At 45.7% G+C, this 1,153,433-nt stretch overlaps 2 protein-coding genes and 1 long non-coding RNA gene across 6 annotated transcripts in view; 1 reads left to right on the top strand and 2 right to left on the bottom strand.

Moving 5' to 3' along the window:
* LOC146863403 (PC-esterase domain-containing protein 1A-like) overlaps window positions 1-261,483 on the bottom strand; it is a 408,407-nt gene extending 146,924 nt beyond the window's left edge. Inside the window, exons 1-7 of one of the 4 annotated variants that reach the window (XM_085642832.1) lie at window positions 261,288-261,483; window positions 149,821-149,922; window positions 139,091-139,170; window positions 79,200-79,432; window positions 54,620-54,770; window positions 36,010-36,256; window positions 1,354-1,425 (exon numbers count right to left, since the gene is read on the bottom strand). In XM_085642832.1, the coding sequence (XP_085498958.1) occupies window positions 1,354-1,425; window positions 36,010-36,256; window positions 54,620-54,770; window positions 79,200-79,432; window positions 139,091-139,170; window positions 149,821-149,893 (856 nt within the window). In that variant the 5' untranslated portion in view covers window positions 149,894-149,922; window positions 261,288-261,483. Of the gene's footprint in view, window positions 1-1,353; window positions 1,426-36,009; window positions 36,257-54,619; window positions 54,771-79,199; window positions 79,433-139,090; window positions 139,171-149,820; window positions 149,923-230,609; window positions 230,629-261,287 lie in introns of those variants that run through there. The other 3 variants (XM_085642829.1, XM_085642830.1, XM_085642831.1) reach the window with 3 other exon arrangements.
* Window positions 261,484-373,123: 111,640 nt separating this feature from the next.
* LOC146863402 (C-type lectin domain family 4 member K-like) lies at window positions 373,124-856,825 on the bottom strand. The gene is made up of 9 exons (XM_085642828.1): window positions 856,700-856,825; window positions 727,384-727,470; window positions 671,555-671,662; window positions 638,884-638,991; window positions 622,153-622,260; window positions 549,636-549,731; window positions 531,401-531,552; window positions 530,869-530,978; window positions 373,124-373,871 (listed from the first exon to the last, which is right to left on the bottom strand). Exons 1-9 carry the CDS (start codon window positions 856,758-856,760, stop codon window positions 373,739-373,741), a joined length of 963 nt encoding a protein of 320 aa, XP_085498954.1. The 5' UTR covers window positions 856,761-856,825; the 3' UTR covers window positions 373,124-373,738.
* Window positions 856,826-892,288: 35,463 nt separating this feature from the next.
* LOC146863401 (uncharacterized) lies at window positions 892,289-943,583 on the top strand. The gene is made up of 2 exons (XR_014978252.1): window positions 892,289-901,411; window positions 942,006-943,583. It is a non-coding gene; the product is annotated as an uncharacterized LOC146863401 (long non-coding RNA).
* Window positions 943,584-1,153,433: the final 209,850 nt, after the last annotated feature.

The raw sequence follows: 1,153,433 nt of genomic DNA, 5'->3' as shown, positions 1-1,153,433 counted from the left end.
AGTCGTAGCTCAGTCGGGTTCTCTGGCTCCGGCGAGGGCCAGGGGTTCTGGCACTGGGCGCGGATGGGCGCAGACGGGCTTGCCTTTGGCGCGCCAGCGGCGCGGCCGTTGTGTGCATCCGCTGTGCGGCCTCCATATGAGGGGCTGTGGGAGGGCGGAGCAGCTGGGAGGCGGAAGCGGGGTTGCGAATGGGACAGCGGGTGGGCGGGGCCGCAGGGACAGGAAAATGGCACGGAGGGAGAGGGGGGAGAAATGGGACACAGAAGGCAAAATGGGGGAAGGGGGGCACAGAGAGGAAACGGCAGAAATACAAGGGAATGAAACCAGGCAACAAGTGAGGGGGGGCACACTCCAAAACGGGGGAGAAGGGGCACAGATAGCAAAACGAGGGAAGGGGCACAAGGTCCAACAGCAGAGAAACGAAGGAAAAGGAACAGGTTACCAGTGAGAGACCAAGGAGGACTCACTCAACACGAGGCAGGCAGCGGGAGCAAGGCGACAGCAGGGGCAGCATCGCAGGAGGACCGTGTGGCGGCTGAGGGGCGACCTACCTGCGGGCAGGGTCAAAGGTAAGAAGGGAAAGTTACTTACTTGTAACCCTAGTTCAACATCTTATGGATCTTCATTCAAGCAATAAACATTAAAATTATCATTGAAAAGGATCCTGAGGCACTTCAACTACTCATCATAAAACACCCACGAAATAAAAAGAAAATGAAGTAGTCTACAGGCCAATCTTCCAATTTCAAATGTTTTCCACTCCAATTTGCGCAATACACCTTGGACAACATTTATACCAGAGAGCATATTCCTGGCTAATGGCCTCCGACTGGACTTGAAAAACACACCAGAAAGAGTGTGGGTGTCTTTTTCCAGGATCCCACATGGGGCCGGGGGTAATTCTGCTGTCTGCCTATCAATCAAGATTCTATGTGTGCAGAAAACCCACAAGATTGGAAATCGGAGAGAGGTTCAGTAAGAAACAAAAACAAACAGCCCCTCCACCCCCCAAAAAAAGCTGTGGAGATAGATATAAAACGTAAACACCAACCCTATCTATTAAAGATAAGCTGTATACAAAAAGCAAACAAAATAGATATGTTAATTGTATACATTTCACAAGCTTCAGAACAAACCTTTTCCTCCACAAGATTTGCTTTTTAGTAACAGGGGAAAGGGCACATTTTTTAGTTGGCATTGGTGGGAGTGGCATCCCACCACAAAATACTATAGCATGCACAAAGCACAAAGTGCTGATTTCACATTCACTTGGCATTCCATGTGCAGGATATAGAACTAACACCCAAAGCGTGGGTGTACCACCCATGTTTTGCGCACAAATACAAGTATTACCACTGCTTGGGTCTGGAAAGCCTTCTTCACACCATCTAAGCGCATCGTCGATGTTTTCAGTCCAGCAGGAATCTGGAAAGTGGAGACAAGCCAAACTTGGGTAAGAGTTTGGGTTTGTTGCTGTGCCAAATAATCTACACAGGTAACCATGGGTTACACAGAACAGGAATTGAAAGTATACATATCACCTTTAGCGACCCAAGGCAGCCAACTCCACTCGCACAATGAAAAACGCATAACATATCACGAAGTGTCCTGCCACAACCATAGTAGTTCAATATGGTACACTTTCACAATTATTGTTTATGAGGCTTTCAAGAGGAAAGATGAACACACTTAGTTTTAACTAGAGCCCAATGTCAATTTACCTGAAATCTGAGCATGCTGAGTGCACAGTACCTGTCCAGTTAATCAAGAACATATAAACATGTACAAACAATTTGATTGTAGATGATTCCCTCCTGGTCTGTAACAGCCACCACTTAAAACACCAGACTACCACTTCCTTAGTCATAAACTTGCCTCCGTCACAGACCTGTGTGAATTGATTCCATCTCCCACACATCAGTGTGCAGGCTGTTCCACATATTCACACGCCTTATGAGAAAATATAATGCAGTAAGGATACTGATGTGATGCAAAGAACAATGGCGTTCATAGCACTTCAGGTCAGTAGGTAGACAAACTACACACGCTACTCCAATTAATCTGAGTTAAGAACACCCTGCCACATCGAGATCCTGCGCAGATCAGGATGGAGTAGGAAAAGCACGCTGGTCCATTGAAGCCAAAAGGTTCCACTACAAGGCCTGCATATGCCATTAGCGACAAGGACAGGCGTGACAGGCAGTACTAGAAGCCTCTAAACTGTCTTCACAGAGATCCAGGATTCAGCCCGAAACATCAGAATCAAATCATTGATGTCGGCGAAGTTGCTGAGGCATGGGAAAATCCTGGAATGCTACAGTGGCAAGAACAGCCCCTATGAAGGTACTCTTCTCTTTAGCTCACTCAAATCCCAAGCATGTGATTGATTTTCTCAGTCATCCGAATGCGGTTTAGGACGGACTGCAGAGAGTCCACCTTTATTAGTCAGTCATTAAGGATTGGGAATACATGCATCTTTCCTTCGAAGATAAACAGCGACCACCACCATCACTTTTAATGTTTAGTAGTAACTAAAGTAGGGGTCTCCAACCTTTCTTCATCAACCCCTTATGTGCGCTCGACGGCCGGGAGGCGTCGTGGGCCACAGTGCACTTGTGTGCAGGACGGCTCCCGGATGTCCTGGCACATGGCACCGGAAATCCCTCTGGTGCAGGCACCAGAGGGATTTCTTTTTATTCCCCAAAGCCTCGGGAGCTGGGGAAGAGCTTCCCCAGCTCCCGAGCCCGCCTCCCCCCCACAGGCCTGTGAGGGAAAACTAAAGAGGCTTGCCAACTTCAGGCTTTGTACACTAGCCCCTCAGAGCAGCCCCTAAACTCCATTGTGGTGATAACAGTCCGAGGACCTAACTGAGGCATGAATGCCATTTTAATTGAATAGCCTGCAGCAAAAAGACCCTGTCCATCTAGCACACTTGCACATCCCCTTAACACCCAGTTGATCTCGTCCAGGTGTGCTGTCTGAGCATGGAACATGTGCCAATAGCTCCACTTGTGTCACCAGTAGAGTTCAGGCCAGCCTGCAGCACATACTTTGCAGCATCCGGACCATCATGTATTGTTTGGCCAAACAGGTTTCAAGGTCCTGGGAGAGCAGGCAGGTCTTGCTGCCATATTCCACGGCTACATAAACGGATAGGAGGGCTAAACTAATCGAAGGAACATCTGCTTTCCAAGGCGTCAATTCTTTAAATTGCTCGGTCAGAAGAGTGAATAAAACGGAATTTGGAGTGGTCGACGTCTAAACTAGATAACGCAACTATCAGTCGTTCAGGAGTAGACTGTTTGGTTAGGAAGTCTGGGTCACCTGGAGCCGGCTGTGTCACCTGGTCTCAGGTCAGCTGACTGGAAGTCACCGTAAAGACATCAAATTGCTTCACTGACAGTTTTAGTAATGACTGAGATGAAATTGGCTCTGGTTGAAAAATGCCAGTCAACACAAGCCTTTGTCTCAATTATGTGCAATTGAAAAAGACTAGTGAATCAGCTGCCCTCCAAACTACCACTGGAAATGAGGCACTCTCTGGCAAATATATTGCTGTGTGAGTAAAGGTACTGTAGACTGTATGGGCAGAGTAGTGTGTCCCGAGGGATCAGATGGCACTGGGCCAGGTCTCCAGACAGAAGTCTGACTGGAGACCCCTGTGGCTCCATGGTGGGATAGGGTCGAATGCCACTTGGCCTTCTTGAGCAGGTCTATACTTCCACTTACTAGAAGACTTTGAACAGGGAGTGGACTTTTCACATGCAGGCCTGACACTAAGCAGTATCTGTGCTTAGACTGTGATTTGGATCTTTGCGGCCTCCTCCCAAATCACCTTCGGGTGCCTAAGCAAAGATTTCTAGCACAACATTACTGAATGGAGACCAAGCACCACAACCACACTTGACAGAAAAGGTGACCGACATCTGCTTCTTGCAGTCCTGGCTCAGTTTGAATTCTGCCGTTTGAGGAAGGAATATCAATCTATTTTAAAGAAGTTGTCATAAGACCGACTGATTTGAGAGCAGAGATCCGGATCGGCATTGAACTGGCAGGAAAGAGAGACTGAAGTCAACGCCCAGACATTTAGGGGCAGCTCCACTCCTCCACTAAAGAGGAGGTACAGAGTTACAACATACCTGCAGAACACCATCAGCTTACTGGTATGCGGAACACCGTCACACTGCAAGCACTACTGCACTGAACACCGATACGTGTACGAGCAACTATTGCTTGTGAAGGGACCATAGTTCACTTACTGACAGATTTTTGTGAATTTGAATCCCAGTTCGTCGTTGAAGCATCTAGTGCGACCTGAATTTGTAAAGGTCCTGGGTAAATGTTTTCTTTAACCTCGCACCAATGTTCCTATCTCATATATGCGGTTTTTAGGGGCCCCCCTAAATAGCTACCGGGCAGAGAGGATGTCCTGACATGTGTGACTACAGACTTCACTCTCCACCAGAGCAACCACGAAGAGATCACATAATTTCATTATTCGAACGATAGAATGATTGCAAAACAGGCGGTATAAGTATATAAACCTCTATTAAGCATGCATTAAATAAGTGTTGAATATATGGCCTTAAGAGCGGAACCAGGAAGTTGCAACAGTTGCGTTTTCTGTAGGTCCTGGAGAATAGACACTATAGGTATGGCTAGAAACATGTCAACCTTTCAGGAGATAGGAACATTACTCTTTTCTTTCCAAAAGAATCCCACCTGCTTTTAACCAGGGGGGATTGTAGGGGCAAGAATAAAGCAACGACCCCACTAGCCAGGTATCTTTACAAAAAGACTTCACCATCCATTCCCTCACTTTCCCCTCAGAAAATCCACCTTCTTCACGGTTATTGTATAGTCACTCAAAGTGCTCCCACGTATCCATAGGTCGCAGCACGCCCCGTTCCGCAGCGGAACGGTAGGGACCCAATGATAAAGCATGCCACCAAGGGGTCACCCTCGCGGGTGAGGGTTTAACGAAAACCTTTTGTTTTTCTAAAGGCAGAGTCAGTCCCTATAATTTAGCTGGGTATTTTGTTAGGCATGTTTTGGAGTACATACCCAGTGGTTTCCTCTTACTTTCCACATTCGTTAAGGATCTATATTATAGTCATCCAATGTATTAGGTAGTGGCTGATCATCATCATCTCCTATATCAGCAGCGCCTAGAGGTGCAATATGTAAAGGGTCAGAACATGGTATGAGAGGTACTGGTGAAGAGGGTGGAGTGGTCTGAGGAATGTTAATGGGACTAGCAGCTATTGTCCTTTTCTTCTTGAGAGGGATTCTGTATTCAGTGTCTAATTTCCTTTTGGGAGGTGGTATGACTGGCGTTGTGGTAATGTGTCCGATTTGGGGGGTGATGTGGACTTTATTTTGTTTTGGATCCAGCTTCTGCTGCATTTTCTTTCCAGAATCGGCTCCAGGGTCTTTAGAGGAGCATCTTTCTTTTCTCAATTTCTGGGACAGTGCTGGATTTGTCCTTTTTCTCTTTCAATGCGGAATGCTTCTGAACTGAGGTGGCCACCTCAGTTCAAGCCCAAACCAGGAGGCTTTTCTTGCTGTTTCGGTGCCAAGCCTGGAGGTGGGGCGTTAGTATCAGAGACTCGTGCCAGCCATGGCCTGACGGCAGTGGCGGCCCATTACCCTTTGTCTTGACTGGAGTTGGTAAGGTGGGCGAAGGGGCTTTATTACTCACAGCACCCTGTCTAGATGGAACGTCGTGGGACTCCAGCTCGTAATCGAAGTCCTGGAAGACAAGCATTTGCAATGCAATAGGTCTCGCATTTTCGCGAGTTTAAGCTATTGACATTGTAAATGACAATGCCTTTTATTTAGGTTTCAAAAACGAAAACATAAATAAAAGACATTGTAATTTACAATGCCAATAGCTTAAACTCGCGTAAATTGAGAGACCTATTGCATTGCAAATGCTTGTTCTTTGTGGGAGTTAAAATATTTTAAGGCCGAACCGTTGAATGTGTGGAGGCCAAGTAGTGATAAGAAAATCTGTCTTCCGCCTCATTAGATTGCACATTACCTTAATCAGGGTGGTTAAAGGCCCGGTTACTGTATGGCATGGAAGAGCCAGGGAACAACATAATGAATTTAATATGCATGTGAAGAATTAGAGGTGTGATGTTCTCTTTTTAACACGGTTTAAATTGGGTATGCACCTAGCTGAAACTGAAGAGACATAATACTGATGGCTTTGACTTTGAGCATCTGCTGATAGTACAGCTCTTGAATGCACAATATCACAGCCAGAAGAACAAATCCAAATCTTAGTTGGTACAGACTATTTACAACTGGAGTTCAACACATATTAGAAAACTGCATTGCAAAAATTATGCTAAAATTGTATCTTTCTTTTTGAAAGTGCCTTGTTAATCAGTTATTATTAGCCGCAGCTTGGGTAGCTGAGTTTACCAGCCGTTTGACCTTTATTAAAGAGAGACGCGCTCTATGCACAAGGGCTCGTTTAATTATTCATGCTTAAAATCACCAAAGGCTAGTTAAAATGGCGAGGGAGTACATTTTTGCATAGGCCATCCATTCATGCGCGACCAGATGCACATTATAGGGTTAACTGTGAATATGAGTTGCTGGAAATTGATTGAGGTTGTTAGTACAGCTGTGAGATTTTCCCGAGGAATTCAATTACAGTGAAAGATATGACTTGAGCTTTACGAGTAAGAGCCTAATTAGACAAAAAGCAGAGTATGGCAAAGTTGTTTAAGTGTGGAACATCCTGTGCAGCTTATTAAGTAGATGACGCGGAGCCACGGGAAGCTCGAGACCAAGCTTTCCAGTGGCTTTTGACAACAAACCTACGCTCCAACCCTTTAACATTGAATTTCAAGACAATCCAGCACACACAAGGAAGGATACCGGCCCCATAACCTAACAATTAATAATAATATTCCTGCAGCACGCCTTGCGGACACAGGAAGCAGCTGGTTCCCTCTGTGTGGCTGAAATAATTCCTGAAAGATGTGAATGTGGTAAAATGTTACAACATCCGCCACGAGGTTCCCGACGCCAGTCAAGAGACCACCCAGCTGGTACCACAGTGACAGCAACAGTAAATGGCGGCAGACGATGTAGAGAAGGACGGCACTGGAGCTGTGATTGGATGGAGGAAGGGAAAGCTAGTCTGTGATTGGGCATGAGAGGCAAGGTTGTTTCCCTCTGTAATTGGCCAGCCGCTCACACCTTCGGAATGGATTGGTGTGCTGGGGATATGTTGGAGAAAGTTTCGTGAAAAACTGTTTTAGGCGAAGTTGTCAAAATGATGCAGAAAATAAACATCAAAGGAGAGAAACAAAAATTAGATGGGCGCTAGTTCGTAAATAATAATAAAAACAACACTTTTGTCAAGGTAGTGGGGAAGAAACAGATACGAAGGGGAGAGGAAATGGGTAATGGCCAGAGCTGCCCGCTTGGGACCAAGTTCAAGTCTCCGCGTTAACATCCTGTGATTCTGGGCAGGGCAATCACTTAATTTTCCCGAGCCTCTACCAAAAATGAATGTTAGAGTGTGTAATGAAACCGGTGCTTGTGTAAAGCGCTCCAATACCTACGGTTCGAAATCGCTTTGCATAAAACTGCAAAAGGGGAGGAGCGAAGTCAATACGCTGCCGAAAGAGGTCTAGTCTGAATGCAGCGACCTCCGAGGGGTGGGCAAGTGGGAGGGGTGAGATGCAGTGAAAGCAAATGGTGTGCAGGCTGCCAAATGGTGGGGGATCTGGAAGTGCAAACGAGTGCTTTCAGGCTGCCAAATGGTGCGCGCGCCCGACGCACATGCACTGTATTTGGAGGCCTGAAAGCACTCGTTTGCACTTCCAGATCCCCCATTTACAAAAGCTCTCGCGAGAGCAGCGCTAAAGCGCTGTCTCAGGCGAGACCTAAAAAAGGCTTCTTCCGCTGCTGAAGCGTCCATTTCTTCTTGCTCGACGTCTTGCCCGAAGATATCAGGGGTCTCCTCAATACTTTGCCTCTGCGTCGAGCGCGGCGATCTCTAAGCGTCTTTTTGGAACGAAATGACTGACATGCATCGCAGTCTTCCTCTTTATGCCCTGGAGAGAGACAAAGGTTACAGACCTTATTAAGATTGATGCGCGGGTATTTGGAATGGCACAGAGGGCAAAACTGGAATGGCGTCTGTTCCATCGGAAGAAGACTCGATGAGGGATATTCTAATGGAAAGAGGAGATGATCTAGGCCCGAAAGCTGCAGTTACAGTTTTTATAGGATACGAAAGTTTTTATAAGTTCTTCGACGTGCAAGAAGCTAGAAAACACGACAAAAAATAATATCAACGATGGTAAGTGTATTGCTAACCCAAGGGATCCGAATTGAATGTTTTGAATCAGAGTGCCGCAATACACGTCCAAACCCGATGGGGGAAAAAACAATCTAATAATGGAGTAGATGCCCATGCGCATTATCAATTATCATCAAAAGGAGGAGTCACTTTACCTTGTAACTGGAAAAGACTTTGAAGAAAAACCACTTGCAAACATTCGGATCCAACACTAGATGGCAGGAGTATGTAAAGCATGTGTTTCTACAGCACACATGCCTTGAACTTGTATTTTGTTCCTACGGCTAGTTGAGTAGCAATCTGTGTAGGATATACTCTGGTAGGAGTGGCATGTTGTGCATATTACAGAAAAACTTGAGCACAAAGATAAAGATGGCTCTGAATCTTTACATCCACGGTACTTAAGGAAAAGGCCCAATGCACCAACCGCGGGTGTAGGGCGCGACCATTTGGAGGCTGCCTCTAGCGCCGGTACGGGAGAAGCAACCATCAGGAGTTCTCCCTGCACCAAATGGCATTCCTTCACATCAGTTGACTGAGGAGCCACAATAATTTTTTCGATAGAAGCAAAACGTGCTGCTGCTAATAAATACAAATGGAACTTGTACTTTATGGGAGCATTCTATCCCTCATTGTAAGTCACATTGGTATAATCTTAGTGGCTGTGTATGGCGCTGATAACTAGGTTGGTAGGGTTATCCGTAGTCTGTAAATATTTAGTTCCAAGCATGTCTCGAGCAGGTCTACTTGCAGAGCTCACAGATACCACTGTTCACATCTGTCTACTATTTTGCTAAAAACGTGGGCAAAATCAAGTCAAACCGGATCTTTAAAGGCTCAGCAGAGTTAGGCAAATGGGTTTGCCCAAGGTTGAAGAATCCTAGTATGGATGCAGTTATTTAGGGTAAAAATAAGGTGCTAGACTCTTTCCCATATCGTATTACCGTGGATTCTAAGGTGGTCATGGTCAGGTAGGCGATGTTCTTTATACCCATGGAAGGTTAGGTAATAAGGTTATCATCCTGTCAACTCTGGTCAGGTGCAAGTCTGGACCATCATCTGTGAGAAAGAGGTTGTTAATATAGCATAATACCTCGATATATTCAATAATGCGCAATGAAAACAAGGCAACTGTTTTTATAGGCCATAGGCAAGTGTAAGAATGACAACTGTGCTCCGTGGAAATGAAAGGTCAGATATTCACTTTCAAGTGCTATACTTTGGACTAAAAAACCCACAGGAAATATCCAGTGTAACTTTGTGTTTTTTTCCGCACCAGGTTAGTCATTAAAGCCTGTGCTATGCGCATTCTGTACGGAGTATGTTCGTGGCTGGTAATTCCGATTCCTATAGTGCAAGGCTATCTTAAAAGAGCATTGCGGGTTAGAGACAGGAAAAAGGGACGTGTTCATGGAAGAAAGGCAAGGGGTCATTATGCCTTGATACTGTAGTTGATCCATTATTATTTTAATTCCATGCTTGGCTTCTGGTTTCAAAGAGTACTGAGCCTGTGCTTGGGCTTCACTGCTTAAAGGATTGGATCTTTATCCCACTCCACTTGGTTTCTGTACGAGGCTGGGTGTTGTTTTATAGCCCATTCATCGGTGTAAAGTTCTCCGATATCTTCAGGCACTGTGCAAGAGAAGGCCACCCTGATATTTTCCTCCCCTAAAGGTGCTTCCAAAACAAAGACTGGAAACCAGTCTCCGTCAGCTAAGATGACACCATAATCATACAATAGGTGTCCAGAACATTGCTCTAATTGTGTGTGGTGTGTCCTCCTCAAATTGTTTACGTTTTTAACCTAATTAGGAGGATTAGAAGTTTATCTGGAATTTCAATGCTTATGTTTTCATCAGGTGTATTCACATCCTGAAACTTGTGAAATGTTTGATGCAGTATTGTGACTTCTGCTGCACTGTCCAAAAGCACCCTTACCAAAGTCCTGGTCTTCAGGAGCACTTGTTGCAAAAACAGCATGTTTTTATTTTATTGTTTTAGAAAGTTGTTCCACTTTCTTCTTTTTAATTTGAGTCCGATCCTTTCTCTTCCCTTTTGTGCTGACGTCAATCGTGCGTCTGGCTTCACCTTTCTAACGAAATCTCCTCTTTTCTTTATTTAACTTCCTCTCTCGGTTTGTGTACTGCCTGTGTCCTAAAAAGAACGTGAAGAGCAGCTATCAGAATGCTGATACAGTTTAGAATTTTTGATCTAATTGCGATCCCTCAGATTATAACCACCCATATCAGATTTCAGCAATAAGGGTGATCCAATCAGTCTTTGTTAGGTCTCGCGCCTGGCATTGCAGTGCGCAGCACTGCTCGCGCAGCGAGAGACCTCTTGTAGGGGGTTTGAAAACGTACCTAGAAATCGCACACGCTCGTGCGTGTGCTTTTCCTTTTGTGTTACGCGATTGGCCTTTCCGTTCGTGTTTTTATTTAAGACATCACGCAATTGGCCAAAGGCGGACGCATTGCTCCGTCCATGGCCTATTGGTGTCTGTTATGCGCACCGGCCATCATGCGGTTTCAATTATCATGCCCAGACACGGGCGCGATAATTGAAAACAGGTCTCGCTGTGGCGCGCGCACACCACTCGCGGGATTGTTCATTTTTGGATCCATTCCGCAGCGTGCATCACTCATTCTAGCGTACAACTGCTCCCCAGAGCTCGTCTATTACATGCACACGTGGCTTTCTTCTCAGCCCTCTAGAGGCAGAAACACAGCCCGTAAGCATCAGAGCCTGGAGAGGAAGAAAGCACGACTTCCGAAGAAGTTGTTGGTCGGTTTGCGTGATTTGAACTTTTGGCGTCGTCATTTCTCGGAAACTCTTGTCCTGCTGCTATGATCGCAGCTGGCTGGATGTCTGGACAGGTAAGGGTCTGAAGGATGATGCGTAAGGCAGAGGGGGGCGGGAGGCTGTCCGCAGGAGAGGAGGTGAAGCAGGACCCCGGGGGTTCAAACTCTTCTAACCAACGACATGCGCGTCCCAGGACCCTGGATTTAAAAAACCACGCACACCCGAGCGTTCCTTCCTGGCGGCGCAGAGGGGCAGCTGAGCGACTAGCCCGAGAAGTCTGCCAGGGCAGCAGGAGGCACTGGGATCGGCAGGGATCCGCATCCGGATTCACAGCTGTCAAGTTCGGATCTACTGACGGGTTCTAGGCCCGGAAGCATGGCCGGAGGACAGATGTCGACGCAGCTGGAGTGATTCCATGAGCTTTAGTCCTCCATTCCCCTCACTGGACACCAAAATCCTGAGCCCCCCATCCCCGCTGCTGGGGGATTCACTATTATCTTCTTACAAAAGAATTCCGGGATTTACTGTCTTTTTTTTCTCCCGATTGTGAAATTACCTCACAGCCCATCTCGACCTCAGGACAGTAAGTCACTGTTTCACTATACCTTCAAGATTAATGAATTCTGTCACTATCAGCATCACACCCTTTTCCAGATGTGTTCATGATTGGCTGAAAGTGCTTTTGCGAAGCACTGGTATACTATACTATATAGCGCTAAAGCTGGGGGTTATCGAGGTGCTATGTCTCAAAGGTACCTCAGCGCCTTGTGCACTTGCTGCCAGGCGAGTGTGTGTGTGTCAGATCTGCTTTGGACATTCGAGTTCCAGCGAGGACAATTCGCACTTTTATCCTTATGATGACGACAAATTGAGATCAACTAGTTAATAATTCCATTAAAAAAAAAGTTATATTTTGAATTAGCAGTTGCATAGTGCAGAATCTGCCATCGCTATGGTATCACAGCGCCTTTTGATAGTGCATGAATGTGTTTGACGTTTCCATGGCAGAAAAGTGTCTGATTCAGTTTAGTGCTGGGGCCGGTTATTGGGGTGGGTTTGCTAGTTTTAGCAAGTCGTAAGTGCTTCTGGGGGCCGAGAGCCCAGTATATTTAATGGCATGCATGTGTCCGCGGTCGGGATTGGTGCGCCTTGCTTGGCAGGTGTGTATGCGCATTAAGCACCTATTGATGGATGTCTGAATTGCTATATAGTTACATAGTAGGCGCTGTCGATTATATTGCCATGTTTTCGCCCTTAAGTGTGCCTAAAGCGCTTTAACGAAAGCGCATAGAAATAATAGCGCACCATTGGGTCTTCTCCTCTTCGGTGCGGTGGGGGCTATAGTCTGCTTCTCTGGTCCTCTGAGCAGCATCCCTCCTCTCTGGCTACAACCCCAGCAAAAAGAACCGCGCCACCCCCTCCTGCCTTTCCTTGTAGGGACAAGGCAACTGTGGGACGCTTCTTCGGGCTGCACACGGCTTTAGCTGTGTTGTAAGCAGTTCCATCTAGTGGCTCGGGATTCTGAGGGACTGTAGGCAAAGCGTTACAAGAAACTCAAGTCAGAGGGGCTGGGGGGCTGCAGTGATGCTTTAACCACACGATGGATAGGATAAAATGCAGGCCTGTCGAAGGATCTATCATGCTTTTAACAAAGGAACCGGCGTGGTTAGTAAAACAATAACTTAGCAGTTCAAAAATCCCAGCTCTATCAACCTGTGAACCTCGGCACAATGAGTGGGGTGTGGATGGGCAGCTGATCAGCCCAGAGTGGACAGTATCAAGGAGGGAGGGGTGAGGGTGCTGTTTCACGTCTGATATTTTAGGGGCATCGTTTGGCACACGCGCTCTCATTGGCATACGTGGTTTACAATGACATGGGAGAATCACCGTTAATTAAATCGAGGGAACTGTGCCCCTTTTTCAAGAAATGGAAACAATAAAAAATGGACAGAGTCTAGCGGGGAAATCACAGATTCCGACGCTACCGGACCTTGATTCAAATCGCCGTTTACACACTTGCCCAATCTGTGTTCCCCTTTAGAAAAATGCTTTACTTTGTCTTCTAAAAAAATGGGAGTTTACCAAGGGCGATTCAGTTTGCAGTGTGTGATACAGAGGAAATGTGGTGCATTCAATCATTCATTCTGCTTTTCGTAAGGTGTGTGAAGTGATGACAAACCTGTGCCGCTCCGTGCTAGTGGGCACACAGGCCAGTGTTTTTATTGTGCTGCCTGGTGAGAAAGGAGGGGAAAGCGCCTAGAAAGGATGCTCCCCAGCTGGAGACCCGCACACCTTGACAACCCTTTGCAGAAGGAGCTCAGTCCATTTAAAATAGCAAGCAGGCCCTGTTGCCATGCACACTTCCGCCCAAGAATGCCCAGATTCCAGATTTCATTGTGCCATACACTGTCTCACAAACATAGCACGGTCTGAAGGAAGTGACTGTCAGCCGAGGACAGGTGCTCATCGAAGACGTGCAGTGACAGAGTGGGCGCATGCCCGAGCTCTGAGTGGCATGGTTGTGTGCAGGAGTAAAGTTAAGGTAATGTGCGTGGGTTGAAGCTAGCTGACACCCTGTGCCCGGTATGGGCCAAGTGGGCAATTGCCTAGGCCCCCACATTTCCAAGGGACCCCTCCGAAAGTGAATTTTTTCTCTATTTTACTTTTATCTATTTCCCCATCTCAGCCTTTAACGTATGATGCAATGTTTGTCATTGTGGGGCTTGAAATAGCAGAAAATGTTTATTTTAATTCAATTGTTCCAAAAAGTGGCCCCTACAATATGTTTTGCCCAGGCTAGGGCCCACTAAATTCTTAAGGCAACACTTGTGCCAGGGGGTCAGCCCATCTTGTGCATAGGGCAGGAGTCATTAGTCATTTGTAGGCGCAGCTGTTGTGTTACACTCTTATGTAGCGCTAGCATGTTTACGCGCTTCCAGGCGCTAGCGCCGTTGGCGGACTGTTTGTGGGTTGCGCACTATGGACCACCAAGGGGGCAGTGGCCACGAGATGGGTGTTGACAAATCCCTTCATCCAATGGGTGCGCGCAAAGTGCTGTGGATATTTGTCTAAATTAGCCGACACTACTTCGTTTTTAGGTCTCGCTGAGCCCAGCGCATGCGCTGGCTCGGAGAGACATTTTGTATGTGGTATTTTTAAAGTGCTGCCTGTGGCCTAAAGCTTGAGTGCACGCGAGCAGCCGCCAATCACTGCTGCGCGCGCACCACACTGCGCGTCCCGTCCTCGCGATCGCTATTACTTTTCCTTTCACGGCCGCGCGGCCGTTACTTTTACGGCCGCGCGGCCAATGCTGGTTACCTCTGCTCCCCTAAACCACCTTTAAGCCCGTTCCACTCTAAGCCGCTTGCTCTTTTTTCACTCCTCTGAGAACAGCTTGCTCTCCTTCACCTTAATTCCACCCTTCCTTCTTTACCTCGACTTTTCTTTCCCGCCACACCTTCAGATTCTGATCTCCTTTTCTGCCTTCACCCTTGCTCTTCTGCTTTTTTTAGCCTTAATTGTTAAGTTGTGCTCCCCCGCCCCCATTTTCCGTCTATCTACCCTCTGCATCCTTCAGCGTGGCTCTTGTCTCCTTAGCGACAGCACTACTCTACTACCATCTAACCATAGGAAAAGTGAACACTTACCCAGTCGAGCGAGGGGAACATGCAACTGTTGATATTCTGAAATGGTCCTTTGTTGGGGAATTTATCATCAGTGATAGAAAGAAAGGACTTATTTTGTGAAATGGGCACACTGCAACCCTTCTCTTTCTGACATGAGATGCAGTTAGTAAAATTGTTTAAAAAAAAATACATTTTTTTTATCTACATGCAATTTATGCCTCACAACACTCCAAATGTTTATGCTGGGCTCACTGCACACAATATCAGTCCCTTACTCAGTACTTTGTGCACAGCGTTTTGATTTTCCTAAATGTTTGTCCTATTGGCAATATCTGGTATTTAGTCATGGAGCATAGCAAATTTCCCATTATAGGTAGCTTATATTTAAGACTGGTGTATACTAGGTTTTTAGGGCGATTCAGTTTAGGGACTAGATTCTCATTCTTGAGCTTGTGGTCAGGGTTACCATTCAGTCCTTGTGCTGTCATGTTGTGGTTAGTTAGTTCTGTGAAGTGGATGGCATATCAGGACGTTTAAATGACCGTGCAGGGCTCTAGTCACGTGTTTTCATATTTGTCCATGTCCCACGAACTTCCTATTTAGAGGCCTGGCTGCCCTCTTGAATGTGACTCTTGTATCGTTGCTATATATATATATGAATATTTTGTTTAAAAAAAATAATGGCGGAGTCACTCCAAGAGAGAGCAGGTGTTTAAAATAGTATGTTTGTTTCTAAAGTGTGTGGTAACTACATCTTTTATAACAAAGGTCTGTCATGACAGTGGACTGACTGGTTTTCCGGGAAAAACACACCTTTCTGAGGTTGCAACAGCCTTTGCTTGTATGATTTCATGCGGTCCTTGCTGAGGGGGGTGGGACTGTGGTTGGGCCTAGAGGTGGAAAGGGAGAGAGAAACCCGCCCGCAGCTGGGCACTTGCCACAGGCCAGCTGGCTGTGCCTGTATGGCTGTGAATCAGACCTTGGTGATATCAGCGACCAGACGCGTCTCGTGATGCCTGCGTCTATTTGACAGCGCGAGACTCTTCCTAAAATAGAGCAGCGGACGTTGAGCTGTGTTTCCGTCGAGCCTCTCTCTCCCTGCCAATGTCGCCTTTCTCTCCCAGTACCCTCTGTCTCTGGCCCTTCCCCAATGGCTGTCTCTCTATTCTTCTCTCCCTGTCACCTCTGCAAGCGTCTCCTTTCTTCATGCCCTCCCGTCCTATGTTGACATTGTCACTCTCTGCTCTCCTCACGCGCCCTCTCTCCTGAAGTGTAAGTAATCGCGGACGTTCCTCCCTCCGGTCACTCTCTACCTCCTTCCCTCGCTTTTTGTAACAGCGTCACTGCTTCTCTCGCTCCTGTCCGCTGGCAGCTCCTCCCACTCCCTCGCTGTCTGTCACCACCTCCCATCCTGCTGCCTCCCTCACCCTCTCTCTCCCATCCTGCCATCTCTCACCCTCTCTCTCCCATCCTGCTGTCCCTCTCACCCTCTCTCTCTCCCAATGAGGGCGACTAAAAATATGTGCACTGGCTGCAGAATTGGATGAGTTGGGCAAGAACAGCCACAATCCAATGTAATGGAGCGCTTCAACAGACAATATTTCTTTTCGCTGTTGCACCACCAATTTTTACACTAATGTACACCAGTGAACTGTGACATAAGCAGAAGCCAGAAGGACAATGTCAAGCTCTTCATTTACGAAGTGGATCAGAGGAACAAACACATTTTTATTGTTTTTATTTAATACAATTTTCCGATATGCTAGACAGCAGCCACACTTTCCTACAACATAACTTTAACACATTGGCATTGCCAATAGCTCTTGCTAAACAAAGGCGAGACCTATTGGCTATGCCAATGCTTGTTTGCTTTGGTGTGATGGTGTGATTAGGTCGCTAGCTGTGTGTCACGAGCAGAATCTCGATTAACCTAACTTTGTGTCTTGGGTAAATCGCTTTACTTCCATGTGCCTCTGTTCCTTCATCTAGCAAAACAGGGGGTACCTAGAAATAGGTTAAACCTAGCTACCAGCCGCTATACCACGGTCACATCTATCCTCAGCCGCTCATGAACAAGGAGCTTATAGAGAGATGTGGCTGACAGCTCGTAACAGGATGTTGTTAAACTTCTAGTAAATGGACTCACAATGCTTTTCGTTCATGTATGATCGTAAGGAGTTGAGGATAAGTTTAACAATGGGATTTGTAGACCAGGGGTGTAGCTTCAGGGGGGGGGGGGGGGAGGGGGGAGTGTTTGGAGTTTAACCCCCGCACAATAAGGAATATGCTACTTACCAGTATGCATCTGTTCTTGGCATGTAGAGCTGCAGATCTACACACTTTTGCATAGATCGCCATCTGGTGTTGGGCCCGGATGTTTGCAGTTTGTTTTTCCTCTTGGAAAGTCTTTGGAAGTCACGAGGTCGGTGACTCCTCCCTTGGTTCGTATTGCGCATGGGCTTCGGCTCCATCCTCAGATTGTTTTTCGCCAACAGGGAAAGATGGAGCGTAGTAATCACAGTGAAGAAACCCATGTGTGTTGTATCTAAATAAGATAGACTGGAACAGATACAGGTAGCCGGGGAGGCGGGTGGGCGTGTGTAGATCTGCAGCTCTACATGCCAAGAACAGATGCATACTGGTAAGTAGCATATTCCGTTCGAGGTATATGAGCTGCAGATTACACACTTTTGCATAGACTATATAGCAGTTCCCAACCTTAGCGGCGACCACCGGTATCTGCTGCAGTGGTTTGAAATAGTTTTTAGTACAGCCTGGCCCACACTAGCTTGTTGCTTGGTTTGCACATCTACACAGTAATGTTTAGTGAAAGTGTGCGGTGTTGACCATGTAGCTGCCTTGCAGATATCGTCTAATGGGATGTTCCCTAAAAAAGCCATAGAAGCCCCTATCTTTCTTGTAGAGTGGGCTTTAGGGGGAACAGATAGCGTTCGTTTTGCTTCGTGGTAGCAAATCTGTATGCATTTTACAATCCACCTAGCTATCCCTGATTTAGAGATGGGGTTGCCTTTATGAGGTGGAGAGAAAGAGAAACAGTTGCTTTGTCTTTCTGAAAGTTTGTGTTCTCTGGATGTAGTAAAGTAAGGCCCTTTTAACATCCAGTGTGTGTAGAGCCCTTTCTGCAACGGTTTGAGGTTGCGAGAAAAAAAACGGTAATTCTACCGATTGGTTTAGATGAAAGGGTGAGATGACTTTGGGTAGGAATTTTGGGTTGGTACGGAGAACAACCTTGTTCGGGGTGCATTTGGAGAAAAGGTTCTTGTATAGTAAGTGCTTGTATTTCACTGACCCTTCTAAGGGAGGTGATGGCTACCAGGAAAGCTGTTTTCCATGTGAGGAATTGCAGTTCGCATTTATGCAAGGGTTCAAAAGGCGGTCCCATTAGCCTTGTGAGCACTATATTTAAGTTCCACACAGGTGAGGGTGGCACTCTGGGGGGGAATTATGAGTTTAAGGCCTTCCATAAAGGCTTTAATGGCAGGCACTTTGGAAAGTGATAGGTGCTGTCTGTTTTGTAAGTAAGCAGCAATTGCTGCGAGGTATAGCCGAATAGATGTATATGCTAGGTTACATCTTTGTAGATGTAGTAAGTAGCATATGATGTGCTGTGTGGATGCGTCTAGAGGGTTGATTGTGTTGTTATGGCAGTAAACAACAAATCATTTCCACTTGGCAGCGTAGCAGGCTCTAGTGGTAGGGCGCCTAGCTTCTCTGATAACATTCATACAGTCTGGGAGAAGGTGAAGGTATCCGAATTCTAGGATCTCAGGAGCCAGATCGCAAGGTTGAGCTGAGCTGGGTCCGGGTGTCTGATCTCTCCATGGTTCTGGGTTAGGAGGCATGGTGAGAGGTGTAATTGTTGGTGTGGCACTACTGAGAGTTCCAGCAGCGTAGTGTTGTCTGGTCCATGTTGGAGCTACTAGAATGAGCGTGAGGGAGTGCTGTTGTAGCTTTCGCACCACTAATGGAATTAGTGGGAGAGGTGGAAAGGAGTATGCAAATTTGCCTGACCAGTTCATCCATATCGCATTGCCTTTGGACAATGGGTGTGGGTATCTGGCGGCGAAGCTTGGGCATTTTTTGTTTTCGTGGGTGGCGAATAGGTCTATTTGTGGATGCCCCCACATTTGAAAGAACGGGTGAAGAACTTGCGGGTGAAGTACCCACTCGTGGATCTGCTGCGTTTGTCTGCTGAGCAGATCTGCCATGGTGTTCTGGACTCCTGGGACATGTTGGGCTAGGAGAAAGATTTTGTGTGGAATTGCCCATCTCCATATGCTCTGTGCTAGTTGAGAGAGCTGTGGAGAGTGTGTGCCGCCTTGTTTTTGGATGTAGTACATGGTGGTCATGTTGTCCTTGCCTAGAATCTGTGTGTGAAAGGATTTTAGGGCTAGAAAGATTGCCAGTAACTCCAGATGACTGATGTGGAGTAACTTTTGTTGCGGCGTCCATGTGCCCTGCACTGTGAGGTGTAGAAGATGAGCTCCCCAGCCGGAGAGCCATGAGTCTGTTGTCAGGATTATTTGTGGAACCGGGTCCAGGAACGGTCGACCTCTGGAAAGATTTGTGGTGTTCCACCACTGCAGAGAGCGATAGGTGCGACCGTCTACCAACACCAGATCTGTCAGTTGCCCCTGGGCCTGGTTCCATTGGTGCGCTAAGCACTCTTGGAGTGGACGCATCTGGAGTCTTGCATGAGGTACTATAAAAATGCAAGAGGCCATCATCCCTATCAGTTGCATAAACACTCTTGCTGGGAGGGAGTGTTGAAGTATGAATTTTTGATGCAAAGCTTGAATGCTTGCGATCCTTGCCGGATTGGGGTAGGCAATGGCTTTTGAGGTGTCTATGGTGGCACCGAGCTATTGCTTTATGTGGGATGGTGTTAACTGGGACTTTTGGTGGTTCACCGTGAAGCCTAGTTGGTGCAGTAGCTGGATTGTAGTGGCGGTGTGGTGTACACATTGGTTGTAAGACGCAGATTTTATGAGCCAGTCGTCCAGATACGGGAAGACGTGAATGTGCTGTCTTCTGAGGTGTGCCGCCACTACCGCTAGGCACTTGGTAAATACCCGTGGTGCTGTTGTGACCCCGAATGGGAGCACCTGAACTGGTAGTGTTGCCCGTCCACTACGAATCTGAGGTACTCTCTGTGGGCATGATGTACCGGAATGTGAAAGTACGCGTCTTTCAAGTCCAGTGTGGTGAGAAAGTCGTTCTGGGAGAGGAGCGGAAGTACCTGCTGAAGTGTTACCATGTGAAAATGGTCTGAATGTATGTACGCGTTTAGAGGCCGGAGATCTAAGATAGGTCGTAGAGTCTCGTCTCTTTTTGGTATCAGAAAATATAGGGAGTAGACTCCTACATTTTGCTGATCGTGGGGGACCTGTTCTATTGCGTGTTTTTGTAGGAGGGAGATCACCTCCTGCTTTAGGAACGTGGAATGTTCTTGTGACATTGGACGTTGCCTGGGTGGAATGTTGGGAGGGGTAGATGCGAGTTCCAGGCAGTACGAATAATTTGGGTCACCCACTTGTCTGATGTGATGAACTCCCAGACGTGAAGGAAATTTTGTAGTCTGCCCCCGACCGGAGTGGGATGGTCTGGGATGGTCTGGGGTGAGCAGGGAAAAGTCATTGGGTAGGCGGTGTGGCAGAGCGGGCAGTACTTGTTTTGCCTCTGCCTTTATTGTTATTTCCTCTATATCCGCCCCTTTGATAACCTTTGTGAAGGTGGACTGAGGAGGGGATTTGTAAGATGTGGACGCGGTATCCGAGGAGTAGCCTCTGCCCGTGCCACGAAAGGAAGAGCGGCGAAAGGAGCGTCTAGGAGGGTGTGACTGTAGGGCTCCCATAGATTTCGCCGTATCTGTATCTTTTTTCATCTTCGAGGGCCTCATCTATCTTTGGGCCGAATAAATGTTCCTGATCGAATGGGTGGTTTAATATAGAGGCTTGTACCTCCGGATTAAAGCCGGACACTCTCAGCCAAGCGTGCCGACGGAGTAGGACACTGGTGTTAATGGCCCTGGAAGCTGTGTCAGCTGCGTCTAAGGCACAGCTTATAGAGGTATTGGTTATGGTTTTACCCTCTTGGATTAGTTCATTGGCCCTGTTTTTATATTTTTCTGGGAGATGGTGCATGATGGTTTCTAGCTCATCATAATGCACCCTGTCGTATCTGGCCAATAGCGCTTGAGTGTTGGCGATACGCCACATGTTAGCTGCCTGTGACGCAGTGCGTTTTCCTGATGCGTCCAGGAGCTTTGATTCCTTGTCAGGTGGAGGTGCTTCGCCTGACGCCTGGGAATTTGATCTCTTTCTTGCGCTGGATACCACTAGGGAATCCAGTGGCGCTGGCCCTTTGATGTAGGGGCAGCTTTGTACTTTTTTTCTATACGCGGGTTTAGGACCCTAGCCCTGACTGGGTCTTTAAAAACCTCTGGCGCATGTTTTATTACCCCTTTGAGCATAGGTAATATAGCAGTAGACCTATGCGCTGTATCAAAGGTGTCTAGGAGGAAACCTTCCTCTACTGGGTCAGTGTGTAGCTCTACCCCGTGATAATGTGCCGCCCTCTGAAGTAGGTGGTGAAAACCTAGTGAGTCTTCTGGTGGTGATGGCCTGGATGGATATAGGTCATCTTGTGGGACATCTGGAATGTCCGGATTATTATAATCATCCCAGGGGTCTGGGGATCCTGTAGGGGTGGGGTCTTGTGGCACATCTGCTGGGTCGTAGTATGGGTCCCCCTGATCATCATGGTCTAGAGACGGGGTCGGAGAGCGATGAGGCCAGGGTGGAGAAGGTGGAGGGGTCAGTGGTGGAGAGGGTGGAGGAGGCGGGGAAGGCACTCTGAAAGGGGAGGTAGCACAGTCCTTCCTCTTTGGAGGTGGAGCTGGTCTGTCCAAAAGTCTCTTTTTGGAAGAAAGTGCCAAATGTCCAGTTTTTGGATCCTTGGTAAGAGTCTTTTGTAAAGGATCCGGTAAAAAGTTATTGCGACACTGGCTGTTCGGTCGGCGCCGAAGTTTCCGGAGCCGACGGCTTCTTTGGCTTGTCTGTGCCGTGCTTTTTAGGGACCTCCAATTTTTTGTTCGGTGCCGATACAGGCCTCAGCGCGGGAGTGTCGGTGCCAAGGGCCTTATGGTGTTTGGTCGGCACCGAGAGGCTAGGTTTCGACACCGAGGGCTTTGGTGTGGAGCTCGGTTTCGAGGTAGAGGCCGATCTTTTCTTCGGTGCCGAAGGGTGTTTTTCGGCACCGCTGGCAGGCTGGCTCGAGCCCGAGCCGCCGGAAGGCTTGCTTGGCTTTGTTACCGGGCCCGAAGGTGGGGTGTTCGAAGCAGTGTCTTTGGTCTTGCCTAGACCCGAAGGTGAAGGCGTGACCGAAGTCTTTTTGGGTGTCGGCGCGGGTGTGGGAGGGGGTATTTTACTCACGACCCTCTGCGCCGGGGTGATGTCCTCCACATCCGAGTCGTCGGCTTCGGAAGCACTGACGAGGTCCTCTTCGGTGTGCTGGTGTCCCGGAGCTTTGACGTCGTCCCCGAAGATGTCTACTGGAACGGAGGTCGAGGAGTGCGCCATTTTTCTTCTGGCCCTTCGATCTCGAATAGTCTTTTTAGACCTAAAAGACTTGCAGGCGGGACAGTCTCGAGCCTCGTGTTCAGGATAGAGGCAGAGGTTGCACACCTCATGAAGATCGGTGTGGGGGAATTTGGACCCACATCGAGGGCACTTCTTGAATGGAGTTCTTTCCATTAGCCAGGATCGGAGCCTGGAGAGGCCCGAAGGCCGCCGTCGATGACTGGAATCGAAAGTGCGTCGAAGAAGAAGGTGATTGAGGAGATTAGTATCTAAACAATACCGCGGAGAGCCCGATGGCGGAAAAAACAATCTGAGGATGGAGCCGAAGCCCATGCGCAATACAAACCAAGGGAGGAGTCACCGACCTCGTGACTTCCAAAGACTTTCCAAGAGGAAAAACAAACTGCAAACATCCGGGCCCAACACCAGATGGCGATCTATGCAAAAGTGTGTAATCTGCAGCTCATATGCCTCGAACATGTATTTTCTGATAAATAGTTGAGCACAGGTGCTTTCAGTCTGGTATGTGAGATGGCTGACGGTTTTCACCAGGAATTTTCACATACACTCAGACAAAAACGCTCGCACATCCTCTCCTTTTTAAAAGTGCTAACAAAATTTAGTTATTTTACAAAATAGTGTTTTTTCTCTCAGTACTGCTACCAATCTGCATCCTTCTCCCTTTTCCACTGCTCTTAAGACCCTCTCAAGCGCCCTGCTTGTGCTATAATGTATTTTACACTTCATATGCCGCCACATTGTATCACGGGGACGTCTGAATACTTAACAAGCAGCTGCCACCTGCTTTGTAAGTTACCGTTGTGATGTCAATCGGGATATTCACAATACACGGCCTTACAGTGAACCCCCATTGTGATGTCATGGTACGCGCTTATGATGTGATGTTCACAATGGAGCGCATTGTGAGGCGAAGCTGAGAAAGCACGCGCTGATTAAATCATACAGTGGACCTCTTTGTGATGTAATGCTCGTGAAGTAATAGGACATATCATGCTCATAAGCTGCAGCAGTGTGTCGTTTTCATGCTCCCCACAATCAGTTGCGTGAGGTATACAAGAGGCCAACCTACGGGTGCCATGAAGGCTAATTTCCTTCAGGCATTATCTGAAGTTGGCCTGTACGTGATGGAACATCAGCGTGACATCACAATCGCTCAGCAGCAAGAACAGGTGCAGCGTGTCTTTTAATCAGTGTCACCCGTGCCGCTGTGATGTCACGAAGGGCCGCCTTTCTGGTGCCATGGATTCTTCTTGCTGTGGTGATGCCGCGAATGCCCGTCTTTGTGGTGAAATGGATTCCTCCTGCTATGATGTCACAGATCGCCTTGTGAGCCCGCACAGTGGCGTCAATAGCCCATGCTGTAAAGTCACACTGCCAGCTGCTGTGATGTCACAGAGCTTCTCTCGGATAAAGCATCCCTGCATTGACGTCATAAAGCTCCAGCTTTGAATAACTCTCCAAAGCTGTCAATATACCATGTGTTCTGATGTCATAAAGACTCGCTGTGTTGTAATAAGACTCCTGTGCCATCATAGTGGCGTGTAACGTGAGGTCATAAAGCCTCCCTGCTGTGATTTCATATTTCCTCCATACTGCTCCTCCAGCAGCGACACTTTAAATTACAATTTACTTAAGCTCGGAAGCTGTGATTAATTCAGGTTTTTTGGTTTCACTTTCTGCCTCCCGATCCATCCGCTTTATTAGCTTGCTTTTTGTTTAGATGTCTTCAAACCTGCTGATTGTAAACATCAAACAGCTCATGCATACCCACAACCACTCGACTGCAGGAAAAAAACATAAGTAGGAAACATTGCCATTTACATCGCCAGTAGCTCTAACTTTCACCAATGAGAGACCTATTGCATTGCAAAAGCTTGTTCTCCCGCTGCTGCTTCTTTCCTTCCATTGTAGATTACTCTTTTAAGTGAATCCTCAGAGTCACATTTAGGTTTTAAATCACGGCCCACAAAGGTGTAGACATCAGCAATTATTTTTTTGTAGTCGCCAATCATGGTCTTGAACTGAAGCAGAGTTAACTTCTGTTGAATTGCTAGAACCAAAGCTTCTACCTTATTACTTAGGATGACAGAGGAGACTGTGGAAAAGTTTACCATTAGTTACATATCTACATCTAGAGCTGGTGCTACACCATGCTCATTCTGCACTTGCTTCAGTACATTGGAGTGAACTGCCAATGAGGATGTGCCATGTGTACTAGCGTAAATGCATGTGAATATGCTTCCCCATGATTTTCTTCTCCAGGTGGCACAATCCCAGGAGGAAGTCACAGTCAAAATCCAATGTTTATCCTGGGGGTGGTGGAAGAATACACTCCTTGCAACCGATTGGTCTTGCGAGCAATTCAGAAGGCCATCTAATCTTGCTTGAATCATTCCTTGTTGTTGAAGTAAGAGTCGCACCGCACCATAAGAACACAGTATATATCACTATCATGGCAATCACTTAGACACAGTAGTCAAATATATAATTCCCTTTAGGGTCACTTAACTTTCAATCACTCCATATGAACTCTACACGCCTGCATTAACACAGTCTTGAAGGAACCATGAATTACACTGAGTATTGAAACACTTATCGTTCCACTTCAATAAAAATTATTCAGTTACAAAATACATAATGTGTAATTTAATACAAGGATCATTAAGAACATAAATCTTATGGATTTTTCAATATAAATAATGAAAAATTAGAGAAACCGCACCAAGATAATTACATTTGTGATACTGAATCGCAAAAATTTAACAGAGCGTCGCTTAGCCTATGACCAAAATTCAAGCCTTAACCAATCATGCAGTAGCACCCACTAGCACCATCTAGAATGCTGCCAAAAGAGGCTCATTCCCTCAGATTTTTAAGCACAAGTGGGAATACAAAAATCCCAAGCTATAAGGGAAGCCTCTCAGGTGAGGAGGGTGGGTTGCAAGTGAATCTATGAAAGATACGAATACTGGAGAACTGCAGTTACCGAGAACTAAATCATTTTTTCTACAGTATTGCATCTTTCACAGATTCACATGCTCGAATCAGAATAGCAAGAAATTCTTGTAATTAAACATCTTGTGAGATAAGTTCCTATTGAGGATGGTGGGTAACAGTTTACCATAAATGCATTAACGCATTATATATGATAGAATAATCCTGTTGCATACGTCAATAGTATACATGGACTAGCACGCTGGGGAACCCGTCCTTCAGTGTTCAGAAGCAACAGTGGCACCAGGTGTTTGTTGTGTTCGAGGTATCTAAAGAGACTGGACTGCCGCAAACCCAAAAGGGGATGTAACCGGACGGAAATCGGGCCATGACTTTGTGGAGAGACGCCATGTACTTACGTCCCCGCCTTCAGGTTTGCAGAGCATCGGGAATTGCGGAAGGATGTAGGCTCTGCAGGGGCAGTGACAATTTATTTTAGTTAAAGACTGGTGTGGAGAATAATTAGCAGCGTCTATTGAAGGGGAAAATAGGTCCGAACTATAACTACCCACTGTGTGTGTGTGTATATATATATATATATATATATATATATATATATATATATATATATATATATATATATATATATATATATATATATATATATATATATATATATAACCTGTAATTATCTGTAATTAGTCATGAATATATGTACACACAGGAAAAAAGGCTCACCTTAATAGAACAGATGTCGTAAAACGGTCTGTCCAACGGCTGTATCAATGCGCCGATTCCAAGCAGTAGTGCTGTGTGAATGTATGGGTGCTCTTCCACTTTGCAGCAAAGCATATTTTCTCCATGGGAATGCCTGCAAACAGGGCAACCGAGATGGACACAGCTCTTTGAGCACCTTTGTCTTAAGATAGGAGTGGTTGGTTAGAGAAGTGGCAAAACTGGAGGGCAGCAGAGAGCCATCTTGCGATGGTTGCCTTTGTGAGCGAAGTACCCTCTTGAGTTTGTCCATGAGATACTAAACGTTGATCAGTTTTCCACAGCTGTTTAGTATGATGCAAGTAGAATTTTATACATCATATTGAGCAACCTTTCTGCTGGGGGAAAAAAAGTCTGTAGCACGATAGGTTAATTGAGATGGAACGAAGATGGAACTTTAGGAATGAATCTTGGATTTATTCTGGAAAGGAAAACGTAGTCATCAGTGAAAGCCTATATTTCTATATTTCTCCTAGTGGAAGTGAGCACCAACATTAAAGCTACCTTTTATGTGGGAAACTGGAGATCTGCTCTGTGAATGGGTTCAAATGAAGCTTTCATAATTTGAGAGGTCTACATTGAGATGCCATTCTGGGGGAGGGGCTCGTATCGGACGGAAAGCTCTGAACATCCCCTTCATGAATGAATATTATTATTCTTGTGGAGCAGAGCGAGATAAATGAGAAGAGCGTCTATATCTTGATATTGCAGCGAGAAGCACCTTGGAGGCATGCACCAAACCTAATTGAGCATGCAAAAGGAGGAAAGGCATAATCTGCTCAGGTAATGCCTTCAACAGATGCAGGTTGTATTGCTGACACCATAGACAGAACCTGTTCCATTTTAATTTGTACGTTTTGATGGTGGCTTCCGCTCTTGCTTTTGATAGAATATCTCTGCAGTCAAGAGGGATATGCAACTCTCAAGAACTCGTGGAATTCAGGAGCCAGTCAAAAGAGCTGGCGTTGTCCGTAGGTGAATGGGATTGGATTCAGACAGCAAGAGGAGCTCCGTGAACCAGTGTTGTTTGGGCCACTTGGGAGCAATCAAGATGAGTAGACAGTGTTCCCCTTTCATTTTGTTGAGAACCTTCAGTGTTAGTGGTAATGGAGGGGTGGGTGTGGAAGCATATGCATAGATCCTGAACCATCTGTTCAAAAAGGTATCCCCCCCGACCCTGGGAGGGGGTACCAACTGGTGCAGAATTGGCATTTGGTGGTGTTTCCGGCAAAGAGATCCAGTGCTGGTTGTCCCCATAGTGAGAATATTCTGTTCAGCTCCGACGGATTCAATTTCCACTCGACATCCATCCTTGGCTCTGCTGAGTGTGTCCACTAAGGTGTTTGCACCGGATACGTGCTAGGCTCTCAGAGATCTAGTGAATTGTAAGGCAGCAGAAAAGCTATTGGGCTTCCTGGGAGAGTTGGTGATCTTTTCTGTATGCACCAGCACCAATGATCTTGCTATCCTTGGTAGGAACGCTTGCAAGGTGAGAAAGTTGGCGTTCAGTTCTAGGCGGTTAATATGTGTTGTCTTCTGAAGTGTAGTCCACTTTCCTTGAATTTGTAGGTCTTGGAGATAACCGCTACAGCCTCCCATGGAGTCAGCTGTAGTTATGACCGAGTTGGGTATAAGCAGCAAAAACTTGAGGCCCTTGAATAGATGGGAGATCTGAGACCACCACACTAGTGTCTCCACCATCCTTGGTGTGATGTTGATTAGGCCGTTGAAGGATCCTTCGGTCTGGAGCCACCTGTTTTTTAAGTTCCTCTTGTAACAGTCATTTTCAGGCGTGCAATAGGAATCAGATTTATTACAGAAACATCATGCCCATCAGCGACTTGTACAAGCGCACTGAAACTGACATTCTTCTAGAAAGTTTGATGGCCAGATATGCAAGTCATTGTTGTCGGTCACGTGAGAGCAAAGCTTTGTTTCAGATTGTATCCAGGTTGGAGTCTAGAAACATTATCCTCTGTTTTGGAGTAGTTGTTGACTTTCGATGATTCACAGTGAGATCCAGTTTGTGAAACTGAGGGTTTTTGTGGCTTTGGACGTGTGCGATGGTGTTGGAGCTTTTAGCAGCCAGTTGTCTAGGTAGAGAAATACCAGAATATCTTGCATTATCAGAGTGGCTGCTACTGCAGCACGGCGTTTTGATGCCGGATGGGTGGACTCTGAACTGGTAATGGGTACTGGCTATGTTTAATGCAAAGAAAATTGCAGTGTTTGGGGTGTATGGGAATATGGAAGTATGCATCCTGTAAGTCTGTAGTTGTCATGCCTGAAGAAGAGGGTAGTTACGACACTTCTCTCATCCTGAATAGATCATGGTAATGTACTCTATTAATATTCAAAAGCAATTTTTACATGAGTTACAAACGCTACAGAATAACGCAGCAAGGTTACTGCTGGGCGTTCCGAAACATAAATCTGCTTTAAGTATTGATCCAACTACACTGGCTCCCCATAAATAAACACATTCAGTTTAAGGCACTGTGCATTGCCTTCAGGGCGCAACAAGCTTCCGAACCGGATTACTTCATACAGCATTTTCAACCCTATATCGCAGCAAGCTCCCTGCGCTCATCCACAAGTGGAAATCTGGTAATCCCCAGATTTAATAAAGCTAACTTGGGTGGAAGAGGCTTAATTTCATGCACATCGAGACGTGAAACTCACTCCCGGCAGAACAAAAACTAAAGACAAATCTATTGCAATTCAGGAAGAATCTAAAAACTTGGCTTTTTATCAGATAATTCTGGCATCTTCTGGATCTTTCTAGCCTGTCAGTATCCGCTTAGTACCTAGATACCGCCGGGTGATTGTTGCGCTTTATAAAGGTTATTTTAATTTCGTATACTCAGAGGGAGTGACCATGCAAGAATTTAACCACCCGAGGTCTAGGACAGGTCTCAAATCTCCTTATTTTATTTCGGATTAGGGATAAACAGCAGTAGAAACCCATGCCTTTCTGGGTGAATGGGACTTTTTAATTTGCTCCCTTGGCGAGCAGGATGAGGGCTTCTTTTTTGAAGAGTGAAGATGAGGGGGGGGTGCGCTCCCCTTGGCGGATTGTTGGGCGGTCTTTCGATAAACCTTCAGGGTATAGCCATAGGTGACTAGGTCCAATACCCATCTGTCTGAAGTGATCGGATGCCAATGATGGAGGTAATTGGTGATGTTTGCATCCACGGGATGGGAGGAAGTGGAGGTAGCCAGCCCCTGATTGAGGTCACTGTTAATGACCTATGTTTTGACACTTGGGGAGCGGCTTTCGTCAAGTCTTTGCTTTGTATATGCGGCCGTGGGTGGTGGCGGTAGGGATGCTGTTGATAAAAAGCTCTGTACTGAGTGAAAATACATATACTGTTGGGAGCATTGGCATCCTCCCCTGTAGGTTGAAAAACCTCTTCTACGTGCCCCTCAAAAGGGCATCGTCTTGAATTGCAGCGGACCAAGTGATCTGGATGGGTCTGTGTCCGTTTTGATGGCAAACAGAGCATCATCTATTTGCTTCCCAAATCGGATCTCTCCATCGTAGGATATATTGAGATTTTTTTTTACTAGACTTTATGTCTAAACGTGGTTGCTTTAAGCCAGCCCTAATGCCTTCAGACCGCTGGACCTGCGAGTCGGCGAAAACCAGTGGAGGCTTTTTCCATTGTGCAGTCTTTGATATTAGGGGACCTGTGCTCACCCAATTGCAATAATTGTTCTTGCCTCTGATCTGTCTTCTAGATCAATGAGGTTGTGAATGTTTAACCACATCTTCCTATCAGAGCAGCCAAGGATTGCTAGAGAATTGGCCGTATGAACCGTGATGGCAGACATGGCAAAGAACCTCTTACCTATAGTGTCCAAGCACCTGCCTTCTTGTTCTGGTGATGTAGATAGGGGAGTGGAAGGATTCTTAGAGTGACATTGCGCCGCTTGTGAGAGGACAATCTGGTTTGGGATGTCTGGTGAGGCAGGAGGAATAGTCTTCTGGGGTCTGGTCGTAGATTGAGAACCTTTGGCTTCTCTGGGGTTGTCCAGACCGGTGTAGCGCCTCCGGGCTACCGACCTGGAGTCGGAGGTATCCAGCCCACACCAGATGGTGAACTTTGCAGCGCCTCGACCCTCAGCAACAACACGGGCGAGCACAGCCCGGTCCTCCTCCGGGCACTGTGAAGCACTTGCGCAACTGTGCCCAACACCGAATGTGTGTAACGGCCCAAGAGACATGCGGTGTTTACCGACGGCAGTCCTGAGCTGGCAGATGAAAACATCTTCCCAGCATGGTCCAGCTTCTTGGAATCCCTATCTTGAGGAGCTGCAGAAAGCGCTTCTTTTCAAAGACGAGGCTTACACCACCAAGCTCTCGGGGGTAGGCTGTTGGGAGAGGAAAAGTGGGTCGTCCGGTGGCATCGGGCAATCATCCTATCCACAGGAGCCCCTGTGCTGGGGTTGGACCAGGAGCCCAGAAGGACAGGAAGCAAGGGCTTCAAAGAGGCTACTGCCGGCTGAAGCACCCGTCAGGAGGTTAGTCCTGTCTGCCACCATAGGAAGCTAAAGGCCTAAGGCCTCAGCACCCCCACAACATAGGAAGCCCCCTCCTCCACAGCCACGGTAGGGGGAGAAAGCATACCAAGGTCTGCGTAGGTATGCAGACCAATGGCATCACCCAACTTTTCTCTCTAGTCCAGCTCTTCAAGCTGGTCTGCCAGGGGGGTCAACAGACCCCTCCCAGTCCTCCTCACCCTCCTCTGGCTGCCACTCAGGGCGATAGGGAACACCAGGAAAGAACAGTGGTAGAAAAGTACCCTCCGGCGCCGGTCTACGCCGGTACGGCTCCATGTCCAGGTCGAGAGAGAGGCTGGGGTCGACGCCGGCTGGGGGTGCAACCAGTGGCAGAGGAGTCCGAGGAATCAGCGCCGGGGAAGGTACCGCGAGGTAGACCGGAGCCACCGACATCGAAGGCCTAGTGCCCCCAGCTGAGTCCGCGGGGCCCTAAGGCGCACCGGTGGAGTTAGGCTGCTCACAGATGGAGTGGAGGACTTTGTAAAATGCACAAAGCTGGGCAGGGGACGCTCTGGCTCCCGGAAATGGAGGGAAGCATGGAGCCATCCCAGCAGGCTCTGAGGGCGGAGCCGGAGAACGACAACCCTCCCTGTCCCACGTCGCATCGGCTGACGGACGGGGAGAAGGCAAAGAGCGACAAAACTTCTTCGCCTTCTTCCAGAGCTTCGACTAACCCGATGACGAATGGTGGTGGTGGCTCTACGACCGGTCCTGCGACCTTCCCCCCGAACGCCGCAGAGCCGACTGCCGGGCCTCCAAAAGCTTTTGGGACCACTCCCGCAAAGACTTAGGGTTCAGGGCCCGGCAGTCTGAGCACGACTTCAGGTCGTGGTTGGGCTCCAGGTACCAAAGGCATACAAGGTGCGGATCGGTGACAGACATCAGCTTGTTACAGGAGACACAAGGCTTGAAACCAAGTCGACGACTTGACATCCCTAGTGTACCTGGTGAAAGACTTAAAAAAAAAAAAAAAAAAAAAAAGAACAGAACGTGTGAGATGTGCGTTTGAAAGCATGAGAGAGAGAAATGTGTGGAATATACCTATGTCTCAGTGTAGTGTTCAGCGAAGCGCGAGATGCTACAGGCAGTGGTGCAAAAATGTGCATTGTGTTGTACATTGTGAAGTTTTTACTATTGGCTTTGACATGCCCTCATAAATTTTGACTCTGCCTAGTTTGAGATTTGCACACGCAAGTAGGCACCCAGATCGCTCATGTTGTTTAGGCTACTCACGTTAGACATTTTTCTGTACTTTTGGAGAGGTTTTCTCATTTCTCAAGCTTCGCTAAGATAAGGCCCTGGAACATGTGGGAGTGCATAAGAATACGGGAGAACTCCTTTGGCTTTGGAATGCTTGTGAGAGTAGCCAACTCCAGTAATTTTCCTTGGCGCAGAGGAGGGTCTTTCGGAATCTTATAGTGCATTGAGATAATAAAATGTGGGTCTGTTGACTCGTAAGGAGGGATTTTGGGACCGGAATTAAGGGCGGACAGGTCTAATTCAGTGTTCCCGGCTTGCTTAGTCTCTAGAGCCCGGCTGTGAATCCCCCAGTCAGGAGTGGGCTAAAATGAAGTAATTGCAGCCGGTGTTGTATTTTCTATGATTATTGGCATTGTGATGTGTGTCTGTGTGCACATTCAAGTCTCCAGTGGTTGTTCATCCAATGTATTGTGTATATCTTTCATGCTGTCCTTTGACAGGGTTTATCCCTTGTGCCCGATTACTTGTATTTAACAGTGCCTATTTCTTGCAGTGGGAGTCCAGCACTATCATTATCTGCTTGTATTTTATTACATGCTTTTTACACTTACTCTGCTTATTTGTAAGAGTGTTATCATTGCTTGCACACTCACTATATATTTCAATCAAACACACAATCCTGCTCCAGAAGAGAAGATTATATATATATATATATATATATATATATATATATATATATATATATATATATATATATATATATATATATATCTATCTTAACCTCGTGACACCTCGTACTGCTTTGCAATGGTGCAAATAATATTTATTTATCTTAGTCTCCTGCCATATACACACATATATGCACACACATACATGGTATGTAATGTGTATAATACATATATTTCTATGTTTCTTTCGACATCTGGGAAAGCCTTTCTGTTAAGAGTGTTGCACAAATAAAACCCCACCCTTTATTCTGAAAACGGACTTTGATGTGCCTCATTTTATGAGAGTGAAATCCCCTTCTAGGTGTTTTTTTTTCTTGCTTTACCGTTTGTGTGCCTCCATGTAGGGGTGCGGTATTTGTATTATTTGGAAGGGAGTAGCAATACAGGTATGTTTGCGTTTCGCTCTTTTTTTTTGTTAGTTTCTCTGGCCTGGTGGGACATTTTGAGGGCTTTCTGCTTTAATATGAGGCTTCTTGGTCCTAGGTTCTTGATCTTTTTGCGAGCTTGCAGAGGTATCACTGTCGTCCTCAGAAGATATTAATTTCAGAGTAGGAGTTCTGAAGCCACAGAAAAAGCTTCCGTCATTTTAGGTTTTGGAGGCAAAAGTGAAATACAATTATACTCCTTTACCTTATATTGGGTGTAGAGGCAGTCTTTATGCGGTCTTGCAGGGGATGAAAAGGGTTTTATCACTGTGTAAAAGATTTGCAGATGGAATGCCTTAAGCGCTAGCTGGCTGGTCCGCAGTGTGAGTTAACTGATGTGAAGGCCCGCTGCTACAGCAACTACATGCTTTGAAGACGGTGAAAATGTGCTTCACACTCAGAGAAATGCATCGGTGGGCATGGTAACCTCACATTATTGTTAATGAAGGGATGGTCTTGCAACAGGTTGCTGCTGTTCCACCAATGCAGGGAGCAATAGGTGCTGGCCCGTATCAACACTAAATTATACTAGTGACTCTCTGGTTGTGATAATTGTGCTGGGAGGCAGTGCTGGAGCAGGAAAATGTTTAGGCAGGTGTAGGGCACAAGGGCAATGCATGAGGCCATCATACATAGAAGATGCATAACTGTTCTGACTGTAACCTGGCGTTTTGGGTAAAAAGAGGCAGAGGCTACCGGAAGGCCTGCACTTATGCTTGACTGGGGTAAGCCTTGCTGGTGATTCTATTTGGTACAGCTAGTATAAAGGCCTGAATCTTCAGAATCTGCCGGTGCCACTTGATAGTGTTTATTGTGATGTCCAGTTTGTGAAGGACTAGTTGGGTGGATTTGTGCAAGGCAGTGTTGCTTGCACTCTTGGTCTGCAATCATCCAAGTATGGAAATACATGGATACTGTACAACCAGAGGTGGGCAGCCACAACAAGGAGGCATTTATTAACACTTTGGGATCAGTGGTGACCCCGAAGTGCAACACTTTGAATTGATAATGCTGACCACTTACCATGAGTCGTAGGTAGCGGCTACGAGTGGGGTGGATGGGTATGTAAGTAGGCGTTCAATTTGATTGAATGCTGTCAAAGTGACCTTGCGGTTGAAGAGAAATTACATCTGAGTGACTATATGCAAGTATTCTCATAGGATGTATTTGTGGAGGGGCTCGTGATAGCAGGTGCTTTTGGACTTCTGACTTGGAGCCAGGCATGATGCCAGACTAAGATACTTGTAATAATGCCTCTGGCTGCATCAAAAGAGAAGTGGACGGTAGTATTCTAAACAGTCTGGCCTTCGTCCACAAGCTCCTGACCTTACTCTTTGTAATGCTTGGGGAGGTGTTGGCAGAAGATCCTTCATTTTGTCTCAGTGTGCTCAGTTGTATTGGCGAGCATCTACTCCATTGCAGTACCACCCGCTGGGCCAATCTTTTTACTCTCCTTATTCCGTGCTGGACAGTCTCCTGTACCTGTGGCATCTGTATGCTTTGTTAACTACTATTGGGTCAGGAAAAAGTGCCCTGGGATGTAATATGGGTCATTAGATGTGGGTTTGTACTGGTGTATCATTTTTTGTGGAGTATTTCTGCGATATTGTAAGTCAATGACTGACAGTAGTGATATAAGCTGGGAGCTGAAGTATGAAAGCGAAAATAAAATAAAAATGTTTGAGGGTCAAACCAGAGGGGATTAGATAAGCCAAATGAGGATATAATGTTGTTCTGGCGAAAGAAAGCAGAGGGTCCAAATCAAGACTTATCCCACACTCTTCATTTGGGCATCATCTGAGACTGGTGTGCCTTATGAGGTCTAGCTTAAGCCAAACTACTAAAAAAAAAACAAATAAAAAAAAACGAAACATGTGGTTTAGCAGAGGACTAAAGAGCGGTTTTGTGAAGTGCATTTTCCATTATTTTGCTGCTTATTATACAGTGCACGAGCCCCGGCAATCTTATAACCGTGCACATCACATAGAAAAACACAAAATCAAGCTCATGAGCAGATTCAATGTATTAGAATGTATAATCCATTCGACTTCAGCCAACTGACTCATGGGGGCTGTACTGAACAGTGCCAGGAGTACAACTAAAACCCGTAAGTAGAATCTACTGTACCTTCAATACCTACATTTAAAGTATATGGGCAACACAGCTCAATGCCTCCAATAATATGCTGCAAGTTAAGACAGTAGGCCAGTGGTTCCCAAACTGGGCCCGGGGGCCCCTGGTGGTCCCCGAAGCCTCCTCAGGGGGTCCGCAACTACTTTGAAAATCGAATAATATTAACAGATCAATAAAGTGTAGATATATAAAGAGGCTAAATGTACAGTTGAACATTTTAAAACATACTGTAAATGTGACAGAATTTGAAACTGGAGGCTAAAAATTAAATTGGTATCCTCAGATTGATGCACGGGAGCAGTGCAGGTGCATCAAACTGAATACAGCGTGGATGACGAGCGGCCTCAATTGAATTCAGAAAAGCTCCAACATTTCTATTAAAATTACATTTTGATTCCTTCTTTATTTATAGGTTTTCTAATTAAATAAAATTTGTTATTCGTGTATTTGTTTGACAAATGTTTTTTTTTGTATTTTTGTGTATTGTTTTGTGGTTCAAATCATTAACATTGCTTAGGCTGGGGTCCCCGACTTCCAGTAATGAATAGTGGGGGGGGGGCGCCTGGATTCGAATAATGTTTCAGTTGGGGTCCCCGGGTTCCAGTAATGATTAAGTGGGGGTCCCCAGAAGTCAACAGTTTGGGAACCATTTCAGTAGGCTATTTGCAGGCACATCTATAGCTTCCAATTACATCTGTAAAATGAATGGCTGTAGCCAGATTATGGACAACTTAGTCGTGAAATAAAGTACTAAGATAAAGCAACATATCGGGGTTCGAATTTTCTGACAATTTAGTGGTAATTGTTTCAGCACCTCTCTGCATAAAATAACTAGCTGTCCTAGCTGCAGATTGCAAGTCCACTGCGGCTCACCTGTGTTGGCCTTCCTTTTCGGGGCTTCCACACCCCATGCATCTGCAATGTGGGCCAGCAGAAGCTGAGTGATCTTGCGATGGACAATCTGGTTCCAGTGAACACCATCTTTTAGGCGGTTCTGGCTATCAAACCGGAAGTGGTAGTGCAGGTCAAGTACATCAAACTTGTGAGAGGCCGCCAATGTCGCGCTGTAGAAATTACCTTCGATGATATCCCTGCGCAGTGTTTTATCCAAGTGCTGAAGCTGAGACATGGAAACAAAGGAGAATTCAGCAAAAATGTTTAAAAGGATGGGACATCATTTTTCTTTGCATTCTGCATACTTTTATTTAGGCTAGGCAATATTCAAATAAATGGTTTAGCAGAAAGTGAAACACATTACCTTAATGCTATCTGAGCAGTAAATAAGCACCCTCACACAAGATTGACCAGAAACTTAATTGAAATTTGGCAAGAAAATGCTAGATGATCTAACTACCAAATCCAATATCATTCCTCCTCCAGGTGACCGTACCTATCTGGCTTAGTATGCCTAATTTGATGTACACAACACCACAAACTACTGCAAACATTAAATATCCTGAGCTGCTGCGCTCAACCACAATTAAAGATAACCTCTTGAATTTTGTTTCGGCAAACTCACCAGTTGCTGATAAATACATACACCTAAATTGTGCCAGATCTGACAAATTTGCCAATACTGCTTGTTTTATTGTACCGGAATGATTGTACACTGTTACAGGATATGTTTGGATGCATTGACTAACAGACACCACACAAAAAGGATCTCGTATACAGACACCATGCAGTCAAGCACACGCACACCGTGATGGAGGAGGGCTGTTTGGACTCATAGATAAATAAAATGATTGCTATGGGTACATATAATACAATAGTTGATGGGTGGGTAAAAAGATTGGTGTAAATGTATAGATGGATGGATGCATGCATGCATGCGTGTATGTATGTGGGAGTGGACTGAAATACCTGGGGTAGAGGAGGATTGCACTGGTGAAGTTGGTAGATCGGGACAAAGGCACAAGTGGATGGTATTACAGGTGAATTGATTTAGATGTAAGGGGGATTATGAACGCAAGGCTAAACAGAAAAGGGCCCCCACTACCCCCAAGGCTTAGCTGAAGAGAGCAAATTAGAAAGATGCCACAACAAGGAGGGAAAAAGGAGCGACATGACCAGAGGGAAATTAGCCACATCACTTAAGGCAGCTCTGAGGACTCCAAGGACATACTGGAGAAATCATGTGCTGTGTGAAGGAGCAAAAGCCAGACAGATGGACGAAATGCAGAACAAATCAAACATTCACCCCCTGTCAAGAGATCTGGGTTAAATCCATCGTTCTTTTGCTCACCATGCCACCCTAGTTTAGACCCAGCCATATGCAAATCAGTCTTGACCCTGTGCCTCATGGGAACAGTCCAGGCCGAACTGCCAGGCCAGGTCCTCCCTGACCCTGAAGCCGGGCCTGTGATGCTTGTTTCCAGTCCTGGGAGGACCTGGCTTTGCAGTTCGAGCTGGACTGTTACCATTGGGCGCCGGGTCAAGACTGATTTGCATATGGCTGGGTTCAAGCTGGAATGGTGTGGGGAGCAAAAAAACGATGGATTTAGGCCTAGATCTCTGCACTGGGGTGAATGTATGACATTGTTCTGCATTCGGCCCATCAATTGTTCTTTTTGTGTGTGAAGGAGCAGACAAGTGTGAAAAGAAGACGATGAGGACGGTGAAGGTAAGCGAAGGAGAGCTTCTTTATTGCAGTCCAGACACTCGGATTCCCCGGCAGCAACTGCCAACCCTGACCGCTCCACATTCCCTGCACGGAACCTTCATTCCAGGTTCCGTGCAAAGAACCCGAACGCGGTAACGTAAGAACCCCACACACCCCCCTTCCTTCACAAAGAAACACAAACCCTTCATTCCGTAAAAACAAAAACTACCCACACATTGACACATTAACCCCCAACTACAGGAGGTCAAAATCTAATATAATCCCGCAACTTAACAGGGGATGACCTAGACCTAGCAGGAAGAAACTTGGTTCTCGAAGAGCCCTGTTGAGAAGCAAGATTATTCTCCGAAATGCGACCACCATGCATATCGACGCTGGAAGGTGGAATTGTACCCTGAGTACCAACACCAAATTTGGCTCTTACAAACTCCACCTTGGACCTAGGTACCACAGAAACAACAGACTTATTCCAGACCTTGCCATTATCCAGGACAACAACATGATCTCTCACCTTACTGACCCTCATAGGAGCAGAAAAACGAGAAGAACCCTTACGAACGAAAACAGGTTTTTTAATCCTCACCCAATCCCCTTCACACACAGAAGACTGCTTAGGACAATTAGAACCATACTTGGCTTGAGTGGCAGCTCTAACATCCGCCACCGCACCCAACCTTAGTGGATCCACAACCTTCCTTAACATCCAATCCTTGTTGAGCTTCGACAAAGTGTCACAAAGGGACAAACAAGAAGTCCTCACTGACAAAGACAGGATAACATGGCGGCCGGGGGGGGGGGGAGGGGGGAGAAAGAGAAAGAGGGATAGTTTTAGCTAGTTACATATATAGATATTTGCAGCGGGCTACCGGGCCAAAAAATGTAGGGAGAGCTGGAGTCAGACTAACGCCACCGAAAGATTTATTTATGCACACCATGAATTGTTGGAATCGAGAGCAGGGACCTGCTAGCAGGAAATCCACTGATCATAGTCCAGCGTCCTTCCAGGGGGCGGGGCTCTACGCCGGAGAGTCTGAAGGATAGAGCAGAGTGCAGAACAGAGTGGGGAAAAACAACGGGCCACCTATTTGGACGGCTATTGTGGGAAAACAGATTTTGGACCCAAATTCGGCACCCTCCATCATCTGAGAATTTCTGGAGAGAGTTTGTGCGTAAAGGTAAAGGCAGCCACGGCAGGCGGAGGGGGTAGCGAACATTGCTTGTCTAGAGCCGCGCTGGATGTAAAGAGAGGGAGAAACACGGCAGCAAGAATCCCATACTGGGGAGGAGGGGATGGGGACAGCCCAAAACACAGAGCAAAGAAGCTGGAGACCTGGGCACGGATAGCTTAGAAAACACAGAGGGTAGTACAGACAAAAGACAGGACCCACAGCAGAGTGTCAGACTACAGGGAGTGGGAAAAAGAAGTCCAAAAGGGGGACAGAACGACGAAAAAAGGCCAAAATCAAGATAAAAAGCCAAAACTACACATATTAATAAGCCCAAGCAGCTGGGACTAGGAAGGTACACATTAAGGAGTGCTAAGAGGGGTAAGGCCTTGGTTGAGCTGTGTGCAAGTAAGGGTGAAGGGTGAGGTGAAGGAGAGGAGGAAAGGGTACTCAGTTTATAACTCCAGTAGTAAGAATCCCTGTGAAAAGAGAACAGAAAGCAGCTAAGCAAGAGGGGCTGATAAAACATCATATGAATAAAACCCAGAAGGTGAAGGTTACCCCCTCTTAGGACATTTTTTAAGGTATTGCCAAGGACTCTAACATTGAGGGAAGGTAGGACAATAAGTAGGTCGAGGAAGATGGATAAGGCTACGGAGGGACAGTTGGACAATGCGGTGGAGAAAGTACTGGGGGAGTGGGGTTGATGTGTGTAGTCCCAACAGGTACACAGTATTGCAAGAAGGCGGCCCAAAAAATCTGGAGGGCATTGAAAAAGCCAAAGATGCAAGAGGTAGGTCCACCACTCATCCAACGTTAGAGGAAGGTGAGGGAACTAAGAAAGGGGAGACAGAAGATCTCAATCCAAGACAAAAATTGAACATAGATGAGAAAATAGACAAGACTCAGAGTGAGCAGGGGGAAGTCAACACGGGAGAGCAGTCCTGGGGGGACCTGATAGCAACACTTACGTCTGAGATCAGAAGTAGGTTTGAAGTGTCTGAAGGGAGCCAAAGAGATTAAATCGGCTTGTGAGGCTTTAGAGAAAAAACTTGATGATCTTGCAGGAAGAACAACAGTTTTAGAGGCAACAGTTGAGGAACTCGAGGGCAAGATGCAGACAAATGAAGATATAAAAGCCTTGAAATTGAGAGAACACAGGCGTCAGGAATGAGAGGAAAGGATGGAGAACAACCAAAGGAGAAATAATCTACGGATTTTAAATGTGTCGGAAAGAGATGACCTGAAAGATGTGGTAGTTAAGCAGATTAAAACAGGGCTCAATCTAGAAGAGACCGAGCAGGAGTTGTGTAGGGATATCCAGAGATCCCTTCAAGCTTAATCCAAATAGAAGTAAACCCAGGAGGATTTAGGTAAATTTCCTTACTTACTCCCTGAAAGAGAAGGCATTATCTCGTGCCCTGAAAATAAAAACAGTAACGGCGGATGGGTTATCTTGTGAAATTAGGTCTGATATTTCCTATATTACCTTCAACAGGCAATGGGAGTTGGGCAAGAGAATGGACCAATTGAAGGAGTTGGGGGTCTCTGTGCAGATGAAATTCCCGGCGGTGCTAAAAGTTATGATGCAAGTTTTACAATTTCAGAGCGGTGAGTGAAGTGAATGACTTTATAGGATCTTGTGAATAGATTTGTAAATAGATATAGGAAGGAGGTAGCTAGCTAGGAAGAGCAAATAAATAGTGAATAGAATTGTAAATTTTCTAATTATAAAGGCAGAGATAGAAACACACTTGGGGGGAAACCCATAGGCTAAGGCTATTAGAAAGGGGGGGGGGGAGGTTCTCCATGGGGGAAGAGGGAGGGGTCACTGGGTGGAGAGCATTAGGGAAATAAGAAGAAAAATCCTCTGAAATCTCAGATTTGTTAGTTGAGGTTACTAAGATAGGAATGTGGGAGAGGGACAGATTCTGAAGATTTTATTTTGGAACGTTAATGGGTTAAGGGTGAGGCCAAGGAGAGAGCGTATCCTCCAGTATATAAAAGATTGTACTGCCCAGATCTGTGTGCTCCAGGAGACGCATCTGTCTGAGAAAGAGTGTAAGGAAGTATTTAAGTCCCAAAAGTGGGTGCAACAAATGGGGTGCACTAATCAAACCTTCGTAACTAAAGGAGTGGTGGTATTAATAAAACAAGACCCAAAGAAATCTCTATAATAGAAAGTAACTCAGATACACGTGGTAGATGGGTCGTAGTAAAGAACAAGTTACTTACCTTCGGTAACGCTTTTTCTGGTGGATACAGTATCTGCCTGTGGATTCCTCACCTTGTGAATATCCCCTGCGCCAGCATTCCACGGAACTTTTCTTCCCCAGCATTCCACGTCGACGTGGGCGACGTCACAATACATCGGCTCCGCACGCGACTCCGTACGACGTCATCGGAGCCATAAGAAGCCCACGTCGGCGTGATGACGTCAGTTCCACCCATTTTTTCCGTGCCTTCGAGGCGAACAGGTGAACCAACGACAATCCCAAGTATACACAGTATATAGAAAAACCAATACATATACATAGCATACAAAACAAAGGAATGCTAATCAAACAAGCATTTCCTACAAATGTACAAGAGAAAATATAAGCATTTCAAACAAGACCTATTTCATGGTATACAAAAGGTGGACAACGGGGAGGCGGGTGGGTTGGTGAGGAATCCACAGGCAGATACTGTATCCACCAGAAAAAGCGTTACCGAAGGTAAGTAACTTGTTCTTCTGATGGATACATCTGCCAGTGGATTCCTCACCTTGTGAATAGATTCCCACAGCAGTCCCCACTCCCGGAGGAGGGTGTCCACCTTTCTATACCAGAAAGTCTTGCAAGACAGAGCGCGCAAAGTGGCCCTCCCTCCTCATCTCAGAGTCCAAGCAATAATGCTTTGCGAAAGTATGGAGGGAGGCCCAAGTCGCGGCCTTACAAATATCTGCCACAGGAACACCCCGGGCCAGAGCAGATGTTGAAGACTTAGCTCTAGTAGAGTGAGCACGAATACCCTCAGGAGGAGTCTTACCAGCCAAGGCGTAGCAGATCTTGATGGTTAGTATAATCCATCTTGACAGCGTGCGCTTGTGCACCGCTTTACCCTTAGTACGACCAACGTAGCCAATAAAAAGCTGGTCATCAATACGAAAGTCCTTGGTCCTGTCCAAATAAAAACTCATAGCCCTCTTCGGGTCAAGGCGATGGAGTCTTTCTTCTTCTTTGGAAGGATGAGGGGGTGGATAAAAAACAGGGAGGGTAATAGACTGCCCCAAATGGAAAGGAGTAACAACTTTTGGCAGGAAAGCAGCCCTGGTCCTGAGAACCATCCTTTCAGCATGTAAGGTAAGAAAAGGAGGTTTGGAACTAAGAGCTTGAAGCTCACTCACCCTCCTTGCCGAGGTTATGGCTACAAGAAAAACCACCTTAAAGGACAACAGCCTCAAAGGACAATTATGAAGAGGCTCAAAAGGGGACCCCATTAAAAAGGTTAAGACAAGATTAAGGTCCCACTGAGGCATTACAAATGGAGTAGGAGGAAACATGTTTGTAAGGCCCTTGATGAACCTCAGAACAACCGGAGATTTAAACAACGAAGGTTGATCTGGAAGGCACAGAAATGCCGATAAGGCCGAAAGGTAGCCCTTGACCGTGGCCACAGCACAGCCCTGCTGAGCCAAGGAAAGAGCAAACTGAAGCACATCAGAAAGATGAGCCTTTAAAGGGTCAATAGACCTCTCTCCACACCACTTTACAAACTTAGACCACCTGTAGGAGTATATGGACTTGGTGGAGTGTCGCCTGGCCGATAAAATAACGTCCACCACATCAGGTGGGAGAGAGAAGGAACTCAGGTTGCCCCGTTCAATCTCCAGGCATGAAGGTGTAAGCTCTGGAGGTGGGGGTGTAGAACCTGCCCCTCCGACTGCGAGAGGAGGTCTGCCCTCAGAGGGAGACGGAGCGGAGGGCACGAGGAGAGGTGGAGAAGATCTGTGTACCACACCCTTCTTGGCCAGTCCGGGGCGACCAAAATGACTTGGGCCCGGTCTTGGCGAATCTTCTTCAGAACCCGAGGAATCAAGGGTACGGGAGGAAACGCGTAAAGGAGTCGTGAGCCCCAACTCAACTGAAACGCGTCCCCCAACGCCCCCTGCATCGGATACTGGAGACTGCAGAATGACGGGCAGTGCGCGTTCTCTCGGGTGGCAAACAGGTCCACCCGAGGAGTCCCCCACGTCCGAAAGACGCGACGAACCACCTCCGGATGGAGCCTCCACTCGTGGTCGGCGGAGAACTGCCGACTGAGACTGTCCGCACGCACGTTCAGCACCCCGGCCAGATGATTTGCCATCAGACAAATCTGATGGTCCTGAGCCCAGGACCACAGACGCAGGGCCTCTCTGCAGAGACAAAGAGACCCCACTCCTCCCTGTTTGTTTATATACCACATCGCGGTCGTGTTGTCCGTCAGGACTTGAACTGACTGACCGCGAAGGGAAGGGAGAAAGGCCTTGAGTGCCAAACGAATCGCCCGCAACTCCAGAAGGTTGATATGAAACAACCTCTCCTCTGGAGACCAAAGACCCTTGATCTCCAGATCCCCCAGATGAGCTCCCCACCCTAGGGTGGAGGCATCCGTTATCACTGTGGCCACCGATGGAGGTAGATGGAAAGGCTTTCCTTGGGACAGATTGCCCTCCACGCTCCACCAAGACAGATCCGCTGCAGCTTCTCCGGAGATCTTGATCGACTCCCCGAGATCCCCGTTGTGCTGATACCACTGCTTGCGGAGGCACCACTGGAGCGCCCTCATGTGCCAGCGTGCATGGTTGACCAACAGAATGCAGGAAGCGAACAGACCGAGCAGGCGAAGGACCGTCAGAACTGGAACAACCGCTCCACTGTGGAATAAAGGGACCATCTCCTGAATGTCGAGAATCCTTTGAGGAGGAGGGAATGCTCGACACACAGTAGTGTCCAGTACTGCCCCCTATAAACAGGTTGCGTTGAGAGGGCACCAGGTGAGATTTGGGCACATTGATCGAAAAACCCAAGTCGAATAACAGCTGAGTTGTCACCTGCAGATGACGCTGCACCATCTCTGGGGACTCTGCCTTCCGAAGCCAGTCGTCCAGGTAGGGGAAAACCGGAATCCCCGACCTCCTGAGATGAGCAGCCACCACTGCCATCACCTTTGTGAAGACTCGAGGTGCAGTAGTAAGACCAAACGGGAGGACCGCAAACTGATAATGTTGCGACCCAACCGTAAAACGGAGATACTGCCTGTGCGACTTCAGGATTGGGACATGGAAGTACGCGTCCTGCAAGTCGAGCGACACCATCCAGTCTCCTTGCTGCAACGCTTGAAGAACCTGCGCAAGGGTCAGCATCTTGAACTTCTCCTGTTTCAGGTAAAAATTCAAGATTCTGAGGTCCAGAATCGGACGCAATCTGCCGTCCTTCTTGGGGATCAGGAAATACCGTGAGTAGCATCCCTGACCCCTTTCCTGCTCCGGAACCACCTCTATTGCGCCCTTCTGAAACAAAGCTTGAACCTCTTTCTGCAGGAGAAGCAGGTGGTCCTCCGAGCAATAACCTTGGCAAGGAGGGTAAGGGGGAGGAAACTCCCGAAAGGGAAGGGCGTACCCAGTCTCTACGAGGTTCAAAACCCAAAGGTCGGTTGTAACAGATTTCCAACCCCGTAGAAAGTAGGACACCCGACCCCCCACAGGTCTTACATGAACCGGGATGGGGGATCTAGGGCTGCTTCCCTGAAGCCTCATTTGGAGCAGAGGAGGAGGAGGAAGAAGAAGGATTGCGACCAGAACCTCTCCGACCCCTTTGCTTCCCTCTATAGGAGCGATAGAGGGGATTCTGCTGCTGTTGTTGCTGCTGTTGTTGTGGCTGTCGGAAGGAGCGAAAGGATGACCTTCCGAATCCCCTAGCCTTACGGAAAGTTGAACCTCTAGCAGGAACCTGCAGACCCAAGGACTTCGCTGTCAACCTACTGTCCTTAAAACGTTGAAGAGCAGAATCTGCCTTCTCCCCAAACAACTTTTGTCCATCAAAGGGCAGATCCACCAGCGTGGCCTGGACATCTGCAGAAAACCCTGAGGAACGGAGCCAAGCTTGTCTCCTTGCGGCAATGGACGACCCCATAATCCTCGCCACAGAGTCCGCCGTATCCAGCCCAGACTGGATCACCTGCCTGGCAGCTGCCTGAGTGTCCGCCACAACCTCCATGAAGGACGACTTATCCCCCTCAGGTAACTTAGGGGCCAAAGTTTTTATAGAGTCCATCAGGGCATGAACATAACGCCCCAGCAAGCATGTGGCATTTGATGACTTCAACGCCATACTTCCTGAGGAGAATGTCTTTTTGGCCGCCTGATCAACTTTCTTTGACTCCCTATCAGCAGGAGATTGGGGGAAAGCACCCGAAGCATGTTTAGAACATGAAGCCTGCACCACTAGGCTCTCCGGAGAAGGATGCGTGGATAAAAAATCCGGGTCTCCTGGCGCAACCCTGTATCTCCTTGCCACCTGCCTGCAAACTGCTGGAGCTGACAGAGGCTTCTTCCACACCTCCAACACTGGTTCCAAGAGAGCCTCATTGAAAGGTAACAAAGGCTCCGAAGCCGACATCGGGGAGTGCAACACCTCTGTAAGCAGATTGGACTTGTATTCCACAGAAGGCAGCTGCAGATCTAACAACTCCGCGGCCTTCTTGATCACAACATGGTAGGGCGCCAATTCCTGTGGTGGAGAAGACCTTGTAGAAGCATGCTCCCACTCCGGGGTGGTATCCAAACCACTTGCTACCTCTATACCTCCAAACTCATCCGAAGAAGAGTCGACTTCACCTTCCTCCACCTCAGCCCGATATCTTTCCTCCTCCAAAACCCTTTGGGCCTCCCGCCTCGATCGATTCCGGGGAGCCGGCGTCGTAGACGTCGTACGCGGCGTCGGTGGAGCCAAAGGCATCGGCGTCGGAGGCGCTACAGGTGGAGTCGGCGGCGCCAGATGCGGCGTCGATGGAGTCGGCCTCGGCGTCAAAGAAGGCTCCGAAGATTGACCATCCATCCGAGGTCGAGCCGGATTCCCAACCGGCGCCGGAAACTGCCAAGAAGGCGCCATCGGCATAAAAGGCAGAAAAGGAGCCTGAGCGTATTGCTGCGGCACTCCCAGAGAAAACGCCATCGGACCCACCGGACCTGCTGGTGCTCCGGATGGGAAGGATGCTCTCTGAAAAATGCCATACATGGCATTCAGAAATCCCGAAGGATCCGTACCTGGAGCCGGGAATTGGGGATAAGGAACTGCCCCTGTATCCTCCTGTGGAGCCACCGGCGTCGGCTCCTCAGAATCCTCCACCGGAGCCGCGGAGTCATCAGGCACCGGAACAGACTCTTCCTGCTCCTGCTCCACATCAGATTCCACCCGACCCGGAGTCGAAGCCTTGGACGGCGCCGGCGACGGCGTCGGGGAACGAGCTGGAGTCCGCTTCGGAGAGGGAGACTTCTAAGACTTATCAGGAGAAGGCGAAGGAGACAAGACCTTGCTCTGACGTCGACGAGGCGAAGCCGACCTCGACCTCTTAGACTTCGAGGACCGACGCCGAGAAGAATGCTTCCTCTTCTTATGGTGCTTCTTCGACTTCGACGACCTCGAAGTCGAAGACTCCCGCCTGGACTTCTCCTTTTTCCTCCCTCTCTTCTCCTCACCGATCTTCTTCATGAAGAGTTTGGTCTTCCTCTCCTTCAGCGCTTTAGGATTCATGCTCCTACAGCACCCGCACTCATCCACGTCATGATCAGAGGAGAGACACCATAAACAATTCTGATGCGGATCCGTCATGGACATCAGGCCTCCGCACTCCCTACAGGGCTTAAAGCCCGACTTCCTCGTCGAAGACATACCGATTTTAACAAAAATACACCACTAGATTACAAAGTATCTAGAGAGCACTGGGAAAAAACCGTTGCGCGTCGACGGCGCGGAAAAAAGGGAACTGACGTCATCACGCCGACGTGGGCTTCTTATGGCTCCGATGACGTCGTACGGAGTCGCGTGCGGAGCCGATGTATTGTGACGTCGCCCACGTCGACGTGGAATGCTGGGGAAGAAAAGTTCCGTGGAATGCTGGCGCAGGGGATATTCACATGGTGAGGAATCCACTGGCAGATGTATCCATCAGAAATTAAAAGTTAGGGGGCTTGGTTTCACGTTGGCAGAGTATTACGGGCCTAATGTGGACGATATAGCACCATTACAAGAGTTATTAGTAGATTTATCTTGATCCACAGACCCAATTATTTGGGCAGGTGTTTTTAATGTGACATTAGATAGTACCTTAGATAGATCGGCTGGTAGTAGAGCAATTCCAAATCAAAAAATTAAGGGGCAGATAAAGTTTATGATGAAACAACTGGGATTATATGATGGTTGGAGATGGAGGATGGGGGACGAAAGAGGATACACGTACGTAAACAAGAAATATCATCAGTCGAAGATAGATTATATTTTGTTGGACTTCGGTCTATGGGAACAAGTCAAGAATATTACACATATCTGTATTCACCGGTCTGATCATTCCGCAATGTTATTGGAGATTTGTCTTAAGGAAGATAGTTCACCCCCCAGATGGACGCTAGATTGTACCCTGTTAGATAGGGAAATTGTGAGGAGATTAAAAGAGGATACAGTTGAATTTTTTTACTTTGAGACTCGGCGTCTGCTGGGGTGGTGTGGGATTCCTACAATGCATACTTCAGGGGGAAGCTAAAAAGTTATGCGGTCGGGAAGAGGTTAGTTTTTCGGGAAGAGATAAGAGAAGTGGAGGAGAGGATAAGAGTATTAGAAGGAGAGCTGGCCAATAATACTCAGAGAGAGTCTAGACCGATTGAATCATCAGATACGAAAATTAAACTAAGAGGGTAAGGTAAAGGTGGGAGATAAGCAAGTTAACACAATTTGAGTATGGGGAAAATTGCGGAAAATTGTTAGCTTGGCAGACAAGGAAATATCAGGGGGCATATGTATCAAGCGAATTTTTAATCGCAAACGCTGCGATTCGCAAAATACAGCGTTTGCGATTAAAAATTCGCAAAACGGGATGTATTAGGCAAATTCCCAACGCAAAATTAAGGAATTTCTAATTTAGCGATTTCTTAATTTTGCGTAAGCATTTAAGAAATCGCAAATTGCGATTTCTTAAATGACATGTAAAAAGCACCCAAGTTGTGCGAATTATCCTTAAGAAATCGCAAATTACCACCAACTTCCAGTTGGTGGTAATTTGCGATTTCCTTTCAAAAAGCACTTTTTTGAATTTGACAAAGTGCCACGTGGCGCTCATACATGCCCTTAGGGCATGTATGTGCGCCATATGCACACACATGCTAATTTCAGGGGTGCATCAGGGTGTCATCATGACACCCTTGCACCTTTGAAATTATTCTCAAATAGCGATTAGCAAATTGCGATTCGCTATTTGAGAATTACTTCCCATTCATTCCTATGGGTCTCCTGGCCCATAGAAATGAATGGGCAGGTATTCCTTAATTGCGATTTCGCAATTTGCTAATCGCAATTAAGGAATTTTAAGAAATCGCAAAAAGTTTGCAATTTTTTAAATACATCCCGTTTTGCAATTCTCAAATAGCGATTCTTTAAAAATCGCTATTTGAGAATCGCAAATGGTGATGTTGATACATATGCCCCCAAGTGAAAAACCTAATATAGGAAATTAAATGTCAGAATACTGGTAAGGTTTTAACGAACAGAAAAGAGGTTGGAGGCGGCTTTCTATAACTATTTTGGATTTTTGTATGAAGAGGATTTGGTGCCATGCGAAGAAGCGAGAAATAAGTGGATAAGTTGGGGCGCGACAGTGGCATTGGAAGAAGAAAAACTGCTTTTTCAAATACTCAAATTCAGGGGGGGAATTGGAGCAGGTTTTGAAGAAGGGTAAGCAGGGGAAAGCACCCGGTCCAGACAGTCTACCTTTAGAAGTGTAGAGTGTACTAAAGGAGGTGCTGACCCCAATCCAGACTAGATTATTCAACGGAGTTGTTCATGCAAGGGATATCCCAACCAGAGTCCTGGTCAGAGGCTACAATTTCCCTAATCCTAAAACCAGGAAAGAGCAAAAACAGATGTGATTGCTATAGACTAGTGTTGCTCCCAAATTGCGATTACAAGATTGTTTTCCAAAATTCTGGCAGACAGACTCAAGGGCCTTATGGGGGACTTGGTGCATGAGGACCAGAAAGGTTATATGCAAGGAAGGGCATTACACAAGCTAACTTACTCCCTGATAGGGGCAATTGATTTGGCGGTGGCGAATAATGCACCTTTAGCGGTTATAGCCTTGGATGCCACCAAGCCGTTTGATCGTGTGAACTGGGCTTTTCTGTCATCAGTTATGGAAGAGGCTAAGTTTGGTGACAGATTTTGCAGAATAATTGCAGGGTATTATAAGTCACCAAGGGCAAGAGTCTTCGTGAATGTAGTATTAACATCAGCATTCACTATTAGAGGGACAAAACAAAGATGCCTGTTATCCCTACATTTATTTAATTTGTACATGGAGCCAAAAGCAAAAAAATTGAGGGCAGAGCAGGGGATAATACCCTTTCAATGTAAAGATTGGGTTAAGAAACTGGCATTATATGCTGATTTGTTGATGTATACGGCGGACCTCAGAAATACAAGGACGCATGTAGTAAAAATTGCAGAAGACTTTGGAAGAGTATCAGGGTACGAGATAAACAGGGGGAAAACGGAGATTATGGCATGGAATATAGATGAAGGGGCAGAAAAAATTACAACATTAATAAACTTACGGAAACTAACGAACAGGGTGAAAAAAGAAATCTGGGATTTAATGGCCAGTTGGATGCACCTATCCTTGACTATCTTTGATAGAGTAAATCTAGTGAAAATTATTCTACTACCGAAGCTGAACTTTCTCTTCAACGCTGTACCTTTGCCGTTTAAGGAAGCGGGGCTTATGAAGTTGCAGGGCAAGATTGGCTCTTTTATCTGGGCAGCAAAAGGAACCCGTATGTCATGGAAAAAATTGCAGAGGAGGAGAGAGAAAGGGGGCCTGACTCTTCCGGACTTGCAATTATATGCATGGGCTTTCCAGCTTAAGAATAGCAGAATGCTTTTGGATAGACCCTTAGATTCAGAAATTGGGAAGCTGTTTACCGGATTGCTAAAAGGAGTAGAAGGAGGGGCTTCGGGCTTTAAGATGAAGTATGCAGACCCTAGATATTTAAAAAAAAGTTAGATTGAAGATTCTTAGAGGTGCGGCAGAAACCTGGTATAGGATCAGAAGGAGATAGCAATATGACTCCTATTTGGGAATCGCCTGGATCACCGGAATGGACTAAGGACAAATTGGCAGGGGCGCTAAGGAAGGCAGGAGTAGAAAGATGGGAGGATTTCAAAATAAAACAATCAGTCAAGTCTCAAGGTTCAAATATCTTCAAATTTCAAAGTTGGTTTCAATCATTAGAAAACAAGATGGGAGGTGTCAATGAACTTGAAGAAATGTTGATTCTAGATGGCCCTAAGAAGAAGGAAACATAATATTGGTATTGGCGGATGATGGAGGGGGAGTTTACTCAGCCACAAGAGTTACAGGGGACTGACTTGCCAGGAGCAACGCTGGAAAAATTGGTGCAAGTATCCTTTACTACACTTCATAAAGTGATCAAGCCCGCCTATTTAAAGAGAAACCACCTTTTTTCTGTCAATAGAGTGTACTGGACTCCATATAAGCTGTCGAAAGTTGGGAGCAGAGGAGAGGTGGTGTGCACCAAATGCAGCTTGGCGCTGGCGGATGACCTTCAGATGTTCTTGAGGTGTCCAGAGGTTCAGGTATTTTGGGGAGAGGTGTGCAGTGCTTTGGCAAATGTCTTGAAGAAGCAGATTCAGGTAAGCCCTCTCCTTGTGTTCTTTGGGATGGACAGCGAGTTTGATAGAGCCAAGTAAAAACTAATTTTCTACGCCGTGTTTTTGGCACAAAGAGAATTGTGTAAAAAATGGACTAGCCCAAGTCCTCCTACATATAAAGAGTGGGAATCATCATTTAAATATATACTAAGTTTGGATGCAATTTATATAGAAAGGAGAAGGTATGCCTTTTGGAGTCCGTTAGCGGAATGGTTGGAGAGGTAGGAAGGGACTGTCCAATGAATATGCCTAAAAGTAGACCTCGGTAAAATGCACGTGCCGCTCCCAAAGTTTTTCGTATCTCTCCTGGTGGATCCTATTCGAGTGATGGTCAATGGTTGGGAGCATCGAGGGTTCGGGAGAATTGCTATTGAAGTGCAATTAGCAGGTCTCCGATAAGTAAGGCAGTATCAGAACCTTTCTGTCCCGGCACTGAAAAAAAAGGGCGGTCTCAGACGGAGGTGCTGTGGAAGGAAATCTGAGGCTAATCAGGACAACAAAAAATAAAAGGAAAAAAAGAAGACGTCCTCATTGACAAACCGCTCTTACAGCACCAATGTCACAAGTTCAATGTGATGGAGAAGATCAGGTTATGTTGACATATGCCATGCATTGGCGTGAAGCATTTCAGCATGAGCGAGTAATCAACATTGGGACGGTGCATATAAAAAGAGCGTGGACTCAGGCTGCAGCAGCTGCAGTCATGCTAAGGGATTACTTTATGCCCCATCACCAAAGCCATGCTGTAAAGTCAGTGCACACTTGAAGAAATGCCTAATATGGAGAAAAACCAGCAAGCCAGAGGACTAACCCAATAAACTCTCCGTATAGATCATTTGCCATTTATTTTCCAAACTGATCACGAGCTCTCAGAACAAAGCTACCTGTAGCTTGACTAAAAAGTGATTAACAAAATGTCTGAGTTCACCTCAGCCACTGGTAAATGCTTTGTGATACATTACAGCCCACCACTGTACTCACTGTTACTGCATATAGTTACCAAAATTATACGAAAATCAGTCTTGGCATTTTCCCATAGGAACAGTCCTGCCCGAACTGGTAGGTCACATCCCCTTTAAAGGGGAAGACAAGCAAGCCACCAGCTGTTTTGGGTGCCACATGAAGCAGCAGTTTGAGTCCAATTGCACTGCAGGCACAGAACCCAAGTCTCTGCATTGTATCAGTGACTATTCTTATGAATGTGGTTGATCTCCCTGCTTGGAGAGTACACTGGTTAGGAACGCTTCATAAAGCAGGGATAAGATAAGCCCACATCACAGAAGGACTTCGCTGCAACCTGGAATAAATAGTTACAACATCTGTGATGATATCCAACAGGGATATAATACATATAGGACATTTTTCTGCATCCGTCCTAAACTTTAGACCTTCCTCTAGGCATCCATGTCTGATAGCCTGGAGATCTCATGTGAGGTCCCCACCAGTGATGGAACTAGTACAATGAGTTTGAAACAAATTCTCTAAACACAGGAGAGGAGAGTTAGTCACCAGGAGAGATTAGGTGAGGGATGTTACTTTCCCACAAGATGACAATTTGAAATTCTGTGTCATTAGTATTACGAGATCAGCACTGGAATGAACATCCCATGCAATTATTGTTTTTTTTTTTTTTTTTTTTTAAAACACTGTGAAAACATCCTAGAGGCCCCCAAAAGGCTATAGGTCAACTGAGAACATAGGTCCTACATTCAATCTCCATTATGACAACATGGTTGATTACATACCTTGCCAGCAATGAAAACAAATTTGGGATGAAGAGAGACATTTAGGTACATAATAACATTGGTAAACGTGTCCGCAGCACATACATTTAAACATCAAACTGTATCCCGACTTATACAGAGGCTACATATTAAAAATCAGAACCAAACAAATCTACCATAAGGCCACCACGTGGCACCTTGGGGCCTAACGGATGGGCCGAGAACCTTAACGTGGTGAAGGAAGGGCTACCTCATCTGGGGGTTTTCTGTACGAGTCTCCCCAAATCTCGTGAGATGGAAACCTTGGGATGACTACCGAAAAAGTACGCTCTAGCATCAGGTCATGGTCAGGATTACCCCTATCATTTTATTGGAGGTCCGCTATTTTTAAAATGGTCTCCCTGCCGCAGCTACTTTATCATCTACCGAATCATCCATATCCGATCGCAACTTCATGGTTCAAACTGATCAATGTTACTCTAGGACATTTCTTATGGGGTGGAGGCAAGTCCGGTTGCACTCCGTATAGGTTTCCAATGAATGTATTGTGGGGGGAAATCGCAGCCGCAGATATGAGGGCCTGTTATGCGGCCTCACACCACCAGGTAATTAATGATTGGTGCTATGAGCCCAGTGATGACCCAGCATACGCAATTGAGCGATGGATATTAAACGATCCTACTCTTGCGTCTCACTTATATAGTAATAATTTGCATCACCGCTCTCTATTGCCCACCACTAGACAGTCCTTACAGAGAATGGGGTGGTGGGGGTCGCCTTACCAGGGAAACACCGCTCTGGAATAAACGCCTATTATTTCACTTGGCCGGGCTCCGTGAATGGGATCGCATAGGCATCTCATCCATCGGTAAGGTCATACAAGGCACTGTACTCGAATCATTACAGTCTCTTAAAGATGACTTCTCCCTACATTATAACCAGTTCTATAAATATCTGTTGCTTCGTAATGCTATCACACCACACATTAATAAAGTGGACTCATTTCTAGAATTCAGTCCATTAGAGGGTAAACTCCTCATGGGTGACTTAGGAGAGCATAAGATCTCCAAAATATATCAATCCCTTATCACACATAGCGCCACTTCACTTGAAAAACTCAAAAGAAACATGGCAAACAGACATTGCTCCCGTAGATGCAGACGACTGGGCTGAGGTCTTGGAATCTCCCCGTGGAGCTGCCATCTCCTCCCAACTGTCTTATCCAGTTGAAATACATGCTTAGGGCATACTATATGCGTTATACGTTATGGAGAGCAAACATGGTTGCATCTCCGGTGTGCCTGCAATGTCAATCTGATGACGCCACTTTCATACATACAGTTTGGACATGTACAGCTTTAGACAGATTTTGGAACGGGGTGCTGACATGCCTGGAAGTTCTTGGATGGGAAATATCTAGATCCCCTAGACCGGCACTGCTGCGCATAACAGATACAATAGGCGGCAAAAAGTACACACGCCATCTCCTCTGGCTTGGCCTCACCATGGCCAAACGCGACATTGCCAGAACCTGGAAATTCGATAAACCCCCTGCGATTAGGGCATAGAAAAATGGCATAGATTTCTGTATGGAATTAGAGATCTCGGTCTTCCAGGCCTGCGACTGCCAACAGAAACATTCTAAAATATGGCGCAGATGGGCGGACTACCATGGGCTGGTCTTGCCGGCACTGGCGACGTCTCTTGTGATAGATTCATGAAAGTAGATCTTAAGATGCACAGAAAAGATATCATGAAGAGAATATGTAGAAATTAGGATTCATGTCTATCATGTATATAACGATCATTTATAACTGCATTGAAGTTTTTCAGTTTAGCTATGTTTATATTAAATATATAATTTTGATAACAAATGTATACATTCTCAAAATACGCTGTAATTAAGTGATTACCTTCATGCTTGAAAACATGCTAATATAATTTGTTATAAAAAAAAAAACTGAACCAAAATGCTCCATGTGGGTTGCATGAAGAGACATACTGTACCTCAGGTATAAGGAAGCCTCCAGTAATCTTGTGGGCAAGAGGCATTGCCATATTCCAGACCACAAGGCACTCTGGTAGAACCACCTCAGCCATACGGGTAAACATCTTTTCCAAATTTACTTTGTAATCCTCCATAGAGCGGAGGCCATACCTGAATGAAGATAACAAGAAAAGTTTTAAATTGTCAACTCAAAATAACTACTTTCTAAGCTGGGTCATAGAACGAGGCACAACAAGTCACCGAGATGTATTTACAGCACTACCATCTACATAATTAACTACTTATTTTGGTATTTTTGTGATGTTCAAAAATAGCTATGGTTAATCATAAGAAATAATATTCAAAACAATTCTTTTGTAAAGATAGTTCTTTACAAAAGAATCGTTTTGACTCCCGGACAATGCGTCTCAAGCTCAGGCTTATCATGAAACGCCCAGATTTCAGCAACTCGTAACCCTTCCTTATGTAGCATCTCAGAAGACTGAACACATGTAAGGATAACTATTCTATTGCACTGCTCTTTACTCAAGGTTTTATTATTTATGCCAGTGATCTATCTAGGTATATTTCCTGACAAGACTAAGAATAATCCAGCTGCTGGACTGAAAACTGATGCACACTACTCTCACTGCACTGTGTGTGGCTATACTACATCCACATGTTGAATGTTACTCCCACAGCACAACCACTTTCCTCAAAACACACTAAAGGGGCCTTATTTTGAATGTCATGGCAAGAACCCTTATTAACATGAAAATGGAGAATTGATTTCAGCAATTGCCTCTCTGAAAGAACCACTCTGGCAAAGTTGTGGAAATTTCAAGCATTATACATCGTCCATCAAAACAGGTCCATGGCATGCCAGCCTTGAGGTGTATATATTAGTGAATCATGACTGGACATTAAACCAGCATATGGGGCAAGGTGGAATATGCATACAAAACAATTGTGAAGGAGATAGTCGCAACTGTTAAAGTTGTTACTCAGTAAACAGGGCATATACCTTTGCCATCAAATGTTGCTTGAATATGATTTTACTGTGAAATAAAAGAAAGTTTAAAGACAGGAACAGCTAGTTTAATAAAACGCACCGGCCGGAAGAGCAGGCCACAGAGTTGGGGGTCTGGAGACTGTCTCAAAGTACATTGGTTTTGGCTGTCATTTTATACATTTCACAAAAGTGTAAGAAAGCAATTCAGGCATTCTTTTTACAACAGGAATCTGGACCTACTCACCGAGTCATAAATCTGGTCACATGACAAGAAACACAGGCGGGTCTCTACCCTGCTTGCACACAATGCGGAGCTACTGGGTACGTGTCCAGATGTTAGACATTTGTGTAGTGGGCATGCTGTGTTCCGATTAGCTGAGTGTTCCTAACTTAGTGTGACATCCGACTTTATGGTGTTTTGGGTCTGCGTGCCCCTCCGGCCAAACGTGTTTTATTGGGGGCAAATCTCCTGAGACCATTGTGGTGGCACTGCCCATCTGTGGGATTGATCTGGGCTTTGCTGTTCACACGTTTAAGGGTTACATATCTCCGCACCCACTCCCCCAACCACTTATGATCTATCAATAAGTTGCTTAGGGCCTAGGTTGCAGGGCCTGCCAGACTATGTATTTCTGTCTCGGGTTGAGGTGGAGGTCATTTCGGGTGAATTCAACAACGTTGATGAGAGTTTGTTATTATGTGCCCCTATACCATGGTGCATATGGAGTAGTTTATTTTCTGTAACTCCAGTTCTGTAGTAGGGGTATCTCTGTGATAGTCATAATCTAGTGAATAGTCCCGCCCATGTGCGGGGACCCCAGAGCAATAAAAAATAATCTCTTAAGGTGTCAAATCATGCAGACCTGCATCCACCTTTAAGAGAGAATTTAATTTAAAGACAGATAATGCAGCCTATACCCACAGGCTACACTGTCCAGTACTTCAACTAGAATTCCACCAACATCCACAAACAGCACTGCCTGTCCAGCTTTTCTCCACAAGGGAAAAAACACCCTGCCTCTCCCAGCAAAAGCCTCTGGAATGATAGAGAGGAAGGAATGGACAGACAAGCCCCATAGGCTGCCATTATGTGGCTCAGAATAGGATACTGTGCCTTAAAGAAAACTTTCCAGAACTTTCCCAGTATCCCAGAATGCACAGCAGGTCCTTTTTACTTTCAGTTCTTTTTGAAGGCGTAGCACGCCAGACCTGTAGCATTCCTTACATGAATATTCATCACTCCACCGGGGAGGAGGGCGGGCGCTTATGACTATCACAGAGATACCCCTACTACAGAACTGGAGTTACAGAAAAGAAACTACTCCTTCTGTAGTAGGGGATCTCTGTGTATAGTCATAATCTAGTGAATAGAATGGCAAGCCCATCCCCATACAACAACGGCGGTGGAGAACACACAAGACAAAACCACTACTGTGTGAACAAATTTCGCAGCGAAGCCTGCCCAACCTGAGCATCTGCCCTGGCATCCGTGTCCAGACAGTAATGCGCAGCAAAGGTATGGACCGACTTCCAAGTGGCCGCCTTGCAGATTTCCGCAATCGGAACATTACGCAGCAAAGCCGTCGTGGCAGCTTTGCCCTTGGTGGAATGAGCCTTAGGTTTACCCCCTAAGGTCTTATTAGCCTTTTGATAACACAATTGTATGCAGGACACAATCCACAGAGAAATGGACTGCTTAGAGGTCGCGAGACCGGTCCTGACTGATCCGTAATTAACAAACAATTGGTCTGACCTACGAATATCCTTGGTCTTATCCAGATAAAATTTCAACACCCGCCGAACATCCAGGGAATGGAGAGACCTTTCCGCTGGCGAAGAGGGATTCTGAAAGAACGTAGGTAAAGTTATGGTCTGGTTGACATGAAAATCCGAGATAACCTTAGGAAGAAATTTAGGGTGAGTACGCATCACAACCTTAGCAGCATGAAATACAGTATAAGGTTCTTGACAACATAATGCCTGAAGTTCACTCACCCTGCGGGCCGATGTAATGGCCACTAGGAACGCCGCCTTCCAGGATAGGTGCTGCAATGAAGCCTTGTGAATGGGTTCAAAAGGCTCCTTCATCAGTCTGGACAGCACCACATTCAAGTCCCAGGAAGGCGAGGGAAGTCTGACAGGAGGAAACACTTTCTTCAAGCCTTCCAAAAAATCCTTGACCACAGGGATCTGAAAGAAGGAAGTCTGTGAAGGGCATTTCCTGTAAGCAGTCAAAGCAGCCAGATGAACCTTAATGGAATGGAAATTAAGGCCAGACTGCACCAAATGCAAAAGGTACGGAAGGATGACATCTTCCTTAAATGTCGTAGGATCAAAGTTCTTGGACTTACACCAGATACAGAACCTCTTCCACTTATAGGCATAGGACGTCCTAGTGGAAGGCCGTTTAGACTCCTTCAGTATGTCCAAACAATCTTCTGGTAGATTCAGACGGCCATATTGCACTATCTCAGGAGCCATGCCGCCAAACTCAAAGACGAGAGGTTGGGGTGCACCATCCGCCCCCCGAACTTCGTGAGAAGGTCCGGCCTGCACGGCAACCGTATGTGAGGAAGGAGAGACCGGTGAAGTAGGTCCGTGAACCACCACTGTCTGGGCCATTCCGGGGCGATCAGGATCATCCGCGCCCTGGACTGGGCAGCTTGATGAGCACTGCCGGAATCAGGGGAATGGGTGGAAAAGCGTACAGAAAGCTGTTCGACCAATCGATCCATAAAGCATTCCCCAGCGTCCCCCGCTGGTAGTACCTGGATGCGAAGTCTCGGCATTTGCTGTTTTCGGCGGTGGCGAACAGATCTACGTCTGGAGCCCCCCACCTTGCGAAGACTTCTCCTAGTACTTAGTCGTTTATGACCCATTCGTGGTTTTCCTAAATCAGCCTGCTCAGTGCGTCCGCCTGAGCATTCTGTACCCCTGGCAGATGCGTGGCCGTAATCGTCAGTCCTCGGGCCAGAAGCCAGTGCCAGATCGCCTGCGCCTCCTGCGACAGAGTGCGCGATCTCGACCCCCCCTGCTTGTTGAGGTAATACATAGTGGTTGTATTGTCCGTCTGTATCAGCAGCGAGTTGGTCTGGAAGGACGGAAGGAAGGCCTTCAGTGCCAGGAAGACCGCTCTGAGTTCCAGGAAATTGATGTGGTATGTCGATTCCAACGGGGACCACTTTCCTTGAATCTGCAAGTCCCCGGAATACGCTCCCCAGCCTTGGAGACACGCATCCGTCACGACACTCTTCGTGGGAATGTCCTGGTGGAAGGGAACCCCCCTGAGGAGGTTTTCCGCCGAACACCACCACTTCAGAGACTGAAGAGCATGTAGAGACAGCCGTATCTTGTCGTCCCAAGAACCTGTCTTCTGATCCCACTGATCCTCCAAGCACTCCTGCAGTGGTCTCATGTGCAGCCGTGCGTGAGGCGTGAGGAAGATACAGGGGGCCATCGATCCCAGCAGCGAAGACACCTTCCGCACTGTCGTCGATGGCGCAGTCCTGAGGTCCTGAGCCTTCCGAAGGAGTGATAACCGTCTCTCCTCCGAAGGAGACACGCTTGCTGACCGCGTATCAATGGAGGCTCCCAGGTACTGTATGCACTGGACCGGAGTCGGGACCGATTTGGACATGTTGACGTGTAACCCCAGCTTGTGCAAGAGAGCGCAGGTCCACCGGAAGTGTCCCTGCGCTTCCGAGAAGGATGATGCCTTGAGCAGCCAATCGTCCAGATACGGGTAGACAAACACCTTGTTCCTCCGCAGGTGTGCCGCCACCACCGCCATGCACTTCGAGAAGGTCCTGGGCGCAGACTTTAGCCCGAATGGCAGTACTGTGTATTGATAGTGATTGGCGCCGACTTGGAATCGCAGGAACTTCCTGTGCTTCCGTGCGATGGGCACATGGAAGTACGCATCCTGTAGATCTATGGCACAGAGCCAGTCTCCCTGTTGCAGCGGAGGGTAAATCTGATGCAACGATAGCATGCGAAACTTCTCTATGCGAATCCATTTGTTTGCCTGTCGCAAATCCAGAATGGGCCTGAACTCGTTCTTGTCCTTCTTGCGAACGAGGAAGAACCGAGAGTACAGACCTCTTCCCCTTTGAGACAGAGGTACCTCTTCTACCGCCTTTTTTCTCAACAAGATGTCTGCCTCCGCCTGGAGCTCTCGCAGCTGAAATTGAGAGCTTACCGGCGGAATCGCTGGAGGCGGGCTGATAAACCGAAGACTGTATCCATTGCAAACAATATTCAGCACCCATTTGTCCGGAGTAATTTTTCTCCACTCTGCCGGAAAAAATTGAATGCTTCCCCCCACTGGAGTGGGTAACGGTTGAGGGGGAAGTAGTCGCTCAGGGCCGAGACCCGGCCGGGCCCTTGGTAGTGGTAGCAGCCTGCTGGCCTCCTCTACCCCTCTGGCGTTTCTGGAAGGGCTTCCGGAATTGCTGCTGCTGTCCCGAACCTTGCCCACGCCCTCTGCCCGTAGACCCGAACCTCCTCTGGAACGGGCGCTTCTTCTCGGCCTTCTCCAACCCGACAGCCGTCAGGGTCTCCGCCTCCGCCTTCATGCGGGCCATCTCATCATCTGCATATTTTCCAAACAGGGTTTCCCCCGAGAAGGGCAGATTGGCTACTCTGTGCTGAGCCTCTGGCTTGAGCGACGTCAGGCGCAACCAAGAGTGACGCCTCTAATGGACACCATGACAGTAAGAGTGCGCCGCCAACAAGGAGACATCCGCTGCCGCACGGATGACCTGGTTCAACACCAGCATCCCCTCTCGCACCGGTTCCAGGAAGTCCTTCTTCCTGTCCCGGGGCAGCAGGTCTGCATACTGTTGGAGGGACTCCCACAGGGCCCGGTCGTAACGCCCCGACAGCGCCCCGCACTTGCCGCCTTCATGGTGGTAGACGCGGTCCCACACACCTTCCTGCCCGCCGAGTCCAGCCAGCGGCTTTTCCTTGTCGGGCGGGACCGTCGATGAAGGAGCCGTCGCATGCTGCTTCCTCGCCGCCGTCACGATGACAGAGTCCGGCTTTGGGTCCATCCGTAAAAAAGCAGGGTCAGAGTCCGGGGCCCGATACTTTTTCATGAGCCGTGAGGGAGCGGATTTCGTCACCGCGGGGGTGAGGAACAACTCCAAAGCGGGTTCCACCAGTCCCGGCACTAGAGGCAGCAGGGGGCGAGACAGGTGTTTTTTGTGTAGAGTCTCGAATATCACGGACGTCGTGGGTGTCGGTACAGTCACCGTGATGCCCAACTTGGCTGCCCCCCGCAGCAGCACCTCCTGGAAGGAGACCAGATCATCCACCGGAGACACCCTAGTCCCCGGTGAGTCCGACAGAGTCGGTGAGAAGTCCCTGGCCGAGGACCGTGTGCGCGACGTGGACCTGTGCCTCCTATGGCGCCGTCCTGATGTCGACGACGACGACCTCCTATGGCTCCGCGACCTTCTCCTCCTGACGGAGCGGGAGCGCGACCTCGGCTTCGGCCTGTCCGACGGTCTTGCCGGGCCCGGCGACCGTGGGGGACGCGGCCTCGGCGTCCCCTGCGGTGGAGTCGGATACCTGGGCAGGGAGACCGACCGCGATGGAACTGCAGGCGGCCCCAACGGAGTGCGAGGCGGTAGAGGACGCAGAGGGGGAGGTGGAGGTGGTGACGCCGGCCGTGGCGGCAGTGGCAGTGGTGGTGGCGGTGGTGGAGGAGGAGGAGTCGGCGGTCGTGGTGGCGGAGGTGGTGATGGCGTAGGGTTCCGAGGGGGTGTATACACCACGGAGTACCCCGATCCCGGCGACTCCGTTCCCCTCTTACTCCTGGCGTCAGGGCTCCCCCTGCGCCGTCTCGACGTCGACCTCGACCGTCTTCTCGACGTCGGCCGCCTCCTCGACTGCGGTCGTCTTCTCGACTGCGGTCGTCCTCGACTGCGGTCGTCTTCTCGACGTCGATCGCCTTCTCGACGCCGATCGTCTTCGACGCCAAACGTCTTCTCGACGCCGATCGTCTTAGACGCCAAACGTCTTCGACATCGATCGTCTTCGACGCCAAACGTCTTCGACGCCGATCTCTTCGACGGCAATCGTCTTGACGTCGATCTCCATGACGTCGACCGCCGCCTCTTCGCCGACGGCGAGCGGCGCTCCCCCTTCGACGGCGAGCGCTGACGCCGGGCCTGATCTCGCCGCCGATGGCTCGACGGCGATGGCGACAGCGTCGTCGCAGAAGATGCCGATGTCGTCGACGGCGGCCTGTTCAGCTCCTTCGACGTCGATGCCGCTTCTCCCCAGAGCCCTGGGGAGATGGCGAACGGACCGTAGTCATCCCCCTCAACGCCGCCGTCGACGTCGACGGGGAGTGGGGACGCTTGCTGGTCTTCCTGCCCCAGAGGCCTCAGCATGGGCAGAATCAGCCCCTCCAGACCCACCTCGTGCCTTCAGCCTTCTGTCCTCCAGGACCTGGAGCCTCATCTTCTTCCTTTCTCTCAGGGTCCTGGCTGAAAAAGAGCGGCAGATCTCACACTCCTCAGGCACGTGGGACTGGGGAAGGCAGACTATGCACACCCTGTGTGTGTCTGACTTAGCCTTTTATCTTCCACAATCAGGACACTGGTCAAACAAGCCAGTCATTCTGATAACACCAGAAGGAAAAAGGACTTTCTAACACTTGAAAAGTAACAAATAACCCTTTAAAAGGGAGAGCTCAATGATCCAGGGTCCTGCTAGCAGGAGCCGGAAAAAAGACCTGAAAGTAAAAGGGACCTGCTGTGCATTCTGGGATACTGGGAAAGTTCTGGAAAGTTTTCTTAAAGGCACAGTATCCTGTTCTGAGCCACATAATGGCAGCCTATGGGGCTTGTCTGTCCATTCCTTCCTCTCTATCATTCCAGAGGCTTTTGCTGGGAGAGGCAGGGTGTTTTTTCCCTTGTGGAGAAAAGCTGGACAGGCAGTGCCGTTTGTGGATGTTGGTGGAATTCTAGTTGAAGTACTGGACAGTGTAGCCTGTGGGTATAGGCTGCATTATCTGTCTTTAAATTAAATTCTCTCTTAAAGGTGGATGCAGGTCTGCATGATTTGACACCTTAAGAGATTATTTTTTATTGCTCCGGGGTCCCCGCACATGGGCGGGACTATTCACTAGATTATGACTATACACAGAGATCCCCTACTACAGAAAAACATTGTATTTATCAATACAAACATTCAACCCTTTAGTTGAATTTTCAACTACATCCTTCACCCCATTCTTCATGAGTTACAATATTCGAGGTTTGTTGTGTTTCTGTTGTGTCTATTACTAATTCCCTAGTTACTTGCATTCTACCTAACTTGAGGTCAGCTTTTTTGCAGCAGGAAACCCCCACTTGTAGGAAACCACAAAAGAATAGCACAAAAAGAATGGGAAGCAATGACTATCACAATCTGGTCACCCCTCGGAGGAACCAGAAATAGAAGTCTTTACAGAAGTCTATAAACCAGTTCTGCTCAGGGGCACATCCCTCCTTCAGGTCAGCTTGAAGACTGTACATCTGGTGGATGGCAAGTCAGTGTCCCATTTTCTAGGTAGTTTCTGGGGATGAAAGTACAACAGGAAGCATCGATTTTGGGGCACACAACCTACCCTCCATCACGATCATCAAGTCCAACACAAACCGATGTTGCATCACCATGAAGGGGATGGCTTAGATCTTCCTGGATAGCATTTAGGTGGAGTTTAGTATTGTTGATCATTTTAAGTAGCTTTCACCTGGTTATATGTAACCAGTGGGTGTTCGCCTTTGTTTTGCAAGGTGAAGAAAGGTATGGACCCAACTGCGTCTTTTAGAATGTCCATGTACTAAGCACAGCCAAAATAATCAGCAGTTTTTTTCTTAATGCAAAATAGGTATCTTCTGTAGTGAATGTTGGTACAAGTCTTGACGATCTTCTCCAGGTATCACAATGGTTTGGGTGTGTATGGTTACAAGGGTGCAGAGGTCCAGCCATCCGGGGACATGCTGGGTGTAGGTAAAATCCCCACATTGCCAGCAAGTGTCCATCAACACTGAGGTGACTGATTGCGTATCTGGTACATGCAATATTGCTTCCCAATGTGATGAAGTGGTACCGTACTTTTGCCTCTGAAACACAAGGAATACAGTTCAAGTTTCTGTACAATTAAGGGTTGTGCCTTTCCTTCTAATCACATGTACCTATCTATCTCAGTGTCCCATCATATGCTATGTATCTAGAGATGCAAATCGTGGCAATATGGAATTGTACCAAAGAGTCTTTGTTCATGAAAATCAATAAAAAGAAATAAACTCATCTATCTCAGTGACCCAGTATTTCTGACATGGGGCATCAATGCAGGCATTCAACCCTTCCCTTCATTTCCCCATGTATCATAAAGGTGAAAGGACCTACACTGGAACTCCATGTCGGGCCCATTTGTTATTAAAGAATACTGACCCAGATACAAAGGGCCACAGACAGTGGCAGGAGCGGATGCGTGTGTGCACACTGGTGGGGTGGTCTTGCTGCCTCAAAGAACGTCCTTTCTGAGAAATCTCAGGGCCAAACAGTGTCCTCCCCTATAGTGCCCCGCCTGTGCATCCTGTCTAGCTCAGTTTTGAATACAGCTAGACTCAGTGTAAAAGTTCAACACTGTAGGGTTGGTTTCATACCAGGTGATGTTCACCACTACTCTATGTGGTTCTACTCTACTGGGTTGTATCTTGGCCTTCATCCTACATGAATATATATCGCAGAATCACAACATACGGTTTTGTGGACAGCTTTTACAACAAAGTTGTAACGGCAATAATGGCAGTATCCCACATTTGTTTTTTTTTTACACATGATATATTACAGAGAACAACAATTAGGACAAACCGCATTTTTACCCATGCTGAATACCATTACAAAGAATAATGGTATCCAATGGCACATATCGTATGAAAGAGAGGTAGCTAGTGTACATTTAAATTAAAACATTCCGCTGCAATTCTTAAAAGTTCAGGAAGCTTAACCTAGCAGCTGGAGTGAGCACCATGGGAACGCTTGTTCTGGACGTGTTCATACAGTGATGGGAAAGCCTAATAGTCCAACCTTTCTGTCTAGCAATATGAAAGGAGCCTTCCCAAAGGCAAATGGCATCTTTTGAATGCAGATATTGGTTGTTAAACAATAAAAGGAGTAGAAAAACAACTTTGTGTCATGTGAATTTCTTTTTTTTTTTTAAACCAATCCCAATCATACTTTAACTGTGAAGATTGATAATCTTCTGGAAATATATAAAAGAAAGCCCATTTTGTTATCAGGTGCTGTCTGCTACTGAGGAGCACCAGACGCTTCTAAGAGGTTTGCTGTGTTAAAGTGTTGTAAAAGGAGACCGTGCCACCCAGTGGTTTTGTAAGTACACCTACCACAAACCTGAGCAATACCTTTTTATTAATACATATAGAAATGTTTGAATATATAAAAAAAAATCCCTCTTTCAGTCTTCAAGCTGCTTACTCACTTTTCCTATTTTATGTTTGAATGTATTAGGAATACACTCGAGTGAGAATTTTCAACGTTGGGTGACAATTTACCTGCAAAAATAATTTTTAAAGACGTACATTTCAAAAAAAGTTTAATCGTATCCTAATTATGTTCTTTAAATTATAGTCTAGTGCAAAGTGTTTAACAAAATACTGCAAAAATAATTAAGAATTGTTTTATGGAAAGTGTCAAAACACATTTGTGTACAGTAATTGAGCGTAGATCCCCCAAAACTGTTTACAGAAATTACAAATATGACTTTGGTAATAATATAACTGTACAATGGGTAGGTCTTATCACAGTTAGGAGTACCACACAGGAGTTAATTAAGATTTAAAAGCAATCTGCGGCTTTTCATATGGCAAAAAAACAACAACAAAAAACATTGCAGTATGTTCATGCTCCATGGCAAGTGTTACAATGTTCTTGTTTAGTGGCGCACAGTGTATGGGAATTACACTTAGACGATATTTATAAAGGTCACTTTTTCCCACAGGGGAAGTAAACTGTCTAGAGGCATGCTTACAAAGGGAACAGTACTGCTTCTCACAAAAGTAAAAAACTGTGCTATTATTGCAAGTATTAGGTAGTAATAATTATCAAGTAAAAAAAAAAAACATGCAGTGCATTTTCTTTTAAAAAAAGATTAGACCAGTTGTATTCTTTCTAAATCCAAGTCATTTTAAAGCAGCTCTACAGGCAGGTGTTAACCAGTGCATTAGGCTTCAATTTACCTACTGTAGCACCACGGGTACTTCCCTGAAAGCAGGATCGTGACAGGGGACTTAAATCGCTATTCTAACTCCACTGGGGGCACAACAAAGGGCAGCTGCTGGCGCTGACATAACTATTCTAACTTTGCTGAGGGTTGAGCCTGGGGCAGCTGCAGGACTATGTTAAGGGCCATAAATTACGATTGTAACTCTGCTGGGGTCAAAGCTCAGGGCAGGTTCTGGACAGTGACTGAAGGTATAAACTATTATTCTAACACTGCTGGGGGCAAAACACAGGGCAGGTGCTGGATCATGATGCAGGTTATATATTACAATTCTAACTCCACTGGGGGAAAATACAGAGTAGGTGCTGGCCAGTAATAGGGGCATACATTAGTGTTCCAACTCTGCAGAGGTCAAAAGTAAGTACATGTGCAGGTTAGTGACTGTGGTTAAATTCTACTTTGGCCAGCCCACAAGGAACATTCCTCAGAGCAGGCAGGGATAAATGGCTTGGGTCTATTAACGTATTCTCATTCCACCTATGGCGTAGCTCAGAGCAGGGGCTGAAGACTAACTGGCCCCAACATTGATATTCTAAATCTTCTAGGTACTTTCCTCTGGACTGTTGGTTGTAGACTATTTTCTTTTGAAACTTGTAGATAAATACAGACTTTTTTCCCAAGATGTAATTGTTTTTGGTACGCAGAATAATATTGGCTTTACCTTGTTCCAGCTAACCCAAAAACCCATGACCCCACCTGCCAAAACAACAAAGGAAGAATTGCACCTGAATTTGCAGTTTAACCCCTTCAGCGCGGCGCGGATTTCCGCGCCACGCTGAAGGTTCCGTGCGCGGGCGGGGCCATGACGGAACGATTCCGTCATGCGCACAGCGCAACCGACGTGCATGACGGAACCGTTCCGTCATGCGCGTCGAAGGGGTTAATAACCAATCTACCTGCAATATGTTTTAAAAGCAAAACTTTTGGAAGGTAAACCCAATACTATGTTTTTTAGGAAAGAAATTATTTGCACTTTCCTCCCGCTAGGCAATATGCAGATGAAAAAAACAATCTGAATTTCAGCCTTCCAAAATAAATTCGTTTTTTGTCCATTTTCTGCCACATGCAGACTGTAAGCACTTTACTTTTTCACCTGCTGTAAGAAAGGGAAAACAAATTCAAGAAAAACTGAACTGTAATAAAAATTATTTCTTCTGTTTTTGCAGAGCTGAGAAAAATGGAATCTACTGTCAAGCATGTTCTGTTGAATCCAGGCTACAGGAGTAGAATGGAAACAGGCTCTTGAAGTACAATGGCTATCTTTACTGTAAGAAGATAACTGAGCCCTGGAATTATTGGAGGTGTGCGCATTACCACTTATCCCATTGCACAGGCAGAGCGGTTACGCCGGGGCAGACTGTTAGTACAACAGAGCACCCTGCCTCTGCAATGGAGATTGAAGTGAGAGAACATATTCAACATATAATGCCTGCATCCTCCTCCTATGATCCTTGTGGCTCAGTTTTGCGGGAGGTATCACAAAACATTCCCATGCATGTTGATAGCAGTATGCCCTCCATTCCTAATCTCCATAGAATGGTTCAAAGAAGAAAACAGGCAAGTAATCCGCAACGTATAGCCCCCACAAACAGCATTAACATACCCCTTGAAATAACTAACTTTTAGTAATTAACCATTTTTTCTACAAGACAACGAAAATCCTCTTAAAAGAATGCACATTTTTAGCACCACCCATAACCTGATAACCTTTGACAATAGAGGAATTTGGATGATGGATGGGACCATTCTGTCCACCCCCAATCTATTTTTCTAAACTTACAATATTCATGCTAACAATATTAACACTGTACCATTAGTGTATAGTTTACTCCGTGATAAGCAATCCTCAATCTACTAAGAATATTTGCCTGCAGTTAAAGCTAAAACAAAATGGTATAAGTCCTAGGAAAGTGATTGACTTTGAATAAACAATGATCAACACAACAATCAAATTATACCCTGAATGCCAAATTCAAGGATGTTTTTCCCCCGTACGCAACCTGACCGTTGCTCCCTCAATGTCTGAACTGACCCGCTGACCACACACTGAGCGTATACAAGAGCAAAAGGTATCAAGGAAATAATACGGAAAGCATAAATGAAGAGCGCACGTTTAATTACCCCTTCAAGGATATCTAATATTCATTGTGAATACATAAAAAATCAAATTTCAAATACACACAGAAAAAGGCGCTTATTCAAAGAGAAACACGACATAATCACAAAAAATCATGTACATATCAATGAACAAAGGACATAGTACAAATGACAATAACCCAAAGCAAATTATTCACACCAGTGTCCCCCTCTTAATTGCAGGCGAACCACTGAGAGGTAGTCAAAAAAGGAAACACTAAAAAAGGCTAAGTGGCCCAGGTTTGGGAGTCCCTACGAAAATCTAAGAATCACTAAAATTCTAGTGACTCCTCCATCCAATGTCTGTCTCGACGTGACCACGTTTCAGCTCTTATTCCTTATGGCCTCTTCGGGACAGGGGTTATACAGAACTACAATAAAAACAGGACAAATTACTCTCATCCAGGATACAGCGTGGCAAACAGCAGATCTGAATGGTGACTGCCCAGCACGTGCCACACAGCAGTCCACAACAGAACCACACCAAAGTGAACCAATTAATAAACAGCCCTATTACCATGAAACACCACAAAGTGACAATCTATAAGGATTAGTGAAAATTAGATAAAATGAGAACAACTTGACTCACTATAGACCACACACTGAGCAGCACCGGATACACAGCTGCAGCACAAATCCACGGAAATGGTGAAGCCCAAGGGAACCAATCCGCCACACACAGGTTGTGGCGATGCTAAAATGGATCTGACACCGGGGTACAAGGTCCTCAGCAGCCTCCAACAGCTCGAAAGGACCACCCAGGCTCACTCTGGCAAGTTTGATGGTACAAGCTATATTGGACACTAAGACCTCCAAGGAGGCTCGTAATGACCAAGTCTCAGTAAAGGTTAATCTACTGCGGGACGACAACTGCAAGCTGTCGGATTGCATGGAGTAAACAGAACCAATGCTGGGCTGTCCTACATTCCTCAGCCAAGGAACTTGAAGAGCAACTGGAGAAGGTAGAGGGCAAGGATGCGGAGGACAGATCCAGACGCAACAACATCCGCCAGGTGGGCTCTCCAGAACGATTTTAGGGCCTCAGCGGGAGCAGTTCTTGGAGAAATAGCTGGTGCAGAACATCCTGGAAGGCAAGGTTCCAAACTTCTTCCCGGCCGAGAGACCCCACCGCATTCCGGGGCAGGCCCCTCCCCTGGAAGCACCCCTGTCCCCATAACGCCATCCTCAATTACCAGGACCGCAACTTGATCTTGCACGCTTCCGCACTAAGGGTCCATGGTCCCACGAGAACGCTATCAGCCTAACCAGACTTCCCCATGGACGTGCAACATCTCCGGGGATCATATTCCTGGGTCAAACAGTGCCTCCACGTCATGAACCTCAAGTACACGATCCAGTTTCCCACCAAGCTTCGAGTCATCGATGGGGACAAGACCCCAAGCTCCGGAAGACGTCTGTACCTGGCTCCATGCAAAGGATCTGTTACAATCGACTCCACAGGAACAAACCAAAGATTGTCTGGTTCCCAAACCGCAACCCTGCAGACGTCGCCCTCCTGGACCGTGGCCTAACAAAGGCCAGGCAGCAGAGGAGGAGGAGGAGGTCCGCGCAGTTAGAAAGGCCTTGATCCACATGTGAAAACTTTTGCCCTCCTACATAACAGACACCCGTCGGATTTCGGATCGTACTCCGGTGGATGATACTCCTCGCTGACTTGGGTTCAGCGTGGGCCGAAGTTCACCTCTCGATCAGCTGATGACTTGTAAGTATGTGGCCGAAGCAGCAACTAAGGCCTCTGGATGGGTGGTCGACTCAAGACACTCGCTATCGCACAAGTTACTACTTGTGTAACGATATATCTGTAAGAGACATTAGTTAGTGATTGATTCCTTGCCTTCGAATATTCCCCAGGCGTCAGTCTGGATCCGGAAAGTTTTCTGCTTAGCAGTACCCCTGTGCGCCAGTAGGTGGCGCCGTGCGGCTCCGCGCCTGTCACTGGCATCGTGCGTGCCTGGATGACATCAAGGAGGCTACTTAGGCGCCACCCATGCGATCTGACGTCAGTGCTGTACACAACTATCCGCACCGAAATGCAGAGCCATGCAAGAAACTGACCTTTGGTGCATAAAACTAGGGCCCTAAAAGGGGATGACCTTAACCCTAGTAATCAGTTTGTAGAACGGGGAGGATGGGTGGGGCGGTAAGGAATCCATCACTAACTAATGTCTCTTACATATATATCGTTACACAAGTAGTAACTTGTGCATCTGAAAGAGACACGTTATTGATAGATTCCTTACCTTAGAATAGATACCCCAGCAATACCAACCCCGGTGGTGGGTCTGCGAACAAGTTACACCAGAAAGTCACGAAGCACAGAACGGCCAAAGAAGCAGTCTCTCCGGATTTGACTGTAAAGGCAGTAGTGCTTGGTAAATGTGTGCAGCGAGGCCCACGTAGCTGCCTGACAAAAATCCTGCAAGGGGACACCGCGTCCCAAGGCAGTAGTGGCTGCCGTTGCCCAGGTCGAATGGGCACGCAGTCCCACAGGAGGCTCCATCTTGGCCAAGGAATAATGTGCTTTGATGCACAGAACGACCCACCGGGAGATGGTCAGTGTGTGCACCGCCCGACCTCTTTTGGCATCCACGTAGCCAACAAAGAGTTGATCATCCACCCAGAACTGCTGTGTACGCTGCAAATAGAATGCTAGCGCACGTTTTGGGTCCAGACGGTGGAGCCGCTCCTCTTCCCTTGATATAGAGCCGGGACTCCGCCGGAGATCAGAGGCCTCTGATCTCCACCTCTCCCATGTGGCCTCCCCAACCCAGAAGGGACGCATCTGTCACTATTGTGTGCTCCTGTTGGGGAAGGGAGAGGGATCTGCCACCGACCCAATCGCGATCTGTGAGCCACCACTGCAACTGTTGTGCAGCGCCCTCCGAGATCTGGACGAGATCGGACAGGTTGCCCCGATGCTGTGCCCACTGAAACTTCAAGTCCCACTGCAGAGCCCGCATATGTCATCTGGCATGCGGCACCAGCAGGATGCAGGAGGCCAGCAGGCCCAGAAGTCGAAGGGTCATCCTGACTGAAACCCGGGATAGAGGCTGATAAAGCGTAACCATAGCCTGAATATCCCGAACTCGCTGTTCGGGAGGATAAACCCGAAACAGCGTCGAATCCAGAACCGCTCCCATGAAAGGGAGCTTCTGAGAGGGACTCGGGTGCGACTTCGGAGAACCCCAGCAGATGCAGGTCGGCGGCCGTAGTGTGGAGGTGGGAGACGACTGCCTGGGGCGAGCCCACCTTTAACAGCCAGTCGTCGAGGTAGGGGAACACTGACACCCCTGACCTGCGCAGATGAGCTGCGACCACCACCATCACTTTCATGAACACCCGAGGGGTGCTGTTAAGGCCGAAGGGGAGCACAGCAAACTGAAAATGCTCCTGGCCTACCGTGATCCGCAGGTAATGCCGGCAGGATGGGAATGTGAAAATCCTGCAAGTCCAACGCTACCATCCAGTCTCCAGGGCAGACAGGACCTGAGCCAGAGTCAGCATCTTGAACTTCTCCTTCCGGAGGAAGGGACTGATGTCCCGGAGATCCAAGATGGGGCGCAGGCCCCCCTTGTCCTTCTTGGGGACCAGTAAGTAGTGAGAATAGCAACCACTACCCACTTCCTGATCGGGAACGTACTCAATGGCCCCCTTGGCCAGGAGGGCCGTGACTTCCTGACGGTGGAGAGCCAAATGATCCCCCGACATGCGGTGGTACCAAGGTGGCATGGCTGGAGGGGAGGACAGAAAGGGGAGAGAGTAACCATGGCACATTATATGCAGCACCCACTTGTCCGAAGTGATACCACGCCATTGGTGGAGGTGGTGACGGACCCTGCCCCCTAGCGGCGTGGGGTGCCTCCTGAAGCTCGGATTAGGAAGGCTTGGAGGTGGAAGCAGCTGATGCGGAAGTGGACTGCCTTGCCCGCTGGTTACCAGACCCGCCCACGGTGAGGCAGGTTCTGCACAGGCTTTGCGGAGGAGCGCGTCTGGGCGCCTTTACCCTGGCCACGATAGGAACGAAAGCCAGGTGTGGCAGGGCTCTTAGTAGAAAGGCCCAAAGACTTCGCCGTAGCCTGTGAGTCCTTAAAGCGCTCCGGGGCACTGTCCGCCTTGTCGCCAAAGAGGCGACAGCCATCAAAGGGCATGTCCAAGAGCGAGCTCTGGACATCAAGCGAGAACCCGGTAGACCGTAACCAGGCATGGCGCCGCAACGACACGGTCGTGGAAATCGCCCTGCCCAAGGAATCAGCCGTGTCCAGACCAAACCTGAATGCAAACTTCACCGCATCATTGCCTTCCGCAATTGCTTGGGAAAGGACGGCCTGGACCTCCTCAGAACACTGAGGCAGGACCTTCGCTACCGTATCCTACATGGCATGGGAGTAACGGCCCAACAAGCAGGCGGTATTAACCGACCGCAACCCCAAGCTGGCTGAGGAAAACAGCCTCTTGCCATATCGGTCCAGCTTCTTAGAGTCCTTATCCGGCAGAACTGTGGGAAAGGCACTGGGGTGAGTGGTCAAAAAGGCCGGGTCACCAGTCGCCGGGCGATGATGCCTAGCGACTTTCTTATCCACTGGTGCCCCCGAGGCCAACCGCAACCAAGTGCCCAAGGGGACTTCGGTAAGGGCCTCATTGAAAGGGAGCAACGATTCCAACGACGTAGACGCAGTCTGGAGCACCTCTGTGAGGAGGTTGGTCTTAAGGGCCACCGTAGGGAGTTTGAGATGGAGAGCCTCCGCAGCTCGACACAGCACCATAGTGTAGGAAGCGCCCGCCTCCATAGTAGGCGGAGGGGAGGGAAAGCCCGGGTCAGAAGACCCATCAAGTTCACCTGCATCTTGAAGGTCATCCACCCAATCTTGCTCGGAGTCATACTGCCACGCAAGGGGGTCCTCGGAGCTGTCCCAGTCCTCATCCGGCTCTGGGGTAGAAGGAGCCGGCTGCGGCAGTAGGACCGGAGAGGGGGCCAGCGGTGCCGGGAGCGGCGCTGACCCAGGACCAGATCCCAATGAGGATTCCAGGTCGGAAAAAAATGGTCCGAGAACCGGGGCAGGGGCAGGATAAACTGCACCCAGTGCGGCGCCTGTGGCGGCGCTGGGGCCGGAGCCAAGGAAAGCGCCGGAGCCAGCGGCGTTGCACCTTGTGGCGCTGGGGCCGCGGGCGCTGGATCCAGTGGCTTCGCGGCTGGCGCCGGTGGCGGTGCCGCCGGGTCAACAGGATCTGGACACGGGGCTGCGGGGCCCGCAGACATGCTGCCAGGAGCCCGAGGCCTAAACAGGCGGCCCAAGGCAGCAAGAAACTCTTGCCTCTGTTCAGGAGTTGCCAACGGACCCGGGTATAGCGGGTAGGCAGCGGGACTCACAGGCTCCAGAGGAGCCGCAGGGACAGAGCCCCTGTCCCCCTCGTCCGCCTCCGGGGAGCGACCGGGGGACGTCAGAGAGCAAACACCCTTCTTCGACTTCTTATGGTGTCGCTTACCGGAATCTGAAAGGGAAGACTTCGAGTCCGAGGAGCAACGGCGCCGGTCCCGCGAGCAGTCCCGCAAAGGGCCCCTAGCCCCGGAGTGGTGGTGAGAGGAGTGTTGGACCTCCAGCAACTTCCGGCGCCGCTCCCGCAAGGCCTTCGGGGCCATGGCACGGCAGTCCCGACAATCCCGGGAGTCATGGTGGGTCTCCAGGCAGTAGTGGCAGATATCATGGGGGTCCGCCACCGACATTACGGCGGCACGACCCACAAGCCTTAAAGCCGGGCATCCCTATGTGCACCAGGAGACAAGAGAAGGAGACAAAAGACTCAAAAAAAGGGGTTAAAAAATTGACCGGTGTACGTGCTCAATCCGGATCTGCGCTTTCGGTGCGGAAAAAGAAAGAACTGATGTGAGCGTGCATGGGTGGTGCCTAAGTAGCCTCCGTGACGTCATCCCGGCGCGCACGACGCCAGTGACGGGCGCGGAGCCGCATGGCACCACCTACTGGCGCGCAGGGGTACTGCTAAGCAGAAAACTTTCCGGATCCCGACTGATGCCTGGGGAATATTCTAAGCTAAGGAATCGATCACTAACGTGTCTCTTCCAGATGCCTCAGATAAAGTGCAAAGGGCATGGGACTGTGAGGTGATGTTGCATGCATGGACCACAGTAATGACACAAAGGACACTGCCACCTGACCACAATGGCTGCACTAGACTTCCGCCCACATGCCATGCCACCCACAAGTTGCTATATGGCCACTCTGTTTAAATGCCTTGTTGCTGGTTTAATTTCCCTTAAGATTGCCTTGGTTGCTTATTCCGGGGGTGTTTTTCTGGACGGTGGGCGGGCAACTGTCCTGAGAGGGTGGTGGGTAAAGTGGGGATTGTGTCACAAGTTGCACTAATAATGTTCAAGCTGGTGCTTGCCATCTGCTATGGTTTGACGCTGCATTTCCTGAGAAATCAAAAGCTAGGGTGGGACGGGATTTACTGACTGGTATTATACACATTGCTACTGCACACACAGAATACACCAATATCACATTATGCCCTGGAGTGTAAGGGAGTGGTTTCATAGGATGCTGACATGGACAAGAGCAGAGGCACACACCGTCAGCCTAATGAGAGGAGACTCTTGCACAAAGGCAAATTCTGAGAGACTGTAGGAAAGTAGGATCTGCTTAGACAGCCTCTCACACTTACTTATTAGCGGTTGAGGCCAAAACCAACAAACTGCCATCCTGAGCACATGGTGCAACACACATCCATGGCACACAATGCCCATGCCAGCACTCCACCCATCGCACTTCCTCCGTGGCACCCTAACATATGCCCTGCACTTGCCCACTCCCCTGCCTGACCATACAGCCCACCTACAATAATCCATCTGCCCCCTTTTTCTGCCCTCCATGGTATGCCTGGCGAGTACCGGAACCACAAACCGGACAGTCTTGCATGGTATCACACATGCTCCCTCACACAATGCACTGACCTTTACCTATTGGAAGTGACGAGTAGGCACTGGCTTTGTATGCTGCAAACTGTTATTCATGGATCTCAGAGCACAGTAATTTTTTGTTTTTCAGATAATTGAAGGCTGTACAGTGTATCCTGCATTCCATTTTGTGTCTTCCGTAATGGTATTTGACGTGCCTATGTTCTATATGCATTTTATTGCCATACTGTACAAAAATATACTATGTAGAGAGCTCCAATGACATTTGCTGCAACATGCTAACTGTGCTGCTAATAAACCGATTTGAAGAGAAACAAAAAAGTTTTATCCCCACTTTTCTCAGGCCTTTCGGCATAAAATACAACAACATCCCTAGATGAGGATTACTGTGCAATCAGTAAAATCCAATTTGAATAATGCAAGCTAACTGCATTAACGTTTGTGGCTTCTTAAAGTGTGGAAAAAAATGTACCCTGCAATTTCAGAATATTTTATCCAAAATGACGAAAAATTGGCAGCCTTACTAAATTATTTTAAGGCGGTCAGGTCACAGGAGAAAGACAAAATTCACAATTGAAGGGTGGAACTGCTGCACAACCGGTTTAGAAGGAGGCACAACAATTAAAAATACCACGGAGAGCTAGTACATTTACTTCAACAAAGCAATTGCCAAACATCGCAACGTGTACCATTTCTTGGAAATTTTGAAGAGGGAACAGAGTTTAAGAAATTAGAATTACGCAATCACTCACACTCCCAGGTAGCCTGAACCCATGTATTTTTTTAAAAAAGCAAGAAAATGTCAGAATGACTATTGGCCAAATTACAACAGTTTTCATTGACGGTGGCATCAGACTACCTGGAGAGTCTTGGATACATCCTACATTATTAACACTACTAACCTTACCAGTAAATTACTTGTCTGCTTTCAAATACCCAACAATTAAATTGTCATTTAAAAAAAGTTTTAAACTAAATTCTGATTTTTTTTGTTATACAGGTGGTTTATATCTCTTCTATATTATTTTTAGTTCTTCTATATTTGCTTTGTGAAAAATGTCCCTTAACTGTTGCGAGGGAGAACTGCTACAACATGTATGGGATGGAAATATATGGTTATGCCATACTTGGTATAATTTTTTAAACACTGGCTAAATAAAACCTCCCCACTTCTGCCTCACAGTAAAGATAGCCAGTAATGTTCTATGAATATGTGCCCCAACACTTTCTTACCAACCTCTACTGTTTGCCTTCAATTTGATGTTGACAGCATCCCCTATTGAACTTTATTATGATTAAGTTTAGAGGCATTATTGAGGCCGGTTTATTGTGCTTGAAAACAATAATTTAGCATTTGACAGTCATTTTTTTTTAAAGAACACGTGTAATATTTTAGGAGTTGTACATAAATTGTTCACTTTGATAGTGTGCTTTCTTGTCAATAAATTACATCTTACAATTTACTTTTATTAGTAAAAAAAATGATGATCTTCTGTAAATGTATTTATTCTTATAAATATAGTTGTGTAAAAAGGATAAGTTTAACATAGTATGTGCTTAATTGTGGAAAATTGGGTTTTGGTTTGCATTAAAAAAAAATTATTGTAAATTTATAGACTCCCAAAGTAAATCATTTAGGTAATTTAAAAAAGTAATTGTTAGTATTTGTAACAATCCAAAACTCCTCTTTTCTAAGGTATCCCAACTCAGAACGTAAGTATCGGCAGTTTGTTTCAAAGATTCAAAGAGGCTTAATTCAGTTTTCAAAGGTAATAATTATTTTACATGAATGCTCAAGTATTAACATTAGTACCACAGTATTAATACAACACTTCCCCACCCAGAAACCCTTATTCCTATGGCATTGTGCTCCTACAAGTAGGTGTCTCAGCTGTCGTAGGAAGTGCTTCCATTAATTTGTAAAATATTTAGCTCCTACTTTAATTCTAAATTTAAAGTAAAAAATATATAGTAGAAATTAGTACCCTAGTACCCACCCAAACCCCCTTTTTCCTCTGGAATCCTATCCCTAAAAGTAAGAGTCTAATCCATTATAGCAAGTGTTTCCTTTTACTTTTTTAAATTTAAGCACTTTATTTCTAAATTCTATGCCATTTAACATTTCTGATAAATACCCAGGTATTAAAATAAGTACCCGAGTATTAATACACTTCTCTTCCAAACAACAGTTTTCCTCTGGCATCCTTTCCCTAAAGTAAGCGTCTGGTCCGTTAAGGCAAGTGGTTGTTTTTTTAAACCATTAAAAATGTACACGTAAAAAAACTAAAATTAAAGATAAAAAACATTTCTGATAAAAACTACGGTATTAAAATTAGTATCCGAATACAATTCCCTACACAAAAACCCTTTTACATCTGGCATCCCTCTCCCAAAGCTAAGTGTGCTTTTTTAATACTAATAAATGTATCACGTACATTTTTTTAAATAAAAGGTTTTTTTAGAGGGATACACAGGTTTTCATATTAGTACCAAAGTATTAACACACCCTCAAACCCTTTACCATCTGGAAATCTGTCTGTAAAAGTAATTGTCCTATCTGTTGCATAGCAACCCACCCTTTCATATCCCTACAACTAAATATCCCTATTGCTTGAAAGAATATTTGCTGCACAAATATTTCCAAAACGAGTTACTATGTTCTCGTTAATGCTCAATATTAAGTATAAAAACACTACACCCAAAACCCCTTTTCCCCTAGGTCATCCTGCACCAAAAAAAACTATTTCTAAAAATGTACACTTTCTGAGAAATTTCCGAACGAACCATATGCATGTGTTGCTTTTAGGCACACAGAGGGCAGGCTCAGTGCTGGCGGTACTCGGAGCGACAATGTTGGTTGACAAGCCCCCTCCCCGAGACCTTCTCCACAGACTCCCTCACTATCACCCTTTAACAGTGCTCCTCAAGTCTCAATAACCACGCTCTCCTAAACAAATATCTGCATGCAACACCTTGATGACCGGTAATAGCACACTGTTCTATAGGAGGAGTTTAACTTACAAACTGCAGGTAACAAAAGGATCTCTATGACATAAGCACTACTTCAATGAACCATTTACATTACATGCACTTTGTGATCTGTATGGTACACATGTTTTGCAGTAGGCATATTAACCTTTTGAGCTATTTTAGGAGTTGAAAGTTTCACTAGACCAAACTCATCTCTCTCCATCAGCTTCAATATTCCTCCTCCCCCCCCCGTGATCTGTCAATTGGTTGCTTCGGGCCTAGGACGCAGGGCCTGTTTCACCACGCATTTCCGTCTCGGGGTTGAGGGTCAAAGTCGGTGTATTCAACAACAGTGATGTGAGTCATACATATATCATGGTGTATATCAACATCGTATTATCAATATTAACACACACATATCCTCAAGTTACTGGGAAACTGTCACACTATCTAGAAATAAGGTATTTTAGATGGGTATCTTGCAAAAAAAGCCTCATTTAGTAATCTGACGATGAACTGAATGAATCCTCCTGTTTTAATGATATCCACAAAGGCAACTTGCATGCCACCGCAAGCCCCGATGAAAAAGCACAATATTGAAGAGTAAAGAAATAACTTTGGCCAGGTTGGAGCAAACATGTCCAGAACAACTGGAATGCCCTTCATTGCAGTAATAATAAACCACATTTATTTATGAAAGGATCCCACTTCATTGTTCACTCAAAAATAAAATTGTACAGAAGTATATCATATTCGCCTTTCAGCGACCTTCAGTATAATTACAGTCTGTTTAACTAGAAATACAAAAGGCAGGAATGAAACCTACTCCTGGATATTGGCTCAGGGTTACTGAGGGGAGCACAACCATCAGTGGTCCTTACATAGCTGTGGTCTAAGGCTCCACAGAGTAGGACCAAATGTGGCAGTCATTAAATACCACTCCTACACAGCAGGATCTCTCTGCTACAAGGCTCCCGAATGGTAGATGTTGCTAAAAGGAATCACTGTCTAAATAATCAATTTCAAGCAATGAATACGTTCACAATTCAAATGAAATATACGGGGGAAATATAAAAGGCTGAAAAAGTTGTACACCATCCCCATTTCCACCACTATCTTCATAGAAGCCTAACTCGTCACTCTTATAAAATCTTTATGCACAATGGTGTTATTCATATTTTTCAGGATACATTTTTTTTCAGACAAACACCATTCCACTGCACACTTTACCTTGAAACATCCCAGACACAGGAATTGATGATTAGGACATCTGGCTGCGGTCCGGAACTGAAGTCTGCCAGAATGCTCTCCAGGTAATCTGAGTAAACCCGGGTCAAGAAATAGAACCGCACTAGGTGGTTATCAGTGCGGTACTGGCGCACCTCCCGGTATTTCGTACCATTGTTAAGTTCACCAAGTCTTCCACCTTCCACCAGAAAGTCACGCTCGAAGGAAAGCTCGCCCTGCAGAAAGGAAAAAACACTGGAGAGTCCGGGATCACCAAGTTGCTGGTCTAAAACTATAAATGTGGGTTTAGGACTTCAATAGACTCGCCTAAAGCCCTCAAAAAAGGATTTTGTACAAATCCTCACCTTTACAATCAGTTTTTCCCCTTCCATTTCTGGAGGCAGTGATGCCAATTACCAGTAATGACCTGGACAATGGTTCAAACACTGAATGGATTATGCAAGATGGTTTGTCCACCATAACACATGCAACGTATTCCAACATATGGATGGTGGAATAGGTCAGCATTGGCCATAATCAATATACTCGGGGGGGGGAGGGGGGAAGTTGTCCTCAGTTCCAACAAATAAAAAACTATGCTTGTAAACAATGGTTCTTGATTTAAGCCCTAATACAGACAGGCTGAGGGATATCTATTGGCAAACTACATGACCAACAAATAAAAATCTTTCAACACACTGGCTTCATTCATGTGGGCTCTTTACCTGCTAGAAATTGAAAACACTAGTATTAGGCCCCAAAAAGATTAAAACAAACAAGGCATTGTAGTAAGTACACCCTGTGAAGAGAAAAATCAGCCACTCTTCATCTCCACTCTACCACTTGGGTATGAGCACTTCTTATATTGACACTGAAGATTCCAAGTAGCAGCCATTCAATTTGACAGAAACTAAACTGCGGAGATGCTGTTAAAAAACAATAAATATCATTGGCCTGAAATGTCAGAGGTTGCATACTCAATGTTTGCATTTTTTTATATTACTGTTTAAGGGGCAGTTTGCTTTGGTAACGCTCTTGCTAATGGATAGTCAAACCACAGATTCCTCATCTTGTTACTTTCACCAGACTAGAACCAGAAACTTGCAACAGCTCTTGCATGTCAGCAAGCGAAGTCATCACCTTCTTTCCAGACACGGAACTGCATACAAAATTCTAACCTCAGATGCTCTTCTGTGAATTCATTAGTCTTTTCGACACGCTCAGAAGTGAAGAGTGATACAGACTAGAAGATTTAGATTATGCAAAATGTAGCTTGCAACCTCAAATTCCTAAAGGTCCACTCCACAGAACGGGGAGGAGGGCAGGGAGCGAGAATTCGTGGTTGGAATGTCCATCAATAAAAATCTTGTGCAAGGAAAGTAACTTGTACTTCCAAAGGATACTTAAACGTCCAGATTTGCCACTGCAGGAAAGTAGGATCTTTCTGGAATAGATAACACGCCCCCCCCCACACTTTGTTCCTTGTGTCAGTGTGTTTGACTGTAGTTCACTGGGATCCTGCTAACTAGGACCCCAGTGACAGTGCTCTCCTCTAAATCCCATGGTAAGAACTTTGTACACCTCACAATTGGCATACTGGGGTACCATCGTAAGTCCTTAGTATATTGTACTGAGGTGCCCATGGCCTACAGAATGTATTTGTACCCCTGGGCGTAGTTCGCGAAGTAGCACTACGCGAAGCTACGCAAAGTGCACTTCGCACTACGCGAGCTACGCGTAGCACTTCGCGAACTGCGTAGTACCCTGTTCGCACTGTGCAAGATGTCGTTTTCAATGATTGCACAGTGCGGACAAGCAACCGGCACTGTGCAATCATTGAAAACGGCATCTTGCACAGTGCAAGCTGTAGTTTTCTGCCGCTCAAGTAGATTTTTACTTGAGCAGATTTTTACTTGAGCGGTCGCGAGCATACGCGACCCCTCGCAATGAGAAACCTGACCTCCTCGCGTTGAGAATCTCGCGGGGAGGTTTATTTTCCACGCTCACGATCGCCAACTTGATGATGCTGATCGCGAACGAGGAAAAAGTCTCACCGGGATGTCATTTTGCTTGCTCGCGGTCGCCAACTTGACGTTGAGGACCGCGAGCAAGCAAAAAATGACCGCTGCACTACGCGTGTTTGCACTGTGCTACGTGCAATTCGCGTAGTGCGAAGTTGCGCAAACTTCGCAAACTACGAGAGCGTAGCGTAGTGCTTTGCCCAGGCTTAGTATTTTGCTACACATAGGAGCCCATGCAAACTGTATCCGCAGAGCTGCAATTGCAGTTGGATATAAGAGTTCCCTTATATCCTGGTCATTGCACTTTACACATACAACTCACCCCTAAGATAAGCTCCTTCAGTCCAAGGGCAGGGTGTATGGTTCCAAGTGTGTGGGTACCCCTGCATGAGCAGGGGTACCCCTGCAAACCCCGGACTCAATTATCTGGGCTTTGTAAGTGCAGGACAGCCATTACAAGTCACGATGTCCAATTACATAACGACTGCCTCGAACCTTGATATGTTTGGTATTAAACATATTGGAATCATGCAACTACACCGATTCCAGTGTTAGTAGCATGATGCCATGTACTGGGGGGCTCCTTAGAGGACCCCCCCCCTTAATACCCACCTATGTAGCCTTACAGGGTCTGCCTGCTAGGCTGTGCTGCTGCTAACCCTAGACAGTGTTCTGGCCCCTTGATGAGCTTAACCCGAGCTGGGAAAGCTGAAAAAAGTTTGTGCTACTGAGCACAACCAGACTGCATTGAAGGACACATTTGGTGCCCTCCTTGCATAAACCAGTTTTGCCCAGTTCATGAGCCCTTGGCTCCCGCTCTGGCCTCAAACCACACAAAGGACAGGGAAGTGTCAACCTCCCGTATAACTCCTCCCGGGTGAGTTGCCAAAGCTCCTCCAGGCAGCCACTGGATTCTGCCATGTTGAATCTTGGCCCCTTGGAGCATCTGACTGGCTAGGACAGCTGAGTAGCATCCCTACCTCCCTCAGATAGACGGGCGCCCACGGAAGAGATCCTTACCCTTTCTAGGATTACTTAAGGGCTCCTTAGATTCATCTCAACAACAGCTTCAAGATCCGACTTCCTGTCATCTGAAGACTGTTCAAAGACTTCTCAGCTGGCCCACACTAGAACTCTACTGTTCTTCAAGCCAGGATCTAAGAGAAGACTACTTTCGGTGGGAAGATCCTGCTGCATCGTCGTCCCTGTGCTTCTGCAACTCATATGACCATGCATCCTCTGAGTCACTAAGGACTCAGCCTGCATCTAAGCCAGGAGGAATCTTCCTTGAAGTGGAGTCACTTCCTTGCATCCACAGGCCCCTCTACGTCGATGACCAGTTTGCTGATCCTGTTGACCTACTGACATCGCCAAGCTCTGCAACACAGGTGGTGGTTTGTTGGTTCTCCAGAAGCCTGACTTGTGTCCCATGCTGCAACTTGCGAGACAAATTCTCCCTCTGAACTGCATTTGTTTGCTGTTACTAAGGCTTGTTGGCTCTCTCCACGAAAGCTCTAAGAAGCCCCTTGCTGGTTTGCAACACAGCCTCTTCTCCCGTGAACCACTGTTTGCGCTTGCCAAGGCTTGTTGGTGGTCCTGCCGGCCCCTGACCTTCCTGCACTCGTCGGCAGGCGTGGGACAGCTTGTAGACTGCTTCTGTGCACCTGCATCGTCACCTGGTCTACACAGCTGTTACTTCAACCTCACTGTGCTACAGCAATGAACTCCAGCAAGGGCTGGTATAGTACTCCTGCTCACCTCTGGGTGGTTTGGACTCTTTACCCTCTGCTTTCAGGTTCTTCTCGTCTGGGTTCCACGTCCTGGTTTCACCGGCCTTGTCCACAAGACTCTACAACTGCTATCTTCAACAAACCTCCACTGGCTCTATGGGCACTTCCAAAACCACTTCATGCACCTTGGCTCCCTGGTGTAGGTATCTTGTTTCTTGGAGCACCCACTGGTGGGGTGGCTCTCCAACCTTTCCTGATCCAAGTGGTTCCTTCTGGGACCTTTGGGAAGTTTTCTAGAACTGTAAAAATCTAACCCAGACTTACCCTGGGTTATTCTATGGAAGTTTGATCTGGTGCACTAACTCTGCCACCAAGCCCCTTGAGATCCCTGGCTATTTCCCTTGGGCGGTTATGTACTTCCCCTGGTGTCCTCCATCCTTTTGAATTAGTCCTGTTTTGGTACTTACCTTACATTCAACTATTTTAGTACTGGTTTGCCCACCCCCCACCCTTAAGCCCCAACCGGGGGGGCAGGGGAGGTTCTATGTGTTTTCCTATGCTACTTACCCATTTCTGAAGTACTTTGTTAAGGAGACTGACACTGGATAATATTTGAATAAGGTTCATTGTCTCCAAGATGAACCACCAACTTTCGCTGCCAGTCTGTCAGTTCTCAGGTCTCCAAGTGCCTCACGAGACATCACCATCGAGACAGAAGCAACAGGCACGAGCAAGCAATAAAGTACATCAATACACTACAACGCATCCCCCTTACCAAAAATACAAAGGACAAGAAAGGAAGAACAAGAAGAAAGGTGAGTTGAGAAAGAAGTAAAAGTGTGTAATAAAGAGAACAAAACAACAGTGCATCATTTTATCACAGAATAATGAGATTGCATCAGTTCATCACATAGTCCTTGAAATAATTAGGAGTACAGCGGGATCTTAAGGGAAGACCTTGTGCATGTGAACCTGGGAGAACATTTCACTCCAACAAACTTGATCCAGGCAGATTACCACCAGGACATGAAGGATGCAGTGATTTGTCAACTTGGAATCTTACCAGGCGAGACACTCCACTTACCACCATCGTGAACCATCACAACATTCCTTTTTACTGAGGTTATACAAAAGGGCCCATAAATTCAGAGACCCCTTTCTTGTGCCACCTTGGTTTCTTTATGAGTGTCTTGGTTTCTTTATGCCCTTACTGTCCAATAGAAACAGCTGCCCCAGCCATAGCCCCATCTATTTAGGCTCCATCTCAGACTGTATTTAAAATGTTCCTATTGAACTGCCGTTCGATGCTTAAGCACGCAATTGAGCTCTGACTACTGCTGTTAGAACCGGATGCCTGGTTTCTTACTGGCTTACTAACAAGACTGACCCGGTTGTGGTCCACAATCTGATGAATACAGGCCCCAGCTAGGCCCGCAGAATACAAGGGTTCGCTCTCCTGTAACAAAAGTTAGAAGGAAGTTGGCACGGAAACTGCAAATACAAAGACAGAGTTTATTAACCCTTAAGGGTGGTCCTACAACCTATACAACACTTTTCAGTATTGCACAGAGTAGCACAAAGAACTTGCGTACGCGGTCCCCTTTTATACACAACAGAGGGGCTCATAAGTGGGTGGATACAACATGAGGCAAAGTTCTTTACCTTTTATGGACATTTTCGATGCAGAATCAATATGTGGGCGGAGACGACAATGTCCTGAGCCCGCGAAAACATGGTCAAGCAAGGACTAACTGATAACAGATGTGGTCAAGTCTGGGCATGCGCCAGACGAACAAAGGAGCTATTTATAGACTGTTACTAGGCAGATTACAAGAGCAACTAACAAGAAAAAAGGACTCTTCTAGTGCAAAGCACATGGAAGCATGACATTACAAGATGGAGTCCAGACATTAGTCAACATAAGACAAGAAACATGTTTTAACTAGAGAGAATTCATGTCTTTAGTGATTGCTTAATCATACCGCCGTTTTAGTTTTCAACAGACGACCCTTTCAGCATTTACTGAAGACATTCGACTTGTTAGGATAATCATCATAGATGTCAATTTTCATCATCTCTTCCACCTCTTTGGTTAAATATTTCTGGTGGGTGACATTGGCAATAGCTTTCTTATCAGGAATACAAAATGACACACAAAGAACAGAGTAGAGGACCACACTGGACACAGATGCAACAGGAAAACAGAACTGCTACAATAATGCAGAGACCAGTTAAAACTTTCCATCCCCATGTAGTGATCAATGCCCAAAACCATCCAGAAAAGGTCCAAGTACCATTTTCTGTATGAATCTCAGCTGCGATTTTATGCAATTTATTGATAGCGTTGTAAACTGATGGCGTATGATCAGGAATGAACACACAGCAACTACTTCCGATAATTTTACATGCTCCACCTCTATCAGCTAACATAACATCTAACACCATACGATTCTGTAATGCAACAATTCTAGTAATTTGTAGTTCTTCCGTAAGATTCCCAAGAGCAGCAGCGGTTTGATTCGTCACAGCCTCTACAACTCTTGTTAATCTACGAACCTTCCTACTATTTAGGGCAGCTCCAACAAAGAAAAACAATCCTAAGTTAAAATCAATATACTGCTGTAAGCTAGTAACAGTTTGATCAACATCATCAATGGATAGAGTACGTTTATACCTATTTACAGTTACATTGTTCAGCAACTTCAAATCTTTAGGATAGGATGCAGGTGCTAAGAATACAGGAGGTAATAAAAACGCTACATAACATACTCCAGACCAGCCAGCTGGTAAGCGATAATAACCCTTATTCCCACATACAAAGTATGTATTATGGCAGGCTAAGAAAGTACTATTATTTAGTCCATCTATATTCAGAACAATAATACAATCACTAACACCAACAGGAATATGACCCACACTCTGGACACACAGGTCCGCTTGAGCTTGTGCCACTTGAATCACAAAGCGTTCTTTCCCTGCAGTGTCTCTGGTGTTCGTGAAAATGTAGGGGATCGATTCATTGTCTGGTCGATATTCTTCCCACTCCCATATTGTCCCATTCGCTTGTGGATAGCCATCTTTATCTTGATGACATTCCCTATTAAGTCTGAAAAGTAATCGTCCCACTGTAGGTTTCCGTGTGGCAAAAAGCAAAGTATACCATGCTCTACAAGAGCCACTATGAGAGAAGGGAAGAGGTATGAATGGCGTCCCTCCTTTCTTCTGATGAGCTGGCATCATACCACATATCCAACAGTTCGTAGCATTCGTAGCAACATGGGTATGATGCAACATCTGGATGAAAGTGTTATTCAAATAAGACTGACGATGCTTCAATTCTTGATACGGAAGGGTATAGAAGTAGTGCTCCTCAGGCACTGGAGTGGTCAAAACAAGCAACTCACGGGCAGGAGTCACATCCTCAACAAACCATGTGGTTATACCAACAATAGCTACAGTGATAATAAAGCTTGTCGCACAAAGAATCTTCTTCTTTTCCATCTTGTAGTAAAAAGTCAGTATCTTCCTGAAACTAAAAGGTTGTCAGAACTCTTCCCCTTAGGCAGCCGTTGATTTCTTCACCAGCGGGCCAAGACAGGTGTCACTACACTAATGCAGGGCTGACCCCCCCCCCTTGCCTCATTGGCTCTCCGTTTCACTAACCTAAGGGCCGTTCTGACAACGTATCTGGGTACAGAAAAAGAAAAATCACTTCCTCGGTCGAAGATGATATCTCCCTCCTCCAGGGATCGCTTGGTCCGGGAAGAGCTCCTCAGTGTCGTTCGGTTCCACAGCACGGCCTTTCTCCGCAGTCAGGATTTCTCGATGGTCGGTCAGCACAGCAGGGTCCACCAATCCAGGCGGCACTTTCCGACAGTGCAAGGAGTGGATCCAGTTCTTCCGATTGGAAACTCGCACAGCTGTCCTCGTTGCGAGCAAGACTTGCTCAGGACCAACCCATCTCGGTTCCAGACTGTTCGTCCTTTCGAATACCTTGATCATAACCTGATCGCCAGGTCGGAGGTTATGACCTTCACCTGTGGACCGATCAGGGAGCGCTTCTCGAACCTGTTGATGAATAGAAACCAAATTATCCGTTAACTGTGCCAGATAATCACTCATCATTACACAAGGTACATCATACACTAACTGCGGTTTTGGTGGACCCCAAATATTCATTGGGCGTCCAAACACGATCTCGTAGGGTGTGAGACCGGTCCGAGAATGCGGTATCGATCTAATTGACAATAATGCCAGCGGTAAAGCATCTGGCCAAGTCAAAGAAGTTGAAGCTTGGATCTTAGCGATCTTAAGCTTCAGAGTACCGTTATATTTCTCAACCAATCCCGCAGACTGAGGGTGAAACACTGCATGGAACTTCTGTGTAATGCCTAGGCCTTTCAGGACATACTTGATAACATCTGCTATAAAATGAGGTCCGTTATCACTCCACAGCAATCTGCAAACACCATATCGAGGGAAAAACTCCTTCAATAGCATCTTCGCTGTAGTCATTGCAGTATTGTCTTTCGTAGGGTATGCCTCAACCCATTTACTGAAGGCACAAACCACTACTAGAACATACTTCAGATTGTTACAGCGCTCAAGCTGAATGTAATCCATCTGCAAAACCTCAAAGGGTGCAGTAGGCGTTGCAAATCCTCCTGCTGGAGTTCGTGTACCCTTTCCTGGGTTGTACCTTAGGCAAATCATGCAGGTCTGCACTACCCTCTTTGCCGTACTAGCGATCTCCGGATGCTCCCAAACTCGTGTGAGTAATTTGACAATTGCGGAAGCTCCGACATGCGCTAGTCCATGTGCCATCTGAACCATAGGTTGTACGAAGGCTGTGGGTAACTTCCATTTATCCATCTACTTACTTCTCCAACACCCTTCATCATCTAATTCTCCATCATTGGACCATTGCTCCCGTTCCTTATCGGAAGCGGTCCTCTGTATCTCCAACACTTCTCTCCTGGCATCGTGCCATTTTTCTGTCTGCGATTTCACAACATACATTGCAGTAGCACCAGGCTGCATCGCAGTCTCTCGCGCCACCCGGTCTGCTAAAGCATTCCTTTCTCCAACTTTATCAACCACCTTCTTATGGGCACTACATTTAACTATAGCAATCTTCTTTGGATATGTTAATGCAGTCAAAAGGTTGTGAACTAACTCCCCATACATTATCTGGGTTCCATGTGACGTTAGAAACCCTCTCTCCTTCCAGAGTAGGCCGAAATCGTGCGCTACTCCGAAGGCATAGCGGCTATCTGTATAAACATTCACACACAATCCTGTACTGAGCTCACATGCTCGTGTTAATGCTATCAGTTCCGCTGCCTGAGCTGATTTCTGCGGTATGCGTGCAGTCTCCACTATTGTTTGTAGTGTGGTAATTGCATACGCTGCTGAAGTCGTACCATCTGGTAGCTTCAGGCATAATCCGTCCACCCACAGTTCTCCATCTACATCTGTAAAGGGCGTATCCTGGAGATTAATACGACCCTTTGTCTGTTCCTCAGTCACAAGAATACAGTCATGTGTTTTTCGTGCTTCAGACTGAGTTTCCGGAAACGGCAACAATGTGGCTGGATTTAGTGTTGCACACCTCTTTAACGTAATATGAGGAGCCAAAAGCGTCAACTCATATCCCGTTAAACGAGCACTGGTCAAATGCTGCGTCTTTGTCTGATTAAGCAGGGCATCAACAGCATGGGGAACTAATACCAACAGCTTGTGAGATAACACAATTTCCTCACTTTAGCGTATTGACACAGCTGTCGCCGCGACCGAGCGAAAACACCCTGGTAATGCTCGGGCAACAGGATCAAGTACAGCCGAAAAATGTGCACAAGGGCGCTGCTTGTCGCCGTGCATCTGCACTAAAACTAATAATGCACATCCATCTTTCTCATGCACATACAGTGAAAAGGGCTTCGTATAATCAGGGGTACCCAACACTGGTGCTGAACAAAGGGCTTGTCGTAATTGCTGGAAAGCAATTTCACACTCATTTGACCAGGGAAGGGGAATCGGAGTGTCTTTTGTCAAAAGTGCTAATAATGGCTTAGCTATGTGTGAGAACCCCAATATCCATTGCCTACAGAAAGCGGCTAGACCCAAGAATGCACGCACATCCTTCTGTGTGGAAGGTACTGGCGTATCCAAAATTGCTTGAATACGATCTGGTGTGAGTGCACGCCCCTCCTTAGACAAAAGGTGACCCAAATAAGTCACCTTTGGTCTACAGAATTGCAATTTCTTCCTCGACACTTTGTGATTGTGAGATGCCAAAAAGGAAAGCAAAGATAACGTAGTCTTCTCACACAGCTCAGGAGTGTCAGCCGCCAACAAGATGTCATCGACATATTGTATAAGGGCGACACCATCAGGCAGAACAAAGGAATCCAATTGCCTTTTCAATGCTTGACTATAAATACTAGGGCTTTCTGTATAACCCTGAGGGACTCTACAAAATCTATAAGACCTATTATTCAAAGTAAAACTGAAGAGGTATCGGCTATCAGGATGAATAGGAATCGAAAAGAAAGCATTTTTTAAATCAATAACTGAAAACGTGGTCGCCGTTGGCGGAACCAAAGTGAGTAACGTCGTGATATCAGAAACCACGGGGTACTGAGGTATCACTATCTTATTCACTTCCCTTAAATCAATGATAAAACGATAAACCCTGGTGTCGGTATCTTTCTTCAAAATGGGTAAAATAGGGCTGTTGCAGACATTGTAGGGAACTTCCTCCACCACTCCCACCTTAATCAAATCCTGCACAATCTGTATGAGTGCCTCCTCCCCCTCCTGAGAAATACGATACTGAGGGAGGTGAGGTAACACCGCACCCTCCTGGACACTAATGTGGACAGGCGGAATCACCATCTGTCCCACATCAGTATCCGAAGTGGCCCACAAAGAATAAGGGAGGGAAGCCAATGCAGTATCCTCCGCAACCACACACATCCGGTCTGTCAGTGGGTGATTATCGTTTAATATCACACGTACTCCAGTAGGGGAGCAGCGGATCGTAGCTCTAAAGTGCTTAAGCATATCAAGACCCATAATGTTGTCGGGCGTGTTCGGAGCGAGCAAAAACGGACAGGGTGCAGAAAAGTGGTCAACATGGAAGGCAAGGGGTCGGGAAAGAGGGCTTCGAGAGAGTGTACCATCAAACCCTACCGATGTAACCATTAAGCCAGATGGGGGAGCCCTCGGAACCAATTGTTTGGACAGTGCACTGCGAGTAGCTCCGGTATCAACTAGGAACCGATCAGTAGAACCCAAAAGACTTGCTGAAACATAAGGACCCTTCTGATCAACCGGTACTTCAACTGATTCCAACCCCCATCCAACGCAATCCTATGCATGCTGCGAATCATGGTACCCAGGGCGGTCATTCCCAGACATTTGATACTGATTTTGTCGATCAAATACATTAGGTCTATCTCGTTGCTGCACGTTAGAGTCAAATCGAGCACGATCATTGGAATTCCCTCTGAAATTCGAAAAAGCCCCCCTCTACCTCTCGGTGGTCCCTGACCACGTCCCTGACGAGATGCATATAATACCGGACAATCTCTAACCCGATGACCCGACTGTTTACAATACGCACATTGATTTCTATTAACATCTGACCGAACGGAAGGGGGACCATAGGATCCTCCTCTACCTCTGTCGACACCCCGACAAGGCGGACCATATACTTGTGCTAACATCACCTTTGTTTTCAAATCTTTCGATTTCTTCTCCTCCTGCCCCTTCGCTTCTTGTTCCTGACGCTCATAATACTGAGCCATAGTCAGGAGGAATGCCGGAGACGAAGTGGACCAGGAACTTTCACTCGCTTTTAAACGAGCTGCTATTCCTGGCAATAAATTCGCCACGTATTTATCAACAAAAAGATGTCGACCCGTATCATCCGTAAGTGACTGACCACTGAAATCATGAAATGTCTCCTCGAAGCGCGTAAAAAAGTCTGAAACCGATTCATCAACCTTCTGTTTACACGAGGCTAACATGTTCCAATCAATCTTTTTAGGGGGGATAATTGTTTTCAATTTAGTCAAAATAGCAGTGGGAAGATCTAAAATAAGCTGGGGTGGTTTTTGCGCGGGTTTTCTCTCCCTATCCACATCCTCAATCTAAGACCATTTGGCCTTAAAAGCGGCGTGATTATCCACCTTCTGCACAGATCGCCACATATCCGGTGGTAAAATAAGCCCAAAGAACAAATCTATATCTGCTAAGGTCATAGTACAAAAATTCAAGGCCCCTTCAACCTCTTCGTAAAAGGCCGCTGGATTCTTGCGGGGGTCAGGCAATGCATTCTTTAATGCCATAACATCAGCCCTATGCCAGGGAGTATAAACCCAATTATACACAAAATATCCCCTAGCATCGGGGGAAGATATATCTGAACTATTTCCTGCTCCTTTAGGAGGAACATACAAAGGTGCCGCCTCTCGCATCGGTTTAGCATGCACTAGTTCACTCTTATCTGATTGGGAGGTAGATGACTGGTCGCCACCGGTACGTGAATTCGATTGCTCCTTCTCCCCTGCCTCTAGGCGCGCTCTCTCTTTAAGTTCAAATGCCGCGTCCCTCAATGCAAACAGCCGTCGGACCGCATCGGGTACCTTAGAGGGAGAAAAAACACCGTTACGTAATGCTTTAGCATCTGAAACTACAGCATCAGGCTCGAAAACATCAGAATATTTCCGAAAGGCATTAATCACTTCATCAGAAAAAGTTGCCGTAAAATACAGCTTCTCTCTATCCCGCCAACTGTCCAAAGATTCCAACAATTCAGCAAGGGGTAGCTTGCCTTTAAGCGCACGCAAAGAAATTTTCCGTAGTTCACCCATACGCTCAACTGATATCATGGACCGCGTGTCTACCTTATCCGAAACCGATCCAGAATCCTGTGATCTCGGGGCGGACACGCCAACATAAGGGGGCGGAGAGCGATCTAAAAAATAAAAATCATCTTCAAGATTAGTAAGGACAGGATAAAGCGGCTGGCGGACAGCATATTGACCCGAGACTTGCAACCTACGCTCTTTCTCTGGTCTCTCCGCCAGTTCTCTTTCTTCCCGACGCTTCGCTTCCTGCGCTCTCACATGATCATTTTTCCGTTGCTCTTTATCAAACAGCGCTTTCTCACGTTTCTCTCGCTCACGCACTTCCTTTACCCATAACTGTACACATTCAAACATGTCTTGCCGAGCACGCCGTTTACACATACACTGTTCCACATACTCAATCTTGCGCATATCAAACGTTCCATACAAAGGCCATCGCAACTCAGGATCCTTTCTGGTGTATTTCCTCCACACTGTGCTGTACATTATAGAGGAAAGACCATGCTTCACATACATATCCCTATTAGGAGTCCCCTCTGGGGGGGCTGGAGCAGATTCCTCGAGATTTAACCGGTTTCCAAAACAGCAGCACCACTTACGGAGTGCGCTGAAAGCAGGCATGCTCAAAAATAATGCAAAGTATGCAGTATTATCAAAAATGGCACTTAAACTTTGTGCCGTTCAAATTTACACAACTCCGGAGAAATATCTCCACATTACCTGCCTATATGTGTTGCAACGCATATATTCTCACAGTAGTCAATACAAAATATGACCGGTCATCACAAATCAAACTCAAATAGCCAACCCAGGCTTCAAAACTCGGAGCAAGTACCGTACAACGGTTCTTACCAATCAAGAGTGTCCAGATTCCAACTGCCAAGTTCCAAAATTCGCCCAAACGGCTGTCGCGGCAAAACCGACAGAAGAGGTCTCAGTCGAGGACCGGCGCCACCCAGAAGGTCAGTTCGGAAGGGAAGGAAGAAACCTCGGGATGCCAGGACTAAAAACGCCGCTGGCAGTGATCACATCCCCGGCCAAATTCCTCACCTTCGACACGACCAGTCCTTCGAGCATCCGAGTCGCCGATGAGCCCCACGTGACTGGCGCCAATTGATGAATACAGGCCCCAGCTAGGACCGCAGAATACAAGGGTTCGCTCTCCTGTAACAAAAGTTAGAAGGAAGTTGGCACGGAAACTGCAACTACAAAGACAGAGTTTATTAACCCTTAAGGGTGGTCCTACAACCTATACAACACTCTTCAGTATTGCACAGAGTAGCACAAAGAACTTGCGTGCGCGGTCCCCTTTTATACACAACAGAGGGGCTCATAAGTGGGTGGATACAACATGAGGCAAAGTTCCTTACCTTTTATGGACATTTTCGATGCAGAATCAATATGTGGGCGGAGACGACAATGTCCTGAGCCCGCGAAAACATGGTCAAGCAAGGACTAACTGATAACAGATGTGGTCAAGTCTGGGCATGCACCAGACGAACAAAGGAGCTATTTATAGACTGTTACTAGGCAGATTACAAGAGCAACTAACAAGAAGAAAGGACTCTTCTCGTGCAAAGCACATGGAAGCATGACATTACTAGATGGAGTCCAGACATTAGTCAACATAAGACAAGAAACATGTTTTAACTAGAGAGAATTCATGTCTTTAGTGAATGCTTAATCATACCGCCGTTTTAGTTTTCAACAAATCTTCCTCCTGGATATTTGATCCAGAGGCTGAATCGGGAACTAAATAGAGGAGGTGGCTTGGCTATTATTTATAAAGATAAAATCAACTGTCGCATATCAGCAAGCCGGATACCGGATTGTGAAAGTCTCTCCTTTGCACTCTGTTTTTCCCATACCTGTACTTTCTCTGGGGTCCTACTATATCGCCCCCCAGGAGCCATTGGTCAATTCAGTAGAGCCCTACCTGAAATAATAGCCAAGTCAGTCAGTTCTCTACCTAATTTCTCCATACTAGGTGATTTTAATATTAATTTTGATGATACTTCTTCACCTGTTGCAGAGGAATTGACTGACAGTTTGGGTGCCCTTCTACTCAATTTAAAAGTGACTGGCCCCACCCATCTCAAAGGCCATCTACTGGACCCTATCTTTTCTAACATTAACAACCTTGTTGTTGAAAAGCCAATCCCGATACCTTGGTCAGATCACCAGATGATCTCCTTTTCGTGGACCCCTTAGGTCAAGAGTTCGCCAGTGGAAACAGTTAAAAAGCTGAGCCGCAACTGGTCTAAACTTTCTACTGAGTCCTGGGCGCCAATTCTTAATAAGAACAGACCTGCGCACAATGCCAATCCACTTACTGCCAACAATAATTGGCTTGAATCTTCTCTAGACTTGTTGGCCCCCAAAAAATGAATGACCAATAAGAAAGGATCCAACAGAGTTGCATGGTACTCCTCCAAGCTTAGAGAAATGAAGCAAAAATGTAAACGTTTGGAGAGAAGTTGGAGGAAAGATTTTTCCACCTTTAAGAAAATCAAATATAGAGAGGCTAACAAAGCATATAAAAGGTAGAAATTAGAAGTGCTCAATGCTTGTACTACGAAAAAAGGATAATCTCTCCCCATGAAATGTTTCGGATTGTGAAATCTCTTCTTAATCTCCCCCCTCCCACCCCCCACCTCCTTTCTTTCTGATGACACTTTAGTGTGATGCAGCAGTATTCTTTATAAAAATAAAAAAAAGAAGAACCAAGATATTTATTTGGTGTTTCCCCTGACCCTAGCATATCAATATGCTTCTCCTCCGGTTAACCAGCCCCTAACCCAGGATTGCTCCCTAGCTGAAATTCCTCCCATGGACTTGAAGTTCCTAAAAAAACACCAAGAACAAAACAACATCTCAACCAACTGAAATCTGGTTCCCCTAGAGATGTGCCCCCTCCCCCCCCCCCATTATTTTAAATCAGGCCTTTGGTACAGTTTCCCCAACCATATTGGACCTGATTAATATCCCACTCTCTTCTGGGCTCGTTCCCCCACCTTGGAAACGGGCCATGGTCAAAGCTCTTTTAAAAAAAACTAATTTGGATCCAGAAGTGTTCGCGAACTACCGTCCGATCTTGCTTTTGCCAGGGATTGCAAAAATTGCTGAAAAACATGTCAACTCTATTCTGTTTGCTTTTCTGGAGAAGAATTAATGTTTTCATCCTACACAAACCGGTTTTAGACCCAAACAGGGCACGGAGACTGCCCTGCTGGTAGTAGTTGAAGAAGCCAGAACAATTCTGGATGTCGGCGGCTCCGTGGCAATTGTAGACCTCAGTGCGGCCTTCGACACAGTTAACCATCAACTACTTATCCAGAGACTCAAAGGTAGGAGTGACAGGGATGGTACTTAAGTGGCTAGAGTCTTTTCTGGAGGATAGATCATTTCAAGTATTTGAGGAGAACTTGATTTCTGAAAGTATGCATCTGAGATATGAGGTTCCTCAGGGTTTATCCTTGAGCCCCACGCTTTTTAATGTTTACATGAGCCCCCTGACTGAGGTTGTTAAGCCCTTTGGCATTCAGATTATCACTTATGCCAACGACACTCAGCTAATTGTCTCCTTAAGCCAACTTGACAAAGCCGTAACTAACCTGGCTGGCTGTCTTATAGGGTGTCTGCCTGGTTGGAAGGCTCTTATTTGAAACTCAATGGGGCTAAAACTGAGCTGATGTTCCTGGGCAATGCCTTCCCCCTGAAGGCAAGCTGATTCTGGCCCAGGTGTTTGGGCACAATGCCCCCTCCTAAGGATGAGATCAAAAGCATTGGTGTATGGCTGGATCACAATTTAAACTTTAAGGAGGAAGCACGGAAAGTGGCAGGTTGCCGTTATGGGATTTTGAAGAGAAGGAAAATCCTCCCCCTAATGCCTTTCAATGCCAGGAGACTGTTGGTTCAAGCACTGATTATTTTGCGACTTGACTACGCCAACGCTTTTTTATCTAGGATCTCCGTGATCAACGATTAAAAAATTGCAGACTGTACAAAATTGTGCAGCACGCCTCCTTATGCAGGCCCCCAATCAGGAATCTGCAAGGCCTTCTATCGCCACCCTCCATTGGCTTCCGGTAGCAAAAGAGTTCAGTTTAAAGCATTGTGTATCGTTCATAAGAATATGTCTCCCAGGGGTCCACCTATTCTTCGGTCTATCATCTCTTCCTACCGTCCCAATAGGTCCATGCGTTCCGGGAATAAGCATCTTGCAGTAGTTCCCAAGATAAAAAGGTCCCGGAGTGGTGGACGCCTACAATGCTGCGAAATTGTGGAACCAGCTACCTAATCATATTCGTCTTGAGGATAACTATTTGTCCTTTCGAAAACTTTTTTAAACCTTTCTGTTTCCTTGAAGACCGGCTGTAGTTCTATGAGGACACTGCTCCTAGCGCTGGGAGGCCTTCTGGTAGCCATGCGCTTTAGAAATACAGATTTCATTCATTCAACCGTCCAGGTCTTGGATCTCACTGAATTTTTAAAATCAAGTCTTTCCTTGTATTGGTTTTGATATGTTACAATTCTAGCATCAATCTCTTCCCTATCCAAACTACCTCCCTGAATAGCAGGCAGCCACCCAGGTTTGAGCTTAGACAGGGCAACTCTGCCCCTCAATATTTGGAAAAGAGAACTTTTGCAAAATTCCATTGAGGGCAGTACGCTGAGCCCACCAAGTGTCTCTCAGAACACTCTTAAGAGGAAGTCTCATGTTGATGGCTCTCTGTACACATGCTTTAACAACCCTATTCATGCGTCCCGCAAGTCCATTGGCTTGCGGCGCATAAAGAGCATTTCTTTGATGTGTTACATCAAAATAGTTTAGAAATTCTTACATCATCTCTTGGGAGGTGAATTACTCCCTCACTCATGAATTCATCTTTAAGAATCACTCTGGTGCTAACTGAACTTACACATTTGGTGGAAACCCACTTAGATGAGTAGTCTACTAAAAGAATCACAAATCTTTCAGAAGGTCTCAACAATTCAAAGGGACCCATAAGATCTAAGCCTAACTCGACCCATGGCTCACGCTGAACTTCCACAGGAGACAAGGACGCAGTGTTGGTGACCTGAGACTTATCGTTGGTGGCACATTGATAACATTCCTTGACCACCCTCTCCACCTGACCATCCATCCCAGGCCACCAATACCACTCACGAAGCCTAGACTTGGCAAGACTCCTCCCCAAGTGTCCTTCATGGGCAAGGTTCACAAGTTTGGGTCGAAGATTTCCTGCGGGCACAACCCTTTCACCTCGCATGAATTGACTGACACAGAGTAAGTTAATTTCTGACAGACTAGAAAAGCAAAAGATCAGGATCAAGTCCTTTACACTCAGGCCAGCCCTGAGAGAGGTACAGAAGGAGGCAGGAGGGGTGCAGAAAGAAGCAAGACAGGTGCAGAAAAAAGCATGGAAAGTGCAGAATGAAGCAACAGGGGTGCAGAAACAGGCAAAAGAAGTACAGAAAAAGGCAAGAGAAGTGTAGAAAGAGGCAAAAGAGGTACATAAAGAGACAACAGGGGTGCAGAAAGGAGCAAGAGGTGCAGAAAGAAGCATGGAAAGTGCAGAATGAAGCAACAGGGGTGCAGAAAGAGGCAAGAGAAGTGTAGAAAGGAGCAAGTGAGGTGCAGAAAGAGCCAACAGAGGTGCAAAAAGAGGCAAGAGAGGTGCAAAAAGAGGCAAGAGAGGTGCAAAAAGAGGCAAGAGAGGTGCTGAAACAGGCAAGAGAAGTGCACAAAGAGGCAAGTAAGATGCAAAAACAGACAGGAAAGGTACAGAAAGAGGGAAGACGAGTGCAGAAAGAGACAACAGGGGTGCAGAAAAGCAAATAAGGTGCAGAAAGAGGCAACAGACGTGCAGAAAGAGGGAAGAGAGGTGCAGAATGTACAAGAGATTTGCAGAATGAGGTCAAGAGAAGTGCAGAAAAAGAAAGAAACATGCAGAAATAAGTAACAGAAATGCAGAAAGAGGCAAGAGAGGCGCAGAGGGAAGCAAGAGTGGCTTGAACACCATTAGTACCAATTTAACACCTACATTTAGCAATAAGTAACAGGTGACCATTCTAGGTTTGCAAAGGGCCTTCCACCACGCTGTAACACTTGTTGCTGCATTTTTGACCTGTTTCAGCTAGAAACAAGGCTTTTTTGTTCAAATCTGCAGATTAGGGAGCAGATGATTAATTATGTGGCTTATGCAGAAAATGTATAATTGTGCGAAAGTCGGTGCAGCCAAACAGTCACATAATTCCAGTAGCCCTGCTCATACCTCTAAAGAGATCCACAAGTGCTTCTCAGTGATTCCATCTTTTTTTGTCTCACTGAATTCATAGTTGAGCTTCTATTGAAACAAGGAAGACGAAACCTGAGGTTACCACTCCACTACACAGACTACCATACCACATAATTGTGAGAAGTTGGCCTGATATATGCTGTCCACTAGTTCTAGTGGGCACCTTGTATCAGTCCAAACAACCCCTTATTGGTTATAGGTTAAAGACAACCTTTATTGAAAGCTATCCTAGTGGTAGCTATGGAGAGCAGCCTTCAGGCTACGTCTTGAAGGAATGTAAAGCAGCTTGTTTTACCAGTCTATAATCTCTTGAGTCACTAAATGAAAGATATCCACACCAGGTATATATATATAAAATATATGTATTTATTACTAAACACACCCTCCTAGTCTCTTTACGAGACTAGAGGTCAAAACACATAAGTTACACTTCAATAATCACAGTAAAATAGCACAAATACACGTCAGGCCCTAGGGGCGAGCCAAACCATATACTAAAATAGTGGTATAAGAACCACGGCTTAACTGGACACAAGGCCTAGAGCCTGTAAATGTAAATGTGTATGTACTTGTATAGCGCACTGCCACCCCCAACAGGGGGTCTCCTGGCGCTTTTACTCATACCGCTGAGGAACCCTTCCTGGCCTTTCCCTGTGAAATGTCCACTCCTGGGCACCCCCATGGTGAAGCTAGGCATCCCAGCGCTGCTGGGGCCGTTGTGGAGATTAAGCAAGCTATTGCCCAGAGTTGCAGCGTGGGACCCATGATTAGAATAGGCACCGAGGCGAGAATTATCAGGTCCGAGGAAATTGAATCCAAGACCCACCGAGGCGGGGGATTGAACTCTGGTCCCGGACCAGAACTCTGCATCAGAATGTAGAATCGCTGGGATCCCAAGGAATCACCCGAGGTAGTGACACAGGGGACCCACAGGGGCAGTGTGCGAACACAGCCGCGAGCTCCTGTTAACTTCTATGGGGAAAGTCATGGTTAGATTTTTAAAGATTAGGGACACTTAGAAATGAGTCAGGACCAAAACCTTTTGGACTTAGGAAGTTCTAGGGCTAGCACCCAGGGGAGCACCGGAGTACTTGTGTTACCTCACCCAGGGAAGCCGGGTGCATAGGTGTCTTTTGGTGTAGGGTCGCGTCGTCGATTTCAATGGGAGCTGGCAAAGAAGTGCTGCTGACGTGAAGATGCGAAGTGTCCGAAGAGATCCAAGCCTGGATCGAAGATGAGAAGAACCTGAAAGCAGAGGGGACAGAGTCTGGGTCACTAGCCAGTGACCAGGAAGTCGATGAGCAGATGCCCACCGATGTCGGGTGATTTCAGGTGAAAGAGTGGAAGCTCGACTCTTCAGCCACGAGGACCAGGAAGTGTCGAAGACGACCAGGAGCTGGATTCGAGCTGTCCCACGAAGGATGTAGAGTGCTGTAGCGTCGGTGCCCGGATCGAACACAACAAGCCTTGGCAACAGCAACCCACGCAGAAACGAGAAAGATGCTTCGGTGCAGACCAGCAAGGTCTGTGGGACTCACCACTTAGTTGGGAGTCAGGGCACGTCTAGAGCAACCAGGAAAGCCCAAGGAAATGCAAAGTTGCCCCCTCAGGGACCCACCAGTCGACGGACCAGGGATCGCGAAGGGACTTCGAGATGAGACGAAACACAAAATGGCAGCCCACGGGTCACTCTGAATGACCAGGCCGACAATCTTCGGTGGATTCAGTGCTCGAGGTGGGTTCTACAAGTCAGCCCAAACATGACTTCGAGAGACGTTAGGAAGTCAATGCACTTGCAGAAATGCACGGTGACCAGGAGTTCCGGTTCCACGCTACTCACAAGGGCTGCGGGTCTCAGCTTTGCTGGGGACTCGGGTCGGCCTCTGAGCTGTCTGGAAATCCTCTTCCTTCCTGGGCTGCAAATACTTCGGAGTCCGGCAGGAGCTTCCATAATGCAGACCGGCATATTGCTTTTTTTGGTGCCTGCCAAGCAGGGGAGTCACTCCTTGACCCGAAGGGAGATTTCTTCAGTCCTCTGATCTTGAGCAGAGCGTCGAAGGTCCACGATTCAGCTTCAGTTTCGTCCAGGGTAATCTAAAGTCCTAAGGAGAGGGGTCCCATACTTCTACTAAGGTAGGGGGTTGGACATACTCTGGAGACCCACCTATAGGAGGGTTTGGAAAGAGGGGTGGCTACACCTATTTCACGCCAGAGCAGGGACTGGAAGCTCCTGAAACGGTTTGAGCTGGACTATGCACAGGGACACCAAATGTGCCCCCAGTGCAGGACCTCATAGCACTCCAAGTTCTCCCACCCAGCCCCAATACACATAAGCCTTTCTGGGAGGTGGTCAGAAACCTGTGGCCGGAAACCTATTGTCCAGGCCTCCCCTGCCGGAGTTTCGGTCAGTAGCAGGAGGCCAGACCCGTGTCTGTGGCTGCAGCATCCATTTTGTGATGCCAGGGCTCTATTAAGTTTCTACTGGGTATACCAGTGCGGTCATGTCTCTCCCTCTAGAAGGGTGGGATCATACACCACACCAGTTACTGGTGTGGGGGTATGATTCCAAGGTGTTTGACACCAAACACGACATGTTTCCGTGCAGCCAGTCCAAAGTTAGCATTTACCGTTTGGTTATAATGCACTTAAGATTATATGGTCAGGCTGCACTACAAACAGCATCAGAGAAGGTTCTCCGAACGCTGCAGAGGGGCTATAAGAACCAAGAACTCTGCCTTCAGGATTGAGAAGGCCTGCCACAGGAGTGACTTGTAGATATATATATATATATATCCCCTATATCACAGTAAGGGGTGCTGCTGTAGCAAACCTGTGGTGTCATTTTGGGTGGCTTTCCAGGGGTGGCATAATACAGGCTTCAGCCCCTGGTAGGACTCTGGGGTACCTATGCCCTGGGTACATAGTATACCATATACTAGGGACTTACAAGGGCACCTCAGATCCAATCTGAACTGTACCTAAAGTACATGGAATCATTTTAGAGAGGACGCAGCTAGGCTGGGGCCCTGAATAGCAGGGTCCCAGCCAGACTAAAGTCTAAAAACAGTGAAACACCAGCAAAAAGTGAGGGTAAACATGTGAAGCCGATCCTACTCTCCTACAAAGGAGATAGCAAAAAGGTCTACAGAGGACACTGCATCACTGGACGAAGATACCCTGTGCTACCTCCAGATGAAGATGTCACTTTCCTGCCCTTTTGTTGGCGGAACTCACCCTGGGACTCAGTGTTAGAGAATTTTTAAAACATATAGCCAACCACAGCATCATAGACTTCAGATAGAAAGCACAAGACCCCACTTTGCCCTGCTTGTACTGTACCAAATAATGGTTGTCCTGTCCATGAATACCTGTCTTGATAGAGTAAGAAACGCTTTAGGAGCCAGAAGGCACATAGATGGCCCACAGCTTTAAAAAGATTAATGTGATGGAGCTGCTCCATGGGAGATCAGGCGACCCTGATCTCTTTCTCAGTCAGGTGACTGCACAAACCCAGAGAAAACGCTTCTGTGACCACTGATGAACAAGTTACTTACCTTCGGTAACGCTTTTTCTGGTGGATACAGTATCTGCCTGTGGATTCCTCACCTTGTGAATATCCCCTGCGCCAGCATTCCACGGAACTTTTCTTCCCCAGCATTCCACGTCGACGTGGGCGACGTCACAATACATCGGCTCCGCACGCGACTCCGTGCGACGTCATCGGAGCCATAAGAAGCCCACGTCGGCGTGATGACGTCAGTTCCACCCATTTTTTCCGTGCCTTCGAGGCGAACAGGTGAACCAACGACAATCCCAAGTATACACAGTATATAGAAAAACCAATACATATACATAGCATACAAAACAAAGGAATGCTAACCAAACAAGCATTACCTACAAATGTACAAGAGAAAATATAAGCATTTCAAACAAGACTAATTTCATGGTATACAAAAGGTGGACAACGGGGAGGCGGGTGGGTTGGTGAGGAATCCACAGGCAGATACTGTATCCACCAGAAAAAGCGTTACCGAAGGTAAGTAACTTGTTCTTCTGATGGATACATCTGCCAGTGGATTCCTCACCTTGTGAATAGATTCCCACAGCAGTCCCCACTCCCGGAGGAGGGTGTCCACCTTCCTATACCAGAAAGTCTTGCAAGACAGAGCGCGCGAAGTGGCCCTCCCTCCTCATCTCAGAGTCCAAGCAATAATGCTTTGCGAAAGTATGGAGGGAGGCCCAAGTCGCGGCCTTACAAATATCTGCCACAGGAACACCCCGGGCCAGAGCAGATGTAGAAGACTTAGCTCTAGTAGAGTGAGCACGAATACCCTCAGGAGGAGTCTTACCAGCCAAGGCGTAGCAGATCTTGATGGTCAGTATAATCCACCTTGACAGCGTGCGCTTGTGCACCGCTCTACCTTTAGAACGACCAACGTAGCCAATAAAAAGCTGGTCATCAACACGAAAGTCCTTGGTCCTGTCCAAATAAAAACTCATAGCCCTCTTCGGGTCAAGGCGATGGAGTCTTTCTTCTTCTTTGGAAGGATGAGGGGGTGGATAAAAAACAGGGAGGGTAATAGACTGCCCCAAATGGAAAGGAGTAACAACTTTTGGCAGGAAAGCAGCCCTGGTCCTGAGAACCATCCTTTCAGCATGTAAGGTAAGAAAAGGAGGTTTGGAACTAAGAGCTTGAAGCTCACTTACCCTCCTTGCCGAGGTTATGGCTACAAGAAAGACCACCTTAAAGGACAACAGCCTCAAAGGACAATTATGAAGAGGCTCAAATGGGGACCCCATTAAAAAGGTCAAGACAAGATTAAGGTCCCACTGAGGCATTACAAATGGAGTGGGAGGAAACATGTTTGTAAGGCCCTTGATGAACCTCAGAACAACCGGAGATTTAAACAACGAAGGTTGATCTGGAAGGCACAGAAATGCCGACAAGGCCGAAAGGTAGCCCTTAACCGTGGCCACCGCACAGCCCTGCTGAGCCAAGGAAAGAGCAAACTGAAGCACATCAGAAAGATGAGCCTTTAAAGGGTCAATGGACCTCTTTCCACACCACTTTACAAACTTAGACCACCTGTAGGAGTATATGGACTTGGTGGAGTGTCGCCAGGCCGATAAAATAACGTCCACCACATCAGGTGGGAGAGAGAAGGAACTCAGGTTGCCCCGTTCAATCTCCAGGCATGAAGGTGTAAGCTCTGGAGGTGGGGGTGTAGAACCTGCCCCTCCGACTGCGAGAGGAGGTCTGCCCTCAGAGGGAGACGGAGCGGACGGCACGAGGAGAGGTGGAGAAGATCTGTGTACCACACCCTTCTTGGCCAGTCCGGGGCGACCAATATGACTTGGGCCCGGTCTTGGCGAATCTTCCTCAGAACCCGAGGAATCAAGGGTATGGGAGGAAACGCGTAAAGGAGTCGTGAGCTCCAACTCAACTGAAACGCGTCCCCCAACGCCCCCTGCATCGGATACTGGAGACTGCAGAATGACGGGCAGTGCGCGTTTTCTCGGGTGGCAAACAGGTCCACCCAAGGAGTCCCCCACGTCCGAAAGACGTGACGAACCACCTCCGGATGGAGCCTCCACTCGTGGTCGGCGGAGAACTGCCGACTGAGACTGTCCGCACGCACGTTCAGCACCCCGGCCAGATGATTTGCCATCAGACAAATCCGATGGTCCTGAGCCCAGGACCACAGCCGCAGGGCCTCTCTGCAGAGACAAAGAGACCCTACCCCTCCCTGTTTGTTTATATACCACATCGCGGTCGTGTTGTCCGTCAGGACTTGAACTGACTGACCGCGAAGGGAAGGGAGAAAGGCCTTGAGTGCCAAACGAATCGCCCGCAATTCCAGAAGGTTGATATGAAACAACCTCTCCTCTGGAGACCAAAGACCCTTGATCTCCAGATCCCCCAGATGAGCCCCCCACCCTAGGGTGGAGGCATCCGTTATCACTGTGGCCACCGATGGAGGTAGATGGAAAGGCTTTCCTTGGGACAGATTGCCCTCCACGCTCCACCAAGACAGATCCGCTGCAGCTTCTCCGGAGATCTTGATCGACTCCCCGAGATCCCCGTTGTGCTGATACCACTGCTTGCGGAGGCACCACTGGAGCGCCCTCATGTGCCAGCGTGCATGGTTGACCAACAGAATGCAGGAAGCGAATAGACCGAGCAGGCGAAGGACCTTCAAAACTGGAACAACCGCTCCACTGTGGAATAAAGGGACCATCTCCTGAATGTCGAGAATCCTTTGAGGAGGAGGGAATGCTCGACACACAGTAGTGTCCAGTACTGCCCCTATAAACAGGTTGCGTTGAGAGGGCACCAGGTGAGACTTGGGCACATTGATCGAAAAACCCAAGTCGAATAACAGCTGAGTTGTCACCTGCAGATGACGCTGCACCATCTCTGGGGACTCTGCCTTCAGAAGCCAGTCGTCCAGGTAGGGGAAAACCGGAATCCCCGACCTCCTGAGATGAGCAGCCACCACTGCCATCACCTTTGTGAAGACTCGAGGTGCAGTAGTAAGACCAAACGGGAGGACCGCAAACTGATAATGCTGCGACCCAACCGTAAAACGGAGATACTTCCTGTGCGACTTCAGGATTGGGACATGGAAGTACGCGTCCTGCAAGTCGAGCGACACCATCCAGTCTCCTTGCTGCAACGCTTGAAGAACCTGCGCAAGGGTCAGCATCTTGAACTTCTCCTGTTTCAGGTAAAAATTCAAGATTCTGAGGTCCAGAATCGGACGCAATCTGCCGTCCTTCTTGGGGATCAGGAAATACCGGGAGTAGCATCCCTGACCCCTTTCCTGCTCCGGAACCACCTCTATTGCGCCCTTCTGAAACAAAGCTTGAACCTCTTTCTGCAGGAGAAGCAGGTGGTCCTCCGAGCAATAACCTTGGCAAGGAGGGTAAGGGGGAGGAAACTCCCGAAAGGGAAGGGCGTACCCAGTCTCTACGAGGTTCAAAACCCAAAGGTCGGTTGTAACAGATTTCCAACCCCGTAGAAAGTAGGACACCCGACCCCCCACAGGTCTTACATGATCCGGGATGGGGGATCTAGGGCTGCTTCCCTGAAGCCTCATTTGGAGCAGAGGAGGAGGAGGAAGAAGAGGGGTTACGACCAGAACCTCTCCGACCCCTTTGCTTCCCTCTATAGGAACGATAGAGGGGATTTTGCTGCTGTTGTTGCTGCTGTTGTTGTGGCTGTCGGAAGGAGCGAAAGGATGACCTTCCGAATCCCCTAGCCTTACGGAAAGTTGAACCTCTCACAGGAACCTGCAGACCCAAGGACTTCGCCGTTAACCTACTGTCCTTAAAACGTTGAAGAGCAGAATCTGCCTTCTCCCCAAACAACTTTTGTCCATCAAAGGGCAGATCCACCAGCGTGGCCTGGACATCTGCAGAAAATCCTGAGGAACGGAGCCAAGCCTGTCTCCTTGCGGCAATGGACGACCCCATAATCCTCGCCACAGAGTCCGCCGTATCCAGCCCAGACTGGATCACCTGCCTGGCAGCTGCCTGAGTGTCCGCCACAACTTCCATGAAGGACGACTTATCCCCCTCAGGTAACTTAGGGGCCAGAGTTTTTATAGAGTCCATCAGGGCATGAACATAACGCCCCAGCAAGCACGTAGCATTTGATGACTTCAACGCCATACTTCCTGAGGAGAAAGACTTTTTGGCCGCCTGATCAACTTTCTTTGACTCCCTATCAGCAGGAGATTGGGGGAAAGCACCCGAAGCATGTTTAGAACATGAAGCCTGCACCACTAGACTCTCCGGAGAAGGATGCGCGGATAAAAAATCCGGGTCTCCTGGCGCAACCCTGTATCTCCTTGCCACCTGCCTGCAAACTGCTGGAGCTGATAGAGGCTTCTTCCACACCTCCAACACTGGTTCCAAGAGAGCCTCATTGAAAGGTAGCAAAGGCTCCGAAGCCGACGTCGGGGAGTGCAACACCTCTGTGAGCAGATTGGACTTGTACTCCACAGAGGGCAGCTGCAGATCTAACAACTCCGCGGCCTTCTTGATCACAACATGGTAGGGCGCCAATTCCTGTGGTGGAGAAGACCTTGAAGAAGCATGCTCCCACTCCGGGGTGGTATCCAAACCACTTGCTACCTCTATACCTCCAAACTCATCCGAAGAAGAGTCGACCTCACCTTCTTCCACCTCAGCACGAAATCTTTCCTCCTCCAAAACCCTTTGGGCCTCACGCCTCGATTCGTCGACGTCGTACGCGGCGTCGGTGGAGCCAAAGGCATCGGCGTCGGAGGCGCTACAGGTGGAGTCGACGGCGCCGGATGCGGCGTCGATGGAGCCGGCCTCGGCGTCAAAGAAGGCTCCGAAGATTGACCATCCATCCGAGGTCGAGCCGGATTCCCAACCGGCGCCGGAAACTGCCAAGAAGGCGCCATCGGCATAAAAGGCAGAAAAGGAGCCTGAGCGTATTGCTGCGGCACTCCCAGAGAAAATGCCATCGGACCCACGGGACCTGCTGGTGCTCCGGATGGGAAGGATGCTCTCTGAAAAATGCCATACATGGCATTCAGAAATCCCGAAGGATCCGTACCTGGAGCCGGGAATTGGGGATAAGGAACTGCCCCTGTATCCTCCTGTGGAGCCACCGGCGTCGGTTCCTCCGAATCCTCCACCGGAACAGCGGAGTCATCAGGCACCGGGACAGACTCTTCCTGCTCCTGCTCCACATCAGATTCCACCCGACCCGGAGTCGAAGCCTTGGACGGCGCCGGCGACGGCGTCGGGGAACGAGCCAGAGTCCGCTTCGGAGAGGGAGACTTCGAAGACTTATCCGGAGAAGGCGAAGGAGACAAGACCTTGCTCTGACGTCGACGAGGCGAAGCCGACCTCGACCTCTTAGACTTCGAGGACCGACGCCGAGAAGAATGCTTCCTCTTCTTATGGTGCTTCTTCGACTTCGACGACCTCGAAGTCGAAGACTCCCGCCTGGACTTCTCCTTTTTCCTCCCTCTCTTCTCCTCACCGATCTTCTTCATGAAGAGTTTGGTCTTCCTCTCCTTCAGTGCTTTAGGATTCATGCTCCTACAGCACCCGCACTCATCCACATCATGATCAGAGGAGAGACACCATAAACAATTCTGATGCGGATCCGTCATGGACATCAGGCCTCCGCACTCCCTACAGGGCTTAAAGCCCGACTTCCTCGTCGAAGACATACCGATTTTAACAAGAATACACCACTAGACTACAAAGTATCTAGAGAGCACTGGGAAAAAAACCGTTGCGCGTCGACGGCGCGGAAAAAAGGGAACTGACGTCATCACGCCGACGTGGGCTTCTTATGGCTCCGATGACGTCGCACGGAGTCGCGTGCGGAGCCGATGTATTGTGACGTCGCCCACGTCGACGTGGAATGCTGGGGAAGAAAAGTTCCGTGGAATGCTGGCGCAGGGGATATTCACAAGGTGAGGAATCCACTGGCAGATGTATCCATCAGAAACAGTTATCCTCTTCGAGAGGGTGTCTGCCACGTCCGATTGGCATCTGCCACTAATCATTGAAAGCCCTGTGCATCATTGTTAGAAAGCTGAATCCTGTCAGTATGGCATGCCCAAGGCTAGTCCCATTAAAGAGTTAGCATGTCCCAGGCACTTTGGAGTGCCAAGAATATTTAAGATACTAGGGGGGGTAGAGGGGGGGGGGGACCAAGAATTCCCAGGGCTGTCACAGTAGCGTTGCCTGAAAATTAAGGATCACAGCCCAAATGTGCTGACCTTTAAGTCTGTACGAATGCCCTCATACCAATCGTATCCGAAATGGTCCCTATGGGACCATGACTTGAGAAGAGAAGGAGAGCACTTAAACTCTATGATAGAATATCCCAGGGTTGACCATAGCACTGGGCTAGATTTCAGACCACAGTGTGGGGACTGGGGGGCTGAAATATATTGCTTAACCTCCATGTGCATAATTAAATCACACAGAACAAAGGGTGCTTTTGATCTCCCAATATCTAGTAGGAGTTCTTCAAAATCATTGACAAACGTTCCTCCACAGTCTGAAGGTCAGTAGACTGCTACCAGTTAGTTACATCGTTTGGATGAGAGGAGTAATTGAAGAGATGCATTGACATGAACTGGAGGATCACCTTAACCCATCATTTTCCGGGAGGACCTTTTGTGGCGTCTAGTTGGCAGAGGTAGATTGCTTGATAGTTTATCTGAAGACATAATTCTACTCCAGGGCAATCTTTATTATGATCTTAAGCAATGAATAGTTTCGAAAGACGAGGGAAAATTAATGCTTTCATTTTCCCTCGTGGTAGTCTGCCGAATACCCCCCACCCCAACCCGGCCCCATTGGCCTTAACCTGCACAGACCGTGGCTGCCTCTATCCCCACCAAGCGCACCCAGCAAAACTATCCAAGAAACTATACGTGTGCTCCATATAGCCTATACGAGAAACCATTTTGTTTTTGATTCTGTACGTCAACCATTCTTTGTTTCAAAATGTGTTAACAACAAGAACTTATTTACTTCATTAAATTAATTTCGGATAGGAGGGCTATGTAAAAATATCACGGTGTCCAGTGACACATTTTCAAATGAACACAGTATGTCGTTATAACCTCAAAACATAGTGCTTTAAGCCGATATATCTATGTGAAGTCAGTCAGTGTTATGCTACTGCCCAGGAGGATAACCCATTTCAAAAGTGCATACAACTTGAGTGGAACGGTCACCAACAAGATTCCTCACACCCCAACAAGATTGAGATGACCTCTAAATAACGAGTTTGAAAGCTCATAGTTAATCATTTAATCCACCCAAAAGGATGATAAACTAGTACTGTTAACTATGCAGACCAAATGGCGTTAATCCTCCAAATATTTGAAAGTAAATTAGTAGCCTCGGTTTAGAAACCATGCAGCTATAATTCGTACTTGTTTTATTCTTATTTTACCCACAAGTGTGAAGTAGTAACTCAGTTAGTCCCCAATACATCCCTAATTTTGGATAAAAGAAAGAACACCCCACACATTGACATTCTGAGCAGAAATCAAGCTTAATTCTAGGAGCTAATCTTTGCAATGTTGGGAATCCACCTCAGTCATCAAATTTAAGGATGGTCAGACAACTGCCATAGGATGTCGCTGGTCCTACTGGTGTTTGGTTTTGTGATTTGTAATTTTTCAGGTGATTTATCCGGGATATTGTGACCAATAGACCTGTGTGATATTATTAGAATTCTCTGAAGTGTGATGTGGTGCTTAGAGGTAGGGAGATCACCCTCCACCCCAATAGGCGACCCAAGTCACCAATTAAACACATTGGGCCAGATGTAGGTAAATTCAATTTTGCGAGTTCTTAATAGCGATTTTTACCGAATCGCTATTAAGGACTCGCAAAATTGAATGTAGGTAGGAATCGCAAAAATATTAGCAATTCCTTATTATTCCTTAATTGTGAATCGCAAATTGAGATTCGCAATCAAGGAATCCCATCCCATTGATTCCTATGGGCAAGAGGCCCATAGGAATGAATAGGATTTGCCCCGGAAATTTGCGAGTCACCAAGAGGCACTCACAAATTGCGGGTGCAATTTCAAGGGTTCCAAAAGGACACCCTGTTGCACCCCTGAAATGTGCATGTGTGCACATATGGCGCACATACATGCCCTGAGGGCATGTATGTGTGCCACATGGCACTTTGTAAAAAGCCAAAAAGTGCTTTTTGAAATGAAATCGCAAAATACCACCAAGTTGAAGTTGGTGGTATTTTGGGATTCCTTAAAGCAAAGTCCGAATTTGCGATGCCTACCAGCATAGCATTTAGGGAATCGCAAATTTCGATTCTCTAAATGCTTCCGCAAAATAAGGAAATCGCAATTTTGCGATTCCTTATTTTGCGAGTAGGTTTAAACTTACCTACATTGCTCGCAGCCAAATAGCGATCGCAAACAATCGCTATTTGGCTTCCTACATCTGGCCCATAGTTGTTTGACAGTAATGTCACAAGATTCCACAAATTCTTCTGTTAATCTGTTTTTTATTTTCTTCGTAGGTTATTACCAAACATGTGTTTCGTCGCCTTGGGAATCAATCGCATGACTTCATCAGGGCTAAAATACATGGAAATATATAATCATGCGGTATGATGCATCGATTGTCATATAGTGTTATTTATATTATGGCGACATTCGTATCAGTGTATACCTCAACTGACATTACGAGGGACATGATTGGCGTGAGCAACACACATTTATGGCAAATTTAATGTGTCAAAGAAATTTTGTGGCAACCCATGCAGCAGACCCATTGATAATAGTGCCTATTGGACAATTTCGAAATTATAGACAAATTGCATAAATCCGTTAAAACAGAATTGTGGATTGAGTTTCAATCAAGATTGTTATTTTATGCAGTTATGTATAGACATTCTTCACTCATATCAATCAATTTTATTACTTGTTCCCAACTTATATGCAAGTGCAACCTTAACACCGTTTCCCCCTCAGTTGTGACCAATGTCTGTGTGAAACCCTAAGCTCCCGTGCATATAAATCAACATCCTTTTTAGGTCTTGCCTGACCCAGCGCATGCGCTGGTCTGGCGAGACTTATTGAGGGGGCTCCAAAAAGTGCTATCAGGCCAGCCTAGAGCTACAGTGCATGTGCGCGGGTGCGTGCGCCGTGCTTTACCGCGATTACTTTTGCGGCCGCACGGCCGCTTTGATGTTTGATCGTGATCACTTTCACGGCCGCATAGCCAATTGGTCTCCCTTTTGGGACCTTATAAGTATTTAGTTATGCAACTGTTGCATGGCTAAACACTTAAAAGGTCCCAAAAGGGAGACCTATTGGCTATGCCAATGCTTGTTTTCGTAGATGTCAAGTACTTTTATCAAATCCCAAACAGCATGGATTCGTACCTGTAGAAATGTATCTAGGTTATCCTTATCTATAATGAATCAAGAAATATAATCAGGACGTTCCTCAATATATGAGCATCAACCAAATTGAAAAGTAATGGATTATTTGATTTCTAATGATCCCTCCCTTCTCGCCTGTTGCAGTTCTGTGCCGGACTCTGTTTTTAATGCATTTCCATAAGAAAGCGTGAGAATCTTGTGTTCATGAAGTAGGAATCCAAACTATATCAATTTCTTTACTTGTGTTCCCTGCGTGTCCTGTTTTGTTACTATAATGTAGACAGTCTATAAGTTACTTGCTAGGTCTCTTCTGTGCCATTTTCATTTGTGAGGACGAGACAACAGACTCCTATGCTTACCGTAGTACGTGTCAAAGTTGTCCTCCCGCCTTGCGTGTATGCTCCGTTTTAGATTCTGGAAACTGCTTGCGTTTGTTGGTATAGGTTACTTCCCGAGAAGCAAAGGGCGACTTACTCTCCCACGTTCGAATTTATTAAACAGACGCCATCTTTAAGCCCGTTGTAGGTCTGAACGGTCTGTATTTGTGTGTACGTGCGGCACGTTTACTAACTCAAAATATGCCCTTAAACTTTCCCGTGCCTTCTGTATTGAAAATGTACCTACTCAAAGACACATCCCTAGCCTTATTACCACGGATATTTATAGACCTAGGACAGACCAAGTACCATTTGCCACATTTAAATATGGTGCCCATATACTATAGTCGGACGCGAGAGATTTAAATGCCTGCTTCTATTTCTCGGGCACAAAGTTCTATATATATTTACAAACATGACCAGATACAAAGATATATTCCTTGATAGGACACATTTTCAATACAGTTGGCACAGGAAGGTTTAAGAGCATATTTTGAGATTGTAAAGGCGCCACACATACAAACGGATACAGACCGTTGAGACCTACAACAAGCTTAAAGATATTAAATTAGAACGTGGAAGACAAAGTCTCCCTTTCGTTTCTCGGGAAGTAACATATACCAACAAACACAAGACGTTTCCAGAATCTAAAACAGAGCATACACGCAAGGCGGGAGGATAACTGACACAAAATACAGTAAGCATAGGAGTCGGTCATCTCATCATAAAATGAAAATGGCATAGTAGAAATGCAGAAAGTAACCACCGATCGCCTGTCTACATTAATTTAACAAAACAGGACATGCAGGGAACACGAGTAAATAAATTGATATAGTTCAGATTCCTTGTGAGCACAAGATTCCCATGCTTACTTATGGAAATACATTAAAAACAGAGGCCGGGACGCAATTACAACCGGGAGAAGGTAGGGGCAGTTACAATTTAGCATTAGAAATCAAATATTCAATTTTTTGCAATTTGGTTGATGGTCATATATTGAGGTATGTCCCGATTAGATGGCTTGATTAATTATAGATAAGAATAAATCAAGATACATTTCTACAGGTACAAATCCATGCCGTTTGAGGTTTCATAAAAAACTACATGACAACTACGATAAAAAGGGAAGTCGATTTATATGCACGGGAGCACAGGGTTTCACACAGAAATTGGTCACGGCTGAGGGGAAACGGTGTTAAGGTTGCACTTACATATAATTTGGGAACAATTAATACAATTGATTGATCCAAGTGTAGAATGTTTAAACATAACCGCATAAAGAAAACAGTCGATAGATAGTCCACCATTACGTTTTACAGATATGTGCAATTTGTCTATAATTTCTAAATTGTCCAATAGGCACTATCATCAATGGTTCTGATGCATGGATTGCCACAAATGTTTGACAAATTAAATTTGCCATAAATTGGTTTTGCTCATGCCAATTATGTCACTCAAAATGTCAGTAGAAGTACAGACTGATACGAATGTCACTATAATATAAATAACACTATATGACAATTGATACATCATACTGCACGATTTTATATTTCTAGGTATTTTAGCCCTGATGAAGTCACAGGATTGTTTCCCAGAGGCGACAAAACACGTGTTGGCTAAGAACATAAAAAGAAAATAAAGAACAGATAAACAAAAGAATTACTGTCAAACAACTATATATGGATACTAGCGTGTTCTGGAGGACAAAGTGCTTGGTTTAGTGCCTAGCTGCTTTTGAGGTTGATTGCCTGCGAGGACCACGGCATTTTTTCAGTCTCTTGTGTGAAGATTATGTCTTTGCCCCCCTTTTCCAGAATTTGCAAATGTCCCGACGTCTGTACAGTATGGAATCGAAAGGAATCTTGTGCGTTGAAAACTACTTTGGCCTCATGGCCTCCATATTTTTCTCTTTGAATTTTGGGACTTGTAGTCCTGTTTTATAATGGCATAAACAAGACTACAAGTTTCAGAATTCAGAGTGGCATTGAATCACTCGGTGACGGTAATTCTTGAGGTCATTCAGGAAATTGGAAGGCCCAATGTTACATTCGCTCATTTTCCAATTTATATTTAAAACCTTACTTGAGCAACAAAATTGACTAAAACCCAACAACCCAGCATTGCCTTGTGAGCAAGTGTTTCAGCTGTGCTGATAATCAAGGTACAGCAACACTACACAGAGTAACAATATGGCAGCTAACGAGAACGCCACTGGAGTCTATTAAATGGACTCAGCTTAGAAAGCTTTCCAAGCCTCTGGCATGTTGTATCTTCTTTCAGTTTTTGCAGGCAAATCAGTTTTAGGGAGGCAGTGTTAAATTATTGCACTTCCCAATCATAACTCAAAAAAATAATTTAAAACAATATTAGAACGTTGGAATGTGGAGCACTCTATTGAATACAATGGAGTGCGCCAAGCTTCTACAGGCCGGTAAAAGCCCGCAAAGCAACATTCCAATGTTGTTTTACAAAGGCCTCTCTGAGCCCGAGGGAAGTTAAACCCCCTCGAACTCCGAGAGGCCTTTGTTTTATTTGTTAGAACATTCTGCCTTCTAGTGGCAGAATGTTTTAATAGCCTTATAGCCCTTCGTAACTGAGCTATACGAGCTATTAAAGTCCAGAACCGTTGTTAATGGCCTTCCCCTTTGGCTCAGGCCTTTAATGCTGGAGCGGGCCTTTAATAACCGGTATAGCGCGCTACGGCCTTCGGCTCGGGCCTTTAATGATGTAGCGGGCCTTTATTAGCCTGTATAGCCCGCTATGGCGGGCTATAAGGCCATATTAAAGTGAGTTTGATCTTGACAAAAAATATTCACTCCCTCTTACTTCTGTGAATTTTAATGAATGGATTAGTTCATCTGGATGCTCCTGCTCACAATACTTTATTCAGAAGGGTTGAGTAAATTATGTGGCACGAAAAAGGAAAATTGCAATATTTAAAAGTACAATCAGTGGTCAGTTCAGGAGCTTAGGTTCACATATAGCAACTGTCGTGTAGTTCCTAGGACCCCACAGGACCTGCACGTTTTAGATGACAACCAGAGGGCTTGGTGTGCAGACAGACCCTGGACACCCCCACAGTACGAGTCAGTGGTTAGACCAGCTAGCTCTACAGTGCCACTACCACCCCCTGTATTCTCCAGTGGTATTGGCAGTTTCTGGCAACCACTGAACATGACAACCCTGATTCCTTAGGTATCGTGGAAAACAAAGTATCTTTCGCTCAGTCACTTGTGCGTACTTTTCTCGGAATACACATAGAATGACAATTGAAATGGTTTCAAATATTATTTATTGGTTAAGCATCAGTCTAGTGTGAAATATTCGCTGCAACAATCAAAAGGCAGGAGTAGACAAAGGTGATCACTAGCATCAATATCGTAAATAGCAGATACATTTCTACAATAGCATTGGCGTACTCTTACGATGCGTAGCCTACCTAAATGTACCTAGCCTAGCTATGTAGATGAAGTATGTGTATGTAAGTGCTTGGATATATATATATATATCTATACATATACATACATAATTATCTACTGGCGGTCGCCAGTAGATAGTTATAGTTACAACCTAGTTTCCATAGGAAATCTCAAAATTCTATTTTGAATAACTTTGGCGCCGGTTGACGAATCCTCGCGAAATTTTCAGAACTAATGGGGCGCTCCGTTCAGCTCCTACCCTGAAAGTCTCGGGGTGATTCGTCAAGCGGGGGCCGAGAAAAAAGGGGGTCCCAAAACGCGTTTTCCCCATGCATTTTTCCATAGGACCTTTAGTCGCAGCTACAGCCCGAACGGCTGAACAGAATTACGTGAAATTTGGCAGAGAGGTAGCCATAAGGTCAAGGAAGTGCCTTTTGCAGGTCTGGTGTAAATCTGTTCAGCATTTCCTGAGAAAATAGCATTTAAAAGCATATCAATATCTATATGCGCGCACCGTGCGCGCACTGTGCGCGCACCCTGCCGTGCGCAATTCTGATTGGTTGTTAGATGTCGGTAAACATTCGAATCGGTCGAAACCAGGAAGTGTCGGCCGCCATTTTGTTTCTCGCAGTCTGAGGGACCCAGCTTGGCCTTCAGAGGGCCTTGTCAACTTATATTGATTTTATGGATAACAGGGGTTTAAAAATAAATGTTACAAAGACATTTGTGATGTAATGTGGGAAGGGGAAGAATATGTGTAGAAGCTTAGTCACGAGGCACAGCAGAATTGAACCAACAAAAACGTTTTCCTATCTTGGCATTTTATTGGAGGATTTGGGTTCCTGGGGACCAGCGGTCAAGAGAAGGACGCTTTTGTTTAAAAGGTCGACCGCGGCATTGATGATCTTTTCAAGAAAAATGGGGAAAAGGCCCCCGGCAATTTTATTGAAAATTTACCAAGCAAAATGCATTAGCATTGCCACTTATGGGACGGGGATCTGGGGTTTTTATGACGTTTCATCAATCCAAGTGGTTGAAAATGTTTTTTTAGGGTTCATTTTAGCTGTTCCCCGGAGTTCTTCTGTTTTTAATTGTCATAATGAACTGGGAATTTCCCATATTTCTGATCGGATTAAAATTCAAGCAATTTTACTTTGGCACAGAGTTTGGACCTCTCCCAGTTTAGGCCCGAATCGTGAGATTATAAAAGATTCTATGGGACTCGATCAGGCCAAAAAAATCCCCTGGCTAAATTACATAAGCAATTTGTCGAATGATTTATGTAGGCCTGACTTTTACTCTAATCCAGACACTATGAGCACTTTATCGAGAAAGGAGCTTAAATCCTTATGCTTAAATCATTTTGAGTCCCTTAGATTAGTGGCAGAGATAAGTAAAAATTCTGTGATCCAACATCAACTGAGTCTGTCTAGTAATTCTATTCAGCTCTACTTAGTGTGTTGCCTAGGGGAATTTGATAGATATATACTGACCAGGCTTAGATTTGATTGTTTCCATCACTTGGTCTCTTTTCCAGCCATAAATGACTGGTCCAGTAATCTCTGCCACTGTCCTTGTGACAACGTATCATTACAAACTACAATGCACGTTGTTCTCTTTTGCAAATTCTACGTTAAGGAAAGAGCTAGATGGATTAAGCCGGTTTTAAAGCAGGGAGGTTGGCAGCAATGTCGCCCGGCATTTCTTTTTTTAAAATTATTGGATAATGTGTACTGTATTGGAGCTATGACGGGGCTCTTGAAAAGTATATTGAGGAAAAGAAGAAGTTTAATTTGCTAGCCCTTATGCTGTAAAATTATGTATAAATGGATTAATTGTACTTAAGGTATTCTTAATGTACATTTTAAATGATTTGTTTTTATTGTATTTTGTGCTTTTATGATTTTAGTATTTTAAAGTCGAATAAAGCATTTACTACTGACTTTGTATGTATTTTTTAAAAAATAGTTATATTTCTTTAAAGTAGATACTTGAAAAGGGGCCAAAACAGACTTTCAAAGGCTATTATAAAATTACTTTTATACAAAAATTAACATCAATAAAAATCATAGGTTTATTTAATACATGCTTCGTTATTAAAGAAAAAAAAAAAAAAGTGCCAAGATCTCACATGTGGCCTGGACTACTATATGAAGACTTCTACAGACGACACCCTGGAGGAGAACATGTGGTCTGACAATGAAAATTAGTCCACGTCCACACAGTGGAAAACGTTCCAGCTTCAAGAAGAACCCTTTCATAAAATACATCCAAGTGAACCACAAGGAAGCCATGCATCAAGAAAGGAGGACCATTATAGTGTTAGAATAAAAATGTCTTAGCTCTGTTGTTTATAATGTTCTGCATATGTTAGCACTGGCGGCACCATTTTATGTTTGGCCGCCGTTTTGTTCCATCAGTGAAACTAATCTCCCTCTCTGTCCCTGTGAGAAGCAGCTTTGGTAATTGTCCTTTTCTCCAAGGTTGGGCCTTGCTGTACTAATGAATACACTGTTCTTATTAGGGCATACCTTTCCCAACAGATAGAGGCCTGCTCCCACCTGTCCAGCACTGGACATGGCCAGAACGACCTTGAGTAACAGACAGTGTGTGTGCCCGGTCTCAGGATCGAAACTCATCCTCTGTACCTCCGTTGTGTAGCTGCCTTCGTCTGGAAATGTCCAGTCTGGGCGTGCCTTCATTGGTTCTGATTGGTACATAATTCATCACTATGTTTTCTGATGTCAGTCCCTCTGCAGCAATCCCCAGAGACTGGGCAGATTGGGCTCTGCTCGAGTGTATCTGAATAAATACTTGGTTTGTATTCTTTAGTGTCTGACCGACACTTCATTTGTATGGAAGGCTGATAGGTGGTCGCGAGTGACCCAGGTGGCCCTAATCGGGTCACTTCCTTCAGTTGGCAACCGAACAAGGACTTCCTTGGGTGCCCCATCCCCTCCCGCGGACGGTGGGGATGTCAGGGCCATCCTCGGGTCGGATCAGGGATCCCTGTACGAGGAGCATGGTTTGATCTCAGCTGCCCCTTCTGTCCCGCCAGATGGTGCCTCACCCAGCGGTCATCCCGGCTGGGGTTCTGAACGGCGAATCCATTGGATCGGACAGTTTGGTCCAAAGAGTCAGCAGTGGAGAATAAATTAGTTGACTTGTGTGCACCAGGTGAGTTTTTTTGGTTCTTTGTGGAAATTGGACCATTTTGGTTTTTATTTGGCTCGGTCTGAGGACACTTTGCCAGGCAACATAACAAATTTGGCTTACTTTTGAAAATGCCTGGATTTAGTAGGTTCTTGGTTTCTTGTCGCTGCTGCTCTGCAGATTCTCGATTCAGCCAGCACCTCCAGAAGACACTCCGAACTTCGTATGTGAAGAATGGCCTTGGCCCTATTCTGTTTAGTACATTATGGCACAAATATACGAGGGACAATGCAGAGCTGCAGTGGCTGTTGACGGGCACTTTTGATGAACAAAAAAATTGGGTTTTTACAGGAGAAGTTGTTCGCAAAAAGAAGTAGACAGTCTGAATCTCTTCAAACGTGGCAAAAGGAGGCTAAGCAGAGGCGAATGAAAGCAGAGAACGAGGCCAGAAAGGGGAGAATGCAAACATTGACTCAGAAGGCTGCAGCACATGATAGAGATAGGAATTAAACGTGAAGCTAGGCAGTTTTGATTCAATATTGATGAATCTTATGTGACCCAAGAAGAAAATGATAAGTTTGTGGAAGAATTGTTAGCTACTCGACCCCCATATGCCCCGCAGAGGATATATCCCGTTCTTCCTTCACAGGCCCAGCTACCCAGTTCTTCTGTCTCTGCTATTTCTGCTTCTGTTACTGTTGATCGGACTGCCTTAGCCACGGCACCTCCTGTCCTTTTTGTTCTCACCGCCTGTGGCAACTAGGACGGTTGGTACTCCTGCAACACTTATTGCTTTGGCGTCTTTCGCCAGCTCTTAAACCTGCAACACAGCCGGCAGCGAAGTTAGTGCCTACTACCTCTGTTATCCCTCCCACTGTGTTCTTCCATCCCCCGACATTATCGAGTAGTGGGACACCAGTACGTGGATTTGAGGATAGACACTGGATGAAATTAAGGATCATGTTTATGTTACTGGTATGGCGTCCGGTCAAGTTTTGGGTAATGTTACGACGTTGGTTGCTTATCGGGGTACACTGCTTGAGAAGAGTCCCACCCCGGTATCTCAGTTCCCAATGCGGGAGGTTCATCCCAACTATCATAACGAAATACCAGAATTAATGGGTTTGTACTCCGTGGAAAAGGAGTGAAGTCTTGTCTCTTAAGACTAATCCCACTGTTTATTATAAAGAATTGACTGAAGCTGCCTCTAATACAATGATAACATCAGGAATGGAAGCCAGGTGATAAGCCAAGACCAAAGATACTTGCTTTGCCTGGCCGTATCATTAGGTATATGCATTCTCTTATTCCTCTGGGAAAAATTGATTGGGACAAGTTATCGGCATGTTGCCAAAAGAAAGAGGAGTGTGTCTGACTTTCACTCACTTTGAGGATGTGTTTCTAGATTATAGTGGAGAGGATTAGTCGATTGAAGGTGGTTTTCGATTGTCAATAGATTTGTTTCCAATTTGCTTCCAGAGATTGCGACCCGATTGCAGGCTTTCGAGAGCACCTAGTCTACATCTTCCCCTTCTGGTATTTTGAATGTGGCGCAGTATTATGAGCACAGGGAAAAGGAGGATAAGGAGAGGATGGAGAAAAATCACTGAGAAGTTGGCCTGGAATATGCTGTCCACTAATTAAAGTGGGCCCCTTGCACCAGTCCAAACGGACACTTATGATGTATGAGAGGAACCACCCAGGGTGAGTAGAAAGGGACCCCACGGAGGACTGGTGCAGTGTGCTAACACAACTGCGGGCTTGTACTGCTCGATTTTTCCGGCCTTATTGTGTTGAAGGGTGATTAATGTGACTTCAGTCTCTTTCCATTCAAGTCTAAGGGTTAGAGTAGTGTATAGAGCCTATTTATTAGGCACTTCGACATGATCCTGTGTTCTTCCCCATAGATCAGGGTTTGCATACATATCCTAGGGGATAGATTCGTTAGCATTAGGGGTAATCTGTTCTGTAGTGAGGGTATTTCATGGAGCCGTGCTGAATTCAGGCCTGGTAGGCCTTAAACGGGAGAGACTCCATCTTTCCTCCTGCTCTGGCAGCTTGGGATGCTTCTAGGTCAAAGGCAGTGTTTTAGTTAGGAGGTGTTATTCGCTTGGAGAGAACCGGTTCAGGCCGGCCCTTATCGAAGGATTGTATTTTTCTTCATGCCGAAGACACTACATCAGGCCGGCCGGCTGGGAACGTGTCCTTGGCACGGGGAGGTACAAGAATTTGGTGGGCGGCAGGTTACGGGCTGGAATTTTCCATGAGAAAATGCACATCTATATTAGTGAAAGTCTGAGGCAGATACTGGCACTTGTTTTTAGTCCGTAGGCGGCACCTGGCCGTTAGCAGTAAAGCTACTACTTATTCCAGGGAAGACAGATGACAAACTTGAAGGTGGAGAAAAACCGAGAAATAGATATTCCAAAGAGAAGAGAGTAGCCGATGAGGAAGAGGTCCCAGTGACTCGGAGAGGGAGACGGGAGTAGATCCGTGACTGCGGAGGTGTGACTTCCAGGCGAAGCCGAGGCACAGACGAGAAGGGAACCTAGATGACCATTGAGTGCAGGCTACATACGACCAAGGTGATGTCAACCCCTTTTTATTAGAGTGTACAACTTAATCTTTTCACTTTTCTTTGCAGGTTATGATATGTATTATGTTCTGTGAGTGTGTATGTAGTAACTAAATAAAGTATCCAGTTTGTTGTGAATCAACATGTGCTGCGTGTTCTTGTATAAGAGGGTAGCCTATTCTTCTAGTCAGCTGTGACTTGACATGAACAGATGTTAATCCTGATCAGGTAAGTGGTAACTGAATAAGGGAGAAAGGAGCCCCTCGAACTGGGGAACAGGTTGTGCTCAGCTAGCAGTCTTTGTGTGCCCTTGTTGTATGTCCTGGTAATTATAGGATGAACTCGTGCCAGTTTGTAGTGAACCAACATGTGCTCTTGCATGAGAGGGTAGCCTATTCTTCTAGTCAGCTGTGACTTGATATGAACAGATGTTAACCCTGATCAGGTAAGTGGTAACTGAATAAGGGAGAAAGGAGCCCCTCGAACTGGAGAACAGGTTGTGCTCAACTAGCAGTCTTTGTGTGATCTGATACATATTAACACTGATTCCCCTGTTGTATGTCGTGGTAATCATAGGATGAACTCGTGCTGAGGCTGCCGTCTGGGCAGGAAGTCCTGGGTCCGTTTGGGACCGCGAGGCCGCCACTTGTCTGAGGCTGCCGTCTGGGCAGGAAGTCCTGGGTCCGTTTGGGACCGCGAGGCCGCCACTTGTCTGAGGCTGCCGTCTGGGCAGGAAGTCCTGGGTCCGTTTGGGACCGCGAGGCCGCCATTTGTCTGAGGCTGCCGTCTGGGCAGGAAGTCCTGGGTCTGTTTGGGACCGCGAGGCCGCCACTTGTCTGAGGCTGCCGTCTGGGCAGGAAGTCCTGGGTCCGTTTGGGACCGCGAGGCCGCCACTTGTCTGAGGCTGCCGTCTGGGCAGGAAGTCCTGGGTCCGTTTGGGACCGCGAGGCCGCCACTTGTCTGAGGCTGCCGTCTGGGCAGGAAGTCCTGGGTCCGTTTGGGACCGCGAGGCCGCCACTTGTCTGAGGCTGCCGTCTGGGCAGGAAGTCCTGGGTCCGTTTGGGACCGCGAGGCCGCCACTTGTCTGAGGCTGCCGTCTGGGCAGGAAGTCCTGGGTCCGTTTGGGACCGCGAGGCCGCCACTTGTCTGAGGCTGCCGTCTGGGCAGGAAGTCCTGGGTCCGTTTGGGACCGCGAGGCCGCCACTTGTCTGAGGCTGCCGTCTGGGCAGGAAGTCCTGGGTCCGTTTGGGACCGCGAGGCCGCCACTTGTCTGAGGCTGCCGTCTGGGCAGGAAGTCCTGGGTCCGTTTGGGACCGCGAGGCCGCCACTTGTCTGAGGCTGCCGTCTGGGCAGGAAGTCCTGGGTCCGTTTGGGACCGCGAGGCCGCCACTTGTCTGAGGCTGCCGTCTGGGCAGGAAGTCCTGGGTCCGTTTGGGACCGCGAGGCCGCCACTTGTCTGAGGCTGTCGTCTGGGCAGGAAGTCCTGGGTCCGTTTGGGACCGCGAGGCCGCCACTTGTCTGAGGCTGCCGTCTGGGCAGGAAGTCCTGGGTCCGTTTGGGACCGCGAGGCCGCCACTTGTATTATAAGAGGTCTTAGTGTATATATATATATATATACGTATGTAATAGGAATTCCCTGTCCTTAGGTGGTACATATATATGTGGTTTCTTAGGTGTGAATAGGCCCTAGGGAGGGGGTAACGTTCTGGTTTGGGTTAGAGAGGCTCTGTTGAGCGGGTTCTATCTGATCCGAAAACCCAAGCAGAACAGGGCTCCGTACAATTCTATGGGGAAGTCGCTGTTACAATTTTAAAGTTAAAGGACCCTTCTTGGTGGACTTCGAGGAAACCCTTTGGAACTTAGCAGGTTTGAGAGCGACCCCACCCGTGGATACCATAGTACCAGAGTTACCTAGCCCATAGGAGTCGGGTGCACAGGCCTGAAGTGGTGTCAGAAACCGCCGTCGTTTTCGATGGAGGGCTGCAAATAGCTGCTGCCGGGAAGGAAGAAAGTGTCCGTAGGAATCCAATGGTGGATTCGTGATGAAAGGAACCTGAAAGAACAGGGGACAGAGTGTGGGTCACTTTAGGGAGACCAGGGGCTCTGTAGACGAATGCCCACTGATGTCGGGTGCGTCAGGTGTGAAGAAAGGGATGCTTGACTATGCAGCGACGAGGTCCAGGAAACTTATAGGACAACCAGGAGCCGCATGCAAGCTGTCCCACGAAGGATGTCGAGTGCTGAGGGGTCAGAATCTGGCTGGAGCACCATCAAGCCTTGGCAACAGCAACCCACGCAGGAAGGTCAAGCAGGTTACAGTGTGGACCAGCAAGGTCAAGGGGACTCACTCAGCAATGGGGAGTCTGGGCACGCCAGGAGCAACCAGGAAAGCCCAACAGAAATCAAGATGATCCTCAGGAGGACCCACAGGTCGAATGACCAAGAGTCGCGAGGCCACCTTGAGCAAGATCACACAGTACCAGCCCACAGAGCACGCGGTGCGCGGAGGCCGGAGTTCTTTGGTGGAAATACTGCTCAGGGTCACGACTACACGGAGTCCAATGCACAAGTTCAATAATTGCCAACAAGCATATGCACTTGCAAAAGTACGCAGTGCACAGGGGTTCGGGTTATGCGGTCCCCACGAGGGATACTGACCTCAAACTCGATGAGAGGGCAGATCGACCACAAGGAACTTCGGAACCCACCTGTTGCTGGAGCCTTTGGAGTACGCAGGAGCTCAGGATCAGCAGACCGGTCAATTGTGTTACAGTGCCGGCGAATGCAGGGGAGTGACTCCTTCACCCCAAGGGAGATTCTTCAGTTGTCCTTAGTGCTCCACAGGTCCTGCACGGAGCCTGTGTGGTGCAAGGGCACAGACGATGCTTTGGATGGAGAGGGAGACAACGTTGGGCCCAGTTGAAGTCCAGAGTGTCCAGACGGTTGAAGGTCAGTGGTTTTTAGTTGCAGAATCTTGTCCACGTAAAATCTAAAGTCTTACAGACAGTAAGCCCTTATGTACCCACGGAAGAGGGCTGGACAGATTCAGGGAACCCTCCGGGGTGGGTCAGGATAGAAGGGAGGTCACTCCCATGTCCTTTGTCCAGTTTCGCACCAGAGCAGGAGCCAATGGCTCCCACAACTGGTTTGAGCTGGAATATGCTCAGGGACACCAAATGTGCCCCAGGTGTAGACTTTCAGGCACTTTAGAAGTGCACCCACCCAGCCCCAATACACTAAATCCTGTCTGAGAGGTGATCACACCTTCCTGCGACAGGATGCCTATTGTGCTGCCTTCCTCTGCTTGAGCTTGGCTCAGCAGCAGGAGGGCAGAAATGTGTCTCTGGTCGGCAGCATCCATTTTGTGGTGACCGGGTCGAGAAGGCTGGTACCAGAAAGTTCAGTGACCACACGAAGCTCGCGTCAGAAGGTGGAATCATACCGCTCACTCCGGTTACCAGTGTGGAGTTATGATTCCAACGTGTTTGATGCCAAACACAACATGTTTTATTTCAGCCGTCTGAGATAGCATTTACCGCGAGGTTATAATGCACCTCTACCTATATGTCTGGCTGAGTCACAGACAACCTGGGAGAATGGTCTCCGAAGGTTGCAGAGGGGCTCTGCTCATGCAGGGGCATCCACTCACGCAGAACCCAGCACCCTGTCTTCAGGATTGTAAAGGCCTGCTTTAGGGGTGACTTATAAGTTTTAAGTGTAGTGACCTATTGATATAGTGAACCCATATCTAAAGTAAGTGGTGCAAGGACCAACTTACACAGGCTGCAAAGGCAGGCCTGTAGTTCAATTTTGCATGGCCTCTCATGGGTGGCATAATACATGCCTCACCCCATGGGAGGCCTCTGGTGTACCTATGCCCTGGGTACATGTGTACCATGTACTAGGGACTTATAAGGGCACCCCAGTATCCAATCTGGAGTGTACCAAAGTACATGGCATATCATTATGAGGAGAAAGCAGATAGACTGAGGTCCAGATTAGCAGGATCCCAATCAGACAAGTCAAAACAGTGTAACACCAAGCAAAACGTGGGGGTAACCATAAGAAGCAGATCTTACTTTCCTACAAGCACAAGGATTTAAAGACAAAGGTATTGTTGCAGCAGACTTCTAGGGGCAATGGTAGAGGACGTGGTGGTGGTTTGGCCCTACAGCTTCCATGCACAAGCATTACGACAAATACCACACCTTTAGGGCCAAATCAGTATATGTATTGTAAAGAGAAGGGACACTGGCATAGCGAGTGCCCTGTGTTGTTGCAGAAGGTGGCGGTCCCGAGAGGACGGGGTCGTGGAGCTGGAGGCCATGACAGGGTCCAGAATGCTGTAGCCTCCCAGGGTCGGTCTGATCCCCATTACTTTGATGAACCTTGGGGAGGACAGTATTCCCATGATGATTAGAACACTGGTGAGGTGACCAAGAGGTCTTGCAGCTAGGAAAGCCACAGACAGAGTGAGGGACCAGTTCCAACACCTGTAGATCAAGGCGGTCCGTATGTTAGTGTGGATGTGCATGGTTCAACTAAGGAGTTTTTGGTGGATACAAGTGCAACAAACAGTTCTATTTCTCGTTCCTTGGGGCGGCTCTGTCTGGCCATAATGTTTTAGTAGGTTTTCTGGTGTACCAGTTGTGAGCCCTATTTCAAACTGCTGGTCCTTTCACTGTGGATTCGACATTCTTGTTGATGTCTAATTGTGGAGAAAATTTGCTGAGTTTGGACTTGTTGAAGAAATTGCATGCTGCGATCTATTGCTCCCCGGCAGGTGTTTACATGACAATGGGTCGGGATGTAGTGCGTGCTAAGCAGAGCCTGTCTAAAGATGCGCCTTTTCCTGCAGAGTTTAAAGATGAACCACCCACTCTTTGGGGGGCAGGTGACACAGATTTGGGATTGTTACAGATACCGCTATCTTTGATCAGAGTTAAAGACAATACTATTTTACCTTGCATCCCTCAGTATAAAATACTGCAGGCAGGTGAGCGAGCTTTATTACACATTGTACAGGACTTGATTGAGAAGGAAGTGGTTTAGGAGACGACTGCTAATGTTTTTAATAGCCTTATTCTTCCTATTCTCAGAAAGACATCATGGGTTCCTCTGATGATCATGCAGATGTTTATCACTTTGTGATGGACTTGCGGGAAGTAAATAAAATAGCGATTCCCCAGTTTCCAGTGATCCCCGACAATACCACTCTTTTGACAATGATTCCTTCCTCTGCTACATTCTTTCCTGCCATTGATTTGAAAAACACCTTCAGTATTCCCATTCATCCTGACAGCAGGCATCTGTTTGTGTTCACCGTAGCTGGTAGAAGCTTAAGATTCTGTCGCGCTCCTCAAGTCTATACAGAGAGTCTGAGTATCTATAGTCAGGCATTGAAAGGTCAGCTGGACTCCTTGCCACTCCCTACATGTAATGTATTGCTTCAGTAGGTCTAGGACTTGCTCATCGCCTCGGATTCAGAACAAGGTTGCAGAGACAGTACAGTAAATCTGTAGTTACATTGAGCTCAACATGGCTATAAAGTATCACTTTCCAAATTTCAGTATTGTTGACAGGAGATCACCTACTGTCAAAGGGGTGTAGGAGATTGATCCCCCTGAGCGCATTAGTACCATTGTTAAAATGTCCATTTTGCAAACTCAGAAAGATGTGCGCTCTTTCATAGGTATCACTTCCTATTGCAGGCAGTGGATACCTAGATAATCACTGTTAAAGCCCCAGATTGCTCCAACATTAAAAGATGTGCATGAACCCCTGCCCTGGATGGCTGAATGTCAGCAGTTTTTTGAGCAATTCAAAACTGCGTTGTTCGGCTCCAGTACTCGGCACTCCGGACTATGCTTAACAGTTTGTGTTGTACGTCCATGAGATGGCTGGTTGCGCTTTGTTTTAACAAAAAAATTTGGAGAGAAGCAACGGCTGTGTCCCATTTTCTCTCCTGTGCTTGAATCGGTCGCAAGAGTCCTCCTGGGTTGTCGAAGAGCGGCCGAGTCCAGCCGATTGCTTTAGCGAGGGCAATCGGCTGGACTCGTACTGGATACTGACCTCACAGTCATGGTACCCCATACTGTGGATACACTTTTGAATAAGAAAGACACAGCACCTCACCAGTGCATTTCTGACAGGTTATGAGCTACGCGGTTCACCAAACATATCACGATCAAACGATGTGCCACTCTGAACCCAGTCACGTTATTACCCCTCCCTTCTGCGAATGAGGCGATTGACATACATGACTGTATCTTCCGGACGGAAGGAGAGATGAAAGGACGGGTAGACTTGACTAATGTTCCCTGATCTGACCTTCAAGGGGAACTATATGTCGATGGCTCTTGCTTTAAATTACCAGATGGCACTACAACTGCTGCATACGCTATTACTACATTGCGTACGGTGTTTGAGACATCGCGAGTTCCCTATCTTTCAGCCCAAGCTGCAGAGCTCGTTGCCCTTATTCTTGCCTGTGAATTGAGTGAGGGGCTAGCCATCGAACAAGTTACTTACCTATGGTAACGATATATCTGTAAAAGACAGATTAGTTATAGATTCCTTACCATGTGAATTACCCCCAAGCGTCAGACTGGATCCTGAGAATATGTCAGCAGTATCCCTGAGCATCGAAAGGTGGCGTCGGTCGACTCTGCGTTAGTTGTTGGCTTGTGGTCGCCGGGAAGACGTTGCGGCAGCTACTTAGACGCAGCCCTTGTGCGCTGACGTTAGTCTGTACACCACTTTCCACACCAGAAGCGCAGAGCCATGCAAGACCCTGACCACTGGTGCACAAAACTAGGGCCCTGAAAGGAAATCCCTTACCCTAGAAGTCAGTTCGCAGAACCAGGAGGATGGGTGAGGCAATAAGGAATCTATAACTAATCTAGGTCTTTTACAGATATATTGTTATTTATTTATTTTATTTATTTTAAGCAATTTATTGAGCGCGCAAATACCCGGGGGTGTCTCGGCGCTATAGGACAACTTAAACGAAACAGACAGGAGAGACGGAGAATATTATTGGAATAGCCATGTTTTTATGTTCTTCCGAAAAGATAATAATGTAGGGGAACTTTTGATATGTAGCGGAAGTTTGTTCCAGAGTTTGGATGTTCCCACGCTAAATCTCCTGTCGCCCCAGGTGGCTTTCTTGGTTCTAGGAACCATTAGCAGCTGATTAGAGCTAGAACGTAAGGTCCTGTTGGGTCTGTACAGGCAAAAGCTTTTCTTAAGGAATTCGGGGCCTGAGCCGTGGATTGCTTTATAGGCTATACACAATGCCTTAAATTTAGTCCTGCTTTTGATGGGTAGCCAATGAAGCTGTCGTATGATTCCTGAGATAGGTTTGAATTTGGGAGTGCCTGAGAGAAACCTAGCTGCGGCATTCTGTACCATTTGTAATTTTTGCAGGACTTTTTCTTGTGCATTAATAAGTAGACCATTACAATAGTCTATTTTAGACACGACAAGGGTACTAATAAGAGTTTTTCCTGCGCTAGGAGGAAGAAAGGGTAGAAGCTTCTTTATCATTCTGATGGTGTAGAATGAGGATGAGGTGACATAATTAGCGTGTGGCATGACTGATAACTTATCATCAAATAAAACTCCAAGGTTTCTGACCTTAGTGACCGGAACCGGGGGGAGCCTAGTTCCTCTGGCCACCAGGAGGTCGACCAACTGGGGAGTGGCTTTCCAAAAATCATCACCTCAGTTTTGTCGGAGTTTAGTTTCAGACAGTTATTTGACATCCATGTGCAGATGGTGGACATTCCTTTTTTAAAATTGTTTGCGATTGAATTTCCATTTTCGTATATTTCTATTACAATCTGGGTGTCGTCAGCATAAGATGAGAGTCGCAGGTCATAAGCTTCTATGATTCTAGCAAGGTCTGCAACATAAAGATTAAACAACGTAGGGCTTAGTGAAGAACCCTGGGGGACACCGCATGGTTGGGAAAAGGGAGGAGAGAGGAAACTGCCCAATTTTACCTGTTGTGATCGATTGGCTAGAAAGGAAGCTAGTAAGGCCTTGGCTCTGTCTTTGATCCCTATGGCTGAGATACGGTTGATTAGGATGGAATGGTCCACCGTATCAAATGCTGCTGAGAGATCCAGCAGCACCAAGACTGCAGCCCCACCCTTATCCATAGTTGTTCGTATTTCATCAGCTGTTTTAATGAGAGCTGTCTCTGTCCCATGTCCTTTCCTGAATCCGAATTGGGTTTCATGTAAGCAGTGGTTGTTTTCGATGTATTCGGCCAACTGAGTGTTCATCACCTTTTCTATGATTTTTGCTGGAAAAGGGAGACCTGCTATGGGTCTGTAATTGCAACAGTCAGAAGGGTTGAGGTTGTTTTTTTTTAGAAGAGGTCTGATTACTGTTTCTTTCCAGATGGAGGGGTATATTCCTGTTTCAAACATGGAGTTGCAGATTTTGGCCAATTCAGGGGCTATAATTTCTGGAATGATTTGTATTATATTAGGTGGGCAAGGGTCATTGGGGGATCCAGATTTGGACTTGGAGATAAGGTCAATTATGTGTTCTATTGTGATTTTTTTAAATTCTGAGAAGGGGGGAGAGGCGTCCTGGTTGTTGTTTTGAAATGTGACTATTGTCTGAAGAAGGGTCAATGTTGGACATAGTGGATTGTGCTGAAAAACTTGAGTAAATGTTCATGACTTTGTTTTGAAAAAAGCTGGCAAGATTATCACAGAGGGTTTGAGTTGGTGCTAATGACGGGGATGTGTCTGAGCCTGATAATTTGGTAACAACTTTGTATAGTTGTTTCATGGAGTCTTGAGAGGATTCGATTTGATTAATGTAAAATTTACTTTTTTCCGTTATTAATAGTTTTTTGTAGTTGGAAAGTGCTTCCTTGTACTGAGTTTTAGTTATATTGTCGTAATTTCTGCGCCAATGGCGCTCCTGATTTCGACATTTCTGTCTTTCTAGCCTTAGTTTCTCTGAAAACCAGGGGGCGGATGGAGTTTTCCTGTTTTTGGAAGTGTTTTTACCAAAGGTAATTAACTTGTTCATCTTAAAGAGACAGTTATAGATTCCTTACCTTGTGAATAGATACCGCAGCAATACCAACCCCGGAGGTGGGTCTGCGAACCAAGTTCACACCAGAAAGTCCTGGAGAACAGAACGGCCAAAGAAGCAGTCTCTCCGGACTTGGCTGTCCAGGCAGTAGTGTTTTGTCTCATCACTTTTTACATAAATCCAGTATCCTACGTAATGTTTTTACATACCGCCAATGGGAACATTGTCCAACACCGGCAAAAGCTATTTTACAAACGTTCGCACAGTAATTTTCTTATTTTTCATATTCAACACTTCTGACCGGACCTCATATTACGATAAGTTTGCACCTACAACTGCACAAAAGAATAAGCGAACACACACCAAACCGATTTATTCTGCATCCTTTATTTCCCAACTGTCTGAAAAGGGTTTCGACTTATGGAAAGACTATGGACATGAAATCAGTCTGGGGTTCAACGGTATGCCAAGTTCAGGGAACAGAAGCACTATCGAGCGCGCCTCATTCCACAGCAGATATTTCTGAATGACACTGTGCAACAGACTTTGTCTTGGAATAGCCAAGAACAAATATTTGAACACACTTCGGATTCCATCACCATCACACTTTGAGAGGTGGTGAAACTTTACAACACATGGTGGGGATACAGTAGATGACATCATACATACAGTTTCATTTAATTCATCAGATCCTAATTGGAAGGGATGGTTAGTTTGGCCATTTGGAATTTTAAAGCCTGCTTCTGTTGCTGAACAGCATGGCTTTCAGACACTCATAGTTCAAACCATATATACGAACATATTTTAATAGACTTCTACCTCTTATGCTAAAATGTTAGCATTTCGTACGCGTTATTTATATGGGCTTCTTAGTGGTTTATACTTTTTAGTACGTCATCCATTCAGATGAGAAGTGGGCGTTTCGTACAGGTACCCTGATATAGGCTCAGGTAGTAACCAGACCTTTCACCTATACCTTCCCTGCCATTACACTGCATAACAGTTCTTGGTACTGCACTTTTACCTAGTTATAGTACTGCTCAAATGACGTAGGGTTTTCCCTGAAAACTAGCCTCATTCATTATGCATGAGGATTCTTGGAATCTCAGCAGTACTACCATCTCTTGCATAATAACTATGTATAAGGGTCATTATTATTAAGGAATTCTGCAATATATCGGCTGAATTTTTTCGAGACGAAGTGGAGGCAGTGTATAAAGAGCTTAGTGGATATGGCAATACATTAATTGACATGCCCCCAGATGGCTCATCAGCCTCCCCTGCCAACCTTCTGACCGCTTTCTTGCCTCCTCCCATAGAGAAGATTATCCAAGTGGTTAAAACGTCTAAATCCGGGGCACCGCAAGATCTCTGTCCCCTGAAAATATTGCATTTGGTCCCGGAAGCTGTTAGTGAGCAACTGTGGGTCCTGTTTAAAATCTGAACTGGACCCAGCTGAGCCGAGCAATTACAGACCCATTTTAAGACTACCCTTCCCCTTCAAAAATATTGGAGAAAATACTTAATTTGCAACGCTCATCCTTAATCTCCTCTGAGAACCTCTTGGATCCATCGCAATATGGGTTCCGGGAGGGACATAGTACAGAAATGGCCTGGATTATGGCCACCAAGGAACTGAGATCCATGTTGGACGATGGGGGGAGGGCCGCATTGATATTATTAGATCTATCAGTGGCCTTCGATACAGTGAACCATACTATTTTAATCGATAGATTATCAGAACTGGTTATTAGAGGACCAGCCCTTAAATTGGTGACCACCTTCCTCTCTGATAAGAGTCCAATCAGTTGAAGCAGGTGCTTTTGCTTCAGAACAGTTCTCACTCCCGTGTGGGGTGCCTCAGGGCTCTGCCTTCAGCCCCACGCTGTTCAATTTGTATGTCTCCCCCTCTGGCCAAGATCATCGAGCAATGTGGGTTCTCAGTGGTCTTGTACGCCGATGACACCCAATTGGTGGTGTCAGTTTCCAGCAATATGGAAGAGACTGCAGATCGTTTCAAACCCGGCTGTTTTTAAATTAAGTTCAGTTCTGGATTGCGTGGCAACCTTTTTCCATCCGGCACAAGCACCTAGGCACTGTTTGGCATTTGTGCGCTACATAAATGCTAAATCAAATCTTCCGTCATCCTAGTATGACATGACACAGCAAGGTAGATCCCCAGAGGGTACCACTTTGGTATATAAACACCATATCTTTGCTGAGGCGGGAGAGGTGAAAAAGGACTTCCATGCGGACGTTGAGGTTCCTGCATGCAGACACTCCAGCTTGCAGTGGTCCGATATCCCTTGTGGGGTGTCCTTCTCCAGACCAAGACTGGGTCCCACTGTTTCTCACTTCAGGTAACTGGGTTGGCTTTATCTTAGAGATATTGTTGGCTCTACACCTACATACATGCTAGGTACACATAGGTACTTCTAATTAGGGTTGCATCGAAGGAGTATGCATTATTATTATTATTTTTTTTTAAATTGAATACTGTTTATTGAAAAAATTGCAGAACACAGCCTCTCGCCTACAACCCTGGGGCCGGCGGCATGTCAAGAGTTAACAATAAACAAAGCTACTAAGCCAACATCCCAGGGGGCAGGCAGCGTGCAGAAACCAAAATATACAGATGACAATTTGTACAAATAATGCATGGTACATTCGAGAACATCCTGTGACACAAAACCATGATAATCTTCTTTGGTCAATAAATAACGGTACCGAAATAAAACAGTGCGTGGTCAGTTGCGAACAAAGTACATCCATCAGGTGCGGTGTCCAGCTTGTAAAAGGGACCAATCCAACCAAGGTTTCCCCTCCTGTTACAGTACACCCCCTATGAGCGAAAGCATCTAGCCCACCTTACACTCAAGCCAGAACCACAGGCTATCAACCGTGAACTACCGCTTGTACATCAGAGGGACGTGTGTCCACCTGATTCAGCAGGGTCAACTGCGTCCGGTTCCGCATTCTTACTGAGCGAATACGTGGTATAAAGCCCCCTGAAGTTCTTAGGTCTACTACGAGGTGGGAGCAACTCGCTAAAATTCTCGGACTGTGTGCAACAACAAATCATATCCCGGGACCATTGGGACACCATGGGAGTCGGGTCTCTCAACCAGCACAACGCCACCCGTCGTCTCGCTATGAGTAGCCCCATGTCTACCAGTCTGCGTATCGCCTTAGGTAGTGGTTTAGAGAATCCCAAAAGTGCCAATGCAGGATCCGGGGAGAGTTCAGTATCCACAATGATACCCAATTCCAAAAAGACTGATTCCCAAAACTTATAGACCCCTGGACAATGCCAGGCTAGGTGAATTAAGTCAGCATTGGGCGCATTACAGTGGTCGCAGGACGAATCATCCCGCAATCCATACCGGCATAGTCTCTCCGGGGTGTAATACACCCTATTTACAAATTTGAAGTGTACCAACCTATGCCTTCCATGTAATGAGATACGACGCGTGTTAGTGCAGCAATAGTTCCACATGGAGTCATCCTCAGTGAGTTGGTGATCGTGCTGCCAGGCAAGTCTGGCTTTGGAATAGTGATGTGCCCTGTGAGATATTGCCAACTTATATATATTAGAAAACATCTTGCGTGGAATGGTAGTTTTAATAATATAGGTCAGTTCCGGAACCTCGGGTGGTTCCAGCAGATCATCTCCCAGCAAGTTTCGTATGGCCCTTCTTACCCTGTGAAACTGAAAGCGTTGCAGCAAAGTGCCGGCTACCGTCGGGCCTTCAACCACTCCCCATGTTTTACCCACTCTGTCCTGAAACAGATCTCCCATTTTCGATATGTTCATTGCGTGCAATGCTCGTATAACCCCGTTGTCCCTACATGGGGCCAAATATCTAGACCACGCAATCGGCATGATCGGAGAATACAGCAGTGCCCCCGCCTGCAGTTGCAATAGTATGTGCCAGGCATGTTGTGTCGAGCCAATAGAGTCCAGGAACCCAGTCCTGCGGTCCATAGGGTCAAATATCGTGGCTGGGAGTGGAAGCGGATCTGCAAACAATTTTGCCATACGAAGAACTGGGATGTCAGAGGAGCCATGTATCAAATAATATGCGAGCCATCCTTGCGCCGCCCTATAATATAAATCCAGATCCGGCACGCCCAATCCCCCCATATGATGCGGAAGAGCGAGTGTCTGCCACCGCACCCTCGCGCATTTACCCGCCCAAGCCAATTTTATCAATGATTTGTTAACTATGAAAAAAGGAGCGAGGCAATACTATGGGTATATTTGTAAAAAGAAACAGAAATCGGGGCAAAAACACCATTTTCTTAAGGGAGATCCTGCCAAGTAATGACAGCGGTAACCTAATCCATGCTTCAACATCGTCCTCCAGTCTGCTGACTGCAGTGCCATAATTCTCACGAAACACGATCTCTGATCCGTGTGCATGCGTATGCCCAGATAACGGATCGCATCAGAAGACCAAAGTAAAGGATAATCCGCCTCGAAGGCAGTTGTGACCGGGGTGAGTGGGAATATTATGGACTTGGACCAATTAATCCGCAGGCCTGACAGTGCCCCAAAGTGCACCACTTCCCTAAGAACAGAGGATAAATTGTTTTCAGGGTCACGTACATATAGCAGCGTATCGTCTGCATAGGTAGACACTATTAAGCTTATAGTTAGGGAAGCAAATGCCTGTTACTATGGTACTCTTAATGCGCATGCAAGTGGCTCGGCAATCAGAGCATATAAAAACGGGGACAGCCCTGCCTAGTCCTGCTAGATATCGCGATAGCCTCCGTAACCAAGTTGCCTACTCTTATCCTTGCCTTGGGCACATTGTACAAGACACCAATCAGCTGAAGGAAAACCTTGCCCAAACCCATCCTGGAGAGGGCACACCGCCATTCGACAGAGTCTAAGGCCTTCTCCATGTCTAGAAAGACAGCAACTGCTTTAGTGTCTTGTTTAACATGTTGTATGATCCCAAACACCGTGCGGAGGTTATAGGTAAGGTTTCTCTCCGGAATAAACCACGCTTGTTCAGGGGCCACCAACACCAGCGCCAAGGGGGCCAACTGGTTCGCTAGTATTTTATCAAATAACTTAGTATCTACATTCAGCAAGGAAAGTGGCCGATACAACCCGCACTCGTCCAGAGGTTTACCCAGCTTCGGGATGGCGACAATAATCGCCTCCCTCATGGACTGTGGCATCGTGCCCGTGACACACATCAAACAGCATGGAAAGATGTGCAAGTTAAAAGTCAATGAAAGCTTTGTAAAAGCCTACCATGAGGCCATCTGCCCCAGGAGCGCTGGCTGCCTTCATATCAGTCAAGGCGAGGACTATTTTGTCCTTTTCTATGGGTCGCATCAGGAATTCTCTATGGGTGTTGGTAAGAAAGGGTAACTTTATATATGTTCTAAGTAGTCAAGGATTTCCTCCTCCGAGCCGGAAGAGCGGGATGTGTATAAATCGGAATAAAACCACCTAAACCTATCAGCGATGTCCGACTCTTCGGTTAGTATCTCACCGCCCTCCGACTTAAGCTCAGTGATCAGAGTTTGGCTACGCTTAGCTTTCAGCATCTGCGCTAGCACGGAGCCAGGCCTATCTCCCGCCCCATAGACACGAGCTGTGGCGTAAATGCTTGAGCTCGCTATCTGCCGCATCCCGATACTCCCCAAGCAAGTCTCTGAGTTCGCTCTTAAGTGCCTCGTCCTCATTGACTAGTAGGCGCCGTTCCAATTCATCCAACTTTCTTTCCAGATCAGTCAGCCGCTGACGAATTGAGCGGAGGACCCCTGAGTGTTTAGCCATAGTCACACCCCGAATGTAAACCTTGAAGGCTTCCCACGCCGTCTGAAAACTATCCACCAAACCCACATTGGTAGCAAAAAACATGTCTATTGCGTCAGCCAATCCCTCCTTAAAAAGAGGTTCCAGCAAAGAATATGGGGGAAACCGCCATGTAAAAGGTGGTATAACCTTCCTAGGCACCGCCAGCACCAGGAGAAGGAGGGAATGGTCCGAAAGGGTACGCGGTAGTATTAAACATTCCCTAATGAGCGGCAGAAGGGCGGTAGAGATCAGCCAATAGTCTATGCGAGTGTGCAAATTATGAAAGGCCGAATAGTGCATATAGCCACCCCTGTCTGGGTGGCGCGTGCGCCATACATCGCTAAGAGCCATGCACAACATCACTCCTTCCAACGCTTTAGCCGCTGCGCAGGGTCTCCTCACTGGGCCCCCCCATCGATCCAAGGCAGGGTTACGGACCAGATTAAAATCTCCACCCCCAGAGGAACTGCGCGCCCGGGTATGTATTCACTTTGTCTGCCAGTGTTGTGAAGAATGTCGGGCAATCATAGTTGGGGCCGTAAACATTAACCAGAATGAGGTCAGTCCCTTTACAATGACATCTGGATATCACGAACCGACCGTCCCGATCTGAATACAACGGAACCAGTGTGTAGTTTGAACGTGGATTAATGTAGGTCAGTACACCTCGGGCATGTGTCGTGAAACCAGAAGTATGAATATTGCCAAGTAGACCTCTACTGCGCAACAGAGTGCTGTTCTGGGGGAGATGCGTCTCCTGCAATAGGGCAATGTCAGTATTCGGTCTATGCAAATAATTCAGCACTTTGCGTAATTTACGATAGTCATTTAGCCCATGAACATTCCACGTTAGTACGCGGAGGGAGTCTATGACCTTCGGATCAGTACCATCACTGTGTCCCACCATCAGAGTCTTCATAGCACATAATGCAAGCTTGCAAGCTGAGCAAGGCGACTGAGAATGAGCATGCACTTTGTATACTGACCAGCACAAAACAACAAACAGCCAGCACAAAAAAACTGAACCCTCCCCTCGCCATCTACCCCCCCCCCCCCCCCACGACAGACCATCCTCAACTTGGTCGCGCAACATAACAAAGAACCCAGTCCTCCCCCCCCTCCAAACTTCAAAGTTACCACCCATGTGTGATACACTTGTGGGCAGAGGTTGCACGCCCATCACAAGGAGAAGGAAACCCATAGAACAGCCCCAACTCCCGCATATCGTCCTAAAAGTATGAACAGCATCCCACATCCAAAATCTACAACATCTCCGTCAACAGCACCGAAACCAGTCACTATGATTCACATCTCTCCCCTCGGCCCCCCGCTCCCGGCCCCCACGAGCCACAACCCCCCCCCCCCCAGCTATAAGTCTAGGGCAGCAGCCTCAAGGAAAAGACACGCACTTGTACCACCCATCATTCCGCTCAAACAACTCAAACGATCACCTGTGATTATCCGGGTGATCCCACACCCCAATATTGGAACGTGCAAGCACAGTATCCAGAGGAGCACAGGAGGAACCCCCCCCCAGGAAGTCAATTGTGAAAGAGTTAGCAATCGGCCACATCAGGCAGTTTCCCAGCCCTCCCCGCAGGACTATTCACTCCACTCCCGTTCAGTCCCCATATTGATACTTATCGTCCAGCGTCCAGCATCCACATGCCCCATCAGTCTCGATCCTCGTGGGAGCCCCCAGCCGCTTCGTCCAGCAGATGCCGCTCCGGACTGTGACGCTGCTCCTTAGACCAAGCCTTCAGGGCTTTTTGCAGGGTCTTCGGGTCTGTAAAGATCCAGCATGGCGTAGTCTATGCCCTGTTCGCGCAACTCTTCTTTCCATCGGGGCAAACTGTCAGCGAGCTTCCTGTACACGAATAGTGAAGTCCGGAAATAAGGATATCGTGGAATCTTCATATATCAACGATTGTTTTTCACTCGCCAAATGCAGGGCTGTGTCCCTATCGCGATAATTGAGCAATTTTGAGATGATCGGTTGCGGTGGTGCCCCCGGTGGAGGGCACAGTCCGCTGTAGTATCACCGCCGCTAGAGTGCCAGCCTTTGCCGCAGAAGCCCCGTTCGAGGGACAGCCACCTTCTGCTCATAAGCGGTAGCCACCACCGTTCACCGCATCTCCAGGCACCAGCGTCCGGCAAATGGCGGTCAAGCTCTCTGCTCCGAAAATGGCGGTCTCCCGATGCCGAGAACCCACCGGATCCTCCCTGGTCTCAAGCACCTCGGCGGCGTGAGGACCTTGTGCACAGTCTGCGCCCCCAGTAGGGCGTCCCCATTGGAGCGTCCGCGCCCCTAGACCCGAACCAGTACTGGATCGTGGTTCTGCAGGCAGTGTGGTTTCCTACCGCTGCAAAGGACTGCAGGAGCCTCTTCGTGGTCGATCAGCACTCGTTGCGACGGTATGTCTGCAGAACACCGTAGGCGCCAGGGGCTTCCAATCGACGACTGCGGCGCACTTTTCCTATCTCCTCAGCGCCGCCCGAGTCTCAGGCTCTGCCGCTGCTCCACTCCAAGCACCACTCGCTACCGCCGTCAACTCAAGCTCGAGGATTCGGGCCTCGCAGGGCAGGCAGCTTTACGGTCCTGTATCTCAGCAGTCATTAGTCGCGGAAGCGCCGGAGTGCCTGCATCGCTCTCTCAGCTCTTTCTGGTGCTCTGGTCTCGGCGGTGCTGCCGCGATCTTGCAAAGATGCTGTCGGATTTTTGGCAGATCTTTGGACGAAACGCGGAGCCTAAGGCTCAAGCGGCCATCTTGGTCGCGAGCAAGCTCCGCCCCCCAGGAGTATGCATTATTACTGTCATGTATTTATGACCTGCCTGTATTCATTGTTTTAGCACTATGGTAGGTGTCTAACATCCTTTTACTCTGTTGTGGAATATAATCATTTATATCGGTTTCGGTCTAATGGTGGTTTCAGCACACATATTTTACACTAGAATGATGCTGGTTCAATAAATGGTTATTGAAAACGTCCACACTGTTTATTCTGTGTATCCCTCCGAGATAAAGTGAGCATGAGGGACTGAGCGAAAAGTACTGTACTGTTTCCACAATTCCTGATGGGACAGAGTTGTCATGTTCAATAGTTGCCAAAAACTATTCTCTCCTTGGTAAGAGGAGTTTACAGCGGTTACTGTGAGCTAGCTGGTATACAGCCAAACATACCCAGTGGTGGTGTATGGAATCAGTCTGGACCCAATCCTACAGTCTATGTTGTCTAAACGCGCAGATCCTATGTAGGTTTATAGGAACTACATGACAGGTGAAGTGTTAGCACCTACCCAAAACAACTGTTTATATTTAGACCATACAGTTTACCATGTAGAAACAAATAACCAAGAACAGCTCTGCCTTCCATCACAGGAGACAACCATGTTTTGACTAGACTCTAGTCAGGATACATGTTGAAAAGAAACTAATTGTAATGAATTTGGGCCAGCTTTACTGAATATTTATTTTCCAACTATGCACAGCCCTCTTATAAGGCAAATGGTTTGATAATATCTGCATCAATATTTCAGGTTACCAAAGACAAGTCATATTTTTTCTCTCAGAAATATGTTCATACAATATGAAATTGAAACTAGATACTAAAACAAGGAAAGGAGTTTACCTTTGATTTCAGCTGTGAGGTGGACAGATAAATATCCTTCTGCAAAAGCAACACTAGATCTTTATAAACAGATCGTTGAACTAAATGAATAAAAAACAAATATATCGTTGGTAACTATAAAAACAGCACAATGATTTAAAATTATCACTTGTGCTAAATCTGTAAGGTGAGAAACATTTAAAACAGCAAGACTAACCCCTCCTGGAGAAAATGAAGATCCACTCTGCAGGACTGGACTGGTCTATGAACCTCATGTGATTAACCGAGAGAATGCTTTAAAGAGCACCCCCGACAGGACTTTGGCTCCTCCAGCAGGGTGATCTATCTCTCTACTTAGTTTGAATGGGCAGAAGTTGGACTTCAAAAACAATACATACATTCAAATTGCTGATACAGTGCACTCTAGTTGGTAATAGTGACAATCCAATGCTCAAAGCTGTAGGTCTGATTCATTGGGAAAAGTTTTTTTATTAGTAAAAGTATTATGTGAGGAAGACTGAATTATTTATTGTGAAAAGCATATGTTAAAACCAACAGTCATTCGGGGTAGATTGTTACTGCACTGTACGAAAGCCTAAAAACAAGTATTGTTCATATAAAACATCAAAACACCGTTTCTGTTAACACCCAAACAAGGATGTCATCTAGCTAAGGAAATAACCTTGAATCCTGCTCGACCACCCTCAATTGCAACACATTTGTGTAGACCGACTCAACTAGGACTAAAACTATTCAGACATCTCTCCCAGGTAACCCAATTCAACCATGAAGGGAGGGGGAGTGAAGGGCCAGTCACTCCATGTTGGATCATTCTAAGCACCTTAACCCCTTCAGTGCCCATGACGAGATGGTCTCGTCATGGGCCGCGGTTGCGCTGTGCCCATGACGAGACCATCTCGTCATGAACCCCGCCCGCTAATACAAAGCGCGGCACAGGGCGGGGAAAGGGCGGGGCATGCAAGGGGTTAAGAGATTGAAGAACTTTCTGAGATACTGAAATTAAGTTTTTCAATCAGTCCCAAAACTGTTTGCACAAACTTTGAAGTCTTCACTGAAGCCTGGCAAAAGGAATCCAAGAACAAGACACCATCAAGCCATTAGAAAACAGCACTCACCTGGCGGTCTGACGAAGGGAAGGTAAACACTGATCACCATTTCAGAACATTAACTAGATTGGTGTTGCAAACGCCTAATGCATGATGGTTTCTAAACTGAATGTGCTGACAGAATCAGAGGAGACTTCACATTCAAGGAAAAGCCCGGCTTACGCAGAGATGAGCCAGCAAAGGTGCTCTCCTCAAACAGCCAGCCAGGTGCGCCAACCACTGGTGTTGCCTTTGTAAACACTGAAGGCACAGATGAGGCCGAATGGAAGAAGCTGCAAGTGCTCATCTCCTGCTGTAAAATGTGGCCACTTCCTTTGCTCTTCAGCAATGTGAATGGGGGAATAACCAGCCTGCAGTTCTAGAGACAAAAGCCAATCCTGAACTTGCAGAGATGGTCAATCCAACAACAAGGACAAACTCTCAAACCGCTCCTGCAGCAAGAATGCGGTCTAAAGCCTAAGATCTGAAATCAGACAGAAATCTCCATCTGTCTATGAAATAATGAACAAACAGGAACATTAACCCTGCCCTCTTTGGTCCAAGCATGCAGAATCTATATGGCACCCTTTCCCAAAAGTGAAGCAATCTCTTCCCTCAAGGTGTTGCATCTGTGTAGCATCCTCATCTGAAAAGCAACAAAGAAATCCGGACACCATCGGAAGGTCTTACTGGTGCAAGGATACCTCTGACCAGTACTCTAAGAATAATGCCACCTCTTTCCTGAGGAGTCTCATGGGAGCGCGGAGAGAAAAGTGGTTGTGAATTTGTGGCAGTGGAGAAAGCACAGAAAGATGAGGCGGTTGCTAAGCAACCCTTTGCTGAATCTGTACCCTTTTTTTTTTTTTTTAACTTATTTTTTTTGCCATTTTCATATTTCACACATTGTCCATCATACATAACCGTCAGATAGTTATAGCAGATTATACATCCAGTAGTGGGACAGAGCAACTGTATATATTGCTGGTACGTAAACAGGGAGCATAAACAATGTATAGAGGTAGCATGATGTTCATCTCCTGTTGTCTCGGGTTCCAGATATGGCATAGAAACTGGGGTGTAACACGGGCATAAACTAAGGAACGGGTATGGAAGAATATATCCAGTTATACTAGTGAGGGTACACAGTGCCATATCGGCAGGACACCTCTGCGATTCATGTTTGCTTATCCTAGTTGGTTCGACCGAGGACTGCGACAGCATACCAGACGCTAGGGCTTGTGATGAGCTTGCGCGGGCGGGGCTCCGAGAAATCAGTAGGGCAGGGTCTGTAACTGTGTGCGCGGGACTGATTATGTAGGGGAGCTGTCATTTGGGTCTGCTCCCGGGGAGAGCTGCCTAAACTGATACAATAACATGGCCCATTCCATCGATATAGGGTGCTTGCGAGTCCCCTTCACCACCTCCTCCCGCAATGTCTCCTCCTCAGCCGCCGCCCATTTGTGTGTAGCTCCCACCCACGCCGCCAGTGGTGGAACGCCAATGCATGGCGATGCTGCGCTTGGCCAAGAGTACCGCAAGGGAGAGGAAGCGAGTCTGCACCCTGTGCTGTTTACCTGCGCGAAAGATGCCTATGGCACTGGCCTCCCAAGTGTTCATACAAGTTCGCCCAGTGAGGGTACCCAGAGCAGTGTGAATGTGGTGCCAGAAAATGTTAATGACAGAGCAACTCCAAAACATATGACGGAAGTCTGCATTCCGCGCCTGACATCTAGGGCATAGGAACTGAGTGTCGGGATAGAATCGTTGGAGGCGTGCGGGAGTAAGATAGGCCCTGTGTAGGATGTGATATTGAATGTTTTTAAAGCGTGCGTTTCTAGAGACCTTCTTAGGGTATTTCAGAGCTTTCCCCCATTCCCCTTCATGAAGCACCCGCCCAATATCAGCTTCCCAGGTGGCTCACAGGGTTTCTAGAGGCTTGTTAGTCAGTTCCCGTATGGCTTTATAAAGCCATGTAGTGAGATGGCGTCCTGCTCCCATGTGTAGAATCGTGTGGACAACCGGGTGTGTGCATGGTTCCCCTTTGCTTAGGTCTTGGTACGGTCGGTAGCTATCTAGGAGTTGGCGGTGCAGCAGGAATTGTCCCGGGGGAAGATCGTACTCCTCTACCAGGCTATGGAATGGTCTTAGTTGCCCGTCCTCAAAAAGGGACTCCACCTCCGTTAAGCCACACGACGTCCATGTGCGAAGCGCGCTATTTGTGTAGTAGCGTTCCTATTTGGGCCACCCCACTAGGGTGAGTAGAGGAGAGTACAACGGAGTCCCCAGGGACATGCGGTGTATCCGCAGCATGCACCTACGTGCCACTGACACCTGTAGAGGGTATGTGCGCTTTGGCTGAGTGCCAGGGAGGAGCAGGCGGCGGATCTCCGGAACCGATATCGGTCCTGTGGCGGTATGAGTTTCCACATTATACCTGTCTGCCGTCCAATGAGACAGCCATTGCAGCTGTGCTGCCAAGAAGTAGGCTTCGAATGAGGGGGCTCCTAAGCCACCCTGTGTAGTGGGCAGCTGCAGCTTTGTCAGGGCTATTCTGTACCTGGCGGACCCCCAAATGAGCGCACTGAGGAGGGAGTCGAGGTTCCGGAAAAAAGCTCTGGGCGGGATTACTGGCAGATTGGTAAAGAAGTACAGCAATCTTGGAACCATGATCATCTTGGCCAATGCCACTCTCCCAATGGGAGCCAATGGAAGGCTCTTCCAAAATCCGACCGTGGCCCTAAGACTCGCCAACGCCCTGCCGTGGTTGCCCTCAAACATATCTGTGGAGGAATGGTAAAGACGGATCCCGAGATATCGGGGGGCCTCCGCACTCCAGGGCACCCGCTGAGCCCCCAGGCGAACTTCCTGCGGGGGTAGTTCCGGATGCAGCGGATATATCGTGGATTTATCCCAGTTCACCCGTAGTCCCGAGGCCGTGGCAAATTCCGTCAAAGTTTCCCAGAGGGGGGTCAGATCGTCCGTAATGTCACGCACATAGATCAGCAGGTCATCAGCGTACAGGGATACACTATGCACCGTGCCCGCTATCGGGATACCCCAGCTCTCCCCCTCCCGCCGGAGTCGGATGCCAAGAGGCTCCACCGCCAAAGCAAAAAGCAGAGGAGATAACGGGCAGCCCTGTCGCGTGCCCCTCTGAACTGCAAACTCCGTCGAGATGTACCGGCCCAAGCGCACCCGCGAGGTCAGCCCGGTGTATAATAGGCGCGTATAAGCTAGGAGGGTGGGCCCAACGCCTGCTCGCCGCAGCACCGAAAACAAGAACCTCCATGTGAGGGAGTCGAAGGCCTTTTCAAGGTCTAGGATGAGACAGGCCGCTCGGGGGTATATCCCCTGTACCTGATCCTGGATGTGGAAGACCAGACGTATGTTCTGGGACGTGCGCCTGCCGGGTATAAAACCGCATTGATCCGGGTGGATCAGGGAACGTATGATTTGTACGTATCTATCCGCCAGAGTCTTCCCGAGGAGTTTGCAATCGGCGGACAGCAGCGATATTGGCCGATAGGAGGCCATTTGTTGTGGGTCCCTGTGCGGTTTCAGGAACGTCACAATTACCGATTCTCGCATGGATTTCGGCAGCTCTCCCTTCTTCAGCGCCGCCGCAAACACCTTTAATAATCGAGGGACTAGGTGCACCGAGAATGTCGTGTAATATTCTAGGGGGAACCCATCTAATCCCGGAGCTTTATTTCGGGCCAGGGCATGCAGGGCCCGTGTCACATCTGTCGAGGCTATTACAGTTTCTAGAGCCTCTCTCTCTGTCGTCGGGATTGTTGGGAGAGGTAGGGGATCGAGAAATCGATCCACTACAGTTTGCGGGGTAGATGCGGGGTCGCTATAGGTTTCCGCATAGTAGTCGCGGAAGGCGCCCAGAATACCCGCCTGGGAACGCACGACCAACCCCCCAGGGTCCAGTATCTCAGTAATGGGCTTGACATCAGTGTCCTGCCTGGCAAACCATGCCAGTAGAGTGCCCGTCTTGTCTCTCTCCCTCTATGCATCCGTGTAGCGTATGATCGGAAGTTGTACTTCCGCAATTCCGCGGAGGCAGTTTGGTAGGCAGTTTTTGCCTCGGCTATACGTCGCGTCTCCTCTTCGGATGTGACATCCTGTTTCGTGAGGGTCGCCAAGCGGCGCTCCGCAGCGGTTAGGGCCTGTTCTAGTACGCGCTTAACTCCCGTTATTTGCTTCAAGCATTCTCCCCGGGCCACCACCTTAAACGCATCCCATTCCACTAACTTGGATGATGCTGTACCCGAATTGCGTGCGAAATAGTCTTGGATGCTATTCTCCTGATCGTGCTGGAAGACCTGGTCCGATAGACAGTCCCGCGGTAAGCGCCACGTGGGGACCGGCGGGTGTGGGGGCCGACAGCATATCTGGAGAATGTGAGCATCGTGATCGGATATAATCCTGCCCAGGTAGTCCGTGTGGGTAATCGTGGACAATATAGTCGCCGAGCATAAGAAGCGGTCAAGACGGACGCGCAAATTGTGTGGAATGGAGTGAAAGGAATACAATCGGACCAGGGGGTGGCGCATTCGCCAAGCATCAGTGAGTGACCGGTGGGCGATCCAAGCCCGGAATCTATCAGTTTGCTTATATGCCGGGGAGTGCGGTGGGGGCGGGTGTGAGCGGTCAAGGTTCCAGTCGAGCGTGCAATTATGGTCTCCTCCCAGAACCCACGGTACGGAAGCGAATGGGGAAAGGACCCCAGTGAGATGGTCCCAAAACTTGTCTTGTTCCACATTGGGGGCGTAAATGCTACCGAGAAGCACTACCTGTCCGTCCAACAGCCCCTCCAGCAGCGCATATCTACCTCCCTTGTCGATCACCCTCCGAAGCTCCTGAAAGGGGGTTCCCGGTCGCACCCAGATCAACGCCCCTCGTGCAAACGCAGAGTAGGTTGTGGCGCAAATGAGACACCTCCATTTTGAATGTAGTTTCCCCACCTCTTTCGCAATGAGATGCGTCTCTTGTAAAAAGACTTATCGGGGCGATGTGACGTTTTGCATAGGAGTACACCGCATATCTTTTGCGTGGAGTATGAAGCCCCCTAACATTCAGGGTGAGGATGGTAACATCAGTGTGTGGTGTATGAGGTGTCATGTCTCCACGCCCACTCGCCATGCGCGGGCATTATGCCTATTGCAGTGCACAAAGCTCGGTCGCCCCAGCTGGCTGTGGGTGTCGGTGTCCTCTGACGCCGTGTAAGCATAAGCAGGGGATGTCTGGGTCCGTATCCTTCCATGTGAGGGGTGGAAAAGTGTTGAACTGGGACATGCAACTGAACAAATAGGGTCGGGGAACATTCCCAATGCCTAGGGCCCATCGCCAGGGACGATGCGTCCAAACCTGTTTACCCAATTAAGGGGAGTACAACAATATAACAAGGGGGCGGCGGTGCATGCGTACCGGGCTAGGAACGTATCGGGCCCTTAGCAGGGAAAATGGACGTTGCTCCTGCTATAGCAAGTAACGAAACGGAGGTCGAAGTTCGGCCTGTGGTGGAGAAAGTGTACTTAGCTCAATGTTAGTTTCTGAAGTCCCTTCTCCTTTCGCTCGGGAGCCAGATTGTTCATCCAGAATGAGGTCCGCCGTCTGCGGAGTGACCATGGGGGCCTCACGGAGTCCTCCCCCGATATTGTGTCATCACTGTCATTCTCCCCCTCCGATGTAAAGATATGCGGTCGTCGGTCGATGTCGTCCGGCAGGGGGGATGCCTGCAGGTCGATCACCGCTTGTAGGGCCTCTCTTCGTTCCTTCACAATTTGCTCTAGGTCAGGAGAGTCCTGAGTGTGTGCACGATCTCTGCCACTCATTCCACCTTGTGGGCGCCGTTGTGATCGCTTTCCGGATCGCGAAGGCTTAGGGTGTGGGTCTCTTGCGATCTCCGCTCTAGACTGTCGTGTGCAATGCAGGTCCGCCCAATCTTGGGCTTCCGCGGCGTTGGCGAAAAACACAGTAGAATCGGCGTGGACCACCCTGAGGCGAGCTGGGAAAAGCAAAGAGTATTGAATATTGTTCTCACGCAGCCTGCGTTTTACATTCAGAAAGGAGGCCCTTTGTTGTTGAACTTCTCTAGCATAGTCCGGGAACACCATAAGTCGTTGGTTGTCGACCCGCAGGGTGCCCGCTACTCGTGCCGCGTGTAGTACCGCATCTCAGACCCGAAAGTGGAGGAACTTTGCTAACAGCGGCCTTGGGGGCGCCCCTGGGGGCGGTCTGCGGGCCGGGACCCTGTGGGCTCTTTCCACAGAGAAGAATGCGGAGCGATCCTTTTCCTGAGTGAAGGATTTCACCCATGTCTCCAGGTATTGCAGGGGGTTTGTGCCTTCGATTCCTTCGGGCAGCCCTATTACGCGAATGTTGCAGCGCCTTGAGCGCCCTTCTAAATCGTCCGCATGTTCCTCCATAATGGTCAGGCGATGTAGTACCTCCTGGAGCGTCTGCTGGTGTTTATCGAGTGTTGGCTGTATGTCCTCCATTTTCTTCTCCCCATCCTTCACTCTATCCACCAGTTTCCGATGGTCATCCCGGATAAGGCTGACGTCCGTCGCTAGCGTCCCGAGTCGCTCTTCCATTGAGACTCTGGAATGCTCAATGGCAGCCAAGACCTGGTCCAGCTTGATGGAGACCGAGGAGTCAGGCTGTGTCTCTGCCGCGCCCACCCAGGTCCGGGCTCTGGGCATCTTCTCCGGGGCCGTCTCGGGGACCGTCGTCTGTGGTGTCCCCCTGGGCTTCCCCATTACCGCGGTCGGGGTACTTCAGTGCGTCGTGCACGTCTGCCGAGGACGCGGGCTTCCTCTCTCCCAGGAAGGTAGGGGGTCTCCTCAGTAGCGATCCCGCCCGCACCAGCGATCTGCGCCCCCGGCGGGGGCCTCCGAGTCCTACTACAGGCCGCCTCAGGTCCAGGAGATACTCCGCTATCCTGCCCTCGCCTGCGAGCCACAAGGGGGTCGCTGGCCGTCGATCTCAGGGATCAGTAGTCAGAGCGGGTGACAGGCTCCGTCTCAGCACGCTTCTCCCCTCGCGGCTGGCCGTCACGGGTCTGGTGGACACTCCGCTACTCCGCACCCTTCAGTAGATCCCCCGGGGGGGGGGGGTGGGGGGGGGGGGGGCTGTCCTCGTGTGATCCTTCAGTGGCGCTTAATTCTGGGTGCCATCTATTTGTGTGCCTCCCTGTAGGGCAGGGCGTCCCACTAGTGCTGGCGATCCCCGGCCTCCGGCATGGGTCCCAGGTTCCTCTAGAGCAGTGTCTCGTCGGGCGCCATCTTGAGGTCAGGCGTCCCGACCCAGCGTTGATACACACCAGGGCTTCCCCCGCTGCTCCGCTCCCACCGTGGGTGTCGCAGCCCCCAGGCGCCCCACGGGGAATGTGGCGCCTCTTGTCTGCTCAGCCGTGTCTGCTCACCTGCGGGGCCGGCTACCGCGCGGGGTGCGCACCGCCGGTGTCATGGCCGCCCTGTCTCTTCGCACCGCTGTAGGCAGGGGAATGATCGAGCCCTTAATCAGCCGCCGGAGCTCCGCCAGCCATCCGTGCCGCTTATGTACCGTTATCGCCCCGATGGGGAGTCCCAGGGAAGTTTGCCGGTTCCAGTCATCTTTCAGGGTCACCGTCACGAAGCTCCGGGACCTCTCGCCGCCATCTTGCGACACCAAGTCTCGATGCGGCGTTTCACCTCACCGCTGTTGCACTTCTCCCCTTCTGCGCCGTGCCTCCTCAGAGCGGTAGACGCCAGGGCCGTTCCGACACCCAGGGTTGCGGTTTCAAGCGAGAGCAACGCCTGGAGTCGGTCATTTGTCCGGCCCGATTGGAGAGCCCTAGTAGGTTGCAGCCGCCATAGTAGCCGGCTTGGCCACGCCCCCCGAATCTGTACCCTTAAGATAACAATTTGAAGCTGCTTTTTGTGTTAAGGTCCTAGAGACTGCTTTGGATGAAAGAAATGGTAACTACGGCCTGTAAACTTCTTGTATGGCTGGTGGAATTTCTGTGCCAGAGAAGCAAACTCTACATAGACCCCAAAAGAGTCTGCATGGGATCCAAGAAAGCAGAGTTCACATCCATGCATACTCCCAAGCCACACTAAACATTTACAGCATATAGGGTAGTTTGCAAGGCCTGTTTAGCTACAGTTAGTTTTTTTACTGGGTCTGCTACTAGAAGGATGGTCTGAAGTCTTTTGGCTGTTTCAAGGAAGTCATGAGAACCGCTTTGCTCACTAATAACCAAAACACACTGCTTGAACTCCCAGAAGCAAAAAAAGCTTTTGCCAAGAGTATCCGGGTGCTTTGATTCGCCGTCTCTGCCAATCCTTAGAAGCCGATACATGAATGACTAGGCTTTCCAGTATCAGGTGAAGCCCCTACAGGTAGACCCATAGGCGCCGGCGTAGATCCTTGTTGGAGATCACAAATCTCAGGCAGACTCTGGCTTCAACCTAGCCTCCTTAAATGGGGTCTGAATAGCCTCAAGGATCGCAAGCACTGCCGCGGAGGCCGGAGTGAACGCCAAGCTCTCAGTAAAGAGACATTTTCGGCTGTATAGTATGAAGAAAGACAATCTCTCAGAAGCTTTGCTAATTATTGCTCAGTACCGAGCCCCTTCTAAAACTCAAAGAGCAGGAGTTGACAAAGATTCTAGATAAACAATTCACTCTGGTGGCTTAATTAGTGTATTCTCTAGTTAACAAGTCGGATTCCTCACCGTCTTCCAACTCACCAAAGCTGGTCTGAATCGGATACAAACAAGTCCTCCGTTCTTCTCAGAATATTCTACGTGGATATCCAGAGATCCAGGAATTCCAATTTCCTCCAGGAACTACTCTGGATTGGTGGTGGTCATCTGTTCTACAGACCAATGCTTTTGTTTACAATCCTAAGGGTGGATTTAAGGATTACGTTTTACTTCTGAGACCATGAGGACACACCCTTTACTCAATTGAGGACTGTATAACTCCGGGGAAGAGGAGGCAGACTGCCAAAACACAACTCCCCGCTCCCGGATCTTTGTTTCAGTGCAGAACTAACGGGGCTTCAAGCCAGATAGGTCAGCAACCCATGATCGAATCCGCTCCTAATCTGCATCAGTACAAGTACGGGAAAAAAAAGAGAAATACCATCATTGAGACAGCTTTGGTGGGGGGGGGGGGGGGGGGGGGGGGGGAGGAGGCGGGGGGGGGGGGGGGGTCGATGGCAACATTGTTCAGCGCCACCGGCGGTGTGAAGCTGTGGAATGGAAACCTTCTCATTCATCTGTGCATGAATAGGAGATTTCCCCACGGCATCTGTAGGAGCCTTAATTGGTCATCACAATTACAGACTCATCTAAACACCAATATACACTGCCAGAGAATAAAAAAGTATCAACATGTCACTTCAAAACAAAAAAAACAAAAAAAGTTTCCTGAGGTGTACATTAAACAATACCCACCTCCCATCAACCCCACAGAAGAGTGAGGAGACGACAAACCCTGCCTTATATAGGGGCCTTATTTATACAGTAGTGACAAAGACAGCCCAGCACTCACATACAGACTACACTTTATTGCTTGGCTTTAGGCAATCTCATATCAACAGTTTCCGAAATACTAACTGCATGAGAACCGACAGGTGGACACTTACTGGAGTCTCCAAGAATGGCGACAAACTTATTGTGGAAGAGTTGCTGGGCTTCTTCGGCTGAAAACGCATCCATGGTTCCTTCACACTTTTAGGACCAGTCACCTTTAATCACAAAAAAAAAGTTAGAGCAGTGGTTTTTAACCTTAACATTTTGACTTCTGTGGAGTAATTACAGGAATCTGGGGACCACAACTAAATCATTGCTGGAAGCCCGGGACCCCCGACTAAGCTTATCGATAATTTAAACTGCAAAACAGTACCAGAAAATACAAAAGAAATAAGCATTCATCAACCACATTCATAAATTATGAAACATTTTATTCAATTCACAAATATAAACAATTCCTAAAAGGAAGTTTGGAACTTTATTTTTTTTAATTCAATTGAGGACACTAATTGTCCATACCATATTCTCTTTGATATGTTTGCACGGCTTGCACGAATCAAGCTGAGGATACTAGCTTAATTTCAAATGCCTTCATCTTTTACAGACCGTTTCAAAATTTTCAATTGTAGGTCCTGCTTCTTTATAGATTTATGCTTTATTAACCCGTTTAGATTATTACAGTTTTTAGGAAACAGTTGTGGACCTACTAAGCAGGATTTCCGGACCCGCGGTTAAGAATAACTGAGTTAAGGAGTGATCAAATATGACTAACCTACGCATAAGAAATGATGCGCGTACAGAGGCCATTAGAAAAGAAAAAAAACATTTGCTCAGACTTATTAAAAAAAAAAAAAACACAAACTTTGGGCAGAATATGATGACAATTCTAGACGAAGCTGTATTTGAAAAATGGACACAACTACAGACTAAATATCACAACGCGCTTGTCTCTGAAGAATTCACACTAGCTGCCTCGAAACCGCCCAAAGGTAATTGCTGCTTGGTCTGCTATCCCAACACCTGGCCTCCAGGATATCCCTTGGTCAACCTGTACTTTGCAGATCCAAGGGTCCCTCTTAAAGGGTTGGTGCTTTTCTGTTGTCCCACGTCAAACCTCATGGGTCCAACAGACCTTTCGTTCTTGAAAAGCTACCACTGATTAATCCCAACAAACCCCAATCTTTTTGCAATCATTTATGGCCGTATCCTTGGTTTAAGCTTCACACATGTTCATGGACAAAACCTCAAAACACGGGCCAGGGCAGTGAGCTCTGAGAGGGATCATTTAGACAGTAAAGCAAACCTCATCCATGTGTGATCTTCATTCATATTGTGATCAGAGATGCCATCATCTTACCTGCTGCGCTTGGGAGGTCTAGAGCTTAGAGTCCTAACATCAACCCTACCACACAGTGCTTCCTACTGCGGCTCAGGGGTGAGTGGTGGCTCTGTTTGCTGCTTCTAGGCTGCTTCTGATGTTTTTTACATTTCGTTCTGCATTTTAATAGACTGCTGCTAATTTTTTAGAAAGATTACTGTGAATCCTGATTGCTGCCACAATAGAACTATATTAGTACCTACGGGGAATTTTAAAAGTGTGCTTACCTCCACAACTCCAGCACACACACATCGACCTCTGGGGGGACATTCCAGACCGCCATCTTGTGTTCTGGCGCAGTCTAGTCGTCAGGCTCTGGCTACATAAAATGCGCGAGGGGCGGACGCGCAGCGGGCGCGCCGCCAGCGTGCCGAAGGCAAGCCCGTCTGCGCCTGTCCGTGCCTGTATGTCGCCTCTCGCCAGAAACGCTGGTCCGGGGATACCTCAGCTGTATAGATATGCAAGGGAAGAGCTGTTGGCGGTTAATCCCTCGGTTAAGCTGTGTGGTATATTTCCATTAAATTGTTTAGAAGTGTAAAGACTGTCTTCTTCCACCATTATTGGGTGTGATGAATGGGGCAATTAAGGAAGGGACCTTCCCCCTTCAGTGGAAGAAAGCGGTGGTCAAGCCTCTTTTAAAAAAAACCTCTCTTGACCCGGGTGTGCTTAAGAACTTCCGCCCTATCTCGTTGCTTCCAGCTCCTGCCAAGATGCTGGAAATCCATCTAAATAAGCATCTTGTTGATTTTCTGGAAGCCCATGATAAGCTGGACCACTCGCAGCACGGCTTCAGGAGAGAACACAGTACCGAGTCTGCCCTTACTATCGTGCTCGACACCATTCGCACTAGGGTTGATAAGGGACTGACTACTCTCCTCATCCTCTTGGATCTCTCGGCTGCTTTTGATACCCTGTCTCCCTCAGTATTAACATCAAGGCTGAGGGAGATCGGGGTCAAGGGCACAGCACTTAGTCTGCTGACATCCTTTCTCAATCAGAGGGAACAGAGGGTAAAGCTGGGGGATTTTCTGTCTCCATCCCTTCCTGTGCTTTGTGGGGTCCCTCAGGGGTCGGCTTTAAGTCCGACCCTTTTTAACATCTATGTTACCCCACTGGCCAGGCTTATTAGATCTTTTGGGATGGAGGTTATCTCCTATGCTGACGACACACAGATTCTGCTGTCTTTTACCCAACCCACTACCCTGGCTGCCTCCAATTTTAAAAACTGTTTGAAGGCAGTCGCTCAATGGATGGTGGGTAATTCATTGAAATTCAATGGGGATAAGACAGAGTTTCTGGTGTTCGGGGGAAAGGAGGATTTCTGGTCAGCTGATTGGTGGCCGCCCTCTATGGGGGTGTGCCCTACACCGTCGACCCTGGCCAAAAATCTGGGCGTTTTGATCGATCCCCTTTTGAGGATGGATCAACAGGTAAGCAGGACCATCTCCACCTGTTGGGGACTGATAAACATCTTACGGAGGATCAGGCACTATCTGTCTTTCCAGGCCAGGAAACAAACTGTCCTGGCATTGATTGGGTCCAGACTTGATTATTGCAATGCTCTTTATCTGGGCATCAATAAGGGCTTGGTGACCCGTCTACAGATGGTGCAGAATGCTGCCGCTAGACTGGTCCTGGACCTGCCTAAACGTGCCAAGACTCATCAGGCAAGAAGGACCTTGCATTGGCTCCCTATTGAGTCCAGGATATCCTTTAAGTCCCTGACTTTGATTTATAGAGCCTTGGCAACCAATCGGTCCGGGGGTATGAAGGATTTGCTGGTCCCCTACATTCCCCCCAGAACTCTCCGGTCTTCAAATAAACTTCTGCTTTCAGTGCCCAGGATACGTAAGGCTAGGTGGGGAGGTAGAGCTTTTTCAACTCTTGCTCCCAGGCAGTGGAATTCCCTGCCTTTGGAGATAAGATCTCTTCCATCGGCTCTGGCTTTTAGGAAGGCCCTTAAGACCTGGCTTTTTGCCAAGGCCTACGCTTAGATACGATCTGCCTCTTTTTCGAACTGTTTTGTTTAGGCGCCTTGATGCCTTCGGGCTAAGTAGCGCGATTACAAGTTTCCATTCATTCATTCATTCATTAGAAGGACCATTTAGCTGTAGATCTTGTAGATACGTCTCTTTTATATCTCCTTCCTCTGTAATTCCACCCACTGTTCAGCCTCAGCAGAAGCTGAAAATTCTTCAATTACATGTTCGTTCATTGGTTAAACACCATTTAGCTATCTTTGACTTGGTCTCGGAGGAAGCTCCAGATATATTTTTCCTGACTGAGACCTGGCTTAATGAGGACACAGTGGTTGAACCGAATCTTGCATTACCTACCGGATATTCTATCCGTATGTGTAATAGAGGCTCTAGGGGTAGGGGTATTGCGGTGATTTTTAAATCTTGTTACACCGGTCATTTCTTGAAAGAAGCTATTGAGGGCTGTGAGTATGCGTGCTTTGGCATCACTGTGAGTTCGCATTTGACTCTATCGGGCCTGTTGATCTACCGGCCACCTGGCCCTGCCACCAAGTTTAAATCTGCTCTGCTGGAGGCTGTATGCACGCTCGCTACGGGCACCGCTAATTTTAGTATTCTGGGTGATTTTAATCTGCATTTTGACCTCTTGCAAGATAGTGAGATTTGTTGTTTGCTTGCGGACCTGGCTGCTTACCAACTTAACCAACTGGTCCCCGGGCCTACCCATTCGGCTGGACATCTGCTCGATCCTATTTTTTCCAACATTTTGACTGCAATGGTGGAGACTCCAAAACCTATGGGCTGGACTGACCATTCGTTGGTAACAATGTTCCTTTTGACCTCAGAACCCATTAAAAACTCCACTCCACTTGTTTTTAAAAGCCCATGGCGTAAATTGAGGCTGGAGGATCTTCATGCTTTTTTTGACATGCATCCTCTGGGACCTTTTAATCACGCCGAAACAGGATATACCCTGCTTTGTGATTGTATCACTCATGGCCTAGACTCTTATTCCGGCCAAGTGGTCTAGGGGCCGTTCTTCGAACAGGAGTCCTTGGTATAATGAGTCACTGACAATTTTAAGGAAGGCTTGTAAAAAATCAGAACGTGAATTGAGAAAGCATGCCTAAAGACGTTAAAAACTCCCAAGTTGCAAAAGATTTAACCCCTATGCAGCCCCCATTTGCAAAATTGTTTTTGGGAGCCAGAGCCCAGTCCTCAGGCGGTACTTCCAAGTCTCTTGTAAGCCCCACCGAGAGTGTCACTGAGAGCATCACAACGGTCTCACTAACTATGCTGACTACACCAGCATCTGCATCTAGCTCACAGCAAGAGGCCTGCTTAGCGGCTAACCAAGAGACTGCTTTGGCAGAAAACGGACCTAAGGAAATTCTAAGCACTGACGACGACATTAGCACCAATGGTACCAATGGTACCTCTGTGGCACTACCAGACCAGGCTGCAAACTTGGGCATCTCTCTCTGTGTACCCTCTATTAACCCCCTAAAAGGGGCGTCCATGCAACAAGCTCTACCAACTCTGCCTCTTCTTGCGCAGGAACCTGGCAGCGACTCAAAGATCGATACCCTTCTCAAAGCGCCTGAAACACAGATGTCGGGTATAGCCAACTTTATTCAGCACTTAGAGGCTCCTCTCGGCGTACAAGCTCCCTGGACCCCAGAAGTAGGACCTGAGCATTTCTATTCTGTCTCCGATAGCACACCCACCTCCTCAGGCGAGGATGGGTCCAACACAAGTGAAGGGGAAGCCTCAATCCAGGACACTGGCACGGTTCAGCGACCAAAGAAACCTAGAAGTAAGAACAAGCGGCGTAGCCAGCTGAAATGGGACTACTCAGACTCCCAAATGTCTTACCCTCTGGACGATGATGACCCCAATACTACACAGTGGGGATCTACCAAAAACCTGCCGGCAGACCCAGCTGAGCCATCCCTCGCCTCTATCCTAGCTTCCATCAAAGAGTTTCAGGAGGAGGTCCGGGCCGATAACCGCGCGGCCAAAAGTGCTTCTAAGAAACTTCAGGGAGGAATAAGAAGGCTGAATAAAACCTGCACTGACATCAGTGACCGCGTCTCCATGGTGGAGGCACGTACCGAGCACCTGGAAACCGAAGCCGTGGCAATTAAACAACAGAGCGAATCCAACAGTGCCTGCCTGGTAGACCTAATGGCTAAGATGGAGGACCAGGAAAATCGCCAGCGCAGGAATAACCTTCGTCTGCTTGGCATTCCGGAAGGGAAGGAAGGGGACGACCCGAGACGCTTCATTGTGAAACTTTTGCAGGACTCCTTCCCTGACCAACAGGGCTGGGATTGGGATCGCGAGGTCCAGAGGGCGCACCGCTTTCCCTTCAATCAGAGACAGCAACACGGCCGCGGCAACACCACTGGAGGACAGCCAAGGGTATTCCTGGTTTACTTTGGCAATTTTCTTCTTAGACAGTTAATATACGACCAGGCTCGCCCCAACTCCAAGAAAGGGGCCAATGGTATAACATTCTTCGCTAAACCTGACTTCTGCCATCAGACAGTAGAGCGAAGATGGCGTCTGAGACAACTGATCTCTCCGTTTCAGCAGCTAGGGGCCGAAGTATATTTAATGAACCCTGCTAGACTTAAAGTAATTGTTAATGGGGGGACCAAAGTTTTTCTTTCTGAAGTTAAAGCTGGAGAATACCTGAACGAGCTAAAATCTAGGAAGAATCTTAGATGAAAAGTTAATTTTCTTCTGCCCCTGTTATTCTCTCTCTACTCTTATTCTTACTCTCTATAAATATGCAAACCTGGTTTATGGTCATATCACGGCAGCATTATGTGAATCTTCAAACCTGACATAATGGGCAACCCTCCTGGGTTTCTTTTTTCTTTTTCTTTCTGATTATTTGCATCGCTGTTTGCTTCATTTTCTCAAAGGAGAGCAAGGGGGCTACTAGCCGATTGAAAAAGCTTAATTTGGTTTTTCTTATGGCGTGGCTGACAGCCGGGCCTCATGACTGACTATCATCATTCAGGTTATTCCTGATTGCTCAGATGAAGGGGGGGGTGGGCAGGGTGGGGGGGGGAGGGGCACTAGAAAAGGCACAGAAGAATCAAGGGCACTTTTTGGCACATACATATTTTTGTACTCACTTGGTAAGATATTGGGCAAGGAGAATGTTTTATTCTTAAAATTTAGATGGCTAGGATAGATTCACTCAGGCTTGTCTCTGCTAACATTTGCGGTTTGAATGATACTTTTAAAAGGCAAAATGTTGCTCAAGGCTTACGTTCATTAGGGGGCAACTTAATCTGCCTTCAAGAGACCCACATAGAGTGTTCACAGAAGCACTTGTTAGATACATTAGGGTTTAAAGTTATTGGGGCTACTACACAGGGTGTCAAGACAAAAGGGGTAGGCATTTTGGCGGATAGAAGACTTTCTCTTAGCAATCCCCGGGTTAAATCAGATCCGCTGGGCCGATGGGTGATAGCTGAATGCCACCTTACCTTTAACCTTCCTTTTACCCTCTGCTCACTGTATGGCAGCAATGTAGATGACCCAGGGATTATTAACATGGTCTCAGGGGAGCTGGCCCACTGGCCTACTCCTGTCATCCTATGTGGTGACCTCAACATACATCTGCCCTCTGACTGGAAATTTGATAATAAATGGAGATATAAAGGCAGAAAACCCCGAGTATATCAAGCACTAATGAACCTTGCTCAGACCCACGGATTGAGTGATGTCTGGGCCAGTTTAAATCCCACACAACCTGGCTATACCTTCTTTTCGGCCCCACATAGCACCTTTGTTAGATTAGACTACTTCTTTGTTTCATCTTCACTCCTTAGCAACTGTACCATAGACATTGCACCTCGATTTATGTCAGATCACAACCCCCTTATAGTAAATATTAAGGGATTAGGGAAGTGGAAGGAGGCACCTAGATGGAGCTTCGAGAAAGCCCTGCTACAAAATCTTGACTATAGGGCTCATATGCAAGGTTGGATCCAAGAATTTCTGGAAATAAACGTCGGAACCGCTTCCATAATGACTGTCTGGGACACACTAAAGGCGGGGGTCCGGGGCGAAACTTTGAGTTTCTCAGCAAGGAGAAATAGGAAGGAGAAGCTGGTAATTAATGACTTACAGGAGAAATTAAGAAGAGCAGAAACAAACTTGGTCCTATTGGTTAAGTCAGGACAAGATACCGAAAATGCCCAAAAAGAAGTAGTCCTCGCTAAAGCAGATATAGGGGCAGTATTTGCGGAAAAAACTGCAGCTAAGTGGGCAGCACAGCGGGAAAAAAATTACGAGTGCAGTGATCGCATCGGGCATCATCTAGCCGTCCAATCCAGGCAACAATCTACAAGCATTGAGATACACACAATTAAACTAACCACAGGGAACGAGACCAATGATCCTAACGAAATACTGAAGGGATTTCAGGAATTCTACTCCGACTTATACACTGAGGAGAACTGTAGTGCGGCTGGCCCACTCGAAAGCGAGATAGCCAGCTACCTAAGCGAGATAGATCTTAGACAGCTCACCCCTGATAACACTGAACTACTAGAACTTACTCCAACCTGGGACGAAATCTTGGAAGCTTTATCTAGTTTACCAGATGGGAAAGCTGCAGGAATGGATGGTATTCCTGTAGAGTTCTACAAGATCTTCGCCCCTCAAATCAAAACTATATTCACCGATGTAGTTAGGTCTATCTTTAATGGGGCTTCTCCTCCTGCTTCTTGGTCCAATGCTAGAATCTCTATATTCCTCAAAAAGGATAAGCCCCCACTGGAGATGAGTTCTTACAGACCCATCACCCTTATTAATTGTGACTCTAAAGCCTTCTCTAAAATATTGGCATCCAGAATCTCGTCTGTGATCGAGTCCTTAGTTTCTGAGCGGCAACATGGTTTTATTCCTAAAAAAGGCACCACAGAACATGTCAGGAGAGCCATTACCCTGTTTGACGCAGCGCAGGTAGCAGGAGACCCGATGTCTTTAACACTACTAGACGCGGAAAAAGCATTCGATCGGGTCTCCTGGCGGTTTCTGTGGGCTGTCATGGGCAGGATGGGTTTTGGGACGAGACTCACTCAGGCGGTACAGGCATTATATCTACAACCAAAGGCATGTGTCTCCATTAATGGGCGACTCACTGATCAATTTAACATCTCCCGGGGAACAAGACAGGGCTGTCCCTGTTCCCCGCTGTTATTTGCCTTATACCTAGACCCATTCATTAAACAAATTGAAAGGAATCCCGCCATCTTAGCAATCAGCACCCAGGGCATTAACACCAAAATTTTGGCTTACGCAGATGACCTGGCCATAACATCCCCTGATCCTGAAAACACCATAATTGCATTAGAGCTAGAGGCACAAAAATTTGGGAAAATCTCGGGCTATGCCTTGAACAAAAATAAAACCCAAATAATTATAAATAAAGAAATTACCTGGACTGACGCAAGGGTGGTGCCAAAAGCTAAATACTTGGGGGTTTCTATATCTGCTAGTATTGATGAAATTGTAGCAGATAACTTAACTACTCTCGCTGTAGAAACCAAGAAGGCCCTTAAAAAGATTGATAACCTCCATTTGACCCTCGTTGGAAGATGCAACGTCATTAAGATGACATACTTCCCTAAACTTCTTTACTTTTTCCGTACCGTACCTCTGGAATTTAGCAAAGCTAATCTACAGAAATTTCAGCAAATCTATACGCAATTTATTTGGGCCTATTCACAACCAAGGAGGGCTCTAAAGCAGCTATCTCTTCCTAGAGAGCGGGGTGGGTGGGCCTTCCCTAACATTATGCTCTACTACTGGGCCGCAGTGATGCAATATAGTTCTGAGCTGGTGAGAGAACCCCCCCCAGAAGCCACATTTGGTCTCTCTTCACCATTTAAACTTTTACTCGGTGAAGACCACTGGGGCTGCCTCCTCCGAGAGACCTCTTTCGGATATTACAAACGTGTGAGATTCAAGACCCTCATGAACTCATACAAGGTTTTTCGTAATATCCGCAGAATATTTGGGCTGGGAAGATTTAACTATTACTCTCCCATTATGACAAATTGTAATCTTCCCGCCATTTTTGGCAGGTCCTACTTCTTAGACTGGCACAGGGCAGGTATCACGAAACTGGGGGATCTCATTTCCAGCGAGGGAGTCAAATCATTCGCAAACCTGCAACTTAAATACAGTCTGAAAAATCAAGATGTTTTCAAATATTTTTCCATCTCTAACTTCCTCTGCAGAAAGGTTGGGGGTAAGGCAGGATTCACGGAAGTAGATCTTCTCAACAAATTACGCGACGCCACGGCCCCTCGGATAGGTCTTTTGTACAATATACTAAATAGACAAACCCCAGACGACCTACAAAAGATAGCAGACAAATGGCACACCAAACTCGATTCTTCATCTAGTATATTTTTTAACTCATTAGTATTATCCCAAAATATTTTGCTTTCAGCCAAACTACAGGCACAACACTTTAAAACTATTTTTTTTCTGTACATTACCCCCAACAAGATTGCTAAGTGGGGAGCTGGCAAAGGGACTTTATGCCCCCGGTGTTCTGAGTTTGGTGTCGACTCAATCCACATTTTTGCAACCTGTCCTAAACTTGTCTCAACCCTTCGTAAAATACAGGAATTTCTAGGGGAAGTCACCTCCCAGACTACTGTACTAACCCCAACAGTCATCCTGCTGGGGACTCAATCTGAAAACATCAGGATCAAAAGCGTGGGCCTAACCTTCATTGCAATGGCAGTCTGGAGGATCTGTGTTGCTTCCGTATGGTTAGATACTGATCCTCCACCATTTTCTCAATGGCTGGCCAGACTAGTCGCTACATACCACCTAGAAAAAGCAGTTTACGCTAGGAAAGGGCGCAAAAGCCGGAAGAAGGGCCTGGATGTGTGGGGAAAACTGACTTCGTGGTTAGAACAGCCGGGCTGACCCGTCCTGTTTTTTTTTTTTTTTTTTTCTTTTCTTTCCATGCTTGTTCCTTTTTTCCTATGCTGTCACACTTTTTCTTGCTTCTCTCCTTTCTGATGTCTGGACTACCTTTCATTACCTTCTCTTTTATTTTTTATTTCACTTCTTCTTTTCTTTTCTTTTCCCGACTTTTATAAACGCCATTTAATTATGTTTTCCCTTTTCTTCAGTGCCTTTGATTCAGTAAGATACACAGAGTGGGGGGAGGGGGGAGGGATGGGCGCCTTGAATATCTTTTCTCTGTACCATCCTTTTTTTTGGATTTTGCAAAATAAAAATTTTACAAAAAAAAAAAAAAAAAAAAAAAAAAGAGAAAGCATTATGACCCCAGTAAAAAAGCATGTTACTTGGCTATGGTCAAACAATATCACAGATCTATCTGTAAGGTTCGAGCAACATATTTTGCCAATGAAATCAAGCTCAGTCCCAATCCAGCTAAATGCATTTTTAAGATTCTTAAAGATCTGAGGGCCAATAACAACTCGGCGGCCGTTATTTCATCTGATCGGCAATGTGAAGACCTGGCCACTTTCTTGATTGAGAAAGTCCGTACCATCTACCGGTCCTTTCCACAAGGGAACTCTCCATCTCCTTCCTCTTTTTTTTAGATCCTTGTCCTGGCCTTCCTTAATAGTCATACCTAGTATCTCGCCAGATGAACTCAGTCAGTTGAGCCTGAAAGTTAAATCTGGCTCTCCGGCTGATCCTTTAAAGCCAGCTCAGTTTAGAGAATCTTTCCCTTTTCTCTTGACTCCATTATGTCAGATTATCAACCTCTCCCTCTCCTCTGCCACGGTCCCCATTTTATGGAAGCAGGCATGGGTTTCCCCCATTCTTAAGAAATCATCGCTTGACGCTACTAAACCTGAAAATTTTAGACCTATTTCTCTCCTCCCTTGGGTGGATAAGATCACAGAAACACATGTGAATAACATACTCACGAATTTTCTTAGTTCCAATAACATCTTGGATCCGTCTCAGAATGGTTTCCGCCCAGGCTATAGCACGGAAACTGCTTTTTTGGCCATGACGGAACATCTGCGGACCATTCTTGATTCCGGTCAGACAGCGGCACTGATCCTGTTGGATCTTAGTGCCGCCTTTGACATGGTCTCGCACGGTATTTTGCTTCAGCGGTTGGAGGAGGTGGGTGTGGTTGGCTTGGCTCTGGATTGGTTCAGATCATATCTAACTGACAGATCTTTTCATGTATCAGACCCCCCCTTTCTTTCTCGGACCCATTCCATCGATCAGGGGGTGCCTCAGGGCTCTGCACTTAGTCCGTCATTATTCAATCTGTATGTTCAGCCTCTTGCGGCGGTCGCCAGGCAGTGGGACCTCACCATGGTCTCCTATGCGGATGATGCGCAGTTGGTGGTGACCCTGGTTGAAGGTTCCACATTAAGCGCCTCTAGGTTCAGAGACAGCCTGGCGGCCGTAGCGGACTGGATGACTTCCAACTGCTTACAGCTGAATGCTAACAAAACCGAGGTTTTGTTGGTAGGGAAGAACGCTAGCCTCTGGAGTGAGAGTTGGTGGCCGAATGTCTTGGGTAGTGCTCCTAATCCTAAACCGGTGGTAAAGAATTTGGGGGTCTGGATGGATTCCTCCCTCACTTTTCAAGACCACACAAAGAAAGTGGTTTGCACTTGTTTTGGTCTTCTACGGGGTCTTAAGCCCCTTCTTAAGTTCTTTGACCCTCCAACACGCCAGCTGATTGTCCAGTCAGCTATTCTATCTCGTCTGGACTATGCTAGTTCTCTACTTTTAGGTGCTAACCAGGCAGAAATAACACGGCTGCAGCGCGTTCAAAATGCTGCCGCTAGAGCCTTATTTGGGCTCCTACGCTTTTGCTCTCCGGTCAACGCTTTTCATAAACTTCACTGGCTCCCCATAATGGAGCGCGCATTCAATTTAAGACGCTCGGTCTTTCATTTAAGATTTTGAAGCAGGCTACTCCTAGTCTGCTTAGCAATCTACTTGTTCCATATATTCCGGTGCGTCAGTTGCACTCCTTGGGGCAACATTTGGTCACGGTCCCCCGTATTAAACGCCTTTGTGCGGGGGAGGGCGGTCTTTTCGCTGCTTAGCAGCAAGGCTCTGGAACTCTCTGCCCGATCCGTAGTATGACCTGTTTATTCGGCTTTAGGAAGGCAATTAAAACTTTACTTTTTCCCCCCTACTTAACGCTCTTCCTTCTTATGCTACTCTTCGTGCCGCTCTCCATTTTAGTGATTTGGTTCGCTCTCTGTTGCTGCAGCGCCGGGACGCCCCTTTGCTGGGGCAGCTGTGCGCTTTATAAATCAGTTTAACATAACATAACTTAACATTCCTGTTGGTCTCATTCAAAGTTTCATTCAATGCTTTCTCGTTCAATGTTTGTATTTAGATACATAATATTTGCATATGTGCAAGGTGTAATATGCTGTTACAGCGTACAGCCAGAAGCCAATGATTAAACCCGCCTGGTACCATGACTACTTAGCTGGCTGAAATCTTTTCCACAAGTGGTTACATTGTTACTTCCAGTTTACATATTTTTCACTATTCTGGTTGCTTGTCATGTATTCAATTTCACATACGTTTCAATTTTGTTCGTATTATTATATGGATGGGAGATATGTGGCTTGTGAAACTCGATGTACAACCATATTTATATAATAATGTACACTGTGTTGCTGTCTTGCAGAATCCGGTATATGTCACCTTTCACAGCATACAGTTCTAGGCAGCCGTCTGTTCTAGAGCTCCAATATGAATTAAGCCAGTTGCTGTCTTGATGCCGCAGATGTCAGTTGGTGGTCTGACGCTGTATATCACAGAGAGTAAACTCAAGAAAACCTTACCTTGGGAGTGGTCTTTTAAAGTTGATCTTAACACAGACTCATTGCACTAATTATATAATGAGGTACTTAATAAATAAAGGCGCAACAAGCTCTGCATTTCACAGTCATGAGGGAAAATAAAGTATTTTACAGGGGTCAAATCAAATTAACCTCATCTTGTGTTCCCTTGTTGAATAGTTTTTATCTAATTTTCTGACTGCTTTGCTAAGGTTGGCATGGAAACACGTGGAGGACCCCTCCTCAAGAAACATTCAGCCTTCCATCTCCCTGCTCCCATTCACCACTAAAATCCTAAAGAAGGCCATCAATCTCTAACTCACCCAACACCTGGAGCGAAACAACTTGCTGGACCCGACCCAATCACGTTTTAGAGCCAACCACAGCACAGATAGCCCTGATCGCCACAACAGACAACATCCATGCCCTACTTGACAGAGGAGAATCAACAGTCCTCATACTCCTGGACCTCTCCGCAGCTTTCGACAGTTTCCTACCACACACTCATCAATCAAAGATGCCAGATTGGAATCACAGACGATGAGCACAGAAGGATGGCATCCTTTCTCACGGGACGCACCCAGAGAGTCCGCCTCACTCCCTTCACCTCGCAACCCAAGCACACCATCTGAAGCGTACACCAAGGCTCATCCCTCAAACAACCTTCAACATCCTCCACACCACTTGCAGAAATCATCAGATTGCACAACATCATCTTCTAGGTCGACGATACACAGCGCCTCCTCTTACTTTCAGCAGACCCCACCTCGACTAAGACCAACTTCCACAACTGCACGAGGAAGTCTCAGCCTGGATGAAGCGCAACTGCCTGAAGCTCAACGTGGAAAAACAGAAGTTCTGATCTTCGGCAGATACACTACCCCATCGAAAGACTCCTGGTGTTCGGCAGAGCGGGGACCAACCCACACGCCGAAAGGCCACGCCTGCAATCTCGGCATCACCCTGGAGAGCGAACTCTTCCATGAAACGTCCGGTCATGCAGTTTCCTCAGCCTGCTTCCACACAATCAACATGCTCCGCAACGTCTTTGGATGGCAGCACCAGGAAAACTGAGACAGTTCCTCATCACCTGCCAATTAGACTACGGCAACACACTATGCAAGCACCATCGCCGAACACATGCAAAGACGCTAGACAACCGAGAACACAGCAGACTGACAGAACCTCAACCTGCCCAAGAGGATGCACATCACCCAGCACCTGACGGACCTCCACTGGCTACCAGTCCAGAAGAATTGCCATTACAAGCTTCTGGCCCACGCCTACATACCACTCCACGACCAAGGACCAGCCTACATGACCCACCGCCTGCACTTCCGCTGACCAACCAGAAATCTCCATTCCCCACACCTCGCCCTTGCAGAGATACCATATATTCACTGCTGCCACTGCAGAGGGCGCTCCATCTCCCACCTCACTGCCTAAGACTTGAAAGTTCTTCTCCTTGACCTCCGCACCCCTTCACTGACTTATTTCAGAAAGGGACTCAAGACTGGTTTCTTCAACTGATACCTGCTGCACAGCACCAGGACATCCTCTGGGGTGATTAGCAGTGCCACACAAGTAAGACTTGACTGATAAAATAAGAAAAACACTGTTCAGGTGCTCTTTGTTCAAATTGTTAGTCCAAACAGCCCAAAATGGCGATTCGATTTTTAGACCTTCTAAGGGCAAAGTTTAAGGTCAAGTTCTACAGTAAGAATTTGTAGAATTTACTCTTGTTGCTCATAGCGTACTATAATCCAAAAACACTTCAGAAGTTTATGAAGTACTAATTAACTCGATTGATTCAATATTTTGGTGTAGCTCAATTTGGGTTGGCATACATTTACAAGGAATTTTTCTAAATACTCCAGAATTGCAAGAAGCATAGGAAATAGCTCACCCATGGTAGGAGGTGGTTGTGTTGGATGGAACCAGCAGCTGATTGTAAGTGGAATCAGTCAGTTTTTGTCACATGGTGTCTTACTAGTTTTCCCGACTCACAAACACAAATCACATACAGAAATATGGGGTCCTGAACTGGACTGGACACTGCAGTGCTGAGTATTTCTCCTCCAAGCCGGTTACCAGAGAAGAGGCTAATGATGCAAGATAGCACTCATCAAGTGTTAGATACTTGCACAACTAGCTTACTGTGCGATTCACATCAGTTACCAAAGAGAAAACGATCACATTCAAGAGACTGATCAAAGCACCAAGGAGAATCCACCCCATAGGAATTTTCCAAACACACCTGGCTCTCAGGAAAGATGCCCTCTGAGTGCCCATATCACTCACTGGGCTAGATGTCAGGTTCCGAAGGGGCATACTTTTAGCTTCATCCCCTATAGGAAAACGTGGCTGTCAATGCATGACAATCTTAAAATTTGAAGCACTGGAATAAACAAGGTAAAGGACACAGACATATGGAAGTGATGGAGTTCTAACATCTGGAACACAGGCAGAACAGCAGTTAGAGACAGACCAATAAGAAAAGCACTGTGGCTCTACAGTTCCGTGTTATGACTGCCATACTTAAAGCCTTCTACAAATACTAACTAGGACTCCAGCTTTGATGGCATTCTAATGCTCCAAATTATAAATATTTAAAGATGGTGCTCAACCGATGCAGCACAGGAGAAAACAGTTGAGTAAAATCCCAACTCTCTTACAAAAATATTTGTATATGGTTATACATTTCCCACTGGCCTCTATCTCACATGAATCCACTGAGCTACCACAATACCACTTTAAGAAGAGAAGAAAACTATTACAAAGCAGACACAAGAGGATATGGAGTGAAGCCGCAAGGATGGTTGTAACTTTGTAGTTGAGCTCTGCTTGCTGTCCACACTACCTGGGCCCAGCAACAACAGTCCAGAATTACACTGATTTCTGGATGTGGGAACAATAACTCTGTGTAATGTTGCAACAAGGGGATGAGATGCCAGGTACCCATCCCGCATAGCCAATCAAACTCATCCAAACATTATCATGATCCTTGTATGCCATCTCCAAGAAAGACATCTTCCACGGGGACTTCAGTTTCATTGAGGCCCCCAGCTGGCCTCACCGTACGCGGACGATGTTCTACTCTTTGTTTGGGAACCAAACACCAATCTCCCCTTGCTCTTAAGAGAAGTGGTCAGGTTTGGTGGTTTTTTTTTAGGACTGGTTGTCAACTAGTTCCAATCAGAAAAATTCCTTTTGACTGGCCACTCTTCCCACACAATTGGACTTTCCCCAGCGCTGGTGTGATGATTCGCCCAGCTACCTGGGTATCCTTCTACACCGCACTCCCTCAGAGGTTATTCGCCTTAACTATGGTCCCGCTATCAAACAATTCTCAACCCAAATAGACAGATGGATCAAACTTTCGCTGTCAATGGCTGGTAGAATTGACATTAAAATAGTAGTACTGCCCCGCTTTCTAGATCTTTGTCCCAATATCCCTATTCCGCTCTCGGCTAAATTTTTCAATGTCTTACGCAGCATGCTTATCCAACTAGTATGGGCAGGAGGTCAGGCGCATATTAGCTGGCAGACGCGGATGACACCCTTCCAGCTGGGGGGGCTTGGGGTTCCAGACATTTATCTATATTACGTAATTGTGCAGGCCCAATATGCCTACTTCTGTCATCACCCAGCTGCTAGGCTTCAGTACTTGAAACCAGAGTATTAACAGATCGAACGTAGCTCCCTGTCGACGATCCTCCCACAAGGGCTCCCGCAGTCACCCTCCGAGATACATACGCTCCACACCATGTACTGGGATTGGGAAAAATTGCGACAAAACCTCAACGCGGAACATCTTTATTCTCCACATTTACTATTAAACGATAATCCATGGATCCCCCCCCACTCTCGAGACCCTGACTAAATAGACACTGTCCCGAAGTGCATTGCACACTAGTGGGGATTTTTTTACGGGAGGCCAAACTGTGGACTGGCATTGGCCCTGTCAGAGAGAAACACCGTGTCCTCAATGGACAGATTTCTCTTACATTGAACACGGATGTCCACACAGGTGGCGACAGGCTCCTTGAATTCGGAACCTAGAGATTGCCCCCAATCTCTCGTATAATCTCATTGCCAAATAATTTACACTTAGTTTCCTGGCTGTATCAATTAGCTCAGACACTCCATCCCCCCGCTAGGGGGAACACTCGCAAAACATGGGAGAGTGGTTTGTGACCAACCTTGGCGCACAAAATGTGGCTTTTCTGCTGTGAACAAACCTGGTATGTTTCCAGCAACAATAGGCATAAACTTCTCCACTTTAAATATCTGCATAGGGCAATACATCACACCGGCACTATTTACTAAAATAGACCCTTCCAAATCCCATACTTTATACATATGGCATGGCGTTGCCCACGGATTCAGGTTTTTTGGGCAGAAGTTATCTCACCTCCATACATGAAACAGATTTGCCCCCCTACCTACTTCTGGCACTGTTGGGGTATGTCCAACCTCTTAATACTGGGAAACGGCGTTTTACTGCTATTGCCCTACTCCCTGCAAAACAACAAAGAATCGGGGCACCTCAAAGGCCCCATCAACCAAAGCCTGGCTAAGGGACCTCATTTACTGTGATACGACCAGTGATACCTACGCCACACTGCTACCCCTCTCTTCCAGGCACAAGAATATATGGCAACCCCTTCGTTCTTATCTCTTGCTCCATGCCGAGAACAATGATGGTTCATAGTCATCCCCGGCTATCCTACGGCCCCTCTATTGCACTGAGGAATGAGGGAGGAGCGTGGGGGTAATAGGACCGCTTTATTAAAGACTTTGCTACATGTGTATTGATCTTGCTGCCACCCACCCTGTATATTTTTCCTATGTTCTTGCTGTCTCATGTCGAAAATCCTGCACCTGGATGAGTCATGATGAACAGTGCTACCACTTGTACGACACTGCAGACTCTTCATTAGGTTTTGTTCGCGATACCCCGGAAGGCATCAACTGGCAAACTACTCATTCCATGTCTTTATTTTTATGCAGATATGCATCCCTGCATGGTTCTATCAAGTTGATTGTATGCTGTTTTTCTTCCTTTATATGTTTAGTTTCTGTCGGTCATGAGAGGATTCTTCCCTCTTGTGAAACAAGTGCCCAGCAGGGCTAAAATGTAGTGTTAACATAGCGGGTAATTTTTGTTGATAAAAAAAATGCAATAAAAACTATTTTAAAAACACTATCTTACAACCTGCCATGCACTGCTTATGATTTCTCATAAAACATCACACAGAAAATGTTCTATGATATCAATGGTGGCATCTCAAATGACATCACTGATGACATTGATTAGATCATCCAAGCTTAATTTTCCTGCATATTGCTTTATAAAATGGTATGGCTTTGCACATAACGTGGACTATGCTAACAATCATCCACTGATATATGGAAACCCTCATTGCATACAGTGTTCATTCTGTATGCGACTGTTCAGAGAAAGCCAAAATAGTGAATGCCAATTCCAAAACAAATGCCCTACTATGGACAACTTTTATCTGCATCAAGCCCCCGACACACTAACCCTACATAAATGAATTAGGTTAGTATCAGTAGAGAGCAGAGTACTGTAAACAGTGTTTACTCTAAAAAGCGAGTTTACTCTGTACCACACAGTTTGCAAACACACGGTTTGCAAACCTGAAACTCGTGCCCTTACACATCTGTAATACGGTACCAGAATCAACTTTTAGGAAAGCGGTGAGGACCTGGCTGTTCGACCGCACCGAGCCGGTCGCCTCTGCCAATGCTCTTTCTCTGCTGCCTTGGAGGTAGCCGTGCTCTCAATAAATGTTCCAGATAAAAGAAAAATACACCGCAGATCACTCAAAAGAATCTACTAAGAACAGTTCACCTTCTATGCAAAAGTGGTGGAAAAAAGACACTATCTGCTAAAAGTAATCACAATCTGATGGTGCTAAAGATTATACTACCTGCAATGTATTGGGTTAGTCTCTGGTCCACACCGGAGTTAAGTGACTATACAGATGTGCTCAAAGATCTACTTAACTTAATGGGTCTCAACAGGTTATGAGGTGCATCAAATGAAACATCTCAGGCTGATATTGTCAATTTGAAACATGCTATTGGGCACACATACATGAAGGTTATGTAATAAACTGATCAAATGGAACATTGACTAACATGTATCTTGAATTTAAATTGGCCCCTTGTTTTGAAACATTTTTAGACTTCATATCTCCTCCCCCAGCAAAAAGCCTGTATGTTAGTTTTTGCTTAAGCATTCTTCCATTGAGATCCTTTAATGAAAAATGGATCGACGACCTGGCTTCAAGCCTTTGCCCTGCTTGTGCTTTTGATATAGAGACTGAGACGCACATATTGTTTTTTTGTCCAGCACACCGAGGGTCCCGTCGAAAAATGGATTAGTCCAAAATGTCAGTCCTTGAGCTTGTCAATATATCTAGAACCACAGAATCTATTGTTTTAGAAGTCAGCAAATGTTTGCAAGCTGTTTGGCATAGGCGCAACAACATTTTAAAGGAGATAGCACGTTGAAACATGTCGTACACTAATTTTTCACAATCATACCTTTGGATTATATATTTGCATATTTAGGTCTTTAAACTTGATTGAGGGTTTATTCCCTCGATAATTATTTGAATTCAGTCTTCCAGTCAATTTTGTATCTATTGACTATTTGGAGGAACTAAATGTGTACTTGTCGAGTGTTATACAGTTACATAGATAGGAGAAAAACATTTTTAAACCACCTGAGTGTGTGCAATCTTCTTTATTATTTTTTTTTAGATGTATTTTACTGCATTATTGTATGTACACTTTAATGGTTTATGGCAACCAAAATAAAATATTCTACTACTACTACAACCTGCACACTCCCTACTGTGATGGAAACTTTACAGATAGCCCTTCTACTGAAGCAAAATAAGCATGTGTGCATAGGTTTGTACCTGGTGCATGTTAAGTATAAATTATCATGCTGACGTTTCTCTATAATAAATCAAACCTGGTTACAAAAGTTAGTATGTACTATGTACAATCTTTCTTGTTGGAAACTTTCTGCAGAACCAAAAAGGTTGTGTGGAACTTACTGAATACAAGCCAACCGTCACTTGCCCCGAGTGTTACTCTTTAATGCAAACAATTTTAACATGTTCAATGCTTCTACATAGCTATGGTGCATTAGGAGCACATATGTTTTATAAACACTTACACCGATTAGCTTCACACAGGCTGTAATAAATTAGGTATAGAAGTAATATGGTAGGTACCAGCCACTATAAACTATAAAGGATGGAGGATGTGGTGCAGCAGCCAGTGCTGCTGACTCAGGAGCTGGGGATCCAAGTTTGAGTCTCGTCTCATATCTCGCTCTCTCATTCATTCTCTCTCTCTCTCATTCATTCTCTCTCATTCATTCTCTCTCTCATTCATTCTCTCTCTCTCTCATTCATTCTCTCTCTCTCTCATTCATTCTCTCTCTCTCATTCATTCTCTCGCTCTCATTCATTCTCTCTCTCTCATTCATTTTCTCTCTCTCATTCATTCTTTCTCTCTCATTCATTCTCTCTCTCATTCATTCATTCTCTCTCTCTCATTCATTCTCTCTCTCATTCATTCTCTCTCTCATTCATTCTCTCTCTCATTCATTCTCTCTCTCATTCATTCTCTCTCTCATTCATTCTCTCTTTCATTCTTTCCCTCTCTCTCATTCACTCTCTCTCATTCATTCTTTCCCTCTCTCTCATTCATTCTCCCTCTCTCATTCATTCTCCCTCTCTCTCATTCATTTTCTCTCTCTCTCTCATTCATTCTCTCTCTCTCATTCATTCTCTCTCTCTCATTCATTCTCTCTCTCTCATTCATTCCCTCTCTCTCATTCATTCTCTCTCTCTCATTCATTCTCTCTGATTCATTCATTCATTCTCTCTCTCCCCCTCTCATTTGTAAAACCGGCATGGCACTACAAACGTGGCGTGCACACATACATTACATACATACACATACAGCCAGTAGGTGTTCTAGTTAGGACCTAGTTTCCATAGGAAACGTATTTTTTGACTTTGACATAACTGTAGCTTCATTTGAACAATTTTCATGACATTTCCCCAAAAAAGTGTCAAAGTAGGTTCTGGTTGCTATGGAGAGCATTAGGGTGATCCGTGTAGTGGGGAGTGAAGAAGGAGTGCGTTTGTAATGTTAATTCCCACAGGAACGCGTTGTCGAACCGACAGCCCGAACCGCTGGACGGAATTGCAACAAATTGAGCAGGCAGGCAGAGGTTACGCATATTGTGCTTTTTTTATTTGGTGCAAATCAGTCCAGTAGTTTGAGAAATTTAAGCTGAATGTTATAGACATCTCTAGCCACGGACATTTTGCAACGTTTTTGCGATGAATCGCAAAGGTACGCTCCAACAGGAATGCTCCAAATGGCTTGACACATCCTGAACAGAAAATTGATTTTTTTCAATGTGTGCGATATTCGCAACGATGCCACCAGCCCCCTGCACCGAAATATATCAGTGGATCATTAATACTCACTCTTCTAGAGATATTGAGATTCTGATAAATGTTATTATAGAGGTATTTAGATAGTGAGTTATCTACTGTGATGGTTAGAATCAATTATATATAATTTTTTAATGTGGTGGGGCCCACTGAATTCCTGTTTTTCCTTTCTGCTTTCGCGACGTAACCGTGGGATCGCGATGACCCATGTCTCTGCGATCTCCGGCCTCAAAGAGAAAACGCAAAATAAGTTTTAGAGATGGTTGTTCAGGAAATTCAATAGAAACCTATGAGTTTGACATGTACAGTAATTAACCAAGTGTGTAAAATACCGTAATGTGTGCATATATGTGTTTTTCACCTTATGGAAAGGTGCGATCGCTGCGGTTAGCGGCGAAGTCCCGAATCACCACAAAAACAGATACTAGGTCTTAAAGATGGATTTTAAAGAAACTTAGTGCAAAACATGAGTTTAAACATGCTTAAAGAAGCATGTATATACTAATATGTGTAGCTAAATGTTTAGAATGGATCTGTTTTGACCTTATTTTCGGATGTGCTGGTGGCCATTGAATGTCTGCTTTTGATTTCAGTGAAGTATCCGCGACCATTGCACATCGTCGCGAATATTACCAAAGTCTAAAAAAAAAGAGAAGGATCTTTTTAAAGAAAAACAACAATATTTCGGGCACTATGGTGGCGCTGACTAGAGCCTTTGTGTTGATTGAATGTATATGACAGCTACACAGAAAACCGGACGGTGAGTTTCAGGTTACTCAGAAATACCCTGTTGCCTGTTACGTGCACTCCATTTCTATAAATTTCATGCATGTCAAAATGCAGATTGTTGTTATGGATGCAGCCCATGCGATGGTCTCTAAGGAATGCAACAACTGTTTTATTAAGATGTTCCTGGCTTTTTATAGCTGTGGACCAATTGATTTGACCACTTCCATTTCTGTCTTCGGCATATATTTGAGTACATCAAGACGAAGGAAAAGCAACATCAGTTCTGCAAAAGTTTTTCATTAGAATTTCCAACCCTAGCTCAGTCAATGTGCCTAGATCATTGCCACCCCAGTGCACAATCATGAGGTGAGGAGCTTGGGAACCCAAAATGGATTTAACCAAAGCCAGGAACTGATGAAACTTTAACCTTCTCTGGCCAAACCAAGTAATCTACTCATTTGGCAAACCCAAGTCCCTCTCTTTTTTGCAGCCTCCTTAGCACAATAGATATTGATGTGGCCCACAATTCATGCTCTAAACATTTTGAAGAGAAGCAGCACTCAGGAGAAGGCTGTAGCTGAATGAGGTAGTTTTCATAATGAAAAGCAGTTAAAATGGAGTTTTTTTGAAGAAGAAAAAAAAAAAGATTAATTTCATTGATACAGTCAGCATGAAAGTTAATAAAATTAGGTAGTGTGTTGGATGCCTTTGCAAGAAGTCCTATTAGCTGTTTAAAAAAAAGAAATGTAATACAGACATGGTTACGCTTTTGAATCGGAGGAGTAAACCACACCTGCTGTATGTTGGAAGTAACATGTTCCTTCTAGAATGTCCTATGAACTCGTGACCTACTGGCTGCACTGGGTTGCTACGTTCACTAAGCTAGGAGTGTACCAGTGGGAATCGACAGAGATCGCTGGTAACATGAGCTGGTAGATATTTTGGTTGTGGCAGCCATTTTAGTTAGCCACGTGCTAGCCATGTGCTCCTTCCGTCTTCACTGTAGCCTGCTTTTCTATTCTGCTCGAGTCATCAACTATAGTTAACTCCTTCAGCACTGAACCAGAGCAATGTATGCTCAGAAAGGCCTGTAGCTGCTAGAATGCACCTGCCTTAGAGTGTAACTGTCCGGCTATTTTAACTGATGTAAGCAGTTTGGTTCCTCCTCCCACTCTGCTGGCTAAGTGATTCCTGTCTCCCCATGTTATTCAATAACTGTTCTTGTATATGCCTGTACCTCCCCTTAGAGTCTCAATGCTTACAGTGCAGAAAAAAATGTATAGAAGGCCTGTGTTCTGTGACTTCAATGTACTACCTCCTACAGTGGCCTGAGGGTACTGTATTGATGTAGTACCACTCATGAGTGATTAATAAACTTTACTTTGATATTCCAGCTTCGTGCCAATCTCTACGTTGTTGGTTTAAGAACCTGTGGACAGATAAGGGTGACATCCTGCACCGGTGGGCCCCTAAAAAGATAATTTCCACATACCGAGGGGGGTGGAAGAATGTTACGGAGACCAATCATTTTTTTTCTTTTTTTAAAGTTGAGGAGTGATGCCACAATTTAACACTAACTTTAACTTTCAGCTCAGGATTATGTAATAAACTACTGCTCAGTATCTAATTAAAAAAAAATACAAATCGGTTCGGATTGACGTTTTTTCCGCGATTACTCTGAGATCATCGCATGTGGCGTCAGGAACCTTGTTTGGAAAGAGGGGAAAGGTTAACAGTTGCGAACCATTCACAAATTGGGATGCAGTAGTCTAAAATGAAAGACATGTTTTTATTTGCTGCCTTTCTCATGATCATACAGTGTAAAGATGAAGAGGTTGACATTTTAGAATTGCTTTCCATTAGAGTGGTGTACCATTCTTGTGCTTAGTTTACAAATCTTAACAGTGTCAAAACTATTCAGAAAGAGCTAAAAACTATTTTATCTAGGAGCTCAATTCACTGGTATTTATATAACTTTAATTATATAAAAAAGTACATTAGAAATCGAGATTTATATGTGAGTGATAAAAAAAATGTATCACATTGAAGTGAAAAACAAAACGCTCAGATGAACTGTATCTGGTAGAGGGTATGTGTTTAAGATGTTAGTACTGTTGGAAATTACCATGAGCAATGCCTTTAACCAGAACAATGTTTTAAATGTCTAAGCATTATGCAGAATAGATACATCTATATCATTTGCTTTCTGGGAGTTGTGCTAGTTTTAGTCACCTTATTAAACAGGAGTACTGTAGTCATGAAATACAAGAAAATGTGCTCTGCCTGTATATAAATTATACTTTTATATTACAAGGAGTAATACTTGTTGTTAGGTATGTTTTAGGAAGTGTTTGTCAATGTGGTTTTTAACTTATATGACAGGCTTGCATATGTTTAGATGTGGAGATATGGTTTTTCTGGGTGCAGATAGTTATATCTAAGATGAGCATGTTGAGTTTACTTAAAGAAGCCGAGAATTAAATATTTTTGGAAAATTGCCTGAAGGTGTATTTCTTTTGGAGACGAGAGCCCTGAGTGTGGTATTTGCCAAGTGCGGCAGGAGCCACGTAAACCTTTCCCGTCGCGGTTGAAGCCCCAAGTTTCTTTGCACGGTGGAAGGAGCCGCGTAAACTTTCTGCATCGCGGCTGTAGCCGCAGAGAGTATTTCCGAGAGCGGTAGGAGTCCCGTAAACTTTTCCCGTCGCGCCTGAAGCCGCAAAAAGTGTTTGCTAAGTGTCAGGAGCCACGTAAACTTTTTGTCGCGGGTGACCCTGCGAACTGTGTATTAAAGCGCCAGGGGCCGCAGGGGCATTGTCTTTGTGGCGGCTAAGTCGTGAACTGTGTTTCACAATGGCAGGAACCGTGAAGCAGTCCTAAATACGTCTGGAGTCGCAACACTCTTTTGTTTTCTACGCTGCTATGAATGACTAGACCCATGAGTGAATTCTGCAACAGCGTATTGTTTTCTCCTTAACATTCTTATTTAGTAGAGGTGCACAATAGGAGTTGGCACCGCCTCCAACGTGAGGATTCTCTTGACTTTGTTTTCTTGCATTACTGTCCAATCGTATGAGGAGGAAGTGCTGGACTTAGTGACTTAGTCCTCTGTTATGGATTAACCTACCTTACCATGAGAAGATTCCAGTGGTAAGTGAGAAGTCATAACTATCACAAGTCAATTTCCAGCGCGACAGGAGCCGCTAAGCTCTTTCTTGGCGCAGCAGAAAATCGGTGAGTGCAGCAGAGGCCGCGAGTTCTTTTCAGAAGCGGCAGAAGCAGCGCCGTGACAAGTGACCGGTGAGTCGATAACATTCCGGCGATTTATTGGCCGGACAAGCCACTTAACCTTGAAGGGGAATCCTTTTACTGTATCCTACTCTGAGTGCTGAACCCTGCCTGCCTACCCCCATCAAAGCCAACAGGGGGAAATTTCTTGTACTCGTTCCGACGGTTCCAGGTTTGAGCAGGACTACACCTCCCAACACCCTTAGCGGCGGGGGAGGAGACGCCGCCTTAGCAGCGTGGAGTGCCTATAGTACCGTTGGGTGCCTGTTAGAGACCGGAGAAGGCTGGGCCCACCCCCCGAATATTGGTGCCCGGTGTTTGACAGCTTAGCAATATTTATTGACAATTTGGGTTATTTCATCTCAGGTGCCTATAGCTGTTAAATCTGTCATGGCTTTGGATATATGTTAACATAGAGTAAGATTGGAGCTCTTCAAGCTTTTTTAGTACACACAGTTAGCGAAGATGACGACACGCGCTGGGGCTTTAGACCAATTCATAACTATGGCCGCAACAGTATAGGAACATGAAATAGCTATTGCTGAACGCCGCCTGTCATTAGAACCTCTTTTCAATAAACGTTCTTCCCTGGGTCCTACAGCGACAGCTACTAGTCCAGTAATATTTGGAAAAGAAATATATCTCATGTTGATGCTAACAGGGGGAATAGTAATGATCGATCATTAGAGGTGCTGTCCAACATAAATGTAACAAGGGAGGACAGTAGTATTATTGACACAAGTATTGAATTGGTCTTAGATCCTATAACTAATGAGCCTATACCACATCCCCCTACAAGGTCTATAGATAAAAATAATTTGTTAAAAACAGCATATGGGCAAGTTACCATAACAAAAGGGAAACGCGGAGGGAGTAAACAGAGGGGAAGATGTCCTAAGACTGTTAAAACCGCAAAAACATCTAAAACAGTTGTTACAGAGACGCAACCTATATCAACCTCAACATCTGCATTGATCAATATGCCCTCATCAACTGCAATAGCGCCAAGTCAGCCAGAGGCCCCATCTTTTCCACTCCAATTTATGGAGGGATTCATGGAAAAAGTAGTACATCTTATGAAATCTATGATGGCCCCACTCTTGGAAAGGGTAAAACGGATCAGCAAAAAATTTGACGCTTTAGAACAAGTAACAACATCTAGTTCTGATACATTCAGGCAACTAGCAGACAGTATACAAAACCCGACTACAGTAACACAAAACCTAACTAGAGACCCAATTAGCGATCACAACGTTACTATTGCTTTATCCTTACCCTCCGTAACCCCAACTGTCCAGATATTAAATGGCAAGGCTGATAAACTTTCTGGGAGTGGGACTATGATGGCTGAAAAGGGGGGTATGCATGCTGGGGAGAGTGAGGCGGACAAGGTGGATAAGGTTCTGGGACATGTGGGACAGATCAATAAGGCTGTATACCCAGTTAAGGAATCCTCTACAACTGTAATCCCAAAGAGAACGTTCCAACATATTGATTTACCCCCAGAATCATCCCCATATACAGTAGTGTTATCTTGTGTCCGGGAGTTAAACCTCGCAAAAACTGAATCTTATTCTGAATTAAAAAATAAGGTTACATGCTGGCTGAATAAGAATAGACCCCTCCCGCCAAACATGTATGGAAAAATCTTATTTGTCAGAAGATTAAGCTGGGTGGAGTGCAGAGAAAAGGATATACAGGAGGACTGTATTATTGTAAATTTTAGTGACAGAAGGGTGGTTAGTTACATTTGTATCACCAGAGAGGAGAAGGTGGTATATACACTCGCGATCTAAGTTATTTGTATCCCCCATCTTCCTCTCTGGCACCAAACAAGCGTCAATCGGGGCCCCTGCATAAAGGTATGATGGAGGGGCATAGTACTAGATTTAATATTCCCACGTTCAATCAATTTGATAGGCTTTCAGAATTGGAGGGGGTGGATTGACTTAGTATAGAGGGCACAATTGATAGTTTGATCCCTAACCTGGTGGATGTGATCTCTTCCCCTAAACGGCTTATAACTGCCACCATTAACACTCCTGAAATCTACACCTCGATTGAGAATTCACAAAATCTGTCAGCTATTTTGGGTTCAGCCGACAGAAACAACCGAGTAATTTCGATCAGTAAGACCCAGAGTATTTCTTTAAAGGAGAATACAAGTACAGGCCAAGTCCATGCTAGCTCATGGGGTAACTCTAACTTGAGTATACTTTATTGTAACACTGCAGGTCAGCGCTCAAAAGTGGCGAATGACATTTGGCTTAGTTTTGTCCACAAGTTTAGTATCCTTTGCATCCAAGAAACATGGGCTACATCGGAGATACACTTAGAGGGCTACAAAACGTACTTTTCGCCAGCATTACCATCACCCTCTGGTAGAACAAAAGGTTGATTATATTTGTTTCTAATCTTGTGCAGATCAAGAAAATAGTCCCAAGTAAATTGGAAACAAATTTCCAAATCTTAATCCTGCATCTGAGTAAAATTGCCATTGTTATATTGGTCAATTTTTACAATAATCCCCATCCAGGAGAGTTTATAAGAGTGATAAAAGAAATTTTTCTTTCTGTCCAGGATATAATTAACAAGGTCACCAAAGATGTGGTAAATATTTGGGGTGGCGATTTTAACCAAACTCTTTGTAAGATTAGCGATTACTTAGTTTGTGGTATTAAGGACGAGAACGAAAACCCGGTAACTCATTTTCCCCATACCGCATTTGGGGATTGCTTGAATGAAATCTTATGTGGCTTAGACATAGCTCTGGCAAATGACATGGTGAACCCCTCCATTCCGCTTATTCCTACTTTCAATGGTAGAGGGAGGTTAAGTATAGTAGATTTTATATTCATCTCCTCCAAAGCTGGACCTCGAGTTTTGAACTTCAAGACCCATGATATCACTATTAGTGATCATTATCCAAACAGTATTACCCTAAATCTTCTGCAGAAGCAAGATAGGCTCAATACAATGAGGACCCTTGGGCAAAACACCTTGATTTTAGATAGGCTTAATGGGTATTCACTTAAGTGGGAAAAAGTGGACCCATTGGACATCACCACAAGTGTGGTTAATAATTCACGAAAAGCAATAGAAAACTGTCTTGATTTGGCCACCACTAATGAGGATGTCATAACTAATTTTGCGACCGTACAAAAATCAATAAAAGAAGGCAGTCCCGCAAATTAAAAAATAGTAAGCCCAGGATGGTTTGATAGTAGTTGTACTAATGCTTATAGAAAATTAAAAGCAGCATTACATAAAACAAAAAGGGACACCCAGGAAATTGTCACTCTTAGAAGGGAATATAACCGGGTTATAAAACTTAGGAAAATATAACTGAAAAAAGAACTATGGGCTCAACTCCATAAATCTTGCACTTTAAGAGAGTGCTGCTTTTTGGGCGGTCATAAAGTCACCTTTTTTGTCAGATTCTAGAGACAAGCCCAAAAATGATGTCGCGATAGATGAACAACTATGGTTCGAGCACTTCGTGCGGATTTTTGGCACCCCCCATAATGGGCATGAAATACATAATGCACAGGTTCCAACCATTACTGAGTCCAAAATAACTCCATTCCCCGATTGCTTTAGATATAACGCTCGAAGAAGTGGAGTTCGCAGTGATGGCTAGCAAAAATGGAAAGGCTCCAGGCTCGACGGGGTCCCAATAGATCTTTTTAAATTCAACATGGACTTGTGGATCCCAATTTTGACCAGAGTCCTACGAACATCCTGCGCTGTAGGGCTTGTGGACTCGTGGTCAAAATCTATTCTTGTTTCCATTTTTAAAAAAAGGGGACCGTCAATCCCCTTCCTGTTACCGTCCCATCTCTTTGCTGGACTCTCTGGGGAAAGTGGCGGGGTGAGTTATCCTAGAGCGACTCCAGCAGTGGGTGGACGATAAGATCACATCAGATATTCAATTTGGGTTTCGAGAAGGATTTGGTACTACTGAACAAGCCCTCAATTTGTCTCTTTTGATGGGCAAGTACGTAAATGCCAGGGGGGGGGGGGCCTTATATATGGCGTACGTTGACCTGTCGGCAGCTTTCGACTGTGTTAGCCATACTAAGTTATGGTCCACTTTACTGGATATGGGGGTAGACCAGTCTCTCGTAAATTTTTTGCACGAATTATACTCTGATGCCACAGCCAGAGTTAGGTATGGTGTTGGGGGGGAACTAACGGCGTCATTTAGGGTAGAGAGAGGGGTTAGACAGGGCTGTGTCCTGGCCCCCTTTTTGTTTACCCTTTATACAAATGGCCTGGAACAGGATATGGTAAAAGGGTGCCAGGACCTGCCTATTAACAATCGCCCAATACCGGCCTTACTCTACGCCGATGACGCCGTGATTTTAGCTCGCACCTCCTTAGAATTACAACGTGCTCTCGTGAGATACAGCACTTTTATGGCCAACCTGGATCTAAAAATTTACATTAAAAAGACTTTTGTTATGTCCTCAGGTTCCCGAATTAAGAAAACTAAGGCTATCTTGATTGATAATCTAAAACTTGAGAGCACCAACACATACCCGTATCTGGGAATGCTAATAGATCATAAAGGTTCCTGGAGGCAGGCTATTGAGTCGAGGAAATAGCTTTTTATGAGGGCAACAACCGCGTTAGTTAACTTTGAGGAGATTGGGAACGAGGCCTCCCATTGAACTCATCAAGATATATAAAGCTAAATGCGTAGCTATTGCAATATATGGGGCCGGCATGTGGGGGTATGGGAAGGTTGAAGCCCTACAAAAGGTTGAAAATAGTTTAATATTTCTTTTCACTGTCCCTCAGGGCACTGCGACTTATTCGTGCCATTTGGAACTGGGCCAGTCTTATTTGACAGACTTAGTTAAAATTCAACCTCTCCTTTTATGGCACCGCATTTGGACATCAGATAAAACTATCTTCTGCCAAGGGTTTATTCAGGACTATATTTCTCTAGAGAACGCTCATAAGATTTGATGGATAGCTTACATTAAAAACTTTTTGTATGACATGAATATGGCGCAATATTATCATACTCCTATCCTAATCTCAGAACTCTCTAGAAAAGCGTTTAAAAAAACAATGCTTGACGCATTTAGAATACCTGCCGCTGACCAATGAGGCCAGCAAAAGAACAGTCCAACATATGTTATTAATTCAAACAACTCTGTCCACCCAACCCTACTTAACTTTTAATCTTCCTAGCTATGAAAGATTTTTGTTAACTCGGTTTAGGTTGGATATTTTCCACCGTTTGGTCACTTTTCCATTAACTAACGACTGGGGAAAGATTCTACAATCATGTCCTTGTGATGACGTCTCTGCCCAATCTACAATCCACACAATCCTATTTTGTAAGTTTTATTGTGAACCAAGGAAACGTTGGCTTGTACCGATTTTTAAAACTCTGGGTTTTCGGAAGTGTCGCATCGCATTTCTCTCCCTCCAATATTTGGATGAAGAATGCTCTGCTAAAGCTATAGCTAAATTTTTGAAGTTTATTAGACAAAGGCCAAATTTAGACTAAGCTGAGAAATTTGTCAGGATTATACTGTCTTTTTTTTTTTTTTAATAGTTCTTAAATTGTTTTTATTTCTGCATTTTATTAATTGTGAAAATCGTGATAGTTATAGATGAATTTTTTCGTATGCTCTTTACCGGAAGAACATAACTTAAATTTAAAAGTATTTCATCTGTGTAAATCTTCTTTTAACATGTACTTTTATGCTTTTTTATTGTCCAAATATATAAAAACCGAATAAAGGACTAATTGAATTGAACTTATATGAAAGGTTTGCATATGTTTAGATGGGGAGATATGATTTTTCTGGGTGCAGATAGTTATATCTAAGATGAGCATGTTGAGTTTATTTAAAGAAGCAGAGAATTAAATATTTTTGGAAAATTGGCCTGAAGGTGTATTTCTTCTTTTAAAAATCACATATGTTTACATGGTGATATATGTTCTTCAAGGCTGTTGAAAATGTCATTTATATATTGTGACACCGGTGCATTTTGTTTCAACATGCTCCATTTAAAAATAGTGCAGAATGTCTCGAGTTTGTGTGCTAGCTTCACTTGCCATGTAACTTTTCTATGATAAGTGCTAAATATATGTTTTAAAGACAGAAGAAATATTTGAGAAACAATGCAAGTATGCCATTAAGAAAAGGTGTTGTGCTTTCAAAAGGTGAGAATTGTTTTCAGTTTTAGAAACTTACTGATGCATGCCAACGCCGAGTAAGAAACAAGTTACTTACCTTTAACTATAGTTCTCCAGTATTGGAAGCTTTCATAGATTCAGATGCTTGAATCCTTCCCCGTAATAATGGGAGTCCCTGGTACTTAAAATAGTAGTAATATACTTAGAAGTAATAGTACACTGATAGGTATAGACCAGAAAGGCCTCGGCCTCTTAGTTTATTAACTTATCACGGTCATTATTAAAAAAGAACCAGAGTTTTTCCCCAACCAATCAGCATCAGCCACTCTCTAGAACCCTCCAGAGAGAAGGTCAGCACCTCAGATTTTCGAGAGTAAGTGCTAACATAATTATACCCAGATAAACGAGGAGAGACTCCCCCGGAGAGGAGGGTGGGTCGCATGTGAATCTATGAAAGCTTCCAATGCTGGAGAAATATAGTTACAGGGGAGTAATTTGTTTCTTACTCCTGTATTGGGACTTTCATAGATTCACATGCTTGAATCCGAATAGCAAGCAGTTGATGGCACATTTACCATAGTCTTTAAAGCTTAACCGGAATATGTATTCATAAAACCTGAAAGCAGTCATTCAATTAAATAAGAGAAAGCCATAACAGTAACCTTTAATGAAAATTCCTTTAGACCGCAACATGGTAAACTGTTAAACATATGGAAATGTGATACAGAAGAAGTAGTAAGAGGGAAGACCGGGGTGGCTCACCTTAGTGGAAAATATGACAAAGTACTGCTTGACCCACTGAAGTGTCATTTAGGACTGCTGAGTCCAGGCAGTAGTGCGGGGTAAATAAGTGTCTTCTCTTCCACGTTGCTGCCAGACAAATCCCTGGAAGCGACACCATCGCAAATAAAGCTGCAGATGTTGACACCGACCTCGTGGAATGGGCTTGGACTCTTGCAGATGGAGGTCTTCCTGCTTTGTGATGACAACATTCTATGGCACTTGCAATCCATGTTTGCAGATTGGAAAACCTTTTCTTGGCGCACTGTATGCAATAAATAATTGAGATGTCGTGCGGAAAGGTTGTGTGCTATGTAGATAATCTTTTAAGCAACGCCTGACATCCAATGAACGCAGAGCCCTCTCTGCTGATGTTGTTGGATTCAGGAAGAAAGTCTTTAGTACCACCGGTTCGTTTAGGTGGAAATCAGAGGGAACCTTGGGCATAAACTTCGGATTTGTGCGGAGCACAACTCCGTCCGTTTTCAAATGCAAAAAAGGTTCCTCTATTACAAAGGCCTGAATTTCACTAACCGTTCTTGCAGATGTCAAGGTAAGAAGTACAGCTAATTTCAATGACAGGAACTTTATATCTGCTGTGTGAATTGGTTCGAAAGGGGGTTTCATTAATTACGAGAGGACAGTGTTCAACTGCCAAGTTTGAGGTGGAGGTCTTAACAGAAGAAACATCCAAAACAGTCCTTTGAGGAATTCTCTTATTACTCTAGAGGACCACAGAGGTGGAGAGGAAAGTGATCCTCTATATCGGGAAATGGCCACTAAATGAACCTTTATTGAACTATGCCCCAAGCCTGATTTTGGCTAGTTGTAATAGGTAAGGTAAGACTTGCTGTTGAGAGGACAGTGGGTGTATCCCTTCTTGATGACACCAGATGCAGAAATGCTTCCATTGAGGCGGTATGTCTTGTTGGTACTCTCTGCCAGCGCCTTGGCTAGTATATCTCTACACTCGCTAGAAGTGTTCAGGTATTGAGAGGCAAGATGGCCCGAGAACACAGCAGCACGTAGACCAGTAGAGAGCCCTTAACAAATTTTACATGCTGCAGTAAGGAGATACCCGGAAATTACCCCCGAAATGCAAAGTGAAGAGACACAAGGTCCCATGAGAGCTTTTGGGAGCTACGTGCAACTGATTGGAACAATAATTGGGCTGGCGGTTCTGAGGCATATTAACAGTCTGATCAGTGTGTTGCCGGAACAACAGTTTGGTGAATCTTACTTGTTTGACATCAGCTTCCACAATAGTAAAAGACATGGGACCAAAGCCAGCCATAGGTGCGGTAAAATCAAGGGCTACTCGTCCTGCACCTAAGGGCCATCTGGAGGCAGGAGAAATGAATGTCGAAGCCGCGGCCGCTTCACCTGCACAGACGCCTCAGCAGGGGCGCCGAGCTGAGCAAGCAGAGCTACGCGAGCAACGTGAACAAGCCCTGGAGAAGAAAGGAAGAGGCGGGCCCTACAGTGAATGAGCTGATGAGAGGCCCCGCAATAAAGACGGCTCAGACAGGTCAATGTAACTGCAGCCCTACGCAAGGTATGGAGAAGGTGCGAGAGGTATTCGGCTCTCCTGCAATGAATGATGGCAGCCAGTGTCTGAACTCTTCAGGGAAGGAAGCTAGGCCAAGAGTGGATAACCCCCCTCTACCACTGACAGCTAACGGGGAGGGGAAAGCGGTACTGACGTATTAAGCCCAGATAATCAGGAAGCTAGCCTATTTAAGGCAAATCTGGGTGGGGTGAGGGTGCTTTCCTCCAGACCGATTTAGCTTCCCCATCTCAGGCATTGTTAGACTACAGGCCAGAAGACTTACAACGCTCTGTACGTTTCACCTTGATGGAGGGATCTCAGGGAGTTGGCATGGTTGACAAGACAAACTTGGAGAAGGACCTGGATAAGGAGCCAGGTGACTATTTTTTCTGTGTCAGATGGGGGTGAGTGGTCAGAAGATGGCTCGGGCACCTCTACTGATATTAGTAATAGTGATATGGATGAGGTTAATGGAGCCAAGGCAAAACTATGCAGAAGAAAAAAAGAGCCTGGAGATCGAGATCTTACCTGGGATTATACTCCTACAAACCAACTTACCGGTCCCTCGCCAAGTAGGCAATCAGTCTCAGATCTGAATGGACTAACCCCTCCAATGCTGGAAGCCATCTTTCAGACCATATCAATGCATCGTGATGAGACACGTCAAGATGGACGTAAGGCCAAGTCAGCTATGCAAAAGGTGCAGGGGTGGTAAGGAAGCTGACCAAAACCTGTGACATCAAGGAGCGGCTGACTGATCTTGAGTCTAGGATTGTTACCACAGAATCCGACCTTACAACTACCCAAGTGCTAACTAAGTCTCATGAGGCCCAGTTAGTTGACATACAATGGAAGCTGGAGGAACACGAGAACCGCCTGAGGCGCAACAACTTTAGGGTGCTCAGGGTTTCTGAGGGGATCAAGTGGGCAGATGTCCGCTTGTATGTCATGGAGAGATGCGTTGCCGGAGTAAACAGACTGGAACTGGGAACAAGAGGTGCAACACGCCCATCGGATCCAGTTTGTACAAAAACAGCCTGTGAGGGAAGGTGCATTACCACGGGCCATTCTAGTATACTTCGGTAACTTTCTAATGTGTCAAGCTATCTTTGAGAAGGCTAGACCCGAAGCAGGGAGGACTATGGGGAAAGTCTCTTATCGTTTGACCGAATTTCTGCCACACTACCATCAAAAGGCGATGGCAGCTGCGGCAATTTATAAAACCATTCCAGGACAAAAACGCACAAGCCTTCTTGAATAATCCAGCTTGGCTAAAAGTAACTTGGGGGGAGGGCAAACACGATTTTTTGTGTCAGAAATCAAAGCTAAAGAATATCTGGATGGCCTTACAGGATAGAAAGGATTCGTTTAAACTAATTCAGAAAGAAGGGAATTGAACACGGGAGACTTTATAAAAGTAAAACATTAAAAAGAGGGAAAACGTGCGAGGTGAATAAGTGTGGGTTTTGCTTTGGTTTTAAGGTAGCATGTATCTGGGAACATAAGGGCAAGAATTTTAGGGCTCTCTGTTCTGTGCGTCGCATCCATCGTGCACAGACCACAGTCGGAGTGCCTCTTGAGGGTGGTGTTGGGTAGGGGGGGGGAGGGAGGAGGGGAGGATGGAAGGAAGGGGGGGTGGTAGGGTGAGGGGAAACTAAAGAAAAAACATACCCAGAGATGAGAAAGAAATGTGTATATGTTAAAAAAAAAAAAAGAGAGAGAGAAGATCATTGTACTAATGGAAGGGAAAGTAATGAACAGAGGCATTCCAGGTGGGCACGGATTTAAATTCAGATGGGGAGGCCAGAATTGCTCATTGAACCTGGCAGGCTTGAATGATGGGAGGGAAAAGGATATGGTTGCCTGAGTTTGTGACGACAAATGCCTTTGACGTAGTGCGTCTGCAGGAGACCCATATCCCGTGTGGGAAAAAGAGTTTGATGGGTATTGAAGGCTATAATATGCTGGTATGTACATCTCAAAGATCAAACATTCGAGGAGTGGCAATCTTAGCAAAGTTTGCCTTAGGACAGGCTAAAGACGCAAAGCCGCGGACACAGTGGGGATGTGGGCAATGGTAGAGTTAGAGGCAGGGCTTACAGTGTGTGCGATATATGGATCAAATTAGGACGACCCACAGATCTTTGAAGATCCTGAGCTGGAGCTTGCGGCATGGCCTTGTCCATTAATTTTGTGCGGAGATTTTAATATCTCCCTAAATACTAGTCATGGGCAGTTAAATCAAGGGGCATACCATGGACAGAAGCCAAGCGTATATAGGGCTTTATCATCTCTTATGATCAGTCATGGCTTGGTTGCTATTTGGGATATAAAGAACCTTAACCACCAGGGGTATACGTATTATTCCTGCCCCCATAGGAAATACGTCAGGATTGATTATTTTCTAGGTACGAGGAATTTACTTAGAGTTGGTATTAGGAAATTTCCTAAGGTGATCTCTGATCACAATCCATTAATTTTGGAGATTGAAGTCTAAAGATTCAAAAGAACTCGAAGCAAATGGTCCTTAGATAGGAAACTTCTTGTAAATTGTGTTTATATTGAGCATATCAAGAAATGGTCACAAGAATTTTTGGACAAATATATATAGTGCCGGCAGGGATTCTTTTAAGGCTGGCCTTAGGGGTGAAACGATTAGCTTTGTTGCTAGGGCAAGGAAACCGCGGGAGGCCAAGAATGAACAATTGATCCGTAATCTAGCGGAGGCAGAAAAGCATGTCCTACTAATAGCACAGGGCCGCGAGGTGGTTCAAACCCAGCATTGAATAATTGCCCTTAAGGCAGAAATAAATAGCTGGCTTACACAGAGATCGGCAGAAGAGTATCAGTCCCAGCAGAATAATTCTTACAAAAATGGCGAACTAGTTGGGAGGAGACTAGCCCTTTGCACCCGGTAGAACACCGCTCTGAATTGAATATCTTCTATTAAAAAAAATGGTCAAACGTATATTGACACGGATGATATATTAAGGGTGTTTCATCAACTGCTGTACCAGGATGATACGGGTACAGCCGGAACACTACAGGATATATCCTGAATGTTATCTAATGCTGACCTTGGCAAGGTGTTGGACAGTTTAACTAAAGACGATCTAGAAAAGGATCTCACTAGAGGAGGTTCAATTAGCATTTCAAGAAATGGCTTCAGGGAAGGCTGCTGGCCCGGATAAGATAACCCTGGAAGTGTATATGATATTGAGGACTTTGATAGTCCCTCTTTTACTTGATCTTTCAGGGGTGTTCAATATGGTGGAAACCCTCCAGAATCATGGAAAGAGACGGATATCATCATCTTTCCACAGAAAGGAAAACCAATAGATAATCCAGCCTCATATCCGCAGATCTCTTTAATTAATTTGGATATGAAAATCTATCGAAGATATTTGCTAATCGGTTAGGGAGGGTTATAGGACATCTGGTCTTCCCTTGGCAACAGGGGTTTATATAAGGAAAAGAAACATACCCGGAGGGTTATATCGCTATTTGAGATCATGGCCGGGACAGGGGGCTAGATGGCTATGATCATCCTCAATGCCTCAAGGCATTTGATCGGGTATCCTGGAGGTGTCTGTGGGGGATACTGGAGCTAAAAGGTTTTGGACCGCATATTATAAAGGCAATTAAAGCTATGTATTTCAACCCAAGAGCAAGACTACAACTGATGGGGAAAGAATCAGGTAATATATTAATATCTAGGGGAACCAGGTAAGGGTGCCCCTGTCCCCTCATCTTATTTGCTCTATATATAAACCCCTTGGTGATTAAGTTACTGCAGAGTCAGGAGATCAAACCAGTGATAACCAGGTGTTACGAGACCAAGGTATTGGCTTATGCCGATGTTACAGTGTTAATCACAGATCCAACAGAGGCAATTAGGGAGATTATCCATATAGCAGAGGGATATGGACATCTATTAGGGTATGCACTGAATAAGGAGAAGACAGTTATTTGCACAGATAATATCTCTTTTAATGATTTTCGACTAGCAGATCGGCAGTTTACCTCGGGGTCCGCATTGGTTCGAAAGTAGGCGAGTGTTACAAAATGGGGATCTCTAGTTGGCAGTGGCTGGTGCCAATGTCCAAATAGGGACCCTAAGTCAGAGTAAGGGGGCTACACCCTTAGATAACCCCTGCTCAACCATATGGTAACGTAGCACGAGCAGACAAGCCTATCTCAGAGGCAGTGTGTGAAGCATTTATGACCATACACAATAACGTAGTGAAGACACTACAAAGTGACACCACACAAGAAGCTATAGAAAAATAAGTATCTTTATATAGGCTTAACACAAGGCTCAAAGCGATCAAGAAAACACAATGTACATAATTACAGTATCACTTCAAAGCAATAGAGGCACTCAAAAAGCGTATGGAACAAACTTAGTTCGAGGCCGGGGTCCACGCGACCCGGTAATATACAATGTACCTGAGATTTAAAGGGGATGACAGGCGGCCCACAATAGAGATAGCGATGATTCTCGTAGGACGGCAAATGCGGGCTCTCAGCGGCAACAGCTCCTCAGCTGCGGTGGTCCACAATAATGATCACGATGACTTTAAGCCTGCGTTTCCCGCAGTAGAACCAGAGGATCTGGGATCCTCAACAGAGGCCTCACCTGCGAGTAGGATCCCTCTCAGATAGGAATCCGGACGGCTGATGGGTGAAGTCTAATGTCCCTGAGACTTCAGCAGGAGGCAAGTTCAAATCAGGCCCCTGGGTAGTTGCTTGAGCAAGATGGATAAAAGTTTCAAAGTCCTTTTCCTCTCGTTACACGGACAGAGGTTTGTCTTGATGTCCAGAAGCAACACCTTGTAGGAGTTTTTGCACAGATCTTTATACCCTAAAAGTCTTTGTTCTCAAAAAGTCACAAATCACTGAACCCAGCCAGAACCAGTTAGGTGTCGTCCTGGAGCACTTTATTTATGAGGCTACATCCTGCCTTTCAGGGAGAAGGGGTCTGCCATCAGACGAACCGTGGGAGGTGGAGCCATCATGCACCTTGCCAGGCACAGCCCTGCTCAGATCAAAGGGGTCACCCCTGCCCATACTCCAATGGCAGATCTCTCTGTTCAATCCAGGTCAGTCTCAACCTGCCCTGACCCTCCAAAACCAGACAGCCAGTACACAGCAGAGTACAAGGGAAGGTTTAGGCAAGAAAATACCTACTTCCCAAAAGTGGTAGTTTTAAACACAGAACATAAAAATAATCGTCACTAAAAGATGCCCTTTAATATTCGGAACTCAGGCATACTAAATTTGACTTTCCCCATCATGTTCCTTGGGTCAATTAGGATTATACCAATTCATACAGTGAATTTACAATAGGGAGTATTCGCGCTGTGGCACTGAATGGCAGTGGCACTGCGCCCAGAGCATCTAACACCAGCAAACACAGAGGAGACAAAAGCGAAAAATGGAAGGGAGACCCACGCCAATGGTGCCAGGTCTAAAACGCGTCCCCTCCAGCTGATATGTGGGAAGAACTACCCACCCACTTGGGAGTTCTCATCACTAAGGCGGAAAAATCTGGAGAGATCATCAGCATTGGCGTGAACTGTACCGGGGCGGTGTTCCACCATAAAGTCCATACCCTGTAGGGAAATGGACCACCTCAACAACTTTGGATTCTCTCCCCTCATCTGCAGCAATCATCTGAGGGGCCTGTGGTCTGTCTGAACTCGGAAGTGAGCCCCAAACAGGTATGGCCTCAGCTTCTTCAGTGCCCAGACCACAGCAAAGGCCTCACGCTCAATTGCACTCCACCTCTGTTCCTGTGTAAGTAACCTCGTATTAATGAAGGCTACAGGTTGGTCTAGGCCCTCCTCATTGATCTGTGACAGAACGGCCCCCACACCATGCTCGGAAGAGTCAGTGTGGACAACAAATTATTTTGCAAAGTTGAGCGCCTGAAGTACCGGTGCTGTGCACATGGCAGTCTTCAGGGCGTCAAAAGCTTTCAGTCCAGTTCACAATCTTTGGCTGCTTCTTAGAAGCGGGCTCAGTCAAGGGTGCAATAATGTTGCCATACCCCTTGACAAAGCTCCTGGAATAACCTGTGAGTACTAAAAAGGCTCTCACCTGTGTCTGGGTCTTTGGGGGCTCCCAAACCAGGATGGTTTCAATCTTGGGCTGTAGGAGTGCCACCTGGCCGCTCCCCACCTGGTGTCCCAAGTACACCACAGAACCCTGCCCAATCTAGCATTTACTAGCCTTGATTTTGAGGCCTGCCTTTTGCAGGGCCATCAGCACTTCCCAGCGGTGGCGCAGGTGGTCCTCCCATGAGGAACTAAACACTGCAATGTCATCCAGGTAGGCGGTACTAAAATCTTCCTGCCCAACCAACACCCCGTTGACCAACGTCTGAAAGGTGGCAGGGACATTCTTCATCCCAAAGGGCATCACCCAGAACTGGTAGTGCCCATCTGGTGTGGAGAACGCGGACCTCTCCTTTGCCCCATCAGTCAAGGCGACCTGCCAATACCCAGACGTCAAATCAAACCTGCTGATGTACCGTGCAGCCCCTAGCCGATCTATGAGCTCATCAGCTCTGGGGGATGGGGTCCGTGTCAGTCTTCGTGGCTGAATTGAGACTTCGGTAGTCCAAGCAGAACCAAAGTTCTGGGGTGGCACCAGGCGCGCTGCAGCTTTTGGTACAAGGACCAAGGGGCTGGACCAAGTGCTGCTAGAGGACTCAATCACCCCTAAAGCAAACATTTTGGAGACCTCTTTTTTTTGTTGCATATTTATATAGCGCGAACTCGACCCAAAGGTATTGGAGCACTTTACATGAGCACCATATTTACATTAAACATTCAAGCACGGGGAGATTAAGTGATTTGCCCAGAATCACAGGATGTGGACGCGACCCCAAGGCTTGAACCCTGGTTTCCAGCACCAAAGTGGGCAGTCTAGCCGACGGACCACATCCTCTTCCTTAATGCATGCCCTGACCCGGTCAGTAACTCGGTAAGCCTTGTGCTTCACAGGAGGACTGTCCCCAGTGTCTACGTCATGGACGCACCAATCAGTGACACTAGGCACCAGGGAGAGCAGGCCACTGAATGCCTCAACAGTTGGCAACAATCGCTCTGCTGCTCAGGGGTCAGTGTGGTTGAGAGGACCACACCCTCCACTGCATGCAGGAGGTCAGGAAGAGGCTCACTCTCCTCTTCCATTCCAGCATCTGTGGCCGGAAGCATGCCCACTTTAGACCTCTCAAAGTGGGGTTTCAGGCGGTTAACATGCAGGACCCGCAAGGGTTCCTGGGAGACCGCAAGTCCACCATGTAGGTAACAGGGCTCTTGCGCTCAACCACCTCAAAGGGGCTGGCCCACTTATTTTGGAGCGCACAGAACTCCACTGGGGCCATGACCCAAACCTTTTGACCAGGCTGACACTCAAGAGTGGCATTCTGATCGCGCCAGTATTTCATCTCTTCCTGGCTGGCTGCCAGATTTGCCTCAGCAAGTTTTCTGAAACGCCGAGTCTGGTTCCTGAAGGTGAGCATGTAACTAAACACATCCTGGGAAGGTTTCCTGGGAGATTGCTCCCAGCCTTCCTTGAGCAGACTCGGAGGTCCCCATATTGGGTGACCATAGAGCAGTTGAAAGGGACTGAACCCTAAGGACTTATGTGGCACCTCACAATAAGCAAACAGCAGGCATGACACGAGGACGTCCCACGTACGCCTCATGAGCTCCTGTAGGCCCATAATCATGCCCTTAAGGGACCGGTTGAATCTCTCAACCAGCCCATTACCTTGGGGCTGGTAAGGAGTCGTAAACTTGTAAGTCACCCCACACTCCTCCCACAGAGACTTCATATATTTGGAAATGAAGTTAGTACCCCTATCAGAGACCACCTCTCTGGGGAATCCCACACGGGAGAAAATCCCCATCAGTGTAGGTCCCACCACGGGGGCCGTCACTGTCCTGAGTGGGATGGCTTCAGGGTACCAGGTGGCATGGTCCACCAAGACCAGGATGAACCTGTTGCCCATGGCGGTCTTGGGGTCCAGAGGCCCCACAATGTCAACGCACACTCGCTCGAATGGGGTACTGACAACTGGAAAGGGCTGGAGTGGGGCCTTGATCTTCCCCCCACTCTTCCCACTTGCCTGGCAAGTTTCACATGTCCTGCAGTGAGTATCTGAGCTCCTGCGCATCTGGGGCCAATAAAAGTGGGTGACCAGCCTTTCGAAGGTCTGGGTCTGCCCCAGATGTCCGACCAATGGCACATCGTGAGCCAACCCCAGTAGGAAGGCTCTGAAGCGCTGGGGTACCACCAGCACACAGGCTGACCCAGGCTCAGCAACCTTAGGCTCGCTGTAAAGAAGGTCATTCTCCCAATAGATCATAGGTGACCCTGACTGATCACCTGCTGCCTGGGCTGCAGCCTGTCGCCGCAGCCCCTCAAGAGGCACCAGATTCAGGGCTCTAACGAACCTAGCCAAGGAATTTTGGAACTTCTGCATAGAGAACTAGGTGTTGGTCACGGCGGAATACCTCCTGGGTTGGGCAAACAAAGTGGCAGACTGGCACTCATGCCACCGCCTGGATTCTAGTGTGTGGAAGGTGGACCCATAGGTGTTCTCTCAGCTGGCAGACAGATGGGGTCCCTTCTCACTCAACCTGTTTGCGTCACGTCTGGATTATCAGTTGCCGAGGTATTTCAGTTGGAGGCCGGATCCTCATGCAAAGGCGGCAGACATGTTCCTCCAGGACTCGCAGCAGGAGCAGGGCTATGCCTTCCCTCCTTTCTCGATGATCACGCGGGTGTCTGCCCTCATCCGTCGCCAACAGGCAGAGATTGTGTTTATCATACCTTTGTGGAGATCAAGTGTGGTTTCCAGGTCTTCTAGAACTTTCTTGGGATTCTCCAATCAGACTCCCCTACTTTCCTCACATCCTCCTCAATCAAGATCTCATTCCTCATCGGCTGGTAGTGGAAGGAACGTGGAGGATGATGGCCTGGCAGATCTCCGGCATAGCTGGTCGCTCCCAGGCCTATCAGGACAGGCTGAGACTTTACACACTAGAGCATGGGCGGACAGCACTACCTAGAGGTACAGATCTGCTGGAACAGATGGCGCCTGTGTGTGCGCGGAGTGTCGATCCCGTGAGAGCGGATCTAATCCACAGCCTTAATTTCCTGGTGGGCTTGGCGGAGGACGGTTTGACTTACCGCTCTATCAATACCTTCTGCTCGGTGATCTCAGCGGGCCATACCCCATTCACGGATATCCTGTGGGGGAACACCAGTTTGTCTGTAGGCTCCTCAGGGGGATTCGCATGTCACTCCCTCTGGAGCCGCGGTATTCCGTCTTATGGGATGTGAGCCTAGAGTTGAATCTTTTTTTATCCTGTTAACCGAACAGGTTTTTGTCTCACAAAGAGGTTATGGACAAATTGGCGACGCTGTGACGTCTCGGATGTAAGAGCCCTAGATATTTCTGCTAGAGAGTTCTCCCTGGATGGGGTACTATTTAAAGGTAAGTAGAAGGACCAAGTATAATACCAGGGTCATCTCATACCCGACCTTTCCGAGAGTCCCCTAAACTGTGTGTGGTGCAGTGCCTCCAAGCCTATGAAGTCAATTCTTCAGGAAGAGACTCGCCCCTGGGCGAAAGACAACTGCTCGTTGCACTATGGAAACCATACAGAGCAGTCTCGTCCCCAACCACAGCCAGATGGGTACGTTGGGTGATGCAGGAAGCGGGGATCTAAACAAAAAGGTTTGGTGCCCACTCAGCAAGAGGGGTGATGGCCTCAAAGGCATTTTCTCTCGGAGCACGTTTGGGAGGCCTGATGTGCGCTGCAGATTGGTCCTCAGATTCTACCTTTAAAAGATGTTATTTTAAGCCAGTGTTGGAAGTGGCTCAGTTGGTGGTTGACAAGCTTTGAACTGGCATAATCTGAGGCTCCAGTCCCGACATAGAATGAAAATTTGCCTAGCTGTAGTACAGATAAGTTTCAATTCTATTCAGTACACGGAGGAGAGGATTATCCAGCCCTATGACCACTGAAAACGTAGACCCTCCCCATTCTGGTGTAAGTAATTGATTCATGAGATCAATTGAAATGTTGTTTATGCTTTGGAGGTATCTGTATTGTTACCTGTTGTTGTCTTGACATTTAACTCGTCCTGGTATGGTCCTCCGACATTGTATCCATCATTTAATGAACAAGTAGGCAAAAGATGCGTGAAGTCCAACAGGGAGTGGTTCGCGCGAAGAAAGGAGGAGGAATAAACAGAGTGGAAGGACCAACTTGGAACTGGAATGTAGACAGCGTTAAAGGATGTGTTTTTAAAATTCTATGTCCCTGCTGTTCATGGGAAATGTAGTTTTGGTTGTTGTTTAAAATGGGTGCTTTAAAAAATAAAGGAAGAAGGCATAATCCTCGCCTCTGTGTCCTTAATAGAACTGAAACTTACCTGTACTACAGCTAGGCAAATTTTAATTCCCATAGACCTTTTAGACACGCCTGCTGCCTGAACTGCTGGACGAAATTACACCAAATTTGGGAGAAAGCTAGCTTTTCGTCCGCAGATTCAGCTTTTTGTTATTTGGTGCAAATATGTTCAGTATTTGTTGAGAAATTTAAGAAAATGCATTTCATGAAATCTGTGGCCGCGATAACTTTGCTTAAGATAATGAGCTCGTTCAGGGAAATGCAGGGCTCTGATTGGCTGGCAACACTTCAACCAGGCAGTGCTGGCAGCCATCTTGGGACTCTGCTTCAGCCGCACTCACTTTTAAATAACCCCTGGGTGGGCCAGGTGCTGGGGACATACCAGAAAAATAGAAGTGGGGCGCACAGGGCACGCTCCTGCTGCCACCTCCCCGGGGCACTGATTTTTATGTATGCAGGGGGTTCCCACACTAAACTCCTCGCGCCCTAGGGACCGCTGCCTCCCTGGGGCAAATGTTTACAAAGTAATCTGGGGGTGGGGTGTGCAACCACCCCCCCCGCCCCCAAGGACCTTCCTGGGGTAAACATCAAATTAATGCGAGGGGCCTGCGAGGCCTCTATTAGAGCCATAGATAGCCCTGGGGACCGCCACACCTCAGGGACTGCTCCTTCTATATCCTGGGGTGCCCACCCTAAGTACGTAGCTGTCTGCTGTGACTTCTTGGGAGCAAAGTCACAGCAAACCCTTCTTTCAGCAAGCGAGAGCTGTGAAAATGCTCTCACTAGCTGGAAATTGAGCTTTTTTTCTGTTTCGCTACCCACTGTTAAGCAAGCAGGGAATACAGACTAATGTCTTTCACACACAAGGAGCTGCATGGTTAACAACTCCCTGTGCGTGAAAGCAATGCCTGCATCCACAGCAGTTGGAAGCTGTCTGAGACTGCAGGGGCCTTGAGGGTTCCCCCCGCAGTCCCAGGTGAAGAGGAGAAAGAGGCAGAATATAGGTCATCAACAACTAAACAGAGCCAAAATAGAGGTCATAAATATTTACAAAGAGGCAAATAAAGGTAAGAAATGAGTTGAAAAAGAAAAAATAAAAAGGTAAGAAACTAGCAGGAAAAATAAGGCAGAAAGTGAACAGAGATCAAGCAGAACCCAGTCACGCACCCACTCACAGATCCAATGAGACACCCATGCACCCACTTATAGAATCTTTCATACTCTCTCTAACCCACACACACATCCACACAAGACTTGAGCACCCACTCACTCACCCAGTGAGAAACTCACATACCCAAAGACCCATTAAGACAATCATTCACTCACTCACAGACCGACACAGTCATAGAGGCACTCACACAACCACCCAGTGACACTTATTCAGCCACCCCCAGTCCCACTCAGACACTCACACCCACTCACACTCAATCACTCAGTCACACACTTATTCTTACAGGTTATATTTGGGGATTAAAACTAAAAAAAACTTAGAAATTCACTAAAAAAAACAAAGGTTACAGGGACTTTATAGTTAGGCCAAGATTTAACTCATAAAAAAACAAATTCAGCAATTAGTTACATGAGCTAACTATAACTTGCCCCTGCAATGCACTGCTTAGACACACACATATTCCATCACTTATGATATGGTCAGTGGCATCATTGCTCGCATATCAAATAACTTTACTGCCGACATCCACAGAACCACTCACACACCCATAAAACCACTTCTGCACCCACTTACACACAACCCCTCACATACCCATACCAGTACTCACACAATCACTCATCCATAGAGCCACTCATGCACCCGCTCAATCGATACAACTACTTACACATCTAGTCATACACACACAGAAAAATCCCACTCACTCATACAGGTACTCACACACCAACACTCACCAATACAGCTGCTCACATTGCCACTCACTAATACAGCTTCTCACACACTCAATCATCCATACATTTGCTTACAATCCCATTCAGATATTCACTCTGCAATACAGCCACTCACACCCACTCACCTATACACACACTACTCACCAATAGAGCCACTCACACACCCACTCGCACGCCATTAAAAATTCTCACAGCGCAACTCACTCACCCATACAGCTACTAACATACCCACTAACACATCCTTACAGCCACTCAGACATCCACACACACTGATATGGTCACACAGACATTCATATGAGATATGTTAGAAATAGTATGACTAAATACTAGCCCAGAAAGAATAGTAATTTAACTTATGCTGCAGCTTAGTATATATCTCAAACGTTTATAAAACACACTCACAGGATGATGTAATCTAATGTAATCTGTAGTGCATTGCGGGAGCGTAAGCTTTAGTTAGCTCAGGTAACTATAACTGGTGAACTTCACTGGTTTTGTACAACTGAAATCCGAGCCAAACTAGATCGTCCCAGTAACTATTTTTTTTTTTCTGAGATTGTATATACTTTACCTAATGGCAATGGCCAGTAGGAAGTTATACTTTATGACCAAAGTATCCATAGGAGAAATGTACGTTTGTTTTGCCAATAACTTTAGAGCCGCTTGACCTCGAGACGAAATGTTCACAAACCTTCCCCTTCATGGTTCAACTGCTGTGTTCAAAATTTCAGGGTGATCTGTCACCCAGGAGCCGAGAAAAAAAGGGGGGTCCCACAATGCCTTTTGCCCATGTTATGTCTATTATGATTTTTCATTTTATTAACATGACTACAGACTGAACCGCTGAACAAAATGACACCAAATTCGGCAGTAAACTAGATGTTGGTCCTGTGTGCTTTTGCAATTTGGTGTAAATCTGTTCAGTAGTTTCAGAAATATTTGAGTTAAAAAAAACAAAAAAAACACAGCTATCTCAGAGCCCAAAAAACTATAGAAATCCTACTGAAATTGGATTGGCTGCCAACACTTCAACCAGGAAGTTTTGGCAGCATCTTGTGACTCTGAAGCAGATTCCCCAACCATTCTCCCCCGACCCCCCAAAAAAGAAAAAAAGGGGGATCATAATCGGGCCCCAGGTTGTCCAGGTTACGGGGGCATTGTTTTAATAAGGGAGGGGGGCGCGTGAGCTCCCCTCCTATGGCTGAATATTGTTCCAGGAACCACAGCCTCCCCAGTGCTTCATTAACAATGAATGCAGTGGAGGCCCCTAAACCCTCCCCCGAAGTCCCAAGGACCGCTACCTACCCAGGGATTTACCTTTAATGAATGGGGCCACGTGGATCCCCCAGCCCAGGGGACCACCGCCTCCCCAGGGCAAATAACAAAAACAGAAAAAGGGAGGGGGGGGGGGTACATTATGGGCCCTGGGGACTGCCACCCCCCAGGGACAGCTCCTGCAATGTCCCGGGGTGACAGCCCCTACGGAATTGCACTTTGTCATGGCTTGGCAGGAAAAAATGCTCTCGCTCTCTAGAAGCGAAGCAGTATTGTTTCTAGACAGAGGGAGCTGCATGTTCAGCAGCTCCCTCTGTTCAAAGGCAATATTGCATCACTCGTGACATGGTCAGAGACATCATCCGTAACATCAAGTGAGTGTGCTTAAGAGTTTATGGGCAAAAAACATTTATAAAATTAACCTACTACAAAAGTTAAATTAGAATACTAGGTGCACTACTATGGAGTGATTCCACTTCTAACATATTATGTGAGTGGCTGTATGTACCCTTGTGTGTATAAGTGGCAGTATGGGTGTAAAAGTGGAGAAGTGATTAGCTGTATGGGCGAGTGATATGCTGTGAGAGTGGCAGTAATAAGTGGGTGTGTCAGTGGCTAGTATGAGCGAGTGAGTAGCGGTGTGTATATAAACATACATACACACTCCCATACACAGAAGAAAAATAGAGGCATTAGAATGAGCCACAAGTTAATGCTAACCCCTCCGCCGCCCCCCACTCCCCCCAGAAATATATGCAGAATGATAAAACTAAGTAATTAAGGCATTAATCAAAACCAATATTGCCTTGAAAAAATTAGTGATGAGGAATGCAAAACACAATACCTAAAATAAAAATGGAGCTAAACCAGTGCTTAATTTAGAAGTTTTTATTTTTTAAAGTTTTATATAGCGCGAACTTGATCCAATGGTATCAGAGCGCTTTACATGAGCACCAGTTGCATTACAGATGGACACATTCATTTTTGTTTTAGGTACAGGGAGATTGAGTGATTTGCCCAGAATCACAGGATGTTGAGTCTCCCTGACGAGACTCTAACCCAGTTCCCCACCTTCAAGTTTAACCGCTTTAGCCACATTCTCTCCCCTAGTTTCAGCGTCCAAAATACTGCTCAGAAGCCCAACCACAGTGAAATTAAATGTGAACGTGCGAAATGCCAAGAATGTGTAAACTTAAATCCAACTCAGAGATGTGGAATTCCTATAGCCCGACGCCCGGGACATATTGTTTGGGGTCAAGTGCAACAAGATTCCATGTGTATTTTGGCCTTGGGACAAGTAGGCCCAAACCCCTGCAGCACAAACCCTTTGACTTCCAGTTTACAGTAGCACATTATGGATCAGGGAAAGGCTTTGCCAGCAGTTAAGGTAATATTTGTGTCCATGTGTTAATGATGCTCAAACTTGTATTTATGGTTCATTAATGCAAAACCTTTATTATTAGGGTGAGTGGTCTAAGTACATGTTGTAAGTTCAGACTATACTGCTGACAGTGGGTCCAGTATAAGAATGTGTACACACGTTTTCAATATTTAGCAATAAGAGGCTATGCATACTGCTCGCAGAATGCTCTCCGATTAGATGCAAATGTATGCAGAAGCTTGAAAGGAAGATTGATTATTCTTTGCTTTCAAAATAAAATGTGCACAAAAAAAATGCAAAAACATTTAGGTAAACTACTGTAACATTTTAGGTACCATTTTCCTGCAGCATCATTTAGTAAAATGTGTTGATGTATGCTAGAGTTTCCCAAAAATATTCATAATGTAAAATCAGTGTAACCAGTTTTAATAAGATTATGGGAAACACAAATAAACAAGCATTGGTAAAGCCAATAGGTCTGAAACTGTTGGTCAGCCTTTTGGTTTTTTCAGTGAGTGACTTGTTTTGGCATTTTTTTGTAAAACCTTATTGGTGTGGGAGCTACTGGGCCCTCATAACAAACATTGGCAAAAGCAAAAAAATTTTGGTCTCAAAAAGCAAACATTGAAACAGTAGTTCCTGGCATTGAACAAAACGACTGTGTTGATTATGCTCCTTAGGAAAGGACAGAATGCTGTCACTCACAGTGAAGCTAGCCGACAGAGAGAGAGACAGAATTTTAATAAACACAAAATGTCATGGTTAACGCCAGACCTAATCAGGGGCCCAATTATTATTAAGTCTCAAAAGTGCACTCATGTCATTGCATTAAGTGCAGATATACGACTCATGAATTCACAAGACTTTACAGAAGTAGGCCAAGAAATAATACTCCTAGAAAATATTTGTGAACTGCATTTTAGCATGAGCTAATATGCAGGTGTAGATGTGCCCATGCGAAAATCTGAGTGTTTGCAAGTTCACTTTGCCTCCAACCATTTTTTCCCCAACCCTGAAAGAAGTTTTATGTCTGCCATTGTCAGGAGTAAATTTCCAACCTTTCTCAGTATGGGAAAAGATTAGAGAAGAGTTGCTAAAAACCCTTAAAATATGCAAAATAATAGGTTTGCACAGACTCAAAAGAGCATTCCAACCCTGGAACTGATGCTTACCTTCGGCGCTAGTATGTAGATCTGCTGAAACGTGGCAACGTAAGGGAATTGCTAGTATTCAAACCCTACTATGGAAGGAGCCCTGGCATAATCAGAGAGGCTATTCCAGAGCTCTTAAATAATGAGATTGCTGCCATAATTTGTCACCGCATTACATGGCACTAAAGGGACAAGTGGATTTTGTTACAGGACAAGTACATTTATGAAGCAAACTGCCCCATGGACAAGTAGATATTTTATAAAATTCCACACCCCTGCAACTCAGGCACTCCCTGCCGCTGTGTCTAACTCATTAAGGCTCCTAATTTCTCCATTTGTGGCATGTTTTTCCCTTCCTTCATATTTCCGCTTTGGTTAGGTTATAACAATTTATATAGCGCACTAAGACCCATGGGTGTCTAGGCGCTTCCGGTCTTCCAATACTGTGTCAGGGAAAACTAGTTTCTGAAAAGCCATGTCTTGAGTAGCTTCCTAGACTCAACCAAGGAGGAAGTCTTCCTAAGAGAAAATCGGAAGAGAGTTCCATTCCTTGATGGTATTGTAGCTGAAACTCCTCTCCCCAAGTTCTTCCTTTTAAATCTGGAGGTGGGCATCAGGTAAGCAGTGGCCGAGCCCAACTGTCTAGTTGGTGTATACCAACTAAAGGAATCCCACAAAAATTGTGGTCCTTCTCTGTACAGTGCCTTATGCACAATGCAGAGCGCCTTGAATTGAACGCGTTGTCCAACCGGGAGCCAATGCAGTTCCTGAATCCCTGATCTAATGGAATAATATTTGGGAACGTCCAGGACTAGTCTTGGGGCAGCATTTAGTGCAGCCTGTAACCTTCCGAGTAGATTGGATTGTAGGTTGATATACAAGCCATTGCAGTAATCCAATTTTGATAAAAACCAAGGAGGTCAACACTGTTTTCCTGGTATTTATGGGAATGAAAGGGAGAATCTTACATCGGGTTCTGATGGTATGGAAGGAGGAGGACACCACCTTCGAGTTCTGAGACTCTTTTTTTTTTTTTTTTTTAATTAGCAGCTAATTTACTGGAATCTTAATGTGACAGTCCATTTACAATAATCAGTTCAATCAGATATCTAGATAATGTTTGCAGATGACAGCTAAGAGTTTGTCCTCACTTATTATACTTTTTATGGAGTCCTACTTTGTTAGTTAATTGGTCCAATTGCTTACGGATATATTTTTTCCATTCTTTTACAGTTTTGCTTGCCAGCATTTTCTTTTTTTTTTTTTTTTTTATTGTGCAGAGCAGGGATAAAAGCAAATACAATCAAAAGAAGTAACTCTTCATGTACGTCAAATTCATATTCCACATAAAACATAATTGAAAACTTTTTCCATAATATGTAGGTATGTATACAACTGATATAAACCACAATGTTGAGAGGAAGAAGAAAAAAAAAAAATACACAAATCAACTTCAGGCCATATCAGAATAATCAAAAAACTGCCAGGTCTTCTTAAATTTGCTCATTGCTCCCACCCTCAGCGCATATGCTTCTTCAAACGCCCTCGTACGCTATTTTATTAAACCATTTTATAAATGAGGGTATCTCAGGTGATCTCCAGTTTTGCAAAATTAACGATCGTGCCATCAGTGAACAAATCATTACAAATGCCTCTTCATATTTAGTCAAATCTGAGATAGCTCTGGAAATTCCAAATAAGGCTATTTTTTCTTGAGGATCTATCGATTAATGGATGGCCTGACTTATACTTCGCCAGTATTCATTAAGCTCCGGACAGGTATAGAAAATATGAAGCCAATTCCCTTCCTCTCCAGCCTGACAACGAAAACATCTATTTTCTACCTCCGGAAATCGTTTACTCAGGGCCAACGGGGTAAAATATGCTAGCCATCTATTTAGAAAAGCCATCCGTTTGAAATTAGCCGCTCTCAAGACCTTATGGCCTAACTGAGCTTGAAGTTACCATTCTTGACTTAACAAAACACACCCCGTTTCCCGCTGAACCTTGTCCAAATAATTGTTCAAGATAGGGAGCTCACTATCCTTCCGTAAAAAAGAATACCATTTTCCTATGCCTTTCACTTTGGTTTCGTATAAAAGGGAAGCCAGATGTATCGTTGCCGAAGGAGGGGGAAAATTGGCCGTTTGGAGAAAATGAGAAATCTGTGAATAATCAAGAAAATTAAGCACAGTTTGATCTGGATATTTGTTTTGAATTTCCTGCCACAAGATGATCTTATTATTCTTAAAAAAATGTCGCAATTCCTCTAGACCCATTTCCTTCCATTTCAGAATACGTCCTGGATGTAGAAATAGTCCCAGAGCCTTACATTCTTGAAGCTTTAAGTAAAGCCATCCTGGGAAACTATTTTGTTTAAATAGTGATAGCAATCTAATTGAAAAATCACGTAGTGTTTTATACCTAGTTTTTTTTGACAATTTGATGATTTTCAAAAAAATAGGAAGTTGTACACCTGCCTCCTGAAGTATTTTGTTTAAAAAATAAATGATCTTCTGAATTATTAATATCTAATAAGCTATTTTATCGAGCATGACCGCCTCATAATAAGTTCGCATTTTTGGAAGAGCGAGCCCCCCATTTTCTACCTCAAGATGTAAAACCTCAAGTTTAACCCTGGATGCCTTCTTGGCCCAAATAAAATTCCTAAATAAAGAATCAATTTCTTTAAAATAACTCGCATTAATTTTTAAAGGTACATTACTGAAAAGGAACAACAAAAGCGGGAGAATCGCCATTTTAACCCCTTCAGCGCTGCGCGGATTCCCCCGCGGTGCTGAAGGGTTCGAGCGCGGGCGTGGCCATGACGGAACAGTTCCGTCATGAGCACAGCTCAACCGATGCTCATGACGGAATCGTTCCGTCATGAGCATGGAAGGGGTTAATCTGGGACACCCGTCCAATTATAGATAAAGGAAGTACAGACCATTTATCTAGAAGGGTTTTTATTTTAGTCAATGTGGCCCTATAGTTCAGGGAGAATAATTGATCTATTGATTTAGAAATAAAAATACCTAAATAACGTACCAGGGCTGACTTGGCTGCTTGCAATTGTAGAGTGGGTGGTAAAAAAGAGTTGTCGTTTAGGTTTAGTAGAATGATCTCCGTTTTATTTTGATTAATTTTATATCCCCCTATAGACTCAAAATTAGAGAATTCCGCCAGCAGATTATCTATATTGGATTTATCCGGATGTAAATAAAGAATAACATCGTCGGCAAAAAGTTTCAGTTTCTCCATCCCACCTATTGGAGGTCTTATTTCGAGATTTTCTCTAATTCTTATTGTAAGAGGCTCTATAACAAACGTAAACAACAAAGGAGAAAGGGGACAGCCCTGTCTAGTCCCACCTTTAATAGATACTGATTCAATCTGCTCGGTATTCAAAACTACTCTAGCTTCAGCTCCCGAATATATGTTTCTTAGCATATGTGTTATTGAAGATGGGAATCCAAACTTGTTTAGCCCGATAAATAATGCCTCCCAATTAACTAAATCGAAAGCCTTTTCGGCATCTACCATCATAAACATTGATGGAATTTTATTACAAGTACAATAATCAAGAGCTTGGATCAAATAGTTAGTATTAGATGAAATAAAGCGACCGGCTATGAAACCTGATTGATTACTATGAATTATTTCCTGGGCGGCGGGTGTAAAACGCTGAGCCCAAATTTACATGAAAAGTTTATAGTCGACATTAAGCAGACTAAATCGGGCGGTAAGAATTTACATCCTTTGGATTTTTATCTTTTTTAACAAAGCTGACAATCAACGACTCTTTAAAACTAATGGGAATGTCTGAGCCATTTTTAATAACATTGAAAAGCTTTGTCAAAAATGGGGTCAGCTCCTGAGAAAAAGTTTTGTATAGTTCTGCGGGAAAGCCATCCGCTCCAGAGGCCTTAGCCCCTGGGATAGACATTATCGTTTGTATAACCTCTAATTCAGTAATTGGTTGACTAATTAACTCACATCGATATTCTGACAGATGAGGAAAAGAAACCGCCTCAAAATATTCAACTATTCTTTCCTGAGATATGTGATATTGAGTGGTATATAAATTTGAATAGTGGTCCATAAAAACCTGGGCTATTTGTTCTTTTTCGTACGTTGTGTTCTCAGTTCGGGGGTCGATAATCTCATTTACCGATGCAGCTTCCTGCTTAAATTTAGTAGTCACGGACAGTAATTTGCCTACCATCTGGCTTTCTTCATACACCCTCTGCTGGAAATTTTTAGTATGAGTAATCTCTTCTAATATAAAAAATTCTCACAGTGAGTGTTTAGCCTTATCCAGAAGAGATCCGGGGTTAGGATTGACGGCGCCTTGTAGATTATTTAGACGATGTAAAGCTATTTCTACATCGCGCTGAAGTTTAACAATTTTATCTCACCGTAATTTATTCTGAGCTGATGAATAAGCTATTAATTGACCGCGTAATGTCGCTTTAAATGCACCCCAAACCGCGAATATCCCTGCTGAGTCCAGGTTGTGAGAAAAGGACTCAGCTATCCACTGTTTAGTATTTGCCACCCAGATGGGGTCTTGCGTTAAACGCCGATCCATCTGCCACCTGGAGCGATCCTTCAATTGTTCAAAAACCCCAACTTCTATTTTAATAAATGAGTGGTCAGAAAAAGAATTAGCCCCTATCTCCGAACTCAAACACTTTAGTGACTGAGATAAAAGGAAAAAATCAATACGAGAGGCCGTAGAAAATGGACGCGAAAAACAGGTATATTGATGGACGGACCGATGTAGGTGCCGCCAGGGATCATATAAATGATGGTCCGATCTGAGGGCTTCAAGAACTTTCTAAGTACGTGGTTTCAGCTCTTTTTTATTTACATTAGAAGTGTCTTTTTTAATGTCTTGAATAAAGTTGAAGTCTCCTCCCATAATTATTTTTCCTGGGGCCCCCCTTATTAGATTTGCAATTTTAGTTAACTGTAGGGTCTCATCCACCACAGGGCCATAATAGTTTATGAAATTAAGTATTGCACCATCCAATTTAGCCACTACCCAAATCAATCTCCCTTGCGGATCTCTCTCTATTTGAGAAAACTCCCATGAAAGATTCCTGGAAAAATAAATTGCGACCCCGCTTTGCGCTAGACCAGACGAAGCAAAGAACGCATGAGAAAAAAAAACAGGAAGAAATAATTTAGGAAAGTTGGTTTTCAGATGAGTTTCTTGCATAAATAAAACACGGGGGGGAAAAGGAGATGAGCCATCTAATTAATCCACCATATTTCTGCTTATTTAAAATCCCATTTACGTTAACAGACATTATGATACATTTATTACCTTTAGTAATCATTCTTATGTAGAATTATCCTGGTCGTAATTTCTTTTGATTTTTCCACATTATAATTTTCCCTGATACTGCTCATTTTATTTTTTTCAGCCCTAACCCCCCCCCCCCCCATCCCACAACCACCTAAACCCTAGAGATGTGGGACTACCCCACTTTCCACATCTCTCCCACCCATACTGCATGGGGTGCTTTGTTGTTGCACCCTGTGTGTGCGACCTATAACCCCTCCCACCCCAGTAAAGGCACAAGGTATTTAACAGACTTAACTCGCCTGACAACATACATTCTCCTAGTCTTTTCCCTCCTCCCCTCTTTCCTTGCTTCTTTCCCCCCCTTACCCTTTCCTTCCCTTTCTTCTCTCTCACCCTCACACTACTTTCCTTCCCTTCCCTTACTCTCCTAATACCCTTCTTCTCTTCTCTCGGTTTTCTTCCACTTCCCTTACCCTCACTTCCCTTCTATCCTCTAACTCTCCAGTCTTAAACCCCTAGAGAGACATACTACCCTGTTGAAAGCTCTTTCAGTAGATCTTGAGCTTCCTCAACAGAGGAAAACATTAGAAATTTGCCTCTAACTAACACCTTTAGTTTAGATTGCTGAGCTATGGAGGCTTGTGCCCCCTTAGCTTTGAACAGATGTAGAAGCTTAACAAACTCCTTGCGTCTCCTAGCGGCCTGCGCTGACATGTCTGAGAAAACACGACACCTTGATGTTTCATTAACCGTAAATTGTCTCAAATCAATTGCCTTAGTCAATATTTTCTTGGTTGGAGATCGATGGCTGCGGCGAATCCCGCTGCCCCGTAGCCACAGGTGACCTGAGCCCCTCCCCCTGTTGTGGAGGCAGTTGTTTGCTCGGCAGCCGGTGATAGCGGTGATGGCGGTCGTGTTCCTCTGCTATGTTTGAGGGGATATCCATTTGATTCCGTTTTTTGCTCCTGCTCCTGCTTCTTTCTCCCGGAGTAAAGCGTCCGAAGTTCGGAGTTTCCCACCCACGGAGGCATTCAAGATTCGTTAATATCGGAAATGCAGCGGCATGAGAGCTGGATATGTGAGCGGCTGCTGACGCGCCGTGCGGGCTTTATGCAGGCGGCTCCCTGCTAAAATCAAGTCCCGGAAAGGCGGAAAAGCGGTTAAATTCCTGTGTGTGCTTTGAAACAGTGTAAAAAAACGTAAAAGCATCGTTGGAGCTTCTTGACTGTCCCCGACGGAGAGTGTCTCAACAGGTCTAAGGCATAGCTCTGGTCAATCCGGCTAAGCGGTGAGTCTCATCATATTGTGCTTGGCCACTGCTGTTCCAATCTCCTATTTCACACTGTTAGGGAGGCGTAAGGTACTTAACCGCTTCTCCATTCTTGCAAGTTTAAAGACTTTAACAAAGTTTTTTTTTCTCAACTTTGTCATTTGCAAAAAATGGGGAAAAGCCTTAAATCTGCCATAATACCTGATGCAGCCGCACAACGTAAGACCAAGACACGCCTGGGTCAGACTAAATCAACCCTACCCATAGCGATGCCAGAGAATAATCCGGGTCGAATTCTGGCTATTTCTAATCAAGCTAGCGTCGCTGAAGAGGCGAGTTTATCTGCAGACGCTGATTTCCCCCCAAAAGTGTCGACATTAATCTCCAGTACAGAGATCGGCTCGATTCCGGAAAATTCAAGTTTGCTTTCTAGTCTGCCTCCAGCTCATCTAGCCTTAACTGCTGGGCCCAGTTTAAGAGAATTTCCGTTATTTAAAAAAAAAAATGGTTCACAAATATCATCTGATACTCTTAATGCCGCACTAGTTAAGGATAAATCTGCTCTAGAAGCATTCGGGGGAGAGGATACTCCACCATCTCAATTGAACAACTCTACTCCGACATCAATTCAATCATTGGATATATCTCAAGCCTCGGTTTCATCATCAGAGAAGTCATCTGAAAAGTCTATTTTGAGACCCCCCTAAATTAATTATCCAACTTGCAGACTCTCCGGCAATGACATCCACTGTTCTAACGCCTACCTCCATATTTCCCCTACAGTTAGGCCCAGACTTTATCCCTCAAGCAGTGGGGGAGAATATGACAGTAGTAAGTTCCTCACTCGCAACAGCCTTTTCTGAGATCCTGGCTAATCAGTCTAGGGAGGATCATCTTCAAATAGAAAGAGGAGAATCCCTCCCACCAACCAGGGAACAAGCAGGGTCTACATTCTCTGTTCAATCATCTTCCCCGCCTCAGTCGGCTCAGACCAAAGAACATACTACCCTTCAAATGGATATCAAGGTTATGCTCAACAGGATTCTAGAGGGAATCCGAGACTTAAAACAATCTCAAGAAATGGTTACGGCATCCATTCATCGTCGTCTGGATAAAATCGAAGAGACTATGGCAGGTTTCCCTGCTAGAATGCAAGAAGCAGAGACAAGAATTTCGGAATTAGAGGATCAGATGGCTAGCATGTCCGTGAGAGTCAAAGAAGGGGTCAAGGAAAAACGCCTTCTGGAAAATAAACTGGAGGAGCTTGAGAATCATTCCAGGCGTACCAATCTCCGCTTCGTGGTGGTCCCGGAGGGAATTGAGGGAGCACAACCGATCCAGTGGATTGAATCTTTCGTTAAACAGCAGATTCTTCCAGGCTGTATGGATGATTTAACAATCACGCGGGCACATAGGATTCCATCACATCCTCTTCCTAACTCTCGGATACCACGTACTTTATTAGTCAACTTTGCTGACTTCAGAGTTAGAGAGAAAATATTGACTAAGGCAATTGAGTTCTGAGACTTGACGTTTAGTTTCTCATCTATGATGACCCCCAGATTTTTTGCCTTGGCAGCTGGTGTAGGTGGGGGGGGGGGGGGGGGGGGGGGAGGGGCAAGAGTATACAGCCACCAAGCTGGCGACCACGATGGAGAGAGATTTCCAAACAACACTACCTCCGTCTTACTCTAGTTCAGCCTCAAGCAATGCCTATTCATCCAGTTACTCAGAGTGACAATGCAGTCATGAAGTTTGATGGAATAATTAACATCCGTGTTCACTCTTGAGATAACCAACTGGGTGTCATCAGCATATGATGTAGGTATTAAATCAAAGCTTCTGATCAGAGGAGCTAGTTCAGAAACATAGATATTAAAAAGTGTTGGGTTCAAAGAGGAGCCCTGCGGCACCCCACAAGGCAAAACAAAAGGAGTTGATTTGAAATTGGCCAAGTGAACTGTGAGTTCTATCTGATAGGAACGTTAGAAGAGAAAGGGTCTTTCCTCCAATACCTATGGTCTTTAAATGTTTGACCGAAAGTGTATGGTCCACGGTATCAAACGCCGCGGATAGGTCGAGGAGAACGAGGGCAGCCGACCCTATGCCATCCAGCACCATACAGATTTCGTCCGTGGTCTTTATCAGAGCCGTCTCGGTGCTCTGACTAGCTCTGAAACCAAACTGACTCTGCTCTAGGATTTAATGCGGAGAGTCCAACATTTATTCATTTTTCAACTATTTTTGCAAGAAGCCGGAGCCTCGCGATAGGACAGTAGTTGGCCGGGTCCAATATGTCTAAATTGTTTTTTTAAGGCGTGGCAGTATACAGGCCTGTTTCCTCATAGAAGGAAAGAGCCCTTGTAAAAACATCTGATTGCACATGCTAGATAGCTGCGGGCTAATAAGATGGCTAATGTTTTGAAGGATCTTGGGAGGGCTGGGATCATCTGGGGATCCTAATTTAATCGTTGAAAGAAGCAACGTTATTGGAGTTGATGCTGTAGGGGTAAAATTTAGAATGGGCGCTTTGACTGTTGCTCCTTGTTCAATACTACTAGCGTTTGATTTATAGTTGGCAAACTGATCGTATATTTGGTCCACCTTAGATTTAAAGGCTTGGGCAAGTGTGATGCAGAACTTTTGGTTACAATTGGCGGAATCATCCTTCGTAGCTGTTGACAGGTTTATTATGGTCTTAAAGAGTTCCTTGCTGGAATTACCCGCCCTTTCGATTTGTGATGTGAAGTATTTGCTTTTCTCAGCAAATAGCTTTTTCTTGTAATTTGCCAACACAGCTTTATACAAATCTTTTTCTAGTGTTTCATAATTTTTCTGCCAGCTTCTTTCTTGCCTTCTGCAGGCCTGTTTATCTAGTCTTAGGGCATCAGAGAACCAAGGGGCAGAAGGGGGTTCTTCTACTTTTATTAATCACTGTTACGGGAGCTAGTTTGGCAAAGTTGGACTCCAACCAGGTTGTATAATTTCTAGCTGAGGCCTCAACTTCCAAATCCAGATATGGTTGGCTTTGTACTAACTGGCTTTCCAGTAAGCTCAGGTCGATTTTATGCCAAACTCTCCCAGTGTGCTTTGTGCTAGCCATATTGGTGGTATTAGAGCGAGGCAGATTGTATCTGAAAAAAATGGCATGATGGTCAGTCCAGGTAAGAGGGAGAACGGATATAATGGAAATGGCAGGGTTATTGGTAAACAAACCATCAAAGGGGTCCTACTTGATGCGTGGGATTGTATAAACTGTTAGAATCCTAATTCTAATGTAATATCAATAAGCTCCTGCGTATCTCTGTCTGCTGATGATTCAAGATGGAAGTTCATATCACCTAAGATAGACCTAACTCTAGAAGAGGATGAAAATTAGTCAAAAAGCTACTTTTGGGGCCAGGTGGACGGTAGATCAATATTCCTTTCAATGTCTCTTGTTCATAAGGAGTGATTTTAAAGAGGATTGCCTCGTAGTCCAATGAAGGTAGAATTAAGCAATGTGATATAAGTTTGCTCCTATGGATTAAAGCAAGGCCCCGCCTTTTGTTTTTTTTTAATTGCCTATCGTGTCTAAACATTTAATACCCATGAGGTACCACAATATTAAAACCAGGATCAGATGCTCCTTCACCCCAAGTTTCAGTCACAAACAAGGCATCCAGTTTATTATCAATAATAAAGTCGGCAACTTCATACTTGTGTTTAATCAATGACCTAGCATGGATAAGCGCCAACTGAAGCTCTGTATTGTGGGCGCGGGTCCCAATAACCTGCGCGCGCGCTGAAGTCAGCCCGCAAGACCGTCTGCGCCGCCTCTTTTAAAACGCGAGCGGTGCGAAAAACGGTCATTCCCGTGGCTCTGGGTTTTGGGAGGGTTCACAAGCAGATGGCCTTTGCACTTGCCTCATTACTTTAATTACAGTGCACAGCTGCGGGGGTGACTGTGGGCCTTTGAGTTAGTATTTGTGTTAATTGCAGCCCATGCGTGTAATTAACATGAATACTAACTCAATGGCCCACAATCAGCCCCGCAGCTGTGCACTGTTAAGAAAAGAAAAACAGTGTCTCAAACACGACGTGTGCTTTGGCACACGCTGTGTTTGAGACTCTGCTTTTCTTAATTGTGCACAGCTGTGGGGCTGATTGTGAACCTTTGAGATCGTATTCTTGTGAAATGCAGCGCACACGGGCTGCAATTAACATTTATACTAACTCAAAGGCCTACAATCACCCCCGCAGCTGTGCACAGTTAAGAAAAGAAAAGCAGAGTCTCAAACAAGAGTTTGCAGCAAAATCAGAAAGGGAGTGAAAGTGTGTGAGGGAACGGGGCTTGATGGGGAAGCTGCATGTGGTGCGAACAGTGAAGGGAAGAATGCGTAATTTCACGGTCTCAGACATCCTGACGAGTTAATGAACGTGCTTTGGAGATTGGAGAACACAAGTCAGAAATTTGAATCCTTGCTGAAATGTCCTTTGGAAAGTACAGAGCCGGTAATTACTGTGAGTAACTGCTGCAGGAGCTTTCATAAGTCTTCCCAAAGAGAGAAGAGGAGCCTCTCTACACAGAACCCTGCCCAAACATACACATAGCACTCCTGTGCACACCTTACCTATTCCTCTATTACTTTTACGCCGGTAACGACGACATCACTCCCTCGCAAGACCTCTGCGACTCACTCACCTCTTTCTTCCACCGCAAGATCGTCGAAATCCACAACAGCTTCGGCGCTCCGACCACGCACCCTACCACCAAACCATCGCAGGGCTCGACAAATCCACTCAACCGCTCGCATTTGCGAGGTAAATTTAATGAGGTCGAGCTATTTTTAGGTCCTACTCGCCCTTTCTGGCGAGTAGGAAAACATACTAACTTTTGTCTTCGGTCTTTGAAAACGAAGCAAATGTGACAAGATAAGATTTAAAGGCCTTTTTATTGCTCACAAAGCAAATGAGCAATAAAGATGCCTTTAAATCTTGTTATTTTGTCACATTTGCTCCGCTTTCAGAGACGGAGGTCAAGTAGGTTACTGTTAGGTCGAGGAGAGTTTTCAAGGTACTAGACCTGCAGGACTAGTACCATTTTTCAGATTTTTCGAGCCCTGCATCACCCCCCACCACCACCCTCAGAACCTGGACCCCGGTCAGCACCGAAGACACCATCCGCACGATGAACACCATCCACTCCGGATCCCCTACCGACCCCTGCCCCCACCACGTCTTCAACAAGGCCGACTCCATCGTCGCACCCCAACTCAGAGACATCATCAACGCCTCCTTCAACACCGCCCCCTTCCCGGAAAGCTGGAAGCACGCCGAGCTCAGCGCCCTCCTGAAGAAACCAACAGCGGACCCCACCGACCTCAAGAACTTTCGACCCATCTCGCTCATCCCTTTTCCTGCCAAAGTCATCGAGAAGACCGACAGACAGCTTGCCACCTTCCTTGAGACGAACGGATCCCTCGACCACTCGCAGTCCGGCTTCCGAGCCAACCACAGCACCGAGACCGCCCTCATCGCAGCCACGGACGACATCAGATCCCTGCTCGACAACGGGGAAACAGCGGCCCTCATCCTCCTGGACCTCTCCGCAGCGTTCGACACCGTCTGCCACCGCACCCTAGAGCAGCGCCTCAGCAACACCGGTATCCAAGAGAAGGCGCTGGAGTGGATCATCTCGTTTCTCGCCGGAAGAACCCAGAGAGTCCGCCTCCCCCCGTTCAGATCAGAGGCCACCGAAGTCATCTGCGGCGTACCACAAGGATCTTCACTCAGCCCCACCCTCTTCAACGTATACATGAGCCCCCACGCAGCCATCGCACGCCAACACAACCTCAACATCATCTCCTACGCAGACGACACCCAGCTGATCCTCTCCCTCACCAACTTCCCAGCCTCCGGCAGAACCAGCCTACACGAGGGAATGAAAGACGTCGCCGAATGGATGAAGAACAGCCGCCTGAAACTGAACTCAGACAAGACGGAAGTCCTCATCCTGGGACCATCTACCTCCGCCTGGAATGACTCCTGGTGGCCTGCCGCCCTGGGCACCACTCCCAAGCCAACGGACCACGCACGTAACCTGGGCTTCACCCTGGACTCCTCCCTCTCGATGACCAGACAAGTCAACGCCGTATCATCATCATGCTTCAACACCCTGCGCATGCTCCGAAAGGTCTTCCATTGGATCCCCACTGAAACCAGGAAGACGGTCACCCAGGCACTCGTCACCAGCCGACTGGACTACGGGAACGCCCTCTACGCCGGAACCACGGCCAAACTTCAGAAAAGACTCCAACGCATCCAGAACGCCTCCGCACGACTCGTCCTAAACATCCCCCGACACAGCCACATCTCCGCCCACCTAAAAGACCTGCACTGGCTCCCCATCAGCAAGAGGATCACGTTCAGACTCCTCACCCACGCACATAAGGCTCTCCACAACCTGGGCCCCAAGTACCTCAACGACCGACTGACCTTCTACACGCCCACCCGCCAGCTAAGGTCGACCAGCCACGCCCTCGCCGCCGTTCCACGCATCCGCCGAGCCACCGCCGGTGGAAGATCCTTCTCCTACCTAGCAGCCAAGACATGGAACTCCCTCCCCATCCACCTCCGGCTAACCCAGGACCATCTCTCCTTCAGGAAGCAACTTAAGACCTGGCTTTTCGAGCAGTGACGGCCCCCCCTCCCCCAGCGCCTTGAGACCCCCCCCGGGTGAGTAGTGCGCTATACAAATGTCATGATTGATTGATTGATTTTAACGGAATTGTACCATGGATTGGAGACTCAGACACCAACTTCAGTGGAAGGAATTTAATTGTGACTTCTGCACTTGCCCAAATTGCGTGAGTTTTGTCAAATATTTAGCAGTCCATATAATACTTACTATCTGTGCACGCATGTCTGATTTGCCATTCCAACAAAAAGTCCTGGTTTATTTTCCTGGGAAGGAGGTATTATTTTCAAAGACAGATCGGTGTTTACAGGTCTGGGTTAGCAGCACATGACCATCTCTTGGCTCAGAAATCTTACAGAGGGACTCATTTGTTTGTAATACAGCGTCACAGAAAAAAATTAACTGTTCATGGATTTGAGCATGAGGAGCACCTTTTACAAAATTCTTAATCTGATAAAAGGATCTGGCGTATTTCATTTTATATCTTTAATTTTTAGAGCTTTAATAAATCAGTGATGAAATCTCAGCCATTTTTAAACCTGAAATTCGAAACCGAATATTTTGTAAAGGTTATTACTTTTCCTTCTGTTAAAAATCAGAGCAACTGCCACCCGTTCGTTTTCCGAAGTCGAAGTAAGTGTAACTCTTATGGTAATATTTTTGCAACTCTTTATGATGTGGGTCTGCCATAGGGCACGGTCGCTAAGGCATCAGCTATTGGAATGTGCCATTTTCATATTTTGGATTTGCAGGCTTAAAGTTTTTTGCTTTTCCATTATTTCTGTTGGCCCTATAATTTCTCTGCATTTCAGATTTTTCCTTTTTCTTAAATTCCCTTAATCCAGTTCGCCTCCGATTCATAAATTTTCTCCACCCTACTAAATGTTCTTATTCTTCATTTTCACGTTTCAATATTCATGTCTCAATTATCATGTCCTCATGTATTCTTTCATTATTGGTTCCATTCTAGCCACATTGTCCTTTATCCCTTTCTATGTTCCCTCCCTATCTCTTCGGTTATTCCTCTCCTTCTCAATTTCCCGTATTCTCCTCTCTTCCCACCCTTCATGAACAGTCCCCAGTGTTTGTTATTATTCCTCTAGTACTCTTCCTTCTCTCAATGTATATTCTAGCCCAACTTTCTGACTCACCTCAAACTTCTACTACTCTTTCCATTGCACTACCCTATTTCTCACCCTATACATCAATATATCCTCTACATCCACGCTTTCATTGATCCCAAACCCATGCCACTACTATGATCCCCACAATTGATCCCAAACCCATACCACTACTATGATTCCCAAAATAACCCTTTCTAGACTCTCCCCTACTCTACCCCTCCTTGCATCATCCGACACCTCTTTTACTATACCGATCACCCAAAACAAACCTTTCTAAACACTTCCCTCTGACTCTTCCCCTCCAGAATCCCTTTTTAGTCATCCAAAAGCTTCCTCCTACTGCTATGACCTCCCCCCACCCCAGAAAAAACCCTCCCCAACCCTTTGCAATCCAAATCCCTAACATATCCACCACTCAAATTACTTTCATATTTCACTATACTAGTTCAACACTAATCCTTATGGGTTCCAGAGTAGCGTGCTACTCATTTTAAAAGCGCTTCGACATCTCGTCTGGGGTAGTAAGCGCTTTATAAGTTCAATTACAATACAATATATTTTTTTTGCACTGCAGCATGCATCCTTAAATGTTTTTGTTAGGCCTTGATTGCAAGTTTGATCTTCCTCAGCTCGCTGGTCTGCTGAGTTATTGTCTCTTTGTAGATCAGTAGAGCCTGACACTAAGATGGCAGCTCCAAAATCTTGCAAGATCTACAAAAGCAGGAACCTTGTGAGACTTTAGTGGCAATCTTAGGGTCAAGGTGCCCCATCTTCCGGAAGGTAGCAACATGCATTTTACCAGTGATTCTTTCAAAATCTTCACCAGAGCATCTCCAATCCATCTATGAAGGATTCCCCCAATGCATGCAGTGCATATCACAAGATGCGTGTACTAAAATTTCACATTTCTAGTCGTCATTCCCTTGAGCTGATATGGTAATAGTCCTCGGACTACAGATAAGGATAACAGAAAAGAAAGCCAACTTTTTTCAAGTGTCCGTACGATGAAGTACTGCATTTAGAAACACAAAACCTCTGAGAAAGCAAGCATTGGTAAAGCCAAAGGGACAAAGACACGTGTTGCATCATGCAAAAATGATGTTTATTACATTAGAGCCAGGCCTACTGGCAGTGTGGGTGTGAGTGTGTGTGTGTTTCGTGGGGGGGGGGGGGGGGGGGGGTAACAAGGAAGCATCGCTTTCTGTATAGAATGGATATAGGCGATCAAAAATATCATGTGACAAACAGCATGATGACTGAGTGCACTTTTCATATTTAAAATAATCCCTCACGGATTTCAATGGAAGTGCTTCCTAGGAGGGCGAACTTTATCGGTTACTCTAATGATGTACGGAACCAACAAGCACTGGCAAAGCCAATCTACCTGGCTTTAATATATTAAACTACTCAAACACATGGATGAATGAAGCATGCGGTTTACGTGCATTAGTGCAGTAAAGCCAGACCTATTCGATTTGCCAATGCTCATTTCCTTTTTACTTCTTCATAAAGTACTCAACGCACTTTTCTGACGATTCTGCAACATGTAAGCAAATGAGATTCCCCATTCATTTGGGGTACAGAGCTAATAAATTGCATAAATACCGCTAATAATTCAGGGAGACCCCAAATATGCTGGTTTCAGTTTGAGTTTTCGGTAAGTGTAAAAGCAATTTGTGGTCTGAGGTCCATTTTTCTGTATTTCTTTTACCTATTTTTAAGACCTTGTTGAGCTGTTCAGATCAGGCAGCGAGTTGAAGTCATTCACGCATGCACACGGAAGACAGGCTCCACAACAGCAACCCAGGTTTGACCATTTTTCTTGCATCTTCATCCCACCGGCCATTCTTATACATACATTAGCTCCTCAGCCACGTTTTTCTATATTCTAGGCGGTAATGGATCTACCTGAAAGCCTAATGAGGTAGACATTGCTATTGCTCTAAAGTTTCTTCTGTAATTCTGTCAAAAGACTCTAGCTTGTTGGGGTAACTAATTGAAATATCAGCCGTACTGAGCTCATTCAGCATTGACTGATCTGAACTTGGAATAATCTCTTTAATCTAGTACACAAAGAACACAGCTAGATCCTTACAAAGTGCTTGAAAAGGTTTAAACATTTGCCTAATACACGCTGGATTCGTCAGTCCTTGCATGATTTCAAATGTCTTTTTTTTAAACATTTTGCAGCTCCCTATCCAATGAACAGTGCTCCAGTTAAGAATCTTTAGTAAAATCTTATGATGGTACCACAGTTGGGAGTCTTGTGCTTTTGTAAACCGGAAGTGTACTTGCCTGTGTAACCAATTCATGTATGGCGTGTGTATCCAAATTGCAAATCTGCCTTAAGACACTTAACGTGGCCCTGTATGTGTGGAAATGCACTGTCTTTTTAGTTTTTTAAGCAAAAGTTTGACCCTACACTGCCACACACAGAGAAAAAAAATTAGAGGGAGCATGGATTGTGGGTACCTGATTTGACCAGATTTCTATCTGGTTTCAGCGTCAGCTGAATGCCCTTGATGAAATTGGTGAAACATTCTGAGCATTGAGGGTGTTCTGCTCTTAATAGCCTCAGCAGGAAAATAGTTTGCAAGACTTAACCCTAGGCTGCCATAGCGCGCAAAGCCTCTCCCCCGAATATTGGAGTTTGGGCATGATTATAGTGTTAGGGCCAGGGGGTTCTGGCCCTGTGCCCGGTCTGGGCGCAGATGGGCTTGCCTTATGCGCGCCTACAGTCGATTTCCCTCTCTCGCTTGGTAAATGTCTGATGCAGAAAATTAGAATGTGTGCCTTGTAGTGGGAGCTGGTGGCACCGTTCATGGTTCTCTATACAAAAACTGATTTAGAGGTTAAAATTGAACTCGCAGTGCCCACTCTAGAGTGGCTTCACCCAGTGTAAAGAAAAAAAAAGAAAAAAAACCACATTAACACGATCAGATGAAGGGTGACCATCTGTTATTAATTTCACGTACTGTCTGTAAATCCAGCATAATGTCCGTCATTGAGCTTCTAACAGAGCATTTAGCCACCTCGGTTTTGCAGGCTTCAGTCATATCCTGCAGCTAACATTTGCCGTGGTGTAATTTCCAGTGCTCTGAGAAAAGATAAAGAGCACTGAATACATTTTTTTTTTTTTTTATCAAAACAGATAACGCTGTGGAATGTTTGAAAAGCATGCTTTTATTCCTAGTTTTCAGATTTTCCATATTCGCTCTCTTAGAATTTAGCAGGAAAATTGAAGCATATAGCAAGTTTATTTACCTTGTGCATGTTAAATATTTTTGATGGTATATTAATATTTGGGATGGAGTGGTGAACCTATGGATTGATAGAAGGATGGATACAGATTGTGGAGGGTGCATGAACGTGGGTGGATGAATAAATAAATACATTGGCTGGGTGGATGAATGCTTTAACGCACTGGTGTATGGATGATATAAGCCGAAACTTTAACAATAAACTTCATTGCCATTATGAAGCATGAATAGGAAAAAAAAAAAAAAAAATTGCATGGGCACAGCATCCCACTTGGTGGTATGCAGTTATTATAATTCTATACCCATATTGCCTGGTAGGTCATCGGTGAAAGTCTCGAAGGTTATCTCTGCTTAAAAGATGCAGCGGATGTACATCATGGCTTCTTAGAGAAAAAGGCCATTCTTAAAAAACGCCAGAGGAGCAGAGCTTATAGGTAATCCTATTCACGGGATATTGATTTCTAGAAGCTTCAATGAAATATTTCAAACCCGCAACAATCTTAAAGAAATTCTCCAAACAATCCGTCATCATCCCTAAAATCAAGGGCCTGGAGTATCCTCGTTTGTCGAAATTTAAATTGCCTACAGGACTCTCAGGCACATGCATCAAAGCTTTTTGCGATCGCAAACGGAGCGATTCGCAAAAATTGGCTGTTGGCAAACGCAAAAATAGCTTTTGCGATGCATGAAACAACTTGCCACTCGCAATTTAAGGAATCGCAAATTGCGATTCCTTAACTGCAATGCAAGATGCCTTTAAAAATAGCGATTTCGCTATTTGGGCCCTCTATTTACCGTGGAATCATACCACATGGTAAATAGCGAAAACTTTGAAAAATGCACTAAAGTGCATTTTTCAAAGTCGTAGGTTACACACACACACATGTCCTTTGGACATGTGCGTGCGCAACATTTGTGCACAGATCGCTTTCGAGGGGTGCAACGGGGTGTCGTCTTGACACCCTTGCACCCTTGAAATTGCATTCTCAATTTGCGATTCTCGAATTGAGAATCGCAAATTGAGAATGTCTTCCCATTGATTCCTATGGGCCTCTTGGCCCATAGGAATGAATGGGGAGGTATTCCTTAATTGCGACTCGCAATTTGTGAGTCGCAATTAAGGAATGTTTAGAAATCGCTATATTTCAAGCGATTTCTACATGCATAGGCTTTTGCTATTCCTTAATTGCGATTCATTAAAAATCGCAATTTAGGAATCGCAACAGCCAATACTGATGCATGTGCCAGTCTGTGTCCTTCTGGCCCATCAGAGGCTTCAACACCGTACTCACTAGCCCAGCAGAAATGGAGGATTCATACTAAATGATAGAATTTGCCCACAGGAGACCTGGCAGACAACAGGTAGCTGCAGCCAAGATTTCAACGAAGTTTTCGCATTTGCCCTGTCATCAACCAATGGGGGGCATCTCTCCGGTGGAGTGGCCACACACAAGTAAACGATTAGGAGCAACTATAACACCACCCCATATAGGTGCCTGTTCTTTTGTGCTAACCAAACTGGATTTAAATCAACCTACAATAAATACAAAATCAATGATGATAGGCAATATTTATGCAGTTGATGGACAGAATGCAAAACAAGGTCATACATTCACCCCAGTACAGAGATCTGGGCCTAAATCCATCGTTTTTTTTGCTCACCATGCCATTCTAGTCTGAACCCAGCCATATGCAAATCAGTTTTGACCCTGTGCCTCATGGGTATGCCCAGACGTGGGTCCCTTGCTCACTTTGCCACTGGATTCAAGCTAGCCTGGCTGATGAGGGTTATGAACCCCAAACCGGTCCCAGGATGCTTGTTTCGGTCCAGGGTAGACATGGCTTGGCAGTTCGGGCTGGACTGTTCCCGGGGGCACAGGGTCAGACTGATTTGCATATGGCCATGTCTGAACTGGGGTGGTGGAGTGAGCTAAAGAATGATGATGGATTAAACCCAGATCAGTTGACTGTGGGTGAGTGCTTGCAATGTTCAACACTCCGTCCATCATCCCCTTTGGTTTTTGCTCGGCAATATTTATGTTCAACCACTCTTGGTGAAAAAGACGTTACAGCTTAACAATATTTTGGCAATAGTGAGAGACCAGTGGTTTAATTTCCGAGAAGCTATGTGGATAATGGCAGGCGATTTTATTTCAAACTTAATAGATGGGAAAAATATACCAATTTGGCAACAAATAGAAGATACAGAATGGGGAATTCCCTTAAGACTGAACTGGTAACAGCCATGGGTAACAGAGCGGCTGTTAATTGTCAAACCTCACAGAACATTCTATAAGAGAACTTAGCAACATCATAAACATCTAAGGCACACTACTTAACCCCTTCGCTGCTAGGCCTCCCCCCGCCCCCCCCCCCCCCCCCAGCCGTGCTAAGCCTTTTTTTGGCTATTTGGGTTAGTTCGCACTTAGGCCCCTGTAACTTTTTGACCACATTAAGGTATCCACGCCAAATTTGCATCTTTTTTTTCCTCAACTTCATGGGGATTCTAAAGGTACCCAGGGTCTATGGATTGTCCAGGAGGGGACCCAGAAATTAGCCAAAATACTGCAAAATTTTGGGGCTTTCGGACAAAAAGGAAAAGAGGTCTACAGTTGAAAGCGACTGTTTTTTTCCCTGCAAATGGTATCAAAAAAGGGGTTGTGGTGCTGAAATCACCATCTTCCCAGCTTTCAGGGACAAGCAGACTTGTGTGAAAACCAACATTTTTTACACAGTTTTGGAATTTTTCTGAGACATAGCCTATTTTTGCTATTTTTTGTGCTTTCAACCTCTTTCCAGTTAATGGTAGAAATGGGTATGAAAGCAATAATGGATACTGGAAAGCTATACATTTTAGGAAAGTAGACATAATTGTGTATTCTGCAAGGGGTCGTTTGTGTAGATCCTTCAAGGTTTCTTCATAGAAACTAACCGTTGAATATAGGGCAAATAAAAAATTAGTTGAAAAAACAGCCAGCCACTTGTGTCAACGTTATCACCTGTAACTTCTTATTATGACAGCTGTTTGAAAGCAATATACCGTTACATCCGGTGGACCTTTCTAGTGGTGGGGAATATAGGACGTGTAGGTTCACCAAGAATCGGACGAACCCAGAGCCAGTAACTGAGCAGCATCTTGCGAAGGTTTTTTATTATATACCGGGTATATAGTAATTAATTTGGGAAAATATATACATGGAAAAATCGGTATGACAAACACCGATGTATTTCTGAAATTGGAACAAAATATAGAGTTTAGAAACAGTAGATATTTGCACATTTCCGAAATTGTGACAACCCATACTAGCATGAGACTGACTTTTTTTATACGTTGTCTTTCATGTGGAAGGCAGAAATGCATCAAAAGTCAATAGGTAATAACAGTTGCTCTACAATTCTGTGTTCCCCTAAGTCTCCCGATAAAAATGGTACCTCACTTGTGTGGGTAGGCCTAGTGCCCGCGACAGGAAACGGCTCAAAATGCAAGGTGGACACACTTTATTTTTACAGTGAAAACAGACCCTTATTTTGTAAAGTGAACCCTAGCTCTGCCGGCACCTAAGGAAACCTAGCAAACCTATATATTTTTGAAAACTAGACACCCAGGGGAATCTAGGATGGGGTGACTGGACTGGCTCTCACCAGGTTCTATAACCCAGAATCCCCTGCAAACCTAAACATTTGTAAAATAAACCCTATTTCCTCACATTTCTGTGGAAAGTTCTGGAATCTGCGTGGATCCACAAAATTCCCCCCACCTCGCGTTCCCCAAAGTCTTTCGAGAAAAATGGTACCTTACTTGTGTGGGTAGGCCTAGTGCCCATGACAGGAAACGGCCCAAAACGCAACTTGGACACCACATTTTCACAGTGAAAACTGACCCCTTTTTTGCAAAGTGCCTAGCTGTAGATTTTGAAGCCTAGGCCTGCCAGCACCTAGGGAAACCTACATGTTTTTGAAAACTAGACACCCAGGGGAATCCGGGATGGGGAGACTTGACTGGCTCTCACCAGGTTCTATTACCTAGAATCCCTTGCAAACCCAAACATTTGTCAAAAAAAACACATTTTCCTCACATTTCCGTGGTGGAAATTTCTGAAATCAGTGTGGATCCACAAAATTCCACTCATCCTGCATTTCCCAAAGTCTTCCAAGAAAATTGGTACCTCACTTGTCTGGGTGTGTCAAGAACCCGCGAGAGGCAAGGGCCCAAAACCTATTGAGGCGACTTTAAAATTGCTGATCACAAAAAAACCTCGTTTTGCAAGGGGGGAGGGGGTCACCTGGGTCATCCCTCGGGGGGGGGGGGGGGGGAGGGGGGGAGATTGGGGGCTAATGCCCCCATCCGCCTACAAAGGGGGAGGCATAAAGACTGTTGTGTCTGCAGCAGAGGGATTTCCTGAGCATGTGCTCATGACGGAATGGGTCCCTCATGAGAGTTGAAGGTGTTAAAAAGGGACTAGCTGTGAATTGACTGATTTAATGTTACTTTGCAACTGCCCAAAAATACCTTGCACCTTGGAAAGGGATTGCCACGCATAAGGCACAACAATATATCGATTTTTCTCTGTTCGAAGAGACATTATTTTTATATCCTTGAGCTGGATTATAAACGAAACTGAGGACCCAATAAACAGGAGTTTAGGCCTGAAGAACCCGCTTTTTACTGTCCCTAGACGGGACGAAACATGTGTTGGCTAAGGCTACGAATAACCATATACAAGAAGCGCATTAAACAGAAAAGAGCTAGCAGCAGATTAATATTATTGTACTGTCACAAATTTGTCTTTACACTGCAGGCGAGCGCAGGGGATTGCTGTGTTATTAATCATTGCAGCCCATTTATTTTATACAAGGATAACGTTGGCACAAACTTATTATAAACGTCCTACTAAGTATTCTCTGAGAATAAGTGAGCATGAGTGACTGAGCAAAAGATTCTTCACGGTTTCCACGATCCCTAAGGGGTCAGGGTTGTCATGTTCAGTGGTTGCCAGAAACCATTCGCTCCCTGGTAAACGTAGGAGGCTTGCGATAGCACTGTGAGCTAGCTGGTCTATAGGACAATATATCCTGCGGGAGTGTCTGGAATCAGTCTGGACACGAAGCCCCTAGTTTATGTTATCCAAATGTGCAGATCATACGGATTAGTAGGAACTACACAACACTACACCCCTGCTTTAAAGTTATGAGTGCAGTGAGCTCAGTGCGATGTTATCTCAGTGGAGATCCGCCTGGGTGCCTTTTATTCCTGATCGCACTCCAGATGAAGCACGCACTACCTAGTGCTCCCGGGCCACAAGCAGGGACACACTTTAGTGCGTTCGTAATTGTGTGCACTCCACTGTCATCTCCCCCCACCCCGGTGAACAAGCAGGCATCCACTTTAGTACTTGCTGTAGGCTGAGGTTCCTCTTGGCTTCTTTTGAAGAGAGATCGTTCTTGTTACGAACCACATCTAGTATGCAGTAATGGACCTGCTGTTTTCCAACCCTTTGCACAATCTTTTCTGTAAATTTTGTTCCAAAATAAGGCAAGAAGAAAACATGCGAGCATGCAGCCAAAATGATGAGTGATAAAATGACACTGCCAAGAAAAAGATCGGCCCTAGATCTACCGGTCGTAATTAATGGCTTAGACACCATTGATTACTGCGATGTAATTGTTGATCAGAAGGCACTTGGGTCTATTTTCAGACACTGGAGTAGTAGGGGAGCTTTAAAAAGCTTGAGCCTTGTATATGTTCGTGAGTATTTAGGGAGGACGTGTTCACGGCTGTGGTTTGGTTGGTAAATCTTCCATAACTTCGAACGGGGGTTGGGGAGAGGGGCTTCAGTGGGATGCCTGGGAAGGTACCATCGTTACAAATCGAAATTACAGGTCTATATTTGACCAGGAACAAAAAGAGGCGGGAAAAGGACTTTTCAAACGTGCCATTCAGTAATGTGATGGTGGTGTAAACAAAAATAGTAGAGCTCATGTGGCAGCACTGAGGATTTCTGCACTGATGCACACAGAGTCCTATTTGGAGAAGTGACGGCGTTATTGTATCCCATGATGGAGCAGGTAAAACAAAATTTTGTATACCTTCTCTATTTTGCATGAAAAAAAACTAATGACGTAATCAGTTTATATATTAACCTGTAGTAACTGTGTGCTATGATTAACCAACAAAGTGCACCTTTGATAAACACGAATTACACACGGGACTAATTGCATGGCAGAATAGCCTAAATGACTAACTGTGGTACGCCTATTTACAATAGAAGGTGTGGTAATAGAAAATTGCATGATTTATGTTGCTTTTGGTGACGTTTGCGTTCCTGGTAAGACCAAATGGTGAGTATTATTGCTTTAAATGTTACTATAAGCTAGGAAAATACTAATAAATAATGGGATTAGTGTGAGTTTAAACATTAGAATCTTCATTTCCGTATATTAATTATTGTTTTGCTCAAGTTGGAATTCGGGCCTACCAAGCCATGACATTCCAAATGGAGTTCGGAAGTGGCCACCATCTTGTGAGTGCGATGTCTACTGCGGAGACTCGGATGGCTCTGAAGATCTACAGGCATCCTCAACTCAGTGCACAGTGTTCCTTGTCAAGGATAGGAACATGGAGGACTGCCAGATTTCAGTCAGTGTAATAACCCAAAGGAACAATGACCACCTATATTGGAAAGCCAAAATGTTGATACATCGGACCTTTTCGCATGAGAATTATATGAGCTAAGAGGATGACATGACAAATCTTATGAGAACCCCCGGGTTATGAAAAATAATGAATTTACAACTTCGAGGGATCCAACCAATCCCGAAACGTCTCCAATTCAGTAAATGTTACACGTTCCCCTAAAATGGTTATAAAGGACAGTAGAAGAGGGAGGGAGTGTGTGTGTGTGTGTCCCAGAAGCGAGTGCGTCCAGGAGGAGTTAGTGTGTTCCAGAGGGGTGTCCTGAATTTGCTTGCACGATTGCTTGGTCCGTTGGATATCTTTGGGACTGTGCCGTGCTGAGCAAAGGAACTTTTAGGACTCATTAAGTTTGGCCTGCATTCGGTTGGGACGATTTGTCAAAATGATTTGGGTTATGCAGAGCAAATTGAATTAGAAAAGACCCCGATACCGAGAATAGGTAACTATAAATGTCATGCTAAAATTTGTTGAATAAGTAAATTTGAACTTTGTTGACCTAAATGCTAATTATGCAACTGCAAGCAAGCAATTAGATAAACTAAACATTGATTAACAAAGAATTAGTTTGTGGTTCTTTTGAGTAGGACACTAAATAAGGATTCCGAAGCTTTAATGTGTTTTAGCTGGTTCTAGATCACCATCAACCAGTCCAACTAATTGGTCCGTCGACCAAGTGGTGGAGTGCCTTGATGTTAAGGTTAGGATCCTATAGGTATTGATGTAAAATTTATATATTGTAACAAGTTTTTCCTTCCCTATAGGTAATAAGGTACCCCCCATGTCCAGCAGATTCCTCATCCCTCCTGTGTGCAGACTCGTGAGAGAAACGTATGAGTGTTGGTGTTATGGGCCCCACCAATGAATGCGTGCATGAATGAGTCAGCGTGACGACGGGTCTGTGGCTCAGGGAGGATATGTAAATTTGCCCTTTTCCGCTGAAGCACCCATCACATGCATTATCCACTTGAATGAGATGGCAACCAAAATACATTAAAAAAATATAAGCATTTGTAACGTTTATAGTCAATCATTTAAAATATTGTAATTTCGTCATGTAAGATGGTTTGTTACATATTTGTAACTCTGGTGCTGCCCTAGCTGTGTATTCCTCTCCAGAAATGACTGCAAATGTCAGGAATGCATACCATTGCGGCAAGCCTTTCATCATGTTCATGCAGAGACTTTAGATGTTCGCATTGGCCATCTCGCTTCGTGGGGCCACTTGTGAAAAAGTATATATTACTTAGTAACAAGTGCATATGTGAAGACATTTTTCCAGCACGTTTCTACATGTTCTTGACCCCATCTGCTGACCAAACAGCCTGATGAGGGCGGATTGGGATGCATAGCAGTTCTTCTGGAGAACAGATGTTTGAGGACATCGTTCAGCTTTGACAGGAGTTTTGCTAGAGCGCATCCGGGAATGCAGCTGGAGGACGCTTTTTGAACTCCAAGGCACAGGAATCAGCTTTCGTTAGCAGCCCCGAACTTTCGGTATTGCTGGAGGCAGTCATTCACCAGCAGGGACACTATCAGCTGCAGGTGAGATGGAACAATAGCAGATGCTTCTCATATTCATGCTGCCAGCGGCATGTATAGGGACTGAGTAGCACGTCAGAGCTGCCGCAATGTGCTTAAGCAAAATGTTATAAGTCACACGGCTCCGCTGCACTGTTAGGGAGCGTCCAGGCCCTCTCGTAAGCAAAAGACAAAAAATAAAGTTTTTTGTTTGCAGATAAAATAAAGAATCCTACGCGGAATTCCAGTTGTTCCTAGCACTGGAGGAGGCTACTTTTTAGGTTTCGCTTGCGCTGTGCTTCCGATTGTTTCGCATGCATCGCTCCTTATATTGCACACCTGCTCACCAACTTAAAGCTTACCAAAATATATACATGCGTATATACATATTATTTACATAGATAAAACAATGCATTTACCAAGGCTTGTTATACTTAAAACCTAGACACTTTTTTTTTTTTAATCATTTTTATTGCACGTTTTACCAAGCCCAGTTTTTTTTCTTATTGATATGTACTTTTTTGGGGAAACTTTGGTAATTGTTGTAGAAAACAGTACAATGAAATCTTACCAATTCCCATCCATGGATCGCTGCTGGGATTTCAGGTGGGCCAGATATGCAGATGTTAAATGACCACCATTTGGGAAAAGTGGTAGTACAATACCACTCCATCATATGTGGACTTCATACATTAACAAACAGCCAACCTGGGATTCCCATCGTATAGGTATTTATAAAGCTTGGGACGAATCACTCCCAAGTGGGTCTCTCGGCGCTATTGCACATTAAAACAGGTTACAAGTTCAAAAGAGTTAGAAGGACCAGGTTTTGAGATTTTTTTTTTTTTTTTTAAATAGGGCTAGGTAATTACTGTTCATACAGGGGTAGCTTGTTCCAATGATGGGAAGCCAGACAGGAAAATGATCTACCCCTATATTGCGGCGAGTTCATAGTGGCGTTAGTCCACTAGACCCAAGGTTGCGCATAGCAAATAAAGCTGCAGCTTGTTAAGCAGGTAGAGGGGGCCATTTCCAAATAGGGATTTGTGTACTAGGCAGAGAAGTTTGAAGAGGGAACGCTATTTTATAGGTAGCCAAAGCGGAGATTTGAGCGTATATCCTCAACAAGGCGATGAGCCAAAACAAGAAGTTAAAGAGAAGTGGTGGGAAATTTTGGAGTTGGTGTGATGTTTGAGGGAGTTATCAACCACAGAGAAGGAAGTGACACTACTTTGATTTAGGTGCCTTGCCCCACCAACAATGGCCTGAGTGGGACCAGTATAGAAGACCTTTCTGGTGACAATCCCCCCGGCGAATCCATGCTTTCCTGCCGATCAGTTTGGATACAAATATGTGAAGACATGTAAAACCATTTTTACAGTTTAAAGACCTGAAGCCCAGCAACTCATCGCTGTATCTACCTTGATTGAGTAGGAATCACTGAGTTAGCGGTTTTAACCACAAGGCCTAACTATTTGCTGTATGTACGCAACATTTAAAGGTGTTTGCGGATAAGGCAAGGCATTATATTTTAGGTGAAACAAAGGAGATCAATCACATACAGTGAGAAATTATACTCTTTATCAACAGTCCAAAGCTCAACGTTTGGAGGCGAAAACTCTACCAGATGCTCCATGATTGAACAAAGTTAGCTGAGACACCCGTTTAGTTTTAGTCAGTGATGGAAGCCGGAGTCCCTGTCCCTCAACACTGTCACAAAATGCGCGACACGGGACTCCCCACTCAACGTTAGGCCAAGTAAGGACACCGTTTGAGATAGCCCTGCTCACCCCCTTAGTAGCTTGGCACGAGCAGCCAGGCCCATCTCCAAGGCACAAGTGTATGGTATGTGCAACCACGCCCACAGCAACCCACTGGTGACACCACAAATGGACTCCACACGAGTTTGATAAAATGAGTATAAACTGTATATAAAGATATACTATCAGACCACACGATACAAGAATCAACATATAATACAGGGTAATATTTGTACCAGCTGGCTGGTAGGTTCAAATTCCAGCCACCGCTTTTAAAATACTATGCTGGTCGTAATGCTAGAATCACACACGTTTCAATGGACAGACAATAGTACATTGCTTAACGATACAATCCTGTGCTGAACACAGGAGAAATAATACAATTCGTAACGATACACCCCGGTACCTTGCAATGGGAGAAATAATGCAATGCGTACCGCTACAAACATGTACTGCGCAATGAAGGAATAACGCAATGTGTCACACCCCAATCACAAACGCCTATGGTGCACAACGACACGCACCCAGCGCGTCCGAGACTCACTTCTCCTCTGTGTGTCCAAGATCACAGGGCACACCTTCCGAGGGTCACAAGCTGCCACAACACGCGCCCACCGCGTTGCTTGAAACTTCTCCGGAAACTTTTATGTTCCTGTGTTTCCAAACAGGGAGCTAGCTCACCTCGGGCCCTTGGGGTTACAAGACACAGCACAGTCTTCTTCAAGCAGGGGGACCCAGCGCACACAGCACAGTCCCAACAGCCTCTTCCTTGGTTAAAACAGCAAACTGCAGACCAGCCCCAGATCACGAAGCAAGGATTGATCCTTCCCAGCAGTCTCTTCAGTTGTTACTTCGCAGAGGTTCCTCTTGACCACGAAATGGGTCTAAGCCTTTTCAGTCTCAATCCATTTCTATTCCAACATTCAGGGGCTTCAGCTCTCATTGTTATACCCCTAACTGTCTTTGAAATTCGTTGTGCTCAGGGGTCCCTGACCCCTGCCTAAATCAGTTCTGGGTGTCTCCCTCTCAGTGTGACCTTTCTCCCTTTGATAATGGGGGTCTGTATCCTTAATCACTCAGCAGGAGATGGATTAATTGGTTTATAGCACCAGCCCAGGCCTTTTCACCTCCTGGGTTTCTCCTCCCCCCTACTCTCCAGATGAAGCGCAGCCTGGTGCCATCTCAACCCCTCCCTGGGTCAAGACCTCTCCCAGCTCCTCGCACCTCTCAGATCCAGACAGTCAATCCACACAGAGACATACAAATGCCAAAAGCACAAAACTCATCCATTTTCTAAGAGTGGCTTATGAACACACCGTGACAAAACCACTTTCATAGAAAGATGAGTTATGACACAGAGTTCCTACATACCAAACGTCACCTCTTCATTTTAAAACTTATAAGAAACTAGGTTAACAAATCACCATTACACTCTACACAGGGAATACTTGTACTTTGACACTGATCAGCAGTGGCAAAGTACCCAAAGCATCGAACTTGGCAACTTTATGTCAGGAAAACGGTCTAGGGGGAAAGCAAAAAGTTTAGGGAACTTTAGCCAAAAAGGCCAAGTCCTACAGTCAGCCAACATGCACCAAGTCCATTCCCTCTGCTCATCAACGTCAAGTAGAAGTGTCAATTGGGAATGTTCCAACAGGCCTCTGGCAAAGATATGTGCACTCATAACGAGTCCGAGGTTGGAAACTGCATAAGAAAGTCTATCCTAGAATAAGGAAGTTTGATGCTGTGAGTAAAACTGATGTGAGGTTGTTTAAGATACCAAGTGTCGCCCTGGCCCATTAATCTTTAATAAGTCAAGTGGAGGGGGAACTCCTGTCAGTGTGTGCAACTCGCCTATAACAGCACTGAATCCACCACCCAATGAGGGCTTGGGCCACAATATACTCTATTCTTTCCAGGAAGGCTAAAGAACTGGGGCAGTATACAGTCAATATAGACCACAGCTTTGCATAGAGAAGACCAGAGATGGTGATAAATCTTCCTAGAAACTTGCGTTGTGTTAGTAGGATTTGTAAGGGGGGTATTGCATTTGAGCAGAACCTCAATTTGACCAAACGTTTGATGCACACTGTCCACTCAATGCATTATTAACCTCTCTGCTAAGCCCTGGTGTTAAGTGATATACCGATTGCTCTATTAGCTGCTGGTGAAAGGATTCTGGCTTGCAGTTTGATGGAAAGAAGGTGCTGCTATACCTATTATGAAAAACAGAGGTAGTATCAAAGCACCAGTGGCTTTTAAGCATCTGATAAGCCTTTCATCCTATCAGCGGTAAGGTAATGTTACAAAGCTTTACACATTTATTTCTTTTACATGTTCAGACTGCCCAATCATGATTTTCCCACCCTCATTGTGCCATTTCTTTCTCGTACCTTTTCCTTGAATTTTCATATCATGATTTTGCAGATTTGTCTACTCGTATCTTGTTATTAATCAAAATGGGTGGAGAATGGACCAATTGTCCTGTTTAACCAGGGTCTTTTGTTCGTATCGAATCCGTCATAAAAAACCCTCATATATGTACACAGTCCGGAGGCGGTATATTTTGATTCTCCGCCTTTTGTGTACTGTTTCAGCACAATCATTGGGTCTTTTTCTTTGTAAATGTGCTAACCTCCACCTGGAGGAAGACCTACTGGTACTGTCAGTAGTGGTCAGAGAAAGGGCTAAAAACATCCCTGTATCACTTCTGTCCTCAATGATTTATTTAGGAGGCAGTGATGTGGGAGGTTAAAAAGGTGTGAATTGTGCATTCTAAGATCAAGCTACTAATCTAACGCACTGTTTGGGTCAACATGTTTCAGCCCCCTGAAGACTCTAGGGACTTTCATCAGGACCGGAGTTTCTTAATCAGAGCCACTTAGGGCTCTGAAAAGAGAGTTGTACTCACCACTCGTGTTTTGGTAAGGTCAGACCAGTAGTATCTGTACCTAAAAATAAAAAAGAGGAAGGTGCAGTTGTACATTGGAACATAATACATTGATAGTTACAATAGAGGACTGCTGAAACAGAATTACTCAGTTATCCACACTGGGTTTGAGTTTTTAGCATTAGTTATGTGTTTAAATAAAGACAAAAAGGTAGGGATTAAATATTAGAGGGGGATAAACTAAGCTATAAGGGATACGTTTCACGTTATGTCACGTGAGCAAGAAGAAGAAAGAATTATAGAGTGAGAAAATCGGGCTCTTAGGTTAAGTTTCGGTGCCCTAGGCTATCAATAAATACTTTTTGTCAGGTCCATAGTGTCTCAGAAAACACGATAATTGGTTATTCAGAAAGTGAGGCATTGGAGAGCTTAGTCAATTTACTTCCACGCTCAGTGAAATATATGCGAATAACCTTATATCGTTTTTATAAATGAAAGGTCATTTTGTGTTTTGAATAACTGCCATGCATTTGGAGGTTAATGGTTGTGCTCATAACCTGAAAAATATTAGTAACAGAGTCAAGGGCGTTTGTCTTTCGCGCATGTAGTTGTAAAAAATCGATTTCGTTCATGCGGCTAATAGTGTTGTCAAAATGTATAAAGAGTTTGCGCGGTTACACCCACTGTCATCCCTTTAACACAGTCTCTTTTGCTTCAAAATACAAACAATAACGTTGTCAGAAATAAATTTTAACTACACATTGTCTCAGGCCTTCTGGCAGGTTCACCCCTGAACTTTTTGCTTTTTATGGTGACCTGATGTTAGTGATTTTTGGCTTCTGCGCACTTTACCACTGTGTCCAAGGGTAAAGTGCGTGCGTGTAGTGAGGTTGGCCTGCCCTCCCATAGGAATGCATGGGGGAATGTATGTGTCCCTGGTAGTTCCTGATGTGTGGGGAGTGCAGGTGCGAGTTTGGTATGTGCGGACTCGTGTGATGAAATGCTGCGCGATGATGTGTGCGGCATCAATGTACCTAGTGTGGAAGTGCCACTTCTAGAAGTTGGCATTTCTGTGTGCAGTGTGAGATGAGTGCCTTGCCTGGCGATTGGCTGGCTGAGATCATGTGATGGGCTAGGGAATCCCCAGAGTCAGGATGAGTCACCCAGTGGTGAATGGGGAGGTCAGCAGCCAGATGGGTGGGAGGAGCACACCTGGGACCTGAATAGGGCTGGGCTTTCCCCACACAATGCTGGCTCCACCCCCTGTGGTGCGTCTAATGTCCCTGGCCTGTCCTGTGAATAGGGAGAGGTGCTGAGCAAAACAAAGTGCTCAGGAACCAGTTGCATCTGGTTCGCCCCTTCCCTGCACCTTTGGAGACAAAGGATTTGGTGTATAAAAGAGGGGCTGTGACCCCATGAAAATGTTCACTCTTGGTGTGCTGTTCCTGCGGGGCGTGCTGCTGCTGGTGGCCCGGGGGTGGGGGCTGCCATGAGGGCTTGCCTCCCTGGGCCCTGCATTGCCCCTTGATCCCTAAAAGGAACTTTTAGCCTGGGACCTGTTACTTGGCTGTGACCCCATGAAGGGGTGTGATTAAGCCCCCTGACTTTTGCTTGAACTTTGCGCCTGGGGAGCAATAGAGTATTCATTGCTGGATTCCTTCTCCAGCCTTTGCGCCCAGAGGAAGGACTCTAGCCTTGCCCAGACAGGAGAAGAGGAGCGCTTTGCCTTTAAAGTGCCTGTGAGAGAGCAAGGTCCTTACAGCGCTGTGCTGCGACCTCTGGAGGGAATCCAGACGTAGGGATTCCCCCCGTGTTGCCTGCAGAGCGGGAGCCCACCCCGCTTTGATGCCATAACTGCGTGTTCCTGAGCGGGAGCCCACCCCGCTTATGAGTTTATTTTAATTGCGGGTGCCACCCCGCGACTGTGCTCCTAGCGGGAGCCCACCCCGCGTTCGTATGGCCATGGAATCACCGCCGCAGCCCAAGTCCGAATAGAAGTTGCCAGGCCGCTGCGAGCGCAACCCGGATGTCCGGTGTCCCCGCCTGGTTGTGGGCGGAGCCTCGTGGCCGGCTGTCCAATGGCAGCGCGGCCGAGAAGGAAGTAGAGGAGCCTCGCGGGCTCAACGAAAAAGTCCCAGTCGAGGGACCGGGTGAAGGGCTGCTGCAAAGGAGGCGGAGGGGGCGCCAGGCACATTGTCGGTGCCTGCCCCCACCGCCTGTCCCAAGGAGATCCAGCGGGACAAGAGAAGGCTGCCAGAGGAAGGCGGGGCTCACCGGTTGGTGAGGAGAGCCCCGCGGCAGCTGCAGCATGGCCGGATGGACCCGGAGATCGCCTGTCCCGGTAAGTCCAGAGTCAGAGCGGCCCCGGATGGCAGCGGGCCGCTCCAACGAGGCAGGCGCATGGTTGTTTTCCCGAGCCTTGGTGGCTCCAACGGTGGGCATGTTTATCTCATGCGCCAGTGCTCTCCCTTGGGGCACATTTGTTTAGGAAAGTCTGTGTGTGCAAACGTGGGGCATGTTCTTCCCCCAGAGCCCGCATGGCTCCCTCGAGAGGGCACGAAATGAAATGAATGAAAATAATTTTTATATAGCGCGAACAGCTGCCCTGAGGCGTCCAGGCGCTAGAGAGGGCACGTATTTGTGTGCGGGGCTAGAGAGCCTCCTGTGCCCGCGCAAGTAGTTTTGACCACGCCAGCTGCCCCGCCTGACAGTGGGCAGCTGCAACGTTGCCCCCATTTGTTTTAGGAGGTCCAGTAGGGACACTGAGGGGGTCATACCACACAGTGGTGCCAGTACCCATTCTTATCTCCCCAGCTGCGCCGCACCAGCGCGGGCAGCTGCAACGTTGGGCACAGTGATTTCAAGGGCCAGTGGGAGCCCAAGCCCCAGTTGACTGTTTTCCAGCTGCCCAGAAAGTCGTGGGCAGCTGCACCGTTTAGGTCTGCGCAAAGTGCGCACCTTGACTTGCACTGCATAGGCAGCGCGCCCTGACTTTTGGGACACAGGGCATTTGAGCCCCTCTTTGGGATGGCCAGTTGGCCAGGGGGGTTGTTGGGATTGTTAGGTTTATAGGGCGCAAGGCCCTAATGTGATTGAGGTGTTATTGTGCGCACCCTGCATTAATGCTTATGGTGTTAGGAAATGTACTGTGTATAGTATGTTGTGCGCACCCTGTGTTATACCTCTAAATGTGGTCTTTTATGATTAGGAGGTTGTTTCACCTATTTAGGTTTTAGTTAGGGAGATTATACTTCCCTGTGTGATGTACGCCCCTAGTAAAGTTATACTTAGGAGGTTAGGGTCTAATGCGTTGCTCTTGTGAGAGATTGCATAATGAGTTTATGCCCCTGTGATGGATGCAGGACAGGTTTTATACCCGATTGTAGTGTGATGACGCCGAGGTCATTATTGCGCCAGTAGTTACTGGTTGTGCCCTACAGTGATAATTTGTGCTACAGTTAGTATATGTCCTACATGTACAATTGGTGGTTTGTGCTGATTCTGACAGTGGTCCATGTGGCCCTGTCCCGTGTAAATAGTCCCTTGTAAAATTCTGCCCAGTGCCAGTTGGCACAGTGTAAATTATGTGATTATCATCTAATGTGTTTATTAGAATACAAAGGCTATTTTTATATATAACCTTGTGTGGAGTTTCCTTTGTGGTGGACCTAGGGTGTTGTTGCTGTGTGCGCGCGCAAATGCTTTACACATGGCCTTCGGGATAAGCCCGACTGCTCGTGCCAAGCTACCAAGGGGGTGAGCAGGGGTTATCTTTGGCGTGTAACTCCCCAGCCCTGACTTAGAGTGGTGGTTTCTGCCTGGCTTTGGCGCAAGCCCTAGCCAACCAGAAATCCCATTTCTAACATTGGTGATCAGCGGTGGGATTAGGACTTGCATTTGCGCAGTACCACAGCGACAACTAGCTACACTACAAAACTCTGCATTTTAGATAGTCACATGTTGGGGATTATTGTTCATGATTTTGTTTTCTCCTCAAGAGTGTCATTTTTAAATGGTGTTTTCGGCGCCTTTATGTTGTGTGGCAGAAGAGAGAAAATGACAGGGCGGGACGCCAGTAGGTGGGGAGGTTCCCATAGATAGGGAGTCCCTTGCTGGGTCCAGTGCCCAATCCCTGTTCCTGTCCCCAGAGGTGTGGGTAGATAGGAGGGAAGAGAGGGAGTGTGGAGGAGAAACAGCTAGCTCAAGAAGGTGGTTATCCCCTGAGCGTAGTGTGAGTGTCTGGATTCACCAGTAAGGGTGGGATCCAGTGGTGGCATCAGAAGTGTGTCCAGTGCAGGAAGCCCCATTCCCGTTCCCAGAGTATGGTACCTGGTACTCAGTAAGAGGGGTGCAGGGTGAGACTCAGGGGCAGTGAGCAACTGTCCCACCAGTCTGGAGGGGGCGTGTGTGGATGAGTGATGTATTGCACTGGACAAAGGAGTGTGAGTTCTTTTTGTGATAAGGAGCCTGCATGGAAGGTGGACCTCTGGCTGTGTGCTAGAGGTCTTGCAGAGGCATTGGGGGGTGATTCCAAAAGTAGTGGCTTGGGTATCTTCTGTTCCTGTGTGGGGGAAGAGGTTCAGTGTAGCCCCGCTAGGTCCCAGTGGAATGGGAGGGGTGTAGGGGCTCACGTCCGGTCTCAGTGGAGATGGAGTGAGTGTGGGACGGTGTGTCCCACGGTGGCCCGAAACCCCCGTCTCAGGGCCTGGAGGGTTCCCTAAGGGAGCGCCAGGTCGGGGGCCTAGGCTGTTCTTGTAGGTCATTTGAGGAGGATCTTTCAGTGTCTATAGGACGTGGAGTGTCTGTAACCAGAGCTCCAGGGGTTCTGGTGTTGGGCAGTACCGCTCCTAAGTGGAGGGTGCAGAAGTCCTGGTTGAGGGGTGAGAGGGGGAAAGAGTCCCCAGTGGAAGAGCCATTGGGTCAGGGGCCAGCCAGAAGGGCTGAGCGACCAATGAGTGACTTATGTTGACGCCACTTCTGTCCTGGGGGATCTCTGCGCCCTGTCAGGTGGACAGGAGGTCGCGAGATTAGAGCCAGGCAGACTGTCACATGACCCATTAGTTATGTGTCACCTTCAAGGTGAGGCATGCGTGCTCCCCCGGAAGTCCTGGTTCGCTGGGCAATTGTCTGACCAAAGGGTTAAGCCCCGAGGTTGGGGGAGGCCAGGTTCAGGTTCAGCCTGACCTGGAGGGAAGAGCATCTGTAATCAGTGTCCTGACCGGTTCGTCTTCCAGGGGTACCGCTCCTAGGTGGGAGGGTGCAGAACTCTGGAAGGGGGTGCAGAGGGAGGGCGTCCTCGCCTCTGACCCCGGTCCAACCTGAGGGTTTAGACCCCAGGTTGGGAGGCTTGGAAACTTCGTGGTTGAGGGGGAATCCCTGCCAAAGAGAACAGCTGAATAGACTTAGGAAAAGCTACGCTTTGGAATCCATACAAGTATCGCCTCACTCCCCATGCATCGCCTCCCCTGTAGTGAAGATCGTTATCTACCTATGTATAACGCTAAGTTAGCATAACCGCGTTAAATGTTAGAAAGCCATCTTGCCGCTTTGGCTGCTTTTGCACACGACACTGTAGTCACATGTTTTTAGAATTTAGAAATGCTTACTCGACTTTGCTTCACATGAGAACGGTCTGTTAACATCTTAAACAGTGAATAGCGACCTTGGTCTGTACACAGTGTAACAGAAACAGTCTGGGTCACTAGATGGTGCATGTTGTTGAGTTCAGGTTGATCGGCCCACTAGTTTAGCCATAACACGCACGCAGCTGCAAATACCTGAAAGTCGAGTGCTTTTAATATTGCAGTGTTGCTTGTTTTTCATTATTCGGAAGAAGAGCGTTCCTAGGAGCTGATCCTGCGATGTTAACTCTGAGCGGATATTTACGGTATGGGGTTCCCCATTCAAGCCTAGAGACCTTTTATTAGTCTAATAATACTATTAGTGTGTTAGAGAAAGGAAGGTGGCCTAGAGCCACTGTCATTTTAGTATGATTACTCCTTTCATTTTCTATGGTATTGTAACTATGCTGATGGTTTTGATTTTAATCGTTTGTCTGCTAATGTTAGCCAAACTGCTGCATATTAGGACACGAGGTTTATAAAATAAACTCTTTAAACTTTTCCCGTGTCTCTGTTTATTCTGTTGTGGACTGGTACGAGAATAATTACGAAAAGGTGTTTTTGATTCCCACCATTCCTGAGAAATATACTAAGTCGCTTGTTCTGGGTTGTCTATACATTGGGACCGCCGAGCTAAACCTCGGATAACGAATGGGACACTGATGCTGGCCGGATAGGGGGTTCTGGGTTCTGAGGTGAGTTTTTGGTACACCGCAATTCACTGAGGGCCTGAGTTCCTGCGCATAGTTCTGCGCCTAAGCAGAATCCCTGCAACATGGCGCACCTAACGTTTGGTCTATTGATTTGAGACGCCTTAGTAGTGCTTGTATTAGTCCACAACACCCTCACTCTGGTTTCCGGATAACGGGAGTGACGATTTAACCTACCTGTGTTTCGACTAAATAGGTTCATTCAAGCTTGATCATTAAAAAGGTTATTTAATCTGAACCCTAGTGCTACTGATATATTGTAGATTTACTGTTAGAGTCCTAATGGCGGTCGAAATTTCGGCTCATAGCCGGGCGCCTCTGAAGCGTCATCTGGCGCAGTATGGGGTGTCAGAAAATGGTATGGCTGTGATTTTTGTAGTAAGTGCCGATGCCCTGTTCCCGTTTGAGTTGTTTTACTCTTGGGTTACTTTGCTGGCGGTGAGTGATGACGATGATACATACCACAGTTATACTCACACGGCGTTGCCAGCCAACTATACGCCATATAGGATTTAGGAAATTTCTATTTCTGCCTGGCAGCATAACATTTGGTTTAATGGCGCCCTTCCCCATGCGGTTACACCGGCGAGAATGGGCCCTTTGTCAATCGCAGGGGCCACATGGCCGGTGTTAGCCGGATATACGCCTCATCCCCGCTACCTAGTTGCGTGTACTGCACACTGCCCTTATTACCGTACATAGGGCTCTGGTGCAGTACGTGTCGCGCAACGTGCAGGTGGTCGCTACTGCTGTTGCGGGACAACCGACGGACCACCACACGGTGGTTATTAGTCCTGTTATGGTCAATTCGGTAGTGGGCAAGCGACCCCAAAATAGGGATGATTACCCTTATTGGCTTGCTGAGAAATTTGATCAAATAGAAGCGGTTTATCCGCGTACATCTCCTGTGGAGAAGCACAGGATCTTTACCATTGCTTTGCCTAAAGACTTCGTCCCAGATATGGCAGATTGTGAAAACTGGGGTAAGGTCTTTGCAGCGACATACTCGAAGTGCTATGGCAATCCGTCTCTGTCGGTACTGCCCTCCGTTATAAAACGTGTTCAGGAGAATCATGGTGCGGAGGCTGCTATTGAATTGGGTTATGCGGCTTGTCGGCGTCTTTGATGTGGTTGCTACCATGATATTGGGCAACCTCAAAGGGGATGCTATGCAGTTCCAGGTGCTTAATAAATTAGACGCAGTGGACGAAGACGACAAGCCGAGGGAATTCGCGAAAATTATCGCGATGGCCTATAAACAAGTTGGTCGGAGCGCTTTAGGGGTTAAGCCGACTGTGAAAAATCCTGATTCTCAGCAGACAAAAGGCAAATTCGTCTGGTAAGGACGAACGCCCTAACTTTCCAAAACAAAGTTGGAGGGCGAAAAAACAGGAGAAACAGCAACAGAAACAGGGGTCTCGTCCTGCCTCTCCAGTCCAGTCAAGTAGTGAACGCACTTATGATCTGCGCGATCGTGCTACTATTAAGTCACCTGATAGATTTCAGGTTTCTGACCAACGCTCTCCTCGTTCTTCACAGGAAACATTGGCTTCACAATCTGGTGGCGGAGGCGCTGGGAAAAGTCGGGGTGCACCGCAAGCTCGTGAGCAATCCCGACAGACTGACGGCAAAGGCAAGCAAGAAGACTCTGCACGGCAAAGACCCCCGTTTCAGAAGAAGAAAGTTGCTGCTCCGACAGCGAGGTATGCCTCAGATGGTACGGACGCAGCTTCAGAACCTGACATGGGCGCTAACGCTGCTGGACAGCGCGGCGGAAGTTACAGTAGCGCGACAAGCACTGCGTCCATATCTGGTGGCGACAGCAACTGATATATTCGTGAATATTGAAACTGCTGACACTCGTTTGTCTCCCCCTGATAGACTGTATAATATAGTCATGCACATTTAAGGTGACATACAACGTACAATTCAAGGCTTTTTTGGGGATAATCTGACCACTACCTATGATATTCTGTTGGCGGAGGCAGATTGGCCCCCGGCTTTCGTTTTAGCTGCTCCTAGAGGGGAGGAAGTAATCCTCCCGTCCTTTGCGCACACAGTGCCTAAGGTCCTAGCTGATAAGTATGCCGGGGAATGGGCTCAGGTGCAAGCGCCTGCGTTATATCGAACTCAAGTTGGCTGGGATAAATTGTCCCCCGGCCATGAGATTCCGTTGCGGACTACACCCCAACCACAACCCCAATACCCCATGCGTCGTGAAGCTAGATCTCATGTGGCTTCGATCCTTGAACAATTGGAATATCAGGGAGTGATCGAAACATGTGTCACCTATGAATAATCCCTTATTTACTGTGACAAAGCCTGACAGGTCGTACCGCCTAGTTCTAGATTACCGGCACCCTAACTCACACTGCCGGACCTGTGCAGTACAGAACACCCATAGTTCGGCTCTCGTCGATAGGCTCGTGAGAAAAAGGTTTAAAACCACACTTGACATTTCCAATGGCTGTTACAGCCATAACCTGTCCTCTCTTTTTTTTTTTTTTGGTAAACCTTTATTGGTACATAAAGCAGTTACAAACCCGGGCCTGAAACCATCATAGCCGGCCAATAGTAAAGAGTCGGTCAAAGCAAATCAATCAAGCCATAAGGATACAACAACCCGCCTCCCAAATGCCCCGTCGTAACTCAGGATATTATCGGTACCATTACGGCACCAGGATGAAAGAGGTTTCTTTTAGAGTTTTAGGAAGGAACAGGATCTGATGCCACACAATCCAATAATACAAAAGCAAGGGGTTACCACAACTCAGGATATTCACAGGCAGGACTACTGCAGGCAGGACGTTGGCGTTGACGCACCTTAAACAGGATAAACAATGAGCTATACAATTCGCCCACCAATACAGATTTATGCCCGCTGCCACATAAAAACGTTATAGAAACATCCACCCCTGTAATCCGTACCACCAGGACGTATAAAGAGGAACCTGTTAGAGAGTTCCCAAAAGAAGTAAAAAATAGGAGAAATGAAAAGAAAGCCAAGAGAGACAAAGAATAAGAAAGAGGCCCTAGGAACATAAAAGGAAAGAGCAATAGTACCCCTCCCCTAACCCCCCACCCTGCACCTCTGCCAATGGCTACGGCCTCCCCCTTAACAGCGTGCCTGTCGCCCAGTGTACGGAACCCGAAATATAGAAGAAAGGGGAAATATAAAAGAAGGAAATATGAAAGAGAAAAATATATTGGGGGGTTCCCCAGTACAGGCCCCCGGCCCCCCCGCGTAGCTTACAGGTATATCAGCGCTGTTGCAGGACATCCGAGGAACCCATCGAATCAGAACAGTAGTCGCCCCGCCAGCCCACCCAGTCACCCCCCTTTCAGCATCTGAAGGAAACAATCACCATTTTGTAACCCAGCCCCACCCGGCCATTATCAGAAACGTGTCCCAGTCCGCACAAAGCGTAGCCAACAAAGCACCAAGAGCACAATAGACAAGGATATCCAAAAAAAGAGTAGGAGTTCTTCCAATACACCAGGACACGACACATTTCACAGCCGTTCACAGCCCACGACCGCCTCCCACGCAGCAAGACATAGTCCGGTTCAGGAAGAGTAGGCAGTTCAATTTATATGGGTTGCGCGACGATGTCAGCCACAAGGGAGAGGACAATAAAGGAGTCCCCACAAGCCTCACATCCGATGGAATCCCCGAACACTCCATGTGTCCATGGACCAAGTTCCATTCCGACGATGCCCTTTGTAACGATCGAGTAGACCCCAGTCACCAACGTCCACTCATCAGCAACGTGTAGGGTCCCGTAAAGACACCCATCCGGGCCATACCACAGATCGTAGAGGGAGTCACCGGACAAAGGCACACAGTGAAAATACCGCATCAGGCTCTCTCATACTTCCACTTATGCCGGGGTCTAATCGCCACGCGAACCAAACCCACTCGCTGTGCTTCCAAAACACGGGAAAGGGCTTCCGAACTCCGCACTCCTTTTGAAGTGCGCATCGCCATGGGTGGGCAGGGTTCCATGAGGGTATCACTACCAAATGGGGCGCACAGCATAAATGCCACCGGAGTTCACACCAGAGCCGCCATCATTTGTGCCATCCGGACGTCTCCCCGGTGGCGCACGTTGTGAGCCATCTCAACTGCCCCCCGGAAGGTCTCATCTGCGCCACCCAGTGTGTCCGAACGACTCCAAATCGCCATGCAGCAATCGGCCCCGATCAGCCGAATCGCGGGATAGACAGCAGCAAGCGGGTCGTACCAATCTCCAGCAGAGAGACAAAGAGCTGCGTCACACGTCCACATTTAGCAAGGCAGCATTCGGGTGGGTGGGGGGGGGGGGCCCGTCCGGCATGAGGGGACGGCACTCAGCAACGGACGCTAGGTTGTTGTTCAGGGTGGATTCGAGCGCCCCCGCGGGTGACCGTTTTTTCCCCGGCCGTTGTTGTTCCACTCACCGCCGGCCACAGTATCACGTGAGGTCCCGGCTCCGGGACCCGCGTAGGCCACACCGACCGGGAAGCATATCTCCGTCCCTGAAGCTCGGAGGGCCTCCGGAGCAACTCTCGGTGGGATAGGTCCTTCTCCGACATCCAGGAAAGTGTCAGCAGAGCTGCCCCGACAGCTAGATCCAGTAGCAAGAGGAGAGAGTCGACGGAGCCGGGAGCCCGGGCGGCCATCTTGGCCGCCGGCCTGGCTCCGGCCCCCAACCTGTCCTCTCTTAGTAGTGAGTGGACGGCGTTCACCTCTGTTGGCAAACAAAAACAATTCAAAAGATTACCAATGGGCTATAAGAACAGCCCGGGAGTCTTTGCCGCTCGCGTGGTCTCCCTCTAAGAGGGTATAGACCCGGATGCGTACTCGTACGTGGATGACATTTATCTCACGGATGACGAGTTAGACCCACATCTTCGGCGCGTTGATCGCATTATTGTTTTGTTTGCAGACTTCGGTTACAAATTCAATTTTGCGAAGTCGCACATAGCAGAATATAGAGTGTTGTTCTTGGGGTACGAACTCAACAATGAAGGTCGAGGATTGGCTCCGCACTTTCTAGAAAAGTGCGCATGCCTCCGTGCTCCTACTTCACTGAAGAAATTACAGTCCCTGCTGGCCAGCGTATCAAGCCGCTTTACGCCTTGGTACAACCAACTTTTTTTCAAATCTTGTTGGCTGCCTGAGCATTCAGCTATATTGCAGTTATTGCAAGCTGATCTTCTTGCTTCTAAGTACTTACTGACACGTGATAACCACACTAACCTGGTCATAAGAATAGTGCCCGGCGCAGTGGGTTTCACGTACTTAACGTTCAATGAGGGCGACACCGTCCCCATTGCTTACAAATCTCACTTGTACACTTCAGCTGAACTGTGTTTTTCCGCTGTCGAGAAGGTTCTGACAGTAGTGCAGATTGCGATTCTGAAAGAACGAGCGCTGTCGCAAGGGAAACGCATGTTGGTGGTTACACCATATCCTGCCGTAGAGGCAGTGACGAAAGCAAGTGTACCGAATTCTAAAGCTTTGCATCCAAGGTGGATACAATGGGCCACTTCCTTGACCTCGCCGGACGTCACTTTTATCTTTGACGCGGCACTTCAGACTCAGGAGTTTTTGCATTATGAATTAGTTCATCCGGCTCCTCTGTCCCTGCGCCCGCTCGAGGATTACCATTGTGTCATATACACGGACGGGTCTGCGCAACCCACAACTGGATCAAAGCACGCCTATTCAGCGGCTTGCGCAATTGTAGTCGGTACTTACGTAAATGTTGAATTCCTGTCCAATGTCGTGCACACGCAGTCATTGGGTGATTGTACCGCTCAGTTGGTGGAGCTTCGTGCTCTGGTGCTTGCACTGGAGTTTGCTGATCCCCGAGTCACTACTCTTATAGTGAGTGACTCCTTTTATTGTGTTCAATCTTACAACGACAATCTGCATTTTTGGTCTCAGAAGGACTACCATGATTGCAAAGGTAGCACTATTAAGCATAAACTGCTTTGGGTTAGAGTGGCAGATCTTAAAGACCGTCTGCCTCTTGTGAATGTAATTCACACTCTTGGTCACGAACGCGTTGGTGTCCATGCTGTCGGCAATAGCTTAGCTGACGAGGCAGCACAGACAGCAGTGGCAACATACTTAGTAGCAGCAGTTACAAGATCCAAAAGTAAGATCGATGATGACATCTTGGCAGCTATTGCAGCTACACAGCAGGGCACGAAGCCACCGAAAGGTTTCCCTGCTCTTTACCATTATCGCTCAAGTCCTGATAAAGTCCCATTAGTGAGGATTAATGACGTTGGTGACAGATTGATTCCCAACGCGGACTGCAGACCTTCGTTGATATTAGCAGCCCACGAGGGCATGGCGTCCGCGCATGCCGGCATTGCGGCTACTGTATCTTTGCTACAACAATGTTACTGGTGGTGAGGTTTATACAAACAGGCCAGAGCTTATGTTCTCAATTGTGATATTTGCCAGCAGATTAAACCTTCATCTGCGGCGCGCCCACCACAAACTCAGTTGTACATATCTAGTAAACCATTGGGTTGTGTTTATTTAGATCACTGCGGTCCTTTTACCTCTGATACTGCATTCAAATACATCTTGGTTTAAGAGGATTCTTGCACACGTTTTCTGTGGGTATGGCCACAAAGGAGTGCTGATTCTCGCACTGTCATAAAAGATTTGCGTGTCTTTGTTGGAAGTTTTGCGTGTGGTACCTTTTATTCTGATCAGGGCCCGGCGTTCGCCTCTAAGGCGTACAAAGAGGCCATGAGAAATTTGGGGGTGCTAGTCAAATTTTCGTCTCCATACCGGCCTGAGGGCAATAGTGTCGTGGAGCGAATGAACCGTGACTTAAAGTAATCTTTGACAGCCAGAGTTTTGGGTAATGGCCGGAACTGGATTGCCCACTTATATGACGTGCAACGTGCACTTAATAATCTCCCTAGAAGGTCTCTGGGTGGGCAGACCCCATACATGATGCTCTTTGGTGTTCGAATGTTTGTTCCAGACCTTGATGGTCTAGACATGGCGGCATCAGCCGCACCCTTTGACGTAGATGAACACTGTGCTGTATTGCAGACTCTTCAAGAAGCCAGAAACAGTCTAGCGAAGGAACACATACCCTCCTCATCTGAAGCTGAAGTTCAGATTCCGGTAGTCGGCTGGCTACCCCGAGTTGGTGATCTGGTCCGTGAGAAGGTGGAGAACAAGAAGGAGTTCGGCCCCTCTCATCGTGCACCGGTTCCAGTGCTTAGAGTGCAGGTTACTAGAACAGTCATTTTACCTCCACTTCCTGGTCGAAAGGATAACAGGTACATTTCGATTGACCATGTCAAACTACAACGAGTGGCCGATTCTTCTTAGTATGGCTCCGGCGGTTTCCTGCCCTTCGATGCTGAGAAATTCTGTTGTGGCCCGAGCTTCTGACACAGTGCCTGATGTTGCCGTCGAGATGCATGCCGTTACTGGTCCCTTGTTGCCACAAACACCTAGTGGTGTGCTTGAAGAAGTTGAGTATGCTTATCCTGCAGATGTTACCTTGCCTGTTTTACAATCCACCACAGTTGCCCTCTCACAAGACTCTTGATTCTCGTTCAGTGACTTCCATGTCCCCCTCCAAGGTTTCAATTTTTGTGGCTTGGTTCAAAAGCCATTTTTTAATACCCCCTTGGACTTACATTTGGCTGGTGCTCATATGTGTTTTTTTGTTTATGTCCATTGGCTTTGTGGTAGTGTTTTTTTAGACTTATCAATGGACACTACCTGAATGAACGTTCAACAGTTCGACTAATTGATGGAACTTTGGCCACCCCACTCCTCATCACACATCATGAAGAGGGACCAGACTTTTGTGAACATTACTGCCTGGCCTGTGCGTGATGGGATTGCTTGGGATGCCGTTAAATTTCAAATTCATGGCCCCACTGAAGTGATTAATGTGCCAAATGTATTTCGTGTTTCTATGGGTGATGTCGTTAAGCAGAACATTCACTCAGATGATTGGGATGTTCAAGCCATAGAAGCACTGTTTTCTGATTTGAAATATTATGCTGCATTTGATGTTGAGGATTTGTATTTAGATACTGCTAATTATGATGAACAGTTTTGTTATCAACATTATGGCACGCATTTCCTTCACAAAGCAAATAAGTTTAGAAATTTTGTAAATTTTACACAATGGGAACACTGCCCCGCCCCTAGGATGGGCAGCTCTGCCAAGTTGGTGGAAAAATTCACTTATTTTTCTGACTTTAGTGTAGCCCATCCGGCCTCTTTTTATTTTAAGGTTGCGCCTGAGGCTGCTTCTAAAGTTAGACTGACACACACCAAATTGTTGTATTCCAAGTCCTTTATGGACGATTTGGCAATTGGCGGGTATGATCTGTGGAAGGCTACAGTCGATCTTAAATCGGTTTGGGGCTCCAAACGATGGCAAGTACAGGGAACAGAGGCTTTGCATCGTGCCTGTCTTATCCCAAATCATATGTTATTTTTAAATTCCTCGATTTTTCAGACAACCTGTTTTGGATTGGCTACGTCTAAAAAATTACATTCTCCCTCCATGCCACATCTGGGTGCTTATCCCAATTGGGGTAATCATACGGATCTATCCCTTGATATGTTTCAGACACAGGTTTCCAACACGTCCTTCAATATTTCTGAATTGAATCCGGAAGGGTGGTTGGTGTGGCAAACGAGTTCGGACTCCTGTCAATATAGGTTTCTGGATTTGAAGCAGGGGTATACACAGGTTCGTGCGGACCCCCGTTTTGAATCTTCTTACACTGTAACTACCGACTCAGTAGGAAAGTTATGCCAGTCTTGGCTGCAACATTCCACTTTAGCGTCTGTTAAACTCCATTTAGCGCGATTAAATGACAAAATAGATTTGAATGATTGTTAAGGGTCCTGCAGTCGGCAGGCCCAAACGATGGGTGTATGCTGTTTATAACGAAGTTTGGAAGTTGTCGCAGATTGAGGCTGCATCCAGATTACGTGCTATTGATCAAGCCAATATGGAAAAGGTATTGGCTGTAATTGATAATAGCATTAACACCCTGTCTTCCAGAATCTATACCTTAGATAATATTGTTTCCTCTGTGGTAGACATTGTGCAGGATGATTTGTCTGTATTGTATCATGGTCAAAATCAGTTGCGTTCTATTATGCAGTTTGCATGGACGTTGCAAACGTTAAAGGCAGGGAAAGTCCCTTGGGATTACATGAATACTTCATCTTTGTTCCTTCCCTTTAATTTGACTGCGAAACAGCAATTCATGTCCATGAAAGATGCTACATATTCATTACTACACATTGAAAAATTAGAACCTTTGCCTTTCTCTGTTGCTGAATTGAATTCTGCCGTGTGGCTAGTACATGGGTTGATCACGTTACCGTTTCCCCTGTTTAAGTTTAGTTTGTGCATGAAACATTATGCTCTAGGCAGATACGAACAATTGGGTACTGCCTTCCTGCATGAAGTCTGGTCGCTCCCTTTTACATACAGATGTGTGAGGGACGGCAAGGAGCTTTACTTGAAAGGTGAAGAGTGCACTTCCACTCCGGATCGCTCTGTTGTGTGTAGGCACATTTAATTGCATGGTGCATGTAATGTGCATGCCCCTAATTTAGCTTGTGTCCTGAAAGGGATTCCTGTGCCAGTTATTACTCCATCTTTTACGCTGCTTGCTAACGGTAGTTATTTGCTGTTAAATAATGAAGCTTGCTGTGGGATGTTAGTGGGAATTCCCTACATCGTGACTGTATCACAGAGGGTAGTTTGCTGTAATAACGTCCTTTTCCCACCCCCGCATGGCCGGCTGGATGTATCCATCTGGCCTTCAATTCCAACCTTGAAAGCAGAGTTCAACAAGAGGAGCAGAATACGGGCTCTGTTGTCTCAAAAAGAAGTCGCGTTGACTTCGTCCCGGGAAACATTTGTCCTTCACGTAGCAAATACGCGCACTGAGGTGCACGCTCTTTTAAATACTGATTTGTCGCTTCATTTTGGGACTTTGATACAGACTATCTTTAATGCCTCATCCACAAGTGGCATAGCTCATTTTATTTAAAATCGTGGGCTCCGGCCTCGTGACCTCTATTCAAACTATTTTTGGAGTGATCCCGGCCTTTTTTCATTCTATTTTTTCCCAGTGTCTTCGGAGGTCTCCCTTTACTTCTCGCCCTCGTAGCTGGAATACTGTTGTTGCTCTGTGCCTTGCGCTATGGATGCACAACTTGCGTGGCACGACAACATGTCCCGGCTGCTCCATCTTCGTAACCAGATGCTTGAATTCTATGGCGCTTTACCACTGGCGACTGAGCGTAGCCTATGGATTGTCCTTCCGGTTTGCCTACTTTACTTGTGTGCAGCCAGTCTTTCATTGCCTAGAATGTCCGTTCCAATGGGCTCTGGATTTGTGTCTGTCAAACTCGGTGTCTCCTGATCCGGATTATGATCGGCTTATGAGCCCCTTAGTGGCTCACGAGTTGGACTGTTCTGGTGTCGGGATTATGGCCTGTGCTGCAGCGCATGGAGTTCTTGGAAATTGGTACATCGGAGTGGCGGCGACTGACTTCTTAGCAAACAGTTACCTTGAGGTGCACCCCGGTTGTCCTCGCCAGGTGCTGGAGGCTCCAGTGGTTGAGTAACATTTATGTTCTTTCCCCGTCCTGAACTGGATGGCAGATAATTTTGCGGAACGTTCCAATGATTTCCTCTTGGAAGCAGTGGCAACTTACTGTGCCTATACATTGATGGATTGACTTTTGTACTTTCTTTTCGTCCTCACTCCGTCAACGATATTTTTGTCCTCTACATGGTTTTTTTTTACTCCGTTTTAACTTTTTCCATTGGGTTTTTTTTTTCTTTTCTTTTCAAACTTTTTCACTTCCCTTATATGGACTTATAGTTCATGCCCTTGGTTCCGTTCTATCAAACTTGAACTCTGCGTTCTTGCAAGTGCGCCCCTACTGGTTAGTGGTCCGATCATGGGGGGGGGGGGGGTGTAGTGAAGATCGTTATCTACCTATGTACAACGCTAAGTTAGCATAACCGCGTTAAATGTTAGAAAGCCATCTTGCCGCTTTGGCTGCTTTTGCACACGACACTGTAGTCACATGTTATTAGAATTGAGAAATGCTTACTCGACTTTGCTTCACATGAGAACGGTCTGTTAACATCTTAAACAGTGAATAGCAACCTTGGTCTGTACACAGTGTAACAGAAACAGTCTGGGTCACTAGATGGTGCATGTTGTTGAGTTCAGGTTGATCGGCCCACTAGTTTAGCCATAACACGCACGCAGCTGCAAATACCTGAAAGTCGAGTGCTTTTAATATTGCAGTGTTGCTTGTTTTTCATTACATTCGGAAGAAAAGCGTTCCTAGGAGCAGAGCATAGCTGATCCTGAGATGTGAACTCTGAGCTGATATTTACGGTATGGGGTTCCCCATTCAAGCCTAGAGACCTTTTATTAGTCTAATAATACTATTAGTGTGTTAGAGAAAGGAAGGTGGCCTAGAGCCACTGTCATTTTAGTATGATTACTCCTTTCATTTTCTATGGTATTGTAACTATGCTGATGGTTTTGATTTTAATCGTTTGTCTGCTAATGTTAGCCAAACTGCTGCATATTAGGACACGAGGTTTATAAAATAAACTCTTTAAACTTTTCCCGTGTCTCTGTTTTTCTGTTGTGGACTGGTACGAGAATAAATACGAAAAGGTGTTTCTGATTCCCATCATTCCTGAGAAATATACTAAGTCGCTTGTTCTGGGTTGTCTATACATTGGGACCGCCGAGCTAAACCTCGGATAACGAATGGGACACTGATGCTGGCCGGATAGGGGGTTCTGGGGTGAGTTTTTGGTACACCGCAATTCACCGAGGGCTTGAGTTCCTACGCATAGTTCTGCGCATAAGCAGAATCCCTGCAACACCCCAGGGTCTCAGGACTGACGCTGTTGCTTGTTTTTCGACGCCGAGTGCCGCCGTTGATGTGTGTATGGGGGCTAACCTATAGTTTGTTGTTTCTGCTGAGGTAGAGGACTAAGGGACTTTGTTGTGTGCTGTGTCTCCCCTGCTTGAAGAGAAACTGTGCTGTGTTCTTTGTATTTCCGAAGACAAGAGTCTCCAGATCCCAGGTGGTAGACCAGTTGGAGAGAGGTCCTGTACTGGTGGGAGAGTTGTGTTCTGGAGGGTGCTTCCCTGGGAGGGTGCGGAACCCCAGAAGTAGAGGTAGGGTGGGGCATTCTTGCCCGTGACCTCTGGTCAACCTGAGGGTGCGGACCCTAGGTTGAAGGATCAGTGGTAGTTTGGAACTACACTGAGAGGGAGAGTTGAGAATGGCTTGTATGCCAGAGGTTACTACCCCCCACTCTGTGGTTTGGCAAGGACCAGTGGTATCTGGGTGGTCTAGGACCTGGTCCTGGCCATGGACAACTAGGGAGTACCAGTGGGGTAGCCTAGTTGGGCCTGAGAGTTTGCTTCAGAGGGAAACACGTTGGTTCAGAGTGGCGTAGAACCGGAGGGTGTCCCTGCCGTGCGGGCCCGCGTCCGTGTTCTATCGCCCAAAGCAGGGAAGCCCATCACGGTGGTGATTGGTCTACCCTGCGTTTTGGCTGGAAGGGGGTTGTGATGGACTCGGCCCTTCTGGCAGGTTCACCCCTGAACTTTTTGCTTTTTATGGTGACCTGATGTTAGTGATTTTTGGCTTCTGCGCACTTTACCACTGTGTCCCAGGGTAAAGTGTGTGAGTGTAGTGAGGTTGGCCTGCCCTCCCATAGGAATGCATGGGGGAATGTATGTGTCCCTGGTAGTTCCTGATGCGTGGGGAGTGCAGGTGCGAGTTTAGTATGTGCGGACTCATGTGAAGAAATGCTGCGCGATGATGTGTGCGGCATCAATGTACCTAGTGTGGAAGTGCCACTTCTAGAAGTTGGCATTTCTGTGTGCAGTGTGAGAGGAGTGCCTTGCGAGATGAGTGCCTTGCCTGGCGATTGGCTGGCTGAGGTCGTGTGATGGGCTAGGGAATCCCCAGAGTCAGGATGAGTCACCCAGTGGTGAATGGGGAGGTCAGCAGCCAGATGGGTGGGAGGAGCACACCAGGGACCTGAATAGGGCTGGGCTTTCCCCACACAATGCTGGCTCCACCCCCTGTGGTGCGTCTAATGTCCCTGGCCTGTCCTGTGAATAGGGAGAGGGGCTGAGCAAAACAAAGTGCTCAGGAACCAGTTGCATCTGGTTCGCCCCTTCCCTGCACCTTTGGAGACAAAGGATTTGGTGTATAAAAGAGGGGCTGTGACCCCATGAAAATGTTCACTCTTGGTGTGCTGTTCCTGCGGGGCGTGCTGCTGCTGGGGGGCCGGGGCTGCCATGAGGGCTTGCCTCCCTGGGCCCTGCATTGCCCCTTGATCCCTAAAAGGAACTTTATGCTTGGGATCTTTTACTTGGCTGTGACCCCATGAAGGGGTGCGATTATGCCCCCTGACTTTTGCTTGAACTTTGCGCCTGGGGAGCGCTAGAGTATTCATTGCTGGATTCCTTGTCCAGCCTTTGCATCCAGAGGAAGGACTCTAGCCTTGCCCAGACAGGAGAAGAGGAGCGCTTTGCCTTTAAAGTGCCTGTGAGAGAGCAAGGGCCTTGCAGCGCTGTGCTGCGACCTCTGGAGAGGGAATCCCGACGTAGGGTTTCCCCCCCGTGTTGCCTGCAGAGCGGGAGCCCACCCCGCTTTGATGCCATAACTGCGTGTTCCTGAGCGGGAGCCCACCCCGCTTATGAGTTTATTTTAATTGCGGGTGCCCACCCCGCTTCATCGTTATTTTTAAATTGCGGGTGCCACCCCGCGACTGTGCTCCTAGCGGGAGCCCACCCCCCGTTCATATGGCAATGGAATCTCCGCCGCAGCCCAAGTCCGAATAGAAGTTGCCGGGCCGCTGCGAGCGCGACCCGGATGTCCGGCGTCCCCGCCTGGTTGTGGGTGGAGCCTCGTGGCCGGCTGTCCAATGGCAGCGCGGCCGAGAAGGAAGTAGAGGAGCCTCGCGGGCTCAACGAAAAAGTCCCGGTCCCAGGAGAGGGACCGGGTGAAGGGCTGCTGCAAAGGAGGCGGAGGGGGCGCGAGGCACATTGTCGGTGCCTGCCCCCACCACATGTCCTGAGAAGATCCAGCAGGACGAGAGAAGGCTGACAGAGGAAGGCGGGGCTCCCCTGTTGGTGAGGAGAGCCCCGCGGCAGCTGCAGCATGGCCGGATGGACCCGGAGATCGCCTGTCCCGGTAAGTCCAGAGTCAGAGCGGCCCCGGATGGCAGCGGGCCTCTCCAACGAGGCAGGCGCATGGTTGTTTCCCCGCGCCTTGGTGGCTCCAACAGTGGGCATGTTTATCTCATGCGCCAGTGCTCTCCCTTGGGGCACATTTGTTTAGGAAAGTCTGTGTGTGCAAACGTGGGGCATGTTATTCCCCCAGAGCCCGCGTGGCTCCCTCGAGAGGGCACGTATTTGTGTGCGGGGCTAGAGAGCCTCCTGTGCCCGTGCTAGTAGTTTTGACCACGCCAGCTGCCCCGCCCGACAGTGGGCAGCTGCAACGTTGCCCCCATTTATTTTAGGAGGTCCAGTAGAGACTCAGAGGGGGTCATACCGCAGTGGTGCCAGAACCCATTCTTATCTCGCCAGCTGCGCCGCACCAGCGTGGGCAGCTGCAACGTTGGGCACAGTGATTTCAAGGGCCAGTGAGAGCCCAAGCCCCAGTTGACTGTTTTCCAGCTGCCCAGCAAGTCGTGGGCGGCTGCACCGTTTAGGTCAGCGCAAAGTGCGCGCCTTGACTTGCACTGCATAGGCAGCGCGCCCTGACTTTTGGGACACAGGGCATTTGAGCCCCTCTTTGGGATGGCCAGTTGGCCAGGGAGGTTGTTGGGATTGTTAGGTTTATAGGGCGCAAGGCCCTAATGTGATTGAGGTGTTACCCTGTATTAATGCTTATGGTGTTAGGAAATGTTCTGTGTATAGTATGTTGTGCGCACCCTGTGTTATACCTCTAAATGTGGTCTTTTATGATTAGGAGGTTGTTTCACCTATTTAGGTTTTAGTTGGGGAGATTATACTTCCCTGTGTGATGTACGCCCCTAGTATAGTTATACTTAGGAGGTTAGGGTCTAATGCGTTAGACTTGTGAGAGATTGCATAATGAGTTTATGCCCCTGTGATGGATGCAGGATAGGTTTTATACCCGATTGTAGTGTGATGACGCTGAGGTCATTATTGCGCCAGTAGTTACTGGTTGTGCTCTACAGTGATAATTTTTGCTACAGTTAGTATATGTCCTACATGTACAATTGGTGATTTGTGCTGATTCTGACAGTGGTCCGTGTGGCCCTGTCCCGTGTAAGTAGTCCCTTGTAAAATTCTGCCCAGTGCCAGTTGGCACAGCGTAAATTATGTGATTATCATCTAATTTTGTTTATTATAATACAAAGGCTATTTTTATATATAACCTTGTGTGGAGTTTCCTTTGTGGTGGGCCTAGGGTGTTGTTGCTGTGTGCGCGCGCAAATGCTTTACACATGGCCTCCTGGATAAGCCTGACTGCTCGTGCCAAGCTACCAAGGGGGTGAGCATGGGTTATCTTTGGCGTGTAACTCCCCAGCCCTGACTTAGAGTGGTGGTATCTGCCTGGCTTTGGCGCAAGCCCTAGCCAACCAGAAATCCCATTTCTAACAGTACATATATGAGGGTTTTTTATGACGGATTTGATACGAACAAAAGACCCTGGTTACACAGGACAAGTGGTCCATTCTCCACCCATTTTCATTAATAACTAACCATTGGAAGCCGGATGGATCACAGCTTCTTTTTCCCTCCCAATTGATTGACACTACTCATATCTTGTACCTACACGCATCTTCTTTTGCATTCACATATCTGTTAAATATTCTAAATCCCCACTTAATGATGATCAGTCAGTCTGGTGAATGTACTTTTCCTATTTCTTCCTTTCCAGGAGCGTTTCGTATTGTTTTACATTTTAATTTAAACGCCGTATGATTCAGACTAATGCACGTTATAAAATGTTGTGCATCTTCACGTTATTTCCCATTTCAGTACATAACACTGCTTGCACTCTTTAATTGATTTATTATTTCCACATTCCACACTTCAAGATGGCACTCACACTTTTAGGGAGTTGGATTCCATCGTTTCGGGTCCTTCTTCAGTTTTCATGACCTTGTACATTTAAAATCTTCACCTATCTTACTGGCGTCTTGAACGCCATCACTTTCCTACACAAGCTGGCTGTCACGTTTTCAAAGAGTACGTTTTTGATCTAAGGTTTACTTATTCACGTTACCCGCGATTCGTTTCACAGATACTGTTTACTTTCATCATTCACAATGTTTATCGCACAGGTGATTTCAACTGTTGCACTTGTATTTACCGTAGTTTTTAGGTCTCGGCTAGCAAAGGCTGCGCTTGCGCAATCTCGCTCACGAGATTTAAGGTTTTGTAGTAGTGGGGCTTGAACCCGCCCCCCTTCTCCATTGGCTGGCCTCTTAAATGCTGGTCAGCCATTGCAGAAGAGCTTTGTCTCTCGAAACAAGACCAGTCTTTTTCGGATTCGGGGGTGTGTTTCTCTTTTTTTAAGCCCCGCCCCTTTTACACGTGGAGGGCGTGTTTTTTTTTTTTTAAAGATAGGAAGGGTCGGCCATTTTGTGCGCGGTCGGAATGGAGCGGGAAGTGGGGTCGCCTCTTCCTTGCTGCAAGGCTCATCTCTTGGAGGATGGAACCTCGCTCTTTGAAAGGGCAGAACTTCCGCCGTGCTGCCCCAGAGTAAAACTACCCGCAGTGCAAGGTGGGGCAGCCTCCTGACGGGACCTCTCTCGCCCTGTCCCACCATAGTGCTACCACTGTGAGAGCCAAGAATCATTCTCACCGCCTACCAAAATAATATTAATCACAGCCTTCAATAGAAGGCACCTTGAGAGCAAACCAATACAGCTTTTAAAGGTTTCTAATGAGGCGGATATGACCCTGCGGTCACTCGCCTCCAATGTGAGTTGTAAATCGTCTCGCAGTTTGCGCTCTTTGATTCCCCATTTTTAAACAGCGCTACCGTGGCCACCACGAGGCTGCAAGGCCTAGAGTGCTGGGGTAGGTCACTGGGCGGTTTGTGCTCCGTTCATAATGCGCTCACTGACCCATGACACTCGCATAACCCGCTCAGCATTGGTGAAAAACGATTTTCAAAATGAACGTAGGATTTTTATGCCCCTCCTAATCGGCGGCGTTAGACCACAACAAATTCACAACAGGGAACTAGGGTATCTTTTATCAGACGTTTTGCACGATGGAGGCGCAGCAGTTCACATGGGGACCCCAAGGCTTAAAGCCGTGCAGGAGTGTGCAGGACCTCTCGAGTGAAAAGCATCTCCGACTCCTGCCTACAGAGACAACTGCTGTTTGAAGACTTGTCTCTCGTGCTTAGAGATAAAAGTGATGGTAAGAATACAAACTATCCATGTTGCTCAGCAGCTGTTTCAGAGATCAGTGTGTAACCATCAGGCCACATACTGGAATCATGGCCAGCCAGACTCTGCCTTTTAACCCTTCCAAGAGCTGCACTAATATGGTCGGGTAAAACACCTGCTGACAAACGTTTGTTCATTGAAAGAGGTACTCATCTAGAATTACTGCTCCACAGTTATCTCTCTACAGTCTTATAGAAGAAATTAATTACACACCGATCGTTAATACTGTTTCAGAGCACTTTCAGGACTTTTATCAGTCAAGAGGGGTAGTGCAACTTATTCGCTGTCTGCAAAAGTATCTTGGTTTTGTCAAAACGGTTTAATATGAGTTTTTTTCATTCTTGCGTATGTTTGTTTCAGGTTAAGGTTGTGTGCATGTCCTTGACTTTGTCCAGTGCGCACTCACTGTGCGCTTAAAGGCACATGCCAATCAAAAAATTTGATATTTAGATTGTGAAGTCATCCACTCCTGCAGCAACAGCCACATAGTATTCGACTTTTATTTCTGTGGTGTGCGATACGGCCACTGACTCCTTTGACGAAGTCACCGAATGGAAGAAGGTCGTACAGCACCATAAATTGCACTGGGCCCTGGTACTACATCATCTGATGCACTGCGGATTACCATACCGCTGCACAGGGTGCACCTCTGACAAGTGGCCCTACCCTGGGGCTGCATCTCTCCCAAAGCATACAACTGGGTGTCATTGCAGACTGCGTTTTTTCCCTTTTAATTCTAAGGTGCAGCATCTGGAATAAAAGGTTAAAAATATGAAAAATAACTAAATAAAGTAAGACAGTGGTAGCAAACTGGCCAGATTGACTTTATTCACACCCAAACACATTAGCGCCACTTTTACAGAGTTTGCCAGTGGAGCGCTATTTGTTTTCCCTGGGCTTGCAACTAGTGCACCAATCCTGGAGGTACTGCAAAGAGTGGATTGGAAAACAAAATGTGTACTGCGGATCTGCGTCCAGGGATGTGGTCTTTTTACCATACTGCTAACGTTTTGTAAGGATATCAGCAATGGACATTGAAATGGGACCATTCAAGGCCCCTTTCAGGCAAAAGCATTCACTGATTTCTGAATAGTGAGTGTAAAAGCGTTAAGGTAACAATGTTGTTCCTGCTTGCATTTCACATGGTTTGCTAAATTTTGCATTCCCCTATGAGTGTTTGCTTTTTCCAGGATGATGTTACTTTTTATTAGCAGCATATTGCTCGTCTATTGCGTCATTTAAATTGAGCCTCATCCAGGAGTTTATAGCCGGCAGCAATTGGGTTGTAGTTGAAGGCAGTGTGAGTTTTTCTCAGTGGGACAGTATGGTGTTCAGTGGGGGAGAGGATGTGGCACTATGGCCAGAGCTGCTGAATTTGGAACTGGGGAACCAGGTTCAGCCTTAATAACCAGTCCACCAGACGACTCTCCTGAGAGAGCACAATCCCCTGCTAGACCTTAGAAGGCTTCGCAAGACCTTAGAAGCGCTGGTGTCTTAGCACCAGCAGGTGAACCCTAGCACTGGCAAGTCTGGGTTAACCTTCAAGGTTTGTCCACCACAATCCATACTGAAGTTCACTTCCAGTCTTGCTAGAAGGCCTATGAAGCAGCACAGCCAAGAACAACAGTGACTGTCACTGAGGTCACAGGACCCTTGAGAAGGGCCAGCTCTAGGGAAGTGCAACCGGTGCGACCGGGCGCTGACTTTGGGTGAAGACATTATGTTTGCAAGTAAATTAAGGTTTTAAAAGCGCTTGCTGCCTCCTTCCTGGCCTCTAGCAATTTTCGGCAACAATAAAAATGTCATGTTGACTCTGGTGTTTAATGTTCTTCCTAGAGAGAGATCGGAGTTTTGTCTAGTGAAAGTTTTGACTCCTGGAAAGGTAGCACATAGGGTTAATGTGCCTGCTGCAAAGAACATGTACCATGCAGATCACAAAGTGCACATAATGTAAATAGGTCAGTGGGCTACTGCGTGTGTGTGTGTGTGTGGGTGTGTAGGTGGCTCTGTGGGTGGCTCTATTTGTGTGTGGGTTGCTCTTTGTGAGTGGCTCTGTGTGGGTGGCTGTGTGTGTGTGGGTGGCTGTGTGTGTGTGGCTGCAAATGCAATAGGTCTCGCATTTGAGTGATTAAGCTATTGACATTGTAAATAACAATGCTGTTTCTTTAACCCTTTCGATGCGCGTGACGGAGTGGTTCCGTCATGCGTGTGCGGATGACGGAACCACTCCGTCACGGCCCCGCCCGCGCACAAACCCTTCAGCACAGCGCGGTAATCCGCGCCGCGCTGAAGGGGTTAAATGTTTTAAAATCAAAAACAAACAAAAACAATGTCATGAGCAGTGCCAATATCTCTAACTTTAACAATGCTGAGACCATTGCATTGTAAATGCTTGTTTGGCTGGCAATCAGATAGGTCACTTCTGTTTTTGCAGGGAGCAGCACCGACCCACTACAGTTTAGTTACGCTGTAGGTCGGCATCTCTTTCGTTTTGAGACTACTTCATCTTTTTAGTGTCCCCGGCCTCGTAAACAAATGCTTGTTTTCATCATTGCGATCTCGGGAGACACGAGCCACAACTGACTACAGCAGCAGCGCTAGCCGCTCGGAGTTCAGATAGATTGAACACGATGGAGGGGGGTTGGTGACAAGGCGTGTTCTGCCCTCTGCGTTTGCAAGTCTCACTGTTAAATACTTAAGTGTCACATGGTACATCAGTCACCGGACAACACTCAACCAAAGCACAAAACCTCTTGCACATATTTGAACCAACTTCCTAAGGTCCCTAAACCTTTAACTTTACGCGTCGAAAGTGAAGGAAAGCAGAGCATTTCATTCCAGTACATTTTATTTCATATCATGTTATTTTATTTTCATCCAGAGCAGCTCTGTTCGAAGGTTTGGAACTGCAGGTGAACGTGTGAATATTTAAACAGACTAACACGTTTTACCTCTGGTCCTAGCTCAAGTAGCATAGATTTCTCATAACTTTTAAACATGCTTACACCTGAAAAGGTTTGTGTTTGGTGTCAGACTTTGTCTCTGCAGCTGATAACACACCCTGCCACAAGACCCACAGAGCTGCTCTCAATCGCCGTTTACTCAATTCTTTTTGGCTCTTCTTTAAACAGAGGAGCAAAAGAGGCCTGCCCAGGATCACACAGAGTGATATTGACAGCGCGGAGGATAATCTCAAACACTGGTATAACCAAGATCACACAGAAGGTCAACTGCCCGACTAAGTTTAAACTGATGCAGGTGAAAAGGATGTGATGTGCCCCGGATTTTTATTTATCCAATTTTTTTTTATAGGATGGACATTACCCAAAGGTGCCAGAGTGCTTATAATAGAAATGGATTACTACACACTGTACAAATTTACATAATACAAAGATGTTACTACAGTAGAGTGTAATTACACTGGGCACAAAATTGCATTGCCCCAAGCTGCAAGTACATTAAAAAAGCCACACACATTAGAGTACAGTGTATGTTGCAGTAGTCATGAAATGTGTGTAACAGTATTTCGACTAGTGCCAAGATGGAGTCTAATGGAATGGATTAAGTGCAGTGAATATCAAGGAACCGACTAGTGTGGATAGTAAACCAGAAAGGTGAAACCTAGGGAGGAGACGGTAGCTCAAATACCCTTGAAGGAGAAGCTCTTTCAGGTGGTGCAAAGGATCAGCGGTAACGAGTTCCCTATTCTGGTCGCGCTTCTTGAGAAGTATTGAACTGTGAGTGGTTCCTTTTAAAGGTCCGTAGCAGCGGTGCTTCAGCATTTCTCAATGTTCTAGTGCCCCCAGATATCTTAAGTTTGTCAGCAGGGTACCGTGGAGTGAATGTGTGTAGGGACTTATGAGTCATACAAGCAGTCTTGTATATGGCCCTAAAGGCCAGGTATTTTACTTTGCCAATAGCTCTGGCTAAACACCTATAAGGTCCCAAAGGCGAGACCTATTGGCTATGCCAATGCTTGTTTGATTGGTGACCAATCCGTTTTTCTTTCGCTTGTTAATTTTGTAGATATTTCCCCTGACGAAGGGTGACCTGCATCGGGAATTACATTTGAACTAACAGATGGATCGTTATACAACCAATTGATTCGTTTTTTTAGATGAAGCGCTGATACTTTATGAATGCAGTTCAAGAAAGAACACCTGACCAGCCCTCACTCTTAAAACCATCGATGAACATTTAGATCCTGCCTCCTGCAGGCTTCAGGCTGTGCCCAGAGGATATCGCTGATTTGAGCGCCACGACCCACATTGATTTGTATCTACACCCCAGTCAGAGGGCGATACCCCCAGTGCACGCCACAACTTCACACTGATGTGCGTGTTCTAACCTACCACAATGTTACAAAGCTACCACACCATTAAAAACATGTGCCTAAGGCTATGCAACCCCGATGGGCCCCTTTCCTTCCCTGAAAAGTGCTTCTACACCTGGCTCAATATATTCTCACCTGAATCAGCCAGGATGGTGGATTTTAAGATCATTTCGACATTTTAAGGCCAACAATTGTTTTTAAATGCCAAATTCGCAAAGAATTAGTGAAGGACACTCAGATTGCGTGCCCTGTTGTAGAATTACACTCTGGCTGTCAGTGTAGCTCTCTTCAATGTCTTCCAGCGGTAGGGTGATTACCTATCAATGACACGGGTTGCTCATAAACTGCAAAAAATGTCGTATTGAGTACAAGCTTCTTTGCCAGACTCTTAAGACTTATTCTTGAGACATTGTCAATCCCATCTTTGATCTGCATGCAGGTGTATTTTACCCTCACCGTTTATAGGTGGAGAAGTGTGGCTCAATGGTTAGAGCGGCAGACCCTGATGCAGATATCTGGTCCGGGACCAGGGTTCAATTCCCGCCTCGGCAGGTCTTGGGCTCAGTTTCCTTGGACCTGATAATTCTCGCCTCGGTGCCTACTCTAATCATGGGTCCCACTCTGCAACTCTGGGCAATAGCTTGCTTAATCTCCACAACGGCCCCAACAGCGCTGGGGATGCCTGGCTTCACCTCGGGGGTGCCCAGGAGTGGACATTTCACAGGGAAAGCCAGGAAGGGTTCCACAGTGGTATGAGTACAAGCGCCAGGACGCCCTGTTGCTGGGGCAGCAGTGCGCTATACAAGTACAACATTTCATTTCATATGCTGTTTGTGTGTACCCTACCATTTCCGTTTGAATGTACGAGAGTATTTTACTACGCAAACGTAGTCACTCATAACACAATAAATTACCTATACACAAAGCAATACTACTTTAATTTTTTTTTTTACACTGAAGCAGACTTTTATTGCTTTTGACAACGAGTGTCAAACATATTTGCTTTTTCTATGCATGTTTATGTATTATTGTGCTGTAATTGCGTGTTTCCTTCAGTACTAGACCTTGAAGCTACTACCCAAGATTGGAGTTTTTTTTTATTTTCATGAAGTGGAGCAAATTGCATTAAGAGGAGGTTGGCTTAAACATCCACTACTTTTGTCAGAAACAATTGGAGCAAAGCTCTCTCACCACTTACTCTACATTCCTTTCCCTTTCTGTAGCTAGAATAGGAAGATTGCCTATGTGCTGTAAGTCAACGTTGATTCACAAAGCATTGCTTCCAGTGCGATCATTCAACATAAGGAGGCAAATTCATGTGACTGCTGCACTTTGTTGGCTGTCGAACTTTGCATACTGAGTAAACGTCTGTTTATTCTTCTATGTTGAAATAAGTACAGTTACATATGAATATTTGCAGAATAGTATTTTTGTACTAAACATACCAGAGACAATAAAGCAACGCTGACTTGTACGTTTGCATATTTATTTTTACAACATTGCTTGACCTATTCAGATGTGTACATAAAATTCACCTTTTACGATTTTGTTCCTGAATTTTTACAGCCGATATCCAGAAATGGCCTGCATGCCAAGTGGTCTCCTATCTGGGTGCAGAGCACCCGCCGGCTGATGCTTACAGCAGAAATAAAACAGGCGCTGGAAGTTTTCCATGGGGTACAGTCGAGAGCAGCGAGGCTGGTTTCAGCCTGCTAACAAGACGTGGAACTGTGCTTTTGGCGACTTGGAACCTGAAGATATAGCATGTCTTGCAAGTTTGAGACGGGATGATTGCCCACTTCATACTACAACTATACGTTGGGGCAGAACCCACATTCTGGTGCATCCAGCAGCAATGCTTGGCACTGCATAGGCCGGAGTTGGGACTGCCCTACTCCGTCAAAACACCATCTTTCAGACCTGGGATTTGAGTAGAGAGGCTAATGGTAATCATGCCCATCTAGTGATGCCAGGCGGGTGCATTTCATACAAGTGTCGAGGATGTCAATAGTACAACTGGGGCGGGTTTACATGGCTGCGATAGCCTCTTGCCTTCCTTAGTGGAGCTGATAAGGATCTACTTCAAATTACTCAAGTATATTTACAGGTACACAGTGGACTATAGCTTTATTCCATTTTCAAGGGCGTAACTGAATGCCTATTGAGCTGGTATATAGAGGACTAGAGGTCAATTGCATGAGGCTCGAAGCGTGGCCGTTCTGGGATGAGCTTGTAACGCTTACAGTAAAAACCTAACTGCAGTGGTGTAGCGCCCCTAGAGATTCTTCCATAGCTGCAATGCAGCTCAATGGCAGCACACAACTAAAACACTTTCCTAGAGGAAAACACGGGGCCTGCGTTCGAATTCACAGGGTGCAGCGCACTGTTAGTGGCAATCCAGGGCTCGCAATAAGCACAAAACTTTCTAGAACCCCCACATACCCACCGGGCACCGCCCTGAATGCAAAAACACAGGCACGTTTGAAGAAGAACTCACGGGCCCATGAGAGACAGTGGCCAATACATACCGCGAACCAGGCGACGACTGCCACAACTCTACGCTCCGCGGATAGACGGCTGCACCCTTAAAATTGTGTTGTGTGTAATTTTTTAAAAGGCGCAAGCGCGCGCACTGTCTGTGGCGCCTCTGTTGAACGCAGTGCGCGTGCGTGCCCCGCCCACAAGCTGTAGAAGCTACAGCTGCGCCTGTGTCCTGCGAAACACCCGCCTTCGTCCCGCCCACGCGATACTGCCTGCAGTAACTCTGATAACTCGCGCGCCTGCGCACGTCCTCATATAGAGCATACGCGCGCGGCGGAACACCCCTGACGCCTTAGGTACCTCAAGCTAATTGTGGCCTTCCTGTCAGATTTTGCTGTTCTGAGTTTGCCATTATGTGGTTTTTTTTTTAGGTTGTGAAGTTGTAAGTTTATTTCAGGGTTGGGTCGCCACGTCCCTGAAAGAAAACAGTACCTCCCGTGTCTTTCGGCTGGCTATTCTGGAACAGTTAAGAGCCTGGTCGGAGAAAAATAGTTATTGTAAGACTGTTTTTTATGGTGTCGATTATTAATCTGTTTGTGCTGTAATTATGCTAAAACAATATACTCAGTTCTCACGCACTTTTTGACTAATTTCTGTATTCGTTAGGGGTATGGTGCAGAGGAGGAAAAACACTGGATTTATGTGCTTTACTCAATATTGTTTAAACCTGGACTTAACAGTAAAAGTAAGACTGGTTAAAAAAAACAGCCATATGACAACCCTATTTTGGAGGCCTCCAAATCGTTTTCTGTTATAGGGCCAACTTTCAAGAGCAGGTCGACAAGCCTGGTGGCAGCATTCTGTGACCAAAAGGAGGTAGTAACATAAGTGCCAAGGTTTCAGATTCCTATGTGTGATGTTTTCAGAATTTCAGTGCAATTATGAGTGACATTTCGACGAGTATGAGTGACACTTTCTCACGTGCAAAGTCAAGCAATGAAGATGAGGGAAACATATAAATATTAGAACTTGCACCCATTTGAGCAACGGGAACATCTTAAAACTGCTGCAACGCACCAGAAATGAAAGAGCTTGACATGAGGGTTTTAAGTAGGATGAAAAAACTGGGGGTCTCTAAAAGGGGCATACATGGCCTATGTGTTTAAGATTATGGCTTAACACAAACTACATTCCTCCACTAGCAGCACTTTGCTTGAAGAATTACTTCTAAAACAATTTTATTGCCAACTTATATCGCACTCCACAACTGGGTCAGAAATATGCATGGTGCAATCTCAACAGAATGCCCCGTTTTCAAGCAATGCTTAGAAATTCCTGCAGTGTTACGGTGGTAAAACAATTCCCTCTTAACTACTATGGTCTGAAACTCTTCCCACGAAAATGAAAGAATGAATGAACATGTCAAGTTCATAGGGGCTTTAAAGACACTCCTATTCACCATTGAACTCAGCTGGGACACCTACGGATGCCACCAGCTTGAAACGATAGTGCTCTAGCAAATCCCTTGACATAAAAGAACTATTTACTGCCAAGACCGAAAAACGTGGGGAGGGTAATAAAATGGGAAAAACAGTCTTTTGTTTTTTTAAACGTATTTGTAAAAGGCAAAAGGGCTCAGTCTATTAGAATACTAGCCAACAAAAAGTTATCAATCACTGGAGTCAAGTGGCATTTATCTCACTTGCCTGAGGTGTTTAAAATATGTGCTAATGTAGAGGTGCAGAATTGAAACAATAAAACTGTGTACTTTAAAAAAAACATGAACTATCCAGGGTTTAGCGTGGAAAAGCAACGCATTATGTCTCACTTTATGCACTCGCCTATTGTAATATTTACCTCATTTTATACCCCCAAAAAAGAGTAATTAAAATAAACGATTGTCAAACCTCGGACCAAGAGTGTGGGAAGTTCATATCGGAAAGGCTCAGGTGCTACTGTCACTCAGTCTAGTGACTGTTAAACGGCTGGTATGCAGAATGTAACTATATCACCTCAAGAAAACAAGGAGGGCTGCAGCAGAAGTGAGTTTAAGTCTGTTATGTTGCAAAGAGGAGCGAAGTGTGAAAGCAGTTCTGGCTAAAAAATGCTTTTATTTGTCAAACGGCTCTTTAAGTAGCAGATTATAAAGCTTTTATTTTCTAAATGCCAGAGTCTTTTCCGAAAACAGAGGGCAACTGGGTGGGGTGCCGATATGCTGCAAAGATAATGCACCTTTTCAAGAGTTATTGCTAAAAAAGGAACCATGGGAAGTATTTCTGGTACTGTGATATACAGCCGAAAATGCAAAAAGTCATTTTAGGATGAACAATCATGTTTGTCAAGCAATAACGATCTGTACGATAATGCCCCTCAAAAGTAATAATTTAAAATTAACCTGCAGAGCCTTCGCGGGGGATGGTATCAGTGATGTTTGTATTGATGACAGGATACGTAAGATGAGGTAAGCAGTCTTTATTCAGTTGACATGCTGAAATTCCACAGGTAGCCCTCAGCCATGCGTGCAAGCACAGCTCGAACCTTCAAAATATGTTTTTTGTTTGGATTGAGTGTCTTCGACTTTATTTCTGACAATATCGTCAAGCTTGTGAGTGTTTGAACCACTTAGACATCCATGCAGGTCTGAATTCAGAGAAGGCCTTCCTGCCTTTGAGCAATTCAAAGGGGTAAACACCCGTAGACGAGTGCGTAGCGGTTCTGTAGAACCACAGCATGGTTCTTACAGCAACAGGTATTACTTTGTTATGGGAAATAGCCCGCAGGATGCACTCTCCAATAACTCTTTTGAACCTTTCCACTAAACCATTGGTTTGTGGATGATAGAGCTTTTAAAGTACTTGATGGAAGATTCTTTGAGGAATACTTCAACATAAGTAGATATAAATTGGATGCCAGTCCAAATGGCATGCCACAGAACTGGAACATGCCGGATGGAGAATTAAATGCAGTGAAATGGCGTGAATCTCTGTCAAGCTCAACTTGATGGTATGCTGAAGCGAGGTCAAGTTTGCTGAAGAACTTTGCCTCTGCAACCATGGCCAACATTTCGGTGATGTTGGGTAGTGGGCGTGAGTCTACCCATATCTCTTTATTTAGACTGCGCAAGCCTATGAAAATTCTGAGTTCATTGTTCTTTTTGCGCGCTACAACAAGTGAAGACAACCAGTCTGACGATTCAACAGGTTCGATTACTCCTCTGTTGCACAATGTTATAAGTTCTTTCTCAAGGTCTTCTCTGACACTGAAAGGCACGCTCCTTAACTTCTGTTTTACAGGTATGGCACCTTCTTTCACTTTAATCTTGTACTTGAAGTCTTTAATCATTCCAAGTTCCCCAGAGAAGACTTTGGGAACGTTATTCAAAAGCTCCTCAACCTGGGAGGAATCACGTATGGCTAAAACCTGTCCTCTGGCACCTGGATACAACATCATGTCGAACAAACCTTGGTGAAACCACCCTAGTATATTCAAACCTTGGCTAGCTACCTACATTTTCCCTTGAATGCGCCTGCCTTCGTAGGACACCGGTGCAGAATCAGGAGGCAACAACTGTCTTTCACCCCAATTGGCGTTAAATAGTGATTTAGATATCATGGTGATGGGTGCACCAGAGTCCACGAGAAGTTGCAATTTCTTTTCCCCTACAAGTATGTTAGCATAAGGAGCTACACAATCAGAGGGATCGCCAGTTCTAATTTCACTCTCCGTTACAACTAGTATCATGTCTTTCATCTTGGGCAAGGGATCTTCATTGTCACTGTTAGACCTGGCACCTTGGCGTGGGTCTCCCTTCCATTTTTTTGCTGTTGCCTCATGTGTTTTTGCTGGATATAGATGCTCTGGCCACTGTGCCACTGCTGTCCAGTGCCACAGTGCAAGTGCTCCCAATGGTAAATTTATGTATGGATTAGTGATTCCATGATTGGCTGGTTTGGTTTACTTGTCAGACCCTAGTACCATACACTGAGTGTGCCCAGGGCGTGTAAACCAAATGCTGCTGGTGGGCTTGAAGCACTGGTTGTGCCACCCACAGAAGCAGCCTGTAAAGTGTGTCTAACGTCTGCTATTGCAGAGCCTTTGGGCAGTCTGGTACTGCCATGTTGACTGGGCAAGTGCACCCACTTGCCAGTCCCTAAAACCTTCCCTTTTCTGCCTATTAGCTACCCCTATGGTAGGCCCAAGGGAATGGTGCATTGTAAGTATGAGGTAGGACATGCCCTGGTGTGTGTGGCATGTCCTGATAGTAAATTACAGCCATTTTTGTTTTTTCACTATTGCAAGGCTACCTGTTCCCCATAGGCCAGAATGGACAATTTGATTATAACATCTTGTAATCCTAACTGACCCAGGGAACATTGTAGAAATTCGAGTTTAGTATGCCTGAACTCAGAATGATAAAATACATCTTTTAGTGAAGTTGGTTTTAACATTCTGTGTTTGAAAATACCACTTTTAGAAAGTAGGTATTTTCTTGCCTAACTATCCAAGCCTGCCTCTGCTAGGTTGTGTATTCCGTGTCTGGAGTTTGAGTGACAGGGACTGGGGGATTCCAGGAGACAGTGTGAGTCAGCACAAGGCTGAATAGAGACATTTACATGGAGAGAGGTGGGAGGAGCTCCACCTTGGTCTGAATAGGGCTGTGCCTTCCCTCCACAATGCTGGCTCCACCTCATGTGGTGTGTTTGATGTCCCTGGCCTACACTGTCAAAGGAAAGAAGGAACTGGTTTGGACTAGGCAAATGCCTCTCTGCCTTCAGAGAACAAAGAGAATAGGAGTATAAATATTGGGACCCAGACCCAAGAACTTTAGATCAATTTGGGAAGCAAGAACCTTTGCTGAGGAGAGGAACCAGAGAAACTGAGGAAGAGACTATCCCTAGCTGAGTGTTGTTTGGGGGATTGGCCTGCAGTGGTTGCCTGACTGCCAAAGAAAGGAAAAAGGACTTTGTGCTACTTTAGAATTCAACTTGTGATGGATCTTCAAGGGCGTGAGATAGAGCTTGCCTCCTGCTGAAGTCTCAGGAACAACAGACTTCACCCACCAGCTCCCCAAGATTTCCTTTGAAGTGCCTACTGTTGTGTGGGTCCTTCTGAGGGACTGTGTGTCACAAGGAGCTGGAAGTGCGACTCACGAAGAAGAAGTGAGTCACCGCCGCTGTCGTCGCATCACTGGAGAAGGGTGTCGCTGCTGCAGTTGTCGCATCGCAGAAGCACCTCGCATCGCCGGAGAAGAGTGTCGCCGCCGTATCATGGGAGAAGCATGTCTCCGCCGCAGCCGGTCGTCGCATCACTGGAGAAGGGTGTCACCGCTGCAGCTGTCGCTTCGCATCGCATCACCGAAGCGTCTCGCATCATCGGAGAAAAAGTTGCTATCGCATCAGATGCTGTCACATCACCGGAGAAGCGTGTCGCAGGGCCAGTCGCGGCTCAGAAGAATCGTTGAGTCACCGCACGGCCGTCGGGGGTGCACGCATCGTGTCGCAACAAGAAGACGCCATTTTGTTTCATTGCACCGGATCTTCATCACATCACGGCGTTGTGGATCGCACCGCCACAGAAGCACAGTAAGAAACTGACGCATCAACTCCCCACGCCGAGATGAACCAACGCATCCCCTACGCATCAGTAGGGACCTGACACATCACCATTCTTGCGTATAAGGAACCGACGCATCACCTTCCCTGCAACACTTTTGTTGTATAGCGTTACGCATCCAAAGGTTAATTGAACTTAAAGTGTCGTATTTACCATCTTAAGAGAACTAAGCTATTTCTACCATTTTTAAAGTACAGTATTGTTGATCTTTGTCGTTTGTGGTCTTGTGCTAAGTCTATATAAAAACACTTATTTTTATACTACAACTTGTGTGGTGTCCATCTGTAGTGTTGTCACTGGGTTACTGTATGTGTTCACAAATGCTTTACACACTGCCTCTGAGATAAGTCTGTCTGCTCGTGCCAGGCTAGCAAGGGGGTGAGCAGGGGTTATTTTAGGAGTGTACCCCCTTACCCTGACTAGACGCAAGGGTCCCTATTTGGTCAAAGGTACCTACCTCTTTCAACTAGAGACCCTCTAAATCTAACATTGGTGGTCAGCGGTGAGGATTCTGGACTTGCATTTGTGACTCATATACAGTGATTGGTGAACACTACTAGTGAGTTCAGACCAAAACACGGCCACACACTTTTTGGTAGATTGTTTTCCTGGGATTTTCTATTTTTCCAAGAACTGCCAAGTTTAACCACCATGGATAAAGCAGCATCCTTAGCATCTGTTGATTTTGAATGTGAGACAGCTAAAGCACTTCTGCAGGAAATGTAAAGTTGCTATGACCGGTCTAACCAAGAAGGATGAGTTCCAAAAGGCGCTGAGGGCCTAGATCGAAGCAAGGAATACCCCTGAGAATGAGGAAGAGGAGGAAAATGCAGAGGAGCAGCTGGTAGGGCCATTGGGTCCAGGTGGAAGGAGAGCAATTTCCCCAGTGGGTAGCAGTGTTTCTGCCAAAGGTCTGTCCCCAGAGGAGTTGGAGGACAGGGAGAAAAGCAGGATGCACGAAATGGAGCTGGCCAAGCTCAAGTTGGGTGAGCAATTGGAGTTGGAGAATAGGAAATTGGCCCTAGAGGAAAAAAGGATGCAGTTGGAGCATGAGAGGAATTTGAGGGAGTTGGAGCTGAAAGCTAGGAGCTTAGAGATTACTCCCTCTGGTGGCAGCACACCGCCAATGCCTGTTGAAGCTAGGGTGTATATTCCTAAAGATGTGGTGAAATAGTTTTTTATAAGAGTGATGACATTGGGCAGTAGTTCAAAGCCTATGAGGTAGCCATGTCTTCCCACCGGGTCCCTGAGAAGGATTGGGGAGCGGGGTTGTAGGGACGGTTCCTTAGTGAGGGGCGGGATACATTGTTATACTTGCCCTCGGAAGTCCATAATTCTTATAGCCTCATGAAAGAAGCATTGATGTCCAGGTATGTGTTGACTCCTGAATTGTATAGACAGGTTTAGAAATTGTAAAAACATGGAGTCATGCACAATGGTAGAATATGTCACTTTCTTTCGCAGAGCATTGGATGTTTGGGTGAAGGGTAGCAAAGTGAATGATTTTGAAGGGCTCTTTGATTTAATTGCATGGGAGCACTTGTCAAGTTATTGTTTTCCAGAGCTATGCCAGCACCTGATTGATAGCAGGCTGACTAACCCTAGGAAGCTTGCTGAGGAGGCGGACCGTTGGGTGAGCACCCGGGTCCACAAGGGTCACGTGGGAGACTCAGCCAATAGTTGGCAGGGTCCCCAGCAGAAGAGTTGGGGGGACAAGGGTAAACAGAGGGAGTTCCAGAAAGGGCCCCAAAGTAATTCCCAAGGGAAAGGTTCCCAGCCTCCCCTGAGAAAAAGCCCGGGGCCCGATAGGTAAACCTGTTCCTAGGGGACTCCTGAGGTGCTTCAAGTGTAGTGAAGTGGGCCATACGTCTGGTGATCCCTGTGCCCACAGTTTGGAAAAGCAGCACCCCCTGGTGCTCCACCCTGGCAGATGGCGAGTGTAGCCCTGGGGGAGGAGATGGGTGCCCAAGGTGGGTGGGGTCCCATAGAGATGTCTCTTTAGGAAACTGTGAGGTGGTCTCTAGGACCCAGCTACCTGATACCACTAAGAAGTACAGGCAGTGGGTGACCATCAATGGCCATAGAGTGGAGGCTCTTCGAGACACAAGAGCCAGTGTGACAGCTGTCAAGTGTCACCTGGTGTCTGAAGAACAGGTTGTCCCCAATGCATTTTACCCAGTTGTTGCCGCTGACAACACAGAGCCACTGCAAGGTGGCTCAGGTTCCCTTTGAGTGGGGGGTCTCTGGTACTCTTCAAGTAGCTGTGAGGCCAGCCATGCCTGTTGACTGTTTGTTGGCGAACGATTTGGAGAGCTCACCTTCGGTGAAGGTGGAGCAAAGTGCTCATTTGGAGATGTTGGGTCTGCCTGACTGGACATGTGTGACCACACGGTCCATGGCAGCCAGTAAGGGTGTTCAAGAGGACCTGGAGCCTGAGAGAGTGGCCCAGGTGCCTGCCTTAAAGAAAAGAGGCAGGGGGTGCGGGAAACCGGCCCCCAAAGTTCCCACGGTCCAGGAGGAGGCAGACCCTGAGGGGGATGCCCCGGAGCCTACAGGCGAACTGGTAGCTGAACTGGGGGACCTGCGTGAGCTGACCCATTGGCAGCAGGAAGGAGGACCCTCCAGGGAAGAGTTCTGCGCGGAGCAGAAGAAGTGCCCTTCTCTTGTGGGTTTGCAGCAGCAGGCTGCAGACCAGGCAACAGGTGATCTGTCTGGATCACTTTGTATCTACTGGAAGAAGGGTCTCCTGTATAGTGAGCCTAAGGTTTCTGAGCCTGGGTCAGCCCGTGTGCTGGTGGTACCCCAGCGCTTCATAGCCATCCTACTGGGGCTGGCTCATGATGTGCCATTAGCAGGACATTTGGGGCAGGACAAGTCCTTTGAGAGGCTTGTCACCCACTTTTATTGGCCCCAAATGCGCAAGAGTTCAGATACTCATTGCAGGACATGTCAGACTTGCCAGGCAAGTGGAAAAAGTGGGAGGAAGCAGAAGGCTCCTCTCCAGCCATTCCCTGTGGTCAGCACCCATTTTGAACGGGTGGGTATTGACATTGTGGGACCACTGGACCCCAAGACAGCCATGGGCAACAGGTTCATCCGGGTCTTGGTGGACCATGCCACCCGGTACCCGGAAGCCATACCTCTGAGGACAGTGACGGCCCCCGTGGTGGGACGGGCATTGATGGGAATTTTCTCCTTCGTGGGGTTCCCTAGAGATGTAGTGTCTGACCGAGTAACAAACTTAATTTCCAAGTATATGAAGTCCCTGTGGCAGGAGTGTGGGGTAACCTATACGTTTACTACTCCTTACCACCCTCAAGGTAATGGGTTTGTTGAGAGATTCAACCGAACCCTAAAAGGCATGATTATGGGTCTTGAGGAACCTATGAGGAGTAAGTGGAATGTCCTCTTACCATGCCTGCTCTTTGTGTACCGTGAGGTGCCACAGAAATCTCTAGGGTTCAGCCCCTTTGAGCTTCTCTATGTTCACCCAGTGAGAGGACCTCTGAGTCTGGTCAAGAAAGGCCGGGAGCAATCACCCAGGAAACCTCCCCAGGATGTATATAGCTACATGCTGGCCTTAAGGAACCAGTCTAGGCGTTTCAGGCAACTCGCTGAGGTGAATCTGGAAGCCAGCCAGGAGGAGATTAATCGGTGGTACGACCAGAATGCCACTCTGGTAGAGCTTCAGCCTGGTCAGAAAGTGTGGGTCATGGCCCCAGTGGAGCCCTGCACGCTCCAGGATAAGTGGACTGGACCATGTGAGTTGGTGGAGTGCAAAAGTCCTGTTACCTACGTGGTGGACTTGCGGTCACCCAGGAACCCCTTGCGGGTCCTGCATGTCAACTGCCTGAAGCCCCACTTGGAAAGGTCCGAAGTGGGCATGCTCTTAGCGACAGATGCTGGAATGGAGGAGGAGACTGAGACTCTTCCTGACCTCCTGTCGGCGACAAAGCGAGATGGGTCAGTGGATGGTATAAACCTCTCTTTCACCCTGGGCAACAGAATGACTGTCACAAGTTGCTGGGACAGTTTTCTGATCTGTTCTCCCTGATTCCCAGTGTCACTAATTGGTGCGTCCATGATGAGGACACAGGAGATAGTCCTCCTGTGAAACACAAAACTTACAGGGTGACTGATAAGGTGAGGGCTTGCATCAAGGAGGAGGTCTCCAAGATGCTTGCGTTGGGGGTGATTGAGTCCTCTAACAGTCCTTGGGCTAGCCCAGTGGTCTTGGTGCCAAAGGCTGCTGCACCGGGTGCCACGCCAGAACTCCGGTTCTATGTGGACTACCGAGGGCTCAATTCGGTCATGAGGACTGACGCGCACCCCATCCCCAGAGCTGATTAGCTCTTTGATCGGCTAGGGGCTGCCCGGTACCTCAGCACGTTTGATCTAACATCTGGGTACTGGCAGATCGCCTTGACTGATGGGGCAAGAGAGAGGTCCACATTCTCCACACCAGATGGGCACTATCAGTTCCGGGTTATGCCCTTTGGGATGATGAATGCCCCTGCCACCTTTCAGAGGTTGGTCAACCAGGTGTTGGTTGGACTGGAAGAGTTCAGTGCCACCTACCTGGATGACATTGCAGTGTTCAGCGTCATTTGGGAAGAACATCTGCGCCACCTCTGGGAAGTGTTGATGGCACTGCAGAGAGCAGGCCTCGGGATCAAGGCGAGTAAGTGACAGATCCGGGATGGTTCCGTGGTGTACTTGGGACACCAGGTTGGGAGCGGCCAGGTGGCGCCCCTACAGACCACGATTGAAACCATCCTGGCTTGGGAGCCCCCCAAGACCCAGACAGAGGTAAAAGCCTTTTTAGGACTCACGGGGTATTACAGTAGGTTTGTCAAGGGGTATGGCAGCATCGTTGCACCCTTGACAGAGCTGACTTCCAGGAAGCAGCCCAAGAAAGGGATTTGGACTGACACCTGTTAGAAAGCTTTTGATGCCTTGAAAACTGCCATGTGCACGGCGCACGTGCTCCTGGCACCCAACATCTCAAAAGAGTTTATCGTTCAGACAGACGCTTCAGAGCATGGTGTGGGGGCTGTTTTGTCACAGATAAATGAGGAGGGCCTAGACCAACCTGTAGCCTTCATCAGTAGGAGGTTAATTCCACGGGAACAGAGGTGGAGTGTGATTGAGCGTGAGGCATTTGCTGTGGTCTGGGCACTGAAGAAGTTGAGACCATACCTGTTTGGGACTCACTTCCGGGTTCAGACAGACCACAGGCCCCCTCAGATGGTTGATGCAGATGATGGGTGAGAATCCAAAACTGTTGAGGTGGTCCATTTCCCTACAGGGGATGGATTTTACGGTGGAACACCGCCCTGAAACAGAGCACGCCAATGCTGATGGTCCGTCCAGATTATTCCGCCTTAGTGATGAGAACTCCCAGGAGGTAGGGTAGTTCTCCCCACATTTCAGCTGGAGGGGATACATGTTAGACCTGGCACCTTGGCGTGGGTCTCCATTCCATTTTTTTGCTGTTGACTCATGTGTTTTTGCTGGTTATAGATGCTTTGGGCACTGTGCCACTGCTGTCCAGTGCCACAGTGCAAGTGCTCCCTATGGTAAATTGATGTATGGATTAGTGATTCCATGATTGGCTGGTTTGGTTTACTTGTCAGGCCCTAGTACCATGCACTGAGTGTGCACAGGGCTTGTAAACCAAATGCTGCTGGTGGGCTTGCAGCACTGGTTGTGTCACCCACAGAAGCAGCCTGTAAAGTTTGTCTCAGGTCTGCCATTGCAGAGCCTGTGGGCAATCTGGTACTGCCATGTTGACTGGGCAAGTGCACACACTTGCCAGTCCCTAAAACGTTCCCTTTACTGCATATTAGCCACCCCTATGGTATGCCCAAGGGCAGGGTGCATTGTAAGTATAAGGTAGGACATGCCCTGGTGTATGTGGCATGTCCTGATACTGAATTACAGCCATTTTCGTTTTTCACTATTGCAAGGCTACCTGTTCCCCATAGGCCAGAATGGGCAGTTTGATTATAACATCTTGTAATCCTAACTGACCCAGGGAGCTTGGTAGAAATTCGAGTTTAGTATGCCTGAACTCAGAATGATAAAATACATCTTTTAGTGAAGTTGGTTTTAACATTCTGTGTTTGAAAATACTACTTTTAGAAAGTAGGTATTTTCTTGCCTAACTATCCAAGCCTGCCTCTGCTAGGTTGTGTATTCCCTGTCTGGAGTTTGAGTGACAGGGGCTGGGGGATTCCAGGAGACAGGGTGAGTCAGCACAAGGCTGAATAGAGAGATCTTCATGAAGAGTGGTGGGAGGAGTTGCACTTGGGTCTGAATAGGGCTGTGCCTTCCCTCCACAATGCTGGCTCCAACTCCTGTGGTGCGTCTGATGTCCCTGGCCTACACTGTCAAAGGAAAGAAGGAGTCATGTAAACAGAGTGCTCCAGGGATGACCAGAAGTGGTTTAGACTAGGCAAAGGCCTCTCTGCCTTCAGAGAACAAAGAGAATAGGAGTATAAATATTGGGACACAGACCCAAGAACTTTAGATCACTTTGGGAAACAAGAAGAACCTTTGCTGAGGAGAGGAACCAGAGAAACTGAGGAAGAGACTATCCCTAGCTGAGTGCTGGGGGATTGGCCTGTAGTGGTTGCCTGACTGCCAAAGAAAGGAAAAAGGATTTTGTGCTACTTTTGAATTCAACTTGTGAAGGATCTCCAAGGGCTTGAGATAGAGCTTGCCTCCTGTTGAAGTCTCAGGGACAACAGACTTCACCCACCAGCTCCCCAAGAGTTCCTTTGAAGTGTCTACTGTTGTGTGGGGCCTTCTGAGGGACTGCGTGTTGCAAGGAGCTGAAAGCGCGACTCTCAAAGAAGCGTGTCGCCGCCGCAGCCACTGTCGTCGCAACTGGAGAAGGGTGTCGCAGCTGTCGCTTCGAATTCCAGAAGCGCCTCATCGCCGGAGAAGAGTGTCGCTGTCGCATCAGCCGCTGTCGCGTCATCAGAGAAGCGTGCCTCAGCTGCTGTCGTCGCATCAATGGAGAAGGGTGTCGCCGTCGCATCACACGCCATGGCTTCACCAGAGAAGCGTGTCGCAGGGCCTGTTGCGGCTCAGAAGAATCGTTGAGTTGCCACACGATGTCCATGCGCTGACAGCATACAACAATGCTTACGACTGAAAAACAGGAGCATTATTCCAGGGTCTCTCTCCCACGCGGTAGCTGCAACCGGGACACTGACTCCGTGACGTTTCCCTCGGCAATAATTTAATTGGGCACGGGGTCATAAACTTAACAACAACTGCTGACAGCACACAGAGGCCCTGGCAGGTGCGAGCAGTATGCAGCACTGAAGCTCTCCTTTTCAGGCTGAGCACAGTGTTTGCAGCGCCACGGCAAACCATAGCCAGCCGCCTTAATCCTCCTACAACAACTTTCCGCTCTGGCAACAGGACGTGACATCCCCCCAGGCGCCATGTCTTACAAAACTGGACTGGTCCCGGATGTCTAGGTGGTAGCCATTGGGCAATAACTCGGCGTGACGTCAGGCTGCCTGAGAGATGCGTAGCTCCGTGAGAATCAACAAATGAAACATTGTAGCAATGATCCTGCTCCAAGCAGCCTTAGCTCAGCTGAGAGCCACAAGCCTACGGGAGCAGCGTGTGCATGCCACGGATGGTGCACTGCCAGCTGCCACACTAGTCCATATCAGTTTTAGGAAGCGACAGCTGAGCCACTATACAGATTATGTGTTACAATGCATTTCAGTGCGGTGATGCGGAGCACCACACTGAAATGCATTTGTCTAATGCCTAATGCGTGCTACTTGGCAGGACTGTAGTAAGTGTGTGGCATCCTGCAGTTGGCTTCCTTCTCAAGGCAGGTTAGGGGATGCCATGGAGATGGAATGTCAGGGATGTTATAGGAGTCAGACTCCTAGTGACCGTTATTGAGGAGCTGCTGTTGTGGGTGGATGAGACCTTTTATTGTCTTCAATAAACTTCAACTTCAAATATATTTCGCCTGAAGAAGATTTATTTACATCCACTTTGTTTCACTGGCGACGAGGATGGGATGGGAACCCACGTGAACACTGGTCCTAATTTGTTTTTTTTTATCTTGTCTTTCTGATTAGGTTCTCGTGTCACCACTTAACCTCGTCTTTCTTAATGATCTCAACACACTTGAGAGAGTGTTCAATTTGTTTGGCAAGGAGTAAAACCTCATCCAAGGAAGGATCGTTCTTCTGCCATAGTTCGTCTCTGACCTTTTCATTGTTGCACCCTAGCATAAATTGATCACGAATCCTTTCCACCACCAGCCCACCAAACTTACACGAGGAAGCCAATTTCCTCAAAGTCGAAACCTAATTCTCCACTGTTTCTCCTTCCTTTTGATTTCTGCGCCCAAAATGAAATATTTCTAAAATAGTGCTAACCGTCGGTAGATAATGTCTATCAAGCTTCAAAATGCATAACTCATACCCATTGAGGTCTTGACCTACAATCTCTGCTAGATGGTCAAAAACCTCTTGCCCCTCTGTGTCTAAACAATGCAAGAGAATGGCAGTTTTGCGATCAGCACTTAGTGAGGTTCCACAGACTTTGGCATACCTCTCAAATACCTTGCACATTTTTACCAGCTAATTAGAAGATCTCCAGGTGTGGAAAGAAAGGGGGAACATTTAGCATGTTGAAAACGTGAAGATTAGAACTGTGGGGTAATAGATAAATCAGAGTATAAATATCAAAATTGCACAGTGAGAACAGCGCACTTGATGTGAAAACTGCAGAAAAGATACAAGCAGGATTCCTACAAAGTATTAAATAGTGTGCACATCACTGACAATCATCGAACAATGCGCAGAAACAATTAAAACATCGGCATTATAGAAGTAAAAGACACTGTGGATAAGCAAAATACAAAGTCTGCCAATCACTTTATGAGGAGAAGATGTGCATACTGAAAAGCAAACATGACATAGTGTGCGCATCACTGATGATGTATTAACCAACGCGCAGCAATAAATAGTGTACGCATCACTAAATGGAGTTTGTAAATTCGAACTGATCACAAACCCTTGTGTGAAGCATTCAAAAAGAAAGGTAAGTAGGATCACTAGGTGCATAGTGTCCTTACAGGAATATGATTTTGACATCAAGTTCTTACCGGGTGTGAAGAATAAGGTTGCTGATGTTTTATCTTGACTTGTTGAGGTGTCTGAGGAGGACAAGTGTACCAGTTGTGAGGAGGACAAGGAAGTGGTTTGTGAGACAGAGTCCAGTGGTTTCACAGAGTGCGCAGGGAAGGATGTTGTGTTGCTTGATAAAGAAATGCAAGAGCTATTTTTGAAATTAAGTGGTGGTTGTCCATCAACAGTGAAGGGTGCCTCCGAGAAGTATTGGCATGTGAGGGATGAGTTGTCAGTGACAAATGGTTTATCGTTTAGGGGCATAAGATTGATTCCACCAATTTCTTTGAGAGAAGGTCTGATTAGTTTAGCACACTCTGGTCATCAAGGAATGTCCAAAACCTAGGAAAGGCTCAGGTTAACTTATTGGTGGCCGGGCATGGACCTACAGTTGGAAGGGGAAATTAGGGAATGTGTTCAGTGTGCTATGAGTAAGAAGACTGCTAAACCCAAAACGCAACCCATGATAATTAGAGAACGCCCAGTCAAGCCTTGGCAAGAGGTGGTTTTAGATATCTTGGGTCCCATACATGTGGGTGGTGGAGAATCATACGTAATGGAGCTCACAGACATGTTCTCTAGGTGAAGATTACTAAGGGAATTGAGCCTAAACATGTTCTGAGTTTCCTGAAAGAAAAGTTTGGGAGAGAGGAGATTCGGAGTATTTTGCTGACAGACAATGGAGTGCAATCGGTGTCGAATGGGATGGAACAGTTCTTGAAATCCTGTGGTGTGAAGCACAAAAAGTATTCCCTTTATTACCCGGAAACCAATGGTATGGTGGAAAGGTTTAACCGGATGTTGAAGGAGGTTGCCATGGCCAAAACAAGGGGTTTGAATTGGAGAGAGGAAGTGTACAGTAAAGTTGAGGCCTATGTAGTCTTTCTTCATGCTGTCACGGGAAAATCTCCCTTTGAGGTATTTAAGGAGAGACAACCCAGTACCTTGGTAGCTCCACCTTGGGTTAATGACTTGGTCCCGCAGCCTGTAATGGTAGATAATGGGGCAATTTGGAGACTCAAGGAGAGAAACAGAATAGAGGCTCGCAAGAAGAAGTTTGACATAAAGAAAAATGTGAAGGTGACTAAAGTCAAAGTAGGTGATGTGGTCCTGATAAAAAAACCTTCTACCTTAGGTAGCTCATCTGGGTTTTTGAAGCCCATGAGAATGGTGAAGGTTTTGTTGAATGCTGTCAAGACTGAGGACTCTCGCATATGGAAATTAAATAGAATGGTGGTTCTTAAGGAAAGTGTTGTGAAGAAAGCAACAGGGAACCTGACTGCTTCAAATCTCTGTTCTAGTGTGAAGCCAGTGTCCGAAGGTCATGTGAGAAGATCGACCCGTGAGGGGAAGGTTCCTGGATATTTCAAAGACTATGTTATGAATTAAAGAGCTTGCTGTGTTGTAATTTAAGCTGTTGCAGCATATAATTTTTTCTGTATATAGCATTGTTTTGTGTTTCTTTGTTTTATTCATATGGAGGGGAGGTGTGTGTCATCCTGCAGTTTGCCTCATTCTCAAGGCAGGTTAGGGGATGCCATGGAGATGGAATGTCAGGGATGTCATAGGAGTCAGACTCTTAGTGATAGTTATTGAGGAGCTGCTGTGGTGGGTGGATGGGACCTTTTATTGTCTTCAATAAACTTCAACTTCAAACATCTTTTGCCTGAAGATTTATTTACATAAGACCATTTTGTTTCAAAGATATATCAGGTATTAACAGTTATAAGTAGCGTACAAGTGCCACTTGAGCTATTTAAAAGAAGGATCACATTATAAAGAAGAGCTGACTACATCATATGGCAAGTAAAGGCAAATTGTGTGGCATAATGAGGCGCTGTTTGTTGGCAGGAGACAGCATGTTTTGTCATTTGTGCACAATAAAACTGTATGCCAAAGTTTAACCCCCCCAATAGTATGGGGTTTACACTTACTTATAGCAATCTATATTTGGAAGGTAACAATCTCATTACCTTGACCCTCACCAAGCAGGGTTTCGACCCTCGCACTCAACGGAGGCAGTAATATTGACTGTGCTGGACAAATTACGGGAATCTGCCTACAAGGGCATCCATCAGACTCTGGTCCTATTGTACTTGTCTGAGGCATTTGACACGGTCGACCATGGTATCCTGGTGGACCGTGTCAGGGACGCAGGACTCCAGGGCTTGGCTCTGAGCTGGATTATGTCCTTCCTGGAAGATCGCTCCCAGGCTGTTCGCCTCTCCCAGTTTACTGCGCCTCACATGAACACAATGTGCGGAGTGTCACAGGGATCTTCACTGTCCCCGCATTTGTTCAATTTATATTTATGCCCTTTGATCTTGTCCTTAAGAGAGAGAAATGTGTGCACATTCAACCATGCAGATGATCTGTAACTAATATTTACCATCCACAACACATCTGACTCTAAGTCTGAATTCTGAGCTACTATGCTGCACATCCTCAACTGGATGAATTGCAATCATTTAAAGTTAAACCCAGACAAAGCCTAGCTGGTCCTAATAAGTGCTCGAAATTCCTGGAGCTCTGTGTTTCAGTCTGCTGAGGTATAGGCTCCACCCACCCCATCTTCCTCAGCTAAGAGCCTCGGAGTCACTATTAACTGCAACTTATCCATGAAGTCCCAGATCAGTATGGTAGTCTCTACATGTTTATTTTATTTAGGTAAGATAGGAAAAATCAGTAGGATTCTTACTAGGGAAGCGCTGGTGCAGGCAGTCTTTGCCCTAGTTATCTCTCACATAGAATATGCCAACTCACTGTATTTCGGTATGCCGCTATATTTAGTCAAAAGGCTGCAAGACTGATTTTTCTATCAGCCCAGATGGCAACATGAATCTCCTCTTATGAGAAAGTTACATTAGCTCCCCATATCATAACACTGTGCCTTCAAAATCAGGTGCCTCATTTTCAAATCTTTGCATGGCACTTGCCCTAAATTTGTCTCCAATCTAATCCAGAAACACATACCAATCCGTAATTTGGGATCAGCTCACATGAACCTTTGGTCACTCCGCTTTATCAATCAAAGTGGTTGGGTGTCATCAGATTTGCGGTGCAGGTCCCCTGCTTCTGGAACGCTCTACCCCACGATATTCGATCCTGTACAGACACCTTGAGATTTCTAAAACTCCTTAAGACATGGCTGTTCACTCAGGCTTATGAGTAACTCATTAGGAAGCAGGCTACTCCTATATAGCGCCAAGAAACCAACGGTGTACGTGTGCTCTATAAGTAATTTTAACATAACATAACAACTTGTCACTAAGCAGCAAAGGACTGGCAACGGTGCAATAACACAAGGCTATTTTCTAGGGACTTTTGATCCCTTCCACTAAAACATTTTTTGTTAAAATCCTGCAAGTTATGAGAAAGATGATGGATTGTGTGGCAACTGCAGCAAATCCATAACTATGTGGAAAACATCACCATCTCACAATTGCAAATTTCCAGTGACCTCGGAGAAGAGCAACATTGCAGCACTTTCGACCTTAAAGAGACTTTCTTAGTCTTGCTTTAAGCTGGCTATAGCTATCTTGCCATACTATTGTTTACCCAAACAAATCATACACAATATACATACATAGAGGGCTTTTGGTCTGTAGGCTTCATCTATTTGTCTATACAATTGACATTCACGTTTTACTTTGGCCCACCCCAGTGTGGGCCAATGAGTCAGCTTACTATACCATTGTTTGTCTTCAGTCTGAGTTACTGAACATGGTTTGTTCACATTCTCTTGTAATAGTTCCTTTAATTCAAAGTATGCTTTTTAATTAAGTTTTGTAGATTACGTTAAACAATTTGCTATTATCTTGATGTCCAATTAGATGATCAATTAGCGCTGTGTTTAATAATACGATAGCAGCTCTTCTGTGTTAATCACGCATGACATGGAAACACTACCACATTAGGCTGAAAGCAAGTAGGATATATTTTCAGATACTAAGGGTAGTGTGCTGTTCATATGAGTTAGCTCTTTGGTGCCCCACATGGTGCTAGTGTGCCCTATACAAATGCTTTGGCACAATCCAATTCCTCTTTGTGTCTATCTTCTTGATGCACAGACACATAGCTAAAGAAAAATCAAAAGAACTGAGATAATAATCCAAGTAGCATATGGGTCCTTGCTAGGGCACTGACATATAGCTTCTTCATCTCAGTGTATTTTACTGTGAACCAAAGAAGATGTGTGCCGGTGTCCCAGCAAGGATGCTGTTCGGATATTTCTTATGGCTCCTTGCTCGTGCACAGACACAGCTCCTTCCTCTCAGTGTTTCCTATTGCAAGATGAAGGCGATGTGTGCATGTGTTACTATTGGAAATGTTTATGTGCACAATGATACATTCATGTATAGGAATGAAATCAAATCACTATTATTAGATTTGCCTGTTGTGAACTCTCCATCAACCCGACTCAGAAATACGTGGTCAGGCATGCTCTGTGACCTAGGCCTGAGGTTACTGATTGACAGGTAGAAGGTGGGGTGCAACATAGCCAGCAGACAAAAGCGCGAATAGGAAACTCAGATTAGTCCCACATTTAGGAGAAGTGATAACACAGTGGTCCAGGGACATTGGCCTCAATAAAGCACACATGGCCGGAGGAGTGAGTAATATAGCAACTAAGTCATCAGCTGCAACCAACCAACAATTTAGTGTATGCAAATTTATGCATGCGTCCATCTATGCGTTTTTGAGGACTAAAATAAATGGAAATGCAGACTTAGTGAACAATTGGCCCATCAAAGGGGGTTGATTCATTTATGATTTCGAATGAGATTGAAACTTAGAAGAAGCAAATATATTTTTGGCATTTTCTTTCCAATGTCTTTGGAATAGGTGGGCTAGGTCAGGTGGTACTTTAGGATTCTGGAAACAGAATGGAAGACTAAATTAGTTAATAAATAATAACTAGGCGGTCCGTGAATCCCGCGATACTACTAGTCAATCAGATTAGATTGGTCAATTTTATTGCAATGGTTGTTTCCAAAAATGTTTTTTTTGAGCGTTTTAAAAAATATTTTTTGTTTCACACCAATCATTAATTTTTGTCTCTTTCTTTATTATATCTTACATGATCAGCACCCAGGGGCAAGAAGACTGGGTCTGAGGCGGGAGCTGTAGAAGATGCCTCCCAGGGCCAGGACTGCTCCTCTACCAAGGGCTCTGCTGCTGGCCCCAGTAAGTCCTCCTGTTGTTAATATTAATAATTATATTTCCCTAACTTTTACTACATTTTATTTTTTCCGAACTATTATTCCATTTCCTAATTCTATTTTTTACCAAATCTTCTTCGATCTATCTGTTTCTAAATTCTTGTTGCCTCTGCTCTGACTCTGTACTACTACTAATAGTCTGTCTGTAGGTAAGCTTGCCCAGTTGGCCACTCTTTATTTTTACAACGTTTTTAAACTCAGATTCACCAATAGCCCTAGCCACTAAGTCCAGTCCTTTGGGTTGTCCTCTTCTAGTCTTCCTAATCTTCTAGAGAGGCTTTTCGACAATTGCCAGCAACAACATGCCCAACCAGATATTCGACTATTTTTGATAGGATAGGACATGCTACTACAGGCTACTCCACTACTCTAGTACCCGATTTGTACTAGTGATGTACGTGGGTATGTATTTTAACTATTTTTTCAATCTTGTTAGTGAAAAAGAATAAATAGTGGGAGGGGAATGTGTAATATTTTTTCTAGGTGTGCTGACCACCAGTGCCGGAGCCAGCGGCGGGGCAGGCGACGCCAGTCAGGAGGTAGCAACGGATGCCGCAGGGGTGGGTGAGCCAGCAGCAGTGGCGGGCAGTGGTAAGTTATACTTATATTCCTTACTTATTGACAATAGTGGCATACTCGCTGCAAGGGTGTACACTGTATGTTGAGAGAGGCTAAGTTGTTAACAACGGTTGATGAAGACACCCTTTACTTAGCATTAGAGCAATTAGATTAGAGGCGGGAGTTGAGTAACTAATGGCCTCTTCTATCTGACTTCGAGTCAGCTGGGAAAGTTTTATGGAGAAGACTAAGAGTCAGATGGCCTTGATGGATGTGTTGAACGATGCGTGGGATGCATAGGTGGCTGATAGGAATCAGATGCATGGGTGGTTGAAGGATGGGTGGAAGGTGAAAGAAAAAATGCCTGTCTGGGTGAGTGAAACTGTATGGGTGATAGGAAGAATCCTCCAGGGTGTTTCATGGGTCAAACTCAAAGACAAACAAGTAAGGAAGGACGCATGGGTAGTGGTTTAAAAATAAAAAGCTAATGTATGTTGTTGGTGAAACTAAGGATTCTTGAGAGATTAAGAAGAATGATAGACATGTTTACTTTGAATGGATGGATGCCTGGATGGTATTCAATCATCATAGCATAGTTGGAGACTGCCACTGGATGAAGAGTCTTTGAAGAGAATGTAAAAGAAAAATAAACCGCGCCAGAGTAGCAAATCTAAGTAGAATAATAGAAGAGAAACAACAGGACTGTTTTTATGCAAGGTTTTTGATTCAAGGTTGCATTTTCAAAATCCTTCCTTGACTAACAGTAGTTTGCAAGCACAGCATATATATTGTGTATGTATGGTATCAAGCACCCCCCTCCGACTCCGAGGCTCACTCCCTACCTATGTCCTTTATTTTCGACTGTGTCAGCTTGCCATGGGTGGCCTATCAGCTGCATGATTACACAATCATTCAAAAGTACCTTGTGTCGTCCCATATATAATCAATGATCATTTGTATCAGATATCATCTGCCTTGTTGTAGTAGTCAGGGTGAAAGTGAAATTAAGCAGTTGCTCTTAATAAGTATGGCCACCCATAATAGAAAAAAAAGATGATTGTGTAGTTGTAGACTACAGCTTCCCCACCTGCAGACAGTAGTAAATAAAAATATTGTGAGTCTGCGACAAGAGTATGTTTGTCTAGGGCACAAGCTGACTGAGCTGGCTTGCCGGCTACAACAAGGTTAATTTAGCTAAACAATAGAGAGAAGAAGAAGACTGGTGTACTCCATAGTGCCTAGTAGTAGTAATGCATGAAACTTCCACAAATGTTAGAGGCCGAGGAAGTGGGAGGATACCGCAAATGTTATGTACTGTGCCACTATGTGTATAATTAATTTTGTGTTACTGTTTTGCTAAGAGTATTGGTTACAATACTCTTTTTTTCTTTCTTGATATAGCTACTACTTCCCAACCAAAAAAAGCAAAACCAGACATGAAGGAGTTGGCAGCCATGGCCCGACGCCAGAAGCTGAAGGCCATCTACAAGGAATATCGGTGGCTGGTGGTTCTGGCGGAGGAGGAGGAGGCGGCAGCAGCTGCAGTCTCCTCCAATGCCCTGGGCCCCTGCCAGCCCCCCCTCCACCCAGTGCCGCGGTCTGGCAGCCGCCCGCTGCGCTTCCTTCAACACTGCTGCCCCCCCGTGGATGCAATAGTAAATCTTTCAAGCGCCGCATGCTCCTCCTGGTGGCACGCTTAGAGGAGCGGATAAAGGTCCTGGAGGGTAACAAGCGAAGAGCCCGCCGCTAGAGAACTCTGTTGTATTGTCCCTTTTTTAATATTTTTGAGGTGGGTGTGAATTGGGCGTTGTCGTTGGGGAAAGTTGAGGTTTATATTTATTATTTATAATGGACAATTGACTGGACATTGGTTGGTGTTAGGGAGAGGAGTAGGTCGGGTGTTGTGGGATTTTTACATTAGTTTATTTTGTTAGGAGAATAAATTATATTTATACTTAAATTTTACATACGATGTAAATGTTTTGTGGGGGGTTACTCTTCACACGGTTTCCTTTGCGCTGCAGGGCCGCAGCCAGTTTTTGATTTAAATAATCTGCCGATAGTGTAACACACGACACATAGATGCGGTACCCTCACTTGTGAGTGACTTGTCCTACTAGTACTGTCAGTCTCTCCTAGCCTATGCAGTCTACAACTGGACTCGGAAGGGTGTGGGTGTGTGAATTAATGCATTCATTTCTATATTAATAATTATGCCTCCCCAAACGTCTTCTCTTACCTGTAATTGATGTTTATTTAAACTTAGGCAAAGCAATGGCTGCATGGTGATGATGGTTTGGTTTCCCAAGATGCCATGGTGGTGGTGGTAGTAGACACTGGCAGTAGCATTTGCACAAAAAAAAATGAGACAGTCCGTCTCCTGAGTGAGACTCGGGAAGGAGTGGTAAAACAAAGTACAGTACACAAGAAGACTGCCAAACAAGAAACTATAAGGATTAGCAATGCTAAAGTAAAATAAAACAAAATAATGGTGGAGATAGCCTAGTACAAGTTACAAACTGTAGTGGACTCGACCTATGAAGTGGACAAGTGTAACCTTTAGTGCTGTAAGGATGTTGAATCAATGCCGGCAATTAATTAGAATGGATAATGTTCCTCTGGGAAATAAAATGACTTGCGAATACTGAGCATTGGTAGGCAAGCAGAAGAAGATCCTCGCCCTGCCTTGAGTTAGAGTTGCTTTCACCACATCTGCCCCAGCAAGTGTGTGATCAATTATTGGTGTAAATTTATTTAATTTAGTCACTCCTCAATATAAATCACACAACCCGGGGGAAGAGGGGTAGGGTTTGATGAATGGTTGGGAAGGGGTATTTAAGGGAAAGGTTTTACAAAGAAACACTTCACATGGACAACACACAATCTTGGCAGACGACCATCATATTCATAAATCTGTTAAGGGAGAAAGAGGAAATGCATGCATGGTGATGACTTGATGGTTAATGATAAGTAGTACTAACTAGACTAGTAGACAGTACAAGGCAGCAGAATATTATTAATTATTATTGTTATCCAATTGCCTCACCTGTCTGCCCTCAGAGAGACCCAAATTCCGTACATTTTATGTTCTGTTGTACCGGGCTTCCTTTTAAACCTAGCAAAGAAAATTAAAAAATAGCTGTAGGGATCAATTATAAGCAAAGAGCAAATATAATAAACTACAACACACAGTCATAATGATTGAAGAGAAAAAATGAATCAAATTAAAAGATGATGAATGATACTAGGTTGCTGTATGTTTGGTCAAATTTGGGAGTTGCATCTCGGCATTCCTCTTGGTCCTTCCTTCCATGGACGCTTCGTCTGTCAATCTTGGGTGTCACTGCTTGCCTGGTGGATGCGGATTGGTAAGGTAAGTGTAAGTTGTTTTTCCCAGTATAGCAGCACAGGGTAAAGGCCGGCCCATAAATTATGGAGGAGTGAAACAGGAACACTTTCAGAGGCAGCATGGCTAAATCATCATGTCAACTCTGTTTCCAGCATTAACCTACAACAACAACAGGACAGAGCAGGCCCACGGTGCCCACCTAACCTCCACTTAGCTTAGATTTTGAGCCAGACCGAGCACACATATACGGCACAATTTTTCAAATTAAGTAACTAAATCAATGCACCACTGTCAGTCATACCACTACACTCGACTCCACCAATACACAGACATGTAGGTCTGCTGTGGTTGTTGTTGACTTGTTTACCTTTTAGGCCACTTCATGAAACGCCCCGAATTATTCCATTAATCATCTCCGATCCTACTGACTGAGATGAGTTTAGTATGGGCATCATCATGATGGTGTCCAACTCGGTCTGTAGTGTACCTAGTGAGTCCAGATTCCATATTCAAAAATGCAATGGATCGGCCTGCAGTAGAAGTACAATTTTGTTTTTAACAACAAGAAGGGAAACATTGAATTGAGTCACTTTTACTGTGAAGATTAAATACTAGTACACTTCATGCACAACAACAACACAAACACCAATCACTCAGAGTCAGCGCCTAATGCATGCCATCCATCCTTACATGTTGTTCTTAAGGGGCAGTCCCTATCTGATTGGAAAAGAGGATAGCTATAGTCATGTTCTTTGGAGGGACTCGACGAGGCAGGCACCCATTTCTTGTACTATTCTCCATCCAATGTCGGGCTTGAGGAAAATGGATTTAGGGCGAGTCAGGATGGAACAGGACTCGGAGGAGTGGACTTCTTTAATAAATGCACACAATTGCAACTCCAATACGGAAATAAAAAGAGTAAGACGGTGGTGATGTATTTTATTTTGTTTTGTTTTTAAACTCTTTATTGAAAATGTTTGGCATGTAGACAATTAGGACACAGCACTTCACAGGTAATCAATAACACACATTGCAATAAGACATCAAAAACCCCTTTACCACAGTACAATATGATTGTCCTCGGGAATGCCACACTATCCAACATTAGCAACAATATCATCTCGGCTCCCCGGTGGTAGACATATCTCCCCCTGGAAGGTGTTCCAAGGCCCCCATATTTGCGACCATTTCTTCGGGCATTCCGTGGAAACATAAATAGTTATCTGTCACCATCCACCAATCAGCAATACGCGGTGGGTTCGGAGCCCTCCACAATCGTGCGATATTCCGCTTGGCCACCATGAAACACAAAGTGACCCGGATCCTCTCCTTGGCTGTAAGGTCAGTGGGGTCCCATATGTTCAACAAGATCAATTTGATGTTTCACTGTACCTGCTGCCTTAATACTTCCTCCATCATGAGTACCACCCCCTCCCAGATTTTCTGAATTGTCACACATTCCCAGAGTGTATGGATGAAGGTGCCCTCTTGCCCGCATTGTCGTGCACGGCCTCTGTCTTGGGCGTAGCCCATATGGACCAACGAGGGTCCGGACAAATACGTCCTGTGGAGGATTTTTAACTGGACCAATCGGAGTCTGTAGGAGATGGCAACTTCCAGGGGAGAAGCCTCTGCGGCCCGCCACTCCTCAAGCCAGCGACATCATGGTCCCATTTACCTCTTAGGCGGGTCAGGGGATCGGTCATGTTGTTAATAAGCTTCTTGTATATGAGAGATATGGCCTTTTCTGGCAAATCACCATCTAGGATCCTGTCCTCCAGAGGAGAGGAATAAGGGAGGACCGTACCTTTAAGTAGAACTGCGAGCAATGCGTGCCTAATTTGGAAGTACCAGAACTGTTCAGAGTTGGCCATTTCAAACTCATGACGTAATTGGGAGAAGGATATGACATCGCCCGATTTCCAAAGGTCCCCAATTCTGAAAATACCAATGATATCCAATATGTCAAAACCCAAGGAGCGCGATAGCCGACCCAGCTGGTCACAATGCCAAAGCTGCGTAGCTTGAGTGAGCTTGCCCTCCCAACCCAGGCTTTTAGTAGCGTCCTTCCATACTTCCTCAGCATGTTTGGTCGGGCCTAACAAGACGGGTTTCTGAGATTTCGTATACAACGCACCCTCAAACCCACCCCCAGGGAGGAGCCTGCGATCGATCCGAAATGCCGGGTCATCATGCCGTCTATAACTGCATTGATTAATGGCAGCGAGCTGCGAGGCCCAGTAGTATCTTTTCATGTCTGGGAGCCCAATGCCCCCATCAAACCACCCCAGTGTGAGTTTGTGTGGCAATGCGGGGGGGTTTACCCTTCCATAGCAGATCCCGCACTGTGCCCTCCAGTTCTCTGAAGTATGGCGCCGCGACCAGAAGGGGTGTATTTTGGCCGCACGTCCCAGGAGGGTCAAGGGGAGCGATTTCCAGTGCTGGATGTCAGATTTAAGATGTGCTAGTGGTGGCCGAAGGTTAGTGTCATAAAATCGTGACAGGTCTTTAGATACCCAGATTCCCAGACACTTAAAGCCGTCTACGGCCTCCGTCAGCTGGCAACCCCGGGGAAGGCGAAGTCGCTGCCCACTAAGAATGTAGGGCACCGACTTGGACCAGTTGATCATGTAACCTGCGAACCTGGCAAAATTGTGGAATATGTCCATTACCACATTGAGAGACGTCGCCGGGGAGGCGAGACAAAGCAGGATGTCATCAACATACAATGATATGCGGTCCTCCCACCCATATGTCCATTTAAGGCCCCTAATGGCAGGGTCCTGACGGATCCATGCTGCCAGAGGTTCCAATGCTAAGGCAAAGATGAGCGGTGACAGGGGGCAGCCTTGCCTGGTGCCCCTACCAAGAGAAAAGACAGAGGATTTCCGGTTATTGACAACCACTTGTGCCAATAGTTGACAATATAGGAGGCGCACCCATTTAATAAATTCCGGGCCAAGACCTAGTTTGCGAAGCACAGCAAACATGTAGGGCCATTCAATGGTGTCGAAGGCCGAAGCGGCATCCAGAGATACCACCACGGCGTCCTCTTTGATCGTATCTGCCCTGCAAAGTACTGCGTGTAATCAGCAGAGGTTAAGAGATGTGTTTCTCGCCGGCATGAACCCGGACTGATCCGGGTGTATCAGGTTGGGAAGAATTTGTAACAGACGGGTGGCAAGGACTTTTGCAAGGATCTTGACCATGCAGTTAAGCAGTGAGATGGGCCTGTATGAGAAACACAAGTCGGCGGTTTACCCGCTTTGTGGATGACAATGATGTTGGCCAGTCTGTGAACCTCGGGAAGAATTCCTATCTCTTTACTTTCCCGATACATGGCTGTAATAAAAGGGGCGGTCATGCCTGCCGTTAGCTTAAATAATTCTATGGGGATCCCATTGGGGCCCGACGCTTTCCCCCTGTGCAGATCATGGATGGCCTTCTCCACTTCAGTTACTGTAATATCTCAGACCAGGTCAGAGGTCTCCTCCTCGGTAAGAACTGGCATTTGAATATCGCGTAGGAGGGAAGAAGCCTCCTCCTCTGAGTAGGTCATGATGGAGGTATACAGGGAGTGGTAATATCTACCAAATGCGTCCGCAATGTCTTGCGGAGCGGTTATACAGGAGTGTGGGTCAGTGGCAATTTCGACCACAACGCGCCGTGCCCCATCTCTGCGGTCTAGCCAGGGCAGCAATTTGCCTGCTTTATCGCCACATCCTAGATCCTGCTAAGGGTAGCCCAATACTGTGCCTTAGCCGCGTCTGTGGCTAGGTCCGAGAGCTCCTTGATTTTAATACAGAGCCGTTGGCGCACTTCCTCTGAGTCCTGCGATCTGACTGCACGTTCCAGTTCTAGGATCTCATCCTCTAAACGTGTCATATCAGCAGCCCTCTCTTTGCGTTGCCCAGCGATTTGTCCCAAAAATACCCCTCGAACAACAGTCTTATAGGCTTCCCAGAGTGAAATGGATGAGCTGACCGATCCCAGGTTTTCTTGGAAATGCAGGTCAAATTCAGTCAGAACCTTTTCCCTGATGGAGGGGGTCGTGAGATACCAAGAGTTAATTGGTGCCACACGGCCAATCGTGGGCTCCCCTACTTCCAGCCTGCACAGAACGGGAGAGTGATCCGAAATTCCGCTGGCCAAGTGTCGTATATCTTTGACAGTGTGGACATGGTGTGTGAGTGTGAGCACATAGTCTATGCGTGTCATGCTGCCATGGGGACCCAAAAGATGTGTGTATTGGAGCTCCACAGGGTACAGGCACCTCCAGACATCCACAAGTCCCATAGCACCCAAAAAACTATGGATCCTGCTCGGCGGTAACAAAACCTCCCGCCTCCCAAACTAGCAGAGTGCCTATCGCCCACCTTTCCAAGAACTTACGGGTTCGTGTAGGGTGATGGATTTGTTGTGATTCGAACCAGAAAGACAAAGACACACACAAATAATAAAAGTAAATAAGGAAGAAACTAACAACTTGAAAGGTTAGTTGTCAGGGAAGTAGAGCTCGTCCTCAAACTATGGTGGTTTACCCAGAAGTAGGTAATCTAACACACTACTTCCATGACCTAAGTCGCTATCATCATCTTCCTGCTGTGATACTTCAGGCATGATCTAATCCGGTAGTATAAAGTGCTGATTCTTTTTGATCATGGTTAACCTCTCCATGTTTTGGGGCGAGAGACTGGTCCTTTTCACTGTTACAACGGCACCAGCAGCCCTGAAAACACACTCAGAAGAGACACTTGCAACAGGGCAAGCCAGATAGTTTATCGCCAGCATGCTGAGCACTGGCCATCGGCGTCTTTTCCCATACCAATACAGCAATTGGTTTTGATGAATGTAGACCCCTGTTGGGTCCGCTAAATGCTCGGGGTGCTCCGCTTTGCTCGGCCTCTTTTGCCTTAGCTTCAGCACTGGACCTAACAAGCGCTTGCTGTAGAAACCATTCCTGTGCCGATTTTGGTGGCGCTGATGCTCCTGTTCTTGTTGTTGATGTTGTTCTTGGTGGTGGTTTTAGCTGCTGTGTGCCAACCGCACTGCCCTCCGGTTCTGAAGTTGAACTTGTCGCTGGCTGACCTGCAGTACTTGATGTGGCCTGGAGTAGTGAGCCTCTAATTGCCTGCTGTTCTTTTTCTAAGCGACCAGCTTCCACAGCTATACACTTTTTGTACTTGGCAACATCCACTTCTGAAAAAGGAATCAATGTGTTAGTGTTCAGTACTGCTTTGTACCGTGGATCAAGAATTGTGGCAAAAATGTAATGGTTGGATGACATAATGTCTCTTTGCACCCTTGTATTTTCAGATAAGCGAAGGGTTAAGCTCTCCACCAACTCATTGGCTTCTTTTTTTCCCTCCACATATGCGTATATTGAAGACACCCCCTTCAGCTGTTCCTGTAGCATGTGCAACAATGTGATAGCTTGGCCCAGCATGGCCCATAGTACAGTTCTGCTTGCTGACATCACGTATGAAGAGCTCAAAAGGAAGTAGCATTTCTGTCAGGCATTTAACTAGGCCCCATTGGTCCATCTTAACGGTCATGCCTTTCACAGTAGCATCCTCTCTTTGCATGACCTATTTATTGATTGGTCTGTACTGCTCAACCAGACGTTCAAGCATGTAATAAGTTGAGTTCCAACATGTTGGCACCTCCTGGATGAGTGCTTTAACTGGCACTCTATGCTCACGTTGAATGATCCTCAGCTGCTTTTGGGCTTTCAAAGAATGGCTGAAATGTGTGCATATTCTTCTGCTGGTGGTCAGTAAGTTGCTGACTCCGTCTTCTTTTTTCAGAAAGTCTTGAACAATTATGTTAATGCAGTGCGCCAAACACATGACCCTGAAATAGCCACCATCGTACAGGGTCCTAACTATGTTACTGCCATTGTCCGTGGCAACAAAACCAATGTTAAGCCCTCTTGGGTGCAGCCATTCAAAGACGTTGCTGTTAAACTCTCCCAAAATGTTTGCAGCAGTATGAGATTTCTCCATGACAAACATGGCTACTGTTGCATGTTTCCAAGTGGCATTAGAAATCTCAGCAGTGTCAACACCTGCAGATATCTTTTCTTTAACCCTTACAAAAGAGATCCAATCTGCAGTGATGCACATGTAATCAGTGGCTTGGCAACTGGCCCATATCCCTGTTGTCAGGTGGATAGTGTGAACAGCACTCTGCTGCAAAGCTTGTCCAAGCAATTCCAGCACTTTGTGATGTAGTGGCTGTCATAAATTCACGAAAAACCTACTCCTTCCATTAAAGAAAAAGGGAGGAGGTCCAGCGCTACCATTTTAGCAAGCTTTGCATTGTACAAACGTGCCGTTGGATGGTTGCGTTCATACTGCCCCTCTGACCTAAACATGCTGAGAATGGTAGGCTGGAGTCCTTTCTTTTCTGGTGCCACTGATACATGTGGCTTCTTGGCACCAGATGTTGTTAGTCTCAACGCCGCCTGTGTTTTCGTTGCGGTACTCTCTTTCCTTAGTGTCTCAGCCTGACTCTTACTTTTGTGCCACTGACATGTTGCTCAGGCTGATGAGGATGTTTGGCAGTGCCACTGCACTGCTGGGGACATGGCTACTTTGTGTACCAGAGAAAATGTCTCCCTCTTGTTCACCTTCCATTGCGATCTTATATTCTACTTCTTCATCAGCACCAATAGCAATGGGTTCAGTTTTTTGGCCTCTAAGGTGCACCTCCCACTGGATCAAGTGGTATTTTTTCAGATGGGTTGTTTGGCCTCCAGTACCATAGTTTTTACCAAGCTTACCCCGACTAACACCTGTCCATATAGAGCATATAGCAATCTTCTCCTTACTGCTAACCGAAAAGAAGTCCCAAACTGGGGAGGTGAACTTTCTGGTGCTGCTGGTGGAAGTGCCATTTGCAATTCCGAATGAATTGGAAGGTGTAAAGCTAATAGTAGTGCTGAGACACCCTTTTGTTAAAACCTCAGTATGGAAAGTACCTTGAATGAGCCATACATTGCGATCAATTAATCGTTTGCATTGATTTCATTGTTCGCCAACAATTTCAATTTACAACAAAAAAGGGTGTTATTGATGCTGCATGATTCGTTTTTTCACTTCTTGTTTGGTTTTCCCAATGTAGAACAAGGGTTTTTCCGATTTGTTTGTTTTGATTGTTTTTTATTTCATTAGATTCATGGATTCATGGTGCAACATATCGTCCTGAAGATGGTCTCGTGGACCTTGGTGGCCGTTTAGAGACCAAAACGTCAACGCAATAACACCCTTTTTTGTTGTAAATTGTGATTTATATCTTTTTCATGGTTTTAAGATTTTGTATTTTGAGTAAATTCAAACCATAAAATATATAAACATTTTATATAAAAATTATAATATTTGTTTTGGAAATTTCCCTGATTTATGAATAATTTGTTCACATATGTGACAATATAAATATTGAATTGTTTATGTGAATGACTCCTCAAGGAACATTTTATAATTGTTATTGATGATACCCAGTCCCTTGGGGAAAATTAGGTTGCCCTGTTCTTGAATTAGACTGTAAGCGCAGGCGCTGTCTGCAAGGGCCCTTGTGATACAAGTGGTTTTTGTGTTTGTTTTGTATCTGTCTGCATAGTAACAATAATTTCTGTCACTAATTTGCTTGTTCAAATTACCAATGTCAGAACAGGAACACTTACATATATGGATGAATATATTGCAAAAATAGCTAGTGGACCTTCATTATTAGGACCTCAACCTAGTAATACAAATAATAACACACAACAAGATTTGAAACATAACAACTTAGAAAGGCTATATAAGAAACTAATAAGGACCGAATTGCATGCCAAATTTCTTACTGATTGTTTGAACAATAATATTATTCTGGTAGGGTTACAAGTGCGTAACATCTCCATTATTTTTGTTGACGATGAGGACTTTAAAACAGAATTCAGCTTCGTTTTGAACAAATGTTCACGTAGCTGGATGGTCCTTAGTATTGAAACTGCTCTAAGACTTATCGAGAAACTCAAAATTGAGATTGCGGAACTCGAAAAACAATTATCAGAGGACCCCGCAGTAACAGATGCTAAGGAGTTTCTAAAGAAATTAGAAACCACAATAGCTGAGTTTCAAAGGACAAATATTCTTTAAAAAACTGAAAAATTGCAGAAGGATATCAAAAGTTACAGTAGGGAACGCACTTACCCCTATCTGAAGAAAGATTTTTTTCAGCAAAATTCCAATCAAGCTATAGGGATTCCTAAACACACTACTTTTTCAGATACAGCATCTTCAAGGTCTGACGAGAATAACAGTCGAGGAAGTACTTCAAATTATAGATTTGGCCGAGGACATAATCCTTTTTTACAGAGAGGCCAACCACCACCGAGGGGTCGAGCTCGGAACACAAGGAGAGGCTGGTTCAGGAACCAGTACACTCCGGGATTTCGTCAAACCAGAAACAACTTTTACGAATGGTAAACCTGTCCATGATTGTAAATAATCTAATAATGATCAACCAAAATAGGATAGAAAATCAGACTATGGAAATAGTGCCTATTTTAAATTTGTCATCGCATTAATTGAGTTCAAAAGAAATTGAGCTTTTAAGTAATGGGTTATCATTTGTTCCAACTAGCAGAAATGATTAATTTACAACCCAAATAGAATTGTATAAGTTCTTCAGAACGTTACGGTTAAAATATTTTTTCAGTAAGACTCCTCTGACAGGACAGAATGATATTACCGGTTTACGCTGTCCTTCTACATTTTTTCCTGCAACAAATCTTATGCCCATGGAATTTATTACTTTTGAAAATGTTATCTTGACCGAAGTTGAACAAATGTTCCAAGAAAGAAAATATGTGAAATACAATTTTTCTAAGGAACAATACCATACTCTGAGAGCCCTTGCCAGCCGGGATGATATTTTTGTCAAACCGGCTGACAAGGGAGGAAGTATCATCATACAGGATAAGGCAAATTATGATGCTGAAGTATTGAGACAACTATATAATCCACTACACTATGTAAGATTACCTAGGGATCCTACTGATAAAATCAGGAAAGAAATTGACCACCTCACTACTCAAGGTCGTGAAGGCCTTTAGCTGAGTCAGAAGGAATTTGAGTATTTAAATAAAAAAGATTTCTCTGTTCCAGCGTTTTATACGCTGCCAGAATTCATAAGGATAGTTCACATCCTCCAGGCAGGCCCATAGTTGCAGGCTGTCAATCTGTCCCACAGCCTTTGGCAGAGTACACTGACTTTTTTTAATAAAACCTTTTGTTCCCCTAACACGATCATACACTAGAGACAGTTCTGATGTTATAACACAGCTGGAAGGCCTACCATACGATACACAAACAGATATCCTTGTGACTACGGATATAGAAAGCTTGTCTACGAGCATTCCACAGGGAGAAGCTCTCACAGTCATCAGCCTAGATATGAGAACTCGTCCACATTTAGTTCCTACTGATTTTATCGTAGATTGTGCAAAGATTGCCTTGGAACAGAATTATTTTATGTTTTATGGCCAAGTAAAAGGCATAGTTATGGGTGCAATCTTTGCACCAGATATAGCTAATCTGTTTGTTGCTGCCTTTGAGGACAAAGTAATCTATAACAACAATCCTTTTCATTCACATATAAAGAAATATCTGAGATACATCGATGATGTATGTTTAATATGGAAAGGCCCTCTAACCAGATTACAGGAGTTCCATTCTTGGTTAAATGAACAAGATGTTATTCTTCAATTTACTATTGAACACAACAAACATTCCATCAGCTTTCTTAGTTTAAAAATCTGGAATGATTGTGGTAAATTATCAGTGAGCCTCTATACAAAACCCACAGCGAGGAACACACTTTTGAAATGCACAAGTCATCATCCACGCAATTTGCGTGATAATCTTCCTTTTGGGCAGTTTTTGAGGCTCAAGTGCAATTGCACCAGAAAGGAAGATTATTTCAGAGAAGCAAAAGTTTTACAATCTTGGGGGCATATCAGCAAGGGCTGGCGATAATTATCGCTAAGCGCACTTAGAGCGAGGATAATTATCGCCGGCCAACTCTGAATTTTATCACGGAGATAGCGTGCTATCAGCAACGCTTATCTCCAAAGCGATAAATTTCAGAGCGCATTTCCAGCGATAATCGCACAACTTTTGGTGATAGCTTGCTGATAGGGCTACACATACTTAGCCATGATATTCCACCTTCCATAGGGTATCATGGCTAAGTCAGTTTCAAAGCAGGCGTAAGGAAAGTAGCGATAACAGAGGTTATCGCTACTTTTCTTGTCGCTATGCTGCTTTGCGTGAGGCTTGATAATAGGAGAAATGTCGCTTAGCGACATTTCTGCCGTTATTCTGGGGAGGAACGCCCACTTTCCATCTCATTAGAGGAAAGTGCGAAGAAGCATGGATTCACGCGTTAGCGTGTCCTTCCTAATAGGGCGTTAAAATTATCGCCGCTTTTCGTCCAAAAACGGACGCGAAAGCAGTGATAATTTTTTATCGCCTCGTTGATAATATGCCCCTAAGCTGGTTATGAGAAATTACCCCTATCGGTTGGTGAAGCGCTCAATGAAACGGGCCTGGTATTATGATCGCCAGGCCTTATTACAAGTAAAAGATCGTAAAGATAAGGAATGTAACTCCATTACTTGTGTTACAACCTTTGGAACAGAATCAAATAAAATCAGAAAAATCGTGTTGAAAAACTGGCACCTTATACAAAAAGTGGAACCACAATTGCAACAACCTCGTTTTGCATTTAAAAGGGCCAGAAATCTGAGAGCTCATTTGGTAGGAGCGTATAATGAGCCTGGCCCCACTACGTTACAGAATATGTGGGGCTTAACACCTGTAGTGGGTCATTACCCGTGTGGTCATTGTGCAGCTTGTGCCACTACGTCGGTGGTTAAATCATGTATCCTGAATGAGAAGGAATGGATTTTGTGACATCATTCAAACAGTTTGATTGAAAATGTCATTTATTGCATACAATGTCCATGTTCCTTGTTCTACATTGGGAAAACCAGACAAGAAGTGAAAAAATGAATCATGCAGCATCAATCACGAATACTTTGCAAAATTACATCTGCACCACTTGTTGAGCATTATGTAAACAAATCACATACCCCTTCAGATATGAAATGGTTTGTCCATGAGATTGTGAAGAGTTCAAAAAGACAGCGTAATTTTTTTTTAAATTCTTTATTTTATTTTTTATTTTTAACTGAAGGCACATGTTGACATACACAGCAATACGCCTACAACCCTGAGGCCGGCTGCGCTCGCTCTGAAGGCATGTCTCATCACAGCGTATCCCACATCCCAGAGGCCGGGTAGCACTGTGTATAACAATTATAATGCCATACATTCTGCGAATATTATTTCGTTGTAAGTCAAAACCCTTATATTATTCCCGTAAGGGAATGCAAAGTTTTCTCATTAGAACAAAAAAAGGAACCAATACCCCCCCTCCCCCTACCCACAAACATTGAGGTGTCTGGCCAGTCATTTGTCAATAGAGCAATAAACTTACACACTACGCAGTTGTTAGGTTCTGATTCAGAAGATACTACATTCTGTCTTCCCCCTATAATTCTTGTGAGGGTCGATTGATATCCTTTTTTCCCCCGACTTTCCAGCCCCACTCTCAACCTGTACCCATACAAATCCCTTGCCTGTGGAACCCATCCTGCCCTTAAAATCTTTCCCCTAGACTCCTCAGGGGGCGGCAGTGCCAGTGTCAGTCCCGTCTTTCGTCTCCGTCCCTGTCGCTATGCCCTCATCGCCCCCTCTAAGATATGCAGTGTATAGTCCCCAAAAGTTCTTTGGTCTGCTCCGCGGCGGGAGAAGTTCACTAAAATTCTCAGATTGCGTGCAGCAGTAGAGCACGTCCCGTGTCCATTGCGCCACTGTGGGCAAGGGCCCCCGCATCCAGCACATTGGTACCCTGCGCTTTGCCATCAGTAATCCCAGGTCTACCAGTTTGCATGCAGCCTTCGGCAGTTTTCTAGAGTAGCCCAGCAGCGCCACTACCGGGTCTGTGGGAATCTCCAGCTCCACCACCGCTCCTATCTTCTGAACTATGTCTTCCCAGAATTTGTAAACACCAGGGCAATCCCACGCTAAGTGAATAAAGTCCGCCGTCGGTTATCGACATCTATCACAAGTCGCCCCCTCACGTAGGCCATACCTGTGCAATCTTTCTGGTGTATAGTAGACTCTATTGATGTATTTAAAATGTATCAGTCTGTGTTTGCCATGCAGTGATATTCGACGCGTGTTGGCACAGCAATATGCCCACATTGCGTCTTCGATTACAATGTCCAAATCCCTCGGCCAGGCCAGTCTGGCTTTGGTGTACTGGTGAACTCTCTGGCACATTGCTATGTTATATAATTTGGAAATTAATTTACGGGGAGTTTTATTTTTGATGAGATACGATAATTCAATAACCTCTTGGGGTTCAACCATGTCGTTCCCTAGATGTTGCCGCAATGCCCTACTCACCCTGTGGAACTGAAAACGCTGTAGCAAAGTGGGAGCCTCCGCCGTGGCCGCAGCTTCATCCCATGTTTTAGCAACACCGTCTGCAAACAGTTCCCCTACCTTGTGGATGCCCAGCGCTCAGAGGGCTTGTACCACCCCCCTATCTCTGCAGGGGGACAGCCAAACCATCCAGTCCAGGGGCATCTCCGGAGAGTATAATAAGGCCCCCGCCGTTTGCTGCAATATGCTATTCCAGGCATGCCTAGCTGAATTTAAGGAGTCCAAAAACCCAGTTCTGCGGTCGACCGGCTCAAAGATGACTGCCGGGAGTGGGAGAGGATCGGCAAACAATCTCTCTAGCTTGAGATATGGAAATGATTCCGCACCATGAATCCAGCTATGCGCCTGTGCTCCCTGCGCCACCCTATAATACAACTCCAAATCAGGCGCGCCCAGGCCCCCCATATGGTAAGGCAAAGTCAGCTGACACGAGCCTGTTTGCACGCCCATGCCATCCGAAACTAGGGATTTATTGAGCCTGGCAAAAAAGGCGCGCGGCAACACTATAGGGACATTAGTAAACAAGAATAGAAATCTAGGTAGCACTGCCATCTTCATAATTGATATCCTACCAATCAGTGACACAGGAAGCCCGATCCAAGTTTCTACATCATCCTCTAGTTTGTCAACCGCCCTCCCATAATTCTCTCTGAGAACTATTTCAGAGTCCTTATGTAACCTTATCCCAAGGTATCTGACAGAATCATCTGACCACTGCAGCGGGTATTCCATCTCAAATAGGGAAGTGGACTGGGTGAGCGGAAAAGCAATGGACTTAGACCAATTGACCTTCAATCCAGAAAGAGCCCCAAAGTGTACCACCTCTCGCAACACCGGAGACAGATTGTTTTCAGGGTCTCTGACGTAAAGCAGGGTGTCATCTGCGTACGTGGAGACCACTATCTTGTAGGTAGGAAAACTCACTCCCCTAAGGCTATGGTATTCCTGGAGTGCACACACTAAGGGCTCGGCAATCAAGGCATATAGTATCGGTGATAAAGGGCAGGCCTTTTGTGCCCCTAGATATGGGGATAGCATCTGTGACCAAGTCCTCCAGCCGTATCCGTGCAGTAGGCGCATTGTATAGCACCCCAATCATCTGCAAAAAGACCGGACCCAGTCCCATTCTAGTCAAAACCTGTCGCATAAAGGGCCATTCCTCCGAGTCAAACGCCTTCTCCATGTCTAAGAAGACAGCAAGCGCCTTAGAATCCTGTCGAACATGTTGCATTGTGCCAAACACCGTACGCAAATTATAAGTTAGGTTTCTACCGGGTACAAACCCTGCCTGCTCCGGAGCGACTAGCTCCGGGGTTAGCAGGGCCAGGCGCGTGGCTAAGACTTTCGCAAACAACTTAGTGTCCACGTGTAGCAAGGAGAGCGGACGGTAAGAGCTACATTCCTCCAGGGGCTTACCGGGTTTGGGGATAGCCACCAGAATAGCCTCACGCATTGACTGTGGCATTTGCCCCATTACACACATGTCATCAAACAACTCCCATATGTGTGGGAGCAAGAGATCTATGATGGTTTTGTAAAAAGTCACTGTAAGGCCATCCGCACCTGGGGCACTATTCGCCTTCATTCCAGCTAATGCCTCCAAGATATCGTCCTTTTCTATGGGGAGAGCCAGGAATTCCCTATGCGGATTAGTCAGGAAGGGTAACTTAATGTGCTCCAAATAATTCAGTATTTCCCCATCCATATCAATCTGGCGTGAAGCGTACAGGTTCGAATTATACAGTTTGAAGCAGTTAGCAATGTCTGCCTCCTCTGTAAGTAGCTCCCCCCTTCCAATATGACCTTGGTTATGGAGGTCTTTCCCCGCCTAGCTTTTAAGATATTTGCTAGTACTGATCCAGGCCTGTCGCCCTCTCCATACACTCGTGCTGTGGCATATTTCCCCAAATGTTGCACTGCGCTGTCTGCTGCCTCATGATCTTCTTCTAACAACTTCTTCAGCACTTCTGTAGTTCCCTCTTCTATCCCTGACTGCTGTCTAGCCTCCAAATCCCCCAATTTGTGCTCCAGATCCGACAATCTCTGTCGGATATCTCGAAGCACCCCAGAGTGCTTGGTTATGGCCACCCCTCTAATATACACCTTAAAAGCTTCCCAAACCGTTTGGAAACTGTCTACGAACCAATATTGGTGGCAAAAAACGTCTGTATCGCTTCCGCCATCTCTTCTTGAAAGAGGGGATCCAGTAGAGAGTATGGGGGAAAACGCCATGTGAATGGAGGTATGGACTTCTTAGGAGTGGACAAGACTAGTAGGATAGGAGAATGGTCCGATAGGGTACGCGGCTGGACCTGACACGAACGGACCTGGGACATGAGTGACGTTGAAACGAGCCAGTAATCGATACGTGTATGTAGGTTATAGTAAGCGGAGTAGTGCGTAAATCCACCCTCCGTAGGGTTGAGTGTTCTCCACACATCCGTGAGTGCCATACTGATCATTGCCCTATCTATTGTTTTAAGCGCCGCCGACGGCCTTCTGATCGACCCCCCTGATCTGTCTAGGCTCAGGTTCCTAACCATATTGAAATCACCTCCCCAGAGGATTTGAGACATCCCGCTTTCTCTCACTATGTAGGCCAGCGTGTTGAAGAACTCCGGGCAGTCATAGTTGGGGCCGTATACATTAACCAATAGCAAGTCGAGACCCCTGCCCTGACAGCGCGAAATCACAAACCTACCGCCGACATCGGCCGACAACAATTGCAGCTTATAGTCTGACCTGGGATTAGCCCAAATCATTACCCCCCTAGCATGTGTTGTGAAGCCTGCAGCGTTAACATTTCCCACCAAGCCCCTAGATCGCATCATGGGGCTCTGGATCGGGAGGTGCGTCTCCTGTAGGAAAGCAATATGAGTGTTATGGCGAGTGAGGTAGTTCAATACTTTACGTAGTTTTTCAGTGATCATTAAGGCCTCTTACGTTCCAAGTCACCGCTCTAAGGGAGTCCACCAGTCTCTGGGAAATGGCTTCGCTAGTCATTACCATCCTGTCTGTTGTACATTACGTATCGTCCTGAATCCTGCAAGTGACATGTGTACTGTGAGATATATGACAATTTTTCCGGCCTGACTAACCTCTGAATAAAAAACTGTGACCCGCCCTTTCCCCCCCTCCCTCCACCCACGGCTGACCACCCACAACACGGCCGCGCTGCATCCCGTATAGGGACTTCCCTCTCCTCCCCCTACCCACCCCTAACAAATTAAACAAAAAGTGGTGGTTTACACTCGCAGGCGGAGGTCGCTCCGTACTCAACCGATAAATAGATGTCAATTTGTACATAGTCTCGACCTCCGAGCGCAGAATTCAAGTCTAGCCCCCACCGCTAGACCATAATAGAATACTACACTTATCAGTGTGTGACCCTCATCACAGTGTCGTGTACCTTCTGAAATTGCATGCACTGCTGATTAAGTCCTGTGACCTCCACAAAAGCCGAAACCAAACCTTCTGCTTACTATCATTTGACCGCCTTCTAACTGAAAATCTGCATTTCGGAACAGCATTATATACCATACCATCATACTCCCCTTCCCCCCCGCCCCCAGAAAAAAAAAAAAAACTTTAACAAATGCTTGGCGTCCAGCCAGACTCAGTCTTGTTCCTCCACTGATCCCCCAGTGGCCTCTTCCCGTAACTGTCTCTCCGGGCTCCGCTTCTGCTCTTTGTTCCAGTCTTTTAGCGCCTTCTGCAGAGCCTTTGGTTCTATGAAGATGTGGGACCTCCCCTGCCTGTTCATCCACAGCTTGGCCGGATACAACCTCGCGTAGTCCAAACACAACTCCCGCAACTGCTTATTAGTGGGATAAATTGCCGACGAGCTTCCTGCACTCGGGCAGTGAAATCCGGATAGAGTGAAATGTTCGACCCTTCATATGGCAGCGTCTGTTTGTCCCTCGCCGCACGTAGAGCCGCATCCCTGTCCCGATAGTTCAATAGTTTTGCTATGATTGGACGCGGTGGGGCACCCGGCTGGGGCCGGGGACCCAAGGATCTGTGCGCTCTCTCCACCACAAACATATTTGAAAGCACCTCCGCACCAAATAGTTCAACCAGCAGTTTCTCCACAAAGCGCTCCATGTTCCCAGTTTGCGTTGTCTCCGGCAGGCCCGTGATCCTTAAGTTGCAGCGGCGTGAACGGGCCTCGAGGTCTTCAGTTTTATCCTGCAGCACCTGCATGATCCTTCCAAGCTTTTTATGATCCGTATCCAGCGTAGTCTGCATTTCTTCAACTTCTGAAAGCCGTCGCTCAGACATGTCCAGTCTCTCAGCATGCTTGTCTAGCCGTTCCCCCATCCTGTCCATCCTATATGAGAGGGCATCTATCTTTGTGCCCAGGGAAGAAATGCCACTCTGCAATCTTTCTCCATTATAGTAACAGACTCCGGATATCCTGTTCATCTTCCACCGGGGGAGTAGGTCTATTTTCTGCCCCCAAATCAGGGTCTTGGGATTTAGAGCGCTTCTGCTCAAATGTCAATTTTGACAGGGTCCTGTCTGACTTGCCCATCGTGCCTACTACTGCAGCTTGCCGATACACACAACGGCACCGACTACACCCTCAGGAGCTAGATGATACAGGTTTACGGGGTGACAATCTTCCGGGTCCGCCTGTCCTAACCCGTTGCGTGATATGTGATTGTGGCGCCGCAGAATGATCCCGTCGCAAGGTGCTCCACCCGTTAGTGCCCGCCTCTCCTCCAGACCCCGCACCGCCTCATCCCAGGCTCACCCGTGGTCTGATACTCCACCAGCGTTTTCGCGGCTAGGCAAGTAAAGTTGTCCCACTTGAAGCCATGTGCTGCACTGGACTCCCTGCACACCACTCCGCTAGGGCCCGGAGCAGGGACACCGCCGTAGTCAGGCACGTCCCGATTGCGGTGATAGTCCGATTCCGACTATGCATCCCCACCGTGCCTCTACTTCAGTCCAGCTCAGCTTAGCCATCCATGCCGCATCCCAGAAGGATTGTCATATTCGAGCACACACCTATACTTCTTCTGGATAGGACCCCTGCCGCCTTTCCTTCAGCGTTATTCTTGTGCAGAGCGGCCTTCCACAGAGTCGGCAGCCTCACCTCTTTCTCAGTGCCCGGCGTTGAGCAGTGCACAAAGCCCAATTGTGAGTAAACCAGCCAGTCGCTGCAGTTGGAGCCCTCTCTCTGAACTGTGACTTTGTGTCCCAGTCTCTGCAGCGGCAGTGCAGAGATGACCCAGCGCCTCTTCTACAATATCCCTCTCGGTGCCACACTTTCAGCAGATAGCGCAAACTGGTCAGGACTACCAAGCTCCTGCACACTTATGCTCCGCCCCAACCACACATCACTGCTAGCGCCTGCATCCACGGTACCGCGTATAAGGTTGCCGTGCTGGCTGTGGGGACACACGTGGTGGCTGACTGTGGTGTCCCTTCCGGTGACAGGCAAAATGGTGGCTCCCTTTGGTTGCTAAGCCGAGCCCCGGCCTGCAGAGCACTGTCGGGACGCCGTGGCTCCTCTCATCCACCTGTCTCGCTCCTCCACTGAGCCCATTATTATATGCTTCGGCGCTCTTCTGTGCTGAACTCCGGCCGCCACACGAACGCTGGGTGGGTGAAGAGGGGGCAAGAGGGCAGGCGAGCTCTCCGCGTTAGCCGGGGGATTCAGATGCATGTGCCCCGCACCTTTGAAAGCAGACTCCCCCGACCGCTGCCCGTCCGCAGCCGTGCCTCAACCGGTGCTAGTGCTGTGCTCACCGATCTGCTCCGGTCCGGGCCTCTATAGTGGGAAGGACCGTCCCATTCGTGTTTACAGGGCCGCACGCACGGCGACGTCGCTCCGCCCTGCTCCTTACTGCTGCAAGGGGATCAGAGGCCTCGCGTTCCGCGGCCGTCCGCTGCTGGTTTCTTGGCCCAAAAGTGTCCCCAAGGTCCGGATTTTCAGTCCCGGGTTGCCAACAAGTTCCAATGCTCGGGTCACCGCCACCAGTCGGACTTCATGCAGTGTGAGGCAGGATATCTGCAGGATAATTGTTCTGTGCTCTGGAGCCCGAGGCTCAAGCAGCCATCTTCGCCGCGGGCCAAGCTCCGCCCCCAAGACAGCGTAATGTTAATCGTCTGCTCACACTCAAGGAGAACAGATGGATTTGGTCAGCCAGGACAGTGGAAAAGGGACTGAATTCTTATGTAGAATGGCATATTCTGGCAACTCTGTAGATAAGGTTTGGTGATTTGCAGTTGATATGTCCTTTTTTGAGCTTATTTCCTCATGTGTACATGTCGTGTCACCTTTACATATTGGAATATGCCATGCCATGTCATTCTACAGACATATGATATATCATACGTGGTTTTAAAACTACACTCGACTCCAAGATAGCCCCTGCGTGACCTTACAATCAGTCTTGCTTCAGTTATGATTACTATTCACTTAAGAGTTATGGAGGTAGATGTAGAAGAGGAGGATGATGACAAGCCAGTCATCATCATGGACATTAGTCTGCCCCAGTGGAGACCGACATTACCCCATCCCAAATTGCTATGAGGGATGTGGCACGGTTACGACCAACACAGATAACACCAACACCACCTGCAGCTTCCATATTTGCATTTGCAAAGGCCCGGCAGCGACCTACATCCAGCACAACCATCTCAGTAGGAGTAGGTACTGCGTCTGCAGAGTCAACTCCACCACGCCCACCTTCCAATTCAATTCAAGAACAGGGCATTACAAAATGTTCCTTGAGGAGTCATTCACATAAACAATTCAATATTGATATTGTCACATATGTGAACAAATTATTCATAAATCAGGGAAATTTCCAAAACAAATGTTATAATGTTTATATATGGTTTGAATTTAATCAAAATGTCAATACAAAATCTTAAAACCATGAAAAAGATATAAATACATTCATTTTTTCATATACGGCAACAGTTGCACTACTACCTCAGTTGTAAAGCTAATAGTGTACTGTGTACACTCAAGAAGGGTAGGAAAGAAGAAGAACAAAAACAAAAATACAAATGTAACGGAACCTGTTTGGCATTGTGCATCACATGGGATGTGGCAATCATGGAGCTGCAGCTGGCAATGGGGATGGAACCAGTAAGCCAAGAGGAACAAAGGAAAGACATGCAGGCCTATGGCAAAAGCAGCACACTAACTAGTACTACCACCACAAAATGGCCGCCAGCCACATGGTCACTCAGTCACAACAGGCAGGAGGCCTGTAAAGCAATGAACTCAAGCAGGCCTATATGGCCAGACAAAGGTGGCCTGTTAAACAAAACAGCTTTAACGCACCAATGCAAAAACGAAAATCCACGGGGCTAAAAAAGGTTTGCAAGTTACACAACAACCACACCACACACATCCAGCGAAGGCATTTAATTAACACACATGAAAAAAGTGAAATTCCCCCAAAAAAACACATTTTGCTATTCAAGTCAATGCCATCCATGACCTAAATAATGTTTAAATTCAACAGACACCATATAAGTATTTGCTTCATGCACCCTGGAGTAGCTCTGGGCCTATTGGTTGGAAAACCCATTGGCAGACTAGGCCACATAGTGAATCAATTCAAATCAATAATATTGCAAATTTATTATAAAATATAGTGAACTGTGACACATTTTTTGCTCGGTAAAAGATGAAAAAATTGCATGCAAATCAACATCAAGGCATGGGCACCACAAAGAAGGCTTGCAGGCCTAATGCAGAAGCACACTGGCTGCCTTCACAAAATGGGTGCCAGTCACATGGCCAAGCCACAACAACAACAAAAAAGGGGAGACAGACAATGGAGGCCTACGGCAAAAGCACACTGACTGCCTTCACAAAATGGCCACATGGCCAGGCCACAACAACAAGAAAGGGAAGACAGACAATGCAGGCCTATGGCAAAAGTACACTGGCTGCCTCCACAAAATGTCCGCCAGCCACATGGCCAGGCCACAACTAGAAGAAGAAGTAAGCCAAGGGGAACAAAGGAAAGACATGCAGGCCTATGGCAAAAGCAGCACACTAGTAGCACCTCAAAATGGCCACCAGCCACATGGTCACTCACAGCAAGCAGGAGCCCTGGAAAACAATGAACTCAAGCAGGCCCCATATGGCCAGACAAAAGAGGCATGCTAAACAACACGGCTTTAATGCAACAATGCAAAAACGAAAATCCACAGGACTAAAAAAGATTTGCAAGTTACACAACAACCACACCACATAAATCCAACAACAGCATTTATTGAAATCTCACATAAAAAAGTGTAATACCCCCAAAAACACATTTTGCTATTCAATCAAATGCCATCCAGGCCCTAAATGATGTTTAAATTCAACAGATACCACAGAAATAGTTGTTTGATGCCCCCATGACTCATTAATAGCTCTGGGCCTACGGCTGAAAGGCCTATAGTATTGGCAGACTAATGGGCTAGTGAATTAAATATTGCAAATTTATTAATTTCAAAATTTGGAGAAAATGCTGTGAACTGTGCAACATGTTTCCTTTATAAAAGATTAAAAATTACTTACAAAGAAACAACTAGGCTCCTACTGAACTACAGACCACCCACCACAATACATTTTTTATAAACGTTAAAAAAAAGAAACATAGATGCCATCACCAATTTTTCAACTTACTTGTGAAATCGCAGATTCAAAAGTCCTCAAATCCAATGATATATGATGTAGCAGCCACAAAGATTGATCCTTCTAGCTCCAAATCAAAATGAAATGTGAACAGGAGATGGACAAAGCACTGAGAGGAGCCAGCTGGACAGGAACAAGAAGTTAGAGACTCTGGGGCACTTCCATCCTCTTAAAAAAACAATTAAAAAAAGAAAAGGTACAGCCAAATATCAATCTGAGGAGTTTTTTCAATCCAAATCACCGTTTCGAGAAAGTTTTGATGCTGCTCGAGAGAGATTCTTCTTCAGATTGCAAATTCTGCGTGTTCGGGATTGCGAGTATCGCAAAATGTCTGCCGGAAGTCCGATGGCGCGCCAGAATGACGTGTTCGCAACGGCACACTCTCGCGGGAACGTGCGGTCGGCTACCAATTCTCGTAGCACTTGCAAACAGATGGGAAATCTTGTCAGCGATCGCAGGCATCCTGGTAAAGTGCATGCAAAAACGCATTTTGAGAGCGTAAACTCCGCTCCGCTGCGGAGCACGGAGTTTTTGGTAACTCCGCGTTCTACGCGGAACGCATAGTTGCCAAAAATCCGCACACTCCGCGAGCAGAGTGGATTATAGGCCCAGGGTTATGTAAAACCCTGTTTAATTGTGAAGTCTGTTTTCAATTCAGAATTCTGAAAATGCCTCTTTTAGAATGTTTTTTTGTAAAAAAACAAGGAACCCTGAAGGTTTGAGGGACCTAGGGTGTACAATTATATTTTTAGAACAAAGGTCCCTTTCCAAAAGGGAATTGGTTATAATAACCTAGGGCCCGATTCACAGAACTAACTTAAGACAAAATCCTAAACTTACTACCATTTTGGTATTCACAGAAGGCACTTACTCATTTTGGTATTCACAGAAGGCACTTACTCTTTTCGGTATTCACAGAAGTTAGGAGTCCTAACTTTAGGACTCCTAAATGCCTTCTATGAATACCGAAAGTCTTAAAATTAGGATTTTTCTTAGTTTAGTAGTAGTAAAGTTAGGACTCCTAACTTTAGGACTCCTAAATGCCTTCTGTGGATACCGAAAGTCTTAAAATGAGGATTTTTCTCAATTTAGTAGTCGTAAAGTTAGGACTCCTAACTTTAGGACTCCTAAATGCCTTCTGTGAATACCGAAAGTTTTAAAATTAGGATTTTTCTCAGTTTAGTAGTAGTAAAGCAGCTAGTTGAGAGAAGTTCTCTAGCACATGGTAAAGCTAGTATTCCTTTTAAAACCATCATATCTAGGGGGCATGGTCATGCAAGCAACAGGAGAGACATTTCTCTCTATATTTTAGATCGTGGTCTTGTTTGCCGACCAGGTGTGAAGTGCTGACCAAGACTTTCCAGCTTCCAGGTGGATATTTGTAAGACCAAACTGCTGAGAAGAGTAATCAAACTATTGTGCATCTGAACTTGAGGAAATTAAAAGGTTTGGCCTATCCGACATTGTGAACCTATTGTCAGGCAAACCAACTGACAGCAGTAGGAGTGACACTCTGTATCACATAATCCAGGATTTCCTGGGGTAAGGCCTCCTTAGTTACACAGAAACAGCTTTTTTAATTGGGTTAATTCTTCTGGTAGGTAAGATAATCCATGTCATTCAATTCACTTTTTCCAGCCACGCGAGCCCAGTGTGCCTTCCCTTGGTTATTAACAGGATGATTCCTTGGCTGGGCTACTCGTCTTTCATTTTCAAGATGGGTAAGCTAAGACAGCAGGGAATACCAATCCCCCCTCTAAAGGGTCTACTACTGATTTTTTTTTTGTGTGTGCAGTTGAGATTAGTCTTAAAGGAAACAGAGCTTGCTGAGAGTAGTCCCTCTATTGATGGCTCTAATCTGACGAGCTGTAACCATGAGCTCCTTTCAACTGAGTCGGGTCTTGTTATTGATAATAATGGCTTCTCTCCTCTCAGTTTTAACATACATGCAAAACATAGGAAGCGGGTACTCACACCACTAAATACATAAATAAAAGTGTGAACACCTCTTTGAATTATGAGGTGCATTGGTTGGCTAAACATTTGGATTTCAAACTACCTAGTTATAACTAGATTCTATTTATGAATGCTAATAGGTCTGGCTTATTAATGAAATCTACTTTGTGTGATTGGGTTTAGGCATTCAAATATTCATCATAAATGCTCTCTGTCACTCATCTTTGCACTTATCCATCCAATGACTAAATCTTGCATTCAACCTTTGACGAAACCACAATAAAACATAGACTAACTCAACATCGTATGAAAGATATATTAAAACAATACTATTCAAGAAAAGACAAACTGCTATCTTCCAACATGACTGACATATGCTTGCAATAATGAAACTAAACATATCAGAGGGTGTGCGTCTTTCAAAGGTACTGTAATTAGTCCATCTTTGATTTAAAGTTCAAGCATAGCTGCCAAGTTTGAACCCAACATGTTGTCCATCTTGGAAGGGTAAACAACAACAGTCCATAATGGTCTCCGAGTTTAGAGGAAGTGGTCATGGTATTTGCTGCACTGCAGACTAAGTGAGCGGCAAGCAAACAACCACTTAGCACTGCATGGAGAGCTGTAGTATAATCTTAAGAAACATTAAAATATAAAGAGGAGTGTCATACTGTTCTTACAAATCCAGTAGGACTGTGCAAAAACCAAGAACTTCACAATATATAGACCAAGTCTACATATGGCAACAGTAAATGTTGGTTTGTTTGAGCTACCTCACAGTACCACATTCAACCCCTAACCTTACCAGGGTAGTCGATGTTTCTGGTAACTTTAAACAGAACCACTTTGTTTCCTAAGGATTTTTTTGTAAACAGATCTAAACCCTTTTGTTTTTGTTACCTGTGCAAGCCCAAGGTACAAACAAGAAAGATATGAAAATGCATTTTCAAAACATTTATTGAAACAATCGTATTATTGCAAAGAAAATGGGATCCATGGTGATTATACAGAGGAGACATAATTGTAATAAGCATTGTTAGGATGGTAAAGAATCATAATCTTTATAGTTACACATTTTTCTTTACTCCTATTTGCCACTAATAGAGATCATAACAGGAGCACCCTCTGCCAGATCTATTGGGATAGCCTAACCCCCATACCTTAGTCTTATGTGTCAGGAAACTGGTCTGAGTGTTCTTTTGCAGGATGGAGGCATGAAGTCAGCAGTACGGCATCTCAGTCGGAGTTCATTACGGTTCAATGATAATCCCAGCATGAAAGTGCTCCTCTCGCCGGGCACAGCATGGAAGCTGTTTATAAGTAATAGAGGATTTATTAATTGCATCTTCACCAAAATGTTTCTTGGCGCCAAGGTAGATACTGGCCGCTGCTGGTATATAATAAAACACTGTCCTTATCATACGGTAGTATAGGCATAGAACAGCTCTTTTAGTTTATCTAGTAAAATTGGTGTCTCCTAATGAGCCCAGAAAAAAAGGAAAACAATGGCAAGTGTACTACCCTTGAACTAACTTGACAGATTAAAGAGCGACAATGTCTATCAGAATTAAATGCATATGCAGCACCTTTTAGTGTTAGTAGAAAAATATGTAAAAAGTCACCTTTAGAAAAAGATGTCAGCCTAAAAGGGAAATTTAAAATGGAGACTAAATGCGGGCCCTATAACAGGAGAAGCAAATTAATGAAAAGGGACCTTCAAAAGCAAAAAATTCAAAACGAAGACCTGCCCAACTAGTTCTCACACTGAAGCACATTCATTTTTAGGGGGATGTACAGGTCATCAGAAAATACCATAATTTACAGGACAAGAGAGCGAATTACTGATGTCGGTTGAACCATTACCCAATGCAGATCGCTGTCATGGATGGAAGCAGAGTGCAAATGACACTCAGACAGACCAGTGGTTGAGTGCTGACCTCTGTGCATCTGTACAGATATATATTAATATATATACACACAGGTGTATGGATTATTTTATCACCTTTTTTATTGCAAGATTCTGGCCGACTGCTAGGAAGGGATTCTTTCAAGAATTATTACGGTGCAAATCATCTCCCCCCATAGGTTTTTCCAGAGGCAATAACCACCACCAAAAACATTTCCTACAAAGGTAATCTGTGACATTTCATGTAAGAAAATACCTATCTGTAGGCTTTAATACAGAGAAATTACAATCCACCCTTAAGTGCTGGTTAATTTTATCACATGATTTTCACAATCAGTATATCTGGCTGAATATATTTAGCACGACTTTTCATAATTAATAGATGAGACCTATGGCAACGTAAATAAGTTGTCTATTCAATTATTATGGGGTGTTTTCTAATGTTGATTTCCTCTTTGAGAAGTTCATCCGTCAGTTGGACCACTCTTTGTACATACTATTATTGGCCCAGATCCAGCTGTGTACTGGGAATAGCCTATTGTTATTTAACACTCATACCATCAAAGGACCCACTTGATGGGGGTCCACAACATCGAACACGTGGGTACTTCAGTTAATCCATTTCCATAAACCCTGCTGCCCATGCCACCATCTTTCAACCGGCTTATGAGGGGGAGTAATTGCCTCTCCATACTCCATCAGGAAGTACCCACTCTTTTGGCCAAGAGGTTAAAGGTCAAGAGGTAGCCGGCATCAGAAGTAGGGCATGGTTGCTATTCCTAATACTTTCTGGTGCCCAAAAATGACAGAGGCCTTTGCCCCTATTTTAGACCTACACCCTCAACGTATTTCTGAAGAAGAAGTTCAGAATGCCCACATTAGCTCAGATTCTGTCTGCCCTCAATCCTGGATGGTAGCGCTGGATTTGCTGGATACCTATTTCCATATCCCGCCCTGCCTGCCCACAAGCGTTACCTGTGGTTGACTGTGGGCCACAAGCACTATCAGTTTGCTGTTCTTAACTTTAGCCTTACCAGAACCCCTAGGGTTTTCACCAAGGTGATGGTGGTGGTTGCAGCACATCTGTGGTGGTCAGGGTCTCTGTCTACCCCTACCTTAACGATTGGATGTTGAATGCAGGCTTGCCCCAGGCAGTCACCTCCCACCACTAGACCTCCTGCATTCACTGGGCTTCACAGTAAATTGCAAAAGCCACACTTGACGCACTCTTAGACGCTCCCTTTAATCAGAGCTGGATACAGTGATGTTTGGGGACTATCATTCACAACTGCAAGTCCAGGATATTCAGGCTATGATTCGGATGTTTCAGCCTCTATCCTGGATTTAAGGGAGAAGAATTTAAGTGAGACTCACTGGGGTTGCAAGGTCTCTATTTTCCTGCATCCTAATGATGACACATGCCCATTGGTATATGCAGGCTCTGAAGTGGGACCTGAAGGGAATCTCTCCAACCTAGTCAAGATCTCTGAATGGAACTGCAAAAGATCTGCAGTGGTCGTTGACGAACCACGATTGGGTCAGCGGCAGATCCCTTTCCCTTCCCCAACCAGAGATGACTGTAGTGGCAGATGCGTCACTCTTGGAATGGGGCGCCATCTGGGCAAGGTGGAGATCAGAGGACTCTGGCCTCTTGTAGCTTCTCAGTTCCACATCAACTTCCTGGAGCTGAGGGCGATCCGGCTGGCATTGAAAGCCTTTCATCCTTCTGTCAAGGGAAGGCTCCTTCAGGTGTTCATGGAAAACACCACCGCCAAGTGGTATTGCAATAAAGAGAGTGAGGTGGGATTTTGGACACTGTGTCAAGAGGACCTCCTTCTCTGGACGTGGCTGGAATGTCTGGGAATTTCCCTGGTGGCTCAACATCTGGCAGGCTCTCTGAACGTCAGTATGGATGAACTCATCCATTAATGCCTTGTGGATCACGCATGGTGTCTCCATCTGGAGGTGATGCAAAATCTCCTTGCAAGTTACGGAGTACTTTTGTTAAAGCTCTTCGTCACCTCTGAGAAAGCTCAATGTCAGCTCTTCTGTGCACTTGAAATTCCAAGGCAACTCCCGTATACCTTTCTGCCAATACTACTCCTACTCAGAGTTCCCAAGAACTAAGTCATTCTTGTGACTCCGGATTGTGCACGGAAAGATTGGTATCCCAAAATTCTGAGTAGGTTATTGGTCATCCAGTCAGGCTGCCTCTTCGGTAGGATCTCCTGACCTTGATCCTGAAGTCTGTGATGACATTCTGGCAGCCTGACGTCCCTTAACCTCAATTTGTGGCCTGCTGTGCTTCCAAAGATGTTTCTCCCCTTTATGCACCTTCGTTCTAGGGTTTGTTGTTTGTCTGTCATTGGCCAAGCAAGGCTTTGCTCTGGCCACAGTGAAAGGGTATCTTTTAGCCAAATCTGCTTTCTTACAGTTGCCAGATCAGCCCCAACTGTTCAAGTCACCTGTTGCGACTTCTTTTAAATAACGTCAACAAGTTTCCTCCAATACCCTTTGTTGCAGGGATTCTGCTCAGAGTCAGAACTATGCTTGGGACCATAGAACATTGGCATACCATACCATACCATACCACCTCCGTATCTATGAGCCAGAGTCCGACTAGCTATAGTGCCTCACTTGCCCTCCTAACCTTACCAGATAGACAAGTGACTTGGCACCCCAGAACACAACACTCTCGACCCTCTCAGGGATCGCGTTAACAGGACACACCCTTTCGCTCCCTCGTACTTGTCCACAATAAGATAAACAAGAGAAACAAAGGAAGTATAGAATATTTATTTAAACTATCGTGCTCTAAGATGCAGTATTTGCACCACAATTAGAAAACAAATGCATATCAGAAATATTGCTAGCATGATTAACAAATCATATACCATAAAAAGCCCGTCATGGTATAAGACAGATTAGCCTAAACCCTGCCTTCCTAAGCAAGCTAAATGTTTATATGTCAAAGATCTCTGCGATTAGTGGCAGACCCCGTACCTTAGCTTACATAGAGGGATGTTCTACATCCCAACTGATGCAGCAATCTTGCCTCAGGACCTTCGTTCTCAGTGTGACCTGTTTAAAACTCCTGTTCTCAGTTATGTGGCAAGACGTGTTCAAAAACAGCAGCTGCATTCTCATGTTATGTCTAGGTGCTAGTGTCTGACCAGAGAGAATAACGAGGGGCATTGTTTTTTGACCTTGTCTATGGTGCTCAGACTAAATCCCAGAATAGAACAGAACACAAGAAAATATGCAGGTTCTATGTGAAAATACGGTGGGGCACAAAAGCAAACGTGTTTATATGGTAACGTGTGCAAAGGAAAAGCGGCCTACAACGTGCATAATTAGGGTAACATTGGGAAACTACAGTCAGCTGTGCGGGAAACACACAACACCTGAATCATGCCCTAATGAGACCTGAACCTAGTTCTCACATTACTGATGTGTGCTCCCTTTGAGCCCTTACACAATTGTTCTCTTTGTTTATAAACCATTGCATCAGGCAGAAGGGTAAGTGAGCTGCATGTACTTTCTCTGCACACTCCTTATACAACATTTTACCCAGACAAACTGGTGTTAAGAAGTTGTGCCTCCTTTCTCCCAAAAGTGGTAGCACCTTTTCATGTAGGCCAGACAATCACCTTGCCTACCTTCATTACTTTGCTTCAAGTTTACAATGTAGAGGAGAGACTTCATTGCCTGGACCCAATAAGAGTGTTGACGTTATACATGGATCATACCAGAGAGTTCCGTGTGGACGATCAACTCTGCGTGGGACTGCTACGCTCTGGCCTAGGGACATGCTCCTGAGGGCTGGTGCGCTCATTGCACCAGAGCTAGGCCTGCGACCACTGTATTAGTTTGCGGTGTCCCTCACCTGGTCATGTGTCAGGCTGCAATGTGGGCATCTCTGCACATGTATACTAAGCACCACTCCTTGAAAAGTCAGGTCTGTTGTGATGGGAGCATTGTCCGCTCAGTCCTACAGGACTTTTGTTCTAATCTGTTATTAGTACCACCTCTCATGATGTATTGTTTGAGTATCAATTCTAAGGTAAAGAATCTGGGGCTACAAGTATTTGTCAGATCAATAAGTTACTTACCTTTGATACGCCTTATCTGGTAGAGACTCTATTAAGTCACTGATTCCTTACCAACCCTACCATCCTCTCTGCTCTGCGAACAGATTTCTGCTTATAAGGTAAACCTTATGAGGTCCTTCGTATCTGCACTCTGGTAAATCTGCAAACTTAGTGGCCGCGCACTTCTTGCGTGGAAAGGTTGCAAAAAAGTAATTGATGTCAGTGCCCTCTGGTGGTGTCTATATAGGCACAGCACACGTCACCTCTGGCGTGGGCAAAGTGAATGATGCGGACCTACCATTGTGCAGAGGTACTGCTCTAAAGTTTCTGGATCTAGCCTGATGCTTCGGCAGTATTCTAGAGTAAGGAATCTGTATTTGCATAGTCTCTACCAGATCAGGCTTTACCGAAGGTAAGTAACTTGTTCTGTGCAGCAATGAAAACGGCAGGTGTGAACTACGCATGTTAGTCTAGAATCATGTTGACTCACTTCTGTCTGTTGCACGTCTCTTCTACATTACATCTGGCAGCCACAGTTCTTCCTGTTACCTGCTGTTTGCCTTGCAATAGAGCAGAGCGAAGGAATTTGCAGGGGTCATACACAAATTATGTTGGCCCCTCATTCAGTTGAAAGTTTGCTGACACGTACTTGAACTCAACATTTGACTCAGCCACCTTACAAAGTATGAGCAAACTATATTCCCAGCTGAAACCAGTTTGAATAAAAGGTGTAATACTTTAAATCCTTCAACGCTGCTACCGAATCCATACAATGATGAAGATGATGATGATGAAGAGCCCATGATTATGTTAATTTAACAGCATTATGTACCAAGCCAAGACCAGATATCAAGATGTTCCACTTTTAATGGCTGATCGCACTTTGTTTTTAGATGGTTCCTTTTTGAGAGATATAAGAAATGGGGTTACTGGTTGAGGGAAGTGAAACCCTTCTCAAGAAGCAAACACACAGTCCTCAGTGTGAAGCCACACGCAAACCCCAAATTAAGCTGTACTCAACCTTTGGGTAGATTGGCACAGAGCAGTCAGGCTTAACTTGGAGCCAATGTGTAAAGTATTTGTGCAATACTTCAAACATCAACACAGTGAAAACACACCACAAATGGCCCCCCACCATTGTGGAAAAAATAGAGCAATGTTTAACAAATAAAACAACAAAAATCCAATCAGTAGAACCACAGATATGCAGGTTTTAAGATTTCAGTGAAAATAGTGTCAAACAACACAAAGCGCCAACTGTTGATATCTGGTTGCGCCAGACTGCGACAAAGTCACAAGTTCGGGCCAACCCCTTGTGTGCCGTCTACAGAGACCCAGTTCGGCCGGAACAAAGTCCCTTTTAAATCCTGGTTAGTGGACAGTTGCGAGGTTCAGCGCAGGGGATTCATCGCACAGCCAAGGCGATGCGTTGGTTCTGAGGTGGTGCAGAGCTACGATGCGAGGTCCTGTGTTGTAGGCAAGGATCCTGTTGGCAAGAGCTTGCAATGTAAGGTCCGGTTTAGAGGATGAGTCAGTTCTGAGGAGCTTTGAGGTTGCAGTGCGAGAACCTACATCATCTTCAAGGCTTCAATCCAAGAGAGATGCGAAGGCCTACTTTAGGAAGGGTTTCACAGGCGGTGGTTCTGATGAGGCTCTGGGATCGATGAGGAGTCCTTTGCATCAGGAAAACCTTTGTGGCAGGGGCTATATATCGGTTCTGAAGGCAATGTGTCGAACAGCAAATGCAATACACCGGTACTGCTGGAAATGCTCTGCACCTCAAAGGAGATGCATCTGATCTGCTAGATCCACAGATGGGCTGGCAGATCACCTTCAGGCCTACTTCCAAGGTTCCAGGAGGGTGGCACCACTTGGCAGGCTAGGATTCACAGATGGCAAAGACCAGGTGCTGGGTTCTAGGTTGTAGGAGCCTTCTGTCCCTGAGGCTCTAGGCAGGAGGCCAGCCTACTAGCCCATGGAGGCACGATTTAGGGCCCTAGGTACATCAGATGCAGTCCTTCTCACCCAGGCAAGAGGGCAAAAGGTCAGCAGAGTAGGACAGCAGTTCCATCAGAGAAGCAGTCCAGCAGAGTGGCAGTCCTTTCAGCTGTGCATCAATCCTCCTTTCTGGTAGAGTATCCTCCGATCCAGAAGTGTACTGAAGAGGTGGTGTCTGTGGTCCAATATTTATACCTGGTATCCTTCCGCTGGAAAGTGGGACAAACTTCTAGAGGTTTCCCTTTGAAGTCCCCTGGCATCCTGCTTTCCCTGTCCTGGCTCCAGACTAACCACAGGGATTATGCAGCCCTCCCAACCCACAGTGATGGTCCACTCGGGCACATCTAAGCTCTCTGTTGTTTGGGTTTCTAGGAGGAGTACACGAAGACAAATTGCCAGCTACACCCAGTCATGTGACCCAGCGACAGGCTGAGGCACAAAAATGCCAACTTTCTAACGGCGCCTTTTTCAAAATTGTAATTTAAAATCTGACTTTACCATAAGAGAGCATAACTAGGGGCATTGTTTTTTGACCTTGTATATGGTGCTCAGACTAAATCCCAGAATAGAACAGAACACAAAAGAATATGCAGGTTCTATGTGAAAATACGGTGGGGCACAAAAGAAAACGTGTTTATATGGTAACGTGTGCAAAGGAAAAGCGGCCTACAACGTGCATAATTAGGGTAACATTGGGAAACTACAGTCAGCTGTGCGGGAAACACACAACACCTGAATCATGCCCTAATGAGACCTGAACCTAGTTCTCACATTACTGATGTGTGCTCCCTTTGAGCCCTTACACAATTGTTCTCTTTGTTTATAAACCATCAAAACGTCCATTGCATCAGGCAGAAGGGTAAGTGAACTGCATGTACTTTCTCTGCACACTCCTTATACAACATTTTACCCAGACAAACTGGTGTTAAGAAGTTGTGCCTCCTTACTCCCAAAAGTGGTAGCACCTTTTCATGTAGGCCAGACCATTACCTTGCCTACCTTCATTACTTAGCTTCAAGTTTGCAATGTAGAGGAGAGACTCCATTGCCTGGACCAAATAAGAGAGTTGACGTTATACATGGATCATACCAGAGAGTTCCGTGTGGACGATCAACTCTGCGTGGGACTTGTCAGGGCAAAAAAAGGAAAAGCCAGCAGAAATGGACCATCTCACGATGTATTGTGCTCTGCATTACAATCTGCTACGCTCTGGCCTAGGGACATGCTCCTGAGGGCTGGTGCGCTCATTGCACCAGAGCTAGGCCTGCGACCACTGTATTAGTTTGCGGAGTCCCTCACCTGGTCATGTGTCAGGCTGCAATGTGGGCATCTCTGCACATGTATACTAAGCACCACTCCTTGAAAAGTCAGATCTGTTGTGATGGGAGCATTGTCCGCTCAGTCCTACAGGACTTTTGTTCTAATCTGTTATTAGTACCACCTCTCATGAGGTATTGTTTGAGTATCAATTCTAAGGTAAAGAATCTGGGGCTACAAGTATTTGTCAGATCAATAAGTTACTTACCTTTGATACGCCTTATCTGGTAGAGACTCTATTAAGTCACTGATTCCTTACCAACCCAACCATCCTCTCTGCTCGGCGAACAGATTTCTGCTTATAAGGTTAACCTTATGAGGTCCTTCGTATCTGCACTCTGGTAAATCTGCAAACTTAGTGGCCGCGCACTTCTTGCGTGGAAAGGTTGCAAAAAAGTAATTGATGTCAGTGCCCTCTGGTGGTGTCTATATAGGCACTTCACACGTCACCTCTGGCGCGGGCAAAGTGAATGATGCGGACCTACCATTGTGCAGAGGTACTGCTCTAAAGTTTCTGGATCTAGCCTGATGCTTCGGCAATATTCTAGAGTAAGGAATCTGTATTTGCATAGTCTCTACTAGATCAGGCTTTACCGAAGGTAAGTAACTTGTTCTGTGCAGCAATGAAAACGGCAGGTGTGAGCTACGCATGTTAGTCTAGAATCTTGTTGACTCACTTCTGTCTGTTGCACGTCTCTTCTACATTACATCTGGCAGCCACAGTTCTTCCTGTTACCTGCTGTTTGCCTTGCAATAGAGCAGAGCGAAGGAATTTGCAGGGGTCATACACAAATTATGTTGGCCCCTCATTCAGTTGAAAGTTTGCTGACACGTACTTGAACTCAACATTTGACTCAGCCACCTTACAAAGTATGAGCAAACTATATTCCCAGCTGAAACCAGTTTGAATAAAAGGTGTAATACTTTAAATCCTTCAACGCTGCTACCGAATCCATGCAATGATGAAGATGATGATGATGAAGAGCCCATGATTATGTTAATTTAACAGCATTATGTACCAAGCCAAGACCAGATATCAAGATGTTCCACTTTTAATGGCTGATCGCACTTTGTTTTTAGATGGTTCCTTTTTGAGAGATATAAGAAATGGGGTTACTGGTTGAGGGAAGTGAAACCCTTCTCAAGAAGCAAACACACAGTCCTCAGGGTGAAGCCACACGCAAACCCCAAATTAAGCTGTACTCAACCTTTGGGTAGATTGGCACAGAGCAGTCAGGCTTAACTTGGAGCCAATGTGTAAAGTATTTGTGCAATACTTCAAACATCAACACAGTGAAAACACACCACAAATGGCCCCTCACCTTTGTGGAAAAAATAGAGCAATGTTTAATAAATAAAACAACAAAAATCCAATCAGTAGAACCACAGATATGCAGGTTTTAAGATTTCAGTGAAAATAGTGTCAAACAACACAAAGCGCCAACTGTTGATATCTGGTTACGCCAGACTGCGACAAAGTCACAAGTTCGGGCCAACCCCTTGTGTGCCGTCTACAGAGACCCAGTTCGGCCGGAACAAAGTCCCTTAAATCCTGGTTAGTGGACAGTTGCGAGGTTCAGCGCAGGGGATTCATTGCACAGCCAAGGCGATGCGTTGGTTCTGAGGTGGTGCAGAGCTACGATGCGAGGTCCTGTGTTGTAGGCAAGGATCCTGTTGGCAAGAGCTTGCAATGTAAGGTCCGGTTTAGAGGATGAGTCAGTTCTGAGGAGCTTCGAGGTTGCCGTGCGAGAACCTACATCATCTTCAAGGCTTCAATCCAAGAGAGATGCGAGGGCCTACTTTAGGAAGGGTTTCACAGGCGGTGGTTCTGATGAGGCTCTGGGATCGATGAGGAGTCCTTTGCATCAGGAAAACCTTTGTGGCAGGGGCTATACATCGGTTCTGAAGGCAATGTGTCGAACAGCAAATGCAATACACCGGTACTGCTGGAAATGCTCTGCACCTCAAAGTAGATGCATCTGATCTGCTAGATCCACAGATGGGCTGGCAGATCACCTTCAGGCCTACTTCCAAGGTTCCAGGAGGGTGGCACCACTTGGCAGGCTAGGATTCACAGATGGCAAAGACCAGGTGCTGGGTTCTAGGTTGTAGGAGCCTTCTGTCCCTGAGGCTCTAGGCAGGAGGCCAGCCTACTAGCCCATGGAGGCACGATTTAGGGCCCTAGGTACATCAGATGCAGTCCTTCTCACCCAGGCAAGAGGGCAAAAGGTCAGCAGAGTAGGGCAGCAGTTCCATCAGAGAAGCAGTCCAGCAGAGTGGCAGTCCTTTCAGCTGCGCATCAATCCTCCTTTCTGGTAGAGTATCCTCCGATCCAGAAGTGTACTGAAGAGGTGGTGTCTGTGGTCCAATATTTATACCTGGTATCCTTCCGCTGGAAAGTGGGACAAACTTCTAGAGGTTTCCCTTTGAAGTCCCCTGGCATCCTGCTTTCCCTGTCCTGGCTCCAGACTAACCACAGGGATTATGCAGCCCTCCCAACCCACAGTGATGGTCCACCCGGGCACATCTAAGCTCTCTGTTGTTTGGGTTTCTAGGAGGAGTACACGAAGACAAATTGCCAGCTACACCCAGTCATGTGACCCAGCGACAGGCTGAGGCACAAAAATGCCAACTTTCTAACAGCGCCTTTTTCAAAATTGTAATTTAAAATCTGACTTTACCATAAGAGAGGATTTTTCAATCTAATTCCCAAGTCACCAAACATGAACTAGTAACTGGTGTTCATTTGGAAATTGCAGCTTATTAAATGGAATAAGGTAACTCCAAAGTTATCCTATGAGAGAGGCAGGCCTTGCATTAGTGAAAATGTATTTAAGAGTTTTTCACTAACAGGATATGTAAAACTTGAAATCACATGTCCTACTTTTTAAATACACTGCACCCTTCCTTCTGGGCTGTCCAGGGACTACCCTGAGAGTGACTTGTTATATTAAAAAGGAAGGTTTGGGACTCACAAAAGGTTTATTTTCAGATCTGAATGTCAGATTAAAGACTGCAATGGCAGGCCTGAGATGTGTTTAAAGGGGCTACTTAAGTGGGTGGCAAAATAAGTGCTTCAGGCCCACTTGTATCATTTAATTTACGGGCCCTGGGTAAATGTAGTACTACTTTACTAGAGACTTATAAGTAAATTAAATATGCCATTTGGGGACAGGCCAATGTTCTAATGTTTTAAGGAGTTAGCACATGCACTTTACCATTGGTTAGCAGTAGTAAAGGGTGCAGAGTCCTAAGGCTGCAAAAACGGGATCAGCAAAAATGGAGGAGAAAGGCAAAGAGTTTGGTGAAAGACCACCCTAAGGCTGACAGATCTGACAAGACCATCAAGGAATACTGAAAGCAGCTTATGCAGTCTGTTCCATTTCTGAAATTATTGAAGATCATTCTTCTCTGGCGTATTTTCAGCACAAGTGGCAGAGCGAATTGTCATTCAACAAAATTGGTTAAGTGGAGACGCACTCCCTTTTTTAAAGAAGGTGGAACCCCTTTATCTTTTTTAGAGCGTGCTGCAGTGTGGGGCACGTTTAGAAGGTTGAACCCCTTTCTCTTTATCTTTTTTAGAGCGTGCTGCAGTGGGTGGCACGTTTGTCTCAACCGTGCCTTTTTACTGAACTACCTAACACAAGTCACTGAGACCTGACCCCTGTGCACTATTGCTTAAGGCAATTGCCATCTACTTTTAACACAATTGAAAACAGCACTGTGTTCACATGTAAAACATGAAGCTTAAACATACATTTGATTAACTAAAACAAATATAAACTCAATCACTTTTCCATCAACTTCTCTTTATACACATAAAATAAATGAAGCTCTTTTTTTTCAGACTGAAGAATTCAAAACTTCATTCCCATATCTTTCACTGGCTGCCCAATGCATTTCGGGCTTGGAAAGCCCTTCTTCGGGGGCCTATGAATCTACAAAAATGCATGTAAACAAGGTTTTAGAAACCATTACCATCAATTTTCTAAACATTTATAGTCATTCCATGGAAGTATCATTCTGCGCATGGGATATACATCATTATTTGTTTAGACATTATAACGTTCTAATTATCACATGTTCAAAAAAAGTTATGTGTGAAAAATAATAATAAAATAATGAATTTAAAATCAACATAATCAGTGTTATTCTGTGACCCTTTCACCATCAAGTAAACATATCCCAAAACAAAACTTCACCTACAGCACTCAATTGTTACTTACTAGGAACGCTGCGATGCTTCTCTTTCCCAAATCTAAAGTCAAAAGGAAAAGTAACGAAAAGCTCAATCTTTTTCTGAAAAACCCTTTCAGGACTTTTTCTACTCCTCGCCATCAAAACATCACATACCTTCACCAACTCTCAAATTTGCGCTACAGTCCGGTAACCTTTAACGATCATTTACATTTTCAGCTTATTTTGAAGTTGGGTTCAAAGTACAGTTCTAAAAAGATGGACACGACTTCAAAGAGGAAAAGATGTGACCTGCAGATAGAAGATGCCAGAGATCAAGTCTGTGAACAACTAAAGATGTTGGAAAAATCGCAACTCAAGAGACATAGGGCCAGATGTATGACCGTTTTTTGCGGCTTCAAACTGGAAATTGGCCCGTTTGCGACCGCAAAATTGATCAGTCCCATGTACAAACCCTATTTTGCGAGTCGGCAAGCTATTACAACTTGCAAAATAGGGTTTGCGACTCTCTACAAGGAAGGGACGTGCCAAGGGCAATTGTATTGCGACCGCATTTGCGGTCACAAAACCCTGGCAGTTTCTCACCTACTTCATGTATGTGGTAAGCCACTCGCAATTGGGAAGTGGTCCCCAGGGGACCCCTTCCCCTTTGTGAGTGTGTGCGAAAATAAGTTTTAAGAGCCAGCAGTGGTCCCAGGAACCACTGCCTACTCATTACAAAATGAAACAGAAACGTTTGATTTTTCTTTTTTAAATGCATCCCATTTTCCTTTAAGGAAAACAGGCTGCTTGTAAAAAAAACTGCTTTATTTAAAAAGCAGTCACAGACATGGTCTGCTGACCCCAGCAGGCCGCTGTCCCTGGGAGTGCTAGCCGTTCCTAATGGGGGTCGCAAATAGCACCTGCCTCATGAAAATTAACGAGGCTGTCAATTTGTGACCCCATTAGGAATAGCTAACCATGCCTGAGAAAGTGTTGTAAATTGCATTTTGCGAGTTGCAAAATGTAAGGGTTGTACATCTGGCCCAGAAAGTGATGCAAACGGGATTGTAAATAGTTTGGGGTTTTTAGTAATAATAAAATCAGATGGGGAAGGTGCTTTCATGCATTTATTAAAAATATGCATTATTAATAGAGTGCATAGCAATTAGTCAGCACTTTAATTCAAATATATACACTGACATGGAATTATTACAATTGAAACACATTTGCTATGACATGTTAAAATGTTTTTTGCCTCAGTCCAACTAGACCTTAGTTAGCCTTAAAGCCATCTTGTCTGAAATGGATGTTGTAACATGATATTTATTCTCTGTTTATATTTCTGCCTGACACTATGTGCAGGAAGATGTGAACTAGTTTATGGATGAATGACGACGTTCTTGAAGAAAGCCTATTAGAGAAACTTTAGTAACAGTTTCCAAAGACATTCCACCCATATGAGGTATTGCATTTATTCATAACGATTAACTGAACAGGGAAAAAAACTCAGATTGTTTGTACTGAAAACCTTGACTTTATTTAGACACTCGTAGGATGGATCGAGCTACAAATTTCAGGATCAAGATAACCCTAAGGGTGCCACTATATATCATATCAACCTTGAGCCTCTGATAAATAAGATTAGCACTGATTTGAGGCGTATCAATGGGATACACTTATCAGTTATAGGTAGATGCAACGCCAGAGGTAACGGGTGACTGGGTGGCTATGATCCTTCTCCATGCGGGGAATGCGTTTGATGGAGTGTCATTTAGCTATCTAAGGGGAACTTTTACACATAAGGGGTTCAGATTTTGAGCCAAGAATCAGGTAGAATAGATATAACTAGAGGAACAAGACCGGGGTGCCCCTGCTCTCCAATTTTGTTTGCCTCTTTATCGAGCAAATTGCCCAAAGTCAGTATGAATCAACAAATACAATACAAAGCTGATAATATTGTGGTGATAACGTCTGACTCAGCAACACAATTACTGAGGTGGAGCAATTGGCCACTGCATATAGGTGTGTAATTCCGTGGCAATGGGTGTGTTCCTTTGCTTTTTTAGGCATATCCAATTTTAATACCTTCATCGGCTTCCTCTCAATATTTTCAGGGAGAAAATGGGAGTACCGTGGAGATTGGGCTTACATGACACCCCCCTGCCTGCCAAATAAAGTAACCTAATGGGAAGCCGCGGCCAATAGGTCAAGGGAGCTGTGGGTCAAAAACGTTTTGGACCAATGCTCTACCACGTATGAACCCGTGCTGCCATGGTGTGATATGATCCACACCAAGCGGCCTACAAGAAGTTTAGAGTAGAGTTCAGCATCAAAGTTTATCAGAGAGATGGTCCGATACAAGCCCGGATTCCCAGGGGGCTTATCTTAATTCAGGAAAATCAGTGTTTCTCCCCTACCAAGATGGAAGAGGTATCCCATTACGCTGCACTCCTATAGAAAGGTCCATCAGAATAGGGGCTAATTAAAAAATTTGGTATTCTATACAATTCAAGGGAGATTCTGTCAGGGCCATCCGCCTTTCCTGAGGTCAGGGAGTGCAGAGCCTTGGTAACTTCTTCCAGAGTAATATCTGCTTCCAGTTCACTATTTAAATCTGGATCTATCTGTCCTGACCTTATTCTTCCCGTACCTCTTCGCCCAATGGACTACTATGCGAAGTGTAATCACAGTATAACAATCTATAATAATTCTCATATATTTTAATGATGTCTATATGGTCTGTGGGAAGCGACCTGTCACTCCTTTTGATATACTCAATATTTGTCCTAGCTTCCCTTTGTAAAGCTAAGAGTCTCCCAACCCACTCCCCATACTCATAACTCTCATTTTTATATGCCTGATACTTTTCAGCTGCCCCCTTTATAGGACAACTATTGATCAGCTTCAGCCATCATGATTTCTAGTTGGATTTGCGCATCCTTCTGTCTCCGAATGATCCCCTCCATATGAGTCTTTTCTAACATCGCAAGTTTGTCATATAGCCCTCTTACCTCGCACCCTTGTTGTTTCTTTTGTGTGCGATAAAACTAATGGTCTCCCCTCTCAATCCGGCTTTAAATGAATCCCAAACCATCCCTGTGAAGTACTATTATCTATTCATATAAAAAAAACTCAAAGCAATTTTATATGAAAAGTCCACTTAGACTGAGGCTTGAGTTCTCCCAGCCCTAAAATTTCCAGGACTCGTGGATTATGATCAGACAAAAGCATTGGTAGTTTCTTAATCTTGATCATACCCACTAATTCAGTCGAGGCCAGAAAATAATCTAGTCAAACATCCTTTCTATGTGGGCTAGAGTAGTATGTAAATCCAGGATCAGGAGCTTTCTTAACATTCCAAACGTCCGCTAGCCCATGGCTCTCCATTAGCTGTGCAAAGGCCCTATAAACTTGGTATTTAGTGGTTTGATTCCTTCTTCCCTAAAGGTGCAGATTTAAATGCCCACAGATTATCAATGGGACTGACCAGGATGCTAACTCTACTTCTAGCTCTCCAATCACTTATCCTGGGGAGAGCAACAAAAAGAACAAAGAGGCACACCAACGGGTACTTCTTCAATCACCCATCTGCCCCATTTGTCCACCACTTCCGCTTAGTGGATCCTATGTTGTTTTTGGCAAACATAGTCACCCCTCTAATCGTGGAGCTCGTAGACGTGCCATACTAATAAAGTACACACCCTTATTGGCATCAATTCCCTTTTTCCCCCAGGATTATGCGTTTCCTGCTGACATATAACCTCTGGACCAAGAGACCCAAGTATCTCTGCCACTCTCTGTCACTTCTCCTTGTCATTTAGGCCTCCCAAATTAACTGAACATATGGATATGGGTAATCTACCCATTTGATAACCACAACAATACCTTTACACCCATCCTTTACATCATTGCTCTACCGCATAGAGACAAAAATCTTAAGATCTAGTGTTCGGCTTCCATGCTGTCTGTTATTTCTCCTCACTCTGGGATGTTTGCTTGCCCATGCCCTGATTCCCCCCCTGAACCCCGTCAACCTGCCCAATCCCGAGCCACCTCTGGGCCCTCCCTGAACACACCCTCCCCAATGCCCCAGCCCACTCCATCCCACTCGCTCCTGCCCACTACCCACCCAACCCTGAGAAGCAAACAGTCCAACCATAGGTCTTTAGAGATGAGAGCAGTCTCTCTGACCAGCCACCCAGACCTTCATAATCCACCTATGAGAAAAAAACCACCATTCAGTATGCAAAAATACAAATGCCTCAGAAAAAGGGAGGAACCCATCCACCTTACAGGCTTTATCAAAACACAGCCATAAATCAAGGCACCCATGGGTCTACAAAGACCTTATCCATTTAGTTCCACGAAAAATTCTTTCACTTTTATTTCTGATGTGAAAAACCATTTCCGATTTTTCCAAATCACTTTTAAACGTGTGGGGTTCCTTTATGAAAAGCTTGAGCCCCTTTATCCTAAAATAGTTTCATTAGTTGTTGTAATCGCCATCGCCTCTCCATGGTTATGTGGCAAAAGTCTGGCTTGACACGAAAGGAGCAGTCCCCCACTATGCCTTTAGCTACTGGCCTGTACTTCTTGTAGATCGACTGTCTTAATAGGAAGTTCCCAATACATAGCAGTATAACCCGTGGCTTCCCATCTTCCCTAACCGACTGTTTCTGCACGAAATTAACCCTTTGTGGGCTCACTGGTTCTCCTGGGACCAGTTCATCCTTCCAGCTCTGAAAATGCGTGACTGAACAGACCCCCATGTATGGACGTACATAGCCTTGATAAAGTCGGGGGACGATTTCCCTTGTTAGCGACAAAACACGTGTCGGCTGTTTGGAGATCCAAGGAATAAAAGAAAAGAACAAGAATTTACTTTTCTGTGTTGTATTCTGTGCTCACACTTTTGCACTTTTAATAATTATTGTGACATCACTATTGCTGAGGATTTTCTTTTGCATGCGTAGGTGGTTCTTACCACCGGTTTTGGGGAGATTAGTGGTTCTCTGCACTTTACAGCACCGAGATTAAATAGACATTTCTATACTGATATCAGTGCTATTCTCCTGAGTGGCGCCCTTTTCCTATAAAACAACACCACTGCTCGTTAGTGTCTAAATTTCCTTGCGATGCGCCATGATACAGTGGGGGGGGGGGCGTCATCGGGAGGTTGAACTGAGAACATGTTGGGAAGCTTCTAGAATGCTGCCCACAAGTTGATCAGTTGGTGAGTAGTCCCACATGAAACACGTTCTTCCTGAGGCTTGCCGCCCAGTCTTTTTACCCATCTTACCAGAGCAGGCGCCACTAGTGAAATAATGAGTACTATCACTAGACTCGGTAAGGGATCATAACCCATCTATAGACCGTTCTGTCTCATCCGAAAAGGAGAAGCAGCAATCATTGGTATTAGGCTCGTAGCTGGTTATACATGCTCCAACCTATGGGGATTTCTTGTGCCGAAGGGGTCTGTCAAAGGGAGGCAAGCTTTTAGGAACTACATTACTTGGCAAAGCACTAATAAGACATATCAACAAGGAGGTATAGGGGAAAGAAACGAGATTGGGTCATCCCCCACTCAAATCAGTATTCCAACAAAAAGACCCAATCTACTTGGTACAGAGATACTTTCCACACTGTGTAAAAAAGGAATTGAGAAGTATCAACTTAACTTCTTCTGACCCACTCCCCACCATATAGATTTGTAAGGGGGGTCCCTAATTCACCAGAGTCTGTACTGATATAAAATCTGCAAGAACCTTAACCAAATGTAGCTGTCACCATGTTCAAAAATCAATTTGTGAAAAGAACCCCGTAATAGTCACACAGGTAAATTACCCACACCGTGAGTGTCAGTGAAAAAATTTGTGCAAAACAAGGTAGAACCTCACGTGCGCAACATCACAGCGGGCTGACACGGGTTAGATTATCACCAGTACTGCCACGTTTCTCATCATAGGTTACTACCTTGGGCAAAAAAAAAAAAAAACTGGACAAATGTACCAGAAAAAATTAATCAACAAAGGTGAACATATGTGAACATCACACACCATAGTCCAGAGTTAAAATTGATAAAGAGCCATGGCCACCATAATTTTATTCTTAGCTCATGGGTCAGTTCAAAAATAAAAAGTGTTGTATCTTAACAGACAAAATGCCATTAAGCCGACATGTTTCATTGCCTTACTCTTATGGCAATTTCTTCAGGGCACCAGGACTTCATCCACCTTATCAGCACACTTGTAGTGAACTATTTGTGACTGCATAAAACAAAAGGACAGGTTCTTGCCATTATGCACTGAACGCCAAAATGGAACACCTCAACACCGCTCTATATATTCAAACACTCTTTTATATATAAAAACATCAAAAATGATCATTACCCGCTGTCAGCCAAGGTTTTTCATACCAGCTCGACACCGCGTCAAACAGGCACTGTCATCTTTTCAGTGATCCTGTGTTTCAAAACCCTTTCGCACTCTGGGCATTCTGTAGGGAAATGATTCCAATCAAAATTTATCCACATAACACTAATGTCGGAAGCTCATCATATGTTGATGACACAGAGAACGTTTCATACTTCAACACCCCTTTTGATTCTATGGCATGTTAACTGTGGATAATTAAAAACTATTACCCATCTCAACTGCAAGTCCCTCATCTGTTTCAAAACAGACTTGTTCCGTTTTCGATACCAATCGGCATCAAATTAATCTTATCAAGCACTCCACTGTCTCTATTTCCAGCCGATGCTATAATGACCACCTTGCTGCCATAACCTCACATTCGAATGCGCATCCACATTAAAAGCAATAGTGACCATTCCTTCATCTCTGACTACTATTGCCTAGATCTTACCGCGAAACAATCGCGTCCCGAGCTTCGTCTCAGCCGCGTAAAGATTGCCGCACGTTTCACCAATATACACGCCGGCTCTTACGCAAAGCACGCTTGCTTTCAATGTCACGTGATACATAAAGCAAAGAAAAGCGCCATCTTTGAACAGGCAGTAATTCATTGCCTTTCCCAAATTCCCACCCGTTCAAAACCGACAATGAGGCCAACCTACCCTCATATATTGAAAATGTGAAAGTTTGCCAGTATACAGAAAATTTTTGCCAGTATACAGAGAATTTTACAACCAAACACAACTCGTGATTGCCATCATCATTCACCCGAGAAACGTCCTTACATTCTAGGGATAGGTCCACGTGACACACACGAGGCTCTCATCTGATAGTTAAGATTAATGAAAACCGTTAAATCTGAAAAGGTAATTTTCTTTCCACTGTCAACTTTTCAATAACTTTATTGAGATGCCTTTCTATCTCAACAACCAATTATCTGCACCGTCATAATAAACATGGCTTCCCATGGGCAAAGTAGCAACCCACTTGAGCATAGTATTCACTGTATTCAAAGCCCAAGATTGTATGCCACAACCCAATCATTTTTTCTGAGATGCCACAACCGGGCTTGTTTCCAGGAATACAAAAATACTCTACTGACACAAAGGGACAGCCATCCGTTTCAAAGGGAAATTCTATTCCATTCAATACAATCATTTAATCCGATCTTATCTACTCTTTCAGAGAAGATCTAACGCGCTTCTTTGCTGGCTAGGAATCTGTCCATGCTTGAGACCTCACCCTTAATTCTCTCCAATACTGTCCAAGTCAGAGATCTGGCCTCATGCTTCTCAGTGACAAAATGCTGAACAAATCTCGTAGTCAGTTTTCCTATCCTGATGGTACTCAAATGTTCCTGTATACGTATCTTGACTTTCCTCGAAGTCAAACCAATGTAATGCAACCCGCATTTACAGGTAATACGATAAATGACGTTGGCTGTATTACAATTGGTGAACTGGGTCAAATGCCAAATTCTACCATCCGTCAAAGCTAGGATAACGTCTAAAACAAGGCGGTTTTGGAGGGTCACAAGTCTGGTCGCTTGAAGCTCAACTGGTATATTAGTCAGTATTCCAGCAGTGGTATTCACCACTCCCTCTACTACCCTGGACAATCTTCTAATTTCTTTACTGGTTAAAATGGGTCCCCATATAGGCAGGACTCCTTTCATGATATCAACAAAGTGTTGGGCAGGGGGGGGCATCAGTCTGATCCGTAGCATCTCTATCAGTGGCTCCTGATTCTAAACTCCGTCGGTACAGTGAGTGAGATTTATGATAGTCGGAAGGGGCTATATAAACAGGAGGGTATAGGAAGGACAAGTAACATCTACCTGACCACCCTCTGGGGAGCCAGGTGTAAGCGTTTTCTCCGCACACAAAATATACATTCGGAGGGGTAAGTATAGGTGGGCTGCTAAATGTTTGTAATCTATAAGTATAGTTACATTTACTAAATCCAACAAATAAATGGCCAGTACCATGCATGCAAAAGGAGGACGATGTATTCAACACAGGGACCGGAATGATCCTATCATTTTACACATTTCTTTCCTGGAAATATCTGAAGTATTCAGTAAAATTGAAGGACACAAAATCTAACACTTCGTCCCTCAACCAGGTGTCGTTTTCATGTTCCGTATACACATTCATGCAAGCGGTTGGATCCAGAGTACCGTCTGTACCTTCGGCATTTGGGGTGAATCCCTGGTGCCTTTCTATATATGCCAAAATCAAATCGTAATCCTTTTCTGAAAATCGGTGCTCATCAACAGTATAATGTTCATATATCATTGACAGTAATCTAAACCAAGCTTCACAACTGCCCAAATATGACAAAGGCATTGCAATAAATAGATCATGTTTGTGCATCACTGAGGGAAGAAGGCCACATACCCAGCAATTCGTGGCATTCGTTGAACTATGGGTTTGGTGTAACATTTCAATAAAAGCATTATTCACATAGGTCTGACGATGCCTCTCTTTATGTTGGGCAAAAGTCTGAAAACGGTGCTCCTCGGGGGCAGGGGTGGTAGCTATCAGGGTGTGCACAGGATGACGGAATTCTAGATAGATGAACATTCCCAAACATAATGTTAATGAAACAACTACTATGACAATGAAAACAATCTTGGCACGCAAACTCCAGGTAGAAAACATCGGCAGATGTGGATACAAAGGGCGGTGTACTATGGGGCGTTCTTCTTCAGGGACAAAACGAGCAAAAAGTTACATTCTCACTAAAAGTCCAGATATAATCTCGGGAATCTACAAGCAGTCCAACCTGCCGGAGGGTGCTTCTTTCCTGTGTCCGTATTAGAGCCTCACAGGCAGACTCCTATTTTTCTATGCAACGAAAAAAGGAGGAAGGGCACAAAAACGTCTCGCATCGGAGTTGCACTTGACACAACTCTTGCTGAAAGGAAACTCTACCTGGGCCCCCACCAACTGATCAATGTCTCTATCTTCTTTCTGAACAGAGCCTTTTCAAAAAGTTCCAAGCTCTCAACGAGTACAGTCCAGTGTTTTTGCTCAGACCTTCACTCTTATTCTCTAGGCTGAACCTGAGATCTTTGCTTTCTGTCGGGGCCGCAGGTTGTAACGAACATGACCCGGTATTTCGGGATTAATGAAAAGAACAGGCACAGTGGGATCAGGTAAAGGACTGGGTGTGTGACTTCCCTTGTCAGATATTGCATTCCCAGGTGTCAGATTACCTGTTGCAGATGTCTCCGAACTCACAACACCCTCCTCTCGCCCATTCGTTCCTCCTTGGGCTTCTGGGGAAGGTGACTTTTCGGTAAGTTTATCACTTTCGTGCCCTAATACTTCGCTCTGATCCCGCTGATCATCCGGCAAAGGAAGGGGAACCCTTTTCAGATGTGATACATGAATCCAATGCCGTTTCCCTTCAACTTTAACAGCCGTTCTCGTAGCCAGAAGCACTTGAAAGGGCTTGGTCCAGCGTGGGTCCAGACTCGATTTTCATTGGTAGTTCCGAACCAAGACCCACTGTCCAGGCTCCAGGCTGTGTCCAGGGCCCTCCGGCAGAGGCTGCAGTACTGCTGATATCTGTTGGTGAATGGAACGAAGATCTTTAGTTAGTGCATAAAGGTAATCCGCCAACATAGGGTACTCAATATCTCTAAGGGATTTTTGTCGTGGCACACCCCATACATTAGCGGGCCTACCGAATATCACCTCATACGGCGATTTCCCACTACGGGAGTGGGGAGTAGTTCTTACAGACAGTAAAGCTAGGGGTAAGAGATCAGGCTATTTTAGCCCTGTTGTATCCTGTAGCTTTGCTAGTTTCAATTTTAAGATCCCATTATATTTTTCCACCAGCCCTGCTGATTGGGGGTGACGGGCAGCATGGAACTTCTGCTGTATTGACAGGCCCTTGCAAACATGCTCAACAAGGTCAGCGTTGAAATGTTTCCCATTGTCACTCCAGATCACCCGTGGTAACCCATAGCGGGGAAAGAACTCCTTTACTAGGGCCTTTGCGGTGGCTAGGGCAGTATTTTCCTTGGTGGGGTACGCCTCTACCCACTTGCTGAACGTACAGACCACTACCAAGACGTATTTGAGATTGTTAACCTGCTCAAATTGAATAAAATCCATTTGTAATACCTCAAAAGGTAGGGTGGGGGGCGCAAAGCTACCAGTCAGAACAGGGATACTACCTCCTGGATTATGCTGTAGACAAATCATGCAATTCAGGACTAGATGCTTTGCAGTCTTATGGATGTTGGTATTATACCACACAGGATCTAGTACTGCGCAAATACCTCGGACCCCCACATGTGCGGGACCATGTGCCATGGACACTACCGCATTCACAGCTGCATTCGGCAGCAGCCATCTACATCTTTCTGACAGGTCAATCCAACATCCATTTTCATCTAGCTTCCCTATCTGTTCCTGCCAGTGCTTTAGTTCTTCAGGGGTCGCTTCTAATTGCAATTCTTTCACACTATCTATAGTGTTATTGAATGTCTCTGTTTCTACCATCCCCCAATACAGACTAGTTACAAACATGGAGGTGGTATTGGATTGGGCAGTTTCTTTAGCGATTCTGTCCGCAAAGGAATTTCCCTTACCTACATCATCAATTACAGCTTTATGAGCACTACATTTAACAACGGCTATGGCTTGGAGCATGGTCAGGGTGGCCAACAATCTCAAAACCAACTGACCATTCTTTATTTTCTCACCATGGGATGTAAGGAAACCTCTCTCTGCCCACAACCTCCCAAAGCTATGTGCTACGCCAAAAGCATACTGGCTATCGGTGTAGACATTTATCCTTAACCCTTCGCCCAATTCACAAGCCCTTAGTAGTGCCACTAACTCAGCAGCCTGGGCCGATCGATAAGGCACCTTGGCCGTCTCGACTACTGTCTGCAGCGTGGTGATCGCATAAGCAGCGGTCATAGCGCCGCTAGGTAACCTAAAACATGAGCCATTGACATACAATTCCCCTTGAGGGTCAGATAAAGGAATGTCTGTCAAATCTATCCGCCCCTTTGTTTCTTCTTCTGTCCGAAATATGCAATCATGTATATCTTGACTGTGGTCTTCCAGAGGGAGAGGTACTAACGTAGCAGGGTAGAGGGTGACACATCTTTTGATAGTGATATGTGGTGCAAACAGGGTCAATTCGTACCCTGTAAGACGCGCACTAGTTAAGTGCTGAGTCTGTGTCCTGTTCAATAAAACGTCCACAGCGTGGGGCACCATCACTGTCAGGTCCGTATTCAGGACGAGCCCTTCCGATTGTCGAATCGCCACAGCAACCGCGGCTCTGAGACAACTGGGAAGTGCCCTGGCGACATTATCCAATACCGCCGAAAAGTACGCACAAGGTCTTTGCTTACCACCAAATCCTTGTGTTAGCACTGAAAGCGAGCAACCGTCCACCTCATGCACGTAGAGTACAAAAGGCTTCCGGTAATCAGGGGTGCCAAGCACGGGAGCAGAGAAAAGAGCAGATTTCAAAGAAACAAAAGCATTCTGACATTCAGCTGTCCAAGGTAAAGGCTCAAGCACATCTTTAGTCGTTAGATGCAAGAAAGGTTTAGTCAGTAGGGAATAGTTAGGGATCCATTGGCGACAGTAAGAAGTTATGCCAAGCAAAGCGCGGACATCACGTTGCGTGCGAGGATCAGGCATGTTAGATATAGTTATGATGCGATCAGGAGTCAGTCGTCTTCCCTCCTTCGACAGAAGATGACCTAGATAGGTCACCTCCGGTCGACAACATTGAAATTTAGACAACGATACTTTATTACCATGGTTTGCCAAGTGCTGTAACAATGCAGTCGTCGCCGCTCGGCAACCGTGCTCGGTATCAGAGGCCACGAGGAGATCGTCTACATACTGCACCAGAACGTTACCGGGTGGCAAATTTAGGGTATCCAATAACGTTTTAAGCACTTGACTGTAAATACTCATACTTTCTGTATAGCCCAGTGGGGCGCGACAGAATCTGAAGCTTCGGCCTCCTAAGGAGAAGCCGAAAAGGTAACGGCTATCTGGATGAATGGGAATACTAAAGAAAGCATTTTTCAAATCAATGACAGAGAAAAATCTAGCTATCGGAGGAATCATCGTCAAAACAGTAGTGATGTCAGGCACCACGGGATATTGGGGCACTACAATCTTGTTTATTTCGCGTAGGTCAATCACAAAACGATATGTGTCAGCATAATCAGGGCTTTGATCTATCGGGGCTCGTTTAAGAATAGGAAGAATAGGGCTATTACACGTATTGGAAGCTGTCTCCTCCACTACACCGGTGCGGATCAAATCATGAATGATGGACAACAAAGCTCGTTCACCCGCGGGGGCAATCTTATACTGCGGGACTCTAGGTAACCGGGCATTTTGTTTCAAGGTGATCGAAACAGGTGGTATTTTCAACAAACCCACATCAGTATCTCCGGTAGCCCAAAGGCTCTGGGGAATCTTTGTAAGCTCAGGGGGTAGGGTGTCTGTTTTGGAGAAACATTGTGCTGAAGGAGGAGGGGGTTTCTTGATAGTCAAATATACACCGTCTGGAGAGCAATAGATACGGGCATATAACCTCTTCAGTATATCCATGCCCAAGAGATTCTCACCACACTGTGAGGTTAGAAGGAAGGGTGAATCTATTGAGATTGGTCCCAGAGTAAGAGAAAGAGGTTGGGAAATGGGGCTTACCACCGGAGTTCCAGAGAAACCTACAGACACATTATCCTGGCCAGACAGAGCAGCCCCAGGGACAAGGGCATGTGAAACAGAACTATTCATAGCCCCTGTGTCAACTAGAAACTTACCCGATGAATCCATTAAACGGGCATGAACATAAGGTCCGTTTTGATCTATTGGAATTGACACATGTCCCCCACTCTTTCCTCGGCTATCCTATGCCTGAGAATAGCCTGCCGAGTCATTGCTCACACATCCTTCATTGTAATATTGCTTCCCCTGACCATGGTCAAAATAATTCTGACTATTCTCACCTTGTCCGAAACCTTCCTGTCTCGTATGTCCACCCCGATGACCACCAGCACGACCTCTCCCTTGGCCCCTCGGAACGCCGTTTTGCGCATACAACAACGGACACTGAGCTCGCCAATGCCCTTCCTGTTTACAGAATGCGCACTGATTTATTCCCAAATCTGTTAGTCCTACACTCTGCCCGGGACCCAACCCTCGTGGGGCGAAGTTCTGTGTTCCCCGACCCCTCCCTCGACCTCTTTCAACTTGCTGTAACAGGACTCGTGTCTTCAAATCTTTCGATTTCTGTTCCGTTTTTTCTTTACTCTCGTTCTCCCGATGCTCATAGTATTGGGCCATACTTAAGATAGTCGAAGGGGTAGATGTCGTCCAGGTACTCTCCGCGGCCTGAAGTCGGGCTGATATCTCGGGTAATATGTTAGTTACAAACCTATTAACAAACGAGCGTATGCCACCCTCCTTGGACAGATCTTGCCCGCTAAAATCAATGAAAACCCCTTCGAACCTTGTAAAGAAATCTGACACACTCTCATCCTTTTTTTGTTTACACGCGGTCAGACAGACAGACAAGAATAGCTTTATTCGGTAAAAAATTTTAAAACCATCAAAGCATACGACGATATTTCATGTTGCAAATAGTTACAATTACAGTAATCTGAAAATTCCATTAATACAATACCAAATAAACACAATTAACAATATTTCATAAATAGTAAATAATACAATAATTGGCACATAATCACAATAAAAAGTATGTCATCCAAATGATTCTACAAATTTTTACATATCCCATAAAACCAAAACTAATTCATTAATCCACGTTCTCCAACTATTCAAAAAACTAAAAATGAGGGAGGTTACCAGAGGACTGCACCCTATTTCTACACCTGATGGCCCCTGTGATGTAACTGGCTCCCCCGAAACATACCAGTGGTGACCCTAGCATTTGCAGATAAACCAATGCGAGCCTCACTTGCTCAAAAATACAGTTCTTAAAAATATGAAAGATAAATTTCTTGTGCTGCAAAGTGTAAAATTTGCAAAAGAAAACCATGTGCAGCGTGTTTTGTTATGAGGTATTATCACAAGGACAGGGCCCCAGGGTTCCCTCTTTGAAAAAACCCTTAAGGTAAGCTAAAAGCCAGGGAAGCATGCCATGCTTGAACCTTATTAACAAAAACAAATGGAATGGTTTGCTTATATAGGTCAGGTATGGCTGAATCTCTCTGCCTATACTTAGCGTGACAAATCTCCTGACTGTCGGCTTACCCAGTTCCCCTCCTTCCCTCTGCAACATTGCTCTACTCAAGAACTGAGTCTTGAAGGCTTTTATTTCTGTTTTACTCAACGCGCTTGGTTTATCAAATAGTTCGAGGTAGCCGAGTGACTCCAAATTAGTTTTGATATATCGCAGCCAAGGAATACACATGGCTTTATCAAGAGACAAACAGTCTTGAATAATAAGTTGATTTAGGTTCGGAGGATGCTGTGCCTAAACTCTCAACCAACCTAATAATGGAGCCACAGAAATTTGATCAGTAAGGTAACCTACCCCCAGGTCTTCATGAATATTAAAAATAGGAGCAGATGTGGGGAGTGACAGCAATTTCCGGAAAAAGGCATTTTCTACTGATTGGATCTCTGTCGAGGCCTTATAACCCCATACCTCGCTACCATATAGGGCCATAGGAACACACTTGGCGCTATATATCTTCATAAGAGCGGGCAGGGGTTTACAGCCCAAACGTTTTGCAAAGCCCAACAGGGCTCCTGTTGCCTTAGCAAGAATGTTCTTTTTCTGGGCACATTGCATGACCCAAGTTCTCCTGTCATCAAAGACAATCCCCAAATATGGGAGGGTCTGCACTTTTGAGAGCTCCTGGCCATTACAGTAGAATTTAGCCTTTTTCGCCCCCCCACAACCAATTGACATTGAATGTGATTTTTTAAAGTTTATTAGTAAATCTAAAGAAACCATAAAATCATTAAATCCGTTGCGGGGATCAATTTTATGCCGGCTCTGGGGATATCCTTGCTGGTCGAAATTAAAACATCACCCAGATTGTTAATGTACAGCGAGAAAAGCAGGGGAGCAAGGATGCACCCCTGTCTTACCCCTCGATTCACCTGCCAAGCTTCTGACAGACTCCCGTCATCACTGTAGCGGACGACTGCGGTGGTGTCCTCGTGAATGAGCGCCAAGAAGGATATCAACACCGGGTCAAGCCCCAATACCACTAGGGAGGCCCATAGTTTTTGGTGATTTACAAGGTCGAAAGCAGTGGACAAATCCATAAAAGCTAGATGTAAATCCCCCTGTTGGCGACCGTGTACTTCCCAATGATAAGATGTAAATTGAGGCATTGACCCACAGTGCCCCTTCCTTGCCTGAACCCATATTGTAGATCAGACATTATAGATTTATCCTCCAGCCAATTTGTTAATCTAGCGAGAACTACTTTACCCATTATCTTCATGGCAGAATCCAAGAGAGAGATAGGCCGATAACATGCCGGGTCCTCTCTTGAGCTTTTTTTGAATAATGGTACTTTGACTGCTTTGCCCCATGAACTAGGAGCACCCGCCTTAGATACTGCATTAAAAACAGAAGTTAAAAGCTACGCCCAATACCTTGAATCTGCCCTATAAAGGTCCGCGGGGACACCATCCGGACCTGGTGCTTTGCCTTTTGCCATTGACTCAATGGCCTCCTGGACTTCGTCTTCCTTAAAATGAATATTCGAATCCAGGTTAATATCCCCATAGTTTACTGGGTTAATGTGAGAAGTTGGCCTGGTATATGATGTTCACTAGTTAAAGTGACCACCTTGTACCATGCCAAGCAACCCTTATGGTGTGGTTGGAAGTCAACCTTTTCGGACTAGCTGCCCTAGTGGTAGCGTAGGCTAAGCAGTCTTTGAGGCTAAACTCGTGAAGCGTGTTAAGCAAGCTGTTTTACCAAATGCAACCCCCTTTTATACCAATGAAAGGACACCACACAGATATATATTCAAAATATATATGTATTTATTTCTCAAAGTAACCCCTAGTCTCTTTATGAGCACAGGAGCACAAATCGTCAAACAAGATTACAGTAGAATACACAGAAGTTGCACTTTATATGGATAGGCCCTGGTGGCCGCTCAAACCATATACTAAAATAGTGGTATAAGTACCACGAACAGAAAAGGGAAAAGGCCTAGGGCCTCTAGAATCGCTGGGCCTACAAGGAGCTAACTTCAGTTAGTGACCAGGATGTCCATGGGTTGCGTGTGCAGAGCAAATAGTCACACGCGAGCTCCCATAGGTTTTCAATGGGTGCGTAAAAAGTACAAAGTTACTGCAAAAGGAATCTTCCGGATGGACTAGGAACTTAAGATTCGAAACACAGACACTAGAGATGATTCTCAACACTTGGGCACCGGAGTGCCAGCTTTACCTCACCCACAGGAAGCGGGTGCATAGGCGTCGAAGTGCGTCGGGTTTCTTCTATCTGTTCAATGGAGCCTGTAGATAAAGATGCTGCAGGCGGTCGCCCCGGAGGAGATGCGGTGGATCCAAGAGTGGATCGGTGATGTTGAAGACCTGTAAGCAGAGGGGACAGTGTTCACAGTCACTAGCCAGTGACCAGCGTGGCACCAGGTGGGTACCAGGCGATGTCGGGTGCAAACAGGAAGGAAGGTGTAGCTTGTCTCTGCAGCCACGTGGTCCCTGAAGGTCGACGACGTCCAGGAGTCGGGTCACGAGCTGTCCCACGCAGGCTCTCGCTGTCGGCGGTGTCGGCGACTTGATCGAAGCAAACAAGCCTTGGCAAAAGCAATTATTGTAGGAGATGAAATAAGCTGATGGTTCTGACCAGCAAGGTCAGAGGGACTGCTCCTTTGGAGGGGAGCAAGGGCCAGTCTGGAGCAACCAGACCAGCGGTGTATTTTGTGAAGTTCGCCGCCAAGATGGCCACTAGCCAGCGGGCCAGCAACCGGTTAGGCGCGTCGAGTGGCAAAATGCAGAAGGGCCCCACGTAGATCGTGGAGATGCTGGAGGGCTCACCTTTGGTGCAGATTCTGCTCGAGGGTTGGGCTTCTCAGATCCCAAAGCACAACTTGGAGGGAGCCTCGGTTGTTGCACTTGTCAGCTTGTCGTGGTCATTTCAAGATGGCTGGCTCCACGTGTCTCGGTGCCTCCACGGGTCTCCTCTTTTCAGGGACTGTGGATCGGGCGGTGAGAGGTCTGGAGGTCCAGGTCTTGTCAGTCTCTGGGCTCGGGCTCCGGCGGGAGGCGGCGGCAAAGCAGACGTTGATTCGCTGGATGGTGCTTGCGTTAGCAAGGTGGTCACTCCCTGACCACAGGGGAGATTGGCTTCAGTCCTCTGTGCGGCAGAGCGTCGAAGTTCCCGTCTTCTTCTTAGTTTCAAGTTGATTCCAGGATGTCTGAAGTCTTAGGACACAGCTCCTACCTTTAAGCGGATTCTAGGGGCCGGACTACCTGCTAGGTCCCTCCCTAAGGGTGGGACCAGGAAGGGGGGTGGTTACACCCCCAATCCTTTGTCCAGCTCGCCCCAGGCCCGGGACTGGTGTGCCCCAGGACCGGATTGAACTGGCATATGCACCGAGGCTCCTTGTGAGCCTCAGGCATGTCTGGTTTCTTTCAAGCCCTACCTGACCAATACACAAAATCCTGTCTGGGGTGGTGCACGCATCTCCCCTGGCAGGAAACCCTTTGTCCACACCTCCCAAGCTGGAAGGACTCCCAGCAGTAGGAGGGCAGACTTGTGTCTGTGGTGGCAGCATCCATTTTGTGGAGCTGAGGCTATGTCTGATTTTACCCGGGTTTCAGGTACTGTACATGTCGTGTCCCTCTAGAAGGGTGGAATGCTAACCCCGTCGCCAGAATTGGCGAGGGGTTAGTATTCCAATTCGTATGACACCTTACTCGACATGTTTTGATAAAGCCAAACCAAAGTTAGCATTTAACCGCGAGGTTCATAATGCACTTAAGAGTATATGGTATGACGATATCTGGAAACAGTAGAAGGAAGTTGTTCCGACCACTGCAGACAGGCTCAGCTCATGCCAGAGCACCATCTCACATGGAACCAAGCACTCTGCCTTCAGGACTGTTAAGGCCTGCCATAGGAGTGTGTTGGACCCGGCCTCGTGGCGTGGTCCTTAACCCCCTGGATTGTGCCCGTTCCCCGCCCCGGCCATCACGGGCCACCCGTTTGAACTGCACCAAGGCCCTTCACCCGGAGCTGCACGTGGTCGCATACTCCTCGTGGCTCCGCCATCTTGTTGGCATCCACGTCACACCGTGCACCCCCGCTCAACCCGGCCTCGACCCCAGCGAAGCCCCGACATCGAGGCACCACGAACTAGCCAGGGGGTGCCGCAGGAACCATTCATCGCCCCCGGCGGAGGACAGTATCGATGGGACCCCCAACTGTCCTCCCCTCTCGAGGTGTGATCGCCCTGCAACTCCCGTGGGCCTGGCGCCTCTCCTGCTGGGCGTCTGGCCGCCTCCACCCGGCCACTCCGCCCCCTCGGGCGCATAGGTCCGGACATCAAAGGGCTCCAGACCTATATCTGGGGCGACCCCACCACAGCTCGGCAGTTGTATCCCGGAGTCGAGAGCCCTGCTGATTGAATCGCGGCTGACCCTACGGAGAAGAACTCTTGTCGAACCATCACGAGCCCTGCGGACTGCGTCGCGGCTCCTTCTTGTGAACCCTTTCTGAACCACCTGGAACACCGGAGCCCTGCTGACGCTGTCGCGGCCCAACCTCGCTGAAACCTCCCTCGGAGCCCTGCTGACGACGTCGCGGCTCGAGCTGAGCAGAAACCATCTTGAGAGCCCTGCTGATTGAATCGCGGCTCTCCACGAACTGTACGCCGGAGCCCTGCTGACGCCGTCGCGGCTCGACCCCTCCGAGATCCGGAGGTCCTCCAGCTTGAGGATAAGAACTGGGCCCCAGGTACCCTCGTACCGCATTCCTGCCAAAGACTGTCCCGCTACCCCGTCCCTTCCAAAGAGACACTGAGACTTTTGGTGGATCCCTCGATCCCTTCGTGTAAATATTGACCTCGTAACCTTTTTATTGCTGATAAAGAATTGCTTGTCACAAAGACAAACCTCCTTGAGTCCTGTGTGGTGGTGTTACTGTGCTAGTACGTGATAGGAGAAGGATCTCTCAGGAGACTTCTCGGCAGCGCTCGGCTACTTCGTGCAGTGTGAGGGCCCCCCTTGGTGGTCGCACCGACTCCTCGGGGTCCGCCTTCCAACATTTGGTGGCCAGCGACGGGATCCGAGCCGAACGCAGTACGTACCAGCCAGTACCCACTAGCTACCCATCCAAACGAACAGCATCATGAGCAGCCAGGAAAACAACGCGACAATGGAGTTCCAGCCCGAACGGCTGGAAGAATATACGCACAAAGAATTAAAACAGTTCTGCAAAGACAAAGGCATTGCAACCACCAGCCTAGGTACCAAAGAGGAGATGCAGAAAGCTCTGAGGGCATGGTTGGAGGCCGGGGCAGGCCCCTCCCAGGAAGAAGGGCCCTTGCCCCTCACTGAGACCACAGCAACCGCACGGACTCCGGCAACCGAAGGAAGAAAGAGCCTAGAGACCGGCCTCTCCGAAGAAGAAATACGAGAGCGGGAAAAGGTCCGGAGCCACGAGCTAGAGCTCGCCCGACTGCGGCTGGACGGCGAACTCCAGCTGGCAGAAAAGAAACTGGCCCTAGAGCAGCTGCGCCTTCAAGAAGAGATAGAGGAGAAGAGACGACACCGGGAGTTGGAGGAAAAGAAACTAACTCTTGAGCACGAGCGCAGTCTCAAGGAGCTCGAGATCAAGGCCAAGAACGGAGGGACCGACACCTCCAGTACTAGAGACACTCAACCGCCTCCCGAGGCCAAGGTACATATCCCGAAAGAGGTCGTCAAGGAATATTACAAGAATGACGACATCCAACAATGGTTCAAGGCCTACGAGGTGGCCATGGCCTCTCATCGGGTGCCCCGAAAAGACTGGGGCGCGGGCCTGTGGGGGCGGTTCCTGAGTGAGGGGCGGGACACGCTGCTCCAGCTACCGGAGGAGGTGATGACCTCCTACGATCACATGAAGGAGGCCCTGCTCACCCGCTACGGGCTAACAGCGGAAATGTACCGCCAGCGGTTCAGAGACTGCAAGAAAATCCCGGGTACCACATGGGTGGAATATGTGGACTTTTTCAGTCGGGCCCTAGAAGGGTGGATCAAAGGGAGCAAAGTAACCACCTACGGGCAGCTGGTCGACCTCATCGTGTGGGAACACCTTTCCAACAATTGCTTCGTGGAACTGAGACAGCACCTCCTCGACAGCAAAATGACCGACCCGCGAAAACTTGCTGTCGAGGCCGATCGATGGGTCAACTCCCGGGTCCCCCGGAACTCAATGGGGGAGTACCAGAGGAACCCCAACGGACCCCCCCGCCAGCGCGGTGGGGGGGGAGGACCGAATCGGAACCGAGACCCTCCCGCCGGGGCCCCCAGGAGCCCCCCTCGAGGGCCACCGCAGCCACATCTCTCCCCGAGCCTAGCCCGAAGGGTGGGCCCGGCCCGACCCGGACCACGGCCACCAGTGACCTGCTACGGCTGTCAACAAACCGGACACTTTGCCAGCGATCCGGCCTGCCCTCTGAACCGAAGAAACGGGGCCGGCGGGCCCCCGCCCCGGCAGCTGACAGCCGCCGCCTTGGGGGGAGGAGAAGAGGAAGAGGAGGCCCTCGACCGAGAGAACACTGAGTGGGAGCCGGCAGCCATGTCCCTGGTCTGCCTGGGTAGCCGAGAGATGGTACCCTGCACCCCCATCCCAACCAACACCCAGAAGTACCGGCAGCAGGTCACGGTCAATGGACAACGGGCCGAAGCTCTTCGTGACACAGGCGCCAGTATCACCGCTGTCCGCTGCCACCTGGTGACCCCTGAACAGATTCTACCGAATGTGCTGTGCCCCGTACGGACGGCCGACAACAGTGAAAGCCTATGCCAGATGGCCCTGGTCCCCTTCGAGTGGGGAGGGGTGACGGGCCTGCTGAAGGTGGCAGTGCGCGACGACGCCCCGGTCGACTGCCTCCTGGGGAACGACTTGGAAAGTTCCCCCTGGGCTCAAGTAGAGCGACGAGAGCACCTCCGAATGCTGGGACTGGCTGATTGGGCCTGCGCCATCACCCGGTCCATGACCGCCCAGGCCCCCCGCTCATCCTCGACCTCCGGGACCGCCCAGCCCGAGGGGCTCACACCCCCTCCCACCAGCAGCGAGGAGGAGGCGGACACCGACCCTGGACCCAGCGAATCCTCCCCCGAAGAGATGGCTTCTCCGAGCGCCCTCCCCGAGCTGACACAATGGCGACACGAAGGGGGCCCCACCCGAGAGCAGTTCCAGCAAGAACAACAGTCCTGTCCCTCTCTCGAAGGGGTCCGACAACAGGCAACCGCGCAAACCAACGGTGACCAGACCGGCACCCACTGGATCTACTGGACCGAGGGCCTGTTGTACAGTGAACAGAAAGTTGCAGAACTCGGGGCCAGCCGCGTGTTGGTGGTCCCCCTCCGCTTCCGGGAGTTCCTTCTCAACCTGGCCCATGATGTGCCCCTCGCCGGACACTTGGGGCAAGACAAAACGTACAGTCGTCTGGTGACCCACTTCTACTGGCCCCGGATGCGGAGAGATGTGGACAACCACTGCCGGTCCTGCCAGAGCTGCCAAGCCAGCGGAAAGACGGGGGGTCGGGTCAAGGCCCCCCTCCAGCCCTTTCCAGCCGTCAGCACCCCGTTCGAACGGGTCGGAATCGATATTGTGGGACCCCTGGACCCCCAAACCGCCCTGGGCCACCGCTTCATCCTGGTCCTCGTGGACCACGCCACCAGGTACCCGGAGGCGGTCCCGCTAAGAACTATAACGGCCCCTGTGGTAGGCCGGGCCTTGATGGGGATCTTCTCCCGAGTAGGATTCCCCAGCGAAGTGGTGAGCGACCGCGGCACGAACTTTATCTCCAGGTACATGCGGTCTCTGTGGCAACAGTGCGGGGTCACATACAAGTTCACGACCCCCTATCACCCTCAGGGGAACGGACTGGTTGAGCGGTTCAACCGAACCTTAAAAGGGATGATCCAGGGCCTGGAAGAACCCCTCAGGCGGAAATGGGATGTCCTGCTGCCCTGCCTCCTGTTTGCCTATCGGGAGGTCCCGCAGAAGTCCCTGGGGTTCAGCCCGTTTGAACTATTGTATGGACACCCGGTCCGCGGACCGCTCAGCCTGGTCAAGGAGGGCTGGGAGATGAAGCCCCGAGGAGCCCCTCCTGACGTCTACCGATACCTCCTGACCCTCCGAAACCAGACCCGCAGGTTCCGAGCCATGGCCGAAGCCAACCTCGAGGCCAGCCAGGAGGACATGAAGCGGTGGTACGATCGCAACACCTCTACTATAGAATTCGAGCCAGGTCAGAAAGTATGGGTCATGGCCCCGGTCGAACCCGGCGCCCTCCAGGACAAGTGGACCGGGCCCTTCAAGGTGGTGGAGAAGAAAAGTCCCGTCACCTACCTGGTCGATCTGGAGTCCCCCCGGAACCCCCTCCGGGTCCTACATGCTAACAGGCTAAAACCCCACTTCGCCCGGACCGAACTGAGCCTGCTGCTGGCGACTGACGAAGGGGGCGAGGACGACTCCGAGCCCTTGCCCGACCTCTTGCAATCCGACATTCACGATGGATCGATCGAAGGGGTCCAACTCGCCTCGTCCCTGACCCCGGAACAGCGCAGCGACTGCCAGCAATTACTGCGGGACTACGCAGCCCTCTTCTCTCTCACCCCGGGGGTGACCCACTGGTGCGTCCACGACGTCGACACCGGGGAGAGCCCCCCCATACGACACAGAGCCTACCGGGTGCCTGACCGAGTGCGGGCCTGCATCCAGGCCGAAGTAGCGAAGATGCTGGCCCTGGGGGTCATCGAGCCTTCCGACAGCCCGTGGGCCAGCCCTGTCGTCCTGGTGCCCAAGGCCGCAGCTCCCGGTCACCCCCCGGAGTTGCGATTCTGCGTGGACTACCGAGCCCTGAATGCAGTAACCAAGACAGACGCACACCCGATACCCCGGGCCGACGAACTCATCGACCGCCTAGGGGCCGCTCGCTACTTGAGCACGCTGGACCTCACCGCCGGGTACTGGCAAATCCAGCTCACCCCCGGCGCCCAAGAAAGATCCGCCTTCTCGACCCCGGATGGGCATTACCACTTTCGGGTGATGCCCTTCGGAATGAAGAACGCCCCGGCCACCTTCCAAAGACTGGTGAACAAGGTTTTGGCCGGGCTTGAGGCCTTCAGCGCGGCCTACTTAGATGACATTGCCGTGTACAGCAACCACTGGGCCGAGCACCTCCTCCACCTGAAGGCCGTCCTGGCCGCCCTCCAGCGGGCCGGACTCACGATCAAGGCCAGCAAATGTCAAATCGGCCACGGATCCGTGACCTACCTGGGCCATCAAGTGGGGAGCGGGCAGGTGGCCCCTCTCCAAGCGAAGATAGATGCCATCCAGACCTGGGAACCCCCCACTACCCAGACCGCTGTCCGGGCCTTCCTGGGCCTCACCGGATACTACCGGCGGTTTATCCGGGACTATGGGAGCATTGTTGGCCCCCTCACAGAGTTAACGTCCAAAAAGCAGCCCAAGAAGGTACACTGGACACCCCGCTGCCAAACAGCCTTCGACACCCTAAAGACAGCCATGTGTACTGCTCCGGTGCTGCAGGCCCCGGACTACCAGAAGGAGTTCGTGGTACAGACGGACGCCTCCGAGTATGGGATCGGGGCCGTCCTATCCCAAGCCGACGAAAAGGGGCTCGACCGACCAGTGGCCTTCATCAGCCGACGACTACTGCCCCGAGAGCAACGCTGGAGCACTATTGAGCGTGAGGCCTTCGCTGTGGTGTGGGCCCTCAAGAAGCTCCGGCCCTACCTCTTTGGCACCCACTTCCGGGTCCAGACCGACCACCGGCCCTTGCAATGGTTAATGCAAATGCGGGGCGAGAACCCCAAGCTGCTGCGGTGGTCCATCTCGCTACAAGGGATGGACTTTGACGTCGAACACCGGCCCGGCAATGACCACGCCAATGCCGACGGCCTGTCCCGCTTCTTCCGCCTTGACGAGGAGAATCCCCAAGGAAATGGGTGACTCTCCCTGCCTTCGGCTGGGGGGGACGCCTGTTGGACCCGGCCTCGTGGCGTGGTCCTTAACCCCCTGGATTGTGCCCGTTCCCCGCCCCGGCCATCACGGGCCACCCGTTTGAACTGCACCAAGGCCCTTCACCCGGAGCTGCACGTGGTCGCATACTCCTCGTGGCTCCGCCATCTTGTTGGCATCCACGTCACACCGTGCACCCCCGCTCAACCCGGCCTCGACCCCAGCGAAGCCCCGACATCGAGGCACCACGAACTAGCCAGGGGGTGCCGCAGGAACCATTCATCGCCCCCGGCGGAGGACAGTATCGATGGGACCCCCAACTGTCCTCCCCTCTCGAGGTGTGATCGCCCTGCAACTCCCGTGGGCCTGGCGCCTCTCCTGCTGGGCGTCTGGCCGCCTCCACCCGGCCACTCCGCCCCCTCGGGCGCATAGGTCCGGACATCAAAGGGCTCCAGACCTATATCTGGGGCGACCCCACCACAGCTCGGCAGTTGTATCCCGGAGTCGAGAGCCCTGCTGATTGAATCGCGGCTGACCCTACGGAGAAGAACTCTTGTCGGAACCATCACGAGCCCTGCGGACTGCGTCGCGGCTCCTTCTTGTGAACCCTTTCTGAACCACCTGGAACACCGGAGCCCTGCTGACGCTGTCGCGGCCCAACCTCGCTGAAACCTCCCTCGGAGCCCTGCTGACGACGTCGCGGCTCGAGCTGAGCAGAAACCATCTTGAGAGCCCTGCTGATTGAATCGCGGCTCTCCACGAACTGTACGCCGGAGCCCTGCTGACGCCATCGCGGCTCGACCCCTCCGAGATCCGGAGGTCCTCCAGCTTGAGGATAAGAACTGGGCCCCAGGTACCCTCGTACCGCATTCCTGCCAAAGACTGTCCCGCTACCCCGTCCCTTCCAAAGAGACACTGAGACTTTTGGTGGATCCCTCGATCCCTTCGTGTAAATATTGACCTCGTAACCTTTTTATTGCTGATAAAGAATTGCTTGTCACAAAGACAAACCTCCTTGAGTCCTGTGTGGTGGTGTTACTGTGCTAGTACGTGATAGGAGAAGGATCTCTCAGGAGACTTCTCGGCAGCGCTCGGCTACTTCGTGCAGTGTGAGGGCCCCCCTTGGTGGTCGCACCGACTCCTCGGGGTCCGCCTTCCAACAGAGTGACTTATAGGTTAACATGTGTTCCATTTAAGGTTAGGTATAGGTATACTACACCTAAGTAAGAGGTGGTTACACCAACTTACCCCAGCTGAGTGATCAGCCAGTTGTGTCAAATTTGTTAGGACAAGCCTGGGGTGGCATAATACATGCTTCAGCCCCTGGCAGGCCTTAGATACACCAATGCCCTGGGTACCTAGTGTACACTGGTACAGGGGCTGACAGGGTGATCCACTTCCAATTGGTTATGCACCTAGGGTGCATAGTTTTAATTTAGTAGAGAGAACAGCAGGCTGGGGGTCTGATTGGCAGGCCCACAGCCTCAATATGTCAAAAACCAGTGAAGCAAAAAGCAAAAATTTGGGGTGACCATAGGATAGCAGACCCTACTCTCCTACACAACCCCCCCCAAACGCTGGGACATTAAACTAGCCTTGACCAGTCTCGTCTTCATGTCCTAAGTGGAAGTACCTGGAGAGACCATCTGCATTCCCATGGTCAGTACCTGGCCGGTGCTCCACTGTAAAGTCCATACCCTGTAGGGAAATGGACCACCTAAGCAGTTTGGGGTTTTCACCCTTCATCTGATTTAGCCACAAGAGGGGCTTATGGTCGGTCTGAATCTTGAAGTGAGTGCCAAACAAGTATGGCCTCAGCTTCTTCAGGGCCCACACCACAGCAAAGGCCTCCCTCTCAATAGCTGACCAATTCTTCTCTCTGGGGGTCAACCTTCTGCTAGTAAAAGCAATGGGTTGGTCTTGACCATCTACATTAAGTTGTGACAGCACAGCTCCCACACCCAACTCAGAAGCATCTGTTTGGACAATAAAATCTTTGGAGTAGTCAGGACTTTTCAGGATAGGTGCAGAGCACATGGCCTCCTTCAGGTCATCAAATGCCTTTTGACAGCTTACTGTCCACTGAACCTTTTTGGGCATCTTCTTGGATGTCAGATCATTAAGAGGAGTCACAATGGACCCATAGTTCTTAACAAACTTCCTGTAGTACCCAGTCAAGCCCAAGAAAGCTCGAACTTGAGTCTGGGTGGTTGGAGGGGACCAGTCATTTATGGATTGTATCTTACTCTCCAGTGGTTGAACTTGGCCTCCACCTACAAGGTGGCCCAAATATACAACCTTACTCTGCCCTATCTGGCACTTAGTAGCCTTGATAGTGAGGCCTGCCCTTTGCAGAGCCTCAAGAGCCTTCTTCAGGTGGATCAGGTGATCCTCCCAGGTGGAGCTAAAGACAGCAATGTCATCAAGATATGCTGCACAAAAGTCATCCAACCCAGTAAGGACTTGGTTCACCAGCCTTTGGAAGGTGGCAGGTGCATTCTTCAGAACAAAGGGCATCACCACAAATTGATAATGCCCACCTGGGGTTGAGAATGCTGTTTTGGCCTTAGACTCCTCAGCTAATCTGATTTGCCAATAGCCAGCTGTCAAGTCAAATGTGCTCAAAAAGCATTGAGACCCCTGTAGTCCACACAGAACCTCATCTCTCTCTTGCCATCTTTGGTGTGAGGTTTGGGGACCAGAACCACTGGGCTAGCCCAGGGGCTCTCTGAGGGTTCAATGACACCTAATTCCAGCATCTTATGTACCTCAGCCTTTATACAGTCCCTGACGTGGTCAGGTTGTCTGTAAAGCTTGTTCTTTACAGGCAGACTGTCACCAGTGTCCACAACATGGGTACACCAGTCAGTTTGGCTAGGTATTAGGGAAAACAGATGTTGAAATGATTGTAGAACTTGTCTACATTCAGTCTGCTGATGGGCAGTGAGGTTGCCTCCAAGGGTCACTCCTTCAACTGAGCCATCTTCAGGGTTTTGAGACAACAGGTCTGGGAGAGGGTCACTCCTGTTTTCCTCCTGTCCCTCATCTGTAGCCATGAGCAAGCCCATGTCTGCCCTGTCAACATATGCTTTTAACCTGTTAACATGGAGTACCCTGTGGGGACTCCTGGGAGTTCCTAGGTCTACCAAGTAGGTGACCTCTCCCTTCTTTTCCAGGATTGTATGGGGTCCAGACCATTTGTCTTGGAGTGCTGCTGGGGCCACTGGCTCCAACACCCATACCTTCTGTCCTGGCTGAAACTCAACCAAGACAGCCTTTTGGTCATGCCAAGCTTTCTGTAAGGCCTGGCTTGCCTCAAGGTTTTTGGATGCCTTCTCCATATACTCAGCCATCCTGGAGCGGAGACCAAGTACATAGTCCACTATGTCTTGTTTAGGCTTTCTGAGAGGTAACTCCCATCCTTCCTTCACTAAACACAGTGGGCCTCTTACAGGGTGCCCAAACAACAATTCAAAGGGGCTGTAGCCAACCCCCTTTTGTGGGACCTCTCTGTAAGCAAACAGAAGGCAGGGTAGAAGGATGTCCCATCTTCGCCTGAGCTTTTCAGGTAATCCTTTGATCATACCCTTTAGGGTCTTGTTGAATCTCTCAACAAGCCCATTGCATTGTGGGTGATAGGGAGTGGTGAACTTGTAGTTGACACCACATTCCTTCCACATAGCTGTCAAGTATCCTGACATAAAGTTGGTACCTCTGTCAGATACTACCTCCTTAGGAAACCCCACTCTGGAGAATACTCCCAGAAGGGCCCTGGCCACAACAGGTGCTGTAGTGGTCCTAAGGGGAATTGCCTCTGGATACCTGGTGGCATGATCCACTACCACCAGTATAAATCTGTGCCCAGATGCAGTGGGAGGATCCATGGGACCCACTATATCTATTCCCACTCTTTCAAAGGGGACCCCCACCACAGGTAGTGGTATTAGGGGGGCCTTTGTTGTGCCACCTGATTTGCCACTGGCTTGGCAGGTCACACAGGAGCGACAAAACTCCTTTGTATCTTCATTCATGTGAGGCCAGTGAAAGTGAGGGACAAGTCTGTCCCAGGTCTTGTTCTGGCCTAAGTGTCCTGCTAAAGGAATATCATGGGCCAAGGTAAGAAGGAAGCCCCTAAATTGCAGAGGTATAACCAACCTCCTGGTTGTACCAGGCTTGGGGTCTCTAGCCTCTGAATAAAGGAGCCCTTCATCCCAATACACTTTATGGGTACCTTGAGCATTCCCAGCAGCCTCAGCAGCAGCCAGCTGTCTGAGGGGTTCAAGAGAGGGACAGGATAACTGAGCCTGCCTCAAGTCAGCCCTTGAAGGTCCCCCTGTCCCCAGAAACTCAACCTGATCAGGTTCAAGCTCTTCAGGGACAGTTCCTTCAGGGTTCTCTAGATCAGCTTCCTGGGAAGGCTGATCATCACTCTGAGGCAGGGGGGAAGGCACAGCCTTGACCCTCCTGTTCTTCTTCTTGGTAGGCGCTTGGTCCATTGTTCCAGGATCCAAGACCTGAGGTTCAGTAAGGCACTTTTTGGCCTGTGACCTGGTCACAGCAAGGACATGTGGTGATATACCTAACATCTCTGCATGTGTCCTGTACTCCACTTCAGACCATAGAGAACTCTCTAGGTCATTGCCCAACAAACATTCTACTGGGAGGTCTGCACTAACCACAACCCTTTTGAGGCCAGTTACCCCTCCCCATGAGAAGTTAACAACTGCCACACTATGTGAAGTAGTGGCATTGCTGGCATTGATCACCAGGTAATTCTCACCTGGTATGTACTGTCCAGGATCCACAAAGCCTGGTGTCACCATAGTGACACTGGCACATGTGTCCCTGTAGGCTTGAGCCACTTTGTCATTAATTAAAGGAGTCTGTCTGTACTTGCCCAGGTTACTGGGGCTCACAGTCAGGGACAAATCAATGTCCCCATCGCAGATCAGGACTGCCTGTGTCAGGGTTCTGTCTAAGTCAGAATCTCCTTCAGTTCCCATAGTGATTCCCACTACACCCTTTGTTTGGGGACCAACACTGCTAACAGTAGTACTGGGAGCAGGTGCCTTAGGGGCAACAGTGTTGGGGGCTCCACCCTTTTTGCAATCACTAGTCCAGTGAGTTGTATTCTTGCAATGATTGCACCAGGGTTTCTTTTGACCTTCTTTCTTCTTTTTGGACTTTTGGGACCCACCCTCCTTAGCAGTAGTTTGGGGCCCTGTTGAAGACTTCTGGTCTTTAGGTTTCTGATCTCCACCCTTCTGGTCTGTTTCTTCTGATCACCCCCTTGGCCCTGGTTCTGGTTCTTTTGCTTAACCCTGGTTCTGACCCATTTGTCTGCCTTCTTTCCCAATTCTTGGGGAGAGGTCAGATCAGAGTCAACCAAGTGTTGATGCAGTTGCTGGTTTTGGCAGTTATTTAAAATCTGTTCTCTCATCATCAAATTATACAATCCTGTAAAATCAGATACCTTACTTCCCAGCAACCAACCCTCCAAAGCCTTAGTGGCACATTCAATGTATTCAGACCAGTCCTGAGTCTGTGTCTTTTGGGTGTCTCTGAACATTAACCTGTACTGTTCAGTGGTTAAGCCTAACCCATCAACTAGGACTCTCTTCAGGACTCTGTAGTTTCTGACATCCTCTTCTCTAACAGTGAGGAGTCTGTGTCTGCCTCTTCCTTCAAAGGAGAGCCAGAGGATTGCTGCCCACTGGTCTTCAGGAACCTGCTGTACTTTGCAGGCTCTCTCAAGAGCAGTTATCCATTTGTGGATATCATCCCCACTTTTGTAGGGGGGCACAACTTTAGAAAGGTTCCTATTATCAAAGACCCTATCCTTGTCCTTAGGGACAATGCTGCCACCAGTGGGTATAGACCCACTCTCTCTAGGTTGCCTAGCTTTGTTCAGTTTCTCTTCCATCAGGGCTACTTCTAGCTCCTGCTTCCTGATCCTCAGCTGGGCTTCCTGCATTCTGGCCTCATGTTCCCTCCTCTGAGGGGTGGTCATCCTTTTCCTGGAGTGACCTTGAGAGCCTCTAGAGCCATGAGAAGCATTGGATTCACCTGAGCGATTCCTTTGCCTCCCAAGCCCTGTGTTAAGTCCACTGGGGAGATCCAATGGGGTAAACCCACTGTCAGTCCCCAATAGCCTTAGTTTAGCTGGGCCAAGTATAACACTTGGCACTGGGCTAGTTCTCCCTTCATCCTCACTCACATCTGTATCCCCCTCACTTTCCTCCTCTGTAGTATGGTGTTCATCTAAGGGATGGCTATTGGAAAGGGGTACCTCAGTGGCATCTTCAGAAGGGGGGCCTCCTGTTCCTGTCCCTAAGGGGGCTAACTGGGAAGCTTTCTTGAGCTCTCTTTGATTTTCATCATTCTGTAAGAGTTCTCTGAGCTCAGCAGAGGTAGGGTTCTTGGGCTGTTTAAGGCCTCTAAGAGTTGCCAAATGCCTGAGCTCATTCTGATTAAGGGTAGCAAAGATGGATGGTGCCCTCTGGGGGTCACTCTCAACAGAGATGGGTATAGTGGACCCCTCTGCCCCAGCCATTGCTCTTAAGTGTGGGTGGATGTGTTGCAATCTACCTACACTTGGGTTTACCTACTAAACCTATCTAGTAGTTGTAGTCAGGGTGTGCTACTCCCTTTTCTCTACAACAACTAAGTTCAGTAGAACTTAAGTATATCTAATCTTGTTTTATATGTACCTACAGGTACCTATGTGATCTTTCAATTGGTAACCAAGAGATTACAATGGTAAAACACAGCAAGCTCAAATCCAACCGCTGCTCACCAATGTGAGAAGTTGGCCTGGTATTTGATGTTCACTAGTTAAAGTGACCACCTTGTACCATGCCAAGCAACCCTTATGGTGTGGTTGTAAGTCAACCTTTTCGGACTAGCTGCCCTAGTGGTAGCGTAGGCTAAGCAGTCTTTGAGGCTAAACTCGTGAAGCGTGTTAAGCAAGCTGTTTTACCAAATGCAACCCCCTTTTATACCAATGAAAGGACACCACACAGATATATATTCAAAATATATATGTATTTATTTCTCAAAGTAACCCCTAGTCTCTTTATGAGCACAGGAGCACAAATCGTCAAACAAGATTACAGTAGAATTCACAGAAGTTGCACTTTATATGGATAGGCCCTGGTGGCCGCTCAAACCATATACTAAAATAGTGGTATAAGTACCACGAACAGAAAAGGGAAAAGGCCTAGGGCCTCTAGAATCGCTGGGCCTACAAGGAGCTAACTTCAGTTAGTGACCAGGAGGTCCACGGGTTGCGTGTGCAGAGCAAATAGTCACACGCGAGCTCCCATAGGTTTTCAATGGGTGCGTAAAAAGTACAAAGTTACTGCAAAAGGAATCTTCCGGATGGACTAGGAACTTAAGATTCGAAACACAGACACTAGAGATGATTCTCAACACTTGGGCACCGGAGTGCCAGCTTTACCTCACCCACAGGAAGCGGGTGCATAGGCGTCGAAGTGCGTCGGGTTTCTTCTAGCTGTTCAATGGAGCCTGTAGATAAAGATGCTGCAGGCGGTCGCCCCGGAGGAGATGCGGTGGATCCAAGAGTGAGTAAGCAGAGGGGACAGTGTTCACAGTCACTAGCCAGTGACCAGCGTGGCACCAGGTGGGTACCAGGCGATGTCGGGTGCAAACAGGAAGGAAGGTGTAGCTTGTCTCTGCAGCCACGTGGACCCTGAAGGTCGACAACGTCCAGGAGTCGGGTCACGAGCTGTCCCACGCAGGCTCTCGCTGTCGGCGGTGTCGGCGACTTGATCGAAGCAAACAAGCCTTGGCAAAAGCAATTATTGTAGGAGATGAAATAAGCTGATGGTTCTGACCAGCAAGGTCAGAGGGACTGCTCCTTTGGAGGGGAGCAAGGGCCAGTCTGGAGCAACCAGACCAGTGGTGTATTTCGTGAAGTTCGTCGCCAAGATGGCCACTAGCCAGCGGGCCAGCAACCGGTTAGGCGCGTCGAGTGGCAAAATGCAGAAGGGCCCCACGCAGATTGTGGAGATGCTGGAGGGCTCACCTTTGGTGCAGATGCTGCTCGAGGGTTGGGCTTCTCAGATCCCAAAGCACAACTTGGAGGGAGCCTTGGTTGTTGCACTTGTCAGCTTGTCGTGGTCATTTCAAGATGGCTGGCTCCACGTGTCTCGGTGCCTCCACGGGTCTCCTCTTTTCAGGGACTGTGGATCGGGCGGTGAGAGGTCTGGAGGTCCAGGTCTTGTCAGTCTCTGGGCTCGGGCTCCAGCGGGAGGCGGCGGCAATGCAGACGTTGATTCGCTGGATGGTGCTTGCGTTAGCAAGGTGGTCACTCCCTTACCACAGGGGAGATTGGCTTCAGTCCTCTGTGCGGCAGAGCGTCGAAGTTCCCGTCTTCTTCTTAGTTTCAAGTTGATTCCAGGATGTCTGAAGTCTTAGGACACAGCTCCTACCTTTAAGCGGATTCTAGGGGCCGGACTACCTGCTAGGTCCCTCCCTAAGGGTGGGACCAGGAAGGGGGGTGGTTACACCCCCAATCCTTTGTCCAGCTCGCCCCAGGCCCGGGACTGGTGTGCCTCAGGACCGGATTGAACTGGCATATGCACCGAGGCTCCTTGTGAGCCTCAGGCATGTCTGGTTTCTTTCAAGCCCTACCTGACCAATACACAAAATCCTGTCTGGGGTGGTGCACGCACCTCCCCTGGCAGGAAACCCTTTGTCCACACCTCCCAAGCTGGAAGGACTCCCAGCAGCAGGAGGGCAGACTTGTGTCTGTGGTGGCAGCATCCATTTTGTGGAGCTGAGGCTATGTCTGATTTTACCCGGGTTTTAGGTACTGTACATGTCGTGTCCCTCTAGAAGGGTGGAATGCTAACCCCGTCGCCAGAATTGGCGAGGGGTTAGTATTCCAATTCGTATGACACCTTACTCGACATGTTTTGATAAAGCCAAACCAAAGTTAGCATTTAACCGCGAGGTTCATAATGCACTTAAGAGTATATGGTATGACGATATCTGGAAACAGTAGAAGGAAGTTGTTCCGACCACTGCAGACAGGCTCAGCTCATGCCAGAGCACCATCTCACATGGAACCAAGCACTCTGCCTTCAGGATTGTTAAGGCCTGCCATAGGAGTGACTTATAGGTTAACATGTATTCCATTTAAGGTTAGGTATAGGTATACTACACCTAAGTAAGAGGTGGTTACACCAACTTACCCCAGCTGAGTGATCAGCCAGTTGTGTCAAATTTGTTAGGCCAAGCCTGGGGTGGCATAATACATGCTTCAGCCCCTGGCAGGCCTTAGATACACCAATGCCCTGGGTACCTAGTGTACACTGGTACAGGGGCTGACAGGGTGATCCACTTCCAATTGGTTATGCACCTAGGGTGCATAGTTTTAATTTAGTAGAGAGAACAGCAGGCTGGGGGTCTGATTGGCAGGCCCACAGCCTCAATATGTCAAAAACCAGTGAAGCAAAAAGCAAAAATTTGGGGTGACCATAGGATAGCAGACCCTACTCTCCTACAGTTAAGTTGAAGAATTTCAGAATAGAGACCACTAAAGTGAGCCACCCATTTATCTGGTGGAATAAGACAATCTTTATTTGTATTCCCCAGCTCGTTAAAAAGTGGGCTATTAATCACTTTCCAAAATTGGGTGCTATTTTTTAAAACACTTGCTTCTGACAATTCCTCCCATGCCATATTCTTTAACTGAATTTTCCTTGCCTTTATTACTTTTTTGTAAGACCTTCTAGCCTCCACAATCTTACTTGCATCTTTCCCACTTTCTTTTAATGCCAACAAGAGTGCAGCATGCGCACTAGAGCATGCATGATCAAACCAGTTTTTAAATTTCTTAGGCCTTGGTCTCCCGTGGTGGGTTAAGTTGCCCACTACCTGTTTTGTTATTCTCTCGAAAGCACCAAGGATTTCCACTGGTTGTGACTCTGTTGACACACATATACTTAAATCCACGATATTACTATTGTACAAATTCTCGAGGAAATCGGCCGGGGTGATGACGTCCCATCTCAAACGTCTACCCTGATTTATAGAGACTAAGTTTAAATTAGCAATCGTAGGCAGAGGGTTTATCCTAGTCACAGCCTTAATATTAATTTCCATAGTGAGAGGATTATGATCACTTAAGGCATTTTGAGTGACACAGAAAGAACCTATAAGATCCTTCAAAAGACAAGAAACAAAAATATAATCAATCGCCTATAATGGCCCTGTCCAGTGAATGTAGGGACAGGAGATAAGGAATCTTGTACAGGAGCAAATAAATGAAGGGCAGATACAACCCACTCTAGGTATATCCCACCCTTAGAGTGTTCAAAGTGAGTTACCTCTTGAGGGCAATGATCATAATTAAAATTTTCAAAACAATTGCGATGACATACATGAATATTAAAATCGCCAAAAAGTAAAAAAGAATAAGGTGTAACATTACTTGCATCAAACTCGTCCAAAAATGTAAACAGTGCTTTTAGGTGCTTCAATTCATCAGACCTAGTAAATGAGTTATAAAAATTCACCACTAATAATGGCGGAAGATTGGCACCTTCAAGTTTAACCGCCAGTATATTTGGAGAACTAGTCGCTAATAGTTCTATACTATACAGTAACTTGAGGCTAAATAACAACGAGAGACCCCCCCGAGATCTCCCCATAGAGGAGGGCACAGCATTTTTATTAAAGGACTGATACCCATCCAAGTAATAGGGATCTTTAGCCTCCCACGTCTCTTGAAGGGCAATTATATGGTGGGTAGAAAGGAAAGCCTTCCAGTTTGTATCGCCTCTTTTAGTTCGCAGGCCGGCAATATTCCAAGACAAAGTCAAAATTTTATTTGTTGATGAGGATACCCCCCCCCGGCCCCTCTCTTGTGGCACAAAATTCACCGGATTCAATGAACGGAGTTGAAAATCACCAACCTCACTATTTACAGGAACCGTGACAGTTACGTTACCAGTCATACCAGGAGGAACTATTTCACTCTCGTCTACTTGGACCACCTCGGAGGTTATCTGACTAGTTCCTTCACCATAAACAGCCTTTAGGGGTAAAATTCTATCACCAGAGCCATTTAGGTCCATATTGTCTTTCGCGGTCAGCACCGACCCAGATTCTTCAGGAAAAACTAGGATCATTGTGGTGGGCCTGAGTATTAACCACTCAGAGTCAATCATTGACATCTAAAGTGCTGAGGACCTCATATCTATTACTAAGAGCCAATGTCCTACTTGCAGGGACAAAATGAGGGATATGTCCACTGTTTCCAGTGGACCCCAAAATATGAGGTGGATAAAAAAAAAACAACGGGAGAACATTAACATAGTCCTGGTGTAATCTGATCGACCCTGCCTGTCTTAAGATGTTAACTACTAAATCAGGAGAGCTGAAGCTCACTACAACACAGTCACCCTTCAGCGTCTTATTGGTCTTCCCCACCCATGGAACCCTTCTAACCATCTTAAAACTTTCAAAAAGGTGGCTCCCAAGAACTGTTTTACCTGCCAAAAAGTGGAGGGCTTTATTTTTTAAGGAGGACCAATGCTCTTCCCTCCCATCGCTAGGTTTTGGAACATTTGCCAAAATTATAGTATACGGGCAAGCCTCCGACGGCAAATGCAAAGGTCGTTCCCTTGAAGGATGCGCAGGAAGAGGGCTTAATCTCCCTATCGTGTCCCTGGACCTCGAGCTAATACGGCCATTGGTTCCTAAGGCAGCTGGAAGATGATTAATGGGACCTACAGCAGTGGTCGTCATAGACTCAACTAAATCGGAAACTCTGGTTTCTACTCCACTTAAAGGGTACATCTCGGGTGGATTTAACCTTGGCATTGATACTTCCTGGCCCGCTATGTGACGTTCGATGAGAGCAAGTCTGTTATCAATTTTATTAAGTCTATCCATAACTGGCAGTATAATCGCCCTCAATCGCTCATCCATAAGCTGTAATAAATCGGCCGTCTTAACTCCAGTAGTAATTATTTCCCCCTGGTCGGAATTCTCGTTACGCCCATGACTCTTGTCGACCGTGGCCTGAATGGCCACAGTACTTTCCTGGGGAACCACCCCATGAGCGGAATCTATGTTCCTGGGTTGTTTAGCTTGTTGACGGCTTCCTTTAGGGCCTTTATCCGCTTATCTTTTGCCCTTAACTATTTTAGTAGCAACAACAGGAAGGGCATGTGACTGCCTAGTACGTGTGGCTGGCGGTGAGAAAAGAGGACTAGAGGTATTCACAGAGACTGGAGGAATAACAGAGCTGGACTCTGACACAGACTCAGCGGAGAAATGACATCCAACCTGTGTGATACCTGAACTTAAAATAGGATCACCAGATCGTTTCACAAAATTAGGCTTGGCTAATGGCTCCAAAGATAGCCTCCTTTCCACCATTTCAATTTCCCTAGAAACAACAGTTTCAGCTTTTTTTTAAAAAGCGTCTAGTGTCCCCGTACCCCCCATTGCAGAGCACTTACTGTTACTTTTAGCCATGGGAAGAAATAAACAAAAACAATACTCAAAACTTACAGTTTTAACAACTGACAAGAAGATGGGAACTCTCAAGGTACAAAACACCCCCAAATCGCACACAGACTGAATAAGCTTAGCGTTGAAGTACCGGGAGAAGGCCAACCTCTTCAGCACACGTGCAGATACGGGCATGGCAGTGCGCACCTCCCATGCGTCTTAACGTGCTACACCAACAAAAATCCACACTCAAAAAGTCCTGGACAGCACAGTCCTCACTGGTCAGCAAAAACGACAATGGTCCCAATCAGAGTAGCAACACCTCGGGCAATAAGGGGGGTGTCTGCCTCTGACGGCCACAGACGGCCCGCCCTTTGCCCGGGATTCGCCCGGCGCGCGGTGACAGCACTCAGGGCAGGTCAGGTCAGGTGAAGTTTTCTGTGCCCCAAAAAGCAAAGCGCCCGCTCCACCGGGCTCTGCGGTGTTTTATGTGCGCTCCGGGTGCGGGATTGGCGTCACGAGGAGCAGGGCAGGCTGGGGGATGTAGTCTCCCACCCTCCTCTCGGCGGCCGCTGTGGGTCCAGATGCGGCAGCGGGAGGGGAGACAGCAACGGTGACAGCACTCAGGGCAGGTCAGGTCAGGTGAAGTTTTCTGTGCCCCAAAAAACAAAGCGCCCGCTCCACCGGGCTCTGCGATGTTTTATGTGCGCTCCGGGCGCGGGATTGGCATCACGAGGAGCAGGGCAGGCTGGGGGATGTAGTCTCCCACCCTCCTCTCGGCGGCCGCTGTGGGTCCAGATGCGGCAGCGGGAGGGGAGACAGCAACGGTGACAGCACTCAGGGCAGGTCAGGTCAGGTCAGGTCAGGTGAAGTTTTCTGTGCCCCAAAAAGCAAAGCGCCCGCTCCACCGGGCTCTGCGGTGTTTTATGTGCGCTCCGGGCACGGGATTGGCGTCACGAGGAGCAGGGCAGGCTGGGGGATGTAGTCTCCCACCCTCCTCTCGGCGGCCTCTGTGGGTCCAGATGCGGCAGCGGGAGGGGAGACAGCAACGGTGACAGCACTCAGGGCAGGTCATGTGAAGTTTTCTGTGCCCCAAAAAGCAAAGCGTTAAATTTGTCCCAGTCTACTTTCCTGGGAGGGATTAGTGAATGCATGTAAGTGATTATTTTCTCCGGCAAAAATAATATTTCAGTTCTAGGCTTATCTCGTGGTTTACGATCCCTATCCCAGTCCCTCAATTGCTCCCAGGTTCCCCCAAACTCCGTCACATGGTCCTGGTCATGCACCTGCCGCCATATGTCCACCGGCACCAATAGAGCAAAAAATAGCTCGATATCAGCCAGTGTCATCACCGCCGAGGAGGCGGCTTCCGTAAGTTCCTTATAGTATGCCGTACGATTCTTCCTGGGGTCAGGCAACTGAGTTTTCAATGAAAGTACCTCACTGCGTTTCCATGGGGTGTATACCCACTGTTCCTGAAAACGGGCGTCTACTCTCGGGCGGGTAATCGTACAATGTGCGTCTACTATTTCAGTTACTTCCGGGTGATAAATGGGGTGTACCTCACAGATTGGGAACTGCTGTACCCCTGCGGGAATAGCAGCTTGTAGCCGCATTCTGTAATTTACCAGAGTTCTCACATTCCCATATACCGCTTCTGGACTTAACTGAGATTTATGTGTTTGGTCATGAATATCATACAGTATTGTCGGAGCTCTCCCCCCTCTATAAACTTGCTCCCACAATGAGATGAGGCGTTCGGCCATGTGTGTTAACGCGTGCTGCTGCATCACTGGTTCATAATCTTTCATGGTGCTCCATATGTCAGACAGGGTATAAATAGATTGCCGCATCCATTGGGATGCCTGTACTGCAATGGTCTCCTTTTCCTCTGTTCCTAGAGCTGATCGAGTGAACAGCTTCTTGCCATCAAGAGAACCGGCCGGATGTACTGGAGTTGAAATAGCTGCAAAAGGAGTTGCACTCGCAGAAGAGGAGGTCAAGGAGGTTAGTAGCAACAACAGGAAGGGCATGTGACTGCCTAGTACGTGTGGCTGGCGGTGAGAAAAGAGGACTAGAGGTATTCACAGAGACTGGAGGAATAACAGAGCTGGACTCTGACACAGACTCAGCGGAGAAATGACATCCAACCTGTGTGATACCTGCACTTAAAATAGGATCACCAGATCGTTTCACAAAATTAAGCTTGGCTAATGGCTCCAAAGATAGCCTCCTTTCCACCATTTCAATTTCCCTAGAAACAACAGTTTCAGCTTTTTTTTAAAAAGCGTCTAGTGTCCCCGTACCCCCCATTGCAGAGCACTTACTGTTACTTTTAGCCATGGGAAGAAATAAACAAAAACAATACTCAAAACTTACAGTTTTAACAACTGACAAGAAGATGGGAACTCTCAAGGTACAAAACACCCCCAAATCGCACACAGACTGAATAAGCTTAGCGTTGAAGTACCGGGAGAAGGCCAACCTCTTCAGCACACGTGCAGATACGGGCGTGGCAGTGCGCACCTCCCATGCGTCTTAACGTGCTACACCAACAAAAATCCTAACTCAAAAAGTCCTGGACAGCACAGTCCTCACTGGTCAGCAAAAACGACAATGGTCCCAATCAGAGTAGCAACACCTCGGGCAATAAGGGGGGCGTCTGTCTCTGACGGCCACAGACGGCCCGCCCTTTGCCCGGGATTCGCCCGGCGCGCCCGGCGCGCGGTGACAGCACTCAGGGCAGGTCAGGTCAGGTGAAGTTTTCTGTGCCCCAAAAAGCAAAGCGCCCGCTCCACCGGGCTCTGCGGTGTTTTATGTGCGCTCCGGGTGCGGGATTGGCGTCACGAGGAGCAGGGCAGGCTGGGGGATGTAGTCTCCCACCCTCCTCTCGGCGGCCGCTGTGGGTCCAGATGCGGCAGCGGGAGGGGAGACAGCAACGGTGACAGCACTCAGGGCAGGTCAGGTCAGGTGAAGTTTTCTGTGCCCCAAAAAACGAAGCGCCCGCTCCACCGGGCTCTGCGATGTTTTATGTGCGCTCCGGGCGTGGGATTGGCGTCACGAGGAGCAGGGCAGGCTGGGGGATGTAGTCTCCCACCCTCCTCTCGGCGGCCGCTGTGGGTCCAGATGCGGCAGCGGGAGGGGAGACAGCAACGGTGACAGCACTCAGGGCAGGTCAGGTCAGGTGAAGTTTTCTGTGCCCCAAAAAGCAAAGCGCCCGCTCCACCGGGCTCTGCGGTGTTTTATGTGCGCTCCGGGCACGGGATTGGCGTCACGAGGAGCAGGGCAGGCTGGGGGATGTAGTCTCCCACCCTCCTCTCGGCGGCCGCTGTGGGTCCAGATGCGGCAGCGGGAGGGGAGACAGCAACGGTGACAGCACTCAGGTCAGGTGAAGTTTTCTGTGCCCCAAAAAGCAAAGCGGTCAATTTGTCCCAGTCTACTTTCCTGGGAGGGATTAGTGAATGCATGTAAGTGATTATTTTCTCCGGCAAAAATAATATTTCAGTTCTAGGCTTATCTCGTGGTTTACGATCCCTATCCCAGTCCCTCAATTGTTCCCAGGTTCCCCCAAACTCCGTCACATGGTCCTGGTCATGCACCTGCCGCTATATGTCCACCGGCACCAATAGCGCAAAAAATAGTTCGATATCAGCCAGTGTCATCACCGCCGAGGAGGCGGCTTCCGTAAGTTCCTTATGGTATGCCGTACGATTCTTCCTGGGGTCAGGCAACTGAGTTTTCAATGAAAGTACCTCACTGCGTTTCCATGGGGTGTATACCCACTGTTCCTGAAAACGGGCGTCTACTCTCGGGCGGGTAATCGTACCATGTGCGTCTACTATTTCAGTTACTTCCGGGTGATAAATGGGGTGTACCTCACAGATTGGGAACTGCTGTACCCCTGCGGGAATAGCAGCTTGTAGCCGCATTCTGTAATTTACCAGAGTTCTCACATTCCCATATACCGCTTCTGGACTTAACTGAGATTTATGTGTTTGGTCATGAATATCATACAGTATTGTCGGAGCTCTCCCCCCTCTATAAACTTGCTCCCACAATGAGATGAGGCGTTCGGCCATGTGTGTTAACGCGTGCTGCTGCATCACTGGTTCATAATCTTTCATGGTGCTCCATATGTCAGACAGGGTATAAATAGATTGCCGCATCCATTGGGATGCCTGTACTGCAATGGTCTCCTTTTCCTCTGTTCCTAGAGCTGATCGAGTGAACAGCTTCTTGCCATCAAGAGAACCGGCCGGATGTACTGGAGTTGAAACAGCTGCAAAAGGAGTTGCACTCGCAGAAGAGGAGGTCAAGGCAGACGGAAAATGCATGGCTCCTGGTGACAACTGGGGAGCTTCAGCTGTTGTGGCTAACAACAAATTGGGCAATAAAGCCATAACTTCCGAGACAGAGGAAGACAACCGAGAGAGATCGGTTACAGGCGTAGGGAGGTAGGGAGGCTGAGGCGCCGATGCAACAGAAGTTGCTGTGGAGGCAACTAGAGCCGGCGTAGGGGCGACTGTCCCTGCCCCAGCCGATACAATAGTCGCTGGTACCTCCGGATATAACCGTTGCGGGACATAAGGGGGTGCTGGCCGCATGTCCAGCAAGTCTTCTATTTCATCCTCCGCGTTAGGTCGAGCCACATAACTTTTATCGACCTTCAATCTAAACTCACGATTCATACAATCGATTCCTTATTCCACCCTAGCTCTGTCATAGGCTACAGCTTTCTGAGTTATGGTCTGCCCAGCCTTAGCTCTTGCTAGCTTTTCCTCCCTCATTCGTCATTGTTTTGCTTCTTTCTGCCAGGTGTTTAAGGCTTCAAACATAGATTGCCTACTGCGCCTAGAAAATAGTTGTTCCTGTAAAAAGGTAATTTTCTTTTCATCAAATGAGCCAGTCTTTGGCCACTGCAACTCTTCTTTACCTTTAGTATACTTATGCCACAAGGTGTTGAACAATAGGGGGGCAATGCTGTGCTTCACATACATATAATGGCTAGGGCTGCCCTCCGGAGGGGCGGGCTGACTCTCAGCCAAACGAGAGTCGCTAGTCCGGCAACAACAACCGAAACAATTCAATTTGCTGAAACACGACATGTTGGTTAGTAGACAGACACAAATAACATATAACTGACTCTATAACACATATAACATATATGTCGACATTATTCTCTGCAGTTCAACCTATCCAAACTTGATGCATCCAAACAAATGAACCGAGCCCGTCGACTCCTGTTCGTGGAGAATTATTCAAAAGGACCAACGGCATCACAACAAGCAGTCTCTCAACCGACTGGCAAGAGACAGTTAGACAGAGGTAACCACAAACTGTACTACGGACCACTCCGCTGCATCCCTGGTTCACCACTTCAGACTATTCCGACGTGGTCCAAGCCACACCTCAGATATGTCTCATGGCTACCCAGTTTTTGCCACGGGTTTTCCCAAGTACAGTTCGGCTGCGCGTCCCGCCCACATAACAACCAGGCATCTGACCAGTATCTTCAAATCACAAAAGATCTGTGGAGTCCCTACAGTCAGTCCCTACCGGACCACCCTGTAAGACCTCCTTAATTCTCCTGAGGTCATCACGACCCCTCAATCAAATCCAAATGTACCGCTCAATAGTGCGTACTTCAAACAAATGCACCGCTCCACAGCACGTGCTTCAAACAAATGCACAGCTCCACAGCGCGTGCTTCAAACAAATGCACCGCTCCACAGCGCGTGCTTCAAACAAATTTTCAAATTACTCACGGGTGCACCCAGGTATGAATGTTCGTTCTCCGCTGCCAACTTCTTACGACCAACACGGTCAATTCCTGGGTTAAGCCCGTAGGACCCAGGTGAAGGGCGACTAGCAGCAGAGGGCACCCCGATCGGGAGTACGGAGTGGACGTCGGACTCCCCTCCGCCCGCCGGGCCAAGACATCCTCAATCCTGCCACCCGAATACGGGGGAGGAAAGACCCTATCACGGGGTCCCTTCGTGGTCGCCAACTGTAGTAATCTAAATAGTAATCCCAAGGGCCACACTTACCAGTGGCCGGCAATATCAAGTCAATAATAAGCAGTTGGCAACGTAGAAGGTTCAAGCGTTTATTGGCCACAACAGAACTCTACATAGAGGAGCCCCATCGATCCTCACCCATCAGGTGCGCTGAGGAAGACTGCTGGCCCCTTGACAGAATCACACTTGTATACATAACAGATTCGACATACAAAGCCTTACAAGTGGAAAAAGACCAGTTTGCCCAGGAGCTCCTAAAATGAGCTCATACCATATCCAGTTTCAGCTGCACACAAAAGGTTACTATCTTTACAGAGAAGGTCGGCGGGGTGACTCCCTTTTCGTCTCGGGCCCAGAGGAATTTCGCTTGATACTCCCTACAGCAGATGTGACCTTGGGCCTCAGTCGTAAATACAATTCAACCTGTCTCTAGGCTGGTACGAGCTAAATCATGTAGACGGTAGGCAGAGAGAACCTCGTGATCTAAAACACGACTGGTCATAATCCAAGATGGCCGTAGTATGGCTTTTCGGCCCTTTCTATCATATAAGACACAGAAAAGGAATGGGCCATCTTCTAAAGCATGTCTCGTTGTTAATGGAGTAGAGATACAGACCAAGATACATTATGCTAACTTCACATGCTGACTTGAATCCCACATTATGCAGTCACAAATAGTTCACTACAAGTGTGCTGATAAGGTGGATGAAGTCCTGGTGCCCTGAAGAAATTGCCAAGAGTAAGGCAATGAAACATGTCGGCTTTATGGCATTTTTTCTGTTAAGATACAGCACTTTTTATTTTTGAACTGACCCATGAGCTAAGAATAAAATTATGGTGGCCATGGCTCTTTATCAATTTTAACTCTGGACTATGGTGTGTGATGTTCACATATGTTCACCTTTGTTGATTAATTTTTTCTGGTACATTTGTCCAGTTTTTTTTTTTTGTTGCCCAAGGTAGTAACCTATGATGAGAAACGTGGCAGTACTGGTGATAATCTAACCCGTGTCAGCCCGCTGTGATGTTGCGCACGTGAGGTTCCACCTTGTTTTGCACACATTTTTTCACTGACACTCACGGTGTGGGTAATTTACCTCCGTGACTATTACGGGGTTCTTTTCACAAATTGATTTTTGAACATGGTGACAGCTACATTTGGTTAAGGTTCTTGCAGATTTTATATCAGTGCAGACTCTGGTGAATTAGGGACCCCTCTTACAAATCTATATGGTGGGGAGTGGGTCAGAAGAAGTTAAGTTGATACTTCTCAATTCCTTTTTTACACAGTGTGGAAAGTATCTCTGTACCAAGTAGATTGGGTCTTTTTGTTGGAATATAGCACTAATAAGATCTGCAGCCTTTGGCTGAGGGCTGCGGTCGTCGCCATCCCTCAGCAACAACTCTCCCATATTCGCTTCTGCCTTTCCCAAATCAGAATCTAATGCAGCACAGTTCTTGTGCTAGAACCTCAATGCCAGCCGCATTTACTTCAGATGGTAAGCACAAGCCAGCGCAATTCACCTTGCATTCAATAGTCTGTGGACCTTGCAGAGCTTTTCCAGCTGTAGAACCATCTTCAAGTTCAGACTCGGTCAGACCAGTTGGTGGTGATTCCGCTGTTGGATGGAATCATCCCCGCTCATTGGGCATCCCTCCTTCCTTGTCGGTAGAAGAAGGCCTCCTGTTGGGTCATGTAGAAGCTTCAAGATTACGGTACATTGAGAGAACGGAGGCCCGCCTTTCCCCTTTTTCTCCCTTGTTGAGTCTGTCTTTCTGGCTGGTGGGAGGCGCCGACCACTTTGGCGTAGTGCTATGCTGCTTGTTAGCTCTGCCGCACCCGAGCCCGCCGGGAGTTAGGGAGATGCAGTTGTTAGAGGAGTGCCTTAGACTTTTTGGCTGCCTGGTCCATCTGAACACCGGATTGAATCTGTTGCGATGACTGAAGCCGGCGTACGTGACCACTGCAACAATCAGACGCTCACAATCAAAGTAAAAGCTTCCTCCACCATATCAATGCGCTGTTGCATCTCCTGCAGCCGTGTTTCAATTGCTGAGTTACGACATGCCAGAAGCCTGCCGCGACCTCAGAGAGCATAGTCTGTGGGGCCTTCCGCCGCCGGGCTTGGTTCTGGCAACTGATTAGAGAGCTGCTAATGGCCACCTCACGCCGCCGCTATCTTGCTCATCCCCCTAGATACATCTCTACAGCAAGATGTGGATTAGGTTATGTCTGAATTACATTGTTCTCAAAGAAGGTGTATTAGAGGACACTATAATAACAGATTCCATGGACATTCCACCTGTATGAGGTAATGCATTCATTCACAATGGTTTACTGTTGTTTATGTATCTAGTTTGTTCTGACACCACCGGATGACGTTAGATCAGGACTGAATCAATATTCATGCAGAGGGTTAGTGCTAAGGTGATGATTTGTAATACTGTATTCTGATGTGCTTTCTTAAGGAGGAATTAGCTGAATAACCCCTTGAATTTGGAGATGAGCCAGATCTTTTTGGTCTCTACTGTGAATGCTGCCCAACATTTTTTTTACCCAACTGATTTTGCTGCACATTTGAAACTTAGTTTATTTCTGATTTTGCCAATTATTCTGCATTGTTCCTTTTATTAAGGTCCTTCATGGCAGTGACCAATGAGCCAAGTGCATCTGCATTTTGCTATTTCTGTGTTGCGCCTCTGGGTTTTGTAATAAGTCTACATGGATTTCTTAAATTCCACTCTAGAACTTACTTTTTGAGTGAGTCCTTTATTGACTGTACCTGGAAATACTGTTTTAAACCTGGTCTCTTGGACCCATTGCTTCTTGAACTGAGGTTGCAGCTATCACTGATTTCACCCAGTGTCTGGATGTGCCATTGCGATGCAGGTTTTCCAGGGGTACAGTGCACCCACAGAGACATCCTGCGCGCCACGTGAATAGGTGGAACATACAGAGCTGAAGGAGAAAGGGGAAATATGGGACCAAAGAGTGTTACTAAATAGCCCAAAACATATTTCCGTGCGGCCTGTGTACCATAACTGTTAAATCTTCTGCAGTTTTAAACCCGATTTCAGTTAGATCAGTTTTAGAAAAAAAGAAACAGAAACCCACATCAGAGTGAACAGTTAATTTACGGTAATACAAGTAATGAGAGATTTAAACAATAGTGACTTAGAATGAAATAAAGACATTCATTCGACAGGTCTCAATAATGTATGCATACAAGTTTACCCATCTCATTTTATAGAACTAAAAATATTTATAACATTACTATAATATCTTTAATAAATGTTAAGTAATACATGATTATTGCACTAAATTATACATCATGGTGATATAAAAGCTAAGTTGGATTAAAAATTGAGTGTACAGAAGAGGGAAAAAAGAGGAAAAGAGAGGTGTTATTTGTAATCCATTAACATAAACGTTAAATATATATATGCAGATCATATGAACCATCATCTTTCTCTTCATGAGGCATCTTTTGCCAAACACTTAGATTCCATTTCTTTGACACATCCTTTCCCATTTAAGGTGTGTTTGACACCTTCCATCCTAGTTGCTTTATTTTAAAGAATTTTCAGACCCACACAGCTCTGCTCTCTAATCATAGCTTCCTATCACAGTATCAAATAGGTGCTCAGGTTTTGCATCATATTCAGGCCTTCATAGTAGATGGTATGATGAAGAGCCATTGGAACATGCTTTGTTTAATCCCGTTGTGCAGTTCACTCCATTATTCACTTTTCATTTATTATGGTTGTCAAGCAAACTTCATAAAAAAAGGAACATAGGAAAAGTCATAGAACTTTATGAAGTTGAAAGAGGATCTCAAAGAATGCCTAATTTTGGGTCTTAAAGAAAGCCTGTAACTCTGAATCTTGCACAAAAAAAACCTGCTGTTAATAAACCAAATATGTGCATCTAGGAAGGTTCTTGGAAACTGCAGTCCCAGACACCCATTTCACACAGAACCTGGTGCCACAAGGTGGCCTTTGATTAGAGAGTCGTACCTTTACCTGTTAGTCTGTATTTTTTTATTCTTGTTTTGAATCTATAGAGGTCATTACCTCAGTAAAGGACCGGGGTAGTCATTTAAAAATAGCTGACCCATTGTGGCTGGTTGGAGCTCATGTGGACGACATTGAAATCCTACAACTGAACTCATTTGATTAGAGACCTGCACAGACTACTCATGCTTTTGCGGTTTGCTACATTTAGTTACTGGACATCTGCTCCTGTGTGACTCACTGCATACTGTTTATTGTAGAATGAAACTTTCCGTGAAGATTTGACTTGCTGACAGCCTTGTCTCAATGGACATTACACAGTCACTGCTGCTTTGCCTCTTCTGTCTGTCTGTGTTGTCTGCACTGTGTGCCAGCTGCAGGCTTCTGCAGCGTGAGGCATAAGGTTTTTATTGGAGCAGAACATTAGATCCCTGAACTGAGCAGCAACAGCTGCACGCCGAGTTCAACAGCATACATCAAACTACATGTAACCCACAATAAATCCTCAGCTGCTTGGGTAGAAAAGAAAGGTGTGCTGAGGAACGTAACTCTCAACTCGTAGAACACTCTCTAATCTGGAACTTCCCGGCTAAGTGTAAATGATCATTGCCACAGTGCAATGGCGATGGACCCACAGAAGTGACTTTAAAGGTAAATACTGTACCCCCATTCCAGATAGATGCATAGAATGGAATAGTCTATTGCACTAGGTGATGATAGACTAGTTCTTCGCTGTCCATAAAGGAGTACTATTTAGTATGGCATTCGACCGCTTTACAAGCTTCTTTATACTTGTACTTATTACTGTGGAACATAACAAATGATAACGATTTAGGTAAAGGTAAAGGTTTATTTGCACCAAGGAAATAGTTACACCTATGCGGAAAACACAGCAATAATAATATTAATAATAATCAGTCTATAAGTGCATAGCTACTTCTTACCAAGCGTCCCAGCGCTAGGATTCCGACTCCTGAGGATAAAGGTGCCCCTCAGGCTAACCAGATCTCATCTAGACCCGAAGAGCAAGGTTTAAATCTTTTTCCTGAAAAAAGTTTCAGATGGAGCCTGCAGAATTGCAACAGGAAGAGAGTTCCAGATTTTTGGCGCAAGATGGCTAAGGAAACTGCCCCCTATTCTAGCTCTTTTAAATTTTGGAACAACTGCCAGTTTTGCTTTGGCAAACATAGGGTTTGACCATCAACTGAAGATAAGATGCCTTGAGAGGAAAGAGCTTGTAGCAGTAGCAGAGAGCTTTAAAGGTGACTCTTTGCCTCACAGGAAGCCAGTGCAGTTTCTAAAAGTGCGGTCCCGAGAGAGGTGCGCTTAGGTCGATTGGGCAATACCAGTGCTGCAGCATTCTGGACCTGCTGAAGCCTGCTAAGGCGAGATTGAGACACACCTAAGTACAGAACATCGCAGGAGTCTAGTCTGTATATAACTAGAGCCCGGACTACAGTTTTGGGACAGACTCTGGTAAAAAGTGGAGAATTTTCTTCTAAGAATTCAGCATCTCAAAACATTTTGCCTGCAAAGGCAGTGATCTGGTTATCGAAAGAAAGTTTATCATCAAACCAGATGGAATGGAAAGATTCTTGCAAAGCGCATGGCTACCCAGGAGCATCCCAGCGCTGTGGTGGTTACTAGAGTTGAACAGGTGCTCTACGGAAAGAGCCAGGTCTACAGTTGTTTCCGGAATAAAAGGAGGTTGGATTCCCTACGAATATGTACCGGAAGACTGTTCCATAGTTTCGCGGCATTATATGTAAAACACCGGCCGCCACTTCTGGGCTTCTTAATCCTAGGTATCACTGCTAGGTGGAGCTCGTCTGAACGGAGACTTCTGTTGGCCTTGTAAGGGCAGATCATGGATTTAATGATAAGAGGTGCATTCCCTCCTAGAGACTTATGGGCAACGCAAAGGGCTTTAAAATGAATTCTCTCTTGCACCGATAACCAATGAAGGGCGCTTAGTGCCAGCTTTGCCGAACATCGATAATGGGTTCCCGTGAGCAGTCTTGCAGCGGAATTTTGTATGATCTGCAGTTTCGTGGTCACTACCTTTGGGGCGATCAGGTAAAGGGCTTTGCCATAATCGATCCTGGAGAGAATGAGTGCCTGGAACAGCGTTTTTTTTGCTTGGTCCGGTAGGAGGGGCAACTTTTTGCGGATCATTCTTAACATGCCGTAACATGAAGCAGTGGTCTTCCTGGCTTGAACTTTAAATGAAAGGTCTTAATCTAACCAGACATCCAGGCTTTTATCTCAGTTTTTGGGGTCGTGGCCGTGCCCATGCAGGCTGGCCACATGGTATTAGATTTAAAATGTAGCCGGTTGCCAAGAAGCGTGAGCTCAGTTTTATCACCATTGAGTTTTAAATGGGAAAGGCTCATCCACTTGGTTACCTCCTCCAGGCAAGCGTGGAGATCGGAGGGCGTATGGTTGGCCTGGGTAAGTGACACAACCAACTGTGTGTCATCGGCACATGTAACTATATGAATCCCAAAGGGGGAAATGATATCCGCCAGTGGGGACATATAGACATTAAAAAGGCTCGGGCTCAGGATGAGCCCTGTGGGACTCCACATCGAAGGGGGGTGGATTTTGAAAAGCTGCCACCTTAAAAAATCTGGAAGCATCTCTCTTCCAGGAAGGATTGGAGCCATAATAAATGGCCAGATTTTTGACCTTAGGTTTGGGAGGGGGTTGTGGACCAAGATTATGATGCCACCAGGCATTGGGTAAAATGCTAGTGTGCCCAAAACCAACACCTCCATCTTCCCTGCATTCAGCTTTAGGCATTTGAAATCCATCCAAGCAGCAACCTCTGACAGACATGAACAGAGAGAAGAGGCCATAGGTCTGCTTCAGCTGAGAAAGAGTGATGACAAGTTGCGTCATCACACCAGTGGGCGAACACAGTAGAGTGGAATGGTTTTTGGGAGACCTGAAAGGTACGCCCTTCCAAAAATGAGACGAGCCAAAGCAGCGCTTTATGGCCCATGCTACAGCTCCTGAGCCTCTCGATCAGGATCTTACGAGATATGGTATCGAAAGCGGCATTGAGGTCTAACATTAGGATTGCTGCAGTGTCGCCTCCGTTCATAATCCTAATAGCTGACCTGAAAGCTAGCAATAGGGTGGATGCAGTGCTGTAGGAGGGGCAGTAGCCTGATTGTATCCTGTGAAGGAGGTCGCTGTCCTCCATAAAATTAGAAAGCTGCAGATTCACTTGCTTTTTTTCAATCTTAGAGAAGAGTGGTAGAATCAAGATAGGTTGATAGTTTTTTCAGGAATAGAGGAGTTGAGTAGAGGTTTCTTTAGGAGAGGAACCATATCAGGCAATAGATTTCAAGTTCTAGAACCAGGAACGTCAACTTTACATACATCTCCTGCGTAGTTACTACAAGACAGAGATCCCAACATATAGTCTCTCTTCAATTACTACAGGACCTCTAAAGAAACAAAAGTTGTGCATCAACATTCTAAATCAACATCAAATAGTATTTTAAATGCTTGGGTACATTTCCTATGTTTAATCTTCCTCTTCGTCAATCGCAAAATGTTCCATAACTCTGTCAATATATAACAATTCACAGAATTGACCATATCAGATCCACCTGCCTACCACTACATTTCAGGTTATGTATAGATTTGGTATTCCTAACTCCACATCTGTTAACCTACACTTCCCACACTGAATTATGTATATATCGACCTCCTCCGAAAACAGCTGCCAGTCCAAAAGAAAATTTGCCCTTATTCCACACTGTTCAATGGTCCAATTTCATCACATCATCTCCAACTTCCTTTATATACATAGGTATGCCACACCCTTCCTGACCTTCTTACACTCATGGAAGTACAAAATACGTGAAAATAAAAGGGCCGCCAAACCATTTATAATTTTTGATAACTTTGTGTAAACGTTTTCCTGTTTACATATACAGGAAAATCCGCTAAAATACCTAAGTAATAAGGATTCGTATCTCGAGGATTCCATATTGCTGTATATTAAATAAGATATGACAAACTGATATCAATGAGAAAGTATGATTGGTGTGAATAATACAGATGTGCACGATAGGGTAGAATGTGAGATTAAACATACTGATTCTCTCCGCTCTCCTGCCTTTTTTGTTAGTGTTTTGTGTACGTTTTTAGTAAAAAAAAACATGCATTTGTTCCAAAGGATGTATGCCTTGTTGAGATTCTTTAAATGGTGTAAACACTCACACATTCTAGGGGACATGATGTTCAGAATATGTTCATTTTCAAAAAATGTATCGGAATATTCATGAGAAGCCACCAACAATTCAAATATGCTTTGATGCTTCCAGCATGTTTTGGTGTTTCCACCTATGGGGAAATAGGGCATCACTCAATATATATAGAATTGATTGGGTATCATACAAGCTATCCCCCTGACCTAGAACGGGAATGTCCAATGTGTATTTACAAAGGCCTGTCTCTGCCTGATTTTCATTGCATTCACATCGATTACAGCAACATATTATGGCCATCATCGTGTCGTCATTAAATGTGTTTTGGGAGGTTGTCTGAGTCTTTGTCAAAGGATAGTTTGCAATTATAAGGGAGAATGGAGATATCAGTCAGATCTTATGTAATTGATACAGCCCCTGCCCTCATGGCCTAAAGTTGGTCACCCCAGATAAACCCTTCTGAGACCCTATATTCATATAATCCAAGTGTCATAGAGAAGCTGAGGTGTTGCTGTCCAGGTGTAGCTTCACAGTTCTTTCTGCTACAGTATAGGCATTTTGCAGATCCATTTTTCAATCAGAGCACAATCGGCGTCATTCCAATCATCATGTCCTCTTATTGCGGCGCAGTGTTCGTTGTCTTCCCAGTTATCAGGATTATCCTCCGACCAGAACCTAGAAGGAAATTGACATGCATTTACAGTTATTGTTTGCAGAAACTCCTGGATACAGTGAGATATACTCATTATTTTGGACTATGGGGCTTGTAGATGACACGTTACAAACCCAGTTGTTTCAGAGCGCACAGAACGGTTGTAACTTGAATTTGTCACATTATGGCCTTTAGTTAGATCAAGACATTTGTATAATCATGCAGAGGTCTCCAAGAGGTTCTGGTGCAATCCTATATGGAAGATCCTAGTATGTGTGTATGGGCAGTCCTCAGGTGTGCACGCCTTGCTAACATTAACCTCCAAGCTCCTGTTGTAACTCATTACATAACTTGTGCCACTACATGGTCATCAGAGTTAAGGATCACAGCTAATGGACATCTTACTTCAAAAGAACTTTCTTTTTGTAGAGACTGGCATGTGAATCGTTAAAGCACACGTTCACTCAGAAGGGTATACTGGTGCTGAATGTTTACTGTTCCCCAATCCCAACTCAACTCAACTAACCTCAGTCCTTGAGTGGGATTCCATCTTACCCTATCTCGCTCACCAGTTAGATGTCATCTGATTTCTGCTTCCTTACAACGCCTCTTTGTCCTCTGCCTCTCAGAGCTTCGTGAGGCAGGCTGTGGACCAGGACGACCCCTCCGAATCTGCCTGCCTTTGCTCAGGTAGCCTGTTGAAGAGCATGTCTGCCTCTGAGGCTCTGTGGGTCCTGCCTGACCTTTAGGAGAGAGCACTTGATACTAAGCTCACCATGAAGAACTTCTTCCTCCCCCTGCCATTTGGGCAAGGAGTGGCAGGCCTCAACCTCAGGCTGTGTACCCTACTAGCAGCCTGCCTGCATGCATTGAACTACAGAAGCACAGAGACTGAAACCATGACACACTCATCTATTTTACGACCCTGCAGGCTGTCACCTAATGGTACAACAGTGCAACCTCGCTCTTACTTCATTTTTCTCAGCTATGCCGTGTTCCTCTCACTTTCTTCGCCACACTCGCTCTGGAAGCACTGCATGGCCCATAGGAGCACACTCGAATATGAGACCTAGAGCCAATACACACACTCCAGAAGCTGTGTCATAATGTTGCCTACGGTTCTTAAAGTATGTTACATGACCTGCTATCTATGTTTATTTGGTATGGCATATGATGGCGTGATTGATGTGGATATTTGTTCAGCTCAGTTGTTGCCATCATCTCACCTCTTGGTGCTGCAAAAATCCCACTGTGTTGCACCTTCATTATTTAACGAACAGTAGAGACTTTAAATTGTCTTGGAAAGATAGATACACTTTTCACGATTGCAGTGATAATGATAGAGAGTTCTAAAGCACAGTCTCCTAAACTAGAGGGCACTACCATAACATGTCTAATGCCAATTTCTCGGTCACTGGTAGTCAGCAAAGCGATTGAAGTTCAGGTTTCAACAAATCGTTTTGTTTTTAGGCCTGTGACCTCCAATCCACTAGCGGCATTCCTGTAGTCTCTGGAATTCTATAACTTGATATTGGGATAATCTAATTGGGTAAAGACCCACTCAACAGCCCAATAAGAACCTACCCACCACTACTATCCTTTAAGGTTTTGCCAGTCCGTGTGTTTTGGCTGCTCCAGCAACAGTGAAGTGCTCAAAGAGCCCCTCATACCCTTCTGCCAGGGTATTCCTTTGCCCATGTATTTTCAGAATGAACAGACTCCCTGCTGAGCCAATTCTGGCTAGGAAAAGTCTTGGACTAAAACCAATATTGCTTAGATAAGCTATTACGGTGAGCCCGTCAAGCACTACAACACTCTGAAAATTCATACTGACACGTAAGCCACACAAGCCACCAGGCCACACATGGTGGCACATACTAATAAACTCTTCCTGATCCCACTCACTATCATACACATATCATCAAAAGTATGTAGTCATCAATGATCACAATACAATGTAAACTGATTCTTCATTAGGCAAACATGGCTAATACCCACCTCCACACATATCCTTGACTTCTTCATAATTGCAGACTAGCAAATTTAATGAAAAGACAGCACATTATCCATTAGTGTGCCAGGTCTTGCACTTCAGTAACTCAATAAACATTCAAGCTCTTCATCTTAGACAGCATTGTTCTATCTGATCTCCCAGTACCAAACAAAAACTATACAAAAGAAATCTCAGACCTTATCACCTATACATCCATTTAGACTCTCATCCCCACATTCCTTGCAGACGTGAACCTCTTCATTGACTCAATCATCAAGAAGATGAAAGAATTCCAATATACTCCCTCAAATGCATTCGATGTCTCACAGCATTCAACCAAACTTGCCCATTCCAAAGGCAAAAGCCTTCTACTAATGTCTTCTGTAGCAATACATTGCAAGAAACCCATAGCACTGGACTGGATATAATGCGTTACGGTCCCCTTGGATATAATGCTTTACGGTCCCCTTGGATATAAGGCGTTATGGTCCCCTTCTCCATCACTGACTTCATTTCAAGCCACCCAGAAGTAGAAAGACGTTTTACTCCTTTAAGGACCTCCTCGCGGATGCCCTACAGGAAGAACTCTCCAGTCTGTAAAATCAAAACAGCTGACTTCAGAGGTCATTGCTCCCCTAGACTTAGACTACCCTGAAAAATCAAATTGAAATCAATGCATCACTGAAGACGCAGTCTGCAAAGGGAAAGCAAATCTCAAAGAGTAACAGCACAATACACAGACACCCTACTGAAAGCACTTTGCTTAACATATATCTCTCTAACCGCCAAAGCCATTTCCACAGGTATGCCATAAATGAACTAACTAATGGAATAGAATCCTATTTCTTGGATCTGGCATGTGTGTATGTATTTGTATTTGCAGAGAACAGACCTAGTAGTAGAGCAACAGAGCACTAAGAAGATGGCATGGACGCTAAGAGGATTCAAGTATTGGTGGTATTCCACGGCTAGGCGGTCATGGCAGGTCACGAATGGTTCGTCATCATCAACAAAGGCAGACATCCACTTTGTCGCCAGTCTCCCAATGCTCTTTACTACTATGAATGTGGCTTTTAGCCCCGCTCCAATACATTGCCAAATAATTGATGACACCCATTTTTTTCAGCAACAGAAAAGGCCTCTCCCTTCTGATCCTGCATGACCTGTGTAGACTTCCACACATTCATCTATGAAGCACTGATCCCCATACTGGAAACCTTCATGGCTGTCCCTGACTCAGTCCTTCAATGGCTCATCTTTAACCGCACCAATGCCATCTGCTATTAGAGATGGGAACCTCAACATCTCAAACTCCCCATCTCCGGTTAAGGTACTAAGGGCTCCCAGCGTCACACGTGAATGCTTAACTTTACTTTGTGCTGGGTGGCAAACTACATCTCTTTCCTACTTCATAATGAACAGAAACGTTTAGAAGATCACATTAATAGTACTAAAAGGCACATATGTTCTAACATAGTTTCTGCTAGACACCATATGGGAAAACCCTTTAGTACATCATATCCATAGTTTCCTTCTTTTGACGACTGCTTCGGATTCTCTAACAGGGCATTTGATATTCTTTGGCTATAAGATGTGGGTGGCTGATGATTGACACAAGATGGTGAGACTCTGAGACACAGTGTAGAGTGCCAGCGAACAGGGAAAACTGAGCAGGAAGGCAGAGAGAGGTGGAGAGGCATGGCACAACTGTGGTGGGATCATTCAAACTGAGGGGGCTCTATTGGGACAGGCTTATTGACTTTCTTGCCCTGCTCCCTCAGGACAGCCTCACTGACCCGCTCCTCTTGCTAAGCTCACCAACAGAGCTTATACTGGCACCGCTTAATGGCCTGGCTCGGTTGGCCAACAGTTTTTAAAAACATGCTACCGCCACTTCTGTGTCATTTGCTACTTGCTGGCATGCCCACCTGTCTGGTACTGGGGTCTATTAGCAGATCACGGGTAAAACTGGAGTCTAGCCCAACTCCACTCGAACCGAGCCAGGAAGATTTCAAACGAGAGCCTCCGCCAGCCTCCCGAATCACTGAGCCCACGAGTCAGGGTGCCTGCCAGAACAACAGCTGTTCTGTAAACCCTCAAAAGTCACAAAAGTGAAATTTCTTCCACAGTTACCCTAACTATTCTACATCGGCTTTACTATCTGGCATATTAGTGACATCTTGGCGATAATAGGCAGTCTTGCGGAACCATTACCTGAAAACAACATCCCAAAAGTCAGGCAGGCCACGGAAGCATCCAGTCACTTTCCCCTTATTTTCAGGAGGCGTGTAACCATCTGTGGGTGGCTAGGGCCATGCGATTGTGGCCTTGAGAGGATAGGAGGCGGTATGAGCAAGAGGCAGCCTAAGCATTAAAGCGGCCCCAGTGCAGCTTGTGTCCTGTGGCTTCCAGCAGTGGCAACATCGTACCATTGTGACATTAAGCCACCAGCCTACACATAGTGGCACATACTAAGAACCTCTTCCATATCCCACTCTCTATTGCATACATACCATCAATACTCTAAACATTACAGTACAAACAGTACGGCTTCAATTCGCCATCCAGTTATTTCACCCAAACATCAACTAAGCCAAAACCAATTCTGCGCAGGAGTCATTATGGTTCTCTATTTCCAGCTAAAAGAATCCTTCCCAGCTCCCCTCCAAAGGTTGAAATTATCCGCAATAATACGCAGTATCACAAAATCCAAAGATTACCTTTTGAAGATAGTAACAATCTTGCATGTACAATTGGAACTTGGTTCCTGTTGCCATCTTTTCTAAACCTGAATTAGATTCTGACTCTTGAAGAGCTTGCTACACATGGTCTAGCTACGGGGGGCACAGCGGGGCCAGGCCAGCCTATATATTTCTGTGGCCCCCCCAAACATTATTCATGCTTGCTGTTTGTGTTGATGTGCCACAACAGCCACATTTATATTTATAATTTGGGCTTGGGTTGGTGCAGTGACACACACAGGTCTCTGAACTTCTTTGCACTTAGGCTTGTTTCTGAACTTTGCATTTAGGTCAGGCCCCAGAGGCCCCTAGAATGAAAGTCAATTAATGAGGCAGTGGAGGGGCTGTGGGGCATGCCCACCCTGACCTTTGCTTGACTCTGCCAGCCCAGCCCAGCCCACAATGAAATCATCCTGGGAGCCAGGTGCAGCACCTGTTTTTGGCTCAGGAAGTTTCCTTTCAGAGCAGCCAGCATGGATCTCCAATCTGCTGCTGCTACTTGAACACTTAGGCGGATTTCTTCCAGCGGAAGGTGGAATCCGCAGCCAGACTTATATCTGCTGCTTGCTCATCAAGTAAGTAAATGAATAAAAGGAGAAAGGTAATTATTGAAGAGTCCAACTGCTCTGCTTTTATTTCTCCCTGATAGTTTTCTACAGGCCTGGTTTTCCACACGGAAGGAATGGTGTGATGGGGGGGGGGTGGGGGGGGGGGGAGGGAGGAGAGGGGGGGATGCTGTGTTTGCATTTTGCAAGAGTTTTGTTCTTGAAGCACCTGCTGCCCTGTCCTTTGCTCCAGCAATTCTCAAGCACCTGCAAAATGTCAAGATAAGGTTAACTCCTGTGATTAATGTTCTTCCTAAGGAGAGATTGGACTGGAGTGTTGTCCAGTTTAGGTTTAGTCTCACTTTAAAGCGCAGTGTTAATAATAATTAACATGCCTGTTGCAAAGAATGTGTGCTGAAGTTTGCACAGGTTAGCCTGGAGTTTGCACAGGTTAGCCTGGAGTCTGCACAGGTGAGTCTAAAGTTTGCACAGATTATCCAAGCGTTTGCACAGGTTATCCAGGGGTTTGCACTGATTAGTCTGGAGTTTGCACAGGTTAGCCTGGAGATTGCACAAGTTAGCCTGGGGCCTGGAGTTTGCACAGGTTAGACTGGAGTTTACACAGGTTATCCAGGAGCATGCACAGGTCAGCCTGGAGTTTGCACAGATTATCAAGGACTTTGCAGAGTTTATCTAGGAGCTTGCCTGGATTAGCTGGGAGTTTGCACAGGTTATCCTCAAGTTTCCACAGATCAGCCTAGAGTGTGCACAGGTTATCCTCGAGTTTGCACAGGTCAGCCTAGAGTGTGCACAGGTTATCCTCGAGTTTGCACAGGTCAGCCTAGAGTGTGCACAGGTCAGCTTAGAGTGTGCACAGGTTATCCTGGAGTTTGCACAGGTTATCCAGGAGTTTGCACAGGTTATCCTGGAGCTTGCACAGGTTATCTAGGAGTTTGCACATGTTATCCTGGAGATTGCACAGGTTATCCACGAGTTTGCAAAGGTTATCGAGGAGTTTGCACAGGTTATCCTGGAGCTTGCACAGGTTAGCCTAGAGCTTGCACATGATCTCCAGGAGTTTGCACAGGTTATCCAGGAGTTTGCACAGGTTATCCAGGAGTTTGCACAGGTTATCCAGGAGTTTTGTACAGGTTATCCAGGAGCTTGCACAGGTTATCCTGATGTTTGTACAGGTTATCCAGGAGTTTGCAGAGGTTATCCTGGATATCGCATACGTTAGCCTGATTAGCCTGGAGATCGCACAGGTTAGCATGGAGTTTGCACAGGTTATCCAGGAGTTTGCACAGGTTATCCAGGAGTTTGCACAGGTTATCCTGGAGATCGCACACATTAGCCTGGTTAGCCTGGAGTATGCACAGGTTAGCATGGAGTTTGCACAGGTTGTCCAGGAGTTTGCACAGGTTATCCTGGAGATTGCACAGGTTATCCAGGAGTTTGCACAGGTTAGCCTGGAGCTTGCACAGGTTACCCTGGAGCTTGCATAGGTGAGCCTGGAGCTTGCACATGGTATACAGGAGTTTGCACAGGTTATCCTGGAGTTTGCACAGGTTATCAAGGAGTCTGAACAGGTTACCCAGGAGTTGGTACAGGTTATCCAGGAGTTTGCACATGTTATCCAGGAGTTTGCACAGGTTATCCAGGAGTTTGCACAGGTTATCCAGGAGTTTGCACAGGTTATCCTGGTTAACCTTCAGCTTGCACTGCTGCTGCAGTCTTTCACTGGCTCAGGTCACACTAGCTCTGTAGTGTGATGTCTTTCTCTCTTAGGCAAAAGTGTAATTTGCAGTTCGCTGCGTGCCTCCCTTCACATATGCAACATATGAACTGTGCTATGCAGATTACAAAGTGCATATAATATAAATAGGTCAGTGAGTTACTGCTTTTAAAAGACACATCCTTTGTTTAAGTTAAAATCCTATTATAGAACAATGAACTATTAACTATCATCATGCCCACTGCAAAGTTTAGATTAGAGAATAGAGTAATTTTGCAAAAGGGTTCATTTGGGTAGCAATCGATTCTTATTAGTAAAGAGAATCCCCAACTATGGTGCTCCATTTTCAGTTCTGAGTTTGTGCTTCTCCAGACCAAGCACTCCTCAACTATACTGCCTACTAGTATGGATGACATGTCACTCCGACACCTTGTAAACCTCTGACTTAAGTAACGTTTCCGATACACTGATTTACAAAAGTATGATTGATTGTCTCTGTGTAATGAGAGTGTGATGCACTCTGACACCCTACACTGATACGAGTGGCACTATAACTTATTAAATGCATGTGAGAGAGAGGGTTTATGGAGACTTGGGCTCTGTTAAAATGTGGTGCGGAAGAAACCGGTGATGGAGGTGGTCATTTGGGGGCGCCAGCCAACATTGTCGCACCGGGCTTCACCAGCGCTAAAGCTTGCCCTTATTACATAGTTAAAAGTGCAATTAATGACTCTGTTCAAACCTTCTTCACGTATTATTGAAGCACAGCCAGGAAGGTGTTTTACTGTTGTGCTTTGTGTTTTTTGCTCATTGAATCAAACAATGTGATTGTTTACAGCTTGACAATTCTAGGCAGCATCTACCTCTCTAGAGCCAAAGCAGCCCTGTCAAGTACCACGCAACAGGGCTTAGACAAACGCATTTTAATGTGGTGGTCCGCATCATCGCATTAAAATGAATAGTCACGCATTATTAGCGCCTTAACCCCACCTGCTGCAACGCGCTGCGAGGCACAAGCTGGCCTGGAGAGTGTGACTGTGACAGACCAGAGAACTCAAGAGATAGATTAAAAAAAGCAGCACAGCAAGTGCTACTGTGCTACACTGATGAGACCCACACACTGCATTCTGGTCTCTGTAAGTTTAATTTGACAGACTAACAATACATGGTTAAAATAAAAGTCTGCATCTACAGTCTGCTCAGCAACTGAATGCAATGAATCATTCAGTCCGGACCTCGGCCTCAGAGGCCATACCATCATATCACGTGTCTTGACTGTCACAACATGATCACCCTATCGGGAGTCTGTCAGTGGTATAACCCCAGTAGTGACTAGCCTGATTGAATTCAGGGGCAGAGCCTAGTTGCCTCGTGTTGTATTTCCGGCAACTGGCACCACCCCCACCAGTTCTTCACTGACCTACTGTGGCAGGCATTACAGATCATGGGCAAAACTTTGTTTGAAAGCGCCCACCATCAGAGAATGGGCACTTCTCAAAGGTCCATATGGCACATCCCGTCTCTTTCTTATGGCAGCCAATGCACCACTCTGAAGAGTGTAGCCAGCTGATAGTTTTAAGGCTAGAATGAAAAGGTCCGGTCAGTGCAGGCAGTATCATATTTTAAATTCATTTAATTTCCTGTAGGATAGCATCGCTGCCTCTGCCTGGATGGCGCAGCCCGCCAGAAAAGGACAACTATCGAACTTCGGTCACTCTCTGTGAACTGAAGTCACGTCCTCTCATGTGTGCTGCCCTGCTCGTGTGTGGCGGGAAGGGAAAGAAGCGCGTCGACACGGGCAAATGCCCAGGAGGAATGAGACACCTCTGTAGAAAAGAAGCATTGCTGGAACCAGCAGGGAGATCCCATACATCTCCAAGGCAGCAACGGAGCCTGGAAGGGGCCAAACGCAGCACAGTGTTCTCCCTCACACTGCCTCAAACAGGAGTGGTCAGTGGCCCAAGGCTGACGAGACGAGAGTCGTACACCACAAGTGGCTAGCCGCCATCACAGCTCTCTACTGCCGGTGGAAGCCATTCCCTGGAGAGGGAATGCCAGGAGTAGGAGCGTCAAGAAGCTGCCTGAAGAAGAAGCACCCAAGACGAGTGGCTGCTCGCCATGCAGCCTAGAAGAGCGACTGTAGGTTTGCCTGATTCCGGAGACCATTGAAGTTCAAAGGCCCCGTTGGCCTTGTTAGAACATGGTGCATGTCATTGCACCCGGAGAAGAAGCAGAAGAAGAGCGGAAATTCGCGTCACCCATAAGAGCTGGACAAACACAGGTGCGTCAAAGACAACGAGAGGAGAAGCATGAGGACTCGTAGCACCACAAGCCAAGAACACCTCCAAAGACACCAGACAGCCACCAAGGCGGATGGATGGCCCTGGCGACAGCACTAAGGGAGAACCACACGTAAGCCGCAGCAAGCGCAAACCGCGTTGCTCCCATCGCTTCACAGTGAGACCATCCAGCCCCGAGTGTTGGTAGTTGGAGTTGAACGGCATCCCTGCCCCTGACTGCAGATGCCAGAGGTGCAAGAGAAGATTCAGAAGAGGTGGTCACGTGGCTACTACGTCCATTCCTAAACTTCCTCTCCTAGTTAATCATCGCCACTTGTTGTCCAGGCCCAATGGCAGCTAAGTCATCAGTGCCATGTGCTTGACACCGCACTCAGCAAGACACGTGGAAGTGTGACCAGAGGGTCTGCACCAAGAATCGGACGAACAGCTGAGGTCAGAAGAGGAAGTCGTGAGAGGCAGGGCCGGACGATAAAGAAAACCCCAGCTACAACAGGAGTGAGTCCTGACACAGCGACAGCAAGGGAAGAGGGGGATAACCCGAGAAGGAACTGGCAACCGCACAGCGGGAGTCTGAGAGTAAGCCGCACAGCCTGCGCGAACCGAGTCTCAAGCCTTACGCTTCTGAGCGTGTTCATCACTCCTCCGTCATCAAAGTCCCAACAGCCCAAGAAGTACGAGGACATGAATGCAAGTGCCTCCTCAGAGAGCATGGAGGTACCTGGCCACTCCCTGCCTCAGGTGATCGACTCCAGACTAGACACCTGCATCCATCAAGGCAAGTCGTCACCTGCCATCGTCCAGATTCACCACACGGCTGGCAATGCCACCATGCCAGTCCTCGTCAAGTGCATCAACCGACACCATCTCGAATACACATGGAGTGGAGTCCTACGCTATTGCCAAACTAGCCAACAAGAAAGCTCAGGGGCTACCTACTAACCTGGTCTCCACCTGCACTGCGGCAGCAAGAGCATGTCCTGACCAAGACCCATACACCCTTGAGGTTTGTGCGAGAGACTGGCTACTGGCTTCTCGGCGGTTTGCAGCTGCCCCCAGCCGGCACACACGCAGCCCCTTCGCAGCCTCCCCGCAGTCCCGTGGCAAGTCCAACGAAGGGCCCCCCAGGTGGGAGAGCTGGAATAGACATTGCCCCACCGACCTGCAAACACACCAAGAGCCCAACATGTCCCATTAAGACACAGCGCTTTCCAATTGCCGCTCCATGCAATATCACCACAGTAAAGTTCAAGTTGCTGAAGTTAAGCGCCATGCCAACCAGATGTGCCGGTGTGGCCCTGTTGTATCCCGCTCATATACAAAATACCGAAAGTCTAGATTGTTTCCTTGTATAATGATCCTTGCATGCTCTGACAAAACTCCTGCCTGAATCACTATATCAATCAGCTTGTGCACTGATGAATGCATGTTTACTGAAATTCAAATAAAAAGATACAGAAAAAATAAAAAACCTAACAGCAATCTTAGAATGTGCATTAACCTTAGGGATCTAAATTCTCGAATTTGGGTGGACTGTTACTCGCTTCCTAATATAACAGAAATGTTGTCATTTGTTAAGGATGCCAAGTTGTTTTCCACACTTGATATGGCTACTGCATATCACCCAATAGTTTTGCATCCCCATTATTTGACCTAGGTTTTCACTCCAGATGGAGCTTTTCTTTTTAAATGTCTGCTCCATAGATTAGCTTTTGAGTCAGCGGTGTTTCAATGGCTCATGGAATTGTTGATTCAATGATGTAGAAGATGACAAATGTTTTGAGGACAATGTGTTGGTGTATGGGTATGAAAAAAATAATCAGGACAGGAGATTAGCACATGGTATTAACTGTTTAAGAACAAGGCCGAATAACGCTAAATTGGAGTGTCTACAGTTGATTATTTGGGCCATAAAATGTCGGCGGGTGGTGTGGAATCAGAAGAGTCTGGTTAGAGCTATTGTTGAGGTTCCTGTTCCCCAAGAAAACGATTGTTGCAGGGATTCTGCCCAAGAGCAGAACTATCAAAATAGTACAAACGGTTCTGTCGGGTAAACAATATTACTTCTAGAAAAAACCTTCATTTGTTTGCATATACGAACACACATAGAGACCATAAGTAGTTTTCAAAACGGCTTTATGAATTGCATCATTCATAGATAACTAATTGCAATGGCTGTCAAATGTGAGACAGACTTCGCGAAAGACAGGACGCTTGCCTGCGCGCTACGGAGTATGAAGTAATTGCTCAAGGCCAGGCTGACTTTGATGTGATTCGTTCCTCCTGAGGACAAAACTTTTTCTATCCTCACGCACTTACCGCCCTGGACTAATCCCCTACGCGGGTTCGTTCAATTCATCTATCAAACGATTTGACTTGAACCATTTATGAGAAAGAATTCACCCACCCACCAAGTCGTACAGGATACAACTGCTCCTGTCTGCCTCTCTTTACATACCGCCCCACAAGTTACATTGGGCCTCCTTTTGGCTGTCACTCCCTGTCCTGATGAAGACCCGTATTGACTAGCGAATAACGCTACCTTGGGTTGAAACGTCGACATTTGTTCAAGGATCAGTTGGAAATACTCTGCATAAAAGACTCATTCAATCCATCTGCAGATTGTTTCGAATATTCGCTTAACTGGCCTCTGTAAATTATTAATACCTCCAAAAATCACACTGTATATATTATGCACTTTTCACCACAGCACTGAGCACTTTATGTCACTTTGTCACAACTGTGTTTCACATTTGACAGCCATTGCAATTAGTTATCTATGAATGATGCAATTCATAAAGCCGTTTTGAAAACTACTTATGGTCTCTATGTGTGTTCGTATATGCAAACAAATGAAGGTTTTTTCTAGAAGTAATATTGTTTACCCGACAGAACCATTTGTACTATTTTGATAATCTGCCCAGGTTCTGATGGATACTGGGTTACCCCATTTTGATATTATCAAGAGCAGAACTATGCATAGAATTCTGGGATCTTAGTGCATAGGGACTGGGTCATCCTACCACCTTAGTACCCATGAGCCCAGGACAGACTAGCTATAGTGTCTCACTTGCCATCCTACTCACTCACAGAGAAACAAGTGATTAGACACCCCAGAACAGAACACTCCCGAATTTCTCAGGACTCGTGGTTGCAAGATGCACCCTTTCACTCACACTCTTGTACCTGTTCACAATAAGATCAGACACGAATCAGTTTAAAATATAAATTATGAAGGGAGATGTCAGCATGACAAAACAATAGAGCCTATTCTCCCTCCCCTTGCTGAGAAACAGTATTATATATTAGAAGTTCTCTGTGTTTTTGTTTGCAGACCCCTTACCTTGGACTGTAGATGACAGTTCTACATCAAAGGTGCTGTCTCGCTCTTCTCCCTGGAAAGCTCCCTCCCCAAGTATTTGCTCCCTATGCATGCATCCCAATAATACCAAAGTACGATTTCCAAACTACAGCTGCTTTGGTTTGTTTTGTCTAGGTGCTAGGGCCTGACCAGAACAGAATAACAAGGAGCATTGTGTATCGACCTTGCACACAATGTTCAGACTAAATTCCAGGAACAGGCAGAGAGTGAACACAGCAATCGGTTCTCATGTGAAAAGAATGAACAAGTCTTTGCAAAAATTAAGCCATGTAGTAGCATGTGCAAAGCTGTGCACTGTCTACAGGACTCATGCTAACTTAGAGAAGACGATAATGTCCCCATGGGCCATGTGACACCCTCCCCTTGGTCAGCTCGGTAGTTCCGGGGCAAAACAGAACTCAGAGGTAAGCAGAGGCAAAACGGGTTGATGAAAGTCCAAATAGAGGTCAAAGGTCAAATTGAAAGCACAGTGGAAAAAAAGAAAAAGAGAAAAGAAAAAAATCTCAGTTCTCATCTATAGCGTCTATTCAGAGTGTAAAACATCATGGGAAAATTGGAATGCCATATGCTCCATTAGGCCGTCTGAACCTTCCATAATAAAAAGGTATGGCATCCAATTGAGTAAATCGAAGAAGCAGACATGCTCCTCATATCCAGATGCTGCCAGGAATATTTCAGGGCAAACTACATTAAATGTGATGAAGCTCTGATCCAAGAGGCGCCATGCACGAGCACAGGTACTTAAGCATGCCAACGCTCCAAGTGTAGGATCATACACTAAGCGCTTACACATGGAACAGTCCTGGTCATGGGCCATCAGAGGACCCATCAACAATTCATAATCCAGGGCAGCGTGAGATGTATTGGGAGGCAGACATCTAGGGCACATTGAAAGGGGCACCAGAGGCAGTAGAACATAGGTTAAACGCAGTTGAAGTAGGCATAACAGAAGGTCAGCCACTAGTCGAGGTTAAGAGCTTCCAATGGCATCAAACCAAAAGGTTGGCACATCCGATCACGGTACAGCTTCAATTGGTCCTGGTTTGGCAGCACCACAGGTCGAGCAGCCATTACGGAGCGGCAGCAGAAGTACAAGTACGCCATGAATCAAAAGGAGGAGTAAAGGAAACCCTCCGAAGGCGCAGGCAAAAGTAGAATGATTAAAAGCTGGGATTACTCTTAAAATCGTCTGAACTGAGGTGACAAGGCCGTATCCCACAAGTTAAAAAAAGTAGGCCAGGTCTTCATTATTAGACGCATTAAAAATTTGGTCACTTAATTCTCCAAAATGAAGGGGGAGATACGTGTTCAGCAGCGACTGAATCTCACTGGATTTTCTCACCACCTGCAATTTGAAGGTCTCATGGGCTAATGTGAGAGCGACTTCTTATTGAAACAATAGCGCTTTGAGTCTGCTTATCTTACTGAATGTTTTCATAGTTGGAATGGAAGGCCACAGCAAACTATCGACAATCCAGAGACATGTTGTGAAACTGTTACTATATACGAGATGCCTGCCCATAAGCCGCAGCAGTTGGGGTTATTTAGGATAAGATAACTGCCATTGGAAATCAGAGTCAGTGTGGAAATAATAGCCGGGACTGGTGTCCCTTTTAGAAAACAAGTCATATTAGGGGCAGAAATGTTGCAAGCACTGTGTAGTTTCACTTGTTTACACAGTAGGAAGCGTCCTACTGTAGAATCACAATCCTCCTCTGTAAGAAAGACTTCCTTATCAGCCCATCGACAACGGAACGTGAAAGGTAAGGACCATAATTCATGAAAAAAGCTACTTCCAAGGGGTTCATATCTACCTACTGGGTAATGTTTAATGCATGCTGTAAACTGGAGCAGTGAGATGGGTAATGAAATAACCCGGTGTATTAACCACATAGCAGAATCCGTTTCTGCTACAGAGAATGGCAACTGTTCTAGTTTCCCAATGTGTAGCATTGTATATGTTGCGTCCTTCATTGACATAAGCTTCTATTTATCTCTCAAGTTAAATGGTAAAAACAGGGCGGAAGCATTCAAATAATCCCATGGCACTTTCCCACTTTTCAGCGTTTGCAATGTCCAACCAAACTGGGTAACAGAGTGCAACTGATTGTGACCATGATACAATACAGACCCTTAATTCTAAACAATGTCAATTACTGATGATACGATATTATCTAAAGTATATATACAAGAAGACAAAATGTTAATACTGTTATCCACCATGGCAAGAACCTTTTCAAAATTATCTTGATCAATTTGTCATAAGCTTACTGCAGCTTCCATCTGGGACAGTTTCCAAAATTCACTATACGCAACACATGTAAAACATTTAGTGCGAGGGGATTTAGGGCCTAAAAGGTAATCAGCCAGATTAATGTCACCTGACAAGAGAGAAAGGTGTTGCTTCACAGATGCTAGTGTGGAATGTTCTAACTATTGTTGAGACAATGTAACTACTGAATATGTAGTAACTGTATGGGAATGAGGAAAACGAGGATCAGGTCTACTAACTGTAAACCCTCTAGAGGCATTAGAAAAGCGCAACTGACGAGCATTGGTATTTGTGGGACATACTAACCAACCTAAAGGATTAATATTGAAGGAGTTAAGAGTACCATTTTGAAACATTTCAGTCAACTCTTCATTGTGTAGTTCGCACATGTAGTTTGTTGGACGGTCTCATTTAAAAATATCAGCTGAGACGGCATTAAACATGCACGATGTGACGATTCAGTGTCCTGCACTTGCCAATCTTTGGTACCCCATATTGATTTTTAAACTAATTATGTCCTTCCAATAATCATAACCTTTTAAGGATAAGTCGGTTATGAAGGATGAAAAATAGACCAATTTAGCATGGGTCAGCATGAATTTTATGTATGTAGGCAAAGTCAATTTGAAAAATATGATTTTGGGTCAGTAAGGTTGTAACCAGAAAAATATACAAATTTACTTTTCTGTGTCAATGAACTCCCCTGGGATGGTGTTGGGCAATGTTCCCATTGTGTATAATTGGTCTCAATAGGGTGGTCTCAGAGTGTTGGATTTGTGTAAGAAATGATGGCCATAATGTTGGTAACAGAATAAATCAGCATAATTTGCACAATTTAAATACAAAGCTTTAGTTTCAAACGCATTATAATATTTCAAGTCTGAAAACAGTGAGTGTATTCCACGCAAAAATAACCTCACCCAAAGAAACAAGGAATACTTACGGATTTGCAATGTTTCCGTCGGACCGTAGACATCGAATGGTATTTTAGCCCAAACAATACCATCAATAATTGGGAATGCAGAAATATTAACCAGGACTTGATCCCTTTTCATTTTATGAGACAAAGTGTGAGGGGCTGGAACTCCGTCCACCAAGTCTACAGTAGAGCGTTTAGGTAAGTAGTGGCCATTTATCAATAAGAAAAAACTGTCACAAAACCAATCCACATGAAGAAAAACACCATTGTAAGTACCAGCCAGATGTATGTTCAAGGGGGAACAAGGTAAGTTCTTTTAAACCAGGAGATGAAAACACAAACACGTGTTGGGGCTCTGCCGCAGAGGAAGATGATGAAGACATATCAGAAGAAAAGTTATCGCCATCCATATAGTAACCACTGGAACCTAGACAAAATAACGGAGGCTGCTCTTCATTAGAAGGTATATGAATTGTACTTTCAGGTATGTCAACGATCATTTTGAGTGGTGGAGAGGCATACTCATTTGCCGCAGTGGTAGATGTCGAGGATAAAACAGGCAACAAATCAATTTAAGACTCCATCTCCCCTTCCTGTTGTTGTGGAGTTGTCAGGGAGACAGTAGTCATTGGACTCATAGAAACATCACACGTGGGAATGCTTGTGGGCATACTATTGAGTATTGGCCATATGGTGTAACTTGACATGTTTGATGGAAATAAATCAATTCTCCTTGCGACCAGGCAGTGGAGGCAAATCCAAGGACTGGCACTGGTGCACGGTATAAAGGACCAAATTCTTTTTTGTTCTCAACTTTCTCTCTGACCAGATCTCCAACTTTAGGAAACCAGCCAGTAACGCGAATCAGCACCGCTGTATCTGTGAATGAGGGCAAATGATCTTTCGCCAGTGTATCACAAGTCTTTTGTAGAAACTGTAACAAAGCACAATGGTTATCTACATCAAACTTTGCGGCAGCCGCCACAGCGTCTAGACCATCAAGGTCTGGCACAAACATTTTAATATCAAACAAATCGAGGGAAGAGAGGGCTTGAAGAAATAACAATGAATTTATTGTTATCAAGGTCCAGCATACATGCCCAAGTATGAGTGAAAACAGAAGGTATGCAGTTCCTAACGTAAATGCAAAGTGTGACAGGATAGCAAGAGGGTAACACGGTGCTGACAGGGAACTGTGGTGAAGAGCAGGAGTATAAGTTACTCCTTATTTGGAAATTGAAGACCCTCACACACCCAACAAGCGGGTGTCTTGCTTCATCACCGGGTCTTTGCTCCTTATCGGGCCGGCGGGTGCAATGCCCGATCAGGCACCTAATAGGGCCTTCCTAGCGGAGATCTTTTTATTCCAACGCCGGTGAGTGATGTGTGTGTGGGGTGGGAAAACCAATATTAAGACATAGGTGAGTGTAGGTGCAAATGAGGTTGAAGTGCAATGGTTAAAACAGGGGTAGGTGATCCACTAAATAATTTTAATGTAGTGTGGTCACCATCCTGGTTAAAAACTGTATAATCCGCACATGTGACACCAGTAGTTAAGTGAGTGTATGTGCTAACATAATCAATAGGTCAACATGTTTCTTGCCTTTGTATGTAATAAATGGCAATTCATCAGGACCAGGGAATTATTGTGGCTACCTACACCTCTTTGGTGGTGCCCAATGTCTGTAAGAGACTAATTAGTGAGCACGCATACAGCACCCTAAAAAGGTGTGGTACCGTAGCTAAAAAGCACACCCTCCTGGGTTGTGCTGCATCCAGGGCCGGGGGGAGTACACACTAAATGCTAGTGTCGGTTCCGTTGCTCCGAAGACGCCGTCTACCTAGTGACGCGCCTGCCGCTGTAGACAAACATTTTAATACCAAAGAGTAATTCGTATGGGATCCGCCCACGCAGAGATCTATAGAGATTATTAAGTGCACGTTGGATTCCATACAGATGTCAGCCAGCCCCTGCCAGTACCTAATAGTCTAGCTGCTACAGACTGCTTTAAGTCCCAGTTCATTACTTCACAACAGAATTGCCCTCCGGACGATAAGGAGACAATAATTGCACATTACGGTAAGCCTTAGAGGCAAAGGCCGGACCTTGGTCAGAATGGAGGGTGACACAAGCAAATGCCCCTACAAAGACACGCAAATCTTTTATAACAGTTTGAGCATCAGCACTGCGCTTCGGCCAAACCCAAAAGAATCTAGTGCAAAAATCCACTGCAACCAAGATATATTGAAAAGCAGTGTCAGAAGTTAAAAGACCCCAGTGATCAAGATGAATACAGCCAAATGGCTGATTTGAAATGTAAAGTTGAGTATGAAGTGGATGTGAAACTGTAGAAGGTTTAATTTGCTGACAAATGTATCAAGAAAGAACATATTTACGCATTTGCTGGTATAAGCCACGCCACCAGAAACGTTGCTGTAAAAGCGAAATTGTCACTGGCACTCCAGCATGGGCAGAAGCCCCGCCTTCATGAGCAGCAACGACCAAAGAAAGTCCTCAGTCCTCGTTGGGAATCAGCCGATCCACAATGGTAGGTATAGTTACAAATGGAATTTGATCAGAAGTCGAATGATATGTGTAACGTGAAGGAAACCCTGGGGATACTCCGTTCCTTCCTTCGTCATGGCAATAGCCGCCAGAATGTAATCATCAATTTTAGTCATAGAGCTAGTAACAGCTGCTACGGAGCGAGTGGCTTCTGCAGATTTGGCTGCCTTATCAGCCAATGAATTACCAACAGTGTGTGCTTCCACATGCTGGTGTCCTAATGTATGTGTGAGGGGCAACCGTTCTTTAAGAGTCGCCACTCTGACCCAAAGCGTTTTACACTTAATTGCAGTACCTTTAGAATCATGAAAATAATTTTGTGACCAGAAAAACAAGTTGTCATTAAAGGATTGTACACAGTAAAAGGAATCACACACTACTAGCATAGAGTCTTCAAGATCAGCAAATTCTAAAGCTAAAACCAAAGCACGTAACTCAGCTAATTGGGCTGTACAATCCCTAAGGGATTGTGTGTGCACCAAGGAAGATTTAAAATCCCCCACAACTATCATGCCTGCAACAATGGCTGGCTGTGCAGAACCATCAGTGTAAATCATACATTTGTACTGATCAAGAGGAAGCAGTGACAATGGAGGAGGACGAACATGTTCATATTGTAAAAGATCCTGTATCTGCAAAGACAGATCAAAGATAAAATTGACATCAGCCGAAGTTAATGAACTAGCCCATTGTATCCAACATGGATGCAAGGCATTAGAATTGGGAGCACTCGCCTTCATGAAGGCTTCCAAAGCAGGCACTGGCGAGACCATGAAACTGAGTTTTCCCTGAGCCAGAGAGCGTTCTTTAAGAATCTCCATCTGTACATCAGTCAAACTTTTTTCTGTCGAAGAAAAACTCGGCTCTGCTGAAGTATACAAATGCGATTTATAAGCAATGAGGACAGTGTCCACCGTCACATAAGTAAAACCTAACGTGCCTGGTATAACCCGTATGACCAAATTTGTAGTATTGTTTCTTGTTAACAAGAACTGGGTCACAAGCAGATCAGATTGCAAAGACCTAAGTACTGCGGTATGTTCCGGAAGCCAACTAGAAGAAGAAAAATGGTTGTATCAATGTGTAGAGCAGTTTGATACGCTCGGCATAATCAGGAATGTAAGTCCTCCCAAAATTTAAAAATCCCAGCAAAGATTATAATTTTTAAAGTGAAGACGGAGGTTGCGATTGAGCACATTTCTGCAGAAAGTTGGGGGCCAACCCCCTATCTTCGTTATTAAGTTCATATCCAATGAAAAGGACAGCCAAGAAAGCTATATGTGATTTAGCAAAATTGAACTTGTAAGCCAAGTTAGCAAAATGTTAGATAATGCGTCCACACGCAGTAGATGCAGAGCTAATTCATCATCTGTCAAGTATATGTCATCGACGTACGAGAAGGCATCAGGGTCAATCTCAAGTAAAATTGACACAATGCATCCTGCAAACACACCCGGTTTATTCTTATATCCCATAGGCAATCTTGCATATCTTTTCTGATTGCCCAGCGCACTAAGTGCTGTTAAGTCACGGCTTTCAAGAGCCAAAGTGTGACTGAGAAATCCATTGGAAATATCCAAAGTTGTTTTATATTTTTTCCGACCAATGTTGTCAACTAACGCAAAGCTATGCGTGTTCTGTACCGAAAAAGTACGAACATGACTGTCTAAATGTCTGTAATCCAAACCTATATGATATGAACCGTCCGGTTTCAATATCGGAAAAAGAGGATTATTCATCAATGAAACACAGTGTTCAATCCCACCCTCACCAACTGACTCTTTAGCATCACGCTTAATTGGGCATCGTGGCTGTGGCATAGAGCGCAACAGAATTACATGCTCCGGCAGATCCCTGTCCCAACTCGCCTAATTTTAATACAATGCAGGAGCCAGGGCTAGTGCCTAGCCTCTTCTGGGACAAATTGTGAGAATAACAACCTACCCTCTAGAGGAAGCAAGAACAAATCGGGAGGCCAATAAATATCTGCCAATAAAATATGCACCCCCAGAGACTTCATCGCATTACGGTAAACCTTAGAGGCAAAGGCCGGACCTTGGTCAGAATGGAGGGTGACACAGGCAAATGCCCCTACAAAGACACGCAAATCTTTTATAACAGTTTGAGCATCAGCACTGCGTTTCGGCCAAACCCAAAAGTATCTAGTGCAAAAATCCACTGCAACCAAGATATATTGAAAAGCAGTGTCAGAAGTTAAAAGACCCCAGTGATCAAGAAGAATACAGCCAAATGGCTGATTTGAAATGTAAAGTTGAGTATGAAGTGGATGTGAAACTGTAGAAGGTTTAATTTGCTGACAAATGTCTCAAGAAAGAACATATTTACGCATTTGCTGGTATAAGCCACGCCACCAGAAACGTTGCTGTAAAAGCGAAATTGTCACTGGCACTCCAGCATGGGCAGAAGCCCCGCCTTCATGAGCAGCAACGACCAAAGAAAGTCCTCAGTCCTCGTTGGGAATCAGCCGATCCACAATGGTAGGTTTAGTTACAAATGGAATTTGATCAGAAGTCGAATGATATGTGTAACGTGAAGGAAACCCTGGGGATACTCCGTTCCTTCCTTCGTCATGGCAATAGCCGCCAGAATGTAATCATCAATTTTAGTCATAGAGCTAGTAACAGCTGCTACGGAGCGAGTGGCTTCTGCAGATTTGGCTGCCTTATCAGCCAATGAATTACCAACAGTGTGTGCTTCCACATGCTGGTGTCCCAATGTATGTGTGAGGGGCAACCGTTCTTTAAGAGTCGCCACTCTGACCCAAAGCGTTTTACACTTAATTGCAGTACCTTTAGAATCATGAAAATAATTTTGTGACCAGAAAAACAAGTTGTCATTAAAGGATTGTACACAGTAAAAGGAATCACACACTACTAGCATAGAGTCTTCAAGATCAGCAAATTCTAAAGCTAAAACCAAAGCACGTAACTCAGCTAATTGGGCTGTACAATCCCTAAGGGATTGTGTGTGCACCAAGGAAGATTTAAAATCCCCCACAACTATCATGCCTGCAACAATTGTGCAGGCTACGGAATAAGCATGCTTTGAACCAATGGCTGGCTGTGCAGAACCATCAGTGTAAATCATACATTTGTACTGACCAAGAGGAAGCAGTGACAATGGAGGAGGACGAACATGTTCATATTGTAAAAACTCCTGTATCTGCAAAGACAGATCAAAGATAAAATTGATATCAGCCGAAGTTAATGAACTAGCCCATTGTATCCAACATGGATGCAAGGCATTAGAATTGGGAACACTCGCCTTCATGAAGGCTTCCAAAGCAGGCACTGGCGAGACCATGAAACTGAGTTTTCCCTGAGCCAGAGAGCGTTCTTTAAGAATCTCCATCTGTACATCAGTCAAACTTTTTTCTGTCGAAGAAAAACTCGGCTCTGCTGAAGTATACAAATGCGATTTATAAGCAATGGGGACAGTGTCCACCGTCACATAAGTAAAACCTAACGTGCCTGGTATAACCCGTATGACCAAATTTGTAGTATTGTTTCTTGTTAACAAGAACTGGGTCACAAGCAGATCAGATTGCAAAGACCTAAGCACTGCGGTATGTTCCGGAAGCCAACTAGAAGAAGAAAAATGGTTGTATCACTGTGTAGAACAGTTTGATACGTTCGGCATAATCAGGAATGTAAGTCCTCGTGAAATTTAAAAATCCCAGCAAAGATTATAATTTTTAAAGTGAAGACGGAGGTTGCAATTGAGCACATTTCTGCAGAAAGTTGGGGGCCAACCCCCTATCTTCGTTATTAAGTTCATATCCAATGAAAAGGACAGCCAAGAAAGCTATATGTGATTTAGCAAAATTGAACTTGTAAGCCAAGTTAGCAAAATGTTAGATAATGCTTCCACACGCAGAAGATGCAGAGTTAATTCATCATCCGTCAAGTATATGTCATCGACGTACGAGAAGGCATCAGGGTCAATCTCAAGTAAAATTGACACAATGCATCCTGCAAACACACCCGGTTTATTCTTATATCCCATAGGCAATCTTGCATATCTTTTCTGATTGCCCAGCGCACTAAGTGCTGTTAAGACACGGCTTTCAAGAGCCAAAGTGTGACTGAGAAATCCATTGGAAATATCCAAAGTTGTTTTATATTTTTTCCGACCAATGTTGTCAACTAACGCAAAGCTATGCGTGTTCTGTACCGAAAAAGTACGAACATGACTGTCTAAATGTCTGTAATCCAAACCTATATGATATGAACCGTCCAGTTTCAATATCGGAAAATGAGGATTATTCATCAATGAAACACAGCGTTCAATCCCACCCTCACCAAGTCAATCCCACCCTCACCAACTGACTCTTTAGCATCACGCTTAATTGGGCATCGTGGCTGTGGCTGTGGCATAGAGCGCAACAGAATTACATGCTCCGGCAGATCCCTGTCCCAACTCGCCTAATTTTAATACAATGCAGGAGCCAGGGCTAGTGCCTAGCCTCTTCTGGGACAAATTGTGAGAATAACAACCTACCCTCTAGAGGAAGCAAGAACAAATGGGGAGGCCAATAAATATCTGCCAATAAAATATGCACCCCCAGAGACTTCATCGCATTACGGTAAACCTTAGAGGCAAAGGCCGGACCTTGGTCAGAATGGAGGGTGACACAGGCAAATGCCCCTACAAAGACACGCAAATCTTTTATAACAGTTTGAGCATCAGCACTGCGCTTCGGCCAAACCCAAAAGTATCTAGTGCAAAAATCCACTGCAACCAAGATATATTGAAAAGCAGTGTCAGAAGTTAAAAGACCCCAGTGATCAAGATGAATACAGCCAAATGGCTGATTTGAAATGTAAAGTTGAGTATGAAGTGGATGTGAAACTGTAGAAGGTTTAATTTGCTGACAAATGTCTCAAGAAAGAACATATTTACGCATTTGCTGGTATAAGCCACGCCACCAGAAACGTTGCTGTAAAAGCGAAATTGTCACTGGCACTCCAGCATGGGCAGAAGCCCCGCCTTCATGAGCAGCAACGACCAAAGAAAGTCCTCAGTCCTCGTTGGGAATCAGCCGATCCACAATGGTAGGTATAGTTACAAATGGAATTTGATCAGAAGTCGAATGATATGTGTAACGTGAAGGAAACCCTGGGGATACTCCGTTCCTTCCTTCGTCATGGCAATAGCCGCCAGAATGTAATCATCAATTTTAGTCATAGAGCTAGTAACAGCTGCTACGGAGCGAGTGGCTTCTGCAGATTTGGCTGCCTTATCAGCCAATTAATTACCAACAGTGTGTGCTTCCACATGCTGGTGTCCTAATGTATGTGTGAGGGGCAACCGTTCTTTAAGAGTCGCCACTCTGACCCAAAGCGTTTTACACTTAATTGCAGTACCTTTAGAATCATGAAAATAATTTTGTGACCAGAAAAACAAGTTGTCATTAAAGGATTGTACACAGTAAAAGGAATCACACACTACTAGCATAGAGTCTTCAAGATCAGCAAATTCTAAAGCTAAAACCAAAGCACGTAACTCAGCTAATTGGGCTGTACAATCCCTAAGGGATTGTGTGTGCACCAAGGAAGATTTAAAATCCCCCACAACTATCATGCCTGCAACAATTGTGCAGGCTGCGGAATAAGCATGCTTTGAACCAATGGCTGGCTGTGCAGAACCATCAGTGTAAATCATACATTTGTACTGATCAAGAGGAAGCAGTGACAATGGAGGAGGACGAACATGTTCATATTGTAAAAACTCCTGTATCTGCAAAGACAGATCAAAGATAAAATTGACATCAGCCGAAGTTAATTAACTACCCCATTGTATCCAACATGGATGCAAGGCATTAGAATTGGAAACACTCGCCTTCATGAAGGCTTCCAAAGCAGGCACTGGCGAGACCATGAAACTGAGTTTTCCCTGAGCCAGAGAGCGTTCTTTAAGAATCTCCATCTGTACATCAGTCAAACTTTTTTCTGTCGAAGAAAAACTCAGCTCTGCTGAAGTATACAAATGCGATTTATAAGCAATGGGGACAGTGTCCATCGTCACATAAGTAAAACCTAACGTGCCTGGTATAATCCGTATGACCAAATTTGTAGTATTGTTTCTTGTTAACAAGAACTGGGTCACAAGCAGATCAGATTGCAAAGACCTAAGTACTGCGGTATGTTCCGGAAGCCAACTAGAAGAAGAAAAATGGTTGTATCAATGTGTAGAGCAGTTTGATACGCTCGGCATAATCAGGAATGTAAGTCCTCCCGAAATTTAAAAATCCCAGCAAAGAATGTAATTTTTAAAGAGAAGACGGAGGTTGCAATTGAGCACATTTCTCCAGAAAGTGGGGGGCCATAAGAAGGTGTAATGTTATCCCAAAAGACTGTCTTATTAGTGTGTTTAATATCACCTTTAATTTGGAGGCCTATTTCATAAAGCCTTTCAGGAGTGGCAATGTGACTGTCAGCTGCTTCCACGGTAATGAACGTTTCAGTTGCTTTCGCCTCAAGATGTGGCTGGAGTGTCTGCCGCCCTATGTCAACCTCCTCCTCGCTGTCGAGGAGGGTTACCACCCAACTCCTGTCGAGGAGCAGGGTTCTCACCATCTGAGGCATACTTTGCAGTCAAAGGAGCAACTTTTTTCTTCTGGAATGGGGCACGATATTGAGGTGGTCCCTCTTGTATGACTTTCACGTCAAACTGGCGCTGCGGGTCACGTCTCGTCTGCGTGGACTCGCCTTGTCTGCGATCCTGTCACACCCCACTGCTGGATTGTGGATCCGAAAATTCTTGAAAGGAACGAGAACTAGGATCAGGAATGTGAAACCTCTCAGGTGTCTTAATTTTAGAGCGTTCTAGCAAATCATACCTTACGTTCAGAAGCGTCAGGTGGAGGAGAGCCAACATGAGAAACAGGCTTCTGCTGTTGCTGCTGTGCATTTTTATTTCAAGCCTTTTTAGGAAAGGCTGGACGACCCTCCTTCTCAGGAGGGGGTTTACTCTGTGCCTGTGTGAATGGTCGAACCACCAAACTATTGCGACCCAAGCATGTATACACATCAGCAGTAATAATCTGGAACTGTCATTCCCGATCAACGTCCGCCACCGCCGCCAGGCGTTGACGTACTTATAAGCAAACTGCTTCACCTTTAATGTTGGCCAGAATCATGTTGGATACAACAGGGAACATGCCCACTAACTTCATCCCCAAATCCAGGGCTGGTCCAGCCCTGTGCTCATCCTGGACTTTCTTCAGAACGCTTGGTAGAACGCTCATGGCGGGTGTGCCAAAGCACAGTGTATGTACCGAAGAAACACCGTCCCCAGGTTGTGCAGTCCACTAAAGGAGGAATCAGACCACTCAGCAAACTCATTGTAAGGATCCTGTGTTTTTCAACGCGAGAAGTATGCGGAAAAACAAACTTAAGTTGCTCAAATTTCTATGTGCAAGCCAATATGGCAAGTCATCATGATTTTTAGGATGTTTACCCATCGCTGAGTTCATCATGACCGGACTAATCACAAGACCTCCGCCCTGACCTGGTGCCTGAGGAGCAGCTCAAGCCATAGCGGCTTGAAGTGCACAAGCTATAATCCATATGACCAGTATATGAAGATGAACCAATTGTGTATATAGTATTCGCAACTCTGCGACAGTAACATTGAGATAATTGGGATGCGGTGTAAAACCAGCCAAAATAGGCCAAGTAGCCCAGTCAACGGACAAGGGGCCCATTCGACACAAGAGAGACATGGTGAGGAAGGGCGCCATTAAACCAAATGGTATGGTCCCAGGACGTCAACGGAACTTCAAGTAATGCATATGGCCTATATGCTGCTGGTGGAGCAGCGGCCGTATAAGAGTGAAACAAATTATCATTCGCATTCACTGCAGGTAAAGCATCCCAAGAATAAAAGACTCCGAAGTGGTATGCTGGATCGGCTTCAACCATGAAAATAATGTAGGAATAGAATTAGGTTTACCCTACAAATATAGGAGGCAATAGCCCCCTCACCATGGACGTGTCTGTATACCGGTGACAGGGCAACGTGGACATGCACAAGCGCCACTCAGGGGTCTCGTGAATACGTACCAGACTAAAAGTTGGCGGCGCCATGTTGCAGGGATTCTGCCCAAGAACAGAACTATGCATAGGATTATGCGACCTTAGTGCATAGGGCCTGAGTCATCCTACCACCTTAGTACCCATGAACTCAGGACCAACTAGCTATAGTGTCTCACTTGCCCTCCTACTCACTCACAGAGAAACAAGTGATTAGACACCTCAGAACACAACACTCCCAAAATGTATCAGAAGTCGGGGTTACAAGACACACCCATTCACTCACACTGCTGTACCTGTCCATAATAAGATCTGACAGTGACACGAGCCAGTTTAAAATATTTTATTTTAACTAATGTGTTCTAACATGCAGTACACATGCCACAACAGGCAGGAACATTCATTATACAAATACAGTTAGCAATTAGCTAGTCCATAGATCATGAAGGGAGATGTCAGCATGAAAAGACAATAGATCCTATTCTCCCTTCCCTTGCTAAGAAGCAGTATTATTATATATTAGAATATCTCTGGGTTTTGTCTGCATACCTCATACCTTAGACTATAGATGATAGTTCTACAGCATAGGTGCAGTCCTACTCTTCTCCCTGGAAAGGTCCCTCTCCAAGTGTGTGCTCCCTATGCATGCATCCCAATAATACCAAAGTACGATTTCTAAACAACAGCTGCATTGGTATGTTTTGTCTAAGTGCTAGGGCCTGACTAGACAGAATAACAAGGGGAATTGTGTATTGACCTTGCTCACAATGTTCAGACTAAATTCCAGGAACTGGCAGAGAGTGAACACAGCAATCAGTTCTCATGTGAAAAGTACTAACAAGGTCTTTGCAAAAATAAAGCCATGTAGTAGCGTGTGCAAAGTCACGTACTGTCTGCAGGGCTACTGCTAACTTAGAAAAGACGACAATGTCCCCATGGGCCATGTGAAAAGATCACTTGAGATAATTTATGGGAGTGGTGGAAGTTTATTCCTGCTATGCTAAGAATGTATGCTATGTGCCTTTTATTAAAGAAACACAAGAATTTGTGTAGAGTGATGCATGTGAGCAGTGTTTTAAGACAGAATAAAAAAATAGATAGACAATGCTTTTCCCCTGAAACCTTTTGATACTAGAGATCCTAGTATTGTGATTACAGATGCCAGTCAGTACGGTTTAGGTGCTGGGTTGTTGCATAGGAGGAAAGGGAGTGATGAAGTAGTGGTGTTTGCCAGACTTAGTTCTTAAAGGGACAGTGGCATCATATTCTGTTGTAAAATGGGAGGTTTTAGGTTGCTGGTGCAGTGTTGAAGGTGGGGTGTCAATTATTTTTGCCATTATCTATGGGGTACAAAGTTTGTGGTCCGGGTGGATAGTAAGCCTTTGGTTGACATGTTCACCACTAAAGGTGCTGGAAAAGCAACACCTAGAATAGCAAACTGGCAATATAGGTTGCAGGAGTTCTGCTTCCATCTACAGTATATTCCAGGTACAAAAACATTCATGGCAGGTTGTTTATCGAGGTTTCGTTTGGTTCCCAGTGTTGAGGATTTGCAAATGACTTATCAAGTGTCACTCGCCATGTCATTTCAGAATCAGAATGGGTAGCAGCTCTGGGAAAGGATCTAACTTTCACAGAAGTAATGAAGTATATTAATGGGTAGGTTGGCCTGATGGCAAACTTAGTGATTCTTTGGTGGATGCTTTTTTGCAATATTAAGTCTGGATTTCCTATTGTTAATGATTGCTTTGCATGTCTGCCCTCTTAGTCGTTCTTATTTCCTTGAGGTTTTAGATAGTAGACTTTGCCACTGAGGGGCATATTGGCAGGCAAGCCATGAAGAGAAAGGCAAGACAGTTGTTTTGGTGGCCAAGTATAGACTAAGAAGTTGAACAGTTTGCGCCGCAGGGTAGGTTTTGTTTTGCAAGTGATAAAAATCAGGTCATGGTGCCCAGTCCGATGACAGCTGTTTCTATTCCCAAGAAGCCATGGTCCAAATTGGCCTTGGACATTATTGGCCCTGTAGGTATAACCAATTGACTTAATAAATATGGCATTGGAGTTGTGTTTTTTCCAAGTGGTTGGGAGTGGCATTTGTTAATATTACTGCTTCGTGGTTAAGGATATTTTAGAAACACTGTTTATTCTAGGTGAAATTGTTACTGATAATGGTCCTCAGTTTATTTCCAAAGAATTGTAAGTGTTCCTGGCTTATTTTGGCATTTAAGATATTACCACTACGTTGTAACATCTCAGAAGCAAAGGTTTGGTAGAATACAGTAATAGAGTTATGAAGGAAAACATACAATTGTCTCTGGTGAATGACTTTGATTATAAGTAAGTAATCTTTATTGTATATAGTTAATTAAAACCATCACAATATACAAACCAATAAAATCACTCAGTTTTTAAAAGGTAGACGAGATACTAGATCGTTTAAAAACTTGGACAGATAAAACGCAATTACCAAAATGATTTAAATAGGTGTCCTTTTTGTCTTTGCCCAAGGCAGATTTTTAGTTGTTTCCATAAAAAGCAACGGTAAGTTGATAGTTGATTGTAGTGTGTGCTCATAGATGTGTTGGGTTTGCTGTGCAAATAAGCAAAGGGATTAGCCCTTAGCTTGGTTTTTGTTCAGTGATGTTAAAGAGCATTAAACATGGCAAGTTATTAGAAATGATAATCCTCAGCAGCAGCAGTTTTGGCTGGAGTCTTAGGTTCCACGATCCGTGATCCGTTTGCTGTTATAAATATTTTTATTCTCTCCCCGCATTTTCTTTTACAGGCTTGAATCTAGGAGCCATCCAATTGTGGAGTGTGACATTGATCACGCCCACACAGTGGTACATTCTTGCCACCTTTGGTAAGAACGGAGCCCCCATTTATATATTTAGGTCCTGATGAGTGCCCTGGACCCTCCTGGGCCAAGACGGCAGATATATGTCGACCTCTAAACACAACGGTTAGGGGACACTAATTCCCCCACATACCGTCACTTGCTCTTAACATCATATTGTTACCTTTCACATTAAAAACACAATGAGGATAACTATAATGATTTTTAATCTCACTCACTTATATACGGGTCCCCACTTAGTTTAGAAGTGCATCCCTGTCGTCAGGTGTATGCCCGCCCTCTATCAAACCGAGGTTTTAGAGGGCGAGGACTGGTCAATGATGTAGCATGACACCAGGTGGTGTTTGAGACCAGTCCGTTACTTTTTGTGAGATGTCCCCACTCACAATATAACTCAAACCTTATAATTGTTACCACTTTAGGAGCAGCTCTTTTGTGGTTAAACATTCATTGTTGGAGGCTGCTAGCTCCTAAAACCCCGTGCCTCTTGTTCCCTCCTCCACACAGTGTGGAGCTCATGTGTTTTTGATTTATCCTGGAGTTTGCACAGGTTATCCTGGAGATCACACATTATTATTATTATTTCTGAGTTTGTAGAGCGCCTGGTTACACTATACAGTGTGTCCCCGCGCTATCAAGGATTGTAGCAGCACCTACTCGGCAAAACCAAGAGAGCAGATGATTAGCCTGTTAGCCTGGAGCTTGCACAGGTTAGTCTGGAGCTTGCACAGGTTACATGGAGATTGCAAAGGTTATCCAGGAGTTTGCAAAGATTATCCAGGAGTTTGCACAGGTTACCCTGGAGTTTGTACAAGTTATCAAGGAGTTTGCACAGGTTATCCTACAGATCACACAATTTAGCCTGCTTAGCCTGGAGTTTGCAAATGTTACCCTGGAGTTTGCACAGGTTATCCAGGAGTTTGCACAGGTTATCCAGGAGTTTGCAAAGATTATCCAGGAGTTTGCACAGGTTACCCTGGACTTTGTACAGGTTATCAAGGAGTTTGCACAGGTTATCCTACAGATCGCACAATTTAGCCTGCTTAGCCTGGAGTTTGCACATGTTAGCCAGGAGTTTGCACAGGTTATCCTGGAGTTTGCACAGGTTATCTGGTAGTTTGTACAGGTTATCCAGGAGTTTTCTCAAGTTATCCAGGTGTTGAACAGGTTATCCTGAAGTTTGCACAGGTTATCCTGGAGATCACACATGTTAGCCTGGTTAGCCTGGAGCTTGCACAGGTTACATGAAGTTTGCACAGGTTATCCAGGAGCTTGCACAGGTTAACTAGGAGTTTGCACAGGTTACCCTGGAGTTTGCACGGGTTTCCCTGGAGTTTTTACAGGTTATCCAGGAGTTTGCACAGGTTATCCTGGAGATCGCACACGTTAGCCTAGTTAGCCTGAAGCTTGCACAGGTTAGCCTGGAGCTTTGCACAGGTTACATGGAGTTTGCACGGGTTATCCTGGAGTTTGCACAGGTTATCCAGGAGTTTGCACAGGTTACCCTGGAGTTTGTACAGGTTATCCAGGAGTTTGCACAGGTAATCCTGGAGATCTCACACATTAGCCTGGTTAGCCTGGAACGTGCACAGGTTAGCATGAAGTTTGCACAGGTCCTCCAGGGGTTTCCACAGTTTATCCAGGAGTCTGCACAGGTTACCCAGGAGTTGGTACAGGTTACCCAGGAGTTGGTATAGGTTATCCAGGAGTTTGCACATGTTATTCAGGAGTTTGCACAGGATATCATAGAGTTTGCACATGTTAGCCAGGAGTTTGCACACGTTATCAAAGAGTTTGCACAGGTTATCCTGGTTAACCTTCAGCTTGCACTGCTGCTGCAGTCTTTCACTGGTTCAAGTCACACTGGCTCTGTGGTGTGACGTCTTTTTCTCTTAGTCAAAAGTGTAATTTGAAGTTCGCTGCGCGCCTCCCTTCACATATGCAACATTTGACCTGTGCTATGCAGTTTACAAAGTTCATATAATATGAATAGGTCAGTGAGTTACTGCTTTTAAAAGACACATCCTTTGTTTAAGTTAAAATCCTATTATAGAACAATGAATTATTAACTATCATCAAAGATCTGAATGCCCATTGCAAAGTTTAGATTAGAGAATAGATTAATGTTGCAAAAAGGGTTAATTTGGGTAGGAATCGATTCTTATTAGTAAAGAGAATCCCCAACTATGGTGCTCCGTTTTCAGTTCTGAGTTTGTGCTTCTCCAGACCAAGCACTCCTCAACTACACTGCCTACTAGTATGGATGACATGTCACTCCGACACCTTGTAAACCTCTGACCTAAGTAACGTTTCCCCTTTTTCTTATTTTTGTACCCCGTGTGTCTGAGTGCCTGCCCGCCCCTTTTTCTTACTTCTGTACCCCGTGCGCCTGAGTGCCTGTTCCAGCCAGTGTTCGCACCTCTTGGTTCCTTCACTCCGTCTTCCCGCCGCTGCCTCCCGTGCGGCCCCGCCTCCCTGCTCCTATTGGATTTTCCCTCCCGCCTCCCAGCTGACCCCTCCTCCCCTCCCTCCCTCTAATGGCGACCGCTGCGCGGCCGCGCGCAGCAGGCGCGCCGCCGGCGTGCCGAAGGCAAGCCCATCTGCGCCCGTCCGCGCCTGGACCGCGCCCAGGGCCAGTACCCCTGAACCTCGCCAGAACCAGCCAAGCCGACAGAGATACGAAGCCGCCACCCTCCACGCACTCAACACCGACCGACAGCCAGCATGCTACCAAGCCACTCCGAAACACACCCACGGAGCATTCACCTGCCACACCTGCAAGTTCACCTGCACCCCACCCGCCAAGCCAGACTCCAGCACCGATCACCTCAAGTGCATCCTGCTCAAAACCCGCTCCATCCACAGGCACGCCATCGAACTCTGGAACCTTCTCGACACAACCTCACCAGACATCGCCTTCCTCTCAGAAACATGGATGAATGCCTCCTCAGCCCCTGACATCGCCATAGCCATCCCGGATGGCTACAAGATCGCCCGGAAGGACCGCGTCAACCAAACCGGAGGAGGCATCGCCATCATCCACAGGAACACCATCCGGATCACGACCAACGCCGAAGGCACCCTCACCGGCGCCGAACACCTTCACTTCCAGATACACACCAACCCCAAGACCACCCTCAGAAGCACGCTCGTCTACAGACCCCCGGGACCACGCGCACAATTCAGAGAAGCCATCGCAGACTTCATCAGCCCGCACGCCCTCACCTCGTCAGACTACATCCTCCTAGGAGACCTCAACTTCCACTTGGAAAACAACAATGACAGCAACACTGCCACCCTGATGGACAACCTCGCCAACCTTGGACTTAAGCAACTGGTGAACACCCCGACCCACTACGCCGGCCACACGCTCGACCCCATCTTCTCCTCCAGCAAGCACATCTCCTTCAGCCACTCCACCGGACTACACTGGACGGACCACAGCTGCGTCCATTTCAACTTCATGAGACCCACAACCCACCACCACCCTCAACAGGTTCCCCGCAGAAGCTGGAGCAAGATCACCGCCGACCAGCTCACCACCTCCCTCAGACAGAACCCCCCCACCATCACGAAGGACCCCAATGAAGCAGCCCGCAACTTCACACAATGGCTCACCAACTGCGCCGACGACCTCGCACCACTGAAGAACCCCCCCAGCAGACACGCCAGCAAGAAAGCCTCCTGGTTCACCAACGACCTCAAAATCTCCAAGAAAACCTGCCGCAACCTTGAGAAAGCCTGGCGCCACGACCAAACAGCAGAAAACATGACAGCCCTCAAGAACGCCACCCGCAAACACCACCAACTGATCCGCACCACCAAAAGGACCACATTCAAAGAACGACTGGACAACAACTCCCACAACAGCAAGGAACTCTTCAGCATCATCAAAGAGCTCTCCAGCCCCAGCGCCTGCAACAACGACATCACACCCTCGCAGGACCTCTGCGACTCACTCGCCTCGTTCTTTCACCGGAAGATTGCCGACATACGCGACAGCTTCGGCGCACATACCACGCACCCTACCACCGATCCGGCGCCCCCTACCACCACCCTCCGCACCTGGACGTCGGTCAGCACCGAAGACACCACCCGCACAATGAACACCATCCATTCCGGTTCCCCTACCGACCCCTGCCCACACCACATCTTCAACAAAGCCGACTCCGTCATCGCACGCCAACTCCGGGACATCACCAACAACTCCTTCGCATCCGCCACCTTCCCAGAGACCTGGAAACACGCCGAGCTCAGCGCCCTCCTGAAGAAACCCACCGCGGACCCCACGGACCTCAAGAACTTCCGACCCATCTCGCTCCTCCCGTTTCCGGCCAAAGTCATTGAGAAGATCGTCAACAAGCAGCTCTCCACCTTCCTCGAGACTAACGGATCCCTAGACCTCTCGCAGTCCGACTTCCGAGCTAACCACAGCACCGAGACCGCCCTCATCGCAGCCACCGACGACATCAGGTCCCTGCTAGACAACGGGGAAACAGCCGCCCTCATCCTCCTGGACCTCTCGGCAGCCTTCGACACCGTATGTCACCGCACCCTGATACAGCGCCTCAGCAACATAGGAATCCAAGGAAAGGCCTTGGAGTGGATCACCTCGTTCCTCGCCGGGAGAACACAGAGAGTCCGTCTTCCCCCGTTCCGTTCCTCGGCCACCGAAGTCATCTGTGGCGTCCCGCAAGGATCCTCGCTCAGCCCCACCCTCTTCAACGTCTACATGAGCCCCCTCGCAGCCATCGCACGCCAACACAGCCTTAACATCATCTCCTACGCCGACGACACCCAGCTGATCCTCTCCCTCACCAACGACCCCGCCACCGCCAGAGCCAACCTCCAGGAAGGAATGTAAGACGTCGCGGAATGGATGAAGCTCAGCCGGCTGAAACTGAACTCCGATAAGGCGGAAGTCCTCATCCTGGGAACCTCCCCCTCCGCCTGGGACGACTTCTGGTGGCCCCCCGCCCTGGGCTCCACCCCAAAGCCTACGGACCATGCACACAACCTAGGCTTCATCCTGGACTCCTCGCTCACAATGACCGAGCAAGTCAACGCCATCTCATCATCCTGCTTCAACACCCTGCGCACCCTCCGAAAGATCTTCCGGTGGATCCCCACAGAAACCAGGAAGATGGTCACCCAGGCCCTCGTCACCAGCCGGCTGGACTACGGCAACACCCTCTACGCTGGAACCACAGCCAAACTACAGAAGCGACTCCAGCGCATACAGAACGCCTCTGCACGACTTATCCTGGACACCCCCCGCTTCAGCCACATCTCCCCCCAGCTGAGAGACCTGCACTGGCTCCCCATCAGCAAGAGGATCACGTTCGGGCTCCTCACCCACGCACACAAAGCTCTCCACGACATGGGCCCCGCATACCTCAACAACCGACTCACATTCTACACGCCCACCCGCCAGCTCCGCCAGCCTCGCCCTCGCCACCGTCCCACGCATCCGCAAGACCACTGCCGGAGGAAGATCCTTCTCCTACCTGGCGGCTAAGACTTGGAACTCCCTCCCCACCCACCTACGTCTGACCAAGAACCATCTCTCCTTCAGGAAACAGCTCAAGACCTGGCGCTTTATAAATCTAGTGATTGATTGATTGATACACTGATTTACAAAAGTATGATTGTCTCTGTGTAATGCACTCCGACACCCTACACTGATATGAGTGGCACTATAACTTAAATGCATGTGAGAGAGAGGGTTTATGGAGACTTGGGTACTGTTAAAATGTGGTGCGGAAGAAACCGGTGATGGAGGCGGTCATTTGGGGGCACCAGCCTACATTGTCCACCGGGCGCCACCAGCACTAAAGCTGGCCCTTATTACATAGTTAAAAGTGCAATTAATGACTAATTAGCATTAATTCCATTGTTATACTTTTCAATGCAGCATAACTTCTAGGGGACAATTGTTGCTGCAGACACGTCACATTGCAGCCCACGGACACCCCTTTACCCCCCAGTGCAACGTGGTGTGAGGGGAGGTGTCGCATCGCCCTCTGTGCGAGAGAACCCTACGGGAGTACCCTCCAAGGAGATATGGGACTATCTCCCCCAGTATTTCTATTGTTTCTACTTTTCTTTTCTCTTCTACTTTCTATCACCTCGTGTTGAAGGGTTACATAGTCTGCCCTTACTGATTATTGGTTTAAAACAGTAACCTGTGACGAATTCCTATCCAATGGCACAGCACTGGAATATTTCAACATTGGGATGCTCTGTTGAGTTTGGGCAGGTTGACCTGAAAGGGGAATTGGGAGGGGGGAAGGACACTTCACTGCAAGTTGGGATAGCCGATGTGTTGGGTAAAAAGGCGACTCAGCACACACAATATAAATGAACAGAAAGGCAGAGTTACACAATCAGATATTAACGAGGCGGGACCCAGGAAAGACAGCACAGTAGACACCTTTCAGAAAAGCGAGATCCTATGGCGGGTGGCAATAGGCACACAGGCCTGATTCTCCTAACTAGAAATATTTGAGGGCTGGGGAATCCACGAAAGCAGAGGCATCTTCTACGCTACCTTGATAGGCACAATAATCACAAAGCCATATTACAAGAAACACACCCATTGCTTCGGGATGGCTAGGGCATAGATACTTCTCCGCCTACTCCTCTTACTCGAGAGGAACAGCCAACATTGTGCAGCGGCAGACACCATTTGCGGCAGAGGGAGCCATTATTGACCTGCAAGGGAGGTATAATATTTGGAGAAAGCTGTTCTCTCGCTCAATTACACTGTTCAACTGCTATGGTCTCAACATTGATGACGAGATGTTTTGCATCTATGGGGACAGGTCATGGGCATCAGTTCCTCATACATAATTTGGGGCAGGGACTTCAACCACACGCTAGAGCCACACCTAGATCACTCTCATCCTCCGCCACACCATTACACAAAGGCTCAGCGGCAATTGCTATCCATAGTAGAGGAACACGACCTACTTGACGCCTGGTGCTTCACACACCGGACAGATAGGTAAGGAACATGCTATTCCACAGCCCACTCCAGCTGGTCCAGACTGTACTTCAGGTTGGTGTTCAGGGGTATTGGGCCCTGGATTACTCACACCCAACACCTAGCCAGAACATACTCGGACTACTCCTGGTTCACCTGGAGATATGGCCCCCTGGGCACCCTGCCGCTCATACATCATGGAGGTTCTCCACACTATCGCTATAAGACAATCCTTTTAGATTAGAGCTAGGGCCTGAGCTGGAAGACTTCCTCAAACGGAATATTAAATTGGTCCCTTCCTTGGCAACGGTTTGGGAGGCCCTAAAGGTGCCGATACGCTGGGTATGTATTGCTAAATTGGGGGGCATATTAAAAGACATTCCTAAGACCCTGAAGGGCCTGGGGAGGGAACTACGGAGTCTGGAAGCTGAGGTGTCCACTACAGGGGCAGAGAGTGTGTGCGCCGGTAAAAGGGAGGCCCTCCCTGAATATCAAACCACAGCTGAACGTGAGGGACTAATCCGCGGCAAATACCGTAGAGCACGACAGTATGGAGAGGGGGAAAGGCCGGAGAAGGCACTAGGTGAGATGACACGCACACCTTGTTTCTCCAATGCAGAAATGGAGATACGGAGTGAAGACGAGACCTCTCACAAAGATACCAAAGACATCCTTCCGGCCTTTTTGACACGCTACTCCATGCTTTTTGCAACGCGGAGAGTAGATCCCTTAGACATAAGTGCTTATTTTGAAAAAAAAGAGCTGGGATGGCTAAGCGACAGCCAACGTAAATTTCTCGCAGCAGACTTCAAAGAGGACAAAATAAGAGCGCCTATTATGCAACTAGGGTCGGGCAAGGCCTCTGGACCGGACGGGGTGCCGGCTAAATTCTATAAAGCGTACATAGACACGCAGGTTCCCTTTCTCCCCCCTGCCATGAGAGGCCCTTATTGTGTCCCTCCCGAAACCGGGCAAGGCACCAGACCGTGTGGACTCTTACAGACCTCTCTTAAGCCAAAATGTTGACATCACAATTTTTTACATTATTGGCAAATCGATTGAGCCTACTGATGGATAGTTTTGTGCGACCGGATCAGGGGGGTTTCATCAGGGGAGGGCCACCTCATTTAACGTACGCACCCTATTTTCAATTATTGAGGACATAGATCCAGAGCTCAGCGCTGTGGCAGTCTTTCTTGACTCCTTTGAGTGGGACTACTTACTGTCTGTCCTGCAGCGTATGGGCTTTCCCCCAAGATTTTGCGCATGGGTACAACTATTATATTGCAAGCCCAAAATTATTTATCAATGGCACGCTCTACCCATTATTTTTAACTCTGGGCACGAGGTGTTAATGCCCATTGTCCCCGCTCCTGTTTGCTTTAGCGGTGGAGCCGTTGACGGCAACATCATAGGGAGTGTGCACTCTGATACCCCCACCAGGCACGTAGTGGTGTCACTCTACGCAGACAATATCACGCTCTACATAAGAGATCCCCAGTAGAACCACAATGGGGTCCTGGAAGTTTATTAGATTTGGAGGGTACTCTGGGGTTACAATCAACTGGGAGAAATCCCAGATATTTCCTCTCACCCCCCAATACCTTGCCTTGTCACTCAGATTATCCACTTAGTTGGAATGCATTGGTGCTGAAATATTTGAGAATAGTGATTAGTCGCAGGAATAGATGCATGACTTAGTTTATTGCCAGGAACAGTTAACCATATATTCAGAGTTATTGCCACTTTGCTCACAACCCAGAGATCTCTGAGAACCACTAAAGAGTAATTTAATGAGTACACCACAACCTGAAAACACACCAAGAGCCCCACATGTCCCATTAAGAGACAGCGCTTTCCAATTGCCGCTCCATGCAATATCACCACAGTAAAGTTCAAGTTGCTGAAGTTAAATGCCATGCCAACCAGACGTGTCGGTGTGGCCCTGCTCTATCCCGCTCATATACAAAATACCGAAAGTCTAGATTGTTTCCTTGTATAATGATCCTTGCATGCTCTGACAAAACTCCTGCCTGAATCACCATATCAATCAACTTGTGCACTGATGTATGCATGTTTACTGAAATTCAAATAAAAAGATACAGAAAAAACAAAAAAAAACTAACAGCAATCTTAGAATGTGCATTAACCTTAGGGATCTAAATTCTAGAATGTGGGTGGACTGTTACTCGCTTCCTAATATAACAGGAATTTTGTCTTTTGTTAAGGATGCCAAGTTGTTTTCCACACTTGATATGGCTACTGCATATCACCAAATAGTTTTGCATCCCCATTAATTGACCTAGTTTTTTACTCCAGATGGAGCATTTTTTTTTAAATGTCTGCCCTATAGATTAGCTTTTGCGTCAGCGGTGTTTCAATGGCTCATGGAATTGTTGATTCAATGATGTAGAAGGTGTCAAATGTTTTGAGGACAATGTGTTGGTGTATGGGTATGAAAAAATAGTCATGACAGGAGATTAGCACATGGTATTAACTGTTTAAGAACAAGGCAGAATAATGCTAATTTGGAGTGTCTACAGTTGATTATTTGGACCATAAAATGTCGGCGGGTGGTGTGGAATCAGAAGAGTCTGGTTAAAGCTATTGTTGAGGTTCCTGTTCCCCAAGAAAAAGATTGTTGCAGGGATTCTGCCCAAGAGCAGAACTATGCATAGAATTATGGGACCTTAGTGCATAGCGACTGAGTCATCCTACCACCTTAGTACCCATGAGCCCAGGACAGACTAGCTATAGTGTCTCACTTGCCATCCTACTCACTCACAGAGAAACAAGTGATTAGACACCCCAGAACACAACACTCCAGAATTTCTCAGGACTTGTGGTTACAAGACGCACCCTTTCACTCACACTCTTGTACCTGTTCACAATAAGATCAGACACAAATCAGTTTAAAATATAAATTACGAAGGGAGATGTCGGCATGAAAATACAATAGGACCTATTCTCCCTCCCCTTGCTGAGAAACAGTATTATATATTAGAAGATCTCTGGGTTTTGCCTGCAGACCCCTTACCTTGGACTGTAGATGATAGTTCTACATCAAAGGTGCTGTCTCGCTCTTCTCCCATGAAAGCTCCCTCCCCAAGTATGTGCTCCCTATGCATGCATCCCAATAATACCAAAGTACGATTTCCAAACAACAGCTGCTTTGGTTTGTTTTTTCTAGGTGCTAGGGCCTGACCAGAACAGAATAACAAGGAGCATTGTGTATCGACCTTGCACACAATGTAAAAATAAATTCCAGGAACTGGCAGAGAGTGAACACAGCAGTCGGTTCTCATGTCAAAAGTATGAACAAATCTTTGCAAAAATAAAGCCATGTAGTAGCGTGTGCTGTGTACTGTCTACAAGACTCATGCTAACTTAGAGAAGACGACAATGCCCCCATGGGCCATGTGACACCCTCCCCTTGGTCAGCTCTGTAGTTCCGGGGCAACACAGAACTCAGAGGTAAGCAGAGGCAAAGCGGTGTGATGAAAGTCCAAATAAAGGTCAAAGGTCAAATTGAAAGCACGGTGGATAAAGGAATAAAAGAAAAAGAGAAAAGAAAAAAATCTCAGTTCTCATCTTGTAAGCGGGTTGAAAGGAGGACGCAACAGAAGGCGCTTGTGTAAGAGGGGGTTTATTCTTAATCCAACACTATAGCTTGGGGAAGGGCTGGTTTAGTCATTACAAGACAACAACTGTCTGGTCCTCAGGTGCCGGAATCTCTTTATCGCCGCGGTGTGATGTTCCTCTTTGCCTCTCAGGAGTCGTGGGATTCCCAACGTAGCTCGGCGAGGGTTCTCCGGGGCCGTACCAAACAAAGAGAAAAGCGAGTGTTAGTATTCACATCCGCTTTTAGATTTTTCTGAGGGTTCGGGAGTGAGGAGACCACACTAGTGCACAGGTGAGCAAGGCGACCGTTCGTGAACTGGAGTGGAGTGCAAGGGGGAGGTTTCGACTATATACAAGGCAAGGCAGCGAGCGGCGGCGTCTAGTAGCGCCCTCCCTTCTCCCGCTTCCCGACCCAGCCAGAGAAACGATCCCGTACCTGGGATAGCCACGCTCCTCCGTGGGCGTGGCTCGGCGAAGCGTTGTTGTGGAGTCCTCCTGTCTCCGACTTCCCATCCTCCGTGGGGCTTCCGCTGCTCGTCTGCTGTTCACTCCGCTCGTTTTCCCGCTGAAACTCCGTCTCTCCGTCGCTCTTCTCCTCTCTCCGGTGTCACCGCACATCCTGCTTCTCGCCTCCGTGAGTCTTATTGGCGGTCTGCTGCCAACGTCAGTATAGGGGGCGAGGTTATCGGGAAGGGATTCCCAGTTAAAGGGACATGCTTCACCTTCTGAGAGTTCCGTAAATGATGTTGTCCATGGATCGTCCTGAGGGGCACAAAGCACAGGGCCCGTCAGTTCGAGTGGTTTCCACCAGTCACCCCCTACAACGTTGTATTCCCCACCGTCCCCGTGACACATCTATAGCATCTATTCAGAGTGTAAAACATCATGGGAAAAGTGGAATGCCATATGCTCCATTAGGCCGTCTGAACCTTCCATAATAAAAAGGTATGGCATGCAATTGAGTAAATCGAAGAAGCAGACATGCTCCTCATATCCAGATGCTGCCAGGAATATTTCAGGGCAAACTGCATTAAATGTGATGAAGCTCTGATCCAAGAGGCGCCATGCACGAGCACAGGTACTTAAGCCTGCCGACGCTCCAAGTGTAGGATGATACACTAAGCGCTTACCCATGGAACAGTCCTGGTCATGGGCCATCAGAGGACCCATCAACAGTTCATAATCCTGGGCAGCGTGAGATGTTTTGGAGAGGCAGACATCTAGGGCCCATTGAAAGGGGCACCAGAGGCAGTAGAACATAGGTTGCACACAGTTGAAGTAGGCATAACAGAAGGTCAGCCACTAGTCGAGGTTAAGAGCTTCCAATGGCATCAAACCACAAGGTTGGCGCATCCGATCATGGTACAGCTGCAATTGGTCCTGGTTTGGCAGCACCACAGGTCGAGCAGCCATTACGGAGCAGCAGCAGAAGTACAAGTACGCCGCGAATCAAAAGGAGGGGTAAGGGAAACCCTCCGAAGGCGCTGGAAAAAATAGAATGATTAAAAGCTGGGATTACTCTTAAATCATCTGAAATGAGGTGACAAGGCCGTATCCCACAAGTTAAAAAAAATAAGTAGGCCAGGTCTTCATTATCAGACGCATTAAAAATCTGGTCACTTAATTCTCCAAAATTAAGGGGGAGATACGTGTTCAGCAGCGACTGAATCTCACTGGATTTTCTCGCCACCTGCAATTTGAAGGTCTCACGGGCTAATGTGAGAGCGACTTCTTGTTAAAACAATAGCGCTTTGAGTCTGCTTAGCTTATTGAAATCTGTTTTCAAAGTTGGAATAGAAGGCCACAGCAAACTATCTACAATCCCGTGTGGGGGTGGAAAGAGAAAATTGCTGCAATTTGTAACATGTTGTGAAACTGTTACTATATGCGAGATGCCTGCCCATAAGCCGCAGCAGTTGGGGTTATTTAGGATAAGATAACTGCCATTGGAAAGCAGAGTAAGTGTGATTATAAAAGCCGGGACTGGTGTCCCTTTTAGGAAACAAGTCAAATTAGGGGCAGAAATGTTGCAAGCACTGTGTAGTTTCACTTGTTTACACAGTAGGAAGCGTCCTACTGTAGAATCACAATCCTCATCTGCAAGAAAGACTTCCTTATCAGCCCATTGACAACGGAACGTGAAAGGTAAGGAACATAATTCATGAAAAAAGCTACTTCCAAGGGGTTCATATCTACCTACTGGGTAATGTTTAATGCATGCTGTGAACTGGAACAGTGAGATGGGTAATGAAATAACCCCGTGTATTAACCACACAGCAGAATCAGTTTCTGCTACCGAGAATGGCAACTGTTCTAGTTTCTCAATGTGTAGCATTGTATATGTTGCGTCCTTCATTGACATAAGCTTCTATTTATCTGTCAAGTTAAATGGTAAAAAACAGGGTGGAAGCATTCAAATAATCCCATGGCACTTCCCCACTTTTCAGCGTTTGCAATGTCCAACCAAATTGCGTAACAGAGCGCAACTGATTTTGACCATGATAAATACAGACACTTCATTCTAAGCAATGTCAATTACTGAGGATACGATATTATCTAAAGTATATATACAAGAAGACAAAATGTTAATACTGTTATCCACCACGGCAAGAACCTTTTCAAAATTATCTTGATCAATTTGTTGTAAGCGTACTGCAGCTTCCATCTGGGACAGTTTCCAAAATTCACTATATGCAACATATGTAAAACATTCAGTGCGAGGGGATTTAGGGCCTAAAAGGTAATCAGCCAGATCAATGCTGAAGCGCAGATCAAAGAACTAGGATCAGAAATGTGAAACCTCTCAGGTGTCTTAATTTTAGAGCGTTCTCGCAAATCATATCTTACGTTCAGAAGCGTCAGGTGGAGGAGAACCAACACGAAAACCAGGCTTCTGCTGTTGATGATGTGCATTTTTATTCCAAGCCTTTTTAGGAAAGGCTGTATGACCCTCCTTCTCAGAAGGGGGTTTACTATGTGCCTGTTTGAAAGGTCGAACCCCCAATCTATTGCGACCCAAGCATGTATACACATCAGCAATAATAATCTGGAACTGTAATTCCCGATCAACGTCCACCACCACCACCCGGCGTTGACGTACTTATAAGCAAATTGCTTCACCTTTAATGTTGGCCAGAATCATGTTGGAGACAACAGGGAACATGCCCACTAACTTCATCCCCAAATCCAGGTCTGGACCAGCCCTGTGCTCATCCTGGGCTTTCTTTAGAACGCTTGGTAGAACGCTCATGGAGGGTGTGACAAAGCACAGTGTATGTACCGAAGAAACACCGTCCCCAGGTTGTGCAGTCCGCTAAAGGAGGAATCAGATCACTCAGCAAACTCATTGTAAGGATCCTATGTTTTTCAACACTAGAAGTATGCGAAAAACAGACTTAAGTTGCTCAAATTTCTATGTGCAAGCCAATATGGCAAGTCGTCACGATTTTGAGGATGTTTACCCATCGCTGAGTTAATCATGACAGGACTAATCACAAGACCTCCGTCCTGACCTGGTGCCTGAGGAGCAGCTCCAGCCATAGCGGCTTGAAGTGCACAAGCCATAATCCATATGACCAGTATATGAAGATGAACCAATTGTGTATATAGTATTCGCAACTCTGCGATTGTAAGATTGAGATAATTGGGATGCGGTGTAAAACCAGCCAAAATAGGCCAAGTAGTCCAGTCAATGGACAAGGGGCCCATTCGACACAAGAGAGACATGGTGAGGAAGGGTGCCATTAAACCAAATGGTATGCTCCCAGGACGCCAACGGAACTTCAAGTAATGCATATGGCCTATATGCTGCTGGTGGAGCAGCGGCCGTATAAGAGTGAAACAAATTATCATTCGCATTCACTGCAGGTAAAGCATCCCAAGAATAAAATACTCCGAAGTGGTATGCTGGATCGGCTTCAACCATGAAAAGAATACTCTACAAATATAGGAGGTAATAGCGCCCTCACCATGAATGTCTCCGTATACCGGTGAGAGGGCAACGTGGACATGCACAAGCGCTACTCAGGGGTCTCGTGGAATAAGTACCAGACCAAAAGTTGGTGGTGCCATGTTGCAGGGATTGTGCCCAAGAACAGAACTATTATGGGACCTTAGTGCATAGGGGCTGAGTCATCCTACCACCTTAGTACCCATGAACTCAGGACCAACTAGCTATAGTGTCTCACTTACCCTCCTACTCACTCACAGAGAAACAAGTGATTAGACACCTCAGAACACCACACTCCCGGAATTTCTCAGGAGTCACGGTTACAAGACACACCCTTTCACTCACACTCCTGTACCTGTCCACAATAAGATCTGACAGAGACACGAACCAGTTTAAAATATTTTATTTGAACTAATGTGCTCTAACATGCAGTATACATGCCACAACAGGCAGGAAAATTCATTATACAAATACAGTTAGCAATTAGCTAGTCCATAGATCATGAAGGGAGATGTCAGCATGAAAAGACAATAGATCCTATTCTCCCTTCCCTTGCTAAGAAGCAGTATTATTATAAATTAGAAGATCTTTGGGTTTTGTCTGCAGACCCCATACCTTAGACTATAGATGATAGTTCTACATCATAGGTGCTGTCCTACTCTTCTCCCTGGAAAGGTCCCTCTCCAAGTGTGTGCTCCCTATGCATGCATCCCAATAATACCAAAGTACGATTTCTAAACAACAGTTGCATTGGTATGTTTTGTCTAGGTGCTAGGTCCTGACTAGACAGAATAACAAGGGGCTTTGTGTATCAACCTTGCTCACAATGTTCAGACTAAATTCCAGGAACTGGCAGGAAGTGAACACAGCAATCAGTTCTCATGTGAAAAGTACGAACAAAGTCTTTGCAAAAATAAAGCCATGTAGTAGCGTGTGCAAAGTCACGTGCTGTCTGCAGGGCTACTGCTAACTAGAAAAGACGACAATGTCCCCATGGGCCATGTGACAGGATCACTTGAGATAATTTATGGTAGTGGTGGAAGTTTATTCCTGCTATGCCAAGAGAATGTATGCTATGTGCCTTTTATTAAAGAAACACAAGAATTTGTGTAGAGTGATGCATGTGAGCAGTGTTTTAAGACAGAATAAAAAAATAGATAGACAATGCTTTTCCCCTGAAACCTTTTGATACTAGGGATCCTAGTATTGTGATTACAGATGCCAGTCAGCACGGTTTAGGTGCTGGGTTGTTGCATAGGAGGAAAGGGAGTGATGAAGTAGTGGTGTTTGCCAGACTTAGTTCTTAAAGGGACAGTGGCATCATATTCTGTTGTAAAATGGGAGGTTTTAGGTTGCTGGTGCAGTGTTGAAGGTGGGGTGTCAATTATTTTTGTCATTATCTATGGGGTACAAAGTTTGTGGTCCGGGTGGATAGTAAGCCTTTGGTTGACATGTTCACCACTAAAGGTGCTTGAAAAGCAACACCTATAATAGCAAACTGGCAATATAGGTTGCAGGAGTTCTTTTACCATCTACAGTATATTCGAGGTATAAAAAAGTTCATAGCAGGTTGTTTATCGAGGTTTCGTTTGGTTCCCAGTGTTGATGATTTGCAAATGACTTATCAAGTGTCACTCGCCATGTCATTTCAGAATCAGAATGGGTAGCAGCTCTGGGAAAGGATCTAACTTTCACAGAAGTAATGACGTATATTAATGGGTAGGTTGGCCTGATGGCAAACTTAGTGATTCTTTGGTGGATGCTTTTTTGCAATATTAAGTCTGGATTTCCTATTGTTAATGATTGCTTTGCATGTCTGCCCTCTTAGTCGTTCTTATTTCCTTGAGGTTTTAGATAGTAGACTTTGCCACTGAGGGGCATATTGGCAGGCAAGCCATGAAAAGAAAGGCAAGACAGTTGTTTTGGTGGCCAAGTATAGACTAAGAAGTTGAACAGTTTGTGCTGCACGGTAGGTTTTGTTTTGCAAGTGATAAAAATCAGGTCATGGTGCCCAGTCCGATGACAGCTGTTTCTATTCCCAAGAAGCCATGGTCCAAATTGGCCTTGGACATTATTGGCCCTTGCGTATAACCAATGGTCTTAATAAATATGGCATTGTAGTTGTGTTTTTTCCAAGTGGTTAGGAGTGGCATTTGTTAATATTACTACTTCGTGGTTAAGGATATTTTAGAAACACTGTTTTTTAGGGCAGGGGGTTCTAGGTGAAATTGTTACTGATAATGGTCCTCAGTTTATTTCCCAAGAATTGTAAGTGTTCCTGGCTTATTTTGGCATTTAAGATATTACCACTACGTTGTAACATCTCAGAAGCAATGGTTTGGTAGAATGCTGTAATAGAGTTATAAAGGAAAACATACAATTGTCTCTGGTCAATGACTTTGAATATAAGTAAGTAATCTTTATTGTATATAGTTAATTAAAACCATCACAATATACAAACCAATAAAATCACTCAGTTTTTAAAAGGTAGACGAGATACTAGATCGTTTAAAAACTTGGACAGATAAAACGCAATTACCAAAATGATTTAAATAGGTGTCCTTTTTGGCTTTGCCCAAGGCAGATTCTTAGTTGTTTCCATAAAAAGCAACGGTAAGTTGATAGTTGATTGTAGTGTGTGCTCATAGATGTGTTGGGTTTGCTGTGCAAATAAGCAAAGGGATTAGCCCTTAGCTTGGTTTTTGTTCAGTGATGTTAAAGAGCATTAAACATGGCAAGTTATTAGAAATGATAATCCTCAGCAGCAGCAGTTTTGGCTGGAGTCTTAGGTTCCACGATCCGTGATCCGTTTGCTGTTATAAATATTTTTATTCTCTCCCCGCATTTTCTTTTACAGGCTTGAATCTAGGAGCCATCCAATTGTGGAGTGTGACATTGATCACGCCCACACAGTGGTACATTCTTGCCACCTTTGGTAAGAACGGAGCCCCCATTTATATATTTAGGTCCTGATGAGTGCCCTGGACCCTCCTGGGCCAAGACGGCAGATACATGTCGACCTCTAAACACAACGGTTAGGGGACACTAATTCCCCCACATACCGTCACTTGCTCTTAACATCATATTGTTACCTTTCACATTAAAAACACAATGAGGATAACTATAATGATTTTAATCTCACTCACTTATACAAGGGTCCCCACTTAGTTTAGAAGTGCATCCCTGTCGTCAGGTGTATGCCCGCCCTCTATCAAACCGAGGTTTTAGAGGGCGAGGACTGGTCAATGATGTAGCATGACACCAGGTGGTGTTTGAGACCAGTCCGTTACTTTTTGTGAGATGTCCCCACTCACAATATAACTCAAACCTTATAATTGTTAGCACTTTAGGAGCAGCTCTTTTGTGGTTAAACATTCATTGTTGGAGGCTGCTAGCTCCTAAAACCCCGTGCCTCTTGTTCCCTCCTCCACACAGTGTGGAGCTCATGTGTTTTTGATTTATCCTGGAGTTTGCACAGGTTATCCTGGAGATCACACATTATTATTATTATTTCTGAGTTTGTAGAGCGCCTGGTTACACTATACAGTGTGTCCCCGCGCTATCAAGGATTGTAGCAGCACCTACTCGGCAAAACCAAGAGAGCAGATGATTAGCCTGTTAGCCTGGAGCTTGCACAGGTTAGTCTGGAGCTTGCACAGGTTACATGGAGATTGCAAAGGTTATCCAGGAGTTTGCAAAGATTATCCAGGAGTTTGCACAGGTTACCCTGGAGTTTGTACAAGTTATCAAGGAGTTTGCACAGGTTATCCTACAGATCACACAATTTAGCCTGCTTAGCCTGGAGTTTGCAAATGTTACCCTGGAGTTTGCACAGGTTATCCAGGAGTTTGCACAGGTTATCCAGGAGTTTGCAAAGATTATCCAGGAGTTTGCACAGGTTACCCTGGACTTTGTACAGGTTATCAAGGAGTTTGCACAGGTTATCCTACAGATCGCACAATTTAGCCTGCTTAGCCTGGAGTTTGCAAATGTTACCCTGGAGTTTGCACAGGTTATCCAGGAGTTTGCACAGGTTATCCAGGAGTTTGCAAAGATTATCCAGGAGTTTGCACAGGTTACCCTGGACTTTGTACAGGTTATCAAAGAGTTTGCACAGGTTATCCTGGAGATCGCACACATTAGCCTGCTTAGCCTGGAGCTTGCACAGGTTAGCATGGAGTTTGCACAGATTATCCAGGAGTTTGCACAGGTTATCCAGGAGTTTGCAAATGTTATCCTGGAGACTGCACAGGTTATCCAGGAGTTTGCACAGGATATCATAGAGTTTGCACATGTTAGCCAGGAGTTTGCAAATGTTATCTTGGAATTTGCACAGGTTATCCAGGAGTTTGCACAGGTTATCCGGGAGTTTACACAGGTTATCCAGGAGTTTTATCAGGTTATCCAGGTGTTGCACAGGTTATCCTGGAGTTTGCAAGGGTTACCCTGGAGTTTGCACAGGCTATCCAGGAGTTTGCACAGGTTATCCTGAAGTTTGCACAGGTTATCCAGGAGTTTGCACATGTTATCCTTGAGATCGCACACATTAGCCTGGTTAACCTGCAGTTTGCACAGGTTAGCATGGAGTTTGCACATGTTGTCTAGGAGTTTGATCGGGTTATCCAGGAGTTTTCTCACGTTTTCCAGGTGTTGCACAGGTTATCCTGAAGTTTGCACATGTTAGCCAGGAGTTTGCAGAGGATAACCTGGAGTTTGCACAGGTTATCCAGGAGTTTTCTCATGTTATCCAGGTGTTGCACAGGTTATCCTGAAGTTTGCACATGTTAGCCAGGAGTTTGCACAGGTTATCCTGGAGTTTGCACAGGTTATCTGGTAGTTTGTACAGGTTATCCAGGAGTTTTCTCAAGTTATCCAGGTGTTGAACAGGTTATCCTGAAGTTTGCACAGGTTATCCTGGAGATCACACATGTTAGCCTGGTTAGCCTGGAGCTTGCACAGGTTACATGAAGTTTGCACAGGTTATCCAGGAGCTTGCACAGGTTAACTAGGAGTTTGCACAGGTTACCCTGGAGTTTGCACGGGTTTCCCTGGAGTTTTTACAGGTTATCCAGGAGTTTGCACAGGTTATCCTGGAGATCGCACACGTTAGCCTAGTTAGCCTGAAGCTTGCACAGGTTAGCCTGGAGCTTTGCACAGGTTACATGGAGTTTGCACGGGTTATCCAGGAGTTTGCACAGGTTATCCAGGAGTTTGCACAGGTTACCCTGGAGTTTGTACAGGTTATCCAGGAGTTTGCACAGGTAATCCTGGAGATCTCACACATTAGCCTGGTTAGCCTGGAACGTGCACAGGTTAGCATGAAGTTTGCACAGGTCCTCCAGGGGTTTCCACAGTTTATCCAGGAGTCTGCACAGGTTACCCAGGAGTTGGTACAGGTTACCCAGGAGTTGGTATAGGTTATCCAGGAGTTTGCACATGTTATTCAGGAGTTTGCACAGGATATCATAGAGTTTGCACATGTTAGCCAGGAGTTTGCACACGTTATCAAAGAGTTTGCACAGGTTATCCTGGTTAACCTTCAGCTTGCACTGCTGCTGCAGTCTTTCACTGGTTCAAGTCACACTGGCTCTGTGGTGTGACGTCTTTTTCTCTTAGTCAAAAGTGTAATTTGAAGTTCGCTGCGCGCCTCCCTTCACATATGCAACATTTGACCTGTGCTATGCAGTTTACAAAGTTCATATAATATGAATAGGTCAGTGAGTTACTGCTTTTAAAAGACACATCCTTTGTTTAAGTTAAAATCCTATTATAGAACAATGAATTATTAACTATCATCAAAGATCTGAATGCCCATTGCAAAGTTTAGATTAGAGAATAGATTAATGTTGCAAAAAGGGTTAATTTGGGTAGGAATCGATTCTTATTAGTAAAGAGAATCCCCAACTATGGTGCTCCGTTTTCAGTTCTGAGTTTGTGCTTCTCCAGACCAAGCACTCCTCAACTACACTGCCTACTAGTATGGATGACATGTCACTCCGACACCTTGTAAACCTCTGACCTAAGTAACGTTTCCCCTTTTTCTTATTTTTGTACCCCGTGTGTCTGAGTGCCTGCCCGCCCCTTTTTCTTACTTCTGTACCCCGTGCGCCTGAGTGCCTGTTCCAGCCAGTGTTCGCACCTCTTGGTTCCTTCACTCCGTCTTCCCGCCGCTGCCTCCCGTGCGGCCCCGCCTCCCTGCTCCTATTGGATTTTCCCTCCCGCCTCCCAGCTGACCCCTCCTCCCCTCCCTCCCTCTAATGGCGACCGCTGCGCGGCCGCGCGCAGCAGGCGCGCCGCCGGCGTGCCGAAGGCAAGCCCATCTGCGCCCGTCCGCGCCTGGACCGCGCCCAGGGCCAGTACCCCTGAACCTCGCCAGAACCAGCCAAGCCGACAGAGATACGAAGCCGCCACCCTCCACGCACTCAACACCGACCGACAGCCAGCATGCTACCAAGCCACTCCGAAACACACCCACGGAGCATTCACCTGCCACACCTGCAAGTTCACCTGCACCCCACCCGCCAAGCCAGACTCCAGCACCGATCACCTCAAGTGCATCCTGCTCAAAACCCGATCCATCCACAGGCACGCCATCGAACTCTGGAACCTTCTCGACACAACCTCACCAGACATCGCCTTCCTCTCAGAAACATGGATGAATGCCTCCTCAGCCCCTGACATCGCCATAGCCATCCCGGATGGCTACAAGATCGCCCGGAAGGACCGCGTCAACCAAACCGGAGGAGGCATCGCCATCATCCACAGGAACACCATCCGGATCACGACCAACGCCGAAGGCACCCTCACCGGCGCCGAACACCTTCACTTCCAGATACACACCAACCCCAAGACCACCCTCAGAAGCACGCTCGTCTACAGACCCCCGGGACCACGCGCACAATTCAGAGAAGCCATCGCAGACTTCATCAGCCCGCACGCCCTCACCTCGTCAGACTACATCCTCCTAGGAGACCTCAACTTCCACTTGGAAAACAACAATGACAGCAACACTGCCACCCTGATGGACAACCTCGCCAACCTTGGACTTAAGCAACTGGTGAACACCCCGACCCACTACGCCGGCCACACGCTCGACCCCATCTTCTCCTCCAGCAAGCACATCTCCTTCAGCCACTCCACCGGACTACACTGGACGGACCACAGCTGCGTCCATTTCAACTTCATGAGACCCACAACCCACCACCACCCTCAACAGGTTCCCCGCAGAAGCTGGAGCAAGATCACCGCCGACCAGCTCACCACCTCCCTCAGACAGAACCCCCCCACCATCACGAAGGACCCCAATGAAGCAGCCCGCAACTTCACACAATGGCTCACCAACTGCGCCGACGACCTCGCACCACTGAAGAACCCCCCCAGCAGACACGCCAGCAAGAAAGCCTCCTGGTTCACCAACGACCTCAAAATCTCCAAGAAAACCTGCCGCAACCTTGAGAAAGCCTGGCGCCACGACCAAACAGCAGAAAACATGACAGCCCTCAAGAACGCCACCCGCAAACACCACCAACTGATCCGCACCACCAAAAGGACCACATTCAAAGAACGACTGGACAACAACTCCCACAACAGCAAGGAACTCTTCAGCATCATCAAAGAGCTCTCCAGCCCCAGCGCCTGCAACAACGACATCACACCCTCGCAGGACCTCTGCGACTCACTCGCCTCGTTCTTTCACCGTAAGATTGCCGACATACGCGACAGCTTCGGCGCACATACCACGCACCCTACCACCGATCCGGCGCCCCCTACCACCACCCTCCGCACCTGGACGTCGGTCAGCACCGAAGACACCACCCGCACAATGAACACCATCCATTCCGGTTCCCCTACCGACCCCTGCCCACACCACATCTTCAACAAAGCCGACTCCGTCATCGCACGCCAACTCCGGGACATCACCAACAACTCCTTCGCATCCGCCACCTTCCCAGAGACCTGGAAACACGCCGAGCTCAGCGCCCTCCTGAAGAAACCCACCGCGGACCCCACGGACCTCAAGAACTTCCGACCCATCTCGCTCCTCCCGTTTCCGGCCAAAGTCATTGAGAAGATCGTCAACAAGCAGCTCTCCACCTTCCTCGAGACTAACGGATCCCTAGACCTCTCGCAGTCCGACTTCCGAGCTAACCACAGCACCGAGACCGCCCTCATCGCAGCCACCGACGACATCAGGTCCCTGCTAGACAACGGGGAAACAGCCGCCCTCATCCTCCTGGACCTCTCGGCAGCCTTCGACACCGTATGTCACCGCACCCTGATACAGCGCCTCAGCAACATAGGAATCCAAGGAAAGGCCTTGGAGTGGATCACCTCGTTCCTCGCCGGGAGAACACAGAGAGTCCGTCTTCCCCCGTTCCGTTCCTCGGCCACCGAAGTCATCTGTGGCGTCCCGCAAGGATCCTCGCTCAGCCCCACCCTCTTCAACGTCTACATGAGCCCCCTCGCAGCCATCGCACGCCAACACAGCCTTAACATCATCTCCTACGCCGACGACACCCAGCTGATCCTCTCCCTCACCAACGACCCCGCCACCGCCAGAGCCAACCTCCAGGAAGGAATGTAAGACGTCGCGGAATGGATGAAGCTCAGCCGGCTGAAACTGAACTCCGATAAGGCGGAAGTCCTCATCCTGGGAACCTCCCCCTCCGCCTGGGACGACTTCTGGTGGCCCCCCGCCCTGGGCTCCACCCCAAAGCCTACGGACCATGCACACAACCTAGGCTTCATCCTGGACTCTTCGCTCACAATGACCGAGCAAGTCAACGCCATCTCATCATCCTGCTTCAACACCCTGCGCACCCTCCGAAAGATCTTCCGGTGGATCCCCACAGAAACCAGGAAGATGGTCACCCAGGCCCTCGTCACCAGCCGGCTGGACTACGGCAACACCCTCTACGCTGGAACCACAGCCAAACTACAGAAGCGACTCCAGCGCATACAGAACGCCTCTGCACGACTTATCCTGGACACCCCCCGCTTCAGCCACATCTCCCCCCAGCTGAGAGACCTGCACTGGCTCCCCATCAGCAAGAGGATCACGTTCGGGCTCCTCACCCACGCACACAAAGCTCTCCACGACATGGGCCCCGCATACCTCAACAACCGACTCACATTCTACACGCCCACCCGCCAGCTCCGCCAGCCTCGCCCTCGCCACCGTCCCACGCATCCGCAAGACCACTGCCGGAGGAAGATCCTTCTCCTACCTGGCGGCTAAGACTTGGAACTCCCTCCCCACCCACCTACGTCTGACCAAGAACCATCTCTCCTTCAGGAAACAGCTCAAGACCTGGCTCTTCGAGCAGTAGCGGCCCCTCCCCCCCCCCCCAGCGCCTTGAGACCCTTCGGGTGAGTAGCGCGCTTTATAAATCTAGTGATTGATTGATTGATACACTGATTTACAAAAGTATGATTGTCTCTGTGTAATGCACTCCGACACCCTACACTGATATGAGTGGCACTATAACTTAAATGCATGTGAGAGAGAGGGTTTATGGAGACTTGGGTACTGTTAAAATGTGGTGCGGAAGAAACCGGTGATGGAGGCGGTCATTTGGGGGCACCAGCCTACATTGTCCACCGGGCGCCACCAGCACTAAAGCTGGCCCTTATTACATAGTTAAAAGTGCAATTAATGACTAATTAGCATTAATTCCATTGTTATACTTTTCAATGCAGCATAACTTCTAGGGGACAATTGTTGCTGCAGACACGTCACATTGCAGCCCACGGACACCCCTTTACCCCCCAGTGCAACGTGGTGTGAGGGGAGGTGTCGCATCGCCCTCTGTGCGAGAGAACCCTACGGGAGTACCCTCCAAGGAGATATGGGACTATCTCCCCCAGTATTTCTATTGTTTCTACTTTTCTTTTCTCTTCTACTTTCTATCACCTCGTGTTGAAGGGTTACATAGTCTGCCCTTACTGATTATTGGTTTAAAACAGTAACCTGTGACGAATTCCTATCCAATGGCACAGCACTGGAATATTTCAACATTGGGATGCTCTGTTGAGTTTGGGCAGGTTGACCTGAAAGGGGAATTGGGAGGGGGGAAGGACACTTCACTGCAAGTTGGGATAGCCGATGTGTTGGGTAAAAAGGCGACTCAGCACACACAATATAAATGAACAGAAAGGCAGAGTTACACAATCAGATATTAACGAGGCGGGACCCAGGAAAGACAGCACAGTAGACACCTTTCAGAAAAGCGAGATCCTATGGCGGGTGGCAATAGGCACACAGGCCTGATTCTCCTAACTAGAAATATTTGAGGGCTGGGGAATCCACGAAAGCAGAGGCATCTTCTACGCTACCTTGATAGGCACAATAATCACAAAGCCATATTACAAGAAACACACCCATTGCTTCGGGATGGCTAGGGCATAGATACTTCTCCGCCTACTCCTCTTACTCGAGAGGAACAGCCAACATTGTGCAGCGGCAGACACCATTTGCGGCAGAGGGAGCCATTATTGACCTGCAAGGGAGGTATAATATTTGGAGAAAGCTGTTCTCTCGCTCAATTACACTGTTCAACTGCTATGGTCTCAACATTGATGACGAGATGTTTTGCATCTATGGGGACAGGTCATGGGCATCAGTTCCTCATACATAATTTGGGGCAGGGACTTCAACCACACGCTAGAGCCACACCTAGATCACTCTCATCCTCCGCCACACCATTACACAAAGGCTCAGCGGCAATTGCTATCCATAGTAGAGGAACACGGCCTACTTGACGCCTGGTGCTTCACACACCGGACAGATAGGTAAGGAACATGCTATTCCACAGCCCACTCCAGCTGGTCCAGACTGTACTTCAGGTTGGTGTTCAGGGGTATTGGGCCCTGGATTACTCACACCCAACACCTAGCCAGAACATACTCGGACTACTCCTGGTTCACCTGGAGATATGGCCCCCTGGGCACCCTGCCGCTCATACATCATGGAGGTTCTCCACACTATCGCTATAAGACAATCCTTTTAGATTAGAGCTAGGGCCTGAGCTGGAAGACTTCCTCAAACGGAATATTAAATTGGTCCCTTCCTTGGCAACGGTTTGGGAGGCCCTAAAGGTGCCGATACGCTGGGTATGTATTGCTAAATTGGGGGGCATATTAAAAGACATTCCTAAGACCCTGAAGGGCCTGGGGAGGGAACTACGGAGTCTGGAAGCTGAGGTGTCCACTACAGGGGCAGAGAGTGTGTGCGCCGGTAAAAGGGAGGCCCTCCCTGAATATCAAACCACAGCTGAACGTGAGGGACTAATCCGCGGCAAATACCGTAGAGCACGACAGTATGGAGAGGGGGAAAGGCCGGAGAAGGCACTAGGTGAGATGACTCGCAAACCTTGTTTCTCCAATGCAGAAATGGAGATACGGAGTGAAGACGAGACCTCTCACAAAGATACCAAAGACATCCTTCCGGCCTTTTTGACACGCTACTCCATGCTTTTTGCAACGCGGAGAGTAGATCCCTTAGACATAAGTGCTTATTTTGAAAAAAAAGAGCTGGGATGGCTAAGCGACAGCCAACGTAAATTTCTCGCAGCAGACTTCAAAGAGGACAAAATAAGAGCGGCTATTATGCAACTAGGGTCGGGCAAGGCCTCTGGACCGGACGGGGTGCCGGCTAAATTCTATAAAGCGTACATAGACACGCAGGTTCCCTTTCTCCCCCCTGCCATGAGAGGCCCTTATTGTGTCCCTCCCGAAACCGGGCAAGGCACCAGACCGTGTGGACTCTTACAGACCTCTCTTAAGCCAAAATGTTGACATCACAATTTTTTACATTATTGGCAAATCGATTGAGCCTACTGATGGATAGTTTTGTGCGACCGGATCAGGGGGGTTTCATCAGGGGAGGGCCACCTCATTTAACGTACGCACCCTATTTTCAACTATTGAGGACATAGATCCAGAGCTCAGCGCTGTGGCAGTCTTTCTTGACTCCTTTGAGTGGGACTACTTACTGTCTGTCCTGCAGCGTATGGGCTTTCCCCCAAGATTTTGCGCATGGGTACAACTATTATATTGCAAGCCCAAAATTATTTATCAATGGCACGCTCTACCCATTATTTTTAACTCTGGGCACGAGGTGTTAATGCCCATTGTCCCCGCTCCTGTTTGCTTTAGCGGTGGAGCCGTTGACGGCAACATCATAGGGAGTGTGCACTCTGATACCCCCACCAGGCACGTAGTGGTGTCACTCTACGCAGACAATATCACGCTCTACATAAGAGATCCCCAGTAGAACCACAATGGGGTCCTGGAAGTTTATTAGATTTGGAGGGTACTCTGGGGTTACAATCAACTGGGAGAAATCCCAGATATTTCCTCTCACCCCCCAATACCTTGCCTTGTCACTCAGATTATCCACTTAGTTGGAATGCATTGGTGCTGAAATATTTGAGAATAGTGATTAGTCGCAGGAATAGATGCATGACTTAGTTTATTGCCAGGAACAGTTAACCATATATTCAGAGTTATTGCCACTTTGCTCACAACCCAGAGATCTCTGAGAACCACTAAAGAGTAATTTAATGAGTACACCACAACCTGAAAACACACCAAGAGCCCCACATGTCCCATTAAGAGACAGCGCTTTCCAATTGCCGCTCCATGCAATATCACCACAGTAAAGTTCAAGTTGCTGAAGTTAAATGCCATGCCAACCAGACGTGTCGGTGTGGCCCTGCTCTATCCCGCTCATATACAAAATACCGAAAGTCTAGATTGTTTCCTTGTATAATGATCCTTGCATGCTCTGACAAAACTCCTGCCTGAATCACCATATCAATCAACTTGTGCACTGATGTATGCATGTTTACTGAAATTCAAATAAAAAGATACAGAAAAAACAAAAAAAAACTAACAGCAATCTTAGAATGTGCATTAACCTTAGGGATCTAAATTCTAGAATGTGGGTGGACTGTTACTCGCTTCCTAATATAACAGGAATTTTGTCTTTTGTTAAGGATGCCAAGTTGTTTTCCACACTTGATATGGCTACTGCATATCACCAAATAGTTTTGCATCCCCATTAATTGACCTAGTTTTTTACTCCAGATGGAGCATTTTTTTTTAAATGTCTGCCCTATAGATTAGCTTTTGCGTCAGCGGTGTTTCAATGGCTCATGGAATTGTTGATTCAATGATGTAGAAGGTGTCAAATGTTTTGAGGACAATGTGTTGGTGTATGGGTATGAAAAAATAGTCATGACAGGAGATTAGCACATGGTATTAACTGTTTAAGAACAAGGCAGAATAATGCTAATTTGGAGTGTCTACAGTTGATTATTTGGACCATAAAATGTCGGCGGGTGGTGTGGAATCAGAAGAGTCTGGTTAAAGCTATTGTTGAGGTTCCTGTTCCCCAAGAAAAAGATTGTTGCAGGGATTCTGCCCAAGAGCAGAACTATGCATAGAATTATGGGACCTTAGTGCATAGCGACTGAGTCATCCTACCACCTTAGTACCCATGAGCCCAGGACAGACTAGCTATAGTGTCTCACTTGCCATCCTACTCACTCACAGAGAAACAAGTGATTAGACACCCCAGAACACAACACTCCAGAATTTCTCAGGACTTGTGGTTACAAGACGCACCCTTTCACTCACACTCTTGTACCTGTTCACAATAAGATCAGACACAAATCAGTTTAAAATATAAATTACGAAGGGAGATGTCGGCATGAAAATACAATAGGACCTATTCTCCCTCCCCTTGCTGAGAAACAGTATTATATATTAGAAGATCTCTGGGTTTTGCCTGCAGACCCCTTACCTTGGACTGTAGATGATAGTTCTACATCAAAGGTGCTGTCTCGCTCTTCTCCCATGAAAGCTCCCTCCCCAAGTATGTGCTCCCTATGCATGCATCCCAATAATACCAAAGTACGATTTCCAAACAACAGCTGCTTTGGTTTGTTTTTTCTAGGTGCTAGGGCCTGACCAGAACAGAATAACAAGGAGCATTGTGTATCGACCTTGCACACAATGTAAAAATAAATTCCAGGAACTGGCAGAGAGTGAACACAGCAGTCGGTTCTCATGTCAAAAGTATGAACAAATCTTTGCAAAAATAAAGCCATGTAGTAGCGTGTGCTGTGTACTGTCTACAAGACTCATGCTAACTTAGAGAAGACGACAATGCCCCCATGGGCCATGTGACACCCTCCCCTTGGTCAGCTCTGTAGTTCCGGGGCAACACAGAACTCAGAGGTAAGCAGAGGCAAAGCGGTGTGATGAAAGTCCAAATAAAGGTCAAAGGTCAAATTGAAAGCACGGTGGATAAAGGAATAAAAGAAAAAGAGAAAAGAAAAAAATCTCAGTTCTCATCTTGTAAGCGGGTTGAAAGGAGGACGCAACAGAAGGCGCTTGTGTAAGAGGGGGTTTATTCTTAATCCAACACTATAGCTTGGGGAAGGGCTGGTTTAGTCATTACAAGACAACAACTGTCTGGTCCTCAGGTGCCGGAATCTCTTTATCGCCGCGGTGTGATGTTCCTCTTTGCCTCTCAGGAGTCGTGGGATTCCCAACGTAGCTCGGCGAGGGTTCTCCGGGGCCGTACCAAACAAAGAGAAAAGCGAGTGTTAGTATTCACATCCGCTTTTAGACTTTTCTGAGGGTTCGGGAGTGAGGAGACCACACTAGTGCACAGGTGAGCAAGGCGACCGTTCGTGAACTGGAGTGGAGTGCAAGGGGGAGGTTTCGACTATATACAAGGCAAGGCAGCGAGCGGCGGCGTCTAGTAGCGCCCTCCCTTCTCCCGCTTCCCGACCCAGCCAGAGAAACGATCCCGTACCTGGGATAGCCACGCTCCTCCGTGGGCGTGGCTCGGCGAAGCGTTGTTGTGGAGTCCTCCTGTCTCCGACTTCCCATCCTCCGTGGGGCTTCCGCTGCTCGTCTGCTGTTCACTCCGCTCGTTTTCCCGCTGAAACTCCGTCTCTCCGTCGCTCTTCTCCTCTCTCCGGTGTCACCGCACATCCTGCTTCTCGCCTCCGTGAGTCTTATTGGCGGTCTGCTGCCAACGTCAGTATAGGGGGCGAGGTTATCGGGAAGGGATTCCCAGTTAAAGGGACATGCTTCACCTTCTGAGAGTTCCGTAAATGATGTTGTCCATGGATCGTCCTGAGGGGCACAAAGCACAGGGCCCGTCAGTTCGAGTGGTTTCCACCAGTCACCCCCTACAACGTTGTATTCCCCACCGTCCCCGTGACACATCTATAGCATCTATTCAGAGTGTAAAACATCATGGGAAAAGTGGAATGCCATATGCTCCATTAGGCCGTCTGAACCTTCCATAATAAAAAGGTATGGCATGCAATTGAGTAAATCGAAGAAGCAGACATGCTCCTCATATCCAGATGCTGCCAGGAATATTTCAGGGCAAACTGCATTAAATGTGATGAAGCTCTGATCCAAGAGGCGCCATGCACGAGCACAGGTACTTAAGCCTGCCGACGCTCCAAGTGTAGGATGATACACTAAGCACTTACCCATGGAACAGTCCTGGTCATGGGCCATCAGAGGACCCATCAACAGTTCATAATCCTGGGCAGCGTGAGATGTTTTGGAGAGGCAGACATCTAGGGCCCATTGAAAGGGGCACCAGAGGCAGTAGAACATAGGTTGCACACAGTTGAAGTAGGCATAACAGAAGGTCAGCCACTAGTCGAGGTTAAGAGCTTCCAATGGCATCAAACCACAAGGTTGGCGCATCCGATCACGGTACAGCTGCAATTGGTCCTGGTTTGGCAGCACCACAGGTCGAGCAGCCATTACGGAGCAGCAGCAGAAGTACAAGTACGCCGCGAATCAAAAGGAGGGGTAAGGGAAACCCTCCGAAGGCGCTGGAAAAAATAGAATGATTAAAAGCTGGGATTACTCTTAAATCATCTGAAATGAGGTGACAAGGCCGTATCCCACAAGTTAAAAAAAATAAGTAGGCCAGGTCTTCATTATCAGACGCATTAAAAATCTGGTCACTTAATTCTCCAAAATTAAGGGGGAGATACGTGTTCAGCAGCGACTGAATCTCACTGGATTTTCTCGCCACCTGCAATTTGAAGGTCTCACGGGCTAATGTGAGAGCGACTTCTTGTTAAAACAATAGCGCTTTGAGTCTGCTTAGCTTATTGAAATCTGTTTTCAAAGTTGGAATAGAAGGCCACAGCAAACTATCTACAATCCCGTGTGGGGGTGGAAAGAGAAAATTGCTGCAATTTGTAACATGTTGTGAAACTGTTACTATATGCGAGATGCCTGCCCATAAGCCGCAGCAGTTGGGGTTATTTAGGATAAGATAACTGCCATTGGAAAGCAGAGTAAGTGTGATTATAAAAGCCGGGACTGGTGTCCCTTTTAGGAAACAAGTCAAATTAGGGGCAGAAATGTTGCAAGCACTGTGTAGTTTCACTTGTTTACACAGTAGGAAGCGTCCTACTGTAGAATCACAATCCTCATCTGCAAGAAAGACTTCCTTATCAGCCCATTGACAACGGAACGTGAAAGGTAAGGAACATAATTCATGAAAAAAGCTACTTCCAAGGGGTTCATATCTACCTACTGGGTAATGTTTAATGCATGCTGTGAACTGGAACAGTGAGATGGGTAATGAAATAACCCCGTGTATTAACCACACAGCAGAATCAGTTTCTGCTACCGAGAATGGCAACTGTTCTAGTTTCTCAATGTGTAGCATTGTATATGTTGCGTCCTTCATTGACATAAGCTTCTATTTATCTGTCAAGTTAAATGGTAAAAAACAGGGTGGAAGCATTCAAATAATCCCATGGCACTTCCCCACTTTTCAGCGTTTGCAATGTCCAACCAAATTGCGTAACAGAGCGCAACTGATTTTGACCATGATAAATACAGACACTTCATTCTAAGCAATGTCAATTACTGAGGATACGATATTATCTAAAGTATATATACAAGAAGACAAAATGTTAATACTGTTATCCACCACGGCAAGAACCTTTTCAAAATTATCTTGATCAATTTGTTGTAAGCGTACTGCAGCTTCCATCTGGGACAGTTTCCAAAATTCACTATATGCAACATATGTAAAACATTCAGTGCGAGGGGATTTAGGGCCTAAAAGGTAATCAGCCAGATCAATGCTGAAGCGCAGATCAAAGAACTAGGATCAGAAATGTGAAACCTCTCAGGTGTCTTAATTTTAGAGCGTTCTCGCAAATCATATCTTACGTTCAGAAGCGTCAGGTGGAGGAGAACCAACACGAAAACCAGGCTTCTGCTGTTGATGATGTGCATTTTTATTCCAAGCCTTTTTAGGAAAGGCTGTATGACCCTCCTTCTCAGAAGGGGGTTTACTATGTGCCTGTTTGAAAGGTCGAACCCCCAATCTATTGCGACCCAAGCATGTATACACATCAGCAATAATAATCTGGAACTGTAATTCCCGATCAACGTCCACCACCACCACCCGGCGTTGACGTACTTATAAGCAAATTGCTTCACCTTTAATGTTGGCCAGAATCATGTTGGAGACAACAGGGAACATGCCCACTAACTTCATCCCCAAATCCAGGTCTGGACCAGCCCTGTGCTCATCCTGGGCTTTCTTTAGAACGCTTGGTAGAACGCTCATGGAGGGTGTGACAAAGCACAGTGTATGTACCGAAGAAACACCGTCCCCAGGTTGTGCAGTCCGCTAAAGGAGGAATCAGATCACTCAGCAAACTCATTGTAAGGATCCTATGTTTTTCAACACTAGAAGTATGCGAAAAACAGACTTAAGTTGCTCAAATTTCTATGTGCAAGCCAATATGGCAAGTCATCACGATTTTGAGGATGTTTACCCATCGCTGAGTTAATCATGACAGGACTAATCACAAGACCTCCGTCCTGACCTGGTGCCTGAGGAGCAGCTCCAGCCATAGCGGCTTGAAGTGCACAAGCCATAATCCATATGACCAGTATATGAAGATGAACCAATTGTGTATATAGTATTCGCAACTCTGCGATTGTAAGATTGAGATAATTGGGATGCGGTGTAAAACCAGCCAAAATAGGCCAAGTAGTCCAGTCAATGGACAAGGGGCCCATTCGACACAAGAGAGACATGGTGAGGAAGGGTGCCATTAAACCAAATGGTATGCTCCCAGGACGCCAACGGAACTTCAAGTAATGCATATGGCCTATATGCTGCTGGTGGAGCAGCGGCCGTATAAGAGTGAAACAAATTATCATTCGCATTCACTGCAGGTAAAGCATCCGAAGAATAAAATACTCCGAAGTGGTATGCTGGATCGGCTTCAACCATGAAAAGAATACTCTACAAATATAGGAGGTAATAGCGCCCTCACCATGAATGTCTCCGTATACCGGTGAGAGGGCAACGTGGACATGCACAAGCGCTACTCAGGGGTCTCGTGGAATAAGTACCAGACCAAAAGTTGGTGGTGCCATGTTGCAGGGATTGTGCCCAAGAACAGAACTATTATGGGACCTTAGTGCATAGGGGCTGAGTCATCCTACCACCTTAGTACCCATGAACTCAGGACCAACTAGCTATAGTGTCTCACTTACCCTCCTACTCACTCACAGAGAAACAAGTGATTAGACACCTCAGAACACCACACTCCCGGAATTTCTCAGGAGTCACGGTTACAAGACACACCCTTTCACTCACACTCCTGTACCTGTCCACAATAAGATCTGACAGAGACACGAACCAGTTTAAAATATTTTATTTGAACTAATGTGCTCTAACATGCAGTATACATGCCACAACAGGCAGGAAAATTCATTATACAAATACAGTTAGCAATTAGCTAGTCCATAGATCATGAAGGGAGATGTCAGCATGAAAAGACAATAGATCCTATTCTCCCTTCCCTTGCTAAGAAGCAGTATTATTATAAATTAGAAGATCTTTGGGTTTTGTCTGCAGACCCCATACCTTAGACTATAGATGATAGTTCTACATCATAGGTGCTGTCCTACTCTTCTCCCTGGAAAGGTCCCTCTCCAAGTGTGTGCTCCCTATGCATGCATCCCAATAATACCAAAGTACGATTTCTAAACAACAGTTGCATTGGTATGTTTTGTCTAGGTGCTAGGTCCTGACTAGACAGAATAACAAGGGGCTTTGTGTATCAACCTTGCTCACAATGTTCAGACTAAATTCCAGGAACTGGCAGGAAGTGAACACAGCAATCAGTTCTCATGTGAAAAGTACGAACAAAGTCTTTGCAAAAATAAAGCCATGTAGTAGCGTGTGCAAAGTCACGTGCTGTCTGCAGGGCTACTGCTAACTAGAAAAGACGACAATGTCCCCATGGGCCATGTGACAGGATCACTTGAGATAATTTATGGTAGTGGTGGAAGTTTATTCCTGCTATGCCAAGAGAATGTATGCTATGTGCCTTTTATTAAAGAAACACAAGAATTTGTGTAGAGTGATGCATGTGAGCAGTGTTTTAAGACAGAATAAAAAAATAGATAGACAATGCTTTTCCCCTGAAACCTTTTGATACTAGGGATCCTAGTATTGTGATTACAGATGCCAGTCAGCACGGTTTAGGTGCTGGGTTGTTGCATAGGAGGAAAGGGAGTGATGAAGTAGTGGTGTTTGCCAGACTTAGTTCTTAAAGGGACAGTGGCATCATATTCTGTTGTAAAATGGGAGGTTTTAGGTTGCTGGTGCAGTGTTGAAGGTGGGGTGTCAATTATTTTTGTCATTATCTATGGGGTACAAAGTTTGTGGTCCGGGTGGATAGTAAGCCTTTGGTTGACATGTTCACCACTAAAGGTGCTTGAAAAGCAACACCTATAATAGCAAACTGGCAATATAGGTTGCAGGAGTTCTTTTACCATCTACAGTATATTCGAGGTATAAAAAAGTTCATAGCAGGTTGTTTATCGAGGTTTCGTTTGGTTCCCAGTGTTGATGATTTGCAAATGACTTATCAAGTGTCACTCGCCATGTCATTTCAGAATCAGAATGGGTAGCAGCTCTGGGAAAGGATCTAACTTTCACAGAAGTAATGACGTATATTAATGGGTAGGTTGGCCTGATGGCAAACTTAGTGATTCTTTGGTGGATGCTTTTTTGCAATATTAAGTCTGGATTTCCTATTGTTAATGATTGCTTTGCATGTCTGCCCTCTTAGTCGTTCTTATTTCCTTGAGGTTTTAGATAGTAGACTTTGCCACTGAGGGGCATATTGGCAGGCAAGCCATGAAAAGAAAGGCAAGACAGTTGTTTTGGTGGCCAAGTATAGACTAAGAAGTTGAACAGTTTGTGCTGCACGGTAGGTTTTGTTTTGCAAGTGATAAAAATCAGGTCATGGTGCCCAGTCCGATGACAGCTGTTTCTATTCCCAAGAAGCCATGGTCCAAATTGGCCTTGGACATTATTGGCCCTTGCGTATAACCAATGGTCTTAATAAATATGGCATTGTAGTTGTGTTTTTTCCAAGTGGTTAGGAGTGGCATTTGTTAATATTACTACTTCGTGGTTAAGGATATTTTAGAAACACTGTTTTTTAGGGCAGGGGGTTCTAGGTGAAATTGTTACTGATAATGGTCCTCAGTTTATTTCCCAAGAATTGTAAGTGTTCCTGGCTTATTTTGGCATTTAAGATATTACCACTACGTTGTAACATCTCAGAAGCAATGGTTTGGTAGAATGCTGTAATAGAGTTATAAAGGAAAACATACAATTGTCTCTGGTCAATGACTTTGAATATAAGTAAGTAATCTTTATTGTATATAGTTAATTAAAACCATCACAATATACAAACCAATAAAATCACTCAGTTTTTAAAAGGTAGACGAGATACTAGATCGTTTAAAAACTTGGACAGATAAAACGCAATTACCAAAATGATTTAAATAGGTGTCCTTTTTGGCTTTGCCCAAGGCAGATTCTTAGTTGTTTCCATAAAAAGCAACGGTAAGTTGATAGTTGATTGTAGTGTGTGCTCATAGATGTGTTGGGTTTGCTGTGCAAATAAGCAAAGGGATTAGCCCTTAGCTTGGTTTTTGTTCAGTGATGTTAAAGAGCATTAAACATGGCAAGTTATTAGAAATGATAATCCTCAGCAGCAGCAGTTTTGGCTGGAGTCTTAGGTTCCACGATCCGTGATCCGTTTGCTGTTATAAATATTTTTATTCTCTCCCCGCATTTTCTTTTACAGGCTTGAATCTAGGAGCCATCCAATTGTGGAGTGTGACATTGATCACGCCCACACAGTGGTACATTCTTGCCACCTTTGGTAAGAACGGAGCCCCCATTTATATATTTAGGTCCTGATGAGTGCCCTGGACCCTCCTGGGCCAAGACGGCAGATACATGTCGACCTCTAAACACAACGGTTAGGGGACACTAATTCCCCCACATACCGTCACTTGCTCTTAACATCATATTGTTACCTTTCACATTAAAAACACAATGAGGATAACTATAATGATTTTAATCTCACTCACTTATACAAGGGTCCCCACTTAGTTTAGAAGTGCATCCCTGTCGTCAGGTGTATGCCCGCCCTCTATCAAACCGAGGTTTTAGAGGGCGAGGACTGGTCAATGATGTAGCATGACACCAGGTGGTGTTTGAGACCAGTCCGTTACTTTTTGTGAGATGTCCCCACTCACAATATAACTCAAACCTTATAATTGTTAGCACTTTAGGAGCAGCTCTTTTGTGGTTAAACATTCATTGTTGGAGGCTGCTAGCTCCTAAAACCCCGTGCCTCTTGTTCCCTCCTCCACACAGTGTGGAGCTCATGTGTTTTTGATTTATCCTGGAGTTTGCACAGGTTATCCTGGAGATCACACATTATTATTATTATTTCTGAGTTTGTAGAGCGCCTGGTTACACTATACAGTGTGTCCCCGCGCTATCAAGGATTGTAGCAGCACCTACTCGGCAAAACCAAGAGAGCAGATGATTAGCCTGTTAGCCTGGAGCTTGCACAGGTTAGTCTGGAGCTTGCACAGGTTACATGGAGTTTGCAAAGGTTATCCAGGAGTTTGCAAAGATTATCCAGGAGTTTGCACAGGTTACCCTGGAGTTTGTACAAGTTATCAAGGAGTTTGCACAGGTTATCCTACAGATCGCACAATTTAGCCTGCTTAGCCTGGAGTTTGCAAATGTTACCCTGGAGTTTACACAGGTTATCCAGGAGTTTACACAGGTTATCCAGGAGTTTGCAAAGATTATCCAGGAGTTTGCACAGGTTACCCTGGACTTTGTACAGGTTATCAAGGAGTTTGCACAGGTTATCCTACAGATCACACAATTTAGCCTGCTTAGCCTGGAGTTTGCAAATGTTACCCTGGAGTTTGCACAGGTTATCCAGGAGTTTGCACAGGTTATCCAGGAGTTTGCAAAGATTATCCAGGAGTTTGCACAGGTTACCCTGGACTTTGTACAGGTTATCAAGGAGTTTGCACAGGTTATCCTAGAGATCGCACACATTAGCCTGCTTAGCCTGGAGCTTGCACAGGTTAGCATGGAGTTTGCACAGATTATCCAGGAGTTTGCACAGGTTATCCAGGAGTTTGCAAATGTTATCCTGGAGACTGCACAGGTTATCCAGGAGTTTGCACAGGATATCATAGAGTTTGCACATGTTAGCCAGGAGTTTGCAAATGTTATCTTGGAATTTGCACAGGTTATCCAGGAGTTTGCACAGGTTATCCGGGAGTTTACACAGGTTATCCAGGAGTTTTATCAGGTTATCCAGGTGTTGCACAGGTTATCCTGGAGTTTGCAAGGGTTACCCTGGAGTTTGCACAGGCTATCCAGGAGTTTGCACAGGTTATCCTGAAGTTTACACAGGTTATCCAGGAGTTTACACAGGTTATCCAGGAGTTTGAACATGTTATCCAGGAGTTTGCACATGTTATCCTTGAGATCGCACACATTAGCCTGGTTAACCTGCAGTTTGCACAGGTTAGCATGGAGTTTGCACATGTTGTCTAGGAGTTTGATCGGGTTATCCAGGAGTTTTCTCAGGTTTTCCAGGTGTTGCACAGGTTATCCTGAAGTTTGCACATGTTAGCCAGGAGTTTGCACAGGATAACCTGGAGTTTGCACAGGTTATCCGGGAGTTTGCACAGGTTATCCAGGAGTTTTCTCATGTTATCCAGGTGTTGCACAGGTTATCCTGAAGTTTGCACATGTTAGCCAGGAGTTTGCACAGGTTATCCTGGAGTTTGCACAGGTTATCTGGTAGTTTGTACAGGTTATCCAGGAGTTTTCTCAAGTTATCCAGGTGTTGAACAGGTTATCCTGAAGTTTGCACAGGTTATCCTGGAGATCACACATGTTAGCCTGGTTAGCCTGGAGCTTGCACAGGTTACATGGAGTTTGCACAGGTTATCCAGGAGCTTGCACAGGTTAACTAGGAGTTTGCACAGGTTACCCTGGAGTTTGCACGGGTTTCCCTGGAGTTTTTACAGGTTATCCAGGAGTTTGCACAGGTTATCCTGGAGATCGCACACGTTAGCCTAGTTAGCCTGAAGCTTGCACAGGTTAGCCTGGAGCTTTGCACAGGTTACATGGAGTTTGCACGGGTTATCCAGGAGTTTGCACAGGTTATCCAGTAGTTTGCACCGGTTACCCTGGAGTTTGTACAGGTTATCCAGGAGTTTGCACAGGTAATCCTGGAGATCTCACACATTAGCCTGGTTAGCCTGGAACGTGCACAGGTTAGCATGAAGTTTGCACAGGTCCTCCAGGGGTTTCCACAGTTTATCCAGGAGTCTGCACAGGTTACCCAGGAGTTGTTACAGGTTACCCAGGAGTTGGTACAGGTTATCCAGGAGTTTGCACATGTTATTCAGGAGTTTGCACAGGATATCATAGAGTTTGCACATGTTAGCCAGGAGTTTGCACACGTTATCAAAGAGTTTGCACAGGTTATCCTGGTTAACCTTCAGCTTGCACTGCTGCTGCAGTCTTTCACTGGTTCAAGTCACACTGGCTCTGTGGTGTGACGTCTTTTTCTCACTTAGTCAAAAGTGTAATTTGCAGTTCGCTGCGCGCCTCCCTTCACATATGCAACATTTGACCTGTGCTATGCAGATTACAAAGTTCATATAATATAAATAGGTCAGTGAGTTACTGCTTTTAAAAGACACATCCTTTGTTTAAGTTAAAATCCTATTATAGAACAATGAATTATTAACTATCATCAAAGATCTGAATGCCCACTGCAAAGTTTAGATTAGAGAATAGATTAATGTTGCAAAAAGGGTTCATTTGGGTAGGAATCGATTCTTATTAGTAAAGAGAATCCCCAACTATGGTGCTCCGTTTTCAGTTCTGAGTTTGTGCTTCTCCAGACCAAGCACTCCTCAACTACACTACCTACTAGTATGTATGACATGTCACTCCGACACCTTGTAAACTTCTGACCTAAGTAACGTTTCCCCTTTTTCTTATTTTTGTACCCCGTGTGTCTGAGTGCCTGCCCGCCCCTTTTTCTTACTTCTGTACCCCGTGTGCCTGAGTGCCTGTTCCAGCCAGTGTTCGCACCTCTTGGTTCCTTCACTCCGTCTTCCCGCCGCTGCCTCCCGTGCGGCCCCGCCTCCCTGCTCCTATTGGATTTCCCCTCCCGCCTCCCAGCTGACCCCTCCTCCCCTCCCTCCCTCTAATGGCGACCGATGCGCGGCCACGCGCAGCAGGCGCGCCGCCGGCGTGCCGAAGGCAAGCCCATCTGCGCCCGTCCGCGCCTGGACCGCGCCCAGGGCCAGGACCCCTGAACCTCGCCAGAACCAGCCAAGCCGACAGAGATACGAAGCCGCCACCCTCCACGCACTCAACACCGACCGACAGCCAGCATGCTACCAAGCCACTCCGAAACGCACCCACGGAGCATTCACCTGCCACACCTGCAAGTTCACCTGCACCCCACCCGCCAAGCCAGACTCCAGCACCGATCACCTCAAGTGCATCCTGCTCAAAACCCGCTCCGTCCACAGGCACGCCATCGAACTCTGGAACCTTCGACACAACCTCACCAGACATCGCCTTCCTCTCAGAAACATGGATGAACGCCTCCTCAGCCCCTGACATCGCCATAGCCATCCCGGATGGCTACAAGATCGCCCGGAAGGACCGCGTCAACCAAACCGGAGGAGGCATCGCCATCATCCACAGGAACACCATCCGGATCACGACCAACGCCGAAGACACCCTCACCGGCGCCGAACACCTTCACTTCCAGATACACACCGACCCCAAGACCACCCTCAGAAGCACCCTCGTCTACAGACCCCCGGGACCACGCGCACAATTCAGAGAAGCCATCGCAGACTTCATCAACCCGCACGCCCTCACCTCGTCAGACTACATCCTCCTAGGAGACCTCAACTTCCAAACACCACCAACTGATCCGCACCACCAAAAGGACCACATTCAAAGAACGACTGGACAACAACTCCCACAACAGCAAGGAACTCTTCAGCATCATCAAAGAGCTCTCCAGCCCCAGCGCCTGCAACAACGACATCACACCCTCGCAGGACCTCTGCGACTCACTCGCCTCGTTCTTTCACCGTAAGATTGCCGACATACGCGACAGCTTCGGCGCACATACCACGCACCCTACCACCGATCCGGCGCCCCCTACCACCACCCTCCGCACCTGGACGTCGGTCAGCACCGAAGACACCACCCGCACGATGAACACCATCCATTCCGGTTCCCCTGCCCACACCACATCTTCAACAAAGCAGACTCCGTCATCGCACGCCAACTCCGGGACATTACCAACAACTCCTTCGCATCCGCCACCTTCCCAGAGAGCTGTAAACACGCCGAGCTCAGCGCCCTCCTGAAGAAACCCACCGCGGACCCCACGGACCTCAAGAACTTCCGACCCATCTCGCTCCTCCCGTTTCCGGCCAAAGTCATTGAGAAGATCGTCAACAAGCAGCTCTCCACCTTCCTCGAGACTAACGGATCCCTCGACCTCTCGCAGTCCGGCTTCCGAGCTAACCACAGCACCGAGACCGCCCTCATCGCAGCCACCGACGACATCAGGTCCCTGCTAGACAACGGGGAAACAGCCGCCCTCATCCTCCTGGACCTCTCGGCAGCCTTCGACACCGTATGTCACCGCACCCTGATACAGCGCCTCAGCAACATAGGAATCCAAGGAAAGGCCTTGGAGTGGATCACCTCGTTCCTCGCCGGGAGAACACAGAGAGTCCGTCTTCCCCCGTTCCGGTCCTCGGCCACCGAAGTCATCTGCGGCGTCCCGCAAGGATCCTCGCTCAGCCCCACCCTCTTCAACGTCTACATGAGCCCCCTCGCAGCCATCGCACGCCAACACAGCCTTAACATCATCTCCTACGCCGACGACACCCAGCTGATCCTCTCCCTCACCAACGACCCCGCCACCGCCAGAGCCAACCTCCAGGAAGGAATGAAAGACGTCGCGGAATGGATGAAGCTCAGCCGGCTGAAACTGAACTCCGATAAGGCGGAAGTCCTCATCCTGGGAACCTCCCCCTCTGCCTGGGACGACTCCTGGTGGCCCCCCGCCCTGGGCTCCACCCCAAAGCCTACGGACCATGCACGCAACCTAGGCTTCATCCTGGACTCTTCGCTCACAATGACCGAGCAAGTCAACGCCATCTCATCATCCTGCTTCAACACCCTGCGCACCCTCCGAAAGATCTTCCGGTGGATCCCCACAGACACCAGGAAGACGGTCACCCAGGCCCTTGTCACCAGCCGGCTGGACTACGGCAACACCCTCTACGCTGGAACCACAGCCAAACTACAGAAGCGACTCCAGCGCATACAGAACGCCTCTGCACGACTTATCCTGGACACCCCCCGCTTCAGCCACATCTCCCCCCAGCTGAGAGACCTGCACTGGCTCCCCATCAGCAAGAGGATCACGTTCAGGCTCCTCACCCACGCACACAAAGCTCTCCACGACATGGGCCCCCCCGCCAGCTCCGCTCCGCCAGCCTCGCCCTCGCCACCGTCCCACGCATCCGCAAGACCACTGCCGGAGGAAGATCCTTCTCCTACCTGGCGGCAAAGACTTGGAACTCCCTCCCCACCCACCTACGTCTGACCAAGAACCATCTCTCCTTCAGGAAACAGCTCAAGACCTGGCTCTTCGAGCAGTAGCGGCCCCTCCCCCCCCCCCCAGCGCCTTGAGACCCTTCGGGTGAGTAGCGCGCTTTATAAATCTAGTGATTGATTGATTGATACACTGATTTACAAAAGTATGATTGTCTCTGTGTAATGAGAGTGTGATGCTCTCCGACACCCTACACTGATATGAGTGGCACTATAACTTAAATGCATGTGAGAGAGAGGGTTTATGGAGACTTGGGTACTGTTAAAATGTGGTGCGGAAGAAACCGGTGATGGAGGCGGTCATTTGGGGGCACCAGCCTACATTGTCCACCGGGCGCCACCAGCACTAAAGCTGGCCCTTATTACATAGTTAAAAGTGCAATTAATGACTAATTAGCATTAATTCCATTGTTATACTTTTCAATGCAGCATAACTTCTAGGGGACAATTGTTGCTGCAGACACGTCACATTGCAGCCCACGGACACCCCTTTACCCCCCAGTGCAACGTGGTGTGAGGGGAGGTGTCGCATCGCCCTCTGTGCGAGAGAACCCTACGGGAGTACCCTCCAAGGAGATATGGGACTATCTCCCCCAGTATTTCTATTGTTTCTACTTTTCTTTTCTCTTCTACTTTCTATCACCTCGTGTTGAAGGGTTACATAGTCTGCCCTTACTGATTATTGGTTTAAAACAGTAACCTGTGACGAATTCCTATCCAATGGCACAGCACTGGAATATTTCAACATTGGGATGCTCTGTTGAGTTTAGGGCAGGTTGACCTGAAAGGGGAATCGGGAGGGGGAGAAGGACACTTCACTGCAAGTTGGGATAGCCGATGTGTTGGGTAAAAAGGCGACTCAGCACACACAATATAAATGAACAGAAAGGCAGAGTTACACAATCAGATATTAACGAGGCGGGACCCAGGAAAGACAGCACAGTAGACACCTTTCAGAAAAGCGAGATCCTATGGCGGGTGGCAATAGGCACACAGGCCTGATTCTCCTAACTAGAAATATTTGAGGGCTGGGGAATCCACGAAAGCAGAGGCATCTTCTACGCTACCTTGATAGGCACAATAATCACAAAGCCATATTACAAGAAACACACCCATTGCTTCGGGATGGCCAGGGCATAGATACTTCTCCGCCTACTCCTCTTACTCGAGAGGAACAGCCAACATTGTGCAGCGGCAGACACCATTTGCGGCAGAGGGAGCCATTATTGACCTGCAAGGGAGGTATGATATTTGGAGAAAGCTGTTCTCTCGCTCAATTACACTGTTCAACTGCTATGGTCTCAACATTGATGACGAGATGTTTTGCATCTATGGGGACAGGTCATGGGCATCAGTTCCTCATACATAATTTGGGGCAGGGACTTCAACCACACGCTAGAGCCACATCTAGATCACTCTCATCCTCCGCCACACCATTACACAAAGGCCCAGCGGCAATTGCTATCCATAGTAGAGGAACACGGCCTACTTGACGCCTGGTGCTTCACACACCGGACAGATAGGTAAGGAACATGCTATTCCACAGCTCACTCCAGCTGGTCCAGACTGTACTTCAGGTTGGTGTTCAGGGGTATTGGGCCCTGGATTACTCACACCCAACACCTAGCCAGAACATACTCGGACTACTCCTGGTTCACCTGGAGATATGGCCCCCTGGGCACCCTGCCGCTCATACATCATGGAGGTTCTCCACACTATCGCTATAAGACAATCCTTTTAGATTAGAGCTAGGGCCTGAGCTGGAAGACTTCCTCAAACGGAATATTAAATTGGTCCCTTCCTTGGCAACGGTTTGGGAGGCCCTAAAGGTGCCGATACGCTGGGTATGTATTGCTAAATTGGGGGGCATATTAAAAGACATTCCTAACACCCTGAAGGCCCTGGGGAGGAAACTACGGAGTCTGGAAGCTGAGGTGTCCACTACAGGGGCAGAGAGTGTGTGCGCCGGTAAAAGGGAGGCCCTCCCTGAATATCAAACCACAGCTGAACGTGAGGGACTAATCCGCGGCAAATACCATAGAGCAAGACAATATGGAGAGGGGGAAAGGCCGGAGAAGGCACTAGCTGAGATGACTCGCAAACCTTGTTTCTCCAATGCAGAAATGGAGATACGGGCTGAAGACGAGACCTCTCACAAAGATACCAAAGAGATCCTTCTGGCCTTTTTGACACACTACTCCATGCTTTTTGCAACACGGAGAATAGACTCCTTAGACATAAGCGCTTATTTTGAAAAAAAAGAGCTGGGATGGCTAAGCGACAGCCAACGTAAATTTCTTGCGGCAGACTTAAAAGAGGACAAAATAAGACCGGCTATTATGCAACTAGGGTCGGGCAAGGCCTCTGGACCGGACGGGGTGCCGGCTAAATTCTATAAAGCGTACATAGACACGCAGGTTCCCTTTCTCCCCCCTGCCATGAGAGGCCCTTATTGTGTCCCTCCCGAAACCGGGCAAGGCACCAGACCGTGTGGACTCTTACAGACCTCTCTTAAGCCAAAATGTTGACATCACAATTTTTTACATTATTGGCAAATCGATTGAGCCTACTGATGGATAGTTTTGTGCGACCGGATCAGGGGGGTTTCATCAGGGGAGGGCCACCTCATTTAACGTACGCACCCTATTTTCAATTATTGAGGACATAGATCCAGAGCTCAGCGCTGTGGCAGTCTTTCTTGACTCCTTTGAGTGGGACTACTTACGGTCTGTCCTGCAGCGTATGGGCTTTCCCCCAAGATTTTGCGCATGGGTACAGCTATTATAGTGCAAGCCCAAAATTATTTATCAATGACACGCTCTACCCATTATTTTTAACTCTGGGCACGAGGTGTTAATGCCCATTGTACCCGCTCCTGTTTGCTTTAGCGGTGGAGCCGTTGACGGCAACATCACAGGGAGTGTGCACTCTGATACCCCACCAGGCACGTAGTGGTGTCACTCTACGCAGACAACATCACGCTCTACATAAGAGATCCCCAGTAGAACCACAATGGGGTCCTGGAAGTTTATTAGATTTGGAGGGTACTCTGGGGTTACAATCAACTGGGAGAAATCCCAGATATTTCCTCTCACCCCCCAATACCTTGCCTTGTCACTCAGATTATCCACTTAGTTGGAATGCATTGGTGCTGAAATATTTGTGAATAGTGATTAGTCGCAGGAATAGATGCATGACTTAGTTTATTGCCAGGAACAGTTAACCATATATTCAGAGTTATTGCCACTTTGCTCACAACCCAGAGATCTCTGAGAACCACTAAAGAGTAATTTAATGAGTACACCACAACCTGTAAACACACCAAGAGCCCCACATGTCCCATTAAGAGACAGCGCTTTCCAATTGCCGCTCCATGCAATATCACCACAGTAAAGTTCAAGTTGCTGAAGTTAAATGCCATGCCAACCAGACGTGCCGGTGTGGCCCTGCTCTATCCCGCTCATATACAAAATACCGAAAGTCTAGATTGTTTCCTTGTATATTGATCCTTGCATGCTCTGACAAAACTCCTGCCTGAATCACCATATCAATCAACTTGTGCACTGATGTATGCATGTTTACTGAAATTCAAATAAAAAGATACAGAAAAAACAAAAAAAAACTAACAGCAATCTTAGAATGTGCATTAACCTTAGGGATCTAAATTCTAGAATGTGGGTGGACTGTTACTCGCTTCCTAATATAACAGAAATGTTGTCTTTTGTTAAGGATGCCAAGTTGTTTTCCACACTTGATATGGCTACTGCATATCACCAAATAGTTTTGCATCCCCATTAATTGACCTAGTTTTTTACTCCAGATGGAGCATTTTTTTTTAAATGTCTGCCCTATAGATTAGCTTTTGTGTCAGCGGTGTTTCAATGGCTCATGGAATTGTTGATTCAATGATGTAGAAGGTGTCAAATGTTTTGAGGACAATGTGTTGGTGTATGGGTATGAAAAAAATAGTCATGACAGGAGATTAGCACATGGTATTAACTGTTTAAGAACAAGGCAGAATAATGCTAATTTGGAGTGTCTACAGTTGATTATTTGGACCATAAAATGTCGGCGGGTGGTGTGGAATCAGAAGAGTCTGGTTAAAGCTATTGTTGAGGTTCCTGTTCCCCAAGAAAAAGATTGTTGCAGGGATTCTGCCCAAGAGCAGAACTATGCATAGAATTATGGGACCTTAGTGCATAGCGACTGAGTCATCCTACCACCTTAGTACCCATGAGCCCAGGACAGACTAGCTATAGTGTCTCACTTGCCATCCTACTCACTCACAGAGAAACAAGTGATTAGACACCCCAGAACACAACACTCCAGAATTTCTCAGGACTTGTGGTTACAAGACGCACCCTTTCACTCACACTCTTGTACCTGTTCACAATAAAATCAGACACAAATCAGTTTAAAATATAAATTACGAAGGGAGATGTCGGCATGAAAAAACAATAGGACCTATTCTCCCTCCCCTTGCTGAGAAACAGTATTATATATTAGAAGATCTCTGGGTTTTGCCTGCAGACCCCTTACCTTGGACTGTAGATGATAGTTCTACATCAAAGGTGCTGTCTCGCTCTTCTCCCATGAAAGCTCCCTCCCCAAGTATGTGCTCCCTATGCATGCATCCCAATAATACCAAAGTACGATTTCCAAACAACAGCTGCTTTGGTTTGTTTTTTCTAGGTGCTAGGGCCTGGCCAGAACAGAATAACAAGGAGCATTGTGTATCGACCTTGCACACAATGTAAAAATAAATTCCAGGAACTGGCAGAGAGTGAACACAGCAGTCGGTTCTCATGTGAAAAGTATGAACAAATCTTTGCAAAAATAAAGCCATGTAGTAGCGTGTGCAAAGCTGTGTACTGTCTACAAGACTCATGCTAACTTAGAGAAGACAACAATGCCCCCATGGGCCATGTGACACCCTCCCCTTGGTCAGCTCTGTAGTTCCGGGGCAACACAGAACTCAGAGGTAAGCAGAGGCAAAGCGGTGTGATGAAAGTCCAAATAAAGGTCAAAGGTCAAATTGAAAGCACGGTGGATAAAGGAATAAAAGAAAAAGAGAAAAGAAAAAAATCTCAGTTCTCATCTTGTAAGCGGGTTGAAAGGAGGACGCAACAGAAGGCGCTTGTGTAAGAGGGTGTTTATTCTTAATCCAACACTATAGCTTGGGGAAGGGCTGGTTTAGTCATTACAAGCCAACAACTGTCTGGTCCTCAGGTGCCGGAATCTCTTTATCGCCGCAGTGTGATGTTCCTCTTTGCCTCTCAGGAGTCATGGGATTCCCAACGTAGCTCGGCGAGGGTTCTCCGGGGCCGTACCAAACAAAGAGAAAAGCGAGTGTTAGTATTCACATCCGCTTTTAGACTTTTCTGAGGGTTCGGGAGTGAGGAGACCACACTAGTGCACAGGTGAGCAAGGCGACCGTTCGTGAACTGGAGTGGAGTGCAAGGGGGGGGTTTCGACTATATACAAGGCAAGGCAGCGAGCGGCGGCGTCTAGTAGCGCCCTCCCTTCTCCCGCTTCCCGACCCAGCCAGAGAAACGATCCCGTACCTGGGATAGCCACGCTCCTCCGTGGGCGTGGCTCGGCGAAGCGTTGTTGGGGAGTCCTCCTGTCTCCGACTTCCCGTCCTCCGTGGGGCTTTCCGCTGCTCGTCTGCTGTTCACTCCGCTCGTTTTCCCGCTGAAACTCCGTCTCTCCGTCGCTCTTCTCCTCTCTCCGGTGTCACTGCACATCCTGCTTCTCGCCTCCGTGAGTCTTATTGGCGGTCTGCTGCCAACGTCAGTATAGGGGGCGAGGTTATCGGGAAGGGATTCCCAGTTAAAGGGACATGCTTCACCTTCTGAGAGTTCCGTAAATGATGTTGTCCATGGATCGTCCTGATGGGCACAAAGCACAGGGCCCGTCAGTTCGAGTGGTTTCCACCAGTCACCCCGTACAACGTTGTATTCCCCGCCATCCCCGTGACACATCTATAGCATCTATTCAGAGTGTAAAACATCATGGGAAAAGTGTAATGCCATATGCTCCATTAGGCCGTCTGAACCTTCCATAATAAAAAGGTATGGCATCCAATTGAGTAAATCGAAGAAGCAGACATGCTCCTCATATCCAGATGCTGCCAGGAATATTTCAGGGCAAACTGCATTAAATGTGATGAAGCTCTGATCCAAGAGGCGCCATGCACGAGCACAGGTACTTAAGCCTGCCGACGCTCCAAGTGTAGGATGATACACTAAGCGCTTACCCATGGAACAGTCCTGGTCATGGGCCATCAGAGGACCCATCAACAGTTCATAATCCTGGGCAGCGTGAGATGTTTTGGAGAGGCAGACATCTAGGGCCCATTGAAAGGGGCACCAGTGGCAGTATAACATAGGTTGCACACAGTTGAAGTAGGCATAACAGAAGGTCAGCCACTAGTCGAGGTTAAGAGCTTCCAATGGCATCAAACCACAAGGTTGGCGCATCCGATCACGGTACAGCTGCAATTGGTCCTGGTTTGGCAGCACCACAGGTCGAGCAGCCATTACGGAGCAGCAGCAGAAGTACAAGTACGCCGCGAATCAAAAGGAGGGGTAAGGGAAACCCTCCGAAGGCGCTGGAAAAAATAGAATGATTAAAAGCTGGGATTACTCTTAAATCATCTGAAATGAGGTGACAAGGCCGTATCCCACAAGTTAAAAAAAATAAGTAGGCCAGGTCTTCATTATCAGACGCATTAAAAATCTGGTCACTTAATTCTCCAAAATGAAGGGGGAGATACGTGTTCAGCAGCGACTGAATCTCACTGGATTTTCTCTCCACCTGCAATTTGAAGGTCTCACGGGCTAATGAGAGCGACTTCTTGTTAAAACAATAGCGCTTTTAGTCTGCTTAGCTTATTGAAATCTGTTTTCAAAGTTGGAATAGAAGGCCACAGCAAACTATCTACAATCCCGTGTGGGGGTGGAAAGAGAAAATTGCTGTAATATGTAACATGTTGTGAAACTGTTACTATATGCGAGATGCCTGCCCATAAGCCGCAGCAGTTGGGGTTATTTAGGATAAGATAACTGCCATTGGAAAGCAGAGTAAGTGTGATTATAAAAGCCGGGACTGGTGTCCCTTTTAGGAAACAAGTCAAATTAGGGGCAGAAATGTTGCAAGCACTGTGTAGTTTCACTTGTTTACACAGTAGGAAGCGTCCTACTGTAGAATCACAATCCTCATCTGCAAGAAAGACTTCCTTATCAGCCCATTGACAACGTAACGTGAAAGGTAAGGAACATAATTCATGAAAAAAGCTACTTCCAAGGGGTTCATATCTACCTACTGGGTAATGTTTAATGCATGCTGTGAACTGGAACAGTGAGATGGGTAATGAAATAACCCCGTGTATTAACCACACAGCAGAATCAGTTTCTGCTACCGAGAATGGCAACTGTTCTAGTTTCTCAATGTGTAGCATTGTATATGTTGCGTCCTTCATTGACATAAGCTTCTATTTATCTGTCAAGTTAAATGGTAAAAAACAGGGTGGAAGCATTCAAATAATCCCATGGCACTTCCCCACTTTTCAGCGTTTGCAATGTCCAACCAAATTGCGTAACAGAGCGCAACTGATTTTGACCATGATAAATATAGACACTTCATTCTAAGCAATGTCAATTACTGAGGATACGATATTATCTAAAGTATATATACAAGAAGACAAAATGTTAATACTGTTATCCACCACAACAAGAACCTTTTCAAAATTATCTTGATCAATTTGTCCATCTGGGACAGTTTCCAAAATTCACTATATGCAACATATGTAAAACATTCAGTGCGAGGGGATTTAGGGCCTAAAAGGTAATCAGCCAGATCAATGCTGAAGCGCAGATCAAAGAACTAGTGTCAGAAATGTGAAACCTCTCAGGTGTCTTAATTTTAGAGCGTTCTCGCAAATCATATCTTACGTTCAGAAGCGTCAGGTGGAGGAGAACCAACATGAGAACCAGGCTTCTGCTGTTGATGCTGTGCATTTTTATTCCAAGCCTTTTTAGGAAAAGCTGGATGACCCTCCTTCTCAGAAGGGGGTTTACTATGTGCCTGTGTGAAAGGTCGAACCCCCAATCTATTGCGACCCAAGCATGTATACACATCAGCAATAATAATCTGGAACTGTAATTCCCGATCAACGTCCGCCACCGCCACCCGGCGTTGACGTACTTATAAGCAAATTGCTTCACCTTTAATGTTGGCCAGAATCATGTTGGAGACAACAGGGAACATGCCTACTAACTTCATCCCCAAATCCAGGTCTGGACCAGCCCTGTGCTCATCCTGGGCTTTCTTTAGAACGCTTGGTAGAACGCTCATGGAGGGTGTGACAAAGCACAATGTATGTACCGAAGAAACACCGTCCCCAGGTTGTGCAGTCCGCTAAAGGAGGAATCAGATCACTCAGCAAACTCATTGTAAGGATCCTATGTTTTTCAACACTAGAAGTATGCGAAAAACAGACTTAAGTTGCTCAAATTTCTATGTGCAAGCCAATATGGCAAGTCATCACGATTTTGAGGATGTTTACCCATCGCTGAGTTAATCATGACAGGACTAATCACAAGACCTCCGTCCTGACCTGGTGCCTGAGGAGCAGCTCCAGCCATAGCGGCTTGAAGTGCACAAGCCATAATCCATATGACCAGTATATGAAGATGAACCAATTGTGTATATAGTATTCGCAACTCTGCGACCGTAAGATTGAGATAATTGGGATGCGGTGTAAAACCAGCCAAAATAGGCCAAGTAGTCCAGTCAATGGACAAGGGGCCCATTCGACACAAGAGAGATATGGTGAGGAAGGGTGCCATTAAACCAAATGGTATGCTCCCAGGACGTCAACGGAACTTCAAGTAATGCATATGGCCTATATGCTGCTGGTGGAGCAGCGGCCGTATGAGAGTGAAACAAATTATCATTCGCATTCACTGCAGGTAAAGCATCCCAAGAATAAAAGACTCCGAAGTGGTATGCTGGATCGGCTTCAACCATGAAAAGAATACCCTACAAATATAGGAGGTAATAGCCCCCTCACCATGAATGTCTCCGTATACCGGTGGGAGGGCAACGTGGACATGCACAAGCGCTACTCAGGGGTCTCGTGGAATAAGTACCAGACCAAAAGTTGGTGGCGCCATGTTGCAGGGATTGTGCCCAAGAACAGAACTATGCATAGGATTATGGGACCTTAGTGCATAGGGGCTGAGTCATCCTACCACCTTAGTACCCATGAACTCAGGACCAACTAGCTATAGTGTCTCACTTACCCTCCTACTCACTCACAGAGAAACAAGTGATTAGACACCTCAGAACACCACACTCCCGGAATTTCTCAGGAGTCACGGTTACAAGACACACCCTTTCACTCACACTCCTGTACCTGTCCACAATAAGATCTGACAGAGACACGAACCAGTTTAAAATATTTTATTTTAACTAATGTGCTCTAACATGCAGTATACATGCCACAACAGGCAGGAAAATTCATTATACAAATACAGTTAGCAATTAGCTAGTCCATAGATCATGAAGGGAGATGTCAGCATGAAAAGACAATAGATCCTATTCTCCCTTCCCTTGCTAAGAAGCAGTATTATTATACATTAGAAGATCTTTGGGTTTTGTCTGCAGACCCCATACCTTAGAATATAGATGATAGTTCTACATCATAGGTGCTGTCCTACTCTTCTCCCTGGAAAAGTCCCTCTCCAAGTGTGTGCTCCCTATGCATGCATCCCAATAATACCAAAGTACGATTTCTAAACAACAGTTGCATTGGTATGTTTTGTCTAGGTGCTAGGTCCTGACTAGACAGAATAACAAGGGGCTTTGTGTATCAACCTTGCTCACAATGTTCAGACTAAATTCCAGGAACTGGCAGAAAGTGAACACAGCAATCAGTTCTCATGTGAAAAGTACGAACAAAGTCTTTGCAAAAATAAAGCCATGTAGTAGCGTGTGCAAAGTCGCGTACTGTCTGCAGGGCTTCTGCTAACTAGAAAAGACGACAATGTCCCCATGGGCCATGTGACAAGATCACTTGAGATAATTTATGGGAGTGGTGAAAGTTTATTCCTGCTATGCCAAGAGAATGTATGCTATGTGCCTTTTATTAAAGAAACACAAGAATTTGTGTAGAGTGATGCATGTGAGCAGTGTTTTAAGACAGAATAAAAAAATAGATAGACAATGCTTTTCCCCTGAAACCTTTTGATACTAGGGATCCTAGTATTGTGATTACAGATGCCAGTCAGCACGGTTTAGGTGCTGGGTTGTTGCATAGGAGGAAAGGGAGTGATGAAGTAGTGGTGTTTGTCAGACTTAGTTCTTAAAGGGACAGTGGCATCATATTCTGTTGTAAAATGGGAGGTTTTAGGTTGCTGGTGCAGTTTTGAAGGTGGGGTGTCAATTATTTTTGCCATTATCTATGGGGTACAAAGTTTGTGGTCCGGGTGGATAGTAAGCCTTTGGTTGACATGTTCACCACTAAAGGTGCTGGAAAAGCAACACCTAGAATAGCAAACTGGCAATATAGGTTGCAGGAGTTCTGCTTCCATCTACAGTATATTCCAGGTACAAAAACATTCATGGCAGGTTGTTTATCGAGGTTTCGTTTGGTTCCCAGTGTTGATGATTTGCAAATGACTTATCAAGTGTCACTCGCCATGTCATTTCAGAATCAGAATGGGTAGCAGCTCTGGGATAGGATCTAACTTTCACAGAAGTAATGAAGCATATTAATGGGTAGGTTGGCCTGACGGCAAACTTAGTGATTCTTTGGTGGATGCTTTTTTGAAATATTAAGTCTGGATTTCCTATTGTTAATGATTGCTTTGCATGTCTGCCCTCTTAGTCGTTCTTATTTCCTTGAGGTTTTAGATAGTAGACTTTGCCACTGAGGGGCATATTGGCAGGCAAGCCATGAAGAGAAAGGCAAGACAGTTGTTTTGGTGGCCAAGTATAGACTAAGAAGTTGAACAGTTTGTGCTGCACGGTAGGTTTTGTTTTGCAAGTGATAAAACTCAGGTCATGGTGCCCAGTCCGATGACAGCTGTTTCTATTCCCAAGAAGCCATGGTCCAAATTGGCCTTGGACATTATTGGCCCTTGCGTATAACCAATGGTCTTAATAAATATGGCATTGTAGTTGTGTTTTTTCCAAGTGGTTGGGAGTGGCATTTGTTAATATTACTACTTCGTGGTTAAGGATATTTTAGAAACACTGTTTATTAGGGAAGGGGGTTCTAGGTGAAATTGTTACTGATAATGGTCCTCAGTTTATTTCCAAAGAATTGTAAGTGTTCCTGGCTTATTTTGGCATTTAAGATATTACCACTACGTTGTAACATCTCAGAAGCAAAGGTTTGGTAGAATACAGTAATAGAGTTATGAAGGAAAACATACAATTGTCTCTGGTGAATGACTTTGATTATAAGTAAGTAATCTTTATTGTATATAGTTAATTAAAACCATCACAATATACAAACCAATAAAATCACTCAGTTTTTAAAAGGTAGACGAGATACTAGATCGTTTAAAAACTTGGACAGATAAAACGCAATTACCAAAATGATTTAAATAGGTGTCCTTTTTGGCTTTGCTCAAGGCAGATTCTTAATTGTTTCCATAAAAAGCAACGGTGAGTTGATAGTTGATTGTAGTGTGTGCTCATAGATGTGTGAGGTTTGCTGTGCAAATAAGCAAAGGGATTAGCCCTTAGCGAGAGTCGCACCTCTAAGAGAACAGCAGATTGTTTTTTGTTCAGTGATGTTAAAGAGCATTAAACATGGCAAGTTGTTAGAAATGATAGTCCTCAGCAGCAGCGGTTTTGGCTGGAGTCTTAGGTTCCACGATCCGCGATCCGTTGATCTGGGCCAGAAGAGTAGTTGTTTCTTGTGAGTCAAATGTGGACGGCCCTGAGGGTCTCTAAGGCTGTGTCTGTGCTTGCACTTCACAGTGTGTTTTCTTCCAGTGCTAAAACGTGACTAATTGGCAATCTAACTGCAGGTCCTCTGGTTTGAAATGAGCTATCAAGGTCCATCTTCCGTATGCGGATCGCACACGGGGTGTGATCATAGCTCGCTGTGCAAATAAGCAAAGGGAGTGGCAGTTTAATAAGAGTGGGACCTCTAAGAGAACAGCGGAATGATTTCTGTACAGTGAGGTTAGAAGAGCATTAAAAAATGGCAAGCTGTCACACATAGTCCTCAGCAGCTGGCAAGTTGTTAGAAATGATAGTCCTCAGCAGCGGTGGTCCTGGTTGGAGTCTTTTAATTCCCACAATCCTTCGTTCCGAACCAGAAAAGCAGTTGTTTTTTTATGACTTAAGGGTGGGCGGCCCAGGGCATTCCAGAAACTGTCTGTGCTTTTATGTGACAGTTTGTTTTCTACCAGTGCTTGCAGTTTATCTGTAGGTCCTCTGGTTTGAAACAAGCTATCACAGCCTGTTTCCACGTGTGAATCCCACACTGGTTGAAATTCTGTTTTGGCAGGCAAGACCTCTCCTCCTTCAGGCTAATATATGTGCAGATGCCATGCCAATGCCTTCATGTCCATTGCTGCACAGGCGGCAGCGCGATGGTATTTGCTCCATCAGCCATGGTGGGATAGCTGGGAGTTTTCCCAGCCGATGTTTTCAGAAACTTTCCTTCAGGCTGAAATATGACTGTTGGCTAAGCAATGTGTAGTCTTTGATTGTCATCCAGGTGTGACTTCTTGCTGAGAAGGTGGCTTTGTTTTCTACTACAGAGCCTTCCACACCACTTTTTTGAAGACTGCATGCATAGTTGGAACTTCCCAGAGCTGGGTGAGTACAGAGTTTGCAAGGGAGTCCCGTAGGAAGTTTCTTGCCGGTAATGTCGTTTTGTGCTGGAGCTCTAGCCAAAGCAGGTTATTTAGGCTGTTTGGGGGGCGTTCCACATTGTGTGCCAAAAGGATATATAGGTACCCTGTCTTGCTAACTGTTATTTAGTGAGGCCGAACTCCACCCCGATCTGCGCTGTGGAGGCATAAGCCGGGATGTTGAACATGATTCTGTAGGTACCGACTAATGCGCTATCCAAGGTTTGGAGTGTCTCTTCCTCTCAGGTCTTCACTACCAGATGTGATGTTGGGCAGAATTTTGGATTGGGCAACCTGGAGGAAAGTGAAGAGCATGGGGCCCGTCAGCTTGGCTAGCGATTTGGCCTCTATATGCCGATAATTACCATTAGATATTTGTAACTAGTTGTATTCTACATTTAGGTGTTGCCCATGTGCCAAACACAAGGGTTTTCTCTTCTCCTTTTAATGGTCATTGTTTTGCTTTTCTCTAATTTCACTTTAAGTTATCCGTTGCGTATCACTGCAGAATATTTTGGAGGCATTGCATACCCACTTTCATCTGGTTCACTAGAACTACATCATTGCCATATGAGATACTTGATAGAGCCTCACCACTGATCCTTGGAGCATTTGCATTACATGAGTTGAGGGTCTTTGTCAAGCCCACCATGTAGAGATTGAACAGGGTTAGGGCGAGCAAACATTTTTGCTCGCCCCAACCCTGGTTTGAGCCCTTTGGTGGTAGAGATGCACCTTGAAAGATTTCTGCCCCTCACCCAGTTTTACCTGCACCCAGGTGTCTGTGTGTAAACATATTAACCTGTCAAGCAGACCTTGAAGGATTTACCAGAGTGCCAGTTTCCTCCAGAGTCTTGCTCGATCTCTGTTCTCAAATGCTGCCCTGAAGTCTATAAAGCAAAGATGGAGTGTCTGTTTTGACGATGTTGCCATGTCCATAAACAGCAACATAGCTAAGATGCTGGATGTTGTGCCTGCGACTTTAGAGAAGCCAGGTTGATTGAATGGTATGGTTTCTTGCTCTGTAGCCCAAGCCTGAAGTTTTTCTAATAAAATGCCAGCGAAGAACTTTGCCTCATTATTAAGTAGGGCAACAAGGCAGTCATTTTTTGGTGCAGATTTGTCTCCGCTCTTGTAACTTGGAGCAATGACAGAACCCTTCCAGGAGGTAGTTGTCCCAGTTGTCTGATTTCCCAAAATGGTGAGTCTAAGGTTTCTGCCTAAAAGTCCCGCTTAAAAACGTAGGTTCCAGTGCCTGTTCTCTCTTGCCTTTAGCAATTTGACATTTAATTGTCGCTGTGTGGAATGATTTGTCCACATCCTGGTAATTTGTGTTGATTTCAGAAGTGTGATTTTTTGGGAGGTCTTGAATTGTGCTTGAGCCAGATATTGCGGTTGCCAGCCCGGTCCCAGCATGTCAATTGAAATGAGTTGACAGGAAGTCTGTCCAGGTGTCTTCGGAGATGTGTGCATTGTTTTGTTCTCTGTGGCCCAGAAAGGTGTGTGCTGCTTTTGGCTTTGGTTTCGCACAAGATTTTTGCCCAAAGCTCATCTTCCCATGACCTGTTGACATCCCATTTACTCTTTTTGAGCATATTTCTCTTTTGTTGCAGTGATGATCTGAGGTTCGGATCTTTGGGCTTGTGCCTCAGGAGTCTCAGCATTTTGTTTATTGTTTTCTTCATTGCTTTTAGTTGATTCTGTTGAGTGCAGGGAAGCCATCCTGTTTCCTTTGAATCATGGGGCGGCTTATATTTGACTGTCGTTTAAAATTTGCTTGATCGATTGGCAGTGAAGATTTACCATTTGCTGATGGGGCTAAGAGATCATTTTGATTCTGTAGTAAGGCCTTTGCAACTTGAAGCACCTCCCCTGTGTTTGCTAATAAGGATTTGATTTTTTAGAGGTTGATTTTGTGACTGGAGAGAGGACCCCCAGGTAGATGTTCTAAAGCTGGTGCAGTGGCCAGAAGAGTCCCCTTGTGCAGCCGATGGTCGCTATCCCTCTTGTCTCCGAGGCAGAATGTGACTATGTAGTGGAAACATGGGAGGGAGCTCAGAGAATAGTCTAGTGTTGAGCATGCATTTTTAGAGTAGTACAAGACTGCTGGTGGAGAGTCTTCAGGGGAACTGCCATTTAATGCCCTAAAGTTAATATGCTCCGGGTTTTCTAGTAGGCGCCTGGCTGTTTTGTTCACTTTGCATTGTGGATTTTTGTTTTGTTCAGGAATGTTCCAGACTAAGGACTGAGCCCGCACCTCCTCATCAGTCGAAGAGCCCAGACGATGCAGGTTTAGGTCCCCTGAGAGGAGGAGCTTAGGGATCTACTGTTTCCTTTATAGATGTCAAAAGGCAGTCCACAAAATGCCTTGATTCTTGGTTTTTTTGTTTTAGATTTATGTAGGCGTTGAAGATTATCACCTCCTCCTTCATTCCTTTAAGAAAGAGAGAGATCTCGATTGTTTTGACAGTTGGTTAGGAGGAGGGAATATCTTTAATAGTGGTTGTGCTAGTTATTGACACATGCATTGCCAGCCCGCCTGATAGGTGACCTTATTGTGATTTCTTGGGTGCGGGCATGTGGAAGCATGTGGAGCCCTGTAGTTGAAATGGTTCGGCCATCCATGTTTCCTGCATCAAAATTATGTCAAATTATTTAATATATGATATAAAGTTCAGGGTCGACTATATTTCTTCTTAAGCCATTAATATTCCATGAACAGAGGCGAAGAAAGGAATTGCACTGTTGCGACCCTTCTTTTGGCAGATTTTGTCATTGGGTGCCCACAAGCCTGTTAATAGTTCTAATGATTCACTGAATGTCGCGGTGCCCGGGCAGTTGCTGTGATGAGGCCTGTGGCTTGCTATGGCGACTTCAGTTTGCCCGCTCCCTTATAGATGCTGGTGAAATTGTAAGACCGGGTCTGGGTTTGTAGTTAGCCATGGTCCTTGTATCCCAGCTCCTATGGTTTATCAGTGCTGCTGTTATGACTGTGCTTTCCCTCTCGTTGCCATATGCGTGCACTCTGGTGACTACCAAGTCTCTGCCTGGGCCTCCCTGTGGGAAATGGGTCTACACGTTTGGTGACGTGCTAGTTGTGGTGCTTTCAGTTCTAAAGGGAGTGGCTGGTGCCCCCGGCAGGGGTGGAGGGGGTGAATTTGGTTCTTCTCCTTGGATGTATCCTGTGAAGATTTTGGCTTCTGTGTTTAAGGTGTCCTGTGTGGTGGCCTCCCTATGCTCTCTGTGGATATGATTGGTCTCCTGACTGGACGCTTCTAGATTTCTTGATGTTTGAAAAATTGCACTTGAGTGGGTTCCCACCATGTTCCATTGTTTTCAGCAAAAACGTGGATTTGCTGCTATTTTGACTTATTTCTGTTCTTTTATTGCAGCCTTTTCTCCTGAGTTGTCACCTTTGTTTGGCGTTTCGGGCCGGGGCTGCTTTTGGTTGAGGTGGTGTTATACTGCTTCCTTGGATGGGCTTCCCGTATTTACTGTGTATAGGTTTTGACAGTGGCTCGCACCAGACTTAGTGTTTTAATACCTGCTGGTTTTGAGTTTGGAACCTCCTTACAGTCTGTTGTATCCTTTTTCAGATCATCAAGGAGACTGGACAGCATGAGGGGGAAGGGAAATAGTTTCTCAACATTCTGCCCACAGCTGCAGAGTTTACTTCCAGCTGTGCTTGAGTTATTAGCAAGTTAGGATTCCATAGTTTTTTATTGATTGTTTCGACGTATAGACCAAAGGTGTTGAGAAGCGTCACTTGTATATTCATCTTGTCGGACTGGTACTGGAGGGCTTCCACAGTCCGTCGCATTGCATATAGCAGGGAGGCCTAGACGTCGGTCGTTTGTGGCGGAACCATATTTTTTGGAAGGGTTCTGCTTTTCGGGTCCATATCTGATTTTTATTTTCTCTAATGACTATAGTCTGTTGGAGGATAACTGTGTGCAGGGCCTTTTGGGGGATCGAACGAGTAAGATGCCACCATGTGAGCCCATTCCTTGGTGCCCATATAGCAAAGTACTTCCAGCTCGTCCTCCTGGATCTAGTGGGCTTCTGCCCCTCTTCGGGTCTTGGTGTGATTACCTTGGCCTGCCTATGTTAACAGCAGGTTGAGGGAGTTGGAGGGGCCTGGGAGGGGCTTTAGGGTGGTGTGGTTGCTTCTTGTTCCATAGATTTGCCCAGTGACTCATTTTTGCTGGTATCCTGTTTTTGCATAGATTGAGTTTCTGGGCTGTGAGGGTAAAACTTGATTTGGTGGGGTGAGTTTGCCAGCGCTGGTTCCTTCTCTTTAATGCCTCCTGTGTTCGTGGCTACTTGCTGGCTGTTGCCAGGCAGGTGTGGTGGCAGTGTGATGGAGCTTGGGGCAGGTGTGTCCCTCTTTTCTGAGGTTTCTTCCCACAGTTTGAGAGTCATGGGGTGCCTGCCCGTCTTGTCCACCTGCTCAGCTGCTGCTTGAGGTTGTGATAATTGCACTGCTTGCATAGATTGAGGTGGTGTGTGTGTGTCGAATGGATGCGATCCTGCAGGCGTGGTATCCCGCTACTGGATGAAAATTTGGTGGAGCCTGTGTCCTATAAAAAGAAGAATTTAGAGTAGATTTGTGGTTCGGAGAGATTGGTGGAAAAGGCCTTCCCTAGGTCTCCCTGATCCTTTGTGCTTCCTGGTGGTGTGGCTTGTGTCGCTCTGTTGAGAGAAACTTATACTTCTGGTGGCTGAGTTTCATCGCCTTTGATTTGTTAGGGCCTTCTTCCTGTATTTTGCGCCTCCCAGTTTAGTTGGGGGGGGCCCCCTCATCTTCCCCGACCTCATTATGTCTCTGGTTGAGCCTTGTCTGGTGTTTCCTTTGCTCCTTGTCTTTGTTTGTTTGTGTCTCCCTTTTTTCCTAGTGCCTGGAGCTGGTGCTGGGGCTACTGATGACAGTTGCTGTTTAAATAGCTTGAGTTTGGTTAGAGGAATGATCAGATGAGGTCATTCGCTTGGATGGTGGCCTTTTAGTGCCTTATGATGTCAGTTGCTGGTTATGGCGAAGGCCTGATGCCTATTATTGACTCCAGGCTAGGATAGTTCTGCGCCGCCACAACCTTCCAGCGGGGCACAAGAACACACGGCCTGATCAAAGATCCCAGCTAAATTAAGGGCCGGGTCAGGAGCCGGGCTGGTGTCTGGTCACGATGAACGCCTGGGGCTACTGTTTGTCCTGTTTAAAGTGAGGTCTTCACTCTAGCCCTTTATTTATTTTATTTTTCATCCATTGCGAAATCCCTCCCCAACTTGTTTGAGGCATAGAGTTGAGGGTTGTAGGTTGTTTGCCCCCTTGGGAAATCTGTTCTATACTGTCAATGAAGCTGATTTTGGGGCTCCAGCAAGCTCTGGTCATGGAAAAGAGTCTGCAGTGTGGAGACGAGTGAGGCTCCTGATTGACTGCAAATGGCACCCAGCCTAGCTGGGCCGCTTCTCCAGGAGCCCGGGGCACATAGTCAGCCACTTCCAGTGTCCAATTCTCACTGGTTGTTTGAATGGTTTGTATTGGATGCAAGAGGTAAAGAAATTGGTGTGGGTGCTTCGCACTACACCCAATTCAGAGACTAAGGTTTCTCCTTTTGTTTTGTTGAAAGGAAGGCTGCCTGGTTCAAAAATGAACCGACTGTGGATGAAGAAGAAAATGGTTTCTGATGAGGTGTTGCAGAGTGTGAGTGAGAAATGTAGAGCGGCTCAGGGAAGCTACACTACAGTTTGGAACAGAGTTCTAGATGTTAAGGAAACAGATTTTGTGAGAGCCAAGGTACCTTTTAGGGGAGGGAAGGGATCTTTTTGGATTTCTGGACCAAAGGCAGTGGTTAGCATAAGCAAACATTCTGAAATTTGGGATGAGTGGGAGGTGCTGCAACACGAATAAACTGTTGGTTGTTTAGGAGCAACATGGTCCTGTGGAGTGTGAGCGGAAGATTGACATAGAGTCTTCATGCAGAACATCAAGTCTTCCGAGTGGGCTGCAGGATTATGTGCTACATTGATGATGGACGCTTTGCCTTTGGGAAAATGTGTTATATATTCATAGTTTTTTTTCTTGTTTCCATGTTTGTGGGAAAATCTTTAGGCGTTTTATGTTATATTCGTAGGGGTTTCTGGTTTTGTGTGTTGTGAATAAATAACAGTGATAAATATGTTTTAGGGGGGTGGTTCTGTAGCGTCGTGCTCTAGTCTTCACGTCTATGTGATGACGTGGAGCGCGGCGGCCATTTTGGGTACCGAGTTATTAGGCGCCGAGCCCGCTAACGAGGCGGGCGTTCCCCGGCGCTCTCCCTCCGTTGGTAAATTAAAGTAAGAATAGACCTATACTTACCTGAACCGAAGTGTGTCCGAACTGTGCTTCCTACCCCAGAACACCCACACTACAAATGGCGACGAGGGACTGGGATTCATAAGGAAAATACCGAGGAGAGCACAAACTGAAGACACTGGGGGCCAGGTGCACGGGAAGCATTGCGATCGTCCCTACACCTGTACCTCTAGAGGGAGAGCGCGGCAGAGGGGACGCTAGTACCTAGCAACACAAGCCAGGAGGTACACATATTGCGCCAGCAGAGAGCAGCCCCAAGTGACGCCAGCAGGCGGCCCAGACCACGCAGCCAGGAGGAGCGGCACCACGACCACAACCAGCCAAGGCAGCGCATTACAAGGCAGGTAGTGCGGGCGCTGCGGTCACCCTAGGGCCAGTGAAGCAGGGTGCAGTGCCACCCGGCACATAAGTGCGTGGGCACAAGCAGGAAGCTGTTCCCCAAGGTGCCAGATGAAAAAGGAAGTGAGAGCGGAGCAGGCAGAGCGAGGCAGTGGCGGTGGAGCGGCGGCGCACCAGAGCCCCCCACGCCGGCAGAGACAAAGCGTGCCAGACAGTCCAAGGGGAGAAGAAGAGTCACCAAGGGGAAGCACGGAAATGTGCGCCCAACCATCTTCACTTACGACACCGATTCCTTTCCTACCGAAGCCGGGAGAACCGTCAATGAAATGGGAGAGAATACTTTATGAACTATTTGGATGCTCTGGAGGACGAATCTGGAGAAGCGTTCCCCAGCAAAAGGAGGAAGAGGATCTTGCTGCACAACCTGGGACCGGAAGGGATCAGAGTATTTCAGAATATTGTCCCCACGCCGAGGCAGGCTGCAGATGACGACGTGTTCCAGCACGCGATAGACGACTTGAACAAGCACTACAGGCCCGCGGTATGCACGTCCATAGACATATATACCTTCCAACAGCAGAAGCAAGCAGAAGGGGAGTCCATAGATGAATACGTAGCAGCGTTACGGCAATTGGCAGTCACGTGTAAGTTCGGCACGTTACATGATGAATTCATCAAGGACCAAATAGTCATGCACACCACCAACTCGACGATACAAGACAAATTATGGGTCAACGGAGAGGCGACACTTAAAGAAGTGATAGCCATGGTGAAAGAGGCGGAGCTATCGAAGAGATGAGCAGAAGCGGCGGAAAAAAGAGGCAGCCCGAGGCCCATGGTAAATAAAGTCACGGAAGCAGAACCACCGGAGAGAGGCAAGGGGGCAACAGGGGACACAAGAACGCAGACCAAATGGACGCCCAAACCAGCTCCGGCGAGGAAACCGAACTCCGAGGGCAAGAACATGTGTTACAGGTGCGGCAACCTATCACACCCAGCGTATGACAAGCGATGTCCAACCTTCAAAGCCAAATGTATGTTTTGTGGGATAACAGGGCATTATGAGAAGGTATGTCGCCGCAAGCAAAAGAGAATAGCCATCAAATACGTCGCACAAGAAGAGGAGGAAAATGAAGAAGACTACGACAGTGTGCTGTGCATAGATGAGCACGTGCTGGGCATCAATTGCAACCGCTCAAAGAAACCACAATGTGACCTAGTAAATGGAGGCGTTCCAATACAGATGGTAGCGGATTCAGGATCCCCATACACCATAATACAACGCAATGTGTGGGATGAACACTTCAAGAACCTCCTAGGTGACCACCTGGAGCCTCCAGACATTCGCCCAGTCACCTTCACAAGAGACCCTATCCCCATGGTGGGATACCGCCGTCTGAAATTTGAATTCAAGGAACGACAGGCCAGGTGCAAATTATATGTGGCAGAAAAGGGCCAGTCGGTCCTAGGCTGGATAGACCAAGGAGATCTTGGCATACAGTTGAACCCGGGTGGTATCACGCAAGTCTTAATGACCAGCGATGCATAGCGGCCAGAGGCAGGGAAACTGAAGGTAGAACTTCCCAACGTGTTTGGAGGCAAAGTTGGCAAACTAACAAAATTCACACACGGGATAGAACTCAAAATGGACGCCAAACCTGTGTGCCACAAAGTGAAGAACATCCCACTGGCCATCAGAGAACAGGTGCAACAAGAACTTCACAGACTGGAAGAAAACGGCATCATAGAACCGATAACGAGTGCATAGTGGTTGGCTCCATTGGTGGTCGCCATGAAACCTAATGGCAAAATTTGTCTATGTGTGGACCTGAGGGAGTTGAACAAAAACATCATAGTGGAACGGTTTCCCCTGCCCAGAATAGACGAGATGCTAGCAAGAACAAAAGGAGTGAAGTGGTTCTCGACCATCGATCTCACGTCAGCTTACCACCAGATCGCACTACACCGCACCTGCAGGAAGCTAACATCCTTCATAACTCCCTTTGGGTGCTATCAGTTTCGCAGGATGCCGTTTGGACTGGCCTCGGCGGCAGCCGTATTTCAGATGCTAATGCATAAATTATTTCACGAAGTAGAAGGTGTACAGTACTTTCAAGACGACATCCTGGTGATGGGCATGGACAAAGTGGACCATGATGCCAAGTTGTCCAAAGTTCTAAAAGTCCTGGAATGCAATGGACTCACGGCAGAATGGGACAAGTGTCGGTTTGGAATGACGTTGGTCACGTACTTAGGGTATGTGATCAGCGACCAAGGCATCCCACCCAAACAGTCCAACGTCAAGGCGATATGTGAAGCCCCACCGCCAAAGTCCAAGGAGGAAGTTAGGTCGTTCCTAGGCATAGCCGAATTCTATAGCAAATTCGTACAGCACTTCGCTACGAAGACACACCACTTGCGACAACTTCTAAGAGACAAGACCAAATTTGAGTGGACTAAGGAAATGCAAGAGGAGTTCCAGAGGATAAAGACGGACATCAGCACGGCCATACCTCTGGGTGGATACGATCCGCAAGCCAGATCGGTGTTGACGACCGATGCCAGCGGGCGGGGCCTGGGAGCAGTCCTAATGCAGGAGTTGGAAGATGGTGAACTATCCACCCTCAGCTTCGCGTCCAGATCGCTGTCACCCATGGAACAGAAGTACAGCGTAATTGAAAAGGAAATGTTGGCAGTAGTCTGGGCCGTGGAAAAGTTCCGCCAGTTCCTGTGGGGCACAAGATTCAAGTTGAGAACAGACCACAAGCCCCTGATCAATGTTCTTACTTCGTCAGGACATGCCACGGAGACACTCCGCATCGCGAAGATGACGTTGAAACTATTAGACTATAGACATGATGTGGAACACATTCCGGAGCAAAGGAACAAAGTAGCCGACTACCTCAGTCGAGCGCAGGCCATGGATGAAGCCCCAAGGACGTTGGATGAGGAGGACACTAAAGTGGCATTCATGGAAGATCACGAACGCGTGATCAGTGAACAGGAGTGGAAGGAAGCGTACGAAACCGACACAGACATAGAGGCAGTCAAGCAATGCATAATAAGGGGGTGGCCGGAGAAGAGACATATGGAGGCGGCGCTCAGGAAATTCTTCGAAGTAAGAGAGGAGTTATCAGTTTGCAACCAAGGGATCTTCCTGAGGAGAGGAGAGAAAGTAGTTCCCCCCCCAACAAGTTGATCCCACATCTCCTGGCTCTCATCCACGAGGGTCACCTGGGCATCGTAAAGACTAAAATGAGGGCGAAGCAGATGTACTGGTGGCCGGCGATGGATAACCAGATAGAAAGGCACATGCGAGAGTGTGACCAATGCCAAAGAGCGGACAAATCTCAGAGCCTGATGCGACCACCTCTAGGGAAGTTCAATAACCCAGAGAACCCATGGGAAGACCTATCCATTGATATCCTGGGTCCGATATTGGACGGCCAGGGAGTCCAAAAATACGTGTTAGTACTGGTAGATCGGTACTCCAAGTGGCCGGAGGTGGACGTACAAGAAGACATGGACACAGACAAAATATTGAAGTTCCTCACGGCTGTTTTACTTAGAGAAGGTATTCCACGCTCCCTCCTAAGTGACAATGGACCCCAATTCATATCAGAGAAGTGGAACGCCTACATGGGAAGAAATGGCATTAAGGTTAAATAAGGTTAAAGAAGATGAGATGCACTCCTCCGTTATTCATAATTAAACCGTTCTTCTTTAATTCCTCTTTTAAAGGCATGCAAAACTCGTCCACGCTTCGTCTCGTTGCGCGTGCAATATTACAAAACTACGATAGGAAACTCCTTGGATTCCACAGAGCTGCACTGCCGCATCATCATTTGAATCATATGAATTAAATTACTATGCTTTTCTCTTTGCTTATTTCTTCAATTTTAAATCATTCTCTTTCATCTGTACTTAATAGTTCAATTCATTTTATTCAATTGTAGTCGTTGTTTCACCAATATTCAAAAAAGGTTCAGGAGTCCACAGTGGGTTCCACATGCCATGGTTTATTTACGTCAACCCAATGCATTTCGGGAATTGATTCCCTTCGTCAGTGGCATCTACAAATACAAACATAAACGTATTTCAATAATCTTATGCAACTTAATGTAACATTCCACATTTTTTTAAATCAATTCTACTGTAATCTACCAAACGCCTGTTATTCTGTGAACGTTAATCGCAACGATTATAAACAATATTTATCATCCCATTCCTAGCACATACTGCTTCCTTGGTGCCCCTTCCTTATTCTCCCATGCTTAGCTTGACATTTAGATTCGAAAAAACATCCTTCTGCTTCATATGACACTCAAAATCGTGATTTTAGTCAAAAACAGTTTCGCAAATGCTAGTCGCTTTAAGCTTACCATAACATGCTGGTTACTCCGAATAAAATAATTAAATCTTCCTAACGTTTTTTCTCTTAGCGTACAGCGACGCGTGTCCTCTTGAATGGATTTAAGCTAAACTTAACTTCGGACTACAACGTGTCCGAAGATCCAATATGATTCCTACTTTGTTGCCGGCCATATCTCAAAATACCCACGTTCACCCAACTATAAAATTAAATAACATGATAAACATGATACTACTATGTGTCCCAAGATGCAATATGATTCCTACTTCGTTGCCTGCCATATCTCAAAATACCCACGTTCACCCAACTATAAAATTGAATAACATGATAATCATGTTATTTAATTTTATAGTTGGGTGAACGTGGGTATTTTGAGATATGGCAGGCAACGAAGTAGGAATCATATTGGATCTTCGGACACGTAGTAGTATAGCTGTAAATACTAACTGCTAAAGCATTGTGCACAAAGTCCGTTATCTATGTTAGTGAAAAGCTGTTTCACATACAGGAGTTGCGAATCATTCTGAGGCAACAAGGGTAGGACTAGAAAAGAGCGGTTACAGACACAGAGTTTAGGTTAAATCCATTCAAGAGGACACACGTCGCTGTACGCTAAGAGAAAGAACGTTGGGAAGATTTAATTATTTTATTCGGAGTAACCAGCATGTTATGGTAAGCTGACAGCGACTAGCATTTGCGAAACTGTTTTTGACTAAAATCACGATTTTGAGTGTCATATGAAGCAGAAGGATGTTTTTTCGAATCTAAATGTCAAGCTAAGCATGGGAGAATAAGGAAGGGGCACCAGGAAGCAGAATTTGCTAGGAATGGGATGATAAATTTTGTTTATAATCGTTGCGATTGACGTTCACAGAATAACAGGCGTTTGGTAGATTACAGTAGAATTGATTTAAACAAATGTAGAATGTTACATTAAGTTGCAAAAGATTATTGAAATACGTTTATGTTTGTATTTGTAGATGCCCCTGACGAAGGGAATCAATTCCCGAAATGCATTGGGTTGACGTAAATAAACCATGGCATGTGGAACCCACTGTGGACTCCTGAACCTTTTTTTAATATTGGTGAAACAACGACGATAATTGAATAAAATGAATTGAACTATTAAGTACAGATGAAAGAGAATGATTTAAAATTGAAGAAATAAGCAAAGAGAAAAGCATAGGAATTTAATTCATTTGATTCAAATGATGATGCGGCAGTGCTGCTCTGTTGAATCCAAGGAGTTTCCTATTGTAATTAAGGTTAAATACACATCGATATACAATCCGGCAGGAAACGGACTAGCCGAAAGGTTTAACTGAGTCATTATGGGGTCCGTACAGTCAGCGATTAGGACTGGGAAAGACTGGAAGAAGGAATTGAAGAGCATGTTGTGGGCGTATAGGATTACACCAACCAGCACGGGATACAGCCCCTTCCAGATCCTAAGGGGTAGAGTCCCCTTCACGAAAGACAATGTAGCCTGGAAGGAGCGCACTATCACGAGCAAGTGGTCCCCCGCCGTAGTGCACCACAATCTAGAAAATGCACAGAGAATATACACTGAACACTACAACAAAAGAAGAAATGTCAAGGAGACGGAGCTTGAGAGAGGAGAATGGATTCGAGTCAAACTAGCCCAGTTAAGGAGGAAAGGAGACAGCAAATTCAGCGCACCCTTGCAGGTGGAAGAAGTTTATAACCGGTCAGCCCTACTGAGCGATGGGAAGGTGTGGTCACAGGACAGGATGTCCAAGTGCAATAAGATCATGCAGTGGAATGGAAGAGAAAGAGGACAAGTGATACCTCCCCGGACTCAAGGGACTGAAACCAATCCGTTGGACGCAACCACAGGCATCCCCGGAGAAGGGGGAAGAGATACAGAAGCAGAAGGGAGTAGTGAACTGGGGACCATGTAACTCTCGGAAATTTACAGTGGATCTCCCAGCAAGGGAGTTCCCCCAAGTATAGAAGGTGGAGAAACGAGAAGCTCACAAGAGGGTACCGAGCACACTCCAGGCACCCCGGTGAGACGCACCTGCACCGGAAGGACAGTGGTGAGACCGTCGAAGTTTAGAGACTTTGAGATGGGTGATGGAAGGGAGTATGCATGCAAGTAAGAGTATCTTTTAAAATAAAATGTAACCGTAAAGAAAGGAGATATGTGGCGTCGTGCTCTAGTCTTCACGTCTATGTGATGACGTGGAGCGCGGCGGCCATTTTGGGTGCCGAGTTATTAGGCGCCGAGCCCGCTAACGAGGCGGACGTTCCCCGGCGCTCTCCCTCCGTTGGTAAATTAAAGTAAGAATAAACCTATACTTACCTGAACCGAAGTGTGTCCGAGCTGTGCTTCCTACCCCAGAACACCCACACTACAGGTTCTTTAACTGTTTTAAAAGGGGGAAGATGTGATGGGTTTTCCATATGAACGTTCTGTGCTTGCATTGGGATTGGAATGTGGGAGTGTGCAGAATGTTTCTTCTTGAATGCAGACAGTTGCAGTGTTCCTGACATGACTGCCGGTCGTGTACTTGGATGCTCAATAACCCGGACTGGTTTTATCTTACCTGCAATAAGAATTCTTTTTTTACAACTCAAGTAAACCAAGCAAGTCTCCTGGAATCAATCCATCTCCACATGGATGAAGAAGAAACCAGCTTGCAAGTATCAGCTGCCAAGAAGTCAAGACAAATTAATAGCCTAGAAACCTCATTGGAGAACAGAGACCTTCTGACTGCCCTTGATGAGATCACTCCAATCAGGACACCACTTACCTCCTTCACCTTAAAAGACACTAGAGAAAGCATATCTGCCACTCCACACTCACGCTGTTTGCAGCCAATTGATGAAGGTAGTCCTAAACCGGCCCAGCCCTAAATGCAATGGGAGATGTCATTTACAAACTCTAAAAAATGGAAGAATCCTTGCGAACCAGTCTAGCCTCTTTGGAGAGCAAATATTGATACTCAAAAATATAAATTCTGAAATGTCACAAATTAAACAAAACATCGACATGATCAAAATGTGACACCTACTAGACAGTTCATCCTGCAGAAACAAAAAGTTAACCCATCTTCACTTCCAAAGTCCAAAGCCAACAAATCTGATCTTAACTACAAGACCCAGGAGGTTTCAATACTGCAATATAAATCTCACTCAAGAAATTAAGTCAGCTCAGGAAGTGAAACTCGGAACCCCAGGCTAACCTACATTCAAACCCACTCAATACTACACACATTTTAATCTGCAAAGACCACAATAAAGGGGCTTCCGGTCACATCGAGGGAAGGTCCTTTACATTCTCATAGGGAAATTTACATGTGCTCCTGGAGTATTGCAGGTGTGAATTAGCAAATTGATACAAAGAGAAAATTACAGGGGCAGATTTACAAGCCCTATACGCCACATTTGCGCCACCTTTGCGTTACTCGGTGCAAAGCCAGAGCCATGCTGTGGGGTATTTACAACGTGACGCATCTAGGGTGATGCATCACATTGTAAAGCCCTGCGCCACATGTTGGCATTCCGGCACCGGGGGGGGGGGGGGGGGGGGGGTGTATCGGCGCAGGAATGCCTCCGAAAAGTGGCTGAGTGAAATCTACAACACTTTTACGGCCATGCTGCGTCAAAACCCTGCGCCTGCTTGAAGCAGGCGTAAGGATTGATGCAGCATGTTAGGAATAGGGGCACCCAAGCCTTGCTGGAGCTGCGTTGCGCTTGCGACGCGACTCCAGCAATGCGCCACCTTTCCGCCAGGGGATGCGACCCGCATCTGCCCATCCGTGCGCCACGGTACACCGCATTGTAAATGCGGCGTATCAGTGGTGGCGCACAGGTGGGCACATGCTTTGCAACTCTTCTGGCGCATCCCTGCTGATTAGCAGAGATGCGCCAGAAGTTGTAAATCTGTCCATAGTTTTTAAATAAACATAATGTTGTTTGTCGCCAGGAAACCTGAGAACACCTAACATTTTATTTACCAATTGTTAATATAGTTGAAACACTCATTGGCAACGCCAATAGATCATGCCTGTGCGAGATCTTTTGGGTTTGTCTGTGTTTTAGTTTACTAGTGCTGTACAGCAGCGCAGGTGCTGTGCAGCATGACAAAGTACACAAATTAAAAGCGCCACAGCATGGTCAACTCTGGCTGCTTTATAGCTTTTTTGTCTTTTTTGCTTTTTTACTTTCATTCATTCTGCACAGCAGCAACGCAACTGCACAACATGGCAAAGAAAACATTGACAAAGCCAAATAGCTCTAATATGCGTGTGCAGCATGATTAAAATAAAAGTGATGGAAGGTGGCAAACGTTGACCATACCCTAGCACTTTTATTTTTTAACTTTTACACATGCTGTACAATATGACAAAAAAAAACATTGACAAGGCCAATAGATCTCGCATAGGCTTTGTCAGTGGTTTTTTATTTATTTTTTTGCTCTGTGCAAGGGCATGAGCACAAGTTACATTCCACAAGGTCACATTCATTTTCAGGTATGGAGAGATTAAGTAATGTACCAAGAATCATAGGATGGTGAGTGGACGCCGTGACTGGAACCCCCTGCTCTCTCTCAAACCTCGCCCATGCAAATAACCATAGTGGGGCCAGGAAGGGGTGCAGGGAAAGGAGAAGGGATCAAGTGCAAACACAAACACAAATTCATAAAATAAACAGTACACTCAGATTTATGAGCAGCAAGGCAATCATTTCCATGACTGACTGATGTATCAAGGGACACTGCTTTTCTTAGTCCCCGCCCCCCAGCTGTGTATGCAACTCCTGGGCCCTGCCTGCCCTTTTTTCCCATCTATTATGGACACCAATGCCTTTTCGTGGTGTTAAAACAGCAACAGTTTTATTCCCATCAGAAGATGGTACATTCTCATCATGATGGCATTGGTCATTAACATGCTCAGCTCTTGCTTATCTTGCTCTACAATGTAACACATTCTGTTCTTAACAGGTTGTACAGTGTACATCTCATCATTATTGCATATTAATAGCTGGTACTTGCCTAATCAATTAATCAGTCAGTATTTATTTAGCGCAACGCTATCACCCCTAGGAGTATCTGGGCGCTGAGGTTTCTGTGTCTGTGTTGAAGTGCAGGGTCTTCACATCTCTTTCTGAAGACCGCCAGGGAGTGTGCCATTCAGAGGTAGAGCGGGAGGTTATTCCAGGTCTTGGTGGTGATGTAGGAGAAGGAGCAGCCTCCGCTGCGGCTGCAATGAACGCAAGGGATGTGAGCGAGGAGAAGTGAGGCAAAGAGCATGTGTCTCGAGGGTAGATGGAAGTTCAGCTGCTGGTTGGCATAGGCCGGTCCTTGGTCATGGAGATCTTTGTAGGCATGTTTGAGCATCTTGAACTGGCAGCTTTTCTGAATAGGGAGCCAGTGGAGGTTGCTGAGGTGAGGAGAGATCTGGGTTCATTTGTGAAGGTCTAGAATGAGTCTGGCTGCAGTGTTCTGTATGGTCCGGGGTCTTCTGAGGAGCTGGGTGGGGATTTCGGTGTACAGAGCGTTGCCGTAGTCAAGGCAGCTGATGACGAGGGCTTGTGCGACGGTCTTTCTGGTTTTTACTAAGATACATCTGAAGATTCTTCAGAGCATGCAAAGGGTGTGGACGCAGGAGGAGGCGAATGTATTGACTTGTCGTTTCATGGTCAGTTGTTTGAGTATTACGGAAGTTGGTTTTGGTGTTGGAGGGGTCATCGGTGAGCAAGAGGACAAGCTGGGTGACGGCGTTTGAGATAATGTTGAGTCCATGGGCTCTGATGATGTATGCAAGTCGGGTCATGTAGATGTTGAACAGGGTAGGGCTGAGTGATGATCCTTGGGGCACACTACATATGATGTCCTAAGGAGCAGAGGTAAAGGGAGGTAGAGGGATGCTCTGTGCGCGTCCTGAAAGTAATAAGATAATTCACTTGGGGGCGTGTTGCTGAATGCCGATTTTGAGGAGTCTGTCAATGAGGATGTGGTGGGAGACTCTGTTGAACACTGTGGAGTGGTCGAGGAGGATCAGGACCACTGTTTCTCCTCAGTCAAGGAGAATTCTGATGTCGTCTGTTGTGGCGATCAGCGTAGTCTCATTGCTGTGGTTAGCCTGGAATCCTGATTGTGAGGCGCTGAGTAGCTGATTTCTTTTGAGGTAGTTGGTGAGCTGCAAGTTGATGGCTTTTCTTGGGAGATTTGGCTGTAGTTTTTGAGCTCCCTGAAGTCAGCAGAGATTTTCCTTAGGAGGGTCTGACCTTTGCGTATTTCCATGTGTCTGGGAAAGTTGCTGTGGGGAGATGGAGTTTTAAGAAAAACAAGGGTACCCCAATACGTGAACCTGGGGTGAAATATGCAGTAAAAAAACAATGGTTCGGTGTGGCCAAAAGGTCCAATAATAAAGTGATCCTTAGGAGAGCACTTATGGTTAGAGAGTTGAAGATTAATTATTTTAAAGGAGCAAAAAAATTAATAATGTACATAGGGACATAAGTCAGTTCATGTGAAACATTTATTTCCACAGCAATAGAATTCAGGTGCTCACACAATAAGTGAAAGAGGCGTGACGTGCAGAGTGAGGGTGAAGTTTAAAATAACGGCATCGCATTGACAACAATAGTGTAAAACTCCTCAAGCAACTTTATAGAATAGGAAGAGTTTTGTTGTAAAGGGTCGACGGCGTTTTGATCTCAACTGTTCGAGATCATTATCACGACATCGGGTGAGCACGCTGAATTGATGCAATTATTTGTAGCGCAAGGAAGAGCAATTGAGGGCTTCAGAAAACAGCTGAGGGTAGACGAGTTCACCCAGATTAATTCGCTGAAGGTACGAGCGTGAGAATATCACGTGTGTGTAAACTCGAAAGGCAGGGTCAGCTGTATAAGTTGGGCTTAACGATTTGCTGCCAATATGTTTAGTTAAAGTCACTCCCAGTTCATATTGGAAAGTCTTGGGAGAGGAGCTCAGCGCGTCACGCTGCTTGGGCTGTCCGCGTTTAGTGCGAGAACGCGGACAGCCCAAGCAGCATGACGCGCTGTGGAAACAGTTGGAGGGAGTTCCCTGTATTCGGTGATCTCCAGCATCACCGTACCCATCAGAGATAGTGAGATTTGTGTATTTGCCCTTTGAAAAGACCCATATCAGAAACCATGAATTTCAAAGGAGTGGCTTGGGACAAAGTTGATTATATGCTACTTCCTGTGCCACCGGAATTATGCAGCAAGAAAATGGCTAATATGTAATGTAATATTATTCGTTTTGTGGCCATATTATTAAGTTATTTGCCATCTTGCCTTTTTTAACCCTAATTGGCCACTGGCTTCCTCCCACTACTGTCCGTACCGTGTTTCAAGACTGTCATTGTCGACTGGAGGGTGCTCAGTTGACACTATAGTACGGACTCAACGCTGTGTGTCGATGCTGGAGCGGGTAATGCAAAATATTGTATACCCACCCATTTTGCATGTTGTTTTACTAATTAGATTAATTAATTAATTATAATTGAACTAATGGATTGGAGTGATGTGGAAAATACTTACCAACCTTACTAATATATGAATTACACGTGGGATTTGCACCTGCATGACCTAATTAATACGTGAACTGAATTCTGTACACATATTAATGATAGATAATTAGAATAGTGCATGACATATGTCGCTTTTGTGATGTAATTGTGATTTGTGCTTTATTTAGTAAGTATAAACCGCACTGAGTGTTGCTTTTGCTAGATAAATACACACACATATGGGTATTAGCGATGGAATAACATTTAATTAGCCATTTTTATGTATTAATTACGTTTTTGTGTTTCTTTGCTTAAGTTGACCATTTCGAGTGGCCATAAAATGGCTGACTACTGTATCCGATGAAACCGGCTCCATTGCTCAAGGTTCTGGGTGAAGTGCGCATGCGTCACCGCTAGCAACTGTGGCCTGGACCTGACCCCAGATGCACATGTACCTTCCAAGGACAGCCTGGGACATCAGCCAAATATTTTCGACAAAGACTGTTGTGTGAACCGGAACTGACAAGGGTCATAACCCAAAAGACACTTTCGTGAGAACCCAAAAGGATGATCCCTGATTGTCCAATAAGCGAACTCGGATGCCCAAACTTTGATACTTTTTAACATCAATTTTACTATAAATTATGGTAGAATAGAGAGGTAATTGTGGTCATTTTTCCTATTTCCTGATGTTATGCTGACGGAGAGGACGGTGACACTGCAGGACAGCTGTTTCCCTGAATCTTTGACAGACTGATCAATGCCCAATTTCCTGATGAACTGAACTTTCAAATTTGACGGACATAGATTGATGAGACTACTGGATTTGACTTAGAAGACAATATTTAGCCAGAATAGGTAAATATGATGGTCAGCTGCTTGAACAACTAAGGAATTTATTTGCATTAATTAGATAAAGAATTTATTTGATTCATTACAGAAATGAGTTGGTTTGTTTATTTATGAAAATGTATTAATGCGAAGAGAAAAAGAGAATTAGATAATCATTTAAACAGCAACTAGCAGATCCACCGCCAAGATTATGAGAGGAATACCAAAGATGGAATATAGGGCCTAATGAGCAAGAGAAGGTGGTGTATATTTGTCACTCATTAGGGTAGAAGTGGTATTTCCTTCTCATACCAGTGTTTGGAAGATAATCGCCTCCCACATGGACTAATGGTGAGTGAATGTTGGTGTTATGGGCCCCACCAGCGAACGTATGGATAATGTGTGTATGTGAGATCTTTGGTCTGTGATAGAGGGAGGGATTTTGCACTCCACGCTGGAGCAGTTTTTCTGGTAGCAGAATGATGGTTTGCTATTGTTTTGGTTTGATGATTATTGCTTAGTATATAGCTTATTGATTATTGATAGGTATTGATTTATGTACTAACACTCTATGTTGAGTTGCGTCAAGTTTAATGTTGTTGGTACGGCTTCTGGGATGTAGGAAGTCGGAAGTTTGTAACGGTTCCGTAGAAGGGCAGATGTAAGCGCTGCTCTCGGGAAAGACGGAATTGTTGTTGCCCTGTAGGTACACAGGGGAAACGTGTGACAATTGAAGTTGCACGGCGCATTGTCTGGGTTCAATTCGGTAGCATCGTCGTGGGTTGCCATTAGAGACATTTATAGTGTGAGAGAAGAGTGTATGATAGCGAAGGTTACCTGTGAAGTTCTGGTCTTAGGTACCAGGGATCCAACTGGCATTCTGATAACGCTTATCACTGGAAAGGTAATAGGTACTCTCTGAGCTTGTAAGAAGGACAAAGGAGAGATAAGCGCTGCTTTGTTAGCGTATGTCATAATTCTGTAGTAGAACAGACTGTTCGCTGTTCTCGGGAAAGACAGGATTCTGTGTGAATGTACTACATTTTCTTGTATGAACGAGCGTGAATGTAAAGGCATTCGGGTTGATTGCGAAACTCTAGGTTATTTCTCAGGAGCATTGGGTCTCCAACTATGTGTCTTAAATACTAGAGAAACAATTAGCTAATGCTTGTTAGAAGGGTGAAGTAGAGGGATGTGCTACATTATCAACGGAAGTAATGATTCTGTAGTAGGGCAGAGGTAAGCGCTGCTCTCGGGAAAGACCGAATTCTTGTGAGAAAGGTCTTTTTGCTGTTCTTTGGTTAGCGAAGCGGACAATGGAGATGTTTTTATGTTGTTACTAACAGAAGTGTAGAAATTGAAACAAAAACTTACTGAGCAGATTTGTAAAGGAGGGGAAGACAGAAGCAGGAGCAGAACGACCGCGCTGGGATTGGGCAGTCGGTCAGAACTGTGAAACGCTCTGGATTGGTGTGTTAGTGTGCGCCGCGCTAGGAGTGGAGAAATACAGGGTGACGTAGACGCTACTTATTAGTGCGTTAGTGTGAATCGCGCTGGGAATTGAGGATTGTGACAGTGACGTAGATGCTCTGAATTGGTGCGTTAGTGTAAGTCGCGCTGTGATTGGATAGACTAGCGGCACAAACTTAAAGAGAGACTAGTGATAAGCGAAAGGCAAGAAAATGTATTACGATCCACCAGAAAAAGAGAGAAATACATGGTTAGGAAGAATCAAGAAGTGGTTTAAGAAGGACAAACCAGTAAAGACTAGGGAAGGACAGTTACTTCCTCCACCGAAAACCCCTGCATCTTTTATGATTGCGAAATATGGGTATCATACTTGTATTTGGTTAAATAATTGGGTGAGATATACGAAGGAAGACGGAGTATTAGCTTTTCCAGAGCATGGTTCATTTAATTTGGCTGTTTTAAGAAATTTGAGAGAGAAAATGATGAATTTAGAACCAAGACCTAGACCGATGCAGTTTGAGGCTTTGACAGAATGGGAAGACGAAATGCATGAACGAGAGACACAAAGAAATGGTAGAGGATATAGGTACCTGTTTGGAAGACCATACAGGACATGAAACGCATAAAGATCGAATGAAAAGATGGCGGGATGCGAGTATGACTGAGGGTGTGTTCCCTATAAGAACTGTTGGAGAAAACGAAGGACGAAAGTGTGTAGAAAAGAGGCATAATGTGGAGTGAGAGGGTATGGAGTGAATGAGTCGGAGGATGATGTTCTTGATGATATGTTCTATGAAAATCCACCACCGTATCGACCAGAACCAGAAATATTAACTCCAAGTGCCCCAATGAGAGAAACGATGCGAATTATAAAATCGGAACCAGAATCCCTAAGTTTGAGTAAAAACAGTGCTACTAGGGAAATAGAAAAGAGGTCAGAAGAAAAAACAGATGGAGAAAATTCTGCAGAATTAGCAAAAACAACCCTGGAATTAACTGAGAAAATAAGAGAATTGACTAAGAATCTAGAAGCTGTAACTGTTCCAGTAACAATAGGTCCAGTAATGCCTATTTTTGACAAACAGAAGGACAGTGAGCATTGTTTAACAGTCCCTTACAGAAGTAATAAACCCGTAGAACAACCAAGAGTGAGTCAGAATGAGAATCCATGGAGGCAGACTATGAGTGTAATGGAACCGAATTTTACAAATAATCCATTTATAGATCAGAATTGTGCAGAGAGACGTATGACAATGATAGAGACAGTGTCAGAAACACAAAAAGAAAATAGAAAAACCAGTAGGACCATCAACAGAAGAGTTAAGTGAATGGTTAAGAAGCTTGCAGAGGAAAGACAAAGAATCCCAATCAATTGATGTGGCCAAGTTACGAATGGTATTGGAAGAATTAATAGTAGGGACTATCCCAACAGAAAAATTGAAATGATGATGAATTATTATTTTTGTGCAAAAGTGTGACCTGGAGAGCAAAAAACTTACATGAAAGGTTAGAAGAAGTAGGTAATGAGATGGCCATTGATATTGAAAAGGTAAAAGCCTTACAGAAACCATATCGAGTAGATTTCACTGAAAAGGACATTGAGAATATGAACACTACAGGACGAATAGGTCAAATTAAGGACATAATCATTTTGCTGAGAAAATGGGGAGACGTGGATAAATGGAGAAGCAGGTGGTATAAAAAACGCGATGATGCCTCAGATAAGACATTTTCAGCCTTTCCAGTAAGAGAAAAGGAGAAGGTAGTGACAGAATGCCCTATGAGAGAGATTCCAGGAGGAGGATATGTACATGTCCCATGGACAAGACAGGATATTTTGTCTTTTACGAATGATTTCCCTCGACTACGTGAAAAGCCCGTCGAGTGGTACAGGCAGGTAGACAGATTTGTGAAATTGTCTAAAGTATTATGGATGGATTTGAATAGTCTGTTTGACATAATCGTACCAGCAGATCTATGGACAGAGTGCAAATTAATGATTAATTAGCCAACCAAGGAATATCCTAGGGATCCTAAAACAGGAGCTCCAGACCCCGAGGTAATGAAGAAATATGAGCAAGTTATGGTATTTCTGAAAAATAAGGTGGCCTCTAAAGAGACAGATTGGGTAAAAATTGATCGAACACACCAGGAAAGTAAAGAGTCAATACATGCATATTACGAGAGGCTAATACAAGCTTTTAAGCAGTTTAGCGGAGATGAGAATCTGAGTGAAAAGGATTTGAGTCATTTTGTATACAGATTTGTACATGGTTTACGTCCAGAAATTGGTGAGTTGATTAAACAGCATACGGTAGATTGGCAAAACAAGAAAATAGATGAAGTATTGAGACATGCTAAATTCTTCAGTGATGAAATTGAAGCAAAACAGCGGAAGCTAAAAGAGAAGGAAATGTGGGCACAGGTAAAGGTAGCGGAGAGACAAGAAGCACAATTAGTGGAACAAGCAGGGTCAAAGCCGAAATTTAATACTGGGCAGTATAAAGGGAATATTGAAGAAGCTAAAAAGAAATTTCCGTGTCATAATTGCGGCAGGATAGGGCATTGGAAATCCGAGTGTAAGTTTCCCCCGAGTACTAACAATGAAAATCCATCATTGAACCCACAGGTTCAGCATGAGGTGAGTGGTCAACTGCAGCAACAGCAGCAAGTTGTTCCCCCACAGAATCAGGTGCCAAAACCGCTTTTTCCACAGAGCAGAAACACACAGAAGTATAGTAGTGAATCGGGTTTCTACAATGAAGAACAGGTAAATAAGCCGCCACGCTCTAGCGCTGTCTTGCAGTATTGGCTGCAACGCGATGAGAGTGACTCAGAAGAGAGCTATTGACGGTGCTGAAGGGAGGAAGGAGAGTGCGCACTTGGCGCAGCTCTAGAAGTAGACCAGACAGGACCTTTTGTAGATGGGAAGGTTAATGATGAAAATATTACTTTCCTAGTGGATACTGGTGCTACTCGATCAACTGTTAGATCAGCTGATGTTAAGAATCTTCCTCTCTCGGATGAAACGATCCAAGTAGTTGGTGTGTCCAACAGACAGATTAAAACATATCTTACAGACCCCGTGAAAGTTAGCATATGGAAATTTTCAGAAATGCACCGCTTTGTGGTGTGTGACACCAGTCCTGTGAATATGTTAGGTAGGGACCTGTTGTGCAAAATGAATTGCACTATATTCTGTACTACGGATGGAATAGATTTTGAAACACCAGATGATGATGTATTGTACAAGATGACCATAGCTAATTGAGAAAATGAAGTTACTGAAACATATGCTGTATTCAACCCAGATGAATTACCTAAAGAATTGAGACAATCTGTAAAAGCAGAAGTTTGGGATTTCACTGGAGAAGATGTAGGGCTAATGAGAAATGTAGATTCAATCAAAATAACCGTAAAGGAAGGAGTAACATATCCAAATGTTCCGCAATACAAATTGACACCTGAAATAATTAAAGGTGTAACTCCTGTAATAGAGAAAATGATCAGGCAAGGAATTTTTAGAGAAATAATGAGTAGTCCATGTAATTCACCGATAATGGGACTGAAAAAGCCTAATGGGAAATTCAGGATAGTGCAAGATCTGAGAAAGGTGAATAAAATTGTGGTATCATGTTGTCCCATTGTACCAAATCCATCAGTGATTTTATATCAGATTCCTCATGATGCAGAATGGTATACAGTGATTGTTCTGTGTCATGCTTTCTTTTCCATCCCATTGCACCACGACAGTCAGCAAATTTTTGCATTTCGTTTTGGTGAGCATATTTTGGCATGGTGCCGAATCCCACAGGGGCATACAGAAAGCCCCTCAATATTCAATCAGCTATTAAAGAAGTCTTTGGAAAGTCTAGAAATGCCTGAAAGCTCTGTATTAGTCCAATACATTGACGACCTTTTGGTGGCGTCAAAAACACGTGAAGCTTGTGAGGTAGACACGATAGCCTTGCTGAATCATTTGGCAGATGGAGGACTTAAAGTGTCACCATCGAAATTACAGTTTTGTAAGAAGGAAGTACAGTATTTGGGACATAACATTGAGAAAGGACTAAGGAAAATAACCATAGACAGAATCAGAATAATAAAAGGAATGAGAGCTCCCATGACTCAAAGAGAAGTGAGAATGTTTTTGGGAATGGTTGGATACTGTCGTCAGTGGATAAGCAACTTTTCCTTGATCGCAAAACCTTTGGTGCGATTAACGAGAAGTGATGTGAGAGATCCTATTGAATTAAACAAAGAGGAATTGGCAGCATTCAGAAAATTGAGAGATGGTTTGTGTGAAGCACCTGCATTGGGTATGCCTGACTATGAGAAATAATTTGAGTTGTATTGCAGTGAGAGAAATGGATGTGCCCTTTCTGTGTTGATCCAGAAGCATGGAAAAATGAGAAGACCAATTGCATATTTTTCATCAATGCTTGATCCAGTAGCTGTAGCTTTACCTGGATGTTTGAAAGCGGTGGCTGCAACATGTCGAAGTTTGGAGCAGAGTGAAGGAATTGTGATGGGATATCCATTGAAAGTGTTTGTACCTCATGATGTAGCGATTCTGTTGACAAGGAGTCATACTCAGTATATGACACACAGTAGGCTGACTAAATATGAGAAGGTCATATTGGGTGCAACTAATGTGAGTCTTGCAAGATGTTTGAATGTGAATCCTGCAACTTTGTTGCCTGATGCTGAGATTGTGGAAGTAAGAGATGAAGTAGATCATGATTGTTTGGATGTACTTGATTTTTGTACAAAACCCCGACCCGATATAAAAGATGTACCTTTGCCAGAAAGTGATTTTGTGATGTTCGTTGATGGGTCATGTTTGAGAACAGATGAAGGAGTGCTGAGTGCAGCGTATGCAGTATGCACAGTCACAGCAGTAATAGAAGCATCATATCTGAAAGGAGTGAAATCAGCCCAAGTAGCAGAACTTGTGGCTTTGACTAGAGCATGCAAGATTGGGAAGAGTGTAAGAGTGACTGTGATAACTGACAGCTAGTATGGCTTTGGAGTGGTCCATGACTTCGGCCAACTATGGCTACAAAGAGGTTTCCTGACCTCGAGTGGAACTCCTATTAAGAATGCAGAAGTGGTTGGAAAGTTGCTTGAGGTGATATAGCTGCCTAGACAATTGGCTGTTGAAAAATGTGCTGCTCATAGTCTAGGTGGTGATTATATCGCCACCGGGAACAGGTACGCTAATGACATGGCACAGTATTGCGTACAAAATCAGAATTCGGTCAATCGGGCTAAGGAAAGAGAAATGTCTTCTTGCTCATTGATGTTTACTAACATTGTGGGAACTTGGGAAGAGGTAAGACAATTGTAGGAAGAGGCAGGAGATGAGGAAATGAGACAGTGGGTAAAAGCAGGATGTGCCCCAAGGTAAAAGTATCATGTGTGGGTCTATCGAGATGGAAGACCAGTTATGCCTGATAGCATGATGTCTACCATGGCACGGATGTATCATGGCCAGGGACATATTGGGAGAGATGCCATGATCAGGTCATTTAAGCAGACCTGGTACAATGCAAAATTCAGACTTGTAGCAGAAAGTCTTTGTCAAAGATGCTTAATATGTCAGCAATACAATCCTGGAAGGAAGACAGTAGTGAGTCTGGGAACGATAGGTCGAGAAGGAGGGCCTTTCACCAGAATGCAAGTAGATTTCATTGAGATGCCTCCCTGTAACAGAATGAGGTATGTTTTGTTTGTGGTCTGCCTATTCTCTAGGTGGGTGGAAGCATTCCCAACAAGAAGAAATGATGGGTTGACAGTAGCCAAGCTACTGCTGAGAGAGTTCATCCCCAGGCTCCGGTTCCCAGTGACAATTGAGTCAGACCGAGGAGGACATTTCCATAATGAGATTGTAGGATTAATTTGTGAAGCATTGAATGTACAACAAAAACTACATTGTGCCTACCGACCAGAGGCTTTTGGTGTGGTTGAACAGATGAATGGTACTATCAAAAATAGAATAGGAAAAATGTGTTTGGCCACAGGTATGAAATGGCCTGATGTCTTGCCTCTAGTACTCATGACAATTAGGTCAATTCCAGACAGAACTACAGGATTGAGTCCTCATGAAATAATCATGGGACGTGCTATGAGACATGTGTTTATACCAGTCAACAAGCTGATGACTATAACTGATGACATGGTGTTGGAATACTGTAAAGGCCTGGCTGACGCAGTTCATTCTGTGTTTCATCAGGTTGGAGCAGATGCCACCACACTTGAAAAGAAGCCAGCCCATGATCTGAGCCCAGGTGACTGGGTAAGGATAAAGGTCCACAGAAGAAGAAATTGTTTCGTTCCAAGGTGGGGAAACCCACAACAAGTCATTCTGACCACGACCACAGCTGTGAAGTGTGCTGGACTGAAAAACTGGATCAATGCAAGTCATACATTGAGAATTCCGAATCCGGTGGACAGCACAGGAAAAGAATACTTTGATGAATCAGAATCAAGTACTGAGTCAGATGATGAAGGGTCAAAGACACGAGGAAACTCTGAAAGGGGGGAAACAGAACCAAGTTCAGCTTTGGTCCCCAGAAGTAGCTCTCTGAGAAGAAGATTGCAGATTTCTGAATCCAGCAATTCTGGAAACGAGCAAGAAGCGCAGCGTTCTAAAAAAGAACACAGAAAGAAAAAAGGAAAGAGTACTGAAGATACAATAAGAGAAATTCGTGAAAAGGAAGTACCAGACGAGAGACTGAGAGAAATTCCACCTGAAATAACAAATTTAAGTGAACAAGGGACAGGTACAGAGAGAGAGGGACAGATTTCTACAGAAGATCCCCGAGGAGGTGTAGGAAACTGCAACATCCAGTTAGGTGAAGGGACAAGTAGCCAGCAGGAAGATTGCATGTCGGAGATTCGAGGAGGGACAGAAGTAGGGAAAAAAAAAACAAGTGGTGGAAGAAGAAATCGTTGAAAAGACAAAGCAAGTTGAGACAGAGTCTGAAGAGAGTGAAAATGAAATACCTGAAGGTCGTGTTCTAAGAAAGAGAGCTTGGAGGAATGAAAAGAATGACAAAGGAAGTAAAGTAAAAAGAGTTGCGAGAGATGATGTTTGGCCCAATAAAATAAGGAAACTGAGATATCGACTGACACGAGTGAATTCACCAAGAGCTGAACAGGTGAATGAAGTGACAAGTCAAAAAAAATCAAAAGAAGACAAAATAACTGAAGATAAAGAGAGTAAAAGAACAAGGAAACCTAACCAGAAGTATAAGTCGCCGGAATGGACGTACGTGGCTCTGCCTGAAAAGGGAGAAGAGGCAGATAGTCAAGGAAATCCAGAGGAGGCTGTGCTGAAAGTGGTTGAGGACGAAGTAGAATCGGAAATCTTGAGAGTTCTCTTGTCCGACATTGGAGAAGAAGAAACGGAAGTTCAGGAAAATCTGTATTTGGATGACGAGAGGAAAGTGAAGAATGATGAGATGCAAAACTGAATAAATCAAGAAAACTATTGATGAAGAAACAAGATATTGAATCAAAAGATAGAGCCTGGTAGAACCAAACAGGTGTTAGAACCTTAGGTTAGAAAACTAGTTGTGAAGTGAAAGAGGCTAAGTCAAAAGACACGGTCCATTTTAACAAAGATGGCTAACATAGATAGTAGCAAAGGTAGATGTACATTCATGAAAAGATGGTGTAAAATGTGTTGTTGTTGTACAGGATTATTAATGCTTTTCTGGAGCATCCTTGCTCTTGTCATTTCTTTTAAGGTCACTATAGATACATTAGAAGGACATAGTGAGAACAAAACTAATATAGGGAAAATTCCAAAGGTCGTTCCAACTAGAATAGTTAATAATTATTTGCATAAAGACAGGTCAATAACAGAGTTTTCTAATAATGTGTTTTCAAAATTATCTTATGAATATGTAAAGACAATGGACGTACGGGACTGCTACGTATGTATGCAGTTACCTGCATCTGTTTCTGAAGGAGTGACTTATCATCACCTCCCGGTAACGTATGGAATAACATGTAGTGTAATAGCTAGTTTATTTTATCAGAAAAGGAAATTAGAATATTATTTTTCAGATGTAGATAACATTTTTGCGCAAGTACCTTCTTATAATAAATTAAACAAAGTAAAACCTGCTAGGGTATTAGGTGAATTTTTCTTAGAAACTAAAGAATTAACATTAGAGTATATTTTTAGAAACAATTTGACATGCAGTTTGAAGAAGGAGGAAAAGACATTCTTAGACATGGTTGAAGAAAGAAGATTGAAAATGCAAAGAAAGGCAGCAGAAGGGAAAGTAGAGAAAACAGTCTGGGATATAGAGAAAGAAAAACATTTGAAAGGAGAAGCTAGCTTTAGATTGGCCTCAGAAAGGGAAATTTTGCATTCAAAGGAATCAAACTGTGTATGATAATTATCTTCTAGGTAATAGTGAGTGCCATGATACATATCGAATCATGGGTGGATGGGGATTTAAAGGTGGTAAAGATCCAGTCTTTCCTGGATTATATTTTATTTGTGGGAACAGGGCATATTATCGTTTGCCAGACCATTGGTATGGCACATGTTACGTAGGCCTGGTCTTTCCGAAACATTTTCATATGGATAGAGGAGAAGATGGTGTACATAGTTTAAGTAATTATTTAGCGAGGAGTAAGAGAGAATCTTGGGCAGAAATTGTAGGTGATATTTTCGAGGCATTGATACCAGCAGTGGGAATAACTCTGAATGCAAACAAAATTAGAAAATTATCAACAGTAGTGGATCGCTTGTCAACAAGCACCGCTGGAGGATTTGTATTGGTAAACACTGAAATGGTTGCCATGCGTGCTATGGTAATGCAAAATCGACTTGCCCTTGATATATTATTGGCAAAAGAGGGTGGAGTCTGTGGAATGCTGAAGGGTCAACATTGTTGTACTTACATTCCTGACGAAAGCAAAGATCTGAAAATTTATATTAAGAATATTACTGAATTGCACGATGAAATTGCACCACTGGAGGTTGAAGGTGTTTGGGAAAAGATTGGAAAGAAAATAGCTGCTATTAAAAATTTCTTAGTAAAGCTTGGTAGTACATTTGTAGGTAAAATATTATTTCCATTAACATGTGTAATTTTCATATTATTAGTGATTAGATTAGGTTATTTGTGCTGTAAAAATAAGAAAAATAAGAAAAGAATAAAAAGAGAAAAATTAAAAAGAAAGGACAAGGCTCAAGATAGAGATTTGGAAGAGATAACATTAGAAGAATGGAAGGAGAGTATGTATAAAACAGCAAAAAGAGAAGAAATGGGTGAAACTGAATTATAATTAAGAGCAAGAAAATATTTTAAAGATTCCGTAAGACAGAACAAAATATTTGGGTGATGTGGTGATAAAATCACCAAAGGGGGGATTGCTGGAGCGGGTAATGCAAAATTTTGTATACCCACCCCATTTTGCGTGTTGTTTTACTAATTAGATTAATTAATTAATTATAATCGAACTAATGGATTGGAGTGATGTGGAAAATACTTACCAACCTTACTAATATATGAATTACACGTGGGATTTGCACCTGCATGGCCTAATTAATACGTGAACTGAATTCTGTACGCATATTAATGATAGATAATTAGAACAGTGCATGATATATGTCGCTTTTGTGATGTAATTGTGATTTGTGCTTTATTTAGAAAGTATAAACCGCACTGAGTGTTGCTTTTGCTAGATAAATACACACACATATGGGAATTAGCAAGGGAATAACATTTAATTAGCCATTTTAATGTATTAATTAAGTTTTTGTGTTTCTTTGCTTAAGTTGACCATTTCGAGTGGCCACAAAATGGCTGACTACTGTATCCGATGAAACCAGCTCCATTGCTCAAGGTTCTGGGCGTCACCGCTAGCAACTGTGGCCTGGACCTGACCCCAGATGAACATGTACCTTCCAAGGACAGCCAAATATTTTGAACAAAGACTGTTGTGTGAACCGGAACTGACAAGGGTCATAACCCAAAAGACACTTTCATGAGAACCCAAAAGGATGATCCCTGATTGTCCAATCAGCGAACTCGGATGCCCAAACTTTGATACTTTTTTACATCAATTGTACTATAAATTATGGTAGAATAGAGAGGTAATTGCGGTCGTTTTTCCAATTTCCTGATGTTATGCTGACGGAGAGGACGGTGACACTGCAGGACAGCTGTTTACCTGAATCTTTGACAGACTGATCGAATGCCCAATTTCCTGATGAACTGAACTTTCAAATTTGACGGGCATAGATTGATGAGACTACTGGATTTGACTTAGAAGACAATATTTAGCCAGAATAGGTAAATAAGATGGTCAGCTGCTTGAACAACTAATGAATTTATTTGCAATAATTAGATAAAGAATTTATTTGATTCATTACAGAAATGAGTTGGTTTGTTTATTTATGAAAATGTATTAATGCGAAGAGAAAAAGAGAATTAGATAATCATTTAAACAGCAACTAGCAGATCCACCGCCAAGATTATGAGAGGAATACCAAAGATGGAATATAGGGCCTAATGAGCAAGAGAAGGTGGTGTATATTTGTCACTCATTAGGGTAGAAGTGGTATTTCCTTCTCATACCAGCGTTTGGAAGATAATTGCCTCCCACATGGACTAATGGTGAGTGAATGTTGGTGTTATGGGCCCCACCAGCGAACGTATGGATAATGTGTGTATGTGAGATCTTTGGTCTGTGATAGAGGGAGGGATTTTGCACTCCAAGCTGGAGCATTGACACTTCGGTAATTATTAGGTAGACACTGGTTATGCATATTATAGGTTATGTGGCAGGTGCAGTATATCCCTACTTGCAAGGTAACGCGATCAGGCGTTGAATCGCCTAACTCCACTGGCCTTTGGTTATAGCGCATTCAAGCCATCCCTCCGATGTATCCCTTGGGAATATTGTGCTCCTATCCATACAAATGTGATCCTGAGCAGGGGTTGCTGTCTGTGGATGTCATAGTTTGTCTCTATTCTAATCGGGTATTCTGTGTAACCCAGCTCACTGTCTGCCTCATTGGAACTTGCTATTAGCTTTACTGGTACCAGAAACCTTTCAAGATGGTGAGGCGGTAAAAGCATGACTAGGCGTAGGCTTTCTCAGCCACCTTAAAATCTGATCAACAATGTAACAATTTGGTGGTCTTTGAGCCTGTCCAAGATTTCACCGACCTTGTTGCCCGTGTACCTTCTTAAATTAAATGCCCCACTTTCAATAATATTGATTAACTGGGACAGTGCTGGAGGTCATTAGTCTGGTTCACTTTCCATCACATTGCACCTCTCATCATATGTGCCGAGCGTATTTTTATAATGCATCTGTTGCGCCACTGTAACGCCCTGTTAATGCCTCCTGTTTTAATTTATCCAAGCCGTACCTGCCACGCAGCACACTGAAGTGCACCCATCTTCTCTACCTCTCCTAGGAAAAGGAGCCTTTCCAACGCATTCCAACTGAGCTATTTGATCAGATGGATCAGCGTATGTAAAGCCCCTTGAATCCAACGTGTGCCACCTCACTGTAGTAGACTAGTATTACAGGTCTTGCTGCTCAGCCAGAGTGGAATGTTGGTGCATGGTTAGAATGCAGTGTGGAATGCCTGAGTGGGGATCAGTTGAGGACGGGCTGAGCAGCAAGTGAGCTGCTCCTGGTGGGGCCTCCCCTTGATACTTATCATCTGAACAATAAAGCATTCATCCTATGCTACACCTCGTCTACTTCCATTAATTTCATCTTATTACATCTGGCGACGATCCGAAAGAACCTGCCTGTGCTGCCTTAACTGACGGAAACGGAAAACTGAAATTACCTAAGGTAAAGCACCTATTTTGTAACGGAAATCTTCATTTTTAAAAGCCTGACACCTGGGGGCCCCACCAGTGACCAACATCGGTCGCCCGCTGAAATCTGTCAGGACTCGAGACTCTTTCTGCTACTTTCCATCACCTGCACCTTGCCAGTTTGCCAGTTCCCGGGTTATCAGGCACTCTCCTGTCAAACCAGGATAGGTACGACTAATATCTGAGGAGAATTCAATAGATATCAAGGACCGGAGCTTTAGGCTGTGAATGTGTGAGTGCGGAGTGCTAGGGAGTAGAGAGAGCAGCTTGAAGCCCGGATGTCTCAGAACATGTTGATGATTCGTGCCGAGCCGGGACACCCAGCCGCGAGTCCCATATTTTCCTTTTCTCTGTCTGGAATGCCCTGCGTGGTGAAGTGGGATGGTGGGACCCCCGGGCCATTGCATGTAACTCCCTGACTCACTGATGTCTTCAAATGTAGACATGTTGGCCATTGCACTCTGTCGTCTTTCTATACAAACTGACAGTTCCCTGTATCACGTTATCATGCTGATGTGGACTACTATGTTTGTTGGCTGTACTGGCCGTTTTGCAAAATTTCAATAAAAAAAAAAAAAAAAAAAAAAAAAAGTAAAAGGACCGGAGCTTTGGGCGAGTTAAACTGGTGGAGAGAACTGACAAGGATGAAAACGATCTTTACGTTTTGATTCAGAGGGCTTTGTAATTCATCTGTTAAATGCAGGAGTGAATAGATGGACGCTGCCACCTACTGGAAGTAAAAAGAACTTGGATTCGCCTGAAAATACGATCGATTCGAGGAGCGAGTCTGCCTGATTTAGTTTGCCGTGGTTCGTCTCCCGGGTGAGCAGTTTGTCAGTGTATGCAGTTTGGGCACTTTTTGAAGTGGTTTTGGCAGCGTTGTCCGTGAGTACTTTGGTCAGATATTTATTTTGGCTAATCGCTGTGGAGCACCCTGTTAAACCTGTGACTGTTAAACTGCCGCCTCAGTTTAAATTTAGCACGGACTATACTCCGTGTGCTCGAGCTCACCTGCCTCTCCTCGCGTGGCGTTTCTTCCTTCATGATGTTCGGAGCTACTTCTGGACGTCTGTGTGCTCTGTCACGCCGTGAGCCAGCCGGGGCAGCGTCACGAGGCGTGCCGCCATGTTGTGTTTTCACCGGAGCTCTGCATTTTGGCTACGTTTTCTTCAAGTGTTCACCCAGTAGTGCTGCTTCCGCCAACCACAATTGTTTTCCGTTTTGGGGGACAATAAAGTTTTATTTCAGTGCAGCAATAGGACATTGCACTCGGGTTTTTCAAAGACCTACCAACCAATGCTCTGGTGAGTTTCGTTTTTTATGCCAAGACCTATTTGTGTCACAGCATGGAGGTGAAGCGTGTTATAAATCACATAGGATATCCAGTGACAATTTCAGGATGCGGACAGTCTGGCTTATTTTCTGCAAGCAACTACATACATCTGTAGCAATGTTACGCACCCTCAGAAGAACGCCTAATTCGTACTTCTGTGGTGAACTATCTTCATGATTACATTGATGTATTGTTCATCGGCTAATCTCTAAAGGAAAATGTTATTCTTTCTAGTACTGGGGTTGTTATAATCGGTAGTTCTCAGGCCGACCTAAAAAGTTAATTCAACCATCCATTCATTCATGTGACATATTTATTTTATTTAAAAAAAAAAAAAAAAGGAATAGAGGTTATTTATTTTAAATTGCTGTATATGTTCCACTTCGCATGGACTAGGGTTTCGTACAGATATTGATCTGTTTCATGTTTCCTGAAGGAGAATTTTTATTAAGTTAGGTATATGAGTGAATAACCTGCGGTCCGTAACAAAATGTTTCATTATTTGAGGTATGCATTACCAACAAAGTTTGTTGGTTCACAATGTGTAATTTATTTTCACTTGGGTGATTTATCTGTTACAAGTTCCAGATGGGAATGTTCATTAGTTTAGGTTTTTATTTAGCCTACTACAGTCAGTAACAGAATTTCATGGTACGCATACATTGCCCGTGTCGTTTCACTTGTACGTGGTTACGTCACATACGTTTTTACGGTATAGAATTTTACTCATCCGCACAGAAATAATTTTCATTATTGAAGTATGCACTTTTTCGTAGCTAATTAATCTGTTACAAGTTCCCTAATGGGAATTTTCATTAGTTTAGTACAGCTAGCCTGCTAAATTCAGCCAGTAACAAGATTTTCATGGTACGCATACATTGCCCGTGTCATTTCACTTGTACGATGAAATGTCACATAAGTTATTTCTGTACGTTATTTTATTGAACTGCTTGGTTATAATTTTCATTGGTTAAGGTACACACTGTAATAGCCGAAGGCTATGTGGTTTTCCACCGGTTCGTGGATTTCTCACCTTTTTTTTATTGTGTATCGCTCACAGTGCTTCCTTTGCATGTTTAGGGGTTGCCATTTAGTCAAGTATTCGGTGATTTCCACTTTTGCGTGGATAGGTCACTTTCAGGTATACATTTTGTAAGCCTATTGGCTTTGTGATACTCACTTGTACGTGCAGATATCACCTGCTGTGTTTCTACTTCTCTACTTTACTGGATTTATTCGTCCACTGTGTGTAGAATCGACGGCTTCTTTAATTTTGTGGCAGTGTGTGGTTTTTACTTCTACTCTTGGTTCTGGTTCATGATTCCGCACCCTTTTCTGTCACGTTGGACTTATTTTATAGTTCAACAGGGTGCTGCTTTCACCCTTCTTAATATGTTTTTTCTTCAAAGTCTTTGCTTATATTCTTATGGATTGTTTGATCTTTCCTACCTTTTTCTACTATTTGCTATTCTATCTTTCATTTGCTCCGGTAATAGGAATGAGGCATGCTATGTTTTGCTCTTAATTAATGCAATGTATTTTCTTTTATGAATTATTGCATGTCTTTTTTCATTTAGATGCATTGTTAGCAATTTTACCCCTATGTTGACTCATATTGTACTGTACTTACGAAATTCTTTTGTTTCTGTTAAAAGGGGGAAGGTGATGTAGTAGACTAGTATTACAGGTCTTGCTGCTCAGCCAGAGTGGAATGTTGGTGCATGGTTAGAATGCAGTGTGGAATGCCTGAGTGGGGATCAGTTGAGGACGGGCTGAGCAGCAAGTGAGCTGCTCCTGGTGGGGCCTCCCCTTGATACTTATCATCTGAACAATAAAGCATTCATCCTATGCTACACCTCGTCTACTTCCATTAATTTCATCTTATTACACTCACTTCACTCTGACTAAAATAATCCTTGTCCTTTTAGCTTCCAAACGAATGACCCTGCCGTTAAGGTTGAATGTATCCCGAAGCAGCAAAGCTTGTAAGCTGGGGCTATAAAACAAAGAGAAATCAATACTAAATACATTTATAAGGGTTGTGCTAATGTGTTTCCTTTGCTTTTTGGTGGTGCGACAGTGCTGGGGACTGCCTGTCCCGGTTCTCCTTTGACTGTTTGTGGCGATGCCCTTCTCTTCCGATTGGACCCTTTGAACACAAACTTGTTTGGTCACTCGTTGACCATTTCTTTGGCACGCTCTCTTGCCTTGTTGCTTCCGTGTCCTTAGCATGCCATCCACCGTGGGTCATCACTATGTAAGCAGCACGTAATTATTCATCATTTACACAATAATTCCAGTGCTCACCGATGAGGTATTGATCAACGATAAAAGAAGAACATGTACACTGTAGTAAATTATTAGTAGGTGAGGGTGTTCACCTTCAGTAAGTATTACTACCACAATCACTATTAGGTCCTGTCAAATCTCAATAATCTAATCCCTGCTCAACTCTGGGTTGCTTGGCAACGAGCAGCAAGGCTAAACTTAGAAGACAAGTATGTGTAAAGCATTTAATATCATCAAAACAGTAAATAAGTAAAATACACACCACAATAAAAATCCAACACCAATTGCGATTCTCCTATTACCATGACCAGAGAATCTGGATTTCATTAAAGACACGGAGGCTGACATTATGCATTATCTTTTTAATGCAACTTCAAGTACAGCCACTTTAAAGTTACATCATAAGTAAAACTTCTAGAACAAACAAGTGTATCCAGGCAACGGCAGCACAGAGATCAGCCTCTTTTAAATGCATTTAACACAGGAAGATAAGAAAAGGTTTCTCAGAGGCAGCGAAGTCCAGAAGCTGGCATCATGCAGAAAAGGCCACTCCATGCAATAGAGGAAGAAGTGTCGGCTGCTGTTACAAAGGATGATGAAGAAGAGTTCAATCAAGACGAATTATCTGAAAAGGGAAAAAAAGTTAGGAAATGTGCTTATCACCCAATAAAGGGGTAAGAAACGACAGTGGTTAAGGATAATGTAATCCACATTAGGCAATAAAAGGCAAAATTGTTAAACAAATTGAGTTATAATATAATAAATCAAGGCATAACATGTGACAGATGTTAAAATCCACTCCCGGGAGGGAGGGTTGGGATAATGTCAGCCTCCGTGTCTTTAATGAAATCCAGATTCTCTGGTCATGGTAATAGGAGAATCGCAATTTCATTACAAGACCGGAGGCTGCCATTATGCATGTTGGTAGTCAAGAAGAACTACATCAGACATGTGTTCAACTGGTTTGCAGTAGTGTTTAGCAAAGGTATATGAGTTTGACCAGTCTGCTGCTTTGAGGATGTCGTTTAACTTACCTCCTTTCCAGAAGGATTGACTGGCCATAGCCCCTCTTAAAGAGTGAGCTTGGAATCTATGGAGGTCAATGCCAGCCAATTGCATTGAAAGTTTAACCCATCTGGCTATAGTGGTAGAAGAAACAGGTTTGAAGGGTCTAACAAAGGATATAAGGAGTTGGTTAACACCAGTCGAGCGAAGTGGGTCCATCCTGGAGTCATATTCCTTCATGCAGTCCACTACACACAATTTTTTACAAGCATCAAACCTAGGGTAGAAGATCATGTCAGACATAGTTTTAGTTCTCTTGATTATTTCAAACGTGACGCCGAAAGCATCATAGTACCTGTTGGAAATCTCCAGTGCTTTATCGTCTCAAACTCTACGGCAAGATATTAGGCAAAGGAGTGAAGCTAATTTGATGGAAAGAGACTTATTATCTAACAGGTTATTATCGGGCCATTTAGAAAAAAGGTCGAGAAGTAATTTAACGTCCCAAAGGTTTTGGAGGTCTTTTAATTCTGATACTCTTCATAATCCTGCAGATTATTGGGTTTTTACCGATAGCTCTACCATTAAGAAGTGAATGACCCGCAGAAATGGTGGATCTATAACAGTTAATTGATCTATATGAAAGACCTCTTTCAAACTGTTCCACGAGAAAATTCGCTATGTGGACGATAGGAGCCTCCACGGAATCCAGATTCCTTTCCAGGCACCAACCAACCCATCTTTCCCAGATGCCGTTGTATCTATAGTGTGTGCCGGGGGTCCAAGATCCTTGGAGGAGAGAAGAAGCTTGTGACGAAAGGCCAGAGACTTCGTTGGATCACCTGACACCTTCCAAGCAAGAAGGTTCAAAGTCCCGTTCATAAGAAGTGGGTGATCCGAGTCGTTTGAGTCTTTTAGGAGGCCTGCTGAAGCTGGAAGTAGAAAGGGTATTTCGTAAGATAGTTCCAAGGTTGCCGGGAACCAAGCTTGGGACGGCCAAAAGGGGGTCACTAGGACTATTGAGGATTGTTCTGATCTCAGCTTCTGAAGGACCCGTTGAATCATTGCAAAGGGGGGAAAGGCATATCCCGAATATTTTTCCAATTTTGGAGAAAGGCGTCCACTGCCAGAGCACCCGGGTCGGGCATCCAGCTGAAGTAGTTGGGAAGTTGCGAAGTGAGTCTGCTGGCAAAGAGATCTACCTCTATGGGACCCAGGAAATAAGCGAGATTGTTGAAAACGTTGGTGTCTAACTTCCAATTGGTGTGATCTACCAGGAACCTTGAGTTCCAGTCCGCATAAAATTTTATTGACCGGGAAGGTATTCTGCTCTTAGAGAAATTTGGTGTTCCAGGCAGAATAGCCAAAGTTTCTTGGCAAGGTTGGAGAGGTCTGGGGATTTGGTACCACCCAGGTGATTGATATAGGCTACGGCTGACATGTTGTCCTTCTAGAGTAGGACTGATCTCCCTTGAAGGGAGTGTTTGAAGCTCATTAGGGCATAAAGGCCCGCGGTTAGTTCCAGTAAGTTTATGTGGTGTAACCTCTCCGAATAAGACCATAAACCTCCCGTGTTCTGATTCTGAAAGTAGGCACCCCAGCCATGAACGCTCGCATCTGATTCCAGAACCAAATCTGGGGAAGAACTGAAGATGGTCTTCCCGTTCCATACATATAGATTCTCTAGCCACCAAGACAGTTCCTCTCTGGCATTCATGTCTAGATGGATCGTGTCTCCGTACCAAAGCCCGGAGCGGAGGGCTTTCCCCTTGATTCTTTGAAGGGCTCGATAGAATAGAGGGCCCGGGAAGATAGCTTGAATTGAAGAGGAAAGGAGGCCCAAAAGTCTGGCTAGAGTTATGAGATCTGATTTTAGTATGTGACGGATTTCCTTCCTGATTTTGGTGATCTTCTTTCGGGGAAGTAAGAGCATTGATTTTAATGTGTCGACCGTGAAGCCTAGGAATTCCAGGGATCTTGAGGGAATCAGGATGGAGTTTTCTCTGTTTATAATAAAACCTGAACTCTCTATTAGATTCATAGTTGTATTCAGATCTTTCAGGATTTAAGAATGGTCATGGGACATGATAAGAATGTCGTCTAGATAGATTATGAGATGGACGCCCCTTTCTCGAAGGGTCGTAGTAATCGCCTTCATTACTTTGGTGAAACACCAAGGGGCTGAGGATAGGCCAAAGTGTAGGGCTTGGAATTGATAAAGTTGATTGTTCCATACGAATTGAAGGAAGGATTGGGATTCTTTGGCCATAGGAATGGTGAAGTATGCGTCTTTTAGATCTAGTTTCACTAGCCAATCCTTTTCTAAGAGCATGTCTTTGAGGAGGTGTATGCCTTCCATCTTGAAATGATTGTAAGTGAGATATTGGTTTATTTTGCTTAGATTTATTACGGGTCTCCACCCTTTGTCCTTTTTTTGCACAAGGAAAATATTGCTCAAAAATTTCTTTTGTTCCCAAGGGACTTGAATGATCGCGCCGTTGGTTAGCATAGAATTCACCTCCTCCGTGACTATGGAGTGTTGTTCTTGAGGTAAGTTTAAAACCTGTGGGGTTGTGAACTGAATAGGAAATTGGGAGAAGTCGATTTTGAAACCTTGAACGGTTTCTAGGACCCAAGGATCGTGAGTGATTTGTTTCCAAACATGAAGGAAGTGTTTTAATCGACCTCCTACTCTCTGTGTAGAAGAAGAAGGGGGAGGAGGAAGTGTACTTACTTGAGTTGTTAGCAGGGTTGGCTCCTCTGTTTTTAAAGCCTCTGAAGCGTGAAGATCGGCCTCGCTGAGGGAAGAATGAGTTGCTGGATTGGAATTGTCGGTTGGAGCCTCTCTGTCTGAAGAAGGGTCTTTGAAAGTAACGGCCGGAAGAGCGACCCCTTCTTCCGGCCCTAGCAAAAACACTAGGATTAAAGACTCTTCGGATGTTTGATTGTGCTCTGTCCAGGGCAGTAAAGATGGAAACATATTTTCCGACGCTTTTAATCAAATCTTCACCAAAGAGGAGGCCACTGGGATAAGAAGAGGATTCTTTATCTGCCATGTCGCATAATTTTGGGTCGAATTTAGATAGAACTACCTTCCTTCTCTCGGTGTTTAGAGCATAATTCGCGTTACCGAGGAGGATCAGAGTTCTTTGGCTCCATCCTCGAAGGTGATCGATATTAGGTTGAGAGGCATTGGTGTAACATTCTTCAATTAGGTCAATTAGGCGACATAATGGTCCCAGCATATCAAGCATGCGGTCTTGGCATGTTTTAAGAGAGCGTTCCATGCCTTTTCGAGGGTCCCTGCCTAGTTTAAACAATAATTTGATGAGTTCTGGGTCTAGGTTTGGATTTAGAGAAAGCTTATCTTCAAGCATGGGGCGAGGGCATTCTGCTCTCAGAATGTTTCTGGTCTCATTTTCTGGGGGGTTCTTAATCCACCTTTTGATAAACTCAGAGACATGTTTTTGAGGCCACCATTGATTTCTCCTAGGGTGTTGTAAGTTTTCAGGGGAAAACATTTCTCCACCGAGAGGATCAAAAATAGTATCCTTAGAGGGGTTTTCACCATCAGACAAGTCAAAGTTGATGTCATCATCAACTTGATCAAGGTCCAAAATATATTCGTCTAAGGATTCCATAGAATCTAGGTCATCAGGTAAGAGAGTATTGGAAGCACATAAAGGATGTGAGCCGCTTGGGGCGTCCGAATAATGTATGCCATTGTTGGCAATTAGTTTATTTGGGGCGCGTAGGCCTCCCGATTTAATTGGGGCGTGTAGGCCTCCCGTATTATTTGAGGAGCTTAGTCCTCCTTCAATATTTGAGGCGCGTAGACCTCCCAATAAATTTGAGGTGCTTGGACCTTCCATAGTGCTTATTTTTTCTATGTAGTTACATTTTTTAGTTCTCTTACCTTCGGGTTTTTCTAGGGAATGGTGAGAGGGGTAGATCGTAGGATCTGAATGCGATCTCTTCCCAGCAACAATTTTACTAATAGTCTCTCTCATGCAGGAGTGTATGAATAATTTTTTTAATATTTTCCTCATTTGAGAGGGAGGGGGGTATTTGGATTTGCGAATCATCAGAGTCCGCATCAGACATTTTAATTTCATATATTATTTTTTTAATAAGATATATATAAATATAATTTGGGTATTATAATATATTAAATAATGATGTAGTAGTATTATGTAGCTAATTTGATAAGAGATTCTGTCAAAATAGTGCAAAAATATAGAGCACAGGCGAGGAGTAGGTCAATCCACGAAGTACAACAGCAGTTGACTGTTGTTGCTAAGGAGTAGGGAGAGACGAGCTTGAATGAGCGTTGGAGTGTGTTCTTAAGGGTCTCTCCTCTAATGAGAGCCAGAAACCTTAACTTCCTGGTTCTTCCCCTTTTTAAAACATTTTTTTTTATTGATCTGGATAAACATATGGTGATGGACAGCGGCGCGGCCAACATCGGCCGCACCGAGGGGTTAAAAAAGGCTTGGGGGAATAATTTTCCTAAATGCGTGTGACGCGTGTGGGCGTCGATCAGAGAAGCGTCGGAGTGCCGATCGGTGAGGAGGCGAAATGCCGATCCGAAAGAGACAGAGCGCACCGGAGAGTGAGGCTTTGGATGATCGTCAGTCGGAGGTAAGGGCACGGCGTTGTGCACTAGATATAAAGGGCGTCAAGGTGTTCCTAGGTATGAAGGAGGCAAAGGGAGTTGTAGATCGAACGGGTTGAAGGCGTATTCAAGATTAGGAACATTGTTCCGAGTTTGGGAAGCATCGTAATGGGGCGAGATGATATAAGGGTAATACGATGAGATGTGAACCCTTAAAAGGAGAAATAATAGTCAAATGGCAGATTAAAGTCATGAATATCATTAGGTAAGGTGATAAATATATAAAATTGAAGAGTGTGATAATTATAAAGGTCAAATTGTAAAACAAGGACAGGAGTAATGAAAAGTATAACTTATCTGTCTTGAAGCCGCATTTAAAAAAGGCTGATCTCTGTGCTGCCGTTGCCTGGATACACTTGTTTGTTCTAGAAGTTTTACTTATGATGTAACTTTAAAGTGGCTGTACTTGAAGTTGCATTAAAAAGATAATGCATAATGGCAGCCTCCGGTCTTGTAATGAAATTTATAAACAATAAAGAATATGTTTATCATTAAAATGACATCCTGCTTAGGTATTAATGCATCTCCTATGTTACCTGGTCTCCTAGCTGCTCAGCCAGTGTGAGTGTTCTGAGTGGAATGTTGGTGGGATGGAGAGGATTGGAATATTTGAGTGCCTGTGTGGTAAGCGTTGACAGTTGAAGATGGGCTGAGCAGCAGGCAGGCTGCTCCTGGTGGGCATGCAACTAAGACTAATAAATAATCTTCAAAGATACTCCTCCACTACTTGTCATACATTACAACATAATTTTGGTGACGATCTGAAGACAGACCCATGCGTACAACTGGTTTATCAGAAACTGTCACTGGAAAGAAGATTGAAAAACTAAAGAAACAAAAAGAAACTAAGAAACAAGACTGAAGTACCAGGCCTAGAGGCCCCCCCAGTGTGCTTGACATCGGACGGCCCCAGCCTGGGCGTACTTCATTGGCTTAAAAAACTTAAATTTCCTTTTACTGTGACAACTTGTAAGAGCCCAAGTACTTCCATCTATGTGATCTAAGGAATTGACACCACCACAGTCAACTGTTATGGGTGAAGATTTGAAGTAAACAATTTTTGCAACTAAGGCATTTTACAAGCTGCACAGTCATCGATGCGTGTGCTCTGGAAGGGAGATTTCTGCACACCGTGCTATCGAGCTGTTTTCAATGGACTGTCAGCGCTTCCTTTTAAGAACGTGGCGACTTTCACTTTTATCTGTGCTTGCAACGTTTTAGTGCCATGTTTCTTTATGCTGTCTACATTGCATGTGTTTCAACTACTGGAAAATACACAATATTATTTTTTATTATCATGGTCTTAGTACAGGTGGCTGGAGCAGGCCATCAGAGGTGAGACAAATACGGTTCATTATTTGTTTTGTAGGTCTCGCTGAGCCCAGCGCATGCGCTGGCTCGAAGAGACATTTTGGAGGTGAGATTTCAAAGTGCTGCTGGCCGGCCTCGAGCTACAGTGCATGTGCGCGGGCGCGCGCCGCTCTTGATGCGATCGCGATGATCACTTTCACTTTCGCGGCCCGTTTTAGAAAATTGGGAGTCTCCCCCGCCTGAATCTGGTACATTGGCTCGCTTGTGTACATCTTTATCGTTAGATATTATAACTGAATGTTGCAAAACAACTCCACCCAGTGAGATATACAGTGAAATAATCAATTGAGAGTCGTAAGGAAAATGCACGCAAGATGGGCGAGTCTGAGCGGCGCTCCCTCGGTGCACAATGCCTATACTTTTCCTTTATGTCCAAGTCTGCTAGGCCCTGTGTACCGCCCCCGAGATGTGCATTGCACTTGTCCGCTGGAAGTCTAAGGCCTTTCTACTGTTTCTCTGCAGGTTTAACCCAGGATTAACACCGAGCACCGCCCCGTCGGTGACAACCCTGTGATGCAGCCGCAGTAAGTTCAATTCCTTCTTAATTTTAGATTTTTGTAATACGCTATTTGACCGAAATCTGGTAGTAAGTGGTTAAGCCTCCTTTTTTTCTGGCACTTCAGCTAACAATAGCTCTCCCCTTTCGCGCCATTGTCCTCGCTCGCGGCCATTAGCAGCTCTGAGATTTGAAAACGTTTCTCAAGCGTCGTGTGTAGTCCAGCATTTACCTCGGTGTGCGGCCGGAGTCGAACTTTATCTGCCCTGTGATTGGCCGCCTGATCATACTTTATAGACATATTCGGAATAATGAGTGCGAAAGTAGCTTTCGTAGACACAAAAGAGAGCATGGATTGCTTTGATCACATGTTTTGGTGTATGCATTAAACACCTCAGGGCGAGTTACTTTGGTGTGATTGCCCTGCTGCCGAGTATGTTCTGCCAGAGGCACAAAATGGTCGGCTGCTTGGAAGAGAGCGCCCTGCAGGAATGCTAAAGTGTGTCTCTGATAAAAGTCCTGTTCAAACGAGCTATCACAGACGCTTTACTACTGATAGTTTCAGCAGCACCAGATACGAAGATAGTGTCTGCCCAATCAGATGAGCTGTCCGCTCATCGGAATCTAGCGCTTTTACGGAAGAGTTGAGCTGGTGCTGGTACTTCTAGTTCAATATTCTCTCGAGACATCTACCTGAGTAAACACCTGATATTGTAACTCAGTGAGCTGAACTCCCACCGAGAAACCCACACGCCACAGGTTCAAAACGCACCACAGTTGGTGCAGCTTTTCATCACTATGCAGTTAATTAAAAAAGTTCAGGTAATTTTGTTCTCAGTAACACCGGTTAAGTATAAAAACAATTTAGATTGTTTCACATAATTAGATTCTAGGAGGTTTTTCACATTTACATTTGTAGTTATAGATATTCTTGTTTTGCTGGTATTATGTTTATTCATTTGTTTTTCTACGCATAAATTGGATTGCAACAAATATTATCCAATGCGTGACTGCCTAAAGGGTGCCTGTGGTTTAGTCATACAGACTATACCTAAACACTCCTAAGAAAACATTAGCCTTGTTATGCATGCACAAATGCAGCTACTCGGGCTTCAGTGGGTAATTCTTTCCTTTCTAATCTCCCTTATGCTGTGAGTTTCAACAGTTATTGGCCTACATTATTGATCCCATGAAGAGATGATTAAAATAAGTTCTGTTGTCTGGTTTTAAAACATCCTATACTTAAAAGAAACAGTGACTAGGTTCTGGCATTTGATTAGACCTGAGTTATCGTAAAATCGGGCTATTAAATTAATCAAGGTTGGTGAATAGTGGTGACATGGTATGCCAATGCAAATATTTCTGTATAGAGGTATGCACCTTCGGATTAACATTGAGATTGGCTTGCACTTAACATAGAACTGTGTCTCACATGTTCACAGTGATACACACATTCTTGACACACACAACCTTCCACACATTCCTAAAACACATACACACACAAATATATTCTAACATAGATAAACAAGCATTGGCATAGCCAATAGGTCTCACCTTTGGGACCTTATAAGTGTTTAGCCATGCAACAGTTGATGTTGATGCACCAAGGATATTGTGCTTCATAACTAAATACTTATAAGTTCCCATAAGCGAGACCTATTGGCTATGCCAATGCTTGTTTAACCTGAGACCTGCCTGTAATGTGGGCAGTTGAACCGCAGCAGTGTGTTTTAAATCGGATGCACGAGTTGTCTTAAGAGCATGCGTCTTTCCTGCTCCAGGGGGTCACGCAAATATTTTGCGGAGACTTTTGTGAGGTCTCTGTTGTTACGCAGCATTGCAAGCTGAGAAAGGACGCTTTCCAGCACCCTCCCACCTGCAGCCACCCGGTCCTGTTTGCTTCTACCTGCCGCCATCACTGCTACATTTGCCTACAATGGAACGAATGCGCACATGCTAGCAGAAGCACAGAATGTCTCGACTCTCTAAAGGATGAGACCGCGGCGTTTCATTTTCTTTCAGAGTATTTTCCACTTCTTCAATGTGTACTGTCTGGGAACTTGGTGGAACTTCGTTGTGGTAATGTATTGGTCCACATGTTTGCTGATTGTGCAACATGAGGAAAATAGAACTGGCTTACAGTGTGCCGATATTGGTGTTTTCTGCCTAGTACTCTATTTGTTCAAGTCAAACTGTATTGGGTAACTGCATGCCGTCAACCCCATATTCTACAGTTGTTACTTGAACAAACTTCGTTGTTTGAGATTTTTCTTGCTGTCTTCGTTGTTAGATCATTCGCGTGTAACTGAATTTTGTATTTTTGATTTGCTGCCTGGAGCTTGTTCAACGTTTCTAAAGTATGTCTTATTTTCAAATTTTAGGTTTGTCTTTCTTCTCTCTAGAATACTTACCACAAAATACGACCTTCACATTTGGTGTTATACTTGGTATATGATGTTTTTTTTGTGTTTTTGTTAATGTCGGTATTTCCAAAGTTCAGTAGCTGGTCAATGCTATTACTACTACATGTAATGAACATGTTACATACTATGCCTTTGCCCTGCCTTTTTCTCATTCATTGTATGTCTTTTAATATCAATATGTGCAGTTGTGCATTGATCTCTTGTATGCCATTATCTTGTGTTGGTTGGATTTGCCAATTCTGTGCGTGGTTGGTAGTTTGTGTGTTTCTTTGTAATGTTCCTGCTGGGTTGGTGAAGGTACAGCCTAGGTATGTTTTTTCCTAGTTTGCATGCGTTTTTTACTTTTTCTAGTACGTCTTATGCTTCACTCCTGCTTTTTACTTGATATATACCTTACAAGTGGGATTGCTTCATGGGCTTGGTTTGCTAATTTTCTTTTATTAGCCTAGGTGCCCTTACATGAGGGAGGTCTTATTCTCTTAGGGGGTGGTGTTCACTCATCTCCAACTTTTACGTTACACACCTTTACATGAAGGTTAAATGGGTTACAGTCCCATTTCTACAGGTTACATTACTGACCCTTATATGAGGGATGTCTTAATGTGTGCAAGTACCATTTCTACTACGTACATTACAAACCCTTGCACTAGGGATGTCTATATGGGTTACATTTCAATTTCTGCAATTTACTTACCCTTACATGAGGGGTGTCCAAATGGTTCTAGTCCCATTTTCACACTTTACATTTTGATTCCTTACATGAGGGATCTCTAGGTGGGGTGCTGTTCACCCATGTCTACATTTTTCTCTTGTTCCCCTTACATTAGGTATAGAGTTCTGTGTGTGCATGTCACCCGTGGCTACATGTTAAAAAAGCAACTTGGCCCTGTTTTGGGGATGTATGGTCGGATGTTTCGCAAACATGTCTGTTGTGTTCACACGTGTCTTTGTCTGTATCAGTTTCTCATTTAACGCATTTGAGTTTTTCCTAGTCAGCTGTCTAGTTTCTTGGAATGTTTTTGATAACATTGTTTCTACATTTTAATATTTTATAATGGGGGAGGATGGCTGATATTTCTTGTGTATCAAGTTATTCATCCTCTATGCTTTCTTGACTGTTCAGTTCTTCCTGAGGTTTTTTGTTTTACCTTGCATCCCTGGGTTCTGAACTATTTTCCTTCATGTGTACCTTTTTGGGAATAGTTGTTTCCACTTAGTATCTTAGTTTTAGTTTCTGATTAAAAGGGGGAGGATATGTTATATCCTGCTTAGGTAATAATGCATCTCCTATGTTACCTGGGCTCCTAGCTGCTCAGCCAGTGTGAGTGTTCTGAGTGGAATGTTGGTGGGATTGATATGAGTGGAATGCTTGGGTGCCTGAGTGGTAAGCGTTGACAGTTGAAGATGGGCTGAGCAGAAGGCAGGTTACTCATGGTGGGGCTGCTGTACTTCAATACCATCCTGCAACTAATACTAATAAATAATCTTCAAAGATACTCCTGGGCTACTTGTCATACATCACAACACATTTAATATCACTAAAACAGTAAATAAGTAAAAGACACAACTCAAAAGAAAAAAATACAACACCAATTTATAAATGTTAAAGAATATGTTTATCTTTAAAATGACATAAAAATGATAAAAATCCAATGTAGGGAACCGAAGATAGGAATTTTCAATGATCAAATAAAATAAAAAAATTCTAGTGCCAAAGAGCCTAAACCCACAATTGCGGCTATCTGATCGTACTGGACCAGGATAAAGTAAAGATTTTAGGCCAACCGAAATGAAGTATGGGTCAGATAGGTTGATCGCTAAGTCCCGCTCACAAGTTTGCCTTTGGACTTTAGTCTTTTTTTTGGAGCTTTTTCTTCAACGTAGAGTCCTCGGGTTTCTCGGATCCGGAGTTCGATTTGACAACGGCTCACTGCAGTGCGATGCCTTGGTCATCCTCAGGAAGTCTTTGTCCTCAATGTCAACGAGCTCCGGCACTTTCAGCATGAAAAACCAGTGCGGTTAGGCTGATTCAGGAGCCGACGGCGTCGGCTAGACTTGCGATGTTGAGCAGTTCTACTCCTAGAGCTATTTAACAAAATTTGTAGAAAGTTTCCTTGTTTGTTCTCTTGGGAAGATAAGTGTCAAGTAGCACCAGCCAAGGGTTCAGAGTCTATGGATTGCCTCTTGGGGGCTAGGACTCAATTTCCCACAATGCACCTGCACAGTCCAGGAAAAATCCAGTTACCACTTCTCAGCCAGGGGCATCCTCTTTTTGGGCTTGCAGGTGACTTCTTCCAGCTCTGTTATACCTATTGCTGATTCAGGAGTCCACTCCTTTTCCTTTGAGTCAGACACAGTCCTTTCTTTGTGGAGAGTGCAGCAGGTACAGTCTTTGTGTGTGAAAGCCTTCTGTGGTGCAGTCCAAGGGTCCCACAGGGCAGTCCTTCATTCCAAGCAGTGTTGTGAGGAGCTCCTTCAGCTCTCCCATGTTTATTTTTCATTCTGGGCTGACAAGGGGGGGGGGTCACCCTAACCAATAGGGGTACATTTACCACCCTCTGCAATGATCACTTCCTGCCAATTGCCATATACATTTAGGGGACAGAGCACTGGCCCTGGTCCTGGTTAGCAGAGCCCTGGGCACTTTCAGAGTCAGTAACCACCAGCATCAGTCAAACAAATGGGAAGGATGACTTCCTACCTATATTGATACTAAATATGGAACCTGACAAATGTTGATTAGACAAAACATGCTCATTGTTAGTTGAGTCTGACACCGTTGGGTAGTGAAGTCAGAGCGACTGAGGTTTATGGGCATCACCTTTAGAGGTTCAGTTGACTGGATTTGGTGTTTTTTTGGCAAAGGGGTGTCTTTGAGATGGTTAAGAAAGGACATTACAAAGAAGGTGACTAAGTAGTTCAGAGGCTGTATCAGGCCTGGTTACAACCTGTAGAAGAAAGTTTGTAGCTAGTACAGTTTTGAATACCAGGGTAAGCATATTTTACTATGCCTGTTTATGCAAACAATTCAACTACTTGATGCTAGTGAAGCCAGGCAGTCAAAATAGTGTCCAGGTGCAAAACGAAGACATGACTTAAGAATACCTTAACGTGATTAGTTTAAGAATATCTATGTCCAGCTGCAACATGTAGTCATTCTATTCTGACAATAGATGCCTAATCCCTGCTTCTCAACCTGTATGAGTGTCCAGTTATGAAAGCTGTGAAGGAGCTCTAGAAAGTGCCTTTAAATGCTCATGATTAGATTTCCTGCTCGCATCTTGCTATCAATGGTCTTGCATTTTAAAACAGTCAGGGCTATTGTAGTGATTCTCATTTTCTATGTCCCAACCCTGTTCCAGGATCACGTACTGATCGATCAAAATAAATAAATAAATAAATAAATAAACAAATTAAAGTTTTTAGAGTAAGCACCATAAATTTGAGTGAATTGTAATTAAAATCCACAGTCACTGAAAGACAGCTATGTCATCTCGAGTGACCATGTTGCCAGGAAATATCTGAACTCCTGATGTCCGATCTGACCTACAGCTTCCTATTTCTTAAAGGCAATAATACTTCGAGCATGGTACTAATATTGCTCTAGAAATGCACTGTACATGGAATAACACTGTGACATTAGAAAATTATGTCAAGGTATACAAGAGGTAATAAACTGTTAAACAGTAAATATGCGTTGTACACTGCACTGTAAACGAAAACCCAAACTGTATGACATATGATGAAAATATATATAAATGTAATTTAAAATTAGAATTTACACTTTAGAAAGATATATATCGTATGCACTTTTATCAAGCAAGGCCAAAAGTTATAACCTAGTTCCATTTTCTTCATATTTATTTATATATATATATTCAATGAAAAAACCATAGGTTTCACAAATGTTATAGTTAGCTGGACATTTCGCTCGTAAAAAACCAATGAAATTCCCCTGTTATAGTTAGTTCAGCTAACTATAACTCGCGCACCCGCAATCCACTGCTGATGACGTCACATATTACATCACTCATGACATGGTCAGTGTCATCACTCATGACATCACTGATGACATCTAAAATGACATCACTGATGACATCACTGATGACGTCATCCATTGAGTCTGTGTTTCTTAACAATTTTAATATGTTTAATATATATATGGAAAGGCCTGTTGAAGAATGAGTGGGTGTACAAGTGTGTAAATGGATGAGTTTCTTTGGTGCGTAACTGACTCTATAAGTGAGTCATTAAATGTATCTTACTGCAGACTAGTGACTAATCTATGTGAATGTCTGTATGTTTCTGTCTGTTGGTGTATAAGTGGCTGCATTGTTTTGTGAATATTTATATGTGTGTCTATGTGGGTTATCTATTGGTTGTCTGAGTATCTGTATGGGTGCCTGAGTGTTATTGTGGGTAGGCTGTGTGTGACTCTGTGCATAGATGTGTGAGTGGGTGATTCTATGGGTGCATGGTTTTAAGATTGCATCTGTGATGGACTGTACATTTGAGCTTGTGTATGTATGGGTGTGTTAGGGATTCAATGTATATCTCAGTGGTACAATTGTAACTAACTACATATGTGAAAGGCAGTATATATGTATGTAAGAGTATATAAGTGGCTAGCTGTGAAAATGTGTGATTGTGACAGTGACTGTATGGATGAGTGTGTGCTTTTGTCAATGATTCTAATGGAGCATAAAAATGTGATACTATTTTTGTGAGCAAGGGAACTTGATTCTGTATTACTGTATAGGTGAGTAAATGGCAGTGTGATTATTTTTATGAATGACTAGGTGTGAGAGTACCTCTATGGATAATTGTTAGTGTGTGAGTGCCTATATAGGTGTGTGTATAAATTCATATGATAATTTTTTATGGAGTGACTGTAACTATGAGTGACTTTTCACGTGAGTGTGTGTAGGTGTATGAAGACCTAAAAGTTAATATGTGGGTATGCAGTCATTGGTATTGCATTATTTATGGATATGAGAACGGAACTCTTTAATTTTGAGTTGGTTTATCAAAGGTTTTATAAGGGTGTGAAAAGATGTTGTAATTTATCACATGACGTCAACACACGGGCCCGCGAGTTCGCATACAGGACCGCTACCATGGCACGGAACCGGAGACCGAAGCCCATACGCTCCAGGACGTCACCTAAGTACGCCCATCCCACGGAGTCGAAGGCCTTTTCAAAGTCGACCAAGAGGAGGGCCAGATAGGGGGAAAGGCGGCCGCGGTGCGCCATCGCTAGGTGCAGGCGCCGCAGGCAGTGTCTGGTCCCCCGATAAGGCATAAAGCCACATTGATCCGGGTGAACCAGGAAGGCAAGCGACGGGCGCAACCGCTGCGCCAGGACCGTAGCATAGATTTTGAGTTCGGTGTTGATAAGGGATATCGGCCGGTAGTCGGAGCAGGACCGCGAGGGAGGCTGTGTTTTGGGGAGGGCAACTATGGTTGCTGTGTCCGTTTCGGGCCGGAACGAGCCCGTCTCCACCACGTCCGCAAAGAGGTCCCGAAGCCTCGGGGCCAGAGTCTCACGATAGTGAGCGTAGTACTCCTGGGGGAATCCGTCGGGTCCCGGGGTCTTCCCAGGCGCCAGGCGGCCGATCGCCTCTTCAATCTCCTGCAGCTCGATCGGCGAATCAAGGGTCTCAGAAACCTCAGGCTGCAGCCGCGCAAGCGTCGCCCCGTTCGTCCCCAGCAACTCCTCTAGGGAGAGCGTGGATGGCCGGAGACGGTACAGCTGGGAATAATAGTCAGCGAACGCCTGGGCTATCGCCACCGAGGCTGTGTGGATGCCACCCGCAGGGTCCGCGATGGCTGGAATGATCCTGCCCGCCCGGGGGTAAGTAGCCAGTCGGTGGAGAAAAGTGCCGTTTTTGTCTCCCCAGCCGTACACCCGGGCCACCGAGGAGCGCCACAGAATCTTCGCCGCCTCTAGGGAGTGTAGGCGAATCTCTTCCCGCAGGAAGGCCAAGCGACGAGACCGTGCGGCATCGTCCAAGCCCCCCAGACTGCGCTCCAGTGCCAAGGCTTGAGCCTCGCAGTCCGCGAGCTTCTGGGATTGAGCCCGCCGTTGGCGTTGCAGATGCCCCTTAGCGGCACCCCGAACAGTCACCTTGCCGGCCTCCCACAGGACGGCAGGGGAGAGGACAGAGCCCTCATTGTGAGAGTAATAATAGGCTATCTCGCCCCCGACCGCCTTCCGAAAAGCCTTGTCGTGGAGGAACCAGGCGTTCAAACGCCACATCGGACGGGCAGAGAGGGGGGGGGCCGAGAGCGAGGAGCACTGGCGAGTGGTCCGAAAGGCCCCTCAGGAGAATGCGTACATCCCGCACCCCCGCACAATCGGTGGATGGTACGAAGATGAGGTCGATCCGGGCATGGGAGTGATGGGCCGCCGACGTGTGGGTGTATTGGCGCGCCTGCGGGTGCCAGATCCTCCAGACATCGCAGAGGCCCTGTGATTCAGCCCAGGACGAGAGCTGTTTTGCACAGGCGACGCGGGTCAGGGAGACCGGACCCGTCGAGTCCAGGTGGGGTGAGTAGACAGCGTTGAAGTCCCCGCCGAGAATGAGGGAACCCGCCGGGAGTGTCGGGAGGAGACCCGCTGCGTGGGAGAGGGCCGACGGCAGGAGGGATGGCGCCGCGTAGAGGGACATCAGGGTAAGGGGTCGCCCCTCCAGAGTGCCACATACCACCACTACCATACCCTGGGGGTCCAAATGCACCCGGGTCAGGACAAAGGGGAAGGACTTGCGAAGCAAAATGGCCACCCCTCGGGATCCCCGTGCAAAACCTGAATGCCATACCCTGTCATAACCGCAACGGCCAAGGAAGGGGCAGTTGTTACCCAACAGGTGAGTCTCCTGGAGGAGGAGCACATCAATCTCTGCACGTTGCGCATATTTGAGGACCGCCATGCGTTTAAAACGGTCCAGAAGACCATTGACGTTCCAGGATAGTATGCGCATGGCGGCCCTAGGGACAGGTGGGTCAGCCATAGTCTAGGACAGAAGAGGGGGCCAGTGGAGGCGCGTCTGAGCATGCCCCTAGAGAGGAAGGACAGCGGGACATCGGGCGAGAGAGCAGGTCAAAGAGTACATGATACCTTAGCACAACAGATAAGAGGGAGTCATCCCCCACCAACATGTGGTAAATAAAAATACCGGACTGAATTTCATACGGAACCTTAAAATAAAGTAAATAGCTCAAAATAACAAGAGGCAGAATCCGTGGTATAAGAGGTTTTCTAATGGGCTTTATTCCATTCAAAATGGCCGACTCGAGTCGCGGCCTTCAGGTTCCGTCACCACGAGGGTTCAGGAAGTGAAGTACAATAATTTATTAACAGACATGTATTTTTATAATAAGTACATTACAATGAAACGAATGTAGAAGGCGTAACATTTGATAAGAAAAGTGACAAAACAGTGACATAATCGAAACTAGGCGTAATAAGGAATAAAAGAAACATGATTGGTTAGAATTATCAGACATAGGTGGATCTATAAGATAATACTTGGCATAGATGCGCGCGCGGCAGCATGACGTGTAATTGACGTGCAACTAGGGGGTGAAGGGGACTTGACATTTAGCTCTACATGTGGAGACGAGAAGTCTGGGGGTCAAGTCAACCTAATCCCAAATCATATCTAACATCCTATGTTTAAAGAACTATGTTATCCACAAGGAAGAGACTCTCGGACAGAATCTATTCTATACTGACTGTGTACGTGTACAAGCGTCTAAGTGTCTATATGAGATGCGAGGGATAGAAAACTTTCCATGGCAACAGGGCTATGAATCACTTGCAGGAGGACGGAAAGGCTGAGTCCTTTGCTTGTGAGCTAAAGGAAATGTTTACCTAAATCACTGGACAGGAATGCATCGGCTGGAGAGCAAAATAGATAATTCGAAGGTGAAATACAACTTCTTGGCAGACAGGCGAAAACTGGCCGAGGCAGGCACCGTTAGCTGCACAGGGAGTAGGACAAAGTTCATGGATACAGATGCGAGCTCAAGCTGAAGCTGTCAGAGACAGAGAGCAGGGAAAGGCGTGAGGACAGAATCGGGCCTACTTGCCTGAACTGTAAAAATGAAGTAACTTAGCCATATAAAGTCGGTGGCCTTTCATACTTAGGAATCGAATATCCAACCCTGTGATGGCGGATCTGACAGAGAACATGTCGACGGTAGACACACATATGTTTGCGTCTTAGAAACTGGAACTGGAGGGAACATACATGTACTTGTAACATGCATATAGAACCGTTGGGGTCCAAGATAGGGGACATAACTGATCAGGAAAATCCACATTTCCACATTCCCTCCTTGTCCCCTTCTTGCCCTTCACGAGACATCAATCTTCATCATTCCATTGATTTGCTCATGGAGCATCATTTCTTCTTCCTTCCGGCATTCTGAACGGGACCTGTGATGTGGAATGCATGATGTGGCACACAGACCACAAATCGCTGGTCCACCTTGCAGGCATAAACAACAACTGAAGAGCATAAGAAGGCCAATACCTAGGAAGGATAAAACTCTCCATCCCCAGGCTGATATCACACTCCAAAACCACCCGGACCACGTCCAAGTGCCTGGATTTTCGTGTATCTGGCTTACAATCTTATGAAGGTGTGTTATAGCTTTATATACAGATGGCGAATTTTCTGGTATGAATATGCAGCAGCTGGATCCGATGACCCTGCAAGCTCCGCCCCTATCGGCCAGGATGACGTCAAGGACAAGACGATTCTGGAGAACAACAATTCTCATCACTGATTGTTCCTCTGTCAGATTGCCTAGGGCGGCTATAGTCTCGTTTACTACAGCTTCAAGAGTCTTGGTGAGTCTGCGTATCAGCTTACTATTTGATATTGTACCTATATAGGGAAAGATACCTTTATTGAAATCTACATACTTGTCCCATGCTGTCTCAGTATAATCGACAACTGGGAGATCTCTTTGCTCTCTATTGTGTACTAAATGAACATTTCGATAATAATCAGGGGGAGCTAGGAAAACAGGTGGCAAAAGGAATGCTATGTAACAGGTACCATCCCAATCTAGAGGCAGACGCATATATGCCGTCTGACCACATATGAAGTAAGAATGGCGAGAAGCTCTAAATGAAGATTTACCTTGATCACTATATTCTACTGTAGTAACGCATTGGCTATGGCCCATATGTATGGAACCAACTTTTCTTACACATAATTCACCCTTAACTGGAAATACTGACATAGTGGGCAGAATTAGTTCAACTTCGGATTTGACATTCAGAATCATAAGATTAGGCGTAAAATTACCTAATTTATACGCTTCATTTTCTAAATCAGTTCCTGTTCTACTGGGGTGACCCTCCTTATTAGGGTGACAGACTTTGAATAAAACTAGATTCAGATTTCCCCATATCCAATGTTGTTGATAAACTGCTGTGTCTGGGTCTATGGAATTTAATAAGCTAAACCATGCTCCACAGGAGCCATTGTGTGTGAATGGATGTGGAAAGAAAGGCAGAACTCCTTTGTTATTCTGATAGGGAGGAAGTCGGCCACACACCCAACAATTGGTCGCATTACTAGTCTGATGGGAATGATGTAACATACTAATGAAGGTGTTATTGCGCAGCGCAAGTCTATAAGATAATTCATGTGGCGGTAGGTCACTAAAAGAATGTTCTGCAGCAACATTATAAACATGTCTAGAGATAGGATGATATATGTGCAAAATCACACTCGTAATAATTACTAAAATACTCAATAAAAACAAAATTAATAATGTCCTCATACAGTAGCTACGCAGTGATTTACAATACGCCTGTCGTTTCAACATTTCTCGGGTATTTTCTCTACTCAGGTCCAAGGGATACATGTCGGAGACAATTCAACCGCTTCACCTTGGAGAGGACTTAAACAATCAAATTGCTCGACTGTTTGGGCCTAAGCTTTAATTTATAGCACTGAGAGTCATTCTGTTCAACAAAAGGAAGTTTTGAATCAGTCTGTGAGGGAGTGCAGGGCACAGTGTCTATATCTGAAGGTAGTCCATGAAATTTTTTGACGTGACTTGAATGAATCCACCCTTTGCGTCCCTCGATCTTCACGGCTGTTCTTGTGGTCAACAGGACCAACTTGGGTGCTTTCCACCTGGGCTCCAGTTGACTTTTCCTGTCGAAATTTCTCACAAAGACAAGATTACCCGGAACAACGTCATGGGGTTTCGCCTCAGTGTTGTCGGGAAAGGCTGCAGCTACCTGTGAACGAGAAGATTGTAGTGCAGACATCAAGGAAGCCAAGTAATCTGTCAGCATGTTACAGTCAATGTCAGTTATTTTGCGTGGTATAGGCGTCCCCCACATATTCGGTGGTCTACCAAAGATCACCTCATACGGGGATAGCCCTGTTCTAGAGTGTGCTACCATTCTCATGTAAAAGAGTGCAACTGGTAATGCTACTATCCAGTCGACACCTTTCTCTCTACATATTTTGGACAGTCTGATTTTCAGTGTCTGGTTATGTCTTTCTACGAGACCTGCTGCCTCGGGGTGTCGGACACAGTGGAATTTCCACTGATATCCCAACAAGAGTGAGACATGTTTCATTAATTCGGATGAGAAAGGCTGACCGTTATCTGAATATACAACACGTGGTAAACCGTACCGTGGGAAGAATTCTCGAACTAGCTGCTTGGCAGTAGTCGGGGCAGTGTAATCTGATACGGGATACGCCTCTGTCCAACGGGAGAGAGCGCAGACAACTACGAGGACATATTTGAATCCTCGACAACGTTCCATCTGAATATAATCCATCTGGAGGACTTCAAAAGGATGGTCAGGAGGCTGAAATCCACCCTGCTCTACGGGAACACTCTTTCCTGGATTAAACTGACAACATATCATACAGGTACGAACTTTTTGTTTAGCTGCTGCTCGTAAATGTTTGTTGAACCAAATGTGCTGAATGCTGTCTAGCATAGCCTTCTCTCCTAAGTGTGCTGGACTGTGAACTGTAGCTATAATGGCTTGAACCATGGAATCAGGGAGAAACCATACAGATTTCTCCTTCGTCATCCACCCTTGATCTGTCTGGATCCCTCCTAGTTCAGTCCACTTCTTTATTTCTTCTGCTGTGGCATGTGTCTGTATGTCAATTACGTCAAGTGCGGGATCCTTAATTGTCATACACTGTGTTGGTGTCTGAACTATTGGCTTTGTCATGTCTAATGTGCGATTCTGAGCAGTCTGTTTAGCTGTTTTGTCAGCTAAATCATTGCCTTGAGAAATGGTATCAGTAACCTTCGTGTGTGCTTTACATTTCATAATCGATATAGCAGTGGGTAGATGTATTGCATCTAACAAAGCATGAATGAGGGGCCCGTGCTGAATGTGGGCACCATGGGACGTTAAATAACCTCTCTCTCGCCACAGCACGCCGAAGTCGTGTACAACTCCGAATGCATAACGTGAGTCAGTGTATACATTAACTTTCTTATTTGTGGCTTGAATACAGGCTTGCGTTAGAGCAATAAGTTCTGCTGCTTGGGCTGACAGAGTATCTATACAATGTGTCTCAATAACTTCAGTGTCTGTTGTGACTGCATACGCGGCCACTAAATCTCCTGTACTTGCTCTCATGCATGATCCGTCTACATACAACGTCAGGTCTGGATCTAACAATGGAACGTCTGTCAAGTCTTGTCTAGGTTTCGTCTTTATTTCAATGATTTCAACACAATCATGAGCTAGTGGGTCTGTTTCAATTACAGGTAATAGTGTAGCAGGATTCAATGTATTACACCGTCGGATCTCTATGTGTGGTTGAAACAATGTCAGTTCATAACCGGTAAGTCTTGCTATGGTCAAGTGTTGTGTTTGTGTTCGGTTCACAAGAACCTCTACTGCATGTGGTACTTGAACTGTCAATGGGTGTCCTAATACTATGGCATCGCTTTGTCTGATTGCTAAAGCTGTCGCTGCCACTGATTTCAGGCATGCAGGCAAAGCCTGAGCTACGGGATCTAATGTACTGGAAAAATAAGCACATGGCTTGCATGATCCTGCTTGATCCTGAGTGAGTACTGACAAGGCAGTACCTTCGCGTTCTGTAACAAAGAGTGTAAAAGGTTTGCTATAACATGGTGTTGCTAAAACAGGTGCTTGACATAAAGCTTCCTTTAGGCTTTCAAAAGCTTGTGTATGTTCCTGAGTCCAAGGGAGAACAGTCGATGTGGCTGCCTCCTGTGTGGTTAACTGAATGAGTGGTTTTGCTAGAAATGCGTACTGAGGGATCCACTGCCTACAATATGAAGTGAGGCCTATGAAAGCTCGCACCTCCTTTTGTGTCCGGGGTATTGACATGTTAGCAATTAACTGGATGCGATCTGGTGTAAGCTGCCTTCCCTCCTTGGACAGCGAGTGACCAAGATAAATAACTCGCTGAACACAGAATTGCAGCTTAGAAGGGGACACCTTGTGCCCCTTGTCGGCTAGGAAATGTAAAACTGTCAGAGAAGCTTTTTCACATTCTGACTCGCTTCTCGCGGTGATCAGCAGATCATCGACATATTGAAGCAGTGCAGTATTGACTGGCATGTGGATACTGTCAAGTTCTCGTTTCAGTGCTTGGCTGTAGATGCTGGGGCTTTCTGTAAATCCTTGAGGAGCGCGTGAGAATTTAAAGCTGCGCCCATTTAAACTGAATCCGAACAAGTATTGGCTTTCCGGATCTATTGGGACGCTGAAAAAGGCATTCTTGAGATCAATTACAGTAAAAAATGTTGCTTCGGAATCAATTGCTGTCAACAATGATGATATATCAGGGACCACAGGGAATTGTGGTACAATACACTTGTTTAGTTCACGCAAATCAATAACCAATCGGTATACTGGCGGAGCAGTAGGATCAGTTCGTTTAAGAATCGGAATTATCGGTGAATTACATACATTGGAGTCTGTTTCTACAACTACTCCCTGGGCAATCAGCTCATCAATGATTTTCAACAAAGCCACTACAGCATCATGCGGTAACTTGTATTGTCGCATTCGTGGTAGTACCACTCCTGCTTTCAATGTAACTCGATAGGGTGTAATGTTCATGCAGCCAACATCCGTAGGGCCTTGTGCCCATAGATGTACTGGTAAAGTCTGTAGTCGGGGATCCATGTCTCTGGACACATAGTGACCTTTAAAATCACGCAAAAACAACCTTACTCCTTCCGGAGAACAACATATTATGGCTCCTAGTGCTTTCAGAGTCTTAATTCCTAACAGATTTTCTGGGCATGATTTAGTAAGCAATAAATCTGTAGTTCGTGTCAAAGGTCCTATCGTAAGTGGTAGAGGCTGTGATACTTCATTAACAATAGGTTTTCCCGAAAAACCAAGGGAAACATTTTGAGAGCCTGAGAGGGGTGCCCCTGGAACTTCACTACGTTTTATGGTTGTTCGACTTGCCCCTGTATCGAGTAAGAATTTTCTATCTTGACCTAATAATTCACTATGTACATAAGGTCCTTCTTGATCTACAGGAATCTCGATAAGCGGTAAGTCAACTTCCCTCTCTAGGCTGGTTCATGCGTAACGCTGATACTCAGGGTATTCATACTGTGCAGTCTGATACATTTGTCGTGTTGTGGTTTGTGTGGCAGTAGCAGGCAACGGTGGTGCAGCTGGCACAAACTGTATGGGTTGCTGTGAGGCTGGCATGGACTGTTGCTGAACTGGCATGGACTGTCCATGCTGCATAGCTCCTTGTTCATTCTGATCTTGTCTAACTAATCGTGGTCTCTCTTTTGCAATACCTGTAGCTATATTACGTTTCAGGACTGGACAATCGTGTACATAATGGCCTAGTTGTTTACAGTAATTGCAGGTTCCTTTTACAGGAACTGCAGAATCACCAGAATGTGTCACACCCTTTTTGTGACCATCTGCTGGTACTGTCTGAGAAACTAGCATTTTCATTTTTGTATCCTTCATGCGTCTATGCTCGTGTTCTTGTTCATCCCTAATTCTATTGTGATGATACTGTAACATTTGTAGCATTTGCGACGGAGTGTTACTTTGCCAGGTACTCTCGAATTTCAATATTCTATTCTTTACTGGAGGTAATGCATTTTCCACTAATTTTGTCACAAATAAATGTGGATATGAATCACTACTTGCTTTTATACCACTATTTATACCAAAACATTTTTCAAATCGAGCATAATAATCGCTTGTGTCTTCATCTTGCTTTTGTTTACAGGCTGTGATTGCACCCCAATCTTCCTTTTTTGTAGTTAATAAACGTGGCAGTACCTGTACTAGTAAACCTGGTAATAGTTTAACTTTATCCCCGAGCCCTGAACCTGCAGCTCGGCCCCTTTCTTCCTCTGCTAATGCTGTCCAGTCTATCTTTTGGTCTCCCACTTCCCACTCTTTTTCTTTCAGTTTTTCATATATGCCAGCAGGCAAAAGCACCTTTAATATCGTCATAATATCAGGAAAGGTGTACTCTCCCATCAGTAACATGTCTTTAATTTCTCGGTGGAAACCCGCTGGGTCTTTGTCATGACTAGGTACTACTTTTTTCATTTCTAATAATTCCATTTTTGATATGGGTGTGTAAACAAATACACGGTGAAACTCATTGTCTTCGCCTTTTATTGGGTGCACTTCTCGTAGGGGATTTTGTCTATCCATATAGTACGGCGCTCTTTCTCTGTGGGGCAGCGAGAGAGAATCCGGACTTACAAAAAGGACATACTGCTTACGTGACACTAATATCTCTTTAATTAGCTTGTTACTAGAACCTCTCCATCTGTTCGTGAGTAGTTCCGTTAATATATCAGGTAAAGGACCAGGGTCAGCATGTTGGCTCTTATATAATATGAGGAGTTGCTGAATCATATATATTCCAGCTAAACGTTGTTCATCTGTACTGAGGTTAAAAAACGTGTGTGCTACGGTCTCATCACCGTATTTTTCAGGACTGTCAATCCAGTGAACGGCTGATCTGGCTAATTCTTGCTCATCCATGGAATCGAGGAGGTGGTAACCTCTTCGTTCTCGTAGTATTTTATCTGCGGCTTGAAACGAATGTTCAAGAGATTTCAGATTTATTACAGGCGTCGGATACGTTCTGCTATTATTTGGACATACAGAGTGTATGGGATCAGAAAAACATCTAGTATTTTCACAGTATCTTCCTCTGCCTACATAGGCTATGGTCTCTGACTGTCTTGCGGAATTCCCTGATTCGGACACTTCATCTTGCTCAAACTCGTCTGTTCCCAATCTCTCTTCATGAATACGCTCTATTTCTTTACGTATTTTTCGGCACATGGCTATTATACAATTTTGCTTATCGTGTCTCCCTTCTGATATATTCTGACTCCATCTTGTAAGAATAAGCATTGCATTCGGGTCTACCCCCGGACGATCTTGATTTCTGATTACACAGTTTATGAGGAAACGTAACAGTTCCCCCTGTATCTCTACTTTCTGGAATTCCATAGCTCTGTTAATACATCCTGGATCTCGTCCTGTTTGAACAAAATGATATATGTTATCTAGATGCGTAGTCATTCCTGGTAACCTTGCTAAATACTCTGCGGCTCGTCTGATACGTAATGATGCCAGGACCATTTCGTCCTCTTTACCAACCACTGGGTCATATCTACAATTTACAAGGAGTTCCTTAAGCGTACGTTCACTTACGAATTTAGGTGTACGTGAATGCGCTGACTCTTGAAAAACAAGTTTATTTATTCTGGGTGGTGTAAAGGTACTGCTAGCACCTCCCGTGGCCCCATCTGGGGCGTCGGGTGTGAATGGATTCGTTGAACGTGACACAGCAACTACGGGTGTCGATACCCCTATAGGATCGACTGCGGAGACAGATGCGGAAACAGATGTGCTTGCCGAAGCTTGTATCGGGACTTGCTGTTGCACGGGGACAGATACCTGATCCTGACGTTGAACCCCTCCGCCAGACGGTCTATGTGGTGTGGCGTTAGCATACTCGGGAGCTGCATCGTCTAGATATGAGGAAAGAAAAACATCTTCTGCGGTTCTGGGATGCCCCTTTGGATGTACCTTAATTGGAAATAATGGGGGTGGCAAGTCTTTTGGCATCTCTGTAACAGCCTTAGGTAGTCCTTCGGCTAGAAGGGGATACATACCATTCATAAGAGCATTTCTTTGTCTATTCACTTGTTCTGATTTCACTCGGATACCTTCCTCAATTAATAGATTTTCTTGAACTTTATTTGAACTTTCTTTACTCCTCTCTTCTTGTCTACGTGCTTTTTCTGTTCGTCTATGAGATTCTTTACGCCATAACTCAACAGCGTCTTTCTGTGACTGTCTGACCTTTCTTTTCCATAACTCTTCCTCCACTTTCATGATGCACTCTGCATCCCAGGTTCCCGCTATGGGCCACCTTTGACTTTCCGGTAATCCTTTGGTATAATCTACCCATAGATCAAGAAACAATATGGCATCTAAGCCATGTTTATGGTACATAAAATGCCCTGGGGTGTCCCTAGGAGGAATAGGAACTGCTTCTTCAAGCACCCCTTTTCTGGTAGTAATCTGTCTTAACTTCGAGAAGAGCGGCATATTGACAACTGATCTGATACTTACTCTTGAATTTTCTTAATACGAAAAACACCATAAATGAACAGTGAACAATGAACAGTCATTCATACCACAATATGCAAGACATTTCTGAATACTTTAAACATTAAACATTAAACATTATAACAATGATCGACAATGATGACAGTCTGCCTAACTAATCACCACGCTGAATTCTTGACAATAACTGAATACTTCGGAATACTTGATATACTGCTAAACAGTACATATACACTGCTAAACAGTGCAGACCGGATTTGTGTACCCAAATCCGTCTTGACCGGCACAACCTATGTGCGCGTCAACACGCCTCCCCGGCGATGGTACTCACCGAGTAGCTCCTTGAAACGGAAGGCCTCAGAGAATGGACAGGACTCGATAACTGCGGACAGCGGACCCTCTGGACATCGGGATTTCGGAAAACCTGGTGGGCCTCTGTATACCTCGGATCTTGCTCTCTCAGCTAGGCTCTGGTCGGGATACTTCGCACTTCTCACCGCCTCGTCTGGGTTGATCGCAGCCTCAGTCGCCCCCGCTTGACCGGAGGGAGCTTACAGGAAATCCTGCTGGTACGCGTTTATGGTCCGTCCAGCTGTGGCAGGAGACCGGGCCTGCAACGCACCGCCGGCGCGTGAGATGAGAAAGTGTCCCTATTCGGGCGCCATTATGTGGTAAATAAAAATACCGGACTGAATTTCATACGGAACCTTAAAATAAAGTAAATAGCTCAAAATAACAAGAGGCAGAATCCGTGGTATAAGAGGTTTTCTAATGGGCTTTATTCCATTCAAAATGGCCGACTCGAGTCGCGGCCTTCAGGTTCCGTCACCACGAGGGTTCAGGAAGTGAAGTACAATAATTTATTAACAGACATGTATTTTTATAATAAGTACATTACAATGAAACGAATGTAGAAGGCGTAACATTTGATAAGAAAAGTGACAAAACAGTGACATAATCGAAACTAGGCGTAATAAGGAATAAAAGAAACATGATTGGTTAGAATTATCAGACATAGGTGGATCTATAAGATAATACTTGGCATAGATGCGCGCGCGGCAGCATGACGTGTAATTGACGTGCAACTAGGGGGTGAAGGGGACTTGACATTTAGCTCTACATGTGGAGACGAGAAGTCTGGGGGTCAAGTCAACCTAATCCCAAATCATATCTAACATCCTATGTTTAAAGAACTATGTTATCCACAAGGAAGAGACTCTCGGACAGAATCTATTCTATACTGACTGTGTACGTGTACAAGCGTCTAAGTGTCTATATGAGATGCGAGGGATAGAAAACTTTCCATGGCAACAGGGCTATGAATCACTTGCAGGAGGACGGAAAGGCTGAGTCCTTTGCTTGTGAGCTAAAGGAAATGTTTACCTAAATCACTGGACAGGAATGCATCGGCTGGAGAGCAAAATAGATAATTCGAAGGTGAAATACAACTTCTTGGCAGACAGGCGAAAACTGGCCGAGGCAGGCACCGTTAGCTGCACAGGGAGTAGGACAAAGTTCATGGATACAGATGCGAGCTCAAGCTGAAGCTGTCAGAGACAGAGAGCAGGGAAAGGCGTGAGGACAGAATCGGGCCTACTTGCCTGAACTGTAAAAATGAAGTAACTTAGCCATATAAAGTCGGTGGCCTTTCATACTTAGGAATCGAATATCCAACCCTGTGATGGCGGATCTGACAGAGAACATGTCGACGGTAGACACACATATGTTTGCGTCTTAGAAACTGGAACTGGAGGGAACATACATGTACTTGTAACATGCATATAGAACCGTTGGGGTCCAAGATAGGGGACATAACTGATCAGGAAAATCCACATTTCCACAAACAAAATCTCCCCAACGAGGAAGAAACAACCCCAAACCAACCCCAACCCCCCACCCCCCACCCTATACTTCGAAAACAGAAGCATCTGTCGCCCGAACCAAATGGAAGAACCACCAAGCTAAAACGCTTGGGCTTGAGCGCTAGTGGACCCCTGATACAACTAAAGTCAAGCCTGATTTACCTGCCCTGGCCAAGAGCAACACTGACAGCGGAGCATTCCACCCCCCGCCCAGGCACCCCCCACCCCCCCAAAAGAAGCAAAGAAAGTCAAATGTTAGGGCTGCGAGAGAGGTCCGAAGTGTCCACCAACTCGGCCGGTTGGGTTGCAGGGCCCGTGAGCCGGGGTGACACGGCCCGCCGCCCATCTGCCACGGGACTGGCGTGTGTGGCCGAGGAGGCAGAGGAGGTTCTCGATCCCCGGCGTGGCCGTCCCCCAGAGCGCGTGGTGATCGCCTCCCCCGCTGTGCGCTCCCGGGGTAATGTGCGGTGCCGCCGCCGGGTCTTCGACGTCCGGGGCCTCCCTCGTCCCCCCCGCATACCCGTAGGTGATCCGCGTCCAGAGCGCTGTAGGGGGTGCTCCTCTGTCAACCAGGTCCAGGCCGCCCGCGGGGTATCGAAGAACAGTGTCTTATGCTGGAAGACGACCCGGAGGCGGGCCGGGAACTGGAGCTGGTATTGGAGTCCCAGGGAGCGCAGCTTTTGTTTCACTTCCGTGTAGGAGCGGCGCAGCTCTTGGACTTCGCGAGTGTAGTCCGGGAATATCATGATTTTGTGGTTCTGGTAGTGGAGGGTATCCTTGCAGCGGGCCTCGCAGAGAATGGCATCCCGGTCGCGGAAGTTCAAGAGCTTGAGGATGAACGGCCGGGGGGGCGCACCTGGGGGCCTGGGGGCCAGGGAACGATGGGCTCTCTCCACCACGAACGAAGTAGATAGGCTATCCGCCGGCATCCAGGACCGGAACCAGCGCTCCATGAAATCGTCCGCCCGGCCCGATTCGATTCCCTCCGGAAATCCCACTAAGCGCAGGTTGCTGCGCCGAGCGCGGTTTTCTGCATCCTCGACCCGGCGGTCAGCTCCCGAACCTGGTCTTGTAGGTGGCGGATGTCATCTTCAGCGGTGGATATCCGGGACTCGGCTTCTGAAATGCGGGCGGTGGCATTCCGCAGATCCTGCCGGAGAAGAGCAACGTCCACCTTGACCTCTCCCACCATGCCCTCGAGGGAGGCGCGGGATGAGTTGATGGCCTGCAGGATGGCAGCAAGGTCTGTAGCGGGGGCCGGGGCCAGCTCGGCCGCGGAGCCGGACCCCTTGTCGGAGGTCGTGAATTTGTCCATCCTGGTTTGGGTGGCCCCGGACGCCGGCTTATTGGCTTTGTCCTTACCCATTTCTGGGGCGGCCGGCAGCGAAGCAGGGCAGCGGACTGGAGATACCCCAGCAGGGTGTCAGCGGGTGCTCGGGCTGACGTGGGACCAGCAGGGGGTACGGTGGGGGGAACCCGCGGTCGGAAAGGGCCCGGCACCACCAGCCCCAACGGTCAATCCCTGATGAGCTCCTCAGCGGGACAGCTAGTCCAGCCCCCGGCCGCAGTCGCGTCCATAGGCCTCCCCCAGCAAAGCAAGGCCCAGCAACGCAGCTCACAGTCCCAGGCCAGCGGATCGTCACTCAAGAACACCGCAGCCGGTAGTCGCCAAGGCCACCACTCCTGTGCACAGCCCACCTCTCCAAGGGGACGCCTCGCCAGTGCGGTCTCCCCGCAACCCCCAGGGGGGGGCACGGTGCCGCCTGTCGGATATCTTCGGCTGGGGCCCCGAACGATGAAGGGGGGGGGGGAACAGCACCGACACCCCCCGACCACCGATGTGCGGCCCGAGTCAAGGAGGGCCCCCCCACATCTGGAATCCGCAGCCAGTCTCGGAACGATGCGGCCGGGTCAGCGCCGCAGCCAGGAGGAGAAGGGAGTGAGAAGGGGGGGGTGGGGGTCCGGGTCCCCCGGCCGCCGCCGCACGGCCCGATGGGGGGGTCTCCCCTCCGCACCCGACCCCCGCAGCCACCCCGGAGAAACGGCCCACGCCGCCGCACTCACCGCCTAATCCGCCACCAGATTCCGCACGGGGGGGGTCCGTCACAGCACTCCAGGGGCTCCGGACTGCATCAACGAAGCAGGACAGCACCCAGTCGGTACCCACAGCACCCGCGGCAGCCTCGCGGCCGCCGCGTCCTCGTCTCCGGCCGGGTCAGGCCTGCACCCCTCGTGGGCGCCGCGGGCTAAATTTTCTGCCTGCCCGGGCCGCGGCTCCGCAGCCGCCACCGTCCGCCGCCGGCCGGGCTTCGCGTCGTCTAGGCAGGCCCCCGATGATCACAGCGCCCCAGGAGCAGGCGTGGGGCAGCAGGGCAGCTTCACACACCCCAGCGCCCAGAGCGGGCCGGCCAGGGCAGTCCAGGGGGGAATCTGAAGGATTTGCGGGGACCGGCGTCTGGAGCCTCACGGAAAGGCGTCCATGATGGTCAGGCGCCACCTAGCGCTCTCAAGATGTTGTCGTTATTAGGCCTGCATTTAAAGCATATTTGAGTTAGTTTCTCTCAACAATTAACACTATGCTAAAAATAGTATTTCGAGATACTCTAAAATTTTATTTTGCGTATATATATGTATATATATATATATATTACCTACTGCCGGTATCCAGTAGGTAGTTATAGTTAGGACCTTGTTTCTATTCTAAAAGTGTTTTTTCTTTTCCCAATAACTTTGGCGCCGGTTGACGAATCTTCGCGAAATTGTCCAAACATTGGTCCCGCTCCGGTCAGCTCCGATCCTGAAAGTTTAGGGGTGATTCGCCAAGCGGGGGCCGAGAAAAAAGGGGAGTCCCAAAACGCATTTTCTCCATGGTATTTCCCATAGGAAACTTTAGACACGACTACAGCCTGAACTGCTGAACGGAATTACACCATATTTGGCAAAAAGGTAGCCCTTGGTTCACAAAGAGACCTTTTTATTAAATGGTGTAAATCCATTCAGTAGTTCCTGAGAAATTCAAAAAATAGAGGTAAAAAAATCAATTTCCCAAAAAGAAATCTTAGACACAGTTACAGCTGAAACTGCTGAATGGAATTACACCAAATTTGGCAAAAAGGTAGTGCTTGGTTCATAAAGTGGCCTTTTTTTAAAATGGTGTAAATCCGTTCAGTAGTTTGAGATATTAAAGGAAAAACATCTTTATATATCTGGACGGGACCTAACTACATAAGCACAAGCTTGTCTCTAATTGGCTGCCAACACTTCAATCCAGGAAGTGTTGGCAGCCATCTTGGTGCAATGCCTTTTAGGTCTCGCCTAGTGATGCAGCACATGCGCTGCCACTACACAAACACAACTGCACTGCCCTAAACCCTAAAACACTACCCCAGTACGAGCACCTACACTGCACGAACATCACTGCACTGCCCTAAACACTGAAACACTACCCCAGCACGACTCCCTACACTGCCCGAACACCAGTGCACTGTCCTAACCCCTGAAACACTACCCCCAGCATGACCCCCTACACTGCCTGAACACCACTGCACTGCTCTAAACCCTGAAACACCACCCCAGCACGCCACCCTACACTGCCCAAACACCACTGCACTGCCCTAAACCCCGAAACACCAGCCCCCGCACGACCCCCTACACTGCCCGAACACCACTGCTCTGTCCTAAACCCTGAAACACCACCCCCAGCATGACCCCGTACACTGCCCGAAAACCACTGCACTGCCCTAAACCCTGAAACACCACACCAAGCACGACCCCCTACACTGCCCGAACACCACTGCACTGCCCTAAACCCTAAAACACTACCCCCAGCAAGACCCCCTACACTGCCCGAACACTACTGCACTGCCCTAACCCCTGAAACATCACCTCCAGCAAGACCCCCTACACTGCCCGAACACCACTGCCCTAAACCCTGAAACACCACCCCCAGCAAGACCCCCTACACTGCCTGAACACCACTGCACTGCCCTAAACCCTGAAACACCACCCCCAAAACGACCCCCTACACTGCCCAAACACCACTGCACTGCCCTAAACCCTGAAACACCACCCCCAGCACGACCCCTACACTGCCCGAACACCACTGCTCTGCCCTAAACCCCAAAACACCAGCCCCAGCACAACCCCTACACTGCCCGAACACCACTACACTACCCTTAACCCTGAAATACCAGCCCCCGCACGACCCCCTACGCTGCCCAAACACCACAACACTGCCCTAAACCCTAAAACACCAGCCCTAGCACGACCCCCTACACTGCCCGAACACCACTGCTCTGCCCTAAACTCTGAAACACCAGCCCTAGCACGACCCCCTACACTGCCAGAACACCACTGCAATGCCCTAAACCCTGAAACTCTACCCCCAGCATGACCCCCCACACTGCCCGAACACCACTGCTCTGCCCTAAACCCTGAAACACCAGCCCCAGCATGACCCCTACACTGCCCGAACACCACTGCTCTGCCCTAAACACTGAAACTCCACCCCCAGCACGACGCCTACACTGCCCTAACACCACTGCTCTGCCCTAAACCCTAAAACATCAGCCCCCGCATGACCCCCTACACTGCCCGAACACCACTGCACTGCCCTAAACCCTGAAACTCTACCCCCAGCACGACCCCCTACACTGCCGGAACACCACTGCACTGCCCTAAACCCTGAAACACCACCCCCAGCATGACCCCCTACACTGCCCGAACACCACTGCTCTGCCCTAAACCCTGAAACACCAGCCCCAGCACAACCCCCTACACTGCCCAAACACCACTACACTGCCCTAAACCCTAAAACACCAGCCCCGGAACAACCTCCTACACTGCCCGAACGCCACTGCACTACCCTAAACCCTAAAACACCAGCTCCAGCACGACCCCGTACACTGCCTGAACACCACTGCTCTGCCCTAAACCCAGAAACACCAGCCCCAGCATGACCCCTACACTGCCCGAACACCACTGCACTGCCCTAAACCCTGAAACACCAACCCCACACGACCCCCTACACTGCCCGAACATCACTGCTCTGCCCTAAACCCTGAAACACCACCCCCAACACGACCCCCTACACTGCCCGAACACCACTGCACTGCCCTAAACCCTGAAACACCACCCCCAGCATGACCCCCTACACTGCCCGAACACCAATGCACTGCCCTAAACCCTGAAACACCAACCCCCGCACGACCCCCTACACAGCCTGAACACCACTGCACTGCCCTAAACCCTAAAACACCACCCCTAGCACGACCACCTACACTACCTGAACACCACTGCACTGAACCCTAAAATACCACCCCCAGCACGACACCCTACATTACCCGAACACCACTGCACTGCCCTAAACCCTAAAACACCACCCCCAGCACGATGCCCTACACTACCCAAACACCACTGCACTGCCCTAAACCCTAAATCTACCCCCAGCACGACCCCCTACACTACCCAAACGCCACTGCACTACCCTAAACCCTAAATCTACCACCAGCACGACCCCCTACACTACCCAAACCCCACTGCACTACCTTAAACCCTAAATCTACCCTCAGCACGACCCTTACACTACCCAAACACCACTGCACTACCCTAAACCCTAAAACATTACCCCCAGCATGACCCCCTACACTACACCAACACCACTGCACTACCCTAAACCCTAAAATACTACACCCTGCACGACCCCCTACACTACACAAATACCACTGCACTGCCCTAAACCCTAATCCCTAAACCACTACCCCCAGCACAACCCCCTCCACTACACAAACACCACTGCACAACCCTAAACCCTAACTCTACCCCAAGCACGACCCCCTACACTACACACACATCACTGCACTACCCTAAACCCTAAAAGACTACCACCAGCACAACCCCCAACACTACACAAACACCACTGCACTACCCTAAACCCTAAAACACTACCCCCAGCACGACCCCTACACTACATAAACGGCACTGCACTACCCTAAACCCTAAAAAAGTAACCACCACCCCATGCCCATTCCCCCTTACCTCTCACTCCTCATGGTTCCTCTCTCCTCATGGTTCCTGCTTCATGTAGTCTCTGAGGGGTGGTGCATGTCTTTGTGAGGAAATGGAACAGCCTCTGTTTCCTTCCAACGACGTGGATCGTCTACATTTTTTTAAAACTCTTGGTCATTTACCATACATACCTTTACAACAAATTTCGTTGTAAAGGCATGCGTGGTAAATGACCATGCTTTCTAAAAAATGCGTAGTAATGACTACGCAATGTACAACGCATGCGTAGTAATGCATGCATTGCAATGGTATCCCGAAGTAAAAAATTCATTGTAACGGCTGTTTACTGATCGAAGCTGGCCCCAGTTATTCAGTGAGTCTTTTTTTGATAAATTAGGAGGAAGGAATGTGTTTTTTTTTACCGAAAAGTGCATTCCCGGCTGTTGTATTGTGAAAGTGTCCGCGTGGCCTGGTTCCACTTCCGGTGAGAGAGTGGAAGAGTCTGTTCGGATCTAAAGGGGTTCTGCTATTGGACAGGGCCGGCGCAACACGTCATCAGAAAACACAGCTAATGGAAAGTGCTGTCCCCGAAGTGTGGAGCAGTGCTATGAGAGGTCAACGAGTGTGCGTCCCACCGCAGTATGACCGTACCGCGTGACCCATGTGCCACCTCCAGTGTACAGAAGGCAGAAGCGGCATCCATCGCAGGTCCTCTTGATGACTATTGTAGCACTAATTCTGCATTTTGGAACTAGGGCATTTTAACCTTGTTGTTCCTGCCAGATACAAAAAGAAGATCCTGTTTTATTCAGTACCCTCATTACCTTTTCTGTGGGTAGTGGTGCTTGTCACTTCGCTGCCCCACCGGTGCACACGGCTGGGCTCCCCACCTCATGTGCCATCTGCACCTCGGATCACTGGTTTTGGTTTCTGGAGTGGTAACATAAACAGTTACTCCCAAAGGCCTAGCCTGAACACCTAGGTGAATATCCCCTGTGCCAGCATTCCACAGAAATTCTTTCCTAGCTCTCCCACGTCGACAACGATGTCATAATAGCACGGCTCCGTTCGCGACACCGTATAACGTCATAGGAGCCATAAGAGGACCTTGTCGGCGTGCTGACGTCAGTTCCACCCATTTTTTCTGTGCCACCGAGGTAAACAGGTGGACCGACACATTTTCACATGTATACATAGTATACTAAATATTACCTACTGGCGGTCGCCAGTAGGTAGTTATGGTTAGGACCTAGTTACCATAGGAAAATCGTAACATTCTTTTCCCAATAACTTTGGCGCCGGATGACGAATCTTCGTGAAATTTTCAAAACCGGTGGGGCTCTCCGGTCAGCTCCTGTCCTGAAAGTTTCGGGGTGATTCGCCAAGCAGGGGCCGAGAAAAAAGGGGGTCTCAAAACGCATTTTCTCCATTTTATTTCCCATAGGAAATTTTGGAACAGGCTACAGCCCGAACTGCTGAACGGAATTACACCAAATTTAGCAAAAAGGTAGCCCTTGGTTCAGAAAGAGACCTTTTTTCTCAGGCAGTGATGGTCCTGGGGACCGCCACCCCTAGGGCCGGCTCCTGCAGTGTCCCGGGGTGCCTGGGACACTGCACTCGCGGCTCCAGCCCTGTCCTTGCATACTTCTTTGCTTCATTGAAGCGAGAGCAGGGAAACCAGATTGCTTTTCCACTCTGGGAGCTGCATGTTAGCAGCTCCCCATGTGGAAAAGGAATGCCGGCTCCCCCAGTACGCGGGGAGCCGGCAGGGACCGTGGGAGCATTGGTACTCCCCCCACAGTCCCAAACGATGTGACCAGGCCCCGGGGGATGGGGTGCCCGGGGCCAGAAGTGGCCAGAGAGGGGGGCCACCCGGCCCCCCCTCCCCAATAATAATTTTGGAGAAAAAAAAAACAAGCAAAGGCCAGTCCCGGGAGATGGGGTCGCCGGGGCCATAAATGGACTGAGAAGGGGGGCCACGCAGCCCCTTCCATAATAATATAAAAGAAATTGGACATGCCCCGGGGGATGGGGTCCCCAGGGCCCGGAATTGGCCACGGGATGGCGGCCCATGCGGCCCCCTTCCCGTTAATATATTTTTTTGGGGGGGGGGTCAGGCCCCCCCTTTAATAAAGCATATTATGGAATATTGGTGTAACAATATTTTGATGGGTACAGACTTCTGTATTATTCTTCATGTCATCAATAGTATGTGATTGATATATACAGATCAGAATGGGACGAAGATATTCTGGAAAATAACTGGATATACATACAATGGATCGCCGTACTTGGAGCCATCCACAAAGCGCCATTTGCCTTCTGATCCTTCATCTGTAAGTCCAATCCACACTGCACCATGACGCTTTGTGTTTGTGATAAACCTCTGGAAAACAAAGGTCTTTCAGTTCTACTGTACATTCCAAACTATGGTATATGAGAACCTAACACATATTTTGTATTTACATTCTTAACAATGTGCACCTGATTCATAAACTTTCTTCCTAGATTAGGTAAAGAGTACTTCTTGAAATTAGAAAGTACGTCAGAAGTGACGTCCTTAAACCCTGCATTTACAAATGTTATTTAATGAACACTGTCTGTATTCCAAACCATTGATTATGAAAAGTTCTCAATGTACTGTTCCAACCCTTGTGTTTTTGGCTTCTGTAGATCATCTGGTATTCTTCACATGCTGACTGATACAAAGAATGCATACTATTGACAGTATTGTCAAATGGTATCTATAAAACAGTATGTACAGCAGCACTGCTGCATTAAAATATATTTTACACGTTAATATCTCACCTGCTCTTCGGAGGTTGTAATGGAGGCAAGATGGGAGTCATGAGATACACAGAACTCTTCTGCGTCTGTCCAATTTTTTTTTGCAGTTGAAAAGTAATACATATTTCTACCATTTATCTTCCAGCCAGTTTTAAGCCTAGAAACCGCATCCTCTGGAAGGGAAGAAGGTTGTTTTGACGTTATTAAACAATATCAGAGATCAGCCACTTGCTAGTAAGCATACATTTTTACCATGATCTGACCTCCCTTTTCTAGCTTTGTGGTAGTTTTGCACTGCTGTAGGAAATTAGTGGGAGTTTTTACTAACAGGAAATAATGCTAGTTATAAAGGAAAATACATAAAAATATGAAGTTCTCCATGTGTGCGTGTGCAACACACAAAAATACAGTGGAATATGGTATCAAGTTTCTGCTTGTGGCAAAAATGTGCCTGTAATTAATTGAACCCGGATCCTGAGGGTGTCCCTATTGACTTACTCTCCCCAGCACATGGGGTACCTCTATCATAGTGCCAATTTTTTAAAAAGGGGATCACTCATTGCCTGCCTGTTATCAGCCAATCTCTCTTATCGACACCAATGTAAAAATCATGGGCACAATAATCTTTAACAGTATCATTGATTGGGTGCAAAATAAATCAGTGCTACACCAGTGTCAATATGAGTTCAGGCGTAAAATTGGAACTATTGAGCAGGGTCTTAACCTGAATTTGATCATAGGTTCAGATACGGTGGCAAAGTATTCCCCAGTCTATCTAGCATTCATGGACCTATTGTCTGCTTTTGACTGTGTGTACTCGGTCAAGCTGTCGCACCTATTTATTGCCAGGGGCTTGGATCCAGTTTTGGTCCATATCCTTGCCTGTCCAGGTACGCAATAACTCTTAAGGGAAAGTTTCAGGAGATATAGACATCCAGAGTGGAGTGAGGCAGGGGTGTCTGTTGTCCCCCCTTTAATTTATCCTTTTATGAATGGTCTTTATACTTCTCTTGTAAGTGTCCCCCCTTATATTTCCATAATTAAAGGAAAACCACTACCTACACTACTGCGATGCCGTGGTGCTCATGGCATGTACTCCAAGAGCACTGCTCCTCCTAGTTCTTGCCTCTGTTGATCTCATGGCATCACTCAATCCACAGGCAGGTTTTGCCAGGTTCCATACTATGTCCGTTTGACCCAAGTGCAGACCGCTCCCGAACATTGTAATTGGTACTCAACGCCTGAGTAGTATTAATACTGTTCCCTATTTTGGTGTTATTTTCTCCACACATGGGTCATGGTCCACAAATATTGCGCACCGCTCCACCAGATTTTCTAGGACTAATGGGTTATTGGGTAGTATTCCACAACCAACTGGGGCGGTTACTTCGCCCACCTGTTGCAGGTATACAAATCTCAGTGCATAGTGATTGCTTTGTATGGGCTGAAGTGTAGGGAATGTCGAATTGCTGAGCCATCCAGAGCACAGAAAATAGATTTTGCAGAAAGCTTTTATCTGTACCTATGTCAGCATCGCATTTTATTTGCCATGATGAGGTCGGGCTTCATTACATCACTGACCTGATCAGGATATGGACAGTGTTTGTGTGGCTCTCAATTTGGAGAAACGATGAGGCCGCCCTAACCAGGGATATTATAAATGATTGTTTGTCCCTAGATAGAGGGTTATCAATTCCCTAGCTAGCGTCTGTAAAGGTGAAGGGGCCGATTCACAGAAATAACTTAAGACAAAATCCTAAACTTACTACTTTTGGTATTCACAGAAGTTAGGATTTTGTCTTAAGTTTGTCTTAAGACAGACTTAAGACAGACTTAAGACAGACTTAAGACAGACTTAAGACAGACTTAAGACAGACTTAAGACAGACTTAAGACAGACTTAAGACAGACTTAAGACAGACTTAAGACAAACTTAAGACAAACTTAAGACAAACTTAAGACAAACTTAAGACAGACTTAAGACAGACTTAAGACAGACTTAAGACAAACTTAAGACAAAATCCTAACTTAAGTCTGTCTTAAGTCTGTCTTAAGTCTGTCTTAAGTCTGTCTTAAGTCTGTCTTAAGTCTGTCTTAAGTCTGTCTTAAGTCTGTCTTAAGACAAACTTAAGACAAACTTAAGACAAACTCCTAACTTCTGTGAATACCAAAAGTAGTAAGTTTAGGATTTTGTCTTAAGTTAGTTCTGTGAATCGGGCCCACAGTGTCAGAAAGTTAGGGATGCTTTCTGTTTTTGTGGATCTGTTGCTTTGTGCCATTGTGAACCTGTAAAACTGTGGCCGATGCATTTTTTAACCGGGAAGATTCCCAGCCGGTAAACACCATGGTAGGGAAGCCAAGCATGACCAGATATCTCGCCTTGGTTGAAAGTGGCTTCACCGACGATTAGATCTGGTGTGCTCACAGACTACAGGAGCGCTCTCTGCTCTTTCGCTTCAGATCTGATACCATGAAATACATGCTTTGCCGGCCGCTGGGCTTCACTCATAATCTTGATGCTAATGATGCCCCTGCGACAATGTGTCTGGCCAATCCATGCTTCATTGTATGTTTTTTTTGTAAATATTATGCCAGGTACACCAGGCACTATTTAATCCCGTTCTTAAAGAAACACTACTCCGAAAATGGCCAATGCAGACACGCTTTAAGATTTCTATTGTTAGTACACGATGAGGCAGCTGCCTTGCACATTGGGGCGTTTTGTAAAATCTACCGTACGTCTATGTTGTCATAAAACTGTGCTGCTAATCACATTTTAATCTGTTTTATGTGCATATCTTACTCTAAGTTATTTAATAAACTTTTTATTTTATGTTTATTTTGTACTGTGCAATGCTTTCATGGATGCTCATTGCTTCCGAATAATGTTTATTGAATTTAATTGACTGTGTACATTAGAACAGGTGGAAACATGCACAAACTCAGTGTGCACTGCTAGCTTTCAAATATCCAATAAATTAGCAATTTATGTAAGTGTTGAAAGACGGCTGTCAATTGCAATCTGTTCCTTCAGTGAATCTAGCAAGAGGTCTCCGTAGATTATTGTATTTGTGGTGGTGTACTCCATTTTGCTCCATGTGAAACTTTGCTTCAGAATATGCACATGTAAGATTTAAGACATAGAATGTATTTCTTTATTTCTTTGTTTTTTTAAATATCTTTTTTATTGGCATTTGTTATTTTCCAAAACATACATTCCACAATGCACATATTGCTATGTGTATGTTACATCTTTACAATGATTATCCCTTTCTTCAGCAAGTAGGCTCAAGTACATCGAAAATTAAATTACATGTTATGCGTTGGTTTTTACATCAAAAATCATAAGCATCGCAGGCACACCATAACAGCTCGCAGTGCTCACAGCCCTACAATTGCCTCTGTCACACGACCAAAGACAAAAAAGGTCAAAACATCAAACCATAGGGAAGACCAAGCAATTCCAATGGTACGATCCCGTTGTCCATGTGGGAGTGGCAATGTTACATGGCCAGGCTTGGAAAGAGCGCTGTACTATCAATCCCACAATTCCCGGTTGCATCTGATAAAACATAAAAAGAAGTACAGTCTGGTTGTGGGGGATAACTAGCGCCAAAGTATTCCAGCAAATAGTTAATGAAACACAAGAGTGTATGCTCTGTGTTTCTTCCTAATTTTAAACAAAACCATGAAAGCTAACTACCAGGGGTCGTGATCCATATATCTTATCCGTGGGGCAATGAGGGAGGCCCGGGCGGTGAAGGGCTACAAAACCTCCCTTCCATGTTGGATGAACGCAGTGGGGAAGGAACTCTCTCTATGCTTTAAAGTGTAAGAGGTACTCATGCCTTGTCTTGGGTGCCTCCCATGCCAAATGAGGACTATGTCCAGCTCTAGGTGTCTGAGTCAGTCAGTTCTACATTGGAGGACTGTGGCGGTGCATGCCGCTTATCCCAAGCTTTCACCAATTCAGCCCAGTGTTCTGCGAGCGGTTTACGTCTATTTGTCACTCTATCTTCCTTGAGTAAAGCCCGTTCCTCAGCTCTTGCCCAACATGTCACATCATCTTCCCATTTGGTCAGTAACGGTGCCTGTTTTGCTTTCCACCCAAGTGCTATACGCCGTCTAGCCAAGAGCAAGGCTAAATCTATGAATCGGAACCTCAGCCTTTTAGCTTTAGGCCTCGAGAATATTCCTAGGAGGCAAGCTATGGGCGTGCATACCATACTCAGTGACATTACTGAAGCTACCAACTCGACCACTGTCGACCAGTAGTCACTGATCTTAGGGCAGGATCAGACCATATGGTGAAAGTCTGCATCCACTAGATTGCAGCATGGACATGCCTGGTCGGTGCAATCAAATATTACATTCAATCGGTGTGGTGTGAGGTAAGTTCTATGTAACCAATTAAATTGCAAGTATTTGAAGGCCGCGTTTCGGGACACCTTTTTGGGGCCCTCCAGGGCTCTTTCCCATTCTTTGTCTGTGAGCTGCTTAGCAAGCACCTCTTCCCATCTCCCCCTCAACCGACAAAGAGGACGGTTCGAGATCTCTATGATAGCCTGGTAGAGCCATTTCACTAGGTGTCCGGCCGAGCCCAGTGTTACCATTGCATGCATGACTGGGTGCGTGCCCGGTTCAGACATCTCTCTTCCCCAAAGCTCTGCTAGAGCGCCCCTGATTTTATGGTAGTTCAAGAACTGCCCAGGAGGCAACTCGTGGTATTCCAAGAAATCCATAAGTGGTAACAGCTCCCCATCTCTATAACAGTCTCCCACTGTCTGGACCCCTGCATCGTCCCAACCCTGTAGATGGCGGCATGTGAGGGGTGGGCCTCCCCCCTCTGAGGCAATCCCACCAGCGGAATGCAAGGTGAGTAAAGTCTCATATCTTGAGACCTTGCCGCGCATTTATCCCAACACGCCATGGACACAGAAAGTAATACCCCCACAGAGTAAATCTTCCTATGCCGATCAAGCATCCTAGGCAGAAGGATCGCCGTCACCAAGCCGGGAGTGACAGGTAAAGTATCCAGCCCTCTCCCATCGAGCCATCGGGCCAACCACTGCAATTGGGCCGACAGGTAATAGGCCTCAAAATCTGGGGCCCCTAATCCACTGCTAGTGAGCGGGAGCCGCAGAGTTTGTAAGGAAACTCTATTTCGGCCCACATCCCACACCAAATCATAAAAATATAGAGTCCAATTTTTTAAACCAACTACGTGGTATTACTACTGGTAGATTGACAAAGTAATATAAAAGGCGAGGCAGCATCACCATTTTGGATAGTGCTACCCGGGCCATTACTGGAAGTTTCAAGGAGCACCAGAAAGTGACATTCTGCTGAAGGCCCCGTAAGGTACCTCGGAGGTTACCCTCCAACAGATCAGTGTATGGTAAATTCTGACACCCAAATATTTAAAAACAATCGGGGCCCAATCTAAGTCCAACGGGAGAGTTGGTGGTCTTGGTAAAGAGGGACACAACGGAAAGATATGAGTCTTCTGCCTATTAAGACATAAGCCCGACATCTCTTCAAATTCCCCTAGAAGTCGCAATAGCTCGGTTACCCCTACAGCTCCATCCCATAAATAAATCAACACAACGTCAGCGTAGAGTGAAATTATATGTGTGGCCTCATCTAATCTAATCCCCAAATGCCCACCTTCCTGTCGAATACGTTCCGCCAAGGGCTCCATAGTTAGAGCGAACAACAGTGGCGACAGCCCTGCCGAGTCCCCCTGTAAATATTGCAAGGTGTGGCTATAATGGCCCCTGTGCGGAACCCTGCACTGGGCTCCTCATATAATAGCCGTACCCATTTTAGCCAGCCCTCTCCCCTCTTCATCCTCTCCATCGTTGACAGTAAGAAGTCCCACCTCAGGGAGTCAAATGCCTTCTCGAGGTCAATGGACATCACTACAGCATCTGGGTATTCGCCCAGGTCCTTATGGAACATTACATTATACAGTCTGTGCAAGTTATTAGACGTGGACCGCGTGGGTATAAAACCATTCTGGTCTGTGTGGATTAGACGTTGCATATGGAGCAGGAGCCTAGAGGCCAACGCCTTGCTGAGAATTTTAAAATCAGTGTTTAACATTGACAAGGGTCTGAAATCCATCACTCTCGGGTGGACAGTCGTGGTTTTTGGTAGGGGAACCACTAGGGCCTCCCTGATAGAGGATGGAAGCCTGCCCTTGTCAAGCGCAGTCACGTACAGATGCTCCAATTGTGGGGCTAGAATATCAATGAATGTTAAGTAAAAGTCCACAGGTAAGCCGTCTGGCCCAGGGGTCTTCCCTCTCGCCATCTCCTTAATTGCTTCGCTAATTTCACCCACTGAGAGCGCTGAAGGAAGAGTCGCTAATATTGGCCTCTAAACCTGGCAACCGTAGTGTATCAAGATACACCTGAATCTCCTCTGGTGGGGCGGTCTCTGGTTGCTGATAGAGGTTGGCATAGTAACTGTGAAACGCCTCATTAATGTCGCTTGGAGAACAAAGCACTTGTCCCATATCATCAGTAATATTCGGGATAGGCACCCCCGACTGTCCGGTCTAATCAGCCAGGCCAGCAATCTACCGGCTTTACCCCCTTCCTCATGTTGACGTTCTTTATATTTTGTCAAGTCCACTGTCCGTAACCTATCCCATGTGGAGTTGTAGCGACTTTTGATCTCCGCCATCTTATCATGTCCCCCTAAATCTCTCGCTAGGTCCCTATCCAGTTCTTGCAGTTGTTGATCTCTCGTCTGAGGCCCATCATCTGTCCCAAGCATTGTCCCCTGGTGACCACCTTAAACGCATACCATTCCACCAACATGGAGCCTGCCGTACCCCGGTTCTCTGAAAAATAAGTGTTCAGTATTGTTGCTAACAACTGTCGAAACCCATCGTCTTCAAGCAAGGTAGGATCTAACCTCCAGGAGAGTATCAGAGTCCTCACAGCGGTAGGAGCAAACCGCATCAACAATGGGCTAGGGTCAGAGATAGCTCTTCCCAGGTTTTCAGCTTCGGACAGCATGTGAGTAAGTGTAGTGGAGCAACAGAACATATCTAATCGAGTGTGGAGGTCATATAGATAGAAATAATAGGAACACACTCTCTGCTGACAGTTCTGGAGTCACCACAAGTCCACCTATCCTCATCCCGCAGCCCATCGTCTAAGCCCCTGTGCTGTGTTGGAGGCCAGCGTGCCCCTCAATGGGGGGTAGATCTATCCCAGTCTACATCGCACACACAGTTAAAATCACCACCGATTATCAGATTGTCAGCATCCACACCCGCTAAGACACCTGAGAACTTTTCCAAAAAAGGGATCTGTTCTCGATTGGGGGCATATACGCTACCCAGTGTGATCTCTCTCCCCGCCAACTTCCCTTGTATCACCACATATCGCCCTTCTGTGTCTACCACTTTATGGGAGAGTTGAAAAGGAACCGCTGGTCTAATCCACACAAGTGCCCCCTTCGCAAAGGCAGAGTAAGTGGTCGCATACAGCTGTCCCCTCCACCTTCTTTTCAGTCGCGCCACCTCAGTCTCCGTGAGGTGAGTCTCATGTAGGAGCACCACATGGACTTCTCTGCGGCGAAAATAGTTCAGTATACAGTAGCGCTTAGCAGGGGAGCCCATACCTCTTATATTCCATTTAAGGAGTTTGAACCCTTCAGGCCTAGTTGTCTGATTCGCCATTAAGCAAAAGAATAGTACACACCCGGATCCCTCCCCCGTTCAGCAGCCCTAGAAAGTACCACATACCACCTGCTGAGTAACATCAACCCCAAACAAGTAACTCCCACACCTGTGAGCGGACTGACAACGGTCAGCTGCCCAAATGTACACCTACAGTGCATAGCATAATTTTGCGACAAGACAAGGTCCTAGGCAACTAGCCAAGGGCCTAGTAGGGGAGCGTGACCGAAGTTTCTAAAGTTTAGTAGTAAAGCAGTGTAGTCCCCATGGCGACTCAGCCTAAACAGGCCATCCCCACCCGCGTCCAGAGGCCCCCCGCCAAACCGCCCTCCTTCCATCAGGAAATGAAAGGACCTTAGAAGCAATAGAAACGTATACAAGTTATACAGGTTGCTCAATTCAACAGTATGTCAGTGAGAAGGAGGGGGAGAGCGACAGAAGGGAAAGGGGGAAAGAGGAGAGCAAGAATAAGAGGGGGCGGAAAGGAAAAGAGCAGGGAGGGAGGAGAGAGGAGAATTATCTAGCCACTTATCCGAAGAACTCATCGGCAGTCTGCGGAGTCACATCCGGTAGGCTTTTCTGTCCACTTCGTGAAGTGTCCGATCCTGATTCTTCGGTCCCATAATTCGAGTCTGAGCCTTTCGCTTGAGTGGAATCTCCACCCTGCAATAGCTCCGCTACAGTTTTCAGTGCATTTTTCTCTCTCCTCAGCCGTCCTTGACGGATTCGGCCTCTTTGTGGCCTTCCGGCAGTGTCATCGACGGGGTCGCTTCACAGGGTCCCCTGTTCCTGTCTCTGGCCGTCTAGATCTAAGTGGAGCTTGGCCCTCTGTCCTGTAGGTTTCGATCCACTCCCAGGCGGATTTAGGATCATCGCAGAAGTCAGTTTTAACGTCCAATATAATTTGCAGTCTAGCCGGGAACATCAGTGAATACAGAATGCCGTCCTCACTTAACGCTCGCTTGACCTCTAGGAAGGACGCATGGCGTCGTTGCACCTCCAGCGTGTAGTCTGGGAACAGAGACACCTTGCAATTGTCCACCATGAAAGTACCATTGGATCGTGCTTTCCGGAGCAGCAAGTCTCTGTCACGGTAATGAAGCAACCTGGCCACCACTGGTCTCGGAGGTCTACCCGGCACCGGTGGTTTGTTGGGCACCCGATGGGCCCTCTCCAGGGTGTAGAACTGCGATAGACCCTCCAGCGCCACCACGTCTCTCAGCCAGTTCTCTAAAAAGGTTACCATGTCATGTTTCTCAATGCCCTCCGGCAGCCCCACGACTCGCACGTTGTTTCGACGATTGTGGCCTTCTGCATCCTCTGCTCTACGTTCCAGCAAACCCATTCGGTCTGACAGGTCTTCCACCTTTGTGGCCAAAACTTTTTGTGAGGGGGCCAGTTCCTCAAGAGTCGACTCCGTATGTTTCACAAGGTCTGACAGCTTACCATGTTCGGCCCGTAACCGACCCAATCCTACTGCAACTGTACTTATGTCCCAGTGTAGCGTCGCCTTGGTGTCGGCGATAGCCTCCAGGATCTTGGCATATTGCTGTTGGACAGGTATCTCGAGATGTTCAGGATCTTGAGTCGCTGAGTCCGCAGCACTATTGGCGTGTTCTGGAGGAGGACCCATCAGTCTCCCCCTAGGGTTCCCCATGGTAAGTGCAGTATGTTCTACGACCTCCGATCTCGTGCAGCCCGCTCTCTGTGGGCACGTAGCCATGCCAGGTGTCTCCAGCGCGAGCCTGTCCAGTCTGCAGAAAAGGTGTGGAAGTCACGACTGCTCACACAGTGCCAGTACCCTGATCACGTTTGCGTCAACACCAAGGCGCTAATGCCGCGCTCAGACCATGGGATGTAGGGCTGCTTAGCGGCTCAACTCCATTTGTCCCTTTGCGTGACAGATCAAGGGGTCTGTGTCAATAGAGAGGCACATCCGGCTTGAGAAGTGCAGGCCAAGGTAGTTCTATCGGTGAATCCCCCTCTATCACTGGGAGGTCGCCGGTATTGTGAATAAACAGCAGGGGTCCAAATATGCCCTGCAGTGTCTCCTCGGAGTAGAGTATAATGTGGCTGATCACTCGCACACACACCCACCGTAATACTGTCTGGCCACGGGGGCGCCTGCAATCCCAGAAGGTGTTCTCCAGTGGCACCACCCGGCTCCACCCGTGGCTCCTCTTCCACATTCACAGTCGTGGGGCCCACGGCAATTCAGGAAGGCAATTGCTCTCTTCGGGGCCCGCACTCGCCGATCAGCTCACCACGATCGGCTCCTCCTGAGCTTCGTCGCTCCACCCCCCCGATCCGGCATCTACGAGATGAGGGACCCGATCTCACCAGCTCCGGAGGCAGGCCGTAGGGGTATAATCGTATTCAGCTCCATAAAGGCCTCTGTGCAGTCCGGCTCAGCTGGATGTGGGAGACCGGAGCTACCATGACGCAGGCCGTTTACTTCCGTCTAGGCCGCCATCCATCGGTTTTCTCGGCCCCCCACCGATATTCCAGCCCCCAAGTGCAGCGCTGGGCGCACGAACATATCTGCTCGGGGAGAGCACAGGAAGGAGCCCCCAGGCCCGGGCAGGATCACTGGTGAATCAGGAAAAATGACTCAGCTGGCGCAGAGCTTTCTGCTCACGCGTCTGCCATCGTTGGCTTCGTAGCCACGCCCCTAAGACATAGAATTTATAGACATTAATTTGCAGAGCTCCGTTCCTGGTGGTGTGGGATGTAAGGTCAGGTAGTGTAACATGATGTTTCTTTCTCAGCCTTGGCAGCTGAATCTTAAGGCTGAATCCATGTGGCAAAGAATGCTTGTTAACATTATCTACTGTTCTGGGAAATGTTGCTTTTAATGAATAAACACTGCCTCTATTTTTGAGAACCAAACTGGGTGGTAATTTCCCTATGCTGAAGAAGAGTATATCTATCCCTGTTTGGAGATAACGTGTTAGACTTGCTCAATGGTGTACCAAAACTAGAGGCTCCCTGTTGTATTCTAGTGGTTTCTTCTCTCCTCCCCCCCCCCCTCCTACCCTGCCACCAAGGAACATTCCATGCATGGTTCCAACATTCCACTGCTGCCCTCATTGGCGGGGTTCTAACTGTGATGAGGTTCTAACTGTGAAGCTGACTGACTGTTGGTGGTGTATTTCAATAAAGCCTGGAGTTCTCTTACCTGATTTTGTATTACACTAGTTGAGCCAGGCAGGTCTAACCTTGAAGAAAGAGAAATGCCAAATAGGGGTGAACTCAGTAGAAAATCTAGGTCATACTATTTCCAGTGAGGGAATCAAACGTAAAATTAACCTAGTTGAAGCCATCCTTGAGGCAGCTGCTCCCACCAATGTAGAAGAGCTGAAATCCTTTTTGGGATTATCAGAATATTATTCAAAATTCATCCAGAACTATGCAAGCAAAGTGGAACCGTTACGCAATCTTCTCAAGGCCAAACAACTGTTCGAATGGAATGTTGATTGCCAAACGGCATTTTTGGAGATTAAAACATGCATTACCAAGGCACCTTTTTTAGGTAGGTTTGATCCCACTAAAACCACCTATCTGTCCACCGATGCCAGCAATAAAGGGTTGGGGGACAGTCTTACGCAAAAGATGGGGAACACAGAGCAAGTAGTGGCTTTTGCCTCCAGATCATTAAAAGGTGCTGAACAGCACTACTCAGTAATTGAAAAGGAGGCGCTAGCCTGTTTCTGGGCAGCTAACCACTTCAAATATTTTCTGTGGGGCATACCTTTCACTATTAAGACTGACCACAAACCTCTCACTTATGTGTTTACAACTAAAGGTTCCACCAGAATGACACCGAGAATAGCTAAATGGATGATGGGACTAGAAGGGTTCAACTTCAAAGTCGAATACGTACCTGGAAGGAACAACGTAGGAGCTGATTTTCTGTCTCGTGCTCCTCTTAACACTGACTGTAACACAAAAGAAGAGGAAAAAGATATAGTAGTCCTGGAAGTAGCAGTATTGGACAAAAAAAAAAATGGGAAACTATGAAAGTCTTGACAATACAGTAGCTGCTCTAAAAGAACTTATCAAAAAGGGGTGGCCAGACCAAAGAAGCACTCTACCTGAACCTGTTAGCAAGTTTTGGAAGGTGAGAATCGAGCTTTGCATAATCAATGACACAATCTACCGAGAAAACAATTGTACCTCCTGAGGGAATGAGAGACAAAATTGTCAAGTTAGCACACATGGGACACTTAGGACGAAGTTTGATTAAAAACAAAGTACGTGAAGAATAATGGTGGCCTGGAATGGACACCATGGTAGAGGATGTAGTCAAGAATTGCATGGAATGTGCTAAAAGTGACAAAACGCTTTCAGTAAGAAAACCTCCTTTGTCGTCTGTTCAAGTCCCTAACCGTCCGTGGTATAAAACTGGCGCTAGACATTATCGGACCTTTGAATCTCAAGCAGGCGAGAGAACGTTTCATCCTAGTTCTTATAGATTATCACTCAAGATGGGTGGTGACTAAATGGGTGAACCTAATCGACACCAAAGCTCTTATCCAATTTTTGAAAGACATTTTTTATGAAGAAGCTATACCGGATACTATTGAAACAGACAATGGGGTCCAATTTACATCAGACTTAATGAAAAACTTTCTTGCCAATCTACGCATTACCCATCTGAAGACCGCGTTGTACAGTCCCAGAGCTAACGGGTTAGTAGAACGCATGAATAGGGTAATCAAAGAATGTCCACAAAGAGCAGAAGCCACAAAAGTAGAAGCGAAACAAGCCTTGCAAGAAATGATATGAGCCTACAGAACAGCACCGAACACTGTCACACGCATTTCACCGTTTATATCCCTAAAACCAAAAACCGACCTCACAGCTGGATGGCTGCACACTGTTAACGATTGCAAGGTAGACAGATCAGACATTGCCGAGAATATTGAAGCGCAACAAGAAAAATACAAAACGAGGTATGACTATAGTAAAAATGTTAAGGCACTCTCATTCAATCCAGGAGAATGGGTTCGCATAGATTTGCCAGTTGCAAGGAGGAAAAGCCACTCCCGGTTTTCTGAACCCATCAAAATTACTGGAGTAGGAAGAAATGTAGTTCACTTGGAAAATGGACAAACATGGGGAATGGGCAGAGTGGTCAAATACAACCATCCTCAAATGGGTGGGTGAGTAACTAAAGCCTCACCTATTGGCCCTGACTCTGCTCGAAGATCATCAAGGAACACTAGTTGCCCCTCATGGGTTAAAGACTTTAAAGTTGGTTAATTTCCTTGTTCTTTTGTCACTTGTATTCAGGAACCTGGTTGATCCTATGGCACTAGTACCTTTGCTGTAACTAGTATGTTTTTCCCTTTCCCTTTCCCTGCCTTCTTTTCCCTCCTGCCCAGGGAGGTGTGTTGTATTCTAGTGGTTTCTTCTCTCCCCCCCCCTTCCCTGCCACCATGGAACATTCCATGCATGGTTCCAACATTCCACTGCTGCCTTCAGTGGCGGAGTTCTAACTGTGACGAGGTTCTAACTGTGAAGCTGACTGACTGGTGTATTTCAATAAAGCCTGGAGTTCTCTTACCTGATTTTGTGTACTTATAATACCCCCCCTCTGCAAAGTACATGCAGGGTCCCCCACGCTCCGGACCCAGTTCGGAGGGCTCGGCCAGGGGATCAGTGGTTAATTTGCAAAATATTAAGTGCAGGTGCTCACATTTTTTCGGAGTCCACACCCACTTCCCCGGCTCAGCCTACTTCTTCGACCGGCCCCACCCACTTCCATTGGGGCTCCACCCAGATCCATGATCCTTAACACATCAGAGCCATCGCCTCACTTCTTGAGTTCCGCTAGAAGCTGAAGACACGCCTCTTCATACAAGCACCTGAGGGACATCACAACTACACACCAGCCCAAGCTCCTGGATACCCTCTTGGGTGATTAGTGTGCTCTACAGATCAATACAACATCCTATAACCTATGGAAAGTCTATGAAAACAACTCAAAAGTGAACTCAAATCTGTGAATGTGTGTACATCTTGAAATGCAGCTTTAGTAAAGGTCACTTGAGGCAACATTGCAAACTAAAGAGAATGTGCTTGTACTGTGCTGTTTAAAAAAGGGACGGCATGAAGGAAGGAATACATGAAAGAAGGCAGCAACAAATGTAAGCAGGAAGGGGAGTACTGGAGTGAGCAAATTGATAAGTAATGGATGAAAGAAGAAGGAAATTAGAAAAGAATGTGAAAGGACGAAATGAAGGAGATAGAGGGAGAAATTAAGTGAACAATGTTTGATAGATGAATAGAAAGAAGAAAGGAAAAAGAAAGAAAAACAGAAGGAAGGGTTGAGGATAAGACAGGAAGAAATTAAAGAAGGGATGAAAGAAGGAGCAGATAAAAATGAAAGTGAGGAACGAATGGAGGAAGAAGGAAGAAATGCACTACAGGAGGAAGGCTGGGGAATGAATGAGGATGTAAGGAAGCAAGGATAGAAATAAGAAAGGAGGCATAGCTGGAGAAGCTGATGAAGAGAAAACAGAAAGGAAAAAGATTGGATGAAGGAAAATAAGGAGGTTTGAGGAATGGATACGAGTATTAAAGGTACTAAGTCAAGGAAGGGGTACAGAGAATAATGACATTGTAATATTGCAAAGAGATTTGAAAACAAAATATTACAATGCATTTCTATGTCCTTAACACACCAAGTATGCTTGTACAACACATATCCACCAGAGGGGGCCTTGACATCAAATTGAAAAGGTTATTTATCTCAATGGCACTAATTATATCGACCTCAAAAAGATAGAAGACTATGTGACCACACCAAGATTTAAATATATGACCCCGAGATCAAACACAGATTCCTGGAGTGTATATGAAGAAATATGTGAAAGAAAGAAAAACATTAAAGGGAGAGCTAGGAAGGAGGACAGATCAGAAGGCAACGATAGATACAAAGGTAGACATAGAATGTGAAGATAAATGGGAAAAGCAGAGATTAGGAGAGCAAAATTGGAAAGGAACATTATGAAAATGAAAAGTGGAAAGAGGAGAAATGTAAGGGAAGAAGAGCAGACGAAGGCAGCGCATTAAAGTTAATGTGGGGAGGTGGAGCAATGGGGATGTAGGGCAGATAGTGACGAACCGCTGACATAGGGCAGAAAGTGAAGGAAGAATGAAGACAGGGGAAGGAGTGTGGTGTGAAGGGAAGAAAGAAAAGGAGATACTGAGGGAGAACAAGAAAAAAGTACACATCTCTGCTTTATTAAATATACAGTAAATAATGATATATATGTAATGGGTTGCAGAGTTGTATCATTCTTGGCCTATCTTAATAATGCATAGCTGTGCTGTCCAAGACATACGATAGCGATTCTTTAACTGAATTAAGGTTTTGTGCCATCAAAACATGTTTTGTGCCATCACAATAGGTATTCCTAATAAAAGATAATACAGTGTCAGTTATACCATCGGGATTAGGCTTTGATGGAGAATCGGGATCTCATGCATTAAAGACCTAGTTCTATTATACGATCGGGATATGAGACACAAAATGCCACTGCCACCTATTTCAAAATGAAGACATTCAACTCCATAGAGAGAGGCTTCCACACTGCCTGTTGAACTAATAAACTGAACTGAGTCTGCCCGCTGTTGTTGAGATGTGAGCATATACCCCCCACTCTCCAAACCTCCACCCCAAATGTAGTGCCACATATGCTGCACTTTCTAGGGTTGTCACCTGACGGTTTTCTACTGGCATCGGTGGGATTTAATATCCTGGTCGGTACAAAAATAAGCTGAACCTCCTAAAGCTGGTATTCTTAGCCCTTATCTGTACATACTTCAACAAGCAAATATAACTAGAAAGCACTTTTAGATGAGTTGAGCGCTGAGTTAAGTATCCTTGACTAATAATTAAGTAATAAAAGACAAGAGTCAAGTTACAAATGAATACATGCAATTTTGTTTAAAGTCCTATCCAGTATCACATCCGGGTCTTTGCAGACTCTTAAAACAACAACAAATGGTCGGTATTTTACTCTTGGGAATGTAGCTAGCAACTCACATGTTCGAAAGAAAGTCCCCCCATCCGTGCAATCTGACCCACAGGGGGTTATTTCTACCTCTCCATGACGAAAGCCACAACTGTGCAAGCTCACAGCGGCGACGCCGAGTCAGGCACCCATTGCACCCGCCTCTCTCACATAAAGCACTACATTTGCAGCATTTGTGGAGGACTCAAAGTGCAAGGAGGCGGCAAAAGTCACACCAGCCTAACTGAGGGCCTCATGTAGGTAGCCGAATACCGGTCGGTAACGGCCGATTTTCGGTAATTATACCGTTACCGACCGGTATTTTGGCTTTTGAGATGTAGGGGGCTCATTTCTGCATTCGGTAATTTACCGAATCGGTAAAATTACCGAATCGGTAATTTTACCGATTCGGTAAATTCCGAATACAGAAATGTAGGGGGAGTGTGTGTGTGTGTTTTGGAGTCGGTATTTACCACCAACTATTAGTTGGTGGTAAATAATGAATGGATGTGTTTAAGCGTTTTAAAGCGCTTAGACGTGTGCAATGTGGCCTACATACATGCCCTTAGGGCATGTATGTGTGCCACATGTGCACACATGGCCGTCTCAGGGGTGCAACAGGGTGTCAATGTGACACCCTGCCACCCTTGCATGTGTTCCCCTAATTACCGAATCGGTATTTACCGATTCGGTAATGAGGCATACCTTCCCATCAATGGGAAGGTATGCCTCATTACCGAATCGGTAAATACCGATTCGGTAATTACCGACTTTTACCGAATCGGTAAATAATACCGACTCATTACCTACATATCATTTACCACTTCATAAATACCGAATCGGTAAAATTCGGTATTTATGAAGTGGTAAATGGGTCCCTACCTACATATGGCCCTTTGTGCGTTAGCCCGGATTCTTTATTGGTATGGCAACTCAAATACTGTCAAGGCTCACACACGGGGTGAAGAGCAGCTCTAGCTAACAGCTCAAGTTAAAAGTCCAATGTGTCAGGAGAGATTGTTTTCAGAGCAAATGTTCTCAAGTCTTGCACAATATAGGAGTTTTTAAGAATGAAGACTGCCCGTTCCTCTTTTATGGTGTAATGTTTGCCATTTGCATTTATGTTGTTTTTTTACCAAAACTGACAAACGGTTTAGCGGCTCTAGCCCAGTGATGCTACAGAGAGAACATGTGGCACTTTCACGTACCCGTTATGTGTATATTCTAAATATTGCGTTTTTCCCCCCCTGCCAAAGCAGACTGTAAGGATGCGCCATTGTTTTCTCATCACCTTCACTCACCGCATAGAGTAGACTCGTCTGTCCCTGCAAGACCGTCAACTCGCAAAGTATTTCTGCAGGCACAGATAGTTTTATATTTTTAAAACTTTTCCACCTTAAGATGTGTTTTATTCTATAGCACGTATACACCCCAGATGCACCCAGTTGATCACCAGAGGAGGGTCACGCCTTCAGCAGCAGGGACCCTATATTTACTGACTGAACTAATGAGTTACCAGTCTGGTTCACGGTCTGGAATGTGCTTTTCAAGTTCCATGTTCTACAAAAATAAAGAACTGGGACATTTAAACAGTGTCCAATTTGTAATATTTGAGCACACAGTGACAGTCACATGCGGTTATCAGCTGCTCACCGGCAGGGTTGGATTGGGATTAAAAATCGGCCCGGGCACGCAAAAAACAAATCGGCCAACATTTGTATAATGCTTTTTCGCAAATCACTGCTTCGGCGTAATTTTATTAAATAAAGGGGGGGGGAGAATAAAAAACAAATGCACGCATTAGTTTATGGTTAAACACACCTGAGAACACTTCTGCTCAGTCCCCCCCCCCCCACTCCCCCCCTCAGTATGCATATTAATGGGCCGGCCCAGCGAGAGAATGGGAGTGACACCTCTGCCTGTTGCAAAACGGGAAGTAATGAGCGCACATCTGCCTCCAGAAAGGCCACTCAGGCACCCACTGGGCCGCTGGCTGTATTCAACAACAGAGATACCTAATCGGCCCCCCAGACTGCTCAGAAAAGCAGTCCACAGGTGGAATTCGGACACCAGCCCCTCGGGCATTGCCCGAGTGCCCGCGTTACCAATCCGACGCTACTCACAGGGGAGACCCGCATGAATTGAAGTAATCCAACATCACGTGAGGACCTGGCCCTGAGAACTAAATGCCGGTGCTAAGCACCGGAAAGCACTGGCACAAATTAAGCTCTGTAGGGGATCCCCCCAGACCCCTGGAATTGCTCCCCCCCCTGCACCGCGGGGACAGTATTGCACATTGAACGTATCCCACTGTGGAGAAAGTACCACATTTCAGTCATGGCTAGCTTGCTTCATCCTCACAGCCCTTCAAAGGAGGATCAAAGGAATGTCTCTGAGTTTGGCTCATCATTGAGCCCAGTTATTTAATGGGAAAAGGTGATTACATCTGTGGTGTGTGGTATATATGAATGGGAAGATTGGTGATCTGTGTATATAACCCTTTAGCATATACAGCAGTACACATTGTTAATACTCACTCAGCTCCTTTTGGATCTCTGCGAGAGCTTCAGTAGCATTCTCATCTTGGTTTTGTAATATCGGACACGCACTCAGATTTCTCAGTATCTGCAAACCTTAATACATAATGTGCAATGATTAGATTATTCATTACTATTAATCATACTATGACATAAGACTTGCACCTTCAGCCCCATCCAAGATAAACACACCCGTGCCCATACACATCTCAGAGGAAATGTCACCAAGAATATGAAACTGACTGCCAGGGGAAACAAAGAGGCCCTTTATGAAAGACCATGTCTTGTATCTCTGGAAAAAGTGTATTGTCAGTGATTTTTGATTTGACTTTGGTGACACCATCATTGTTATCTAAATACTAAAAAAGTTGCCAGTTGACAACAAGGGTCTCAGAATGATTGCACCATTGTACAAATGCAAGTGCATTGAACCACTGGTTTAGTGTACTCGTCGCATTGTGTGCTTTTTTAATATCCGTCACCTGTATTGCACTTGGATATCTTACTATAACCCCCAGTACATAGCCTTAAAAAAAGTGTAGCCGTTGCTGTGATAAAGTAGCAAAGGTGCAAACAGAGTCAACACGTAAAAGAGAGAAGAGGACAGTGTAGCCACCATCCCTTTACTCGTCTTATGAGGGATTTCTTTAATAGCATTGTTCTATGGTGTTACTTAAAAGGCGCTTAGCGTGTCTCTATGGAACAAGACCTGTCCTTCAAATAGGCCCACGGTATGTCGGCCCTAGCTTTATGCAGGGCCACTGGAATTATGCAGCAATTGTGCAGCAGGCTTGAGTAAATTGTACAACAAGAAAAGGTTAATCTTGCAGCGTAATAATGCAGCACATTTTGTAATAGTATTACTTCATTATTTTGTACTTTTTACACTTGTTATAATGATCTTTATTGTATATGGTTAGTTAAAACCTTTACAATATACAATCCTAAAAAAATCAACACATTTTATGAATGTAGATAATACTAAAACTAACTGCATGAATACCAAATTGATTGACATGTACCTTCAAGTGCTGGCAGAAAACTGCTTTAAGAACAAGCATTTGCAATGCAATAGGTTGCGCATTTGCAAGAGTTTAAGCTATTGGCATTGTAAATGACAATACCTTTTATTCATCTGTTTTGATAATAAAAACATAATTAAAAGGCATTGTCATTTTCAATGCCAATAGCGAAAAATGAAAGCGCGCATGGTGCGCTCAATATTGCAGGAAAGCATGTGGTGCCTGCAGTAGTAGAAACTCATTAAAGAAAATAGGGGCATATCAACAACAACCGGCGATAATTATCGCAAAGCGCACTTAGCGCTAGGATAATTATCGCCGGCTAGCGTGGATTTTTATCGCTGAGATAGCATGCTATTAGCAACGCTTATCTCAATAGCAATAAAAATCCTCACGCTAACTGCCTAACGTGAGATTATCGCTGGAAACCCAGCGATAATCTCACGTTAGCTTGTTGATAGGGACTCACAAACTTAGCCATGATATCCTCCTTCCATAGGATATCATGGCTAAGTCAGTCCTGAAGCAGGTGTTAGGGAAGTAGCGATAACAGGTGTTATCGCTACTTTTCCTGACGCTATGCTTCATAGCGTGGGGCTTGATGATAGGAGAAATGTCGCTTAGCGACATTTCTCCTGTCATATTAGGTCAGGAACGCCCACTTTGCATCTCATTAGAGATGCAAAGCTGGGCGTTAGGAATCCCCACGCTAAAGCAAGGTTTCATGCGTTAGCGTGACCTTGCTAATATAGCGATAAAATTATCGCCGCTTTTCGGCCAAAAACGGCCGCTAAAGCGGCGATAATTTTTTATCACCTCGTTGTAAATATGCCCCATAGTGCTTACAGACTATATAAGACATACTGTGTAACAACCGAAGTAAAAGAGCCAGTCCTCGTTGAGGTTACAAATGAAGACAAGGCGGTACTAAGGAGGGACTAACAAGCCGATTAATGAATCAGAAGCCAACATTTATAAAGGACAATGACACAAGCCAAAGACAACTGTGGGCAGTGAGTGGACGGGGCTTCAAGGCTATACTTGAATACAGCATGCCTCGCAGAGAAGCACATGTGCTGGAGCAGGGTTTCCTATTGAAAAATTTATTGAGTATTAGACTCCAGTTTACGTTATATGTCATGATTAAAATTACTGATTTATAACCATTAATCATTAACTTTGTTAAAAATTGTTAACTAATCAACATTACTAATGAGAGAAAATTACACGTGGGAATGCATATATGTTGCTTTATTAATATGTGAATTAAATTGGTGAGCAATTAATTAAATGAGTGTCGTAAGGTGCTATTTGTTTCGTGTTGGCGCTTTAAAATAACGTGCTCTAATGCTTTTTTGTGTTGCAGACAGTTAGGTAATTACATACACATAAGGGTATTAGTGGGAATTAACACTGTATAAACATTATGATGTGGTAACGTTGTCTTGTGTTTCTTTTAATTAAGATGGTCCGTTTTGGCCTAAACAAAGATGGCTGCTATTTACAACCTGCGCTCGAGTGATTGAATTTTGACGAGAGGCCTTGCTGAACATGGTTGAAAGTCACCTGACCACGGATTCTGCCTGAATAAAAAGTTTCCGTGAGGACAGCAGCTCTGGGCATGATTCCAGTTGTCCTTGGAGAAGGATTAAGCCACAATGAACAATGATAAATTTGCGGTGGCTCTGCTACGACACCAAGGAAGAGCATTTGAAACTGTATCACTTGTAAACTCGAGTTTCCTTCTTCCGTGTTTTTATTTTTGTGATTTTTCTGAGCGGAGGTTTTCTAAATGTTATCAAGCGACATCCTTTCCTGCTCGCTCTGCTCAACGGCTCAACAGACATTCAGAAATTATTTGTTACTTTTATTTCGCTAGTTTTCCTATAAATATTACTAGACTAGAGAGGGCTTAGAAGCGCGCATTTTGCATTTGAGGCCACTTCTTCCTGAACCTATGCTCGAGAGGACGGCGACTCGGGAGACTTTACTGAGAGACCTGTCCTGACCCATTTAGCTAGAATAGGTAACTATAAGAATAATGATTTTGCTTTTGATTGACTTTCATTTGAACTAATTTAGATAAACAACCATTTGTTTGAATTCCAGTGTCGGGTAGTCATTTCTTTGTCGTTTATTGAGTTTCAAATGTATTTCTTATGTTTTAAATCATGACTCAGGACAATGTCTTTATGGTCGCATTGACCTCGTTTAGATGCAGGTTGGTTTAGGTTTCTCTCATATATTCAGTGTGGATAGAGTAATAGAATGAACTTTAGTGTGATTGGCCCTAGCGTATGATGAGTGTATGTGCGTGTGACTGTGGATTTACTCTGTCCGTGGAAGTAGGGAGGATTTATATGCGTCGATCTGCAGCAGTTTCCTGGTAGCAGTATGATGGTTAGATTATTGTCTTGATCTGATAGATTGCTTGTACATAGGCTTTTTGATTCATTGATTTTATTGGTTGATGTTGGTATATGTACTAATACTTTATGTTGAAGTCGTCGTGTTGAGTTTTATGTAGTGCTTCTGGAATTTGGGAGCTGGTAACGGTTCCGTAGTAGGGCAGACGGAAGTGTGTGCTGCTCTCGGGAAAGATGGGATTGTTGGAATTACCTGTATATATGCAGGAAAAACGTGTGACAATCGAAGTTGCGCGTCGCATTGTCTGGGTTCGGAATCAGTGACATCGTCGTATGTTACTAATAAGGACATATTTTTGGTATAAAAGGAGTGCGTATGATAGCGAAGTTTATCTGTGAAACTCTGGTCTTAAGTCCCAGGGATCCGTAAGGTTCGCCGTTAAAGCTTACTGCTGGAGTAGTAATAGGAATTCTCTGAGCTTGTTTGAAGGACTGGGCAGAGGTAAGCACTGCTTGGTTAATGTGTGTTATAATTCTGTAGTGGGACAGACTATTTGCTGTTCTCGGGAAAGGCAGGATTCTGTGTGGATGTACTACATTTTCTGGTGTGAAAGTGTGTGAATGTATGAGCATTTAGTTGATTGTGAGACTCTTTGGAGCAGTCCTAGAGGAAACAGTTAATGGATGCATGTTAGAAGGGCAGAGTAGAGGGATGTACTACTGTGTCAACGAAAGTAATAATTCCGTAGTGGAGCAGAGGTAAGCGCTGTTCTAGAGAGAAGCGGGATTTTTTGTGAGAAAGACTTTCTTTACTATTCTGTGGTTAGCGAAGCAGACAATGGAGATGTTTATATGTTGTAACTAATAGATTTTGTAGAATATGAAACGAAGTCTACTGAGAAGACTTTGTAAAGGAGGGGTAGACGAGTGACAGGAGACAGAACAGAAGTGACCGCAGCGACTACTGATGTCATAGAGACCGCGCTCTGATTGGGTAGTGGATCAGAACAGTGCTTGCGCTGGGATTGGTGCGTTAGTGTGAGCCGCGCAGGGATTGGAAGGAGTCACCCTATACTCCTGTGACGTAGACGCTCCAGGATTGGTGCGTTGGTGTGAGTCGCGCTGTTATTGGACAAAGGATCGTACAGTTGCGGAAGGGACTAGAGGATAGTGGTAAACGCTAAAAATGTATTACCAACCAGAGGAAAAGAAGAAAATGTCCTTGTTCGGTAAAATAAAGAGATGGTTCGACAAGGATAAGAACATAATAACTAGAGAGGGTGAATTGCTACCTCCGACAAGAACTCCTGCATCCTTCATGGTTGCGAAATATGGATATCATACCTGTATATGGCTAGACAACTGGGCTAAGTACACTAAGGAGGATGGTGTTTTAGCTTTCCCGGAACATGGTTCATTTAATTTGGCCGTGTTGAGAAACTTACGGGAAAAGATGATGTGTTTAGAGCCTAGACCAAGGCCGACACAGTTTGAGGCGTTGGTGGAATGGGAAGATGAGGTGCATGAGCGAGAAAAGCAGAGGAGTGGAGGCAATTATAGGTATATATTTGGGAGGAAATATGATCGTGAGACTCATCATGATCGAATGAGAAGATGGCGAGATGCTAGTATGACAGATTGATTATATCCTATGAGGACAGTTGACGAGAAGGAAGAGAGGAAGGGTACGGAAAAGGTGCCTAATACAGAAGTGAGAAGGTATGGGGCTAATGATTATGAGGATGAGGTCTTGGATGACATGATTTACAAGAGACCACCTCCATATAGACCAGAACAAGAAGAGAGCACGCCAGTTGCTACTCCGATAAGAGATACTTTGCGAATTATTAAAACTGAGGTTGTGACACCTGATCTGAAAAGTGGTAGCTCTTTCATGGAAAGGGAAAGAGAGAGAGAGCGAGAGAGAGAGAATCGGGTCAGTGAAGAAAAAACAAGGGAATTAGCTAGAACAACATCTGAGCTGACGGAGAAAATTAGAGAGCTGACGAAAAATCTAGAAGCTGTTACAGTGCCTGTAACCATAGGTCCGGTTATGCCTATTTTTGATAAGCAAAGAATGGGAGAAAATGGTTTGACAGTTCCCTATGTTGGAAATGGTTTGGTTGGTACTTGTTCTTTGGAGGAATCAGGAGATAATTTGAATAATTTGAGACAGTTGAGACATGACACCTGTAGTGGAGGATTAGATGTACAGCCTAATTCAGGATTGAATACTGGTTCTTTGGGAGGAACGATTTTGGAACCACAGAGGATGACAGAACAAGTGGGTGCAGTGAAAAAGTCTACAGAAATAACAGCAGAAGATTTGAATGATTGGTTGAAAGTTCTTCAAAAGAAGGATAAAGATTCACAGGCAATTGATGTAGCCAGGTTGCGCATAGAATTGGAGGAGCTTATTGCAGGAACAATTCCTACAGATATACTGAAAAACCATCATGATGGAGAGTTGTTATTTATGTGCAAGAGTATCACCTGGAGGGCTAAAAGTACACATGACAGGTTAAAAGCAATAGCGAGTGAACAAGGAGTTGATATGGATAAGGTAAAAGCTTTGCAGAAGTCTTACAGGATGGATTTTACGGATAAAGATATTGAGAATCTAAATGGTGCTGGTAGAACAGGACAGATTAAAGAAATGATTGCCTTATTGCGAAAATGGAGTGATGTGGAAAAATGGAAGGATAGATGGTATAAGAAAAGGGAAGATTCAATGGACAGGACTTATTCAGCTTTCCCTATGAGAGAAAAAGAGAAAACAGTGGATGCTTATCCTATGAGAGAGATTCCTGGAGGAGGATATGTACATGTCCCATGGACTAGACAGGATATTTTGTCATTTACGAATGATTTCCCTCGATTGAGAGAAAAGCCCGTCGAGTGGTATAGGCAGGTAGACAGGTTTGTGAAATTGTCAAAAGTGCTGTGGATTGACCTAAATAGTCTGTTTGATATAATTGTTCCAGCAGACTTGTGGGCAGAGTGTAAAATAGTTGTAGATTGGCCTGCTAAGGAATATCCAAGAGATCCGAAAACAGGAGCACCAGATCCAGAGGTTATGAAGAAGTACGATCAGGTTATTGTGTTCCTGAAAAATAAAGTACCCCCGAAAGAGACAGACTGGGTTAAGATAGATCGAACACATCAGGAAGCGAAAGAATCAGTTCATGCTTTTTATGAAAGGCTGATACTGGCTTTTAAACAGTTTAGTGGAGATGAACACCTGGGTGACAAGGATTTGAGTCATTTTGTATACAGATTTGTATATGGCTTGAGACCTGAAATAAGTGAAAGAATACGTGAGCATACGGTTGATTAGCAGAGTAAAAAGATTGATGAAATCTTGAGACATGCAAAATACTTCAGTGATGAAATTGAGGCAAAACAAAGAAAGCTGAAAGAGAAAGCAATGTGGGCACAGGTGAAGGTTGCTGAAAGACAAGAGGCACAGATGGTGGAACAGGCAAATAATCCAGGAAATAGGCCCAGATATGCAGGAAAAGGAAAGGGGAATTTAGAGGAGGCCAAGAAGAAGTTCCCTTGTCACAACTGTGGACAATTGGGGCATTGGAGATCCGAGTGTACAAATCCACCATTAGTGAGTAATAAAAATAAATCCTTGAATCAACAGGTGCAGAACGAGGGGTGTAATCATCAGCAGCAACAGCAGCAGAAGGTGGTCAGACAGCAGAGTCAAGAGCCAAAACTGCCCTTGCCGCAGAATAAAGGGTCCCAAAAGTATAACCAGGACTCAGGATTCTACAATGATGAGCAGGTAAACAAACAGAGACGTACTAACCCGGTACAGCAGTACTGGTTAAAAAATGAGGGGAGCGAGTCTGAAGGGGACTATTGACGGTGCCGAAGAGAGGAGGAAGAGTGCATACTTGGTGCAACTCTAGAAATAGACCAGGCAGGACCATTTGTAGATGGAAAAATAAATGGGGAGAGTGTTACTTTTTTGGTAGACACAGGAGCGACGAGATCAACTGTCAGGTCAGCAGATATTAGAAATCTTCCTCTCTCGGACGAAGCAATCCAAGTAGTTGGTGTAGCCAATACACAGATTAAAACTAGTTTTACTGAACCAGTAAGGGTAAGAATAGGGAAATTTTCAGACATGCACAGGTTTGTAGTCTGTGACACTAGTCCAGTGAACTTGTTAGGTAGGGACCTTTTGTGCAAGATGAATTGTACAATTTTCTGTACTCCAGATGGAATAGCTTTTGAGACACCAGAGGATGATGTTTTATACCGGATGACTCTAGACAATAGAGAGAGTGAGATTGTTGGTACATATGCTGTGTTCAATCCAGATGATTTGCCTCAGGAGTTGAGACACACAGTAAAAACAGCGGTTTGGGATTTTACTGGAGAAGATGTGGGATTGATGAATAATTTTGATCCAGTGAAGATTTCAGTGAAAGAGGGGATTGTTTATCCTAATATTCCTCAGTACAGATTGACACCAGAGATAATTGAGGGAATAACTCCTATAATTGACAAGATGATTCAACAGGGTGTTTTGAGAGAGTTACTGAGTAGCCCGTGTAATTCACCGATAATGGGGCTAAAGAAACCTAATGGAAAATTCAGGATTGTGCAAGATTTGAGAAAGGTTAACAAAATTGTGGTGGCATGTTGTCCCATTGTGCCAAATCCGTCAGTGATTTTGTATCAGATTCCTCATGATGCTGAGTGGTACACAGTAATTGATTTGTGTCATGCTTTCTTTTCAATTCCATTGCATCATGACAGCCAGCCGATTTTTGCATTTCGGTTTGGACAGCGTATTTTAGCATGGTGTTGTATCCCACAGGGATATACAGAGAGTCCTTCGATATTCAATCAGTTATTGAAGAAGTCATTGGAAAGTTTGATCATGCCTGAAAGCTCAGTACTAGTGCAGTACATCGATGACCTACTGTTGGCATCGAAGACACGTGAAGCTTGTGAAGTAGATACCATAGCTTTACTGAATCATATGGCAGATGGAGGGTTAAAGGTATCTCCAGCCAAATTGCAATTTTGCAAGAAAGAGGTGCATTATCTTGGACACAACATTGAAAAGGGTCTGAGAAAGGTGACCGATGACAGGACCAAAATCATCAGAGGAATGAGAGCCCCGATGACCCAAAGAGAAGTTAGGATGTTTCTGGGGATGGTGGGTTATTGTCGTCAGTGGATAAGTAATTTCTCCCTGATAGCAAAGCCACTGATTAAATTGACTAAAAGTGAGGTAAGAGACCCATTGGAATTGGATGCAGAACAAATGGCAGCATTTGAAGAGTTGAAGAGCAGAATGTGTGAAGCTCCTGCTTTGGGAATGCCAGACTATGAGAAAGAGTTTGAGCTGTACTGTAGTGAGAGAAATGGTTGTGCACTTTCAGTATTAATTCAGAAGCATGGACACCTGAGAAGGCCCATTGCGTACTTCTCATCAACACTTGACCCCGTAGCTGTGGGTTTGCCAGGTTGCCTGAAAGCAGTAGCTGCTACATGCAGAAGCTTGGAACAAAGTGAGGGTATAATAATGGGATATCCTGTAAGGGTGTTTGTACCTCATGATGTGGCAATTCTTTTGACCAGAAGCAGAACTCAGTATATGTCACACAGTCGGCTGACTAAATATGAGAAAATCATTCTGGGAGCATCAAATGTGACTCTTGAGAGATGTGTGAATGTGAATCCAGCAACGTTGTTACCAGATGCTGAAAATGTGAATGTGGGAGATGATGTTGATCATGATTGTTTGGATGTGCTTGATTACTGCACAAAACCAAGACCAGACATAAGAGATTTGCCATTGCCTGAGAGTGATCATGTGTTGTTTGTGGATGGATCATGTCTGAGAACTGATGATGGTGTACTGAGTGCAGCATATGCAGTGTGCAAGGTTTCAGAAGTTATGGAAGATTCGTCTTTGAAAGGAGTAAGATCTGCTCAAGTGGCTGAATTGGTGGCATTGACGAAAGCTTGCAAGATTGGGAAGAATCTGAGAGTGACTGTGATGACTGATAGTCAGTATGGATTTGGAGTCGTTCATGATTTTGGCCAGCTTTGGCTACAGAGAGGTTTTTTGACGTCGAGTGGGACTCCAATAAAGAATGCTGAAGTGATTGGGAAATTGCTTGAGGTGATAAAGCTGCCTAAAGAATTAGCAGTTGTGAAGTGTGCTGCTCATGGACAAGGAGATGATTTTGTTACTCTTGGTAATCGTTTTGCTAATGACATAGCACAGTATTGTGCAAAGAACAATCATTCGATTAACAGGGCACGAGAGAGGGAAATGTCTTTTTGTTCTGTGAGGTTTACTAATGTCCTGGAAACGTGGGATGAAGTGAAACAGTTGCAGGATGAAGCAGGGGATGAGGAAATGAGAGATTGGATTAAGGCAGGTTGTGCCCCAAGAGAGACAGATCATGTTTGGATCTATAGAGACGGAAGACCAGTCATGCCTAACTCGATGTTGTCAACAATGGCAAGAATGTATCATGGCCAGGGACATCTGGGGAGGGATGCAATGATTAGGTCATTTAAACAAACCTGGTACAATGCAAAGTTCAGGTTGATTGCAGAGAGTATCTGTCAAAGATGTTTGATTTGTCAGCAGTTCAATACTGGAAAGAAAACTGTGGTGAGTCTAGGGACAATAGGCAGAGAAGGAGGTCCATTTACCAGAATGCAAATAGATTTCATTGAAATGCCCCAAGTGAACAGATTGAGGTATGTTCTAGTGGTAGTCTGTTTTTTCTCAAGATGGGTGGAGGCTTATCCGACTAGGAGAAATGATGGAATAACAGTGGCAAAATTACTGTTAAGAGAGTTGATTCCTAGGTACGGGTTCCCAGTGACAATTGAGTCAGACAGAGGTGGACACTTCTACAATGAGCTTATGGGTTTAATTTGTGAAGCATTGAGCATACAGCAGAAGCTACATTGTGCATACAGGCCAGAGGCTTCTGGCGCTGTTGAGCAAATGAACGGCACAATCAAAAACCGAATTGGTAAGATGTGTTTAGCCACTGGAATGAAATGGCCTGATGTCTTGCCTCTAGTGCTTATGACTATTAGGTCTACTCCAGATAGAACCACAGGGCTGAGTCCACACGAAATATTAATGGGACGTGCAATGAGACATGCATTTGTGCCTGTCAACAAGTTGATGACAATAACTGATGACATGATTTTGGATTACTGTAAAGGCCTGGCTGACGCAGTTCATTCTGTGTTTCACCAGGTTGGAGAAGACGCTACCACACTTGAGAAGAAGCAAGCTCATGATCTGAGTCCAGGGGACTGGGTGAGGATTAAAGAGCACAGGAGAAGAAATTGCTTGGTTCCAAGGTGGGGAAGGCCAAGACAAGTTATTCTGACTACGACAACTGCAGTGAAGTGTGCAGGTGTGAAAAATTGGGTTCATGCAAGTCATACTCTGAGAGTTCCAAATCCAAAAGATGGGACTGGTAAGGAGTATTTTGAAGAGTCAGATTCCAGTGATGATGCGGAAACTGAACCAGTGAGAAGAAAGAAGAATCCTGAAAGGGGTGAAGGAGAAAGAGAGTCAGGTGATTCTTTTTTCTTTCCAAGAGAAGCTTCAAGAGAAACATTGGGAGTCTCAGAGGAGAGATCGGATTCTGTAAGAGTGCCTGAAGTTCCAACAACGAGTGGAGAAGAAAGAAGAGAAGAGAGTAATTCCACAGGGACTACACCTGAGTCAAATGAAGAGGTAGAAAATCCACTTGAGATAACACTTGAAGAGGCAGGGTCAGTAGAAGATAGAGAGGGACAGATTGCGGAAGACCCCCGAGGAGGTTTAGGGAACACTTCTAATAAGCTAGGTGAAGGGACAAGTAGACAGCAAGAAGATTGCGTGTCGGAGACCCGAGGAGGGACAGAATTAGGGAAATCTCAATCAGTGGTGGAAAAGACTGTGGAACGAAAGAAAATTGTTGAAGAACAAGAGGCAAATGAGACAGAATCAGATGAGAGTAAGAATGAAAAACCGGAGGGTCGAGTTCTGAGAAAAAGAACTTGGATTGGAGAGAGAAATAATAAAGAAGTAAGACCAAAAAGGAGTGTAAGAGGAGACCTTTGGCCTAACAGAATAAAGAGGCTGAGGTACAGACTGACACGAGTGAATTCATCGAAAGCTGAACAGGTGAACGAAGTGTCGAGTCAAAATCAAGCGAAGGAAGAGGAACAAAAGAAATCAAAAGAACCAGAAGAGATCAAAAGAATCAGAAAACCCAACCAAAAGTACAGGTCACCGGAATGGACTTATGTGGCACTGCCTGAAGGAGAAGAAGAAGAGGCAGAGAGTCAAGTCAATTCGGAGGGGATCTTGAGAAAAGTGGTTGAGGAAGAAGGAAAATCTGTTGGAATCCTGAAAGTTATCTTGACTGACATTGGAGAAGAGTCGGATGCTCAGGATATTGAAGATTTGATACAATTTGATGTTGCTGAAGAAGAAGTAAAAAGTGATGAAAATCCAAATTGAGTGAACAAAAGGAGTCACTTGGAGAAAAGTGAAAAAAAAAAATCTGAAATTAGCTGTTTGAAATAATCTAGTGTTCCAGTAGTGGAGTAGAAGAGGCTGAGTCAAAAGACACTGCCAAAGTAGTAAAATGGCTAACACAGAAAATAATCAAAGTAGATGTGCCTTCTTGAAGAGATGGTGTAGAATGTGCTGCTGCTGTACTGGTTTATTAATGCTATTATGGGGTGTACTAGCTTTACTAGTTACTTTTAGAATTACAATAGGTACTTTTGGAATACATACTGAGAATGTGACCAATGTAGAGAAGAGTTCACAGAAAGTAGTTCCAACTAGAAGTAGTAACATTTACATACATAAGGATAGGTCAATTAATGATTTTTCTAGCAATGTTTTTTCAAAGTTGTTGTACGAATACGTAAAGACAATGGAAGTAAGGGATTGCTACGTCTGTATGCAGTTACCTGCATCCGTTTCAGAAGGTGTTACTTATCACCATTTACCAGCTACGTATGGAATTTCATGTAGTGTGTTGAGTAGTGTTTTTTATTTGTTAGGGAAAATAGATTATGAGATGTCTAACAAAGATAACATTTTTGGACAATTACCTATGAATAAGGAGCTGAATCCAGCTAAAGAAGCTAACATTTTTGGTGAGATTTTTATTGAAAAAGAAGAATTAACATTAGATTACATTTTTAGAAACAATTTAACATGCAGTCTGAAAGAAGAAGAGAAAGCTTTCCTAAACATGGTAGAGGAAAGGAGAATGAGCATGCATGAAAAGGCAGGGAAATATAAAGTGAGTGAGACAATATGGGATATTGAGATGGGAAAGGAGTTGAGGAATGGGGCCAGTCCAACTTTGGCTTTAGATGCACCACAGAAGGGTAAACTATGCATTACCAGAAAGAAATCCCAATATGATAATTACTTTGTTGGGACTAGTGAGTGTCATTATACATACTTCATTGCAACAGGATGGGGTTTTAAAGGTGGAGAAGATCCAGTTTTCCCAGGGGTGTATTATGTTTGTGGGAACAAGGCTTATTACAAGTTGCCTGACCATTGGTATGGCACGTGTTATGTTGGCCTGGTCTTTCCAAAGATTTTTCATATAGATAGGATAGAAGATGTAGAACACATTAATCTACTAACACGCTTTAAGAGAGAAACTTGGTCAGAAATTGTAGGTGATATCTTTGGAGCTTTAATTCCAGCAGTGGGAATTTCTTTAAATGCATATGGAATTCGGAAACTGTCAACAGTGGTGGATCGCTTATCGACAAGTACCGCTGGAGGGTTTCTTTTGGTAAATACGGAGATGATTGCCGTGCGCGCCATGTCTATGCAAAATCGACTTGCCCTTGATATTTTATTGGCCAAAGAGGGTGGAGTTTGTGGAATGCAAAAAGTTCAACATTGTTGCACTTACATTCCTGCCGAAAGCAAAGATCTAAAGGTCTATATCAAAAATATTACTGATTTGCATGAAGAATTAGTACCACTGGAAGCTGAAAGTATCTGGACTAAAATAGCTAATGAGATAGTTGCTGTTAAGAGTTTTATTGCTAAAATAGGTAGTACCATTATTGGTAAAGTATTATTTCCATTGACATTAGTAATTGTTGCTTTATTGATACTAAGATTGGGGTGTTTGTGTTGTAAAAACAGGGGAGGGAAAAAGAAAATAATTAAGCGGAATACTGAAAAGAAAAAGAGGTCAAAGAGAGACCCACAAGAAATAGAATTAGAGGAATTGAGGGAGAGTGTTTACTTGGAGTCAAGGAGGGATGATGAAAGAGAATCTGGTGTTTAATGTTGTGTTACAAAAGACATTTCCAATTTCTCCTAAAAATGGGACTAATTTTTTTTTGGGGTTGGTTTTTTGTGGTGATATATATCACTAAAGGGGGGATTGCTGGAGCAGGGTTTTCTATTGAAAAATGTATTGAGTATTAGACTCCAGTTTACGTTATATGTCATGATTAAAATTACTGATTTATAACCATTAATCATTAACTTTGTTAAAAATTGTTAACTAATCAACATTACTAATGAGAGAAAATTACACGTGGGAATGCATATATGTTGCTTTATTAATTCGTGAATTAAATTGGTGAGCAATTAATTAAATGAGTGTCGTAAAGTGCTATTTGTTTCGTGTTGGCGCTTTAAAATAACGTGCTCTAATGCTTTTTTGTGTTGCAGACAGCTAGGTAATTACATACACATAAGGGTATTAGTGGGAATTAACACTGTATAAACATTATGATGTTGTAACGTTGTCTTGTGTTTCTTTTAATTAAGATGGTCCGTTTTGGCCTAGACAAAGATGGCTGCTATTTACAGCCTGCGCTCGAGTAATTGAATTTTGACGAGAGGCCTTGCTGAACATGGTTGAAAGTCACCTGACCACGGCCTCTGCCTGAATAAAAAGTTTCCGTGAGGACAGCAGCTCTGGGCATGATTCCAGTTGTCCTTGGAGAAGGATTAAGCCACAATGAACAATGATAAATTTGCGGTGGCTCTACTACGACACCAAGGAAGAGCATTTGAAACTGTATCACTTGTAAACTCGAGTTTCCTTCTTCCGTGTTTTTATTTTTGTGATTTTTCCTGAGCGGAGGTTTTCTAAATGTTATCAAGCGACATCCTTTCCTGCTCGCTCTGCTCAACGGCTCAACGGACATTCAGAAATTATTTGTTACTTTTATTTCGCTAGTTTTCTTATAAATATTACTAGACTAGAGAGGGCTTAGAAGCGCGCATTTTGCATTTGAAGCCACTTCTTCCTGAACCTATGCTCGAGAGGACGGCGACTCGGGAGACTTTACTGAGAGACCTGTCCTGACCCATTTAGCTAGAATAGGTAACTATAAGAATAATGATTTTGCTTTTGATTGACTTTCATTTGAACTAATTTAGATAAACAACCATTTGTTTGAATTCCAGTGTCGGGTGGTCATTTCTTTGTCGTTTATTGAGTTTCAAATGTATTTCTTATGTTTTAAATCATGACTCAGGACAATGTCTTTATGGTCGCATTGACCTCGTTTAGATGCAGGTTGGTTTAGGTTTCTCTCATATATTCAGTGTGGATAGAGTAATAGAATGAACTTTAGTGTGATGGGCCCAAGCGTATGATGAGTGTATGTGCGTGTGACTGTGGATTTACTCTGTCCGTGGAAGTAGGGAGGATTTATATGCGTCGATCTGCAGCACATGCACTGCCCAGGCTCGACCTAAAAACAGTGTAAGGATACTCAATGCTCCAGGCAAAAAGGCTTTTACCAGCGCAGTGCTTACAATACACCACAAAAATGCCATTGTCTAGCTTTAAAAACAAATAATTTAGCAGTAGCTAGCAGCATGCACCTGCTGCTCTACCTTGTTTTGGGCTTGCATCCATGTAAGGAGACCACTTAAAACCCACTGCCCAAAATTGTAATTACAGGCAGGGCGGACTAGAAACTAAAACCAGCCCTGCCATAAATGTTTAAATCAGCCTCACACTGCGGGAGGATGCAGCTGAAATGGGGCCATGAGAGCGTGGCTGGGTCATGGTAGCCCATTGTGCTCTGAAAGCAGCCGCAGTCTGCAGCCTACCGAGGAACTGACAGAGTGCCAGAACGGTCACTCTGGCCCTGTGAGTTGGGGGAGGTTTACCTAATTCCTTCCATTCTGAGAAACAGACTTTTGCCCAATCACTGAAACAAACTGCGTTCTATTTTGTTCTGTTGGGTTTTGGAGTCATTGTCGACTATAGTGAGATCCGTGGCTTTCCTAGTCTGACTCTAATATGCTGCCTGACCGTGAACTGGGTTGACCAGGGCATACTAACATCGCAAGGCAACTTGTGAAAAAAAAGATTAAAAGTCACACATGCATTTCCTCTGGACTTGGTAAGTTTTCAACTGTTATAAAAGAGTGCTTTTGGTTTCTAAGGGCAGGATCTTTGCTGCTGCCTGACTTCCTTAATGGCTGGAACCTATCCTACACAATGAAGGACCCCTGTGGCTGTGACTGAAGAGAAGAGGCAGTAGCTGAGATTCCCAGAGAGAGGAGAAGGAGGCATCTGAGTGGAGGTCTCTGAAGTTCTAAGCTGGGACAACGGTCACCTGCATGGGTTGCGAACCTGTGCCGCCCTTATATATTTATTGACAGCCCTGTCTGTGCATTCTGCCCGCTTTGTGGTCTTCACGATCCTATAATCCCACTGGAGGGTCTCTCGTTAAACTGTGATTATTGACCTCGGAGTTTAGCTGTACTTCTGAGGATGTGGCTATTCCCTTTTCCTGGCAACCTGGAATTCACAATGGTGTCAGCATGTCTTTTCGACTTTTTACTGTACTGTGTGGCGTTGATGCAGATGGCAGACTACATACCAGCTCACCCCTGCGCGGGGTCTGATCAGTCCCCCATAGCTGGGGGCCTTAGTTTCATCACAACTAGGACATGTATGAAGGGTGCTGGTGTTGTATGTGTAGCATGCGCGCTGTCACAAGGGACAGCTAAAAATGGTCCTACCAGCCCCCCTCCCTTCATCTTCTCACGCTATCACTCTCTTTCCAGCCATCCATTCTCTCTCTTCTTTCTCTCTACCTTGCCCTACCCTTTCCCCTCGCTCTCTCTTGGAGCCTCCCTGTGCCTGCTGCCCTGAACCTCGGCAGGCCGGAGTGTGACAGAGGCACCAGGAGCGACCCTGGGCTTCCCAAGCCAGCTCCAGAGGCCCTTGCGGCCCGTTCGGCCCTGGCATGCAGCTGTTCATGTCTCTAAGTAAAACAATGGATCAGCAGTGAACTGGGTTTAATGGCGACGGCTTCTGCACGTCCTTTCTCCAAAGGCAGTGAGTGACAGCTGCACTGGGCGTGGCTTGTAGACGTGTGCACAGCTTCAATACCTCAGTGAAGGCTGCTGTCAAGAGCTGGGGATGCATCAGACACGGCAGGGGTGCGTTACACCCCTGCTGGGGCCAGTGGCAGCCTGGCTATTGCCTGCTGCTCTTTCTGCTCCAGAGTGGGCCATGGGGACTTCTCCATGAACATGTCGATCGCTTGGACACAGCGGCATGAGGATAGTTAGCTTTCACCTTTTTAAAGCACTCTAGCTTTTGACTCTGCGTCCCTGGGCTGGGAAGTTGGCAATTATCTTGGGATAATGCCCCCTCCTTGTTAACCATGTGTCATGAATTATACGGGTTAATACTTATTGTGTGAGAATGTATGATACCATGTATTGTATTGTATTGTATTGAAAGCTTATATAGCGCGAACTGTCCCCCTACGGGTATCCTGGTGCTTAGATTTGAAAGATAGCCACCACAAGAATAGACCAATTTATCAGTGGGAAGGCCTAATGTTCAACCCTAGGGAACAGCCAGGTTTTTAGACTTTTCCTAAAACAAGTCAGGGTGTTAGCCTGTCTGTTATTCTGGGGCAGCTCGTTCCATAGGCGTGAGGCAGCCACACCAAATGCTTTGCCCCCCATCCTAGATTTCTTAAATCTGGTAGTCATTACCAGATTTGCACTAGAGGAGCGAAGCTGCCTCTTGGGCTTATACCAGGTAAACTTCTCCTGTAGTGGTATTTGGCCCAAGCCGTGTACTGCTCTGAACACAATACAAAGAGATTTAAAATCTTATTAGGCAGCCAATGAAGTTCTCTCAAGACCAGTGCCGTGGAGGACCTACTTTGCCTATTTAACACCAGCTTTGCTGACATGGACTGGACTCTCTGCAACCCCTGCAAGATGAATTGTGGTGCTCCCAAAAACAGGGAGTTGCAGTAATCCAGTCTGCTCAAAATTATACTCCTTACTACATGAGGTCGAGTATCCCTAGGCAATAACGTGAGTATATGCCGGAGCATGCACAGCAGGGAGAAACAGACACTAGCTGTTTTGTTGGCCTGTGACTCCATTTGGAGATTATCATCCACCAGGACCCCCAAATTACGCACAGTTTTAACCGGAGCCAGGGGTTCATCCTCGGAGGTAAGCTTGAACTCCAGCGATAGATATTGAGACATTCTAGTAGTGGAGCAGTATACCACCTCTGTTTTTCCCCCATTGAATTGCAAGGAATTTTTCCTGAGCCAGCTAGCAGTCTGGCGCATACATTCCTGGAACGTATCTATGGGCACCGCGTGTTTCCCTTCCAGGGAGAACACCAATTGGGTGTCGTCACCATAGTTGACCAGGTCAATTCCAAAGGATTTATTAATGGGGAACAGAGGGCACAGATAGATATTAAAAAGAATGGGGCTGGTCGCCGAGCCCTGCGGCACCCCGTGGTGCACCGGAGACTTACTGGAAGTGAAGGACGTCATAGTCACAACCTGTTGTCTCCCTGATGGATAGGATTGCAGCCACTGCAAAGCCCGTCCTTTCACCCCTATATTTTCCAGTCTTTCCACCAGTGCTGTATGGCTCACCGTATCGAATGCGGTCGAAATGTCCAGTAACACTAGGACAGAAGAATTCCCATTGTCGGCACGCATTCGTAGATTGTCCATTACGGTTGCCAAAGCTGTTTCAGTACCGTGGCCTGGATGAAAACCAAACGGGTCCCTGTCCAGCAGATGATTATCCGCAAGATAGCAAGACAAAGTTTTGCTAACTGCTTTTTCTAGGATTTTAATCGGGTATGGCAGGAGGGAAATAGGTCTAAAGGATGCCGGAATTATAGGGTCCAGAGATGGTTTCTTAAGCAGGGGGGTCTCTACTGCCTGCTCCCATGCCTCTGGTACCACTCCTTCTTCCAAGGACTGGCAGCAAATCTGCCGCAGCCAGGGGAGGATTTCTTACCTTAATTCCTTCCAAATCCTGTGTGGAAGAAGGTCTAAAGGGGATCCTGAGGAAACACTTTGGGCAAGGCTGTTAAAGGAATCCTCCATGAGAACTTCAAAGTGCTCCAGATACGTTTCTACCTGGGGTTCTTCGCTTGACTTCCAAGGTGAGTCATCCTGGCCACTCGTGTTACTTAGATGAAGATCTCCAACAATTTTAGTGATTTTTTCTTCAAAGTGGGAAGCAATCTCATCGCAAAGTTTTTGCGATGCAACCACCTTGTTACTCGTACAGGCTGGGCTAGAGAGGTCCCTAACGATATTAAAAAGTGCTTTTGTGCTGTTGGGCACTTGCAAGATAGATTTGGCATAAAAATCTGCTTTTGACCTAGAGATAGACTCCTTGTATCGGGCCTGTGCCAATTTTAGTTCTTTATTATCCAGCTCTAGGTATGACCTTCTCCATTTTCTCTCAGCCTTCTTACACATAGCCCACAGTAATTTCAGCTCCTCGCTATACCAAGGGGCTGAGGCTTTTTTCCTATTCTTAAGTCTTTTTACTGGAACTAACAGGTCCAAGGTTCAAACTATATAGTTGCAGTATGTTTGATAGTTTTTTCCCACTGAATCATTAGGGGCAAAAAGATTCTGGTTCGGGAATGTCGGGTATGGCCCACTCTCTTCCCTTTCGGTAGGTCACCGACCGGTTATTATTATCCCCCGACCTAGGTATCGTAATTCTAAAATGAATTAAAGAGTGATCAGTCCAACTTTGAGGCAGTGTATCAACCACCTCAGTCTCAGTCTGATTAGCAAACAGGAGATCTAAGACATGCCCTCCTTGATGGGTTGGCTGTTGTACCAGTTGGTATAAGTTAAGATTCTCACATGTTTGCCTTAAATCTCTCAGATGGTTACCTAGGTTCCCATTATCCCATGAATTGAAATCCCCTAATAGAACCGTTTTAGAATGTTTTAGGGTCAGATCGATAATGGTATCAAATAATACTTGATATTGGGTATCTAATCCTGGGGGTCTATAATAGACTATTCCTGTTAGTAACCTGCCTATAGCCTCTTGCAGTGAGAAACCCAGTAGTTCAATCCCTGTAACATCATCTACAGCCCTTGGTTTATGAAACATTTTATGTCCTCCTGAACAAGCAAAGCCCATTTCTACGGAAGAGTCGGTGCTAGTCCAGGTCTCTGTTAGAAAGAGGGCATCCCGGCCCATGTCCTCTAGCATGTTAGACACCTCCTGGTGGTGCTTTATCAGAGACCTGCTATTAATCAGACCGCAATTTAAGATGCTTTTGTCATGATCAATAGCAGCTTGATATTGATGTTTCCCCCCAGCATCCCTCTTACCGATGTTAACCAACTGTTCCCTGGAGTATTTTATCCTATCTTGATCTTGGCTCAAACGAACAGCATGGCTGGTGCTGAGCGCGGACGGGCGCAGACGGGCTTGCCTCTGGCGCGCCCGCTGTGCGCTTGCATTTGCCTGTCCTAAATAGGCAGGCGTAAGCTAGCAACCAACCACTCGACCGCGACCCAAGATGGCGCTGAGGAAAGTGCAAAAGCCCCTGATTCCCGCTAACCAGCGAGATGCGGTGTATCAATTTTAAAGTGCGGGTAAGGGAACTGAGTTCAATTTCTATTAAAAAGTTTTAAAAACCATTAGCACCAAAACAAACAATATCGTCATCCCCCTGTTCCTGGTATCGCAAAGAGGCAGAAGTGAGGGCGAAACACTAACAGCTTTACAAAGATGCTTTCCCCCACAATCAAGCGGTCAGCGCATGGTACTTATCGTTACAAATCTAGATGGACTGATCTGGAATTAGTTGGATAACATCCCTGAAACCTCAATAGTGACCCCGTTGCTAAACGTGAATCTTGCCACATCCTCTATGTATTTCAGCACAAAAATTGAACTCTGTTAAACTTAGTCTGTGTTTACTGCCTGTCGGAGGTTTCCTCCTCATTAACACAAAGGGCAGACACTGGATTCCATTCAATGAGTTATTCACAAATTCCTCGACCAGGCATAAATTCAGATGTGCTGTTCATCAAAGCTTACAACCTCACATTTTAAGGACGGGAACGAAGAACATTTAATGCTTAAGTCCAGATGACCTGCCAGTAATTAGGGGAGAGAATGTAGCTTTACGGCTAGAGAGGTTGAGCCGGGAGCCGGGTTTGAATCTCGGCAACGACGCTCAGCATCCTGTGATTCTGGGCAAATGAAATCACTTAGGGGTATATTATAAAGGGCCTTAGCTCCGCTCTTTTGGCTTTTAAAGCCAACAAAGCGGAGATAAACTTTTCGCCCTATTTGCAAGCCGGTGCTAACATGCATTAGCGCATGTTATCAGCCGTTTTGCTGAAGCCTCGCTTTGCATCTCTAATGAGATGCAAAGTGGGCATCACTGGGCGTACCCCTGACGGACTACCTTGTAAATTATCACTAAATACACATCGTGATATTTACAAGGTGGCCTTCAGGATTTTAGCAGATGTTAGTTTTTGGCGAAAACTGTGTTAAAATCCGGACTATTGTATGTTGACAATGGGAGGTGGATTGATGTGTTACGACCACAGGGTCGTATCATCAAGCATATCGCCGTTTTGCAGGGAACATCGCTGGAAAAGCAGCAATGTTCCCTGCAAAACCGGCGATTTCCCCGCTATCGCTGGATTATATATCGTTGTTGATATGCCCCTTAATCTCCCGGGCCGTGCCTAACAAAAAAAAAGCCGTAGATTTTAAACTAGTATGATAATTTATACAATGCTGTGCTCTGAGAGATAAAATGCTAAGTCTGATATGGGGCTAATAATAAAAATAAAATATCCAGTGATACTTTCAAATGAAAGCAGGATAAAGACAACAAATTCCACTAGAAGCCTAACCGCTGGGTTTACACAATGGTCCTTTGTTCTGCAAATAACATCCGCTTCGAGGGGGCTTAGTGCCTGGCAATGTGATTGATAAGCCGGAGTTCCTTAATGTTGTTGCCACCTAAAAGTCCTGAAACAGGGAGCGCATAGTTTGTGCATCCCTGCTCGTCCCCGAGTCAATACTTCATGGGAGTTAACTTCAATGGCAAGGTGGGGCATAAAACACTAATCAGCCATTAGCACACTTGCATTTTCGAAGGACAGACACTAAAGCCAATCGCGAGCAAAGGAGGAGTCAGACTACACAAACTAAATATAACAGGTCACCTACAGCGCAAGCTCTGTTTAGGCTCGACCTAAAAATCAGTTGCTTAAGTGTAGCAACTAATTTGTTTGTTGGTAATAAGTGATGGCACCTTTATTAGCACCCGTTTGTGAACAGGCAGCAGGCTGGATGTGTCTGGCTCATTCTCAGAGGCACACCTCTGAGCAATGAGTAAGCACACAGGGAACAGCTATCAGTTAGTGCAAGACGATAAGGGTGGGTCGGATGACAGCACACTGCCCATGTACATCAAGAATGGTATTGCAGTCCCACATGGTGAGCCACCTGAGTGCCTAAACCTTTTATGTGCGAGATGGCCAAATTTAGTCTGTCGAATGTTTAAGGCAGTGTTTTCTGGATTAAGTCCTGCTATAATGCCCTGCCGACACGATCAAACTCCAGGCTTTTCTACTCACCCCGAAGACTCGTTTTACGCTCATCCAGAAAGGCTGGGCAGAGGCATAGAACATGCTCAAGGGATTCCTCACACTGGCCACATACCCTGCATTTAGTTTCTTCCATTGTGCGGTGCCAGCGGGCTAGATACTTCAAAAAAGCCACTCAGCCAGCCTGAGAGGCATGAACATTTGCTTCAAGTGGTTGGAATATGTGCAGGCAAGGTATGAGGAGGTAGAAGCCGGCTGATAAGAGTTGATAACCACCCATTCATGCTTGCGTTTAGCTAGGATTGCTCTATCAGCGTAGTAGAACCAAAGTCGGATACTTTTTTTAATACTTAATTTAAATGCCAATTGACTCTGGTTTAAATCTCATAGTTCGTTTGTGGACAGAAGATGGACACAGTCATTTAAAAAAGGCTGTGTGACCCAGCAGGTCCGCTGGTACTGATGTCAGTCCATAACACGGCCTCCAGAGAAACAGCAGTGACCCTACTCAGCTTGTGGCACAGGTTAAGAAAGGCACAGGCGCCCACCGCTCGGTGGTCGAGGAGACCAAGTTCCAGTATGATCTGAGCGGTGGATGAGGACTTCAGCAGCTGCAGAAAACATTTGTAGATCCTTGTAGTGAGTTTATTGAGTGTGTTGCTGTCCTTACCCAGAAGGATTTTGTAGCAGTAAGATAATGTAGGAGAGACCTTGGCATGTATGACTTCCAACATTGGGGAAAGGCTTGGGCCTAATAATGATTTTGAACGTTTCGTTAGAGTTACTTGGAGGACCACGGCCTTTGCTGCAGTTTCTTTCCGGTGCTTAATGAAGGAACCTTTGGCAGATATATGTACATCAAGGTACTTTTTTGATTGATCGGCCGCAAACTTGTGGTTTTTGTAAATCCAGCACCCCCTTGATTTTTTTTTTTTTGAAAATTCTTTTTATTGTCATTTGTAGTAAACATATTGCAAATATTTGCACATACGGATTTACAGTAAACATGTGCCCTCGGACCAACATGTACAGCTGTTGCTATTATAGTCAGCGGATCTCACCAGCTTAGAACGTCAAGGTCCCTGCCCTATCCTATGTTTAGGCCCATCCCACTGACGTGCGCTGTAGATGCCGCATTACATGAGGGCTGCTATATGTATCCATATCCCCTGAGTGAGTTGTCCCTGGGGACATGTAAACTGGGGAGTGCACCACATCTGGGATTATAGACATTGTGAGTCTAACGTCGGAGAGCAGTGTTCCAGCCCCCCCTTGATACTGTTTTCTGCCAAATGTGAGTGCCTTTGTCTTTTTCAGGTTAAGCTCCAGGTTGTTGGTAAGTGTGTAGGTGTGCAGCTGGTTAAGTGGCAGTTGCAAGCCAACCCTGGTTAGGCTGAAGAGGGAGAGGTCATCAGAGTGTAGAAGGATGCAATTCTGAACTCCGCAGATCCTTGTGGGATGGCAGTTGACTATGTTAAGAATTTGTGGGAGATCCACAATAAATAAGTTAAAAAAGCAAGGGGGCTAGCGCACATATCCTGCTTGACACCCCGTGATGTAGGGATTTTCCTGGACAGGTGTGAGCCATCCCCCAGCTTAACTCGAATACAGGTGTTGGTGTGGAACCAAATTATTGGATCCAAGGGGATAAGGGGGATTCCTCACTTTTTAAGTCTGGCCAAGAGCACCCCTCTTGGCATACTGTCAAATGCCACTTTGAAGTCCACAAAGCAGCAATGTAACAGTGGAAAAAATGACTTTGCCCGATCAGTCAAAATTGATAGGCCTAAAGGAATAGTGAGTTTCTCCAGTATTGTATCTTTTATGAATTCACATGCTTGAATCTTCCCCGTCGCCATGGTGGGAGTCCACGGTAACACTAAAATAGCAGTATTAAAGCTTAACATTGGAAAACCCAGAAGAATTCATTAACTTTAGTAACCAATGACCATTGTTATAAAACATCCAAACTCCAGTCAATCAGAGATTAGACCATAGAATCTCCTTCCCCTGCAGGGCCACCATACTCTTAGATTTATTACCGTACGTCGTGTGCTAGAGAGTATCCCTGAGCTCTGCTCAGTCATACTGTTTCTACTGTTGCCCTTTTGAACTCCAGCTAAAGAATTATCTCTGTGTTCATTTTTAGGTTTTGCCTAGCGTTGCAATGCGAATGCGCTGCTATTGCTTTGCGAGGCATGCAGTATACACTATAGCAGGGGAATCTTTGTTTAAGCTCCCCCCACTCTCTGCCCATCTTTTTAATTGGCTTACATCCTAAACGCTGCATTCTGATTGGTTTTCGGCTTCTTAGTCCCTCCTCTTGACGGCCATGTCCTCATTTGTGTCCTTCCATGGCTATCAGCCCGTTTACTTTAAAAACTATTTGGTTCCCCTGCCTCCCCCGTTCCCTCCCGCAGTCCGTGACTTCTCTCCCACCACTCCCATTTATGCCGTCTCGCCGCACTCCTGTTTCCAATGCAATAGGTCTCGAGTAAATATGAGTCCTATTGCATTGCAAATGCTTGTTTCAATTGTGAGAACTAGCACTATTTTCTCCCTGTGCCTCCCACAACTCCTCCCACCCCTCGCAGCTTCTTTTCTTAGCCCTCTGCTCCTTGAAACATGCGGTTTTACAGTGCGGGCTAAAATATTGAGCTATGTGGCGCAATACGTTGTTTAATATTTACATAATTTTTTTAATTAAGCAGCTAATATTACATATTCGCTGTCTAGTTAAGTAACAAAAATCCGTCTGTCATAAGCAGACAAGAGCAGGGAGATCGGTGTCTATTTTCAAATATATTCCTGTCAAAGATGCAGATTACACTTCCGTTGCATACTACCAGAAGCTTGCCTTTTTTAGAAATGGCCGTCGCTTTAACTTTGCCCGGTTACCTTCTTAATTTAAGAAATGGCAGTCGCTTTAACTTTGCCCGTTTACATTCTTCGTTTGTTTCTCTGACAGGAAGCTGGGTGTCTGGTCAGGCATTGACATATAAGCATTTCCCGTCATTGCAAGTAGCGACCAGAGTGGCGGCAGCAACATGGCAACAACAGTGGTGAGTATACATTTGTGTGTCAAATACTGTATTTAGGGTGCAGTTGATTTCTGTGCCCCATGATGAATAGCTGATTCAATGGGGGCGTGGCTTAGACGCCGATGAGGACGGTCGCGTGAGCCGAGAGCTCCGCGCTGCCCCTGTTGATTATCCTGCCTACACGCCGACCGCACTATCAGCGACCCTGGGGAGGGGGCCCTCCTGACGTTGGGGACCAGCGGTGGTGTGGACAGAAACCCTGCTGCCCGGTAACGGAGCTGGAACCCACTGAAGATGGCGGCCGGGCTGCTGTGCAGCGCCGGCGGTAATGAGAAATGATGACCGAGGGAATGGCTGGAGCGACGGGGTTTGGTGTCAGCCCTTCCCTGCTCGGGGCCCTGCGGCAGCAACTACGATGGCGGCCCATTGATGAATCATGGTGAATACCCGCTGAGAAGCTGCGCGGGTTGCGGTGGCGGACTCAGCTGCCCCATGAAGCGGTACTGGCACACCCGCTGCCTCAAATGCTGAAGTGCTTCACATGTGCCACCAGCGGAAGTAGACTGGTGTCGAGCCAGATTGCGGACCACTTCCTGCTCTGGGGAAGATCGGCACGTCTTGTTACACCGGGAGCGGTGGCGGCGTGGCCTGGGGGCCGGCCGACTCTGATGCGTCTCCAAGGGGAGCGACTGGTCTCGCCGTCTGCGAGGCGGTGGGGGACACGAACTGTTTGACGGACCAAGGGGCGCACAGGTGAAGTAAACCGAAGAGGGACCCAGGCGCAAGCAGATGCTGTGCCGCATCGTGGTGCTGCCATATCCCCCCATTCTCCGGAGAGGATGAGCTTGTGATTTCTCCTACATTGGTCACCACGCCTCCAACGACATGGGGATTCCAGGTGTTATCCAAACTGGTGTCCGCGGCAGCCCCCCGTGGAGGTGCTCCGCCACCCGTAGTTCCTGGAAGTCTACTATTTTCAAAGGCTCTTTTATGTCCTGCAAAGAGGTCTCGAATAGTGGCCCCATGGGCTGCTAATGCAGTGAGGCACTGTGACCCTGCTCTGGGGGCTGGCACGTCCCAGGCGGAGAGGAATCGCCGGACCGGCAGCCAGCCCATCTGGTGGCCACCCGAATGTTTGACTAATAGATGGACCAAGTGGCTGTGGCATCGGATGCTGACTCTTGGCGGTTGGGAAGGCCTGCACTAGGGAAATAACCCTCACAAAATAGGCGCTGATGCCAAAGCAAACGCTGCTGCGAGAGTCGAGCCTCCTGGGGGTGTTTTTTTTGATTGTTCAGGCTACAGTATGCTGGTGTCCTAACGAACATTCCTTACCCAGCAGTGGCGAGTCAGTAATCATCCCGCCAGCAAAGGTCGCAACAGGCGTGTCTTCTTCTACCTCTTGTGGTAGCCCAGGAGAGTGGAGCCACCGGTGTCGAGGGTAATTCTCCTGCTCCTGCATTGGCGCTAAATGACAGGCGGAGCTGTAGAAGGATCGCAGCAGTGGTCGCGAACTGGTCGCCGGCGCCTGGTACTGTGAGATCTCGCCCCTGGTGGGGGGGGGGGGGCCGAAGCTGCACTGGCTGCGGTGCGGCTGGCGGGACTCCACCGCGGACATTTCCCCTGAGGTCAGCTGCCCACTCGGTGGTGTGGTGCGATTTGCCTGCCGCGGCGGTCACCCTGTATCTGTGGGTGCTGGTAGAGCGGGCGGAACTGCTGGAGGCGCAGAGATTGGGAAGGCCTGATACGGCATTGAATTCGAGGTCTAACCGCCCAAGGAGAACGGCATTTCTGAATTGTATGTAGAGCGAACTGGGGGCCCCGGTGCTCGACAGCTCCATTATTATGGGAAAGCCACGAGGCAAACAGGGAGGGGGGCACCCGGACATCAAATTGTCGGAGCAGAGAGTGCAGGGACTGGCTGATCCACCTCTCGAGGGGATGATGCAGCAGCAAGTGGATCAGATTCTCCGGGTGATATCGGACACGAAGGAGGCACTTCAACAAGACATTGCTCAGGTATCACTGGAGCTGGGGCTTCTGCGAGCTGACCATGCGCAGCTGGTGGACCAGGTGAAGCAAGCGGAGACGACTCTGGATGTCCTAGAGCCGTCACAGAAAGTACTAGATGTTCAAATGGCGGATGTCCTGCGCAGGGTCCAGGTACTGGAGAAAAGAGCTGAGGATGCCGAAGGACGCAACAGACGGAACAACGTACGAGTGGTGGGTCTGCCGGAGGGGATTGAAGGGGACAATATGATTGACTATCTGGAACACTGGTTACGCACTGAGGTGGCCCCGAAAGGTCTGACTTCGTTTTACACTCTGGAGCGCGCACACAGGGTCCCTGCCCGCCCGCTGGCACCTGGGAGACCGCCCCGGCCGGTGGTGGCCCGATTGCTCCATTACAAAGATAGAGACCTTTTGCTGCACAAGGCGCATACGTTCGGCCCCTATAAGGTGGGCAATGGCAGTGTGACACTGTTTCCGGATTACAGTCTTGAGGTGCAGCGCCATCGAGCTTCGTTCCCGGCGGTCAAGAAGGCCCTTCAAGAGGAAGGCCTCCAATACTCTCTGATGTTCCCGGTACGGCTGCGAATATCGTTGGATGGCAACACAATATTTCGTAATGCTCCCGATGAGGCATGGAGTTGGCTGGAATCTTACCGGACGGGACGGCCAGCGGCAGGGCGCACTGACAGACAGAGGATGGATTTGCCTCGACCACGCCGTGAGCGGCGCTCCAGGAGACGACGCACTGAAGTAGACAGAGTAAGAGAGACTGGCGGTGCTGCAGGCGGTGACGGCGGTATCCCAGACGAGCGACACAGCGTTGCTGAGGCTGACAGACTCTGAAAAGGGCTCAGAGGGCTCTGATTCAGATGAAACTGATGGGGGGGGGAGTGTCACGATGCCGCATATTACTCCGAGATCAGCGGATGAGATTGTGGACGCTTGAGCTGATGATATAACTAGTAAGAGGGGCCTGGTAGAACGGGTGCTGGTTGTTTGAGGGAGCACGTGGGGGTAGTGCTTAGGAAGTGGTGGGGTTAGATGGATTGCTTAAGGCACGCTGGACCTCGCCTGTTGGGGGGGGTCCTTTCTGGGGGGTGGAGTATCTTTTATAATGGGGGCTGGCGGGGGGTGCGATGAGGCAGCAGGGCTTCTTGGTGTCGGTCTTTCCCCCCCTTGTTTCGCTATTAGAGCGATTCTCTGGTAGTTACCAGAGGGACTTTTAGTAGACTGTTTGGATGGGTACTAGCTGTTTGGAGCCTGTTGTAGGGAGGGGTGTTGGGGGGTTTGAGCAATCAGTTAGGGGGTTGTTGGGGGAAGTTCGTATTACCGGTGCGCCACGATGGGGGGGGGGGCAGTTACGATGCGTGAACGAACTGTATTATGGGGTCAGTACCTGAGCTAAAATGTATTACTTGGAATGTACAGGAGATGCATACGATGGTGAGACACAACAGGATCCATGCTTACCTGGTACGAAGAGGGGTACAGACAGCTATTCTCCAGGAAACCCATATAGACAAAGGGGAAAGCCGGGCGTTACAGCTCCGTTGGAGAGGGCAACTTTTCTGCACAACGTATTCTGCCTATGCCAGGGGAACTCTGATTTGGGCGAGGGTGGGGGTTCCTTTTCAACTGACACAGCAGGAAATGGACCCAGAAGGCAGATATGTAGCTGTCATGGGTAGACTGGACGGGAGGGATGTGACACTGTGCAGCGTGTATGCCCCTAATGTGGACCAGAAATCCTTTTTTGCTACATTGACGGGGAAACTGGCTTCTTTCTTGACGGGATCTGTACTACTGTGGCGGTGATTTTAACTCCGTGTTGGATGCTGAGCTGGACAGGTCATACCCGCCATTGCCCCAAGCTCCCGCCCACCAGCTTTAGAAAATCAGGAAGGACTGGCAGACTGAGTGGGGATTAGTAGACTCTTGGCGAGCCCAACATATAGGTGAGCGTGACTACTCCTATTATTCACCCCTACATGACTTGTATGTGAGGCTGGAAGCTGTGTTGTGCTCTTCGGACGTACATGCCCTGGTGCGTTATAGTGAATATCTGGGGAAGACGCTATCGGATCATAATCCGTTGCTACTGACGGTGCGATGGACCTGTGAGCGGCCGCGTATCCCCACCTGGCGGCTGCGCCCGGAAACTTTGGAGGACCCGGTTTTCCGAACAGAAATTGGGGAAGGGATAGAGCGTTATTTTCATGAGAACGGGGGGACAGCGTCGACTCGAGGCCTGGAATGGGACATGTTTAAAGTAGTGTTACGGGGTCTCTGAATCGCTAAACAGACAGGTATGGGGAAAACGTTGTTGCACGATATAGAACAGGGGGAGCAGTGGTTGCGACGAGCAGAGATAGCTTGTCTGGAGAATCCTGAACTGCGAGATGAGGTTTTGGCAGCAAGGGAGGGGGTGGCAGCTCAGGTAGAGCGCTTACGCGGCTTTGACCATAAGGAATACTTGGTCCGTGTGCATGCAGAGAGAGATAAGACGGGCTCCCTCCTGGCATGGTTAGCGAATCTGGCTCCGCGAGGTACGCCTATTCTGGCATTAACTACCCAGACGGGAGAGCCAGAGTACACCCAGCACGGGATTAATGAACTGTTCCTACCATATTATACAACACTTTATGAGAGTAGGCTGCAGGGCGCGACTGAGGGGTTGACCGAGTTTTTAGCTGAGGTGCGGTTACCACGTCTCGAGGAAGTTCAGGGGGAGCTGTTGGGGCAGGGAATCACAGACGGAGAAATACGCAGTGCAATAAAACATATGGCGCGCAAAAAAACCCCAGGGGTAGACGGATTGCCTATCGAATTTTACTCGGCGTATGTGGACGCGTTGACCCCCAAGCTTCGGGCGGTCTATCATGAGGCCAAGGAGGTGGGATGCTTGCCGAGCTCTACCCGAGAGGCCATTATCATTCCGCTGTTAAAACCAGGGAAAGACTCAGAGTCACTGGCCGCATATCGCCCGTTGTCAATGTTGACAACGGACTATAAGATTTTAAGTAGGATACTGGTGTCCCGGCTACTGCCCCATATGACATACTTGGTTCATTGCGACCAGGCGGGTTTTATACCAAAGAGAACCACTGCCACCAATGTGAGGCGCCTTTTGCGAATTCTGGGAGAACGTCACGTTGAAACACCGGATGCGGTGGTTCTCTCGGTAGATGTAGAGAAGGCGTTCGACAGTTTAGAATGGCCGTACTTGTCCCGAGTTCTTCATGCATTTGGTCTTGGGAAATCCTTTCTAGAGTGGACGGAGCTGCTATACAGGTCAGCGACAGCGCGAGTATGCACGGGTGCGTCGATCTCCTCTGTTTGCCCGATTGGACGGGGCACGCGGCAGGGATGTCCGCTCTCTCCATTGCGGTTTGCCCTGGCCATTGAGCCTCTGCCGTCTCATGCCCGATTGGGGAACTATTATGCAGGTTTGTATCTGCGGGGAGATGTTCAGATTATTTCTTTATACGCCGATGACTTATTGATGTTCCTAGGGAACATAGCTACGGATTTAGATGGTGCGAGCCATTTGCTTCGAGTATTTAGAAACTACTCGGGGTTGAAGGTGAATTGGGCAAAGACATGCCTATTCCCTGTGACCCCGACTACGAAGGACCCTCTCCAGTCGCTGGAAGTGCGTTGGGAACCTAGATGTTTACCATATCTTGGCACTAACATTTATCATACCCCTGATGATTTATTGGAGGGCAATCTGGGCAGGGCTATACGTGGCCTCCGGAGAAGTATGGTATTCTGGAGTGCTCTGCCCCATCGGTGGCGGGGCAGGTGGCGCTCCTGAAGATGGTAGCGCTGCCACGTTTGCTGTACTACTTTCTGACCTTGCCGATCTGGGTCCCGGGATCTGTGTTCCGGCAGCTCCGAACCATGACTTGCGGGTTCTTGTGGGGGTCTGGCAGGAGGCGAGTAGCAATGGTTACAATGATAAGGCCAAGAGCAGATGGGGGCACGGCAGTCCCAGATTTTGAGTGGTATTATTTAGCGTCGCAGCTGCAGTGGCTTACGCAAGCGGTGGCAAGGGAGTTCCGGGGGCCGGATGGCCCTGAGGGTCGTTGGATTCTGCGGTACATCTTATCCTTTATAGTTTTGCAACAGAAGAAGAGGCTTGAGCTACATACAACTGAGGAATGGACGCTGAGGCTGTGCTGGAACCGGAGTCAGCGTAGGGCCGGTTTCGCTCGTCCGTATGCCCCAGAGATACCGCTGGGGATGTGTACTGCACTCCCTCATGGAGGGGATTGGACAGCGCTGGCAAATTGGGAGGCCCTGGGACTGCAGGTGCTGGGCGATATATACGAGAATGAGACCTTGTTGTCCTTCCAGAATTTACAACATGGGTATAACCTTCCAAGGGGGGACTACCTGTTGCTTTCAGCGCTTATTGCCGCAATCCAACGCTATTGGAGGACAGGTTTGTCAGAGCCAAGAACCTCAATGGCGGGCCAATACGTAGTGATGGCAGCAGGGACCTATAAGGCTATAACGTGTTTATACCGTTGAATGCTAACAGAGAAATTTGAGCCATTGCGTACACTTCAGGTGAAATGGGAGGCGGAGCTTGGCAGGGAGATCCCAGAGAAGACGTGGGCCCAACTGGTTCAGAGAGCATGGAAAAGTACGAGAAATGCCCGGTTTCAATTGATACAGTTCTATGTCCTGCACAGAGCATATCTAACACCCGAGAAGCTCAATCGATATTTCGGGGCGGCGGCGGCTCGGTGCCCGCGCTGTGCTCTGAAGGGAGCAGACTTCCTTCATATGATGTGGGGGTGTACGAAGTTAGGGACATATTGGGAGGAGGTGTTGGACAACTTGAATACTATTACTGATAGGACGGTGGAACTGGACCTGGGTACTTGCCTACTTCATTGGTTTCCGCACACTACCAGAACGAAAGTGACTAGCAAATTTATAGACTTGGGGCTGGTATTGGCTAAACGGGAGCTGACTATGCATTGGAAATCGTGTCAGGGTCCTAAGGTGGGGAGATGGGAGGGCAGAATTGCTTAAATGGGCAAGAAGCGAGGGCACACTTAGATTGCGACAGGCCTCACGTGTGAGTAGCGATAAAGCGTATGAGACAGCAAGGGCATGGGAGGCTTTACTGGAAGCACTTCAGTCACCGGACACGGACTCAGAGGAGGATGTCCCTGGGGATGGGATGGGGAGCCCTGGACCACGCGACTGAATAGCTTGACGAACTTGCTCTGGGCTAAGTTTGACAGTTATTTTGTAGGGTATTGCCACCTGCGGTACAATACTACCCCTGCTAGACACTGTAACAAAGGTACACAGGGAATTTTTGTATCTGATTGTACTGTATACACCTGACGGTGCGCCGGTAGATAAGGAGGGAGGGGGAAGGGGGGAATTTTGGAAAGGAACAGCATGCACCATAATAAGCTGCCTGAACCGCTGTATTATTGCTGATCTATTTGATGCTGTTGGCTGTTACTTTTATATTTTATTTGGAAATATAATAAACACATTTAAAAAAATAAATGATGAATAGCTGACTCATCTTCTATAAAAGCTGGAGGTCACCGTGTTTGAGGTTAGCTAGGGCAATGTTTTCAAGTGTAGTAGACGGCCTTGTGTCCTAACAGCAATGATCCATGTCTTCAAGGTATATGCCATTGTAGAGCCAGCTGACCGCATCTCTTTATAGTAAGTTCAAGAATGGGACATTGTAATATCTAAGGATTTATATTATGCATCTTCCCTGTTTCTCTGCCTCTGATGCTCAGCCAGTGTGAATAGTATGGGTAGAATGTTGGTGTGGGTGGTGATGTCATTGTATTCATCTGTAACATAACCACGTCTTCTGCAACTCCTTCCTACGATACAACAGACTTGTCACCTAGCAGAGTGAATGGATAGACACGGAGATAGTCTGGTGGGCTTGGGCGGTGTATACTACCAGAGCATTTGGACAACGTCCCCCACCCTCGCCTTCAGTACATATTAATAGCACTAGGGGACAGGCCTTTGTGCCTCCCCCCATTGTTCCCCTATGCGATATAGAGACAAAGCCCACTTTTCTGCACAGGGTGCCCGCTGTCCTCAATTCATCAGAACAGCTCCAACGGATTTAGGAACACCCCTTTAATAATGTAGGGACAGCTACTATACCCACTCCTGACTCTTAGGAGTATCCTTCCCTACACAAGCTCACTGTAACCCCCAACCCTCTCCTTTTGTACACTATCTCTAAATCGCCTCCTTGTGACAGCAGTCCTATGTGCAAGGTATGAACCCCCTCAGGTTTACATGTTGCCAATTCGAGACTCTATGTTCTGTTGATATCCAAAATATGAATTAGAACAGCTAATTAGGACTAAAACTACCTGACTGGTCAACTGGTCAACTCGAGCAGCTGGCAGGGCCATTGAATCATCACACCCTTGTAAATCCTTAAGCCACATAAATAATATCATGCTAACTGGATGGAAATATTTAAAGGGTATACTGTTACTAGTTGTTTTTCTTTTAAGGTGGAAGGGGCATGGGCAGGTACCTGATCTTGTACTGCAGTACACCAACATATACCCTACTTTATTTTGTTTTTGTTTTTATGCAATGGCATATCTTTCAATTCTAATGTTTAAAGGAAACTGTGTAGGTGCATGTACTTAATATAACATCCATAAATCAGCATTGCTCTAACAGTACAGCTGTAAACATTCCGAAAATATTAATTTCCGAACATTTACCAGAATTTACATTTCCTAATATATGAGCAAGGCTACGTTGCAGTAATGTGCGATAATGTGTTGCATGGCTAAATATTTATAAGGTCCCAAAGGCGATACTAATTGCATTGCAAATGCTTGTTCCTTCTGAGGTACCAGTCAGAAGAGTGAGTACCCATTTTATCTTCATTATGTCAGAAAAGGGTTGTTTAGGCCCTGTAAGAATTGTGGAAAGTCCAGACTTTATTCTGCGGACCCACAGAAAGAATGCCTGTACTGTCTTTACCCACAGCATAATCCCAGAGAATGCAAGTACTGTCGTACTTTTTCCTCAAAAACCTTAAAGGACTGTGAGGAAGAGAGCAGCAAAGGGCTCCGATTCTGAGGAGAAGCCCTATACCTCCTCGAAGAAGAGAAAAGTAGAAAGATTTTCTTCATCTCTTATAGATCCCAAAAAGTTCAGGTCTCATATTAAGAGAGAATTGAGGAGAAAGGAGGTAAAAAGAGCCAGTCGAGACCCTCCTCATCACGTCAGAGGTCAGGTTCTGCCCCTCTGTTGACGCCGCTATCTCCTCCCAGGGACTCTTCATCTGACAGAATATGCCCGTCAACGGGCCCGTTGATGAAGAAATCATCGTCTACGACCTCCGGCTCTGCTCCTCTGGATGTTCCGTCGGCGGTTTCGTTAGCGACTCCTACTACGTCGACAGTCAAGATGACGACGGTGGCCACGTCGACGACAACAGTGATGGTATCTCCGTCATCTACCACGGTTAAGCCATCTCCTTCGACAAGAGTTTCACCTTCGTCGGCTCAACAGGTTCGTTCACCGCCAACAGCTATCCTTCCGTCGAAGATCCCCTCGGCGATCCCGTCAGGGATCCCATCGATGGTCCCGTCGACCACCCCGTCGGCGAGGGTGAAGATAGGTCTGCTTCTGAAACCGGCACCTTCCCTCATGCAGGATTTTTCAAAAGGTTTCTCCTCTTCCTTATGTCCGCCTCCTAGATTTTCAGGAGTCTGAAGATGATGGACCCTTCGGTTTTCTTACAGTCCTTCGCAACTCCAATTGAAGTGACAGGACTCAGAGGATGAAGAGATGATGGAGGATCCATCCACTTATCTGGAAAGAGACTATTCTTTTTCGGATAGGGAACGTCCCACTTCTCATCGTTTGGACGCTTTCCAAGAACACTATCCGTATGAGGAGCAAGAAGAACAAGCTCAAGAACCCTTTATTAATGTCCCCATTTCTTTGGCTAATGCTCAACGACTACTATAAATGATATCCGGAAGCGAATTCTGCTCCTCCTCCACCTCCTGCTCAGGAAGTCATCACTCCAGCATTGCGGGTGCAACCTCTGCTGCAGAAGAGGAGCACTGTAACAACTCTGGCTCAGATACTTGCGCAAAGTCAAGATGATGATGACCAGCAGTTGGAGGAAGGGAAATTGCGTTTGGACCAGGATATCCACGATGAGCAGGATGACTATGCGATCCCCACTCCAACTTCTCCGTCTCCACCCTCAGCTGACTCTCCGCCCGCAGATATTGGCGGGTTTCACGATCCTCTAAAGCGTGCCTCCATGCCCGTTAAACAAACTGAGTGTTTTTTATATGATTTTAAGCCTATTACACAACGTTCCTCTCATTACATCCCCATTGTGGACTTCTTGTGGCAAGAAGGCTTGAAATTAACGAAACCGCCAGCTTCTATTCCTGCTGTAGTGGCAAAGTTGGACAAGAAGTACAAGGCACCTGAAGACTCTCCCGCATGTCTGATCGGGCATCCCTGGCCTGATTCGGTCATTATGCAGGCAGCTCAAAGGAGGTCGAAGAATCTTTCCTCTCTGTTTCTGACTGCCCCTGACAAGGAAGGGTGTCATTTGGATAACATCGGCAAAAGGTTCTCCGCTTTGTCAGCCACTTCTATCAGAGCCTCCAACTCTTTAGCTGTCCTTGGGACGTATGACCGCCAGATGTGGTCTGACATCTCGGCTTTGCTGGAATTCCTTCCAGAAGACAAGAAGGAGGCACGTGAGGTGCTATCGGAGGGTGAAAAGGCTTCCTCTGAAATGATTGACATGGCAATCGAAATTTCGTCAACGGCCTTCAAATAGATGGCAGGAGCAGTGGTACTAAGACGACAAGGGTGGCTGTAGGCTACTGCTTTTCAACCGGAAGTTCAGGCAGAAATTTTCGACATGCCTTTCGATGGTGAGTTGCTATTTGGGAAGCATGTGGATGAAGCTTTGCAATCAATCAAAAAGGATACGGAGACAGCTAAATCCTTGGTAAACCTTCAGCAAAAAATATTTTCTTCTTTCCGGTGCAGAGGTGGAGGTCAATATCCCTCTTGCCCTCAGCTTCAACAGCATTTCCAGCCCTATCACCAACAGGGTTTTCGTACACAGTACTCTTCTCAGCCCTTTCGGCAAACCTCAACATCGACCTACTCTAGACCAGCAGCACGTCGACATCAACCATCAGGATGTAGGGCTCACGGGTCTAAAAAGAGACCATGAGGTTTCACAGGCCCCTGTTACCGCAGTCCCACTTCAATTCGGCCTCATTTGCTACAGATTCCTCAAACAACGGAAAATTATATCTTCCGCCAAGTGAGTGTTAGACGTATTCTTTCACAGTCACACCCTGGAATTTGTTCAACAGCCTGCGAACATGCCTCCACGAGGGACCTCTCATCGACAGCTCCGTATTCTCAAGAAGGAGGTCCGGTTGCTCTTAACCAAGCAGGCAATCATAGTGCCGCCAGATCAACACAATCGGGGTTCTATTCCTACTTCTTTTTGATAAAAAGAAAGACGGGAAAATGGAGGCAGATAATGGACTTAAGATCACTGAACAAGTTTATCAAATCCCAACCTTTCAGAATGTTATCGCTCCAGGAAATTCTGCTTCTAATGGATACAGGAGACTATATGTCTTCACTGGATCTTCTGGACACATACTTTCACGTTCCCATTCACCCAAAACATCATCAATTTCCGAGGTTCGAGGTAGCAGTGTGCCATTACCAATTTCGAGTACTTCCTTTCGGGCTGATATCGACTCCAAGAGTCTTCACCAAGTGCTTGCCTCAGGTGGCGACCTTTTTATGGCGAACCGGTAATCAAGCAGTCCCTTATCTAGATGACTGATTGGTCAAGGCCCCATCACTTCAAGCCGCCAAGAGAACAACGGATGCCTGTGTCCAGCTCTTTCGCTACCTGGGACTACACTGTCAAAAGCCTTTCCCACAAAAGAAAGAATCCTACGACTGCAAAGGACAGTGAGGGGTCTGTCCGCAAAAAGGTGCGTTTCAGTAATGACATACAAATCAATGCTAGGGATGTTGTCATCCTGTATCCCACTGATTCCAAATCGCAGCTTAAGAATGAGGCTTCTCAAGGAGAAACTCAATGGAGCAATCTCCATGCTCATTCAAGGACGTCATGTCAATCACTTCAAGGATGGTCTCAGCAACGTCCTGGTGGACGGTCAAAGACAATCTTTCACAAGGTCTCTCTTTCCTCATGAAGAAACCAAGGTTGGTCATGATATCAGATGCTTCCATAGACGGATTGGGGGCTCACCTGCAAGGATTGCAGGTCCACGGAATATGGTCTGTTCAGGAAGCTCAGTGTCACATACATTTCATGGAACTCAAAGCAGTCTTTCTGGGTCTTCAGGCCTTCCTGCCAAAGATCAGGAGATCATCGATCCTGATCCGAACGGACAAGACCACCACCATGTTTTATCTGTTAAAGCAGGGAGGGACAAGATCTCAGACCCTCTCAATCCTGACTCAACAGATTTGGGAATGGCTGATAGCCAATGACATATCGATTAAGGTTCAGCATGTGGCAGGAGTCCAGAACGATTTGGCGGATTCACTCAGCAGAGACACAAGGCAGTGTCACGAGTGGAAACTAGACAACCATTAGTTGCAAAAGGTCTTTCACTGCTGGGGATTTCCAACCCTAGATCTGTTCGCTACATCTCTCAACAAAAAATGCAGATCCTTTGCCAGCAGGTTCCCTAAACCAGGTTCTGTGGGAAATGCCTTCCCCTTCTCATGGGAGGGAGCATTCGCCTTTACATTCTCTCTGTTTCCTCTCATTCCAAAAGTTCTCAAAAAGATCAAACGGGAAGCTTGCTGTGTCATTCTAATAGCCCTGGCGTGGGCATGGCAATACTGGTTCACAGAGCTGTTTCACCTATCAAGGTGTTCTCCGATTCACTTGCAACCAAAAGAAAATCTCCTTTCCAGGAACCAGGGTCAAGTAGTTCACCCCCCGGTTCGCACGCTCAACTTTACAGCCTGGCTCCTCATCACACTTAGTTTGTCCGAATAAAACTTTCTGAGGAATGCTAAACATCACAACAAAATGCTCGTGCTCCCTCCATGATAAAATGTTTATGGTGTGCCACGAACACTCTTTTCCGCTTTCTTCGTCACCTGAGGACGTTTTGCCTTATCTATTATTTCTTGCCAAGGCTGGTTTGGCGCACGCATCCATCATGGTTCACTTGGCGTCACTCTCCAGGTACAGACGTTGTTCTGGTTCTTTGTCCCTGTGGTCTAAGAGACTAATAAAGGAATTTATGAGAGGACATTTCAGGGTTTATCCTCCAATTAGACCTCCTCCAGTACAATGGCAGTTAAATACTGACCTGTTGCAGCTTATGGAATCACCTTTTGAACCTGTTCACAAATGCGACCTAAAGTATCTCTCTTGGAAGGTAGCCTTCCTGTTAGCTATCACGTCAGTAAGACGTGTTAGTAAGATCCAGGCCTTCACAACAACGGAGCCTTACCTCAATTCTTTCCAGACAAGGTGATTCTTCGGACAAACCCATCTTTCATTCCTAAAGTGCCTTCAGCATTTCATCTGAATGAACCAGTGGTTTTGCCCTTCTTATTTGCAGCTCCTTCTTCTCCAGCTGAGAGGGCACTCCATTCTCTGGACATTAAAAGGTGTCTGAAATTCTACTTGCAAAAGACTCAACCTTTCAGAAAGTCTACTCAGTTGCTTGTCGCTTTTTTCAGCCCCTAGAAAGGGTCAAGCTTTGACGCGGGCGTCTATTGCTCGTTCGGTCGCATCAGTTATTCTCTTTTGCCATGAGAGGGCTGGCCGTCCTCTGGTTGCCAAAGCCACAGCGCACTCAACATGTAAGGTGGCAGCCCAGCTCCAACACCAACGACATCCCGCCCTCACAAGACCTCTGCAACTCGCTGGCCACCTTCTTCCACCGCAAGATCGCCGACATCCACGACAGCTTCAACGCCACGACTGCCCCGACAACCACCGCCCCCATGACCACCACCCACACCAACCGCATGCTCTCCTGGACCAGCATCAACAACGAGGACACCAGCGATTTCATGAACATCATCCACTCCGGATCACCGCTAGACCCATGCCCTCACCACGTCTTCAACAAGGCCTGCACAGCCATCGTACCCAATCTCCGGAAAGTAATCAACATCGCCTTTGAGACAGCAACCTTCCCGGACAGCTGGAAGCAAGCTGAGATCAACGCCTTACTTAAGAAACCCAAGGCAGACCCCAAGGACCTCAAGAAGTTCCGACCCATCTCCCTGCTCCCGTTCCCGGCGAAGGTCACAGAGAAAACTGTCAACAAACAAGTGACCCGCTACCTCGAGGAGAACAGCATCCTGGCCCATCCCAGTCCGGGTTCCGCAGCAACCACAACACCGAAACCGCCCTCATTGCCGCCACCGATGACATCAGGTCCCCGCTTGACAATAGAGAAACAGCGGCCCTCATCCTCCTGGACCTGTCAGCTGCCTTCAACACGGTTTGCCACAACACACTACGCACACGCCTCCACGCCGCCGGAATCCAAGAGAAGGCCCTGGACTGGACCACGTCCTTCCTCTACGGCAGAACCCAGAGCATCCACCTCCCCCCCTTCCGCTCCAGGGCCACCGAGATCATCTGCGGCGTACCCCAGGGCTCTTCCCTCAGCCTGACGCTGTTCAACATCTACATGGCACCCCTCGCCCACGTCGCCCGACAGCACGACCTCAACATCATCTCCTACGCCGACGACACTCAGTTGATCCTCTCTCTCACCAAAGACCCTCACACCGCCAAAACCAACCTCCACGAAGGCATGAAAGCCATCACCGAATGGATGAGGAAAAGCCGACTGAAGCTGAACTTAGACAAGACGGAGATCCTCATCCTCGGAAACACCCCTTCGGCCTGGGATGACTCCTGGTGGTCGACCGCACTGGGGACCGCCCCAACACCCACCAACCACGCACGCACCCTAGGGGTCATCCTCGACTCCACCCTCTCCATGACTAAACAGGTCAACACCATCTCCTCATCCTGCTTCAACACCCTCCGAATGCTCCACAGGATCTTTAAGTGGATCCCCACCGAAACTCGAAGAACAGTCACCCAGGCCCTCGTCACCAGCAGACTGGACTACGGAAATGCCCGCAGGAACGTGGGCCAAGCTCCTGGGACGACTGCACCGCATCCAGAACGCCTCAGCACGTCTGATCCTCAACATCCCCTTGCTGCAGCCACATCACACCCCACCTGAGAGACCTGCACTGGCTCCCCGTCAACCAGAGGATAACCTTCAAGCTCCTCATCCACGCACACAAAGCTCTCCACAACACCGGCCCAGCATACCTCAACAGACGCCTCAGCTTCTACATCTCCACCCGCCAGCTCCACTCCGCCACCCTCGCCACAGTCCCACGCATCCAAAGAACGACCGGCGGTGGCAGATCCTTCTCCCACATCGCCGCCAAGACCTGGTACACCTTTCCCACCAACCTACGGCAGACCCAAGACCTACTGGCCTTCAGAAGACTCCTCAAGACCTGGCTCTTCGATCAGTAGCAACACCCCCTCCCCCGCAGCACCTTGAGACCCTCACAGGTATGTAGTGCGCTTTATAAGTTTCTTGATTGATTGATAGATTGATTGATTCCTCCGCCCTGTTCGCTTGGGTGTCCTTGCCAGATATCTGCAGGGAAAATGTCCATACCTTCACAAAGCATTACTGCTTGAATGCCTGGCAGAAGGCGGATCTGGCAGTTGATCAAGCTGCTTTGAGGCGTTTATTCGCATAAGTTATGATGTTTAAGCATGTTCCCTACTATATAACTTTACTTTTTGTTTTTGATAAAAATTTCAGATATTCTCGAATATTTTCCATTTTTGGTATATATTACCTACTGGCGGTCGCCAGTAGGTAGTTATAGTTAGGACCCCTTTTCCATAGGAAAACCTCAACATTCTATTTTGAATAACTTTGGCGCCGGTCGACGAATCCTCGCGAATGTCTCAAAATAGGTGGGGCGCTACGCTCCGCTCCTACCCTGAAAGTCTCGGGGGGATTCGTCAAGCGGGGGCTGAGATAAAAGGGGGGTCCCAAAACGCGTTTTTCCCATGCATTTTTCCATAGGACCTTTAGAACGAGCTACAGCCCGAACGGCTGAACAGAATTACTAGAAATTTGGCAGAGAGGTAGTCCCTAGGTCAAGGAAGTGCCTTTTGTAGGTTTGGTGTAAATCTGTTCAGTAGATTCTGAGAAAATAGCCTTTAAATCAATATATATATCTGAGCCCGCTTACGGTACGCTTACCGTACGCTTACCGTACGCTTACCGTAAGCGTACGGTGGCGTGCGCGAGCGCGATTCTGATTGGCTCTTAGATCTTAGTAAACATTCGAATCGGCCGAAACCAGGAAGCGGCGTCCGCCATTTTGTCTCTCGCACTGAGTGTTGTTTATCAAACATGATGGCCAAAAACATGTTACGGGGCTGTTTTGACAACTCCCTCCCACATAGTCATGTTGAGGGAGTCCCCAAACATCCCCCAAGAGCAAAAACGGTTTTATTTTTTTTTCGGCAATTTCGCGGGGTACGCTTACCGTACGCTTACCGTACGCTTACCGTACGCTTACCGTACGCTTACGGTAAAAAAATAAAAATAAAAAAAACACTATCCACACTTACCCCACCCCCTGTGCTTTTGGTGGCCGCAGGCCACCAAATGTGCAGGGCTTATTAATAGAGAAAAAAAACGTAATTTTGGCAACATGAAATTATAAAATCGAAATAAAAAAAACACTATCCACATTGACCTCACCCCCTGTGCTTTTGGTGGCCGAAGGCCACCAAATGTACAGGGCTTATTAAAGTTGATAAAAACCGTGCACGGAACGAACTGCGTTAAGTGGGCGCGCACGCCACAAATGGCGTAAAGTAACTTAGCATTTAAAAAACCGTACAAATTCACTGAAAAAACCATAGGTTTCACACACGTTATAGTTAGGAAATAGCATTTAAAAAACCTTGCTAATTCACTGAAAAAACCATAGGTTTCACACATGTTATAGTTAGCTGGACATTTTACTGATAAAAAACCAATGAAATTCCCCCGTTATAGTTACTGTAGGCAACTATAACTCACGCGACCGTAATCCTCTGCTGATGACATATGTGTCTTTATGAAAAAAAAATATTTGTAATATATGTATAGCTAAAATTTAATGGAAGAAGACATGGGCAAATAAGTGTCTAAATACAGTATTAGCATCAGCAGAGGATTACGGTCGCGTGAGTTATAGTTGCCTACAGTAACTATAACGGGGGAATTTCATTGGTTTTTTATCAGTAAAATGTCCAGCTAACTATAACATGTGTGAAACCTATGGTTTTTTCAGTGAATATATATATATATATATATATATATATCACCAAAGAAGCAGAAGCTTTTCTCCGTTTCCGGAGCCCAGGGCCCCACAGGGCGGCCTCACTGCATGAGCACGGAGCAGCCCACAACACCACGACTGGCAAACAAACAAAGGTGAGGCCCAATACCGTGAAATCACTTTATTCACAGAGTCTCTCAAAAGCGCCTGCTTTCATTCATCCAACGTTTCAGCTTCCTTGCCTTGTTCACGGACTGAAATGCAAGCGCCCAGGTGCGCTTGGATGTCTTTAAAGAGGTACATCACGTGACTGGAATTACAGGTACTTCTTTTCCCACAGTGCATTGTGAATTTGAATTTAAATGAAAACTGGATGTTCCAAATTGATAAATGCTTTCCACAATGGAAATGAACATTACACAAGCACTGCTGTAAAAGTGGAAATATGAGCATAGTCAGGTGAATCGAACCATCTTGCAAATGTTCTTGCCACAAAGTATGACTCTGGAAGGGCAGCTATTCACGGCACGATCAGAACAGAGTGTCTTTCTGTTTGAATCCCTTCCCAGCGCGGTTCCATTTCGCTCAAGTGGCAAATCCTTAGTAGGTTGGGGGCGCAGGTGGGCCAGGCTCCTCAATTAATATCACCAAAGAAGCAGAAGCTTTTCTCCGTTTCCGGAGCCCAGGGCCCCACAGGGCGGCCTCACTGCATGAGCATGGAGCAGCCCACAACACCACGACTGGCAAACAAACAAAGGTGAGGCCCACTGCCGTGAAATCACTTTATTCACAGAGTCTCTCAAAAGCGCCTGCTTTCATTCATCCAACGTTTTGGCTTCCTTGCCTTGTTCATGGACTGAAATGCAAGCGCCCAGGTGCGCTTGGATGTCTTTAAAGAAGTACATCACGTGACTGGAATTACAGGTACTTCTTTTCCCACAGTGCATTGTGAATTTGAATTTAATATATAATATTTATACCATGTGATCAAGGCTGAAACGCGTCATGGCGGACAAACGGGTCCACAAATAAAGACTTCACCTCTCACTGATTCTGGGTCTGCATCGTCTTTAAGCTGAGGATTGCAGTGGCGAATACGTATATATATGTATATATTATCTACTGGCGGTCGCCAGTAGATAGTTATAGTTAGGACCGTGTTTCCATAGGAAATCTGAAAATTCTATTTTGAATAACTTTGGCACCGGTTGACGAATCCTCGCGAAATTTTCAAAACTAATGGGGCGCTACGCTCCGCTCCTACCCTGAAAGTCTCGGGGTGATTCGTCAAGCGGGGGCTGAGAAAAAAGGGGGGTGCCAAAACGAGTTTTCCCCATGCATTTTTCCATAGGACCTTTAGACACAGCTACAGCCCGAACGGCTGAACAGAATTACTTGTAATTTGGCAGAGAGGTAGCCATAAGGTCAAGGAAGTGCCTTTTGTAGGTCTGGTGTAAATCTGTTCAGTAGTTCCTAAGAAAATAGCATTTAAATCAATATATATATCTGTGGCAGCGCTCCGTGCGCTTACCGTGCGCTTACGGTAAGCTTACCGTACGCGTACGGAGCCGTGCGCGAGCGCGTTTCTGATTGGTTGTTAGATCAAAGTAAACATTCGAATCGGTCGAAACCAGGAAGTATCGGCCGCCATTTTCTGTCTCTCGCACTGAAAAAAAAAAGGTTGATAACATGAAAAGGGGGCAATGAAGAGAGTTGCAGACCCCCTAGCGTTCGTCAGGGGGTTCACGAAGGACCAAAAAGTATGAAAAATGAATTTAATAATTTTTAACAAAAATCGCGGGGTGCGCGTACGGTAAGCTTACCGTACGCGTACGGTAAAAAAAAAAAAAAAAAAGAATTAACAATCACATTTAATATATAAATCTAAGTACCCCCAAGAGAGAAAAAAACAATTGATATTTTGTAAAAAATGGCGAGGCGTGCACGGTACGAAATGCGCCACTTGGGCGCTCGGTGCGCGAAGTGCACCGAGTGCCCACAGCGTGAGCACGGTGCGCGAAGCGCACCGTGCGCGCAAAAATTAAAAATAAATACATAACTTAGCATTTAAAAAACCGTACAAATTCACTGAAAAACCATAGGTTTCACACACGTTATAGTTAGGAATTAGCATTTAAAAAACCTTGCAAATTCACTGAAAAAACCATAAGTTTCACACATGTTATAGTTAGCTGTACATTTCACTCGTAAAAAACCAATGAAATTCCACGTTATAGTTAGATCAGGTAACTATAACTTGCGCGACCGCAATCCACAATGTGTCATTTCAGATGTCATCATTGATGTGAAGAGTGATGTCACTGACAATGTCATGAGTGATGTAATATGTGACGTCATCAGCAGTTTATTGTGGGCACGCAAGTTATAGTTACCTGATCTAACTATAACGTGGAATTTCATTGGTTTTTTACGAGTGAAATGTACAGCTAACTATAACATGTGTGAAACCTATGGTTTTTTCAGTGAATATATATATATGTGTGTGTTTTGGCATTCATATGCATTATTGTGAGTTCATGTTAGGTGATTGTTTTTTGGGTCGCTTGGTTCACCTTCCCGCCGCCTTCGGCCTTTTGTTTTTGTAAGTACTACATGCTATTCTGATTCAAGCATGTGAATCTGTAAAAGATACAATACTGAAGAAAAAACAAGTTACTTACCTGTACACTGTGGTTCTCCGGTATTGATATCTTTTATAGATTCACATGCAAGGCTCCCTTCTCCCCTCTTCAAGGTTCACCTTCCATACCTCTTCATTACCTAGGGCACTCATGCTCGAAATCTGAGGGTATGGTGGCCCTGCAGGGGGAGGAGATTCTATGGTCTAAGCTCTGATTTGCTGGAATTTGGATGTTTTTTAACAATGGTCATTGATTACTAAAGTTAATGAATTCTTATGGCCTTTTCAATGTTAAGCTTTAAATCTGTTATTTTACTGTTACCGTGGGACTCCCACCATGACGACGGGGAAGATTCAAGCGTGTGATTCTATAAAAGATATCAATACTGGAGAACCACAGTGTACAGGTAAGTAACTTGTTTTGTACCCAACTTTGCTAGGAAACCCGTTCGATATTTTGGAACAAGCCCATTCGACTCCATCCACTGTCTCAAGTCCTCCAAGAGAAGGCTGGTGAAATACTTTGCATCGTTATTGAGTAATGCGATCAGCCTGTAGTCCCTGGGGTCTGATCATGAACTGTCTTTGTGGATGGGGCAGATTATTGCCCCGCGCTAGGAGTCAGGTATAGTTGAGCACTGCAGACAGAAATCTGAGAGCTTGGTTAACTGCCTGGCCGAAACAGGGGGTTAAATTTAAAGAAGGCTGTGACTGGCCATTGGGTCCTGGAGCCCTATCAAATCTTGCCTTTGATATTATTAGGTCCAGCCTATTTGACAAATAATTTATGTCTGCAGTGGAGGAGAGCTGATGGTCTTGCGCTTGAGGCGGATGCTCCCTGAGTGTTGCAGATGGACATGCTATGCTGTGGTAGAGAAGGTGATCTCTTCCTTCTCTTGCATAGAAATGACTGATGAGAAACATGGCCCATTCTGGCTCTGTGATGTTTGTGCTACCTCAGCGAGGCTTTTGTTTGTTCACAAGGGCACAGGTGTTGTTTTGAGTTAGGCTGCCTACTTGCACACAGAAGAGTGCACCAGAACTGCTGGAATTAATTTTTTTTCTCTGCATGACATGTCCGTCTGTAGGTTTTTTTGTGCATTTTGCGTAAGTGATGATTGGCTGTGCGACCCCTGGATTCTTCTCTCAGGTCCTTGTTGCATGCTTTCTTTAAGGCCCGAGTCTTGGTCGAAGTGGTGCTTGGGTATGGGCGGTAAGCTGAACACACTCTTCAATGATGGTACTGCTGACATTGGGATTTTGCTTTAAACGCTATAGATTGTCAGAGAGAACAGATGGTACAGATGGTACATCGCCCTGGCCGGTACATGGTATGCTGAGTTAGGGGCAAAGCTGATAATCTGAGGACGATGGTTATTCTCTGTGCGGTCGCTCTCTGTGAGTGGAGCAATGCAGTAACTTTCTATGTATGGAAACATTTCTGCATTGCAGATGGTGTAATCTAAATAGGAGCATGTATTACCATTTGATCTCGTCCAATTCAGGGGTGTATCTTGCGGAAACCTGAAGTTCAGCACTGTAAGTAATATATTTATTGTATAGTTAATAAAAACCATTACAAACGAGCATCTCTTAATAAACTTGAGAGAGAAAAACAAACTTCAATTTAAAAAGGCTGAAAGCCACCGTTAAAAACACTATAGAAATTGCAAGAAAAAAAGAGGAGAGGCAAGAGAGGAAGCCCCCGAGCTTTACTAGGCCTAAGTCCGAGTGTTGATTTTTGCGAGCGCGGATTTAGGATTTAGTAGTAATACAAATATTAAAATGTCCTCCCAGAACTTAGTTGAATATCTTTGTCAGGGAAACTTGCTAGCACTGCTTGCCTCCAGGTCCGTATTTGTTTCTTATTGAAGAGTGGCCTAAGGAGGGACCGGCGCTCCTGTATTAGTTCTCTGCATATGGTGATGATATGCACTATGTCCTACTCTCCTTCCCCACAAAGACGGCAGCTTGCTGGCTTCAGGGTATGTAGCCACGGCGGCAAATGATGTGCAGTTGGCAATAGACCCAGCCGAAATCTCAGAAATGTTTTCTTTTGAGGCTTTAGAGAGTTTGGTTTGGAGGTATGCCTGCGGGGTCGCTTTGCTGTAGGACTGTATAGTAAGCCAGCTGTGGGCACGGTCAGACAGGACGGCTTTGTCTTGAATGCTGGATTCTTTTTGACAATCTTATTTACTATTTTTTTTTAAACTTGTTAGAGCCCCCGATGCTTCCCAAAGTTGCCGTAACTCCAGCTGATCCAGTGTAGTGTCCAAGTAGTCTGGCTGGGCAGGACTATGAGGCTTGTAGTTCCTTCCACAGGTAGGTGTTTAATGTATTGGGCTGCCCTGTTTTGATTTTGTACCAATTTTTGATGAAAGCACCGTTACGGGCCAGCTCCTGTCTCTGTAGACCGAATTCGAGCCTCATTTGTGCAGGAGATGTATATGCTGGCAACCCGTAGATCATTCTCAAAGCTCTTGCTATGGTGCCGTTTAGCGTTTCAGCATCTCTCTCATGGCTTCACTTCCATATGTGAATGATGGAATTCATTTTGGCTGTATCACCCTGATTAGTGGGAGAAAGCTTGGTCCAGGTCTTGTCTTTTAGGTTTCTTAATGCCACACCCCTCTTTTTTATGGCCTCGCATTGAGCTGTGTAATTACCTCTGTTGTCAATGATGACTCCCAGGCGTTTATAGTCTTGTACTGCTTCCAGCTTGTGTTTTGCCAGGAACCAGTTGTGCTTTGGCTTTGTCTTCCGAAAGTTTACGCACACGACTTTTGTTTTTTCTAGATTAATACTTAGTCTGTTGGTCTCCGAATACTAGGATTTGATGTCGAGCAGGTGTTGTAAACCTATGGGTGTCCGGCTGATAAGCACCAAGTCATCTGCATAAAGAAGGTTGAATAACTGGTGACATCCTAGCTTGGGGGCGTGTGAAATACAGTCATCGAGAAGGACTGATAGCTTTGCCATGAAAAGTTTAAAGAGTGTTGGGGCAAGCACACAGCCTTGTTTTAATCCTGAAGTTGTATGAATCTTTTTGGTTAAGTAGTCTCCTGCCCCCAGCTTTACTTGCATCCAGGTGTTACTATGCAGGAGAGTTATTTGTTTTAATAGCAGTGGTGGAATACTCAGGCTTTTTAGTTTTTGCCACAGAATGTTTCTATTTATATGGTCAAACGCCAAGCTGTAGTCGATGAAGCACAGATACAGAGGCTGTTTTATTACAAGAGCAGCATCTATCATTAGTGAGAGGGCTGAAATGTTAGTAGCAGTGCCCATATTCTTGCAAAGATCTGTCTGGTTGTATGGTATTGCTGCGATTTCTGTGGCCCATGACGTTAATTCTTGAAGAAGTAGTCCTGCAAAAAATGTGGCTTCATTGTCCAGTAAGCTACTAACCGATAGCTTTTCGGATCATTTCTATTACCTTTTTTGTGGATGGGTGAAATGATCGATCCCCTCCAAGATGATGGTACTATTGATGTTTGTAGAACTGATTCGAAGGTTGGTTTTAGGACTGAAGCCCAGAATTCTGGGTCTTGTTTGAATAGAATGGGCGGGATCCCGTTTGGGCCGGGAGCACCCTCCCGCCTGCCCTTGTGGATTCTTTTACAGATTTGTTTGTTCGTGATTATGAGGTCCTGTTCCGATGTTACTTGGTAGTTCAACTGGGGTGCTTGTGTTTCCAGGGTGGGCGAGAGGTTAGTTGTGCAGGTTCGGGGATCCTCCTCTTTATTAAAATGTGATTCAAGGAAGGTTGTCCATGCCTCTTCTGTAACATGCGAGTTGATGCCCTGGCTCCTGGGGTTAGACAGAGCTTTGATCTTCTGCCAGAATTGCGCGCTGTTGTTATTTTTGATGTTGTGCAGGAGTTTGGCCCAGAGGGACTCGTCAGCTTCTTTTCTGAGGTGCCAGGTTAATTTCCTGCGGGTGCCTTTTAACTGCCTCAGGTCTAGCAGTGCCATAGGTTCTTTCTTTAGCCTCCATAGTGTGTAGTTTATTTTAGCTTTTTTAATTTGGCGTTATTCCTAAAATTGTCGTATGAGTATTGGTTTTATGGATGTGCCGATCTCCTTTTTTGCGAACGCCTGCTTGTGTCTTCATAACTATTACTTAGGACTTTTAAAAACGCCTCCCAGCTTCCTATTCTGTCTGGATTGGCTACTTGCACTTCTCCAAGGAGTTGCTTTGTGAGGGAACAAAGGCCTTCTGGATCATTTATTCTGCATTTCACTCTTTTCTCGTTGTTGGTAAATTCGGGTCAGTGTGTATTCGCTGGGGGTAATTTGCATGTTAACGGTGCTTCTATCGAGATCTCCTGGGGGAGGTGATCGCTGAAATCTAAACTTCCGATGCGTTAGTCCTTTACTTTTGAGAACATGCCACGAGAACAGAATGTGTTGTCTAGTGTGGTACTTGCCACTGTGTTATGAAATGTTGCTGTCTGTGGGCGGTCACCTGGAAATCTTCTGTTTAATGCGCAAAGGCCTAGTTGCTCTAAAAACTGCAAATGTTTATGAGAGGTTTTTGTTGATCTTCCGTCTGTTTAACACTGTGTGCCAAATGTTTTTAAGTTGCAAAACCAGGAATTCACCTAGAGTACTTTGTGACTGGCCACTTGGCTTTGATTGTTTTGTGACATCCTGTGGGAGGCCTAGCAGGGGCCCTTTAAGATTCTTGGGGCTTATCTTGAAAAGATTGATATTTAAGTCCTCCGTGGTCAAGCAGTCCGCTTGGGGGAAATCTCCAGCTAAGTCACATAAGATTGATATTAAGCGATTGAGCTATGTCCTTGCACTAGGATTGATGTACGCGCTGAGTATCAAAAGAGGGTGCAGCGGTCCCCAAGTAGTGATTTAAATTCCGAGGCGCCAGCTCTCTTGAAAAGGTATTTATTGAACTTTGCTTTGCAGGCTGCATGAGATGTATATGGATAAGCCCCTCTTTGGTCGGCCGAATTTATGGTCTCTAAGCAACGGCTTTCAATGTTCGATGAAGCCGGTTACCCATGTTTCCTGCAGAGCCAGGACGTCATGGCCTGTTAGAAAGGCAAGTAAATCAGAAGAGTTCATTTTCTGCCAGAGTCTGCAGGTTTTCCAGGAGCAGAGTACTGGTGAAGACAACGTCAGGCGTTTAGGAGCTAGATGGTCCTTTCAGTCTAGACGACTGCAAGAGGAGATCAGGACTTCCCAGCAGACACACTGACGTAAGACGCCGAGGTTCCTGCATGCAGATACTCCAGCTCGCAGTGGTCTGACATCCCTGGCGGGGTGCTCAGCTTGAGACCAAAACGGGGTCCCACAGTCTAACATCAGGTAATGGGGTTAGTTTTATCCTAGAGGGATTCTTGGCTTTACATCTACTCACATGCTAAGTACACTTAGGTACATCTAGTTAGGATTGCAATGTAGGAGTACACATTTTACTGCCATGTATTTTATGTACTTGCCTGTGGTTATGATATTAACAAAATGGTAGAAACCTACAATCTGTTTACTTTCTTAGTGCTGCTACTCATTTATCTATGCTACTGTCTACTGGTGATTTCAGTACACTTTTTTTACACTAGAATAACGACTGTTCAATAAATGCTTATTGAACCATCCCAACCGTTTATTCTGTGTATCTCTCTGAGAAAAAGTGTGCACGTGTGACTGAGCTAAAAGTGGGTTACTGTTTCCACGGTCCTGAGGGATCAGGGTTGTCATGTTCGATAGTTGCCAAGAACTATTCTCTCCTTGGTAAGAGGAGGTGATAGTGGCATCGGTGGGGGTTTCTAGAATCAGTCTGGACACCAGTCCCACAGTGTATGTTGTCTAAACGTGCAGATCCTATATAGGTCTTATAGGAACTACACAACATGGCTACAGGCAGCCAGTTCCAGTCGTTCTCAAAGTGAGAGATAGCAGTCATATTCCGAGATCTGCAATAGGTGACTGCACTGCCCTGAGCACTTTCTAGTATCGAATATGGTTTATTTGTATGCAGCTCAAGGGTGGGTTGTGGTTTGGCCAACACTGTTGGGTAGCTGGTCACTGTGTGTGGGCGGATTTTATTGTAAATACAAGTTGATGGATGGATCGCCAAAACTTTTCAGACACTCAAGCTCAGTCACAGATCTGGGTTGAATCCATCATCGTTCTTTAGCTCACTTCGCCACCTAAGCTAAGACCCAGCTATATGCAAATCAAACTTGAACCTGTGTCTCATGGGAACAGTCCAGCCTGAACTTCCAAGCCAGGTCTTCCCTGAACTAGAAACAACCATAATTGGGACCAGTTTCGGAGTAACACCCCTCATCAGCCAGGCTAGCTTGAATCCAGTGGCAAAGTGAGCAAGGGACCCACGTCTGCCCATACCCTGCCAACTTGGGGCGAACAAAGCAAACACAAGGAGATGATGGACGGAGAGCTGAAACTTTTCAGACACTCACTACCAGTCACAGATCTGGGATGAATCCATCATCGTTCTTAAGTTCACTTTGCCACCTCAGTTCAGACCCTACGTTTGTGGTCCCAGGCTCGGCAGCCATCTAGGGAAACCTACCAAACCCAGACATTTCTGAAAACTAGTCACCAGGGGAAACCAGGGAGGTGTAGCTTGTTTGGATTCCCCAACGTTTTCTTACCCAGAATCCACTGCAAACCTCAAAATTAGCTGGAGAAAATCACATTTTTCTCACATTTCTGTGTGGGAAAGTTGTGAGCTCACCGGTCGGCCACAAATATCCTACTACTCAGCTTTCACCCAGGCCTTCAGATACCGAGAACCCGCAGCAGGGAAAAGCCCAAAACGTATTGTGGAGACATCAAAATTATCTATCACAAAAATGACCTGGTGTTTGCAAGGAGCGAACCTGCGTTTTTGGTCCGGGACACGGCAGTCATCTAGAGAAACCTACCAAACCCACACATTTCTGAAAACTAGACACCCGGGAAGTTTGACTTGCGTGGATCCTCCAAATGTTTCCTCACATTTCTGTCTGGGATCACCGTGCTGGCACAAATGTCCTACCACTCAGCGTTCCGCTCAGTCTCCCGAGTAAAATGATACCTCACTTGTGAGGGTGGGCCAAGGACCTGCGACTGGGAAGGGCCAAAAACATAGCGATTGTGGAGATAGCACAGCAAACTCTAAGCGGCAATTTTTTTTGTTTTAAATAGGTTTTCAGGCAATTTTGCATTGGACACCCACACAAGTGAAGTATCATTGTTATCGAGAGACCAAGGGGAACGCTGTGTGGTAGAACATTTGAGCTGGCACGGTGATCCCACACAGAAATGTAACAAAAATGTGATTTTTTTAGGGGCTAAATTTAAAGTTTGCAGGGCATTTTGGGTAGTAAAACATTCAGGGTTCCACCCAAGCCACACATCCCTAGACTCCCCCGGGTGTGTAATGTTCAGAAATGAGTGAGTTTGGTAGGTTTCACTAGATGCCCTCGAGCAAAAACGCAGGTGACTCCCTTGCAAAACAAGGTATTTTTGTCATCAATAATTTTGAAGTCTCCACAGTACATTTTGGGCAGCTTCCTGTCGCGGGCACTAGGCCTACCCACACAGGTGAGGTACCATTTTCATTTGGAGACTTGGGGGAACGCTGGGTGGTTGGAAGTTTGTGGCTCCCCACAGATTCCAGAACTGTGAGGAAAGTTGTTTTTTTTTTTAACAAAGTTTAGGGTTTGCAAGGGATTCTGGGTAAAATAACCTAGTGCGAGCCACACACTTGGCGAGTCAGTTTATTATACTTTCCATACTGTTTATGTGTTTAGGTTTCTACATCCATTGTGGCCCTTTAGATATAGGAATTGCTTATACCTCATTCAGCACAGCAAACTACCCATACTACAACCTGGGCCTCCTCATAGGACTTTTTTCAATCTGTGTAAGTACCGTTACTGGGATTAGTATGCTTCACTTAGGGGGCCGATTTATGGTTTCTTATAGACATATCTCTTTCTTCACTAGCCAATTCTACTCCACGGGCACATCAGTTTAAAATATCTCAGTTACTCTGCTCATTTTACCTTATAGGTAAGCGTGCCATAGCACGATTTTTGTTTCTGGTTTATGCTTGAATGTATATATCGGCAGTGCAAACTATGAGTTTATGAAGAGAATGCTTTCCAGCATGCATTATATTCTGCGGGCATAGTATGAGTGAGCCGGTTACCAAGTCGGCAGTTGTGTATTTATATCATGTCTTTAGGTTGAGGCCCTCACCCACAGTACAACTATATTGGGTTGCGGGCACTCTTTGAGTAAGCCGGTCACCAGTTTGGTCGCAGCATTCTAACATCATGCATCTTAGACCCCTTTCCTATGTTGTGCATAATGATTTTCTCTGTGCTCTTAGTTACTCTGAAGTCTTAGCACCGATATAGAAATGACTGATACTTTATTGACCATTTAAATGTATAAGAGCTGGACCCTATATTTTGTTCATTCGACTTTTTTAGCTTAGGAACCTTGACTGGAGGATGTACGAACCGCCTGTGCTCATCTAATTTTTACGTGTATTGGATTTCATCCCAAGTACGTGGACTATATTGTTCTTACCTAGTATTACCTCTAGGTATTTATCATGGGGTGCACTATAGCATAATTTTTCACTTTTCTTTCTTTTTTGTGACTTTGGATGAGGGTTCTGCCAGTTCTATTATCTTCTTTATTCCATCACGTCATCTTTTTCTGCATCTTGTCACAGAATATATATCCCTTTGGTGGTAGTAATACTTCTCGTCACAGTTTTACTCTGTACTTGGACTATCTGGAATGGTTATTTGCTCCATTTTCTAATGAAAAAATTACCTTTACTTGAAGTATTCATGATATGTTTCCCTCCCACAGACCAATATTTTACTGTGATTGAAGCCCGGTATCTATCTGAATATGTGTTTACAGCCAAGATGATGGTTATCTCTAAAATGAATAAATAAATAGTGCCCTGAAGAAGGAGCTTGTTACTATACATGGGATCTCCGAAACGAGCGTCGGCACTTCTTTTCATGTCCACTTTTTTTATTCTTGTTTTATGTACTTTATTCTGTCATAATTTGTTTTGCTTAGTTCATTGTTAGTTATCGTTGGTTGTTCCTTTTGTGGTTGTTGGGGTGGTTACATGTATATTTACTAATAGGTACCCTACAATATCATTGTGCTGGGCTTTCGTCTTGTTTTATTGAATTTTTGTGATGTTTCATGCATTGTATATGAAAATGAAGAAAAATGCATAGAAAATCACGAAGAAAGATATATTTTGATAAATAAATGAACTAAAAAAAAAATTCTATAAAAATAATTTTGGTCTGTGGGTTTCTTTAATTAATGGACTTATTGCCAATGTTAGATGTACATGTGTGAGGGAAGTTTTGTGTGTTTTGGTAGCCACACAAGTCACCCCATCCTGGATTTCCCTGGGTATCTAGTTTTCAAAAATATATAGGTTTTGTAGGTTTCCCTAGGTCTCGGCAGAGCTAGGGTTCAAAATCCACAGCTAGGCACATTGCAAAAAAAGTGTTAGTTTTCACTGAAAAAATGTGATGTGTCCACATTGTGTTTTGGGACATTTCCTGTCGCAGGCACGAGGCCTACCCACACAAGTGATGTACCACGTTTATCAGGAGACTTTGGGGAATGCAGGGAGGGTGGAGGTTTGTGGATCTACACAGATTCCAGAACTTCCCATCAGTGAAATGTGAGGAAAAAGTGTGTTTTACATAGTTTGAGGTTTGCAAGGCATTCTGGGTAACAGAACCTATTGAGAGCCACACAAGTCACCCCATCCTAGAGTCTTCTTGGTGTCTAGTTTTCAGAAAAGTATAGGTTTTCTAGGTTTCCCTAGGTGCCAGCTGAGCTGGGGTCCAACATTCACAGCTTTCATTGGAAAAATTTGATGTGTCCACGTTGCGTGTTGGACCGTTTCCTGTCGCTGGTCCTAGGCCTATCCACACAAGTGAGGTACCACTTTTATTGGCAGACTTAGGGGAACACAGAGTAGTAGAACGAATGTTATTACCAATTGACTTTCTTTGCATGTCTGCCTTCCAAATATAAGACAATGTGTAAAAAAGAAGTAATTTTTAAAAATGTCCCCACAATTTTGGAGATGTGCAAATGACCAGTGATTCTAAACTCTATATTTTATTCCCATTTCAGAATTATATATGTTTCCTTGGTACCTATTTTTCTTTCTTTATATATTACTAAATGAATTGATATATACCCGGTACACAATGAAAAACCATTGCAAGACACAGCTCAGTTATTGGCTTAAGGTATCTCTGGTTCTAGGTGAACAAGTCGTGTATATCCCTGCAACCAGAAGGGTCCAGCGGACATACCAGTATACTGCTTTCAGAAATCTGCCATATGTAGAAGAAGTTACAGGTGAAAATTTTGGCACAAATGGCTGTTTTTTCCTTCTCAAGTTCAATATTTTTTTATTTCAACTGTTAGTTTCTATAGAGAAACCTGCAAGGAGCTACACAAATGACCCCTTACTGAACTGAGAATTCTATCTACTTTTCAGAAATGTATAGTTCTCCGGGATCCAGTATTGCTTTCACACCCATTTCTACCACTAACTGGAAGGAGGTTGAAAGCACAAAAAATAGGAAAAATTGGCTATGCCCTAATAAAATTCCAAAACTGTGTAAAAAATGTTGGTTTTCTGACAAAAGTCTGCCTTTTCCTGAAATCTGTAAAGATGGTGATTGTAGCACCACAAAGCTTTTGTTGGTATATTTTACAGGGAAAAAAAAGACGCTTTCTTCTGCAGCACTTTTTTTTCCAATTTTTCCTAAAATAAAAAGACAGTAGCTGTATTTTGGCAAACTTCTTGGTCCCCTCTATGGGAATCCACAAACCTAAGGTACGTATAGAATTCTCAAGATGCTGGAAGAAAAGAGGATGCAAATTTGGCATAGATACCTTATGTGGACAAAAAGTTACAGGGGCCTAAGCGTGAACCACCCCAAATAGCAAAAAAAGGCTTAGCACGGGGGGTGGAAGCCTAGCAGTAAAGGGGTTAAAGATGAGGGTCTGGATGCTCTGGTGGAGGGGTTGCACAGGGGCACACTGAATGTACTGAGGTGGGCCTCTAGTGCCTTGTGCCAGAGATCACACATGTTGTTCTCAGGCGCGCTAGATGTGCGCAAGGCCTGTTATTGGTCGCTACATGTCAGTGTTCTCGTTCATGACAGACAAATGCTAGTAGGAAGCAGTGTTAGCATGTCAGACGGACATGAAACTGGTACTGGCACGGGTAGTCAACATGTATGCTGGTATCCACGCTTCCACGGACAGGGAGGCTCGAGACGACCCCCAGCTGACTATGTTTAGTTCCGTCTGTATGCCTGATGTAACCAATCCATATGTTATTTCCAGAAATAATTTGTCGACAGGTATACTTGTTGGGCATTCACACGTGTGGTGTGAAACATTGTTATTCCCCATTCCACTGAGCTGTGGCTCGTGCCACTTCTGCTGTGCGCCCCACATAGGTGTTGTGTCACCATTGTTTGTGATCCCATACCACACCCAGCTGTAGCTGACGCCACCAGGGGCATAACACAGGTCCTGCAACCCTGAGAAAATAGTGCAAACTCGACCCAAGTTATGGGAGCGCTTTGCGCACCAGTTATATTACACACGGTCACAGATACGTCAATTTAATGGAAGCACCTAGAATCAATCCTTATCTGGTTCAACGGCCTCAGAGAAAGAGATCTGGTCACCTGAGATATTATCTATATATCCCCCATAGTATATTACTCATTGGCCTGCTATTGCTATTGCTTGCACTCTTACGAGTCTGTTTGTATCTACAAAAGGCCTGTTGCATTTTGGGATCTGTAGTCGTATGTTAATTATTTCCTTTTCAGTTGTTGAACAGTTAAAAAAAGACTCGCCCAACAACAGGAAAGTGCACTGCAGACTAACTGTTCTGTCTTTTTTGCTACATTTAAGTTGAAACAATCTTGAAGCTGCTACAGTGCAGTGTGTGATGTTTTCCATGCAGGTTATTTAGGGTGCTGCCAAAGACAGAAGTTAAATTCCAAATGGCTGAATTGATGAGATGCTTTGGTTTTAGTAACATTGTCACCTTGTTTATTGCCAGGCAGTTTATAATCTAGTTTGCTAACGGTGGCATTTATGCAAACTATAGGAGTTACATGGTCCAAGGAGCAAGGCTACATTTGTTAAAATTAGGAGGCCATACTGAGAACTGATCGGGTACTAACATTTTTAATGAAATAAGGAGCCTGGACTACATTTGATAAATTCAGGAGGCCATATCTAGACCTGAAACCATCCAGGTGAAATAATGAATCAGCCACCCTTCCCTTGTAAAGTAAGCGAAAGAGTACTTATCTTGTGTTCATGATTAACGGATCATCTCGCCATGGAAATAGTGTTCCAGTCAAGGGTCTTCGTTTAGTAATATAATGCACTCTGGGCGGTGTGGTCCTGATTTCCCCCAGTTCTTCCAATGGAGCTAACACAGCTGAAAGCAGTGCTTTGTAAAACAAAGACCTACGACTGGAGCCCTGCGCTATGGTGACATTGAGCCTTCTTGGAACCTCGCCCCTGGCAGACGCAGCCGTACTGCTGTTGGAATGCCATGGCACTCTACCCTGCCTCAAGCTTGTTACTGTCACGGAAGTGTGAGGTCAGGTTCTCCAGAGGAACAAGCTTTAATTTGTCTTCCTTACGTGGTCTTCATAACTCTCTCTTACACCCCAATGCCAACATTGGCAGCTCATATTGGCTCTTCACCGGGAGAGTTTGCAGGTGTCATAACCACTGGCACAAATTAAGCACTGCTGTCACCTCAATTTTAAGCAGCGTTGGTGTCACTTCCAGCTGAATCAAACTATGGAAGAGTGGAAGGCTTCCCTTGGCACCTGAATTAGCATAAGTAACAGGTGTTTTTTAATTTTTTACTCCAAAACAGTAGTTGCACAGGGGTCAGGGGTGCCTGCTGGTCTACTGACACTCATTGGCGTGGACGAGGTGTTGTCACGGGTTGTGGTGACGGTGGGACTGTCAAAGGTCGTCAAGCTGCCTAATCCTCTGGCTAAAGTCTTGGAACATTTAGGAGAGGGGAGCACTGTAAGCTGAAGTCTTGGACTGACTTGGGGGATCCTCTGTGTTATCAGTAGTTCCCACACTTCCCGGCTTATTCTTACTGCGCCTTGTAGGGACCGAGGGCTCCCTCCTCATTCTGCCTACTCTCATGGCTCTTACTGGGGCAGTGGTCAATAGAGGTGCTGCCACGTCTCCCCTCTACAAACGTTCCCTGCTTGAATGCCAGTTTCCTCATTATCATATGACCAGTCACCAGGCGGGCAACTAGAGCCAAATTTCGGGGTGTGGGGGGGTTGAAAAAGATTTCGGGGGGGGGGGGGCTAATTCTTCAAGCCATAGGCAGAGTGGTTCTAAGAAGGGCTGAAAACACAACAAAAGCCTCAATAACAAGTAAATGGTCTTTTAAAGACCTGTGAAGTACTCGGGTGCGACTGCAATGTTATGTTATGTTAAGTTAAACTCCATTTATAGCGCGCACAGCTACTCAGATGTGTCCCGGCGCGGAAGCCAAATGGTGGAGACAGAGGAGAGCTGACCCAGCTGGAAGATTACTTGAATAACAACGTTTTTAGATGTTTTTTTAAACAGCCTGAGGTCACCTATGTTCCGAAGCTCGAAGGGCAGGGCATTCCAAGCCATGGCCACTCTGACAGAGAGGGAGCTGCTTCCCATTCTAGCCAGGCGGTACCTGGGTATGACAGCGAGGCATTGACCTATGGAGCGTAAATGTCTGGGCGGCACATAGAACGTAAAGCGTCTCCTAAGATAATGAGGCCCCGCCTTGTAGAGAGCACTGTGGGCAAGCGTGAGAGCCTTAAACAAAACACGTTGGTCAACCGGGAGCCAGTGCAAATCCTTTAGAGTCTGCCTAGCGCTAGACCTGCCAGTATTACCCAGTAAAGCTCTAGCCGTCACGTTCTGGACAATCTGCAGCTTTTTTAGCTGATATGCCGGAAGACCAATGTACAGAGCATTGGCGTAGTCCAGATGTGAAAGAATGAGAGCACGGGTCACCATTCCTTTAGCCACTTTGGGCAATAGGGGAAGAAAATTCTTTAGGCGTTTCTGTGTGCCGAAGCACACACTGGCTAGTTTATTGATCTGAGGCAGAAATCTTAGTTCCTCACTGAACCATACCCCCAATTTTTTTGCCAGGCTCCCCATTGATTTAGGCATGGGGTAACCCACCGGCCAAATGTCCTTTCTGAAATGCGGGGGGAAAGATCCATAAAGGAGCACCTCAGATTTCTCCTTGTTGCATTTCAGTTGGGCCTGCGCTAACCATTTAAAAACTTCCGCAAGACAGTTTTTGGCAGTGAGCGGGTATCATCAGCATAAGCTATGATTTTAGCACCCAGCTCCTCCGCCAGATAAATGAGCGGCGTCATATAGAAATTAAACAGAAGAGGGCTCAGTGTTGAGCCCTGAGGAACCCCAGTAGTCAGACTTCTCGGTGTTGAGGAGAAAGGAGGCAGCCATGCTTGCTGTGTTCTATTCGCTAGAAAGGATTCAATTCACTCCCACACCTGACCAGACATGCCGATGTAAGACAACCTAGCCAAAAGTTGGCGGTGTGGCACGGTGTCAAACGCGGCAGAGAGGTCTAATAGCACCAGAGCCGCTTGGCTGCCGGCATCCAGGCACTCTCTAATAGCCTCCGCCACCTCAACCAGGGCAGTCTCGGTGCCGTGTGAGGTCATGAAACCCGACTGGGCGGGGTGGAGGGCGCCAGAAGTCTCAACTAGACCAAATTAGACCGTCGCCAGCCCACAAAGCTGTCTCAGCCCGGGCTGACACACACGACAATGGGGCTGAAGTCCGGTGAGCCCAATGGGTGTTGCTCACCTGCCAGTCACGGCCCAGTGGTACCAAAATAGCTGACAGGTGAATAAATCCCCCTCGCCAATCAGACAGCCCTATTTTCTTAAAAATTCAGTACATCTGGACTCACGTTGGAACAACCTTCCAGATATACCTAACTTTTACCCCCAAACCAAGCAACTATTGAAATGCAAATTTCTTGAAAATGGACTACACCATACTCCCAAAGAGAAGGTTTCTGAGTAAAGTTCAGGCCCGGACTGGGAACCAAAACCGGCCCTGACAAAGTGCTCAGCCGGCCACCCCAGGGGGTTGGGGGCGCGGCCAAGCTCTTTGCCAGGGCCGGTTTTCGGCCGATTTTGTTACAGGGCCGATTTTGCAGCTATGCTGCAAAAACGGCACTGTAACAAAAACGGCCCCCAGGAGGGATGCACCGGGGAACTGCCCGGTGCCAGCTACGGCCAGTCCGGCCCTGGTAAAGTTCAAACTTTTTTGCCGAATTTGGTGAAATTGAGCTGTTTTATTTGTATCGGAGTGCAAAGTTTCCCAGTGGAATTAACATAGAGAAATACATTTTTTGTGACTGACTCCTCCCTTTTTTCTGTCCCTCACTTAACTGAGCGCCTCAAAACCTTTCATGAAGAAGCTGAGGTGGATGAACGTTTTTGGAAACAATTTTGTGCAGATTCGTCAAAGAGCGAAAAGGTTATTAGCAAAACAAAAAATACTCTTTTCGATAGAAACTTTGACCTAGCTAAAACTACAAAGTGATGACGGCCACTGTGTGATGTATCAATCAATACCACTGCAACTGCATGGTAACATCCTGAGTAGTACAGCAATGCATTGTAAAAGTCAACATGTTGTAATGCCTGCAGGGTAAAGGTGTGTCTGCTATTGAGTGATATTCAAAGTGGGATCCCACATCCTATGAAGAAGGACACAGATGTAACATGCATTCATAACGCACTCTGGTGCTAAGAGGGACCTTAGTTATGAACACCATGCCGAATTACACCATCAATGAAGAAGGTTGACAGCCAAGGGAGAAGGATAACGGCCTGTACCCTCGAACTAGGGCCAGCAGTCGTTGACCATCACTCTATAGCTTTGTTAAGGGCCAGTGGTCTCCTACTGAGGGTGTGTGGGTACAATTGGTGTGTGAACACTTCTACAGGCCTCAAACCTTACCAGATGGTTTTTGGTGCCCCCAGCTTGATCCCTAGCAAGTACTTCAAGCTACTGCTCACAACCCGGGCTTTTATATTTGACCTGGGTGTCTGTTCTGATACTACAGGTAGGCAAATTAATTATCTTCCTCCTGTTTTCTGCTACTAAGACTCTTGTACATGATTCTACCTTATTCGTCTAGTGTGTCTTGCAGTGCTTTATTGAGCCAGTGGTTTTAGGTGCTGGGCACCAGCACTTAATTGTTTACACCAGCACTTATGGCTGCTACCACCTGGTGGCGAAGTTAGTGTAATTTAGAGATGTGCTGAACAACAGATGTTTACTAAGTCAATATACAGTAAAAACAACGGATACATGCTGCAAAAGCCATTCTTATAGCTTTGGAGGTCCTCAAACAGTCTCAATTGTCACCATTGTAGCAATGTGATGGTTAGTAGTTGTGATGGTACTATCATTTGCAGCGATGGGAGCGGCAGTGGGTGGACAAGCTGACGAGGCCTCCTGACGAGGGCACTGGCACTTGTTTTGTTAAAAATTAAGCACTGGACTGTGTTGTCGTCTGATGATTCAGTCCACTATTCTCAGCTGAGTTTATTATTATAATTCTCTTTTTTGATTTTGCCTCTGTATCTCACTCAGAGACTAGTGTTGTCCAACTTCTACAGCTAGCTGATTTAGCGGTTGGCACGCCCATCATTTTCCCCACCTGTCTTAAACCTTTACTCTGGCTGCCTATTTTCAAGATGATTCTTGTTCAGTCAATGTGTATCATTTTCAAAGCTCTCCATCGGTCAGGCTCAGCCTATTTATGGCAAAAACTGCTCCACTATGAACCTGACCCTTCTCTTAGATCAGGGTTCTCTCCAAAGTCGGTCCTGGAGGGCCGGATCCATGCCACATTTTCAAAATAACTACCTTTATCTAATGAGGAAATGCTAAAAATCTTGCACACATCCAGCCCTCCAGAACCGTCTTTGGAGAAAATCCTGTCTTGAATCATCCAAAGCCCATCTGTTGTCGGATCCAAAGTTTTGCCATCCTTGGACAGGCAGTCAGTCGTTCAGGATTCTGAAAGCTCAACATTGGCCATCATTAGAATCCGCGACCCAGGGGTATATTCAGAGACTTCTTTTCCACAAAGCCCTGAAGCTCTGGCTCTACACTTCCTAACCTGATTTTTGGTCAGTCGCAGTTTTTCCGTCAGGTCCAGGACACCTTTTAGGCAATTGCTCACATTATAAATTGCTAAAATAAATACCGAAGATGACCTTATGTTTTTTTAATTAAAACATTGGGAGACAAAATTGTGAGGTACAATAAAGACAGGAAATTAGAGAAAATCAAAATGGTTGAAAGCAAGTAATAAGGGGGCGTGGCTTGAACGCCAAAGTGACATGGCGGATCCTGCGTGAGCTCCGCTCCGTAGCGAGACTCGGAAACTTTCTTCTGGGCATAATTTCTGCAGTTTTACTGCATAATGGGACTGTTTTACTATGTGGACATCGCGGTAAGTCTTTTGGCCACCTTCTTTTTCTTTTTTCCTTGTTTTTGACGGCTTTCACCGCAACTACAGTTTCTCTCCTCAGAGATGCGAGCGGCCGCCATTTTGTTTTCGCATTTTCGCGGCGCTCGTTTCTCCCTCTTATGAGTGTGCCTGCGGTTTGGGGCATCTGAATTGACATTTTTCTGCCTCCAACTGGTACCCATACTGCCTGAAGCACACCAGGGGCATTTATATTGTCATTATTTACCGACTTTCGTAATTTCCTGCTACGGGATCCATCAACTTGGTGCTTACTTCAATGTGCATGCCTCTCCCCTCATCTACTTTGTTGTATGAGGTGCCTATACCACTCATGGTCTTCTTCATTTGTTGCTGGCTATGAGAGATGCTTTCTGTCTACTACTGCTGGACCGCGTTTAGTCAAGGCATGGTTCCACTGGTCTCTGCTACTGTGTCCATCGCTTTAATGTACTGGGGTCGATTTTGCCTCACTCAATGACTAAACTTACCTCCATTTCCTGTTGCCTCAACCTTGAGTTGTCTTAGTGCACCTGTTTGAGTGGCGTAACTACTTTCTTGTATTAGAGTGACGTCAATTTTTTGTCGCCTTGGGATTACTGTGTTGTCGGTCTTATTGCTGATTACTGATGGCTAGTGAGGCCCACGTGTCCAGACCATCGGTTTCTGGCACAAAACAAAAAAGGCACAAAAATGATCCGCCCTCGCCAATTTTATCATCTCAAAATCCAATCCTGGATACCATCTTGGATGAGGTTCGAGGCCTCCAGCCCTTCATGTCCGCTACCAACGACAAGCTTAAACAAATTGAGGAAAGATGGATTGTTATGGAAAGTAAAGTACTTGACCTTGAGCAACGGGTCAGTGATATACAAGATATCTCTACAAAGATTCCTTTCCTTGAACAAGAGATTCTGCAACTGAAACTCCACACTGAGGATCTTGAAAATCGCAATCGTAGAAATAACTTACGCCTTTTTGGCCTGCCGGAAAATGTTGAAGGGACTGACCTAGTAGCATTTCTAAAGAAATTCCTTCCAGAGCTTCTGGACCTTCAGTCTTTGTCCAATCCTCTCAACATACAAGGAGCGCACCGGTTGGGTCGACTTCAGCCATCTGCCAACAAACCTCGTGGTATTATAATGTTGTTCTTGGAAATCACCGACCTCATGCAAGTTTTGAAGGCTGTCAGACTCAAACGTCGCCTTTTTGGTCTGGACATAACATTTTCATATCTCAGAATGTATCTAGTGCTACAAACGCCAGACGCAAAGAATTCCTTGCTCTTCGGCCTCAGTTGCGACAACTCAACATTCAATATGGAATTCTTCATCCCTGCCTCTGCAAAATCACTCATGAGGGTCGCAAATGCTCCTTTGAGGATCCGGATAAACTCAAACTTTTTCTTCATAATTTCTCCTCACATGGCATGGATACTGGCTCCTGATTTCATTTACGTTGTTGGATTGTTCCTGCTTTACTTGTTTTATTGATTTGCCTGTTTTCTTATGTTGATTTTCTGTCCTTCTTTATCCTTGTGAGGCTCATAGCCCATCTCTTATTTTCTCCTTCTGCTTTCACTGTGGTCCGCGTCCTTCGATGTCACTACGCTCACCGCTCTTCGATCTTTTTTCTTTTTACAGGTCTGGATGTTCTTCCTTGATCTGTTTACTTTTCTCCACTTCTCCCTTTCACCTCTCTTTCCTCTTCCTCTTCTTTCTTTCTATTTTTCTTTTCCTCGTTTTCCCTCATTTTTAATTTTGTTTCCATGCTCTGGTTTTTCTCCTCAGATTTGGTCTTCTGTTTTACTTACTGAAAAATGTCTTTCCTTTTTTTTTCTTGTCATTCTTGCAGTTTTATGGTCCTATGTCCGTACGTTCCCCTGCTCCCGGAAGTATGGTTAATGTCGTTTCGTGGAATGTTCGTGGTTTGGGTCACCCTGTCAAGCGTCAAAAGGTATTGTCTCATCTAGCTAAACTTAACACCCAGGTTGCTTTTTTACAGGAAACTCACTGCAATGATAAAGAATCACTTAAGCTTAAATGTCAATGGGTTAATCAGATTGTTTTCTCTCCTGCTACTGACCGGCATGGTGGTGTTGCTATTTTATTTCATAAATCTATTAATGCACAAATTATTTCATCTGAGTGTGATCCGAATGGTCGTTGGGTATTGACTGAGGTTATCATTAATAAACGACAATTGACTTTTTTCAATATTTATGGGCCTGTCAAACCAGACTCTGAATTTTGGCATTCTATAAAATTGAAATTATTGTCAACTTCCAACTCTAATATTGTGGTAGGTGGTGATTTTAATAATTGGTTGGACCCGTTCACTGATAGGCAATCCAAATGCAAGTTCAAACCTGACAAATCCCACAAATCATTTCAAACAGTCATTTCTTCTCGTCCTTTATTCGATACCTGGAAAACATGTAACCCTGATACCTCAGAATTTACTTTCTTTTCACCTGTGCACCATACTAGATCTCGTATAGATTATATTCTTATTTCCAAATCATTGCTACCTTGTCTCCAGTCGTCTGAGATTGGATCTATATTTATTTCTGACCATGCTCCTGTCTCCACCCATATTGACTTATCTATCACCACTTACAAACAAGGTAGATGGCGTTTCAATAACTTCCTTTTATCTGATCGTACTTTTATTTCAGAAGTGACCTCCTTTATTAAGGAATTTTTTTCTTTTAATAATTCCTTAGATACCTCCTTATACAACAATTGGGATGCTTTTAAAGCATCTTTCAGAGCTTTTACTATTGCCTATTCCTCAAAAAAGAAAAAATTGATGCATACTAAATATAAAGAGACTTTATCCCACATTAAAACGTTAGAACATAAGTATTATTCTTCCAAATCCTCCTCATCACTACAAGACTTAATCAAAGCTAAATCCACCCTCAATAAGATTGTCACAACGGATGCCTGTAATATTCTCCTCAAGATTAAGTCGAAATATCATGGAGGCCAAAACAAAGCTGGGAAAATGCTAGCAAATTATCTAAAAATTAAGTCAGAACGTAAAGCTATTGGCCCCATTCACTCAGAATCGGATGATTCACTCCTTTCTTCTGATTCTGATATTATTGCCACATTTCAATCATATCACAAGCGCTTATATACAGAAACTACCAAGCCCTCTGAAGATGATTTTGCCTCTTTTTTCAGTGATATCCCTAAGCCACTATTTTCCAAGATAATTTCCAACCCCTTGAAGACGATATTTCCTTACAAGAATTATCTGATGCTCTTAAATCTTTGAAGAAAGCAAAAGCCCCTGGCCCGGATGGCTTTTCTATTGAGTTACTCTCTGCTTTCTCCTCAATTTTTGCGCCCAAATTATTAGAACTTTTTAATTCTTTTATTTCCAATTCCCAAGCCTGTGGTTCTTTTCTGGAAGCCCTGATCATTGTAATCCCCAAACCAGATAAAGATTCCTCCTATTGTAAAAATTATCGCCCTATTTCACTAATTAATTATGATTGTAAAATTCTTGCAAAAATATTGGCTTCTCGTTTAGAGAAAGTTATTCCTCTACTCATTAACCCAAACCAAGTTGGTTTTGTTAAGGGTCGTTTGGCCTCTGATAATGTCAGAATGTTTTCCAATATCCTTGCTCTTAGTAAAAAATATCCCTCCCCATTAGCGGCTTTATCCTTGGATGCTGAAAAGGCCTTTGACCGTGTTAATTGGGAGTTCTTACTTCACACTTTACGATGGTTCGGCTTTGGACCGAAGTTTATTTCATATGTTAAGTTGTTATACACCAATCCCAAAGCTTGTATTTTTGTTAATGGTCTCTTTTCCCCTTATTTCTCCATTCAAAGAGGTACGCGTCAGGGCTGTCCTCTTTCACCATTACTCTTCCTGTTCTGTTTAGAGCCATTTCTGGAACGTATCAGAAGTAATTCTCTCATTACTGGTTTTAATTTTGAGTCTCAACAAATTAAGTTGTCTGCTTATGCTGATGATGTTCTTATTTATATGTTTAATCCTGTATCTTCCCTTCCCCTCTTTTTACAGGAAATTGCTTCATTCGCCAAGGTTTCAGGTTACAAATTAAACTTCTCTAAAACTGAGATTTTACCTTTAAATCCTTCATGTTATAGGTATATGTTTGAATTGTCTAATTTCACATGGTGTCCCCAAAAAATAAAGTATCTTGGCACTTGGTTTACCCCCAACATTAGTGATACATTAGTTCAGAATTTCTCTGCCTTAAAACTCAAAATTACGAATTTGTTAAATCTCTGGTCTCCCTTGTTCCTCTCTTGGTGGGGCAGACTTGATACAATTAAAATGATGATTGTTCCTCAGATTCTGTTTATTTTATCTATGTTACCTTTCAAAATTCCTAAATATTATTTTTCTCAGATTAATTTGCTATGTACCAAGTTTCTATGGAATAACAAACATGCACGTATTGCCCTGTCTAAACTGATTCGTCCTAAAAATGAAGGGGGGAGTAAGATTTCCTGACTTTAATTTATACCATAATGCATTCTTGATTCGTCAATTCTTTGCTTTGTCCAGGGATTATCAGGATTTACCTAAACCTTCTTGGGTTAATGTTGAATGCTGTTTGCGAAATGACTTTTCAATACGAGATGTTGTGCATATGACTAATTGTACTTTTATTTCCAAATACCCTATATTGAAACATTCCCAAATGTTGTTACACACACTTTTCTTTAAGAACCTGAATACTTATCAATCCTTTTTAGCGTCATCACTTTGGTTTAAAAAATACATTAAATTTCGCCACAAGTCATTTTACTACAAACAATGGAAAGGAAAGGGCATTTTTTATGTGCATCATCTGATTGTTAACAATGTAATTCTCTCCTTCCATCAGTTGCAAGTTTCTTTTCAACTTCCTGACTCCTGTATTCTGCAATATGCCACCTTAGTCCCAATTATACAGGAGTGCCTACAGAAATTCCTTCCCCTTCCAAATCCTACTTCCTTTCTTCCTGACTCTTCATTATCTCATATTTCTAACAATACTATTCCTAGTGCCTCCTTTATCTATAAATCTTAATCTTCTCCTATCTGTACACGGGACAAATCTAAGGTGGAACTGGAGTGGGAACATGACCTCTCCTTGACTCTACCATTATCACAATGGGATAAGTTTTGGCAGAAACTATTCAAGACCTCCAAAGCTGCTAATCTCACACAGTCCCTATTTTTTATTTTTAATAGAGTCGTCATTACTCCCCTTATGTTACATAAATTCAATCATTCTGTCACATCATCTTGTTGGTCCTGCCCTAACGCTGAAGGTTCTTTAATACATTTATTATTTTATTGTCCTAAAGTTTATGCTTTTTGGAATGATATCTGGTCAAAATGCTCACTGATTTTTTCTTATAATGTACAACTTAACGTTCAAATGTATTTTTAGGCACTGTTTCACCAGATTTTGATCTAGTTACTCCTGCTTCTCTGTTGTTAGATTTATTTCTTGCTGTGGCCTTTAAAGTTATACTCACACGCTGGAAAGACAACTCCAAATTGTCTTTTCTTCATTGGTGGAATTATATCTGTGATGAACATAGAATTGCCTCTATCCCTCAATCTTCCATTCACATACAAATTAAGTCTGACCTACTATGGCTACCCTTTACGTCTTTTCTATCATCATCATCATAGTCTATATCTACTCTTAGTATCCTGTTCTTCTTCTTTTTCTTTCTGCCCTCTCTCTTTCCTCTCCTTTTCCTTTCTTTCTCCTCTTATTCTATCCCTCTTTCTTTTCCCTCTTTCATTTTTGATAAAAATTTATTCTCCTATTTAAATAGTATATTCACTCTACTACCTATTTAGGGATCTCATATTTCAGTGTAGTATATTAAGCCTTCCTTTTATTTCCTGTTCTTAGCTATATTTAATATTATTGTATACACTGTGTATAACCTTTTTTTTTTGGATTCGTCAATTATATAGTCTTCTTTTATATTTACTGACATGCTTACATCTTATTTGTTCTTGTTGGATACATATGTATTTGTAACTCGGTGTATTTCCTTCTTCAATAAAAAACTATTTAACTAAAAAAAGCAAGTAATAAAGGGTGAGGATAAGTGTCAAAGTGAGGTTTAGAGTAGCCAGGTAAATGAAAAGACTAAGGTTAAGGGTGTTCCATAAACACAAAAGGGAAAATCCAAGATTTATCTCGGAATAAGTGACAAGATTTTTGTACAAATAATGGAAGGAAGAGACCTACAATTAATCACTCCTAGATATATTGCCTGTGATTATCCTCAAAATTTAGTTTGGGTGCAAAATAAATAAAGACATATGGAGTACACCTAAGGTGACATGGGATCTAAGTTCAACTGATCAGTGACTTGGGAAAGCAGGAAAAAATGTGCAGTGGATAACAACTTTTTTTCTGCTTAATTGAAAATCTGGAAGAAGTAGTATTTCAACAGCCATCGATCTGTCCCACTCCGGTTGCACTAGAATGCTTCTGACATTGTGTTGTCTGTCGTGTTTAGTAGCGTTGGGTCGCCTGTCCCTGGAACAAATTCCTGCCAAACCACTGTTGTCTGCTACAAGATGGATAAATAAAGTCATGGCTCCTGATAGTGAATGTGCCATAGAAAACAGGAACAACAATGACACCCCTCCACCTGCTGCCTTTATTTCCTGTGATCACGTATAATTTACTGGTTGGAAGATCAGGCATTGCATCTTTCAGCGAATCTCCTCTGCCTTATATGCTGTGGAAGGTGGACTCTAAACTGCAAAAGATGGTGAAAGAGGGTCCCTGGTAAAGGTGTGGCCAGGGCACTACATAGCCAACTCCACCATCATGCAAGGTCCACATAGCATGTGTCTTCTGCAGGAGACCCACCAGGTGAATCCTTATCCTGATGGCCCACATTTCTGGTAAGAATGCCCTCTAATCAGCGTCCATTGTATCCATATTCCTGGATTAGCTAGAGCTGAGACTATGTGCGCTTTCGCAGAGACTCCAATGAGGTACGACTCTGGGTGAGAGAACCTTTTTCCTGGAGCTGATACGAATATCAAGGTTCTCCATGGAAACTGTGGATCAGCACTCTTGGTTTCAATTTGATGAATGGCTCTGCACAGTCTTTCCTGCATGCATATCACTAGAAACAGTCGGAGGAGTCCTTCACAATTAACTGAGAGGCATCTATTGCATATGTGTCAGACTTAGTCCAGCGTATATCTTCTTTATGGTTGCTTCTTCATTTTTGTCAAGGATGCCTCCACATCCCTGATTACTAAAGGCACATCGCCTGTGAAGTTTGCAAACTGGCGAACTGGGTCAAGGGGTGTTTACTGGCCCTTAAACTGAGCTTGAAAGCTCTTTAATTCCAATCCCTCCAAAGCAGGTTCCACGCAACAGTGGCAACAACAGGGAACTTTGGAATGGAAGGATGAAGAAATGTTGGAACCAGGAATAAAACGTATTAGCTGGTATTGTTAAAACCTACCCTCCAGTGGATGGGTGAGAGTCCAGCACAGATTCCAGCTCTGATCTCTAAGCATACTTGGCCTTCGGAACTGTGTTAAGAGTGTCTTTACTGTCACATTATGTCAGCGACCTAAAAGATACACACAATGTGGTGCCACTGTTTATATTTGACCAACGCCTCCAACAGTGACTGTAGACAGACAGGACCTTTGCCGTTCGGAACATCCGTTTGGGAACTCAGGGCTATCATGGTGGTGCCTGTTTAGGTCTCGCCTAGCAGCGCGCATGTGTTGCATAGGCAAAAGACCTTTAGCAATCGCTCTAGCTTTTCAGCCAAAAACGCACACACGTTCCATTGCCTTCAATGGCAACGTGTGCACGTTTGGAGATTTCCTTTCGGGAGCGAGCTTGACACCATATGTTTGTAATTAACTTACAAACACATGTTGCCCCTGGCTCGCTCCCGCAAGGGAAACGCTTTGCGTGCATATATCAGAGGGGAGGACACGGGACAGCATAATAAGAAACCACGTTTGGAGTCTCCGGCACAGTGTCAAAACCCACTACTATATTAAATCACGGTATTCTGTCAAATATAAAACGGAGTTGACACGGATTAGAGCACAGGAAATTGACTATTTATTTGGGTTAATAAATGACAAACACGTAGCAGTCAAGTGAAAATGTCACACTCGGCGTGGCTACTGAGAAATACGTTTTTAATGCAACTGCGCCATATTCTGGTCGAATTCATGTCTTGCACACGCCCTATGGAAATGCCTCGATGCGTCCCATGATTAAAAACAGACGACAAAGGTTCTGATCAGTGCCAAACAAAAAACCATCTCTTTTCTTTGTAATGGAACCGAGCCACCAGCCAGGGAAATAGTTAGAAACTAAAGAAACTACACAACACCATGAGTTGTGTCTGTCCACGCATGTAGAGTGCATGCTAGCACACTACATGCATTCCTGGAGCCCATTTTTAGGACTCTTTGAACATATCAGGGACTTTGGTCAAATTCTGTCTGTCACTAGTGGCTGATGCATTCACGTTTAATATGGACTACTTCCTCGATCAGATGGTCGATGGCATCGAGAGTGCAGTTCCTGGAAACAGTTCTGAGAGGACTAGCTTTATTCTTTGCAGGTTTTCCCTAGTGAGGGGTTTTGAGGCTTCCGTCGCTTGTCCATCCTAGCAGTAACAGTCACTAAGAAGCATTTGCTATGCAAAAGGTCTCGCAATTGCAAGAGATTGAGCTTTTGACGTTGTAAATGACAATGCTTTTTAGTTATGTGTTGGTTTTTAAAACCTAAATAAAAGGCATTGTCATTTACGATGCCAATAGCTCAAACTCTCGCAAATACGAGACCTATTGCATTGCAAATGCTTGTTTCTCTTGCTGTGAGTGTGAAAAGCTTTACATTTTGACCGTGTGTTGGATTCTCTAGCGAATAACATAAATATCTGCCCAAAATGAATCTCCACGTGAGCCCCCAAGGATGTCTTCCTCACAGGTGGAATCATGACCTGTTCGGGAGACGAGTAAAGAATGTGCCAGGCTGGCAATGGATTGTAGGGGCATGGATGATACACTGCTGCTTCAGAGTGCCTGATACTTACATGAGTGTGTACCCACCCTGGGGCCAGGTACATTTGGGGCAAGTTTCAAGCCCTGAAGAGACCGTCAGAGCACAGCGTAGGGCAATGAGTATTCCTTGCCTTTGTAGATACTTGGCTCACCAAAGACACTCTGATAATACACCAAACATTTTTTTTCTTTTCTTAGATCCTTCCCTTCTCTAGTAGTGGGATGTTTTTTGTTCTGAGTAGGAAGCGTTTGTCTCCATTCCTATATATTCAAGGTCTCTCTTCCCTCTCTGGGAGCAGAGCCCTCTGTGGACCCTGCCTGGGGGGATATTTGGTTCAAATCATTCTGGAAAAGCAGTAATAATAACGTGAATACTCACCAAGCTCCGTCTTCGTGGCTCTTAAGACTGTTCTGGCATTTTCCTCTTTCATTTGCAACATCTGAACAGCAACTTGAGTCAATTCCATATTTTTCAGTATTTTGAAACCTTAATGCAAGGAGGAGCATAAAATGATATAGAAGCTATGATAATAGCGACGAAACAACATCAATAAATGCAACAACAACAAAACAACAAAACAACCACACAACACTAACAATAGTAACAACGCAACATCAATAAAAGTATCAACAACAACGAAACATCAATAAAAGTAACAACAAAAAAACAACATCAATAAAAGTAACAACAATAACATTGAAACAACATCAGTAAAAGATGCAACAACATCAATAAAAGTAAAAACCACAAAAAAACATCAATAAAAGTAACATCAACAATGAAGTAACAATGGAACAACAATAACAACGAAATAACATCAATAAAAGTAACAACATCAATGAACGTAACAACAACAAAGCAACAATAAAAGTAACATCAACGAAACAACATTAATAAAAGTAACAACAACTGCAACAAAAAAAGAACAAGGGGGGCGGAGTCAAGATGGCGACGGAGTAAGACGTTCTCCTCGGTCCCTCCGGCACCAGTCCTGCACAGCATTGCTATTGCGGCCTCCCGAGGACCCCTGAGACCTGCAGGGGGTAACACTGGGTCTCCTGTGGCAGCGGAGGGAATTTTGAATCGCCGCCGCCCCCCCCGTGGCGCTGGCTGTCCCGTCCGGGTTGAGGCCTGGGACGCGGCTGGTGGAGAAGCCGGGACCTCGCCTGGAACTTGGGGCTGGGGCTGTGGAGCCCGACCTCCCATCGGGGACGGAGCCAACTGCCGGAGGTGTCGACGGGGTGAAATTGCCCAACGTGCAGGGACCTTGTCCTGCGGGCGGACCCCACAGTGAACATTGGGGAGCACTGGCACCGCTTCTATGGAGGGGGCGAAGCCCGAGAATGTCCCCGGACGGGAGCACTGCCGCGCCGGAGAGTGAGCCTCCCGGACAACCCTGGAGACGCGACGTGTGGGGCCCGGACCCCTCCGAACTCCCAAGAGGCGGTGAGCGGCTGTGGCGGTGGAAGCATTGCGGCCTCTGGGGGACTGGACTGGCGGCGCTGTGGGGGCCTGGGGCGTGGGAGCTTTGAGTGTGCTTCGCCCGCGGTAGCGCTAGAGGGCCTGCGGTCCTGCAAACCGACTGGGGCCTGCTCTGGCTACTGGACAACTAGGGGAGCCCAGGATTGAAGGGCTTCCCCCGGACATAGGTGATTTCCGCGTGGGCCCGGTGAGTAGCACTGGGGGCCCATTGAGGGGGCGGTCCTCCTGGGGGGCTCCCACTGGTGAACGCTGTGATGACACATTGCCCCACTGCCCGTTCTGGTCGGCCTGCGTCCCCGCGGTGGTGAGTGACCTGAGACCTGTGGCAGCGGGAGCGGGTGCGGAATCGCCCTACAACCGGCTGTGTGGCCCTTCGCTGAACTTTCTGGCCTAATCAGCGCCTACCAGTGCCTACCTTCCCCCCCACGCTCGGCACGGTCTGGGGCATGGGGACTGTCCGAAGTCCGGCTAACCCCGATAGGAGAGTCACGCAGCAAGGCGGCGCCAGTGGAGGAGCCGGGTAGCCGGGTGACGCGTTGCTATCCTTGACCTGGGCGTGATGTCTGGCAAATCCCGTGGGGGCAGGACAGGACGGGAGGGTCCGCAACGGGGTGCCACCCCTACGACGCCGCCAGGCGCTAGTGCCTCTGCCAAGCCTCCTGACGATGATACGCCTGTCACCAAGGCGTTTATGCTGGACCTGTTCAACGCCATCAAGGAGGATATCACCAGCCTCCGCTCCCAGCTGGCCTCTGACCTACGGGAGGTGCGTCGAGATGTGGATGGTATTGGAGAGAGGGTGGCAACCCTGGAAGAGCATGATTTGGGACTCGCCGGTGATATCCATCAGCTCCAGCAGGATGTCCTGCGCCTCACGGAGCAGAACTTGGACCTCCAGGCCCATGCGGAGGACTTAGAAAATCGGTCCCGACGGAACAACATCTGCATTCGCGCGGTGCCGTGGGATGGAGAGGCTGGGGATCTGCGGGGCTACGTGGAGGGCCTGTTCTTGCAGATTCTGGGAGAGGATGATCTTCACGAGATCCGGATGGACAGGGTGCACCACGTGGGGTTGCCGAGAGGATCAGGGGCTCCTCCCCCCGATATTCTGGTGTGCGTTCACGATTACCAACTTAAAGAGCGTATTCTTCGGAAGGCGAGAGGGCTAACATCGCTACTGTACCGGGACCTCCGTCCCCAGCTATTCCAGGACCTGGCGGCGTCGACGCTGCAGAAGCGCCGTGCCTTTCGCCCCGTGACGTCCTTTTTGCGGGACCAGAATATCTCCTACTCGTGGGGCCATCCGTTCCGGCTTATTTTCCGGTGGCACAACAGGCTGGTTCAGGTCCGCTCTCTACAGGCTGCCAAAGATCTCCTTGGTTTGGACGACGGGACCCCCCCGGTGGGGGTTGGGGACTCGCCGACGTCGACGCTCCTTCTCCTGGCAGCGAGTGGGGCGCCCTTCTGGCCCGGGCCGGCCGGACCCTGTGACCAGCGTACAGGAGCGAGATGCCGCAGTTGCTTCGGTGGCGACTGTGGCGGAGACTGCCTTGCAGGACTCTTCTTCGGCTGCCTAGCCTCTCGGGAGGCCTCTGCTTGCTTGTCGCCGGAGGGCCACCCTCCTTTCAGGTACCACGGGGTTTTGATGTACTTTGTGAGGAGATACCCTGGGCCTGTTCATTGGAGAAAGGAGGGCGTAGACTCCGCTTCATGGACTTGGGGGACACCTACAGTGGTTCCTGTATTGGGGTTCCTGTATTGGGGTTGTTGGTAGTTTCTCTTTGTTTTCGTTTCTTCTTTGGTGCGATCTTGGTTGGTGTGGTTCTCGGAGCGGGCGGGGGGAGGGGGGGTTGGTTTGGGGCAGGGGGGCCAGTGGTGGCGGCTGGGGGTGGCGCGTGCAAGCTGTGCGGGGGTTGTTTGTTGTGAGAGGGATGGAGGGAGGGCTTGGGGTGAGTGATTGTACGCGACTTGGCTTCAGACGGGGGAGTGTGGGGCGGAAGTGGCCAGGGTCCTTGCTCTACTTATTAAAGCAGGGCGCGAGGCGACGCCTGGATGGCGTGACGGCTGAAACGTATGACGACTTAGGGAATGACCCTGAGTCTCCCTGGGCTAGGTTTCGAGGGCAATGGCCCCGGAGTGCGCTGCTGGTCCTGGTTTGGAGGGGGAGGTTTGCCCGCGCTTGTCGATGGGTGAAGGTGCTGTGGTATGAGTGGGGAGGTCTGGTGGAGAAGAGTGAGGGGAGCATTATAGGATGCCTGTTACCTTAGGTACTTGGAATGTGAAGGGGCTGAACTCTCCCCAGAAACGCCAAAAAGTCTGGAAATACATCCTAGACCATCACCTGGATGTGGTAGGGCTTCAGGAGACACACCTAGCCCGGCGAGACGAGTCACGCCTCAAGCATCGGCAATTCCCTCTTATCTATAGGTCATCGGCGGTATCGAAGCACAGGGGAGTAGCCCTGATGTTTCGTTCGACTCTCCAGTTTCAGCCTCTGGGGGTGCGTGGCGATAAGGAGGGCACGCACCCCCAGAGGCTGGCTCATTGTTAAGGGAGTACTTCTCGGCAGAACTTGCACGTTCCTAGTGCTGTATGCTCCTAATGCTGGGCAAAACAAGTTCCTCCTGGAGTTGTTGCGCTCAGTGGAGGACTTTGTGGAAGGCGGCCTCTTTATCATGGGCGATTTCAATTTGGTCTGGGACAGGGATCTGGACTGTTCTCACCAGCGGAGAGCCGAGGCCGGCCTCTTCTCGGCGGAGACGCGTCAGCGGTTTGGGGAGCTCGGTTTATTGGACGGATGGCACTCTCTGCACCCCGTCTCCCGTGATTATACCTTCTTTTCCCACGTGCATAACTCTTACTCTCGCCTGGATCATGTCTTTTATAGCCAGTCACGCCAGGGGTCCCTGCGGGAAGCGAAAATGTTTCCCCTCTCCGTGTCTGATCATAGCTTACTGGCGCTAGGCCTCCAATGGGCGCCAGACGGAACTGTGCCGCGAAGATGGTTTTTCCCGGCGTCACTGGTACGAGACGAGTCCTCTTGCACTGCTCTCCGGAAGGCGATCCGAGAATTCTTTCAGCTCAACCCAGTGCGGGACACCTCGATCTTTACTACCTGGGACGCCTTTAAGGCGTCGGTCCAGGGCAGTTGCTTGGCCCTGAATGCGGCACTTAACCGGCAGCGGAGGGGGGAACGGGAGGCGCTGGAGAGGGAGCTTTTAACATCGGAGCAGGCGCACAAGGCTAACCCGTCCAGACAGACATTGCGCCCTCTTACTGCTCTCAGGGGCAAGCTGCGGGCCCACTATAACAACAGGGCTGAGTTCACTCTCCTGAAGCTCCGCCATCTTTCTTACTCCCAGGGGAATAAGGTGGGGAGGCACCTGGCCCGTCAATTGCGCCGTAAGCGGGAGAGGGAGTACATAGGGGGCGTGCGGGATGCCGCTGGCTTGCTGCAGCACACTGACGCGACCAAGGCGGAACTCTTCGGGGACTTCTATGCGACATTGTACTCAGGGGACATCCTGGACCCTACAGCTCAGGAGGAATATCTGCGCGCTCTTCCGCTCCCCCGCGTGTCTTCCGAGTGGAATGAGCTACTCTCTGCCCCCATCACTAGGGAGGAAGTACTGGGTGCTATTAAATCCCTGAAGCCCCGCAAGGCACCTGGTGCGGATGGGTTCACGGCCCTTTTCTATCAGACCTTTGCGGTGGATGTCTGTGAGTTCCTGGTTTGCCTGTTTAATGATATGGCTAACTCGGGGGTGTCCTCGGCCTCCATGGCGGAGGCGGTCATCTCGGTGATCCCCAAACCCGGCAAGGATCCCTCTGTCTGTTCATCATTTAGGCCGATAGCCCTGCTCAATCTAGATGCTAAACTCTACTCTTCTATTCTGGCGTCGCGCTTACAGGACTTGATGCCGGTCCTGATTCACCCTGACCAATCGGGTTTCATCAAAGGGCGGCAGACTCATGACAACACCAGAAGGGTGGTCCATCTTATCGAGAAGGCCAACCGATTTCGCATCCCGGCGGTGCTGATTGGGCTAGATGCCGAGAAGGCGTTTGACCGGGTGGACTGGCAGTTTTTGTTCCGCACTCTTCAAGCTTTTGGATTCTCGGACAGGTTTGTGACCATGCTTAAAGCTAACTACAGCGGCCCCCGATCTAGAGTCGCGGTTAATGGGTGCCTGTCCTCCTTTTTCCCGCACTCGCGTGGTACGCGGCAAGGCTGTCCTCTCTCCCCTTTGCTGTTTGCTTTGAGTATCGAGCCTCTAGCAATAGCGATCCGGGAACACCCGGACATCCGGGGACTACCCTTCACGGGGGAGCAACATAAGATTTCTCTGTTCGCGGACGATGTCCTCCTTTCCCTTGTGGATCCGGCGCATTCTTTACCCCATGTGCGGACGGCCCTGGCGCACTTTGAGGGGGTTGCGGGGTTTCGGGTCAACTATGGCAAATCTTATATTCTCAATCTCACGCTCTCGTCGGCGGAAGTGGACCGGCTTCGACCGCTCTCGCCCCTATCGTGGTCCCACTCCTCCCTACTGTATCTAGGGGTCCGCTTGACCCCCACGGTGGGTAAGCTGTACTCGGCTAATTTCCCTCCACTCCTGGCGAGTATCCAGATGGATTTGCAGCGTTGGAAACCGCTGTTTATCTCCTGGTTGGGCAGGATCCATGCGATCAAGATGACGCTCCTACCGAAGCTCCTGTATCTGTTCCAGGCTCTCCCTATTGTTCTTGACGGGGACTTTTTTCGCCGCATAAAGACTCTCATGCTCCGCTTCGTGTGGCAGGGGGGCAGGGCTCGTTTTTCCTTTTCCACTCTTCGGCGGCCGCGTGCGGAGGGGGGGGTGGGATTCCCTGATATACAGCTTTACTATAAAGCGGCGCAACTGAGGGTCTTGATGGAGTGGACCCAGCCACTCTCGGAGAAGCACTGGCTCCACATGGATAGGAGTGTGGCGGGTCGCACGATCTGGGACCTGGTGTGGAAACCTAAGGGGGACAGGCCCAAGAATGCTTACCTTAGTACCCCCACTGGCACCACCCTTAAGGTCTGGGATGCGGTCTCAGGAGATGAACGCTGGACCACTTTTCCATCGCCCTTCACTCCCATTCATTTCAATCCGGCCTTTCCGCCTGCGCTCCGTGAGGGCCCCTTTGACGCTTGGAGGGAGGGAGGCTGCCTAGCCCTCACGCACTTGTTCCACGGCACTGCCCCGCTGACTTTCCCGAATTGTGGACGGGACTATGGGATCGCCGAGACGGAGAGGTTTCATCATGGCCAATTGCTACACTGGGCCCTGTCTCCGTCGGTTCATGAGGCAGCGACTCAGCCGCCTACCCCCTTTGAAGCCTTTCTCTCCCGCACTTCCACTATGCGGGGGGCTATCTCTTTCATCTATAGCCATCTCCTGGCTACGGCTGTCTCGCCTAGGCCACGGTATATGGGCCAGTGGGAGGGCATTGTTGGGCGCGACATCACGGATGAGGAGTGGTCCCACCTGTGGCGGGACCTGGCCAGATATAATCACTCGTTGGATCTTCGGGAGGCACATGTTAAAACTATGATGGATTGGTACCTCCCCCCTGCCAAGCTCCATCGTATTTTCCCTAGCTCCTCAGATAGATGTTGGCGGGGCTGTGGTTTATTGGGGGACTTCCGCCATATTTGGTGGGACTGCCCGGTTATCCGCCCCTATTGGGAAGAGATTTTGTCCCATATTAAGGACATCCTGGGGAACCCGATCCTGACCTCCCTGGAGCATGTGCTGTTGGGTCTTCGAGACCCGCTTTTAGAACATCAGACGCGAGCGGACAAAAAGATCTTCTGGCTCTGCATAGGTGCGGCTAAAATCACTCTGGCGGCGGCCTGGAAAAAGAGGGAGGCCCCAGCGATCTCATTGTGGCATGCGAGGTTGTGGAAATCATTGAGCATGGAACGCATGGCGGACATATTTCTGGGGGACTTCAAAAATTGTGTTTTCCGCTGGGGGCCGTTGGTGCGCTTCCTTTCCCGGGGGCTCCCAGCTGCTGTGTGCCCGCCGTCGATCCGAGCCCTCCATCTGTTCCAAGTGTGATTTTCGTTGAAAGCCTGCTGTAGTGTGGTTGTGTGCTGCCACCACTGGAGGGGGTGGGGGGGGGGGGGGTGGTGGTTAGGAATGGGGGAAGTTCTTCTGGTTTTCTTTTTCGTTTTGTTGGCATATAGTGACAGTCCTCAACGACAAGAGGGGAGAACTTACAATTATGGGATTGGCTGGTCCGTCCCCGGTAACTTGCATACTGTTGATTGCTCTGGGTGGGTGACCTTCACACGCCTGTACAGCCTCTGAGCTGGCGCCCTAGACTTGGTCCCTCTTCATCTCCTTTAGATTGTAGCCCAGCTGGGCCGGACAACAGGACTATTACTAATCATAGCGACCCCCCTCCCTTTGTGCATCTCCCCTGCGTGGGAATTGTGGCGGGAGTGCCGCATGTTTTCTCTTTCTTTCTGTTTCTACCTTACTGAAAAATAAAAACACCTTTGACAAAAAAAAGAACAAGGAAACAACATCAATAAAAGTAACAACAACGAAGCAACAACCACAAAACAACATAATTAAATGTAACAACAACAACGACGAAAAAACATCAATAAAAGTAACAACAGCGAAACAACATCAGTAAACGTAACAACAACAACGAAAAAACATCAATAAAAGTAACAACAACAATGAAAGAGCAACAAAAAAAACAACCACACAACACCGATAACGACACAAAAACACCATTGCATGAGTCACAGTTGCGTTCAACCATCTGTTCAGATCTGGACATAGGTACACATATTAGAGAAAATTGCAGTTTGTGGCTCTTACAGCCTTAATGAATTGACGAAAAGATTCAACCACATAACCCCAGTCATAAAATGGTTTCACTGGCTCCCCCTGGTGGCCAGAATATAATTCAAAACGACCCGCCTGACATTCAAAGACGTTCGTGCTCCTGTATCCCACTGCCTTGCAAACAAACTGAAATTCTCGAGAGAACCCATGACCCTAAAGAACAAATGTATAATAAGATTAGAAATACCCAAAATTCAAAACAAACTAGGAAGTATCTTAATGCTTTTCTGCACGTGTCACAGCCATCTGGAACTAAATTCCATAAGCTTTGCAGGTTCTTTCCCCTCTAGAGCATGCTGTCAACAACTCAGATGCCTCCTTATAGACACTTCTCTTACACTCCCACGTGTCGAAAGTGCTCCCTTCCCCATTCACTCTTGGCAGAAGGAAATCTCTATCTCAAGAGTGGCAAAGATAGGAGGAAATCCCACGAAGTATCAAGATTGTTGATGTTCCCAAACTTTGCAAGGAAACCCAGCCCTGAAACGACAACTCCTTGCCCTTTGAGCATGATCACTCGTGTGCAATGTGATTCCATATGCATTGTGCTGTAAAATTGCATGAGTAAAAAGGGTTTATGAGTACAAAGTCAACTTCAGTGAATGCCTTGCACTAATAAAGCAAGCCATGTACTGTATATATGTAAGTCTAACTTGCATGCACTTTGAATCAAACTCAGTAAGTTAACTTCAAGTATCGAAATAATAGAAAACTCCAAATAAAATTTTAATTAAATAGATCCCAAATGTATAGATATGTGCAAGTACCACACAAGCTGATGAAAAAGAAGACGGGGGACTAAACCCAAAGGATGAATCCCCTTAGAGGAAAGGCTACTGAATTCTACACGAGCAAAGGGGCCATGTCTGGCACTTACTGTATTGAGTAACAAGTCCAAATGGTTAATCCGATGTACTAAAGGGAAAGATATATTGGTGGACTAAATGAGGCGACTTGAGAAGAAGCATTCGCCAGCTCGAGGGAGATGTCAATCAGAATGAACTTAAAATCCTCAGTACATTCACTAACGCTTGTCCGCAAAAACAATAATTGTCTCAGAGGATATATATATATATATTCACTTAAAAAAACATAGGTTTCACACATGTTATAGTTAGCTGGACATTTCACTCGTAAAAAACCATTGAAATTCCCCCGTTATAGTTAGTTCAGATAACTATGACTCGCGCGCCCGCAATCCACTGCTCATGCACATATTACATCACATATTACATCACTCATGACATGGTCAGTGGCATCACTCATGACATCATCCTTGTGATAGAGTGGCGGTCGCGCGAGTTATAGTTATCTGAACTAACTATAACGGGGGAATTTCAATGGTTTTTTACGAGTGAAATGTCCAGCTAACTATAACATGTGTGAAACCTATGGTTTTTTAAGTGAATTTGCAAGGTTTTTTAAATGCTAATTCCTAACTATAACGTGTGTGAAACCTATGGTTTTTAAGTGAATTTGTAAGGTTTTTTAAATGCTAAGTTATGTATGTTTTATTATATTTTTTATATATAATATTTTTTTTTTTAAGGTTTTTCACCGTGCGCGCACAGTGGGCGCACCCCGCGATTTTTTGAAAAAAAAAAATAAAATGTGTTTTTCACCCTTCGGGGTCCTTCAGGGACCCCCTGACAAAGGCTAGGGGGTCAGGAACTCTCTACCCTGCCCCCTTTTCACGTTCTCCACCTTTCTTTTTCACTGTCACACGCAAAACACACAAAATGGCGGCCGTCACTTCCTGATTTTGACCGATTCGAACGTTGACTGACATGAAACCACCAATCAGAATTACACTCACGCACGGCACCGTGCGCGCACGGTGCGTGCACGGTGCACGCACAGTGCGCGCCTATAGATATTTATGTACTTTTAACTGCAATTTTCTCAGGAACTACTGAACACATTGACTCCATATATGCAAAAGGCACATCCCTGACCTGAGGACTACCTCTTTGCCAAATTTCAAGTAATTCTGTTCAGCCGTTCGGTCTGTACCTTCGACTAAAGGTCCTATGGGAAAATGCATGGGGAAAACGCGTTTTGGGACCCCTCTTTTTTCCTCAGCCCCCGCTTGACGAATCACCCCGAGACTTTCAGGGTAGGAGCTGAGCGGAGCGCCCCATTAGTTTTGAAAATTTCGCAAGGATTCGTCAACCGGCGCCAAAGTTATTCAAAATAGAATTTTCAGATTTCCTATGGAAACACGGTCCTAACTATAACTATCTACTGGCGACCGCCAGTAGATAATATATATATATATATACATACACGCACACACACAAGTTGGTCCTTACAGTGCTGTAAATGGATGGTAGAGGATTTAGAAGGACTACTGGAAATTAAACAAGGGCTTGACAAGGCAAACGTTATTCATGATCCGGGGGCATGCAGTGCTGAGAGAGAGAGAGAGAGGGAGACAAACCATGGGGAAGCCCAACACACCAATAATAGTGAACTGCCATTGGGGCGTGGAGCAGTGTTTTGAGGTCTAGAGAGGTGTATATATAATGGTAGGGGATGCATCACACATTTCGCAAGATATGGTCCTCATGTAGAGAGCATGAGGACAAGACCTTGTCCTGAAACATTCCAGCCTGCTCAATATTAGCTCAGGCTCTGTGATATAGAAAAAGCAGCTCTATCGAAGTAAGTATTTATGTATGTTTAGAAGCTATATGATGATTGGCTTGATGTTTACATGGATCAGCCATAGGTGATAGGGGATGTGCATGCCTCACCTTATCGATTGGCAAACGCAAGCATGTACTATGATCATTTACTGCATATCGTAGTCTTGTGATGATCTGGCCCGCTCCAAATCGGTAAACCAAGCATGCAACCTAGGAGTGACCTGTAATGGCCATCGCTCCTTCTCCCTGCAGACACATTCACCTGTGGCAACTGAAAGGGAGCCTGCCGCTGTACAATCTCAGACCCGAAATGCACTGGGCTCGTTAAATGATTGCATTACAGATCATGATGTCATGAAGCATGACCTTTGAAATATGAATAATATGAAATCAATGATTTAAACAGATGAAATTGGATTAAAGTGTTTTATGTGAATAGAAGGCAACATATAAATTGAGGAGAAACTAATCAGTTTCAACGTGTAAGTGCACCGACCAGCCAGGGACTGTGATCCCAAACCTGACATTCCGGACCCTGTTACAAAGCTCCCAGAAAATGGCCTTAAACATCACTGTGGTCATAGGCCACTTGGATTACAGCAATTGCCTAAATGCAAGCCTCCCCCACATATCCCTCACTAAAGTCCCAATACAAAATTACGATGTTGACTTTTTATTAATTAAAACACCATGCTCATCTTCTGTACTCGGGTCTCCTCTCTGACTCCCAGTGAGAGAGAGAAAGGGGTCTATTTAAAATCCTCTGTCTTATCCAGTGAGCAGAACACAGCCTACTCTCAAACTATGGGGCTTATCTACAAGCCCCTTGCGCCACTTTTGCGTCACTTACCCATGTTAAAAGTGAGGCAAACGTGGCGCAAGGGGTTTGTACATCTGCCCCAATATTTCTAGCCTTTTTGCCCCGTCAACTGAACCGGAGTTCCAGGTCAGCTAACAAAGGCAGCCGCCACCCACAAACTGAGGTACAAAAGCTCCCTGGTGTAAGCTTGTACCCTGTCTTAAGGTCGCCTTTGGAACTAGGAATGTCATTGCGCTCTGGATTCCATTCAGTGAGCTGGAACTCCAGGGATGTCCATGGGAGTCTGACGGGCTGAGAGATCGCTACGCCTGACTTGTAAGGAAAGAACTTCAGTAAACAAACCTTTTACTTACCCCTGATTGTGACGTTCTTCAAGAGTGCGTGGGGTGCAAGAATTGACCACACGGATGGGATGATATACTGTGCCCTCATAATCACCATGTCATCACACATACAATTCCTCCGAGTCCTCAAGGTACGGTCTGACCAAGAGTGCCGCGGAACTCTGCCTCCTACTACCCAACACAATCAAACGTTTCACCTCCTTCATTGTGGAATCAGATTCCACTTCCGTCATCCACTCTTGCACGTTTATTGCATGTGCACCCCAACATCCATTACTTCCTGCAATGATGCCACCACACCTTCACTTTCCCTTGCCAGAATGGCAGGACCATCCACCTCCCGCCAGTCCAACGACAGCATCGGCAAGCAGTCCGCTGGACAGTTCCTCCATGGGTGCAAGACTCCCTTCTCTGTCAGCCAGCCCTCGCCCTCTAGACCGCGCTACCCTCCACCAGAGATGGAAGACCTACAGTTGAGAATATCCTTGAAGATAAGCCCTTCACTCAGGCATTAGGATAATCTTTTTATCCTATTGGCAAAGAACCACAGCCTCATTCTAGTCCTACTGGTCAGATTCCTAAAACCGGTCAGCCCTTTACCTCCAGGCACAGGAACGCTTCATGAACTAGCTAGACTTTTACACCAATAGGAAATTGTAGGACATCAAGATGGAAGACGGATCTGTGAGGAAAGCGCCTGTGGTGAGCGGCAAGACACTTCGGGCGCTTGAATTCTAACTCACCTTTCTTTGAAAGGTAGTTAAGAAACATCACTTACAATGAGACCCTACTTGGCAAAGTGGGGGTCATGTTATTACCAGCTGTATAATGTTGGTTATGCATTACTGCTAGCGGGAAACACATACGCAATGATGGATCGCATGGTATAATTTTAACCAGCTTAGCCACATGTTGCTGGGGTACAAATTCACTAAACTGGCCACTCTGCTACTTGGCTCTTTCTTAGCACTCCCTCTTGCGACTCTCCTTTCCCCCCACAGAATATTTTATCAAACAGTCTTTTATTAAACATCTCATGATCATTGTTACGTCATCCGTTGTGTTATCAACATCATAAATCAACAACTGGATGCATGATACACACCATTAGCATACCGCTCTCATGGGGAGGGGGGGGGACCACTGTGGGCTGGAGGCTAAATCCTGCTACCGACTGTCCAATCCGGGCCCTTGTCCAGGGGGCAGGTGCTGTGCCCACTTTGCCACCCCTTCCTTTTCCAGGGGGGGCTTGCCTTCTCAACGACTCACGGGGAGACCATGTACTACCTTCTTCCTGTTACTGAGATTATTGTGACTCTGTTTTGGCGACTGCAACTACGCTGTGCCCATGTTCCCCTCTCATCAGTTTTAGGCATGGGTGTGTCTCAGTTTGTTGCTGTGATTGTGTCCCTGACCCTTACATTGTCTAGGAAAATTGGCATCGAGTGCCATTCTTCCTTCCTTCTGTCGCCCTTCAGCAGTGCTTAATTTGAGCCTGTGCTCAGCACCAGCACCTAATTGTCAATTGCCCTGAACACCTTCAGGAATGCACTGAAGACCTGGCTGTTCGATTGAACCACCAATCATTTTGCTGGCCAGATTTTATCTATTTTATTTACTGTTTAAAACCATTGCATCGAGGCATACATTCTCTCACAGTAGGTTGTCCTGTGTCTTTCCAATCTTTCCAGAGGTGCTTGTAGTTTTCTACATTCCATGTATTCATATGTTTTCTTGATGTGAATTCTTCATTCCACACGATGCGCATTCATTCGTGTGCCGTGGGTCCAGTCTGCCGAAATCTGCAGGGCCCAGCATATAACGCTCTGGTGTATTCCCCCCCGGGGAGCTGCCACCTAACCATGGCAAATCCAGGATCGTTTGGTTGACCGTAGATCCCGTGATTGATAGCCGCAAGCTGGGATGCCCAGTAATATTTCTTTAGGTCGGGCAACCCTATTCTCCATCATATCAATTGAGAGGCCCTCGATTTCTCTGAAATAGGACGCTGGGACCGGATCCATTGTGCTTTGGAGTGCATACAAGATCCGAGGTAGAGCCATCATTTTAAAAAGCACTGCTCTACCTAGCATGGAGAGCGGAAGGGATTTCCAGTGAGCGACGTCATTTCTAAGTCTCAATAAGGAAGGGTTCAGATTGCTGGTGTAACGGAGCTTCGAGTCTAATGTTATGTAGATACCGAGGTTTCTAAAACCATCAAGAGCAATTTGGATCGGGCAAGTACTTGGAATGGCCGGCGGGTCGCCCCGGAGGACATTTAGCACCGATTTGGACCAGTTTATCGCAAAGCCAGAGTAACTGCCGAAGATTGCCAGCACGTACAGAAGGCAGATCAATGACCCTCTCGGGTTGGTGAGCTAGAATAGAATATCATCCGCGTACAGGGAGATCTTATCTTCCCACTCCAATTACCACCGCATTCCACGTATAGACCGATCCTGCCTGCCCCCCGCCGCAAACGGCTCCAGGGCCAGTGCAAAAAGAAGCGGGGACAGGGGACAACCTTGTCGGGCGCTCCTGCTCAGGTGGAAATCGTGGGACTTGCGATTATTTACCACCACCCGGGCCATCGGTTCAGAATACAGGAGACGTATCCAGCCCGTGAATTTCGGACCGAAGACCATTTTGTCCGATACTGCAAACAGATAGGGCCACTCGACCATGTCAAACGCCATTGTGGCGTCTAATGATACTAGGGCTGCTGGCTCCATGATCGTAGGGGTCCTACCCAGCACCCCATGCAAGCGACGTAAATTGAGGGCCGTATTACGATGAGGCATAAAGCCCGATTGATCCGGGTGGATTAGGGTGGTGATGACTTTTGCCAGCAATTTCGCAAGGACTTTGGGCTGCACATTCAGCAACGATATGGGCCTACAGGACACGCAGCTGGTTCTGGGTTTGCCCTCTTTATATATGACCACTATATTGGCTAATCGTTGGTCATATGGCAGCTACACCTTCTCCTTGCTTTCCTCGAACATGGAACAGATGTATGGGGCCAGCTTATTAGACCTCAATTTATAGAGTTCGATGGGAATACCGTTGGGTCCTGAAGCTTTCCCCGAATGTACGTCTCTGATGGCCTGGTCCACTACATTGTCCGTCAGTGGGGATTCCAAATAATCTCGGTTTTCGCCCGATAACGTGGGTAACTTAATATCCCTAATCATCTCCCTGTTTTCTACTTCAGTGAACCTCCCTGATGTACCGTACACCACACGATAGTGATCTGGAGTCTCCCCCCTGTACCTCGGGCACCAGTCTCGACCCCCACTCCCTTCTATCCAGCCAAGCAATCAGTTTTCCCGCTTTATGTAGTAGATTCTACCCTGAACCTCTCTACTCTGCGCCTTGGTTCTATCCCTGGTGATGCAATTGAACTCTTCCTGCCGTAACTTCAAAAGGTGAAGGCCCTCAGGGGTTACCGCTCGGGCCATCTCCTCTTCCGATTTTAATACGTCCTCTTCTGCTCTTTCAAGTTCAGCTTCTCGTTCCCTCTTTTTCCCTGCAATCAAGGAGAGGGTCTCTCCTCGAATAACAGTTTTGTATGCCTCCCACAGGGTCTGCGCTGAATCCACCGTACCCTGATTTTTCTGGAAGTATCTATCAGTGGCTGTGGCGATGTTCTTCCTTGTAGTGGGGTCTTTCAAGTACCATGGGTTAATGGGGGCTACCCTACCGGCGTTTACCTGGTCAAATTCCATCTTGAGCCATCTTGTACCTCCCGGAGAGAACTCTGGCAATTGTTATTTCAAATATAAGTAAAAAAAATTTTGGGGTATGTGTTATTTTTCTTTCTTTCTTTTTTCTGTGTGTACATTTACTACAAAAATACATACATACATATGTAATTATCTGTACATTAAATTGCTTCAACTTTTTAGCTAGTACACTGTTAATTTCTTTAAAGAAAAAATTAGAATCGACCTAAAAAGGAAAGCACGAGGTAAAAAGTTTTAATTTCACTTCCTTGCGCCTCCCTCACACCACCCAAAGGGTGGCGTTAGGTTCTGACGCATTCCCAGGTTTACGATTGCTCGTAAATCTGGGAATGTGTCAGGTTCCATAAGTGTTGCATGGGAAAACCCACAGCAAAACCCACGTAATGCCCCTTTCACACACTTTTCTGCGTGAAAGGTGCACAAATCTTAAGGCCATTCAAAGCCACGTAAAGTGGCTTTACATGGCCATATAAATATGTGATGGCAGCAGGGCAGAATGTTTTGGATAGACTCCATAGGCTTCAAAATGCAGCAATCCGGGTTCCGAAAAAGATGAAAAATTGTGAACCATTTTCTTAAGCTAAGCATGATCTACATTGGCTACTCATCAAAAAGGGAATTGCATTTAAGGCGCTCTGTACAGTTAACAAATAACTTGACCATACAGACCCTGCTCTGCTTGGACACAAACTCAGGTGGTGCACCCCAAACAGACCCTTATGATCAGCTTCAGCTAACAGAGTGTCTGTTCCAACTATCTGCAAAGATTCCTGGGTACGTAGAAGTTTTTCTTCTGCAACCACTCGCCTTTGAAATTAAATGCCAGACCATTTAAGGAATACCCCCAACCATCAGGCTTTTAGGAAGTCACTGAAAACCTGGCTGTTTACTTCTCTCTGTTAATCTTCTTATCTCTCGTTCCAGTCCTTGCACTTCAGGTAGCGCCAAGACGCCTTTGGCATATGTAGCACTTTATAAATCTAATCAAATCTGACGTTCCTTATTCAGCATTTGTCCAATTGTCACCAGAAGCACAGCAACTTTTTCTAGTTACATATACATATATATATATATATGTTTCTCAAAAGAAGTATGCAGCAGTGCTCATGCATCAAGTACATCATTAAACAAACCACAAAACCTCACCCATGTCACCAGGTAGACTAGTTTACTTACCTGGCAGATCCTTTACTGACTCTGATGAGGATGTATCAGCCTTTAGTAGATCTTGCATTCTTTTCACTGCGTTGCTAATCCCCTTCAGATAGTTCTGTGTTTTCAAATCTATTATGACACAAAATCCAGACATGCCATTAACAATTTATTTATTTATTTAAAACGGAGAAAGTACATGCAACTAAAGATAACGGAAAGATCTTTGCTGGAAAATTGCCGCTCAGTTCGAGGCTTTTGCGGCTGCTAATATACTACCACAATGACACGTGCACAATTGTCAAACTCTTTTCTGAAGGTTGGTTAAACCTGTTCCCACAAAAAGTGGACTGCCACTTACTTCTAAAATGGAAATTCTGCTGCTTCCCGAACCAGGAATTGTAAGCTTATGTGCGCTAACACAGGAGACAAAAGATGGCCTTAATGGCAGACATTTCTGATTGAGAGGACATTGGGAGAAAGTTTTGGGAAACAAACCAACAAAGGGGCATATTAACAAGGGTTTTATCTCTGCTTTTTTGGCTTTAAAAGCCAAAGAAGCAGAGATAAAAATATCGCCCTATCAACAACAGGGTGCTAACATGCAAAATCGCATGTTAGCACCCTTTTTAGGTCTCGCCTGAGACAGCGCTTTAGCGCTGCTCTCGCGAGAGCTTTTGTAGATGGGGGATCTGGAAGTGCAAACGAGTGCTTTCAGGCCTCCAAATACAGTGCATGTGCGCTGGGCGCGCGCACCATTTGGCAGCGTGCACACCGTTTGCTTTCACTTTCGCGGGCCGAACGGCCGCTTTGATGTGATCGCGATCACTTTCACACAGTGCATGTGCGCCGGGCGTGCACCATTTGGCAGCCTGCGTGTACATTTCGCGGGCGCTTTGATGTTCTCAGTGAGCCGCGCGGCCACTGCGAACATCAAAGCGCCCGTGAAATGTACACGCCATTTGCCACCCCCTCCCTTATCCCACTTCCTGCTTGTTGTTGAAGGGCAGCGAAACCCATACGTGCCTTGTTTATTTACTGTATTTCGGAGCTCGGCGCCCGCTTCAGGCACACCGCGCTCCGTTAATTTACTTATTTGCCTGGAGGCTCCCCCTCCGCTGCTCTTTGCCTCGGGCTGTGCCGTGCTTAAGATCCGCTCTCGTGTCTGTTTTTCTTTGCTCCCCCATGCGCTCGTGCCATTTTCTTGTTTTTATTTTCGAAGCACCATGCATGCTTTCACTTTCACAATGCCAGACCGCGCACACCACTGGCGAGGCCCTGCCCTTGAGCAGTAATGGCGCCCGCTTCATGTTAACATAAGGTGCCATGTCTGCTTTAGTGTGAAACAAGCCTGGTATGGTTGCTTTACCATAGAGCCGTGATGCATTGTGTAGTTGCCCCAAGCATGTCTGCTCTTCATGCACTTTTTCTTCGCGTCTCTTGCCAGCTGGAGCCTGCCCAAAGCACGGGCTTGTGTTACACTCCCTTCCCTGTAAAGGCAGCCAGACCACTTCCTAATTACAAGTCCAGCATTTGATTAGCAGACACCGTAGCGGGCTACCCTGGACAAGGCGAAGGACCTGCACATGCATGAGGCGCAAACCCAGTCATTAAGCAGCCTCTCTTCTTTCACTCGGTACAAAGGCGAGGCGCTATAATCCCTTGGGCAGGGCAGCGGACTTGCCTGTAAACTACTCCCTGCCCAGGAACACACAGGCATAGCATTGCAAATGCGTCCTTGTTGCTCCTGATCCGGGCAGCTAATTTCATGCAGCGCTTTTAAACTGCAAATGTCATGTTCTCACCCGGAGATTGGGCCTCCGAGCTTCAGCTGTAGGCATGAAAACTGTGTCAAGCGCAGGCTTCCTCACGGCACATGTGATGCAGCTGTATATAGTACCCATCGAAAGCCAGGCTTCGTCACTGCAGATGGGTGCCTGCTGCATGCCCCCGTCTGCAAACAGCTAATTTCAGATAGTGGTGCTTTCGTTTCATATGGGTATCTGCTGTAAGTACACCGCCAGTCTCAAGCTGCACACTAGCCAATTTTGTGAGACCAAAAATAGGATTTGTCAGGTTTTAAAACTACTAACTGGCATATGGATGAAATCACTGAAAATTACACTTGTTGGTCAGAGGATGACGTAATATGAATTCACTCTGTGTTTTTATTTAACTCCATATCTCTGGCCAAAACTTCCCCAAAAACAGAAACGGGGAGAGACTGTGGAGTAACGGCCAGAGCTGCCGGTTTTTAAGATGGGCATCGACTCAACATCTTGTGATTCTGTGCAAATTACTTAATCTACCCTTGCCTACCAAACATTAATGTGTACTTGTTTATTTTGAAACTGCGTCCCAGGACGCAAGAAATCGCCATGGCCTATACATAAAGCTCGGCGGCGTTCCTGGCTTTTGAGAAAGAGCGGGTGGCAGAGAAGTAACAGGACTCTGTCTTTTATTCTTGCCCAGAGAAGACAAGGACGTCCGCCATCTTCGTCAGACACACCCGAAGGTAGGCTCTCAATATGCAGGTTATGTCACCAGGAACCAATATTCACACTTTGTTTAGTCTGCGATTTAATTTTCATTAAGGCTTGCAGTTGTGTTAAGGTAATTTCATTACCCGGCCCCTGACCGTGCAAAATGCGATGCAGCGCGCGCTACGAAATTCGTTTGATTTATTTAATTGTTTACTTACCTCCAATTATCCATATTCCGGTTTTTAGTACCCCCCTCCCCCGCCCCGCCTTTCTGCCCCACGGAACTCCCTCCACGGGCCGCGGCTGCCGCAGACACGGAAGAGGAGAAAATCTCTCTGTACGCGGATGATATCCTGTTAAAAATCACCTACCCTGAGACGACGATTCCTGTTTTATTTGATCACCGAATATGGGCAACACTCAGGGTACAAAATCAATTGGAATAAGTCCACAATCTATTGTCCGTCTAGCGCACCCCTAGACTATCCCCTACCTGGAGAATTGCTAGTGGTGTCGAGGGGTTTTAAGTATCTAGGTATTTTTGTTACGCCCCATGGGGAGGTGTACAGACGAGAAAACCTGGACGTCGTCCTGGGCAACTTTAAGGCTGATATTGAGAGATGGAGGTATATTCCTCTCACCCTGATGGGTCGAGCTGCTCTTTTTAAAATGATCACCCTGCCACAACTCTTGTATGCCCTCCAAAACAAATACCATCTTCTGCCTAGGGCTATTTTGACTGAGATCGATGGCAAAATTAGATCTCTAGTATGGCAGGATGGACACCCCAGAATCGCACTACAGACGCTGAGGCGCAACCCGTACAATGGAGGTATTGCACTCCCCGATATAGAGGCTTATTATTGGGCATCCCACTTGATCTCCATAAACTAATGGATGTACAAACATAGAGACCACCCCATATACAGTCTTGAAAGGGAGACAATGCATTCCCACACACACCTATATTATCTGTATGGGGGAAAGGGCAGTTCACGCCTGCTACCGGCGACCCAAGTGACACTGTTGGCGTGGAAGAGGGCTAGCAAGACCCTGGGTTGGACAAAACGGATTACGCAGTCCACACCGCTTTGGGAGGGGACTTGACTTAAAGAAATACGTAAGCTCACTGGGTTTGGGACCTGGGATCCCCTTGGAAACTCCACGATAGGGGACATAATTGAAAAAGGCCCTATTTAAAACATGGCCTAAATTTAAGCAAGAATACAAAATGGCAGACTCTCAATTCTTTAAATGCGCTCAATTGTGACACGCGTGGCGGGTGGAGAACATCCTTATGAGCAACTCCCGGAATACGCTCCCCTGGAAGGTAGGCTCCTACAGGAGGAACTTATTGGTAAAGTGGTCTCCTTCACATATAAAACTATCAAAAACAATCTACCTGGCGGATTGCTAGGTCTATGAACAAGATGGGAGAGGGACGTGGGGTCCCTAGAGGATATCTATTGGGAGGTGGCATTGATGCATCCCAGGGAGGTGGCTATAAAGGCCCGACTTCAATTAATTCAATTCAAAATATCGCACTGCACATATTATGATACAGAAAGACTCCATAGGATGGGGAGAGCAGAGTCGCTGCTATGTCTGGTGTGCAAGATCACTAACAGTGATTTCTATCACACGATCCGGGCCTGCCCCGCACTGAGGCCATACTAGACGCAGGTAATTGGCTTATTGGGTACGGTCTTGGGGGTAACGTTGCCAATGGAACACAAATTTGTGCTCCTGGGGATCCCTAGCGAAGTGGATGTAGCTAGGACTCAGTTGATCTTTGCCTCTTTGGGACTGGTGGTGGCCAAAGGGGACATAGCCAGAAAGTGGGGGCTGGCTGACAGACCGTCCATACAGGAATGGACTAAGGGGATGGACTGATACATGACGGCCGAGCAAGTCACATACCGTAGTATGGGTTGCCCGAGGAAATTTCACAAGATCTGGGACCCCTGGAGGAAATACTTTAGGCTGGACAGAGGGAGCGACACGCAGCAAGTCTGCCGGTCACACGACACAGGGGACTTCGACAGAGACCTGAGTCTATAAAGTTTCACAAGACTATCCCACTAACTTACCGACAACTGTCTCTTGGTCCAAGACACAGTCCCCTCATTATGGGGGCAACTGCCTTTGGTATGCACTGCTTTTCAATGGATCACTGGGTGGGATGGGGAGATGGGCCCAACGACAATGACTATATTTGCAACGATTTGCGCTCTACTTCTGTTACTGTACCATGTATGACTTCCTTAGTGATGATTGCTCAGTTATAAAAAATAAAAAATATATTTATTAGAAAAAAAAAAGAGTGTCACATCGTCTAAGTAACCAACGTTAGAAAATGACTCCAATCGCAATAAAATAGTATATGAACAATAGGTCCCAGTGTGCATACTCAACATTAAATCAGCATGGCAGATAATTAATAGTTTGCGCCTGGGGGACAGGCTCAAGATAGAGACCACAATAATCGGCCCATCGCTTCCATATTTTCGGGTGTTTCCGAGGACATCTACGTGCCTTGAAAATCGGGATAACCAGCCCCATGGAGAAATCAAGACCACGCTTCCAGGCCCCAACTGAGGGTGGAGAAGCAGCCTACCACGTCATGGCAATGTGGCGGTTAGCTAAGGTAATCCCTAAGAATAGCAAGTGCCTTTTGTATCTATTACCTCCGATCTCATTGGTAATGTGAAGCATAGTTAGGCGCGGAGACCGTGGCACTTCACACCCCAAGACCTCAGAGAGGCATGCCAGCACCCCATGCCGGAAGCGCGATAGGACGATACAGTCCCATACCTTATGAAGAAAAGAGCCCTCAGCTGACCCGCAGCGCAGGCACGAGGGAGATGCGATCATCCCAGTGTGCCAGAGTCTGCAGCAGGTAAAGAATGCCTTATGGAGGTATTTGAATTGTATAAGGCAAAGACGCGCTGCGATGGCTGCGCCGCGCGGGAATTCAAGATCCGCCACCCAATCGTCCTCGTCGAGAGGACCCAGATTGTCCTGCCAAGCCTCCCTAGCCCTGTGGAGTGTATTGTGACTATTGGTAACTAATGTGTGGTATAGCGCTATCATTTTGTGTGCGCCCATCTTGCCCAAAATAAAACACCTTGGCCTAAATGGGGTTAAAATCGGAGATGGTGTCTTGACGCATAATGTAAGGGGAGAAGGCATGTCAAAATTGGAGGTAATTATAAAATTGGGAATGGGGCATTTCGAAGTCGGCTTGTAGTTGTTGGAATGACTTGAGGGTCTGGCCCCGGAGGATATCGCCAACCATTGAGTTTCCAATAGTGTCCCAGCCCGCAAACCACCAAAGTTCAAGCAGTTGCGGTAGGAGGGCATTACGCCAGAGAGGAGTCTCCTTGGTAAGTCTGCCCCACCACCCGATCCTGCGCAGAGCCTGCTGCCAGATCTAGAGAGTAGAATTAGGTGCAGGGATTTAGAGTCCATTAGCCAACGTTCGAGCGCATAGGCAGGGTAGCGCTGGTCGTTGTACCACCAGTTGTTTAAGACGAGGAGGTGGGACGCTGCGTGGTAGGTCTGGATGCCCAGGTTCACGAGACCCCCAGAGCATGTGGATTGGAAGCACGTTCAAAAAGCGACCCGCACAGAGCCCCCCCAGAGGAAGTGGCTGAGAGCTGAGTTCAGTTGCCAAAACCATGTGTGTGGTATTGGGTAGGAATAGTTTTGGAGTTGGTAGAGTAGATAAGGTAGCAAGACAATTATAAAGATGGCCGATCTCCCGAAGAGCGTCAGGGGCAGATGTGAACAGGAACCTACATGATGTCTAATCTGAGGCAGAACAGGGACCAGATTTTTAGACCAGGAATTAGGTTGAGACAATGATAGGAACACCCCAAGATACTTAAAGCCATCAGGCACGAACGTCACCTGTTACGTCCAAGTTCCGAGCTGATCGCTCCCTCACAGAGGCCGTAGATAAGACTTGTGGGCGTTTATATAGAGGCCGGAGTTTTGGCCAAAGATTTCCATTATTCGAAGCAGGCGGGCCAGATCAATTCGGACGTGTGAAAAAGAATAGCATGTCATCAGCATTTAGTGCTATACGGTTGGACACCTTGCGTGACCACTCAAAGCCATAGACCTGGCAAGTGGCTCCTTGGCAAGTGCGAACAAATAGGGAGATGGAGGGCAGCCCTGTCTAGTGCCTCTCCCAACATGAAAAGGACGCAAAATGGAGTTGATGATTGCACCGAGGCGTGATGCCTGTGTATAAGAGGCAAATGTACTTAAGAAGTCTAGGGCCAATGTTTAAGCGGTCAAGGAGCGAAAAAAGATAGGTCCAGCTAAGGGAATCAAAGCCCTTATTCATATCCGCAAGCAAGAGCGCAGCTGGCTCATCAAGCCAGTCCACAGAGGCAACCGCATTATGTGCACGCCGAATATTATGTTGAGTAGCGGGATTGGGCATGAAGTCCACCTGATCAGGATGAACTAGTGTAGTGATATGAGGAACCATGCGGTTAGCAATGATTTTGGCAAGAAATGTGGCCTCTACATTAAGAAGAGAAATCAGTCTGTATGAGGCCTGCAGCTCAGGGGGTCGGCCCGGCTTTGGAAAAACCACTATCTCAGCGTGACGCCAGTCAGCCGGGAGGCGACCATCATCCACCGCAGCCTGAAGGGCTGTCAAATAGCGCGGTGATATTTGGGATGAGTACTTCTTGAAAAACTCACACGGAAATCTGCTTGGGCCCGGTGATTTACCCGAGCGCATACCCGAAAGGGCACTCTGGACCTCTTCCACGTTAATCGGGGAATCCAGATCGTCCCGCTTGTCATCTGATAGAGAATGCGTGGGCAGATTGGCCAGAAATCGGTCGATAGTGGTCGCAGGCAGAGTCTCCCGCAGGGTGTATAGATTCGCATAGTAGTCAGCAAAGCTAGTAGCGATGCTAGCTGGGTCAGTAAGGACCTGGCCCGCCAGTCCTCTTATCCCGGGAGGGACACAGGGCGGAGCGTCTGCTAGCACAGGTGGTGTAAAAGGGTGCTGGATTTGTCCCCCCATTGATAGGTGTGGCTACGCGTGGCTAGCCAGTACAGTTTGGCCTCGTCTAGTAAGTGATGGCGTAAAGATGTTGAACGATGGGGAGCTGGCGATGAGCTACCATGCAGTCGGCCTCTCTACTCCTACGCTCTACACTTCCGAGTGGACCAGCTTCTCTCTGCGCTGCCTACATGGCCCACTGCAGAAAGCAATGTCTACCCCCCTCAGGGTTGGTTTCATGGCCTCCCAGAGGGTCCTAGAGGAGGCCACATTGCCGATGTTATGTGCGAAATATTCAGTAAGGGTAGTACACATCTGTTGATGGTATGAATCATCCTGCAGAAACCATGTTGAGAGGCACCAGCAGGGCGGGGAGCGAGAAGGGCCCAGCTGCACTACCAGTGTAATTGGAGAATGGTCTGACAAGCGTCTGGACACGATCTCAGCATTCTCAATCTTCTGGACGTGTGGGGCAGATGTAAATATATAGTCAAGGCATGAGAAGGAGTTGTGTGTGGTCAAAAATTATGTGTATTCATTTGCAGCAGGGTGTAGTTGCCGCCAGGTATCAACCCATCCCAATCCCTGGGCTAGCGTGTGTAGTTTCAGCTCACGCGTCCCAGTCAGTAGCCCTGTACTACGCCATCTGTCCAGCGAAGGACACATAACATCATTCCAGTCACACGCGGCTAACAGCAGGCCTGGCGGAAGCTCAGCCCAGAGGGGATATATCCGTTCCACCAAGGATGACGACAGAGGAGGGGGGTATACACACAGACTCACCATAAAGCGTGCCAGACACCACTATAAATCTGCCCTGGGGATCGGACCAAGAACGGTCATGGACAAATGGCATCCTGCGATGGATCAATATCGCCACACCCTGGGATCGCCTAGTGAAACCAGAGTGAAAGGTCTGAGCGAGGGCAAAGTGCGCCAGGCAGAGCATTTAATTGCCTAGCAAGTGTGTTTCCTGCAGCATGAGGATGTCTGTATTGTACCGCCTAGCCTGACGGAGTACAGCCCCTACTTTAACCTTGTCCAGTAGGCCACGGACGTTCCAGCTAATGATGGTTAATCGCCTAGCCTGAGTGATCATCATGTCGGGTAGACATCATATAGATGGACCAGTGAATGGGAATTAGAATGTGCATGGAGTCTAAGCAGGGAGGTAGAGAACAGTGTGACACTAACAAATAACAAACAGTCCCCTAAAACCCCAACCCTCCCCCTGCCGCCCCCCAATACCTCAATAACGTTGAAGCATCTGTCGTGGTATGGCGATTGTCTGCTCCCATCTAATGGATCCCAACAAACCATAACACGTACATTGAGGCTACTTGAGTCTTGCCAAAATGTACAAAACTACGCAGCCCAATTCAAATTGCCATCAAGAGGAATGTATCCTGTCTATGATTTGCAAATGTTCATTCATGTCAGGGGCCGGGAATGCCGACCATCCGTTGCGTGCCTACGAAAGCCACTGCTGGGCTGGGATCTTCGTCTCGAGCGCGACTGGCGCTGCTGTCTTCCAGTGAGTCTGGGCATGTTCCGGTCAGAGCCCACAGATGTAGCGTCTGAATCCATTCCAGAAGGGGTATTGGTCTTCCGTTTAACTTTTTCGTCTGTCCAGTTGAAGGCCTCTTCCGGGGAGTCAAAGAAGTAAGTCTGAGATTTGAATGAGACACGCAGACAGACCAGAAATAGTAAGGAATACTGAATTTTCAGGCCACGCAGACGGGCTTTGGCCTCAGTGAACGACTGTCGGCGCTGCTGTACCAGTTTGGTATAGTGAGGGAAGATCATGATGAGCTTAGAGGCATAGGTGAGAAATCCCTTGAGCCGAGCTTGTTGGACAATCCTATCATGGTCCCTATAGTTGAGGAAGCAGGCGATTAGTGGACGAGGACAAGCCCCCGGGGGTGGTTTTTGCTGCAGAACACGATGCACCCTTTCGATGATAAAGCAAGGGGACAAGGATTCAGCAGGGAGCCATTCCATGAGCCATTTGGTCAAGAAGGCTATGGCGCCATTGGACTCGCATCCCTCAGGAAAACCCACAAAGCGGAGGTTGTTCCATCGAGCTCGGCCTTCTGAGTCCTCCACCCTAGCTGCCAGGCCACCCGTCAGCGACTCCAAGTTTGAATTTTGTTTCTGGAGGGTGGTAATGACATCCTCCGTCAGGGAGATTCGCCTTTCTGTTTCGGTGATCCGCTGCACGTATTACGGAGGTCCTGCCGAAGGAGCATGATGTCTGACCCCACAGCGCGGATTTTAGCTTCCATTACATCTCGAGATTGCGTGATATCCGCCAAGAGTGCAGCATTATCAGGGATAGCAGTCACAGCGGAGTCCGGGCCGAGTAATTTGGGCGATGGCCCCAGTATACTTGTCCATGGTAGACTGTTTGAAAGTGGCTCCAGTGGGCTTGTCTTTAGCCATTGTGAAAGATGCTGGGGAAGGTCAGCCCAATGTGAAGGTCAGATGTAGGGGAGAGAGCAGTGCAGCCTCAATCGTAGGGACACACCACTGGTCAGCTGGGAGCGATCACCAGGGAAGGGCCCGACACCCACAAGCCGCACCAGTACCTAGCCTGGCCGCCTCTGCAGGTGGTGACCCCCCAGCCCCCTAAAGGGCAGACCCGGGCAATGATGTTGTCCAATGACATGGAAAGCCACACACCATGTAGAGAGGGCACCTCCCAGGTTGGTGCGACACTGCAGACAATATCCCAGACTCCTTGATATATGGCAAAAGTGAGCGGGGGCCAGATCACTCACCAGGACATCGGCAAAGGGAAGGAGGCCTCACGGACATACCACATGAGCAGGCCCCACAGGGGGGCGTGGGCGAACTGGCCAGCGAAGACCAGGAGGAGCCATTTGCCGCGAGGAGCGCAGCCACCACCTAAGCCCTAGGCCACCAGATGCGCAGTGTCGAGATGGATAAATAGGGAGGCAGCAGTCCGCATCCACTAGGCTCCGTCATGAGCAGGAGAAGAGGGGGGCTGGGAGCCTCACGTCTGTGTCCCTCTGCGATTTCCCTAGCCACACAGAAAACCACGAGGGTGAGTCCAGGAGCACAGGGGTGTATTCTGGATGCAGGAAGAAAGGTGACTCCATCTCGGTCCGTTTTGAAATACAGCGTCGCAGGCACTCACAGCAGGGATCTTGGGGGAGCAGCAGAGCAAGTGGTCTGATCGGCAGTCCACAAAATGGCCGAGCAGTCCGTCCACAGCCGCCGGTGGTGCACTCCCCAGAAGAATGGCACCACAAAGCTTGGGGGTGAAGGGCAGCCTCAGGCGCACCCAGACGACGTCCGGATGGGCTCCAGCAGGCAGGCAGAGCACACAACCTCCCACAGCCCGTGGCAGCAGGTTCGCCACGCCGAGGGCACAACACATCTAGTGCGACTCCCGGGCCTAGCCACACCAGCAAATACTGCTGTTCCCCAGCGGGAGGAGGCACCTGGTGCAGGTGCTGCAGATGCCCCGTCGGCTCGCTGTGGCTCATGGAGGGTCGATATGAAGACAGCGGCGGTAAGATGGCAGGATTTATGAAGGATTAGTGGTGGGCTACGGGAGCAATTTTAGAGCGCGTCCGCCATGTCGGACCACCTGGCCACGCCCCCAGACAAAGGACATCTGGTGGGAGATCTGCAATCTGCAAAGCAAAAGGTAGGTAGGAGGCTGGGAAGCCAAACTAGTCTTAAAAGAGGAAATAACAAGACAGGACACAGGCTCACCCCCACTTTGTGCACCCTCAGCCAGACAGGATCCCCAGTAATTGAATTAGCAGAGGAGCTGGAAGGAGAGTGTTAGGGAAACTTAGCCATGCCAGTTAGATCCTAACCTCTAGGAGAGAGTTCCTTTATTTTTGATTTTAAAGCAATAGTGCTTTCTGGGACAATAATATGCCACACTTTGGAGGATGCTGTCGTACCTGAGGGTGGCACCCTGCACCCTATTGGTCAAGGTTGCCCCCGCTCGCCACCACAGGAGCACAGGTAAATATGGGAGAGCTGCCTCCCAACTCATATCCCTGCCTGAAAGAAGAAGGGCAGACCTGTTGGCACCAAGAGGATTGCACTCCTTATTACTGCACCTGCTGCACACTGTGGAATTACAGCTCTAATGATTTTGCCTGTCTTGCTTTGAAAGTGAAGGAGTGGACTCCCTGAAAGCAACAGGTTAAAGAGCTCCACCTGAAACATCTCCAACAAGAACAAACCAGCTGACCACCTTCAGCTGGACTTTAAAAGTATTTGGCCAGGTGCATTATGGGAAACGTAGTCCCAACATACCAACATAACATGGAGCAACTCAGAGGTTCTGGAACCTTGAATTGGTGTTGTGGATACTTTGGAACCACAGAAGGACCTTCTAGAAGAAGATCCAGACATGTAGAGAATTTTTGTCAAAAAGCTCCATAAGGTGACCGACCCATAGCCTAGAGTCAAACCGGCGACTATGAACCACGACCTGTCCTGTGATTCAGGTATGCCCCTCTGAAACTCTGGAGCTTTGCATCATCAATAAGGTTTCCAGGAGTTGGCCGGGGCATCACACTGAGCCAAACCTACACAGTCTAACCCTGTAGTGAGGACTGCAGGCATTGCTAAATTAGCGTAAGTTAGTTGATGCTTGGCAGCCATTTTGCCGCTTTTGCACGTGTTACTACATGGCTCTGTTCTTGTAACTACTCTGCTTGCGCTTTTGCACATGAGAACTGTCTCCCTTTCACACATCTCGCTGTACACTGTGCTCTTCGTCTGCACAGTGTGTTCAAGGTCGAAAAACAATGTATGCTATTGATTCACTTTGGTCAGTCCCACGCCCATAGACATAACATAGAACACAGCTGCACTACTGAAACTCGGGTGCTTTTAATATGGCATTGTATGAGTGTAGAGGCACTTGGAGAAAATCATTCTAACGAAGAAGAGCTGTGTTTGTCTGGGGATGTAAATCCTTGCATCTAAACTTGGAGGTATGGGGTCCCCCTGACAAAGCCTAGAGGTCTTCTATAATTATAATAAACTAGCTCTTAACACGGGGGTGGTAAGGCGCTGTAGTCCTGTTTCTACTGTCATTATAATATGGTTTCCCCTTTTGTGCTTTATGGAATTGTAACATTGCTGATTATATTGTTCTAATGCATTTTGCTGCTAGTATTAGCTTGTGTACTGCATTATAGAGCACGTTAGTTAAAATAAACATTTTAAACTATACAGTGTCTATGTTTACTCACGTTGTGGACAAGTATGAGTGTTTGAACGAAAGAGTGTTCTTGTTCCAACGATTCCTGAGAGGGTCGGAGTGACATGTTCTAGGATGTCTAATCATTGGTAGCTTCGCTGTAGTACGGAGAACGAATGAGACACTATAGCTAGTCGGATTGGGGTTCTGGGCACCGAGGTGGGTTTTTTGGTACACCACTACACAACGAGGTCCTGGTTTCCTGCGCATAGTTCTGTGTATGTGCAGAAACCCTGCAACAACCTAAAGCCAGTCAGACGATGAGCCTCGGTCGACGTTAAGAGAAAAGGTTACAAAAATGTGGCTAAGTCATAAGGTAATACTAGACCGGGCCCTACTTCTAAGCATATCCAACCAGCATGCTCCATTGTGGGAGGCCTGAAACTTTGACTTTGTCCCAGTCAAGCACAACAAGATTTCCTAAAATGGCACTTTTGGCTTTTAGGCACTAGAAAGGATTTGTACTTTAAAAATTCACATCTCTGGTTACCTACATTGGATTTTTGTTTGGTGTCATTTTAATCAAAAGAAAATAATTCTATATTCATAAACCAGTGTTGGATTTTTATTGTGTGTTGTGTCTTACTTATTTAATGTATTGGTGTTTTCAAAGTCTTTACACACCTGTCCCCCAAGTTAAGCCTGGCTGTTCGTAGCCAGCTACCAAGGGTTGAGCAAAGGAATAATTTATTGCGACCTTGACTGGGCCTTATATTGAGATTCTGGATTACTAGTGGTAGGCACATACCTACACCTACTAATAAACCACATACCAACAGTTTGTTGCTATCATTGCACAATATGCAGTGGTATAAAAACCCATATGCTATGAAAATTACTTTATAATGACCGGCTCAGTAGAGCTCATCTATTGCTACTGGTCTAATTATTGAAGAAAAACTTGAAACATCTTTAAGCTTAACTTAGTTTATTGTTTAATTAGCTGTCTAATTGTGAAAGACCAGCAAGCCCTTAATATTGTAAATGCAATTAGCGATCTGCCAATTTCATTTCTGTTTGATGCATAAGTGTCATAAATCATAGATTTGGGTATATCAATCAGGGAATTTTAAAGTGCGCTACTCCCCCTTGAGGGTCTCAAGGCGCAGGGGGGATGCAGCTCTGGGTTACCCGAAAAGCCAGATCTTGAGGCTCTTCCAGAAAGTGTGCAGAGTACGAGTGCGTCTGATGTTGACTGGGAGCTCGTTCTAGGCCTTGGCAGCTCTTCCACCTGCTCTGGTTCTGCGGATGCGCAGGGTTTCTGCTAGGGCGAAGTCTGCGGAGCGGAGGTTTCTTTTGGGTACGTAATAAAAAACTCTTTCGGTGAGGTATTTGGGTCTGAGGTTGTGGAGATATTTGTAGGCATGGGTGAGTAGCTTGAAGGTTACTCTCTTATCGACGTAGAGCCAGTGGAGGTCTCCCAGGTGTTGGGTCACGTGCTCATGTCTTGGGGTGCCAAGGATGAGTCTGGCGGGGCTGTTCTGGATGGTCTGGAGTTTGTGTAGCAGGGATTTGTTGATTCATGTGTAGAGGGCGTTTCCATAGTTGAGTCTGCTGGTTAGGAGTGCATGGGTGATGGGCTTTCTGGCTTCGGGTGGGATCCACTTGAAGGTCTTGTGGAGGGAGTTGAAGCAGGTGGAGGTGACGGCATTGATCTGGTGAGTCATAGTGAGGGAGGAGTCGAGGATAATGCCAAGGTTCCAGGCATGGTCAGTAGGGGTGGGATGGTTTCCGAGGGCAGGGGGGCCACCAGGTGTTGTCCCAAGTGGTGGGGGGGTCCGAGGATGAGGACTTCAGTCTTCTCCGAGTTGAGCTTTAGGCAGCTGCTGCTCATCCAGGCTGCGATGTTTTTCATTCCTTCCTTGAAGCTGAGTCTGGTATCTTCGGGGTTCTTCGTGAGGGAGAGGATGAGCTGGGTGTCGTCGGCATAGGATAATACGCTGAGTCCATGTTGTCTGATGATGGCATTGAGGGGGTCCTTGTAGATGTTGAAGAGCTTGGGGCTGAGTGATGATCCTTGGGGTACCCTGCAGTTGATTTATGTGGGTTCTGAGAGGAAGGGTGGGAATCTTATCCTTTGGGTTCTGCCGACGAGAAAAGAGCGGATCCAGTCGAGGGCAGTTCCCTGTATGCCAGCGTAGTGAAGTCTAGCTGCAAGAGTGCAATGGGCAATGGGAGACTGTCGAAAGCTGCAGAGAGGTCTAGCAGGATGAGGGCTGAGGTGTGGCCCTGGTCAAGGAGCATGTGGATGTCGTTGGTGGAGACAAGGAGGGCGGCCTCGGTGCTGTGGTTGCTTCGGAATCCAGACTGGGAGGAGTAGAGGATGGCATTTTCTTCGATGAAGGTGGTTAGCTGGGCATTGACGATTTTCTCTGTGACCCTGGCTGTGAAGGGAAGGATAGAGATGGGACGGTAGTTTTTCAGGTCGGTGGGGTCAGCAGAGGGTTTCTTGGAGAGGGGCTTGAACTCTGCCTGCTTCTAGTTGCCAGGTAAAATGACGGATTCGAAGGTGGCGTTGATGGTGCAGCGTAGTTCGGGTGCTATGGCGGAAGATGTGAGACAGGCAGGGGTCAATGGAGGCTCCTGAGTGGGTGCTCTTCATGGTCATGGTGGTTGCTTAACCGGTGTCGGAGCTGCGTTCAATGCCCAACCGGTTATTCTGAAAGATAGCGCTTTTGGCATTTTAACTGAGTCTTACTTTTAAACCTTTTAATTGCTGCTGCTAAATTTTATCTTTGTTCTGGTAGCGTGGGGATTGATTTGCACATCACATCACACTTCGCACTTTGCAATTTTACTCTCCTTGTTGGGGCGACCATATTGGGGAGGCTGAGGTTCGCGGTCCAGACATCTTAAACTGCCTATTAAAGAGGCATGCTGACGCAGACGCTCAGCGGACGCGCGCAGAGGCTGCGCCGCTGGTGCGCCTAAGGCAAACCCGTCTGTGCCTGTCCGTGCTCGGACCCCTGTCCCTAGGTCCCCAGATATAAGGAGGTACACTAAACAGGAGTTATTGGGACTTATGCCAGGAGGTAGTATACGGAGATGTCCCAGGCTCATGGTGGAACAAGGAGTTAATCGTCCAGTTGGGGTGTGTGACAATTGTAACTCACAGCTGCCTAACTTTCTCGATCAACCAGCCTGTGGTCCTCACTATACGCCCCCTTCTAATCTATTTAATGATACTAGACCCACTAAATGTGTTCTTTTTAACTCCAGGTCCTTAGTTAAGCATAATACAGAATGTGCACTCCTTTTAGAAGAACACAATATTAAAGTTAAATTCATTATGGAAGCCTGGACAGATCAAGCCTCAGGACCTGACCTGGTGAAAGCCATGCCTCCAGGTTTTTCCTGTTACTCCTTAGATAGACCCCTGAGGAAAGGGGGACGGGGTTTAGCTGTCATTTATCATAACACTCTGAATGCAGTTTTTCATCCTGCATCTAATACTTTTTGTGAAGCACTTTCTTTTAACATCAGTGCTCAGGGTTTTGGTATTTTTAAGGGGGTGCTTCTTTATCGTCCGCCTGGCCCTAGACTGGGGTTTTTGGAATCGATTGGTACCCTACTTGAAGATGGTATGAGCTTAAATTCTTTCACGGTACTCACTGATTCAATTTCTATCTTGAGGATCCTAATGATTTGGACACCATCTGCCTGAATAGAGTAATGGAAACTGGGGAGTTCAAGCAGCTTGTTGTGGGTCCCACACATCTCAAAGGACATACCCTAGATGGGATATTCTCTAATAACCCTTATATATCTTTTTCTGAGGTATTCCCTCTGGTCTGGTCTGACCACAGTGCTATAATTTTTGAGTTGAAGGAGCCATGAGACCCAATTTCGACTATGGCCCAGTTGAAGACGCTGAAAAAAGGGCGTGGAAAAACCTAGAGGGTTCACAACTAGAGGAGGCATTGACGAGTACCTTACCGCTTCCCGCTTCTGAGATCGATAAAACCGCTAAGGCCTATACTGATTGGATAGACAGTTTGTAAAAAGTTGGCTCCAATCCTAAAATGGACTCCTATGCGAGCTCATCGTTCGGCTCCGTGGTACTCTGATACGCTCAAGCAGTAGAAGCTGGTCCGCAAAAAACTAGAGCAAATTTGGAGAAGTGGTTACAACATCACAGACAAAATGAACTATAAGCATAGTCTTAAATTCTATGAAGAGATGTTGTTGGATACAAAAAGGAGTTTCTTTTGTAATAAAATCCTTCTTGCAAGTTCAAACCCTAAAGAGCTTTTTAAAACAGTGAAAAATGTAGCCTCGCCTAACGTCATTAAAAAGGACAGCAGTCCAGAATTGTGTGAAACTCTGGCCACCTTTTTTCTTCAAAAAGTTGAAGGTATTTTTTCTACTTTTTCTCCGGAATCGTATGAAGTAGGTTTACCTTCAGGGAATTCTATCCAAAAAGAACTCAATTCCGGACTAGTTTTTGACCAGTTTTTACCTCTTAGGCTGGAAGAAACTGTTAAACTTATTAACTCTGCTCGTTCAGGCTCCCCCACTGATCCCTGCCCAGCTTCAATACTTAAATTGCTTCCGGAAATCATCTGCTCCGTTTTAACCCCATTAATTAACAACATTTTCTCTACTGGGATTTTTCCAATAGTTTGGAAAAAGGTGTCTATTCTACCTCTTATTTAAAAAAAAACCTTAGACCCTCTTGATCCTGGCAGCTATCGGCCTATTTCTCGACTTCCGTTGCCCGCAAATATTATAGAGAAAGCCATGAACATTCAACTTAGCTCTTATTGTAATAACAATAATGTTTTTGACAAGACTCAATATGGCTTTAGAGCGAAACACAGTACGGAATTTGCTCTAATTAAATCATGTGAAGAGATAAGGGAGGCTCTTGACTGTGGTGGGAAGGCTGTCTTGATAATGTTGGATTTGTCGGCAGCCTTCGACACAGTCCATCATAGGGTGCTGATGGATCGGCTGTCTGGGATTGGGGTTTGTGGGGTTGCTTGGAAACTCCTTCAATCTTTCTTATCCGATAGAACCCAGATGGTCGACCTGGATAACCATAAATCAAGGCCGTTTAGCCTCCCATGTGGGGTTTCTCAGGGGTCCTCGCTGAGCCTCACCCTTTTTAATATTTATGTGATATCATTAGCTGCACTGATTAGATCTTTTGGTTTTCAGTTAACCTCATATGCTGACGATACACAGATCGTTCTTTCCATCAAAAACAGTCATGAAGTCATGAAAAGGAGGCTGGAGCTCGCTTCCATGACTGCATGCAAGCCATAGTTAGTTGGATGGCTTTAAATTGTCCAAAGCTGAATTCAAGCAAGACTGAGGTGATTGTATTCGGTAACAACCCTCATATTTGGATCCCGGATTGGTGGCCCTCGGAGTTGGGAAATCAGCCTACTCCAACTCTGAAAGTAAAAAACCTAGGGGTCATTGTGGACAATAGATTGACTTTCAATGATCATATAAGTTCAGTAGTTTCCTCCTGTTTTCTTATTTTGCGAATTTTGAGGAAAATTAAACCCTTTCTCTCTCAAATGGAACATAGAACAGCAGTCACTGTTCTTGTTATGGCACACCTAGACTACTGTAATGGCATTTATCTGAATGCTCAAAACCAACATCTTAATAGGCTTCAGATATCACAGAATGCAGCCGCCAGGCTTCTGACTGACATACTGAAATTTGTTTCGGCAAAAAGAGAGTTAACTCGGCTACACTGACTCCCGGTGAAACAAAGGCCTTATGCGTAGCATTTAAGGCTCTCAACGGTATTGGCCGTAACCATTTGAGGCAAAAATTCTAATGGTATGTCCCTACCAGTACCCTGCGGTCTAAAGGAGCAAAAAATGTCCAGATCCCCAATGTTAGGAAAACCAGCTGGGGAGGCAGGAGTTTCATCACCTGCGCTTCTAAGGCTTAGAACGAGCTTCCGGTCTTTCTGAGAAATGCCGGAGACCTTCTCTCCTTTAGAAAGCGTCTGAAAATCTGGCTTTTTACTCATTGAACCCCCTCCGACTACCGCTTAAGCAGAACTCAGCACCAGGACACTGAGGAAATTTGATTACGGCTCCATCTTGCGTATTGTCACCATTGTGATGTTGCCCTCACTCAGGCGCCGACGACCTTCGTACCTTTCCTTCGTACTCTGAACTGTAACATGTTAAACAACCTTTTTTTGTCCCTCTGAGCAAAGGACATTCTGGGACCCGACTCGAAGCAGCTAATTTCCGTGATAACCATCTATTGACCCTTGGTGATCTTTCTCTGCCTCCCCCTTTGTTTTACGAATCACCACCTGCATCACGCAAACACGTCCTGTTGTAAATTAATTAAACCTAGAAATGCTCATACCACCTGGCCTATGGGGTCAGGTAGAGAACACGACCCTAGGGAAGGAATTTCTATTACCTGTTATCCTGTATCTTGTAAAAGGAATGTTTGCTAGTGGATGACATGTTTTTGCACAATGAGGGTGTTGTTGCTTTAGGGGATTTAAGCGCTATAAAAGACTGTGAGCCACGGATTGAAGTGGCAGTCTCCTGAGAACCTACCACTGATGTACTTCTAGGACAACTGTACCTAGCTGCAGCTAATAAATTGAAGTTCCTATGCCAACAGAGTGTTCCGTGTCTCTGTACAATTAAGCAGGCGAACTCAGAAGATTTCAGGCGTACTCTGCGCCGCCAGGCCTAATTCAGCCTGGTTCTTCAATACCCTAGAGTAATCGTGCGCTTTTATAAATTTAATTGACATAACATATGATAACATCTTCTCTGGTGACAGGGGCCCAGGCGGTGATGGTTGGTTGGCAGTCATTGCTGGAGGGGATGGTGGTTTCTGAAATCTGTCCGCTGAAGTTGTCGTAGAGGGTCTTGATTTTCAGGTTCGATTAAGGATTGTATGCTCATTTGATTAGGCGTTTGTCCCCGTAGAGTTCTCATCTCATATATCAATGCTGGACATATGATGATAACATGAATGATTGTTTCAGGGACTGGATAACTAAGTCTGAAACAGTAAGTGAAACACCAATTAGTCTATGTTAGAATCATGTCTAGTATGGAAAGACCACCAAATCTGTAAACCATGAGTATTTGTTTTTGAGTAACATTTGCCCATGTATGGTTGCCTTTCAGTGGTGTGATCGTTTTTCAAAACCATCGAGGCATGTGAGCATTTTGAGAGATCTTTTTTGCCTTGTAGATGAGATAACAGCAATATATTTTTGTTTAGATGTTTTTTGCATTCGCTTAACCCCTTCGCTGCCAGGCTTTTTCCCCCTCCTATGCCACGCCCTTTTTTGGCTATTTGGGGTAGTACGCGCTGAGGCCCCTGTAACTTTTTGACCACATAAGGTATCCACGCCAAATTTGCATCCTTTTCTTCCAACATCATGGGGATTCTGAAGGTACGTAGGGTTTGTGGATTCCCCTGGAGGGGTCACAGAAATGAGCCAAAATACAGCAAAATTTAGTTTTTTGGGGGGGAAATGGGAAAAACGGTCTGCGAATGAAAGCATCTGGGTTTTTCCCTGCAAATGTTATCAAGAAAGGGTTTGTGGGGCTGAAATCACAATTTTCCCAGCTTTTAGGGGATACCAGACTTTTGTCAGAAACCCAACATTTTTTACACAGTTTTGGCATTTTTCTAGGAATAATGGATCCTGGAAAGCTATACATTTTAGAGAAGTAGACAAAATTCTGAAATCAGCAAGGGGTCATTTGTGTAGATCCATCAAGGTTTCTTTATAGAAACTAACAGTTAAATATAGGATAAATTGAAAATGTGTTGAAAAAAAAGCCTTTTGTGTCAACGTTTTCACCTGTAACTTCTTCTAATTATGACAGCTCTTTGAAAGCAATATACCGTTACATCCGCTGGACATTGCTGGTTGTGGGGATATATAGGACTTGTAGGTTCACCAAGAACCCGACGAACCCAGAGCCAAAAACTGAGAAGCAACTTGCAATGGTTTTTTATTATGTACAGGGTATATAGTAATTATTCTGTAAAAATGTGTACATGGAAAAATCGGTATGAAAGACACCTATGTATTTCTGAAATGGGAACAAAATATAGAGTTTAGAAACAGTAGATATTTGCACATTTCCAAAATTGGGAATACTCATACTAGCATGAGAATTATCAGTCATTTTTTAGAATGACTTCTTTTTTACAAAATGTCTTTCATTTGGAAGGCAGAAATGCATCGAAAGTCAATAGGTAATAACAGTTCCTTTACAAATCTGAATTACTCTAAGTCCCCCGATAAAAATGGTACCTCACTTGTAGGGGTAGGCATAGTGCCCACGACAGGAAATGGCTCAAAACCCAACGTGAACACACCACATTTTCACAATGCAAAATTACCCTTTTTTAGCAAAGTGCCTAGCTGTAGTTTTTTAACCCTAGCTCTGCCGGCACCTAGGGAAACCTAGCAAACCTATACATTTTTGAAAACTAGACACCCAGGGTAATCCAGGATGGGGTGACTTGACTGCCTCCCACCAGGTTCTGTTACCTAGAATCCCTTGCAAACCTAAAAAATTGCCCAAAAAAACACATTTTCCCCACATTTCTCTGGTGGAAAGTTCTGGAATCTGCGTGGATCCACAAATTTCCACCCACCCCGCGTTCCCCAAAGTCTTCCGAGAAAAATGGTACCTCACTTGTGTGGGTCGGCCTAGTGCCTGCGACAGGAAACGGCGCAAAACGCAACGTGGACACACCTCAATTTCGCTGTGAAAAATGACCCTTTTTAGGCAAAGTGCCTAGCTGTAGTTTTTTAACCATAGCTCTGCCGGCACCTAGGGAAACCTAGCAAACCTATACATTTTTGAAAACTAGACACCCAGGGGAATCCAGGATGGGGTGACTTGACTGCCTCCCACCAGGTTCTGTTACCCAGAATCCCTTGCAAACCTAAATAATTGCCAAAAAAACCGCATTTTCCCCACATTTCTCTGGTGGAAAGTTCTGGAATCTGCGTGGATCCACAAATTTCCACCCACCCCGCGTTCCCCAAAGTCTTCCAAGAAAAATGGTACCTCACTTGTGTGGGTCAGCCTAGTGCCCGCGACAGGAAACGGCGCAAAACGTAACGTGGACACACCTCAATTTTGTAGCGAAAAATGACCCTTCTTTGGCAAAGTGCCTAGCTGTAGTTTTTGAACCATAGCTCTGTCGGCACCTAGGGAAACCTAACAAACCTATACATTTTTGAAAACTAGACACCCAGGGGAATCCAGGATGGGGTGACTTGACTGCCTCCCACCAGGTTCTGTTACCCAGAATCCCTTGCAAACCTAAAGAATTGCCAAAAAAAACACATTTTCCCCACATTTCTGTGGTGGAAAGTTCCGGAATCTGCGTGGATCCACAAATTTCCACCCACCCCGTGTTCCCCAAAGTCTTCCAAAAAAAACGGTACCTCACTTGTGTGGGTTGGCCTAGTGCCTGCGACAGGAAACGGTGCAAAACGCATCATGGACACACCTCAATTTCGCAGTGAAAAATGAACCTTTTTTGGCAAAGTGCCTAGCTGTAGTTTTTGAACCCTAGCTCTGCCGGCACCTAGGGAATCCTACCAAACCCACACATTTCAGAAAACTAGACAGCCGGGGGATTCCAGGGAGGTATGGCTTGCGTGGATCCCCCAACGTTTCCTTACCCAGAATGCCCTGCAAACCTCAAATTTAGCTGAAAAAATCACCTTTTTCACACATTTTTGTGGGGGAAAGTTGTGGCATCACCGGGCTGACACAAATTTCCTACCACCCAGCGTTCCCCCGGGTCTCCCGATAAAAATGGTGCCTCACTCGTGTGGGAGGCCCAAGTACCCGCGACAGGCAAGGGCCCAAAACGTATTGAGGCGACATGAAAATTGCCTACCTCAAAACGACCTGGTTTTGCAAGGGGGGTCACTTGGGTTTTTGGCCCGTTGCTCGGCGGCCACCTGGGGAAACCTATCACACCCAAACATTTCTGAAAACTAGACACCCGGGGGATTTCAGGGAGGTATGGCTTGCGTGGATCCCCCAACGTTTCCTTACCCAGAATGCCCTGCAAACCTCAATTTAGCTGAAAATAATCACCTTTTTCACACATTTTTGTGTGGGAAAGTTGTGGCATCACCGGGCTGACACAAATTTTCTACCACCCAGCATTCCCCCGGGTCTCCTGATAAAAACGGTGCCTCACTTGTGTGGGAATAATTAACTACCACAAGGGCAGCCCTAACCACCTGAACCAGGGGCAATCACTAATGTATCCTAACAATGGTTCACAGTGTTTACAAAATAATCAACATATAAAAAATATATATGATCAACACATAACCATACAAATTATACCGTATTCCTAAAAGTAATGAAAAACCAAACAAATTATAAAAATGGATAGAAAAATGGAAAATAAGGCCCTTATACAAAAAACAACTTTAATCATCAGCATAAAATATTCTTAAATAAAATATACTGCTCAGACATACAAGCTGGTACAAATAATCAATTCAATAAACATATAAAACCAGACAAAAATGGCGTACACAAACAGAGATTTACATAAAAGTCGGAGTTCCAAAACAACACTGGAACTTCAACACACAGAACAATGTGTCCTCTATGAATTGTGGCCACAAATGCGTCGACGGCGTTTCGACCTTTGTCACAAGTACATGGTCATCATCAGGACAATTAGATAGCTGAGCATCTCACCAAGTAATCTATAAGGTACAAAATTACCGTTTAGATATTTACAATAAAAAACTTTTTTCTAAAAGAGTTTTTTTCAAAAGGGCCTAAAAAAAGGGGGTATGAGAGTTTGTGAAATAGAAAGCTGAAAAAATAATAATATATAGCCACACCATCACCAACAAAAATTAGCTTTGTTGTGCAAATAAGAAGGGGAAAAAAATCTTGTGACCCCAAGAATAAAAAATTAAATTGAAATAAGGAAGGGGGGGGAGGGGTGGGGGGGATGGGGGGTGAAGCAAGAGGAAGGTTATAATTTTATTAATTATTATACTCACTAAATCCTTGATACAATCTAGGGTACAGTTTATATCCGTGCTAGTGTATCGGTTGAATTCTAGAGTTCTATAAAGGAGAGAGTGGGTACAGCTCTATCAATGTTTCACCAAAGCAAGATTAACCAACACCAAGGTATAATCCATCGAAGTTACTTACATATAGATAAGAAATGTGAGCTCTTAAAATTCAGCTTCCATTTGCTTAAGAATTCAATAACTGTAACAGAAAAACCAAAACTAATATAAATCACTGTGCACAACCTGCTATGTGCCAACTCAGAACTCAGTATCCAGACAACCGATATTGCCAACTGTAAATATGCCAAACATAAATTACCTTAGGGCAGTATAATTATACACATCCTGCTTGGTCTGACAAAAATCCCAGACGTATCAATCTTCAGGGGGGTTCCCAGACTAAAATAGAACCAAAGCGGGAGAGGATAAGTTCGATATAATGCGAGACTCAACTCGAAGTTGTAAAATCTACCCAACATCTACCCAGGTTCTAAAAACAGCAGGATTACCGTTACTGGTACAATTCACGCAACTTAATTGGCCCAATATGTTCTAGGTGGATAAAAAACGCCGTTGAACTTCACGTTTTAAATACACGCCAAGGAAGCTCTCACCCGGACATTAAAACAAAGAAAGGACTTTCACCACTCGCAAACTAAACTGGTGCCATCTTAGAAGGGAGTCTTAATCAAAAAAAGGGGGTAGTATTAAAATTTAAACTATCCACTAATACGTAAGACAAAGGCAATTTAAATAGAGAGACTGCATCTCCGCTCCGCAATAATTACGGACCAGAAAAGAAACAGCCGTAAGTGGCGCGCTGAATGGGCGCCATCTTGGAGTGGGATCACAGTCCTGAAGGACTAGATAAGGTTCGATAGCCAGATTGAAAAGGACCTTTAACGAAGGTATAAAGCAATATACCAGATGGAAGAAGTTATCCATGAGTGAATAATTAAAAACAGAGGGAGGGGGAAAAAATTAAAAAATATAATAAAGAAAAACCTTATACACATCCTCACCAGTGAAAAAAGTACATGAATCAAGATGAAACATAAATAAGTCATTGAATGGCTCAATAGTGCCACCTTTAAGTTTTTTATAATACCAATAAATTTTGAGTCAATGATATTTTTCAGGCAAAAAACTTGCATTCCATAATTTTACAAAAACACAGCACTTTTCAAAAAATGAAAGTGTCAATAAAATAATATACGTCCTTTACAAATCCAATTTGGACATAATACAGCTACATTTTTCTATTATACTTTTCATAGAGGAAATTGTTATATATGAAAACAATTTAAATTCTTTCGCAAGGAAAAAAGGGGAGAGAAAAGGGAGGGGCTGAAGGGAGGTGGGAGAGGGGGGGGGGTGTGGAAAGAAAAGGGAAGGGAGGGAAGGGGAGCGAAGGAAATTTCAACCAACATTGAAGTTGTCATAACAATGATTGGAAAAAATCAGATATAGTGCAAATTGCGTCACAGTATTGTCAACATTAATGAGTGTAGATGTCACATTAGCTGCCAAGAAGATACAGCACCTTACAAGTCCAGCACCAAATTATAATTTTAGCCAAACGTTAAGGAATGGCACTCCTCCATAGTGTTCAAACCCTTATTAATACTATCGCAGCGGAGGATCCAACGACATTCAGATTTATTTAGAATCGGAGTAATACTGCCGCCTCGCATAGGTGTATGTATCACTTCAATAACTTGCCAACGCAAATCAGAAGGTGCATGGTTCATTTCTAAGAAATGAGAGACCAAAGGTGCGTTTTCTGTCCTGCAGCGAATGCGACTCTTGTGTTGACCCAGACGTATTTTGATTTTTTGTGTTGTCTGCCCAATATAAACAAGATTACAGGGACACCAGATAGCATATATTACATTTTGTGTATTACAATTAGAGTGTTCCTTCAGATCATGACATATGTTGTTATGGACAAACTGTTTAGTATTTAAACTAGAGTCACACATTAGGCAGCCGCCACATCGATAATGACCCACAATTTTGTTCATCCCCCACAACATAGTTAGGCTAGGTGTCTCTGCCCGTGGTAATGCGGCTCGAACTAAATGATCTCTTAAGTTTTTTCCTCTTTTATAGGAGAAAAGTGGTAATTCATTTGTAATACCAGTGGACAGTACAAGAGGCCAATGTTTTTTGATAATGGCCGAAATGTGATTACTTTTAGTCCCAAAAGTGGTAACACATGGGATCCTCGTGGTTTGTTTTTTTACTTTCGGGATCAACAAAAATTCCCGATGAATATACCACGCTCTTTTCATAGATCGTTTGATTAATTTTCGCGGATACCCACGCTGTCGTAATTTTTCAGATAATTTACCTGCTTCTTCGAAATAGTCTTTTTTAAAAAAACAGTTTCTGCGAATACGCAGAAACTGCCCAAAAGGGAGACCATCTCTAAGACCTCTAGGATGGTGACTAGAATATTCAAGTAACGTGTTCCGAGCAGTGGGTTTAGTAAAGAGTTTAGTAGTTAATCCTCCCTCATGTGGTAAAATGGATAAATCCAAAAAATCAATTTGTGTGTTACTAGAATGGGAAGTAAATCTCAAATCAACCGAACAAGAATTAAGCCAATTCAAAAAATCTGTCAGTCCCAAGCTGTTTCCAGTCCAAATGAAAAAAATGTCATCAATATAGCGTCGCCAATGGCGCACACTAGAAAAATATGGATTTATTGTGCAGTCATACACAAAATTATTTTCAAAATCATCTACAAACAAAATCGCAAAATTGGGGGCATAAGAAGCCCCCATCGAAGTGCCCTTCGTCTGTAAATAAAAATGTCCGTCAAATTCAAAATAGTTTTTTGTCAAAGAAATAGTCAATAAATCAATAATGAAATCTGTAGGTACTAGCCTGGGGGCTGGATGTGTGTCAAGGATGCGTTTAATTACATCAATTCCCTGAATTTGAGGAATATTGGTATATAAGGACTCCAAGTCCAAACATACCAAAAGTTCCGAATCAGGATTAAAAGTCATTTCCTCCAATTGTATGATAATGTCACCACTATCTCGAACATAGCTCCTGGTGTTAATGGCAAACTCTCTAATAAAAAGGTCAATATATTTACACAACGGTTCCAAGACCGACCCACATCCAGAGACAATGGGTCGGCCTGGAGGATTAGTGGAATCCTTGTGCACTTTAGGGAGTGTATACAATAGTGGAGTGCGAGGGCTCTTTGAATTCAAAAAGGCAAATTCTTTTTTACTAAGAAACCCAGCTGTATTTGCATTAGTTGTTATCCTTAATATAGATTGCTGTATATCCACCAAAGGATTAGTTTTGAGAATGCGATAATGTGCATTATTACTCAATTGTCTCTTAATCTCAAGTTTGTATTTATCAATGGACTGGACAACGATCCCGCCGCCCTTGTCAGCACTTTTGATAATCACATCCTGATTTTGTTTTAAAGCTTTTAAAGCTTTTCGTTCGTTTAAAGAAATGTTATACGGTATATATTCAAAGTTGTTATAAAGACTAGAGACTTCTTTCAATACCATGGACTCAAAAGCCAACAACTCAACCGGCATTTTGCTGGTAGGAGGACCTTATCTAGTCCTTCAGGACTGTGATCCCACTCCAAGATGGCGCCCATTCAGCGCGCCACTTATGGCTGTTTCTTTTCTGGTCCGTAATTATTGCGGAGCGGAGATGCAGTCTCTCTATTTAAATTGCCTTTGTCTTACGTATTAGTGGATAGTTTAAATTTTAATACTACCCCCTTTTTTTGATTAAGACTCCCTTCTAAGATGGCACCAGTTTAGTTTGCGAGTGGTGAAAGTCCTTTCTTTGTTTTAATGTCCGGGTGAGAGCTTCCTTGGCGTGTATTTAAAACGTGAAGTTCAACGGCGTTTTTTATCCACCTAGAACATATTGGGCCAATTAAGTTGTGTGAATTGTACCAGTAACGGTAAGCCTGCTGTTTTTAGATCCTGGGTAGATGTTGGGTAGATTTTACAACTTCGAGTTGAGTCTCGCATTATATCGAACTTATCCTCTCCCGCTTTGGTTCTATTTTAGTCTGGGAACCCCCCTGAAGATTGATACGTCTGGGATTTTTGTCAGACCAAGCAGGATGTGTATAATTATACTGCCCTAAGGTAATTTATGTTTGGCATATTTACAGTTGGCAATATCGGTTGTCTGGATACTGAGTTCTGAGTTGGCACATAGCAGGTTGTGCACAGTGATTTATATTAGTTTTGGTTTTTCTGTTACAGTTATTGAATTCTTAAGCAAATGGAAGCTGAATTTTAAGAGCTCACATTTCTTATCTATATGTAAGTAACTTCGATGGATTATACCTTGGTGTTGGTTAATCTTGCTTTGGTGAAACATTGATAGAGCTGTACCCACTCTCTCCTTTATAGAACTCTAGAATTCAACCGATACACTAGCACGGATATAAACTGTACCCTAGATTGTATCAAGGATTTAGTGAGTATAATAATTAATAAAATTATAACCTTCCTCTTGCTTCACCCCCCATCCCCCCCCCTCCCCTCCCCCCCCTTCCTTATTTCAATTTAATTTTTTATTCTTGGGGTCACAAGATTTTTTTCCCCTTCTTATTTGCACAACAAACCTAATTTTTGTTGGTGATGGTGTGGCTATATATTATTATTTTTTCAGCTTTCTATTTCACAAACTCTCATACCCCCTTTTTTTAGGCCCTTTTGAAAAAAACTCTTTTAGAAAAAAGTTTTTTATTGTAAATATCTAAACGGTAATTTTGTACCTTATAGATTACTTGGTGAGATGCTCAGCTATCTAATTGTCCTGATGATGACCATGTACTTGTGACAAAGGTCGAAACGCCGTCGACGCATTTGTGGCCACAATTCATAGAGGACACATTGTTCTGTGTGTTGAAGTTCCAGTGTTGTTTTGGAACTCCGACTTTTATGTAAATCTCTGTTTGTGTACGCCATTTTTGTCTGGTTTTATATGTTTATTGAATTGATTATTTGTACCAGCTTGTATGTCTGAGCAGTATATTTTATTTAAGAATATTTTATGCTGATGATTAAAGTTGTTTTTTGTATAAGGGCCTTATTTTCCATTTTTCTATCCATTTTTATAATTTGTTTGGTTTTTCATTACTTTTAGGAATACGGTATAATTTGTATGGTTATGTGTTGATCATATATATTTTTTATATGTTGATTATTTTGTAAACACTGTGAACCATTGTTAGGATACATTAGTGATTGCCCCTGGTTCAGGTGGTTAGGGCTGCCCTTGTGGTAGTTAATTATTCCCACACAAGTGAGGCACCGTTTTTATCAGGAGACCCGGGGGAATGCTGGGTGGTAGAAAATTTGTGTCAGCCCGGTGATGCCACAACTTTCCCACACAAAAATGTGTGAAAAAGGTGATTATTTTCAGCTAAATTGAGGTTTGCAGGGCATTCTGGGTAAGGAAACGTTGGGGGATCCACGCAAGCCATACCTCCCTGAAATCCCCCGGGTGTCTAGTTTTCAGAAATGTTTGGGTGTGATAGGTTTCCCCAGGTGGCCGCCGAGCAACGGGCCAAAAACCCAAGTGACCCCCCTTGCAAAACCAGGTCGTTTTGAGGTAGGCAATTTTCATGTCGCCTCAATACGTTTTGGGCCCTTGACTGTCGCGGGTACTTGGGCCTCCCACACGAGTGAGGCACCATTTTTATCGGGAGACCCGGGGGAACGCTGGGTGGTAGGAAATTTGTGTCAGCCCGGTGATGCCACAACTTTCCCCCACAAAAATGTGTGAAAAAGGTGATTTTTTCAGCTAAATTTGAGGTTTGCAGGGCATTCTGGGTAAGGAAACGTTGGGGGATCCACGCAAGCCATACCTCCCTGGAATCCCCCGGCTGTCTAGTTTTCTGAAATGTGTGGGTTTGGTAGGATTCCCTAGGTGCCGGCAGAGCTAGGGTTCAAAAACTACAGCTAGGCACTTTGCCAAAAAAGGTTCATTTTTCACTGCGAAATTGAGGTGTGTCCATGATGCGTTTTGCACCGTTTCCTGTCGCAGGCACTAGGCCAACCCACACAAGTGAGGTACCGTTTTTTTTGGAAGACTTTGGGGAACACGGGGTGGGTGGAAATTTGTGGATCCACGCAGATTCCGGAACTTTCCACCACAGAAATGTGGGGAAAATGTGTTTTTTTTGGCAATTCTTTAGGTTTGCAAGGGATTCTGGGTAACAGAACCTGGTGGGAGGCAGTCAAGTCACCCCATCCTGGATTCCCCTGGGTGTCTAGTTTTCAAAAATGTATAGGTTTGTTAGGTTTCCCTAGGTGCCGACAGAGCTATGGTTCAAAAACTACAGCTAGGCACTTTGCCAAAGAAGGGTCATTTTTCGCTACAAAATTGAGGTGTGTCCACGTTACGTTTTGCGCCGTTTCCTGTCGCGGGCACTAGGCTGACCCACACAAGTGAGGTACCATTTTTCTTGGAAGACTTTGGGGAACGCGGGGTGGGTGGAAATTTGTGGATCCACGCAGATTCCAGAACACTGTGAACCATTGTCACTTGTGTGGGAGGCCTAAGGACCCGCCACGGGCAAGGGCCCAAAAGTGAGGTGCACTACGTTTAGGACCCTTGCCTGTTGAGGCGCACTGCCGGGGGGTAGATTGGGGGCTGCTGCCCCATCTGCCCCCCGGGGGGCAGAAAGGCTGTAATGGTGGCGGGGGTGGGGGCATTGGCGTGCCTGTTTCGGGCAGCCTCCACCTTAAATAAAATCCATCACCCTCAATAAAATTGCTTGAAAAAAATCCCTGGTGTCAAGTGGGCTTTGCGCCCCCCCCAAGGGGCAGATTAGGGGCTAATGCCCAATCTGCCCCCCAGGGGGGGTAGAAAGTCTGTAATGATGGCAGGTGGGTGGGGGCATTGGCATGCCCGTTTCGGGCAGCCCCCACCCTAAAAAAACCTGAAAACATATCTATGGTGTATAGTGGGCTTTCTGCCCCCCCGAAGGGGCAGATTAAGGGCCAATGCCAAAGACTGTGATAATTGGGGGGTGGGGTGGGGGCATGGGCCTGCCCGTTTTGGGCAGCCCCCACCCCAATTTTTTTTCAAATTCCCTGGTGTCTAGTGGGCTTTTTGCCCCCCCGGGGGGGCAATTGGGGGCTACTGCCCCCATCTGCCCCCCAGGGGGGGCAAAAAGACTCCATGGTGCCAAAATTAGGGGGGGGCAAAGGCCCTTGCCCAAGGGGCCGCTCCCCCCTCCCTGGTGTCTAGTGGGTGGATCCCTGCTTGGGGATCGCCCTCCTGTGGAGGGGTACCATTGGAAAGGGGAGATTCTCCCCTTTCCAACCATACCTCTCCCGTCTCTCTACGTGCTCAGGGGGCTGAGATAGCCCCCTGAGCACGTAGAAAGTGAAACTGAAATGAGCCTCTTGGCTCATTTCAGTTTCAGTTTCAGTGTAATTACGTCGGCGCGACGTGCGCGCCGATCGTCATTACACTGAAAGCAGGGGGGGGGGCCTCGGGAGCTGGGGAAGCTCTTCCCCAGCTCCCGAGGCTATTTTTAGTGAAAGGGAATCCCTCTGGTGCCCCCAGGGAATGCCTCATGACGAGCTGGACTCGTCATGGGCACAGCACGACTGTGCTCCATGACGAGTCCAGCTCGTCATGGGCACAGAAGGGGTTAAGGTGACTGGGGGGGGCCCAAAGCTCTTCTATTTACAAGCTGTTAAATTATTCCAGGTAACTTAGCAACAAGTCTTTTCTGATCATATCAAGAGGTCTCATGAATCGTCCTTGGCTTCTCTATAATTTAAAGCACATTCTTATGCCCCTTGTCAGGTCATTGTTCAATTTATAATGCCCAACTCCAAAATTATTTTGTGCCAGTAAGGTTTTTCTAGATCAGTAAGTGTTGGCTATGACAGTGTCCACACGTTTTTCAGTTATTACTTTAAAAATGGGAATCAGAGCTACTGGCCCTGCAGCAGTCCATCAGCTAAATTCTGGATGGGAATTTACACCAAAAGTACTCTTTCCACTCTACTGAACGTGCAACAGTGGATGGACAGCAATGATATGGCCTCTTGATCAGCGTTGTTCTTGTTACAGGAAACAAACCCCAAAATCAGTACATTGTTTCAGTAAAAACAAAACAGCAATGGGCGTGATATGCTTGTAGTTTTCTCCCAGAGTATGGGAGCCAATGTTGATGTTTCTGTTCACAATCTTCACACCTGTCGTTAAGGTTGCAAACAGAAGAAACGCATACAAAGGATATCCTGAGGATATCTTGTATGTCAACCATTTGGATGGTGAGTCTGAGCAATAGGGTTTCTGAAGAGGGAGCCTTAAGAGGCTCCACTGTCGAAAACCCAGTGTTTCCCATGCTGTTCATGAGGCGCGGGAACCGTTAGTGTAGAAGAATAGAGTGTCTCCAGTCTTATGGTGTAGCACAGTTATTTGGATCATCCCTGCCACATAAATATGTCAACAATATTTCTTGACTGGATCTAATCCATTAGGCAACATTTTAAACAAATTCTTGCAATGCTGAACCAAATAAATACAATGCACATCTCCATTTGTGTTTAAAGTGATAAAGAAGGAATAGATTGATTAACAGTCCATGGTTATGGCCTCAAACAAAGGACACATGACCTTTCATGAACAAAGTAAGGCTCAGAAAAAGAGTAACCTTTAATGTCTAGTCTTGAGTAGTCTGAATATTTTTTTAAAAGAAGACGGGCAGCGAGAACTGCATATCATGAGTTCCGCATCCTGCTCAGTGAGCCTTTATCGTCTGTTTCCTCTGAAGCCAAGCTTCTACCACAGTGCTTCAATACATTACAACACAGTACCATGAGGATATGATATGAAAGCCCACCACTCACCCTTGGTTTCTTGCTCCGACATGAGAGTAGATGTGTTCTCTTTGAATGAAGCAATCAGTTTCATGTTCTCCTGTTTGACATCCGACAGGTGGTTCTTCGTCTGAAAATCTAATTGCCATATATTCTTGGTATTATTTTTTTTTTAAACATATTTTATTTGTCGATTGCATATATATTACAGCACCCTGGGTATCGGGGTCATCAATGAAATCACATTGCATTATGTCACTAAAGCAATCTATTTTTATTCCTGCTATCCAGCAATGCCACAAAATTATATCCCGAACGATAACAAACCCCCCCCAACACCCCCCACCCTGTCCCCTGCGTCGCACCATGTCCATATATTCCCCACCACAGCCTTAAAGTCCTGCTGCCATGTCATATCTCGATAAGATAGATCCACCCGTCTTCGCCCCCAGCCTGGCGCCCCTCCCAGCTTGACCAGTCTCAAAAATTATCCCCATAAATGATCCTCTTCCTCCACTGGTTGCTTCAGCCACAGCTCTCGGTAATCCGCCCATCTTTCCCATATTTTATAGTGTTTGCGTGGACATCCCCGGGCCACAAATATGGGCTGTTCCAGACCCATACAGAAGTCTAGGCCGTTTTTCCATGCGGTCACCGATGGAGCTCGAGGTGCCTTCCATGCTCTAGCGATGTCCCGCTTTGCTAGTGTAAGGCCAAGCCGCAGTAGATGCCGCTTATATATATTACCCCCAATGCCCTCCATGACATGCAGCAGTGCAATTCGTGGCGTTCGTGGGATTGCCCACCCCAGTACCTCGGACAGGCAGGTAATGACCCCCCTCCAGTACCGGTCTAAGGCAGGGCAGAGCCAAGTAGTATGGAGAAATGTTCCTTCCTCCTGGCCGCACCGGAGACAATCCAGAGCGGCAATCATACCCGCTCGGAACAGTCTGGCCCGGGTGAAGTAAACCCTATGCAGATATTTGAATTGTATGAGGCGCAAGCGCATCGCTATAGCCGCTTCCCTAGGAGCCGCCAGGGCCTCCCTCCAGTCTTCTTCATCTAGGGCACCTACTTCAGACTCCCAATCTCCCTGCAACTTCCAGAGCTTTGTAGAGCAATGGATAACTAGGGCCTGATAGATCCTGGAGATCTTTTTGGTCTCCAGGTCCCCCATAAAGAGTCTCGCTTCCAACGGACTAAACTCGGGGAGGGATGTCAGACCCTCCAGGCTAGGGGACAGTGCATGGCACAGCTGGAGATAGCTATAGAACTGTGATCGGGGCATAGAGAATTCTCTTGGAATGATTTAAGCATCGTGCCACTCATAACGTCTCCCAATGTCGAGATGCCAACGTGGAAGCCCCTTAGCGCTACCAGGTATGGGAAGCGCCCATTGTTCCAGAGGGGGGTCTCTTCGGTCAAGACATTCCACCAACCCATCCGACGCAGTGCTTGCCGCTAGATCAGGAAAACCACTCGCGTGGTCGACGGCATACTGCTGCGCACTTGCGCCTAGTACAGGATGGTGTGTTGTGTATTAGATCCCATAAGCAGCCGCTCCAATGCGTACAGCGGGTCCCTCCTATCCCCATACCACCACTCGTTGAGAACGAGGAGATGCGAGGCCTGGTAGTAAAACAGGACATCCGAAAACGCAATTCCCCCGCAATACGAGGATAGAAAACATGTTCTAAGGGCCACTCGCACTTTACCCTATCTCCAACAGAAACTGCCCCAACACTGAATTCACCTGCCGGAACCATCGAGGCGGCTTCGGATATGGATAGCTTTTCAGTTGGTATAGTAGCCTAGGCAGCGCCACCATCTTAAATATTGCTGACCTGCCATACAGCGTCAGTGGCATTCGAGACCAGGTCTTGAGATCCGAGCGGATCCTCTCCCACACCGGCGTTATGTTGCGGTCCCAAGAAAGCACCAGAGCCTCCCAAAGGAACACCCCAAAGTATTTCAGCCCTCCTGCAGCCAGCTGAATATCCCTCGCCCACGCACCGGGCCTCGAGCGATCCCCCAGAATCCACAGTGTAGATTTGCGAGGATTCATATAAAGTCCCGACGTCTCCCCAAAGACCTGCATAATCCGTAGGAGTCGCGGCCCGACACATCTAGCTTCGTAAGGAAAAACAGGACGTCATCCGCATATAATGCGATTCTGTATGACACCTCCGGAGACCACTCAAAACCTCAGACCTGCACATCCATATGCACCCACGCCGCCAGCGGTTCCATCGCCAGCACGAACAGGTATGGGGACAGGGGGCATCACTGCCGCGTACCCGCTGTATGGGAAAGACAGTAGATGCCACCCCCGCCACCCGCACAGTCGCCGTAAAGTCTGTATAGAGGAGCCGGAGATAGGAAAGAAAGTGCGGGCCCAGATTGAGTCGGCGCAGTAAGGCAAACAGGTATACCCAACTCAAAGAATCAAGGGCCCTATCCATGTCTGCCAACAGGAGCGCCGCCTGCTCCACGGTTTGTCGAACCGCCGCCACCGCCACATGTGCCCGCCTTATATTGTGTCTGGTGGCCCTCTTGGGCATGAACCCTGCCTGATCAGGGTGTATAAGAGCCGATACGTGGGGCAGAATTCTTGGTATTATTGATCAACTGTGAGAATGTCAGGCTGAGCTTTAGAAATTTAGGAAATGTCAGTTTTGAATAAAAACTGCAAATTTTTTCCATTTTCAAAAGTGAATGTGCTGAGATATGCAGAGAAAGCAAATGAGGGAACAATTTTATAAAAACCTATGGTCAATCTCAGTGTGCCGCACACTCTCCTTGTTTTTTATTTGATGCTTTTTAGATTTTTTATTAGCATCTGCCTTTGTGAAAAGCAATTGTTACCCAAGTTATTAGAATCTCAGTCAACAAAATTAAGAAAGAAGTGGCTGAAAAGTATAAATATGACAAACAGTTGAAGTCGGCATTGTACTAAGGTATGAACCAACCACTGAAGTCTTTGCTGAAGAAGAAGGTCTTCAAATTGTTCATGAATGATAATTGGAAATGCACCAAATATTTTTGTAATGCATGCTGTGACAGGGGTTTCTCTTAAAAACAAATCATAGATTTAGGGCAGTTAGGGAAGTGAGTGGTGGTAGTCAATAGACTCCTATTCTCAGCTGCTTATCAGCTCCGGAGGTGACCAGTTTCTGTGGAACACAGCATCTTTTCTATTCAGAAGCATTTATTCTAAAATTGGCAGAAAATGTCTTTGGCTGTGCAGGCCAGGTAGTCCACCCTAGAGGTGCGGCTAGCCTTCTTGGGGTAACTATCTAATTTTCTCATCTCCCCGGGTATCAACTGCAAAAAGGATTTTTAATTATTTTCTTGATTTGAAACTGACCAACACGGTTTCACGACATCAAGGTTGCTTCATCAGGGTCTCTACAAATACCACTACCATTACATGTTGTACTTCATATGCTAATTGCCCTTTATTTCTGTGAGTTCACAATAAATGAGCACTCCTCATGACATTGATATAATATCAAATAAAAATATCTCAAATGACCATGTTATGAAATTTTAGAATATCGTTCAAATTGGTTTCTTTGTGTTCACAACAGCATAATAATTGACCTATATGAAGCAAGATCTGTTGTGTATTTGGACAAGCATTCTCCTGGAAGTGCGTTACTATAGGGATATATAAGCTTGTACTTATATGTCCACTCCTTTAATATGATGCACCTCTCTCCTGAGCTCAGGAGGGCTACCTTAGTGGTGACTGACATATATTAAAAATAGTGCTGCGATCTTGCAGCTCATGGTGAGGGCAGAGTGGAGTTTGAGCAGTATGCGCTGCTCATGCTATCTGTAATGGCATGTCTGCATTCATCTGTTTACTCGGGTCACTCTGGGTGGCAAAATCAGTGCTTTAAGCCCTGGTGACTCCTTTAACTGCCATGTCCTGGGCAACAATGGTACCACTTACCAGTGACTTATAAGGGGGTTAAAATCCTTGCCTAATGGGGTTACCAATTTACATGCATCATATTTAGGGGAGGGCACTGGCACCGGGCCCTGGTTAGCAGACTCCAGTCTTGTCCACATTCTGTCTGCATTAGAGACAAAATGTGGTAAGTTTCTAAACCAAGTCAAGTATTACATTCCATAGTGGAACATCTATACAGCACCGTGCCCCAAGAAGCAAATGTAAATACTGCAGTGAAAGGGTGGGACAATTCCATCCAATGAGATCTGGAAGATGCCACCTACATTCTACTTATTCATAGAAGTACTTGAAAAAAAACACAAGATACCAGGAACTCAGATAGGAAAAATCCCTAACAGAACTCAAGGCCAAAATGTCTAATTAAACTAAAGAAATGCATGAACTCCCAGCATGCAAATTACAACTCTTTTCTTACAAACAAGGCTGACCATATCTAGTCCAAATCACAACAATATTACCTTAACCCCCCTAAAAGGCGGACACTCAAAATGTATTAATATTTATTTCTAACTATGATTAAATCAACTTTTAAATGCCATTCTCAATAAATAAATAATTCTAAAGACAAATATTCTCACTCATAATTGTTATAATAAATTTTGTACTAAAAAAGTCATACATACACATAATAAATCAATATACATACCATCAACAAATTACCTTAGCCCACCCGATAGCATAAATAAAGTAATATAACACTCATAAATCTTTTTCAAAAACACACTCGTAAACAAGTATCTATAAAAAAAAACTAAAAACTAAACTAGTCAAAAATAGAACCCCTAGTATGACTCCAATAATCCTGAAAACCCTTGCAAAACTATCCGCAAAATGCTACAGGATTACAAAAAATCAAGGAAGAAGAAAAAAAAAGTTGGCTTCAAAATAATCAAAAAGTATATTTCCTTGAAAAAATAATAATAATCCAGATAAAAAATAAAGTACACCAACTGAAAAAATCTATTGTAAAAACCCACCCAAACAACATTTATAATCCTGATATAAGATGCACCACAATAAAAGAACATTAAAACAATGATAAAAATGGACAGCACATATAAAATAAATATAAATTGTACATTTTACAACAAAGCCCACTGCTTTACCCTCAACAAACTAACATATACTAAATTAACAAACACACACTAAAATAGCATTCACTAGAAAACATTAGCTTGCATAACTCTCAATGTAGTCAACTAACCCCTCACCCCACCAATAACCCTTACAAAGTAAGTGTAAAATAGTCTTAGCCAAATCAAAGAGAAGCAATGGGAAACTGCAACTGCAGACTACAGAAACATCCCAAAATGACTTGCATCGTAAAGAAATAAATGCTATAAAAACTATTTATTTATTAATGTTTACAAAATGATAAATGACATTTTAAAAAAGTTAAAAAAAATATTTCATGAAAATTATATATAATAAAAATGCTGCTAAATAATATTACCAATTATTCCTTTTAATTTTTAATTGTTAAAAGTTATTAATAATGTGAACAAATTACTTGTTTGTTATAAATGACTGTAAATGTTTGAAAAGGTTGTACAGAAATTAATAAAATTGGAAGTCCATCACACTTTTTCGATCATATCCACCTAATTGTACCGGGGTTTGCAATGGTTTGTGGGAACGGCCTCAATATATAATCATTTTTTTCAAAAGCCTTTGTCCAGTTAAAGGATAGACCCACACACCATAGAAAAGATACTGAAATAATCATAGACATCGAAGAATTGACAAAATGAAACAAATCATGAAATTAAGTGTAAATCATTACATATGATACTCAACATAAATCAATATATTTAACTACAGGATGACACTAATTTTAATACCTTGCCATATGATGGAACAAACAAACAAGAGTTACACATTCTCCAGTGATCCCATAATGAGGTACTGTGTCAATTGTAAAGTAATTCTAGATGGAAACACGTGGTGGTATTCCTGAAATCCGAGTTATTCTAAATTTCATCCATGTATATTAAAGAAGTCAATGTTTATTTGTGTCATTTGCGTTTTCCCACTCACATGGACTTAAACCTACAAACTATTAATGTCCTGATGTATGGGCTATATGCATAGTGAGGCAGTTTTGTGGAATAACACAGAAATATGAAAGTGTAGGAGCAGAGGCTGGTGATAAATTCCATTCATAAATACAAAGAAGAAGAGAAATCAATGTTGTTAATGGCAATTAAATATAGTGTGATGTGTAACAAAACAATGATTCACATACATTTGCCATGAGATGAGACACCCCTGGTTATATCAATGTGGCCAGAGCTTGTTATACCATATGTAATCCTAAGCCTTTGATCCTCATTCATATGATGAGTTAAAGGCAACTCCCAGTCAATCAATCAATCAATGAAAACTTTATTCGGATCATTGACAATCCATAAAAGTACAAAAGAAAACAATTGTAAAATCATGCGGTAAGATAAAATACTGTTTACACATAGGAAATAAACCATCAAAGCTTTAAGACATTGTAGACCGGGCACGAACCACAGTTTTTAAAAAAGAGCTCACACTAAAGACAAGTTCATCATCGTCCAGGGACAAAATCATAGAAAATGCGGGTTCCAGGCTAATTGGTTTAAATTTTTTAAAATACGGAGTTAAAAACCATTTGATGTACTTCATATAGAACTTGCAGAAGAATAAAAAATGTAGAGTTGTTTGCCTGCTCTGGGAGTCACAGGGGCATGGCTCAGCACATTGGTCATTAAAATTCCATAAAGGGAAACTAAGTGCATGTTTAATGGTGCCTGCCCTAAGGCGAAATATAAGGCCTCGCTCCCAATGACTCAACGGGAGGGTTAAATATCTGGGTGTGGGGTAATTTATAAAATTACAAGCTAAATAACCAGAAACACTAGATTTCAAGGACTCCCTAGCTACCCTTTCAGCATCAAAAGACGTATAAAGTACTTTTTTGAGTTCGCATTTAGTGGGGTGCTTGGTAGTGGAGGGTTTTAGAAAAATCCCAGTCATTCCTCATGTGCAAGATATTACACCAATGATCTCTAATCATATCATAAAGACAAGTTTCAATATATTTAACAAATATATGTCGCCAAATTCAATAACTGAGTACAGTAAACCCCGGGTCACATGCCACATATGAACAGTTTGAACAGAATTTTGCAATATGTAATGCTCATCATAATGTATGTAAATGATTTCTAAAACTTAAATATGTAACCAATCCTACACATCAAGTTTTCCAAGCCTGTACCCAAATGTAACCAATAGTGCTAAAGTGAGTACAGTAAAATAACACTTGAAGTGGTAATGTAAAAAACCCAAAGTTAAGGATGAAGTCATGGAAAAAGAAAGAAATCATGAATAAGAGCATGGTGATCACTTAAGGATCAATCTACAGGAAAACACTCATTATCATTAGTCAATTCTAATTCAATATCTCTTAAATTTATCAATGCTTAGCCACCCAAAGGTACCAAATCATGCAAAAATCAAGTAATCAAAGATGTCCACGATCATCCACACCATAATTTCAAGTGTGATCTAGTTCATCCAAATCAGATCACTTCTATTTTTATGGTCAAATGTCACCTGAAGCTGAAACCAGCTCATCATCTAAGTTATGTCTTTTTTAAAAAAACAATTATTTGGCCAAAGGGTACAGAAAAAAAAACCATTAAATCACAACAAGTAAAAAAATGGTATAAAAGAAAGAAATTTGTAAATATACATTGAGATCCCCTTGGAGACAATAAGACCAAAGATGAGAAAAAAAAAAACAAGCATTTGTAATGCAACAGGTCTTTCATTCACACGAGTTTAAGCTTCTGGCATTGTAAATGACAATGCCTTTTATTAACCCCTTCGCTGCTGCGGACATTCCGCTGCAGCGCTGGGGGGTGCAGGGGGGCAGCGCGGTGGGCCTGTGCTCATGACGGAGCCGTTCCGTCATGAGCCACGGTTGAGCTGTGCTCATGACGGAACGGTTCCGTCATGACTCCGCCCATTTGCGTTGTCCCCCCGCACAGGCGGGGAAACAGCGCCGCGTAGGCGGAGCGGCCGCCAACGGTCGTGTCATGACGGAACCGTTCCGTCATGAGCACACGGCAACCGTGGCTCATGACGGAACGGTTCCGTCATGAGCGGGGAAGGGGTTAATGGTTTAAAAACCAAAACATAAATAAAAGGCATTGTCATTTACAATTCCACGAGCTTAAACTAGCGTAAATGCAAGACCTATTGCATTGCAAATGAAAGGCGTCCAACGGGAGGGCAGGGGGGACGGGGAAGGAGAAGGCACAGATAGCACACGTGCAGGGAGAAGGCACGGACAGCGGCCAGGCGGGTGTAAACAAGGCATGACAACGGCAGGGAGGGGGGTACACAAGGCACCAAAGCACGTTGTGCCTGCAGTAGGGGAAACTGAATAAAGGAAATAGTGCTCACAGTCTAAATAACACGTACAGTGTAACAACCGAGGTAAAGGGGCTAGTCGCCATGGGAGGTGACAAATGAAGAGAAGGCAGCACTAAGGCGGGACTAACAAGACTATTTACGTATTATCACATTTGTCCGACTTATTTTTTTAGACTTTTTGTGTAGTATGATGTATATTTGATTGAAAGTTTTTATTAAATCAAATGTTTTTATTAAATTGAATATAGAAGTGTTTCGATAGGATGTATGACGTTACAACGCATACTTTTACAACACATGCACTTACAACGCAATTTTTACAACGCAACATCCACTACAACGCATTCCATTACATCGCATGACGCTACAACGCATTATAAAAAACTACCTTTACAACGCATTCCATTACATCGCATACCAGCTTTACAACGCATACCATTACAACGCATAATGTTACATTGCATTTAAGGTAAGTATTGGATAGTATAGGGGTAAAAATTACTATTCTTACTCCAGGGGGTGCAACAGTAGGGTAAGTGTTGGATAGTATAGGGGTAAAAATTACTATTCTTACTCCAGGGGGTACAACAGTAGGGTAAGTGTTGGATAGTATAGGGGTAAAAATTACTATTCTAACTCCAGGGGGTGCAACAGTAGGGAAAGTGTTGGATAGTATAGGGGTAAAAATTACTATTCTTACTCCAGGGGGTGCAACAGTAGGGTAAGTGTTGGATAGTATAGGGGTAAAAATTACTATTCTTACTCCAGGGGGTGCAACAGTAGGGTAAGTGTTGGATAGTATAGGGGTAAAAATTACTATTCTAACTCCAGGGGGTGCAACAGTAGGGTAAGTGTTGGATAGTATTGGGGCTAAACATTACTATTCTAACTCCAGGGGGTGCAACAGTAGGGTAAGTGTTGGATAGTATAGGGGTAAAAATTACTATTCTAACTCCAGGGGGTGCAACAGTAGGGTAAGTGTTGGATAGTATAGGGGTAAAAATTACTATTCTAACTCCAGGGGGTGCAACAGTAGGGTAAGTGTTGGATAGTGTAGGTGTTAAAAATTACTATTCTATCTCCAGGGGGTGCAACAGTAGGGTAAGTGTTGGATAATGTAGGGGTAAAAAATTAATATTCTAACTCCAATGGTATGCATTGTAATGGTATGCGTTGTAATGGTATGCGTTGTAATGCCTGCGTTGTAGTGACATGCGATGTAGTGTCTGCGTTGTAATGGTATGCGTTGTAATGGTATGCGTTGTAGTGCCATGCGTTGTAAAGGATGTTCCGTTGTAATGCCTGCGTTGTAAGTGTAGTGTGTTGTAATAGTTGCGTTGTAAAGGTTGCTCCCCGTTTCGATATCCTGTGAATCTGTTCTCCCTTTGGGGTTTGTACGTATCTATGCAAATGGTCGTGGAATGTGCTCCTCTGCAGCTCACAGACAGTGCCAGGGTGCTCCTCTGCAGCTTACCACGGACAGTGCCGGGGTGCTCCTCTGCAGCTTACCACGGACAGTGCTGGGGTGCTCCTCTGCAACTCACCGTGGGCAGTGCTGGGGTGTTCCTCTGCAGCTCACCACGGGCAGTGCCGGTGTGCTCCACTGCAGGCTCACCACGGAAAGTGCCCTGGGGTGCTCCTCTGCAGCTCACCACGGACAGTGCCAGAGTGTTCCTCATGCTCCTGACCATGGACAGTGCCGGGATGCTCCTCTGCAGCTCACCACAGACTGTGCCGGGGTGTTCCTCTGCAGTTCACCACGGACAGTGCTGGGGTACTCCTCTGCAACTCACCATGGACAGTGCCAGGGTGCTCCTCTGCAGATCACCACGGTCAGTGCCGGGGTGCTCCTCATGCTCCTGACCATGGACAGTGCCGGGGTGCTGCTCTGCAGCTCACCACACACTGTGTCAGGGTGTTTCTCTGCAGTTCACCACGGACAGTGCCGGGATACTCCTCTGCAGCTCACCATGGACAGTGCCAGGGTGCTCCTCTCCAGTTAACCACGGTCAGTGCTGGGGTGCTCCTCTGCAGCTTACCACGGACAGTGCCGGGGTGCTCTTCTGCAGTTCACCATGGATAGTGCCGGGGTGCTCCTCTGCAGCTCACCACTGACAGTGCCGGGGTGCTCCTCTGCAGCTCATGGACAGTGCCAGGGTACTCCTCTGCTGGCCTGCAGCCTCTTGCTGAATTTGCACTTCTTGGTTTCTGTCAAGCTGGCCCTGCAAGGTCCTCGTGGCTCCTGACCCCTGACCCGGTCAGAAGGGTCCGGCTTCTTCTCTTTGACCTCTTGGACAGGGGTTTGTTACTATCTTCTCACCCGGGGAGCTGGGGGTCTCAGTCGTGGCAGCTTCCTGAAGCCTGGCTTCTTGCAGATCACAGGCCTGTGGCAGATAGCTGCGCGAGCCCTCCGCCGGCACACATCTGCTCCAGGCCAGTGCACACAATCTCCTCAGAGTCCAGACAAGTTACAAAACCCCAGCCCCCGGGGGTCACCTTTATCTAAAAGTGTTGTCTCTGGCAGGAGGCCAGGCAAACAAAAGGCCAACTTTATTTGTAAGTTTGAGCACTGGTCCAGCTGGGACGGGATGCCTCTCCCCAGCCCATCCAGCCTTCCTCCAGCTGTGCCTGGTTCTATTCACTCCAGGTGTTCTGTGGGCTCTCCCAGGCATCCTCAATCAGGGGTGCCAGTTGCCAGGCAACACTCCATCACAGGAAGGGACGAGGGAGCATCAGGCACGGGGAAGACAAGCAGGAGTGGGGGTTGCGAGGGAAACCGATGCATGGTCTACCAAGGAAGAAGATGCAGGGTGAATCTTTGACTGCAGGGTTGAGCAGGTGCAGGATTAAGCAAGAAAGGAAATGAAGGGATACAGGGTTCAGCAGATGCAGTGATGACGAGTGACAGAGGAAAGCAGATGCAGGGTGAAGCAAGGAAGTAAATGAAGGGATGCAGGGCTCAGCAGGAAGAAAGATGCAGGGATGCAAGATTTAACAAAGAAAAAGAAGGGGGAATGCAGAGTTAAGGAGCGAATCAGATACAGGCATGCTGGGTAAAGCTGAGAAACAGGTAGAGATGCAGGGATAAGGAGGGAAGCAGATGAATGCATACAGAGTAAAGATGTGAAACAGCGGTAGAGATGCAAGGTTGAGGCGGGAAGCAGATGCAGGCACAAAGGGTAAAGAAGAGAAACAGAGGTAGAAATACTACCCTAGCACATGAGGAGATGTTAATTGATTAGATTGTGCCCCAGGCTTCCGAAAAAAGAACTGTTTTTAACTTCTTCCTGAACGGGAGAAGGGCGTGTTCCTTACGCACATTCTCCGGCAGCTTTTTCCAAAGTTGAGGGATGGAGGTTGAGAAGGCGCTTCCTCCTTCAGAGGACAAGCTAAAACGGGGACAGGCCAGCAGGCCGGCCTCCGAGGGCCGTAGCACCTTGCTAGGTGTATAGTTGACTAGACAATCATTGATGTACATAGGGGCTTGGCCATAGATGGCTTGATGTACGATGCAGAAGCCCTTAAAATTGGTTCTCTGCCTGACCGGGAGCCAGTGCAGCTGACATAGGAGGGGGGTGGCGTGGGCCCTCCTAGGCGCTCTGAAAATTAGTCTGGTGGCATCATTCATGATGACCTGTAATCTGGCCAGCAGTTTTCCAGGGAGGCCGATATACAGGGAGTTCCCATAGTCAAGTTGTGACAGTATCATGGCTGATACAGCCATTCTGAGTGTGGCGAAGGTGAGAAGGGGGTCAAGTTTTCACAGCTGTCTTTGCATGCCAACACATGTTCCCACTACTGCTGACACCTGCTGGGTCATGGAAAGCTTGGCATCAATTTTGATGCCCAAGCTCTTTACGGCCAGGGCCGGCTCTGGATTTGTGCCCAGCTCTTGTGGCCAAAAGAAGTCACTCCCGGGGTTGGAGTCTAGTGACGGCCAGTACCTCGGTCTTATCGGGATTAATTTTGAGGGAGTTGGCTGTCATCCAGTTGACAGTAAATTTGAGAATGTTTTGGATTCTTGTGTGGGCGGTCGGGGAGCTGTCTATCTGGATGATAATTTGAGTGTCCTCGGCATAATTATAGATCTGACACTCCATGAGATTCAATGCAGCTATCAGGGGCTAAAGGTAGACATTGAATAGCAGAGGTGACAGCGCCGAGCCCTGTGGTACCCCACACAAGAGTATGCCTGGGTCGGACACATGGTCAGTCAGCTGTACTCTCTGGGATCGACCCTTAAGAAAAGATGTAAGCCACATGCCCTGGATGCTCAGCTCCGAGATCCGCGACAACAGTTGGTCATGATTGACCGTGTCAAATGCCGCGGATATGTCCAGCAAGACCAGGGCACATGGCTTTTTCTTGTCGGCCCTTAGCCTTAGTTCATCTAGCACAGACAGCATTACTATTTCCGTGCTGTGATGAGCCCTAACCCTGCCTGGTTGAATTGTAAGAGGTGGTTTTCCTCTATATGGTGTGACAGAGATTTTAGCACGTACTGTTCCAGCACTTTTGCCAGGAATGGGCGTTGGGAAATCGGCCTGAAATGTTTTAGGTTCTTCGCATCTGCCCCTGTTTTTTTTTTTTAGAAGCGGGATAACAAGAGCTTCCTTAAAGTTAGTGGGGATGTGCCCTGCTTCGAGGGATTGAACCTCACTTTCTATCCCAGGTAGTTTCACCTTAAAGATCCTTGGTGGACAGGGGTCTGCAGGTGATCCTGACTAGACCCGCCATATTAAGGGAGACAGGGAGTCATGGGTGAGCATGGGAAAGGTGATGAGTGGTTTATCAAATGTGGGGGCGGGTGTGCTGGTGCTAAAGGGCAAGGGAACGTCGGAGTAAGATGAATTTCCATCAGTAGGTCCTTCACTTTCATTGAGAAAAAGGACTGGAACTTGTTGTGATGAATACAGGCCCCAGCTAGGCCCGCAGGACACAAGGGTTCGCTCTTCTGCAATGGAATCTATAAGGAAGTTGGCACGGAAACTGCAAAGTACAAAGACAAAGTTTATTAACCCTTAAGGGTGGTCCTACAATCCATACAACACCCTTCAGTATTGCATAGAGTAGCACAAAGAACTTGCGTACACGGTCCCCTTTTATACACAAAGAGGGGCTCATAAGTGGGTGGATACAACATGAGGCAAAGAATATTACCTTTTATGGTCATTTTCGATACAGAATCAATATATGGGCGGAGCTGACACACTCCTTGAGCCCGCGAAAACATGGTCAAGCAAGGACTAACTGATAACAGATGTGGTCAAGTCTGGGCATGCGCCAGACAGACAAAGGAGCTATTTATAGACTGTTACTAGGCAGATTGCAAGAGCAACTAACACGAAGATAGGACTCTTCTCCGTGGAGGCATGACAATACAAAATGGAGTCCAGACTTTAGTCAACGTAACGAGAGAAACTCGGTCATATAAGGGGAACTCATGTCTTCAGTAAAGGCTTACTCACACCGCTATTTCAATTTTCAACAGTTGCAGTCTTCCAGGCAGAAGGAGGGCTTCTGTTCCTTATCTTGTCTCAGCTCTTTTAGGATTCAGAAAGTCTATTTTTGTGTATTGTCAGCAGCCGAAATCTTAGCTTCATAGAATTCTGCTTTCCTTGTTAGAATTGCCTTTTTATAGACTGCAAACATAGAGTGATATTCTAACCGGGCGCCTGGGTCGTAAGCTTTCCGCCAGGATCTCTCGCACTGGCGAAGGGTTTGTTTCAGGTTTCTTAAAGCATCATTGAACCAGGGGGCCCCTTTGCCTTTGTCCTTTATTCATCAATCAATAAAGACTTTATTTCGGTTTTGATTCAAACCATAAAAGTATACATATCAACATCACAGTAAAAAAAAAGACAAATATTAAAGGGCCATAATTCATAACCAAACAGATATCACCAATACCGTACAATAATTCATAGTCAGTAAAGTGCAAATAGCGCAAGGCATAGTAAAGACCTGAAGTAGATGAGGCAGTCAAACAGTAAGGGAAACAACCTCATTGGTCCATACAAGTTCTCAATTTAACAGAGAGTTTTAAAAATTCAATTACATGGAGAACACTGTCGCTGTGCAAAAGTTGTAAATACATTAGTGCTGGTCTGATCTGATTAAAATTAAGTTTCTTTAAAAGAGCAACCAGATAACGTTTGCAAGGGTATTCATAAAATTTACATAAAAATATAAAATGCAGCATGTCCTGTGGAGACTTTCCGTCGCAGCCACAGGGAGCTGCAGCCTTATTAAAAATATCTTTTTTAGGTCTAATTAACAGATGATGGAAGATATTTAACCTAAACCTTGACAACAGGAACTTCTCATGGGAACTAAATGAGCCCATCAAATAAGGCTCCATTGTCTCGCAGGTTTTTAACATGACATATTTCCTGATGCTGGGTTTCGAAAGCTCCTCTTCCTCACGTTGAACCTTTCTCCTCATATAAAAGACGCGCTTAATTGCCTCCAAATCCCCATTTACGATCCCGCTTGGATTTTCAAATAGCTCCAGATGGCCCAGTCGAGCGAAACAGGATTTCAAATATTTTAACCAGGGGGAGCGCATTGCCTTGTCAAGGGACAAGACATCTTTCACGATCATGTGGGTTAATGGGATGTCCTGGTTCAGCCAAAGTTTTACCCAGCAAGTCAAAGGGCGCAGAGAGAAAATGTCACATAAATATTGTGCCCCCAATTCTTCGTGTACTGCCAGATTAGATGTACCAGTTGAAACACATAGGAGACGTTTCATAAAAGCGTTTTCGGCCACCTGTAGCTGTTCTCCAGCCACATAGCCCCATAATTCACTGCCGTAAACAGCAGTTGCCACTGATTTGGCATTGTAAAGTTTCATCATGGCATTATTTCGATGCAAAGTTAAAAATAGTAGCATTAACCCTTGCCAGTTCCCCTTTCTTTTTTTCCAAATGGGGGCCCCAACTTAATTTAGTATCAAATAGGACCCCAAGATACGAAAACGATTTCGAAATGGGGATAGATACATCATCTAATTTAAATACAAAGTTCCTTTTTGGCTGTATGCCAACTTGCATGATAAATGACTTAGAATTATTGACCAATAGGTCTCTTTCTGTCATAAACGATTTAAAAGCATTTAATAAGGCTTGAAGACCCTTCTCGGTTCTAGAGATTAAAACCGGCATCATCTGCATATAAAAGAACTGGAATACCCCGCCTGCCAACTCTGGGACAGCCAGCCTGTACCGTCTGCAGAACGGAATCTAACTCATTAATGTAAAAATTAAAAAGAAAGGGGGCGAGAATACATCCTTGACGCACACCCTTCTTAATATCAAAGTTGCCAGTGGTGCTCAAATCTGACGAATACCTAACGTTAGCACTAGTGTTACTGTGTAGGTCCATCAGAAAATTGACAATCCCACTATCCACTCCCTTCTCCCACATGGATTGCCACAGCCTTCCCCTGTTAACACAGTCGAAGGCTGATGACAGATCTATGAAGGCAAGATGGACAGTTCCCTTCCGAACAACAGTGTATTTGCTTAATATTAGGAAAAGATTAAGGCACTGGGTTATAGTGGAACGACCACTGCAGAAGCCATACTGGGAAATGGACATGATGTTATTTTCTAGCGCCCAGTTTGACAGTCTCTGCAGCAGAATTCTCCCCACAACCTTGACCATAGAGTCTATAAGTGAAATCGGCCTGTAGCAGAAAGGACTGCCCCTATCCCCCTTCTTGAAGACAGGGACAATTGTTGAGACTCCCCATGAAGGGGGACAGCCAATTTCAGCAGCAGCGTTAAAGACAGACTCTAAAATGGGAGCCCAGAAACTAGGATCAGACTTATATAAGTCTGGTGGGATCCCATCAGGGCCAGGAGCTTTCCTGGCTGTGAGTTCCTCTATGCCCTCCATAACCTCGCCTTTATCAAACATAATAATTCCATCACTGCTACCAGGAGGGAAATTGACACCTTCAGCCGCCACACAACTATACAATTGTTTAAAATGTGATTCCCATTCTTCCTTTTTTATGCAACATTCTAGGCCATCACCCGGATCCTGGACCAAAAATGGTTTTTTAACTACTGTCCAAAATCTGTAGCTACATTTTAAAGTGGAGGGGTCAAGAATCTCTTCCCAAGCCTCCACTCTTAAAAACTCCTTACGTGAGGCAATGGCAGACTTATATTCTTTGCGACACAACTTTACATCCGTTTTTATTCTAGGGTTGGCTGCCAAGGCTATCCTTAAATTACGTGCTGCCTTAGAGCAAGCATAATTGAACCATCTCGGACCCTCATTCACTGAGTTCTTTACTGGGACCATCATCAACTCAGACACCTTCTCCGCCAGGCTTTGGAAGGCACTAAGAACCTGATTCGGATCTGCCCCTTCTTGAATGCAGTTCTTTATATCCTGCGTGCAGTTTTCCCTAATATTTTTATATAATAGGTCAGGAGTAATCGTTGACCATCTAAGGCGCCGTCTCCCGTCAGTTGTACTCAACCTGCCGTTGATACATTTCCGCTCTTCTTTAACTATCCAAGGGCCCTTCAAATGAACAGTGAGTGGATTATGATCGCTGAATTCACTTTGTTCAATATTAAAAGAGTCCACAAATGACTGCATGGGCAAAGAAAGTAACACATAGTCAATGAAAGTACCCCTCCCATGACCTTTAAAAGTAGGGGTGTTAAAACACATTGTGGGATCCCTCAGTGACATAGCCAGAGAAAGATCTAAACAGTTCAATAAGTCATTAAAAAGTTCCCCCTCCGTCGTGTGTTCCAGATGCAATCCGCCGAGGCGGTCGCACTGCAAATCCTTTAGACATTTCGACAGGGGGTCGCCGCAAGGATGAACATTGAAATCTCCCATAATCATGAGATTATGAAGGCAATCCCTCAGTGAAGAATTAATAAATACATTTAAAGCAGATATTTGGTTAGATCCTGTGTTGACATTAACAGCATTATAAAAGTTAACCAGACAATTTTCTCCATTCAATACTAAGCCCACAAATCCCGAATTTGCTGGTAAAACTCTACGAATTTTACAAGAGAGTTGAATGGAAATAAAAATCACCAAACCCCCCTTGGGCCTGCCTCTACTTGATACTATTGCAGGAACATAAAATGCCTTGTACCCTTCCAAGAAAAGGTCACATTCCACCGACCATGTCTCCTGCAGGCAGATGACCATAAATTGCTTGATGTACATCATCCAATTATCATCCGCCATCTTTGTTGCCAGGCCTGCAATATTCCAGGAAATAACATTATTATAACTAGCTTCAGCCTGTGTGATCTTGATGGGTGACAACCCAGCTGGTATTACATTGCCCAGACCCACAGACGCCTCCCGTCAGTCGCACGCCTCCAAACCAGACAGAGCATCATATCTATTCTGTGTCTCCACGTTAAGCCCATTATTACAATAACCAGCAAAATTAAATTTATTCGGTATTTCTCCAGAAGGCCCACACCCACCTTGATTAACATTGTACACATATGGTGCATCAAAGGCAGGGGTCTGAATTGGATTTGCTGGCCTGATTCTCTTTAGCGGGCGCGGATCTTTGTTCAAGTGTGCATAAAAATAGCCCAATGGGCAAACACATATACTATCCATGTTACACATTAGTGAGGATGCTCTTAGCAAAACTGTTGCCACATGTTGGGGATGCCTAAAATTAACGACAATAAAGTCCCCACTGCTTGTTTTTCTGGACGGACCAACCCAATTCACCCTTCTTACTGCTAATATTTGGTCCGAATATGCAACAGGGAAACCACAATTTTACTGAACCATGCAACTGTTTTGTTTTTTAGTGAGGTGTGAGATTCCCCGTGTGGTGGAGCTGAGTGGTCATCACAAGGTGGTACATTTGTCAGCACCGTCACATATGGTGCGCAATCAGGTGGAAGTTTAAGATAGCGGCTTTTCCTCATATGTCTGAGGTCATGTTTACCCTCCAGGGCTATTGTGGGGTAAGTAGACGGCGGGGGTATGGCTAATGACACAGGAGAAGCAGGTACTGCTACAGCGGTTTGCTGTGGAATCCAAAGGACATTCCCTGTCATAATTTCCTGCTCCTTTTCCACAGCCTTAGCTCCAGCCGTAATAGCTGATGCCAGGTGTGTAGTTAGCAGACCACCAAGTCTGTCTACTTCCAATGCCAGAGTGTCAAGCATAGTTGTCAAAGGTCTTAACATCTCCTCTAGTTTAGCCTCTATCTTCACTTCCAGAGTGTTAATCAATAGGGTAAATTGCTCTAGATTTAAATTAGCATCACCCTCAATATTTCTACTGAGAGTAGAGGATCTTAAGCCACTGCAGACCGGCTGAGTTTGGTCTACTCTTTTTTTGTTGTGCTTCCCAACCCGTTTTAACCCCTTCAGTGCCACGCCCTTTCCCCCTCCTGTGCCGGGCGTTGCACTAGTGGGTGGGGTTCATGACGAGATAGTCTCGTCATGGGCACAGCGCAACCGTGCTCCATGACGAGACTATCTCGTCATGGGCACTGAAGAGGTTAATTGTGCTCTCCTGCAGGAACGCACCGGCCTTGGTGCTAATGGTACTTTCACTATTTCCTCAGTGGAGGTGTCCATCAAATCTTCCTGTGATTCTGCATGCACCTGGGCAACAACCGATATCTCAGCCCTATCTCTGATATCCAGGTTAGTGCCCCCATCTATGTCAACCACTGGCAGGGTCATAACTTCCTCCTCCACTAATGTGCTCCCCAGTCCTAGAGAGACCCTACGATCGTTATTTATGCGATTTATTCGCTTCACCCGGTAATTATCTAGAGTCCCCGGCACGGGAACAGTTTTATCTGGTTAATATTTAGGCATTATAACAAATATAGATAAAATGGTAAACAGAGCAAATAACACTATGCACTAATAGCAGATAAAACAAATAAAGTCTCACTTTTGCAAATGATATCCGGCACTAAAAAGACCCAGTTCGCAGTCCCAGTCCAATCACTTCAGACCTCTGAGGGCCACAAAAGGAGCTCTCCTCTGGTTAAGTGCACCTCCGGGCGCGAAAGGGCATGAGCGGTTTCCTGCCGCAAGGGATGCTGGAGAAAGTAATCCTCCCCTCACTGCAACCGCGCCGGTATACAGTACGGTACCGGCAGCAGGGGCAATAGACGGCAGTAAGGCAGACCAGAGGAGTATAGCAAGAAGTGACGACCCTCAGGACTCCAGCGGGACAACAACGTTAGGGGATTGGCCCTGCCCTGGCAATGTCTGGCGATGACGGGCAAGGACGGGCCTGCCCTTGGCCCGGGCTTTGCCCGGGCACTGCCCGCTTGCGTCCTGCGCTGCGGGAGGCACACCGGGCTTAAGAGGGCTTCCTGACCTCAGCTGATGTCCTGCACGCTAGGAGCGCTAAGGCCTCTGGGGGTTGTAGTTTGCTTTTCTGAGCGATGCCGTTCCCCTCACAGCCTTGGGAAGAGTAATGGCAAGCAGGGATTGAGTGGCGGTGTCAAGAGCTCGGCCGTTCCCCTCACGGCAAGAAAATAATGTCTCAAGCGCGTCCCGCGCTGCGGGAGGCACACCGGGCTTAAGAGGGCTTCCTGCCCTCAGCTGACGTCCTGCACGCTAGGAGCGCTAAGGCCTCTGGGGGTTGTAGTTTGCTTTTCTGAGCGATGCCGTTCCCCTCACAGCTTTGGGATGAGTAATGGCAAGCAGGGAATAAGTGGCGGTGTCCAGAGCTCGGCCGTTCCCCTCACGGCAAGAAAATAATGTCTCAAGCGCGTCCTTTATTCTTTCCCTGCGCGTTGTGGCTACCATGTCAATAGCGTTCTTCGGCCTTGTCGACAGGGAAGCACTTTCTACATCAAGGTTTTCCTGTGTTGGAGTTAAGGTGGCTCATTTATGTAGGATATTAACCGAGATATGCAGGGTAAAGAAAAGAAACAGATGTAGAGATATAGGGTTAAGGAGGGAGCAGATGAAGGCACACAGGGTAAAGAAGAGAAACTGATGTGGAGATGCAGGGTTAATGAGGGAAGCAGATGAAGGCACACAGGGTTAAGGAGGGGAGCGTACTTGACTATGGAATCACGCTCTATGTAGCAATCACTGCATTCCTCCTGAAGAGACTCCAAGCAATACAAGACTCAGCGGCAACAGTCCTACTCAACCTCCTCTCCCAGTCAAGATGCTGACCCCCTACATAAGGAAGGGCCAGCATACATCAACAAATGCATGAACTTCCGCCAACGGCCCTGCCACAGCAATTCATCTCCATCGCAGACACCCCATGGATTTTGCGAGCCAACAGCAGAGGACGATCCTTCTCGCAGCCAATCCTTGGAACAACCTTCCCTGAACCTCAGGAACGCACCCTCACTCCAGCTATTCAGAAGATTGAGGAGGGAAGCAGCTACAGGGTAAAGAAGAGAAACAGGGGTAGAGATGTGGGATTAAGGAGGGAAGCAGCTACAGGGTAAAGAAGAGAAACAGACGTAGAGATGCGGGATTAAGGAGGGAAGCAGATACAGGGTAAAGAAGAGAAACTGATGTAGGGTTAAGGAGGGAAGCAGGTACAGGCATACAGAGTAAAAAAGAGAAACAGAGATAGCGATACAGGGTTAAGGAGGATATCAGATACAGGTATACAGGGTAAAGGAGAGAAACAGATGTAGAGATGCAGGGTTAAGGAGGGGAGCAGATGAATGCATACAGGGTAAAGGAGAGAAAGAGGTAGCGATTTAGGGCTAAGGAGGAAAGAAGATACAGTCATACAGGGTAACGAAGAGAAACAGAGGTTGAGATGCAAGGTTGAGGAGAGAAGCAGGTCAAAGCATACAGGGTAAAGAAGAGAAACAGACGTCGAGATGCAGGGTTAAGGAGAGAAGCAGATACAGGCATACAGGGTAAATAAGAGAAACAGACAGAGATGCAGGGTTAAGGAGAGAAGGAGGTCCAGGCAACAGGGTAAAGGAGAGAAACAAATGTACAGATGCAGGGTTAAGGGGGAAAGCAGATGCATGGATGCAGGGTTTAGCAAGAAGGTGGATGCAGGATTTAGAAAGAAGGCAGATACAACAATGCAGGGTTTGGCAGGGAAGCAGATGCATGGATGCAGGGTTTAGCAAGAAGGCAGATGCAGGATTTAGCAAGAAGGCTGGTGCAGCGGTGCAGGGTTTGGCAGGGAAGCAGATGCATGGATACAGGGTTAACTTAGAATGCAGATGCATGGCTGAGGAAGCGTATGTAGGGTATAACAGAAAAACAGATGTAGGGATGTAGGCATTGGGTGAAGTGGGGATGCAAGATTAGGGAAAGCAGGGCATGCAGGGATGCCACGAAGGTGCTCTGCCCTCCAGGGGTATAGGTAAAATACTTGTGAGCATGTGTCTATAATCAGTTTGATCCATGGGTTGGACAAGCCAGTCCCTGGGATGTGTGCACCTTAACTTGAAACAAAATGTTTCTTAACTCAATATTATGAAATTCTCAAACATGTACTCCAAGACTTGTTCGTTTCACATTATTCCATGACTTTATTCATTCATCTTTTCAATTCATAATTCATTTGTTCATGATTGCATCTTATTTTTGGCAGTGCTTTTTCCAAAACCAATGCATTTTGGGTCGCATATCGACCCTTCTTCAGGGGTCTACAAGATAAATACAAGAAAACCAGATCAGAACAATGCTTCATTGCCAACAGTGTCATTACATGTTAGTCATGCTGTATGTAGTTGTACAAAAAGGTTCATAACCCTAATACAGAAAAACTCATATGTACAGCAAAAGGTGTAATAAATTAAAAATGTTCTCTCTTAGCTTAGACAGCTTACCCCGCCCTATCTTTGCTGTTCACACAATATAATGCCGGATACTTAGACTCACTTGCTAAAGTTACTACAGAAATCAGACCGCAACTAACCACCGCTCTTAAATGCCACCCAGATGTCTCTACAATCGGTCATCTCTTACTTCAAACGCGTAAGTAACAGCGCTTGTGGAATCTAACGCAATGTTGCTCCTGTTTTCGCCATTTTAAAAAAACACCGCTGTCACTGCTAATTATTCTTCCTCATTGTTAGTACATGGCTTCCGCCTCACTCACGTGACGCACCTAACCAATGCCCCAACTGTCAGCTCTCCCTTTGCACGTGATGCTCTGTAGTTCCGAGTGCCATTCTATCGCTATTGTTATGTTCTTTCTAAAGTAGCAGTGCAATGCTCTGCGCTTCTGTCTGTGATGCCTATGAACCTTCTAAACATACTTCACTCAAGTGTGCATTCTCACATATTAATCCTGCAATATTGGAAATATGTACGTGTACTACAATCATGAAGGAAAATTTGCACCAAACAGAGAACATTTCATAGTATTACTCATGAAGCAAGGAATACAGGTGACAATAAAGCAATATTGAAAAAAGATACAAAAAAAAAAGAATAATCACTGCATGATGATCACTATAATAGAAAGCATGCTAACTCGATGCGATCATTCATCCCATACGGCTGCATTGAATTTAATTTCCTAATCCCCAAAAATTAATCTTTCAGTAATTGTTTGTGTCGGTCCATGTCACAACGTTGTTGGATTGCTTCCAAAATTGTAAACCTGACTTGTGCAATTTGATGACCAGCCTCCAGCCAATGTGTCGCTACTGCAGATTTCATATTCTTCATTCTAATATTGCTTTTATGTTCTGTAATTCTAATCTTCACCTTTCTTTCCGTCTGACCCACATATATTTTGCCACATGGGCATTTAATGGCGTATATCACATTCTTAATATCACATGTGCTTGAGTGTAGCAGTGATATTTTCCTGCCTTTAGTGGGGTATGTAATCTCAGTCCCTGGAATTATGTTATTACAATGAGTGCAATTTTCACATCTCTGCATACTTTTGAACACCCATTTCTCTTTCTTTTTGCAGTTGCTTGACAAGTATTCCTTGAGGTTCTTTGATCTTTGTGTCACCCCGTGTGCAATCCGCTGTGCTGTGCCAGGTGGGTCCGCTGGTTTGTGCCCAAAGGAAATGCCCCACTTGAGAGAGTTGTTGTACTCTTTCTCTTTCATAGCAACTCTAATTTTATCTGTTAAGGTTTTATTCATCTTGTATCAATCAGTGGTTGTTGTGAATTTACGGGTTACTTTATCCCCCTATATATATTTTTTAGTGATGAAGAATTTTATGATAGGACCTAGTTATATTGGCCACATATTATTGCATTTGCAAGACTGTAGCCGTTGACAATAATTATTTACTCTATATTGTATTTTGATTTTCTAGGATCATAGAGGTTGCGCTTGAGCCTTCTTTGAACTGTACTCTTACCTTTTTCAATTTCGATTGTTATGATCTTGGTAAGTGCGTCTTACCAGCATAGTGTGCTTTTCACTTTTGTGGTTGCACGGTTAACTTTCCCTATGGACGTCCTTACTTTGATGCTAATCTCAACACTTTCGGTTTGTTTCTTCCATTTTGAGTTCATATCTTTTGATATTGAGCATGGGATATTGTATTTCGTCTTATCTCTTATCGGTGTCTTTTTTCTCCCTTCTTTTTTATCTTAATAATGGGTCACACTGTGCACATATTAGGTTACTCCCTTCTAGTCTTTTCTTTGCTTTTTCTCTGGTGTGTGATCACAATTTTTATCTTTGTTTTTATATATATATTTTTTTTATTTTCTTCTGATCTTTACAATATTTAGATAGTCTTCCCCTCTGTTTTTCTCCCTCTTCCGTCTGCAGTATACTAATGATGTGGTTGTCCCATCACCTTATAACTTTCCAGTTTTTTTGAGCACACATGGTATGAGCATTGTGTAAAGCCCACCATATGTATCCTTTGTTAAAAACTTTGGAAATGTGTCCCACATTTGAGCTATTTCTCTTGTCTCTAGCCCTGATGAAGTCCATGACTTACAACTGTCAGGACGAAACACGTGTTGGCTTAGCTTGAAGGCACACTTTGGAAGATCTTGTATTGGAACAAGAGACAAAGACATGAACTGCTTGAATTAAAAGAAGACTACAACACTGAATTGATATTTGGACTTTAATTTGTGCTTTACTTCTGAGCCGTTTTGCTCGGTTACCATTTTGTAATTGTACTAGGTGGGCATCGCTCATTAATTACGACGTGAGGTGGGCGTCGTATTGTTAACCTTGGAGCAGTGGCTTTAGTGGTGATATCTTTTTCTTTTTTTGTTGTCACTCCCCTGCTCAGTTTGTCCCTACCACTGTGTTTTTTGTTGTTTGTTTGAAAGTTATACATTTTTATCAGTAAAGCCAACCCCCAACCACTGGAGTACTCTTTAAATCCTGAGTTTGTGCTTCTCTAGACTTAACCCTTGTAAAATATATTGCCCACTAGTATGGATGACATGATTTCTCCACCTTGTGATCCTCATTGGCTTATGTGACATTCCCCGTAGACTGATTTATTGTCTCTGTATAACGTGTGCTGTTATGTAAAGTACTGTGACACACTACACTGATATGAGTAGCGCTATACAACAAATGAAATAGATATGAGAGAGGGGCAACGGAGAGATGGGGGCACTGGTGGAGGGTGGCATTGAGGGAATCCGAGGAGGAGGTCAAGGGGTGGGGGTGGAGCTACGCAGAGATGAGGGGCACTAGTGGAGGGTGGCAGTGAGGGAATCAGAGGAGGAGGTCATGGGGTGGGGGAACTACAGGGAGATGAGGGGCACTAGTGGAGGGTGGCAGTGAGGGAAGCCAAAGAGGAGGTCACGGGTGGGGGGAACTACAGAGAGATGAGGAGCCCTGGTGGAGGGTGGCAGTGAAGGAATCCGAGCAGGAGGTCACAGGGTTGGGGGAACTGCAGAGAGATGAGGGGCACTAGTGGAGGATGGCAGTGAGGGAAGTCGAGGAGGAGGTCAATGGGTGGGGGAACTACAGAGAGATGAGGGGCGCTAATGGAGGGTGGCAGTGAGGGAATCCAAGGAGGAGGTCATGGGGTAGGGGGAACTACAGAGAGATGAGGGGCACTAGTGGAGGGTGGCAGTGAGAGAAGCCGAGGAGGATGTCGTGGGGCAGGTGGAAGCTACAGAGAGATGAGGGCACTAGTGGAGGGTGGCAGTGAGGGAATCCCAGAAGGAGGTCATGGGGTGGGGGTACTATAGAGAGATGAGGGGCACTGGTGGAGGGTGCCAGTGAGGGAATCTGAGGAGATGTGTGGTGTTCTTAGTATATCTAGTAATGTCTCCTGCAGTAGTGGGTTCTTGAATGTTAGATGGCTAGAATGTGAGCTACTTAGCTTTGTTTTGAACTGGTGTCAGTTGCCTTGAACTTGCTGCTGGATGGGGTCTCAATCTATGCTTTCACCTGAATAAACCACTATACAACATCTACTACTGCCTACGACATCTTCTTGGGAGAGGACTTACTTCCACATTTTGGTGACGAGGATCTTCCTGATCTATCTGATAGTGACAGAGCATCTCTTAATGAGTATGAGATATGCATAAAAAAGCTTGATTTACATTATCTGCCTAAGATAAGTATGGTCCTTGAACGCTACCACTTTGGTAGGAGAATGCAGAGGGAGGACGAATCAGTGCAACAATACATCACAATTCTACGGAAGTTGGCTTCAACTTGTAATTTTGGTGCTAACTTGGAGGAACGCTTGAGGGATCAGTTTATGTTGGGTTGTGTTCAAGATAAGACTAGGGATGCTTTGTGGCAGAAAGACAATCCTACACTTCTAGAAGTTATAACATAAGCTAAGAGTCATGAACACTCAAAAGCTTGCGTTGACGTCATAAAGAAAGACTCTTCTACTGAAAAGAAAGAGGGTTCTGATGTTAAGTTGATTACGGATAAGTCGGAAGACAAATCTGTGAAACTCAAACCCAAAAACAGTATTTCTCAGAAAACAATATCTCAGAAGGGTTTTCAAGGGAAATGTTTTAGATGTGGAGACTCAGGTCATTTGGCCAATTTCAAAGACTGCCCTGGATGGAAGACCATTTGTAAGATTTGTAACAAGAGGGGTCATACCTCTAAATGCTGCAGGTCAGACAAAAGCCAAAAGAAAGTCAGTGAAGTTGATCTCTTTATAGAAAATGATGATGAAGAAGACATTGTAGTTTCTCAAATACTAGGAGAGTCTTCTCATGGTCCTTACGAAGTAGTACTAATCAATGACGCTCCTGTTAATATGCTTTTTGACTCTGGAGCAAAGATAACACTGATACCAAAAACCTTTTATGACAAAAGTTTGTTGGGGAAGGTGTCTCTTATGAAACCTTAGATTAAGCCCAAGGGATATGGTGGTGTCACGATAGATTTATTGGGATATTTCTGGGGAACCATTGATTTTAAAGGAAGAATCATTCCTGGGAAAATTTATGTTTCCATGAAGGGAGACTCGATTATTAGCTGGTTTCACCAGAGAGATCTTCGTATCTATCTTGACCCTAATGAGAAACCCTGTGTCTGTTTGAAAGAGTTAACTCCGGTGAGTGTTGTTGATTATTTTACTCAAGACTGGATCAAGGCTTTTCCCGCTGTTTTCAGGAGTGAGTTGGGTTGTTTAAAAAAATATGTTCATCGTATTTTGTTGAAAAAAAATGTGATACCGAAGGTTGCGAAAGTAAGGAACGTGCCTCTTCTAGTGAGGGATAGTATGAAATGTGAGTTGGATAAACTTTTAAAGAAAGGCATTATTCAAGAGGTGGAGGCAAGTGAATGGGTTTCTCCGGTGGTTATGGCCCGAAAGGTCAATGGGGAGGCCCGGCTTTGTGTTGACTTGAGGGAGCTTCACAGGGCAGTGGTTGTAGATCACTATCCTTTGCCAAACATCACTGAAATGTTGTCCTCCCTTGAAGGAGCAAAATATTTCTCTTCGCTGGATCTAACCTCGGCTTATCACCAAGTTAAACTCCATGCTTCTTCTCAAGACCTCACTACCTTTGTGACTCCCTTTGGGACCTTTAAATATGTGAGGATGCCTTTCGGACTTGTTTCGGCAGCCTCTGTTTTTCAGAGAGTCATGGAAGGCATACTGGGAGGTCTCGAAGGGGTTAAGGTGTATCAAGATGATGTTCTCATTTTTGGGGCAGATCTTAACCAACATGATGTCACGTTGAGTCGTGTACTTAGTCTTCTACAGGATTCCGGACTTACACTTCGTGCTGAGAAGTGTAAATTCAAAGTTGCAGAAATAGAATACCTTGGTCATGGTGTTTCAGCGGCTGGTATTAGACAAAAAAATAGCTTTAGTGAATTCCATTCTTGACTTGCGTTCACCATCTAACAAAGAGGAATTAGTAAAATTTTTGGGGATGGCAGAATTCTATCACAAATTTATTCTGAATTTTGCTGCAACAACAGAATCTTTGAGGGGTCTTTTGAAGAAGGGTTGTGAGTTTGTTTGGTCGCAAAGGTGTGAGGAAGAATTTGTTGGCATAAAAAGGGATCTTAGTAATGCTCCGTCTCTTAGTAGTTTTGATCCTACAAAAATTTCTTATCTCATGACTGATGCAAGTTCAACTGGTCTGGGGGCCGTATTATTGCAGAAGGTTGATGGGGAAGAAAGAACAATCTTGTTTATCTCCAGGCCTTTAAGGGGTGCAGAATGTCATTATTCTGTTGTGGAGAAAGAGGCTCTTGGTGTATTTTGGGCCATTCGTCAGCTAAGAAAGTTTTTGTGGGGCAAGGAATTCAGGGTTTTGTCAGACCACAAGCCTCTGAAAGAAGTTTTTACTAAGAAGGGGATCGACTTTGTTTCTCATCGGATTCGTAAGTGGGTGGTAGCTCTTCAGGAATTTGAGTTTGATGTTTCCTATTTACCTGGGGCAAACAATGTGGTTGTTGATTGTCTTTCGAGACTTGGTTCGGCTAGTAGTAATGATGTTGATGATGTAGAGTGGTTTGGTGGTGAGTGTTTTGAAGAAGAAGTTAATGTGTGTTTGATGACTGAAGGAATAATTTCCGAGAGCGAGTGGAGGGAATGTCTTGTGGGTGATGATATTTTGCAGAGGGTCATCACTGTGGTGAAAGATGGTTGGTGTGAAAAGAAAGATTGTAATGAGGACCTGAAGGGTTTTTGGAACGTGAAAGAAGAATTGGCTCTAGTAGATGGACTTCTGTTACGTGGAAGTAAGCTTGTTTCCCCTTCTTTACTAAGAAGTAAACTGGTTGATAGTGCTCATGCATCTCATATGGGCATTGCTAAGACCAAAGAAAGATTTAGGGAGGCATACTGGTGGCCAGCTATGGATGTTTTTGTGGAAAGGATTGTTCGAGATTGTGTAAAATGTGCGGATTGTGACAAATTGCTTAAATGCAGAACGCAACCTATGGTTGTCAGAGAGCAAGCTGTCAGTCCTTGGTCAGACATCTCGTTAGATATCTTAGGGCCTGTGAGGTTTAGTTCTCAGGATAGATATGTCATTGTTTGTATGGACCTGTTTTCTCGGTGGCCAGTGATTAAGGTGGTTAACTCGGTTGAGGCGGTGGTTGTAATTGAATTCTTAGATGAGATTTTTGAAAGTGAGGGATTTCCACAAGCATTTCTGTCAGACAATGGGGTACAATTTACTTCAAGATTGATGCAAGAGTTTTTGGCTTCAAGGGGTATGGAGCATAAGAGGTCTGCTTTGTATCACCCGCAATGCAATGGTGTCATAGAGAGATTTATCAAAGTCTTGAAGGAGTCTATGCAACAAGCGAGGTCTGCTGGTGAAAATTGGGAGGTTGCGTTAAGGAAAAAGGTCAGGGAGTATAGGTTCACTCCTCATTCTTCCACTGGGGTGGCTCCCTTTCGTTTGTTTAACGGTAGGATGGCTAATACTGAAGCTGTCCCATTGTGGGTGTGTGATAAGAGATCCTTGGTGTGTGATAATGTGGGTAGCACGGATGGTTGGAGAGAAAGAGAGAAAAGAAAAATGGATGAACGGAAAGTTCATTATGATGAAAGAAAGACTGTAAAGAGTACTGTTGTTGGTCTTGGTGATTGGGTTAAAATCAAGTCTCCTAGGACAACAGGAGGTGTCTCCAAGTTCAGCAAGCCTTTTCAGGTCATCAAAGTGTTTAAAAATGCCATAAAGACTAGTGATCATAAAATTTGGAACCTGAGTAGAGTTGCAAAAGTTCGCCCTGGTACGTCTCTTGATGGTACTATTGTGCCCCCTACACATGAAGTGTTACCAAAGTCTGGTTCTGATGAAAGACGATCCAGACCTATTCGTGTAAAACGTGTTCCTCTGAGATTGCAAGATTGTCTTCCTTGATTGTGTTACTTCCTTGCTGATATTTCATGTGTTTTGTTATGCAGCATTTATATTGTTTTTTTGTTTGTTTGTTGCTTTCTTTGATATTGTTTCAACTTATTAATTTGTGTAAGGGGGAGGTGATGTGGTGTTCTTAGTATATCTAGTAATGTCTCCTGCAGTAGTGGGTTCTGGAATGTTAGATGGCTAGAATGTGAGCTACTTAGCTTTGTTTTGAACTGGTGTCAGTTGCCTTGAACTTGCTGCTGGATGGGGTCTCAATCTTTGCTTTCACCTGAATAAACCACTATACAACATCTACTACTGCCTACGACATCTTCTTGGGAGAGGACTTACTTCCACAAGATGGTCATGGGGTGGGGGGGGACTATGGAGAGATGATGGGCGCTGGTGGAGGGTGGCAGTGAGGGAATCTAATGGGGAGGTTATGGGGTGGTGGGACGACAGAGAGATGAGGGGCACTAGTGGAGGGTGGTAGTGAGGGAATCCGATGAGGGGGTCATTGGGTGGGGGGGAACTACATAGAGATGAGAGGCACTGGTGGAAGGTGGAAGTGAGGGAATCCGAGGAGGAGGTCATGCGGTGGGGGAACTACGGAGAGATGAGGGGCGCTGGTGGAGGGTGGCAGTGAGGGAATCTGAGGAGGAGGTCATGGGGTGGGGGAGCTACAGAGAGATAAGGGGCACTAGTGGAGGGTGGTAGTTAACTTATCTACAGAGAACGAGGTCATTGGTGGGGCGCCAAAAAAAGACTTCCACACCAGCACTAAAGCTGGCCCTTTCATGGCCTTTCTGTTTTTGTTTATTTAATTAAGTCAGATGATTAGGACAATTGTGGAGCATACTTTAAAGTGCGTGCTAATTACATTCACTGCTATATTCAATGTTTTAAGTTTGAAGGTGATTTTACTATTGTTTTCTACTGGGAATAATGGAAGTGGAACTGAATGGTGGTTGATATTGGGCTGGGGCCCAAGGTCAGCTGTGAGACAAGGTGCACTGGAGCAATGGAAAGGGGTGGTAGGAAAGTGGATAATCAAGCCTGTAAGGGAGTGCGTTGCAGAGACTGGGGTCAGGTGGAGGTAGTAATGAAGAGGGTTTCTCCCTGAAGGCTTGCACAGAGGGAGCCCGAGTAGTGTCACTTGCCTGATACTCCCACCTTAGAAACCTCCTCTTCCCATCAAAGGGACATTACATGAAAAAACACTTTTTGAGAGTGATAACATTTAGAAAGAGACTTGGAAAAGAGTGCGTTTTACTGGGCCTTGTAAGACCAACGAGAGATAAAGGAGGGCCCAGAAGCAGGCCTGGCTAGATATATAAGCGAGAAATCGGGCCAGCAGTGGCCCATCCAAATACACCCTTGGCCCACCCAAATAAAAATTCCTGAAGCCGGGCCTGCTATAAAATCATGCGTAGTGACTCGGTGCATTTAAGGTACAGCAGGAAATTAGACCGACTTTTTGCTGTGAAATGGAGCCGTGACGTGCTGTTGCTACGAAGACGCTTGTGTTCAAATAAACCTGATTTTGGCGTACAATCAAAAACATGCATAATGACCCGGTGCGAAAAAACACAACGGGAATATTTAAACCGATATCTTGTAACGTGTTAGTGATGCAATACCGCTTAAATTTCTAGTGCGAATAAGAAGCGTGCAGTGCTTACAGAAACAGTGTTGTAAAATGTCCTGGTTATGGAAATAGGAACGCTGAAAACTTGGCATTCTACTCAAAATTTAAATACGTGTAACGTGCAGACGTCTTAAAGGAAAAGTGATCTATAAGGGTGTTGCTCACTCACTTATGTGGGCTGACCACGGTGCTGACTAGTCCCCGGGATACTTTCCCTGAACTGAACTGACCGGTGTTTTACCAGCCCAGTCAGGATGTTTAAGCCCACGCCAATAAAACAAGCATTTGCAATGCGATAGGACTCGCATTTACTCGCTACCTATTGCATTGCAAATGGGAGTGCTGGCGGGTGGGGGGCAAGGAGGCGAGAAGGCACAAACAATGGGAGGGGGGAGAGAAGGCACAGACAGTGGGGGGTAGAGAAGTCAGGGGAAGAAAAGAGTGCTCATGCAACACTCAAAGTAAAGGGGTCAATAGCCACCGAAGGATACAAATGATGATATGGCATAATAGGGCGGGACTAACAAGCCTGATTATGAATCAGAAGACAGAATTTATGAAGGACAAACACAGAAGCCAATGAGAAATATGGGCAGAGAGTGAGGGAAGCTTGTCTCCCCATACTGGCCTACTACATGCCTTGCAGAGCAAGCAGCGCATGCGTACTGACGCTAAAGCTCGACCTAAAAAGGACAATAATAATAATAATGATGGAGAAAAGCAATTTGGATCATAATCTAATGTAAAAATCAGACAAACCTGTTCCATATACAGTCTAGTTTCTGAAGTGAACGCACCCCTCTAGTTTTAGCTAATGCTCGCTCCCTCTCATATAGATCCTTCATAATTGCCCACCATTCTAATGCAACAGGGGGATTCGGCGAGATCCGCCAATAGAGGTGCCGATTCGGATCCTGGAAAAACTGGGTACGAACTGTCGGTCGGAGCGTTTTCTCCGTCCGACTCGTACCCGGTCAAAAAACATTACAAAAATTCAAGTACGATTCGTATGGAAACACTATTTCCGTACGAATCGTACAAAACACCGACCGATGAAAATATACATACAAATGTGATCCGGGAAAGCGCCGACGTGACGTCGGGACGCATTCAGGCTGCGTTTCACGAACCAGGAAGTACGATCCGTACCGACGTCACCCCGCACGGATTATATTTTCCGACTGCCAAAAACTGCCGGGAAATCAGGACGACGCGCACAAGGAGCACCTGTACGCGACGGACAGCCATGGACCCGAACCTACGTGTCATCCCAGCCCTCATAGCAGTCCACCTGCTCTACAGGAACCGACGCAGACGCCGCAGAAGGTCAGAACAACACCCAGGGGCAAAGGGGGGGGCAGGGGCAGGACACATAACCCCCACCCAAGTCACAAATCATACATGCCCTGGACATACCTGACCTTCAGGGCCTGGTCACTTCGAGGGGGTGGGGGCGTGTCCAGCAACGCATGTGTCCGCCACAACGGAAGTGGGTGATGACGCGAACCGGCAACACAACAATTCCGGTACGTACCGTACCCACGCCTTAAGAGCGTGGGTACGGGTTGTACCACGCCCACCCCTACGTCACCCCAACAATGGCGGTACGGCCCGTACCCACGTTCTAAAGGCCTGGGTATGGGCCATACCAGCATTGTTGGGGTGACGTAGGGGTATGCGTGGTACGACCCATACCCACGCTCTGAAGGCCTGGGTACGGTGCGTACCCCTACGGCACCCCAACTATGGGGGTACGCACTGTACCCACGTTCCAAAGGCATGAGTACGGGCCGTACCCAGGCCTGCAGAGCGTGGGTACGGGTACGTACGGAGCGTACCCCCACCCGTGTATCTATAGAGCGTACCCACACCCCACCAGTGTATGTCCGGAGCGTACCCCCACCCGTGTATGTATGGAGCGTACCCACACCCCACCAGTGTATGTACGGAGCGTACCCCCACCCGTGTATGTATGGAGCGTACCCACACCCCACCAGTGTATGTACGGAGCGTACCCCCACCCGTGTATGTATGGAGCGTACCCACACCCCACCAGTGTATGTACGGAGCGTACCCCCACCCGTGTATGTATGGAGCGTACCCACACCCCACCAATGTATGTACGGAGCGTACCCCCACCCGTGTAAGTATGGAGCGTACCCACACCCCACCAGTGTATGTACGGAGCATACCCACACCCGTGTATGTACGGAGTGTACCCCCACCTGTGTATGTCCCGAGCGTACATGACCAGATATAGGAGGGGTGGGTGCCCATCACTCCCAGCAGTGCCCAGACACAGGAGGGGTGGGTGCAGAGTCCTCCCAGCAGTGCCCAGACATTGGAGGGGTGGGTGCAGAGTCCTCCCAGCAGTGCCCAGACACAGGAGGGGTGGGTGCCTATCACTCCCAGCAGTGCCCAGACACAGGAGGGGTGGGTGCCTATCACTCCCAGCAGTGCCCAGACACAGGAGGGGTGGGTGCCTATCACTCCCAGCAGTGCCCAGACATTGGAGGGGTGGGTGCAGAGTCCTTCCAGCAGTGACCAGACATAGGAGGGGTGGGTGAAGAGTCCTCCCAGCAGTGCCCAGACACAGGAGGGGTGGGTGCCTATCACACCCAGCAGTGCCCAGACATAGGAGGGGTGGGTGCAGAGTCCTCCCAGCAGTGCCCAGACAAAGGAGGGGTGGGTGCCTATCACTCCCAGCAGTGCCCAGACATAGGAGGGGTGGGTGCAGAGTCCTCCCAGCAGTGCCCAGACACAGGAGGGGTGGGTGCCTATCACTCCCAGCAGTGCCCAGACATAGGAGGGGTGGGTGCCTATCACTCCCAGCAGTGCCCAGACACAGGAGGGGTGGGTACCTATCACTCCCAGCAGTGCCCAGACATAGGAGGGGTGGGTGCAGAGTCCTCCCAGCAGTGCCCAGACACAGGAGGGGTGCGTGCCTATCACTCCCAGCAGTGCCCAGACACAGGAGGGGTGGGTGCCTATCACTCCCAGCAGTGCCCAGACATAGGAGGGGTGGGTGCAGAGTCCTCCCAGCAGTGCCCAGACATAGGAGGGGTGGGTGCAGAGTCCTCCCAGCAGTGCCCAGACACAGGAGGGGTGGGTGCAGAGTCCTCCCAGCAGTGCCCATGGAAAGAAAAGGGTGCAGTACCCACAGATACAATGCCCACAATTGTCAGTCAGATGCTCAAAGACCCTGCAGAACACGTAACACATGTGTGCGAGGCTGGGAGTACACACATGCATAGTGTGTAAAAGGGAACATGTCCACATGAAGTCATGTCAATATACTCCATACACAAGTACCGTGACCACCAAGGATGCCACTAATGATGCAGGTGGAGACATTGCCCAGCATGCATGGGCAAAGTTGAACGGATCCGTCACACACCAAGGATATGTAGACACAGCTCAGCACAACATTTAGGAAACACCCTGCAGGGAAGATGTCAGGGTCCACAGAGGACGGAACACACCTTGGAACAAAGTCACCATGCAGTAATGCTTTCTAAAATAGTGATCATCATGCAGTGATTATTCATTTTTTTTGGTATTTATTTTTCAATATTGCTTTATTGTCATCTGCATTCCTTGCTTCATGAGTAATACTATGAAATGTTCTCTGTTTGGTGCAAATATTCCTTCACGATTCCAGTACAACGTGCATATTTCCAATATTGCAGGATTAATATGTGAGAATGCACACTTGAGTGAAGTATGTTTAGAAGGTTGACAGGCATCACAGACAGAAGTGCAGAGCATTGCGATAACGCTAAAGATAGAATGGCGCTCGAAACTACAGCGCATCACGTGCAAAGGGAGAGCTGACAGTTGGGGCATTGGTTAGGTGCGTCACGTGAGTGGGGTGGAAGCCATGTACTAACAATGAGGAAGTATAATTAGCGGTGACAGGGATTTTTTTAAAATGGCGAAAACAGGAGCAACATCGCATTAGATTCCACAAGTGCTGTTACATACGCTTTTAAAGTAAGTGCAGAGACGACAGATTGGAGAGTGGAGACTTCTGGGTGGCACTTAAGAGTGGTCGTTAGTTGCGATCTGATTTCTGTAATTACGTTAGCAAGTGAGTCTAAGTATCCGGCATTTTATCGTGTGAACAGCAAAGATAGGGCGGTCTAAGCTGTCTAAGCTAAGAGAGGACATTTTTAACTTATTACACCTTTTGTTGTACATATGAGTTTTTCTGTATTATGATTATGAACCTCTTTGTACAACTACGTACAGCATGACTACCATGTAATGACACTATTGGCAATGAAGTAATGTTCTGATCTGGTTTTCTTGTAGTTATCTTATAGACCCCTGAAGAAAGCTCGATATGCGACCCGAAATGCATTGGGTTTTCTAAAAAGTACTGCGTTCTGCCAAAAATAAGATGGAATCATGAACTAATTAATTATGAATTGAACAGATGAATGAATAAATTCATGGAATAATGTGAAACGAACAAGTCTTGGAGTACATGTTTGAGAATTTCATAATATTGAGTTAAGAAACATTTTGTTTCAAGTTAAGGTGCACACATCCCAGGGACTGGCTTGCCCGACCCACGCAGCTTTGTATTATATTTGGCACTGTCAGACACAGTGTTACGGATGCAGTAGCACACAATGAACTGAGTGAAGTTTGGATCATTAGCTAAATTCAAGTCCACTAAAAAAAGAAACTGTAATTATAATCAGTTTGACCCACTTTTACTCATTGCACAGGCTGACAGATGGGTTGTGTCCTGATGAAACCCATAGATTGATACATTGGTTCGAAACATTGACAACACACCTTGGGATGTTTATTGAATGTTCAAAATGGAGGACGGAAACTATTTGACGGAGGATTCCCTCTGTCACTTACTATGTAACAAGCCTTGGTTTTTTTTGGCACGCATTGTTGATTTTAAAGTCACTTATTTAGCACTGCATCGGGTGCACTGTTTTGAGCTCCTGTTTATCTTTTTTGCTATATGATTCCATAACTTCTTTTCTTTCTACAAAGAGAGGCTTACATGTGTTTGCTTTGCGATTCAATATGTTTGTTAGTTCTCACAAGTTGCATAGATGTATAACCCCTGTTCCAATATGTCCGTTGTTTCATGTTCCCATAATTATTTATCAGCAGTCGCCTGGCTCCCCAGTAAGTTTATGGGGTGGGGTCCTCCTCAATGGTTTGTGTGGAACCTGCTAATTACCAGAGTCTAGGCACTACTGGTGAATGTCCGAACGGTAACACGGAGCTCTGTAACCCAGTGGTGGCAAAAATAAATTGGGTAAAAGTAACGTCAGGCAGAGTGAAGGGTACAGCTTTTCCACAAGGTGCTACAACTGATGTAATCAAGGAGCGAGAAAAGGGGCAGGAAAGGGAATGGAGGGACAGGAATGTGACATGGGGAGGAAGGAAGTGGGGGGGGCTAACAGAGAACAGGAGAAAGAAAGTTCGGGGGTCCAATGGGAAGACATTCAACTTGGTTACGTTTTAATTGGTGGGCTTAAATATGGCATCGGTCAAATGGTATAGTCAGAAGAATAATACGTATTAAGGAAAGGGCAAGGAATATGGGAGAGCATGCGTGGGGGGCTGTGGGTCTCTGGGCAAACACGGTCCTCTGGTCCTGGAGTCGTCTCCCGAGAAACACAGCTAACAGACATGATGGGGCAGGGTGAGCCGGGGAGCCAAACAAATCACATGTAACAGGCAACGCAATGCTGTGACAAAGAGGTGCACAAAAGACCCCAGTCAGGCGGTAGGCGCTTTACAGATGGTGTCACATTGCCACGACAGGTTCTGGACTCAACCGAGACACCCCATGTAGGAGAGAGCTCAGAAAGTTTCTTATCAGGCCTGCGATGTTCAGCCAGCCCTGCCTGAAAACCCACCGCTGGCGTCGGGGTGGGGGGTCCAGATCCTTACCTCTCGGAATTTCTACCCCACTTCTCCAAAGGGTCGAGCAATGCCAGACAAGCTCCTGACAGGAAATTTCCCTGATTGAATCCGAGGAGGTGGTCTTTGGGGGGGGAAACAACTTTTACAACGGAGTCATTACATCGCACTACCTTTACAACACAGTCATTACAACACAACATCCTTTACGTCGCATGCCATTCCAACGCAGCCATTACATTGCATGTCACTACAGCGTATATCATTACAACACATGTCACTACAACGCATGCCATTACAAGGCAATATAAGGTAAGTAATGGGGAATAGTAATTTTTACCCCTACACTATCCAACACTTACCCTACTGTTGCACTCGCTGGAGTGGGAATAGTAATTTTACCCCTACACTATCCAACACTTACCCTACTGTTGCCCTAAAAGTAATATGCGTTGTAATGGTATGTGTTGTTATGGTATGCGTAGTAATGGACTGCGTTGTAAATGTAGTTTCTAAAAATGTGTTGGGATGCATGCAATGTAAAATCATGCATTGTAAAAACTGTGTTGGAAAGGCATGTGTTGTTAAATGTTTGCGTTGTAACGTCATACATTCTCTTTGGGGTGCCAAAATGGATTTACGCAGCAGGCGCCACGGCGCTGAAGCCGGCCCTAGAAACATACATTGCTCGCTGCAAACACAGATGCATGCAGCCTTCCGAAACACCCGGACAGCGTGTCTTTACAGGCTCACTGCTGTCCGGCTTTCCAAATGTAGGTCGCTTTTTATCTATCTGGCTCACTAATGGGGTCTCTTTTATGTTATTGCATGGGCCGATTTTGTGTTCCAATCCGATCCTGCTTTCTAGCGCTTGGAAGCAGAGAACTGCGTTCAGCCACCTGCCTTCTCGCCTCAGTCGCATGAGAATGTGTCAAACAAGGAAAGCGAAGCCTCCTTCACCTCTCAGTACAGGTGTGCCAGACTCTGCCGCCGAAAAACAATCACCTGCTTATTACTGAGTCATCCTCACGCCAGCTGCGTGACCTTGGGCACTTTCTGCCTTCACTGACTCACCAGCCGTCACCCTTGCGATGACTGTTACGCCAGGCTGGCAGACACGGTTATATTATGGTTTTGTATAGCACAGCGCCCCAATTCCTCTGTGTCTTGGCGCTTGGGGGTTGCTATTTGGATTTCGTAGCGAAGCGCACCTGATGGGACCAGGAACGGTCTGCAAACAGGTGTGCTAGGAGGGAAGAAACCCTACCAAGCCGATGGGAGCACTTATCTGGAAAACAATAATGTTTTCTAAATTCAATTCAACAGTTTATGCGTTGCTGAAGCTTCTTCTTAGGTTTTATTCAGTAAAATGATATCATTCTACCAATGGTCACTTGGTAGCAAATAATTTTCAACCAGAATGATTATTCAATCCAATGCATTTTGGGTCAATCATGGCCCTTCATCAGGGGTCTCATGTTCTGTAAATACGAAATGAAAAAGGAGACTATTCAAAACAGTCCAAAATATTGACACAATCTTGTCATTAACCAGAAAACTACCTAAATACATGAAGATCATGCAGACATGTCGAAATGCCATGCTCACATGTGAACAATTGTAGAATAAACAGAAAACGAACACTGGTAAAAGTAATCGGTGCTGGTGACATGCTGAGGGTCATGTGATCAGTTAGTCAAAATGTCAATACCTCGTAGTTCTCGAAAAAACTTCAAGATATGACGTGCTTCAGAATAAAAACAATGATTTAAGGTGACTATAAAACCATGCGTAGTGACTCGGTGCATTTAAGACACAGCAGGAAATTAGACCGACTTTTCCGCTGTGAAATGGAACCGTGACGTGCTGTTCTACGAAGACGCTTGTGTTCAAATAAACCTGATTTTGGCGTACAATAAAAACATGCATAATGACCCAGTGCGAAAAGACACAACGGGAATATTTAAACCAATATTTTGTAACGTGTTAGTGCTGCAATACCGCTTACATTTCTAGTGCGAATAAGAAGCGTGCGCTGCTTACCGAAACAGTGTTGGAAAACGTCCTGGCTATGGAAATGGGAACGCTGAAAACTTGGCGTTCTACTCAAAATTTAAATACGCGTAACATGCAGACGTCTTAAAGGAAAAGTGATCTATAAGGGTGTTGCTCACTCACTTATGTGGGCTGACCACAGTGCTGACTAGTCGCCGGGATACTTTCCCTGAACTGAACTGACCGGTGTTTTACCAGCCAGGGCAGGATGTTTAAGCCCACGCCAACAAAACAAGCATTTGCAATGCGATAGGACTCGCATTTACTCTCTACCTATTGCATTGCAAACGGGAGTGCTGACGGGCAGGGGGCAAGAAGGCGAGAAGGCACAAACAATGGGAGGGGGGAGAGAAGGCATGGACAGTGGGGGGTAGAGAAGTCAGGGAAGAAAAGAGTGCTCATGCAACACTCAAAGTAAAGGGGCCAATAGCCACGGAAGGATACAAATGATGATATGGCATAATAAGGTGGGACTAACAAGCCTGATTATCAATCAGAAGACAGAATTTATGAAGGACAAACACAGAAGCCAATGAGAAATATGGGCGGAGAGTGAGGGAAGCTTGTCTCCCCATACTGGACTAATGCATGCCTTGCAGAGCGAGCAGCGCATGCACACTGCCGCAAAAGCTCGACCTAAAAAGGAGAATAATAATAATAATAATGATGGAGAAAAAGCTATTTGGATCATAATCTAATGTAAAAATCAGACAAACCTGTTCCATATACAGTCTAGTTTCTGAAGTGAACGCACCCCTCTAGTTTTAGCTAATGCTCGCTCACTCTCATATAGATCCTTCATAATTGCCCACCATTCTAATGCAACAGAGGGATCCAGCGAGATCCGCCAATAGAATATTGGAAAAAAAGATCTCAAACCCGTTAGCTGCCTCTTTGTGACCCAACATAATTTCTTTTGTATTAGGAGATAAATCTGACCCCAGATGACTACCAATAATTTGTGTAACTTCCTCCCAGAATGTATCAAGTTTGGGGCAAGTGCAAAAATGTACAATATGTGCTGCAATCATACCACTTTTCGGGCAAAACCTTCTATATCCCACATCTCCCCATATTATTTGTGCCCATTTCAGTAGTGTAATACAGCATACATACAGATATGGATGCAAAATTGCCTCAGTTTTAAGCTACTAGAGGGAATTGCCCCATCCAAAGTATCTAAAGCAGAGACTATGTCTACCGAAGCAATGTTAAAGCTTGACTTCACTTAAAAAAATATGAAGACCATGACCATCTGGATGTCACTGAGCTTTGTATGAAAACAAGACCTGACATTGTCGATGAGACTTTGCCTGATCCAGATCACCTCCTCTTTGTTGATGGTTAATGCTTAAGAGACAATGAAGGAAATTTGAGAGAAAAGATTGCTGACTTTACCATCTCTGGAGTGGTGGAAGCTGCTTGGTTACAGGAAGTACACTCAGCACAAGTGGCTGAAAATATTGCCTTGACCTGTGCATGTCTTGTCACTGAAGAAATCCAGCCACAATCTATACCGATAGCCAGTACGGTTTCAGTGTGATTCATGATTTTGGACAGCCATGGTCGTGGAGAGGGTTCCTAACGTCATCTGGGTCACCGATACAAAATGGGGAGTATGTTCGACAGCTGTTGGAAGCTTTACAATTGTCAAGAGAAGTGGCTGTCGTTAAATGCACAGCCCATGGAAGGGGAGATGATTTTGTTACCATTGGAAATAGGTATGCTGATGAAGTCTCATGCTACTGTGTTTTTCATGCATGTATTTACAATGTGGAATATACTAGCGAGAGTAGAGAGAAGACCAAACTCAACATGATGCTAGCAGCTGCTGACACAAGTGGATGTAGTGAGGCTATGCAAATGGAGGTCACAGAGGAGGAACAAGCAGGTTGGATCAGAGCAGGTTGTGAGAAATGGAAAGACGATATTTGGATGTCAGCTGATGGCAGGGCAGTATTACTGGATTGTTTGTTACATACAATGGCAAGGCTTTGAAGTTTATTTTATTAATGCATAGTTATTTAATACCGTAGCATACAAAATAATTCATTTTATTAGTGATACATAAGACAACATTATATCAAAATTTAGCACCTAAATCACTGCTGTAAAACCATATACTATTTAAAAATATATAAACAAATAACAAATAAAACAACTCTTTCCAACTATTCTGAGGACCAGTAGATATTTAATCTTCCGAAAAAGAATGTGCCCTATGCAGTAATTAAAGTGGAATGATATGTGCAATCAGTAGATATTTTATCTTCCGAAAAAGAATTTGCCCTATGCAGTAATTAAAGTGGAATGATATTTGCAATACTATATAAAATATAAAACATGGGATTTTAGCAAAACAAGATATGACATATGAGTATACTTAAAATATCGTATACAATCTCATGTGCCCACCAAATGCTCCGCTGTACTCAATAATAATTTTTTTCCAGCTATATTTACAAATTTAGTATACCGACAATTTATCATTGGGTCAGTGGGTCTTAGACATGAAATGACCACTTCCCTGCTCGTTAAAATTATTTTTCAATAGTTTTCTTCTTTCATTTATCAGTCCCGAGCATACACATACAATGTGAACAATGTTCTCAATCCCTTTATTACACAGTCTACAGGGTGTTCTTGTAGATATCTTATTCCATTCATGTTCTTCTCCTGGAGTTTTGCCGAGACGGAGGTGCATAAAATCAGTTTTCAATTTCCTTGACCAGTCAGCTTCTACGTATGGTTGGATTTTAAGAGATTTATATCCATTAATAACCGACCAGCATGGGCTCTGCTAGCACATTTCTCCTAATCCTTTACGACAGATGCTTTCTTTATTATCTAATTGATTACTTTTTCTAAAGCAGTTGGAGAGAATTAGCCCATATTAATTGGATATCCAATTCATTTATGGCCGTATATACATAAATATGGGCAGGTGCATTTTTGTTTTGTTGCATCTCCTGCCACTAAGCTTTCCATAAATAATTTTCAGAGGCAGTTCTTATTCTGTTCCAGGCTTTTACATGTCCCCATCCTTGCTATTATTTGATTTGTAAGCCTGAATGCCAGTCTTATTTGGGCTGGGGATGCTTTCAGTGGGAGATGGAAGAGAGATCTGAATACTTTAGAGAAGATCAGATATAAAAGAGCTGCATCCCTGCCACGAAGTGCTTCACTACCGTAAGTAATTGTTGGAAGGAGTCTAGCTGAGATCACTTTCAAAAGTGTTGCATAATTGGGATCTTCTAACGTCCTTTGTAGGATGGGGAATGCCGTAGTCAAGGAGATAGCTTTTCTCTTCAAGTCATCTTTATGCTGTTTAAAGGTAGCCCGATGATCAAAAAGTACTCCCAAATATTTGTATGTTATAGTCTGCTCCAGTTAATTTGTTTCTAAGAACCATTTATACTTTGTTATTTTTCTACTCACTTCCATGGTCCTTGTCTTCTTTAGATTGACTATCAATCTATTTGCTGTAGAATATAGAAAAAGTCGATCTATTAGTCGCTGCAAGCCAATTTCTGTCTGGGTAAGTAATATGACATCATCTGCATACTGAAGGTTGGATATGGGTGTGGAGCCCAATTTTTGGGGATGAGAATTTACTTTATCCAGATCAATTGTGAGGTCAGCTAAGAATACATTGAATAGATATGTAGCAAGGACACAGCTCTGTTTTAGGCCCTGCTGTGTCTCTATTTTCTTTGATAGCCTAGATCCATCTCATTTTCTTACCCTCACATAAGTATCCATGTATAACAGCTATATGGCTTTTAAAAGGTTGTGATTCATTGAGTCAAAAGCAGCTTTGTAGTTCACATAGCACAAATATAGTGCCTGGTTCTTGTTTTTCAATGTATTTTTGATACCGCCAGTAAGTTTGCTTCCATACCTTGGTATTTGGAAAATCCCGTCTGATTCAGAGGTATGACATTGTCATCCTTTGACCATTCCAACAATTCACTAAGAAGCAGCTTGGCAAAATATTTGACATCAACATCTTGCAGGGCAATTAGATGATCATTTTGCAGCTGGTGCCTATTTCTTTCTTTAAAGACTGGGTTAATTTTCGATCCCCTCCATAAGTCAGGAACCATCTCATTTTGTAGTGCAGAATTGTATACCTCGAATAACTTCTATGCCCAGAATGCTATATTTGATATATGGCCTCCAATGGCAAGGCAAATTCATGGAGCAGCTCACAGAGGAAGGGGTGCTATGGTGAGATTGTTCAGACAGACCTGCTTCAATCAAAGGTTTTGAGTGATTACGGAAGCTATGTATCATCGGTATGTCACATGCCAACAAATGAATGCTGGGAAGAAGACGTTGTTGCCTTGAGCCACATTGGCAGATCGGGGTCCCTTTAATGGGATCCAAATAGATTTTTTGGAGATGTCTGTGTATAATGGATTAAAATACATTCTGGTTGTTGTGTAAATCTTTTTTCAATGGGTCGAAGCCTACCTGACTAGAAGGTGTGATAGCCTCAAAGTTTCGAAGTAGTTGCTGAGGGAACTCCTTCCTAGATTCGGATTTCCAACTAAATTGGAGTGGGATACATGAACACATTTCACCAATGAAGTTATGAAGTTGAGGTGCACCGTCTTGAATGTGGGTCAAAGACTGCATTGTAGCTATAGGCCAGAAGCATCAGGAATGGTGGAGCAAATCAACGGTACCTTGAAATCGAGGTTGGCTAATGTGTGTGCTTCGACATCTTTGAAGTGGCCTGATGCATTACCTTTAGTGTTAATGAGTCTGTGCAGCATTCCTGACAGGAGAATTGGGTTGTCGCCTCATGAGATACTTATAGAAAGAGCAATGCGTTTGCCTGCCATACCTCCTACCGCATTAGTGAACATCACAGATGATTTGATCCTTGACTACTATAAAGGATTGGCAGACGTGGTTCATTCTGTGTTACATCAGGTTGAAGCAGAGACTGCACAGACTTCAAAAGATCTCTGCCACAACCTAAATACATGAGATTGGGTTCTCCTCAGAAAGCATGTGCGTAAAACCTGTCTTGATTCTCGTTTGCGTGGGCCATATCAAGTGATACCGGTGACTACCACTGCTGTGAAGTGTGGCGGAGTGCTGAATTGGGTCCATGCCTCTCACACTCGACGAGTCTTAGGTCCCTCTGATGAAAGAGCCCCTCTCCCAGATGAACTTCCAGCTGTGACCTAGGGGGCATGGGAGGGGACAAGCCAAGCTGTAGAGGTGCCTGAAGAGGTTGGATATGCACCAGATTCATCTGAGGGGGTAAAGCTACCCAAGACCCTGGCATAGACTCTAAGGATGCAGTAACGTTGCGAGTGACAGAGTTTGACTCAGTGGAAGAGACTGGTCTGACAAGTGGTTATGCGCAGTTAAGGAAGAGAGATGCTGTAGGTGAAACATGGCCTGTGAGATAGAGAAGAAGAAACCTGAGACTTGCATCTGAAAAAGAACTTGCACCAATAGGTCAATCTTCAGAGCCCGATCTAAATGAGACCAAACAAAACAGAGAGTGCGAAAAGACCCAGTAGAGCTTGAGTGCCTTGTTGGAGCTATTCCTCTCTCGATTGGACTTCACTAGTTGCAAATGCCATGGAAAGCGAGGTCAGACATTTCAGTGCTGATTGTCGAGATCTTATTGTGAGTTCCTGGGATTTTTGTCAATGACTGTACCTTTCCCACCAAGGCTAAGCGGCTTACGGAATCTGATTCTGGAAGACATTGAATTCCCGAGCTTCAGTGCACCACAATCCCCTCAAGAGATTGCACCATCAAATGCTAAACTGTTACAACGAGTCATTGAGGAAATTGGCTCTGACCTGATAAGGGTTGTGAATTGAACTGTGAGTTATAGATAATTTGTTTGGAGATGATAACCTAGGCCTGAGTGGAAGAAGAATACATTTAGGGATAACAGTGTAGAAGTAGAAGAAGTAGAAAGAGGGCTAGGGAGCTCTTCCAAGATGTATAAATATTGTAACAAAGACTGTTGAAAATAACTTTCCAAGATTGCAAAAAGGAAGTTGCTCGAGAACAGTGTTATACGTGGATAGAGGCAGAGAAAAGAGGCTGTGTGTTGATCCTCTGTGATCTGAGCTACTCTAAAATAGAGTCTGGAAATTCGAATTGTAGGCACAAATGACTTGCAGGTGCCCTCATTGTAGGGGTAGTTGTAGTAATAGCTGTACTTGTTATAGAGTCATTTTTAAGTTCACCTGGGTGCAATGAGCATGGGGTGTGGGTACACAGGACATCTGGACCTACCACTGCTGTTTCAATGGAGGGTACATTAGGATCTGAGAAAGGCTTAATAGAGCAAACTAGTTGCTTCCTTCATGTAGGCCTACACAAGGGGGATTATACATTGAATGCTTATGCTAAATTGCTACACGAATACGTAGACACTATGAAGATTGCTATGTGTTCATGCAATTACCTGCCTTGATTGAGGAGGGAATACAATACCATTACTTGCCCTTGACTTATGGAATTAGTTGTAGTCTACTCCTTAGTATGTTTTATGGAAAAGGCCATTACGAGTACTATTTTTCAAACTATGATGCGGTACTTTCAGAAATACCTGTATATATACATCAGAATAAATACAATTACTATAAGAGAGTAGAAAGAATGGAAAATTACTTCTCACCAATGACGACAATAGACACTGTTTACGAGCATAGGCATAGCTCAACATGCATATTAATAGATATAGAAAAGAAATTAGTAGATCAAGTAGAAGATAGACGTATGGGATTAGTTAATAATGTCGACAATAAGGACAAGGATTCTGATTGGACCAAGGAGAAGTTAGCTCATAAAGCTAAGGGTAGTTCTGTTCCTACTGCTTTAGGCAACAATGAGGAAATCTTTTGCATACGTCAAGCTGAGTCATTACGGTTCATTATTTGTGGGACAGAGTGTGTGTGATCATATCTTCTTAGTACTGGTCCTTGGATGAAGTTTTTGCAAGAATCAGTTTGAATTGTGCCAGAAGAGTATATTTTGTGTGTGGAAAGAATGCACAGGTTCGATTAATGAGCAAACGGTAGGGTAGTTGTTATTTGGTGGTTGTGTTTTTGAAAGTATACAATGTGGATGACTTGGAGAGTTCTGTAGGAAAGTTGAACAGCAGAGAAAATGCAGACTGAATGCTGGAGAGGTGTGGAGAGGTGTGGGAGATATAATTGGAGCGATAATACCTAGTCTGGGAGTGGCGTTGAATGGCATCAAGATTTGAAGGCTGTCTACTAATGGATACATTATCTGACAACACAGCTCAGTCTTCGCTATGGGGAGACGGTCTCGATAAGGGCAATGGTGATGTAGAATGGCCTTGCATTAGATGTGTTGCTTGCAAAAGAAGGGGGAGTATGTCGGATGCTGAAGGTCCAACAGTGTTGTACTTATATCCCTGATAGAAGTAAAGATCTGAGGGGATATATTAATAACATTACTGATATACATCATGAAATACAGCACTTGACAGCTGAAGGAGTTTGGGTTAAGATTGCAAAAGGATTTGGTGGAGTTGGAAATTGGCTCTCAAATTTGGGAAGTGGAATCTTTAGATACATCTTGAAACCGATAATGATTGCTATTTTTTTTTTGTTAATCCTTTTTATTGGATTTCATCAGCATACACGTCATACAGTAAGCACACTTCATACTTGACTGCTGTGGTATTATAATCAACATTAACAGTGTCATGACAATGAGCAGCGGGACAATTGAGCAAGTAATTAATCAGTCAAACTATGGAGGAAGACCTCCCGAACACCGCCGCCGGAGCAGCCGGGAGGGAACACGAAAGCGGTCGTTGGTAAGGTTACCTCGTTTCTCCGACCCGTATGACAGTCTCTAGTTCATAGTACCCTGCAAGAGGTTTCAGCAAATTGCAATCCAGGTTCCAAACTGAACTTGGGGGTCTGTAACTTAGGGAATGAGGGGTCGGGGGATAAGGGGGTGGGCTTGGGATCACATAAGGCATGAGCAAGTGTAGTGTAGTGCCATTCCATAACCTGTGGGCCTTTTTCCCTATCCTGTTCAATATCGTGTGTCCTGGATGGTGGCCCGGTTAGTGGGCTGGAGTAGCAGGGGGGGGGAAGGTGGTACATGGACGGATTAACATGCGCTTGGTCCAGGTGCCACCTGGGTGTCTAGCTGGCCCTCTGCGCCACTAGCGTGTGTTTGCTTAAAGTCATGTAGGAGCATCGCCCATTCTAGTGAAATGAGACGCCGTCGTATGCCACGAGCTTCCTCCTGACGGATGAGGTCTTCTTCAGCTGAGGCCCATTTCTTCACCGCCCCCCACCATGCCGCTATTGGGGGACACTCTGTTGCGTGCCAGTGCATTACCACACTGCGTTTCGCTAGAAGCATGGCCAGCAGAGCGAATTTGGTCTCAACCTTCTTTCGTTTATTGCGTTTAAAGATGCCTAGAGCGCATGCCTCCCATGTGTGAAAATCTGTTAGGCCTGTGACTGTTTGTAGGGTAGTGTGCACTGTCGTCCATAGGGTTTGTATCACGGGGCATGTCCAAAACATGTGTATAAATGGGGCATCCGGAGTGTGGCAGCGGGGGGCATTCAAAGTGGGATGACGGGTAAAAGCGTTGTTGAGACTTTACCGAAGGGTCTCAACAGGTCCAATTGACGGAGGCAAGCCGAGTCAAGGTTATTCAGGCTCCTCCACCCCGGCAGACCATGAGGCTAATTTTGCTTTGTAGTGATGATCGTTATATACCTATGTACAACGCTAAGTTAGCATAACCGCGTTAGATGTTAGAAAGCCATCTTGCCGCTTTTGCTGCTTTTGCACCCGGCACTGTAGTCACATGTTATTAGAATTGAGAAATGCTTACTCGACTTTGCTTCACATGAGAACTGTCTGTTGTTAACATCTTAAACAGTGAATAGCGACCTTGGTCTGTACAGAGTGTAACAGAAACAGTCTGGATCGCTAGACGGTGCATATTGTTGAGTTCAGGTTGATCGGCCCACTAGTTTAGCCATAACACGCACGCAGCTGCAAATGCCTGAAAGTCGAATGCTTTTGGTATTGCAGTGTTGCATGTTTTTCAGCACATTCGGAAGAAGAGCGTTCCTAGGAGCAGAGCATGGCTGATCCTGTGATGTGAACTCTCTGAGCTGATCTATACGGTATGGGGTTCCCCATTCAAGCCTAGAGACCTTTTATTAGTCTAATAATACTATTAGTGTGTTAGAGAAAGGAAGGTGGCCTAGAGCCACTGTCATTTTATTATGATTGCTCCTTTCATTTTCTATGGCATTGTAACTATGCTGATGGTTTTGATTTTAATCGTTTGTCTGCTAATGTTAGCCAAACTGCTGCATATTAGGACACAAGGTTTATAAAATAAACTCTTTAAACTTTTCCCGTGTTTCTGTTTAATCTCTACATTGGGACCGCCAAGCTAAATCTCGGATAACGAATGGGACACTGATGCTGGCCGGATAGGGGTTCTGGGTTCTGAGGTGAGCTTTTGGTACACCGCAACTCACTGAGGGCCTGGGTTCCTGCGCATAGTTCTGCGCATAAGCAGAATCCCTGCAACATGGCGCACCTAACGTTTGGTCTATTGATTTGAGACGCCTTAGTAGTGCTTGTATTAGTCCACAACACCCTCGCTCTCGTTTCCGGATAACGGGAGTGACGGTTTAACCTACCTGTGTTTCGACTAAATAGGTTCATTCAAGCTTGAAAATTAAAAAGGTTATTTCATCTGAACCCTAGTGCTACTGTTTATTGTAGATTTATTGTTGGAGTCCTAATGGCGGTCGATATTCCGGCTCATAGCCGGGCACCCCTGAAACGTCATCTGGCGCAGTATGGGGTGCCAAACGATGGTATGGCTGTGATTTTTGTAGTAAGTGCTGATGCGTTGTTTCCGTTTGAGTTGTTCTACTCTTGGGTTACTTTGCCGGCGGTGAGTGATGACGATGATACGTTCCACACCTATACTGCCACGGCGTTACCAGCTAACTATACGCCATATAGGACTCAGGAAATACCTATTTCTGCCTGGCAACATAACATTTGGTTTAATGGCGCCCTTCCCCATGCGGTTATACCGGCGAGAATGGGCCCTTTGTCAATCCCGGGGGCCACATGGCCGGTGTTAGCCGGATTTACGCCTCATCCCCGCTACCTGCAGGTAACGGTGGATCAGTTGCGTGTACTACACACTGCCCTTATTACAGTGTATAGGGCTCTGGTGCAGTACGTGTCACGCAACGTGCAGGTGGTCGCTACTGCCGTTGCGGGACAACCGACGGACCACCACGCGGTGGTTATTAGTCCTGTTATGGTCAATTCGGTAGTGGGCAAGCGACCCCAAATAAGGGATAATTTCCCTTATTGGCTTGCTGAGAAATTTGATCAAATAGAAGCGGTTTATCCGCGTACATCTCCTGTGGACAAGCACAGGATCCTTACCATTGCTTTGCCTAAAGACTTGGTCCCAGATATGGCAGATTGCGAAAACTGGGGTAAGGTCTTTGCAGCGACATATGCGAAGTGCTTTGGCACTCCGTCTCTGTCGGTACTGCCCTCCGTGATTAAACGTGTTCAAGAGAATCATGGTGCGGAGGCTGCTATTGAATTGGGAATGCGGCTTGTCGGCGTGTTCGATGTGGTTGCTACCATGATCATGGGTAACCTCAAAGGAGATGCTATGCAATTCCAAGTGCTTAATAAATTAGAGACAGTGAACGAAGAGGACAGGCCGAGGGAATTCGCAAAAATTATCGCGAACGCCTATAGACAAATTGGTCGTAGCGCCTTAGGTGTTAAACCAACTGTGAAGAATCCTGATTCGATTCAGCAGACAAAGGCAAACTCGTCTGGTAAGGACGATCGCCCTAATTTTCCAAAACAAAGTTGGAGGGCGAAAAAGCAGGAAAAGCAGCAACAGAAACAGGGGTCCTGTCCTGCCTCTCCAGTTCAGTCAAGTAGTGAGCGCACTTATGATCTGCGTGATCGTGCTACTATAAAGTCACCTGATCGATTTCAGGTTTCTGACCAACGTTCTCCTCGTTCTTCACAGGAAACATCGGCTTCACAGTCCGATGGCGGAGGCGGTGGCAAAAGTCGGGGTACATCACAGCAACGTGAGCAGTCCCGACCGACCGACGGCAAAGGCAAGCAAGAAGACTCTGCACGTCAACGACCCCCGTTTCAGAAGAAAAAAGTTGCTGCACTGACAGCGAGGTATGCCTCAGATGGTACGGACGCAGCTTCTGAACCTAACATGGGTGCTAACGCTGTTGGACATCGCGGCGGAAGTTACAGTAGTGCGACAAGCACTGCGTCCATATCTGGTGGCGACAGCAACTGATATATTTGTAAATATTGAAACTGCTGACACTCGTGTGTCTCCCCCTGACAGACTGAGGGTGATATACAACGCACAATTCAAGGGTTTTTTGGGATAATCTGACCTCTACCTATGATATTCTGTTGGCGGAGGCAGATTGGCCCCCGGCTTTCGTTTTAGCTGCTCCTAGAGGGGAGGAGGTAATCCTCCCGTCATTTGCGCACACAGTGCCTAAGGTCCTAGCTGATAAGTATGCCGGGGAATGGGCTCAGGTGCAAGCGCTCTTTAGCCCACTGATTTGCATATGGCCATGTCTGAACTGGGGTGGCAGAGTGTGCTAAAGAACGGTGATGGATCAAACCCAGATCTGTTGACTGGGTGTGAGTGTTTGATTGGTTCTGATGCTCCGTCCATCACCACCCCTTTTTGTACCGCTTTGTTTGCCATAAGTTGGCAGGGTATGCTCAGACGTGAGTCCCTTGCTCACTTTGCCACTGGATTCAAGCAAGCCTGGCTGAAGACGGCTGAAATGCCAGAAACCGGTCCTAGGAAGCTTGTTTCCGGTCCAGGGAAGGCATGGCTTGGCAGGTCGGGCTGGACTTTTCCCATGAGGCACAGGGTCAGACTGATTTGCATATGGCCATGTCTGAACAGGGGTGGCAGAGTGTACTAAAGAACGGTGATGGATCAAACCCAGATCTGTTGACTGGGTGTGAGTGTTTGATTGGTTCTGATGCTCCGTCCATCACCACCCCTTTTTGTACCGCTTTGTTCGCCATAAGTTGGCAGGGTATGCTCAGACGTGAGTCCCTTGCTCACTTTGCCACTGGATTCAAGCAAGCCTGGCTGAAGACGGCTGCAATGCCAGAAACCGGTCCTAGGAAGCTTGTTTCCGGTCCAGGGAAGGCATGGCTTGGCAGTTCGGGCTGGACTGTTCCCATGAGGCACAGGGTCAGACTGATCTGCATATGGCTATGTCTGAACTGGGGTGGCAGAGTGTGCTGAAGAACGGTGATGGATCAAACCCAGATCTGTTGACTGGGTGTGAGTGTTTGATTGGTTCTGATGCTCCGTCCATCACCACCCCTTTTTGTACCGCGTGGTTCGCCATAAGTTGGCAGGGTATGCTCAGACGTGAGTCCCTTGCTCACTTTGCCACTGGATTCAAGCAAGCCTGGCTGAAGACGGCTGAAATGCCAGAAACCGGTCCTAGGAAGCTTGTTTCCGGTCCAGGGAAGGCATGGCTTGGCAGTTCGGGCTGGACTGTTCCCATGAGGCACAGGGTCAGACTGATTTGCATATGGCCATGTCTGAACTGGGGTGGCAGAGTGTGCTAAAGAACGGTGATGGATCAAACCCAGATCTGTTGACTGGGTGTGAGTGTTTGATTGGTTCTGATGCTCCGTCCATCACCACCCCTTTTTGTACCGCTTTGTTCACCATAAGTTGGCAGGGTATGCTCAGACGTGAGTCCCTTGCTCACTTTGCCACTGGATTCAAGCAAGCCTGGCTGAAGACGGCTGAAATGCCAGAAACCGGTCCTAGGAAGCTTGTTTCCGGTCCAGGGAAGGCATGGCTTGGCAGTTCGGGCTGGACTGTTCCCATGAGGCACAGAGTCAGACTGATTTGCATATGGCCATGTCTGAACTGGGGTGGCAGAGTGTGCTAAAGAACGGTGATGGATCAAACCCAGATCTGTTGACTGGGTGTGAGTGTTTGATTGGTTCTGATGTTCCGTCCATCACTACCCCTTTTTGTACCGCTTTGTTTGCCATAAGTTGGCAGGGTATGCTCAGACGTGAGTCCCTTGCTCACTTTGCCACTGGATTCAAGCAAGCCTGGCTGAAGACGGCTGTAATGCCAGAAACCGGTCCTAGGAAGCTTGTTTCCGGTCCAGGGAAGGCATGGCTTGGCAGTTCGGCCTGGACTGTTCCCATGAGGCACAGGGTCAGACTAATTTGCATATGGCCATGTCTGAACTGGGGTGGCAGAGTGTGCTGAAGAACGGTGATGGATCAAACCCAGATCTGTTGACTGGGTGTGAGTGTTTGATTGGTTCTGATGCTCCGTCCATCACCACCCCTTTTTGTACCGCTTTGTTCGCCATAAGTTGGCAGGGTATGCTCAGACGTGAGTCCCTTGCTCACTTTGCCACTGGATTCAAGCAAGCCTGGCTGAAGATGGCTGAAATGCCAGAAACCGGTCCTAGGAAGCTTGTTTCCGGTCCAGGGAAGGCATGGCTTGGCAGTTCGGGCTGGACTGTTCCCATGAGGCACAGGGTCAGACTGATTTGCATATGGCCATGTCTGAACTGGGGTGGCAGAGTGTGCTAAAGAACGGTGATGGATCAAACCCAGATCTGTTGACTGGGTGTGAGTGTTTGATTGGTTCTGATGCTCATCCATCACCACCCCTTTTTGTACCGCTTTGTTCCCCATAAGTTGGCAGGGTATGCTCAGACGTGAGTCCCTTGCTCACTTTGCCACTGGATTCAAGGAAGCCTGGCTGAAGACGGCTGATATGCCAGAAACCGGTCCTAGGAAGCTTGTTTCCGGTCCAGGGAAGGCATGGCTTGGCAGTTCGGGCTGGACTGTTCCCACGAGGCACAGGGTCAGACTGATTTGCATATGGCCATGTCTGAACTGGGGTGGCAGAGTGTGCTAAAGAACGGTGATGGATCAAACCCAGATTTGTTGACTGGGTGTGAGTTTTGATTGGTTCTGATGCTCCGTCTATCACCACCCCTTTTTGTACCGCTTTCTTCGCCATAAGTTGGCAGGGTATGCTCAGACGTGAGTCCCTTGCTCACTTTGCCACTGGATTCAAGCAAGCCTGGCTGAAGACGGCTGAAATGCCAGAAACCCGTCCTAGGAAGCTTGTTTCCGGTCCAGGGAAGGCATGGCTTGGCAGTTCGGGCTGGACTGTTCCCATGAGGCACAGGGTCAGACTGATTTGCATATGGTCATGTCTGAACTGGGGTGGCAGAGTGTGCTAAAGAACGGTGATGGATCAAACCCAGATCTGTTGACTGGGTGTGAGTGTTTGATTGGTTCTGATGCTCCGTCTATCACCACCCCTTTTTGTACCGCTCTGGCATGAAGCCAGGCACTATTTAGATCATTGCTGGAAAGCAAAATGATTTGCCTATGAACTAAAAGGGTGTGAGACACTTTGTTTTTTTTCTTAGACTAGAGAAAATTCAAAAAGCAACTGCCCCCTTGCTGGGGCACAGACACACACAGCTTCCTCTCCTAATTCTTCTCTTGGACAGAGAAGCACTGTGAGATGAAACCGAATCTGGAAATTGGGACACACAGAAAAGGCACTGAGAGCATTCCTAATCTAACGTGCTCAAGTCACCACCTTCTGTTCATTTCTTCTGTTTGTGGGGTGGCATGAGTGTTGGGATGAAGGGTGATGGAACCAGGGAAAAAACCTCCAGTCCTCTTTCCCTCCTCCTTCTCTTGCAACCAACAGAAAAAGTGGTTCAAGATGGTGGGCATGGCTAGGAAGAAATATATGCCCTTAGTCTCCCCCATAGCCATGCCCACTAGCTTGATCCTTGAATTGACCTGAGAGGGTCTAGAGAATCCCTCCTGGGCTTATCCAATGTGTGTGTTACATTCTTAGTGACATGAAACACAGAAATGAGCTCCGCCTCATTCAGGAGTTTTCTAGTGCCCCGAACTGATCAGGTACTGGCAAACACCTTCTCCCCAACTCCAGGACAAAGAAGAGTATGTATCCCGTGGGGGGTTTGTGGGGGTTCATAAAACATTTTAACAGAACACATTGCCTCGGGGCAGCAATGTGGACAATGACATATATAAGCCCAAATGATGTCCTAGCGCGGTGTATGTTTGGCATTCAGACCTGCTGAAAGTGATTTAAAGGATCCAACTGATTTCAAACCTTCATTTGCAGGAAAAGGATCTTACTACTTTCATTGATCTTGACTATTTCTCACCTGCTTTATCTGCCGCAACACACACACCACTGGATATTTTCAGCTTGTGCACTGCACTCGCTTGCATGGCGAGTTGATGCATATCTTCAGGGCACATAGAGACGCTAAATTGTGGCACAAAACAAAGGGAATATTGCAAATGTTCCTAGAGAAAACTAGCATCATGCTCAGCTGCAATGTGTCCTGAGGAGACAATTACAAAGTGGACAATACACAAAGAAAAACGCAAGGTCTTGAATCATGAGGTCCAGTTGGGAGATATTTGAGAATCAATATCTATCTGGACTGTAGTTCCTGAGAACAAGGGCCCCGATTCACAGAACTAACTTAAGACAAAATCCTAAACTTACTACCATTTTGGTATTCACAGAAGTCACTTACTCATTTTGTTATTCACAGAAGTTAGGAGTCTTAACTTCTGTGAATACCGAAATGAGTAAGTACCTTCTGTGAATACCAAAATGAGTAAGAGCCTTCTGTGAATACCAAAATGAGTAAGAGCCTTCTGTGAATACCAAAATGGTGGTAAGTTTAGGATTTTGTCTTAAGTTAGTTCTGTGATAGCTGGTAATTGGGGAGGAGCTTTGCTAATTTTTTGGATTATAAATGTTCCCAGGATAATCAGGAATTTCTGTGAGAGTGAGACATCGTAAGATGAGGAAGGTAGCTGAGATTTAAAGTTGTGTTTCCTGACTAATGGTTGCTCTTGATGTAATAGATAACAGTCAAATATTTGTCCACCAGGCACTGCTGTGAGTGTTCGTTACAATGAGAAATGGTCTCTCTTTTCTGTATAAATGTAATCAGATTGTGTGGAACATTACTATTAACATAAAAAAACATTACAGTGTAATGAGATATTGAGGAGTGGACGAAGGCGTGCCTTTGTAAACTAATCAGAATAAGGAAAGAACTACGGGGCATATTATCAAGACAGGTGATAAAATTATCGGCGCTTTAGCAGCAGAAAACTGCTGCTAAAATGGGCTTGATAATATGCTCTATGGAATTCCAATTGAAGCCCATGTTAGATGTCCTTCACATCTAACATGGGCTTCAATTGGAATTCCATAGAGCATATTATCAAGCCCATTATTGCCGTTTTAGCGGCAGTTTTCTGCTGCTAAAGCGGCGATAATTTTATCGCCTGTCTTGATAATATGCCCCTACGTTCAACATTTTGTGATTTTTGTCTGATCTTTTGGCTCTAAACTGAAAAAAAAATATGATTATGAGTTATCCGGGTTGCGATAACAACTGGAAGTGTTTTCCATTTTCGTACTTGTAGTATTAAAAGGATAAGTGGTTACTCACAGATTGTGGTCACTGTGACGAGGGAGATCAGTAGAGTGATAATCAGAACCATGGAAGCCATCATGATCCTTCTTCCAGTCTTGGTTTCTGGGAAAAGAAAGCAATTTAGTGGTTGTAAAGTTTAGTAGCCAACTCACTGAAAGAGAACAGCTTCTAGACAAATGTATTAAAGACAGCTGTGGAAAGATGTTTGAGTTGGAGCAATATACAGAACTTGTCTTCTATTGCAATCATAATAGGTAAATCAAGAACAATTTACTTTTATCCATTCTGGATTTTTGGCTCAACCTTTAATACCAATACACTCTAGTAATACCATTCAATCACCGTTTGGCATTAGTTCAAGTTAAAATTGACAAAGAGATTACAAAAGAACTGAGCAAGAGGCTGTCAAAGTTTACTTTAGGCGCCCCTTAACCCTTCTCACCACCTGCATCTCTGAAAGGTGCAGGGCTTCGATTCTGCACAATCTATGAAGGTTCCAACAAGATGCATTAAACTGCATTACACTGCCTTAAACTGCATCTGCCGAACAGAATTGGTCACGTTTCCTTTTATGAAGTTAGCTTTCACTTAAAATTTACAAATACATGATTCTGAGCGACAAATCCTTACAAAGGATGATTGCTCATTTGTGAGCAACACAAGTCCCCTTTTTACCGAAATTTGGTGCAAAGCAAGAGAGATCCACTACTCCTGAGGCTTGAGCCGAGAGTCTTTCCCTTGGCGCTTTCAGCGTGTTTTAATAGTTTTTAATCTGTTTTAATAATTTTAAACAGAGTGTTTTAAAGCTGTGTTCCTTACCTGTCTCCACTCTCGCTGGCATTCTCCGGGTGAGCGGAGAGCAGTGGTGGGTGTGATCAGATGCGAGCGGACTAATAAGGCTTTCTCGAGACTCGTGTGGAGTCGGGACGCCATTTTGGGGGAATTCCAGGTCAGCGAACTAGTTCCCTGTACCTATAATTTGCAACGCTGGCGCGACCTCGCGGATCCACTACTCCTGAGGCTTGAGCCGGGAGTCTTTCACTTTGCGTTTCCCATTTTCTGAATTGCACTGATTTGACTTGGCGCTTTCAGCGTCTTTTAATAGTTTTTAATGTGTTTTAATAATTTTAAACAGATTGTTTTAAAGCTGTGTTCCTTACCTGTCTCCATTCACGCTGCCATTCTCTGGGGGAGTGGGGAGCAGCGGTGGGTGTGATCAGGGGCGGGCAGACTAAGAAGGCTTTCCCGAGACTCGTGTGGAGTTGGGATGGCATTTTGGGGGGATTCCAGGTCAGCCGACTAGTTCCCTGTACCTATAAAGTGCACCCCTGGCGCGCCACTGGTGCGACAAAGGCAAGCCCGTCTGCGCCCGTCCGCTCTCCACCCATGCTCAGCGCCAGCACCCCTCCCCGTTCCAAACCAGCAGTGGCGGACATCCCTGAATATACTAGATCCTAACTTATGAAACTGACGCCAGTCGGTAAGTCCTCTGGATGTCACGATGCCAGGGTCCGCCTCTGTTATTGCCCCAACTGTAACACTTCGCTGCCCAGGCTTCGTTACCAGCCTATTAAACCTATCAAGGTTGAAGTTCTTAAAGCAAAGTCAGGGGACAACACAATTGTGTTCAAATGTCTGCTGCTTAATGCTAGGTCCATGGTGAAGCACAGTGTGGAATGTGCCCCGCTCATAGAGGGCGAGAACTTTCAAATTGCTTCTTTACTGAAGCATAGACAGATGATAGCTCAGGCACCTACATTGTGAAAGCTACTCCACCAGGGTATCTCTGCCACCACCTCAGTAGGCCATTAAAGAGAGGGGGGGCTTAGCCATAATATATCAGAACTCACTAAAGGCTACCTTTCATACAGCCTCTAATCTGGCCTGTGAGGCTCTCGCCTTCAGCTTCAGACTATCACACCATTACACGTTTAAGGGCATTCTAGTGTACAGACCCCCGGGACCTAGGAGCACTGTCCCAACTTCTATTGGGAACCTGCTGGAAGAGCGGCTGTGTTCAGATTCCTTCACAATCTTGGGAGATTTTAATTACCATTTGGAATTATTGGAGGACCCAGACACAGTGGCCCTCACAGATCTGATGAAGAGTGTTGACCTGAGTCAGAAGGTTACGAGCCCCACGCACATGGCAGGCCACACACTAGATGGAATCTTCTCAAATCACCCGATACTCCTAGCTACCCATAATAGGGCAGAGAAAGGCCCTAAGATCCAGATTCAAAGCAGAGTCTGGAACAAAGTAGAGAGTACAGACTTACAGGCTGTAGTCATGGCCTTGGTTGATCAGTTACCATCTGATCCAGAAGATGCGGTCACTCATTACACATCCTGGGTGGAGTCAGCCTGTAATACATTTGCTGCAGCCAAAAGGACCCATCCCACAGCCCCCTGGTATTCAGAAGAATTGCTGAGACAAAAACTTTCCTGCAAGCTTCTTGAGCGGAGCTGGAGAAAAAATTATAAGGAAGAGGAGAAAAAGAATCACAGACAATGTCTGGATATTTACAAACAACTCCTATTCGAAGCAAAGAAAAAGTTCTTTACAAATCAAATTAACTCTGCAAATAACTCTACTAAAGAACTCTTTAAAACTGTCTCGAGTCTGGGGTCCCCCACTGTGACAAAAGTTGGGACAAGTTAGGAACTTTGCGTTGATATCGCCAAGTTCTTTCTGAACAAGATAGAGGCCATCTTTTTAGACTTTAATCACCCTAACCGGGAGGAAGCAGGGGTGCGGTTGGAGGGAAGGTGGCCAATTTCTTACCCCTCCCCGGTTTTCGATAAATTTGGGCCATTGTCTACAACTGACACTGAGAAGCTGATCCTCTCTGTCCGATCAGGCTCCCCTTATGATCCTTGTCCAGTCTCAGTAATTAAACAGGCACTAGTGCCTGTGGCCCAAGTACTTTCCCCATTGTTCAATACAATATTTGAAGTTGGGCACTTCCTTAGCCCTTGGAAGCTGGCCTCGATATTGCCTTTACTAAAAATGCCTAATTCGGACCCAAAGGAGCCTAATAACTCCCGACCCATATCTCGCCCCCACTTACATGCAAAATTGGTTGAGAAAACCATGATCTCTCAGCTTAGCACCTTTCTATGTGAAACCAATGGTCTGGGTTCAGAGAAGGGCATAGCACAGAATCCGTCCTGATAAAATCTACGGAGGAGATCAGGGAGGCTGTGGACAGGGGAGGCAAAGCTGCTCTGATCATGCTGGACCTGTCTGCAGCCTTTGATACGGTCCATCATGACATACTGATGGAACGTTTGTCTGCATGCGGTATCCAGGGCATAGCTTATGATCCCCTAAGATCTTTTTTGTTGGACAGATCTCAAACTGTGGCACTGGGTAACTTTAATTCCAAACCTTTCTTGCTGCCGTGTGGAGTACCTCAGGGGTCCTCCCTTAGCCCCACTCTTTTAAATATTTATGCCTCCTCTCTGGCTACCCTGATTAGGTCATTTGGCTTCAGCCTGACTTCGTACGTTGATGACATGCAAATTGTGGTGGCTCTGCGGCCTGGTCAGACAACAGGAATTGAAAACATGTTTCATGATTGCATGGCAGCAATCGGGAGCTGGATGTCACAAAACTGCCTGAAACTGAATTCAGGCAAGACCGAGGTCCTCTTATTTGGCAACGATCCTAACTTCTGGACCCCAAAGTGGTGGCCAGAAGACATGGGGACTGTTCCAACTCACGCTAGGAAGGTGAAGAACCTAAGAGTCATTATCGACGAGAAACTCAACTTCGGGGACCAAATTAACGCAGTGGCATCTTCCGTCTACTTTTTAATTAGAATGATTAAGAAAGTTCTTCACTTTTTGCCTACAAATTGCCAGCGGACTGTTGTCACTGCTCTTATCATGTCCAGACTTGATTATTGCAACAACCTGTACTTAAATATATAGGAACGTTTTGCGAACAAATTGCAACTGCTGCAAAATGCAGCTGCAAGGCTGATCACTGGTACTCCCAAATATGCCTCCCTTTCTAAGGAATTGAGAAAACTGCACTAGCTGCCAGTCAAGAATCGGGTGCTTTGTAAAACTCTAGGTACCATGCTCAAGGCACTTCACGGTATAATCCCAGACTTCCTGAAACGACAATTGCAGTGGTATATACCCAGAAGAACCCTGCGCTCAGGAGGAGCCAAGCTGGTGATAGTGCCACTCGTCAAAAAATCCTAATGGGGAGGGAGATGCTTCACGGTATGCGCAGCTAAAGCTTGGAATGATCTTCCCCCTAATCTTTGAAAGGCCCCGGACCTCCTCACCTCTCTAAGAGGATTGAAAACCTGGCTTTTTATTTGTTAATTCCGGTCCCCTATTTACTTCTTAGAGAATTAGTGGTTCAGCGCCAGGGCACCCTCGGGTAATTGCAGTGCTTTATAAATAGTGATAAAATAACATAACAAAGCTTGCCCTAAGGCAGACTATTTTAGCCTCATAGTAGTTAAGAAACGTAACTTTCCCACAATACCAGAATATACATGAGCGGAGGATGAAGTGATCAGTGAACAAGAGTTAGAAAAGCCTAGAAGTCTGGCATTTTGTTAGAAGTGTTTGGTTATGACTTGTGTTCAGTATATTTATTGCCCCAATTGCTCTAGTAAGCAAGTCTCATAATGAAGCAACATCTTGGATTACGACCCCTTAAGAGCAATGTTCCAGAATTTATTAGGGTTTCCTGATGCAATTATAATTGCCGGAGATTTTAACACAGTGTTAGATTATAATTAGGATAAGTTCGACCACTGCAAGGCCAGAGCATATCACAAAATGAAGTCATATTTAAAAATGATGATGAGGCAGATGGGTCTTTGTGACATATGGAGGTGCAGATCAGAAGACAATGAGGCTATACATTTTGCAATTAACAGTATGAAAATTTTTCAAGAATATACTTTTTCTTGGTAAATAGGGTCATTTCTGAGGATGTTGGATCGATTGAGCATAATACAGCACACTTATCCGATCATGCACTAATAGTCTTGGATTTGGCTCTTCCGGTAGAAAAGAAACATAAAAGAAATACTATGGAAAGGTCACTGTTGTTGGATTGTGAGGTAGTTGATCATTTAAAAAAGAATTCTTGAGTTTGAATGTTGGTTCCGTTCCGACTCCAAGTGTTTGGGATGCCTTCAAGGCTTTTATGAGGGGAAGGATGATCAGTGTCTCTGCTCAGAAGTTTAGATTGTATAAAAGAGAAGTTTCGTCAGTGGAGGAAGCACTGGGTCATTTATAGAGGCGGCTATTAGATCAACAATTGCCAGTGGAAGAGAGAGGGTGTGTGGAAAAAGAAATGTTATCAAAGAAGGAACAGCTTGCATTAATAGTTGAGACCCGGGTTAGGACCAGATGGGAGGCTAGTAAAATGGACCATTTTGAGTATGGGGAAAATGCTGGCTTGGAAAATCAGATCAGGTCAAGAATATGGTACATGAGATAAAAGGTGAAGTAACAGGACAGGTTTCATCAAAATTCTATATATAGAAGCAGCTTTCTTAAAGCTTTTTTCTGAACTATATGAGGATAGTTTAACGGTTACAGATGAAGAGGTGGAGAATTGTCGGAGTAGCAGAAAGCTTTGTTTTATCAAGAGGTAGACATAGAAGAAGTAAGGAAAGCAGTAAAAATGAGCAAGAGAGGAAAGGCTGTGGGACTGGATGGTTTCCCCAGTATGTTTTATCTGGCCTTAGCAGAAGTGATTACTGCTGTTTTAACTCAATTATTTGGTGAAATACTAGAGGGCAAGGTCTCACTTCCATTGTCGTGGGGAGAAGCAGTGGTCACTTTAATTTTGAAACCTGGTAAAAAGTCCCAAAATATGTTAGTCATATAGACCGATTTCACTGCTAAACTGTGATTGCAAGTTGCTTAGTAATATCATGGCCAAAAGATTGAGATTGTCGGTTGGGTCATTGATTCAGAAAGATCAGAAGGGCTTTATGAATGGCAGATTTCTTCATGAGCTTATACATGAGTTAATCGGAGCCATTGATCTTGCAACTACCTTTGGGGAGCCTTTAGCGTTTTTCACCTTGGATGCAACAAAGATGTTCGATAGGGTAAATTGGTCTTATTTGAATGTTATCCTTACGTTTACCAATATAAGGGAGAGATTTAGAAAGGTGATTTGAAGCATATTCTCCATGCCCTCAGCAAAAAGTTTGATTAATGGTGGAATGACAGCTGACTTTAAGATCTTGAGAGGGATGATGCACGGGTGCCCTCTCTCACCCCTCCTTTTCAATTTATATATTGAGCCTTTAGCTGTGAAACTTAGAAAAGAGAAGAATATTGCTCCATTTAGGTGTGAGGGATGGGAAAAAAGATATCTCTTTATACAGATGATCTGATGATTTTCAAGTACAACTTTGTTATATGGCCGTTAGCCTCATTCTCAACATTGCTAAGTTAGCATGAGCCCAGCTGCCATGATGCTGCTTTTGCGCATGTTACTACATGAGTTTATTTTGCAAGACTCTGTTTGTGCCTTTCACATGAGACCTGTCTGCTTTCTGCATTCTCTTCTGTTCCTGGAGTTTAGTCTGAACATGCCCCTTGTTATTCTGTTCTGGTCAGTCCCTAGCACCTAGACAAGACATGTTAAACACTGCTGCACTGCTAAAAAACTCGTGCTTTGACATTATGGGGATACATGTTATTCACATGCACTTGGGGAGAGACTTTCATTGTAGAAGAGCTATGCTGTTCCCATGATGTAAAGATTCCATCTAGACTTTAAGGTATGGGGTCTGCTGACAAAACCCAGAGATCTTCCTTTATATAATAAACCTCAACTTACCAAGGAGAGGGTGGTTGGGCCTTATAGATCTTTTCCCACTGTCTGTATATAATGACATCCCCCTTTATATTCAATGGAATTGTAACAATGCTAATTGTTCTGATTTTATGCATTTCGCTGCTGGTGGTGGCTCGTATACTGCATTATAGAGCACGATAGTTAAAATAAACATTTTGAACTATACAGTGAATCTGACAATCCTTATTGTAGACAAGTACGAGTGAGTGAGCGAAAGGGTATGTCTTGCTACCGCTATTCCTGAGAGAGTCGGGAGTGTTGTGTTCTGGGTTGTCTAATTATTTGTATCTTCGTGATTATGTAGGAGAACAAATGAGACACTATAACTAGTCGGTTTTGGGATTTTGGGTACTAAGGAAGTAGGAAGGTGCAACCCCTATGCACAGAAGTCCTATTTTCCTGCGCATAGTTCTGTCTATGTGCAGAATCCCAGCAACAACTGAAAAGGGTCATTGCCAATAATTAAGCAATTGACGAGGGACTTTGGGATGATATCAGGCTGATAACGCCGGATTCTTATCTTATCTTACCTTATCTTACCACTCTTAAGAATCATCGGCCGACTAGTTTTATTTATCTGCTGTTAAGTGTAAAGGGGAGAGAACCAAGTCATTCATATAAAATCAATCACCAATCAATTCCGATGCTGAAGAATCACTAACTCCGAGTTAAGTTTTAGAGGGTTTATTACAAAGCCAAAAATAACTGGACATACAAGCACCTCATTACGAGGTTAAAGAAGTACATGGGCACTAATACAAAGTTTGAATTAAAGCAAAAGTGGTGGTGTTTCCTAAGGGAAATATCCGCACATTCAATATGACATTCAATTATTCTTTCTGTAAAACGTGTATAAGTGATATCATTGGGTGCTCACTCTACCCTAAAAGAGACTACCACCTAAAGACTCTAATAGCACAAAAAAGGGAATTTCCGTGCACCAACTTATTATAACAAATTTAGGGTTCCTGTGGCACACCTTCATATATATAGTAGATCTATAGACATTCAAGATCAAGTGTATAGAAACTATAAAGGATAATTTTCCCTTCTTCTTTTTCACAATAGACAGGATACAGCAACAGGGATTCAAAACATTGATTCAACACGATCCAATTTTAGTGGAGATCTATATTTCTTTATTCTTGTCCGTGAAGATATTTCATTGTTTTCATAAAATATTCCCAGCACATTATAGCCAATACTTGTTTCGTCTTGTCCTAAGACTTTCTCAAGGCTGGAATAATAAACAAACTGACATAAATATATAGATACACAAGGACAAACCCATGAATAACTTTAAAACAAACAAAGGAAACATATCCATTGAGCAATGTGCCAAGATTGACACAGGAGTAGTAGCATGAACAGTCATGATTGTAAATACTGACCAAGGTATAGACCATGTGTGTATATTATGCTTCTGCATTTTAACACTGTATCGCCAAGCGCAGAGCAAAAGCGGAACAAGTTGAAATGTGGTCATTAACATGAGAATAGAGAAATGTGCAAACTGTTAAAGTCCCAAATCACCAAGGAACCACTGTGAAACCCTAAATGGGTGCAACCAAAAACCCTAAAAGATATATATTAAACCTACCCTTTGAATATACAACTGCATATCATAAAATAGTAGTAGCCAGAGTTCTTTGCAACATGATGAGCTTTATAAAATGACTCATAAGTAGGTACTGGTATACACCTCAGAAAAACTGTAAAACAAAAATGTCGACCGAATCAGAACAATCCATAACCTTGCCCTGAAATGAATCGAACAACATGCACCAAATAAGTTGAAACAATATATATACAAAAAATGCATCTACTTTCACAGTTGTTTTCAGGTTCGAATCCCACTAATGTATAGGAAGTATAACATAACTCACTTCTCGTGAATATGAATCAATTATATCAGACCACTCCAACCCTTCTGAGTAAAAAGATAACTCATGTTAAATTCATAAACAATGTAGCTTGTTTTTTCAAAACATAACTTCATGTCACGAATGTGTGTTGTCATATAATAACAACAAACTCACATTCTCTTACTATCAACGTGTAGATTCTAAACTGATAACTACCATCATATATATATACATTAGAATGGAAACACCAGCTCAATGTCCCCTGAACCGATCAGATACCGTACCTAGGGGCATATTTCCAAGCAGGTGTTAAAAAACTTATCGCCGCTTTTGCGGCCGTTTTCGGCCAAAGTGCGGCAATAATTTTATCTCCTAAATAGCAAGGCAACGCTAACGTGTGAAAACTTGCTTTAGCGTGGGGATTCTTTACACCCAGCTTTGCATCTCTAATGAGATGCAAAGTGGGCGTTCCTGACCTAACATGACAGGAGAACTGTCGCTAAGCGACATTTCTCCTATCATCAAGCCCCACGCTATGAAGCATAGCGTCAGGAAAAGTAGCGATAACCCCTGTTATCGCTACTTTCCTTACGCCTGCTTCAGGACTGACTTAGCCATGTTATCCTATGGAGGGTGGATATCATGGCTAAGTTTGTGAGTCCCTATCAGCAAGCTAACGCCACATTGCGTGAGATTATCGCTGGGTTTCCAGCGATAATCTCATGTTAGGCAGTTAGCGTGAGGATTTTTATCGCTGAGGAGATAAGCATTGCTAATAGCACGCTATCTCAGCGATAAAAATCCATGTTACCCGGCGATAATTACCCTCACGCTAAGAGCGCTGAGCGATAATTATCGCCGGGTGTTGCTGATTTGCCCCTTAGTGTCTCTATCAAAACGCAGTAGAGTAGAAAGGAAACAACCTTAATCAGTAATTAAACAATGTGATGTCATTTTAGATGTCATCAGTGATGTCACTGACCATGTCATGAGTGATGTGATGTCATCAGCAGTGCATTGCGGGGGCGCGAGTTATAGTTAGCTGAACTAACTATAACAGGGGAATTTCTAGGGTTTTGTACGAGGGAAATGTCCAGCTAACTATAACACCCCTGAAACCTATGGTCTTTTCGGTGAATTTCTAAGGTTTTTAAAATGCCAATTCCTAACTATAACGCCCCTGAAACCTTTGGTTTTTTCAGTGAATTTCAAAGGTTTTTTAAATGCCAATTCCTAACTATAACGTGCATGAAACCTATGGTTTTTTCAGTGAATTTCAAAGGTTTTTTAAATGCTAATTCCTATCTATAACTTATCTCTGAAGATATCATGAAAAGCATTCTTTTTTAAAAGTAGGGTGCACATTAGTTTTGTGGAAAAGCATCTTTGTGATTGGTTAAGAAAAAGCAGTTTCAACGTGGAGTACATATCATAGGATAAAATTTGCTCAGCTCAACCACACCTGCTACTTGCATTTGGAAGGCACTGTTCAAACTTAAAACAATCGTCAAATTTTAACCTGCACGTGTCATTAAATGTTCAAGAAAATATTACAAAAAAATATCGTAAAGTTTTAAAAAATTGATGAACTTTTAACCTGCACGTGTTCTAGAAAGTGTGTTGATAGAATACGTTGCACTTCTGACTTCTATGTGTTGTTGAATATTTAAAAAACGGTTCATATGGAAAATTAAAAAGAAACCAATAGAGAAGTTTTGAAACCTAAAAGAATCAAGAAACTATTCTAATTTATTCTTTACATGTATTTATGTGTGCAGCAACAAAATTATAGACACAACAGCACCAGGAAGAGGAAGAAGCAGGGAGTGGGGGGATGAGGGGAGATGGGCAGAATGGCACACATGCACAATTAAGTACAGCACAAGTATAGACAAATAATGGGCAAAATGAAACACACCAACAAGGAGCACAAGTCACACAACCCCCCAACATCACACCACTGAACAAGCATAGAAGTGAAAACCACGCTGCATTCATACAGGATGTGTACAAAGGCCAGTCATTGGTGTTGTGGGATGTCTGCGACCGTGGTCATCATGGATGAGATGCCCAGCATGTGGCACATGATCGAGTTCACTGTGTGTTATGTTGCCAAACGGCTGCTCCTCCCTCCCACGAGCCCCCATACTTTTGTACGGTGAGCTGTTGTATCTCGTGCACTCGTACGGCACGCCATTGTAATTCCTATTTGCGCATGTCCTGCTACATTCCAACAACAACATCACAGTGCCGTTTGGAGGTGGTACATGCCACTTTACAACATCGACTGCTGCGGCTCTTGTAACAGGCCACACCAGAACACAGAGACACACTTACCGCACTTCCTATACACGGACATGTCCGAGACACCCCGTTCCCCTTGCCGGATACGCACACCCCTGCACTGACCTGTGAACCCCAGACCAGCACACGCCAGTTGTGCATGCAGGAGGATGCGTACGTAGCTACACATCCAGGCTCACTGCCAACGCTGAGGTGACAGCACACTATGATGTTGCAGGGCTCGTGCCTATCATGCTAAGACAATGACCACAGGGACACACTTACTAAGATATGGGTTTGGGGGGCATTGGCGGTCCTGGAGTTGTTGAGATGAGTCTTCTGGCCCTCATGGGTATCCCTGTATCATGCTCATTGACTCTATGGCACCTGTGGGTGTTCTGGTGTGGCTCTTTGCTGTGTTCCCTTTCATGGTGCACGTAGTTGTCCTGCTTAACACCAGCAGAAAGCAGGTGTAAAATCCCTGGTGCTAACGTGTCTTATCGCCGGAATTTGTTTTGCATTGCAATTAGTGTGAAAGTTGTGATGTGATTTTTTTCGTGTGCAGAACAATATACGAACTGAGCAGTGTATCTCGTCAAGATCCAGCACCTGACGCACTATTCCCAATCAATATAAATACAATGAGATTTCTTAATAGATTTTGTGTGTACACTGTAAGTGCAGCCAATACCTCAGTGCAATACAATACAGGATTTTAGTATTTAGAATAAATCGCAAAGGTGCACCTCATGTCTTTTTGCACGGGAACGGCTACTCTCCATTTAATTATCAGCACTTTAACGGATATAAAGTTGAGATAAATCTAACACACTATTCAGAAGATGGTGCAAACTGCAGATATCACTAGTATTCCAGTGATAAGTGCCCCAAAATTTAACACCATGGTGGACTCCATCAAATAACAGTAATAAGAACAAGAAAGAGTCACACAGCAGTTAAGAGAACAACCAAAAACATTATTAATCATTTTTCAAACTTTATTTTTTATAATAATAAATATATAAATGATAAACTTTATATTTTTATTAACATAAATATAAACAATAAACTAATAAACAAAATGTAACAACAATAATACAAAACAACAAAGCAGAACACTCCTGTGGGAACCACGGATGTCGACGACAGACCTGGAAAATCAAAAAGATTGTAAAAAAAACAACAACATGGTATTCTTAACAAAATACCACAAGAAACAAATCACAGATATATAAAATGTATACAGCTAACAAAATTTTATAAGTTTAACTTACAAAAACTGTAAATGTTGCCGCTTTAAAATATTTACCGAATCTGAGGACATTTTTTTGCAGAAGGCACCACGCCCACAACGTTTTTTAATCAGTGGTGAAGAAATGTTTAATTTTTTCCAAGGGGCAAACAAAGACCAATGCCACCTTCTTCATTCGCAAGATTTGCCAAAGAGTTCTGTTACGAGGGGATCCTAACAAAAAATACTCGTGCGGCACAGCAAGTATGATGAAACACCTAAGGACCCTTTATCCAAACAATCTTGCACGAGAAGAGTGCAAGCAGATGAGAAACACTCCTGTTCTGTATCTGTAAAAAAGAATCACAAATAAATGTATATTAATAACTTTCAAATTTATACTATTCCATTACTGTACAAACACATTTTATATCAAAACTGACTAAGAAACTATAGCCCTGAACCACAAGTGTGATGATCGTTAAAACACTACATGCATAGTGCATACTACTTTGAAGCAGTTCATGCCCTAAAGCCTACCTCACTAAAAGACTACATGCTAACTGACTAAATGATTACAGTACTATAAGGAGACACACTGGGTGAGTGACAGGGTGTTTGCTAGAAGAGTATTAATACTAACTAGAGAATTGAAGGTGTGAAAGACAACTGTGTAGGTGATTAGAGGCCTGCATCAATACTGCATAGGAATTTAAAGCAGTCCATGTGCTAAAGCCTGGCTCACTGCATGACTACTTGGGTACTGACTGAATGATTAGAGTACAGCAAGGAGAGTGCCTAGGTGAATTTATAAGTGCTAGGATTTTCGCACAGGGAATGGATTAGTACTTGGTACTGAATGAGTCACTAGAGGAGTGCAAAGGCAGTCACAAGTGCTGGACTGTATGGATACTGACTAGGAAATTGAAAGTGTGAAAGACAAGTGTCTAGTTGGTTAGAAGACTGCATGCATAGTGCCACAGGGTTTGAAGCAGTCCATGTGCTAAGGCCTGGCTCAGTGTATGAATACTTAGGCACTGACTGAATGATTAGAGTACTGCAAGGAGAGTGCCTGGGTGAATTTATTAGGGTTTGGTGCAGTGAATGGATTAGTACATGATGCTGAATGGGTCACTAGAGGAGTGCAAATGGAGTGACAGGGTGTTTGCTGGAAGTGAACGGATACTGACTGGGGAATTGAAGGTGTGAAAGACAAGTGTGTAGGTGCTTAGAGGACTGCATGCATAGTGGATAGAGGTTTGAAGAAGTCCATATGCTAAGACCTGGCTCTGTGCATGAATACTTAGGCAGTGACTGAATCATTAGAGTACTGGAAAGAGAGTGTCTTGGTGAATTTATAAGTGTTTGGGTTTTGGCACCGTGAATGGATTAGTACATGCTGTTGAATGGGTCTCTAGAGGACTGCAAAGGAAGTGACAGGATATTTCCTGGAAGTGTATGGATACTGACTAGGAAATTGATGGTGTAAAAGACAAGTGTATAGTATGTTAGAACACTACATGCATACTGCATAGACATTTGAAGCAGTCTATTTGGTACTTAGAAACTGACTAAATAATCAGACTACTTCTAGGACAGTGCTTAGATAAAACTTTTAAATTTTCAGTTCTGCCACAGTGAACAGAATAGTACATGGTACTGCACCTTAGTGTCAAACCCTGACTCATTTTATCAATGCATAAGCAAAGACTAGCTTCTAATGCTACTAAAACTTGACAAGATGAGAGGTTTTAAATTAGTTATCTGTCAGCAAATACACAATGTTACCAAATGCCTCTCTCACAGTGGTTCTCAAATGCACACAGACTCAAAGTGTGATTCTGGACAAGCACCACTATCCCTAGGAGTTTACCAAAACTCATTCACTACAGTGGAAGTGGTAAGCGAACTGCACACAATCTTCATATTTCAGGACTGCACTTTTATGTCAAAGCCTGACTCATATAATCAAAGCATAAGCAAAGACTGGCTTCTAATGCTACTAAAACTTCACAACATGACCGGTTTTAAAACAGGTATATGTCAGCAAATACACGATGTTACCAAATGCTTCTCTCACAATCCTTACCCAAATGCACACAGACTCACAGTGTGATTTTAGACAAGCAACACTATCCTAAGAGTTTACCAAAACTCATTCACTACTCTGGAAGAGTTAATGGTACTGCACACAATCTACATATTTAAGTACACCACATCAGTGTCAAAGCATGACTCATTTAATCAACGCATAAGCAAAGACAGGATTCTAATCCTACTAAAACTTCACAACATGACATGTTTTAAAACAGTTATCTGTCAGCAAATACATGATGTTACCAAATGCTTCTCTCACAGTGATCCCAAATACACACTAACTCACAGTGTGATTCTAGACAAGCACCACTATCCCTATGAGATTACCAAAACTCATTCACTACAGTGCAAGTGGTAAGGGAACTGCACACAATCTACATATTTCAGAACTGCAATTTACTGACAATGCCTGACTCATATAATGAAAGCATAAGCCATAACTGTCTTCTAATGCTACTAAAACTTGACAACATGGCATGTTTTACAACAGTTATCTGTCAGCAAATACACGATGTTACCAAACATTTCTTTCACAGTGGTTCCCAAATGCACACAGACTCACAGTGTGATTCTAGACAAACAACACTATCCCTAGGAGTTTACCAAAACTCATTCACTACAGTGGAAGTGGTAAAGGAACTGCACACAATCTACATATTTCACGACTACACTTTAATGTCAATGCCTGACTAATTTAATCAACGCATAAGCAAAGACTGGCTACTAATGCTACTAAAACTTGACAACATGACCGGTTTTAAAACAGGTATATGTCAGCAAATACACAATGTTACCAAATGCTTCTCTCACAATCCTTACTCAAATGCACATAGACTCACAGTGTGATTTTAGACAAGCAACACTATCCTAGGAGTTTACAAAACTCATTCACTACTCTGGAAGAGTTAATGGTACTGCACACAATCTACATATTTAAGTACACCACATCAGTGTCAAAGCATGACTCATTTAATCAACGCATAAGCAAAGACTGGATTCTAATCCTACTAAAACTTCACAACATGACACGTTTTAAAACAGTTATCTGTCAGCAAATACATGATGTTACCAAATGCATCTCTCACAGTGATCCCAAATACACACTAACTCACAGTGTGATTCTAGACAAGCACCACTATCCCTATGACTTTACCAAAACTCATTCACTACAGTGCAAGTGGTAAGGGAACTGCACACAATCTACATATTTCACAACTGCAATTTACTGTCAATGCCTGACTCATATAATGAAAGCATAAGCCATAACTGTCTTCTAATGCTACTAACACTTGACAACATAACATGTTTTACAACACTTATCTGTCAGCAAATACACGATGTTACCAAACACTTCTCTCACAGTGGTTCCCAAATGCACACAGACTCACAGTGTGATTCTAGACAAACAACACTATCCCTAGGAGTTTACCAAAACTCATTCACTACAGTGGAAGTGGTAAAGGAACTGCATACAATCTACATATTTCACAACTACACTTTAATGTCAATGCCTGACTAATTTAATCAACGCATAAGCAAAGACTGGCTTCTAATGCTACTAAAACTTGACAACATGACAGGTTTTAAAACAGTTATCTGTCAGTAAATACACGATGTTACCAAATGCTTCTCTCACAATCCTTACCCAAATGCACACAGACTCACAGTGTGATTTTAGACAATCAACACTATCCTAGGACTTTACCAAAACTCATTCACTACTGTGGAAGGGGTAAGGAGACTGCACACAATCTACATATTTAAGTACAGCACATCAGTGTCAAGGCATGACTCATTTAATCAACAAATAAGCAAAGACTGGATTCTAATGCTACTAAAACTTGACAACATGACAGATTTTAAAACAGTTATCTGTCAACAAATACATGATGTTACCAAATGATTCTCTCACACTGATCTCAAATACACACTAACTCACAGTGTGATTCTAGACAAGCACCACTATCCCTATGAGTTTACCAAAACTCATTCACTACTCTGGAAGAGTTAATGGTACTGCACACAATCTACATATTTAAGTACACCACATCAGTGTCAAAGCATGACTCATTTAATCAACGCATAAGCAAAGACTGGATACTAATCCTACTAAAACTTCACAACATGACAGATTTTAAAACAGTTATCTGTCAGCAAATACATGATGTTACCAAATGCTTCTCTCACAGTGATCCCAAATACACACTAACTCACAGTGTGATTCTAGACAAGCACCACTATCCTTATGAGTTTACCAGAACACATTCACTACAGTGCAAGTGGTAAGGGAACAGCACACAATCTGCATATTTCAGAACTGCAATTTACTGACAATGCCTGACTCATATAATGAAAGCATAAGCCATAACTGTCTTCTAATGCTACTAAAACTTGACAACATGACATGTTTTACAACACTTATCTGTCAGCAAATACACGATCTTACCAAACACTTCTCTCACAGTGGTTCCCAAATGCACACAGACTCACAGTGTGATTCTATACAAACAACACAATCCCTAGGAGTTTACCAAAACTCATTCACTACAGTGGAAGTGGTAAAGGAACTGCACACAATCTACATATTTCACGACTACACTTTAATGTCAATGCCTGACTAATTTAATCAACGTATAAGCAAAGACTGGCTTCTAATGCTACTAAAACTTGACAACATGACAGGTTTTAAAACAGTTATCTGTCAGTAAATACACAATATTACCAAATGCTTCTCTCACAATCCTAACCCAAATGCACACAGACTCACAGTGTGATTTTAGACAATCAACACTATCCTAGGACTTTACCAAAACTCATTCACTACTGTGGAAGGGGTAAGGAGACTGCACACAATCTACATATTTAAGTACAGCACATCAGTGTCAAGGCATGACTCATTTAATCAACGCATAAGCAAAGACTGGATTCTAATCCTACTAAAACTTCACAACATGACACGTTTTAAAACAGTTATCTGTCAGCAAATACATGATGTTACCAAATGCTTCTCTCACAGTGATCCCAAATACACACTAACTCACAGTGTGATTCTAGACAAGCACCACTATCCCTATGAGATTACCAAAACTCATTCACTACAGTGCAAGTGGTAAGGGAACTGCACACAATCTACATATTTCAGAACTGCAATTTACTGACAATGCCTGACTCATATAATGAAAGCATAAGCCATAACTGTCTTCTAATGCTACTAAAACTTGACAACATGACATGTTTTACAACAGTTATCTGTCAGCAAATACACGATGTTACCAAACATTTCTCTCACAGTGGTTCCCAAATGCACACAGACTCACAGTGTGATTCTAGACAAACAACACTATCCCTAGGAGTTTACCAAAACTCATTCACTACAGTGGAAGTGGTAAAGGAACTGCACACAATCTACATATTTCACGACTACACTTTAATGTCAATGCCTGACTAATTTAATCAACGCATAAGCAAAGACTGGCTTCTAATGCTACTAAAACTTCACAACATGACCGGTTTTAAAACAGGTATATGTCAGCAAATACACAATGTTACCAAATGCTTCTCTCACAATCCTTACTCAAATGCACACAGACTCACAGTGTGATTTTAGACAAGCAATACTATCCTAGGAGTTTACCAAAACTCATTCACTACTCTGGAAGAGTTAATGGTACTGCACACAATCTACATATTTCACGACTACACTTTAATGCCAATGCCTGACTAATTTAATCAACGCATAAGCAAAGACTGGATTCTAATCCTACTAAAACTTCACAACATGACACGTTTTAAAACAGTTATCTGTCAGCAAATACATGATGTTACCAAATGCATCTCTCACAGTGATCCCAAATACACACTAACTCACAGTGTGATTCTAGACAAGCACCACTATCCCTATGACTTTACCAAAACTCATTCACTACAGTGCAAGTGGTAAGGGAACTGCACACAATCTACATATTTCACAACTGCAATTTACTGTCAATGCCTGACTCATATAATGAAAGCATAAGCCATAACTGTCTTCTAATGCTACTAAAACTTGACAACATAACATGTTTTACAACACTTATCTGTCAGCAAATACACAATGTTACCAAACACTTCTCTCACAGTGGTTCCCAAATGCACACAGACTCACAGTGTGATTCTAGACAAACAACACTATCCCTAGGAGTTTACCAAAACTCATTCACTACAGTGGAAGTGGTAAAGAAACTGCATACAATCTACATATTTCACAACTACACTTTAATGTCAATGCCTGACTAATTTAATCAACGCATAAGCAAAGACTGGCTTCTAATGCTACTAAAACTTCACAACATGACCGGTTTTAAAACAGGTATATGTCAGCAAATACACAATGTTACCAAATGCTTCTCTCACAATCCTTACTCAAATGCACACAGACTCACAGTGTGATTTTAGACAAGCAATACTATCCTAGGAGTTTACCAAAACTCATTCACTACTCTGGAAGAGTTAATGGTACTGCACACAATCTACATATTTCACGACTACACTTTAATGTCAATGCCTGACTAATTTAATCAACGCATAAGCAAAGACTGGATTCTAATCCTAATAAAACTTCACAACATGACACGTTTTAAAACAGTTATCTGTCAGCAAATACATGATGTTACCAAATGCATCTCTCACAGTGATCCCAAATACACACTAACTCACAGTGTGATTCTAGACAAGCACCACTATCCCTATGACTTTACCAAAACTCATTCACTACAGTGCAAGTGGTAAGAGAACTGCACACAATCTACATATTTCAGAACTGCAATTTACTGTCAATGCCTGACTCATATAATGAAAGCATAAGCCATAACTGTCTTCTAATGCTACTAAAACTTGACAACATAACATGTTTTACAACACTTATCTGTCAGCAAATACACAATGTTACCAAACACTTCTCTCACAGTGGTTCCCAAATGCACACAGACTCACAGTGTGATTCTAGACAAACAACACTATCCCTAGGAGTTTACCAAAACTCATTCACTAGAGTGGAAGTGGTAAAGGAACTGCATACAATCTACATATTTCACAACTACACTTTAATGTCAATGCCTGACTAATTTAATCAACGCATAAGCAAAGACTGGCTTCTAATGCTACTAAAACTTCACAACATGACCGGTTTTAAAACAGGTATATGTCAGCAAATACACAATGTTACCAAATGCTTCTCTCACAATCCTTACCCAAATGCACACAGACTCACAGTGTGATTTTAGACAATCAACACTATCCTAGGACTTTACCAAAACTCATTCACTACTGTGGAAGGGGTAAGGAGACTGCACACAATCTACATATTTAAGTACAGCACATCAGTGTCAAGGCATGACTCATTTAATCAACAAATAAGCAAAGACTGGATTCTAATGCTACTAAAACTAGACAACATGACAGATTTTAAAACAGTTATCTGTCAACAAATACATGATGTTACCAAATGATTCTCTCACACTGATCTCAAATACACACTAACTCACAGTGTGATTCTAGACAAGCACCACTATCCCTATGAGTTTACCAAAACTCATTCACTACTCTGGAAGAGTTAATGGTACTGCACACAATCTACATATTTAAGTACACCACATCAGTGTCAAAGCATGACTCATTTAATCAACGCATAAGCAAAGACTGGATACTAATCCTACTAAAACTTCACAACATGACAGATTTTAAAACAGTTATCTGTCAGCAAATACATGATGTTACCAAATGCTTCTCTCACAGTGATCCCAAATACACACTAACTCACAGTGTGATTCTAGACAAGCACCACTATCCCTATGAGTTTACCAGAACACATTCACTACAGTGCAAGTGGTAAGGGAACTGCACACAATCTACATATTTCAGAACTGCAATTTACTGACAATGCCTGACTCATATAATGAAAGCATAAGCCATAACTGTCTTCTAATGCTACTAAAACTTGACAACATGACATGTTTTACAACACTTATCTGTCAGCAAATACACGATGTTACCAAACACTTCTCTCACAGTGGTTCCCAAATGCACACAGACTCACAGTGTGATTCTAGACAAACAACACAATCCCTAGGAGTTTACCAAAACTCATTCACTACAGTGGAAGTGGTAAAGGAACTGCACACAATCTACATATTTCATGACTACACTTTAATGTCAATGCCTGACTAATTTAATCAATGCATAAGCAAAGACTGGCTTCTAATGCTACTAAAACTTGACAACATGACAGGTTTTAAAACAGTTATCTGTCAGTAAATACACAATGTTACCAAATGCTTCTCTCACAATCCTAACCCAAATGCACACAGACTCACAGTGTGATTTTAGACAATCAACACTATCCTAGGACTTTACCAAAACTCATTCACTACTGTGGAAGGGGTAAGGAGACTGCACACAATCTACATATTTAAGTACAGCACATCAGTGTCAAGGCATGACTCATTTAATCAACAAATAAGCAAAGACTGGATTCTAATGCTACTAAAACTTGACAACATGACAGATTTTAAAACGGTTATCTGTCAGCAAATACATGATGTTACCAAATGCTTCTCTCACAGTGATCCCAAATACACACTAACTCACAGTGTGATTCTAGACAAGCACCACTATCCCTATGAGTTTACCAGAACACATTCACTACAGTGCAAGTGGTAAGGGAGCTGCACACAATCTACATATTTCAGAACTGCAATTTACTGACAATGCCTTACTCATATAATGAAAGCATAAGCCATAACTGTCTTCTAATGCTGCTAAAACTTGACAACATGACATGTTTTACAACACTTATCTGTCAGCAAATACACGATGTTACCAAACACTTCTCTCACAGTGGTTCCCAAATGGACAAAGACTCACAGTGTGATTCTAGACAAACAACACAATCCCTAGGAGTTTACCAAAACTCATTCACTACAGTGGAATTGGTAAAGGAACTGCACACAATCTACATATTTCACGACTACACTTTAATGTCAATGCCTGACTAATTTAATCAACGCATAAGCAAAGACTGGCTTCTAATGCTACTAAAACTTGACAACATGACAGGTTTTAAAACAGTTATCTGTCAGTAAATACACAATATTACCAAATGCTTCTCTCACAATCCTTACCCAAATGCACACAGACTCACAGTGTGATTTTAGACAATCAACACTATCCTAGGACTTTACCAAAACTCATTCACTACTGTGGAAGGGGTAAGGGGACTGCACACAATCTACATATTTACGTACAGCACATCAGTGTCAAGGCATGACTCATTTAATCAACATATAAGCAAAGACTGGATTCTAATGCTACTAAAACTACACATGACAGATTTTAAAACAGTTAGCTGTCACCAAATACATGATGTTACCAAATGATTCTCTCACACTGATCCCAAATACACACTAACTCACAGTGTGATTCTAGACAAGCACCACTATCCCTATGAGTTTACCAAAACTCATTCACTACTGTGCAAGTGGTAAGGGAACTGCACACAATCTACATATTTCAGGACTGCACTTTTGTGTCAAAGCCTGACTCATTTAATCAAAGCATAAACAAAGACTGGCTTCTAATGCTACTAAAACTTGACAACGTGACCGGTTTTATAACAGTTATCTGTCAGCAAATACACAATATTACCAAATGCTTCTCTCACAATCCTTACCCAAATGCACACAGACTCACAGTGTGATTTTAGACAATCAACACTATCCTAGGACTTTACCAAAACTCATTCACTACTGTGGAAGGGGTAAGGGGACTGCACACAATCTACATATTTACGTACAGCACATCAGTGTCAAGGCATGACTCATTTAATCAACATATAAGCAAAGACTGGATTCTAATGCTACTAAAACTACACATGACAGATTTTAAAACAGTTAGCTGTCACCAAATACATGATGTTACCAAATGATTCTCTCACACTGATCCCAAATACACCCTAACTCACAGTGTGATTCTAGACAAGCACCACTATCCCTATGAGTTTACCAAAACTCATTCACTACTGTGCAAGTGGTAAGGGAACTGCACACAATCTACATATTTCAGGACTGCACTTTTGTGTCAAAGCCTGACTCATTTAATCAAAGCATAAACAAAGACTGGCTTCTAATGCTACTAAAACTTGACAACGTGACCGGTTTTAAAACAGTTATCTGTCAGCAAATACACGATATTACCAAATGCTTCTCTCACAATCCTTACCCAAATGCACACAGACTCACAGTGTGATTTTAGACAATCAACACTATCCTAGGAGTTTACCAAAACTCATTCACTAGTCTAGAAGAGTTAATGGTACTGAACACAATCTACATATTTAAGGATACGACATCAGTGTCAAAGCATGACTCATTTAATCAACGCATAACCAAAGACTGGATTCTAATGCTACTAAAACCTCACAACATGACAGGTTTTAAAAATGTTATCTGTAAGCAAATACATGATATCAGCAAATGCTTCTCTCACACTGATCCCAAATACAAACTAACTCACACTGTGATTCTAGACATGCACCACTATCCCAAGGAGTTTACCAAAACTCATTCACTACAGGTCCACTGGTAAGGGAACTGCACACAATTTACATAATTCAGGACTGCACTTTTCTGTCAAAGCCTGACTCATTTAATCAAATCATAAGCCATAACTGTCTTCTAATGCTACTAAAACTTCACCACATGACAAGTTAAAACAGTTATCTGTCAGCAAATACACAATGTCACCAAATGCTTCTCTCACAGTGGTTCCCAAATGCACACAGACTCACTGTGTGATTCTAGACAAACAACACTATCCCTTGCACTATATCAAAACACATTTCTTCATCTAGAAGTCGTACTACATTTTAGTATAGAAACATAACATAACTTATTTCACAAATTCATAAACAATGACTGGTTTCTAATTCTACCAAAATATAAAAACTGCACAGTTATCTGTTTACAAACACGTGAAAAACACAAATGCTTATCACAGAATGGTTTCTACATGCACACACATTGTAGAGAAAAAAAGTACTCCCTACACTTTAGCAGAAAAAATACATTAGTCTGATTAAAATCAAAATAGTCTACATACATCCCCTCACAATTAAATAACTCATCTTTCGAGTTCTTTTGTAGATTAAGAAGTATAGAAATCACTCACCATATTTTCTTTTACAGAATCTCTGCACTGTGCACCTCTCAGCAAAAGCAAAGAATGAAAAAGTTTCCCTTTCATTTTCCACACATATACATGTAAACATCAAATCACAATCCTTCGCACATAAACTCAAAATCAAACACACATTTCTATTGGTTAAACATTTCAACCCTTTCCAACTGAAATACATTTCAACCCTTCCCCCAATCTGCCTTCTGCCTGTTACCATAGAAACAGGTCATGGAACACTGCACTGAGCTCACAGGTCACAAGTTCAGCACACAATGTTCCTACACAAGACAGGAAGTGTGCTTGACTTTTCAACATATCAGCTTATCATATATTATGTACCTTACAATCTGTTTTTGTTAACCAATAACAATCAGACCTTTAAAAAACAGAAATATACACCCTACCTTTCAGTGTAGAAAGTTGTCATACAACCAATGATTTCTTGTCGTTTTTCAAAAAACGTTGCCATGGATCCGCGCACCCACCGCAAGAGGATCCATGCATCCAACGCGATAGGATACGCGCACCATGCGCACATTTCGCCTTACCCAAATGCACACAGACTCACAGTGTGATTTTAGACAATCAACACTATCCTAGGACTTTACCAAAACTCATTCACTACTGTGGAAGGGGTAAGGAGACTGCACACAATCTACATATTTAAGTACAGCACATCAGTGTCAAGGCATGACTCATTTAATCAACAAATAAGCAAAGACTGGATTCTAATGCTACTAAAACTAGACAACATGACAGATTTTAAAACAGTTATCTGTCAACAAATACATGATGTTACCAAATGATTCTCTCACACTGATCTCAAATACACACTAACTCACAGTGTGATTCTAGACAAGCACCACTATCCCTATGAGTTTACCAAAACTCATTCACTACTCTGGAAGAGTTAATGGTACTGCACACAATCTACATATTTAAGTACACCACATCAGTGTCAAAGCATGACTCATTTAATCAACGCATAAGCAAAGACTGGATACTAATCCTACTAAAACTTCACAACATGACAGATTTTAAAACAGTTATCTGTCAGCAAATACATGATGTTACCAAATGCTTCTCTCACAGTGATCCCAAATACACACTAACTCACAGTGTGATTCTAGACAAGCACCACTATCCCTATGAGTTTACCAGAACACATTCACTACAGTGCAAGTGGTAAGGGAACTGCACACAATCTACATATTTCAGAACTGCAATTTACTGACAATGCCTGACTCATATAATGAAAGCATAAGCCATAACTGTCTTCTAATGCTACTAAAACTTGACAACATGACATGTTTTACAACACTTATCTGTCAGCAAATACACGATGTTACCAAACACTTCTCTCACAGTGGTTCCCAAATGCACACAGACTCACAGTGTGATTCTAGACAAACAACACAATCCCTAGGAGTTTACCAAAACTCATTCACTACAGTGGAAGTGGTAAAGGAACTGCACACAATCTACATATTTCATGACTACACTTTAATGTCAATGCCTGACTAATTTAATCAATGCATAAGCAAAGACTGGCTTCTAATGCTACTAAAACTTGACAACATGACAGGTTTTAAAACAGTTATCTGTCAGTAAATACACAATGTTACCAAATGCTTCTCTCACAATCCTAACCCAAATGCACACAGACTCACAGTGTGATTTTAGACAATCAACACTATCCTAGGACTTTACCAAAACTCATTCACTACTGTGGAAGGGGTAAGGAGACTGCACACAATCTACATATTTAAGTACAGCACATCAGTGTCAAGGCATGACTCATTTAATCAACAAATAAGCAAAGACTGGATTCTAATGCTACTAAAACTTGACAACATGACAGATTTTAAAACGGTTATCTGTCAGCAAATACATGATGTTACCAAATGCTTCTCTCACAGTGATCCCAAATACACACTAACTCACAGTGTGATTCTAGACAAGCACCACTATCCCTATGAGTTTACCAGAACACATTCACTACAGTGCAAGTGGTAAGGGAGCTGCACACAATCTACATATTTCAGAACTGCAATTTACTGACAATGCCTTACTCATATAATGAAAGCATAAGCCATAACTGTCTTCTAATGCTGCTAAAACTTGACAACATGACATGTTTTACAACACTTATCTGTCAGCAAATACACGATGTTACCAAACACTTCTCTCACAGTGGTTCCCAAATGGACAAAGACTCACAGTGTGATTCTAGACAAACAACACAATCCCTAGGAGTTTACCAAAACTCATTCACTACAGTGGAATTGGTAAAGGAACTGCACACAATCTACATATTTCACGACTACACTTTAATGTCAATGCCTGACTAATTTAATCAACGCATAAGCAAAGACTGGCTTCTAATGCTACTAAAACTTGACAACATGACAGGTTTTAAAACAGTTATCTGTCAGTAAATACACAATATTACCAAATGCTTCTCTCACAATCCTTACCCAAATGCACACAGACTCACAGTGTGATTTTAGACAATCAACACTATCCTAGGACTTTACCAAAACTCATTCACTACTGTGGAAGGGGTAAGGGGACTGCACACAATCTACATATTTACGTACAGCACATCAGTGTCAAGGCATGACTCATTTAATCAACATATAAGCAAAGACTGGATTCTAATGCTACTAAAACTACACATGACAGATTTTAAAACAGTTAGCTGTCACCAAATACATGATGTTACCAAATGATTCTCTCACACTGATCCCAAATACACACTAACTCACAGTGTGATTCTAGACAAGCACCACTATCCCTATGAGTTTACCAAAACTCATTCACTACTGTGCAAGTGGTAAGGGAACTGCACACAATCTACATATTTCAGGACTGCACTTTTGTGTCAAAGCCTGACTCATTTAATCAAAGCATAAACAAAGACTGGCTTCTAATGCTACTAAAACTTGACAACGTGACCGGTTTTATAACAGTTATCTGTCAGCAAATACACAATATTACCAAATGCTTCTCTCACAATCCTTACCCAAATGCACACAGACTCACAGTGTGATTTTAGACAATCAACACTATCCTAGGACTTTACCAAAACTCATTCACTACTGTGGAAGGGGTAAGGGGACTGCACACAATCTACATATTTACGTACAGCACATCAGTGTCAAGGCATGACTCATTTAATCAACATATAAGCAAAGACTGGATTCTAATGCTACTAAAACTACACATGACAGATTTTAAAACAGTTAGCTGTCACCAAATACATGATGTTACCAAATGATTCTCTCACACTGATCCCAAATACACACTAACTCACAGTGTGATTCTAGACAAGCACCACTATCCCTATGAGTTTACCAAAACTCATTCACTACTGTGCAAGTGGTAAGGGAACTGCACACAATCTACATATTTCAGGACTGCACTTTTGTGTCAAAGTCTGACTCATTTAATCAAAGCATAAACAAAGACTGGCTTCTAATGCTACTAAAACTTGACAACGTGACCGGTTTTAAAACAGTTATCTGTCAGCAAATACACGATATTACCAAATGCTTCTCTCACAATCCTTACCCAAATGCACACAGACTCACAGTGTGATTTTAGACAATCAACACTATCCTAGGAGTTTACCAAAACTCATTCACTAGTCTAGAAGAGTTAATGGTACTGAACACAATCTACATATTTAAGGATACGACATCAGTGTCAAAGCATGACTCATTTAATCAACGCATAACCAAAGACTGGATTCTAATGCTACTAAAACCTCACAACATGACAGGTTTTAAAAATGTTATCTGTAAGCAAATACATGATATCACCAAATGCTTCTCTCACACTGATCCCAAATACACACTAACTCACACTGTGATTCTAGACATGCACCACTATCCCAAGGAGTTTACCACAACTCATTCACTACAGGTCAACTGGTAAGGGAACTGCACACAATTTACATAATTCAGGACTGCACTTTTCTGTCAAAGCCTGACTCATTTAATCAAATCATAAGCCATAACTGTCTTCTAATGCTACTAAAACTTCACAACATGACAAGTTAAAACAGTTATCTGTCAGCAAATACACAATGTCACCAAATGCTTCTCTCACAGTGGTTCCCAAATGCACACAGACTCACTGTGTGATTCTAGACAAACAACACTATCCCTTGCACTATATCAAAACACATTTCTTCATCTAGAAGTAGTACTACATTTTAGTATAGAAACATAACATAACTTATTTCACAAATTCATAAACAATGACTGGTTTCTAATTCTACCAAAATATAAAAACTGCACAGGTATCTGTTTACAAACACGTGAAAAACACAAATGCTTATCACAGAATGGTTTCTACATGCACACACATTGTAGAGAAAAAAAGTACTCCCTACACTTTAGCAGAAAAAATACATTAGTCTGATTAAAATCAAAATAGTCTACATACATCCCCTCACAATTAAATAACTCATCTTTCGAGTTCTTTTGTAGATTAAGAAGTATAGAAATCACTCACCATATTTTCTTTTACAGAATCTCTGCACTGTGCACCTCTCAGCAAAAGCAAAGAATGAAAAAGTTTCCCTTTCATTTTCCACACATATACATGTAAACATCAAATCACAATCCTTAGCACATAAACTCAAAATCAAACACACATTTCTATTGGTTAAACATTTCAACCCTTTCCAACTGAAATACATTTCAACCCTTCCCCCAATCTGCCTTCTGCCTGTTACCATAGAAACAGGTCATGGAACACTGCACTGAGCTCACAGGTCACAAGTTCAGCACACAATGTTCCTACACAAGACAGGAAGTGTGCTTGACTTTTCAACATATCAGCTTATCATATATTATGTTCCTTACAATCTGTTTTTGTTAACCAATAACAATCATACCTTTAAAAAACAGAAATATACACCCTACCTTTCAGTGTAGAAAGTTGTCATACAACCAATGATTTCTAGTCGTTTTTCAAAAAACTTTGCCGTGGATCCGCGCACCCACCGCAAGAGGATCCATGCATCCAACGCGATAGGATAGGCGCACCATGCGCGCATTTCGCCGTTTTTTAAAAAAGAGGGGCCCCAAGGGGTCCTTCTGGGACCCCCTAAGCACCTCTAGAGGGTCAGAGTATTTCCACTCTGCCCCTTTATATGTTTTACACACTTATTCCCCTTGCATCTTCAGCCTCGCTTCTACCGAGGCAGAAAATGGCCGCCAACAGTTCCTGGTTTCGAATGTAGAAAGACACTCGACAGCCAATTAGCATTCAGCGCGCGATCGGGAAGGTGTGCGCTCAGTTCGGGGAGGATGCGCGCTCGGTTCAGGGAGGGTGCGCTTACGGTGCGGGTAGGGTCCGCGGATCCTCCGCGGCCATAGATATCACTAACTTTTTAACCCTAATTTTCTCAGGAACTACTGAACAGATTCACACCATATATGCAAAAGGCACGAGTCCGAACTGAGGACTACCTCTTTGCCAAATTTGGTGTCATTCCGTTCAGCGGTTCGGGCTGTAGCTGTGACAACAGGTCCTAGGGGAAATTGCATGGGGAAAACGCGTTTTGGGACCCCCCTTTTTTTCTCGGCCCCCGCTTGATGGATCACCACAAAACTTTCAGGGTAGGAGCGGAGCGGAGCTGGCCAAAAGTTTGGAAATTTCGCGAGGATTCGGCAATCGGCGCCAACGTTATTCCAAATAGAATGTTGCGGATTTCCTATGGAAAATAGGTCCTAACTATAACTATCTACTGGCGACCGCCAGTAGATAATATATATATATAATTTTTTTTACAGTAAAAAAACCATAGGTTTTGCAGACGTTATAGTTAGGAATTAACATTTAGAAAACCTTAGAAATTCACTCATGACATGGTCAGTGACATCACTGATGACATCACTGATGATATCTCAAATGACATCACTGATGACATCACTCATGACATCATCCAGTGAATGTGTGTTTCTATAAAATGTAAATATATTTTATATATATATATGCCAAGGTGTATTGAAGAATTAATGCATTTACAAGTGCCTAAAGGAATTATTTCGTATATGTGTGTGACTGACTGTATAAGTGATTGATTGAACGTGTCTTACTGAATGCATGGGTTAATGACTAAACTGTGTAAAAGTCTGTATTAGTCTCTCCATTGGTGTGTAAGCAACTGCATGGGTTGCTGAATACCTACATAAGTGTCTATATAGGTTATTGATTTGTTATCTGAGTATCTGTATGGGTCCCTGAGAGTCTGTGTGGGTGGGTGGGTGTATGAATCTGTGTATAGATGTCTGAGTGGGTGATTCAGTGGTTGTATGTATTAAAAAGTGCATCTGGAAAGGGCTGTATGGGTGAGTTAGTGTGTCTATGGGTGTGTTGGTGAGTGAATAAATGTCTCAGTGGTATATCTGTGACTAACTACATATGTTTTAAGCCACTATATGTGAGTGTTGGAGTATATAAATGAGTATACGTGAGACTAAGGGGCATATTTACAAGGGCCATATCTCCGCTTTTTGGGCTTTTAAAGCCAAAAAAGCGGAGTTAAAAATATCGCCCTATTTAAAAGAGGGTGATAACATGAATTAGCGCATGTTAGCACCCTTTTACCTGACGTCTCCCTGGAAAACCAGCGGTGTTCCATGGAAAACATCGCTGGGAAATTATCGCCATTGCGCTATGCGTCGTTAATACAACGCTAGCATGGCGACAATTTCCTGCGATAGCCAGTGATAGCATTTCTCTCGCTAAGAGCGGCTAGCGATAATTATCGCTACCACTTGTTAAAATGCCCCTAAGTTATTTCAAGAGTGGGTGTATAAATAAGTGTCTGCTTCTATCATTGATTGTATAAGACAGTAAATATGTGTTGGTATCTGTATAAATAAGTGATGTGGTATGTCTAAAAATAACGAAGTTGGTGTGTATAACTGTATACATGATTAAATGGGTATGTGATTCATTCTTTGCATTATTGACTAGGCGTGTGGGTAACTATGGATGAGTGGCAGTGTGTGACTGCATGTATAGATATATGAGTGCATATTGATGAGTAACTACATGTAAGTGACTGGATGTGTGTGTAGACCTAGGAAATAGTGAGTGCTATGTAGTATATGGCATTCTTCTGTTATGGTTTCAAAAATAGTAGTCAGCATTTTACAATGGGTGTATCAAAGTTTATATTAGAGAATCAGTATGTGCATCAGGTTGTCACGTGGATGATGTCATGAGTGATGTCATCCGTGATGTCATTTGAGATGTCATCATTGATGTCATCAGTGATGTCACTGACCATGTCATGAGTGATGTAATATGTGACATCATCGCGCGAGTTATAGTTAGCTCAACTAACTATAACAGGCGAATTTCTCTATGGTTTTTTCAGTGAATTTTTAAGGTTTTTTAAATGCTAATTCCTAACTATAACTTCTGTAAAACCTATGGTTTTTTCAGTGAATTTCTAAGGTCTTTTAAAGGCTAATTTCTAAGTAAAACGTCTCTGAAACCTATGGTTTTTTCAATGAATTTAAAAGTTTCAAAGGTTTTATAAATATCGAACTACTATTGTGTATTTGTCATTAATACTATTTTTTCTAATTTTTCAACTACATAAAATAAACTGCAAAAGTACTATGTAATGTAATACATTTCACAAATTACAATGAGTTTTTAAATAATACAAAACAATTTAGCATTTAGACAACAATTTTTCTCCCTTTTTTGCTGTCATCAGCTACTACTTAAGTTCACTATTCACAGTGATGCCAGTGTAGTTTCATCATAAACAGCAGAGGGAAAAAAAATGAACTACATTGTTAAAAAAAAAACGAATTCTCTGAAATATATTACAAAATCAACACAAATAACACATCCAATAGTACTTCAAATGTGCAAAGCTTACCTTTACTTTATAGATTGTCTGCAAATTTACCCAATACGCCAGATAATGTATTAAAACTTTCGCTTTGAAAGCATCCAATATGAATTCCTTAAAGATCTTACGTAGTTTCTCTGCACAATTTTTCCAATACACCACATAATGTATCAAAAATTTCGCTTTGAAAGCATCCAGTATGAATTCCTTAAAAATCTTACGTAGTTTCTCTGCACATTTTCCCAATACGCCAGATAATGTATCAAAAATTTCGCTTTGAAAGCATCCAGTATGAATTCCTTAAAGATCTATACACCTTCCCATTAAAGCCGAATAGTGTATCTAAAATCGTTGTTTCAGAAAAATCTCGGTTTAATTTCCAAGTGTGTATCATTACAGTGATTCCAACCATTATTACACTTTAAATAAACTGAATAATGTCCACTTGTAGTAGTACTTCCAGCACGGAAAACAATAGCAACTGTTGCAAAAGTTCTTCCAGAAATAGATACTTGATTAGCAACAAAATGTTTAATTTTGGTTTCCACTTTTCTTCCATTTGGTCGACAGCGTTGCAGCATTATAATCAAATATTTTCCATATCTTTGTAGGCAAAATGCAGATAGCATTCTTGATTTACAACGAGAACACATCATCTCATGATCAGCTTCTTTTACTAATTTGGAAAATGGTACAGATTTGCAGTCAGGTATTGTTAAATATAAAAATCGTTCTCTGTCAACTATAGTTCTTGAAGATAATAAACACTCTTCACATTTATGTTCCCATTTGTAACTGAGTCCAAATAAACTCTCAATCTGAATTCCTTCATCTTCTAGTACTCCAAGCATAACCATCAGAAATTCTTGTGCATCTTGCTGTATATTAGCATTGAACGTTAAAGATCCAGTACATGTATCCAACAGTTGGTCAATACCAGAAACAGAATGAATCTTACTTCTATCAGTTCTCAATTCTTGAAAAAAGTGTAGAGTGCAGAACATAAAGTTTTTTCCTGACTTTCCATAATTTCTCCGCAAACATCTTCAAGATAAAATCTAAAATTTAGAATGACATTACCATAGCAGTTGGCACCAGAAGCATTTTCTAATTGGTATCCAACAACATCATCACTTGTCTGTATTTTCTGCTTCTTTACATCTTTTCTTTTCTGTTGATTATCTTTCTGCTTTTCAACCATAGTTAACTCTTCAACATATTTGCGTTTTGAACACTCAACACGTTTCTCATAAATAGGATATTCACCTAAATGGGTAGCATAACGCCTTCTCAAATGATTATATTCTCTTACACAATTAACATCAGCTCTAACCTTGTTCTCATCAAAATCAATTAAATACAAACCAGACAACGTTCTAACTCGAGATAATGCAACATATACCATTCCCTCTTTAAACTCAGTTTTTCCAACATTTACCAAAGCATTATCTACACTTAAACCTTGTGATTTGTAAATAGTTATTGCATAGGCTAAACAGAAGGGAAACTGTTTTCTACGAATATACATGTCTTTTACAAGCAAAAAACGTGCGGCAGAACATGCAATCTGTCTTACCTCTGCAATCTCACCAAATTTAACTTTCAAAAATTCAATTCCATTTCTATTTTGATTTTTCACAAAATCAACAACTTTCCCCATTGCTCCATTCACTAAACCTTCTTCTACATTCAGATTGCGCTTCAAAATTACCTGACAGTTTAAACATATATCTACATTTTTTTTTAAGCCAGCAGTTTTTGATATAGACTTTTCCAAAGAATCCAATTTAGTCTGTAGTTTTTCCGAAAGAACAATTGTTATTCCTTGGTGCTCTAATTCATCAATAGCTTCAATGTGAACTATTTCTTGATTTTCCAATTTCATAAGCTCTCTATTAAATGTATAACACTCTTCCACTGTAGGCATTAAGCAAACTATAGACTTTTTTTCTTTAATTTTCTTGTACATTACTTCTGCTTGTGTGTTTTCATTTGTTAACAAGTTCTTCCGTAGACGACTTTGAAAAGCTTGTTTACCATGGTTGCATAGAACACCAATTCTTATATCTTTTAGAATATTTGCATAATCTTCATCTCTTGCTTGTCGCATATTCTGAGTGAGTTCTTTATATTCAAAATGTTACCACAGATTCACATTTCCAATACTTCCCAAAGATTTCTTAGTGTCTTCATGTAGAAGAGTTTTAAACACTGGTTCTCCTTTTATAGGTGTTAGTTGTAGCAGATCTCCAAATACAATTAAATTTTTTCCCCCAAAGAGAACGTCATAATCTATTTTTAATACTGGTTGCATTCTTAAGTGTACAAAAGCAAGCATTAAGTTTGAGACCATGCTCACCTCATCAATAATTACAAGTTTCATTTTCTTCAGCACTCGACATTTCATAAGAAGCTTCTCCAGAAAACTTCTGATATTCTAATTTATTATCATGCTCCACTGGTAACATCAATAATCTAGGCAAAGTAACTCCTTTTACATTGCGTGCAGCTAATCCAGTTGGAGCTGTTACCACACAACATAAATGTGAACCAGTAGTTTTTTGAAGATAACTGGTCAAAACTTTAATAAAAAAACGTTTACCTGTCCCAGCTTGACCACTGATGTACATCAGAAGAGGTTTAAAAGATGAACACAGACATTCTTTTCTTTCATGCAACAAACCATGTTCTATCCGTTCTCTCACTTGCACATATATTTCTTTCTGTTCAACATTTACTTGTTCTTCTAACTTTTCCAATGTTATATTCTCCTCGTGTGCTTGTTGCATTGCAATTTCGACTTCATGCATAGCAATCGCTGCTTCATTTTCCAGCATTGGTTTTCAAAGAGGATCTTGACTACATGAACCACTACTTTGACTATCTTGCGAACTTTCATGAGCTATTTCAGCTATAATAGTCTTTTCCTGTTCAACTTCATCAGCCAACATTTTTAAATAAATTTTCCTTTAGACTGTTATTTTCTTCTGCAATACTTTCCACAACGGTGACTTTGGAAACGTAAAACTTGCTGTCACAAGCTTCTATCTCCTCCTTCTCTTGGAATCTCACATGTCACATACTGTTCGATGAAAGACAATACTGTTTCATCTGAATCATTTCCAAATTTGGGTGCATCCTTGATCCATACTATACTATGTATATGAGGTGCACCTCTTGCTTGATACTCCCTTCTCCAAAAGAAATCGGTAACTTCTCCAAAAGGTGGATTCTTTTTATTACAGATAAAAGACATCATAGCTTGAAACTTATGATTAAAATATCTGCACACATTTACAGGATCCAATGAACACAGTTCACCAGGAGTCTTTATTTCAACATTTTTTATATTAGAATTCGCTTCTCTTAAAAACTCAAGCAAATCTTCCCATGCATACTCTGCACAGCTAAGTGTGACAAACAATGTTGGTGTACCTAAGTTCCATAACATACACTTGAGTTCTCCATGACGACGATACCAATACTCATTTGTTCCACGTTGACATGCCATCAAATTGATTAACTGTGCTTCTAAATTTTCATCTGTTTCTTGAACTTTCTCCACAAATTCTTTCGCAGAAAGAAGTGATTCATGAACTCCAGTTTTAAGTATATGATTCACTGCACACGGGAGAGAAGACAGATCACTTTCAAACAAAAAGTGAAATATGTATGGAATGCACTGTCGAAATCTAGGATCTTCAGAATATAATCTTGTTGACCGATATTCTGAAGCTGGAATCCGTACAGGTCGGTCATCATATTGTCCACCTTCTCCAGTAGGAAACAACTATGGAAAACAACGAGCTTCCAAGCTTTTCTCCCATACACTCATTGGAGTTCCCTGTGCTTTTTTCATTTGAAATAACTCAATGCTACTTCCCATCACTTCTTTTGAATGCAAAGGACATATTGTATAATGTTCATAAATCTCTTCAGTCCTTGACTTGTCCACTTTCTCTATTTGACCACTTGAAATTTCAAAATCATCTTCTAAACGTATTACCTGTTCATCTACATTTACATTTTTGTAATAAATATTGTTCTCTATAAGATATAAGGTAGCCTTTTCAACTTTATTAACATCCACAAATTCTTGCCATATTTTCCGACTCTTTGTGGGTACACCATTTACAAAAATAACTACTGCCTCATCTTCCTCTTTCTCTCCAGCAATAATTTCAATGTTTTTCTTAAAATCCAAAGGTAAGTACACCACTCTTCCTTTCAGCCCTCTTTGCAAGTTTGTTGGTGGCAGTTTACCTGTTTTAGGCTCCATCCGAATTATAGTTTGAAAATGGATGAACAGATTGAATTAGAACCGACTCATATGTATTCAATTTGGCCAGCTCCTGCGGAATAGCTACTAACTCCAACTTATTATGAACTGCTCTAGCAGCATTTTGTTCTCTTCTAATTTGTTGTAACAATATTTACATATACGTTGATCACTACCTAACTCAAATCGACCTTCAACAAACAAGTAAGTTGCAAATTATTCCCACATACCATTGTTCTCCTTTTCACTTTTCAAGTACAAATCAATATTCCTACTTTGACTTTTATATTGAGCACGTCGACAACAAACACAAACATAGTTTGGTATTTCAGAGCACACTACATTAAACTTTCCAATTTCTTCTTCAAACTGATCAGTGCTAATCACTTTCTCATCTCCTCCAACATCTGTAATTGTCAAACTTTCACTTTCTATGAACTGCTCTTCTGAACCAAAATATTGCATTTCAATATCATCACACCTTTTTTGAACATCTGATAAAGAACCATATAAAAGACTTCCATTCAGTTCACTTAAACTTAATGCAGGACTTTTTAAATAGTACAGTTTCTTTACAAAGTTCCGCATTTCTGAATGGTGTACTGCTAACATCCTCAAATGATGAAAAACACTTTTACAAACCTTTCTTGAAAGTCAAGCCAGAGAATGCCCATACTTCTCAGTATATTTTCTTAAATTACATGGATCTAGTCCTTGTAACAACTTAATCTTCTGTTTTATACTTTTCTGAGTATGTTCTCGTAGCAAATTTCACATTATATTAATGAATTCCTGTCGAATACTACAAATGCTACTACAACTCCACTTATACACAGGAGCTCATGGGCGTTTCCCTTGCACTTCTTCAGCTATTAACTCTCCTGCACTTTTACCAACCATTTCCTCCTTTGGAAGAGGAACACCATCCTGAACTTCGTAGCAACGACCTCCAGTATCAACTGCAAATGATAAACTATTTTCCTGGAAGTAACTTTCCTCATTAAAAAAAGGCTCAGTACTAGAAGTATGTCTCCAATGTCCACTAAAGATTTTACAAAAGTTGGTTTTGTTCACAAGTCTTTTTTTTCTACTTTTGTCTTTCAATACTTTGACTATTTTATCCAATACTTTCATTCTCTTTAAAATCAAAATGAACAACTTCTGTTTCAAATTGAAAGCAGTATCCACTATACTTTTAATACGCTGCTTCTCTTTGAATTGGAACATTCTTCTTTTATATTTGCAGCATGTTTTCAATGAATTTTGAATCAGTCTAGATCAAAAAAGTCTCTGATGAATTTCTTGAAATTGTTTTTGTCTTCGAGTACCAGATACTATTTCTTTATCATCTTTCCTTTTCCTCGTATTTGAAATTGAACTCTGCTTCGCCTTACTTGAAAAATTCTTCTTTTTGCTTTGTGTGATATTTTTCTCATTAAATGTTCGTAATATTTTTTTCAAAAATTGTCTTTTGCTTTTATTTGAACAGTTTCTCTACTACTCGCATTTTTTTCTACTTCAAGATCTTTCCTTTTCCTTATCTTTATATATTTTTCTTCTCTTTTCTTTTTTTTCACTTCTTCTAAGCATTTCCAAATTTCAAAACCAACGAAAAAAAATTCTGAAAAACAAAAAATAGGTTCAATTATTTTTCACATTTCTTCACTGTGAGAAGTTGGCCTGGTATATGATGTTCACTAGTTAAAGTGACCACCTTGTACCATGCCAAGCAACCCTTATGGTGTGGTTGTAAGTCAACCTTTTCGGACTAGCTGCCCTAGTGGTAGCGTAGGCTAAGCAGTCTTTGAGGCTAAACTCGTTAAAGCGTGTTAAGCAGGCTGTTTTACCATATGTAACCCCCCTTTATACCAATGAAAGGACACCACACAAATATATATTAAAAATATATATGTATTTATTACTCAAAGTATCCCCTAGACTCTTTATGAGCACGGGAGCACAAATCGTTAAACAAGAAAGTATTACAATATACAGAAGTTGCACTTTATATGGATGGGCCCTGGTGGCCACTCAAACCATATACTAAAATAGTGGTATAAGTACCACATCTAGGAAAGGGAAAAGGCCTAGGGCCTCTAGAATCGCTGGGCCTACAAGGAGCTAACTTCAGTTAGTGACCAGGAGGTCCACGGGTTGCGTGTGCAGTGAGGAAAGTTACACGCGGGCTCCCATAGGTTTTCAATGGGTGCGTAAAAGTTCAAAAGTTACTGCTAGAAGGGGCTTCTGGATGGACTACGAACTTAAGACTTAAAACACAGACACTAGAGATGTTTCTCTACACTTGGGCACCGGAGTGCCAGCTTTACCTCACCCACAGGAAGCGGGGACATAGGTCTCGAAGTGCGTCGGGTTTTGTCTATCTGTTCAATGGAGCCTGATGACAAAGATGCTGCAGGCGGTCGGTCCAGAAGAGATGCGGTGGATCCAAGGGTGGATCGGAGTTGTAGAAGACCTGAAAGCAGAGGGGACAGTGTTCACAGTCACTAGCCAGTGACCGGCGTGGCACCAGGTAGGTACCAGGCGATGTCGGGTGCAAACAGGTGATGAGGGGTAGCTTGTCTCCGCAGGCACATGGTCCCTGAAGGTCGACGACATCCAGGAGTCGGTTCACGAGCTGTCCCACGCAGGCTCTCGCTGTCGGCGACTCGAAGGAAGCAAACAAGCCTTGGCAAAGGCAGGAGTTGTGGAAAGTGAAGAAAGCTGATTGTTCTGACCAGCAAGGTCAGAGGGGCTGCTCCTTTGGAGGGCAGCAGGGGCCAGTCTGGAGCAACCAGACCAGCATCGTAGTATTCAAGGTTCGTCACCAAAATGGCCACTAGCCAACGGGCCAGGGACCGGGCAGGCGCATCGAGATGCAAAGTGCAGAGGGGCCCCACGCAGATCGTGGAGATGCTGGAGGGCTCACCTTTGGTGCAGATGCTGCTCGGATGTTGGGCTTCTCAGGACCCAAAGCACAACTTGGAGGGAGCCTCTGTTGTCGCGCTTGCAGCTTGTTGTGGGTCTTTCAAGATGGCTGGCTCCACGTGTCTCGGTGCCTCCACGGGTTCCTTCTTTTCAGGGACTATGGATCGGGCGGTGAGAGGTCTGGAGGTCCAGGTCTTGTTGGGCTCTGGGCTCGGGCTCCGGCAGGAGGCGGCAGCAAAGCAGACGTCGAGTAGCTGGTTGGTGCTTGCGTTAGCAAGATGGTCACTCCCTGACCATAGGGGAGATTTCCTTCAGTCCTCTGTGCAGCAGAGCATCGAAGTTCCCGTCTTCTTCTTTGTGTTAAGTTGATTCCAGGATGTCTGAAGTCTTAGGACACAGCTCCTACCTTTAAGCGGATTCTAGGGGCTGGACTATCTGCTAGGTCCCTCCCTAAGGGTGGGACCAGGAAGGGGGGTGGTTACACCCCCAAGCCTTTGTCCAGCTCGCCCCAGGTCCGGGGCTGGTGTGCCCCAGGACCGGTTTGAACTGGCATATGCACCGAGGCTCCTTGTGAGCCTCAGGCATGTCTGATTCCATTCAAGCCCTACCTGACCAATACACAAAATCCTGTCTGGGGTGGTGCACGCACCTCCCCAGGCAGGAAACCCTTTGTCCACGTCTCCCAAGCTGGAAGGACGCCCAGCAGCAGGAGGGCAGACTTGTGTCTGTGGTGGCAGCGTCCATTTTGTGGAGCTGAGGCTATGTCTGATTTTTACCCGGGTTTCAGGTACTGTACATGTCGTGTCCCTCTAGAAGGGTGGAATGCTAACCCCGTCACTAGAATTAGCGAGGGGTTAGTATTCCAATTCATATGACACCTTACTCGACATGTTTTGATAAAGCCAAACCAAAGATAGCATTTAACTGCGAGGTTCATAATGCACTTAAGAGTATATGGTATGACGATATCTGGAAACTGTAGAAGGAAGTTGTTCCGACCACTGCAGACAGGCTCAGCTCATGCCAGAGCACCATCTCACATGGAACCAAGCACTCTGCCTTCATGATTGTTAAGGCCTGCCATAGGAGTGACTTATAGGTTAACATGTGTCCCATTTAAGGTTAGGTATAGGTATACTACACCTAAGTAAGAGGTGGTTAGACCAACTTACCCCAGCTGAGTGATCAGCCAGTTGTGTCAAATTGTTAGGCCAGGCCAGGGGTGGCACAATACATGCTTCAGCCCCTGGTAGGCCTTAGATACACCAATGCCCTGGGTACCTAGTGTACACTGGTACAGGGGCTCACAGGGTGATCCAATTCCAATTGGTTATGCACCTAGGGTGCATAGTGTCAATTTAGTAGAGAGAACAGCAGGCTGGGGGTCTGATTAGCAGGCCCACAGCCTCAATATGTCAAAAACCAGTGAAGTAAAAAGCAAAAATTTGGGGTGAACATAGGATAGCAGACCCTACTCTCCTACACAACTCCCCCCCAAACGCAGGGACATTAAACTAGCCTTGACCAGTCTCGTCTTCATGTCCTAAGTGGAAGTACCTGGAGAGACCATCTGCATTCCCATGGTCTGCACCTGGCCGGTGCTCCACTGTAAAGTCCATCCCCTGTAGGGAAATGGACCACCTAAGCAGTTTGGGGTTTTCACCCTTCATCTGATTTAGCCACAAGAGGGGCTTATGGTCGGTCTGAATCTTGAAGTGAGTGCCAAACAAGTATGGCCTCAGCTTCTTCAGGGCCCACACCACAGCAAATGCCTCCCTCTCAATAGCTGACCAATTCTTCTCTCTGGGGGTCAACCTTCTGCTAATAAAAGCAATAGGTTGGTCTTGACCATCTACATTAAGTTGTGACAGCACAGCTCCCACACCCAACTCAGAAGCATCTGTTTGGACAATAAACTCTTTGGAGTAGTCAAGACTTTTCAGGATAGGTGCAGAGCACATGGCCTTCTTCAGGTCATCAAATGCCTTTTGTCCACTGAACCTTTTTGGGCATCTTCTTGGATGTCAGATCATTAAGAGGAGTCACAATGGACCCATAGTTCTTAACAAACTTCCTGTAGTACCCAGTCAAGCCCAAGAAAGCTCAGAATTGAGTCTGGGTGGTTGGAGGGGACCAGTCCTTGATGGATTGTATCTTAATCTCCAGTGGTTGAACTTGGCCTCCACCTACAAGGTGGCCCAAGTACACAACCTTACTCTGCCCTATCTGGCACTTAGTAGCCTTGATAGTGAGGCCTGCCTTTTGCAGAGCCTCAAGTACCTTCTTCAGGTGGATCAGGTGATCCTCCCAGGTGGAGCTAAAGACAGCAATGTCATCAAGATATGCTGCAAGTCATCCAACCCAGTAAGGACTTGATTCACCAACCTTTGGAAGGTGGCAGGTGCATTCTTCAGACCAAAGGGCATCACCAAAAATTGATAATGCCCACCTGGGATTGAAAATGCTGTTTTGGCCTTAGACTCCTCAGCTAATCTGATTTGCCAATAGCCAGCTGTCAAATCAAATGTGCTCAAAAACTTAGCAGAAGCCAGTTTATCTATGAGCTCATCTGCCCTTGGAATAGGATGTGCATCTGTCCTAGTGACAGCATTGAGTCCTCTGTAATCCACACAGAACATCATCTCTCTCTTGCCATCTTTGGTGTGAGGTTTGGGGACCAGAACCACTGGGCTAGCCCAGGGGCTCTCTGAGGGCTCAATGACACCCAGTTCCAGCATTTTGTGTACCTCAGCCTTTTTACAGTCCCTGACGTGGTCAGGTTGTCTGTAAAATGTGTTCTTTACAGGGAGATTGTCACCAGTGTCCACCACATGGGTACACCAGTCAGTTTGACTAGGTATCAGTGAGAACATATATTGAAATGATTGTAGAACCTGTGTACATTCAATCTGCTGATGCTGAGTGAGGTTGCCTCCAAGGGTCACTCCTTCAACTGAACCATCTTCAGGGTTCTGAGACAACAAGTCTGGGAGAGGATCACTCTCTTCCTCCTGTCCCTCATCTGTAGCCATGAGCAAGCCCATGTCTGCCCTGTCAACATATGTTTTTACCCTGTTAACATGGAGTACCCTGTGGGGACTCCTGGGAGTTCCTAGGTCTACCAAGTAGGTAACCTCTCCCTTCTTTTCCAGGATTGTATGGGGTCCAGACCATTTGTCTTGGAGTGCTGCTGGGGCCACTGGCTCCAACACCCATACCTTCTGTCCTGGCTGAAACTCAACCAAGACAGCCTTTTGGTCATGCCAAGCTTTCTGTAAGGCCTGGCTTGCCTCAAGGTTTTTGGATGCCTTCTCCATATACTCAGCCATCCTGGAGCGGAGACCAAGTACATAGTCCACTATGTCTTGTTTAGGCTTTTTGAGAGGTAACTCCCATCCTTCCTTCACTAAACACAGTGGGCCTCCCACAGGGTGCCCAAACAACAATTCAAAGGGGCTGTAGCCAACTCCTTTTTGTGGGACCTCTCTGTAAGCAAACAGAAGGCAGGGTAGAAGGATGTCCCATCTTCGCCTGAGCTTTTCAGGTAATCCTTTGATCATACCCTTTAGGGTCTTGTTGAATCTCTCATTCTCTCTCTCATTCATCTCTCACCCCTTATCACCCAACATTGTGGGTGATAAGGGGTGGTGAACTTGTAGTTGACACCACATTCCTTCCACATAGCTGTCAAGTATCCTGACATGAAGTTGGTACCTCTGTCAGAAACCACCTCCTTAGGAAACCCCACTCTGGAAAATACTCCCAGCAGGGCCCTGGCCACAACAGGAGCTGTAGTGGTCCTAAGGGGAATTGCCTCTGGATACCTGGTGGCATGATCCACTACCACCAGTATAAATCTGTGCCCAGATGCAGTGGGAGGATCCATGGGACCCACTATATCTATTCCCACTCTTTCAAAGGGAACCCCCACCACAGGTAGTGGTATTAGGGGGGCCTTTGTTGTGCCACCTGGCTTGGCAGGTCACACAGGAGCGACAAAACTCCTTGGTATCTTCATTCATGTGAGGCCAGTGAAAGTGAGGGACAAGCCTGTCCCAAGTCTTGTTCTGGCCTAAGTGTCCTGCTAGAGGAATATCATGGGCCAAGGTAAGAAGGAAGCCCCTAAATTGCAGAGGTATAACCAACCTCCTGGTTGCACCAGGTTTTGGGTCTCTAGCCTCTGAATAAAGGAGCCCATCATCCCAATACACTTTATGGGTACCTTGAGCATTCCCAGCAGCCTCAGCAGCAGCCAGCTGTCTGAGGGGTTCAAGAGATGGACAGGTTAACTGAGCCTGCCCCAAGTCAGCCCTGGAAGGTCCCCCTGTCCCCAGAAACTCAACCTGATCAGGTTCAAGCTCTTCAGGGACAGTTCCTTCAGGGTTCTCTAGATCATCTTCCTGGGAAGGCTGATCATCACTTGGAGGCAGGGGGGAAGGCACAGCCTTAATCCTCATGTTCTTCTTCTTGGTAGGTGCTTGGTCCATTGTTCCAGGATCCAAGACCTGAGGTTCAGTGAGGCACTTTTTGGCCTGTGACCTGGTCACAGCAAGGACATGTGGTGATATACCTAACATCTCTGCATGTGTCCTGTACTCCACTTCTGACCATAGAGAACTCTCTAGGTCATTGCCCAACAAACATTCTACTGGGAGGTCTGCACTAACCACAACCCTTTTGAGGCCAGTTACCCCTCCCCATGAGAAGTTAACAATAGCCACACTATGTGAAGTAGTGGCATTGCTGGCATTGGTCACCAGGTAATTCTCACCTGGTATGTACTGTCCAGGGTCCACAAAGCCTGGTGTCACCATAGTGACACTGGCACATGTGTCCCTGTAGGCTTGATCCACTTTTGCATTTATTAAAGGAGTCTGTCTGTACTTGCCCAGGTTACTGGGGCTCACAGTCAGGGACAAATCCATGTCCCCATCACAGATCAAGACTGCCTGTGTAAGGGTTCTGTCTAAGTCAGAATCTCCTTCAGTTCCCATAGTGATTCCCACTACACCCTTTGTCTGGGGACCAACACTGCTAACAGTAGTACTGGGAGCAGGTGCCTTAGGGGCAACAGTGTTGGGAGCTCCACCCTTCTTACAATCACTAGTCCAGTGAGTTGTATTCTTGCAAGATTTGCACCAGGGTTTCTTTGGACCTTCTTTCTTCTTCCCTTTAGGTTGTTGGGACCCACCCTCGTTAGTACTAGTTTGGGGCCCTGTTGAAGACTTCTGGTCTTTAGATTTCTGATCTCCACCCTTTTGATCTGTTTTCTTCTGATCACCCCCTTGGCCCTGGTTCTGGTTCTTTTGCTTAACCCTGGTTCTGACCCATTTGTCTGCCTTCTTTCCCAATTCTTGGGGAGAGGTCAGATCTGAGTCAACCAAGTGTTGATGCAGTTGCTGGTGTTGACAGTTGTTTAAAATCTGTTCTCACATCATCAAATTGTACAATCCTGTTTAATCAGATACCTTACTTCCCAGCAACCAACCCTCCAAAGCCTTAGTGGCACATTCAATGTATTCAGACCAGTCCTGAGTCTGTGTCTTCTGGGTATCTCTGAACATTAACCTGTACTGTTCAGTGGTTAAGCCTAACCCATCAACTAGGACACTCTTCAGGGCTCTGTAGTTTCTGACATCCTCCTCCCTAACAGTGAGGAGTCTATCTCTGCCTCTACCTTCAAAGGAGAGCCATAAGATTGCTGCCCACTGGTCTTCAGGAACCTGCTGCACTTTGCAGGCTCTCTCAAGAGCAGTCATCCACTTCTGGATATCATCCCCACTTTTGTAGGGGGGCACAACCTTGGACAGGTTCCTATTGTCAAAGACCCCATCTTTGTCCTTAGGGACAATGCTGCCACCAGTGGGTATAGACCCACTCTCTCTAGGTTGCCTAGCCTTGTTCAGTTTCTCTTCCATCAGGGCTACTTCTAGCTCCTGTCTCCTGATCCACAGCTGAGCTTCCTTCATTCTGGCCTCATGCTCCCTCCACTGAGGGCTGGTCATCCTTCTTCTGGAGTCACCTTGAGAGCCTCTAGAGGTATGAGAAGCATTAGAGTCACCTAAGTGATTCCTCTGCCTCCCAAGCCCCTGGTTAAGTCCACTAGGGAGATCCAACGGGGTGAACCCATTGTCAGTCCCAAGTAGCCTTAAGTTAGCTGGGCCACGTATAACACTTGGCACTGGGCTAGTTCTCCCTTCATCCCCACTACCATCTTTATCAGTACCCTTATCACTTTCATCCTCTGTAGTGTGATTCTCATCTAAGGGGTGACTATTGGAAAGGGGTACTTCAGTAGCATCTTCAGAAGGGGGCCTCCTGTTCCAGTCCCTGAGGGGCCTAACTGGGAGGCTTTCTTGAGAGCTCTCTGATCTTCATCAGCTTGTAAGAGTTCTCTGAGTTCAGCAGAGGTAGGGTTCCTGGGCTGTTTAAAGCCCCTGATATTTGCCAACTGCCTGAGCTCATTTTGGTTTAGGGTAGCAAAGATGGTTGGTGCCCTCTGGGGGTCACTCTCGACTGAGATGGGTACATTGGACCCCTCTGCCCCAGCCATTGCTCTTAAGTGTGGGTGAATGTGTTACAACTACCTACACTTGGGTTTTTCTACTAAACCTATCTAGTAGTTGTAGTCAGGGTGTGCTACTCCCTTTGCTCTACAACAACTAAGTTCAGTAGAACTTAAGTATTTCTAATCTTGTTTTATATGTACCTAAAGGTACCTGTATGATATTTCAATTGGTAACAAAGAGATTACAGAGGTAAAACACAGCAAGCTCAAATCCAACCGCTGCTCACCAATGTGGGAAGTTGGCCTGGTATATGATGTTCACTAGTTAAAGTGACCACCTTGTACCATGCCAAGCAACCCTTATGGTGTGGTTGTAAGTCAACCTTTTCGGACTAGCTGCCCTAGTGGTAGCGTAGGCTAAGCAGTCTTTGAGGCTAAACTCGTTAAAGCGTGTTAAGCAGGCTGTTTTACCATATGTAACCCCCCTTTATACCAATGAAAGGACACCACACAGATATATATTCAAAATATATATGTATTTATTACTCAAAGTATCCCCTAGACTCTTTACGAGCACGGGAGCACAAATCGTTAAACAAGAAAGTATTAAAATATACAGAAGTTGCACTTTATATGGATGGGCCCTGGTGGCCACTCAAACCATATACTAAAATAGTGGTATAAGTACCACGTCTAGGAAAGGGAAAAGGCCTAGGGCCTCTAGAATCACTGGGCCTACAAGGAGCTAACTTCAGTTAGTGACCAGGAGGTCCACGGGTCGCGTGTGCAGTGAGGAAAGTTACACGCGGGCTCCCATAGGTTTTCAATGGGTGCATAAAAGTTCAAAAGTTACTGCTAGAAGGGTCTTCTGGATGGACTATGAACTTAAGACTTAAAACACAGACACTAGAGATGTTTCTCTACACTTGGGCACCGGAGTGCCAGCTTTACCTCACCCACAGGAAGCGGGGACATAGGTCTCGAAGTGCGTCGGGTTTCGTCTATCTGTTCAATGGAGCCTGATGACAAAGATGCTGCAGGCGGTCGGTCCAGAAGAGATGCGGTGGATCCAAGGGTGGATCGGAGTTGTAGAAGACCTGAAAGCAGAGGGGACAGTGTTCACAGTCACTAGCCAGTGACCGGCGTGGCACCAGGTAGGTACCAGGCGATGTCGGGTGCAAACAGGTGATGAGGGGTAGCTTGTCTCCGCAGGCACGTGGTCCCTGAAGGTCGACGATGTCCAGGAGTCGGTTCACGAGCTGTCCCATGCAGGTTCTCGCTGTCGGCGGTGTCGGCAACTCAAAGGAAGCAAACAAGCCTTGGCAAAGGCAGGAGTTGTGGAAAGTGAAGAAAGCTGATTGTTCTGACCAGCAAGGTCAGAGGGGCTGCTCCTTTGGAGGGCAGCACGGGCCAGTCAGGAGCAACCAGACCAGTGTCGTAGTATTCAAGGTTCGTCGCCAAAATGGCCACTAGCCAACGGGCCAGGGACCGGGCAGGCGCGTCGAGATGCAAAGTGCAGAGGGGCCCCATGCAGATCGTGGAGATGCTGGAGGGCTCACCTTTGGTGAAGATGCTGCTCGGATGTTGGGCTTCTCAGGACCCAAAGCACAACTTGGAGGGAGCCTCTGTTGTCGCGCTTGCAGCTTGTCGTGGGTCTTTCAAGATGGCTGGCTCCACGTGTCTCGGTGCCTCCACGGGTTCCTTCTTTTCAGGGACTGTGGATCGGGCGGTGAGAGGTCTGGAGGTCCAGGTCTTGTTGGGCTCTGGGCTCGGGCTCCGGCAGGAGGCGGTGGCAAAGCAGACGTCGAGTAGCTGGTTGGTGCTTGCGTTAGCAAGATGGTCACTCCCTGACCATAGGGGAGATTTCCTTCAGTCCTCTGTGCAGCAGAGCGTCAAAGTTCCCGTCTTCTTCTTTGTGTTAAGTTGATTCCAGGATGTCTGAAGTCTTAGGACACAGCTCCTACCTTTAAGCGGATTCTAGGGGCCGGACTATCTGCTAGGTCCCTCCCTAAGGGTGGGACCAGGAAGGGGGGTGGTTACACCCCCAATCCTTTGTCCAGCTCGCCCCAGGTCCGGGGCTGGTGTGCCCCAGGACCGGTTTGAACTGGCATATGCACCAAGGCTCCTTGTGAGCCTCAGGCATGTCTGATTCCATTCAAGCCCTACCTGACCAATACACAAAATCCTGTCTGGGGTGGTGCACACACCTCCCCTGGCAGGAAACCCTTTGTCCACGTCTCCCAAGCTGGAAGGACTCTCAGCAGCAGGAGGGCAGACTTGTGTCTGTGGTGGCAGCGTCCATTTTGTGGAGCTTAGGCTATGTCTGATTTTTACCCGGGTTTCAGGTACTGTACATGTCGTGTCCCTCTAGAAGGGTGGAATGCTAACCCCGTCGCCAGAATTGGCGAGGGGTTAGTATTCCAATTCGTATGACACCTTACTCGACATGTTTTGATAAAGCCAAACCAAAGATAGCATTTAACCGCGAGGTTCATAATGCACTTAAGAGTATATGGTATGACGATATCTGGAAACGGTAGAAGGAAGTTGTTCCGACCACTGCAGACAGGCTCAGCTCATGCCAGAGCACCATATCACATGGAACCAAGCACTCTGCCTTCAGGATTGTTAAGGCCTGCCATAGGAGTGACTTATAGGTTAACATGTGTCCCATTTAAGGTTAGGTATAGGTATACTACACCTAAGTAAGAGGTGGTTACACCAACTTACCCCAGCTGAGTGATCAGCCAGTTGTGTCAAATTGTTAGGCCAGGCCAGGGGTGGCACAATACATGCTTCAGTCCCTGGTAGGCCTTAGATACACCAATGCCCTGGGTACCTAGTGTACACTTGTACAGGGGCTCACAGGGTGATCCAATTCCAATTGGTTATGCACCTAGGGTGCATAGTGTCAATTTAGTAGAGAGAACGGCAGGCTGGGGGTCTGATTAGCAGGCCCACAGCCTCAATATGTCAAAAACCAGTGAAGCAAAAAGCAAAAATTTGGGGTGACCATAGGATAGCAGACCCTACTCTCCTACATTCACTATGTTAAAATAATAACATACAATTGCAAAACTTCCACTAACAACTTCCAAACCCAGTGCTGCAACGTGATGGAGCACGACAGATGACCACTAGGATGACAAGTAGTGCCATAGAACATACAGCAAGCATTTATTTAATTATTTACATACTCCTTTACAATTTATATATAACTGCACTACCTCATACTTTTCACCTCTCCGCCACACCCCACCACCCCACACCACTTTCTCTGCAACCCACCGCACACAACTTTATAAATAGTATTTTTAAAATGTATAATCTATGTACTTAGAATGATATTATCAACCAAACAGCACACATAAAAATGTCCATAATTACTTAACAATTTTATCAACAACTTTGCAAACATAATACTGCACCCAGGGCTTTAACTGGAGGGGGTGTCTGTGGGGATGTGACCACCAGCACTTTATTTTTGGGAGCCTCGAAACGGGTCTTTATAGGGCTATATTTTCTGACCTCACAAACGTAATCAGTTTTTTTTTCTTTATTGCACTGCAGTGACACTGTGAGAGCATGCACATTACTCACTACTTAGAAGTGCAGACATCATGCCAAGTGACTCACATTGTAGGAGAAGGGAAATCCTTTAAAGAGAGCCATTTTCTCTCAGTATTTCCCTTCTCACTTTGCAACGCACCAGCAACATCATCGTGGGGTGATTAGCAGACAGACCACCAGACGCGCTACGCCCATTGCTCCGGACTCTCTGACACAGCTTCCCGGGCGCACACACAGAGCCGCACCCGAGTACTTCACCGGTCATCAAAACATAATTTTTTTGTAAAGGAGACTCTGTTCTTTTTCACCCCTTTTTACACCCCTACTTGCCCACTCTGCCTATTGCTGAAAGAATTAGGCTCCCCCGAAATTTCCCTCTGGTTGCGTCTCTGCAAACGACCACAACAAGGCAACTCCAGCACGAACCTGCTCTCACCTTACACACGGTCTTGTTTTAGTGCCACGAAAACACACCCTTTGCCTGACTCACTAAGTTCTCACACCCCCTCTTTAATATGAACATAAAAGCTTTCCAATTACTTTTATATTCCTATACTGTACTTCACATAGAAATATAGAACTCAAGGGGGAATATTATCAAGGACGGCGTTAAAATTATTGCCGGTTTAGCGGCAGAAAACTGCTGCTAAACCAGCGATAATCGGCTTGATAATACTCCCTGGAGAATTCCCATAGAAGCCCATGTTCACACCGGAACCTGGGTTTCTATATGAATTCCAAGGGCATGTTATCAAGGCCATTATCGCCGCTTTAGCGGCAGTTTTCTGCCGCTAAAGCGGTGATAATTTTAAACTCTGTCCTTGATAATATGCCCCATGGTTCTCACCACCCCAAATTAGCTCTCTGGTATACTTTCTCAAATATAAGAAGTCCAGGTATTCAGTATCTGTCAGTCACGGGCATTTTAAAACAGTGTACCTATAACCAACTCGACAAAATGTTATGTTTCTAAATTAACGTATTACACTTAAAAGTTCCTTTACATTTCTTTCGCTAGATGTACCTTTGTATAAAACACCACCAGAAAAGGGTGTTGAAGTATGCTTCACAAAGAGTAACTCAAAGCTTTGTTAATCTTTATTAAAAAATCTGCCTGTCAATCCTTTTTGCAAGCCTTTTCAATACATTAAGAGGGTAGCTGGATCAGTATAATACGTCGTATTTAAGATCGGGGGTGGACGATGCACGGAAATAAGAACATATAGTTGAATAAAGGGCGAGTGGATGCATGGCCAGATGCATCAATGGATAGATACATAGATCAATGTATCAATGTATGGATGGGTGGAAGGATGACTGAATGCAAAGACCAGTACTTACGATAGACGGGTGGGCTGATAAATGCTTAGGATTGATTCTGGGACAGATATATCTATGCATATATAGGTGTATCGCTGCATGAATGACACAGTGCTTACTATAGGCGAGTGCGCTCAAGATAAGCGGACAAACAGATTTATGTATATATATAAGCAGGAATATATCCATCAATTAAAAGATGGTTGAATGGCACAGTGCTTAGGATGCATCGATACTGCACTTTAATTGGGCAGGGTCTGGGGACCGGCATTTATTTTCACGCAGCCTCCAAACGACTCTCTACCAGGCTCTATTTTCGGCGCTCTCAAAGATAGTCAATTTTTTTTGTACACTTCAGTGACAGCATGCACATCAATGTACGCATGCTTATTTTGCTCACTACTGAGAACTGGAGACATCACGCTAGGTTACCCACGTTGTGTAAGAAAGGGAAATCCTTTAAACAATGTTTTTTTACGAACCTACGATAATTGGAGAGGATTTTCTAAAGCCCACAATGATACTTATCTTGATTTAGACCACGCCCCAACTTGCATAGCCCACACCCCTTTAAGAGCTTTGCCCCCCCTTTTAGAGCACCCCCATTTTTCTTTCACACACTTAGAACCCTAACTACACCATAGTAATAAACAAACAGTGTAATCTTCCATTAAAATCTACAATGGCACCAAGTTTCATAATTTTCCATCAATGCTATCAGCCTTCTACCACAGTACCAGAGTGTCTATCAGCACGAAGATGTCTTATCCACAGAAATGTTGTGTAATTTCTGTACCTGTCTGCTGGAACACTCATCACCAAAAAGTATTAAAACTTGGGAATTTGCCAGCAAAACATATACCATACCATAAAGCGATTCATAAATGGGCACACTGCCACTGCACCACCCTCTTCCCCATCCTTCCTTAACTTTCCAAGATTAAAGAAAGAGCCACACCAAACCTAGTAACACACACTATACCAATACAAGAACTTAATTTCAAAAACTGTCTACCGGAACGCTCATGAGCAAAGCGTATTAAAACATACAAATTTGCGGGTAAAACATATACCATAAGACACACAACTGATGGACGGAATGCAGAACAAATCAAAACATTCACCCCCAGTCAAGAGATCTGGGTTAAATCCATGATTCTTTTGCTCACCATGCCACCCCAGTTTAGACCTGGCCATATGCAAATCAGTCTTGACCATGTGCCTCATAGGAACAGTCCAGCCTGAACTGCCAAGCCAGGTCCTCCCTGGACCGGAAACAAGCATCCTAGGACCGGTTTCGGGGTTTCATCCCTCTTCAGCCAGGATAGCTTGATTCCAGTGGCACAGTGAGCCCAGGACCCACGTCTGGGCATATCTGGGGCACTAAGGGCGTGAAAGCAAAAGACACACAAGTGATGGACGGAATGCAAAACAAATCAAAACATCGCCCCCAGTCAAGAGATCTGGGTTAAATCCATCATTCTTTTGCTCACTATGCCACCCAAGTTTAGACCTGGTCATAGGCAAATTAGTCTTGACCCTGTGCCTCATGGGAACAGTCCAGCCCGAACTGCCAAGCCAGGTCTTCCCTGGACCGGAAACAAGCATCCTAGGACCGCTTTTGGGGTTTCACCCCTCTTCAGCCAGGATAGCTTGATTCCAGTGGCACAGTGAGCCCAGGACCCTCGTCTGGGCATACCTGGCGCACTTAGGGCAAGAAAGCAAAAGACACACAAGTGATGGACAGAATGCAGAACAAATCAAAACATTCACCCCCAGTCAAGAGATCTGGGTTAAATCCATCATTCTTTTGCTCACCATCCCACCCTAGTTTAGACCTGTCCATATGCAAATCAGTCTTGACCCTATGCCTCATGGGAACAGTCCAGCCCGAACTGCCAAGCCAGGTCCTCCCTGGACCATAAACAAGCATCATAGGACCGGTCTCGGGGTTTCACCCCTCTTCAGCCAGGATAGCTTGATTCCAGTGGCACAGTGAGCCCAGGATCCACGTCTGGGCATACCTGGCGCACCAAGTCCCATGCTCTCCATGCCACTGGAATCAAGCTATCCTGGCTGAAGAGGGGTGAAACCCCGAAACCGGTCCTCGGATGCTTGTTTCCAGTCCAGGGAGGACCTGGCCTGGCAGTTCGGGCTGGACTGTTCCCTTTGGGCACAGGGTCAAGACTGATTTGCATATGGCTGGGTCCAAACTGGAAAACATGGTGAGCAAAAAGACGATGGATTTAGGCCCAGATCTCTGTACTGGGGTGAATGAATGACATTGTTCTGCATTCTGTCCATCAATTGTTCTTATTGCATTTGTCATAAGATTTCTGCATTTCGTTTTATCGCTTTTAACTTAATAACACATACGTCTCCAACCACCCCCACACTATTTCCACAAAAAGTATCAGTTGCAAACGTGCAACATTTTCTTTATCCCCCCAAATACATTACAAACTCAAATTAACGCTGTACCTCATTTTCAAAACAATACAGTCCTATAAAGATGACAAACTACACTTCTTCTCTGTGAAAAATTCCTAAACATATATAAAATACTTATATAACAACAGCTCAAATGTTATGGCTGAAGACGGCTGAAATGCCAGAAACCGGTCCTAGGAAGCTTGTTTCCGGTCCAGGGAAGATATGGCTTGGCAGTTCGGGCTGGACTGTTCTCATGAGGCACAGGGTCAGACTGATTTGCATATGGCCATGTCTGAACTGGGGTGGCAGAGTGGGCTTAAGAACGGTGATGGATTAAACCCAGATCAGTTGACTGGGGGTGAGTGCTTGCAATGTTCAACACTCCGTCCATCATTTCCTTTGGTTTTTGCTTTGTTCGCCATAAGTTGGCAGGGTATGCTCAGACGTGAGTCCCTTGATCACTTTGCCACTGGATACAAGCAAGCCTGGCTGAAGACGGCTGAAATGCCAGAAACCTGTCCTAGGAAGCTTGTTTCCGGTCCAGGGAAGATATGGCTTGGCAGTTTGGGCTGGACTGTTCCCATGAGGCACAGGGTCAGACTGATTTGCATATGGCCATGTCTGAACTGGGGTGGCAGGGTGGGCTAAAGAACGGTGATGGATTAAACCCAGATCAGTTGACTGGGGGTGAGTGCTTGCAATGTTCAACACTCCGTCCATCATTTCCTTTGGTTTTTGCTTTGTTCGCCATAAGTTGGCAGGGTATGCTCAGACGTGAGTCCCTTGATCACTTTGCCACTGGATTCAAGCAAGCCTGGCTGAAGACGGCTGAGATGCCAGAAACCGGTCCTAGGAAGCTTGTTTCCGGTCCAGGGAAGATATGGCTTGGCAGTTCGGGCTGGACTGTTCCCATGAGGCACAGGGTCAGACTGATTTGCATATGGCCATGTCTGAACTGGGGTGGCAGAGTGGGCTAAAGAACGGTGATGGATTAAACCCAGATCAGTTGACTGGGGGTGAGTGCTTGCAATGTTCAACACTCCGTCCATCATTTCCTTTGGTTTTTGCTTTGTTCGCCATAAGTTGGCAGGGTATGCTCAGACGTGAGTCCCTTGATCACTTTGCCACTGGATTCAAGCAAGCCTGGCTGAAGACGGCTGAAATGCCAGAAACCGGTCCTAGGAAGCTTGTTTGCGGTCCAGGGAAGATATGGCTTGGCAGTTCGGGCTGGACTGTTCCCATGAGGCACAGGGTCAGACTAATTTGCATATGGCCATGTCTGAACTGGGGTGGCAGAGTGGGCTAAAGAACGGTGATGGATTAAACCCAGATCAGTTGACTGGGGGTGAGTGCTTGCAATGTTCAACACTCCGTCCATCATTTCCTTTGGTTTTTGCTTTGTTCGCCATAAGTTGGCAGGGTATGCTCAGACGTGAGTCCCCTGATCACTTTGCCACTGGATTCAAGCAAGCCTGGCTGAAGACGGCTGAAATGCTAGAAACCGGTCCTAGGAAGCTTGTTTCCGGTTCAGGGAAGATATGGCTTGGCAGTTCGGGCTGGACTGTTCCCATGAGGCACAGGGTCAGACTGATTTGCATATTGCCATGTCTGAACTGGGGTGGCAGAGTGGGCTAAAGAACGGTGATGGATTAAACCCAGATCAGTTGACTGGGGGTGAGTGCTTGCAATGTTCAACACTCCGTCCATCATTTCCTTTGGTTTCTGCTATGCATATTTCATAACCAATATCAAACACCACACTTTACTAACACTATATTACTTTAAAATAAAAAATACTTTCAAAATTAAAAACATCACCTCAAATACATAATCAATACTATAAAACACATAACAAACCTTGTTCATTTCTAACTCACCTTTGTAGTTGTTATCCAGATTTCAAATGACACACGCATACAATTCTCTCTTTCTCACATAGTACATGTAAAGCTCTGACTTCATCAAGAATGGAACCAGGAATGGCACAGTTTCTCTGTCGCTCCACACATAAATACATGTAAAGAACAAATCAGAATACTTAATTCCTTCAATGACATTCCAAAACTTACCTCCATTGGTTAATTTGGAATTTTCCTTCCGAAAAGCTACTTATTATTCCGCACCACATACAGGTCACAAGTTCAACCTATTTTATCACCACACTTTCTGGAACTTTCTACGACACCTTCAGGTTAAAAGTTCATAATCTTTTTATAACCTAATGATACACTTTTGCAACATTTTATCGAACATTCAACGGAACGTGCACTTTAAAAGTTCACAATAGGGGTCAGTAGTTCATCAGCTTTATTCCCAACTCCAGCAGCACCTCACCTTACGCCCCCATCGCCATCATACCCGTAGGAATCAGTGCTTTCCACTTTCCAAATACCAAATTCATTTCATACACAAAAATTTACCATCGCACTCCCTATATAACACCCCCTAAGCACCATACACAAGTTACAAGGTTTGAAACAAAAGTTCATCCAAGTAGCTATAACTACATGCTGACAGTACTTGCACAGATGTGGCACAGCGGCCAGAGCACATGACTTCCGTTTTCTGTGCCCCCTCGCTATCGCTCCAGCCCTCCTCCCCCTTTTGTCTTCTGTACCCGAGTCCCGTTTCCGGCTGCTGCTCCCCTGCGGCCATGCCCCCTCGCTCTCCCATTCGCCACCCCGCTCCCGCCTCCCAGATGCTCCTCCCTCCCTGCCTTTAATGGCGGCTGCTGCGCGGCGGTGCGCAGTGGGCGTGTCGCTGGCACAGCAGAGGCGCACCAGAGGCAAGCCCATGTGCGCCCGTCCGCGCCTGGACCGCACCCAGCGCCAGAACCCCTGGACCCCGCAACCACCACAACGCCAGACTCTGCTACGATGCCAGAGCCCTCCACGCACTCAACACTGGCTGAGACCAAAGCTGCTTCCAGGCCGCCCCTAAACGCACCCACGGACCTTTCTCCTGCCGCACCTGCAGCTTCACCTGCGACAGAGCCACCCAACATTCAAAGACCGGACACAACAACCTCCGCTGCATACTCCTCAACACCCGCTCCGCACGCAAACACGCCATCGAGCTCTGGGACCTGCTCGACACCTCCGCCCCAGACATTGCCTTCCTGACCGAGACCTGGTGGAACGACTCCTCGGCGCCCGACATAGCCATCCCGGATGGCTACAAGATCACCCGTAGGGACCGCGCCAACGGAATCGGAGGAGGAATAGCCATGGTCCACAAGTCCACCCTCAAGGTCTCCTCACGCGCAGACGACACCCTCAACATCGCCGAACACCTGCACTTCCTGATCCACACCAACCCCAACACCACCCTCAGAGGAATGCTTGTCTACAGACCCCCCGGACCCCAGGCACAGTTCTGCGACTCCATCGCCGACCTCGCCAGCACCCACGCACTCGACTCCACGGACTACATCCTCCTCGGGGACCTGAACTTCCACCTCGAGAACAACAACGACGCCAACTCCGCCACACTGATCGACAACCTGGCCAACCTCGGCCTCAGACAACTCGTCACTACACCCACCCACACTGCCGGCCATACGCTTGACCCCGTATTCTCCACGAGCACCCACGTCGCCTTCTACCACACCACAGAACTCCACTGGACCGACCACCGCTGCATCCATTTCACCTTCAAGAAACCCACCACGCACCACAACACCCAACAGCTGCCCCGCTGCTGCTGGAGCAAAGTCACCGAAGACCAGCTGACCACCACCCTCGCCCAGAACCCACCCACGGACACCACCGACCAAGATGCCGCTGCCCGCAACCTTAGACAGTGGATCGACGACTGCGCCAACACCCTCGCCCGCTCAAGAAACCCTCCAACAACCGCACCAGCAAGAAAGCCACCTGGTTCACCGAAGAGCTCCAGACCTCCAAACGTGCATGCCGGAATCTGGAGAAGAAATGGCTCCACAAGCGTAGACCGGACAGCCACACAGCCCACAAGGACGCCACCCGCAGACATCACCACCTCATCAGACTAGCCAAGAGATCTTCCTTCAAAGCCCGCCTGGATAACAACGCTCACGACAGCAAAGAGCTCTTCAGCATCATGAAGGAACTCTCCAACCCCAGCGCCAACGCCAACGACATCCCGCCCTCACAAGAACTGTGCGACGCACTGGCCACCTTCTTCCACTGCAAGATTGCTGACATCCATGGCACCTTCAATACCACGACCGCCACGACCACGCCAGACGCCACCCCCTCTGCGAACATCACACGCAGCAACCACATGACCTCTTGGGCCAACGTCAACAACGACGAGACACGCAAGGTCATGAACTCAATCCACTCAGGATCACCATCAGACCCCTGCCCACACCACGTATTCAACAAAGCAGACGCAGCTATCGCACCCCAACTACGGAAGGTCATCAACTTCTCCTTCGATACAGCGACATTCCCAGAAAATTGGAAGCACGCCGAAATCAGCGCCCTCCTCAACCCAAGGCGGACCCCAAGGACCTCAAGAATTTCCTACCCATCTCCCTGCTCCCGTTCCCGGTGAAGGTCATCGAGAAAATCGTCAACATGCAACTGGCCCGCCACCTCGAGGACAACAACATCTTAGACCCGCCCCAGTCTGGATTCAGACGCAACCACAGCACCGAGACAGCCCTCATCGCCGCAACAGACGACATCAGGCGCCAACTAGACAACGGCAAAACATCAGCCCTCATCCTCCTGGACCTGTCAGCCACCTTTGACACGGTCTGCCACTGCACACTAAAGACACTCCTCCAAGAAGCTGGAATCCAAGAGAAGGCCCTGAACTGGACCACGTCCTTCCTCGCCGGCAGGACCCAGAGCGTCCGCCTCCCCCCATTCTGTTCCGCAGCCACCGACATCATCTGCGGCGTACCCCAGGGCTCATCCCTCAGCCCGACGCTGTTCAACGTCTACATGGCCCCCCTTGCACAAGTGGTCGGCAACATGACCTCAACATCATCTCCTATGCCGACGACACCCAGCTCATCCTCTCCCTTACCAAGGACTCGCACACCACCAAAACCAAACTCCACGAGGGCCTTCTCCGATTGGATGAGGAGCAGCCGTCTGAAGCTGAACTCGGACAAGACGGAGATCCTCATCCTCGAACCCACCCCCTCTGCCTGGGACGACTCCTGGTGGCCAACCATGCTGGGAACAGCACCAACACCCACTAACCACGCACGCAACCTAGGATTCATCTTCAACTCCTCCCTCTCCATGTCAAAGCAGGTCAACGCCGTCTCCTCCTCTTGCTACAACACCCTCCGCATGCTCCGCAGGATCTACAAGTGGATCCCTACCGAAACAAGAAGAACGGTGACTCAGGCCCTCGTCAGCAGCAGGCTGGACTACGGCAATGCTCTCTAAGCAGGAATCACTGCCAAACATCTGCAACGACCAAAACGCATCCAAAACACCTCCGCCCGACTGATCCTCAACGTCCCCCGCCGCAGTCACATCACCCCGCACCTGAGAGAACTACACTGGCTCCCCGTCGACAAGATGATCACCTTCATGCTCCTCACCCATGCACACAAAGCACTCCACAACACCAGACCAGCCTACCTCAATAGCAGACTCAGCTTCTACACCCCCACCCGCCAGCTCCGATCCTCCAGCCTCGCCCTCGCCACTGTCCCCCGCATCCAACGAATGACCTCCGGTGGCAGAGCCTTCTCCTTCCTCGCCGCCAAGATCTGGAACTCCCTCCCTACCCACCTACAACAGACCCAAGACCTGCTCTCCTTCAGAAGACTCCTCAAGACCTGGCTCTTTGAGCAGTAGCGGCACCCCCTCCCCTCAGCACCTTGAGACCCTCACAGGTATGTAGTGCGCTCTACAAGTACATTGATTGATTGATTGATTGATCGATCATATGGCACACAGTTTGGGCTCACGCTTTCATCCCCGAGTCTGGCAGCAGGTCAGCTTAGCAGCATGAGACTCTACAAACTACCTCACATATTTTCCGTACCCCAGAACTTTCAGACCAGTACGGGTCAGTAGCTCGTACTAGTAGTTCTAAACACATGCTGACACTACTTTCACAGCTGTACTGCAGCGGCCATGGTACGTGACTTCACAGCCTAAGACACCCAATGTAGACTCACGCTCTAATCCCCGAGTCCCGCACCACCTCACCTTAGCAGCTTCACACTCTGGGCAATACCTCACTTAATTTTCGCAGCCTAGCACTTTCACACGGTAGGTATGATTAGTTCACTTCGCACCCCCTCTATAGCACACCCTAAATACCCCACAGAGGTTACAGTGCTCCGACCCTCCTATTTCCCACTTTTTTCGCCCTCTTTTCCCCTTACTCGCTTCAACAGAATAACAAAATGGCGGACAACACTTCCTCCTTCCATGAGATGCTAGACAATACCTCACATATTTTCCGTACCCAGGACTTTCACACCATTACGGGTCAGTAGTTCATCCTAGTAGGTATGAACACATGCTGACACTACTTCCACAACTGTACTGCAGCGGCCAGGGCACATGACTTCACAGCATAAGACACACAGTGCTTTAATCCTCGAGTCGCGTACAAGCTCACCTTAGAAATATCAGACACTAGCCAACACCTCACTTAATTTTCCTAGCCTTGAACTTTCACACCGGTAGGTATGATTAGGCATCCTAGGACCGGTTTCGGGGTTTCACCCCTCTTCAGCCAGGATAGCTTGATTCCAGTGGCACAGTGAGCCCAGGACCCAAGTCTGGGCATACCTGGCGCACTAAGGGCGAGAAAGCAAAAGACACACAAGTGATGGACGAAATGCAGAACAAATCAAAACATTCACCCCCAGTCAAGAAATCTGGGTTAAATCCATCATTCTTTTGCTCACCATGCCACCCCAGTTTAGACCTGGCCATATGCAAATCAGTCTTGACCCTGTGCCTCATGGGAACAGTCCAGCCCGAATTGCCAAGCCAGGTCCTCACTGGATCAGAAACAAGCATCCTAGGACCGGTTTCGGGGTTTCACATCTCTTCAGCCAGGATAGCTTGATTCCAGTGGTACAGTGAGCCCAGGACCCACGTCTGGGCATACCTGGCGCACTTAGGGCGCACCTCGACGAATCACCCCCAAACATTCAACATAGGCGCTGATCTCAACAAAGAATTACTTTTGAAATTTTCACGAAGATTCATCAATCGGCGCCAAAGTTATTGCGAATAGAATGTTGCCATTTTCCTATAGTAACAACGTTTCGAACAAGAAATGTTCTTTTTCACGGTCTTACCGTGAAAAAGAACATTTCTTGTTCGAAACGTTGGTGGTGGTGTTTGGTGGCGAAATTATGCTTAAATAAATAAGCTTTATACAACTCATCATATCCTGGAGTGCGGTGAAATCCTTGGTTTAACAGTAAAACTTCGAGGTTTGTCTGACCTCGACATCGGCATCCGCTAGAAACTAGCGTACCAGCTGCAGACAGTTTGCTGGAAATATATATATATATATATTTGTATCAGTTAACGCTCATAGAGGCATGCAGGCACCACAACGAGAGACGGACACTCCAATACGCTGATTCTGCTTGTCAAGATATCGTTTTTTATTTTTAAAATATTAGAGGTGGAAATCGGTCATTACGCGTTTCGGCCAACGCAGGGGCCTTGATCACATGAATGCATGTTGGGTAAGTGAAACAAATTTATTGGATACCAGTGTACCCCGTGATAGACTGTCAGCTGACACCATAGACATAGGCCATAAACAAAGAATGCACTTATGAAGATATTCACTTTAGCCAACATATAAAGAGCGTAATCAAATGCTTAAACCAGGTAAATTAGGAGCAAATGTATTTTCAAGACGTTGGCAACATTACCATGACATAAAAAATGTACTCATGGGGTTTGTATCTAAACTCAACCAGCCTATAAGACTTAAGATATAAAGTGCACAAATGCAGTAATAAATTAAGTAAAAGTCAAATACATATAGATGATACCCCTGAATTTAAAAACAAGTAGTGTTAATAAATTCTAAAACGACCTGGTAAATATGTGCAAATATGGAAGGTACAAATACTTCTTATAGTTAGCAATGAAAAATACACGCAAAGTTTTCCATTTCGACTAAGTGCATAATTGATAACACATTTGGCCGTTCTGAAGTGCAAAGTGCTGACATTTCCAATATCAAAGTGCAAAGTGCAAAAATAGTGCAAAGAAACTTCTGGTGAAAATAAAAAATAAAGCTCTAGTGGAAAAAGCGCATGTATAATAACGAATGTACATGAAATCCATATATACACCAAATTTGATTATGTACTGTCTGTCATTCTGCAACAACTATATACAATATAGAGTCTGCTGGAATCTGGGGAGCCCCCCATATATACCTGTGATGTCATTCTAGATAATGACAAGTCATTATGTTGAAGTTACTGCTGAAATCCTAACTCGGTGTTAAATGTAAAGTATTGAAACTGGCTTGATAACATGATCAGTATTCAATCAGTGCTAATACATTAATAAATCACTTAAAACCAAAAATTCATATGTACACACCTAAATTAATGGTTAAAAGTCATAAAATTGAATTGAATAAACTGCAAAGTTAAAAGTTGAAAGATAGGCAAGCATGTGTAGTGGCTATGCGGCTGGGCAACTACAGGTAATGATGCAGATCCTCACAAATGTTCAGACCTCGGGGGGCTTTAGTGTCGAGTTCGATAATGTGCTGGGTTTCCAACTGTCTAAGCCTCTTCTCCCGATTTCCTCCTCGTTTGTTGATGGGCACACTGTCAATGACAAAATACTGGAGCACATTAAGATTATTGTTATGCTCCAATTTGATGTGTCTTATTACGGGATACGTAGGATCTGAATTGACAGTTGCCCAGAGGTTTTGCAATATACGTGTGAAAACTTGCAGTTTAGTGCTTCCGACATAACGTAACCCGCAGATACATTTTAAAACATAGAGCGCGAACTCTGTGCGACATATGAAGTGTCCATTGAGCTTGATGGGAGTATCTGAAAAAGCAGTGGAATAGGAAGTGGTATTCACCCCGAACTTGCAAGCACGGCATGTGCTGCACTTGAAAAAACCTTTTTTCGGGGTGAGCCAACTGCTATTAATATCTAACTCAGGGCTAGTTTTAACTAAATCACTGCGCATAGAGTAAGCTTTACGATATGTAAAATTGGGTTTCCTGGGAAGTATCTGTTTGAAGTGTAGCATCGGTAAGCACTATAGACCATTGGGAATTAATGATGCTTTTAATGGCATTGGCCTGTTTACTATAAGTAGAGATAAACCTACAGGATACATCACTCGACCTACCATCATCTTCTGTGTCATCAGTATCTGGATATGGAGACATGGCTGCATTGCTAAGCTTATTGACAGGTTTCAATAGCTCTTGTCTATCTTTGCCATTGGCTTTTTTTATGGCTATGTCCAGTTTTTTTTTTTATCATAGCCTCTCTCCATTAACCTTTCTTTTGCGGCCTGCTGTGCAATCGCTAGAGTAGTATTGGAACTGCACGCCCTTCGGATATGCAAAAATTAGCCGTAGGGAAGAATAGAAATGGTGTGCCGAGGATGGAAACTTGAGGCATGCAATAGTGTGTTGCCTGCTGTCGGTTTCCCATATAAACAAGTTTCAATAACACCCTTCTCAATATACACTGTGAAATCTGGGTTAAATCCATCATTCTTTTGCTCACCTTGCCACCCCAGTTTAGACCTGGCCATATGCAAATCAGTATTGACCCTGTGCCTCATGGGAACAGTCCAGCCCCAAATTGCCAAGCCAGGTCCTCCCTGGATCGGAAACAAGCATCCTAGGACCGGTTTCGGGGTTTCACATCTCTTCAGCCAGGATAGCTTGATTCCAGTGGCACAGTGAGCCCAGGACCCACGTCTGGGCATACCTGGCGCACTTAGGGCGCACCTCGACGAATCACCCCCAAACATTCAACATAGGCGCTGATCTCAACAAAGAACTACTTTTGAAATTTTCACGAAGATTCATCAATCGGCGCCAAAGTTATTGCGAATAGAATGTTGCCATTTTCCTATAGTAACAACGTTTCGAACAAGAAATGTTCTTTTTCACGGTCTTACCGTGAAAAAGAACATTTCTTGTTCGAAACGTTGGTGGTGGTGTTTGGTGGAGAAATTATGCTTAAATAAATAGGCTTTATACAACTCATCATATTCTGGAGTGCGGTGAAATCCTTGGTTTAACAGTAAAACTTCGAGGTTTGTCTGACCTCGACATCGGCACCCGCTAGAAACGAGCGCACCAGCTGCAGACAGTTTGCTGGAAATATATATATATATATATATTTGTATCAGTTAACGCTCATAGAGGCATGCAGGCACCACAACGAGAGACGGACACTTCAATACGCTGATTCTGCTTGTCAAGATATCGGTTTTTATTTTTCAAATATTAGAGGTGCAAATCGGTCATTACGCATTTCGGCCAACGCAGTGGCCTTGATCACATGAGTGCATGATGGGTAAGTGAAACAAATTTATTGGATAAAAGTGTACCCCGTGATAGACTGTCAGCTGACACCATAGACATAGGCCATAAACAAAGAATGCACTTATGAAGATATTCACTTTAGCCAACATATAAAGAACGTAATCAAATGCTTAAACCAGGTAAATTAGGAGCAAATGTATTTTCAAGACGTTGGCAACATTACCACGACATAAAAAATGTACTCATGGGGTTTGTATCTAAACTCAACCAGCCTATAAGACTTAAAATATAAAGTGCACAAATGCAGTAATAAATTAAGTAAAAGTCAAATACATATAGATGATACCCCTGAATTTAAAAACAAGTAGTGTTAAAAAATTCTAAAACCACCTGGTAAATGTGTGCAAATATGAAAGGTACAAATACTTCTTATAGTTAGCAATGAAAAATACACACAAAGTTTTCCATTTCGACTAAGTGCTGACATTTCCAATATCAAAGTGCAAAGTGCAAAAATAGTGCAAAGAAACTTCTGGTGCAAATATAAAATAAAGCTCTAGTGGAAAAAGCAGCATATATAATAACGAATGTACATAAAATCCATATATACACCAAATTTGATTATGTACTGTCTGTCATTCTGCAACAACTATATACAATATAGAGGCTGCTGGAATCTGGGGAGCCCCCCATATATACCTGTGATGTCATTCTAGATAATGACATGTCATTATGTTGAAGTTACTGCTGAAATCCTAACTCGGTGTTAAATGTAAAATATTGAAACTGGCTTTACAACATGATCAGTATTCAATCAGTGCTAATACATTAATAAATCACTTAAAACCAAAAATTCATATGTACACACCTAAATTAATGGTTAAAAGTCATAAAATTGAATTGAATAAACTGCAAAGTTAAAAGTTGAAAGATAGGCAAGCATGTGTAGTGGCTATGCGGCTGGGCAACTACAGGTAATGATGCAGATCCTCACAAACGTTCAGACCTCGGGGGGCTTTAGTGTTGAGTTCGATAATGTACTGGGTTTCCAACTGTCTAAGCCTCTTCTCCCGATTTCCTCCTCGTTTGTTGATGGGCACACTGTCAATGACAAAATACTGGAGCACATTAAGATTATTGTTATGCTCCAATTTGATGTGTCTCGTTACTGGATACGTAGGATCTGAATTGACAGTTGCCCGGAGGTTTTGCAATATACGTGTGAAAACTTGCAGTTTTGTGCTTCCGACATAACGTAACCCGCTGATACATTTTAAAACATAGAGCGCAAACTCTGTGCGACATATGAAGTGTCCATTGAGCTTGATGGGAGTATCCGAAAAAGCAGTGGAATAGGAAGTGGTATTCACCCCAAACTTGTAAGCACGGCATGTGCTGCACTTGAAAAAACCTTTTTTCGGGGTGAGCCAACTGCTATTAATATCTAACTCAGGGCTAGTTTTTTACATTTTTTTTTAATTTGTTTATTGGTTTATCAACATCATTATACATTGTAGACTGATGACATTTTCTTGTCTGACACCACTTTCATATTTAACGATTCATTAAACAAAATATACATTACATTCAAACTGCTCTTTCTTTCTGTTGAGGCATTTCCAATCCAATTCCACCATAGGGGATACTACAGGTTCTCCTCGATATTTGTTCCATTTTTCCCACTTCCGATCCCATATTTTTGGGCATCCCCTAGTTACAAAAACCTCAGTTTCCGCCAGCATGCATCTATCTAGCTCCGTCATCCAAATATGGGGCCGTGGTGCATTACCTCCCCCCCACCCCCTAGCAATCTCTCGTTTAACTAATGTGTAACCTAGCGACGTTAGGTCCGTTGCCTCCCATATATTCAATAAGCCCATTTGCTGCATCAAAACAAGTTCCTTGTGGAGGGCTGTCTGCATATGCCTTGAGGCCTCCTCCCATATGACACGTACCCCCGGGCAGCTCCAGAGGATATGGTAGAATGTGGCCCTCTGGCCACACCCCCGCAAGCAGAGATCATCCGATCTGGAACCTAATTTTGCTAGTGTCTGTCCTGTCATGTATGATCGATGCAGTATCCTGAACTGAATCAATCTAAATTTTTGTGTGATGGCTGCCTCTCGAGGGAACATAAGGGCCTCCTGCCAGTCCTGGTCATCCATTAACCCCAGATCTTCCTGCCATTTTTCCCTGAGTCTCACAAAATTATCCGGGAGATTATTACACAGTTTCTTATACGTAAGTGATATTGCTTTTGAGGTTAGGGGCCCATCTAAGAGCCTATCCTCAAGTGGTGTAGATTCCGGTATATCCACAAAGGACGGAAAGCCCGCCCTTAGAGCATGCCGGATTTGCAAGTATCGATATGTTTCCCCACGCGCCAGGTGGTATTGCCGCTGGAGTTCCTCAAATTTAATTATAGCCCCCTGTTTAATCATGTCTTTGACCATTGATATGCCGATAAGGTCCCATTTGTCGAAACCAGCCTGGTAACACAGCATGCCCAGTTTCTGCGTCTGCCATAGGGGCGTTACCTTCGTGAGAATGTCTGCCCAGCCCAAGTGAGAGTGTACTTTACGCCATATCTCCAGTGTATGTAGGGTGGGTCCGAAGAATCGCCCCCTTTTTCTCCTGCCACTAGCATACAGTGCCCACAGATATCCAGACCTATCAGTTTGATACCGGTCCAGAGCGTAGGCAGGGTCATCTGGAGGTTGGTATATCCACTGATTAACAGTCGCTAGCTATGCCGCCCAGTAATAAAGTTGCAGGTCCGGCAATGCGATGCCGCCGTCAAACCAACTTTTAGTCATTTTCTTTAGTGCCACCCTCGGGGTTTTCCCATCCCATAACAGCGTACGGACCTCTCCGTCAATTGCTTTGAAATATGAGTCTGGAACCTTGTGCGGACAATTTTGCAGGATATATAGGAAGCGGGGTAAAGCCAGCATCTTAAAAAGCGCCGCCTGTCCCAGCACCGACAGCGCTAAGGACCTCCAGTGTTTCACATCTGTGCGTAATCTGGCCAATGGGGGGGGCTAAATTGGACTCGTAGAAGAGATATGGATCTGGCGTAGCAAAAACCCCCAAGTATCGAAACCCCGTTGCCGCCACGTCAATCGAGCAACTCGCCGGAAGCTGGGGGACCTGACCTCTCAACATGTACAACATGGACTTATGCCAATTAATCGCATATCCCGAATATTTCCCGAAATTTCTAAAGATATCCAGCACCACCTTTATAGAGGTGTATGGGGAAGCTAAGTACAACAGAATATCATCCGCGTAGAGAGATATTCGATCTTCTACTCCATCTGCCCATCGCAGCCCTCGAACCATACCATCCCGGCGTACCCATGCTGCCAGGGGTTCCAGAAGGAGAGAAAATATCAACGGGGACAGGGGGCATCCCTGCCTAGTGCCTCGTTGTAGTCAAAATATCCGGGACGTATGCCCATTCACCCTCACTTGCCCCAGGACATCAGCATACAACAGCCGTACCCAGGCAATAAATTTGGGGCCGAAACCCATCTTTTCCAATACTGCGAACATGTATGGCCATTCTATTGAATCAAAGGCCATCGAGGCATCGAGTGACAACAGCGCAGCATCTTCCTCAATGTATTCCCTACGGGCCATTACGTTATGCAGACGTCTTAGATTGAGGGAGGTATTCCTTCCAGGCATAAACCCGGACTGATCTGGGTGAACCAACGTTTCAATTACTGATACCAGCCTATTAGCAAGGACCTTCGCCAATACCTTCGCTTCTGTGTTAATTAGCGAGATTGGCCTATAAGAGCCGCAGTCGTCCTTCGGTTTACCCGGCTTATGAATCACTACTATAGTTGCCAGTCGTTGATCCTCTGGCAGCCGTCCTAGCTCTAGACTCTCCTCGTACATAGCCTTCAGATGCAATATCGTCCGTGATGCCGTAGCCTTTAAGAATTCAACCGGGACACCATTAGGCCCCATCGCCTTACCCGACTTAATTTGGCCTATACCTTTGCCAATTTCCTCGACTGAAAGATCCTCGTCGAGAATCTTCCTATCTGCGTCGGAAAGGATTCGAACATCACTGTCTCGGAGAAGCTGGTGTGACTCCTCCACCGCATAGGATGTAGAGGGAGAGTACACCTTTTGCAGGTGCACAGCGAATTCCTCTGCAATGTCCCTCGGATGGGTCATGGTGTCTCCCTCCAAGGTGGTCAACTTATGTATCCATCTCGAGCCTTGTTCTCTCCTCTCCAGCCACGCCAGGGTTCTACCCGTCCTATCCCCCATTTTGTAGATTCTGTGCTGGGTATGACTATACTTCACCAGCATATGTTCCCTGGTTTTTATGCGATACTCGTCCTGCTTCAATAGAAGCCTGTGGGCGGTATCCGGGGACGGACTCCGTGCATGATCGCGTTCTCGGTCTAAAAGGTCTGTTTCCACCTTAGCCAAGAGTTCGCGTTTCTTAGCGATGTATCCCAGCTTCAAGGATAACGCGTGTCCCTTCAGAACAACCTTGTATGCCTCCCACAATGTCAAGGCCGACGTAACCGGGTTTTTATTTTCAGCAAAATAATTCTCCGTTTGCGTGTTAAGTTCCTCCCTTATGTCTGGTATTTGCAAGAGCCATGGGTTAATGACAATAGTGGAGCGTGCCTGTCTCTCCCAGTGCGTGTAATCCACCCAAACCGGGGAATGATCCGGAAATACCCCGCGGCAAAATACGGGAAGTAACAAAATTCCCCACTGAAAAGCTGTATGTAAGGAAATAGTCAATACGCGATAAACTGTGGTGCATATTGGAATAGAAAGTCAAAAGTTTGTCCGTCGGGTAGAGCGCTCGGCCCACATCCACCAGCCCCATCGCCGCCATGAAGTCCGCCATTTGTGTGTTAAGTTTTCCCTGCGACCTCGGCGGGTGGCGATCAACTGTGTCGTCCCACCAAGTACATCTCCTGTAGCAGGAGCACATCCGGAGAGTGCCTCTTCAGAAACTGCTGTACTATCCCTCTCTTAATCTTGTCCCCCATGCCGTTTACATTCCATGTCAACACAGAAAGCGTCCGTTCTCTACCCCCCTCCATCCCACATCACGGAATGTGCAATTATGCCATGGATTAAATCAATCAGCAAGAAACATAAATACGTCCAGCCTAATATTGAGCCTTCCATCTTCCTAGTTAACCAATGAAACTCCCAACTACCCCCTGCCCCCTCAACCCCAATCCCCGCCCCCCTCCCTGCCCTCCTGCCTGTGGATTTCAAACTACCCACTCCCAAACTTGGCAATAGTGCCTCTCTTCCCCCCAACATTCTGAAATATACACAGGGTGTTTTAGCTCCCCTCCCCGCCTATACAGATCACTTGTATCTTGTATTGTAAGCCATCCATGAACATACGAACGTCTTTATACCAGGTCACAGTACTGAAACATGTCACTCTACTTTGGTCTAACAATCCCCACCTAGATTGCAGTCTCACTACGTTGGAATTCCACCCCCCCCCACTTGCACTTATAGTTGGGGTTGCACGCGTGCTCCTCACAACCCAGGTTGCTCAATCCCTGTCCTTCAGCTGACGTTCATCCTCCTTCGAGCCGTTCACTCTGACTTCTTTGCCAAGTTCTTTGTATCGACCAGGTCTGTTCGGCCTGTCTCTCTTGTGGTTACCCACCGAGCTCCATCCTTCCATCCAGTCCCATACTGCCTCAGGAGAGTCAAAAAACCAGGATATGCCCTCCGATTCCACTCTCAAACGTGCAGGAAAGAGCATCGCGTACTTTACTTCTCGGTCCCTTAGTTCCTTCTTCACTGCCTGGAAACTGCCTCAGGAGAGTCAAAAAACCAGGATATGCCCTCCGATTCCACTCTCAAACGTGCAGGAAAGAGCATCGCGTACTTTACTTCTCGGTCCCTTAGTTCCTTCTTCACTGCCTTGAAACTGCGCCGTTGGGCCTGGACCTTAGCCGTAAAGTCCGGAAAGAAAGCCACATCTTAGTTGTCTATATGGAGGGGGGGATCGGACCGCGCAGCCTGCAGGATGGCATCCCTATCTCGGTAGTTAAACACTCGAGCAATAATGGGCCTCGGGGGGGCCCCTGGTTTCGGTTTTCTCCCTGGCACCCTATGGGCTCTCTCTATAACGTGTGTGAAACCTATGGTTTTTTCAGTGAATTTGCAAGGTTTTTTAAATGCTAATTCCTAACTATAACGTGTGTGAAACCTATGGTTTTTTCAGTGAATATATATATATATATACACATACATACATACATACATACATGAAGCCTTCTGGGAATCGTAGTTCCAATATGATTATGATTATCCTCATAGAAAACAGACATTATTTTTTGCATTATATAACGTGGTTTCCTTGCACAAATTACATTATAAATATTCATAGTCATTTCACATCAATTTTAATTGCATTTTCAGTTGTCCAGTGACAGAAGTAACAAAAATTGCCAAGTAAAACGCCATCCCCAAAATGTCTCCCAAATTTCAATAACATTTGCATATTTAGAGCTCTCTGTGGATTCCATATTTGTCTAGTACACTTATTACCTAACTGGGAGCGTCTAAATGGGATTACTATTTTAGAAGAGATGCGGCTGATGCATCTAGATCAAACATTAGCCAGAGGACGAGGGAGAGGAAGAGGCAGAGGTCAGGAAGGGGAGATTCAAAATCTTCCAGAGCACAATAAAAAACAAGCATTTACAATGCAATGGTCTCGGCATTGTTAAAGTTAGAGCTATTGGCATTGCTGTTGACATTATTTTTATTTTTAAAACATCTCTCTCTCTCTCACAAAAATAACCTTTTTAGTTTTAGCACACATCATTTGAAAATAGGATTCTTATTTGCAATGAAACGTTGCCTTTGAATTCATGTCACCTGAAGACATAGTTTAAACACATAAGGATAACTAAAAAAAAATTTGAAAAGAAGAATGAAAAGAAAAAGCCTTGACAAAAAATAGTGTTGGTATACAGAACCTGTTAGTGATATGCATTTCTTTTTAGGTAGATGTACTCATGCGGTCAAGGGAAATGTCGTCACCCTAGCTGGCTATGATGTAAACAAATTTCCGATGCCTTGGAATATGCGCCAGCGTCAGTCCCTGCCATCAAGTGTCGGTGTCTGATAGACAATTAACAAAATTATTTACTGGCCGGGGTTTCCTAGGTTATACATGAAGATTCGTAGTAATGGGGTATTGTTGAGCGCTGTTCACATGAGACAAGTGTGTCCTTTTTGGGCGAAATTCCTAACACAGCGTCGTTTTTACAAAGTGCACAGGTTTCACCTCCTTCAACTGCTGTCTCAAGCTAAAGAAAATACCGGACTGTTTACTGAGAGCAAAATAAATGATGATAACGTTTCTTTATTTATACGTTCTACTTTATAGGGGGGGGGGGGTTAATAATATAGGCTACCATTGTCCAATGTAATGTCACTCAATTTCCTTTCCTAGCACTACTAGAATTAAAGTCTAAATTGTCCTTGTTGGGATTCCACTGTGACCTTGAAATTAATGCAAATGTCGAAAACGAGCATTAATTCAACTGCATATGCCGATATTGGACTGAGAAAAGTCTGATTCATCCACTTATGTGCCTGTAAGTTCCTTGTGTCCTTTCTGATCAAGTATAAATTCACATTTGCACTATTCGTGGATAAGCCCCTTTCCATTCACCGGACAGTAAATGTGTTACCAGCCACATTTGGAGTTAAAACGAAATGGAGCCATCGTGCTTTCAACCTGGAAATGTCAGCTGCCCGAAGTACTGGAACCTCCTGGGTAAAGTGCGGGGAAGAATTCTAAATTACCAGGGAAATCTGATCCGGAATTGTCAGTGCTGCGCTCGTGATGAGCTCCATGCTAATTATGTATACAAGTGAGCATGCTGGGCTGCAAAAATCCTATAAAAGAGTTACCCTCGGACACAATTAAAACATGAAATCGGACGAAAACTGTGGTTAGGCGGTGCTGCTTCCGGATAAAACGGAAGTGACTTATCGAATGCACAGCCAACCATAAGCCTGTTAAGAAGAACAATTCCACAGTTAACAAATGGCAAGCGGCAAGAGAAAGTACCCAGGAGTTTCACCCCTGATACTGATTACTTGAAGTCTCGGAGAGACAGCGCATGCGCGCTGCCAAGCCGAGACCTAACAGATGCTCCCAACGAAAAAACACAGGACCCTTTACGGAATTTGAAACAGCGCAAATAGAGGATACCAATCTTATCGTTAACCTCTCGAATTACACATTGGCTGAGGTGGAACGACAACTTTTAAATAAGGGCCTGACTTGCGAAAACTCAAGCAAATTGTCCTATAGGAATCCAAGAAACAGAGCCTACCCAAATCGTACGAACTGCAGAAAGTACAATGACTATTGAACGGATTCCGGGTTTAAAACATCTGTTCGATTTGATATATAACCTGGATGATAATGAAACCACTGAAGGCCAAGTATTAAGGGCACTGAGAATAGAAACAGTGGGACGCATACCCAGCGGCTTTAAAAACAAATCTAAATATTGCCCGCAATTATCTCCAGGAAATAAAATAGACCTATTTTCAGAAGCAGTGATGAAGGAACTGGATACATTGCAAAGAACATGTAACAATGGGAAAAAAAGAAAATCTGTCCAAAGATGAACGTACAGCCTTAAAAACACTAATGGATAACAGTGAAATAATCATCAAGCCTGCCAATAAAGGCGGCAACATAGTCATTCAAAATCGATCAGACTAGGGACACAACCAAATACAACAAATTACAAGGCAATCCGATCAATAGGATGATTACAGAACCGGAAAAAAGTCTTTTGCAATGGAAACATGGGGGCCTTATCACCGGCGTAGCAAGGGGGGGGGCGGTGGGGGCGGTCCGCCCCAGGCGGCACTATTTTCGGGGCGGCAGCTACACGGCACTGATGGCCCATGGCGGCGGCCCTTTATAATTTATTTGCGGACAGTGACACAGTGTTCCCAAATAAGTTATAAAGGCCGCCGTCATAGGCCATCAGTGCTGCGCGGCCGGCGGCCGCTACTTATGTGGGTCCCAGAGCCATCAATCTAGTAGAGCGCGAAAGCGCTACCAATGATGGCTCTGGGAATCATTTTTGGCCAGCCCCACCCCTGCGCTGAAAGCGTAGCAGTGACGTGCGCCACCGCCACACGCTCTCGAGTCTGGAGAGTACAGGAAGATTTGCCACAGAGATACCTAAATAAAGTAATTAAAAGTGTGTTTTAAGCACATTGGAACCAGTGCGTTTTTTGTTCGTGCAGTGCAGAGCACCTGTCATTAGTCGTCGATGGGTGGTCACTGGTCTGTGGTGTATGATTATCGAGGCCGGCTTGATGATGTCAGGGATGTGACGGCGGCAGACGACGGGGCGTGTATTCAAGCGACGAGGCATGGTTGACACTGAGTGAGTTTGTTATTTACAATAAAATAAACGCTTTGTGGTGGTAATGAACATGTCCCAAATGACGTTCCGCTGGTTTGATCCGGCTTTATTGAAAAACATTTGCGTTTGTTGGTGTTGTGGGGGCCTTTGTTACACCAGTGGCTCGGCCAGATTTTAATAATGACTTACATTTTGCCTTTTCTCAATTTGCTTAATGGCAGGTATTGTCTTGAAATTGAAGCACGCCTCATTTATCAGGGTCTGCCCACAGAGAGGGCTGCAGAGCAGTGTCGGGGGATTGGGGAGGGGGATTATTGGGCGCTGTGTTTAGAAATAACTCATGGGTGTTAAAGCACCTGCTGCAGAGCTTCTTGTGTGTGTCTGAGAGTTCTCAGGCAACAAACATGTAAACATAATTCACGTGGTTAATGTACCTGCTGTGGCAGGTTTGACTCATCATAAGGTAGCGCAGAGAGTTATTATGCCTGTTCAGAGGCGCAACTAGAGACAAATTTCGGGGGGGGGCTGAGAAAAAATTTCGGGGGGGGGGGCTGAACTTTAAGCAATAGGCAGAGTGGAGCTGCAGGGGCTCTTAGAAGGGGTGAAACAACAGCGAGGCCTGAGGCCTCATTAACATGCAAATGGTCTTTTAAAGACCTGTGAAGTGCTCGGGTGCGGCTGCTTTTTTGCCCGGGAAGGTGTCTCATTCCGGGCTGCCACACACGACGGGGGGGGGGCTGAAGCCCTTTGAGTCCAATGGGTGTTGCGCGCCTGTGCCTGTTGCAAAGAACATGTAGCATACGGATCACAGAGCTTTGTTTCATGTAGATAGCTCAGTGGAACCGGATCCGAAATACCCAGCACCCTAGGGTTTGGGGACCCCGTGATGGTTGCAGGGCCCTTCCCTTTAGGTGTCTACCCCATCCTTAGAAACGTGGGTTACTGTGTTGAGTCTGAGCCTGGAAACAATGTCGGGTCATGAGACACACCTGGGATGTGTTGATCTGATCTGGAGTCCATAACTGTTCCTGAAGTCCCAGGTAGCCAGGCGTCCTGCCTACTTGTAGAAGTGAGCTCCAGATAACTGTGTGCAGCCATGTGTGAGCCTATGCAGAAGGGTTGTGTCTGGAGGCCTCGTGTGGGACACTGTGTCTGTCTGCTGAGGAGCCCCCCACCACCCTCACCATCGTCCCTACCTGTAGATTCTCCACTTCTAGAGGCGACCAGACAATCATATTTTCCCAACGTCTCCTTGTTTCGAGTCACCGCCTGTGTTTTTACTGCATTATTGGGTTTGCCTTTAATAAGAGCACATGGGTCATGGCTGGACCGACGCTCTCCTTTCTGAGACCAGGGTGCGATGGCTTAGAAGAGCACTGCAGGCTACTCGTAGAGATTTTGATCTGAATTCACGAGAATATGGCCAGTTGTTTAATTGTCATGATGTGTTGATTTAGTGGTCACAATCTTCCATTTCTTCAAGTCAATTAAGAATCGGTGAGTGACATGGTGGATCAGTTATGGGTTGGATGGTTATGTAGATTCGAGGTGGAAACTAATGCGGAATATTTATATTTACTCAGGTGATAACGGTGGATATTTACATGCTCCGTTTTGGGACTATAACCGTCAGTGCAGGTGGGCAGTAGTCACTGGTTGTCATATTAGAGATGTGATAGACTTGTTGAAATCATATGGTGACCTTTCACATTCTCTGTACAGGAGAGACCTAGGACGTACCGCTTTTCTGGACTGTTATTTTATGGATTTTGGTCGCGACCCTATGGGAGTGGGATATTACACGTTGAATGACAGGGAGTGCTCTTCACTGCTGCTTAGTTTTAAGGTCACACTTCACAGGGTTTAAATGATGGGGCAATTTGACAAATATATTATCTTGCCCCACAAGTATGATGGACAATTCAACTGCGCAGTATGTCGTATGCTAACGTTATCTTTGCATGTATATTATTGGAAACATTACGTTTGGATAATGATGTGATGTGTTGGACTACTGTGGGATACTGAAGCAACATCTGAAACACGTCAATCAAACGGGTATTGTGAGAAAATGCGCATGGGTTTCCACTGACATGTCACAAATGGTATTGGAATATGTTAACAATACACCTATGTCACCAGAAAATGGGTGTGGGACTGATTTGGAATGACATGTAGCATTACAATTGGAATTGTTTTCTGTTTTTTAGCCCTGACAAAGTCGTAGGGTTACGCCCTTTGACGACCAAACACGTGTTGGCTAAGGCTTAAAAGAAGAGGCCAGTGGGCCGAAAACAATAAAACCACAGAAATAATACTGTTGTTGATTACATACTGTACTATCATTTAAATTATTTGCGTGTGCTTAAGGTTGTAAGATCATAGCTTTCTTGAGAGTACAAATGAAAACGTTCTAAAAGCACATTAAAATGCTGAGAAAATCCATCCTAACAGTACTTTGTGTACACGGTGGCATTATGCGGCCCTTGCAGGCCACTCATTTACAGCACACTGATCCCTCGAACTGGAACATGACCTGAACAGCTGGAAACACATGCCTCTCTTGCCTGAAATGACCTATGTGCCTGCATAAAGACAATGCTAGCACATATAGTCCTCTCAGTGGGGACTCCCTCTGCTTGCACCGAGTATGAATTTTAAGCTCCCATACCATAAATGGCATGGTATAGTAAAAAAGTGCTTTTGTAAAGAATTCCATATCCAAGAACAGGTTGTGAGCAGAAATGCTAATAAAACCCCTCTAGAGGAGTGGTATCATCCAAATGAGATTGCGCTTCTCAGTGGGTTGGGCGCTGGGTCGCCCTCCTCGAACATACCTAATGTCAAGACGACATCCCCACCCTTGTTGTGAGCATACAAACAGAGTACAAGCACACAGGCCAGACGCCCACGCCTCCCTCCTACAAAAAAGAATGTAGATCACCTAACACCCCTACAGGAGGGGAAGAAAACCAGAAAACATTCAGAGGTCACGATAACCCCATAACATGTACCCAGCGTACTTCTTCCCTGGCAGTGGTTGACTAGAAGCACTTCCAAATGAAAGCATACTGTTACCCCTCCTGGTCTGAGAAAAGCGAATAAGAACAGGGACATCATAAGGATTTTGGGGGCCTGGGGCCGAACGTATTTTGGAGCCCCTGTTCAGAACAGTTTTGAATTTATGACCCAATCTCAGCTATTTCATGCCCTCTTTGCACAGGCACACTTGTCAATATTCTAAAGCTCTTACATTGTATAGTGAGGTTAGTGTTGGGCACGCAGCACCTCCGCTCCGACCTTTGCTTTCACCTGCAGAGGAGCAGAGAGTGGCGTCGTAACTTAAACACTGCCAATTCAACCCCGCTGTTCGCCGTCCTTTTTCCCCAGCACCCCCCTCCCCCCGCTACCTGCCATGGGCGGCAATCTGAGGGATAGCCCCGGGCGGCAGAAGCTCTAGCTACGCCACTTATCAATGAAATTGAATTTCAATTTCTTCGGAAGGAACATCTAACAATACCTACGATTTATTTTCTTCCAAAAATACATAAAACCTTGCATGATGCCCCAGGGTGTCAAATTGTATGTACTTGTGACTTGCTATATGAAAATGTTTCAATATACGTGGATCACTAGTTGGCACCCTGTCGTTCCCTACTAAGGGAGGGGTTCTATCGCGTTCGGAAACACTCACACACGTTGAGTTCAGGGGGGGGCTTTATTGCCAATAGTCTGTCCACCAGATGAAAAAATAAATTAGCAAACTAGCCAGTCCGTTTTCAGAAGGTCCTTCTCTTCTTCACTGGTTCCAGGATTGTAGGGGGTGTGGGGTTCACAGTCGATGCTCCGGCCGGAAATCCACGTGGGCTCAGGAGTACAGGCAAACCCAAAACAAAAGAAACCAAGGGTCAGTGGACGGCAATTAGGAACCACACTACAAGGAGGGGAAGAGAGTGTGAGGGGATCAACGTTTCTGATACACGGAAGAAGCGATGTCCTCCCACTCTGCTACCCGTTCCCTCCCAGTGCCTTCACGAAACCCAGGACACGCTGACGTACCTGTTCCAGCCACCCTCCACCAGGAGAGTGGCGGGCTGCAGCACAATGTCCGAGCCTTCCAACGCTTTCTCTTGGCGCAGGGGATGCTCCAGTGATCTCCGACGTCCGGCCAGGCAGGTAATCTCCACTGAGGTGCTGGAACGGCAGCTTCTCCCTTCCCGCCACGTCTCCCTCCTCTTCCGCGGTCTTCCTGGCTGTAAGGAGATCCTCCTCCTTCAATCCGGCGGGGCCAGCTGATAGGGTCCAAAATGCTGACGTCACGTCTCCGGATGCCTCCTCCTGCCGGCTTTGCAAATGTTTAAAGGGACCGGCCTCACCCCATACCTGTGTCATCAGGATATCGGCGTTTATAAGAGACTCTGAGTCGTGCTCCCCATGCTCCTCCCGACACACCCATGGTGCACAATCTCAGTTCGTACTTAAAAGGCACTGGCGACTTCCTACAGATCTTGGCCAATACAAACCTGGAATCCGAACTATATGATGGTCACAATTGACGTTGTGTCATTATACACATTGATCCAACATAGGCTTGGACTACAGACTTGTACATATTTTCTTAGACAACGTAACATAAAGGACTTACAATGCTCCTTACCATGATTGAGCTACGCTTAGACAATAATATGTTTCTGTTTGATCACAAATTGTACCAACAACACTGGCACTGCCATGGGTTTTTCTTTTTTGCCCAACTACGCCAACCTTACTATGGGGTGGTGGGAGAAAGAAATTGCTTAGGGGCCTGAAAATCAGGAAGAACCGGACAAAGTCATTATATGGCTATGTTACATTGATGATTTATTTATTATTTGGAATGGGGAGAAAGAGGAGTTCCTGGCCTATTTCAATAAACTAAATCAAAATGGTGTTGGGCTGTCCTTCACATGCTCCACCAGCAGGACCGCTGTGAATTTTCTTGATACAACAGTTTACACAGACCAGGGACGGATTGAGACAACACTATTCAGGAAAAGCACGGCAAATAGTAGTATTTTGCATGGCTCGAGTTTTCATCCGAAGCCCTTAAAAACAGCATTCCATATGGGGAAGTCTTGAGAATAAGAAGAAACTGTTCAGTTGATGAAGATGCTAAAAACAAAATCTTGGAAAGTGCAAATAGGTTGCAGAACAGGGGATACAGACCAAGAGATCTTAATAAAAACTTTTAAAAAAATTGAAAAAGTGCCAAGGACTGATACCCTCATCCCAAAAGCCCCAAAATAAACTGAGTCCGAAGCATCTACAAGTGATGCGCCGATACTCATCCTGACGCACAGTAAGAAGAGCCCTAAAATTGTCCAGATTGTGCAATAGGGGAGAGACCACAGGTGTCATATAGGAAGGTACCTTCATTACAAGATAAGTTAGTCTAAAGCCATTACCAAAGAAAAACGAAAACGTGCTGGCTGGACAACCAACAGCTTGGCTCCAGGAAATGCTACAAGTGCAAAGCTTGCAAAATTAGAGTCAACAAAACAGAGATCCAAGACTTGGAGGGAAACACTATCAAAATAAATCACAGAATCACCTGTACAACTCAATTTGGAATTTATGTGATCCAGCATGTGGAATGAGGTACATAGGGTCTTCTGTCTGTATGCTGAAGAAGCGGATTCTGGAAGATATCTGTGCTATTAAAAACAAAGATTTGAACTATGCCAGAGCTAGACATATCGAGAAACTGTCAACTTAATTATTGGAGAAACATGGCATTCTTTGGTCTGGACACTATCCCACTAAGTGAAAGAGCAGGGGATGGAAAGAGGAAATTGAGACAGCTGGAGTCCAGATATATTATTAAACTGCGAACAAAGACCCCGAGAGGTCTTAACAATGACGAAGAACTTCATGTGCATCTTTAAAGCATTAGACACTATGAACTTTGAAGCTCTACTGTGACTTTATAAGTATGTTATCTGTCTGAAATTGGAGAGCCATCTTAGAAACTATTGTGCGCTCTGTCTCTCAAATCGGTATGTAATTTACGTGTCATTTCTTTCATCTAACACGACATCCCGAACATATGAAGTATGATGGAGTTTCTCTATATATGCGAAGTTAACTGATCTAGTAATTATGTCAGCAAGTACTAACTTTAGGACATGGGGATGTGGTCTAAGGACCTTTGATTTTCAATCGGATCATGAATACACTGGGTAGAATTGAGATTGCTCAACGTACTGCGCAACATATTTGTATCTGGTGGTCATTTAGACGCTCCCAGTTAGGTAATAAGTGTAGTAAACAAATATGGAATCCACAGAGAGCTCTGAATATGAAAGTATTATTGAAATTTTGGAGATATTTTGGGGATGACGTTTTACTTGGCAATTTTTGTTACTTCTGTCACTGGACAACGGAAAATGCAATTAGAATTGATGTGAAATGACTCATGAAAATTATATTTATAATGTAATTTGTGCAAGGAAACCACGATACATAATGCAAAAAATAATGTCTGTTTTCTATAAGGATGATCAAAGAAATATTGGAAGTACGATTTCCAGAAGGCCTCGTTATGGGCTAAGCTGGGATCAGTATAAAATGTGTATTGTGGGTATTAGTAGAATTAGTAGAATTTGTTTTTAAAATGTTTAATAATTGTAATATTTTAAAATTAATATAAAAATTTGAATATTTATGTAAATTATCTGTAACATGTTTTTAAAACATGGTATAATTGTGCACATGTAATTTAATTAATTTGGAGAGCTTTTTGAAAAATATGGAATTTATTTACATGTTTTCAGAATAATATTTTGTAATTAAAAATTGTATGTTTTATTCAAAATGTAATATTATTAACTAATATTATTATTTTGATTGCAAAATGATATATATCTTTTAAAAATATTATAAACAATGTTATTGTTTTCGTTTAGAAGTTTTTTTACTTACTTATAAGACTTTTCATGTAATTATTTTGTATTAAAATACTTATTAATTTAAAAATTTAAAATAATGTTGAGTTTTATATATTTATTCTTAATATATTATATTTTGGTTTATTTTATTTAGTTAAAAAATATTATTATAAACTACAAAATTGTTAAGATAATTGAAATAGTTATGTGTGTTCTAAAACATGATTATATGTTATATGTGTTTTATAATGGACAAGGTTTTTAAAAAAATCATGTCTAATTTTGTAATTTATTTCCTTATTATAATGTGTCATTTTATGTAGAATATATAACAATGTATATTTTATTAAAATATAGATTATAATGTGTACAATGTATTCAATGTTATCAATTAAAATAAATTTCTTTAGATAATTTTTACTTTGAATTATCTTAGAAATATTTATTAGATAACCAACATTGGATTATAATTTGTTTTATTTCTTTACTGTTAAAAACCTATATAAGATGTCTTACTTTGGAGTGGGGATAGTAAATGTAACCCCTTTACTGTACAAAGCCTTCTTCAAAATGGTTTAGATTGGAGGCAAATAGTAAATGTAACCGCTCTAGTGTTCAAACATCTGCCCCAAATGGTTTATATTAGAGGGGCAATAGTAAATGTAGCCCCTTTAGTGTCAAACACCTTCCCCAAAACTGTTTATATCGGAGTGGAAATAGTAAATGTAGTCCCCTTTAGGAGCTCATAAGGATGTCGCTGGGAAAGCCTTCGACCACAGGTCCACAGGTCGGAGGGTTTCCTACCGACATCCTTGGTTTAAAGTCTGACCACCTAATTACAATGTAGGTGGTTGGAGTTTGAACCATCAGTTGGACCGACTGGCTTCCAAATGGCTCAAGGAGCCAGTCGACCAGAAGGAGGCTGCACATAATCCCCTATGGACGGCGTTTCCGCCGTCGGGATTATGATGTCGGTTTCTGACAGGCTTTTCATGTCAGGCTTTCCGACATGAAAAGCTAGTTGGGATGCATCCTGGGGGGCCTCTAGCAGGGCCCCCATGCCTCAGCCGCCTCCTGTTTGGGGCCTGGGGGGCACCTTTGGTGCTCCCCTTTAAATCTCTGCACTGCACAGCGCCTGCCACGCGGTGCAGGGATTTACAGGAACTCCCATTTCTTTTTAGTAGCTTATGCTGTGGTTGGTTTCCGACCACTGCACAAGCTCCCATAGGGAAATGGGAGTCTGGGACCATACCATGTGCAGTTGCATTGTAATAGGGTGTTCGAAAGTGCCGAACTATGGTCGGTCGGTTCCCACACCAAAACAGTGTCAGTCCGCCCTACATCATAATTAGGGCCTTAGTGTCCAACACCTTTTCCACACTGGTTTAGATTAGAATGGGAGTTAGTAAATATAATCCCTTTAGTGTCCAACACCTTTCCAAAAATGGTGTAGATTTTAGTGGTAATAGTATATGTAACCCCTTTAGTGCCCAAAACATTTTTCACAGAGGTTTAGATTGGAGTGGAAATAGTAAATGTAACCCATTTAGCGTCTAGCACCTTCGCCTAAATAGTGTAGATTAGAGTGGGACTGTTAAATGTAACCTCTTTAGTGTCTAACACCCTCTGCAAAATGGTTTAAATTATATTGGAAATAGTAAATGTAACCATTTTTGTTCCCAACACCTTCCCCAAAATGGCGTGAATTGGAGTGGGAATATTAATTATAATCCCTTTAGTACCCAAAACTTTCCACAACTTGTTGTTGATTGTAGTTGGAATAATCAATGTAATCCCTATGGTGTCCAACATCTTCCCCTAAAAGGTTGAGATGAGAGAAGGTATTGAATTTTTCACATATGTTATAAATAAATATATATATATATTTTTTTAAATAATAAAGGTACATAACACAGTATGTATCATTTATTACATTTTTTTAGCATATATATGTACACATTTTAAATTGCAGATATAGTTGTATATACAAGAAACTATTTTAATTCATTTTTTAAGTATAGCTTAATAACACTGTAGTGTTTATTTATTATAGGATTATCTATTTTATACTTTACATAAATGTTTCATATTTTCATATAACTTTTTGTAACTTGTTATATATTATCTAAACATTTTTAAAGTTTTTAAAAACATGTTTTAAACATTTTATATTTAAATATTGTTTTCCATAGGGAGATAGTTTTTTTGTTTCATTTATGGTCATTTTTTCTTTACAGCAAACATAACTTTCGTTCTCTATTTGCATCATTTATCATTCATTTTCCTGGAAGTTGTAGCAGCAAGGTGCTGCTGCTCATCAGATCAGATAAGACCTATGTATTCATTTTCTATTGGTCGTTGGGGCTAGAGGGGTTAGAATTTAATAGTAATGTATCACTATTTTATATTATTTTATGTTATCTTATGTGTTTTATACAGTTTAGTTCTAATGTTTTACATTTGAAGATAGGGTTTTTGAAGGAGGCTATTCATTTTTTTAAACAGCTTTACGAATCCAAAGTTGTTATTTGGACATTTGGATGTAGCTTTATTTTTTAAAGGAAATCATTTTGGTTTCTAGTAAACCGATATTTGTAATTTTGATTTCCTTTGATTTTTTTTCCTTTTTTAAAAGTTTAAATTTTTTTGAGGTTGATTAAAACTTTGCATTACTCCATCGAATTCAAAATGAACCAATTGTATTTTTGCAATTTTTTGGTGCTTTTTAAATATTATGTACTATATGTTTTTTTCATGGATATGGACGAAGATATCCAGCAATAGAATCATAAGTTTTGTTTAAGTTATTTTATGGGTTGGAAAAGTTTTATTTTAATATGTATGTGTATTTGATGTGATTGGTAGTTGTTATATAACATTTTATGTATTATATTTGAGCTTTGCAGTTGGTGACTTTTCAGTTTTGTAACTCATTAATATACATAGGGGTCGATTAGGATGTAGGGTGGATCGCCACTGCCCTCATGGAGGTGGCGATCCGCCCTACATCCTTCCCCGTCCGCCCCCTAATCCCCCCGCCATATTAGTATGGTGGGGGACGCCGGCGGACAGAAAGACCGTCTGCCGGTTTTCCGCCGGTCACACAGGTGACCGGGCGGAAAAGGGGCTATATATGGTGGCGGTGTCTGTTGGGCAGCAGTGCATGGCTTTCCATGGTGGATACCCCGCCATGGAAATCCATGCGGAGTCTGCTTTTGGGGGCCCGTTGCGGGCCCCCAGGGTATTGGGGGTGTAGGGGTGCACATGGGGGTACCTCTGGTACCCCCCTGCATTGTCATGGACATGGTGGCAGGCACCTCGCGGTGCCTGTCACCTTGTGCATGACAATGCACACAGTGCATTCCCAGCATTGTGGCGGGCAGTGCTGTGAATGGAGGATGCCACCGCCACGGTGGCATCCTAATTGCACGTGCGGAACCGCCGCACCACTGGCGGACGGTCCCTGCACCTAGTATTTTTATGCATCAGTCTTATTTGCTATTTTAACTGTATTTTTTGGGCTGATGGCCAAAAATAATTTGTTCTGTTTTTTTGTTATAGTGTTTTGGCTGTTGCTTCTAAGTGATGTACTCCTTTGTTGTTTATAAAGAGTTTCACTTTACATTGAAGCATATCATACATTCTGTTGGGTGATTTGCTAATTTTAGGTGTAATTCGGGTTACTGATTGCTCCATTCATAGTTTTTGGCAGCGTTGTTTTTTGAAGGGCTTCTATGAATTTATAGAGAGTTAGTTGGGTTCTGCTTAGTGTAGATTGGAAGGCATTTTGCTATTGTTTTACTGCTTCGTTGTTATTTTGGCTTCTTGAGCCATGGTGCAGATGTAGACATGGGATTTTGGATTTTTGGTTGTCATCTGTGTCCAGAGCATTGCAGTCATTTCCATTACAAGTGCCTTCAAAGTCGTTCATTAGGAGACTTTGGTTTTGTTGGTAGAATGCACCTTCTATAAGTAAGTTGAAGTGGTAGCTAACTCTGTTACTGAGGCGTAGGCTAGTGCAATCATTGTTTTAATTACAAAGGCAAATTGTCTGCTTGTTGCATATTCCACCCGCAGCGGAGATTGTTGGAGGTGTCTCCATATGCTTTGGATAAAATGGCAGTGACAGTCTTGAATGGTTGTGTGTGGGCATAGTTTATTTCCTCCCGAGCCGGCGTTCCATAGCAATGTGTAGGGTTTTGCCTATACCTCTTTCAAATAGCTCTTTAGGATCTCAAACAGAGCATTTTGAAGCACATACAAAGAAACAAGACAGGGACATCATCTTGAATAGAGATCAGATCCAAGCAAAGAGAGTTGGAGGGCCCGCTTATGTTTTGAATCACCTATTGATCTTTTCAGGAGATGCCGGGTTGTGTGTATAGAATAGTTCCGTGCCTCTTGTTATGTAAAGGCTGAGGTATCAGAATCCCCCCCTCTACAACCTTTATTCTGCAGTCTGGCGGCAGTCTTGACACCTCGCTTCTCAGTGATACAGCAGGGATTTGTGCCAATTAATGACAATCCTGAATTATCTGAAATTTGTAATCATTTGCATAAGTCTGGTTATTGTCATCTCAGTGTAGAGTCGGCCATGTAAAGCAGTACATCATCAGTATATCGGGATATCCTATCTTCCCACGTACCTCCTCATTCTAGCCCTTGACCAACGGGACCTCGCAGATCCAGGCCCCCAGAGATTCCAGTACCAGGACAAAGATCAGAGGCGATAGCGAGCAGCTGTCATGTGCCTCTGGAGTTCGAACACTGAAGAGTAGGCCCCATTGACCCTGACTTTAGCGGGCCGGCAGGTATAGAGGAGTCACATGCATTGGAAGCATTGTGAACCAAATCCAAGGCTCACCAAAAACGCAAACATGTACCCTCATTTGAGCTTATTGAATGCCATCTGAGGCTTCGTGGGAAAGAACAGTTGGCGTGTTCACACATGGTGTCTGCTTGCTCCAGTATGCCATAGAGATTAAGGGCCTTATTGCGACTTAGGCGTCCTCCAACAGCGCCACCACTGCGCCATCTGCTGGAGAACCACCAAGGCTGTGGCGCTCCCCACTGCCGGATTATGAGTGCAATCCATGGCGGGCGGGCGTTGCTGCGGCGGTCTGATGGCGGTGGTATGTTAGTCTCATGGGATAGCCTAACACAGGACCGCTGCTGTGAGAGCACTGAAAGCACAGCAGCACGTTCCTGCACGGTGTGGCATGCATGCCACACCATGCAGGAACTGGCAGTGCAAATACCCCAGGCCCATGGAGGGTGGTTTCCTCTCAACAACCCTTTACATGGTGGGCTCACTGCTATGGAAGGGGCTGTGGACAATTAAATCGTAATATGCTCAGCAGTGACTCAGCAATAATGCCAACATATTACAGGTTCCTGACTGCTGCGCAACTGCTGTGGTATCCTGGATCCCCGGCAGACACAATGATCCTGTGGCAAACCGACTGCCACCCTCATAATACTGCAGGCAGGCCCACAATTTGACGGTGGTCGGACCGCAACGGCAAGTATGGCAGTCCTATGTACTTTCAAATGGACCTTCAAATGGATCCCCTTCTAACACAGAAAGACCGTCACTCACACCCTGGTCACCAGCAGGCTCGACTACGGCAACGCAGTCTATTCCGGAATAAACAGAACATCCAAAACGCCGCCGCAAAACTGGTCCTCAACCTGCCAAGACACTGCCACATCTCCCAGCACCTGCGCACACTCCACTGGCTCTCCATCGCAGCTAGAGTCACCTTCAGGATGCTAACCCACGTTCACAAGGCCCTCCATGACACCGGACCAGCATACCTGAATAGCCGACTCAAATTCCACGCACCCCAAAGGACCCTACGATCAGCCCAGCTATCCTACACCTTGGTCCTCCACACCAGAAAGATCAGATCGGGAGGCCGTGCATTCTCCTTCTGCTCGGCCAGAGCCTGGAGCGACCTTCCGCTCCACCACAGACAGATAACATTGCTCCCCATCTTCGCAAAAAAACTCAAAACCTGGCTCTTCGACAGACCCCCTCCTTGATAGACTGGAACCTGTGAACCCCTCCACACCTCCCAGCGCCTTGAGACCCTTACGGGTGAGTAGTCGTGCTTAACAAACACCTGATTTGATTTGCTGTACTTGTAATAAGGCCCTAATTCTTGTACTGCAATACAGCATAAACACTGATTGGTTTGGGTGTATTAGGGAACAGACCCTTTGCAGCCACGTTGCTAATAATTTAGTGAGCATCTTGACCGTTATGTTTGTTAGCAAAACAGGCCTATAGGATGCACAGTCATCAAGGGGTGTCCTATCTTTCCTTATCACCACAATAGTGGGCAGCCATTAATTTGGTGGGAGGGATCCCCTTTCTTTACTCTCTTTATACATAACCACAAATGCAGGGCTAATATTTAGGTCCTGGCATGATACAGCTCCACCGGAAGGACATTGGGTTCCACGGCTTTTCCTGTTTGTAGGTAAAAAATTGCCTTTTCTATTTCAGATACCTCAATGTCCGCCTCCAGATATATCCTGTCCTCTCGAAAGAATTGAGGCAAGTATAAATCTCAGGGATAGTCCCCTCTTTTCTGCCTCTTTGGACTGCCATGGGTGAGCAGAGTTGGGCATAGTGCAAGGCAAATACTTCAGTAATGTTGTCGCTCCCTCTAACAAGCTCCCCCTCTGCATTTCTGATCTCTACGACCCAAGATTGTGATCCCAACTGTATAGCCAAGCTAGTAGTTTCCTGGCTTTGTTCCCAACATCATATAGCCATCGCATTGTGGATTTTGGGCTGCGATTCCTGAATCAGTTGTAAAATCTTTATATTCCTGTTGCACAAGGTACAACCTATCTAAGAAAGTACAATCTACTCCAGTGTGCAGTTGGAGTTCCAACTCCTGGATCTCCTTCTTTAGATTATTCATCTGCCGAGGCCAAGGAGCCCTCATGTCTGTGATATATTGATCAGTATATTGCTGGAGCTTCTCTATTATTCTGGGGATTTTAAGATGCCAGTAATTGAAGGGCCACAACCCCCTCGATTGGCAGTCCTCATGCAGAGCACCACCCATCCCGGTAATCGATCTGAAATGCCCCTGGCTAAGTGACGTATGTCTGAGTTGAGTTAGAACTGCATGTTTTGGATGATGAAGTAATCTATTCATGAGAAACTTCCATGAGCTCCAAGTGGTAGGTGTATTGCCTGTTGTGGAGGTTACGCCTCCCCCCCCCTATCGGTCTGCGATCCCCACAGGATTCAGGAAGCCTCAAAAAGGAGTAGCTCTCTCTAAATTTCCTTTAATCGGCGATCTGTCCCACTCCGCTTGTAGTGTCAGATTGAAACTACCCCCAAGATCAGGGCACCTTCCAGAATTGCAGTAATAGGGAATCACCTCCAGAAGGGCCAGTGTGTGGAGTTTGGGTGTAATATATATTAAGCAAAGGTTGGGTGTGACGTCTTCCAAGTATCCCTTGATGTCAATGAATCTACTCAGTGAGTTTGTCAATATCTGCCTGAAGCCAATGGGAGCTGCTTTTCTAAATATTATCCTTATCCCTCTGGTTCCCATTGGGGAGTCAGCATGTGCGATCCTCTTGTAACCCTCCTCTAGCCATTGCTGTACAGTTATTACCCATCAGGTATGTTTCTTGGAACAAGACCACATCAGGGGATTTGCTTTTGAGGTATTGCAACACCACCTAGCCCATTAATGTTTCAGGATATGACCTTCAATACCTTACAGTCTGCCACTCTTTGTAAGTGACAGTGCAATGTATCCTTCCCCTCAGCACTCAATGGGGCAGGATTGGGCCTTGCTTGTTATCCTTGGTTCTCAACAGTTGAAATACCCAACAGCAGAAACATAACAGAATAGCACAACTTCCCAAAACAAAGCCCCTACCCAGCATCCCTGCATAGTTAGCTGAAACCTGCCCATCCCCCCAAATTAGCAGAACTCCTGTGACCCCAAAACGATTGCATTCAAAACTATTGCATTCCGATGTTATCATAGTAGTTCGGTGGAGTTGTCTCTAATCTCAAATAGTCTATACTGGTAGTCTCTGCAAGCCAGTTAAGAGTAGTTGGAGGCCCGCCCGGCCGCGGGGCATCCCGCCAGTCATAGGTCCTCACGCTGGGGTGGTAGTGGGTTGTGTCGGTCCCCCCCACCATCCCACATTTTCTCTCAGGAGCTTTAGGGGGCCTCCCCAAGTAGGTCCGCCTGGGCTTCTCCTGCCAGGCGTTTCTTAGTATTGTCCACCAGTGGCCACGAGTTCTTGTCATCTCCCAACTGTTGTTTTAATTTCCCTCCTTCCTTGATGGTGCACAGCTACGTTTCAGCTTGTCATTTGTGCTGTGATCTGTTGATGCCAGGCTTCCATACCTCGAGCTAGTCCCATGCCTCGGCCACGGTTGCAAAGTGCCAAGGTTTCAGCTCCGCCACTACTCTGAGTCTTGTGGCGAACAGCATAATATACAAGAGTTCTTAACGTCTCAGCAAATTTTTCACCTTCTTGAAACTGCGCCTTAGCTTCTTCACATGAAGCATGAAGTTCAGGTAGAAGTTGATGATTGCGTTTTCATGTTTCAGGAATGGGACCTGTCTGGTGGCTTGTAGGATCACATCTCCATCTCGGTTGTTAAAGAGTTGGCCAAAAATATTCCATGGTGGAGCTCCAGGTCGGGGCTGGGGAGTCGGGCACTTTGTGTCTGTTACACTGAAAAGAACTTAGAGAGTCCTTTGGGTTTTAGGGTGCTCAGGATAGTATCTTCCAAGAACAGGTCACTGCTGGGGCTCTCCGCTCACTCCTGGACCCCAACCACCCTAATATTGTTCCTGCAGGAGCGACAATCAAAGTGCTCCGGCTTGGCTCCAAGTATGCCTGTCTCCATTTGCTACTGATTTGCCTGCTCCCTAAAATGTTTGGTTTCAGTTGGGGTGTTACCAAGGTGTCTTAATTTTCTCCTACCCATTTGCACATTTAGTGGATATCTACTCTGAGTACCATGACTTCAGTGGTAACCAAGTCGATTTGGGGCTCTAGGGAGCCCCATATTCCTTGAAGTGCCTCCATTATAGCTTTCATTGAGAGTTTTGTAGGTTCTGAATTGCCTTCCTCTGACTGGACCAGTCGTTCTGTGTGCGGCATGGTGTCCAGTGGTGTTTTGGGGGGTAGGCATATTTTTTTAGTCTGGTTTGCTGCAGCCCCTTTTTACCCTTCATGCCTGTCATTAAGGTTTGGACTCATGGACAGAGTCTGGGGATCTACACAGGGCAACTGCCAGGGTCCTGCACCCTGCATCCTTCCACCGCTCTTTTTTCTTCTCTGTTGTAGCTCCACACTGTATGGGCCCCCATAATATAAATTATTACGTGTTTAAATAATTATATTATATTTGTTATTGACATACAAAGGGATGCTATTTGTTTTCTATTTTATACTTATATATAAGTTCCTGCTTTCCTGCTGTTAATTGCAGGCTTTACTTTCTAGTTTTCTGTTGGGGGTGTTGTAATGTTGGTCAGGTGGCTTCTTTTCTGTTGGTAGGAAAAAACTTGTTTTAGTTTTATTTTAAATGTTTGCTTGTTGCCACCTAGAGTGGGCTGAGGGAGTTTAATTTTAGCATTTCAGCTGCATTGGTATTTCATTATTTATTATTTATTTACTTTTAGTGTGTGTTTTTATTGGTATGTTTTTGCTGCTCTTGTAGTACCACTTGTATGGTCAAGAAAAGGGTCCTTGAACATCTTAGGGCCATCACTAACAAGGACTTACATTACCCCATTGCTAGACATTTCCAGGAACATCACCAATCCAAGAGCTCTCTTCTTCGCTTCTTTGCCATAGAACAAATAAACATGGGACATAGAGGCGGCAACAGGGAATTAGCGCTGAGGAAAAAAGAATCCAAATGAATATTGGAGTTAGAACTAGATTCCCTGGGGGCCATAACATTGACGAAAAGCTAGCAACACACCTACATGAGGATTGAATGTGATCTGCAATGTGTTCTTTCATTCTTTTTTCTGTAATGTTATTAATCAGCTACAGTTTTCTACTCCTCAATAGAATTCTGATTTTATGTCACATTGTTATCAGTGTGATTTTATGTCTGAGGTGCAGGTAGAAATAACTCACTTTTCTTATCTTATATTTCACAGGAAGAAAGGAAGGAACCCACCAAACAAGTTGGTTACGTCACGGGAACCCTACCCTTTTCTTCCCCGGGCTCGGGTCCGCACTGAACTTAAGATAAGAGACACTTTTTGAATTACATTTATAATTATATTTATCACTGTGAGGTTTTTGTCAAATATTGAACTTTTTCGGACTCTAGCACCTATAGCCACTTGGCGAATGCAATGTTCAAGGATTGCATGAAATAGTAGCGTCTCTCTCTCTGAATGTTATATATCACACCACTTGGCGAACAAATCACAAATATGATATATGCAGTGGTGCAACACCAGATCCGTTTGCTATAGTATATGAGTAACGATACCAATGGTTATCTTCTGTACGTAGAATGCATTTCACTGTTATGCCAGAATTTTGGTGCGATCAATGATATGATTAGATCAAGCTAAAAGCATATCACGTTGTAACATATGTTGATTCACGCATTGTAGGTTATGCTAGCCAAGCCTTTTTAATGTTGCAACTGTATAACGCTTATGCCAGATGGCAATATTGTGCATTAGCTTACGGGCTTTTTTATGGTTTTTTCCAAGGTATTACTTATTTTAAAATGGCCGCCGTACTTACTATCGTCGCAACCTTGTTTTGACTGGAGTCCTTTGTCAGTTTCCAATATTGATATATGCACATATTTCCCAGAACTCAGCGCATGATCAAGACATTAGGTTGTCGAAACGCGTAACGTTTGAGGATTAAAAAGCTATCTGCTTTGCACAGGACTTTCGAGTGTGCGTCTTTATTTGAAGAATTTTGTGGATTACGACGTCCGGCAGTGGTTCCACCGGCACCAGGCACTACCTGGCTGCGGGATCGGTCACAGAAGGAACTGCTTTCGCATATATATATAGAGGGCTGAAACGCGTAATGGCGGCGGTGCTGGGCACGGAATAAAAGCACAGAATTTTGGGTTCGCTTCGTCCTTTCTGGTACGAGAAGTGTGGGACGAGATTCAGACATATACTAATACAAATTGGGTTACAGGTAACATTGCCCTTTGCCACCAATCTCAGACACTGGTCCCCACCAGTGCAATTATACATTCAACACAAACAAATCTGAGATAGTGTCCTATTACAAGCAAAGAAACAATATATGTGTCTTCTTATGTATTCATCTTCTGATGTTTATTCTTATTTTCTTTGTAGAGATTTACATATAAGAATCACAGTGATGCCTTCTTTTTCCTTTATGTTCAGATTTACATACAAGTATCACAGTAAAGCCAACACGTGTTTCGCGCACACTGCGCTTCTTCAGGGCTGTCATACAAACAACATACATTTTTTTTTAAAAACAGAAAAGAAGAACAACTTACAATAAAGCACGTTCCTGATACATTAATATACAAATTAACACTTATTTAAAATTAGAACATAATTATTAATTTATAAACTCAAAAGGAGTATCTAAATTAGAACCGATTGTTCAATCAGTCAAACGTGTACAGAAATTCGGGTTGTCATAATAATATACACATTTTCTATGGTAAGTATACCCATTCTTATGATCCATAGTGGTGTATCAATTTTTTTAAAAATGTTTTATCCTCCCAGTTCTTATAATGGCTGGAGCATTTCTTTACCTCAGTTAAGTAGCTAATCTCACTTCTTGCCTTGTATTTTGGAAAAAGTTCTCCCATTAGTAGAGTCTCCGTTTTCTAAGTATAGGTTCCTAAAATAATATATATTGATGTTACCTTATTGCTTTGTTTATTTACAAATAATCGTTATTAACCCCTTGGCTGCGGCAGGAATTCCGCCGAAGCGCTGGGGGGGGGTTTGGGGGCAGCGCGGTGGCGCTGTGCTCATGACGGAGCCACTCCGTCATGAGCCACGGTTGAGCTGTGCTCATGACGGAGTGGTTCCGTCATGACTCCGCCCACTGCGCTAATCGCCCGCACAGGCGGGGAATCAGCGCAGCGTGGGAGGAGCGGCGGCCAACGGCCGCAGCATGACGGAACCACTCCGTCATGAGCACACGGCACCCGTGGCTCATGACAGAGTGGTTCCGTCATGAGCGCTGAAGGGGTTAATATTGAAACTTAATTCTCACCTTAATTATTCATGTATACTTGTTGCACAGCTAAAATATATCTTCATAATCAGAGTGTATTCTTTATCAGTCCTCAGTCTACTGATCCTTGATAAGATCTGTAATAGTCCAAAAAACCAAACATATACATTACACAGTGTCACCTAGTCTAAAGAAGAAAATTCTTTTAAATATTAAAGAGTATATTTTAATTAATTATTTGTTGAACCTTATACCAGGATCGAACCCACGAAGTTAATTTTTTGTTGAGACCATGATCTAATGCGCTACGCTATCCTCCTTGTCAAAGCAAATCCAGTTTCAACTAGCTATCTGTTGGGTTTTTTAGATTAATTGTATGTTCAGAAAGGCTTCTAATGAATTATACCCAAAATTAAAGAACACTTACTAATATTACACATTTGAATCTACACTATAGGTACACTCTACTCTTCATGCTGACTAAAAAGCTTCATTCTGTCAATATCAGTAAAAAAACTATATCTATGACAATTGACTCTGAGAATAGCTGTGAAAAGTATTTACGAACTAGGACAGGACCTGTCAGTATTGAAAAGTCAAATTGACAGAGGAATGACTACACTTTATGTCTAAGTTCAACAAAATTAGAGTCCCAATGCTAGAGAATTCTTCTTACCTCTCAACCTTTCGACGATCATCTAACCTTTTCCTCAGCCCGTACCGCAGACAAAACATTAGTGTCAACTGCCACTTTATATACTCCCCTTAGTCAATCAATTAGCATAATTTGGCGGGAAAGTTTGTTTAAATGTTAGCAGACTCAAGATGCGTCGTTGCCAAATCAACATGAGTTCTTCTCCTTAATAATGTTCAACATTTATTTAGAACAAAATCTAAATTTATATTAAAATAAAAAATAAATAATAAAAATAGAGTACTACATGTAGCAAAATTAAGGGATTTATAAAAAGAAAAAATATTTAGTTGAATTCTTTTCTCATCACGAACACGAACCTCCAATGTTAGCTCTATTGAGATTCCGTATTTTACTGCTCTGAGCTACCTTGTAAGTCAGTGCGGTCAGTCTTTTAATAGATATCTGTTTCTACCCTAGAACTAGTATTATAATAATGGTGATAAATTAGAAATATATATAGTTCAACATAAAAAGGTTACAATAAATAAAGCCTAAGGCATAAATACATGGTATCTTGATAATAATCCACACCCATGCATCTTCTAAGTATCTCAGCTGAGAATCGAATCCTCGATAGCTAGCATTGGAACTTGGTCGTTCTTATGTGTTGTGCTATCTATAACTATATAAAAGTTGCATCTTATAATAGTTTTCCTACCACACAATTCTATAATATTCCGCAATTTATTCATAAGTCCTTAGTCATAATCTAAAATTTAGGACAACAAAAATTAACCAAAGTAAAAAACAAATATGCATACGATCTATTATAAAAAACCTCTTGAACAACTAGTATTAAATCTATTAGGTAAGTAATTTATTAAATGTGTTAATTCCTCCTCCGTCTAATTGAAATCCAAAATTTATTATTTACTCAGACCATTTTAATGAAAGAACGATTTGGAAAGGTAGTGAAGTAAAGCTAAAATTATTTCACAAATATTTAAATACTAACAACTATAATATAACTCTTTCTCTTGAATATAGTCTAGAAAACATTGTTTTTTTAGATGTAGAAATGTACGTTTCACATAGACACATAGAGTCGAGACTTTTTCGGAAATTAACATCAACTAATTCAATATTACATGCTAAATCAGGACACCTAAGAATGCAGATTGATAACATTCCATACGGGGAATTTCTTAGAGCTAAAAGAAACTGTAGTGAGGATATGGAATACCAAACTGTAACGAAAGATATAACTGAAAGATTTTTGAGAAGAGGTTATGACAGCAGAACTGTAGAAAAAGCTAAACTCAGAGCACAGAAAGTGACAAGAGATGAACTTTTGAATGACAGACCACGACACAGAGAGAATAAAAAAGATGTGATTAGATATATCACTACGTACAGTGGAGGAAACGATAGGGTCTTCCATTCACTTCGTAAATATTGGGACATATTGACTTTAGATAAAGAAATTGCCCAATTTCTAGACAACAAGCCTAAAATGGTGTATAAAAAAGCACCAACACTTAGAAATCTTCTGAGTCCCAGTGATACATGTCAATATGAAGTGCAGAATGAACAACAACTATTAACAAAAACTATCTTAACACCTGGATGTTATAGATGTAATCAATGTATTTGTTGTAAATGTGTTGTAGATAAAACTCAAACTTTTTGTGATCACACATATAAGAACACATACAGAATCAACTCTTTCATTAACTGCAATACGAGCCACTGTATATACACAATGACTTGCATTAATATCTGTGGGTTCATCTATGAGAAAACTGATGATTAGATGGATGGAACATCTTAGAGCCATCAAAAACTGCGATCCTAAATATCCAATGGCAGTACATTTCAAAGATAAACATAAACTGACTGAATTAAAGTATATCCAATTCATCGGTATTGAACAAGTTAATATTGATAGGAGAGGTGGAGACTTAGAAGCAAAATTAAGATCGAGAGAAACCTATTGGATTAATAAATTACGAGCAGTACAATATGGGTTGAATATGGATCGTGAAATATATACATTATTAAGTTAACTCGGTCCTTAATAAGTAGGATATATATACAGCATGTAGGTAATATCTCAATATCTTAATTAAATCTTCTTTGCGACTCTGTATGTCACATGTAGGAATGAATAAGAGTAATACATATGTATACTTATTGATATTTAAGATGATCATAATTGGGACTCTAAGTTACTTCCCATAGATCACGACCTCCTGCTACAATACAATTAAGAAGTTGAGAATAGGTACAGTGACCTGAGCAGGCAGCTTTGATGTTGATTCTAATAAACAACAATTATAGAGTATTCTAATTTTGGGTACGTTCTTTCATTAAAATGGTCTGAGTAAATAATACATTTTGGGTTTCAATTAGATGGAGGAGGAATTAACAAATTTAATAAATTACTTACCTAATAGATTTAATACTAGTTGTGCAAGAGGTTTTTTATAATAGATCGTATACATATTTGTTTTTTACTTTGGTTAATTTTTGTTGTCCTAAATTTTAGATTATGACTAAGGACTTATGAATAAATTGCGGAATATTATAGAATTGTGTGGTAGGAAAACTATTATAAAATGCAACTTTTATACAGTTCTAGATAGCACAACACATAAGAACGCTCAAGTTCCAATGCTAGCTATCCAGGGTTCCATTCTCGGCTGAGACACTTAGAAGATGCATGGGTGTGGATAATTATCAAGATACCATGTATTTAGGCATTATTTATTGTAACCTTTTTATGTTGAACTATATATATTTCTAATTTTTCACCATTATTATAATACTAGTTCTAGGGTAGAAACAGATATCTATTAAAAGACTGACCGCACTGACTTACAAGATAGCTCAGAGCAGTAAAACACGGAATCTCAATAGAGCTAACATTGGAGGTTCGGGATGAGAAAAGAATTCAACTAAATATTTTTTCTTTTTATAAATCCCTTAATTTTGCTACATGTAGTACTCTATTTTTATTATTTATTTTTTATTTTAATATAAATTCAGATTTTGTTCTAAATAAATGTTGAACATTATTAAGGAGAAGAACTCATGTTGATTTGGCAACGACGCATCTTGAGTCTGCTAACATTTAAACAAACTTTCCCGCCAAATTACGCTAATTGATTGACTAAGGGGGAGTATATAAAGTGGCAGTTGACACTAATGTTTTGTCTGCGGTACGGGCTGAGGAAAAGGTTAGACGATCGTCGAAAGGTTGAGAGGTAAGAAGAATTCTCTAGCATTGGGACTCTAATTTTGTTGAACTTAGACATAACGTGTAGTCATTCCTCTGTCAATTTGACTTTACAATACTGACAGGTCCTGTCCTAGTTCGTAAATACTTTTCACAGCTATTCTCAGAGTCAATTGTCATAGATATATTTTTTTACTGATATTGACAGAATGAAGCTTTTTAGTCAGCATGAAGAGTAGAGTGTACCTATAGTGTAGATTCAAATGTGTAATATTAGTAAGTGTTCTTTAATTTTGGGTATAATTCATTAGAAGCCTTTCTGAACATACAATTAATCTAAAAAACCAAACAGATAGCTAGTTGAAACTGGATTCGCTTTGACAAGGAGGATGGCATAGCGCATTAGATCATGGTATCAACAAAAAATTAACTTCGCGGGTTCGATCCTGGTATAAGGTTCAACAAATAATTAATTAAAATATACTCTTTAATATTTAAAATAATTTTCTTCTTTAGACTAGGTGACACTGTGTAAGGTATATGTTTGGTTTTTTGGACTATTACAGATCTTATCAAGGATCAGTAGACTGAGGACTGATAAAGAATACACTCTGATTATGAAGATATATTTTAGCTGTGCAACAAGTATACATGAATAATTAAGGTGAGAATTAAGTTTCAATATTAATAATGATTATTTGTAAATAAACAAAGCAATAAGGTAACATCAATATATATTATTTTAGGAACCTATACTTAGAAAACGGAGACTCTACTATTGGGAGAACTTTTTCCAAAATACAAGGCAAGAAGTGAGATTAGCTACTTAACTGAGGTAAAGAAATGCTCCAGCCATTATAAGAACTGGGAGGGTAAAAATGTTTTTAAAAAATTTATACACCACTATGGATCATTAGAATGGGTATACTTACCATAGAAAATGTGTATATTATTATGACAACCCGAATTTCTGTACACGTTTGACTGATTGAACAATCGGTTATAATTTAGATACTGCTTTTGAGTTTATAAATTAATAATTATGTTCTAATTGTAAATTAGTGTTAATTTGTATATTAATGTATCAGGAACGTGCGTTATTGTAAGTTGTTCTTCTTTTCTGTTTTAATTAAAAAAAAAATTATGTTGTCTGTATGACAGCCCTGAAGAAGCGCAGTGTGCGCAAAACACGTGTTGGCTTTACTGTGATACTTGTATGTAAATCTGAACATAAAGGGAAAAGAAGGCATCACTGTGATTCTTATATGTAACTCTCTACAAAGAAAATAAGAATAAACATCAGAAGATGAATACATAAGAAGACTCATATATTGTTTCTTTGCTTGTAATATGAAACTATCTCAGATTTGTTTGTGTTGAATATATATACATATATATATATATATATATATATATATATATATATATATATATGCTTTTAAAACCCCACAGGCACGTGACCATGGTGGCATACAATTCCCATAATCCATCTGAGCAGTCTTAGAATAAAGCTTGATAGCGTTTTTGTGTTTAGTTGGAAAATTCCGTGCAATACGATATTGGCACATGCATTTTCATCAGGTATACCTTTGGGAAAACACTCATGGTTTACACTTCTGCAATGTCTTTATAAAATGAAAGTATTCAGGAATTGCAAAAGAGAGGAATGAACATCCCTCTCTCGTCCCTTTCTCACCTCTGGCTGGTAATTCCAAGGTAAATCCTTCGTACAAGCTCCGGGGAAAGCAGGTCATGCTCCCAATTAAAATCCAAACACATAATATCTCTGTGATGGGAGCCACCAACCTTGCAGGGCGGCTGCAGCTGATGGGAACGAAGCATCCTGTTACAGTCCTTTTAGACACAGGAGAAATGCTGAGCCGAATTCCATGAAGCAGCTTTTCGTTTTATCTAATTTCATTTCAGAGAGATTTCAGCATAGTTAGTTCCTTTCCTTATGCATCAATGCTGACCATTGCAGCAGCAACAGGAGCTTAACGAGGCACTGTTGTGGGATTACCAAATAAAAAGGTATTGAGCCTACCCTGGAGCCAAGAGGTACTTGGCTTACCAAAGAAGGAACCGACGATTGTTTACAACACAGAGCTGATATCCATGACACTAGTTGCAGAAGGGCACGATTAATTAATACACTCTGATGAAGTCCACAGAAGTTGGACGAAACGCATTGGCGGTTTTTACCATATTCATATGAAAAAAAAAGAACAATTTTGGTTTTGTACTTATTGAATGGACTAAGTTATTTTGGAACTTATTTGTTGTGCTGCACTTCACAGTTGTGATTGAAACACTTTGATGTGTGCAAGATGTGTATTGTATTGTTTTGTGTGTATGCTTTTACATTTTCTTTTCTAGTGGGAGATTGTTGGTACATGTTGTGTCTGTGTAGAGTAGGTGCAGTTGATCCTCATTCTAGCAGTCTATGGCAAGTGAGAGGTATTTTTTGAGTATAAAGTGCATTGCTTATTTATTCTAGATCATTATATGTCAATAGTTTTATTTACTGTTTGATAAAGCCACATTTTATTGAGTTCAAATTTGACACAGTGTTGTTTATTGTTTTTTTGTTAGTTTCATTAGTTAGCATCATGACTGCCCAGCAGGTTGTTGATTTGTTTTTTGAATATGCCTCTGAACACGGCTCTGAGACTGACTCAGTGTCTAAGGCAGATGACCAAGTTGAAGATTCTGGCAGCAAATTGTCTGACCGAGAGGAACCGTCTTATGATGAATCCACTATTAGTGCTGATGAAGTAACTCTTTTAGAGGAGGACACTGATATGCCAGTAATGCAGCTGGATTGTAGGCAGGGGCTGGAAGGTTTCCCAGTGTAAGTGCTGAACCCTGGGTGCAATTATTTAAGGAATGTTTCAAAAGTGGACACTGTGGCATGTGGCACAATACACTCTAACCACAAAGATCACCTCAAAGAGCTTATGTGCAAAACTATTCAAAGGGGACAGAGCAGTACCTTGTGTAGTAATGAACTTCATACTTTGAAATTTTCAGACAGAAAAGATGTCCACATGCTGACAGCTATTCATAATGAAATCACTTCTCCTCTGACAGTATGGGGTTCTAAGGTAGCAGAAGTGTAGATAGAGTAGGTCAAGGTTGGAGCTTTACAATGCTGCTCAAACGTCATACTTCTGGTACAAGAAGTAGGCTGTTCATTTGTTTCATTTGGCATCCTTTAATGCTTATGTTGTTTTCAAAGATTGCCCTCCAGATTCCAAGGTGAGTTTTGTATAGTTTCAGCAGTCTGTAAAAGGCAGCATTGTTTCAGTTGAGCAGGCAAACGTTCCTAGAGTCTGAGTGGTGAAAGTTAAGGCTAGATTGAAAGATCAACACTTTCCTGAATACATTCCGCCAACATCCCCAAAAAGTTACTTGTCAGAGATGTAGAGCCTTTTGCCTCTATGGTGGCACAATCCTTAATTCTGCAGAATTGGAGGACAAGTAGAGTTCCCACATATCTAGAATGGCATAAGAAAATGAACTGCACAATCAAATTTGAAGAGGCCTATGCAAAAAGGGTTGTTGCAATCAAAAGGTTTAAGTGGGTTTAGAAATGTATGGAACAACTCGAAGAGGAAAGTGCTTTTTAGAGCTGTCATGCTAGAGCTTTTCTTTGACTGTTAAACATTGCTGATGGTTGATGGTGGAGGAGAGGAAGGGCAGCACTATTGTGATCTCAGTTGGCTGCATCAAGAAAAGATATCAATAAATTTGCACTTGCCAAAGTTTTAACAATACGCTTCTTTTACTAAGGATAGGGTGAGGCATAGTCGATCAAAGTCATCTCTCTTTTTTGTAATGTTTTAAAGTGTTATCTAAATGTTATTGATTGATCACTTTGTCATTTCATTTCAAAAGCTTTATTCGGTTGGAAAAGTACAACCATATAAGCAGATAAAGACATAAAACAGATATTAAAAATTTTACATATTATATAGGAAGGCCTACTACATAATATGCACTATCTTTTATACATAAATATGAACATATTTTCTTAAAAAACAGGGGGACCTTCAAAAATAAAATACAAATTCACATAGAGTGGCAAAGTGCTGAAAGCTGTGCATAAATAGTGCAAAAAATGGTAAAAACCTAAAGTGCAAATGCAGCTCAAACAGAGCTCAAACTTTTGTAATGCATAAAGAATTACTAACAGTACTAGACAGATGTGCAAAATACGCAGATCAACAGGAGCTATACCGGAACGATTATAGACTTCCTTATAGAAACACATTTTAACACATAAGTTGCGGTAAAAAAGCAAATATCCGTGCTTTCCAGAGTTGTTAATAACTTCAAAGCAGTTTTAGTGGACCGAACATTATATTTTAAAAAGATGGGTTTTAGATAAAACCTCCTAAAATGGCTATAAAATTTACAAAACAATAAAAAGTGACAGCAGCTTTGTTTTGAGACGTTGTCACAAGGACACATATTATCAGATCTAATTTTCATATGGGGGAAAGAGACTAAGTGATGGACAATCCCCAACCTTAAGCGCGTTAAAACAAAACGGTGAGAGGTACGTGTGACATAGGAGAGGTAGGCCTGGAAACCTTTACTCAGCTGTTATTGATTGATCACTTTGTCATTTTATTATGAATCTTTTTTTCTGGTATCAAAGTAGTATTATGACTCATGCATTTACTGTGATGTAATGAATTTCTCTCTATTTTTCTGCTCAATAAAAATAAAAACAAATAAAAAAAGAGGAGATGTAGAGTATGTGTGAAGAGAAGTACAAAAGGAGAGCCGTGTTTACTGCACCGAGTGTACTTCTAATTCCGGCCTATGTGAGCTTCATGTTAAAAATTGCACCATACGCATTTGGAGCAAGCATGAGATTAAAAGGGAACTGATTGTGGGCTGTATTGCTATATATTTATTGTTTAGATACCTGGTTGGTGTGATGTGTTTAGTTACACCTGTTGTTTATGCAGTCATAGTTGGTATTTCATCTTCTACCAATAGGTTAGTTCCTTCTATTTGAAAAATGTGTGCTGTTTTTAGTTGTGTGTTTTATTTTTTCCTGTCTGTGGCTTGTGTGTGTAATCTGTACATTGTGATAGTGTTTTAGAAATTGTAAGTGATGTGGAGCTTCATGTGATGTCTGAGTGGCATGTGGCTGACAGTGTGTGTGGACTGGTGTTTGGCTGGCAGTGTGTGTGGCCTGGCATTTGCCTGGTGATGTGTGTGGTTGGCTGGCAGTGTGTGAACTCGCACTTGGCTGGTGGTATGTTTGTGTAGTAATTTGCTGCTCGGCACTAAAAACACACTGGCAGCCAAATGCCAGTCCACACACCTCACCAGCCACTGGGTGGTGTGATTGTTGTATCTGGACTGGTGTTTGGCTGGTGTCTGGCAGGCAGTGTGTCTGATCTGGTGTTTGGATGGTAGTGTGTGTGTATGTAGTGACTTGCTGCTGGGCACCACACACACACTGGCAGCCAAATACCAGTCCAGCCACCAGGTGATGTGATTGCTGTGTCTGAACTGGTGTCTGGCTGGCAGTGTGTGCTGCTGGTGGTGTGAGTGCCTGGTGTTTGGCTGGCAGTGTGTGTGGACTGGTGATTGGCTACCAGTGTGTGTGTAGTGACTTGCTGCATGCAGCCAAATGCCAGTCCACACATACCGGCAGCCAAACGCCAATCTACACACTCTGCTAGTAGCTAGGTATTATGATTGCTCTGCCAGTCCTGTTGGAATATGAAAGTGAGGGGCCCTTTAACTGGTGCCGTTTTTTGATCTGAGTGTTCTAATGTGTTGGGCCTGCTGCTAGCGATGTGAATGGTTTTCTGTGTGTGAGATGCATGAATGGTGTGTGAATGGCCTGTAAAGCGATTGGTGCCTTGTTGTGGCTTTAGAGCTTACGAGATGGGAGTCACTGATTCTGTCATACAAAATGTGAATTATCAGTTTCATGAAATCTTTTGTTAATAACATTTACATTTTGAGCTTTTCACTCACCCTTGAGCCAAATCCAAACAATAAGGGGCTAATTACAATGTCTGGTGGACTTGCGTACGACCAACATTTCGCTGATACGAGCCCGACCGACCTCCGGTTCGCATTCCCGACCGCAGACATGGTGCAGTCGCATACTCCCATTTCCCTATGGGAGCTTGTGCTGTGGCCATAAACCAGCAGTAGCACAAGCTTCCATAGAGAAATGAGAGATTGTGTTCATCCCTGCACAACATGGCAGTGATGAGCAGGGGGGCACAATGGGTGCCCCCTTGGCTCCCAACCAGAGGCCGCAATCAGAAAGGGCCCTGCTAGGGGCCCCCAAATTCTCTTTCTGACAGTCTTTCAATGTCAGAAAGCCCGGCATGGAAAGCCTGTCGGAAACTGAGCATCGTAATTCCAATGGCGCAAATGGCATCCATTGAAAGTACAGGCCGGCCTCTGATTCTTTGAGTCCATTGCAATTCAGCCGGAATGACCAGCTGGTTTCAATTCCAACTGCCTATATTGTAATTAGGCAGTCGGAATTGAGACCAATGATCTCGGTCGGAAAGCCTCCGATCTAAGGTCGGAGGCTTTCGGACCAAGATTGTAATAGGCCCCTAAGTGTGTACTTGAGTGGTGGATGGTTGTGCAGTAATATTTGCCTTTTCTGACTTTCTCTATCTGGATTCACATTGTCTCTAGGGAAAACCTACAAACCCCAGATTTTTGGGGGAAATCAGACACCAATATTTTCTTACCCAACACCCCTTGAAAACCTCAAACATGGGATGCAAACATACATTTTCTTCATATTTCTGTGAGCCAAAGTACAGAAATCTGTGGGGAGCATCAAATGTACTACCACCCAGTTTTCCCACATGACACCCAATATTAATGGTACTGCACCTGTATAGGTGGGACTAATGCCCACCAAAGAAAGTGGTCCAAGATGCAATGAAGCAACGAAGCAACATCAACAAAAGCGGACACTAGGCCTACACACAAAAGTCTGCTACCATTTTTATTGTGAGCCTTGGGGAAATACTAGGTGGTAGGAAATATGTGCATCCCCACAGATTCTAGAACTTTCCATCAAAGAAATTTGAAGAAAATGTGTTTTTTTAGTCAACGTTTGCAGGAGCTTCTAGGCAAGAAAACCCCACCCTGAATTTTACTGGGTGTCTATTTTCCAAAAATGGGCAGGCTTGCTAGATTTCCCTAGGCGTCTCTTGAGCTAGGGCCCAAAATTCACAGCTACCCATATTGCAAAAAAGGGCTCCGTTTTCACTGGCAAAATGGGATGTGTCCATGTTGCATTTTGGGGCCGTTCATGTCACGGGCACCAAGCCTACCCACGCATGTGAGGTAACAATTGTATCGGGAAGCTTGGGGAAATGGTAGGTGGTAGGAAATGTGTGGCTTCCCACAGATTCCAGAACTTTCCATTACAGAAATGTGAGGAAAATGTGTTTTCTAGTCAAAGTGTGAGGTATGCTTCTGGGCAAGAAAACCTGAGGAAAGCCATGCAAGTTCCCCCACCCTGGATTCCCCCCTGGGTGTCTAGTTTTCAAAACTGTGCAGGTTTTCTAGGTTTTCCTAAGTGACAGCTAAACTATGACTCAAATTCACAGTTAGCCACATTACAAAAATAGGGTCAGTTTTCAGTGGAAAAATTTCATATGTCTCACTTGCATTTTGGCTATTTCCTGTTGCGGGCACTAGGCCTACCCACACATGAAATGTACCATTTGTAGTGGGAGACTAATTGAAATGCTGGGTGGTAGAAAATGTATGGCTTCCTGAAGATTCCAGAAGGGTACCTCACAGAAATATGAGGAAAATATGTGTTTTTACTCAAAGTGTGGGGTTTGCAAGGGCTTCTGGGTAAGAAATCCTGGTGAAATCCCCACAAGTCACCCCACCTTGGAGTCCCTCAGGTGTCTAGTTTTTACACATGTGCTGGTTTGCTAGATTTCTGTCGGTGCCAGCTAAGCTACAGCCCAAAATCCACAGCTAGGCATATTGAGAAAAGGGCCAGTTTTCAGTGGAAAAATGTGCTGTGTCCATGTTGTGTTTTGGGGCCTTTCCTTTTGTGGGCATTAACCTTACCCACACAAGTGAGGTATACCATTTTTGTCAAGAGACTTTAGGGAATGCTGGCTGGTAGGAAATCTGTGGCTCCTCACAGATTCCAGACGTTTTCCTAACAGAAATGTGAGGAAAATGTGTGTCCACTGAGTTAGGACCCAAAATCACAAGCTTCCCACATTCGGAGGTACCATTTTTATCGGCAGACATGTGTAAATACAGAATAATAGAACATTTGTTATTACGAATTGTATTACTCTGCATTGGTGCTTTCCACATGTAAGCCAGTGTGTAAGAAAGAAGACAGGTTGAAAATGCCCTCCGAATCACATGGTAGAATGGGTACCCACTAATTCAGAGATGTACAAATAACCACTGCTCCTAAGTTCCGTATCTGGTGGCCATTTCAGAAATACATGTTTCCTTAATACTCATTTTTCACTCTTTATATTTTACTATATGAATTGTCCTATACCAGATAAACAATAACAAAACATTGTATGGTACAACTAAGGTGTTGGCTCTGGGTACCTCGGGTTTTAGGAAAACCTACAAACCCTATATATTCCTGCAACCAGAAAGGTCTAGCGGACGTAATGGTATATTGTTTTTGTAAATCACCCATCGAGACAAGAAGTTACAAATGAAACATTGTCACAAATGGGAGTTTAGAGAAACAGAAAATCTGTGCACACGTTTCCAGAATCAGCAGTACAAATTAACTGTAAGTAATAAACAAGGAAAACAAATAAAACAATGCTCCGATGGTGTATGTTCTTTCTTGTGGATTTAATCGGTGATCAAATGCCCAGCCAACACGTGTTTCGTCAGGGTGTGAACCCAGTGACTTCTTCAGGGCTAATGGACAAATATGGCAGGGATAATATATCACACCGCCGGTGTTAATTCCGTCCCGGCTGAAAGGGAAGTGAATCCCAGCTGGAGCAGCGTGTGGAGATGGGTCAGTACCACAGTTCCAGTACTTATCGTCCCAGTGTAGGGTGAGCCTAGCGAGTACGCCGTGCCAACTGAAAGCAGCCGGGACGGAATTAACACCGGCGGTGTGATATATTATCCCTGCCATATTTGTCCATTAGCCCTGAAGAAGTCACTGGGTTCACACCCTGACGAAACACGTGTTGGCTGGGCATTTGATCACCGATTAAATCCACAAGAAAGAACATACACCATCGGAGCATTGTTTTATTTGTTTTCCTTGTTTATTACTTACAGTTAATTTGTACTGCTGATTCTGGAAACGTGTGCACAGATTTTCTGTTTCTCTGTACTAGACTTCGGCCTGCTCAGGGGGTTTAGGGTTATCCCCCTATCTGTGGCACCGTATTGAATTTTGTTTAAATCTACGTTCACACGCAGAGGCGCCATCGCATACTGCACTACTTGAAACCCCTTGCGAGATTTTACAAATGGGAGTTTACCCTACTCCTTTTCAGTTTTTTTAATTAAACAGTTAGGGACAGATTTACAAGCCCCTTGCGCCTCTTTTATGCTGCCGTTGCGTCACTTTTGTGATGCAGCGCCAGCGCAAAACCAGCGCCATGCTGCGGGGTATACTATTTACATCGTGACGCATCTGGGAGATGCATCACGTTGTAAAGCCCTGCGCCAGAAGTAGGCGTTCCTGTGCAGGGGGGGGCATTACGTCGCAGGAACGCCTCCTAAAAGTGGCTGAGTGAAATCTACAAGATTTCACTCAGTCACTTTTGAGCCCATGCTGCGTCAAAACCCTGTGCCTGCTTGAAGCAGGCGTAAGGATTGACGCAGCATTGTGAAGATAGGGCCCCCCAGAGCCTCGCTGGAGCTGCTTCGTGCTTGTGATGCAACTCCAGCAATGTGCTGCATTTACAGCCCAGATGCGTCGCGCATCTGTCCGTTTTTGCCCTATGGTGCGCCACATTGTAAATGCGGCGCATCCATGGTGGCGGAGGCGTTACACACAATAACTGGCGCATCCCTGCTGATATGCAGGGATGTGCCAGTTATTGTAAATCTGCCCCTTAGTTTCTATGGGAAAATATTGAGGGATTTTCACAAATGACCCCTTTCTAAATGCCGCATTTTGTCTACTTTACAGAAATCTATAGCTTTCTGGGATCACCCATGGGCTTCACCTTTGTTTCTACCACAGACTGAAACTAGGTCAAAAGCATGAAAATTAGGAAAAATCGGCTACCTCTTTGAAAAATGCCAAAACTGTGGAAAAAAGAGGTGTTTTAATTCAGCTTTGCATGTTCCTGGGAAGATGCTGACTTTCAAATCGTTTGTTGATGCCATATTTAGGAAAGAAACAGCAATCTAGATATCCCTCTCTCATTGGTAGAGTGGTGCTGGCAAATATGGTCCTACTACCACGCTGTTTATATATGTTGCAGAACTTAATGTATCCAACCCCTAGATTGATGGGTTGCTAACTATCCTGGTATGGATGGACAAGCGAAGTAGAGTTCGCCTGGGGTACTGAAGGTAGATCGAGTGGGTGGGGACCTGGGACAACTAAACCTAGAGTTTATTATATTGATTCACAGCTACAGCATGCAAAGAAATGGTGTTCTGGGAACCAGAAACTGGAAGCCACGGAGACACTGCTGACCTATCCTACGAGAGGATTTGATCTGCTCCCACACACACCTCAACTGATTAAGCAAGTGCCCTCTGCCTGGAAAGTAGCAGTTAAGAGAGTGCTGAGACATCCCCCCTTTAGTAGATAGAGCGCTTCCAATGGACTGGTCACACCTGTTTTGGCACATACAGGGAACCATGTCGCTAGCAGTGTGGAAAGATTCAGGAGTCCCAAAAATTGGCGATCTTTACCCGGTACAGTTCTTGCAGTATTCCAAGCTGGCACGCACGGATCCGGAGGTGTGGACCGTCCTACTAGAGATTCCAGAATAGTGTCACAACCAAACACAACACAAAAAAGAGACAGAACCCTGACCCTACAGTGGTTCAAACAGGCCCGGGATGACGATCTACCTTCCCTACTGCAAAATGCTGAATGGGCAACAGCAAATGCAGGAGGTGGCAAGCAATGCACAATTTAAAGTGCCAGACTTGAGTTACCTCCACCATACTAACTTGACACCTGCTAGATTACAGATTTACCAGGCTAGACTCTCAGAATGCCTGTGCTGTGCAGGGAGCCCAGCCTCAGCACATGATATGGATGTGCAACAAACTGCTAGCATACTGGGGTGAGGTGACCCTGTAGGTAGCGAGGGTAACACACATTGGACATACGACAACTGTCCGGCAGTGCCAGGTGGGCAAATCGCCAAAACTCAAACATGGCCAAATGCAGCATAGATTTGCAACCCTGGACCTAATGCTGGGCAAATGCATGATAGATATACATCCATTGGCACTATATGAGGGGCCTGACACTTTACAAGTGGCAATGAGTCATAGTCGAGTGGGAGCTGCCAAAGCAACTGAGGATAAGAGAGGGCAACGAGATGAGGGGGCAGAAAGGACCAAGCCTGCTGGAAGGCCATGCTAGAGGCTTCCCTACAGAGCCACCATGAGGGGAGTGATACTGAGGGCAGCCCAGCGACCGAGCGGGCCACTGGGAGAAAATCACTGACCCTTAGCCAGGCATGGCACACATGACAGGGGGCACACAGGGGAGGACAGATACATGCGGCTAGAACTGGACAACCAGAATGCACAGGAGCGAGTGAGTAGTACTGTACAGATGTGGGTGGGGTGTGGTATGATATACCGTTTCTAATTGACTTCTGCGTATTACTGTATGGGAAAATGCTATGAAATAATGGAACTATTTGCTCGCTGTGCCTGTGATTTCACTGTTTATGGAATGTTCAGACATAAACTTATTAATAACTTATTTTTTTTTTTAAAAGAAATCCACATAACTACCCATCAGATCCCCAAATCTTAAATGGTCTACAAAAACAATAAGGCCCCTTAATTACATTACTTAAAATGGAAGTATAGAAGTGCAGGTACTCACTTAGCTTGAGTACCTTTTTGCTAAAGAGAAGTGATGGCACTCCCCCAGTGAAAGTGCTGCACTTCTGCTGAGGAGGGATTATTAAAAAAGTCCAGTGTGCCAACGGAGCGTCACTTATTTTGACGCTCCATCAGCGTACTTTGCAGACCCATATCTGCAAGTCCATGTAAAGCCACACTGCATGGCTTTTCCTGACCTTGTAGATATTGAGTGAGGCAACACAGCGCAAGTCGCAGCGTTACCTCACACTGAGTCAGGAAGGCGTGTCATGGCAGTTGCAGTGGTTGTTCCCATGCAACTCCCATTGATACATTCCCAGATTTACATGGCATAATTCTGTGAATGCATTAAAACAGTGTGCTCCCCAGGGGTGGCGTAACGAGGAGAAATAACATTATTTCTCCTAGTTTTTTCCTCTTTCCATATATGCTGCATTCTGCTGAACACATAGAAATAGGAAAAGGCCTCCAATTATTTTTTTTGTACAGGAAGGTATCCCTTCCTGCACAAAAACAATCATGCCAAAAACACAGACACCCTTGCACCATGGGGCAAGGGTGCTTGTGTCTGCGCACGGTTGAAAATTGTGCGCCGGCACTTGCTGAAGAGACAGGAGTACACCGTATCTTGTAAATATGGTGCATTCCTGCCCTTTCCAATTGGCGTAGGGTGGGACAGCAAAATTACTTGTGGCGCTGCCCTACGCCAATTCTTTGTAAATAAGTCCCTTAGTACCTATCAGAATCTGCCCTTCAAAACTTCTGCTATCAAGGACCAAAACAAATGAATGGATATTCTTGAACATTATTAGCTCATGGAAGAGAAATTATAGAGCGCAGCATTCTTCACAAAAGGAGAGTAAGTAGTACAGATCCTCAAGAAATAAGGCTTTGAAGAGCAAGTGAGACTTCCAGAGACATCTTACTCACCCAAGCTACCAAATTGTGAAACTATGTGGGGGATTTAAATATCAAGTTCCCCAGCTACCCAATTTTGAAACTATGTATGGTATTTAAATCTCAAGTTCCCAAGCTACCCAATTTTGGAACTATGGGGTCGATTACGATGTAGTCTGGAAAGCTTTCTGCACCTCTATTACCTCTTTCTGCAGTTCTCTTGCCTCCTTCTGCACTTCACTTGCCTCTTTCTGTAACTCTCGTGCCTCTTTCTGCACCTCACTTGCTTCTTGCTGCACCCTTTTGCCTGTTTCTGCACCACTCTTTCCTCTCTGTGCAACTCTCTTGCCTCTTTCTATACCTCTCTTCCCTCTTTCTGCACCACTCTTGCCTCTTTCTGTACCTCTGTTCCTTCCTTCTTCACCTGTCTTGTCTCTTTCTGCACCATTCATGCCTCTTTCAGCACCCATGTTGCTTCTCTCTGCACCCCTCTTGTCTCTTTCTGTACCTCTCTTGCCTCTTTGTGCACCTCTCCTACCCCTTTCTGCATCCCTCTTGCCTCTTTTTTCATCACTGTTAGTTCTTTCGGCACCTCTTTTGCTTTGTTCTGCGCTTCACATGTCTGTTTCTGTACCCCTCTTGCCTGTTTCTGTACCTCTGTTGGTTCTTTCTGCACTGCTCTGGCGTCTTCTGCACCTCTGTTTCAGATTTCTTCATCTCTCTTGCCTTTTTCTGAACCCCTCTTCTCTCTTTCTGCACCTCTCTTGCCTCAGTCTGCCCACCTGTACCTCTTTTGCCTGTTTCTGCAACTCTCTTACCTCTTTCTACAGTTCTCTTGCCTCCTTCTCTACCTCACTTGCCTCTGTTTGCACCTCTGTTGGTTCTTTTGCACTGCTCTTATTCTTTCTGCACCTCTCTTGCAAATTTCTGTACCCCTCTAGCCTCTTTTTGTACTCCTTTTATCTGTTTCTGCACGTCTCTTGCCTCTGTCTGCACCTTTGTTCCCTCTTTCTGTACCTCTTTTGCCTGTTTCTGCAACTCTCTAGCCTCTTTCTACACTTCTCTTCCCTCTTTCTGCACCACTCTTGCATCTTTTTGTACCTTTGTTGCTTCTTTCCGCATTTCTCTTGCCTCTTTCTGCACCCTTCATGCCTCTTTCAGCACCTCCGTTGCTTCTTTCTGCACTTCTCTTCCTTCTGTCTGCAATCTTTGTGCCTCCTTCTGCACCTTTGTTGCTTTTTTCTGCACTTCTCTTGGTTCTTTCTGCACTGCTGTTGCCTCTTTCTGTATTGCTCTTGCCTCTTTGAGCACCTCTTTTGCTTCTTTCTGCACTTTTCTCTCCTTTTTGCACCCCTCTTGCCTCTTTGTGCACCTCTGATGATTTTTTCTGCACTTCTATTGCTTCTTTCCACACCTGCCTTGCTGCTTTCTGCAGCTGACTTGCCTGTTTCAGCACCTCTGTTGCTTTTTTCTGCAGCTCTCTTGCCTCTTTCTGCACCCCTGTTTTCTCTTTCTGCACCTGTCTTGCCTCTTTCTGCACCCCTGTTCCCTCTTTCTGTATTTCTTTTGTTCTTTCTATACCCTTCACGCCTCTTTCAGCACCTCTGTTACTTCTTTCTATACTTCTCTTCCTTCGTTCTGCACCCCTTGTGCCTCTTTCAGCACCTCTGTTGCCTCTTTCAGCACCCCTCTTCCCTATTTGTGCAATTCTCCTGCCTCTTTTTAAACCTCTCCTCCCTCTTTCTGCATCACTCTTGCCTCTTACTGTACCTCTGTTGCTTCTTTCTGCACTTCTCTTGCCTCTTTCTGCACCCTTCAAGCCTCTTTCAGCACCTCTGTTGCTTCTTTATTCACTTCTCTTCCTTCTTTCTGCAACCCTATTGCCTCTTTCAGCACCAATGTTGCTTCTTTCTGCACTTCACTTGCTTCTTGTTGCACCCTTTTGCCTGTTTCTGCACCCCTCTTCCCTCTTTGTGCAACTCTCTTGCCTCTTTCTATACCTCTGTTCCCGCTTTCTGCACCACTCTTGCCTCTTTCTGTACCTCTGTACCTTCTTTCTTCACCTGTCTTGTCTCTTTCTGAACCCTTCATGCCTCTTTCAGCACCACTGTTGCTTCTTTCTGCAGTTCTCTTCCTCTTTCTGCACCCCTCCTGTCTCTTTCTGTACCTCTCTTGCCTCTTTCTGCACCTCTCCTACCCCTTTCTGCATCCCACTTGCATCCTTTTCCACCCCTGTTAGTTCTTTCTGCATCTCTTATGCTTTGTTCTGCACTTCACTTGCCTCTTTCTGTACCCCTCTTGTCTGTTTCTGCACCTCTGTTGGTTCTTTCTGCACTGCTCTGGCGTCTTCTGCACCTCTGTTCCGGATTTCTTCATCCCTCTTGCCTTTTTCTGCACCCCTCTTCTCTCTTTCTGTACCTCTCTTGCCTCAGTCTGCCCACCTGTTCCCTCTTTCTATACCTCTTTTGCCTGTTTCTGCAACTCTCTTACCTCTCTGCAGTTCTCTTGCCTCCTACTGTACCTCACTTGCCTCTTTTTGCACCTCTATTAGTCCTTTTGCACTGCTCTTGTTCTTTCTGCACCTCTCTTGCAAATTCCTGCACCGCTCTAGCCTCTTTTGTACCCCTTTTACCTGTTTCTGCACCTCTCTTGCCTCTGTCTGCACCTCTGTTCCCTCTTTCTGTACCTGTTGCCTGTTTCTGCAACTCTCTAGCCTCTTTCTACACCTCTCTTCCCTCTTTCTGCACCACTCTTGCGTCTTTTTGTACCTCTGTTGCTTCTTTCTGCACTTCTCTTGCCTCTTTTTGCACCCTTCATGCCTCTTGCAGTACCTCCGTTGCTTCTTTCTGCACTTCTCTTCCTTCTTTCTGCATTCCTCGTGCCTCCTTCTGCACCTTTGTTGCTTCTTTCTGCACTTCTCTTGCTTCTTTCTGCACTGCTGTTGCCTCTTTCTGTATTGTTCTTGCCTCTTTGAGCACCGCTTTTGCTTCTTTCTGCACTTCTCTCCCCTTTTTTGTTCCCCTCTTGCCTCTTTGTGCAACTCTGATGCTTTTTTCTGCACTTCTATTGCCTCTTTCTGCACCTGCCTTGCTTCTTTCTGCAGCTGACTTGCCTCTTTCAGCACCTATGTTGCTTTTTTCTGCAGATCTCTTGCCTCTTCCTGCACTTCACTTGCCTGTTTCAGCACCTCTGTTGCTTTGTTCTGCAGATCTCTGGCCTCTTTCTGAACTCCTTGTGAGAAGTTGGCCTGATATATGCTGTCCACTAGTTATAGTGGGCACCCTGTATCAGTCCAAACAACCCCTTATGGTGATAGGTTAAAGACAACCTTTATTGAAAGCTATCCTAGTGGTAGCTATGGAGAGCAGCATTCAGGCTAAGTCTTGAAGGAATGTAAAGCAGCTTGTTTTACCAGACTATAATCTCTTGAATGACCAAATGAAAGGACAACCACACCAGCTATATATTTAAAATATATGTATTTAAGATAAAACACACCCCTCTAGTCTCTTTATGAGACTGGAGTTCGAAGTACTTAAGTTACAAGTTAGCAATCAACAGTAATAGCAAAAATACACGTTTGGGCCCTAGGGGCGTACCAAACCATATACCAATAAAGTGGTATAAGAAACACAACTGAACTAGACACGAGGCCTAGAGCCTGTAGAATCGCTGGGACCCCAAGGAACCACCCAAGGTAGTGACACAGGGGACCCACGGGGCCATGCGCAGTGTGTGAACTTCTATGGGCAATGTCGCGGTTGGATATTTAAAGATTAGGGACACTTAGAAATGAGTTAGGACCAAACCCTTTTGGACTTAGGAAGTTCTAGGGCTAGCACCCACGGGAGCAATGGAGTACTTCTGTTACCTTACCCTGGGAAGCCGGGTGCATAGGTGTCTTTTGGTGTCGGGTCGCGTCGTCGATTTCAATAGGAGCTGGCGAGAAGTGCTGCTGCCGTGAAGAGCAGAAGTGTCCGAAGCGATCCATGCCTGGATCAAGGATGGAAGGAACCTGAAAGCAGAGGGGACAGAGTCTGGGTCACTTACCAGTGACCAAGGGCACGATAGACCAATACCCCCAGATGTTGGGTGTTTCAGGTGAGTTGACGGGTGTCTTGACTCTTCAGCCACGAGGTCCAGGAGGCACCGATGACAACCAGAAGCTGAATTCGAGCTGTCCCACGAAGTTTGTCAAGTGCTGCGGTGTCGGCGACCAGATTGGACCCAACAAGCCTTGGTAATGGCAAGTCACTTGGAATCAGAGAAAGGACATCAGTTCAGACCAGCAAGGTGTGGGGGACTCACCCAGCAAGGGTAAGTTGGGGCACATCTGGAGCAAGCAGGTAAGCCCAATCAGAAGAGCAGTTGCCTTTGTGGGGACCCACTAGCTGACAGGCTAGCGATCGCAAAGGAGCCTCCAGCGGTCGCACTGGAAACTGGCCCACGGGTCACTCGTGGAGTGGAGGCCAGAAATCGTTGGTGCAGGAGATGCTTAAGGCTGGGGCTACTAAAAGCCCAAAGCACAACTTCGAGGAAGACCAGGAAGATGATGGTGCTGCAAAAGTTCACGGTGTCCAGGGGTCATGGTTTCACGTCTCCCACGATAGCCAGGGGCCTCAGCTTTACTGTGGACTCAGGGTAGCCTCGGGGAAGTCTGGAAATCTACCTCTGGTGATGCAAAGACTTCGGCATCCGGCGGGAGCTTCAGCAATGCAGACCAGTCAGTTGCTTCTTTGGTGCCTGCCAAGCAGGGGAGTCACTCCTTGACCCCAAGGGAGATTTCTTCAGTCTTCTAAGCAAAGTAGAACATCGAAGGTCGAGGATATATTTTGCAGAGGTTCGTCCAGGGTAATCTAAAGTCGCAAGGACTGTGTTCCCATACTTATACAAAGTTTGGGAGTTGGACATGCTCTAGGGACCCACCTATGGAAGTGTTTGGAAAGAGGGGTGGTTACACCCATTTCCTTTGTCCAGTTTTGCACCAGAGCAGGGGCAAGTAGCCCCTGCAACCAGTTTGAACTGGACTATGCACAGGGACACCAAGTGTGCCCCCAGTGCAGGACTTCAAAGTACCAGAGAGTGCTCCCGCCCACCCCAATACACATCTGCCTATCTGGGGAGGTGGTTACACCTCCCTGGGACAGAAAGCCTATTGTCGAGGCCTCCCCTGCTGGAGTTTCGGTCAGCAGCAGGAGGCCAGACCCGTGTCTGTGGCAGAGGCATCCATTTTGTGATGCCAGGGCTGTAGAAAGTCCTCCCGGGTTAGACCATTGTGAACATGTCTCTCCCTCTAGAAGGGTGGAATGCTACCCCCGCCACCAGAACTGGCGCGGGGGTCGTATTCCAAAGCGTTTGACACCAAACAAGACATGTTTCCGTGCAGCCATCCCAAAGTTAGCATTTACCGCAAGGTTATAATGCACTTAAAAGTATATGGTCAGACTGCACCACAAACAGCATCAGAGGAGATATTCCGTATGCTGCAGAGGGGCTCTGCTCATGCAGGGGCACCCTCTCACATAAAAACCAAGCACTCTGCCTTCAGGATTGTTAAGGCCTGCCATAGGAGTAACTTATAGGTTTTATATGTGTGTGCAATGGTAGTGATATAGGTAGCCTATACCACTGTAAGGGGTGCAAGCACCCCCTTACCCAGGCTGCAGTAGCAGACCTGCGGTGTCATTTTGGAGTGCTTCCCAGGGGTGGCATAATACATGCTTTAGCCCCTGGTAGGCCTCTGAGGTACCTATGCCTTAGGTACATAGTATACCATATACTAGGGGCTTATAAGGCACTCCAGAATCCAATTAGAAATGTACCTAATGTACATGGAAACCATTTTAGAGAGGAAACAGCGAGGCTGGGGTCCTGATTAGCAGGGCCACAGCCAGACTAAGGTCGAAAAACATTGAAACACCAGCAAAAAGTGGGGGTACCCATGTGAAGCAGATCCTACTCTCCTACACCCCTCTTTTCTGTTTCTGCACCTGTCTTGCCTCTTTCTGCACCCCTGTTCCCTCTTTCTGTACTTCTCTTGTTCTTTCTACACCCTTTGTGCCTCTGTTACTTCTTTCTACACTTCTCTTCCTTCTTTCTGCACCCCTTGTGCCTCTTTCAGCACCTCTGTTGCCTCCTTCAGCACCACTCTTTCTTATTTGTGCAACTCTCCTGCCTCTTTTTACACCTCTCCTCCCTCTTTCTGCATCACTCTTGCCTCTTTCTGTACCTCTGATGCTTCTTTCTGTACTTCTCTTGCCTCTTTCTGCACCCTTCGTGCCTCTTTCAGCACCTCTGTTGCCTCTTTCTGCAGTTCTCTTCCTTATTTCTGCAACCCTATTGCCTCTTTCAGCACCTTTGTTGCTTCTTTCTGCACTTCACTTGCTTCTTTCTGCACCCTTTTGCCTGTTTCTGCACCCCTCTTCCCTCTTTGTGCAACTCTCTTGCCTCTTTCTATACCTCTCTTCCCTCTTTCTGCACCACTCTGTTGTCTTTCTGTACCTCTGTTCCTTCTTTCTTCACCTGTCTTGTCTCTTTCTGCACCCTTCATGCTTCTTTCAGCACCTCTGTTGCTTCTTTCTGCAGTTCTCTATCTCTTTCTGCACCCCTCCTGTCTCTTTCTGTACCTCTCTTGCCTCTTTGTGCACCTCTCCTACCCCTTTCAGCATCCCTCTTGCCTAATTGTCCACCTCTGTTAGTTCTTTCTGCACATCTTCTGCTTTGTTCTGTACTTCACTTGCCTCTTTCTGTACCCCTCTTGCCTGCTTCTGCACCTCTATTGGTTCTTTCTGCACTGCTATGGCATCTTCTGCACCTCTGTTCCAGATTTCTTCATCCCTCTTGCCTTTTTCTGCACTCCTCGTGCCTCCTTCTGCACCTTTGTTGCTTCTTTCTGCACTTCTCTTGGCTCTTTCTGCACTGCTGTTGCCTCTTTCTATATTGCTCTTGCTTCTTTGAGCACCTCTTTTGCTTCTTTCTGCACTTCTCTCTCCTTTTTTGCACCCCTCTTGCCTCTTTGTGCACCTCTGATGCTTTTTTCTGCACTCCTATTGCATTTTCCTACACCTGCCTTGCTTCTTTCTGCAGCTGACTTGTCTCTTTCAGCACCTCTGTTGCTTTTTTATGCAGATCTCTTGTCTCTTCCTGCACTTGACTTACCTGTTTCAGCACCTCTGTTGCTTTTTTCTGCAGATCTCTTGCCTCTTTCTGCACCCCTTGTGAGAAGTTGGTCTGATATATGCTGTCCACTAGTTATAGTGGGCACCCTGTATCAGTCCAAACAACCCCTTATGGTGATAGGTTAAAGACAACCTTTATTGAAAGCTATCCTAGTGGTAGCTATGGAGAGCAGCATTCAGGCTAAGTCTGTTTTGCCTCTTTCTGCACTTCACTTGCCTGTTTCAGCACCTCTGTTGCTTTTTTCTGCAGATCTCTTGCCTCTTTCTGCACCCCTCTTTTCTGTTTCTGTACCTGTCTTGCCTCTTTCTGCACCCCTGTTCCCTCTTTCTCTACTTTTCTTGTTCTTTCTACACCCTTCGTGCCTCTTTCAGCACGTCTGTTACTTCTTTCTGTACTTATCTTCCTTCTTTCTGCACCCCTTGTGCCTTTTTCAGCACCTCTGTTGCCTCTTTCAGCATCCCCCTTCCCTATTTGTGCAACACTCCTGCCTCTTTTTAAACCACTCCTCCCTCTTTCTGCACCACTCTTGCCTCTTTCTGTACCTCTGTTGCTTCTTTCTTCACCTGTCTTGTCTCTTTCTGCACCCTTCATGCTTCTTTCAGCACCTCTGTTGCTTCTTTCTGCAGTTCTCTATCTCTTTCTGCACCCCTCCTGTCTCTTTCTGTACCTCTCTTAACTCTTTGTGCACCTCTCCTACCCCTTTCAGCATCCCTCTTGCCTAATTGTCCACCTCTGTTAGTTCTTTCTGCACATCTTCTGCTTTGTTCTGTACTTCACTTGCCTCTTTCTGTACCCCTCTTGCCTGCTTCTGCACCTCTATTGGTTCTTTCTGCACTGCTATGGCATCTTCTGCACCTCTGTTCCGGATTTCTTCATCCCTCTTGCCTTTTTCTGCACTCCTCGTGCCTCCTTCTGCACCTTTGTTGCTTCTTTCTGCACTTCTCTTGGCTCTTTCTGCACTGCTGTTGCCTCTTTCTATATTGCTCTTGCTTCTTTGAGCACCTCTTTTGCTTCTTTCTGCACTTCTCTCTCCTTTTTTGCACCCCTCTTGCCTCTTTGTGCACCTCTGATGCTTTTTTCTGCACTCCTATTGCATTTTCCTACACCTGCCTTGCTTCTTTCTGCAGCTGACTTGTCTCTTTCAGCACCTCTGTTGCTTTTTTATGCAGATCTCTTGTCTCTTCCTGCACTTGACTTACCTGTTTCAGCACCTCTGTTGCTTTTTTCTGCAGATCTCTTGCCTCTTTCTGCACCCCTTGTGAGAAGTTGGTCTGATATATGCTGTCCACTAGTTATAGTGGGCACCCTGTATCAGTCCAAACAACCCCTTATGGTGATAGGTTAAAGACAACCTTTATTGAAAGCTATCCTAGTGGTAGCTATGGAGAGCAGCATTCAGGCTAAGTCTGTTTTGCCTCTTTCTGCACTTCACTTGCCTGTTTCAGCACCTCTGTTGCTTTTTTCTGCAGATCTCTTGCCTCTTTCTGCACCCCTCTTTTCTGTTTCTGTACCTGTCTTGCCTCTTTCTGCACCCCTGTTCCCTCTTTCTCTACTTTTCTTGTTCTTTCTACACCCTTCGTGCCTCTTTCAGCACGTCTGTTACTTCTTTCTGTACTTATCTTCCTTCTTTCTGCACCCCTTGTGCCTTTTTCAGCACCTCTGTTGCCTCTTTCAGCATCCCCCTTCCCTATTTGTGCAACTCTCCTGCCTCTTTTTAAACCACTCCTCCCTCTTTCTGCACCACTCTTGCCTCTTTCTGTACCTCTGTTGCTTCTTTCTGCACTTATCTTGCCTCTTTCTGCACCCTTCATGCCTCTTTCAGCACCTCTGTTGCTTCTTTCTGCACTTTTCTTCCTTCTTTCTGCAACCCTATTGCCTCTTTCGGCACGTCTGTTGCTTCTTTCTGCACTCCTCTTCCTTCTTTCTGCACCCCTCGTGCCTCCTTCAGCACCTCTGTTGCTTCTTTCTGCACTTCGCTTGCCTCTTTCTGCACCCTTCGTGCCTCTTTCAGCACCTCTGTTGTTTCTTTCTGCACTTGTCTTCCTTCTTTCAGCAACCCTCTTGCCTCTTTCAGCACCTGTTGCTTCTTTCTGCACTCCTCTTCCTTCTTTCTGCACCCCTTGTGCCTCCTTCTGCACCTCTGTTGCCTCTTTCAGCACCTCTGTTGGTTCTTTCTGCACTGCTCTTGCCTCTTTCTGTACATCACTTGCCTCTTCCTGCACTTCACTTGCTTCTTTCTAAACCTATGTTGCTTTTTTCAGCAATTCTCTTGCCGCTTTCTGCACTTCTCTGGCTTGTTTCTGCACCTCTGTTACCTCTTCCCTATTTGTGCAACTCTCGTGCCTCTTTCTATACCTCTCTTCCCTCTTTCTGCACCACTCTTGCCTCTTTCTGTACATCTCTTGCCTCTTTGTGCACCTCTCCTACCTCTTTCTTTACCCCTCTTGCCTCTTTTTGCACCTCTGTTGGTTCTTTCTGCACTGCTCCTGCTTCTTTCTGCACTTCACTTGGCTCTTTCTGCACTTATCCTGCTACTTTTTAAACCTTTGTTGCTTCTTTCAGCATTTCTCTTGCCTCTTTTTGCACTTTTCTTCCTTCTTTCTGCACCCCTACTGCCTCTTTCTGTACCTCTCTTGCCTCTTTGTGTACCCCCATACCTTTTTCTACACCCCTCTTGCCTCTTTTTGCACCACTGTTGGTTCTCTCTGCACTTTTCTTCCTTCTTTCTGCAACCCTCTTGTCTCTTTCAGCAGCTCTGTTGCTTCTTTCTGCACTCCTCTTCCTTCTTTCTGTACCCCTTGTGCCTCCTTCTGCACCTCTTTTGACTCTTTCAGCACCTCTGTTGCTTTTTTTCTTCAGATCTCTTTACTCTTTCTGCACCTCACTTGCCTGTTTCAGCACCTCTGTTGCTTTTTTCTGCAGATCTCTTGCCTCTTTCTGCACCCTTCTTTTCTCTTTTTGCACCTGTCTTGCCTCTTTCTACACCCCTTTTCCCCCTTTCTGTACTTCACTTGCTCTTTCTGCACCCTTCGTGCCTCTTTCAGCACCTCTGTTATTTCTTTCTGCACTTCTCTTCCTTCTTTCTGCACCCCTTGTGCCTCTTTCAGCACCTCTGTTGCTTCTTTCTGCACTCCTTTTCCTTCTTTCTGTACCCCTTGTGACTCCTTCTGCACATCTGCTGCCTCTTTCAGCACCTCTGTTGGTTCTTTCTGCACTGCTCTTGCTTCTTTCTGCACCTCACTTGCCTCTTTCTGCACTTCTCTTGCTTCTTTCTAAACCTCTGTTGCTTCTTTCAACAATTCTCTTGCCTCTTTCTACACTTCTCTTGCTTGTTTATGCACCTCTCTTGCATTTTTCTGCACGCCTCCTGCCTCTTTCTGCACCCCTTTGCCCTATTTGTGCAACTCTCATGCGTCTTTTTAAACCTCTCCTCCCTCTTTCTGCACCACTCTTGCCTCTTTCTGTACCTCTGTTGCTTCTTTCTGCACTTCTCTTACCTCTTTCTGCACCCTTTGTGCCTCTTTCAGCACCTCTGTTGCTTCTTTCTGCACTTCTCTCCCTTCTTTCTGCAACCCTCTTCTCTCTTTCAGCACCTCTGTTGCTTCTTTCTGCTCTCCTCTTCCTTCTTTCTGCACCCCTCGTGCCTCCTTCTGCACCTCTGTTGCCTCTTTCAGCACCTCCGTTGGTTATGTTTGCACTGCTCTTGCTTCTTTCTGCACTTCACTTGCCTCTTTCTGCTCTTCTCTTGCTTCTTTCTAAACCTCTGTTGCTTCTTTCAACAATTCTCTTGCCTCTTTCTCCACTTCTCTTGCTTGTTTCTGTACCGCTGTTGCTTCTTTCTGCACCCCTCCTGCCTCTTTCTGCACCCCTCTTCCCTATTTGTGCAACTCTCATGCCTCTTTCTATACCTCTCTTCCTTCTTTCTGCACCACACTTGCCTCTTTCTGTACCTCTTTTGCCTCTTTGTGCACCTCTCCTACCTCTTTCTTTACCCCTCTTGCCTCTTTTTGCACCTCTGTTGGTTCTTTCTGCACTGCTCCTTTCTGTACTTCACTTGCCTCTTTCTGCACTTATCTTGCTACTTTTTAAACCTCTGTTGCTTCTTTCAGCTTTTCTCTTGCCTCTTTCTGCACTTCCCTTCCTTCTTTCTGCACCCCTACTGTCTCTTTCTGTACCTCATTTGCCTCTTTGTGTACCCCTCATACCTCTTTCTGTACCTCTCTTGCCACTGTTTGTGCCTCTGTTGGTTCTTTCTGAACTTCTCTTCCTTCTTTCTGCAACCCTCTTGCCTCTTTCAGCACCTCTGTTGCTTCTTTCTGCACTCATCTTCCTTCTTTCTGCACCCCTTGTGACTCCTTCTGCACCTCTGTTGCCTCTTTCAGCACCTCTGTTGGTTCTTTTTGCACTTCTCTTGCTTCTTTCTAAAGCTTGGTTGCTTCTTTCAGCAATTCTCTTGCCTCTTTCTGCACTTTTCTTGCTTGTTTCTGTATCCCTCCTGCCTCTGTCTGTATCCCTCTTACCTATTTGTGCAACTCTCATGTCTCTTTCTACACCTCCCTTCCCTCTTTATGTACCACTCCTGCCTCTTTCTGTACCTCTCTTGCCTCTTTGTGCACCTCACCTACCTCTTTCTTTACCCCTCTTGCCTTTTTCAGCACCTCTGTTGGTTCTTTCTGCACTGCTCTTACTTCTTTCTGCATCTCACTTTCAGCACCCCTGTTCCCTGTTTTTGTACCTTTCCTGCCTGTTTATGCACTTTTCTTGCTTCTTTTTGCACCTCTGAGTTAGAGCTAGTTTTAACCCCCTTCCCTATTATGTACTAGGGTCTTACAGGGGAGGTCATGCCAATCACAGGGGTACCTCAACCCATAGTGTACCATAGTGTATGTAGGTGTTTTCTCTGTATTCTAAGTGTCTTTCAGCATAGCACTTGCTCTGGGCCTTCTTAGTCAGAGTCAGTTACCACCAGTAGCAGTCAGTAAAAAGTTGATGGCACAGGATGACTTTGCAACAAGGCCTTTTTCTGCACCTCTGTTGGTGGATGGATGATGTAATCAGTGATATCATCAGTGATGTCATTTGAGATGTCATCAGCGATGTCATCAGTGATGTCACTGACCATGTCATGAATGATGTAATATGTGACGTCATCAGCAGTGCATTGCAGGGGAGCGAGTTATAGTTTGCTCTCAGGTTTTGTATGACTTAAATGTCCAACTAGCTATAACGTCAAATGCTAATTTCTAACTAACTGAAATGTTTTTTTTCAGGACAAAAATAATATATATATGTATATTTATATATATATATATATATATATTACCTACTGGCGGTCGCCAGTAGGTAGTTATAGTTAGGACCCCTTTTCCATAGGAAAACCTCAACATTCTATTTTGAATAACTTTGGCGCCGGTCGATGAATCCTCGCGAATTTCTCAAAATAGGTGGGGCGCTACGCTCCGCTCCTACCCTGAAAGTCTCGGGGGGATTCGTCAAGCGGGGGCTGAGATAAAAGGGGGGTCCCAAAACGCGTTTTTCCCATGCATTTTTCCATAGGACCTTTAGAACGAGCTACAGCCCGAACGGCTGAACAGAATTACTAGAAATTTGGCAGAGAGGTAGTCCCTAGGTCAAGGAAGTGCCTTTTGTAGGTTTGGTGTAAATCTGTTCAGTAGATTCTGAGAAAATAGCCTTTAAATCAATATATATATATCTGAGCCCGCTTACGGTACGCTTACGGTACGCTTACCGTAAGCGTACGGTGGCGTGCGCGAGCGCGATTCTGATTGGCTCTTAGATCTTAGTAAACATTCGAATCGGCCGAAACCAGGAAGCGCCGTCCGCCATTTTGTCTCTCGCACTGAGTGTTGTTTATCAAACATGATGGCCAAAAACATGTTACGGGGCTGTTTTGACAACTCCCTCCCACATAGTCATGTTGAGGGAGTCCCCAAACATCCCCCAAGAGCAAAAACGGTTTTATTTTTTTTTCGGCAATTTCGCCGAGTACGCTTACCGTACGCTTACCGTAAGCGTACGGTAAAAAAAAAAAAAAAAAAAAACACTATCCACACTTACCCCACCCCCTGTGCTTTTGGTGGCCATAGGCCACCAAATGTACAGGGCTTATTAATAGGTAAAAAAAACTAAATTTTGGCAACATGAAATTATAAAATCGAAATAAAAAAAACACTATCCACATTGACCCCACCCCCTGTGCTTTTGGTGGCCGAAGGCCACCAAATGTACAGGGCTTATTAAAGTTGATAAAAACCGTGCACGGAATGAACTGCGTTAAGTGGGCGCGCACGCCTCGAATGGCGTAAAGTAACTTAGCATTTAAAAAACCGTACAAATTCACTGAAAAAACCATAGGTTTCACACACGTTATAGTTAGGAATTAGCATTTAAAAAACCTTGCAAATTCACTGAAAAAACCATAGGTTTCACACATGTTATAGTTAGCGGAAATTTTACTGATAAAAAACCAGTGAAATTGCCCCGTTATAGTTAGTGCTGGCAACTATAACTCACGCGACCGCAATCTTCTGCTGATGACATATGTGTCTTTATGAAAAAAAAATATTTGTAATATATGTATAGCTAAAAATGTATGGAAGAAGACATGGGCAAATAAGTGTCTAAATACAGTATTAGCATCAGCAGAGGATTGCGGTCGCGTGAGTTATAGTTGCCAGCACTAACTATAACGGGGCAATTTCACTGGTTTTTTATCAGTAAAATTTCCGCTAACTATAACATGTGTGAAACCTATGGTTTTTTCAGTGAATTTGCAAGGTTTTTTAAATGCTAATTCCTAACTATAACGTGTGTGAAACCTATGGTTTTTTCAGTGAATATATATATCTATATATACATATATATTTATATTCTAGCAACGGTTTTAAGCATAGGATTAGCACAAATTCATGCCGAGCTAGAAAGGGACAAAGTCTTCGCCATTTTTACTGCAAACTAAAGTATAGGATTACCTACTGCCCATGCATACCCAGCTGAAAAATAACAAAAGCCTTGGATCTGCTGTGCACCTAAACTTAGCAACTACCCAGAGTTTCTTGCTTCCTTTTTGTGCATAATTTATGCAGCACTCTAAGCCTGAAAGCGTATTGTTTTGACTTCTACGGGGTGCTCCTTTTGGTTGATCAAAGCTATACCTCTCCAACGAACTCATAACAAGAGTGAAAAACGTGTCAGAGGTTGCTTTTATTCATTTCAGGTTGGCATGGATGGTATCTTATCAATCCAAAGCTGTAATACTGTGCCTGGAGTGGTAAAAGGCTTTGATATTTGTCAGCTCGACATGGGTGGCAGTTGTAACTTTCAGTAACTTTACTCTTGTGACTTTGGCTCCACTCCCTGTTTCAGGGGATGGTGATATGTAAGTCTACCCCATGTTTAGGTTACTTTACATTTATAAATAGTGACTAGCACAAAGTAGAAAAGTTACTCAAAAGTGTAAAAGTAAATTTGAGGTCAAGCAAGCAAAGTTAATTAGAACAAAGAAATGGAGAGGGAAAGAAAGGGAGAGAGAGGGCGAAAGAGGGCTGAAAGGAAGAAAGAAATGAAGGGCAGACGAAAATAAGGAAGAAACTGTGACCAGATGGAAGGGTAACAAGCATTGGCATAGCCAATAGGTCTCGCTTTTGGGACCTTATAAGTGTTTAGCCATGCAACAGTTGGTGTTGTTGCACCAAGGATATTCTGCTGCATAACTAAATAGTTATACGGTCCAAAAAGCGAGACCTATTGGCTATGACAATGCTTCTTGATAATATTCACTGTCACATAGCCAGCTGTTTTCACCAACAGCACTTTGGATTTTTGGTCTTGTAGGTTTGCTTTTATTGCAACGCTAAAGTGCATTGCATGATGTCTACGGTGGTAACGTGCAGCACAACGCATGACTATGTCGGTCCCTTGAAAGTAAATAAAACCAATCCATGCATTGCGGTGCTGGAAGGGGTGAGGGTTTTTTGATCTGACTTCAGTCGCTTGTTTGTTTTCTGTTTACTTATAAGCATTATAGGCAATGTGGGGATGGCATGCCACACTGCTTCAAGGATAGCTGGAAAAAATATAACACCGAACATATCGCACTGGCCGAAATTGAAGGCAGTGTGAATATTCATTCACAGCAACGACTTGTGAGCAGAAATTAGCGATGGTGTGAAAAATGTACCAAAGTGATCGGCAAGATACAATTAAAACAGTGCGATGAAATCTTAAGAACTCCACATAAAAAAAGACTGCCCGACACGATTAGAAGGAGTAAGCAAACAATGACCTAGAGGCAGGACAGGCTGAAAGGGAATGCTGAGATTACGCAATTCGGCAGTAGGGCTGGGGCACAGCCAATCATCGAGTCCTCACTCATTGCCGGTCTCTGAAAGCTGAGGGGGCACTTTCCCAACAAATATTTGTCGCTCTGTAACAATTGCAAAACAAGCATTGGCCGCACGGCCGTGAAATTAACGCTGCGCGGCCATGAAAGAGAAAGTGAGCCACACGGGTAACATGGAAGGGGAGGAGGGCGGTGAGTGCTAAAGCAACACAGGGAAGGCTGGCATATGGTGAGCACTTTCGCGGCCTCTTTGATGTTCTCAGTGGCCGCGCGGCTCACTGAGAACATCAAAGCGGCCGCGAAAGTGATCAGCAGGCTGACAAATGGTGTGCGCGCCCGGCGCACATGCACTGTATTTGGAGGCCTGAAAAGCACTAGTTTGCTCTTCCAAATACCCCGTTTACTAAAGCTCTCGCCAGAGCAGCGCTAAAGCGCTGGCTCAGGCGAGACCTAAAAAGGATGAAAGGGTGGATGCAAGAACAAATAAACTGATGGATGTAAGGATAAAACAGTATTTGCACGAGTGAGAGAAAGAAAGTGGCTGGAATGATAAATGTCTGGAAGAATGGGTGAATAAATAAGTGGTCACCTGGATGGAGGTGTAGAAAGAAGTATTGCTGGATTAATGAAAGCATGGATGGGTAATAGGATGTATGAATGTTTGAAAGTGTGAGTGGAAGGATGGATGGCTGGAAAACTAATAATGAAAGGGTGGATGGATGGAATGTTGAAAGGATAAATAAAAGTATGAAAATATGGATATAGGGATGTACACATGAAAGTCTTAGAGATAAACTAAGAAGGCGTTAATAAGGGACCTACTGGGTAGGACTTACTTGCTTCGCTCACCCAGTGGCATTCGAGGTATGGTCAAAGTGGGTGGTATTTTAATTTGCCGGCTGCTCCCTTGCGTTTACGTTTATCTTTGTGAATAGTCCCTCAAAGTCATATATGCAAGTGAAAAGTAGCACATATGAACAGAATATTAACCCTTTTCAAAAAGACAACGTGCCATCATTTATGCAAGTTATAGTTAACAAAGGACCATAACACGATGCATGCATAGATTGTGCACAGGTACTGGGTGCTCACACGTGTCCCACACAGATTGTGAACATGTTTAAAGTGTGTGAATAAAAAATGGAAGCGGCTCCAAGTGGCCATAAAATAAATCTTTTTTGGTATGTATCTACTACAGATACAAATTGCACATAATAATCAGAAGTAATCAAGACGTGTAGCTCTTGGAGAGGGCGTCAATCAGGACGAGCAAATTTATGAAAAACCTGCGAAAAAGTAAAGAAAACAAATTTAAAGTAGAAATTGAACATTTTAAAAAACATCTAAATACGTTGTATACTAGGGCAGGGGCCACTAATGATATAGGCCAGTGGTCTTAAAATCTAAAAAAAAACAGAAGAGTTACAGGCCATTAAAAAATCAATAGTGATTACTTCGGTAACTGAGGCACCTGTGATGTTGTTACTTATTGTCAGATAATGAGAAGCCTAGAGAGTTAAACATTTAAAACAAGATTAATGAACAGGCAGTGCCTGCATTAGAGTCTGAATATCGAAGGTCAGAAAAAAAAAAGATTACCAGTAAATCGTGTTGAATCGCAAATCATCTGGAAAAAAATGAACCACTTTGGGTACAAGAACACCAGACACCTTATCGAAGTCCTGCCATCTGACTACAGTGGTCAGACAATAGAGTTTCACCCAAAAATTACAAAGGCCCCTAGCAGTAACTTTCGATCACCAGGTAATTACAGGGTTACTTTTTTTTTATCATGATATCAATTATTTGGTTCTACTGCATTTAAATATTTTTCTCCTCTTATTTAGTCCCTTAAATTTGTTTTGAAGCGTTTCAGAAGCCCTTGGAGGTCATTTGCCCCACTTAGGTCCTGTTTCCTTTTCGTGGAACTGCATCTGAACACCGTATGCTGGTGAGCATTTTTGTGGCGCTATGAATTGCCCCTGCTGAAAAGGGCCGGCATTCTCCCATCAGCAGAATGGCTGCTTTGCTGCAAAATGCTACCCGGAAGAGCGAGGAATCAACTTTGATAAACATTGGTTTTCTTGGGTTTTCTGTTAATTCAGATGGAGCCAGTGGAGTGGCAAGAGTCGCTGCTTGCTGTTACCATCAGAATTACTGGGTTCACGGTAACCGTCCTTTTTCACCCATGGATTGCAGCTACTGAAAGCAGCCAGCAAAATGCAGTCCCGGCCGGTGCAGGTAAGAGCGGTGGTTGAGGGGATGAGGAAGTTGACAGATGACAGAATAGGGAAACTAAAATCCAAAAATAAAATTACTTATTTTGTTCTCACTTCAACAGCGACTCGGCGATGTGGCAAGCGCAAGGTAAGTGATTTTATTTATTTTTTATTTATTTTCCCTATTTCGTGGTCTGTCGACTTCCTCCCCCCCGCCCTGCTCTACCCCAACCCACCGCCCAACCGCTATTCTCTGCACCGGCTGCGACTGCCAAAAGGAGGAGCAGCAATGAAGGGAGTAGCTTAGTCAGTGAGATTTGGGGGCTTGGGGGTGCGAATCCCAAATGCCCCAAATAGAAGAGAAGTGGGCTGCAGGGTGGAGGGGTGAGATGGACAATCTTCGGGATGGACTGTTTCCAAGAGGGACAGGGTCAGTACTCATTTGCATTCGGTGGGCGTCTAGGAGTGCAAGGTGGGTGAAAAACCATGGATTGGAATGCTATTCCGAGTAATTGCCATTGGTTAGACTATTTGCAAGCATTCATCCCATCACCTTTGGGTGTTTGATTGCCAGTGGTATTCCTGGAAACTTCATAGTGGCACGGTCTTCCGAGCCTACTAATGCCAATGTCTGTGAATTCCAAAAAGTAGGAAATTTACACATATTCATTGAATACTTCGGGTGCAGATTTACAACCTTTTTTGTAAACCAGTCACTATATATATATATATATCTATTTATGTTTCTGCTCCAACAAATTAACGAGTTAAAATCACTTAGGGAATTGAGAATGCAAGAAAACCCGACAAAGGCATAACAAAAACAACTGAGGACCCCGAGACCCAACTACCAAGTCAAGAATGCATTTGGAGGTGTCACACCCCAAACACCACCACTAAAGCTATCCCCTGGCCGTCCCACCTGGGTCTAGAAGTCCTCCATGGGAACTCACGACTACAGTCATGTACAACACATCGCCTTGAGTCCCTGTTCCGATATCACTTATGTTGAGTGTATTATCATGGCATGCACTACACTTCATCTCTTCTACAAGAAGCCGTGATGGCAGAATTGTCAAATCGGTGAATGTAGGTAGGTAGGGCTCCATGTTTTCAGTCCTTGTCTTTAAAATATAATTTTTTCAAGTGACTGATGGCCCCATGCACTGTTCCCGAGTCACAATAGAGGTGGCTGCGTCAGTGAATTGATAGGGAAAGCTGAACCAGGCAGATGCCCTTGGCTCATTCATGAGTCAAGCCATGGAAACATTTGGCATGAACATCATTCAGCCAACAGAATGCAAAAATATGATATCGTCTCTCCAAAATGTAAAAAGGGTAAGGGGCATATTTTCAAGCCAGGCGATAAAATTATCGCCGCTTTGGCGGCAGAAAACTGCCGCTAAAACGGCGATAATGGGCTTGATAATATGCTCTATGGAATTCCAATTGAAGCCCATGTTAGATGTGAATGACGCCTAACATGGGCTTCAATTGGAATTCCATAGAGCATATTATCAAGCCCATTATCGCCGTTTTAGCGGAAGTTTTCTGCCGCTAAAGCGGCGATAATTTTATCGTCTGGCTTGATAATATGCCCCAAGGGGGCATATCAACAACAACCGGCGATAATTATCGCAAAGCGCACTTAGCGCTAGGATAATTATCGCCGGCTAGCGTGGATTTTTATCGCTGAGATAGCGTGCTATTGGCAACGCTTATCTCAATAGCGATAAAAATCCTCACGCTAACTGGCTAACCTGAGATTATCGCTGGAAGCCCAGCGATAATCTCACGTTAGCTTGTTGATATGGACTCACAAACTTAGCCATGATATCCACATTCCATAGGATATCTTGGCTAAGTCAGTCCTGAAGCAAGCGTAAGGAAAGTAGCGATAACAGGGGTTATCGCTACTTTTCTTGCCGCTATGCTTCATAGCGTGGGGCTTGATAATAGGAGAAATGTCATTTCTCCCGTTATCCTGGGGAGGAACGCCAACTTTGCATCTCATTAGAGATGCAAAGCTGGGCATTAGAAATCCCCACGCTAAAGCAAGGTTTAACGCGTTAGCGTGACCTTGCTAATATAGCGATAAAATTATCGCCGCTTTTCGGCCAAAAACGGCCGCTAAAGCGGCGATAATATTTTATCGCCTCGTTGTAAATATGCCCCTAAGTTCTTTAACATGCGCATGTGTTTCACCTTAGTACATCTGATTATATTACTGAGTACACAGCATTTAATAAAAGTGGTAGTTTTTAATGATGAACTTAGAAACATTATTGACACACCCTCTAACAATAATGTCATTAGTAAACTAAGAGGCAGGTCATGCATATCTCTCTCTACACTCTCTCTCTCTCTCTCTCTCTCTCTCTCTCTCTCTTCTCTCTTCTATCTCTCTCCTCTCTCTCTCTCTCTTTCTCTCTCTCAGCTCTCTCTCTCTCTCTCCGCTCTCTCTCTCTCTCTCTCCGCTCTCTCTCTCTCTCTCTCTCTCCTTCTCTATCTCTCTCTCTCTCCACCCCTCCTGTTTTACATTAAATGTGACTGTTTTGTCTTTTATTCTGGGCTCATGACGACAAAACTGACACAGACATATCAGACCCCACTCACGGCCTCCCGACTCAACGATCGAGGCAAGAACGCCTTTATGCCAAGTATTCACGATCCTGAAAATTATTATTTTTATCTGAGGCGACGGACCCTCAGGCCAGAGGCACGAGCCGGAGAGAGTTCCCTCTCCAAAGTATGGGGGCCTCATGCTGAGGCCCGTTCAGTTGGCACCGACTATCACACGCACACACACACACACCCCCCCCCCCCACACACACACACACATTCCTACACATACTTGCAACATTGGCAAGTTTTATGCTTTTCAACATTTGTATAGAAATTGAAACATTGCGACACTGAACCTGTAAAGGTGCAGAAAAAAGTTCCCGCCTACGCTTAACATTCAAAATGTAGATTTGCTTGTAAAAAGTCTGCATACACTCACCATATTGTCTGAGTTCAATTCGAGTGAAATTTATTTAGCAATGCACTGAAAGCAGACTTTCACGTGTCTCACAAACGTCATGCCTTCATAGACGTAAAAATAATGGCAATAAAACAAGGTTCTGAAAATAAACAATTTCAGAAAAACAAAACCGACAACGCAGGATATATGAAACTGATGTAAAGGCTCGTGTTTCCCCCATACTCACCGGATGAGAGTCTCGAGGTGAGTGCTTGAAAGGCATCCTGAAGTATCATTTCATTTTCCATCTTTGGTTCTCCACACCCAGAAACATCCAGTGCTCAGGCTCCCTGAGGGCTGCTTCATCCAGAAATGACTGAGCCTTGTTGACACTTCTTTCCTTTGTTGGGCTAAGTCACAAGGTCAGAAGACACTTCCTCTTCAAAAGAAAAGTCATTCGCACAACTGGATGATGGATGGTACAGACAATGGGGCAGCTATCATTGTATTTTGACATGCTGAATTCAAAAGGCACCGTGAAAATAATAAAAACAGAACAGTTTTAGGCTCCTAAGCCACTGCCGGCGTTTCTGATTTCGCTGCGCCGAGATATCCCTTCGTGGGTGATTCATGCGAATTACAAATAACAACAAGCATTTGCAATGCAATAGGTCTCGCATTGACGCGAGTTTGAGCTATTGGCATTGAAAATGGCAATGGCTTTTAGTTTTGTTTTTGTATTTATGTTTTAATAACGAAAACAAAACTAAAAGGCATTGTTATTTGAGTGAGTTAGAGGGGTGTCCAAGGGGCGTGAGGCTGTGGCAAAGAGGTGGGGGCGGGCGGGAGGTAGGGTTGGGGGGAGGTCTAATGGCAGGAGCTTTCGCAGTCACTTAACACCTGTCTCTAAAAACCTATACAATTGTAGAAATATACTGTGCGAAACGTCCTTTTAAATTGGACAACGTACCTTCGTGCAACATCCGAAAAATTAAAGTATGCTAATGTGAGCAGATAACGGCAACTGTCCGATTAAAATACTTGGATGTAATACAGTTGCATCCCTCACAATTCCTTTTTAAGGAAACAGGCGAGAAAGAAAAGAGCGGAAGTGAAAGCAGGGTGAGGCCTACAAAGGGAGGGGCAGGGCTCCTTAATGGAGCAGGGTGGGAATGGGGGGGCTCTTCTTAGTGCTTAGTGAGGTGTGTTAAAAGCAGCACTGTGTGGGGGGGAATGCAGTGTGTGCTCTAGTGAACTGAATCCAGTGCACCGCCTTCTTGTTCCACATCTGTAATAAATGCATTGACTAATTGAGCTCTGCAGCGTGTGCATTAACGCTAAGCTATTTTGTAATGACTCAGACCTGTGATCAGCAGGTTGCCGCAGATCTCTGCAACAACTGCATGCACTTGAGTGCAATGGGCTGACAATCACTCGATCTCTATGTTTAATGCCTCCCTCCCCCCGCAGTTTTGGGGTTCCCTAAGCATATATTTTCCATTCACGCTTGCATAACAGCACATGAACAGCGACGGGCAGTTTTCAGATCAAGCAGGAGATGCTTCCGGTTAAACGCAGTGCACCTTGGACTGCTGCACATGTTTGCAATGCACAGAGCCGTCTGTGGTGCGAGGAGCGTCATGGGCTGTGAATGCAGCACGCAGCTGGCAATTAACCTAGTGTCAACAGACCCTTCTCCGAAAAGAAGCAAACATGTACCTCAGAGCATGTTATCAGGTAGAGTTCATGCAAACACCGCCCAGACACACACGCTAATCACGGCCTCGCTCAATGTACAACAGCTCGCAAGTTGTAAACAGACCCTGAGATGTAAACATGGAGAAAAACAATTGTATTGCCCATTCCATTCTGGGCACGCAGGCACAGCCTTGTGCTTTCTGCCGGTACCTAGCACCTGAAATCAGAGAGCACAGAAAAGTGCAAATAAACATTGCAAGCGTGCTCCTGCAAAAGGACATATTGTAAAAAAGGTATGTCTTATGCAAGCGCGCCGGGGTTGTTTTGCGAGGAGCCTGTGCTAGAAATAAACCGGCTTCCTTGGTATCCCGTGTTCTGAGGTGCTTTTTGGATATACTTGGAACAGTACAATTCCAGAACTAAAAAATAAACTTTATGCAATTTCTGAATTTGTTTTTCACTTCCTCCAACAAGGAACCAGGACCCCAGTTTTCAAATCCCAGCATAGTGACCGCTTTAGCTGGTTTGCCAGCCTCGTGTAATAACAAACTTTGGCAAAGCCAAGAGGCCTGGGTTGTCATACGTGTGTGTGCTCTTTGTTGCAATAGCTGTTTGTGGCGGTATGAATGTGAGGCAGTGGTGGTGTGAAAACACCACTTAAGGCTAAGAATTGGCGAGGGAAGGGGCAAGCAAATAAAAAGAGGACAGAGGGTTTTGCAGATGAATATTCAAAATGTTCTTATTATTGCTTTTTGATTTGCTCACCAACCTATTGTGTTTGCAAGAAAGACTGTGTGCCTGTAGTTTGAGAGTCTAAGTCTGTGGATGGTGAGCGTCGGGGGCAGCCTGTGCTTAAAAACTGCTGGGAAGAGCAACATATAAAGGATTAGGTGGAAAAGGGGCATCATAACACTGGCAGAGAGAAGAAATCAAAACATTCTAATGAATTCTTGTCTACTGGCTAAATCCACAGTTACCCAAACTAAATGGCCAACACACCGAACAAAGGAAATGCATTTTGTTAGGAGCGCATCTCTAAACCATTATTTGTGTGTCATCTACTAATGAGATCTACTAGTGAGAGCACAGAAAAGTGCAAATAAACATTGCAAGTGTGCTCCTGCAAAAGGACATATTGTAAAAAAAGGTATGTCTTATGCAAGCGCGCCGGGGTTGTTTTGCGAGGAGCCTGTGCTAGAAATAAACCGGCTTCCTTGGTATCCCGAGAGCGGGAACACCGGTCAGCAGACACTGTTTTGCTCAGCTCTCCAAGCAAAAAACGAGACAGCTGATCTGAGCTGAGGACGCGAGCGAGCGCACGACGCGCGAAAGTGAAAGTAAGCGTTCGCGCTTGGCGGGGGAGCGCATTCCAGGCGGGGGAGCGGACCCTTTGAAGTATGATGCCGAGGGCGCCAGTGGGCTGAAGCGCTTCCCCAAAAGTGGATTGCATGGCGGCACGATGCACGTGATTGTGCGTGTGCTCGCCATGCAATCCACTTTTGGGAGCACTTTGAAATGCCCCTTTACTAAAGTCTCGCATAGCAATTGCTATCGCAATAGCTAGGCGAGACCTAAAAACAAAATGTCACTCATGCAATAAACCCAAGTGAATCCCAGAGGAGTGAGGATTTCATCTTTATCTTGCAGAGGGTGATTTTTATTAAATATATATATATATATATATATATGTATATATTCACTGAAAAAACCATAGGTTTCACACATGTTATAGTTAGCTGGACATTTCACTCGTAAAAAACCAATGAAATTCCCCCGTTATAGTTAGTGCAGGCAACTATAACTCACGCGACCGCAATCCTCTGCTGATGATGTCAAATATTACATCACTGCTGACATATGTGTCTTTATGAAAAATAAATATTTGTAATATATGTATAGCTAAAGATACAGTATTAGCATCAACAGAGGATTGCGGTCGCTTGAGTTATAGTTGCCTGCACTAACTATAACGGGGGAATTTCATTGGTTTTTTACGAGTGAAATGTCCAGCTAACTATAACATGTGTGAAACCTATGGTTTTTTCAGTGAATTTGCAAGGTTTTTTAAATGCTAATTCCTAACTATAACGTGTGTGAAACCTATGGTTTTTTCAGTGAATTTGTACGGTTTTTTAAATGCAATTTTTTTTTTGAGATTTTTGGTAAACCTATGTATAAAATAATATATGTACTATATCCTGCATTATGGAATGGTTATTCTTTTTTTTATGCATTTTTTTCCGTGCGCGTACGGTAAGCTGATGCTACGCGCTTCGTATGTCATAAGTACGGTGCGCTTACGTGATATGATGCGCGTACGGTAAGCTGACGCTACGCGCTCCGTACGTCATAAGTACAATGCGCTTACGTGATACGCACGTGACGTACGCGTACAAGCATTCGCGTCGCGCTGAAGCAACGTCGCGGTTACGCAGGGGCATGTAATGCGCATGCGCGAGTGCGTCTTACGTACCCGCTCCGTAAGCGCTCCGTAAGCGTCACATTTGCGCATGCGTACTTGTTTACGAGCGCGTACCGTAAGCTTACGGAGCGCGCACGGTAGGTCATGTGATCCACAAAGAACACTTTTCATTGGTTAAAACTACTTTCAGTTCCAGAAACTTCCCACACCACACCCATTCCCCTGATTACTGCTTGAGATCCCCTAGGAGAAGGAGCTGAATTGACATTGAGATACAATGGCAGAGCAGCAGACCTCTTCTGAGAGTGAGCGTAGCAGCACCATCATCAGACAGAGAAGGAGGAAACAAAAGGATTCTTTTGTGTGGGAGTATTTTACTTTTCCAGAGGGGCAGAAAAAGGTCAATGCTCCATTGGTCACTTGCACACTTTGTGACCGTGTTTTATCTAGAGGAGATCCAAGGAAGAAGTATTCCTTTGGAAATCACTCTATGATGAGACACATTAGGGATAAACATCCCAGTACCTTTGCTCGACATACTGAAGAAAACTCTTCAGTAAGTCACCGGAGCCCAACCTCAGAAGCTCAGCCGAGTACATCATCGGCAGCTCAGCTGAGCCCTTCCTCTGAGGTGGGAGCATCACCTTCTTCTGCTCCTCTGGACATTAACCCTCGATTTCGGAGGGTTTCAATGAGGTGTACAACGTGTTGTGGTCTTATTGTTTTTGGGGAGACCAGTGTTTCCCTTATTAACAATAAGATAGACCAGCACGTTTGTAGACGCTCATAATATTCCCATTCTTTCTTTCCTCCATCCCTGTATTAACCCAACGGCTCTTTTAAGAGCCAACCTTACCTCACAATTTTTGTTATTTTTTTTTAAGCTTTCCTTTTTGAAAATATTGTTTTGCTAATAGTTACGCGAAGTTCGCGGAATTTTTCCTCGCGGAATTTCTCCGTTTACGCCGTGCGCGTACGCTACGCGCATTCGGCGATTTTTCGAAAAAAAATTAAAATACATTTTTGCCCTTGGGGGTCCTTCTGGGACCCCCTGACCAAGGCTAGGGGGTCAGGAACTGTCCAGCCTGCCCTCTTTTCACGTTATCCACCTTTGTTTTTCACCCCCTCAGACTGCGAGAGACAAAATGGCGGCCGACACTTCCTGGTTTCGACCGATTCGAATGTTTACTGAGATCTTAACAACCAATCAGAATCGCGCTCGTGCACGGCGGCGTGCGCGTACGGTAAGCTTACGGTACGCGCTCGGAGCGCGCCTATAGATATATATATTGATTTAAATGCTATTTTCTCAGGAAATACTGAACAGATTTACACGAGACCTTCAAAAGGCACATCCCTGACCTGACGGCTACCTCTCTGCCAAATTTCAAGTAATTCTGTTCAGCCATTCGGGCTGTAGCTCGGACTAAAGGTCCTACGGAAAAATGCATGGGGAAAACGCGTTTTGGGACCCCCCTTTTTCTCAGCCCCCGCTTGACAAATCCCCCCGAGACTTTCAGGGTAGGAGCGGAGCGGAGCACCCCACCTATTTTGAGAATTTCGCGAGGATTCGTTAATCGGTGCCAAAGTTATTCCAAATAGAATGTTGCAGATTTCCTATGGAAACACGGTCCTAACTATAACTATCTACTGGCGACCGCCAGTAGATAATATATATATATATATATATATATATATATATATATATATATATATATATATATATATGAAAGAGCACTTCCTCAGAGGTAGCCGGAACCTAGTCAGCAGTGCAATCCCAGGGTCCAAGGCTCCCTGTCAATTCCATAAAGTTTTCACGCAGTACCGAAGTACTAATGCACTCCTTCCAAATAAATCGCACACTCACGGGGCTTCACATCAGTTTATTCCAAATATCAAAGCCGCAACAACCCAACGCGTTTCGGCGGCAAGCGCCTTGGTCACTTGCCGCCGAAACGCGTTGGGTTGTTGCGGCTTTGATATTTGGAATAAACTGATGTGAAGCCCCGTGAGTGTGCGATTTATTTGGAAGGAGTGCATTAGTACTTCGGTACTACGTGAAAACTTTATATATATATATATATATATATATATTCACTGAAAAAACCATAGGATTCAGGGGCGTTATTGTTAGTTGGACTTTTCACTCGTACAAAACCATTGAAATTCCCCTGTTATAGTTAGTTCAGCTACCTATAACTCGCGCGCCCGCAATGCACTGCTGAAGACGTCACATATTACATCACTCATGACATGATCAGTGACATCAATCATGACACCACTCATGACATCTCAAATGACATCACTGATGACATCACTGATGACATCATCCAATGAATGTGTGTTTTTCTGAAAATTTCATATGTTTTATATATGTATATCTCAAGGTCGATGGAAGAATAAATGGGTATATAAGTGTCTAAATGGATGATTTGTTTTTGAAAAATTGATTGTATAACTGACTGATTAAGTGTATCTTAGTGAATACATGGCTTAGTGAGTAATGTTTAAATATGTAAATATCTGTATCAGTCTCTCACTTTGTGTATAAGTGGCTGCATGGGTTGGTGAGTAGCTACATGAGTGTCTATATAGGTTATTAGTTGGTTGTTTGAGTATCAGTATGAGTGTCTGAGTGTCTGTATGGTTCGGTGGGGGGTATTAGATAGTGCATAGGTGCAGGAATGAGTGACTCACTGTTTGTATATGTTGAAGACAGCATGTGTGCAGGACTGTATGGGTGGATGAGTGTGTGCATGGGTGTGTTAGTGAGTGAATGACTGTCGCAATAGTGTCTTTATGAGTAACTACATATGTTTTAAACTAGTATATGTGACTATTGGTGTATATAAGTGAGTATATGTGAGAGTGAGAGAATGGAAGAGTTCCTGTATGAATAAGTATGTGTTTCTATAAGTGATTGTTTAAAAGACTTAGTATGTGTAAGTTTCTGTAGAAGTAAGTGTGGTGGTGTGTGTATAACTGTATATGCAAGTAAAGGGATGTTTGATTCTTTATTAGCATGAGTGACTATGTGTGTGAGTAACTCTATGGATGAGTGGCTTTGTGTAACAAGATGTATAGGTGTATAAGTAAATATGATGAGTGAGTACATGTATGAGTGACTGTATAGGACTTTTGGTGAATCAGTGGATGTGTATGTGGATCTTAGAATTACTGAATAGGTTGTTGTAACTGGTATTGGTATGTCCATTGTTTTGAACATTTTAGTTTCTATTTTTGAATGTGTATATCAAAGGTTATATTAGGGGGAGAGGAGGTCTGCCACTCTTTCACAAGGATGATGTCATCAGTGATGTCATAACTGATGTCATTGCGGGCGCGTGAGTTATAATTAGCTGAACTAACTATAACGGGGGAATTTCAATGGTTTTGTACGAGTGAAAAGTCCAGCTAACTATAACGCCCCTGAAACCTATGGTTTTTTCAGTGAATTTCTAAGGTTTTTTAAATGCTAATTCCTAACTATAACGTGCCTGAAACCTATGTTTTTTCAGTGAATTTCAAAGGTTTTTTAAATGCTAATTTCTAACTATGCCTACAGAGATAGGACATGTGAAGAAAGAAGAAAAAACGCACAGAAAGAAAAAAAAGAAATGCAGAAAGAAGCAACAGAAGTCCTCAAAGACGAAGAAAAGTGCAGGAAGAAGGATAGCATGCAGAAAGAACAAACAGAAGAGCAGAAAGAAGCCTTGTCGCAAAATCATCCTGTACCCTCAACTTTTTCAGATGGATACTGGTGGTAACTGAGTCTGACTAACCAGTCCTAGAGCCAGTGCTATGTTAAAAGACACTCAGAATACAGTGAAAACAAATACATACACTAGGGAACACTATGCGTTTGGGTCCCCCTGTGATTAGCATGACCTCCTCTGTAAGCCCCTAGTATATAATAGAGCAGGGGATTAAAACTACCTCTTAAAACGTGCCACAGGGCGTGTTTGCACACGTCACCTCAGGCCCCGTCCCCTCCCTTCCCCACTGTGTAAACACGCCCTGTGGCCGTTTTAAGTTGGGTGATTAAGTCCCCTTGAATCCGGAGGGTCCCTAGGGTCCAACTAGACCACTAGGTACCTCCAGTAAGTGCCACAGAGCTGCGTTGCAAAGAGATGTAAAAAGGGGCACGGCCTAGACCACCTCTCTGCAACGCAGCGCAGTGGCACTTACTGGAAGCACCTGGTGGGCTAGTTGGCCCCCAGGGTCCCTCAGGATTGAAGGGGAATTATTTCCCCAACTTAAAATGCGCCACAGTGCGTGTTTGCACACGTTAACTCAGGCCCCGTCCCCTCCCTTCACCACTGTGTAAACACGCCCTTTGGCCGTTTTTAGTTGGGAGATTAAGTTCATTTGAATCCTGAAGGTCCCTAGGGTCCAACTAGCCAACTTGGGGGCATATCAACAAGGGCTTTATCTCTGCTTTATTGGCTTTAAAAGCCAAAAAAGCAGAGATAAAACTAGCACCCTATCAACATCAGGGTGCTAACATCCAAATTGGCATGTTAGCACCCTTTTACTCTACGCTTCCCCTTGCATCTCTAATGAGATGCAAAGGAGGCGTTCCAGAGTAATGTCGCTAAGCAACATTTCTCCTATTATCAAGAATATCGCTAACCCTGTTAGAGACGAAAAAAGCAGCGCTAACCTCGGTTAACGTTGCTTTTTTATGTCTGGTATTTTTCTAACTTAGCCATGATATCCTATGGAAGGAGGATATCATGGCTAAGTTTGTCTGTCCCTATCAACAATCTAACGTGAGATTATCGCTGGGTTTCCAGCAATAATCTCACGTTAGCCACTTAGCGTGAGGATTTTTATCGCTATTGAGATAAGCGTTGCTAAGAGCACGCTATCTCAGCGATAAAAATCCACGCTAGCCGGCGATAATTATCCTAGTGTTAAGTGCGCTTAGCGATAATTATCGCCGGTTGTTGTTGATATGCACCTAGGTATCTCCAGTAAGCGCCACAGAGCTGCGTTGCAGAGAGGTATAAAAAGTGGCAGCGCAGAGCAGTGGCGCTTACTGGAAGCAACTGGTGGGCTAGTTGGCCCCCAGGGTCCCTCAGGATTGAAAGGAAATTATTTCCCCAACTTAAAACGCGCCACAGGGCGTGTTTGCACACGTCACCTCAGGCCCCGTCCCCTCCCTTCACCACTGTGTAAACGCGCCCTGTGGCCGTTCTAAGTTGAGAGATTAAGTCCCCTTGAATCCTAAGGGTCCCTAGGGGCAATATAGTCCACTAGGTACCTCCAGTAAGTGCCACAGAGCTGCGTTGCATAGAGGTGTAAAAAGGGGCATGGCATCAGAACACCTGTCGGCAACGCAACTCCCTGGCACATACTGGAGATACCTGTTGGGCTAGTTGGCCCTCAGGGACCCTCAGTATTGAAGGGGAATTAATTCCCCAACTTGCAACTGGCCAAGGGGTGCGTTTGCAGAGTGCTGCAAGGAGGGGGCGTGGCCTCCGGCGCGATGCCGGTCTTTTATTTATTTTATTTTTTTAAGGAGGGCTGTGTGGCCCCCCTTCTTTTTCTAATTTATTGGCCCTGGGAACCCCATCCCCCAGGGCCTGCACCCTAATTGTATTGTTTAAAAAAATAAATTTGGAAGGGGGCCGCGTGGCCCCCCTCCCAAGGCCTAAATCGGCCCCGGGGACCCCAACCCCCGGGTCATGGCCTTTTTTAAAAAAATTCTTTAGGAGGGGTGCTGCGTTGCCCCCTCCTCAGGCCACTAATGGCCCTGGGGACCCTATCCCCCGGGGCCGGCCTTTGATTTTTGTTATTTAAAAATATATATATTTATAGAAACACCTAGGACATGTTGGACAAACCGTATGTACCTATCACCATGACGATTTGCGTGATATTCTTTAAAAGGCGACTATGCATACAATGAATCCACGTGGAATGTATTTACACCGCTAGTGAAGCTCTGACGTGTCTGACGCCCTACTGTGCCTAATCCCGGCGCCCCCGCCGGTGGGTACTCTCCAAGTAGACACCCTTGTCGTTTATTTCTACAAACATTAGCTATTGACGGGCACATTTAATACACACGCACACCAAGCCATTCAATGGGGATTCGACAAAAATTCGACCAAACTATGCAAGAAACCCCCCTCACGGTTAATAAAACACACATCCACCGCCGAATGTGCAATACTTTTTATTTTACTCTCTGGAAAGGAGACGAACCTCACTTGAGAGTCACAGAGTGCTCCTGGCTGAGCCCAATGCTGTGTTACACCCACCAGTGCCCGCCGAGTGCCACACACCTCTGTGTTGTATTCCACCAGCTAGTGAGTGTGCTATGGCACTCTCTAGCCCATGTGCACTGTAACACCACCCCGTGAATATGTCATGCCACACTTGCCTTCGCACGGGTTATATTGCCCCATCTAACGTGCCTTCCTCAATGCCTATGTTATAACGCACAGAGCTATGCCATACATATTACAATCTGGAATCCATATCTTTGTCACAGTGCATACGCAACATTACACAACATTGCACATATTTTATATTACAACTTTAGTGACTAGTTAGGTTACACAACACTGCCCTGTGCATATTACACTCCAAGGCGCATATCGCATAGCACGCGCTACTGCCTGTGCTATCTCGCGCTCTCCAATGAATCTGTCATTGCGCACAATGTATTTCATATTATATTTCACGCCCCGGTTCATCTTATATCACACTTTTTGGTGCATAGTTTATATAATATACTCTATCTAGTTTTCTTTTCAATCGTGCTCTCAGGACTATGTTCTATATAACACTGCGTCCACCTACCCTTTTCACGGGCATTACATTTTGCGATGGGGGGTGGAGGGTCAGGGGATGTTTCTGCCAAGTGAGCCCGGAGTCACAGTCACAAACGTCCTCTTCTTCCTGAATAAAAGTAAGATTATGCTGCATACTTGTTCATATTTTAAGTAGTTCGCACAGACACACATTTTAAAAACAATAAAGTTCCTAATACCCACCTTCTCTGAACAGTTAGCTTGCTGCCCCATCCACCTCCTCCCTATCCTCTGTTGTCTGAATCCATGGGCTAGCCTCCTCCCACCTGCCATGCATGGTCTGATGTGCTGCCACTGCCCTCCATTTAGCATGATGTACCAGTCCACTCCTCCTGCCCTCCATTGCCCAATTCTATGGCCCATCATTGACCTTCTGCTTAGCCTCTGTGCTTAGCTTGCTGCCCCTATTCTCCTTCCCCCTGCCCTCCGATGTCTTTGTGCATGACCCTGCTCCATCCTTTTTGCCCACCATGTTCCATGGACCTGCCACTCCTATCTACTCTGAGTGTTCTGTTGAGCTGCCACTCCCCTCCCACCTGCCTAGCATTGTCAGATGACTGTAACCTGTCCCTGCCACCTCCACCCTGCCTTTCCACATGCTATGCCCCTATCTCCTTCCTCCTGTCCTCCATGATCCATTTTACTGCCACACCCTTCTGCCCTCCCTGGTCTGTTGTGCTGCAACTGCTCCTCTTGCCTGCCCCACGCGGTCTGTTGTGAGGGCCCTTCCCCTGAACTCTCTTGTCTGTGCCCGGGTCCTGACCCTCCCTTCTATCCTCCATCGTCCTTTGTGCATGCCCCTGCACCCTCCTTCTTGCCCATCATAGCCATTGTGCTGCCACTAACCCTCCCGCTTGCCATGCATGGTCTTCTGTGCTGCCATGGCTCCTCCCACCTTCCCTGTGTGGTCAGCTAGCTGCCCCTGACCCCCTCCCAACTTCCCTCCATGGTCTCCATCCTGCCTGACCTCCATGGTCACCTTGCTGCTCCTGCCCTGCCCCCTTGCTCCCAGCCCTCTGTTTCCATGTGCAGATCCCTATTCCCTCCCTCCTGGCTTGTCTGTTCCATTGTAATGCCCCTGATCCATCCCTCCTGCCCTTTACGGTCTGTTATGCTGCAGCTTTCTCTCCTGTCTGTCCATTATGGTCAGCTAGCTACCATTGCCTTTTCCCCCTCTGTTCTCTGTTGTCCATGTGCATGGTCCTGTCCCCTCCCTATTGCTTTCTATGGATTGTTGTGCTGCACTCCCGTGTGTGGTGTATTGTGCTGTTGCAAACCTTGATGCCTGCCCTGTAGGGTCAGTTTGGTGCACCTCTCCATGTCCCTCCTGTCCTCTGTTACCTGAGTCCATGTCCCTACCCCAATTCCTCCTACCTACCATGATCCAATGTACCATACTTGCGAACATTTTGAACTTGGTAAGAGGGAGATTTTGAAAAAAAACCTGGGGTATTGATTTTCCCCTTTGAGTTAAATTGAAAAAGAGGAGATAGATTGTAGACAGGAGACAGATCAAATAAAGCCCATTTGAGCTTAAAAACAATGGACGTTTCCTGGCTGAAACGGGTCGGTTGGCATGTATGGTTGTATTACCACTGCCTCTTCCTTCTGCCCACAATGGTCTATTATATTGCCACAGCCTCTCTTTCCAGTCCTGTATTGTTGGTTTGTTGCCCCTGCCCCCCTTTCAACTGCCCTCCATAGTCTGTTGTGCTGCCACTGCCCTTCCTGCCTGCTCAGTGTGGTCAAATTGTTGCCTCTGCACTCTCCTACCTGCCTTCAATTTTCAGAGTCCGTGCCCCTGGCCTCTGCCTCTCAACAGTATCCCAATTAACAACTAGGTTGCTAACATTCTATATTTATTACAAAAGTGTGGAACGCCTGACGTCATCTTGATGTAATCAAAACTGTAATACCTAGAGCATTTCCTTTAGAAATTACATATATGAGAGGGTCTTATTTGCATCAAACTTATGGGTAGTGCTCTAAAAAACTAAAATGAGGACATATTTTCTGAGTTTTCAAATAGCGACAAGGAACTTTTAAATTATTTGTAATCTTTATGTTTTTTTATCCAGTTGACCACTTGATTAAATGTTGCACTTAGGGGAGAGGATGTGGTGTTACTTCCAGAGCTGCAGACTTTGCAACTGGGGAACCAGGTTGGAGTTTCTGCTTCAGCTCAACATTCTGTGATTCTGGTCAAATCACGTAATCTCCCCATGTCTACAACCAAAATGAATTTGATCTTGTGTGATGTAACCAATGCCCATGTAAAGCACTCCAATACCTGACAAGTCTGCACTATATAAAACTGGAAATACACAAAAAATAAGTGCTTTGCACACTTCTGTCATTGAGCTACATGTGGGCTACATCTGGGTGATATTTGTGCTGCATTTGGGCTCTTTTGTCTCTGGTGGCCATCTTGGGAGATTTATTTGTTACGAAGTTTCCTAATTTCCTCATTTAGCGCAGTCTCCTCAGTAGGAAATGCTTTCAGTTTTTTACTTTGATTCCATCAAGAAGGTATTCAGATATGTCACACATTTGCCATACATTCTGAATGTTAGCACTCTAGTTGCTCATTAGATCACTGTTGTAAAGCTACTGCTCACCAGGGAAGTCTGCTGCTGGTATTCAAAGTGCATGTTTTAGTCTGCATGTCAGAATTTTTTTATGAAATAGAAGAGGATTTGGGAAATCAAAATGTGCCCTAATTTTTCTTTCTGCAGCACTAATCATAATTTCTATGGCAAAATTAACCCCCACATTCGGTTCCTTTGTAAATTAAATGTTTTAAGTGTTACCACTTTATTCCAATCAAGATGGCTTCAGGTGTGCATACTTTTGTCATAAGTAAGACTGTTAGCGCTCTAGTTGTTCGTTAGAACACTCTGGGACATTCTGTCATTGGGCTATAATTGGGCTACATCTGGGTGATATTTGTGCTACATTTGGGCTCTTTTGTCTCTGGTGGCCATTTTGGGAGACTTATTTGTTATAAAGTTTCCTCATTTCCTCATTTACTACATTCTCCTCAGTAGGAAATACTTTCAGTTTTTTACTTTGATTCCATCAAGAAGGCATTCAGATGTTTCACACATTTGCCATAAATTCAGAATGTTAGCACTATAGTTGCTCATTAGATCACTGTAGTAAAGCTACTGCTCACCAGGGAAGTCTGCTGCTGGTATTCAAAGTGCATGTTTCAGTCTGCATGTCAGAATTGTTTAATGAAATAGAAGAGGATTTGAGAAGTCACTCAACATATGCCCTAATTTTTCTTTCTGCAGCACTAATCATACTTTCTATGGCAAAATGAACCCCCTCATTTTGTTCCTTTTTAAATTAAATGTTTTAATAGTTACCACTTTATTCCAATCAAGATGGCTTCAGGTGTGCAATACATTTGTCATAAGTAGGACTGTTAGCGCTCTAGTTGTTCTTTAGAACACTCTGGGAAGCTGCAGTAGAACACAAAGGAATCAACTGACAGTCTCTGCCCTTGTTGGATGTACATGTTTTACTGAGAATGTCAGACTTCATTCTCACATGACTGAGAAAGATAATGTGAATTTACAGAAAATATGCTCTCAGTTTAGCTTATAGATCACCTTTCAAACCTCTGTGGGAAAAGTATGAGAAAATAGTTTTCTCTCAAACATGATTCATGATATCACAGCAGAAGGCTTTTTCACATGGTAAAATCACCTTAGAACACACCACGATTCCTAAAATGAGTATGGTACCATTAACAAATGATTTATAATGTAACTAAAGTCTTAAAACCTTCTATTAACTGCAATGCTTTTTAATGAGGTGCTATCATGTATATTGGTCCCAAGATGGCTGCCAACACTTCTTGGATGAAGTACTGACAGCCAATCAGATCTCACAATGAGATGTGTGGTTAGGCTCCGCCCAGATATATCTATCTTTTAAACTCTAATTTTCTCAGGAACTACTGGACGGATTTACACCATTTACAGCAAAAGGCACAAGTCTGAACTGAGGACTACCTCTTTGCCAAATTTGGTGTAATTCCGTTCAGCAGTTCTGGCTGTAGCTGTGTCAACAGGTCCTATGGGAAAATGCATGGGGAAAACGCGTTTTGGGACCCCCCTTTTATCTCGGCCCCCGCTTGACGAACCACCGTGAAATTTTCAGGATAGGAGCGGACCGGAGCTGGCCAAAAGTTTGGAAAATTTCGCGAAGATTCATCAATCGGCTCCAACGTTATTCCAACTATAACTACCTAGGTAATATATATATATATATATATATATATACATATATGTTTCGATACTGACAGCGTCCAACAAACAGGCACCGACACCGTGAGTAGATTCAGCAGAGAAGGATTTATTTCCAAATGTGGCACAGACGCGTTTCGGCGGGAACAGCCGCCTTGTTCACTGCATCCAATTCACAAGTGGTCAAACATAATTATTTATACACAGTTGGCTCGTCACTCACTTGCGGTTGTCACAGCAACCAAACAAAAAATCATAGACATAGTAAAGGTCATGTTGGAGTTGTTGTTATGGCAACCCAAGGGAACCGACCTAGCGGGCTTTTGGTGTCAGAACAAAATAAAGTAATGAACATTACGAATAAAGAAAACACTGTACCATTATTTAATAATTGCATAATAGCAGTGAAATTAAGAAAACCAGAAACGGTGGGGAAACAGACAATATAGAAAATTAATCTATATTATTCATGCAAATGTAGGTTGTTGGTATATGCCTACTATACGAGATTCCTCACGGAAAGTTATATACGTTTAGAATCAACAAATTTTTGACTTATTTGTTATTGAATGACATGGATACGCTTATAGAAAAAACAGTCTACTTAATGCAATGGTATATTTAATAAATAACCAAAACAAAATGGATTAAACCTTTGTGCGTAAGGCGTGAAGTGTGTATACTGGGTGTGTGCGTATACTGAGTATCACTCCAAGGACTGTTTTGGTGATAATAACGCCCAAGTGGGCAGAAATTAAAAAAGCGATTGTTGTTAAGACAAAAAAATCAAAAATTGACGGTTTAAGGTAGAGAGTGAGTAGTGACGGAAAAAATTATAAAAACAAAGAAAATATGGCGTGTGTGAACTGAACGCTCTTGAGGGTGAAACAGAGAAGAGCGGAGAGGCGGAAATCTGTAGAGGTATTTTTATAGATGGACATTAAGCGCTTCATCAGCATTCATCCCATGTGGGATTTTAGAGTTGAGGAGAATAATGTATCTCGACTCAAGTCTCCTTAGAGCCAGTTGTCTGTTTCCACCACGTGGGTTTTTTTGGACACTGTTGATAACAAAATAGGATAGTTCCTGAGATCTCCCATTGTGTTGTGAATTTATGTGTCTGGCCACAGGGTATGATTGGTCATTATTCGTGATGGCTCTAAGGTGTTGCAGGATACGAACATGTTCTGGGTGAATGGTGCTTCCTACGTATTTTTTACCACATGTGCACTGGAGAACATATATTGCAAAATCAGTTTTGCAGTTGAAACTCCCTCTTATTTCATAGGGTTTGTTTCTAAAAGGCATGTGTACAAATTTGATGTTAGTACCATGTTTACATGCCTTACATTTGCTACATTTGGTGAAACCCTTGGGTGTCTGAAACCAATTTGGTTTTTTGGTAATCGTGGGTGCATTACGCACTAGCTCTTGGCGCATAGATTTAGCGCGTCTGAAGCTGATCAAAGGGATTTTGGCACATGCTGGTCCTATGATAGGGTCATTTCTTACATTGTTCCAGTGTCTATACAGGATTTTACGTAGGGCAGCATGGTATGCATTGAATCCTGTAATCATTCTTGGCATATCTGTTTTAGCAGGCTCGTGTTTGGTTAAGTTGTCTCTTTTGTTGGGGAATAAAAGTTCCTCTCTAGTAATCGTCTTGCTTCTAATTTTGGCATTGTCAAGAGACTGTCAGTTGATTCCTTTGTGTTCTACTGCAGCTTCCCAGAGTGTTCCAAAGAACAACTAGAGCGCTAACAGTCCTACTTATGATAAACGTATGGCACACCTGAAGCCATCTTGCTTGGATTAAAGTGGTAACTCTTAAAACATTTAATTTAAAAAGGAAAAAAATTAGGGGGTTCATTTCTCCATAACAAGTATGATTAGTGCTGCAGAAAGAAAAACTAGGGCACATTTTGACTTCTGAAATCCTCTTTTATTTCATTAAAAAATTCTGACATGCAGACTGAAACATGCACTTTCAATACCAGCAGCAGTTTTCCCTGGTGAGCAGTAGCTTTACTACAGTGATCTAATGAGCAAAAAGAGTGCTAACATTCTGAATTTATGGCAAATGTGTGACACATCTGAATGCCTTCTTGATGGAATCAAAGTAAAAAACTGAAAGTATTTCCTACTGAGGAGACTGCAGTAAATGAGGAAATTAGGAAAGTTCATAACAAATAAGTCTCCCAAGATGGCCACCAGAGACAAAATAGCCCAAATGTAGCACAAATATCACCCAGATGTAGCCCAAGTATAGCCCAATGACAGAATGTCCCAGAGTGTTCTTAAAAACAACTAGAGCGCTTACTGTCTTCATTATGACAAAAGTATGGCACACCTGAAGCCATCTTGATTGGAATAAACTGGTAACACTTAAAACATTTAATTTAAAAAGGAACACAATGAGGGGGTTCATTTTGCCATAGAAATTATGAGTAATGCTGAAGAAAGAAAATGAGGGCACATTTTGAGTGACTTCTCAAATCCTCTTCTATTTCATAAAAAAATTCTGACATGCAGACTGAAACATGCACTTTTAATACCAGGAGCAGACTTCCATGATGAACAGTAGTTTTACTACAGTGATCTAATGAGCAACTAGAGTGCTAACTTTCAGAATTTATGGCAAATGTGTGACATATCTGAATACCTTCATGATGGAATCAAAGTAAAAAACTGAAAGCATTTCCTACTGAGGAGACTGCAGTACATGAGGAAATTAGGAAACTTTATAACAAATAAATCTCCCAAGATGGCCACCGGAGACAAAAGAGCCCAAATGTAGCCCATAATCACCCAGATGTAGCCCAAATATAGCCCAATGACAGAAGTGTGCAAAACACTTATTATTTTGTGTTTTTGCAGTGTTATATAGTGCAGACTTGTCAGGTATTGGAGTGCTTTACATGAGCATTGGTTACATCACACAAGAACAAATTCATTTTGGTTGTAGACATGGGGCGACTAAGTGATTTGACCAGAATCACAGAATGTCGAGCTGAAGCAGAAACTCCAACCTGGTTCCCCAGTTGCAAAGTCTGCAGTTCTGGAAGTAACACCACATCCTCTCCCCTAAGTGCAACATTTAATCAAGTGGTCAACTGGATAAAAAAACATAAAGATAACAAATAATTTAAAAGTGCTTTGTCGCTATTTGAAAACTCAGAAAATATGTCCTTATTTTAGTCTTTTAGAGCACTAACCATAATTTTGATGCCAATAAGACCCTCTCATATATGTAATTTCTAAAGGAAATGCTCTAGGTATTACAGTTTTGATTACATCAAGATGACGTCAGGCGTTCCACACTTTTGTAATAAATATAGAATGTTAGCAATCTAGTTGTTCATTAGGATACTGTTGAGAGGCAGAGGCCAGGGGCACGGACTCTGAAAATTGAAGGCAGGTAGGAGGGTGCATAGGCAACAATTTAACCACACTGAGCAGGCAGGTAGGGCCGTGGCAGCACAACAGACTATGGAGGGCAATGGAAAGGGGGGCAGGGGCAACAAACCAACAATACAGGACTTGCAAGAGAGGCTGTGGCAATGTAATAGACCATTGTGGGCAGAAGGAAGAGGCAATGGTAGTACAACCATACATGCCAACAGACCCGATTCAGCCAGGAAACGTCCAATGTTTTTAAGCTCAAATGAGCTTTATTTGATCTGTCTCCTGTCTACAATCTCCTCTTTTTCAATGTAACTCAAAGGGGAAAATCAATACCCCAGTTTTTTTTTAAAATCTCCCTCTTACCAAGTTCAAAATGTTCGCAAGTATGGTACATTGGATCATGGAAGGAAATGGGGTAGGGACATCGACTTGGATAACAGAGGACAGGAGGGACATGGAGAGGTGCACCAAACTGACCCTGCAGGGCAGGCATCAGGGTTTGCAGCAGCACAATACACCACACAGGGCATGCGGGACGGGAGTGCAGCACAACAATCCATAGAAAGAAAGAGGGAGGGGACAGGACCATGCACATGGACAACAGAGAACAGAGAACAGAGGGGCAAGAGGCAATGGTAGCTAGCTGACCATAATGGACAGACAGGAGAGAAAGCTGCAGCATAACAGACCATAAAGGGCAGGAGGGACGGATCAGGGGCATTACAATGGAACAGACAAGCCAGGAGGGAGGGAGTAGGGGTCTGCACATGTAAACAGAGGGCTGGGGGCAAGGGGGCAGGGCAGGAGCAGCAAGATAGCCATGGAGGTCAGGCAGGATGTGCACTAGAAGCAAGACACACCATGAAGAGCAACAGTGAGACTGTGATGGCATACACACAGACCATGGAGGGAAGGTGGGAGGGGGTCAGGGGCAGCTAACTGACCACACAGGGAAGGTGGGAGGGTCCATGGCGGCACAAAAGACCATGCATGGCAAGTGGGAGGGTTATTGGCAGCACAATGGCTATGATGGGCAAGAAGGAGGGTGCAGGGGCATGCACAAAGGACGATGTAGGATAGAAGGGAGGGTCAGGACCTGTGCACAGACAAGAAAGTTCAGGGGAAGGGGCCTCACAACAGACCGCACGGGGCAGGCAGGAGGAGCAGTTGCAGCACAACAGACCAGGGAGGGCAGAAGGGTGTGGCAGTACAATGGACCATGTAGGACAGGAGGAAGAGGATAGGGGCATGGCATGTGGACAGGCAGGGTGGAGGTGGCAGGGACAGGTTACAGTCATCTGACAATGCTAGGCAGGTGGGAGGGGAGTGGCAGCTCAACAGAACACTCAGAGTAGATAGGAGTGGCAGGTCCATGGAACATGGTGGGCAAAAAGGATGGAGCTGGGGCATGCACAAAGACATCCGAGGGCGGGGGAAGGAGAATAGGGGCAGCAAGCTAAGCAAAGAGTTTAAGCAGGAGGTCAATGATGGGGCATAGAATTGGGCAATGGAGGGCAGGAGGAGGGGACTGGTACATCATACTAAATTGAGGGCAGTGGCAGCACATCAGACCATGCATGGCAGGAGGGAGGAGGCTAGTCCATGGATTCACACAACAGAGTATAGGGAGGAGGGGGATGGGGCAGCAAGCTAACTGTTCAGAGCAGGCGGGTATTAGGAACTTTATTGTTTTTAAAACGTGTGTCTGTGCGAACTACTTAAAATATGAACAAGTATTCAGCATAATCTCACTTTTATTCAGGAAGAAGAGGACGTTTGTGACTGTGACTCCGGGCTCACTTGGCAGAAACACCCCCTGACCCTCCACCCCCTATCACAAAATGTAATGCCCGTGAAAAGGGTAGGTGAACACAGTGTTATATAGAACATAGTTCTGAGAGCATGATTGAAAATGAAAACTAGATATAGTGTATGGTATAAACTATGCACCAAAAAGTGTGATATAAGATGAACCGGGCGTGAAATATAATATGCAATACATTGTGCGCAATGACAGATTCATTGGAGAGCGCGAGATAGCACAGGCACTAGCGCGTGCTATGCGATGTGCGCCTTGGAGTGTAATATGCACAGGGCAGTGTTGTGTAACCTAACTAGTCTCTAAAGTTGTAATATAAAATATGTGCTGGGGAGTGTAACGTTGCATATGCACTGTGACAAAGATATGGATCCCAGATTGTAATATGTATGGCATAGCACTATGCGTTTTAACATAGGCATCGAGGAAGGCACGTTAGATGGGGCAATATAACCCGTGCGAAGACAAGTGTGGCATGACATATTCACGGGGTGGTGTTACAGTGCACATGGGCTAGAGAGTGTCATAGCATATGCACTAGCTGGTGGAATACAACACAGAGGTGTGTGGCACTCGGCAGGCAATGGTGGGTGTAACACAGCATTGGGCTCTGCCAGGAGCACGCTGTGACTCTCAAGTGATGTTCGTCCCCTTTCCAGAGAGTAAAATAAAAAGTATTACATATCCGGCAGTGGATGTGTGTTTTATTAACCGTGAGGGGGGTTTCTTACATAGTTTTGGTCGAATTTTTGTCGAATCCCCTTTGAATGGCTTGGTGTGCATGTGTATTAAATGTGCCCGTCAATAGCTACCCATGTTTGTATAAATAAACGACAAGGATGTCTACCGGGATTAGGCACGGTAGGGCATCAGACATGTCAGAGCTTCACTAGTGGTGTAAATACATTCCACATGGATTCATTGTATGCATAGTCGCCTTTTAATGAATATCACTCAAATCGTCATGGTGATAGGTACGTACGGTTTGTCCAGCATGTCCTAGGTGTGTCTATAAATATATATTTTTTAAAAATAATAAAAAACAGTGGCCGGCCCTGGGGATTGGGGTCAAAAAAATATAATTAGGAGACAGGCCCTGGGGGATGGGGTCATCAGGGCCAATAAATTAGAATAAGAAGGGGAACCACACAGCCCCCCTTCTTAAAAAATTAAAGTAAATAAAAGACTGGCATCGTGCTGGAGGCCACGCCCCCTCCTTGCAGCACTCTGCAAACGCGCCCCTGGTGAGTTGTAAGTTGAGGAATTAATTCCTCTTCAATACTGAGGGTCCCTGAGGGCCAACTAGCCCAACAGGCATCTCCAGTATGCGCCAGGGAGCTGCGCTGCAGACAGGTGTTCTGAGGCCAAGCCCCTTTTTACACCTCTCTGCAACGCAGCTCTGTGGCGCTTACTGGAGGTACCTAGTGGTCTAGTTTGAACCCTAGGGACCCTCAGGATTCAAATGAACTTAATCTCCCAACTAAAAACGGACACAGGGCGTGTTTACACAGTGGTGAAGGGAGGGGACGGGGCCTGAGTTAACGTGTGCAAACACGCACTATTGCACGTTTTAAATTGGGGATATAATTTCCCTTCAATACTGAGGGCCCCTGGGGGCTAACTAGCCCACCAAGTGCTTCCAGTAAGCGCCACTGAGCTGCATTGCAGAGAGGTGGTCCAGGCTGTGCCACTTTTTACACCTCTCTGCAACGCAGCTCTGTGGCACTTACTGGAGGTACCTAGTGGGCTAGTTGGACCCTAGGGACCCTCAGGATTCAAATGAACTTAATCTCCCAACTAAAAACGGACACAGGGCGTGTTTACACAGTGGTGAAGGGAGGGGACGGGGCCTGAGTTAACGTGTGCAAAAACGCCCTGTGGCCTGTTTTAAGAGGTAGTTTTAATCTCCCTACCCTATTATATACTAGGGGCTTACAGAGGAGGTCATGCTAATCACAGGGGGACCCCAACGCATAATGTTCCCTAGTGTATGTAGGTGTTTTCACTGTATTCTAAGTGTCTTTTAACATAGCACTGGCTCTAGGACTGGTTAGTCAGACTCAGTTACCACCAGTATCCATCTGAAAAAGTTGAGGGTACAGGATGATTTTGCAACAAGGATTCTTTCTGCTCTTCTTTTTGTTCTTTCTGCACGTTATCCTTCTTCCTGCACTTTTCTTCGTCTTTGAGGACTTCTGTTGCTTCTTTCTGCACTTCTGTTTTTTTCTTTCTGTGCATTTTTTCTTCTTTCTTCACATGTCCTATCTCTGTAGGCATAGTTAGAAATTAGCATTTAAAAAATCTTTGAAATTCACAGAAAAAAACATAGGTTTCAGGCACGTTATAGTTAGGAATTAGCATTTAAAAAACTTCAGAAATTCAGTGAAAAACCATAGGTTTCAGGGGTGTTATAGTTAGCTGGACTTTTCACTTGTACAAAACCATTGAAATTCCCCCGTTATAGTTAGTTCAGCTAACTATAACTCGCGCGCCCGCAATGCACTGCTGATGACGTCACATATTACATCACTCATGACATGGTCAGTGACATCACTCATGACATCACTGATGACATCTCAAATGACATCACTGATGACATCACTGATGACATCATCCTTGTGATAGAGTGGCAGACCTCCTCTCACCCTAATATAACCTTTGATACACACATTCAAAAATAGAGATTAAAATTTTCAAAACAATGGACATACCAATACCAGTTACAACAACCTCTTCAGTAATTCTAAGATCCACATACACATCCACTCATCCACCAACAGTCCTATACAGTCACTCATACATGTACTCACTCATCATATGTACTCATACACCTATACATCCTGTTACACAATGCCACTCATCCATAGAGTTACTCACACACATAGTCACTCATGCTAATAAAGAATCAAACATACATTTACTTGCATATACAGTTATACACACACCACCACACTTACTTCTACGGAAACTTACACATACTTAGTCTTTTAAACAATCACTTATAGAAACACATGCTTATTTATACAGGAACTCTTTCAATCTCTCACTCTCACATATACTCACTAAAATACACCAATAGTCACATATACTAGTTTAAAACCTATGTAGTTACTCATAAAGACACTATTGAGACAGTCATTCACTCACTAACACACCCATACACACACTCATCCACCCATACAGTCCTGCACACATGCTGTCTTCAACACATACAAACAGTGAGTCACTCATTCATGCACCTATGCACTACGTGATACCCCCCACCGAACCATGCAGACACTCAGACTGATACTCAAAAAACCAACTAATAACCTATATAGACACCCATGTAGCTACTCACCAACCCATGCAGCCACTTATACACAAAGTGAGAGACTGATACAGATATTTACATATTTAAACATTGCTCACTAAGCCATGTATTTACTATGATACACTTAATCAGTCAGTTACACAATCAATTTTTCAAAAACAAATCATCCATTTAGACACTTATATACCCATTTATTCTTCCATCGACCTTGAGATATACATATATAAAACATATTTAATTTTCAGAAAAACAGACATTCACTGGATGATGTCATCAGTGATGTCATCAGTGATGTCATTTGAGATGTCATCAGTGATGTCATGAGTGATGTCACTGACCATGTCATGAGTGATGTAATATGTGACGTCATCAGCAGTGCATTGCGGGCGCGCGAGTTATAGTTAGCTGAACTAACTATAACGGGGGAATCAATGGTTTTGTACAAGTGAAAAGTCCAGCTAACTATAACACCCCTGAAACCTATGGTTTTTTCAGTGAATTTCTGAGGTTTTTTAAATGCTAATTCCTAACTATAACGTGCCTGAAACCTATGGTTTTTTCTGTGAATATATATATATATATATATATATATATATATATATATATATATATATCTTCATTCCTCCGTCACCAACAGCATTTTCAAAGACGAAGATAGACCCAAAATTCAGTGCACATTCGAAGTTTTATTATCAAACGCCCTGCACCATCGCCATTACGCGTTTCAGCCTCGCAGAGGCCTTGATCACATGATACGCCAACGGAGAGTTTTTTAACCTCTTTAAAGTGCTAGTGCTCAAAAATATGTGTTAAGACACTCCCACAAGAATTCATAGAAATAAACAACATATTGTCCTACAAGTGCAATATATCCCAATGCTAGTGCAAACTTTAACGCAATACAGTACAATGATAAGTATCATAGTGCAAAGAGCGCTAAACCCAATAAATATATAAATAAATATTCATGAGTAAAAAATTATAGCATTAATAAAATCTGATAAAAATGCTAAAACCATAAACTAAAATATTATAACAGTAAAACCAGTAAATCCGATAGAATTAGCAGCATAGTTGCATGTCCAATCCTGACTATCAGAGTACATGGCTAAAGTTGTTACATACATAGCTCCATCATTCGCAGCTCAATTCAGGCCTAAATTCCGATTGCTACTGCTAACAACTTAGGTTGTTAATGACCAGGTTATTGCACCGTAAAGGACATATATCATACAAAGAAAATTCTAAATTGTCCGCCCCAGTGGGCCCAATAATCATCTTGTGGGAAAAGAAAGTGCGTTGTGTTATGTGCAAACTGCGCTTTCATTTATACTACACCAAATCACAGCCGTGAATGGATATGTAAATATAAAAAGAAAGACATTTTTTTCCACATAGTTTTAAAATCATCAGTTCTATTATCTACTTTGTCAGGAGGCGGCAGTGCATCCAAACTATACTAACTGCAAGTGGTAGCTCATTATTAAAGACAGGTAAAAAAGTCCTCACTCGCATTTAACCCCTGGGGTGCCTTACTGTCTAGTTCTAAGATATATCTTGTTTCCATTCGTCTCAATAGTTGATCCCGGTTGCCACCCCTTCTCAGTGGCAAAACCGTATCTATAACAAAATATTTGAGATGAGACAAATTATTCTCCCTAAAGTGCCTCACCACCGGGTAAGCGGCATCGCTGTTATTGATGGCTCTAATGTGCTGGAGCACTCGTTTGTGAACCTGCAGTTTCGTGCTCCCAACGTGACGCAGGCCACAAGAGCACTCCAGCACATATACCGCATATTCGGTCTTGCAGTTAAGAACTTTTGTGATTTTAACTGGTTTGGGCTGAAATGGCGTTTGGTATAGGTGTGTGTTGATACCATATATGCAGGCTTTGCAAGAGGCACATTTGATGAATCCCTTCCTGTTGTTGAGCCATGTTTTGGTAGATCTGGTCTCTGGGCTGCTCTTAACTAGAGAACTACTCATGGAACGTGCTTTTCTGAACGCGATGCTAGGGGACTTGGTCAATCCTTTTCCTAGAACTGGGTCGTTACACACTAAGGGCCAACTCTTGTTAATTATCTTACGTAATGTTTTATGCTGTGTGTTATACGTTAGTATTAGTCGTGTGGGCTGATCTTGGCTTATACCTGTAGTGGCTTTATACCTCAGTGCGTCCGACCTCTGTATTTTGTTAGCTTTGGTCATAGCTTTATCCAAAATATCTCCAGAATATCCCCTGTCCAGGAATCTCTCTCTATACTCATGTTGTGCTTGTGTTCATTCCCTGTCTGAGCTACAGATTCTGCGAATCCGCAGCATCTCCCCAAAGGGGATGCTGTTGATTAAATGTGGCGGATGGTGGCTCTGTGCATGAAGGACTGTATTGCCGGATGTGGGTTTCCTATGGAGTCTTGTTTCCAATTTATTATTTTGTACAAAGACCTCCACATCCAAATAGAATATACTGCTCTTACTCATCTGGGCAGTAAATTTAAGATTTAAATTATTGATATTCAATTTTTCAATAAAATCGTGTGCCGCTTGTTCAGTACCTTTCCAAATTAAAAACAAATCGTCGATATACCTATACCAACATACAATCTGGGATTTTAGGGTTTCGCCATGTATTGCCATGAGGACCTGCTCCTCCCAGAGTCCCATATGTAAACAGGCATAACTCGGAGAGAAGCAAGCCCCCATGGCAACAACCCTAACTTGTTGAAAAACCTGGTTTTGGAACAGGAAAAAGTTATTCTCCAAACAGGTAGAAATCATTGTCAAAATCATTCTGTTGTGCAAATGTCTATTCATAGGTCGTGTGCTCAAAAAGTGTTCTACAGCTTTCAAGCCGTCCTTATGATGAATGCTTGTATATAGTGAAGCTACATCTAAAGAAATTAACACATACCCTGGTTCCCATTTGACATGATTAATCTTGTTTAAGAAATCCCCAGTATCCTGTACATACGAAGGCAATTTCTTTACATGATCCTGTAAGGAAAAATCAACAAATTTGGATGCATTTTCCATAATGCTGCCCTGGGCAGAAATAATAGATCTACCCGGAGGTCTACATGCATCCTTGTGAATTTTAGGTATAAAATAAATCACAGGAATGATGGGATGTTCAATTTTTAAAAACTTAAATTCATTTAAAGTCAATAATCCTGCAGACTTCCAGGCTGTCAATTTGGTATAAAAGTCATTCCAGGAAGATTTGACTGCTTGTATATCTCTGCGCTTGTAGCAGTCCCTATTGTTAAGGTGAGTGAGAGCCTCTTCCATGTACAGCTTGCGTGGCCAAAGGACCACGTTGCCCCCTTTATTAGATTGACGGATGATAATATTGTTATCTGCTTGTAGTTTTTTCATTAATTGAAAGTATACATTGTCTTGTTTAGTATACTTTTTGGGGGCATGTGAAGTTGAACAATGTAACTTTTTCAGTTCTGATGTAATATTATCATGGAATATGTCCACATTGTCACGCAGCATCATAGGGCAGAAAGTGGATTTAATTTTGAAATTAGTTTGTGAACCACCCCCTGGTTGAATCATATCTTGGCTCATTACACTCACATCTCCATTATTTTCATCCTGAAGTTGTTGCATGGCCTTGAGGAAGTCAGCATCCCCAGCTGTTAATATTTCTTCATATATATATATATATCTTATCACACGCCTCTGCAAAAAAAGTACAGCGTCAATGCATGCTAGCTGAAGTATGGGAGAGAGGCGGATATTCCTCATTCCAGATTTCTGCCTGCAGGATGTGGGTGAGACAATTGGAAATCAAGAGTCAGCACTGGATGACGTTTCCATATACCATGAGTTAGTTTAAAGTTTTGATTAGTCAACTGCTGAGTGATAAGATAATGTACTGTGCTCGTGGGGTCATGGAGAATGCATGGACGTTGTGCAAATGTTTTGTTTTTTCCCCTCACTCTCCTTTGAGTGATAAGAGAACGAATATAACCATTTATTTCTATGTCCGGAAGCCAGAACTTCCTCAGCACATCAGGAACAGCATTGAGGACAGGATTGATTCTGTTACTTAAGCACCATTGGACGGATCACTGACAGAATATAGAAGACAAAAATATTGTGTGGACAGTATATTGTGTCAAAAATATGGAGATTAAAATATCGAGAAGGTGCAAATAGGTAAGTATAGATTCACTATTCTAAACTCCACATCTACACATCTTGAAGATATATAAATCGTCATGTAACATATATGTTGTGTTAAGTATAGTACAACTTTACACATGCATAGAAACTTACCTATACAATAGCTTGTCCTCGATGGTCTTGACACATTATTTTTTCTCGACAATATTTTGGACTCAATATTTTGTCCAAACACCCCATTGGACAAGAGGTCTGCAAGAAGTGATGGAGGCACCATAAGAGGCTTCTACTTGGACTCAACAGATGACCAGATGGAAAGCAGGACAAAACGTGGAGTATTTGCCCATCATCTGAGGGCCATGCCATGGCAGAAGGTGGTCTAGACTGTGATGGGCATTGTGTGTGTGGTGGGAATCAACAGTATTGAGACAAGAAAGAACAGAGTTGTGGACCTCTAAGCCATACTTTCAGCCCCAACACTTTCTATTTTACAAATTAAGCCCTGGATGATAATAATCAATAATCAAAGTAATCACAGTATATCTAACAGCCCTATGTGCTTTGGTGTTCGTATACATTAACGTAATGTGCAGAGTATTGAGAGCCCTTCATCATGTCTGCTTTGCTTGTGCAGAATCTTACATAATAATGTTTCCTATTGGGTGCGCATTGCCATATGCCTTTCACTTCTGCACTGCTTATTATTGACTACAGCCTGAAAGGAAACATTTCTGCTTCTACATTGCTTGTTACTGATATCATGAGAGTAAAACTGTCCTTACAGTGTCCTGGTTAGGTGTCCGGTTTGGGCACTACCGCCCTCAAACTCACCATATATTAACATTTCCAGTCCTTCCGAAAAAAGCATTGTGTCGGGAAAATGATGCGGGGCTACACGTAGTGCAGAAACAGGGATAAGAAGCTGATGTCATGTTACCTGAAAGGATACTGTTGTAATCGCTACTTGGTACGTTCCTTTCCCCCCCCCCTCCTTCTCCTCCTTTGGTTCCTCCCTCTCCCTGTCACCAACATTCTATTGCACCCTTCAGCTGTCTGCTGGATCCTGTGGTGGTGAATGGACGAATAAAGAAGACTTACCCTTCACCTGACTTCTCGTCTTCTTTATAACACTGGCGACGTTTGCTGTGTGGGGACGGCTCACCACCACCCCCATTTCTTCAACTAATCCAGTTTTCCTGCCCTGTCGGCGCATGGAAGTACTTCGTGATTTTACCTGCAAAGAACAAGTAAGATTGTGCCGGTGCCTTGTGCCTCCTTTCCAACTCTCCATGGGAAGCGCTATTCCTCCTTCGTTCTGACTTCTTTAGAAAGTTTGTTCCTAGTGCTGCTTGCCTCCGAGTGAAGCACTCCTGCCGCTTTCTGTGCTTTTGTGCCTCACGAGGTAACCTTTGCTGCCTTGGCCCCTCAGCGCTGCCGCTCTTGTCGTTGCCTGGAAGTGTGACGGAGCCTGCTTTCAGTGAGGCTTTTGACCAGGTCACGTCAGCGCTGCCGCCTTGGTCTCAACGCGGCTGGGGGTGTGACGGTGCCTGCCTGTATCGAGGTTTTCCCCTCTTTGCCGCTGTGTTAGTCAAGTCTGGGCCAGGTCACGTCAGAGCAGCTGTCTTCGTCGCTGTGTCAGCTTGGGCGGCAGTTCTGTGAGACCTTTCTGACGCAGCCATCCTGACACCAGTGGAACTGGAACCGAGCATTCCTTTCCGTCTACGCGGTGGTTTTCCTCGCTGTGGGGGCATAAGGTGACAGTTCTGTGGTGATTTCCTCTGAAGCAGCCACTCTGACTAGATGTGTGACTGGAGCCGGGCCTTCCCTTCCGTGTGCTAACAGCTGATCGTCAATTTCTCTCAGCTGAGGAGAATAGGCGGTGCGCTTCGGAGCCTATCCACCAGGTGGCAGCGTGACTCTTTCACACAGTCCTGTTGTGGGGAAAATTTTCAATTTACAAGGTTTAGCCTCACTTAACCACGTGAGTGCGGAGGTATACTACCTCGAGCTTATCCTTCCTTCTCGCTGATGGGCACAGCTTTTGGAGTTTCTGCCTGTCAACTCACGCTGACAGGCACAGCTGCATGTAGTTTTGTCACTGATGGGCACAGTCTTCATCATTTTAGTCGTGGTTGTCTGCTCACGCTGACAAGCTCAGCTTCTAGTTACTTAATTTGGAGGACACATGCTCGTATGATTTCCCTTGTGTGGTGATTTTTCGCCATATAATTGCAGTTTTTTGTGATTATATTCCTTGTATTGTTGATGATTGTACAAGCTTGCACTGTTGCTTTTGATCTGTACTGCTCTATTCCTCATTTAAATGTGCATGGAGTTTTGCAGGGGCAAGGGTGTAAAACATTTGTGAGGATATTAGCTTTTGCTCCGCTCCACATTCCATAGTTCAATTAGGGTCTTTTTGGGTTGTGTTCTCCACCTTCCTGTGTCATGGCAGCTGCTAATATGTCACAGCCCCCACCGTTCCTTAACGAGGCGGGAGAACCTATTCTGCCTTGGAAACAATGGTTTGGGTTACTGGAGTCCTATCTTATTGCTATTGGGGGAGAGAAATGTTCTCATTTACGCAAGTTACACACTTTGTTACACAATTTGGGTGTTGAGGGACGCAAGGTCTACGATGACATTTCAACTAATGCAGAAGGGGGAAGTGATAGTGATGATGATGAAAATGTGTATTTGGCGGCAGTAAGTAAATTACAAAAACATTTCAGTAAGAAGATAAACGTAGTGTTGGAGAGACATAAATTCTTCTCAAGAACACAGGGAAAAAATGAGAAGGTTAAGCCATTTATTGCAGCCTTAAAGGGTCTAGCGAACACATGTGAGTTTGAGTCCCTTCAGGATTCCTTTATTAGAGACCAGTTGGTCAGGTGCACCAACAATCATAAGATTCAGGAAAGACTTCTTGTAGCCAATCCCAACCTCAAGGAAGCCATCGATATAGCGGTAGGGATTGAGCACACGGCAGATTGTATGGTTGAAATGAAAGGTGAAGGGGGCAAAACCACGGAGGTCAATGCCATAAGCAAAGATCACAAAAGTAAGATAGCTAACACCCCTCCTCAGGGAAATAAACTCAAATGTTACAGGTGTGGGAGCCCAACACACTTAGCCAATAACCCAATATGCCAAGCACGTTCTGTTGTCTGCCACAAATGTGGAAAAAAAGGACATTTATCCAGGGTTTGTCATGATCAGCGCTCTAAAGCGGTGTTGGAGATCGAGCCCCAATCATTTCCTGATCCCAAGTTAATTTTTCAACTGAACGACAAAGACAATACTGACAAATTCCCCTCTTGCAACATTACCCTAGACAACAAAACCCTAACTGTCTTTGCTGATTCATGTTCCCCTTACACCCTTGTTGATGCCACGGTATTCTCTCAACTATTTCCCTCATGGGAAGAAACGGTACAGTCTCCTGACATTCAACCAGGAGGCTACAATGGGGACCCCATACCCCTCCTAGGCATGACCACTAAGGAAATAGGATTCAAAGGAAGGAACACGGTGGGCAAGATATACATTACCCAGAAGGGGTCTAACTTGTTAGGATGGAAACACCAGAAGGAACTCGGGATTAAGTTAGACCCCAACAGTCCCGATCAGGTCCTTTTAGTGGATCCCTCGGTGGGAGGTATGGATGTTTGCAACAGTTTCCCCAAAGTGTTTTCTGAGGACCTAGGCTTACTTAAGAATTATCAGCATTCCATCAAATTGAAATCCAATGCCAAGCCGGTAGCACACAAAGCCAGACCCATACCACATTTAATGCAAGTTCCCCTTCAAAATGAGTTAGACAGATTGCTGTCTTTGGGGGTGATTGAACCCATAGAGTGTTCTCAATGGTTGGCCCCCATTGTTCTTACCACCAAGGCTACCAGTAAGGACATCAGGCTGTGTGTAGACCTCAGGGACCTTAACCAGAACATATGGGTAGACAGACACCCTCTCCCACGCATTCATGAGGTGCTTACCCTCATTAATGGTGCGAGTTGTTTTAGCGTTCTTGACTTATCCTCTGCCTATCACCAGGTGGAGCTTCATCCCAACTCACGGCATCTCACCTCCTTTGTGACATCCCTGGGAGCATTCCAATTCCGTTGGCTTCTGCGGCGGCTGCCTTCCAGAGGATCATGCAGCATGTCTTGAAAGATCTTCCCAGAACTCTCTGTTTTCAAGACGACATACTAATCTATGGGAAGGACTTAGCCGAGCATAATGCCACCCTCAGGATGGGCTTGACCAACTTGGAAAAATCAGGGCTCACCCTTAAAAAAGAGAAGTGTCGCATTGGAGTGGGATCGGTTGAGTACCTAGGGCACACCATATCCCAAGATGGTATCAAACCTAAAATAGACCTGGTTAAGGCGATTAGGGACACCGTGGCCCCCAAAAGCGTTCAAGACCGTAAATCATTTTTGGGCCTTTCTGAATATTATTCAAAATTTGTGAAGAACTATTCCTCAATAGTAGAACCCTTACGTAATTTACTCAAATCCAGGACTTCGTTTGTGTGGTCCGATGCCTGTCAGAAGGCCTTTGATCTGGTCAAAGAAAGCATAATTTCTGCTCCATCGCTGGGTAGGTTTGACCCCAACAAAACCACAATCCTTTACACTGATGCAAGCAATAAAGGGTTGGGGGCCAGCCTCACCCAGATGGGGGAGGGTAAGGAGCACATCGTGGCCTTTGCATCTCGTGCTCTTAAGGGTGCTGAAATCAACTACTCGGTGGTGGAAAAGGAAGCACTCGCTTGTTTCTGGGCTATTAAACACTTCCGCTTCTTTTTGTGGGGTATTCCTTTTATCGTGAAGACGGACCACAAACCACTGATGTTTGCTTTCACCACCAAAGGAGCAAACAAAACCACCCCCAGAATTGCTAGATGGATTTTGGGACTGGAAGGCTACAATTTTTGTGTGAAATACATGCCAGGTTACCAGAACACGGTTGCTGACTTTCTATCACGGTCTCCATCAGAGGGAGAGAGTGCTACGGTTAGTTGTGAATGTGATGATGTGGTACTGCAACTGACCTGCTTAAAAAAGGAAGAATGGAATGACAGTATGCAAACTGATGCTGAAATGTGTTCGATCAAAGAGTTCATCAGGAATGGTTGGCCTGAAAACAAAAGTGACATTCCTACCAACTTAGGTAAATTCTGGGATGTCAGAGTAGAACTCAATATACAAGGAAATGTGGTTTGCAGAGGGGAGAAAGTTATTCCACCAGAGAACCTTAGAGAGAAGATTGTGGGACTAGCACACGTAGGACACTTAGGGCGAAGTCTAACCAAGAATAAAATCAGACTGGAATATTGGTGGCCAGGTATGGATACCATGACGGAACAAGTGGTGAGAAATTGTGTTGACTGTAGCCGAAGTGACAAAACTCACCAGACCCGCAAGCCTCATCTCTCTCCCGTTGAAGTGCCTGTTCGACCATGGTCAAAGTTAGCCTTGGACATCATTGGTCCCCTCAACTTAAAAACATTGAAGGAACGCTTCATCCTGGTGCTGGTGGACTATCACTCAAGGTGGTTGGTCTACAAATGCGTCCATCAGATCGACACAAGAGTCCTCATCCAATTCTTAGAAAGTGTGTTCTTTGAGGAGGGGTTACCTGATACCTTTATAACAGACAATGGAGTACAGTTCACTTCGGACAATATGAGAGAGTTCTTGTATCACCGGGGCATCACTCACCTCAAATCTGCATTGTACTGTCCCCGTGCTAATGGTTTAGTGGAAAGGATCAACCGGTTGTTCAAAGAGTGTTTGCAGAGGGCAGAAGTAATGGGGACACCAGCTAATTCAGCGTTAGTGGAGACTGTATGGGCCTATCGCACTTCTCCAAACAGTGTTACTGGGGTTTCCCCGTTCACCTCTCTCAAAGGAAGGATCCCGAAGACTAAACTTACTCCACCTGTAGGGTCAAGAAAGGTCACCGGTGTAGTAAACAGAGATGAGATCTCAAGAAAAGTGGAAGAACACCAAGCTAAATACAAAGTCAGATACGACCAGACCAAACATGTGAAAAAACAATGTTCAAAGAGGGGGATTGGGTCCGTGTGGATTTACCCAAAGCACGCAGGAAAGAAGCGTCAAGATTTTCTGATCCGTGCAAAATATCTAGTGTCGGAAAGAATGTAGTCCATCTTGACAATGGCCAAACATGGAGCATGGACAGAATCATTCCTAATGGCCAAGGGGGTGGCGTTGACAACGATAGCAATCCAGAGACAGAGTCTCTAACTCTCAGTCCCAGAAGGTCTCTGAGAACAAGGAGCTCACCTATCTGGACCAGAGACTACTGTGTTAAATGAGTGTTAATTTATAATGTTCCTTGGGGTTTCTTCCCAAGCCTTGCTGTTCTACTGCTTACATTGTTACTGCAGTGACCTGTCGCTGCCTGTTGTTACTGCCTCCTCCCCTGCCTCTTTCTTCCTTTCATCCTTTCTCTCTTTTTCTCTCTCTCTCTTTTCGCCCTATGCAAGGAGGTGTGTTGTAATCGCTACTTGGTACGTTCCTTTCCCCCCCCCCCCCTCCTTCTCCTCCTTTGGTTCCTCCCTCTCCCTGTCACCAACATTCTATTGCACCCTTCAGCTGTCTGCTGGATCCTGTGGTGGTGAATGGACGAATAAAGAAGACTTACCCTTCACCTGACTTCTCGTCTTCTTTATAACAGATACTAAAGTGTAATCTGGGGCTGTATTACGCATTTTCCTTGTTTGCGCAGGGAGCACCTTTCAAAAGGTGCGCCCTTCTAAACAAGGAGAGTGTGCCACATTAGAATGAATGTGCTGCCCCAGGGCAGCCATGTACTCGTGCTGCCCCCAGAGCACTCCATTCAAGTGAAACACGGAGCGGCTTTGAAGCAGCCTCTCCGTGTTTCTCTGTGCATGCAGCAACCTTCCCGCACTTTTTAGAGCGGTAAGAGAACCCCTTGCAGGCGGGTGTTGTGAGTGACTGCACCTGCCTGCAAGGGATGTATGGGGGTCCATAGGACACCCTTTACCACCTCCAGAAGGCGGCCAACAGGGGGCTCACTGACAGCAGGCCACCTTTTTGTGGTGGACTGGCATTTCACCTCCTGACAGCTTCTACCCTTTGCACCTGTGTCTACAATACGATGCCGGTACAGAGGCAAAGAGATTCCCTCATTTTAGGGGGACTACGCTCCCATGCAAATGAGGGAATGCCCTTTGATGATAGCGTTGGTGCTACATGTGCGCCATCGCTATCTCTATTACAGAAGGGGACGCAAAAGCTTCTGGGCCCCTTCTGTTATACCAAAGTGACCCGGGAGCACTCAAAGTGGGCACAAACACCTGTTGCAGCCCGGTGCACTTTGTATAATACAGCCCCAGGACCCGTATTACAGACAATGTGCACTTTCCATGTTTGCGCCGTGGCGCACCTTAAAGCAAAGTGCACTGGGTGCAAACATGGAAATAGCGCTCTATCAGGAAGAAATTGCTGCCCTCAGGAAGCCGCATACTCTGTCATACGGATGGATCAGATAGTACTACAGCCGCACCCAAAACTAGGCCTGGGCAAAAATTTCGTTCCGTTCGCGGAAATTGCGATAATTTGACATTTTTGCGTTCCGCGGAGAGCGCGAAAATGTCAAAAATTCCGGTTTCCGCAGCTTGGCGATAATTTGTTTCTTGCTCGCGCTGTAAAATGATACATTCTCGCGCGCGCGCGATCGCCTTACCTGAATCCCTGCGTTCGCCGACAAGTTTTCTTGATCCGGTCGCGTTCTCCATGAGATGTTGTATTGTTTTTAGCCATTTGCGCTGTCTCGCGACAGTTCGCGCCCGCAGTGACGTCATGCGTCGCGCGATCACGTCTTTCTTCTCGCGATCATGCACCGCGAGAACAACTCAAAACAAGATGGCCGCGCCCGCAAGCAGCCACATGGGTAAGTTGGCGACCCGCAACCATGCAGAAAATCGCGCGAACATGCCGGAAAAAAACTTCCGCATCTTCGCGATATTTCTGCTTGTTTGCGATAATTTTAAACATTCTCGCGATAATTTGCGAAGGTTAATTCCGCAAATTCCGCCCACCCCTACCCAAAACGCCGGATGACCCAGCTCCTCCGGGTAAAACCTTAGTCCGCACAACTTTAAAAAAGATTCGATATAATGGGGCACCGGGTCCTAATGGCCTGCCTGGCTCCCTTTTCTGGGCAGACACAGACTTCTAGACGGAAAACCTAACCCAGTTATACGCCGAATGCAGGTTCTTGGAGGATGTTCCAGACTCCTGGAGAGGATCGTTACTGCATCCAATATATAAGAAAGGGCCAAAATCTGACCCTAAAAACTACCGTATGATTGCTCTGTTGGCCATCGAGGGCAAGGCCTACGTAAGCACCTTTCTGGCGGAACAATCAGACTGGGCTAGCACTGAAGGCCTTCTGCCCTTCTTTCAAACTGGGTTCAGACCTGGAGCCTTAACGGTGGACAACATAATCGCCCTGTCATATCTAGCCCAACAAGCCGTGGCTCACCAAAGCCTGCCGCTTTTTGCCTGTTTTATTGACTACTCGGCAGCCTTCGACAGAGTAGATCGTACCATTCTCAGGCAGAAGTTGGCACGATAGAACATCAACCCATCTTTACTACAAGCTATTAGATCGTTGTACTCACGAACATGGGTAAGAATCAAACTTTCGAGCGAGTTTGCTACAGAGAAAATCACCACAGACCGCGGGCTAAAGTAAGGCTGTGTCCTGGCCCCGATACTTTTTAATTTATACACTGCAGACATGGGCCAAGCCTTGATCGGAGCTACACTAGCCACACCCAGGATTGGGTGTACCAAGATCCAACTGATGCAATATGAGGACGACCTGGTACTCTTAGATCATACCCAAATTGGCTTACAAAAAGCACTCACGGCCCTTACAACTTTCAATGCCAAAAACAAGCTGGTTGCCAACCCAACAAAGTCCAAAATAGTGATTTTTGGGCACTACCCTAAAAAAAAACCTGGCAAAATGGAGGCTGGGTCAGCTGACTATGGATTGCATACATCACTACAACTACCTGGGGGTTTGGTTTAGCGAAAAAGGCCGCCCAGGTGCCCATCTCCACAAAATGCAGATGAAAGGGAAAAGCATTATCTATGCCCTCTGTAAACTACACGCCACCTTACATAGTCGTACAACAACGGCTATCCAAAGAGTTCTGAGGGTGAAATTAATACCATTTCTTGATTACGCACAACAGGCATTCCCAGGGAAATTTGCAAAAGATCTAGAAAAAAATCACTGCACAGCTTACAAAAAGCTATTTCACTTACCAGCCTGTACCAGGAATAATTTGGTTTGGCTGGAATTCAACCTTAACCAACAAAAACTGGAAGAGATGACCTCTCTGAGCAAATACTTCTACCTAACAACGGTGGCACCGGAGAATACAATGAAGGCTGCTATAAAAAGTATTTTCCTAGAATCTGGAAATCCCTGGTCTGCCGGTCTCGCCTCCGTCAAAGACCTTTTGCAACTTGCAACAGAGAACTGGGACCTCATGACAGTCAAGTATGCCACTATCAAAACCACAATAAAAAAACAAGTACGTCTACACTCCTGCACCTTGGACATGGAATCCCTGGTGTTAGAATCCAGATTCTCTAGTTGGCACCAGTGTGTACTAATGCCAAGCAGGGAACCTTTCTTCCAGTCAGGGTAAGGGGTTACACTCCTTTAATAACCCCTGCTCACCCTCTAGGTAGCTTGGCGCGAGCAGACAAGGCGTTATCGTAGGCGTAATGGTTAAGCAGTTGTGATCACATACATCAATTCAATGTTACCCCCACAAATGGACTCCACACTGGGTGTATCAAAAATAGACTTCTTTATATAAGCAGACTTAATCACAAGACCCAATAACGTGTAACACGGGCCCACAATAGTGTTTGTTCAAAGCGTTCTTGGTTTCAGTTCAATTCAGGTGTTCTGTGCGCTTCGTGCGCGTTGGCCGGTGCGTGCGGCAGTAAGAGGCTTGTGAGCGGCTCACGAGCGTTTGGCAGACACTCCGGGTGACACGCGCACCTTGCGATGCGAAGGGGGCACAGTACCTTAGTCTTTGTTGAAGTTCATCAGGGACGGCACAATAATCCTCAGCGCGTGCGTGCAGCGCACGGTCCTCTCAATCGCGGTGCGAGCTACGGCTCGAAGGGGGCCTCAGTCGCGGTGCTCAGTGGGACGGTGCAGACGTACGATGCGCTGGCTCTTAGTTGCGGCGTTCGAGCCAGACCTTTGAGGACAGCGCCTCTGTTCTCAGCACACTGCGAAGCCGGCAGCACGCTCCAAAGGGGAGCCGCGTACCGGTCACTCTACGAACCACAGCCTGCCCTCAGCACGGGTAGGGGGCACACAGAGCGGCACGACACAGAGGGGCAAATCAGGTGTCACGAAGTCCTTCCTTTGAGTTGCGAGCTACGGCTCGGGGGCCTTAGTCACGGTGCTCGGGCCGGTCAGGGGGCACAGGCATGCGACAGTACGCGCCGAGTTTGGATGGCGCACACTGCTTCTCGGCGTCAGCTTGGCAGGGAGAACGGCGGTTCCCAAAGGGTGTGAAGTCCACTGGTCCTGGGACTTCGTTCAGGGGACAAGCTCAGCACAAGCCCTTGGAGACCTTAAACAGCACAAGTTGAAGCAAAGTTTCTCAGCAGTCTTTCTCCTCTCCTTCAGCAGCAGGGCAACCACTGCAGGCCAATCCCCCAGGTCAGGGACAGTACTCCTCCTACAGTTTCCTTGGTTCCTTCTCCTCAGGCAGAGGTTCGTCTTGTAGCAGGATCTAATTTCTTAGGAGCAGGGCTCCTTCATTTATACCATAATTCTTTTCTTCTCTCAGGCCAGGGGGGCCCTTGCCTAGCTCATTCCAGTTCTGGAGCACTTTGTTTACGCGATGCAGGCTCTTTCATTCAAGGTGCAGGGCAGAGTCATCAGACGCTCCACAGGGGGCGGAGCCGGCATTGAGGTGGCAGAGCACAGTTCCATTCAGAGCTCAGGTGCACTCCTCCCACCCATCTACCTGTCAATTGTCCTATTCATTACTGGCCTACCTAGCCCTGCCCATCTGGGTGCTTCCAGCCCTGTCACTCACGCAGCCAGACAGCAGATACACATCGCGCAGAGGCGGCTGAAATGGTTTAGGTAAGCAAAGGCCAGCTTTCTAAAAGCGGCATTTGCAAACGCGGAATATTAAAATAAACCTTACGAGAAGGTGTACCTTGTTATTCTGAGTTCAGGCATACTAAACTCGCTCTCCTACCATGTTCACTGGGCCTGTTAGGATCATAGGATGTAACAATCTTAACAGCCCATTCTGGCCTATGAGAACAGGGTAGCCTTACATAGTGAAAAACGAATATGGCTGTAATTCACTATGAGGACATGCCACACACATCAGGGCTTGTCCTACCTTATGCTTATAATGCACCCTGCCCTTGGGCCTACCATAGGGGTGACTGATATGAAGTTAAGGGAAGGTTTAGGGACTGGCAAGTGGGGGCACTTGCGCAGTCAGAGCGACAGTACCCGACTGCACGCAGGTTCTGCAATGTAAGACCCTAGACACATTTTACTAGGCCGCTTCTGTGGGTGGCACAACCAGTGCTGCAAGCCCACTAGCGGTATTTGTATTTACAAGCCCTGGCACTCCTGGTGCACTTTACTAGGGGCTGACAGTAAACCAAAAGAACCAATCATGGACACCAATCAATGTATACATTTTACCATAGGGAGAGCATATGCACCTTAGCACTGGCTAGCAGTGGTAAGGTGCCCAGAGTCATAAATCAGCCAACAACAGGTCAGGAAAAATACAGGAGGAAGGCAAAAAGTTTAGGGATGACCCTGCAAAAAGGGCCAGGTCCAACACCTGGCAACAAGTAGATTTCATGACTCCCAAAGACTCCCACGTACAGTGCACAATCTCAAACCTAATCTTACGCAGACCGTGGGGAGACAAGCCCTACATAGGATTTTAGCAGCCAGACTACATCCTCTTCCCCTTAAAGAATTATACCCCACCGGATCAGCATGACCAGTGATCACGGAGTGCCGGCTCTGCAAATACAAACGGGAGTCTTTGGCCCATATCTTACTTTGCTGTCCGGCTCTGCGTCTAGCCCGCAGAATCTACCTCAGTCCAATTTTACTACAATTGGGCACTCGCACCGCAAAGGAGGCAGTCCATCGACTTTATACGCTGGACATAGTGAAGCACATGGCTACCTTTGGCAAATTTGTACAATATGTCCGCACAAAACTGATGGGCACTCCCCCTAAGCAATCAGGCAGGCACTCGTGCGGAGGCTGCCTATTATCTTTTATTACCTGATTGGTTTTATTGAAGCATGTACAAGAAAATGTTTATATTTGCTGTGTACACAGATTTATCTCCTCTTTTTTCATCCGATTGCTTTCTTTTAAATGCAGTGCTCTTCTTTTCTATTGTAATGGTTTTGAGTGACCACACAAATGAAGTTTATTCATTCATACTCTGTCATACCAAAGAAAGCAGGTGCAAACGCCTGTTGCTCCCCCAAGTCTCTTGTGTAATACAGCCCCAGGTCTGCTTCAGGCAGCATGCTGGCTGGTTTCATGGTTCGTCGACTAAGCAGCATACATCAGAAAGCCTATTAACAAATGAGGAGTTTATATTATAATGTTAGAGTTGTATGACTTTATTAAGTTTATAACAATTCACGTACACGATATACAATCAAGTTATTAATAGTTCTCCTAATTAGTAAACCACTTTCTCAAGCTTTAGGCCCCTAGCTAACCATACATCTGACAGCATGATTCAGCCAGTCTCAGAGATGTGAAGAAGACTCTAGGAATCCAAAGTTACAGAAGGAGCATATTTACAGGGGTATTTTGCCACCAGAATGTCACTTTTACCGATGTTCCGGTGGCGCAGTGCCCGCACCATATTTACAAAGTGGCGTTAAGCCACATTTTGTGGCTTAACACCACTTTATAGGTTTGGTATACCTGCAATGGGTGTTGCTGTGGGCGTCCACCGCAACACCCATTGCTTTTTGACGCTGCCCCAGATTTACAAGGATCTGTAAATCTGAGGCAGCACCAAAAACGAATGCCATGCAATAGCAAGTGTTAGAATGGCGCAACAAGGAGAAATACTTTTATTTCTCCTTGTTTTTGCTTTTTTCAGCACACTTAGAAAGTGCAAAATTCCATTAATTAATGTTCATGTACGCGAAGGTGTCCCTGCACATAAACAATCATGAATAATGACGATTTGCTATTTCTATGTGTGCTGCAGAATGCAGCACACATAGAAGTAACAAATCACCATTATCGATTGTTTATGTGCAGAAAGGGACATCTTCCTGCACATAAACAATCATTCCATGCAACACAGGCACCCTTGCACTACTCCACAAGTGTGTCTGTGTTGGCGCAGGGCAGCTATTTTTAGCGCCAATGCTAAGGAAATGGCAGGGATACGCCATATTGTTTTAAATACGGCACATCCCTGCGTTTTCAAAATGGCAAAGCATTGCGCTGCAAAATTTGGTGCAGCCCCGCGCATTGCTGTTTTCTTGTTAATATGCGCCATGGTTTGCATCTTTTTCAGTTGGACAGAAAGACAAGGGCTTTTGCGACTGTTTCTGAACTGCAAAAAGTTCCTATTTGTGAGTTGGAATGGCATGTACTAATGGTTTGCGGCCGCAAGTAATGTACAGTTTCGAACTCCAGATTTGAGGTCTTCTCTGATTAATAAATGGGACAGCTTCTCCTTTGGGAATCATAACTGCATTTCTAAACATTCGCAGATTGTTACAGAATGCCTCCTTCCTAATTAACATTTAAGTGCCAGGGCCCTTTTGGAAGGCTACTGCAGCCTGCACCACCCATATACCCTGACCGCGCTGCCATTGGCAGTACCAACATACCACCTAAGCATCAACATCCTATACGTTTGACAAGTCAAACCATTTCCGACCACACAAAGCTATAATAATGGCATGAGAGGCTGGTATTATTCGTTTTCAGTGTATATTGACATAATAAAAACTGTTGTTGTGATCATATCAAAATTAAAAAAGACAGCACCACCATGTGGTAAGCTGTCATTAGAGCCGGTGCTGAGAATTAAGTGCAGGTACTGAGCACCAGAAACCAGCGGCACAAACTAAGCACTGATTAGGAGGCTTTTCAACTTCTTATAAATTCACATTTTACAATGAAAGTGTACTTCAGTTGCATCACAAAATTAAGGTCAGGTCTTTATCACTGATTGTGTTGCAAACTGGCTTTTAGTCCATGAGGGTCTAATGGGTCTGGTGGTTCTGTGGACTAGTCCATTACAGGAGCCAGTGTTCTACCTCATAGTCACAGGTTCAAATCCCGGTGGGTCCACTCAGCCTTTCATCCATCTGAGGTTGATAAAATGAGTACCATTGAGTTGGGTAACAATGAACATCTGTGATTCAGTGCCAAGATACCTCTGGGTGAACGTGCGCTTTACAAATACACATGTTATGTTATAATGTCCTTCCCCCTCCTTTCCCCTAATCTATAGAGCCTTCCTCGGCTCCATCTCTTCCCAAAATTGTTGCAAACCCTAGTAGAACTGAAAGTAATTTATAATAGTGCTTCATAGTGACACCACCATATAATAGAGAACTGATGGGAGAAGAATGTTCTCTGCATAGTTTTTCCAGCTTGCCCTTCTGCCATGAGAGACCCAAAGTCTTGTCTTATCTGATGCTTTTTGATCTCAGCGCACACAACCATTGTGTGTGTATGCTTAAGAACACCCGTTTATTGAATTTTGACTCAGAGCTGGGCTCTGAAGTTTAGAGGCACACACCAAGTACGCCTTCCCTTGGATGAGCGTCACCATCATCAGCTCACTATGCTGCATTGTATTGAGAGTGATGGCACTGATGTGTTTAACAGCCAATTTTACCTTTGATCTCAGTAGGGAGAGTGGCCTACTGACATATCAGATTGTCGGGCTTCTACAACTGGGTCTCAGGAATGTTTGTGTCATGGATGACTTAGGACACAGTGGTATCCATTTTAGATTTACAATGTGAAGATGGTGTACAAAATGGCGACTGGAGTTAGCCTGCCAGACCAGCAATGTATATTGCAAGACCCCTTCAAAGTATTCTTGAAGTCTTTCTTAGGTGCAATTCCCTATAGAGTGGGAGGAAAGGAAACAGTGGATAGCCTATGGCCATGTCCTCTTTCTTGTTCTCCAAGTGGTAACAGGTTGATAAGCACAAAATCAGTGTATTATTCTGATGGGTTAATCTTCCTGTAGATTCCACAGCTTATGAATACTTATTTCAGGCTTCAGACTGGTCTGGAAAATCTTTACCCAGCAAATGCTCTCCAGCAGGTAAAACCATGCAGCTCCAGCCACAGCTCTACTCCATGTGTGCCATCTCCAGAATATTGGGTGGACCTCTTACAGCAGCTGGGGGTATTGTTTTCTGAAGAATGGGGTAATATGTATTATCAAGGATATGGTGCTGCCACCCCCTATTATATATGAGTTCACGATTGGGAAATCAGCTTGAGGCTGTCTCCTCCAGCAAGTTGAGCGGAGCTATTTTTAAAAAGTGCAGTTTAAGAGCGTGATCACCGCTTGAAAAGTCTGGAGCAGGGTTTGAAAATGTATGAAGCTTAAATGCTACAGATGATAAACCCCCTTGTGGCGGTCTCCGCTTTCTCCAACCAACTTTTGTGACATAATGAGCAGGCAGTGGGAACAATCTGGTCTCAATAAGATAGGAGACCTATTTCCTGCTGACCAACTATGCTAATTTATGGAATTATAGCAAGATTTTGGGATAGTGGGCAGCATCTACAGGCAAGGGAATTTTTGAGTCAACTTAGTGCAGGCACGTTTTCATTGGAATGACTCCCGCTCTTAGATGTAACAATCTGGTCAGATTGTAAGATAGGACAGACGTATAAGCTTTTAATGGACACAGCCCAGGATGATCTTAAGTAGGCTGAATCTAACTGGGCAAGGAAGATAGGGACGGGGATATAGATTTATACATGTCTATCGAACTAGGAGTGAAGGGTCTCCTCTCATCTAATTTGAGAGCCCATCAGTGTAAAACGGTTTTTACTCCGGCAAAGTTGTTTGGATGGGATAAAAGGGAAGATTATAAAAACATACTGACAAGCACTGACCACCTGGGGGCATATATGTATCCAAGCAAGACCAATACAGGCTAATCTGAGTGCTTTGGTAACTGTATATAATCTCGGACCAATTGCCTGGTGAAATTTCATTTTGATGTGTACCCTATCAAATTTCAATGGTATGTACTATGTCTACCGTGGTGAATTAGAGTTTGATTCTGTAGAGGGAGCCTGAGAAATGGTTACTACATCCAAGCAAGGCATAAGATGCCCTCATCAAACTCAGGAAAATAGTAAAAAAAATAACAATACAGGACTCTTTTGAAGCCCTTTAATTGTGATGAGTACACTGTAAGAGAACTAACGAGAATCAATGGGAGGGTAAGTCTGGTGTCAGCAGCCATGGTAAATCCAATTCCAATAGCATATATTAAAGTTGCTGCAATGAAAAAGCTCATATTTGGATCTTAGGATTGAGGTTGTGAGCTACTTCCTGTCCCAGCACCTGCCTTCTGGGCCAACTTGATCCGCTTCACTGAGCGTTCTAGAGGTCCATATCATTGACTCTGAATAAATTAGTGTTTTCAAAGCATACTAGTTGTCTCATTACTTTAACTAGGAATACTGCAATGGAACTTCATTACTTTTTTGCTGTTTTTCAGAGCTACGTCAATGATCAAAACAGGTGCATTTGTATTGTGTCGGTCGCAGTACAATTCCTGGACTAGTGCAAGCTGAACAAAGGCAAACGTTTTTGCTAAGAATGTTTTCATTAATCAAGAATGAACGTCAGAATTTTGAATATGATCGGATGCCATCATAGTTCCCATGAAAAATGACTCGTGAACTGGCGATGTTACTACAATGATCCGCACAGGATCCTCGGGTAAACCAAAAATATGGTATGATTATGGCTGCAAAGGGGAATCGTAAAGAAACTCCTGTTTTTATGTATTGTAACTTTCTTAGTAAAAAGTGGGATGTATTGTGCCCTCCTATGTGTCTTACAGCCTGTTTCTTCAACAGCACCAGTAACCCAGCCAGTGAGACACTTGTTAATCATTCAACTGTCAACGCTTTACTTATGTCCATACTTAGCAGTATAAGCTGTGCCAAAGAGCAAATGGGAAAAGAAGTTGCAGAGAATCCAGTGTTTGTGAATTATACAAATCCTACACTTTTGCTACTATTATTTCTGAAAAGGGAAGAGTACATGTAAAAGTATTTCAAGTCTTACAGAGAAAGACCACTATATTGAAATACGTTCCCACCCTGTTCTGCCTTTTTATTAATGGCAATTTTGCCCAAGTTAGGTTCGGGAAACACAGCAAATTGACATCTCGCTTCCCAGGGAGCAAGGGAGTGTGGCAAGGCTGCATGCTCTCTCCCACCCTGTTCTGCCTTTTTATTAATGGACTCATTGAGCAGCTGAGGGAGGTGAAGGACAACGACGCCCCCAGGCTAGCCTCTGGGAGGGTTCCAGCGTTGGTGTTTGCTGATGATACCCTTCTATTATCAAAATCGGCCATGGGAATTCAGCGCATTCTTGACAGCTTTGATGCCTTCTGTAAAAACCGGGGGGTTGGAGATCATTATATCAAAGACCAAATATATGGTCTTCAACCCTGCAAACAAGTCTCGTGCAAATCCATCCCTACACGGCAGGGTGTCGGTGTTCGACTACTTGGGTGTAACATTAACAGAACATCTGGAATGGGGGCCCCAAGTGACTAAAGCAACTAACAAGCTAGCACAGACCATGGGAGGGCTCACAAAATAACACAGAACCTCTACACTTAAACTTGTAAGGCCAGCTGCCGAGATCTACAAAACCCAGGCTAAGTGTGCCACAATGTATGGGGCAGAACTGTGGGGACACTGCTCTACCACCAGCTTGAATAAAATAGAGAACAGCTTCATGAGGCAGTTGGTAGGTCTCCCCTCCAGCACACCCCTTATCCCCCTACACCTAGACTTAGGCATCAGGCCTATCTAAGAAGAGATAGCCCTCAGACCCCTCACTTACTGGAGGCATCTATGGGTGACCCTTGAACTGGCCACTTATCAAGCAGAGCTCAAAGAGATACTGAATAGCCTGGCCTCTACAAAATTACCCTGTCTCAAACACATTAGGGTTCTTTGCAGTATCCTGGCCAGGGTAGAACTCTGGAAATCACCAGAAGATCATGCGTGACAATCTCACGGCTGGAATTAGTAAGATCGTACAGAGTGAACATAGTATCAATCATTCAAAGTTCGCCCTGTGGTCGCTTGACGGCAGACTTTCTCCAAACTAAAGATGATTACTCAATAGAGCCTCTTCTGAATGACATCCAACCTAGCCAGGCTAGAAAACTGTATATGCAGCTCAGAATGGGTATCCTGCCGCTTTTCAGCTTCACTAACAAATGGTCTAAACCAGACCACGATGGATGCTCTGCTTGTAGTTATAAGGAGGAGACAGATATACATGTGCTTTTCTTCTGCCCTGCTTATAGAAGTATACGTCAGCGCTGGCTCATCCAATTATGTAAGAACCTAGGTTTCACCCAATGTGCTGTGGCATACAGAATTCTAAAATATGATACCCATGCCCCCATTGCCATTGCTGTTTCCCGCTTCCTAAATTCTATGTAGCAAGTCTGGCTGAACTTTTTGATTGTTTTATCTTGGGACAGTACCCCAAGTTTATCTCTTTCTAACTGTCTATGGACTTCTTTTTTGTATTCATTTTAAACTATGCTCATTTATGTTTAAATTTGCTGTTCCTCTTTATACAGTAGTTTTATGATAGTGTATTACCCATGATCCAAATGTATATACTGTCTTTTTATACTGTTTTGAACTTTACTTTTATGGTCCTCGAGACCGAAATAAAGTTATTGAATGGAATGGAAATACACCAGGTGAGTGTAATGAGCAACTTCTTATTAGGCAATTAGTCAAAAACTTAGAGTGTGATCTGCACATAGCTGGAATTATTTTAGTGCCACTTTAGATATCTCCTTGGATTTGGATTCCTTGGAACTCTGGTGATGTCAACAAATTTCCATCGCTGAATCTCTTACTAAGCCTAGCTCTTTGCAGCCTGGGCCAAACTAATACTAATTTAAAAAAACATTATTTACAAATTGTAGGATTTATTGTAAAGCCTAAAAGAGGTTCAGAGACTGGTGCGTGAGAGGCATGGTAGACTGTGTCCCGCAAGTAGTTGTCTGGCATGGTGTCGCTACTGCTTGATAGAGCACATGCATGGTGCTGAGAGTCCTCCACACATGTGACCCCTCTGTCACTCTTTTTCATCCCGATGGCTTGTACATGAGAGCCAGTTAGTGCTCCCTGTATGTGTTCCTGCTGTAGAGGTGGGCTCCCAATCGGAGTGTTGCTGTATTGCCGACGCGTGAATTTTGTCTGTTCCAGAACCTGAACACTAACATAGAGAGCTCTAACTATCTAAATAACCCTATCCACATAATAACAATAAAAAAGAAAAGCTATACTAGGATTGTCCTACAACAGAAAGGCACAACAGGCTTCACAACAGGACAAATTTTGTAAGTATTAGCACCTATAGTCCCCAGGGAATCACAGTCCTGATGACACCCTTACACTACAGACAGGGTTGAAACGTCATCAAGACCAAGAGAGGGACAGTCCCTAAATGGGAACACCGAAAGAACAGTCTGGTGTCTCTTTGGAGTGTATAAAAGACTTATTGAGACATCCTTGCTCAATACCAATAGCCCATGTTGTTATTGTTACAACAGTCACTTTAATGCCACCTATTTGGTTATGGTAGCTCTACTTGGGGTTCTCTATCATTTCATCTCTTACCACCATTTCACTGAAAAATATGCACTTCTATATATTTTTTATACGTTATTTTGCATTACTATGAAAATAAATGACTGCTTGGCTGAGCTAAGTCTTGTGACAGCAAATAGATTGGGCTGTAGTAGCTGCCATTTCTTTTCTTTCAGGCAAAACTAATTTCCTGATAGAATTGTTCTGGTCCACCCATTCGTTTTTGATGTTTTTGATTAAATTTACAATAAGATTTGTCTTCCTGTGAGAATCTATAGAAGTACTTATTGAATGAGTTCCATGTGAACATTTGTTATAAGCTTAAAGGTTAAAAAAAAACAGGCACACAGAACTGCCTACCCAAGTACAGCTTTGGGTGGGCTATGTATGTCTCGCCCACCTCAGGGTGTACCACTGAATGGAGGCCCTCCTTTAGTTCCAAAACAAGGCGAAAGCTCCGGCATCGGTCGCTGGGTTCCTCAACATGCCTAGGGCAATGATCTCCTCAAAACTTAAAGAAACCCAATTCACATGACCACAGTCCATAGGAAAAACCCATTGAGTTCATTAGCATTCACTACATCAGGCTGAGCACATAAATTCCAAACTAGACCCCCAACTCTTGTCGAAAAACACAACAAACAAACACAATTTCCAGTTATTTCTATGAAGAACCCTATGGGTGTGCCCACACAACCCTCTGACCACCTCCGGTATCCCTTGTTAAAATTAGCAATGCAAAAACCAAAGGTATAACGCCCACCAAAACCCGCACAAAACTGCTTAAAAACGGCCCAAAATTCTCAACTCTTCCAGAAGAAAGACGTAACCCGTCTACTCAACTGATGAGAGAAAACCTTGTTGTAAGCTACGTTCAGAGACCCAAGGGATCTGCACGTGTCAACGGAAACATTGGCCTAAAAATCAAACATCCACTTACCCTTACATTTGAGCTCAGCACATGCAGGTCAAAAGGACACCTCCGCACTGATTAAAACATCAGACCTTTCAACCGAGCAGCCCACAGGGAAAGGGTACTGTCCCCACTAAAGCAAGTTGCGGATGGGGCAACAAAATACAAGAAGCATTAAATCAGCTTAAAACTCACCATTCCCCAAAAATCCTACCACCTCCCTAATCAGCTTAAAACTCACCATTCCCCCAAAAATGCTAGTTGTTTTTTTCTCACAGTAAAACCATTGAGTGCAACGGTAAAATGTAAATGCAGGAATTTTCAAAACAACTGCCTAACAATGAGTTTCTTCCAAGCTAACCTACACCACCCAATTCTTATCCTACATGTCTGTGATCGAGCTGCAAGTGCACCATCATTGCCACTGTCAGGTCAGCTCTTCAATCAAAGCTTTTTAAAGGACTTTCGCAAGGCCTACTGCACAAGTAACACAGACTACAAATTGACTTCTATAACCATTTTTTAAGAGACACTTTTGTACTGCAACAAGACAAGACACCTCCGGGCGCTCAGACGACAGATATCATCATCCAGACGACAGGCATCTCACCCAAAGACAATCCCACAGCTTACAATATTCTTTTAAGTTACATATTTTTGTACACGCTCTATTTAGCCTGGGTGCTCATGACCCAACTCCAAAGCTAGGCGGATGCCTAACCTCATAAACTCTACTTCGACATACTTGCAACACATGCGCAGGGACCTCTCTTACCTTATGTACACCTATACTGAACCAAACACTAGCATTCCTCATCCACTACACAGCGCACTGCTACACAACACATGGTATAAACATATGACTGCCGAACCCACTCAAACAATAAACAGGACATGCTACATATGTTCACTGATACCGTACGCCGTATGCGCAGATAGGCTTTACTTATCCGAGGAGATAGCCCCATAAAAAGCAAAATGCCTCTGCCATCTGCACCTATGAAGGATCAGGGCCAAAATATAACCCAATAGAGTAGAACCCCGGAGGACAATAGTAAACATCACCCAGTATGAGACCAACCCCACAGCACTGTACCTTTTTACCTAACCCAGCGAAATCCAAACCAAGGTAGACAGGATGCCCAAAAGTGGCACTCTGAGGGGAGGAACTGGTTTGGCCCATGGACTTCGTAGAAAGGAGGTTCCAGGAGGTAGCAAGACCACTACACAATGCACAAATACGTCCACTCCTGCCTCCGTCTGCGGTCCCAGGGTGGCCCTTCCCGTCTTTGGGGTCTAATTTCTTTTTCAAATGACAGGTGGACTCTGGACATGGAATTCCAGAGCAGAGCCGCTCACCTCGATCACGCCAGGGGAAATGAGTCTCATGGGACGGGGGTAATAGGTGCACATAGTTGAACAGGAAGGGGCAACCCCATATCATATGGAAACTTACACTGTATTCTCTGTGTTTCAGAGGCAAAGGAATCATACAGTTGGACAGCAACGAAAAACTGTGTTGTGATACTGCACATAACGTACCTGCAAGGGGGCACCTCCACATTGATGGATATCTACTAGCAATGCGGTGACCTTGCCTTCCTGTACATGAACAATCCTAGAAATGCCCTTCTGTCACTTTCATGCGTGTTGCTTCATGCAAAAATTATTTAGATGTAATGTACATTTTAACAAATATAATAAATACATTTAATTTAAAAATGTTAAACATACATATATAAAAAGTAATATATAAATGTATATTTACTTTAAAATAATTAATAAGCTAATAATAAAATGTAAAATAAAAATTGAAAATAAATGCATGTAAGGATGAGCAGTTCTTTCCCAGTTGTATGCCCAAGATAAGAAACTTGAGACTGCTCCGACATGGTGGGCACGGACTGGTACTGACAATACAATTACAAGGCATTATGGGAGCTGTAGTCCGTTCATGTTTAGTACTACGAGTGGAACATTATAAAATTTGGACACTATTGTGAAATCATTGCACTATGCAGAGTACTTTGAAAATAGAAAGCCCCGATGCAAGTTGTATTGTTTTAAAGAACACATCAGCGTAAAGGTTATTTGGAACCGAGCTGGTGTACTATGTCCTACCTTGCTGTTTACCATATCAGTATTTAAATTGGAAATGGCAGCTGCTCGGTGTTTGCATATGAATAAGACCGATTTAAGGTTGAAACGTGTCATGCTGTACTTGGAGGCTTACCTGCTGTGAATTAAAACCTGCTTTTATCCAATTTCCGACTGGAGGGCTTTTGTTGTGCTGGAAGCTGGCACAATATTACTTTTGGAATATTGAAGCAGTGACATCGCTAAAAAGCCCCGACCCGCCTGGAAGGGCGTCTTCTTCGTCGAATTTTCATATGGATATATATATAAATATATATGTACATACACCTGTAACATGAACTCTAATAAAAATATATCTATTATAAATTAAAACATTACAATATTTATTAATGTTTAAACTCCAGTGAGTGCAACAGTAGGGAAAGTGTTGGATAGCGAAGATGTCAAAATTACTATTCCCACTCCACTGAGTGCAACAGTAGGAAAAGTGTTGGATAGCGGAGGGGTACAAATTACTATTCCCACTCCAGTGAGTGCAACAGTAGGGAAAGTGTTGGATAGCGGAGGGGTAAAAATTACTATTCCCACTCCAGTGAGTGCAATGGTAGGGAAAGTGTTGGATAGCAAAGATGTAAAAATTACTATTCCCCCTCCAGTGAATGCAACAGTAGGGAAAATGTTGGCTAGCGGAGGGGAAAAATTTACTATTGCCACTCCAGTAAGTGCAACAGTAGGGAAAGTGTTGGATAGCAGAGGGGAAAAATGTACTATTGCCAGTCCAGTGTGTGCAACAGTTGGGAAAGTGTTGGATAACGGAGGGGTGAAAATTACTATTCCCACACCAGTGAGTGCAACAGTAGGGAAAGTGTTGGATAGCGAAGATGTAAGAATTACTATTCCCACTCCAGTGAGTGCAACAGTAGGGAAAGTGTTGGATAGCGGAGGGGTACAAATTACTATTCCCACTCCAGTGAGTGCAACATTAGGGAAAGTGTTGGATAGCGGTGGGGTAAAAATTACTATTCCCACTCCAGTGAGTGCAACGGTAGGGAAAGTGTTGGATAGCGAAGATGTAAAAATTACTATTCCCACTCCAGTGAGTGCAACAGTAGCAAAAGTGTTGGATAGGGGAGGGGTAAAAATTACTATTGCTTCTCCAGTGAGTGCAACAGTAGGGATAGCAGTGGGGTAAAAATGTATATTCCCTCTGAAGGGGATACTAAATTAAAAACAAACAACATATCAATTAGAATACAAAAATGTTAAAAACAAAAAAACATATATGCAAATAATATAAATTACAAAAGATAGAAACATATCATAATGTTAAAAAAATCTAAAGATTTACCTACAAACATTATTTTATGCAAATTAAAAAAATAATTTTCAAACAAATAACTATTCAATAGAAATTAATTATAATCAAAAACATGCCGATTCCGATCCTGTAAAACCCGGGTACGAATGGTTGGACGGAGCGTATTCTCCATACGACTTGTACCCGGGAAATCCACCTTACAAAGCAGCAAGTACGATTCGTACAGAAATACCATTTCCGTACAAATTGTAAAAAACTACGTGCGGCGAAGAAATACCCCCAATTCTGATCCGGGACATCGCGTACGTGACGTCCGGACGGAGTCAGGCAGCGTTCTACGGACCAGCAAGTACGATTCGTGCCTACGCCACTCCGCACGGATCATTTTTTACGGCAGCCAAAAACTCCCGGGAAATTGAGGACGACGCGAAGAAGGAGCAGCGGTACGCGCCGGACAGCCATGGACCCCATCCTACGTGTCATCCCGGCCCTCCTAGCCTACGAGCTGGTGCACTGAAACCGCCGCGCACGCCGCAGAAGGTCAGCACAACACCCAGGGGCAAAGGGGGGGCGAGGGGCAGGAAACATAACCTCTACCTAATTTTTAAAATACCATATACTGTCCATACATTACCTCCAGGGTCTGGTCACTTCGGGGGGGGGGCGTGTCTACAAATCCCCGCATACGCATACCCGTCACCACTACAATGGTGGTACGGTCCATACCCACGCCCTCAGAGCTTGGGTACGGCCCGTACCACGCGTACCCCTACATCACCACTACAATGGTGGTACGGCCCGTACCCACGCTCTGATGGCGTGGGTACGGCCCCTACCACCATTGTAGTGGTGATGTAGGGGTACGCGTGGTACGGGCCGTACACACGCTCTGAGGGCGTGGGTACGGCACGTACACCTACATCACCACTACAATGGGGGTACGGGCCGTACCCACGCCCTCAAAGCGTGGATATGGGCCGTACCACCATTGTAGTGGTGATGTAGGGTACGTGTGGTATGGGCCGTACCCACGCTCTGAGGGCGTGGGTACGGGCCGTACCACCATTGTAGTGGTGATGTAGGGGTACGCGTGGTACGGGCCGTACCCAACCTATGAATGCGGGGGAACGGACCGCATCACCCGTACCCCTAGGGCACCAGTACATTTGTGATACAAGGCGTACACACGCCACGAATGTTGGCTTAGGGCCTGGTGCAACATATAACCAGTATATTGGGGTGTGTACATGGCCAGGACAGCAGTGTACAGCACCAAGGGTGCGGGTGGGTGGGTGGGTGTCTGCTTAGGAGTCCCAGCAGTGGACAAAGACATGTGAGTGGTGGGTGCAGAGGAATACCAGCAGTGGACAGAGACATGTGAGGGGTGGGTGCCTATCACTCCTAGCAGTGGACATAGACATGTGAGGGGTGGTTGCAGAGGAATGCCAGCAGTGGACAGAGACATGTGAGGGGTGGGTGCCTATCACTCCCAGCAGTGGACATAGACATGTGAGGGGTGGGTGCCTATCACTCCCAGCAGTGGACATAGACATGTGAGGGGTGGGTGCCTATCACTCCCAGCAGTGGACATAGACATGTGAGGGGTGGGTGCAGAGGAATACCAGCAGTGGACACAGACATGTGAGGGGTGGGTGCAGAGGAATACCAGCAGTGGACAGAGACATGTGAGGGGTGGGTGCCTATCACTACCAGCAGTGGACAGAGACATGTGAGGGGTGGGTGCCTATCACTCCCAGCAGTGGACAGAGACATGGGTGTGTGTACATCATGATCAGATGACCACAACTCCATGGGTGTAGGTACGCATCCCTAATGTTCTACTATGTTGATAGTGCCATAACAACACATCACTGACAGCAGTGTCCCACTCCCATGAGGATGAATGTCTGTCCCCCACTGCATGACACACCACATGTGGGTGTGAGGACAAATGACACATGCATACCCAGCCCTGGCGGATGCAGCAAAATACACACACAGAGATCATGCCACAAGACTGTTTGTCATGTCAATGCCTACTAAACTAAGAGAGCTAAAGGGAACACACACTGTCACGCACATCCCAGGACTGATAGGAATGTACAGGTGCTGGGACAGCCACAAAGATGTTGCCCCTCATGGAAGGAATAGGGTGGAGTTCCCACAGATACAATGCCCACAATTGTCAGGCAGGTGCCCAAATACCCTGCAGAACAAGTACCAATTGTGTGCTAGCCTGGATAACACACATGCATAGTGCGGAAAATTGATAATTTAGCCATTAAGGCATTACAACATACTCAATACACAAGTACAGTGACTAGCAAGGATGGCACAGACGATGCAGCCGGAGACATTGCTGAGCAGGCATGCCCATAGTTGAAGGGATCCGTCACCAACAAAGGAAATGTAGACAGAGGTCAGCACAACAATTGTGCAACTCCCTGTAGGGAAGATGTCAGGTGCCACAGAGGAAGGAACACTCCTTGGGACAATGTCTCCAAACACAAAAAGCACACACGACCAAAGATTCTTCGCAGAGACCTTGTGATGGCACGCAGATACCATGGTCCACCCTATGAGCATCAGACTACAACATTACCCTGAATCATAACACATTACCACAACCCCAACTCCTGGAGCATCAGCACCCACATCAATACCTGAAATGCAATAGTGTTCAAAGTGAAAAGAAAATGCTTTATTCAGCATTAAAAGCAAAATCATAAAAGGACACTATTTAAAAAGGCATATGGCCAGTCCAGATGGCCACGTGTCTCCCCTAGCTTGCCTGCACATTAGAACCCTCAGGTTCATCGACTGGGGGGGGGGGGGCATCATGTGGGGAAGGACCTGGCACCGCAGGGACAGGAGGTGTAAGGGTAGGTATGGTGGGTGCAGGGACGGACGCCTCCACCACAGGGGGTGGGGCAGCGCCAAAGGTGGAGGTCAGCTCGGCGCTGCACACTGCTGCCAGGTCGTCCAGCGTATCCCCTGCACCCAAAGAAAACACAGGCTCAAAGGAGGGGGGGAGTCGGAGGGATGGGCTGCAGAGCTACTGGGGGAGGGGGTAGACAGGGGGGGACTCAACTCCCCTACCAGTGGAGTGCCGTGCCCGTTTGCAGGCTGGTGAGCCATTGGGGCTGAGGCCCAGCACAGCCAAGTAGGCCTCCTTGTCAGATTGTGTGGTAGGGGTGCCGAGGGGAGTGCCATTGGAGGGACTGGGTAGTGCGGCATTCGGATTCAGACTGTGGCTGCGTGTATGCCTGTGTGCCCCAGACCCAGTGGGTGTGCCTTCAACCCCCAGAGTGTGCGTGCCAGGAGGTGTACCCTTGCCCTTACGTGTTGGTGTGCTGCCTGTGTCTGGTGGGGTGCGTGCTTGGGAATGTCTGGGTGTGCTTTGAACAGGCATGGGAGTGGGAAGTGTGGATGGTGCAGGGACAGGGGGGACGAAGCGCTGCAGGAGACTTACTGCTGCAGTCAGTGAAGAGTCCATGGACCTCAGCAACATCCGTTGGGCAGACATCGCTGATGACATGCCCTCCATGTACGACACCATCTGTGTCAGCAGTCAGGTGTGGCCATGGAGGACATTCAGCATCGATGTCTGGCCAACCTGCAACTGCCACTGAATGTCCACAGACTCTGCAGTGAGGGCAGCAGGGGGGACAGGGGCAGGGGGTGCGGTGCCTGGCACGAAGGAGACACGGTGTTGCCTTGCATGGACAGAAAGGACCGGAGCAACTGGGAGATCGGTGATGGGAATGGAGGGGGCGGTGACAGATGTAGTGCTGCTGCCAGGTGTTATAGCAGCCTCCGCCCCCTCAAAGAGTTCAGCCTCGGACCCGTCAGCATCGTAGTCAGTGTTGCCACTAGACAGGTCCTCCGCCTGACTCCCCTCGCCCTTCGTGCCACTTGCTCCCGCAGACTCGCCAGCAGTGGTGGCAGTGGTGCTGGATCCCTCCTCCAGGTTTGTTGCTGGTGTCTCCCCCGGTGTCCTCCGATGATGCTGTGGGCAAGGTGAAGATACAGAAAATAATCAGTCACCTGTATACATCTGACACATGAGTTCAAACAAAAAATGTCACAGTGCATATCAGGAAATGGATCATGAGTAACATCTAGAATACTCCGCACATATGTAACCCTGCACTCCCCAGTTGGTTGACCCACCATGCCACTTGGAAACAATGGAGATTATGACACAACAGCAAATAACTTGATATCAAATTATACTGAGAAGCTAGTGTCTGGGAACAGTTGAGCACAGCAAGACTATGAAGGCATGCCACCTCTTGTTCACTGTGAATGAAACAGTATTGGTGCACCCAAGGCCAAATAACAGACCTCAATGCTGAAGGTGTCCCCACACTCAGAGACCTGTGAGTTCTTTTGAAACCCAAACCAAAAACATTGCGATCCCTTTGGACTCACAACACTTTACACAATGTACATGTTTAGAATGTGTGAATGTGCCACTTTGTGAACAGTATAACAGAATTCACACAAGGAGGTGCACACTAAACTACATTTACACAGTCATTGTATGAGCTGCCAGACGATTTCAAATAAGCCACTGTAAAGAAGAAATGGGGTATCAGTAAGTACATATACATGGCACCACGGTGGTCTGGATGACTTGACACTCGTAAGTTGGTATCAGCAATAACCAAGGACTTACCCAAATGCAAAAACACTGTGGGAACATAGATATGTATAATCAGAAAACAAGTGGTAATCGAACTGTGCCTTTCTTTAAAATATGCCAGCGTGTCCCCGGAAAGTGTAAAGGTACTTTATTTTGCACTTCCTTGGGAGACATCTGTCATGCAGGCACATTATTGTCCTTCACAACAAAACATCAAAGTCAAGCTTCTGAAAAATTGAGACATGTTGACAAGTGTAGTGAGTGCCAAGGTACAATACTTCTTGACTAACAACTTGAATCATGCCACCTGTCACATAGCCATCCGTACCATGATGACACAGTTGGCAACACATCTGACCCACTGCCTGTCATGTGGAGTGGCACACATGTCCAAACACAGGACAATGCATTAGCTAATGGGCCTGCAATTGTGTCGGGATAAGGAGCACCTGCACTGAGGAGACACCCTCATGGTAACCAAGAATGTCCACACAGATGTCAGCACACACAGACCAAACTACGTAGCATCTCGCCCACACACTGGTGGCAAAAATGGATGAGCATGAACCATGTATTTTAACTTTTGACACATGCTGCAAAGCACAAACATTAAACCCTGCACAACATGACTGGGTCACTGCATGTTAAGTGTTTGTCCAGACAATTATCACACACAGGTCAGACCTGGCAAGTTTGGACATGTAGGCCTTGCCCGCACAAACCCACCATACCTGACACAATGTGATTGAGACAGATCAAGAAGTTACACCTCTTAATCTGGGTTTACTAAAATGCGCATCAAGAATTCCTAAATGTACTCCACATCACCTTGTGAGGCTGCCAACACATACATATGACAAACAACCATCAACGGATAGTTGTACATAGACACACAGGCACTGCCCAGTGTGAGGATGCACAAGCTAAATGGGGTCAGCCTGTACAATGGGCACATGTAGCACACTTTAGATAAATGCAAATGAGGCCAGGGAACAATGCCACAGAGGCCAACCTATGCTGAACACACAGAGAATGGGCACAGTGTTGGATGACACACATGATTCCGAGGCAAGGGTGTCTTAGGGGACTGTAGTGGGCACATTGCTCCATGGTCCTGGAATGATCTGACTGTAACATGAGCTACCGTCCCGGCACTATGCATATCTCCCACTCATGCACATCATGTCTGAGGCCACAACATCGGTCATGCATGCTGCAAGTCTGTTCATTTGAAAACTCACACTCCTATGTTGAGACTCTGCATCAGTGCCAACTAATATGGACCCCGAAATGACTGAACAGGACAGGGCACAGGCAAGGTAACAACACATGTCTCAGACCCCCCCCCACATGATGCAGAAAGCAATGTGCACTTGGATTAACTGGCAGCCTAGATGACCATGCGCAATAGTGATTACACACAGACCAGGGAACACATGTCAAGGAGGGGAAGGGAGGAAGAACAGCACCGGTTGACTTTGGGGAACAGGATATGCACTGCACATATTAACCCTTGCAGTGTATCCAGGCGACTGAGCACTTCAAAAAGCTGGTGACACACAACAAACACACATGTACCTACCCCCTTCCTGCTGCTGCAACTCCTGTAACCGCCTATCCATGTCAGGGAAGACCACCGCCAGGACACGCTTCATCTGGTGGGTCAGGCGTCGGCGCCCGCCGTGCTTGCGTGGAGGTGAGACCTTCAGCTGGCACCGGGCGATCCTCCGGGTCCAGCACCGGATGTCCTGCCAGCTTTTCCTCACTTGGGCTAGGCGCCGACTACGACCCTCCACCGATCTCACGGCCCTGACGGCCCGCTTCCAGATCTTCCCCTTCTCGTAGGCAGTTACCTGTGAGGATGACAAAGTGAGACAACATCACTACACCTGCTCCATGTCACAGAGACACACATTTGAACATCTTTGATATGTGCCATAGTATGCTGGCAATAAATAGCACCTTTGTCATAGGGACATTAGCCTCTGTGAAAGCCCCAATGCACTACATGGCATTGAAAGTACACAGGTGGCATGAGAGGTGCAACACACTCCCTGATCATGGCACACACTGTGCATCACACGCAACACCAGGCTGATGGACAGCACCTCCAAGCAGTTACATGCCCCAGGCCACTGACACAACCTCAGCAGAGTACACAGACACACACAGGCACAGATCAATCACCTGCCATTGGCAACAGCGGATACAAACCTCACTCTGCACATGTGCCACTTGCCTGTGGGGTGTCACAGGTGTGGTGCTAGCTCAGCAAGTCAGACACTCCGCACGGCTCACATCAGATGGGTGGAGCTGTTGCCTCCTCCATGCAGCTGTGGTGCAACACTCCACATAGACACTCACCCACATGACAAGGAACATTCACACACATCAATGTCCAGGGGGCGTACACATCATTTGGACACTCTCACCACTCACCACAGCTCCACTCAACTCACACACATCTGTGGGTACAGTCACCTGTCACACCGGGGGGGCCAGTGAATCACCTCAGGACTATAGGACAAAAATGGCCCAAAGGATTGTGCAGGCTGAATGTGCCATGCACTATGCAGTGAATGTCACAGTAAGCACAATGCAAGTGAGGAGTGCACACATTTATTTATTTATGGTATTTGTAAAGCGCAACACTCATCCCAAGGGATATCACGGCGCTAGGACCAGATGAAAACAGCGAACGGTTAGAAAGGGTTTTATTTAGTGATGGAAAGGAAACAGGTAAGTCTTAAGCTTTTTTCGAAACAACAGGTAGTTGGTTGTATGTCTAAGATCGTTGGGCAGCTCGTTCCATCTCTTGGCCGCTAGATAAGAGAAAGAGCGGCCGCCCGCTCTTACTTTATATATGCGTTTAGTTCTTGCCAGTGCTGAATTAGTGGAACGTAGGTTCCTGGTAGGAACATAGAATTCCATTCTATCCTGGAGTATGATTGGACCCGTCCTATACAGGGCTCTGTGGGCGTGACAGAGCAGCTTGAAGGCAGCCCTTTGGCGCATAGGGAGCCAGTGAAGGGTTCTCATGCATTCCGATGCCGAGTCTAGTTTGCCCTTATCACAAATCAATTTGGCGGCTGCATTTTGCAGTACTTGTAGGCGGGAGAAAAGGTGTTCGTTCATCCCCACAAATAATGCATTCCCGTAGTCAAGACGGCTGACCAATAGGGCTTGGGTAACTGAGCGTCTACAGTTCAGTGGTATCCATGGGAATAGTCTCGCTAGGAGCTTCAAGATGGCGAAGCCTTTGCCACAAAGAGATTGTACATGGTCTTTCATGGATAACTCATCATCCATAGTGATTCCCAGGTTTCTGGCATGTTGTTTAGGGGTGGGAGCCTGACCCAGAGCTGAAGGCCACCATGAGGCATCCCAGATTTGTTTGGCTCCCCCAAATAGCAGGATCTCCGATTTTCCAGCATTCAGCTTCAGGCAGTGGGCATGCATCCATTGAGCCATTTCAGCCAAACAGCCTTGTAGTTTGGTTTTGGTGATTGTTGGTTTTTCATTTAAGGCCACTACTAGCTGCAAGTCATCCGCATACGAGCACATGCCGATGCCCCATTTCCTTCCAATGTCAGCCAGAGAGGACATATAAACATTGAAAAGTGTGGGGCTCAGCGATGCGCCCTGGGGGACCCCGCAGTCGATGGAGGTGGAGTTAGACTGAAATTGGCCCATGTGTACAGTCTGGGAGCGGGCACTCAGGAAGGAGTGTAACCAGTTTAAGGCATTGGACTGTATTCCTTTCTGTTGAAGTATATTCAACAGGCATTGATGGGAGACCGTGTCAAATGCCGCTGACAGGTCGAGCAGTATTAGTGCCACCGATCCTCCTTGGTCGGTGTGAGACCTAATACTGTCCGAGACTGCCAGCAGCGTGGCCTCAGTGCTATTATTGGCTCTGAAGCCTGTCTGGGTAGGGTCCAAAAGGGAGTTGGTTTCCAGATATTTGGTCAGTTGGACATTGACCAGTTTTTCCAGAACTTTGGAGAGGTATGGGAGTTGAGAAATAGGTCTGTAATTCTCAGGATTAGCAATATCGGAGCCTGCCTTCTTTAGGAGAGGAATGACAGCTGCGTGTTTCCAGGCATTAGGGAATGTGGCAGTTTTAAGCGATTTATTGAAGATTTGAGTGACTAAAGAGCAGAGTGTAGGTGCAATCTTGGAGAACACAAAATGGGGGCAAGGGTCCAAGGGGGAGCCTGATTTAACTGATTGCATTGCTGTTAGAACATCGGCTACTAATAGGGGTTCAAAATCCATTAGACAAGGAACATCTGAAGAAAGTGAGTCGGATCCATTGGATTTTGTAGCGTTTGTATCATCGGTTTGGGGAGAGAAATCAGAATAGATTTTCTTCATTTTTTCTGAAAAGAAGGTGCTGATGCGGTTACAAGCCTCAGTCGAGGGTTTAAGTGTTTGGGAAATGGTAGCAGGTTTACTCAGTTCTTTCACTATTTTGTATAGCTCTTTCGTGGAGTTACTATTCTCCTCAATACGCTGAGTGAGGTAGTTTTTCTTAGCCTGCTTGATAGCTAGGGTGTACTTTTTACGATTGTTGGTGTAATTAAGTTTGAGTTTGGGTTTAGCTATTTTGTCCTTGGATTGCCTCCATAGATGTTCGAGCTTTTGGCATTCTCTTTTTAGATTTTTGAGATCGGGTGTATACCATTTTTCTGTGGGAGCCTTTTCCTTAATTGTCCGTATGGGGGCTATTTTATCTAAGGTTTGCAGAATGGCGGCATCGAGGGATGCAACGTCCTTACATACGGAAGCGTTGGTGGGTAATTCGAGGTCAGCCACCTGGAAATATGTGTTGAAGTTTGAATCCTCGACTAATCTCCAAGCTCGTTTAGCAATTGTTTGATCGTTTTTGGGTTTCTGGGGTTTGCAGGGGACATTAAGTGAGAAAGATATGAGAAAGTGGTCAGACCAGGATAATGGCTGAATTTCCTTTACATAAGTGGAAGTAATATTTGTGAATAGTAAGTCCAGTGTATGACCAGCAATATGAGTGGGGCCTGTGATCCATTGCTTCAAATTAAGTGTCTCCATGTCCTGTTTTAATTGTGAGGTGCCCGAGGCCTCTGCTATTTCATAGTGGGTGTTAAAATCTCCCACTATGATGTAGTTCTGAAATTTCAGGCAAAGGGGTAGGAGTTGATTGAGTAGCTTGGCTCCAAGGTTAGTTTGTTGACCTGGGGGATTGTATATTACAGCTCCAGCCAGTATGTTAATGCCCTCATGGAGGATTCTGAAGGATAAGGTCTGATGTTCGCAATAAGGGATAATTGGTTCCACTAAACATGTTAGCTGCTCTTTAAATATCACAGCCACTCCTCCTCCTTTTTTCCCAGATCTATCTTTTGTTATGATTTTGTAATTGACGGGGAGAGCATTAGCTAAGTCTGGGGCATTATGGTCGGACAGCCATGTTTCCGTAATAAAGAGTAGATCTGGGGTTTTTGAAGTAAGCAGGTCCCAAATGTCTAGAGCATGTTTGGGTAAGGATCTGGCGTTGAGATATAGGCAGTTTAGCGTCATGTTACTCTCAGCGTGGTTTGAGTGGTTACTCAGTTGAGAGATACCCATGCTCGACCAATGGCAGGCAAGGCAGGAAAAGGGCCCATGTGCTAGGCCTGGTTCCACTCTGCAGCAGGACTCACTAGCATTGCCCCCTTTGTCTGCAAGTGCCAGTAAATCCTGTCTTGAGTAGTGGATAAATTGGGAGGGAGTTTGCTTAACTCCTGTAGGGGGCATGGCCCCTGGTCCCGGCCGGTCGCGGACGGGCGCAGACGGGCGCAGACGGGCTTGCCTTCGGCGCGCCCGCTGCGCGCGTCCACTGCGCGCTCGCCAAAACATTGCTTTTAACCCCAGTGCCCCGGAAGTGGTGGGGGGAGGGGGAGGAGTTGAGCCCAAGGTCCACCCTCCGTGTGATCGGCACTTGCCGCAACGGACCGGGGTGCAGGGCAGCTCCAACAATTAGCAAGTAAGAGTTTTACAGTAATCACAGTGTTAAAACCAGCATTAAAACCAGTTAAAAGTGATTAAAAGAATCATGTGCAAAAGGTGCAGTTCATACAGTACTTTGAGGCGGGTTTCACACCGCTAGCAGCATCACCTGCGTCCGCTGCGCGCTCGCCAAAACATTGCTTTTAACCCCAGTGCCCCGGAAGTGGTGGGGGGAGGGGGAGGAGTTGAGCCCAAGGTCCACCCTCCGTGTGATCGGCACTTGCTGCAACGGACCGGGGTGCAGGGCAGCTCCAACAATTAGCAAGTAAGAGTTTTACAGTAATCACAGTGTTAAAACCAGCATTAAAACCAGTTAAAAGTGATTAAAAGAATCATGTGCAAAAGGTGCAGTTCATACAGTACTTTGAGGCGGGTTTCACACCGCTAGCAGCATCACCTGCGTCCGCTGCGCGCTCGCCAAAACATTGCTTTTAACCCCAGTGCCCCGGAAGTGGTGGGGGGAGGGGGAGGAGTTGAGCCCAAGGTCCACCCTCCATGTGATCGGCACTTGCCGCAACGGACCGGGGTGCAGGGCAGCTCCAACAATTAGCAAGTAAGAGTTTTACAGTAATCACAGTGTTAAAACCAGCATTAAAACCAGTTAAAAGTGATTAAAAGAATCATGTGCAAAAGGTGCAGTTCATACAGTACTTTGAGGCGCGTTTCACACCGCTAGCAGCATCACCTGCGTCCGCTGCGCGCTCGCCAAAACATTGCTTTTAACCCCAGTGCCCCGGAAGTGGTGGGGGGAGGGGGAGGAGTTGAGCCCAAGGTCCACCCTCCGTGTGATCGGCACTTGCTGCAACGGACCGGGGTGCAGGGCAGCTCCAACAATTAGCAAGTAAGAGTTTTACAGTAATCACAGTGTTAAAACCAGCATTAAAACCAGTTAAAAGTCATTAAAAGAATCATGTGCAAAAGGTGCAGTTCATACAGTACTTTGAGGCGCGTTTCACACCGCTAGCAGCATCACCTGCGTCCGCTGCGCGCTCGCCAAAACATTGCTTTTAACCCCAGTGCCCCGGAATTGGTGGGGGGAGGGGGAGGAGTTGAGCCCAAGGTCCACCCTCCGTGTGATCGGCACTTGCCGCAACGGACCGGGGTGCAGGGCAGCTCCAACAATTAGCAAGTAAGAGTTTTACAGTAATCACAGTGTTAAAACCAGCATTAAAACCAGTTAAAAGTGATTAAAAGAATCATGTGCAAAAGGTGCAGTTCATACAGTACTTTGAGGCGCGTTTCACACCGCTAGCAGCATCACCTGCGTCCGCTGCGCGCTCGCCAAAACATTGCTTTTAACCCCAGTGCCCCGGAAGTGGTGGGGGGAGGGGGAGAAGGTGAGCCCAAGGTCCACCCTCCGTGTGATCGGCACTTGCCGCAACAGACCGGGGTGCAGGGCAGCTCCAACAATTAGCAAGTAAGAGTTTTACAGTAATCACAGTGTTAAAACCAGCATTAAAACCAGTTAAAAGTGATTAAAAGAATCATGTGCAAAAGGTGCAGTTCATACAGTACTTTGAGGCGGGTTTCACACCGCTAGCAGCATCACCTGCGTCCGCTGCGCGCTCGCCAAAACATTGCTTTTAACCCCAGTGCCCCGGAAGTGGTGGGGGGAGGGGGAGGAGTTGAGCACAAGGTCCACCCTCCGTGTGATCGGCACTTGCCGCAACGGACCGGGGTGCAGGGCAGCTCCAACAATTAGCAAGTAAGAGTTTTACAGTAATCACAGTGTTAAAACCAGCATTAAAACCAGTTAAAAGTGATTAAAAGAATCATGTGCAAAAGGTGCAGTTCATACAGTACTTTGAGGCGCGTTTCACACCGCTAGCAGCATCACCTGTGTCCGCTGCGCGCTCGCCAAAACATTGCTTTTAACCCCAGTGCCCCGGAAGTGGTGGGGGGAGGGGGAGGAGTTGAGCCCAAGGTCCACCCTCCGTGTGATCGGCACTTGCCGCAACGGACCGGGGTGCAGGGCAGCTCCAACAATTAGCAAGTAAGAGTTTTACAGTAATCACAGTGTTAAAACCAGCATTAAAACCAGTTAAAAGTGATTAAAAGAATCATGTGCAAAAGGTGCAGTTCATACAGTACTTTGAGGCGCGTTTCACACCGCTAGCAGCATCACATGAACTACATCATGCTCTGCATGAGAGACATAAGCCATTCCCACCCCTGGGACCCACTCTTGCATGTCTGTCACACCTGGACAAAATGCCAGAAGTGACAGTCACAAAAAAGGTGCACAGTCAAAGCTAGTGGAGTCAGCACTCACCTGCTCCCCTGGTCTCCCATACAGGCTGGGGTACTGTGGGAGGATGACATCTAGCAATGCCTCATTCTCCTCTTGTGTGAAAGGCTGGGCCCTCTCCACAGACCTTGACATGGTGCCAGAGGAAGCACAAGCAGCAGCAGTGGTGTCGACTGAAAGGTTGTGCAGGCAAGTGCCCTCTCATGGGTTCTGGGTGACTTATATCTGCCTTGCTGGGCTGTTTCATTTACAGGAGTACAGAGTGATTGGTCAGACTCATTTGCATCCTACGTTTCCTCCAATCCCTTTAAACATACACCAGTGAGTGCCTTTGCATGGTTCAAAATTTGTGCATCATGTGAAGTCAACAACTACTTTGCAACATTGTATTTAGTTGCCAACTGACTTTTACAGGCCAGCAGATGGAAACATGTGAACTGAAAACTCGGTATCCATGGCAACCAGCATGCATTTAGACCCTAATACTTGTCCCTCATGTGTCCCTATGTAATTTAGCAATCCACACACAGGTACGGTGCGTTTCACATGTACCCCTACGGCACCAGTTGCACAGTGTGTTTGACACGTACGTGTACGACCAGTGTGTACACGTACGTATACACACTGGCCGTACACGTACGTGTACGACCAGTGTGTACACGTACATGTGTGCGACCAGTGTGTACACATACGTGTACTACGAGCGTACACATACGTGTACGACCAGTGTGTACACGTAGGTGTACACACTGGTCATACACGTACGTGTACGACCAGTGTGTACACCTACGTGTACTACCAGTGTGTACACGTACGTGTACACACTGGTCGTACACATACGTATACGACCGTAGTACACGTACGTAGTAGACGTACGTGTGTACGGTCCGTACACACACCCGTACTCCCGCGGCAACACCAATATAATGAGCGTGTGTACAGGGCGTTTCACAGCTTACACTGGTGATAGGAGGCGCACACGAAAGGAATGGAGGTATCAGACTCGTGCACGGCTGTACATCAAGTCATTGTCATTGCAGTCCTTCATGTGCAGGGCCTAGGTGTATCAGGCAGTGATATGGCACATGTCTTCTCATGTTTTAGCACAATAGATGTGTGATGACCTGTGTACACATGTCATGTGTGATGGGGCAGTATGTGGCACACTTCCCCTTCCCACTCTGCACATGTGTGCATGTAGTACAAACGTGTCAAGTACTGCATCACTGGTATGGCACAGTCACCAACACCCACAACTGCCCCCTGATGCCAGGGACAGGGACACTAACACCTGACATCTAAGTACCAGCGTGCCCCGATGTGACTATGTCCTGTGTGTGTCATGTGTTCCCATGAGCTTGCTGTTGGTGTTCCGCCAACTGCATCTGCTGTTGCTGCATCCAACATGTGTCTGTGTGTAGATGGGCATGGCACACATAAACGCACACCATGCCACATGTGGATTCACACGTTACATGTGTCTGGATGCTTGGAAGATGGTTTTTTGACATGAGGACATATCTGCGCCAGATCCATGTCTGTGTTTTCGTTTTTCACGTGTACCCCTTCATCGCAATGTGTGTGATCTGTTCATTTTCAATGCCATGTGAGCTGTGCGTCTAGCTTGCCGCCAGCTGTCTGTATGAGATGACATCCTTCAAATTCAGATATGTGGATGTATGTCACTCCTGTGATGTCTGGCTGTTCACTTACACAGGCCGACAGCTAGTTTCGGGGCATGTCATGTAGAACTTGACAATCAACGGGTGTAGCTGGCTTTTCGTAGGAGTATCACCTGGCTGGCATAAGTGTCTTGGATGTATTGCACAGACCAGACTCTGTATTTAGCAGATGTGTAGTAGCAGTTGAGCATGTGCTCAGTTCATTCACATTGATGTTCACTCTTTGTTATTCCTTCCAATTTTCTGCAGGGCACCGCCTCTCCCCCGACCAATGCCAGACTTGGGTGCCATGAGGGAACGTGACTGCATAAGATGTTACCGCTTCTCGCAACAGTTGATTGAGAACTTGACCGCAAAGCTGGAACCACACCTCCAACCGCGACACAGGTATCCTACTGCGCTGACCCCCAAGATGGAGGTGATGGCAGCCCTGCATTTTTTTGCCACCGGTACGTTTCAATTCACCATAGCTGATGTGGGTTGCATGTCACAGACCATGTTCAGCCGTGTCCTGCATGATGTTTTAGAAGCCATGTTGGAGCACCTGGATGAATTCATCCATTTTCCGACTCCTGAGGAGTTGACAGGTGTCAAGGGTGATTTCTATGCCCTGGGAGGGATGCCCCATGTCATTGGGTCCATTGATGGGACACATGTGGCTTTTGTACCACCACAGGCACAGGAGGTCGCCTATCGCAACCGTAAACATTACCACTCTATAAATGCCCTTGTGGTGTGTCTTGCTAACATGCTGATTTCCCATGTCTGTGCACGTTTTCCAGGGTCAGCACACGATGCCTACATCATGAGGCGTAGCAGGGTGCCAGAAACGATGCTGCGGCTGCACAACGAACGAGCATGTCTTGTTCGTGTGTATACTCTGTATAGCGCTATCTTTGTATCTTACGGCATCTCCTGACCCTCTTCTTTACATGATGTTTCCATGTAGGGGACTCTGGCTATCCCAACATGCCATGGCTGATGACGTCTCTCCGCAACCCCAGAACAGCTGCAGATCACCGTTACAACAACGCACATGGGCAGACCAGGCGAGTGATCAAGAGGACGTTTGGCCTCCTGAAGAGCCGATTCCAGTGCCTTCACAAGACAGGCGGGTCCCTCCCATATGCACCGGTGAAGGTCTGCAAAATCTTCCTCGTGTGCTGCATGCTGCACAACATGGCAGTGGAGAAGGCTGTGCCACTCATCCTGGATCCGGATGAGCAGGAACATCCACCCGTGGAGGATGAAGGGCTTGGTCACGAGGCAAGGGAAGATGAGGAGGAGGAGGACGACGACATCCGGAGTCAGCTCATACGCAACTTCTTCTCATAATGGTGAGTCCATGGGTCTGAGTGTGCACGCTTGGAGCCTTGTGTGGCATGTGCTGCAATGTGTGTGTCCAGCTGACTGTATGCTAAGTGACTTAGAGGTGTGTTCAGATGTGTCACTCGAGGGCTGATCTCCTTCCACACATATTAGCTTAGACACTCAATTTAAAAATAGCATGTTGACACACTTATTCCTGTACAGTAAATGACCATGCATGCAGATGACAATCTTTTCCCTGACTTCTTGTGTGTCTGTCATCCCCAGGTAGTTGCGCATGCTGTCTGCTCGTGTCATCCTTGGCCTCCCGCTATTCCTCATGAGTATTGCAACGTGTGCTGAATCAGCGTCCCATACACGGACATGGTGAAAATAATTTTTGGTTAAGGATTGCTGCAAGGCATTTTGGTGTTGGTAGGTGTTTGGAATGTGTGGGCACTGCTCCTATGCATGTTGTGTTACTATACATACATGTCGACTCACCATGGGGCACATGACATGTTGCATGAATCCCATGAATTGATAGTCACCCTTCGTAACAGTAATCTGCAATGGGACTGTGGATTCTGATGAAGGCATCAATGTGTGTACAACTTCCCTCTGAAACATACGGGATGCTACTGGTGGACATAGTGTGGGACATCCCCATGAGAGGATCAATGGGGAATTGCAGACCCTCCGTGTGCAGCAGGGGTTTTTTGTCTCACACCCTTCACTTGTGTGCCAGGTCAATGGATTTACAGCATCTGTGTTGTGAAGGGGGTGTCCAGTGTAGGTCCCACATGTTCAGCCTAATGACCTGTGAGTCTGTTCATATTGATGCATTTCCCTAGGTGTGAACCTGAGTAATAAAGGTGTTCCTCACCCTCCCAGGTACCTCATCTCTGTCAATGCAGGTCTCTTGCCACTTTGCATGCGACATCTCTGGCATAGTTATCAAAGATTGTGCATATGAGTCTATGTGTAGTTTGGCAACATGCATGCAGTTCTTCAGGGATTAGGATCTCTATTGTGCATGATGTCCATGGTTGTGTATGTATTAGGGCATGTTGGTCACCACAACGGGCCGTCAGCGCCTGCTGAGGGTGTGTATCCTGTGCGCAGCTCGTCCTTCAGTTTCCTGATCCTGTGTCAGTCATCTTTGGTGATTGTGCATCCATTGTCTCTGGGTGTGCCATGGGGACCCGACACTCCTTCCTTTACATACGCCTGTTGCAGTTGTCCTTTCTGACATCCTTGTCTTTGTGTGCAACTTGTGGCATAGTTTCCAGGATATGCCGCCTGCTGCTGCTGCCCCTGCAGCAAGGGCCAACAAAGTTTCTGGATTCGGCAACACACACACCTCAAAGATGCTCCTCCCTTCCTCCCTCCACCCATTCATTTGGCTGTCATCAGCTTGTCTGTGCCACTGTTGCGGCCACGCGGTGCCAAAGGCTGGACCGTCAGCGCATGCAACGTGCACATTGCATGACCCTCATGTCCTTGCATGACCCACATCACACTACAGTCTGATGTTGCAGCCACCCTCCAAGCATTGTCCATCCGAAAATCTACCGCCTGCTCTCAGGCAGACCCTAGGCGCACACACGACACCTTTGCATGATGATTGTGCAACTCCAACTGCCTACACAGCGCTGCCCCACCTTCCAGGCCCTGTCACACCAACCAGGTCATGTCCCTCCTATTCCCCACTGGCTCCGTACACCAGCAAGGCCATGGGAGTGGGACTCAAGCCTTCAGCATGTAGTATAGTGGCATCATCTGGCACATGGCCCAGGTATCATCTCTCAGCGTGTCAATCTTCAATGTGTCCTGGTCCCCCTCTCCGGCATCACATGGGCACAGCACCTCATCATCAGCTCGTATGCCATTGACAGCCAGGTGCTCCTCACCCTCACCAAAGACGCTGCCATTGCCAGTTCCAACATTCAAGAAGGCATGAGATCCATTGATGAATGGCTGAACCTCAGCCACCTGAGGCTGGACTTGTACAGGACTGAGGTAATCATCTGAGCATTGTCCCCTTACAGCTGGGTCAACTGCTTTTGACCTACCCGCAAGAGCCCTGCACATGCACCCAGTGCCCACGCACACAAGATGGTGTGCATCATGGATTCGTCACTCACATTTGCCATGCTAATCACCAGCATCTGTACCTCAGGGTGCAACACCCTCTGCATGATGCACATGATCCACAGATATATCCACTCCAAGGAAAGACAGACCATCCCCCAGACCCACGACACCAGCCGTGTCAACTACTGCCCCGCCCTCTACGGAGCAAGTACATCCAAACTCCCGGGAAACTTGTCCACATCCAGGCTGCATGTGCACACCTCAGCTTCAACATCCCGTGCCCCAGCCACATCGCCGTCCACCAGAGATAGCTGCAATGGATCACTGTCTGCTGCAGGATGACCTTCAGACTCCTCACCCACACTCAGGAGGCAGGCCACAACCCCAGACGCCAGACCCCAAACCAACCTTGCACGTCTGTCATCCAAGATCCCGTTGTGCCAACTCCGTGCATCCAACCTTGCCCTGGCCACCATTCTTCACATCCACCGTACTCCAGCATGCAGGACATAGTTCTCACACCTGGCAAGACATACCTGCTACTCCCTCCCCAGCAACATCCACATGAGCCATGACCTCTACGCCTTCATGATACTCTTCCCAATTGGTCTGTATGCACATTATTGCATGCCCCCCCGCCCCCCTCAGCAGCTTGAGGCCATCACGGGTGAGTATTGTGCTCCATGTCTGTATTGTATGATACATTGTGACCCATGTGTGTCCTGTACCAGACTCAGATTCCAGGGTATGGATGGCTGGAGTTATTTCAACACTCAGGCATAGTTTGACATTTCCACACACGTAGGATGTGTACTCATGCTAAATGAATGCAACATCTCATTGAAGAAATTAGGATTTATTCTTGGTGTGGGGCCAGTTAAGTGTGGACAAATAGGTGCTATACAGTGTGCATGGAATCCAAAGTTCACAGGGGGAGATGAGATCCTTGGCATTTGAAGTCAACAGAGTCCAGACCACAGTGTTGGTCATCATTGGTCAGACTGTGACCAGCAAGTCCATGTGGCAGAGAATGTCAGTGAATGATGTGCTGCTGTTGCGCATGAAGGCCAGGTGCCAGGCCAGGTGACCTGGGAGATGTGGATGGTCCGCTGCCTCTCACGGTCTTTTCCGTGGACGACCCACCTTCCTCTGGGGGCCCTCAGATGCAGGCCTTGACGATGTTTGGGACGCTCCGTCGGACGAATCGCCCTCCTCCTCCTCCCTCCCTGTGGCTGGTGCTGGTCTGTGCCTGGTGTCACAGGGAGGGTTGCCCATGTTGTCGGCGATCCGACAGAGTGAATGGCTCATGTCCCTTTGCACCGCCAGGAGCTCAGCCAGTCTTGCCTCCATCCGTCCTTGGTGTTGTTGTTGACTGGAGTGTTGCTCGGCCTGCTGGTTCTTAATCTCGTTGAGGGTCGCCACTACCTGGCTGAAGCCCCTGGTGTCACGCCGGTATGTGTCCAAGATGTGGCGTATGTATGTAGGTTGTGGGCACATCGCGTCCACGGGACCCCTGAGGGATGACATTTGCAGGGTTGTCTGCCTCCTCCTGGGTGGCCGGAGAACCTTGTCCCTCCAGGTCAGACTGGCTCAGTTGCTCTGTGCGGGCAGGGCTCCTGGGTGTCTCCTGGGATGTGGTAAGAATGGGGGTGGTGGTTGGCACAGATGTGCCTGACGCAGGTGCTGCAGGGGCTTGGGCACCAGAGGGTCCAGGTTGGTTGGGGGCATCCACAGAGTGCTGAGAGTCTTCGCTGCCGGTGGGATCATCTTCCTACCCAGCCTGGGCCTGTGATTGTTCCCCCCAGTGTTGGGGGGAGATCCATGACGTTGCCCTGTGTGTGAGAGAGAGACAATGTTAATGATGTTTCATGCGGCATCCATGTTTCATACATGTTCTCGTTGGCACAGTTCCTCCAGGTAGTTGTATGTGCCTAGCATTCACATCAATGTTCACTTGTGGATGGGTATGTTGCAGGGGACTGATTGAAATGTTATCCAGGGTCTTTGACATGTCGCATTTGGCCTAAGATGCTTTTTTGGCTGTGGCTTGATCTTGTTGTGTCACATGGCCATTGTGAGTGTGTGTGACTCCATTGGCTGCCCCAGGGGTGTGTGCTTGTGTAAGGGGTGAGTGATCATCCCTCAGCCCGACGCTGTTCAACATCCACATGGCTCCCCTCACACAAGTGGCCCGCCACCACAACCTCAAAAACATCTCCTACGCCGACGACACCCAGCTCATCCTCTCCCTCACCAAGGACCCTCACACCGCCAAGACAAACATCCACGAGGGTCTGAGGGCTATCGCCGACTGGATGCAGAGCGGCCATCTGAAACAGAACTCGGACAAGATGGAGGTCCTCATCCTCGGACCCACACCCTCAGCCTGGGACGACTCCTGGTGGCCGATCGCTCTGGGGACATCACCGACACCCACCAAACACGCACGCAACCTAGGATTGATCCTCGCATCCTCCCTCTCCATGTCCAAGCAGGTCAACAGCGTCTCCTCCTCCTGCTACGACACCCTACGCAGGCTCTGCCGGATCTACTTGTGGATCCCGACCTAAACAAGTAGAACAGTGACACAGGCCCTCGTCAGCAGCTGACTGTACTACGCCACTGCACTCTACGCAGGACTCCCATCCACACACCAACGGCGGCTACAAAGCTTCGGAAACGCCTCGGCGCAACTGATCGTCAACGCCCCCTGCCACAGCCACGTCACCCCCCTCCTGAGAGACCTCCACTGGCTCAACATCGACAAGAGGATCACCTGTAAGCTCCTCACCCACGCACACAATGCACTCCACACCGCCGGACAAGCCTACCTGCACATCAGACTCAGCTTCTACACCCCCACCCGCCAGCTCCGCTCCGGCAGCCTCGCCTTTGCAGCTGTCCCCCGCATCCAACGTACACCCGCCTGTGGCAGATCCTTCTCCTACCTCGCCGCAAAGACCTGGAAGACCCTCCCAAACCACCTACGACTGACCCAAGACCTACTTGCCTTCAGGAGACTCCTCAAGACCCGGCTCTTCGAGCAGTGGTGGAACCCCCCCCCCCAGCGCCTTGAGACCCTCACGGGTAAGTAGCGCGCCTTACAAGTACCCTGATCGATTGTTGATTGATTGACGGTGCCAGCTGGTGGGTGTGGTGTGATTTGGCAATGGGTCTCCCAGGTGATGTATCTGTCCCACCATGGCGCATGCTGCCATGTCAGTGAGTGTGAGTTCCTGTCCTAGATTTCTGAGCTTGTTGTGTTTGTGTTCGAGTTTGCAGTTGTCACAGGAGGGCCTTGTGCTGCCTACAGCAGAGCCAAGTGTCAGCTACCTTGTCAGTACTTATGGTGCATGGGTATGTACCTGGGCCATATGGGCTGAGGGCAATGGTGTCTGTTTCTGAGTTGTACAATATGTTTAGTGATCCCCACCCTCCCAGCATCCCGGACATCCTGTCTTGGGTTTGTGGTTTGTGTAGGCTGGGACATGGCATGGCCTTGCTTTGTGAATGGGGCATACTCATGTTAGTGGCATGAGCGTTGTTTAGAGTGTGGTTGTGTCAGGTGAGGACTTGGGGGTAGGTGAGTGCATTTGTTGTAGTTGGGGTGTGGATGCCATTCCCCCATGTTACGTAAGTTGTTTGTGTACTCACCAGGCTCTCAAACTCCTTCAACTCCGTGTACTCCCACCGGCGGTAGCAGGGCCATCACCTTCTCCTCCCAGGGATGGTAATGTACCGGTCTGCGGGGCAGCCCACCTCCTGTTATGTTACTCTGGGCGTAGTCCTCGTTCATTTTCCTCTTGACTGCCCTCCGCAGATCGTACCACCTGGCTTGGCATTCATTCCTGGTCCTTCTGATGGGGGCAACAGCATTCACCCGATCGACGATCTTCTGCCACAGGCTAGTTTTTTGGGATATGCTGGTCTGTCTGACCAATGTTCCAAAGAGCTGTGGCTCGACTCTGATGACTTCGTTGACAAGGATGTCCAGCTCCTCCCTAGTGAACTTTGGATTCTTGTCTGTGGGCATGGTGTGGGGTGTGGGTGTGGATGGTTGTGGGTGTGTGGGTGTGAATGGGTAGGTGTGTGTGTATGTGTAGAGGGGGGCTGTGTGAAGGAGGTTGTGTGAAGGTGTGTAAGTTAAGGTGAATGGGTGCAGTTGTTTATGTGTGATGTCTGTCAGCAGTGGGTCTGTTGCAAAGGCTCATGGTTTGTGATTGTGGGCCCTTTTTATTGGTCCATTTGTGGGTGTGGCTGGGTTTGAGCTTTTGGTGGGTGTGTTATAAGAGGTGGTTGTGAGTTTGGGCCTTTGTTTGCCTGTTTGGATGTGCCAGGTAAGTCTTTTAGATGTTTTTTGTCCTGTAGGCGTGTTTTGTGGCGTTACGCGAGTCGAATTGACCCTCCTTGGGCTGTTTTACAGTGTCCTGGTTCAGTACGAGTCGTTTTCGCGTATGTAAGGTGCGTCCATAGCTATGTTGTTGTACAGTCATCACATATGCAATGGTGTTGTATGATTCGTACATAGGCGATGCTGGGGTACGGTGTTGGGGTACGGTGCGTCCAAGTACGGGGCTGGGGTGGGGGGTACGGGGCGTACATACGCGGGTGCTGGGGTGGAGATACGGCGTTTACATACACGCGTGCTGGGGTACGGCGCGTACATGTGCGGATGCCGGGGTGGGGGGGTACGGCGAGTACATACGTGGGTGCTGGGGTACGGCGCGTACATACGTGGGTGCTGGGGTCGGAGGTACGGCGCGTACATACGGGGGGCTGGGGGTACGGCGCGTACATACGGGGCTGGGGGTACGGCACGTACATACGGGGGGGGCTGGGGGTACGCACCGTACTTACGGGGGGTGGGGGGTACGCGGGAGGGGTGGGAGGCTGGGGGGGACCGTACGACTCGTACCCCGGGAACAAGTATACCCGGGGTAGGGGTCATGCAAAGTTCGCTCCGTACGGGACGTTTTCCATACGCTTGTGTATTCGGAACGCCGGTACGGATCGGACTTGTGCGCTCGGACTTCAGTTTTACGACTCGTACGTAAAACTGTCCGAGGACGTCTCGTAGACTTTTCCCGAGGTCATTCGTATGTATTTTTCACGTACGAATCGTACTTCGCCGTTTGTACGGAACTTGTACGATTCGTACGTAAAAAAATACGGATACGAGCCGGACGGTAAATTTTTTTACCGGACCGGAATCAGCACCTAATTGTTACATAAAATTTATATTTTTTATTTCCTACCCTATAACACCACACAATTCACAACACACATCTATATTTCTAAAAATGTGTACCTCCATAATTAACATAATTAATTATCAAATAAACAAATATTATTAATTAAAAAACAAATTAAAACAGTTAAAAATGAATTAACTCACCAAACATTACCCCTATGAAACCAAAATCCACTCACAAAATAAAAGTAAACAATTACCATAAATATTTATCAATTAATAAAATAATAATAATGATCAGCTAGTTATTAATTAATAAAACCTAAAATACTTTCCACCCTCTACCCCAATAAATACCACAACACACACCTAAAAATCATTACACAATTTCCATAACAAATTTAGCATTTTTAAATTATCAATTAACAACTTATTAATTAATTGAAAATAATTTACTTCCAACCCTTTACCACTATAAACTCCACAACTCACATCTCAAATTAATTACCCAATTGCCATATTTAACTTATAATTAATTAATTACCATTATTTAACAAATAATACTTTATTAATTTTAAATAAATTACTTCCCACCTTATTCCCATATAAACCCCACAACCCATCCTAAAAAATGACACAATTAACATAATAATTTACCAATTAATATATTAATCAATATTAATTAACAAACAAATGCTAAATAATTATTAATACATTAATTCCCACAACTAACACTATACATTATGAATTAAATAAATATTAATATATAAAAATGATAATTAAATGTATTAACATTAAATTACTTCCCACCCTATTTCCCCATAATCCCACAACCCGCTCCTACAAAAATGATACAATTAACATAATTATCAATTAATTAATAATAATTAACAACCAATTTGTAATTAATTATCAATAAATTAATTCCCACAGTTGACTTATAAAATCTAACTTAAATTAATTAATAATTGATTATTAATAATTTCCCACAATTACTAGTATAAAATCTAAATTAAATAAATTCAATTAAAATAAAAAATATAAACTTTTTTATAATCATTTTACTTCCCACCCTATTCCCCTATAAACCCACAACCCACTCCTAAAAACAAATACCACAATTAACATAATTTCCAATTAATTAATTAATAAAAATTAACAACCAATTAATACATAATTAATAATAAATTAATTCCCACAATTGACACTATAAAATCTAACTTAAATAAATACTAAGTAATACAATTTAATTAATTTATTATAATTAAATTACTTCCCACCCTACTCCTCTATAAATCCACAACCCACACCTAAAAAATGACACAATTAACAGAAGAACCAATTAGGTAATTAATCAAAATTAATAACCAATTAATAATTAATAATTAATTAATTCCCACTATTGACACTATAAAATCTAAATTAAATAAATACTAATAAGTAATAAAATCCAATTTATTTATTATTATTAAATTACTTCCCACCCTATTCCCCTATAAACCCACAACCCGCTACAGAACTAAACACAAAATTTCATTAACATAAAATGAATCTCTACTAAAAATTTAACACATATATTAAAAAACAAAAGCAATACTTATACAAAAAATAGATCACATACTTTCAAAATACATACTAAAATACATTACACTAATTTAAACAACGAAATTTTAAACAACAACATTTTTGCAAATGATATTACTAACTTGGATATTTTCAAAAACAATATTTCTTACCTTAAAGTCGATATTCTTGACCACGATATTCTTGCTGTCAATATTCCTGTATCACAATATTTCCAACTCGAAATTTGTGTATGTCGATATTTAAAAATCGATATTCTGTCTCTGCACCACTGATTTGTTCAAACTTCACATTTTTTTAAAACATCGTCACACTGGAAGCAAGGTACTTGTGATACACACCCAGGCTGCGTACTACTACATACAGAATTTTACCCAGACGTTCATCACATCTCACAATGACAATATTTAATGACTAAACTCACCAGTGGCGTGTGGGTCCCTGAAGGCGTTGATGTTCAGTCTGAGTGATCAGTGGTCGGCCAGCTGTGAGACATGAAAAGAAACGTGTGTTGGTATCAGACATGAATTCCCACATGTGTGTCCTATTTATCGTCAGATTCATCAACCTCAATGACAATGCCCTGTAACTGTACTGTTGCAGTTCTGGTTGCATACATGATTGTGTCTACTTTGCCTGTTGTTTCCACAAGACATGACCAATGCTGAGTTTGGCAACACAAGACAATCCTGCTAGCAGATTTGCACATTTTGCACACACTACTAGTGTGACACATTCCGGAGGCCACGTTTCTCCTAACAACATCATGTTCTCCATGGTCTGTAGGCAATATTATCGCTGCAGATCTAACAAGGGTGTGTTACGACAACTGATGTTGTATGATCACACCTTTTGTATGTGGCAGACTGACACTCCGGAGATGGCCTATTTTGTAAAAAACAATTTTCCTTATCCCATCATACATTACACAAAATCAGCCACAATTGTGATTGTGAGACAGTGTTGCAGTGATGTGATACTTCACATACATTGTAAAGTGTCAACATGTAATTAGACCATTGCACAGTGGTGCCAGACATGCTTGTACATGAGGCAGTGTGTTATGTCATGTATCCTGGATTGTGCAGCTCATTCACATTAAGGGTACACACACATATCTCCTCATACACTATCTTCATAGGATGCACTGCACAGCCCACCGTGTACCTTGACATAGCACTTCATTTTATGTGTGCAGGAGTGTACCCCTTGCTGAACATGGTCATACCTCATCATGAACACTGTCTCACTTGCACAGTGGTACAAGTTTGATTGTGTAGAAGCTGGCATCTTCATTCTACATGACTGACTGACATCATCCTGTAGCACTCCTCACATTGTGTTCCAGACCTCATTTTTGACTGTTACAAAAGTGTTCAATTATTATTTTCAAGGTTGTACTTACCAACTTGTAGGCCAATGATGACTGCAAAGTAGTCCAACATGTCACCCTCACAGCCCACGCAATCCTGCCATTGGTGCTTCCATTGTCGGCAGTCCTGCCCACCCCGAAGATCCTCAGCATTTGACTGAGTACATGCTCCCACCTCACCTTCCGTACACGTACGGAATATTCTTGCAAGATTCTTCCCCCACTCTGTACCATCAAGGGAAGGTAGAATTTTACAAGCCAGAGGAAACCCCCCAATGCCTCTCTGACATCCTGCCCTCCCTACCCACACCCACCATCTTACAAAAAACACCTAAACGCACTAGTAATAAAGTAAAGCCAAAATATATACCCCAGAAACTATTAATAATGTTAAATTACCCCTTGGACAGACATCGACAAGAATTAGTACAAGATGCAAAAACACTTAAGGACAAGTACACAAGACTTCACAGAGACACTAGGGACAGTTCACAGGACACAAGAACACTCTCTACTCCCAAAAACACCAGCACACAACTCCAAACACCTCCAACACACTCCACATTCACTAACAGTGTGCTCAAAAGAGAAAGTGAAAGTGTACAGTACTCCTCCAGTACACAGGATGCATGCTGACATCACTTCCTGTGTGTTTGAGGTCTGTTATTTGACTATGCGGTAAGATTATGCCCACAAATTGGCTTTAGCGGTAATATTCAGTGTTGTTACATGTATTTTGTGATTATTTTCTATGGCGGTTATGAAAAGATTATTGCTTTTGCGTTGAAGCGGAAAATATTTGAATGCTTAGTGCGAGTTGTTCATCAGATGAACAGGATTTAATTGAATTGCATGACTGCTGACACCATTTGTTTGTGTGATGTGATCTGTGTTGGGTATGTGACTTAACTCAAGCTGAAATGTCTAGATTACAGTTTTTTTTTGTTGAAACATTTTTTTATTATTTTTCCAACACATCAATACAGCAATCAATTCTCACCCCCCTCCCCTTCAGGAAATACCCACATTTACCAGCATTTCCACTCCACCGTCCCACCCGATCCCTTCCCCCCCCACCCTCTGTCAGTGTGCCCCCATCTACTACCCCTTTCCCACTCTCGATGCATTCCCTCCCCCTGGTCAAGGCAATACAGGGGCCTCACCTCTCCTAAATCAACAGGACCTTCCCACTAGCCCAGTCCAAAGTATAGGTGGTCAGGGCCCGCCATCCCACCTCAACTACTCCCCACTCCCCACTACCACCTCCCCATCAGACCCATTCCCTCCCTCCCCCAACTCAGACATCAACCCCTGGAGTTCTACCACCAACGCCTCCCATGCCCGGGCTGTCGCTAGCGCCTTCTCGTCCTCTCTCCGGAGAGCCAGTTGCACCCTGAGCGTGCCCTCAGCCCCCGCCCAACGCGCCAGGGCTGCCCTCCAACGCAGGAAGCTGGGTCCCCCCCGGGATTTCCAGTGCAGAGTCAATTCCCTCTTGGCCAGTATCAGCCCTAGATCATAAAATTTGCTCGTGACCTTCGTGCGGCGAGTGTGGGGGAACCACAGCAGCAAGCAGGTCCCCATCTCCGGATCAATGGAGCGATCCGTGACCTGGTTCAAGCAATCTACCACCGCTTCCCAATAGTCGCCCAATTGCCGACAGGCCCAAAACATGTGTCGAAAGTCCGCACTGTCCACCCCGCACCGCGGGCACTGAGAGTGCGCTCCCCCGAAATATTGTAGGATCTTGGCCGGTGTCAGGTACGCTCTGTGTAGTGTAAAAAACTGGACTAACTGGAACCTGGCATTCCTCGTCCCCTTCCATGCCCTCCGCACCAGCGTGGACCATGTAGACTCCGGGATCTCTTTCCCCAGGTCCGCCTCCCATTTTTCCCTCAAGGTGCCCAAGGGGAGGAGGCTCTCCGTCGACAGCCGGCGATAAAGGCATGTGATGGCCTTAGCCGTCCCCGCCGCCATCACCACGTATTGGCAACCCGCGGCAGTCGGGGGCTCCGACAACCCCACGTTCCAATGCCTCTGGAGGCTCGCCACCAAGGCCGCATGAAGCAGGAAGTCTCCCCGCGGAAGCCCATAAGAGTCCTGCAAGTCTTGAAAAGGCAGCAGTACTCCCTCTCGAAATAAGTCCCCCACCATCTGTACCCCCAGCTCCTCCCAGACCGCTAATCCCGACCAATCACCTCCATGTGGGAACGCCGTACACATCCCCAGGGGGATCTCCGGGGCATAGGGGTGAACTATGGCGGCCTTTCTCTGGCATCTGTTCCAGCATAACCGGAGGGTACGTTCCTCCATGGTGAGTTGGGCTAGGTCCAGCCTCTGGTGAAGGACTATAAAGGCCAGCACGTGGCGCGGGATTAGTCTGCCCTGAGGGCCTTCCGGGCCCCTGTACTCCCTGGCCACCGCCTGCGTGAGCCACTGGAGCTGGGCCGCCAGATAGTACCATTCGAAATCCGGAGCCGCCAAGCCCCCCTCCGCCCGCGGCCGCCGCAGGGTGGTCAGCGCCACTCGGCGTCTTCCCGAACCCCAAATGAAGCTCGTGGTGAGTACCCGCAGCCTCGTAAAAAACGAAGCTGGGATCCATATTGGAAGGGTGCGAAAATAGTAAAGAAGCCGCGGCAGCGCCACCATTTTCAGCAGCGCCACCCTCCCAGCACACGAGAGCGGTAGCGTTTTCCAAAATCCCATACTGCTCCTTAGGCCTCGAAGCGCTCTACCCACATTCCCTTCCAGCAAATCAGCCTGGGCATGGTAGATGTTAACCCCCAGATAACGGAGGCAGCTGCCTTCCCAGCGGATAGGGCCCAGCGCCTGCGGGGGCTGTCCCCCTCGCGACAGCGGGAACAAACACGTTTTACGCCAGTTGACCTTAAGCCCAGACAGCCGACCAAACACCTCCAAAAGGGCAACCGCTCCCTCCAGTGCACCCGCCGCGTCCTCCAAGAACATCAGTAGATCGTCCGCGTAGAGGGAGATATAATGCGTGTCCTCCCGCAAGGTGACCCCTACATACGCCCCCCCCCCCGTCGGGCATGAGCCGCCAATGGTTCAATGGCCAGCGCGAACAATAGGGGGGAGAGGGAACACCCCTGTCTCGTCCCCCTCCGGACCTGGTAGGAGGCCGATATAGTGACCCCGGTCTTCACCCGGGCCGTGGCCTCGCTATAAAGCAACGCGGTCCAGCGCACAAAGTCCTCCCCCAAGCCGAACTCCCGCAACACCCGATACAAATACGGCCATTCCACACTATCGAAGGCCTTTTCTATGTCGACCGACAGCGTGCAGGCCTCCGGGAAGACCTCCCGGTCCAGCTCCATCACTCGCAGTAACCTTCTCACGGAAGTGGCGGTGCTGCGTCGAGGAATAAAGCCCGCCTGATCCGGGTGGACTAAGGCGGCCATATGGCCCAAGAGGCGCGACGCCAGTATCCTACTCAATATCTTATAATCCACCGTCAACATGGAGAGCGGCCGATACGCCGTGCGCGCATCGGCCTTCCCTCCAGGCTTTAATAAGGGTATCACAATCGTCTCCCGAGCAGAGGCGGGCAAGCACCCACGTCGCCAGGCTTCGCTGTAGAGGGCCTGCAGCTGCGGGGCCAAGAGATCCGGAAACGTCGCATAGAACTCGACAGGCAACCCGTCTGCCCCCGGGGTTTTTCGACGTGCCATGTGTCTAATCGCCGCCCGAATTTCGCCAAGCGATATGGCCCCGCCAAGTTCTTTCCCAACCTCCGGGTCCAGGCGAGGTAGGCGGGCCTCCAGCAAGAAGTCCGCTAGGCCCTCAGGCTCCCCCTCCATGGTGCTATCGTATAGCCCAGCGTAGTATCCGGCGAACTGCTGATTTATCCCCTTCTGGGAATAAACCGGGGTACCCCCCTCGTCAGCCAGGGCAAGTATCGGTTCCCCCCGGGCCGCCGGGTTCGCCAACCAAGCCAAAAGGGATCCCACCTTATCACGCTCCGCGTGCGCGCGCATTAAGTAGCTTTTATGGTCAAAGCAGCGGAGCCTCTCCACCTGCGCCGCCACACCCTCACGTGCCTCAGCAACCGCAGCCAACTCGCCGCTTCCCGACTGATGTGCCCTTTCCGCCGTCCGCAGCAGTGCCTCCGCCTCATCCACCTCCTTCAATAGCGACTTCCTCACTCCGGCTGTGGACGAGATACAAACCCCCCGATGTCTAGATTACAGTTATACATAGCTATCTACATGCACTTGGATCACACATTGCAGACTATCCACATTGATTTATGTGATTTAACATGCATGTATCAGTGGTCGTCATTGTGTTTGACATAGTTGGTATGTGTAACAACATAAGTGACTGTCAATTTACTCATTCCTGTGATGTCTGCTGCTGTTTGACAAGCTTGCGACACACTTGTAAATGAACATCAGGCATACAGTACTTGTAAAACATATTTTGGATGCTTTAAAACAATGTGTATGCTTGACCACAGATTCATACTTGGAATTATTCAGCCTGGATTAGCAGATGTGCACAATTTCTATGCACAGCTGCAAAGTCAGTCATGTGCATGAATCAAGGTTTTTGTGGGACACAATGGTGAGCTACATTATCTGATGATGTGAGCAAATTGTGTATATTTGGCATTTTATTAGTGATTTCTGCTACATATATGAGATGCATTCTTACATCTCATACTGCACAGTTAGAGGTCCGCCACCCTAGCGGTGCTAGGACCGGCCACCAGTGGTACAGCAGTCCCGCACCGCCAATTAGGATGCGACCGCCACCGTGGCGGTCACATCCCGCATATACAACATTGTGGCGGGCGGTGCTGTGAGAAGCACCCGCCACAATGTTGTAAATGCATGTTGTGCATTGGCATGCAGAACGTGACAGGTACCGCGCGGTGCCTGCCACCTTGTTCATGCCAATGTAGGGGGTGCAGCCCCCACCCCCTCCAAACCCCAGGGGCCCACAACGGGCCCCCAAAACGATTCCCGCATGCCTTTCCATGGCGGAGTCTCCACCATGGAAAGGCATGACATCGCCAACATCCTAATATGGATGGCGGTGCCACCATATTGTGGGCCTTTTCCGCCCGGTAGGCAATTGTGACGATTGCCTACTGGCGGAAAAGCGGCAGGCGGTCTTTCCGTCCGCCGCAGTACCCCCCACCATGCTAATGTGGCTGGGGGTAACAGGCCGTCCGGCGGGGTGATTTGGTGGACGGATTGCCACCATCGGTTGGGCGGTGGCGATCCGCCCGCCATGCTAATGGGCCCCCTATGTGCCAGACACAGGTACTGCAGTGTTTATGCAAAATGTCTTTGACAGCTAGGCCTGCGTCTTCCACAGGCCTGTGTGCACTAGCAGTGGACAGTGATGCAGCATCAATAACACGCAGCTGTTGGCAAACTCTGGCATGCCAGATGTAGACCTATTGCAGACCGGAGATTCAGGAATGGTGCACCGTGTATTGTTGAACAATCAAGGTGCACATGATCATATACATAGGGTACTCTGTGTTGCATGGCCCACACCAACGCAACGTTGGTGATGATGACCTGACCTTGGCACAGCTTTTATGTCAGGGTACCTGTGACTGTGCAATTTTGAGGGCACATTTGCATACCCAGCACATGTGTTCTCCACCGGCAGACTGTTCAACTATCAAAGTCTTTAAGCATAGGATTAGCACAGTGCCCTCCATGCCGAGATGGAAAGGGACAAAATATTTTGCCATTTCTGCAGCAAAGTCTTTAAACATAGGACTAGCACAGTGCTGTCCACGCCGAATTGTAAAATGAAAAAAGCCATTTCCCACTCCAGGCACAGTATTAGACTTTGATAGAAAAGCAGATATTTGAGTTGAGCTCTAGAGTGTTGCTGGTGTTGAGAGTGCTCTATACAGGAGCTGCTTTCCACCTAAACGTGAGAACTACCCAGAGTTCTCTGCTTCTTTTATGCATAATTTATGCTTCACTCTATGCCTGAAAGGGTATTAATTTGACTTATACTGGGTGCTCCCTTGTGTCTGGACAAAGCTATACCTCTCTGAAGAGCTCTAAGTAGAGCGAAACACTGTGTCAGGGGTTGCTTTTACTCATTTCAGGTTGGCTTGGTTGGTAGTTTACCAATTCAAAGCTTTAATACTGTGCCTGGATGGTAAATCCTGCCATCTGACTACAGTGGTCTCACAATAGTGTTTTCCCAAAAAATTACCAAGGCCCCAATTAGTACCTTTCAACTACCAGGTATTACAAGGTCACCTGTTTATCATGATGTAAATAATTTGGTTTTATGGCATCTAAATATTTTTCTCCTTATATCTAGTCCTCTTACTTTTGTTTTGAGACGATTTCAAAAGTCATTGGAGACCCATTGCCCCACTTGTGTCCTGTTTCCTTTTCATGCAATCAAAATTGTTTGGCCTAGCATCCTTGGAGTGGTGTCAACTGACTTTTCAACTTCTAACCTCCTGTTTTGCAGACTTCATTTTGTTTTGCTGGCTTTAGGATTCTGGGCACTTTACCACTGCTAACCAGTGCTAAAGTGCATATGCTCTGTACTCAAAACGTGGAAACATTATCCACAATTGGCATATTTAATTTACTTATATGACCCTAGTAAAGTGCAATATATGTGCCCAGGGTCTGTAAATTAAATGCAACTAGAGGGCCTGCAGCACTGATTGTGCCACCTTCAGTAGCCCTTTAAACATGGCTCAGGCTTGCCACTGCAGAGCATGTGTGTGCAGTTTTTAAACTGCCAAAAGTTCCCTTTTATTATATATGTCACCCCTATGGTAGCCTTAGGCAGTCCTATGACCAAGGCTCAGGGAGGACTTGTACTTTAGAGTTTTGAATGTTTTAAAACATCTTTAAACTGTAATTTGGTGTCTCTGGACTCACAATTTTAAATCACAACTTCTGATGAGGTCGATTTTAACCTGTAAGTCTGAAAATGCTACATATTTTTGTTTTAGTGGTGATTTAGTGTTGGAGGAGTGAGGGGGTTCATCCAGGAATGTTCACGTGTTGGGTTTATGTTTGTTTCAGTGGTGATTGAGTGTTGGAGGGAGGAGGTGAGCTTGAATAGTTTCGGGGGTTAATTATAATAAGGTTTTCCGTTTGGGTTTGCTTTCATATTCACTGTATTTTAGTTTAATGCAGAAAGTTCGCCTTGTATATATGGCTGAGATCTTTTTTGTTATCCATTTCAGTGACCCCTGACGAAGGGCCCCTGTGGCCCGAAATGCATTGGGTGAAAAGCAATAAATATCTTTTGAGCCAACTTGCTTTCAATGATTCTTTTAAACGTGTCGCTGTCGAAGGTCCGGAGGGCATGCAGTAGATATGTGAAAATGAAAAATGAATCATGTTGGAATCACGCTGTCCTTGCTGGCATGTTAAAAGTATTGATCAATCATGGATAAGTATTGAGGATTACTGACTGGTTTACCTGGAACAAAATGATTACCTTTTCAAAACAAGTAAATGAGGAATTATAAGGATATACTCCTGTTTTCGCAGTGCGACAGATGGGTGCGCACTTGCGTCACCCTTGCAACATGTTTTCATTAAATCTGCGATGGTTGGGACAGATCGCAGTCTGCTCGCACGCAATCACCACAAGAAATTTTTCCACCAAGTTCGATAAAGTATTTCTAAAGGGAAGGAGTGCATGCTCTTTATTTCATATCTTGTAACTCAAATTAACTGCCCCTACGAGAGTTTGCACCCCGTGGTTATAAGTTTGAAGATTTCTAAATAAAGATTGATTGAAGATACACATGTCACTTTGAAGGCAGCATGAAGACATGAACAATCCAAGTGACGCTCGTGTATGGATAATGCAATAATTGGACTGAGACAACAGATTCAGTTGTATGGGGCGTCACAATTCTGCAAACATTTGAGGTTTTCCTGTTCTTTTGCTGCATTTGTTCATTCATTCATTTATTCATTTCGTATTATCTTTGGGGACACTAGAAGCACTGGGTTTGATTTTTTTGTGGGTTGTATTAGGGAGGGTTTGAAATCATGATTTATTTGAGTAGGTTTCATTAGAATAGAGCTAAGGTAGCATGAGAAACGCTTGTATTGAAAGGGGATTTTTTCTGTTTTCATTTTCACGACCACATTCTGGGTGCTGTTTCTTTAAATATTTGAATCTCCATCAGTAGAAGTCATGGGTTAGAAACACACCTGTTTCCCATTGTGCTCGAGGTTAAAACTGCGGTGGCAGGGCTTGAATCGAATTGAATGCTGACATTGTCAAATGCTGCTGCACGTTACGATGTTATTGCCGCTTGTCGCTTTCAAGGTGATTTACTCGTTTATATTTGGATTGAAGGGAAGGTATCAGCTAACAGGGTGGGTTTAACAGCGATGTTTAATTGAGGGATGACACGGAGGCTAGGTATGGGTTGTGGGTGAGGGGGTTCATCTAGGAATGTTCACGCGCCGGGTTTATTTTTATTTTTGTTTTAGTGGTGATTTAGTGTTGGAGGAGTGAGGGGGTTCATCCAGGAATGTTCACGTGTTGGGTTTATGTTTGTTTCAGTGGTGATTGAGTGTTGGAGGGAGGAGGTGAGCTTGAATAGTTTCGGGGGTTAATTATAATAAGGTTTTCCGTTTGGGTTTGCTTTCATATTCACTGTATTTTAGTTTAATGCAGAAAGTTCGCCTTGTATATATGGCTGAGATCTTTTTTGTTATCCATTTCAGTGACCCCTGACGAAGGGCCCCTGTGGCCCGAAATGCATTGGGTGAAAAGCAATAAATATCTTTTGAGCCAACTTGCTTTCAATGATTCTTTTAAACGTGTCGCTGTCGAAGGTCCGGAGGGCATGCAGTAGATATGTGAAAATGAAAAATGAATCATGTTGGAATCACGCTGTCCTTGCTGGCATGTTAAAAGTATTGATCAATCATGGATAAGTATTGAGGATTACTGACTGGTTAACCTGGAACAAAATGATTACCTTTTCAAAACAAGTAAATGAGGAATTATAAGGATATACTCCTGTTTTCGCAGTGCGACAGATGGGTGCGCACTTGCGTCACCCTTGCAACATTTTTACATATAGAAAGTTGGCATTTTCTTACTTTAACTATTCTGTGTCTCTGCCTGTCTCTGGATACACATCTGGGTTAGGTGACAGCTGGGCTTTGTGCATTCCCTCTAGACAGTCACACACAAAGGGAACTAGGGTGTGATATTTTCATCCTGATGGCCCATTGTTGGAAGCTGGCTCTGTATATACTATACCAAAGTGAGGTATAGTGTGCACAGATTCCAGTGGAACCCCAAAGGTAGGCAGAGATAAAGTTAGATAGAACCTTACTCTTTATTTGTGGTAGTGTGGTCGAGCAGTAAGGCAGTATCAGAGGACAGTGTTAAGCATTTATTGTACACACTCAGTCGGCAAATGAATTCACACACTCAAAGACTGAACTTTAGACCAGTTGTTTTTGTATAAAAATATTCTTTTAGTTATTTTATTTTCTAGAACCAAGCACGCCTGGCACTGGTAAGCAATAAATACTTTAGAGTAGTAATGCAGTTGAAACATAGTTTGAATGATAATTGTATATGCACTTTGGTTTGATTTACAGTATGGATGCATAGAAATGCAATATTTAGTAAATGCAGTACATAGACTTGAATAGGCTTTTTAGTAAAATAGCAGGTAAGTAACTTTTGAGATTACTAGACTTACACAGAGTAGTATACCTAGATACTGCTCTTGGACATTTCCTGAAAAGAGGTAAATAAAATCGTTTTTGTTAGATTATGCTATTTTAAAGAATTACTTTAGTTTCTCAAACTCCACACAGAAACTTTTCACAGAAAAACATTCAGTGTTATCATATGGAGGAAAATAGTGTTATCGTTTTTGAGGTAAGCATTTTGTAGTGGGAATTGAGGTTCTGGGGTTAGACTCAGGGGTTCCCCAGGGTCAAAGATGCATTCTAGAGTGCAGAGGCTCAATGTTATCCAATGGGGGACAAGGGGCCTCCGGTTGGTGGCTGCTGACTAGCAGACCACTTGGCTCCTGGACTTTAGCTCAGGGCAAATGGGGAAACAAAGTAGCACCAAAGGTGCACCCTCAGTGGCACTAGAGCGGCCGGGTGCAGAGTGCTGTTTCGACGTCGGACGCCCTGTTGTTTTTAATGGAGAACCTCCGGTTTGGAAAGACAATGCAGGCTTGGGGACGAAGGTCTTCTGGGTGCGACTTCCACTTCGAAAGGTAAGTTGGGATGATAGGGGTTGGTTAGGCACTGTCGGTTTGGGCACACAAGACCGTGGGGTGCAGGGGTGCCTTTTGGGGTCAGATCTTCTTACCAGCTCCTGTTCGCGGTAAGGGGGGGCCTTCTGGATTTAGGCTGAAGGCGTCGGCTGGAGGCTTGAGGCAGGTCAGGGGTCACAAGATATTGGGTCAGGATTACCGGGGTGATCTCCTCGTGGTGTTTGCCCACTTGAGCTCCGGCAATGGACGACGGGTGTCTGGCCAGAGACACAGGTTGCAGGTGAACATATCCGGTGTTCTCGGGAGACAACTTCTTTGTAGTTGAAGGCAGGCAGGTCCTCCAGGGTTTTTGAGGTTGCTGGCTGATTTCGCAGGAGCGGTTTCGAGGGGGAGACAGGCTGTTAGGGCTGGGGCCAAGTCAGTGGGCATCTTCCTCTTGTTAGCTGCTGCACGGCTGTTTGGTCTTCTTCTTCTTCTTGCAGGTTCTTGTCTGCTTTCTTGGTTCAGGGCTGCCCTCTAAATACTGTATTTAGGGGGCGTTTTAGGGGTCTCGGGGTCAGTAGCCAATGGGCTACTGCCCTTATGGTGACTACACCTTCGGTGTGCTCACCCCACGTGGGGGAGTGAGCACAATCCCTAATCCTGATTGGGGAGTGCCTGCCATCTGCAAGATGGCAGGCACTGAAAAGTGGGCTTCACCTTGCCTCCCCCACCTGAGGTGTGGAGTTGGCAGAGGTGGGCACACCTTCTGGGCTGGCTAGTTTTCCCACCTGTCTTCCCACTGAAATCACTTCACTAATCACTGAAACACACACTACCAGCTCCGCAGTAATTCTGGCTTTGAAGCACACCAGGGTGGCATTCGGCCTCTCCTGGTGTGACCCGATGATGAAGAATGTAACCAACTAGGTTAGTGAGTGAGGGCTTTATTAAGAACCTAGTTGGATTCTACTGTTGTGCTCTACTCCCAAGAAAAAGGCACACTCTTTTGTTGTTTTGATATTACACAGGGATGTGTGCCATGTCGACTCTTCACTTTGTTCTGCACCAAAACACGCAGCCTGCAAAGTCAGTGTGTGTGTGTGTGTGTAAAGGTACAGGACCTCTAAGGGTAGCACAATAAGTGCTGCAGCCCTTAGAGGTCTTCCCTGGCCTCAGTGCCCTGGGTACCTGTGGTACCATTTACCAGGGGTCGACCTGTGTACAGAGATGCCAATTGGGTTAGTTTTTGGGAAATAACACAGGCCCTGGGAACCTGATTGGTAGGGACCCAGGGCACATCAAGTGAAAGTGCATCAGTAGTCTGGCAAAAAGTTGGGGGGTTACTGCAACAGAAACCCACTTTCCTACACCCATCACTAGGCTGATGGGCCTTAATGAGGTAGATTGGGAGATCCAGTCCTTCCAATTCAAGAAAATAGGAGGCAGCTTGCCAACACAGCAAAGTAGGAAGCAAGGTGGAATGTACTTGGTTCCAGTAAAGTTCTGATTTGGTAGCGAGAGGGGTCCAGTACTTATACCCTGTTGTGCCTTTGAAGTGGGGGAGACTCCAAAGAGGCCTCTGTAGATCCCAAGGTCCCTGCCTTTCCTGCCCTAGCTGCAGACTCACTACAGTGGGGGTATGCAGCTCTTTGTGTGGGGACAGGCACAGTGCTATTCAGGTGCAAGTGTCGGCTCCTTCCTCCAAGTCTACCTCAGGAAAGCCCATCAACCTGAAGATGGGACATCAGTATGCAAATGTAACACCCCAGCTCCCTTTGTGTGTGACTGTCTAGAGAGAATGTACAAAGCCCAGCTGTCACCCAACCCAGACATGTATTCAGAGACAGACAGAAGTATAGAATGTTTAACGTAAGAAAATTTAAACTTTCTAAAAGTTATTAAATAATAAAGTGGTCCCTACGGGGGTAGTGCAGCTGTTACTTTAGAGAAAGAAGAAAAATCTCTCAAATTAGTACATTTTTGTTATGCGTTTAGTGCATTTATTTATGCATATCTAATTTATGAATGTATTAATTAATTCACACAGTATGTTATAATACTTATACAGTGTGCTCCTAAAGAGTGACTGCACAGTGAAAGTGATATAAGGTTAATGAAAAGTACATTCGTGCTCTGTACAGCGTATATATATATGTGGCTGATAGGGAAAATAGAATGGTTTAAAGTCCACACCCGTGAAAGGAGTGTTGACATCCAACATCAAAATTCTTAAACACACAGTCCACATATGTTATTTGTAGATGTTTCGACCCCTCACCATAGACATTTAGAGCAGGGTCATCATCAGGATGAAAATTATCTGTAACGGAGATACCTAAAAGTAAAAGAGGCTTTTATCATTATATGTAAACACTCAATTGCTGATAAATTTAGAACTACAGGTATCGTAAGGTGATATTACGTACCAAAGGATAGGGGCAGAATTTCTTCTGTCAAATTAATGTTAGAGAGTCCGTCCTGGACCAACTTCAAAGTAGGTATTGGCATACTGCAATGGAATAATATAAGTGTTACACAGGGAAGTGAACCCTCATTGGGTGGGTGTTACGAAAGGCAAGGTAAACCTGCGTTACCTACTCAGAATTTATGGCATTGAATGTCCCATAACCGTAAAAGTGTCACACTGTTTCTAAGGACTACTTCAAAATTGTGTTTGTGCACACTGAAATGAAATTAAAGAAGCAATCAAGAATATAGATTGTAGACTGATTAGCGTTGCACTATATTAAGTGGTACTTGAACCTACCAGGGTGATCAAACAGGTAAAACCGGGCGAGTCAGTTTACCATGGTTGCACTTACAATTGGGATGCTGAAATAGAAATACAACTGATGATCGTATTTCCCAAAAAGATATCTGAATATACAAACACAGCATAAACCATTCCATTTAGAAAAGCGCCAAATTGCTTCAAGTAAACCAACACAGGATGGTGTCAGAATCGAAATTTTCTGAATGAAAAACAAATGCGTGCAGTTAATTTGGGGTCTATTAGGATGGCAGCCTAGTGGTGCTGGGATCGGCCGCCAGTGGTGCGGCGGTCCTGCTGTGCCAATTAGGATGCGACCGCCACCATGGTGGTCGCATCCTGTATATTTAACATGGTGGCGGACTGTGCTGCATTCAGCACCCGCCACAGTGTTAAAAGGGCATGTTGTGCATTTGCTTGCACAACATGACAGGCACCGTGTGGTGCCTGCCACCTCGTGCAGGCAAATGTCACAAGTGCAGCCACCTTCCTCCCCAACCTCCTGCAGGCCCCCAAAGGCATTCTACGCATGAGACCGCCATCATCGTAATATGGATGGCACCGCCACAATATTGCAGGTCTTTTCCGCCCGGTAGTCAATCGGTCGGATTGCCTACCGGCGTTAAAATGGCGGACGGTCATTCCGTCCGCCTGGGTCCCCACCGCCATCGTAATATGGCGGGGGAAATGTTAGGCGAGCGGATGGAAATGGCGGGCGGATCGCCACTGCCATACGGGCGGTGGCGATCCGCCCGCCATCCTAATAGACCCCTTTATGTTGTTATTAATCTTATCTTCATCTTCGTGGATTGGCGAGGAAACTCATCAAAACAGCGTAAACCACGAATGTATCAATCACCCGAAGTGAAGTTCGAGGCCTCCAATTTTCTTTAATTTCAAAATAGCCTTTATTCATTTTCTAAAAAATACGGTAATAGGAGCAAAAGAGAAAAATTCACAGAGGGGGACAAAAGAATACAAAATCTTTAATGAGTCATAACTTCACATGGAGAAAAGATATCTTGAAACAATAGTTTTAGCTGCCATACATGCACAACCGTATAATAAATAGTGAATAAATACAGTCACATGTTTAAGTGAGTGATTAGCTGCAGGGTCGTGGGAGAAAGGTAAGTTGAGGAAGACAGATGAGACATTTGGGGTCACTTTCTTCCTCCTAGGGAGTATATATAGCAGTATCCCTACCAGGTTGGTATAACTTGCACCCAATTTACAGTAGTTTATGGGAGCCAAAGTAGGTATCCAACGATTCCCAAATGGGTCTGTATTGTGTTTTCCAGGGGGTGTTGTAAGGCAAGGTTGTCAGCGCCTCTGATATGTGATACCCAGTTAATCCAGGCTTGAAAATAAGCCCTATGTGTGTTCTTCCAGTTGGAGGTAAATGTTTTAATTGCTGATGATTGTAAGAGATCAAGTAGGGAGTGATCTGCGGGCCATCTGATGCTTGGGTCAAGGAATCCTTTGATAAGAAATGATAATTCTTTCTTAGGGTGAATGTTAAATAGATGTGAGAGAAAGGAGAAGGGGGTCACTGATTTGTAGTGAAAGATAAGGTGGGCAAGGTCACTGGCTTCCTCTTTGCAGTTCAAGCAAATGGGACCCGTCAGCATTTTCAGGGTATGCATGCAAGATGGAGTCCAATAAGTTTTGTGTATTAGCCAAAATTTGATTTGGGAGAGAACTGGTGAGATTTTGTGTGTGGTGACAGATTTTCATATGGCGTTCCAAACAGACTCTGATATGGGGTTGGAAGAGTGAGTCACCCAATATTGTGTTATGTGGATGTATGTCGTTACAACGCACACTTTTACAACGCATGCACTTACAACGCATTTTTTACAACGCAACATCCATTACAACGCATTCCATTACATAGCATGACACTACAACGCATTTTTAAAAACTACCTTTACAACGCATTCCATTACAACGCATACTACCTTTACAACGCATACCATTACAACGCATAATATTAAATTGCATTTAAGGTAAGTATTAGATAGTATAGGGGTAAAAATTACTTTTCTAACTCCAGGGGGTGCAACAGTAGGGTAAGTGTTGGATAGTATAGGGGTAAAAATTACTATTCTAACTCCAGGGGGTGCAACAGTAGGGTAAGTGTTGGATAGTATAGGGGTAAAAATTGCTATTCTAACTCCAGGGGGTGCAACAGTAGGGAAGGTGTTGGATAGTATAGGGGTAAAAATTACTATTCTAACTCAAGGGGGTGCCACAGTAGGGTAAGTGTTGGATAGTATAGGGGTAAAAATTACTATTCTAACTCCAGGGGGTGCAACAGTAGGGTAAGTGTTGGATAGTATAGGGGTAAAAATTACTATTCTAACTCCAGGGGGTGCAACAGTAGGGTAAGTGTTGGATAGTATAGGGGTAAAAATTACTATTCTAACTCCAGGGGGTGCAACAGTAGGGTAAGTGTTGGATAGTATAGGGGTAAACATTACTATTCTAACTCCAGGGGGTGCAACAGTAGGGAAAGTGTTGGATAGTATAGGGGTAAAAATTACTATTCTAACTCCAGGGGGTGCAACAGTAGGGTAAGTGTTGGATAGTATAGGGGTAAAAATTACTATTCTAACTCCAGGGGGTGCAACAGTAGGGTAAGTGTTGGATAGTGTAGTGTAATATTATGCGTTGTAATGGTATGCGTTGTAAAGGTAGTATGCGTTGTAATGGAATGCGTTGTAAAGGTAGTTTTTAAAAATGCGTTGTAGTGTCATGCTATGTAATGGAATGCGTTGTAATGGATGTTGTGTTGTAAAAAATGCGTTGTAAGTGTAGTGCGTTGTAAAAGTTGCGTTGTAAATGTTGTTCCCCGTGTTATGTTCTTGCTTATTTTTGATGTCTTAGGTCGTAGTAAGTGTAGAATTTAGATACGTGGTGACCTAGCTTATTAAGGTTATAGTTGAGTGTTGGGAGAGATGGATCTCTGTTGTGATATTTAGGTTTGGCTATATGGACGCTTTAAGCTTGAGGAAAGGATACAACTCCGAGTTCTCCTGGTGGCATTTTGTCTGTAAATTCGAAAAGGATAGGGGAAGTTCTGGCTCCTAATTGCAGAGGGAAGAAGATACGTTTGTTGATCCATGAGTCCCAATAAAGGGTCTGATCTTCATATGTATGTTCGGATTGTGCCATTCAGAGGCTAGGGCAGAGAGTTTTATCAATGAGGGCAGTTTCCTATCTATGGTTGATAAGGCATTCCTGGTGTTTTTTAGCATGTATTTGGAGTTGGTGCGTTGCTTGCAGTTGGTTCTGAGTAGAGTTAGATGCTCTAGATTTTTCAAGATCGCTCTTTCCACCTCCAACCAAACGGGTATAATTGTCTGGGGTTTGAAACCAGTATGTACTTTATTTGATAGAAAGGCTGTCTGATCATCCCTGAAGTTAGCCAAGTTAACACCTCCTAGTGTATTGTGCAGGCAAAGTTTTTTCAGCGCTATTCTTGCTTGTCTAGTTTGTGCTGAAAGTCATCTGAGAGAAGTAGGTGGAGCATAGTGATGAATTTAAGTGACCATCTGTCTAGTAAGTCTTTTGTCCTTTGAAGGTTGAGGTTTTTGTTATGTTTTATGGTGTCTATTTGGTCTCATCCAAATTCCAAACCCAGGTATTTCATGTAGTTGGGTTGTCAGGTTAGATCTGAATTTCCTAGTAGGTCATTTGGCACGTATGAGTTAACAGGTTTAACTTTATATTTGTCTCTATTCAATCTGTATTCTGAAATGTCCGAGTAGCATTCTATAGTTTCCATGAGGGCCTAGATAGAGGAGCCTGGGTTTTCTGTGACTATTAAAATGTCGTCTGCATAGGTAGAAAGTGTCACCAGTTTCCTGTTAAAGTCAATTCCCGATATTTTAGGGTTGCTTTTCATATCCAGATTAAGGGGTTTCAGCACCAGTAAAAGAGGGATGGGGAAAGTGGGCAGCCTTGTCTCGTACCCTTTTGTAATTTAAACAGGAGGGAATGGGAATCATTAATGCAGATGAGGGCACTTGGGTTCTTATATAGTCATTTTTATAACCTCATCACCTAGATTGAAGGAGTACAGGGATTGTTCAAGAAAGGTCCATGATACTCTGTCGAACGCTTTCTCAGCATCAAGTGTAACTGCGACAGAGGCAGAGGAAGATGATTTCGCTTTGTCGAGGACATGGCACGAATGGCGGTATTGTTGTTTGACATACTTTTTTTAAGAAGCCTACTTGGATGTTACATATTAGCTGAGGTAGGAAGATAATAAGGCGCTGGCTAGTATTCTTTCCGTAAATTTTGCAGTTTAAATTTATCAAGGAGATGGGTCTGAAATTATTAGGGAGTGTCAGATCCTTATATCTCACAACTGAAAGAGACAAGGGAATGAGCCTTCTCTGACTCACCTTCTAAGCTCGAAAACTCACTCAAGAGAGAAGGACTACAAATACCAAATCCCAGGGCACCTAGAGTAGGTACGCTATGGGTTCCTAAAATAGGATGACCCAGGAAGTATAAAAGGAAAAAACAGATCCCTGTTTGGAGGTAATACTTTTCCCTCAGTTTTCTATATTTCTTTTTCCTCACGCTCTACCCTCACCACTCTTCCTCATAAAAAATATTGCGCTCTGTCCTAGGTGTTGGTCTGCACCGGGACGTATGATGCGGCCCTATGATGAAGCATTACACTGCAAAGTGTGTGAGGGCAGTATTAAGATAAGTTATGTCTTTCCCTATTTCCGTTTTTTCCTTTGATACTTTCTGTGTCATCCTATTTTAGGAACCATAGCGTACCTACTCTAGGTGCCCTGCGATTTGGTATTTGTAGTCCTTCTCTCTCAAGTGAGTTTTCAGTGTCAGATCCTTCCCATCTTTCAGAATTACTACAATATTGGCTTCTGTCTTTGTGGCTGAGATAGCTCCTGAGTTTGCAAAGTGGTTAAATAGTGTTAACATGGTAAGTTGGAGTGACTGGTCGAGTGATTATTAGAATTTAGCTGTGAAGCCGTCAGGGCCAGGTGCTTTATTCTCTTTCAATGAGCCTACTGCATTGGAGATTTCGGTCAGGGAGATAGGTTTGCCTGCAGACGCTTTTTCCTCTTCTGATAAGCGAGGTATCTGTAATTTATAATAAGTAGTTTTTGCATTGGTCAGAGCTGATGATGTGATCGTCCATTTATAGTGTCTCGTAGAACTGTTTAAAGGTGTCTAAAGTTTTCTGGCGGTTAGTATGTGTTATATTCTTGTTGTTTTTGAGTACAGAATTTTTTTTAAATTTTGTTTATGTTTAAGGCCAGCATTTTCCCTGCTTTGTTGGCTTTGCATAGCTTGAGGCCTGTACATTTGTTTATCCATACACTGGCTTTTTTGCTTAAAATCTTGTTATAACCATATATTTTGTGTGTGAGGAGAGAAAGGGTATATTTATCTAGGTTTTTAGTGTGAGATAGTTCAAGTGTCCTTATTTCTTCTTCCGATTTCACTAGTTTGGCATGGTTTGTTTTAATAATTGTTGTTTTTATATTTGTAGGAAAGTGGGTTTCTGTTGCAGTAACCCCCCCACTTTTTGACTGATAACTGATGCACTTTTCCTGAGTGTGCCCTGGGCTCCTGCCAATCAGGTGCCCAGGACCCGTGTTCCTTCCATAAAACTGCATAACAGCCTAAACCCAATTGGCATCTCTGGCCACATGTCAGCCCCTGGTAAATGGTAACATAGGTACCCAAGGCACTGTTTCCCGAGAAGGGCCCTAAGTGCTGCAGCACTTATTGTGCCACCCTTAGGGGCCCTGTACCCTGACACACACACACTGCCTTTGCAGGCTGAGTGTCTTGGTGCAGAGCAAAACAGAGAGTCGACATGGCACACATCCCTGTCCTGGCATAGTGTCCTGGGTGCACTATGCCAGTGGTGAGGGTACAGGTGCATGAGCCCTGTACCCCTACAGTGCCCAGGTCCATTCCTGTGCAGTGTTGCCATTAAGAGTATATGGTGCTGGGAGGTCGACATTACGAACTCCACCGCACCATGATGGCTGCACTGAAGACTAAGAAGTTTGATATCAAACTTCTCAGCACATTAAACCCACATTGATGCCAGTGTGGGATTTAATGTGAAATGCACGACAGAGGGCATCTTAGAGATGCCCCCTGAAACTAACCAACAACCAGCGTCCTGACTGAGAGGCTGCCTAGGCTGCCACCCAGCTGGACCCCTGGGTAGAGAGCCATCCGCTCTCGTGGGTCTGCAACAATGCACATCCTGGGCGAGGGATGGGCAGGGGAAGCTTCAAAGGCATGCCGCCTTTGTGAGCTTCTCCAGGCCACTTGCTGTACTCAGCAACTGGCCCCCACCGGTTCTGACCCCCTTTCTGGTGGGAAGATCAGTGGGAAAACCTAAGTGAGGAAAGGGGGTGTGCCAGCCCCTGCCAACCCCCACCCCTCAGGTGGGGGAGGCGAGGTGAAGCACAACCCCGGGGTCTCGCCATCTTCAAGATGGGGTGCCCTACCCAATCAGGACTAGGCCCATGCCCCCCTCCCGCAGGAGAGGGGCAGGCTAGGTGGTGTACCCACCCCAGGGAGGGGACCCATTGGTCCCTGACCTCTACCTACCAGTAACGCCCCTAAATTTAGTATTTAGGGGCACCCTGAATCTTTCTTCCTCAGATCCCGAATCCGAAACAAGAAAGAAGAACAAGAAGAAAGAAGACCTGCCGTGCAGCTGCTAACAAGAGGACAGCACCAACTGACTTGGCCCCAGCCCTACAGGCCTGTCGATTCTCGAACCTGCTCCTGCTAAAACCCGGTGTCTCCAGCGGTCAGCAACCTCAAAAACCCCGGAGGACCTGCCTGCCTTGCTCATCTAAAGACTGGGACTCCCACGAGCAGTGGTTCTGCTCAGAAAGCAACAACCCCTGGCACCAGCCAGGAACCGCGAATCCAGCACACTCTGCACGTGCCGAGCCCGGCCTTTACCTGAGTGAACAAAGACCAAGAGGGCGTCCCCCCGGTGACTGTGACCAAGAATCCAGCACCCAAGGACCCTCCTCGACGCTCCTGACGATGCCTGCAGCCTCAACACCAAAGACCCCCACAACCGCGACCAGCTGAGGGTAAGATTTCCCTACGCGAAAAGACACCCCTGCACCCGGCACCCTGCGGCTCCCTGTGCCCAGCTCCTGGGTGCCTACCTAACCTACAGCTTCCCAACTTACCTCTCGAAGTGGTGGTCGCACCTGGAGAATCTTCGTCCCGAGCTTGCAGCCTTTGTTCGTCTTGTAGCTTCTCCATAGAAATCCATTGAGCGCCCGACAGCTCAAAAGCACCCTGCACCCAGCCGCCCGAGTGCCCCTGGGAGTGTAACACCTATCCTAATCTACTTCCCCACTTGCCCTGAGTAAGTGACCAGGAGCCCAGCTCCCACAGCCGCGTGGCCTGCCTGCAAGCAGCCCCCAACCAAAGGCCCCCTGCCCGCCATAGCCTAACCTTGGGCCTAACTGTCTCTGCACCCGGCTGCCCCTGTGCCGCTGAGGGTGTAACAACGGTACCTACCTGACCCTGGGAGACCCCTGAGTCTATGCCCAGAACCTTAACTCTGCCAGTCGAGTACTTACCTAAAAGCCGATAACTCATTTTTTCTCCAAAGGGTAACCTTGACTGGTTTCACTTGGAAATTCTTCTAAGTGTCGAGTTTTGAAACTTTAAAATATTCACTAAAAATCAGCCGATAAACGAAAACATAATTACTCATCTGTTATCAGCAGTGATCCCAGTGCTGGATGTTGGTGCCCAGCACTGACCCTGAAAAGTAATTACAACTGTACTTACCGAAAACTTGATTTTCCTCCATAGGCTAACATTGCCTGGTTTTTGCCAGAAATTCTTCAGTGTCGATTTTTGAAACAAACAAATATTCCTTAAAAATTGCCTGTATAACAAAAACGATTTCTTTCAACTGTTTACAGGAGATGCACCAGTGCTGAATCCAGGATCCAGCACTGAGTAAGAAAAAGTAACGATAACCCTACTTACCTGCTAAGTGAATTTCCTCCCATAGGATAACATTGGTGATTCTATGTGAAAAAGTTTTTAAGGGGCCAATTCCGATCCGGGTCTGAAGGGCACCGAACGCGATCCGGCCGGAAAAACTAAGAGCCGTACGCGTGTTTTCCGCCCGACTCGTACAGCTGTACGAGCGAGCAAGTACGATGCGAGCTACGTGAAATTCACCGACTGAGTCGTTTCCGGGTCCGAACCGCTCCGTACGTCTCGGTCGTAAGCTAACCGTGGCATGCAATGGATGTGGATTACGACAGAGCCAGTACGATGCACGCGTCAGACAGCCTGTGCGAGCCGTAGTGTCTGGCTAGCAAAACGTCCGGGTGGTTGCCTTTGGGGGTCCGCGTCGGACCCCCTGTCACCCGCAGCCCTACGACTCGGGCACAGGGGGAGACCCAAGGGTCCCCCCAACACAGGCATGTATGGTGTGAATGGCACCGACGCGTACCCTTGCACGAGACGTACCATTCAGTCAATGGGAGCCCATGTACGCGTCGTACGACCGGCTCCCATTGACTTCTATGGGAGTCTGACCGAACCGAGTACGGCAGCATACGGCCGCATCGAACTCGCTCGGTCGGACTGCAGGACTCCGGCTATGTCAGAAAACACTCCGAATATGGCTCGGTCGGAGTGCTTTCCGACCCGGATCAAAATCGGCACCTTAGTGTCAACTTTTGAAATACAATAATATTCCTTAAAAATCATACTTGTAACCAAAATGTATTTACTCACCTGTTTCCAGTAAATGTCCCAGGACTGAATCTAGGATCCAGTCCTGTGGTTAGAAAAGTAATCCAAAGAGTAATTAATTGCATTTACTTAGAAATTCCCATTGAGCTCAATGTTATAATTGTGTTTGAATTGTGTTGCCTATTGCAACAACTGTAACTATTGCATTCAAAAGTCTATTGCCTATTGAAAGTATTTAACTAAAGCATCTCATTCTGAGAAAGTATATTTTGATACCTACTTGTGGTTCTAAAATAAAACAACTATATATTTTTATATACAAACCATTGGCCTAGAGTTCAGTTCTTGAGTGTGTGAGACCATTTGCTGACTGAGTGTGTACAACAAATGCTTTACACTGTCCTCTGATACTGCCTTACTGCTCGACCAAGCTACCACTTTAGAGAGTAAGGTTATATCTAACTTTAGCCTCTGCCAAACCTCTGGGGACTGTGGAGTCTGTGCAGACTGAACCTTACTTTGGTACAGTATATACAGAGCCACTTTCTTACAATATTGATTAGAGTTCCCCTCAGTAATGCTTTGAGAGCGTCCCAAAGTGTATGTATAATTGTGTTTGGTAAGTCATTGTCAATAAGGTAGTTTGATATAGCCTCTTCAATGTTTTCCTTATTGTCTGGATTGGATAATACATCTTTGTTGAATCGCCATACTTTAGTAGGGGAGTTTATGTTTGTACCGCTAGGAGCGAATTGATGCAGGAGTGGTCAGAACGCAATCTCGGAGATATGTTTGATTGATCAGAGTGTCTAGGAGCCTGAGATGAGGATATAATAAATTCTTGTGTAAGAATTATGTGCTGCTGAGTAAAAAGGGTACTCTCTGGATTCAGGGAGTTGTAAATGCCAGGTATCTTTGAGATTGTATTTATAGCATATATTTTGTAGTATTTTATTAACTTTTGGTGGTGATACTTGCAGGCGGATCGGCGGCCTAATGTTATATCAAGTGGCAGGTAGAAATCTCCTCCTACTATAATAGGTTTGTCGGGGGTATAGACCAATCACGTTAGATTCAGAGGCCTTCTTTTAAGGCGAGCTTTCTAAACAGTTTACCTAAAATAAAAAGAAAAGTTAATAAAGGTAAAGGTACAATTCAATCCAATGCAAGACCAAGGCAGATTCTTAGCTCTACTGCCAAGGGATTCTACACTTAATGCTACTCAAACATTGCCCGTGGTCCACCTCCTGGATTCCCAACCCGATTGCCAAAGGGCGCGTGTTATTTAAAGATGACGTGCCTAGTGAAGTGTGCATGGTGAGGCGATGGCCGTGCATCCATGATAATGCTTGCATGAAAACAGAGCAAATCGCTTGTTATTCTTTGAAAAAATCACAGATTCGAATTATGAGCAAACATTGTATGCTGGTTGGTGTAATTGTACAATTCAAACAAACTTTTGATATAGAAGAAAAGCCATAGAAAAATATTATCCCACTATTGCTTAATACAGCCCAGTAATATTCCATTAATGAACATTCTCTCCATACCTTGAATGTATCAAAGGGCTAGAAATTACAAAGTTAAGGAGAGAAAAAAGATTAAAAACATTACAAAAAGAAACATTGTGGTTACTAATTAACAGCATTGTCGCAGGTAGAATGACTTTCTACATCAGCCAGACAACCACTTATTCAGTTAACCATATAACCACATTCCTGTAAAGTACACACAGTTGCAGAAATACAAATGGAAACACAATTGGGAAAAATTTAAAGTCATGTCCATAATAGTGCAGTTCCCATAGACTGCAAAGATCTAAAGTGTTCATACAATGGATGCCTGTCCTCAATCCTCAAGGGTATTCAGGCCTTGGGTGATCGTCCCGCATTTGTCCATCCAGAATAGTACTATTTTTGAGAAAAGTCCCGCTTTGTCTCCTCCTCTAGGTCCCAAAGAGATCTGCTCAATAACTTGCCACTTTAGGTCTTCACTTTTATGTTGGTATGTTTGATAGTCCTCGACCAGCGGTGCCCCTACTATGCAACACTTTATTCTGCTCCCATTCCTCAGAATTCTAAATTTCACTTTCTTTGTGGTTTGTCCAATATACAAAAGTTCACAGGGACACAAGATCGCATAGATCACATCTTGTATATTACAATTACTGAAACTTGTTAGAGCAACAATGACATACTGATGGGTGAAGTCACTTGTGTTCAAACTGAACTTACAAGCCACACATTGGCTACATTTGTAGTGACCCACTACTGCAGGGAGTCTCCATAGTGTGTTAAGTTGGCCTTGGGTGCAGTGGCGGCTAGTAGGGAATAGGGGTGGGTGCAGGGGAGAGATGATGACAGGGGGGTTTTGAAAATCTATATTTTTTTTAAACGCAAGTATCTTTTCTCCAGTGGCCGCATCGCTCCTCCGCTTCTCTGCTTTTTCTGACTCCAGTCCGAAAGAAGCTACAGAAGCTCCCTGGCACACAGGCTCCCCTGAGCCAATCACAGCGCTGTGATTGGTCTGAGTGCTTTCGATCGGCACTCAGATAAGGACAGGGAGCCTATGCATATTCCCTACAAGGCTGTCCATTACAGCCTGGTAGGGAATATGCAAAGGGCACATGACTGCTTGGCCAGCCAAAACGGCCGGCCAAGCAGTCATGCGCACTTATTGTGTATAGTCCACTCCTCCTCCCACCCTGAGCCATTAGCCCCGTCCTGCCCTAACCCAGCTGGAATCCAAAAGTAAAATGATAATAACTTTGTTGTTATCATTTTATTTTACCCCTTTTCACTGCTCTAAAAGCATTGGAGCGACTCTTCTCTGCCTTAGCGGAGGAGCTGCCACTGTTTGAGTGGTTGAGGAAGAGCAGCCCTTACTATGGCATCCTTAAGATTCTTTCCCCGTTTAAAGGGAAAGGTGTTTCTTTCTGTGTGAGATGTTCCTCCACTAGACCCCAATGTCTTTTCAAAATCTTCTTCCCCTCATTGCTTACAGAGCTAAATTTAGTGACACACACAATCCTGTCCATGGTGTTATTTCTAACCCAAGGCTCTAGGAGATCCTCCTGGTGGTTATACCAGGCACGTGTTCTGGCTTGTTTGACCAAGCGTCTAGGGTAACCCCTTTCAATCAATCTACTTATGAGTGAATCTGTCTCTCTGAAATTCTCAGTTCTCCTGGTGCAGTTCCTGCATAAAAGCAGGAACTGTCCAAATTGTAGATTGTCTTTGAAGCTTCCCGGGGTGACTGCTAGTGTAGTGTAATAAGGTGTTTCTCGCAGACGGCTTCCTGTATAAAGACACAAAGATCCTATTTTGGTCTGACCCCACACTGAGGTCCAGGAAGGCGATGTTGGTCTTGCTCTGTTCCATAGTAAACTGAATGTCTTTCGACAGGGTATTAAGCCATGCATGAAATAGGTGTAGCTCATTTATGGGACCCTTCCAAATCAGGAAAACTTTGGGGCAGATTTATGAGGGACTTGCGCCCCTTTTACGCCACCGTTGCGTCACTTTTGTGACGCAGCGGCGGTGGAAACCCTGCGCCATGTTGCGCCCCATTTACATCGTGACGCATCTATGGAGGTGCGTCACGGTGTAAAGCCCTGCGCCACATGAAACCTGCGTCAGGTTTCATGTGGGCGTTGCTACTCAGGGGGGGCGTTCCGTCGCAGGAACGCCCCTGAAAAGTGACTCAGTGAAATCTATAAGATTTCACTGAGTCACTTTCCCAACGCTGATGCGTCAAAACCCTGCGCCTGCTTGAAGCAGGCGTAAGGCTTGACTCACCATGTTAGGCATAGGGTAGGTTGGAACAGTGCTGGAGTTGCGTCGCGCTTGCGACGCAACTTCAGCACTGCGCCAACCTTACGCCGGCAGATGCGTCACGTATCTGCTTGTCCTTGCGCCACGATGCGCCGCATTGTAAATGCGGCGCATCTGCGGTGGCGCAAGGGCAAACTTGCGTGACGCATCTTCCCTGGCGCATCCTTGCTGATTTGCAGGTATGCGCCAGGGAACATAAATCTGCCCCATTGTTTTTATATCTTGACCATTTGATTATTTTTTCAAGAAAAGGATTATTATTCACAAACATTTTGTGAGCCTCATAGTGGGCCATGAACGGATTGGCCAGATCTGGAGAGAAGCCTGCTCCTATAGCGACTCCTTTGACTTGATAATTTATTTTTTTATTTAGGAGTTTATAAAGCGCACTAATACCGAAGGGTGTCCTGGCGCTGTAATGCTGAGCATCCCTGTAGAACGAGGGTCTAATCCCTGAACAACCAGGTCTCCTGCTAAAATTAAAGAAGGAGCTTCACCTGGCGGGTATTGAACACAACCCGGACTCCAGGGATCATAGAAACAGTTATCAAACTGAAATAGTTCTTGCTCGTGGCTATTTAAATTAGTGACACCAAGAACCAAGTGGGGACTTGTATTGGCTGTTCACGTGAGTCCATTGGCCCCGATATCACCCTTATGGCCTCTGCCTGGGGAATGTTGGTATATGATGATTGGCTGTCCATAATAACAAGGGTATCTGTCAATATGTTCAATGGTAGCCCTTCATAAGTGTTAAAATGCATACTATCCCTAATATATGAATTAGTTAGGGGTATTAGTTAGGGGTAAAAATAGATCTAGATAATGGCACATTGGCTCCCAAATAGAACCACAGCCTGAGACTATGGGTCTCCCTGGTGGCTGTATTAATCTTTTGTGGATTTTCGGTAAGATGTACAATACCGGTATCCTCGGATGTTCTCTATTCAGGAATGCATGCTAATTTTAGCTTAAGAAGCCCTGTTCTAAACCTTTCTATGTGATTTCTGCAATCTTGATTTTAAGTGTACTAGTGGGATCACTTTTGATCTTCCTGTAACAAGGTATGTCACTTGACAAATAACATAAGTTGACTGTGTTTTAAAGAATATTGATGGTGGATGTCAACACTCATTTCACAGTTGTGGGCTTCAAACATGCTATTGTCCCTATCAGCCACATGAATATACGTTGTACAGAGCACAAATGCACTTTCCATTCACCTTATATCACTTTCACTGTGTAGTCACTCTTTAGGAGCACCTTGTATAAGTATTATATCATATTGTGTGAATTAAAGATTATATATTTAAATGAGATATGTATTAAAAAAATGCACTAAACTTACTCCTTTGAGATGTTTTTCTTCTTTCCCTAAAGTAACACTATTGCCTTTCTAGTCAAGGGCTACACTAGTCCCATATGGGAGCACTTTAATATTTAATATATTTAATAATTGTTTAGCTCAGGTCCCTGGGTTACTGTGTTGCCCCTTTTACTATTTGAACTTTCTAAAAGTGTCATTTTCAGACTTTGGATTTCAAATCCGAACCTCACCACTCTAGTCTAGGCCACTCCTCTCCACTCTGCTCCACTCCACTCTGCAACGCTGCACTCTGTGCCAATGCACTCTACACTGCACCACTCCACTCTCCACCAGTTCACTTAACACCAATCCACTCAACACCACTTGAATCTATTCTGCATCACTGCACTCTACTCTGAAGCAATCTACTCTACTCCACTGCACTCTACGCCCTGCACTCCACTCCATCTGTGTAACTCCACTCTGTGCCACTACACGCCATTCTACTCTACACCACTGCACTCTATGCCACTTTAACCAATGCTGCACCACTTCACAGTACTCTATTCTGCACTACTCTCCACCATGACACTGCACCCTATGCCATTCTACTCTAACCACTGCACTCTATGCCAATGCACTATACAACCCTTTACTCAAAACCAATGCACTCTACGCCACTGCTCTCTATGCCAAGTTTACTTTGCACCATTGCACTCTACATCACACTATTCTACTGTGCACCACTTTACTTTATGCCACTGCTCTTTTACACCACTCTACTCTGCACCATTCTTATCTAAAACACTGTACTCTACGCTACTATACTCTACTCTGCACCACTCGACTGCAGTCTATGCCAATGCACTGTACACCACTACACTCTATGCCACTCTACTCTGCATCACTCTACTCTAACTGTACGCCATGGCACTCTACGCCAATCCACTCTAATCTACTCTGCACTCCAGCACTCTATACCACTCAACTCAATGCCACTGCACTCTACGCCACTCTACACTATGCCACTGCACTCTATCCTGCATCACGCCACTCTACCCTGCAAAACTCCACTCTATGCCACTCTACTCTGCATCATTCCACTCTACGTCACTTCACTCTACCCTGCATCACACCACTTTACCCTGCACAACTCCACTGTGCACTTTTCCCCTCCAAGCCACTCTACTCTGCAACACTGTACAAGCACTCTACTCTGTAACACTGTACTCTCCTCCACTTAACTCTATCCCACTTTACTCTGCACCACTGTAATCTGCACTGTGCCATTTAATGCCACTCTACTGCACTCTACACCAATACACTGTACGCCACTACACTCTACCCCACTCAACTCTGACATCACTCCACTCTACATCACTGCACTCTATGCTACTGCACTCTACCCAAATCCATTCTAAGCCACTGAAATCTACTCTACACCAGTGCACTCTATGCCACAGCACTCCAATCCACTCTACTCTATGTCGCTGCACACTACCCTGCACCACTCAAAGATATGCGACTTCACTAACCCCTGAAACAATCAACTTGACACCACTCCACTCTATGCTACTCCACGCCACTCCAATGTACTCTGCACCACTCCAATCTACGCTACTCCACTCCACACTATACCACTCTACACCACTCTGCACCACTGCACTCAACGCCACTACTCTTTATACCACTGCACTCTACACCACTGCACTCTACACCACTCTGTTCTACTTTGCACTACTGTACGCTACTCCATTGCTCTCTGCAACACTCTAATCTATGCATTTGCCCTTTGTGAAGGGCACTCTATGCCACTGTACCTCTACAACACTCTATTCTATGTCACTGCTCTCTACTCTGCACCACTCTACTCTACTACACTCTATGAAAATGCACTCTATGCCACTATACTCTGCACCAATCTACTCTGCATCATGGCACTCTATGCAGCTGCACTTTAAGCCAATCTACTCTATGCCACTATAATCTTCACTGAACTTGCACTTTGACACTGCACTCCAGACCAATCTACTGTACGCCACTGCATATATACCACTCTACTCTGTACCACTCTACTCTAAACTTGAATTTAAACACTCTTCTCTATGCTACTGCACTCTACACCACTCTACTCTAAACCCCGGCACTCTAAGCTAATGCACTCTACACAATTTACTCAAAACCAACGACCCCTACTCCACTGCACATAACACCAATTTACTCCGCTCCACTGCACTTGACACCCCTATACTCTACAATACTCTACTATATGCCACTACACCATATGCCACTGCACCCTATGCCACTGCACTCTATCTCACTGTAGTCTACTCTGCACCACTGTGCTCTTCAGCACTGCTCTCTACGTCACTCTATTCAACTCTGCACTACTCTATGCTACGGCTGTCTATGTCAGACTACTTTACACCACTGCACTCTACGACACTCTACTCTGCACCACTCTTCTCTGCAACACTGCACTCTATACCACTGCACTCTACTCTACACCACTCATCTCTATGCCACTCCAATGCACGCGACACCAATGCATTCTTTGCCAGTACACTCTATGCTACTCTATTCTGCATCAGTCCACTCAACACCAATGCACTCTGTGCAAATCCACTCTATGCCACATAGATCCACTCTGCACCACTGCACTCTACGCTATTCACTCTATGCCACTCTACTCTACACCACTGTACTGTACTCTGCACAACTCCCCTCTACCCTGCACCACTCCACTCTACACCACTTCACTCTACTCTCAATCTACTCTATGCCACTGTACTCTATGCCTCTCTAATCCACTTTACGCTACTCCACTCTACACCACTGCAATCTATGCTGTACCACTCCCCTTTGTGCTAGTCTATTGTACTCTACTATAAGCCACTGCACCCTACTCTAAACCACTGAACTCTATGTCACTGCACTTGCTAATGCACTCTACGTAAATCTATTGATACACAAAGAGTGAAAAGCAGCATATAATTATATCATGTAGAATTAAATTGTAAGTACAATAAATCTCATAAATCCATCAGCCCAGCCAACAAATTTCGTCCAACAGGACTTCATCGGGGTTGGGTATATTCCTCAAAGGAGCAAGCAAACTTTCCTTTAGTAGTCAACCAGATCAACTGCTCGGCATTTGCGACTCGGAAACGGATACTGCAGATCACGTCAGAAGGTACTACACCTTTTACTTCTTTGAACGAGGATATCCTGGAGACAACTTTTATCCTTTTATTCTCACCACTAAAGGAAAGTTTGCTTGCTCCTTTGAGGAACATACCCAATTCTGACTATGGGCAACAGCTCATTCAGTCTCCCCGATGGCCCCCAGTGCCTTGAAACCCTTAAGGGGGAGATATGTTTGCGATTTACAAATAGGAATTATTATATTATTATTATTCCATTCTGCAATGTTCTTCGCAACTCCCTCTACACCACTCCTTACCACTTCACTCCACTCTATTCTACAACACACACTACTCCACTCTAATCTACTCCATTCCACAATTCCATTACTCCACCCTATACAAATCCACTCTATGCCACTCCACTCTACCACACTCTATGCCACTCCACTCTATATCAACACTCCACTCTATGACAATTTACGCCACTCCACACTAGGACACTCTGTTCCATGCCACTCTACTCTATGTCACTCTTCAACACTCTACTACACTCCATGCCATTCCACTCTACTACACTACTTCACTCTATGCCTTTCTACTCTACGACAACATATCTGCTCTACGCCACTCTACCACACTCTACGCAACTCCCACTATGCCACTTCCGGCTACATTACTCCAATTTATGCCACTCCACTCGGTTCTATGCTATTCAGCTTAACAACACTGTGCCACTCCACTCCACCCCACTCTACACCACTCCATTCCACACCACTCTACACTCACTCCACGCCACTCTACACCACTTCACTCTATGCCACTCTACAGCTCTTCATGCCACTCCACATCAATCTATACCACTCCGCTCTAAGCCTCTCTAGACCATGCCTCTCTACACAACTCTATAACACTGTACGACAATGGCTTAAGCAGAGTTGTTTAACAAACACCAGCCATTGCTTGTTTCGGGAGTGTGGGGGGATCCTCAGAGCAGAGGGATAAGTAGGACAGTTCCCTCCCTAAAGCTTGGGGACCTCATGCTGAGGCCCATTCAGTTGTCACTGATTCTTCACACACACGCACCCACACCCACATACACACATTGCTAAACATACTTGCAACATTGACACGTTTTACGCTTCTCAACATTTCATAAAAATTGAGACAATGCAACACTTAAACAGTAAACGTGCGGAAAAAGATCCTACCTACACTTTCAACTCATTCAAAATATAAATGTAAATATAAAAAGTCTGCGTACATTAGCCATGTTGGCTGGGTTTAATTAGAGTGGAAACTATTTAGCAATGCACTGAAGACTTTCCGCCAAAGAAAGCAGTCTTGCACCTGCCCAAAAGGTGTCATGACTTTATTGACATAGAATAGAATAATTTATTAGGAAATAATGAGGAGAAATGAAAACTTTTCCCCTCGTTGCGACTCGCTACCCCACTCCTTGGATGGCATAGCATTTTGATGCATTTCCAGGTTTGCGCTTGCACTTAAATCTGGAAATGCATCAGTGGACATGGGTGTTGCATGGGAACACCCAAAGCAACAACAGTGTCACACCCCTAACAAGCAAAGTGTTGCGTGAAAAGGGGCGATATTTACAAGCACACTTAAAGCCACGCAGGGTGGCTTTACATGTGTTTGTAAGTATCATGCAGCAGGTTGCGCCGTCGGTGCGTCACGCAAAGTGACACAGAAGCGGCGCAAGGGGTTTGTAAATAAGCCCCCCAGTGCACAGACTCCCAGAGGGCTGCTTCATCTAGAAATGACTGAGCCTTGTTGATACATCTTTCTATTTTTGGACTGTGAGTCACAAGGTCAGGAAATTCTTCTTCTTCACAATGAAGGTCTGCCTACAGGATGTCAGTTAGACAATTGAAAATCAAGATCACAGAGTTAGCACTGGATGACGTTTCCATATACCGTAAGATAGTTTAAAGTTTCGCATAGTCAACTGCTGAGTGATAAGATACTGTACTGTGCTCGTGGGGTCATGGGAATGCATGGATGTTGTGCAAATGTTTTGTTTTTTCCCCTCACTCTCCTTTGAGTGATAAGTGATCAAATATAACCATTTATTTCTACATCCGGAAGCCAGCACTCCCTCAGCACATCAGGAACAGCAATTAGGACAGGATTGATTCTGTTACTTAAGCACCATTGGACGGATCACTGACAGAATATCGAAGACAAAAATATTGTGTGGACAAAATATTGTGTCAAAAATATGGAGATCAAAATATCGAGAAGGTGCAAATAGGTAAGTATAGATTCACTATTCTTATCTCCACATCTACACATCTTGAAGATATATAAATCGTCAAGTAACATATATGTATCGTGGTAAGTATAGTACAACTTTACACATGCATAGAAACTTACCTATACAATAGCTTGTCCTCGATGGTCTTGACACATTATTTTTTCTCTACAATATTTTGGACTCAATATTTTGTCCAAACACCCCATTGGACAAGAGGTCTGCAAGAAGTGATGGAGGCACCATAAGAGGCTTGTCCTTGGACTCAACAGATGACCAGATGGAAAGCAGGACAAAACGTGGAGTATTTGCCCATCATCTGAGGGCCAGGCCATGGCAGAAGGTGGTCTAGACTGTGATGGACATTGTGTGTGTGGTGGGAATCAACAGTATTGAGTCAAGAAAGAACAAGGTTGTGGACTTCTGAGCTATACATTCAACCCCAACACTTTCTATTTTACAAATTAAGCCCTGGATGATAATAATCAATAATCAAAGTAATCACAGTGTATCTAAATGCCCTATGTGCTTTGGTGTTCGTATACATTAACGTAATGAGCAGAGTATTGAGAGCCCTTCATCATGCCTGCTTTGCTTGTGCAGAATCTTACAGAATAATGTTTCCTATTGGGTGCGCATTGCCATATGCCTTTCACTTCTGCACTGCTTATTATTGACTACAGCCTGGAAGGAAACATTTCTGCTTCGACATTGCTTGTTACTGATATCATGAGGGTAAAACTGTCCTTACAGTGCCCTGGCTAGGTGTTCGGTTTGCCCACTACCATCCTCAAACCCAGCATATACTAATGATCCGATGGAAGCATTGTGGGAGTCATTTATGAGGTTTTGGCATAGGACAGTGCTGCAAGGAATCTTGTGGTGCTGTCCTGCGTCAAAAGAAAAGGGCAGGGATGCATCATATCTATGAGGATATGGCCTTTTCCCCTGCACTGGTGCACAATGGCTGCCATGTGCCAATGCAGGCACCCTTGCGCCATGGCACAAGGGTGTCTGCATTGTAGGGGTGATTGTTTTTGTGCAGGAAAGGACAGATTCCTGCACATAAACAATCATTAATGGAATTTTGCTCTTTCTATGTGCGCTGCAAAATGCAGTACACAGAGAAAAAGCAAAAACAAGGAAAAATAAAAGTATTTCTCATTGTTTAGTCATTCTAACGCCTGCTCATGCATGACGTTATGTTTTTGGCTCTGCCTCAGAATTACACCTTCTTGTAAATCTGTGGCAGCGTCAAAAGCAATATGTGTTGTGGTGGAACTCCCACAGCAACACCCATTGCACGCCCCTTTCACTCAAAATGATTCATGTAAAGGGGCCTTATTTACAAGGCAGTGTTAAGCTACAAAAAGTGGCTTTACGCAGCTTTGTAAATATGGAGAAAGGCATTGTGCCACCAGAACGTCACTAAAAAGTGATGTTCTGGTGGCGATATCCTCTTGTAAATATGCCCCCAAGTGCGGCTTCCTTTGGACTTCACCATCATCAGCTCACCAGGCTGCATTGTATTGAAAGTGATGGCACTGATGTGTTTAAGAGCCATTTTTAGGTCGAGCCTAGACAGCGCATGCGGTGTCGCAAGACCTGTAGTAAACAGTATTCGGAGTGTAATCCCGCCGGCCGCTTGGCATTGGCTCACTCCTCTATTGCTCAGCTTTTCTGGGTCAATATTGGTTGGTGCTCCTGCTACGTCACTTCTGTTTTAAGCAAGCAACCCCAACTAACTACAGTTTAGTAACACTATAGGTCTGTTTCTGTTTTCTTCCCGGACTACTTCCATTATTTGTTGTTTTTGAATTGGCTGCCATGCTCACGCTTCACGGGCCGCCGTGCAACATCAGGTGAAGGAGACATGTTTATGTGCACGGGTGCCACATTAACTTTATTTATATGCTTTCTTTGCGCCGTCGCAGTTTAGTGCTTGTTAATTATTGCTTTCTGCCTGTCACGGATGTCTATTGGCACCGCCAACCCTAATACTTTTTTAGGTCTCGCCTGACCCAGCGCATGCGCTGGTCTGGGGAGACTTTTTGTGAGGGTTCAAAAAAATGCTAACATGGCCAGCCTAGAGCTACAGTGCATTTGCGTGGGTGCGCGCTTAGGAGCAGAGGCTGGCAAACCTCGTCATGCTCATTAAGCGCCCACGATCACTTTCACTTTCGCCCGCGCCCCTTTGATGTTCTCGTTCAAAGAACATCAAACATCAAAGAACATGTTGTGTTAATGCTTTGCTGCGCCCCTTTGACTTACAATGTGCTTTCTCTTTCCACAAACTCGATGTTTGTGTTCCTATATTTTGAGATGCTTTTAGTATTACTGTTTTGTGACTTAACCCCTTCCATGCTGCGCAAATTCCGCCGCTGTGCTGACGGAATCTTGCGCGGGCGTGGTCATGACGGAACGGTTCCGTCATGAGCACAGCTCAACCGTGGCTCATGACGGAACCGTTCCGTCATGACCCCCGAAGGGGTTAAAGAACATTAAGGAAATGTTACTGTGAAACTGGACAACGTTCACAGTGTTTATTTCTGATCCCAGCGGCTGCTTCATGTCCGTTGCACTATTCAGGGAGTCCTTTCGTTGGCGCTTTCATGAGGACATGATGAGGAAGCTGGAAACTTTTGGCACATTCTCTTTAAAAGCACAGCATGTTGGCGACTGGTTAATCGATTAGACCTATGTAGCACTTTAGATCTCAAAGCGCTATGGTGGGTGCAGCAGTTACAACTCATGAAATATGGGGTGCAACTCACAAGGAAGGGGTAGGCTTGAGTACACATTGGCTGCAATCGAACTCTTAAAATGATGGGCTGTGTGTATCCATTATCAGCACTCACTCTTCGCTAAGTGATCTTGTTTGTTTTGTTGTTGTGTTAATGCTTTGCTTCGCCCGTTTGACTTACAACGTGCTTTCTCTTTCCACAAACTCGATGTTTGTGTTCCTTTATTTTGAGATGCTTTTAGTATTACTGTCACACACACAACCAGAACCACACACACAACCACAACCACACACACAACCACAATCACACGCGCAACCACACAACCACACACACACAACCACACACACACAACCACACACAACCACACATAGAACCACACAGCACACACACAGCCACACACACAACCACACACACACAATCACACATACACAACCACACACAACCACACAGACAGCCCCACACACAACCCCACACACAACCCCACACAACCCCACACACACACAACCTCAACCACACATACAACCACACATACAACCATATAACCACACCCACAACCACATACACACAACCACACACAACCACACACAACCACACACACAACCACACACACAACCACACACACGCAACCACACACAACCACACCCAACCACACACAAACACACACAACCACACACACACACAACCACACACACAACCACACATACAACCACAACCACACACACACAACCACACAAACAACCACACACACACAACCACACACACAACCACACACACACAACCACACCCACAACCACACCCACAACCACACACACACAACCACATCCACACACACACACAACCACACAACAACACCCACACACACACACACACACAAACACAACCACACACACACACAACTACACACACAACCACACACAACCACAACCACACACACAACACACACAACCACACACACACAACCACACACACAACCACACACACACAATCACACACACACAACCACAACCACACACACAACCACACACAACCACACACAACCACACACACAACCACACACAACCACACACACACACAACCTCAACCACACATACAACCACACATACAACCATATAACCACACCCACAACCACATACACACAACCACACACAACCACACACAACCACACACACAACCACACACACAACCACACACACGCAACCACACACAACCACACCCAACCACACACAAACACACACAACCACACACACACACAACCACACACACAACCACACATACAACCACAACCACACACACACAACCACACAAACAACCACACACACACAACCACACACACAACCACACACACACAACCACACCCACAACCACACCCACAACCACACCCACAACCACACACACACAACCACATCCACACACACACACAACCACACAACAACACCCACACACACACACACACACACAAACACAACCACACACACACACAACTACACACACAACCACACACAACCACAACCACACACACAACACACACAACCACACACACACAACCACACACACAACCACACACACACAATCACACACACACAACCACAACCACACACACAACCACACACAACCACACACAACCACACACACAACCACACACAACCACACACACAACCACACACAACCACACAACCACACCCAACCACACACATAACCACATACACAACCACACCCACACAACCACACCCACACACACACAACCACAACCACACCCAACCACACAACCACACCCACACCCACAACCACACACACACAACCACATCCACACACACACACAACCACACACAACCACACAACCACACCCACAACCACACACACAACCACAAACACACACACAAGCACACACACAACCACACACACAAGCACACACACAACCGCAACCATACACACAACCACAACCATACACACACACAACCACACCCAACCATACACACACAACCACACACACAACCACACACACAACCACACACACAACACACACAACCACAACCACACACACACAACCACACACACAACCACAACCAAACACACACACAACCACACACACAAACACACACACACACAGCCACACACACACACAACCACACAGACACACACACAACCACACACACACAACCACACACACAACCACACACACACAACCACACACTCACAACCACACACAACCACACCAAGCATTGGCATAGCCAATAGGTCCTGCCTTTGGGACCTTATAAGTGTTTAGCCACGCAACAGTTGATGTGGTTGCACCAAGGATATTGTGCTGCATAACTAAATACTTAGAAGGTCCCAAAAGCGAGACCTATTGGCTACGCCAATGCTTGTAATTATGTATTTCCGCTGTCAGGAACACATAGCTATATGCATGGGCGCTGTGCTTTATGTTTCAGCACGGTGCCTGATTTGCTCTTGTTAAAATGACTGATGCCCCACACACTCGCGGGACACCAGATTTGTCAATGGAGGAGCAGCACCATCCCTGTTGCTGCTCGGGGTGCTCCTTGCCGCCAGCCTCGGTGCTGGACGTTTTGGAATCAGCCGAGCTCGCCGCATTGCCGTTGCCTACTGTTCCTGGCTCCAGTCCTGTGAGTACATGGACATATTTGTGCACAGGATCCTGGGCAGGGGCGCTCTGTTTAGAAGCACCACATGCCATACTTTCACCAACAGGCTCTAACTTGGGATGTGCAGAGTGCATGTCCACTCTGTAGTGTTTGAAGAATTACTGCAAGCTTGTTTTATGTGGAGCGCGGCACGCTTGGACTGTAGCAATCGCGTGCCTTTATTTTATTTGAAACATGCCCCTTTTATAGGCATTATTTATTTTGAATGCACAGCACGTTTTCACTAAATCGTCCGTGCAACTCTTTTGGTCCCTGGAGAAGCAGCCAAAGCTGGCCGCACGCCTTTTTTTCAACAACACCCCCCCCTCTTCCCCGTACAATCGGACCAGAAGAAGGCATTTCCATAGCAACTAGCAATTAGAAGCAGTCACGTTCGGAGTCAGATTTCACCTTTATCAGTAAGTTGAAATGCTTGTTGTGCAAAGGGGTGTTCAAAATACTCTCGCTTTTGTACAGCTTTTTTAGGTCTTGGCTAGGCAGTGCATGCGCTGTCTTGTCGAGACAAGCTGTAAACAGTATAGTGGGGAAGCTCCGTCCACAAACCCGCCCCTCTTTTTCATTGGCTTGTATGTAAATGCTTCCTTTTGATTCATTATGAGGCATGTTAGCCGCCCCTTAGTACGTCCATGTCGTCATTTCATTCCTCCCATGGCTATTGGCCCCTTTACTAGCTTGTTGCACCGGACTCGTTCTATTTTCTTTATTGAGTTTCTCCGAACTCAAGCACGAGGACATGCTTCATTCAGTGGCCACGCCCACTTTCAAGGCAGCAGGACAATTACATACGCTCCTGGGACAGGTCAGGAGGTGAGGGCTGGGGGCTTTGAAGGTGTCTGTTTACAGCGAGGGACTCTTGTTGTTCTTAACCCCTCCGATGCTCATGACGGAGCGGTTCCGTCATGAGCATCGGTTGGGCTGTGCTTATGACGGAACCGCTCCGTCATGAGCACAGCCCCTGGGGAAAGCGCTGGCACTCCCCCCCTGGGACATCGATCTTGCCCCCACAGAGGGGGATGGCAGCGGAAGTTTCCGCTGCCACCCCCGAGCCCCCCCACGCTTCTCCATGATGTCAGCGCGCACAGCACGCGCCAACATCATCAGGAAGCGCTGGACGCGCTGGAATTCATTTCTTTCCAGCGCGTCCAGTGAAGGAGGTAGGTGTTTTGCCTCCGGTGGGGCGGGGGGGAGAGGAAAGAGTATTTCCTCTCCCCTGATGTCTCAATGCTGGGCATTCCTGCTTCACGATCGCGCACAGCGTCGCGATCGTGGAGCAGGAATGCCCCACTAGAAGCCAGGGATGTTTTTTTGTGCGCAAAGGAAGCGACCCCTTGGGCAAGGGTCGCTTCCTGGGGGTCAATTTACAATAAGACTTTTCTGCCCCCCATGGGGGCAGATCGGGCTTTTGTTTAGCCGTTTCTGGTCCTAGGGGGGCAGAAAAGCCCACTAGACCCAGGGATTTATTTGTGCTTCGAATGGGAAGTGACCCCTTGGGCAAGGGTCGCTTCCCGGGGGGACAGTATTATTTTAGTGATACTCTGCCTTCCCTGGGGGCATATCGCCTCGTTTTGTGGGCCCACTAGACACCAGGGAAAATGTTAAAAATATGATGGAAGTGACCCCTTGGGCAAGGGTCACTTCCGGGGGCCTTTTTTTTTTTTAATGGGAATTCTGCCCTCCCCCGGGGGCAGATCGGCCCCTTTTTTGCCCTTTCTGCCTCCAGGGGTAAGGAAACGTTGGGGATCCACACAAGCCATACCTCCCTGGAATCCCCCGGGTGTCTAGTTTTCAGAAATATGTGGGTTTGGTAGGTTCCCCTAGGTGGCCGCCGAGCACCGGGCCAAAAACCCAGGTGTCTCCCGTGCAAAACCAGGTCGTTTTGAGGTAGGCAATTTTCATGTCACCTCACTACGTTGTGGGCCCTTGCCTGTCGCGGGTACTTGGGCCTCCCACACGAGTGAGGCACCGTTTTTATCGGGAGACCCGGGGGAACGCTGGGTGGTAGGAAATTTGTGTCAGCCCGCTGATGCCACAACTTTCCCACACAAAAATGTGTGAAAAACGTGATTTTTTCAGCTAAATTTGAGGTTTGCAGGGCATTCTGGGTAGGGAAACGTTGGGAGATCCACGCAAGCCATACCTCCCTGGAATCCCCCGGGTGTCTAGTTTTCAGAAATGTGTGGGTTTGGTAGGTTCCCTGTTGGACCCGGCCTCGTGGCGTGGTCCCGAACCCTCCTACCCGACCAGACGGGGGCAGCCCCCACCCTTCAGGGTCCCCCTGGATTGTACCCCGGTACCCGCACCAGCCCCGGCCTCAGTCCCAGCTAAGCCTCGACATCGAGGAACCAAGATCCGACCAAGGGGGGCCGAGTGGCCACTCCACAGATCCCGGAGGAGGAGAGTTTCGATGGGGCCTCCAGCCGTCCCCCGACACCTGGCTCCGATCGCCCTCCGGCCTCCCTAGGCGCTGGCTCCCCCCCCCGCTGGGTGTCTGGACTCTCTCATCCCGGCCCCTCCGACTCCCCCAGGCGCGAGGGTCCGGACATCAAAGGGCTCCAGCCCTATATCTGGGGCAGCCCAAAACCAGGACGGCAGTTGTATCCTGGAGTCTAGAGCCCTGCTGATCGAATCGCGGCTGACCCTACGGAGAGAGACTCATTGCCTGGAACTGGAACTCCAGCCCTGCTGACTGCGTCGCGGCTCCCCCTTTCTGAGAAGAAGACCCTCACAGAACATCGGAGCCCTGCGGACCTAGTCGCAGCTTGACCTCGCTGAGCTAAACCATCGGAGCCCTGCTGACCTCGTCGCGGCTCGACCTTGCTGAACTCACCCTCGGAGCCCTGCTGACCTAGTCGTGGCTCAACCTCGCTGAGCTAAACCACCGGAGCCCTGCTGACCTCGTCGCGGCTCGACCTCGCAGAAGTAACCCTCCGAGCCTGCGGACGACGTCCCGGCTCCCGGAATCCCCCCAGCTCGAGGATTGAGAGCTGGGCGCAGGGTGCTCCCGTACCAGGCCGGTACTGAGACTGTCCCGCTACCCCGTCCCTGAAAGACCCTGAGACTCTTTTGGATCCCTCGATCCGCCTGTAAATATTGCCGCAGAAACCTGCCTTTAATACCGATAAAGACTTGTGAGAATTGATACCCTTGTTGTGTCCCTTTGTGGTGGTGGGGTTGCTTGGCTGGTACGATCATAGGAGAAGGACCTCGCCCAGGAGGCTTCTCAGCGGCGCTCTGCTACTTCCTACGGAACGGTGGCTCTCGGGGTGGTCCGTCCGACACCATCTGACTCCCCGGAGAGCGCCCTTCTAACATTGGTGGCCAGCGGTGCAATCCGAGCCTGACGCAAATCGTACAGCGAGTAACTCACCCACTACCTACCCAGACACAGAGTAACCATGAGCAACCAAGAGACCGCCCCAACCGCGGAATTCCAACAAGAACGGTTGGAGGAATATACCCATAAGGAACTAAAACAGTTTTGTAAAGACAAAGGCATCGCGACCATCGGATTAAACACAAAAGAGGACCTGCAAAAAGCCCTAAAGGCCTGGGTAGAGTCCGAAACGGCCTCCCCCCAGACCGAAGAAAACCCGGTGCCAAACGTGCACCGGCAACCAACCGCAGCACCGGCAGATGTGAGAAGAACCAGCATAGAGACCGGCCTCTCCCCGGAAGAGATACAAGAACGGGAGAGGGTCAGGACCCACGAGTTGGAGCTCGCCCGACTCCGCCTGGACGGCGAACTCCTACTATCCGAAAAGAAATTGGCCCTAGAGCAACAGCGGCTGCAAGAAGAAATAGAGGAGAAAAAGCGGCACCGAGAACTGGAAGAAAGGAGGCTAACCCTCGAGCATGAGCGGGGCCTTAAAGAACTTGAAATTAAGTCCAAAAATGGAGAGACCGGCACCCCCGGAAACAGGGACACCCATCCGCCGGCCGAGGCGAAAGTACATATCCCCAAGGATGTCGTCAAAGAGTACTACAAGAACGACGACATCCAACAATGGTTTAAGGCCTACGAGGTAGCCATGACCGCCCATCGGGTACCCCGGAAAGATTGGGGTGCCGGCCTATGGGGACGGTTCCTCAGCGAAGGCAGAGACACCCTGCTACAGCTCCCAGATGAGGTGATGACCTCTTACGACCATATGAAGGAGGCCCTGCTCACCCGCTACGGTCTCACCTCAGAGATGTACCGCCAGCGCTTCCGGGACTGCAAGAAGCTCCCCGGTACCACCTGGGTGGAATACGTGGACTTTTTCAGCAGAGCCCTGGAAGGTTGGATCAAGGGCAGCAAGGTCACCTCCTACGAACAGCTGTTCGACCTCATTGTATGGGAGCACCTCTCCAACAACTGCTTCGTCGAGCTGAGACAGCACCTCCTCGACAGCAAGCTGACCGAGCCGCGGAAGCTCGCCGCCGAGGCCGATCGATGGGTGAACACCCGGGTCCCTCGGAACTCGATGGGGGAGTACCAACGGAACACCACGGGGCCCCCCGCCAGCGGGGCGGAGGAGGAGGATCGAACAGGAACAGAGACTTTCCAGCAGGGCCGCCCCGGAGTCCTCCCCAGGGACCACCCCCGAACCGCACGTCCCCGTCCCTCGCCCGAAGAGGGGTCCCCCTAGCCCGACCAGGACCTCAGCCGACGGTAACGTGCTACAACTGCCAACAGCCAGGGCACTATGCCAGTGACCCAACCTGCCCCGTGAACCGACGAGCTGGGACCACCGGGCCACCTCCCCGCCAGTTGACGGCCGCTGCCCTGGGGGAAGGGGGAGAAGAGGAAGAGAACTACGACGCCGGGCCAACCGAGTGGGAACCCGCCGCCATGACCTTAGTATGCCTGGGCAGCCGAGAAATGGTGCCCCGGGCTCCCATCCCGAGCAACACCCAGAAGTACCAACAGTGGGTCACCATTAATGGACGCCGGGCCGAAGCCCTCCGCGACACCGGAGCCAGCGTGACAGCCGTCCGCTGCCACTTGGTGACCCCCGAACAGATCATGCCTAATGTACTGTGCCCCGTCCGGTCGTGCCAGATGGCCCAGATCCCCTTCGAGTGGGGGGGGTGTCGGGCATGCTGAAGGTGACTGTCCGTGACGACGCCCCTGTAGACTGCCTCCTTGGGAACGACCTGGAAAGTTCCCCCTGGGCCCACGTCGAGCGCCGAGAGCATCTGGGAATGCTGGGACTGCCCGAGTGGGTCTGCGCAACCACCCGGTCCACGACCGCCCGGGCCATCCAACCGAGCGGAGCTGCTCCCCCCGAAGAGCCGGAGTGGCCCGAGCCGCCACCTCCCTCCGTAGAAGAAGAAACCGACGCCGAGTCCGGGCCGCCAGATCTCGCCCCGGACGAGGTCGCCGCGCTCGGCAACCTCCCCGAACTCGCCCAATGGCGCCAAGAAGGTGGCCCCACAAGGGAGCAGTTCCGCCAAGAACAGAAGACTTGCCCCTCCCTTGAAGGGACCAGACAGCAATCAGCCGCCCATGCCGCCGGAGATCAGACGGGGACCCACTGGGTCTATTTTGACAATGACCTCCTCTACAGCGTGCAGAAGACCGCAGAATTGGGGGCCAGCCGAGTGCTGGTGGTCCCCCTCCGATTCCGGGACTTCCTCCTCAATCTGGCGCATGATGTGCCCCTCGCCGGGAACCTGGGGCAAGACAAAACATACAGCCGCCAGGTGACCCACTTCTACTGGCCCCGAATGTGGAAGGACGTGGACAATCATTGCCGAACCTGGCCGACCTGCCAAGCCAGCGGGAAGAGTGGGGGAAGGGTCAAAGCCCCCCTCCAGCCCTTTCCAATAGTAAACACCCCATTCAAGCGAGTGGGGATCGACATCGTGGGGCCCCTGGACCCCCGAACCTCCCAAGGACATCGCTTCATCCTCGTCCTGGTCGATCATGCCACCCGATACTCCGAGGCCATCCCTCTCCGAACAGTGACGGCCCCCGTGGTGGGCCGGGCCTTGATGGGAATCTTCTCCCGAGTGGGTTTCCCCCGGGAGGTTATGAGCGACCGAGGCACAAACTTTATCTCAAAGTATATGCGGTCCCTGTGGCAACAATGCGGGGTCACCTACAAGTTCACCACCCCGTACCACCCCCAGGGGAACGGACTAGTCGAACGATTTAACGGGACGTTGAAGGGAATGATCAAAGGCCTGGAGGAGCCCCTGTGACGCAAATGGGACGTCCTGCTGCCCTGCCTCCTGTTTGCCTATCGGGAGGTCCCACAAAAGTCTCTGGGGTTCAGCCCCTTCGAACTCTTATACGGACACCCTGTCCGAGGCCCCCTCAGCCTGGTCAAAGAAGGCTGGGAGACCACCGTCCAAGATGCTCCCCCCGATGTCTACCGGTACCTCCTGACCCTGCGAAACCAAACCCGGAAGTTCAGGGACCTGGCCGAAGACAACCTCGAGGCCAGCCAGGAGGAAATGAAATGCTAGTATGACCAGAACGCCTCCTCCATCGAGTTCGAGCCAGGCCAGCAGGTCTGGGTCATGTCACCCGTCGACCCCTGTGCCCTCCAAGACAAATGGACCGGGCCCTTCAAGGTGGTCGAGAAGAAGAGCCCCGTCACGTACCTGGTCGACATGGAGTCCCACAGGAACCCCCTCCGGGTCCTCCACGCCAACAGGCTCAAACCCCATTTTGCCCGAACGGAACTTAGCCTGCTGATGGCTACAGACGATGGGGCCGAAGACGACTCCGAGCCCCTGCCCGACCTCCTGAAAACCTCCGAAAAGGACGGCTCCGTAGAGGGAGTCATCCTCCGCCACCTTGACTCCAGAGCAGCGCCAAGATTGTCAAGGGCTACTGCATCACTTCGCTGCTCTCTTCTCCCTCACTCCCGGAGTCACCCGATGGTGCGTCCACGACGTCGACACTGGGGACAGCCCCCCCATGCGACACAGAGCCTACCGGGTCCCCGAATGGGTGCGGGCCTGCATCCACGCCGAAGTCGCCAAGATGTTGGCCCTGGGGGTCATCGAGCCCTCCGACAGTCCCTGGGCCAGCCCTGTGGTCCTGGTGCCGAAAGCTGCCGCCCCCGGCACCTCCCCGGAGCTCCGGTCTTGCGTGGACTATCGGGGATTGAATGCCGTCACCAAAACCGATGCCCATCCCATTCCTCGGGCAGATGAACTGATCGACCGCCTAGGAGCAGCCCGCTACCTGAGCACCTTTGACCTCACCGCCGGATACTGGCAGATCAGGCTCACCCCAGGCGCCCAAGAGCGTTCTGCTTTCTCCACCCCCGATGGCCACTACCACTTCCGAGTGATGCCCTTTGGCATGAAAAATGCCCCGGCAACCTTCCAAAGACTGGTGAACAAAGTACTGGCCGGCCTAGAAGCGTTCAGCGCCGCCTACCTGGACGATATTGCGGTGTTCAGCAGCCACTGGGCCGAGCACCTGAGGCACCTCTGGGAGGTCCTGACCACCCTCCAAAGGGCCGGACTCACCGTAAAAGCCAGCAAGTGTCAGATAGGCCAAGGGTCCGTAACCTATCTGGGACATCAAGTGGGGAGCGGCCATGTGGCTCCCCTCCAGCCAAAGATCGACGCCATCATGGCCTGGGAGCCCCCAACCACCCAAACCGCTGTGAGGGCCTTCCTGGGTCTCACGGGCTATTACAGGCGGTTCATTCAGAACTATGGAAGTATTGTGGGCCCCCTCACGGAGCTCACATCCAAGAAGCAACCAAAGAAGGTGCACTGGACGCCCCTCTGTCAGGCGGCCTTCGAGACCCTCAAGACAGCGATGTGTACCGCCCCCGTGCTACAAGCCCCCGACTACAGCAAAGAGTTCGTGGTACAGACGGACGCCTCGGAGTACGGAGTCGGGACTGTCTTGTCCCAAGTGAACTCTGAGGGGATTGACCAGCCGGTGGCCTTCATCAGCCGACGCCTGCTGCCCCGGGAGCAGAGATGGAGCACCATTGAACGAGAGGCCTTTGCCGTGGTGTGGGCCCTCAAGAAGCTCCGGCCCTACCTCTTCGGCACCCACTTTCGGGTCCAAACCGACCACCGACCCCTGCGGTGGTTAATGCAGATGAGAGGCGAGAACCCGAAGTTGTTGCGATGGTCCATCTCTCTGCAGGGGATGGACTTCACTGTAGACCATCAGCCTGGCACCGACCACGCCAACGCTGACGGCCTGTCCCGCTTCTTCCGCCTCGGCGAGGAGAACCCCCAAGACGATGGGTGACTCTCCCCGCCTTCAGCTGGGGGGACGCCTGTTGGACCCGGCCTCGAGGCATGGTCCCGAACCCTCCTACCTGACCAGACAGGGGCAGCCCCCACCCTTCGGGGTCCCCCTGGATTATACCCCGCTACCCGCACCAGCCTTCGCGACGCGGCCCGCCCCGGCCTCAGTCCCAGCGAAGCCTCGACATTGAGGCGCCAAGATCCGACCAAGGGGGGCCGAGTGGCCACTCCACAGATCCCGGAGGAGGAGAGTTTCGATGGGGCCTCCAGCCGTCCCCCGACGCCTGGCTCCAATCGCCCTCCGGCCTCCCTAGGCGCTGGCTCCCCCCCCCGCTGGGTGTCTGGGCTCTCTCATCCCGGCCCCTCCGACTCCCCCAGGCGCGAGGGTCCGGACATCAAAGGGCTCCAGCCCTATATCTGGGGCAGCCCAAAACCAGGACGGCAGTTGTATCCTGGAGTCTAGAGCCCTGCTGACCGAATCGCGGCTGACCCTACGGAGAGAGACTCATTGCCTGGAACTGGAACTCCAGCCCTGCTGACTGCGTCGCGGCTCCCCCTTTCTGAGAAGAAGACCCTCACGGAACATCGGAGCCCTGCGGACCTACTCGCGGCTCGACCTCGCTGAGCTAAACCATCGGAGCCCTGCTGACCTCGTCGCGGCTCGACCTCGGTGAACTCACCCTCGGAGCCCTGCTGACCTAGTCACGGCTCGACCTCGCTGAGCTAAACCACCGGAGCCCTGCTGACCTCGTCGTGGCTCAACCTCGCAGAAGTAACCCTCCGAGCCTGCGGACGACGTCCCGGCTCCCTGAACCCCCCCAGCTCGAGGATTGAGAGCTGGGCGCAGGGTGCTCCCGTACCAGGCCGGTACTGAGAGTGTCCCGCTACCCCGTCCCTGAAAGAGCCTGAGACTCTTTTGGATCCCTCGATCCGCCTGTAAATATTGCCGCAGAAACCCGCCTTTAATACCGATAAAGACTTGTGAGAATTGATACCCTTGTTGTGTCCCTTTGTGGTGGTGGGGTTGCTTGGCTGGTACGATCATAGGAGAAGGACCTCGCCCAGGAGGCTTCTCAGCGGCGCTCGGCTACTTCCTACGGAACGGTGGCTCTCGGGGTGGTCCGTCCGACACCATCTGACTCCCCGGAGAGCGCCCTTCTAACATTCCCCTAGGTGGCCGCCGAGCACCGGGCCAAAAACCCAGGTGACCCCCGTGCAAAATCAGGTCGTTTTGAGGTAGGCAATTTTCATGTCGCCTCACTACGTTGTGGGCCCTTGCCTGTCGCGGGTACTTGGGCCTCCCACACGAGTGAGGCACCGTTTTTATCGGGAGACCCGGGGGAACGCTGGGTGGTAGGAAATTTGTGTCAGCCCGCTGATGCCACAACTTTCCCACACAAAAATGTGTGAAAAACGTGATTTTTTTCAGCTAAATTTGAGGTTTGCAGGGCATTCTGGGTAGGGAAACGTTGGGGGATCCACGCAAGCCATACCTCCCTGGAATCCCCCGGGTGTCTAGTTTTCAGAAATGTTTTGGTTTGGTAGGTTTCCCGAGGTGGCCGCCGAGCACCGGGCCAAAAACCCAGGTGACCCCCCGTGCAAAACCAGGTCGTTTTGAGGTAGGCAATTTTTATGTCGCCTCACTTCGTTGTGGACCCTTGCCAGTCGCGGGTACTTGGGCCTCCCACACGAGTGAGGCACCGTTTTTATCGGGAGACCCGGGGGAACGCTGGGTGGTAGGAAATTTGTGTCAGCCCGCTGATGCCACAACTTTCCCACACAAAAATGTGTGAAAAAAGTGAATTTTTTTGCCTAACTTTGAGGTTTGCAGGGCATTCTGGGTAAGGAAACGTTGGGGGATACACGCAAGCCATACCTCCCTGGAATCCCCCGGGTGTATAGTTTTCAGAATTATGTGGGTTTGGTAGGTTACCCTAGGTGGCCGCCGAGCACCGGGCCAAAAACCCAGGTGACCCCCCTTGCAAAACCAGGTCGTTTTGAGGTAGGCAATTTTCATGTTGCCTCAATACGTTTTGGGCCCTTGCCTGTTGCGAGTACTTGGTCCTCCCACACGAATGAGGCACCGTTTTTATTGGGAGACCTGGGGGAACGCTGGGTGGTAGGAAATTTGTGTCAGCCCGGTGATGCCACAACTTTCCCACACAAAAATGTGTGAAAAAGGTGATTTTTACAGCTAAATTTGAGGTTTGCAGGGCATTCTGGGTAAGGAAACATTGGGGGATCCACGCAAGCCATACCTCCCTGGAATCCCCCGGGTGTCTAGTTTTCAGAAATGTGTGGGTTTGGTAGGTTCCCCTAGGTGGCCGCCGAGCACCAGGCCAAAAACCCAGGTGACCCCCCTTGCAAAACCAGGTCGTTTTGAGGTAGGCAATTTTCATGTCGCCTCAATACGTTTTGGGCCCTTGCCTGTCGCCGGTAATTGGGCCTCCCACACGAGTGAGGCACCGTTTTTATCAGGAGACCCGGGGGAACGCTGGGTGGTAGGAAATTTGTGTCAGCCCGGTGATGCCACAACTTTCCCACACACAAATATGTGAAAAAGGTGATTTTTTCAGCTAAATTTGAGGTTTGCAGGGCATTCTGGGTAAAGAAACGTTGGGGGATCCATGCAAGCCATACCTCCCTGGAATCCCCCGGGTGTCTAGTTTTCAGGAATGTGTGGGTTTGGTAGGTTTCCCTAGGTGGCCGCCAAGCCCGGGGCCAAAAACTCATAGGACCCCCTTTGCAAAACCAGGTTGTTTTGTGATAGGTAATTTTGATGTCTCCTCAATAGGTTTTGGGCCCTTGCCTGACGCGGGCACTAGGCCTACCCACGCAAGTGAGGTACCATTTTTCTCTGAAGACTTTGGGGAGCGTAGGGTGGGTGGAATTTTGTGGACCCACGCAGATTCCAGAACTCTCCACCACAGAAATGTGAGGAAAATGTGTTATTTTGGACACATTTTTAGGTTTGCAATGGATTCTGGGTAACAGAACCTGGTGAGAGCTAGTGAAGTCACCCATCCAGGATTCCCCTCAGTGACTAGTTTTAAAGAATGTACAGGTGTGCTAGGTTTGCCTACATGCCAACTGCGCTAGGGCCCAAAATCCACAGGTATGCACATTGCTAAAAAAAATCCGGAGCCCAGTGGCCTTTCTGCCGCCCTGGGGGGGAAGGGGGTTTCATCCTGATATCCCCCTAAAGGGGCAGAAAGACTGTGGCTATTTTTTGTGGGGGTGGGGGCACTGGTATGACCATTTTGGGCAGCCCCCACCCCCACGCATAAAAAAGCCTGCATACTCGCTGCCGCCTAGTGGGCTTTCTGCCCCCCCAGGGGGCAGATCAGGGGCCACTGCCACCATCTGCCCTCCCGGGGGGGGGCAGAATAACTGGAATTTCTCTGGGGGTGGGGTGGGGTATTGTCATGCCCATTTTGGGGAGCCCCTACCCCATCACTAATAAAACAAAAAAATCCATGGTTTCTAGTGGGCATTCTGCGCCCCCAGGGGGGGGCCAGATTGGAGGCTACAGCTCCCATCTGCCTCCTGGGGGGCAGAAAGACTGTCATTTTTGTGGGGGGGAGGGTGGGGGCATTGGCATGCCCGTTTCGGGCAGCCCACACCCTAAAAACAATTGCGCAAAATAAATCCCTGGTGTTTAGTGGGCATTCTGCCCCCCCAGAGGGGCAGATTAGGGGCCAATGCCCCATCTGCCCCCCGGGGGGGCAGAAAGACTGTAATAATTGGGGGTTATTGGGCAGCCCCCACCCCTATTTTTTTTTTTTTACAATTCCCTGGTGTCTAGTGGTCTTTTTGTCCCCCTGGGGGGGGCAGATTGGGGGCCAATGCCCCATCTGCCTCCCAGGGGGGGCAGAAATGCTGTAATGGTGGCGGTGGGTGGGGGTATTAGCGTGCCTGTTTCGGGCAGCTCCCACCCTACAAAACAAACTGAAAACAAATCCCTGGTGTATAGTGGGCTTTCTGCCCCCCCGAAGGGGCAGATTAGGGGCCAATGCCCCATCTGCCCCCCGGGGGGGGCAGCAAGACTGTGATCATTGGGGGGTGGGGTGGGGGCATGGGCCTGCCCATTTTGGGCAGCCCCCACCCTTAATATTTTTTTTTTCCATTTCCCTGGTATCTAGTGGTCTTTTTGCCCCCCTGGGGGGGCAGATTGGGGGCCAATGCCCCATCTGCCCCCCAGGGGGGCAGAAAGGCTGTAATGGTGGTGGGTGGGTGGGGACATTGGCGTGCCTGTTTCGGGCAGCCACCACCCTAAAAAAAACTGAAAATAAATCCCTGGTGTATAGTGGGCTTTCTGCCCCCCGAAGGGGCAGATTAGGGGCCAATGCCCCATCTGCCCCCCGGGGGGGCAGAAAGACTGTGATAATTTGGGGGTGGAGTGGGGGCATGGGCCTGCCTGTTTTGGGCAGCCCCCACCCCTATTTTGATTGTCAAAAAAATTCCCTTGTGTCTAGTGGGCTTTTTGCCCCCCCGGGGGAGCAGATTGGGGGCTACTGCCCCCATCTGCTCCCCAGGGGGGGCAAAAAGACCAAATGTGCCCAAAATAATTTGGGGGGAGCAAAGGACCTTGCCCAAGGGGCCGCTTCCCCCTCCCTGGTGTCTAGTGGGTGGATCCCTGCTTGGGGATCGCCCTCCTGTGGCGATCCCCAAGCAGGGTTTCCACTGGGGAGGGGTACCATTGGAAAGGGGAGATTCTCCCCTTTCCAACGATACCCCTCCCATCTTTCTACGTGCTCAGGGGGCTGAGATAGCCCCCTGAGCACGTACAAAGTGAAACCTGAAATGAGCCTCTTGGCTCATTTCAGTTTCACTTTCACTGTAATGACGGCGCGACGTGCGCGCCGATCGTCATTACAGTGAAAGTTGGGGGGGGGGGGGGCCTCGGGAGCTGGGGAAGCTCTGCCCCAGCTCCCGAGGCTATTTTGGTTTAAAGGGAATGCCTCATGACGAGCTGGACTCGTCATGGGCACAGCGCGACTGTGCTCCATGACGAGTCCAGCTCGTCATAGGCACAGAAGGGGTTAATATGTTAGGAGTTTGTTGTGGGTTTATAGGGGAATAGGGTGAGAAATATTTTAATTGTAATTAAGTAATTATATAGGTGCCGATTCCGATCCGGTAAAATAAATTTGCGTACGACTCGTATCCGTATATTTTCACGTACGAATCAGCCCCCGTACCGAGCGAACGCAGTAGCACACATGTACACGGGTAAACTTGTGCCCGGATACGAGTCGTACAGCCCCTCCTCCCCCCGCATATGTCAGCACCGTACCCCCGTATGTCAGCACCGTACCCCCCCTGTCTGCACTGTACCCCAGCCCCGTACCTGTACGCACTGTACCCCAGGTCCATAGTACCTGTACGCGCCACACCCCATGCCCGTACCCCATCCCCGTACCTGTACGCACCGTACCCCAGGCCCGTAGTGCCTGTATGCGGTGCACCCCAGGCCCGTACTCCAGCCACGTACCTGTACGCACCGTACCCCAGGCCTGTACCCCAGCCCCGTACCTGTACGCACTGTACCCCAGGCCCGTACCCCAGCCCCGCACCTGTACGCGCCGCACCCCAGGCCCGTACCCCAGCCCCGTACCTGTACGCACAGTACCCCAGGCCCGTACCCCAGCCCCGCACCTGTACACGCCGCACCCCAGGACCGTACCCCAGCCCCGTACCTGTACGCACCGCACCCCAGGCCCGTGTCCCGTACCTGTACGCACCGTACCCCAGGCCCGTACCCCAGACCCGCACCTGTACGCGCGGCACCCCAGGCCCGTACCCCAGCCCCGTACCTGTACGCACAGTACCCCAGGCCCGTACCCCAGCCCCGCACATGTACGCGCCGCACCCCAGGACCGTACCCCAGCCCCGTGCATGTACGCACCGTACCCCAGCACCCTCACCCAGCATCGCTTATGTACGGACCTCACCTACACGAAAAAGACTCGTACAGAACCAGGACACTGTAAAACAGCACAAGGAGGGTCAATTTGACTCGCACAATACCACAAAACATGTCTACATGACAAAATACATCTCAATGACTGACCTGGGACATCCAAACAGAGGCCCAAAATCACAACCACCTCTTATAACACACCCACCAAAATTTCAAACCCAGCCACACCCACAAATGGACCAATAAAAAGGGCCCACACACACAACCCATGAGCCTTTGCAACAGACCCACTGCTGACAGACCCCACAGACAAACAACTGCACCTTACTTACACCTTAACTACACCTTAACTTACACACCTTTACACAACCTCCTTCACAAACACCCCCTCTTCATATTCACACCCACACACCCACAACCATCCACACCCACACCCCACACCATGCCCACAGACAAGAATCCAAAGTTCACAAGGGCGGAGCTGGACCTCCTTGTCAACGAGTCGAGCCACAGCTGTTTGGAACATTGGTCAGACAGACCAGCATAGCCCAAAAAACTAGCCTGTGGCAGAGGATCGCCGATAAGGTGAATGCTGTTGCGCCCATCCGAAGGACCAGGCATGAATGCCAAGCCAGGTGGCACGATCTGCGCAGGGCAGTCAAGAGGAAAATGAACGAGGAATACACCCAGAGTAACATCACTGGAGGTGGGCTGCCCCGCAGACCCGTACATTACCATCCCTGGGAGGAGAAGGTGATGGCCATGCTTCCACCGGTGGGAGTACACGGAGTCGAAGGAGTCGCAGAGCCTGGTGAGTACACAAACAACTCACGTAACATGGGTGGAATGGCATCCAAACCACAAATACACCAAATGCACGCAACTTCCCCCAAGCCCTCACTGCACACAACCACACTCAAAAATCACGCTCATGCCACTAACGTCTCCATGCCCCCTTCACAAATAAAGGCAATGCCATGTCCCAGGCCACTCCAACCACAAACCCAAGACTGGATGTCCGGGATGCTGGGAGGATGGGGCTCACGCAACACATTGTGCAACTCAGAAGCAGACACCAATGCCCTCAGCCCATATGGCCTAGGTACATACCCATGCACCATGCCCAATGCACAGGGACTGGCAAAGTACTGACAAGGTAGCTGACACTTGGCCCTGCTGTATGCAGCACAAGGCCCTCCTGTGACCACTGTACACTCAAACACCAACTCCACAAGCTCAGATATCTAGCACAGGAACTCACACTCACTGTCATGCCAGCATGCACCATGAGGGGACAGACACATCACCTGGGAGACCCAATGACAAATCACACTACACCCAACAGCAGGCCCGGTCACACCCCCCCTTACACAAGCACACACCCCCAGGGCAGGCAACGGATTTACCCACACTCACAATGGACATGTGACACAACAAGACCAATCCATTGCCAAATAAGCATCCTAGCCAAAATTCTACTGGTCAAACACTCGGGAGAACATATCAATCTGTCCCCCGCAACATACCCATCCCCAAGTGGACATTGAGAGGAATGCTAGGCACATCCAACTACCTGGAGGAACTGTGACAACTTGAATATGTATGAAACATGGATGTGGCATGAAACAGCATTATTATTGTCTCTCTCTCACACACAGGGCAACATCATGGACCTCAACCTAACAATGGGGGGGAACAATCACAGTCCCAGGCTCAGCGTGAAGATGATCCCACCGGCAGCGACGACTCTCACCACTCCGTGGATGACCCTGACCAACCTGGCACCTCTGGTGCCCAAGCCCCTGCAGCACCTGCGTCAGGTACATCTGTGTCAACCCCCACCCCCATTCCTGCCACATCCCAGGAGACACCCAGGAGCCCTGCTCGCACTGAACAACACAGCCAGTCTGACCAGGAGGGACAAGGTTCACCGGGCACCCAAGAGGAGGCAGACAACCCCACAAATGCCATCCCTCAGGGGTCCCGTAGACCCGATGTGCCCACAACGGCAGGCCAGGCTCGTGTGGGCAGGGGTGGTGGGAGTGGAGGCAGGCGGAGGCGCGAACCTGACCAGCCAGCTGAGGGAACCGGTATGTCACACATACGCCACATCCTGGACACATACCGGCGTGACACCAGGGGCATCAGCCAGGTAGTGGCGAGCCTCACAGAGATGAAGGGGACCCTCGACGAGATGAAGAACCTGTAGGCCGAGCAACATGCCAGTCAACAACAACACCAAGGACGGATGGAGGCAAGACTGGCTGAGCTCCTGGCGGTGCAAACGGACATGAGCCGTTCACTCTGTCGGATCGCCACCAGCCATAGGGAGGGAGGAGGAGGAGGATTCGTCCGACAGAGCATCACAGACATCGTCAAGGCCTGCATCTGAGGGTCCCCCAGGAAGGTGGGTCATCCACGGAAAAGACCGTGAGAGTCAGCGGACCATCCACATCTCCCAGCTCACCTGGCCTGGCACCTGGCCCTCTGGCGCAACAGCAGCACCTCATCCAATGACATTCTCTGCCACATGGACTTGCTGGGCACAGTCTGACCAATGATGACCAACACTGTGGTCTGGACTCTGATGACTTCCAAAGTAAAGGATACCATCTCCCCCTGTGAACTTTGGATTCTATGCACCCGGTAGAGCACCTTAGTTTATCTACCAAAACACGTACCCCACCGTAAATAAAAACTTTATTTTTCCTTGAGATGTTGCTGTCATTTTGCATTAGTCCACAACATATGTGTGTGTAAATGTCAAACTATGCCTGAGTGTTGAACTAACTCCACACATCCATACCCTGGGATCGGAGTCTGGTACAGGACACACATGGGTCACAATGTATCATTCAATGCAGACATGGAGCACAATACTCACCTGTGATGTCCTCAAGCTGCTGAGGGGGGGCTTGCAATACTGTGCGGACAGACCTATTTGGAAGAGTATCAATAAGGCGTAGAGGTCATGCTTCATTTGGAGGTTCCCGGGGAGTGAGTCCCAGGTATGTGTTCCCAGGTGGGAGAACTATGTCCTGCATGCTGGAGTACGGTGGATGTGTAGAATGGTGGCCAGGTCAAGGTTGGATGCACGGAGATGGCACTACGGGGTCTCAGATGACAGTGGTACAAGATTGGTTTTGGGTTGGGGTTGTGGCCTGCCTCCTGAGTGTGGGTGGGGAGTCTGAAGGTTATCCTGCAGCACACTGTGATCCATTGCAGCCATCTCTGGTGGATGGTGATGTGGCTGGGGCATGGGATGTTGAAGCTGAGGTGTGCAGATGCACCCTGGATGTGGACAAGTTTCCCGGGAGTTTGGATGTGGCTGCTCCGTAGAGGGCAGGGCAGTATTTGACACGGATGTTGTTGTGGACCTGGGGGATGGTCCGTCTTTCCTTGGACTGGATCTATCTGGGGATCATATGCATAATGCAGAGGGTGTTGCAGTCTGAGGCACAGATGCTGGTGAGTACGATGGCAAATGTGAGCAAGCAATCCATGATGCACACCATCTTGTGTGCGTGGACACTGGGTGCTTGTGCAGGGCTCTTGCGGGTGGGACACAAGCTGTTGACCCAGCTGTAAGGGGACAATCCTCAGATGTTGACCTTAGTCCTGTACAAGTCCAGCCTCAGGTGGCTGATGTTCAGCCATTCATCAATGGATGTCATGCATTCTTGAATATTAGAACTGGCAATGTCTGCGTCCTTGGTGAGGGTGAGGAGCACCTGGCTGTCAATGGCATACGAGCTGATGATGAGGTGCTGTGCGCATGTGATGGTGGAGAGGGGGGTCCTGGACACATTGTAGATTGACACGCTGAGAGATGATACCTGTGCCATGTGCCTGACGACTAGGCCTGGGCGGTAAATTCCGTTCGGCTCGCGGAATTTATGGAATTTCGGTAATTTCGCGTTCCGCGGGGAACGCGAAATTGCCCAAAATTCTGCTTTCCGCGACTTCGCGAAATTTTTTCTTGTTCGCGTTCTAAAAATGCGTGTTCGCGAGATATTTCTCCCCGAGCATGCAAACAGCAACTGTGAACAGGAGAAAAGCATCGCGAACAAGCAGGTCCGCGTGTTCGCGGAATTTCTGCATGTTCGCGGAGATTTTTTACCGTTTCGCGGAGATTTGCGTAACGCGATTCCGCAAATTCCGCCCACCCCTACTGACGACGACACCATACTACATGCAGAAGCCTTGAGTCCCACTCCCATGGCCTTGCTGGGGTACAGAGCCGGTGGGGAGTAGGAGGGACATGACCTGGTTGGTGTGACAGGGCCTGGAAGGCGTGGCAGTGCTGTGTAGGCAGTTGGAGTTGCACACTCATCATGCAAAGGTGTTGTGTGTGCGCTTAGTGTATGCCTGAGAGCAGGCGGGAGATTTGTGGATGGGGTGTCTGCAAAATCAGACTGTAGTGTGATGTGGGTCATGCAAGGACCTGAGGGTCGTGCAATGTGCACGTCGCATGTGCAGACGGTCCAGCCTTTGGCACTGCGTGGCCGCAACTGTGGCACAGACAAGCTGATGACTGCCAAATGAATGGGTTGAGGGAGGAAGGGAGGAGCATCTTTGATGTGTGTGTGTTACCAAATCCGGAAACTTCGTGTGCCCTTGCTGCAGGGGCTGCAACAGCAGGTGGCATGTCCTGGAAACTATGCCACAAGTTCCACACAAAGACTAGGATGTCAGAAAGGACTACTGCAACAGGTGTATGTAAAGGAAGGAGTGTCCGGTTTTCCATGGCACACCCAGAGACAAAGGATGCACAATCACCAAAGATGACTGACACCGGATCTTGAAACTGAAGGCCGAGCTGAGCACAGGAAAGACACCCTCAGCAGGTGTTGACGGCCCGTTGTGGGGACCAACATGCCAAAACACATACACAGCCATGGACTTCATGCACAATAGAGAATCAAATACATGAAGAACAGCATGCATGTTGCTAATCTACACATAGACTCAAATGCACAATCTTTGACAACTATGCCAGAGATGCCGCATGCACAGTGGCAAGAAACCTGCATTGACAGAGATGAGGCACCTTGGAGGGTGAGGAACACCTTTATTACTCAGGCTCACACCTATGGAAATGCATCAATATGAACAGACTCACAGGTCTTTTGGATGAACATGTGGGACCTACACTGGGCACCCCCTTCGCACCACAGATGCTGTAAATCCATTGGACTGGCACACAAGTGAAGGGGGTGAACCAAACACCCACTGCTGCACACGGAGAGGCTGCAATTCCCCATAGAGCCTCTTATGGGGATGTCCCACACTATGTCCACCCGTAGCATCCCATATGTTTCAGAGGGAAGTTTTACACACATTGATGCCTTCATCACAATCCACAATCCCATTACAGATGACTGTCACGAAGTGTGACTATCAATTCATGTGAGTCATGCTACATGTCATGTGCCCCATGGTGAGTCGACATGTATGCATAGTAACTAAACCTGCACAGGAGCAGTGCCCACACATTCCAAACAACTACCACACCCAAAATGCCTTGCTGCAATCCTTACCCAAAGGAGACATTTCACCATGTCCGTGCATGTAACGCTGATTCAGCACACGTTGCAATACTCATGAGGATTAGCAGGAGCACAACAATGCCACGAGCAGACAGCATGCGCAATTACCTGGGGATGACAGACACACAAGAAGTCAGGAAAAAGATAGTCATCCGCATGCATGGTCATGTACTCTACATGAATAAGGTTGACACCATGCTAGTTGAAAATTGAGTGTGTCAGCTAAAATGTGTGGAATTACATCATCACTCGAGTGACATATCAGAACACACCTCTAAGTCACTTAGCATACAGTCAGCTGGACACACACATTGCAACACATGCCACACAAGGCTCCAAGCGTGCACACTCAGACCCAGGGACTCACCATTATGAGAAGAAGTAGCGTATGAGCTGACCCCTGATGTCCTCCTCCTCCTCCTCCTCCTCACTTGCCTCATGACCAAGGCCTTCATCCTCCACAGGTGGATCTTCCTGCTCATCGGGATCCAGGATGAGTGGCACAGATTTCTCCACTGCCATGTTGTGCAGCATGCAGCACACGAGGAAGATTTTGCAGACCTTCACCGGTGCATATGGGAGGGACCCGCCTGTCTTGTGGAGTCACCGGAATCGGCTCTTCAGGAAGCCAAACGTCCTCTCAATCACTCGCCTGGTCTGCCCATGGGCGTTGTTGTAACGGTGATCTGCAGCTGTTCTGGGGTTGCGGAGAGGCGTCTCCAGCCATGGCATGTTGGGATAGCCAGAGTCCCCTACATGGAAACATCATGTAAAGAAGTGGGTCAGGAGATGCCGTAACATACAAAGATACCGCTAAATAGATGGACAAACAGAGTATACCCACCAACAAGACATGCTCGTTCGTTGTGCAGCCGCAGCATCATTTCTGGCACCCTGCTACGCCTCATGATGTAGTCATTGTGTGCTGACCCTGGAAAACGTGCACAGACATGGGAATTCAGCATGTTAGGTAGACACACCACAAGGGCAATAATGGAGTGATCATGTTTTCGGCTACCTCCTGTGCCTGTGGTGGTACCAAAGCCACATGTGTCCCATCAATGGACCCAATTACATGGGGCATCCCTCCCAGGGCATAGAACTCACCCTTGATACCTGTCAACTGCTCACGAGTTGGAAAATGGATGAATTCATCCAGGTGCTCCAACATGGCTTCTAAAACATCATGAAGGACACGGCTGAACATGGTCTGGGACATGCCACCCACATCAGCTATGGTGAATTGAAATGTACCGGTGGCAAAAAAATTTAGGGCTGCCATCACCTTCATCTTGGGGGTCAGCGCAGTAGGATAACTGTGTCGCAGTTGGAGTTGTGGTGCCAGCCTGTTTGTCAGGTCCTCAATTAACTGTTGGCTGAATCTGTAACGGCGTATGCAGTCACGTTCCCTCATGGCACCCAAGTCTGGCATTGGTCGGGGGAGAGGCGGTGCTCTGCAGAAATTTGGAAGGAATAACGAAGATTGAGTACATTACAACACCAATGTCACTGAACTGAGCACATGTTCAACAGCTAATACACATCTGCTAAATACAGAGTCTGGTCTGTGCAATACATCCAGGACACATATGCCAGCCAGGTGATACTCCTACTAAGAGCCAGCTACAAACGTTGATTGTCAAGGTCTACATGACATGCGATGAAACTAGCTGTGGCCCAGTGTGAACAGCCAGACACTTTACAGGAGTGACATACATCCACATATCTGCATTGGAAGGATGTTATCTCATTCAGACAGCTTGCGGCAAGCTAGACGCACAGGTCACATGTCATTTAAAAAGTACAGATCACACACATTGCCATGAAGGGGTACATGTAAAAACTGATAACACAGACATTGAGACAACGCAGATATGTCCTCAGGTCGAAATGCCATGTTTGATGCATACAGACACACGTTACGTGGGATTCCACATGTGGCATGGTGTGCGTAATTGTGTGCCATGCCCATCTACACACAGACACATGTTGGATGCAGCAACAGCAGATGCAGTTGATGGAACACCAACAGCAAGCTCATGGGAACACATGACACACACATGACATAGTCACATAGTGGCACGATGGTAGTTAGATGTCAGGTGTAATTATCCGTGTACCTGGCATCAGGGGACAGTTGCGGGTGTTGGGGACTGTGCCATACCAGTGATGCAGTGCTTGACACGTTTGTCCTACATTCAGACATGTGCAAAGTGTGAAGGGGAAGTGTGCAACATAGTGCCCCATCACACATGACATGTGTACACAGGTCACCACACATCTATTGTGCTAAAACATGAGGAGACATGTGCCACATCACTGCCTGACACACCTAGGCCCTGCACATGAAGGACTGCACTGACAATGACTTGATGTATAGCCTTGTGCGAGTCTGACACCTCCATTCCTTTCGTGTTCGCCTCCTATCACCAGTGTAAGCTGTGAAACGCACCGTACACACGCTCTGAGGGCGTGTGTACGGTCGTATCACTATATTGGGTTTGGGTAGGAGTACGCGTGTGTGTACGGACCGTACACACGTACGTGTATGACCAGTGTGTACACGTACGTGTACTACGGTAGTACACGTACGTGTACGACCAGTGTGTAACCTAAGTGTACACACTGGTCGTACAGGTACGTGTACACACTGGTCCTATCCCTATAGTAGTGGTGGCGTAGGTGTACGCTATAATGGTACGACCCGTACACACGCGTGTACGGGTCGTATCACTATGGCGTACACCTACGCCAACACTACTATAGGGATATGACCCCTACACGCGCGTGTACGGGTCGTATCACTATGGCGTACACCTATGTCAACACTACTATAGGGATACGACCCGTACACGCGCGTGTACGGGCCGTATCACTATGGCATACACCTACGCCAACACTACTATAGGGATACGACCCTTACACGCGCGTGTACGGGCCGTATCACTATGGCGTACACCTACGCCAACACTACTATAGGGATACGACCCATACACACGCGTGTACGGGCCGTATCACTATAGTAGTGGTGCCCTGGGGTACGTGTGAAACGCACCGTACCTGTGTGGGGATTTGAAAATTACAATGGGGACACATAAGGGACAAGTATTAGGGCCTAAATGCATGCTGGTTGTCATGGATACCGAGTTTCAAGATCAAAATTTTCCATCATGTGGGCAGGAAAAAGCAGTTGGCCACATTATACATTGTTGCAAAGTGGTTGTTGACTTGACATGCTGCTGCAAATTTGAAAGATGCTAATGCTGTCACTGGTGTATGTTTAAAGGGATTGGAGGAAACGTAGGATGCAAATGAGTCTGACCAATCCCTCTGTACTCCTGTAAATGAAATAGACCAGCAAGGCAGATATAAGTCAGGCAGAACCCATGAGAGGGCACTTGCCTGCACAACCTGTCAGTCGACACCACTGCTGCTGTCCTGTCTTCCTCTGGCACCATGTCAAGGTCTGTGGAGAGGGCCCAGCCATTCACACAGGAAGACAATGAGGCGTTGCTGGACGTCATCCTCCCACAGTACCCAGCCTGTATGGTAGACCAGGGGAGCAGGTGAGTGCTGACTCCACTACCTTTGACTGTGCCCCTTTTTTTGTGACTGTCACTTCTGGCATTGTGTCCAGGTGTGACAGACATGCAATGTTGTTTAGAGTGGGTCCCAGCGAAGGGGGAATGGCTTATGTCTCTCATGCAGAGCATGATGTGGTTAATGTGTGCACTCCTCACTTGCATTGTTCTTACTGTGGCATTCACTGCATGGTGCATGGCACATTCAGCGTGGCTAATCCTCTTGGGCATTCTAGTTCTATAGTCCTGAGGTGAATCAGTGGTCCCCCCGGTGTGACAGGTGATTGGACCCACAGATGTGTGTGAGTTGAGTGGAGCTGTGGTGAGAGTGTCCAAATGATGTGTACGCCCCCTGGACATTGATGTGTGTAAATGTTCCTTGTCATGTGGGTGAGTGTCTATGTGGAGTGTTGCACCACAGCTGCATGGAGGAGGCAACTGCTCTACCCATCTGATGTGAGAAGTAAGCCGTGCTGTGTGTATGACTTGCTGGGCTAGCCCCACGCCTGTGACACCCCCCAGGAAAGTGGCACATGTGCAGAGTGAGGTTTGTATCCGCTGTTGCCAATGGCAGGTGAAATATCTGTGCCTGTGTGTGTCTGTGTACTCTGCTGAGGTTGCGTCAGTGTCCTTGGGCATGTGACAGCTTGGAGGTGCTGTCCATCAGCCTTGTGTTGCTTGTGATGCACAGTGTGTGCCATGATCAGGGAGTGTGTCGAACCCCTCATGCCACCTGTGTACTATCAATGCCATGTAGTGCATTTGCGCTTACACAGAGGCGAATGTCCCTATGACAAAGGTGCTATTAGTTGGCAGCATACTATGCCCTGTTCAAAAAATCAAAGATGTTAAAATGTGTGTCTCTGTGACATGGAGCAGGTGTAGTGATGTAGTCTCACTTTGTCATCCTCACAGGTAACCGCCTATCAGAAGGGGAGAATTTGGAAGAGGGCCGTCAGGGCTGTCAATACGGTGGAGGGTCACAGTCGGCGCCTGCCCCAAGTGAGGAAACGCTGGCAGGACATCCGGTGCTGGACCAGGAGGATCGCCCGGGTCCTGCTGGGGGACTCACCACCACGCCCCCACGGCGGGCGCCGGCGCCTGACCCACCAAATGAAGCGTGTCCTAGCGGTGGTCTTCCCTGAGATGGATAGGCAGTTACAGGAGAAACAGCAGCAGGAAGGGGGTGGGTACATGTGTGTTTGTTGTATGTCACCAGCTTTTGGAAGTGCTCAGTCGCCTGGATACACTGCCAGGGTTTATATGTGCAGTGCATATCCTGTTGCCCCAAGTCAACCGGTGCTGTTCTTCCCCCCTTCCCCTCCTTGACTTGTGTTCCCTGGTCTGTGTGTAATCACTATTGCACATGGTCATCTAGGCTGCAAGTTGATCAAGGTGCACACTGCTTTCAGCATCATGGGTGGGGGTGGTCTGTGACATGTCTTGGTACCTTGCCTGTGCCCTGTCCTGTTCACTCATTTGGGGGTCCATAATTGTTGACACTGTCCTGAGTCTCAACATAGGATTGTGAGGTTTCAAACAAACAGACTTGCAGCATGCATGACCGACGTAGTGGCCTCAGACATGATGTGCATGAGTGGGAGTTATGTATAGTGCCGGGACAGTTGCTCCTGTTACAGTCAGATCATTCCAGGACCATGGAGCAGTGTGCCCAATACAGTCCCATGAGACACCTTTTCCTAGGAATCATGTGTGGCATCAAACACTGTGCCCATTCACTGTGTGTTCAGCCTAGGTTGGCCTCTGTGGCATTGTTCCATGGCATCATTTGTATTTACGTACAGTGTGCTACATGTCTCCAGTGTCCATGGTGACCCAATTAGGCTTGTGCATCCTCACACTGGGCAGTGCCTGTGTGTCTAGGTACAACTATCTGTTGATGGTTGTTTGTCACAAATATGTGTGGTCAGCCTCACGAGGTGATGTTGAGTACATTTAGGAGTTCTTGATGCACATTTTGTTAATCCCAGATCAAGGGGTGTAACTACTTGCTCTGTCTCAATCACATTGTCTCAGGGAGGGGGGGTTTGTGCAGGCAAGGCCTACATGTCCAAACCTAATGTCTCCTTGCCAGGTCTGACCTGTGTGTGATAATTGTCTGGACAGACACTCAACGTGCAGTGACCCAGGCATGTTGTGCAGGGGGTAATGTTTGTGCTTTGCAGCATGTGTCAAAAGTTAAGACCTGTTTCCTGCTCATCCGTTTTTGGCACCGGTGTGTGCTCCAGATGCTACGTAGTTTGGTCTGTGTGTGCTGACATCTGTGTGGACATTCTTGGTTCCCATGAGGGTGTCTCCTCAGTGCAGGTGCTCCTTATTCCGACACAATTGCAGGGCCATTAGCTAATGCATTGTCCTGTGTCTGGACATGTGTGCCACTCCACATGACAGGTAGTGGGTCAGATGTGTTGCCAACTGTGTCATCATGGTACGGATGGCCATGTGACAGGTGGCATGATTCAAGTTGTTAGTCAAGATGTCTTGTACCTTGGCACTGACTACACTTGTCAACATGTCCCAATAGTTTATATGCTTGACTTTGATATTTTGTTGTGAAGGACAATAATGTGCCTGCATGACAGATGTCTCCCAAGGAAGTGCACAAGAAACCACCTTTACACTTTTAGGGGACACGCTGGCACATTTAAAACAAAGGCACAGTTCTGTAATTAAATTGATTAGAGATTATACATATACATGTTCCCACAGTGTGGTTGCATTTGGGTTAGTCCTCGGTTATTGCTGATACCAACTTACGGGTGTCATGTCATTGTACTTCCTGATACCACATTTCTTCTTAACAGTGGCTTATTTGCATTAGGCTGGCAGCTCATACAATGACTGTGTAAAAGTAGCTTTGTGTGCACCTCCTTGTGTGACTTCTGTTATCCAGGCACATGTGTGTTCTGTTCCAAAAGTGGCACATTCACACATTCCAAACATGTCGATTGTGTAAAGTGTTGTGATTCCCAAGGGATCACAATGTATTTCTTTAGGGTTTACAAAGTACTCACAGGTCTCTGAGTGTGGGGACACCTTCAGCATTGGCGTCTGTTATTTGGCCTTGGGTGCACCAACACTGTTTCTTTCACAGTGAACAAGAGGTGGCATGCCTTCATAGTCTGGCTGTGCTCCACTGTTCACAGACACTAGCTTCTCAGTATAATTGGATATCGAGTTATTTGCTGTTGTGTCCTGATGTTCATTTTTTCAGGTGGCATGGTGGGCGAACCAACTGGGGAGTGCATTGCTTACATATGTGCGGAGTATTCTAGATGTTACTCATGATGCATTTCCTGATATGCACTGTGACCTATTTTGTTTGGACTCATGTGTCAGATGTACACAGGTGACTGATTATTTCATGTCTCTTCACCTTGCACACAGCATCATCGGGGGACACCGAGGGAGACACCTGCACGGACCAGGAGGAAGGATCGAGCACCGGTGCCATCACTGCTGGGGAGTCGGCGGAATCAAGTGGCACGGAGGGCAAGGGGAGTCAGGTGGAGGACCTGTCTAGTACCAACACCGACTACGACGCTGACGGGTCCGAGGCTGAGCTCCCTGAGTGGGCGGATGCTGCTCCAACAGCTGGCAGCAGCACTACAACTGTCACTGCCCCCTCCATTCCCATCACCACCCTCCCACTTGCTCTGGTCCCTTCTGTCCGTGTAGGGCAACAACGTGTCTCCTTCGTGCCAGGCACCGCACCCCCTGCCCCTGTCTCCCCTGCTGCCCTCACTTCCGAGTCTGTGGACATTCAGCAGCAGTTGCAGGTTGGGCAGACATCGATCCTGACTGTCCTCCATGGCCACACCAGACTGCTGACACAGATGGTGTCGTACATGGAGGGCATGTCATCAGCGATGTCTGACCAACGGATGTTGCTGAGGTCCATGGACTCGTCACTGATGGCAGCAGTTAGTCTCCTGCAGCGCTTCGTCCCCCCCCTACCCCTGCACCATCTACACTTCCCACTCCCATGCCTGCTCATTGGGTGGACCCTGGTGTCTGCGTGCCATCACAAGTTTCAGAAAAGAATCTTTGGTCGTGTATGCTCTTTGTGTTTGGAGACATTGTCCCAAAGAGTGTTCCTTCCTCTGTGGCACCTGACATCTTCCCTGCAGGGAGTTGCACAATTGTTGTGCTGAACCTGTGTCTACATTTCCTTTGTGGGTGACGGATCCCTTCAACTATGGCCATGCCTGCTCATCAATGTCTCCGGCTGCATCGTCTGTGCCATCCTTGGTAGTCACTGTACTTGTGTATAGAGTATGTTGCCATGCCTTCATGTAGAAATTGTCCCTTTTTCGCACTATGCATGTGTGTACTCCCAGCCTGACACACATATGGTACTTGTTCAGCAGGGTATTTGTTCACCTGACTCACAATTGTGGCCATTGTATCTGTGGGAAGTCCTCCCAATTCCTTCCATGGGAGACAAATACTTGGTGGCTGTCCCAGCACCTGTACATTCCTATCAGTCCTGGAAAGTGTGTGACAGTGTGTGTTCCCTTTGGCTCTCTTAGTTTAGCAGGCTTTAACATAACTATACAGTCTTGTGACATGATCTCAGTGTGTGTATTGTGCTGCATCCGCCAGGAGTGGGTATGCATGTGTCATTTGTCCTCACACCCACATGTGGTGTGTCATGCAGTGGGGGAAAGACATCCATCCTCATGGGAGTGGGACACTGCTGTCAGTGATGTGTTGTTATAGCACTCTCAACATAGTCGCACATTGGGGATGCGTTCATACACCCATGGAGCTGTGGTCATCTGAGGATGATGTACACACCCCCATGTCTCTGTCCACTGCTGGTAGTGATAGGCACCCACTCCTCAGATGTCTGGGCACTGCTGGGAGTGATATGCCCCCACCCCTCAAATGTCTGGGCACTGCTGGTAGTGATATGCACCCACTCCTCATATGTCTGGGCACTGCTGGGAGTGATATGCACCCACTCCTCATATGTCTGTCCACTGCTGGGAATACTCTGCACCCACCCCTCATACGTCTCTGTCCACTGCTGGTAGTGATATGCACCCACTCCTCATATATCTGGACACTGCTGGCAGTCCTCTGCACCCACCCCTCATATGTCTGGACACTGCTGGTAGTCCTCTGCACCTACCCCTCATATGTCTGGGCACTGCTGGTAGTGATATGCACCCACCCCTCATATGTCTGGGCACTGCTGGGAGTGATATGCACCCACCCCTCATATGTCTGTCCACTGCTGGGAATACTCTGCACCCACCCCTCATACGTCTCTGTCCACTGCTGGTAGTGATATGCACCGACCCCTCATATGTCTGGGCACTGCTGGGAGTGATATGCACCCACCCCTCATATGTCTGGGCACTGCTGGTAGTGATATGCACCCACTCCTCATATGTCTGGGCACTGCTGGGAGTAATATGCACCCACCCCTCATATGTCTGTCCACTGCTGGGAATACTCTGCACCCACCCCTCATACGTCTCTGTCCACTGCTGGTAGTGATATGCACCCACTCTTCATATGTCTGTCCACTGCTGGGAATACTCTGCACTCACCCCTCCTACGTCTCTGTCCACTGCTGGTAGTGATATGCACCCACCCCTCATATGTCTGGACACTGCTGGGAATCCTCTGCACCCAACCCTCGTACGTCTCTGTCCACTGCTGGGAGTCCTCTGCACCCACTCCCTTATATGTCTGGACACTGCTGGGAGTCCTCTGCAGCCATCCACCCACCCACCCACTCCCTTGGTGCAGTACACTGCTGTCCTGAGCATACACCCCTCCCCATATTTACTGCTAATATGCTGCACCAGGCCGTAGTCCGACATTTGTGGCGTGTGTACGCCTTGTATCCATAATGTACTGGTGCCGTAGGGGTATGGGTGAGATGGACCGTACCCCTGCATTCATAGGGTGTGTACGGTCCGTACCACGGTGCCCCTATATCACCAAGACAATGGTGGTACGGACCGTACCCACGCTCTGGGGGGTGTGGGTACGGTCCATACCACGCGTACCCCTACGTCACCACTACAATGGTGGTACGGCCCGTACCCACGCCCCCCAGAGCGTGGGTACGGTCCATACCACCATTGTAGTGGTGGTGTAGGGGTACACGTGATATGGGCCGTACCCATGCCCCCAAGGCATGGGTATGGTCCGTACCACGCGTACCCCTACGTCACCACTACAATGGTGGTACGGACCGTACCCACGCTCTGGGGGGCGTGGGTACGGGCCGTACCACCATTGTAGTGGTGACGTGTACGCGTCCACGTCCACTTCCGTTGTGCCGGTACGTGGCATTGGTGGACACGCCCCCCGAAGTGACCAGACCATGGAGGTAATTTATGTGCAGGATATATATGTTTTACATTGGGTGGGGGTTATGTTTCCTGCCCCTCGCCCCCGCCCTTTGCCCCTGGGTGTTGTTCTGACCTTCTGCGGCGTCTGCGTCGGTTTCTGTGCACTAGGTGGTAGGCTAGGAGGGCCGGGATGACACGTAGGATGGGGTCCATGGCTGTCCGTCGCGTACCGGTGCTCCTTCTTCGCGTCATCCTCAATTTCCGGGAGTTTTTGCCTGCCATAAAAAATGAGCGGTGCGGAGTGACGTGGGCACGGATCGTACTTGCTGGTCCGTAAAACGCTGACTGACTCCGTCCGGAGGTCACGTACGTGATGTCCCGGATCGGAATTGTGGGTATTTTTTAGCCGGTCGGTGTTTTGTACGACTCGTACGGAAATGGTATTTCTGTACGAATCGTACTTGTGGGTTTGTAAGGTGGTTTTCCCGGGTACGAGTCGGACGGAGAATACGCTCCGTACGACCATTCGCACCCGGGTTTTACAGGATCGGAATCAGCACCTAAATGTTATTTATTAGTATTGATAATTAATGTATTGTTAATTATTAATTGGTAATTCATGTGTTCTGGGTTTAAATGGGAATAGTGTGGGAAGTAATTTAATTGTAATTAAGTAATTATTAATTTTTAGTTTTGGGTATTGATAATTAATGTATTGTTAACTAATTACAAATCCCTACTGTTGCAATTACTGGAGTGGGAATAATAATTTTAACCCCTCCGACACCACTACCGCCATACCCGACGGATATAAGATCCAGAGGAATACCGTCTCAACCTAGCTGGGAAGAGGACTCGCCATTGCACACAAGAACTCCCTCCGGCTCACCACATCCAGCACAAACAACTCCTGGACCCCCAAAGAACATATTCATTTCCAGATCCAGACCAAGCCTAGAATGACCCTACGCAGCACCCTCACCTACAGACCTCCTGGACCACGAACCATGTTCAGCACAACCATCACCGACCTCATCGTGCCCCACACCATCATCTCCAGGGACTACATACTGCTCAGAGACCTGAATTTCCACCTCGACAACCTCAGTGACCCCCAACTCCACCGCCCTCCTGGACAACCTTGCCAACATCGAACTTAAGTAGCTTGTCACCACCTCCACCCACAAGGCATGACCACCCTCAACCCCCATCTTCGCAGAACTGAACAACATCCCCTTCAGCCACACTATGCAACTCCTCTGGATGGACCACCACTGCGTACACTTCTCCTTCTCTAAACCCACTGCACACAAACCTACACCACGCCCCTATGCAGGAATTGGAGCAAGGTCACCTCAACTCCACCCTCAACCACGCGCCCCCTCCCCCTACGACCGACATCAACTCTGCAGCAAACAATCTCCAAAAATGGATCACCGACTGCGCAAGCAGGCTCGCTGCCCTAAGTAACTCCAACAAACAGTGCCCACGAAGGCCACCTGGTTCACCAATGACCTTTGAAAATCTAGACGTACCTGCAGACGTCTCGTGAAAGTCTGGGGAAACACCAAAACCCTGGAAGCATGGACCATCTTAAAGAATGCCATATAACAGAATACCACCAACGCATCAGATCCACGAAAAGAATCTTCATCCAGGACAAGATCCTCGCCAACACCAGCAACTCCAATGAGCTCTTCAACATCATACAGGAATTCACCAAACCCCCTAGCAAAGCGTCAGACATCACGCCCTCCATTTTTGGAGTTTGTGAGCTGCAGAGTTGACGTTGATCGTAGGGGGAGGGGGCGCATGGTTGAGGGTGGAGTTGAGGTGTTCTTCGGTGACCTTGCTCCAATTCCTGCATGGGGGTGGTGTAGGTTTGTGTGCAGTGGGTTTAGAGAGGGAGAGGTATACGCATGCGTACTCTCCTCGACAAGGGCCACATGGTGGCCCTCATCCTATTTGACCTCTCCGCAACTTTCAACACCGTCTCCCACTGCACACTCACCGCCAGACTCCACAACTCCGGCATAGAGGGAACTGTCCTCGACTGGATCTGCTCTTTCCTCACCGGCCGAACCCAAATTATCAGATTCCCGCTATTACTCTCCAAACCCACAGAGATCAGCTGTGGAGTACCCCAAGTATCATCGCTCAGCCCCACGCTTTTCAGCATCTACATGGCCCCCCAAGATTGCCATCGTCAGGCAGCATGGACTCAGCATAGTGTCCTATGCCGACGACACCCAGCTCAGCCTCTCCCTCACAATGGAACACGACACCGCTAGACTAAGCTTCCAGGAAGGAATGAAAGACGTCGCTTCCTGGATAAGCAGCAGCTGCCTGAGACTCAATTAAGAGAAGACAGAAGTCCTCGTACCCACCACCTCCACATGGGACAACACCTGGTGGCCCATGCCCTCGGCAACCCCCCATACCTACAGACAATGCCCACAACCTCTGCATCATACTCGACTCATCCCTCACTATGACCGGACAGGTCAAAGTCATCACCCCCACGTGTTTCAACACCCTCCGTATCCTCCGTAAGACCTTCAAATGGATCCCCCCGAATCCAGGAAGACCGTCACCCACCCACGCACTCATAACCAGCAGACTAGACTATGGAAACGCCCTCTATGCCAGAATCAACAAAACCCTGCTCCGAAAACTCCAGACCATCCAGAACACCCCTGCCAGACTCGTCCTCGGCATCCCAAGACAAGGCCACATCACCCAGCAACTACGAAACCTCCACCTGCTCCCTGTCGAGAAGAGAGTGACCTTCAAGCTACTCGCTCATGCCTAAAAATCCCTCCATAACACCGGATCTCAGTACCTCAACGAAAGAGTCTCCTTCCACGCACCCAAGAGAAACCACCGCTTCGCAGACCTTGCCCTTGCCAAAACCCCTTGCATCAGCAGTGCCAGAACAGGTGGGAGAGCCTACGCCTACATCGCGGCAAAGACCTGTAACGAACTCCCACTCAGCATCAGACGTTCCCCCATTCTGCTTGCCTTCAGGAAGACCTGGATCTTTGGGTAAGACGTAGCTGCGTTTCTCCCCCGTCCGTGTGTGAGTAGCACGCATCAAAAATTCCTGATTGATTGATTGATTGATTGAATATGTGAGCTGCAGAATAAAGCACAAATGCAAAGAGGAAGTAAAAAAGCAAAATTAAGCTATTTCTCCCTGTTACTGCTCTCTCGGGTAGGTGCACGATTTTCACATTAAATCAGGTTTACTACCTTCAGTAAATCATGACTGCATTAAAATACAAGGGTGGGTGTATGGCAATGCTCATGGTCCACCCATTTAACGTCAATCCGACACTGTGTAACTAACGTGAATCACTTTTTGTTTTTTTACAGAGCCACGCAAGGTGACACAAATTGGTCCTTGAGTGGCTTTCTAAATCTCAAATATCATTTTGAATTGTGGCTGCTCTAAAAAGTGGCACAACCACAATGAAGAATGTTAGCAGGTCTGAGCCTAAACTTTGAAGTGCTGTCCCTGAGGTCGTGGGACACTTGGGTGTATCTAACTGGACTTCTGCTGCAATCTCTGAAAAGTTAGGACATAGAATGCTTTTGAACTTCCAGCCATAGGAGACCTGAGAGCAACCATCTGAGCCAATCCCAGAAGAGTGCAGCTTCACTGGGTTAAAGAAAACGGTTTTTCGTGAAAGGAGCTTCTCTAAATCAGCAAATCTGTTTCTGCTGGTCCTCTATGAGAAGGTATCCAGGCTGGAGGTACTTATCATCAGATATAACCTTTAGCCTTGTCAGATGGAGGATACTGACCTCTGAGAAAAGACACTTAGTGCCTGATTATGAGTTTGGTGGTTAGATGGACCGTCAAACCCATGGTGGCAGTGCAGTAACCGCCACAACAGTGGTTGGACTGCTGTATTACAAGGATGGCAGTGAGACCGCCATAGGACCGCCACAATCACCAGAGATCCGCGATCCCTGGCGGTAGATCGGTGGCCTGAGGACCACAATAAGCAGACAGTACCTCTACAGCACCGACAAGCATGTTACTAGTTTCCTCACATCCAACGTTTTCATGGCGGTGAGCCCCCTATATAAAGGGTGGCGGTGAGGCAACTTGGTGGGTGTTACAGGGCCCCCGGTTCCCCCAGGGCCATGGAATGCATGCATGGGGGCACTTTCTGCATGCACCCCCTTTCCTGAAAATTCAATTTGACAGTGTTTGCTTCGTGCTATATCTACCAGGGGATTAGTTTAGGTTTAAATTACTGAAACCTTAGTATGAACCAAAAATGTTTGTGCCTTTATTACTTTGCTGACCCATTACCCACCCAAAAGTAATAGTTCATTGTCTTACAGGTTCTCTATGTGGTTTTTATCTACACTACATTCTCTCACCCTGCTATGCAACTGTTGGATTTTCAGAGTTGTCAACAATCTCAGAGTTTGTGGAAGTTTAATATAGGCTGTCCTAAATCCTGCCTACACACACCAGCGCATAGCAACTTTAAACTCTTCTGCAAAACAACAAGGAAGAGAAAAGCTCCAAAACTTTATGCAAGAGCACATTACATGCTCTTCAAAGTTCAGGGTTTACACCTAGAATAAAGTATTAGTCCGGGAGCAGAGAGAATATTGGTTGTATCCAGTCTAAAAAGGTTACATTGTATTCATTTGATGACTGTGTCTTTCATTACAGAACAAATGTAACAAAAATGTCGCATAATGTCAGAACAGGACTAGTGAAAGATCTTTGAGCTTTAAGGGTCCAATGTATAGTTTGATAGGCGGTAGTCTGTCAGTCAGGGTGGTGGAAAAAATTACATACGCCACTATGATGAACTACAGCACACCAGATTTAGAGTTAACCTCCAGCCCAGCAATGATCTCTTCTCTGTAGCTTTAGAGGAACAGCTGTCACAATGGGTCCTATGAAGGTACAAAAAGCATTGTGAACAACAGACATTGTTTTTGACGGCCACCCACCAAACTCCAAAAAGATATAGGGGCTCATGAGAATGTTGGGCGTTATCACTTCCGCCCGACACTGACTCAGTTATGGGACAAACCGACACCCAGTCGTCGGCCCGACCGCGCCATTAGGATGCGACCAAACACTGTTCTGTCTCATTCCTATATTTTACTATGGGGGCATGCATTTCGGCCGTAAACCAGCCGTAATGCATGCTCCCGTAGTAAAATGGAAGGTGTAGTTCATCCCTGCACCCCTGGTTGGCACCTCAAGAGATCCTAGCAGCCTCAAACGGGAGGCTGTGCACCAAAGGGGGCCCTGCTGGGGCCCCCAAACACGCTTTACAACATGGTTTCCATCTCCGACAGACCGGCATGGAAACCATGTCAGAAACCATGATCATAATCTCAAGGGGGAAAAGAGTGAACCTTGAGATTGTATGCGGCATTCCGACTGGCAGACGGGCTCTCCAAGCCACTCGGAAGCCAGCCGGAATGACCAGTCTTATTCCATTCCGACCACCTCCATCAAAATGAGGCGGTTCTAAAGGAATCCAACCGGCCCATTACGATGTGGCTCGCCATCCGAGCCGTATCGTAATGGGCCCCTTAATGTCATGGCTATGGTGTTGTCGACCCTCAGCCCATATGCTAGTAAATAAAGTGACACAGGTTATATCATGGAACTTGCCCCAGACTTGTGCACCCAGCCCCTGTTATTGGCAGTGTCACCCACCTGGTGATGCATGTGATGGATTGGTGTCAAGTTCTGTGTTCAGCAGAACACTACAATGGCAAATATACTAATACATGATATATTGTGGCCAGGGTTAACCCAATAATTCAGAGCCTTAGCTTATTTTTCTAACTCTTGTATTACCCATGTGAAAGTGATGCACGTTGAAATCACTAAATGGCACAGTGTGAGAGCTTTATTACATGATTAGAGACAAGAAAGTATGTCAGAAATATTTTACATGTACTTGATTAGTGTGAAAGTAATGGTTAGCTCTCTTTGAAGCTTAAAAAAACTTGAGAATTTGTGGCATGTAGGAAAAAATCAGCATAGTAAGAGAAGTAGAAATCATAAAATATGGTCTTTGCAGTGTCTTCCCAGCCCAGTTACTCGCCAATAACTATGCCACACAGGGAGACTTTATTCGTGTATGTGCAACTGCAACTCACCACACTGAAACAGCAATCGATGCATTACGCTCTAACACTTACTTCACGTTTCTAGGAAGACATTCAGGACCTTAAAGGGTTCCGTCACTATTAACTCACAAGATACTACAGTCTGTTCAAGTACATTTTGACAGAATGTAATCATTATAAAACTGCTACATTTATGTAAAATCCAATTTATAATGAAACTTTTTGACCCTCCGAGGAAAATCTGAGTTTTGTTTTGTCCTTCTTGTGTCATTTCCCCTTGTTTCTCTCTCTCTATTTTATCACAAGGGCCCTCAGTTTGCCGTTATGCTTTTTGACCAGGGTCCTAGCCTCTCATCTATTTTTTAAAATTTTTAATTACTTTCCTGATGTGAAAGTGAATGTCTTTGTAAACACTCCCGAACATTGTCAGAGAAATTTGTGGGCTATTAAGTTATGCCAATCCATTTTTTTTACATATGTTTATTGGGTTCTTCAACTTACATAGAAACATAACATACATCAATGCAGTGTATAAATGCACAGCACGGACAATAAGCATACCTACTGCTAGAGGTAATTCTGCAATGTAGTATCTACAGCGGATCGCAATAGCATTTTAACAGGCGTTTGTTAATTAAGCACAGACCTTCACTGTGATATGGGCACAACGTTCCTAAGGAGACATAGACAGACAAATGAAATACACTTATTGTGCGTTCCTCCCCACCCGCATGGCCCCCAGCTGAATGTCCAGTTTGTGCACCCAAACCCAAAGCACACAGGTTCAGATCAAGTGTTCCCTCCTGGGGCTCCCAGATGTCTCTTGGGCAAGACAAGGCTGGCAGGAGTTCCGCATAGTTCATTAACTGATACTTACAATGAATAAGGCCTGCTTGCCATTCCTTAAATTTGGGGACCCGCCCTCTGCCCCATCTGCACGCCACCCTCCGTTTGGCCAGCAACAGACTCATTGCTACAAATTTTCTGTATGATGTTTGCACTTCAGCTGTGTAGCCCAGGAGTGCTAGTAGGGGGAACGGCAAGAGGGATGTCTATCGTTTGGGACAGAGCAGCAATCACCTCACACCAATACCCATGAACTTCGCAACACTGCCATGCAAGGTGTTAAAAGCCGGCCCCCGCTTGACGACATCTCTCACATAGGTCGTCAGTTCTCAATTTGTATTTGTAGAGCCACGTGGGTGTATAGAAAGATTGATGCAAGTATTTGAAGTGTATGATTCGTACACAACTGCTTGCTGTAATAGCTTACGTCTGTGTGCAGCAATATGTCCACCGCCCGTCCATCAAGGACTGCTCCAGGTCATGATCCCACGCCTCCCTGACCCCGTGTTTAGGCGTTGTCCTCTCGAGCAGTGTGACCCGGTATATGCTGGAAATCGCGTGCTCCGGTCCAGCCATTTTGAATAGGGTGTGTAGTGCTTATAGAGTTGGGGGTTTCTGAGGGAATCCCAGGACATTGGCCCTACATTTGTGTTTCAGTCTTATATAAAGAAATATCTCCAATGGAGTGACATCCCCAGTGAATAACTCCTGCCTTACCCCGAACGCACCCCCCGGTAAAGGTCGCCCCAGCAGTTTAGGTCTCTCCTACGGAGCATCTCGCGGCATACAGCCTCATGTGTGACTGGGGCACACGAGAGGTACGGAAGAGGCACAGGTGGGGAGTACAGTCTCAGTTTGCCCACTATTTTAGCTAGGCGATCCCTGGCCTGGTTAGTGCAGGTTACTGTGTGATAGGCTACTCCAGGGACGCGGGTTCCCAAAAAGTGGGTTGTGGGCGTAGGAGCCATATATCCCTGCTCGATGGCCAGGTGTGGCATAAAGGGTGGCGGATGGAGCCAATATATTGTGTAGTGGGCTTGAGAAGCCAAAAAATATAGCTCCATATCTGGGGTCTCAAAACCCCCATTGAGGCATGGTTGCGTCGTGGTCCGCCATCCCACTCGAGGTTGTTTCTCGCCCCATGCTAGTCTGATGAGTAATGATCGGAGGGTGTCGAAGAAGGGGTGTCCCGGGTTAAAGGGTATATTATTGAATAGATACAATAATTTAGGTGATAGGACCATTTTCATCAAGGCCAATCTGCCAGCCAATGAGAATGGCATCGTGATCCATCGAGACACCCAGTTAGTGATGGTTTCAAGCACAATGCCACAGTTTACGCGAAGCTTTTTTTATTTATTTCTTGTTATTATCACGCCTAGATATTTTATTTCCATTTCGCACCATTTCAATGGGAACTTAACAGTGCTTGGCGTGAGCGGGAAAATCTGCGATTTACTCCAGTTGATCCCTATCCCGGAGAGGAAACCAAATCTGATGAACGCTCTTAGGATCGGTTTGAGGCTAATCTGTGGGTCCCGTAAATAAAGGGTGACATCATCTGCATATAATGATATTAGTATCTGACGTGGAGGTATGGTATAGCATGCTCTCTATGATGTTGCAGTACCTTGGCCACGAGGGGCTCGATGGCGAGAGCAAAAAGCAAAGGAGTGTAGCCCTGGAGTGTGCCTCGCATAATGGGGGTTGGATTGGAGTATAGACCGGAATGGCTGGGGAAGGCCCATTCTACCCAATATTATGAACATGTAATCCTATTCCAGGGAATCAAAGGCTTTAATGGCATCTAAGCAGATATCTGCTGCGCTGATCTCCGGGTCAACGTCGTGTAGTAATGCGAATGTTGTGCGCAGATTATGGGAGGTGGCCCTGCCAGGTATGAAACCTGCCTGGTCTGGGAGGACCAGGCCCTCCATCAGCAATGTCAACCTATTTGCGACGACTTTAGCTAGGATCTTGGTGTCCCAGTTGATAAGTGACAGGGGTCTGTAGGCCTCAAAGCTGCTGGCCTTTCTGCCTGGTTTGAGCAGGGATGTGATCATGGCTTGCCGCAATGTCATGGGAAGAGTCCCAATCTCTCTGGCCTCCTTGAAGACCTGCTTAAGGAAGGGAGCTAGCTTGTCTATGTAACATTTATAAAAGTCCACCGGGAGCCCATCGGGTCACGGGGCCTTGCCGGAACGGAGACCCATTACGGAGGCCTGGATTTCGTCCTCCGCTATATCGGCAGACAGAGACTCTCTGCGAGAGTCGTTGGTCCACCCAAGAGCAGTGTCCTCTATGTAGGACGCTATGTCAGGAGGTACTTTTCTATGCGTGCGAGTTTAGCATAGTCGGCAGTCAAAATATTAAGGATCTCCTGCGATTCGATATGCCTAGTGTCTTCCTTGTCTATTATTTACAAAATCTGATTAGCGAATCTAGGGGGCCTGGTTGCCTCGGACAGAGTTATGCCAGGATGCCTGCCTTCGCCGAATGATCTGGCCACATGATATTTAGATTTGAATTTAGATTCGCGTTCCGCCTCATTGGAATATTCAATTAGTAGATCTTTAAGCTGAACCCTTCTCTTTGGGCTAGGGGCGGAAGTTAGGAACTCCTCTGTTTTTTTGATGTCTCTTTATAGTCTATTTAGTGTTCCCCTGATGGAACGTAGGATCCCTCTGCTTTTGGCTATACATAGCCCATGAATGGTGACTTGAAGCTTTCCCATACACATGCAAGTGTTGAGACACTGTTTTTATTGCGAGGGAAGAATTGAAGAATTTCCTGACGTATTCCTTCACAGAAGGCTCTATCTAGCAAGGTTGTGGGCTGGAGTCGCAAGGAACGATATGGAGATTCATTGTCCGGCGGGTATAGTCGCATGAGCAGGGGGGAATGGTTTAGGGAGGTTTGCGCCAAGTGCGTCACAGCCTGGATCCAAGTTTTAAGTCCCTTCGACAGCAACCATAGGTCTATTCAGGACCAGCTGGAGTGCATACTAGAATTGAAGGTGCCCTCCCCTCATGATGGATGGAGAGACCTCCAGGGGTGAAATAGCTGGTGATCTGTCATGATGCCCGTGAGGTGCTTGGTTGCCTGCGGATGTGAGGATGAGGTGCCATGTGAGCAATCGGAAAGAGAGCCTAGTGCTAAGTTGAAATCAGCTCTCCATATAATGAAAGTGGAACCTATTGCTAATATGCGACCCCATACCTTGTCAAATTAGCTTGTCAAAGTAGCTGGCATCATTAATGTTGGGGGTGTAGCAACTAACAAGGGTTGCTGTGTGTCCCTCTAATCTACCCCACATCACGATGAATCTGTCCAGTGTATCTTGTAGTGTCCCTAGAGGGCAGTATCTTATGCTATCTTTGATGAGAATTGCTGTGCCTCTAGCATATGTCGAGTAGGAGGAGAAGCAGCTGTGTGCTACCCATTTCTTTCCAAAGGTGGGTGCTGCTTTAGGATCCAAGTGTGTTTATTGCAACATAGCCACTTGCACTTGGTGTCTGTATAAGTATCCTAGGATCTGCATGCGTGTGCGAGGGTCTCAGAGTCCTCAAATGTTCCATCTCAGGTAGTGTAGACGTGGGTCTTGTCTGCTCTTGGCTCCGCTATATCTGTCTTGTCCTCTCTGGGACCGGAGGGGTCAATGTGTTCTGCCATGGTGAGTTTGTATGGATCGTTCTCTATGCTTTTGTAATTGTATGTGCTCAGTATTAATCCGTGCAGCACCGCCGTGTGAATCAAAAGTAAGACCACCCCCCCACCCATACCTGCAGCCCAAACCCGTAGGTAAATAGTATCCTCCCAAACCCCCCATTATGTGTTCTGCCTGCCGTGTTGTGCAAGGATGGATGTTGGCACCTCCAGGAAAATAGACTCATTAATGACAATTTAGTAACATGCAAGAGGTGTGTCTTATACAAAACTAAGACTGGTTAAAGCATTATACTAACGTATGAGTCAATTAGTAACATATCTTCAACATACTACATCATTCAGGGAATTCCCACTGGGGGAATGCACCAGAGAGGCTGCCAGCGCACCTCGCAGGAGCGAGGATGAGTGGGAAGTCATTATTGCTTGGCCATTTCATCAGTCCCGGCAGTACCGCCCATGCAGGCTCCATCAGGGTCCGTGTGTGGCCATTATCCCCCAGGGCCGGCGCATATTTTCAAACCGATTAGCAATGAAATAGGGAATGCATAGTCTTACCAGTGAGGCAGGTGACCAATTCCATACAATGACATGGCCTTAGTCTTCTTCAGGAGCAGGTGGCGTCCGTCGGGAGCCGGGATCACCATCCCGAGTTATGGGTGACCATCTCTTAACAGTTTTTAAGAAATCTTAAACTTGTTACAGGGTGTTAAAGATGTGTGTCATCCCATGGTGGGGGATTCTCAGTCTGGCGGGGTAGAGCATCAAGTAATGTATGTTGGTTTGCTGGAGTTTCCGCTTGACCAGTAGGAACTTCCTGCGCGCTTCTTGTACTGCCGTGCTGAAGTCTGGGTAGATTGAGTGTCTGTTCCCTTCGTAAACCAGTTCTTGCTAGTCTCAGCACCGTGTTGTGGTCCTTGTAATTGAGTAACCACGCCAGTATGGGCCACGGAGGCGCTCCCCATGGCGGTCTGGCGGCAGGTGAGCGATGGGCTCTCTCCACCACTAGAACTCTGGAGATTGCCTCCACGCCAAAGATCCCAAACAGCAGTCATTCTACACAGTCCTCCATGCAGCCAGTTGCGGTAGACTCCTGGATCCCCACTATAAGCATGTTGTTCCAGCATGAACGCGCCTCCAAGTCTTCAGTCTTTGCAGCAATAATTTTTAACAGTTTATCCATCTCTTGGAGTCGTTCATGGCACTCAGAGGAAGAGTCTTTGATGGTGGATATCCGCTGTTCCATTTCGGTAATGGAGCCATCATGCTTCTCCAACCTTTGTGTGATGTAGTCCATGTGCATATTCATGGCGTTCATTTTGGACTCGATGGAAGTGAGGCTTTGGCACATCACGAGGAGAAGTTTTTTTAATATCTGTATCTTGTGGGGTAGTTGATGCTGTGCTTTCCTCTTCCCGGCATGAGACTGTGTCTTCAGCGGTATTGCTAGTGCTTTTCCAGGCTGGGAATTGGAGTTTGGCCTGTTTGCCATCTGTTGGACCCATGATATGCCTCTCAGGAAGGTCAGGATGCAGCGGCTAGCTCCGCTTGTCCCTCAGGTTGTGCAGATCCCACTCAGGTCAACAGGCGCCAGTTTGTGCCTTCGGGTGGTTATACAGGCCAGTTTGTGACTTCGTACGGTTATTTAGGCGAGCCCTGGCTCTGCCACGGCCCAACTCTTCGCCCTCCGCCCTGATTCTTGTTTTGCTGAAGAGGGCCCGGGCCCACAAAAAGCAGCGTGTCTTGCTTGGGATTTTGCAGGTAATGTCCACTTCAGCCTGTCTAACCGAGTATTACAAGGCAGCAAGGCTGCTCTGCGCTCCAGGATCAAGGCCTCACCATTCCATGCACCGTCTCCGGGTGCTATACAGGTCACACAGGTCTATCAGTGCCCTTCTAGCAGCACATCTCAACAGGGTTCTCCTCTCGACCCCTTCAGGCCCCAGGTGAGTGTACGAATGGGGATCGGGGAGCCAGCCGCATCAGCAATCTCGCAACTCACATCAAAGCGGCCCATCACCTCAGCTGAGGCCCAAGGTTGCTCAGGGGAAGCAGCGTGGGCTCAGCCCGGCTCAGCCTTAGCGTCGGTGCAAGCCTACCTCTGCCGGTCCCGATCTCACTCAGCGGGCGACCCTCTCCCTGTAGTGTAGCTCTGCGTTGGGCAGCTCCTGGTTCCTGGCAGTGGTGCAACCGGGGTCTCTCCGTGGCAATTCCGTAGTATATTTCATCATGGTTATAGATGGTGCACTGGTCATTACTGAGGAAAAGCATATGTTTTTACAAGGTTTCAAACCCCACCAGGAGAAATTTGTTTTTGTAATATTTCCCTTAATTTTTCTATTTTACTGAAATGAAAGATGTCCCTTTGTAAATCCCCCAAAGTAGTGTCTAGGGAGATTTGTGGCCTTTTTAGTCTAGCCAGTGCATGCCAGACATTTTCTACATGCTGTGGCATGTGGAAGAGGGGCAAGGTTTGCTATGAAAGAAATCCCTTAATTTGTGGAATGAGACTTTGGGGATTTTTGTGTGATAAAAGGAAATGCATGGGGCAAGTGCCAGAGTGAAAGAAAGGAAGGGCATTTGTTTATGAAGTATGAAAAGCAAGTGTGGGATTGTGGCATGTAAAAGCAAAACAACATGAAAATAGACGAAGAACCAGCACACTGTTTTTAGGATAAAAAGACTTTGGGTAACAAAAGCCCAACAAAACAGATGGTACAGTGGTAACTCACAAGGGTCATGAGTACTCTTTGACAAGGGTTCAAACCCCACCTGAAAAACTATTGATTTTAATATTCTTTTCAGTTTGTTTTTTATTTTACACAATGGAAAGCTGTCACTTTGTGAGGTGTGGCCAGGCTGCCGACCAAGATGGCTGCGCAGCGCTGAGGCTACGCTAGCAATCCCAACATCCGAGCCCATCCTGCCTTCCATCCTGGCCGCTTTCAGTGCAGGACGACTGGCCTAAATGCACAAAAGTGGCCACATGAGTTGGAGCAGTCCAGGGCGACTGAGGGCCTGAAATATCACATGCGGAGGCCTGTGGGAGCGCTAGGACGGCGCTGGAGTAGGGAGCAGGGTGCAGCCGGAGGTTTGGCCGCGCGAAATACAGCGACAAGTCGCGGCACTCCGGCAGCTTTACTCGACGGAGAATCGATCAGTTGGGCCCCGCTGGCAAATAGGTGAGCGTGCTCTGCTTGCGGCACTCCCCCCTGCTTTCAGCCCCCTCCTGCACGTACAACTGCATTCCAGCCCGTCCTGCTCCCGGAGGCCCCGCAGTGAGAGGGACCACGGGTGAGACTGGGGGCCAGCCATCTGGCTGTTCAGGCCAGCCGGGTGGGCAGTGGGGGTCGTGCCTGCCGGGCTGTGCATGTGCCTGCCGAGTGATGTTTTCTATAACAGTGATAAACAATGAAGTGCGCAACTCTGGCCTAGCATTGTGGTGGTGAAAGTTCCTGCCCACCGATGCTCCTTGATCCAGCCTTAAGCAGCTGCACATAATTCTGGGCTCAAATTGCGGTGATACTGTACTTATAAGGTGCCGTGTATGTTGTTTCAGAGCCTTGTGACCCTTAAGTGATTGTCTGATACCCTGCCATGCTGGGCTGCCTGTTGTGGGGCCCGAGAAAGAAATTTGGTCACAGTGGGCCAGGTTTACACAACATTTTGGCGGCTGAAGGCTCCGGTTGGGTCCCGAAGGTAGGCTGGCAAACAACGAGCCTTGCGGGGACGTAATGGGGCGTAAAGTCCTCAAATAATGGCTACTCCAACTTGGCAAGCCTGCTGAGCAGTCTGTGGAGTCTGGTGGTAACATGGCCGAGGGGGGCTCAGAGGAAGCCAACCTTAGCGACGCCCCTGCAGGGTCGGGAGCACTGCTCCTTGAAATGAGAGCAGGCTTCAAGGCCCCCCGATGGCCGCTTCGACACCCTCGAAAAACGCTTGGACACTATGGGCGCCAAATTGGACAGACATGAGAAGCCCCTAGATACTGTAGAGAGCAGGGTGTCGGACCTAGAAGATGGCACAGCACAATCCACCAAGTGCCTAGAACGCATTGAAAAGATTCTCAAAGACATCGCCATAAAGAATGAGAATTTAGAGGCGCGCAGTAGGCGCAATAACGTCCGCATTTTGGGCATCCCTGAATCGTCCATCACAGGTCGTATGGACCTATTTGTGGAAACCCTCCTTACAGACATCTTTGGTAAAGAGGCCTTCACCTCCACTTTTCTTGTAGTAAGAGCTCATCGCTCGCTTGGCACCCACCCTAACCTGGGTTGTCCACCTAGGCCCATCATGACCCGCCTTTTAAATTTCCAAGACAGAGATACAGTGCTAAGGCTGGTGAGAGAGCTGGGTTCCATATCCTGGCAAGGTTCAACTTTGGGGCTGTTTCTGGACTTTACTATCATGGTGCAGGAGGCCAGGGGAAAGTACACCAGTGTGAAAGCAACACTGCGCAATCTTGGTCTTCGATATGGCATGTTATATCCAGCTCGCCTCCGAGTGGATGTTGAGGGTCGTTCTCACATATGTGATACCCCCACTGTGGTGCAAGAATTTTGTAGGGACTATAAAGGAAGCAGCAGCCACAAGAACAAGGACACATCCAGGGCCTCCCCCCCTAACAGTGGTTCGGGGGCCAGCATTGGCTGATTCTCCAATGAGTAATCAGTGCAGCCTGCACTGAAGAGCTGCAGCTACATTTTTGAGTGACATTTTATTTTTGGGCGAACGTTGTGACTCTAATGATCGTTACAAAGTTGGGTAACTAGCATGGTGTTGCCACACCCCAAGTGTTGATCACTTTGCGTTTGTTTCAATTGTGGAAATGTATCTAGTTTTGCCCCTTCTTTATTTGCTAGGGTGTTTACATGATGCATGTCTTCACGTGTTAACTGGGGATATTCCCTGAGAAAGGGTGCGCAGGGATGGGTAGGGGGAGTTAGGATGGATTGTCAGCATTTTTGGATTACCATTATTTCTAACCTTGTTTATTCACTGCAGCATGGTATGCTAAAACTGCGACGCAGACTTCAAATGACTGTTACTATGTTGGGATGTCGGAGCGGGGTAGCTTGTCAACATTTTTAGATCTGACACTGATCACCTGGAATGATCGGGGGCTTAAACATGCTAGGAAGTAGAAGCAGGTCTTGCATTATTTGTTTATAAATAACGAAAATCAAGTGTAGATTTGTGGCATGTAAAAAGAAAAAAGGCATGGAAACAGAAGAAGGACATCACCCTTTTTCAAAGACAAAAAGGCTTTGGGCAACAAAAATCTATGCAGAACAGATGGTACGGTGGTAGGTAACAGGGGCTATGACTGCTTTTTGACAAAGGCTCAAACCCCAGCTGGGGAAAATCGATTTTTATATTCCTTTCTATTTTTTTTTCTATTTTACCCAAATGAAAGATGCCCTTTTGTAAATCACCCCTAGCAGTGTCTGGGAGATTTGTGGCCTTTTTGGTCAAACCGGTGGCACGTGGAAGGGGGGCAAGGTTTCCTATGAAAGAAATCCCTTAATTTGTAGAATGAGACTTTGGGGATTTTTGTGTAAGAAAAGGAAGTGCATGGGGCAAGTGCCAGAGTGAAAGAAAGGAAGGGCATTTGTTTATGAAGTATGAAAAGCAAGTGTGGAATTGTGGCATGTAAAAGCAACACAACCTGAACATGGAATAAGGACAGCACCCTTTTTCAAAGACACAAAGGCTTTGGGCAGGACAAATTGAAGCATAACAGATGGCACAGTAGTAGGTAACAGGGGCTATGAGTGCTTTTTGACAAGGGTTCAAACCCCAGATGGGGAAAATCGATTTTTATATTCTTTTCTGTTTTTTTTCCTATTTTACCCAAATGAAAAATGCCCTTTTGTAAATCACCCCTAGCAGTGTCTGGGAGATTTGTGGCCTTTTTAGTCAAGCCAGTGCATGTCAGACATTTGTGACAGGCTGTGGCACGTGGAAGGGGGGGCAAGGTTTGCTATGAAAAAAATCCCTTAATTTGTGGAATGAGACTTTGGGAATGGTTGTGCAAGAAAAAGAAAGGCATGGGCCAAGTGCCAGAGTGAGAGGAAGGAAGGGCTCTTTGTTTATAAATAACAAAAATCAAGTGTAGATGTGTGGCATGTAAAAAGAAAAACAGCATGGAAACAGAAGAAGGACATCACCCTGTTTCAAAGACACAAAGGCTTTGGGAAAAGAACATCTACGCAGTACAGATGTTGCAGTGGTAGGTAACAGGGGCAATGAAGGCTTTTTGACAAGGGTTCAAACCCCAGCTGGGGAAAATCTATTTTTATATTCATTTCTATTTTTTTTCTATTTTACTGAAATGAAAGATGCCCTTTTGTAAATCACCCCTAGCAGTGACTGGGAGATTTGTGGCCTTTTTAGTTAAGCCAGTGCATGTCAGACATTTGTGACATGCTGTGGCACGTTGAAGGGGTGCAAGGTTTGCTATGAAAAAAATCCCTTAATTTGTGGAATGAGACTTTGGGAATGGTTGTGCAAGAAAAAGAAATGCATGGACCAAGTGCCAGAGTGAGAGGAAGGAAGGGCTCTTTGTTTATAAATAACGAAAATCAAGTGTAGATGTGTGGCATGTAAAAAGAAAAACGACATGGAAACAGAAGAAGGACATCACCCTGTTTCAAAGACACAACGGCTTTGGGCAAAAAAAATCTAGGCAGTACAGATGTTACAGTGGTAGGTAACAGGGGCAATGAATGCTTTTTGACAAGGGTTCAAACCCCAGCTGGGGAAAATCAATTTTTATATTGTTTTCTATTTTTTTCTATTTTACCCAAATGAAAGATGCCCTTTTGTGAAAGATGCCCTTTTGTAAATCACCCCTAGCTGTGTCTGAGAGATTTGTGGCCTTCTTAGTCAAGCCAGTGCATGTCAGACATTTGTGACATGCTGTGGCACGTGGCAGGGGGGCAAGGTTTGCTATGAAAGAAATCCCTTAATTTGTGGAATGAGACTTTGGGAATGGTTGTGTAAGAAAAAGAATTGCAAGGGCCAAGTGCCAGAGTGAGAGAAAGGAAGTGCAATTTGTTTATAAAGCATGAAAATCAAGAGTAGATTTGTGACAAGTAAAAGAAAATCAACATGGAAATAGAAGGACGAGCACACTCTTTCCATGACAAAAAGGCTTTGGGCTCCCATATCAGTAAAGCAAAGCAGATGGTACAGTGGTAGGTAACAGAAGCACTGAATGATTTTTGACAAGGGTTCGAGCCCCATAGCTTATGTCTTTGGAATTTTTTATTATGTTTTTTTTTATTTAACCCAGATGGAAGATCTATCTTTAAAATATTCCACTAGCACTTCTTGGGGGTTTATAACACAATTATACCTCAAACAACATATCCACAAAATGTGGCATGCTGTGGCATATGTCATGGCATATGCCACATGCCAGACTTGGGCTCCAACCCTGAAGTAAAGATTCTTAAAGCAGGTAAGGGAAAACTTCTTTATTTAGATAAATGAACTCTGCACCCTCAGCTTGCTGGAGCCAGTTACTCACTATGAAGTGCCGCTTGTCAACATTCCAAGGCTGCCTTCATGTCAAGATTCTAAGGCTATACCTAAGGGGAAGCATGAGGAGGGGAGGGTGGAAAGTACCAAGTGGCTAGATTATAACACATCTTCCTCCCTGAAGGAAAGAGAGGAGAAAAGGGAGAAGGCAGAGAGAGAGAGAGAAGCAGGAGATGTGCAGGAGGGTGAAAAAGAAAAGAGGGAAGAGTGAGGGGTCAGGACAGGAAAAGGTAGCAACCATGGGTCATGTGCAGAAGACCCAAAACAGGAATGTTAAACATGGAATTACAAAGACAAAAATAATCACACCATTCTAAAATCTTTGTGCCAACCCGGAGAGTTTCTTTGTCTAATCCCTCTTCTCACCTGACCCTCATCAGACCTGGAGCTCTGGGCTAGAGGCCTAATGGCCTCCCTGTGGCCTACATCCATCGGGCCTATGGCAACACGATCCGTGCTCCATTTTTTACCATCTTCCAGAATGACCACATTTTTTTTTACCTCTCTTATTTTCTCTGGGGCATAATATTTGTCACCTTTACAACTTAAGCCCTCAGGTTTCCTGATGTACACACTTTGCCCTTGACTGAGAGACCTTTCCTTTGCTCCCCATTTCCTGTCATACCACTCCTTGTACTTCTTTTGTCTGGATTCCACCTTCTTACTGAACTCTTCTGGAATGACCTCTGCCTTATCTTTCGGACACAACCAAATAGGTGACAACTTTGAGCCCGCCTTCCTCCCCCTCAACAATTCAAAGGGAGTATGACCTGTGGAGAGGCTAGGTGTGGTATGGTATGACCATAGCATATCTCTAAGAGCTGACTCAATGGTCGTCCCAGACTTGGCTGCCCGGTGAATGCACTCTTTCATCATTCGATTAGCCCTCTCAACTTTCCCATTGGCCTTTGGACAATACAATGGGGTGTGTAAGTGGGTTAAGGACATGTCCTTAAGAAACTCCTTCCTCTCCTAAGACACCAACTGAACCCCATTGTCCGTGACTATGGTGGAGGGAATACCCTCCTTTGAAAACACATCACTCAAGAATTCTATTAGGGATTTCGTGTTGATGGTGTTCACAAATTTGTATGTGATCCAGTCTGAGTAATAATCAATGAGCACTAAGAGGTACCACTCCTGAGGTCCCTTAGCACGTATCGGGCCAGTGATGTAAAAACCCAGCTTGTCCCATGGAGACATAGGGATCTCAACTGGTATGAGTGGGGAGCGCCTGGTACTTCTGGATTTATCACTCATTCCACAAGCATAGCAGTCCTTCACTTTATCTTCCATTAGCTGATCCATTCCAGGGAACCAGTATTCAGATCTTAATCTTGCCTTGCATAGACTCCTCCCTAAGTGCCCCTCATGTGTGAGATCAATAATGTGGATTCTTAGCCCCTCTGGAGGAACAATTTTCCCTGACTTGAGAAGAAACCTCCCCTCAATCGACAAGTTATCTCTTACGTTCCAAAATGGTTGCATGTCCCTTGAAAGGTCTTTGCATTTGTTGGGTGCCTCCTTTGATTAAATATGTCTTTACTTTGCTGATGATGTCATCCTGCTCCGTGTGATAGTCCCATTGCTCTTTTGTTACTGCTGGGAGCCTTACCTCCAGACCCCTCTCATTACCTGTGGCTTCTACATATTCCTTTTCCACTGGTGCCCTAGATTAAAAATCAGCAACTTTGTTCTGTTGACCAGGAACATAGACCATTTTGAAATTAAATCCCTGCAGACCCAGAACCAATTTTTTTGCAATGCGGGGAGTCATGTTTTCCATGTCCTTATTACCGAACAAATACAATAAGGGTTTGTGATCTGTACATACTTCAAAAGGTAAGCCCCACACATAGAAACTGAAGTGTTTAATAGCCCATAAAACAGCCAACGCCTCCTTTTCTACTGTAGAATAGTTTGATTCTGCCCCAGACAGAGTTCTAGATGCGAAAACCACTACTTTCACTTTGTTGTCAAACCTTTGTGATAGTGTGGCTCCTATACCTTTGCCTCTGGCATCTGTGGAAATTATGGTGTCTTTGTCCACATCGAAGTTGCCAGTGAATGGGGCTGAAATAATAGCCTCCTTTATGCTCTCAATTGCATCCTCTTGATCTTTTCTCTAAATGAATGCATTGTCTTCTTTTATAAGATCTCTGAGGGATTGTGATAGCATCGCAAAATTCTTGATATACTTTGCCATATATTCTGCCAAACCTAGAAATGAAAGGATTCCTCTTTACATGTTGGGGTAGGAGCTCTTCTCACTGCATTAATGAAATCAATTTTCGTCTTTATTCCCTCCTCAGAAATAGTGTGTCCCAAATAGTCAATAGATGTTACCCCAAGTTTACATTTGCTTTCCCTAGTGGTGAACCCAACTTCTCGTAGCCTCTTGAGAACCAAATCAGCATTTGAATTATGTTCTGTTTCTCTTGAACCATAAATCAAAATATCAACTTGAAAACACATTGTCTTGGGGCAATCTTTAAGGACATGTTGCATTGCTCGTTGAAATGCAGAATCTGCAGACGCCAGCCCAAATGGCATCCTCAAGAATTTGTAGTTGCCAAATAGGGTGGTGAATGCTGTCAAAGGTTGGGAATCAGGATGTAGCTTGATTTGATAATAGGCCGAAGAAAGATCAAGAACACTAAAAAACGTAGCCCCCTGTATAGTGCTCAGCATCTCATGGATCCTTGGTAAAGGATGTATGTCAACTAAAATGTTGGCATTCAAGGCCCTCAAGTCCACACATAGCCTAATGCTCTGCCCACCATCCTTAGTTGTGATGACTATGGGTGCCAACCATGCAGAACATTCTATCTCTTGAATGACCCATTGTTTGACCATTTTTTCTAATTCCAATCTTAAAGGTTTTCTCATTAGTAAGGGGATGGATTGTGTTTTGTGTACTACTGGTATGGCCCCTTCTTTTAGCACAATTTTATGCATATTGTTTTTTAGCAAACCCAAATTTTAATTAAAAACTTCTGGAAATTCCTTAGTAAGATTGCCACCAACTACTGAGGGATCAATGAGTAGGACTTGCTCTTGGTTACTGGGGTCCAGGGTAATTCTTAATTCTTTCTGATGTTTCCACCCTAGAAGACTTGAACCCTGTTTGGTTATATAAACCTTCCCCACTGTGTGCATGTTTTTTAAAGAAATTCTCATTCTTGCCATTCCTTCCAAAGGTATGGGAACTCTATTGTACCCAGATGGAGCTATATCCGCTATTTCTAACTTGATGTTGTGTTTAGAAAACTTCCCATTAAAAATTCTCTTTTCCACTAGAGTAAAAGGGGAGCACGAGTCTGCAAAAACTTTGAATTTTTCCCCATCCAGACTAATCTCACATGTTGGATACTGGGTTTTTTCCTCCTTGCTCCCATCCTCAATCTGAAAAAGAAAACTCTTTTCCTCCTCTTTCTCTACCTCCTGGTGTTCAACCACATGTACCTTTGGACTAAATACGTTACAAACTTTTGAAAAATGCCCCTTCTTGTTACACTTCCTACACATTATGTTCCTGGCTGGGCATTTCCAATTGTTGGCCAAATGATTAGGGCTGCCACATCTGAAACATTGCAAGCCCCCCATTTTATTTCTAGAAGCCGCTCTATTTTTATTATCTACTTTGCAAACTGCCTCCTCACTAGTTGAATCTTTAGGTTCTGCCTTCTCTTTAAACCCATCCGAAATTTTCATTTCTCTCATACATAGTGCCGTGTGTTCCAACCCTTTGGCTATGCTAATAGCTTCCTCAAGGTCAGGATTCCTAGTCAGTAATTCCTCCTGAACCTTCACATCATTTGTGCATCTTACCAATTGGTCCCTGCTGAGGGAGTCTGTAAGAGCCCCAAATTCGCAAGTGGCAGACATACCACGCAACACCGCCACATAAGAGGATACCTTCTCGTCCTTCCTTTGATTTCTTTTGAAAAATGTGTGCCTTTCAAGGACCACATTTATTTTAACCTTGAAGTGTGCCTCCAACTTCCTTAATGTGTATTCATAAACGTCAACACCTTCCTCTTCCTCAAGGGGTTGATCCAAGTCTCCCTGTGATGTCGTCAAAAACCTTTATACCCTAGATTCCTAGATTGTGCAACAGTATGTGTTGCTTTCTTACATTTGAAAAATGACCACCCCTATGGCTATTAGGTATGATTTGAAGATTCCTTCCCACCTTCTCCACGGTATTTCTGGCTCCCCTAACTCATTCAAAAAGGGGGGTGGTTGACTCATTCCTGCACCTGCCATATCGATCACACTGTATAGACAGTACTATTGTAATTTCTAAAAGAGCACTGGGCTTAGGTCTCTCAGTTAATACTCCTGCATAGTCTCTAATGCAGCAGTTCACCTCCCCACAGCCGCACAAACACCCTCTGATGAAATCCACCAAGAAGAATAAAGCGGAGGAAGTGAGGAAGGACAACCTTGAGCCCCAACGAAGGTGAGAGGGAGAAGAGGATGTCCTCTTTCAAGCTAGGCGCCGGCTAAACATATCCTCCATTTTGCACCTTAAAGCTGCCAAAAGCGCACCGCTGCTGCAGCTTGAAATGAGGAGGCTACCCCCAAAAGGGCTATGGAGGGCAGGCTGTGGACAAACTGCACGCTGAACACTCCACAGGAGGAACAGTCATAAATAAAGGAGTGTCCTTAAAGGAGTAAACTGGGGCACCTCACCGCATGGCGAAGACAGCAGGTTTGATATTCCTTGAAGGGTTGCCCCGCTTGAAGCTGAACCCACGACAGCTCCTCCAGGCGACCAGCAAGACGAATGATCCACAGGGGAAGGAGCAGCGCTGTCCCTGTCACAGCATCCCATCCTCATCGCCAAAATGAAGTAAAGATTCTGAAAGCAGGTAAGTGAAAACTTCTTTATTTAGATAAATGAACTCTGCACCCTCAGCTTGCTGGAGCCAGTTACTCACTATGAAGTGCAGCTTGTCAACATTCCAAGGCTGCCTTCATGTCAACATTTCAAAGGCTATACCAAAGGGGAAGCATGAGGAGGAGAGGGTGGAAAGTACCAAGTGGCTAGATTATAACAAACCCCTTCTCCAAACTTCAGCTTCCATGCCTAACAGGCACACAAAAAGAAAGAATAACTATGGCATGTGATCAAGGCAGGTGATGACAGTAACATTCCTGCACGGCTGTTGACACACAAGTAATTCCAGATGGTGGGGGTGGGGCATTGAAAGAGGGGAGGTTATCTGGGTTAAATCAAGAAACACACAGGACATATTTTTATCCACTAGCTGCCAAATAAAAAATGTGCTCAACACTTTTTTGCCGAAATAAATGTAAACACATTTTAAAGTTGCAGCACGTTTCCCTGCTATGAAGATAACTCGCAGTGAAGGACTGTCAGCCCCACTTGTAGGACGTTAAACAATCATCTGACAGCGAGAAGCAACAGCCTGGCCAAGAAGCGTCACAAACAGTCTCCCTGCACCTGTCCAGCTGCCGGCCACTTTCTGAGCCCGAGAAGAGCTGAAGAGGGCTGGCCGTGGGATTTACCAAGGCAGGGAGGAGGAGGGGGAAATGTGCCACTAAAATGCTGCTTTCCTTTGACTAAAGGCACAAGTTCTTTGTTTTTTAATTGCTATATTGTTAACATTCAAAGAGAGACATACTGTGTTGCTGAATGTGGATAAAAACATGCTTATTACCTTCCTCCACATGTAGGTTTGGTACGGTCTAGTCACAGCCACCCATTCCAGGGCAGCTCCATATGGTGATTGGCTGTGAGTGAGCATGTTCTTGTAGAGGAAAAACGCTCGATTTTCCTGTTTGTAATATGTCAAATTGTTAGGTAACAAGAATAGGGTAATAGCAATCCCTGATAAAGGATAAGCCGCACATCTGGTAGACAGAAAACTATCTCAGATCAAAAAAGTAAAAGCGCCCTAGTAGTGTGTAGGGTAGGAGTGCTGTAAACACTGAAAACACTGATTACCCAACAGTGCTGGTCAACAGATCAAAAACCTGTGTAAAACATGAGAAATATTCAGTAATAGCACTTCCTTGATATATTTGTAAATGGCAGTGTCTGCCTTAAGTTAAACAGAAAAAAAAAGGTTTTTTTATGTTATTCATGAAGAAATGTCCATAAACGATGTGTATAAGTCTTCTTTTATTCGTTCTTGAATGCGTTCCCAGCAGCAAATGAAAAACAGGCCAACACGTGTTTCGTCTGTACCACAATAGGTATGCAGACTTTGTCAAGGCAATAAAATCGATAGTAGACAAACACAATAGTACTGTTGTGCTCCAGTTTTCAGAGCGTGCCAAAACCCATGAAAGAAACGTAATAGGCGTAACACATCAAAGCAGTATCTTGAGCACTCTTGGAAATATATGGTAATCGCTACAAGTATTTGCTGCTGGGAATTTTCGCATTCAAGAACAAATAAAAGAAGACTTATACACATCGTTTATGGACATTTCTTCATGAATAACATAAAAAAACCTTTTTTTTCTGTTTAACTTAAGGCAGACACTGCCATTTACAAATATATCAAGGAAGTGCTATTACTGAATATTTCTCATGTTTTACACAGGTTTTTGATCTGTTGACCAGCACTGTTGGGTAATCAGTGTTTTCAGTGTTTACAAATATATCAAGGAAGTGCTATTACTGAATATCTCTCATATGTCAAATTGTGCTGTTACCCTGCTTCACATATCCCTGCTGAGTCAATAAAAGGCCTGTTTTCCATTGTGCTCAAAATCGAAAGGCAGCTGTGTGACCAGGGCTCCTGTCCATGCCTGTTTATAGAAAGGTAGAGCTCAGAGCACTGACAAGATCATAAAACACAGGCAGCTCTTGCTCTTGCTGAGCAGGAACCCAAGAATAAATGAGTCCCCCAAAGAGCATATATACAATCAAAGCGCATTGATTCAGTACGTAGTCCCTGCTGCCTGGGAGGAATGAATGAGAATGAGGAGGGAAAAAGAGGCAGGACTGACCACTAGGAAGCAAGGATTTTTAAAGGACACTAAACCAAACAAATAGAAAGCAGGGGGATGGCTTTAGGCCAAGAAGAGAAGTTACAACAGATCTCGAATGCTCGATCTAAAAAGGTAGAATTCAAAAATCTGTTTAATTTTAGCTAAAAAATGTAATCAAAACTGGCTAACATTTGGACAAATGAAAATCATGGGTACTGTGTCTGGTGCCTGAGAGCCAAGTGTCCAACAGTGCACATGACACAAAATGTTTATTTTGTTTAAGGCGGGTGGAATAAAATTATGTTTTAAATGGAAAACAGAGATCCCTTGCGGCTGGCTGAACAGTAAGTAGTAGAATGAATTTTTGACCAGACTTTGTCCCCCCATCTCCTAACAGAGAGTACACAATTGAGATACTTCAATTATGCATTTGATTTATCTTCATAACCACAAGGACTCTGCAATGGTTTATATGTGGATATTGTTCTCTTTTCAAAAGAAAAGCACAGTGAGTTAATACAGGAGGTCTGAGTCTGATCATCCATATTGCAAATTGGCATTGAGAATTTTTGTTAAAGACGCTATGAGTGTATAATTATGGTATACAAAGGTATCAAGAAAACTGTTAATTGTTTTAATATGTGGAAACTATTCATTCTATTAACTTGAAGTAATTGAGAGACCTTTATATTTTCTGCTATTTCAAAAGAAAGCTAGATCTATTATTGCATTTATTATATTATCCACTGTAATCATTCAACTATATCATATAAGAGACATAATGTAGCGCAAAATTCATTTTTATTTGTGGGGTGAATTGTAATCACATGCATAAAGTGCATCCACATATAATCTTTTGTCGTGTTAACATGGGGTGTTAGAACTTTGAAATGTAATAACATGAACATAATGTATTTAGGCCATTACATGGAATACTTGTAGAACAAATGTGGAAAATTAATGTAACTAATACAAACACTAACAAGAAGCACGTGTTGTACAATTGACAAACATTTATTATTTCATGTGTTTATTAATCATGTCATTTTATATGTAGGCAAGAGTATTAACCAAATGTGCCTTATTTTCTATATAATTTGTAACGCTCGTGCTTAATTTCTCTTATGTTAGCTGAATCTTGTAGGCCTGAAACAAATTTTCCCTGGAAGCTCTCACTTTAGAATTAACAGTTTGAATTGCATGTGTGCTGTGGATTTCCTTCTTTCTCATGTTTGTGTTGTAGGTGGACAAGCGCCCTTGTTAGTTAGAATAATGCCTTTGTTTTAGGAGTTAGGCGAGAAGAGGATACATTGGCAATTAGTGCTGATAAGGAGAACTGTTGTATTTTCACACCAGATAAACCTGAAAGAAATCCTGGGAAGATACCTGTAATATTGGAACGTTGCAAGTAGGGAAACTGCCTCCCCTCCCTCTTCTCTGCCCTTAAAGAGAGAGCATCTCTCAGTGAGCTCTGTCTCAGTAGCCTCATGCTACCTGACCCCATTGGTGTGGAGAGACTTCTAAGGAAGAATCCAAATGCGGACATCAATCTCTACTGGGAAACAACCTTTACAACGCAGTCATTACATCGCACTATCTTTACATAGCAGTCATTACATTGCAACATCCTTTACATCGCATGTCATTACAATGGAGCCATTACATCGCATGTCACTACAACGCATGTCATTACAACACATGTCACTACAACGCAGACATTACATCGCAAGTCATTACAATGCATACCATTACAACGCATAGTACCCTTGCACTATCCAACACTTACCCTACAATTGCACTCAATGGAGTTAGAATAGCAATTTTTACCCTTACACTATCCAACACTTACCCTACTGTTGCACTCACTGGAGTTAGAATAGTAATTATTCCCCCTTTACTATCCAGCACTTACCTTAAATGCGATGTAATGGTATGCATTGTAATAGTATGCGTTGTACAGGTATAATGCGATGTAATGGAATGCGTTGTAAAGGTAGTTTCTGAAAATGCAATGTAATGGCATGCGATGTAAAAGAATGCATTGTAAATGATGTTGCGATGTAAAAACTGTGTTGTAAAGGCATGCATTGTAAATATTTTGTTGTACCATCTTACATTCATCTATACCCTGTCCCGAAGAATGCTTAACTAGGGATGTCTTGTTAGCATTAGTGTAGGGATAGATTAATGTTCTATTTCCATCAACCCTCGATGCAGGGGAACTTGGACTCATCTTTTTGATCTTTTGCATTCTATTTCTTGAGTTAATGTCTTGTGCATGCTGCACCGACTCAACTTCATTCGCAGATTTGGCTTCATGTTGGTTCCAATGTATTTCTATACCCTTGCCTTGAGGTGTCTTTATGTCCAGTTATTTTTGGCTTTGTAATAAATTAACTAACCTTTTTTAGTGGTCTGTGGTCACTTTGGTGCCGATTACGATCTGGTAAAAACCGGGTACGAACCGTCGGTCGGAGCGTTTTCTCCATCCGACTCGTACCCGGTCATAAAACTTTACAAACAAGGAATTACGATTCGCACGGAAACACCATTTCCGTACGAATCGTAAAAAACACCGACCGACGAAAATATACATACGAATGTGATCCGGGAATGCTGCGACGTGACGTCGGGACGCTTTCAGGCAGCGTTTCACGACCCAGGAACCACGATTCGAACCGACAGCAGTCCGGACGGCAATATTTTCACGGCACCCAAAAAGTGCCGGAAAAGCAAAGTACGGCGCGAAACGACCAGAGTAGGTGGCCCGGTACGCGCCGACCCCCCCAGCCCACGTATGTACGCGCGTACCCCCCCCAGCCCCCGTATGCACGTGCCGTACCCCCCCCAGCCCCCATACGTTTGAGTCGTACCCCCACAGCCCCCGTACGTTCGAGTCGTACCCCCACCCGTGTCTGTACACCCGTGTACGTGCGCCCGTGTACGTGTCGTACCCCCCGTGTATGTACACCCTTGTACGTGTCAAACCCCCCCGTGTATGTACACCCTTGTACGTGTCGAACCCCCCCGTGTATGTACACCCTTGTACGTGTCGAACCCCCCTGTACCCCCCGTGTATGTACACCCGTGTACGTTCGAGTCGTACCCCCCCAGCCCCGTACGTTCGAGTCGTACCCCCACCCGTGTATGTACACCCGTGTACGGGCACCCGTGTACGTGTTGTACCCCCCGTGTATGTACGCCCTTGTACGTGTCGAACCCCCCATGTATGTACACCCTTGTACGTGTCGAACCCCCCGTGTATGTACACCCTTGTATGTGTCGAACCCCCGTGTATGTACACCCGTGTACGTTTGAGTCGTACCCCCACCCGTGTATGTACGGTGCGTACCCCCAGCGCTAAGCGCTGGGGGTATGCACGGGGGGTTCGACACGTACAAGGGTGTACATGCATGGGGGGTTCGACACGTACAAGGGTGTACATACACGGGGGGTTCGACACGTACACGGGTGTACATACACGGGTGGGGGTACGACTCGAACGTACGGGGGCTGGGGGGTACGACTCGAACATACGGTGGCTGGGGGGTACGACTCGAACGTACGGGGGCTGTCGGGGGGTACGACTCAAACGTACGGGGGCTGGGGGGGTACGACTCGAACATACGGGGGCTGGGGGGGTCGGCACGTACATACGGGGGCTGGGGGGTCGGCGCATACGTTCGGGGGCTGGGGGGGTCGGCACGTACGTACGGGGGCTGGGGGGGTCGGCGCGTACGTACGGGGGCTGGGGGGGTCGGCACGTATGCGGGCACATGTCTCCATGGTTGCTATGAGAGTTCGGTGCGGACGGTGTTTTTTCCATACGGTTGTAACATCGGACGCACGGGATGGATCGTAATTCCGCGGTCGGACTTGACTTTTCACATTTGTACTGTAAATCGTCCGTGGACGTGTCGGACACATTTTCCGACCCGAGGACGTGTGGGGAATAATTCCCAATGCGATTCGTATGGACTTTTTACCATGCGATTCGTACTTGGCAGTTTGTACGGCACTTGTACGATTCGTACGGTAAAAAGACCGGATACGAGTCGTACGGGGAATTTTTTTACCGGATCGTAATCAGCACCTTTGTGTCTAGAGAAATTGCTTTTGAATTGGTTGACATTGTTAATGATTACTCTCCCCTCCACACTTTCATGCTGAGAAAAAGTACCATCGACTTGTGTTCTAGAACAGATCTAGAAAATTCTTGCCCGGCCCTTTCCTTTTCTCATTCCATAAAACAATTTGATAATATCTGTTTAACTTTGCACAGAGTAACAAGACTACAATGACTGGAAGAGACATCATTTTAATTGTGTCCAATCTACCCGGGCAAGACTAGAACAAGTGGACCACCCATCTATCAGAGATATAACAAATTGGATAACACTTGTTTCACTACACTAAAAGGTGGATTATGATATACACATGCAGAAGACTTAAAATAAAGATGTTTTTTTACCTCCTCAGATACTTACTGAAGATATTTACCAATGACTGGTCTCTACTGGCAATTTCTGCCTTTGCCTTGAATATCTGCAGCATAGTTTGGAAGTTGAGAGATGCCCGAAAAATTTGGAAACCTAGATTCAAGTAATAAACAATTATACATAATGATTAGCAGTGCATTTTTTATATATATATATACACTGAGATACACAGTTGGTACAATATAGACTTAATTCCACCCAAGGTCAACATAGCATTTGATTGTTCACAGGTTAACAAAATGAGAACCAATTTTATTTAGGTAATGAAACTATAAATAACAACCATTTACAAAGCCAACAGGTTTCGCCATTGAAAGGGGTACTGTTTTGAAATAACCATTTGACTTGTAGGAATGGTAAAATAATACAGCAAAAGAGGCTGCCAGTGCATCATGACGAATGCATGTGAATACGTCGCAAAGATTGCACATGGATACATGCACACATTGGCTGGCTTGGAACAGTTTTTATGTAATGATAGATGGCCACTGTATTTGTGCATTCATCATGATGCATGTGCACACATGTGCATACACTAGTTATATTGTAATGGTCTTCAACCACTCCAAGATGGATTAAGTGTGCTAGCATGCATCAAAATGCATTGATGCGCATGCATCCCAACACATGGGCAGGCATTTTGGCTGATATATTTTACATTTCCAACATGGCGAACCACCATTGTAGGACGAAAGCATAAATAAAAGATAAATGGAGTGCGTAAGTAGATCCAAGTTACCCAGTAGCACATTGAAGTTGCCAGGCCCTCAAAAGTAAATTAGTAAATTAATAAAAGGGGAGGGACTGGGAGAGCTGTGGAGCAAAGGATGAGCTGTAGGGCCCAGTGTATGCTTTTCAAACTACTGTTTTAGAATGCCTATAACAAGATGAACTATAGTAGCCAATGGCTGAAAGAGTCTGCCCAAAAGTTCCCTTCTGTGTGTGTGCATCTATAAGTACCTGTACATTGTATGTTGTGTGTTGTATCTATCTATAGACACCACTTAAACATGGTCATTCCATGTGTGCTGGATATAAGTGTTGTATGAATGGCACATTATTTTTTCACTAGTACATACACATAGTACAATACAAAGTACATAAAACATATTAAGGAGCTTAGGCAACACCATCCTGACATGATAGAACACCTCTGAATGTGTGTCAGTTGAGTCTTGGACACAATATCCTGACATGTGCATGCACAGAGTTGAGGCTCATTGATGTTTGATTGAGACATGATTCACAATGTTAGATAAGGTTTAATCACAAATGCAGAGGCATCATCCATGTGTACAAAGATTCCCCAATTCTAAGTTTTACATGGAAGTGTAGATGTGAAGAAACAATGTAAAACCAGTAATATGGACATTTCTAGAGAGGCGTGTAGAAGGATAGCAGTGCTAATGAGATTAACACACACTCATAACCTTTTGAGTATTTACACTTATTGGCCAATTAATACATACAATGGAATGACTAAGGTGTAGATAAGCAGAAAGTGTGGAAAAATGCACAATTTCCACAGGACTGGGATTGTAAGAAAAAAGTGCAATGGGCAGACATTTTGAGTGAAAAAAAACTCTCTACTTACATACTGATCATTATAACTTTCCATAGCTCTTTATTAGGTGTCAACGATTAGAATGCATGTTTGCACACATAACTTCTTTTTTTTTAAATGTTATTTATTCCGGTCAGCAGCAAAGAATACAAGCAACATAGATGTACGCAGCTTAACATTGTTTGGTTCATACATTTTCATATCTAAAGAGGCCTTACACTTATGACCGCACTCAGAGTATACTATACAGTAATTTTAGGTTGTTCATCCCCTCACAGTTCTCGTGTCTGGTGCTGGTGTACAGTGTTACTACATACATCCCTTCCGCAACACCCCATCCCTGCATGTCTCGGGCGTTCTTTGTGTCCCTTGGCGTGAATTTAATCAGTAGCTTGTAAGGATCGGAGATAATGTACAAAAGGTTCCCAGAAGTCTCTAGGTCTGGATGCCTGAGGTATTTCTTCTGCGTACGCTTCCAGTGTCTCTTTACAAAAGGTCACTTCCATTAGCCAGTCCCTGTAACGTGGCGGGCGCTTGCTACCCCAATGCATCGCAGCCCGGCGCTTAGCCAGTAGCAGCGCCACCTCCAGCAGTTTACGTCTTTTTGCAAGTAAGGATCTTGTGTATTCCCAGCAGGCAGACCAGTGGGGTATTTGGGATCTGCTCGGATAGAATTGCTGTAAGAGTACTAGTGATTTCTTGCCAGTAGGATGTTAGTTGTTGACAAGCCCATGCCATGTGGAGAAAGTCAGCATTTGGTGCCCCACATTTATGACACCTAGTATCTGGTCGAAGTCCGCATTTATGTAGTTTTACTGGAGTGTAGTATATTTGATGTAGGAACTTAAAATTAATGATGCGCAAGTTGCAGTTCGATGTTAGCAGGTGCTTTTGTGCGCAACTAAAATCCCAGTCTCTCTTATCTATAGTAGTTCCCACTGTTTTCTCCCATCGCTGAAGCGACCTATCCTGGATCTGACCCTCTTCCCCTTGTGAAGCATTATACAAGCGTGTCACTAATCATTGTCGTGTGGGTGCTGTTAGCAGGATTTGTAGTGCATGAAGCTCTGGGGGTTCGTCCGGGAAAGATGGGTATAATTCCCTGATTGCCATTCGCAGCCGTAAATACGCAAATATCTTCAGTGGTGTACAGTGTGCACGAAGGGATGGGTCATCTTGCGAGATCAATCGATTGTGTGGGAAAATGTCACTCATGGTACTTAGTTCTCAGTAAAGTTAGCATGTTTTTTTCCTGTGTGACTGTTATTTTCGCATGGTGGGCTATAGGTAGCGCTGGGGCGTATATCGGCAATTTCTGTGCGTGCTGTGCTAAGGCATACCATGCTCTTGATGTGCAAGTTACCGAGTGTATCATGTTCCTCGGGGTGTGCCTCTTCGGGTCGGATATGTATGTAAGCAGTGGCAGGGGTAGCGCACTATCGTGTTCCACAGCTATGTGCGGAATGTGTGCATGAGGTCGTGTCCAGTAGTGGGCGTGTTGAACCTGAGGACAATAAAAGTATAGTTGGAGGCCTTTGTGCCCCAAAGCCCCCTTGATGGTATGGCTTTGTTAGAAACTTCCAGCTGACTCTCGCCTGCTTCCCTGCCCATGTTAGGCGCTGCATGGCTGTGCGTAGTTTGAAAAACAGCGCTTGTGTGAGCCAGATCGGAATGTTCATAAATAAGTATAAAAATCGTGGCAATACCACCATTTTTTGTATGGCTATGCTGTCAGTCAAGGACAGCGGTAGTCTGATCCACTGATCTATCTGCTCGTTTATTTTAGTTAGTGCTCTGCCATAGTTCTCCCGAATCACCATTTCTGGATCTCTGTGTATCCATACCCCAAGATATTTGACGGGTTCGGTCTGCCACTGCAACGGGTACTCTAGGTTAGGCTGTGATGTAGTAAGCGTAAGCGGTATCACCACCGATTTGTCCCAATTTATACTAAGTCCTGAATATAGCTCAAACTGAATGTTTTCTCTAATGAGTGGGTTTAAGTTAGTGTCCGGGTGGCGAACATATAGAACCATATCATCTGCGTATAATGATATGCCTATTGGGTGTAGTTGGAATTGAATGGCAGATTCTGGGTGTTTTTGTTGAATCTTACACGCTAATGATTCTAATGCTATTGGGAAGGGAAGCGGGGAAAGCGGGCATCCCTGTCTGGTTCCGCAGCTTATTTTAATTGGGTCAGATGTATTCCCATTTATTCTTATGCAAGCGCTGGGTTCGGCATATAGAAGCGCAATCCAGCACAGGAAGGGCTCCGGGAATCTCATCCTACGCAGTACCGTGAACATAAATACCCATTTGACTGAATCGAAAGCCTTTGCCGCGTCCAATAAGGCAGCAGCTGCTGGCAATTCTGGGTGTAATTGGTGGAGCATTGCAAAAATAGTTCAAAGGTGTTGCGTAGTGGATCTAGTCAGTATGAAACCAGCCTGATCCGGCAGTACGAGTTTCTGCAATAAAGGTTGTAGCCTTGTTGCAATGATTTTAGCTAAGATTTTTGCATCTATATTAATTAGAGAGAGTGGACTTGCATTTGTGGGGGTCTTTGCCTGGTTTGGGGAGAGTGATTAGGAGCGCCTCCCTCAACGAGGCCGGTAGCATTCCCTCCTCATATGCCTCTTCGTACATCTCGACTAGGTGTGGGATCAATAAATCTCGAAAAATTTTATAGAATTCTCCAGAGAATTTATTGCCTCTTTGATCTCAGCTTCTGTAACATGGTGACGATGGCCATCCGATAGCCATGCCAGTGCAATGTCATCTAAGTATTGGCAAATCTCAGGAGGGGTCACAGTCGTAGCCGTGGAGTACAGGCGAGTGTAGTAGTCTGCGAAGCACTCTAGTATGAATGGTGTATCAAATGTGGGGCTCCCTTATATATTTGTTATTTGTGTTATATATGTGAATGTATATGGTGCCCGTATACGATAAGAAAGTGCACGTTCCGGTCTGCCCCCTTCCCTGTACGTGCGTGCTGTATGTCTACGTGAGATACGTTTGAGTTCGTCGTCCGCAAACCCGTTGTACATGTCTACCTTCTTCCTAATGTCCGCTAGTGTTTTGGGGTCCTGGGTGGTTGCAAATTCCATCTCTAACCTCTGAATATCTCTTTTCGCCATAGCCAATTGCTCCTGAATGTCTTTCAGTATACCTGCCTGCTTGCCTATACAGTGTCCCCTGATGGTGACCTTAAACGCCTCCCAAAGTGTTTTCGCACTTCTGACTGATCCTGCGTTTAAGTCAAAGTATCCCACTATAGCCTGAGGCAGCTAAGAGCAGAAGACCTGGTCAGTGAGCGCTCCCTGTTGCAGCCGCCAGGTGAACTGTCGTGGGGTATGTGAGGGGAGAGCAAGCGGTAGGCGGAAGAGTCCATGGTCTGAGAGTGTCTTGGGCATGTGGTCTATCTGAGTTGTCCATGTACTAACGTCTTGTGTGACTATCCAGTAGTCTATCCTCGACCATGTATTATGTACCAACAAACAGCAAAAGGTGCACCACTTTCAGAAAATACAATGTATTTTGAATTAGTCCATATCCATGGTGTCTTTTCTTTTCAAAATTCTTCTTTATTTTTCATTTGTTATATAAACATTAAAAACAGCCGACGCATTTCGTCCAACTTGGGACTTCTTCAGGGCTGTAAAAATTCATAGAACAATACATATAAGTGACACATGTAACGACATTTCGACAAGTGATTTCTAAAAGACAAAATAACATAATCCGATTGCATATAAAAATAAATATAAACTTAAGAATTTACAACATCAATTCAGTTCCCATAGTGATCACAAAGGACACCACTAGACAATCCTAGACAAACATAAAAATGTCTACAATAACTTACAGATCCGTGTATATTAAGAGTTATTACCCAACGAGTTTTATATATATTGTTTGTGCATACTGTTTACACAATGATTAATTAGGATTTGCAGATCAACTGGACATATCAACATGACTCAATCACTTAAGTCTCACGGGAGAGATTCAATGATAGGCCCCAACCTATATTGTAGGGCCATATTACTTGTTAAGGCATTGTCAAGGACCTCCACAAGGGAAAAAGACAGAATTGTAATCTATAGTCATGCTCTATCAGCATAGTGGGAAAGCTCTGATTTTATTAGACACCATATTTTAAGTCGTGTATCATGTCATACCACAACTACAAAACTCAGAAAGACAGTAAGTATTCATAGTTATGCCACAATACCCCCTATGTTTCCCTATTTGAAACGACGAGGGGAGAATGGAAGTGTACCCACCATACACTTTGGTACACCAATGTATGCTTATAATGGTGGCGATTCCAAGTACACCAAACACTGTCACTGGAAAAATCAAGAAGTAAAAAGAGAAATGTGAGAAAGTTTTGTGAGGAAACTATGTGACCGAGTCACCTATCATGATAACCGTTTGATGTAGCATCCATAAACCCAGGGGGGACTAGCTATCAAACTTTCTCCCCGTTATTAGTTAATAAGGGTGACAGTGTCATTTAAAATGCTACAATTACGGGACACACTACAGAATTCCTCAGGAGATTATATGTACTTACATTCGCAAAGTAAGTATATCAATTATAGATAAAGTGATCTTTTCGAGAGCATCAGTAAAATCCCAACCTTCCAGTGTGGTGCGTATTAGGACTTCGTCCAATGATACGGACGGTACAAACAATCCTTAGGATGCCTATAATTAAAAAAAAACCCGATCAAACACATTGCGCCGCAAAAGTGGTATGACAAGAAAAACAACTATAACGATAGCTCAGCAAACGGGAGGGGTAAGGGCGTAACACTATGCAAAGATAAACGCTCGATTTCTTTATGTCAAAAATGAGGACAAAGTACCGGCCTGTCTCGAATATTTTCCCATATACATTAAATACGCAATTCAGTTAGGTGATAGTACAACCAAACGGCCGTGTGGTCTTTGAGGTTTTAAGATAAAATATAACAATTATCATCGTGATGCGATGCCTGTCTGCCCCGGAGTGCCAGTGCGGGATTAGAATGGCGGGAAGAGGTGGGCTCGGTAGCATCTGAACGAACTTTTCCAGGTGGCAGCTGGACATCGACGGGGAAGCTGAGCGCGCTGCGCTCCAATTGTAGTGACCCCATCAGATGTCACCTCATGTGGCGAAGGCTTCCTGCCACCCTCCTTGAGCAAGGCAGCCACGACAACAGGAGGAAGGGGCAGTTAAATAGTAGGGCATCGAAGGGCCTCTGACTTCCCATCTATTATAAAGCCAACCCAGTGGCTCACTGATAAAGTCAAACTCCAGCCCGGGTGCGGTAGAAAGCAACTTGTAAGCAATGCAGGTTATCATTATTACAACGTGTAGAAGAGCAACTCCTTTCTTTGTCAATCACGAATAGTAAACACCTGTGGACTGTTGTGGGCGGACCCGAAATGCAATATACACGCGTTAAAAGAGCAGCATCCTGTGGGTTTAACCAAAACAAGGCACTAGCTGAACGAAGCTGACCCAAAGAGCACATTCCTTGTGAAAAGAAAGCAACATGTCTTCAGCTTATCCCAGAACTAACATGACAAGGCTGGGCTGGTTGTGCAGGTCTTGGATAACACATGGATATTTGAGGTCTCCACCTGCCCCAGTGAATTACACTAAATGTTGATTTTGCCAATGCTTTTTCTGCGTTGATGTTAATCTGCTTGCCTATCCACGTTTAGAACTCGTGAACAGCTAATGTCAGTTAAGAGCGGTGACGTCACTGCGCCGCCATTCCACCAAACTGTGAAGCCCTTGCACAAGTGAGACCTACCTCAGAACCAAACGGTGAGGTTTCTCGCCGTTTCTCAATTCTTGTGAATTGTCTGCACTTCTAAGAAATGTCTAGCCAAGGATGGGGCTTTCACACCATTGTCACACGCACCTCTCTGAAACCTCAAGCAAGCCACTATGTAAGCGATAACACCATGCTTTGGTGTGCTGAACTAGGGGGTGAATGAACTTATAAAACGGGCAGAGATTGGGCGAGCGATAGGCCAGTGACCGTCGATCTTCACTCTCCTGCCCCCTCTAAATCTCCAACAGATTACATGGGTGCGATGTTACGCACTATTTCTAGCCATAGTGACATTTCCACAGGAAGCCGTTTCAGTACAATACAGCCGGCTGGTTTTAGCAGCAACCACGTTATTTTTGTTTCTTTAACAACAATATTGCGTTTTTTTATGATAACAATCAGTTACATCTCGTGTGACTTCCGGGCTAAAGCTAAGCTGTGAGGTCTCAGGCCAGCCTCTTCTTGTGGTGTTCCTCTTACCGTGGTTGTATTACCTTCAGGGTTAGGACAAGGAGATTAAGGTGGAGACTTCACAGCTCAGTGCGTTGAGCAAGAACTGTGAAGATCAGGGTGATCTGCAGGTTTTGTAAACACATAAGTAAAAGGCATTATCATTTAGGATGCTAATAGCAAAGAAACTCTCGCAAATGCGAGACCTATTGCATTGCAAATGCTTATTTGTTGTGGAGGCGCTGCGAGGTTAAGTGTCACCGCCGGGGGTCCTCCTTTTCACCCAACAGCCCCGCCGGCGACACATCAGCTCGCGCCCTCCGCCGCACAATCAGCACCAATCTCTCCTCCTATGGGGTCCTCACGTCACACTGGGAGCTCCTATCATGCTCTCGAGGTCAGCGCTCGCCTTCAGCAGCAATCTGGCAGCAGCCACACGCCTCAGTCGGGAGCAGCGTGTTAACTGCAAAGTACCGGCTCCTGTGATTATTCAGCACTACTGCGCAAGCATGCAATCATGAGCGTTAGGAACGCTACACTGGCGACGAGGGGTGTACTGAGCCCTATTTTGCTGCCTTTGTGCCCCACAGTGTGCAAATCGGCCACCCATGTGTCCTGAGCCTGGGTGTGGTGTCCCCTCCTCATGGTGACCTGGCTGTGACTGCTGTGAGGTCAGGTGGGAGGCACTGAAACAGCCCTGAAGGCCCATCCTGCCATCTGTGGAGACTCTGAGAGAGCCCTGGAGCTCCATCCTGCAGCCTGTGTGGTGTATGTCTCGCCTGGGTGGTGACACGCCTGCTGCCAAGAGGTGCCTGACGACGGCCACACCCTCCGCCAGAGCAGGCCCACGCCTGGTGGGATCGCCTAAGCCCCTGAGCACCCGGAGAGTCCCGCGGATGACGTCTGGAGGTATGCACGCCCGCTGGTTGATGTAGAAGCACGAGGGAAGTCCACGCGCAACGCCCATAGGGGGTGCACACCTATCGGCTTCGACGAAGAGGAGAGGTAGCCGGCTTCCACCGCGTGCTGCGCACGTGCCAAGATGGCGTCGATTCCCGCCATTGAGCCGTTTGCCGTTGACGGTGCCCCGTCGTCACTCGCCCCGCGCTGGAGGGATTGGACGGACCGCCTCCAAATGTACTTCGAAGGGGCAGGCATCTCGAGGGAAAGGCACAGAGCACTGCTACTCCACCTAGGAGGCAAAGACATCCACCGCATCTACAAAACTCTTGTGGAAGCCACACCGAAAACATACCACACGCTGCTAAACGCGCTCAACGCCCACTTTGAGCCCATGGCAAATAGAGACTATGAAAGGTTCATCTTTCGTCAAGCCAAACAGGAGGCGGACGAGTCTCTGGATGCGTTCCACGGCAGGAGGAAGGAGTTAGCCAGCACGTGTGGGTTCCGCGATGAGCAAGAGGAGATCTGAGGGCAGATCATACAGGGGTGCTACTCGTCCAAGCTCCGAGTCACGGTCCTCCAGGAAGAAGGAAAGCCCCTCGCGGACATCCTCACCCTCGGATGGTCGAAGGAGCTCTCGCAGGCGAGGGCCTCACACATGGAAGCAGCCCTACATCGTCCCGTGAAGACGGAGCAAGTGCAAGTGGCGGAAGTGGTGAACGTAGTGCGGCCCAAGGGGAGACCAGCCAGAGGGAAAAGACAACCGGAGACGAAGAAGAAAGAATGCGGGTACTGTGGCGGCCAGCCCCACCGCATGCAAGATTGCCCGGCCAGAGGGAAAAAGTGCAGCACCTGCGGGTGGATGAATCACTTTGCGGCGGTGTGCCGGTCCACCAGAGTCAAGAAGGAGGCGGCTCATGCGGTGCAAGAAGAGGCAGACAGCGAAGACATGGACGATGACACCGAAGAGTACCCAGTCCATTATGTGTTTGCGATCCACCAGCCACAGAAGAAGAAGCGCAGACTTCCGAAATGCCGCATATTAGTCCAACAACAGGAGGTAAATGCGACAATTGACACCGGGGCATCCATTGAGTTGATGGCCGCCAATGTCTACCACCAACTGCGCACCAAGCCCCCGCTGCGAGAGGTGAAGATCCGGGTGTTTGCGTACGGCCAGAAGACACCCATCCCCCTCATCGGGTGCTTCAAGACAGAGCTACAACATGGTGAGAGGAGTATCAGCACCACCGTCTATGTCACGGAAGAGGGCAGCGGGATGCTGCTGAGCGGGCAATCGGCCGAAGAGCTGAGACTGATCTCGTTTGCCATGGCAGTCCTAGAGGAAGAACTGGATACCATCATGGAAGAGTTCGGAGAAGTTTTCAAAGGCATCGGGTGCCTGAAGGGAAAGGAAGTGTCCTTACACATCGACCCGTTGGTCCAACCAGTGGCGTTGAGGCACAGGCGAATCGCGTTCCACCTGAGGCAAAAGGTCGAGGAGGAGCTGGAGGCCCTGGAGAGACAAGGCATCATCGAAAAGGTCAGCGGGCCAACCCCGTGGGTATCCCCGATCGTCATCGCCAGGAAGCCGAAACAGCCAGGACAGGTCCGCATCTGTGTGGACATGCGGCTCCCTAACGCCGCGGTCAAGAGGTAGCGCCACCTGACGCCCACCATTGATGACATCCTGGGAGAGCTGAACGGGGCCAGGTGGTTTTCGAAGATGGACCTACGATCAGGCTATCACCAGCTACCACTTCATCCGGACTCGAGGTACATTACCACGTTCTCCACACATGTGGGCCTCAGACGGTATCGGCGCCTCAACTTCGGCATCTCGAGTGCCGCCGAGGTATTCCAAAATACCATCAGAGAAGTCCTCAGTGGGCTCCCCGGCGTGCTTAATGTGAGCGGCGACCTGCTAATCTATGCGTCAAGCATCGAGGAACACCACCAGCGGTTGAGAGGGGTCCTCAAAAGGATTCAGGAGTCAGGCCTGACCCTGCACCGGGAGAAGTGTCAATTCCTGCAGAACAAGATCAGCTTTTTTGGATACACCTTCTCGGACCAAGGGGTGGCCCCAGACCCGGACAAGGTGAAGGATGTCCACGACGCCCCAGCCCCGACGAACATCTCGGAGGCCCGGAGTTTCCTGGGCATGGTCAACTTCTGCGGCCGCTTCATTCCGGATCTCTCCAACCTCACCAAACCACTCAGAGAGCTGACCAAGTCGTCGACCACGTGGCAGTGGGGCCCGAAACAGGAGCAAGCGTTCCAAGCAACGAAGGTGGCCCTCTCTGCGGACACTACTCTTTCATACTTCGACCCGGCGAAGCCCACCAACGTGGCGGTCGACGCAAGCCCTTTTGGTTTGGGAGTGGTATTGACCCAACTCCAGAGCAACGAAGAGTGGGCCCCCATCGCCTACACCAGCAGGTCCCTGACCGAGACGAGGCAGCGTTACTCGCAGATCGAGCGAGAAGCCATCGCCATCCACTGGGCCTGCCGGCACTTTCATGTGTATGTGTACGGCCATCACTTAACGGTAACAACTGATCACAAGCCCCTCATATCTCTGTTCCAAGGGTCAGCCTCGAAGCCGCCACCCCGGATCGAAAAGTGCATACTCCAACTACAAGGGTACGACTACCGGGTGGAGTACAAGCCAGGGGCCACCAACCCGGCGGATTATCTGTCAAGGCACCCGCGGACAGCCACCACGGAAGAGAAAGAAGAGGCAACGGAGACCGAGGACTAGGTCCGGTATGTGACAGAGCGGTCACGACCCCTCCCGATGAGCCTGGCCGCAATCATAGAAGCGTCAAGAGGTGATGAATGCTTGAGAGCAGCGGCGGAGGCCGTCAGGTCTGGAGATTGGAGGACAATCCAAGAGTCGCTAAACAGGAGGACTCCCCAAGCCAAGCTGGCACTGGAATCCATCTTGAGAGTTAAAAGTGAACTGTCCGTTGACGCCCAAGGATGTCTTCTGCGTGGCCCGAGACTGGTCATGCCGGCCAGCCTCGCTCAACAGGCGGTAGACCTCGCCCACAGGGGGCATCAAGGAATGGTGAAAACGAAGGGCAGGCTCCGAGCAAAAGTATGGTTCCCGGGCATGGATGCGATGCTGGAGCAGGCGGTGAGAACCTGCACGTGGTGCCAAGCAACAGGACAGCTGGAACGCCCTCACCCGGTGGCGACTGAAGAGAATCCCGTGAGACCGTAGGAGTGTGTGAGCGCCGACTTCGGACATCTCCCAGATGGGCGGTACGCGTTAGTCATCATTGATGATTTCACCAAATACCCAGAGGTCGAAATCGTGGGGAGCCAGACAGCCACTGAAGTAATAGCGAAGTTTGAGAAAACCATCGCCACCCATGGCATATTTGGAGTGGTCAAGACCGACAATGGACCGCCCTTCCAGGGGCAGGAGTTTGCAGAATATCTCAAAAGCTGGGGGATCCATCACCGCAAAGTAACACCACGGTGGCCCCAAGCCAATGGAGAGGTAGAGAGGTTTATGAGGACACTCAACAAAACCATTCGCATCGCCATGGCTGACGGATCTCCACTGGAGCGGGCGATATAGTTTCCTGAGGGAATACCGGATGACCCCCCATGTCACAACAGAGGCAGCGCCAGGAACAGCCACAATGGGAAGAATCGTAAGTGACACGATCCCTCACCACTCTACTTGGGTTCCGGCACAAGCCACCAATGAAAAGACTCTAGCCAATCGGATGCGCTCGAATGACCATGCCAGCCGACGAAGGGGAGCTAAGGAGTCCACGATACAACGGCAGGATCGAGTGTATGTGAAGGACCGCTACCCAGGCAGCAAGTTCAGACTTCCTTTCAAACCACAGCCGTGGATCGTCACCCGCCGGACAGGCACGATGGTGACCGCTCAAAGGGGAGCTTAAACGGTCACCCGAGATGTGTCCTTCTTCAAAAAAGTCCACCCAGGAACACCTTCACGTCCCGGGGCCGAACCAGAGGGGCCCGACCCTGACCAGCTGAGCGGAGATCAGGAGGGGGAGGACGGTCGGAGTGAATATGGTGACTCCCAGTCCATCCCAGCCACCCCTGGGGGTAACCTGCCCGGCTGCTCCCCGTCCCGGGAGGAGCCTAACACCACAAGGCACAGAACCCCCGAGGTGGCCCAAGCCAGAGGCGGGCAATCCCGCTACAGCCTAAGGAAGAACCCGGCACCGTCGTCCCAGTTGGCGGACTATATGGTGTAACCTGTAAGGACTGGCAGACTGGTAACAGACTCATCATTGGTTTTTGATTGTTGCATTTTGGTTTGATGTTTTATAAAGGTTGTAAGGAGTGTAATGTCCGGCGCGTGCAAGGCGTTCTAGCCTTCCGCGCTGCCGGGGCGCGCTAGCGCTGACGCGTGACGTCAGACGCTAGCGAGTATAAATAAATAGGCGTGGCCTCGGCGCGGCAGTCGGGAGCCACGTGTTAACTGCAAAGTACCGGCTCCTGTGATTATTTAGCGCTACTGCGCAAGCATGCAATCATGAGCGTTAGGAACGCTACACCGCCTACGTTCAGTGGGTCAGCCCCCACCACTTGCATGCACTGCGGCTCGGTCTGCTTCCATGCCAGCCGGCGGTGGCTCCTCCTTTCCGCGTGTTGTTGGGCCGCTCCTCCTACGCACGGGCAGTGATGTTGTTCTAGCATCTCCTGGCCGATTTTCCCCACAGAACCAGGGTCTATCAGCTTTCACGATAGTCCGATCTCGTTTTTTGGGTTTTTTGGCATCTATGGATACACTGGAATGCAGGATAAATTAAAGATGATATTGTGACCGACGGAGCTCACTCAGATGTCGGCCATTTTCGGGCTTGGCTAGCTCTGCCCCCCCCCCTTGCACACACAATTTCACAGTGGTTGCGCTTCAGATTTTGCTTCTAATTAATCTAGTAGCCCATTGAAGTCCTCACATACCTGCTGTTTCCATCCATGGGTCTGAGGACTCTGGGGGAGATCTGCCTCCACTGTGTCGCCCACAATTTGGCATCAGGTTGACACTGCGGCAGACATATTTAGTACCTTTTGATACTGTCCAATAGGAAAACCAATTGAGACAATGCCAACTGTTTGTTCATAATTTCCAATATTGCGTCAAGAACATATGTACAGTATGGGACAAAGCCACACCACTTGGTAAAAATCTACATCTGCTCCATCACAGCATGGGCATTATAGGCAGCCCCCCACATACATCCTGCTTTTCCTCCCCGGAGACAGGTATGTCTGATTTATGTGACTAAACTGAGTTTATTGAAAGTGCAGACTGCATGATACCATCATTGTATACTCCAGGCAACACACCTGTAAAGTAACCCACCAGGCCAGCCTACAATACCGGCTGGGCCCCGGGAGCGTGACCACCATAGCAGAGCACACGCTCACTCAGCTATGCTATCGAAACTGCACCACGAGCGGTCCAAGTCCCGTTTTATATCCTTACCCCGTCAGGTCGTGTCGGGTCAGGGGTCACCTCAGGGAGCAGGGTGGCTCATTACATCCCATCCAACATTAGTTCACATCTAGTTCCCTGTGGATCATTGTGTAGCAAATACAAAATCTCTGGGTTGTTTACTTGGGGTTGGATTCAGGCATGGGTTGTCATCTATCCTGATGAGTCAGAGCTTTGAGCTCGAGGGGACACAATGTGAAGCCTGCCTCACTGATGGTCTTGGCTGGATGGAATGGTTACAGCCCATTTGGATCTCTTCCCATTGTCCTTGTTCCTAATGGCCTGTGTTGTCTTCAGGGCCGCATTCCTTTTTCGTCACTTTTTTGAACCAGGATATGTTCCTGGTCACTGTATCAATGCTCCTTAGGTGCCATTTACTGCTGTCACTGTCTGTAGTCCTCTTTCATATGGGGTGTGGAATTTCCACTGGGGTGTAGGTCCCGGATCAACACCCGGTCCCCCAGTGCCAGGTCAGGTACTTGAGCTCTTCAGTGCCGGCTCGCCCTCTCGCTGTTTTTTCTCCTCCGGTTTTGTGTGCCAGTAGGGTTAAATACTGGTGACGTCTATCCAGGGATGGTTGGGGTTGTACCACAACCCGCTTCCTTCAACATCAAGTCCCACAGCGAGCACTGCTTCGTGCAGTGAGGGATGCTTCTGTACGCACATAGGAGTCTGTACAGACTTACCTCTCAATCATACCGTTCATCCACTGCCAGGCACATTGCTTTGTTTAGTCTGTGCATGAATTGTTCAACATCACCATTGGCTAGGGATTCTGTGTCGAACTTTACGGCACTTGAGAGACTCCTTGAACTCTATCACTTGGAATGGTGGTTACATTGTACATATTTCCTCAGGTAATGCCAATTGTCTCACAGACCTTTTTGAGTAGGGGGTTGACTTTTCAGAATGTGGTTGTTTCAGTTAGTGGGGCTAAAGGCTACTTGGATTACCCGTCAACTAGTACCATTGTCAGACACCCATCCGAGTAGCTGCTGAAGTTGAGGCTGACTTTGGTTCATGGTGCGTCGCAGCCTTCTTTGGTGGCCACTGGTGGTGAGACCCCAGCTCCACTCATAAGTTGACAGGCTGTGCAGTTCTCTACCATGTCATAGACTGCTGTGTTGATTCCTGGGAACCTCACCTTTTTTCTCAAGTGAGCCTTTCTTTTTGTCGTTCCTTGATGGCACTAGCTCAACGACTTGGTTTTACAGCATTGCCCATATAATCATGCGGTGGCCTTGTAGAAGTAGCCAATCCAGGGCCATGCTAAGCTTATTCTGTACCCTCCACAGCTGGGACAAGCATTCCTTGTCAGCAGGTATCCACTGGCTGACATCTCTCAGGAAAGTTTGGAGGGCTTCGAAAGGCTGGGGATGAAGCATCTGCGGTTTGTGGCCATACCTAGGGAGTTGTACACTTCCTTTGCATTGCCGAGGCAGGTGCCTACTGGATCGCTGATGACTTCCTGAGATTCACCTTGAGTCCATCTTTGGTGAACATATAACCCAAAAAAGTTATCGGCGACTCAAAAACTGAACGCTTTTCATGATGCAGTGTGAGGCTGTGGTCACTGGGTCTCTGTAACACTGATCGTTGTTGGTGGTGATGGGACTTGAGAGTGGCAGAGTCAATGAGAATATTAGTAATGATATTCAGCGACCCTTGCAGGCCTGAGAGGCTCTTGAATGGTGTTCTGAAACACCACTGCCACTGAAGAGATTCCGAAGTTGAGTCGCTTGTACCGCCTTAGACTTAGGTGTGTCGAGAAAGCTGTGAAATTGTGGCTCTCATGGTCTAGCAGTAGTTGATGGTAGCCAGTGCTGAGGTACAGATTGGACAACCATTGAGCTCCACTGAGGTCTACAATTATATCATCTATGGTGAGGGTGATGTGCCTTTCCCTGTTGATGACTCAATTGGGGAGGCTCACATACTGATTTCCCTTAAGTTGCTTGGGCCTCTCTGACTTTGAGGCATTCGACCATATCAAGTTCTTACTCTACTAGTGGCCATAGGTGGAATAGCACTCTCTGGTGCCGAGAGTCATGGGTTTGACTGATTTGTCTATGTGCAGCTTCACTGGGGGATCACTTTAAGTATTCTAGTCCTTAGAACAGCTTTGGAACTTGTTCCGGTATTTGGTCTACTTGCAGGGTGTGGACTCTGCATGCAAGGAAGACTGCCAGAGAACTTTGGCTGTTTGGCATCCCAGCAACATCTCCGTCCCTTCGTTGGCGATGTGGAACTTGGCTGGTGCTTCTTTGCTGCCGATCTGCAGAATTATTTCAAACACTCCCTCTAGTGGGAGTGGTTGTTGGCTGCCAAAGGTGTAGGTGTTTGCCCTTGTCAGTGACAGAACTGGTCATGGTTTTAGGCGATGGCACTGCTCTATGCTCATGACATTCACAGATGCCCCCGTGTCAACCAAATCTTTAATGGTTGTCCTGTCTCAACCACTATCGCATGGTTGGATCTGCTGGATGTCTTTTGCTGGTGAGGTATATGGTATCAGGAACACATCCTCTTTGTCTTAGGATCCCTCTTCTGGGTCAATGAGTTGACACGAGGTGTGGCTTCTTGAGTTGCGCCTATCTTAGTCTTCATGTACAACGTCACAAGGACAACCCTCTATGCACAACGGGACCAGGGTCAGAATACCTTACATGAACAGAGTCCACAGTGGGACTCTTTTGCGTCAACCTGGATCACTCTTGTATGAATCAGGGGAACCCACGTTAAATGTATTATTTTGGCAGCCTTATGGTAATTACATATTTGGGTTGCATAAAACGGACAATGAGAATTGAAAGATGTCTGTTGCTGTTATGTATTCTCCTGAAATAAAAATGCACATGAAAGTGTGACTCATACAAAGTGCTACTATTGACTATGTGATTCAGATATTCTGTACATACTATGAAATGTTTGTTCTGAGTTCACATGCAAAGAAACTGGTCTCTTTTATGCTATGATTTTATAACATTATTATTTCTGAAGTCTTTTATCTATCTTCTGATACTTTTACTGATTGTGATGTTTTTTTACCTTTTACTGTAATGTTTTGATTAATACAATAAACTTATATTACTTACTTACAAAGTGCAGACGACGCAGTACTCAGGTGCGTGCATAAAAATGTAATTATATACAATATACGCTAAAAAATGCTCCCTAGTTCTTAAGCCAGATTGGTCAAATATACATACCACAATGAGGATTATAAATAATCAAGGAACCAAAGGAGCTGTATGTATAAATGTCCAAAAATATAAAATTCCACAACATATTGAGCAAAATATACTTTGCAATTAATTTTGCTTTCCCAGATTTCAGTCAGATTCAGTGGGAGAGCAATTTAAATCCCCCAAAACAGTTAAATCCTTAGGATACTTTGCCACTTTACTATGAGACAGCAGAGGGATCATTTATAGTAGATGTAAAGTCTAAAGAGCTTAAATGTAATGTTCTCGGATTTCCTCATATTTGTCTGGATTCCCTTTCTGAGCAGGGCCTTGCAGTATTACCTCCATTTCCATAGTTATACTTGAATGTGCTGATTATGGTGAATTGTTTTAAGCAGTTTTACCGTGATATCTGAAATTAAGGTTGTTACAGGTTTATGTACTAATTCTAAAAAGCTCTACTCCCAGCCCATCCCACCACGTCCTCCCACTGTCCCACCCAGTGCTTTGCCACTCCCCTCACGCTCTGAGCCTTCCTTTAATTTTCACCTCAACTCACGCTGTCTTTTACAGTAAACCCCATAATTGATTGATACTATTTCTGGGGTCCTTCCAACCTTTCTTCTTCACTCCTCTCTTTAAAACCCTCTCATGTACCGTTCTATGTTTTTTGTAACTTGCTTTTCTCTATATAAATCACATATATATTGATACTGGCTCTACTCCATGCCTGGGAGGTCAGTCTTATCTTTGTTTTTTGCCTAAAAAGGTTTCTGCTGAAATCGTTTTAAGGGTATGTGGAACACAAACCCAAATTCCCTCTAAAATAGACAATGTCTTTGGCTACTAAAGGAAGGAAACCTTTAGGGAGATCGTAGAGTGAGCATTCAGCCACCAGCGGTGGACACACAAATATGTACAGGCAAGCAGATGTTGCTGGGCTGAAACCAAATCCGTTTGAATGAGATTTAGTGTCTAGTTTTCTGTTGTTTACTTCTCCCACCGATAATCTTGAACAGTTGAGTAGCTTTGAGTTATCCAACTCAAGATTTTTTTTCTAACTTAACCATGTTCAGTACTGCATGTTGCCGGTATCTCTGCCTTAGACTCTTACTAGGCTTTCCCAGAACTGGGCATCTGGTGTTAAGATCCCAAATTTCAGAGCTGGCAGAATTTCTAAGGAGCATATCAGCAACACCCAGCGATAATTATCGCTCAGCGCTCTTAGCGTGAGGATAATTATCGCCGGGTAACGAGGATTTTTATCGCTGAGAAAGCGTGCTATTAGCAACGCTTATCTCCTCAGGGATAAAAATCCTCACGCTAACTGCCTAACGTGAGATTATCGCTGGAAACCCAGCGATAATCTCACGCAGTATGGCGTTAGCTTGCTGATAGGGACTCACAAACTTAGCCATGCTATCCACCTACCATAGGATATCAAGGCTAAATCAGTCCTGAAGCAGGCGTAAGGAAAGTAGGGGTTATCGCTATTTTTCCTGACGCTATGCTTCATAGCGTGGGGCTTGATGATAGGAGAAATGTCGCTTAGCGACATTTCTCCTGTCATGTTAGGTCAGGGACGCCCACTTTGCATCTCATTAGAGATGCAAAGCTGGACGTTAGGAATCCCCACGCTAAAGCAAGTTTTCACGCGTTAGCGTGGCCTTGTTAATTAGGCGTTAAAATTATCGCCGCATTTCGTCCGAAGACGGCTGCAAAAGCGTCGATAATTTTCTATCTCCAGCTTGTAAATATGCCCCCAAATGTTCTGCAACCTCACTGCTTTAGAATCTGCAGCCACATTTCCATCCAGTACACGGAGCCCGACCACAGCAAAGGCCACATATCATTCTGTATGTCTCATCTGTCAGTTCACCCACAGAAAAACTATCTCCAGTAGGTATCTTGTTGTCATGAGTGCAGCTGGACCACAAAGCCTTATAGTCCTCTGTTATAAACTTCAAGCTGACATGGAAGAGCATGCACACAAGCCTACTCTTGCAAATTTGACTAATAATCTCGGATTGCGGAGAACCATACACTTGCAGGTAGCCCTTTCATTCCCATTCCAAAATATGGGTCTCACATATGAGAAAATCGACATCTATGATTGAGTTTCATCCACTCTAGAATGGGTAGAGGCTGCAATTGAAAAGCTGCAGTCAAGCTCTTCTTTAGTGAGACTCCACTCCAAGATGGACACAAAACAGACTACACACCAAACGTCAGCACTATTCCAGTGTGTCCCTTTCTGAAACTAGGCCCTTCCTGTCACATGGTTCTTCTTCTACCAGTACATGAAGAGCCTCTAATCAGTGACCTGGTGTATGGTAAATCCTCTGGCTTGCTCCTTCTGTTGGATTCCTCGTTCTCGCTCTTCTCCAGTCCTGTGAGTTCCAGCTTTGGACAACCCCGGGGAAGGATGGGGGGGAGGCAAATCTGCAGACGCTGGTTTTAAATGGCCTGGAGGGAGGCTGCTACTATCACTATCTACAATCCCCTCTGCCTGGGAGGTTGTTCTGGTTGAAGGTCAGGTGCGACTTTGTAGCAGGTGGTTGGGGCGGAGACTCCAATGGTCAATGCTTAAGGGTGCCGGTCTAGGCTGCAGACCTGGGCCTTATAATTGCAGTGTACATAATTTATGCTCCGCATACAGTATTGTTTTAAAGTGTTCTTTTTGCTGGGCAGAGCCCATGTGTGTTATGGCATTGCCAGGTATGCATACACTTGGTTGATTATCACCATTCCCATCCAATTGGTTTCTACTGGTACTCCTCTTCCTTTTCACCCATGGACACTGCCTGTTAGACTGCCACAGTGAGGCAGTCAGAGAGTTCAGCTCATAAGCACTGCTGCAAATTAGAGGTAAATCCCACACTCCATGAAGAGGCTCTGAAATGCTTGACTATAAACAGGGTGCTGGGATTTAGAAGCTACAGAGTGTGTTAATTGGCTGACTGCTTGACTAGCTTCATTGCCCTCCTGTGGTGGGTGATGGTGCTGTCGGGTATTGAGGGTAATGGGACACCATGCATGTGTGTGTGAATGAGGAAGCAATGTGGGAGCAGCTGTGTACATCCCCTGCCCTCCTTCTTGCATCAGCCGCCCAAGCTTACTAACCAGTTCTGGCTAGACACAGCTTTATCTGCAGGACAGAGCCTTTGTCAACAATAGAAGTAAATGTACATGGAGGTGATTTGAGTCAACTCTTTTCAGCCACTGGCCACTTTGGGTCAAACTCTTTTCAGCCACTGGCCACTTTGGGTCAGCCACCTTCAGCCATTGCTGCAGTGAATTCTATTTCACATATCCAACAGAGTCCAACAAAGTAATTTCTGGTTTTGATGGTCTGGCTTGAGAGCACAGCTGTCACCTATAAATTATTTGGGAACATTAAAAAGTGGGGTTTTGGCACCACACCTAGCTGTAGGGGTCCATGTTTAAACACTTTGATTGGGTGGACGCTCTGTACTTCCTCTGAAAGAGAGCTTGTATCGCACTTTTATTGGCTGTTGAAAGGTCTCCCTTCACCTAATATGACTGCCGTATTTAAACATGATGACATGCGGCTGCAAGGGAAACCCTTGTTTTAAAAATGGAATCAGTGGGGGCTGGAAGGTGAACACCACATGCCTGCTCCTTACATGGACCACCTGTATATGCAGCTCAATGTTTGTTGTCCATTGCTGATCTTGTTTACAGACTTCTACTTTGAGTTACAGACAAACAGATTACTTAATATATTTTGGGAGTGGTCACAGAGGCAGGAGGGATTGTAACATTTATGGTGACCTAGGGTTGGCGCGTTAGCAGCATATCAGCAAATTCTACAGTAGTTACATAGAAGTGCAATGTGCTCATTGGCTGTTAAGTCCTTCATGCATAAACACTGTCCAAACCATGCTCCCTCCTTCCAGACGTTGTGAGGTGAGCCTGGGTCAGATGGCTATCCTTAGTCAGTGCCCTCTCAGCGTGCTGGGCTTCTTTCTAGTCTAACCGTCCTTTAAGGCTGCTGCCCTTGTGACTTCCCCTTGCCATGTCCCTCTTCCATCTTCATTGCACAGGACTTTTTCTACCCAGGTCTGCCCTTGCTACCTTTCCAGTGTGCCCCTCTGTGGCCTTGTAGTTACTCGCTCTCCCCATATGTGGGTCTGCGCCTTTACTGGTCCTTGACTTCCCTCTGCGGGGGCATTTTTCCAGCAGTTCCATGTTGATGACTGCTCTAACACTTCTCTCATCATGTGCACTTCGCAGTTTAGAAGCCACTATATGCTGCTGCAGCAGGACATCCACAGAAGAACCGATGCGTGGTCTGGCATAATGCAGTGATAGTGGTGGAGGCCTCCTCCCACCAGCTCGCTTTACCATCACTAGGGCGTGGCTGATTGGGATAGTTTCTTCATGTGACTATTTCTTTGTGGCTGAATGGTTTCTGAAGTAGCATGTTACTGGTGCGATGAACTCAATGAGTTGAGCGCTCCCTGCTGAGATCTGTTATTAACAGGTTAAAATCACGGAAGGGTAACCTGGGCCTTACAGCCTTCTGAGGTCGATAAAATGATCCCCATTGAGGTTTATAATGGGCACCCCTATTTTGTGCATGTTCACAAGTTTTAGTTATTGCTATGTCAGCAGGGCTCGGATTCTGGACTAGGACAAGGGAGATGAAGACACCCCAATGGAAGCACGACCTGTGATACAGCAGCGATCAAGGCAGGGGAAATCAGCACTCTGAAGCCTCCTCTTTGGGCTTTGCTCTCCAAGTTGTACCACAAGGATAAGGTTTTGCATGACGAGTTTCGGTGGCATGTGATACGATACACATAGAGGAGGGCAATATTGAATGAATGAAAGGCTGATAATTTACTGACAAAACCAGCACAAAGTCATAATAGGAAAGTCATTATTTTTGACGTGATGACCTTCATTTTTTTACTGTTGCTGGTTGTCAGTGACTCTGAAAGTGCCCTGTTGCTCTGCTAACCAAGCCCAGGGTCAGTGCTCAGGGAATATGGTAATTAGTATAATTCTAATTGAGCAAGACAACCTACCTGTAAGTCCCTAGTATATGGTAGGGCACGTAGGTTTTGAAACTCCAGTGGACTCAATGCACTTAATTGTGCACTGCTGTGGTGTCTGGTGTCATTTTAAAGTCAAGCCTGCCTTGCAGGCTGGTTTTAAAGTAAAATTCTGTCCAAATTCGACTTCAGAATTAAAAGTACTTCCAAAGCACACAACTACAATTTAAAACCTATAAGTCACCCCTAAGCTCTGCCCTAGGTGCCCCATGGGCAGGGTGCATAGTTAGGGCAGGGTGCATAGTTATAAAAAGTAGGGACAATATAAAAGATGTTTTATAAGCCCTGATAAAGACAAACAGCCAAAGGCGTGTTTCCCTATTGTAGTGCTGCTAGCCCCATAGGTTAACACGAGAAAGGCTATTAAACTTAATAAAGTCCATCTTTGCTTTGGAGCTATCCCACAATCTCAAATTAATGGCCACATTAAATCAAACAATTTGCAAAGATTAGATTTAATGTAAATATTACAGGAAAGTATTTTCAGCACTTGCTATTCTATAGTTACCTATAACAGTCCTGTAGCATCCTCTTCCAGTGAGTTTGTTAGCCACACCTTTGGATTGGGATACACAGGCACACACACCAAGGAAAGTTTTTCTCCATTTTGATTTTTGTGAGACCAGTGCATTCTGGGTCAAAAATCTGCTACACTTCGCAGGAAGTGCTCATAGCAGAGGGAGGTAGCTTTAACCATATTGGTTAGATGTCCCCCCATTGCCAGCCTAGAATCGAGGATAAATATGGGAGAGCTGCAGGAGCTCCTGAGAACACTGCCTGGAACAGAAGAAAAAGGACTGCCCTACTGGACCCTGGGACTGCACCGCAGAATCCATTCACTCAAAAGGACTGCACCTGCTACAGGGCTCGACAAATCCACTCGACCGCTCGCATTTGCGAGGTAAATTTTATGAGGTCGAGCTATTTTTAGGTCCTACTCGCCCTAACTTTTGTCTTTGAAAACGGAGCAAATGTGACAAGATAACAAGATTTAAAGGCCTTTTTATTGCTCACAAAGCAAATGAGCAATAAAAATGCCTTTAAATCTTGTTATCTTGTCACTTTTGCTCCGGTTTCAGAGACGGAGGTCAAGTAGGTCACTGTTAGGGCGAGGAGATTTTTCAAGGTACTAGTCCTGCAGGACTAGTACCATTTTTTTAGATTTTTCGAGCCCTGTGCTACACTCTCTGGGCTCTACAAAGAAAGGACTTAAATGAAAGGGAGTGGACTCTCTGATCAGCAACTGGAAGAAGTTACCTGCAAGCCGAAAGAGAGGATCACCCAGCTAAGCGGTGTTATGTTCCATATAAGTACCCCAATATCGGCTCAGGTACTGATTGCACCTTTCACCCACATTGCCCTAATATTACACTACATAACGGTTCTTAGGACTGACCTTTTACATAGTTATGACAATGGCTAAAGGACCTGGGGTTTTCTCCGAAAGCTTAAGCCTCATTCATTATGCATGAGGATTCTTGGAATCACAGCTGGACAGCAGGCCGACCATCTCCTGCATAATAACCATGTACAAGGGTCATTCCTTCTGTCATCCTACTTCAACATGACACTGCAAGGTATATCCCGAGGGGGTATCACTTTGGGTATATATGCACCATCTCTTGCTAAGATAGTCAGAGGAGAAAAGAACTTCCATTCCGACACACTGACGTGAGACGCTGAGGCTCCTGCATGCAGACACTCCAGCTCGCAGTGGTCTGACATCCTTCACGGGGCGTCCTTATTGAGACCAAGACGGGGTCCCAAAGTCTCTCGCTTCAGGTAATGGGGTTGACTTTATCCTAGAGGGATTCTTGGCTCTTACATCTACATACATGCTAGGTACACTTAGGTACATCTAGTTAGGGTTGCATCGTAGGAGTAGGCTTTTAGTACTGTCATGTTTTTTAGTATTTGCCTGTATTTATCGTTTTAGCACTATAGTAGAAATCTACCATCCCATTACTCTGTTAGTGCTTATAATCATCTATTTCTGTTACTGTCTAATGATTGTTTCAGCACATCTATTTTACACTACAATGATGCTGGTTCAAAAAATACTTATTGAAAAACGTCCCCAACGTTTATTCTGTGTCTCTCTCTTCAAAACAAAGTGAGCACGAGTGACTGAGCGAAAAGTAGTATTGTTTCCACGATCCCTGTCGGGAAAGAATTGTCATGTTCGAACAGTGTTAAGCATTTGATGTACACACTCAGTCAGCAAGTGAATTCACACACTCAAGAACTGAACTCTAGGCCAATTGTTTTGTATAAAAAATATATTGTTGTTTTATTTCTAGAACCAAGCAAGCCTGGCACAGGTAAACATGTAAATATTTCTCAGCTACAAGATGCTGTTGTTGAATACTTTCAAAAGATAGTAGGACTTTGTACCAATTCGAGTTTACAGGGGTTGCAATGCAATGCGCAAACTTAGTAGACTCAGTCCATAGGAATCAATAGGCTTTTTCTGTAAAAATGCAGTTAATTAATTTTCGTATTACTTTTTCTAACACAGTGCTGGATCCTAGATTCAGCACTGAGGCATTTCCTGAAAACAGTTGAGTAAATGCGTTTTAGTTAGAGGTACGATTTTTAAAGAATATTATTGTATTTCAAAAGTTGACACTTAGAAACCTTTTCACATAGAATCACCAATGTTATCCTATGGGAGGAAATTCACTTTGCAGGTAAGTTACTTTAGCGTTACTTTTCTTACTCAGTGCTGGATACCTAGATTCAGCACTGGGACATTTCCTGAAAACAGTTGAGAAAATGCATTTTGGTTAATCGGGTGAATTTTAAGGAATATTCTCAGTTTTCAAAAGTCGACACAGAAACTTTTTGGGAGAAAAAGTGTGAATGTTATTCTATGACGAAAAAGAGATTATCGGTTTCCAGGTAGGTAATCGGTCTTTTGAGTTAGGGTTCTGGGGTAAGACTCAGGGGTCCCCCAGGGTCAGTGATGCATTGTTGTTGCACCCCCAGTTGCACTATCGCGGCCGGGTGCAGAGTTTTGAGGCCCAATGTTATCCTATGGAGGATAGGGGGGCTCCGGTTGGTGGCTGCTGGCAAGCAGAACATGGGGTTGTGGGAGCAAAGCTCCCAGGGTTAAGCTCAGGGCAAGTTGGGGACCAAGTTATCACCAAAGGGGCACCCTCAGCGGCACTAGGGCGGCCGGGTGCAGGGTGCTGTTTTGAGGTCGGGTGCCATGTCGATTTCAATGGAGATTCTCCGGGACAAAGAAACACTGCAGGCTCGGGGACGAGGATCCTAAAGGAGTGACCACCACTTCGAGGGGTAAGTTGGGATGTTGAGGGTTGGTTAGGCACCACTGGGTTGGGCACACAAGGCCGTGAGGCATCGGGTACAGGGGTGCCTTTGGACATTGGATTTTCTTACCCGCTCTGGTCGCAGTAGGGAAGGTCCTCTGGATTGAGGCTGCAGGCGTTGTCTGGAGGCTTGTGGCAGGTCAGGGGTCACCAGATCTTGGATCAGGATCGCTGGGGGGGCCTCCTTGTGGTATTTTTCCTCTCAAGCTGGGGCCGGGTTTGGCGGGTGCTGAGTGGGCTAGATTCGCGATTCCTGGCTGGCACCAGAAGCTGCAGTTCAAACACGTCCGGTGTTCACGGGGGAAACAGCTTGTAAAGTGAAGGCAGGCAGGTTCTCCGGGATTTTTGAGGTTGCTGCCCGCTGGAAATGCCGGGATTTTGCAGGAGTAGGTTCGAGGGGAGACAGGCCTGTAGGGATGGGGCCAAGTCAGTGGGCGTCGTGCTCTTGTTAGCTATACACGGCTTCTCGTCCTTCTTCTTCTCTTCTTTTTCTTGTGGTTGCTGGATCGGAGGAAGGAAGGTTCAGGGTGCCCCTAAATACAAAATTTAGGGGCGTTACAGGTAGGTAAAGGGCAGGGACCAATGGGTTCTTTCCCTTGGGTGGGTACACCCCCTATTCTGCCACTCTCCAGTGGGAGGGGGGCAGGAGCCTGTTCCTGGTTGGCTGGGTCTACCCATCCTCAAGATGGCAGGGACTCAAGGTTGTGCTTCACCTCGCCTCCCCCACCTTAGGGGAGAAGTTGGCAGAGGTTGGCACACTCTCTTCCTCACTTGTTTTTCCCGCCGGTTCTCCTGCCCAAAGTGGGGGGTAGAACCAGTGGGGACCAGTTGCTGAAAGCAGCAAATGGTCTGGAGAGGCTCCCAAAGGCAGCATGCCTTTGAAGCTTCACCTTCGTAAACCCTGCCCATCCTGGGGGAGGAGGCTTGGCACCTCGTCCCAAGATGTGCATTGTTTCAGGCCCCCGAGAGCAGCAAGCTCTCGACCCAAGGGTCCAGAAACAAGTCTGGAGGTGGCAGCCTAGGCAGCCACTCAGTCAGGTCACTGGAGGTTGGTCGAGTTTCAGGGGGCATCTCTAAGATGCCCTCTGTGGTGCATTTTACATAAAATCCCACACTGGCATCAGTGTGGGTTTAATGTGCTGAGAAGTTTGATACCACACTTCCCAGTCTTCAGTGTAGCCATTATGGTGCTGTGGAGTTCGTAATGACAAACTCCCAGCACCATATACTCTTAATGGCAGCACTGCACTTACAGTGCCCAGGAATAGACCTGGGTGCCATAGGGGCACAGGGCTCATGCACCTGTACCCTCACCACTGGCATAGGGCATCCAACTAGAGGGGTGACTGATGTATGCCGGGGCAGTGGTTTGTGGGCATGGCACACAGGGATGTGTGCCATGTCGACTCTTCGCTTTGTTCTGCACCAAGACACGCAGCCTGCAAAGGCAGTGTGTGAGTGTCAGGGGACAGGGCCTCTAAGGGTGGCACAATAAGTGGTGCAGCCCTTAGGGGCCGTCTCTGGTCACAGTGCCCTGGGTACCTGTGGTACCATTTACCAGGGGCTGACCTGTGGCCAGATATGCCAATTGGGTTTAGGCTTCAATGCAGTTTTAGGGAAGGAACACAGGCCCTGGGCACCTGATTGGCAGGAGCACAGGGCACACTCAGTCAAAGCACATCAGCAATTCAGCAAAAAGGGGGGCATACCATGCAAGAAAGAGGGCACTTTCTCACACCTATCAGAGTACATAAACTGGTTTAAAGGTGCTCTTCTCCATACAAAATGAAAAGTAAGACTAGGTCCGCTCAGAAGAGACGGAGCCACTTGGCCAGTCCTTTCGGCTTACACACCGCATCCAGACATTGACACAATGTCAGCAGCAGACTTACGTCCACTTCATACAGAAATCATTAAACACTACTGAAACTGAACAAAATTTGAAATGAGAGCACTCACAGTTCAGCCAGCAAGAGCTACACCAGCAGGACCCATACAGGGAAATGCAACAAAAATTACACCGCAAACACTAAACACAGTTATGGGTAAAATGCCCAATAAGCGTGAGCAAATGCCATTCTGGATAGCTAAAAAAAATAACACAGCTAGAGCAGTATTTCCACATACAAACCCTCAAGAAAAACACAAAATGCTTACAATCTGCTTGCCAATGGAGATAGAGGATTGTACCACATGGGGTACAGTCTTCGCTGCCATATATTCCAGAACTCATGGTATCCCATCATTAGCAGTAATACCGGACGTCTTAAGACAAATACAGACTGAGTATGGAGCAGAACCGGCTCTGAACTTAGGGATGAAATTGATAGGCAGTTTTGCCCAGGTATCAGCTATAATATTATCAAATATCAAAGGGGAGTCAGCATTGCCTGAGGGATTTTACTCCTTTACAACAGGAACGTGAATTACCTAAAATTATTGAAGACACCTATGCTGAATTAGGTAGAGATAGTTTGGGAGCTAGAGCATTAAAACCTCAACTCATGAGTAGTCCCGAAAAGGACAACAATAAGCAAGCAACAGACTCTTCCAGAAAGAAATGGGAGAGTAACAATAAAACTAACATGAATAGACAGAATGGATCTCAGTCCAGGAGTGGGTCTCCTCAACAGGAACCCTCCCAAAGGAGGTACAATCTTAGGAATAGAGATAATATTAGAAAACCTGACAGGTATCAGAATACTGATACACATACCTCTTGTTCCTTTGACGACTTAACGAGAAACTCAGAGAGAGAAGGACGGTCAGAATAGAGACAAGAAGAGCGTAGAAAATCCAGAGACAGAGAACGCACTCCAAGCTACACTTCTAAAAAAGAAGAAAAGCCAAAATCAAAACCTCAATTTAAAAAGAAGAAAGTAGAGTGTCTCAAAGTTAGACATGCCCAGAATCCTGAGGACACAACTTCTGAATGGGGAATGGGCTCTGACCATGCTAGATAGCGCAGCAGAAGTAACAATAGCTCGCCGGAACCTGATGGGATTTCTGGTGACAGCGAAACTTGAATGAGTATGTCACAGTGGAAACACCTGATACCAGGGTAAGCGCCCAACATAGGTTATATGAAATAACACTCCAAATGGTGGGGGACATACTGAGGAAAATAAAAGGTCTCTTTTGGGAGAAGCTGACTTACGGCTATGACATCCTTCTTTTAGCTGAACAGAATTGGCCACCAGCATTTGTTATGGATTGCCAAAGGGGGGAAAAGGTAATTTTACTGGCTTTTTAAGACCTTGTTCCAAATTATTCAAAACACACATATGCACCGGAGTTGGCTGTAGCCCTGGCTCCAGCACTTTATCGCAACCATGGTGAGTGGGATGGTGACTCACCTGACCACATAATCCCAGTAAAACCTAAACCAGTTCCACAAAGACAATATCCAATTAAACAGGAGGCAAAAGAACAGGTCAGGGAGATCTTAGATCAACTTGAATACCAAGGTGTGATAGAAACTTGCACCTCCTCAATGAATAATCCTTTGTTTCCCGTAATAAAACCCAATAATTCATATCGTCTAGTTTTAGATTATAGACATCTTAATTTATGCACAAAAACATTGCAGTACAAAATGCACACAGTGCCGCAATAACGAATAACATTGTGTGGAAAAAATACAAAACAACACAAGATATATCAAATAGATTCTTCTGCCAAAATATAGCGCCTGAAAGCAGGTATTTGACCGCATTTTCCGTGTTAGGCTCTCATGTTTCAATTTTATCGACTCCCACAAGGGTATAGGAACAGCCCTGGGTTGTTTTCTGCTAGGGTAATTTAGGGACATATTATCAAGACAGGCGATAAAATTATCGCCGCCTTAGCCGCAGAAAACTGCCACTAAAACGGCGATAATGGGCTTGAGAATATGCTCTATGGAATTCCAATTGAAGCCCATGTTAAATGTGAAGGACGTCTAACATGGGCTTCAATTGGATTTCCATAGAGCATATTATCAAGCCCATTATCGCCGTTTTAGCGGCAGTTTCCTGCTGCTAAAGCGGCGATAATTTTATCGCCTGGCTTGATAATATGCCCCTTAGTTACTTCAAAATGTGGATGAAGAGGCATTGTCCTGTGTAGCTGATATTTATCTGACGGATGATGATTTAAAGGAACAGGGTGAGCATCATCATTCTGGGATTTGCCTCTGAAGGCTACAAATTTAACTTTAAAAAAATCAAAAATTCTCAACGTCCTATTTTTGGGATATGAGCTTTGAAGTGAAGGTAAAAGCCTGGCAGCTAATTTTTTAGAAAAATCTGCATTGCTCCAACCTCCTAAATCTTTGCAAAATTTACAGTCCATATTGGGATTCCTTAACTTTGGCAGAACATACATTTTATATTACGCAGAAAAACGAAAACCTTTCTACGACTTAATAAGTCCTGATTTCTCAGTTAGGCAATGAACACAGGAACACACAGATTTCCTTCGTTCCCTACAAGCTGACAAGATAGCTTCAAAACACTTACAGACACGCGTAAACATACGCAATCTGGTGATCTGTGTTATAGATTTTTTGATTTTTTTTAAAAAAGTATATACAATATACTCATTTAAAGGAGCTTTTAGCAAGCTTTCTTTATCCATTGGTCTGCTGGTGTGTCATTCATATTTGGCTTCCACCCACTACAGCATACAGCATGGGGAGAGGGGACAGCCCACTTCAGTAACTGGATAACTCCACTTTGAGTCACTGCGGTTCGCTCTTTCACAAAGAGCACATCCACTTACAAGCTAATTCCCTTTTGTACCAATGTTTTTGTTGTTAATTTATTTCTTTGATGTTGCCTTTGTGTTGAGAGTCTGATGTGACAGCAGGATGCTTTATACCAGATGAGAGTGCAGGCCACATTCTAACCATTATTAGTTACTGTCTCCTGCGAACGATGTTGTAAATTCATTTTGGAGTGTTCATTATCTGACTGCTGGTTTTTCACAGCAACACATTGTATTTATTTGAAACTGTTCTGTATTAAGTTATGAATTCATTATAGGATAATTCTTCAGAACACGTTTATTCTGGACACAATTTTATCAACCGTTCTGTAAAAAGCTTTGCCCAGGAAGAAAACCAGCCTTTATTATGTTTAATTTGCAGGACTTTTAAGACTTTTATTTCTTTCCTTCTTTCCATTCTTCTTCTTTTCTTTTCTTCTTCCTCCTTCATTTGTTTGTTTTGTTTCCTTTGTTCTTGTTTTCTTCATTTCATTCTTCTTTCCTTTTTTCTTTTATTGTTTCATTCCTTCTTTCCTTCTTTAGTTCACTCTTTCATTCATTCTCTCTTGATTTCCTTTTTTCTTTCATTCTTCTTCATTTTCTGTTTTCTTTTGTTCTTTTAATCCTTCTTTCCTTCTTTCAGGATGTTATGTATTCACACCTAATTTCACTGAAGAATTAGTGAAAGTGGTTGACGGCAATGTAGGACAAGCCACAACTCACAACTGTAGCCGTAGACAAATGCACAGGGCATGTTTTTATTTTCTTTTAAAAGAAAAAGCGGGGTACTATAAATGCAATCTTTTGATTGAAAGCAAGCACAATTCAGATGGATCTTAAAGTTGAAGATACCACTTCACTGAGAGCAAGCAGTCTGTACAGGGGACAACCAAAGAGTTTGGTTAAAAATAAATGACTCTGAGTGACAGTAGAAAGGGGGGAGGGTAAGAGTGGGTGCAAAGGATCTTTGTATCTTTGGATATTATGCCTGTGCACTAGCAGAATAAAGTGTTCATTCGTTATTTGGTACAGAGTTCGGTCTAATACAGATCACCTCATATTTTTCATAAATAATTCATTTCAGAATATACATTATTAATATGTGGCTATAACTTCCACGTGTAAAAGCCTTTCTCTCTAGGATGTGCAATGAAGGGAGGTGCCTGTATTCACTAGGGTGATGTACTGATCGCATCCTTATGGCACTGTATTTAAAATCTAAAATATACCCTTGCATGTGACCCAGTTTCATCTTTGTGCTACGCATTATAACGGTGAACAGTGGACCAGTCTTGTCGTCATCTGAATAGAACCTGGCAAATGAGCCCTCCCTTTGCCTCTCAGGTCATTAGTCATGCCATTTCAAGTGATATGTGTTGTGACTGTCATGTGGCATCAGTTCAAGTATATGGTTTGAAAAAAATAGGGGTGCCCCTGAGATTAATTCCTAAATCAGGGTGCTTATGACATTCGATTGCAAGACAATTTAGGAACTATATTTAAAAATACAGAAACCTACAAAACGGACAGAATGCGTAAATATATCACTAGTAGATACAAAATTGTTAGATATACTTTATTTCTGTCATTTTATATATACATTATGAAGGGATTACGTATCATATTCATGTGTTTTGATACTTTCAAAATCAAGACAAAAAGTAGGACATTTGTTTCTTGTTCCTTTTAAGATGAGTCAAAAATTCAAACATAATATATAAACTCAAGTGTGTTTTTACATAAGTTTCGTACAGAATAACAAATTACAATTTCAAATAGTCATGGCAGGATCGATGATATATCCTACGTGCGTTTCGGCTGTGAAGCCTTCATCAGGATGCCATGTGACTGTACTTTCGTTATCCTAAACAGAGTGTATATAAATCACAGTCAATAATGAGGTCCGCAAGTAGGTTCTGTATATACTAGCTGATCTCTAATTGAAAGAAGTCAAGGCTAAAAGTAGTGTGCTAGTGATGTCACACAGTTCATTAAAAAAGAGAGAGACCTATTAGTCCATCCACTATGTACATTTCTAAAAAACAACGTAATTAACTGATACCTTATAGCCCCAAACCGTTGTGAAATTCCTTAAAATTGTGACACCAAAGGGATGAGACGAGATATTGTTAGATGGGCAGAAAATCGGATGTATCTGCCCTGTAGCTTATGGTGGGATTAAGGTGGACAGTGGAGATGTATACATTCCCCCGTCCAGGGAGAAGATGAAATATATAAATGGTGAAAAATGTGCACCACAGATTGGCAGCAAGAAGGTAATGGGTCAAAAGTTTTTTTACACATACCTCAAGAGAATAGCAATATCCCCAGAAAAGAGATGTTATAGCGATGATCTGTCTCGAGGTGGAAATCCAAGGCGGATGGAGGGGAATGACCTAGACAATATATATGGCAGTATCTAGCATCAAGAAACACTATTAAGGTATCACAATGTGTTAACCCAAGAGTGACTCTTGACAAATTAGTATACCGGTATCATTTCATTCAGAGCGCTCATTTTACTGTTCCATCTGTCTAGGTCATTCCCCTCCATCCGCCTTGGATTTCCACCTCGAGACAGATCATCGCTATAACATCTCTTTTCTGGGGATATTGCTATTCTCTTGAGGTATGTGTAAAAAAACTTTTGACCCATTACCTTCTTGCTGCCAATCTGTGGTGCACATTCTTCACCATTTATATATTTCATCTTCTCCCTGGACGGGGGAATGTATACATCTCCACTGTCCACCTTAATCCCACCATAAGCTACAGGGCAGATACATCCGATTTTCTGCCCATCTAACAATATCTCGTCTCATCCCTTTGGTGTCACAATTTTAAGGAATTTCACAACGGTTTGGGGCTATAAGGTATCAGTTAATTACGTTGTTTTTTAGAAATGTACATAGTGGATGGACTAATAGGTCTCTCTCTTTTTTAATGAACTGTGTGACATCACTAGCACACTACTTTTAGCCTTGACTTCTTTCAATTAGAGATCAGCTAGTATATACAGAACCTGCTTGCGGACCTCATTATTGACTGTGATTTATATACACTCTGTTTAGGATAACGAAAGTACAGTCACATGGCATCCTGATGAAGGCTTCACAGCCGAAACGCGCGTAGGATATATCATCGATCCTGCCATGACTATTTGAAATTGTAATTTGTTATTCTGTACGAAACTTATGTAAAAACACACTTGAGTTTATATGTTATGTTTGAATTTTTGACTCATCTTAAAAGGAACAAGAAACAAATGTCCTACTTTTTGTCTTGATTTTGAAAGTATCCAAACACATGAATATGATACGTAATCCCTTCATAATGTATATATAAAATGACATAAATAAAGTATATCTAACAATTTTGTATCTACTAGTGATATATTTACGCATTCTGTCCGTTTTGTAGGTTTCTGTATTTTTAAATATTGTTCCTAAATTGTCTTGCAATCGAATATCAGTTCAAGTATACACAGTTGGGGGCCAAAGGACAAGAGGCCTTTGCGCTGCGAGGGAGCACTGTTCACACATATCCGTTAGCAGGCACAGGCAGCGTTAGGCACAGCGTGCTTTCAGAAGAAACGGCCTCTCATCTCCTGAGAATTGTTGCTTTACTGGTGTGCTTTCTCGAGATGTGCGCGTGCACACTTTGCAACAGGATGCATTTCATTCTTAAAGTGTTGATCTACATCACAAAATAGAGTGTGTTGAAAAATTCATCTATTAGATCTTTTACTTCCACAACAATATAGCAGTGCATTCTTTTCTGGTTAACTTTGGCCGTTTACATTAAGTATTGTGTAATTTTAAAAGTATTATTTTTAGGCGCTTGTGTCCCATAAAAGGCAGCCCTCAACAGCACACCACATCTTTAACCTCCAGTACATCCCACGCCACAACAGAAAATACCATTCCACATAATTACACTCCAAAACACACAATCCCACTCCACATAATTCCAGTAAACTCAATACTACATAATTACTATCCCCATAATTCCACAGCACACCATGCCAAATAATTTCACTGTACAAATCCACTCCACACAATTCCATGCCACTCAATTACACAACTAACTAATCTAATCCAACCCACATAATTCCACTACACACCACATACAAATACTCCATAACACACAAGTAAAAAACATTGCCTTTTACAATGCCAATAGCTCCAACTCCAACAAATGCGAGACTGATTTCATTTCCAGTGCTTGTTTCCATTAGCTTTACACCTTACCCAGCACTGGGATATTCAAGTGCACATAAACTGGCAACCATCATGCATGCAAATATAAATTTACAAACGTGTTTTAAAAAACACAGCTTCTAAAATAATATGCAATCCCTCTCAGCCGTCCTCACTAGAATTAGCACAAAGAAAACACCCAAGAGCTGTTAGAATGGGATGCCAATGGCAAAACCCATGCCTACTATAATAGTCTGTGAGATTACATGTAACGAAATACCTGTCTATAGCCTGTAACACAATGTAATAACAACCAACTGTTAAAAACGTTCTAGATTTAACAAATGTTTCTCACAATTAGTAAACTACACCAATTGTCTTTGCCATACCTATTCATTATAAGAGCAGACCAATAGCACTGGGCATAATGTCTTCCAGTGCATCAATCAAGTCTATAGATTGTCACCATCTCAGGCCTACGGTTTTCGACAAGGCAACCATCACAAAGTCGTAAAATTAGAAAGGTGTACAAAATTAAAGTTGGCTAAGCAAAGTGCTATCTATCTTAACAGGGCCTAACAGGGATTCCGATACAGCATACCTTTTATGCCCATGATTTGTCACACAGGATAACCAACAACAAAACTATGGTAATCTCTGAGGTTCTGCATTTGGACAAAATACAGCTTTTTTTATTACTGGAGACAGAAATATCAGAGGTACATATATTGTGATACAAAAATATCCTGATGCAGAAATATTGTCGTCAAGAATATTGTTTTTTAGGTAAGTAATGTCTTTGTTGTGAATATCGTTTTCAATATAAAGGTGCCGATTCCGATCCTGTAAAACCCGGGTACGAATGGTCGTACGGAGCGTATTCTCCGTACGACTCGTACCCGGGTAAACCACCTTACAAACCCGCAAGTACGATTCGTACAGAAATACCATTTCCGTACGAGTCGTACAAAACACCGACCGGGAAAAAAATACCCACAATTCCGATCCGGGACATCGCGTACGTGACGTCCGGACGGAGTCAGGCAGCGTTTTATGGACCAGCAAGTACGATTCGTGCCTACGTCACTCCGCACGGACCATTTTTTACTGCCGGGAAATTGAGGACGAAGCGAAGAAGGAGCACCGGTACGCGACGGACAGCCATGGACCCCATCCTACGTGTCATCCCGGCCCTCCTAGCCTACGACCTGGTGCACAGAAACCGACGCAGATGCAGCAGAAGGTCAGAACAACACCCAGGGGCAAAGGGGTGGGGGGGGGCGAGTGGCAGGAAACATAACCCCCCCAAGTTAAAACATATATATCCTGCACATAACTTACCCCCATGGTCTGGTCACTTCGGGGGCGTGTCCACCAATCCCACGCACCGCCACACCGGAAGTGGACGTGGACGCGTACCCGTCACCACTACAATGGTGGTACGGGCCATACCCACGCTCTGGGGGGCGTGGGTACGGGCCGTACCACCATTGTAGTGGTGTGGGAGGGGTACGTGCCATACCCACGCACTCACAGCGTGGGTACGGCGCGTACCCCTCCATCACCACTCCACTGGTGGTACGGGCCGTACCTACGCCCCCACACCGTGGGTACGGCGCGTACACCTCCATCACCACCCCAATGGTGGTACGGCCCGTACCCACGCCCCCCAGAGTGTGGGTACGGCCCGTACCACCATTGTAGTGGTGATGGAGGTGTATGCGCCGTACCCAGGCTGTGGGGGCGTGGGTACGGCCCGTACCACCAGTGGAGTGGTGATAGAGGGGTACGCAATGTACCCACGCCCTCACAGCGTGGGTACGGCGCGTACACCTCCATCACCACCCGAATGGTGGTACGGCCCATACCCACACCCCCCAGAGCGTGGGTACGGCCCGTACCACCATTGTAGTGGTGGTGGAGGTGTACGCGCCGTACCCACGCTGTGGGGGCGTGGGTACGGGCCGTACCACCATTGGGATGGTGATGGAGGGGTACGCGCCGTACCCACACCCTCACAGCGTGGGTACGGCCCGTACACCCTATGAATGCGGGGTTAGGGTCCGTCCCACCTGTACCCCTACGGCACCAGTACAGAATGGATACAAGGCGTACACACGCCACGAATGTTGGCATAGGGCCTGTTGCAGCATATAAGCAGTATATTGGTGTGTGTGTATGCACAGGACAGCAGTGTACTGCACCAAGGGGGCGGGTGGGTGGGTGGGTGGCTGGCTGCAGAGGACTCCCAGTAGTGGACAGAGAAATGGGGGAGGGTGCATATCACTCCCAGCAGTGCCCAGACATATGAGGGGTGGGTGCAGAGGACTCCCAGCAGTGCCCAGACATATGAGGGGAGGTGCATATCACTCCCAGCAGTGCCCAGACATATGAGGGGTGGGTGCATCATCCTCAGATGACCACAACTCCATGGGTCCATGAACGCATCCCCAATGTGCGACTATGTTGAGAGTGCCATATCAACACATCACTGACAGCAGTGTCCCACTCCCATGAGGATGGATGTCATTCCCCCACTGCATGACACACCACATGTGGGTGCGATGACAAATGACACATGCATACCCACCCCTTGCGGTGGCTGCACAATACACACACTGAGATCATGTCACAAGACTGTATAGTCATGTGAAGCCCACTAAACTAAGAGAGCCAAAGGGAACACACACTGTCACGCACATTCCAGGACTGATAGGAATGTACAGGCGCTGGCACAGCCACCAAGTTGTTGTCTCCCATGGAAGGAATAGGGTGGACTTTCCACAGATACAATGCCCACAATTGTCAGTCAGGTGACCAAATACCCTGCAGAACAAGTACCATATGTGTGCTAGGCTGGGAGTACACACATGCATAGTGCGGAAAAGGGACCATTTCCCCATGGAGGCATGGCAACATACCCCATACACAAGTACAGTGACTACCAAGGATGGCACAGACGATGCAGCCGGACACATTGCTGAGCAGGCATGGACATAGTTGAAGGGATCCATCAGCCACCAAGGTAATGTAGACACAGGTCAGCACAACAATGGTGCAACTCCCTGCAGGGAAGATGTCAGGTGCCACAGAGGAAGGAACACTCCTTGGGACAATGTCTCAAAACACAAAGAGCATACACGACCAAAGAATCATTGCAGAGACCTTGTGATGCCACGCAGATACCAGGGTCCACCCCATGAGCAGCAGACTACTACATTTCCCAGATACCCAACACATGATCACCACCCCAACTCATGGAGCATCAGCACCAACATCAATACCTGAAAAGCAATTGTGTGCAAAGGAAAAACAAAATGCTTTATTCAGCATGAAAACAAAAAGTAGAAAAGGACACTATTTACAAAGGCCATAGGCCAGTCCAGACACGAAGTCCTGGGGGGGACACATGGCCAATGCGTCTCCCCTAGCTTGCCTGCACATTGGATACCTCTGGTTGATTGACTGGGGTGGGGGCATCATGTGGGGAAGGACCAGGCACCGCAGGGACAGGAGGTGGTAGGGCCGGTGTTGGGGGTGCAGGGACGGACGACTCCACCACAGGGGGTGGGGCAGCACCAAAGGTGGAGGTCAGTACTGCGCTGCATACGTCCGCAAGATCTTGCAGCGTCTCCCCTGCACCCGAAGGAACCACAGGCCCCAAGGAGGGGGGGGTGAGAGGGATGGGTCGCAGCACTACTGGGGGAGGTGGTGGACAGGGGGGGGACTCTACTCCCCTACCCGTGGAGTGCCTTGCCCGTTTGCGCGCATGTGAAACAGTGGGGCTGAGGCCCAGCACAGCCAAGTAGGTCTCCTTCTCAGACCCTGGGGCAGGGGAGCCGAGGGGAGTGACATCGGAGGGACTGGGGAGTGAGGCATGCGGACTCCTACTGTGTCTGCGTGTCTGCCTGTGTGCCCTAGACCCAGTGGGTGTGCCTTCTTCCCCCTGAGTGTGCGTGACAGGAGGTGTGCGCTTGCCCTTCCCTGTTGGTGTGCTGCCTGTGTCTGGTGTGGTGCCTGCCTGGGAAGGTGTGTGTGTGCTTGGGACAGGAATGGGAGTGGGAAGTGTGGATGGTGCAGGGGTAGGTGGGGGGATGAAGCACTGCAGGAGACTCACTGCTGCCGTCAGTGACGAGTCCATGGACCTCAGCAACATCCGTTGGTTAGACATCGCTGATGACATCCCCTCCATGTACGACACCATCTGTGTCAGCAGTCTGGGTTACAACAAACAAATGATGGACGGAATGCTGACAATGCAGACATTCTCCCCCAGTCAAGAGATCTTGGTTAAATCCATCGTTCTTTTGCCCACTACGCCACCCCAGTTCAGACATGGTCTGGTGTGGCCATGGAGGACAGTCAGGATCGATGTCTGCCCAACCTGCAACTGCCGCTGAATGTCCACAGACTCGGCAGTGAGGGCAGCAGGAGAGACAGAGACAGGGGGTGCGGTGCCTGGCACGAAGGAGACATGTTGTTGCCCTACACGGACAGAAGGGACCCGAGCAACTGGGAGGGCGGTGATGGGAATGGAGGGGGCGGTGACAGTTGTAGTGCTGCTGCCAGCTATTGGAGCAGCCTCCGCCCCCTCAGGGAGTTCAGCCTCGGACCCGTCTGCGTCGTAGTCGGTGGTGGTACTACCCAGGTCCTCCGCCGCACTCCCCTCGCCCTCCATGCCACTTGATGCTGCCGACTCGCCAGGAGTGGTGGCACTGGTGCTGGATCCCTCCTCCACGTCCATGCAGGTGTCTCCCTCGGTGTCCCCCGATGATGCTGTGGGCAAGGTGAAGAGACAAGAAATAATCAGTCACCTGTGTACATCTGACACATGAGTCAAAACTAAATAGGTCACAGTGCATATCATGAAAAGCATCATGAGGAACATCTAGAATACCCAGCACATATGTAAGCCCTGCACTCCCCAGTTGGTTCACCCAACATGCCCCCTGAAATAATGAAAATCAGGACACCAGAGCAAATAACTGGATATCCAATTATACAGAGAAGCTAGTGTCTGTGAACAGTGGAGCACAGGCAGACCATGACGGCATGGCACCTCCTGGTCACTGTGAACGAAATAGTATTGGTGCACCCAATGCCAAATAACAGACGCCAATGCTGAAGGGGTCCCCACACTCATAGACCTGTGAGTACTGTAGAAAAGCAAATGTAATACTATCTGATCCATTGGGAAGCACAAAACTTTACACAATTGACATATTTGGAATGTTTGAATGTCCCACCTGTGGAACAGAACACACATGTGCATGAATATCAGAAGTCACACAAGGAGGTGCACACAAAACTAGATTTACACAGTCATAGTATGAGCTGCCCGCCTAATGCCAAGAAGCCAATGTTAAGAAGAAATGTGGTATCAGGAAGTACACATACATGGCACCACGGTGGTCGGGATGACTTGACACCGGTAAGTTGCCTTCAGCAACAACCAAGGACTAACCCAAATGCTAACACACTGTGGGAACCTGGATATGTATAAATCCTAAACAACTTTTGGCCTGCAATGTGACCATGTTCTAATCATGCCAGCGTGTTCCACAAAAGTGTAAAAATGGTACTTGTGCACTCCCTTGGGAGACATCTGTCATGCATGCACATCATTGTCCTTCACAAAAATCAAAGTGAAGCATATAAACTATTGGGACATGTTGACAAGTGTAGTGAGTGCCAGGGCACATGCCTTCTTGAATAACAACTTAAAACATGCCACCTGTCACATGGCCATCCGTACCATGATGACACAGTTGGCAACACATCTGACACACTACCTGTCATGTGGAGTGGCACCCATGTCCAGACACAGGACAATGCATTAGCAAATGGCCCTGAAATTGTGTTGGAATAAGGAGCACCTGCACCGAGGAGACACCCTGATGTGAACGAAGAATGTCCACACAGATGTCAGCACACACAGACCAAACCACATAGCATCTGGAGCACACACCCGTGCCAATAATGGATGAGCAGGAAACATGTTTTTTAACTTGTGACACATGCTGCAAAGCACAAACATGACACCTTGCACAACATGCCTGGGTCACTGCACGTTGAGTGCCTGTCCAGACAATCATCACACACTGGTCAGACCTGGCAAGGAGACATAAGGTATGGACATGTAGTCCTTGCCCACAAAAACAACCCATTCCTGAGACAATGTGATTGAGAGAGCTCAAAAAGTGACACCTCTCAATCTGGGTTTACTAAAAAGTGCATCAGGAAATCCTAAATGTACTCCACATCACCTCGTGAGGCTGCCAACACATATTTGTGACACAAAACCTCAACAGATTGTTGTACATTGACACACAGGCACTGGCCAGTGTGAGGATGCAGAAGCAAAATGGGGTCAGCCTGTACAATGGGCACATGTAGCACACTTTAGATAAATACAAATGAGGCCAGGGAACAATGCCACAGAGGGAAAACTATGCTGAACACATTGAGAATGGGCACAGTGTTGGATGACACACATGATACCGAGGCAAGGGTGTCTTAGGGTACTGAAGTGGGCACACTGCTACATGGGCCTGGAATTATCTGACTGTAACATGAGCTACCGTCCCGGCACTATGCATATCTCCCACTCATGCACGTCATGTCTGAGGCCACAACATCGGTCATGCATGCTGCAAGTCTGTTCATTTGAACACTCACACTCCTATGTTGAGACTCAGCATCAGTGTCAACTGATATGGACCCCCAAATGACTGAACAGGACAGGGCACAGGCAAGGTAACAACACATGTCTCCGACCCCACCCCCACATGATGCAGACAGCAATGTGCACTTGGATTAACCGCCAGCCTAGATGACCATGTGCAATAGTGATTACACACAGACCAGGGAACACATGTCAAGGAGGGGAAAGGAGGAAGAACAGCAGTGGATGACTTTGGGGAACAGAAAATGCAATGCACATATTAACCCTGCCAGTGTATCCATGTGACTGGGCACTTCCCAAAGCTGGTGACACACAACAAACACACATGTACCTACCCCCTTGCTGCTGCTGCATCGCCTGTAACCGCCTATCCATGTTAGGGAAGACCACCGCCAGAACACGCTTCATTTGGTGGGTCAGGCGCCGGCGTCCCCCGTGGGGGCGTGGTGGTGAGTCCTCCAGCAGGACCCGGGCGATCCTCCTGGTCCAGCACCGGATGTCCTGCCAGCGTTTCCTCACCTGTGTCAGGCGCTGACTGCGACCCTTCACAGATCTCACGGCCCTGACGGCCCACTTCCATATCTCCCCCTTGGCGTAGGCAGTTACCTGTGAGGATGACAAAGTGAGACAACATCACTACACCTGCTCCATGTCACAGAGACACGCATTTGAACATCTTTGATATGTTGAACAGGGCATAGTATGCTGCCATCGAATAGCACTTTTGTCATAGGGACATTAGGCTCTGTGGAAGCCCCAATGCACTACATGGCATTGAAAGGACACAGGTGGCATGAGGGGTGCGACACACTCCCTGATCATGGCACACACTGGACATCACAAGCAACACAAAGCTGATGGCCAGCACCTCCAAGCAGTCACATGCCCCAGGCCGCTGACCCAACAACAGCAGACTACACAGACACACACAGGCACAGATCATTCACCTGCCAGTGGCAACAGCCGATACAAACCTCACTCTGCACATGTGCCACTTGCCTGGGGGGTGTCACAGGCATGGGGCTAACCCAGCAAGTCAGACACACAGCACGGATCACTTCTCACATCAGATGGGTCGAGCTAATGCCTCCTCCATGCAGCTGTGGTGCAATACTCCACATAGACACTCACCCACATGAAAAGGAACATTCCCACACATCAATGTCCAGATCATTTGGACACTCTCACCACAGTTCCACTCAACTCACACACATCTGTGGGTACAGTCACCTGTCACACGGGGGAACACTGAATCACCTCAGGACTATAGAACAAGAAGGGCCAAGAGGATTAGCTATGCTGAATGTGCCATGCAGCATGCAGTGAATATCACAGTAAGCACAATGCAAGTGAGGAGTGCACACATGAACCACATCATGCTCTGCATGACAGACATGAGCCATTCCCCCCCCCCCTGGGACCCACTCTAAACAACATTTCATACTTAGATCTGCCTTGCTGGCCTATTTCAGTAACAGGAGTGCAGAGTGATTGGTCAGACTCCTTTGCATCCTACATTTCCTCCAATCCCTTTAAACATACACCAGTGACAGCATTAGCATTTTTTTTCAAATTTGCAGCATCATGTCAAGTCAACAACCATTTTGCAACAATGTATAATGTGGCCAACTGCTTTTTCCAGGCCACATGATGGAAATATTTGATCTTCAAACTGGGTATCCATGACAACCAGCATGCATGTAGGCCCTAATACTTGTCCCTTATGTGTCCCTATTGTAAATTTCAAATCCCCACACAGGTACGGTGCGTTTCACACATACCCCTAGGGCACCACTACTCTAGTGCTACGGGCCGAACATGCGTGTGTACGGCCCGTAGCACTATGGTAGCGTTGCCGTAGGTGTAGGCCATAGTGCTATGGGCCGTACACGCGTGTGTACGGCCCGTAGCACTATGGTACTGTTGCCGTAGGCGTACGCCATAGTGCTACGGGCCATACACGCGTGTGTACGGCCCGTAGCACTATGGTAGTGTTGGTGTAGGCGTACGCCATAGTGCTACGGGCCGTACATGCCTCTGTACGGCCCGTAGCACTATGGTAGTGTTGGTGTAGGCATACGCCATAGTGCTACGGGCCGTACGCACGCGGGTACGGGCCGTATCTCTATGGCGTACGCCTACGGAAACACTACCATAGGGATACGACCCCTACACACGCGTGTACGGCCCATATCTCTATGGCGTACGCCTACGCCAACACTACCATAGTGCTACGGGCCGTACTCAGGCGGGTACGGCCCGTAGCACCATGGCGTACGCCTACGCCAATACTACCATAGTGCTACGGGCCCTACACACGCGTGTACGGGCCATATCTCCATGGCGTACGCCTACGGCGACACTCCCATAGGGATAGGACGAGTGTGTACACGTATGTGTGTACGGTCCGTACACACACGCGTACTCCTACTCAAACCCCATATAGTGATACGACCGTACACACGCCCTCAGAGCGTGTGTACGGTGCGTTTCACAGCTTACACTGGTGATAGGAGGTGCACAGGAAAGGAATGGAGGTGTCTGACTCGCACAAGGATGGACATCAAGTCAATGTCAGTGCAGTGCTTCATGTGTAGGGCCTAGGTGTGTCAGGCAGTGAGCTGGCACATGTCTCCTCATGTTTTAACCCAATAGTTGTGTGATGACCTGTGTACACATGTCATGTGTGATGGGGCACTATGTGGCGCACTTCCCCTTCACACCTTTTACATGTGTGCATGTAGTTCAAACTTGTCAAGCACTGCATCACTGGCATGGCATAGTCACCAACACCCGCAACTGTCCCCTGATGCCAGGTACACGGATGATGACACCTGACATCTCACTACCAGCGTGCCCCGATGTGACTATGTCATGTGTGTGTCATGTGTTCCCATGATCTTGCTGTTGGTGTTCCATCAACGGCATCTGCTGTAGCTGCATCCAACATGTGTCTGTGTGTACATGCCCATGTCACACTATTACGCACACCAGGACACATTTGGAATAACACGTAACGTGTGTCTGTATGCATCGAACAGGGACTTGCGAGCTTAGGACATATCTGCGTAGTCTCAATGTCTGTGTGATCATTTTTGACATGTACCCCTTCATGGCAAGGTGTGTGGTCTGTCCTTTTTCCATGACATGTGACCTGTGTGTCTAGCTTGCCGGCAGCTGTCTGTATGAGATAACATCCTTCAAATGCACATATGTGGATGTATGTCACTCCTGTAATGTGTCTGGCTGTTCACTCACACTGGCCCACAGCTACTTTCATGGCATGTCATGTAGACCTTGACAATCCACGTTTGTAGCTGGCTCTTGGTAGGAGTATCACCTGGCTGGCATACGTGTACAGGATGTATTACACAGACCAGACTCTGTATGTAGCATATGTGTATTAGCTGTTGAACATGTGCTCAGTTCATTGACATTGGTGTAGTAATGTACTCAATCTTCGTTATTCCTTCCAAATTTCTGCAGGGCGCTGCCTCTCCCCCGACCAATGCCAGACTTGGCTGCCATGAGGGAACGTGACTGCATACGCCGCTACAGATTCCCCCAACAGTTAATTGTGGACCTGACAAACAGGCTGGCCCCACACCTCCAACCGCGACACAGTTATCCGACCTCGCTGACCCCCAAGATGAAGGTGATGTCAGCCCTACATTTCTTTGCCACCGGTACGTTTCAATTACCATAGCTGATGTGGGTGGCATGTCCTAGACCATGTTCAGCCATGTCCTGCATGGTGTTTTAGAAGCCATGTTGGAGCACCTGGATGAATTCATCCATTTTACAACTCCTGAGCAGTTGACAGGTATCAAGGGTGAGTTCTATGCCCTGGGAGGGATGCCCCATGTAATTGGGTCAATTGATGGGACACATGTGGCTTTGGTACCACCACAGGCACAGGAGGTAGCCTTTCGTAACCGTAAACATTACCACTCCATTAATGCCCTTGTGGTGTGTCTTGCTAACATGGTGATTTCCCATGTCTGTGCACGTTTTCCAGGGTCAGCACAAGACGCCTACATCATGAGGCGTAGCAGGGTGCCAGAAATGATGCTGCAGCTGCACAACGAACGAGCATGTCTTGTTGGTCGGTAGACTCTGTTTGTCCAGTATTCAGCGTTATCTTAGTATGTGACGGCATCTCCTGACCCACTTCTTTACATGATGTTTCCATGTAGGGGACTCTGGCTATCCCAACATGCCATGGCTGGTGACGCCTCTCCGCAACCCGAGAACAGCTGCAGATCACCGTTACAACAACGCCCATGGGCAGACCAGGCGAGTGATTGAGAGGACGTTTGGCCTCCTGAAGAGCCGATTCCGTTGCCTCCACAAGACCGGCGGGTCCCTCCCATATGCACCGGTGAAGGTCTGCAAAATCTTCCTCGTGTGCTGCATGCTGCACAACATGGCAGTGGAGAAAGCTGTGCCACTCATCCTGGATCCCGATGAGCAGGAACATCCACCACATTTTAGCTGACACACTCAATTGACAACTAGCATGGTGTCAACCTTATTCATGTAGCGTACATGACCATGCATGCGGATGACTATGTTTTTCCTGACTTCTTGTGTGTCTCTCATCCCCAGGTATTTGCGCATGCTGTCTGCTCGTGGCATCGTTGTGCTCCTGCTGTTCCTCATGAGTAATGCAACGTGTGCTGAATCAGCGTAACATGCACGGACATGGTGAAAAGTCTCCTTTGGGTAAGGATTGCAGCAAGGCTTTTTGGGTGTGGTAGTTGTTTGTAATGTGTGGGCACTGCTCTTGTACAGGTTTTGTTACTATGCATACATGTCGACTCACCATGGGGCACATGACATGTAGCATGACTCACATGAATTGATAGTCACACTTCGTGACAGTCATCTGTTATGAGATTGTGGAGAAGTGTGGCTCAATGATTAGAGTGGCAGACCCTGATGCAGAGATCTAGCCCGGGACCAGGGTTCAATTCCCCGCCTCAGCGGGTCTTGAGCTCAAAAATTCCACGGACCTGATAATTCTCGCCTCGGTGCCATTCCAATCATGGAGTCCCACTCTGCAACTCTGGGCAATAGCTTGCTTAATCTCCACAACGGCCCCCACAACGCTAAGGATGCCTGGCCTCCACCTTGGGGGTGCCCAGGAGTGGACGCCTCACAGGGAAAGCCAGGATGGGTTCCACAGCGGTATTCGTACAAGCGCCTTGAGACCCTTGCGGGTGAGTAGTGCGCTATACAAGTATCAATTTACATTTACATTTTGATGAAGGCATCAATGTGTGTACAACTTCCCTCGGAAACATACGGGAGGCTACGGGTGGACCTATTGCGGGACATCCCCATAAGAGGCTCAATGGGGAATTGCAGCCTCTCCGTGTGCAGCAGGGGATGTTTGGCTCACCCCCTTCACTTGTGTGCCACTCCCATGGATTTACAGCATCTGTGGTGCGAAGGGGGTGTCCAGTGTAGGTCCCACATGTTAATCCAAAAGACCTGTGAGTCTGTTAATATTGATGCATTTCCCTAGGAGTGAACCTGAGTAATAAAGGTGTTCCTCAGCCTCCAAGGTGCCTCATCTCTGTCAATGCAGGTCTCTTGCCACTGTGCATGCGCCATCTCTGGCATGGTTGTCAAGGATTGTGCATATGAGTCTATGTGTAGATTAGCAACCTGCATGCTGTTCTACATGTATTTGATTCTCTATTGTGCATGAAGTCCATAGCTGTGTATGTGTTTTGGTATGTTGGTCCCCACAACGGGCCGTCAACACCTTCTGGGGTGTGTTTCCTGTGCGCAGCTTGGCCTTCAGTTTCATGATCCGGTGTCAGTCATCTTTGGGGATTGTGCATCCTTTGTCTCTGGGTGTGCCATTGAAAACCGGTCACTCCTTCCTTGACATACACCTGTTGCAGTAGTCCTTTCTGACATCCTAGTCTTTGTGTGGAAATTGTGGCATAGTTCCCAGGACATGCCGCCTGCTGTTGCAGCCACTGCAGCAAGGGCACACGAAGTATCCTGATTTGGCAACACACACACATCAAAGATGCTCCTCCCTTCCTCCATCAACCCATTCATTTGGCTGTCATCAGCTTGTCTGTGCCACAGTTGCGGCCACGCGGTTCCAAAGGCTGGACCGTCTACACATGCAACGTGCACATTGCACAAGCCTCATGTCCTTGCATGACCCACATCACACTACAGTCTGATGTTGCAGCCACCCTCCAAGCAATGTCCATCCACACATCTGCCGCCAGCTCTCAGGCATACACTAAGCGCACACACAACACCTTTGCATGATGAGTGTGCAACTCCGACTGCCTACACAGCGCTGCCACGCCTTCCAGGCCCTGTCACACCCACCAGGTCATGTCCCTCCTACTCCCCACCGGCTCTGTACCCCGGCAAGGCCATGGGAGTGGAACTCAAGGCTTCTGCATGTAGTATGCTGTTGTTGTGAGGCACATGGCACAGGTATCATCTCTCAGCGTGTCAATCTACAATGTGTCCAGGACCCCCCCTCTCCACCATCACATGCGCACACAACCTCATCATGAACTCGTATGGCATTGACAGCCAGGTGCTCCTCACCCTCACCAAGGACGCAGACATTGCCAGTTCCAATATTCTAGATTGCATGAGATCCATTGATGAATGGCAGAACAGCAGCCACCTGAGGCTGGACTTGTACAGGACTGAGGTCAACATCTGAGGATTGTCCCCTTACAGCTGGGTCAACTGCTTGTGTCCCACCCGCAGAAGCCCCGCACAAGCACCCAGTGTCCATGCACACAAGATGGTGTGCATCATGGATTGCTTGCTCACATTTGCCATGGTAATCACCAGCATCTGTGCCGCAGACTGCAACACCCTCTGCATTATGCACATGATCTCCAGATAGATCCACTCCAAGGAAAGACGGACCATCCCCCAGGTCCACGACAACATCCGTGTCAAATACTGCCCTGCCCTCTACGGGGCAGCCACATCCAAACTCCCAGGACGGATGTATGACGTTACAACGCATACTTTTACAACGCATGCACTTACAACGCAATTTTTACACAACAACATCCACTACAACGCATTCCATTACATCGCATGACACTACAACGCATTTAAAAAAACTACCTTTACAACGCATTTCATTACATCGCATACTACCTTTACAACGCATACCATTACAACGCATACTGTTACATTGCATTTAAGGTAAGTATTGGATAGTATAGGGGTAAAAATTACTATTCTAATTCCAGGGGGTGCAACAGTAGGGTAAGTGTTGGATAGTGTAGGGGTTAAAAATTACGGGCCCGATTCACAGAACAAACTTAAGACTAAATCCTAAACTTAGTACCATTCTGGTATTCACAGAATGCACCTAGTACTTCTGGTATTCACAGAATGAACTTACTACTTTTGCTATTCACAGAATGAACTTAGTACTTTTGCTATTCACAGAATGGATTTACGACTCCTAAACTTACGTCCGCACTCGGGCCGGAAATTCCGGCCCGGAGGCGGAGCTTCCGGCCCGGAGGTGGAGATTTCGGCCATAGCTAAATCGGTCGGAATCCCCACCTCCGGGCCGGAAGCTCCGCCTCCGGCCCGGAAGCTCCGCCTCCGGCCCGGAAGCCCCACCTCCGGGCCGGAAGCCCCGCCTCCGGGCCGGAAGCCCCGCCTCCGGGCCGGAAGCTCCGCCTCCGGGCCGGAATTTCCGGCCCGAGTGCGGACGTAAGTTTAGGAGTCGTAAATCCATTCTGTGAATAGCAAAAGTACTAAGTTCATTCTGTGAATAGCAAAAGTAGTAAGTTCATTCTGTGAATACCAGAAGTACTAGGTGCATTCTGTGAATACCAGAATGGTACTAAGTTTAGGATTTAGTCTTAAGTTTGTTCTGTGAATCGGGCCCTACTATTCTAAGTCCAATGGTATGCATTGTAATGGTATGCGTTGTAATGCCTGCGTTGTAGTGACATGCGATGTAGTTTCATGCGTTGTAATGGTATGCGTTGTAATGGTATGCGTTGTAAAGGATGTTCCGTTGTAATGCCTGCGTTGTAAGTGTAGTGCGATGTAATAGTTGCGTTGTAAAGGTTGTTTCCCTCCCAGGACACTTGTCCACATCCAGGCTGCATCTGCACACCTCAGCTGCAACATCCCGTGCCCCAGCCACATCACTGTCCAGCAGAGATAGCTGCAATGGATCACTGTGTGCTGCAGAATGACCTTCAGACTCCCCACCCAAACTCAGAAGGCAGGCCACAACCTTGTACCACTGTCATCCGAGAACCCGTAGTGCCATCTCCGTGCATCTAACCTTGACCTGGCCACCATTCTTCAGATCCACCGTACTCCAGCATGCAGGACATAGTTCTCCCACCTGGGAACAACCTGGGACTCCCTCCCCGGGAACCTCCGAATGAGGCATGACCGCTACGCCTTAATGATACTCTTCCAAATAGGTCTGTCGGCACTGTATTGCATGCCCCCCTCACCAGCTTGAGGCCATCACAGGTGAGTATTGTTCTCCATGTATGCATTGAATGATACATTGTGACCCATGTGTGTCCTGTACCAGACTCCGATCCTAGGGTATGGATGTGTGGAGTTAGTTCAACACTCAGGCATAGTTTGACATTTACACACACATATGTTGGGGAATAATGCCAAATGACAGCAACATCTCATGACAAAATAAAGTATTTATTTTTGGTGGGGTAAGTCTTTTGGTAGATGAAGTAAGGTGCTCTACCGGGTGCAAAGAATCCAAAGTTCACAGGGGGAGATGGCATCCTTGTCAGTTGGAGTCATCAGAGTCCAGACCACAGTGTTGGTCATCATTGGTCAGACTGTGACCAGCAAGTCCATGTGGCAGAGAATGTCATTGGGTGAGGTGGTGCTGTTGCGCCAAAGGGCCAGGTGCCAGGCCAGGTGACCTGGGAGATGTGGATGGTCCGCTGACTCTCACGGTCTTTTCCGTGGACGACCCACCTTCCTGGGGGGACCATCAGATGCAGGCCTTAACGATGTCTGTAATGCTCCGTCGGACGAATCCTCCTCCTCCTACCTCCCTGTGGCTAGTGGTGGTCTTCGCCTGGTGGCACAGGGAGGGTTGCCCATGTTGTCGGCGATCCGACGGAGTGAGCGGCTCATGTCTGTTTGCACCACCAGGAGCTCAGCCAGTCTTGCCTCCATCCGTCCTTGGTGTTGTTGTTGACTGGCATGTTGCTCGGCCTGCAGGTTCTTCATCTCGTCGAGGGTCCCCTTCATCTCTGTGAGGCTCGACACTACCTGGCTGATGCCCCTGGTGTCACGCCGGTATGTGTCCAGGATGTGGTGTATGTGTGACATACCGGTTCCCTCAGCTGCCTGGTCAGGTTCTCGCCTCCACCTGCCTCCACTCCCACCACCCCTGCCCACACGAGCCTGGCCTGCCATTGTGGGAACATTGGGTCTCCGGGACCCCTGAGGGATGGCATTAGCTGGGTTGTCTGCCTCCTCCTGGGTGCCCGGAGAACCTTGTCCCTCCTGGTCAGACTGGCTGTGTTGTTCAGTGCGAGCAGGGCTCCTGGGTGTCTCCTGGGATGTGGCAGGAATGGGGGTGGGGGTTGGCACAGATGTACCTGACGCAGGTGCTGCAGGGGCTTGGGCACCAGAGGGGCCAGGTTGGTCGCGGTCATCCACGGAGTGGTGAGAGTCGTCGCTGCCGGTGGGATCATCTTCACGCTGAGCCTGGGACTGTGATTGTTCCCCCACATTGTTGGGGGGAGGTCGATGACGTTGCCCTGTGTGTGAGAGAGAGACAATGTTAATGCTGTTTCATGCCACATCCATGTTTCATACATATTCAAGTTGTCACAGTTCCCCCAGGTAGTTGGATGTGCCTTGCATTCGTCTCAATGTACACTTGGGGATGGGTATGTTGCGGGGGACAGATTGATATGTTCTCCAGAGTGTTTGACCAGTAGATTTTGGGCTAGGATGCTTATTTGGCTATGGATTGGTCTTGTAGTGTCACATGTCCATTGTGGGAGTGGGTAGATCCGTTGCCTGCCCCAGGGGTGTGTGCTTGTGTGAGGGGGGGTGTGTGACCGGGCCTGCTGTTGTGTGTAGTGTGATTTGTCATTGGGTCTCCCAGGTGATGTGCCTGTCCCCTCATGGTGCATGCTGGCATGACAGTGAGTGTGAGTTCCTGTGCTAGATATCTGTGCTTGTGGAGTTGGTTTTTGAGTGTACAGTGGTCACAGGAGGGACTTGTGCTGCATACAGCAGGGCCAAGTGTCAGCTACCTTGTCAGTACTTTGCCAGTCCCTGTGCATTGGGCATGGTGCATGTGTATGTACCTAGGCCATATGGGCTGAGGGCATTGGTGTCTGCTTCTGAGTTGCACAATGTGTTGTGTGAGCCCCACCCTCCCAGCATCCCGGACATCCAGTCTTGGGTTTGTGGTTGGTGTGGCCTGGGACATGGCATTGCCTTTATTTGTGAATGGGGCATGGAGACGTTAGTGGCATGAGTGTTGTTTTTGAGTGTGGTTGTGTGCGGTGAGGGCTTGGGGGAAGTTGCGTGCATTTGGTGTGTTTGTGGTGTGGATGGCAATCCCCCCCATGTTACGTGAGTTGTTTGTGTACTCACCAGGCTCTGCGACTCCTTCGACTCCGTGTACTCCCACCGGCGGAAGCATGGCCATCACCTTCTCCTCCCAGGGATGGTAATGTACGGTCTGCGGGCCAGCCCGCCTCCAGTGATGTTACTCTGGGCGTATTCCTCGTTTATTTTCCTCTTGACTGCCCTGCGCCTTGCTTGGCATTCATGCCTGGTCCTTCGTATGGGCGCAACAGCATTCACCTTATCGACAATCCTCTGCCACATGCTTGTTTTTTGGGCTATGCTGGTCTGTCTGACCAATGTTCCAAACAGCTGTGGCTCGACTCTGATGACTTCGTTGACGAGGAGGTCCAGCTCCGCCCTTGTGAACTTTGGATTCTTGTCTGTGGGCATGGTGTGGGGTGTGGATGGTTGTGGGTGTGTGGGTGTGAATGTGACGGTGTGTGTGTGAATGTGAAGAGGGGGTGTTTGTGAATGAGGTTGTGTGAAGGTGTGTAAGTTAAGGTGTAGTTAAGGTATAATTAAGGTGCAGTTGTTTGCCTGTTGGGTCTGTCAGCAGTGGGTCTGTTGCAAAGACTCACGGGTTGTGTGTGTGGGCCCTTTTTATTGGTCCATTTGTGGGTGTGGCTGGGTTTGAATTTGTGGTGGGTGTGTTATAAAAGGTGGTTGTGATTTAGGGCCTCTGTTTGCCTGTTTGGATGTGCCAGGTCAGTCATAGAGATGTATTTTGTCATGTTGACGTGTTTTGTGGTGTTGTGCAAGTCGAATTGACCCACCTTGTGTTGTTTTACAGTGTCCTGGTTCTGTACGAGTATTTTTCGCGTAGGTAAGGTCCGTACATATGCGATGCTGGGTGAGGGTGCTGGGGTACGGTGTTGGGGTACGGTACGTACAGGTACGGGGCTGTGCTACGGTGTTGGGCTGGGAGACGGGCCTGGGGTGCGGCGCGTACAGGTGGGGGGCTGGGGTACGGTCCTGGGGTACGGGCGTACAGGTGCAGGGCTGGGAGATGGGCCTGAGGCGTGGCGCGTACAGGTGGGGGGCTGGGGTACGATCCTGGGGTACGGGGCATACAGGTGCGGGGCTGGGAGACGGGCCTGGGGTGCGGCGCGTACAGGTGCTGGGCTGTGCTACGGTGTTGGGGTACGGTGCAGAAGGGGGGGTACGGTGCTGACATACGGGGGTACGGTGCTGACATTTGCGGGGTGAGGGGGGACTGTACGACTCGTATCCGGGCCCAAGTTTACCCGTGTACATGTGTGCTACAGCGTTCGCTCCGTACGGGGCCTTTTACATGCGGTTGTGTATTCGGACAGGCGTTACGGATCGTACTTGCACGCTCGGACTTCTGTTTTACGATTTGCACATCAAAATGTCCGGCTCCCTATCGGACACTTTTCCAGACGCTATTCGGACGTCAAAATTTACGGCTCCCTCCCGGACCATTTTCCCGACGCAATTCGTATGTATTTTTCACGTACGAATCGTACTTCGCAGTTTGTACGGTACTTGTTCGATTCGTACGTGAAAATATACAGATACGAGTCGTACGCAAACATTTTTACCCACATCGGAATCGGCACCAAAGTTGTTGAAAATATGTTTTTTTGAATATTTTATTGCGTTTCAGTGCATATATTAATTTTATGTGTTAGAATTGTTTGTGTATTTGTTATAATTTTTTTAAAATATAGTTTGTAATTTTAAGTGATTTACATTTTTTTATTTAGTTGCTAACGACAGCATTGATAATTGGGTTTGTAGGGGGATATGGTGGAAAATTAATTAAGTAATAATTAATTATTAATCAATTAATACAATTTAAGTAAGAATGTGATTGATATTAAACTTATACCTTACGTCATATTGATTTATTTTAGTTTTATTTCATATGCCGGTTGCTAGGTTTGTAGGATATGAAGCTAATTAGGTAATAAAAAAATATAATTCATTAATATGCTTAATTGATTGACCCGTCCCGTACCTGGAAGTTCGACCATTGACCGGGATGCGAGGCTCTCGGCTCCGCGGCGTTTGAGAGATTTGGAGAGGTGGATTCATCGGCAGCTGCTGCTGGCTTTGCCACTCGGGGGTGGAAGGAAGGGAAGAGAAGGGGTTGCTGCTCCGGTCCCGTTGAGCTGTCGACCCTGCTGCGGCCGTGCTGATTGACATGCTTGCTCGCCAACTGTGCACAGGCTGACGGACTGCGTGTAAGTGGAGAGACCCGGGCGGCGACAGCTGGTGGGCTGCACAATGGATTCTGATCTGCGTAGTTGACTGGCTGTGCAGGTGTTTCCCTCGAGGAGGAGAACAGGAAAGAGCGCGGTCTCACTGTGTACCTGCTTTGGCCTGACCAGCTTGCCGCAAGCTTGCGTAGGAAGATAGAAGGTTATCATACCCGGCGGTCTGCAGCGGTTAAGGAGAGAGACTTCCTACAGCTGTATTGTGTTTGGAAGCGGCAGCCCAACTCCCCCTGCATCCTTGGCGGCTGCAGCAAGTCTGTCTTTCCCTTACAAGAAGGAACCCTTCGGGATGCACTGTGTGATTTATTTGGAATACACCGGAGAAGGAGTGCGCTTCTAAAAGCCCGTGGACCCAGAATGTGGGGCTTTGTGGAATAGGCGGGCGTGTGGGTGCCTTGGGCCAATGCAATAAACATCTTGGACTTTTTGGTAAAACGCGTTGCCATTATTTGGAGCATTCAATACTGCCATGTTATCAAAGAATCACGTAAAAGAGGTGGAAAGCATTTAACCTCTGGTGTGAAAGCAGAACCTATGTACAGAGGCAGTGCTTCGCAGCTTCTTCATTGTGGAAGCGGTGCAGATTGTTGGGGTCCTGCGAACGTCGTGAGGGGAACGGCTTACCTTGTGCTCTCAACTGATGCTGTCAGACGCCGTGAGGGGAACATCTTTGTCTCTGTCTTCTGCGCAGTGAGGAGAATGGCCAAGAATTGGACCGCATGTCCCAGCAGCCCTCTGGAGCCAGTCCCGCAGTTGTGATGCGGTACCTGCGCCCGGCGGCGCCATATAACCCCCAAGCGCCCCCCACATCATGGGACGCTCGCGGGCGGGCCCGCCCTTGCCCGTCATCGCCAGGAAGAGGCAGGGCAGGGCCACCCCCCTTTCATCTGCCATTAAGGGCTTCCGTGTAGGCTTGGAGTCCGTTCACAGGTACTGTTGGCCCTTTCTTTATCGCGTTATCATCACTCTAGTTGGCAGGCAGTCAAGGTGTTGAGTTGGTACTTGTAAATCCCCAACGTACTTTGCTTTGATGGATAAGGTGTGAACAATCCATTACACACTATACCTGTCTTTGAAAGACATATTGGACTTAAGACTCTGTGTCAAATGCCAGGATTTGCACCACACTTTGCATTTTAGTGCCGCCATATTTATTAACTGTCTTACGGATGATGCTGCTAAACAGTGTTTAAGCATCTAGCACCCTTGAGTATTACTATTAAGGTACCGAGGAGCCTTGCTGCTTGTTATTCTAGCAATTCGTGCTCTAGCTTTGGCCTGATTTTTGCACATTGTATTTTGCACATTGCACTAGGCAATCTGCCATTATTAGCAGATTTGCACTTTATTTGGGATTTGTGTATTCAATACAGTGTGACTAGAGGCTGTTAATTATGAGTAAGCGGAAACCAAATATGGGTAAAAACGTGGTTGGTACGTTAGATGCCTTCTTATCAAGGGCAGAATCCGCCCTCATACATGAAATACAATTGACTGAACGAAGGTTATCCCTCGATCCATACTCCCCGAAAGGTAGACTTTTCTTAACCCCTACACTTCCCGTTTCTCTGCCGGCCCTCAATCAGGATGCATCCCCATCCCGGCTGAGCCCCTCCCCATCTGCTGCCCCAGTCACAGTGATAAATTCTGGTTCTTGCTCTTTTACGGGGCATGAACCTATTCCTGCAAAAATTAAGTTTTCAACTAGAGGGCAGAAAGCAAAGCTTAAATCAGATTGTAATAATAAATCCTCCCCTATAAAAAGAAAGGGGCGGGGGGTGCGAAATTGAATAAACCAGTACAGGGAACTTCTGGAGGGATAGTATCACTATCTGCCCTTTCCACAAGTGCCGGTACAGAGGGTAATTCTACCCCCATGATCCAGACCACGTTAGGGCAGCTAATTGACAGCACCGAGGAGGGGAATTTCTGGAGAAGGCTTGAAACCATGTTATCCACCCTACTAGACCCTATGTTTCAAACAATAAGTGCGGTAGACGCTAGGTTGGCTAAACTAGAGGGGATTATTAGTTGCAACCCGCTAGCTATGCAGACAGTTAGTACACTCAAAAACATAGACAACGCAGCCACGGGGGGAAAACGTGCTGTGCGGGAGGGAGCAGGAGGTGGGCAAACTGAAAGAACTGCAGAAAATGGTGAGGCACAACACAAGAATAGTCTTAATAGCACAAGGCCCAGAAGTGTAGATACCCCGGCAACTATACAACAGCCCCTCAGTAGAGCAGGGTCCCCCGTGTCACATTGGGAAAGGAGAATAGAGGGTAGGGATCTCCAGTTGTTGAGTCTCCCGATTATCGACCTCCCGCCTGAATCTACCCCATATGTAGTGGTACTGGGAAGTGTACACCCACTCCCCAACGGGGTAAAGGAAGACTATGGGCAGTTGATAAATACATTGAATCATTGGTTTACACACAATACAACCCTGGGCCCACTTGTATCCAAAAAGATCCTTATGGCACGCAGGGTTAGTTGGATAGGGAGTTCTCGCAAATTGGACAAGGGTGACTGCATTATCGTAAATTTTGATAACCCTTTCACTGCTGGGCGTATCCTATCCAGAGACATTAGTCTCACTCCCTTAACTGGATCTGTCATCAAGGTTTTACCTTTGGGTTCTTTTTATAAGCTAGCCCCCCACAGGGAACTGGCTGTAAGTGGTCATAGGGTTCCCCAACCAGGAGGCTGGTTAAATAAATAAACTCCCAGGCAACAGTCTTTCCCTATGGCCAATCCAGCTCTTAAATCAGTTGGGCAGTCTGGTATTGCCCATACACTGGCGTTAGATAATAGATTCACAGCTCTATCTGGACTGGAGAATTTCTCAGCCCCTTGGGGTGGTAGCTGTGAAGCGCCCAGTCATGAGGTCTAACAATTTCTTATCATGGAACATAGCAGGGCTGGCTAACAAGTTCCAAGACCCATGGTGGGTATGTTATGTAAAGCAATACACTGTAAATAGACTCCATGAAACGTGGTCGGTGGACTGCGATCTTTTCCTGGAAGGCTACAAGGCATTCTTTGTCCCGGCCACTCCATCGGTGAGTGGAAGACCAAAGGATGGTCTAGTTACATACATCTCCGTGGCCATTGATTGTAAGTTGCAGGTGAAACCAGCTACAGACCCAGGAACCCTGGCACTGTCAGCAATAACGGCGGATACCAGATGGGGAATTGTTAATTTTTATAACTCGGTGGCTTGCCCGCATGAGGTGTGTAATATTACTACCCTGGGAACCATTTTCAAACAGTTTATGGGCCCTGAAACGTATAACCTTCTGGCCTTCTGGTTTCTGGTGATTTTAATACACACCCTTGTGGCAACCCATCAATATCCTGTATTTCAGAGCTGGGCTGCCCCGTATGAAGGGATTTCATTTTGAACACCATTCCCAAGGGGAATTGTTGAACACTATGCTAAATGAACTAGATTTGGTGGTTACGATGTCCTTAACTGATGCACACACCAAGTTTCTTGTGCCAACGTTTAAAGGACATGGAAGAGGATCATTTATTGATTTTATCTTAATTTCATCTTCGTTGCAATCTTCATTTAAAGGTTTTAATATAGTAAAAAGCGAATTCAGTGACCATAACCCTTTGACAGCCTACATGACGGGCCCACTTTCGGTAAAAACTGAGGAGGCATCAAACAGGGGTACTCTGCGGCCGACGGATGGAGAGCGTAGATTAAAATGGTCCCAGGTGTCCCCTGACAGCTTCTATAATAAGGTGAAAACATCTTGTGCCCATGAACTGTCATTATGTACATCGGAGAGGTCCACTCATTATGAGATCCTTGGTGCCTATGTGGCAATAGCGCATACAGTGGGTAAATTACTAAGTGTCCCGGCCAGAGGAATCGTCTCACATGGCCCCAAATGGTTTGACTCGCACTGCTCCAAAGCAGCTAAGCGGCTGAGGGAAGCTTTGGCAGCTAAACCCAGAATCCAATCTGAGGTCTGTGTTATTTGTAAGGAATATAATTTAGCCCTGGCTAAGCGTAAGGGAGCACTGAAGGATGCTCACATTACAGAGGAGGAGTGGGTTCTCCATTTCAAATCTATGTTTGACTGTTCGCTTGAGCCTATTTGTAGAGATCTAAGGACGCTGTGATAAACTTCGATAGGGGGGAAATTAGGGATGGTATTTTAGGGCTAACCATCAATTAAGCCCCAGGCCCAGATGGGATCCCCCCCCGATCTATTTAAGTCAGACCCTTCGTTTTGGGCTCCGATTTTAGAGTAATTATTTAATGTGGCGGCAAAGAATGGCTGTCCTCAGTCTTGGGCTTCTTCAACTATATTCCCAGTTTTTAAAAAGGGCAATAGAAACAGCACCCACTGCTATAGACCAATCTCGCTGATCGATTCAGTAGTCAAAGTGGTGGGATGTGTCATTTTACAGAAATTAACAACCTGGGCAGATGAGAACAAGATATTTTCAGAAGTTCAGTATGGCTTCCGGCCGGGGCGCTCTCCTGTTGCTCAGTGCCTTAATTTATTTTTCATACTGAACAAATACACTGTCGCGCACCAAGGAACCATCCACCTTGCCTTCATGGATTTGTCATCTCCTTTTGACTGTGTTAATAGGGATAAGCTATGGCAATCCATGAGGGCAATGGGGGTGGATAACAGTATCGTCAACTTTCTTGAGGACCTGCACTCATCGACCAAAGCCAATGTCAGGTTCTCTCAAGATCTGCGGGTCACAAGGGACTTTGAGGTCAAGAAGGGAGTCCGCCAAGGCTGTATTTTGGCGCCTTTTTTATTTAATTTTTAGAAAATGAACTAGATAGTGTACTGAGGGCAACCGGAGCTGATTTTCCTTATGTAGGACGGCGGGGCATTCCAGTTCTGCTTTATGCGGATGACGCCGTCCTTATATCCAGAACCGAACTGGGTTTACAAACCCTTCTTACTGCATTTTTGGGATTTATGACAGAGCAGGACCTGGCCATTAACAACTCGAAGTCTTATGTTATGAAAGTGGGGAAACAAATGAAAAAGAGCTTTCAGTTCAGTACCGGCAATGATAAGATTCACCGCACGAATGTATTCTCTTATTTAGTGGTTTAATTTGATGATTGACTCAAATGGGCCCCCTTAATTCAGAGGAAAAAAGGGGAGCTGGTTCGGGTAAATGCAGCAATTTTAAATTTTGCCTCTAATCTGGGTAAGAAACCGACAGGAGCTATGCTACAAGTTTATCAAGCAAAAAGCTTAGCCATAGCAACTTATGGTAGTGAGATCTGGGGATACGCGTTATAGAACCCCTCCAGGTAGTGGAAAATGGGTTTCTAAAATGTCTTTTATGTGTACCGAGAGGAAACTCGAACTTAGAGGTACATGAGGAACTGGGGGTTTCCTACCTAAGTGATACTCTTGCTTTGCATCCCCTGATCTTCTGGTTAAAGTGTTGGGTAAACGAAGATCTAATCCTCACCCATTTGATTTTAAGAGAATGCATGTCCCTAGATAATGTGGCACGCATCCCCTGGTTTAATTATATAAAAAGAGGATTTGAATGGATTGGGCGGGGTGTTTTATTCTCCAATCCACATGTTATTGTAAGAAAGGATGTGGAATTAACTAAAATAGCTTTTCTGAGCAGAAGGCGTGCAGACCGGGAAGCAGAAGAAATATGTAAACCCAGCGTCCAATCATATTTATTGCTTAAATCAACGCCACTGCCAGAACCATATCTAATGGGGTCCCTGACATCACATGAAAAATTTATTGTAACCAGGTTCCGGATGAACTTCTTCCATCTCCTGTTAGCAAGACCCAAGGGGGCTACCAGAGGCCAAGTGCTAGCTTCCTGTGGCTGCGACGGAAAGTCTCCTCAGGATTTGCTGCACTTTGTGTTCTTTTGTAAACTGTATGCAGTCCCCAGGAGGCACTTTTTAGTTCCTATTTTAAAAAAAAATTATTTTAATCATGATTGCATTATTTTTATTGTAGGGTTTTTTAAAGCATCTATGAAATCTAGGCACTGAATGGACATGTAATGTCTGTTCATTTAGACATGTTTTAGAAGACATATTGTGTGGTAATGGAGTCTGTTTTAAAAAAAAAATCCTGTCAATAACTTCTATTTTTATGTATTGTATTTGTGTAACTTTTATGGTTTTGCAAACGAAAACCGAATAAAGTTTATTGACTGACTGTTTAATAATATTTGAATTCATTAATAATTATGTCTATTGTATATTAATTATATATTTTACTTATATTTAGATGTGGGCTGCTGAGTTTGTAGGGGAATGGGGGGACATTTCTTAAGTAATAATTAATCAACAATTAATTTGTATTTGTTAATTCATTATTTAATTGATTATTAATTATGTAAATTGTGGTATAATTATTTGTTTGAGTTATATTTTAGGTTTGCACTGCTAGGTTTGTAGAGGTATAGAGTGGGACGTTAATTAAGTAATAATTCAAAAATAATTATTTTATTGTCTATTAATTATGTAAATTGTTTAATTGTTTTACTGTTTAAAAACATATATATCTTTATGTGAATTTATATTGTTTATATCAAGAGTTTTATAAAACATTTTATTAATTATTGGGTCATTCAAATATGTAATGTGTTTGAAGTAAAGTACTTTCTCTACTCTTGCATGACTCGAGTGGGAAAAGTAAATCTTCCCCCTCCGAAGTCCAACACTTTCCCTAATGACTCATAGACTGGAGTTGGAATACTAAATTTTACCCCTCCAAACTCCAACACTTTCCCTCCCGTTCCATGGACTGGAGATGGAATAGTAAAGTTTACCTCTTCTAAGTTCAACACTTTCCCTACTGTGGTACAGACTGTAGTGGGAATAGTAAATGTAATCCCTCCGAAGTCCAAAGCTTTCCCTACACTTTATAATATTTTTTGTAAATGTAGTTCTTAGGGTTTAAAATTTGTAATATTAATTTAGTGTCTAAATTAATATATTTTTTATATTGAATGTTTTATATATTTATTCTTTTATTATGCTATATATATATATATATATATATATATATATATATATATATATATATATATATATATATATATATATATATATATATGCGCTTCCCAAACGACCAAGGTTTCCAAAGTCTGTGGCCCATAGACAGGTGGCAAGTCAGACCGGGCAGGTCTCCCGGTAAATCTATCACGCACAGCAATCTTCTTCGAAGAAGGACTCGCACTCAGGGAAAAACCAAGATTTATTCACCACGGTAACGCGTTTCGACAGACAAGCTGTCTTGATCACACAAAGTCGTGTACATTGCAGAGGAATCTTTATAGGTACAGACATAAAAGAAAGACTGCTGTTTGTCAAATGATAATGACCGGCAAACGTGGCGGCCATGTCTAAATGTCCAAAAACACTAACATTGCTTTTCATGTTATGCTGAGTTAATTAGTTAGATAGAACATGGAAGTACAAAAATAAATGTAAAACATGTATATATATAAATTTCGTTATTTAGGCACATTATCCATAGTCTGTAGTCATAATGCATAGTGCAACAACCGTAATATAGGTGAATTGATGTAATCTATAGGCAATGATATCTGTAAACGGCCAATAGTGCTCGAGTATTCATAATAAACGACCAAATCACATGTTGTCAGGCGGCAAACTTGCATATTAAGCTAGGATGTGTCAGTCATCTCACAATTTATTCTTTTCGCAATATACTGGCGGCATAGTGCCCCTGTTATATATTGACTGATCATCCACTAAATAAAATATATATTTCTAAAGGACTCAGGATGTGCCTGACATGTTACTATATCATAGCAAGATGCTATATCTAGAAGATTGGACCATGATCTAAACAAATGATAGCAGTGCATTATTCTGGCATTTTTTTTAAAGATTCTTGAAATGCAAGGAAGAAAAGATTTATATAGTGCACATCACAACGGTTTAAGTAAGAAAAAATATAGTAATCTTATCTGGGGAAGAACCCATAGGACACGGAAGAAAAGGGTAGGGTAGCCGGAACGGATGAAACAGTCCGCAACTGGAATAACCCTTCCTTTCTTCCTGTATAAAGAATATCAAATAACAAAAAGAAGAATGTGTGTAAAATCACATATTAAAATATAGGCACATACTATTACAGCATAGTAAGTACTACATGATAAAAAACATCAGTATGAATGCAAGCAGCTATATACACAGACAGCTATAATGCTATATCAGGACTAATTATTACGTAAATGGGTATTCAGTTCTTCATCAAGATTGTGCCCCTTAGGGTACATATTTTCCAGTTCAATGATCCACCTGGATTCTCTTTTCCGTAACATTAAGGTTCTATTGCCTCCCCTAGGACCAGTATGTACTTGTTCTATCACAAAATAGCTGAGTAACGAGCTATTTGATAGGTGGAACAATTCAAAATGTCTGGCAATGGGGTAGTGGGTATCTTTTTTGTTTATGGCTCGCATGTGTTCTAACACGCGTTTCTTAGCCATGAATGTTGTACTTCCCACATACCACATTTGACACGGGCATACCAAGACATATACACAGTATGTAGAGCTGCATGTTAGAAATTGGTTAATATTCTTAGGAGACCTATAACCAGGGATTGATACAGTTTTCTTCATGCCGCTATTGCGACAGGCTTTACAATGCCCACAAGGAAAGAAACCTTTAAGATTATGTTCACTTGAGGGTTTACCAGATGTTATGTCGTTATGTATTAAGATATCTCTGATGTTGCGACCTTTTCTATAGGTTATTCTAGGTCTACGCTCCATTGTTTTACCAATGGTGGAATCGCTGGTCAAGATGTCCCATTTATCAGCCAGTATTTTGTGTATTTGATTGGAATTTCTATTATAGGTAAGAATTATTCTACCTGTTTCTTGGATGTTATCATTTTTGTTGGAACTTGTTTGTATCTGGGGGTCCAATATCTGAGTACGGTCAATTTGATCTACTCTTTTGTTGGCTCTTTGGATTACCTATTCAGGGTAACCCCTGTCTCTGAATCTTTGAATCATGGTTTCCTTTTCTTTAGCAAATGCGGCAATGGTACTACAATTTCTTCATGCTCTGAGCAGCTCACCAAAGGGGATACTTCACTTGAGAGTATCTGGGTGGCTGCTGAGAGCATGAAGAAGAGTGTTACCAGCAGTTGTTTTGCGAAATAAACTGGTTTGGAGTGTGTTGACCTGAGGTGTTATAAGAAGGTCCAAAAACTCAACAGAATGTCTACTCATATTGCTTGTCAGAACAAAATTCTTGTTATTGTTATTTAGTTTTTGAATAAATTCGACGGCTTGTTCTTCAGTATCAGACCAAATGAGAAAAAGATCATCAATATATCGAAGCCATAGTTTGACCTTGGAGAAATATTGATGAAGTGTGGTATCTTGCTTAATGTCCTCCTCCCATTTGCCCAAAAAGAGATTGGCAAAGCTAGGGGCAAAACATGTCCCCATTGCCGTACCTCTGATTTGTTTGTACAGTGTACCATTGAACATAAAAATATTGCTGGTAAGACAGAGTGACATCATCTCCAGAAACATATCAGTATATTCAAGGTATTGAATGGGTCTGGTCTTCAAAAAGTGATGACACGACTTTACACCATCAGTCTGATCTATGATAGTATAGAGCGAATTAACGTCTAGCGTTATCATAAGATCATTAGGTTCCCAGGTGATATGTCGAATTTTGACTAAAAAGTCGGTGGTATCTTTTACATGGGAAGGGAGTTCCGTGACAAACTCACGTAAGAAGTAGTCCACATATTTGGATACATTTTCAAGGGCACTCCCTATTGAAGAGACAATGGGCCTCCCAGGTGGTACTGTAGGGTTTTTATGGATCTTTGGCAAAAGATATAGGATAGATAATTTAGGATAATCTCGTTTGAGAAAGCATTATTCATCACTTTTTGAAGACCAGACCCATTCAATACCTTGAACATACTAATATGTTGCTGGAGATGATGTCACTCTGTCTTACCAGCAATATTTTTATGTTCAATGGTACACTGTACAAACAAATCAGAGGTACGGCAATGGGGACATGTTTTGCCCCCAGCTTTGCCAATCTTTTTTCGGGCAAATGGGAGGAGGACATTAAGCAAGATACCACACTTCATCAATATTTCTCCAAGGTCAAACTATGGCTTCGATATATTGATGATCTTTTTCTCATTTGGTCTGATACTGAAGAACAAGCCGTCGAATTTATTCAAAAACCAAATAACAATAACAAGAATATTGTTCTGACAAGCAATATGAGTAGACATTCTGTTGAGTTTTTGGACCTTCTTATAACACCTCAGGTCAACACACTGCAAACCAGTTTATTTCGCAAAACAACTGCTGGTAACACTCTTCTTCATGCTCTCAGCAGCCACCCAGATACTCTCAAGTGGAGTATCCCCTTTGGTGAGCTGCTCAGAGCACGAAGAAATTGTAGTACCATTGCCGCATTTGCTAAAGAAAAGGAAACCATGATTCAAAGATTCAGAGACAGGGGTTACCCTGAATGGGTAATCCAAAGAGCCAACAAAAGAGTAGATCAAATTGACCGTACTCAGATATTGGACCCCCAGATACAAACAAGTTCCAACAAAAATGATAACATCCAAGAAACAGGTAGAATAATTCTTACCTATAATAGAAATTCCAATCAAATACACAAAATACTGGCTGATAAATGGGACATCTTGACCAGCGATTCCACCATTGGTAAAACAATGGAGCGTAGACCTAGAATAACCTATAGAAAAGGTCGCAACATCAGAGATATCTTAATACATAACGACATAACATCTAGTAAACCCTCAAGTGAACATAATCTTAAAGGTTTCTTTCCTTGTGGGCATTGTAAAGCCTGTCGCAATAGCGGCATGAAGAAAACTGTATCAATCCCTGGTTATAGGTCTCCTAAGAATATTAACCAATTTCTAACATGCAGCTCTACATACTGTGTATATGTCTTGGTATGCCCGTGTCAAATGTGGTATGTGGGAAGTACAACATTCATCGCTAAGAAACGTGTGTTAGAACACATGCGAGCCATAAACAAAAAAGATACCCATTACCCCATTGCCAGACATTTTGAATTGTTCCACCTGTCAAATAGCTCGTTACTCAGCTATTTTGTGATAGAACAAGTACATACTGGTCCTAGGGGAGGCAATAGAACCTTAATGTTACGGAAAAGAGAATCCAGGTGGATCATTGAACTGGAAACTATGTATCCTAAGGAGCACAATCTTGATGAAGAACTGAATACCCATTTACGTAATAATTAGTCCTGATATAGCATTATAGCTGTCTGTGTATATAGCTGCTTGCATTCATACTGATGTTTTTTATCATGTAGTACTTACTATGCTGTAATAGTATGTGCCTATATTTTAATATATGATTTTACAGACATTCTTCTTTTTGTTATTTGATATTCCTTATACAAGAAGAAAGGAAGGGTTATTCCAGTTGCGGACTGTTTCATCCATTCCGGGTACCCTACCCTTTTCTTCTGTGTCCTATGGGTTCTTCCCCAGATAAGATTACTATATTTTTTCTTACTTAAACCGTTGTGATGTGCACTATATAAATCTTTTCTTCCTTGCATTTCAAGAATCTTTAAAAAAATGCCAGAATAATGCACTGCTATCATTTGTTTAGATCATGGTCCAATCTTCTAGATATAGCATCTTGCTATGATATAGTAACATGTCAGGCACATCCTGAGTCCTTTAGAAATATATTTCATTTAGTGGATGATCAGTCAATATATAACAGGGGCACTATGCCGCCAGTATATTGCGAAAAGAATAAATTGTGAGATGACTGACACATCCTAGCTTAATATGCAAGTTTGCTGCCTGACAACATGTGATTTGGTCGTTTATTATGAATACTCGAGCACTATTGGCCGTTTACAGATATCATTGCCTATAGATTACATCAATTCACCTATATTACGGTTGTTGCACTATGCATTATGACTGCAGACTATGGATAATGTGCCTAAATAACGAAATTTAGATATATACATGTTTTACATTTATTTTTGTACTTCCATGTTCTATCTAACTAATTAACTCAGCATAACATGAAAAGCAATGTTAGTGTTTTTGGACATTTAGACATGGCCGCCACGTTTGCCGGTCATTATCATTTGACAAACAGCAGTCTTTCTTTTATGTCTGTACCTATAAAGATTCCTCTGCAATGTACACGACTTTGTGTGATCAAGACAGCTTGTCTGTCGAAACGCGTTACCGTGGTGAATAAATCTTGGTTTTTCCCTGAGTGCGAGTCCTTCTTCGAAGAAGATTGCTGTGCGTGATATATATATATATATATATATATATATTCCCAAATCAGCAAGTATAACGAGAACCATCTCTTTTTCTACATAATCTTCCAATGAGATGGCCTCCCACCATTTTGAAGTCTCAGACTTTTTTAATTTCTGGAATCGTTTCAGTTTATCTTGCTGTCTTTGGTATTTATTTCTTTATTGACATTTTTTATTTTTGTTTGGGTCTCTTGCAAACAGACTTTGCGCAGCACTCCTTCTTTCAGTTTCTTCATCCATCACTGATATCTTCCGTATAACCCAACGTTATGTGTGTGTAGAAAAGGTAGCAACTTGTGTTTTACCGAAATTCTTCGGGGCGAAAAGAAAAGCACCTGTCTTTTCCTAATACTGTAGAAAAAGGTCCTGCTGCATTTCAAGCTCTATGCGTGCCTGCATATATCTAATGGCACGTTCTCTTCAACTTGGTTATGGAGCTCCACATATGAAAATGGGAAGGGAAAGCACTCCTTTCGTATTTCTTTATGTAGAGATGTTCATTATGGTAATTGGAGAAAATTGGAGAAAGTTGTTTCAGTACAGCTTTCTTTCATTATTTTTTGATAGCCATGTAGCCAGCAAGCAGTGAACACTACGAGCGATCAGTTCGTTATTTTATATGGTCTGATTTGAATTATGAATTGAATAATTCATGGTTTGGTGATACAATAACAACATCTGTATAAGGACTTATATAGCACTGGACTGAGTACATGCTATCGTACCTGTTTTATGACTAGCTTAAAATGGCCGCCATAGTAACATACACTGTTGAAACTTAAGTCCGTTTTCTGTTTGAATACAGTTCGTTTTCTGTTTGAATTCCCTGAAGGTATATACGGGTACACAACCCACCATTCAATGTGTGATCAAGCCTGCTGTGTCAGGCGAAATGCGTTACCTAAATTAAAAAGATCTGGTGTAAGAAAAGCTCTGTGGTGGTCGTTATACTTGCTGATTTGGGAATTAAAACGTCGACGCGCTCTGCCGACACCGAACGACCTGCCTGCCTTGGGTGAGGGGAGACAGAAGGAGCAATGATGAAAATAATATATATATATATATATATATATATATATATATATATATATATATATATATATATATATATATATATATCTCGATAAGTTGAAATCCCCAACCCCCGTCCAGCCGGCCATGAAGAAAGCACGAACTCCTCTTACTGGCAAACTCAGATATTTATTATTCACTTGGAGCTAGTCATAATGTGTTTCGACTGCCTTTGCAGCCTTTATCACATGCCTATATATATATGTATCGCACCACCAACTTTCATACTTGCAAGGAAAGAAATCCAGGACTCCCAGGAGTGCTATTCAAAGTTTATTCAAGGCAAAGTGACGCCTCACCAACGTGTTTCGCTATCATATATATATGCTTTATTTTCACGGTAATACATTTTAAATATTCAAAAATAACAATGTAAAATAAATAATTCATTTTATTATGTTACACTATATATATGGTTCTATATGGTCACAAACACATATATGTATATAAATATATATATATATATATGTGTATTTTTATATGTATATATCATTATATTTTTATATATAGTATTAAATAGTGGAATTTATTTCTTTTACATTATATTAAATGTAAAAATCAAAATATTTAACGTTTACTACTGTAAACTCTAGTTATATCAACATATTCAACATTGCATACATTTTTTTACTGATTCTTTTGTGCTTACCATTATAAGTATGGAGACACAATATTTTTGCAAATGATATTTTTTGGAATGATATTTGGGCTAAACAATATTGTTTTCCTTGGCATTGTGTCAGTGATCCCTGAGATTCCATGTAACAGAATAACTATTGTAGGCTTTAAGATAGAACAATAAGAACACACACCTATATGCCTATTGCCGAACGGAATGCATGCTCTCATTGAAAGAGCAGGGGTGGAGTTCATCCCTGCACCCGGTGGCAGGCACCTCAAGGTGCCTGCCACCGGGTGCAGGGATCAACAGGAGGTCACCATAGGTGCCCACTAGGCCGCCATTTGGCAGATCCACACCCATGGAGGCCCTGCTGGGGGGCCCCAAAGCTGTTTCCCACTGCCTTTTTTTGCCAGAAAGAACAGCACAAAAAGGCAGTGGGAAACTGCCATTGTACTCCCTCGGCCAGAAAGAGCCGGTCTAGGGAGTTCTGAAGGGTTTCCGGGTGGCAGACGGGCTCTCTGAGCCCGTTGGAAGCCATCTGGAAAACTGAGTCGGATTCCTTTCAGACCGAGCCCATCAGAATGGTTTGGTCAGAAAGGAATCCAAATGGCACATTCCGATGCGGGCAGCCCTCCTGCACTCATCGGTATTGGCCCCTAGGTCCCGCCTGATGGATTATCAGCTTTACTACAAGCCAAAAAGTGAAATACAAGCAGTTTATTTTGTGGAAATACACATACAGCCCAATCAGATGCTGCAGGCGGGGGAACCAACATGTGGATTCAGCCTGAACTCCTCTTTCAGTGAAAGTTGTTTTTTTGATGTTCACATAAGTTCGGGCAACAGCTGCACTATGAAGCCAAATCTATCTATCCATGTAGATTAGTTTAGCTCTGGGCATCTCATACTGCTCTCAAACACAAATCTGCACTCTAAAGTCAATGATAGAAGGGGTGGGTGTTGGAGCACAATACATTCCTCATGGCTACCCTCCTCCCATCTGTGCTGCTCCGGGAGAAAGACAAACACCATACATTTTCCAGTTTCCCAAGACACTTTAACAGCATTACAATATCATGTCTGTGCACCAGAAAATTCAAGCTCAGGAAGTTGGATAAATAAACAAAATGATCATAGCTGCATGGAGGGCGAGCACTTTTTTGTGGAAGCACTCAACTTCTGTAGAAACAAAACATGAACTCCTGGCTGACAACATGTGGGCAGGGCCAAAGCCCCTATCCTGGTAGTGCTGCTTCAAAAAGCCCTTAGGTTAGCTTGCTCACATCGGGCCTAATTTCAAGTCTTGGCGGTGCAGGAGCTGCCGCACGCCACTGCCCTGCTCACACATCACCAAACCTCACTGCTGCATGCTCGCTAGATTACGGGTGAAATCGTAATCTAGCGGGCGGCGTGGAGGTTCAGCGGCGGTACAGTTTAAAGACTCATATGTGCACTTTAAACTGCACCACCACAGAACAGCCAGTGCACATTCCTGCATGTCATGGACTGTGCAGTCCATGCCGTGTAGGAATGGGGTGCATGCACACAGGGGGCACAACATGCACTCCCATGCATGCATCCCAGTGCACAGGGTTACAGGGGCCCTGTAGGGCCCCCTTTCGTTCCTCACCACCAGCAGTTTCATGGAGTAAGAACCTCCATGAGACTGCTGGTAATGAGGAAAGTTGCAATATGCTTGGCGATGCCGCAGGGCACAACCAAGCATATTGGGGCCCTAAGACTACCGCACCACCACCGGGGATCTTTGATCTCAGCCAGTTGAGTCAGTGCAATACATTACATATAAATGAAACACATTTTCTGATATAAATGTATGCCTTATTTTTGGGGTTCTCTTGACGCGGCGGTGCACATCTTTGCACTCAATGAGAACTATTGCCTAGACAGTGATTTTTTATGATTTCTTGTGAGAAGATGGTGAAAAAACACACTAGTTGCATCCTTTTCAAAGGTGATACAAAAAATGTTACATTTGTGTCACACGCACTGAAGCTGTGTAAACTCTGAATTTTGAGATTTCGATGAGATATGGATGAGGTTTTGTGACAAGTACATTTCAACTAGATTATTCCAGTCATTCTAGTGACAAGTTAACATTGAGAGCCCCTACACATATACCAGACAACCCCTTCCCGATACCAAGTTGTTTTCTCCTTCATTAATGCAAGCCAGCTGATTTCATTTCTTAAAGAGTAAGTGAAAGACTTTATATGAGTGCAGAGATCTCTTGCTACAGTGTGGTACTCACCATTGACATCATGTTCTGGTGTATTGGAGGACTTGTCCATTGGGCATGAAACCATCATTTTTCTTGTCTCCTTTTCAAAGTTTTTCAAATAGTTGTGCCCCTGAAAATCTAATAAGGTGTATTTGTATTATAAATGATTGCACGTGGGAATACCAGAAAGTGTGGACATTGCATCTAGGCCTAAGAGCTTCAGGAATCAGGGGTATGATGCAGACACCTGCAGTCAAAGCTTTGCAGGGGGGTCCAAATGGCCCCAAACTGCCAGCGGGCCCCATTCAGCCAAGTTCAATGAATGCCTGTGAGATATGGGAGACAGTGGTGTAACGCAAACTGATGCCCCACCTACAGAATGTGATGAGGGCCCCCTGTCTTCCATATCTCACAGATGTGGATTGGCCTTGGGCTGAATTGGGGCCTCCTGAAAGTTTGGGACCCCCCCTTAGAGTGTTGGGAGTCCTCCTACACCTCAGGGGTTGTAGGAGCCTGCTTTACACCCCAGGTGAGAGACTCAAGAACCCTTCATCGCATTCTGTGGAGGTCTTTCATTTTGCATTATGCCACTGGGTAATTCACACTTTCTAGATATTAATTCTCAAAGCAAATGCAAAACTAGAGCACAGTTTGGGGATCACCCAAAATTATTCCTACTAAAAAGCATATGACCTGCACTTCATCTCAAACTAAGCACCTCCTTACAATGTTTGAATGGCTCTGAACAGCATTCGGATTTTCCTAACCTGTGTTGGAACCCGTGTTTCCGACCGACTCAGAAACATTTCTGATCAACCGAATATGATAGAAGGTAACCGTACAGTCTTTCTGACTCAGTATTGACCGGCATTTTGAGACTCTGAGTTGGTTGGAACCGAATTGTACAGGTCTAAGGACTGCATTTGCGACCAACGTATTACAATGTTGGATTCAGACAGCCTTTCCGAATCAATCTGTCTGACACGGAACGGCTGTCAAAAAACTGACTTTGGGGGCTCGTAGGAGGCACCCCCTTCACTTAGAGGCCTCCGGTTGAGGACCATGGGTGGACCCATGACACCATTCTTTACAACCATGCACAGTGTGGCAGGTAACTTGGGGTGTAAGATTTTCCTCAACCACACCTTTTTTCAATGGGAGCCCATGTTGTCGGTCGGAACACAGGCTCCCATTGAAGTCAATGGGAGTCCAACTGAACGGTGTTTGGAAACATCGTAATCGGATGGTCGGACTCGCCGAACCCGGGTCGGTCAGAACCGATTTCAACAAGGAGGTGGTAGGAATGCTATCTGACCGACATCGTAATAAGGCCCTTAATGTAAGAGAATTTTGGGAACAGGTATTGAAAATCAAATGGTCCTCACTGGTAGCGAAAGTAAGGAAAGCCACACTCCAATGAGCCTTACAAGTGCATTCTGGGACTTATTTGGATGGTTGTTTAAGGCCAAGATAGCCACTGATTAGAGTTGGTCACAACAGCCTTACGTTGCAAGAAGTCCAAGCTGTAAGAATGTTTTTGTTGATGGCAAATTTATCGTAACCTATCACTGAAAAAAAATATTTTGGAATCTAAAAGAATTTGAGGTTTTAGAACCATGGGGCCTAGTTACAAACAGCATTTTGTAGTATGAAAATGAGTACTATAGCAGTACTACACATAGTACAGTTGTACTATTCACGTGTTACACAAGGCTACTAACTAATTTACAGGCAATGAAATCTGCCTCCACCTCTCCTATCATTTTTTGCAGAGATCGGCACACTCGTAAGCCTATGCTTAGTAGAAAATCTGGAAGGCACAAGGGAGAGTGGCTGGAAAATGGGGAATAGTGACAACATAAATTGATGAGTTTAGGAAAATAAGAAGGGGTTTAGGAAGGACAAGCTACTGCAAACACCTACCCACAAAACAATAAGACCACTGCTATTCATAAACTACACTTCTAACATTACAACAATCTTAAATTTGACAAAACAGTAGTAAATGTACTCCAACCCAGTCTTGGAGTAATGAAGCATCATACATGACCCCTCACAGGCACTGAACCACAATTGCATAGAAGATAATGGAGGCAGACACTTATATTATTAGGAAATGTTAAATACACACAATTATTTTGACTTTTAAAATGTACTTAATTTTGTTTAACATGTAAAAAGTATGTAGAATTAATACATTATTATTGTATTATTTTGAAGTGTAATAATACACTTAATTTAGAAATAAAATGAAATTAAACATTTTAGCTTTTAGTAAAAGATTTAAATTGTTTAAATTATTTGCACACATAACCTTCAACAACATTTAATACTTAGTAAATAAATATAATCATTTTCTGTGGATGGGATTTAAAAAACAAAAATTAGGGAGTACATATTAAATAAATATACTTAAATGAATGCAAATTTTAAAAGATAAAGAATATTCTGTAACATTGTATTTTAATAGGTTGAGGTTTATAATAAATATTTTAAATTATGTTGTAATTATATTTTATATAAAAATATTTAAATATTTTTGAAGGATAACAAGCTTTAACATTTTTCCTATACTTTCCCATAAGGAGATTTTCACCACAGTGGCAGAGATCTCCACCTATGTGTGAAAAATTAGTATTGGTAATTCATAAATCTGTTTTAGGAGGCTCCACCACAAGGTGGAGGCATGTAAATCTACACTTCAGTCGGAAATGTTGAATAGAAAAAAAGTGTAGATGTATACATAGGTGCAGTAGTGGAAGTAAAGATTGTGAATCAGATCTCTTATGTTTGTTCTGCAAAATCTCAAGGCTGCAGATCCCCATCGTCTTGCTTCCGATAGAAGTGAGGCAATCGGGAGAAATGAGGCAACAAGTTGAGAGCTTCTTTTAAGTCCAACTGAGAAGCATCAGCATGACTAACATTTAATTACACATAAATGGAAATAAAAATGAGTGTGTGGATAAGTGTGAGACTGATTGAGTGAATGAATGTGTGAGAGAGTGAATGAGTGAGTAAGTGAACAAGTAAGGGCCTCATTTATGAAAACGGTCGCATCCCAGGGATAAAGCAGCGATGCAACAGTTTTCACTGTGCCCTCCTTGCGACACAATGGATGTGCCGCATTTAATGTACAGTGCTCCATGTAGCAAGGAATGACAGATACCTCAGGAATCCGGACGTATCTGTTGGCACAAAAGTCACGCATTGCTGGAGTTGTGCCGCAAGTATGAAGCAACTCCAGCAATGCATGGGTTAGGCCTATTCATATTGCACTGCGTCACCCTTATGCCTGCCATTAGGCAGGCGTGAGGTTTTGATGCAGTGGAGTCCTAGAAGTGTCTACGACCCTTTTTTATTTGGGAACGCCCACCCTGCATACATAATACCTGACGCAGGTATAATGTGGCGCAGGGCTTTACAAGGTGACGCATCTGCCTAGATGCGTCAACTTGTAAATATGGCGCAATGTGGCGCATTGTTTATGCTGCCGTTACGTCACGAAAAGTAACCAAACGGCATCGCGAAAGTGTCGCAAGGCCTTCATAAATAAGGACCTAAGTGGGCAAGTGAATGAGTATGTGAGTAAATATGTGAGGGAATGATTGAAAAAGTGAATTAGAAAATGATTGAGGGAGTGAGTCAATGAGTGAGTGAGTGATTCATGGCACTAACCATAACTGGCACGTTCACAGACATGGTGTCCAGTGTTGGTCCAATAGGGCTAGAAACTTGCTAAACTTTCACAATTGCGACTTAAGGTGAAGGTAGGCCAGTTATCAAAGCATTTCGGGTGTTAACCTATCAAAATATCTTGATTTACATCAGTCAGGATTTCACAGAAACCTTTCTGACAGATGTGAGTGGTTTTACTTCACCAGGTTTCTCTGCAAGAATGTGGAATAGTTAACCCCGCTTAGTGTATGGGAAATAGGTGATACAAAGAGTGGTTTGCCTACTACGTTTGTGAATGTCCACAAACTTGTCAATTTGGGGTCTGCCACTACCTTTAATCCTCCACTTTTCCACCCTAGAAGTAGCTGGAGCTCTACTGTAGCAAAAAGCAAGAAACTCAAAACAGCTTGTATTAATGTACTATCTAGAAACATTTACTACATTGTCAGGGTTAAATATTGAATTCTGGCACAGACCTTTAGATCTCTTCCCGTTCAGTTGGTCTTGCTTATTTATTGCAGTATTTTCGTGTTGTGGTCAGACTAACCTAGTAGTATCAGGGAAGTGTAAATATAACCAAAGTGTGACGACAACTGTAAACTACAGAGAGAACAGGGAAGCATAAATATGGTCATGTGTGATAGATCATCCAGATATTGGGTGCATATTAACACTGATGCCTTAAATAAATGCATTTTTAACACCTTGAGCTGCTTGAGAAGTGAGAAGAAAGGCCAATGCTATCATGATGTGCCTTTCACAGTTTTTCAGTAGAAAGTCTAGTTTGTAGTTTCAGAGTTCTAAAGTTTACAGCCTGGGCACTTTATTGTAGAATGGATTATCACTTGAGATTCCCTGTTCTTCTGTAAGTAAGCCGGTTGATAGTGGGGTTTGACATTGTATATAGTACAGTGGAGCAGTCAATGGACAGAAATTAAGAGTGACATAAAAGAGGCACAGTATTTGGCTCCTGTCTCTAGACAAGCTGAGAAGAGAACAACTTGTAGGGGTACCAGAATGACTCTGGGCTTTCCATTGAGAATGGCATTTCTTCCATTCCTACGACAGATGCTTTGATATTTGGCTGAAGACTACTGTAGGAAAGGAAATTTGATTTTCCTAAAAGGCCAATTTATTTTGGTGCATTTTGGTGGCACAAACTGCCATGTGTATGTTTGAGTCAATGGCCACCACCACCAACAGATATCTCCAGAACTCGAAGTCCACCTACACTTGAAGGGGATCCCTCAAAAACAGTCGAATCGGAGGTCCAGCGCCCACTTATCTGTGTAACCTGATGTGATTTACCCTCAAAGATGTCCTTTCACCAGTCCAACTACAGGCACAGCATCCACTTATCTCCAGCACAAGACCTCAGCCAGATTCCATGTATCCACAGGATAAGTCCTCAGCCTAGTCTCCATAACAACCTCTCACCGGTCCAACCACACCCATAGCCAACACGTATCTACAGGTCAGGATCTTGGTCTTCCCCAAAAGAAGTCTATTCAACAATGCAGTCACATGCAACGATACCACCTGTCTCCAGCACCAGATCTATCTCCACATTTAAAGGTGGTTTCTCACCAGTGCACTAAGAACTGAAGCTACAACCTGGCTCCAGGATAGGGTGTCATCTTTCACTTAAAGATAGCCCCAGACCCACCTGGGCTATTCCTTGTGGGCTAAAACAAGTATGGTTGTGTACCCTGTATGGTATTTCTACTCATACCATAGGTGACACAAATAAAACTACTGGCACACCTTGCAGTAAATGTCATTCTTTGATCCTTCTCCCTCCCTATAATCAAAGACAAGATAGTTCGCTTCACAAATCAACAACACTAAAGATACTCCCTCAAAGTAAGGTTGAGCCCACACAGGTCAGAGACTGCTGACGTGGACGAGGAGAGGGCTCTATGATGAAGCATGCCACCTCAGGGTGGGTGAAAGCATACATTTTTTAAAGATAAATCACTGACATGTGTGGAGGTCAATTACCTACAAGAAGATAATAGTTATTCTCTAACAAGGGTCTGCGGTTTTCATTTGACTTCCAAATTAAAGAGTTATACTTCACACATTTCTGTCCCTCAAATACTATAGTAATTATTCTATATAAGACTCAATATGATCATGTAGGTGCCCATACGATTCTCTGTATTCTTATGCGGCTTGAATGAATACTATGTAGACTATGCTAAATGAAATTAAATCATACATTGATCATGCATCTAGTATAGAGTGGGTGTGCTTTGAACAAGCCCACATGCCAAAATCAGCCCCTACTGCTTTGTATAATCTGAATCAATCCGAGCTGGAACAACGACTCTGGAAATGGTATTTAACAGATTAGACTCCATCAACACTATGATGCTACAATAGAAGCCAAACACATAGACTGCTACAAGTCTATAGGACTTGAGAAAAGTGATACAGAATATAGTCCTTGTGGAAATAACTCAGAAGCAACGCAGGAAATAAAAGAAACCATTGGGTAACTCTCAGCCATCAAAATTGTTAAACCAGTGAATAAAATAATCTGAGAGCTATTTCCAGTAAACTAGAGATAGATCAGAAAAATACTGGTAATGAGTAGATTCAAGATGTTTCCTATATTTGAGAAAAAATGGCACTAATTCAGAGTAAGTGAATAACAAACTAGAGATGATGTGAATTAGAAGGAGCCAGGCACTTGTATTCACATCAGTGTTGACTGTGTAAACTGATAATACAACTGAGGAACAAGGTTACTGAGGACAAATGTACTCCAAATCTGTTAGAGCTTACTGTTTGAAAAATTGGGAAAACATGTTTTACTGTATATTACTGGCGGAGAATACTTCAAATACACTAAATAGATTGGAATGTGTCTCTAATCTCACCTATGCTGTTTCTTATACATAGCTATTCCTCTAATCTTTACTCCATAGATATCTTCAAACTAATTATTAACCAAGCTGATTAGTTCCAAAAGAGAAGCTATGGCATGGTATTTGCAGCTGATCCTACTGTTAAGAGAGTAGTTACATACATCAAATAAAACTTGGGGGCAAGAGGCTCATTTAAACACTTTAAGCCTACCTTGGAAGGCCTCTCTACACCTGCATGGAAAATGAAGCTAAAATGCTATTGCTTACTTGTTAAGGGTTCCAGCATGAAGTAGCTTACTATGGTGAACCCAAAATGGATCAGCCAACTTAGGTCTCTCCCATATGATGGCTCTGCTGCTTTGCCTGAAAATGACGTAGATGCCCAAGATAACACCTGGTGTAGGGCATGTTGTGCACTTAAGGTTTTAAGATCATAGCTGAACAGAATGATTGTTTAGTATTGAATAATACTATCCTGGGAGGGCATTACCACCTATTTCTACTTTCTTGTTTCAAGAATTGTAAACTCATTCTTTAAGATTATAAAATATATTGAATGTATATGCAAATACATCTATAATTATGTAATGATTATGTGTGGAGATTGCAATGCTAAATTGCTGGCTCCTGCCTTACTATTAAAGATAACGAAATTATTATAAATCAATTATATTCTGTTTTCACACCGCGCTTTAATACACCAAAGCCTGATTTGTGCAAACTTATTTTTAATGTCTGTCTCACTACAATTTGAGAATGTTTAAGAGGAGGATGGAAAAGGGCATTTTAGACCTACTAGACACAAATAATGGGTAATAACTCTGGATTATACATTTATCAATACAGATCGTCTCTCTTTTTATTAAAACCTCTGAAATATGCTACCTCCTAGAAAGTGACCACCTGCCTCAACCTGTAAGAATGCAGTCCACAAGCAGAGTGATGGGAAAGATGGAAAACAGCAATTACAAGGTGGCTGTTTCCCGCATATACTAAACTACGCATGCAATACAACGCAAGCACCGTTACCACTCACGGCCTTTACCACGCATGCCTTTACAACAAATTATGTTGTAAGGCTATGTGTGGAAAATGTATGTGAGTGGTAAGGGTGGTGGAGGCTATCAGCATCGTTAGAGGAAATGGACCCTTCCGCTTCCTCTGTATGAAATGCATTTCGTCTCAGAAGAGCTATTTTAAATTAATATGTTTACATCTTTTTATTTTAATAAAAATATACATAACGTTGTTAAATGATTTTAATGATTTTCAGGACAGGGGAGTTGTAGTTTTTAGACAAGCTGTGGGACAGGAGGGCAGGGTAGGGGTCTGCTTCTAGGGCTCACGGATGGGGTAGTTTGAAGAAGGGCCCGGTGGGTAAGGGGAAGGGAGTCGCACAGGGGTCAATTTTTAGGGTTCACAGCAGGGGAGGGGTATTTGCTATAAGGTCCCCTTTTAGGGCGCAGGAGGGGCAGATTTTAGACGGGCGGGGGTTAGGGGGCCTGGTTCTAGGGCTCAGGGATGGGGTAGTTTGAAGAAGGGGCTGGACCAGGAGGGTGGGGAGAAGGGAGTCGCACAGGGGTCTGTTTTTAGGGTTCAGGGTAGGGGCGTTTCTTAGAAGGGTTTGGTGAGGGGGGTCATACAGGGGTACAGGGGAGGGTATTTGTTTTTAAAAAGAAAAAGGAAGGGGGACACAAGGTACCGGACTTGGAGCAGGAAAAAACTTTTCCACAAAGATGCCTATAACATGCATGCTTTACAATGAAAGTCGTTGTAAAGGTATGCATGGTAAAGGCATATTCGTGTTTAAGGTTATACGTGGTAATGGCATTCACATTGTAACACATGCGTTGTAAAGGCATGCGTTGCAACGGAATGTGTTCTAACGCCATACATCCTAACTCAAAGAGGGACAAAGGAGGCCACTATGGGTAAGGGAATTGCTTCAGCAAACTTGATATATTATTGGAGGCTGGCAGGGTTTTCATATTCATCACAAATTGATCTCTTCTCCCTTCTACACTGAGAGAGAGAGATGTTTCACATCTCGTAGATCTAATGCATATTATTCCAACCAATGGTCTGATGATGAATTCTCAAGAAATAGCAGACAGATACTTAATATAATAATTGTTCAAAAGAATACATTTGTCTTGAACAAATGGTCATAATAGCTATCTCTAACAAGGATTTCCGTAGATTTTGGTAGCTGGGTAAAGAGAATATTAAACCTTCAGGCCATGGAGATCCAGTCCAATTAGCTAAATCATTTAAATTGTAAATGTAAACGTGCAACCTTTACATTATTATCAATGGAAGCAATATAGGAAAAAGAATATGGGGCCAGATGAATAAAGCCATTTTGTGGTCACAAACCATGTGATTTGCGAAACTCCAGGGTTTGCGACTGAAGAATAGCTTTGAATATGCATTAAACCTGGTTTTGGACTTTTTACTGTGGGTGAGTCTCACTACATGTGTCTCACCCATGGTAATCACATGGCAAATGGACTGTGCTTGTTTACCGCCAGTGACCCCCTTTTAAGATAAGGCCACTGTGATGCAGCCAGGATAAAGGGCACTCAGCTGGTTACATAGGAACATGTGTGCAAACAAGTGTGCACACGTTTACAGGCTGTACGTGTGAGACTAATGTCGTATACAGCCCGGTAACTGCACCCAGGTAGTGCAGTTTCGCGTCCCTTTGGCTTACAAAGTTCATTACCATATCAAAATGGGGTGTGAGCTGTGCGAAAAAATCTAATCTGCAAGTTGCAAAAAGATATCTGTACAACTTCTGTGTCATCCAGAATTGTCATGTTTCTCTGGCTCAGCTCAGGATCAGAGCCCTGGTCTTTTGTCCCCCTGCTGTGCCAGGTTAATTAAGTTTCTCTCCAGGAGAAGGAACAAAGGCCTGCCCACAAAAAGGAAGCTATAAACCGTGCTTCACTCAGCTCCAGAGGAGGAAAGGGGTGGGGGGTGAAGGGTCTGCATCAATCAATCAGCTGTCACACCGTATCAGGCATAGTCCTGCCCAAGCCCTCTGAACAAAGGAGGAAGTCCAGACCTCTGGTGCCAACACAGAAGGGGGCTACTTTTAGCAGATTTGATGAGAAAGGTCCTGCTGCCAGTGATGTCAGTGAGGGGCGGATCTGAGGCTCCCACAGGAGATGTGACTAGTGACTCCTGGATGACGCCATCTTGAACTGTCCCAGCATGCTGTGCAGGAACGTTGGGAAAGGGGTGTAGAGGTGACTTGGCACCCTAGGATCTTCCAGGAGTGCCTGGCTTCTGGAACCTTCAACCCCTTTAATAACCTTTGCAGAAGGGAGAGTCTTTCTCTTGGCTGGTGTTTTTCTGCTGTGTGCTGCTGGGTCCTGGTGCTGCCATGGACAACTTAAAGGAGGAACCTCTCATGTCCATATATGGCTAATATTATGCAATCTTTCATGTTAGGAATTTGGATCTATTTTTCTATTGAGAGACTATTGACTTTGAGAGCAGATTTACTGTTCTTCTCATTACCATTTGAGGTGAGAATTATGGCCTTTTACTGATATTGCTGTGGTTAGTTTGACTCTATATTCACCTTGCATATTGTGACTCACTTGGATGGGTTACTTGGAAATGTCTTTTGATTTGTGATATGATACTTGGTTTCTGCCTTTTCTCTTCTCTCCGTTTGTCTATTTATATATTCTTTTCATTTTTTTCATGTTTTCATTTTTTCATTCCCTTTTCCGCTATTGTCTTTAAACATTTCCCCTTTCTCTATTGGGGGTTTCTTGCTTTTCTCTATTATATTCTCATTTTTGGCAATAATAGGATCGAAAATTATGGATAGTCTTAAGAATAATAACATCTGTCCCACTCTGTTGTCTGTTTCAAACATACTTTTTCTGTTATGTGTAAATTTTAACTGAATATATTTAAGAATAATAAGCTTTTTCTATATATGTTATGTATATATTTTTTAGTTGGGTCATTCTGTCATGTTTACTGTATGATATTGTAATTGATATATATGTTATTATACATGTATGTTTTCTAATTATTTGAGTTTTTAAATGTTGATGTTGTGACTTACATTATGTTTGGTGTACATGTTTTCAGCCCTGATGAAGTTCCCTCAGAGGAACGAAACGTGTTGGCTGATGTCCACTTTTTACTATTTACTACAATAAAGAGAAATTTTGGATTAACTTGGAGATTTTTGACTCTACTTTTGGTGCACCTTCCTCTTTCTACAAAAAAAGTGCTCGGCCCTGTTGACTCCAGGACCAGTGAGTCTCCCCAAGGGCCAGTGATGCTACCGACCTTATTTCCCGTGTGGACCACTTGGGGGAAAGCCCAGACACAAAGACCAGGAGGAAGGCTGGTGCAGGGTGTCAGGAGAACCATTCCCCTATGCATTACATCACTTTGGGGGTGAGGAGGTCTGCTGAAACTGCTTCTGGTGGCTAGAGCTCACCACAGGAGTAAAATGAGCCTAAGATAAGCCCAAAGGGGCCTGAGTTATGGCATTCTGAAGAAGATGACCTTTGACCTATATTCAGCAAAGGGTGCCTGGGGCTACGCTGCTGTTCCTGAAATTACCCCAGAGGTGGGCCTGAGCTGTGGGGCTGGGCACATAGACTTTTCATCCATAATGTTTCTAGAGAGGGAGCATGCGTGGCGCCCGTGCCCTATACTCCCCCTTGGTCTGAGCACCTTATCCACCAGGTGGTGCCTGCAGAAAAAGGGGCTGGGACCCCATCCCAACCCCCGAATGTCAGGAAAAGTGCAGAGTGCCATTGCCCCCCCAGTAGCGGTGAGCCTGCCCCGCTCCTCTTGCCCATGTCTGGGGGAAGTAGGCAGCCACATCGAGGGCAGAAGCGATCCTGCGAGCAGGGAAGCAGAAGCTGCCGGCTTCCACAGTTGCATGCTGTGGTGCAGACTGCTTGGGAGCCAGCGGCACAGCAAGGGTTGGGCTCCCTCAGCTACCCCCAACGTTTAAAGACATGAGGGTGCCTGGGTGGGACTGGGCACCTTCAGCAAACTAAAAGAAAGACAGGGAAGGTGTGAGGCCAAGCGCCGAAGACAAAAAACTGCCACTGTCCCTGGCACAGCAGGAGAGCTGCTCTACTAATATTCACTTCTCCCGGCTGGAGGCCCCCATAATGCCCTGCAGGGCTATTTTGTATATGGATTTGCTGCTCGTGGTGGCCCCAAAACAGGCATGAGGTACCACCAACATGACAAAAGAAGCAAAGGAGACAACAGGAGTGCAGCTACTTCTGCAGGGGCCAGGGAACCACAACCTCTCTGGGATTTTTTCTAATGTTTTGAAGAAGCTAGAGCTTCTGCTGGGAGTGTAGCATCCTCTAGGAGCTTGTTCTATGGCTGCATTTAGCAACAGCACACTACTAATTCACTATATCACCTTTCACTGCTCTGCCACCTTATAGGAACACCTTGTTTTTGCAGTAAATTACCTTATCTTAGAAATAATTATTTGTTTGAATGATAAATAAATACATTAAATGTAAAAACTCTACTTGTAAGAAGGTTTCCAAGAAAACTATTGCCGTGGAAGTCAAGGGCTACACTTCCCCCATAGGGGCCATCTGTGTTAATAATTAAAAAGTCTCTCAGGGCTGCATAATCAGTCTCACAGGTATGGGTGTATAGCGCTGCATGGCAAGAGCAAAGCAAAGAGCAATTTCGCTATTGCCCGATACTTTATAGTCTTCCGCACCGTAGACTTAAGCTATGTGTTCGCAACATGTGGTGTTGGTGCATAGCTAGTGCAAGGTTTTGCTCACCTTATCTCCACATTAGTCGATGTTGCTTTCCTTGGAGAGCCTCACCTCATTCAGGAATATATGCAGCAGGATGGCCTGTGTATGTAGTGAATCTCTGAAGTTGGGGTGAGAGAGACACTGCGTACTCCCGTTCTAATTCCAGGATGCGAGTATCAAGATTGGATACCTATTGCAGCTGTCATCTATGTCTGCCTGTTGTGTAGCAAAGTTGCTTTTAGCACCTCCGACAGTGTCACTGGAGAGGCTACTGAGGCTACTGAGGCCCTGTTCTCCTCTAGGTAATGTGGACTATCCTTAGAAATGTACATTTTAGTCTTGGCTTCAAGCAGCTGCCAGGCACTCACGCACCATCTCAGCCCTACTGAGACCAGCCGCAGCACCAGTTCCAGCAGTGTGTGGTCCAACAATCCCCTAGCCAAAACGAGGCCTACCGCTTCTCTAAAGTGTAACACATTTCTGGGAGATGTAATGACCACGTAATGTTGGAAAGGCCCAGCGCTTCCAGGAAGATGATTAGGGGGCAAAATGCTGATAGCTCTCTCTTACTCCCGTTGCCGGATTTGTCTAGACTTCAGTGATCCTCCCGGTAGAGGCTTATTCTGACTCATTACTGTTGCAGTAAAAATATCCAAGGGACTCACTCACTTATACTTGAATCAGATTCCTACCATTCTCCAGAGGGATTTATGACTACTTCTCTGATGTGGTTGCTAGGGATTCTGAATATCAGCAGCAATACATCCTGGTCCAGGTAGTTCTCTTAAGAGCTCAATTTATTTATTGACAGCTGGAGTAATCTCCTTCGACCTGGCGGAGGACTTAACGTCTGCCAGGCCAAGACTACTCTGGCTTCCAAATTTAGAAATAACCGCCAAGCTGGTGGTCATTTCTAAAGCATTGACAGGAACCGCCATCATAGTGGTTCCTGTTGATGCTGTTTAAAGTTTGGTGCATGGTTCCATCAACATGATATAGCCGTCCATCAAATGTATTCGTTTTTTATTTTCATAAAGAAATCCCATAGTGGGCTTTTCTTTTTGAATATAAAAAAAAATGCTCCCCTTACCATGGAAGTTATCTTCGTAGGCGAAAGGAGCATTTTGCAGTTTTCACTGCCCCTTACAGCCAGGTTTTCCTAGCGAAAACAGGCAGAAAAAACTGACATCTAATTTCACCCATCTAAATTAGGTGGATGGAATTAGAGGTCAACCTCTGATGACCCTTACTCTCTCAGTCCATCAGAGCGGTTTAATCAAGACTAAGACAGAGTAGTCTCCACCGTGATTAAACCAAAAGCCAAAGGTCCACACACATTTAAAACGGGCGGGTAAATAACAGTCTTAGTGGTACCTTATCATTTCTTGAAAATGGGCCTTAAAGTATTTGTCATGACAGTTAGAGTGATGAAAATGAAGACTTGAGAGATTGCATCATAAAGTACATTTTCTTAAAACTCATGACTTCAGGAGAGAGTTATCCATGGACCTGAGAACACAGGAACCTCCAGAGGATATAAGTTATTGATGATGCGATGCTTTGAGTAAGTTCTTTTTAATTTGATAAGCGGAAGCAAAAAGATTGTCTGTGGGCCTCGACATGCGCCCTGGGAGGTTTCTACTTATGGGCCACAATGAGGAGTTCCTTCTTTAGATTTTGAGGCTCTTCTTTATGCCTCTTGGTTATATTCAGGATCCTTTTAAAAGAAACAACAGATGAATCATCAATAATATGTGTTTGTTGGGGAGAAAATTGAGTATCTAAGAGACAGAAGGACATATGAGAATGCATTGTCGAGGATTACCCATTTTGGGCCAACAAGGACACCTGATAACTGGGCATCTGCCTTCGGATCCACAGTGGGACTCTGTTGGTGCTAGGAGTGAGCATCTCTAGTTGTTGGAATGAATGCTGCCTGGATTCAGCCCAGCACCACTGCCAATCTGTTCCACTCACTGCCATTATTGGAGGTCTGGGACTGCTGCATCACCCAGCCCAAGACTGCATGTGAATGCAACATTGAGGTGCAAAGAGAGGCAAGAAACTATCAGGGCAGAGCGCTTCCTGAGAGTGGCTTGCCAAAGGCCTCCCCAGTCCCTGGAATGGCCCACAAGTATGTATCATCTTCATAAGACAACAGCTGGCCCTCAAGAAGCTCATGAGTGTCTCCACAATCTCCTCTGCAATGCTGCAATGACTTGTGGAGACCGTGAACCTCTTGAGGGCAGACAACTCTATAAGGAGTGTAGCATTTCGGCCAGCGCTTAATCATTCCAAAGCCACTTCGGCTACATATGTTTGTGCACTGCTGCATAGGCCAATGTCTGAATGTGCCCTGTTGCCAAAAGCACAGAAGATGATAGAAAGCATCCCATGCCCCTATCGAGCATTTAATGCTATGTGGTCTATTTAACGAAATTGCTATGCATTTATACTGAATACAAGTAGCACCTTATTTTATTTCTTCTAAAAATATCCCGGGATATTGATTTATTGGGAGTGATACACATGCTGGTGATGCTAATGTTCTATCTCATAATCACCCTTCAGGAATAATCCTCAACTATTTGACCTTGCTGTCCATTGAACATCAAAGGTTTACATGGGAATTAGTTGGCAATTCAGTGTGCTTGCAGAAGTGTTTTGCAACAGAGATTTCAGGGACTCCTCCAACACTTATAACAAGTTACCCTTGAGTTCCACTGGGCTGCAGAAAAGAGGCCTGGCATGCATTGTTGGTGTTCTGTCACTGCCTTTAAATGGGCTGGTATGGAAAAGGATTCACTGGAATGACAAGAGAGATTTGAGAGTTCATTGCCCTTTGTGGAAAGATTGTTCTTGTGAATACAATAATGTCACTGAAAAGCAGAGAATCTTGAAGCATTTGCTGATTTGTATTCCCTTGTATTCTGGGTTAACCTAGTTTCACTAATGCTATTCCATTTCAGAGTTTTTTATTTTTAATACTAAAGAGAAACGGTTACTTACAGATCACGGTAACTGTGACAAAGGCTGCAGCCAACATGATGATCAGGACAACAGAAACAATCATGCCAATTCTTCCTGCCTTGCGATAATCAGCTCGAATGGGTGGTTTGGATGAGTTTGATGGCTGCACAGTCTTGATGTCATCTCCTTAAGAGAGAAAACTCTGGAGGTAATTATATATATAAACATTTCATGATATTTGAACAGAAAATTCTTGCTCATGATTACTGACTATATATACCTCCAGGTCATCATCCCATGCTAATATATTTGATAGCAACATAAATATTTCTACAGATGATCTGCCTAAAATATCATTTTTATAGGAGATATTTTGGTTTACATTAGGTAACAAAAAATAATCTAATATCAAAACAAAATTGGGTCCAGAATTTTTGTCAGGGGTTTGGCAGAGGTAAACCCCTACCCATGCAATGGGGAATTCATATGATCAGAAAGCTAATCTCCACAATTCCACAAAATTGGATTCCCCATCCCGCATTTGTGGTGAGTGTGAGTGAGTGGTGACTTAAGCAAAGGAAATGGTATTAGAGCTACATAATTGCAGACTTGTTTGTTAAATAGATAAAATAATACATTGATAAACTGAACATATAACATATGAACCTTGAAGTAATCTTACCAACAAACTGAAACTGGTTCTTTTTTTAACCAGCTCTTGATTTTGTATTTTGTTTGGATACACATACATTTGTCAACATGTCTCTCTTACAGAAGAGTTATACATCGGTTAGCACATTCCAATGCAGGTTATCATCATGTGTTCATCTTTGACATATATAGAGCTCTCAACTATGATGGTAAACCTTTAAATATATCTAGACCACATATATGATCACATCAATGTAGACCTGAATATGCTATTGTAGACACCCTGAGCAATAAATCCACACCTAAGTCAAGGTCCCAAGTAAACAGTGTCATCTCATAAGTCCTTCACTCTTATGTCCACCCATTCTGTTTCCCGCTGAACATTTTGTGTAGGCTTCCATCATGTCCCCAATACCCCCTGTCCCCACGTCACTAGATCATGTTTAATTAACTGGTTGAATCTTCGTATTCCATCGAGGGGCTTCCCGTCTGCTTTGGCGTGTATCGCCAAGAGTATAGCGCCCCACTTCTAGATTGTCCCTCCCTCCTATCATTGTTTAGTATCTCTGCTATCACCCACTTCTGTAGATATTGTAGGGTCTGTGGAAGCCTTCTACTGCAACATTGAAACTAGTCTTTAATACATAATGGAATAATCCTAATATGATGCTCAGGGAGTCTGCAAAATCATGTCATGTGGGGATTTTTGATCTGGCTGGAGAATATAATGAAGCATGTTTTGCAACAAATATATGTATTAAATTAATCACAATTTCACTCTCAATGTGACAGACCCAGCTTTCCACATTATGTCCGAGTTTCTGTGACGTTAATTGAAGAAATGGTATAGATAATGCAAATACATAACTACAATGAATCTAAGAATGCTGATTTTTTTTCATATCATGCTCAAAATCCATGAATAATCTTGCCTGAGAACATACGATTATTATTATGATTATTAGTAATGTTAACGTTTTTTTAAATGCATATTTTTGGTTGATAATTACCATTCGTTATTTTTTTTTTTTTATTGGATTCTTGACGCAAATGATAACAATAACAACATTGCCGTTAACAAGTGTTTAATACATCATTTATAAATGTGTTTATTAATGTGATTTAGTTGTGCCACCATTTTTTGTAAACAGAGAGGCTATTCTGTTCATCTCTATCCTGCTGATTCCCCCTCCCATCATGCCCCCCTGTGTATCTATCTTCTGTCCCCACAGTCTTAGCAGAGCACAGACTCCTGTGATGTAATTGCTTATTTTCCTTAGGGTGCATGTACTGTGAATGAAGCTTCCTTTTGTTGCTAATGTTGCAACCTCAAGGCCCTTCCTGCTGTAGTTTCTGCTGTTGTGGCCTGGAAGAATCCACTTATGTATGGGCAACTGTTATTTTTCATAAAGTTTTTGCACGTTTCCGGACAGTAAAAGAATTGCAGCTGCTGAACGTTTTCTTAAAACTGGATTAGCGTTAGAAATGTATTTCTTTCTTGCAAGCGCTGATTTGCCTAAATGTGTTATCTCTAGTCATGCCAAGCTGAGATTGAAGTCTTAAGTTATTTTGTATGCTGAAAATGTATAAAACACCTTGGATTTGGTGGTGAGGCAGATAACTTTCCTTTTCTACCAGAGACTGTCCAATTTATTTAAAAGAAAACGTTCCTATTCCTCTAGGGATGCTGGGCATTTCTGTTATGATTTTGCTGTTCATTGGGACTTAAACATATTTTGATTTTCTGATCAAGTGCTCTAGTTTTGAGCCCTCATGGTATTTAACATTTACTCTGTACCACCTGATTTTTTGTGATTTTTTAAAATAACTCAGTTATTGAGTGATCCAAGTTACTTGTTTTATAAATATCAGGACCAAATTAATCTTGAGCCTGATACTGAGGAAGGTGGTCCTTAATGCAAGATCAAGAGTTGAGCAGAACTGCCAGAGGGAAATTTGGGTTGATCTGAAATTTAGGGCTGGTGGTTCTGCTCCCAAACTAACATTAGTTCTCCTGCAAACAATACGGCCATGCAGCCCCCCTCTCGAGCCATTGAAGGCCCCGTGGATCCCACCCCTCGGGCCAAAATGCCAAAATAAGGGGGATGGGGTCCGCGTGACCTTCCTCTTCGAGCCTCTCAAGGCCCCGGGGACCCAAGCCCCTGGGGCCATCTCTTTTGCTGTGTCCCAGGGAGCCCAACCCGGGACAGAGCAGTTTTCCTACCCACACCAGCGCGGGTTAGAAAACAAGTGTTCGAGCATTTTTTAATCTCCTGCCCTTGATTTTGGGTCATACTGGAGAACTCTAGGAACTTCAACAGAGTCTGTTTTACTCATCTGCCAGTCCTGGGCACCTGATACCCCAAAGGTGTATTGCTTGCATGGTAGGTGTAGAATAGCTGGTGCCTGGACAGAGGGTTAGATTCCTTTTCAGCAGATATAGCCCTCATAGTTTATTTTCTAGCCTCTTTAGCGTCCAAAGGGAAAGCCAATAGGACCATAAACACCAACTGATTAGCCATTTCTGCAGAGCACGGTCAAGGGGGCGGTATACCTGTGGGCAAACACCCATTAAATTGCCATCTATTAAAGGGAATCGGATCTTTTAATCCTTGTTTGCCTACAATCAGAAATGGTATGCTAATTTGCTTTATTTCCTGGTCTGATAATTCTGCATTATCTTAAAAAGTTTAGTAGCAAAGCTGGCAGTACTTTTCTTCTTGATCTCTTTGAAATGTCTTTCTGTTGGTAGATCCTTAGATGTTTCTTCAAGCGTATGTTTCAATGTTTGTAGAAGAACCATATTTTCCTCCCCAACTTAAACTATGTAACGGAAACTTGTTAATGATATATATACAGAAAACAAATGATCTATGAACAAATTTTCTGTACAGCTTCTAGTTTCTTTAAGAAGACCTTATAAGTCTGTATTTGCTCCCACTTTAACTGTTTTAGTCAAATGGTTTATATCTCTAGTGGGTATAAACACTAATTCTTTCAGGGGCTCATACAGTTCAGCATATTAGTCCAGTGATTCAACTTTCAACTTTTTTTTAATACAAACCTGTTGCAAACATGTAGATTTTTCTATCTTTGGTTGAGGAACGCCTTGATTTTATTAAAGACATTAAGGGGAGTTTTATCACAGCACTGTTTGTATTGTTCATAACCTCCTTTTGTAGTGCCTTCCCAAACAACTCCCTCATCAGCAATCATGCCCAGGAAACATCCATGATCAGGTCTACTCCTGGGTGGAACAAGGTTCTTTCGAAGTTAACAATGTCGGTAATAACATGACTCCTCTTGTGTGCACACCATGTCAATGGCTGGTTGTTATGAACTTTCACTCTTCACTTTACTCTTTACCTTGTTATTGACTTTTACTAGTTTACTGTTCACTGCCCCTATTCTAGATCTCCATGTTCCAACAGGACTACAGGACTTGATTTTCCCAGTCAAGGGTATTCATAGACTAGATGACTGCTTATTGGCTATCTTCATTACAACAACATCTGTAGTCTAGTATTTATGAAATACGGTGCATTCCTGTTCTTTCCCCCTGCGCTGGTGCACAATTTGCTTCCTAGTGCCAGCGTAGTCACCCTTGCACAACGGTGCAAGGGATCCTCCATTGCAGGCAATATTGTGTTTGTGCAGTAAGGTGGAAAACGAGGAGAAATAAAAATATTTCTACTTGTTACGCCTGCTCTGGGGAGGAATAAGGTTTTGGCGCTGCCCCACCGTTACGTGATTAAGTAATTCTGGGGCAGTGTCAAAATTCACGGGTACTGCCTGGGAAAAACCACTCCAATGGAACACCTCCTTGATGCAGAGTAAGACAAGGAAGCGACTTGCGCTGCTTTGTTTTACTCCATATCTATGAAGCCAAGAAGAGCAACGCAGAGTGACTTTGTGTCGCCTCATAGATATGATCGAGAGGCTTGCGCCACTGGAGTGTCAAAAAAGGTGACGCTCCGGTGGCGTACGACTCTCATAAATAAGCCCCGTAGTCTCTTATATCTTGGCTGCCATCTTAACATAGGCAAGAAAAGATGATAATCACCTCTGTGTTGCTAATAAAGTCAAAATCTTACTTCAATAACACTAGGAAAATCTACATGAAATTCATTGTACAGATGCAAGTGTTATTGTGCTTTGCATCAAAACAGCAAACACTGCCCTAATCTGCCAGTGTTAACTGGCGTTATTATCTGCCTTGCAATCATGAGCTTCTGCTGATGAGAAATGCACATAAAAAGTCAAAGGGCAGGTGGCAACAAACAGCTATTAGCACCCAGCCCGCAATCTCATCCAGTACTGATAATATATAAAGGCCCTATTCTCTCGTGAGGCTTGAAGTGATGTTTTATGTTCTATTAGAGGATGTGCTGTGATGTGAGGTCAATGTCTGCAATGCTAACATACGGTGAATGCATAATGTGATTTCATGTGTAGAATGTTCAGTTTGCCCAGAATCATCCTTTTTAGTGCTCTGTTGCCTTCTGGTAGAGTGTGAAGGAACCTTGGAGATTTGGGGAAATACCCACAAACCAGGGAAAGAGGACAGCGGGTCAGTGGAAGGGTAAATGGAATGAAGAAGAAGGATAGGACGGGTAATTGGGAGAAGGGCAGAGAATGTTGACGAGAGGTCCCTGGGCTCCCGATGTAAGAATAATGAAGGTCATGAGTTGTCTGCTATGAATATGGACAGGCGCTGGGCATAAGCATGTAGTGGAGGAGGTTGGTTAATCAGCCACAAATGAAGTCACATTACATAACCATCAAGAAGACTACGGTCTGCCTCGCTTTCATTTGCCCATACTCCCCACATCTACCGAAGCAGAAGTGGAGGACGCACCTTTTCCCACATTGCAGCAAAGACTTGGAACTGCCTCTGACTGTTTTATAAATCTCCAGGGCCTGCAAGCACCTGGATACCCTATCGGGTTATTAGCTGCACTTTATAAATCCTGATTGATTAACTGATTGATAACAAAAGACTGGGATGGCAATTCAAATTCAACATTTGTAGAGTAGCATTTTTAGCTGTACAATTGTGGACTATATTGTTAGGAAAAGTCACTCTGCATGGCTCTGTAGAGCGCCAACCCTTAGTAAAATGAAGTGTTTTGGCACAATGTATAAGATGATCATGTGGGTATGTGCTGAAACCTGTTTTGACAAGGACTGAGATCTAGACTACACCGCTGAGTTCAGAGGAGCGCACAATGTGCACTCTCCTTCCACACATGACTACTGTGGCCCCGCTGGGCTCTTGAGGATTGACAGTGGTGACAGGCATGCTGTTTTCAGTTGGAGGACAAGCCTTTTTATCTGTTCCCAGATAGGGGGAGGGCCTACCGGCATCTATCACATGTTTCAGTTGTCTGTCAGCCCCTACAACCAGGTGCTTCTCCCCTGAGTTGAATGTGTGTGCACTTATATGTGAGTCACAGATGTGCATGCAGCAAATGTGGTGCATGTGGCCATGTCCATACTGGCTTCTGTTATCAATGTGAACAAGTCCATTGTTACCTAAGATGGAGGGAGAGCAAGAGAGAAGAGCACTGGATGGTCCATTCAGAGATTCCAGGAAATTGTCTAGTGGGCCAGGCTGGAGAGTGATTAGGAGAGGAGGCAGTAAGTCCCTTTGAAAGCCAAGGAATTCATCTGCCCTTTTCTGGTCCTTTGATCTATGGAGGGCAATGCCCAACAGGTTAAGAGGTGGTTGAGGGAGACAGACGGCATGCCTTTAGTGTCCTTCTTTTGGGTTTCCCTGGAGAGGAGGGAAACCTAAACTTTCTGCACATTCTTTTGACAAGGACAATGCCTGGACCAGTCTGTGAAAATCAGAAGTTCAGAACTGCCCACAACCAGCGATATATCTAAACTACTGGAGTATACAAAGTCTGCCTGCAACTTGTGTATAAAGATGGGACAGAATCTTCCACAGTCAGTGTTCCAGTGCACATGACCTGCAGTGTAGACCAGAAGCCTGCAGTCCGACATGAGTGATGACCCGAGAATCATTTAGGCTCCAGCTAGGGTACTGACTTTGAACTCCCTTTGCCAGGTTGTCCCCAGAAACTAAGAAAGATCAGACTACCACACCAGGAGATGATGGAGACTGCTGACTAAGTGCTCAAAAGGGGCACTGACGTGCCCTTGCCCGAAGAAGATGCTGTTCAGAAGGACAGTGAGGAGCTCAGGAGTTAACTATTTTACATTTTTTGCAATGTTTTATTAGCATTAGTGTTATACGTTATACTTAATTTAATGTTATTTAGCTGTAATTATCTTTTAGTAAACAATATTCTTTGCCATTTGGCAATGTAATTCAAGAAATATATTTTATTTTAATGTGTTTTGAAATGTATTCATGAGTTATTGGGTTTTTAGGGGAATAGGGTGAAAAGTGTTTTAGAATACATATTGTGCAATATTTTATAAATTGCTAATTAATGTATAATATTCTATGAATAGTAATAAGACTATTTATTTTATTTTACAATATTATTTTTGTAATTAGGATTTGAAGTGTAATGTTTATGTGCATCTTAAATATCCTATTGTTTTCAGCATTTTGACTGAGTAGAAAGCAATCATTTAAAAAATATATGTTTAATGTTTTCAATTCCTTAATGCAGATTTGATTTGTAATTCGTTTTTTAAATATACAAGATATTGAAATCTTTCTTGAACATTTTGAAAAGTATTTGATTATTTTCTACAATTGATCAATATATTAAAATATATGTATATATTATTTATTAATTGTAATTATATCTTGTATTTAATATGTTTGATAAATGATAATAATTTCTCATGCATGTGTTTCTGGTGGGGTGGTGGTTTGTATAGAAGTGAAGTGGAAGATTTTTTTAACATAGTTTATTAACTGAACTTTGCATTTATTACTTATTATTTGGTCAAATTATTCCATAAATATATAAATAAAGTATCCTAATAATTTATATTTTTTAATTCATTTGTATGTGTATCTTTAAATTTAAATTATACATACATTTTTTAAACCTGTTTCATTTTTAATTATCATTCATATTTCAGTTTTGTCTAATTATTTTGAACATTTTAAAAACATTTTTATTGTAAACTTCGCATTTACAATTTTATGTACAATGATATTTAATATATTAACTATTTCATATATTGTGGTTGTTATACAGTTAATATAGTTAGTGGTAATCATTTTAAATTATTTCTATTTTATTATATATACATCTATTTATCTATCTCGCTATCTATCTGTATGTAGATATATATATTTATATATATATTCACTGAAAAAACCATAGGTTTCACACACGTTATAGTTAGGAATTAGCATTTAAAAAACCTTGCAAATTCACTGAAAAAACCATAGGTTTCACACATGTTATAGTTAGCTGGACATTTCACTCGTAAAAAACCAATGAAATTCCCCCGTTATAGTTAGTGCAGGCAACTATAACTCACGCGAGCGCAATCCTCTGCTGATGATGTCAGATATTGCATCACTGTATTTAGACACTTATTTACCCATGCCTTCTTCCATTAATCTTTAGCTATACATATATTACAAATATTTATTTTTCATAAAGACACATATGTCATCAGTGATGTAATATTTGACATCATCAGCAGAGGATTGCGGTCGCGTGAGTTATAGTTGCCTGCACTAACTATAACGGGGGAATTTCATTGGTTTTTTACGAGTGAAATGTCCAGCTAACTATAACATGTGTGAAACCTATGGTTTTTTCAGTGAATTTGCAAGGTTTTTTAAATGCTAATTCCTAACTATAACGTGTGTGAAACCTATGGTTTTTTCAGTGAATTTGTACGGTTTTTTAAATGCAAATTTTTTTTTGAGATTTTTGGTAAAAAATAATATCCAACCTATGTATAAAATAATATATGTACTATATCCTGCATTATGGAATGGTTAATTTTTTAAAAATTAATGTTTACATACAGTTGTACATCACACTTATTATCTTCTACAACTCTTGAAACTTGTATTTTTTTTTAATGCATTTTTTGCCGTGTGCGTACGGTAAGCTGACGCTACGCGCTCCGTACGTCATAAGTACAGTGCGCTTACGTGATACGATGCGCGTACGGTAAGCTGACGCTACGCGCTCCGTACGTCATAAGTACAGTGCGCTTACGTGATAGGTACGTGACATACGCGTACACGCATGCGCGTTGCGCGGAAGCAACGTCGCGGTTACGCAGGGGCGTGTAATGCGCATGCACGAGTGCGTCTTACGTACGCGCTCCGTAAGCGTCACGTTTGCTCATGCGTACTTGTTTACGAGCGAGTACCGTAAGCTTACGGAGCGCGCACGGTAGGTCATGTGATATACAAAGAACACTTTTCATTGGTTGAAACTACTTTCAGTTCCAGAAACTTCCCACACCACACCCATTCCCCTCATTACTGCTTGAGATCCCCTAGGAGAAGGAGCTGAATTGACATTGAGATACAATGGCAGAGCAGCAGACCTCTTCTGAGAGTGAGCCTAGCAGCACCATCATCAGACAGAGAAGGAGGAAACAAAAGGATTCTTTTGTGTGGGAGTATTTTACTTTTCCAGAGGGGCAGAAAAAGGTCAATGCTCCATTGGTCACTTGCACACTTTGTGACCGTGTTTTATCTAGAGGAGATCCAAGGAAGAAATATTCCTTTGGAAATCAATCTATGATGAGACACCTTAGGGATAAACATCCCAGGACCTTTGCTCGACATACTGAAGAAAACTCTTCAGTAAGTCACCGGAGCCCAACCTCAGAAGCTCAGCCGAGTACATCATCGGCAGCTCAGCTGAGCCCTTCCTCTGAGGTGGGAGCATCACCTTCTTCTGCTCCTCTGGACATTAACCCTCGATTTCGGAGGGTTTCAATGAGGTGTACAACGTGTTGTGGTCTTATTGTTTTTGGGGAGACCAGTGTTTCCCTTATTAACAATAAGATAGACCAGCACGTTTGTAGACGCTCATAATATTCCCATTCTTTCTTTCCTCTATCCCTGTATTAACCCAACGGCTCTTTTAAGAGCCAACCTTACCTCACAATTTTTTTTTTTTTTTTTTAAGCTTTCCTTTTTGAAATTTTTTTTTTGCCGTGCGCGTACGGTACGCGTAGTCGCGGAATCGTTACGCGAAGTTCGCGGAATTTTTCTCGCGGAATTTCTCCGTTTACGCCGTGCGCGTACGCTACGCGCATTCAGCGATTTTTCGCATTCAGCGATTTTTCGAAAAAAAATTTAAATAAATTTTTGCCCTTTTGGGCCTTCTGGGACCCCCTGACAAAGGCTAGAGGGTCAGGAACTGTCCACCCTGCCCCCTTTTCACGTTCTCCACCTTTGTTTTTCACCCCCTCAGACTGCGAGAGACAAAATGGCGGCCGACACTTCCTGGTTTCGACCGATTCGAATGTTTACTGAGATCTAACAACCAATCAGAATCGGGCTCGTGCATGGCGGCGTGCGCATACGGTAAGCTTACGGTACGCGCTCGGAGCGCGCCTATAGCTATATATATTGATTTAAATGCTATTTTCTCAGGAAATACTGAACAGATTTACATGAGACCTTCGAAAGGCACATCCCTGACCTGAGGGCTACCTCTCTGCCAAATTTCAAGTAATTCTGTTCAGCCGTTCGGGCTGTAGCTCGGACTAAAGGTCCTATGGAAAAATGCATGGGGAAAACGCATTTTGGGGCCCCCCCTTTTTCTCAGCCCCGGCTTGACGAATCCCCCCGAGACTTTCAGGGAAGGAGCGGAACGGAGCGCCCCACCTATTTTGAGAATTTCGCGAGGATTCGTCAATCGGCGCCAAAGTTATTCCAAATAGAATGTTGCGGATTTCCTATGGTAACACGGTCCTAACTATAACTATCTACTGGCGACCGCCAGTAGATAATATATATATATATATATTTATTTATTTATTCAAATACATGCACAGTTATTAAAAACCATTGCATACAAACGAAACTTTAAAGAAAAGTGCAATAAGTAATGTAAGTGCAGCTCATGGGGCCCAAAAATGTATCAGGGAGATTCAGTAAAACCAAATCAGTGTGCATTCACATTTTGTTGATTAAAAATACGAGCAGACAAATTTGACAGAATACTCTACGAAGTTATTGCATAGAAAGATGTAGACAATATATTGATGGGCCATGTGAGTGCTATACCTATAGAGCTACCTATGTTGCCACCAATTCAATCGCTAGGATAAAAGTGCGGCCATAGAAGGGTAAAAGACTCGATACGGTTGTGTGGGCCAATTGACAGGATAGTGTAGTGGCCATTTGGCAGGTTAGTGAGGTGGTGAATGTATACTCAAACTTTTTCAGGAGAATACTGCCGGTTAGTCTTTTAGGGCCCAACTACAATGCCGGTCGGACAAGCGTCCGACAGGCATCATTGCAATAAAGGGACCAGCCGACAAGTAGTCAGCGGACCAACTGCCAAATTAGGATCCGACTGCCGTGGAGGCGGTCGTAAACATGCCTCTTTGCATTAAATTTAAGGTTTGTGCTGTGGCCCCGTAAAGGCATCACATCTGCAAGACCACTCGCCTCTTCACAACGGGGAGAGGATGTAGCCTTACGGCTAGAACGGTCAACATCGGAGCTGGAGAACCGGGTTCGAGTCTCGGCAACGACACTCAAAATCCTGTGATTCTGGGCAAATCACCTATTCTCCCCGTGCCTAACAAAAATGAATTATCCTCATGTAACGCAACTGGTGCTCATGTAAAGCTCTCTGATACCCGATGTCTTGGGTCTAGTTTGTGCTATATAAAACTCTAAAAAAGAAATTTAAAAAAAATGTTGGAACCATTGTTGCTAATTCTAATCCAGTTACTCTAAATTATGTCTTCCACCCTTCTCTAGAAACCCAGTTATCTGTCTTGCCTCCTCCTGCAGTTCAAGAGAGTATTCATCATAATGCCCTTTACTCGAGAATCATTAAATACAGCAACCTGCACATGGGTGGGCTAACAATTGTCCGCTTTCTAATAATCACACACCATCTACTAAATCTTCTGGTATCCCTTTAATGCCCCACTGGAATACCACATCTAAACCTTCCGGTATACTAGTAATGCCCCACTCAATCACCACGTCCCCATCCCACACTCAATGACCAATCAACAACTTAAAATGCCCGTGGAGGACATCCTTTCTAATCTTCCTCTTACCCCTCTTCCAAACATCAGAGCTACTTTGTCATCCTCTGAACCTCCTCTTCCAACCACACATTCTGATTGTTACTAAACTTCCAATTTTATTGTAGAAGGTCCTTCCTTTGAGGAAAAGCTCGCCGATCTCAAGCATGAACTTCAACTAGTCAAGAGTGACATACAGAATCTAATACAGATAACCCTGAAGCTAGAGAAGCTTTGGAATACCAGCTTGATCGCTGGAACTTTCAGAACCACAGTCACTAAACAACCCAATCTTCCTGCTATTGACCAACACTCCTTGCCTGAATCACACACCATAAAGAACTCACCCATTAAGCACATGAGATGGTGTCCCCTTTTCAATCCTTCCTCCAGGCCCTGTAGGGTTACCAATCATCTAAATGATGATGACATTCACTTCCTGTTGCTATCATACAACACCACACAAAAGGACTCTTTACCCTTGCTGGTCAACATCCAAACTATTACCTCCAACCCACTGAGAGAACCCACCCTCAACCTTAGAACTATAAAAAAACATAACTTACTGCATGTCCCTTTATATATCAAGCCAAGAGGCAGCAGTAACCAAATCACATATCAAGTCCATGCTTCTTAACTGTAGATCAGCGGTAAAACACGCAGATGACACTTCAGATCTCATACACGCACAAGACCTTGACCTCTTGATCATATCTGAAACTTGGCTTTGACACTTTCTCAACAATTCTGGACATTCTTGTGCCCCTCAACTATGACATCCTCAGATTGGATAAATCTGACAGAGCTGGGAGAGATATAGCATGTATCTATTGATCATTGCTTCACCTAAAACATGCACACACCTGTACTCCTGTGAATACCTAGCCATCAAAATATTGAACAATGACAAGATGTTATGCAAACTCCACATGATTTTCCAACCTTCTAGTAATAATCTTCCTTTCATTAAACAATTAATGGAGACCATCTCATCTAATGTGGAACAACATCCTAACCAGAGTTTCCTTGGGGATTTTAATATTCAGTGGAACAACCCAAATGACCCCACACTGAACATCTTCAAATCCTACCTGGTTGACTTTAACCTTACACAGCATTGCAATGGCCTAACCCATAATAGAGGCTTCACCCTTGATCTAATCATCACCAAGAATAATGTCATACAACCAGAATCCATATCACCCTGTGCCTAGTCATATCATAACCAAATATCCTTCTTTGCTTTGAATAATGTACTAATTAGACAAATCCAACCTCGTCATACAAAAAAATGGACCAGAGACTTTGGAAAATCAATACAAACTCCCTCCCCCACTCCCAAACATGACAAATTTGAATGAGCTCACCGATCACTATATGAAATCCATGTCATACATTTGTTAAACAATTGATCTGAAGCAGCTTAAAAGAATTCCCAATAGACACTCCAAACCCTGGTTCAGTGGAGACCTTAATGAGGTAAGGCATAAACTGAGGCTTGCTGGTCAGGCCTGTGGTTGGGGGGCTGAGTTCCATTCTCTGTGTTTCCCTATATTGATGATTGTCTGGTCTCTGCTTCCTTCCTCCCTAAGGCTCTTCTGGCAGTGGAAGAGACAATGGCCATGTTCCAGGGTCTGGGGTTCAAGCTGAATCTGGTGAAATCTCATTTGGTCCCTGTTCAAAGACTCCAGTTTATCGGAGGACTGTTGGACACCTTGCTGGGGGCGGTGTTTCTCCCTCCTTCTCAGATCTCTATGCTACAGACTCTTCTGCGGGACCTGCTGAGTCACCCTTCTGCCCCGGCTCAGGTTTGGTTACAGGTTCAGGGGTTGATCACTGCCACCTTGGCTTTGGTTCCTTGGGCTCGCCTGCACCTCAAGCCCTTGGTAAAACATCTGTTGACTCAGTGGGACCCCTCCCAAGTGGATTACGACACTCTGGTTCCTTTCTTCCCTGTTCTGGTTCTGGTTCAGGATTTGGACTGGTGGCTTTGCACTCCCAATCTGGAGAAGGGGTGCGTTTTCAGCTTCCTCCTTCCCTCTTGTTTAAAACTGACGCCATTTTTTGGGGATAGGGGGCCACGTTGGGGTCCTTGGAGGCCAAGGGTCAGTGGTTTCGGGTGGACAGCACACGTTCCTTGAACTGGTGGGAGTTGGCGGCCATTTGGCAGGCGATGCTGTTCTTTCAGGTTTCTCTCCAAGGGACAAATCTGTTGGTTCGTATTGACAATCAGGTGGCTCATTGTTACTTGAACCACCAGGGGGGGTCCCGGTGCGCGTCTTTGAATCTGGTGGCTATTATGATTTGTACCTGGGAGGAATCTCACTTGTTGGTGTTGAGGGCTGTTTACATTCAGGGGCATCTGAACTTTCATGCGGACAGCTTGAGCCGCAACCTTACGTCCTTGTTCTGTTCCATATGTCTGGCCTGCTCCTCTGTTCCGGGACCTTTGTCTTCGGTTCAGGGCACAACACTCTTTTCCCTCGGTTCTGTTCTGAGGTGATTTGTCCTCAGGCTTGGGTGGTGGATGAGCTCTTGATTCCTTGACCCTCTGGCCTTCTGTATGCCTCCCTCCGATTCCCTTCTTTCCGAGGGTGCTGCAGAAGTTTCGGGGGGAGAGGTTGTCTGTGCTCTTGATTGTTCCTTTTTGGCCTTGCCCCCTTTGATTCCCACTCCTGATGCAGCTGGTGATGGGAAAGTTTGTCCAGCTTCCTGTGGCTCCGTGTGCACTTCATTTTCCATCTTTGTCGCTTAAATCTGATTGCCTGGCTCTTGAACGGCTGACATTGGAATCTTTCGATTGTTCTTCTTTGGTGGCCTGTGACATTCAACAGTCACGTCGGCCTTTAACCCTTAAGAGCTATGGTAAGCATTGGGGCTTTTTTGTCTCTTGGGCCTCCTCTCATGGTGTGGATCCTGTGGTTGGTAATCTGGCTTCTATTTTTGATTTTCTTCGAGATGGGTTTTTGAAAGACCTTTCCCCTTCTTCGTCTGCTCAATGGGCTGCGGTTCGGGCATGTAAGGTTCCAGGGTCCTCCTTGGAGGTTGTTGCTCCTTTGGTGAGTCGTCTTCTGCGAAGTTTTCGGCTTCGTCATCTGGTCTCTCCTGTGATTGTTCCTTCAGGGGATTTGCCGACTGTTTTGAGGGGTCTGCAGTTTCCCCCTTTTGGGCCTTTGTTGGAAGCAGATTTGTTGTGTTTGTCTGCTAAGTTGACTTTTCTGTTGGCCATCACCTCCAGTAGGCAGTTGGGTGAGTTGGGTATTTTGCTTGTCTCCTTTCCCTATCTGCAGTTTCTGCAGGACAGGGTGGTTTTGCGGTTTGACCTCCAACGTACCCTGGGGTTTAATCTTTCTCCTGCCCTGTTTGTGTCCTGTTGGGGTGTGGCAAAGTGGAAGAAGGTTTCTACTTCCACCATCAGTCGGTGGGTGCGTTTGGCGTTTGGCGGTCTGGCAATCCTATAACTCTGTGGGTCTGCCTCCTCCGTCCCAGGTGCTGGGTCGTTTGACGCGTTCTGTGTCCGCTTCCTGCGCTGAGGCGGTGGGGGTTTCTATCCAGGAGATTTGTAGGGTGGCCAGTTGGCAGTCCCATCATACGTTTGTCTGGCATTATCGCCTTGATGTTTTGCATGCCTGTGTGGACAATTTTGCCGATGGCATTTTGAATTCTGCTGTACCTTAATCATTTGTTTGATTAAACATTTGTACTTTTGTATGGATCCCTGGGGTCCTGAATTTTTCTTCATGGTTTTTCTGTTTGTGAGGTCCTCACATGGTAAAGACTGAGACGAGGTGGACATACGAGGGGGTAATGTCTCGTTACTTCCCGGTAATCTTCATTACCCCGATTAAGGTCCTCCTTGTCATAGTCCTGTTCCATCCCTCCCTCCTGCTGTGTTTGAGTCTGGACTTGTTGATAATAGGCATGGCGGTGGGTGGGAGGGGCTTAAATTGTAAAAATTAAAGAAATACTAATGTTTCAATTGGACTGTCGTGAGGCAGGATTACCTCACATAGTAAGGACTGGGACGAGGAGGACCTTAATCGGGGTAATGAAGATTGCCGGTAAGTAACAAGACATTACCCTATGGGAGCATGTGTTACGTAGCACAAGCTTCCATAAGGAAATGGGAGGCTGTGTTCATACATGCACTGCGAGGCAGGCACCTCAGGGTGCCTGCCAAGCGGTGCATGGTTTAACAAGGGGGCACAACAGGTGCCCCTTCGGCCTCCAACCGGTGCTTGCAAACAAAAGGGGACCCTGCTAGGGGCCCTCAAACAAGCTTTCTGAAAGGTTTCTCATGTCAGAAAGCCCAGCATGGAAAGCCTGCCAAAAACTGTGCATTATAATTCGGGCAGATCAACACGCCATCCATATGGATTATGGGCCGTACTCTGACTGGCCGACGGGCTCCTTGAGCCCATCGGATGATCAGCTGGAATGACAGGCCAGTTTCCAATCGCCTAAATTGTTATACGACTGTCAGAAGTGAACCCGACATTTTTGGTCGGAAAGCCCCTGACCTAAGATATGTTACGGCAATTGCATATAAAACTACATTTGTGGAAAATGCACTCTTTTACATCTTAAAACCTCACTGCAGTTAATGCATCACTGCATTGGTGTGTGTGTGTCTGTCTCTCTCTGTTAGTGTGTGTGTGTAATCTGAGTGAAACAGAATTGAATCCTGTTTGGGCATTGGTTAATAGTGACTTGTGTATTTATAGTGCTTGGTGGTCCCTCCCTGTAACCAAAAGCACTATACATATGCAAGTCATTATTTTAAAATAGGGACAGTAGGCTAGTGACTTCCTAGGAGTTTTGCAGCAGTTTCATGCTCTTTTTGGAGCTTCTCATTGCTCAAAATGGTGTACATATCAGAAAATATCTCTTTTCACGAGCTTCATTGCTAGGCTTTACTCCTAGTGTCACACATTTGGCAGCTGAATGTCACTCATAAGTACATTGAAACCCTGAAAAGCTATGTTCTCATTGTTCACATTTCCAATAATTATATGTTTCCCTCGTCTTCATTGCTTGATTTTGCTTATGAAAAAGTGTCACTCATAGTTGTTGAATGAACTTAGAATTACACTGAAATCATAAAAATGTCACACATATGCAATCTGAAACCTTGGCAGCTATGAGAGCTTTGTTTAGGGGGACAGTTGTAGGAAGAAGAGGCTCAGCCTACTAAAGCAAAGTGATGTGTATTTGGTGGGAGGCTGGCCTCTATTTGCACAGCTTTATTTAGGGAAACAAACCTATGTAGAAGAGGGTCATCATAGTACAAGGTGGTAAATGTGTTATTGACTGGCCTCTTGTTGCTGAGTTTTGCTTAGAGCACAGCTGTATATAAATGTATGTACGTGAGGCCACTTCTGCTCAGGCCCCCTTCAGTGCTCAAGCTGTATATCAAGAAGGATTGGCCTATTAAACGATGGTGTTGTCTGGAACTGGCCACTTGCTGAATTGCAGTATATTTCTCCATGGCCGGTCCATGTGGGGTAGTTTCATAGTTAGGAATATAATTAAGTGTACGTCTAGATCCATTTTCAATGTGCCTGTAATCTGAGTAACAATTTAACTAACGTGTATAAAACTTTAAGTCCTTGAGAATCGATTGTATGACCCACAGTTTAACAACTGTTATCTCCGTCTTTCTTGTGACATCATGGATAAGCTCCAAACATTTGGGTTCACAGATGAAGACCTAGCGTCACTATTGGGTGACTTCACTGTAGGTGGACAAATGGGACAAACAACTAGCACTGTAGGCAATGAGGATTTTAATAAATTAACATCGTTGAAGAAAAAAGCCAAAAGAATTGAAATGCATGGGCATTTCATGTTGGAGTATCTAAAAGTAGGAATCATCCCACAAGGGCTCAGAGTTAGGAATATCCCAGGCCTTTTTGTTAAAATCCGGAAATTCCTAGAACGTTGGTCCCATATAGCCAATAGATGCTCCCGGGATCTAATGATCCTCATTGTAGAAACATCCAAAGAGATGATTCAAGCTCTAATGGAAGAGATTCAAGAACTGGAAAATAAAATCAAGAGCAATCAGGCGATTGATGAGGCAAAAAAGAAGTTAGAAGAGGTAGAGATTGAGATGTCATCCTATCATGAATATCTAATGAAGCGAAAGACAGAGAAACTCAAAAAAGATGTGAGATATACTAGTCAGGAGAAGATGTATCCATACCTAGCTGATAACTTCTACCAACAATTACCGGTAGAGGAAGATCAATTCCAGCCTAGGAACGATAGATTCGCTAAAAAAATAGTGACCTTTTCGGATACGTCAGACTCAGAGGGGGAAAGTTATAACCAATATCAAGCCAACACTCCAGGTCGTCAGGCCCCAGGTAGCAACAGAGGCGAGCGATCAGGTTTTTTAGCCCGGCGCGGGACACAGAGAACCAGATGGCGGCCCAGGTACCAACAACGTCAACGGGGCAATTATCAACAGGCATACAACTACACACAGGGGCAGAACTTTTACCAAGACGACCCACAGGTCCTAACAACGAATCATGCCCATTACTGGCGCAAGTGAATCAAATTCCCATTTTTAACCTGAGCACCATCAATATCGATGGCCATACAGAATCCATGCTAACAAAAGGTCTATCTTTTATTCCACATGCTAAAGCAAATAGATTTGAGTTGTTCCAGGATTTAATTTCTTTCTTTCGAAAAATTAGATTAAAAGCCTTCTTTGAGGGACGACCCAACCAAGAACCATCTATACCTAATAGATCGGGGTTAGCGCCTCCATCTACATTTGTTCCAACACTCGAACAGGTGGGACCCGAAATCGCCATTTTTGAACACGTGGTGTTCAACAAACTCACGGCAGCCACGAAATTCATTCCAGCACCCAAATACAATCTGCCTCTGGAAGAACACCAAGCTCTAGCAACCCTTAAGAACAACAGGAATATTACAATCAAGGGCTGTGATAAGGGTGGAGGCATAGTGATATTGGACACAGACCAATATGTCAAGAATATGACAACTATGTTGTCCAATAGAGATCACTATGCCCCCATACATATCGACCCCACCAAAAAGGTGTCCAAGAAAATAAGGGATTTGACCAATAAGGCTCTGGAGGATGGGGTCATATGTGATAAATGGATTTTTCTGAATGTTGTTAAACCCAAGATGGCCTCAATATACGGGGTTCCCAAAATCCACAAGGACATCACGAACCCGCCGTATAGGCCCATTGTGACCACTATTGGATCAGCCACTGAGGCATTATCCAAATATGTTGATGCCATTTTGCGTCCGCATGTACCCAAAATAAGATCCTATATAAGGGACACGACGGACATCATAAATAAAATTGAACGGACCGAATTTAACCAGGCGATACAGCTCTTAGTCACGATGGACATAGAGGCCCTGTACAGCAATATTAGAAGCCGTGAGATGGTTCATTGAGACTTATGACATAAATTGCCCGGCCCACTTTATACTGGATTGCTTAGACATTATACTCCAAGAAAACACTTTTGAATTTAATAGGTCTTTATATCAGCAAACCCAGGGAGTAAGTATGGGGGCTTCATGTGCCCCAACAGTAGCAAACATTTTCATGGCGCACTACGAGCATAAATTCATTTATAATGAGGTGGCACCCTTCAGTGAATCTATTACCAGTTGGTCTAGATTCATAGACGATGTTTTTTACATCTGGAATGGGACGGAGGACGATTTAGCGGAATTCACCTCATGGCTAAATCTTTGTGATGTAAACATCCGCTTCGTGGCTGTCAGCAGTAAATGCGAAGTCGAATTTCCCGACGTAATTATTAAATCAAATGGGCAACAACTTTTGGTGGATTTATTCACTAAACCCACGGCACGGAATACTTTATTGCACTTCTCTAGCTATCATCCGAGAACACAAAAAACAACCATCCCATTTGGTCAGTTTCTTCGCCTCCGAAGGAATTGCACTAACCTAATAGATTATGATAGGCAGTCAGAAATCATGAAAGCTAAATTTATAGCAAGAGGCTACCCTAAGAGATTAGTGCGAGATTCCTTCAAAAGAGCGCGATATTACGATCGCCAATGTCTACTGAATAAAAAAGCACCCAAGGAGCAAAATCGACTGGTTATGATCATGCGGCACTCAACTATGAATGAGTCGGTACGCCAGATCATTAACTCAAACTGGCGCATTCTCAATGCTACAAGAAATGAATCAAATTCCTTATCAAAGCCTATGTTTGCATATCGGAAAAATAAGAACTTAAAAGATCTAATAACAAGGTCACAAATGCAAAAGAGTAGGCCCACCTCCGTACAAACCACCATTGGAGGGTTATCTGCCATCAAAGGGAACTTTAGATGTATGTCGTGCCTTGCTTGTAATTCTGCATTAGAGGTAAAACAATACTCCATAAATGGAGTCAAGATAGAACTGCAAAGTTTGACGAACTGCAAAACCACCAATATAGTTTACGCAGTGCTATGTCCCTGCAACAAAACTTATGTGGGCGAGACGTCCAGGTCCATGGCAACTCGCCTAACAGAACACAGATCTGCAATCAAAACAAGAAAAGTACAAGCGCCTCTAGTGCAACACTTTATTGATTTCAATCATACCATTGAGGATATCCGATGGTTGATCTTAGAGAAAGTCAATATTTGCGGACCTCAAGGAATGGAGATCCGCAAGAGGAGAGAGGTGTATTGGATATTCTCTCTGGACACATACAAGAAAGGTTTGAACAACGAGATTCCGTGGAGCCAAGCCATTCGCTATAACACTTCACATTCTCTCTTGACACTGAAAAGTAAAAAGTATAATCTTCTTACCTTGCTTTATGTCAGGGTTCCATTACCCCCCTTAAAATCGGTAAATTGAATCTAATATTAAATAGCTAAACTAGGATTCACAAAAAGGGCATGTACTGTCAAGCACATAAACTTTGAAATGATGTGTCATAAGGTATTGCTGGACACACGTGTTCTCTTCTTTTGGCATTCATGTGCAGGGTTGGAATTTTAACAATATCTTTCCAACCACCAGGACACTAGTGGCAGTGTTTCTGTCCTTTGCCTCTTTGGATGCAAATATCAAGTACACCTTTAAATACGAAAAGGTTAGACAACAGGTAGGGCAGTGTATATACCTTTAAAACATAAGAGAACAAGCCAACTCAAACCTTGAGGCATGCTATTGGATCAGGTAAAATCAGGTGGACAAAATCTGACCAATAAAGGAAGGGCTTAGAGGATATATTAGGCTCTCCAATGGCCAGCCTTGTTTGTTCTTCGATGCCAGAATGCTAACCTAGAAGGAAGAAAAATGAACAGGACCGGGTGAGTAGGGGCGCTTTATATGATGTAGCTAATACAGTAGGAAATCTCTCTTAACTCTGCTGCAGCTAAAAGTGGCAATTACACACACTCTCTTTCAGATAGCATGACGACATTCTGGGGAAACAAGCGCTTCGGTCACATGCTTTAATACTGGCGAGAAAGGTCAACCAACGGACGTTCGAACTGCGCTAGCATTTTTCAGTGAGTAAAAAAGTAGGACATAAAGTGAGAGTCACTAAAGCCTAGTTAGGCTGAGAATGTCATAAAGGATAGGCCTTTAGATGTGTTGTCTGCATTTCTGAAAAAAGTGAGTTTGCATCTGCGCGCCCGCAGTTTGAAGTGATTGTGAACCCATGGTGATCTGAACCATGCGAGTATTTATGAATAAGTTAGAATATGTTTAAAAATATTACATCGACTTAGAGAGATATTATGGGATATAAACTTACAAAGGAGGAAGATCAAAAAATCATTGCTGCTTCATTTCCCATTAATTCAGAAATGTACTGACCAACCGGGAAAAAGATTCCTCAAAAGTCAAGCTGCACTGTGAAAAAAGTGAGCTCGAGGCTGCACACCCGTAGTCTGGGGGAATTCGGAACCCACGATTTTACGAATCACGCACAAACTTGCGAGTAAGTTGAGCATAACATTGTATCCACCCGGAGATTTATCATGGGTCTCAAACCTACAAAGGGTGAAAGAAGAAAAAACATTGGCTATGTTTATTTTTCTATTGCTTTAGAATCGAACTGACCTACGCTTTTAGAAGTCTCTCAACAGTCAAGCTGGTAAAGGGCGTATGATAAAGACGCAGGAGCCCACGAGTAAGTATACAAGCACCTCAGCTAGATAAGCAACCTAATCAGTAAGCATGACAGCTCTTCAATACTGGCAGGTAGTCTCTATAATTTCTGCCTTTAATTGTTGTTTGCCTTAGATTCACCAAAATTGTCCGTGTTCTCCAGTAAGCCGAGTCGGAGTACAGCCCATTACGGAGATAGCCACCCATGAAAATAGATGACTAGATATCGTAAAGAAAAGAAATAGGGAAGGTTTTAATTCATCCCTTCTTGGAATTTTGAATCTGAAAATCAAGGTAACATTAGTAGCACGTTAATATGGCTACATAGAAAACGAGGAAATAGATAACAAAATTATCCCATTTGTGTAGATAGTTGCTTTACTTGATTTAATACCAAATTTAGGTTTAGTCAACATAACGGGCTGATTTCTCCACATGCTGTAAATAACAATGATGAGCTATTACCTATGTATGCAACATCACTTTAGTTGCAACCGAAATTATGTGTAAATAAAAACGATATGGCAGATAGGAGATGACATTATTTTCTACATCTGTGAACTCAATTGATATCATTTCCCTAGACTCAAATCATGCTCTCTAAAGTTTTCCCCTACAGATTTCATAATGAGGCACATAGGTCTATGTATATAGAACAGATTGGAGATGGATTATGTTTGTTTGTTTTTGTAAATAATATGTATAGATATATAGATGTAAATAGAAATGTATAGATGAATAGAAGTCACACATGTATATGAGTATATGTCCAAAAAAGTTTGTTAATAATCATAAATGTGCACTTGATCTATCTGGTATATGCAAGCGATTATAGTTTATGTTTCTTTTACCATAGGATTTAAGAAATTATGGCCACCTGAGGAAGGCTGAACGCCGAAACGCGCGTAGATTTAACAAAAGCCATAATTGACATTTGCTCTCTATCTCTGTTGTATGTAAATATGGAATGTAAATACGATTGTCCAACTGAATATGAAATGATACAGCATTGAGGATAAGAAATGTCTATATAGAAAGACCCAAAGAAATGAGAAAAATGAAATGATTCTCTATTATATAAATCAAAAAATATTTAAATATTAAGAAATAAAGAAGTACAATGAAAATGTGGTCTTTTCAATAGTCCTGTTTGATCAATGGGGGAAGGCATAATAATCACTTGTACATTACCTGGTCTTTTATAAACTGTTTCCTATATTTTTGTTCACAAACACTTGCTGCAGAGCTCCATGTAGAAGTGGCTGGGCCTACGAGCACATGATATATGTGGTGAGTGACTAAAGTCTTCAGACCTAGCATTATTCTGGGACAAAGTTGGATGTGGAAAGAGCACGGCCTATTAATACCTAATGTGTCTAGTGAGACAGTAGCCTCTTCATGCAGAGATTTGTTGAGGGGGACAAGTGTATATAGAAAAGGGGTTGAGTGTCTGAAAAGTTTCAGCACTCCATCCATCATGTCCTTGTGTTTACTTTGTTCACCCTAAGTTGGAAAGTTATGCCCAGACGTGGATCCCTTGCTCACTTTGCCACTGCATTGAAGCTAGCCTGGCTGATGAGGGGTGTTACCCCAAAACAGGTACCAGGATGCTTATTTCTGGTCCAGGGAAGACCTGGCTTGGCAGTACAGGCTGGGCTGTTCCCCTGAGGAACAGGGTCAAACTGATTTGCAAATGGCTGGGTCTGAACTGGGGTGGCGAAGTGAGCTAAAGAATGATGACGGATTCAACCCAGATCTGTGATTTTGGGTGAGGGTCTGAAAAGTTTCAGTGCTCCGTCCATCATTTCCTTGTGTTTGCTTTGTTCACCCTAAGTTGGCAGGGTATGCCCTGACGTGGGTCCATTGCTCACTTTGCCACTGGATTCAAGCTAGCCTGGCTGATGAGGGGTGCAACCCCCAAACCAGACCTAGGATGTTTGTTTCCGGTCCAGGAAATACCTGGCTTGGCAGTTCGGACTGCACTGTTCCTATGAGGAACAAGGTCAAGACTGATTTGTATATGGCTGGGTACGATGATGGATTAAACTCAGATCTGTGACTGGGGTGAGTGTCTGAAATGTTTCAGCACTCTGTCCATCATCTTCTTGTATTTGCTATAGAAGAGGCTCAACATACTAAAAGATAGTGTGTGTGTGTTGTACTGTACATAGAGATGCCAGTCTCACACAACAAAACAACCCTTAATAGTTATCAAATGCTCTTTAACACACACCTTTCTCACAAGACTGACCTCTTCACAGATAGACCAGTACCCCACTACAAATACACGCTACACCTTAGCCAAGCCACTTCAACGAACAGCTTTACACATGAACAGACTTCTTCAATGAAAGACCAGTCCACCACCACATACATCACCTATTAGTTAGCAAACCCTGTTCAACATATAGCTTGCACCCTACATACAAGTTATCATGCAAACACTAGTTCCACCACCTAAAACATCACCTATTAATTAACAAAGTCTTTTCTATGTTCAGCTGTGACCCTAAAATATCTCATGAAAGAGACACCTGTTCAGTGCCGCACAGACTACTTATTAGTTTTCCAGAGCTCTTCTACATACAGTTTTCACTTGAAAGATACCAATTTGCAGACAGGCCAGCACCCATCCAAACAAATCACCTAATAAGTGGAAAAACGTTTCTACATTAGGTTTTATCTGTGGTGTGATTTATTTACAGAGTGTACACCTTCGTATCATTAGACCTAATTATATTAAAACTGTGTAGACCCATCTTTTTGAAACGTTTTCATAATCTTTTCATACAAACAATGGCTTTGCATTACTACAATGTCTTCTCCTTTTGTACATGTATCTATAGCACATATTATGGACTACTACATACTAGGGGCCTCCTTTATGAGGTTTTGCCATAGGGCAGCGCTACAGGCCTTCCTGCTGCGCTGCAGGAATGCACAGTATCTATCAGATATAGCGCATTCCTGTCCTTTGCCCCTGCGCCGGCGCACAATGGGCTGCTGTGCGCCAACGCAGGTATCTTGGCGCCATGGTGCAAGGGCGCCTGTGTAGTGGGGGTGATTATTTTTGTGCAGGAAGAGAAACTTTCCTGCACAAAAACAAGCACAAGAGGCTTTTTCCACTTTCCTTTTGTGCTGCACATAGAGAAAGGGAAAACGAGGAGCAATAAATATATTTCTCCTCGTTGTGCCTCTCTTACCACTCCCCTGGAGAGGCGTAGGTTTTTGGCGCTGCCTCAGATTTATGATTCATCATAAATCTGGGGCGTTATTAAAAAGCCATGGATGTTGCTCAGAACGCCCACAGCAACACCCATTGCAATCCCCTTTAACGCAGAAGACGGGGTTAAAGGGAATTATATTTAGGAGGCAGCATTAAGCCAAAAAAAGTGGCTTAGTGCTGCCTCCTAAATATGGAGCAGGCTCCCACGCCATGGAACGTCAAAAAAAGTGACGTTCCGGTGGCACAAGGGACCCCATAAATAAAGCCCCATGTATTGTTCAGATTAAGCAGGCCTACCTAGATATTACTTCAAATAAAAACTGACTCTCGCTTTATATTCACAAAGGATACAGGAAAAAATAAGACATTATTTCTATTCATTGTATTCATCAACACCAATTAAAATCAACAGCATTAAAATACAATAAGCATGCAAACATATTCGCTCAATTTGTTCCTTTAAAGTGCTACAAAATGTTCTGAATATGCAACCACTTATACAGGGACAGAAAATACATATCTATCCTGGTTTCCCCCAGCATTTATCAAGTGCATAAAACATTTTAGTCCGCATTCAACATATTGTACACTGCACGAAAGTAATCTACAAGTTAGCAAAAGTGTAAAGAATATATACTCAGTTCAATTACTTGAAAACAAAGCTGTTGGTTCAATGTAATAGAATGAAGAGACTTCTACCACACTCAAATTAACACACTTAGGGAAACCAGAATCAAAAGAGAGTTTTATTTTATTCATTTATTTTACAGGGTTTTATATAGTGCAAACTGGACCCGAGCACCCGGTCCCCGGGGCTGGGGGGGCTGCGAGCCCCCCCACCCATGTTAACAAAGCACCGGGGGTGGCAGTCCCCGGGGCAGTGTGGGGGGGATTGGGACCGCCCCACACTTTTTTTTTTAAATTATGCCCCCGAGATTTGGCCCCTGGGGGAAAATTAGCATATTCAGCGCGGGAGCCTGCGCTGAATTTTTTTTTTATTTTCAGCCGAAGGGGGGTCAGGGTGTTTCTACCCTGCCCCCTTTTTGCATTTTTCGCGTTTCTTTTTTAGGTTTCTTGTGCCAAGATGGCTGCCATCACTTCCTGATCTGGTGTGTTGACAGCCAATTAGAATACAGCTCTGGCACAGCAGGGTGCGCGCTGGGTGCGGGGAGGGTGCACGGATCCTCCGAGGCCATAGATATATATGTACTTCTACTTCAAATTTTCTCAGGAACTACTGAACGGATTTACACAATTTAAGCAAAAGGCATGAGTCTGAACTGAGGACTACCTCTTTGCCAAATTTGGTGTAATTCCGTTCAGCAGTTCGGGCTGTAGCTACGTCAAAAGATCCTATGGGAAAATGCATGGGGAAAACGTGTTTTGGGACCCCCCTTTTTCTTCGGCCCCTGCTTGACGAATCACCATGAAATTTTCTGGACAGGAGTGGACCGGAGCTGGCCAAAAGTTTGGAAAATTTCGCGAAGGTTCGTCAATATATATATAGTTAAGATTGTGTTTCTGTTGGAAATACCTTTTTTTGGTGTTGCTAATGACTTTGGCACTATTAATGAATCGTCACGAAGCTTTCCAGAAAAGTGCTCTTTTTTCCTAGTTTGTGCATGGAAGGTTTTAGGGTGATCCGTCAAGCGGGAACCGAGAAATAGGGGGATTCCAAAATACAATTTCCCCATTCATTTGTCAATAGGTACTTTAGACGCAGCTACAGCCTTAGCCGCTGAACAGATTGATAGCAAATTTAACAGAACATTAGATCGTGTTCCGGAAAGAGTGCTTTTGTCACTTGGTGTAAATGTGTTTAATAGTAATAGTCTAATAGTTTTGGAGCAATTGAAGCTCAAAAACTTTGTATATTACACACTACAGAGGATTAGCGGGCAAACAGATCTCATGATGACCTTTAAGATAAATTGATATATATTTTTATTAAAAAAAGAATTCACAAATCCTTGAGTGTCTTCTTAACAGTTTTCAACCTGCAAAATGCAGCCATAGAAACCACTACAAGAGGGCTGTGCACTCCAGCATAAGAGCGTAGAGCTCTAGCTAGGAGTGCTTGGAAAAAATATTTGGTAGGTCCTCCTGGGGTCACAAATGTAATGACCCAGGAGACGTACTTGTTTTTTTTTATGTTGCTGAGTGACTGCTGCACTCCCTGCAATCTCCTACAACAACCACCTCAGACAAAGCTGTGTTAAATGCTCGTCAGGTTGGTGATTGAGAAATTGCTGAAACTCCTTTAAACTCTTTTAATTACTTTATCGTTTTAAGCTCATTTGATTTACAGCTGATTTTAACTTTTGATCGCTATTTGCACATAATTCGCTGAACCTTGCACTTTACTTATTGCTGCTCACGCTTTGAAGTTGTGTTTGTACGGGGCCGGAAGGGGAATTATTCACTGCTCACCGCCATCTTGATTGACTGCTAGTGCTTAGCGCTTCAGTGGTTGGACAGACTCGGGCATAAAATCTTACGATGTCGCGAACGCGCAGCGGACACACGCAGCGGGCACGCCGCCAGCGCGCCGAAGACGCGTTAAAGGCAAGCCCGTCTGCGCCCGTCCGCGCCAAGTCCGGGCCTAGGGCCACTTCCCCTGGTCCTCCTCCATTCATTGTTAGAAGATATTCCAGGGAGGAATTGCTGAGCTGGGATCCAAATGGAGGTAAAGCCAGCTGCCCCCGGGTCAATCCTGGCAGTATTAGAAGATTGCAAACTGAGCGATGCCATAAATGCCCGACATATGGTCTGGGGAGAACTCAGGTATTATTATGGAGGGCAAACCTGTCGGTGACATGACCGCTTTTTCTGAGCATGAGCCTCTGAAATGCCTGCTTCTTAATGCAAGGTCATTAATTAAGCACAGTATAGAATGTGCTCTACTCTTGGAAAATTACAACATTAAACTAGCCCTCATAACAGAGTCCTGGACAAATGATTCGTCGGGCCCCGACCTCATTAATGCCACTCCCTCCGGCTTTATATGTTATACACTTGACATACCTACCAAAAAAAGAGGTGGTCTGGAAGTGATATACCACGAAACTTTAAAGGTTACCTTTACTAAGGCCTCTAATTCGGCCTGTGAGGCAGTGTCTATTAATATGCAAATTTCAGATCATGATACATTTAATGCCATTCTTTTATATCGACCCCCTGGGTCCAAGGGTAGGTTTTTAGATTCAATTGGCACACTATTGGAGGAAGGGCTGTGTAATAAGTCTCTTACGGTGCTGGGAGACTTCAACTTTTATCTTGAAGACCTGACCGACACTGATAATATTAGATTACAGCAGATTTTTAGCGGCGGGGATCTTAAGCAATTGGTGACAGATCCCACCCACTTGGCAGGCCATACTTTGGACGGGATCTTCTCAAATAATCCCTCCCTTATCTATTCCAAAACTGTCCCTCTCACTGGGACGGACCATGCGGCGATTCTTTTTGACCTCAAAGTAACTAATCGTCATTCTTTTAGATCCTCTACTAAGGTGTCCACGACCGTTAGGGACTGGAAAAACATTGATAAATGGGAACTGGGGAATTTGCTGGAAACTTCACGGCCTGTTCTATCCTTAAACGTTGAGTGAGACACAAACACATACATGGAATGGATAGATTCTGCCTGTCAGAAATTAGCGCCAGGCAAACAATGTATCCTTAAACGGAGAGTGCCATCTGCCTCTTGGTATTCGGAAAATTTAAGAAAACAGAAAATTGAATGCAAAAAACTTGAACGCAAGTGGAGGGAAAGATATGATATCTACGACAAAGAGATATACAAATTAGGTCTCTCCCAATATAAAAAACTGGTCTTTGAAACAAAGAAATTATATTTTGGAGATCAAATTAAGAAGGTGGGACCTTCATCTAAGGTCTTGTTTAATACAATTATTAGACTTACCACTCCCGTTAGTCTTAAAACCGAGACTCTGGCTGCTTTTGTCCTACAAAAGGTAGGAAAGATCTTTTCCTCCTTCTCCCTCACGCCCTCTGATGCCACGGAGGCCGTTTCAATTCAACCATCCAACGATAACAAGCGTAGCCTAACACTAGATCCACCAAACCGATCTGAGGTTTTTAAATTATTATTTGATATTCGATCTGGTTCCCCTTTGGACCCTGGTCCAGTTTCTATTCTGCAACAGGTCCCGCAAGTGAGTGTGGAAGTTCTTACTCCCCTGTTTGCAGCCATCTGTGAAAATGGTCAATTTCCGAATGCTTGGAAAATAGCCTCTATCCTCCCCCTCTTAAAGAAGCCCAACCTAGATCCATCTGACCCATATAACTATAGGCCTATCTCTCTGCTTCCTTTCCCTGAGAAAATGATTGAGAAGGCCTTGAATGGTCAACTTAGCTCTTTCCTCCAAACCAATTCCTTGCTTGATACGACTCAGTTCGGCTTTCGTGCTGAACACAGCACTGAATTGGCACTGATCAAATCAACCGAGGAGGCCAGGTAAGCATTAGACCACCAGGGAGGTGCTGCCATACTTATTTTACTGGACCTTTCGGCCGCTTTTGATACGGTCCATCACATGGTTTTGATGGACCGTTTATCTGCGGCCGAGGTTACAGGCAAGGCTTGGGATCTACTTAAGTCGTTTTTGACCAATAGAATTCAAACAGTAGATCTAGGTAGAAATAGATCAAGACCTTTCGCTCTTCCCTGTGGTGTTCCACAAGGGTCCTTGCTTAGCCCTACCCTGTTTAATGTGTATGTAGTTCCCCTGCCGCCCTGATTAGATCGTTCGGATTCCAGCTGACTTCATATGCGGACGATACACAAATTGTGTTATCCATTAAAAAGGGGGCCGAGGCTGAGATTGGATCCAGCTGCCATAATTGTATGCAAGGGATTTCAGCCTGGATGGCATCCAATTGTTTGAAGCTCAATGCTGACAAAACGGAGGTGATCGTTTTTGGGAATAACATCAACCTCTGGACTCCAGAGTGGTGGCCATAAGCAATGGGCTTAGCCCCTCTACCTGTGGCTCGAGCTAAGAATCTGGGAGTAATCATCGATTCTAATCTCTCTTTCGGTGATCAAATTAGCAGGGTTGTTTCTTCCTGCTTTTTTATTTTAAGAACCCTTAGGAAAATCAAATTCCTCCTCCCTGAAGATAGCCTGAAGACAGTAGTCATGGCATTAATCCTATCTCGACTAGACTACTGTAATAGTCTCTACATCAACATCCAGGAGAGACATTTGGCAAGACTCCAGATTGTGCAGAATGCGGCAGCCAGGTTAATTACAGGGACACCTAGATTTGTCTCTGTAAGGGTGGGTCTTAGGACACTCCACTGGTTGCCTGTTAAACAACGAATCCAGTTCAAAGCACTGTGTATTCTCTTTAAGGCACTAAGTGGAGTTGGTCCTGATTTTTTGAAACATGCCTTTCAGTGGTATGTACCCGGAAGAGATTTACGCTCGGCTCAGGCTAATCTAGTTACCCTCCCCCGCTTTAATAAAGCTAATTGGGGAGGTAGGAGTTTCTGCCATTGTGCCGCTAAGGCTTGGAACGGTCTGCCTTTTAAGCTTAGGAACATTACAGACCTGGTTATTCATATAAATTTTCCTGGTCAGCATTATCATTGGCTAATCTCAGGTGGTTAGTGTACAGCACCAGGACACCTCTGGGTAACAGAGCGCTATAGAAGTCTTTTTAACATAACATAACATAACATAACATAACATAACATAACATAACATAACATAACATAACATAACATAACATAACATAACATAACATAACATAACATAACAAATGCTTGGTGGTGCCACATGCCCTTTCAAGGTACACCAGGCTGAAAAACTATAGGACATTGGTATAAGGAAGTGGCAGAGTGAGGCGTTAGCCGTTATAGCTTAGCGCCTCACTCTGCCACTTGAGAAACTCATTTTACCCCTGCGCTGGCACCCTTACACCATAGTACAAGGGTGTCTGCGCGCAGGGGAGGATTTTTTATGTGTAAGAAGGTGTCCCTTCCTGCACATAACCAATACTGAAATGCCATTTTGTCACTTCTATGTGTGTTGCCTAATGCAGCACACATGGAAGTAACAAAATGTCATTTTTTTAAAGGATTGTTTATGTGCAGGAAGGGTACCATCATCAGTAGTTAACCCCTTCGACGCTCATGACGGAACGGTTCCGTCATGAGCGTCGGTTGAGCTGTGCTCATGACGGAACCGTTCCGTCATGACCACGCCCGCGCAAGCAGCGCTCAGCACCGCGGGGGAATCCGCCCCGCATGGAAGGGGTTAAAGCACCGAAGCCCTGCCGGCGTTGAGGTACATTCAGTGCTGCTCTAGATCACTTCTGTAGGCCCATCAGCTATGCCCCGGTGCTCTGTGCCTTCTTGGCTTCTATGACAGAGCTGTTTTACTTTGCAAGCACCAAGGCTAGGTTTATGGATCTACAAAGTTATTTAGGGCCTCATTTATGAGGCCCTACCGGATCTATTGCATCGCTGAAACATCCCTTTTTTATGTTACAGTGGCGCAATGTGCCACTGGTGTATTTATATGTGGCTGTTCTTGGCCTTATAAATATGTGCCCCTTTCGCACAAAACTGCAGGAAAGGGGCATTCCATGGGTGTTGCTGGGGCATTCCCAGCAACATTCATGGCTTTGTGACACTGCCCCAGATTTACGAGAAATTGTAAGTTTGAGGCAGCACCAAAAACCTACGCCTCCTCGGGGGAGGCATAAGAGAGGCACAACGAGGAGAAATATCTTTATTCCTCCATGGTTTTCCTATTTCTACATTCTGCAGCACCCATAGAAAGAGGAAAAAGCCTCTTGTGATTGTTTTTGTGCGGGAAGGATTCCCTTCCTGCTCAAAAATATTCATCCACACAACGCAATGGTGCAAAGGTGCTTGCGTTGGTGAATGGCAGCCCATTGTTGCCAGCGCAGGGGAAAAGGACAGGAATGCGCCATATCTAATGGAAATAGCGCATTCCTGCCCTTTTCTTTTGCCATAGGACAGCACAGCAGCAAGGCCTCCTGTTCTGCCATACTGCATAAATCCCATAAATGAGGCCGCTAATATTTTTAGTCCCGCGAATAGAGCCTAGTAAACAAGTTAGAGGGAATAGTTCTACACGTTTATCCAACACTTCTTCAATGACACCTTATATCACCGGTCAAAATTGTACAAACTCCTGGCATTGCCAAACCGCATAATAAAAGTAAGCTTAGATTTCTGGACTCCTTGGGCAAACATTTGATACACACTTAGACATACGTGCTCTTCAGCTGGGGAACAGGTTGGTTTGGATTAAACAATTGAACTGAATGATTTGAAATCAGAGTTTTCTGCTTACTACTATTGTGTGTCTCATAATCTGTTCTCATTCTCTGCCTGTGAGTGGTTTTCCTATTTTTCTTCCCAGCAGTCCATAATTTGAGCCGGTGGTGTTCAGTGTTCGTATCAACACTGGCTCTTAAACTGGTCTGCCACACAGTGGCGCTGTTTATTTATTTTAGAGACAAGCACAACTATTGTTTGTCAATTCAGTATACCTTAAAAATGACTATTATTTGCCCCCAAGCCATTCTTTTAACTTTAGGGGGGCTGGAATAGTCTGAATTGTCACACTTGGAGGAGTGTGATAGTTAGTAGGAGCTGTAATTGGCATCGCTGACAGGGGCAATGGATGGTGCAAGCTGCAGTGGCCTCCGATAAGGACACCAACTCTTATTTTTTCACAAATTAAGCATTGCTTCCCACCATCCCCTTGTTAATGTAATATTTGTATACATGACTGGAACTGACGGGCCATATTTACAATGAACTAACGCAGCCCTGTGCCTCAAGCCATTTGGCTGTGCTGCATTGCATTACTTCAGAAGCAAACAGATGAATCATATTTACAACAATATGACTTAGCGCAGAGCTTTCCCCTGTGCTGGCGCACAAGCGGCTGCCATGTGCCAATGCAGGCACCCTTGGACCATGGTGCAAGGATGCCTGCGTTGCAGGTATGATTGTTTTTGTGCAGGAAGGAACAAATTCCTGCACAATAACAATCATAAGAGGTGTTTTCCTCTTTCTATGCATTCACGCATAGAAAGATGAATAAACTATAAATAAACTAGTATTTCTCCTCGTTGTGCATCCTTACACCTCCCCTGGACGGGGGCGTAGGATTCTGACACATTCCCAGGTTTAAGAAGCATTGTAAATCTGGGAAAGCGGCAGAATCTATGGGTGTTGTGCGAGAACACCCACATCAACACCCATGGAACGCCTCTTTCATGTAAGGTGCTGCGTGAAAAAGGGGAGCATTTACAAGGATATGACAACAAAGCAGGGTGGCTTTACGTGACCTTTTAAATTTTGAAGTACCACACTGCGCCGCCGGTGAACGTGACGCACCCGCGGTAAAAAAGCCCAACATGGTTACAAATTCCATAAGTTAACAGATCAGACAATAGTTCAGGACGGAAGGGCGAGGTCGTATGTTCCTATCCTTATTTTAACTTGACTGCTCGTACCACTGCATTATAGAGCATGCATTGCCCTCTAGGAGACCCATATTGTTCCGTCAGGAATTTTAACATTTGCACGGTCCCTCAAGCATAACAATCCCCAACTGTCCTAACGCCTTCCTTCGTCATAGGCTTTCATCATAGTCTTGAATCTAGGCTTACACCACAGAGATAGTTCAAGGGCATATAGGTTTGGCCTTTCTAGCCTTTGCACATACCTGGTCCAACAGTGTAACGTCACTGTCTTCTGCATCCAGAATAATCCCTCCTGTAGGAAGACCCTACCCAGGGCGCCCATATTTCCACCCCCTCCTGATCTGTTTCATCTTTTAACCAGGGCATAGGCCATAAAAGCAGAGCAGTCAAATAGCAACCTTAATAGTTGGGTATCCCCAAGCCTCCCCTATCCAGCGGGCATATCGCCTTCCCTATTGCTAGCCACCTACACCTAGTTCCGCAGAGATATTCAGATTAGCTGGGTCTGGTGTAGGCCTGGGCGGTACATTTCATTCCGCTCGCGGAAATTGGGATATTTTGACATTTTCGCGTTCCGCGGAGATCGCGAAAATGGCAAAACTTTCGCAACCTGCCGCGAAACGGAAGCATTTTTCTCGTTCGCGCTTTAAAAATGCATTCTCGCGCGCGCGGTCGCGACTTACCGGGTCCCTGCGTTCGCCGACGAGTTTTCCTATCCGTTCGCATGCGCCACAAGATGTTGGATTGTTGCTACCCGGTCGCGCTATCCCGCGAGAGTTTGCGAACACGTCATTGCCATCGCTAACAGGAAATAAGCATCGCGAGTAAGATGGCCGTGCCCATTAGCGACCACATGGGCAAGTTGGAGATGTAATTCCCAGCGAGCACGCAAAAATACATCGCGAACGGGCGGGAAAAGCAATCTCCGCATCTTCACGAAAGTTTTGCATGCTCGCGGAGATTTTGCGCAATTTTGCGATATTTTGCGAAAGTCAATTTCGCAAATTCCGCCCACCCTTAGTCTGGTGGTTTAGTGGACTAATGTGTCCACTGTAGGGGTCTGTGTTTGACCCCAGGTAACAGTTTTAAATCCTTTCATGCTCATTGTTTATCGACCTCAGAAGGATGAAAGGCTCAGTGGACCCACCGGGATATAAACCTGTGACCACGAGGTCGAACATAAGCCCCTGCAGTGGATGCATCAGTCCAGTAAGCCACCAGACTTGGCTTGGTTGTTTGCCCTGACAATGGGCCTTTACTTTTAATAAGCTCTCCAGCGGATATGTGACCAATGCTGGTGAAAGGGAGCAACCCTGTCTGGCGACCCTCTGTATAGGCCAGTGTGCAGAGATTGGCCATCCTTTTATTACACTTGCCAGCAGTCGGGCATACAACAGCTGGATCCCTTTAACAAAGTCTGATAGCACTTCAAACAGGTACCGCCATAGTGAAGTATTGAAGTCTTTTGCTATATCCAGTGATGTCACCGCTGCATTCTGATATACATGCGGTGTCCTCTCTAGTACGCCAAGGATGTGTTTAATATTGGCATGGGTGTTATGGCCTGGAATAAATCCGCATTGATCAGAGTGTGATAGTGTCATTCTATTGGCAAAAGCTTTCCCCGATATCTTGTACTCCATAGTGAGTGGTCTATAGGATTTGGGGCCAGATGTACGACGCTTGCATTTTGTGACTCACAAATTGCGTCCTTTTGCGACTCACAATTTGCGACTCGCAAAATGTAATTTACAACAGTGTGTCACACTGTTTGCCATTCCTAATGGGGTCGCAAATAGCCTGCCTCATCAATATTCATGAGGCAGGTGCAATTTGCGACCCCATTTGGAATGGCGAGCACTCCCGGGATGGTGGCATGCTGGGGTCAGCAGACCACCATGTCTGTGACATCTTTTTAAATGAAGCAGTTTTTTTAATGCAGTTGCATTTAAAAAAGAAAAATGAAACGTTCCACTTTTTAAGAGTAGGCAGTGGTCTGTGGGGCCACTGTCTGCTCTTAAAAAATATTTTAA

This window comes from Triturus cristatus, chromosome 2_2 (assembly GCF_964204655.1).
Source record: "Triturus cristatus chromosome 2_2, aTriCri1.1, whole genome shotgun sequence".
Taxonomy (NCBI): domain Eukaryota; kingdom Metazoa; phylum Chordata; class Amphibia; order Caudata; family Salamandridae; genus Triturus; species Triturus cristatus.
The sequence above is the reverse complement of the archived record's forward strand: the minus strand, read 5'-3'. Positions and strand labels throughout refer to the sequence as shown.

Bases quoted from the DNA above. Each gene is read 5' to 3' on its own strand.
- LOC146863402 (XM_085642828.1), bottom strand. From the start codon at position 856,760: ATGGAAAATGAAATGATACTTCAGGATGCCTTTCAAGCACTCACCTCG. The intron at 638,992-671,554 runs GTGAGTGGTGGG...GTGTCATAATAG, and splicing joins GTCGGAGCAAGAAACCAAGG to ATTTGAAAACACAGAACTAT. The intron at 531,553-549,635 runs GTGAGTATTAAC...CTTCCCTTCCAG, and splicing joins AGAGATCCAAAAGGAGCTGA to AGGATGCGGTTTCTAGGCTT.